The sequence below is a fragment of the Geotrypetes seraphini genome, chromosome 6, assembly GCF_902459505.1.
Source record: "Geotrypetes seraphini chromosome 6, aGeoSer1.1, whole genome shotgun sequence".
In the NCBI taxonomy this organism is placed as follows: Eukaryota; Metazoa; Chordata; class Amphibia; order Gymnophiona; family Dermophiidae; genus Geotrypetes; species Geotrypetes seraphini.
Genome location: NC_047089.1, coordinates 92,514,592 through 93,668,024, shown reverse-complemented (window position 1 = coordinate 93,668,024; position 1,153,433 = coordinate 92,514,592). Strand labels below are relative to the sequence as shown.

General features: G+C 42.2%; 1 protein-coding gene and 1 pseudogene across 1 annotated transcript; both read left to right on the top strand.

Moving 5' to 3' along the window:
- The first annotated feature begins 446,448 nt into the window (after nucleotides 1-446,448).
- KLHL1 (kelch like family member 1) lies at nucleotides 446,449-991,184 on the top strand. The gene is made up of 11 exons (XM_033949988.1): nucleotides 446,449-446,921; nucleotides 653,461-653,643; nucleotides 659,212-659,348; nucleotides 718,781-718,977; nucleotides 802,567-802,779; nucleotides 866,830-867,016; nucleotides 939,690-939,914; nucleotides 968,436-968,598; nucleotides 970,897-971,109; nucleotides 988,101-988,272; nucleotides 990,993-991,184. The coding sequence occupies exons 1-11, from the start codon at nucleotides 446,449-446,451 to the stop codon at nucleotides 991,182-991,184; spliced, it is 2,355 nt and encodes a 784-aa protein (XP_033805879.1).
- Nucleotides 991,185-1,066,038: 74,854 nt separating this feature from the next.
- On the top strand, nucleotides 1,066,039-1,069,687 carry LOC117362899 (annotated as a pseudogene).
- The last annotated feature ends 83,746 nt before the right edge of the window (nucleotides 1,069,688-1,153,433 follow it).

Here is a 1,153,433-nt window from a genome sequence, read left to right as displayed (position 1 = left end):
TTTTTTGAAGGTTTTGTAGTCTGTGGTCGAAGTCAGCAGGTTGGTGAGTTGTCGGTCTAGTTTCGCTGCTCTGGTGGCCAGTAGGTTGTCATACATTTTTCTTTGTTTGACATTTTTGGTTGGTGGGTGTGCGAATATTGTGTGGGTTCTTCTATGTCTGTTTGAGGTGGAATGAGTTAGTCGATTGTTCCAATAGGTAGGGCTGTAATAGTAGACATTCAGAATATATCAAAAAAAGGAGAGATTTTACTAATAGGTGATTTTAAAATGCCGGATGTTGATTGGGGTATCCCTATTGTGGGGTCATCTAGAAGTAGGGAGATCTGGATTCCCCACAAGGAGAACTGTTCTAGCAGTTGGTAATGGATTCCATGCAGGATGGGGTCATACTGGACTTAGTGCTTACAAATGGGGAAAGTGTTTCTGATGTTACAGTAAGTGATCATCTGGCATCGTGATCACTGCATGGTATGGTTTAATATTAAAATGAGTGTAGAGAGGGCTCATTCAGAAGTACAGGTTCTAGCTTTAAAAAAAACTTTGGATGGGGGATTACGTCAAGGAATTGTTGCCTGGACGGGAACATCTGGAAGGCGTAGAAATGCAGTGAGCAAATCTGAAAGGAGTTATTGTAAGGATGACAGACCTTTTTGTCAGGAAAGTAAGTAAAAGTAAGAGGAATAGAAGGCCACTTTGGTTCTCAAAATTAGTAGTTGAGAAGGTAAAGAATAAGAGGTTAGCTACAAAAGATCACAGAAAGAGGAAGATAGGCAAAAATATCTGTAAAAGTTAAAAGAGGCTGGTTGAGTAGTTAGGAAAGCAAAGATGCAAATGGAAGAAAAAAATAGCTGACATGGTAAAATGGGGAGGCAACCAGAAAACAACAAACAGACTGCAGACAATGTACAAGATGCAGGCGTTGTTTATTAGTAAATGCAGTAACATATACAACCTTATACCCAACCAAGGGACCCGACACGGTCCGTATTTCGGATGACACGCCTTCCTCAGGGGTCCTAATGAATTTAAGCATAAATACTTAAGATAATGTGTGAACATAAAAAGGTGAAGCAAGCAAATGGTAATGTGACAAAGGTGATAATGTCATACAAGAACATATTAAAGAGAAAAAGTAAAAATGTACAAATAATATCGGGTGTCTCTAAGTATGATTGAAATATATAATGATATAGTGCAAAAAAATGCAAAGATTTTTAATGACTAGAATATCACTGAATGAAAAACTGGAAATGAAGTGACACGTGTCAAATGAAAAGCAATTAATATCATCATAGGGATACGTGACAGACGGAAGAAACAAATCACAAATATAAGAAAAAAAGAAAAGGGAACCAGAAGTGGTGGTGAAACGAGAAATGGAGCAGACCAACAATAAAAATAAACCAAATCTTAATAGCCAGAAGTGATACTGCATAATGGAAAAGGGGCAGTGAGTGTGTGAATAGGAAACCAGCATATAGGTAACAAAAACTGAAAAAAACATACCATGGTGGTTAAGGTATAAAGCAAACTGCGTAAAAGATAACTAACTGATGAAAATAAAAATGATAAAGCATGGAGTCAATAAAAGCATTGGTCCTAAAACATTAAGAACAGAACTGAACAGGTTAAGAATATCTAATATGTACAGTGGCTGTCTCATACTGGAATTTGTATAACATAGGATACAACAGACAATATAGTATAAATCTTCATAATGTACACTTCTTAAAAGGTTGTAATCAATGTTATGAATACAACTTAAAATAACAGATGATCCAAATATACTGGTGAAAGTGCATTTTAACGCCTAACAGTTAATAAAACCCAAACTAAAATGTAATATATGAATGTTAAAATATTAAAATACATTATTGTATGTTAATAACAAAAAATTATTAAAAGACTTTATTAGAAAACAATGTTAAACAACAATATTAAACAACAATAAGACAAAACTATATTAAAAACAATGTAAGAAAAAATATTAAAACAGTATATAAAAAAGTCATAAAATGTTTGCTAAAACTTAAACCTGTTGCATGCCATGGACATTTAGATTGATATACCATGGGTTCAATGTGAGTGGGTGGCGACCACAGAATTATAAGAAAAGACGATTAACAGAGTGATGATTAAATGCACAGAGCTAGTGTTCTCAAAGGTGGCCTAAATACTCTCTAACAATAGCTAAGAGCAATTAAATAAGCCTAACAGTATTAGAACTGAAGATTAGATTATGTACTCAAACATATCATTCAGACATAAAAATACCATATATTTAAAAAAGGGGGGGGGAGAGTAATGCACATGAGATATGAATTAAAACCAGCTATACTCTTGTGACAATGATGAGCATAAATAATAAATGAACAAGGTAAAATAAATCATCGTGGATCTAAAATATTGTATAGGAAGGAAAACTTTACTTACCACACGCCAATCACGATCAAATGGGGTCAAGCAAGTCTTACACAATGGTAAAAAAGGTTACTCCACAGTGAGCTGCAGGCTGAAATAGAGATCTACCAGCGATGTGGGCGTAGCCGATTGGTTGGTGTGCTCAGAAACGTGGGTGTAGCCGATTGGTGGATATGCTTATGTGGAGGCAAGCCATTTTTTAGATATATCAGTGATAGGAAGAACTGCAAAAGTAGCACTATGAGACTCAAAGGTGAAAAGGTTGAATTGCTTAACAAATATTTCTGTTCTGTGTTCACAACTGAAGTGCTGGGAACGGGATGACAAACACAAATAGGGATGGAGGAGTGGTAGACTTTGATTGATTTTCAGTGGGTTTTGTTTGTGAGGAGCTAGCTAAATTAAAGGCAAGCAATACAATGGGGCTGGAAGGTGTACATCTGAGAGTGCTGAAGGAATTTAGGGAAGTTCTTGTGGCTCCACTAACTGACCTTTTCAATGCTTCTCTAGAGTCGGGAGTGGTACCGGAGGACTGGAGAAGGGCGGATGTAGAAGTAAGGAAGAAGAAGGGTATTACAGGCTGGTAATTCTGACTTCTGAGGTAAGCAAATTAATGGAAACACTTTTAAAACAGAGAATGGTGAAGTTTCTAGAATCCAGTGGATTACAGGACTGGAGGCAACATGGATTCACTAGAGACAGGTCTTGTCAGACAAATCTGATCAATGTGTTTGCGTGGGTTACCAGAAAATCAGATAGAGTGCACTAGATGTGGTGTTTTTAGATTTTAGCAAAACCTTTGACAGTGTTCCACACAGACATCTAATAAATTAAACTGAAAATTCCTTTATAAAATTACCCTTCAAATGGAAAATGACATTTTCACTCCTGGAGGAATTCTGCACATGTGAGATAGAAGTTCACATAGCCGGATCAAAGGCTTGTCTTACTTGCATTTGGAATGGGCCCCAAAGTAATGGACTGGGTCAGGAGCTGGTCGAGTGGAAGGTGACAGAGGGTTGTGGTCAATGGAGATCACTCTGAGGAAAGGAATGTTGCCAGTGGTGTGCCTCAAGGTTCAGTTTTTGGGCCTGTTCTTTTTAACATGTTTATAAGTGATATTGCTGAGGTGCTGTCAGGTAAGATTTGCCTCTTTGTGGATGATACCAAAATATGCAATAGAGTAGACACCCGAGATGGTGTGAATAATATGAAGAAAGACATAGTGAAGCTTGAAGAATGGTCTGAAATTTGGCAGCTAAAATTTATTGCTAAAAAATGCAAGGTCATGCAGTTGGGCTGCAAAAACCCAAGGGAATAATACAGTTTAGGAGGTGAAGAACTTATGTGCATGACAGAAGAGCAGGACTTGGGTGTGATTGTATGTGATGATCTTAAGGTGGCCAAACAGGTTGAAAAGGTGACAGGTGAAAGCTGAAAGGATGCTAGGGTGCATAGGGAGAGGTATGGCCAGTAGAAAAAAGGAGGTATTCATGTCCCTGTAGAAGACTCTGGTGCAATCTCATTTAGAATATTTTGTGCAATTCTGGAGACTACATCTTCAAAAAGATATAAAAAGAATGGAGTCAGAGGAACGCTACTAAAATGGTATGTGGTCTTCGTCATAAGGCATATAGTGACCAGGATAATTGCGCACAAGCGTACTTATAGCTACTCTAGGATTGTAAAAATGAATAATGAAAAAATGATGCAAATATAATTTTAATAAAATCCAAAATATTATTATTTATTTGTTATCAAAATTAGATCGTAAGAATATCAATTAGTTATCAGTTGCATCATGAGAATTATTACAGAAGCCAAAAGCTGGCCTCGCTCGTAACAAATTCCAACGTTTTACCAGTTACACATCCATATATATCCTAAATGACGACATTCCTTCGTTACAATCTGACTGCAAGCTAACTGGTCCAAATTATTTGTTTCCATATAAGGCTAGCTTCATATAGGCATGTCACAAAAGCATTCTTAAAATTACATTCTTATACCTAAAAAGTTACATTCTCACATTAAGCTTACATATTTTATAAAAAGAAGGAATACATAGACAGATATTGTAATATACTCACAAAAACTATTCAGCTTTTAAATCATTTCCTGTAAAAATCAGCGTGCCCTCTCTGTACTGAGAAAATCATCTCTGTCTGACTAAGACTGAACAAAGAATGATGGAAGGAGCAGTTAACTCCCCCTCCCATCAAAATTCCACAAAGTAGAAAAAAGTTGCCCAAGGTCAGAGGTCAAATACCAGATGCAGCCTTATCAGACTTTCCTCAGGATTTCAGATATATGAAAATCAAAATTCTAATCTATACTTGTTAACTTGTTACCTATAGCTATATAAGTAAATTTCTATTGTGTAATTTTACTGACTTACTGACTTACTAAAACTTAATTTTGGATCAATACATACAATGATACACATATGGTTTTGATCTGTCTTTCCCACTGCAGACTCAGGTCATTGAAACTTCAGGGCGCCTTGGAATGTGAATACCAGGTCAAAAGCCAACTCCTGTCTGCCTATAACTCCCTGAGGATCGGCCTAGTTCAGGCTGGTCACTCTTCACAACAAAGAAACCCTATAAAACTTAAGCTTTGCCATCTGGGGTAAATTTGCTATGGTGGTTATCAATCACAGAATGTCTTAGCCTGTCTTCCTGTACCCTCAAGCACATGCAACATGTGTCAAATCAATATGTTAAATTAGATTCCTATCTTTTACTTTTGTATTTCTGATTATTATATTCTAGCTTATCCAATATTCATTTATTCATTTATAGCTATTAATCCACATTCTCACCTGCTGTTGGATTAGGCCCTATCTATCAACAAGTTTTTCTAACTAGTAAATCCTGGTGCAATGTGAGAAAGTGTAATAGCTGAATTTTTTATTATTTCATGTTTGCTCATTTCATCACACCTACCTGTCCAGGTAAACCAAGCTGGCCCTCCTCAGGTCTACTTAAGGCATAGGACAAGGTCAATAGGGACAGACTTAAAGATATCAATATACAGTATAATCTCATTATAATGGACTCACTTATAATGGAATCTCGCCTATAGCGGACGAGGTCCGCTGGTCCTGGCCATGCGCCTTTATAAACATACAGAAAATCATTGCATATAGCAGACTCGGATATAACGGACAACCAATTTGGTCCCCAGAGCTGCTTTTAGCTGTAGTTTTGTTTGGCTATAACGGACATGCAGGCTCCGCCTACAAGGCGTGTGGCGTGCCGGTGATACAGTATCAAAATGCAGCCCAGAAGAAAATGGAAATCAAAAAGAACCCACTAATATCTTCAACTTTGCGATTCTATCTGGGGCCGGTGTTTAAACCTGTTTAAACCTTTCTTGGTCATAGCCTGGCCGGTTCTTGAGGAAGGGGATTTTCATCCTCGAAACGGAGTCCCGTTGGACAAGCTTCATCTTGGCTGGCTATTTTTGTGCTACACTGGAGAAATTAAGTACTTCCTGCATTTGATTTTGTTTTTCACCTGTGCCTGCTTGGCTGATTTTGGTCGCTCACTTTCCCCGGATGAGGGGCAGAGACAGTTTTTTTACAACTTGCTATATTTATTATTATAGATTTTCACCTTTAGCACGTTGGTTTGTGCACTGGTTTCATTATATTTAACTCACATAAGGTTAGCCCAGGGATGTTTCACAGTTAATACCCTTCAGTGGGTTATCCTTGTGACAGCTGGAGCTCAAGGATTTATTCCCCTGTGCAAGCTGTGCAACTGATGGCTTTCCTTTATCACAATTATTTATCTCTTTAGTGCATTGTTGGTTGAACTGTCTCTCCCCCTCACCCTTTATACCTTAGGGGCAGGGGGGATTAGCTTTAGGTTAGCCCAGAAGAAAATGACAGATTATTTTTCTTTCTAGTACAGTGCGACATAATGCTTTAGAACATCTTTTAGTGCTCTGGTTTTGTAATTATTTAATGCCATACCAATGTTTTGCTGAGTTTTGTTATTGATGTTGCTGATGCTTGTGCAGTGACTGTTGCTCATTGATTGTACGTTGTTTCAAGTTGACCTAAATAATGTTTTAAAAAATGCGACTCTGGAAATAATGGACTGCTTTTCCAGGTCCCTTGAAGTCTGTTATAAAGAAATTATACTGTATATACTTTGGAGGAAAGGCCGGAGAAGTAGGTATGGCCAATGCCGGAAATGCCATTAAGCGCCAGCAAGCACATCCGTAGATGCAATTCAAATGAAAGGCAGGCACCGTAAATGTAGGCCTTTAAAACCTTAGCATATATTTCTGGCCCCTACCTTTCAAGCAAGCCATAATTCTGCAAACAGCACCGTTGCATGATTGATATGTGATTGGCAGCGCTTTTGTAGGCAGCCACCGATAACGGCACCAATTACAGAATATGGCCCATAGTGTTTAAGTCTATACTTGAATATTCTGCACTGGCTGATAGCCCTGATAAAAGTCACTGAATTTCAGGTCTAAATTGAGACTCCACCCCTGTTCTGCCCAAAATCCACCTGACAACATGCTTGCACTACAGCAGTGGTCTCAAACTCAAACCCTTTGTAGGGCCACATTTTGGATTTGTGGGTACTTGGAGGGCCTCAGAAAAAATAGTTAATATCTTAGTAAAGAAATTACAATTTTGCATGAGGTAACACACTACAGTAGTTTATAAATCTTTCCTTTTGACTAAGGGCTCCTTTTACGAAGGTGCGCTAGGGTTTTAAGCGCACGCACAAAATTATCTAATCTACCGCTTCCTAAAAAGGAGCGCTCAAGAATTTAATGCGCGCTATTGTGCACGTTAAGGCCCTAGCACAATAAAAGGAGCCCTAAGTCTTAATAATAATAAAATTTATAGCTAGAGACATATGATCGAGAAACTGTTTTATTTTATTTTTGTGATTATAATAAACATACTGAGGGCCTCAAAATAGTACCCAGTGGGCCGCATGTGGCCCCCGGGCCACGAGTTTGAGACCACTGCACTACAGTATCTTACATGTACACACATTCTAGTCATCATACATATTTTTAGATGCAGAGGCAATTCATGCACGCATATATTAGCTTATACACATGAAAAGTCCTTTATAAAATTACCCTCCAAATGGAAAATTACATTTTTACTCCTGGAGGAATTCTGCACATGTGAGATAACAGTTCACATAGCCAGGTCAAAGGCTAGTTTTACTTGCAATTTAGTTCAACCTCTGATGCACAAAAGGGTTCTCAAGGAGGGAGGGGGGAGTTACAAATCATAGAAGCAGCCACTGAGAATCTTTAGCAATTGCATTACAAGGAGCTCATTAGTATTAAAATGAACATTCCTTGTAATGCATAGCAGGGAATGTCCATCTCTTATCCGGCAAAATGTTCTGACAGCTGTCAGTAGGTTGAATACTGTATGAGCTGTTTGTGCTTGTTTTATGTGTGTGTGTGTCCTATGCCTAACAGCTGTATCCTGGCCATAAGCATAAAACATACAAACAACAGCTGCATCCAAATCGCACAAAACTAAAAAAAAAAAAAACTTGATCCACAATCACAGTTCTGCACTGCACTGGGCCTGTGCACAAGATCTGTGCCTAATGCTCAGCTCTTGTGCGCAGATACAAGACAAATTTATTTCCTATTTCACTGAGGTACTTAGCATAACTAGTATGCATATTATCTGCATGCTGTATATGCTGAGCATAGCCTGGCAAACAAAAATTGCTCCCAATTGCTAGAGCTATGTGCGTCCTGCCCTAAGTCATCACAGGAGGAGGAAGTGACCCAATGTGCAGCAGACCACTTCCTCCTGTACTGACCATGTCTGCACTGAATTCCTCATAGAATGCACAGAATTCTATGCGTACTAAGTTGGTGAGGAATTCTCCACAAATTCTTCACATTCAGAATTCGGCCAGGATTTATGCATTTGTGAATGAGGGTTTATATTACCTTAGACAAGGAGCTGTAGATTCCAAAAGTTAACATTTCAAAGGACAGCAAAACATTTTTATTAGAAGAGGATTAATTATTAATCTGATAGTTTGCAAGTTTGAAATGAGAATTGATTTTGCATAACATTTAATTACATATATCAGATCAAGGCATATTTATTATGTACATATTTCTCATATATAATGTTAAGAGTAAAGGCTTTTCCGATAAGAAACTTGTAATCATGCTTAATAAAAAAAACCCAAAAGATTCATAGTAAGGAAATGTGGAATACAAGATAGCTGATAGCAACTGAGTTCTATTGCAGAGTCAATGGAAAGGATATTTTTCCCCTAAGGAAAAGTGGTAATAATTACATTTCTGAGAAATAAAAGTGAACACTTGACTGCACAATAGCACACTATCTAGCTCTGTTAATGGAAGAGTGTAAGGAAAAAAAAAAAATAAAATCCATGTTCTTTGAAAGACAAAGCAGTAAAAGTTGCTGTGACTAGTTTATGTCCTTAGCTGTTTGAAATTGCATAGCCAACTGGATTACTAACATGTCTAGAGCAAACGTGCTACAGGCTATTACAACATTTTTAACAGGGGTGAGGAGGACAGCTTTCCAAACTTTAAAAAATAAGACTAGCTGGAAACAGGATTCAAATCCAAGATCTACACAGTTTTTGAATGTGCTGACTTCCAAAACCAGGGCTGGCCTGAGGTTATCTGATACCCTAGGTCAGACATGGGCAAACTATGGCCCGTGGGCCAAATCTGGCCTGTTTAGTCTTTTAATCCGACCCGCCCACCATCTGAACCCCGCCAACCGCGAGCCCTACATACCTCCATCCAGAGCAGCGTCGGGCCGGCAGCACTCTAACAGGCTGCTTCGTGGCCTTTTCACATTGGGGAATTCCCTCTGCCACATCACTGATGTCATCATTTATGCGGCACACGGAAGGCCCTGTCAAGAGAAGTTTGCAAAGCAGCCTGTTTAGAGTGCTGCTGGCCCGACGCTGCTCTGGAGGGAAGTATGCATGGCTCACGGTTGGCGGGGTTCGGATGGGAAGGAAGGATGGAGGATCAGCGGGGATTCGGCTGCACGGCGGTGGTGGGTGCTCAAGGGTTCTGCTGCACAAAGGATAGGATGGAGGGAAGGAAAGATGGAAGCTGAGCAAGGGTTCTGCTGTACGAGGGATGGCAAGGAGGGACAGAAAGATGCTCTTGGTCTGGCCCCTCTGTCAAATTTAAGAACCCATTGTGACCCACGAGTCAAAAAGTTTGCCCACCCCTACCCTAGGTATATTTTCAGCTAGGTACCCCCCTCCTCCTCGGTCCAGCATTCCCCCTTTCTTTTCTTAATCCCCCTCTTCTTTCTACTTTCTCCACAGGTGACTAGCAGGCTCCCTAGGTGGTCAGCATCACCCTTTCCCCTCTACAGGTGGTCAATATCTCCCCCTAGATAGGCAAAATGTCACTTTCCTTCCCAATCCTTCCCTTTCATGGCCAATATCTGCCTTCCTTTCTTATCGCCTAACCCACCAATCACAGCTTCCTTTCCCCCTGCTTATCTCCTCTTTATTTTATGTCAAACTTGTCCCCCTTTGCCTGTGCAACTGCTTCTGGCACTGCTTTATCTTTTCTTGGACTGGGCCAAAGTTGGGCCTTTAAACACAGATCCAAGCTCTGCCATTTTCTACCCTCTTCTGATTTTCAGAGGGCAGGGCAGGGAACATCAACACTTCAGTGAGGGCTTGTGTTTAAAGACCATGTACTAGTACTGAATCAGCTTTAAACTGCAGCCTGGGTATTTGCAGAGGTAGGGCAGTGGCAATAGGATCATGGAAGGGGGATGAATATGCTGAACATGTAATAGGCAGGTAGGGAAAGAGAGAGGAGATGATTCACTCCTGTCCATTGCTCCCTCTAAGCAAAATAGTAGTCCTCCAACAGCATTGCTGTCAGTTGGTGGGGCTGCTTCAAAATTACAGTTTCAATAGTGAGAGGCAGGCAAGCTCTGCAGGACTCTAGAGAATCTGCCTAACCCTAGCAAATGAAAACACAAGTATTCAAGCACCGCCCCCCCCCCCCCCCCCCCCCCCACACACACACACACTGGCAGCACTGTAAGCATTCAGCTTAGATGGAGCAGTACTCCTGCCATCCTCTACATGCTGCCACACATCCTCTACATTTCCACATAGAAATCTAATAAATTAAACTGAAAATTTCTTTATAAAATTACCCTCCAAATGGAAAATGGCATTTTCATTCCTGGAGGAATTCTGCACATATGAGATAGCAGTGGTAGGTCTGGCTCCATTCAGATCAGGAACATATCCATTAATATTTTTGAAGATTCACTAAGGAAAAGGATCAAGGTGTCTTCCCTTTTGTTCCCGTTTCTCAATGTCTTTAAAAATTGTCATTACTCCTGGTCTGTTTTTGTTTAAAATGTATTTTATTTAGCACATTGTTTTAGCATTTTTGTACACTGCCTAGAAGACTTGATTGGGTGGTGTAAGAAATTTTAAATAAATTTGAAACTTGAGGATATGTTGAAACCCTTAATTCAATGTGCGGTGGTGGCTAAGAAAACAAATAGAATATTAGGAATTATCAGGAAAGGAATGGAAAACAAAAATGAAAAGTTATAAGGCCCTTGAATCGCTCTATAGTATGGCAGCACCTCAAATACTGTGTGCAATTTTGGTGGAAGTTGTATCTCAAAAAAGATATAGTGGATTTAGAAAAGGTACAGAGAAAGACGATGAAAATGTTAAAAGGGGTGGGATGACATCCCTATGAGGAAAGGCTAAAGCAGCTAGGGCTCTTCAGCTTGGAGAAGAGACAGCTCTGGGTGATATGAAAGAGGTCTGTAAAATACTGAGTTGAGTAGAAAGAATAGATGAGAACTGCTTGTTTACTCTTCACAAAAAGACTACAACTATGGGGTATGCAATGAAGCTACTAAGTAGTAGATTTAAAACAAACCAGAGAAAATATTTATCCACACAATGTGTAATTAAACTCTGGAATTTGTTGCCAGAGAATGTGGTGAAATCAGTTAGCTTAGCAGGGTTTTAAAAAAGGCTTGGATAATTTCCTAAAAGAGAAGTCCATAGGCCATTATTGAAATGGCTTGGGGAAATCCACTGCTTATTCGTAGGATAAGCAGCATAAAATCTGTTTTACTACTTGGGATCTAGCTAGTCACTTGGGACCTGGGTTGGCCACTGTTGGAAACAGGATACTGGGCTTGATGGACCTTCGGTCTGTCCCAGTATGGCAATTCTTATGTTCCTATAGTAAAATAACCCACTAATTTGTTTGTTATTGCTGTTGTTTTTGGTTTATTTAAGTAAAATTTGAGCTAAATCAAATACGCTAGCTTTTCAAGGCTGTAAAAAAAATCTAGTCAGATTTTTATCCTCCTAAATCACTTTGAATGACTAAGAAATTGCCTCTATATAGAATTTTGGGATTTTGAACTCACTGTTAGGATCAATACTCAAATTTAGGAAACATTTAAAGCAAATGTAGGAAGTACACCTGAAGAAGAAGTGATGGGAAAGTACAGTATAGGAGAAAGAAGTGAAGCCAGTGATCAAGTTTCAAGTTTCAAGTTTATTAGGTTTTTATATACCGCTTATCTAGGTTTATCTAAGCGGTTTGTACAATCAGGTACTCAAGCATTTTCCCTATCTGTCCCGGTGGGCTCACAATCTATCTATCAAACGTAATAATTTAGTACAGTTGTGCAAGACCAATTAACTATCAAATATGAATACAGATAGCTCTACAAACTTTATTGTTATGCCCTAATCCTACCCCAGTCCTGTCCTAGCTCTGCCCCCTATCGCCTGCTCTTGTCAGGCAGGTAGGAAGTCCATGCATGTGCAGACTTCCTCCCTGCCTCATGCGATTTGAAGAGGTTTTTCAAAACCCAAACTAAGTGCCAGGTTTTGAAAAGCTGTCCGGAGAAATCTGGACATCTGGTAACCCTAACTTAGCATGGTCATCACAGCAACAGTGCTCACTTGGATGCCATACAGTAGGAATTTTTCCTTAACCATGCAATAATAGGCTGAGGAAAAAGACTAGGCTTAGGATTCAAAACCCACGTGCTCTTCCACTGAGTCACTAGGTTGGCTCCTCAATGCCCCTTCTAAACTAATTGTACTCTGCGTATAGAGCAAGAGAGGTATTAGCTATCAATAATTGATGGCAGAGGGATAAATTTACCACATGAAAAGAGGGCATGCATGACTTCTGCAGAGACAAGTACTTTATCCTCTCCTGAGGAATCAAGGTGAATTAATTTCTTTGTCTTTGATCATCTGCCTCATATATTTTATACAGTATATAGGCATAGTCACTGTCATTATTATTTTAATTACTTATGTGCACATTCTATGTTTGTTGAAGCTCTTCTAATGGGTGTCTTTTCTCTGGAAACAACTCTGCAGTGAAGTACAGTACAAGAACAATGCAATGTGAATGTCTGTGCATCTAGAGATGCTCAACCTGTGGCTAATAATGCCTCAATTCCTTTCAAAGAAGCTTCCATTAATTTGCTGTCTTTAATAACAATTCTAAATGTTTATCAAATTAGTTAATAAGCTTCTTTTTGAGAAAACATACTATTTGTCTTTCTTCCTCCTTTGCTTATGTGGTAGCATTCTTCCTCAATGGCCATCCCCCTAGCTACATGTGTACTTTTCCTAACTCCCTAAGAAAACTCCCTCTGCTGTCACACCTTTCCTTAACCACACCACCACATTTTCCTTTTTCAATGTTCCCTCTGTTACCTACATGTTCTGCCTTCACTTTCCTGTCACATGGAGGTTTTTCACAGGAGGATATCATACATGAACAGTGGCAAGAAGCATGGTTAGAAAAAAGGTTAATAAAGGAGATCTGTGTGGTATAGTAGAGATTAGGATATATATAGATATAATGTGGTAGAGATCCAAGAAAAAATGGTAAAGGAAAAAAAGCAGAGAAAAAGTATTTGTATCATATTTTTCTCAGAGCCACAGAATAAAACCTCAGAGTCGAATATTCAGCCAGCAGCAATCAGCATTTAAACTTGCCAGAGAAATGGCATAAGTGGTCGCATGTAAGAGTTTTGCCTGTATCTGCAGATTTATGTTTGTGTTCTATAATAAATTAGGCATGTAAGTCAGTCCTGGGGAGGTTGGGGGTAATGGTAGGGGTATGGGTAGTTGGGGTTAAATGTCAAGGGTAGGGTTTGCTTTTGGCCTGGGAATTGGAGGTATTGTGATGCCAGGTGGAATTGGGAAGGAGGGATGTGGAAGTATTGGCCAGACACCACTGCTCTGCTTCATTAATTTTTTTATAACGGGCCTCCTCCATGATAATGCAGGAGCTCCTATGCTATCAGGCACTGCATGTAACATGGGGCATGTTTGGTAACTTTATTATGCAGGCCCCATATCAGTCAGGTCCCACATAAGCTCCAGCAGCTAGGGTTACCCAAATTAGTCATGGATATTCACTGTCAGTGCCCACACTTGGCCTGGCACTGAATATCCTGGGCTAATCTAAACAACGACAGGCAGCATAAAAAAAATGCTGACTGTCACCTGCTAAATAGGGGGAGAGGGGGGTTCTATACTTATTATTCTGATTTTAGAGCTGGGTTTTTTTTTTTGGGGGGGAGGGTTCATTAGCTTATATTGTGTTGACAATATACTGTTTATTTGGAATGCCACAGAAGGATAGCAACTTTTTTTTAAGTGGAAAGTTCTTTTACCATAGCCATTATAGCTGGTCATAGATAACAACATAACATCTGGCCTTGATATGTACCCACAACCACAACACTAATTCCACTGTGCAATTGTAATTGGTGAATCCCTTCTGAGAGGTATAGAGGCATCCATCTGTAAACCAGACATGATGTTCAGGAAGGTGTGCTGTTTGCCTGGTACCAGGAATCAAGACATTACAGGAAGCTTATCAAAACTCCTCAAACTACTATCATCCTATGTTGCTCATTCATATTGGCAAAAGTATCCTTCTGAACATATCAAAAGAGACTTCATAGCTCTGAGTTTGAAAGAGAGAGAATTACAGGTGGTGTTTTCTTCAGTCCTCCTGTTGGGGGGTATAGGCTGAATTAGAGATGCTCACATCTTGGAAATAAATGCGTGGCTACACTAGTGGAGTCACAAGCATTCTAAACTGCTTAGACACAATGTGATTTGCTGGATATCAAATAATAAACTTGATTTTGGCTTCCTGGAACATGGGATGATGATTTATGAGTTACTGGGTAGAGATGGTCTCTACCTATCAAAGAAGGACAGAAGCATCTTCCACAGCACACTGGCTAACTTACTTAAGAGGACTTTGAACTAAATTCATTGGGGAAGGGTAGATAAAGCCACCAATGTAATTAAAATCTCTTTAGCAAATCAATACTCAATACCTTTAAAGAAATGGAAAAAAGGGGGCAATAGCTAGAGAGCTTTGTATACCAATGCCAGTAGTATGGGAACAAGTTTTTGACTTAGAGGCTGTGATGGAAGAGGTTGACTTGGATTTAATGGCAGTCACAGAGATGTGGTTCAAGGAGAACCATGACTGGGTTGTTGTTATACCAGACTATATTCTCTTCAGGAAAGACAGGGTAGAGGTAAAAAGATGGAGGAGTGGAATTATATGTTAAAAATAATATTAAAGCAACGGGATTGCTGAACTTAAAGGGTAAAGAAGAGACACTATGGATTAATCTGGAAAGAGTGAATGGACAATGTCTTTACATTGGTTGATGTATAAGCCTCCTTCATAGACAGAAAAAGTGGACCAATACTTAATTGAAGACATTCACAAAATTGCAATGAAAGGAGAAGTTATATTAATAGTTGATTTCAAAATGTCAAATATAGATTGTGGCATTCCTGTTGCGACCTCATCTAGAAGTAATCTTGGATTCTCTACAGGAAGACTTCTTCCAGCAGTTGGTGAGGGAGCCCACATGGAAGGGGGATCATACTGAATCTGATGTTCACAAATGTGGAGAATGTTTCTGATGTTACAGTGGGTAATCAATTAGTGAGCATTGGATGGTGCAAAATTAAGACTTTTGCTGAGAGGATTTATTTAAAGTTGAACGTCATAGACTGTAAACAAGCTAATTAGATCAAGATGGGGGAATACCTAAAGGAGCTGCTAGATAGATAGAAACAGCTTGGGGAAATAGAAAAGCTATAAGCAAAATAGAAAGAAGCTATTTTAGTGGCAACAAACCTTTTTGTTAAGAAAGTAATCAAAAGTGAGAGAAAAGGTCCCCTTGGTTCTCAAAAGTAGTAGCTGATAAGGTAAGGGAAAAGAGGAAATCATTCTTAAATTACAAGGCATCACAGAAAGAAGATGACATGCAACAATACTGGGAAAAGCTAAGAACGACTAGTAAAGTAGTCAGACAAACAAAGATGAAAATGGAGGAAGAAATAGTCAAATTTGAAGACAAGGCATTCTTTAGATATGTAAATAATAGGAGGAAGTTCAAAAAAAGTAGCACTGTGAGGCTCAAAGGTGAAGGGAATAATACAAAGATTAAACAGAATTGCTTAATAAATATTTATGTTCTGTGTTCACAGATGAGGAACCAGGAGTAGCTCCGCAGATGACAAATGATAATAAGAAGGGATGTGTGGTAGACAACCAAATTTCAGAAAACTATGTTGGATTTAGCGGGAATTCTAGATGTGGTATATTTAGATTTCAGTAAAGGTCAGCATAAGTGACTGATAAACTGAGTTATTAACTGGGTTAGAAACTGGTTAAGTGGAAGATGACAGAGGATGGTGATAAATGGAGTTCACTCCAAGGAAAGGGAAATTACCAGTGGATGCCGCAGGGATCGGTCCTTGCACAGCTCTCTATAACATTTTTGTAAGTGATATCATTGAAGAGCTTTCAGGAAATATTTGCTTCTTTGCAGATGATACAAAATTCTGTAATAGGATAGACACCCCTATAGTTTAAATAGCAAGAGGAGTGATCTAGCTAAGCTAGAATGATTTCAAAATTGGCAACTAAGATTTAATGTGAAAAATATGTAGGGCTATGAATTTGGGCTGCAGAAATCCTAGGGAGCAGTACGGCTTAAGAGGAGAATTTGGAGTATCAGGCTGTGAAGATGAACTCCTGGATAAATCCGCTGATTGCTCAAACCTACTCTTACTTTACATTTAGGAAATCATTAAAAACTTATTTATTTGATAAACAAGAATGTTGATTTTAATTTTACGATGTGGTTCTATTTTTATTCTTCCAAATTTTTTATTTTTTAGTAATATTTGAAACTGTATTTTAACTAATGCTGTATCTGACTGCTGTATGAAGTATTGTTTTTTATGAAATTGTATTTTTTCACTGCCCAGAACTGTTGGTAGGGCGGTATATAAGAAAATAAATTATTATTATTATTAAGTACATCTGTGTGTAAAAGAAGAATGAGATTTAGGGTTGATCATTACTGACAATATTAAGGTGGACAAACAGGTAGAAAAGGCAATAGCCAGTAGGATGTTTGAGTGCATAAAAAGAAGAATGACCAGCAGGAAAAAGGAGGTGACTCATGCTTGTGGAGACTCATTGCATATCTGGATTAATGACAAACCACAAGGAATGAAAACCAGCTGATGCAAAAGAACAGCTTAATCTAAAAATGCAATGAGTCTCATGAGTCTCTGTCAAACTCCTCTTTCAAGACAAGGACTGTGTCTCAATTCAAGAAAGCATGGAAACATCATGTGAGATCTCTTAGGGTGAGAAGGAAATGGCAGATGGGTGGGCCATATGGCCTTTATCTACCATCATTTTCTCTGTTTCTTTGCTTTACAAATATTTCTATTCTGTGTTCACAGCTGAAGGACTGGGAGCAGGGCCATAGAAGACAATTAGAAATGAAGGTATGCTAGACCCTGAACAATTTTCAGAGGAATGTGTTTGTGAGGAACACCAATGGGGCCATATAGAATACATCCAAGGGTACTGAAGGCAGCAATCCCGGCTGACTCTTTCAATGCTTCTCTAGAGTCAGGAATGGCATCAGAAGACTACAGAAGGGCAGATGTGGTCCCTCTCCATAAAAACAGAAATAGAGAGCTACAGGCCAGTAAGTCTGACTTCTGTGGTAAATAAATTAATCCTATACTATAAAGTATAAAGCAAGCAATAATTGTATGTTTGTATGCACGCATGTAGCTAAATTTTACCTTGAAAATGGCCCTAATGATTTTTATGAAATGGAATGAATCTAGGGATTTGGAGTACGAGAAAGTGATTCAGCTAGGTCTGAAGTTGTGCAAAATTTATTTGTGGGGTAATTTACGGGATTTTTCTGATGTTCCTGCTTCCCTCTACAGCCCATTGGTCAGACATTCCTAACAAAGCTTAGAAGCTTAACCAGTCAATACGCTGCAGGGAAAGCAGGACTGAAGGTTGATAAGGCAATGTCTCTATAACTACTGCTTCCACTGTCCCCTGCAGCCTATTGGTCAGACATTCCTAAGAAAGCTTAGCCAGCCAATAAGCTGCAAAGAAAATCAAGATTGAAGGTTACAATGACACTGTATCTGTGGCTACTGATCCCGTTTCCCCCTTCAGCCCATTGGTCAGACATTGCTAAGGAAGCTTAGCCAGCCAATAGGCTATAGGGAAAAACAGAACTGAGGGTTGCTAAGGCACTATCTCTGTGAGAGGCTGAGGGAAGACATATGGAATGTAAAATGGAGAACAGATCTGAAGTTAATGCAAGCTGGGGAAACCATGGAAAGTGATACAAAGATAACTGCAGCCAATTGGTCAGACATTCCTAAGGAAGCTTAGCCAGCCAATAGGCTGCAGGGAAAATCAGGACCAAAGATTGCTAAGACATTGTATCTGTAGCTACTGTTCCCACCTCCTCCTGCAGCCCTTTGGTCAGATAATGCTAAGGAAGCTTTAGCCTCAAAACTGTCTGCAGGGCAAAGTAGGACTGAAGGTTCCTAAGGCACTGTATCTGTAGCTACTGCTCCCACCTCCCCCTGTAGCTCACTCACTCTACTTATCTGAGTGATGCACAGTCTTCCAGGTACTGCTTTTTAAAGAGAATAGTGAAGTTTCTGGAATTCAATGGATAGGAGGTAGCATGGTGTACTAGAGGTAGATCTTATCAGACCTGGCCTAATAAACTGGCACCTACCTTCTGGACTACTGGACTTCTGGACTACTGGAACCTAAGTCAAGTTAGGTGCTGCTAGGTGTGCTTCTATAAATGGCGCCTAGCAGTTGATTGACAACTATGTTGAACAGCACCTAGAAAATAGGCACCGCTAAGCACCATTTATAGAATCAGCCCCAATATGTATACTTTGGAGTCAGTTTGCTTTGTTGTATTTAAACCTCTTTTTGACTTCCTCTTTGATAACCATTATCCCTGACTTTTCTAAAGGAAACTACTTTGGAGGAAAGATAGGAGAGGGTAGATATGATAGGTATAATTTATTTATTCAATTTTTTAGCCCGTCCTCCCAAAGGAGCCCAGAACGGGTTCATAATAATCGAGACAGGACAAAGATGACATAATTTACAAAAATTACAATATAGACATGACAATGAAACATATGCACTAAGTAGCATCTGGTGAGATTAGGTGCCGTAGGTGCATTGACTGAGTGGCATATCTGGGTACATGACTTTAAGGCGCTGGGTTTGTAAAGAGGAAGGTTAAATATATATGGGTGTAAATGCACATGAAGTGAGTCTCAATTGAAAGGAAACTCTTGAATAAGGGAACATAGGATGAAGGTGAAAGGGGACAGATTCAGAAGTAACCTCAAAAAATACTTTTTCATGAAAGCGTGTGAATGCATGAAATTGGCTCCTGGTAGAGGTAATGAAGAAGAAAAATGTAAAACTGTGACTGATTTCAAAGAAGCATGGGATGAACACAGAGGATCTAGAATCAGAAAATAATATTAAAAATTGAACTAAGGCCAGTACTGTGCAGACTTGCACAGTCTGTGTCTATATACGGCCATTTGGTGGAGGATGGGCTGGGGAGGGCTTCAATGGCCGGGAGGGTGTAGATGGGCTGGAGTAGGTTTTAACAGAGATTTTGGCAGTAGGAACCCAAGCACAGTACCGGGTAGAGCTTTGGATTCTTGCCCAGAAATAGCTAAGAAGAAAAACTTAAAAAAAATTTAAATTGAATCAGGTTGGGCAGACTGGATGGACCCATTCGGGTCTTTATCGGCCATCATCTACTATGTTACTATATCTGAATTCAAGAAAGCTTGGGACAAGTATATTGGATCTCTAAGAGAGAGGAACAGATAGTAGATAGCATGGACAGGCAGCCTAGATAGGCCATATGGTCAAGCGAAACTAGAAACTTCTACTTATTTGCTTATCCAAAAAGTAATGGGTGTAGATATAAGACCTTCTTAGACAGGACCCTAGCATTTCAAGCTGGTAGGCAACAATCTTGGTTAGGTAAATGTATTCAGCAAGCTATGTTATCCTATTGCTGTTTTTGGAAATTAATTAAGACCACTTTGTTCGATAAGTTTATTACATAGTGAGTTTTATTATTGAAATTCTATTTTACAAATATTTGTGTGTTTTTTTACTGTATTATTATATTTCGCTGATTGTCTAGCTCTTTTTAATGTAAACCACCTAGAACTTTTGGTTATGGTGGTATGAAAGAATAAAGTTATTATTATTATTTATTTGTCTTTATTTTTTCTGTTTCTATGTTATTAGTCAACTTGATATATCACCCTTCCTGACAGTACAGGTCAGAGCAGTAGACAATTAAAATTATAGAAAAAATGCCAACTGAATTACTGTATAAGTACAGGAAAGACGAACAATCAGATCTTCATCCAAACATTAAGGGCTCCTTTTACTAAGGTGCGCTAGCTACAATGCCGCACGTGCTAGACGCTAATGCCTCCTTAGAGCTTGCATTAGTATTTTCCATGTAGCACGGGATTTGCACACGCCAATCTTCAGAGCGCACTAAAAACGCTAGCGCCCCTTAGTAAAAGGAACCCTAAAACTTAAAAACAAATAAGGAGGTGGTCACGTGATGTGTTGAGCCGAGTAAGACGTGCTCTGCTCGAGCTCCGGGGCCCCGAGTCCTCCTGTGTCTTCCTACGAGTGCTTTTCGTGCCGACCTCACAAATATTTTCACTCGCACTGTTTATGGAGCGTCTTGTGCAGCCAGCCAGCCCGGTGAAGAGCGGAAAAGTGACCAGAGGAGCACGAGATCGGGAGGCGCACATGCCGCGTCCTGACTCTAAGATGGCGGCGGGGACGTCGGACTCCGGGTCTGAACTCCCGTTGTCGGCGGCCCATATCGCGGCGCTTTCTGCCTCGGTCGTGCGAGCTCTGGATTCCCGATTTGAACAGTTGTCGGGCCAGCTAACGTCCCTTGAGTCCCTGGTCTCGGAGACGACTAGGCGGACCGGGGAATTGGAGTCCAGAGTGGCGCACGTGGAAGAGGCCCACTCTGCATCAGCGGCGGACCTGACCTCCCTTAAGGAGCAACTGGCGCGGCAGGCAGACAAGATCGAAGATCTCAAAAATCGCTCGAGAAGGGATAATCTCCGCTTTATTGGCCTGCCAGAGACAGTGTCCGAGTCTCGGCTGCATGCCACCTTGGAGTCCTGGCTCCGCACCGCCTTGCCGCTACCTGATGGAATGGGACCCTTGCGGCTGGACAGAGCCCACCACCTTGGGAGGCGTAATGAAGATCACACTAGAGCCCGGGTCACCATTTTCAAGGTACATAACTCCGCACATAAAGTGGAGTTAATCAATCAATTTATGAAACTTTTCTAACTCATTGTAAATAGCACGGAACTTCCCGGTCCGGCAATATATAAACTGTTGTTATTACTAATGTTGTTAATATCAGTTGTTCACTGTTATACTCTGTAATTCGCTGTCTGTACAGTTTCTCCTCATTGTAAACCGCCTAGAAGTCGCAAGATTGTTGGCGGTATATAAGAATAAAGTTATTATTAATGAAACAATACCGCCAAAAGCGCAATCTCCTTACCTTTGAAGGCACCCAGGTTCGTCTTTTCCAGGATTACTCTCCGGCGCTGCAGGAGCGCAGACGGCGCTTCTCCAGGGTATGCTCTGCGCTCTTTGATCGCCAGCATCGTTTCCAGCTCCTTTACCCAGCACAACTGCGGATCTGGACTACTGCGGGTTGGAGAACTTATACCTCAGCGGAGGAGGCTCAGGCTTACTTGGATTCCCTTCCGGGGGAGGCAGGACCTTCCTCGGCAACCTGAGGCTTTTCTTCTCTGCTGGTGATTGCTGTTTCTGTGGTGATTGGATCTGGCGCTACGACAGTGCGGAGCCTGGGCTACCCTGATGTTGCTGTTGTTGTTTCTTCTCCTGGTAGATTTGGAGGCCACTGCTCGATGCTGTATTGCCTTTCACCTTTGGTTTGAGTATCGCTGTTGCAGCATGTTTGTAGGCTGGTTGCCTGTTACAATTTGTGGGCCCTTCTGTTTTTTGGAGCCCTACCTGATGGTCTTGGGGGAGTTCCGGAGCCGGGGCTCTAGCACTGCTGGCCCAAGCAGCTCGTTGGATATCTGAGATGTTTACCGATGGCTGGGTCCTCTCTGCTTGCTTCTGACCATTTGGCACTTTGTTGGAGGCCTGGGCTTGTATCCCTCCGGACATAGCTGATGATGCCTTTCCTTACGGGACTCCACCAATGGTGTTGCAGTACACGACTAGTGCCCATCTTGCAGCCTTACATTCCTGGACTTTTTGCACAATTGGACACATTTTGGCCTAGGTGAACCTTTATGGTTCTGCTTTGTATGGATACGATGTTGCTTTGTGTGTTTGGGGAACGGATGGAGGGGTTTGCATCGGGTTGTGGCTTTTGTGTGTTTGTCACTGGTGAATATGCTTTTGTGGGGGGGGGGTACTTTTCTATGTCTGGATTCAGGGGGCTAATTCGTCTGAGGAGTTGATTTTGTATGAGTGGCCGTGGCGTGGGTATGAATGCTTAAGTGGCTGTTTGATTGGAACTCTACCGCCACTCTTCCTTTGTATTATAGGGAGATCTCTCTTGTTTCTGGGCACCTCTTCACTTGAGATTCTCCCGCACCTGTGGCTTTGTGAGCTCTGGTGTCTTTGTTTTAGTGGCTAGATAGATGTGAGTTGTGTGGGCTGGTCTGGTGTGCTGTGTATGTGGGCTCCCTTGTTTGGTGTGGGTATGTAGTGGGTGGGTTCGGAAGAGGGTGGGATTGGACTGGGGGGACTTGGGGCCCTGTCACATCTTTGCATGACCTCTTCTCCTTTCTGCTTTAGTGGAATGGAGTGTGGGATTGTGGGGGGAATGGGGGAAAATTGGGCTTTGGGGGTTGGGGATGGGGTTTGTTGGGATGGGGGGTGGGTTATCTGTTTGGGGGTGAGGTTCCTCCTTTGGTCTGAGAGTTTTGGTTTTCTAAATAATTGTCTTGTCTTTGTTAACAGTCTTGGGCTGCTGGGTATCTTGGATCACACTGCTCTGGGAGGGGCTGGGCTCCTGGGGCGGTCTCTACTTTTTCTTTCATTTTCGTGTATCTCCTATTTCCTGACTTACTGACCTGAGTACTCCTTTTAGGCTTGTTTCTTGGAATATTGGGGGCATTACCTCGCCGGTTAAGCGATCTAAAATCTTGGCTGCCTTACAGCGTTATCACTCGGATATTGCATGCTTACAGGAAACTCGGCTGACGGACGCGGAACATCTTAATTTAGCTTGTTCCTGGGTGGGGGAGGTTCATTTTGCCTCCTCTTCGGGTCGTCATGGTGGTGTTGCGGTGTTGATTTGTAAATCCTCTCCCCTTGGTGTGCAGCTTCTTGACAAAGAAGTTGATGGTAGATACTTGCTTTTACGTTTGACCTTGGGGGATCGCTCCTACATCTTACTTGTGGTTTACGGCCCTATCTCGTCAGAATCTGGCTTTTTACAACGATTGACCAGTCTCTGTTCGCGTTTTTCCGGGGCTCCACTTCTAATAGTGGGAGACTTTAATTTGGCTCTGGATCCTACCTTAGATAAGTCTAGCTCCCCTCCTGTATCTTTGGGAGCTAACGGTCGTCTTCTCTCCGATTTCTGTGCTACTTTTTCGATGATTGATCCTTGGCGACTTTTTCATACTGAAGTTAGGGATTATACTCACCTTTCTCGGGCCCAAAATACCTGGTCCCGGATAAATTATATTTTTCTTTCTTCAACTTTGTTTTCTTCGGTGCTTTCCGCTGAGATTGGTCCCTTGAATATCTCTGATCATGCGCCTATTTGGGTGGACGTTTACCTTGATGTTACGTATTCTAGAATACCTCATTGGCGCTTCCCGTCTTACCTCGCTCATGATAAGGAATTTCAAACCTTTTTGTTGGCGCAATGGGAGGATTATGTTACTAATAATGCTCCCCATCAAGATGATCCTGTTTTATTTTGGGAAGCCGCCAAGACTGTACTTCGAGGACATATTATATCCTTTCTGAGCGCCCGCAATAAACATATCCATGGTGGTTTCATTACCTTGGAACGGGCCTTACGTGTAGCTAAGCGGTCTTTTCAATCTCGCCCATCCATGCAGACTAGAGAACGTTATCTGTCAACTCAGGCAGCTCTCAATTATTTGCTTCATTCTCGCTCTCAAAAATGGGCGGCTCACTATAATCATCGATTTCAGCGCTTTGGGAATAAGCCTGGGCGCCTTATGGCACGTTTGGTGAAGACTACGACCTGTAAGAAACCGATTTTGTCGCTTCGGGCTCCGGGTGGGGGCACAGTGACTAGTCAGGCGGATGTCTCTGCTGTTCTTTTTGATTTCTTCCGTCATTTATATGATATGCCAGCTACTGTCTCTCCAGATTTGCTAACTGACTACCTTCATTCCTCTGGCCTTCCGGTTTTACCGGAGGCGGTCACGTCTTCCCTTAATCGACCATTTCGTGCGGCGGAATTAGAAACTGCGATTAAGGCCCTTCGCTCGGGTAAGGACTCGGGCCCGGATGGCTTCTCGGGCGAATTTTATCACCTTCTTTCTTCCCATGTTTGTGGTCCCTTACTGGCTTATTTCAATGCCGCTATTGCTCAGGGTTCGTTTCCGCGTTACGCTAACGAGGCTCTTATTACCTTGTTATTGAAGCCTGGTAAAGCGGCAGATGACCCGGGTTCCTATCGGCCGATCTCTTTGATCAACGTGGACCTAAAGCTTCTCTCTCACATGTTGGATGATCGCTTAGCTCCTCATCTCCCCAATCTTATTCACGACGACCAGGTTGGGTTTGTTCGGGGCCATCAATCGGTTAGCAATGTTCGCAAGGTTCTCTTTGCTCTCGCCCATTGTAGTTCTAATAACATACCGACTTTGTTTGTCAGTCTTGATGCGTCCAAAGCTTTCGATAGTGTTGTTTGGTCTTTTTTGTTTAGTTCTCTAGAACATATCGGTTTGGGTGGCTTTTATCTTGATGCGATTAGATCACTCTATTGTAACCCGAGGGCTTCCCTTTTGATTAACGGGACCAGGACTGATTCTTTTCCTATTTTTCGAGGTACTCGGCAGGGCTGCCCCCTTTCCCCCTTACTTTTTCTGATTGCTTTGGAATCGTTGCTTTGTACTCTTAGGGGATTTGCTGCGGTTCAGGGCCTCCGAGTTGGGGGGATCGAGTTGAAGACTCTTGCTTTTGCCGATGATTTATTCTTAAACCTCACTCGACCTGAGGTTTCTCTGCCTACTGCGTTAGATCTTCTTTCTGAGTTTGGTTTTTACTCTGGTCTCTCACTTAATTTAGATAAGTCCTTTGCTTTGCCCTCTTCCCCCGATCTTCGTCACTCTTGGAGGGGGGTGTTCCCCCTTCGATGGGCTGATTCTTCTTTGAAATATTTGGGAGTGCTCCTTCCTTTAGATTTGTCCGTTTTATATTGATTGAATGTCGAGCCTTTGTTTCTGGCTCTTCAGAATAAGTTGCAGCTTTGGGGAAACCTACCCTTTTCGCTTTTGGGCCGTGTGTATTTGTACAATATGCTTATTGTTCCGTGCTGGCTCTATGTTTTTCAGGTCCTTCCTTTGTTTCTGACATCTCGGGATGAACGCCGATTAGAACGTTTAGTTCAACGATTTCTTTGGCGAGGGAAGAGGCCCCGCCTTCCCTACAAATGGGCAGCGACTCCATGGTACAAAGGCGGATTAGGTTTACTGAACCTTCACTATCTAACTATTGGTTGTGGCATGCGCCACATAAATGATTTTTTCAGAGGGACATCTATCTTTACTGCTACCCACTTGGAACTTTATTGTTTTCACCATACTCATTTTAGTGCTTATCTCCACTCGCTTACTTCTTCTCAGCCTGAGTCTCTCTCAACGAAAGTGCTACATCGTCCCTTGCGGAAGGTTTGGCGCTGGGTCTGTAAGTTTCATTCTCTTTCTGCCTCAGTCACTCCATTTCTACCTATACGTTTTAATCCCTCCTTTTTACCGGGGATTGATGGGTTAAGTTTTGCTCGGTGGGAAACAAGGGGCATTCATTACGTATTTCACCTGTTGATGATGTTGGTAAAATTAAATCCTTCGCCAGATTGAGCGATGAATTTGGTCTCCCACCTACTGATTACTTTGCTTATATGCAGGTTCACCATTATCTTTCTTCTTTGCCTTTCAGATTTTTACAGGCCTCTTGCCATGAGTTACTGTCCACGGCATTTACCATTGGATCCCAACTTTCTGTTCCCCTTAAATTCCATCATCGCCATTTGAAAGATGAGTCCCCCATGTTTGAATTCACCGGCCCACGTGAGGCTTGGGCTCGGGATCTTGCCATTGCCTTGCCTGATGATGTGATTCACCAAGCTGTCCGTAGATTACCTGCCTTTAGAAAATATACTACCTTTTGGGAGCAACACTATAAGTTGATTTTTCGCTTGTACATCTCTCCCAGGAGGGCGTATCTTTCAGGCTTCCGTGAAACTGATACCTGTCCCTGCTGCCACGTTCCTGATGCAGGCCTGGGTCATATGTTCTGGACTTGTTCTCACATTCAGACCTTTTGGCAAGCTGTTCTTACATTTGTGGAGCGTATTTGGAACATTTCAATTTGACGCTTGCCTTTACTGTTGTTTGGAGCTATCCCTCATTATTGCCCTCATCCGAGGGGGGATGCTGCCTTTCTTAAGTGGTCTGTCCTTGTTGCCCTGAAGTGTGTTTTACTGAAATGGCTTGAAGGAGAGGCTCCAGATTACTCTATTTGGCAATGCAGGATGATTACTCTCTTGATGTGGGAGCGGCGTGATGTACAGGACTTTTCCTCCCTTCCAGGTCGTACTTTCCAATGTGTCTGGGAACCATTTTGGAATACTATGACTCCAGTGGCTCGTAGCCGTCTGCTTAATAGCTAAATTTTTGTCTCTGTTTTGTTTCATGTACCTGATATGCCTGATACCTTGGTTTCTTATCTGTTTCTGATTGTCACAATGTGAAGGAGGACCCTCCAGGGGAGGGGGGTTTGGGAGGTTGGGTAGGGGGGTCGGGAGGGGTGGTTCAGTTGGGGGGTGGGGTCGTTACTATGTTTATACCAAAATGTGAGCATATCTGCTGTTAACTCTGTTTCTCTGGTTGTTGTTTCTATTGAGCTCAATAAAAATATATTTGAAAAAAAAAAAACAACAAAAAAAACAAATAAGGATACCGAATAACTTCCATAAGTTTCAGAAAGCCATAAAAAGTAGTCTGTCAATATATGATATCAGAATCTGAATGATATTACATGTATAGTATCAGAGGATTTAAAATGAAGAATTCAACTTGAAGAAAGTGTACATCTTTAGCCAATAGATGTTGAAAGCAAGACTGTTTCAATGCTGAACTATGGAAGAAATTAAAAAAGATAAAATATAGAGTATAGATTGTCTTGGGGACTAATACAGCATGTATAAAGGGTTCATAAATGAAAGAATTATTTAAAGAACAGCTTTTTGTCCTTTCCATTTTAAATCCCTTTGGTTCAACATGTCAAACTGATAAGTTCAAAATAATTCATCCTTAAACTGAAGAGATTACATATTACTACTGCTTTACTTATTTCCTATCTTCTTTTTCCGTAAATTTATACTGTTTTTTTAGAATTAGTTTAGGCCCTGATTCTAAATAGTACACCTAAAATTAGGTGCTGATATTGGAGCCTAACAGAACCTACTGTATATAATCAATTATAAGTCAATCCGAATATAAATCAAGACCTCCATTCCCCCCCAAGGAGGAAAAATGGTCGACTCGAATATACGTTGGGTGGCTTAATATTCAAGTGCCCTACCCTGTCAGGCTCTGCACCCAGCCTCCTCCCTACAAGGCTCTGCACCTAGCCCCCTTCCCTCACTCCCCTGTCAGGTACTACACCCATCCCCCTTCCCTCCCTCCCTCACTACCTTGTCAGCTTCTGCACTCAGCCCCCTTCCCTCTCTCCCCTCTGGCAATAAGGCAAGACATTGGGAAAGCATCTCTGCAGTCTATCTGGAGTCAAGTGCCATCTACAAAGGAAGAAATATGGAGGTCCTTATTGCATAGAAGCCTTCATTGCTCCCTGTGTCCTTCTATGACAGCAAGGTCTGGACAATAGAGGAATGCAAGTCTATTTATTTCAACGGTTTCTTACCTACATGATCTTAACATTCTCTGCAAGTTACAGATTTAACATACTTAGGGACCCATAATAATTTAAAAAAAGACAGCCCCCATTCCTCCCTCCCTCTATGCCCTGTCCCCCGTACTTCCTCTGCGAGATTGGATTTCTTCAGCCGCTGAGCGGCACTGAGTAGGAGCACTCTTTGGCACTCCTGCTCGACGCTGAGTGGCTTCTTGACTGGCTCCCGAGAATTTAAGAGAGACAGTCAGGAAATTGCTCAGCTCTGAGCAGGAGCAACAAAGCGCGCTCCTGATCGGTGCTACTTAGTGGCTGAAGAAACCCCATCTCGCTGCAGCCACTGACTGACCGAGATAGCAGCAGGGCAGGAGCGCGGAAAGCTTATTCCTGCCCACTGCACCTCTGAACCACCAGGGATTAGCAGAGGAGGTGGGGGGACAGGACAGGGAGGGAGCAGGGTGCAGAGCCTGGCTGCGGCCTGCAATAATTCTGGAAGGGGGACACTGGCCCAAATATAAACCGGGACTTACATTTTGGGACCAGTTTTTTGGCCCCAAAATCCTAGATTATATTTGAGTATATATAATAATTCACAAAGGTGCCTAACTCAAAAACATGCCCATGATCTACCCCTAACCACAACCACTTTTAGCGCTTTGTGCTAGGTGCCTACTTTTTATAATCAGGTTTTTCTAGTTAAGTACCTAACTTTCAATTAAGTCCAATTAAACCTGATTTTGAGGTATTGAGGGCTAATATCGGAACTGATTAAGCCTATTGATCAATTAAGTTAGGTGTCGATATTGACAGTTAACTTTAGGTAGATTTTATAGAATTGGGGTCTCTATTAGTAAAATTATCCTACCTGTGTCACCATTGTGTGAAGGCTTTGATTTTCTCTTCCCATAAACTGTAAACTCTTGGCTCTACATTTGAAAAGCAGAATCTGATTCAGGAATAAAACCCAGATTTTTGCATGTCTGTTTAGAACCCTGTCACTGAACTATGGTACTGTCTCTCACCAATATATTGCTCAAAAGTTATCCAAAAAGGCTTCCATTCAAAATCTTCAATTATTATCACACTATTAAATATTTCAATTTATTTTTCTACAAATATGCTTTTAGTATGCCAGAAAAATTGCAGTTCAAAGGAAGACAATAGTTCATGTGCGCATACATGATGTAAACATTAACATGCCCCATTTGAAAAATGAAGCAATGAAAAATATACCTAATTCACTACCTTTGCATATTTTCACTGCACATGTGACAGTATAATAGATTACAAAATAATGAACTTGTATTTCATGTCCATTTAATTTATGTTCATATTAGCTCACAAACTATATTACCAGAACCTAAATGAAGAACATATATTTTAAAGATCTGTATATCTTATTACTAAAAAGGCATGGCAAACATAATTGGATGGAGACATGGCATTTTATGCTAACCAAGTTTTATGTATTAGTATGAAGGGTTCCTCTCAATAGAGAAATCATTTTAATTCCTTTCCAGTCCTGCATGCTTTTTTCATCTGCACACAAATTTACAACTTATACTATTTTTAAAATCTAAATGTTACGGCATATGCATTGAGCTTTATAAAGCTTTGCAGTAAGTTGCAGACATTCTTTTCATGTAATTTTGAATAAAACATTATGGGCTGAATTCTATAAAAGGTGTTGAAAAATGGGCATGCATTTTATAGAATAGTACTTGGCATTGATTTTCACACTCTATCATTAGGTGCCAGATTACACCTGCTGAAACCTAATATAAATGTTAGGCACCATGGTTGGGTATGCTGACCCAGTATTCCATAACTACACACATAACTTTTTGAAATGCTTATGTCCCTCTCATGACCACTCCCCCTTTTGAGATGCACAGTACAGGAGTTGGGCTCCCTGTCTTATAGAATAGCACAGCCAGATGTGTATGCAAATGAATGAGTGCCAAGTAACATCAATAATTGGTTGTTAACACTCAATTATTGATGGTTCAAAGCTTGTTATTCAATAAATTTGCATGCATATCTAGGGCCAAATATGGAAACTGGGGTATATGAATATCACCTTTGACTAAAATATCCATCTTACCATACATGTGTATACTTAAATACTAATTTGGCTGTCATATGTTAAGCTGTAAGTCTGTGAGGCGGGAATCTTGCTAGGTACTTGTGACCTGAGTTGGCCACTACTAGAAACAAGATACTGGGCTTGATGGACCTTCAGTCTATCCCAGTATGGCAACTCATGCAGGGCCAGATTAATGAATAGGCCCAGTAGACACGTGCCTAGGGCCTGAAACTGTGAGGGGAGCCCGATGAAGGAGGATGACTCAACTTGTCATTTTTTTTAAACAGCAATGCCCCCGGCATTGACGGCCATGGCCCCCTCCCAGCATCAATGATAATGTGCCCCCCATCGACGGCAACATGGCCGGCTCTGTTACAGGAAGGTCCCGTGATGACTGCATCTGCCGGTCCATCCCCCTCCAACGTCACTTATTTGCTCTGGAAGAAGTGACATCAGAGGGGGATGAACCGACAGACGAGGTCATTGCGGGATCTTCCTATAACAGATCCAGCCGCATTGCCGTTGCTGTTGATGCAGGGGGGGGGCGTTGCCATTGATGTGGGGTGGGGCCCATTGCCATTGATGCGGGGGGTGCCTGATGCTGTCAGCTGTTCTAATTCTGCTTTCGGGCTGCCTTTTGCAAAGGAGCTCAGAGAGCAGAGCGGCAGCTGCAATGTTTGAAAGGGAAAGAGAAAAAGCATGGGAGGGTGGTGGAGGGAGAAAAAGGGGGCAGGGTGGTATGGGAAGATTGCGAGAAGGATGGCATGGAAGAGTCGCGGAGGAAGAGAAAGGGGGCAGGGTGGTATGGAAGGGTGGTGGGAAGGATGGTATGGAAGGGTTGTGGGGCACCATGGTATGGAAGGATGGTGGAAGGAGAGAAAAGGGCAGATGCTGATGGAATTGGTGTGTAAAGAAAGGGAAGAGAGACATGAAAAAGGATACTAGATGGAATTGGGTTGGAGGGAAAGAAAGGGGGCAGTTGCTGATGGAATTGGTGTGCAGGGAAAGGGAAGAGAGACATAAGGGGGAAGGATACTGGATGTAATTGGGTTGGAGGTAAAGAAAAGGGGCAGTTGCTGATGGAAGTGGAGGGAAGGGAGAGTAGAGAGTGAAATGCCAGTCCATGGGGGTGTGGGAGAGGGAAGGAAAGGAGAGGAGAGAGATGCCAGACCTTTGGAGGAGGGAAGGGAAGAAGATATATGCCACACCATTTTTTTGGGGGGGAGAGGAAGAGATGGAAGGGAGAGGCAGACAATTTCTAGAAGAGGCATAGAAAGAGAGCAGATGCCATATGGAAGAGGCAAAGAGAGGACAGACAGTGGATGGAAGGAAGAGAATGATGAGAAGATGAGGAAAGAAGAAACCAGACAATAAAGGTAGAAAAAATTTCTATTTGTTTTATTTATTTATTTTTGCTTTAGGATAAGGTATTATTGTAGTTGTGTTGATAATCATTTATTAATAGAAAATGGAAATAAGATTATACTGTCAGGGCAGGATTAATTCGTCAAGGGCCCCTAGGCACACAAGTATACTGGGACCCCTGTCCCGCCCTACTCCACCATGCTCCCAGGCGGAAACAGGAAGCTGCATCAGTGGGAAGCTTTGGGCAAGCAGCACCGCTTGCACAATTACAGTTCCCGTTGCCTTTCTTACCCGAGTTGCTTGCTTGTCTTACTTTCCGTTAATGGGGTGGGCCCACGTTGCCGATCGATGCTGGAAGGACCCATCGCCGTTTGGAAAAAAACAATGTTTATGCCCTCCTTCATCGGGCCCCCCTGATCATTTCGGGCCCTAGGCATGTGCCTACTTGGCCTATTGGTTAATCCTGTCCTGGATACTGTTTATTGAACTAATTTCAATACATGTTTTACTAATTCAGAGACCATAACTCCTTTCCTCAGGTCAGGACAGGGATACTGTAACAGCAGTATAGTTTACTGATCTGAAGAAAGAGGTTTTAACCTCTGAAAGCTAAGTGAGAAATGTATTAGTCCAATCAAATGATGGGCACTAAATTTTCTTTCTGCCATGCCCCATGCCACCTACCCATATGCAAAATATAAATTGGTGGGCTTCCCAAAGCCCTGCCAGCTGAAGATCTCTTCCTCTAGGAAAGAAGTGGAGTTTTGTTCAGAGATATTTGGAGGTTGCATAGAAGAAAAATTGTACACTGGCACTAGTATAGTAATCTTTGTTTGTTTTGAATTTTAAAATAAAAGAAATAAAGTAGAAATAAAGAAGTAAATAAGAAAATGGGTAAATACATGGGAGTGGAGCAGGGGGTGGGGCATGGTGGGGTGGGGCAGAGCATGGAGGGGTGGGGGCAGGGTGGGGCAGGGGGGCCCAGTGTACTTTTGTGCCTATGGGCCCTCGATGAATTAATCCTGCCCTGAACTCATGTTCTAATTCATCAAAGAGTGCTAAGGCCCAGATTCTCTAACCGGCGCCGTTGTCAGCGGCCACCTTAAAAGCAGCCGCTGATCGTGTGTTAATCACGCGATGGCTCCAGTTAAAGAATCATGCCTCTGGCAGAGGTAGGTGCCAGAAATATAGGCAAGGGTTTTCCAAGCCTACATTTCTGGCACTTATCTTTGATGTGAATCTCACCTCCGTAGGCATTGTACAGCTTTAGTATTAGCCACTCCTACAGTGGCATTAGATGCCATAAAGCACCTATGGAGATGTGATTCTTGTGAACACAGAACAGAAATATTTGTTAAACAATTCAGCTTTATTTCTATCAGTGTGGTATAGCAGTTAGAACTACCTCCTCAACACCCTGAGGTTGTGGGTTCAAACCCCGTGCTGTTCCTTGTTACTAAGGTGTGCTAGCTGTTTTAGCACATTGTTCAAGCCAGGCTGGAAGACTTGAACATCGAGGCCAAAAGAATTGCCAGAATAGATGTTCTCTCCCACATGACTGGGCTAGAGACTCTGTTCTGTGAATTCAAATAACAGACATGAGGAAAAGTCATGTAATAAACAACTAGATTTTATTACTAGTTCTCCCATTGTCTGGGAAGAGCAAGCCATCAGAATTTCAGTGCTCTTCAAAGGGAGAAACCAAGGACAAACAGATTTATACCCTATGTGACATCATTTGTAATAATTTTCATGCTTTAGAATACAATGGCACAGTTGATCACATGACTTTCTTTCCAAAAATGCCTTACGTCAATGTTAACATTAAAAGTCCATTCTGTTAAGTTTTTAAACCCAGCAGGTGGCAGTGTTTCATGTTTTCTTTCTAAATCACTTTTGATCTCTGACCTTTTCAAATAGCAATCATGTCAGTAAAAAGCCTAGTCTTGACATCTACATCCTGGCATCTGTATGACCTCCCAATTAGTATTGTATGTTCTAATCTACAAGGAACAGATTCTCTCTGTAAAACACCCAAGTTTCCTGTTCCTCTGAGAACCTTATCCCCATGGATGTATATGAAGAATGGTACATAAATTTATGTCTTAGAAGTCACAAAATCAACCTTCTGAACTTCTGTATCATAGCCAGCATGTAGAATCAGCAGTTTAGACTAGGAATGCCAATCTGTGAGCTTATTCTCTAATTACAAGGCCTCAAGGCTTAATTTCCATAGGTACTGCTTTTTAATTTATTCACTTAATTTTGATTCATTCACAATCTTAGTTTTCATATCATCTGTGACAACTGTCACACACCTGTAAATTCCAGAAAATCCTCAACATCGTGCTAAATATTAGTTTGTGCAAAACGCGTCCATAGACCATAATGGATGCATTAGCGTTTAGCGCCCGCTAAAATGGATAGCATGCCTTAGTAAAAGGATCCCTTAATTCTTCACTGCCCCGATATATTAGATAGATTGTGACCCTACTTGGACAGATAGGGAAAATGATTGAGTACCTGATTTGTAATCTGTTCTGCGCTTCTTTGAGAGGACAGACTAATAAAAAAAAAAAGCAACAAAAAAAAACCCCAAATAAATAAATAATACATATTTTTCCCCTTCAACTTTGAGTCTCATAATGCCACTTGTGCACTTCCTTCTATCACTAACCTAACTTGTTTACCCTATTTTACTTAATTTTTCTTCTATTTTGCATCTTCTCATAGCTTCTCCGGATATTGCTGCCTGCTTTCCTCTTCCTATTATCTCTTTTAGTTTACGAAGGCTGACTCTTTTTCCTTGCCTTTTCAACTACCACTTCAGCACTTCATGTGTACACTACCCATTCAATTAACAACACTTACCACACTTTCGTAGTAACAATTATTGTGTTCTAAGTCACATGTTAACTACCTCATTCACCCCCATTTTTACAAAACCGTGAAAGCATTTTTTAGCACTGGCTGGCACACTGAATGCTCTGTGCTTCTCCCCAATGAGCGTCAGGAACATTCAGCATGCCAGCCTGTGCTAAAAATCGCTTTCGCGGTTTTGCATAAGGGGGGAGGGGGGGTCACTTTAGTAAAAATGACCAGATAGGAATAACTTATTTTTGTAAAATTTTGTTAAACTTTACATTCTGAAAAATGAATAAATATCCTGTCACTCAATATATCATTAGAAATTATTTTAGTTTCAGGTAGATTGTTATCCATCACTGCTCTAGTTTATATAATGTTGTATATGGGATAGAATTTTCATTTCATTATTTCAGTGCATATTTATCAAAACATAAAAGTTATTATAGGTGAAACTGAAGTATCCATAAATATTTATATATCAAATAGTTCCCTACATAAAGCACTTTTTTTCTAACCTATCATTATCATCACCTTCATGAAAACAGTAGAGATCTCAGTCTGCAGCAGTCTGTATTCCTGTCTCTACACCCAAGATTAAAAGCTCATAAAAAATGAAAAAGAGAGGCAGTCAGATTGGTACAGCTGTCATGTTTCAAAAATAAATCATTGTCAGAGCCACACTGGTTAAGCACATGAAAGAATATTTTACAAGTGACTCAAACGTGTAGAACAAAATTTTACACACTCACTTAGTGCTTATAATATTTTATTGGGGTAAACATACATAAAAGTAAGAACTCAGAAAACATAGCACCAAAGTGTCCTTTTACTAAAACATTTAGCATATGCTAATGGAATTCCTGGGCATAAAGATTCAGGCTAAAGGTCCATCTAGACCAGTGGTTCCCAACCCTGTCCTGGAGGACCAACAGCCAGTCAGGTATTCAGGATAGCCCTAATGAATATGCATGGAGCAGATTTGCATGCCTGTACCTCCATTATATGCAAATACTTTTCATGCATATTCATTAGAGATATCTTGAAAATCTGACTGGCTGGTGGTTCTCCAGTACAGGGTTGGGAACCACTGATCTAGACCAAATAGCCCATCTATTTCCAATAGCAGCCAATATAAGCCACAAGCACTTAGTCCCAGGATAAGCAGATGTTTTCCCCAGGTCTACCTTAATAATGGTTTATGCACTCACACCTTTATTAAATGAACATCCCTAGCATTCTTCTTAAGTGAGTCTTACATCCCCTTTATTATTTTGGTTGTCCTACTCTATACCTTTTTTAATTTTGCTATATCTTTTGATGATACAGCTCATGAAGCACACACCTGCAGATGTGGTTCTGTGGAGTTTTTTTTACACAAAATAGGTGAGGTAGGTAGGATGGGACAGGCATAGGTGATTAAAATTTGGAGTCAGGATATGGACCTGAAATAATATGGAAATTATAAGAGGTCCTATGATCTGATTACTCACGATTATGATATGCCTGTCTCTTACCACAAGTAAATCTACGGTTTAGAAAAATATAGTAGTTTATTTTGTTTTATATGGGAATAGCTAACATTGAAGATAGACATACTTAAGCTAGCCTTTGTTAGGCCTTTTTATATATTCTTCAAGTCTCTTGGAAACATCCATATTAGACCCAATTTGCTCTATGCCATATCTTTTTTATTTATTTATTTATAGTTTTCAAAATAATTTTCAGGTTTACAACACTTGTACAGAAAGATAGATTAAACAAGTAACTTCAATTTGTATATCAAATTAAACAAAAGAAACAATACAATATCGCTTTTTTAAAAAAATTCTTTATTCATTTTGAAAACTTACAGCAAGCGTACAGGAATATGTCATTAGTAACAACAATAACACTTGTAATTCTCATATAATTCTAAAAACATAAAAATTTTATCCTGTCCCACCACCTTCTTTCAAATATTATAATCAATTATATCATAAATATAATATAAACATATAATTTAGTGAAATTTCCAGAAAAACTCCCCCTCACCCCACCTATGTATACATATATTCATCCAAGGAAAATGATGTTTACTCATTACAATATCGTTCCAATGGCCCCCCAGATCTTTATAAAATTATTATAGTTCCCTTTCTGTATTGCAATTGCTCTTTCCATCTTAAAAATATGGCATACCGAATTCCACCAAAATGTATAATTAAGATTAGTATAATTTTTCCAGTTATTGGTGAAATGCTGAATAGCAACCCCATTCAAGATTAATAATAGTTTGTTATTATGTGCTGATATTTAACTTTTTTTCCTCATAGACATGCCAAACACAATAGTATCATAGGATAATGCAACATGGTTTTCTAATAGACAATTTATTTGAGTCCAAATTGAATTCCAAAATAATCTTATACAGGGACAATGGTAAATTAAATGATCAAGTGTCCCCGCTTCCAGATTACAATGCCAGCATTTATTAGACTTAGAGCTATCTAACTTTTGTAAAAAAAAAAGAACCAAGTTTGCCTCATAGATGCTGATACTGTACATCTCATTCTCCAAGACCAAATTCATGGCCATTGAGATGCAGAAATTTGCTGCTTAATCTCAATACTCCAAATGTCTCTAAGACCGTTTTTTGGTTTTTTATTCATATATCCAGATATTAATTTATACCACAATGTGGCTTGATATCCCAGGAAGTCCGCTTGAAAGCATAGGAACTCTAGACTGATTATTCAATGTTTTCCATTCAGGGAACCCCACCTGAATAGCCTGCTTCAGCTGCAACCATTTAAAACTTTGTGATTTATTAAGACCAAATCTATGCTGCAGCTGTGAAAATTCAAGCAGTCTACCATCTGAAATAACATCATTCAGAGTTCGAATACCTGCAATAATCCAGTTCTTCCATAAGATTTTAGATCCGCCAATTTGAATCTTGGAGTTTATCCATAAAGACTGATTCGTTGATTTACTAATTGGAATAAGTGTTAAGTTACTAATGTGTCTTAATGTTTTCCATGTATCAGATAAATTTTCTCGGCATTTTAATACTAGGAACATGAACTAGATTTAAAGGAAAAAAGAGACGCCACTCCAAATACAGCCAATCCGGGGCATTATCTATGAGTTCTGGGATGATCCAATACATACCCTGACATAAAATATAGGCTTGATGATACCTATAAAAATTTGGAAAATTTACCCCACCCTCTTCAATTGATTTTTGAAGAGATACTAAAGCAATTCTAGGCATTTTACCTAGCCAAAGAAATTTTGTGAGGATACCATTAAGCTTTTTATAAAAGGACCCTTGAAAAAAAATTGGTATCATACTCATTTGATAACACACCACAGGCAATATCATCATTTTAATAGTTTGAACTCTTCCCCACCAAGACAACAATACAATATGCTAATCTGTCTCAAGTCCTCAAATCGGAGATCCAAGATTATTTCAGAGTGATTACAAAAGCACAAAGAATTATCAATCCTTTCAGGAAATTACAGTTTAACTAATAAGTGAGGGAATCTTAACACTTTCAGATATCAGATGTTATACCTTTCTCAAGACGTTTAAGAGATATAAAAGTGGTCAACTGTGAAGGTTCTAGGAAAACATTTTAAGGACTGATATCTAATCACATACTTGCAGGGAAACCAGTGGCGTACCTAGCATATGTGACACCCGGGGCCCATCATTTTTTGACCCCACCCCATCTATATGAAAATATGATTTTTAGTAACAATCTACATATCGCACAACAAGAGTGTACCTAGGAAAAGGCAGCATCTTAAACACTGCAGTGAGCACTAGAACACCAACACATACATTGTAAAACTAAACAAACCAGATCCTGCACAGTAAATTGATCCAGTACAGTCGATGCTATCAGAAAGCCATGTCCCTTTCATACACACAGACCAATATGGAATAATCACAAACTAAAAATAGAAATATGTAGACAAAAGTTAAATTGAACTGCCAAGAAATCAGACTCTGCATACAATGCAACACCACAACACCACAAAAACAGAAATACATGTCCTCTAATCCTGTGCAAAATATAAAGACAGTAGATGTAAATTTGAAAAACTGATACATAATAATCACCACTTTACAAATTAACAAATAAAAATAAAACAAATAATGAGAAATATGAAAATACCATTTTATTGGACTAATCCCCGTAAGCTCGGTCCTTATCCCCGCAAACCACCTGATTCCATCCACACAAGCCTTGAATTGTTTTATATTGAACTTATTATATTAAAGTATAAAAAGAAACAATATTCTGTACAATTGTCAATTTATAAATCAGCGTCTTCTCCTCACTCTCTCTTCCCCATTTCCCTTCAGCGTCCTCAGCCCACTCTCTCTCCACTTTTCTTCAGCGCACGCACATAAAAACAAGCAAGTAATTTTATATCATTTTCATTTTATTCATTCATAGAAATTAAAGTCTAAATAATGCCAGTCACATAACAAAACATGATTTTACAAAAATAATTCCCTGCAGTCAAGCCTGCAAGGATTACTAGATGTCTTTCAGCAGCTCCCCTCCCTCCCTCCCTGTTACCTTCGTGGCCAAGTCAAAATGATCTACCAACAATAAAATTTTAAAAACACAAAGCACATTGTACGCAGAGAAAATGTTTATTATTATTTATATTCTGCGGGTTTTCAAAGAGGTCAAGGCAGATGACTTTATGCAATATCACCTCAGTAACAACTATACAAAAATAGACAAATATACCCCCTCCCATTTTATTAAACCGCGATAGCGTTTTTTAGCGCAGGGAGCTGCGCTGAATGCCCCAAGCTGCTCTCAACGCTCCCTGTGCTAACAACTTCTATTGCAGTTTAGTAAAAGGGGCCCATAGTGCAAAATATAGACAGCATATATAAATTCTCAAAACGGACACATTTTGATCACTAAATTGAAAATAAAATCATTTTTCCTACCTTTGTTTGGTAATTTCATCAGTCTCTGGTTGCACTTTATTCTTCTGACTGTGCATCCAATATTTCTTCCCTTCTTTCAGCCTCCTGTATGCTTCCTCTCCTCCAGACCTCATTCCCTCCCCCAACTTTTTCTTTGTTTCATCCTGTCCCCTTCATTCTTTCTCTCTCCATGCCCCCTTTCTTTCTGTATGTCTGTCTTTCTCTCTCTCTCCATGCCCCATTTCTTTCTTTCACCCTGCCCCCTTCTTTCTTTCTCTCTCCATGCCCCCTTTCTTTCTCTATGTCTGTCTTTCTCTCTCTTTTCCCATGCCCCATTTTTTTCTTTCTTTCACCCTGCCCCCTTTCTTTCTTTCTGGATCCCTGTCCCCCCCTTGTTTTCTTTCTGGCTCCCTGGCTCCCCCCCTTTCTTTCTTTCTCCCTTCCCTCCCCCATGCCACTGCCGCTACCACCACCATGCTGCCACCACCGCCGGGGAAAGGCTGCCACTGGCCATCGGAAACAGGCCGGCACCGAATTCGCCCTCCTTCTTTTCCCGCGGGCCGACCAACTCTGGCTGCCCGACGTAAATTCTAACGTCAGATAGGCCATTCCAGGCCAGCCAGGCAGCGATTGGCTAGCCCATAATGTCCTTTCTGACATCAGAACTGACGTCGGACGGCTAGAGTTGCTCGGCTCGGGGAAGAGAAGCAGGGAGGGAGAATTCGGCGCCGGCTTCTTTCTGATGATGGCAATGGCAGCCTTTCCCCGGCGGCAGCCTATTCTCCGGTAAGTGACCAGCTGTACACCCCCTCGGGCCTTGCACCCGGGGCAGACCGCCCCCCCCCCCCTTGGTACACCACTGAGGTAAACCTCAAGCCATTTCTTTTTTGAGACACACAAACTAGAACTGTATACAATACTCCAGAATTAGTCACATCACGGACTCATTATGAGATTATTTCTTTCTTTATTTTCTATTCTTCTCCTAACAATGTATAAGATTTGGTGTGCTTTATTCCCCCCTCCCTTTTTTTTTTGACTGGCACAACACCAAACAGAAGTAATGCCTAATGTAGAATCTAGCAGTATGTACCTATAATTTGTACTTCTTCATATTAAATTTCTTCTGCCATTTGGATACTCAGTCTTCTAGCCTTATGAGGTCCACTTGCAATTTCTCACAATCTGCATTTGTTATAACAACTAAATAAGTTTGTATTATCTGCAAATTTTATCACCTAAGTTGTCGTTCCCATTTCCAAATCATTTTTAAGGCCCTCTTTACTAAGCAGTGGTAGAGGTTTCTACCGTGGCCTGGGGCACTAAATGCTCTGACACTGCTCCAATGCTCAAGCGTTGGAACATTTAATGCTCCGGGCAACAAGTAAAAACCTCTACTGTGGCTTAGTAGAAAAGGGGAGGGGGGTTGGTTAAATTAATTAAGGATCTCATTTTAAAAAGAGATAAACATCTAAAATGTGGCATAAAGGGGCAGATGAATGTTTTCTCGCCAAACCCTTCTAATTTGCTATTTTCAAAACCTATTTTCTAAACTGATATTTATGCCTAAGGGATCTGGTCAATTGGAGTCTTAGGCCACTCCTAGTGCATCCCATAATGCAGTGGGAGAGAGGCCTAAGATTCCGGTTGGCCCAGACCCCTAAGGCCCCTCCTTAGGGGGCATACTGGTGGGGTCTGGGTGGGCTTGGGGTGGGGTGAGGGGGGCATGTCTTGAGGGGTGGGTTCCAGCAGGAGGGACTGGGCATCCCTCTTGCCAGTGATATCCAGGGGATGGATGGGTTTCTGGCAGAATGGACTGGACATCCCTCCTGCCGATGTTGTTTGGGGGTGGGTGGGTTTCCAGCAGGAGGAACTGCGTATCCCTCCTGTCGGTGATCTTTGGGGGGGATGTCAGCAAAAGGGAGTGGGCATCCCTCCTGCAAGGGGATATATTGGGAGGTGTCAGTAGGAGGAATTGGGCATTCCTTCTGCCATGAACATTCAGAGATGGGGGTATTCGTGAGTTCCAACAGAAGGGAGTGAGCATACCTCCTGCCTGTCGACTTTGTGAGGAAGGATGGGTTCCCTGCTGTGTCCGCTAAACTGATCACCACAAGGAGATTCCCTTGTGGTGATCAGCTCAGTGGCAATGTGATTATCTAACTGGCGCCTGTGACATGAACGCCGGTTAGAGAATTGAGGTAGTTGGGCGTCTGTCTGTCAAGACAGACATGATTCTATATAGGACACCTGTGTGCAATTCTCAAAAGCTGCTTAGGTGACTGGGCATCCTATACAGAATCCGGCCCTGAATTTCCACAACTTTATGTGAGATTTCTGCAGGATTTGCATTGGTATTTTAGAAAGACATACTCTCCCTGATATTCAGACTGCAGGAGATTACCGGCGACCTCCCACAGTCCACAGCAAATCCAGAATTTCAGTGCTGGCACTGTATCTGATGACCAACACTGAAATTCTGGACCAGATTTGGCCAGCTGAGAAATAACTGGCTAGACCAGTATTCAGCAGTTAGCTGGCTAAGTCTTAATGGTCAAAGATATGCCACCCTTTTAGGCAGCTCTATCTGGCTTTCAAATTTAGCCAGTGAGCCACTGAGTTGGCAGTAATTGGCTATGTTACATAACATAGCTGGTCACTGGCCAATCTTCTAAACTGGATATTCAGCAGGGGACAGCCATTTATCTCGCACTGAATATCACGGTATAGCAGGCTATGTGCTATTTAACTGGCCAGGTGTCATTCCCGATCAGCTAAATAGCACTGAATATCAGCCTCACAGGCACCTATGTGTCTTTATAAAAGAGATTACAAATAAATGTTATCTTGCTCTTTCATTATAAGTGACCTTTATAAAAATCACCTTCTATGCCACCCTAGTCTGACATACTGTAGGTCTGTCCTTGTACAGGAAAAGGAAAGGGTTAAAACAAACTTTGAAAATTATAAGGAGCCAGTGAAATATAAATTGTCCTTTCCCTGCTCCACAAACATGTACATGTAGACTTTAGAGTCTAATTTGGCAAGCAATTGCAACAACAGCAGCATTCCAGATATATTGCCATGAGAGTGAAAGATTTGTGTCTTAGGTCATAAAAGAGTGAGTTCTAATAGGATATAAAAACACATGGTAATGAATACGCATTTTCAGCTGTGGGAATGCCAAGAAGGTGATGGATATTGACACTATTACAAAGGGAGGTAAATGGCAGATTTACAGACCTAAGATATAGAAAACAGTTTAGATTCAAGGATGCCAGCAAGGTTATAGAGAGAGAGATGCAATTATTGTGATCAAAGATAAAACAAAAAAGCACTTTCAGAATTTTCATACAGCAAGAAGTTCTTACACCAAAGAAAGATTCACAAAACCACAGCAGACTAATCAAAGTTATTTTTTGACTACAGTATGTCAAGGCATTTTGGTATTTAGAAAATGGGCTAAAACATGGTCAACTGATATAAACAAGGGGGTGCTGAAAGGTTCTCAGCAAAACCAAGAAGAGAATGAGGTGGATATGGTTCAATCAATGATTTGATACAATGTGAAAAACATAGAATTTTGTTTCTGCCAATTGGCACTTAATGAAATAACTACAGTGGCTAAATAACACTCAGAATTTAGGAAGTTGGTTGGTTGGCTGAGAACTTTTCAGCACCCCCTCATAATCCAGGGATATATTACTGCAAAAAAACCAAAAAACAAACCATTAGTATTTTAATAGTTCTACTTTCTTTGAAGGCAGCCAACTCACAATTTTCCCCAAATCTACATCCAGATAACTCTATTTTGATTCATTATTTATATATAATTTTTTTCTCTAAAGCATGTAATAATTGAAGAAGTTGAAAGCTCACATCTCCAGCAGCGCAATATGATGTTACTTGAATATTAGTGAAAAGTGATAAAATATATTAAAAGGTTGTTTTGAATAAAGATGACAGAAAAGAGCATAAACTTTAGAAGACAAAATTTAGAAAAGATAAAGAACCAAAACAAGGAATGAATACTGACATCGCAAAGATCTTGAAGGATTATAAGGAAAGGAAAAGGGATTAGGACTTGTATACTACCTTTGTGTGGTTATACAACTGCACTCAAAGCAGTTTACATACAGTTACTTTAAACATTTTCCCTATCTGTCCCAGTAGGCTTGATGAGGATAATTTTATTATGCAGATTATAAGGGGGGGGGCATGCCCAATATGTATTAGATACACTTTTAGTTAAAACTTTAAAGACTAATATTATGTGAAAGATGTAACTAAATAATAGAAATCCTTCACACACAGCAAAGTATAACCAGAAGAGTTTGCAGAGTACATATTTTTCCTTCATAGAACAAAATATTTTTGTTTAATGTCTGGAACAAGATGGACTAGGTTCCTTGTGCAATTGGTTTTGAATATGTCACGAGGGAAAGACCTCAGAAGCCTGCACCAACCACAGAATATTCAATTCTTGCGATGGTTTAACTCAGCAGGACAGGTTATCTATCATTGGTCACAAAACCCTCTACACACCGATTACCAACTTTAATTTCTGGTATATTAATCACTTTTTCTTTATAGAGCGCTTGGTGTGTAAAAATAAAATGCACTTATCTGATTAAAGAATAAGGCCCGACGGGACCCGTTTCGCCAGGCTAATGGCTTCGTCAGGGAACTTTTTTTGACAACTGTAAAACAACAGAAACGAGACAAGTGCTAAGCCATCAATAAGGCAACAGAGCAAACATCCAATTGTCTCTACAGTTTACTGCGAAATCGTACTCACTGTATTCAGTCTTGAAAACACTTCAAAAAATGGCGCCGGAGGCGAACTGACGCCACGCATACGTATTTATAGCCATTCAATCATGACGTCACCCAAAACAAAGTTGAAAAAATTAGAAAAAAGCATGCCAGCCAATGTTCCCATTCAGACCAGTGGGTTTTAAAGCACTGAGCTGGAAAGTCCATCTGGCTTCTCTTTGCAATAATCTCATACATCGATCTCCCCCCCGCTCATTTTTAGGCTCTTGATCAATGCACATGCAAGTTAACTGGTGAAATTCATGCGCAAATTCCAGGCAGTGTTCTACTAAGGGGGCACTGATTTTTTTGAGCTTGAGGTTAGAACGATGCTCACATATCCTGATTTTAAATGGACGTATTTGTTTTCCCTATATATACTTTCTGGCATGGACAAAAAATCGCATACACAACAAAAGCAGAGTTACATGTCATGTGATGTTGTAAGTGATACACTCTTTTGTCAACAGGATTCATGAAGCTCGATCCTTGCACCGTCATGTGGCATATACTACAAGAGCCGCACTTCACAAAACCCCGTGGCAATATTGTCGTCTCCCTCGGTACAATGCGATACATGGAAGGACTCAACAAATCTTTAAGGTTCTTGTCCCTCGTGTATGCGATGCGTAAAGGGACATCCTGAAACAGGGGAAGAGTTTGAATTATCCTCCAATTCTTTTTCATGATAGTAGCAGGAACATTCCCTTGCGCTGTGTATCTCATCACACACGTTTGAACATGATCTTTGCTCTCGCCCAGTAGAGTCCCTACGCTGGTATCATTAGATCTACTACCCGCCAACAGCCAATCTCTGGCTTCTGAGGTCTTTCCCTTGTGACATATTCAAAACCAATTGCACAAGGAACCTAGTCTGTGTGTTGTGTATTACATTTAAGAGGTCCTTGACCATTTTTTCTTTCAAGTAGTGAGTCACTATATATTGAATGGCTATGAATGAGTGGAAAACTGTGTTCAGTTTTACCAACGATCAAGTTGATAAATTATTACAACTTCCTACTCAATTTGAGAGTCTACATACCTCCCACGATCAATCCAATGCATGGGGTGATATTACTAAAAATTTCAAAGCTATGATCAGTATGGAAACCAATAGCGGAATACTCATAGAGTATTGTAAGGTGGAAAGAATCCCGAGGGGTTTAAGGATGAACAAAGCCCCCCAATCGTTTAAGGACGATCTGGAGTTCACTAGCACTTGGAATAAGATCTTGAACAAGTGCTCTCTGGATCTGATGCTACTCATAATTGAAAAAAGTTCTTCTAGTGTGAATGACCTCAAGATGAAACTAGATGAGGAGATTAGTAGTTTGAAGAACACACAACCGTCTGAGGAGTTTGAGTTACAATTTAAGCAACTAAAAGATAACATGGATAAATTTAAAGAAAATTTGAAAAGAAATAAAACTAAGAAGTTTAAGAGGGACGAGAATGACTATAGTAATCAACGTGTTTATCCTTGGATGTACACTGACACTGACACTTCACAAAAGGGGCAAACTGGTGGCAGTAAGAGTGGTTCTGAAGGCGCATCGTCTTCTTCGTCCTCCACCACTGACTCGAATCAGACTTTTTTACGGTCAGGACAACCTCAAAGACGTGGAAGGTCGAGAGGCAGAAGAGGTGGACCACGAATACGACCGAACACGAGGTCCCAAACGAAAACAAACCAGTGGTGATCAATATATCCAAGCAGTTGCTCTCAGTTGCTGAAGTGGATCTCTTGACAAAGGGACTGTCTTTTGTTCCTTCTTCGAATTTCGATTTATTTCAGTTCTCTGTTGATTTAGAGAAGTTTTTGAGGCTTATACAGTTGCGTGTAATTTTTGGTGACAAAACAGGGAATTATGATCGCACCACAGTGAGTCCCCATTCTACGTGGGTGCCTCCTGGCCCTGTTGATCCTGTTATCAGCGCCTTCAAGAAATGCGTGCTGAGAGATATTCAGGAATGGTTTGATACCCGCCACAAGATTAAGGGCAATTTGAATGCAGCGCATCGGAATGCTTTATCCTCTCTCCGGAACGATGAGAACATCATCATCAAGAAAGCGGACAAGGGGGGCGCAGTTGTAGTCCTCGACAGAGAATATTATTTCAATGAGATCCGTCAACAATTGAGCCAACAGGATGTGTATGAGAAACTGGAATTGAATCCGACCACGAGGCTTCAGCGAGAAATTTTGATTTTGACGAATGCAGGTTTGACAGCGGGTTTCATCACCCAGAGGGACCATCGGTTTTTGAACAAACAATGGCCCACGGTTCCGGTATTTTACACGTTACCGAAAATCCATAAGAATCTTCAGTTCCCGCCAGGACGACCGATTATGTCATCTCGCAATTCCTTGCTTGAACCAGTGTCTACGTTTGTAGATCAATTCTTGAAACATGAAGTTCCGAAAGTTCCTTCATACATCAAGGACACTGCTGATTTTTTGAATAAATTGACAGCAATAGAGGCGAACAATTTTCCTTTTTTGATAGTTACCATAGATGTTGTTTCCCTCTATACATCCATCCCTCAGGATAATGCCCTAGATGTCCTTAAAGATGTGTTTGAGAAAAGACCAAGACCGCATCTAATACCCTCTGATTTCCTTGGGAGTCTAGCGAGAATTGCGATGAAGGAGAATTTTTTCATGTTTGATGGCACTTTTTTTAAGCAAAAAAACGGAGTGGCTATGGGGGCCACGTTTGCCCCTTCGGTTGCCAATTTATATATGGCAGCGTTTGAACAAATGTGGGTGGACTGTTCTCCTTTTCATTCAAAGATTTTCCAATGGTTCCGTTACATAGATGATGTGTTCATGCTATGGAGTGGCACGGAACAAGAATTACAACAGTTTCATATTTGGTTAAACTCGTGCGATGAATGTATTCAATTTACTATGAATTTTTCAACATCTTCTGTTGTTTTTCTAGATGTCATAGTTATTCAACTAGCTGATTCTTTTGTCACTGATTTACACATAAAGCCAACCGACCGTAATACCATTTTGGAGTATACAAGCTGCCATCCTGTGGCTTTGAGAAACAATTTGCCGTTTTCCCAGTTCCTCCGGATTAAAAGGAATTGCTCCACGGGAAACCGTTACAAGACCCAAGCTAAGATTTTTGGTGAAAAGCTTCGTTCCCGTGGTTACCCGCATTATGTATTAAAACGGGCACAGAAGCGTGCCAAGTACTACAACAGAGATTGGCTGTTGGCGGGTAGTAGACATAATGATACCAGCGTAGGGAATCTACTGGGCGAGAGCAAAGATCATGTTCAAACGTGTGTGATGAGATACACAGCGCAAGGGAATGTTCCTGCTACTATCATGAAAAAGAATTGGAGGATAATTCAAACTCTTCCCCTGTTTCAGGATGTCCCTTTACGCATCGCATACACGAGGGACAAGAACCTTAAAGATTTGTTGAGTCCTTCCATGTATCGCATTGTACCGAGGGAGACGACAATATTGCCACGGGGTTTTGTGAAGTGCGGCTCTTGTAGTATATACCACATGACGGTGCAAGGATCGAGCTTCATGAATCCTGTTGACAAAAGAGTGTATCACTTACAACATCACATGACATGTAACTCTGCTTTTGTTGTGTATGCGATTTTTTGTCCATGCCAGAAAGTATATATAGGGAAAACAATACGTCCATTTAAAATCAGGATATGTGAGCATCGTTCTAACCTCAAGCTCAAAAAAATCAGTGCCCCCTTAGTAGAACACTGCCTGGAATTTGCGCATGTATTTCACCAGTTAACTTGCATGTGCATTGATCAAGAGCCTAAAAATGAGCGGGGGGGAGATCGATGTATGAGATTATTGCAAAGAGAAGCCAGATGGACTTTCCAGCTCAGTGCTTTAAAACCCACTGGTCTGAATGGGAACATTGGCTGGCATGCTTTTTTCTAATTTTTTCAACTTTGTTTTGGATGACGTCATGATTGAATGGCTATAAATACGCATGCGTGGCGTCAGTTCGCCTCCGGCGCCATTTTTTGAAGTGTTTTCAAGACTGAATACAGTGAGTACGATTTCGCAGTAAACTGTAGAGACAATTGGATGTTTGCTCTGTTGCCTTATTGATGGCTTAGCACTTGTCTCGTTTCTGTTGTTTTACAGTTGTCAAAAAAAGTTCCCTGACGAAGCCATTAGCCTGGCGAAACGGGTCCCGTCGGGCCTTATTCTTTAATCAGATAAGTGCATTTTATTTTTACACACCAAGCGCTCTATAAAGAAAAAGTGATTAATATACCAGAAATTAAAGTTGGTAATCGGTGTGTAGAGGGTTTTGTGACCGATGATAGATAACCTGTCCTGCTGAGTTAAACCATCGCAAGAATTGAATATTCTGTGGTTGGTGCAGGCTTCTGAGGTCTTTCCCTCGTGACATATTCAAAACCAATTGCACAAGGAACCTAGTCTGTGTGTTGTGTATTACATTTAAGAGGTCCTTGACCATTTTTTCTTTCAAGTAGTGGAACAAGATGGAGCCATAACATAACAGGCCCTGCAAATGAGCTAAAAATCACACTAACACATTTGTTTATAAAAACATATTTTTCTTCCAGCAGTTGTTTAGACGATTTAGAGAGAAAAACAAATCTGTTTATAAGAACGAGATATTTTCAATAGAATAGAACATGTCTGCATTGTCAGGGTGACCTCAGCATGTTGTCCACTTCCTTCTATTGCTGACAAGAGGTTAGACAAATAGCACGTGATGAGTTAAGTCAATAAAATGGCCAATCACCTGCATTTCGGAAGCTTTTCTGATGTCGCATTATTTTGGAGGATGTAGAAACGCTTCTCAAAGCTTTGACTATTTTTAAACTACACTTGTGTGAGATTTCTTTCTCTGGTCTCCCCTGAAATAGAATTAAGAACTGAGGACTATATGGAAATATTAGGAGGCAGATAGGTAGCCTGTGTATATGGTTATTTCAACCAAACAGGCTCACAATATAATGCAGTGTTTTTCAACTTCTTCTTGCCAAGTACCCCCTAAACCTAAAGAATACCAATGAGTACCCCACCTCAACCTCTGCCCCAGACCCACCCAAGCTCCGCCTCTTACTGCACCTCCAAAATAATATAGCAGAACCTCAATATTTGCGGGGGTTAGGGGCAGAGCCGGTCCGTGAATATTGAAAAATCGCAGATGATTTTTCTCTGACCCACCCCCACCTCCCTCCTGTGTCCTGGACCTTTCCCAGACCTTACCTGGTAGTCTAGCAGTGATATGGGGCAGGATCAATCGGCATACACTCCTGCCCCAAGCAAAGCCATCATCAAAATGGCTGCTATGAGTTCCCATTGTAGTCTAGAGACTACCTCACTCTTCTCTTTCCATGCCCAATTTTCCTTTCTTCCTTTCCAAAGGTGCACCATCTCTCACTCACACACTCATGCCTAACAATTCTCTCTTTCTATTGCCTTTTTCCTATGTCACAAGGTAGTGCCCCCTTCCTCCCTTCCTTCTGTGTCGAGTTTGTGCCCTCCTCCTCCATGCCTTCCAGCCTTTGTCCCAAAATTAAGTTATACGGGAATACCTGCCTGTCTGCCCACCCCCACTGAAGTCTTGCGATCATCTCAGCGGCCCCAGCAACCTGCCTACCCCCAAAAAGCAATGATCACGGCAGGAGAGATGCCTCATCTCTTCTACCGCAATGCCATCACTCCTCTACCCGAACTGCTGCGACCCCGCGGCAGGAGAGATGCCCATGTGCCTAAGGTTCCACCCACAGGAGGGGCCTAAGACTCCTGGGCCTATTCTGGTTGGCCCAGGTGCCATAGGCCCCACCTGTGGGTGGGGTTTCAGCCACCTGGGCCAATCCGGCCCTATTCCAGAGCCGGCTGGCCTGCCGGACGGGCGGGCTTGGCACCCGTTCGTCCGTCCAAAGTTTAACAGGTATGGGGGGGTGGGATTGGGGGTGGGGAGGTCGTGGGGGCACCAATCGGGGATCAGAAGGGTGGTGCTTTGGGGGGGTTGTGTCGAGGGCAGGAGGGCCTGGGATCCCTCTTACCCATATTGTAGTGGGCGGTGGGGTTAGGGGGTCCACCTGGGCAGGAGGGGTTGGGCTCCCTCCTGCCCAATCTTGTAGGGGGTGGAGGGCAAGAGGCCAGGAGGGCTTGGGCTCCATCCTGGCCGGATAGGACTCGGGGGGGGGGTTGGGGATCGCGGGGCAGGAGGACTTGGGTTCCCTCCTGCCCTGAACGTAATGGGGGGGTTGGGGATCGCGGGCCAGGAGGGCTTGGGCTCTCTCTTGCCCCGATCTTCATTGGGGGTTCGGGGGTGCCGCAGGGCAAGAGGGCTTGGACTCCCTCTTGCCCCGATGTTGTCGGGGAGGTCGGGGATGCCGCAAGGCAAAAGGGCTTGGACTCCCTCTTGCCCCGATGTCGTGGGGGGGTGTGGATTCTGTAACTGGTGTTGTTTTTGACAGACACCAGTTACAGAATCCAGCTTTTAGACGAAGGATTGGCTCCTCCGGCTAAAAGCCCTTGTGTTGGACATTTGGGGCTTAGGCATTTTTTAGGTTCATTATGGGGTTTAGACGTAGTGTGGTGGTCTGGGCATTTAAACAGCTGAACGTAGAGGCAGGCCATTATTAAAAAAAAACCTCCTTTTGGACATTTTTTTTGATTATGGACATTTTCCCTGCTTCTACTTTCAACGTTTAAGGCCTTAGGCCAAAAGGGGACTTAGACATTTTTTTTGATTATGCCCCACAAAAACTGCAGACTTGGCGTGCGATTCTTGGCATGCTAAACAAACAGGCACTTGTTATCTTCATTTTGTGCAGTCTATTTTATGCCTTATTTATCATGGACCCCTGACAAAGGCGTGTTGTCCGAAACATGGACTGTGTCGGGTCCCTTGGTTGGTAAAAAGATTTCATATTACTGCATTTTAATTTTGGTACAATAAAATTTGCCTGTGTCTTGTACATAGTCTGCAGTTTTTGTTTGGTTTTCCTATTGGTGGCTTCATTGCAGATTTGGTTGGATTTTTTCTTGTGGCTCCTTTTGATTATGCCCCTCCACGTGATCTGCACTGGTTACCATTATGGTATAGAATCAAGTTCAAATTTGCTTGCATTATTTTTTAGGCACAGGCTGGCCAAAATTCATCATCATTAAGTGCAAGCTGTCTTCTACTGCCCATAATATAGGCACCATGAGACTTCACAAAAGCAAAGTCTTACTATACACATCATTAAAATCTGTCAAATATAAAAGACATCATAAACGCACCTTTCAATTTCTGGGTGCTAAAATCTGGAATGATCTTCCAGTGTTAATTAGAACTATGCCTACCTACTGCATATTTCTGTAAATTGCTGAAAACTTATCTCTTTGAACAATGGAATTCACTCAAACCATGATGTTTAGCAATGTTATTCATAATTTTCTGTATTTTTTGTCCTTAATCACAATGAAAATTTTTGTAATTTTTGTAAATCACTTTGAATCCAGTAGGAGATATAGCAGTATATAAGACATCATTAGCATTAACATTACAACCAAGCCTAGTGATCAGCCAGACAGTAGCAATTTAAACACCTCTTTAATGATCTATGTCCTTTTCCCTCTTTCTTTATGAACAGCTGTCATACCGCTATGGTGTAGGAGTAAAGAAGCATGGAATAACATTTTGGGATTCCCATTTAATGGCTTTCTAATGAGTCATAAAGATAGCAAAATTTTAAAAAAAGAAAAGAAAGATTTGAAGGAGGAAAAGAAAATATCAATTAGTATTCCTTTCCTTAACTAAAATAGCACAAAAGCTATAGTTTTGTTCCATTTGAGGGAAAAATACTTAGGAAGAAATGTACTATTTCTGAAGAAAAGTATTTGGTTATAAACTTTAAAATTGAGTTTTATCCTCTTCAGTATTGTAGTTGGAAATAGCATGATGAGTCATGCAATGATTTATACTTCAAGAGAGAATGTTTTATATTTTAAGGGACATGCTTTTGAAAATGCTTCTGCTATGAATCAGTAACATTTCACAATTATGGAAGGATTCAGGAAGAAATCTTAAGTATTTGAACAAAAGTTCAGAAAATACTTGAACAAATATATCCCCCCTTTTACAAAACTGCTAGCATTTTTAGTTCTGGTCGTGGTGGTAACAGCTCTGACACTCATAACATTCCTATGAGCATTGGAGCTGTTACCACCATGGCCATCATTAACAAAACATGTCAAGGTTTTATAAAAGGGGGGGGGGGGGGATAAAGATGTATATGTTCTCGCTGTATAAGGATTATACAATGGTAAAAATCTATTTGTACAGCATTTCTCAAAATATGAACTTGTTGAACACATAAAAACAAAATTTAATGCTTTGTTTAACAGTTAAACAAAGCATTAATTTTGTTTTTAGGTGTTCAACAAGTCCATGTTTTGAGAAATGTTATATGAATTCTTATATTCTGTAGATAATGTTCTTGAAATATCCATGAATGTTTACCTTAAAATTTAGCACGTGCTAACTGATGTCTTTCCAAGTTTTACTGAAAGGGAAACCTAACTCTAATACAGCACAATTTACAAAAACTATATGAAAGGACTGAACTCTGCAGTACTAGCATAGCTCCTTCTACCATTTAACAATCATTCAACACTATCCCCCTGTTTTACAAAGGCATGGTAAGCGTTTTAGGGTTCCTTTTACTAAGCTGCGCTAGCGTTTTTAGCGTGCGCTACAGATTAGCGCAGGCTAACCCCCGTGCTATGTGGAAAAACTATCACAGCTCGATGGAGGTGCTAGAGTCTAGCTTGCACAGCATTGTAGCGTGCACTAAGTGTGAGCTAAAACCGCTAGCGCAGCTAAGTAAAATGAACCCTTAGTGCATGCTAACTAATTTAGCGCGTGATTTAGGATATAATAATTTAGGATATAATGGATGCGTTAGCATTTAGCACAATCTAAATCAATTAGCATGTGTTAAATCAGTTAGTGTGTGCTAAATCAGCTACCGCACCTTAGTAAAAGGACCCGTATGATAATCAAAATGTGCATATTTGTAAAAAAAATGCCAATGCAAAACATAAAATCAGTTTTATTTTTAGTTTTTACTGTATTTATATCATTATAATTGATTAATTTGAAACAATTTTACAAACAGATGAGGAGAATTGTATTATACAGAATATGAGAGGGTTAATACTTTAAAAAGGCACTAATATTATAGCTGAATAATAGAAATCCTTCAGGTTGAAATCGGAGAGCTATTGCAGAAACTTGCCAATCTGACAATCAGAACTGGACAGATACCAGAAGACTGGAAGATAGCGAATGTCACGCCAATTTTCAAAAAAGGATCGAGAGGGGAACCGGGCAACTACAGACCTGTGAGTCTTACGTCTGTCCCTGGAAAGATGGTTGAAGCACTGATCAAGGATAGCATAGTCCGGCACCTAGATACACACGACTTGATGAAACCCAGTCAACATGGGTTCAGGAAAGGGAAATCATGTTTGACGAATTTACTTCAATTTTTCGAGACCGTGAACAAGCAAATTGATAGTGGAATGCCGGTGGACATAATATATTTGGACTTCCAGAAAGCATTCGACAAAGTTCCACATGAAAGGCTTCTCAGGAAACTACAAAGCCATGGAATAGAGGGAGATATACAAAGGTGGATAGGCAAATGGTTGGAAAACAGAAAGCAGAGAGTGGGCATAAATGGAAAGTTCTCAGACTGGGAGAAAGTGACTAGTGGTGTGCCCCAGGGCTCCGTGCTTGGGCCGATCCTATTTAATATTTATATCAATGACCTGGAAGACGGAATATCCAGTGAGATCATTAAGTTTGCAGACGACACAAAGCTATGCCGGGCAATCAGATCGCAGGAGGATAGCGAGGAACTCCAGAGCGACTTGTATCAGTTAGAGAAATGGGCAGATCAATGGCAGATGAAGTTCAACGTGGAGAAATGCAAAGTAATGCATTTAGGTAGTAAGAATAAGGAATACGAGTATAGAATGTCAGGCGCAACTCTGGGTAAGAGCGAACAAGAAAAGGACCTGGGTGTACTGATAGATAGGACCCTGAAGCCGTCGGCACAATGCGCGGCAGCGGCAAAGAAAGCAAACAGAATGTTAGGCATGATAAAGAAAGGAATCACGAGTAGATCGGAGAAAGTCATAATACCGCTTTATAGAGCAATGGTCAGACCACACTTGGAATACTGTGTCCAACATTGGTCTCCCAACCTAAAGAAGGATATAAAACTGTTAGAGAGGGTGCAGAGACGAGCAACGAAGTTAATAAGAGGTATGGAGAACTTGGAATATGAGGAACGACTCAAGAAACTAGGACTGTTCTCCCTTGAGAAGAGAAGGCTGCGAGGGGACATGATCGAGACGTTCAAAATGCTGAAAGGCATCGATAAAATAGAGCAGGAAAATAAATTATTTACATTGTCCAACACGACACGGACAAGAGGACATGGTTTGAAGCTAAGGGGGGACAAGTCCAGGACAAATGTCAGGAAGTTCTGTTTTACGCAGCGAGTGGTAGACGCCTGGAATGCTCTCCCAAAGGAGGTTATCAAGGAATCCACTGTGCTGGGATTCAAAGGCAAATTAGATGCACATCTCCTTATGAGAGGCATAGAGGGATATGGGTGACTAAAACTACATCAGGTGTATACCTGACTGGGCCTCCGCGTGTGCGGATCGCCGGACTTGATGGACCATGGGTCTGATCCGGAGATGGCAGTTCTTATGTTCTTATGTTCTTATGTTCAGTAAATTGTAACATAGCAAAGAAAGCACACAGAGTACATCAAGTTCAAGTTTAATAACATTTTGATATACCACCTTATCATTTATTTCAAGGTGGTTATACATTTTAAAATAGGACAGAAACAGATAATATAATTTAACATAACTTTAACAAAATAAACATACACGATTAGATAAAAACAACGACATACACGACTGGACAAATGGGTACAAGTGGAAAAGAAGGGAAGAACTACAATGATGAAAGAAAAGTAAGATATTAAAGGTATAAACAAAAGGGTGTTTCCTTCATAGAACAAAATATTATGGTTTAATGTCTGAAACAAGATGCTGGAGCTATAACATAGCAGGTCCCTGGAAATAAGCTAAAAGTCACAGTGACATATTTGCCGCTTGATGAGTTAAGGGAAATCATGTGACTATAACCATGTGGTTACAGAAATGTATTGTTTAGCAAATGAGACAGTCTCTGGTAAACATATTTTTCTTCCAGTAGTTGTTTAAATGGTTTAGAGAGAAAAACACATCTGTCTATAAAAACATTTTTTTCTTCCACTTACATAGTTAGGGCAAATATTGATGAGTTGGAGTTATAGAAGGGGCAGTAAACCAATAGCATGTGATGAGTTAAGTCACTGTTGCTAAGGAAATTACTAGCAAAGTAAAATTAAGAAGCCATGTGACTTCAATTTGTAAATGGATTGTGATTGGAAGATGTACCAACTACGTATGTTTAATAATAAAAAAAAAAAAGTAAGGGTACTGGCCTAATATTCAGAGTCAGCATCCACACTAAAACACAGAAACAGAAAAAAGTGAAGGCAGATAAAGACCATATGGCCTATCTAATCTGTTTAATCATGTCCCCTTTTTTCCTTTAAAGATCCAATGTAGTTGTCCCAAGCTTTCTTGACTTCAAATATACTTTTTGGCTCCACCACATCCACAGGGAGATCATTCCAAGCATTTACAACTCATTTCATGAAAAAGTATTTTCTGAGGTTACTTCTGAATATATCCCCTTTCGACTTTGTTCTCTGCACTTCTCATTCCAGAATTTCTTTTCAATTGAAAGAGACTCACCTCATACGCATTTATACCACATAGATATTTAAACATCTCTGTGATATCTCCCCTCTCATGCCTTTCCTACAAATGCATATTGAGATATTTAGGTCTGTCCTTGTACGCATATGATGAAGGCCACTGACCATTTAAGAAGCCTTCCTCTGGACCAACTCTATCTTGTTTATATCATTTTGAAGGTGTGGTTTCTAGAATCACACACAAAATTCTAAATTAAGTCTAACCAGAGTCTTACACAGGGTCAGAAAAATCCTCCTTTTTCCTACTGGCCATTCTTCTCTCAGTGCACCCAAGCAACATTCTAGCTTTCACCATCACCCTTTCAAACTGTTTTGCCACCTTAAGATCACCATATAGTACCATACCCAAGTCCCACTCCTCTTTCATGCACAAAAGTTCTTCATTCCTTAAACTATTGTTCCCTCAGGATTTTGCAGCCCAAATGTGTGATCTTGTATTTCTTAGCATTAAATACTAACTGCCAAATTTCAGATCATTTCTCAAGCTTCACTAGGTCCTTCCTCATGTTATCCATACCATCAGAGGTGTCTACTCTATTGCATATTTTGGTATCATTTGCAAAGAGGCAAATCTTACTAGACAGCCCTTCAGCAATATTCCTTACAAAAATGTTTAAAAGAACAGGCTCAAGAACTGAACCCTACAGCACACACTGGTAACATTACTTTCCTCAGAGCGATCTCCATTGACCACTACCCTCTGTCGCCTCCATCCAACCAATTCCTGACCAAAATTGTCACATTGGAGCCCATACCATGGGCACTCAGTTTATTTATCAGAAGTCTGTGTGGAAATGTGTTAAAGACTTTGCTGAAATCTAAATACACTACATCTAGCATTCTCCCTCTTTCCAATTCTCTGGTCACCCAGTCAAATAAATTGATCAGATTTGTCTGACAGGATCTGCCTCTAGTAAATCTATGTTGCCTTGAATCCTGTAATTCTTTGGATTTCAGAAACTTCACTACTCTCTGTTTTACAAGCATTTATATTAATTTACTTACCACAGAAGTCATTACTTCCACTTTTGTGGAGAGGGACCACATCTGCCCTTCTCCAGTACCACTCTCGACTCTAGAGAAGAATTGAATGGCTGCCAGAACTTCCCTAAATTCCTTCAGTACCTTTGAATGTACACCACCTGGCCCTCTAACTTTGTCCATATTTAGTTTAGCTAGCTCTTCAAGAACATAGTCATCTGAAAATTGTTTAGTGTCTGTCACAGCTCTATCCATATTTGCATTTGTCTTCTGTGGTCTTGCTTCTAGTGCTTCAGCTGTGAACACAGAACAGAAATATTTGTTAAACGATTCAGTCCTATCTTTATCAGTTTCTACTGTCACTGGCTATCCTACTGGCACTTGTGTCCCATGGTCACTTTAGACAATTTGGGTCACTCTAGTACCCTCTGTATCTTTGAGTACACTAGTCTCTCTTCACTCTGCAGTTACTCTGGATTTACTAGTTTCTCTGGGGGTTAGACAATTGCCTGTATCATTTATTATGGTATCATACTATTGTATAATTGGATTTTTGTATTGTTTATTCTATACTAGTGTTTAAGCCTGTTACATTAACGGGTGCTAGAATAGATGTGTAGACTTTTAGCACAATGGGGCGCTGAGACCTGTCTTTCTTTTTTTAAATCTCTGTCTGTCTTTCTCTCTCCCTGCCCCCTTTCTTTCTTTCTGTTTCTGTCCCTGTACCCCTGTCTGTGTGTCTATGTCTTTCTTTCTGTCTGTCTCTTCCCTGGTCCCCTGTCTGTGTGTCTATGTCTTTCTTTCTGTCTGTCTCTTCCCTGGTCCCCTGTCTGTGTGTCTATGTCTTTCTTTCTGTCTGTCTCTTCCCTGGTCCCCTGTCTTTCTGTCTCTCTCCCTGACTGTCTGTCTTTCTTTCTGTCTCTTCTTCCTTCCTTTTACCTACCATGTCCCCTTGCCCAGCAGTAGCCCTTCTCTCTTCCTTCAGGAGTACTGGTCCTAGCGAACATCTTTGCCACTTCGGCCAAGGCCACTGTCCCGGTGCAGCAGTAACTGCACCCTCTGCCCGGGTTTCTGCAGCGCCTGTACTTGGGTGCCCATATCACCCTCCACTTTCTCTCCCCCTATCACCTGGATCCCCAGGCCCTCTCCTCCTCTTCCTCCCATTGCTGTGGTACCTGCAATACACCCTTCTGTCCAGCTCTCCCCAACGCTCGCACCCTCTCTCTGTCCTCTTAATCCATGGTGCTCAAATACCCCCCCCCTGCACTGGACAGGGGTGGGTGATGGAGAAGAGGGAGGCCGGGACACCAGTGTGAAGAGGAGGAAGGGGATAATAAGCCGAGCGTGCGATTCTGTGCAGCGGGGCCTTGCTTCCTGCTCGGCTCTTCGGGCAGCATTTGTTTGTTGTCGTTCAGCCCCGCTTCCTCCCTCCGCTCTCCGTCACAGAGCTCAACAGTGGCCCACTACACGTCAGCCGCATGGGTTGCAGCCTGGAAAGTGTCTCAAGGAAGGCTGATGGGGAAACTACTACAGGCAGAGTTCTTCTCTACTGTGCGTGCACTACGGATCACGGACCCACCAAGTTTGAAGTGTGCATGCGCGCTAAGGGTATTATTATAGCGGATAATAAAGCTTATTGAACTTAAAAAATATTAATAATTAGCCTGTAGGTGCCTAACTTCATAGATGCCTCCAACTTCAATGTAGATATCTACACCGAGGCACCTACTGACAACTACTAGCAAGTAGGCATGGATAGGGGCAGATTTGGGATAGAGTTTGAGCATGTATTGAGTTAGGCACCAGTATTTTAGGTCAAGAAAACCCTGGCTTAATATACTGGTGCCTAAGATGTACTGTACATGCCTACCTGTGTCTGTCAATTTAGGCACCGCTAGGTATAATTCTTCAAATGGCACCTAAATTTGATTGACATGTGATAGGGGATGCTTTTCTAGGTGCCTACTGAGTTAGACACCATTTATAGAATTTGGTCCAAAATGTTTGCACACAATATTGTAGATGAGTCTTTACTGACAGATGACTCAGCATATTTTGGCAAATGCCTGCGTCAGGGGTCATTTGAAAACACTGTGCAGTCTAACTATTATTCTAGCAATTTCTGGATAGTGGTCCTCACACAGTAAACTTTGTCTCAATGCCAATTTTGCCTATATCTACTATGCAAAGGATAATTTTTTAAGGCTTCTCTGACAGAAGCTAAACCACTATATCCAATAGGGGTCTGATTCTATAAATGGCACCGATATCGGCGGCTACCTAAGAACAGCCACTGATCATGTGTCAGTCACACAATGACACTGTTTGTAGAAACATGGCTACCTCAAACATAGGGTTTTGAAGGCCTACATTTCCGGCACCTATTTGTGATGTGAATCGCTTCTACAAAGGCACTTAAGAATGCTTAAGGTTGTTTCCGGTGTTAACCACGCCTACTTCAACCTTTGGCATTCTAAGGCACTTTCGAAGATGTGATGAAGGCACTGTTTTTGCAGGCACCAATAGGTGCCTACATTTTTTTAATGATTTTTTAATAATTTTTTAGTGGCTTTGCCAATTATCCCCCCCCCCTTTTACAAAGCCGCATTAGGCTTTTTTATCACCGTCCGCAGTGGTATTAGCTCGGATGCTCATAGGAATTCTATGAGTGCCAGAGCTAATACTGCCAAGCCTGGTGATAAAAAAGGCTAATGTGGCTTTGAAAAAAAAAAAGGGGTGGGTGGGTAAGTTAGGCACCTAACTTAAGGTGCCATTTATAGAATATGCCCCAAGGTGTCTAACTGTAGACTTTTACAAATGCTGAGTAACAGTCCACCAGGAAAACTAATATTAGACTCTTTCAGCAGGTAGTATTGAAGGGGCTTGAACGCTTGAGGAGCTTGAGAGCTTGAGAGATTGAGTTGAGAGGCTTGAGCGGGAGGTAGGGGACTTGACCAGGTAGGTTGGGGGCTTGATTGGGGGTAATTTTATCAGAAGGGTGGGTGGATTTGATTGATATCGTGTTATTCTGCTGAGTTGCCACATTTTAAGCTGCTGGATAGCAAAGCCTCGCTATTTTGTAGAGGGAACTTGCATATTTTCCTTTTAGTATTATACCTGTGATGCTGCCCAGAAGTGGATGAAATGTGGCCAAGTCAGGCATTTGTTCATACAATTCTCTTTTGAAAGATTTTGCTTTGTGATCTGAATATCTTTCATACTACTTGTGGATAGAACTAGCCTCTTTTGTATTTATACCAGAGCTGAATATTCAGATTTTATTTAACCATCATTGCCAGCATTAATAATCTAATATAATAAAATGGTAAGCCACGCATGCGCACTTCCTATGCGTGCGTCTGTTTTCCGTGAGCTGTAGCTAGGAAATGCGCATGCGCGGCTTACGGTCTGGCCTTGGAGCGCCGGCTGCCGGCCACTAGCAACCCCCTGCCCTCTCCGCAGTGGCGTACCTAGGGTATGTGGCACCCGGGGCCCATCATTTTTTGACACCCCCCCCCATGTAAAAAAATTTTTTTTTTTTCTTTTTGCAATAACCATGAAATGGAATAAATGGTCAGAATAGAAACAGGCAGTGAAAATTTTCTTTTATTGAACCTCATATATGTAACCATTATTCCAAACATAACATAACATAAATTATGTCTGAATTGTCATGACATCAGAAGTACATATGGAGTAGTTGCAGGTGATGCTTGGGACAGTTCTGATTGTGTTAGTTCGGTTTTATGTGTTTTTTGAATAGAAGGGTTTTTATTTCTTTTTGAAGGTTTTGCAGTATGTGGTCGATGTCAATTGGTTGTAGAGTTGGGGGTCGAGTGTTGCAGCTCGAATGGCTAGGAGGTTGTCGAACAGTTTTTTTCTTTTGACGTTTTTGGTTGGACGGTGTGTGAATGGTGCGTGAGTTCTCCTATGTCTGTTTGAAGTGGATTGAATTATTTAGCTGAAGAAATTAGTTACCCCCCATTCCACACACATTAATTCTCTTCCATTTTTGTTCCCATTATAAAAAACACTGATAAGTTCCCAGAAAAAAAATACATTAAAATAAGAAGTGAAAACAAAGGCCCCTACAGATGAGAACATAACATAAGAATAGCCTAACTGGGTCAGACCAATGGTCCATCATGCCCAGTAGCCCATTCTCATGGTAGCCAATCCAGGACACTAATACCTGGTCAAAACCCAAAGAGTAGCAACATTCCATGCTACCGATCCAGGGCAAGCAGACACTTCCCCCATGTCTTAATAACAGATTATGGACTTTTCCTCCAGGAATTTGTCCAAATCTTTCTTAAAACCAGCTACACTATCTGCTTTTACCATAACTTCTGGCCACTTCATTTTTAACTTTAGATCTTTCCTTTCAAACAGAGACCTTGCTAGATGTCAAATACAGCACAAGGTAACTTCACATGGACTTAGCTGTGCAGGAAATGTGAATCTCCTCATACACCCACCATATAGTGCAAAAATGTGCAAAGGTCTGTTTTTTTCTTTCGATCACTACATAGCCTAATGCCACACAAGCAGCGCTGTTACAAACATATTCTGTAGGTCAATGCTAAGGATAACAAAGTTTCCTTCCTTGGACCAGAAGGAGATAAACCACTGGAAGAGATCCCAAAACAACACCCAAAGACCCACTCAGTGTGTGAATCAGTTGAGTGGAGTGGACTAACTGGGGGGTGGAAATGGGCCCGGAGTTTGCTCAGCAGAATTTCCCAGACCACCTCTTCCTCTCAACACATTGACACGCTGCCACCATCACCACTAGGAACACCTCACTGGGTAGGCCAGCTATGCTATAAACTTTATAAAACACATTATTATATTTTCTTATAAAGCACATATTTTAACTGACCTCTCTGACATCCTCAGCCTTTCCATTCACAAAAATAGAAGGAAGAAAAGTTCCCATTTCCTGCTGTCTCATGTCCCCGGCCTATACAATATTTTTTTTCTGCAGACCCTTCAAAAGTCTGACCAAATCCTCGTTTCACTTGCATTATAAAGTACTGAGGATGCCATCTCTCCCCAATCCCAGGTCCTAAAGTCTAAGACAGTAGCGCAAACTAATGCTGCCAGATACAGGAAAAAAAATTTTTGATTCGATTCAGCCCTATTGAATTGGTTTTTCAATTCGATTTTCCTGCCCAGTTGGGTGATTTTTTTCAAAACTCCTGGTGGGTTTTATAGCTTTTTCACCCCCTTTGGCTTCTCCTAACCACACTGGCGCTGTGGTGTAAATAAAATAAAGAAACAAAAAGGACTTTTCCTCTTTCTGTTAAATCCTAGCTCACGTTTGCAGTCCAACACCAGCTCTGGCAGGATACACATTTCAAATCTGACATGTTATAATCACAAAACAGAAAATAAAATTAATTTTTCTACCTTTTGTTGTCTGGTTATATTTCAAATCTTGTTGGTCCAAGGCTCTGGTTTTCTTCTGATAACTTGCTTGCCAGGGTCTCCTTCTTTCTGCATGCAAACCATCCATCTGCCAACTCTGTCCTCCCTTTCCATTTCCCTTCCCTTCCCAGGAAGTCTGGTATCTTTCCTTTTTTTCATCTCCCTCCACAGATCCACCTTTTCTTAAATACCCTTTCATCCGGCATCTCTCCCTCCTTCCCCACCATCCCAGAGTCCACCATCTCTCCGTTTCTTTTCCTAATTACCCTCCTATCCAGTATCTCTATCCCTCCTCCACACCATCCCTTGTGTCCAATTTCTCTCCCTTTCTGTTCCTTCCCTCCCTAAATCCCATGGTCCATCATCTCTCTCCCTCTCCTCTATTTTCAGACCCATTATTTCTTCCCCCCCCAAAGTTTGGCATATGCATGTCTCTTTGAACACCCCCTTCCCTCCGTGTACTTCTAAATCATGGTCCCCCCCCAAAGGCCTGTCCCCCCTTAAAGGTCTGACTGTCCCACCTTGAAGGCCTGCACCCCCCTTGAAGGCCTGTCCCTTCCCCTTGTAGGCCTGTCCCCCCCTTGAAGGCCAGCCTGCCTGTCCCCCCCTTTAAGGTCTGCACCCCCCGAAGGCCTGCACCCCCCCGAAGGCCTGTCCCCCACTTGAAGGCCTGTCCCACCCCCCTCGAAGGCCTGCACTCCCTTGAAGGTCTGCACCCCCCCCCGAAGGCCTGTCCCCCACTTGAAGGCTTGTACCACCCCCTTGTAGCTTCTCCCCCCCTTGTAGGCCTGTCCCCCCCTTGAAGGCCTGCCTGCCTGCCTTTCCCCCCCTTGAAGGCCTGCACCCCCTTGAAGGACTGCACCCCCCCCCGAAGGCCTGCACTCCCTTGAAGGTCTGCACCCCCCCGAAGGCCTGTCCCCCCCTTGAAGGCCTGTCCCACCCCCTTGTAGGCCTGTCTCCCCCTTGTAGGCCTGTCCCACCTTTAAGGCCTGCCTGCCTGCCTTTCCCCCCCTTGAAGGCCTGTCTCCCCCTTGAAGGCCTGCACCCCCCTTGAAGGCCTGCCCCCCCCCCTGACGGCCTGTCCCCCCCCTTGTAGGCCTGTCCCCCCCCCTTGTAGGCCTGTCCCCCCCTTGAAGGCCTGCCTGCCTTTTCCCCCTTGAAGGCCTGTTCCCCCCCTTGAAGGCCTGCACCCCCTTGAAGGTCTGCACCCCCCCAAAGGCCTACACCCCCCCCCGAAGGCCTGCACCCCCCTGAAGGCCTGCCTGCCCCCCTTGAAGGCCTGCACCCCTTGAAGGTCTGCACCCCCCCCCGAAGGCCTGTCCCCCCTTGAAGGCCTGCCTGCCTGCCTGCCTGTCACCCCCTCCCCCTTGAAAGCCTGCTTGCCTGCCCGCCCGCCCCACCCTGAAGGCCTGATGCCCCGACCCACCCCGAAGGACCGCTCGCCCCCCTGGCCTCCCCGCACCACCTATGAAGCAGCCGCAGCAGGATCGCGAAGTCAGCGTCAGCGATCCCTGCGCTGCTTCCTGCGCCACGGTCCCGCCCCTCCTCTGACGTCAGAGGAGGGGCGGGATCGCGGCGCAGGAAGCAGCGCAGGGATGCTGACGCTGACTTCGCGATCCTGCTGCGGGCTGCTTCACAGGTGGTGCAGGAAGGTCAGTGGGGCGAGTGGTCCTTCGGGGGTGGCGGGGGACTGAACGGCAAGGCCGGGAACACCCCCTTAGGGCTGGTACCCGGGGCGGCCCGCCCCCCCCCCCCCCCCCCCTAGGTACGCCACTGCCTCTCCGTTGCCTCCCGGCTCCAGCGGCGTGACAGTTCCCGACAAAACGTCCTTACTCCAGCAGGGGCTGCAGCACTGTAAACACGCTGCTTTGTGGCCTGCTACTGCCCTGATTTGCTCTGCCTGACACGGGCAGAGCAAATCAGGGCAGTAGCAGGCCGCGAAGCAGCGTGTTTACAGTGCTGCAGCCCCTGCTGGAGTAAGGACGTTTGTTGGGACCGTGGGAAGGGGCCGGCAAGGGACTAAACTCGCGACTCGCCTTCGTTCCGGAGCCGGCAAAGAAGAGCTCTCCCCAATCGGAAAAGCTGCCCGGACTCTTTCCTCCTCCTCCTTCCTTCCTCCCTCCCTGTAAGAGTTTGAGGTCATCAGTTTCCTGCTACTGCCGCCGCTGATACCGCAGTTGTGTGCGCGCTTTGCAGCCTCCGCCACTAGCATTTCCGCCACCAACAGGGATCTTGAACTTTTTCAGTGTTTGCAGGGCTGGAGCCCCCCCCCCCCCCCCGACTGCGCACACCGAATCTGGTCATGTAGGCTCGATGAGAGGCAGCGGAGGGGGCCGCAGCTCAACTCGGGCAAGTCTTGCTTCTTCGCTCTGCCCGACCTCCCTTCACCCCACCCCACACAGCCTTCCAAACTTGCTATATTCACCAGCGGCAATTAAATCAAACTGCTTCTAGCTTGCCATGGGGACCTTCACTTTGTCACAACTTCCTGTTGTCATGTGGGCAGGATATTTCAGAGGAAAAGTCCCAAACTGACAACTGTGGGCTAGGGAGAGGAAGAAGGAGGTAGAGAGAGATGCCGGATCTGCAAGGTAGAAGGAAGGGAATAGGTGAAGGGAAGAAAATAGAGAGACTAGACTGGACAGACAGGGGAGGGCTGCAGGGAATGAGAAATCAAGTTTCAAGTATTTACAATGCATCCATCACATAGGATTTCTACTCGATGTACCATTCAGTGTCCCAGTGCTCCAGAGCAGGGGGGAAAAGGAAGGGAGGCCTACTGCAGGACAGGGTAGGTAAAAGGACGGGAGAATGGATAGGATGAGCAGGCAAGGGGTGGTGGTTGACAGCCAAGGAAAAAGAAAGACAGAAAGCGCAAAGGAGAGACAGAGAGAGAGAAAGAATTAAAGACAGACACACACACATATATTCTAGCACCCGTTAATGTAACGGGCTATAAGACTAGTAATGATAATAAAACACTACTCATTGTGACTGAATAAAAGGCTATTTCTTTCAGAAATTTTATGGGTGGAAATTCAGGTATTTATAGGGACGTAAAAAGGATTTGTCAGGGAGAAAAGAAAGGCAGGAAGAGAGGGATAATTGCGAATGGGGAGGAACAGCAAGGAAACTAGGCATGGTGGGATAATGAATCAAGGAAAGTAAAATTCTAGGATCTTGGGGAGAGGAAGTAGAGAGAGGAAATGGTTTCCCTTCCTGTGGCTCTAGCTCTGCCCTCCCTCTTTTCTTCATCTTTGGCTGTACCTCCTTTGTATATCCACCCCTGAAGGCTCATTGTGTCATAGTGTCAACAAATGAGATGGAAACCCAAATGAGCAGAAGAAAATAGCTATAACAAGCAAACACATGACTACAATTTCACATACTGAGAATTATGAGAACATGTGGAATCTTTTAATTGAACGTTCAGCATTTTGAATAAAGAGAAGCAAAATAGAAAAAAAAATAGAAAAATGAAAGAAAAGGAAGAGCCCAGATGAAAAAATTAATCATGCATAATTTCCAAGTAATTGTTGTCTCTTTGCTTATCCTCAGCATAGTGCCAAATTTTATTGACCCTATTATTGCTAGTAGGTCATTCTACATATTGACTCTAAAGGTTAAATATCTTTCCCACACTTAGCTTGATAACACCTTCCTATTTGCATGCTTTGCTGCACTATTTTGGCATGTATTTTGCTAGCTTCATGATTTCTTTGTCTTCTTCCATGCTCATGTTAAAGGTATAAACATAAAAGAAATCTTCTGAGAAACTGAAAGAAAAGGTCATACTGTAGTATTTAAATTAGGTTTTTCATTGTTAAAATATATACCTGATGTATAAATAGTTTATTTTTATGTATCTTCTCTTACAGTCTTGAAACCCAGGAAAGACTGAAATTCAGAATAAAATATGCAGAATATTGAAAAGGTCAAAATTTCACAGTGCACCAGTCTAGTTCTGAAAATATAGTAAGTGGTAATTGGCTCAACTCTTATAACATTTACTAGAAGAAAAAAAAAGAACAAAAATACTGTATAGAACAAGAAATGTTATTCTAAGAACTGGGAATGTTATATGTAAATAAAACCTTTTATATATATCTAAATATTTTTTTCAGGTGTATTCATAGATCTAGATGACAAAGTTGCAGTCTGCACTTGAATCAGATACACATATTATATTACCACTTATTAGGGAGGTGAACAGGAAAAAAATCTGTTTGACTTTTGTTTGGAACATCCATCCTTATGGATCATTTTCAACCCTTAAAACACAAAGAGATAGGAGCACTACAATTTGCAGGAAGACCATAAAGCATCAGGAAAGGGGTAACATGGTATATCATTGTAATGAAGATCTAAAAGCTTCACAAGAAGACCCCAAGCCACCAAAAGAGAGCAAAAGCACCAACATTACTATGTACACTCCAAAGCACCAGGAGAGGAGAAAAGTGGTTTGCGTATTAGCAAGAGGACCTCAAAGTACCAGGAGTGGCAAAAAACATTGATATAAAGAGTCCAGAGTACTAGGATAGGGGTAAAGTAATATCAGTATTGCTAGAAAGACCCTAGGGGTAAAGCAATGTGTTTCTTAGCAGGAAAGCCCCAAGGCAATGAAGATGGAAAAAGATGGTTTTAGTATTCAGAACATATGTGGATAATCTGCTATCCCCAACATTTTGAACATCAGGCTGAGTGGCCCCGGCAACCTGCCCATCTTCTACTGTAACCATCGCAGCAGGAGAAATGGCTCATCTCCCCTGCCGCAATAACGATCCTGAAGTGCCACCAACCACAGCACTTGGGATCACTATTACAACAGGAGAGGTAGACAATCTCTCCTGCCATGATCCACTCCCCTGGAACGGATTGGGCAGGAGGGAGCCCAGGCCTTCCTGCCCGGCAACTCCCTACCCCTCATGACACGATCGGGGCAGAAGGGAGCCCAAGCCCTCCTGTCCCAGCGAGCTGCGACCCCTCCCCCCCCCCCGACAACATAAGGGCAGGAGGGAGCCCAAGCCTTCCTGCACCGGCAAAAACCCCTACCCTCACCCCCTCTAAGATACGGGCAGGAGGGATCCCAGGCCCTCCTGCCCTTTCGAATCCCCGCCATGATTGCCCCCCTGAATCCCCGATCGGCCCCCGAACCCATTGGACCCCCACCCAGTGACCCCTGACATCCCCCGGAGATGTTAAGAAAGTTGGCCAGATGGCGGATCCCAAGCTCGTCCATCCGGCTAGCCCGCCATCCTCAGAATGGCACCTCAAGCACCGCCCACTGGTGGGGCCTCAGGCACCTGGGCCAATCGGAATAAGCCCAGTTGCCTTAGGCCCCTCCTGTGTACGGTGCCTTAGGTACATGGGCCCAACCTAGCCCATGTGCCTAAGGTCCCACCCACAGGAGGGACCTAAGGCAACTGGGCCTATTCCAGTTGGCCCAAGTGCCTCAGGTCCCACTTGTGCGAGGGGCTTGAGGTGCCTGGGCCAATCAAGCCCTAAGGCCTGCCATTCTGAGGATGGAGGGCCTGCCAGATGGACGGGCTTGGTACCCATCCATCCGGCCAACTTTCTTACAGTACCGTGGAGTGTCGGGGGTGTCAGGTGGGGATCGCAGGGTGGGGGGGGTCTGCTGGGTTTGGGGTGGCCTAGCGGTGGTTCATGGGGGTGATTATGGGGGGTGATGAGGGCAGGAGGGCCTGGGATCCTTCCTGCCCATATCTTAGAGGGGGTGGGGGTAAGGGGTTTCGCCAGTGCAGGAGGGCTTGGGCTCCCTCCTGCCCTGATGTAGTCTGGGGGGGTCGTGGCTCACTAGGGCAGGAGGGCTTGGGCTCTTTCCTGCCCTGATGTTGTTGGGAGGGTCACGGCTCACTGGGGCAGGAGGGCTTGGGCTCCCTCCTGTCCCAACATTGTCGGGGGGGGGGTCATGGCTCACCGGGGCAGTTGGGCTTGGTCTCCTTCCTGTCCTGATGTTGTCGGGGGGGTCGCGGCTTGCCAGGATAAGAGGGCTTGGGTTCCCTCCTGCCCTGATGTTGTCGGAGGGAGTCGCGGCTTGCCAGGAAAGGAGGGCTTGGGCTCCCTCCTGCCCTGATCATGTCGGGAGGGGTGGAGAATTGCCAGGCAGGAGGGCCTGGGCTCCCTCCTGTCCCATCCAATCGGGGGGGGGGGGGTGGATCGCGGCAGGAGAGATTGGTTATCTCTCCTGCCGCGATCGTTGTTGGGGGGGTGTATTCTGTAACTGGCCCCTCCTTCGCCTAAATGCTCTTGTGTTGGGCGTTTTGGACTTCAGATTTTTTTGGTTGATTATATGTTGTTAGTGTAGACGTAGTGGTGGTCTGGGCTTTTAAACAGCTGAACGTAGAGGCAGGCCATTATAAAAAAAAAAACCTCCTTTTGGACGTTTTTTTTTGAGAATGGGCATTTTCCCTGCTTCTACTTTCAGCATTTAGGGCATAGGCCAAAAGGGAACCTAAACGTTTTATTTTTATTATGCCTCTCCACACATTCTCAAGTCCACTATTTAGATCCAAGATTACATTGAGCAGAAAAAACAAGAGGAAATTACTTCATCTGACGCCTGGTTCCCAGAGACTATCAATCATTTAAGAGCTCTAAACCTCATACTCCCTTAAAGCATTTCATTGATAGAAAAGCAGTTATATGAGGTTCAAAAATACATATTTCAAAGATTGATATCTCACTATACATTTGCATGGCTATTTTAAATAAAAAGTCCCTCCTATGAGAGTAACTCCTGGTTTCAAAAGCAAAAACTGACGCCTTCGCTTTTGTGTATCCCGAGAGACATCTGGGAATATTTAGATCTTAAATTCCAAAAATTATTTGTTTGTTTTTAAAGAACATTTTCAAAATCCACTTTTTATCTGGCAAAATTGCCACTGAAACCACTAATGTTGAAGATTTAATTACCTCTTTATCAGAGGTCTCCAAAATAGTTGAAATATCTAACTGTTCTTCATTTTGATTAGAAATTTTGCTGGTCTTGCGGCCTCCTAATAGGCAAATAATAAACCTGAGAAAACGGAGGAATTGATTCCTCTGGAACTAACATTACTTCCCAAAATATCTTTTCAACATATCCCTTGGCGTCACTGTGAACACCTGAGGGAAGTTCAGGAAACGTAAATTATTATTCCGAGAACTATTTTCCAATATTTCTATTTTTCTTCTCAAGTTCATATTATCTTTAATTATAACATCCTGAGTTTAGCTTATCTCGCTTAAGTCCTTATCATATTTATCAAGCCAAAGTTTTGAAGAACCCATTTCAACTTTTAATTCTTTCAGTTCTTCTTGCTTTTTAGTTCTTCCTTCCAGACACTGACTCCCTCTTCTACGAAACTGTGATAGCAGTTTCTAGTGCGGGGAGCCATGCTGAATTGCTTGCGCTGCTCCTGACGCTCATAGGAACTCAGTGAGCGTCAGGAGCAGCACGGGCCATTCAGCGCGGCTCTCTGCGCTAGAAACTGCTATCACAGTTTCATAGAAGAGGGGGTGAATTTGAGGGCACAATGATTCACCAAATTAGCCACTAAGCCTCATAAAGAGTCAAGAGTTACTTCAGGAGGTTTAATCAAGGAATAATTTTGCAGTTGCACAGTTATAGACTGCTCACCATTCTATTTCTCATCCTGATTGCCTCCATTGGGATCCTGCTTCTTCTCAGCAATTGGCAAACTTGCAGAGTCTTTAGATGGTCCTTCCTCCGATTGAGGAGAATCCAGGCCCATTGATTTTATCACTAAAGCCTTTGGGACAGGAACCACCACCACCTCAGCGTATCCTGAACCCACTTAAGAGAGCTGGCACTTTGCGGCTGGGGATGAAGTGCTCAACAGTCAGAGCTCAGCGTGGTATCCAGCTCTGGGAGATCCACCATGCCTCCTCTCCATGCCGGAATCTCCAGCGGGCATCCCTCTGGCGTCTCAATTTGTAGCCTCTTCAAAAAATTATCCAATGAACCCAGCTGAGCATACTTTGTGTGCCGCAAAGCTCCAGCAGCGCTCCTACCGCATGACTCTGTCATGAAGGAAAGAGTTCCCCATATACAGAGGAAAACTATGAATTAGAGGATAAACCCAGAAGAGACCTTCCATGTGTGATTGTGGCCATCTTAGATCTCAGCACTTTGCAGGCGTTTTTCAGAGTTTTCTCTTTCTAAGGTGTCCGGATGTGGCACCATTCTAAATGTAAAATTTCTAATACTGTTTCATGTTAGTCCTCTTACTAGGTTTCAATTTGACATTCCAAGTTTACCTTATTGAGGGGGTTCTTTTTCAAAGCTGCACTAAAAAGTGGCCTGCGGTATCCCCACTGCAGATTTTTCCCATGTCCTGAGGCCACTTTTAGCACAGCAGTAAAATTGTTCCATTTTTCCTATTAATAATCACATGCTAATTTCTCCATTAGTATATGAGACCTTTCTACCACCTATTTTATATGTGGTAAGGGTTCACACAACAACCAAACACTAGTCTGTGAGACCCGTGGAGGGGCATAATCGAAAGGGACGTCTAAGTCGCAAGTCGTCCAAGTAAAAAACAGCCTAGGACATATTTTCGAAAAATATGTCCAAAACTTTTTTTGTTTTGAAATCATCTAATTATACGTCCTGCCAATCTGATCATCCAAGCCGCTAAATCATCCATCTTTATACCACATTTCCGTCCAACTTTTTGTCCAAGTCAAAAATGCCTAGAACAAGCCCTGTTGGACATAGGAGGGGTCTGCAAAGTGATGGACTGAACACCCAGACATGCCACCTAAATAGTGGGGTACCTTACAGGGCACTGCTGTGAACTTCACAAAAAGGGTGCCATATCTTCTCCTCACTACAGCTCCCTTATAGGTCATGGTGAGCCCCCCTAAACCACTTCCAGAATCCCCAAGACCCACTTATCTACCACCCCAATAGCCCTCATGGCTGCAGGAGCCACTTATATGCCAGTAAAAAAGGGCTTTGGGGGTGTATAGAGAGTGCACATGTTTAAGTGTCAATGCAGTGATTACAGGGGCTTATGGGCATGGGTCCTCCTCTGCATGAGTCCCTAACCCACCCCAAGATGGCTTAAGTTGCCTCTGTGCCAGACGACTAGGCTTTCCTATGCCAGGCGGCCAGGTGATGATGGTCTGGAGGCTGAATTTTAAAGGTGTGATTAATATTTTTATGGGGGTGGGGGGAGGGATAACTGCGGTAGTATTTGGGGGTCTATTTTATGTGTTTTCAGTGCTTATCTGGTGACTTTAGGTGGGTTTTTGTGACTTAGACCATGTTTTATATGGTCTAAGTCAGTGTTCTTCACCCACCGGTCCATGGACCAGTGCCGGTTGTGACCATCCAGGCATTCTCCCTGCCAAGGTCCCAGTTAGATCCCAAGATCAGATCCAAAAGAAATCCCGGAGAGGAATCAGGAATGTACATGTGGTTCCTGATACTGACAATATCTCCATTGACCACCAGAGGGAGCCTGAACTTGCTGACAGTGAGGTAGATGAGCTGTATCCAGGTCACCACCGGGGGAGCCCAAGAGCCTCATTGCACACTGCTGACTCAGCCAGGGTAGGGCGTGGCCCTAGAGTATTTAAGCCAGAAGTGGAGAACAAACAAGTAGGCCGGTTAGGGAGAAGGTTTAGGCCTTGCCTCCCTGAGGTACTCCCTGGGCCAAGCAGGTGCACTAACCCTACACCGACGGAAGTGGAGGAGTCGGGACCAGCTGAGGAGCTGTCTTTGTTGGATGCTGAACTGCTCATGGAATGCCAAGAGAGTTTTCCTGAAGGGGATACCAATTTTCCTGAGGCCATGCAGGTGGGCCTGACTTGCAGCTGCAAACAGTGAGTTCTGGTTTTCAAGTGACTGTTTGCCTGTTTTGGACTATTTTGTTTTCTGTAAAGCTAAGAGTGTCATTTTGGGGAGAGGTTTTGTTAACACCCTGGGTGGGATTTTGAAATCCAGTCCTGAGGCTTTACTTTACAAAACCTGTGACATTCTCCTTGCCTGGCAGTAATGTGAATTGCTGGAACCAGTGCACTGAACTGTATTGAACAACCTGCTTAGGAGCAGGCTTCTGCTGGCTCTGAGGAGAGCTGAAACCTCAGCTGCCATTTTGACTTTATTTTGTGCTGCTTTATTTTCCTGCCTTTTTTTTTTGCATTTTGGCTTTGCTGTTGTTTTGCCTACCGACATTTGCATTTTTATTTATGAACTGCTTATCTTTGTGCTTGGAACAGTAAAGCTGAATTATGTTCCTATAAACCTAGTTTGTGTGACTTTGATTTTTGGTTCCTGCCTGGAGTCCAGTCCAGTCCAGTCCTGCAGGGCGACTCCATCCCGGGTCACACGCTGGTGTGCTATTTAGTTGTAACCACGTGGAATGCTGTAGAGCCCTGGCCTGGGCTACAGTATGGCTACACGGTCCACAGAAATTTCTTGCCGGTCCACAGGGCCAACAGTTACATCAGGCCCAAAACGTCTAGATAAATTTAAGATAGACCTAAAAACCTTCTTATTCTGTGACGCTTTTGCCAGTGCCTAGACCTATCTTCTTTTCTTTCCTTTCCAGCAACCAACCGCTTTAATAAAGCGACCCCACCCTATATGTTTTATCCCAATCCCACTATCTCCTTTTTCTTCTTAATTATGTAACTCTTCCCCTCCTCTCCCATCTACCCTCACGTTCTAGTTTGTCTTGTTAATATTAGTCATGTTCACACTATATATATAATATACCAATTATTTTATCTTTAATTTTTTAGCTTTCCTATCTTTTAATACTATTGTTAACCGGCCAGATATTTGTTTGATGGTCGGTATATTAAAATTAATAAACTTGAAACTTCTTCAACTGCCGGTCCACGGTGCGATCGATACGGCATTATCTTTGAGCCAGCTCCCTCTTCCTAACTGATTCAGTGCACAAAGCCATGGGCAGTGGCTCCTAAAGGCATCCTGCGCCTGAACCGGAAGCCTTCTCTTTGACGTTGCAACATCAGAGGGAAGGCTTCCAGATGAGGCACTGGACGTGCAAGGTGCAATTAATACTATTATGGGGGCGGGGTCTGGGGTGAAGTTTGGGTAGAGATGGGCGGGTTCTGGCCCACGACTTAACCCAGTGTTCTTCAACCGCCAGTCCACGGATAATTCTTTTATTTCTGCTGGTCCATAGGTGTAAAAAGGTTGAAAAACACTGGTCTAAGTCACAACATCCAAGTTCCGTCGATCGTGGGCTGTATAACTTTCGGTTATACATGCTATACGACTAAGTCTAAGCCAGCCCACGACCCGCCCTCAACACTCCTCCCGAAACCCCCCGTTTAGCTTTGGTCGTTCAGTTGCACTATGTAGGCCTAGGTCGTTTAGAAATATGTCCTAAACCCGTTTTTATTATCGGCACTTGGACATATTTGGAAAATGTTCGTACAAGTGCCGACTTAGGCCGGTTTTTGGACGTTTTTCTCTTTCGATTATGAGCCCCATATTGTATAAATGGTGCCTAAAGTTAGGCACTGGTAGAATGCAGGCCTTAATGTGCAGTGTTGTAGCTGTGCTAATCGATTAGCACAGTACATGCCTACTCTATATCCCCAGACATGCCCAAACGCTAAAAACTGTAATCCCTGAAAACTATGTCACATTTTAAAATATGTATGTATATCTCTAATCTGCCTAGAAACCAACTGAATAAATAAATTTCATTTTTTAGTGCATGGGTAGTATGTGTCAGTCCCAAACTACCATTTATTAGAGCTAAGCATGCATTAGAGCTAACCACAGCTAAGTAAAAGGACCTCAATTGTATTTATACTTATGTTTGATCATTTTACTATTTTTTGGGCTATTAACAAAAATGTAAGCTTTATGTTAAACTGTCCTTGGCTGCACACTGCCTTGGATGTATGTCTTTAATAAAGATGGTTAATAAATCCCAACAATTAAAGAAAATATACAGACCTAAATATTTGATTTCCTGCCTAGATGTTATTCTCCACATCTCAAGCAATGGAAAAGTTCCAGGTATTAACTTTCTCATATTCTAAAAAGTTTATGTAGTGTAACCGGGACTTTGGTCTACTCGGGACTCAACAGCACCTCTCAGTGGTTACCATATATAATAGCACTTGCGTGTGACCCGGACTGGAGTCACCCTGCAGGCATGGACTGACACCAATAGGAAAAACAAAAATAAACCACAATCTTCTCAAAAAGGAAGTAAATCAGAATCTCAGGTTTATTCCTTCCAAAGCATCAAAGTCAGGATAATTATGAGTTCCACAGAACAGGTAAGTAGAACATCCAACTTCAAACAGTTCAAATTCAAAAGTAAGAGTAATAAATAGTTCAAACTTAAAGTCCCAAAGTGTTTTTTCTTTTTCACACCTCTGAGGTTTGTGCTCACCTCAGCATTCAAATCAGCCTGCTCCTAAGCAGGATATTCAGTTCATCAAAAAAAAACAAAACAACCAATAGGGTTTAAGGCACTGGATACCCTATTCTTAGTGCTTCAAAGTGAAGCCTCTGGCAGCCTTTCACTAAACTGCCAGGCAATGGAGAGTGCCTTAGGTTTGCTTTCAATTAGCTATCATATAGCCTACAAAATTGCCCTCCCAGGTAACAGCAACCTCTCCCCAAATAGACACTATCAGCTTCACAAAAGCAAAAGAAAAGTAAAGCAAAAATCCAGCACACAGTCACTTTCAAACAAAAAGGAGCTGAACACACTCACTGTTCCTTCCAATTAGGACTTGCAGCTGATGGAAAGACCAACCTCCATGGCTTCCTCACAAGGACTCACTTCTTCAGGCAGGTTGTCAAGTTCCATTGGAAGTTCAGTGTCAGAAAGAACTTCCTCCAGCAATTCACCAGCCTCCTGTACCTCCATGGGTGAGGCTATATCGTCCCTGCTTGGCCCGAGGAGACTCTCAGGGAGGAAAGGTCTCAACCTTCTCCCTAGCCTGACTCTCTGCTTGTGCTCAGCTGCTGGTTTTTGTACTGCAGGGGCACGCCCTACTCTACCTTAGTCAGCAGACCTGCCTGTGGCTCTTGGGCTCCTCCTGTGGTGACCTACATATGGCTCTTCCAGGAGATCCTGGGAGATTTCAGGCTCCCCCTGGTGGTTAACCTGCAAATCACCCCTAGAACAATCCTTGTCCATTCCCTTCCGGGTTTTCTTTTGTGTCTTAGGAGGAACTTTAGCTGGAACCAGGTCAGGCACGATGTCTGTCTGGTTACAGTTGCTAAATATAATTGGGTAAATATTCAGCTGCCACAGTCAGCATTTTTTTTTTCAAAACACTGGCTGCAGTAGTCAAAAACTATCAGATATTCAGCACCTCTATCTGGATAGTTACCAGCACTGAATAGTTAGATTCTGAGCATGCTGGACAGATAGGGAAATTGCTTAGAGTACCTGATTACTATTCATTTTGATATCTGTGGAGAAAAGGTGGTATATAAAATAAAAATCTGGATAGCTTAGGACAGCCTTTTATCTGTTCTAATTTATTTAGAAAAGTTATATGCATAACAGAATGATTAATGCCACTATTCAGAAAAGTTCTGGGACTGGCTTGGCTCTTTTTGTTTTACCTCACATTTATGTGAATGACCAATGTTTGTGTTCCCTACAAGGAATGTAATTTCATTTTTACTTTATACCATGCACCTCTGTAACTGCTAAGATATTTTATGAACCTCTTTATCAACATTGTATCCAACAGAAATTGTGACCCAGAGTTAGGCGTTATGCCGAAACACGGATCCTGGGTTGGATCTTGCTATCATCTGTTGGACTTTACTAGGCCTTCTTGCCCTTATTGTATTGAGCACTAATGTTTTGTATTTGTATTACTAATTTAAAAACTTTGTATTACTAACTTATTTTACTGTGCCTTCTTTAATCATGGAAAATCCTTGGTCCATCCCTACTCTGAAGTACTTGGGTTTCTCCACCACATCTGTGTTTTTGTTCTCCTTCTGTTTTTTGGATATCTAGATTGATTCTGCCCATACTGTACCTGGCACTTTCCACATAAAAAGCAAGTCTGTTTAGGCACCAATAGTGCATCTAGTTTATAGAATAGAAGCACTTCCAAGCATAATTGGTAGTTCCGTACGTAAGTTGAAGTGGCTTGTAGGACTTTCTGTGGCATCTAAATATGCTCATCAGGAACACTTAGGGGCTCATAATCGAAAGAGAAAAATGTCCAAAAACCAGCCTAAGTCGGCACTTGGACGATCATAAATGAAACACTTCCAAGTGCCGATAATCAAACTGGGTTTTGGACATATTTCTAAACAATCTAGGACTTTATAGTGCCGCTGAATGACCATAGCTAAACGGGGTGTTTCAGGAGGAGTGTCGAGGGCGGGATTTGGGCAGGACTAGTGCAGGCTTAGACTTAGTCATACAGCATGTATAACTGAAAGTTTTACAACAGAGCCTAGACGGAACTTGGACGTTATGACTTAGACCATTTAAAACATGGTCTGTCACAAAAAACAACCTAAAGTCACCAGATAAGCACTGAAAACACATAATAGAGACCCCCAAACACTACCGCAATTATCCCGACCCTCCCCCCCACCCCATAAGCCCCTGTAATTACTGCATTGACACTTAAACATGTGCACTCCCCTATACACCCCCAAAACCCTTTTTTACTGGCATATAAGTGGCTCCTGCAGCCATGAGGGCTATTAGGGTGGTAGATAAGTGGGTCTAGGGGACTCTGGAGGTGGTTTGGGGGGGCTCACCATGACTTATAAGGAAGCTGTAGTGAGATGATGACATAGCACCCTTTTTGTGAAGTTCATAACAGTACCCCACTATTTAGGTGCTATGTCTGGGTGTTCAGTCCATCACTTTGCAGACCCCTCCCATGTCCAACAGGGCTTGTTCTAGGCATTTTTGACTTGGATGAAAAGTTGGACGAAAATTTGGTATAAAGATAGATGATTTAGCAGCTTGGACGATCAGATCGGCAGGACGTATAGTTAGACGATTTTCGAAAGGGAAAAAAATTTGGATGTATTTTTCGAAAATGTGTCCTAAGCTGTTTTTTACTTTAGATGACTTGCGACTTAGACGAAAACGGACTTAGACATTCCTTTCAATTATGCCCCTCTTACTGTATCTGGATAGCAGGTGCTGCTTTCTGGATAAGTGCGATTGAATATTGGCCCAGATGATTCCAAGGTGAATTTGCAGCCACTGTTCCATAGAATACTCAGACATGTGGCACGTTAAATGATGCTAATTCATAGTTCTAGTTTATCATGATAAATTTCCCTGAGGCCCCCCTCTGATGTAGCTGCATATATGTCTTTTCCCTTTCATTCTTTTTACTTCCCTTCTCTTTTCAATGCTTTTAGCTCATAATAACAACAGCAGGGTCTCAAACTCAGTAGCATAAAAAGGTCACAGATTGATTTCACACCATATATATTAAATATGCAGTACATATTTAATGTCAGCTTAACCAAACAGATGTTAATATCACACCACCTTTCTACTGTAATGTCTAACAGGAATAGTCTGAGAAGTAACAGGTCCAGAATAGTCCCTCATGCCCAGTTGTTCCATATATTTTTAAAATTTAGATCACAGAAAGGCTATAATGCTGTTGTGCGATAGGCAATTTTGTGACCTCTCTCTTGCTTCTGTTTCTGAGACTAGCAGTTGAATTCTGCCAAGCTGTCATGACTAGAGGTTAAATACATTGTCTAGTCCCCTGCCTCCTATTTTTTCTGTTCTGTGTGAGGATTCTGTGGTCCTTGTTCTCTTCCTTCCCCTCACCTCTAAATATAGCCTGAAAGACAAAAACAGGTCATATAGACCAAAGTCCATAAAATAAAGTTATGTGATCTATATTTTCCAGTATTTACACACTGGGGCATAGACATTCTAAAGTACTGAGAACAAAGCTAACATTTTATACATATATCCAAGTATTCAACATGCTAGCAAAATATACACATAAATTTAAAATATAATAGTGATTAGTTTGCATTAGATAGATTGTGAGCCTGACAGACAAGGAAAACACGTGGATAAATTCATGTAAAAAGGGGAGTGTGGCACAGTGGTTAAAGCTACAGCCTCGGTGCCCTGTGGTTGTGGGTTCAAACCCACATTGCTTTTTGTGTCCCTGGAAAAGTCACTTAGGCCCAGATTCACTAAAGATAGTGTTTCAATCGCTGTTCATCGACTCCTGGCCAATTTTAAAACAGTGATTGATTCACTCTCTATATTGCATGCAAATGATTTGCATGTAAACTCCCAACCTAAGGAAGTCCCTGATAGGTACTCACTAAGGAAGTCCCTGATTGGCTCAGAGCCTCAGGCCCCTCCCAAGAAGGCACCTGAGCCAATCAGGGCTTAGGCAATTCCCTGTGTATCACATGATACTCCGAGGCATGGCCTAAGGCCCAGACATGTCGCGGGAGGCTACGGAGCAGGAGAGACCGAGCACCCCTCCTATTCCCAACTTTTACAGGTACCGGCAGGGGGAAACAGGAACGGGGAAGGGGCGTCCAGTGGCATGAGGGAGTTGGCATCCTTCCTGCTGTTTGTTTTTTGGTGGTGGAGTTGGGAGTCAGACCGATGGCAGGAGAGAGTAGGAATCTCTCCTGCCATAATTTTGAAGTGAGAGGCGGTGGCGGAGAACATTTTTTTTTTTTGTTCAGGGAGGGAGGGGGAGGGATACTTTGTTGGGGGGGGGGTTCTTTTTTTAAAATCAGAGCCTGATATTTTGCATGTGTAATACACGCAAAATATGGGAGCCAGTGTAGCTCACAGTAATAGGGGGTTACATGATCATACTTTCTCAGTCTGGTACATTAGATAGATTTTGAACCTGCTAGGCCATACAGGGAAAAGTGCTTTAGTACTTAAATAAGTTCATGTAAACCATACGAGCTCCCCTGGAAGAACAGTATAGAAAATTGAATAAATAAATAATTTAGTCAGTTTAGTTTAATTAGTTTTGTTTGCCTTTTAAACTGAATCACTAAAGTGGAATGAGTGGTGCTCTGTATATTTTATGTGGCATCTGAAGCTATATTAACTATAAAATACATGAGCTTTCTTGTGTGTGTGAAATAATGAATTACCGTGTTCATGAAAGCTATGAAGAGACTTGGTAATATGTGACCCAATAAGGGCATGTTGTTCTAAGTTTGCAAGATTTATAAGCCCCTACAACAGGTAATGTGAAAGCACTGAACATATTTTCTTTTCCTAATTAGTATAAATGTGACTGGAAGTTATAGCTTCTAGGAAACCTAGAATGGGCCCTCTATTATATTAAAGTAATGGAATAAAGATGTCAAGGTTGGAATTATTAAATATGGTATATAATTATACCTTTGTTTTTTCAAATGCAACACACTAATAACTCCTAAAAATAGGCTAATGCTAGATCAAGAATGTGTGTACAAATGATATTTGAGATAGAGACTATGGGGCTCGTAATTGAAAGAGAAAAATGTCCAAAAATCAGCCAAAGTCGACACTTGGACGAACATTTCTCAAAAACGTCCAAGCACCGATAATAAAACTGGGTTTTGGACGTATTTCTAAACGACCTAGGCCTTCATAGTGCCGCTCAATGTCCAAAGCTAAACGGGGCATTTCGGAAGGCATGTCAAGGGTGGAAGTTGGGTGGGACATGGGCCAGCTTAGACTTAAGTATAAAACCCGTAGTGGAAAAATAATAATAGTAAAAGCTCTTAAATCCCCACTATATCATGAAAAGTGCAAACAATATTACTAACTAACTAGAGGGGCCTCAGTTAAGGAGCCTACGCAAGTCATAGACTCTGACCGCACAAGTCTGCGTAGATTTTCAGCTCCTTTGCTCCAATCATCGGCAACCCTCCAGTCCCTAACCTCCACTAAAATTAAGGTTTTAGATTTTATTGTACATAAATATCTAAAAAAAATTTTATTGCAAAAAGTTTAATAGTACTCTATAAAATCTAAATTTTTTAAATTCTTTTTATCTTCTTCAATTTTCGATTTAACAATGTGAATGCACTATTTCTTTAAGGTGAGACTACATTTTAACATCAAAGTGTTCATGGTAGAGTTTAAAGTTACTTAGCTCCAGCCAGACTGTATATTCACAGCAAATTGCTTCAAAACATGCCAACGTGGCCAGCGTTTCATGGAAACTTATTACATCCACTGCTTCAGGGCCGGTTAGTGGAGCATGCTGTAAAAAACAAATCAAAATTAACCAAGAAAACTTAATAATATATGTACTGATCAGCTGAAAAACAACACTTGCCTGCTGGAATATCTCTGCACAGGAAAAGTCTCAGTATAGCAAAAAATGGCGACAGCCTCTTTTTCAAGAGAATTGTTGGCGTCCTGACGTCATGAGTAAGATCGAATTACATTAAAGTTACACAAGCCATAAAAAAATGTATCGAGAAAAACTAACATTCATAAAATTACAAGAAAATATTAATAGAAATGTTGCCATTCCATGTGTTTGTTAAGGCCACCTGGGCATAAAGATTGTAAACGGGTGATCCAGCGTTGCTCGTGTTGAGCTAGCATACGACGAAAATTACCGCCCCTTTTATTTGGTTTTACTATTTCTATGACAGTAACCTTTAAAGAGGAAAACTCATGTTTTTTATCAATACAATGCTTTGCTAGAGGGGCATTTCTGTTTAAATTCTTGATGTTACTTTTATGTTCGGTCAAACGAATATTTAATTTTCGCGAAGTTTGACCGACATAAAGAAGATCACACGGGCACCTCAGAATATAGACCACCCCTTGAGTTTTACAATCTGAGTTATTAAGTTTTCTTGGTTAATTTTGATTTGTTTTTTACAGCATGCTCCACTAACCGGCCCTGAAGCAGTGGATGTAATAAGTTTCCACGAAACGCTGGCCACGTTGGCATGTTTTGAAGCAATTTGCTGTGAATATACAGTCTGGCTGGAGCTAAGTAACTTTAAACTCTACCATGAACACTTTGATGTTAAAATGTAGTCTCACCTTAAAGAAATAGTGCATTCACATTGTTAAATCGAAAATTGAAGAAGATAAAAAGAATTTAAAAAATTTAGATTTTATAGAGTACTATTAAACTTTTTGCAATAAAATTTTTTTTAGATATTTATGTACAATAAAATCTAAAACCTTAATTTTAGTGGAGGTTAGGGACTGGAGGGTTGCCGATGATTGGAGCAAAGGAGCTGAAAATCTACGCAGACTTGTGCGGTCAGAGTCTATGACTTGCGTAGGCTCCTTAACTGAGGCCCCTCTAGTTAGTTAGTAATATTATTCCCAGCTTAGACTTAGTCATACAGCATGTATAACCGAAAGTTTAACAGCAGAGCCTAGATGGAACTTGGACGTTGTGACTTAGACCCTGTAAAACATGATCTAAGTCACAAAAACCCACCTAAAGTCACCAGATAAGCACTGAAAACACATAACACAGACCCCCATACACTACCCCAGTGATCACCAACCCCCCCACCCCTGTAAAAATTGTATTCACAACTTTAAATTTCAGCCTCCAGACCATCATCACCTGGCCGCCTGGCATAGGAAAGCCTAGACATCCAGCCCAGAGGCAGCTTATGTCATCTTGGGGGTGGGTTAGGGACCCATAGAGAGGAGGGCCCATGCTTATAAGCCCCTGTAATCACTGCATTGATACTGAAACATGTGTACTGCCCTATACACCCCCAAATCCCTATTTTACTGGCATATAAGTGGCTCCTGCAGCCATAAGGGCTATTGGGATGGTAGATAAGTGGATCTAGAGGATTCTGGAGGTGGTTTGGGGGGCTCACCGTCACCTATAAGGGAGCTGTAGTGAGGAAAAGCCATGGCACCCTTTTTGTGAAGTTCACAGCAGTGCCCTGTAAGGTACCCCACTATTTAGGTGGCATGTCTGGGTGTGCAGTCCATCACTTTGCTGACCTCTCCCACATCCAACAGGGCTTGTTCTAGGCGTTTTGGACTTGGACGGAAAGTTGGACGAAAATGTGGTATAAAGATAGACGATCAGATCGGCAGAACATATACTTAGATGATTTTTGAAACAAAAAAAGTTGGATGTATCTTTCAAAAATGTGTCTTAGGCTCTTTTTAACTTTGGACGACTTGCGAGATGGACGTAAATGGACTTAGACGTCCCTTTCGATTATGCACCTCCACGGATCTCAAGTGCCTGGTTATTTGCCATTAGAACCAATCTTGGCTAATAACCTGCATGCAAGCTATCATCAGTCCAAATGTCTCTTTTTTATATTTTTAATTTTATTTTATATAGAAACTTTTACTATTGTTATTTTTTGTTTTTTAAATACAATTGCCTCTATGGGCACCAATAAAAATGGCATTGTGTGAACTATGCATGTTGTCACAAGCCCGAGTCCAATGCCGGCCTTGTGCCAGGGAAGAGTCACAAAAATCACTCCCTGAAACTAGTCCGGGCTGACCATGTTATCCCTGATAAACAAGAGCAAGAACAGGAAGCACAGGCTGTGTTTAAACCTAAGGCAGAACACAGCCTGATGAAAACTGGTAAGGGCTCTTTAAATCCTCCATTTTGTGTCAAGCTGGCTAAGCAGGGGAGAAGGAAAACACAGCTGAAGGAAGTTCAGCCCCGGAGTAGGGCTGGGCGTGGTACAGCAGCTTGGCAGCATTTAGAGGGCTGGCTGACCAAGAGGAAGGGAGACAGAGGAGAGGCTCTCATGTGGAAGGAGTCTCCTAGTCCCCCTGAGCCAAGGGACATTGAGATGTTGGACACTGAACTAGAGGATACAAACCTGATAATTCCTGAAGGTGAAGCTATGGAGTACAGCACTTCACCTGAGGTGGGAATGGGTGAAGAAATGGAAACTAATTAATTTGGAATTGTTTTTTTTTGTGTGCTGAGTTTTGTTAAATGTTTCCTTTTCTGTTGAACCTGAGGAGTTGCTTGGAGTCTGCTAATGAATGAAAGATATGCTAGTCAAGGGTTTTGCTGTTGTGAGAAAGTTTTCTTTTTCTTGCTTATCAAGAGCTGCTGTGGAACAAAACTTCAGCAAACAGGTGTGAATATCCTGGAAGTTTGGGACAGGATTTACACTGTGTCATAGTGAAGAGTTTGTGAATTTATTTTTTCTTTTGGAATACCAAAGAACCCTTTTGACAAATCTGCCAATGTTTGTTGCTGCATTTGCTGAGGCTGGACAGTGCAGTATAGCACATAGAGTTTGCCAATTACCAATAAGACTCTGGAGGAGCTAAGGACTATTAAGGAACTTTATTACACCTGGGACATTGCTAAGGAACTTTGGAACATGATCCAGACCAGGCTGGTTTCTTTCACATGATGTGGTATGTTTTTGCCAAAGACCTTTTTTGGAATACATTTTTTCTTTTGATGCATTTTACTTTGATTTGTGAATTGAACAATAAATTTGACTTTTGTTATTCAATACTTACTTGTGTGAGGCCATCCTGTTTTTTTCACATAAGATAAGTTTATGTACAACAGGGACTTCCTCCTTCTTGGGGAAGCACGCTGGGGAGAATATTGCGAGCGTGGGCCGGTTACCGCGAGCCTTGAGGGCCGGCCACGCTACACGTGGTATCAGAGTGGGATACAGCACCCCCTGTTAAAAAATTTTTTTTTTGGAAAAAAAAAAAATAATAATAATTGTTTTTTTTTGGACTTACTTTTGAATTTTTGGTTGGAGCTGATTATTGAGAAGCTGTGGACTTATACTGGTGGACTAAGGACTTACAGACACCGGAAGACAAACCGCAGGACAACCGGAAATCAGCTGCGCTGGGACCTTGGAAGCCGGTGTTCCAGTTCTTTTGGGAGAGCAGTTCCAAGCTCAGAGAGGCTCGGAGTCGGACGCAAGACCCATCCTGGAGGAGCAGTGGTATCCAGACCAGAGTCGGAGTGTTCCCGAGTACCAGAGTGATACAGTGCGCAGACTCATCAGTACCGCGGGTAAGAGTACCTAATCTAACGGGCTGTTGAGGATAAAAGTATCACTCAGGGAGGCTGGTCGGCTACACTGTGGGAGGAGGGTCAGGCAAAACTTAAAAGGAGCCACACTTGGTTTTGTTTTCTTTTTGGTTACATTTCAGGTGTTGGAGATGGAGCAGCAGCAGGTGTTGGCCCTGATCGCTGGAGAACGCCAGAAGCAGATCCAGGAGATGCAGGAGGTCTTCCAGACAAGCCAGGACCGCTGGAACCAGGCGCAGGACCGCGCACAGACACAGCACCAAGAACTCATGGCTGCAATGGGGGAGCAATCAAGACTGTTTGCACAGTTTTTTCAAGCCCCAAGGCAACCGATGATGGGTGCACCGCTATTAAATCCAGCACCCCAACAGCTGGTAGGAGCCAATCCTTTGGCTTGGATGCACCTACATAAAATTACACCCACTGATGAACCTGATAACTTTTTATCAGCCTTTGAAAGGACGGCCAATGCCGCTGGTTGGCCGCAGGAACAGTGGGCAGCACGATTGCTACCATGTTTGGCGGGCGAGACTTTGGCTGCCTTCCAAACCTTGAACCCTGATTTAGCCAGCAACTACCAAAATGTTAAAGCACACATTTTAGACTACTTAGGCTACACACATGAACATTATAGGCAGAAATTTAGATCGGCCATAATGGGCGAATATGAAAGACCTAAGGCCCTTGTCCAACGCCTAACTAAAATGGCTGAACGCTGGTTACAACCTTGCCTAGCTGACCCTAGGGCACTCTTTGCTGAGATTATTAAAGAGCAGTGCCTCGAATCAATGCCCAAGGAGCTCAGAGGCTGGGTGCAAAAGCAAGGATGTAAGAGCTTGATGCAAGTTTTGGAAGTGTCTGAGGCTTATTTGAATGCTAGGGGTTCTGCAGGGGAAGTTAGGGTAGTTCCTTCTTCCCGAGGTGAGGTAGGGAAAGAGTCTATACCTACCAATAGACACACCATTCCCCAAAAACCATCCTTTAGGGAAATGAAAACTCCTGAGCCCGGGGGTCCCGCACGTAGGGAGGGTCCCAAATGTTTCCGCTGTGGTAAAGTGGGCCATATACAGCGGAACTGCCGGGTAAGAAGAGATTTTGTAATAGGTCGGGGAGGCTGTGATATAATTTCAGGGGAATATAGAGTACAGGTGGTCATAGCAGGACGAAAAGTGAATGCTCTGGTAGACACGGGGGCCGAACAGTCGGTAGTGTCTCAATCCTTCTGGCACCAGCTGCTCAGAAAGGAACAAAGTAAAAAGATTGATAAAAAGGTGCCCATAGTTTGCATACATGGGGTTATTAGGAAGTACCCGTTACACCCTATTGTAGTCGATTATGGGGGGGTAAGAAGACATCTATCCGTGGCTGTCTTAGACGCCTCTCCTTATCCGGTGATTCTAGGGAGGGATTGGCTTACCCAGACCCCAGTAAAGGACCTAACGGGAATGGGAAAACACAAACAAAATGATTCCCTTACAGGGGTAGCCAAGCAGGTGCTAGGTGCCCACATCCCAGAGGAAAGTGGTCAGTTTAGGCGTCCCTCCTGGCGCAGGTCCCAGGGATGGGGGCCTCATCGGAAAAGATGGACCCCAGTAATTCGGTGGGTGCCTCTTTCTGATAATGCTCACGCCCCTACACAGGCTTATTCACGGGCAGCGGGCTTTGATTTGTATGCTGCGGAGGAATTGATAATTCCCTCTAAGAGTAGAGCCCTGGTACATACGGACCTGCAGGTGTCTATGCCGCCCGGGTCCTATCTTAGGATAGCCCCACGATCAGGTTTGGCCCTAGAACATGCCATTGATGTAGCTGCAGGAGTAGTGGATCCTGATTTTCGGGGTAACCTAGGGGTTGTATTAGTCAACCAAGGGAACGCAGACTATAGCGTTAAGCCTGGCCAACGTATTGCCCAAATGATATGTGAGCGCATTTGGCACGCAAAGTTGGAACGTTGGACCCATCTCCGTGACACAAAGAGGGGTCAAAAAGGGTTTGGCTCTACAGGGAACACAGAGGGGGCCGAGATTCAGTGCACTTCCCCGGAAGGAACCCAGAAGAGTGCTGACACTCAGGGAGAAAACCTAGGGGCTCTGCGGGAAGATATTAAGGCGCTGAAAGGGGACTTACATCAGATAAGCACCCAACAAAGGGAGGAGTGGAAGAAAGAGCTGGAAGCAGCTCAACATCAATGGTCAATTCTGATAAGGAAACAGAGGGAAGGCCATGACACTCCTACCCAGGAACCCCCTGAAGGTTGGTCTAAAAAGCTTACAGGAGATATTGTAGAACAATGCCAGCAAGAGTCTAAGAAACTCCAGAGTTTAGTGACTCAGATGGATGACCAGGTACAGCAGGTTAGGATACAGCTTGCTAGTAATTTGTCCCAACAACAAAAGGTTGTCCAGAATATAAAAGACCTTGAAACGGTATGTAAAGCTTTGACTGACAAACAGCAGGAGTCTGAAAAGTGGTCAAAGCAGAATCACATCCCTAAAGAGCAGGTGGAACAACAGAAACAACAGGTTAGCTTGATACAGAACTCCTTAAAGGGATTGGAAAAGGGGATGGCAGACATTCAAGGTCAGGTTAATAAAATACGGGATGAAGAATTGGGTAGTATGGCTGAAGTTATGACTGCCTTAGCCCAACAAGTCACCGATATGGCAACTGAGGAAGAGGAAGAGGCCAAGAGCTTAGAAGCCAAGTATGGCGGGCCAGTTTTGCGATGGCCCGATGACTTCAGGGACCCTGAGCCACCTCCAGTTCAGACAGGCAAGAAGGGCGGTAAGGCCCGTAATCGCTATTAGGCTTTCCCGTTTGCAGGAGAACCCGGAGGAAGTTAGACCATGCCCGGGTGGTCATGGTTTAAGGGGGAGGGTATGTCACAAGCCCGAGTCCAATGCCGGCCTTGTGCCAGGGAAGAGTCACAAAAATCACTCCCTGAAACTAGTCCGGGCTGACCATGTTATCCCTGATAAACAAGAGCAAGAACAGGAAGCACAGGCTGTGTTTAAACCTAAGGCAGAACACAGCCTGATGAAAACTGGTAAGGGCTCTTTAAATCCTCCATTTTGTGTCAAGCTGGCTAAGCAGGGGAGAAGGAAAACACAGCTGAAGGAAGTTCAGCCCCGGAGTAGGGCTGGGCGTGGTACAGCAGCTTGGCAGCATTTAGAGGGCTGGCTGACCAAGAGGAAGGGAGACAGAGGAGAGGCTCTCATGTGGAAGGAGTCTCCTAGTCCCCCTGAGCCAAGGGACATTGAGATGTTGGACACTGAACTAGAGGATACAAACCTGATAATTCCTGAAGGTGAAGCTATGGAGTACAGCACTTCACCTGAGGTGGGAATGGGTGAAGAAATGGAAACTAATTAATTTGGAATTGTTTTTTTTTGTGTGCTGAGTTTTGTTAAATGTTTCCTTTTCTGTTGAACCTGAGGAGTTGCTTGGAGTCTGCTAATGAATGAAAGATATGCTAGTCAAGGGTTTTGCTGTTGTGAGAAAGTTTTCTTTTTCTTGCTTATCAAGAGCTGCTGTGGAACAAAACTTCAGCAAACAGGTGTGAATATCCTGGAAGTTTGGGACAGGATTTACACTGTGTCATAGTGAAGAGTTTGTGAATTTATTTTTTCTTTTGGAATACCAAAGAACCCTTTTGACAAATCTGCCAATGTTTGTTGCTGCATTTGCTGAGGCTGGACAGTGCAGTATAGCACATAGAGTTTGCCAATTACCAATAAGACTCTGGAGGAGCTAAGGACTATTAAGGAACTTTATTACACCTGGGACATTGCTAAGGAACTTTGGAACATGATCCAGACCAGGCTGGTTTCTTTCACATGATGTGGTATGTTTTTGCCAAAGACCTTTTTTGGAATACATTTTTTCTTTTGATGCATTTTACTTTGATTTGTGAATTGAACAATAAATTTGACTTTTGTTATTCAATACTTACTTGTGTGAGGCCATCCTGTTTTTTTCACATAAGATAAGTTTATGTACAACAGGGACTTCCTCCTTCTTGGGGAAGCACGCTGGGGAGAATATTGCGAGCGTGGGCCGGTTACCGCGAGCCTTGAGGGCCGGCCACGCTACAATGTATATTTGCACCCTTATTTGGGATTTTATCTATAGTACTTAGCTTGGGTGTAGTTTTCTACCCAGCCATCCAGAAGTGATACGACAGACATAATTATAAGTAAAGATACAGGCTAGTTATCATATTACCGAAAGTGAGCTATGAATATTCAAATGTGGTCCAACATAGACCAAAGCCATTCCCTGAAATGAATGTTCAACAAGAAACATGGAATCACTACAGATTAACATCCATGCCAGCAAAATACCCATCGATATGCATGTAGAAGGTCTATTTTACTGATAACCAAAAAACCGTTCCAAAATGTTGCTAAAGTAACATGAACCCCATATTTTGAAGCACTTATCATGCATAGCTGAACATACCAGGCCACACTATTCATCCACAGTGTCAAAGATGCTGATGGACAGAAATGGCTGATGTGATTTTGAAGAACATCCAGTACAGGGTGATGGATACCAGTGGAATGCCCTTCTGTGGAAGACTACGATGACAAAAACTGACAGAATCCAAGAATGCATGGGATAAACACAGAGGAACACTATATAGAAAAAGGAAGGAATCCAGTTAAAGCAAAACTTAACTGACCTCATAACTGGAGTGAGTTTTGATAGCAGCTTCAGAGGTTAGGAAGTAAGACCAGAGCCAGGCAGGTCTCTGTGGTCTGGGTCTCATAAATTGCAAAAACAGATCAGGATCAAGGCTGGAGTGGGCTTCAATAACTCCAGGAGTTGTGAAGTAGGACCAGTGCTAGATAGACTTCTACAGACTGTACCCCGTAATTGGTAGGAAGAAACAGATTCATGAAAAAGTGGAACCTGTGCAGAGAACTGAGAAAAGTACTGCCTTTTTAGAAATGTTTGAGAAAGTCCGAGGTGCTACTATACATAGTAACATAGTAACATAGTATAAAGAGAGGCGTAGTCAGTAGAAGGAAGAAGGTGTTGATGCCCCTGTACAGGTCATTGGTGAGGCCCCACTTGGAGTATTGTGTTCAGTTTTGGAGACCGTATCTGGCGAAAGACGTAAGAAGACTTGAGGCGGTCCAGAGGAGGGCGACGAAAATGATAGGAGGCTTGCGCCAGAAGACGTATGAGGAGAGACTGGAAGACCTGAATATGTATACCCTAGAGGAAAGGAGAGACAGGGGAGATATGATTCAGACGTTCAAATACTTAAAGGGTATTAACGTAGAACAAAATCTTTTCCAGAGAAAGGAAAATGGTAAAACCAGAGGACATAATTTGAGGTTGAGGGGTGGTAGATTCAGGGGCAATGTTAGGAAATTCTACTTTACGGAGAGGGTGGTGGATGCCTGGAATGCGCTCCCGAGAGAGGTGGTGGAGAGTAAAACTGTGACTGAGTTCAAAGAAGCGTGGGATGAACACAGAGGATTTAGAATCAGAAAATAATATTAAATATTGAACTAGGCCAGTAACTGGGCAGACTTGCACGGTCTGTGTCTGTGTATGGCCGTTTGGTGGAGGATGGGCTGGGGAGGGCTTCAATGGCTGGGAGGGTGTAGATGGGCTGGAGTGGGTCTTGACGGAGATTTTGGCAGTTGGAACTCAGGCACAGTACCGGGTAGAGCTTTGGATTCTCGCCCAGAAATAGCTAAGAAGGAAAAAAAAAAAAAAATTTAAATTGAATCAGGTTGGGCAGACTGGATGGACCATTCGGGTCTTTATCTGCCGTCATCTACTATGTTACTATACTGTAGATATGATTATGGGCTCCTTTTACAAAGGTGTGTTAGGGCCTTAACATGTGGAATAGCGCATGCTAAATTGCCACGCGCGCTAGCCACTACCGCCTTCTTTTAAGAGGCGGTAATTTTTCAGCTAGCGTGCACTAATCTTGTACGTGCGCTAAAAATGCTAGCGCACCTTAGTAAAAGGAGCCCTATATTTCAATTGTGAGAACATTTTTTTTTTTCATTTAGTACCAGTCGGGTCTTCTTGGATTTGTGGACTCTTAGTTGGGTTGTTTTTTCTTTCCAGCCTTTATTATGAAGATATATCAGCTAGCTTGAAGCATAGTAGAGTATGTTTGCTTTCTACAGGTCTGTTTAGTGCTGAGGTTGCTATAACCTGATATATCAATGATACAAATCCGTTGACTTCCTGACTTGATAATTTGCCAGCAGGACTGTATTTAGTGTCTGTGATATTTTTCTCTGTTATCTCACTAGCGGGCATAATGTATTATATACAAAACTAATTTATTTGGAGAAATTACCCCCAAGACAATACAATGAAACTGTGGCAAATGACATTTCACCTGCAATATGTAGATGGACAATTTGTCTTTCCTAACATAAAGATCCATTGAGGCGTATTTCAGGGAGATTCGTTGTCATACTTCCTTTGGCAATTAATCCTTGAGTACTCTTCTTAACACTTTATGCTAAAAGATTCCAATGATCCAGAAGTTGCGTCATACTTACTGTTTTAGATTACCTGCACCTCTACAGTTGTAGTGACCAGCAATTAGCAGAACAACCTCAGATAGTGAAAAAGTTTCTCAGATGACATCAAGATGACTTTTGGTCGGGACAAATTCACTAAGGCAACTTTCTTTAGGTGAAAATTGAGCAAAACTAATAAGATCCCTTTGAAGACTATGAGATAAAGGAATTTGAACATAAATGTGTTTATTAATATCTATGAGTGGTTGAGGAACAATAATTAAGTAGAAATCATTGAAAGAAAAATCAGTAAAGGATATTATAGGACAGTGAAATTGATACTGAAGAGTGTGTTAATATCACGGAAAAAGATACAAGCCAAACCGTTAGCAATTCCTGTACTCTCATACAGAATAGTAAACTGTCCCCTTAAAGGCCTTTAAAAACCAGATATGTGAATGAGAAAACTCTTCCATGCCCATGAAGTCATTATAAGAATCAGTATATGCCAAGTCTGTACCTTCCCAGAACTAAAGGGGGAATGAGTCTTATAGAAATAGAATATACCTCTTGAGCTGCTATAATAGGCCTTCAAGCTTACTTAATAGTATCATTGGATCTACATGCAAACAAGGTGCTGAACTATGACAGAAGTGACAAGGCATTGCATTATCCTATAGCATGAGACCAGTCTTCTAATGTAGATTATTATTGGAATACAACTATCAAATATAATTTTACTTCTTGAGGACTGATAAGACTACAGTATAATTGGGTTTGCTCCTGATGCAGATGGAAGCTGAAATGTGGCCATGCTGGGCTCATTTGAATTAAAGGGACTTTTACCATACTGTGCTGGTCTGTGTGTTTTATCCAACTCTTTTTCATTCCTTACAAAAAAATACTGGTGCCATAAACATTTGTAGATTTTATAATAAAGAACTGAAAAAAGTCACTTGTCTTGTACCTATAGTTGGCTGTGAACTGATGGCAAAGAATCTCCATACAGAAAGGCACAACAAGATGGCATGTCTCATTCATTGGAGATGTAAATATTACAATATCACTAATCTGGAAAAGCATTGGAATTATGACCCTAAGAAAATCATGAAAAAGGCAAAGTTATGATCACTTGTGGCATCCCCATTCTGACAAATACACAGCTGAGTGCCAGAAAACCAGACCTAGGGCTCCTTTTACAAAGGTGCGTTAAGGCCTTAACACACAAAATAGCGTGCGCTAAATTGCTGCACGCGCTAGCCGCTACTGCCTCCTTTTAAGCAGGCGGTAATTTTTCAACTAGTGCGTGCTAATCTTGTGCGTGCGCTAAAAATGCTAGCACACCTTAGTAAAAGGAGCCCATAGTTGTAAAAGAGAAAAACAGAACAGCATTGATTATATTTCAAAATCTCAAGATTATAAATGGTTGCAGTTGAAACAGGCCATTCAGAAAGGGTTCCCTGAGTGGCGCAGCTTAAAAAATCACTATAGCTTGCCGGGCCTATGTTTCCAGACAGATTTTCAAGGGCATCAGGCCGCTAAGTGGTATAAATTAATATCTGAATATTTGGCAAAAAAATCTAAAACAAGCTTAAAAGACATTTGGAGTATAGAAATAAAGCAGCATATTTATGCTACACAATGGCCACGGATTTGGACTTGGAAAATGAGATGTACAGCGTCAGCATCTTTGAGACAAACTTGGTTCTTTTTGTTATATAGGGTTTTTTGGACATCAGTTCATTTACAAAAGTTGAACAGTTCAAAGTCTAATAAATGCTGGCACTGTCATCTTGAAATAGGGACACTGGATCACTTGTTGCTTTATTGTCCCTTGATACTCAATTTTTGGAAATCAATATGGGGAAAAATTAATATGGTACTCAAGGTCTCAATACCATTGTCTTATGATTTGATCCTATTTGGGACATAATTGAAAGCTAAGAATTTATAAAAGCAGACTTCTTCTGATTATGACAGGGCTGGCCATGCAATTCATAACCAGAAACTAGAAGAACTGGGACAGATTAAATTTTTCTTTTTGGTGGAAATTGCTCTGTTTGTATTACAGATATGAAAGAATGAATGCAAAACAATTGGGTAATAATAAAAAAAATATGGGGTCCATTAAAGGCATTTGTCAAATAAAAGAGTGATTGATTGATTAACCTTGATGATTTCTACACACATCCAGGGAGGGTGGTAGGGAGTAAAGTACTTTGTTTCTTATTTGTTCAATGATAAGTGCTGTTATTTGTATTATTTGATTGTATATTTTGTTGGTGCTTTGTATAAGTTCTGAAAATGAATAAAGATTTACAAAAAAAAAAAAAGAACATTGATTATAGAGGTATCATTTCCAAGCAACTAATCAATAAATCACAAATATAGAGAAAAGATCTTCAAGTATCAAGAATTGTTACCTGAGACCAAGAACATGTGACAGAAGGATACAGAAATATTTTCCATTGTTTTGAGTGCTACAGGCCTACTTAAACAGAATTTCCAAGAGCACCTGGCTAAATTGCTTATACAAGTAATATCTTAGGAACTCCAGAAACAAGCTGTCTTTGGCACAATGTAAGTACTACAATAAGCATTAGCAGTAAATTAGACTGAGATCATACCCCCCATTCCCTGGTTTAGGAGTGATGTTCATTTATGTCATAATATCTACAAAACTAACTGGAGAATGTGGTGAAATCAGTTAGCTTAGCAGGGTTTAAAAAAGGTTTAGATCATTTCCTAAAAGAGAAGTCCATAGGCCATTTTTGAGATGGCTTGGAGAAATTCACTGCTTATTCCTAGGATAAGCAGCATAAAGTCTGTTTTACCATTTGGGATCTAGCTAGGTATTTGGGACCTGGGTTGGCCACTGTTGGAAACAGGATACTGGGCTTAATGGTCCTTCGGTCTGTCTCAGTTTGGCAATTCTTATATTCTTATTGATAAATAAGAAAATTAAGAGGCTCGTTTTCAAAAGAGAAAAATGTCCAAAAAATAGCATTTTTCTTGCTAAAACATCCAAATCACTATTTTAAGAAATCATATTTTGGGATATTTTTCTAGGTTTTCATTCCCTATTTGTCTAAATTCCAATGGGTCATGTTGAAGGTGTGGTTTGGACGGGCTTAGGGCAGGCTTAGAACTTAGACATGTTGCAGCGATAATCGAACATTTAACAAAATGTTCAGAGCACCTTTTAGATGTTGAGACTAGACCTGTATTAAAAAGGAATGAGTCAAAAAGTACCCAAACTGACCAGATAGCCACTGAAGGGATTAAGATATGACCCCCCTTCCCCAATGGTCACAACCCCTTCCCACGACCCAAATATCTGAAAGAAACAGTACATTCCAGCCCGTATGACATCAGATGGACGTACAGACTTATCTGAGCAGAGCAGAGGGGCACTTTAAGAGGTAATGCAGTAAACGTCAAATTAAAAAGTCCCAGGTACACATCTCCCCATAACCTACTTATATTGTATAGTAAGCCCTTCAAAACCTAACCAAAACCTACTGTACCTACATAAAGATGACACCTGTAGGCACAAGGGCTAATGTTGTGGTGTACAGGTGGGTACAGTAAGTTTTGGGTAGGTTTTGGAGGACTCACCATACAATATAAGCAGGTTATGGGGAGATGTGTACCTGGGACTTTTTAAAGTGATGTTCACTGCATTGCCCCCTTGAATGTCCCTCTGTTCTGCTCAGATGTCTGTGTGGTCAGTTTGCTAAGAATGCTGGCTGCTTGTATGTCTCCTATGACTTATTTGTGTGCATTTTTCATTTGAACTTTTTGTTTTGTTTTGTTTTGGGGTTTTTAATGGTCAAAAAGGTAGATGCACTAAAGGTGAACACAACTTGAAATTGTCATTTTTGCTGTTTTGAAAATAGTCATTTTCTCTACTGGATTTTTAAACATTTTTCCCAAAATGTCCAAACTCGGGCATAGATGTCCTATCAAAAATGTCCTTCCAAATCATACAAAAATTAATGATTAGAAATTTTAATTAAAGTTAAAATCTGAAATCATGAAATAATGTTTTGATATTCCTTATGTTGAAACATTTTCTCAAATTTAGGGCTCCTTATACTAAGTGGCGGTAGCATTTTTAGTGCTTGCTGCAGATTAGCACGCACTAACCCCCGCACTATGTGGAAAACTAACGCCAGCTCAATGGAGGCATTAGCATCTATAACATGCAGCATGCGAAAGGAGCCCTTAGCCTGCTTTTTTAGATTTGAATAATATATGAACAATCACAGGGCTGGCATTTGGATATAAATTGTGTTTGAACTATAGCAGCATATGTATCTCTACAGATTTAATTTGCTTCTGTCTTCTCCATACACACCAGCCATATATTAGTCAGTCAGTGTCAGACGGCACTTTTTATAATTCTGACAGCTGCAGGCAGAATTAAGCTCTGATATCTAATGCTGGGTCATTCCTGGGTATCAGCATTGAATATTCAGGGCCATGCAAACATATGCTGGTCATCAGATCATAAGCAGGTCCCGGCCAAAATTCACCTGGAACCCACATATGTATACCCAATGCCCAGATAGTTAATAGAACAAAGCTAAGACTGTTTTTGTGTGGTCTTATCTACCCAGTTAGTTAGCTGGATGCCAATACTTAAAACGCTAGCTCTCCAAACTCACTGAATAAGTGCTGGCTCTGCAAAAACTCACTGCCATAATGAGGTGCTTACCCTGTCTAGTCTCTCAGCTAGACTTCATCTGTCTGAAGATGGGGTTCTGAGGCTTTTTCCTCCTTGTTTTAGCATTTGCAGCTAGAGTACTTTATTAGATGATATTTATTAAAGCGTTTAAGAACTGAGTTGGTATGTTTTTTGTATCGAAGAAAACCCACTCTCCTGCATTTTTTTTTATAGAGTTGATTTAAAGTTCCCAAGCTTTTGCTGGTCTTACTGGTTTCAGAGGATAGAGGAGAATTATTTTGTATAATAAATACTATATATACTGTACATACAGGATCCTGCATCCTCAATATTCAAATTAACTGCTTACTAAAAAGATTTCTAGAAATGAAAGAAATATTTCTCCATATCAAAGGACACTATACAGGACAAATCCTGAAAACTGAGGCTGATGCTGAAATGATTTACATGTCTTTTGGGCACAAGCAGAGGTGGATGAGGATCTTAAACAGATAGGATAACACACATGCATACACATACACACACTGTAGCGTCTTCTCTTTCATATTAACATGCATACCCACCTCTCTTCTGAATCACACACACCATCACAGCTTCTCTAATATTCTTTGCTACTTGCAGCAAGCTTGGCACTTATTTTGCTAAATCTACTGTTTCTGTGAAGTGGACCAAGAGCCAACTAAATTCATAGAATTCCTACCTATCCCAGAACTAGACAACAAGCATCTTCAATCATTTTTGATTGCTTTTTCACTTATATTGTATCTTTTTATGTTATTATATTGTATTAATTTTATAAATCTATATATATAAAATCGGAGGTATGTATGTGTGTATGTATGTGTGTGTATATGTGCCGTGATCACGCAAAAACGGCTTGACCGATTTGAACGAAACTTGGTATGCAGATCCCTCACTACCTGGGGTGATATGTTCTGGGGTTCTTGCGGCCCACCAGCACACGTGGGCGGAGCAACAAACAGAAAATCAGATTTCACCCATTCATGTCAATGGAAAAAATGTAAAAAGCTGCCATTCTCACAGTAATTCAAAAACGGCTTGACCGATTTGAACGAAACTTGGTATGCAGATCCCTCACTACCTGGGGTGATATGTTCTGGGGGTCTCGCGGCCCACCTGCACACGTGGGCGGAGCTACAAACAAAAAATCAGATTTCACCCATTCATGTCAATGGAAAAAATGTAAAAAGCTGCCATTCTCACAGTAATTCCAACTATAAAACACTTTCTATGACACTATAACCACTAGGGACATCGTTTCTATTCTACCACGGACACCATACATATAGAGTTTGTATGTTCTAACTGTGTTTGTAACTGTTTCCTTCATGCACCCCAGTTCATAATGTTATTACATTACATGAGTACTCGCATATGCTGAACTAGGAACACAGGTTCCATTCTGAACCAGGAAAAAACTGCATGGAGTTTCTTTTCAACCTGAGTTTCCACATATTGAGTTGTTTAAATCAATACTGAAACTTTTGGATGCCACTTATTCCAACAGATCTTCCTTTTCAGTTTAAGAGATTGCAAATTCCAGTGAGACTTGCATTCTCTATCACAATCAACAAATCACAGGGACAGACTATTACATACTGTGGAGTGGATTTATGATCCCCCTGTTTTTCCCATTGAGAACTCTATGTTGCTTGCTCAAGGGTGGGTTCACCCAAGAATTTATATGTTCTTGCTCCTGGAGGTGAAACTAAAAATGTTGTTTATAATCAAGTTTTGCGTTAGTTGTATTGTATTCATTTTGTCAAATATTTCACATTATTATTTGAATATTGTTCTTTTTATAAAGCTGTAAAAAAATAATTTCTTTCATCACTATAAAGTATCTTTATTTGAATCCATTTACAGTGTTATTGCTATAATTAAATACCCATGCAACGCCGGGGCATCAGCTAGTGTTCAATAAAATATTCTATGAAGACAATAATCAGGCAACAAATCCTAATTGGATGCCTCACACCTGACATAGAATATTTAGGGGGAAAATTATCAGTGTGGGCTACTAAGACGAGTTATTTTTACCACAAGTTTTGTTATTTTAGCGCGAGATCTCGTTGTATAAAATGATTTATGTAATTTCATTTTAGGAAGTTCTCACTCTTATGAGTTCATATAGCAAAGATTCATCCAAATGAACTGTGACCCTGTTCCTTATTTTCTTTATGCTTTTCCATCTTCATATTTTTATAAGAATATTCTAATAGAATCAGCTGCTTTATATGATTTCAGATTAAGAATTATGAAATCTGATGCTATGGCTTCCTTTTATTGACATGATTAATATTTTATCTATCATTTGAAAATATATGACTAGTTTTGCAATATATTTTTAATGCTACTGGTCATAAGAAGGCAACAACATTGTTTAAAACAAATCTGTAATGCTATTTGGGGACAGCTGTGAGCAATATCTACAATTTGATAGCTTTATAGGTCATTAATCCTTATAAAAATACAGATTTCCTGTTAACATTGTTTAACAGTGTGTTGCTGAATATTCTTCTCATATATAGCTGCCACATAAACCACTGCTTTACTGTTTAATTATTTTTAAGCATCAACTTTATATTGGGACCTTGCAAGTAATTTAATTATACACTTGGGAGGTTTTTCTTTGCAGTTAGATATTAAGGATGAGCTGTCACTCCAACAGCATAGTAGATGTCATTGCATGTTATTTTAACAGATGAAAAAGAACAGGAAACATACATTTGAGTAGATGAGAAGGCTAATGGTTACTGCAGTGGCTTTTGATCCTGGCAAACTGGGTTTGATTTCCACTACAGCTTCTTGTGACCTGGGTAGGTTACAACCCTCCATTGCCCTAGGTGCATAATACCTGCTTATAATGTATTGTCACAAGCCCGACTCCTGCTCCGGCCTTGGGCCAGGTTTTAGTCTCAGAATTCTGCTTGCACTTCATTTCCCATACTACAATCTGGGGAAACAGGGTTATGCCCCTTTAATGGCATCCATTTTGAAATTGCTGGTTAAACGGGCAGAGAGGCAGTCAGAGCTGAGGAGAAGCTATCCCCCATGCAGGGCTGGGTGTGGCTCTGCAGCACTTAGATGACTGGGAACCACAGTCAAGGAGGCAGCCCAGGGATGCTCCTGTGTTGGAGGAGCCTCCACAATCCCAGCAGCCAGAGGATGTTGAAATGCAGTCACCTGAAGCAGTAGAGGATCATCAAGAGGACAGTTTACCTGAAGCCATGGATTAGAATGCCCTTCCCGAGCTTCCACTTTCTGAAGCAATGGAAGTGAGTTGAACTGACTGTTTGTTTTTGGCCAAGGGTTTTTTTTTCCTCTCTCTGCAAGAGTTTTTGGTGTTTGCTGGGGTAACTACTTGCTGCTAAGGAAAGGTTCACTGGGATTGTGTGAACTTGTTGGGACTTTTGGAAGGGAAAAGTTTATCCCTGGAAACCTGGATGTGAATTGTTTCTTTGGCTGAAGGTTTTTTTTTGTTTGTTTCAAGATGGCTTCCGCTGCATGCAGGAGCTCTGCTACTGTTAGGCAGAGGTAAGACTAATGTTACCTGGACAGTTTGGTCTTCATTGGAGCTTTAGAGACCTTAAGGTGGGTGCAGAATTTACCCATCATCTCTGTGGAGGGATTTGTGAGTTATTGCATTTTAATTTGGCAAAGTGCCGAATTGGTAAATCCACCAACCTTACGCTGCTTGGAGCACTGAGAGGAGTGGAAATCCTCACTGCCTGAGATGGCTAAAGAACTGAATAAGGATGATGTTGTGATTCATACTTTTGCTGTTCACTGGAAAATTAGTTGGACTTATCTGGGACATGAACTGAGCACTCAGGAGTAAATTCTCTATTACTGCGTTTAACTTAGGCGTGCTTTGGACGTCCGGTAACCGCAATTACCAATTAACGATATTTAGGCGTGAGGTAGACGTCCCTACAACCTTGTCGCGCAAAATAGACGTGCGTAAAATAGACGCAGGTTTCTGAAACGTCTCCAATGGACCCGTGATAGACGTGAGTACGGGGTTTTTTTTGTATTTTTTTTAAATTATACTTTATATATACTCTTTATTATCACACATTCAGCATTGTTAAGTATAGGATGATGAAAAACATAACTAAAACACAGTATCAGAATTGTACAGTTTACCATTAATACAAGGAAAAAAAATATGTTATGTTTCAAAGGAGAATTAGAAAATGAAACGTACCGAGTGGGTGTTGAACTTACATTATCAGTATGGAAGGTGGGAACCGGTAGATGTGTGCTACACAGAAAGCTGTACAGGAATGTCATACTCACCTCCTATTAGAAGTGGAAAGGATAGGACTTTGAACACCATATAGACTTTTTATAAACTTCGTTTAACTTCCACAAAGACTGGCAGGAAAGGTCATCCAATAAGCTTTCTCTCGATTTCACAGAGACATTATTTCAGAGAGGATAGTTTAGAAGTGATATCTTGCTCAAAAGAACACTCTCCTGGTCTTAAAACATTGCAACAATCAGCTCATTCTTCACAACAAGAAACAGAATCAAAACACAGATTAAACCTGAATGTGGCTTCCAGTTCACAGGAAGAGGAAGTAGCAAGCAGCACAATGCTGATCTCATTGTGACATCATCAAGGTGCACCTGGAATGTAGATATGCCACAAGTAAAAGACAAGCCAGGATTTGAACTCACAACCTATGGATGATTGGTACAGCACGTTTTATTCACTGAGCTACTGAGCTACTTAACTCTAGCCCTAACCCTAACCATAAAGTAGCGTCTGACGTCATAGCTTGTACGTAAAGCCATTTCTGGAGACTCCCATTCCCAAGTCCCCAACATAGCTCAGTACTTAAAAGCACTGCATGTATCTTCCAAAGGTCAGGGGTTCAAGTCCTGACTAAGGTTACCAAAGACATAATATTCTTTTTTTTTCCACCCACCCAAACATGCATAGCTAAGCATGTGAACCTCACTTCCCAATCTTCACTTATTTAGGTTCAAGTCCTGACTAAGGTTACCAAAGACATAATATTCTTTTTTTTTCCACCCACCCAAACATGCATAGCTAAGCATGTGAACCTCACTTCCCAATCTTCACTTATTTAATTTGTCATTGTGTTTGGGGGAGGTGAAGTTCATTCTGCTGTACTTTTTTGTATAACAGCGATATCGGCGTGGTTTAGGATGTAATCAACAGTGTAGATGTAGCACAGAGCGGCAAGCACGCCCAAGCGGCACAAAAACGTCATCACGTTTTTTTGCGTTGTGACATCATAGAATCGCCCGTTCTTCATACGCAGTTATTTCCTCTAAAATGGCAGCCAGGAGACAGCCAAATTTCTCCACAGAGGACTCCAGGCTGCTGGCCAGGCTCTTTTTAGGGCATGAGCACCACTATTTTAGAGTGGCAGGCCATCGCAGGTCATACCTGCAGTTCAGGGACTCCTGGACCCGCCTGACCCGGCGGTTCAATCGTAGAGCCTCCTGTCCCAGGGAAGTAAGTATTCCAAGTCAGGCCCTCACAAATAATCATGTAAAATGTAATGATGGAAACCTGTCTCAATCAAATTGTTCATGTTTTTGTGGGTAAATTTTGATTCCTTTTAAAAACTACAATTGTGCATAATAAATCTTTTACATTGAATACTGAAATTAAAGCACATCCCAAAGAAGCAGTAGTAGGATTTCAAATGACAAATTCAGCTTCTAGAAGGCATCTATTCCATTCACAACATGCACACAACTAATTTTTGGGTCACAAGCTTTGCATTTGTAATAGAAACATCTTGAAATCAACTTTGCCAAAGGAAAACAAATACCTTCACCTTTCCTGTATCAATCTGCTGGTCTAGGGAGATAGTGGCATGACGTTTAAAGTGACAGCGTCAGTACCCTGACGTCAGGGGTTTCAAGCCACGCTGCTCCTTCCGGCCAAACTATTTTATTGCCTCTGCTGCATGATTGTAAGCTCACCAGGACATGCTGTAATGTGGGGCAGTGCTGATAGGCTACAGCCTCAGCACCCTGGGGTTGTGAGTTCAATCCCACACTCCTCCTTGTGATGCTGTCCATGTCACCTCACCCCCCCCCCCCCCACTGTCCCAGGTACAGTAGAGAGATAGCGATGCCTCCAGCACAGAAAGGTGAAAATGCTGGAGTACGTGAATACATTCATGTAAAACATGTGGCAGAAGGGGGTGGAGGCAGACAGCAAAGCGGATAGGGGCTCTTGGAGGGCAGCGTACTCCATTTTTATGTGCTTATAGAGGTCAATACTTAAGTAAACATGTTATGCCACAGTGCTAGATGGCACTCATCATATCCCTCCCTCTCTGTTCTTTCTCTCTCTCTCTATTATCCAGGTTGAGGATCTCAGGAAAAGGGGGCAGCTGCTGAGGCGCCAGGAGCGGGCCTTCCTTGAGGGGGTGAGGGAGGAATTGCGCGCTGAAGCCGGTGAGTAATGAGTCCAGCGTGTGTTTCTTTGTGATCAGCCTACCAGAATAAATAGATGAAAATGCTTGAGTAGCTGTCAACCATTCTTAATCATAAAATCTGCAGTAAAGCTGCTATTGTGATAACATGTCACAATGGCTTTATGGTGTTCTACTTGCCTCACTTACTTACGCTACATTTTGATGTTTACAGTGGAGTAGGTGCTTTGCATCCTGTTATTAGCATTTGAAGAAAATAACGTAGTAAATAATGTCATGTGCAAAAGTGTTGTGGACATATCTGACTGTATCCTATTTCTCTCTTGTCATGCAGCAGCGCAGGCACCCCCTCAGGAGGCCACGCAGGTGATGGAGGGAGCCCCACCCTGGTCCTCAGCAGAGGAGGAGGAGGAAGAGGAGATGGAGGAGGAGGAAGAGGAGGAGGAGGCCTGGCAGCCCTCAGGACCGCCCACACCACCACTGCCCCCTGGACCTCCACCACTGCCACCTGGACCTCCACCACTGCCCCCACCACTGCCCCCTGGACTGCCTGCCCCACCACTGCCCCCTGGACCCCCACCGCCTGCCCCACCACTACCTCCAGGACTACCACCACCATCCCCTGTTGGACCTTCCCCTTCCCCCACCCATAGCCCTTCCCCTCACTCTCCTGCCATTCCTGTTCCCATCCCACCCCCTTTCCTTGCTGTTCCCCCCCAGGAGCAGCCCGACCAGCCTCAGGAGGGGGCGGCCAGGGAGATGGCAGCCTACTCTGCCATCTTGGAGGAGGTGCAGGTAATGAGAGGGTGTGTGGAGAGAATGGAACATGCCTTCTTGCGGCTGGTAGCCAAAAGAGGGCATGGTGCCTGCAGCCATACACCCTCTCAATGACTGCACCTCTTCCGCCCCCCTCGCCTGAGGTAGCTCAAGCTGCTCTTGGGGGGCACCTACCCTCTTTCCCTGTGTTATGTGTATGTAAATAGTTATTTAAAAAAAGTTAAGTTTTTAAAAGTTTATATTTTAATAAAAAAGTTGGTTATAGTTTAAACTTTCCTGTGTGGTTTTAACCTTGTAGCATCAGCAGTTTAGTGGACAGAGGCCAAGGTAGATAGGGGTCAGGAGGGACTGCTGAATGGGCCCTTTTCAATATACAACAAGGTGACATATAGAAAGTTTGACAATCTTTATTGGGGTCTGTCATTCATTCTATTACCTGCTAGCCACTCTGATGTCAAATCATTGCAGAATCTAGGAAAAAAGCAAGTGAATGCAAGGGTATATGCAACTGTAGGTAGATAACGACATCTCAGCTATGATGTGCAAAATAAGGCAGTCCCTGTTCCAAAGTAAATGGCTACATAAGGAAGAGAATATAAGTCACTGTGGTAGATTTGTTGTTAAGGAATAGGGTTACTGCTACTAAGAGTTGGCTCCACACCAGGAGAATCCAAATGAGACATGTGGGTTTTTCTTCCTTTCACGGAAGGTGATGGAAGTAAAGGCCACATACCTCAATCTATCCTCCTGGTTCTTGAGCTGCACTATTTTGGTTAAGCAGGTGTGGAAACCACAAAGATGCTCATAGCTGCACTGCTCTCAGTAATACAAAACTCCATCTGACAATACTGCAGTTGCCTGTCTAAGACACCTGAAAACAGAAAAGAGGAGAAGCTGGTTTACACAAGGTTCACAAACAGGGGGTTCAACCCCCAAGGTCCATATCTATCCTCCCTTCCCTGAAGCAATGTGTTAACCTCATTTATGTTGAGCTGCTGTTTGTGTGCATATAACAGCAGGAATGCGTGCCATGGTGTTCAATGAGGCCAACATTATCAATTTACTATTGTTCCTGAAAGTCATCAAGGATACCTGTGTGAAGAGAACAATAGAAGTGTGAAACATTTATTTCACTCATCAGAAGAGTGACTCAAGTGAAGAATAGTAGAGTATCATTCTCACCTACAACTGTTTGGCTAGGTGCAAGCTGGTGTGCTGAGCTGATGAGCATAGTTAACCTGAAATGAAGAATAGAGAAACTGTTAACAAAGACCTATGTCTCCAAAATGAAACACTGAAGTTGTGGCAGAACACACACCTAGAAGTAACAGAGGTGCTAACATACCTTTAGACTCCTTATTAAAAATGGCAGCCATTAGCCACTCATTAGGAATTTTCCACCTGAACCATGTACACTGATTGGATGTCCACTGAATGGCAGTGTTCCCCCCCCCCCCAACACACCCAACCTATTCTTATCAATGAGTTAGTACACAGAACCATTCCTCACCTGATTTTAACTTGCCTGTAATTTGATTCTACAAAGAATTAACTTTAGCTCTATGAGTAAACCCTCTCAGATGTATGAACACATCCATTTTACTTACATATCCATATTTCTACCAGTAAAATATCTACCAGCATGGTCTTTATCAGTCTTCTCAGTCATTTTTGTCAGCCCTGTGGAATGGAGAGTAAAAGATATCAGAAATAAAATAACTATTATAAAAAATTGCACACAATGAATGCCCATAAAGAGAAGTCAGTTTTTGCTGGTTGGTTTCTTTAGTTCTATCATAAGGACACCTAAGTAGCTTACAAAATATCATTCTCACCTGGACTTACTATCTGAGCTGCTTCTAGAAAAGATAAAACAACATATTAGAATGACATGTAGCTTGTTAATGGCTCTGTGGAATAGAGAGAAATGGGAGGCAGAGATAGGAGAAAAAAAGTAAAAGACTAAGACAGAGTAAAGTCTCAAACATCTGCATAAGGAATAGGACAGAATAGAAAAGAAACACTGCTCACCTGGACCTTCTTATACCCATGCACGCCTAATTAGCGTCTGACGTCAGTAGGACGGGAAAAGTTTCTCAATGCCTATTGGGCACCGTTCGGGTGCGGTTCCTTGGCCCGCTTCCTAACCACGCCCATCACACCTCATTGGCTATCCTATGGGGGTGTGTTTGAACGTGTTCTACAAGTAGCCTGAAAAGATATCTTCACCTTACAACATGGCTCCAAAACGGAAATCGAATTTCTTGCATGGAGAGTTGCAGATATGGAAAATGGAAGTGGGGCAGACCATGACATTATGAAAGCAGGGAGAGTGGTGGGTGTAGGCATCTGTGTGTAACCTGACCTGGCCCCTTCTTTTCCCTAACAATTGATTCCCCTCCACACTTAACACAAAACCTAAGTCCTCAACAATCCCTCACACCAACACCCAGAAAAATCCATAAACTAAAGAAATACAGATAATGGGGGTGGGGAGGAGTGTCAAAGGCAGAAGGGAGTATAAAGGAGAACAGGCAAGTCATAGCACAAAGTTTCATCATTGAGGAAATGGAACACCACAAACACCAACTCACATGAGGGGATCTTACATAGGAAAAAAGCTTTCTATATACTAAGCACGCCTACTTAGCGGCTGACGTCATAGGAACCGTTAGGATTCAAATCTAATTGGATGTGCATTGGATGTGGTTTTGCAATAAACAGCTGTAGTGACGTTGTAGTCATTTCCTTCACATCTCTAAGCTCTATGTTCTAAACAAAGTTACCTCTATAGCTCTATGACTTAAGGCATTGCTTTTTTTCATCTTCCATACATCAGGGGGTTCAAGTCTTGAGTAAGGTTAGCAAATAGGTTATATTCATTTCTCAGCCAGGACACCTGGTAACTCTTTAGCCTTGCCTTTACATATCAATATTTTGCTTCAGCTTTTATTATGTGCAGCCCATTGTCTAATATTTAATGCAACCTGTTCTCTCTCATGCTGAACACCCTCCCCCCACCAAAAACATCCCCCCTTAACTGGATCATTCTTCAACACATGTCCAAGCCCTCTGAAGTTTGATTTAACTCATAGCTGTTGCCCAATGCCTATATTGCATCAAAAGAAACACATTCCTACTAGAATGGCTTGCAGTTAGGAGCAAATGAAAATATCTCATGCACCTGTGGCTGCAGAATGCTGAGGAGAAACAGCAAATTCCACCACTTCTGAGAACTGTTAGGATGCAAGGAAACAAAAGTGAACAACAAACAGCACTGCAATCGGCTCTCTTTTAAAAGCAAAGAAAAACCAGCACACATTATCAGCACTTAAAAAGAGAATAAACAGATACACACCTTAACATTCCAGCTTCCCTCATTGCAAAATGGAGGTCTTCAGTTGCACAAAACTGACCTCATTGTGACCTCATCAATCTGCATCTTCCAAACTAATATGCCACAATTAAAAGATGTGCCGGGTGTAGAACCCACAATCTCTGGATGTTAGGAGCAAAGGCTGGCTCCTAACCCATAGTGCTACAGCTGCTTGACTGAGCTGTCTGTGCTTCATTAGGTATCATATCAGGATGAGCTCAAATAAGTATAAGCAAAGGAATGCCTAAAGATTTGGAACGTTTTTAAGTAGAAAACAAATATCAAATATGAATTAAAGAATTGCAGCACAAATAACGCCTAAACGGAACAGATTATTTACAGTCCTATATGCATTAGTACAGTGCTTAGAATGAAGATTAGCGTGTGAGAAAAACGGAGCTCCACCTCACATGCATTCAAGCACACTTGGGAATATGGGTTTGGGGCTCAGTGAAAGCAGCACTTTTAACCATTGAGCTACCACTTTTTTTGTTTCAGCCTACTATGACATTATAGCTAAACTCCTTTTCCCTTTGCACTTCACTAAGATATGATATGACAAGGGAGCCAGAGGCATTGGAGCTGTGGGTCAGTGAGGAAAGGCACTCTCAACCAATCTTCCGGGCTTTGAAGGTTCAAATCCCAGCCTGTATTTTACTTGTGGCATATCTGCCTTCCAGGTGCACTTTGATGATGCTTTCCACTTCTTATAGGAGTTGAATATAACATTTCTGCATTTAAACATGGCATACGTTGTTAGTTTTTATACAATAATATACAACTGCAGTAAGTGGTATAAGCAAATCCAAACTGCTATAAGCACAAGAAAGCATTTGTAGCTCAACACGTTAATGCTCCTGTTCTGAGCTCTGACCTCTGAAACTCCCCAGTTTGACTCCCACCTTTGCTCATTTTAATAAGGTCCTAGTTTTTTCCTATTAGCTCTTATAACATTTCCCTTTGCAGGCAAACCTATTTTCAACTTACCATGGCTCGGACATCCTAAGCAGTGATGAGAGGAAACCTTTCCTCTGACAGCAAGATGACATTTGTGGATCGCCTGGTTAATGTGCTCTCATCACTGCTTAGGATGTCCGAGCCATGGTAAGTTGAAAATAGGTTTGCCTGCAAAGGGAAATGTTATAAGAGCTAATAGGAAAAAACTAGGACCTTATTAAAATGAGCAAAGGTGGGAGTCGAACTGGGGAGTTTCAGAGGTCAGAGCTCAGAACAGGAGCATTAACGTGTTGAGCTACAAATGCTTTCTTGTGCTTATAGCAGTTTGGATTTGCTTATACCGCTTACTGCAGTTGTATATTATTGTATAAAAACTAACAACGTATGCCATGTTTAAATGCAGAAATGTTATATTCAACTCCTATAAGAAGTGGAAAGCATCATCAAAGTGCACCTGGAAGGCAGATATGCCACAAGTAAAATACAGGCTGGGATTTGAACCCTCAAAGCCCGGAAGATTGGTAGAGAGTGCCTTTCCTCACTGACCCACAGCTCCAATGCCTCTGGCTCCCTAGTCATATCATATCTTAGTGAAGTGCAAAGGGAAAAGGAGTTTAGCTATAATGTCATAATAGGCTGAAACAAAAAAAGTGGTAGTTCAATGGTTAAAAGCACTGCTTTCACTGAGCCCCAAACCCATATTCCCAAGTGTGCTTGAATGCATGTGAGGTGGAGCTCTGTTTTTCTCACACGCTAATCTTCATTCTAAGCACTGTTCTAATGCATATAGGACTGTAAATAATCTGTTCCGTTTAGGCGTTATTTGTGCTGCAATTCTTTAATACATATTTGATATTTGTTTTCTACTTAAAAACGTTCCAAATCTTTAGGCATTCCTTTGCTTATACTTATTTGAGCTCATCCTGATATGATACCTAATGAAGCACAGACAGTTCAGTCAAGCAGCTGTAGCACTATGGGTTAGGAACCAGCCTTTGCTCCTAACATCCAGAGATTGTGGGTTCTACACCCGGCACATCTTTTAATTGTGACATATTAGTTTGGAAGATGCAGATTGATGAGGTCACAATGAGGTCAGTTTTGTGCAACTGAAGACCTCCATTTTGCAATGAGGGAAGCTGGAATGTTAAGGTGTGTATCTGTTTATTCTCTTTTTAAGTGCTGATAATGTGTGCTGGTTTTTCTTTGCTTTTAAAAGAGAGCCGATTGCAGTGCTGTTTGTTGAGACAAAAAAGGGGGTTGTAAAAGCCATGTGTAAATTATATTATGGTTTGGGCTGAAATGTGGTTTGTTATCCATGCAATATAATGTGTTCCATTGTTATGGTGTCATTATATTTATTAGGACAGAGAAAAGATGAAAATGACCTATTGGAATTATTGATGAAAAAACACAGCGGACGTCTGCCTCGCGTCTAACAAAGAGCCGCAATTACGATAGTTGAAACGGCATTGAAATCTAAGTTAGACCAGGGTTTCTTACGTCTACATAATTCACAATATTTAGACGCACGCGGTCGCCCAGGTAGCGCCTATCTAGCGTCCCCATTTGGCACGCCCAAGGAACGCCCACGTAACGCCCACGTCCAGAGCTGGAGACGGGACTATGCTTTCGATAGACGTCAGTTCGTCAAGTACTTCATACGGACGTCTATGTGTCGTTAATTACCCAATTAACATTAATTAAGACCCTTAACTCCGTAATTATTCACTTACAGCGGACGTCCAAAGCACGCCTAAGTTAAACGCAGTAATAGAGAATTTAGGCCTCAGGGTATTTACCAGACCAGGCTGGTGAGAGTAACTTTGTTTTTGTACTTCAGAACCCATTTTGTTTTGAATTCTCATTCAAACCTGAATGCCAAATAAATTCTATTTGATTTTTGAAAGCTTATCTGTGGTGTGCCATTCTGACTGCTATAGACTAGATAAGCCCACCACTACAGGGACTTCTTCCTACTTGGGGAAGCACACCCGGGATATATTGTGGCCGTGAGCTGGTCCCTACTCTACCCTAAGGGATGGCCATGCTACGGTATACAGCACTATATAAAGTACATCTATTAGCACTATAGAAGTGATTAGGATAAAATTTTGGAGTAAATTCAAGAAAAGGTGCTGAGATGTAGGTGGGATAAGTACATAGAGAGGCATAATCAAAAGAAACGTCTAAGTCCGTTTTATGCCTAAGTTGCTAGTCGCCCAAAGTCGGCTAAGTAAAATGTCCATTCCCGAAAAACACGTCCAAAATTTTTTTTTTAGAATCGTCTAACTATACTTCCAGCCGTTTGATTACCCAGACTGCTAGGTCATCTATATTTATACCCCATTCTCATCCAAAAATTCGTCCAAATCAAAAACGCCCAGAACAAGAACTTTTGGATGTGGGTGGGGTCAGCAAAGTGATGGATTGGACACCCAAACATTCCACCAGAGTAGTGGGTTACCTTACAGTGCACTGCTGTGAACTTCACAAAAAGGGTGCCGCATACACATCTCACCACAACAACCTTATAGGTCATGATGTGCCTCCCAAAACACCCCCAGAACCAACTAGGCCCACCTGCCTACCACCCCAATAGCCCTTATGGCTGCAGCAGCCACTTATATGGCAGTACATAAGGGTTTTGGGGGATGCACATGTTTCACCATGCATGTAGCGGTTAGAGTGGCTTATGGGCCTGGGTCCTCCTCTCCATGATTACTAGTCCACCCCCCCGACCACTTAAGCCACCTCTGTGCAGCTCTATTAGGCTTTCCTATGCCAGGCTACCAGGTGCTGATATTCTGGAGGCAGATATGTGATGTTTTTATTATGATTTTTATGTTGGGGGGTGTCGGTGATCACGGGGGGAGTGCAGTGGTTATCTGGTCACTTTGGATACCTTCTTGTGACTTAGACCTGGTTTTAGATGGCCTAAGTCACAACATCCAAGTTCCATCTAGGCAGTGTTAAACTTTCGGTTTATAGTACCACTAAGGGCTCCTTTTACTAAGCTGTGATAGCGTTTTTAGAGCATGCAGGATTTTAGCGCTCGCTAAACCCGCTATCGCAGCATAGTAAAAGGAGCCCTAAGTCTAGAATGGCCCATGTTGTTTCCTTATTTTCACCTGAAGGTTAGGCCTCTCTGACATCATCAAGCCTGAACCATTGTATGCAAGAAATCATTCCAGCCTAAACCTTGCAAGAAGAGAAATAAGAATACATCTTTGCTGTTTATGCCTGATGCATTCTGGGTATGTACCAGAATTGTATTCTAGTCAAGGACATCCAGCTATGCCTCCATGCTTAGCCTGTGTGAATCTTGGGGGAGGAATTGCTCTTATACTTCTTATCTAAAGAAGGCACCTCTGTTTCAGCTTGTGCGAGACTCTACATAGAAAGGCTATTTATCTAAGTCCTATTTCTGGATTAGTCCGGAGAGGTCATCTGACGAGATCCAAGTGAAACGAGTTTCATATATGTATTTGAATATTTTGTGAACAACAATTAGTTATTGCTGCTTGTTTATGAACTATATTTTTTTATTTTCATAATAAAAGTATTTCTCATTAGCTTGGGTCTGGCGTCGTGTAAGTAGGCAAAGCTAGCTGAACATGGATGAGATATTATGGTCTTCACTAGAAAACTAACAGGCACGTATTTGTTTATGTAACTTAGTACACCATAAATCTTTCTACAATGTCCCGCCCAAATCTCACCCTCGCCACTCCTCCTGAAACACCCCTTTTAGCTCTGGGCGTACTGAAGCACTGTGAAAGCCTAAGTTATTTTTAGATATGTCTAAAACCCGGTTCGATTATTGGCACTTGGACAACTTGTCTCACTGATCATCCAAGTGCCGATTTAAGCCAGTTTTTAGACGTATTTCCGTTTCGATTATGAGCCCCATATTCTATAACAGTTCTATGCAGTTTAACTTTAGGTGTGAGCACTTATGCTAGCCAAAGGCTGATGCAAAAGCTTGTGTTTAACTGTAGACAGATAGGTGAGTAACTGATAGTTTTCTATAATGTTTATAAAGGATCCACAGACACAAAAAAGCTGTTCCAAATACTAAAAGAACTAACAGACCCACACCCTATTTGACAAATAACAACTCCCCCACTCCCTCAGTCACCCTCTTAGCCACATTCTTCAAAAACAAGATCATAACTATCAGAGCCACGTTCAATGGAACACCTATGCACCTAGAAGATATATCAACCCCCCCCCCCCCCACAGAAAAAGAAGCAGTCACAGCTGACAGAACCTGGTCTCACTTTTCACCTATACAATGGTCAGACTTCAACGAACTGTATAATAAATACAGCCACGCAGCCTGTGACCTTGACCATTGCCTCCCATACCTACTGAAAACCTCCAGTACACTATTCCGCATCCTACTCCTACAATGGATACAAACTTTATTCACAAATGGCCTTTTTCCACAAGACCTCAGTGAAATCATCATAACTCCAAATCTAAAAGACCCCAAAAGGAATAACGGACCAGCCTTCCAACTACAGACCTAAAGCCTCAATCCCACTTTACGTCAAGCTTATGGAAGGCCTAGTAGCTAAAACCCTGACCTTATACCTAGAAAATCACAATTTATTACACCCCACACTGTCTAGTTTCAGATCCAATTACAGCATGGAAACCCTACTAGGAACACTCATGGACACCGCCAGACAACACCTCAATACAGGAAAGAAAATGATGATCATATAACTAGACCTATCAGCAGCTTTCGACCTGGTAGACTACAACATCCTTCTATAAACACTAGACTCTATAGGAATCTCAGGCAAGATACTATCATGGTTCAAAGGCTTGCTACAATCCAGAACATACAGAGTTAAAACAAACAAAGAAAAATCAGAACCATGGTCCAACCCCTGCGGAGTATCCTAAGGATCACCTCTGTCTCCCACACTCTTCAACCTATACATTGCCTCCCTCAGCTTCTACCTAGACAAACATGGCCTAACCTCCTACAGCTATGCAGACAACATCACCATTCTCCTTCCCTTCAACCAACCAGAGACCAACATGATAGGCACAATACACAAAACACTTCAAACAGTAGCAACATGGATGACAGAGCACTAACTAAAACTTACCCTGGACGAAACAAACTTCATCCTCCTAGAAAACAGCAAAACCCCAACCTTAACAAACATAATAATAAACTCGATCTCATACCCCATTCATCCCACGCTAAAACTCCTTGGAATACTGATTGACAGAGGCTGTACCATGCAACCACAAATCAACAAAATAATAAAAACATCATTCACAACTATGAGAAACCTAAGACAAGTTCAGAAAATTCAGAAAACAATTCCAACTTTTGGTACAATCTTAGGCTTAATAGACTACTGTAACATACTATATCTCCCCTGCCCAGCAACCATGATAAAACAATTACAAACTATACAAAACACAGCCCTAAGACTCATCTACTCGCTAAAAAAATATGACCACATCACAGAAGCATACCACACTGTCTCCCAATACAAGCAAGAATATACTACAAATTCTACTGCCTACTATTTAAAGCTATAAATGGAGACAGCCCAACCTACTGGAACAACCAACTAACTCAATCTACCTCAACCAGACACAGGAGAACCCACACACTATTCCACACACACACCTACCAAAAATGTCATACGAAGAAAATGTACGACAACCTACTAGCCACCAGAGTAGCAAAGCTGGACAGACAACTCACAAATCTGCTATCCTCAACCACAGACTACAAAACCTTCAAAAAAGAAACTAAAACCCTACTCTTCAAAAAATACATTAAATCTCTATAACAGAATTAGACCCACCCCAAGCTTCACCCAAAACACTATCTACATAGCAAATCAAAAAATATTCAAATTACTCATTAGGCATTTACTAATATCTTTGCAATTCTCATATAATCCACTGAATGTATTTTATAGCATCATAACAATTCTTATATAATCCACCTTGAACCGTAAGGTAACGGCGGAATAGAAATCATTAATGTAATGTAATGTAATGTGTGTGTGTAACCCCAGGCATTGGAAGGATGAAAAGCAACAGGCTAGTGGAATTCCTTTCCAAAAGGTTATTGAACAGTGTGTGCAGCTTGACCCAACATGAGCCGTGTTTCAGCTGTAGAGTCTGCCTTAGGAGTCACATGTATGTTGTCTGGAAATTAGTATGAATTGAAAAGATATCATCTTCTCAGAACAATTTACTCCTAATTGATGAGTGAAACCTAACTATGAACAGTGTTACTGTTGAGTCTAATAATGCTGGTCATAGTAAGGTTTCTCTCATTAATTTGTTCTGAAGAGATAATATCTTTTCAATTCATATTAGTTTCCAGACAACATACATTTATCTCTTCAGGCTGGCTGTATAACCAAAACACAGCTCATGTTGGGTCAAGTTTCTCACACTGCAATAAAGTTTTAGAAAGTAACTAGCTTGTTGCTTTTCGCCATCCCTACTGTTGTGCATTTCTGTGGTTTGGTACGGTGGATTGATTCTTCTATTTGATTTAATTCCTAGGCATGCCTCTTACCTATTCATACCCTTCCTAGGTCCACACCCCTCTAGCAATTCTACCCTCTAAAAATTGTATGCCTAGTTGATAGAATTATCTAACTGCCAATTAGATCCAATTAATATCAACTAACCAAACAATTATCAAATTGGTATTAAAGCCAATTAACATCTCATTAAACCATTAAATTAGGATGTAACTGACCTTATTCTACAATTGTGTGCACAACTGTGCACATTAAGCCTAAAGCTGGGCACCCAAGTTTATAGAATTGGGAGGGGGTGAGTTTTTTTCACCTATAGTAGTGCGTACCTTTTTTCTTAAAGAGTGTGCACTGTTATATATAGTGCAAATTATTCATGATATTGATACTAAAATTAAGTTAACCAAAAAATATGAACAATGCTGTACACATGGGAAACAATATGAAATTAAAATTTGGGGGCTGCCCATCCCTATTAAATATGTTTAAAAAATAATATATATATATAACATGTAAGGTTCTATCATAAAAAAATATTTTGCACATAAAAAGACTTTTCAGAACATGACAAGTAGGCATGTACCTGTTTGGGACCCAAGTGTAGGTATACCAGGGAAGGAGTTTGGGTTAGGTATGGATAGATTCATAAACTATTGTATCATATGGATGGATGGAATATGCCACTGACTCATGGCAACATGCACAGTGAGGAATCCACCCTGTGATGTTTCACAGCAGAGGGTGGGAGTGGTTTGTCCAGGGCCAGATTAAAGAATAGGTCCAGGAGGCATGTGCCTAGGGGCCGAAATTTCAGGGGGGCCGCTGAAGGAGGACAAACAGAGAGCAGCTGCCCTATTGTCTCTCGTCACCTCGCCTTTTTTTAAAAGACTGGCTACGGCAAGTAAGATCGGCTACGCCCCCCCCCCCCTCCCCTCCGGCACTTAAAAGATTGGAAACGGGCCCCCTGGCATCAACAACAAGTAAAATAGACAACGCGGTGCTCAGCCCAAAGCTTCCCCTCTGATGCAAACTGCCCGGGCGGAAGCAGGAAGCTGAGTCAGAGGGAAGCTTGGGGCTGAGCACCGCATTGCCGATCTTTTAAGTGCCGTTGATGCTGGAGGATGGGGGCCATAGCCGATCTAAGTGTGGGGGGGGCCTTAGCCGATCTTACTTGCAATAGCCGTTTGAAGAAAAAAGGGCGAGGTGAAGGGAGATGGTAGGGCTGTTGCAGATGCTGATCTTAAGTGCAATAGATGCCGGAGGGATGGGGGCATTGCCGCTCTTAGGGAGGCTATTTCTGACCCGCAAAGGTAAAGGGAAGGGAGGGAGATGAGCCTGGGATAGAGGGAGAGAGAGAGAAGGGGCATATGATGGAAGTGGGGAGAAGAGGGAGAGAGAGAGAGAAGGGGGCAGATGGATATCAGTTCAGAGGAGAAAGCAAATGCTGAATGGAAATGGAGAAAGAACACATACTGGATGGAAGGAGGGGATAAAGAAAAAGGGCATATACTGGATGGGAGAAGAAGAGAGTTAGTGAGATAGTGGAGGGGTGAAAGAAAGGGGTGGCAATCTATGGGTAGACACAGTAAAAAAGGGAAACGGAGGACTGAATAGTAAGAGAGAATTCAATTTAGACAAGCAGGAAATAGAGAAGAGAGAGATGCCAGAGCATAGGGGAAAGAGGGAAGGAGACAGTAATATCAGATCTGAGTGGAGGAAATGAGAAGAGAGGGGGAAGGAAGGAAAGATGGAAGGAGAGAAATGGGGGAATAGAGGGAAGAAGATGGATGCCAGACCAAGGGGGAAGGGGGAGGGTAGGAGGAGAAATGGAAAGATGGAAGGAGGTTGGCAGACAGTTTATGGAAGTTGCAGACAGTAGATGGAAAGAAGAAAAGGACAAGACGAGGAAAGCAGAAACTGGGAGACAAAGGTTGTTAGGTGCCATCAACTTGTGCTCAAGTCCTAGTCCAATATTAGATGAATATTGGAGAAGAGCAAAGAATACCATAACCCCCTATACCTTTTCTTCATCGACTACATCAAATTTTGACTGTGCGGATTACAATAAACTATGGAGAACTCTAGTGCCAATGGGAATACCCAAACACATAATTCAGCTGTCATGGGTCGGCGGGTGGGGGAGGTGTTCGGCGGGCCGATCGGGGTTTTGGGGGGGCAGTAGTGGGGTGGGCTGTGTTGGAGTAGGAGGGCCTGGGATCCCTCCTGCCTGGATCTTAGTAGGGGTGGGGTTAGGGGGGGTCGCCTAGGCAGGAGGACTTGGGCTCCCTCTTGCCCGATTGTAGTCGAGGGGGGGGGGGGGGTGCCGCCAGACAGGAGAGCTTGGGCTCCATCCTGCCCGATCATAGTCGAAGGGGGTGTGTTCTGCCGGGCAGGAGGGCTTGGGCACCCTCCTACCCGGATCATTGGTGGGCAGGGTTTGGGGGTGGATTTTTTAACTGGTGTTGTTTTTGACAGACACCGGTTACAGAATCCAGCTTTTAGGCGAAGGACTGGCTCCTCTTTTGCCTAAAAGCTCTTGTGTTGGGCGTTTGGGACTTAGGCTTTTTTTGGTTGATTATATGTTGTTAGTGTAGACGTAGTGGTGGTCTGGGTGTTTAAACAGCTGAACATAGAGGCAGGCCATTATATTTTTAAAAAAACTCCTTTTGGACATTTTTTTTTTATAAAGGACATTTTCCCTGCTTCTACTTTCAACGTTTAGTGCCTTAGGCCAAAAGGTGACTTGGATGTTTTTTTTATTATGCTTCTCCACGTGTTTTTTTATTAAACAGACCTAATATAGACTCTTACCCCCCCCCCCCCCTTTTTTTTTTTTTTTTTTTACGTAGCCGCATTAGGCTTTTTTATTGCCAGCCGCAGCAGTATTAGCTCTGATGTTCATAGGAATTCTATGAGTCTCAGAGTTAATACCCTTAAGGCCAGCAATTTTTTTAAAACTATGCAGCTTCATAAAAGGAGGGGTGGGTGGGGGGTCAACTGGCTTTCCAGCGTAAGCAGCCGGTTATAAAGTTATCTTCCATATGAGTTTTTAAAAAACCCTTCGGAAACTAGTAGGTACATATTTTGAAGCTGTATGTTAATATCCTTATTGCAGGCAGCACTTTACTTTCTGAGGTTGCATGGATATGTAGAACATCCATGAATAATACTATTGTATAAATGCAGCCTTTCTTCCATATATTGCAAAAATATACACCCAAACTGTATAATTAATGCAATAAATTTCATCTCAGGGCTTATGGTGACACTGAAAAAACACACTTGAGCTTTAAACCTATAGTTTACGATATTTGCTAGAATCCCTCAATGGGATTTGCAAGCTTATTATTCATGTTTGGCCCAATGCAATTCTTTATGGTTTTATGGTCTGTAAATTAAACAAGCATTTGAACAAAAGATTATTATAGGAAGAAAATTAAAATATCAAACCATTTCAAAAAGAATAAAGAGATATTAAAGTACCACAATGACAACATTACATCAGAAAACAGAAAGGCCCATTCAGAAAATACTATACTGATGTTAATCAACTACTAAGAACTTGGCAGCTTTAGATACATATCTTTGCCTTGTCATTTTCTGCTGATTTATGGATCCACTTTTCTGAAAGTTTCTCATGGATGCAAATGATCATCATAGAAAACTTTTCCAAGAAGTGTTGCTTAGAACAGACTCAAAAAAGATTATTACACCTAATTGAGCTGTAGGATTTTGTTTCCTTTTTTTTTTTTTTTTTTTTCAAAACTAGTATGCAATACCTGTTTTTACGAGTCAATTTTTAAAAAATTAATTGATCATAAGCTGCTTTATATAATTGTAAATCTTAGCAACTCATTAATATCTAAACCAATATTCAGCCACCAGAGTCACTTTTTAAAATGTTGGCCATTACAGCCAAAAATATCCGGATAGTCAGTCTGCTTTCCAGCTAATTTATCTAGATAATCTGAGGATAGTCTTCTCTCTGTCCTAGATTATGTGAATAAATTATGTGGATAGCAGACTGAATATTAGTACTATCTGGATCAGCGCTGTGTACATCTGGTAACGCTATAGAAATAATTAATAGTAGTAGTAGTAGTAAGTTCTTGGACTGCCTGGCTCTACCCACGTTCCGCTTCATCACTAACTATGTGAATGGTAATTCTTTTTGCTTCTAGATTTTTTTTTTCAGTTTTTAACAGGCACAACTCTCCAAGTCAAAGATATTACATAGCATAGCATAAAAGAGATAGAAAGCACAAAAGGATAGAAAGCACAAATCAAATCCAAAACAAGAGCTACATATTTGTTGTCCAAAGTGGAAAGGAATTCCAATCTTCATCAAATTTTGCCATATAATATTTCAGCTCAGATGTTCATTTTTCTATCTTGAAAATCATCCAAACCTTATCAAGCCATTCTGCAGTAGATGGTAAGGAAGAACATCTCTATGTCCTGGCTATTACAGATCTAGCAACTAATAATAGGCCCTTTATCTTGTATATCTTTATCATACATCATGGAAACTGCCCTTGCTAATGTCTCCAGTGACCTGCTCCTGGCCAAATTCAAAGGACTCTACTCCATCCTCATCCTCCTTGATCTATCTGTGGCCTTTGACACCATAGATCGCGCCTACTTATTGAAACATAGTCCTTGCTTGGGTTTCAAGACATTGTTATTTCATTATATTTTTCTTATCTTTCCTGTTACATCTTTAACATAAGTTCTGGAGGATCCTCCTTTACTGTCTTTCCGCTATTGGTCAGCATACCTCAGGGATCTGTCCTGGGACCTCTTTTTTTCTCTATCTACACTTCTTCTCTTGGTGTTCTAATTTCAACCCACAGGTTCCAGTATCACCTCTATACTCATGACTCGTAAATCTATCTCTTCATGTATGAAATTTCTACAGGAATCCAGGCACAAGTTTCAGCCTGCCTTTCTGATTTTGGTACTTGGATGCCTCACTACCATCTATTCTGATTGGCCCAGGTGCCTTAGGCCTTCCTGGGGGCGGGGCTTTGGGACGGCTGGGCCAATCCAGCCCCATTCTGCCATTGGCTGCCTGCCGGACAGGCGGGTTTGGCACCCGTCTGTCCGGCCACCTGAAACAAGGTACAGAGAAGGGGGGTGGGGGTGGGGGAGTTATGGGGTCGGCCGGGGGGGTCACGGGTCGGCTGGGGGGGCGATCTGGGGTTCTAGGGGGGCGGTCATTGGGGGGAGGGGGGTTGTGGCGAGGGCAGAAGGGCCTGGAATCCCTCCTGCCCGTAATGTAGTGCGGGGTGGGGGTAGGGGGTCGCCAGGGCCAGGAGGGTTTGGGCTCCCTCCTGGCCCAAACGAGTAGTGGTGGGGGGGGGGTCGCCAGGGCCAGGAGGACTTGGGCTCCCTCCTGGCCCGAACGAGTAGCGGCGGGGGGGTCGCCAGGGACAGGAGGGTTTGGGCTCCCTCTTGGCCCATTCAAGTAGTGGCGGGGGGGTCGCCGTGGGCCAGGAGAGCCTGGGCTCCCTCCTGGCCCGTTAAACGGAGGGAGGGTTGTCGGGATCAGGAGGGCTTGGGCTCCCTCCTGGCCCGATGTTCATTGCGAGGGGGGGGGTGATGGATCACGGCAGGAGAGATGTCTCATCTCCCCTACCGTGATGCCATCAGTCCTCTACCAGAACTGCCGTGACCCGCAGCAGGAGAGATAGGGCATCTCTACTGCCGCGGGTCGCGGCAGTTCGGGTAGAGGAGTAATGGCATCGCGGTAGGGGAGATGAGGCATCTCTCCTGCTGCGATGGTTGCGGTGGGTAGGTTGCTGGGCCGCTGAACTGATCGCGCCAGAGGCCATCAGCTCAGTGGCCCCTTTTTCGGCACTTAGACCTGATTTGACTACGTCTAAGTCAAAAAGGTCTAAGTGCCGACTAGGCAACCTGTCAATGTTTTGGTTATACCTGTTGTACGCCTAGGTGTAGGTCGGCCCACCTCCCGCCCTTTCCCCTCCTCTAAACACACCTCTTTTCTCTCTGTGCGTTTAGTGGCAGGGGAAAGGCCTAAGCTGTTTTTAGATACGTCTAAAAACCAGCTTTGGTTATGGGTACTTGGATGATCAAGCTTTTTGATGGTCCAAGTAGCCATTTAGGACACTTTGTAGACTTTTTTTTTTTTTATTAAAGTGAAAAATGAATATCACTATAATATTTTTTAATCCAATTAGAGGGTTGTGCTCAGAGACATGAAGAAAAAGGGAACGTGTTCCCCAAAAAACCTCACCACCCCATCATTGCTATACCCTCAAACTTCATTATTGTTTGAGGGTGTAGCAATGATTGGGTGGTGAGGTTTTCTGTTGAACTGATGGCAGCAAGGGATCTCCCTGCCATGATCAGTTTATCGGCCGTGGCCTGGATCTTGACCTGTAACCCCCCTCCCCCCACGAAGACTACCCTTCCTGCTGGACAGTCCCGGAATTATCTCAAAAGGAGAGATGCCCAGTCCCTCCTGCTGGACACCCCCATAATGATCATTGCAGGAGGGATGCCCAATCCCTCCTGCCAGACAGCCCCCCTCCCCTGTGTCAGTGGCGTACCTAGGGTATGTGGCACCCGGGGCCCATCATTTATTGACACCCCCCCCATGTAAAAATTTTTTTTTTTTTTGCAATAACCATGAAATGGAATAAATGGTCAGAATAGAAACAGGCAGTGAAAATTTTCTTTTATTGAACCTCATATATGTATGGAGCGCTGGTCTAGGACATGGCAACTCAACTTCAATGCCAAAAAATGCAAAATTATGCACCTGGGCAGCCAAAATCCATGCAAGTCTTATACCCTTAATGGCGAGATCCTAGCAAAAACGGTAGCAGAACGAGACTTGGGGGTAATCGTCAGTGAGGACATGAAGTCTGCCAATCAAGTGGAGCAGGCTTCATCCAAGGCAAGACAAATAATGGGTTGCATACGAAGGGGTTTCGTCAGCCGTAAGGAGGAAGTCATTATGCCATTGTATAGATCCATGGTGAGGCCCCACCTGGAATACTGTGTGCAATTTTGGAGGCCACATTATCGCAAGGATGTGCTGAGACTGGATTCGGTGCAGAGAATGGCCACCCGGATGGTCTCGGGACTCAAGGATCTTCCATATGAAGAACGGCTTGACAAATTACAGCTATACTCGCTCGAGGAGCGCAGAGAGAGGGGAGACATGATCGAGACGTACAAGTATCTTACGGGCCGCATCAAGGCGGAGGAAGATATCTTCTTTTTCAAGGGTCCCACGACAACAAGAGGGCATCCATGGAAAATCAGGGGCGGGAAACTGCGAGGTGACACCAGGAAATTCTTTTTCACTGAAAGAGTGGTTGATCGCTGGAATAGTCTTCCACTACAGGTGATTGAGGCCAGCAGTGTGCCTGATTTTAAGGCCAAATGGGATAGACACGTGGGATCTATTCACAGAGAAAGGTAGGGGAGGGTCATTAGGGTGGGCAGACTAGATGGGCCGTGGCCCTTATCTGCCGTCTATTTCTATGTTTCTATGTTTCTAACTATTATTCCAAACATAACATAACATAAATTATGTCTGAATTGTCATGACATCAGAAGTACATATGGAGTAGTTGCAGGTGATGCTTGGGACAGTTCTGATTATGTTAGTTCGGTTTTATGTGTTTTTTGAATAGAAGGGTTTTTATTTCTTTTTTGAAGATTTTGTAGTTTGTGGTCGAGGTCAATAGGTTGTAGAGTTGGGGGTCAAGTGTTGCAGCTCGAATGGCTAGGAGGTTGTCAAACAGTTTTTTTTTTTTTGACGTTTTTGGTTGGAGGGTGTGTGAATGGTGCATGAGTTCTCCTATGTCTGTTTGAAGTGGATTGAATTATTTAGCTGAAGAAATTAGTTACCCCCCCCATTCCACACACAATAATTCTCTTCCATTTTTGTTCCCATTATAAAAAAACACTGATAAGTTCCCAGGAAAAAAATACATTAAAATAAGAAGTGAAAATAAAGGCCCCTACAGATGAGAATATAACATAAGAATAGCCTAACTGGGTCACACCAATGGTCCATCATGCCCAGTAGCCCATTCTCATGGTAGCCAATAGTGCTGCCCGATTCAGAGAAAAATATTTCATTCAATTCGATTCACCCTGTTGAATCGATTTTTCGATTCGATTCACTGTTAATGACACAGCTTTTTAAGTTTAAACAAAATACAACAATAAATTTCACAAAGTACTTAAAAAAAAAAATCACATTTTTCCTCTAAAGCAGTTCTGGAGACATTTGCTTGAACAGTCTTTTTTCCCAGTCCATAAGCAAGCAATATGAAAAAGATTTCCTTAATTATCTACTCAAACATTTTTGCTATTTACTTTCATTGTACCTAGACTATTATTCAGTAGAAAAAATTTAGTTTGTTCAATCAAGCACAACATTCACTCATAGAAGTCCAATGTCCACACAGGATTTGATTGAACAAACCAAATTTTTCTACTGAATAATAGTTTAGGTATACTGAATAGCAAAAATGTTAAAGCAGTAAAAGCAGAAAAGCAGTAAAAGTCAATAGGTTCTCCAAGTGGGAACAACCTGATGTCTCAACACTTGAGGAAAAGACCACGTAATAATGTTTATAAGATAAATCATATAAATGATTATACTGAAGCAGGGTGTCCTCAGCGTGAGAGGTAAGCGAGAGGAGAGAATTCTCCAGCGCTTTACACAATAAGGCACAGGTTAATCACCCTCTGCCTGCAGTGCACACCATCATAGGACACCTCAGGTATGCTCAAATTAATCAATGTGATAAATTAAACAGTGATAAACAATTGGTCAATCACAAGAGTGCAAGATCAAACAGGTTGTTCCCACTCAGAGAACCTATTGACTTTACTGCTTTTCTGTGTGAGTAGATAATTAAGCAAATTTCTGATAGCCTACAGAACTGATTCTCACCTTCCATCCCCAGCCCCCAAGACTTACCAGACCCCCCCTGCCGATGTATTTACTTACTGCCTGAACTGGATATTAAATCGTGGGGAAGAGAGGAGAAATGCGGGGAAAGAGCCAGCCAAAACTAGTATTTGTTGCTGCTGAGTGCACCAATCCAGGGCAAGCAGACGCTTCCCCCATGTCTTAATAACAGACAATGGACTTTTCCTCCAGGAATTTGTCCAAACCTTTCTTAAAACCAGCTACGCTATCTACTTTTAACATAACTTCTGGCCACTTCATTTTTAAGCTTAGATCTTTCCTTCCAAACATAGACCTTGCTAGATGTCAAATACAGCACAAGGTAACTTCACACGGACTTAACTGTGCAGGAAATGAATCTCCTCATACACCCACCATATAGTGCAAAAATGTGCAAAGGTCTGTTTTTTTCTTTCGATCACTACATAGCCTAATGCCACACAAGCAGCGCTGTTACAAACATATTCTGAAGGTCAATGCTAAGGTTGACAAAGTTTCCTTCCTTGGACCAGAAGGAGATACTGACAAACCACTGGAAGAGATTCTAAAACAACTACCCAGAAATAACACCCAAAGACCCACTCAGTGTGTGAACCAGTTGAGTGGAGTGGACTAACTGGGGGTGGAAATGGGCCCAGAGTTTGCTCAGCAGAATTTCCCAGACTACCTCTTCCTCTCAACACACTGACATGCTACCACCACCACCAACACTAGGAACACCTCACCGAGTATGCCAGCAATGCTTATAAACTTTATAAAACACATTATTATATTTTCTTATAAAGCATATATTTTAACTGAACTCAGCCTTGCCATTCACAAAAATAGAAAAGTTCCCATTTCAAGCTGTCTCATGTACACTTTTCAAATCTAACATATTGTAATCACAAAACAGAAAATAAAATTATTTTTTCTACCTTTTGTTCTCTGGTTAATATTCAAATCTTGTTGGTCCCAGGCTCTTGTTGTCTTGCTTGCCAGGGTCTCCTTTCTCCGTGCTAACCATCCGTCTGCCATCTCTGTCCTCCCCTTCCGTTTCCCTTCCCTCTCCCGGAGATCTGGCATCTTTCCTTTTTTTTGTCTCCATCCACAGATTCACCTTTTCTCAACTCCCCACCACCCCAGGATCCACCATCTCTCCCTTTCTGTTCCCAACTATCCTCCTATCCAGTATCTCTATCCCCCCTCCACACCATCCCCTGTTTCCAAGTTCTCTCCCTTTCTGTTCTTTCCCTCCCTAAATCCCATTATGCACCATCTCTCTCCCACTCCTCTGTTTTTAGACCCATTATTTCTAACCCCTAAAGTCTGGCATATGCACGTATCTTTGAACCCCCTCTTCCCTCTCTCCCTCTGTGTACTTTTACACCAGGACCCCCCCCCCCCCGAAGTTCTGTCCCCCCTCCGAAGGGCTACACCCCACCCTGAAGGCCTGCACCCCCCCGAAGGACTTTACCTCCCACCCGAAGGTCTGTCACCCTCTGAAGGCCTAAACCCCTCCCCTAAAGGCCTGCACCCTCCCCGAAGGATTGTACCCCCCACCCGAAGGTCTGTCCCCCCCTGAAGGCCTGCACCCATCCCGAAGGCCTGCACCCACCACGAATGCCTGCACCCACCCCGAAGGCCTGCACTGCATCCCCCCGAAGGCCTGCACCCCCCTGAAGGCCTGCACCCCCCTGAAGGCCTGCACCCCCCCTGAAGGCCTGCACCCCCCTGAAGGCCTGCACCCCCCCGAAGGTCTGTACCTCCTGAAGGCCTGTACCTCCTGAAGGCCTGCACCCTCCCTGAAGGCCTGCACCCCCTGAAGGCCTGCACCCCCCCGAAGGTCTGTACCTCCTGAAGGCCTGCACCCCCCCTGAAGGCCTGCACCCCCCCTGAAGGCCTGCACCCCCCTGAAGGCCTGCACCCCCCTGAAGGCCTGTTCCCCCCCTTGAAGGCCTGCACCCCCTTGAAGGTCTGCACCCCCCCAAAGGCCTACACCCCCCCCGAAGGCCTGCACCCCCCTGAAGGCCTGCCTGCCCCCCTTGAAGGCCTGCACCCTATGAAGGTCTGCACCCCCCCCCGAAGGCCTGTCCCCCCTTGAAGGCCTGCCTGCCTGCCTGTCACCCCCTCCCCCTTGAAAGCCTGCTTGCCTGCCCGCCCGCCCCACCCTGAAGGCCTGATGCCCCGACCCACCCCGAAGGACCGCTCGCCCCCCTGGCCTCCCCGCACCACCTATGAAGCAGCCGCAGCAGGATCGCGAAGTCAGCGTCAGCGATCCCTGCGCTGCTTCCTGCGCCACGGTCCCGCCCCTCCTCTGACGTCAGAGGAGGGGCGGGATCGTGGCGCAGGAAGCAGCGCAGGGATGCTGACGCTGACTTCGCGATCCTGCTGCGGGCTGCTTCACAGGTGGTGCAGGAAGGTCAGTGGGGCGAGCGGTCCTTCGGGGGTGGCGGGGGACTGAACGGCAAGGCCGGGAACACCCCCTTAGGGCTGGCACCCGGGGCGGCCCGCCCCCCCTAGGTACGCCACTGCCCTGTGTAGATAGGCTGCCAGACACCCCCATCCCCTAGCCTAGAATCCCCTATGTGTAGAAATGAATTGTTTACTTTGTTAAAATTTGAATATCTGGATGTTCGGATGGGGGGGGTCCTGGGCCCTGGAGGAAATTTAGGAGAATATGGGCTCCCGTTTGGGAGTGATTGTCCCTGAGAGCTTGTAGTTCTTTATTGAACTTTTGACACTGGAGTGTGTGGGGTGGGGGGTGGGGGATTCTGGTGGGTATGGTGGGGTTGGTTTCTGTGGGTCTTCATGAAGGAAGACGCGAATGACCTGACTGTTTCTGCTTTTTGTCTTGTTCATTTTGGTTGGTATGTTTGTACTGATTGCTTTTGTAAATTTGAAAACATTAATAAAAATGATTAAAAAAAAAAAAAATCCTACAATGCAGTTTCAGTGTTGCTATTCAACATCTCAGTCCCACATTAAGATTAGCATAGTGGCAATTGTATATTCTCTAAGGAAGTTTTTTTGCCGATAATGTGGGTGGAGGAGGTTTGAGTATTTGTGCTCTGCCAGAATAAACCTGAGGCTTTTTCGTCCGTTGGGATAATACTCTCAGCCTAACAAGTGGAGCAATTCTATTTATTGTTATTCTACTTAGGGGTTCTTTTATCAAGCCGCGCTAGCAAGGTTAGCGCGTCGGACATGTCATCATGCGCTAACCCCGTGGCCGGCTAAAAAACTAACGCCTGCTCAATGCAGGTGTTAGTGGCTAGTACAGCAGGCGGTTTAACATGCGGTATTACGCACGTTAAATCCCTACCGCAGCTTGATAAAAGGACCCCTTAGTAACAAATTTCACATCTTGTCTGAACAATTCAATTTCCTAATTGACTCTCAGCCCCTGCGGTGTCTGATGTAATTTAACATATTATTCCATTGTGCCACCATGTAGCTCTGCTTGAACCAAACACATTAAGAATATAAGAATTGTCATACTGGGACAGACCAAAGATCCATCAAACCCAGTATCCTGTTTCTAACAGTGGCCAACCCAGGTCCCAAGTATTTAGCTAGATCCCAAGTAGTAAAGCATATTTTATGTTGTTTATCCTAGGAATAAGCAGTGGATTTCCCCAAGCCATCTCAATTATAGCCTATGGACTTCTCTTTTAAGAAATTATCCAAACCTTTTTTAACCCCGCTAAGCTAACTGATTTCACCACATTCTCCAGCAATGAATTCCAGAGTTTAATTACACGTTGTGTGAAGAAATATTTTCTCTGGTTTGTTTTAAATATACTACTTAGTAGCTTCTTTGCATCCCCCTAGTCCTAGTATTAAAGCATTTTTCAAATCCAACCAGGAGGATCCTTCCCCCACCTGATTTTCTATTAGTGATGAACACTGAAGTATACAAAACATCTGTTCCTCTGAATATCCAGAAGTGACAAGTTCAGACAGTGCCATTGTGTGAAGACCAAAATGTTTCAATATAATGAGGATAATGATCAAATACTTTCAAACAAATCTTCACACTCTATATTCTTTAGACTTTTTCAGGACCTATCAGAAATGGCTGCTGCTGATAAAACTTTCAACTGACAACCTGTAGCCAACTGTCACATTGTCTTTGGTCTACTAATCTTTTTTAGCAAAACATTTATTATTAGAATTTTAATAATTAAAATAAATAATAATAATAATCTTTCAAATTTCACAAATAAAGTTCATACTTATCATTGCGAGCTGAGCAGGTGAGCCTTGCCAACCTACTATAACCACATTTCAATTACTGCATCAGGGCAAACAGCACAGAAAAGGCAAAACATTGATACTATTCAGTGTGCTCAAAATACGCATTCATGCTGTGATCAAAAAAGCATCCATTTCAATATATATATATATTTATGTTTATGGAGATTGAATGGATGTCTGTTATTTGAATAGATGCAACAGTGTCTGATTGGCTGTTAACCGTCCTGTGATTTCCCCTGCTGTTAAATGAGATAGCTTGCTGCTGTTACTTTGTGAGCAAGGTGGTGAGGAGAGAATACCAATGCTGAAGGTAATGATCTCACCGTTTATTCAGTAGGGGCTTTTATAAATGTTTTGTAGATAGTAAAATATTTTTATATATTTTTTGAAAAAGATGCTTTTTTGATCACAGCATGAATGCGTATTTTGAGCACACTGAAGAGTATCATTGTTTTGACTTTTCTGTGCTGGGTTTTTGTTTTTTTTAGGAGCCTGTTTGCCCTGATGCAGTGATCAAAAAATAGCTATGATGACCAGGCTGTCCTGCTCAGCTTGCAAAAATAAGTTTGAATTTTATTTGTGAAATTTAAAAAATTATTTAAAAAAAAAAGTTTTAGAAATGATTAAAATTCTAATTGTAAATGTTTTGCTTAAAAAGATTAGTGGATCGGTGACAATGTGACAGTTGGCTACAGGTTGTCAGTTGAAAGTTTTACCGGCAGCAGCCACTTCTGATAGGTCCTGAAAATTCTAAAGAATATACAGTAGCATGTGAGGGTTTGTTCCAAACACTCAAGCATCCAATATCCTTCTTGAAAAGAGTTAAACAGTATTGCTGGCTTTCTCCTAACTACCTCAAGAAGATATTGAGGCCCAAATTCTCTATAGTGTGCCATAAGTTAGGCAACGGTAGGTGCTCTACCACTGCCTACCTTAGCCCTTTTTTACTAAGCCACGGTAGAGCTTTCTATTGTAGTCCAGGGCACTTAAATGCTCCAACACTGCTCTGATGCTCCTAGGAATTCTAGGAGCATCAGAGCAGCATTGGAGCATTTAGCACTCTGGGCCATGGTAGAAACCACTACCACGACTTATGGGTCCTTTTATCAATCCATGTTAGCGGGGTTAACGCGTCGGACATTTCATCACACACGCTAACCCCCGCGGCCAGCTAAAAAACTAACGCCTGCTCAATGCAGGCGTTAGCGGCTAGCATGGCAGGTGGTTTAATGCGCAGTATTACGCGTGTTAAACCCCTACTGCAGCTTGATAAAAGGACCCTTTAGTAAGTACCTGAGTACCTGATTGTAAAAAACCGCTTAGATAATCTTGATAGGCGGTATATAAAATCCTAATAAACTTGAAACTTGAAACTTGACCCTTTAGTAAAAGGAGGAGTTAATTGTTTCAATTGGTGATAACTGGTGTAGTAATTGAGCGAATAATTTAAAATCTAATTAGTAAAATGTAGGTGCTTGATTGCACCTAAAAATGATGTCATCCAGCTCCCATGCAAAGAGATACCTATTGCTGCCTATGTCTAAAGTAGGTGTGGTTTATGCCAGAAATGGACAAAGGCACTACTAGGTGCCCCAATGGATACAATTCTCATTGAACGTAGCCAGCAAAAATGTAGGCATGTAAAATCCTGATCTACATTTCCAGCGCCTACTTTTGACATGGCTGTAATTCTCTAAATGATACCTTTGCATGATTGACATGAGATCAGCACCATTTTTCTAAGCAGCCACGGCTAACAGCACCATTTAGAGCAGTGGTTCCCAACCATGTCCTGCAGGACCACCAGCCAGCCAGGTTTTCAGGATAGCCCTAATGAATATACATGGAGCAGATTTGCATGGCTGTCACCTCCATTAAATGCAAATCTCTCTCATGCATATTTATGAGGGTTATCCCAAAAAACACGACTGGCTGGTGGTCCTCCAGTTCAGGGTTGGGAACCACTAATTTAGAGAATCCAGCATTGAATGCTTGAGTGCTTGGAATGCCATTGGTAGATGACTACACCAAAGTGTACATATTTAACTATTAGCAAAGTATGTTAAATTTGTTTTTATTTTCCATAATAAAGTGAGATATTGAAGATTCATATAATAAAATACTGCTAGAGTTTTTGCAAAAAATGCCATTTTATCAATGTATCATTCCTGAATGTGAAAACATTAAAGTTATAGTTATAATACCAAGAAATTTGCTCCATTAAGCAAAAATAATAAATTTTAAGAAAAACAGAGCTTTATCCAATCAGTGGCTTTGAACAACACCAGGATGGGCGTTAAGAAAATTTAAAAATTTATTTTCTAATCAAGCACAATCAAACTCATGGGAAAAAACTTCAATTCTCAAGGTTTTTCCAAATTTAGGTTTTTCTGTAATACCCTGCTGTGCTGTGAGTGAATTAAGTTTTACGCTATCATCTCACTTGGAACAAATTTAAGGAAGTCCTTTATCTCTATCTTATCATAAAATAAATAGGAATATTTTGGTTTTAGGTAATTGTGACTGTGATAAAACAGCTTAGAATTAGTTCAATGCCTATATTAAATCCAAGTATTGTTGCAACCTTGCCTTGACTTCCTCTAGTCTTCGACTTTATGGTTGTTTCTTTGAAATGTGCTCTGATAGCTTGTACTATGTTTCAAGTGAAGCTTTCTTCATGTGTGTAAGTGATAAACACAGTACAGTTGCACTGAAAATTTTTATTTTGGTGTTGCTGTTCTAAACATGAAATAGTATCCTATATAATAAAAGGCTAGCCGCACATGCGCACTCCTATTTGCGTGCTTCCGTGATCAGTAGGTCTGTGGCCACAGGAGTGCGCTTGCACGCTTATACGTCACCAGCTGCCGATCGCCTCCACAAGCCGGGACCGCAGCCAGCTGCCGATCTCCGTTCCTCCAGTGGGGGGGTGTCTCGGAGGAGAGGGATCGCAGCCGCTCAGCGCCCCCACCGAGGAGCCCAGCAACTTTCCGCTGCCCGGGACCTGAGTCCTTTGCCAGGCTGGCCCGGAAGTCCCTTCCCGACGTTAGAATTGACGTCGGGTGGCGAGAATTGGTCGGCCCTGCGCTGGGGAAGATAAACAGGGAGAGTTACGACCTCGGTGCGGCCTGTTCCCCAATTGCGGCGGTGGCGGCCTGTTCCCCGATGGTAGTGGCTTGGGGGAGGGCAGGGAGAAGTAAAGAAAGAAAGGGGGGACAGGGAGACAGAAAGAAAGAGGGAGACGGGACACAGACAGAAAGGGGCATGGAGAGAGAAAGATAGAAAGAAAGGGGGCACAGAGAGAGAGAGAAAGAAAGAAGGGGGCAGGGTGAAAGAAATAAAAAGTTGGGGGAGGGAAGGAGACAGATGCCAGACCAGGGGAAAGGAAGGAAGGAAGGAGGGGAGAGAAAGGAAAGAAAGAGATGTCAGACCATGGAAATAGGGACAGAAGAAGAGAGAGACAGAAGGGAAGGTAAGACATGGAAACGTAGTTAATGCCAAAGATGGATGCTTCTATTGAAGCCAGTTTGTTTTACTATATCTATACTCTTTCTGGTTTCCATTTTGTTTGTTACACTTCACCCTGTACCTCGCATCTTTGAAAGATGGATGCAAGGCAGAAAGTGAAGATGGAGAGAAAAACAGTCAAAGGATAAGAAGATCCTGGAAACATAGTTAAATGCACAGAAAAATAAAGTCACCAGACAACGAAGGTAGGGAAAATGATTTTATTTTCAATATAGTGATTGAAATGTGTCAGTTTTGAGAAAGGAAAGATATTAAACTTTAAATGTGAGGGCTGCAGAAAAAATAGGGTACTTGGAGGGCCACAGAAAAAAATAGTTAATGACAATTTTGCATAAAGTAAAACTCTTTATAGTTTATAAATCTTTCCTTTAACTGTTAAAGGAAAGATTTATAAACTATAAAGAGTTTTACCTCATGCAAAGTTGTCATTTCTTTAATAAGACATGAACTATTTTTTCTGCGGCCCTCCAAGTACTACAAATCCAAAATGTGGCCCCACTAAGGGTTTGAGTTTGAGACCACTGCACTACACTTTTAAAATGTTCTGCACTGTTAAATTAGGATGCATATTGTAGCGTGGCCATCCCTTAGGCCAGTGGCTCCCAACCATGTCCTGGAGGACCACCAGGCCAATTGGATTTTCAGGCTAGCCCTAATGAATATGCATGGAGCAGATTTGCAAGCCTATCACTTCCATTATATGCAAATCTCTCTCATGCATATTCATTAGGGCTAGCCTGAAAACCCGATTAGCCTGGTGGTCCTCCAGGACAGAGTTGTGAACCACTGCCTTAGGCTATGGCAGGGACTGGCACATGCCATTTAAATAGGCCTGGCGTGCTTCCCCAAATACCCCCTGAATCGGTGGGCTTACCCAGTTTATAACAGTCAGAATGGCACGAAACAGGTAAGCTTTCAAAAACAAACAGAATTTATTTTGCATTCAGGTTTAACTGAGAATTCATAATAAACTGTGTCCTGGAGTACAACCAATAATATAAAAACCCAACGTTTCTCCTGCCAGCCTGGTCTGGCAAAAACCCCAAGTGCTCAGTCCATGTCCCAGGTAAGTTCTGCTTATTTTCAAACAACCAACAAAACATGAATCAAACACTATCATTCAGTTCTTTAGCAAAAAAAAAAAAGGCATTCCCGCTCAGGCATTGAAAATTCACTCTCCTCTCAATGCTTCAAGGAGAGCAAGGTTGGTGGATCTGCCAATTCGGCACTTTGCCAGAACAAAATGCGACCCTCAAAAGCCCTCCACAAAGATGATGGGCAAATCCAGCCCCCAACCTTCAGAATCTCCTTAGATTCAATAAAGTCAAATAAACTTTCCAGATATACTCTTACCCCTGCTTAACTGTAGCAGAGCTCCTGTCTGCAGTGACAACCATCTTAAGAGAAGAAAAAAAAACCTCCAGGAAAAAAAAACAACAACTCACTGGCAGGTTTCAAGGGATAAACTTTTTCCTTCCAAAAAGTCCCCACAAGTTCTTAAACATCCCAGCAGAACTCACAGTCATAAATTTCCTTAGAGGTAAGCATTTATCCCAGCAAACAAACAGAAAAACTCTTGTAGAAAAAAAAACCTTGGTAAAAGCCAACAGTCAGTTCAACTCACTTCCATTTTCTCTGAAAGTGGTAGCTCAGGCAGGGCATTCCATTCCATGGCTTCTGGCAAATTATCCTCTAGAAGTTCCTCTCCTGCCTCGGATACCTGCATTTCCACGTCCTATGGTTGCTGGGACTGCAGAGGCTCCTCCAGCCTAGGAGCTTCTCTGAGCTGCCTCCTTGACTGTGGTTCCCAGTCATCTAAATGCTGCAGAGCCGCACCCAGCCCTATGCGGGGGATGATCATTCCTCAGCTCTGACTGCCTCTCAGCCTGTTTTGCTAGCAATTTCAAAATGGATGCCCTTAAAGGGGCATAACCCTGTTTTCCCTGACTGTGCATGAAATGTGGTGAAGGCAATGATTCATGTTGTGAGTGCGATCTGGGCTCAGCGTGGTCTCTATATTCCTGACTAGCTGATGCCCCGGCGTTGCACGGGTATTAAATTATAGCAATAACACTGTAAATGGATTCAAATATAGATACTTTATAGTGGTGAATGAAATTATTTGTTTACAGCTTTATAAAAAGTACAATATTCAAATTATAATGTGAAATATTTGACAAAATGAATATAATACAACTAACACAAAACTTGATTATAAACAACATTTTTAGTTTCACCTCCAGGAGCAAGAACATATAAATTCTTGGGTGAAGAGACTCCCAGAAAATATCACCCCAGGTAGTGAGGGATCTGCATACCAAGTTTTGTTCAAATCGGTCAAGCCGTTTTTGATTTACTGTGAGAATGGCAGCTGTTTACATTTTTTCCATTGACATGAATGGGTGAAATCTGATTTTCTGTTTGTAGCTCCACCCACGTGTGCAGGTGGGCCGCGAGATCCCCAGAACATATCACCCTAGGTGGTTGGAATTACTGTGAGAATGGCAGCTTTTTACAATTTTTCCATTGACATGAATGGGTGAAATCTGATTTTCTGTTTGTAGCTCCACCCACGTGTGCAGGTGGGCCGTGAGACCCCCAGAACATATCACCCCAGGTAGTGAGGGATCTGCATACCAAGTTTCGTTCAAATCGGTCAAGCCGTTTTTGATTTACTGTGAGAATGGCAGCTGTTTACATTTTTTCCATTGACATGAATGGGTGAAATCTGATTTTCTGTTTGTAGCTCCACCCACGTATGCAGGTGGGCCGCGAGACCCCCAGAACATATCACCCCAGGTAGTGAGGGATCTGCATACCAAGTTTCGTTCAAATCAGTCAAGCCGTTTTTGAATTACTGTGAGAATGGCAGCTTTTTACTTTTTTTCCATTGACATGAATGGGTGAAATCTGATGTTCTGTTTGTAGCTCCGCCCACGTGTGCAGGTGGGCCGCGAGACCCCCAGAACATATCACCCCAGGTAGTTGGAATTACTGGAGAATGGCAGCTTTTTACATTTTTTCCATTGACATGAATGGGTGAAATCTGATTTTCTGTTTGTAGCTCCGCCCATGTGTGCAGGTGGGCCGCGAGACCCCCAGAACATATCACCCCAGGTAGTGAGGGATCTGCATACCAAGGTTCGTTCAAATCGGTCAAGCCGTTTTTGAATTACTGTGAGAATGGCAGCTTTTTACATTTTTTCCATTGACATGAATGGGTGAAATCTGATTTTCTGTTTGTAGCTCCGCCCATGTGTGCAGGTGGGCCGCGAGACCACCAGAACATATCACCCCAGGTAGTTGGAATTACTGTGAGAATGGCAGCTTTTTACATTGCCATGAATGGGTGAAATCTGATTTTCTGTTTGTAGCTCCACCCACGTGTGCAGGTGGGCCGTGAGACCCCCAGAACATATCACCCCAGGTAGTGAGGGATCTGCATACCAAGTTTCAAATCGGTCAAGCCGTTTTTGATTTACTATGAGAATGGCAGCTGTTTACATTTTTTCCATTGACATGAATGGGTGAAATCTGATTTTCTGTTTGTAGCTCCACCCACGTATGCAGGTGGGCCGCGAGACCCCCAGAACATATCACCCCAGGTAATGAGGGATCTGCATACCAAGTTTCGTTCAAATCAGTCAAGCCGTTTTTGAATTACTGTGAGAATGGCAGCTTTTTACTTTTTTTCCATTGACATGAATGGGTGAAATCTGATTTTCTGTTTGTAGCTCCGCCCATGTGTGCAGGTGGGCCGCGAGACCCCCAGAACATATCACCCCAGGTAGTGAGGGATCTGCATACCAAGGTTCGTTCAAATCGGTCAAGCCGTTTTTGAATTACTGTGAGAATGGCAGCTTTTTACATTTTTTTCCATTGACATGAATGGGTGAAATCTGATTTTCTGTTTGTAGCTCCGCCCATGTGTGCAGGTGGGCCGCGAGACCACCAGAACATATCACCCCAGGTAGTTGGAATTACTGTGAGAATGGCAGCTTTTTACATTGCCATGAATGGGTGAAATCTGATTTTCTGTTTGTAGCTCCACCCACGTGTGCAGGTGGGCCGTGAGACCCCCAGAACATATCACCCCAGGTAGTGAGGGATCTGCATACCAAGTTTCAAATCGGTCAAGCCGTTTTTGATTTACTGTGAGAATGGCAGCTGTTTACATTTTTTCCATTGACATGAATGGGTGAAATCTGATTTTCTGTTTGTAGCTCCACCCACGTATGCAGGTGGGCCGCGAGACCCCCAGAACATATCACCCCAGGTAGTGAGGGATCTGCATACCAAGTTTCGTTCAAATCAGTCAAGCCGTTTTTGAATTACTGTGAGAATGGCAGCTTTTTACTTTTTTTCCATTGACATGAATGGGTGAAATCTGATGTTCTGTTTGTAGCTCCGCCCACGTGTGCAGGTGGGCCGCGAGACCACCAGAACATATCACCCCAGGTAGTTGGAATTACTGGAGAATGGCAGCTTTTTACATTTTTTCCATTGACATGAATGGGTGAAATCTGATTTTCTGTTTGTAGCTCCGCCCACGTGTAGTGAGGGATCTGCATACCAAGTTTCAAATCGGTCAAGCCGTTTTTGATTTACTGTGAGAATGGCAGCTGTTTACATTTTTTGCATTTTGTGCAGGTGGGCCGCGAGACCCCCAGAACATATCATCCCAGGTAGTGAGGGATCTGCATACCAAGTTTCGTTCAAATCGGTTAAGCCGTTTTTGCGTGATCGCGGCACATACACACATACACACACACATACATACCTCCGATTTTATATATATAGATTCTGCCCCGCAGAGATACATTGATCAGCCCTAACCAGTTTAACATGGTGGTTTCTGTGTCTCTTAACTTGCACAAGGCTGGTACAGGAGTCGGACTTGTGACAATATATGATTTTATTTTTCTAATTTGTCTTTTTTAACATGCATCCCAATTGGCTTCCAGATGAAGGTAGGACACCTACCACTGCCTGCAATCAGAACACGCATTTATAGAATTTATGATTTACCCCCTCTTCTACGAAACTGCGCTAGCAGTTTTTAGCATGGTGAGCCACTCTGAATGACCTGCACTGCTCCCGATGCTCATAGAGTTCCTATGAGCATCGGGAGCAGCGCAGGCCATTCAGCTTGGCTCACCGCGATAAAAACTGCTTTTGTAGTTTTATAGAAGAGGGGGGTAATTACTGGAATTTAAGCTGTGCTGACTGATTCTCTAGACTTTAGTACTGAGTTTATGATTTAATTATTGGAATTTAAACTCTGCACACAGTTTATTTATAGTGTAGTATAACTGCTCTGTCTTATAGCCTAGACCACTGTTCTTCAACTGCCAGTCCGCAGACCGGTGCCGGTCCGCAGGAAATTTCTGCCGGTCCGCGCAGGGCCGGCAAGATTAAGGTGACCATAGGTCTTGTTTTCAGACCTCCTGTCCCATTGTCCCCACACACAGCTTCGGGACGCCGAAATGTCCCGTTTTCAGGGACAGCATTCCGAAGCTGTGCTCGGGGTCAACGGAACAGGCGATCATTTCCTGTCCCTACCTGTCGCGCAAAAAAAAAAAACCTCCCTCCTTCCTTTGGTCCACTGCTATCTTACCGCCCTGCTGCTGCTGCTGCTAAAGCCAACAGGAAGTCTTCTTTCTGACGTCAATTCTGACATCGGAGAGGACTTTCTGGGCCAGCCAATCTCTGCCTGGCTGGCCCAGAACGTCCTCTCCAATGTCAGAATTGACATTGGAAAGAAGACTTCGTGTTGGCTTTAGCAGTAGTAGCAGCAAGGCGGCAAGATAGCAGCGAACCGGGGAAAGGAAGGAGGGAGACTTTTTTTTTTTTTTTACGTGGCAGGGAGGGAAGGAGGTAGGCAGGCAAGCAGGCTGGCTTTAGCCAGGGAGATAGACAGGCAGGCAGGCTGGCTTTGGGGGTGGGGGTTGGACAAAGTCTGGAAGGCAGTGAGAGGGACATAGGAACTAGGAAGGAGGCACTGGGGGCACTAAAGACATGGGAAGGAGGCACTGGGGCACTAAGGACATGGGATGGGGCACTAAGGACAAGGGAAGGAAAGAGGGAGGGAATAGAAAGGGACAATTTTTGGACCTGAGTGCAGAAAGAAAGAAATGAAAGAAAGGATACACAGACAGAAGGAAAAGCAACCAGAGACTCATGAAATCACCAGACAGCAAAGGTAGGAAAAATTATTTTATTTTCAATTTAGTGATCAAAACGTGTCAGTTTTGAGAATTTATATCTGCTTTCTATATTTTGCACTATATTTGTCTATTTTTCTATAGTTACTGAGGTGACCGAGCTCGCGGAGATGGGACGGAAACGGGGTTTTTAAATTTTAGTCCTAGTAGTTTGCCGGTCCACAAAATAATTCTTTTATTTCTGCCGGTCCACAGATATTAAAAGGCTGAAAAACACTGGCCTAGACCCTCTGTTCCCCTAGAAAAAAAGAAATAATAAAAAAATATTTTATACCTAGCTCTGATATTATAGAGGGGATAGACTCTTCCACTGAGTTTTGTATGTCTTACTCCTAACTTTGATACTGCTGGACAAGCTTTGCAAGGTTTATTTTCTATTGCCAGTCCAAAACTAGCTTTAAGGTTTAATGTGCAGTTAGAGATTATAGCACAGAAACTGCTAGCTAGAATTATTGGGGATATTTTGAATTTAGAAAAAAGATAGATTCCATCAGAATTTGTATTATAATGTCTCAATTGCTAGCCCCTCCAATAGAACTGTTGATAGGGAACTTGGTGACTCACTATAGTTCCACCCTCCACCGCCACCAAACAGCACCTCCTCAAGGTTTTCTGCTCATATATAAACAGCCCAATAACCAATAATACTTTGTCAATTTTCATTCTAAACAATCAAGAAGACTTTTATTCAATGCAGTCATTGTGGTGCTTTTAGTTCTAAGGCACACCTTGTCCCATCTATGTTCAGCTTGCTAGTATAAAAGGTGAGCTCTGTAAACTCAAGCAGGAATCAGAAGAAATTAAAGAAGCTTCAACCACTTCACAGAATCATACTAATTTACCACCACTGCCTCAAAGAATAAAACAATAATGAATAAATGTATCACAGTAGGATCATGTAGACTGCAACATGTGACACAAAAACATCTACCCTCACAATTGTTACCCCATTACAGCTTTATAAAGCTCAAGGAAAAAGAATTGAGGTTGAACTAGAACCAGTGAAGGTAACTTGTGAAGAAAAGCACACCAAAAGCACAAATAAAAAAAGCTCAAACCAGAAAATTATTGATTCTAAGGGATTCCATCATCAGAGAGATTAACCTTGGAACACAAGACAAGGAGCCCAAAATAGTGAAATGCCTTCCAGGATCCTTAGTTACCATGAACACCAGGCAAATACTGACTATAATTAGGTAATAAACAAAGAATTTGAACCTTGATGTTATTATCCACTTTGGAGCAAATGACATGGCTAATAAAACCCGACTTGCAGCACAGAACACATTTTGGGAGCTGGGTGAGAAGTTAAAACATTTTGTAAAGACTAAGGGGCTCATAGTAAAAAAAAAAAAAAAAAGTCTAAAAAGTGGCCTAAATGGGTACATGGATGATCAAAAAGCCTGACCTAGACCTAGGCGTCCAGCAGGTATAACCAAAACTTTAGGCAGGTTGCCTAGTCGGCACTTATACATTTTGACTTAGACCAAGTCAAAACAAGTATAAGTGCCGAAAAAGGGCCCGCTGAGCTGATGGCTGCTAGCGCGATTAGCTCAGCGGCCCGGCAACCTACCCACCTCCCACCACAACCAACGGGGCAGGAGAGATGGCTCATCTTCCCTGCCGCGATGGCGATCACCCGTCTACCCGAACTGCTGCAACCCGCGGCAGGAGAGATGCCCAATCTCTCCTGCTGCGGTTTGTGGCAGTTTGGGTAGAGGTGTGATCACCATCGTGGCAGGAGAGATAGCAAATCTCTCCTGCCACAATGCATCACCCTCCCCTACAAGATTGGGCAGGAGTGACTCAACCCCTCCTGCCCGGCAACCCCCCTCAATAAGTTCGGGCAGGAGGGAACACAAGCCCTCCTGCTCCAGTGACCCCACCCCCCGACAACGATTCGGACAGGAGGGAGCCCAACCCCTCTTGCCCTGATGATACCCCTACCTCCCACCCCCACTAAGATACGGGCAGGAGGGATCCCAGGCCCTTCTGCCCCGATGCAGCCCCCCAACGACCACCCATCCGACCCTCAAATTGGCCCACTGAACACCCTCCCACCCACTGACCTCCGAGACTCTCTGCCGACCCACGATGCCTCTCCCCCTACTCCGACCCCCCCCCGTACCTGTAAAAAAGTTGGCCAGGTGGACGGGTCCCAAGCCCATCTGGCAGACCCGCCATCCATCGAATGGCAGGCCTTAGGGTCTGATTGGCCCAGGCACCTCAAGCCCTGCCCAGAGGCGCCAGGGCCAACCGGAATAGGCCCAGTAGCTTTAGGTCCCTCCTGTGGGCGGGGCCTTAGGCACATGGGCTGGGTTGGGCCAAGAACACATACCAATATATGACTGCAGTAGACACTTTCAGGTTTTGAGCAGAGTTCAGTTGAAGTCAAGATTTATATTCTGTATTTTTTAATCAAATACGTATAATTGAAACAGCAATATCCAATTTATATTTTATAAAGAACTTTTCACTGCATTGAAATAAATAAATGGGGAATGATTGAACAATTTGTACACCATATATAAAGTTCAAGCTTTTTAGCCTTTTTTCTAAAGGTCTCTGTTTTGATTATTTAATAAGTGGACTGTTTGTATTGGAAATAGGGACCAGCCTCATTTGATGTTTGATTGAAATCATAGCATCAAGGATTCTTCAGTTGCAGAAGACACTGGTGAATTCTATAAATGGCACCCTATTTAGACTCCACTAGGCAACCTAATCGTGTCCACCTAGTAACGCCTAAGTTTGAGTTCCATTCTGACCTTAATTTTTTAATTGGCTTGATTAGAAAGGTTATTGAGCATGCTGGATTTTAGCCAATAAAAAAAAAATTAAATCAAGCAATTTAAGAGATTAGCATGATGATAATATATGCCGATACTAATTCATTCAGCCGATTCAAATAATATACGGCTGGTAGAGGCATATCTGATAAATATGCTTAAATAGGATTGTTTAAGTGGGATTTTATGAGAACGTATACGTTGCTATTGTGATATATAGGATCTGGTATTATGTTAATAATTAGGCATGGTTGTGGGTGCAGAATAGGCATGGTTGAGTTAGGAGTCTTTAGGTGTCTGACATAGGCACTGCCAAATTAGAGTGAAAAGCTGGCCTAATGGAATGACACCTATGTTAGGGACGCCTAGCAATGCTAGGCATGCTTTTATAAACAGCACCAATTTTTTGATTGACAACTGCGCTGAGCAGCATCTACAACGTAGGCACCACTCAGCGCCATTTATAGAATTTGGCCCACTGTGTTGAACAGCACTCTCATTCACACATACATGTTCTCAATAGGAATATACATTTGGTTCATGCTATTATTCTATATACTAAGCCTAAACTAGCAGCCTTTATTGCTTCTTCATTACTACTAGAGGATAGTCATGCTCTTTATTAAAAATTATAAAAGCTTCCCACTATTCATTGTAAGTCACAATTACAGTGACTTTCAAGTACTCCATTTATTAATATTGCTTCATTAAAATTGTATATTGCAATTTTGTTTAGTTATATAAAAAAGTAATATGATATTGGATAAGGGAATGTACTGGAATTGAAAGAGGGTTGTTTGCATAAGAGTACCATGGCTGCAGGTGGTAAGAAATCTCAAAGGGCCATAATATAACAAATAACAACCTGGTGTTAATAGTAGCCTAGTTGTATGCACATGGGTGATGAAGTTTTGAACTGTATACCCAGGACAGTCATGCAGTTCTGTCTGTTGTGTTTCTTTAGTTTTATGCATTATATATATGAAAAAAAAAACCCATCATGAGAAGCAGTTTATAATTTATTATTGCTTAAAATGTCAGATATTAGATGTTATTTGATAGGTGTGGATAGCTGATGTCTGTCCTTCGTTAACATATCTCTGTTTTCCTTGACAATGTTTTTCAAATTGCCCCTCTTTCAGATTTTATCATAATCTTTACTTAATCCTTTAAACTTTAAGGGACTCATAATCAAAAGTTTAAAACATCCAAAAACCAGCCTAAGTCGGCACTTGGACGTCCTAATAGCAGGGACGTCTAAGTGCCGATAATCAAAACCATCTTTCTGGACATGCAGCAGCACTTCTAAGCTGCTGTGCATCTAGAGATCAAAGAGGCTTGCTGGGAGGTGTGTTATAGGTGGGAATCAGGTGGACTTCAACCTGGACATACCCCAGCCATAATCAAAGCTTTCCTAGAGGGAACTTAGACGCCAGCAGTTAGACCTGTTTGAGTTGCTTCTAAGTTCCACAAAGGTGCCCAAACTGAAAAGAATACCACTGAAGGATTCAAGGCATGACACCACCAACCCCTTTCTCCCCCAGTGGTCACGGCCTCCCTCCCACCACCCAAAGATTAAAAACTCCCCAATACATAGGCTTCCCATCAGCTGATCTTGGCAGAATGAATCCCTATCAGCTGAGCCAGTCAGCTCAGCTGATGAGGATTCCCTCTGCCAGGATCAGCTGAGCCATGGAGCCCTACACCCCTCCCCCTGATATCCCGTGCCTTCCCCTCATATCTTGACATCCCCCACATCCCCCCTCACATCCTGATATCCCCCTGATATCCCGTACCTTCCCTGACATCTCTTCCCCCATCTCCCCAACATTCCATTTTGAGCCAATCAGAGCCTTTGGCCCTCCCAATGCATCCCTGGGCCAACCGGAATCTTAGGTTGGTCCAGGTGTCTAAGGCCTCTCCCAAGTTCATTCCACAATGCCCACTATGCACCACAATGCATCACAATGCCATTCAGACAAAGGCGGGCCTGCCAGACAGATGGAGGGAGGAACCGGCCATCTGGCCATCAAGAAAAGGTTAGAGGGGAGTCTGGGGGGTGGGGGACTTGGGTGGGGTTAGGGGGGTCCTGTGGGGGGTCTGGATGGGGGTGGGCTGGCAAGGGGGTGGGGGTTATCACAAAGATTGTGCTGCTTCGGAAGGGGTGTCCGGCTGGAGGGACTGGGCATCCCTCCTGCTGGTAAAGAGCGCGATCATGCCAGACGTTTTGGGGTTTGTCCGGCAGGAGGGATTGGGTATCCCTCCTCCCGATGAAAAGTGCCATCGTGCCGGAGGTTCGAGGATTTGTCCAGCAGGAGAGATTGGGCATCTCTTCTGCCATGATCGTTGGGGGGGGGGGGGGGGAATGGGACAGTTCTACGATTCTCTAACCGGTGTTGTTTATGACAGACACTGGTTTGAGAATTGTGCTTTTAGGTGAAGGACAGGCCCCTCCTTCACCTAAAAGCTCGTGTTTTGGACATTTGGGACTTGGGCAATTTTTTGGTCAGAAATGTGTTGTAGATATGCGTGTAGAGGCGGTCTGGACGATTAAACTGTTGAATGTGCAGGTAGGCCATTCTTTTTTTTAAAAAAAGGCATTTTGGATGTTTCCTGCTACCTACTTTGTGCGCCTTGGACCTTAGGTCATAAGGGGACTTAGGCATTGTTTTTGGTTATGCCCCTCCACATGTGATAATCTCAAGAAAACCTGAGGGCCTGCATATCTTAAAAGTCTGACTTTGCTACAACTTTATAGTTATAACAGATTTGCAAACATAGGCAAAATATTTGAGGTAACTGAATAAGTGTACATTGAAAATCAAAGAACAAAGATACAGTGTTCACCGTTACATGTCTTCCATGCTATTTTTCATCATACATGCTTTGTGGAACTGGAAAAATTCCACCTTTGAAATATAGACTAGGCTCATTTTCTAGAACTTTGTAGCTCCTGGTTAATGTCTTTCTCATGTCTTTAATGTGAATGACAGGACATAAGTTATTTGACTCTAAGACCTTTAGAAAAGGACAATTTAGTAAGGCATTCATATTTTGAACAGTTACCAATTTGATGGAGTTTATCGTAAAGTTGCAACCCATATGTACAAGTTTTTTTGTTTTTTTAAAATAATTTTTATTCATTTTCAAAATTACATTAAGTGTAAAATATATTCATTCACAGTAACAATAAATATATCACTTATAAACAATCATTGGTACATTATATAAATTTTTATCCCTTCCCCTTTCCCATCCCTCCCATTAGAAAGCTGACCTATGCACTAATTATAATAAATCTTTTACCCATTTATGTGATTTCTTTGTCCTCTAAAATGTCACATTACCTATATAAGGGGCAGACTTTTGTTCAAAATTCAGATCATACCATGTCTGCCTTTAAGACGTGTATGTTATCATATATTGATATATTAATAAACAATTGTTAATTCAGAGCACAAGCTAGTGTTTATTTATTTATAGTTTCCACAGCTTGTCTTACCATTTTTACCAAGTCATGTCATACTATATTAGTCATGCTTTGTAATACTATGTTTGCCATGCTATGTTTTGCCAAACTACCATATACCATATACTCGCCATACTATATCTCACCATACCATGTTTTTGTCATATTATATTTTTACTATGCCGCACTATGTTTTGCCATCTTTGTCAATGTTTGCCATGCTATCTTTTACTATATCATGTCTGAGAATGTGATGCGGTGGTTAGAGCTGCAGCCTCAATACTCTGAAGTTGTGGGTTCAAACCCATTCTGCTCCTTGTGACCCTGGGTGAGTTACTTAGTCTCCCCATTGCCCCAGATATATTAAATAGATTGTGAGCCTCCTGGGACAGACAGGGAAAAATAATTGAATAGCTAAATAAATTCTTGCAAACCATTCTGAGCTCCCCTGGGAGAATGGTATAGAAAATTGAATAAATAAATATTTTATGTACTGGTAAAGATAGGAGTTAAGCCAAAAAGAAGACTAGCCTCTAGGCCAATGTTATTCAATACAAGGCCTGGGGGGGCCAATGACGGCCCCTGAAGTCCTCTGGGGCAGCCCTCTTTATCAATCATAAATGTCTGGATACTTTCCTAAATGATCATTTTATAGGTTGGTAGCCAAGATCAAAGCTCTCATTTACTTCCTCCTTTACAAAGCTGCGCTAGCATTTTTAGCACCGTGCGTAGTGGTAACAGCTCAGACGCTCATAGGAATTCTATGAGTGTTGGAGCTGCTACCATGGCGGCCGGCACTAAAAACACTAGTACGGCTTTGTAAAGGCGAGGGTTAATTAATATTTTAAACATTTCTGCCTAGAATTTTCAGACTGTCATATTTATCTTAGCCTACTATATAATCATGCCATTATTCATCTACCAAAGTCAGAAGCATAGCATTTGTTTTGCTGAGTAGTATCAAATGTCTGTAGAAGCTAGGACCTACCCAAGACAGGCATATTTTTGTTTTGTGCTTTTTTGTCTGATTTTGTTCTGCAGTTCAGAAATGGTTTAAAATAAATCCAAGGGCTGCATGAGAACTCTTGAGAAATGTAGCATACATTTGGAATATTGATGACTGAAATGTTGCTTCCATTTGTCTTCTCTGTTGCTTTTGTATTACTTTAAAGTAAAATTGAGCCTAAAAACTAGCTGATGTCTGTAGTATGTTAGTGAGGTTTATATGCCTTGAAAAATTATTTTACCTAATTCCCCCCCCTTTTATTAAACCGCGATAGCAGTTATTAGCGCAGGGAACCACGCTGAATGCTCCGCAATGCTCCGCGCTGATGCTCATAGAGTTCCTATGAGCGTCAGAAGCAGCACAAAGCATTCAGCATGGCTCCCTGCACTAATAACCGCTATTGTGGTTTAGTAAATCGGGGGGAGGGTTTATTATAATAGATAAAGAAGAGTTTTGTTTGAATTTTTAAAAGGTTGGACTAAAGCAGTAGAAATGTGCTCAAAGAATATAAAATGATTTGGCATAGCCTAATGGGTTGTTGATGTGACAAGTACTATATACTACTATCCCAAAGCTCCCTGATTCAATCCTTGATTGACATTTTCTGCTCCCTGGAATAGCTGGGCCTAGTAATTCTGCAGAAATAGCATTCAATGCCCCAAAGTGGGGAGGGAAGTCATGATAATTACTTAAGATTGATAGTTTTTAGCTGTATTTGGCGTTGCAGAAGAAGCCTTGTTGCATAGCTCGTGATCTAGGATGGTAACTGCAGTGACCAAACTAGATATGCTCAATGGGGGTATAAAATAAAGGCAAACGTCCCTCACTGCACCGGGACTCAACTACCATAACTGCTAAAGACCAAACACGCAGTCTAGGAAAATTCCTTGATTCTAACCTGTTACTTTCCATCTATATCTCTCAGGTGGTATCTTCCTCATTTTACTACCTGTGACAATTCTGAAAAATAAGAAACTATTTTTCTGAGTCTGACTTCATCCAACTACTCTATGTCTTAGTCCTTTCCAGTATAGACTACTGCAATGCGCTATTCAACGGTCTCACAGTGAAGAATATACATGTCCAGCATGTACAAAATGCAGCAATCAGACTTCTAAAATACCCCCATGCCCATGACACTGTCTCCTAGGCACTATTATTGGCTCACTGGCTGCCTGTAGCCAAACATTGTATCTTCCAGGGTTGGATGCTAGCATTCAAATCCTTGCATGAAGTGGCACCAGGCTACATGACAAACAGGTCCCTCTGCTCCCAGGATGAAATATGCCTCAAAACGTCCCCTGGTTGTACCCTTCAACTACAAACCATCAATGACATTCCTACTTCTACTTCATACCAATCCACTTGTACTGAAAAATTTTACACTGTAACTATGGCAAATTTAACCTGTAATTTGTATATTATGTATATTGGCATTAGATCCCTAGTATGTATTGAATTAGGATTTAAAAAACTTGCATTGAAAAAATTTGTACTGTAACTATGGCAAATTGTAACCTGTTAACTGTATATTTGTATGTTACCCTGTAACCCATTCTGAGCTTTTTGGGGAGAATGGGATAGAAAATAAATTACATAAATAAATAAGAATGTCTAGATAGCTATAAATGAAAATTGATGGTGCCAGAGTGAACCCTGGTACTTACTGAGATACAAGAACAATACTTTGGGAGAAAAACCTTAGGTCAACAACAAAAGAGAATAATTATTTTTTAACCCTCCCCCCTTTTTACAAAACTGTGATAGCGGTTTTTAGCACAGGCCAGCACACTGAATGCTCTGCGCTGCTCCTAATACTCATAGGAACTCTATGAGTGTTTGGAGCAGCGCAGAGCATTCAATGCGCCGGCCTGTGCTAAAAACTGCTATCGCAGTTTTGTAATAGGGGGAGTTTGTGCAATTTAGTGGTATATATAAATATATTTTAATGTAAACTGCCTAAATCTGCACCAGTCTGGCATTGGTTGGGCTGAGAACTTTTCAGCCTTTTATAATCTGTTATACAAAGGGGTGCTGTTCTTATAAACCTAGTTTTAAGTCCTCATCCAGTACTGATATTAAAAGGAGAGAAATCAAAATACCTAGTGCCACTAAAAATCAATGGCTGGGCCATGTAATTGGCATTTATCTGGACAAAAATTACGATGACCCAAGGAGGAGGAGTTGTTTTTTTCTGAGGGAGAGAATAGAAAAGTTCCCAATTCCATCTTGAAGACGCAACATATATTTACCATTACTGAAGGAATCAAACTTGAAATCTATTCCAGGAACTTTGAATGTTTGCAATTGTGACTTGTTAATAGATATGATCTAACAAATGATAGGTGGGTGAGAAATTAGAATCTTTGAAATGCAATGGCATACTGTAGGTTTCATTGGTAGTCTTGAAATACACAAAAGAAAAAAAATAACAATTTCCATAGAAAAGAAAACCAGAAACACAAAAAGTAGTACCTTGGTAGTATTCCAATCGTGGTGATCAAGAGTACTAATTATAATAAAAGTCTCTGCTACAAGGCAGTTTTTATTGGTATGACCCTCTGTTGATATGATCTGACATAGGCTGTGTTTTGGCTACACAGAGCCTTCCTCAGGGGTCATGTGGTCAACAAACCAGATTTCATTGGGTCATTAGGAAATGATATTTTCAAAGATGAGAAAGATGTTTCACTTGACTGTGTCAATTCAATCCCTCATGTACTTTCATATCTTTTTTAGCTTTGAAAAGCTGCCTATTGCTCAGGAGTTCTTTCCCCCAAACAACCAATGAAGGCCCAAAGCACTTTCCCCAACTGTCTATTAAGTGTGTGAAGCAAGCACGAAATGGTTGGGATCCAAGTTCTGGATCTTTGCTGGGGTGAGCATGGTTATGAGGACCTGAGCTTGTATAGCAATTCATTCAGAAGAACCACTTCAAAATCCTTTTACTTCTTATTCAGAAGAACCTCTGTAATATCACGTATATTAAAATACTGGTTATATTGATATAAGAGCATGTGAGTTTGTAGTATTTGTGCATGAATGTCTGTGAATAGGGTGTACGTGTATATGGTTATCATTTGTATAGGACATGTGTTTCTGTGACAATTGAATGGGTGCATATAGATACTTGGGGGAAGTCTTTATCTCCTTCCATCTAAAATGAAAGTTGAAAAGGGTTAAGTCTTTTTTGTTATCTTTACCAGCTAGAAAAATATACCTACACATTGAGTTTATTGTGAAGACAATACAGGGTGGTGGGCAGGAGGGTGGGTGGGAGAGAGTGGAGAACATTGAGGGAGATGATTACAGTCAGAACTGGATATAGACAAAGCATGTGTCTAGGACACAACATTTTAAATGCCCATAAAAAGTGTGGATCAAGATTCTCCCCCCCCCCCTAATTTCCAGTCTTTGAGGGACTCCTCGCTCCACTGGCTCTTTGCTTATAGGTACAATAATTTTAAACTCAGCCCTAGTTACAGTACCAGTGAACTGAGGGTTGTTGTAACATACTCCAGAGTACTGCTGCTAAAGAAGTTTGTTGACTATATTTTATCAGAACCTTAAAAGAATGTGTCAGAAGAGGAAGGACAAAGGAGTTTATGAATTAGAAAGATATAAGAAGAAGTTCACCACAAAAGAGAATATCTGAAAAGGTCAAAGAATAGTCATTGTTCTTCTGTTCTGTTTTGCATACTGTCCTTGACATGTAACACATGAATTGCTTGGTTTTTAGTGCTTTACTACCCAGTGAATTATATTTTAAATTATAATTGAACAAAGGGAATGGAAAGTGGACTTTTCAAATGTGAATACCAAGGGAGAGAGAGCTGCAAATGAAAATTTAGTGATATCTCTTGATAGTAAAGCCTGGAATCAAATGTTTTGGCCCTCTTCTTAGGACCCACAAACATAAACTAAGGGCTCCTTTTAAAAAGGTGCGCTAAGCATTTTAGCGCATGTTTAGCATGCACTACATCAATGCATTTGCTAATCGCTAACGCATCCATAGGATAACATGCACGTTTTAGTATTTAGCGTTTGTTTAGCGCAAGATAATATATATCACGCACTAAAAAGCATTGCGCACCTTTGTAAAAGAGGGGGTAACTCTCTGTAGCCTTCAGAACTGTTGTTTCAACCCAGTACCTTAAGAGATTCACTACATATAACAATGGTAAACAAGAATTGTTTTTCCTGCTTTTAATGTTCCAGCTCTTTAACCTCTGTTTCATTATTGTGCCATACATTACCATTGCAAGCACTGCAATTTTAATATTAGCAAATTATCAGTCTCTGCATGGAAGCATCCCCTTGGAATCCAACAACTTGATTCATTCAAATTAATTTTGATCTTTAGAAAGCAAACATCAGAAAATAGCTAATTAGCAACAATTACAAAAGGAAATGATCAGTAGATATTAAGTAGAAAAACTAGGGAAGCATGGATATTTGGATCATTCAGGAGAAGAAATCATCATTGATGTTCTATTTATATCTTCATATGCCAATCTTTAATTTTTTGGCTACAGACAAATTAGAATCAGCATGAGTCTTGTAAACAGGTGCATACTCTGTGTTAAATGGGGGACCTGCCCAGGCCTTTCATATTGATTCCTATTACCTAGGAAACTCATGGAATGAGGAAAATATAACAGAGCATATGAATGTGCACTAGTTCAAGACTCCTTAATGAATTTCTCTGATATGTATATGGTAGGGTTTCCAGATGTCCAAGAAAACCCTGATGTGTCCTCTTTTAAGAGGACTGTCTGGGTGCCCAAAGGGATTTCCAAAACCAGGCAGATTGAGTTTTGGAAGGCCCAGATCTCGAGGCTGCGTATGGAGGGCCTCTGAGCATGTATGGACGTCAATGTGATGACTTCACATGCATGCATATGACATCATCATGTCAGCATGCACAGAGGTCTTCCAGATGTGGTCCCGAGCTCAGGGAAGGAGACATGAGGTTCATGTGGGGGCAAAGCTGGGGACAGAGAAGACCATGTGTCCTCTTTTTATTAAAGATGAAATCTGGTAAACCCTAGTGGTCTGTGCTCTATTTAATATCATGCGGGCAATAAAACTTCTTGCAGTTTGGGTGCTTTTCATTATTCCAATGCCTGGGGTTGCACACACACATTACATTACTGATTTCTATTCCGCCTTTACCTTGCGGTTCAAGGCAGATTACATAAGAATTATTAAGATATTAAGAAGTACTTAGGGAATAGTTTGAACATTTTCTGGTTTGCTAATGAGTAGTTGGTATTGCTGAAGGAGTTCGGAGTATGTTTGGTTGTGTTATATTGGTTTTATGTATTTTTTTGAAGAGTAGGATTTTTGTTTCTTTTTTGAAGGTTTTGTAGTCTGTGGTCGAAGTCAGCAGATTGGTGAGTTGTTGGTGTAGTTTTGCTGCTCTGGTAGCCAGTAGGTTGTCATACATTTTTCTTCATTTGACATTTTTGGTTGGTGGGTGTGTGAATATTATGTGGATTCTTCTGTGTCTGGTTGAGGTGGGTTGAGTTAGTCTATTGTTCCATAGGTAGGGCTGTCTCCATTTATAGCTTTGAATAGTAGGCAGTGGAATTTGAAGTGCACTCTGGCTTGTATTGGGAGCCAGTGTGAGTCGTGGTACATCTCTGTGATGTGGTTGTATTTTTTCAGTAAGTAGATAAGTCTTAGGGCTATGTTTTGTATTGTTTGAAGTTGTTTTATTGCAGTTGCTGGGCAGGGGAGATATAGTATGTTGCAGTAGTCTATTAGGCCAAGGATCAGTGATTCAACCACGAGTTGGAATTATTTTCTGTCGAAGAATATTCGGACTTGTCTTAGGTTTCTCATAGTTGTGAATGATGTTTTTATTATTATGTTGATTTGTAGTTGCATGGTACAGCCTCTATTAGCACTCTGAGGAGTTTTAGCATGGGTTGAATGGGATATGAGATCAAATTTATTACTAGGTTAGTCAAGGTTGGGGCTTTGCTGTTTTCTAGGAGGATGAAGTTTGTTTTGTCAGGGTTAAGTTTTAGTTTGTGTACTTTCATCCATGTTGCTACCGTTTCAAGTATTCTGTGTATTGTGCCTATCATGAAAGGCTCAAGTTGATCGAAGGGGAGGAGTATAGTGATGTCATCTGCGTAGCTGTAGGAGGTAATGCCTAGTTTGTCTAGGCATGAGCTTAGGGAGGCAATATATAGGTTGAAGAGTGTGAGAGACAGGTGTGATCCTTGGGGAACTCCACTTGGGTTGGACCATGGTTCTGATTTTTCTTTGTTTGTTTTGACTCTATAAGTTCTGGTTTGTAGGAATCCTTTGAACCATGTTAGTACCTTTCCAGTAATTCCTATTGAGTCTAGAGTTTGTAAAAGGATGTCATGGTCTACTAGATCAAAGGCTGCGGAGAGGTCTAGTTGTATGATCAGCATTTTTTTGCCTGTGCTGAGGTGTTGTCTCACGATGTCCATGAGGGTCCTTAGTAGGGTCTCAGTGCTATAGTTAGTTCTGAAGCCAGACTGTGTGAGGTAGAATAGGTTGTGATTTTCTAGGTATATGTTTAGGGCTTTAGCTACGAGGCCTTCCATTAGCTTAACATGGTTGGTCCATTGCTCCTTTGGGGTCTTTTAGGATCGGAGTTATGATGATTTTGCTGAGGTCTTGTGGGAACTGTCCATCTATGAGTAGAATTTATATCCATTGTAGGAGTAGAGTGCGGAATAGTGTACTAGAGATTTTCAATAGGTATGGTGGGCAGTGGTTAAGGTCACAGGCTGCATGACTGTATTTGTTGTATAGTTTGTTGAGGTCTGACCATTGTATAGGTGAGAAGTGGGACCAGGTTCTGTCTGCTGCTACTGATTCTTTCTCTGTGGGGGGAGTTGAGATCTCTTCTAGGTGAGTAGGTGTTCCATTAAACGTGGCTCTGATATTTGCGATCTTATTTTTGAAGAATGTGGCTAATAAGGTGGCTGAGGGAGGGGAGGAGTTGTTATTGGTTAGATATGGTGTGGTGTCTGTGAGTTCTTTTAGTAACTGGAATAGCTTTTTTGTGTCTTGGGATCCGTCTCCTATTTGCTTTGTGTAGTATGTCTTTCTTTTTTCTTTCAGCTTTTGTTTGTATTTTTGGTGTAGTGTTCTCCATGCTTTTTTTGTGGAATCTTGGCTACTTTTTCTCCATTTTCTTTCTAGTTGTCTGCATTGCCTTTTGAGTTGGAGTAGTTCGTTTTCGAACCATTTGTCTGATTTTCTATGGATTCTGGTTTTGGATTGTCTACTCATCTAGGGTTGCTATACTTAGCTGGCTCCATTGTGAGATTGTAGTCTTGGATTATGGAGTCTGTTTTTGTCTAGAATTTAGTGGGGTCGATGCGTTGACGTGAGTTGCAAGTTATTTTTTGTGTAATTGGTTTGCTTTTGTTTTTGGTCCGGTTGATTTTGAAACTGGGTACATTAGGTAATGGTAACAAAAGCTCAGTGATAAGCACTGCATGTAGAAACTATACTGAAGTAAAGGAAATGTGGAGGGCCACTGTCCCAATATGGCAATTGTTATGTTCTTATGTTTATGTTCACACAATTGCACCCCTCCCCCCTAAAAGAACAAACACACTCCCCTACATCACACAAATCACCCCTCCCCCCAAAACCTTATCCTTTGAGCAAGTACCATATAGCAAGGGATACTGGAGCTGTACACTCATATGAGGGCACAATAAAGACCCTTGGAATAATCATTTACCAGTCAAGAGGAAGATGCCCAACACAGCTGATGCAAAGGCTATGCAGCAACCAGACTCAACACCCTGCACCAAGGCTGCCAAAGTATAAAAGTGACTCCCACTCAGGTCCCTACAAACACAGAGTACACTCCACACAGCCACCAAGAAAGCAAGCACAACTACCACAGGAAAAAAAAACTGAGGGGGTGGGGGTTGGTGCAATTGCACCAACTGACAAATCCCAACTATTGCAAATACTGGCAACAACACACATACACACACCACTGCCAAGCCACCCTTACCCAATCTCTGACCAAAATCCTCACTGGAAATCTCCACTCTCATCCTTTTTTTCTCACCCCAAGACCTACCCACCAAATTGATTCCCACCACAAATCTCCACACAATGTACCTTTATTTTTCCCACATAGTAATCACATTAAAAGCAACTCTTTCTTTCCTAATAACTGATTACAGATCTTCACCCACTTCTTACATGCATACAGACACCCTGTATTGTATAGTAACTAAGCAAATGTAATCAATTACTGCACTTAAGTAAAAAGTTTGTTACTTTTACTTGTAAAGAAGTACAGGATATCATTTTCTATTTTTACTGAAATAATAATTTTGCCAATTTTCACTACTTTTACCTTATTACATCTGATACTTAAAGTTAACAGTAAAAAGTAAAAGCAGTAGCAAGATATAAGGTATATATGGTGATTCCAAATGAAACAACAAAACCGGGAATAGCATTTTGCTATTAAAAACTTCATCATACAAATAGTGGATCATCTCATCTTCAATTTTGTTCTTCAGTGAATATAGCCTATGCTATGAGAACAGTGGAGCTGCCTGTATTTGTTGAACTAGCTACTGGTCTCCTGCCAAGCACAACAGTGATAAGTTGGCTCACCGAAGTGGAGATGAAACTTAAGCTGGCAGCAATTCATGGTGAACAGACATAAAACAGACTGCTGGTTATCTAATGGAAAATTTTATATTGGGGTGATTGTTCACTAGATTGGTAGAATCTTTAGAGAGGGGGAGTCTGTCTATTTTTAAGTCTGAATGGTTCCTACACATGTGATATTTTTGCATCAGTTCTCATAGATATTCAGAGAGTTTGCCATCAGACAAAAAATTGTTAGATCAGACAATTATGAAACTTTTTTGTAATTGGACAGAATCATGATGATAATGAACATACAGATGAAGATTCAAGTGATGAATTAGACAGCACTACTTCTAATAAGAATGGCAATAATGATGATAAAGTATTCTTTGCTATAAGGAACTCAAGTGTTTCAGAAAGAGATTCTTTTGATCAGTACCTGCAGGCGAAGTCAGAAGACATCAGTAATATTGCTGCCTAGCCTAATTTGAAAGAACATTTTTTAATCAGACTGAACATTCCACTTTGGGCCAAATTCTATAAATGGTGCATAGGTTATGCATCACTAAGCACCCTAATCATGGATACCTATTGATGTCTAACTTAAATCTGTGTAAAAGTTATTTTTCTTAATTGGTTAAATGGCATGGTAATTGACCATGCCATTAAAAAATGATTTAAAATTATTTTAGTTGGTAATTGAACTTATGCACAGATATCTGTGTATTGCCTTGTGCCACCTAAGTTGAGGAGCACTCCAATGCTTAATGGCACCTACCTGAAAAGTAGGCATGGTTAGGGGTGGAAAATAGGAGTGGTTAATGTAGGCATCTGAGTTAGGCCTGTAAATTAGGCCAGGTAAAAGTTGGCCTAATGTACCGATGCCTATCTCTAGGATGCCTAGCAATGCCTACATCTACATAGGTGCCAGTAGGCATGATTCTATAAAGGATGCTTGGTGGTTGATGGACAACCATGTAGATTGGCACCTAAAAGTTAGATGGAGTTAGGCACCATTTATACAATCTGGCCCTTTGTACTAGTGCAATTGCTAAACACCTTTTAAGCTATGTTGGAATATTGAGTAACAAGCACACTCACATTAGTGACAGTAATTTTCAAAAAATTTCATTTCACTAAAAGCAAAGTGGATTGAACTACAGAGCAATCAAGTTGTTGGGATAAAACCATTTACTTTTACTTAAGTATTGAAACATTACTTTTTAGTTTTTTCACTGGACTTTTACTTTAGTATCAAAACATAAATGTATTTTTACTTCTACTTAAGTACTTTGACCTAACTTTGAACAACACTACACACACCTATCCCCTCACCTCTCTAATCCCTCCTCCATCGCTCAATCATTGTATATGCCAATGTTATCTGCCAAGAGCTGGGGAACACCCATAGCCCTTTTCAACAGGCACACCCTTTGGTGTAAGTAAATTGAATAAGAACATTATGAGGCTCATTTTCAAAAGAAGATAGATGTCCAAAAGATGGCATAAACTAGCATTTAAATGTCTTACTAGTCAAAATGTCCAAGCAGCCAGTGTCAGAGCAGTGTCAGAGCAATTAGCACCCTGGGCTATGGTAGAAACGTCTACTGTAGCTTAGTAAAAGGGGGGAGGGGGGGCAAATAATCACCAATCTATAATCATTACTTTCTAATATTTCTGGTTGTTTGTCTCGTGTGTCTAAATCTTAAGAGGTCGTATTAGAGGTATTTTGGATGGGCTTAGGTGAAATGTTCAGGAGATGTTTAGATGTGTTTATTCTGCAGCTCCTCAGTATCTCTCCTCTCATGTCTCTCCTTGTATGCCTCCCCAAGAACTCCATTCCTCAGATAAGTTACTTTTATCTGAACCCTTCTCCTCCATTACCAATTCCAGACTTTATTTTACCACGCTGACTCGTTTGACTGAAATAGACTACCTGAGGCCATATGTCATGCCCCTTCCTTTCCCTTGTTTAAAAATAGACTGAAATCCTACCCTATTGAGACTGTCTTCAACACTTAACCCTCTCCCTCTGCTCATTACCTTAGCCATCAGTTTAACTATCCCCTGCTAACTGGCAACCCCTACCCTGGCATCCTGTTTATCTGTCTTGATTGATTAGATTTTGAGCTCTTCAAGCAAGGGCAGTCTCTTTCATGACTATAGCTGTGTACATCTGGTAACACTCTAGAAATAATAGTAATAATCCAGTCTAATCTTTAGATTTATATATCGAATCTTCTTCCAAAATGGAAGCTAGACTCGGTTTACATATAGATACTTAACATATTTAGATCAGATCTAGTTAGCAATTATAAGAAAAATAATTTAACAGTAGTAGTAGTAGTAGTATATTATGGGGAGAAATATTTCTTGTAAATTCTAAGCCATTACAAACAGTATAAGTAAACAATAAGAAAATTAAAACTTTTAAAGCTCAATGCACCTGTAAAATATTCACTTACTAATGAATTTCATGAAATGCTGTAATGTTAGGTGGATGATTTAATTCTGGTAACTATTTTCACTTTCTAAATGATTCAGGCTCATCTCCTAAGAAGAAAAGACTGGGAATCATTTATCCAATGTATTATGTAATTTAGCTTGAGGCAGTGTTCTAACTGAAATGGATTTCCACTGGGAAGCCAAAACTATGGACCTTATAAATATGCAATTACCATTCTTCTGATCAGTCTTTATACTGTGAAACTATAGTAAGATTGACAGAATTAGTTGAAAAGTAGCAGGAAAATAGTTTTCATTAGGTATGTTAGGTATGTTTGAAGCATTCAGATGAGCCTACAAAATATGAGACAATTCATAAAAGAGCTGTCTAAGATGGAATTCCTCTCTTGGAATGAAAGTACGAGGGTCATGTCATAAATAATGTACACTTTTTTTAAATTTACATGTTTAATTTTTTTTCAAGTATTTCTTTACAGTCCTTCAATATAGTTTCCCTGCTTTGCAATGACCAAGTCCCAACGTCTGGGAAGCTTCATTATTCCATCCAAGACACCGTTTTTGTTCAGTTGCTGAATGGCTCGGGTACCGGTGGAAAAAAGCTCTTCAAGAGATGCAAAACGATGTCCATGCATAGATTGTTTCAGCTTTGGAAAAAGGTCGAAGTCTGGTGGTCTCTTGTCTGGACTGTAAGGAGCATGAGATAACACCTCCCAGCCATATTTGCGCAGTTTTTCAATGATGAGTGGAGAGCTCCATCTTCCCCACGACCAAAAAAATGACAACGCTCACCCACACATAGGGCTTGTCATCATTGAAAATCTATGCAAATACGGGTAGGAGGTGTTATCTCATGCTCCCTACAGTCCAGACATAAGTCCACCAGACTTTGACCTTTTTCCAAAGTTGAAACAATCTATACATGGACATTGTTTTACATCTCTGGAAGAGCTTTCTTCCGCCAGTACCCAAGCCATTCAGCAACTGAACAAAAACAGTGTCTTGGATGGAATAATGAAGCTTCTCGGACGTTGGGACTCGGTCATTGCAAAGCAGGGAGACTATATTGAAGGATTGTAAAGAAATATTTGGAAAAAAAAATAAAACATGTAAATTAAAAAAAAATTAGTGTGCATTATTTATGAAATGACATTCGTATGTTATATTATATTACATTACATTAGTGATTTCTATTCCGCTTGTGCCTTGCGATTCTAAGCGGATTACAAATTAGAAGTCTGGACATTTCCAGGAGCATTACAGTACAAAGAATCATGTATGTAGCAAGTTACAATTGTTAGTCTTGTCATTTCCAGGAGAATTACAAAGTAAAGAGTAAGTATATAATAGGTTACTGTGATGAATAATAATACAATCGGGATACAGTAGTGAGTTGTACAATGTTGAAGGCGTTGCTGTGGTGGTGGTGGTGGTGTTCATGAGAGTATTTTCTAGTGCTATAGTGAGGTTAAAATGATGGGAAGTGTTTTTTGAAGAGATGAGTTTTGATTTCTTTTCGGAATACTTTAATGTCTGTTGATTTGATCAGTAGATTGGAGATGGTAGTATCAATCTTCGCTGCCTGTGTCGCCAAAAGGCTGTCGTATAGTTTCTTGCGTTGGGTACCATTGAGAGGGGGGTAGTTGAATAGGCTCCGAGCTCTTATTCTGGGTGAGAGGTTATGGTATAGTCGGTTGTTTAGGTAGCTGGGTGCTGTTCCATGGGTTACTTTATATAGTAGACAGTAGAATTTGAACTGGGATCTTGCTTTTATCGGTAGCCAGTGTGAGTTTAGGTATGCATTGGTGATGTGGACATATTTGCCGAGGGAGTAGATGAGTCTGAGGGCCGTGTTCTGAACGGTCTGTAGTTGTTTTATCATGTAGTTTGGGCATGATAGGTAGAGGCTATTGCAGTAGTCTACAATACTTAGTACAAGGGGTTGTACTAAAATCTTGTATTGATCTTTGTTGAAGAATTTTCTTATTTTTCTTAGGTTTCACATTGTGAAGAATGCTTTTTGGATGATTTTGTGGATTTGAGTCTGCATTGTGCAATTTCTGTCTAGTTGTATTCCCAGAATCTTAAGTGTGCTTTGCATTGGGTACTTGATTGTTTAATTCAAGTTCTGTGAAGGATGGTTTTTTTTTCCTTCTCTAGTAGTAGGAATTTGGTTTTATCCGAGTTTAGTTTCAGCTTATGGTTTGACATCCATTTTTCTACCGTTTCCATTGTTATTTTCAGGCGTTCTGTGGATAAGGGGTCTTGAATGTCAAAGAGGAGGAGGATAGTTATATCATCCGCGTAGCTGAATGATACTGTGTTTAGGGCATCTAGGGTTGTGCCAAGGGATGCTATGAAGAGGTTGAATAGTATGGGCGATAGTGGTGATCCTTGTGGTACTCCACATGGGTTTGACCAAGGGTTGGATAGATGATCTTTTGACTTGACTCTGTATGTTCGAGTTTTAAGGAAGCCTTGGAACCAGTTGTGAACATTACCTGAGATTCCTATTGCGTCTAGTATCTGGAGTAGTGTGGGATGGTCAACTAGGTCGAATGCAGCAGAAAGATCGAGTTGGATGAGAAGCAGCTTGTTTCCTTTGCTGAGGTGTTGTCGGACTATGTCTAGTAGTGATACCCGTAGAGTTTCTGTGCTATGGTTAGTTCTGAATCCGGATTGTGATGGATGCAGTATGTGGTGGTCTTCAAGGTAATTGGAGAGATGTTGTGTGACAAGACCTTCTGTTAGTTTGATGTATAGTGGGATAGAGGCGATTGGTCTATAGTTTGTAGGATTGTCTATAGGACCTTTGGGATCTTTCAGGATAGGAGTAATTATGATTTTGCCTAGTTCCGGTGGGAAATGACCTTCCCTTAGTGTAGTTTGTAGCCATAGCGTGAGGCTCGCTTTAAATTTAGTGGAAGCTGTAGCTAGTAAGTATGGGGGACAATTGTTCAAGTCACATGAAGATTTGCTGTATTTTTTGTAAAGCCTGTCCAGATCTGACTATTGTATCGTTGGGAAGTTTGTTCAGATCCTATCTGCTGAGATTGCTTCATCTATTGTGGGATTAATTCGTATCTCTTCTGTGTTGATTCGTGAATTGTTGAATGTGGATCTGATTGTGATGATTTTGTGTTTGAAATAGTCTGCTAATTGGGTAGCTGTTGGAGTTTGGTTTCCTTGGGTGGCGAGGAATGGTTTGGTATCAGTGAGATTTCTTACGATGTCAAACAGTTTTCTTGTGTCTGGTTTTTCGATGCCGATGAGTTTGGAGTAGTAGTTTTTTCGTTTTTCCTTCAGTTTGGTTTTGTATTGTTTGATTTGGATTTTCCATTCAGCTTTGGTATGATTTTGTTTCTGTTTTTTCCATGTCCTTTCTAATTGTCTGCATTTCCTTTTTAGGTGTAAAAGTTCTTCGTCAAACCATTTGTTAGATGGTCTGTCTATTTTATTTTTGTTTTTTATTGGAGCTAGTTCATTTAGTGTAGATTCACTGAGGGTACGCCAACTGTTTATGAAGTCTTTGGGGTTGTTGGAGTCTATTTTGGGGTCAACTGTGTTCCAGAATGTGGTAGGTTCGATTTTCTGTCTGATCTTGATGTGTGTTTTCTTTGGGATGGGTTTGTTGTTGTTTTGAGCCCAGTTGATAGTGAATGTATATTTGTAATGGTCTGACCAGAGGGTAGGGTGCCAGGAACCGTTTGAGATGTGAATATTTTGTGTGTTTTGATTTGGAAATGAGTAAGCTGCTATATCAAGTTGGTGTCCTTTTTCATGTGTGGGTTCTGGGTTGAGAATTTGGTAGGATAGGGAGTTGAGGTATGAGAGTATATCCGCTACTTGTTTGGAGGATTGATCTTCTAAGTGGAGATTTATGTCTCCAAGGATCAAGTTATGTGTGGAGGAGAGAAAGTTCTGGAAGATGAATTCTTCGAGTTCTTGTTTTGAGGTATTCCATTTACCTGGTGTGATGTAGCAGAGAAGACAGTTCAGATTTCCAGTGAGTGAGTTGTCAGAAATTTGGCAAGCTAGCAGATCTAGATGAGGGGTGGAATACTTGGTTAGGACTTCAATGTTAAGATTGTTTTTTATTATGATTGCTAGACCTCCTCCTCTTCTGTTTTCTCGACATACTAGCTCTAGTTTATATCCGTTTGGGCAGGATTCAGTAATGCTTGGATCTGAATCTGAGGTGAGCCACGTTTCGGTTAGGAAGAGGCAACCTATATTGTCTTTGATCAACCAGTCCTTGATTAATTCGGCCTTTGGGCTGATGGATCTAATGTTCATATATGCGCAAGCTATTGCAGTGAATTTTGTGTTGGAGGTAATGGTTGTGTTGATGATGGTTCTTGGTGAAGTTTGGTGTTTTTGTGTGCTTGTGTTAGGCTTTGGTGGTGGTCTTTTTCCCAAGATAAGCATTCAGATGAGCCTACTAAATATGACCCAGTCAAAACAAGAAAAATGTAGGGAAATTATTTATAAAGAGGTAATGTGTAGGAATGTGGAGATCAAAAATCCTGAAACTTAACCAACAAATGGTCTCTAATTAGGTGTCCATTAGCCTGGATGTTAAATTAGCTTTAAATTTTTATGCATTCAGAATTGTGTAATTCAGCTGTGGACTGAAGTCCCAATAGCCGAACCCACTACCCAATCACTGTGTATGGAATATTTGGAAAATGATTTGAATCAATTATGAATTTTTCAATATATAAATAAATAGAATATTGTAAAAGACTTCAAAAAATACTTGTATTTAACTTATGAGGTCTCACGGGTCCCGACGTGGACCACATTTCGTGGAACTTTTTCAAGTAACCCACAAAAGAGTTGATGTGTTTAACTCACACATTATGGGTGATGCATAGACATGCACTGTGCCATTCTATCATATCAGCAAAATTTACCGTGGAAAGTCTCAGAACTGCTTGCTGCAAAAAAAATTTTTTTAAGTCTTTTACAATAATCTATTTATTTATATATTGACAAATTCACAATTGATACAAATCATTTACAAAATATTTTTTTACACAGTGATTGGGTGATGGATTCAGGTATTGGGACTTTGATCCATGGCTGAATTACACAATTCTAAGTGTATGAGAATGTAAAGCCAATTTAACATCCAGGCTAATGGACACCTAATTGGAGACCATTCGTTGGTTAGGTAATCTACAAAACATTAGGCAATTCATACAAGAGCTGACTAAGATGGAATTTCTCTCTTGGAATGAAAGGATGTTATAATAACCATAGCACCACCCCCCCAAAAAACCCCAAAAATCCAAAACATTTGGAAAGTGGCGAATGTTATGCCGATCTTCAAGAAAGGTTTGAGGGAAGAACCGAGAAACCACAGACCGGTTAATCTGACCTCGGTACCGGGAAAGATGGTAGAGGCGCTGATAAAGGACTGTATCATTGATCACCTAGATGGACACAATCTGATGAGGACCAGCCAGCACGGCTTCAGCAAAGAAATATATTGCTTGATGAACTTGCTGCACTTCAAGGGAGTAAACAGGCAGACAAACAAGGGTGACCTGGTCGACATTGTATATCTGGATTTTCAGAAGGCATTCGACAAGGTCCCGCATGAACGACTACTTCAAAAAATTTTGAGCCATGGAATCGAGGATAAAATACTCACGTGGCTTAAAAACTGGTTGGCAGATAGGACACAGAGAGTGGGGGGTAAATGGACAATACTCGGACAGGAAAAGCATCACGAGTGGAGTGCGGCAGGGTTCGGTGCTTGGACTCATGCTCTTCAACATATTTATAAATGACCTGAAAATTGGTAAGACGAGCGAGGTGATTAAATTTGCAGACAATACAAAGTTATTCAGAGTAGTGAGGATGCAGAAGGATTGTGAAGACCTGCAATGTGACATACTCGAGCAATGGGCAGCGACATGGCAAATGAGGTTTAACGTGGATAAGTGTAAGGTGATGCACGAATACAGGATGTCCAGTGCAGTACTTGGAGAGATCCTCCAGGAAAGAGTCTTGGGAGTACTGACTGACAAGTCAATGAAGCCGTCTGCGCAATGTGTGGCAGCGGCGAAAAGGGCGAACAGAATGCTAGGAATGATTAAGAAGGGGATCACAAACAGATTGGAGAAGGTTATCATGCCACTGTATCGGGCCATGGTACGCTCCCATCTGGAATACTGTATCCAGCACTGGTCGCCGTACATGAAGAAGGACACGGTACTACTCGAGAGGGTCCAGAGAAGAGCGATTAAAATGGTTAAGGGATTGGAGGAGATGCCGTACAGTGAGAGATTAGAGAAACTGGGCCTCTTCTCCCTTGAAAAAAGGAGACTAAGAGGGGACATGATCGAAACATTCAAGATAATGAAGGGAATAGACTTAGTAGATAAAGACAGGTTGTTCACCCTCTCCAAGGTAGAGAGAACGAGAGGGCATTCTCTAAAGTTAAAAGATTCTGTACAAACGTAAGGAAGTTCTTATCCAAGAGAGTGGTAGAAAACTGGAACGCTCTTCCAGAGGCTGTTATAAGGGAAAACACCCTCCAGGGATTCAAGACAAAGTTAGACAAGTTCCTGCTGAACCAGAACATACACAGGTAAGGCTAGACTCAGGGCACTGGTCTTTGACCTAAGGGCCGCCGTGTGAGCGGACTGCTGGGCACGATGGACCACTGGTTTGACCCAGCAGTGGCAATTCTTATGTTCTTAATTCTTATGTTCTTACCTTGAAACCTGAGGCAAACTCTTTTTTCTTCTCTTCTTTCCTTCTGGCATACTTCCTTTTTCTGGCTTCCCTCCCCCTGCTACCAAGGCCCTCTGTCTGCCTTCTTCCCCGCCCCAAAGGTATTCTATGTTTTCCTTCCTTCCTTTCCAAGGCACTTCTTTTCTTTTTACATAAGAATTATGATCTAGCCCAAAATCCTGCTTCCAACAGTGGCCAATTCAAATTACAAGTACCTGGTAGAATCCTAAAAAGTAGCAAGATTCTGTGCTACTAAACCCAGGGATAAGTAATAGAAACATAGAAACATAGAAATAGACGGCAGATAAGGGCCCACGGCCCATCTAGTCTGCCCACCTTAATGTCCCTCCCCTACCTTTGCCCTGTGAAGAGATCCCATGTGCCGATCCCATTTGGCCTTAAAATCAGGCACGCTGCTGGCCTCAATCACCTGTAGTGGAAGACTATTCCAGCGATCAACCACTCTTTCAGTGAAAAAGAATTTCCTGGTGTCACCTCGTAGTTTCCCGCCCCTGATTTTCAACGGATGCCCTCTTGTTGTCGTGGGACCCTTGAAAAAGAAGATATCTTCCTCCGCCTCGATGCGGCCCGTAAGATACTTGAACGTCTCGATCATGTCCCCCCTCTCTCTGCGCTCCTCGAGCGAGTATAGCTGTAATTTGTCAAGCCGTTTTTCGTATGGTAGATCCTTGAGTCCCGAGACCATCCGGGTGGCCATTCTTTGCACCGACTCCAGTCTCAGCACATCCTTGCGATAATGCGGCCTCCAGAATTGCACACAGTATTCCAGGTGGGGCCTCACCATGGATCTATACAATGGCATAATGACTTCCGCCTTATGACTGACGAAACCCCTTCGTATGCAGCCCATGATTTGTCTTGCCTTGGACGAAGCCTGCTCCACTTGATTGGCAGACTTCATGTCCTCACTGACGATTACCCCCAAGTCTCGTTCTGCTACCGTTTTTGCTAGGATCTCGCCATTAAGGGTATAAGACTTGCATAGATTCTGGCTGCCCAGGTGCATAACTTTGCATTTTTTGGCATTGAAGTTGAGTTGCCATGTCCTAGACCATCGCTCCAGTAGGAGTAGGTCGTGCATCATGTTGTCGGGCACTGAATCTTCGTCTGTTGTGCATTTGCCCACTACATTACTCAGTTTGGCGTCATCGGCGAATAATGTTATTTTACCTCAAAGCCCTTCTGCCAAGTCTCTTATAAAGATGTTGAATAGGATTGGGCCCAAGACTGAGCCCTGTGGTACTCCACTAATCACCTCCGTCATTTCGGAGGAGGTGCCGTTCACCACCACCCTTTGGAGCCTACCTCCAAGCCAGCTTCCAACCCATTTCGTCAATGTGTCACCTAATCCTATAGAACTCATCTTGCTCAGTAACCTGCGGTGTGGTAGGCTATCGAATGCTTTGCTAAAGTCCAGGTACACGATGTCCAGGGATTCCCCAATATCCAGCTTCCCCGTTACCCAGTCAAAGAAGCTGATCAGGTTGGATTGGCAGGATCTCCCCTTAGTAAATCCATGTTGTCGGGGATCCCGTAGATTCTCTTCATCCAGGATCTTATCTAATTGGTGTTTGATTAGAGTTTCCATTAGTTTGCTCACTATCGATGTTAGACTCACTGGTCTGTAGTTTGCTGTCTCCATCTTTGAGCCTTTCTTGTGGAGTGGAATGACGTTAGCCGTCCTCCAGTCCAACGGGACGCTGCCTGTACTAAGGGAGAGGTTGAAGAGCGCGGACAGTGGCTCCGCCAAGACATCACTCAGCTCCCTAAGCACCCTGGGGTGCAGGTTGTCCGGCCCCATTGCTTTGTTAACCTTGAGCTTTGACAGCTCACCGTAGACACTGCTGGGCGTAAACTCAAAGTTACTAAATGGGTCAACTGAGCCAACCCTTGTCTGTAGCTGAGGGCCGAGCCCTGGCGCTTCTCGGGTGAAGACTGAGCAGAAGTATTCATTTAATAGTTGGGCTTTTTCCGAATCCTTTTCCACATAGTCTCCGTCTGGTTTCCTAAGACGTACAATCCCGCCTGAGTTTTTTCTTCTATCACTGATATACCTGAAGAAGGATTTATCTCCCTTCTGGATGTTCTTTGCTAGAGACTCCTCCATGAGGAATTTAGCCTCCCTGACTGCTGTTTTGACGGCTTTTGATTTGGCCAGGTAGTCTGCTCTAGAGTCCTGCTTCCCTGATTGTTTGTAAGAGATGAATGCTTTTTTCTTCTCCTTGATCAGGTCTGAGATCTCCGCAGTAAACCACTGTGGCTTATTGTTCCTTCGCCGTTTACTTACTGATTTTACATAGCGGTTTGTTGTTTCTTGTATGGTTGCTTTCAAAGTCGACCACATGTCTTCCACGTTATCGGTTTCTTCTTGGCTTTGTAGCGCCTGGTGAACGAAGTCTCCCATTTCTTTGAAATTTGTGTCCTTGAATTTGAGGACTTTGGTTAGTGTAGTAGATTTAGTGAAACCTTTCCTGAGATTGAACCATACCATGTTGTGGTCACTGGAGGCCAATGTGTCGCCCACCGAGACCTCTGTGACACTTTCTCCATTGGTAAGTATCAGGTCCAGTATTGCCTGATCCCTTGTCGGTTCCAACACCAGTTGCCTGAGGCTTGCTCCTTTCATAGAGTTTAATAGCCTCCTGCTGCTGCCGGAAGCAGAGGTAAGTGTAACCCAATCCACATCAGGCATGATGAAGTCACCTAGCAATACTGTGTCCCCACGCAATAGCTCTCCCTTTGTTTATCTTCATAACAATTTATGGACATTTCCTTCAGGAACTCGTCCAAATATGTTTTAAACCCAAATTTGATATCTGTTTGAGCCCTGCCTAAGATTTGGGTCTGGGCAAACTCTGGTTGCAATTAAATACTACAGAATGTGAGCTACTCAGGTATTTACAGAATAGCTTTAACATTGGTATTTGTACTGACCGTTTGCGTCAAACATCATTCTTTTCCCTAAAACTTCACTAAACAAATAAAACTTCACAATATGTGACACAATATTTGGCTGCAGCTTTATTTAATACATTCATAACATTAATCCAGAATTAACTCCAATTATTTCCAAACAGTCACTATTAGACCCAGCCCCATGCTCCCCCTCCCCCCTTGAGCTAATCAGTGTCGAACTAGCTCACCAGATCATGTATCAAAATTCACAGTGCATTACATTAACCTGGACCATGGTGTTGCAGGGCCATGCCTTTTCTCATGGCGGTATCACACAAGAGTCCACAGCTATGAGTGGCAAACCCATAATCCTTCCCCCCCCACCACCAACTCGGAGCCCACCTATTCACATCCCCACTTATATACCCCAACAATTCCAGCAGGCTGAACAGAATACATACATATGGTATACCCCAAACCGCCCATTACAACATGAAGGGCATGTGGGAGAATTTTGTTTTATACTCTCCAAAACCATGTCACTCAGTAGTGTAAGTGTAAGTTTAAGTTTCAGTTTATTTAAAAATTTGATTTGATCGCAATATATTCTAATGCAATTTACAAATAATATTAAAAACAGGGTAAAAAAAAACTACACACATAGTAGTAAGGGAGGGCGAGGGGGGCGGTCTACCCCAGGTGCCATGTTGGTAGGAATGCCAGCATCCCTCTTCCTAGAAACATAAAAACATAGAAAGATGACGGCAGATAAGGGCTACAGCCCATCAAGTCTGCCCACACTACTGACTCACCCTTTTAAGTCTACTGACCCTCTTAAGTATAATTTTAATTATACTGCCACTCTACTGACCCTCTCTTTCAAGTCTATACCCTAGTGACCCTATCCCTTGGCATGACCTTCGTAGGGATCCCACATAGGTATCCCATTTGTTCTTGAAGTCTGGGATGCTGCGTGCCTCGATCACCTGCACTGGAAGCTTGTTCCAATGCTCAATCACTCTCTCCGTGAAGAAGTACTTCCTGGTGTCTCCACGAAACGCGTCTCCTCTTCCCATTCCTCCTCTCATCATGTGTGTGTGCCCCCTCCCCTTCCCCCGTACTTCCAGTTGTTTATCGCCGTGAGCAACAACTTCAACATGTCAACTCTGAAATACTGCTCCCAACTACTAACTACCAATCCTGTACCACTATTCCCCCAGGACCCAATCATACCATAGAACCCTTACCTTTGCCTAGGAACCACCACCTCACCTCCTCCTTTTATTTAACTATTAACCATACACTTCCTGCTTTCCTTCACCCATCTTCTCATCCCCCTTCATGCCCCAAATCATTGATCTCAGCCAATGTTAACAGCCCTTCAATTGATTCTGAGGACTCCCTTATTCTGAATTTAGTAGTTACCCATGTATATGGGATAGAAAATGAATTAAATAAATAAATAAATATGCACATAAATGACATTATCCTAAACATTTTAACATGTCAATTGGAGGGATGTTTCCAGACCTAGATTTTTGGAGGAGACCAGGGGGAGTGAGGTTCTAAACCACCACTCTCTGCTACTGAATCATAGCTTTGCTGGTGGAGATGCTCAAATCCTGCTAGCTGAAAAGATTCACTGCCAGAGCCACTGCCTATAGTGCTTGATCACCAAGAAAGCCAGCAAGGTATTCTAGCTTCTGAAGCTGGCACGTACTTGCATGCTCAGTCCAATACACAGAAGTGCCTGCTGGCATCAGTGACTGGAGCACCCCTCTGACTTCCTGCTGCTCAAGCAGCTCAAGTGACAAATCTCTTTGGCAGAGTTTGAGTATCCCCACCATCCAAGCCTCTGGTGCTACAAATTTTGGTGGGGCCTGACCCTGAAATGTGCCCCCTTATGGTTACACTTCTAGTAATTGATACATAAATGTTAGCCTCTATGTCATAATGCTTGAGATAATTAAAAAAAAAAAAAACATATATAAATCAGGGTTTTACACACAGATCATGTTTATAAAATTACCTCAGTAAAGTTATGCCCCATTTCTATTCACAGTTAAATACTTGACAGGGCTGAAAATCCACATATAATATAATGAAAAATTAGCCATATAACTTTATATGTTCAATGGCTAGCTGAATGTTTGCTCCATTGTTATTATTTGTAACCATGATTTCTCATCTTGCAAATGAGAAATAGCAGCATACTTTTCACCCAAATAACCTGTGTTACTATTGTGGGTTTAAAACAGCAAAATATGTCAATTGTTACCTTATAATTTTGAGCGTACTTTGTGATATACTTACTAGGTACTGTATAACTCAGTTTAATGTGACTGGATGCCACAGTAGCTTAACATGATAAATCACAGAATACTGCATATTTTCTTTCACTAAACATATTTGAAATTATGAATATTTTCGGTTTGAGAAGTGTTTCTGTCTTTCACAGTAGCTATTTATTATATAAAACTACTCACATTGTAGATTCATAAATAAACAAAAGTCATTTTCTGTATGAAAATGGTTGTCAATAATATTCAATGTCATTCCTATTCTTGACTATAATGTAATGGATGAATAATCCCCAAAGAAAAGATTTATCATAAATGGATATGATTTTATGAGACAATTAAATTCATTCAACCTATGTTAAGGGGCTGATTCACTAAACTTTTCTGGTACTTACCCAGGAGTAAACTTCCATTTAGAAACAAATATAACTTCTGATTCAAAAAGACTTACAGTGTATTCAGTGTATAAATGGAATTTGACATCTCTGCTTTAAATTGTTGTATGCTTGCTTATGTTAGGAATTCTGTATGTGACGCTAATGAACAGATAAGCATAATATTTGCATTAGAGAATGACACGGTGGCTGTTACCTGTCAAAACGGTGGGGAAAAACTGTGTTCACCGTGGCGTCCATGCAGTTAAGGGAGGGAACGCACTGCCACCTATCGCACTCCCTCCCTCCTTACTGCCGCCCTCCTTACTGCCTCCCTTCTTACACCCTTCTCCCTCCCTCCTTACTGCCACCACCGCCGCTGAGTCTAAACATCTCCCAACTCCCTCCCTGCCCCTTACCTTCATGGCCAGCAATTTCTAAATTGCTTTCCTACGAGCAGCCGGAGAATTGAAGCTGCGTGTGGTTGCCATAAAGGTCATCTCTGACACAACCAGAAATTGCATCAGAGACAACCTTTCCAGCAGCCATATGCAACTTCAACGCTCCGGCTGCTCTGTAGGAAACCAATTTAGAAATCACTGGCCGAAGGTAAGGGGCAGGGAGGTTTGTTGGCACAGTTGTGCGCTGCAAGCAGGAAACACTCTTTCTGCCTGTCAGACCGGGGCCTGTTTTCCGGGGGGGGGGGGGGCACGAGTACATGGCGGAAGCGGCTAAGAGGTGTTCACACTGTGGGGTGGGGGAGTGAAAGCACCATGAAGGTAAGGGGCAGGGAGGGAGAAAGGGAGGAAAGGTGGGGTGGAGAGGAACAGATGCTAAAGGGAAATGGGGAAGAGAGATTGGGGAGAAGACGCTGAAATGACGTGGGGAAGACAGTGGGGAGAAGACGCTGAAGGGAAATGGGGAAGAGAGATTGGGGAAAAGACGCTGAAAGGATGTGGGGAAGACAGTGGGGAGAAAATGCTGAAGGGAAATGGGGAAGACAGAGTGGAGAGAAGACGCTGAAAGGACGTGAGGAAGACAGTGGGGAGAAGACACTGAAGGGAAATGGGGAAGACAGTGGGGAGAAGGCACTGAAAGGACGTGGGGAAGACAGTGGGGAGAAGACACTGAAAGGACGTGGGGAAGACAGTGGGGAGAAGACACTGAAAGGACGTGGGGAAGACAGTGGGGAGAAGACACTGAAAGGACGTGGGGAAGACAGTGGGGAGAAGACACTGAAAGGATGTGGGGAAGACAGTGGGGAGAAGACACTGAAAGGACGTGGGGAAGACAGTGGGGAGAAGACACTGAAAGGACGTGGGGAAGACAGTGGGGAGAAGACACTGAAAGGACGTGGGGAAGACAGTGGGGAGAAGACACTGAAGGGAAATGGGGAAGACAGAGTGGGGAGAAGACGCTGAAAGGTCATGGGGAAGACAGTGGGGAGAAGACACTGAAGGGAAATGGGGAAGAGAGATTGGGAGAAGACACTGAAGGGAAATGGGGAAGAGAGATTGGGAGAAGACACTGAAGGGAAATGGGGAAGAGAGATTGGGAGAAGACACTTAAGGGAAATGGGGAAGAGAGATTAGGAGAAGACACTGAAGGGAAATGGGGAAGACAGATTGGGAGAAGACACTGAAGGGAAGACAGAGTGGGGAGAAGACGCTGAAAGGACATGGGGAAGACAGTGGGGAGAAGACGCTGAAAGGACATGGGGAAAACAGTGGGGAGAAGACGCTGAAGGGAAATGGGGAAGAGAGAGTGTGGAGAAGACGTTGAAGGGAAATGGGGAAGACAGAGTGGGGAGAAGATGCTGAAGGGAAATGGGGAAGACAGAGTGGGGAGAAGACGCTGAAATGACATGGGGAAGACAGTGGGGAGAAGACGCTGAAGGGAAATGTGGAAGAGAGATTGGGAGAAGACGCTGAAGGGAAATGGGGAAGACTGAGTGGGGAGAAGATGCTGAAAGGACATGGGGAAAACAATGGGGGAAGACGCTGAAGGGAAATGGGGAAGAGAGAGTGGGGAGAAGACGCTGAAGGGAAATGGGGAAGACAGAGTGGGGAGAAGACACTGAAAGGACATGGGGAAGACAGTGGGGAGAGGACGCTGAAGAGAAATGGGGAAGAGAGAGTGGGGAGAAGACGCTGAAGGGAAATGGGGAACAGAGAGTGGGGAGAAGATGCTGGCAGGGAAGAAGATAGAGATGCCAGACTATGGGGGTAGAGGAAAGAAGATGGGTGCCAGACCAATTGGGGAGAAGGGAGAGGCACAGTAACAGAGCAAATGGAAGACGCAGAGAAAAGAGAGACAGTGGATGGAAGGAATTGAATGAGAAGATGAGGAAAGCAGAAACCAGACAACAAAGATAGAAAAAAAAATTCTATTTCTTTTTCTTTTTGCTTTAGTTGGGTTGATAAAAATTTATAAACAAAGCCCTGCCAGCTGAACTTCTCTTTCTCTAGTTCAGCAGCCTGAACTTTGATTTATAAGGAAGGAATAAGCTAAATATTGCAGTACTGAGGCTTGTAAGGATGCTGCGGGGACGGGGATGGGGTGGTGAAGGGGATGGCGGAGACAGGGTTGGGGCGGTGAATGGGACAGATTTTTTCCCCGTGTCATTCTCTAATTTGCATAAACATGCTAAACCACTTATGCTGCCTTTATTGCTCACAAAACCTTTTGCCACCTTACGGTCTTATTTTACAGGGCGGAGGAGGGAAATGCTGGTGGTATTGGAAAGTCCTAATTAACACTGAAAAAAAAGAAAAAAGAAAGAAACTATACTCATCAGGTTTTCTAATCTAATCTACGATTTTTGAGTCACTCTATGCCTGCCTAAGTAAATTTAAGGTGACATACAATTCGAGAGAGGCAAAAGGAAGAAGGAGGAGAGAAAATGAGACCAGAGGAGGAAGGGATCAGGAAGGTGTACTGAGTAAGGTAGAAGGGGGACTGGTAGTACAATTTGCATTGAAAATAGTGACTATTCAATCTGTGTATGCTACTAATTGTCGATGGGGTGTGTTGCAACAGAGAAGTTTTAAAGAACTTATGTTGCCAAATTGTACAGAGTTAGTATATCTATAAATTATCATTTCCTTCTTTTAGAGGACTTAAATGTGCTGGGAAGCTTAGTAAATTTATGCCATTTAAGCTGGTTGAAATTTGGAATTGGAATAGGCTTCCTGACTCCATCAGACTGGATAGGTCAGCTACAATTCCGGAAAGATCTAAAAACTTGGTTGTTTACACTATATCTGAAAAGCTTACCTGCTGAAGTGCTGTAGTCAGTAGCGTACCAAGGGGGGGCAGGGGGGGCAGTCCGCCCCGGGTGCAGCCTTAGGGGGGGTGCACAACTGGCTCGGTCCCTATCGCGCTCCCACCCTCCCAGCGAAAGCAGCATCGGCGCCATTACCGAAAAAGGTAATGGCGCCAGGCCTTGGAGCACCGAGGCAGACGCTTCCCCCCTCCCAGCCGAACCCCCGCTGACCCTCCTATCTCTCCCCCCCCCAAGTGAACCTTTCCGACCCTCCCAGCGAAAGCAGAAAACCTACGTCCAGTAGCGTTGGCTGCTTCTCTGCTTTCTCCTCCCTCTGCCGCATCACTGATGACATCATCAGTGACGCGGCAGAGGGAGGAGAAAGCCGAGAAGCAAGCCGACGCTACTGAAAGGTTTGCTGCTCTCGCTGGGAGGGTCGGAAAGATTCACTGGGGGGAGATAGGAGGGTCAGCGGGGGTTCGGCTGGGAGGGGGGAGAAGCGGTCTGCCTCGGTGCTCCATTACCTTCTTCGGGCAGCAGCAACTTTTACAATTCGCTGCTGTTGCTGGCTTCAGGCCTTCCTCTCTGCCGGGTCCTGCCTACTTCCTGAGGAAGGCCTGAAGCGGGCAACAGCAGTGAATTGTGAATGCTGCTGCTGCCCGATGAAGTTCAGGACATCAGGACATGGGGGAAGGAGCAGGGAGAAATCGGCTGCTGGCTTGGGGGTGAGGGTAGGGAAAGAATCGTGGAAGTGGAGAAATTGGCACCATGGCTTTGTGGGGGCTAGGGGAAGAGAGAAAGAAAGGCAAAAATAAAAAGGGAGGCCAGGGGGAGAGAGAAAGAAAGACAGAAATAAAGAGGGGGTCAGGGGGAGAGAGAAAGAAAGGCAGAAAGAAAGAGGGGGACCAGGGGGAGAGAGAAAGAAAGGCAGAAATAAAGAGGGGGTCAAGGGGGAGAAATAGAAAGGCAGAAAGAAAGAGGAGGACCAGGGGGAGAGAGAAATAAAGAGGGGGGTCAGGTGAGAGAGAAAGAAAGGCAGAAATAAAGAGGGAAGCCAGGGGGAGAGAGAAAGAAAGAGGGGGGGGGCAGGAGAAGAAAGAAGAAGGACCAGAAGAAGGACCAGAGACTCATGAAATCACCAGACAAAAAGGTATGAAAAATGATTTTATTTTCAACTTAGTGATCAAAATGTGTCCGTTTTGAGAATTTATATCTGCTGTCTATATTTTGCACTATGGCCCCCTTTTACTAAACCGCAATAGCATTTTTTAGAGCAGGGAGCCTATGAGCGTCGAGAGCAGCATGGGGCATTCAGCGCAGCTCCTTGCGCTAAAAACTGCTATCGCGGTTTAGTAAAAAGGGAGGGGGAATATTTGTCTATTTTTGTATAGTTGTTACTGAGGTGACATTGCATAAAGTCATCTGCCTTGACCTCTTTGAAAACCCACGGAATATAAATGATAATTAACATTTTCTCTGCGTACAGCGTGCTTTGTGTTTTTAAAATTTTATTCTTGGTAGATCATTTTGACTTGGCCACAAAGGTAAGGGGGAGGGAGGGAGGGGAGCTGCTGAAAGACATCTAGTAATCCTTGCAGGCTTGACTGTGCAGGGAATTAATTTTGTAAAATCATGTTTTGTTATGTGATTGGCATTATCTAGACTTTAATTTCTATGAATGAATAGAATGAAAATTATATAAAATTACTTGCTTGTTTTTATGTGCGTGCGCTGAAGGAAAGTGGAGAGAGAGTGGGCTGAGGACGCTGAAAGGAAATGAGAAACAGAGAGTGGGGAAAAGACGCTGATTTATAAATTGACAATTGTACAGAATATTGTTTCTTTTTATACTTTAATATAATAAGTTCAATATAAAACAATTCAAGGCTTGTGTGGATGGAATCAGGTGGTTTGCAGGGATGGGGACCGAGCTTACGGGGATTAGTCCAATAAAATGGTATTTTTTTATTTCTCTTTATTTGTTTTATTTTTATTTGTTAATTTGTAAAGTGGTGATTGTTATGTATCAGTTTTTTCAAATTTACATCTACTGTCTTTATATTTTGCACTGTATTAGAGGACATGTGTTACTGTTTTTCTGGTGTTGCATTGTATCCAGGGTCTGGTTTCTTGGCAGTTCAGTTTAACTTTTGTCTACATATTTCTATTTTTAGTTTGTGATTATTCCATATTGGGCGAGGGTGTGTCTCTGTTCTGTGTGTATGAAAAGAACATAGTTTTCAGTTGGCATTGACTACAGGATCAATTGACTGTGCGGGATCTGGCTTGTTTAGTTTTACAATGTATGTGTTGGTGTTCTAGTGCTCACTGCAGTGTTTAAGATGCTTTCTTTTCCTACGTACACTCTTGTTGTGCGATATGTGGATTGTTACTAAAAATCATATTTTTCATATAGATGGGGGGGGGGGGGGTCAAAAAATGATGGGCCCCGGGTGTCACATACCCTAGGTACGCCAATGGCTGTAGTAACAGTATATCCTAATTTTTTAGTCTTTTAATTTCAATTTTACATTTTCAATTTTAATTCCAGTACTGTCTGTGAAATGATACACTAATAGTACTTTCTCTCATAGGCCTATTCTTATGTCACTCTAATTTAATCAATTGTGAACTGAGTCGAGCTCCTTCGGGAGATGACCAGGTATATAAACTAAAGATTAGATTAGATTAGTACAGAAAGTGATGAGATACAGATAAGCAAGGCAGACACCAACAGTAATAGGGGGAAAAGCAATGTTGTGGCAGTGAATCACAAGTTTACAATTTTCTAGGCCGAGGCCATCACAGATATGTCAAACTATTCTTTGGGTGACCAACTTATTTCAGATTTAAATTTCTTGCAAGCACAGTTTTGATCATGTTTCCAAAATGTGATGCGATTTAATTGAATAACAAGCACCAGTATTGGCATTTTAACAAGCAATTATTGGCATTAATTAGAATAAATTAAAGGTTATGCCTAAATTTTACATGCAGGTCAAAAAAGGGCATGGAAATGGTCTGGTCATTGGCAGATCATGGTGTTCCTTTAAATTACATATGTAATAACAGAACTAGGGCCTCCGTGCCTAAATTTAGACACGGGCATTTGTACCACTTTTTCACTGGTGCAAATAGCTGCACATAAATTTAGTTTCAGTTCCTGGGCATAAGCACTATTCTATAAACTCCCACATTTATGTGTGTAACTTACAGAATACTGCAAGATGCAAACTTAGGTACCACAGTTATGCCTGCACATATATGCCTGCTATTGATTTGGAGGCACCTCAAAGAATCAGTTCAAATATTTTTTTGAGACTTCAGTGGTGTTGCTACATGCAGTATAGTTCAGATACACGCAGACTATACACACCTCAAATCTTCATTGGTCTTCAAGTTTAAAGTGCTCAAAACTGCTATTATATAAATAAATTTATACTTTATACGTTTATAAATTTATAATTTATAATAAATTTATAATTTATACGTTTATACTTTATATATATATATATATATATATATATAAACAATTTTAAAGATCTTAGGGTTCCCAAAAAAGAATACTTATCTTAGTTGGTATGCAGAATGCTGCTAAGCAATGCAGCTTGGCAATGCAGGACACACTGAGCCAGCAAATAAAAAGGGGTAGTTCCTTGAAACAGCCTTCGGGCGAAACATAGACCTATGTCGGAAAATGTACCCCTCAGCCGCATTCTGCATACCAACTAAGATAACTATTCTTTGTTGGGAACCCTAAGATCTTTAAAATTGTTTATATATATATAAAAGTATTTATTTATATAACAGTAGCACTTTTGAGCACTTTAAACTTGAAGACCAATGACGATTTTAGGTGTGTATAGTCTGAGTATATCTGAACTATACTGCACATAGCAACACCAATGAGGTCTCAAAAAAATATTTGAACTGATTCTTTGAGGTGTTTTATACATGAATAAGCTGATATGTAATTAGCCTCAAAATAATTGATTTGGAGGGGCATTTTCGATATGACGTCTAAATCAAAGTGTAGACGTTTTGCAGAAAACGCCCAAAAATCCAGTAAGATAGATGGCCATTTTCAAAACAGAAAAATGTCTATCTCTTAGTTTCACAAATGGCCAATCGCTAGATGTGTTTGTCCTCAGTGCATCCATCTTTTTAAGCCATTAAAAAAAAGGTCAAAGAAAAAGCACACAAAAACCAGACACAGGGATGTAGGAGGGACCAGCATTCTTAGTTGACATGTCACACAGACAACCCAGCAAAGCAGTGGATCACCCTAGGGCGCACCACAGTGAACTTTGCATACAAGGTCTAAGGTACACATCTCACCATAACCCCCCTTACATTGTATGGTGAGACCTCCAAAACCTACTGTACCCAACTGTACACCACCACAATAGTCCTTATGCTTGCATGTGTCACCTATATGTCAGTGCAGCAGGTTTTGTATGGCTCACACTTTCCACCACAAATGTACTAGTTAGAATGGGATATGGATCTGGATCCACTTCTCTATAGTCCATTGTACCAATAAGTAGGCTACTCCAGAGACTTTAATAGGACTGATGATAACATCTGAAGCTGTCATTCCAGCTGATATGTAGTTTTATTAAGGACAAAAAAGAAAATCCAACAAATCTGCAGTAGAAATGCGGTGAACCAAAGACAAAGACGATAACACAGGTCTGTAAAAAAAAATTTTTCAAGAGCTGTTTTGGTTATTCCACATAATCTTTATGTTTTTTGGTGCTCTGAATCCGAAAATGACCTCTATTTTGTCATAGGACATCACATTTCCTGACTATTTAGGTAACTATGTTAAATAAGGCAGTACCTCAAAATAAATGGAAATAGACTTCTAAAATTAAAGTTTTATTACAATTTTTTTCATGAAAATCCTTTTTTGAACTGGAATGAGCTCACCTACACACACTAAACTCAATTCTTCTTCCCTGTGAGGCTCCTCTTGGTGCATTTATGCTTGTGAGTAGCATCTGTAATGTCTCTTTGAAACATCCAACAGTAGTCTGCCATCATTGTAATGCTCCATTTTCCCTGGTATCTCCTATCCATCTCTTTAATGTCTTGATGGAATCGTTCACCTTGTTCCTCACTCACAGCTCCCAAATTTTCAGGAAAGTAGTCAAGGTGGGACTGGAGGAAATGCACTTTCAAACTCATCAGGCAACCTAAAGCTTGAAATGCTTTCAACATTTGTCCGACGATCATTTTGTAGTGAGGATCTTTGTTATTGCCTAAATATATATGTACGACTTCTTTAAATGCAATCCACCCTTCTTTTTGAGGATCTGTCATGGTACTGACAAACTCTTGATCAACTAAAAGCCTTCTAATGCCTGGTCTGACAAACACACCTTCTTTCAACTTTGTCTCCAACAGGCCTAGAAACTTGGTGACCAAGTATTTGAAGCATTCTCCATCTCTTGGAAGTGATTTTACGAATTGCTTCATCAATCCTAATTTTATGTGGAGAGGTGGTAGAAGAACTTTATGGGAAGGTAACAAAATTTCTCAGAGGACATTTTTTTCACTGACTGTTAGCACCCTCGGCTGCCAACTTTTCTTGGTCCAGTGATTTTGTTGGTCTCGACTGTCCCATAGACACAGAAAACAAGGGTATTTGGTATACCCAGCTTGTTGCCCGAGCAGCATGTACAAAACCTTCAAGTCTCCACACACTTGCCAACCATGGTCTTCATATTTAAGTTTACAGAGAACCAATTCCAAGTTCTCGTAGGTTTCCTTCAAGTGTACAGAATAACCTACAGGTATGGAAGTGTAAAAACCACCATTGTAGAGTAAAACTGCTTTGAGACTTCTTTTTGAAGAATCTATAAAAAGTCGCCATTGCTTTGAATCATATTGGATTTTAAATTGACCCATCAGACCTTTGACATCAATGTAATAAACCAACTTGTCTTCCTGGGTGAAGTAAGGAACAAACTCCATTTCACAATGTCTGAACCATGAAGATGACATTCCTGGCAACAATAAATTCCTGCTTTTCAGCCTTGATCCGAGTAACTCAGCGGCATCTTTGTGAAGATTCAAGTCTCTTACCAAATCATTCATCTCCTACCGAGAAAACAATTTTGGTCTTGTAACATCTTCAAAGTAAGAACTTGATTCATCTGGTTCAGGAATGACTTCATCTTCATCGGAGCTAGGTATCTCTTCCAAGGTAGCAGGGGATTTGGGTACTGGTATATCTGTGCCATGGGAGATGGGACGAATTGCTGAGTGAAGACTGGGGTATGAAATGGAATGCTTCCATTTGGAATTAAACCCTTTCACATCGCATGAACAAAAGTAATAGTCGCCATACCATAGGAATCCCATAATGGAAAGATTTTTTCTTATCCTTGAACCAGTTTTGGAGGTCCTCAACACACCATTTGCACATTTTATGAGGCACCCAAACTTTATGTAGATCTCCAATTTTTAGTCCAAAGTATGCGAAGTATACTTTTTTCACAAGGTCTGTAATATTCTGCTGTTGCTTCAACACTGTATATTCACAACAGATGAAACAGAAACTGTCTGGCGAATTAATACATTTTCACAGAGCCATAACATAACAGTTGAAGAATGATGAGCTAACACGAACTGCGATAAAAAAGTGTGAACAGCCTAGAACCAAGAACCTAATGATGTTTAATGCACAAGTGTGGACTGCAGGAGAGAGCAGCTCTTTGTCTTTATACGAGTCGTCAAAGTGCTGGCCATGCCCCTCTGCACTGACTGGAGCTGCTGCTATCTGCACTGAATCTCCCTCCCACTGGATTCTTCTGGAAAGATTAACACCTTCTACCATTAAAAGCACAGACTCAGGGCTGAGGCTTACACATACAGCATGCTTCTGAGTATCCCAGTAGTCAGACATGTCACTCAGAACAGCACTTGTATTTACCACCTTTGCAGGGGGGAGGGGCAGAGATTGTTTACCTGCAAATAACAACAAAGGGCAAGAAGAGAACCAGGGAAATGAGGAAATAGAATTTTTTTTTTCCCTAAAACTTGCTTAGCTTATGTATATATTGCTGACCATCAGATTTACAGTGCTATATTTTCTTTACCTAACTCGAACAACCCTTTAAGGTTTTTTTGGCATTTTATATCTTAAATGCACACACTTATGTGAATTAATTAATAGTAATTTGGACTTTAAATTTGGTTAACACCCATAATATAAAAAAAATTGATAAATTTGAAGACAATTTTGCATTTTGTGGCAAATCATGATGTCTAGGAGTTTTTTCAATATTTTATTTGTTTTCAGCACACCAAAATACATAGAAATTAGATGAAAATAATTAAACAGCTTTTTAGTCGCAGACTTGTGTAATGAATATACCACTGGAGAAAACTAAAGCAGTATGGGATCCCTGAAGAAGACGTGTTGTTTGAAACACTGACCATATGTACAGGTTTATTCACATCTTTGGGAGGGTGGGAGGAGGTCAGTGGCCACTGTAAGAGTATGGGAGGTTATATCTTTGTGCCTCCAGTGGTCATCTGGTCAATTTGGCCACCTTTTTGGCACTTATTAATTATTGTTTGTTTTTATTCATTTATAACCTACTTTTTACAGAGCGGCTCACAATAAAACACTCACAATAGTTAAACACATTGTAAAAGGTCTATTCTTAAACATCCAAATTGTGCCCTTTTCTACAATGTTCCATTGTTGCAGAAAAATATCCGAATCATAAGTCTACCCTAATCGTGACCAAAATAAACCCCCATGACCCCTTGACATTTAGATGCACTTCAGACAAATAGCATAGAAAACTGTCTAAAAATGTGTTTCAAAAATGGCAGTTTAGACATTTTAGCAAGAAAAGCGTCCAAATTCCACTCTGCCACTTTTGGTTGTTTTTCTGATTTGAAAATGAACTCCATAGTGTAAGTGGACATGCCTAAATGCTGGTACATAAATATTAGCTAGTATAATGGAATCTGAGCATCCAGATGCCATTATAGAATTAGCACTTACTATGTACAGAACATGTGATTGAGTACTGAAAGTTTGTAAATAGATGTAGCCACCATCTTTTCTGGTTGTGAGTTGAAGACCTAATGAAGCTTTTTAGACAAGTTCCTGTTGAACCAGAACGTACGCAGGTAAGGCACGATGGACCACTGATCTGACCCAACAGCGGCAATTCTTATCTTCTTATGTTCACTAGAACTTATGCACTTACTTGCATCTTTACTATTTTTTCAGGAGACTAATTGTACTATGTAACATTTTTTTTTGTTCCTGGGTATTAAGTGTCTTTTCTTAATTGCCTCTGCTATAAAAGTATAGAATATGGTTATCATTCCCCTCAAACTTTGCTTTTGTGACCAGGACATTGATATTTTGAAATTTACCTATTTTGTAGGCAGTAGGTGCCTGCTGTGCTAATTTTGGCCATAGACCTTAGTAAAAGGGCCCCTTAAAGTAACTTCAAGAACTTTGTAGAACTTCCCATCTATATAAATAGTAGTACAGTATAACTATAGAGATCTTAAGCCCACCAGCTCAGTTCAATTACAACTGCCTAAGTGGTAACATATCTGCATTGTTTCAGATGGCATCCAGAGACTGCAAACATCTGGCAGATGCATTTCACTATGTATATGGCCAATTTATCAAGGCAAAAGGGATAAAGTACTCCATAGAAGCATCTGCTAAGATGTGCAATGTCTTCAAGGCATATTTCAGCATATCTTTTGAGGATCAAGATAAACATTGAGCACCTCATTTCACATGCGAGCACTGCCAAAAATTCTGGAAGGTAAGATGATTTTGTTTCTCACTAGGATGGCAGAATTTCCTGCTATATTTATTCAACATTTAATTTTTTAAATCATTTAAATTTTTCAATGTAATTTGAAAATATATTATATATGAAATATGTTGTGAAGATCTCATGCACATTAATCATAGGTGAAATAAATTTATTGTTCTTCTACAGAATGGTACAGAAAGGAAAAGATAGCCATGAAGTTTGCTATCCCAAGAAATTGGCAGGATACCACTGACCACTCAAGCAACTGCTACTTCTGCATTGTGGACCTTTCCAAATGTCAAACTGGCAAGCATACATTTGTAATCACATATCCATCATTCCTTCATCCATTGCCCCAGTGTCATACTGCCCCGAGCTCCTCATATCTATTCCCCCAGAGAGAGAGCAGCTGTCCAGCAAGTTAGAGGGAGATATTATAAATCCAATTTACAATATTAATGGTACAACTGATAATGGAAACCTATGCTATTCAAACCTAAAAGACCTCAATAACTTGATCACAGATTTTGGTCTCTCTAAGTCCCATGCTGAGATTTTAATGTCTAGGCTCAAGCAACTGTGTACAGTCACAGATCAGAGGAAGTGTCAAGAAGATTTTTTCATCATCTTTACCTATCAAGATGGGCTCTGCTTATTCAACAATGTAACTAATCTGTTTGAGGCAATTGGAATTGCCTATAACCCAAAAGAGTGTCCTATCTTCACTGACAGTTTATCCTGGAGCATCAAAGCTTGCAGCTCCATAATGGGAACAAGTACTCATCTCTTCCACTGGCTTACTCAGTGTACCTCAAAGAGGATTACAACATCAAGACCTTTCTAGTGTCTTGAAGTATGATGAGTATGGTGAAAGGTCATCAGAGACTTCAAAATGGTGCCATTCCTAATGGGTCCCCAAAGCAGTTTTACCAAGTTTCTCTGCTATCTCTGCCTTTGGGAGAGCAGGGACACAAAAGTACACTACCAAAGGTAGGACTTGTCACAGCGAACCAAGTTCTCTGTGGGTAGAAACAAAGTCAGAGGTCTAGATAAGGAGTCAGCAGCCTTTAAGTACCTTCAATATATTTTCCCTAATTTGCCTGAGACAAAGGTCAAAGCTGGTATCTTTGTTGGACCACAGATAAAGAAGATCCTGGAGTGCAAGGAATTTCCCAAGAAGCTAACTAGGAAGGAGAAAGCAGCTTGCAACAGCTTTGTAGCAGTGGTTCGAGGCTTCCTGGGCAATCACAATGCTGAAACTGCATGGAGTTAGTTGAGAATCTGGTGAAAAATTACAGTAAAATGGGCTATAAGATGTCTCTCAAAGTCTAAATCCTTCATGCTCATCTCAAAACATACAAGGAGAACATGGGAGCATACTCAGAAGAGCAAGGTGTTGTTTCCACCAGGATATACTGGACTTTGAATGGCATTACCAAGGACAATATAATGAGAGCATGATGGGAGACTACATCTGGGGCTGATTTGTGAAAATGACTTAAATTATAATCACAAATCTCGAAAAACTACTTACTTGCAAATCTTCTGTAGTCATCTTTCTATAAGTTCAATATAAATACATATTAATTGTGATTCATATGTTTGTTTTATGACTTTATAAGAATAAAAAAATGAAAAGTCGGCATTTTCACATTTTAAATAGGTAAATTGCAAAATGTGACTATCCTGCTCACAAAAGTGAAGCTTTATGGAAATAACTGACATCTCTTATGCTTTTTAGGCATGAGCATTTGGGAAATTACACTTGGAGGGGCATAATCGAAAGGAACGTCTAAGTCCGTTTTCGTCTAAGTCGCAAGTTGTCCAAAGTAAAAAACAGCTTAGGACACATTTTCGAAAAATGCGTCCAAATTTTTTTTCATTTCAAAAATTGTCTAAGTATACATCCTGCCGATCAGATCATCCAAGTCGCTAAATCATCCATCTTTATACCACATTTTCGTCTAACTTTTCGTCCAAGTCAAAAATGCCTAGAAAAAGCCCTGTAGGACATGGGAGGGGTCTGCAAAGCGATGGACTGAACACCCAGACATGGCATCTAAATAGTGGGGTACCTTACAGGGCATGTCTTCATCTCACTACAGCTCCCTTATAGGTCATGGTGAGCCCCCCCAAACCACCTCCAGAATCCCCTAGACCCACTTATCTAACACCCGAATAGTCCTTATGGCTGCAGGAGCCACTTATATGCCAGTAAAAAAGGGTTTGGGGGATGTATAGAGGAGTGCACATGCTTCAATATCAATGCAGTGATTACAGGGGCTTATAGGCATGGGTCCTTCACTCCATAGGTCCCTAACCTACCCCCCAAGATGGCTTAAGATGCCTCTGTGCAGCACGACAAAGCTTTCCTATGCCAGGCTGCCAGGTGATGATGTTCTGGAGGCACAATTTTCAAGTTGTGATTAATATTTTATGAGGTGGGGGTCGGTGATCACTAGGGTAGTGTGTGGGGGTCTGTATTATGTGATTGCAGTGCTTATCTGGTCACTTTAAATGGGTTTTTGTGACTTAGACTATGTTTTAAATGATGTAAGTCACAATGTCCAAGTTCCGTCGATCCTGTGCTGTATAATTTTTGGTTATACATTGTGAGCCTACCAGTGCCAGGTTTTGCAAATGGCCACTGACCAGGGCTCAGCAAAGACCGAACTTGACGTGCCTTCAAAGGAAGTTGAAGGTCCTGCTGGTTCTTATGAGTATAATAATAATAAAAAAATGTCAGGAACAATAAAGCTTTTCAAAAGAACTTGAGTCCAACTTTATTTCCTCAATAGCAAACTGCCACAGTTTAGGCTTTGCACTCAAAACATGAACATAAAATCCAGGCTTACAAAAACACAGCCCACACCTTTCTTGCAGGTAAGTGTCCAAATGGTTCTATTGTAGCATTGCCCTATCAGTCCCACAGTCAAAAGGGCAAAATAAGGCTACAAAAACTACCCAGCCTTTATACTGGTTCATCACTAGGTTTTTAAACAGTTTAGAACATGTTGCCTAGGCCTGGTTTTTAACAGGCCTTCCCCAGAAAACTTAACAAGCTGGTGGGGGAGGGCTGAATCCACTATATTTAAACTTGCCAAAATTGGCCCCACAAACCCACCCGAGGATCTTCAGTGGATTCTCCCCACTACTATCCCTACACACAGCCAGCAATACAGTCCCAAACCAACAGCAAAAAGGCAAAAGTAAAAATGCAGAAAAGCACACTTCTTTCAATGTCCCAAAAATAAGGCGCCAAATCCAGCTGTGAGCTTAGCACTGCTCACACTTGTGCTTTCAGACAGTCCAAAAGAAAACTTCAAAATTCAAAAGCACACAAACAGTCAGGAAATTCACTTAGCTCTCGTCCATGTGCATTTCTTCAGGTTCCATGGAGGTATCCATAAGCTCTATGGCGTCCTGGCTGGCTGGCTGGTTTGCCTCAGGGACAGTAGTTACAACTGCCATTTCAATGTCCTGGTTCTGTTGGGATTCAGGAGCCCAGTCCCTCGAGCCTCCTTCCTGGGCTGACCCAGGGTAGACTGATTTGGTCTTTCTGAGCTCAGCTTCTAAAGCACTGAGCTGGCCACGCCCTAACCTGTGAGGGGGAAGGGCAACCTGCTGCTTCTGCTGAGTTTTCCTTTGGGCCTTAATTGGACCCAGCAGTTGTGCATTACCGGAGCTCTGAGCCTGCCTCTTAGGCTGTCCTTTTTTGTAAGGCACCGCCTGCTGTTCCAGGCTGTTCTCCCATTCATCTTCCCCTCTCCAGGGTTCTGTAACCTGGTGTTTCAATTGGAACTCAGACCCTATCTGTCTGTCTGAGTTTAAGCTGTCACACTGGTTAGCCCTTTCCAGGGTAAGGGTTGGATTATGAGGAGATTTACCTGGCACAAGCTTAGCCTTAAGGCTGGGGTTGTGACAACATGCAATAAGACTCAGTCTAAGCCTGCCCACATCCCACCCAAATCCCACAGTTGACACTCCCCATGATATGCCCTATTTAGCTATGGTCGTTCAGCAGCACTATGAAGGCCTAGGTTGTTTATAAATACGTCCAAAACCCGGTTTTATTATTGGCACTTGGACGTTTTTGACTGATGATCATCCAAGTGCCGACCTAGGCCGTTTTTTTGACGTTTTTCTCTTTCGATTATGAGCCCCAAACAGCCCAGGAACAAAATTCATGTTACACAGTGTTATCTCTGATGTAGGCAAATGAAATATGACTTATATTAGCTGGTCTTCCTGATCTTTTTTTGAGTTATTTTCTTTTTACATCAATAATTGAAATTAAAAAAATAATGGAGAATGCTGTTAAGTGTTTAAAAACGGACTGATAAAATATGGTGAGCATTTGACTGAGACCTTTGATTGGTCCAAACATTTTTTTTCTATTTCTGGTTTAAAATTCATTTTTGTAGATAGTGTCTAGTTTAAAATTGTAAGACAAAGAAAAATAAAAGCAGATAAAGACTATATGGCCTATCTACTCTTCCTAACCATGCCCTCTACATTAAGGGGTCCTTTGACTAAGCTGTGGCAAGCAGTAATGCTTACTTACCGCATCAAAAAAGGCCTTACTATGGGGCGCACTCAGGTATCCCACATCAATTTTGTGATCAGCATGTGATTTCCATGTACTAAAAATTGATTTTATTTATTAGCAATGGGGGCAGGGTCGGGGTACAGAGTTGGCATATTCTGCACAAATCAGTTGATGTAGCTACATTGGCATGTGCTAACTAATTAGTATGTGATTATCTTGTGAGCCCTTACCACCTACAAAATAAGAGTGGTAGTGGCTCACGTGCTCAAGGCCATGCATTAACGAGAAAATAAGTGCGTGGCCATTATAAAAAAAAAAAAAAAGCAACCATTTTACAGATGTAAAAAAATAGCCTTAGCATGTGGGAATGATCCACATAAGGACATGCTAAGTCCACTTTTTACTGCAGTTTGGGTAAAAGGGCCTCTAAGGGCTCCTTTTACTAAGCTGCAATAGCGGTTTTCATGTGCGCTTAGCACACGCTGAATTCCCACGCGCGCTAGACCTTAATGCCAGCATTGAGCTGCTGTTAGTTCTAGCCGCATAGCGTGGGTTTAGCACGCGCTAAAATCCTGTGCATGCTAAAAAAAGCTATCGCAGCTTAGTAAAAGGAGCCCTAAGTTTTGATAAATGCATTAGGATTTTTATGTTTCTACGTTGGATATCTCCTGAAATGTACAGTTTTTGGACTGATTTAAGGAACATGCATAGGAAGTAACATGTAAGCTAAAGTCCATAATGAATAAATGTTTTAAGAACAATAAATTAGATTAAATAAATAAATAAATAGATAGATAAATGATACTCTTTAAATAATGTTAAATAGCTTAAAAATTTAAAAGCACTTCTGTACTGAACAGAACTGATTTTTATATTCTTTCAGGTTAAATAATCTCAGGCAACCATAAACACAATAAGCAATTCACTAACCCCTATTTGTCCTGTTTGTTTTTATTAAATTGTAAGCTCTGTCAAGCAGGAAGAGTCTTTTATGTGTTTAATGCACAGCGCTGTGTATGTCTAGCCACAGTTTAGAAATAAGTAGTAGTAAGAGTGACTACAACCAGCAATTCTCTAGACTTTACTTAATCAGATAAATATTTCATTTTGACTTTAAAGACCACTTTTAACATAACAATGTACAGTATTATTAACTAGTTACTTGTTATTTCTGATTCTTTGCTATTTGTTTTCTTTTACATGTTCCAGATATCTTAATTCTCAGGAATGTACCCCAAAAAGTATTTTTAGTATACTGTATATTTCTTTCTAGTCTCTTTCTGTCCATTTCCATTTTTAACGTTCCTTCTTAATTTTAGTCTCTCTTTCTCTTTGTGTGTTTTTCTGAAGAGATGTTACAGCCACATATCTGTGTTTTATCTTTCTTGCATAACTCTTCATTCTTTGTTGGTTGAATTGCAGCTTGACATTTTGTGAAATTGTGCAGCTCTGCTTGAGAATAGAAGATTCACGGTCAGCTAGTCCTATATAGTCAGTAGAGTGCTGAGGTTTTTTTCCAGTAAGATTTATTACCCCAGGTGGATGCTGAAATCTGGTTATTTTGGGTTGATGTTCTAATAAATTTTATCCTCATTGCCATAGTGGTGTTTGTTGGTGTTCTTACTGCTAGACTTCCTGGATTTGATACTTCAGGTGGTAGTTCTTTTAACTGTTTATTTCACTGCCCAGCTCCAGTCACTTTCTCAAGCTCTCCTCTTTTAGTAACCATGTCAGCTGCATCTACACTGGTGTGCCCAATGAACCAAACAACCCCTGAGCACTAGCATACTCCAGAATACCTGTAGAAGTTCAGGAAGCCTTCTGGGATCCCAGCAGCCAAATCACTGTGGTGGCAAGACCAAAAGCCATTATGTCCACACATCTGGCTAAAATTCAGCATTCCCAGCCCCAGGTCAGATCATTTAGAAGTTTTGTAATCCCTTAGGTCACATACTGGCAATCATCCTCAAGTTTATTAGTAGTGATAGACACTTTATCCCTTCTTTTATTAGATCCCTTTGGGGTTCTTTTACTAAGTGTGGATTTTACACTCATCATGCTTTAACAGCAAAAAAACAACATGAATTAAGCACAAAGACTGTGCATGTGTGGAGGTGTATTATCACTGGGAAACCCCTGTGAGCTCCAATAGAAGCCCAGAAACACAGAATACTGACAGTGTAAGAGCCACACCAGTTCAGGTTTCTGCTAAGGTAATTCGAAAGCCCAGACTGAAACAGGACAGAAGTGCACATTTAAGCAACACACTTGGCAAAGAGCATACACTAACCAATACCTATTTAGCTCTTTCTAATCAGTTGCCAGAGAAAACAAAATTAGTACAGGGAATTATTTCTAAGATGGGAAAGATAAAACATGATTCATTTAAAACTCCACAATATTCAAGACAAAAAACTGGGCCAAACAACTTCATAGTTTCCATGAAGGTTCAGCCAATCAGAAAGCAATACATACCTGAAGCTAGCCTTAATTGTCCCACTGTGCAGAAGTAAAGGGGGTGTGGTGGAGATTGGAGAACAGAGCAGAACCAGGCAGCAGAAGCCAGACCAGGAAGGCAAGCCACACTGGTTTTAGAAACAGGGTCCAGCCAGCAAAGGAAAGCCACACAGACCTGACTTAGGGAAAGATTCTCAAAACATAGCATTGCCTTAAACACGGTCACTAAACCGGTTCAAGTTGGTGTAGCATTCATGTATTTTAGCAGCAGATTATCAAAATGGCTTACCGTGGTCTTTTCCAAGCTTCCTAGCAGTCTCCAACTCTGCCATGTAAATGTATTACAATGAGATAATTAATATTTAATGAGTACTCCAAGCAATTTCTCTATCACAGGGTGATTCCCTACCTTTGCTGTCCTACATTTGCAAGCAAAATTTTCAGGCAGGTCTGAGCTGTCGTAGCCATACTTTCTGGTCAGTGCCTGAGCACTGATTGGCTCAGGCATTGACAGGCAAGTAAGGCTTGATGGTTCAGACCTGCCAGAAAATGTTGCTGCTGTCAAGCAATGTCCCCACCCACCCTGGCAGCAGGAGAGATTCCCACTCTCTCCTGCCACCAAGTAACACCCCTTGGCAGTGGGAGGGATGTCTTCTCTCTCCCACTGTCAAGCAAACCTCCCCTGCTGGCCGGCTAGGTAAAAGCTCTGATGCTTATATAATTCCTATGAGTGTCAGAGCATTTACCTCACTGGCTCACGGAGCCCTAAGTGATAACGCCTTGGCACAGAAAAAGTAACATTCAACAATGGTGGAACAGCCAACTTAAAATCACAGCAAACATATATAATTATTTGCCCCCCCCTCCAGCTTCTGAAAATTACTATTCTTATATAGCAGAAAAAGCTTGCATATTGCTGTTCTTCTTTATTGATAAAGTGGAGGGGGACATCTATTGCAAATCTTTGTTAAAATATAAGGGCACCTTTTACAAAGCCACTGTAGAGGTTTCTACCATGGGCCAGTGACGTAAATGCTCGAATGCGCATAGGAATTCTATGAGCGTCAAGAGTATTTACCTTGCTGGCCCGCAATAGAAACCTTTACCATAGCTTTGTAAAAGCCAGTTTAAATTTGTTATGCTTCTGTGGTTTTATTTTAATTTCTGCTACATAACAAGATATGTACATGTTCTGACTTCTACTAATGCACTGTAAGATAAAGGAAAGCACTGTGAAGAGTTTCAAGGACTGTGGGCTAGCCAACTTAAGGACACAATAAACATATTAACTTAGTTGTGTAGCTTTGATGTAATTATCTTTGCACTACAAAAAGAGTCCATCAAATTGCTGTCCTACTATCTGTTTATGTGCATTACACATTCCCGTCAAATATCTAATTTTCAAATCTCTACTCTTCAAAGTAAAATGGCACAACAATTTAAATATTTATAAGCTTTATATACTGTACCTGTCACAATCATAGTTGTTTAAAACTTCAAACTTCTCTTCATCTACAGTAAAATAAAACCAAGCTCATTGCTTTTGAAGGTACATTCGTAACTCCCATGTATAACAACTTGTAGTACAACTGTTCTCTCACATCTTGCTATTGTACCATGCTTATATTTAATTTCTTTCATAATAAACACATAGCATGGTTGCAACACTTTTCAAGCTCCTGCAGTTGTGAATTTCCCGTTTTGCTTCTGATTTGACAGCTGATGTCACAGGCATCAAGTTATTCATCCACTTAAAATGTCAGTAACTTCTAACTCCCTTTAAAAATGGTTTAATCTATTTGTATCATACTTATAAAAAATAATCCATTATTTACAATGCCATGTCAAATGAACTTTTTTATATAGTTACTAATGTCATTACTTAAATGTGTTGGTTTCAAAGTCCACCTCCTTTACAAAGCCATGCTACCATTTTTAGCACCGGCCGCTGTGGCAACAGATCCGACACTCATAGAATTCCTATGAGTGTCCGAGCTGTTACCACCGTGGACAGTGCTAAAAACGCTTGCGCAGCTTTGTAAAGGAAGGGGAGTGTTAACTGTATAGCACTGTAGGCAACATCAGTGTGAATTTCATACCACCTTCCTGACGTCATTGGCATCAAGTTATTCTTCTACTTAAAGTGACAGTAACATCTGACTCCTAAGTGAAAAGATTATTTAATCAATGTATATTATTCGTACTTCTTAAAATAGATTAGAAGTATTTTCCATGCCATACTCAATCAACATTTTTTAGATGTCATTACTTCAATACTTTCATCATCTTCTTGATGATATCTACCTAGCCAACAAAATATATATATTATCTCCCTCCTTTATTCACTATGCACATCAATTGCTGAGTATTTTAGAACAGGGTCAACACTGGCAGATCCTGTTTTAAATTACGAGATATCCTGTCTTGGATCTCTCAATTCCACTTTGTATTTATTTTGTAAAATGCTGCTTCACATTAACTTTGCCTAATTCACACACATCCTCGGGCAGCTCTGAACAGTAAACACTTCTTTGTCAGAAATATTTGAAATTTTTACTTTTCATACTGGTGACAACAAAAGCCTTCCTTTTTATCTGGCTATGCCAAATCAGTCTTTAAATCCCTGTTGCAATCCACTGGCAGTATTCAGGAGACCTCACTGAACAGCCTAGAAAGATGTGTAGTCTGTAATCTATAACCTTACAGCAGGAACTGCAGATTGCCCAGTTGCATTTCTGCTCAAGTAAAAACCCTTAAAATTTTCCAGGCTATAAAGACTGACTCTGCTAAACCAAACATCCCTCCTCCCCCTTTTATCTGCAAACTGAGAACAGGTGAACATAAACCACTCTTTCTGAGCTCACAGATTCAGAACTGACAGAAAGACATAAAGGATGACATGCCTCCCAAGTGTTTTCAGCTCTATAGAGAGAAGCTAAAATATGAATCTTTCTCCTTACATGACAGGCATTGCAAACTGGTTGTCCAATCCCTGGAAATAATATATATATATATATATACACACACACACACTATGTATGTCCACGTACCTTCACCCAAAGCAATCGCAAGTATTCCTTGAAGACACAAAGATCTGAATTTATCATTCCTTCAGATATATCTGAACATTGTACTTAGAAGCCAAGTTTATCATGTAAAAAATAATGATTGCCTGATTTGATCTTTTTCAGATTTGTTCTTTCAAATAAATTGAATAGCTACTTAATCCAAAATCATTCACCTTTTGGACTTGCTATATTGAGGGAGTGGCTAGGAAAAAATCTTAATGACTTGTTCTCATTAGCTTGACACAGCAGAGCAGACTCTGCATATAAACACATGTTCTCTAATACTGTGCAAAATATAATAGTAGCAAATGTAAATTTGAAAACACTGACAAATAACAATTACAACTTTACAAATTAACAAATAGATATAAAACAAAAAACTGAAAGTAAAAAAAAACATTTTATTGGACAAATCCATTTTTCAATTAGCTTTCAAAGGCAAAACCTCCTTCCAGTATCTCTGTAGCACCCTCTCCCCCCTCCCCCCCCCCCCCCGGTGGGATTTAGCATTTTTGTACCTTCTTTTTTTCTATTGCTGCAATCTTTCCTTTTGCTACAGCTTCTTGTTCCCATGGGAGGAATATGTAGCAAGGAAAAAAGCTTCCGGGGCTGCAAAAGTCAGCATGTTTATTTCACTCACGCTATCTATGGCCAGAAGAGTTCATACTAGAAAAAAAAAAGGGTAAAAAAATGTTGGATCCCACCAGGGGGAGAGAGGGTACTACAGAGATACTGGACTATGGAGATGGGGAGGAAAGGGTAAGAAGATGCCAGACCTTTGTGGGAAGAAAGAAAAGGAAAGGGGAGGACAGCAATGCCAGCTCATAGGAGGGGGAAGGGAAGGGGAGAGAGATGAGCAAGGGTGAATGGGAAGGATGGGAGAAAGATATGGCAGACTGTGAGGAGAGGAGACAGATAGCACATCACAGGAACAGGGGAAATGAAATGAGGGAGATGAACCACAGGAAGGGGAAGGGGGAGAGAAGGAAGGAGAGAGAGATGCCAGGGAAGGAAAGGAAGAGAGAAAGATGCCAGACTACTGTAGGGGGGGAGGAGAGAAGGGAAGGAGGGGAGAGATGCCAGACTGCAAGAAAGAGAGAAATACCAGACCATGGGAAAAGGAAAAGGGAAGGAGAGAGACATCAAACCACTGAAAGGGGAAAGAGGAGGGGGAGGGAAGGAGAGAGCGATATCAGACTATGGTAGGAATTAATGACCAGAAGCACTATTGGCATCATGGCCCCACATAAGAAAACACTTGTTGGCTCTCTTTCAGCCTTTTTGGCCCTCACTTAAAAATTAGTGAAGACTACTGTTCTAAAGCAACAAAAAAACCTTTTTTCTACAAATGTGGTTTCAACTATAATCACTCTCTTCTTTCCATCCAGCATCTGTCCTATATTTCCCTCCCATGCAACATCTGCCATGTTTCTCTGCCCCTTCTACCAAGCCTCTGCCCTCTTTCTCTGCCCCTCCATCCACTGTCTGCCCTCTATCTCTGCCCCTTCCATCCACTGTCCACCTTCTCCTTTCCATATGGAATCTTTACTCTTTCTATTCCACTTCCATAAACTATCCTGCGCCCCTTCTTTCCTTTGTACATGATTAATTTCAGCTTTACCTTCTCTTTATTTTTCTTTTTGCCTTCACCCTTCTCCTATGTGATGGCATCTCTGTCTCCTTCCCTTCTGTTTACCCCTGCCTTGGCATCTCTCTCTCCTCCTTCCCTTCCATCTATCCTTCCCCCTCCATGCTCTGGCATCTCCTCAACTTCCTTTCCTTCCCTCCCTCCGATGCTTTCCCCATGGTCTGGCATATCTGTCTCCTTTCCTCCCCCCCATTTCCTGTCATTTCTCCTTTCCTTCCTTTCCATCTATTCTTACCCATCCATGGTCTGGCATTTCCTTTCCTTTGCTTCCTTCCTTTCCCTTCCTTCTACCACTATCCCTCCCTCTCCCCAATTAGGTGTAGCATTTGTTTTCCCTCCCCTCCTTTCCTCCCTCTTTGTCAATATCACCCCCATCAACTGTGCAGCTTTCACAACTTGCTATTCTTGCCGGCTTCCTGCTTTCCTCTCTGCTGGGCCACACCTACATCCTGTTTCCCTGAAGGCAAGACAAGGCAGAGAGGAAGGTCCAATGCTATCAGAGCAGTGAATTTTGAATCATGAGGGAGGAGGCGAATTCTCCTAAAGCGATCGACTGAGTGGCCATGGCAGGGAACCCTCAAAACCCACCACAAGTTGGCCAGCAGGAGGGATGCCTACTCCCTCCCACTGCCACCCCCAAACCCCACACACTGTCTGTGGCATAAGGGATGTCCAATCCCTTCTGTTGCCACCCCCCTCTAATATCCCCAGCAGGAGGGATGCCCAATCCCTCCTGCAGGCACCCCCAATAACATCTCTGGCAGGAGGAATGCCCAATCCCTCCTGCTGACAACCCCTGCTAATATCCCAGCAGGAGGGATGCCCAGTCTCTCCTGCTGCTACTCTTGCTAAGATACACCGCAGGAGGGATGCCCAGTAGCCATCCCTGCAACATCCCCAGCAGAAGGGATACCCAATACTTCCTGCTTGCACCCCTTCCCCCCAAATACCCCCACCCTTGAAATCTACCCAGACTCTCCCATACCTTTATCTGGAAGACCAGCAGGAGGTATGCCCACTCCATCTGGCCGGCAGGTCCGCCTCTTCAAAATGGCAGACCTTCCTCTTTCCAGTGCATGCTGGTATATACCAGGGAGGGGCCTAAGGCCCTGATTGGCCCATGCACCTAAGGCCTCTCCCATAGGAGAGGATTTTGACACCTGGGCCAACCAAAGTCTTAGGCCTCATTCCCAGTGCATTCTGTGATACACTTGGAATGGCCTAAGACTCTAATTGGCCCAGGTGCCTAAAGACTCCAATTGGCCAGATCCATAAGGCCACTACCAGGGAGGGGCTTTGGGCACCTGGACCAATCAAGGCTTTAGGCCCCTCCCTGGTGTACCCCAGTATGTAATAGGAAGTGGAAGGCCTAGGTGTGTTTCAGGGAGTAAGGGTATTTGGGGGGGATGCCGGCAGGAGGGATTGGGCATCACTTCTGTCAGGGATGTTAGGGTGGGTGCTGGCAGGAGGGAATGGGTATGCTTCCTGCCAGGGATGTTGCAGGGGTGGCGGCAGGAGGGATTGGGCATCCCTCAAGCCAGGGATGTTAGTGGGGAGGTGCCAGCAGAGGGATTGGGCATCTCTCCTGCCGGTGATGTTGGCAGGATGGAGTGGGCATCCCACCTGCTATGGACAGTGGGGGGGGTTGGGGGGGCAGCAGGAAGGAGTGGGCATCCCTCCTGCCAGCTAACTTGCAGTGGGGATTTGGGGGTTCCCTGCCACGGCCACTCATCTGATTGCAGCAGGGGAATTCCCCCTCCCCCATCAGCTGAGCAGCAGGTACTTCCCAAAGTTGTGATTCTATAACAGGCACCCTAGAATGATTGACAGGCAATAAGACTTGGGTGCCGGTTACAGAATTGAGGCTTTGGGGAGTCCCTGCCATTATCAGCTGCTGCAATCTAGCGGCAAAGATAAGTGGTTGAAATGTAGGCCAGGGTTTTCCAGGCCTACATTTCAGCCACCTATCTTGACTGAATAGGTACAATTCTGTAACCGGCACCTTTAAATGATTGACAGACAACCAGCAGCTGCTTTATTTAAAAAATATTTATTTATAAGTTTCAAATTACAGTTCACAAGAGAAAACCTTGTTACATGAAAAACAGAGAAAGAAATAACTTTAAAAGGACAATAAAATTAACAAAGGAAAATAAATCTTTAACTCTTCCTTAGACCTCAATTATGAGGGAGTGGACCTAAAACAAAATTGGAGACAATTGAAGTATGCATTAAAGAAAAAGCAATAGTGTGAGTAAGATCTTCATTTACATTATATTTCCCATAATCAATCCTTGATGATCTTCTTAACCTCAAGAAACTCCTTCAAGTGGTCTAGAGAAAAAAATATATATATACTTACAAGTTGTTCCCAAATACCGGAGCAGGCATTTACAAGGGTATGCTAAAAGAAAGGTAGTACCCAATTTAATAGTCTGCTGTCATAGAGAGAGACTCATTTTCCTTCGCTCCTGAGTAGGTCTTGAAGTATCTGGGTAGACCAAAATTCTTTGGGGAGAGTGTGGTGCAGTGGTTAAAGCTACAGCCTCCCCAACCTGAGGTTCTGGGTTCAAACCCACGCTGCTTCTTGTGACCCTGGGCAAGTCATTTAATCCCCCCATTGCCCCAGGTACATTAGATAGATTGTGAGCCCACCGGGACAGACAGGGAAAACTGCTTGAGTACCTGAATAAATGCATATAAAACCATTCTGAGCTCCTTTGGGAGAATGGTATAGAAAATTGAATAAATAAATAAAAAGTTTTTGAGAATTTTTAAAATACAACCTTAAGATCATATTCACATCCTGCTTAAATACAAAAGCCACTAAGAGCGTAGCTCTCTCAGTGATTTCAGATATAGTTTGTTCCAAGAGAGCAGACACATTTTCAAAATCAATCTGTATTCCTTTTCCATTAATTTTTTCAGGATAGCTTTGAGGAATCTTTTTATTTGGTAGGTAATAAATCTTATTTATTGGAGAAATATTATTAGAAAAAATCTTTAAATTCTCAATTAAGTATTGTTTGAAAAGGTATATAGGCAGTATTCCAGGGGTCAATGGAAAGTTCAAGAGTCAAATGTTTAATCGTCAATTAAAGTTTTCCATTTGTTCCAATTTTCTATGTATTGAGATATTATTTTTAATCATTGCTACCTTAAATTGCTGTACCGGTGGCTGCTTTTAAGGTGGCCACAGACTTGGGCGCCGGTTACAGAATCCAGCCCAGAGTAAATAATACAAATGCCATAATACTCAGAGCTCAGGCAAAGGAAGAGGGAGGCTGAGCTGCCTGATTTATTTTGTGTACTAGAAAGAATACTGAGATTGAGGATGCTATAACTATTGACTGTACAGCAGAAGACAGGCTCAACTGTGAAAAACAGATGTCTGTCAGAGAGAGGGCAAGAAAAGGTAGGGCAAATTGCACAAAAACTTGTCTTTGTAAGCATGAGAATAACTCTGTTAGTAAAATCTGGCATTCTATGTGACAAAGCCAACATGGATTTAGTCAAGGGAAATCTTGCCTCACCAATCTATTACATTTAATTGAAGGGGTACATACTGTAAACACGTGGAGAAAGATGAGGCGGTCAATTTTGTATATTTGGATTTGCAAAGAGCATTTGACAAAGTACCTCATGAAAAACTTCTGAGAAAATTAGAAAGTCATGGCGTAGGAGGTAATGGCCTATTATGTATTAAGAACTGGTTAAAAGATCAAAAACAGAGAATAAGGTTAAATGGTTAATATTCTCAATGGAGAAGGGTAAATAGTGGGGTTCACAATCTATCAGCAAAACTACTGCATGTATTAAATAAGAAAAGAGCAGAACCAAAGATAAAAATGGAAATCAAGTTTCTTTATTTATTTATTTCAAGTTTCTTTATTTTTGATATACCGTCTATCAAAATACATGTTTAGACAGTGTACATTATAAAAAATTATAGGAAACAATTAAAATAAGTAAATAAAAACAATAATTTATCAAATATTAAAAATACTGGACAGGATCCAAGATGGCGGTTGCATAAGCTCAATGAGAGGACGCCAGGGAATTTGTCAATAATTTACCTCTCTTACCCTTTCGAAGATAATTATTTCTTCTGGGCAGATGCCGAAGAGAAGAGGCAGGAGCATGGCTGGTGCCTCGCGGCGCTCTGGGCCAGCTGCAATCGGCAACATCGACAAACTCCTGTGGCGGATGCAGGACATGATGACGGCATCGGTAGTTTCCCTGCTGGAGGTGCGGCAATGAGGCGAGATGCAGGCGGTCTCCTTGGGGCTAGAAACAACACTAAGCCCCAACGCCAGAGCACCGCCCCTAGAGCCTCACACCACTAGCTCTCCATGGGAGGGGGTGTTGCCAGGAGACGTAGGACACTCTACCCCAGAGGCCAGAGAAATCGATCCGGAGAGCTGAAGTTTGGGCTCTCAATCCTTTCAAGAGAGCCTGAACTTGGAGAGTGAAGATTTAACATCAACTGGAGCAAGATTATCCCAGACGGAGCAGAGACAGGAAGAACCAGCAGTTGGTGAGCAATCTGAATTAAATTTACAACTTTTCTTGCCTCAAAAACCCCATGAAGTCACATTAGAATCCCTTTGGGACCTGATTTCTAACCTGGGAAAAACCTTTAATTCTCAGTTCCAACAAATAGAAGGGAAAATTAAGAATCATGATAATGAAATTGGGAATTTGAAAAAAGACCTGGATGTTTCTAAATCCTTAACAAATAATTTACAAGAAGATATAGGATTATCAAAGAAACTCCAAGAGACATTGATTAAAGATAATATAAGTTTAAGAAGGAAAATTGAATCACTGAAGAACTTTTCTAGGAATAATAACTTGAGATTGATCAATTTTCCAAAAGTTCCTATGATAACACCTAGAGAAATGCTGAAACGATATCTTCAAGAAATATTGGAAATTCCCAAGTCTTCATTACCACCTTTTACACAAGTTTATTATCTTCCGACTAGAACTCGAGATACTCAACAAGTAATAAATCAAGAACCTATGAACATTTCAGCTGTATTAGAATCATCTGATAGAAAAATATCTGTTTCAGCTACTTTATTGTTGACGCTTGCATTTACCCCCAATAAGAGTTGGCTCATGAAAATGTTCTATAAACATAGGCAAAAATAATTTCTAGGTTATAAAATACAAATGTTTCCAGATTTAACAAGAGAGACTCAAAAGCGTAGAAGAGAATTTCTTTTGTTAAAACCCGGTGTTTTGGCTTTAGGGGCAACTTTTTTTCTTAGACACCCTTGTAAATGTGTAATTCATTATAAAACTCAAAAGTATGTTTTCTTTGAACCTCTCCAACTGATGACTTTCCTGTCCTTGTCCCGATTGGAGAAGGAGAGTGCTTAATAGAATAAATGTCCTTACTCTCTGATAGCTTATGATTTCATAAAGACTACTTTTCTTTGGTTAACTCGCATTTGAATCACATTTTGGATCTATTTGAGGACTTGAGAAGATTTATGTTAGTTTATTATTGCTTATTTAGTTTTGGTGTGACAAGTTAATTTACCTTATCATGAATCCTCTTTCTGTACAAGTTCATCTTGATTGTATATGTTGCAAACTTATAAATAAATAAATAAAAATATACTAGACAAATTCAGATTAACATACATGAAACGGAAGGAAAGTAGGGGAGGGAGAGGTTGTTTAAAATACATTGAAGTAAAATTAATAAAAAAAAGGACGGTAAGTGATGAGTGGTAAAGACATTGGGGGGGAATCACTTCAAAAGAAGTATTAGATGTTTCAAAGTTACACATTAATCAGGGAATTAAAAGGCGGAGGCTGATGCTTAAGAGTAAAAGCATCTTTAAAGAGGAAAGTTTTAAGTTTGGTTTTAAATTTTCCGAGTGAGTTCTCTAATCGAATGTCTAGTGGAAGGGCATTCCACAGAGAGGGAGCAGTAACTGAAAAGATGGATTTGCGAGTAGTGTCGTAAAATAATTCACGTATTGACGGTATAGAGAGTAAATTTTGATTATTTGATTGGAGGGCCCTTGATGATGAGTAAGGGATCAAAAGTTTATCGATGAACACCGGTTGGTTAGAGTTTTTTGTTTTAAAAGTGAGGAGGAGTATTTTATAGGAAAGACGATGAGTAACAGGTAGCCAATGTGCTTTACGGAGGAGAGGGGTGACATGGTCAAATTTTTTTGCATGATAGATTAATTTAACAGCTGTGTTTAGTAATAGTTGTAGTCAGTTAATTTCTTTCTGGGTTACGCCTTGATAAAGGGCATTACAGTAATCTATGGTTGAAATTACTAGGGAGTGAATCAGGATATTAATGGAGGAGTGATCAAGAAAAGAGGAAATAGAATGGATGAACCTAAGCTTATGGAAACATTTCTGCATGACTGCACTGACTTGTTGATGAAAGGTAAGATCCCTGTCTAGGATGACTCCAAGGAGGAAAATTTTGCCTCAGAACCTCGTTATAGATGAGACCCTCCCCTAACTTGAGAGGGTAAGTAACTTCCTCTGCTAAAAAATCTTCGGAAGCAAAGTTATGTTGTGCTGATCAATTTTAAACAGTCTTTACAGTCTTAACTATATCATATTACGTTAGACAGATTGTGAGCCCACCAGGATAGATAGGGAAAATGCTTGAGTACCTGATTGTAAAAACCGCTTAGATAACCTTGATAGGCGGTATATAAAATCCTAATAAACTTGAAACTTGATATTACATATGCCAATAACTTATCTTTCTCAGTATGTGAAATGAAGCAGAAAGTCCACCAAAAAAGATAAGTTATTGGCAGACTAATTTATCAGCACTGCATGACTTTGCTTCCGGTGGATTTTTAGCTGATGAAGCTACTTATCTTTCATGTTATGGGAGGGTCTCCTCTCTAACGGGGTTCTGAGGCTTTTTCCTCTGTTCATCAACATTTCCATTTCTATCTTTGGTTCAGCTCTTTTCTTATTTAATACAAGCGTGTAGTTTTGGTGATAGACTGTGAATCTGATTAGTTGCTGCAAAGGAATTGTTAAAGCGTTTTGAATTTAAATAGTGGGGTTCCTCAGAAGTCTGAACTGGGACCACTGCTTTTTAACATATTTATTAATGATCTAAAGATGAGAATAACTAGTCAGATAATTAACCCCTCCTTAACAAAGCCACACTAACGTTTTTAGCATCAGCTGCAGTGGTAACAGCTCAGATGCTCATAGGAATTATTTGAGCGTTGAAGCTGCTACCGCAGTGGCTAGTGCTAAAAACGCTAGTGCAGTTTTGTAATGGAGGAGGTAAATTTGCTGATGCCACAAAGTTGTTAAGTCACAAGAAAATTGTGGAAAAAATTTCAAGATGACCTTATGAAACTGGGAGACTGGGCATCAAAATGGCAGATGATGTTTAATGTGAGCACGTGCAAAGTGATACATGTGGGAAAGAGAAACCTGAACTATACAGTAGCTATGTGATGTAGGGTTCCATGTTAGAATTCACCATCCAGAAAAAGGATCTAGGTTCATCGTTGAAGATACATTGAAACCGTCAGCTCAGTGTATGGTGACTGCTAAGAAAGCAAATATAATATTAGGAATTATCAGGAAAGGAATGGAAAACAAAGATGTAAAGACTGCAGCTCAGTCAGCGCTTCACACTTTACTTCATAAGAGAGCCCAAAATATATATTTTTTATTATAAATGTCGCCTACTTCGTTTTGGCAATAGACCGGGGAGAATGTTGGCTAAGATGACAAAGTCTTGGAAGGGTCCAACTTATATTACCTCTCTGCGGGCTCCGGGGGGGGGCGGGTTGGATACTGCTCAGACTCAATTGGAACAGTTATTTGTTAACTTTTATAGATCTCTCTACACAGCAGAGGTGGTGAATCAGGGGCCCCTGATTAAAAACTATTTGGATTCTCTGCCTTTACTAAGGCTTTTGGAGTTCGACTGCATGAGCCTGACTTCCCCTATCACCCAGGAGGAAATTACAACCGTTATTAAAAAATTAACTCTTTGTAAATCCCTGAGTCCGGATGGATTCAGTGGGGAGTTCTACCGGCTTCTACAGGGCTATGTGGCAGAACCTCTGAAGATTTACTATGAGCAGGCTATTGTGGGGGGAGGGGGACCATAATTTCCAGCACTATCAAATCAGGCGTTGATCACTGTATTGCCTAAATTGGGTAAGGACCCCTTACTGGTGGAATCCTATAGGCCAATATTTTTTATTAATGTTGACCTCAAAATCTTGGCTAAGATTTTTGCTGATAGGCTTGCCCTTCTTGTTCCATCTTTAGTTGGGGTTGATCAAGTAGGTTTCCTGAAGGGGCGTAAGACAGGATATAATGTTAGGAAGTTGTTGTTAGCTATGGCACACTGTGAGTCTCAGAGATTGCCCGCTTTGGTCATCAGTTTCGACACTGAAAAGGCCTTTGATAGGGTCGAGTGGGCTTTTCTGTTTCCCCTCTTACAAAGGTATGGACAGGTTCTACCTGCAGGCACTACACGCATTTAACACTGCTGCTGCAGTGTCTGTCAATGGGGTCTCCTCTCCAGTTTTTTCTCTCCAGAGGGGTACCAGGCAGGGCTGCCCTTTATCTTCTTTACTTTATATCTTATTTTTGGAGCCCTTACTAATTCAGATTCGGCTTCATCCCCTGCTTACAGGAGTGGAGGTTGGGGTCTCTTCCTTGCGTTGTATGGCCTTTGCAGATGATATGGTTATTCTAGCAAATTCGGCACCCAATCTTTTTCTGTTACTGGAGTTGTTTCAGACTTTCAGGGCACTCTCGGGTCTCAAACTAAATGTTTCCAAGTCAGGTGAAATATCTGGGTTCTTATATACCATCCAATTTTGATCATTTTAGTGTCTCTAATTATTGGCTTTTAACTTTTTTAGTTCTATTCAACTTCTTTTATTGTTGTTGGGTTTTTTTAAAAAAACTATTGTAAACCACATAGAACTTTACGGCCTTGCAGTATATAAACTGACTATTATTATTTTTATTATAGCAATGTGAGACCCTTGCTCAAAAAAATTTGTTGAATGTTTACGTTTATGGGGTTAACTTCCGGTGTTTCTCGCTGGTCACATTTTTCTATATAACATGATGATTGTTCCCCGATGACTCTATTTGTTACAGACCTTACCGATTTGGATTTGCCGCTCTGATTTGGAGGTGTTATATCATGCATTGCGGGTTTTTCTGTGGAATGAGAGGAGGCCCCGGCTGCCCCTCTGAGTTTTGATGTTACCTGAGGCTAAAGGGGGCTTTGGATTGTTAGCCCTACTGCTGCCTACAATTAGGACGCCGTTTATAGAATTTACCCTATGTTGTCCTTACTTGGCTAGCAGAAGGAATTTGCATAGTGTAAAATATTCTAGGTTGTAAGAATGTGGTGCTCTCATATTAGTACAATAGACTGGCTTGTTTTAGCTAAGGATTCTCAAGATGTGCAGTGTAGACATTGACCTGCTGGTTCAGGCTGGGTATTAAACATTACCCCCCCCCCCCCCCACCCACCTCCACCCCATTTTATGAAACCATAGCACGGTTTTTAGCATTGGCTGCAGTGGTGCTAAAAATCACACTACAGTTTTGTAAAAGAGGGATTGGGTAAACTTTAATACTAATATTAATTCTATAACACTTCAAAAATATATTTTACAAACTCACTTTATTTTGGAATGTTTATAGTAGTAAGATCCATAAATGAAACACCTGAGTAACACACTTAAGAAATTGTTTGCAGTTACTACTGTATATCAAGTGGACAAGATTGAAATTACTATGATTACAGGATTTGAAAAGAGCTTTTCAGCTAGCTGTTTGAGGTGGTATTAATGTCAAAAACTGCTGCACATCAAAATGACAAAGGTTATGATCTGGGTATGTTTTTGGGTTTAGGGAGGATCTAAAATATGGATGTCTAAGTCATACTGCAGAAGAGAAAGGTATGTCCCAAATTAAAAAAAAATATTGACATTTGTATTTAAACATGATGTTTGGCACATCCAACTGACAGAAAGGTCCTTCAATTGAGTTTTTCATTGGATGGAGTACAGGAAGTCACAGTAGGTGTTTTTTGTGTCATTGGAGGGTACACAAATTAAAAAGAAAAGAAACTGACACCTGTTAAAGCAGGCCTTGAACCTGAAACCTTTAGTCTGGCTTTCAGTGGTTGCTCTAGTCAGTATGCTACTCCTCCAGATATGTCCGTTTTGGTCCATTTTATAATATGGACTTTAGTAAGCTGCAACAAAGAGGTCTGTGTCCCTTCTTTTGCCTTTATCAAGGTTTAGCCATTTCAGTTTCTAAAATGGATGGCATGATGGATATAGTCAGCATTTCGATATCTATTTCTCCTGTCTTTTAGAAGAGGCTGTAATGTAGCAGATCCTGTCCTAAAATACATGAGAAATGGCCAATCATATCCTGAGTTGGATGTTCCGCTCTTCGTGTTTTGTTTTCATTTACTGATAAAAGTGCACTCTCTTTCAAGAGTGCATACTATGTGAAAAGAGGCCACATTCTTTTGAAAAAATAAGCATTATTTTACTGATAATGTACCCATTCAAACCACTGTGGATGTGTGAATATTGCATGCATGCTTACACTATTGGGACCAAAGAGTGTGTTCTCTATGCAAATAGTGGGGCTTTTTACTAAGGCACGCTAACTGATTTAGCACGCACTAAATCAATTAGTGCACCTTAGTAAAAGGACCCCAGTATGAAGATAAGACAGCCAAAAAACCTTTTTCTATTGTTTCTAGGAATATTTGTTTTATCCCTTTTCATTTGGCCAGCTTATCCCTATTTTTAAGCACACCTTAATAAATTGTTTAGATATGTTATATCATATGAGCTCCAGAAGTAATCTTTCTTTGGCACTATGCAAGCACAATGGTGAGCATTATTTAGCAATAAATTGAAGAAACTGAAATCATACTCCACTTAGCCTGGTTTAGGAGTGACATTCATTACTATGATGATATGCATAAAATGAAAAATCAATACTGTATACACACAAGAATATGCTGGCAAATCAGCACAATCCTAAAACAAAATCATTATATAGGTATGAAAACACTGACCCCCCCTCTTCTATTAAACTGCACTAGCAGTTTTTAGTGCAGAGAGCCACGCCAAATGGTCTGCGCTGCTCCTGACGCTCATAGGAATGCTGTGAGCATCGGGAGCAGCGCGGGCCATTCAGCGCAGCTCCTCACGCTAGAAACTGCTAGCGCAGTTTAATAGAAGAGGCCCTGAATGTAAGGTGAAAAAAAAGATCTCATTGCCCCTGAACAATTTCCATGTGATTTTTCAGGCTAGAGCTCAGCTGGCAAAATAAGAACTCCTTGCTCTTTCTTTTTTACCTGTCAAGCCAAATAAAATGTACTTAGCTTCAGAATGCAGTTCAAGAACCCTAATGAGGTCCTTGTTTTGGTAAGCTTGCATTTTGGGGCAAGAAGAATGACATTCTATATTCTTTTTAGAACTTCAGAATTGCCCTTTGAAGTAACAAAGATAAAAACACTGTGGGAATGTGCTGATTTTTTTTAAACATGAGCACAGCCTGTGATATTTTAACATCCTTTCTCAGATGTCATCTTTTGACTAAATTGCTTAGATTTGTGTTACTGAATAATTTTACAATGTGAACTACTGCCCTAATGGGACCTCAGCTGAGCCCTGCAAAGTCATATTATGTATGTCAAAAAAGTGAATAAAATCCTAGTCCTAAAATCAAGAATTTCAAATGTCCATATATGCTTTGAATTGTTTTACAGAGTGAGAAAACACAGATTTAAAGCTTTTTTTTCTTCTAACAGCTGATGTGGTCCTTTATATTTTTTCTAATCATTGTGGTAAAGCATGATACAATCAACTGAATACTCTCTTTCCTAAAACCAGCTTAAAAAATATGCACTGTTGATTTAAATGCACTGCTGTTTTAAATGGATACTAAACAGTATCAAGATTTATCAAAATCATAAGAACATAAGAATAGCCTTACTGGGCCAGACCAATGGTCCATTATGCCCAGTAGCCCGTTCTCAAGGTGGCCAATCGGTTAGCACGCCTTAGTAAAAGGACGCCTATATCTGAGAGTGTGGTGCAGGGGTTGAAACTGTAGCCCAAAGTCATTATGCCATTGTATAGATCCATGATGAGACCCCATCTGGAGTACTGTGTAAAATTCTGGAGGCCGCATTACTGCAACGATGTGCTGAGACTTGAGTTAGTCCAGCGAATGGCCACCCGGATGGTCTCTGGACTCAAGGATCTCCCTTATGAGGAACAGCTGAAAAAATTGCAGCTATACTCACTCGAGGAACGCAGAGAGAGGGGAGACATGATCGAGACGTTCAAATATCTCACGGGCCTTATCGAGGTGGAAGAGGATATCTTCTTTTTCAAAGGCCCCACGGCAACAAGAGGGCATCCGTGGAAAATCAGGGGCGGGAAACTACACGGTGACACCAGGAAATACTTCTTCACCGAAAGGGTGGTTGATCGCTGGAATAATCTTCCACTACAGGTAATTGAGGCCAGTAGTGTGCCTGATTTTAAGACAAAATGGGATCGTCAGTGGGATCTCTTCACAGAGAAAGGTAGAGGAGGGTTATTGGGGTGGGCAGACTTGATGGGCCGTGGCCCTTATCTGCCATCTGTTTCTATGTTTCTATGCTTCAGCAATCTGAAGTTGTGGGTTCTGACTTGTGCTGCTCCTTGTGACCTTGGATAGGTTACTTGGTCCCCCAATGCCCCAGGTATATTAGATAGATTGTGAGCCCACCGGGACAGACAGGGAAAAATGCTTGAATACCTGAATTAATTCATGTAAACCATTCTGAGCTCCCCTGGGAAAACAGTATAGAAAATTGAATGAATGAATAAATAACTCAGTTTGTTGATTTCTCTGAAGAGTTTGATAAGTCGTCTAGTTCCATTTCAGAGATGATATCAATATCATTGATGAATATTGATTATCAGAATTTTTATGGTGTTGTACATGCTTTAGTGAATGTTGCATATCAAGTGAAAGATGTTTTTTCCTGACCTTAGTTAGGTTGTTATTACAAGAGAAACTTTTTCCATTTTGTACAATGTTAGTTGAGAGGTATGTATGAGTAACACAAAGATTAGTATTCCTGGTTCAAAAAAGTACAATGAGGTCCTTATTTTAATGTGCAGAGAAGAGGAAAGGCAGGAGAGGGAAAATATGATAGGGACATTTAAAAACCTATGTGGCATAAATACACTTGAGTTGAGTCTCTTTTAACTGAAAGGAAACTCCAGAGTGACAGGGCATAGAATGAGGCTAAGAAGTGATAGGCCCAGAAGTAATCTAAGGAAATACTTTTTTTATAGAAAGTGTGGTAGGTGCGTGGACTAGTCTCCCAGTAGGGGTGATGGAGACAAAGACTGTGAAATCAAGAAAGCATGGAACATGCACATGGGATCTCTTATGGTGAGGAGGAGATAGTGAATGCTGCGGATGGGCAGACTGGGTGGGTCATTTGACCTTTATCTGCCATCATATTTCTATGTTACTATGTCCTCCTTTTACAAAACTGTGATAGCAGTTTCTAGCGCAGGGAGCCATGCTGAATGGCCCCCGCTGCTCCCGACACTCATTGAGTTCCTATGAGCGTCTGGAGCAGCGCTGGCCATTCAGCGTGGCTCCCTGTACTAGAAACTACTATTACAGTTTTGTAAAAGAGGGGGGATGTTTCTAAAACCTCTAATACCCCTCTATTACCTCTAATACCTAATTACATATTCTAAACAGCATGACCTTCTACATTTTAAGGAAGCTTAGGATATGCATTGGACAAGAAGAAAATTAATTACACTGAGTCACGTACATCACTCTCTAAAGTACATGGAGGGGCATAATAAAAAGAAACGTCTAAGTCCCCTTAACGTTGAAAGTAGAAGTAGGGAAAATGTCCATTATCAAAAAAAACGTCCAAAAGGAAATTTTTTTGATAATGGCCTGCCTCTACGTTCAGCTGTTTAAACGCCCAGACCACCACTACATCTACACTAACAATATATAATCAACCTAAAAAAAGCCTAACTTCCAAACTCCCAAAACAAGAGCTTTTAGGCAAAGGAGGAGCCAGTGCTTCCCCTAAAAGCTGGATTCTGTAACCGGTGTCTGTCAAAAACAACACCGGTTATAGAATCCCCCCTACAACGATCCGGGCAGGAGGGAGCCCAAGCCCTCCTCCCCAGCGAATCCCGAACCCCCTGACACGATCGGGCAGGAAGGAGCCCAAGCCCTCCTACCCAGGCGAACCCCGAACCCCCTGACACAATCAGGCAGGAAGGAGCCCAAACCCTCCTGCCGAGGCGAATCCCGAACCCCCTGACAAGATCGGGCAGGAGGGAGCCCAAGCCCTCCTGCCCTCGATGCAAGGGCCCCCCAAACCCCCAATCACCCCCACCACCAACCCGCAACCCCCCCTAACCCCACGACCCCCCCCAACCCCCTCCCCGTACCTTCAAAATCATTGGTCAGATGGATGGGTGCCAAGCACGTCCATCCGACAGGCCAGCCATCGTTGAATGGCTGGCCTTAGGGCCTTATTGGCCCAGGTTGCTCAAATCCCACCCACAGGTGGGGCCAGAGATGCCTGGGCCAGCCGGAATAGGCCCAGTAGGCTTAGGCCCTTCCTGTGGGCGGGACCTTAGGCATATGGGCTGGGTTGGGGGACATATGAGCTCTGGGGTGCCGGGGCAGAAGGGTTTGGGCTCCCTCCTGCCGATCGTGTTAGAGGGGTTTGGGAGTGCCGCGGGGCAGGGGGCTTGGGATCCCTCCTGCTCGATCATTGTAGGGGGGAGGGCTGATCGCTGCAGGAGAGATGGCTCATCTCTCCTGCTGCATGGTGATCGCCCACCCTCCTCTGAATCGTGGCACTTCGGGGTGAGGATCGCCGGCAGGGGAGATACCCTGCCACGATGTTCACCCTGAAATGCCGTGGTTCGGAGGGGGATGGGCGATAACCATCGGGCAGGAGAGATGAGCCATCTCTCCTGCAGTTATAGGCAGGTTGCTGGGGCCACTGAGCTGCAGCGATCAGCTCAGCAGCCCCTTTTTCAGCACTTATACCTGTTTTGACTTGGTCTAAGTCAAAACGTATAAGTGCCGACTAGGCAACCTGCCTAAAGTTTTGGTTATACCTGCTGTACGCCTAGGTCAAAGTCGACCCACCTCCCACCCACCACCCACCCTTTTCCCTCCTCTAAAAATGCCTCTTTTGGCTCTATGCGTTTAGAGGCAGGGGAAAGGCCTAAGCTGGTTTTAGATACGTCTAAAACCAGCTTTGATTATGGGTACTTGGACGATCAGGCTTTTTGATCGTCCAAGTATCCATTTAGGCCACTTTTTAGATGTTTTATTATTATTATTATTATTATTATGAGCCCCATAGCCTCCTGTCAAAATTTTATTCTAGCCTTACTCTCTTTAATTTCTGAGAGGAATCAGAACCAGAATCCAGTGAGACATAAATGGTTTTATAAGTAATATGGCTATCTATAAAAGCCAAATTGAAATAATTTTTTCCTATGTTTGTATCAGGTCTGATCAACATGTAGGTGAATGTTTGTGAGCTGCATACTTGCAAGGATAAAGTTTATATTCTACAAAAAAAACCCAGTTATGGCAAGGGCTATGGGCAATACTGGGCAGTAGTTAACTTTGGTTAAAATTAGATACTGTACTGTGATCGGATGGATAGGAAGGAAGTAGTAATTTATGATTGGACAAAAAGAGAACCTGCATTAGGGACATTTCTTTTGTGTTACGGCACAGCTAGTGTTTTGTTGTAAATTTAGGAATCAGTTACTGTTTAAATAAACCAGAATGAAGTTTAGTAGTGAGGAAATTTTATAAGTAATCAAGATTGATAAACTAGATGAAAAATTTCATAACAAATTGTACATTCAGAATACAATGTGAAATTGGTGGCAATATCACTTCAAGCACCAACTTCATCAAGCATTGCAAGGTGAGTTTTGTATGCTACTGATTCACTTAGGGCTCCTTTTATTAAGGGCTCCTTTTGCGAAGGCACGTTAGGGCCCTAACACACGGAATAGCGTGCGCTAGCCACTACCACCTCCTCTTCAGCAGGTGGTAGTTTTTCGGCTAGCGTGCGCTAATCTGGTGCGTGCACTAAAAATGCTAGCACACCTTTGTAAAAGGAGCCCTAAGGTGCGCTAGGGTTTTTAGCGCACACAGGAAATTACCACGTGCTACACCGCGCACTATGCTTCTAGAACTAATGCCAGCTCAATGCTGGTGTTAAGGTCTAGTAGGCGTGGCAATGTAGCACGCGCTATTCCGCGTGTTAAAGCCCTAGCGCACCTTAGTAAAAGGAGCCCTTATTGTTGACTTGTTAGTGTCCTATTTTCATATAATTTTCATTTATATGGCTTGGTTTGGCAGGTAAAATTTCTTCTATTTGTTGTTTAGTGGAAATAAAATAGATTTTCTTGCCTTTTTTTTTTTAGGAAAACCTTGATAAAAATTATCTTTTGCTGGAGGTATAGGTATTGAGGATAAAAAGGTATCCTAAATGAGGTAAGCAGTGATATTTGTAACTCCGCTGCTAACCTCTTTCACGAGTCTTATTGTAGCTCACTGACACTGGTCAGTTTTGCTTCTTTTGTAGACCGCATAGAACCGCAAGGCTTATGCGATATATAAATAAGCAGCTGCACATATTTCATCAACTGCTGCAGTTGGTTAAAATGCCGTTGTGATTTAAATCTATCTGAAAAATAATTTTAAAATATAACCCCCTCTTTTACTAAGGTGCGCTAGCCAATTTAGTGTGCTCTAAATGCTAACGCAACCATAGAATATAATGGATGCGTTAGCATTTAGCACGCACTAATATTTAGCATGCAATAAATTGGCTAGCACGCCTTAGTAAAAGGACCCCTAAGTCTAACTGTGTTGCAATTCAGTTGTTATATAAAAATAAAAGTCAAAAATTAAATTTAAAAATCACTTAGAGCCTCTTCTATCACACTGTGCTAGCAGTTTGTAGCACGGTGAGCCACGCTGATTGACCCGTGCTGCTCCCGACGTTCATAGAGTTCTTATGAGCATTGGGAGCAGCGCGGGCCATTCAGTGCAATTCTCTGTGCTAAAAACTGCTAGCGCAGTTTGATAGAAGAGGTCATTAATCTCTCCCTTTATTACATTCCTTCAGTTATGCATTATATTCTCTACAATGAGATTAAGGATGTTTAGTCTAACTTCCATAAATTAACATATGTGCAAGACATTGCATTAATGCAGGATTAATATCCTAGTTATCATTCAAGGTTCAAGGCCATGTCGTCAATGAAGGTAACAAAGGATGGCCAGAAGTGGAATGCTGCAGGTCGACTGTGCTCTTCTGAACTTGATGCAAGAAAAGCTTGGCAGGTTCATGGGAACTCAGACAACAGACTACCACCTGATTACCACTCAGACAGCAGACTACCACCTGTTAGCTGCTCACATACCACTTCCCAATACCTTCCTGATTCCCCAAAGCAACCTCATCTACTCCTTATCTCCACTAGAAATTACCAGATATCTTCTTCATGTAATACATTTTTTGTAATTCTTTTATAATCCGCCTTGAACCGCAAGGCAATGGCGGAATAGAAATCTCTAATGTAATGTAATGTAATGGGGCCTTTCAGACAAGTGGGCTAGCTCCAAGGCAGGACAACTGCTCCCTCTATGGCTGCAAATGTTGGGTACCTTCAAAGGCGCAGCCTCTGAGCTCTCTCTGTGATGATGGAATTGATAATAAATTTTGACTACTTGAATGTAATGATCTTGAGGTATATGTGGAATGAGTAATCTATTAATCTGTGATGTATATCTGCTGTCCAACTTCCAAGTAGACACAATCTAACATGAAGCTTAAATGAACTGACATTCACAAGAACTTGATTATTACAGAATTACAACAAGTAGAATATGTTTCACATTTCAAGTTTATTAGACATATACTACCCATTGAAGAGTGTCTACATGATTTACAAAATGAAAAGAACCATAATTCAACATAATTTGTAATATAATTCAGGATAACTAGTAAAGGGAAATATAGATCACAAAGAAGACAAAATAGAAACACAATAATCAATAAAATAGGGGAATAAAGCAAGGGAGGAAAATGAGAGCACTGCTGGCACTAGAAAGTATCTTTCACATGCCTCTGGAGGCTAACAGCAGATCATTGGAGCAGTGACAAGCACAGTTTTCTTGGAACCACTGGCTGTTCATTACATAAACAAGGAGACACTATTGTGATATTTCCATGCTTTGGCTGTTTGAAAATTTAAACATTCTCACACAGAGAACTGTTCACAGATTCCATATAACAACTAAGGTCATTTGCCATATTACTCACAATGCAGCAAATGATATTTGCGCTGGTGGCAATGAAGAAAACGATAGTTCATGCTCAACAGAATCCAACAGTCATTCTGAGTCAGAGTTGGTCAAAGCTGCTGATGTCATATCTGATGCAACTGAAGATGAATCATTTGCTGATGACAGACTTGAACTGATTTCACAAGCACAAGAGATGTACCAATCACACACTCAGTTTTGTAACTGCTGTTGACAGCCATGAAACGCAAAAAGATTTGTACCACAAGCTAATGTTTGACAGGGTCATGGTGAAAGTTCATAGCAATACAGTCAATTGGAGTGCCAAATATGCAGATATTGTTGAAGAGGTGACTGATCTCACATTCCTCAATTCAATCTGCACAGGGTGGGTTTCAGATTACTTAGCCATCAGTCAATTGGCTACACTTGGAGTGGAGAAGACATGAGAGTATCAACAAAAATAAGCCTAGAATTGATTACTGATATCAAGATGGTGTTCCTGAGGAACTACATTAGCACATGAAGCCATTGTCAGCTGAAATTCTGAAATCCGAAAATGACTGCAATATTGGACTGATATCTACTTGGATAGGATAAAAGGAATTGCTTCAAGGTTTGGTCCTCTATTTGAACATGACTACCATAATGCAGTGATGCTTGTTCCAATGTTCAAGTTGAGATATTTCTAAGAACAAAAATGCTGTAGTATTAGAAGACACAGCTGCTCATTCATACTGTAGCTGCAACAGAGACTGAAGTTAGATCTAGTGGTATAGTTCTACTTTCATTTGGAAGGAGTTACAGTCAGCCTCCAAAGAAAAGACTGCTACTGTAGGAGAATAATTCTTTGATTTTCTGTCCATTGCAAAGAACAATTTTCCAGTAGTTGAATCTGGAATAAAGGAAGAGAGTCTCACAAGGTTGCTGAAGGAACTCGTAGCAGCCATTTTTAAATAGAGATTGCATGGGCAGATACATAGGAGGATCACTCCTGCTCCAGCTCACCACTGGAACACCAGGGAAGTAAGGTAAGCCCAGGGATAAACCTGTGGTGGGAGTGTGAGGAAAAGAGAAGTGGGTTGGATACAGATCCAGTAGACAAGACACCTAAGGGAAGAAGGAAGACAGGGATCAATTGCTCCTGCATCAATTCACCACTGGATCACCAGGGCTGTAAGGAAGGCCCAGGGAGAGGTCTGCAGTGAGAAATGGATGGTTTGGACTGGGTGCAGAGCCAGCAGACAGGATACTTTGGGAAAGGGAGTGATTGTTTCTGTCCCATTACTTGAATATAAATCATTAGTTTATATTTGAGTTAACATTTTCCCCTAAAATAGGGAGGGGAAATGTTATTTTGGTTTATATTTGGATGGGTTTGTATCAAGTATATACATTAATTATTCACACTGCTTGTGCTCACTCAAACACTGCCTATGTACCTGAAGTGTACACTGTCAATTCTACTTGCATACTTGTGAAATTGTACCCAGAAGAGCTTAGCTCATTTAACTTTGTATGTGAACACATACATGCATAAAGGTAAAATATAACCTTTAATTCATGATCTTAACACCTTAAACTAGGCTCCACCTCAGTGGTGTACCTAGGGTATGTGGCACCCGGGGCCCATCATTTTTTGACAACCCCCCCCATGTAAAAAATATTTTTTATAATGACCATGAAACGGAATAAATGGTCAGAATAGAAACAGGCAGTGAAAATTTTTTTTATTGAACCTCATATATTACATTACATTACAAGCAGCGCTGTTACAAACATATTCTGAAGGTCAATGCTAAGGTTAACAAAGTTTCCTTCCTTGGACCAGAAGGAGATACTGACAAACCACTGGAAGAGATCCCAAAACAACTACCCAGGAACAACACCCAAAGACCCACTCAGTGTGTGAACCAGTTGAGCGGAGTGGACTAATTAGGGGGTGGAAATGGGCCCGAAGTTTGCTCAGCAGAATTTCCCAGACCACCTCTTCCTCTCAACACATTGACATGCTGCCACCACCACCACCATTAGGAACATCTCACCGGGTAGGCCAGCAATGCTTATAAACTTTATAAAACACATTATTATATTTTCTTATAAAGCACATATTTTAACTGAACTCTCTGACATCCTCAGCCTTGCCATTCACAAAAATAGAAGGAAGAAAAGTTCCCATTTCCTGCTGTCTCATGTCCCCGGCCTATACAATATTTTTCTTCTGCAGACCCTTCAAAAGTCTGACCAAATCCTTGTTTCACTTGCATTATAAAGTACTGAGGATGCCATCTCTCCCCAATCCCAGGTCCTAAAATCTAAGACAGTAACCATTATTCCAAACATAACATAACATAAATTATGTCTGAATTGTCATGACATCAGAAGTACATATGGAGTAGTTGCAGGTGATGCTTGGGACAGTTCTGATTGTGTTAATTCGGTTTTATGTGTTTTTTGAATAGAAGGGTTTTTATTTCTTTTTTGAAGGTTTTGTAGTCTGTGGTCAAGGTCAATAGGTTGTAGAGTTGGGGGTCGAGTGTTGCAGCTCGAATGACTAGGAGATTGTTGAACAGTTTTTTTATTTTGACGTTTTTGGTTGGAGGGTGTGTGAATAATACGTGAGTTCTCCTATGTCTGGTTGAGGTGGATTGAATTATTTAGCTGAAGAAATTAGTTACCCCCCCCCCCCCCCATTCCACACACATTAATTATCTTCCATTTTTGTTCCCATTATAAAAAAAACACTGATAAGTTCCCAGAAAAAAAATACATTAAAATAAGAAGTGAAAACAAAGGCCCCTACAGATGAGAACATAACATAAGAATAGCCTAACTGGGTCAGACCAATGGTCCATCATGCCCAGTAGCCCATTCTCATGGTAGCCAATCCAGGTCACTAATACCTGGTCAAAATCCAAAGAATAGGAACATTCCATGCTACCGATCCAAGGCAAGCAGACACTTCCCCCTTGTCTTAATAACAGACTATGGACTTTTCCTCCAGGAATTTGTTCAAATCTTTCTTAAAACCAGCTACACTATCTGCTTTTACCATAACTTCTGGCCACTTCATTTTTAAGTTTAGATCATTCCTTCCAAACAGAGACCTTGCTAGATGTCAAATACAGCACAAGGTAACTTCACACGGACTTAGCTGTGCAAGAAATGTTTTTTTCTTTCGATCACTACATAGCCTAATGCCACACAAGCAGCGCTGTTACAAACATATTCTGAAAGTCAATGCTAAGGTTAACAAAGTTTCCTTCCTTCAACCACAAGGAGATACTGACAAACTACTGGAAGAGATCCCAAAACAACTACCCAGGCACAACACACAAAGACCCACTCAGTGTGTGAACCAGTTGAGTGGAGTGGACTAACTGGGGGGTGCAAATGGGCCCGGAGTTTGCTCAGCAGAATTTCCCAGACCACCTCTTCCTCTCAACACATTGACACGCTGCCTCCACCACTAGGAACACCTCACCGGGTAGGCCAGCAATGCTTATAAATTTAATAAAACATATTATTATATTTTCTTATAAAGCACATATTTTAACTGAACTCTGACATCCTCAGCCTTTCCATTCACAAAAATAGAAGGAAGAAAAGTTCCCATTTCCTGCTGTCTCATGTCCCCGGCCTATACAATATTTTTCTTCTGCAGACCCTTCAAAATCTGACCAAATCCTCGTTTCATTTGCATTATAAAGTACTGAGGATGCCATCTCTCCCCAATCCCAGGTCCTAAAGTCTATGACAGTATCACAAACCAGATTCCAGACTCAGGAAAAAAAATTTTGATTCAGCCTATTGAATTGGTTTATCGATTCGATTTTAATGCCCAATTGGGTGTTTTTTTCAAACATCCTGGTGGGTTTATTTTATAGCTTTTTCACCCTCCTTTGGCTTCTCCTAACCACACTGGTGCTGTGGTGTAAATAAAATAAAGAAACAAAAAGGACTTTTCCTCTCTCTGTTAAGTCCTAGCTCACATTTGCGGTCTAACACCAGCTCTGGCAGGATACACATTTCAAATCTGACATATTGTAATCACAAAACAGAAAATATAATTAGTTTTTCTACCTTTTGTTGTCTGGTTATTTTTCAAATCTTGTTGGTCCAAGGCTCTGGTTTTCTTCTGATAACTTGCTTGCCAGGGTCTCCTTCTTCCTTCTTTCTGCATGCTAACCATCCATCTGCCATCTCTGTCCTCCCCGTTTCCCTTCCCTCTCCCGGATGTCTGGCATCTTTCCTTTTTTTCATCTCCCTCCACAGATCCACCTTTTCTTAACTACCCATTCATCCAGCATCTCTCCCTCCTTCTCCACCACCCCAGGGTCCACCATCTCTCTCTTTCTTTTCCCAACTACCCTTCTAACCAGTATCTCTATTCCCCCCTCCACAACATCCCTTGTGTCCAACTTCTCTCCCTTTCTGTTCCTACCCTCCCTAAAACCCATGGTCCATCATCTCTCTCCCTCTCCTCTATTTTCATACCCATTATTTCTTCCCACCCATAGTCCGGCATATGCACGTCTCTTTGAACCCCTCCCCCTTCCCTCCGTGTACTTTTGCACCAGGGACCCCTCCCCTGAAGGCCTGTCCCCCCCTTAAAGGTCTGCATCCCACCCCTGAAGGCCTCTCCCCCCCTTTAAGGCCTGCACCCCCCGTCGAAGGCCTGTCCTCCCCTTGAAGGCCTGCACCCCCTCTCGAAGGCCTGTCCCCCCCTCGAAAGCCTGTCCCCTCCTGGAAGGCCTGTCCCCCCCTTGAAGGCCTGCACCCCCACATTGAAGGCCTGCACCCCCCTCGAAGGCCTGTCCCCCCCTTGAATGCCTGCACCTCCCCTTGAAGGCCTGCACCCCCCCTCGAAGGTCTGTCCCCCCCATTGAAGGCTTGTCTCCCCCTTGAAGGCCTGCACCCCCTCTCGAAGGCCTGCACTCCCTCTCGAAGGCCTGTCCCCCCTTGAAGGCCTGCACCCCCCCTTGAAGGCCTGTACCCCCCTCGAAGGCCTGTCCCCCCCTTGAAGGCCTGTCCCCCCTTGAAGGCTTGCAACCCCCTTGAAGGCCTGCACCCCCCTCGAAGGCCTGCCCCCCCTTGAAGGCCTGCACTCCCTCTCGAAGGCCTGTCCCCCTCTTGAAGGCCTGCACCCCCCTCGAAGGCCTGTCCCCCCCTTGAAGGCCTGCACCCCCCTTGAAGGCCTGCGCCCCCCCGTGAGGGCCTGTCCCCCCCCTTGAAGGCCTGCACCCTCCTCCGAAGGCCTGCCTGTCCCCCCCCTTGAAGGCCTGCCTGCCTGTCCCTTCCTTGAAGGCCTGTCCCCCTGAAGGCCTGTCTCCTTCCCCCCCCAAGGCCGGCCTGCCTGCCTGCCCCACCCTGAAGGCCTGCACCCCCCCTCCGCAGGACCACTCGCCCTCCCACCACCTCGAAGACCGCTCATCCGCCCAGCTTGCCTGCACCATTTACCTGAAGCAGCCTGCAGCAAGATCGCGATCCCAGTGATCTTTGTGCTGCTTTGGCTCTGTTTCCTCTGCCGCGGTCCCGCCCGTCCTCTGACATCAGAGGAGGGCGGGACCGTGGCGAAGGAAACAGCCGAAGCAGTGCAAAGATCGCTGGGTTCACGATTTTGCTGCAGGCTGCTTCAGGTAAATGGTGCGGGGAGGAATCCAGATGCGAGACGTCGGGGCTGAACCGGACGCAGGGGGGGAAGGAACCGGAGCAGGAGCACCCCCTCAGGGCTTGGCACCCGGGGCGGACCGCCCCTCATGCCCCCCCCTTGGTACACCACTGCTCCACCTTATAAATTTACCTGCCACATGCCTCTTTTTGCAAAGGGACCTATTTGATAATGATGTGGCAGGATACTTTAGTGAATTTACCCTTTGTACCTGAAATGATAGAGCATGCAGTGGTTTGCCCAAACTTGCAAGGACAGTGGGTGGGAGTAGTGTAGTAAGGGGGTAGTATGTGTGTGTTTGTGGAGGGGTTTAGACCACTTTGGGTACTGTTGTGGTAGGAGTGCTGGTACCACTCCATTCCCCCCATGCCATGCTTATGCCCTCCCTTGCTCACCCTACCACCACCCCCCACCCCCGCCTCTTTAAATCTTCGCCAGCACAAACAACTATTCTGGCCTGTTGCTCACACCAGCCTGGCTTCTCTGAAATTCCTTCTGGGTCGTGGGACCAAGAAGTGGCATCAGAGGAAAAGCCAATGATGGTGTGAGCAGCAGGCCAGAGAAACTGCTCACGCTGGCCCCAGACACCTCCTATCCTCGCTATGCTACTAGTGGGTGGGATTTCATTGCTGGCTTCACCTGGTATCAGCTTATTGCTATAAACACTGGAATAATCCTCTATTAAGGACTCTGAGAGAGCCAGGAACACCCTTAAGAAATTTCTCATAGAAGAACAGTATAACAATTTTATTACAGATCATGAAAAATATAGAGAGCTTGTTCAAAATGTGACTGCATACTTGCTATGCTATGAATAAAGAGATGGGCAATGACCTTTTCTGTCCATTGAGATCTACAGAATTTGCATCTTTGAAGACCACATCATAAAGGGATGTAGCAATTAATGGAAGAAGAATTTAAATGCATAGATGAATATTTCAACAGTAGACAGGTTAAAAAAAAATACAGGAAACAATGATGTAATGACTGATTTCCAACTAATGTATGTATGATAAAAGTGTAAAAGAAATACTACCAAAAGTTAAGGAAGTAGCAAATGTAAGACACACTTTTAAAAAGTGATGAGATGCTATTTTCAAGGAAGATCTGACTGAGAAAGAGTTCCCTTGTTTGAAATATTTAATTGAAATCAATTGGAGACGGGACTATACCGTACATTCAGATTCTTCAGAATGAAAAGGACTGTTCTTTCATTAGTTTCTACAATATCCTGAAGAGTTTAGGAGCTATAAATCATTGTCCCAATGTTATAAAATACTGATTGAATGGAGAGACAGCATGTGACAATATGATAAGTATCATATCTTATGAACCCAGGAGATGGCGTCTGAAAACCAAATAGTACAACACTTTTATTTAGTTTTATGTTTGAACTTGATTTTTTTCCCTTGATATTGACACTGTAATTATAATTTTCTACTATTTATTTATTTTCAACTAAATATACCGCTTTTACTGTCTGGCAGAGTAAAGTGGGTTACAGAGTAAATAATATCAAAAGATATGGTACATAAGGAAAGCAATCATGCTAATGTCAAAATCAAATTTAAAAATGCAAGTAAGGCATGATTGCTTTCCTTATGTACCATTATATCTACGCTTGTAGGACTTACAGTACTTTGGATGTTTGTTACTGCATGTTAAGGTCAGTGCATGAACAAATTCATTTTTAAATACACTTGCATGTTAATGTGTGAGTCTTACAATCATATAGCATGGATAGCACTTAAATAATATGATCATAACCAATCATAATACACAAGTGGCATAATACTCAAATGGCATGTAAATGTGGGCACTCTGTTATAGAATTGCCCTTATAGATCACTAATGTATATGATTTTATCCTTGTAGATTTTAGGTTTTTTTTTTTAAAGCTTGAAATATCATAGATTATTACATAGAGTACAGCAAAGTGGTTTATAATATAAAAGTATATTTGATTCTTGGAAGTGAAAGGAAATTACTGTAACCCCTGTGAGGTTAAAAACATTTTTCTGAGGCTGTGAGGGTTCTGGTCTCATGAGGAAATTAATGGCTGCAGAATTATGCGAGACATAACACAGGCATACACTTGACTACTGGTTGCCCTGGTAACCAGGCTAAACATTCTGATTGTTGCTGTTACCTGGTATTGGCAGTTGGGACTGGTCTCTGAAAGCAAGTAGATGTTGCTGAGTGAGTGGGTATGAAAAAGAATTGTTTTGGGTTGAGATAGAAAAAAGATTAGATTTGAGAAGTTTTTGGAGATTGATTAAAGAAAAGTGAAAGTGGTTGAAGGGAACATGTTTAAATTATATGTTCCGAGATTCCAGAACTTGGAGACTTAGCAGATGGCAGGCTAACAGTTAAGCTCCCTCCTATGAGCAAAATTTGTTAGTTTTAAAGTAATACATTTTCTCCAAATTCATTTTAAATTGAAGAGAATGGCATCAACTAAACTAAAACCACAAGAAACTCCTGCTAAATCAACAGGAAAGTCTAAGAGATTTAAGGAGGATCCACAAACAGCCAGTGGGGTCCCATTACCTATGGATGCTCTGGATATAATTGAGGTAATGGAAGAATTAAGGAATATTAATTTAAACCTAATGGAAATGAAAAAAAGAAATGAATATTATGAACAGTAAATTAGATATTTTAAATAATAGAATGAACAAATTGGAAGATAAAATGGGAAAAATTGAAAATATACAACAAAATTACAAGGAAGATCATAGTATCTTGCTGGAAATGAATAAGAAATTGATTGACATGGAAAACAGATCTAGAAATCAGAATATAAGATTAATTGGATTAAGGGAACGTGCTGAGGGGAAAAACATGATCTCTTTTTTAGAGGAGATAATACCAAAAATTCTTCCAATAAAAATGAAAAGTTCATTGGAAATAGAGAGAGCACACAGAATTGGAAAGAAAAATGCTCAACATCAAGAAAAACCAAGAACTGGTGTAACTGTGGTAACTGGTGTAATATTGAGAATGCTAAGATTCCCTCAAGTACTAGATATTTTAAAAGCTGCAAAAGAGGCAAAAAATATATAACATACAAAGACTCTAATCTGATCTTTCTCCCTGACTTTGCAAAAAAGACTGTTCAGGTCAGGAAAAATGTTTTACAACTTAGACAACCTTTGAAAGAAATATGGTTTATATTATCCTGCATTAATGAAAATTACTTACAAAGGAAAATTTCATCAGTTTAGTGATCCAGAAAAACTTAAGAAATTTTTTTCATCCCAAGAAACAGCTATGAATTAAAATTTAATGTACCTAATGGAATTTAAAATATGTCAAGATAAGAAGAAGGGTTTGAAATTTATTCTCATTGATTTTAATCGAATAGATAAAAGTTTTCTAAAAGAATTTGAAGAAAGTTAATATATATATATTTTATTTTTTTTTGTATTCACTTCAATGGGCATTAATATGGCTGCTACAAATAACTCATTAACTATAATGGAACATTTAGTACAGATTGAAAAGAGTTCTACTACAGAATGGTAAACAAATGAGTAATTAAATATTCATATATTCATATTTACCTGATGACGGAGAGAATGTGGAGGACAGTGGGAGGTGCATGGAACATTGATTAAGGCCTTGAGGAAATTCCTTCGAGTGGACAACTGAGGAGTTTTTCTGGGGTGTGGAAAGTATGGGATTTCCGTTGAGGGTTAAGAATATGGATCTTTGTGAAAGATCAGAGGTTGGGTTGTAGGTGAGCCGCTGCTGTTTTGTAGTTAATGTTCCCCCTACGGAGATTAGAGCAGCTCTCCTCCTCCCTATGCTCTCTGAAGCGGAGGTCTGGCTGTGGCATTGGGGTGTGGGAGAACTACGGGCTTTGGTCCTGAAATACTTTACGACTTTGCGACTGTGAATTGTACAGCTGACTACCTGTTTCACTGCTTCCAGACTTCGGAGACTAACAGGGGCGAGGTGAGCAGTTTCTTTCCTAGGCTCTGGCTCCGGAGATAACGCACTGTAGCACACTGAGGCATTTATAGAGTAAAGCCCAGTGAAATTTGCACCCCCTGTGTCTCGCCCTCAACGTGGCTTACATCAGCTGGCTCTGCGATTGCCTGGTTAAGGAGCAGCAGCGGAGTTACGACTTGTGGCTCAGATTGGATCCGGAGACTCTAGGGTGTTTTGTTGGGGTTTTTTTGTGTGTGTGTCATAGCGACTGATTGCCAACTCTAAACATGACTTTTAACCTCTTGGAGAGAGTAATTGATGCCATTTTGTTTGTGATTGGGGAGCAGAAATTGATTTAAATAACTCCTAGCAGATTTAGATTGCTTCAGCGAGAATTTCGATTGGAAAAATTCCTAAGAGCAGAAATTGTATTTCAAAGAGAGCTTTCTACAGACAAACCAAGGGACAAGGATTCTTTCCTAAGGGATTGTTTACTTTTGAGTTAGAATTGTAGACCTTTTCAACTGTGATATATACTGCAGCAAATTGAAGTGATATTGTTAAAATTAATTATGGTCTAAAAGTTCGGTCATGTTAATTATAAAGGTTAATAGAAATGGATGAATTATAGAGAATATAATACTACAATGATAATTCTAAAATTTAAATGAAATAATATATTTATATTATCTTAAATAAGACTTGATGATTATTACTTTATTAATATTAAGAAGGATTGTAAAAGAAATTCAAATGTAGTTTTGATATTTAAAATGTAATTTTAAAGTACAAATGTCTTACTGAATTGATTTCACGAAGATTTTTATATAAAAGCTGGGTATTTAATTAAAAAGAATGTAAGGGGTTTTAAATATATAGTTTGCTCAATATTTAATAATAAAGGAGAAATAGTTAAATAAGATGTTTATGGGAGGGATAGGGTGGCCTGGTCTGAGCAGATGTCTTCAAGTTATCGTATTATTAGGAGGGGAGGGTTAGGGGAGGGCATAGGGAAGGTTTTTTGGTATCATACAAATTTAAAATTTAAGGAATTAAGTGAGGGGAAGAATGTATTATATAGTAAATTGAAGGGAATGAATTATCTGTATATAAAGTATAATAAATTAATGTATTTGTTTAAGTTCAAATGTGCTGGAAATAAATATTTTCATGGAACTTAAATTATTTTCACTAAATGTAAATGGCCTCAATCATCCAATAAAAAGAAAGAAAGTTCTTTTATTCTTAAAACAACAGAATATTGATTTATGTTACATCCAGGAGACTCACTTATCAGATTTAGAGTCTCAAAAGCTTAAAGGAAACTAGGTGAAACATTGCTTTTATGCCCCAGCTGTAAAGAAAAAAGCAGGTATTGCAATATTGGTGAATAAGAGATGTAATGCTACGTTCAAATTAATTGCTGCTGATCCCTTAGGAAGGTGGATACATATAGACATGAATCTGGGAAATACTACCATGGCGCTATTCAATGTATATGCACCTAATTCAAACCAAATTGAATTTTTCAATTCTCTACAACAATTATTGTTACCACTGGCTGCTTCTAATTTAGTTGTGGCAGGGGATTTTAATGCTGTTATAGATCCTTTAATGGACAAAAAACCTAGCAGAATTATGAAATCATTAGGGTTGGATAATTTGGTTCAAAATTGTGATTTAAAAGATATATGGGAAATATTTCATTTTAATGACCGGGAATTTTCATTTTGCTCCCATGTCCACAAATCATTTTCAAGAATAGATTATATATTTGTTTAAAATGCATTAGTTCAGCAAGTATCACAAGTCTCCATTGATCCAATTATTTTATCTGATCATGGTGGGGTGTGGATTAAAATTAAAATGAGTGACCAGGAGGATATAAGATCTATGTCAGCAGTTCCCAAACCCTGTCCTGGGGGACCCCCAGCCAGTAGGGTTTTCAAGATATCCCTAATGAATATGCATGAGAGAGATTTGCATATAATGGAAGCAACAGGTATGCAAATCTCTCTCATGCATATACATTAGGGATATCTTGAAAACCCGACTGGATGGGGGTCCCCTAGGACAGGGTTTGGGAACCACTGATCTATGTGGAGGTTTGATAATGCTTTGCTTGTAGAACCAAATTTTATTGAGAAAATTCAGTTAAAAATAAATTATTATTTTTAAATAAATAATGCGGATGATATTTCAGTGGAGACGTTATGGGATGCTTTTAAGGCAAAATATTATTACTCACAATATTTCCATATATATATGAAAAAGTGTATAACATTTAATACAGATAGAATACACGGATAAAAATAGGAAGAAGGCCAATGATTGGAGTCAGGGAGCAGCACAACCACACCGAATATCTCAGTCTGTGAATACGACTGTGCGTGGGCTCCGTTACTGAGGCCTCTTCCTACACACACATTTTCCAGTATATAAGTGTTATATACTTTTTCATATATATATGGGAATATTGTGAGTAATAATATTTTGTGATAACCTTTCCCATTAGGGGACTGTATTTGAGTGTAGTGATGCTTTTAAGGCAACCATAAGAGGCCAAATTATTTCTTTTTCGGCGTATATTAAAAAACAAATTAAAAATCAATTTTCCAGGTTAGAACAAGAAATTAAGATATTGGAATCAAAATTAATGAATAAATGGGAATATTCTATTTTACAGGATCTTTTGAAAGCTAAAGGAAAATATAATGAGATTTCTTCTAAAATGATAAGGAAAGATTTATTTTCTTAACAGGCATTGTATTATGCAAATTCAAATAAGGCAGGAAGATTACTGGCAAATTATTTAAAAGCAAAAAAAACAAAAAACAAATGTAGTGGCGATAAAAGATGAAAAGGAAATGCTTTTACACAAATTGATTCTATTTTAAAACAATTTTTATAATTTTATAAAGATCTGTATTCTTCTGAGCCTTATTTAGATAAAGAAAAGGATGGATTGGAATTTTTAAATTTAATTAAGGGACCGAAAATTCCAGAGAATATAAAAGAAAGTTTAGAAAAGCCAATATCAATTAAGGAATTGCAAGCAGCATTGAAGTCCCTTAGAGTTGGATCCGCTCCAGGTAGAGATGGTTTTACAGTAGAGTTCTATAAATCATTCCAAATTACCCTATTACCATATTTATTAAATTTATATCAGAATCAACTAACTACCGTAATGGTTGTATTACAGGTACCATGGCAAAATCATTAACTATATTCTTGCCAAAGCCAAATAAAGATCCCACTCTGGTTTCAAACTACAGGCCTATTTCTTTAATTAATGTTGATGGAAAACTTTTAGCTAAAACTTTGGCTATACGTTTGGCTAAAGTTTTCCCTTTTATTATTGGAATGCACCAAACTGGATTTGTTGCTCAAAGACATTCTTCTAACAACACTAGGCTTGCTTACATATGTTGAATTTATCAAAAGCCTTAAATGATCCGTTTTTTTCTGTATCCCTTGATACAGAGAAGGCCTTTGATCGTGTTGAATGGACCTTCATGTATCAAGCGTTGGAATGGTTTGGTATTGGTTCAGGATTTATACAAATGGTTAAAACATTGTATAGCTCCCCTGTTGCTAAATTATATATTAAGAATAATTTTTCAGATGGCTATAGGTTGCGGAGGGGGGTTAGACAAGGCTGTCCATCTCCTCTGCTTTTTGATATTATATTGGAACCCTTGTTATTAGCTATTCAGCAAGCAGATGAGATTCAGGGTATCCCTCATAGAGATCAGGAATATAAGGTCTCGGCCTACGCAGATGATATATTGCTATATTTGAGAAATCCTGAGACAACCACTCCTTGCTTACTTGAAATGATTGAGAAATTTGGAAAATTTTCAGGTTACAAGATAAATTGGAGTAGATCAGAAATTCTTCCACTCGATGTCCATTGTACAAAAGGTTTGTTTAATTAATTTCCCTTTCTATGGAGGGAGGATGGAATAAAGTATTTAGGCATTTGGATTAAAAATACAATGGAAGAAACAATACAAATAAATGAAAAATCGTTATTACAGAAGGTCACAGAAATGTGTGAGCAATGGAATCCTTTACATCTTTCATGGTGGGGTAGAGTACAAACTATTAAGATGATGATCTTGCCTGTGGTTTGTTATAAGATGGGTATGTTGCCGGTTTATTTTCAAGGATCCTTTTATAAAAAATTAAATAGTATTCTTATAAAATGTATTAGGCTATGTAAAACTCCTAGAGTGGCCTTGGTATCTTTACAAAGGCCAATTTCAGAGGAAGGGGTAAATTTTCCAAATTTTTATAGGTATCATCAAGCCTATATTTTGCGCCAGAGCTCATGGAAAAACTCCCAGATTGGTTGTGGCTTGAATGGCAGCTCATGTCTCCTTTGCGCCTTTGCCATGTGCTCAGTATCAAAATGCCTAGTTACAGTAATACTACTACTACTAATAATAATAATAACTTTATTTTTGTTTACTGCAATACCACAAACAGTTCAGAGTGGTTTACAATGCAAGAGACTGTACATATACAGTGAAGATACAATGCAAGAGAATGTACAATGCAGTTGTGTGCAGTTTACAGTGTAAGAGACTGTACATCAGGGGTGCCCAACGCGTCGATCGCGATCGACAGGTCGTTCGCTCAGGCGACCCCAGTCGATCGCACAGCAGGTTCCCTTCTTCCCTTCTCTTTTTTTCCCCTCCTGACTGGCCCGCCTCTTAAAGAACGCTGGCCAATCAGAGTGCTGGAAGGGCGGGGTGAAGGTCGGTGGGGGACGGAGCTCAGCGCATCACAAGAAATAGAAGCGCCTGTAATGATTGAGGTAAGAGCGAGGCCTAATGCTGCCCGATATACAATTTTAAAAACCCCAAAATCGGCCTCCCAATCAGATTCGTACCGAGGTGGGGCGGTCCGCCCCCGCCCCGGGTGCACGGCTTGGAGGGATGCACAGCCGTCTGGGTCCTCCTGCCCTTCCTTTCCACCGGTCTGCGCACGGGGCTCGCACCCGCCGCCCAAATGGTGCTGTTGGTTATCGCGAGACTCGCAGGAGTTGACGGCACCATTCGAGCGTCGGCGCGGGACCAGGCAGGCGCAAGCCCCGAGCGCGGACCGGGGGAAAAGAAAGGCAGGATGACCTGGACCTGGCCGGCTGTGCACCCCTCCAAGCCATGCACCCGGGCGGATCGTCCCCCTTCTAAATCCATTGTACTTGTCTTTTATTCAGTTCCACTAATGAGCATTGTGACAGGCAGTTCTTATGGGGCAGTTCTTGGAAGTATTTCTTTGTTTTTCTGTGCCTAAGTATTCTATTAATTTAACTTCCTTATTCCTGTGGGGATCTCCAAAGGGGACTAATGGGAGACGGCCGGTGGCAGGTGGTACTTTAGCAATTCTTACAGGTTGCCATAGGCCTCATGAGCTGTCTTCCCTCTGCCGTGGTCCTGCCCCTCCTCTAAGTCAGAGACAGGCTTGGGGCAGAGGGAAGACAGCTCCTGAGGCCTATGGCAACCTGCAAGGATCGCTAAAGTACCAGCGATCCTCTCTGCAGACTGCTCCCTGCTGGAATTAGGTAAATGGATGTGGGGAGGGTAGGCCTTCGGGGGGGGGGGAGTGCAGTCCTTCAAGGGGTAGTGCAGGCCTTCAGGGGGGGAGTCAACCTTTGAGGGGGAATGTGCAGACCTTCAGGGGGGGTCAGGCCTTCGGGGGAGGGGGGCTGTATAATAAAAAAATATTTGAACATAAATACAAAGTACACTCGGTGTATATATATATATATATATATAAATAAATATATATATGTTTAGCATTTTTATTGTTGGTAGATCATTTTGACTTGATCATTTTAAAAGTAGCTCGCAAGCCCAAAAAGTGTGGGCACCCCTGCTGTACATATACAGCGAAGATACAATGGATGAGACAGTACAGTGCAGTTGAGAGCAATTTACAATGCAAGAGACTGTACATATACAGTGAGGATACAATGTCAGAGAATGTACAATGCAGTTGAGAGCAGGCACTAAAGAAATTTATCAAAGAGGTAAGATTTGAGAGATTTCCTGAAGGATGAGTAGGATGGAGCAGATGAGATGAGGGTAGTCAGTAAAGATAACAGAATATTAGCTGATACATGGAAAACATTGCATTATGTAAGTAATTTAACAACTATTCCAATTCACAAATCTACAAATCAATCAATATGGCTAAACTCCAAGATTCAAATTGGCGGAGAAAGGCTTGCCTGGAAGCATTGGATGATAGCAGAAATACATCTATTAGATGATGTTATTTCTAATGGTAAAATGCTTGAATTTTCACAGTTGCAACTTAAATTTGGCCTTAATAAATCAGAAAGTTTTAGATGGCTGCAACTGAAGCAGGCCATTCATGCAGGGTTCCCTGACTGGAAAAACCTTAACAATCAATTTAGTATGGAGTTCTTATGTTTTCAGGTGGACTTCTTGGAACACTAGGCTGCCCAGTGGTATAAATTGCTGATTGGATTTATTAAAAAGAAACCAAATACTGGTCTGAGAGACATTTGGAGTATTGAGATTAAGCACCAAATTACTGCGTCTCAATGGCCATGAATTTGGACTTGGAGGATGAGATGTACAGTGTCGGCATCTATGAGACAAACTTGTTTTTTTCTGTTACATAGAGCATTATGGACCCCTGTTCGGTTACAAAAATTGGATAGCTCTAAGTCTAATAAATGTTGGCACTGTCATCTTGAAGCAGGGACTTTAGATCATTTATTATTCTATTGTCCATTTATTATGAATTTCTAGAAATCAATTTGGGACCAAATTAATTGTTATTAGATAATCCAGTGGCATTATCACATGATACTGTGCTATTTGGTATGGCAATGAGAGCAAAAAGTCAGATTTCTACAAATAATAACAAATTATTACTTATAATGACTGGGGTTGCCATTCAACAAATTATGTATAATTTGAAAAATTGGAGTAGATTAAATTATAATTTCTGGTGGAATTCCTTATGTCATGTTTATAAAATGGAGAGATTTATTGCATTACAGCGGGGGGGGGGGGGGAGGGTTTCAGGAAATTTCAAGATGTGTGGGAGCCATTTACAAAGTATTGTACTGATTAGATGACATTTTTTTTCCCTTAAATTGACAAGTTCAATTATGAGGGGGGGGGGGAGGGGAGGGTAAACTCATTGTTACATATTGTATAAGGTATTGATTATATGATAAGAGAGGGTGGGAAGGGTGGGAGATAAGAGCATGTTATTTGTACCATTGATGATTATTAAGTGTTATATTTATTGTTAATTTGTTTGGATATATTGTTACACTTATTGTAAATTTGAAAATGAATAAAGAATTAAAAATAAATAAATAAATAAATAAATTATATGTTCCCAGATTTTTTTCCCTTAAGGACCTGAGAAGGATTAATTAAGTTTGTGACTGTAGACTAATAGTGGAAGTTGGGATCTCTAGTTTTTTTACTGAACTTATTTTGGCCACAGTTTTTCAAATAGGTTAGAAACAAGGAATTATAATTTTGGCAGTAAAAGAAAATGTTTCTGCATGAGGCTTCTATTGAGTTTGAAATTGAATGTACAGAAATTATTCTGAATGGGATGGATGCGGTTGTGCATTGTTACACGGGAACAGCCTTGATACAGCCAGCTCGGCGAAACATGTCGACAGAAGTCCCCAGCCAACTGAATTGAATATAAAAGATAAGTATTTTTCAACTTATTTATACAAGGATTAGCACAAAAAGTAGTAAGAATATAAGAATGTAACAATAGAATTTAAGGATTGATGACGATCTTCGTAGTACTTCAAAAAACACATTAATGAAGAATTACTGCACCCACTTTCAAAGAACCTTAAATAAGACTAAATGGTGAAATTTGCATGAACTTTGTGTACTATATATATTTATTTATATATATATACATGCACACACACATACATGCATACACTTACTCCTTCGTCTATTAAATTGTACTAGCAGTTTTTAGCGCAGAGAGCCACGCTGCTCCCGACACTCATAGGAACTCAATGAGCGTTGGGAGCAGCGTGGGCCATTCAGCATGGCTTCCCATGCTAGAAACTGCTAGCGCAGTTTAATAGAAGAGGCCCTTAATTATGACCCCCACCCCACACAGCAGTCTCTCACATGACTCCCCCACCCCACATCCCATACAGCAGTCTCTCACATGACTCCCCCAACCACCATAGCCCCAGGGCCGCCATCAGGGTAGTACTACCAGTCCTGCATTCAGGTGCCCGGAGGTGACAGGGGGCCCGGGCTCCCCCAGGGTCCTAGGCAGTGTTCCCTCTAAGGCAGCAGTCTCAAACACGCGGCCCGCGTGTGGCTCTCCAGGTTTTATTTGCGGCCCGCGGTCTGGAGGCATCATTCTCTTCCTTTTGGAGCAGCAGCCGGCTCGTCCGTTCAAAGCTATCCACTTCTGCATCAGAAGCCTCTCTGATGTCACAACGTCAGAGAGGCTTCAGACGCAGGCGTGGATCTCGCAAGAAGCCGCCACCCGCGGCTTTGAACGAATGAGCCAGCCAGACACGCTGCTGCTCCAGTGGCGTACCAAGGGGGGGGCGGTCAACTGTTCTCCTTAGCGTGCGGCTCGCGGCTCGTCTAGAGCAGTGGTGCCCAACCTGTTTCCCTTCCCTTTTCACTGCTGCCATTGGGGATCAGGCCGGCACCGTGTCTTTGATCTCCCTGCTGGGCCGACCAACTCTCACGGCGGCCTGACGTCGAGAGGACGTTCTGGCTAGCCAATCGCTGCCTGGCTGCCCGGAACGTCCTTTCCGATGTTAGAATTGACGTCGGGCAGCGAGAGTTGATCGGCCCCGTGCAGAAGAGAAGCAGGGACATTTCGGCCTGTTCCCGATTGCGGCAGCAGCTTATTCCGCGGCGGTGATGGCATGGGGGAGGCAGGAAGGAAGAAAGAAAGGTGTGTGTGTGGGGGGAGGACAGGGAGCCAGAAAAAAAAGCAAAAAATGGGGCACGGAGGAAGGAAGAAAGAAGGGGGGGGGACAGGGAACCAGAAACAAAGCAAAAAATGTGGCACAGAATCAGAGAAAGAAAGAAAAAGTTGGGGGAGGGAATAAGGTCTGGAGGAGAGGAAGCATACAGGAGGCTGAAAGAAAGGAAGAAGTATTAGATGCACAGTCAGAAGAATAACGTGCAACCAGATGAAATTGCCAAACAAAGGTAGGAAAATGATTTTATTTTCAATTTAGTGATCAAAATGTGTCTGAATTTATATATGCTGTCTATATTTTGCACTATGGCCCCCTTTTACTAAATTACAATAGTGTTTTTTAGTGCAGGGAGCCTATGAGAGTTGAGAGCAGCGCTGGGCATTTAGCGCAGTTCCCTGCACTAAAAACTGCTATTGTGGTTTAATAAAAAGGATGGGGGGTATATTTGTCTATTTTTGTATGGTTGTTACTGAGGTGACAATGCATAGAGTCATATGCCTTGACCTCTTTGAAAAAAAACCCAGAATAGGAATGATAATTAACATTTTCTCAGCGTATAGTGTGCTTTGTGTTTTTTAATTTTATTGTTGGTAGATCATTTTGACTTGGTCATTTTAAAGTAGCTCGCAAGCCCAAAATGTTTGGGCATCTCTGAGCTAGAGCGTTGAAACTGTGTATTTCTATTTTATCCCCCCTTTTACAAAACTGTGGAGCGTTTTTTAGCGCCAGCTATGGCGGTAGCAGCTCTGATGCTCAGAATTCTATGAGCGTCAGGGCTGTTACCACCGTGGCTAAAATCCACACTACAGTTTTGTAAAAGGGGGAGGGGTTAGTTTGTGATGACATATTCCATACTAGGCGAAGGTGTTTTTTGTGTTCTGTGTGTTTGAAAGACATGGTTTTCTGTTAGGATTGACGATGTAGGATTGATCTGTGCTGGTCTGGCTTGTTTAGTTTTACAATGGGTGTATTGATGTACTGCTCACTGCAATATGTAAGAAGCTGCCTTTTCCTAGGTACTCATGTGTGACGTGTGGTTTGTTACTAAAAATCATGTTTTTCTTACAGATGGGGGGTGGTGCCAAAAAAATGATGGGTCCCGGGTGTTACATATGCTAGGTATGCCACTGTATGTAAAGATACCAGAAAGCTGGCGAAGCAAAAACTTTAAGTAAATTGTTATTCTTCTAAGTTTTGAGTATTTAACCCTCCCACAATCTCACGGGCATTCGTTTCAAGTTTCAAGTTTATTGAGATTTTGATTTAAACGCAATATCAAATATTTTCAATGCGTATAACAAAAATAAATTTGGGGAAATAAATAAAACCATTTGAACAATAAACATACAAACATATCCATAGATGATTAAAATTACATAAGGAGTACAAGGATAAACTACATTTGTTTAAAAATGCGTCCTCCGCGCCTGCTCATAAATTTGTGGCGTATGTAACTTGTCGCTCATGCATATTTTTTTTTGCACATACCTCATCAATCCTTAGAGGGAACATTGGTCCTAGGCCACCATAGCACAAATTTCTGTATTATGCTTCTGCTGTGCACAACAATAAACACTGCTGTCATATTTTTTTTTGTCCCCTGCCGATTTCCTGATAGCACCCCCCCCCGGACAAAAGTGTGGGGGAAGGGGTGCGTGGGGGGGCCCAATAGGATTGCTCAGTAAGGGGCCCAAAAATTTCTGATGGCCCTGCATAGCCCTCCTTCACTCTCTCCCCCACTTTCCACTGCTCAACATGGGCTGTTCTTGCTGCTTCTATCAGGGCTGCTCCTCTCTGGCTGCTACTAGAGTTGCCAACAGGCCTTCTCTGTACCCCCACTCTTATATCACCATTGCTCTTGCCACCAACACCACAGTTGCTCCTCTCCTGCTGCCGTTCCAAAACTACCACCACTGTTACCACCAACACTGCAATTGTTCCTCTCCTGCTGCTACTCCTCTTTTACTTCCGCCACTACTGTTTTCTTGGTCCCACTTCATTAACTCTCCAGACATCCTTCCAATGTTCCAGACTTACCATTTGCTGAACAGATGCTGCTTTCCTGGCTGGCCAATGGGAGGCTGCTTTACTTGCTGCCAATGATTCCAGCACTCCCACAGTTCACTCAGGATGGCTTTGAGATCTAGATTGCTGACCACATTCCTCCATTTGAGTAGCCCTGCTCTACAGTAATACCTTTAAAACTTAGAGGCCCTTTTACAAAGCTGTAGCACTTTATTGAAGGGGTAAGATGGCAAAATTTTAGATTTGTCCATTAATGGCATGTGCTTATTTTCTCATTAGCACTTAGCCATTAATGTACAGTAAAAGCCTCTACCACCACCTGTTTTTTTAGATGGTAGGTACTCATGTGCTAAACCTGCACTAATCAGTTAGCACTGGACAATATTGTCATGGTAACCTATTTGCATAGAAGCACCCAGGCATGTTCCCTCTGTGAAAAAAAATTAGAATGCAGTTTGCATGTACACATACAAAAATTACCATGGGACACCTAAGGGCTCCTTTTACTAAGCTGCGGTAGTGTTTTTAGTGCACAGAATATTAGCACAATGCACTATGCGGCTAGAACTAATGCCAGCTCAATGCTGGCATTAGTGTCTAGCACACGGCATTGTAGTGCATGCTACTCCGCGTGTTAATGCTCTAACACTCCTTAGTATAAGGAGCCCTAAGTGTACCCTGCAGTAAGCAATTTTAAGCTGCAGTAAGCATTAGTGCAGGCTTGTCCAACCTTTTAATATTGGGGACCACATTTTATATTTTGTATCATTTTGTGGGCCAAAACAAGCACCATTATATTTTGCATATTTTGTCAAATAGTGATAAAATATGAAGATGTGTTTCCCATTCCATAGTCTTCACTCAGTCTCTTTCTTATCCCCACCCCTCCCGTTTTCACCCAGTCTTTTTGCATACACTCAACCTCCCTCTAGTCTTCATCCAGTCTCTTTCCTCTCACTTGGCTTCAGTTGAAGAAGATGCAGTAGCCTTGTGGTGCCAGAAGTTTGGTTTGGTCTCGCACTTTCAATCTCATGAGACTTGAAACTTTAAGACAATCTGAATATCTTGTACCATGCGGCTCAAACTTACAGAGAGCCAAGAAATAGTAAGGATGCAGGAACCCCTCTATAAGCAGCTCAAAAATTATCAAATTTCTGAGGGCCAGAAAAAAAACATTTGGTGGACCATATTCTGGCTCACAAGCAAGCCTGCATTAGTGCTTACCACAATTTTGTAAAACGGACTCTTTAAAAAAGTAGAATGAATACATAATTATAAACTGAGATAGAAGGTTATTCAAAACAGTGAGAACAATAATAATTTTAAAGGCCTTCATTGCATTTTGATTTCACAAATACTGCTATTGTGTAACATTCTCTGACCTTTCTTTCTGTGTAATTATCATCATTGCTACGGTAGTGGCATTGTTTTGCATGACATTCAAAGTAGCTCATTTCTTTAGAACTGAAGTATTATTAGAGAGCTCTCTCTTCTGCCCTCTCATCTAAAGTTTTCAGGTAATCTAGCATTTTTCAAGTATTAATAATACGAGAGTGAGGGAAGGGATGGAAACAAGAATCTATCATTCATACACAGAACATGATTGTAATAGCGTGAGCAGGGTTTGCGGTTTTTTGGGCCTGGAAACACATAGCCAGACAAGACCAGCTATAGGGCAGAAATGTTCTTTATTGGCTTTACATAAAATACGCCCTGAATCCTGTTGATTCACAAGATCGGGCACATAGAAAAGAAAAAAAAAAAAAAAAAAAGTCTCTTAATTTGACAAACTAAAGTCGTGAGCTGGTACTGCCATGCCCCAAACACAGACTACAAAAAAGTCTTCTTCCAAACAGGTAGCAAGGTCTGGTCCTAGCCAGACTGTAAAACAGAGCTCACATGTAGTTAGTACAAATAATTAGCTTATCTCACTCAAACAAAGTGCTGAGGCCTCTTCTTCCTCCTATTCCCCTGGGCTAGAGGTCTGCATGGGAACAGGGATCATGGGAATCCTGCGGGGATCCCCCCAGGTCAATCGGACTTCCACGGGGACCCCTCCCAGGCCCATGGGACTCCTACAGGAACCCCTCCAAGGCCCACGGGACTCCCACAGGAATGGAACTGGAGTTCCTATCTTCCCGACTTGAGGCCTACCTTATTTCCAGTCCAGCTCTGCGCTGAGCTCCGAGTCCTGACAAATTAGCAGCATGTCACGTAGGCATGGAGATCATCATGTAGGCAGTAAGCTCAGCACAGGCACACATTGGTTCAGCTGCAGCACAACAGGCCAATCACAAATGAACTCAGACTTCTAAGGTCGTTTGTGATTGGCCCATTGTGCTGCAGCTGAACCAATGTGTGCCTGTGCTGAGCTTACTGCCTATGTGATGAGCTCCAGATTTGAACACTGCTTGCTTCTGTGTCTCTTTGCAGCCCTGGCATTCTCAGCCAGGTGAGTCCCGTGCAGGGAAAGGGTTAGAATGATGCTTCTGTTATGGGAGGGCAGCAGTTGTCACATTGACCTCAGACTGACTGTCTTCTCCCCCCCTTAGCAGCTTGCAACGGGGTAAAATAGGTCCTTTACTGGGCAAAGTGGTGAAGGTGCTCGACAGGAGTCAGGTGCTTAAAAAGACCTAGTTTTACCTCCCTGGCGTGCATGGTAAAAATCAGAGCAGTATAACTGATGCCATGGGAAAACCAGGAGTGGATCAACTTCATTGGTTGGCCCGGATTAAGGTAGTAAGTGTGAGCCTGCTGAGGGAGAAGGGAAGGAAAATAAAGTTGTAATAGAGATGCCAAGTTATCCAGTTTAAGGTTGGAGGCTTTATAGCCAGGTCTGGTTTAGCACTTATATCTCCAAGCAGTGTGAGATTTGTAATCTCTGATTCTACCCATTGGAATCGGTGCAGCACATGGATTATTATGAAAAATATTTTTTTATAGAGAGGAGGGCAGTGTTAAAAAAAATGATTGTATTTTACTGTTGGTTTAAACTAAGGCTTAAAAAAATCAAAACTTTCTGAAGTAATTGCTGCTTTTTAAGGGGACAGGTAACTTTTTGGGGGGGATGGGCGGGGACGGAGGGGATTCCTCACAGGGATGGGTGGGGACAGGTGGGATTTTGGCAGGGACAGGTGGGATTTCTGTCCCCGTGCAACTCTATACCCTGGGCCTCTCTAACTTAGTTCTGACCCTGCCTTATATACTTCCTGGTAGTTGCTTCACTGACTCTTCCTGGCTGTGTCACTACCTCCTAAGGAAGAGCTGACAATGGCAGAGAGTATCCAGCAGGAAGAGTTATAGTATCCTACAGACTCCCTTACAATAATCAACTCCTGTAAAATATCAGGAGTGTTACAGTAAACAAACTATATAAAATCAGTTTAAAAGAAAAACATCATTAAAACATTCTTTCATTGTGCCATAAAAATAAACTAAGATAATATGCACATATATTGTGGCAGAGACTCCACGCAGCACAGTAGAAAGCCTGTGCCAAGTGCCCAACAAGCCCCTATTCCCTCGACTGAGCATGGGTTTGAGCCAAGAACACCCCAGTACAGAAAACTACAATTTTCTAAAACACCTACGTTTATTCCTGTGCCTTTAAGAGGCAGCAGTGCAGAACCCCTGATAAAAAGTGAAGGCTCCTGTAAGAATTTGCCTGAGGCAGCTAAGGGGGTGGGGCAAAGTAATGCAAGACCCTTTATCCCAGAAAGCTTCCCAGGTAGAGGGGAGAGCAGAGGAGGAAGCAGCATGAAGCCATTGGAGACTGTCCCACATGGGTGATTGGGAGATAGAGGCAGTATACCCAGAGGAGGAGAGTCTGGCAGAGGAAAGTCATATAGACTTCACCATGCAATGGGGAAACATATCACCTCCTGAACCAGAGGGAGACGAATGCATGGAGCTATATCCACAGCCCAGCAGGTTACAGCCTTGTTAACTTGAAAGTTAAGCCAGCCTGTTTTTGTGTTGCTACATGAAGGAGACTTGGTTTTCCTTTTTGTTTTGTTTTTTTCCTACCTGGAGTGTGTGGCCAAGAAGTGGCTAAGAATAATGAACTGAACACAAAGACTGAAAATCCTTTAATAATGAAAGCAATGTGTGCTTAAAGAAAGAAAAAATGTTTTTGTTTGGGGTTTTTTCCTCCTGTTCAGAACTGTTTATTTAATGACTGTAATATTATAAGACCAAGGCACTTTGAGAACCAGGAGATCTCTGTGGTCTGATATGGAAGGTAGCATTGCTGGCAGCAGGTTTTTGTTTTCCTGGCTGTACAGACTTGGGTGAGAGGAAACCATTTTGCAGAGTTTGCACTTCCCGTTCAGACTACTGGTTCATTAAGGCTGGTGACTAGCTATAGCCCATCCACAGCCTGAAGGTGTGAAGCATAGCAGAGTGAAAGTATTATGGTGGGTTGTTGTTTGTTTTTTTTCTTTGCCTTTACTTTTCTCTCCTTGGAGCGTAGTACAAGCCCAAGGGAGGGGGCTGGTGCCTTTGAACTGAGTTTATAATTGAGAAGACATTTGAATTGTGTTTTGTGGCAAGGACTGTGTTTTGCCAAAGCATGAAAAGTGTGTTCTAACCATGACTGTTTAAAACCTTAATTCAAAGGAGTTTATTTTCATTATTGGATATTTTGGCTATCAGACATGAACCATGTTTAGACAAGGAGCTGAATTAAACTAAGAAGCTGTTTTTTTTCTTTGACTAAAGTTTGTGTGGTGAACTTTGTTTGAACATAACTCAGTGAACAGTACAGAGCCACTGGCATTTTGCAGGTCACAAACCATTACTCTTTGTGGCAGGGGCCCCGGGTGGGTCACTCTGGCCCAGTCCAAGTGTCACTGCCACAATATACTGTATCCAAGGAAACAGAGAAGGCTGGATCATCCATGGCTTTTGTTAAATTTAACATGTGAAAAGCCAACCTGGTATTGTTTGATGAATATCTCTGAGCAACGAAACCCGTTTGGTGCATACCTATAATATAAGGGAGAGCCTTGGCCAAGCGCAAACCCAATAACTTAGCCAGAAGTTTTCCATCTACATTAATCAAAGAAATAGGCCTGTAATTTGAAACCAACATAGGATCTTTATTTGGTTTTGGCAAAACTATAGTTAAAGATTCTGCCATAGTACCTGTAATACAACCTTTAATCAGTTGAGCCTGATATAAATTTAATAGATGAGGTAATAGGGTAATTTGAAATGATTTGTAAAACTCTACAGGAAACCCATCACCACCCGGAGTGGATCCATCTCTAAGGGACTTCAACGCTACTTATAGTTCATTGATATAGGCGCATTGTGACCAGCCAGGCTCTGTGCCTGCCTTGGTCCATGTGATTTTCTTAATGGCTACTGGGGGAGCCGGAGAGAAGCCCAGGTGAGAGCAGGCTCAATTAGAGCAGGGCATGGCTCCTCCTCATGATAGGTCAGTAGTTTACTCTTGGTGGGGAAGGTGAGAGGGAAGTCACGGGCCTCTTCCCAAGTAGAGCAGTGCAGGTTCAAGCTAGGGTAATGCCTTAGACCCAGGTGTGGAAGAGACTGGATCCAAACCACCATTAGCAGCCACACAAGCCTGTGTGTGTGTTGAAGCTGCAAGGAAATAATAATAATAATAATAACTTTATTCTTATATACCGCCAACAATCTTGCGACTTCTAGGCAGTTTACAATAAAGGGAAACAGTAAATACAATAGATAGAGGCTGTACGTACAACGAATTATTGCAGTGTACATCTGATAGTATCAACATTAGTAGTAGTGACAACAGTTTGTGTGCTGCAAGGCCAAGAAGTGCCATGCTGCTTACAGAGAATTAGAAATATTCCATGAATTGAATGGAGTGTTCATAGTTGGTGATTAGGGGTTAGGGTTAACAGTTTACAAGATCAGGTTTGTGATGGTGTTACGAGGGCTGATGTCCTTGTTCGTTGTCTAGGTATTTTAAGAATAGGTAGGTTTTTAGTTGTTTCCTAAATTCTCCATAGTTGTTTGTGTGTGCAATTAGTTTTTCTAAGTCTTTACCCCATGTGGCTGCTTGGTACGATAGCAGTTGTTGGTGGTATTTCTTATATTTGGCAAGAAGCTTTGCAACCATATTTAAGGACTGAGCAAACTGTGAGTTTTGTTTTGTTTTCCAGCCAGTTTCATTGAATGTTTGAACTGTGCGGTTTTGTTACTGCACTGTTTTGTTCTTTGCTCATTTTGTGAAAGAAGCTGAGAGTGTCTTTTTAGTAGGGAGAAGTTTTTCAACAAATGGGCGGGATTTTTGAAAGCTGTTGTGTGCTTGTGGAAGGCAAACTTGAGGCACTCCCCTGTTCCCAGCAGTGTTAAAAGATATGCTGGAGGCTTTGCTATTTAAAAACTGTTTGATTGTTTGGTGCAGCAAAGCAGAGAACTGAAATCTTTTGGACAACCTGCTAAGGAGCAGGCTCTGGAAGTCTTGTTTAAAAGAGGCTCTGTGGAGAGTAAAGCCACAAGGAGCATTATTGACTTTGGTGAGGAGAAAATCCTGAACTTTACTCAGAGTTTTCCTTTTGGGGTTTTTTCTTTGTATTTTGCCATTCTGACGATTAAATTTTCTTTTGGGAGAACCAACCTGAAGCTGTGTGCATTGGTTCTGATTTTTGGTTTGTTTTACTTATAAATACAGTGTCTGCAGGGTGAGTCCCTACTGGGTCACATGCTGGTGCAAGTTTGGGCTGTAACCACTAGGGGCAGTGAGGAATCCCATGGCTAAGCTCTAGTGCTGGTTACAACATCAAGAGTTCCTTTTATATGCTCGGGAATTTTAGGCGCCTTAATTAACTTCAAGAACTCTAAACCCTCAATTTCTTTATTTGAATAAAGCTCAGGAGAATATAAAGCTTTATAATATTTCAAAAATTGTTTTAAGATATTTCCAATTTGAGAATGAGTTTCCCCATTCTCATCTATGATAGCCACAATTTTTACTTTCCTTTTTTTAGCTTTAAGATAATTAGCTAATACTCTTCCCGCTTTATTCGAGTTTCCATAATACAGAGCCTGTTGAGAAAACAACTCATTCCTAGTCATTTGAGAGGAAATCTCATATCTGTATTTAGCTTTTAAGAGGGCCTGGCAAAGTGTTTTGTTCCCATTTCAAGGCCAATTGTGACTCTAAGTCCTTAATATTTTGTTCCAAATTAGAGAATTCCAATTTAAGTTGTTTCCTAACATGCGCTGGATATGAGATAATTTGTCCTCTCATGGTAGCTTTGAAAGCATCCCATAGTGTTTCTAAAGAAATTTCCTCTGAGGCATTGAATTGAAAATATTCATTCATTTTTAATTGAAATTTGTCAATAAAGCTAGAATCTGCAAGCAATGTATTATTGAACCTCCACACAGGTCTATTACAATCTTGTTCATCAAATTTTAATTCAATCCAAACTCCAGCATGATCTGATAAAACAATTGAATCTATGCCAGCTTTGGTTACCTGTTGAACTAATTGATCTGATACAAACACATAATCTATTCTTGAAAATGATTTATGAACCTGGGAACAAAAGGAAAACTCCTAAGCATTGAAATGGAGAATTCGCCAGATATCTTTTAATCCACAGGATTGAACTAAATTATTCAATCCCATTGATTTCAAAATCCTACTGGATTGTTTATCCAATAATGGATCCATAACAGCATTGAAGTCCCCAGCTACCACTAGATTAGAGGAAGCCAGTGGCAGAAGTACCTGTTGAAGAATTTTTAAAAATTCTGCTTGATTTGAATTAGGAATTGATATCTTGCAGTTCAAAATATATCGTATAGTAGAAGGTATTTATCAAACCAATGTTAAAACATGAACCCCTTCAGTCATCTCTTAAGTACCTTCTATTAAATATTAGCTCTTAACAAGATGGCCGCGGCGTGCTACTGATCTCATTAAGTACATCCAGCTCGGCTGTCAGTGACCCCACAGGGTGGAGCTTACCACTGCAGGCAACGTCATATGATTTCACAATACCGGCACTGACCTCCAGCCGGGAATGTATCTACTAAACTCCAAATGTTAAAGAATGATTAATCACCCCAAACTTGAAAGAGAGGAACACCCCAGGGAGACCTCATAGGAGAGATAACCACTCTAGTTCCAGATTAAGCCCGAAAGGAATGATTGTGTTGAGGCAGTAAATCCACCTCTGCTCTAGATAGTTTAATCTGGCTTCCAAATTCTCCTCTATCTCCTGTGTATTCAAATTATCAATAATCCACCACTTAATCTAATCCACCGTATGTTTTTTGGAAATCCAATGTTGTACAAGGGGGGCTGGCAAGGTTTCAGTGGTGATCCGAGACTTATGTTCGTTCAATCTTAACTGAACAGGACGTTTAGTACGCCCTACCTATACGAGGGGGCAGGGACAAATTATAGCATAGATTACCCAGTCCATCTTATAATTTGTATCTTTTCAGGCCTGGATGGTTAGCCCAGTTTGAGGGTCTTGCCAAAATCCTCCTTCAATGGTGTTGGCACACCATTGGCAATGTAAACATTTCATGTGAACGGCTCTCTTTTGAATGGAGACTCCTGATTTTTTCAACAGCTGAGCTATCGTCCTCCCTTTAGTATAGGCTATCATGGGGTGCTCTTCTAACCCTCTAAGAGGATAGAGGGAAATTTGGAAGCCAGATTAAACTATAGAGCAGAGGTGGATTTACTGCTTCAACACAATCATTCCTTTCGGGCTTAATCTGGAACTAGAGTGGTTATCTCTCCTATGAGGTCTCCCTGGGATGCTCTGGGGTGATTAATCATTCTTTAACATTTGGAGTTTAGTAGATACATTCCCGGCTAGAGGTCAGTGCCGGTATTGTGACGTCATATGACGTTGCCTGCAGTGGTAAGCTCCACCCTGCGGCGTCACTGACAGCCGAGCTGGGTGTACTTAATGAGATCAGTAGCATGCCGCGGCCATCTTGTTAAGAGCTATTGGGTGATCGCGTCGCGTGGAAAAGACTTTAGGTGAGGTAAAAATTAAATTAAGTAGGATCAGTAGAACTTTCAGCATGTTTTACTATCATTAAGTCTGGCTTTTCTGTTTTTAGGGATTGTAGCCCTGAGGAAACCCCCTAAGGGTGAAATATGTTGGCGTACTTATCCCTTATCATCGCCACCTAAGTTAAGTACTAATGTAGTGGGTATGAAAGTTAAATATATTCAATCCAATTGAAGTTAAGAAAATTATTGTTATAAGTAACCCGGTGAAGATTGAATGCATAAAGCCAGGTGTTATGAAACGTTGTTGAACATCTGGTGGCATTTCTGAGGGCCTGAAGAGTAATATTTAATAGAAGGTACTTACGAGATGACTGAAGGGTTTCATGTTTTAACATTGGTTTGATAAATACCTTTACTATACGATATATTTTGAACTGCAAGATATCAATTCCTAATTTAAATCAAGCAGAATTTTTAAAAATTCTTCAACAGGTACTTCTGCCACTGGCTTCCTCTAATCTAGTGGTAGCTGGGGACTTCAATGCTGTTATGGATCCATTATTGGACAAACAATCCAGTAGGATTTTGAAATCAATGGGATTGAATAATTTAGTTCAATCCTGTGGATTAAAAGATATCTGGCAAATTCTCCATTTTCCTTTTGCTCCCAGGTTCATAAATCATTTTCAAGAATGTATAGCCTCCTGGAATTCTGTCTTCCTAGTGCATCTTGAGCTTTCAAGACTCCAGTCTATCCCGGGGTAGTTGAAGTCTCCCATAATAACCGTGTAACCACTTTTGCATTCTCGCTTCATCTCGGCATCCATTTCTTTATCGATATCTCCGGTTTGCCCGGGTGGACGATAGTATAGGCCCATCTTTATTTCATGCCCTTTCCTACCCGGTATTTTAACCCATAGCGATTCCAGTTTGTTGGTCGTCTCCGCTGTGTCCATTCTTGTCGATTGTATGCTTTCTTTTACGTATAGGGCTATTCCTCCTCCTTTCTGTCCTGATCTGTCCTGGCGATAGAGCTTGTACCCCGGCAGTGCTGTATCCCATTCCGCATGTAATTAGTCTAATGAGCTGGAATTTCCTTTTAGACATAGAATCCTCTCTTGCCATTTAAATGAAAAAAAACAAAAAACTGCTCACATAGTTCTAGTACAGTTAAAAGTATGTAGACTGTTGAAATATCTAATTCCATATATTAAAATAATTTAGAACCAAAATATTAAAACTCTTCTTTAATTCTCTAAAATCCAGAGAAACTCAGTAAATAAATATATAAATAAAGACATAGTTTCCAGTAATGGGATTGTCCATTCAGTTCATTGGTGTTTCTTGATTGGACAAAAATTCTTTCATCTTTTCAGGGTCCTCAAACTGGTATAATTTTTCTTTATAAGTCACCCTCATTAGGGCAGGATAGTAAAGCCCATATTTTGCCCTTATATCCTTTAATTGTTGCCTCATTTGCAGAAATTGTTTGCGAAGATGCACTGTTGCACTGCAAAGTCTAGGACGAACATAATTATAAGACAGATTTTAAGTTTCTTTTGCCACCCTTAAGATTTCTCTTTTTTTAAAATTATGCAAATTTAATAGTTACAATACAAAATGATACCAGGAAAAAAAGGATTCTTAAACATAATTGACAATATTTATACATACAAACAGAATTCCTTTCCAAGCCCACAACAATGGGAAGACATGCTACCATTTCTAATTACGAAAAAATATGAAGAAAACTAAGAATTGGTTCTTGATTCATCCTTATGAATCTTAAACCTTTCCATACTATTTAGGACTCTTACCTCCTCCAATTTCTCAGGTATGAAACACATTAAAGAATAAAACTCATTTCTGTTCTCTAGCTAATAAGAATTGTTGCAATTGAATGGGATCCCAAAATACATGGAAGGGCATAATCAAAAAAAACGTCTAAGTCCCCTTTTGGCCTAAGTCCTTAACCCTTTCAGGACCAAGGGACATATTTGTCCCATAACTTTAAAATCCTATAAATTTTGATTGGGATAGTCTACAGTTCTAAATTTGATATGTACGGATTCCATATGATACTGCCTTTATGTAAACAAACTGGTTCCGACATTCATTCATTAGCGTCGTTGCCAGATTGACGAGAAGATTCACTTGCCACACTGTCCATAAGCCAGAAGTGTGATTTTTTAAAATAAAAATAATGATATTTCACAAAAAAAATCAATTTTTTGGCATCTACAAGCCCTTTTTACCATAAAAATGTCGTCAAAACCACAAAAATTGGCCTACGATCCTTATGGTCCTGAAAGGGTTAAACGTTCAAAGCAGAAGCAGGGAAAGTGTCCATAACCAAAACAAACGTCCTTGTTTTGATTATGGCCTGCCTCTACTAAACGCCCAGATCACCACTACGTCTACAAGTACACCCCCACGATGTCTACACTTTTTGCCCATAATGAACCAAAAAAATGCCTAAGCCCCAAACATCCAACACAAGGGCTTTTAGGCAAAGGAGGAGCCAGTCCTTCATCTAAAATCTGGATTCTGTACCGTCGAACCGTGAACCCCCCCCCGACAACATCTGTGCAAGAGGGAGCCCAAGCCCTCTTGCCCCGTTGAACCGCGACTCCCCCGATGACATCAGGGCAAGAGGGAGCTCAAGCCCTCTTGCCCCACGGCAGCCACGGCACCCCCGACGATATCAGGGCAAGAGGAAGCCCAAGCCCTCTTGCCCCGGCGATCGTGCCCCCCGACTCGATATGGCCAGGAGAGAGGCCAAGCCCTCCTGGTCCCGGCAACCCCCCTTCTGACATGAACGGGCCAGGAGAGAGCCAAAGCTCTCCTGGCCCCGGCAACCCCTCCTCCGATACAACGGGTCAGGAGAGAGCCCAAGCTCTCCTGGCCCCGGTGACCCCCCTCCGAAACAATGGGCCAGGAGAGAGCCCAAGCTCTCCTGGCCCCGGTGCCCCCCCCCCCCCGATTGGATTGGGCCAGGAGGGAGTCCAAGCCTTCCTGGCCCCGGCGACCCCCTACCCCCCACCCCCCACTACAATATGGGTAGGAGGGATCCCAGACCCTCCTGCCCTCGACACAACCCCCCTCCCCCAACGACTGCCCCCCAGAACCCCCGATCGGACCCCCCGCCAACCTGCGACCCCCCCCCCAGCTGACCCCCATGACCCATCCATCCCCACCCCCACCCCTTCCCTGTACCTTTGACATTGGCCAGATGGACGGGTGCCAAGCCCGCCCATCCGGCAAGCCAGCCGGGTCCAGAATGGGGCCGGATTGGCCCAGGTGTCAGAAACTCCACTCACAGGTGGGGCCTGAGGCACCTGGGCTAATCAGAATAGGCCCAGGAGCCTTAGGCCCCTCCTGTGGGTGGGGCCTTAAGCACATGGGCCGGGTTGGGATTATTGACAGTCATATCCTCCATCACAATTTAATTTAAAAATAATTTTAAAAATGTCTACAATAATTTAAATAATGTCTAAAAATCTTCATGTTGTTACAATATCCTATTACTTATTTTTTTTCTCCTAGGAAGACCACTTCACTAGGCACCAAATAAAATTTGCAGCTATCTCTCTTTATATTCTCATAATATGCCATGGTAACTAGAAATTATACTATGGTTTAGTAGAAGGGTTTCTTAAACTTATCACCTACTAAGGAACTAGAAACCTATAAGATTACTGTCTTATCAAGATTAATTAAGCACTAATCTATTTTCAGTCATTATCTCACCTACTGCTGCCATGCAATTATCTTCAAAAACTGATATCTTCAAAAATTCTGAATTATAAACTTCACTTTCATAAAAGGTAAGCCAGTGGCTATAAATAAATATTAAATGTGACCGCAAGTAAGGCTGATTTCCGGGCAATACTTGAAAGAACACTTTCCTAAGATGATTCACCCATAAATAGCTTCTGGAAACTATTAGCTGAAAATGAATAAAACCAAGGAAACATAGATTTACATACCCTTAAAGTGCTTAGATACTGAACATGATGGATTTGTCTAACATTATCAACAAAATGGGCTTTCACTTATCTATCTAAAGATGCAAAATATCAAGTATAGAGAAGAATGAGATTTTTGTACTATGCCCATGTGTGAAGCCCATTGGTAAGAGTCAAGATTGGTGTTATTTAATACATACTTTGAATTAAATTCTAAAGTTGAATGGTTAGAAAATGGCCAATATTTAATTAATGATTCTGCTCTCAATAAAGGAATAATGAATTCTTCTGCTCTCACACATGCAGGAAAGCAGCTTGTTTCAAAAATCAGAAAATAATCCAGACTAAAGAAGCATCCACAACTTTCAAGAACTTTCAAGAAGAAGTTATTAAGCTACAGTGAAATATGACATTTTACCACAGCTTAATTTACCATAGTAGTTATTAACCTGCAGTAACTCAGTACAGAAAGATTAGGTTCCTACCTCAGTAGTCTATCTTGTAGCTGTGTCTAGTGGTCCTGAATGCTAGGGTCTTGTATCTGAACTAGCAATCATGTTTTCCAACTCCACCTCCATTCCAAGGAGCTAACCCTTCAGTTTATACAAAAGCAAACAAGTAGCAATGTAATAAAAGAAATAACAGGAAAGAGGGAAAAGGGGAAAAATCTGTGACACTACAATTCTGTTCTGCTCTGTAACAAACATAGGAAATAACATTATAATAGCCAAACGTATGCAACCCGCACTAATTATGTATAAATCTCGTAGCTACTCACGTTATCCGCTATTAAGTAAAGACTTAAACCAGACTGTAGGGTCATGAAGATTTACCTATGCATCATCTTTCTTTCTTTTCCTTTCAGCTCCTCTTAGAGACAGAAAATTCTTCAAATCCTAAGGCAGACAAAGCCCATACATAGGGCAAGGCTTCAGGACCATTGGACACATCTACAAGAAAGAAGAATACCGAGGTAAAAACCTAATCTTTCTTTTTAGTGCAATGTGTCTAGTGGTCCTGAATGCTAGGGATGTACCAAAGCACTCCCCAGAATCTAGGGTAGACGTATCAGCATCTTTCCTGGCTGCTACATCCACCCTATAGAACCTGGTAAAGGTATGCTGCTGCTCTACAAATCTCTTCAGGTGAGACAGCCATAATCTCTGCACAAGAGGCAGCAACCCCTCTAGTGGAGTGTGCTTTCAACATGATCAGTTGCTGTTTACCACAGCCCACATATGCAGAGGAAATGGCCATTTTAATCCATCTGGATATCAAGGCCATAGACGACGGTTTTCTTTTCTTGGCATGAATGATCTGAACAAAAGGTGATCCGATAGGTGAAACTCACTGGTAACATTAAGGTACCAAAGAAGCACTCACTTCACATCCAGCAAATGCAATGCTTTACCTTTTTCTTAGATCCTAAAGGGTGTAAAACGGGCAAACAGACTTTCTGACTGATGTGGAAGGACAAGACTGCTTTCATTAAAATGGACGGAACCATGTGTAAGGAGAGCCTTGCATCCGTGATCCTATGGAATGACTCCCTGCAGGAAAGAGCTTGTAACTCAAAAACCTGTCTCACCAACGTAATCATCACCAGGAACACTGTCTTGAATATAAGGACCAAAAGGTCAGCCTCCAATAAGGGCTCATATGGAGCAGTACTGATTCCAGGAGGAGAAAGGGTAATGCACTAGAGGAAACAACCACAGAGCCCCTTTAAAGAAATGGGAGACATCAGGAAGAGAGGCCAAAGAGCACCTTTTCCTCTGAGCTTGGAAACAAGAAAGACCTGCTACCTACACTTTCAGAAAGCCTACCAATAGCCCCTTCTGAAGTCCCTCCTGCAAAAAGTCCAGAACTACCAAAATTGGAGCTTGCCATAGCTCTACATCCTTCACCGCACACTAACACTGAGAGGACTTCCAGGCCTTAGCATAGGCTGCCACCATGGACAGTTTCCTAGCTCTGAGCAATGTGATAATGACTGTTAGAATAATCCATGCTTATCTGAGCCACCCGCTCAAAAGTCATGCTGTAAGCCCAAAGTGTTCCAGATTCTCAATAGGAACCGGTCCCTGAGTGAGAAGATCCACCTGGACCAGAAGTCTGAGGTCTTCGTCCCTATGGATATAGACTATAGGGCTAATAATAACAAAAAAACACGTCTAAAAAGTGGCCTAAATGGGTACTTGGATGATCAAAAAGCCTGATCGTCCAAGTACCCATAATCAAAGCTGGTTTTAGACATATCTAAAACCAGCTGAGGCCTTTTCCCTGCCTCTAAATGTATACAGGCAAAAAGAGGCGTTTTTAGAGGAGGGGAAAGGGTGAGCGGTGGGCGGGAGGTGGGCGACCTAGACCTAGGCATACAGCAGGTATAACCAAAACTTTAGGTAGGTTGCCTAGTCAGCACTTATACGTTTTGACTTAGACCAAGTCAAACAGGTGTAAGTGCTGAAAAAGGAGCCGCTGAGCTGATCAAGTTCAAGTTTCAAGTTTATTAGGATTTGATATACCGCTTATCAAGGTTATCTAAGCGGTTTCTACAATCAGGTACTCAAGCACTGCAGCTCAGCGGCCCCAGCAACCTGCCTATCGCTGCAGGAGAGATGGCTCATCTCTCCTGCTAGCGATGGTGATCGCCCACCCCCCTCTGAAACTGCGGCACTTCAGGGTGAGCATCGCAGCAGGGCATCTCCCGCAGTTTGGAGGGGGGTGGGCGATCACTATCACTGGCAGGAGAGATGAGCCATCTCTCCTGCACCGATCAGCCTTCCTCTGGCTATTACGATTGGGCAGGAGGGGGCCCAAGCCCTTCCTTCCCAGCAACACCCCAAACCCCTGACTAAGTTCAGGGCAAGAGTGAGCCCAAGCCCTCTTGCCCCGGCGGCACCCCGAACCCCCGACTATGTTCAGGGTAAGAGGGAGCCCAAACCCTCTTGCCCTGGTGGCACCCTGACTCCCCAACAGCATCAGGGCAAGAGGGAGCCCAAGCCCTCCTGGCCCGGCAACACACCCTAACCCCCACCCCCACTAAAATACGGGCAGGAGGGATCCCAGGCCCTCCTGCCCTCGACGCAACCCCCATGATTGCCCCCCCAAACCCCAATCGCCCCCCCACCGACCTGCAACCCCCTGCTGACCCCATAATCCCCCCACCCCCTCCCTGTACCTTAAAAATTGTTGGTAGGATGGACGGGTGCCAAGCCCATCCATCTGACAGGCCAGCCATCTGCAGAATGGCTGGCCTTAGGGTTGATTGTATCAGGGGCTCAAACCCAACCCACAGATGGGGCTTAAGGTGCCTGGGCCAACCGGAATCGGCTCAGTTGTCTTAGGCCCCCTCCTGTGGGCGGGGCCTTATGCACATGGGCCTGTGGGCAGGGTCTGAGCCACCTGGGCCAATCAAGCCCTAAGGCCAGCCATTCCGGAGATGGCTGGCATGTCGGACGGACAGGCTTGGCACCCGTCCATCACACCAACAATTTTTAAGGTACAGGGAGGGGGGTGGGGGATCGTGGGTTCGGCGGAGGGTCACAGGTCAGCGGGGGGGGGTGATCGGGGGCTCGGGGGTGGACGGTCATGGGGTGGTTGCATCGAGGGCAGGAGGGCCTGGGATCCCTCCTGCCCATATTTTAATGGGGGGTGGGGGTTAGGGGGTGTTGACAGGCCAGGATGGCTTGGGCTCCTTCCTGGCTGGATCGTTGTAGGGGGGGATTCTGTAACTGGTGTTGTTTTTGACAGACACCGGTTACAGAATCTAGCTTTTAAGCAAAGGACTGGCTCCTCCTTCGCCTAAAAGCCCTTGTTTTGGGCGTTTGGGACTTAGGCTTTTTGTAGGTTGATTATATGGTGTAAGTTTAGACGTAGTGATGGTCTGGGCGTTTAAACAGCTGAACGTAGAGGCAAGCTATTACCAAAAAAACCCTCCTTTTGGACTTTTTTTATTATTATAATAATAATAATAACTTTATTTTTCTATACCGCCACAGTCAGGTGACTTCTAGGTGGTTCACATCGAAAGAAGGCTGGACATTCAGCGAATTACAAATGCATGAGGGGGAATGTTACAGAAGAAAAGGGTAGTAAGGGGAGGAAAAGTAAGAGGGGTTGTAAGGGGAGGGAAGTGGGAGGGGTTGCCTGAGAGATTGCTTAGGGTTTAAAGCATGGTGAGCGAAGGTCGGTCTGTTTAGGTGATGAATTTATCAAACAGAGTAGTTTTGATTGATTTTCAGAATATGTTGTAGGTCTGACTTGTTTTATTTATATAGTTTGCCAGCCAGGATTGTTGTTTGTTAGCTTGGAACATGAAGGTTCTGTCAAGGAAGGATTTGTATTTGCAGCCAGTGATTTTAGGATAGGCAAATATGTTTTTGTTTCTGGTTGTTGGTGTGGGGTTGTGTAGAGTGAAGTGTGTTTGCAGGTAGGAAGGTGCTAGGCCCTAGATTTATTTGAAGCAGATGCAAATTTGAACTGTATTCGCACTTCTATTGGTAGCCAGTGCAGTTTTTTGTAGTATGGGCTAATGTGGTCGTTTTTTCTCAGTCCGAAGATTAGGCAAACTGCAGTGTTTTGCACTAATCTCAGTTTCTTTATTGTTTTTTGTAGGATACCCAGGTAGACGATGTTGCAGTAGTCCAGGGTGGATAGGATCAGTGATTGTACCAGTAACCTGAAGGATGTTATCTCAAAGTATTTTTTAATAGTCATTAGCTTCCATAATGTATAAAAACATTTCCTCACTGTTAAGTTTGTGTGGTCAGCCATGGTCAAGTGCGTGTCTAGTGTGATACCCAGAATTTTTATGGTTTTGGAAATCGGATATTCATGGTCATTTATTTTTAGTGATGTTCTCGTTATTTTATCATTCGGGCTTGCCAAGAACATAAGAAATGCCTGCACTGGATCAGACCCGGGGTCCATCTAGTCCGGCGTTCTGCACACGCGGAGGCCCAGCCAGGCACACCCTGGCGAATACAATGTCACTCGTATCTCTCAATGTCTTCTGCAAGAAGATGTGCGTCCAATTTTCCCTTAAATCCTAGAACGGTGGTTTCCTCCACCAGCTCTTTCGGGAGAGAGTTCCAGGCGTTCACCACTCGCTGTGTGAAGCAGAACTTTCTGACGTTTGTCTTGGCCGAGTCTCCTCTCAGCTTCAGGCCATGACCTCTGGTCCAAGACTGGGTTACATTTGCCAATGTGAATAACGCTGTTTCTTGCTCACCATCCTTTCCCCCTGTTGGTGAGTGAGCTTGCTCCATTATGTCAATTCCTTTTAGCAATTTAAAAGTCTCTATCAGATCCCCTCTCAGTCTTCTCTTCTCAAGGGTGAATAGTCCCAGTTTTCTGAGGCGATCTTTGTAGCTCAAGTTCTCCATACCTTTTACTAGCTTCATCGCTCTCCTCTGCACCCTCTCCAGTAGTGTTATATCCTTCTTCAGGTATGGAGACCAGTGTTGGACACAGTATTCCAGGTGTGGTCTGACCATTGCTCTATAAAGCGGCATTATGACCTCCCTTGATCTACTCGTGATTCCTTTCTTTATCATGCCTAACATCCTGTTAGCTTTCTTTGCCGCCGCTGCACATTGAGCCGATGGCTTCAGGGTTCTATCTATCAGTACTCCCAGGTCTTTTTCTTGATCGCTCTTCCCCAATGTTATACCTAACAGTTTGTACCCATGCTCCTTGTTTTTACTGCCCAGGTGCATCACTTTGCATTTTTCTACATTAAAACTCATCTGCCAATTTTCAGCCCATCTCTCAAGTTGCTTCAAATCTCTCTGGAGTTCTTCGCTGTCTTTTTGTGACCTGATTGCTCGGCATAGTTTTGTGTCATCTGCAAACTTGATGATAGCACTGGTCGTTTCTTCTTCCAGGTCATTTACGAAGATATTGAATAAGATAGGCCCAAGAACTGAGCCCTGAGGCACACTGCTAGTTACTTTCTTCCAGTTTGAGTACTTCCCATTTATGCCCACTCTTTGTCTTCTGTTTTCTAGCCATTTTCCTATCCATCTCAGTATATCCCCTTCTACTCCATGACTTTGTAGTTTCTTGAGAAGTCTCGCATGAGGTACTTTGTCGAACGCTTTCTGGAAGTCCAAGTATATTATGTCAACCGGTTCTCCGCTATCGACTTGTTTGTTCACTCCCTCGAAAAACTGAAGTAAGTTTGTCAAGCATGACTTCCCTTTCCTGAAGCCATGCTGACTACCTCTCAGCAGGTCATGGTTATCAAGGTGCTGTACAATGCTGTCTTTAATCAAAGCCTCAACCATTTTCCCAGGGACCGATGTGAGACTCACTGGTCTATAGTTTCCCGGTTCTCCTCTTGATCCTTTTTTGAAGATTGGTATTACGTTCGCTATCTTCCAGTCTTCAGGTATCTGTCCGGTTATAACTGACAAGTTAGCGAGGGTTTGCAGTAGTTCTCCGATTTTCACCTTTAGTTCTTTTAATACTCTCGGGTGAATTCCGTCTGGGCCAGGGGATTTGTCACTTTTTAGTTTGTCAATCTGATAGTATACCTGGTCCAGATCCACCTTCACTGTGGTGAGGCTCTCCTCTATTTCCCCCTTGAATACTTTCACTGTTTCGGGTATTGATGTGGTGTCTTCCTTGGTAAAGACAGAAGCAAAGAAGGAATTTAATCTGTCTGCAATCTGTTTGTCCTCTTTGATGTATCCTTTTCTTCCTTGGTCGTCGAGAGGGCCCACTGTCTTCTTTGCAGGTTTTTTCCCTTTAACATATCTAAAAAATGGTTTGAAGTTTTTGGCCTCTTGGGCTATCTTTTCCTCATAGGCCCTTTTGGCTTCTCTCACAGCCTTGTGGCACTTCTTCTGGTCGTCTTTATGACTGTTCCAAGCCTCAGTTGTTTTCTCGCGCTTCCATTTTTTGAACGAGTCTTTCTTTTCCCTAACTGCATCCTTCACCTCTTTGGTTAGCCAAGCTGGTTCTCTTTTGGCTTTAGTTTTCCTTCCTTTGGCTATCTGCGGGATGTATAGATTCTGTGCTTCGGTGATAGTTTTTTTTAGTAGGGACCATGCTTGTTCTACCGTTTCGATTTTGGATATCCTTTTCTTGATCCATTTTCTTACCATGGCTCTCATGCTATCGTATCTTCCTTTTTTAAAGTTGAAGGTCTTGGTTAGGGTCTTAGTTCGCTTCCCCTTCCCGATGTCGAGTTTAAAGTAGATCATACTGTGGTCGCTCGTTCCTAGCGGGACCGTGACTTCTACATCTTTGGTTTGCCCAGTTATGCCATCTAGGACTAAGTCCAAGGTGGCGTTTCCTCTTGTCGGTTCTCCTACCATTTGTTCTAGGAAGCAGTCTCCCATCATTTCCAGGAACTTTATTTCTTTGCCGCAGCTTGAGGTTACTAGGTTCCAGTCTATTCCTGGGAAATTGAAGTCTCCCATGATAGTTACACTGCCCGTCCTACATTCATGTCTTATTTCATCTATCATATCCGAGTCTGTTTCCTCCGTCTGACCTGGAGTTCGATAGTAGAGACCTATTTTTATGTCTGCTCCGTTTTGTCTGGGGATCTTTACCCAGAGGGACTCCAGTTTCGTTTTCTCTTCCGCCTTCCCTTCTCCAGTAGATTCTACTCCTTCCTGGACATATAGGGCAATGCCTCCCCCTTTCTGCCCTGTTCTGTCTCTTCTGTAAAGCTTGTATCCCTGTAGTACTGTATCCCATTCATTTTCCTCGTCCCACCATGTTTCTGTTATGCCAATGATATCTATTTCTTCGCATCTAGCTAGTGTTTCCAACTCCCCCATTTTGTTTCTCAGGCTTCTGGCATTCGTGTACATACATTTAAGCTCCCTTTGTGTTGCCTTCTTAGATTTTCTGGGCTTCACAGGCCTTATTGTATCTTTTACTGCATCTATTTGCGCTCCATTGTTGTCTCCCTCATTTGCGTCAAGTTCTTCCTCTTCATCTGAGCGGATGTCCTTATTTCCTGCTGTCCGGGCCATCAACTGGTTGTCGACTGTCCGCTCTCCCCTGATCTTCAGTTTAAAGTCTTCTCAATGATCTTCTTCATGTTTCCAGCCAATATTCTCGCCCCTTCTTTGGTGAGATGTAATCCGTCCTTCCTATAGTACCTGCTCCTTCCCCAGAACGTCGTCCAGTTGCGCACGAAGTCAAACCGTTCTTCCTCGCACCATCATCTCATCCAGGCGTTGATTTCTCGCAGCTCATCTTGCCTCTTCGCATCTGCTCTCGGTACCGGGAGGATCTCAGAAAATGCCACTGTCACCTCCCTGACCTTCAGTTTTCTTCCAAGTGAGCGGAGCTGGTTCTTCATTTCCTCCCTATCGTACTTCCGTCCGCTCACGTCGTTGGTTCCCACGTGGATAAGTGCCGCAGTGTCCTTCCCTTCTGCGCTGTCTATGATCCTGATGATCCTGCCAGCCACATCCTTCACTCTTGCTCCGGGCAGGCAGGTGACCAGTCTGTCTTCTCTTCCTCCTGCAATGTGGCTGTCTACATTGCATATAATGGAATCTCCAACAATGATCCCTATCTTCTCTATTCGAGGGTTTCTTGGGGGTCGCAAGTCCACATCCATGGTGTAGGTCCTGTCTTCTTTCTTCTGTGGCACATCCCCAACCTCAGCTGCAGACTCTTCATCAATTGTAGTGGTATCTCCGCCCATATCACCATGGCCTTCTTCCTGGGTAGTTCGGGTACAGCTGTCCAACCCTGGGACTTCCACATGTTGCTGGTGGGCTTCCTCGATGAATTTCTCCAGTTCCTCGATCTCTTCGCTGGCACTAGATGTCTCCTGCTTGCTGGGTTCTTCTTCTTTACAGGTGAGGAGTTCTTCCAGTTCTCTCACTGTTCCCTCCAGCATACGAACTTGTTGTTTCAGGCTATCCAGTTCTTTGCACCGACTGCAAACGTATGCTCTAGTCCCCGAGGGGAGGTAGTCATACATATTGCAGTCAATGCAGAAGACTGGAAAGCCCATCTTCTGGGTACTGTGGGCGATCATTTCCCTTCTGAAGTCTGGGCTGTATGTGAATCTTCTGTTTCTGTCGGTTGTGTGTGACCCGACTTCCTGTTGTTGTCTTCTAGTTAGTAGTGAGTCTGTTTGTGCTGCTGTGCTATGGGTGTTTTAGGTGAGTGCTTGTTTTAGGTGTGTTCTAGGAATGTGGTGTGAAAGAAGTGTTGCCTGCTGTGTGGCTAGGTAAGAAAGCCTTGTAACTTACGCTTTTGGTCTTTCTTTTGGGCGACCTAACTGCCTGGCTCCTTCGCAAAGGCGCACTCGCTAAGGTGAGCGCCTTTGCCGCTCGCCTTTGCCGCACGCCGAACGGCCGTGCGCCGTTGGCTCCCTTCCTGTTAAGGGGGAGTCGGGTCGATGACGCTGATGATGCGGAGGGGTGGGCGGAGCTTCCTCTCGCCACTACCCGCTCCTCTCCACCGCCGCTGGTAGCTCTCTCCTGATCTTCCCTGCTTGCTTGTGCTTCCTCTGCCTCGCTGCTCCTCACAACGCGACTTTCACTGCCTCGCTGCTCCTCTCCACGCGGCTGAAGTGGCCTTCGCGCCCTGGCTCCCTTCCTGTTAAGGGGGAGTCGGGTCGATGATGCTGATGATGCGGAGGGGGTGGGCAGAGCTTCCTCTCGCCGCTACCCGCTCCTCTCCGCCGCCGCTGGTAGCTCTCTCCTGATCTTCCCTGCTTGCTTGTGCTTCCTCTGCCTCGCTGCTCCTCACAACGCGACTTTCACTGCCTCGCTGCTCCTCTCCACGCGGCTGAAGTGGCCTTCGCGCCCTGGCTCCCTTCCTGTTCAAGAAGACTTTTGTTTTCTCTGTGTTTAGTTTCAGTTTGAAGTTGGTGATCCATTTTTTGATTTCTATCATAATGTGTGAGAGGTTGTCTATAATTTCAGTTGAGATGTCATTTAAGAGGATTAGGATGGATATATTGTCTGCGTATATATAGTGCTTTAAGTTTAATTTTTGTAGTCGGTGACCTAAGGTTGCTATGTAGATGTTGAATAATATTGAATAATGGACATTTTCTCTGCTTCTACTTTCAACGTTTAAGACCTTAGGCCAAAAGGGGACTTTTGATTATGCCCCTCCACGGTTCACATACCATGATCTGCAAGGCCAATCAAGCACCACTAGGACTACCAAGCCAAGATAGATCGCAATCTTGCAAATGACTCGACCGAGCATGGGTCATGAGGGAAACACATACAAGAGCTCGTTCTCTGGCCATGGTTGGACCAATGTGTCCAAACCTTTTATCCGAGCTCAAATCTCTGGTTGTAAAAATGAGGCATCTTGGTGTTTACCACTGAAGCCATCAGATCCATTTGTGGAGGCTTCCAGCACTGAAATATGGCATTGAATGCCTGTGGAGACAGTGATCATTCTCCCTGGTCAAAAATCTACCGACTGAGAAAGTTGGCCTACACATTTTCCATTTCTGCTATGTGCACGGCCGAGAGAGCCTGCAAGAGAGCTTCTCCCTATCAGAAGAGGAGTTGAGCTTCTAGGCACAATGGGGCATATCTGGTGCCTCTTTGCCTGTTGACATATGCTACCACTGTTGCGTTGTCTGATAAGACTCTGCCTTGCCTTCTGGAGACTTCTCAAGTGCCTGAAACACTAAACAAATGGCTCTAAGTTTCAGGTGATTTATGGACCACTTCTGTTGAGCCAGAGTCCAGAGTCCAATGTCCCTGGACTGGGTGTCCATTGTAGTTATTCCCCAACTGTAAAGACTGGCATCAGTCATTAGTATCTTCCAGTAGGAGATGCAAAGAGGCATGCCCCTGTAAAGGGCAGCTGACCTCAGCTACCATCGTAGGCTGATCTTTGCTGTAGGTAACCAGAGGAGTAGCTGTTGTAGTAAGTCTGACTGAGGGGACCAGCAAGAAAGAAGAGCCTTGGACAGGTCTCATGTGTGCCCTGACCTAAGGAACCACCTATATGGTCACCACCATTGACCCCAGGATATGCAGATAATGCCATGCTGTGGAAGCTAGAGTCTGGAGCAGCTCCAAAATCTGCTTCTGGAGCTTCAGTCTGCATGGCTCTGGAAGCAACACTTGGCCCAAGGCCATGTTGAACAAGACTCCCTAGTACTCCAGGCACTAAGTTGGTTCCAGCTGACTCTTCTTGAAGTTGACTATCCATCCCAAGTCGTGGAGGAGTTGTACCACTCTCAAAATTTCCAGCTCACCTTCCTCCATGGTCAGAGCTCTGATGAGCCAATTGTTCAAATATAGGTGCACCTGAATCTCAGCTTAGGAATGTGCATTGCTACCACCATCATCACCTTGATAAAGGTGTGAGGTCTAGAATCGGTCTGCAGTCATCTGAGCCTCTTTTTTGGCACTATGAAGTACATGGAATATCTGCCCAAGCCCAAGTCTGCTACCAGTGACTAAGTTCAAAAGAGGCACCTACATGAAAAACATACTTACTATCCGCCCTCTAACTATGCCTACTGAAAGTGGTAGGTTCCTATAAAGTTAGGTTCTTATCATCCAATTGAGTGCAATTAAAATCAATTGCAAGTTAATTGCCAATTCTCTGTGCCAATTAAAACATTTTAAACAATTAAGTTAGGTGCTTAGATCAGCTAGATATGCGATCTAGGCTCCTAACTTTAGGCATTATTTATAGAATCAAAGCCATAATATATACTCTTTGCAAAGAGTACATTTTCTTTGGACATAGTCTATACTCTGCAAAGAGAGCACATGCTTTATGACATTGACCCATAATGACAAAATGGCCAAGGAAATTTGGATAAAATAAATATTGGAAACAACTGAAAAATGAAAAATTCTCATCTGCTCATTCCTAGTAACTATTGTTGATACTGAATTTGCTTCGTAACAGAACATTTTAGGTGCTTCTAACAAGCAAATCTTCACTGTTTTAATGTTGTGTACTATAAATGAACCTCACACGGTTGACATTAATTTTCCGTGCTCTTCACTTGCATTCTCAAGGGAGAAACCTTTTTATGGAAAACAAATCCTATAGTCTATTGCAAGTATTTCCAGAGTCTGTTTGTAGTGATGAATAGTACTAATTTCTTTTGCTCCTGGAAATTGACAGAGAAAAATGGCTCCTTATCTGACAAGAAGAAGTTGATGAGATGTACAGTCCTGGATAGATTGGAGATCATTCATGCAGCATAATTATGTGAGGGAATCATGATTATCAGTGAGTGCATTAGTGTACTATAACTTTCCTTGCATACCTAAAAGCTTGATTCACAGAGGCTTTATATCCAGTGATTTGTTCAACTGCCTTTAGCATATTGAGATTGAATCAAAATTTATACTGTAAAACTTTGCCTTTATTTAGGGACTGGTCATTTTCTTTTGCCTGCCTAGTGCTACGGTTCACCATATTCTACCATGATAATGGTTTTTAGTCTACCACAATAATGAATGTGTGTATATATATATATAGATAGATATAGATATAGATATATATATATATATAAAGACTTTTACCCATGAAATTTATTTCCAATCTTGACTGCTTAGACAAGGCACCATTTTAAGTAATAAGATCAAAACTAAGAAAGCCTTCATTTTTAAAGAGTATGATTTATCTTTTAAGTAGTTTTACGTATTCAATAGCTCAGACTTGTTTTGAAATGCCACTTTCAATCTTTATTGAAGTCATATTAACTTATGCTATATAGGTATCAATATGGGGTGTCGATGGATGACATATGAATGGGATATGTTGAAAACAGGAGAGGAAGAGCAGGGAGACAAGAGGAAGATGTTAGATGAAAAGAAGACAGAGAGGAGGTGCTGGACAAAAGGAGGAAGGGGAAAAGAGAGAAAGTATAGATAAAAGGGAGTGTGCCTGCTTGAGAGAGAAAGTGCAAATGGAGGAGTATGGTAACAGTAGGGAGATACTGGATCGGGATGAAGATGGGGGAAGAAAGGGAGTATTGGAATTGGATGGGTGAAGATGCTGGCTTAGAAAAGGGGAGGATAGGAGGTTCTAATCAGGTAAGGAGTTGCTGGTATATGGATGGATGCTGGACATGGGAGTTGTAGGGTGAAGGAAAATGCTGGACATGGGATGAATAGGAAGACAGAATGGGGATGCTAGACATAGAAAGTGTGATTAAGAACACACAGGGGTTGCTAATTATTGGACAGGGATTAGGACAGCGGGTGCTAGAAATTAGGAAAAGGGAAATAAAGGAGATGATGACACAGAAGTGGGAGACAAAAACAGACAAAGCTGGCTATGAGAAGGAGTAAGGTAAAGAAGAGAGATGTATGGAAAAGGGGGAAATGAGAGAGAAGATGTGCAGTATGGTGGGAGTGAAAGAAATAGAGAGCGCAGAGATACTGGTCAGAAGGAATAAAAATAGAGAGGTAGTACTGCATAGAGGGGAAGAAAGAGAAAGAAAGTACTAGAAGGGGGAAAGAGGAGAGTTAGAAAAAAAAAAACCCTGGAAATTAGAATGAGGAAAAAAATGGAAAGCATTAGGTAGATATGGTAAAAATAATAACAGGCTCTATATTATGGAAACTTGAATAAAGCGGGAAGATTATTGGCTAATTATCTTAAAGCTAAAAAAAGAAAAGTAAAGATTGGGGCCATTAAAGATGAGAAGAGTACAACATTCTCAAATTGGAAATATATTAAAACAATTTTTGGAATATTACAAGGCTTTATATTCTTCTGAGCTTTATTCAAATAAAGAAACTGAGGGTTTAGAATTTTTAAAGTTAATTCATAGGCCAAAAATTCCCGAGCATATAAAAGGAAATCTTGAAGCGCCTATATCACTTAAGGAACTTCAGGCAGCATTGAAATCCCTCAGACTTGGATCCACTCCGGGTAGTGATGGATTTACAGTGGAGTTTTTCAAATCATTCCAAATTATACTATTATCTCATCTTCTACATTTATATCAGTCACAACTGACTAAAGGTTATATTTCAGGTACTATGGCGGAATCTTTTAACCATTGTTTTGCCGAAGCCAAATAAAGATCCCCTTTTGGTTTTGAACTACAGGCCTATTTTTTTAATTAATGTGGATGGAAAACTCCTGGCTAAGCTATTGGCTCTAAGATTAGTCAAGGCTCTCCCTCATATGATCGGTATGCACCGAACTGATTTCGTTGTTCAAAGACATTCTTCAAATAATACTAGATTGTCATTTCATATGCTAAGTTTATCAAAAATAATGAATGATCCGGCTTTCTCTGTCTCTCTGGATACAGAGAAGGCCTTTGATCGTGTGGAATGGACTTTCATGTATCAAGCGATGGATTGGTTTGGTATAGGCTCCGGATTTATTCAAATGATTCAAACCTTGTATAGTTCCCCCTCAGCCAGGCTATATATTAATAATACTTTTTCAGAGCGTTTTTGTCTGAAGAAGGGAATTAGACAAGGATGTCCCTTATCTCCTTTGCTTTTTGACATTGTTCTGAAACCCTTGTTGGCTATACAGCAGGCAAAGGAGATACAGGAGATTCCTTATGCAGGTCAGGAATAAAAGATTTAGATGCAGATGACATCTTGCTTCATTTGAAGAATCCTGAATTTACAGTCCTGCATTTACTGGAAATGATCGATCGATTTGGTAAATTCTCAGGATACAAAATAATTGGAGCAAATCGGAGGTTCTTCCGTTAAACATGCACTGTGCAAAAGAACTATTTGATTCATTCCCATTCCTCTGGAAGGAAGAGGGTATAAAATATTTAGGTATCATGATTCAAAAAACTCTGGAAGACACACTGACAATAAATGAAAAATCTTTATTGCTGAAAGTCAAAGAAATGTGTGAGCATTGAAATCCATTACATCTATCTTGATGGGGGAGGGTCCAAACTGTCAAGATGATGATTTTGTCCGTAGTTTGCTACCAAATGAGTATGTTGCCAGTTTATTTTCAGGGGTCCTTCTATAAGAAATTAAATGAAATTCTCACTAAATTTATTTGTCGGGGTAAAACTACTAGAATTGCTTTAATATCTTTGCAAAAACCAATTGCGGCGGGTGGGGTAAACTTTCCAAATTTCTATAGATAACATCAAGCTTTTATAATGCGGCAGGGTATGTACTGGATCCTTCCTGAAGTTTTGGAGCATCTTACGGACTGGCTTTACTTAGAATGGCAACTTATATCCCCATTACGGTTATGTCATATATTGAGTATTAAGTTACCCAGAATTTATAAGGACAATAGCATTTTTTTTTTTTGCCACCTGGAAAACCTTAAAATTTATTGATAATTTAACATCTATATCAGTACAACAATTTATAAGGACAATAGCATTTTTTTTTTTTGCCACCTGGAAAACCTTAAAATTTATTGATAATTTAACATCTATATCAGTACAACAATCCACGTGTCAATCCTTATGGTTGAACTCCAAGATTCAAATTGGTGAGTCTAAGATCCTCTGGAAGCAATGGCTTCAGGCAGGTATATATACTTTATTTAGATGATGTGTTATCAAATGGGAAAATTCTTGACTTTTCACAACTGCAACAATCATTCAGTATCACATAGTCTTAAGCATATAAATGGTTGCATTTGAAGCAGGCTATTCAGAAGGGGTTCCCTGATTGGCACAACTTAAAAAATCAGTATAGTTTGGCGGGCCTATGCTTACAGACAGATTTGCTAAGGCATCAGGCAGCCAAGTGGTATAAATTAATATCTGAATTAAAAAACCTAAAACTAGTCTAAGAGACATTTGAAGTATTGAGATAAAGCAACAAATTTCTGCTACTCAATGGCCACGGATTTGGACTTGGAAGATGAGATGTACAGCGTTAACATCTATGAGACAAACCTGTGTTGTATTTTTTTGTTACACAGAACTTTCTGGATCCCTGTTCATTTGCAAAAGTTAGATAGTTCTAAGTCTAATAGATGCTGGCACTGCCATCTTGAAATAGGGGCACTAGATCATTTGTTGTTCCATTGTCCTTTGATACTCAACTTTTAGAAATCTATATGGGGACATATTAATTTGATTCTGGAGACTGCGGTTCCGCTGTCGTATGAAGCGGTATTCTGTGGGACATTGTTATCTCCTACAACTTTAATAGATAGATATAAAAGCAGACTACTTGATATAATGACTGGGGTAGCCATGCAAATGATTACTAAAAATTGGAAGAATTTTGACAGAGTAAATTTCACTTTTTGGTGGAATTCATTATGCTTGTGTTATAAATACGAGAAAATGAATTCTGAACAAATGGGTAATAATAAGTTGTTTAAACTGACGTGGTGTCCATTGACCACTTTTATTAATTTTAATTAAATGGTTTATTCCCGTTACCAGTTTGATTTGCACATCCAGGGAAGGGGGGTGGGAGGAAGAGGGATATTATATTAGGATTTGTTTATTAATTACATGTATGTACTGTTGTATAGTTTAATTGAATAAATTGGAATTAAGGTGGGTGGGAGTGGGAGAACATGATTTTTTCAGGTATTTATTGATGGATATAAGTGCTGTTTTTAAAATTACTTGTATGTATTCCTTTATGCACTGTGTTTAGACTGAAAAATTAATAAAGATATATATAAAAATAATAATAATAAAAAGATTAAAGGCCTGATAGTAAGAATGAATGAATGAATGAATGAAATTTGAAAAGGTAGGCAGAAAAATAAAGGAAAGCTAAAAGGCAATGATCAAAATCGGAGATGGATGTGGAGTAGACCGGAAGGAAAGGAAGAGAATTGTCGGGTTGATTGGGGACTCTTGGAAAAAAGTTAAGAAAAGACAAGACACAGGAAAATAGACACTGAGACAAAAATGATCAGAAAAACAAAACAAAAATGACCAGATAATAAATATAGATTTTGTTTTAATGTAGAGAATGAAAAATGCCAGTTTTACAGTAAAGAAGACTCTTGGGTGAGAATTTAGGAGCAGACTGACACAAGTAAAGTTGAGAAAATAACTTGAAGCAATCTGATTGGAAAAATAAAATGCTAAGTGAACAAAGGTAGAAAAGAAAAAAAATTGAAATGTTTAGGGGCTAGAATGTGTCAGCTTAAGGAAATATGTATCTGTTCTGCTGTATTTTTTCTAGCATAGCACTGCTTATAGAGTCTGTCTTAATGTTTGCATTTTAATTTCAGTGAACATGTTTCCATGTCTAACGTGTGGTTCTGTAGTAGACTGTATTAGATGAGGGTCTAGCTGTATTTTGTGTATGTGATGAGTTAAGCGAATGTGTAATTTATATCTGTGGATCAATATTAAAGCAGCTTGTTCTAATTTATCAAGGGCCTGATATAATACACATAAGCCCGGATTCTGTAAACTGCGTCCCGATTGTTGGCAGCTGTAGGAGTCCTACAGCTGTCTAATCAGCCAATCGGGATGCACGTTTTCTTAAAAAATGCTCCCCAGGCAGGCCGTCTATATTGAAGGCACCTCCAGGAGCCTAAGGAGGCCCACAAGCCTGCCTAAGCTCGCCTAAGGCTAGGCGGTAACCTTAGGCGAAACTAGGCAGCCCCACGTGCCTTCCTAGTAGAGCCAGCAAAATGTAGGCCAGCAAAATGCAGCTGCTATACTTACGGTAATCGCGACAAGGGATCTCCTTGCCGTGATTAGTATAGCGGCTGTGACTACAATCGCCAGTCTCCCTCTCCTCTCTGCCTCCCCCTAAATGAACGAGGCAGGAGGGATGTATTTAAATATTGGTGAGTGTTTTTTTATACTATTTTTCTTTTTTCTATTAAATGTCCATTTGAAGTGTCCAATACTTAAGTGAAAACTATGATCCTCAAAATAGGCAAAACTTAGCTGTGAGAGTTTAGGAAGCCACCTTGCTACAGAAGGTACAGGTGGTTCTAACGCGTTTCGTCGACAGGCTTCTTCAGAGAACCCCCATGCTGGATGGAACATCAAGTTCAACAACTTCCTAACGAAAGAAGACAAAGACAAACCATTATAAGAATTCAAACCCCATATACTCTCACAAACTCACGACGCTGCTGGCTGGATACCTGAATCTTCACTTCTAAACCGATTGCATTTCCTGTTCACATCAGAAGCAGCTGATCCCCCGGTTTAAATACTATGCCTGGATGTCGATACTGAGTTTTTTCTACAGGTGAAAGGTACAGTAATGGGGGCAACTCTGGCCCCCTCACTAGCATGTTTATATGTGAGCAACTTCAAGGAGCAATTTGTGTATTCATCAACTTTTCAAGCAGATATTTATGTATGGAAACGTTTTATTGATGACATCTTTATAGTTTGGACCAACACGAAAGATAATTTCTTGATGTTTTTGCAGTGGCTCAATGCTTGTGATCGTAATTTGCAGTTCAGTGCAGCTATGTCTTATACACAGATCTCATTTTTAGACATCCAGATCCAACTCATCCAGGACCATATTGAGACAACAATATACCGCAAGGAAACAGACAGAAACAATCTCTTATGTTTTGATAGCTATCACCCCCGGCATTTACATGAAAATCTGCCAGTGGGACAGTTTTTAAGATTGCGACATCTATGCAGCACAGTGGAGGAGTACAATTGCGCTCAAAGGAGATGTGGCAACAGTTTGCAGAGAGGGGGTACCCACCTAGAGTCATCAAGAAAGCTTACAAGCTTTTGGCCAGTTCTGCTGCCCCTGTTGAGCCTCGGATAATAAGCACGCTGCCTTATTCTTATAGATCTTTTGCAATCAAAAAATAATTAAGTCCCACTGGCATATTTTGCAGACACATGAAGGTTTGATCAATTTCCCATGTTTGCGTATTCCAGGGAAAGAACCTGCGAGATTGGTTAACAACTTCTCAATTTTTGAGTATGGTCCCTAGTTCCTCAGTGCCCCCCAGTGGACACTTCAAGTGTGGCCATTGCAGTATATGTCTGTATGCCATGGAAACACAGCAAGTTGTTCACCCTCGCTTGTCTAAGACACATACTTTGAAACAACATACAGATTGTGAGACTCAAGGGGTCGTGTATATGATCTCCTGTCCATGCAATTTATTATATATTGGACACACAATCAGGAGTGTTCGAGTCAGGATCACAGAACACCTCGGTAAGATCCACAGGGGAGACACTGGGGCTCCACTGGTTCAACATTGGCAGACCAAATCTCATAGGTTGGAAGATCTTAAACTTATGGTCTTGGAAGTTCCAAGTTTAAAGAGAGGTGGGAACAAACAGGCTTGGCTATGAAAGAGAGAACAGTCATGGATATTTCACTGGCAGACAGTGACCCCTACTGGTTTAAATTGGTAGGTGGAGTGGTGGGCGTTTCTACACTGATGATTGACACCCAGGCATAATATTTAAACCGGGGGATCAGCTGCTTCTGATGTCAACAGGAAATGCAATTGGTTTAGAAGTGAAGATTCAGGTATCCAGCCAGCAGCGTCGTGAGTTTGTGAGAGTATATGGGGTTTGAATTCTTACAATGGTTTGTCTCTGTCTTCTTTCATTAGGAAGTTGTTGAAATTGATGTTCCATCCAGCATGGGGGTTCTCTGAAGAAGCCTGTCGGTGAAACGCATTAGAACCCACCTGTACCTGCTGTAGCAAGTTGGCTTCCTAAACTCTCACAGCTAAGTTTTGCCTATTTTGAGGATCATAGTTTTCACTTAAGTATTGGACACTTCAAATGGACATTTAATAGAAAAAAGAAAAATAGTATAAAAAGACACTCACCAAAATTTAAATACTTTTCTACCGCTTGAGGATGGTGCTATGATAGACTCTTTGAAAGTCCTTACAAGGGTTGCTGCCCTGGCTTGGTCACTTTATTACTATGCAATGGTTCTGAGCACCTTCGTGGTTTAAAGGCATTTTCATTTTGTTTTTTGTTCCCTTTTTTGTTTTTGTTAGCCTATAATTAAATCTACTTTGCAGTCCGTATGGTTAAACTTCAAGATTCAAGTAGGTGGTGCTGGGATCACCTGGAAGAATTGGATGCAGGCAGGTATTCGGACATTGGATGATGTTATATCTAATGAGAAACTGCTTGATTTTTCACGGCTGTAACAATCATTTGGCATTCTAAAGTCCCAACAGTATAGGTGGTTGCAGTTGAAGCAGACTATTCAGAGTGGGTTCCCTGAATGGAAAAACTTAAAAACTTGTTACAGCTTGCAGATCCCTTGCCAACAATCAGATCTAGTAGGGCATCGGGCTGCCCAGTGGTACAAATTGATTTCTGAATTTTTAAATAAGAAGCCAAAAAATAGTCTTAGAGATATTTGGAGCATCGAGATAAAACAGTATATTTCTGTGTCTCGTTGGCTTCGAATTTGGATTTGGAGGTTGAAATGTATAGCGTCAGCATCTATGAGACAAACATGGTTATTTTTATTACATAGGATTTTTTGGACCCCCAGTTCTATTACAAAAAATAGATAATTCTAAATCTAATAGATGCTGGCATTGTCATATTAACATAGGGACTTTGGATCGTCTGTTATATTTTTGTCCACTGATACTTAATTTCTGGAAGTCAATTTGGGGACAAATAAATCTAATTCTTGGGACATCTATCCCCTTATCCTATGAGGCTGTAATTTGTGGTATGTTGCTTCATGTTAAGCCTACTTCAGACAAGTATAAAAGTCGCCTTTTCCTGATCATGACAGGAATAGGTGTTCAACTGATCACACATAATTGGAAGAACCATGAAAAGATTAATTATACCCACTTTTTGGTGGGTAAATGAGTGTACCACATATAAGTATGAAAGAATGATGGCGGAACGTTTGAGGACTAGTAAGTCCTTTAATGATGTATGGAGTCCATTGACTACTTTTGTTGCATTACATGTTTCTTCCCTTTTCATTAGATTTCTTTACATATCCAGGAAGGGTGGGATGGTGGGGGAAGGGAAATGTACGTTGAGGAGTTAAATTATTTAATTATAATATTGAAATCACTTCATATGTATTATTGTATTAATAATTAAGATGAGGATGGGAGTAAATGATTGTTTAATGTAATAATTGTATAGTTAGTGTGTTTTATGCAATATTTATGATTTACCAATTGTATTGCACTATCAAAGTTTGAAAATCAATAAAGATTTAAACAAAAAATAGTTTGGTTCCTATAGCGTTAAATTATTTTTTTAGATTGTAAAGTGATTTTCTAAAAAATACTTTTAATTTGCTGAGTGTCTCTCATTTTGAAAGCACTATGGCCAAGAAGAAGCATATAGTGAAATGGAACATCTATAGAGCCAGATAAGTACCCGCTGGATTTATACAAGAAGTAGTGGCTTAGTAAGGGAACAGGGGGCATACTGCCCTCGGTGCCATATTAGTGGCGGTACCATATTAGTGGGAGCGCTTGCACCTTTCCTCCCTCCTGCTCCTTCCCACCTTTCCCCTGCCGCATGCACACCTTCCCTCCATCTCCCCCACATACCTCTAGCTCTTTGCCGGCACAAGCAACAGCTCCAACCTACTGCTCACACCAACCTCAGCTCTCCCTTTGATGTCATTTCCTGGTCATGGGACCAGGAAGTGACATCGGGGGAGAGCAGAGGCTGGCACAGCCATCAAGTTGGAGATGCTGCTTGTGCTAGGGAAGTTAAAGAAGTACAAGGGAAGGAAAGTAGCGCTCTTGTACACGGAAGGAGCCGGGAGGGGGAGGGTGGAAAAGAGGTAAGGAGACATCACCCATCCTCGCTACACCACTGACAAGAAGCCAATTTTTGTGCCGATATGGTCTATTTATGTGATGACATGACTAAGATTAGAACTGTTTCAGCTTTGTTGAACCAGAAAATTCACTGCTGGTTCTGCACATAAGGTGGACTCTGTCTAAATATCTTCATTATCCCTTTTTGTGATTGATTTGACAGTCTGTTTTTAATATTGGAAGGCACTCTAAAATGTTAATTAGTTGTCAGTGCAGTGAAAGGTAACCAAATTGTCCCCAGAAAGAACATTGTCTGCATATGGGGATAACAGTAATTTTTAGTTACCTAAAATGCCATCATGCTGAAAAGCAACAACAGCATGCTTTTACTAATATTCCTTACCCTCTTGCAGAGAAGAGGTGAAAAATTATAACCCTGAGCTTTTCCCCCATGGTGCTGGAACAATCTGTGACAGCTGCCTACTCAACTCAACCAACAAGTGTCGGTTCTCAGGGGCAACAGCCATAAACCTGATTTTATAGCCTCAACAATGTAACATTGTCTCATGCTTTTCTTGGTTGTCAAGATTCCAGATTTTGGAAGCTCCAATTAACTTTATTGGCAAATGCAAATATGTAACATGTGTTGTCAAAGTAATACAGAAAGCAGCGGAGGTGCAGAGAAGAAAGATACATAATTCTGATGATGCTTTGAACTGATTCTTATCATATACTGTATTTTAGATCTTTTGATAAGGTACTGTTTAATGTGCTTAAATAGCTACTCATTTTGTGAGTTTTTCTTTTCTAGGAAGTGTTTGGTTTCTTTGTCTTCTTTTAAAAATATTCATCTTTTATCTTTATGGTCCTCTTTTACTAAGCAGTGGTAGAGGTCTCTACCGTGGCCTGGGGCGCTAAATTCTCCGACACTCATAGGAATTCAATGATCTTTGGAGCATTTAGCACTCTGGGCCGCAAAAGAAACTTCTACTGCAGCTTAGTAAAAGGTAGGGTACATTTTTTCACAAAGTAATTCATTTCTGTTTTTCCAATTTCCAGTCACCCTGTTTTATCTAACATTAATATCAATACATAGCCTGGATTTTTTTTTTTTTTTTTTTTAGATTTGTCAGGAAGTTGCTTTCTAGCTCAGTGCTTCCCAAATTTGTGATAGGGAATTCCTGATGATCATGTTTACAAGATATTCACAGTGAATAAATAGTACATAGATAGATTTGCTTGCACTGCTTCTTTGCATATTGTAAATAGCGGAACACAGGAGCTGCCGGGGACGGATGAGAGTGGTGGGCTAATCAGGGGCCCATCAGCGGAAGAAAAAGGCAATGCTGAAGGGGGAGCTAGCCAATTAGGGGACAAGGCAGGCCTTCCAGAAGAGGGGGCCAATGAGAGAAGAGACAGTAGACAACCGACCACTCAGACTGGCATGAACACTTCCCCCTCCGTATTCGCAGTTTCCATATCTACGGATTCACTTATTCGTGATTTTAAACCTAAAATTCCTTTTTCTCTTTTTTTGGGCTATTTTAAGCCCTGTAAGCCCCCCATTAAGCCTTGGGTGGTCTAGGGTTTTCGGGGCAGGAGCGATCTTCCCAAGCTCCTGCCCCATGCAGATCGCTCACAGGAAATGGCTCGAGAGACTACGGGAGCTCAAGGCAGCCATTTCCTGTGAGCAATCTGCACACGGCAGGAGCGTGGGAAGATCGCTCCTGCCCCGAAAACCCACTAGACCACCAGGTAAGGCTTAATGGGGGGACTTTCAGAGCTTAAAATAGCCGGGGGAAGCGGGGATTAGGGGCAAAACTGGCCCAAATATTATTCCCGGGTTTTTAATATTCATGGGTCGGCTCTGCCCCTATCCACCGCGAATACGGAGGGGGAAGTGAAATTTGAGCAAATTGAAGAATAAAGGAGAGCCATTGCCCAGCAAGCCTTCACCATTCGGGCACCAAGGAGGAGAAGAACCCCAACTGAGACTGAGAAGAAGAAGACAAAGGCCTGGGGTGGAAGAGAGTGGAGCCTTGCTGCAGGAGTAAGGAAGAAGCAGGCTGACCAGAGGAAGAGGAAACAGACAAGCCTGGGCCAAAGCAGAGCTGCAGGAATGGCTGAGAGATTGACCAGTTGCAGGACTCTGCTAGAAGAGATGTGCCATAGGGGACACTGAAGTGGGAGGGCCTAGTTGAAAGAGGGGGCTGGAGGAAAGACCTGCATGAGAGGGGGAGAAGAGATAGAGAGTTGCCTAAAGAGGGAGAGCATGAGAGGGGGAGGACCTGGCCGCAGAAGCCCGCACTACAGGAGAGACAGAGAATGAGATGCTGGGAGCAGAGAGCAGAGCCACATAAGGGACCCCTGTGAGGAGGAAAGAAGGCACAAGTGAGCTCCATAGAGCCTTACCCCTCTCCCCAGAGAACTGTAACTGATGGAGTTTGCCCATGGAAAATAAGTGCTTTGATGACATTCATCTCTCAAATTATGTATTCTAATTTAATCTCCCTAAATAAGCACTTGTACTTCACAGCATACAAATGGCTCTAGTTTCTATATATCATAACTCACAATTATTTAAACTATTTTACGTATCAATTAGAATTATGAATGGATATGAGAAATTATCCACAGCAGTAGCTGTAATAAGAACATAAGAATAGCCTTACAGGGTCAGACCAATGGCCCATCTAGCCCAGCATCCTGTCTTTGTGGAGGCCAATCCAAGTCATAAGTACCTGGTAAAAGCCCAAAGAGTAACATGCTACCTATGTCTGTCTCTACAGCAGACTATGGACTTTTCCTCCAGGAACTTGTCCAAACCTTTTTTTAAACCAGGTACATTAACTGCTCTTACCACATCCTCTTGCAATGGATTCCAGAGCTTAACTATTCTCTGGGTGAAAAAATATTTCCTCCAACAATTACATATTTCAATTGAAATACAATAAATGAAATATATAGTCCACATCAATGGGAGGAGGCAACAAGAAATTATTTTAACTATTATTTACTAACAGCTAAGAAATTATGGACCCTATCATCCTTTCACACCAAAATTTCCTTCTAAATTTAATACATCCTCTAAATCTCCTACCCCACATCAGAAACGTATTTTTCAATCAGAATTCTCTCAAGCTGAGAAGGATCAAAGTAAATACAGTGATACCTTGGAATCCAAACTTAATCCGTTCCAGAACCCCATTTGAGTTCCAAAGCATTCAAGTTCCAAGACAATTTTTCCCATTGAAAATAATAGAAACTGGATTAATCCATTCCTGAGTCCCACAAACTCAAATTTTAACAGGAAATACACTGGATTTTAAGGTAAAATATTAACAAATATTCCAAAGCAGCATTCAGATTCTGGGGCACAAACACACACATACTATGTGCAGGGTGTTCAGATTCCAAAGCAGAGTTCGGATTCCAAGACAAAATTTACTACAACAAAAAGTTTGGATTCCAAGTTGTTCGAGTACTGGGACGTTCGGATTCCGAGGTACCACTATATCTATTTAGATTGTAAAGTTATTATACATTTGCAAAGAAATTGAAGAAAAAAAATTACTATTGGTTTTAAAAGTATTACTCTGTAACTTCATCGAGTGTCCCCTAGTCTTTGTAAATCTTGATGCAGTAAAAAAATCGATCCTCTTGTACCCATTCTACACCACTCAGGATTTTGTAGACTTCAATCATATCTCCCCTTAGCCATCCCTTTTCCAAGCTGAAGAGCTCTAACCTCTTTAGTCTTTCCTCATACGAGAGGAGTTCTATCCCTTTTATCATTTGGTCACTCTTCTTTTAACTTTTGCTAGTGTCACTATATCTTTTTTGAGATAAGGAGACCAGAACTGAACACAATACTCAATCCAAGGTGACGGGCTTTTTGGGTTTTTTTAATTCAGGCAGAAAAACATGGAATGAAAAAAGTGGAAAATCACTGGACTAAGTATATAGCTATCAATGGAGACTGCCCCAACTTTGTTGGTTGTGCTGAGAACTTTGCAGCGGCCTCTTGTACAAACTTAGCCTACATACTAATAACCAATTGCTATACTGCTAATGTTAATTACAAGGGTGAGAATGAACATCCTTATCTAGTTCCTATAAAGAGCCTAAAAGGAGATGGACTTCAGCAATTAACCTGTGCCTAGGTTCTATTACAGAAAACTAGAGTACAGGTAACTGTCCTGTCAACACATCTAATATTTAGGGACTTCATACTTATCCAGCCATAAAGCTGGTATTAATTGCATGCCTAAATGTGGCAGGGATGTTTGCAGCTTAAAATATTCTGTAAGATATATGCATAAGTTAGAAGGCTTCCTATGAGGGACATTCAATAATTTATCTACCTGAGTATGAAAGAAAGTAGTAAATGTGTTAAAACAAATTTTTGCATATTATGACATGTCTCAAGATTACACATGCACAGTTATGGCTTAGTGCGAGTCAACCATTCCTAGAGACAGGATATCAGGAGACTCCTCATACAAATCAAGTAAGAAACTGCTAGATTTGGAGCACCATTCAGTGATAACATTTCTCATCAAAGAAGGGAAAAAAAACTAAAGGAGATTCAAGAACTTCAGTTTTTTGTGAGTCTGCCCCATCATCCTACAAAGTAAAATTTTGGAGCAAGCAGTTTAAGTGAAGTAGAGAGTCCATTGAAGATGACACTTACCTTGTATGTCCTATGGAAGCAATTTCTACAGAAATGTGCAACAAATTTGAGTATTTAATTTTGTCAGACAGATGAATTAAGGTTTTCCAAATAGCTGAAGAAATGGGCATTATTGGCAGATACAATTTAAAAAATAATTCATGAAAATTTGGCCATGTCCAAGGTTAGTGAAAGATGGATTCTAAGAATGTTGATGCCATGTGCTATCAGGAGAACTTGGAGATACTCTGTGAAGACCAAGTCAATTTTTTTTTTCATTGTTTGATGACAGGAGATGAGACTTGGGTCTATCACAAAGATCCTGAGTCAAAGTCTTCCCCCATCCCAGAAAAGTTCAAGACAGAAAAATCTGCAGCTGTCTTCTGGGATGATGAAGGATTTTAGCTTCTGGAGTTCATGCCACACAAGACAACTATAACCAGGCAGAGTTGCACCAACACAATGATCATTTTGCAGCTGTCAATCAAGGAAAAAAGACAGGGAAAACTCACAGCATGCATGCTGCTTCTTCATAACAATATGCCAATGCACATGTCATAAAAATAACAGACTGTCATCCGAGAATGTGGGTTTCAGCAGCTGAACCATCCACCCTTCAGTCCTGATCTTGCTCCCTCGGATTATTTGCTGTTCTGAGTTTTAAAGAAATCTCTTAATGGACAGCAGTTTTCAAGTGATGATGATTTCATGAAAGCAGTGTTATCCTAGTTTGAAGGTCAAAAAGAAGAATTCTTTTCAAAGGGCTTAAAGTCATTTCAGGAAAAGTGGCTGAAGTATATGGAGCTACCAGGGGACTATAATGAAAAATAAAACAATAATTTTTTGAAAACTATTTTCTTTCCTACTGAGATAGATAAATTATTGAACACCCTTCTTATGTTCCATCCATGCTGTATAGCTATGTACACCCCACTGAAAATATGTTCCGGGTAAGCTAAACAGGTATTTGAAGAATAGTGCTTAGGCACCCTACTGGCATTTAAGCACATCAGTTTATACATAAGCATATAAATGTTAGTATTCTAAACATTTATATGTGTACTGCACACATAAATGTGAGTATTAATGTACTGAATTACCTTTAAACTGCTTCAATCCATCTATAGAAATTCTTTTCAAAACTAAAATATTTAATCCCTGAAAATACAAAGGAAGACTCAAATGATTTTTCTACACTGACAGACAATTCTGCATAATTCAAAAGATCTTCTCTCATTGCATGCAGTATGTTCACCAGCTGCAAAATATTATTTGTCAGGATAAATCAATCGAACAGTGTATCGTTTCAAGTCTAGCATATAAAATTTTTGTGAAGATCTTATAGCCTGTATTAAATAGTGAAATGGTCCAATAATTTCAACTTATGGTGGTTTCTCTACCCTCCTTGACAATAAATTAAATAATGGTCTCATAAAAATAGGAAGGCAGTGTACCTTGAGAAGTGACAGCATTAAATACCTGAGGGTAATTTGATCTTTCATAACTGTGTAACAGTTCTGGTGGCAGGAAATCAAGGCTATATATGTATTTTTTATTTTTTTTTTTGACCCAGGATAGTTTCCTCCACTTCTATATCATCGAATGGTCTAACTTTTTGACACTACAGCATATACTTTGACAAGTCTTTCTCCCTTATGTACCAGTCTATCAACTAATGTAGTTTGCATTTGTGAGGTGGCTTTAAAATTCTTCAAAACACTCTGCCATTTGTGTGACACAAAGAGAATAGTATTGTCTTTATTTCAGATCCCTAGCACTCATCTCTTTAATTCTCATTTTCTGTTACTACCATAACAACAATTTATGGGTTTTATTCATATGCTCATAAAATGTCATTTTGACATTTGCATGTATCGAGCTACCACCATTTAGCTATCTACATCACAGGGGAATTGGGTGCGGGGGACAGTTATTGTGTGGCGGAAGAGAGTTTACAATCTCACAGACTGGTGAGAGGGAATAGTTTTACTGGACTTGAGTTGGATTGCAATGTGCCAGAATTATTTTTTGCCTAAAAAATGATTTTACCAACAGTGTTCTGAGGTAGTCGTGGGGGCTTCCTTTACCCCCACTGTGGTAAATTTGTTTATGGCTAGATTTGGAGAGCATATAATCTATGGACTTCCCCTTTTTAGCAAAGCCATCATATGAATTAGATTTATTGATTATATATTAAGGCTCGGATTCTGTATAGGACGCCCGTCCCAGGCATCCTATACAGAATCGGAACAAACCCGCCCAAAGTAAACCCGATTCTATAACCGACATCCATGTTGCAGACGCCGGTTAAAGAATCGGGTTTTTGTTTAGAGTTTAGACGCGGATGCTATACTTTAACGTGGCAAGGGATTTCCCTGCCGCGATTAGTATAGTGGTCACAACTAAGGCCACCAGTCTCCCCAACCCCACGACGTTCGTGGCAGGAGAGTGTCCAACCCCTCCTGCCAAAAGAACCCGCCTCCCCAAAGATCGCCGGCAGGAGGAAACCCAACACCTCCTGCCGGACACCCCCAACGACCCCCCAAACAAAATTCCCTAACCGCCCTCCCCGGACCCCTTCCCAACGGCCTCCCCGAAAATCACCGGCAGGAGGATGCCCAACCCCTCCTGCCGGACCCCTCAATGCCCTCCCAAAGATCGCCAGCAGGAGGGTGCCCAACCCCTCCTGCCGGACCCCCCCCCAAAAGAACCCCCTACCCCAGACACCCCCTCAAGCTTACCGCCAAGTTGGCCGGACGGGTTTTCGCACTGTCCCGCCAGCAGGCCCGCCTCTGTCCTCATGTATTTAATCACATATGGGATTGCTGAAGTTACATCCCTGTTTTGAAGAAGTGAGGATTTTGTTTGCTTACAAGATGAACACAAATTTGAGTGATTATTTGAATCCGATGTGGATGCCTAGGATTTTATTAGATATGGAAGCTTGTGGACATCGACAATATGGGGAATGTAGTTTTTGTCATATGATGTTAGCTACAACAGTATGCAGGCATCCAATCACTAATCAAGAATGTGTCCTAAAACATTCTACTACTTTTGTCTCTAAGTATGTGATTAATTTGATTCAGTGCCCCTGTGGGATGATTTACATAGGTCAAACACCAAGATCACTAAAAATTCATTTAATAGAGCCTCATTCTTGTTTTAATACCAAATGATTTCCTCAACCCATGGTAGAGCATTGCCATAATCAGAAACATGTTTTTGAGTCTTTGAAATGAGTGATATTGGAACAGCTAAAGATAACCCATAGGCGGAGAAATAATCGCCCAGGTGGCTGAAACCCTACCCACAGGTGGATCCTGAGGCACCTGGACCAACCAGAATAGGCCCTGGAGCCTTAGGCTCCTCCTGTGCTTAAGGCCCCACCCACAGGAGGAGCCTAAGGCTCCAGGGCCTATTCTGATTGGTCCAGGTGCCTTAGGCCCCACCTGTGGGCGGGGTTTCAGCCGCCTGGGCCAATCCAGCCCCATTACGGAGCCGGCTGGCCTGACGGACAGGCGGGCTTGGCACCTGTCCGTCCGGCCAACGTTTTGAGATACGGGAAGGGGGTGGGGATGGGTGGGTTGTGGGGTCAGCGGGGGGGTCACGGGTCAGCGGGGAGGCGATCGGGGGTTCAAGGAGGCAGTCATTGGGGGGGTTGTGTCGAGGGCAGGAGGGCCTGGATTCCCTCCTGCCTGTATTGTAGTGAGGGGTGGGGGGTAGGGAGTCCGCCTGGGCAGGAGGGGTTGGGCTCCCTCCTGCACGATCTTGTAGGGGGGGGGGGGCAAGAGGCCAGGAGGGCTTGGGCTCCCTCCTGGCCCGATTGTAATCGGGGGGTTGGGGAGTGCGAGGCAGGAGGGCTTGGGCTCCCTCCTGTCCTGAACGTAATCGTGGAGTTGGGGTGCCGCCGGGGCAAGAGGGCTTGGGCTCCCTCTTGCCCTGATCGTTGTCAGGGGGGGAAGGGTGGATCATGGCAGAGGAAATGAGTCATCTCTCCTGCTGCGATCATTGCTGTAAGGGGATAGGCAGGTTGCTGGGGCCGCTGAGCTGATCCCAGCAGCCACGATCAGCTCAGCGGTCCCTTTTTCAGCATTTATATCTGTTTTGACTTGGTCTAAGTCAAAATATATAAGTGCCGACTAGGCAACCTGTCAAATGTTTTGGTTATATCTGCTGCACGCCTAGGTCTAGGTCGGCCCACCTCCCGCCCACTGCCCGCCCTTTCCCCTCCTCTAAAAATGCCTCTTTTCTCTCTGTGCATTTAGAGGCAGGGGAAAGGCCTAAGCTGGTTTTAGATACATCTAAAACCAGCTTTGATTATGGGTACTTGGACGATCTGGCTTTTTGATCGTCCAAGTAGCCATTTAGGCCACTTTTTAGACATTTTTTTTTTTTTATTATGAGCCCTGTAGCATATACTGTCTTTCTTTTTACTTTCTGTACATTTTTCAGTGAGACATCCCTGCTTTCATCTGTTTTGAGTTCTGGTTGTTTGCTAGTACCAGAAGTAAGTGTAGTTTCTTAAAAAAAAATTTTATAACCAATGATGGAGGTGTGGTAATCCCCTTTACTGTATATTGGAGGAATAATTTGTGAATCTCTGAGGTCTTTTTCTCCACTATATGAGTTGACAGTGGGCGCTCACTGAAGAATAAATATAGAAGCTATTTGGACTTGTATGATAGATGGTATATCAAAAATAAAGAAACTTGAAACTTGATTCTGGTTTTTGAGGTCCTCTAGCTCATAATTATAGGTAGTTGTTTCACAGTATTTGAATCACCCATTATTATACTGTTGCACAATTTGCAAGCTTTCATAATCTTTGAAAACACCTCTTCATCTCTCTGCTCATTCTGTTCTGGGGACAGTAGGATAACCCTACCTGTATATTCTTTCCCTTCACACATGGAATTTGTATCCATACAGATTCCATACTGCTTTATATGTCATGTAGAATGTTTACTACTATTACTACTATTAATTATTTATATAGTGCTACCAAAGGTACACAGCACTGTACAAAATTACAAAGAAGAAGACAGTGGAGCACAGCACTGTACAAAATTACAAAGAAGAAGACAGTGGAGAGGATGCGGTATATAAACTTAAGGTTTAGTTTAGTTTAGTTTAGTCCCTGCTCAAAAGAGCTTACAATCTAGACAGACATACATGATGTCATGTATACAGTTAAAGGCAATGGTTAATCAACTGGCTGGGTTGGTGGGCAGTAGGGAGCAGGGTTATGTATTGAAGGCTAAATTTGCCCCTTCCTCTCTGTGCACACTATCTGGACCTTTGTCCAAGCTCTCGTAACCTCCCCCTTGTAATCTGTGCAAAACTCTGCTGCGCGACTCATCTTCTATCAACCTCGCTACGCTCATGTCACCCCTCTCCTTAAGTGACTTCACTGGCTTCCTATCTGCCATCTGCCATCGCATACAGTTCAAGATCTTATTGCTGACCTACAAGTGTGTTCATTCTGCTGCCCCTCAATATCTCTTCTCGCTTCTCTCTCTTTATACACCTCCCAGAGAACTTTATTCCTCAGATAAGCTGCTCTTAGCTGTATTCTTCTCTGCAACTGTCAATTCCAGACTTCGTTCCTTTCATCTAGCTGCCCCCTATACCTGGAATAAATTACCCAAGTTTGTCCATCAAGCCCCTTCCCTTGTTTAAAAGCAGACTGAAATCCCACCATTTTGATATAGCTTTCAATCCTTAACCCTATTCCTCTGCCCACTAACCCAGCCAGCTGATTAACCATTCCCTTAAATGTATCCATGACATCTTGTTTGTCTGTCTTGCCTGTTTAGATTGTAAGCTCTTTTGAGCAGGGACTGTTTTCTTACTCTTTGTGACTCTGTACAGCGTTGTGTGCGTTTGGTAGAGCTATAGAAATAATTAATAGTAGTAGTAGTATATCAAAAAGGTGATGTTTCAGTCTGCTTTTAAACAAGGAAAGGGAAGGGGCTTGACGGACAAACTTGAGTAATGTTTATTCAGTCTGGTGTGCATGAGCAGAAACATTTTTATCCCTCAATCATCCTCACTGCCTCTTTACAACACTGATATTCTACTTTCACATGGGTCCCTCTGCTCTCCAGACTGATCCACAATCAAGCTTCTTCCTAGTTTCCCTTCCCCTTTCACTGTTATGACTCCCTCCTGCTGATATTAACCATCCCCAGTCTTTCCTTTCTCCCCAATCCACTGGACACCTTAACACTTCACCCTTCACTCTTCAAACCCACTGCCTCTCCCTTCTTATCCTCTATCCTCTTCTCCACTCTAAAGATCGTACACTTTCTCCCTCTCATTCGGTCATCCCCTCTCTCCCTGCATGCACCTCACCCATACCTCTCTTCCCCTCACCTCCCCTACCCTCACTTGTACCTTCCTCCTCCATCTCTTGCTTTCCACAGGGGACATCAACCCAATCTTGGTCCTCCCAACCAACTCCCACTCTACTCTTATGGTCCACGTTACTCCTACAGGCCAACCCGCAATACCACCAACCTTATTTCTGTTCCTTTCCTCTCCCCACTCCTCCCTTCCCTTCCCTTGTGCCTTATGGAATGCCCACTCCATTCCCAACATACTACCTTGCCTACATACTTGACCTCTTCATCTCTCAATCTCCCACTTGCTTGCACTAACAGAGACCTGAATCTGCCCTGACTGTTCCTCAGCTGCTGCCCTGTGGCATGGAGGCTACCTTTTCTCCCTCATGCCTTGCCTGGTTGGTCAAGGAGGAGGCGTGGGGCTACTATCACTCCTCCTCCTCCAACTACTCAACCACCAAATACTGCAATACCACCCTTCCCCTCTCTGACCATCACCTGTTAAACATTCACTATTCATTACTCAACCCCCCCCCCCCCAGATCCGGCCAATCGCCACCAACACATTCAGGAACTTTAAGGCTATTGACCCCAGAACCCTCTCCACTGCTGTCTCATCCCTCTCCTCAACTACAATATCATACAAGACTGTCAATGAAGTCATCCTCTCTTATAATACCATTCTATCCTCTGCTCTAGATATCCCTGCTCCTCCAATCTCACATCCTTTTAGGCGTGCCAAACCCCACCCCTAACTCACCTCCTGCAATGCCTACCTGCACTTATATGCCTGTTATGCTGAGTATCGTCGACTTCATACACTTCAAATTCATGCTGACATCATTCTAGTTTGCCCTCTTGCTGGCCAAACAAGAATACTATATCCACTTAACCACTTTTCTTAGCTCCAATCTTCGCCATCTCTTTACGACACTATACTCCCTACTCAAAGCACCCTCATCGCCCAGATCTCCCCTTCAATTTCTTCCCAGACAATGTCAGAGTTCTTCTACAATAAGATTCAGAAGATTTACCTTGAACTCTCAACTAGGCTGCTTCTCACTCCCCTCCCTCCATCTGCCTCTTCTACTAACCTCCTCCTCATCACCTGCCACCCTCTCCTCTTTCTCTGAGATCACTGAAGAGGAAACCACACATCTGATTTCATCCTCCAAACCAACTCCCTGCTCCTCTGATCCAATTCCCACTCACCTACTCTGTACTATCTCACCCTCTGTCATCCCTCCTATATGTCACATCCTCAACTATCGCTCTTCACTGCAACTGTCCATGATGCCTTTAAACATGCTGTTATCACACCCCTCTTCAAGAAACCCTCACTGGACTCCATGTGTTCCTCCAGCTATCGCTCCATCTCCCTCCTCCCCTTCTTATCCAAGTTACTTAAACGTGCTGTTTACCACCGTTGCCTAGACTTCCTCTCATCCCATGCTATTCTGTAGCTACTTCAATCAGGCTTTCGCTGGCTGCATTCCATGGAAACTGCCCTTACCAAAGTTTCCAATGACCTGTTCTTGCATGGATCCAAAGGCCTCTACTCTATCCTCTTCCTTCACGATCTGTCTGCCACCTTTGATACTGTTGATCATCACCTATACCTTGATACGCTGTCCTTGTTGGGATTCCAGGGTTCTGCCCTTTCCGTGTATGCAATGGTGGCTCCTCCTCCACAGCCTTCCCGCTATCGATTGGTATACCTCAAGGCTCTTTCCTGGAACTGCTACTTTTCTCAATCTACACTTGCTCACTTGGACTGCTGATCATCTTCCACGGATTCCAGTATCACCTCTATGCTGATTACTTCCAGTATCTACCTCTCTGCACCAAATGAAACCTAAACCAGAGTTGCAGCCTGCCTGTCCAACATTTCCACCTGGATGTCTCACCGCCATCTAAAATTGAATATGACTGAAACAGAGCTGCTCATCTTCCCACCTAAACCCACCTCTCTGCTTCCCTCATTCTCAGTATCTGTGGACAACACTCTCATCCTTTCTGTTTTTTCTGTTCGTAATCTTGGGGTCATCTTTGACTCCTCTCTCTCTCCTTCACTGCACAGATATAACATATCGCTAAAACCTGCTGCTTCTTCCTATATAATATTACCAAAATCCAACCCTTCTTCTCTGACCACCTACCAAAACACTTATTCATGCCCTCATCACCTCGCTCTTAGATTATTGCAACTCGCTACTTTCAGGCCTTCCGCTTAGCCATCTCACTCCCCGCCAATCCATCCAGAATTCAGCTGCATGACTTATATTCCAGGAGAGCTGCTATGCTCACATTACCCCTCTCCAAAATCACTTAATTGGCTTCTCATCTATTTATGTATACAATTCAAACTCCTCTTGCCGACAAATGCACTCAATCAGCTACCCCTCACTAACTCTCTTCACTTATCTTCCCGTATGATCCCCTCCGTGAGCTCCGCTCAGCTGTTAAGTCCTTATCTGTACCCTTCTCTTCAACTGCCAATTCTAGAATCTGTCCTTTCTGTTTTACTGTGCTGTATGCGTGGAACAAACTGCCTGAATCCCTACAGCGGGCTCCGTCTCTGGCAGTGTTCGAGGCCCAGTTAAAAGCCCACCTCTTTGAGAGTGATTTCAACTCCTAACTCCTTTCACCTTGGGTTCTGCATACCCAACCCTATAAGCCGTGTTTGTCTGTCCAAGATAGATTGTAAGCTCTTCCGAGCAGGGACTATCTATAAATATCACAGTGTACAGTGCTGTGTACGCCTTTCAGCGCTGTATAAGTGATAAATAGTAGTAGTAGTATTTTGTTTGAATCAATTCCCTCTTTAATATATAGTGCAACCCCCTCCAAATTGATCTACTCTATCCTTGTGATATAATTTGTACCCAGGTAACACAGTGTCCCATGGATTGTCCTCCTTCCACTAAGTGTGAGATGCCTATTATATCTACCTCATCATTCAGTGCTATATCCTCTAACTCTCCTATTTTATTTTTTAAGCTTCTAGCATATGTATACAGACATTTGAAAATGTGTTTTTTCCTTGTATCTACAGGCTGCCAAGAAGGTGACAGGAATAATTTGAGTCCTTTATTCTGCCTTCCTCTTAAACACTCCTATCTTTCTTTCACCATTATTGAAACCTCTCTATTGGAATCCCTAAATATCCAGTTTCAATAGTATCCTTCAAAGATACTCTACACCAAACCATCCACTCCAGGGTAACTGTCAGGTCCCCCCCCCCCCATCTCAGTTTAAAAACTGCTCTATCTCCTTTTTAAACATTTGCACCAGCAGCCTGGTTTCATCCCACTTAAGGTAGAGCCCATACTTTCAGAATAGCCCCCCCCCCCCCTTCTCAGAAGGTTGCCCAGTTCCTAACAAATCTAAATCTCTCGTCCCTGTGCCATCATCTCAACCACACATTGAAATTTCGGAGCTCTGTCTTCCTCTTGGGTCCTGTGTGTGGAACTGGGAGCATTTCTGAAAATGCTACCCTAGATTTCAATGTTCTACCCAAGAGCCTAAATTTGGCTTCCAGAACCTCCCTCCCATATTTTCCCATGTCATTGGTACTCAGATGTACCAAGGCAGCCAGCTCTTCCCCATCACTATCTAAAATTCTATCTAAGTGACAAGTGAGGTCTGCCACTTTCACACCAGGAAGGCAAGTGCTGTAAAGCCAATTTATCCACTAAAGGGCATAACCACTTTCAGCTCAGGCCCACCTAATGGCGGCTGGGCTAGCTGGTTTTCACAGGGGGAGAAAAGCAGCTGACAGAATAGAAAATCAGCCACTATAATTCCCAGTTTTCATCTGACTGCTATCTGTGGAGTGCTTCTTTTCAATCTCTTTCCTCCTCTGTCTCCGCCATAGATTAGCTGCTGTAGTCATTCAAGACAAGAAGATAGTGCAGAAACTTCCAGCTGCCTGCATGCTGAAGTTTCTGCAGCATTCCTTTCCCCATAACACAGACTTTCTATTTCTGTGGAAGCATAACACTGCAGAGCCATCAGTTTGCACAGAGCTGGGGGGAGGGGGAAAGTCCTGACTTGCGCTGACTTCTGGTTTTCAATTGCCATTTCAGGTCTTTTGATGCTAGTGGTGGCTGTGGGGTAGACTTTGATGCAGGGAAGGGAGCTGCTGCAAGGTATAAAGAGATTTGGAAGAGATATGAGAGGGTAGGAATGACTAAGAGGAAAAATTCACTAAAGAGGGGAGGGGGAATAAGGACACAGAGAAGAAGAAAATAAAGAGTAGATGCTGGAGTGGAAGAAATGGGAGGAAAAGGATTATTGCAAGGGCATGCTATATATGAGGGAAGGAATGAAGGGAGATTCTGGACATGGAGGAACAGGACACAGAGGGCATATTCGGTGGTGTATCTAGTATCTTTGACACCCGTTTCCATTTTCTGTTTATAAACATTTATCAAAACAGCTACAATACTACTTTATTCTAAAGCAACAAAAATATATTTTCTTCTTTTTGTCGTTTCTGCTTTAATCATCTTCTCTTCACTCTCTTCCTTTAATCCAGCATCTGTCCTCTGTCTCCCTTCCATGTGGCATCTGCCCCTTCCATTCAGCCTCTGCCCTCTTTCTCTTCCCCTTCCATCCCCTGTGCACCTTCTCTCTGTCCCTTCCATCCACTGTCTGCTCTCACTCTCCTATGCACTGTCCGCCCTCTCCCCTTCCTTATGACATCTTCCTTCTTTCTTTGTCCCTTCCATAAACTGTCTATCCTGTGCTCTTTCTCTCCTTTGTACATGATTTATTTCAGCTCTGGCATCTCTCTCTTCTCCTTTTCTTCATTCTCACCCAACCCCATGGTCTGACATCTCTGTCGCTTTCCCTTTTCTCCTCCCATGCCCTGACATCTCTCTCCTCTCCTTCTCTTCCAGCTATTTGGCTGATTTTGAAACAAAAGCTTTATATATATATATATATATATATATATATATATATATAAACACCCAATGCTAATTGCATACAGCAAGTGCTTTTTAGCATCAAAACCTTTATGTCATTGATACTTTTTAACTTGTATGCCATATCTCAGAGTGTTCAGGTTTGTGAACCTATAAGTCAACTATTCAAACTCCCTGGTCTTCAAAGCTAAAAGCTATAAGAAAGCTTAGGTGCATAGGGAAGAAAATGATTAGTAAGAAAAAGGAGTCAATGTTGCCCCTATATAAGACTGGTGAGAACTCATTTAAATATTGTGTGCAGTACTGAAGACCACATCTTCAAAAAGATATAAACAAGATGTTGTCAGACCAGAAAGTAGCAACTAAAATGGTCAGTGGTGTTTGGGGAGAGACTTGAAGATCTCAATATCTATAAATTTGGAAGAAAGGTGGGAGAGGGGAGATATGATAGAGATGTTTACATACCTACATGGCATAAATGCACAGGAGGTAAGTCTCTTTAAATTGATAGGAAGCTCTAGAATGAAGGGCCAAAGGATGAAGGTGAAAGAGGACTGAATCTGAAATAACCTGAGGAAATACTTCTTCATGAAAAGGGTGGTGAATTTGTGGAATGGCCTTCTAACAAAGGTGGTAGAGACAAAAACTGTATCTGAATTCAATAAAGTTTAGGACAAATATGTAAGATCTCTAAGGGAGAAGGGATAGTAGATGGTATGAATGGACAGATTGGATAGGCCATATATATATACACTCTCTATATATATTTAAATCTTTTTCTATGTTTCTATGTATATTTCTATCTGGATGCATAAAAAACATCAGCTATGAATATAGCCCCTTAGTGGAGAAACTCATGAAAGATTAATTGATACATAAGCTCTCACAGACAAATTCCAAAAATGGAAAGATGATAAAAGGATGCTACCATCATAAAAAAGGTAATGACAAGAACCATTTTTCAACATAATAGATGGTTTTAAAATATCAATCTTGCAGTATAATATATTTATGCAAGATCTGCATTGTCACTAATAAATCTTAAGCCACCCCGATATAAAAGTTCACACTCTATTAGTTGGACTATGCAATAAAACCTTTAGCCAATTTTATGACTTGAAGTTGAAAATATGCTTTATGGTTTTCATTTACATTGATATTAAGAACCAGGTAGCAAAGGCTACTCTTAGAGGTATTTTTATGTTACAATTATAAGCTGTGATAAAGAGTAATAATTAATTTGAAAATCATTTCTGGCTAGATCAAATACTTTTGGAGTTGGGAATATTCTGAAATATATGGTACAGTGCTCCCCACAAATTCGTGGTCTGTGGTTCGGGGTCCCGGTCATTCACGGTATTTTCCGACCGCGAAAGGGAGGCAGGAGAGGGCAGCCGGAGCACCGGCAAGTGAAGGAAATCACTCGCTGTATGCTCCGACCGCCTCTTACCGTACTAAAGTCGGGCCTCACCAATCAGGAGCTTCTTTGACATGCAGCTCCTGATTGGTGAGGCCCAACTTTAGTACAGGATGAGGCGGTCAGAGCATGCAGCGAGTGATTTCCTTCACTTGACGGCATTCCAGCTACCCTCTCCTGCCTCTCCAGTTGCCATCTCCTGTCTCCCCTACCTAAAAACCGTATTCACGGTTTTTCAACATTTGCAGGGCAGGGGGTTCCTGGAATGGAACCTCTGCGAATATCGGGGGAGTGCTGTAGTCCTTTTCTATTGTGAAATCCCATTTAAAAATAACAATTTATGTGCAGGATAACTATAGAGGATTTTTTATGTTTGAAGGACAGCTCATAGCAATTTGAGATACAAATGTTCAAATTTGCATCTTTGTTTAATATTGACATTAGAAATTTCAAGGAGAAATTTAAGAAAGTAAGGGGCCCAATATTCAAAGACATAAATGTCTTAGATGGCCTTGGCTATAAGGTATTCATTGACTCTATATAGGAGGGTGCGTCTTCGGGCAGGAGGGATTGGGCACCCTCCTGCCAGCGATCGATATTGTCAGGGGGGGAGGGTGCGTCTTCGGGCAGGAGGGATTGGGCACCCTCCTGCCAGCGATCAGTAGTGTCGGGGGGGGAGGGTGCATCTTCGGGCAGGAGGGATCGGGCACCCTCCTGCCAGCGATCGGACAGGGGGCCACGGCCCGCTATACTTATAGCGGCAGAGAGATCCCTTGCCGCGATAAGTGTAGTGGGCCGTGTTTAATCTAACCCGATTCTCTAACCAGCGTCTGTAACATGGATGCCGGTTACAGAATTGGGGTTTTAGTGTAGGCCGATTCTGAATAGGACACCTCTCCTGGGCGTCCTATACAGAATCAGGGCCTAGGTGTCTTGCGGGCCTCGCCTTCAATATAGGCGGCCTGCCTGGGGAGCATTTTTTTAAAAAAACGTGCATCCCGATTGGCTGATTAGACTGCTGTAGGACGCCTACAGCTGCCTAAAATCGGGACGCACTTTGGAGAATCAGGCCCTAAATCCTTATATTATATCAAATAATCACAGAATTTCAAACTAAATAAATTACACTAAGCAGCAAAATATTTTTTTCGGAATCATCTGACAACACAGCACATTTTTCTAAATCAGTTTCTTATGCTGATTTTAGATCTGTTATTAGTTTTATTCAGTCATGTAAACTTTTAAGGTTATGACTAATGTTAGTTTATAGCATTTTAGCATATAGGCTTTTAAGAATTGCAGCATCAACTTAAAGAAATGAGCCAATATCTCCGGTCCAAAGTCAAATAAGCACACAGCATAGCATAATTATACTGGACTGTGTCACTTATCAACCAATATTTCTTCAAAAATGCTTAGAGTATGATTTCTTTTTGTGAGTTGTGTCTGGATTGTCACAGCACAGCATCCAGCAGTAGTCGGCCATCATACTCTCATTCCTGAAACCTTGGTAGTGATACTCCATTAACTGAATATCCTGGTGAAAACGTTCTCCTTGCTTGCCACTCACTATACCAATATTTTCCGTAAAAAAGTCAAGATGTGAGTGCAAAAAGTGTATTTTTAATGACATGCGACAGCCAAATTTCTGATATGAGTCAGTATACTTGTGTTTGTACTTATAATATACTTCTAACTAGTGTTTTAGCCCGTTACATTAACGGATGCTAGAGTAGATGTCTGTCTGTTTTGTTTTTTTTTAATTTAATTTGTCTCTCTCTCATTGGACGCTGTCATTCTTTCTGTCTGTGTCTTTCCATGGCCCCCTGTCTGTCTATCTTTATTTCTAACTCTATCCTCTTCCCTCAATCCTGCATATGGCCTTTTTTCTTTCTCCTCCCCACTTCCTTTCAACGTCTGCTCCCCCTGTCCTCCACACTTCCATTCAGTGTGTCTCCCTCTCTCTACCCCTTCCATCTACTGTTCACCCTCTGTCTTGCCCCTCTCTTCTCTTTCCATCCAGTGTCCGCCCTCTCTCTCTCTGTTCCATATGGCCTCTCTCCATCTCCTCCTTCCTTTTCCCTTGGTCTGGCATACCTTTCTCCTTCCCTCCAAGCCATTCTCTCCCCCTCTGCTCCCTTTCCTCATTTAACTACTTCATTGGGCAGCAGCAGCATTCACAATTCATTGCTGTTGCTGGCTTCAGGTCTTTCTCTCTGGCCGGTCCTGTCTTCATGAAAACAGGAAGTAGGCAGGACCGGCCAGAGAGGAAGGCCTGAAGCCAGTAACAGCAGCGAATTGTAAACGCTGCTGCTGCCTGAAGCACCCGAGGCAGACACTTCTCTCCCCTCCCAGCCCAACCCCCGCTGACTCTGCGACCCTCCCAGCAAGATGACTTTAATATCAAACCTCCCTCCAGCGTTGGCAGCCGCAGCACGCTAAACAGGCTGCTTCGCGGCTTTCTTCTGTCGTTGAGTCTCTCTGTCGATTCACTGATGACATCATCAGTGACACAGCAGAGGGACTCAACTGCAGGAGAAAGGCCGAAGCAGCCTGTTTAGCGTGCTGCGGCTGCCAACGCTGGAGGGAGGTTTATGCCGGTATGTGCAAAACCGGTATGTCCCTTCCCCTCCAGTACGTGTGCAGCACTTTGCGCGGCGCATCCTCCCACGATCCTGGGTCGGCCAAACGCTTGTGCTGGGGACTCGTACAGTCCAGTCTTTCCGGCGAGTGTAGGGAAGTGCACTAATGCGACCACGGAACTACTGATCATGGAAGCACGCAAATAGGAGTGCGCATGCGCGAGTTAGCCTTTTATTATATATGATGCCATTTATATCATCCCCCTGACTTGAGTTTTGTACTCTTCATCAGGAGGGCACTCAGTTTATGGCTAACGCTAGACAGACCGCCTTAGCATTTAGCACATTCTAAATTGGTTAGCGCACCTTAATAAAAGGATCCCTTAATGCAGTTCACTGGGTTTTTCAAAGGAGTTCACAAAATACCTCAGTGGCTACTCTCAAAAGCATTATTAGTTTGCTTAGAGATTAGTATAGCAAGCCTCTTCATTGGTTTTAGTGATATTTGGAAGTTATTTTACCAGCAATTCAGTCTTACTTTAAACTTTATATGTTATCATTTTTTTCAACCAATAGTACTCATCTTATAGATTAGACTTCAGGGCTCCGACATGATAATGTTTCCCATCATGCTTTATCAAGGAGCTTTCCTTATTCTATAATGGCATCATTTTGGAATACTAGTGCAATCCAGTATTGCAGGAGCATAAATGTGGCAAGAGTACATATACTATAGCTTATTCTTTAAATTACATATGTAACTTGGATTCTACCTGTATCCCACCCATGTTCTGTCCATGGGTACATACCCCTACACTTGCATGCTACAGCAGTTATGTGTATGTGCTACTTTTTCTTATATTTATGTATGCAAAGGGGTACATAGATATGAGTGCCTAGTTGCCTTTGCTTTGACTCTTTACTGCATACTTTGTTTAGGAGGCTGCATGAGCATGTCATCTTTCTACACCACCAAGAGCAGAGGAAACAAACTATAAGGAAGTTTCATGACATTGCTGAGTTGCCCTTCCTGTTGGTTGACATAGATTGCACATAGGTGACTAAATTCAGAAAATGGTGTTGGTCGATTACTAGCTGATTTTGAAACAGCGATTGATTTACTACCTTTTTTATATGCAAATGATTTGCACGGAGGTGCAAATTATTAGCATGCAAACTCCCCGACTCAATCGCTCAGTAAGTGATTGAGTCGGGGCAGCCCTGACAGTAGTGACAGGAGAAGCAGCCTCCTGTCACTGCTGTCAGCAGCCTTTTTTTTAATGGGTCAGATATTTTGCTTGGCCACTTTAAAAAAAAATGAATAAAAGCCCCCTCCCCAACAAACGTGCCCCCCGAACCCACCGAAGAAAAAGGCAGAAGGAATGCCCACTCCCTCCTGCTATTGCCTAGCTTCCACACCCAACCCCCCCCAAAAAAAAATGGCAGGAGGGATGCCGACTCCCTCCTGCCATCAAATACCTCCCCCCCCAAAAAAAAAAAAAACCCAGCAAGAGGAGGGATGCCCACTCCCTCCTGCCATGGACAATGGACCTCGGGACCACGAACCACTCCTCCCTTGCCCCGGTACCTCAAAAAGTTGGGAGCAGGAGGGGTGCTCAGTCCCCCCTGCTTTGTAGGGCTCCATCATGCAAATGTGGGTATTAGGCCCTGCCCCAATGCATCATGTGATGCACAGGGTGGGGCCTAACACCCTGATTGGCTCAGGTGCCTTGGGCTCCTCTCACAGGAGCAGGAGCCCGGGGCACTTGAGTCAATCAGGGTGCTAGGCCTCACCCTGTGCATCACATGATGCATTGGAGCAGGGCCTAATGCCTACATTTGCATGGGGGAACCCTACAAAGCAGGGGGGACTGAACACCCCTCCTGCTCCCAACTTTTTGAAAGGTACGGGGAGGGGAGTGTGGGTGGGCCTGGGCCCAGCCGATGGCAGTGGGGGGGTTACCACAGCTGGAGGGAGTTGGCATCCTTCCTGCCATATTCATGTGGGAGGGGGAGGGGGCAGGGGCAGCGTTGGAAATGTTTGTTTGTTTTTTTTAAAGGGACCTGGCCCACTGTGAGCAAAGCACCGATGACAGGAGGGAGTTGGCTGCCCTCCTGCCCTTTTTTGGGGGTGGAGGGCAGCAGTGCCACATTTGTGTGTGAAGTCTGTGCCACCCCAACTCTCCTGCTCTCTGCCGCCCTTCCCCGCAGTGCAGCCCCACGGCAAGAGCAGGAGATTCGGGGCGGCAGAGAGCCGGAGATGAGCCTCAGCTGGTTGCTTACTTTTCAGGGGACCTTAGGAGAGAATGCTCAGGAGAGTTGGCAGGGACGTGAGCTATAGAGAATGACACGGTGAAAAAATTGGTCCCCGTCACCGCCCCGTCCCCGTCTCACCATCCCCGTCACCGCCCCGTCCCCGTCTCACCATCCCCGTCACCGCCCCGTCCCCGTCTCACCATCCTCTTCACCGCCCCGTCACCGCCACTGCCACCCCATTCACCGCCCCGTCACCGCCACTGCAATCCCATTCACTTTTCTTTATTTACGTATAAAGGAAACATTCTTTAAAACTTTAAAACTTAGTTAAATATTTGTTAATAACTATACAAAAACAAAACACGCAGAGAAAAAATTAATTAATATAAATTCCCTGACTTCCCTGCACTGTCCCCCCTTGAAGGTCTGTCCCCATCCTGAAAGCCTGATGCCCTCCCCCCCCCGACGTCCGATACATCCCTCCCCCCGAAGGACCACCGACTCCCCAACAATATCGGGCCAGGAGGGAGCCCAAATCCTCCTGGCCACGGCGACCCCCTAACCCCTTCTAGGCATGGACCTTTTCTATTTGGACAAAAATTGACAGGTATAATTCTGCTCAGGCTTTGAGTTCTAATCAAGTAGGTCTCTAGAGGGTCCTCATTTGCAGTGGAGTAGGGTCAGAGCATTTTAAGCCACTGGACTGCACTTAAGAAATCAAGTGCCAGTTGATACAAGTTAGAATCAAATATTTGGCATTTTCTGAACTAACTAGACTGAAGCTGGTGTGTGACATTTTTCTTTTACATTGGTTTTTGTTTTTGTCTAAAGAATGATGATAGAAGGTGACAAGGTGCCTATGCCATATATCTTAAAGGTGTTCCATGCACATGACCTGGATGATGAGTGGAATGGGCATAGATGGCAGTGTTACTTAAGGCTTTTGTTTATGCTTATAGATTTTATTTACGATTAATATGAACCACAATGGGTACAGCTTTTAACATTTTTGATTTGATTTTCTCATCTCTTTCAATGGTCTTGCCACTAAGAATCCTCCTGGCCACGGCGACCCCCTAACCCCACCCCGCACTACATTACGGGCAGGAGGGATCCCAGGCCCTCCTGCCCTCGACGCAAACCCCCCTCCCCCCAACGACCGCCCCCCCCAGCCGACCCGCGATCCCCCTGGCGACCCCCACGACCCCCCCACCCCCCTTCCCCGTACCTTTGGTAGTTGGCCGGACAGACGGGAGCCAAACCCGCCTGTCCGGCAGGCAGCCAACGAAGGAATGAGGCCGGATTGGCCCATCCATCCTAAAGCTCCGCCTACTGGTGGGGCCTAAGGCGCGTGGGCCAATCAGAATAGGCCCTGGAGCCTTAGGTCCCACCTGGGGGCGCGGCCTGAGGCACATGGGCCCAACCCGACCATGTGCCTCAGGCCGCGCCCCCAGGTGGGACCTAAGGCTCACTGAGCTACTGGTCCTCAGCAGTCGCTTATTTTTTGGTTGGCCAGCTCAGTTGGTGTTCCTGAAATTTTTTTGTGAATCGCTGCCTTCCTACATTTGCATGCCATTTCCCCTCATTTGCATGCGTGGATCGGATCGGAAGTAAGGTTAGTGAATTGGTTCGGGGTCACAAAGTGATCGCAAAGTGGTCAGGACACGAGCGGTGTCAGTGAATCTAGCCCTTTGAGCCAATATCTACACCAAACTTTGGGCATGAGGATTTACACCAATTGAAACCTGGTGTAAATCCTGGTGCATAATTCAGTAACATTGCATACATCTTTAGTGAATGCCCCCAACCTTCCCATTAGGTTGCGTCAGTTATGGAGATGTCATAATTTTAAAAAGCACTAGTGAAAAATATACAATTTTACATTACATTATTATTTGAATACCGCATAACCTTATTTAGTTTTATGCGGTTCATGGCTTAAGAGTCTGAGACAATCTCAGGAATTACAATTAAATAATTGATTGTTAAATCCTGATCTTATATTACAAAAATTTATCGAATAGATAAGTTTTCAACAGTTTTCTGAAATGTTTACACAATACAGCATTGGTAATCAACTGACTAAGGGCTCCTTTTACAAAGATGCGCTAGCGTTTTTAGCGCACGCACCGGATTAGCATGTGCTATAGCGCGTGCTAGCTGAAAATCTACCGCCTGCTTAAAAGGAGGTGATAGCGGCTAGCGTGCGCTATTTCGCACGTTAAGGCCCTAACGCACCTTCGTAAAAGGAGCCCTAAGTTTCTTGTCTCTGACTGCTTCCTGAAACGAGACTAATCTATCAAAGTATTCAAGTTTATTAAAAATTTGTATCCCGCCTTTTCAAAATTACAAAGCGGCTTTACAATTAAAAGCAAAAACAGGGTAATACAGACACGTTAAAATTAAAAGCTAATTAATATCCAGTAAAGACAAGTACATCTCATCAACCAAATTGGCACAAAAGGAAAAGGTAGAAGTACAATAAGTTGAAAGAAAAGAACAATTAAGGAAAAACAAGAGGTAAGGACTAAAACAGACCACCCTTAAACGAAAACAAACCCCCCTGTAATCACTATTCAATCTCTCAGGAAGCTCCATTTTTTCATGTATTCTTTACCCATGGAACTTAAATTAGTATGTAACTTGTTTATGTAACTTTTCTATTTTAGGCTTCTTATCATTCGCTGACTGTCCAGCCTTCTTCCAATGTGAATTGCCTAGAAGTCGCCTGACTATGGCGGTATAGAAAAATAAAGTTATTATTTTTATATCGACGTAGAAAATCAACAACTAACTTTAATTTTTGTGTAATATGTCAGCTGCTTCCAAGGCTTGAACTAAACTCAGTCCAGGTTCTTTGTCTGCCTCCCTTCCCCTGCCACAGGCAAGCAGCATAGCTCCAGTGAACAACTTTAGAGAGTGCCCTGCTATTGGGACGCCCAGTCCACCAGGACTACATTTTTGACCAACTTTTAATAAGGCACGAGAATTAAAAACAAAACAAAACATGAGATAGAAGGCAATGTTCTATTGTGGATTAGGAACTGGCTAATGGATAGAAAACAGAGAGTAAGGTTAAATTTCTTCAGTGGAGGAAGAGCTGGTGCTATTTAACATATACTGTACACCAGGGGAAAAGACTGTGGGATCTCCTCTTACAATGTAGACTGCTGTGAAACCTCCTTTACAGTTTCTGTGAGGCAAATGAGGGGTCATTGAAAAATTCTCAGCCCAACCCAGAAGAGAATGATGTGGAGTCATGAAACTTACAAGTTATTCCACACTTTTTGTTTCATTTCATATCATTGAAACAAAAAGTACCAAGGAGAGTGTGGAATAAATTGTAGGTTTCATGGCCCCACATCATTCTCTTCTTAGTTGGGCTGAGAACTTTTCAGCGGCCCCCTCTTACAGGCTGGCACTCTGCTTTCTTGGGTATAGCTGGGCCTCATAACAGCTCCCGGACCTCCTTTAGAGTAAAATTTGACAGCCTCTTCCTTACACACATATTGTGTGTCTGCCAGCTACAGAGGGTGCTAGCTAGAGGGAAACATTGTTCTATGGTGCGTGGCACATATCTGGGTATAGGCTAGCATGTACCTTTTAACAGGCTGCCTGCACCCCCAGGTATGTGCTAGCACCTACATGTTTAGCAGGCTGTCTCCATCTGGGTAAGTAGCCATTAGATCAGTGCCCAGTTTTCATATTTACCAGTTTGGGTGTGTCCTTCATGGAATATGACATTTGAGACAATTATTTTGCTTAGTTGAGTTTACAATGGATATTTAAATAGCCAACATCACCATTTTATTGTAAAGTGCCAATACTGATACTTTATATGGTGGCTGTAGGCCATTTATGCATCTGAATATGCACAGAGCTAGCTGTGTATATTCAGACACATATCCAGTTAAGTCCTGGCTCTGAAATAGGGGCATAGATGTATGTGGTTATTGTTAAGCAGTTTTCCTTGCACTCATTATTAAGAACATAAGAATTGCCGCTACTGGGTCAGGCCAGTGGTCCATCGTGCCCAGCAGTCTGCTCATGCTGCGTCCCCCAGGTCAAAGACCAGTGCTCTAAATGAGTCCAGCCTCACCTGCGTAAGTTCCAGTTTAGCAGGAACTTGTCCAACTTTGTCTTGAATCCCTGGAGGGTATTTTCCCCTATAACAGACTCCGTAAGAGCGTTCCAGTTTTCTACCACTCTCTGGGTGAAGAAGAACTTCTTTACATTTATTGAATAGATAATGTATATTCAGTGCCACTATCCACATAGAAAGCAGTGCTGAACATATATGGATAGCAATGGCTGCCACCATCTCTATGGACAGCAGTGATATTCAGCCATTATCTATATAACTATGCTGGATAGCAGCTGAATTTCACCAGCTATTTACAACAGTGTTCTTCAACCACTGGTCCATGCACCAGTGCCGGTCCACAGAAATTTCCTGCCGGTCCACAGGGCCAGCACGTGCATCAGGCCCAAAACAGTGTTCTTCAACCGCCAGTCCACGGTGCGATTGATGCGGCGTTATCTTCGAGCCAGCTCCCTCTTCCTAACTGATTCAGTACACAAAGCCATGGGCAGTGGCTCCTACGGACATCCTGCGCCTGAACCGGAAGCCTTCTCTCTGACGTTGTAACGTCAGAGGGAAGACTTCCAGATGAGGCACGGGACATGCAAGGTGCAATTAGTACTATTATGGGGGCGGTGTCTAGGGTGGAGATTGGGTAGAGATGGGCAGGGTCTGGCCCACAACTTAGCCCAGTGTTCTTCAACTGCTGGTCCATGGACCGATGCCAGTCCACAGAATAATTCTTTTATTTCTGCTAGTCCATAGGTGTAAAAAGGTTGAAAAACACTGATTTACAACACACACACACTCCAGCCCCCCCCCCCCCACCCTCCTTTATGAAGCCGCATTAGGCGTTTTTTATCTCTGGCTGTGGCGATAAAACCTCCGACGCTCATAGAATTTTTATGAGCATCAGAGCTAATACCACCATGGCCTGTGATAAAGAAGCCTAATATGGCTTCATAGAAGGGGGGGGCCAAAGTTAGACTCTGCCCTCTCTTTGCCATGGAACTATCTGGATTCTTCTGAGGCACTCTAAGAATTTTCAGTGGCACTGTCCAGATAGTGCCACTGAAAATTAATGGACTGGGTATTTATCCATATGGCAGATACTTTCAGTGAATACATGCATTTGAATATGTGGGTGTTTGAAAGTGTGTCCTTGGCTTGGTGGCTTAAGAGAAATAATGTCAAATTCTAGGTAGTGAGTAAAAATATGTAATAAAACCAATGTGATTTTTTTTGTTTGTTGTACTGCAGCTTTTAAACATCGCAGGGATAGCTGTTGAGCTCATTCTCCTCATTTATATGTATATTGCTAATTTTACTTATCTACTATTTTTTTTAATCACACTGAGGGCACCACTGTATATTTAGGGGCTATCTCGATTGTAGGTGGCAGTAGATGTCCTACCACCATTTCACCAGCCAATCGGGACGCATGTTTTTGAAAGAAATCCATGCCATGAAGGACGTCTACAATATAGGCATCTGACTTGCACTTACAGAGGCATATAGGCATGCCTACTGATGCCCAAGGCTGGCGTGGGCATGGTTTCCACTGGAAGTGGCCTCAGGCATTCGTAAACAACCCTGTGCATCTCGGTAGCCACAAGACAGATGCCTTAAATGTAGGCTTGTAAAATGCTGGCCTACATTTAAGGCTTCTGTTAGAAAAAAGATGTGAATCACTAAAGGATGCCAATGCGTGATTGACATGCAATTGACAGCCGCTTCTTAGGCGGCATTCTTTAGAGAATCAGGCCCTTATTGCATCATAACATAGGGTCATGTGCTCATTGTTGAAAAATGTATTAACATGTTTTTTTTAATCTACCTATTCAAATTTTAGTTTTAAATGATTATATTATGCTCCATGTAAACAGCAACTTCAGATTCTTACTTCTGTTTTGATGTTATCTTCTATCTTCTTCACAGAGAGGAAAAACTCATCCTTATGCCTTCTGTTCCTTTCCTGCTCTTATATTAAAGTCTTCTGGAGTTGCTTTTTCCATTTTAAAATAAATTAATTTTCTATTGATGGCTCTGCGATATGGAGAAAAATGGAGCATGGTTTTATTTTATCTTAAGTACGTACATGAATTTACCAACAATTTAAGAGTAAATCTCAAAAATGTGGATTTTGCTGATTCTTATCTAAGTCAAAGACAAAAATATGACTCCAAAATTTGAAGACTATATAGTACATGTCTTTTCTGTCTCAATATGAAGTTTAGCTCAATACTAATAAAAAATAAGACAATAAAGAAAGGTTTAAGAATCTAAGATTGGCCACTACTGGAATATCAATCTTAGCTGATTGACATTTTATTATGTTGGCTTCATTGAAGTAACACAAAAATAACAATCTGCTACGTATAATACATTGTGATAAGCAGTTATAAATTGCAAATGAGTCAGAAAGGATTATGTGTGAATCAATAATCGAAAACCCTGGGCCTTATATTTCAAAAGTATAATTCCTTTGAGCAAAACTTTATTGAGGAAGACTCAGAAAGTTTAATAAAGAGGGGATCACAAATGACACTGATCTATTAAGAGCTTTCACAGTTATCTCCTGACCCCAGTGGTTGTGTAAACAGTTTTGTTTTTTTTTAAAAGAAACTCACCCAGGGCTGCTGGGCTGGCTAATGGTCCTAAGTGAGTAAAAAGGAGATAGCTTCTGCTGTCAGGCTCTGTATAACAGGGCACGACTAGCAGTGTGAGGTGCTGTGTGGTGGGCAGCTGAGAAGTTGCCAATGAAAGCTGGTGCTGAGGTGACTGGGATGTGAAGCTATGGGTCATGCTGTAAACCCAGAGGTGTTCATGGTTGGAGCATTCTGGGACCAGCAGGCCTGCAATGGGAAACAAGTGTTTTTTGTCTTTGGCAATGGTGCTGGCACTTATGTATGTTGCACAACAAAGAAAAATGGGGAGACCCAATGATCCACAGTGAAAACAATCCACCAATGAAAACAAAAACTGTAGATACAGATGTTCTGGAGATAATTTATTAAACACTGACATTTTTTTTTTTTTTTTTTTTTTTTGCTACTTCAGCTTGTCTGCAGTGTTCTTTGCTCACAGTTTTAAAGACAATAGACTTTTTTCAGTCCAATTCTTTATATGTGAGTTTGGACTCCTGAGGAAGGCGTGTTCGCCGAAACACGGACCATGTAGGGTCCGGTTGGATTTTTATCACTGTATTTTTTATCATTGTACTTTTTTAATTGTATTTTCATAGTTTTATATGTCAGTGTTTAATAAATTATCTCCAGAACATCTGTATCCACACTTATGTATGTTGTGCACTTGGAGGAGCAAGTCAGGCAATCTTGTCCATATCAACATTAGGGCCCTAGGAGCACAGAGGTAGCAAGGGAACAGTGAGTGAGTAGTTGGGGGAGGCAGGTACTTATGTGAAAGCTCTAACAAGATGAAGGGGTCTCTGGGGGTCTGAGCAGGATAGCTAAGCTGCAAAATGTGGCAAACAGCACTAGAAGGGAGCAGGGTTTTCAAAAGAGTTGTGTTGTGTGGCAAGCAATAATGGCAATACTTTAAGGAGTGGAAATGACAATGGGCAAAAGCCTCAGGAAGTTGGATGCATAATACAATTTTAGAATCCTGAGTGTGAGACTGGAGTGTGCATACAAATGGATGTTCTTAGCAGGCATGGAATGCAGAGATGTGTAGGCGTGGGCAGTGGCACATGTCTGGGAGCCACATCCACATTCTGGTGGCATTGTTTTTAAATGTTTTGTTTACTGTATAGTGAAAGTGTATGTGTGGTTTGTGGGATACTAGGGTGATCATTTTTAAAGAAGGGCACAGTGTTTGGGACTGAAATGAGCATGAGAGTGCACTGAGGAGCCATGTGGCTGCAATGATAAGAGAGCTGTAACATGAGTTGTTGCTGACAGTTGGGGATCAATGTCAGTGACGACAGAGTGCTGCTGAGTGAGTGTGCCCTGAGAAGGATTCTATTAGCCTGAAACTTACTATAAATAGCTTGATTTGACTGAGTTATGTCTGGGGAAGCTGAAAGTGTAGGAGAGAAATGTTTTGATGTACTTTTTTTAAACATTTTTAGATTGAGAGCAGGGAGTGTTTGCTTGAATAATTGCACTAAGAAAAGGGCAGACTTGACCTGATTTTACTGCTAGAGCCTACATTTTCTAAAATAATAATAATTTTAAAACACCTTTGGATCAGATTTGAGGTTTTCGAAGGAAAAGACTGTTCCTTAGAAGACCATTTTCAAAAAGGATATCTAAATCTGACTTGGACGTTTCCCACAAAATGTCCAAAGTTTGAAGCACATAAATGTCCACTTTCAAATGCTAAACCACAAAATGTACAAATATATATATATATATATATATATATATATATAATTATTTTTTTTTTTTAATTGCCTAGTTGGACATCTTGGCTGATAGGACGTCCAATTCTTAGGACGCCTAACTTTATACCCCATTTTCAACCACAGAAACATCCAAGTTAAAAACATCCAAAGCAAGACCATTTGGACATGGAAGTAGCCATCATTGTGGTGGACTGGCCACACAGACAAGCCAACAGACAGGTGGAACTTCTTTGAGGGCACTGCTGTGACCCTCACATAAAGAGTATCAGAAGTACATCTCATCATAATCTTCTTCTAATTTATGGTGAGCTCTCCAAAACTCCCCAAAACATACTAGATCTACCTGTCTACCACCACAATAACCCTTATGGCTACAGGTGGCACATATATGGCAATAGAGTAGGGTTTTGGTGGCCTCACATTTTCCATCATAAATGTAGTGGGCAAAGTGGCTTATGGGTCTGGCTTTTCCTCTCTATGGTTCACTTGCCCATCCACCAGGTTACTTAAGACACCTGTGTGATGCTCTACTAGGGTTTCCCATAACAAGTGCTACTGATCTAGAGACAGGTATGTACTGTTACTATTTTATTCAGATTTTTGTGGGGTGGAAGATGATTAGTGACCACTGGAGAGTGTGAGGGGGTGTCATTACTTAATCCCTCCAGTGGTCATCTGTTAAGTTTGGGTACTTTTTAGCACTTAGATGCTTCTAAACCAGGTCTAGCCCCAAATGTCTAAATTCCATCTAGGATGTTTTGGGAAAGGTTTGATTATCACAGCAAGATGTCTAATTCTAACCCACCCAAAGCCCACCCATAACATGCCTCCAAACATGCCCACCGTAATTCTATAAATTTTGACATTTATAGACGATCCCTGATCAGAAGAGCTTACAATCTAACTTGGACAGACAGACATGACATATAGGGTTGGGAATGCAGAACCCAAGGTGAGAGGAGTTAGGAGTCAAAAGCACTCTCAAAGAGGTGGACTTTTAACTGGGCCTCAAATACTGCCAGAGACGGAGCCCGCCGTAGGGATTTGGGCAGCTTGTTCCAAGCATACGGCACAGTAAGGTAGAAGGGACAGAGTCTGGAGTTGGCAAGTCTGGAGTTGACAGTTGAAGAGAAGGGCACAGAAAGGAGGGACTTACCGGCTGAGTGGAGCTCACGGGAGGGAACATAGAGGGAGATAAGTGAAGAGAGATAGTGAGGGGCAGCTGAGTGAGTGTATTTGTAGTTCAATAAGAGGAGTTTGTATTGTATTGTATTCAGAAATGGATGGGAAGCAAATGCTAACTTTAGGAGAGGGGTAACATGAGTATTGTGGCTCTCCCAGAATATGATTCGTGCAGCCAAATTCTGGATAGATTGGAGGAGAGTGAGATGGCTAAGCGGAAGGCCTGAGTTGCAGTAGTCTAAGTGTGAGGTGATGATGGCATGGGTAAGTGTTTTGGTAGTGTACTGAGAGAGGAAGGGTCAAATTTTGGTAATATTATAGAGGAAGAAGCAGCAGGTTTTAGCAATATGCTGTATCTGGGCAGTGAAGGAGAAAGAGGAGTCAAAAATGACCCTGAGAATACGAGCAGACAAAACAGGAAGGATGAGAGCGTTGTCCACAGAGATGGAGAAAGAGGGAAGCAGAGAGGTGGGTTTAGGCAGGAAGATGAGAAACTCTGTTTTAGCCACATTCAATTTTAGATGGTGGTGAGCCATCTAGGAGGCAATGCCCATTAAATTCCTATGTGTGTCGGAGTGATTACTGCTCATTAAACCTATGGCCACAAAAATTAGGTTGGTATAATCCAGACAGATAATAATCAATATGTATGTCAAAAAATGTGTCCAGATTGTGTTGATTTTAAACCTGACGCCTCAGCCCCACCACTCCACCGCAATGTTAAATTCAAAGAGCGGGAGATTTACTGTGGGAGCCTCATCATTGGCTGTCGGGTTTTTATCATTAATTTATTTATTTTGTATTTTTAATAAGTTTTCAATGTATTTTTCAGTATATTTTTCAGTCGTTAGACTTCAGTCGTTTTTTTTTCAGTATATTTTTCAGTCGTTAGTCTAACGACTGAAAAATATACTGAAAAATACATTGAAAACTTATTAAAAACACAAAATAAATAAATTAATGATAAAAACCCGACAGCCAATGATGAGGCTCCCACAGTAAATCTCCCGCTCTTTGAATTTAACATTGCGGTGGAGTGGTGGGGCTGAGGCGTCAGGTTTAAAATCAACACAATCTGGACACATTTTTTGACATACGGAGTGATTACTGCAGCAGCAGCTGCTACCACAGCTTTGTAAAAGGAGCCTTGAAGTAGAATCCTGCAGCATTCTGTATTTGTTAATTACTTTTTTATTTTTAAAAAATTTATGTTTACATTTACAAATCAAGATAAACTCTTGCAAAGAACAGCTTTTTTCAAAAAAACAAAAAGAGAGTATCCTCTCTGTAACAACAAGAACAAAAAAAATAATACATGGAGGGGCATTTTCGATAGTGTGTCTAAGTCTGTATTTGAACGTATCTTGCAAGACATTCAAATACTGGGCGAGGAAACAAAAAAAATAATACATGGAGGGGCATTTTCGATAGTGTGTCTAAGTCTGTATTTGAACGTATTCTGCAAGACATTAAAATATTGGGGCAAGGAAACAGCCATTTTTGAAGCCATTAAACGTCAATATTTTTTAAAATGATCTATTTGGACATTTTGAACATGTACATTTTTGTATTTCAAAATGGTCAAAAAGGTTAGATATTCTAAAGGTCAAGATGAATACAGACTTAGACACACTATCGAAAATGCCCCTCCATGTATTATTTTTTTTGTTTCCTCGCCCAGTATTTGAATGTCTTGCAAGATACGTTCAAATACAGACTTAGACACACTATCGAAAATGCCCCTCCATGTATTATTTTTTTTGTTTCCTCGCCCAGTATTTGGACATCTTGACCTTTAGAATATCTAACCTTTTTGACCATTTTGAAATACAAAAATGTACATGTTCAAAATGTCCAAATCAAGCCCATTTGGACATGAGAGAGGCCAGCATTGTAATGGATTGGCCACATAGACATCCCAACAGAGCAGTGGGGGTGTCAGATGTATATCTAACCATAACCCCCTTATAATTTATGATGAGTCCCCCAAAAACTATTGTACCCACCTGTGTACCACCCCAATAGCCCTTATGGCTGCTGCTGGCACCTAAATGGCAGTCGAGTAAGGTTAGAGTGCCTTATGGGCCTGGGTCCTGCTCTCTATAATTCACTAGCCTACTCACCAGGTAAATCTATACCCCTTATGCTCTTCATCAGGCTTCCCCATACCAGATGCTGCTATTCTAGAGCCAGGTATGTACCTTTTTGTTCTCATTTGTGTGTGGTGGAAGGGACACACAAAAAACAATGGGAACGGACAATGAGCCCTCCACAATGGTGAAAAAATATTTAAAAAAACAAACTTGTTTATTCCAAAACAAAGGAACAAATATCAACTGTGGATTTGACACAGTACTGTGTTTCGTCAAATCAAAACACCTGCATCAGGGGTCACTAGTACAAAACCATAATAAAAACAAGTTATAAAATGCAACATAATACAAATAAAGAGCTAAAATAACATTAATAAAACAATCAAGAGATATCACAGGACCAGAAAGAATAAAACTGTGAAAGCAAATGCAACTAGGTAACAAAAAATAATAAAAACTGACCTGTAGCGTTGTTATGCACAGGTGAACAAGTCCTATGTTAACATAAGTCTATATAATAAAAACACAATGTGAACATCAGGAGATCAGTGAGTACTGGGGGAGTATGGGTTTGTCTTACCTTGATGCATGCAGTGATCATCTGGTCAGTTTGGGTACCTATGTGGCACTTAGATGCTTCTAAAACAGGTCTAGTTTTGTCCAGGACGTCTTGCAAAATGTTTGATTGTTGCCGCAAGTTATCCAAGTCTAACCTGCCCTTATGCATGCCTAAAGCCTGCCCATAACATGCCTCCATCACACCTATCTCAAGCCCTGGACACACAGAGACTGGGATGCCTCACTAGACATCCAGAGAGGTGTTTTGATTATCATCACTTGGACATCCCGATGATTAGGACATCCAAGTACTGATTTAGGATGCTTTTTGGATGTTTATATTATGAGCTCCAAATTCTAAGGAAATTAAGGATAATTCAGAATACAGCTGTTTGATTGATTAGTCCATATTATCGTTTAATTCATTGGCTGCCTTTGAAGTCAAGAGTATTATCCAAATTTTCCTGTATCTGCTTTAAGCTGATATCAGGATTGGCTCCAGCTTACCTTTTCTTCATTTTGTGATGCATAGACCATCAAGAGAAACTAGAAACTTCTACTTATTTGCTTATCCAAAAATTAATGGGTGTAGATATAAGACCTTCTTCTTAGACCCTAGCATTTCAAGCTGGTAGGCAACAATCTTGGTTAGGTAAATGTATTCAGCAAGCTATGTTATCCTATTGCTGTTTTCAGAAATTAAGACCACTTTGTTTGATAAGTTTATTACTTAATAAGAGTTTTATTATTGAAATTCTATTTTACAAATATTTGTATTTTTTACTGTATAATTGTATTTCACTGATTGTCCAGCTCTTTTTAGTGTAAACTGCCTAGAACTTTTGGTTATGGCGGTATAATAGAATACATTTTATTATTATTATATAGATATAGGAAAAGGCTTCAGTCTATAACAATAGGAGATTCAATAAATATATGGAGCTTAATGAAAGAAACATAATTTACCTCACACATGCAGTATATCAAAAATAAGGAAAGGTTTAAATCCTGCTATCCCTACCTGGATGGACCTTGAAAAAATTATCCCCCGACCCCCTTTTACTAAGCTGATTAGTGTGGCAGCCTGAGGTAATCGCACAGAAGCCCATTGGAAATTAATGGACTAAAAAGCTCTTGTGTTGGACGTTTGGGACTTAGGCTTTTTTTGTTGATTATATGTTGTTAGTATAGACATAGTGGTGGTCTGGGCATTTAAACAGCTGAACATAGAGGCAGGCCATTATTTTTTTTAAAAAAACCTTCTTTTGGACTTTTTTTTGAGAATGGATATTTTCCCTGCTTGTACTTTCAGCGTTTAGGGCCTAGGCCAAAAGGGGACTTAGACGTTGTTTTTTTATTATGCCTCCCTATCTTGTTGTTGCTTCAGTTCAGATTTCAGCTTCCCAAGCTCATCTTCAGTGGAGCTTGTGGAGTTAAATTCTGTATGACAGACAAGATAGTTTTTGCCAAGTCAGAGATTGAAATTCATATTGATTCTAATGCCAATTCCTGAAGTTTAAAAATTAGTGACTTTGGCAATAACTGGACTGGACTTCCTGGACATCTCAGCTGCTCCATCTTCATTTCCTTCAGCCATTGGTAGGTCTGCTGGAACTGGAATCCCCTTATTCTCTCCTCTCTAGCACAATAACCTTTGGTAACTCCTACCGTGCAGCTAGTCCCAGGAACACCATTTCTCAGTTTCTAAGAGGGATGCTCGGTGTACTGGAGAGCTGGTCGTGGACAGATGAGGGGGTGATAACCTGTGGTTCAGGCTCAGGTGATCTCTCCATGCCCCAGGAGTACTCAGAACTTCCAGTTGCCTGAGACAGTGGGATCCATGTCGGATCAGTGCTTAAGGTTCCAGGTCTCTTGGCAAAGGAATCTATCAGGTCTGATGCAACAGCAGCAGATACAGTAAACTGAACAGAGCTCCACTTGAGATCACCTTTCTGTCTTGGCAAAGCCAGAGAGACACTGAAAGAGACTAGCAGGAAGCAGCCACCTTAGATCTCACATTTGTTGTTTATGTTTATACACAGCTGTGGGTTTTAATTGCAATGTTTTAAAGAACTTTTAATTGTTACTGCATTTTACTGTCATAATGACACATTTTAAGTGCTGAGATAATTTATTTTTAATACATTTTGTATAATAAATATTTGTTATCTGAACAGTTAAAATATTGTACAGTCTCTTCTTGCTTATCACCTCTAAGGGGCAACATACACATTCTTAATGACAACACTGGTATGTTTTAATGGCTCCAGTGCCTTTGGCCAAAATGTATCGCAATTTATGGGGAACCATCACTCAGCAACTGTGATCAATAACAGTTTTATTTTGCAAACTTTAAAATGTGATATCAACAAAGCTACAAGGGAGCACTACATTGTGCTGTTTTTATCTTTACCTTTTCCTATTTTTTTTATTTTCCTCCTTAAAGTGGTTCGGAGGGAGAGAGACAGGAGTGTAGAAGGAAAGAAACGGGGCAGGATAGTATGGAAGGGTGGTGGAGGGAGAGAAAGAGGGCAGATGCTGATGGAATTGATGTGCAGGGAAAGGGGAGAGAGACATAAGGGGGAAAGATACTGGATGGAATTGGTTTGGAAGAAAGAAAGGGGGCAGATGCTGATAGAAGTGGGCTGAAGGGAGAGGAGAAAATGAAATGCCAGACCTTGGGGGTGTGGGAGAGGAAGAGGAGAGAGATGCCAGACCATTGGAGGATGGAAGGGAAGAAGATGAATGCCAGACCAATGGGGGGTGAAGGGAGAGATGGAAGGGGGAGGCATATAGTTTCTGGAAGGGGCATAGAAGGAGAGAAAAGGCCATATAGAAGAGGCAGTCAGTGGATGAAAGGAAGGGAGTTACAAGAAGATGAGGAAAGCAGAAATCAGAGAAGACAAAGGTAGAAAAAAAAAATTTATATTTATTTATTAATTTTTGCTTTAGGGGACATGCATCGCTGTTTCTGTGGTGTTGCATTGTATGCAGAGTCCAGCTTCTTGTTGGCTCAATTTAAGCTTTTTCTACGTATTTCTATTTTATCTTCCCTTTTACAAAATTGTAGAGCGTTTTTAGCGTCGGCTGTGGTGGTTACAGCTCTGATGCTCAGAATTCTATGAGCATCTGAGCTGTTACCACCATGGCTAAAAACCACACTACAGTTTTGTAAAAGGGGAGGGATTAGTTTGTGATTCCATATTCCATATTAGGTGAAGGTGTTTTCTGTGTTCTGTGTGTTCAAAAGCCATGGTTTTCTGTTAGGATTGACTGTGCAGGATTGATCTGTACTAGTCTGGCTTGTTTAGTTTTACAATGGGTGTATCGATGTTGTACTGCTCACTGCAGTATGTAATATGCTGCCTTTTCCTAGGTACACTGTTGTGCGATGTGTGGATTGTTACTAAAAATCATGTTTTTCATACAGATGGGGGTGTCAAAAATTGATGGGCCTCTGGTATCACATATGCTAGTTACGCTACTGCCTACACCTGGGTTGCATAAAAGTACAAGCATTCTAGTCATTATCCCCCAGATTCTATATATGGTGCTTTGAGTTGCATGTGCAAATTTGGACACATGATGAATTTGCACATGAAATTTAATTGAATAATTTAATTAGAGCTGATAATTAGCATCCTAGCAAGCAAATATTAGTGCTAATTGGATTTAATTAAAAGTTACATGTGTAAATTTAGGCATGGGATCCATGCCTAAATTTTATGCACAAGTCCAAAAGGAGGACACAGAAATGGGAAGGTCATGAGCAGATTGGAGAATTCAAAAAATTAACATGCATAATTATAGAATAAGTGGGGGGTAACTATGACTAATTTAGGCAGAAGACTTTGCACTATTTCATTTGGTGGAAATGAATACGCCTAAAGTTAGGCAAGATTTCCAGGTTTAAGGGCTATTTTATAAACCTGTGATCAGATGACTGGGCACCATAGTTCTCTGCAGGTCTTTTCAAGAGTCTTTCCTCTGACCCTGCATAGGCTGTCTAGGTCTTCGGCAGCTTCCTGTGCCATTTACTGGTCACTCCACCAGTTGCCCCCATCCCAGCTGGTCCCTCCCTCCGCCATACACTCCTCAAAACTATGGCCAATGCTCCCAGGTTCTACCAGGCTGCCTCCAGCCTTGGACTCTTCCAGAACTTCTGTCATATTCTGCACACACGCGCTGAGGGCTTCCAGCTCCTTAGCCATCTTATTGCAGACTCAAATCCTGAGGAATGTCGCTCAGTCATCTTATCCTGCACACACACCTTAAGGGCTCTCCCAGCTCCTCAGTCATCTTATTGCAGATGCACACACTGAGGACTCTCTTTCCTGGATTCTTCTTCATTGATCCTACTACCAGTCATCAAGCCTAAGCCTCTTGACTTAACTACCAAGTCCCTGGCTTCATATCTTTCCCTGCTGGTATATAGGTCTCTGCGGACCATTGCACCACAAGGCTTCATCACAGGGCCAGATCTCCAGATCACTCCACTGGTATATAGGTCCCTGCAGATCCGCCTACTACCATATTTCCACTGCTGCACCAGTCCCTTCTGTCAGAACTGGTCAGCCTGGCCACCCTACTCCATTGCACCGGGCCCCCTATCAATGCTGGTCAGCAGTGGCCTTCAGGGCTAACCGAAAGTTAGGCCAAAGATCAGCATTCTTCTTCCCGAGGGTCATCTAGCTCCCAAAAGTCATTTTTGAGCTCTCTGTTCTGGAAGCTGTTCTTTTCAGCACCACAATCCACTCAGGGTGAGTGGACAGCTCCCCGCAGTACTTGCAGCTCTTATGCAAATTATCTCCACACTACCATGGCTCAGGCTCTCACAATGAGCTCCACTACTCAGGCTCCCTCTGATAGAATGCCATTAACAGGGATCTTCACTCTGTTACAAAACCTCACCTACCTCTAAGTGCTGTTTATAGAACTGCGCTTAGTGTCATATTTTTCAGCACCAATTGTTTTAGATGGCATATTTAGAATTCAGTCCTATGTGTACTTTTATATGTAAGGCAATTTTTCTTTTACTGTCAAACATGTATGAACTGCTTTTATAAAATTACCTCTTAAGTAGCAACTTACACTGGGTTTTACTAAATAGTACTAGATGTTTTTAGCGTGTGTTGGCAAGGTAAATGCTCCAATGCTTCTAAGAATTCTATGAGTGTCAGAGCATTTGCCTTGCTGGCCTGTGCAAAAAAAAACATCTAGTGCCATTTAGTAAAAACAGCCCTTAGGTTGCAACTTGTATAATTATTTGTTCATGTGACTCCAGTTTTTGCACATGTAAATGACACTATCTCTTCAATATTCAAAAGGTTTGATCTAGCTACCTAATTTACCCTCTCTTTTATAAACGCATAGCATGGGCTTTAGCACTGCAAGTGGCAGTATCTGCTCCAAAGATAAAACCCGCGCTATGCATTCGTAAAAGAAGGAGTTAGTAGTTGGCATACCAGATAGCTTTATAGAATGTATTCCTATTTGTAGGTTAGAATAATGTATTTTTCATGCACCACTGATATCAATTATTAGAAAAAATGCAATAATTATATTGTCTATATTGGATGAAAATGCATAATGGCAAAGTTTAACATTCATTTTTTAAAAATGTCTCACATAGCAGAACTCAACCTACTGCAGCTGCATTCGATTAACTAGATTAAGTCTGGGGATTTGAAATGTAACTCTGTCTTCCAACTGCATTATTTGATATTCCTGTAAGACACTATCTGAAATATGTGGGTAATAAACATAGGCACTGCAGTGTTAAAACACACAGAATTATTTAGAATTTCCTTTTTCTATTAATATTTAATAAATTAATTAATGTTCTCTGGCAATAAAATCAAGATTTATTTTATTTTGTGGCATTATGTTTTGTCCACTACTAATAAAATAAAGTTTTATAGGAGGCACCTTTCTGTAGGAGAATACAACACATTTAGCCCAAACATATTTCCATATTAGGAAAGTTTTTACAGCTATATAAAGAGAGTTCATCACAAGATTATTATACCAAATCAATTTCTTTATCCTAGAATATTTAATTATAAAGGACAACATGCTTTAAAGATTCTGTTTAGTTTTTGATAAATGCTATACTTTTTTTGGGGGGGAGTTGCTTTTAAAGTTTGCTTTTCAAATAACTCGTAAGTCATTATTTTTGCTTTTTTTCATAACTGTAATCGCCTTATTAACAAAGGATACTGTAATAGCTTCATACATTCAGATTTAAATTTAGAATTGATAGCAAGCAATAAATAAACATGTAGGGGTATTTAACCCATGGCAGCCAGCGGTTTTTATGACACTTACAATGAAGAGCTGAATTAACCTTAGATTTTCAATGCTGGGCCATATCCAGATTCCAGCATTGACTATCCAGGTATGTGCAATCACCCTAAAGAACTGGGCACTGGCCAAAATTTAGACGGGTGCCTTGTTAGCTTGGCAAATAAGGTTAGTCCAGCCTTTATGTTTTCCTAACTATGGGCCCCTTTTACAAAGCCGCAGTATTGATTCCTGGTGTGGCAAATGCATTGAAACATTTCCTGTGCCAGGAATCACTACCATGGCTATATAAAAAGTGCCCTTTATCTACTTCTTTAGCTGGTTAGTGGACTGAAAATCACTGTTAACTGATTCTGTTCTGGATCTTTCCAGGCTCTGCCACTGGACCATCCTGGTACTAAGTGGATGGTGCCTGGAAAGTCACAGACAATATTCAGCAGCACTAATCACTCATTGCTGCTGATAGCCAGATAGCCAGCTCAGCAGAGTATAACCAATCTTTTGAATATCTGGCCCATAATATCAAAATAATGGAAAAACTGAGAGACAATATACTTTATAAGCATGAAAAGTTAAAAGGAGAGTGCATAGTGAAACAAAAGTCCAGATACAATATATAAGTAAAAAAATGTGATCATATAAAATCTGAGATGGTCATGTTTTGGTTTGAATCTGCATCAGGGTTAAAAATATTAAAAACAACTATCATAAGAACATAAGAAATGCCGCTGCTGGGTCAGACCAGTGGTCCATCATGCCTAGTAGTCCGCTCACGCAGCGGCCCTTTGGTCAAAGACCAGCGCCATAAATGAGACTAGTCCTACCAGCATACATCTGTGTTCAGTAGGAACTTGTCTAACTTTGTCTTGAATCCCTGGAGGGTGTTTTCCCCTATGACAGCCTCCAGGAGAGCGTTCCAGTTTTCGACCACTCTCTTGGTGAAGAAGAGCTTCCTTATGTTTGTACGGAATCTATCCCCTTTCAACTTTAAAGAGTGCCCTCTTGTTCTCCCTACCTTGGAGAGGGTGAACAACCTGTCTTTATCTACTAAGTCTATCCCCTTCAGTACCTTGAATGTTTCGTTCATGTCCCCTCTCAATCTCCTATGTTCGATGGAGAAGATGCTCAGTTTTTCTAATTTTTCGCTGTACGGCAGCTCCTCCAATCCCTTAACCATCTTAGTCGCTCTTCTCTGGACCCTCTCGAGTAGTACTGTGTCCTTCTTCATGTACGGTGACCAGTGCTGTACGCAGTATTCCAGGTGAGGGCGCACCATGGCCCGGTACAGTGGCATGATAACCTTCTCCGATCTGTTCATGATCCCTTTCTTTATCATTCCTAGCATTCTGTTCGCCCTTTTCGCCGCCGCTGCACATTGCGTAGACGGCTTCATCGACTTGTCGATCAGAGCTCCCAAGTCCCTTTCCTGGGAGGTCTCTCCAAGTACCGCCCCAGATATCCTGTACTCGTGCTTGAGATTTTTGTTACCGACATGCATCACTTTACACTTATCCATGTTGAACCTCATCTGCCATGTCGATGCCCATTCATTGAGCCTGATTATGTCACGTTGTAGATCGTCGCAATCCCCCTACGTCTTCACTACTCTGAATAACTTCTTGTCGTCCATAAATTGAATCACCTCGCTCGTCGTACCTATGTCCAGATCATTTATAAAGATGTTGAAGAGTATGGGTCCAAGCACCGAGCCCTGCGGCACCCCACTGGTGATGTTCCTCCAGTCCGAGTATTGCCCATTTACCCCCACTCTCTGTTTCCTATGCTCCAGCCAGTTTTCAATCCACGTGAATATTTCTTCCTCTATTCCATGGCTCACAATTTTCCAAAGTAGTCGTTCATGCAGAACCTTGTTGAACGCTTTCTGAAAGTCCAGATATACAATGTCGACCAGGTTGCCCTTGTCTATCTGCCTGTTTACTCCCTTGAAGAAGTACAGTAAATTTATCAAACAAGATCTGCCTTTGCTGAACCGTGCTGGCTGGTCCTCATCAGGTCATGTCCGTCAAGGTGATCAATGATGCGGTCCTTTATCAGCGCCTCTACCATCTTTCCCAGTACTGAGGTCAGACTCACCGGTCTGTAGTTTCCCGGGTCTCCCCTCGAACCTTTTTTGAAGATTGGTGTAACATTCGCCACCTTCCAGTCCTCCGGAATCTTTCCTGTTTTGATTGACAGATTGGCTATTAGTTGAAGCAGTTCAGCTATGATCCCTTTCAGTTCCTTAATGACCCTTGATATATCTTTTATGATGCAGAGTTATTAGTGCTGCTGAATATTGCCTGTGATTGCCCGGGCACCATCCAGTTAGTATCAGAATGTGCTAATCAGCTAGCATGTGCACATTACCGCTATGCTAACTGGTTAGTGCATCAATAATGCAGGAGCCCTTAATAGCAGGTGGCAAGCATTCTCAAAGTAATTTAACCCTGTAATTTGAGATATTGTATATTGTACATCATTGAAATTCTCTTTCTTATGTGAACTACCTAGAACTATTGGTTAAGTGTGTAATGCATGCCATGGTTAAATTAGATTAGCACATTCCCAGAAATTCATAAAAATCAAAAATGCTGTTTTTGTTGGCCATGCTAAAAATGGGCTTAGCATATGGGAAAGGTCCATGTAAGGGAATGCTAAACCCATTTCCTAGTGCAGCATAATAAAAGGACTCATGAGTCTCCCCTATGCCACAATCTGTACTTTACGCTCAAATTATCAACATTTGTTAGTTGTTCCTTCCATTCAAGAAATTTTTTATGACACTACTAGAAAGCCCATCTTCTCCGTTATGGCACCCTCACTCTGGAATTCTCTTTCCCTGCACATAAAACAAGAGTCTTACATTATTCAGGTCAAAAATCAAAACTTTTCTATTCAAGGACGCTTACAATACCTAATCTTGGATCTCTCCTCTTCCCCCTTGAATAATATCTAATTCAGATTTTTTAACACCAAATGCTTCTTTTGAAGCAAATTATCTCCTTTTGTTCTATCCATCCCCTTCCATGTTTTTATATTTTATTTTAACTCAATGTATTTTTTATCACCTCGTATACCTCTCTCCCTGTCATGTTAGTCTTATACAGTATCTGTAACTCTTTCCCCCCCTCCCCCCCGTCTTCTACAGTTACTTAATTGTCATGTGGATACAATCTTTATTTCTGTTTTTAAATATTTTTATTGATTGTAAACCGTCTAGATAAATTTTGATAGACGGTATATCAAAGAAATAATAAACTTGGAAACTTGGAAACTTTCAAGTCTTTAAAGCTTCAGGACAAGAATGTTCTCAGTGATGGCTCCAGGTGGTGGAACTCCCTTCCGAAGGAAATAAAACTAGAAAAGGACACCAGAAAATTCAAGAAAAAGATAAAGACCATCCGCTTCACAGACTACATTAACTAACATGTTACAGGATGCAAATAAGAAGGATTTAGTATGAACAGAGTACATGATGCTAATAATATTATATGTGTATATAAGCAGGATGATTGATTGTGGTATAAATGAGTCTATATTGAAAACCTTCTCAGAAAATCCTAACTCTGTATTGTAACACCATTACAGAAGCTCATGTAAACTGCTCTGGATTGACTCCCCAGTCATTAGTAGCGGGTACAGAAGATTTCAATAAACAATCTTCAAAAAGTTTCTGCACTTTTATTTTTTGAACACTATATATTAAATATCTCAAAATCAAATTATATAATTTTTCCACATTATCACCCTGTTTTGTCTGACTATTCATATGACATTCTACAACACACCAACTAATCGCTTCTCCCGCCCCAACCATTTCCCGCACAAATATAAAAGTGCGGAAACTTTTTGAAGAACCCTCGTATTTTATGCATTTCACACCGGGAAAAAATAAATCAATACTAAATATGCCCACATTCTGGCAAATTCTATATAGAATGCCTAGCCAATGCCTAACTTAATTGGTTAATAGGCTTAATCAGCACCAGTAATTGGCATTTAATATCTCAAAATTGCCGTTAATTGGACTTAATTGAAAGTTAGGTGCCTAACTCAAAAAACACAATTCTATAAACATGTACCTAGTCCAAATCACCTACCTAAAAGTAGGTATGATTAGGGGTGGATCATGGGCATGTTTACAAGTTAGGTGCCTTTTTTTTAATTAGGCACCATTAGGTGCCTTAGGCACAGTTATTTAGGTGAAGAATACCCCAGAATAAATAGGGTACCCAATAATTATGGTGCCCCTAAATTTAGGAAAACTAGTGATACTTAACATCGCTTAGACACCTTTAAGCATGATTCTATACAGTGTGCCCAACATTTATAGAATCACGCTTAGTGCTGCAATAGTTGGTGCCAAATATTTAGGCAACCTATATAGAATTAGGCCCGCAAAATCCACTCATAAAAATGCTTACCAAATTGCAAAATTGCCATTAATTATAGCTGAACTTAAACATATATATAACATAAAATCCAATTTCAGAAAGTGATGTACTCATATGGGTATATTTGTATCTACATTTATCTTAAAAGGAGGTATAGATTAAGCAGTCTACAGGCAAAGTGAAGAACGAACTGGAATTTACACATGTATTCCCCTTGTGGAAATGGGAATATATGCATATGACCCTTTGAAGGAGTCTATAGAGAGTTGCTTTACCCCCTCACATCCACAAAGCCACCTTAAAGAACAAACTACAGAGCAGGAAGGCTGGGACCCAAGCAGGATAAAAACTACTAGCCGAGCTTAGTCAGGAAAGCCCAGAGGAACTGAGGGAAACCCTCAGTCATATGCAGTTACCACACATCTTAAGCTGTAGGAGTTCCATTCAGATAGGCCAAGTTTATTTTGGAATCCTGTAGAACTTTAACTCTGTGTTAGGAGTTACTGCCCAGGAAAAGGATCTAGGTGTCATTATTGAGGATATGTTGAAATCCTCAGTTCAATGTGCAGCGGCTACCAAGAAAGCAAATAGAATGTTAGGAATAATCAGGAAAGGAATGGAAAATGAAAATGAAAATGTTATAATGCCTTTATATCGCTCTATGGTATGTCCGCACCTCGAATACTATATGCAATTCTGGTTGCTGTATCTCAAAAAAGATATAGCGGACAAGGCCAGATTAAAGAATAGGCCCAGTAGGCCTAGGGCCAAAATGGTCATGGGGGCCTGCCGCTGGAACCACCATCCATATTCTGCCGCTGCTGCTTTCCTTAATCAGCAGCAGTGACAGTAACCTTTAAATCAGGGGTGTCCAACCCACGGCTCAGCTTGTGCTCCCTCTCGAGTCTCAACACAACCTTATCCTTTCCTTCCTTCTGTGCCTCCCTCCAGCAGGTGTTTCTCTTCTGGCCAGCTCCCTTACTGCCTGCAGTCACTATTCTGTTCAAAGCCACAGGCATCAACTCCTGAAATGAAACACTTGCTGGAGGGAGGCACAGAAGAAATGCTGCTGCTGCTGTTACACAGGGAGGGAAAGAGGATATAGAAATGCTGCAGCTGCACAGGGAAGGGGAAAGAGAAATGCTGCTGCTGCACCCAATTGGGGAGAGAGAGGGAAGGAGGGAGAAGGAAAAGGGAGAGGAACGAGAGATGCTAAGTCCATGGGAGGGAGGGAAAGGAAAGAAGATGCCAGACCAGGGTAAAGGAAGGAAGGAGGGAGGGAGAGAAAGGAAGGAGAGGAGATGCCAGATAATGGAGGGGAGGGGTAGTTGGGAAGAGAGGAGAGAGATGCCACGGCATGGGGGAGGGAAGGGAAAGGAAACTAAGAAGACATGCCAGACCAGAGGGAAAGGAGGGAGAGGAGGTGCCAGAGCATGGAGAGAGAAAGAGATATGCCAGGGCATGAGGTGAGGGAAGGGAAGGAGATAGAGATGCCAGACCATGGGGTGGAGTAGGCAGGAAGGAAGGAAAGGAGAAGAGAGAGATACCAGAGCATAGAGGAAGGGGGTGGAGACAGAAAAATGGAGAGAGGGTGAAGCTGAAATGAATCATGTAAAAGGAGAGAAGGGGCACAGGATAGACAGTTTATGGAAGGAGCATAGAAAAAAGGAAGATACCTTATGGAATGGGGAGAGGGCAGACAGTGGATAGAAGGGGCTGATGCTGCATGGAAGACAGAGAGAGGACAGATGCTGGCTAGAAAGAAGAGAGTGAAGACAAGATGATTGAAGCAGAAATGACAAAAGGTAGAAAAAATATTTTTTTGTTGCTTTAGAATAAAATAATATTGTAGTACTGATAAAACTTTTATAAACAGAAAATAAGGTAATATTTTTATTGGACTAATTTTAATACATTTTTTACTAACTTTTAGAGACCAAAACCCCCGTCAGGACAGTTTAATATAACAGCAGTATACTATTTTGGCACGAAGGAAGCTATGGCCTCTGAAAGTTAATAAAAAAATGGATTATTCCAATAAAATAGTATATTCTTATTTTCAATTTTTGTTTTATTTCTATTTGTTAATTTGTAAAGTGGTGATTTTCAGTTTTTTCAAATTTACATCTGCTATATTTATATTTTGCAGAGTATTAGGGGGGCTATGTGTTATTGTTTCTGTGGTGTTTCACTGAATGCAATTTGGCTTCTTGGTGGTTCAGTTTAAACTTTATCTACATATTTCTATTCTTAGTTTGTGATTATTTATTCCATACTAGGTGAGGGTGTATCTGTGTTCTGTGTGTATGAAAAACATGGTTTTCTGTTTGTGCTGACTATCCTTGTTTAGCAAATTGCATCGGGCATGGTTCTTGGTAGCACCATGAATAAACCTGATTTGAATCTCCTTATTTTCTGCCAATCTTCTTTTGTTTCTTGTTGGATTCTTTGGTGGACTGTTTGCCTTGTTGTTTTGTTACAAGTTAACATACATGGAGTAGAACATACTAGAGGAGTTACAGATTTGGTTGTTTATCCATACATTTGGGTTACAGTTGGTTGATATAGAGTGAGGCAGTTGAGAGGCATTGTAAACTTGGTTATTAATATAGACTTATATTTCAGATATTATTACTGCTTTGCAATATATTTGAACACTTTTATATATGTATGGAAAGGGTTCCGAGTTAAAGTCCTGGGTAAGTAGGTAGGAAGGGAAGGAAGGGGGATTTGTTCATAGAAGTATGGGGGTTGCATAGAAGAAAAACTGTGCACTGGTATGCTAATCTTTCTGTGTTTTGAATTTTAAAAAAAGAAATACAAGTGGAAATAAAGAAGTATATAAAAAAAAAACAGATAATGGGGGTGAGGCGGGGTATGGGCGGGGCAGGACCAGCGGGGCCCAGTGTACTTGTGTGCTTAGGGGCCCTCGAAGAATTAATCTATGGCTCGACATTGGGGTTTTCCATTCCAGTTTTACGTAATTGCAGTCTGACACCAGCAGCAGAGGCAACAGCACTGCAAAGGACTAAGAATGGGGAGATTAGCATGAAACATGAAACAAATATCCCATAGAGCAATAAGAAAATAGATTGACCAAACAGTAATAAGAACATCCCACTGAACAGAGTGAGAAAAGTGGTTGAACATTGGCAAGAATTCCACACAGCATACAATGGCTAGAAAACCTCTACAGCACAGTGAGAGAGTAAAGTGGCTGAACCAGTGGCATAGAGAAGGTGGGAGGTGCACAGGGTGATTATGCCCCTCCCCTGCCCTTGTCTCCGCCCCCATTCCTTCCCCACTCCCCCCTGAAGCATGCACTCCTTCTCTTCCCTTCCCCCATACCTCTAGTTGTTCAACACTGCGAGTAACAAGAACTTCAACATGCTCCTCACGATCCCATCATCTCTTCTGCTGACGTCACTTCCTATGGAAGGGAGAGGGGCACATGCGTGGCGAGGGGAGGAGTGGGAAGAGGTAGGGCAGAGAAGAGGAAGGGTGCTAAAGATTCTTTGCTGTGTACTTATTGGATGTATCAAGCATACATAATGCTTTTTTCTGTGAAGACTTTTAATTTTGAACAATAAACCTGGTCATTTGAGATCCTTGTTACCACAGTTCTCTTTTGCTTTTGGTTACCTCTTCACGGTGGAATAATTTGATTACTTTTTATTGGTTTGTTGTGCTGGCGTCTCCACCAAAATGATGTCCAGGGCAGAACACTCCCCCCCCCCCAACACACACACACACACAACTCCTTACTGTGGCACTAGTATGAACTGTAGGTTGAACACCCTAAATCATCATGAGAGGAGCAAAACAGCGGTGGCAAGAAAACGTAAGACAATGAGAGAGGGACAAAACTTCACCACAAATGTCAACACTACAGGAATTGTCACAGGATTAAAGCAGTTCCAACAGTGACAAAAATACCTTAAGCACTGTAAGAAATATAAAATAGTATCAACAGTGGCATATGGCATGAGATCCTAAAAGCACTGAGAGATGATATAAGCTGCATAAAAGCCGGGGTTATTTTAGCATGCTTTGGAGGCCCTAATGTGACTTGTATTGTATCACCACAAGTCGCATTAGGATATTTGCATAGTAATGATATGCAAAACATGTATTTGTATATTTTACATCTCATTACTCACTAACACGCTGCAACTTAAATATCACCTTGCTGTTTTTAGAACACTGGCATTAGGGTTGTTTAGATTACATTAAGGGCCAATTAACAATATTTAAAGCTCTAATGCCGCTTGATGAATTCTCTAAGTGTTGGCTACATCTATCATGAATATTCAAACTATGAAATGGGCAAAATGAGGGACAAGGACATCTGTGTGGGTGCAAAGTAATGTCCATATTGTAAAATGGCCACATGGACATTCATATCAAGGAATCGCCTAAAAGAGCAGATTTCTGAAAACTAGGGCAGAGAAAGCAAAGTTACTTGTAACAGATGTACTCCATAAACAGCAGGATAATGCAGACATACTGGTCCTGATATTGAACTGTGGGAGGCAGCCCGGCTGTCTTCTGCAGTCAGTAGCGACCCCAGATATTCAAAGACTGGGCCACTAACATTAAATATAGAGGGGCCCAAGGTGCCTAAAAACCACTGACAGTGGCAAAAGGAAAGGTTATGTTATCCCCTGAAACATGAGGGTTTTGGTTGATGAGGATCTAGAATCGGAAGAAGAGGGACAGGTTACCCCAGACCTGTTGGATAGTCTGCTCAAGTGGAGTGGGGATGGGATACCAGGGGAGTTCAAGAGGTGAGGATGAGGACAGTGGATGGGAACCCCATGAGCAATCGAGATCCTTCTTAAATTGCAATCCTATATTTCATAATTAAGATGGATCTGATGTATAGGCTGGCCAAGGGAACTCTGGAGGAGGAGGAGATAGAGCAGTTGTTAGTTCCTCAGCCATATTGCAGGCAAGTCATGCAGTTAATCCATAGTAACCTGCTAGGAGGTTACTTGAGGGATGAGAAAATCTGAGAATTGATTTTGGCCCATTTTTTCTGGCTAGGTATATACAAGCAAATAGAATTATTCTGACAATCTTGCCCGACCTGGCAGTTGAGTAATCCTGCAAGGGTTCCACTGACCCCTTTTGTATCCCTGGTTGATAACCCTTTTGATCAAGTGTCTATGGACTTTGTGGAACCTCTGGAGTGCACCATGTGGGGCAACAAGTATATTTTAGTCATTCTGGATTACACCACTAGATATCTAGAGACTATTGCTCTGTGCAACATGAAGGACATTAAAGTGGCCATAGCTTTGTGGGCGGCCTTCTCCAGGATGGGAATCCTTATGGAAATACTGACAGATCAAGGGACCACCTTTATGTCCAGGGTAATGAAGCAGGTGCTAATGTGCTAAATGTGAAGACTCTACAGACATCCTTTTACCATCCTTATTCAGATGGCCAGCTGGATTGTTTTAATAAAACTCTTAAACAAATGCTATGAAAATTTGTGGCAGAAGATGGAAAAAAAACTCCTTCTCTCCTTCTGTATGTGCTGTTTGCCATTATTGAAGTACCCAGAGCTCGATGGAGTTTTCTTCATTTGAATTGTTGTATGAATGGAGGCCAAGAGGAATCCTGGATGTGGTATAAGAAGCCTGGGAGGAAGAACCCAGTCAAGGGAGGAATTTGGCTGAGTATACTATATATTCACCATGCAGTTGAGACTGAAAAAGTCCATGGAAGTGGCCAAACTCTGCTTGGAGAAGGCTCAAGTGGGGTAAGCCTGATCATACAACCAGAAATCTGAGCAGAGTCTTCCAGCTGGGAGACAGAGTCTTGGTCCTCCTACTATCTTCTGAAAGCAAGCTATTGTGTAAGTGGCAGGACCATATCAAATAGTGGAGAAGACCAAACCTGTTAACTACTATTTAGCTCAACCTGACAAGAGAGATAAGGCAAAGGTCTTCCATGTCAACCAGCCTTAGTCTGTAGTTCCGTAACACTAGCCTTTATCCTTAATGTAGTCATGTAGCCAAGTTACCTGAGGCTAGATGTACAGTGTACAGATGAGGTCTGAACTGAGAAATGTACCAAATTTTATCCCAGTCAGGTTCTTCTTGATAAATAACTCAGTCAAGATTTGATTGGTACATCCGCTGAAAATCAGGGGAGGGAAGTTTCAAGGCGACTCCAGGAAGTACTTCTTCACCGAAAGAATAGTGGATCATTGGAACAGACTCCCACTCCAGGTGATAAAGGCCAGCAGCGTGACGGATTTTAAGAGAAAATGGGATACTCACATGAGATCTTTAAGGGAGTAAATTCAGGGGAGGGGATACTTGGAATGGGCAGACTTGGTGGGCTATAGCCCTTTTCTGCTGCTTTTTTCTATGTTTCTATGTTTCTATTTCTCAGTTCAGACCTCATCTGTACATCTGTATATTAATTGCAATATTTTAAAATTACCTTGGAATTAAAGTTAAAAATAATTTCAAAACACTTTTTCAATTTAAATTTCAATGTACATTTGTCTCCTATTTACCCAACTAATTGGATCCAGTATTCCTATTTCAAATTACAATTCTGAGGTAAACCTTTCAATAAGCTTATCAGCCAGTATTAAAAGTATGTTCACAAATAATTTATATGGGAGGGGGGGTTTACAGGTATTTTACCCAGGTAAATATATTGTTGTATTTTATTTTAAACTGTATTTATAGTTTCTCTTTAATCTTTATTTTCCATTCCTCCTTCTTGTATATTTTCTCTTGTTCTTCCTAAACTTATGCTGATATAAATAAAAAGGTGAGAAACTAGCTCCCTAATAGTGTGGCAGCTATGGAATATGCCTGCCTAACTAAAGGAACCTAATACTGTATACCTCAGGATATTTGGGAGCCATTAACAAAATACTATAAAGGTTGAATAGCATTTTCCCCTTGAATATGTGCATCCAAAGTGGGGGGAGGAAGGGGGTATTATGGTTCTATTTAATGCAAATAATGTGGGGGGTATTTTATTTGTTCTTATATTTGAAGAAGGTTATTGATTATGGGGGAGGGAGGGATATGTGATATGAATTAGATTTTAATAAGATATTAAGTGATGTATTTAAGTATAAATTGATATTATATGCTACTAGTCTTTAAGCCCGTTACATTAACGGGTGCTAGAACATATGTCTGTCTTTCTTTCTGTCTGTCTTTCCCTTACGCTGCCTTTCTTTCTGTCTGTCTCTCTCCCTGGCCCCCTTTGTCTGTCTGTCTTTCTGTCTCTCTCCCTGCACCTGTGTCTTTCTTCCTTTATTTATGTCTCCCTCCTTCCCGCTATCTGTCTTTCTTTCTGTCTTTTTCATTGGCCGCTGTATGTTTGTCTGGGTTTTTTCTATGTGTCTTTAGCTGCTGTCTGTCTGTCTCCTTGGCTGCTGTCTCCTTGGCCATTGTCTGTCTGTATTTCTTTATTTCGGTTTCTCTCCTTGGCTGCTGTCTGTATCTGTCTTTTTTTACTGTATGTTTTTTTGGGCACTGTATATCTGTTTTTGTTTTTTTACTGTCTGTCTCCTTGTCCGCTGTCTGTATTTCTTTATTTCGATCTATCTCTTTGTCCGATGTATGTATGTCTGTCTTTGTTTTGCTGTGTTTCTCCTTGGCCACTGTATGTCTATGGATCTTTTTTTTCCGTCTGTCTCCTTGGCTTCTGTTTGGCTGTCTGGTTTGTTTTTTTCTGGCTGTCTCCTTGGCCACTGTCTGTATTTCTTAATTTCGGTCTCTATCATTGGACGCTGTATGTCTGTCTGTCTTTGTTTTGGTGTCTGTCTCCTTGGCTGCTGTTTATTTTTTATTTTTTTCTTTCTTTCAATCTGTCTTTCTAGCCCCCTGTTCTTCTGTGTGTGTCTTTGACTGCCATCTACCTGTGTTTCAGTGTGTGTGACATATTTCTGTCAGTCTGTCAATGTCCCGTTTTGGTTTTTTCTTTCAGTGTCTCTCCCTGGCCCCCTGTCATTCTGTGTGTATGTGGAGATGACAGGGTGATATTAGGGGGATGTCATGTGTGTGGAGATGTCAGGGGTCTGTTGGGGGAATATGCCCCTTCTCTCACCTACCTTTTCTTTTCTTTTTTTTTTTTTTTTGTATAATCACACAACTAGCAAAGAGTAACTGCAAACCGGCACAGAATAGATGGTATGAAGTAAACTGGTACAGAGTAAATAGTATAAAATAGTAAATCGGCACAGAGTGACTTGTGTAAGGTAAACCGCCACTCGCCACTTGTTTGAAAGCGAACGTACGTGGTCCGAACATGCGCACGCACCAGTTCAATGAGAGCCACAGCTGCCTTAAACTCATCCTTCCCCCCTTCCCTTCCTTTCCGCTGTCTGGCCAACTCCCTTAGTCCATTGGCAGAATTATTTGTAAGTTTAAAGTTGCTGCGGTGGCTCCTCTCACAATTCCCCGCCTGCGTCAGACTTCTGACACAGGTGGGGATAGTGAGAGGAGCCACTGCGGCGTGTTTGAACTTAAAAATACACTACGGCAAGGCACTAAGGGATAAGGGAGCAGGCCAGACCGAACAACCTTGAAGTCCACGAGTGTGCTTAAATGGAAACAGAACCCTAAGCGTGCATGCACACTCCTACCTGCCAGGGACCTACTGATCACGGAAAATGGAAAACGCAAGTAGGAGTGCGCATGCACGCTTAGGATTTTATTATTATAGATTGCACTTATTGTAAGTTTTAAAAATGAATAAAGAATATTAATAAAATAAGCATTTCCCTGTCTAAAGAACCTAAGCCTTATTCTCTCTCATATAACTTTATTTTAACTTAAATTCCACTCTTTCTCTAACCCCCCTCTTTTACTAAAACCTACGCTATGCGTTTGTAAAAGAGGGGTAATTTTTTTTTCTCCCACAGAGTACTCATTCACAAACTTTCCTCTCTGTTCAAGATCTTCAGTTGTTTATTTTTTTAACTGCCATTACTAAGCCAGCTTCCTGGCTTGTTCCAGCCAATCAGCTTCATGCATTGACATTCTATGGAAATGCCTGCACATTTACAGCATTATCTTTGTTGAATAACTTTTAAAAAGTCCCTTTTTTAATTCTGTCAGGTCTCTCCTGCCCTGAGCCAGCTACAAAATATATATTTATTTATAACCACTGGTTACAAATCTATTAAAGAAATGGGTCCCAATAACTGCAGCATTAGATCAGAAGAATGACTTTGGTCCAGAGATTATGACTGAGCAAGGGTCCCTACAAGTTCACTTTAATGATCAGCTTTCTCCTCAGAGAGCTGACCTGGAACAGTTGATATAGCAAAAACAAGATGTGTTTTCAGGGAAGCCAGGCCGGACTCACCTTGTAACTCATAACATTATCACCTAGTCAAGAGTAGTAGTCTGGCAATGGTCTATCAAATCCCAGCAGCTCAGCAGCAGATTATGGTGAAAGAAGTTTATGACATGCTGGAGCTAAGTGTTATTGAAGAGTCAGCAAGTAATTGATCTTCCCCATCATAATGGTGTTGAAACCAGATAGGAATATCTGGTTCTTATATCAATTTTCAGATGATGTCTCAAAGTTGGAAGCATATCCCATGCCAAAAGTTGATGAACTCATTGAGAGGCTATCTCCACTCTACTGTAGACCTGACCAAAGGACATTGGCAGGTACCCCTTATGCTGGCAGCCAAGGCCTGTTCCAGTTTATAGTGCTACCTTTTAGACTTCATGGAGCTCCTACTAATATTTAATTCTTGGTTGATCACCTTCCCATGCCGTATTGGGATTATGCGGCCACCTACTTAGACAATATTCTAGAGGACCCATCTCATCTAAATAGAAGCAGTGCTGGATAGTTTATGGATCACTGGGTTGATGACCAATCCCAAAAAGTGCTTCCTAGGAGGTCAGGAGGTTCAGTACCCTGTGAGGTAATAGGGTTCAAGGTTTTCCTTTTTTTTTTTCCTTTTGAGTTAATAAAGAGATTTCCTTTGCCTTTTGTGCTTGTATCTGGCTGTTTGTGCATAGGCCCAACCCCAAACCTCATTCATGCTGTTACAAGGGCCTTATATTAACTACCACTATTCCTCTATTGAATTGTTAAACATTAAAGACCAAATTCTGTAACCGGTGCCTAATGTTAGGCATCTATTTTGGAGGCGTCCAATTAGATAAATTGAATAACAATCTCAACTAAGCTTTTTAATCAGCAATAATTGAAACCAGGCGCCTATCAAGAAAGAGCAATGCTGTTACAAGGCACTTCTAAAAATTTAGGCAGTCTTCAAAAAAATAGGCGCTATGCATGTTAGGCGTGGGTGTGGCTTCGTAATAGGCACCTTGTTATAGAATTGCTGCTCTTAAGCATGCTTAAGCGCTCTCATGGGCAACTAAGTTTTAGTTGTGCCTAGAGCTGGCCTATTTATTGGGCGCCTACAAAATAGGTGCCGCTCAGCATGATTCATTAAACAGAACCCAATTTTACTTGAATCGCGCTGAACGGTACCTAATTTGGCACTTAACGTTTGGGCGCTTCTTATGGAATGCACCCTTAAGTGCTATTTATCAGTAGGAAAATTTGAAATATGGTATAACAGCTCTCTTTATGCTCAATTGTCCTCTATCATTCACTCATATTTCTAGTAAGTCACCATTTTTATACCGAGTCAAACTGTTCTTTCCTTTCCTGTCTCTTCTCAGATTTTTTTGTTCACTAGTCTTTTTTAATTCTGCCCAAAGTTCTTCCAACTTCCATCATCTCAATGTGACATTTCTTTTCAGATGTTCTTCCAGTTAATCTTCAAAGTTTTTATAACACTAAAAATTTTCTATATCTCTTTTCTATAGATGCCTACCATTATAATATGTATACGTGGAAGAACATAATCAAAGCATATGTCTAAGTCCGATTTGGATGTATGGCACGAGACACCTAATGTCGGCAGTGGGAAAATGGCCATTTTTGAAAAATATGTCTAAATTTTTTTTTCCCGAAAATCGTCTATCTGGACATCTAGGCCATCAGGTTGCCCAGACCGCCAGGACATCTATCTTTATACCACATTTTCGACCAAAATTTCATCAAAGTTCTAAATGCCTAGAACATTGAAGAGGCCAGTCCTATAATGGACTGACCACCCAGACATGGCAACAGAGCAGTGAGGCACCTTACAGGTCACTGCTGTGAATTTCACATAAAGGGTTACATAAACATCTCACCAGAAGTCCCTTATAGGTTATAGTGAACCCCCCCAAATACCCCCAAAACCCACTATATCCACCTGTCTAGAATCCCAATAGCCCTTATGACTGCAGGTGGCACTTATATGGCAGTAGAGTAGGGTTTGGGGGTTTTGGTGGGCTCACATTTTCCACCATGAATGTAGTGGTTAGAGTAGCTTATCACCCCCAGGCTATTTAAGACACCTATGTGCAGCTCTACTAGGCTTTTTTATTCTGATATTTGTGGGCATGTGAGGGGCAGGGAACACTGAGGGAATGTGTGAGGATTTTTACTTTGTCTCTGCAGTGGTTATCTGGTTACGTTGAATAGTTTTTTGGGACTTATACCTGTTTTCACATCATCTTACTAACATCTAAGTTTCATCCAGGAAGTCTATTAAAACATTCAATTATCCCTGCAAGACATCTAAGTCTAAGTTGGCCACATCCCACCCAAATACCATCCTGATCATTCCTCTAGATATGCCCATGGTTGCACAGCGGCATTCAGAGGCATACTAAATTCTGCTACACGTCCAGAAAGTCAGTTTGGTTATCGTTACTTGGATGTCCTGTCTATTAGGACATCAAAGTGCTGACTTAGATGGGTTTTTAGATGTTTTAAAGTTATGATTATGAGCACCATTGCAAATATTGCTACAGTGATGGTATAGTTTTTAATATTTATCATGTTTGCCTTCTGGGTATTCAAACTGATTCCATAAATTTTACAAAAGTATGTATAATCCATTTATCATGTCTCACAGATCTTTCCTTGGTGCCAATATATCAAGTGGTTGTCAAGTTTATACTTTTTCCATTATTCTAGAGATTCTACCATAAAAAGATATTCTAAAACATGAATAAAAATGGGGATTGTATGCATCTTTTTCTTAAGCATCTTTTTGTTTCCATTTTCTTTGTACTTCCTGCTATTGTTCTAGTTGTAACTCAACACAAAAGAAGGAAAATTCATAAACAAGACTCAAGATGCCTATTTTTTACATTGTAAATCACTTAGGGGTCCTTTCATCAAGCTGCAGTAGGGGTTTAACACGCGTTAAACCATCTGCCGCGTTAGCCACTAACGCCTGCATTGAGGAGAGGCTAATCCCCACAGAGCTGATATTCAATAGCACTTAACTAAGTGCACCGATATTCAGTAGCACTTAAGTACTGTATTTTTTGCTCCATAAGATGCACTTTTTCCACCCACAAAAAGGGAGTAGAAATAAGGGTGCATCTTACGGAGTGAATACCTCCCTCCCCCCCACACACGTTACCTTATTTAGTTCCTCTGGCGGTCCTGCCCTTCCCTCTGGCTGACTCCTGAACTAGCTGCAGTAGTGTCAGAGCAGGTAAAAGGCAGGCATGAGCTTTTCGTGCTCCTGCCTTGTTCCGCGTTGCTGCATGAAGGCTGCCTCAGTTCTCGCAGTGGGAGGTGGGCAGGTTGCCGAGGCTGCTGAGCTTATCAGCTTATCAGCCGCGATCAGCTCAGTGGCCCCTATTTGGAACTTATATCTGTTTTGACTTGGTCTAAGTCAAAACGTATAAGCTCCGACTGGGCAACCTGTTAAAGTTTTTGGTTATACTTGCTGTACGACTAAGTCTAGGTCGGCCCACCTCCCACCCACCTCTTGCCCTTTCCCCTCCTCTAAAAATGCCTCTTGTCTCTCTAGGCGTTTAGAGGCAGGGTAAAGGCCTAAACTAGTTTCATTATCGGTACTTGGATGATTTGGCTTTTTGATCATCAAAGTACTGATTTAGGTCACTTTTTGAACTTTTTTTTTATTATGAGCCCCATAGTGTTCAGCTGCCATTTTTATAACTTTTTCAGCTTGGACCACGGTCATTCAAATTCCCTTATATTCTCCCATCCCATCAGTTCTTTCTTCAGAAATGTTCTCATTTTACTGAAATCAGCATGTTTGAAATCCAGGATTTGAATTTTGTGTCTGTTGTCCGCTTTAGCTCATGCATCAGACTATACCATATGATGATCACTGCTACCAAGGTGGGCACCCAGCTGGACATTAGACACACATTTTCCATTTGTGAGCCCCAGATCCAGTGTCATCCCTTCTTTTGTGTGTTCCATCACCATTCGTCTGAGCAGAGAGCTTTGAAAGGCATCCACATTCTCTTTGTTTCTTTCTGATTCTGCAGCTGGGACATTCCAGTCTGCATTACGAATGTTGGAATCTCCTAGTTACATCACTTCCCCTTTCAGAGTCAACTCGTTGTCCAGCTTCTCCATTTGTGTTGGATGTCTATAAATGAACCCTGTGTGTAAAGAGGTTTCACCTTCTTTCTTCAAGCTGGTCCATAATGTTTGCTCTAATCCCCAAGACCCCTGTATTTCAGCCTCCTTCCCACCATAGAAAGATGTAGGCCGTCCCTACAATACAGTCTTTTGTTTTTCCATATATTGCTCTATCCTCCTATGTATCTGAAGCCTCCTTGTTGACACCAGCATTTATTGAACTCTATATTATGAAGCTTTTGCTCTCCTTTACCACAGGTAGCTGGTCCATAATGTTTCCTCTAATCCCCAAGACCCCTGTATTTCAGCCTCCTTCCCACCATAGAAAGATGTAGGCCATCCCTACAATACAGTCTTTTGTTTTCCCTTATATTGCTCTATCCTCCTATGTATCTGAAGCCTCCTTGTTGACACCAGCATTTATTGAACTCTATATTATGAAGCTTTTGCTCTCCTTTACCACAGGTAGCTGGTCCATAATGTTTCCTCTAATCCCCAAGACCCCTGTATTTCAGCCTCCTTCCCACCATAGAAAGATGTAGGCCATCCCTACAATACAGTCTTTTGTTTTTCCTTATATTGCTCTATCCTCCTATGTATCTGAAGCCTCCTTGTTGACACCAGCATTTATTGAACTCTATATTATGAAGCTTTTGCTCTCCTTTACCACAGGTAGCTGGTCCATAATGTTTCCTCTAATCCCCAAGACCCCTGTATTTCAGCCTCCTTCCCACCATAGAAAGATGTAGGCCGTCCCTACAATACAGTCTTTTGTTTTTCCATATATTGCTCTATCCTCCTATGTATCTGAAGCCTCCTTGTTGACACCAGCATTTATTGAACTCTATATTATGAAGCTTTTGCTCTCCTTTACCACAGGTAGCTGGTCCATAATGTTTCCTCTAATCCCCAAGACCCCTGTATTTCAGCCTCCTTCCCACCATAGAAAGATGTAGGCCATCCCTACAATACAGTCTTTTGTTTTTCCTTATATTGCTCTATCCTCCTATGTATCTGAAGCCTCCTTGTTGACACCAGCATTTATTGAACTTCTCTATATTATGAAGCTTTTGCTCTCCTTTACCACAAGTAGGCAGTACTTCAGAGAAGACTACAGTCTGTACCAAAGACTTCAGAACCCCTCCAGCTTCTGGAATGCTCTCTGTGCTTCAAGCATGCCACTATTGGCCAGATCATTTGTCTCCAAGTGAATTATGATGTCAGTTTTAGAATCTTTTCTTCTTTGTTTATAGACAGTATGCAGTTTGTATCTCTGCTGGCAGAGGATTCTGGAAAGCACTTAACTTTGAGCTCCTTTTACTAAGAACTTCTTACTGCTGGTCAGTGAGGTAAATGCTCAGACGTTCATAGGAATTAAATGAGCATTTACCTCGCTGGCCCGCAGTTAGAAGCTCTTTTGTGGTTTAGTAAAATCCAGCTTTTGTTTGGACCCATGGATTGAGTCCCTAAATTAATGCCTCCGATAATGGAGTCTCCTAATAACAAGAGAATTTTGTTTCTGCAGTTTTGTTGGTGCTTTGTGGGAGTTTTTAATTTTGATTTACATTCTTTATTTGTAAACTTATTTCAAAGTCCACGGACCCCAGATTAAGAACCCTTGCACTAGAAAATGGCATGGAGACAAATTTGTCCCCATCCCCACAGGATCTATCTCCATACCAATCCTGTCCTTACGAGTTCTGTCCCTATCCCTGCCCCATCTCTAAAAGCTCTGTCCTCATCTGCACAAGCCTCAAACACTTATGATTTTCAAATGTTTGAGGCTTGTGCAGATGAGGACAGAGCTTGCAGGGATGGGACAGGGACAGAGATAGAACTCACGGGAACAGGACAGGAATGGAAATGCATCCCACAGGGAAAGGAACACACTTGTCCACATGTCATTCTCTATCTCTCACTTTACCTTGGTGAGCGCCCCTCTTCTTTATGCTAGAATCACCTCCTAAGCAGATTCATTGCACATTTCAAAATTTTTATCCTCACCCTTCCTAACAAAGACCATATTCCTATTCCCCTTTACCAGAGCTCCAGACACCATGCATATCTAGAATTCACAGACTGAAATACAATAGCAGTTTTACATCCAGAAAGGCTCTATGAGCTGCTCTACCACTGGAATGCACAGGCCTTGGAAGCTCAGCACTCAGTTGCTCCACAGCCCCTAGAGTCACATTTGCAAGTGGTGCTTCCTGCCCTCTGACTGAAAATCCCAAAGAGTAGTGAACCCAAAAGAATGCATTCATATCAGCTCACCAACTAAAACTCTAGCAGTCACAGAGTAAGTGGTTGGCTTGGGGAGCTGAGATAGCACTGACCTTAATACCTTCATGCAAATCTATCCCATGTGGAATCCTGAAAACCTAACAGGCTGGTTGACCTCTAGGACAAGCTTGAGAAACAATGCTCTAATGGTTCTAATGCATGTCATATCTAAATAATAGCACTAAAAGCAAAAATGAAAAAAAAAAGAACCAAATTGAATGAAATAAATAAAAGATGCAAAATAAACTCAAATATGAAATGGATAGACTTCTAAGGTCTATGGGCCAGAAATAATAAAGAAAAAAGACATTTTAAATTAATAAAGAAATTATAATGCATGTGATTACAGGGCAGACTGGATGGACTATTCAGGTCTTTATCTGCCATCATTTACTATGTTACTATGTTATGAAGAAAAGAAACAAAATTTGAACCATTTTTATATGCTTATTCTTCTTATACCTTTGCAGATACTGTTTGACTGAAAATATGAGGCTTGCAATGTATGTATTTCTGCTCCCCCCCCCCCCCAATTGTGTCCTATAGATCAAGGTCAGAAAAGTGCAATAGAAGATATTTAAGTTTGTCTGAGCTGAGATTTAACTGGGTTACACATTTTTTAAGTCTTTTATGTCATGTTGATGGCATTCTATAAACATTCTATACGCAGTTTATCTGTCCTGCTGCAGATTCTGTGATTTTAAGAGAGTGATTAGACATATCAGTAAAGGGATAATGATCCTTACACTATCACTTTTATTACTATATGAATGTTATGTGTTGGAAAAAGGAGTGGCCTAAAATCTTGAGAAGCAAAGAGTCTCTTGGTAGCTTTTTTTCTAAATGTAAGATACAAATAATTGCATTCGTCCAAGCTGATGAAGATCTTATGGCAATAAATTTTTATAAACTCACAGCAGGCTGCGACAAGCTCAGGCTATCAAAATGTAACATTTGCATTTTATTCTATCATAAACAAGATGCAGTAGGAATATGTTTACTTTTTCCTTATGAGTGTTTTTTTTACCAGCCAATCCATTGTACTAAATTGTCATATATGAAGAATTTACTATTGTAATTAACCTTTAAAATAACATTTCTACCAAAATGTCATTGTTTCATATATCCATTATAATGGCATGTATTCAATTATTTTATAATTGTACATGGAAATAAGTACATTAACTCAATATTTAATACCTTACCAGTGAAACATTTTCTTTCAAATAATGCCTATGTTATGTTGCCAAGTTTAGTTAATTAGAACAGTGTTTTTTGGCATGCTCATCAATTTGGTTCTTGTTTACAGTAGATTACACATCCTTCAATAATTTTGTCATTGTACTACTTTACTAATTTAAGAAATAGCGGCAGTGATTCTGTGTCCTTGAAGAACTATTTCATACTAATTTTGTATCATATTGATTCTTGATGGTCAGGTTATCTATACTACCATCTGTTTTACTACCAGGGGTTATTAATCCTAAGATTTGTTTTGTTTATAAGCATAAATGTTAAAAGCAATGTTACTTTGAATTTCATTTTGAATGTTCCATAAGTATATAGTCAGACAGGAGTTCCATTAGATATGCCAATTTAACTATAAGGACAAGAGAAAGACATCACATTTTTTTAAATATTATAAAAGATCCCAGCACAGATTTTTTTTTTTTTTTTGGGGGGGGGGCTGAGATCATCATGCAGGAAATACCACTAGGGATGATGGAAACCATTTTTTGAATCCAGAGCCTTCAAAACAGGAGTAAGTTGGCATTGCTTCTGCACTAAATACCAGAGACCCAAGTAGGATTGAGTTAGGATAATGAACAAGGAGTAGAAGTCTATTGGGGGGAGGGGGGCTCAAGAGGAGTTAATTCCACAGGGGTACCTTGGTAGGGTGTATGGGGATTTTGAACCAGATGAGAGGTCTTCATGCCAGGGGAATAAGATATCAGGAGGACAGGTGTTGACTTGGAGAGGGAGTAGGTGTTCTGCCCAAGGGGATCTTGATGTTCAGGGAGTTTTATTTTGCAGTAGGATCAGTGTTTTCTTAAAACAATGGGGTGGAGTTGGGTTTGGGGGTAGAAGCAGGGATAATTATGCCAGGGGAGATCAGGGCACAGGAGCAGTGGTTTCACAGAGCTGCTCCAACACATTAGTATATGTGTATTTTATGAGAGGCTCTGCATTTGACAAGAATTCTCCATGTCCTATGCTGGATGTCTCAATTCGCTTTTACATGTTCCCAAAGATCTACAATCTGCCCCTCGACAGTGCAACAAGCGAGCAAAGGCCTCATTGAAGGGGCCACTAAAATTGTTAACTCTTCCTTCGCTTGTGGAAAGGTAGCTAACAACACCACCAAAAAGAGCAGTGGTGCACCGACTTCTTAAAAAGAGCTCCCTTGATGAGGACAAGCTTGCAAACTACTGACCAGTTTCTAACATTCCTTTCCTGGCAAACTTATAGAATGGACAGTCTGTATTCAGCTTAACGACTGGCTAACTGAACATAATTACTTAGACCCATGTCAATCTGGCTTCAGACCTAGGTTCTTGTGCCCCTTCTTGATGAGCTGCACAGAAACCATGACAGGGGATCTACCTCGATACTAGTGTTGCATGATTTCTCAGCAGCCTTCAGTACTCTGGACCATAATATCATGCTTACAAGACAGACAGAAACAGATATCTGTGGCACAGTATTTAAATGGTCCAAATAGTATTATTCAGAATTCCTATGAGCATTAGAGTATTTAGAGTTCCGGGCCACAGTAGAAACTTCTACCACAGCTTAGTAAAAGAGGGCCTATATTTTTGAAACAATTCCTTGGTAGTCCTATTATTGAGTTTCAGTTTACCTCATTCATTGTATTTATGTTTATATTTACCACCTCTTCTACGAAATTGCGCTAGCAGTTTCTAGCGCGGGGAGACACGCTAAATGGCCCGCGCTGCTCCCGATGCTCATAGGAACTCAATGAGCGTCAGGAGCAGCGCGGGCCATTCAGCACGTCTCTCTGCACTAGAAACTGCTAGCGCAATTTCATAAAAGAGGGGGGTTAGTTTTTTTTACTAATGTTATGCTGTTTACAAAATTGTAAGCTTTATGTTGAATTATACCTGCTGTACACCTTGCATGAATCTCTTCATAGATCTCAATAAATAAATTCTCTGTACAGTTGTTTGAAAACAAGACATACTCCAAAAGAATCTATTGGACTCACAGAGGGTATGAATGTTCCGTGGCTGGAAACAAAATACTGTCACCTTCAAAGGCCATGGGTCTGATCCCTAGTAAGCCCTTATGCTGACCAAACAATGGTAAGTGTTGACTTCCTGGTCCCATAGATTACAATGAGCACTAAAATGAATGGTTTATTTTAATTTGTTCAGGGATATGTTCATTAGAGATAGTTTCATCTATTGAGTTTGACCATTTGTCCAAAAACTAATGCAGATCCCTAATTTACAAGGACCTGGTTTTTCATTTTTTAAACAATGTATATGCATGAAATCTTTCAAAAAATGTCTTGGTAAATAGTCTTCTTAAATACTGGGTAGAAATTTTTGTAATGTTAATGAACTGTTTAACATGAATATGCATATGTCAGAACTCATTAATGCTTCTAATATGTAAATTCACATTAAAATTAATAGGACTTACACATATACAAGTATTAAGAGTACTAATTTAACTTATATTCATGCTTAATTATTCTTATCATAAGTCAACAATACATTTGGCATCTCAATTTTTGTGTGTTTGAAAAAAAGTGACTATTCTGTTTTGAACAGCTTATCTTACAATGACTTTCATGATCCTTGCCAAGCAGATTTTTCTAAAGTACTTTGTATAGCGAGGAGACAGCTCTTGAATTGGTTTGCAGTAACCTTTCATCTCAGTAATAGGAGAGTTATTTCTTTATTTTTGTTAATAGACTTTGCTGCATTTGGAACAGTTGCCTATTAAATCCTTCTGTAGTAATGTCCTACCTCTATTGGCCTACAGTAAGATATATGTTTTTATTTGTAATATTGTGGTCAGAATTGAAGTCAAATCAATCTCTGTGTCACAGAGGTCAGTGTATAGTTTGCTTCTATTCAATTAGTTTTTCCAAGAAAGCCGTTTAGGTAAAACTTTAAGTCTTGATAAATAGTTTTTTTCACAAGATGAGCATGAGGAGATAACAAGATTAACAATTTGAAAGAAGCTACTCGGGAAATAATCTAGGCAGGTTAAAATATGACAAAAGATAGTGATGATTTATGATTTAGGAATTATTACAAAAGTTGTGGAAGCAGCTTCAAGGTATGTGGACAATATAGTAACTCATAAAAATGGCAGCTCAGAGAATAATTGGAAGAAGTATGAAGTGAAATGAATAAAATAAGATTGAAATCAACTGTTTCAAGAACATTGTTTTCTGTAGAGGTAGTTAAAAGGATACAAGTGTATAATTTATGTTTCAATCAATTCTGAAGCAGAATCAGAACAAAAGCCAATATGAGGCAAACAAATATTTTGAAAAGATTGTTTATCTAAACTAGATCACAACAAAAATATGCTAGAACTTTTTATATCCTATCAATATGATAAATTATTCAAAAATGTTAGTGGTATCAAAATTAAAATCTTTAATTTTAGAATTAAGAAAAAAAATATCTGCCTCCTCCCCCATAGTCACCACTATTTAACCAGCCAGGAATAACTCCTGACCAACTTAATAACATTTGGCTGGCTAACCACTAATATACAGTGGGAAATAGCTGGTTATCTCTACTGTATATATTTGTGGTTAGTGACTAGCCACTAGCCAGCTATGTTGTGAATATTCAAGTGCTAGCCAGCTAAGTTTAGTAGGCAAATCGGACAGCATAAATAGAAGTCCTTTGTTTGCCCGCTATTAACTCATCTGGTCAGTGCTGAATATTTGCTTAGCCGGTTAAGTTAGAGCTGATCAACTCACCCCCTCCCCCCTCCCCAGAGTATTCAATGCCAGTCACTGGAAACATCCCATCACTGAATATCTGGGTTGAGCGCTGGCATCAGGTGGATAGCATACTGCCTGGCGTTGGTGAATATAGAGCCCCTAGTATACAGGGTATTATAGTACCTATTGTTAAATTATAGGCATAATGCTAAACATATATCTTTTTGGCTAAGAAAGGTTCATAGATGTTAGGTATAAATTAAATAAAAACACATCTTGTAAATTTTCAAAAAAGCCAATTTAAGAACCTAATTCTCAAACGCAGGAGTCAGAACTCTTTATAAATTGATTCTTATCTAATCAATATTTAGCTGGTGGCAGTTGGGTTTTTTTTTTCAGTGCTGACTACCGCGGGCATTATTAGACCCTGATATTCAATGTCGGGCCATATCCAAGCACTGGCATTAATATCAATGGGTGAATGGATTGTGCCCAGCCTCTGGTCCATATGTGGGTCCTGGTCAGTATTCAGTCAAGACTTGAATAAGAGCTGTGTCCATATCCCCTACTCCATCAAGAAGTAAGCAACTTATCCTACCCCTTAGTCAGAATGCCATGGTGGTTTACGAAGGGGTGCTGAAAAGTTCTCAGCTCAACCACCTTCCTAAATTCTTTTCTGAGCATTATTTTGCCACTGTAGCTGAAAAGTGTTATTTTATTTTGCAAAGTGCCACTCTGTAGAACTGTAATACTATGTTTTGACATTGTTTCTGATGATTGATTAAATCATATCACCAAAAAATGTGGAATTTTCAAAAGTAGAACTCTGAGCTTTCATGAAGTTCCTATTCCTGCAGGAGAAAACTCCAAAGGAAATCAATGCATATATGATGCAAACATTGAGTGACAAATACCCATCATACTCCACAGCATAGGCATCAGAACGGGGCGAGGGGGGGAGCACAGGGGCCATGGCCTCCCCACAAATTGCCCATTCTGTGGGTGATCCAGTCGGGGGAAAGCCACCACTTCTTGCGAGGCTGGGAGCTGGGGCTGTGTCAGCTGCCTGTACTTTTTAAGTGATCCCGGGTACGTGTTTTCCCTTGCAGCCTGAAGTGGGAGAAGGCAGCATGAGCCCTTAGAAGCAGGGCCAAACAGTGCAAGAGAGTATGTGTTCCCTGCAGCGGCAAATCAGCTGATTGCTGGCCACCGGGGAACGCGGAGACAGATGTGTCAGCGCATGCGCAGAAGAGACCTAAACGAGGCAGCAAGCCTCGATAAGGCACAGGACCTCACCGAAGACTTCCCAGGGGCAGAAAAAGGAAAGGAAAGGCCTTGGGAAGGATGGAATAGCGCCGGAAAGGTAACCGGACCCCAGCATGGTGATCGCTGGGGTCTAAAATGCTTTTTGTGGCCATGTTGGATGCGGCAGAAGAAGGGGTGATTTTGGGGCCGTGGGGAGTGTGCCGGAAGGCTGGGATCAGCCCAGCATAGTGGAGGAGATACGTTTGAGGCTGCAAGTGCAGCAGAAATGTGTTTTAGACCCTGGTCAGTGCCAGGCCAGGGTCTATAAAGTTATTAAGGCCATGTAGGCCATGTTGGAACACATGAGAATGCAAGTGCAAGGAATCAATCTATACAAGTGCAAGAGAGTTTGACAAGTGAAGGGACGTGTTAGAGAGTGCCGACTAGCAGGCACGCTGGCTGGTAGCTAGGAGTAGAGAGGAGCATATGGGACTGGAGGAAGGGAGAGATATTGGACTCAGATGAGGGAAGGATGGAGAGATGTAAGGGAGGGAATTATGTCAGATGTGTGAGGGACAGGGAGAGATAGATTTGGGGACAGCAGAGGGGGTAGAAGGAGGGCAGGGGGGCAGAAGAGGAACAATAAAAGATGAATTTGGAGAAGAACAGAGGGAGTAAGAGAGGGAGAGATGGACATGGGGGAAGGGAGAAATGGATGTGGAGGGGCAAAATGGAGAAAGGGAGAGAGATTTGGTGGAAGGGGCAAGATGGGGAAAGGGAAAGAGATTCAAGGGAGGAAGAGATAGGCAACTCGGGGAAAGCAGAGAAGGAAGAGAAGATATGGCTAGGGAAAGGTGGAGGGGATATGGACTGGGGACCAGGAGAGGTGAGAGATGTCATACTTGGGAGCACACCAAGACCTTTGGCCATACTCTGCTACTGCTGCCTGTGGCTTTGTGAAAAAAGAAGTGCAGCTGGAAAGAAGGAGAAGACCTACTTGGATGTTTTAGAGCCAGCCAGAACACAGGTACACACTCTTGGGAGGGGGCATGAATTTGGGACACAGAAGGGAGGGAGGAAGAGAGTCACATTTTATCTTCCATCATTTATATTGTTACATTGGGTCACAGAAGGGAGGGAGAGGGACATGTTGGGACACAGGAAGGAGGGGCACATTGAGACAAGGAAGGAATGGAGCGTGGACTTGGGACAAATGAGGGAGGGGGCATGAATTTGGGACACAGAATGGAGAGAGGGGATGTGTTAGGACACAGAAGCGAGAGAGGGGGCACAAACTTGAGACAGACTAGGAGGGAGGGAACACTAACTTGGGACATAGAAGGGAGGGTGGGGGCATGAACTTGGGACATTGTCACCAACACTCCTCAGCGCAGAGCTATCGTGTGACAAACACTGGGATTCTGGCGTGTCCCCTTTAACCAGGGGTATCTTCAGGACTTTTTGGTTGGCACTAGGCGACTGCCTAGGCTGGGGAGAGAACGGTAAGTATGACCTCATAAAACATCACCACTCAGACAAAATGCTCCAAGGCAAAAAATAAGGTGTTTATTCTGACCCCAGTGGTCAAAAAGGTGCAACATAAAACAAAGTCACTTTAGCATTTCATTCAAACAAAGTCCATTGCAAAAATAAAGAAATACCAAAACAGAAATCTCATACAGGTGGTTTTGCCTGAGACCTTGTACTCTGATTCAGAAATGCACTTTATAATGGTGTTCAAACACAAGTTAAATTCTCTCCCAGCAATATTTGTTAGAGGCATGAAACAGCTGTCTTTCAGCAGTCAGGTAACGTTCAGAACAAACCCTTGTTACAAACAATATTAGATACCTCATTAGGCAGTAAGCCACAGCACAGCCTTGCAAACAGCCCAGCGTTTCTTCAGCTACCTCATGGAAGGCAAAAACAAACAGCTGAGGGAAATAAGCTAATTAGCTTCCCAGGAACGGGAGCCACAGCAGGATTTTCACAGTTCAAAAATAAACTTAAATATTCAACCTTTAGGTTCTTTTGCTCAAACTTGGCTTTAAGTAAATCCAGTAGTCAGTATTCAGGTAAGTATTGTACTTAAACCAAAAATCATAATAAAGCCCAAACACATAGCAAATTCTTCAGGCTTTTTCTCACACAGAAAGAAAGCATGAGAGAGAGAAAAAACCCACCAACTGTTTCACAGTTACTCACTCTCTCTCTTTCTCATTCAATGTCCATGGCTTCTGCCTGGCTCTCTATCACAGGACCAGCGGTTTGTACCTCCATGCTTTCCACACCATTAGGATACTGGAAGCCTGAGGTGGGGAGGAACTCTTCCACCTCCTGCATAGGCCAATCTGGAACTTCTAGCTCTGCTGCCTGACTCCATGGCTCCTGCCCTGCCTTGGCTGTGAGAATGACTCACCCTGGTCACTCGCTCCTCCTCCCTTGCTGCTTGCATCAGTCTGCTCTTAAGCAGCTCAGAGCCAATCCCCTTCAGCCTGTAGCGGGGGATGGGCTTTGGTTCTAAAGCAGCTTTTCTCTGCCTGGGTTTATTCAGTGCAGCTACATTCCTTGTGGCTTCTCTAGCTCCCTTATAGACTGGCGGCTGCTGTTGCCAGTCTGCCTGCCTCTGTTCCATACCATCATCATTCTGAATATAGGGGCAAGAGAGGTCAGCCTCAAGTTGACCGCCAGAATCAACCTGGTCAGCTCTTCTGCACCGGATCTTACCAGAGTCAAGACTAGAGCTGATGTTGGGTTTGTCACAACATACAGTAGGATGGGGAAAAGAGATGTTGAGATGGGGAGGGAGTAAAAAAGGAGAATTTTTAAGCATGTGTGTGAGTGAGAGGGAAAGAGATGGTGTACAAGGGGAAAGGAAGAAAGGAGAATTATTGGACATGGTGATGGGAGAGGAGTGAGATAGAAAGAGATAAGAGGGAGAAATGTTGGATGTGGTAGTGTAGAAGAAATAGTGGGACAGATTAAAATGGATGCAAGAGGGAGGAATGTTGGACATGGTGATGGAAGAAGAGATGTGGCATGGTGCTGGAGAGGGGTGATAGAAGCAGAAATGTTAGACATGGGGCTTGTGGGCAGGGGTGAAAGATGCTGCACACAATCCGGAGGATAAGAGAGGGAGAAATATTGGAGATGGCAGAAGAGGTGGTGGGAGAGAGGCACCCTGGATCCCTCTCTCTCTTTCCCCACTCCCTTTGCAGCAAGGGAGCGAATGAGAGAAAGAGAGAGAGAGAGAGATGGTGGACAGTGAGAGAGAGGAAGATGTTGCACATGGGGTGGAGGAGCGAGGAAGAAATGCTGTGCAGTGGTGGGGAGGGGAAAAAAGTGTACTTTGTATAGTTTAATTTTGTGGTTACCATTGTGTATTATTAATAAGATTATATTGTGTGTATATGAAAAATGAATGGAAGAAATTATGTTTACAATTACCAAGGTAGTACTGTTATTATAGGGGTAAGGTCTGGGGAGGAGCTTGGGCAGGTCTGAGGCAGAGTCTAGGGCAGAGCTTTTGGGCCCCCAAAACAAGGGCGTTCAGCTGCCTATGCTCCATAGTGAAGAAGTGGTATGCAAACTTTCAGCATGAAGATTTTGAGACCGAAGTTACAGTAAGATCTGGGAGGCCTCAAATGGTGTCAACTCCTGAAATTGTTGATTATCTCCATGACCTGATTTTGACAAATTGGTGAATATCAGCTAAAACAATTTCTGAGACACTGCTGAGATACACAGATATCCAGGGAACATATTGGGTGTATAATCCATGAGCAGAAGCTGTCAGCCAAGTAGGTGACCAAATGTTTGAATGCTAATGAAAAACAACATCAAATGGACATTTCCAAGTTGATTTTGCAGTATTTTCATTAAGTTGGTGCCAACATTTTGGAACTACTAGTTACTGTTGATGAAACATGGTTAGGCCACTATGAGTCTGAGGCAAAACAACAGTCTATGCAATAGTGGAACTCATGTTCTCCAAGTCCAAGGAAATTCAAGACCCAAAAGTCAGCAGGAAAGGTCATGTCTATTTTACTTAGGTAGCCACAAGGGGCAGGAGCATGGGGGCTTCACTCTGACTTCCAATGACCCCGAGAAGACAGAAAAGGTGGTAGATGTATGAAGTCCAGTAGAGATGGCAGAGACAAAGAATGTGTCTAAACTCAAGAAAGCGTGGAAAAGGCATGTGAGATCCCTTAGGGAGAAGAGGAGATAGTGGATAGTAGATGAGCAGACTGGATGGGACATTTGGCCTTTATCTGATATCATGTTTCTTTTTTAAGTTCAAATTATTTATTGGTTTTTGAATAGTACAATAAACAGATATAATAAAAAAGGTTCATGAAGCACAATAGCAATGCATCAACGGAACAGAAACTATCAGTAAAACATGGCCACAGGTAGCGCATTGCAAAACATAAAAGGAGATGAACAGAAAGAAAAGAGGGAAAAAATTAGAAATGTCAAAAAGAGAATCCATGAGAAGAGATAAATAAAAAGTAAAAGAAAAATGACTGCTCAGCTACATAAGACAATTTCAATATCAGTAATAGTAACATATATCTATATTGTACCATGGAGATTATCAGAACAATGGTCCGTGAATGGCTGCCAAATGGTTTGAGTTTTGAGTAGAGTTCCTTTCCTTTCAGCTACAACGAGTTCATACTTGGCAGTAAGGCAAACCATATTCTACCCAGTTGTAAAATAGGTGGATGCGATAATTTAATTTACCTTAGTTAGGTCAGGCTGTCCCAAGAATGGTAGTGTGTCAATAGGGAGGTCTTTTGCGATTTGGTGTTCTAGTTGCAGCCATCTAGGTTCTGATGTATTGTTATCCCTATGAATCCATTTAGACCCTTGGTACATTAGAAATGCAATGTGGTAGTTTTTGAAATTCAGAAAGTTAACATCTCCTGAGCCTTTGAAATTTCTCAATTTTTTCAAGCTAATGCGCGGGGGTTTATCATTCCATAGGAAATTCATCGGAAGTTTGTCAATTCAATTGTATAACTGAGATTTCAAAGACACAGGTAACATGCTCAGAGTGTAATTCACCACTGGAGAAATCATTATTTTAATAGTGTCTAGTCTGCCCCACCAAGACAACTTTAATGGCAACCATTTAGCTGTTAATATACACACAGAGTCCAGAATATGAACAACATTGTAATCCAGAGTATCTTCAATGGTGGAGCCAAAAAATAGGCCTAGGTATTTCAATTTGTTAGGTGACCAATGTAGTCCCTGTTGCTTAATATCTGGACCCATGCCCGGGCAATTCAGTAGCATTACCTCCGACTTAGAAAGGTTAGCCTGACTGTATAGAGTAAGAGGCAATCAGTTGTAACAGTGGTGCAATAGAATCTGAGATGATGTACAACAGGATATCATCTGCATAAGCTGAAAGTTTAATTTCTGAATCTGCATATTTAAATCCTTGTATGTGTGGGGAAGTGCGAATTGCAATCAACAGAGCTTCCAATGCAATGTTGAATAGCAGAGGAGACAATAGACACCCTATTCGAGTGCCTCTACTAAGAGAGAAAGGTAATGATAAAGAATCATTCACATAGATTTTGTTAGTTGGGGAAGAGTATAAGACCCTAACCATATTGATAAATGTGGAAGAGAACCCAAACCATGACATTACACAGAATAAGTAATGCTATTCGACCCTGTCAAAGGCCTTCTCAGTGTCCAATCCTATAGCTAACAATGGGTAATCCAGAGACCTGGCTAGGGAGATTATATGAGAGAATGGTCTGGTATTGTCGATAGATAAGCGGTTAGCCATAAAACCAGTTTGATCTGAATTAATTATTTTGGGTAGAAATATTTGTAGTCTGTCAGCGATGACCTTAGTGTACAGTTTAGTGTCTATATTAATTAGAGATAGTAATCGATAGTGCTGGACTTTTAGGGGACTTTTAGGGGACTTATTCGGTTTAGGCAGTAGAATAGTAGTTGCCTCAGTAAAGGATCCCCTAATGTCTCCAGTATGTTGTAAATAATTGAAAAATTCAAGCAAGTGAGGGGAGAACCATTTCTAAAAGGTTTGGAAAAATTCAGTGGTTAGGCCATCCGGACCTGGGGCCTTTCCAGGTGCCATGTTGTCCAGCACCTTCCCTAACTCAGCAATAGAGAAAGGGGACTCTAAAGTAAAATTATCCTCGCTAGTTAGAGTGTTGTGTGTCAAAGTGTGAAGGAAAGGTATGGAAGTACAGTCCCCAACAATTTCAGAGGTGTATAGTTGAGTACAGAATTTGTGAAATTGTGATAGTTTACCCTGGGAATCCTTAATCAGAATGTTGTCATCTGTAGTGATAGCAGAGATGTTGGTTTTATTCCATTTCCCTTTTAGGTAAGAAGCAAGTTGGTGGCCGCATTCATTATTATCAGTATAATATTTAGCTGAGCACATAAATACCTGTGAAGCAGCCATTTTACTCAAACATGTATTGTTTTGATATCTAAGATTCTGAAGTTCCCTCAATAGCTTAAGGTCCAAGGGATTTGTTTGGTGTAATAAATCCAGTTGTTTTAATTTAGATTCATAGGATAGAATCTCTTGCTTGGCGCATTTCCTAAGATGAGCATTATAGGAAATAATAACTCTTCTAATGTTTTAAAAGCGTCCCATATAGATATCCAGTTACTATCATGGGGAGTATTGAGTGAAAAATATTCCTGAATAGCTTGTATTATGTGATCGCAAAATTTTTTATCCTGTAACAAGGATGAATTAAACCTCCATAATTTTTGTGTATTATTCAAATTGAATGAATCTAGTGTGAGCAGAACTGCAGCATGGTCTGAGACACTGATTTCTTTGATTTCAGAGTGTAGTATCGATTTAACCAGGGAATGGCCAAGCAAGAAAAAAATCAATCCTTGAATAGGAGGAGTGGGGAGCAGAGAAAAATGTAAACTCTTTCTCATCCATATATGTAATGTGCCATGGGTCAATGAGCTGAAACTGGGCAATAATATCCTGTAAACTCAACCATGCCTTAGTATTTTTGTGAGAGAAAGCAGATTTTCTGTCTTTCATAGGATCTATGATCAAATTAAAGTCCCCTCCAATTACATAGGGAGTATCTTGATAGCTATTAAGCTGATCTGCAATTGTTGTAAAGAAATCATAATCATCTGCATTTGGACCATATAGGTTTAAGAAATAGATCTCTGGGTTATCAATACATAATTTAACTGAAATCCATCTTCCTTGCAAATCAGTGTTGTCAGAAAGAATCTGGATGTTGTTTGATTTCCTGATAAAAGTAATGACTCCATTCTTTGTATCTACTGTGGGAGAAAAAAGAGGAGGGAAGGCCCAGGGGAGGGAAAGTTTGCTAGAAGCTGTGGCATCTAGGTGAGTTTCTTGTAAGAAGACCACATCTGCTGACAGACCAGAAATATAATTCATGATTTTCTTGGATTTGATGGTGTTATTTAGCCCTTTAACATTTAGGGTAGAGCAAGTAATAGGCATGAGTAAGAGTAGAGGATAAGGTCATAAAATGCTGATATTTTAGAAGACATAGAGTGAGGTACATATAGCGATTAAAGTAAAAATAAAAATAATAAGTAGCTGAGCAATCATAAAACTGAATTCCTGTAAAAAACATACAGGAGAGAAAAGCAAAGTAGTTAACCACGGGTTAGTGAAACAGGTGAACTCACAGAGTAAGGCTAACCAACAGAACCATTCAAACAGTGAATAAGTAGCTCCCTGCAATGAGCAGGTACTGCAATACCGAACAAACCTGTAAGAAAAAAGGAGAAACAGCAGACATATTCATGTATTCATAAAGTACCATACATGCAGCAGAGATAACGCAAAAGAATATAACTATATTATATTTCAGGTACAATCGATTGTACTCGGTTCAAGTTGCTCAAGGTATTCAGCAAGTTCAGCGGGGTTGGTGAAATCCTTAGTGCTGTTGTTGTATGTGACATGGAGGCGCGCAGGGTACATCATTCCAAATTTTGCCCCCAATTGTTTCAGTTTGGGGCGATATTCAAGCAGCTGCTTTCTTAATTTGACTGTGTGCTTTCACAGATCCAGGACAATAAGCAGTGTTTCCCTCATATTTGATCAGGGCTCTAGCACATGTTTGTTGCATAATGGTCATCACCTGGGTGTATCTCAGCAGCCGCACAACCATAAGCCTTGGATATTTTCCAGCACTATTGGGTACCGAGATAGAGGGGACTCGGTGCACTCGATCTATATCAAAAGGTAGATCAAATTTGAGATCAAACAGCTTGGGTAGAGTGGTGACCAGGAACTCAGCCATGTTACGTCCCTCATGAACCTCCGGTAAACCCAGGATCGTAAAATTATTCCGCCTCGAATGGTTACTAAAATCTTCAAGCTGATTTTCCAACTGCGCGATACGCTTAGTCTGCCGTAACAGCTCTTTTATTATTTTCTGCCACAGACATACGGTTTTCAGTGTCCTGTACTTTGATTTTCAGTGCCACTAGTTCTGTTTTAAAAGTTGCTAGCTCTGCTTTAATTTCCTCGTTGTTGGTTTTAACTTCTGACCGCATGGTCCTGATTTCCTCCAGGATGGTCTGCGTGGAGTTAACCTCGGCCTTACTCGCAGTCGATTTGTGCTGCGAGACCAGGTCTGTGTTCCTTCTTTTACCAGGTTTGTTGGTAGATATCCTGATCTGCTAGCAGAATCACTCAAGAGAAAGATGAAAGCACGGAGTTATATAGCAGGGTAATCGATTCTAGATAGTGGTCTGTAGGAGCTTGTCCCTATGCGTCCACCATGTTTTGTGCTCACTAGCGCCCCTGCCATCATGTTTCTATGTTTCAACAACCAGGGAGGGCCTACCTTAACCTTTTGGGGAGGGGGGGTTCATTTGGGGAAAGGGACTTTGCTTTCTGAAACTTGGAGAAAGGGAGGGAGAGATCTATAAAGGCTGAGAGGGGGATCTGTAGGGCTCTTATGTTTATATTTATTTATTTATTTATAATCCACCTATTAACTAGGGGGTCCTTTTACTAAGGTTCGTTAACCGATTTAGCGTGCACTAATCAATTTAACGTGTGCTAATCGATTTAGCACATGCTAAAAATTAGCGAACGCTAAATGCTAAGGCGCCCATTATATTCTATGGGCATCTTAGCATTTAGGCCCAGATTCTGTAAACTGTCCCAATTTTAGGCAGCTATAGGCATCTTACAGCGGTTTAATCCGCCAATCGGGCAGATTAGAAAGCTCCCCAGGCAGGCCGCATACATTGGAGGTGCCTCTGGGAGCAAAGGGAGGCCCGCAATCCCACCTAAGCTCCCCTAAAGCTAGGCATAACCTTAGGTGAACCTAAGCGGCCGTACGCATCTCCCTAGGCCAACGAGAGACGCATACAATGTAGGCCAGCAAAATGCTGGCCTATATTGTAAATAAAGTAAGTACTAATGACACTGGCTTTACTTTTAGAACACTTTAGTCCAGTATAATTGAATAATACACAAAGAACCTTTTACAACTGGAACAAGAAAGAATTGGGATCTCTCTAATATATGATTAAGGACGCCTCAGCCCCACCACTCCACCGCTGCAATTAATTTAATATTACACCGGGAAGGCTGTGTGGTGCCTCATCATCGGCAATCCATTATTTTACTTTTTTAACATTTTTATTTTTGTAGATTTATAAATATTTCTCAGCCAAAATATTTGTGCAAATGCTGCATTTAGTAAAAGGAAAATGCCAATGGTGTCCTTCGGTTATTCAAGGGGATACTTGGAGGGTTCCAGATAGAAGTAGGATACTTATGTCAAAATCGGATACAGACTGCGATTCTATAAATGTGATTTATGCAATAGTCTGCCCTTGTGATCTCATTTATATAGGTCGGACTAACAGGAAAATCAAGGTGAGGCTTACAGAACACAAATCTCGCATAAATAATAAGATCATGCAGGCCCCGTTGGTGGAACATTGGGTTAAACATAAACATACGAGTGGAGACATTAGATGGCGTGTCATAGATGTGATCATGGGTATGGAGGGTGGGCAAAATTTAACTAAATTAAATGAAATGGAACAACGCTACATCTTTGAGCTAGACACTGTAATACCACGTGGGCTAAATAGCGAAGTTGAATGGGGCACACTGATAGGCTGAGGTAAGAAAGTTCGTCATCAAGTAGGAGGGATTAAAGTAAGATTACAGGGGATATTTAAATGGTGCTGGGAGACGCCGCCGCCATCATTGAAAAATTAAAACAGGAGTCGGATGACAGCGGCAGCCCCGGTGAGTTTTTTTGTTTAGTTTATAAATTAAGTTCTTTTGGGACGAAAAGTATTAAGCTATAAATTTTAAATAAAAAATTTGGAGGGGGGGAGACTAAGTGTGAGTTGTTTTTCTTAGTTTTTTCTCCTTTTACTCTCGCAGGGAGACCCTTGAAACAGCACTCAAGTAGTGCGAAACATGTCGGGTCTGGCTCCCAAGGTGGCTGAGATAAGTCAATATTTATACTTTTACTAAATGCAGCATTTGCACAAATATTTTGGCTGAGAAATATTTATAAATCTACAAAAATAAAAATGTTAAAAAAGTAAAATAATGGATTGCCGATGATGAGGCACCACACAGCCTTCCCGGTGTAATATTAAATTAATTGCAGCGGTGGAGTGGTGGGGCTGAGGCGTCCTTAATCATATATTAGAGAGATCCCAATTCTTTCTTGTTCCAGTTGTAAAAGGTTCTTTCTATATTGTAAATAGACATGGTCGCTACACATCGCGGCAAGGGATCTCCCTGCTGTGAGATGTATAGCGGCCACGGTTGTGGCCGCCAGTCACCCCCCTCGAGCAAATGTGGCAGGAGTGATTCCCAATCCCAAATGCCAGGAACACCTGCCCTGAAGATCACCAGCAGGAGGGATGCCCAGTTCACCTGCTGGAACCCCCCCACTGTCCCTGGACCCCCCAATGAAACCCTCCAACCCCCCCCCCCCCCCGAACCCTCTCCTGCTAACCTTAAATGTTGGAAGGACGGATGGGTCTTTCTACCGTCCGGATGGCAGGCCCACTTCCCGGTACCCATGGGCAGGACCTTAGGCACATGGGCCGAGGTTGGAGGGTGTTCCGCTAGGAGGGATTGGGCACTCTCCTGCCAGTGATCTTCGAGGGGGGGGGTGTTTAGGCAGGAGGGACTGGGCACCCTCCTGCCTGTGATCTTCAGGGAGGGGTGGGGGGTGTTCCGGCAGGAGAGATTGGGCATTCCTCCTGCCGGCAAGCTTTATGGAGGTTGGGGGTGTTTTGGCAGGAGGGAATGGGTATTCCTCCTGCTAGCCATCTTTGTGGGGGGGGAGGTGTTCTGGCAGGAGGAATTGGGCATCCCTCCAGCTGGTGATCTTTGGGGGGTATTCTGGGCAGGAGGAATTGGGCATCTCTCCTGCTATGTTCATTTGGGGGGTTGGGGGACTGGTGGCCACAGCCGCTATACTTATCGCGATAAGTGTAGCGGCCGCATCTACAATAACCTGATTGTCTAACCAGCATCTGTAACATGGATGTCGGTTACAGAATCGGGTTTATTTTAGGCGGCCTTAGGCCCGATTCTATATAGGACTCCCATCGGCTTCTGAGACCAGGCATCCTATACAGAATCCAGACCTTAGTACGAACTAAATCAGCTAAGACGCCTTAGTTAAAGGACCCCAATAAAAAATAATAAAACATATCACAAATCATATACCAAAATAAAACCCATAATAATGTTCTCTTCCACAGATCTTAATATATAACCATCATATAACCAGTCCCAAGCCCTGTTATTCTATGAAAGCTTGAAAAAACAAAATCGTTTTCAACTTTTTTCATAAATTCAGTAACAGATATTAACATCCAGATACTTTCAGAGAGACTATTTCATAACCTGGACCGGTCAAATAGAAAACACGTGTCAAAATATTGCATCTTTAATAATGAAAATTGCACCAATAGGTGAGTTCCTGTTGATTTCAAAAGAATAAGGTAGTTCATAAAGCTTCAGTATTTTTAAAAAATTCTGGAGCAACACTTGTCAAAGGCTTAAAAATAATCATCAATACTTTAAACACTATCTCAAAGCACACACTTAGTCAATATAAAGACTTCAAGGAAGATGTGACATAATCATTACGCTGTAGTCCCATATTGAAACACATAGCAACCAGAACATGCAGACGATCAGACCAATAGTTTGACGAAGAATTACTCCTACTCAAGAGACAATGTAGACGTCTGGAAAGAAAATAGAGAAAAACCAACCAAGATCACACGAAAACCGCCTGGGAAAAAATTAACAAACAATACAAACTTCTATTAAAAGAAAAGAGAAAAAAACATTACAGCAATCTAATAGGCACAGAAACCCAAGACACCAAAAACTATTCCAAACATTAAAAGATCTAACTAACACCATACCCTATTTGACCACTAACAATAACTCCTCCCCTTCAGCCTCCCTCCTAGCTGAACACTTCAAGAATAAAATTACAAACACCAGAGCTACTCTCATTAGTAACCCAACCCACCTACTCAAAGTCACAATACTCCCCACAGAAAATGAATCTTGTGCTGCAGACAGATCTTGGTCCCAATTCCCTAAGATACACTGGACCGAATTCAACAAACTCTACAATAAGTACAGCCACGCATCATGTGAACTCAACCACTGCCTGCCATATCTTCTGTCATCAGCGAGCACTAAGTTCCATACCTTACTCCTACACTGGATACAAACCATGCTCACAGATGGCATTTTCCCGAATGACCTCAGCGAAATCATCATCACCCCAATCTTAAAAGACCCAAAAGGACCAACAGACCTCTCATCCAACTACAGACCAATAGCCTCAATACCTCTATATATCAAACTAACAGAAGGATTAGTAGCCAAATTCCTCACCAACTATCTTGAGGACCATAACTTACTCCATCCCATGCAATCCGGCTTCAGAACTAACTTCAGCACAGAGACACAGCTCCCTTATCGACACAGCAAGACAACACCTCAGCATTGGAAAAAAAATGCTGCTCATACAGTTGGACCTGACGGCGGCATTTGACCTGGTAGACCATAGCATCCTACTGCAAATCTTGGACCCAATAGGCATCTCCGATAAAGTATACTCATGGTTTGAAGGTTTCTTAAAATCCAGAACATACAAAGTAAAATCAGACAAAGAAAAATCCAAACCTTGGTCCAACCCTTGCGGCATTCCACAAGGGTCCCCACTGTCCCCTACTCTCTTCAACCTATATACGGCCTCTCTTGGCATTTACCTGAACAAACAAGGCCTATCCTCTTATAGCTATGCTAACATAGTAACATAGTAACATAGTAGATGACGGCAGATAAAGACCCGAATGGTCCATCCAGTCTGCCCAACCTGATTCAATTTAAATTTTTTTAATTTTTCTTCTTAGCTATTTCTGGGCAAGAATCCAAAGCTTTACCCTGTACTGTGCTTGGGTTCCAACTGCCGAAATCTCTGTTAAGACTTACTCCAGCCCATCTACACCCTCCCAGCCATTGAAGCCCTCCCCAGCCCATCCTCCACCAAACGGCCATATACAGACACAAACCATGCAAGTCTGCCCAGTACTGGCCTTAGTTCAATATTTAATCTTATTTTCTGATTCTAGACCCTTTGTGTTCATCCCACGCTTCTTTGAACTCAGTCACAGTTTTACTCTCCACCACCTCTCTCGGGAGTGCATTCCAGGCATCCACCACCCTCTCCTTAAAGTAGAATTTCCTAACATTGCTCTTGAATCTACCACCCCTCAACCTCAAATTATGTCCTCTGGTTTTACCATTTTCCTTTCTCTGGAAAAGATTTTGTTCTATGTTAATACCCTTCAAGTATTTGAACGTCTGAATCATATCTCCCCTGTCTCTCCTTTCCTCTAGGGTATACATATTCAGGGCTTCCAGTCTCTCCTCATACGTGATCTGGCGCAAGCCTCCTATCATTTTCGTCGCCCTCCTTTGGACCGCTTCAAGTCTTCTTACGTTCTTCGCCAGATACGGTCTCCAAAATTGAACACAATACTCCAAGTGGGGCCTTACCAATGACCTGTACAGGGGCATCAACACCTTCTTCCTTCTACTGACTACGCCTCTCTTTATACAGCCCAGCATCCTTCTGGCAGCTGCCACTGCCTTGTCACACTGTTTTTTCACCTTTAGATCTTCGGACACTATCACCCCAAGGTCCCTCTCCCCGTCCGTGCATATCAGCTTCTCTCATCCCAGCATATACGGTTCCTTCCTATTATTAATCCCCAAATGCATTACTCTGCATTTCTTTGCATTGAATTTTAGTTGCCAGGCATTAGACCATTCCTCTAACTTTTGCAGATCCTTTTTCATATTTTCCACTCCCTCTTCAGTGTCTACTCTGTTACAAATCTTGGTATCATCTGCAAAAAGGCACACTTTTCCTTCTATCCCTTCAGCAATGTCACTCACAAACATATTGAACAGGATTGGCCCCAGCACTGATCCCTGAGGGACTCCACTATTCACCTTTCCTTCCTTCGAGCGACTTCCATTAACTACCACCCTCTGACGTCTGTCCGACAGCCAGTTTCTGACCCAGTTCACCACTTTGGGTCCTAACTTCAGCCCTTCAAGTTTGTTCAACAGCCTCCTATGAGGAACTGTATCAAAGGCTTTGCTGAAATCCAAGTAAATTACATCTAGCATATGTCCTCGATCCAGCTCTCTGGTCACCCAATCAAAAAATTCAATCAGGTTCGTTTGGCACGATTTACCTTTTGTAAAGCCATGTTGTCTCGGATCCTGTAACCCATTAGATTCAAGGAAGTACACTATCCTTTCTTTCAGCAAAACTTCCATTATTTTTCCAACAACTGAAGTGAGGCTCACCGGCCTGTAGTTTCCTGCTTCATCCCTGTGACCACTTTTATGAATAGGGACCACATCCGCTCTCCTCCAATCCCCAGGAATCACTCCCGTCTCCAGAGATTTGTTGAACAAGTCTTTAATAGGACTCGCCAGAACCTCTCTGAGTTCCCTTAGTATCCTGGGATGGATCCCGTCTGGTCCCATCGCTTTGTCCACCTTCAGTTTTTCAAGTTGCTCATAAACACCCTCCTCCGTGAATGGCGCAGAATCTACTCCATTTTCTCGTATAACTTTGCTAGACAATCTCGGTCCTTCTCCAGGATTTTCTTCTGTGAACACAGAACAGAAGTATTTGTTTAGCACATTCGCTTTCTCCTCATCACTTTCCACATATTGGTTCCCAGCATCTTTTAGCCTAGCAATTCCATTTTTCATCTTCCTCCTTTCACTAATATATCTGAAAAAATTTTTGTCTCCCTTTTTTACTTTTTTAGCCATTTGTTCTTCCGCCTGTGCTTTCGCCAGACGTATCTCTCTCTTGGCTTCTTTCAGTTTCACCGAATGACATCACCATCCTCATTCCTTTCGACCAACCAATGCTCTTAATGTCAGACACACTACACAGAACTCTAGCTACAATTACGACTTGGATGGAAGACCACAAACTGAAACTCAACCCAGACAAAACTAAATTCATCCTCCTAGAAAATAACAAAATCCCAACCATAACCAACTTAGAAATCAACTCTATCAGCTACCCTTTGCAAACCACCCTAAAACTTCTAGGTATGACTACTGACAGAGGCTGCACCATGCAACCACAAATTAACAAACCAATACAGAAATCTTTCGCAGTTATGAGAAACCTTAGACAAGTCCGAAAATTCTTCAAAAAAACACAATTTCAGCTCCTAGTACAATCTCTAATCCTAAGTATCCTAGACTATTGCAACATCCTCTACCTCCCCTGCCCTGCAATAATGATTAAACAACTACAGACAATTCAGAATACAGCTCTGAGACTCGTCTATTCATTGAAAAAACATGATCACATTACTGAGGCATTCATCAATTCTCATTGGCTTCCAGGAAAGAATACAATTTAAATTCTACTGTATACTATTTAAAACTATAAATGGAGACAGCCCAACCTACCTAAACGACCGCCTCATCCAAACCACCTCTACCAGGCATAGAAAAACACACACCCCATTCACTTACCCCCCAATCAAAGAAGTAAAACGGAAAAAACTATACAACGGACTACTGGACACTCAGGCAGCGAAGATAGACAACCAAGTCTCCAACCTATTGACAACAACCCCAGACTACAAGATGTTCAGAAAGGAAATAAAAACTATACTCTTCAAGAAATCCCTTAATAAAGCTCAATACCATGATAAAGCTTAACCCCCCTCTTACCATCCCCTCCCTAACCCCAGATCCTACTTTTCCCTCTCTTGGAAACCTTCTCTGATCTAATGTTGTAACCCTTCTTCCATAACTCTTTTTGTAATCCGCTTTGAACCGAAAGGTAATGGCGGAATAGAAATCTGTAATGTAATGTAATGTAATAGCAACATGTTGTATAATTTGTAAAGCTTTACAACAAAACATTGAGATACTCTTTATTTGAGTTTATTACAATAGTCCAATCTAGACAAAATTAAACTCTGAACCACCACCCTGAAATCAGATTGAGGAATCATAGGTTTAATTTTGCTTAGAATATGTAACATAAAAACAAGTTTGAACTACCTTTCCTTCCTGTGCTTTAAAATTCAACTGTGCATTCAGTACAACTCCAAGACTCACAATCTGATGGTTTACAGGAACAAAACAGCCCTGGATCTATATTGGATCAACCTGGCTAGGAACCTCCTGGCTAGCAAGAATAATTTCAGTCTTTGCTACATTTTTAAAGCTAATCTATTATCTTTCATCCAAAACTGAATAGCATTCATATATTGCTGCAATTACAATTACAGTTACAAATCATCACCAACCACAGAAAAAAAAAAGCATCATCAGAACAAATCCTAAAATCAACCTCCAATCCTCTTAACACCTCATATAAAGGTTTCAAAAGCAGTATAGTTGGCAGATTCTGTGTAGTATCTCCATATCTAGCAATGGACCTCAGATATCATGTTAGTCCATTTCACTACCATTTTGCAATTCTCCAAATTAGAGGAAAGCCACCCATGAATCCTTCCCTTCAGGCCCATGTCCCAGGAAACGCTGTCTTATGCAGGCCCATATTGGCCAGGACCTGCATAGGCTCTGACAGACATCCCCAAGCAATGGCCTGTCACTGAATATTGGGAGCTAAACTAGTCAGTGAGCTTTTTTTAAAAAAAAAAAAAAAAAAAAAAAAGCTTACCGCTACCAGCTGAATATCAGCCAGATTGTAATAATTAAATAAAATAATCAACTAACTCCATAGACACACCAAATACATAAAAATACTTATGGAATTCTAGCTTGTCTTTTCTCTTCCTAAAGATGGGCAAGTCATACCTATAATAATTAAAACAACTCAATTTTCTCATCATGCTATCTGGATATGAAAGTGACAATTTAAAAAGGCAGGAATGAAAACAGGGGATCTATAATTAGAATGTTATAAAATAACAGAACCTAAATGGTTGTATGTGTGTTTGATGTGTCAAGTAGTGTTTAGATGGTGACTCCAGCTGTGAAGAATTAAGGCTGGTACTGGGTAGACGTGCATGGTCTGTGTCCCATACTGTATACAGTATGGCTGGAGAAGACTTCAATGGAAACTCCAGTAATTTGGAATGAGAGGACAGTGCTGGGCAGACTTTTATGGTTCTGTAAATGACAAGATGGTTTGGATAGGCTGGAGTGGGTTTTGACAACTCCAGTAGTTGGAATCTAAGGTCAGTACTGGGAGGACTTCTATGGTCTATGTCCCATTAAAAAAAAGACAATTTAATCATGAGTTAATTGTTGAGTAGATTGGATGGACCATTCATAAGAATTGCCATACTGGGACAGACCGAGTATCCTGTTTGCAACAGTGGCCAATCCAGGTCCTAAGTACCTAGCTAGGTCTTCATTTGCTGTCATTTACTTTGCTACTATGTAATCCATAACCATATAAACACCTCAGAATCTGAGTCTCATGGCAGCTCCCAAAGGAAATATCACCTTCAGGTAGCTATTACAGAAGTGCCCTAACATTTGGTGACCCGCCCCTTCATCTAGCTTTGGAATGGTCTAGTTGGCCAGATTCAAAAATGTGGAGAGAGGAATTCATTTAGGAAAATGTTGAATTTCTCAAAATGGACCGATTATAAAACAATTTTTAAATTTTTACAAAAACCTGTATTCTTCTGAATCTTACTTGGATAAAGAAAAAGATGGTAAAAAATTTTTAAAATCAATTAAGGGACCGAAAATTCCTGAGCATATAAAAGAAAATTTAGAAAAGCCAATATTAATAAACGAATTGCAAACAGCATTGAAGTCCCTTAGAGTTGGATCCGCTCCAGGTGGAGATGGTTTTACTATAGAGTTTTATAAATCATTTCAAATTACCATATTACCATATTTATTAAATTTATATCAGACTCAACTTACTAAAGGATATATTATGGGTACCATGGCTGAATCGTTAACTATTGTTTTACCAAAGCCAAATAAAGATCCCACACTGGTTTCCAATTACAGGCCTATTTCTTTAATTAATATTGATGGAAAAATATTGGCTAAGATTTTGGCTATTCGTTTAGCTAAAGCTCTCCCTTTTATTATTGGAATACACCAAACAGGATTCATTGCTCAAAGACATTCTTCTAACAACACTAGAATGGCATTACATATGTTGACTTTGTCCAAAACCTTAAAAGATCCAGTTTTCTCTGTATCTCTTGATGCAGAGAAAGCTTTTGATCGTGTTGAAAGGACCTTTATGTATCAAGTGATGGAATGGTTTGGAATTGGATCAGGATTCGTTCAAATGGTTCAAACTTTGTATAGTTCTCCTGTTGCTAAATTATATATTAATAATAATTTTTCAGAAGTTTTCAAATTGCAAAGGGGAGTTAGACAAGGCTGTCCTTTATCTCCTCTGCTTTTTGATATTGTATTGGAACCCTTATTATTAACTATTCAACAGACAGAGGAGATAGAAGGTATTCCGCATAAAGATCGAGAATATAAGATTTCAGCTTATGCAGATGATATATTGCTCTATTTGAGAAATCCTGAGACAACCATTCCTTGCTTACTTAAGTTAATTGAGAATTTTGGGAAATATTCAGGATATAAGATAAATTGGTCCAAATCAGAAGTTCTTCCACTCAATGTACATTGTACAAAAGGCTTATTCGATTCATTTCCTTTTCTCTGGAAGGAAGATGGAATAAAATATTTAGGCATTTTTATTAAAAACACATTGGAAGAAACAATAAAAATAAATGAAAAATTATTATTGCAAAAGGTCACGGAAATGTGTGAGCAATGGAATCCTTTACACCTTTCATGGTGGGGGAGAGTTCAAACTATTAAGATGATGATTTTGCCTGTAGTTTGTTATCAGTTGGGCATGCTAACTGTATTTTTTCAAGGGTCCTTTTATAAAAAGTTAAATAGCATTCTATTAAAATTTATTTGGCTGGGGAAAACTCCTAGAATAGCTTTGGTATCTTTACAAAAATCAATTTCAGAGGGAGGGGTAAATTTTCCAAACTTTTATAGGTACCATCAAGCCTATATTTTGCGTCATGGTATGTATTGGATCCTCCCAGAACTCATGGAAAAACTCCCAGATTGGTTATATATAGAATGGCAACTCATGTCTCCAATTCGATTGTCACATGTTCTCAGTATCAAAATGCCTAGTTATAGTAAAGATAATAAAATACTAGCAGATACATGGAAAACTCTAAGATATATAAGCAATTTAACAACTATTCCAATTTACAAATCTACAAATCAATCTATATGGGTAAACTCCAGGATTCAAATTGGAGGAGAAAGACTACTCTGGAAGCATTGGATGATAGCAGGAATACGTATATTAGATGATATCATTTCTAATGGTACTATGCTTGAATTTTCACAGTTGCAACATAAATTTGGACTGAATAAATCAGAAAATTTTAGATGGATGCAACTGAAGCATGCCATTCAGGCGGGGTTCCCTGACTGGAAAAATCTTAATAATCATTATAGTATGGAATTCCTTTGTTTTCAGACAGACTTCCTGGGTCACCAGGCCTCCCAGTGGTATAAATTATTAAATGGATTTACTAAGAAGAAATTAAAAACTGGTTTAAGAGATATTTGGAGCATTGAGATTAAGCATGAAATTACTGCATCTCAATGGCCACGAATTTGGTCTTGGAGGATGAAATGTACGGTTTCAGCATCTATGAAACAAACTTGGTTTTTTCTGTTGCATAGAACGTTATGGACCCCTGTTAGATTACAAAAACTAGATAGTTCTTTGTCTAATAGATGCTGGCATTGTCATTTAGAAGTAGGAACTTTAGATCATTTATTGTTTCACTGCCCATACATTATGAATTTTTGGAAATCAATTTGGGACCAAATTAATAATTTATTAGAAAACCCAGTGGCATTGACTTATGATACTGTAATATTTGGTATGGAAATGAGAACCAAAAGTCAGATTTCGGCAAATAACAACAAATTATTACTAATAATGAATGGAGTTGCCATTCAACAAATCACATTTAACTGGAAAGATTGGAAGAGATTAAACTACAATTTCTGGTGGAACTCTTTATGCCATATTTATAAAATGGAAAGGTTTATTGCAGTACAACGGGGCTATCTTAAAAGGTTTCAGGATATATGGAAACCATTAATGAAATATTGTAAAGATTAAAGTAAAACTGATTCCCTTATATTAATTATTATTTTAAGATGCAGGGGGGGGGGTATTTTAATATCACATGTTTTATATGATAATAAAATATATGGGTGGGTGGAATGAGATAGGGATGGGGTTAAGAATTTATGAGATGTATCAATGAATAATTCTAAGTGATGTATTTATTATTTATGTGAATGAATATATTATAACACTTTATGTAATCTTGAAAATGAATAAAGAATACAAAAAAAAAAAAAAAGGAAAATGTTGAAGACTCAAGTATTTGTTGATGCATTTTTCTGAGCAATTGATTTTTATGCAAGACTGAACATGTCTGTTATATTTTCTTATTTTGTATTGATTTTTAATATTTTATGTATGTAACTCCTTGTAAACTGTTTTGGGGAAAAATGGTATAGAAATTTTAAAAATAAATAAAATAAGTGCTGGCCCCTTGATAGTAGCAAGGATGGGCTACAAGAGTTGATGCACAGACTGGTAATCAAAGGCAATCTTCAGCTAGCACACAGGACTCAGAAAGAAGTCTCTATCAACTCTCACAGGTTTCCCCTCCTATTTCTTGGCATCTTCTATCACAGCAGGGATCAACTAAATATTTATGCCTTAATGATATCAGCAGGAGACAGGACCACAGAAACCAATAAGAAAACAGGCAGACAGAGCACACCAAGTTTACCAAAGCAAGAAGCAGTGCATGTCCACAGGTAGAACAAGCTCTTATAAGCCTCTACCACTTACATTTCAAAATTACTATTAACTCTAATATCAGCACAGACACAGTATAAGAAAGGATATTCATGAAAGGAACACATATGCCTCTTTGTAGGAGACTACTTCTAAAGCACATTAGTCTGTGGTAGTTTGCATCAGGATACATCTCTCAAGGTGTCAGCTTCTGTGTTGGAAGCCTTTCATAACTATATTGCCCCTCAGGCCTCATTTCATCTCTTCTAAATTGCACTTGTAATATCTGTTTAATAATCCGGTCCCTTGGCTTCAATATCTTTCTCAATATATTTCATACTGCTCTTCTGTTGCAGTCGTTACTTCCTGGTCCCTGCACTCTCTTGTAGCATTTTCTTATTTTAATACTCAGAAGTTCTTTTAACTTCCAATTAAAAATCAGCTGTATAGTGAATCTCACCAGCCTGTACACCAAGCTGGTACAGTAGTAGAGAATTATTTCTGGGTAGCATATGAATTAGAAATTTCCTTATTGCAAAGGGAGCAGTCATATGCTGATATATGAAATATGTATAGTTTTCAGTGAGTACAATTTTACATATATACACGGTGGGCCAAAAGTAGGTATACAGTATTTATTTATTATTTATTTTTATTGTACAGGTATTGAATAGGTATAATATACTACTGAACGATAATTAAGTAAATGTGAAATGATGGAACTGATGCAAAAACTTCACACAAATATTATTTGTGACACCTGTAAAATAAAAAGAAATTATGAATAAGTACTGTATACCTATTTTAGTCCCACCCTGTATATACTTTATACAAGTCAGGACCAAAGGTTTGCAACCTCCACCATTATCATTATTTATGACTGAAACAAATCAGATTTTAAAGCTACAAATTGGCTATGTTTTATTTAGCATGAAAAGCAGGGGTGTCAAAGTACCTCTTCGAGGGTCGCAATCCAGTCAGATTTTCAGGTTTTCCCCAATGAATATGCATGAGATCTATTTGCATGCACCTCTTTCATTGTATGCTAATAGATCTCATGCATATTCATTAGGGAAATCCTGAAAACCTGACTGGATTGCGGCCCTCGAGGAGGTACTTTGACACCCCTGATGTAAAGTCATTGTCTAGCAGACATTTTTTTTTTGCTAGATATCAGTTTTACAATGTTGCCCTATGTTCTTTATGACTGTATTGATCTGGCCAGTTTTCTGCAGAATTCTGAGACCAGGCATCCTATACAGAATCCAGACATTAGTACGAACTAAATCGGCTAAGATGCCTTAGTTAAAGGACCCCAATAAAAAATAATAAAACATATCACAAATCATATACCAAAATAAAAATAAAAACCATAATAATGTTCTCTTCCACATATCTTAATATATAACCATCATATAAGCAGTCCCAAGCCCAAGCTCTACCTAAAACAAAACCTGAGGCTTTTTCTTTCGTGGGGACAGTGCTCTCAGTTAAAAAGAGTGGAGTTTTTGTTTACTACTATAATAATTAATTATTAAATAACTGTGAACTGTAACCAAGTACACAATAATTGTATTTCCAGCCAATCTTGAGATTTCTGATGTTTTTGGATACAAATGTGTTTTCTTTTAAAATTTATTATATTTAAGTTTTTTTTGCAGAAACATGGCAAAAAGAGGAGCAGAACTCAGTCCTGAAAACTGGGCACAGGTTACTGCTTTACAAAATGAAGGTCTCTCATATCGCAGAATTGCATCATGATTGAAAATTTCACTTGGAGTGGTGCATGCTACGCTTGAACGTGTGAAAGATACTGGATCATTTCCTTCCAGGCAACGGAGTGGTCATTCTCGTGCATCAACCAGCCGGGATGATCGGAAAATTGTAATGACAGCAAAGTTATCTCCTCGTATCAATGCCACCCGACTCCGTTCTCGCTTACCATCTTACCTTCAGAACCTGAGCAGATGGACAATTTGTCGGAGATTGTTTGATGGTGGTCTGAAGTCATGTCATCCAGCAAAAAATCCTTCTTTGTCTGCCAAGAACATTGCTGATCGTCTTCAGTTTTGCAACAAATACAGAAGCTGGAAGTCTGCAGATTGGGAGAAAGTGATGTTTAGTGATGAAGTCACCTTCACTCAGTTTAAGAATTACACTGGGAGAGTTTGGAGAACTGCAAAACAAAGGTACAATGCAAACTATGTGGTGCCTAGAGTAAAGCAGTGTGAAAAAATTATGGTTTGGAGTGCAATTTCGGCATGTGGATGAGCTGGACTCTGGATGATGCCTAGAAACACAACCATGACGGGACCAGTTTACCTGCAGGTTCTGAAAGACAAGTTACCAGTATTTATGTCCATATATAGTACCAATCATTTTCAGCATGATGGAGCACCATGCCATTCAACTAAAGCAGTTAAAGCATGGATAGCATCATCTGGATATCATTTACTGACTCCATGGCCTGGAAACTCTCCCGATCTCAAACCAGTCGAGAAATCATGGATGATAATGAGGAGAGCTGTGGCTGACATGCATCCAACATCACTAGAAGATCTGGAGAACAAAATAAAACAGGTGTGGACAACTCAGATCACACCGGAATACTGCCGGCAGCTATGCCATTAGATGCCTGCCCGAATCCAGGCTGTACTCGACAACAAAGGACAACACTCAAACTTTGCTTATTTGTATTACTTTTGGACTAGTGAACAACTATAGTATTTTTGTGCATGTACTTCATTAAAAAAATGTTTCTTGGATTGTTTGTACCTCTGAGTGCTTCTTGCACGGAAATTTGCACAGAATAGTGGTGTTCACAAACTTTTGCTCCTCACTGTATATTTAACCTTGAGCCTTACACTAGATCTTTATTTTGAGCTGGATATAGATTTAAAAAATAAATTGAAGCAAGGATTAGCAATTCCACCTAAACAAACTCATTTTCATATCTTCATTCAAGAATCTAGAACTATATTATAGAGGAAGGAGTTGCATTTTATTTGAAACTTAAAGGAGAAAAGGGGCAGCATCCAGCTGCAAAACAGTACTCAGATTTCTAACGCAGTGGCATAGTGAGGGAGGTTATAACCTGGGGGCGGTAGCAGCCTGCATCACCATACCATGCTCCCACACACTCTTTCCTACATCTTGAGCACCTCCCGCTGTTTCCACCACTTGAGCACCCCCCCCCCCCCCCCCCCTGTGTACTTCTTGAAATGATCACCAGCATGAGCAGCATCTTCCACCTGCTGCTTGCACCAGTCACGGCTCCCTTCTGTCTGTGACATGCCCCCTCATACAAAATGCACTGAGCACACAGTTTATAATAATAATAATAATTTATTTCTTATATACCGCCAAAGCCATAGTAGTTCGAGGCGGTTTACAGTGAATAAGGGCTCGACAATCAGCGAAAGGTTACAATGGTACAATCAGAGAAACTAGGTGCCAGAGAAAATGGTACAATCAGCGAAAATGGTACAATCGGTGAAAGATGGAGTAATCAGAGCAAAAAAAGGTACATATAAACATAGAAGATGATGGCAGAAAAGGGCTACAGCCCATCAAGTCTGCCCACTCTGCTTACCCACCCCCTGTCTATGCCCTAATGATCCAATTTCCTTATCTTGACCCTCGTAGGGATCCCACTGGGTATCCCATTTATTCTTAAAGTCTGGCACGCTGTCTGCCTCGATCACCTGCACTGGAAGCTTGTTCCAATGATCAACCACTCTCTCTGTAAAGAAATACTTTCTGGTGTCGCCATGAAATTTTCCACCCCTGAGTTTGAGCGGGTGCCCTCTTGTGGCCGAGGGTCCCATGAGAAAGAAAATATAATTTTCCACTTCGACACGTCCCGTGAGGTACTTAAATGTTTCGATCATGTCTCCCCTCTCCCTATGTTCCTCGAGAGTGTAGAGCTGCAATTTGTTCAGTCTCTCTTCGTACGAGAGACCCTTGAGCCCCGAGATCATCCTGGTGGTCGTCCGCTGAACCGATTCAATTCTGCACACATCTTTACTGTAATGTGGCCTCCAGAATTGCACAGAGTACTCCAGATGAGGTCTCACCATGGCCCTGTACAATGGCATTATGACTTCAGGCTTTCGGCTGACGAAACTTCTATTGATACAACCCAATATCTGCCTTGCCTTAGATGAAGCCTTCTCCACTTGATTGACAGTTTTCATGTCTGCACTGATGATTACTCCTAAATCTCGTTCTGCTGAAGTCCTAGTTAAAGTTTCTCCGTTCAAGAAGTACGTCCTGCATGGATTTCCACTTCCGAGGTGCATGACCTTACATTTCTTAGCATTGAAGCCTAGCTGCCAGGTTGAGGACCAACTTTCCAATGTAAGCAGGTCCTGCGCCATATAATTCTGTAAACTGCATTCACTTACTATATTACATAGTTTGGCGTCATCGGCAAATAGTGTTATTTTACCTTGAAGCCCTTGAGTCAGATCCCCTATGAATATGTTGAAAAGGAGTGGACCCAGGACCGAGCCCTGTGGCACTCCACTCGTCACCTCCGATGTTTTAGAGAGGGTACCATTAACCACCACCCTCTGAAGTCTGCCACTCAGCCAATCATTGACCCATGCAGTTAGTGTCTCTCCTAACCCCATCGATTCCATCTTGCTTAGCAGCCTGCGGTGTGGGACACTGTCAAAAGCTTTACTGAAGTCCAGGTACACAACGTCCAAAGACTCTCCCAAGTCCAACTTTCTTGTTACCCAGTCAAAGAAGCTGATGAGATTGGATTGGCAGGATCTACCCTTGGTGAATCCATGCTGACTGGGATCCCGAAGATTCCCTTCATTCAAGATCATGTCCAATTTGCTTTTAATTGGACATGAGTTTGCACACTATTGATGTGAGACTCACCAGTCTATAATTCGCAGCCTCTGCCCTGCAACCCTTTTTATGCAATCAGAGCAAAACAGGTCAGGTCAGCAAAAAAGAAGGTCAGGACCATCTGCATAAGGATAAATCTAAAAAAAAAAAAAAAAATGTAGGTATAACAAAGGGGGTTCATGCAGTGGATATAGGCATTTAGGTTGTAAATCTGGTAAATAGATTAGATTTTAGTAGTTTCCTGAAGTTTAGGTAGGATGAGGTGCGTGAGATGATGTGAGCCAGCCAGTTATTGAGATGACCTGCTTGAAAAGCGAGAGTTCTATTTAGATATCTTTTGTAGCGGCAGGCCTTTAGAGTAAGATAGCTAAACAGGTGGGTTCTGCGAGTGTGTTTGGATCGGCGGTGCAGGATAAAATGGCGTACCAAGTATAGGGGGGCTGAGCCAAGGATGGATTTGAAACAGAAACAGGCGAACTTGAATTGCACTCTTGCTTCCAAGGGTAGCCAGTGAAGTTTTTGGTAGTAGGGAGTTATGTGTTCCCATTTTTTTAGGCCGAAGATCAGTCGGATTGCCGTGTTTTGGATGATTCACAGTCTTTGAGTGGTTTTTTTGAAAGATCCCAGGTAAATGATATTGCAGTAGTCAAGTAGACTTAAGATGGAGGATTGCACAAGTAAGCGGAATGAGGGGCTGACCAGAAGGTCGGTGTGGGTTTCGAAGGTAAGGTTGCGGTCGAGAGTCACTCCTAGTATTTTTAAGGAGTTTGTTATCATAGTCTAACTGTAAAAATATCACAAAGCTCCTTAACGAGGTTCTGCGTTAGCGATTACCATACAGTAAACTGAACTATGAGTGATTAACAGAGTACACCCTGGATTCAGAGCATGAAGAAGAAATTTTTACAATTGAGACCTCAGGATCCCAGTCTGGGTATATATTTATTTTTACACCTTCCTAAGAAATGTTTGGTTAAACAAGCTTGGAGAAAATTAGTGGGGTTTTTTTTTTACTTGCTCAGCTCAAATAATTAATTGAGTATAGAAGGAGACGCAATTCATTGTTCTTGTATATTTAAGGGGCATTACAGTTGGGTTGTGATTATGGTAAGTTGGAAAATATAGATAGTGTATGGAGTAACCCCTATTTACATACATATCTGCCTCGGTGGGTTTGTTTATTCTTTTTTGCAGAGCGGAGAGGCAGAGGGGAAAGTAGGCAGAGCAGCCAGAGCAGGCTGGGAGACCGGGGTAGTGGCGAGAGGTAGCTCCGCCCACCCCCACCCGCGTCACAGGTTGCATCGGGCCCGGGCTCCCCTTTAAGAAGAAGGAAGCCAGGGCACGAGGCAAACCTCGGCGGGTTTGTTTCTTCTTTTTTGCAGAGCGGAGAGGCTGAGGGGAAGGTAGGCAGAGCAGCCAGAGCAGGCTGGGAGACCGGGGTCGCAGTGAGAGATAGCTCCGCCCACCCCCACCCACATCACAGGTTGCATCGGGCCCGGGCTCCCCTTTAAGAAGAAGGAAGCCAGGGCATGAGGCAAACCTTGCGGGTTTGTTTCTTCTTTTTTGCAGAGCGGAGAGGCTGAGGGGAAGGTAGGCAGAGCAGCCAGAGCAGGCTGGGAGACCGGGGTCGCGGTGAGAGGTAGCTCCGCCCACCCCCATCCACGACACAGGTTGCATCAGGCCCGGGCTCCCCTTTAAGAAGAAGGGAGCCAACGGCGCACAGCCATTCGGCGCACAGCGAAGGCAAGCGGCAAAGGTGCTCGCCTTAGCGAGAGCACCTTTGCGAAGGAGCCTTGAGAAGGAGCCCAGGAGCCCAGACAGCCCAGCAGCAAAATCTGACCTCTAAAAAAAAAGGGTACTCTTCTTCTCTCACATTATTCTCTTCTCTCTCTACTCTTTCAGCTAGCTGCACGCCGGGCATCACTCATACACACCAAGGGACCATAGGAGCAAGGAAAAAGAAATGGAGGCTGCAGGAACCCAGCGGAGCTACCCAGTGTACTGCATCGAGTGTCATATGTATGACTACCTCCCCTCCGGGAGGCAGGCGTACATATGCGGTCGATGCCAGGAACTGGATAGCCTGAGGAAGGAGATTGGGAGACTGCAGGTCAGGGTCCAGGAACTGGAAGGACTCCGCACCATAGAGGAACCGTGCTGGACAACGGAGGATACCACCAGAGAGAGTCACATCACGGAGCAAGTTAGAGAGCTCGAGAAATTCATCGAGGAGGCCTGCAGGATGGTGGCGTCACAGGACACACAGCAAATCAGAAGGGAACCAACAGTTGGACGACAGAATCCACCAGATGCCATGGGAGTTGGACCTTGCGGAGGATCTGGACAGGCAGAGGAGATGGAGACCCAACAGAACCCAGAGGAAGAATTAGCGGATCGCGCCACTGATACAGACCTGAGACCAGAGAGACAACTGAGGAAGGGGAAGTCTGCAATCGTAGTGGGAGACTCAATCCTGAGAGAAGTGGACAGTCACATAGCAGGAGGGAGAGAGGACCGACTAGTGACATGTCTCCCGGGGGCAAGAACGAAGGACATCATCGACAGAATAGAGAGAATCCTGGAAGGAGCTGAGACGGAGGAGACAGCAGTAATAATCCACATTGGAACCAACGACGTCAGCAGGAGGAGCTACAACAGGACTACACTAACTGAGCAGTTCAAGATCCTGGGGAGGAAACTGAAGCTGAGGACAAGGAGGATAGCCTTCTCAGAGATCCTGCCTGTACCGAGGGCGGATGCAAAGAGGCAGACCGAGCTGCAAGCAATAAACGGTTGGCTGAGGAGATGGTGCGAAGAGGAGGGTTTCCACTTTGTATGGAACTGGACAACTTTTGGGGGGAAGAACAAGCTCTACAGGAGGGACGGACTGCACCTGAGCATGGCTGGGATGAGGTTGCTGGCACGCAACGTCCAGAGCGGCATAGACTTGGCTTTAAACTGAGGAGAAGGGGAAAGCCGACAGTCGATCTGACCTCGACACATCGGACCAAAGTATCAAACAAGGATACTGAACCAGAAATTTGTAAAAGAGGGCTCGGGACTGAGTGGGAACTTTTGGAGAAAGGACACAAGGACGCAATGCAGGGAGCCAAAGCACAAATGAGCCTAGCAAGCAGGATTAAGAGAGAACAACAGGAGCCAGAGGGTCATCCAAACATGGGGAAGCAGGCTGAGGACGACACAGACACACCGCAGGATGGGGATGAACATAACATGGCTCAGGGGCTGGCAACCCATGAGGGGGTCGGCAGGAGCGCCAAACCATGAGGAGAACCAGTGAGGAAGGCAAACAACCAGGACTTAAATTGCCTATACACTAATGCTAGGAGCCTAAAAGCCAAAATGGGAGAACTGGAAGTCATAGCCAGTACAAAGGACCTGGACATAATTGGAGTCACAGAAACGTGGTGGACTGATGACAACAAATGGGATGTGGCCATACCAGGGTACAAACTCTACAGGAGAGACAGGACACACAAGAAGGGTGGAGGAATAGCGCTATATATAAAGGACTCCATACCTTCAACCAGGATGGAAACAACAGTAAGGGCGGACGACTTAGAATCGCTATGGGTTAAGCTACCGGGAGGAACTGGAGCAGACATAAAATTGGGTCTGTATTATCGCCCACCTGGACAACTGGAAGCACTCGACCAGGACCTGGAGGCTGAACTGAGGCAGGTATGCAAAAGCGGAAGTGTGATGGTGATGGGGGATTTCAACAACCCTGGGATATACTGGAGTATTGGACACTCAAACTGCGTGAGGGAGACCAAATTCCTGGAAACCATGAGGGACTGTTTCATGGAACAGCTGGTCATGGAACCAACACGGGGAGATGCCACTCTTGACCTAATCCTCAACGGGCTAGGGGGACCTGCAAAGGAGGTGGCAGTGCTAGGACCTATAGGAAACAGCGATCACAACATGATCCAGTGCAGGCTGGAAATTGGATCATCAAAGGTGAAAAGAACCACAGCGACAGCACTCAACTTCAAAAAAGGGAATTATGATGGCATGAGGAAAATGGTGGGAAAGAAACTCAAAGGTAACGCAAGGAATATGGAGTCCGTAGAAAAAGCCTGGTCCCTACTCAAGGGCACGGTGCACGAGGCACAGAACCTGTACGTCCCCAGGTTCAGAAAGGGGTGCAAACAAAATCGAACAAAAAACCCAGTGTGGATAACAAATGCAATGAAAAAGGCGATAAGTGACAAGAAAGCATCGTTCAAAAAATGGAAAAAGGACCAAACAAAGGACAACCAAAAGGTGCACAAAGAACACCAAAGGGAGTGTCACCGTGTGGTTAGGAAAGCTAAAAGAGAATATGAGGAGAGACTGGCGGGGGAAGCAACAAACTTCAAATCGTTCTTCAGGTACGTGAAGGGGAAGCAACCGGCAAGGGAGGAAGTGGGGCCATTGGATGATGGAGACAAAAAGGGAGTGATAAAGGAGGAAAAACAGATAGCTGACAAGTTGAATAAGTTCTTCACGTCAGTCTTCATGAGGGAGGACACATCCAATATTCCGGAACCCGAGGAGATCGTAAATGGGGATCGGGATGAAAAGCTGGTCCAACTAGAGGTAAGCCAAGAGGATGTCCTCAGGCAGATAGATAGACTAAAGAGCGACAAATCGCCAGGTCCGGACGGCATTCACCCAAGGGTACTCAAGGAACTAAGGAACGAAATAGCAGAGCCACTTCGCCAAATATGTAACCTATCCTTAAAAACTGGAGAGATCCCGGAGGACTGGAAAATAGCAAATGTCACGCCCATCTTCAAGAAGGGTTCAAGGGGTGACCCGGGAAACTACAGGCCGGTGAGCTTGACCTCGATCCCGGGAAAAATGATGGAAGCGCTGATTAAGGACAGTATCTGTGAACACATAGAAAACAATGGACAGCTAAAGTCGAGTCAACACGGCTTCTGCAAGGGTAGGTCATGCCTCACAAACTTATTGTACTTCTTTGAGGGGGTAAACAGCCAGGTGGATAAAGGGGAATCCATTGACATCATTTACCTTGACTTCCAAAAAGCCTTCGACAAGGTACCGCATGAACGACTGCTTAAAAAGCTGTGGAAACACGGGGTGCAAGGGGAGGTCCACCGATGGATCAAAAACTGGCTGGCAGGCAGGAAACAGAGGGTTGGAGTAAAGGGCCATTACTCAGACTGGCAATGGGTCACGAGCGGAGTTCCGCAGGGTTCGGTGCTGGGACCGCTCCTGTTCAATATATTTATTAATGACCTGGAGGTGGGAACAAAATGTGAGGTTATTAACTTTGCGGATGACACCAAACTCTACAGCAGGGTTGAAACCACGGAAGACTGTGAAGATCTGCAAAGGGACCTAACGACATTAGAAGAATGGGCCAAAAAGTGGCAAATGAGCTTTAACGTGGGGAAATGCAAGATCATACATGTAGGGAAAAAGAACCCGATGTTCAGCTACAAAATGGGGGGATCACTGCTAGGGGTAAGTAACCTTGAAAGAGACCTAGGAGTGATGGTAGACACAAATTTGAAGGCGTCGGCACAGTGCGCCACAGCCTCAAGAAAAGCAAACAAAATGTTGGGTATCATTAAGAAGGGTATCACGACCAGGACGAAGGAAGTCATCCTGCCACTGTATTGTGCAATGGTGCGCCCGCATCTGGAATACTGTGTCCAGAACTGGTCGCCGTACCTCAAGAAGGACATGGCGGTGCTTGAGGGAGTCCAGAGAAGAGCAACTAAACTGATAATATACTGACATATACTGACAGACTGAAAAAGCTGGGGCTGTTCTCCCTGGAAAAGCGGAGACTTAGAGGAGACATGATAGAAACCTTCAAGATCCTGAAGGGTATAGAAAAGGTAGACAGGGACAGATTTTTCAGATTACGGGGAACCACAAGTACAAGGGGGCACTCGGAGAAATTAAAAGGGGACAGGTTTAGAACAAATGCCAGGAAGTTCTTTTTCACCCAGAGGGTGGTGGATACATGGAACGCGCTTCCGGAGGCTGTGATAGGCCGGACCACGTTACAAGGCTTCAAAGAAGGTTTGGATAGGTTCCTAGAGGATAAAGGAATTGAGGGGTACAGATAGGAGTAGAGGTAGGTCATAGGGATAGTCAGGGACCACTGCTCAGGCAATGGGTCTGATGGGCCGCCATGGGAGCGGACCGCTGGGCGAGATGGACCTCTGGTCTGCCTCAGCGGAGGCAACTTCTTATGTTCTTATTAGCACCTGGCATAGAAAAGCCTAGTAGAGCTGCACAAAGGTGGCTTAAGTTGTCTGGAGGGTGGGTTAGTGAACCATAGAGAGGAAGACCCTGGCCCATAAGCCACTCTAACCACTATAGTCATGGTCGAACATGTGAGCCCACCCCCACCCCCCCAAACCCTACTGTACTGCCATTTAAGTGCCACCTGCAGTCATAAGCTATTGAGATTGTAAACTGGTGGGTATAGTAGGTTTTGGGGAGTGTATGGGGGGGGCTCACCATAATCTATAAGGGAGTTCTGGTGAGATGTTTATGTGGCACCCTTTTTGTGAAGTTCACAGCAGTGCCTTGTAAGGTGCCCCACTGCTCTGTTCTTTTTCTATATAACTCATTATGAATAGTTGAAAAGTGCATTTATATATATATAAAAAAATGAAGCAAAAAAAGTATTAAAATATGACTATGATAAAGATATAGGGGACGAATGAAGATTTGATAGACCTTTGAGGTGCTTTTCACTTCAAGCGGTCAATCTGACACCCCCTATTTAGTACAATCCATATCACTGGAATTTTGTTATTTTGGCGATTTCGTCTTTGTGTCACATCTAAGATTTGTAAGAATGGCCCACTGCTCTGTTGCCATGTCTGAGTGGCCGGTCCATCACAATGCTGGCTTCTCCCACGTCTAAAAGGTCTGGTTCTGGACTTTTTGGACTTGGAAAAATTTTTGATTGAAAATGTGGTATAAAGATAGACATAGTGGCATCTGGAAGATCAAACACCTGGACGTACAGATAGATGATTTTCAAAAAATATATATTTTGGATGTACTTTTTGAGAATGGACATTTTCTGCTGCCAACTTTGGCCAACTACTGCCCTACGTCCAAATCAGACTTAGATTGTTTCTTTTGATTATGCTCCTCCATGCCATACTGGGTCAGACCATAGGTCCATAAAACTTCCAATAGTGACCAATCCAGGTCATAGATACCTGGAAAGATTCCTAAAGAGATAAAACAGGGATAATTAGTTAATTTTTCTATTCAGTTCCTCTCTCTCTCTCTTTCAATATTTTTTGCTGCCTGGGAAATATAGAGTGGAATAATAAAATACTGGCATTTTATTTCTTGTATTATTTGACATCCAAATTCCCTGTTAATTGTGTAATTTTTATTTGTGTTACTTGTGATCATGTATGTGATCTTGCACTTGAAAGGTTTAATAAATATAAAGTGAAAAAGATAATGGGCTAGTCATGTTCACTGGACATGCTCCAGTAGAGGGAACCAATTCATCTGAGTTCTCTACTAAGGAAACAGTGAGATGCCTGTAAGCAGCTATTGTCTGTGAGAAAAGACCAGAAAATCTAGCTCCCTATAGAGCAAATTTAAATACCATAGTGGCATGCAAAAGTCTAGAATAAGCAGCTTATAATATTGGTTTGAAGCTTCAGTGAGTGATTTTTCATATATTCTTCTACTAGATTGCATACATAAGAACTTAAGCATTGAGGTTCATAGTCGAAAGTTAAATATGTCTAATAATACACCCAAGTCAGCACTTGGACAATCTAAGAGACAGGTCGTCCAAGTGTTGATAATCGAAATGGCTTTTTGGATGTATCCAGGGACATTTTAGGCTTCTGAAATTTGTTTTGCGCCCAGAGCTGAAAGGGGCATTTTTGGAGGATTGGTTAGGGTAGGATGTGGGACAACCTAGACTTAGGGCTCCTTTTACTAAGCTGCGGTAGCGGTTTTAATGCACACATAACGTGCGCTGCATTGCCACACGCGCTAAACGCTAACACCAGCATTGAGCTGGCATTAGTTCTAGACGCATAGCGCGGGGTTGGCACGTGCGGCAATGCAGTGCTTGATAAAAACGCTAGTGCATCTTAGTAAAAGGGGCCCTTAGTCGTCCTGCAGGGATAATCAAAAGTTTGACGAAACTGCTTAGACAGAACTTATACGTTGTGAATTAGATGATATAAAGACAGGTATAAGTGCCCATAAAGTACCCAAAATGACCAGAGAACCACTGCAGGGACAAAGTAAAGATCCCCTCACACACACACCCCATGTTCACCGACTCCATCGCACCCCCACAAATTAAAAATAAAAATGCACATACCTGCCTCTGGAAAATCAGCACCTGACACAGGAAAGCCTAGTAGAGCTGCACAAATGTGGCTTAAGTTGTCTGAGGGGTGGGCTAGTGAGAACCCTGGCCCATAAGCCACTCTAACCACTAAATTCATGGTGGAACATGGGAGCCCACCCACTCCCCCCCCCCAAACCCTACTGTACTGCCATTTAAGTGCTGCCTGCAGTCATAAGCTATTGAGGTTGTAGACTGGTGGGTATAGTGGGTTTTGGGGGGCTCATCATAATCTATAAGGGAATGCTGGTGAGATGTTTATTTGGCACCCTTTTTGTGAAGTTCACAGCAGTGCCTTGTAAGGTGCCCCACTGCTCTGTTGCCATGTCTGAGTGGCCGGTCCATCACAATGCTGGCTTCTCCCACGTCCAAAAGGTCTGGTTCTGGACTTTTCGGACTTGGATGAATTTTTGATTGAAAATGTGGTGTGTCTGGACGATCAAATACCTGGACATACAGATAGACGATTTCAAAAAATATACATTTTGGATGTACTTTTTGAGAATGGACATTTTCCGTTACTAACTTGGGCCAACTACTGCCCTACATCCAAATCAAACTTAGATGTTTCTTGTGATTATGCTCCTCCATACCATACTGGGTCAGACCATAGGTCCATCAAACTTCCAATAGTGACCAATCCAGGTCACAGATGCCTGGAAAGATTCCTAAAAAGAAAAAAACAGGGATAATCAGTGAATTGTTCTAAGTCCATTTTAATAGTGAACTATGGATTTTCTTGTAGAGATTTGTCCAAACCTTTTTTAAACTGCTAAGCTAACTTTTTTTTACCACTTTCTTCTCTGTTAGTGAATTCCAGAGTTCCATTACACCAGGGGTAGGGAACTACGGTCCTCGAGAGCCGTATTCCAGTCAGGTTTTCAGGATTTCCACAATGAATATGCATTGAAAGCAGTGCATGCACATAGATCTCATGCATATTCATTGGGGAAATCCTGAAAACCCGACTGGAATACGGCTCTCGAGGACCGGAGTTCCCTACCCCTGCATTACACATTGAGTGAAAAAAATATATTTTTTTCAGTTTGTTTTAAATTTACTGTTTAGTGGCTTCATTACAGGCCCCCTAGTCCTTATATTTTTTTAAACAGTAAACAAATTATCCACCTCTACCCATTCCATAATACTCAGTATTTTATGACCTCTAACATATCTCTCATTCTCCTAGCTCAGGGTAGGGAACTCTGGTCCTCGAGAGCCGTATTCCAGTCGGGCTTTCAGGATTTCCCCATTGAATATGCATGAGATCTATTTGCATGCACTGCTTTCAATGCATATTCATTGGGGAAATCCTGAAAACCCGACTAGAATACGGCTCTTGAGGACCGGAGTTCCCTACCCCTGTCCTAGCTGATGAGCCCTAGCTTCATTAGCCTTTCCTCATACATAAATCACCCATCCCTTTATCATTTTCACCCTTCTCTGTATTCTTTCTAATTCCACTATATCTTTTTTGAGATGAGGTTGCCAAAACTGAACACAATATTCAAGGTATGGTCGAATACAAAAGTGCTATCATATACTCAGTTTTGTTCTCCACTCTTTTCTTAATAATTCATGAATTGAATGGTGTGGTAGCCATGTTAGTCCATATTTTTAGAGGTAATATATAGAAACTAGTCTTTAAGCCCATTACATTAACGGGTGCTAGAATAGATGTGTGTTTCTCTTTCTTTCTCTCACTCTCCTTGGCCACTTTCTGTCTGTATGTCTTTCTGTCTCTCTCTTTCCTCAGCTGTCCATCACCACCACTTGCCTGCTCCCCCTGTCCAACAGTAGCCCTTCACTGCTCCCCCTATCCAGCAGCAGCCCTTTTCCCTTTGTTTTACCTCCCCTCTGTCCAGCAGCACCTCTTCCCAGCTCTGTCAGACAACACTTCAGAAGCACACCTGTATAAATTTTTGACCTTTGCAGCTGTTCTCCTAAGTTTTTTTTTATTATTTTCCTCATTTCATCATAGACTCCATTTTTAAAGTTAAATGTTAATGTATTCGATTTCTTGTTTGTACTTACCCTGATATTAAATCAGATTTGATCATGTGATCACTATTGTCTAGTGGCACCAGTATCATTACCTCTTGCATCAGATCATATGGTCACCCTCTTGTTGGATCTTTAACCAGCTGCTCTATAATGCAATCCTTGATTTCATCAAGGAATTTTACCTCCTTAGCATGCACTGTTATTACATTTATATGCACAAAAAAAGAAGAGTGCAATTCCCATGCATACAGCAGATAGAAAATAGAGCAAGGAATCTTCTTTGAAGATGCTTTAATTCCAAACTCCAGCCCATCTTCTAAGCACTAATATCAGTCTTATCATTTCCTCTGTAATTCCCCCACCTGAGCACAGTGTATTGATGCACCTTCGTGTCCATTTTATATGTCCTGACTAGATTGTAAGCTCTTTTTAGCAGGGACTGTCTCTTCTGTGTTTTGATGTGCAGCTCTGCGTATGTCTAGTAGCACTATAGAAATGATTCGTAGCAGTAGTAGTAATAATATCCAATGAAGAAGGTCCAATCCAATTTAAAAATGTCTTTACAAGACGTGGAGGGGCATAATCAAAAACAACGTCTAAGTCCCCTTTTGGCCTAAGGCCCTAGGTGCACAAAGTAGGCAGCAATGAAATGTCAATTCTCGGAAAAAAAAAACCCCAAAACATCCAAAATGTGGGTTTTTTAAAGAATGATCTACCTGTACATTCAGCAGTTTAATCACCCAGACCACTACTATGTGTATGCTTACAACACATTCCCGACCAAAAAAATCACCCAAGTCACAAATGTCCAAAACAAAAACTTTGCCTAAACTTTGCCTAAAAGCATGATTCTCTAACCGGCATCTGTCATAAATAACGCCAGTTAGAAAATCGTAGAACCATCCCGTCATCACCCCCCTGGCACATCACGGCAGGAGAGATGGGCTTCACTACCAGTACCAGATCTCTCCACAAGTGTATAGATCCCTGCTGACCCTACCACTACCAGGCTTTCTACTGCTGCACCAGTCCCCCCTGTTAGGACTGCTCAGTGTGGCCACCCTACTCTGCTGTATTGGGCCCTCTGTTTGTGCCAGTCAGCAGTGACTTTCAGGGCTTACCAGGAATTAGACAAGAGGTCAGCATTTCTCCTCCCAAGGATTACCCTTCTTCCAAAGGAGCTTTTTGATCCCTCTGTGCTGGGAACTGTTCTTTTCAGCACCACAATCCACTCAGGGTGAGTGGGTAGCCAGCAATGCAGCTCTATGCAGATTACCTCTCTTCTCAGGCTCAATGAGCTCCACTGGCCAGTGACAAGTACTCCACCCTGTCACACTATGAAGGCCTAACTAATCACAGCCAACACAATAATATACATATTCTGGGAATACCTGAGGGAGAAGAAGGCTCCAATATTTTCACTTTCCTTGCCACCTGGATTCCAAAGTTGTTAGACATTGAGTTCACTGTTCCACTTGAATTTGAGAGGACACACCACACTCTGTCGAGAATATAGAATGGTGTCAAATGCCCACACAAAAAAACAAAAACAAAACTGCAGTGTAATGTACAAGGGGCAGGATTTTAATGAAAAATCATAAAAGCATATGTAGCATACATAAAAATCTGGTTCTAGTATTCTTATGGATCGGACCCGACACGATCCATGTTTCGAAGAAACACTTCTTCCTCAGGGGTCCAGGATGATGGTACATGAAATATTAAAAAAACAGATGAGATTAATGCAAAGCAAATCGAACAGAACAATCGCAAAAATCTCCTGTCAGGTCCGGTCCACAAGAATACTAGAACCAGATTTTTATGTATGCTACAAAATGCTTTTATGATTTTTCATTAAAATCCTGCCCCTTGTACATTATACTGCAGTTTTGTTTTTGATTTTTTTGCTTCACATTTTTTCCTGCAGTTTTCTGTTAGCTTGCTGTTGGTTATATCAAATGCCCATGCCCCATCATTGCCAAATTACTTTGCTTTCCTCATTCCTTATAAATACTTCTGGCCGCCATAAGTAATTTATAAGAACATAATAGTCTTACTGGGTAAGACCAATGGTCCATCAAACCCAGTAGCCCATTCTCATGGTGGCCAATCCAAGCAGCAACTGAGGGCAGAGACTAGCACCGAGCAGCGACTGAGAGCAGGGACTAGATGAATTCCGTATTTCCAAACGGACTGAATGAAAACATTGAATAGAACACTAAAGTCTCATCTAAAGTCTCAGTCACGTATTTCCTTTGATGTCATCATAGACTCTTTTTAATTGGCTCTCACCTAGTCCCTGCCCTCAGTTGCTGCTCGGCTCAGCGGCTTGTGTTCCGATAATCTTTTTGTTCTTGCTGTGAAGAAATTATAGATGCAGTAAGAGGAGGTTCCTGATGAAGGATTTCTTCAATCTGAAACTGAGATGAGCTGAGAAACGCATTTGAATCAGCCAACGAGGCACCATTATCCAGATAGCCTTTACTGGCTCATCAATATGAGATAAGTCCTTTACATTTATAGGGCTGTCAGTTATTTTTGTTATCTTTGATGTTTATGAGATTGGGTGTGTTATTCACATTTAAGTTTAGTGTGGTTTACACTTATTCCCATTTAAATGTACACTGGAAGACACTATGATGGTGTGTCGCATTGAGCTTTACCTCAAGCAAAGGTTGAAGTATTGAATGCAACACATTTATTTGACTTAATCAATCCACACTAAGGTCTCCCATAAATTATAAAAATGATAAAAATTAAAAATGTGGCACTATCCTCTCTCTCTTAAACATTGATTCCTTAAGAACTATTTTCTATACTGTACATAGGGTGTTATTTAGGTTGGGTTTTCTATTTTGATTGAACAATCCGAGGCAAGCAGTTTCTTCCCCCATGTCTTTCTCAATAACTGACAATGAACTTTTCCTCCAGGAAATTGTCTAAACCTTTCTTTAAAACATCTCCAATTTATCAGGATTGGAAGATTTTAATTATTCCTGATCTTTCCACCTGAACTATTGCCAAACAAAAAATTTTCCTGACCCTTTGACAGGATCTAAAAGATAACAGGGCTCAATTCAGGCTGCTGTACCAGCTCATATAAAAGTCTCCTACGACAATAACAGTCTCATATACTGATCTTGAATTACTAAGGGCTCCTTTTACTAAGCTGCAAACCATTTTTAGCGCATGCAGAATTGCCACGCGTGCTAAACCTGCGCTACATGGCTAGAACTAACACCAGCTCAATGCTGGCGTTAGCGTCTAGCATGCGCTAAAACTGCTATCGCAGCTTAGTAAAAGAAGCCCTAAGTGTACGGCTTCATCAGATTAAAATGGATTGATAACTGTCTCACATTTTCAAGCACTTATGATTCCTCTGTACATGGATATGCTTAATTTTATTTATCTTTGCACCATAAATATCATACTGAAATTCTCATTTTTACATTTTATTCTGTATCTGTCATATTTTGATTAGTATTTTTTAAACTGATGAATACTGTTATTTAATATCAATATTTTATATGTTATTCCTTTTTTATAGCTTATAAACTATGCTAAATTATTTTCTCAGTATATCATATTTCATTTACTTATCATCATACTTCTCTTAAGAACATAAGAACATAAGAAGTTGCCTCCGCTGAGGCAGACCAGAGGTCCTTCTCGCCCAGCGGTCCGCTCTCGCGGCGGCCCATCAGGCCCACTGCCTGAACAGTGGTCTCTGACTAATTTTACAAATTACCTCTAATCCTATCCCTCTAACCTTACCTCTACTCTTATCTGTACCCCTCAATCCCTTTGTCCTCCAGGTAGAGGTGAGCAATAGCATTTTTTATTCAGCTTAAAGAAACTTTTCAAGCCCTTGTATACTGGGGTCACTGACTGGTTAACTTCATCATGTTTATGTAATCTCATATATATATTTTGTCTATTCTTGAATATGGGTAATCTAAATATAGCTTGTTGGAATGTCAATCGTCTTAATCACTCAAATGCAGGAAAATTGCTGATTCTATTATTAAAGACATGGGTTTGGTTGATCCATGGAAGATATTCAATCCTGTAGAAACAGACTTCACTTTCTTTTCAGCTCCCCACAAATTCTATTCGAGAATTGACTATTTTCTTGTTTCCATTTTATCAGTGACATCTTCCTGTGAGATATTCTCCATAATGTTTTCTAATCATAACATGGAATCTTTGCATCTATCTCTCACACAGCAAAAAAACAAAAAAAAAACAAATCACTATTGAGAATACGTAATTTCTTACTGACCAGAATTTTATTTCTAGAATGAAAACATTTATTCATGACTTTTTTTTTCAATAATGAAACTTCTATAAGATTTACAAATACCATATGAGAAACTTTCAAATCTTGTTTGAGATACTCAGTTACACCTCATGACAAAAAAAAAAAAAATACAGATAGAACTCTATAATTATCTATGGCATAATTTTTCTGATCAGGGTTGGTTTGCTGAAGCCTAAATTATTTTTTTTTTAAACTGGTAGAAATAATGAAAAATTACTAATTACAGACCCATCTACTTTCTGAAAATGATTGACTCAGATAAGCTGGACCGTATTTACGGCCATAACATTTTTTATGACTTTTGCACTTTAAATAAACCACTTAGGCTATTTATTAGATAGTTTGGGAATTTAAAACTTTTTTTATCTCACCTTCACTGAACTAACACCGAGGCCAATCAGGAGGAACATTTTCTAAAAAAAAATAAAAATGCTCCCCAGACAGGCGGTAACCTTAGGCGAACCTAGGCGGCCCTAGGCGTCTCCCTAGTAAAGCAGGAGATGCTTACAATGTAGGCCAGCAAAATGCTGGCCTACATTGTAAGTAGACATGGCCGCTATACTTAATCGTAACAAGGGATCTCCCTGCCGCAATTAGTATAGTGATTGTGACTATGACCACCAGTCTTCCACCCCTACCCCTAAACGCACGAGGCAGGAGGGTGCCCAACCCTTCCTGCCAGTAGAACCCCTAACCCCCTCTCCCCAACGATCACAGCAGGAGGGTTCCCAATCCCTCCTGCCAAAAGACCCTCATGATCTCCAGCAGTAAGATGCTCAACCATTCCTGCCGGTAGAACCCCCAAACATGGCCCCCCAAATAATCATGGCAGGAGGGTGCCCAACCCCTTCTTCTGGACCCCCCAATGACCACCCTAACAAAATCCCCCAACCATCCCGCCATAGGAGGGGCCTTAGGCGCCTGGGCCAATCAGGCACTAGGATCCTGTGGGTTGGGCAGGGAGGGGCGGGCCTGCCTCATTTGGATGGAGGCGGACCTGCCGGCCAGCCGGTGCAAGAACCCATCCGGCCAATTTGCCCGGAGGGGTTCTGGGGGGGTTCATTGGAGAGGTCCAGGGGGGTTGGGAGGTTTTATTGGGGGGAGTCATTGGGTGGCCGGCAGGAGAGGTTGGGTACCCTCCCACCGGTGATCTTCGGGGGTCGTGGCCTACCAGCAGGAGGGGCTGGGAACCCTCCTGCCGCTATTGTCGGGGTGGGGTGGGGTCTACCAGCAGGAAGGGTTGAGCACCTTCCTGATGGCAATCAGCGGGGTCTTTTGGCAGGAGGGGTTGGGCACCCTCTCTCTCATACGTTTAGGGGGTAAGGGGGAGTGGAGATTGGCGGCCGTAGCCACGGCTGCTATGCTAATCACGGAGGGAGATCCCTTGCCGTGATTAAGTATAGCAGCCACGTCTAAAGTAACCCGATTCTGTAACCGGCGTCTGTAACATGTTCGTCGGTTACAGAATCGGGTTTAGTTTGGGCGGATGTAGGCCCGATTCTGTATAGGATGCCTGTCCCGGGCGTCCTATACAGAATCCGGGCCTGAGTGTCTTTTTTAGTAAAGATTTGTTGGACACAGTCACTTTACGACTATACATTTTAAGAAATTTAAAATAAAATAACTAAGACTTAATGATGTACAGGGCAGGACTTATTTAGACTTACAATCTGGTGTTTGTCACCTATAAGTTTTCTGCCCGGGGTACAAGAAACCAAAAACTATGGAGTTCATAATCGAAAGAGAAAACCATCCAAAAACTGGCCTAAGATGGCACTTGGACGAATATTTCTCTAAAAGTCCAAGTGCCGATAATAAAACTTGTTTTTGGACATATTTCTAAACGACCTAGACCTTCATAGTGCCGCTGAACGACCAAAGCTAAATGGGGCATTTTGGGAGGAGTGTGAGGGCGTGAATTGGGCAGGCATGGGCAGGCTTAGACTTAGTTGTACAGCATGTATAACCGAAAGTTTTACAACAGAGACTAGACGGAACATGGACTTTGTGACTTAGACCATGTAAAACATGGTCTAAGTCACAAAAATCCACCTAAAGTCACCAGATAAGCACTGAAAACACATAAAACAGACACAAACACACTACCCTAGTGATCAACGACCCTCCCCCCCTGTAAAAATTTTAATCATAACTTTAAAATTCAGCCTCCAGACCATCATCACCTGGCCACTTGGCATAGGAAAGCCTAGTCGTTCAGCACAGAGGCAGCTTAAGTCATCTTGGGGGTGGATTAGGGACCCATAAAGAGGAGGACCCATGCCCATAAATCCCTGTAATCACTGCATTGATACTTAAACATGTGCACTGCCCTATACACCTCCAAAACCCTTTTGTACTGGCATATAAGTGGCTCCTGCAGCCATAAGTGCTATTGGGGTAGTAGATAAGTGGGTCTAGGGGATTCTGGAGGTGGTTTGGGGGGCTCACTATAATCTATAAGGGATCTGTGAAGTTCCCTGTAAGGTACCCCACTATTTAGGTGGCATGTTTGGGTGTGCAGTCCATCACTTTGCAGACCCCTCCCACGTCCAACAGGGCTTGTTCTAGGCGTTTTGGACTTAGATGGAAAGTTGGACGAAAATGTGGTATAAAGATGGATGATTTAGTGGCTTGGATGATCAGATCGGCAGGACGTATAAGTAGACGAATTTCGAAATAAAAAAAAAGTTGGACGTATCTTTCAAAAATGTGTCTTAAGCTGTTTTTTACTTTGGACGACTTGCGAGATAGACGTAAACGGACTTAAACTTCCCTTTCGATTATGCACCTCCACGTGTTTGCTTTACCCATACTGAAATCTTAATATTAGTTGTAAACATAGATGCTGGTGTTTGTTCTGAGTGGGATTCATAATGTATTGCTAATTGTTTTTTGGTTGGGTCTAAAAAGGTAGGCACCTATCTTTGCCCATTACACTTAGGTGCCTATTACATAATTATACCTAACTTAAAACTTAGTCACCTGTAATATAAGCCAGGGTTTTAAATGACTAGGAAGTTCTTTTTTACTCAGAGGGTGGTGGACACATGGAATGCGCTTCCGGAGGATGTGATAGGCCAGAACTCTGTACAGGGGTTCAAGGAGGGTTTAGATAGGTTCCTGGAGGATAGGGGGATTGAAGGGTACAGATATAACTTGAGGTAGGTTATAGAAGTGGACAGAAACCACTTCACAGGTCGCAGACCTGATGGGCCGCCGCGGGAGCGGACCGCTGGGCGAGATGGACCTCGGTCTGACCCAGTGGAGGCAACTTCTTATGTTCTTATGTTCTTATGTTCTTATGACTACATTATAGGCATCTAAGTCCTTAGATGCCTAGACCGCTGCTTGACCTTCGAAGACCACACCAATGCCCAGGTCAAAAAATGTTTTTATACCCTCTGGAAACTCTGCACCATCAAACATTACTTCGACTTCCTCTCCTTCAGACTGCTGGTCCAATCCCTAATCTTAAGCAACCTGGATTACTGTAATATCATATATTTGGGCTCCTACAAGAAAACCATCAAATGTCTAAGACTCATTCAAAACACCGCCGTCCGCCTAATCTATGGCCTCAAAAAGTCAGACCATATCAGCCCTTACTACAGAAAACTTCATTGGTTGCCACTAGAAGCGAGAATCATCTTCTTATTCACCTGCCTCTGCTTCAAAACCCTAACTGGCTTGTCCCCGATATATCTCTCTCACCACTTTGCGTTCCCAGGCACCACTCGCACACACAATGCCTATCTGTTCACCTACCTATCCCCAAAGGGATGCACCTACAAAAGATTCCTTAATAGAACTCTCTCATTCCAAGCTGGCAGATGGACAGATTGCCTGATCACCCTCATCTCATCTGCCCCATCTTACTCATCCTTCAGGAAATCTCTCAAATATTACCTCTATGATAAATTTCTCGACCCCCCCCTCCAATTAACCAAACCCTACCATCTCTCCTTTCCTCTACCTCAATCCAATACTTCCATCCTTCTCTCTTACCCCTCCCCTCTCGACACCCTCCCATAACTGATACTTGTCATTTACCACTCTTTATCCTCGCCATATAGGTAACTATCTTTGCATAGTAAACCGCTACAACCGCATTATCCAGTTTCTTACACTGTATCTTACTCTTTAAGTCTCTCGCACCGTATTTTCACTGTATAAATATCGCTGATGTAGATGTACAGACTCCTGCACTGTAATTCTGCTTTGTTTTCCACTGTATTAATACCTATGCTAAATATGTACAGTCCCCTGCTTTGTAAATTGCTCCCAACTGCATAGTACATTCCCTTACATTGTATCTTCGCTGTATATGTACAGTCTCTTACATTGTAAACCGTTCTGAACTGTTTGTGATATTGCGGTATACAAAAATAAAGTTATTATTATTATTATTAGAGAATCACACCTAGAGGCACCTAAGTTTTTCTTCTCATCTAAACATGCCTACTCTGGAGTTAGACGCTGTTAGGCACCAGTTGATGAGCATCTATCTTTTGTAGAATTGTGCCTAAGAAAATAGATGCCTATCACCCAATTAATTTTTTTTTCCAATTATGAACTTGTTAAATCTCATAATTGAAGCCAATTTACTAATTACCCCCCCCCTCCTTTTTTATGAAGCTGCATTAGCGTTTTTTAATGCCAGCCGTGGCAGTAAAAGCTCCAATGCTCATAGAATTCCTATGAGCGTCCCAAATTTTACCGTGGCAGCCAGGTATAAAAAATGATAATGTAGCTTCATAAATGGGGGGGGGGGAGGGGATACGTTAGATGCCTGACTTTAGGCACCTATCTTTAGCTGCCTCTTATACAATTTCCTCCTTGGTTTTAAAAACAAATAACTTCTAATGGATATTTTTCTCACCTTTCTCACAACATATTGATAGCTATGAGTTACCTAGCTCTGAATTTTTTAGATGGTTTCTATTATAGCATTGTCTGAAAGCACTTACATTTCCCCTTTTAGACTATCACCTCAATTCCACTTTAGATGATTTATGCAAAATTGGGTCTGCTCAGGGGCACACTACATCACTTTATTATAAAGCATTCTGTACCACCTTATTCACACTTAAAAATAATGTTAAAAATATTTGGTCTACAGAAACCTCTAGGGTTGGAACTGATGAGCAGTGGTCAACTCTTTATACTTCCATTATTTACCCTATATTATCTACTAGCTTGATGAAGTCATACTTTCTATGCAACAAAATACCTAACAAACTACATTGTGCTGGCCTTATCAAATTCAACCTTTTGCTGGCACTGTAGTTCTCAATTAAATGTATAACATACAGTATGATATATTTGTGCCCTACCATATCTAAATTTGGTAATCAATTTGGGAAAATATATGTAAAATTTGTGACAAGGCCAGGGGTACGCCTAGCGCTGGCAACCCAGCATCCGGCCCAGGCGCAAGTATTAGCGCTCTTTAGAGGACCATTTTGGAATAAGCACAGCAGAGAAAAAATGAAAAGGAAAAACACACCTTTCACCAATAATTGTCAGTTCCAAGTTTTATTCTCCAGTTCCGCTTGCACTGGTTCTAATACGGCCACACCAGCTGATGATGCTTGGAAAAGGTTTATCACAAACAAAGTTCTCCTTTTACAGCAAGTCCTTGCTTCAATCAGGAAAAGTTTAAAAACCTTACTGTCTCATGCTGCATTCAGACATATAATCTAAGGCTTCTGGGCTGCAGTTCATTTCATTCCCCTCAGAGATATCTCCCTCTATTTCTATAAGGGACTCCTCACTGAAGCTGGGTACAAGCTATCCTCTGGAGCAGCATTCGGCCAGCCCTGCTCCTGGAGCTTTTTCCTTCCAATTAGCCTCTGCTTAGGAAGCAGAGTTCTATCAGCATGGCAGCGCTGTGAGACAGGTTTCTTAGCAGAAGGCAGTAAGATAGAGCTCCTAGCCTCCAGTTCCCTGTTCTGTAAGGAACATCCTTCCCTCCAGGTGCCTGATTGCTTGTGGGTGTTCTCAGCTGGCCTTGATTTATTCTGCTGTGTAACTTTCACTCCTGCTCTAGCCACGTTCTGCCTGTCAGCTCCACCCCTTTCCTTAACCCTTACTATGTCACATTGCCTAACCAGAGGTTTAGCTAGAGAATTAACAGATGATTTATAAAAGGGATTATAGTGACTTGGAACAGATATTCTGTTCTTCTCTGCCATCCCTTCTCTGTTCTGTTCTGCTCTGCCTGTCTGATCTTAGCACTGGGAACAGGATTAATGGGCAGCTTCCTTGGTTTAGGAATAGGCACATTTTCTTTAGTGGCAGGGTTTAAAGCAGGTTTTGAACCAGTGACAGGGCTTCCCTGTCACAAATTGTACCCATTACATCTCCTCTTATGTAAGATCTTATTATTTTTAGATCGCTGACTATTCAAGATCCACTTTGGGGGGGGGGGGGGAGGAATGATGACTCTAGACTAACTCATACTGCAAGTGTTGTGGCTTCCAAAACAGTGCCTTGGCATTCAAAAGCTCCGGATGGTTCTTCCCATTAAACATCTGAAAAGGATGACATCTATAGTCAACCCACCAAATCTTTATTCAACATCATTCACAATCACCACCTGTAAACAAAATAGTTTTATGTATATGGATTTAATGTAATGGTATTACTAAGAAAATGTAGTAAGTTTCTGTTAAATGTTTTGTTGTGTTTTTATTTCATTTTTTCTTTTATCATATTACATTTTATTATTAATGTGTCCAATATTGCTCCCAATCTGTACCTATCCTTATGTTCTTTCCTGTCTCTCTCCATGTCCAGCTTCTCTCTTGCCTTTGTCCTTCACCCCTCTAACACTCTGTGGTCTGGCATCTCTCTCTCTTCCCCCTCTGCTGGTCCAGCATCTGTCTCCCTTTCTCTGCTCCCCCTCACAGTCCATCATCTGTCCTCTCTCTTCCCCCTCCCCTTGCTTCAAGTCTCTCTTCTCTGTCTTCCTCCTGCCCAGGCCCACTATATCTCTCCTCTCTTCCTCCTCCCATTTGCTATAGGTGTCTCCTCCCCCCCCCCCCGCCCTTTCTTCTCTTGCTTCAAGTCTTTCTCTTTTCCCTTTGCTCTGCCACCCAAGTCCAACATCTTCCCCCAATAGCTTAGGTCCAATATATCTCTATTTCTGTCTGTCTCCCTCTCTCCTGTGGCTCCTCAGCATCTTTCCAGTTCCCCCTAACAGTTCTCCACATTTAGCAGAGAGTGTTGAAACCTACCTGTTTAGCTGTTTAGCTGTGTGCATCCCACCTATAGGAAGTTACATCAGAGAGGTGGAATGTGCATAGGAGAGGCAGGTTTCAATGCACTCTCTCCCATATGTGATGAACCGGCCAAGGGGAATGGATCACTGACAGACATGGGTATGGTGTGATTTTTTTTTTTTTTTTTTTTTGGGGGGGGCGCTGAGGGAAAGTGCAACTTTAGATAGCCCCTACCATTAGGCAGCCTTAACTATTTTGCTACATTCATTCAGTGGTATCTATGTCCCTGCCTCTCTACCTTCCTAAGATGGATCAGAAACTGGTTGGCGGGTAGGAAACAGAGGGTAGGGGTGAAAGGCCACTACTCGGACTGGATGAGGGTCACGAGTGGTGTTCCGCAGGGCTCAGTGCTCGGGCCGCTGTTATTTAATATATTCATAAATGATCTAGAAACAGGCACGAAGTGTGAGATAATAAAATTTGCGGACGATACAAAACTATTTAGTGGAGCTGGGACTAAAGAGGAATGTGAAGAATTGCAAAGGGACTTGAACAAATTGGGGGAATGGGCGGCGAGATGGCAGATGAAGTTCAACGTTGAGAAATGTAAAGTATTGCATGTTGGAAACAGAAACCCGAGGTACAACTATACGATGGGAGGGATATTATTGAATGAGAGCAACCAAGAAAGGGACTTGGGGGTAATGGTGGACATGACAATGAAGCCGACGGCACAGTGCGCAACAGCCGCTAAGAAAGCAAATAGAATGCTAGGCATAATCAAGAAGGGTATTACAACAAGGACAAAAGAAGTTATCCTGCCATTGTATCGGGCGATGGTGCGCCCGCATCTGGAATACTGCGTCCAATATTGGTCTCCGTACCTTAGGAAGGATATGGCGTTACTCGAGAGGGTTCAGAGGAGAGCGACACGCTTGATAAAAGGGATGGAAAACCTCTCATACGCTGAGAGATTGGAGAAACTGGGTCTCTTTTCCCTGGAGAAGAGGAGACTTAGAGGGGATATGATAGAGACTTATAAGATCATGAAGGGCATAGAGAGAGTAGAGAAGGACAGATTCTTCAAACTTTCGAAAAATAAAAGAACAAGAGGACACTTGGAAAAGTTGAAAGGGGACAGATTTAAAACGAATGCTAGGAAGTTCTTCTTTACCCAACGAGTGGTGAACACCTGGAATGCGCTTCCAGAGGGCGTAATAGGGCAGAGTACAGTACAGGGGTTTAAGAAAGGATTGGACATTTTCCTGCTGGAAAAGGGGATAGAAGGGTATAGATAGAGGATTACTGCACAGGTCCTGGACCTGTTGGGCCACCGCGTGTGCGGACTGCTGGGCACGATGGACCTCTGGTCTGACCCAGCAGAGGCATTGCTTATGTTCTTATGTTCTCCAAGTCTGTTAACCTAGCTTCCAGGGGTCAGACCCATTCCCTGAGTGCTAGGAGCTTGTTGCACTGAGTACATACATATGACCTCTCACCATCTGGGAGATAACCAAACATGTGGTACTCAGTGCAAAGACTGGATGGCCTCCATCTCATTGCTGAACTGCTGCCTAAATCTTCGTTTTGATGATTTGTTAATTAAGCTTATAATGTAGTAGGAGTATGTAAACTGAAGTCTCCTAAGATTGTTAGTTATATTATAGGATATCAAACTCGATGCAAGATGGACTAGGAGGAAAGGTAGCAGGAGGATGGTCGAAGGGTGCATTTATATGTGTATGGCTTTTAGGAAACCCAGTACAGCAATCCAAATGACACATGTACACATGAAGTAGCAGAAGAACATGGTACAGCAATCCATACAACAAAAGTCCAACAGGACACAAATCCGCAGGAGCAATGCAGACAAAGTGGGAATGGACAATGAACAATCCTCAGGAGCCAGCAGAATAATATCAATGTTTGTTTATTTCAGTCCAGGATGTTCAGTGATGTAGACCCAGTACAGCAATCCATATGACACAAGTACATATGAAGTAACAGAAGACCATACTAAGAGGCTTAGGCCACACAGCATATCCAAGTTTCATTAAAATTTGTTATCCTACTTATGAAATTTCTAAGCGGTTTACAGTAATAAAATTATATACAATAAGAGATATACAAACATTAGTCATAAACAAAACATCATAAATAAACATATAGATGTCATGGACTAACAACGATTACAAGAGGTAAAAGGAAAGAAAAACAATTTTAAATAGGATAGGAAGACATAGAAGGTTAACACATGTAGGAAGGGTGCTCCCTATCTATCCAACTTCCACATGTATCCACAGTATGTCAAAAATAGTTGCAATAAAGAACCTTTGTGTGGAAACAGTCACTTAACCTTTTTCCTTTATGTCCCCTTTCTCACAGATAGAAGATCTGAATTAAAGAGATCACTAACACAAGACACAAGACACAATATTTGTAGTGGGATCACCAGTACCTTGAAAGAAAGGAGGAGGGTGAAAAGCATTTCTTTCTAAAATTCCAGCCCTGCCCCTGTTACCACACTCCTAACTCCCCCAAGACATCCCTGAATGCAATGAAGGTACTAAGTAGTGCATTTAAAATAAATTGGAGGAAATATTTCTTCACTTGTCTTGCAATTAAGCTCTGGAATTTCTTGCCAGAGAATTTGGTAAAAGCAGTTAGGAGGGTTTATAAAAGGGGAGAGTTGGACAAGTTCCTAAAAGAACATAAGAATAGCCTTACTAGGTCAGACCAATGGTCCATCAAACCCAGTAGCCCGCTCTCACGATGGCCAATCCAGGTCCCCAATACCTGGCCAAAATCCAAGGAGCAGCAACATTCCATGCTACCGATCCAGGGCAAGCAGTGGCTTCCCCCATGTCTTTCTCAATAACAAACTATGGACTTTTCCTCCAGGAAATTGTCCAAACCTTTATTAAAACCATCTATGCTATCCGCTCTTACCACAACCTCTGACAATGCATTCCAGAGCTTAACTATTCTCTGAGTGAGAAAATATTTCCTTCTATTGGTTTTAAAAGTATTTCCCTGTAACTTCATTGAGTGTCTCCTAGGTTTTGTAATTTTTGATGGAGTGAAAAATTGACCTACTTGTACCCGATCTACTCCACTCAGGGTTTTGTAGATTTTAATCATATCTCCCCTCAGCCATCTCTTTTCCAAGCTGAAGAGCCTAACCTTTTTAGTCTTTCCTCATTATGAACATGGGCTTGTGAAAATCCACTGCTTATTCCTGGATAAGCAGCATGACATCTATTTTACTCTTTCAGTACCCTTCCAAGTACTTGTGACCTGGAATTGACACGGTGACAAAATTGATCACCGTTCCCGTCCCTGCAGATAACTGCGGGAAACCATCTTCATGTCATTCTTTAAGGAGAGAGGAAAGAATCAGAGTATAATTGGGCACAATCACTGGCCCGCAAGCTTTGCTTTGAAGAATGCTGGTGTAGAAGGACCGAGGTTGAAATAGACACTAGAAAATGACATGGGATTATTTCCCGCGGTTATCTGCGGGAACGGGAACGGTGATGAGTTTTGTCACCGTGTCATTCTCTAATTGCCACTGTTGGAAACAGGATACCAGATCTGATGGACCTTTGATCTGTCCCAGTATAGTGATGCTTATGTACTTAATTGCAACTTAATTGATATAAGAAAAAGGTACAATCATTAGATAATTTGCTAAAACAGGTGTGCTGTCATCTATACAGCCGGACTCTTTTGGTATTGTCATTATATCACTGACTAGAATTGTTTTCCATTTAGAAATATAATTCAGATTTTGCCATGGCAATGTCATGCTGTTTCAAACATAGCTACTAATTGTTAGAGTCTGTCTACATATCAGTATGTGTACATACAGATCAATGAAGTCATGCTGCTAAAAAATTAGTGTCTGTCTCCATGCCGATACTGTATCACTAGGAGCACTGATATTTTTATTGGCTCTCTCCATGGTGATATCACAGTTATATGAACATCTGTAACAATGTATTGACAAACCATTAATTCTGTGACCTTTATGCTGTAATGGGTCTTCATTGATGATTACATATTTTTCCATGGTGATGCCATACTGCTTTAAATCACAGCTAAACAAAGGCTGACTTTGATTGTGAAACAGTATGAACATCCATATAAGTATTTGAACAACAGAGTTTTATTCACTTTATAAGTGTACAGGTGGCAATCTTAATCCTACAAGTCTCAAAATACCTTATATAAATATCCAATGAGATCATCTCTAACGCTATAAAAACTTAAGGTTTATAATTCAAGAGGGTTATGGAGCTAAACAAGCTGGGGGAAAAAAAGTCTGATTGATGGAAATAGCACAATTTCCTTCTTGAAAGTCACTCAATCAAATGCTATCAGATTGGTGAAAGTTGAATGCAGTAGAACACAAAAGGACCAATTTTCAGGGAAAATGCACTTTTATCAACAAAGCTATCAGTGATTGAAATCATAATTTAGCATAAAATGCCATTAGAGTCATAAATACAGCAGCCCTACGGTGTCACCCACTAGAATATATGTAACATAATGACCTATAATTAAATACAGTGGCTGTGGACTTGTGTTAGAGACATCCTATTTACATACAAATGAATGCAAGTAAACATTAACAGGGTGCAGAGCCTCAGTAGAAAACAGGATTTTCTTGATAGCCACAGTGGGTCTTGGTGACTCAGAGAAAAACAAGAACTTTCTGTCTCAAGGGAAAGATGACCAACAGAGTCAGTGTATTAAGGCCTTCCCTAGGCATAGCAGATACCTTTCTAAGTCTTTGTATATTTCTGTCCTTGGAAGACTTACAATGTAACAGGCCCTGTTGTTAAAATGTGGAAAAATCTGGGCTTTATGCATTTTGACACGGGACTTTCCAGTACTCAAAACTCAGATTTAATGTGGCACTTTTGTAGTTTTTTTTCAAATATTTTCAGATCATATGCTAATATTCCTGGTCATGTGCTAATATTCCCATTAGCACATGGTAGCTTCAAATTGTAAATGTGGGAGCACTTGCAACCTCCTATTTAGGTGCTTCGGCATTAACTCTGCATTATCAAGTTAGTGCATACTAATCATAACAAGCTAGCTGGATAATGCAGGAGTGGCCACTTACTTTCCATAACATGTGGAAAGTAAGTGGCCACAACATGCCCCTCTCCTAAAACTATGTTTAAAAAATTGGTAACGTGGTTTAGCATGCACAAGCAAGCAAAATACTACAAAACACTTTACCATATGCTGCAATTTGTTTATAGTGTGTGCTAACCATCCTTTAAGAGCGTAGGGCTAGATTCACTATCCCCCTCTTCTATTAAACTGCGCTAGCAGTTTTTAGCGCAGAAAGCCGCGCTGCTCTATGAGTATCAGGAGTGGCGCGGGCCATTCAGGGCGGCTCCCCGCGCTAGAAACTGCTAGTTTAATAGAAGAGGCCCTATATGGTGCCAAAATCTCTGCGCTAATTGGTATTCTGAAAAGGTGCCTAAGTGTGGTCACCATTTACAAAACAGTGTATAGCACCGAAATCCACACCCAACTTTGGGCGCAAAGATTTACATCAACTGAAACCAGCTCTGTAAATCCCAGTGCACAAATTAAGCCCAGATTCCCCTAATTCTATAACACTGGAGGAGTGTGTGGCGCAGTGATTAAAGTTACAGCTTCAGCACCCTGGGGTTGTGAGTTCAAATCCCACGCTGCTCCTTGTGATCCTGGGCAAGTCACTTAATCCTCCATAGCCCCAGGTATGTTAGATAGATTGTGAGCCCACCGGGACAGATAGGGAAAATGCTTGAGTACCTGATTGTAAAACCGCTTAGATCAGTGTTTTTCAACCACTGTTCCGCGGCACACTAGTGTGCCGCGAGATGTTGCCTGGTGTGCCGCAGGGTCGCCATCAGGGCAGTACTACCAGTCCTGCATTCAGGGGCCCAAGGCAGGGGCGCCAGTAGCTCGCCAAGGCAAAGTGAGTCGATCACACAGGACTCACTTTGTCTTGGCGATCTAATCTATCGAGCCGATAAGTCTTCTTCTCCCCGACATCAATTCTGCAGTCGGAGAGGAAGTTCGGGCCAGCCAATCACTGCCTGGCTGGGCGGAACTTCCTCTCCGATTGCAGAATTGACGTCAGGGAGAGCATGCGTCGGCGTCGGCTTTGGGGCCTGTTATCCATTGGTGGGTCCTGTTCCCCGATGGCAGCGGCAGTGGCAGTGGCTTGGGGAACGGCAGGGAGAAAGAAAGAAAGGGGGCAGGCAGGGAAACAGAAGGAAAGAAGAGAAACAGAAAAAAAGAAAGAAAGGTCAGGGAGAGAGGAAGAAAAAGTTGGGGGAGGGAATGAGGTGTGGAGGAGAGAAAGCATACAGGCTGATAGAAGGGAAGAAAGATTGGATGCACAGTCAGAAGAAGAAAGTGCAACCAGAAATCACCAGACAAGGTAGGAAAAATGATTTTATTTTAAATTTAGCAAAGTGGAGGCAGTATTACCACAGTTTTCAAAGGAATTTGCCCAAATAACTTAATAGTTAACTGGGTAAATTCCCAGAGATGAAAACTTCCCTTCACTTACTATGCACAGTTCTGAATTTATATCTGCTGTCTATATTTTACAATATGGTCACCTTTTACTAAACCGCAATAGTGGTTTTTAGCGCAGGGAGCCTATGAGCGTCAAGAGCAGCGCTGGGCATTCAGCGCAGCTCCCTGCGCTAAAAACTGCTATTGTGGTTTAATAAAAAGGATGGAGGGTATATTTGTCTATTTTTGTATGCTATAAAAACCAAATACAGAGAGAGACTGAGAGCTGTTGACGAAGAGCTACGTGTGTGTCTTTCTTCCATTCCAGCCAGAATATCAGCTTTGTGTTCAGCCAAACAGGCCCAGGTTTCGCACTAAATAAAGTATTTTATAATTTTTCACTATTCTGTTTACTTAATATTTCATAATAAAGTAATTATAAAATACTTTCTTTGTGTTTATTTGATTCCTATTCAAGAGAATTACTTTATATATAGTCAATATAGGCACAGAGTTAAATTTTTTAACATTTTCTAATGGTGGTGTGCCTCGTGATTTTTTTCATGAAACAAGTGTGCCTTTGCCCAAAAAAGGTTGAAAAACACTAGCTTAGATAACCTTGATAGGCAGTATATAAAATCCTAATGAAACTTGATTTCAAAGCTCCTGACCAATCCACGATCCTCACATCATTATGCCCCCTTTTCAGATCCACATGGAAAAACTTAGGGCTCCTTTTACTAAGCCGTGTTAGGGCTTTAACACGCGGAATAGCGCGCATTACATTGATGCGTGCTAGACCTTAACGCCAGCATTGAGCTGGTGTTAGTTCTAGAAGCGCAGCGCACGGTAATTTCCTCCATGCGCTAAAAACACTAGCGCACCTTAGTAAAAGGAGCCCTTAGATGTTATTCTATCGCTGGCCGTGTAAGTGTAGTTCTGTGCAGATCTGTTTCTTTTGTTTTTTTTTACAGAGACTTGTAGGAAAGGATTACACTTCACTTTGTTCAAATACACTGGTTACCAATTTCTGCTAGGATAACTTATACGCTCTGTGTATTGGTTTTAAATATTTTACATGGTCTAGCTCAGGGGTAGGGAACTCTGGTCCTCGAGAGCCTTATTCCAGTCGAGTTTTCAGGATTTCCCCAATGAATATGCATTGAAAGCAGTGCATGCAAATAGATCTTATGCATATTCATTGGGGAAATCTTGAAAACCCGACTGGAATACGGCTCTCGAAGACCGGAGTTCCCTACCCCTGGTCTAGCTCCTTCTTATTTGCTGGATTTGGTTTCCTTAATGATTGGTAGACAGGGTCATATACATCAAAATCAATTCGGTTTACAATTTCCATTGCCTAGATCAATTAAGCTGTTCTATCAACTTAGTGCATCTTTTTGTTATCAAGCTCTGACTATTTGGAATAAACTTCCTCTCACTGTTAGATCAGAAACTATTTATTTAGGTTTAGAAAGCTTTTAAAAACAGTTTTATTCAAGACATTTTTGAACTGATTGTTTTTATGATTTTTTCAATGTTGCCTGTTTAACCAGGTTTGTTTCTAGTCATCCATTTTATTGTAATCTACCTGGAACTCATAAGGGCTTTGGCGGAATGTAAAAAGCTTTGTAATGTAATATAATGCAATCTGCCATTTTTGTCCCGTTTCGGCACCTTGCTTCCATTATAATGCTTAATTGGCGCTGAAATAATGCATAATGTTAGGTACCATATATAGAATCCCTTTGTTACATGTTTTTAGTAAAAAAACAAACAAACCTAAGTTTGTAACTGATGTAATGAAGGATTTAGTGACTTGCCCAAGATCACAAGTAGCAGCAGCGAGATTTCAGCTAGTCCTTCCTGATTGTCAGCCTGGTGCGCTAACCACTAAGGTTTTCCTAGGCTGCATATGTTTATAACAAACAATATGGAATTACCTTGAAAGAAATAGGTTGAAATGTATTTCACAAATGTGCTGAGTACATCAGAGATTTTTCTTGTACATAAATTTTGAAAAAAATGATAAGCTACTTAAATGTTTCCAGTGCCTATGTATCTCCAGGGCATACTAGACTTGAAAGAGGCTAAATATCATAATGAAAATTTATTTTTATTTAAAATGCAGAGAGCAATTAGCATGAATAAATAATTACAGTACTTTATGTAAGAAATAAAAGAACAATGTCATTTTTTATTTAATGTTCTGTAATGAGGAACATTCTGTAGCCAGAATGTTTCTTATTTTGCAGTTGCTGGCATTTCTGTTTTCCTTACTATGATCCTAAACAAAACTTCAAAGCTTAAAAATTATGGGGTCACATTGCAATGGAGTTATCTGTTTACTGGTGGTCAGTAAATACGAGGGAGTGCTGAAAAGTTCTCAATACAACCAACCAATTTCCTAAATTCTGAGCATTATGTTGCCACTGTAACTAAAAAGAGTATTATCTTATTTCGATAAGTGCCAATTTGCAGAAATGAAATTCTATGTTTTGACATTGTTTCAGATCATTGATTGAACCATATTCAAGTCATTCTCTTCTTTGTTGGGCTGAGAACTTTTTCAGCACCCCCTCGTAGATGATCTCCCTATTCCTAGATTTTAAAATACTACATTTTAGAAAAGATATTCAAATTGATATTTAGGCATCCTAGTCAAAATGTATTCACTCATTGAAGTATCTTAAGAAATTTCTATAACGGGTGAGAAAAAGACTTCAAGTGCTCACGGGGATAGCCCACATCCACCAAAGAAAAACCTCAGTCCCACTCCCTTACCACACTGCACAGAAGGGATCCTGGCAGCCCCGCCCCACCTTACCCTGCTATTCAGTCCTGCTCTTGCTGGGCCGTATTTGAAAGCTCTGGCTGCCTTCCTCTGTTGGCTGCCCGACCCGCTTCCTCGTGGAGGACCTCGGCTCTGTGAAGGCAAACAGCAACAGTGGGAGATCCCAGATGCCACCCATGAACTCAGCGAGCACAATCAAAAGCTGCCCGATGCCAACCACGCACTCGTCCCATGCAACCGAAAGACTGCCATCTGCCTAACCTTTCCAACAGATAAGGCTGTCCGATTGGTCTTGTGGCTGCCTGGCGGATCCCAATCTCGTGGGTGGACAGAACTTCCATTGCCTACCTGACATGCCTTGAGTGGAGCTCCGTACTGCAGCGGAGCTGTTTTGTGCGACACTGCAGCCCAGGACAAGGTAAATACGGGCAAGTAGGCAGTGGGATGTCCTCTTGTCCTCTTCCTCCCAGCACGCCCAGCTGCCATGGCTCCCATCGCCGACGGCGCCCAGGCGCCCAGCCGCTGCTCCACCCAGAACTGCCCCATGCTCCCCACTCCAACCTCTCCGGTCTCACCTGGAACACCACAACGAAGCTGTCCTCCTCCTCCTGGGAACCACCACTACGATTCAGAACCAAAACATTGGACAAGCACATGGGCAGGCAGAGCGACCAGGCAGTGGATGGAAGAGCGCAGAGAAGAAGCAAAACACTACAACACTCCCATGGTGAAGGCTGAACTGCAGCTTCCGCCTCAGTTCAGGTCACCTCACCCTCACTCGCCCTGCTCCTTATGCCTACGTCCCTGTCCCTGATTGGCCTCCCCTGACCTGTTTCTCTCTGCTCCTGTTTCCCCTACCCCTACCCCCTACCCTCTTTCTCTTTCCCTCCCTGGGCAATGGCCTCGGCCCTTTTGTCGACGCTGCCCCCCTTATAGGGTGGGGCGCTTGTCCTATATGTGAGCTATCATTAGTCTTTATAAAAACACCATTTACTTGCTAATTCAAATTGTATTTCAAATTATATTTCTACCACCACACATTTTATTGTTGTATGGACCAAGAACTTAACTGGAAATGAAGACTGAAGGTTCAACAGAGCTTCCATTTCACTTCTACAGGAACTTCTTCAGGAACCTGACTTCCATAATAAAAGTACTCAGCTTCATTTCAAAAAGAGCTATGTTTAACTGTAAGAAAACGACAATGGTGAAGTGAAACAGAAGCTCCCATTTCCTCTTCCTTCTCGCTGTAAGTCGCCTTGAGCCTGCATAGGTATGTGTGACACACAAATAGAAGATTAGATTAGATTAAATATGTCACAGAGCTTAGTAATCTTTACCAGTTTCACTTTTTAGGGGAGGAGTGAGGAGTGAGGAATCCAACCACTGGAGAATTATGGAAATGACCTCTCCTAATACTTCCAATGGAACATTACTCAAAAGGAACAGATCTAACTCCAGATGTCCATCTTTCTGGACATAGATATTAATTTTCCCATTTAAATGGGAAATAGACATCTATTTTTGGACTCCAAACATGCTCCTTGCCATTTGGACACTCTCTTCAGTTTTAAATATTCATATCTCAACTTTGTAAAATCTATGCATGATAAATATCTATGAGCAAGTTTATGGATGTCCAAAATGTGAATGATGCTTCTAAAATAAATACCAAAATATTGTTTTACTGTTAACACAATTATAAGGTTTTTTAATATTAAGCTATACCAGTTTATACCATCTTGGGTGAATCTCTTCATTAATTAATCATAGCAAATAAATAAAAGTAAATAAATATAATCTGATAGTGAAGTTAAAAAACATCTTGAAACCTGGAGGTAAGCCATGGCTGTACAAACTATAAAAGGAATACCTGACATGAAAACTTGGAGCCTTTTGGTAGTGTGTAGAATGATAAAGAGAACAAGAGAGGATAATTAAAAAAGAAAAAGAGAAGAGAGAATGAACAGACAGAACAAGACTGAGAAAAAGAGGAAAGTATGAGCATAGATTGAAAGAAAAAGACAAGTAGTATAATGGCTGCAAAAACATACCATAAGAAATGCATCCTCTATAATAAAACCCTAAGCGTGCATGGGCACTTAGGGTTTTCTTATCGCTGCCACCGTGCTGTGTCCCTCCGTGCCGAATTCCATTTTGGAACACGGAGGCAGGGAACATGCCGGCGACTTTCCCCTCCCGCCCTCACTCATCAACCGCTGCCGATGGCGCTGCTCCTCTTCAAAGCAGCCTACTGAGGATCGCGGCCGGCTGTAGTTAACCTCACAGGCTGCTCTATACCTTGGCAACACATTCCCTCTGACGTACACGATCGCGTCAGAGGGAACATGCTACTGAGGTGCAGAGCGGCCTGCTAGGTTCGCTACAGCCAGCCATGATCCTCAGCAGGCTGCTTTAAAGAAGAGGAGGGCAGACGCAAACGACAAGGAAGCCACATGCTGGACAGGGGAAGCAGGTAAGGGGTGCTGTTGGACAGGGGGAGCAGGAAAGAGGGACAGGGGAGCAGGTAAGGAGTGCTGCTGGACAGGGGGAGCAGGGAAGAGGTGCTGCTGGACAGGAGGAGCAGGGAAGAGGGACAGGGGAACAAGTAAGGAGTGCTGCTGGACAGGGGGAGCAGGGAAGAGGTGCTGCTGGACAGGGTGAGCAGGGAAGAGGGATGGGGGAGCAGGTAAGGAGTGCTGCTGGACAGGGGGAGCAGGGAAGAGGGACAGGGGAGCAGGTAAGGAGTGCTGCTGGACAGGGGGAGCAGGGAAGAGGGACAGGGGGAGCAGGTAAGGAGTGCTGCTCGGCAGGGGGAGCAGGGAAGAGGTGCTGCTGGATAGGGGGGAGCAGAGAAGAGGTGCTGCTGGACTGGGAGAAGGTAAAACAAAGAGAGAAGGGCTGCTGCTGGACAGGGAGAGCAGTGAAGGGGTGCTGCTGGACATGGGAGACGTAAAATGAAGGGAGAAGGGCTGCTGCTGGACAGGGGGAGCGGGGAAGGGGTGATGGTGGACACCCGAGGAAAGAGAGAGACAGAAAGAAAGACAGACAGAAAGCGGCCAAGAAGAGAGAGAAAGAAAGAAAGACACACACATCTATTCTAGCACCTGTTAATGTAACGGGCTTAAAGACTAGTCTTGCTAATAAAAGGACATCATGGCAGAACATCAAGAACTGAATTCTATATATTGTGCCAAAAACTCAGTGCCAAAACCCCTCACCTAAGCACTACTCTATAAATGGTGCTTAAAGTTAGGCATGGTTTATAAAATAGTGCATACACCCAGGAACCATGTCTAACATTAGGCACAGCCATTTGCACCACCAGAAATGTGGTCCAAATCCTCATACCTAAAGTTAGGCACAGATGCCCCTTATTCTATAATTATGGGAGTAAATGTGAGGAAAGCCTCAGATTTACCCATGATCCTTCCATTTCTGCATCTCCTTTTCGGCACCACATGCAAAATTTAGGCATGCATCCCACACCTAAATTAACATGGATAAATTCAAATGAAATCCAAATAATGCTGGTAATTGCTTGTTAAGAAATCAATTAACTGTACTAATTGGCTTGTTATTCAATTAAGTTGCATACACAAATTAGGCATGTGCCCAAATTTACATGCACAACTCAAAGTACCACATATAGAATTTGGGGATAAAGGAATTATTATGTCTTTGCTGGGATTTGAGACATCAACAGCAAACTTTTTATGAATTGATTCTAACAAATTAATTCCAACTGTTCTGCTGATAATCAGAAATATGCAATAAATGAATTCATATTCCTAAAACTAATTCTAAAATTCCTACATTCATATTCCTAAAACTAATTCTAAAATGCTGTATGATAAATGTACATATGAAGGGTAATTCTATAATCTAGGCATCCACTTCATGTACCCATGCATGCATAAATGCTTCAAAAACTAGCACTTACTGTAGACAGGTATATGTAACATACTATGAAAGTGCTAACAGCGTTCCTAAGAACTAAGGGCTAGATTCACAAAGAGCACGGATCTGATCTGATCCGTGAGAGATCCGATCTGTGTCTGGGGGGCTGATTCATGAATCGCCCTCATGCAAATGAGGGCGTTTGGAATCACACTCCCATCTAACTGTCGGGATCACTCTCTAGTGATCCCAACGCATGCGCAGACCATCTGTGGATAGTCTGTTCATGCTTAAGAGCAGCGACCTTTTTTTAAACTTTATTTTTAATCTAGCTGTTTTTACTTTTTCTTCATGATCCCATGGCTTTAAACCCGCGAGTTAAAACCACGGGCTCGTAGTGCAGGGGAAGGGCAAGATAGTCGGGGCGAGAGCAGAGTGGCGAGTCAGGGTGGCAGGAGAGATTCGGGACAGGCAGGAGAGAGCAGGAGATTCGGGGCAGGGAGGAGAAGGGAGGAGATTTCAGGCAGGCAGAAGAGAAGAGGCGATTCAGGGCAGGCAGGAGAGAAGAGGCGATTCGGGGCAGGCTGGAGATCAGGGCTGAGAGCAGAGAAGCAGGGCAGAGAGCTGGATGGCAGAAGGCAGGGCAGTCGGAAAGGACCTCAGTGACAGGATCTCAGCAGTCGCTTATTTTTGGATCAGCCAGCCCAGTCGGTGTTGCTTTTTTATTTTAGTGAATCGCTTCCTGCCTGCATTTGAATGCCATTCCCCCTCATCTGCATGCACAGATTGGAGGACAATCGGGACAGAAGTTAATGAATCGGGTCGGAAAGGGGGTCGCTAAGTGGTCAGAAGTTGATCAGTGGGCTTAGTGAATCTAGCCCTATGTTGTAAATACATGCATAACGTAACTAATGTGTTTATGCAAGGGGACGCAAATATGGTTGAGGTTCCCACTTAACTATAAGGTACAGGCATCCCTGCCACATTTAGATGCCTGAACATATGCCAGCTTAATAGCTGGTATGATTACAGGCACCAAAATGTTTGCCGTTCTAATACTGGGTTATACTAGTACAGTATTCTAAAATGGAACCCCAGGGCCCAGGTACTAAGCTCCTACTGCACAGCTTCAGAGTGCCTAAATGAAAGTACCTACTGTAGTTATATATGAATTAACACAGCCCATTGATTAATACATATAATAAATGAATGTTACATGCCAAACCATTTCATTATAAATGTTATAAATCAACCTCATAAAGATAAAGCATAAAACTAATTCATGTGTTCCACACTGTTTCTCTGTGCTTAGGTGAAATCTGTTACTGTGTTGATATTTTCAAATTACATCTACTTGACAAAATAATGAAAAATAAAAAATTGGTAAGAAGTAATGGAAAATTATTTTACAATCACCACACAAAAACTCTTTAAAAAATACAAAAAAAACAAGATACCACAGCAATATTCAATGGGTTCATCTAATTAAACATGCCTGCAAAGAATATGCCACTGAAAATTATGCATGCTGAGTACATATTTGTAGAAAACGTAGACATATTCAAGGAGTATGATATAACTGTGGACTGAAACTGAATGCCTTACCTCTGCAATTCTGATTTAAATCAGAAAAACTGGTGGTGGGCAAAGAAAACACAAACTATGAAAGAGAAGAGGCAGTTGGCACATTATCATTGTTCTACCTAGTTGCATCACCTGTTAGTTGAGTTGGCAAAAGAATGAGACAAACCTACCTAACATTTTAGCTGAAAACCTACTATTCAATTTGGCTTACTGGAGACTATTAGACTTTATCTGGCTTGTACTGAATTAGGGCCTGATATTCCCGCTTAAATTGCTTCATGATGCCTAAGTAGGGATATTCAGCAACACTTAACTGGAAGTGCTATTAAATATCCCCACAGATCTCCCAACTAAAAAGTGGGAAGGTCAGGGGCAGTGCTGGGGACATCACTGGGGAGAAGTCCTAAGTTATGCAGGTGCTGACGATATTTAGTGATCTGGAGAGTGAGTGCTGATTGCTACAGGTGTGTGTCAGGAATGTGTACGGATGTAGAGAGACTGAGTGAATATTGTTGTTAATGTTTATGTATGAGGTGAGATGGGAGTTGGAATATATGGTTTTGACCCTCATTGGAACATAAGAACATAAGAATTGCAGCTGTTGGGTCAGATAAGTAGTCCTGCGTACGTTCTGGTTCAGCAGGAACTTGTCTAACTTTGTCTTGAATCCCTGGAGGGTGTTTTCTCTGGAAGAGCGTTCCAGTTTACTACCTCTCTCTGGGTGAAGAAAAACTTCCTTACGTTTGTACGGAATCTATCCCCTTTTAACTTTAGAGAGTGCCCTCTCATTCTCTCTACCTTGGAGAGGGTGAACAAACTGTTTTTATCTACTAAGTCTATTCCCTTCATTATCTTGAATGTTTCAATCATGTCCCCTCTCAGTCTCCTCTTTTCAAGGGAGAAGTGGCCCAGTTTCTCTAATCTCTTACTGTATAGCAACTCCTCCAGCCCCTTAACCATTTTAGTCGCTCTTCTCTGGACCCTTTCGAGTAGTACTATGTCCTTCTTCATGTACAGCGACCAGTGCTGGATGGAGTATGTTGGGGTAGTAGGGTGAACATGGGGCTAAGGTGTGTATCCCTGTGCTGAATTTCCACTTCATGGTTTGCATGAAGTATGAGTTGTTTAAAAGTTGATTGTGTTTAGATGCACAACTTAAGGATGAGGAGTCATAAATGCATACAAAGCAAGGAGTTAGATTATACCTGTGAGACCTTTGGCAGCTGCTTGGAAAGCAGATTTGAACTTTGATGTGCCTGAGGATTGTATTAAAATATGTTTACTTATTGTTCAACAAGCCATTTGGGGGAGGATGGGCTGGAAAGGGCTTCAGTGGCTGGGAGGGTTTAGATGGGATGGAGTAGGTTTTAACAGAGATTTCGGCAGTTGGAACCCAAGCACAGTACCGGGTAGAGCTTTGGATTCTTGCCCAGAAATAGCTAAGAAAAATTTTTTTTAAAAAAATTAAATTGAATCAGGTTGGGCAGACTGGATGGACCATTCGGTTCTTTATCTACTATATTACTATGTCACAGATAATATGGTTCTTTAAGAAATATGGTATAAATTTTTAATGTAGGTCAATATATCTCCTCATAGGACATTCAAGACTAATTTGGTAGCAGTGCATAAATGCACTAAATATACAGTAAAGCAATAAGGGGCAGGACTTGGGCATATGTTTTGTCATTGTCCTCAATCCAGGAATTTTACAGTTAGATTTGTTAGCACCTCACTAGATTATGTCTGGGTCTCTTTGAAAGGGATCTTATGAGAAACGGTACTTTTCTGCAAAGCCTTATTAGTGAAAAATTGCATTCTCATTAGTTGCTTATCTTATGAAAGACCTAAAGTGGGTCAGTGGCACAAACAATTGAGATTGTCTGCTGAATGAGAAACCTGGTGGCAGCATTTTCAAGAAGTGCTGGAACCTTTTTGGAATACCCTGCCTGCCGAAGCATAAGAACATAAGAAGTTGCCTCCACTGGGTCAGACCAGAGGTCCATCGCGCCCAGCGGTCCGCTCCCGCGGCGGCCCATCAGGTCTATGAAGCAGAATATAAAATAAATAATAGCTATAATTGTAGCGTGCTCTTTATTTGTGAAATTCAGACTCCTTTGTACTTTCTGAATACTGCATTTTAGCATATACTAAAATGGAAACAAATTATAAGATGTTTAGAACTGGACAAAAAAAAGAAATAGCCAAAATTATGTCAAAATATTTTTCCATACACTCCAAGGCCACTTAGGGCTCCTTTAATCAAGCAGTGCTAGCGGGGTTAGCGCGTGTGACTTTTAATCACGCGCTAACCCTCGCGCTGGCCAAAAAACTACCGCCTGCTCAAGGCAGGCATTAGTGGCTAGTACGGCCGGTGGTTTAACGTGCGTTAAACCACTAGCGCGACTTGATAAAAGGGGCTCATTTTCCCCAAAACAAAAAAATGCCCATACTGTGGTATAAAGAGGCAGATGGATGTTTGTCTCACCAAGCTCTTCCAATTCCCTATTTTCAAAAACTTTTTTCTAGACAAATTTGCATGCTGTTCATCTGCAGTTCATCTAAATCTCAAAGGAGCGTGTTAGCGGTATGGTGTGGGCGGGATTTGGGCATTTTTCTGCTGTAATTGAGCATATTTTAGATTATGCTCAATTCACAATTTGGACATGTGGAGCAAGATCTGTTTTAAAAATAAATAAGTGTCATAAAAGTGCCCAAACTGACCAGAGGATCACTCGCAGAGCTCATCTCTTCAGCCATCCATCTCTAAAGGCCTGCTGTTACAAAAGATACCTGAACAGAACACTTGCCTTCCAAGCAGGTCATCTAAATGATTGGCTGAGCAATACTATCTCACGCTCCTCCTCATCCTACCTAAACTTCAGAAAAGTATTAAAAACTAACCTATTTAACCGATTTGAAACCTAAGACCTCTTACCCAACCCCTGTCCCCCAAAATCTCTTTTACCTTCCTCTGCTTCTTACTCTCCCTTCTTCTGACCCCTTATATCGCTCCTATTCCCTGCTTACATATATTAATTGTATCTGTACTTGCTGATTGTACTCATTCGCTGATGGGCCAGCCCTTCTTTGTTGTAAACCGCCTCAAACTACTACAGCTTTGGCGGTATATAAGAAATGAAATTATTATTATTAGAAGGGATGTAGGCATAATCCCCACACACACTCCTCCAAGTGGACACTGATACTCTCTCACCCCTCAAAGATGCAAATGAAGCAGTGCCTACCTACCTGTATGCCAGCTGCAGATGTTATGGGCAGTCCTATTAGAGCAGTAAGCAGGTCTCTGGAGTAGCCTGGTGGCAGTGCAGTGGACTACAGAGAAGGGGACCCATGCCCATATCCCACTCTAACTACACTTCTCCCTCCGTATTCACAGTTTCAGCATTCGCGGTTTTGATTATTCGCGGTTTTTAGCTTGCTGGCTCCTCCCCCCCAAAATTACTTCAGTTTGCATAGAGAAATCACTGATTCCAAGCATTTACAGAGAAAATTGTCAATTCCCGGCACTTTCTTTACCATGTTTTGCCTCTCCTTCAGGAACAGGCCGGGTCTCTCACCATGTTCAGGGCCAGATTTTCCTATAGGCTAACTAGGCTTCAGTCTAGGGCCTCAAGATCAAGAGGGGCCTACATTCAAATTGTTAGCAAAATTAAAATTACACTATTCTAAAAACAGTGAACACTAAAACACTGAACCGAAAATAAGGAGATCAGAACCGGCTCCTGCCGCAACGGGGCGCCGACTCGGCTTTTCCCTTTCTTTTTCTCGCCCTGGGAGGAGGATCGGGGAGGGAAAGACGTCAGTCCGGAAACAGCTGGGCAAAGTCCAGCCCCGCGGGGAGAGAGGCAAAACGTGGATCCGTCAGGACAGGACGGCCCAGACTGGCATCGGGGGTGGGGGTTCAGTGGAAGGGAGATGGGAGGCAGGCAGGCTTGCATCGGAGGAGGGGTGGGGGGATTTAATGGAAGGCAGGCAGGCAGGATGGCATGGGGGGTGTTCAATGGAAGGGGGATGGGAGGCAGGTGGGCATCAGAGGGGGGGGTGAGGTGAGGAAGGACGCACTGGGGGCACTATGGACATAGGAAGGGGCAATGTTGTGTGTTATGTTTGATTAGTTATTGTTACAAGTACTATATATGGTGCTGAGAATAAATGTCCAAATAAGTGTTCTCGACTTTTTTTTATTTATTATCCATGTCACATTTTTTATAAAGGTTAGTACCAATAACAACATGTTTCATTTAACATATTGATATATATCACAGTAATGATGTATTTTATTATCTCTCATGTAATTTACAAACTTAAAAATGGGAGGTGAAAGGGCCTAATAAGTGGAATAGCCTAGGGCCTCTTTTCATCTAAATCCGGCCCTGACCATGTTATTCGCGGTTTCACCATATTCACAAAGGTTTTTAATAGAAAACAGTGAAGAACATATGAAAAAGTTATTTGCAGTTTTTCTGTATTTGCAGTTCTGTTAATCCCCTATCACAGTGAATACGGAGGGAGAAGTGTACTACACTTGTGGTGTAGGTATTAGGCCACCAAAACCCACCAAAAACCTACTGTATCATCAAATACGTGACTCCTGCAGGCATAAAAGCTATTGGTATGGTGTACATTTGGATACAGTAGGTATTTGGTGGGTTTTGAAGGACTCACCATACATTATAAGGGAGTTAGGGTGAGGTGTATACTTGGGACCTTTTATGTGAAGTTCACTGTAGTGCCTCCTGAGGTGCCCCACTGCTCTGCTGGAATGTCTGTGTGGTCAGTCTACTAACAATGCTGGCACCTCCTACATCCCAAGGACTTGTTCATTTTTCTTTGGGACGTTGTTTTTTTTTTTCATAAATGGTTCAAATAGAGACGCAAATCTGAAAATGGCCATTTTTGAAAATCAGGATAGACGTTTTGCAGTTTTGACAATGGGCATGTTTGGTATTGGACTTTTGAGCATCTTCTGCAAAACATCCAAACTCGGATTTGGACATCATATTCAAAATGTCCCTCCATATATTCTTTAGGGAAAGAGAATGGAATATGATTTATCACCTTTCTGTGGTTACAATCACAGTTTTTTTTTACATATTATATACATGTATTTATTTTGTTACTGGGGCAAAAGAAAGGGGTTAGGATTTGATATACCACATTTCTATTTATAATCAAAATCACTTATTTATAATATACAGGTGCTTATTTTGTACCTTGGACAATCAAAATTTTACTATTGTAAAATCCGGACCCATAGCACTGCCCCCCCAGGCCCGCCCAGTTTTACCCAGCCCCACCCCATTCTGCCTATGTCATGCCCTGTTCCGCCCCAGCCTTGCCTCCCAGCCCCGCTCCCTTCAACCTGTTATGCTCAGAGCCACATTAGAAGGGCATCTACACACATGCACAGGTATGACACTATGACATCACACGCATGTGCACATGTGCTTGACATTACCATGTTGCATCCATGCATGCGCAGATGTCCTCCTGAAGCGGTCCCGAGGTGGAAGTTTTTCAAAATCTGGACAAAGTGCCAGGTTTTGAAAAGTCATTTAGACACCCAGACATGTCCTCTAAAAAGAGGACATGTCTGGGCAAATCCGGTAACCCTAGACTTGCCCAGAGTCTTAAGGAGCTACAGTGGCAACTGAATCCAGTTCCCTTGGTTCTCAGGCCACTACACTAACCACTATGCTACACTTCCGTGTTACAAGTCTAGACTCTCCAATTTGCTTCATTTAGATACACTAGACCTCCATTAGTCTTCAATTTCACAATAACTTTTCCTTTAATCCTAGGATTCTTATTCTGTCTAATGGAATTAAGCATACTAATCTGGAGATATTTTGATAGAGAAAGCTTAGAAATAGGAAGCACAGTCTAGGAAGAAAATTCATTTTTAAAGTAACAACTGTTCCAATCCTCAGATCCATAGTAAATGTTTTCATATCTGATTTTTAATCAGAGCCATTGAAATTGCTTGAAATAGTTATAGAATTATGTTTTGGCTTTTTTTTTTTTTTTACTGCAAAATGCACAAAATATCAGACTTGTCAAGGCAATAGTCTGTGCTCTCAATGTGTTTCAAGGCCACTATTTAATATGCTGAAAGCAGGAAAGTAGATCAAAACATAGCATAATGTAATGCATCAAACAATGCACATTGTGGTAGGGGTGGAGGCTACACAATTAATTACAAAAAATGTGCCCCTCTGGAAACCATGGGTTTGAGTGCCATGGAGTTAGAAACCTCAATTTCATACTGTCTTTTCACTTTGAGCACATTGAGAGAAGATTGTTTGTGACTTACAGGAGACGAGAAGAAGAAAAAGAGGAGGAGGAGAAAAAGAGGATTAAGATTGTCAGAACTAGGATTAGTCTTTGGTGAATCTGAAGACCCTATAATACAAACATATCATTTTAGGAGCGATATTATTCTGCTATTATTTAGCTATCAAGAATGTCTTAGAGTTTAAAATGAGTCATATGCATGTCATCCTAGCATGTGTTCAATTGCTGTGTGTAGTTCATTTTTTGCCTAAGGCTCTTTCCAATCTACTGCAGCAGCTGGGGGCACAATAAACCAACTTCATTTTTTTCAAAGCATTACAAGTGTTCAAAGATCTGATAATTAGTCAGGGAAATACATAAAACTCCTTAGAAGCCCAGCAACACTTAATGCCACCCAGCTTGTGGTTGTCTAAATAGTTGGGCCTCCTAATGTGCTTGTTATTACAGACTGTATGCACTTGTCGTCCATCACCAGATGCAGAGTACATTTTAGTAACAGAAAAATTTTCATTCAGTAAATATGCAAGCTATTTGAGATTCTACAGACATCATATGTAATGTAGTAGCCAATTATGCTGTATCATCATATGATTCAAAGAAAAATAGAGAAAATGATCTCAGATAAACAGACCATATGGCCTATCCAGTCTGCCCATCCATACCAACTAATGATCTCTATTATCTCTTCCTCTGTGCTTGTTCCATGCTTTCTCATCTCCACCAACTTTCCTAAAGAATGTATTTCTTTAGATTACTCCTGAATCTATCCCCTGTCACCTTCATCCTATTTCCCCTCTTTCCAAAGCTCCATTTCAATTGAAAGAGACCCACTTATAGCACAAGGTATTTAAATATCTCTATCATATATTCCTTCTCCTGCCTTTCTTCCAAAGTATACATATTGAGATCTTTAAGTCTGTCCTCATATGTTTTAGGACAAAGACCTACAACTATTTTAGTAGCCATCTCATCTTGTTTATATATTTTTACTGTATGGTTCTAAGACTTGTATACAATATGTAAATCTGTGGTTCTCAATCTAGTCATCAGGGCACACCCAGCCAGTTAGGTTTTCTAAATATACACAATGAACATGTATGAGATAGTTTTGCATAGCAAGGAAGCAGTATATGCAAATCTATCTCATGCATATTCATTGTGAATATCCTGAAAATTTAGCTGGCTGGGTATGCCCAGAGGACTGAGCTGAGAACCACTGATCTAAATGAAATCTTACAGAGAATTTGCTTGTCATTCCTTTCACTATGCACTCAAGTATACTTCTGGCTCTTGTCAACACAATTTTTGTTTGGCCACTTTATGGTTGTCAGATACAAACACACCCCTGAGTTTCTTCTTTCATGCACAGAAGTATTTTAACCCCTATTCTGTAACACTCCCTTGGGTTTTTGCAACCCAAATGCATAGCCCTACATTTTATTTACATCAACCTCTTTTCCTACTTCAAAATGCAAGTTATATAAATGTTTTTCAAATAAAATAGTATCATGAGAAAACTAATATAAAAGAAAAGAAAATCTTTACTACATAGGCCCAAACTGAAGCATTAAGGCTCAACTTTCCCCAAGCTGTGGGGGTGCATTTCTTGTCTCATGTTATTATTTTTAAAAAGTATATACCATCTTCTTTACTGAGATCATTCAAGATAGTGAACAGATCAATAAAAACAATCCACAGAAACAGAAGACAAAACTTATCCCTCAAGAAAATAAACCTCCAGGCTAACTACAGCTCACAATTTCATAGGGTGGTTATTGTAGGCCTCCAGCCTCTAAGCCCATTACACTCCAGTCCTCCACTTACCTGAATCATTTCCTCCATTGTGGGCACTCATGAATCTCATGATACCTTTTTTGGACATGTACATAGATGTCCTATAGAAACAGGTCTCCTATAGAAACAGATGGGCAAACCACAATGGCAGTGATGTGTGAAGTAGGGATATGCATTAAATGTTGCTGCCTGAATTTTGGCAGGAAAATCAGTTGGTTTTCATTCTCATAGGGTGGAAAATTCTTCCCATAAAGGTGGGATGTTCTTCCTATAAAGCTGGGTAATGTTCTCTTAGAGTTCTATGGCTGGTGTCATAATTTTTGAAGTTTTCTGGTGAAGAAGGCAAATACGAGGTACTTTCCCTTTGACTATTATATAGAAGGTCCAAGAGTACTTTATACTGAATTTTGTACTTTCATGGGCTGTTTGAACATTTGCAACACATAATCTAGAAGTTATTAAGAAATATAGATTAAAATAATTTTTGGTGGGATACAGGTAAAATTATTCATTCTGCTAGACATGTCACAAACAATCTGAAAAACTAAGCTCTGGTGAGTACATGCATTTTTAATGGCTCATTAATAAAGCAGGTAATCATTTCTCTGTTGCCAAACCTAAAATGGATATACCAACTCATGTAAGTAGCAATGTATGACCTACTTAATTTTAAAACTTATTGTTCCATCAGGTTTACACATTAAGTTTTATTAGATAATAAATTAATTGTAAAGCAGAAATGTCAATAGAATCTGACTACTATTAACAGCATGTTGCATACATAAGACACAATGAAAAAGATGGCTATGAAAAATAAGGTGTCTTGAAACCTTCTCCAGCCCTGAACAATTGAAAAGAACTTCCATTTTAGTTTTCAACCAAATCCTCAGTTTCAGTGTTTACCTGATATTAGAGTCAGAATTGATAAAGTAGTTCACTTAGATGGGTTCTTGTTGGCCATGTTTACCTTTATGTTTATATCCTTTATCCCTGTACTGAGCAGAAAAGGAAAGAAGTAGAAAAGAGAGGCCAAATATCTAGAACTACAAGGACAATCAATTTAATTTTTTGTGGCTTTAGTGGTCTAGAAAGATATCAACTGGAATATTTAAGCATAACCGCACATACTTTGATATTCAGGAATGCTGGGCTCGAAAGAACATTAGTTTGACCCAGAATGATACTTATGTTCTTCTTCCTGTTCTGATATTTATAGTAAGAGGCAGTACCCATCTAGGACATGTAAACTTAGGACTGAACATGGCTAAAATAGAGCTGCTCATCTTCCTGCCTAAACCCGCCTCCTCACTTCAACAATTCTTTATCTCTGTGGTCAACACTGTTATCCTCTCTGTTTTGTCTGCTTGCAATCTCGAGGTCATCTTTAACTCCTCTCTCTCCTTCACTGCCCAGATACAACATATCGCTAAAACCTGCCACTTCTTCCTCTATAATATTACCAAAATCCAACCTTTCCTTTCTGAGCATACTACCAAAACACTTGTCCACACCCTCATCACCTCACACTTAGACTACTTCAACTCGCTACTCTCAGGCCTTCCGCTTAGACATCTTACTCCTCTCCAATCCGTCCAGAATTTGGCTACATGACTCCTATTCCATGAGAGCCACTATAATCACATTACCCCTCTCCTAAAGTCACTTTACTGGCTTCCAATCCATTTCTAAATACAATTCAAACTCCTCTTACTGACTTACAATTGTACTCACTCAGGTGCCCCTCACTATCTCTCTTCACTTATCTCCTCCTATGTTCCCCCTGCAAGCTCCACTCAGCTTATCCCTCCTGTCTTTGTCCTTCTCTTCCTCCGCCAACTCCAGACTCTGTCCCTTCTACCTTGCTGTGCCATATGCATGGAACAAGCTGCCGAATCTCTACAGCGGGCTTTGTCTCTGGCAGTGTTCAAGGTCCAGTTAAAAGCCCACCTCTTCGAGACTGCCTTCAACTTCTAACGCCTTTCACCTTGGGTTCCACATCTTTAACCATATATGTCTTGTCTGTCTGTCCAAGTTAGATTATAAGCTCTTCAGACCAGGGACCGTCTATTAAATGTCAAAATGTACAGCACCACGTATGCCCTTCAGCGCTATATAAGTGATAAATAGTAATAGTAGTAGTAGGATCCAGAAAAAAAATTATATTAGCTAATTGCTGGGACTGTTTTATGGTGCTAGTGAAGATTTATTTCATATCTTTTAGAATTTTACAATATAACAATTTATAGCCTGTTTTGCAAAGCTGCGCAGCAACAGCCCTGAAGCCCTTTAAATCTCTATGGGCTTTGGGGCCGTTACCACGCAGCAGCTACTAGCACGGCTTTGTAAAACAGGCCCTTAGTTTCATACATGCAAATGAGGGGAAATGGCATGCATAAGTAGGAAGCCCTTGAATCACTAAACAGAAGAAGGAATGCCAATTGGGCTTGCCAATCCAAAATGAAACGAATGCTGAAGACCAGTCGCTCACGTCCTTGCCGACTGTCCTGTTCTCTGCTGCCCTGAAATCCCAGCCTTGCTGCCCTGAAATCCCAGTATCAAAATAAAAAATAAAACCATCAAAATAAAACGAGTCCATGGTTTTAACCTGCGGGTTTAAAGCGGGGCTGCACAAGGCGTGTTCTGTTCCATGTTGTTCCGTAGTCTGGCTGCAAAGCATGTTCTGTTCCATTCTGCCTGCACAAAAAATTGAAATGATTCCTGAAGTCGATTCGTGGGGCTAGCGAGTGCAGCCACCCCTCCACCTTTAGTTTTGACCTCAAGCTTGTGCTGAGAGCAAGCGCATGCGTAAATCACATCTATAGGCAAAGAGGATGGTCTGCGCATGCGTTTGGATCGCTCTACAGCGATCCGTGGGGTCGCTGTGGGGCGTGTGTCTGATCACATAATTTGCATGATACAAAAAACATTGGAAGAAACAATGAAAGTAAATGAAAAATCTTTATTGCTAAAGGTCACATTTGTCTTGGTGGGGGAGAGTTCAAATGGTTAAGATGATGATTTTGCCTGTTGTTTGCTACCAAATGGGCATGTTACCAGTGTTTTTCCAGGGGTCCTTTTACAAGAAATTAAATAGTATTCTTACTAAATTTATTTGGCTGGGTGAAACTGCAAGAGTTGCTTTAGTATCTTTACAAAAACCAATTGCGAAGGGGTGTGTGTGTGTGTGCAAATTTTCCAATTTTTATAGGTACCATCAAGCCTATATAATGCGTCAGGGTATGTATTGGATCCTCCCCGAGCTCATGGAAAATCTTCCAGACTGGTTATGGTTGGAATGGCAGCTCATTTCTCCACTGAGATTGGGTCACATTTTGAGTATCAAGTTGCCTAGGCTGTATAAGGACAATAGAATTTTATTAGACACATGGCAGACATTAAAATTTATTAATAATTTAACACCTATTCCGATTCATAAATCCATGTGTCAGTCCCTTTGGCTGAACTCCAAGATTCAGATTGGTGGGTTTAAGGTCATCTGGAAGTATTGGATAAAGGCGGGCATATATACTCTGGATGATGTAGTATCAGATGGAAAGCTGCCTGACTTTTCACAACTTCAACAAACATTTGGTATTGCTAAGTCTCAAAATTATAGATGATTGCAGTTGAAGCAAGTCATTCAGAAGGGGTTCTCTGATTGGCGAAGTCTTAAAAATCAGTATAGTTTGCCGGTCCTTTGCTTCCAGACAGATTTCCTGGGACATCAGGCCACTCAGTGGTATAAATTAATATCTGAATTTTTGAATAAGAAACCAGACTGGTCTTCGTGACATTTGGAGCATTGAGATAAAGCAGCAGATTTCTACGTCTTAATGGCCACGAATTTGGACTTAGAAGATGAGATGTATTGCGTCTGCATCTATGAGACAAACATGGTTTTTCTTGTTACATAGAGCTTTTCGGACCCCTGTTTATTTACAAAAATTGGATAGTTCTAAGTCTAATAGATGCTGGCACTGTCATCTCGATGTAGGGACATTGGATCATTTACTATTCTATTGTCCATTGATACTTAAATTTTGGAGATCCATTTGGGATCAAGTTAATAAATTATTGGAAAATCCAGTGGCATTGACGTACAATACCGTGCTATTTGGCACGTTAATGAGAGCCAAAAGCCAAATATCTTCCCATAATAATAAACTTCTCTTTATTATGACAGGGGTTGCCATACAACTTATTTTGAGCAATTGGAAAAACTAGGATTGATTAAATTATACTTTCTGGTGAGAATCTCTATGCCACATTTTTAAAATGGAACCTATGATGGCCATACAGCAGGGACATTATAAGAAATTTATGGCTATTTGGGAGCCATTGACAAAATTCTGTAAGGAGTGATTGTTGATTTTGCCCTTTGATCATACACGTCCAGGATGGGTGGGGAAATAGTTTTAATTTCTGTGCAATTGTTGGATATTTAGAAAGGGGGGGTGATATATCTATTTGTCATAAAATATAATTTGATAGAATTTAAGTGCTGTTAAAGTGTAAAATTTCTGTATAATATGTTGCACTTTGTTTTGGCTTTAAAATGAATAAAGATATTAAAAAAATAAAAAAAAATTTGCATGAGGACTCTACGTATGCCTTTCAGAGCTATAGAAATAATAAATAATATTAGTAGTCAATCGGTCACCCGCCAAGACTTGGCCATGGATCGCCCATGGATTGCCCAACAACGGTGAGTTTAGTAAATCTAGGCCATAGGAATGCAAACATCTCTATCATATCTCTGCTCTTCCGCCTTTCCTCCAAAGTATACATATTGAGATTTTTATGTCTGTCCCCATATGCCTTATGATGTAGACCATCAACCATTTTAGCTGCCTTCCTCTGGACCAACTCCATCCCATTTATATCTTTTTGAAAGTGTTATCTCCAGAATTGTACACAATATTTTAAAAGAGGTCTTACCAGAATCTTATACAGGGGCATTAGTACCTCCTCTTTCTTACTGATCTTTCCTCTCCGTATGTACCCATGCATCCTTATAGCTTTCACCGTCACCTTTCAACCTGTTTGGACACCTTAAGATCAACACATACTATCACATTCAAGTCCCACTTCTCATTCATGCGCAAAAGTTCTTCACCCACTAAACCAGTGGTCTCAAACTCAAACCCTTTGCAGGGCCACATTTTGGATTTGTAGGTACTTGGAGGGCCTCAGAAAAAAAATAGTTAATGTCTTATTAAAGAAATGACAATTTTGTATGAGGTAAAACTCTTTATAGTTTATAAATCTTTCCTTTTGGCTGTCTTAGTAATAATATTGTAATTTATAGCTAAAGAGACATATGATCAAGAAACTGTTTTATTTTACTTTTGTGATTATGATAAACATACCAAGGGCCTCAAAATAGTACCAGGTGGGCTGCATGTGGGCCCTGAGCTGCGAGTTTGAGACCATTGCCCTAAACTGTACCTTTCCCTCAGGTTACTATAGCCCAAATGCATGACCTTGCATTTCTTAGCATTAAATATTAGCTGCCAAATAACATAACATAACTTTATTCTTCTATACCGCCACAATCTATAGATTTCTAGGCGTTTACACAGAAAAGAATTGGACAATCAGAAAAATACAAAATATCAGTAATAAAAATACATGTTACTTAGAATATAAACAATGTAAAATTTTTGCTATGAGAAAAACTTCAGTTAAGAAATGAATTTTTCAAATAGTACAGTCTTAATTTCTTTTCAAAATGCACCATAAGACAATATTGCTCCACTAATATAGTTACCCAATGTCAGACCATTCCTCATACTTCATTCTTTCCACACAATCAGGGGAGTCTACCCTATTGAAGATTTTGGTATCATCTGCAAAGAGGCAAATCTTACCAGTCAGCCCTTCAGCAATATCGCTTACAAAAATGTTAAAAAGAACAGGCCCAAGAACTGAAACTTGTTGCACACGACTCACCACTGGTAACATCTCTCCATTGACTGCTATCCTCTGTCGTCTTCCACTCAACCAGATCCTGATCCTGTCTGTCACTTTGGGGCCCATAATGAGGGCACTCAGTTTATTTATTAGATGCCTGTGTTGAACACTACCAAAGGCTTTCCTAAAATCTAAATACACCACATCTAGCGCTCTTTCTCTACCCAATTCTCTGGTCACTCAGTCAAATAAATTGATCAGATTTGTCTGACAAAACCTGCCTCTGGTGAATCCATGTTGTTTTAGGTCCTGTAATTCACTGGATTCTAGAAACTGTACTATTATCTGTTTTAAAAGTGTTTCCATTAATATACTTACCACAGAAGTCAGACTTACCAGCCTGTAGTTCCCTACTTCTTCCTTACTTCCACTTTTGTGTAGAGGAACTACATCTACTCTTCTCCAATCATCCAGCACTATTCCCAATTCTAGAGAAGCATTAAAAAGGTCATCCAGTGGACCTGACAGAACTTCCCTAAGTTCCCTTGAATGTACACCATCCCACCTCATTGATTTATCCACCTTTAGTTTATCAAGCTCCTCATGAATACCATCCTCTGAAAATCAATCAGGGTCTGCCACACCTCCAGCCCTATATGCTTTTATTTTCTGTAGTCCTGCTTCAGGCACTTCAGCTGTGAACACTGAACAGAAATATTTGTTAAGCAATTCAGTCTTACCTTTATCAACTTCTACTTATTCCTCCTCTTCACTTTTGAGTCTCACAATTCCACTTTTGCACTTCCTCCTATCAATAATGTATCCAAAAAATGTCTTGTCTCCGCCTTCCCCCCCATTTTACCCTGTTTACTGTTTTTTCTTCCATTTGAATCTTTGCTTTCCAGATTACTCAACCAGCCTTTCTTGACTTTTGCAGATATTTTTTGCCTGTCTTTGTACGATTTTTTGTAGTTTATGAAAGTTGATCACTTTTTCCTTACTTTCTCAGCTACTACTTTTGAGAACCAAAGTGGCCTTCTTTTCTTCTTACTTTTGCTTACTTTCATTACAAAATAGTTTGTTGCCTTTATAATAGCACCTTTCAGTTTTGCCCACTGCTTTCCTACTACTTCCAGATGTTCCCATCCAGAAAATTCCTTGACATAATCCCCCATATAAACAAAGATAGTTTTTTTTAAAGTTTAGAACCTTCACTTTCAAATGATCTCTCTATATACTTATTATTAAACCACACCACGCTGGGAACACTGGATGCCAAATGATCACCTACTATAATATCAAAAATACTTTCCCCATTTGTAAGCACAAAGTCCAATATGGTCTCATCCCTAATGGGTTCCTTTACCAACTGCTGGAATAGTTCTCCTTCTAGAGAATTCAAGATCTCCCTACTTCTAGAATATCCAACAGTAGGGATACCCCAATTAACATCTGGCATATTAAAATCTCCTATTAGTAGTACTTCACCTTTTAAAGCTATATTTTGAATGTATTCTATTAAATCTCTGTTCACTTTTTTCATCTGTGAAGGAGGCCTGTATATCACACCAATATAAATATATTTTCTATTCCCTTTTCTCAGTTTGACCCACAGTGCCTCTTCCTTACCCTGTAGATCCTGCAATTGTATGATTTTAATATGATCTTTAAAATATAATGCCATTCCCCTTTTCTTCCTACCCTACATGCATATTCAGATCAAAACTCACAAGAAAACCATCAAATGACTGAGAGTCATCCAAAATGCTGCAGTCCATCTTATTTATGGCCTCAAGAAATCAGACCATATAAGCCCATATTACAAAAAACTACACTGGTTGCCTGTAGAAGCAAGGGCCATTTTTAAGTTTGCTTGCCTTTGCTTCAAAACCATGACAGGTTCATCCCCATCCTATCTGTCTCACCAATTCGAATTCCCAGGCACAACTAATACATGCAGTATCTACTTGTTCGCTTTTCCATCCCTAAAGGGCTACACCTACAAGAGATACCTCGATAGAATACTATCATTCCAAGCAGGCAAATGGAGCAAATGTTTAACCAATTTCATCTCAAATGCACTTTCGTACCAAACGTCAATAAAAACTTATCTCTTTGACAAATTTCTCAGACCCCATTTCAAACTGATGTACTTCCAAAACACTTCCAGATAAACCTGACTAAACTTAGCATGCCAATGTAATTTCAAAAGTTCTCTGTAAAGTCGCTGTCTGTATACAGTCTCTTTCCTTGTAAACCGCTTAGAACTGTTTGTGCTATGGTGGTATATAAAAATAAAGTTATTATTATTATATCTATAGTATCTCATTTGGTTAAGGATAATACAGGTAAATAGGGGACCCCGTGAATGCTCTATCTATGGAAACTGCTCAGAAAAGGAATTACGGTACAACTATAAAACCAAACTTATTGATTGGATGGACCAAGAAATGTATTGGAGTAATGTATTGGAGTAATGTAATTTTCTATCTACTACAGAGGGAACATATTTTCAGTAAGCTACTCTTGTCTAATAACCAACAAAGTCAACAAACCTACCTCAGCTAAAAAGTACACATATAAACTACAGCTCCTGTCTAAGAAATTATAGCCTAATTCTTATTTATTGGAACTCCCAGATTCAGATTCTGTATTAGTTTATTTACCATTACAAATATTTCTCCTGGCAATGCAACCTTAACTAAATCCAAAGAACCATGTTTCCCCTATCTCAGCACTTCCATTTTGGTAGCATTTAATTTCATCCATTTATTTATGGCTTTCATACATTTTGCCAAGTTTGGCAATTCTTCAGTGCATCCCTTCTCCAAACATAAATGGAACAGTATATTATCAGTGTAGAGTAAATATTTAATCACAAATGAGTGTATCAATTCCCTTAGTTAAAAAACAAAGCAGATATAATATAGCCATGGGGATCTCGCCCTACTACTTGTCTTGAATCAGATATAAAGTAAAAAATAAACAATGAGCTTATAATCCAAAAACATGATAACTATTCTAAATCAAAAGAGAAATTTTACCATAGGGGAGGAAAAAAAAACTTCTTACCACTTACATAACCAGTTTATTTTCCTTTTATTTATTACAAAATAATTTTTAGTAAACGTGGACTCACAATAAAAAATTAAAAACAATCAAAATGACCCAAATGATAAATGATTTTTAAAAAAATGTTAAAAATGAGCTGTTGTCTGCTTTAAAAAATAGATAATGAGGAGAAGAGGTTCATATAAATTCCAACCAAGATATTTCTTACACATAGAGGGGTATTTTTGATAGGACATCTAAATCTGACTATGGACATTTCCCACAAGACGTCCAAATTCAGTGGTAGAGAAATGGCCATTTTTAAAACTAACAAAACTGCTAGACATCCAATTTAAAAAAAAATCATCTACTTAGACAGTTTGGCAACCTTAGAACATCCAACTTTGTTTGCCATTTTTGACCATAAAAACGACCTGGAAATTGGTACGACGAGTGAGGTTATTAAATTTGCAGACGATACAAAGTTATTCAGAGTAGTGAAGACACAGGAGAATTGCGAAGATCTGCAACATGACATAAACACGCTCGAGAAATGGGCCGCGACATGGCAAATGAGGTTTTACGTGGATAAGTGTAAGGTGATGTATGTCGGCAACAAAATCTTATATACAAATACAGGATGTCCAGTGCAGTACTTGGAGAGACCCCCAGGAAAGAGACTGGAGTAATGGTTGACAAGTCAATGAAGCCATCCGCGCAATGCACGGCGGTGGGAACAGGGTGAACAGAATGCTTGAATGATTAAAAAAGGGTCATGAATAGATCGGAGAAGGTTATTATGCCGCTGTACTGGGCCATGGTACACCCTCAGCTGGAATACTTCGTCCAGCATTGGTCACCATACATGAAGAAGGACATGGTATTACTTTAAAGGGTCCAGAAAAGAGTGACTAAAATGATTAAAGGGCTGGAGGAGTTTCTGTACAGTGAAAGATTAAAGAAACTGGGCCTCTTCTCCCTTGAAAAGAGGAGACTGAGAGGGGACATGATCAAAACATTCAAGATAATGAAGGGAATAGACTTAGGGGTCCTTTTACAAAGGCGCGGTAGCGGTTTAATGCGCAGAATACCACACGTTAAACCGCCTGCCGCATTAGTACCTAACGCCTCCATTGACGAGACGTTAGGAATTTAGGTTGCCGCGGGGGTTAGCACGTGATGAAATGTCCGACGTGCTAACCCCCATAGCCCGCCTTGATATAAGGAGCCCTTAGTAGATAAAGACAGGTTGTTCCCCCTTTCCAAGGTAAGCACTCTCTAAAGTTAAAAGGGGATAGATTCTGTACAAATGTAAGGAAGTTCTTCTTCACCCAGAGAGTTGTAGAAAACTGGAACGCTCTTCCAGAGGAAAACACTCTCCAGGGGAAAACACCCTCCAGGGATTCAAGACAAAGTCAGGCAAGTTCCTGCTGAACCAGAACATACGGAGGTAAGGCTAGTCTCAGTTAGGGCACTGGTCTTTGACCTAAGGGGCACCGCGTAAGCAGACTGCTGGGCACAATGGACCACTGGTCTGACCCAGGAGCGGCAATTCTTATGTTCATATGTTCTTATCCAAGTTTAAAATGTCCAAATCCAAGCCATTTTGACGTAGGAGGGGGCACCATTTATACTACACTGGCCACACACACATGCCAGCAGAACAGTGGGACACTTTAGAGGGCACTGCTGTGACCTTCACATAAATGGTGTCAGATGTACATCTCACCATATACCCCTTATAATTTATGCTTAGCCCTCCAAAACTCCTCCAAAACCTACTATAGCCATCTATCAGCCCAATAGTCCTTATGGCTGCAGGTGGCACCTATATAGCAGTATATTAGGGTTTTGGTGGCCTCACACTTTCCACTAGAAATATAGTTGTTAGAGTGGCTTATGGGCCTGGATCCTCCTCTCTATGGTTCACTAGTCCACCAATCAGACTACTTAAGACCTGTGTGCAGCTCTACTAGATTTTTCCATACCAGGTGCTGTTGTTCAAGGGACAAGTACATACGGTTTATTTCAGATCTTTGAGGTGGGAGGGTGTTAATGATTACTGGGGGAGTGTGGGAGGGTTATAATTTCATCCCACCAATGGTCATCTGGTCAGTTTGGGTACCTTTTTGACACTCAGACACTTTTAAAACAGGTCTGGCTCAGAATGTCTAAGTTCCTTACTCAGAATATCTAAGTTCCGTACAGGACATCTTGGGAAAGGTTTGATTATTACCATCAGACATTCAAGTCTAAACATGCCCAAGGCCCACCTGCCCAGAACATGCCTCCAACATTCCCCTTTTTAGTTTTGGATGCACAGTGGCTAGGACACCTCACAAGATGTCCAGAGAAACGGTTTAAAAAATCAGTACTTTGACGTCCTGGTGATTAGAAAGTTCAAGTGCCAATTTAATCTGGTTTTGGAAGTTTTCTTTTGACACCTTAGAGTTTTGAAAATGTCCCTAAAATGTAATCATTGCCTCAAATCTCTATTCCTTATTTTTCATTTTTTAGTGCTGCTAGTTTCCTATCTCAACAAAACATGAAAAATGTGCACTTATCTTAAAATCTTCTGGTGACTAATTATAGTCAACAATTCTCATGTCACTGAACTCTACTGTTTAAGGGGAGAATTTATTAAGGTTTTGTAAAAAAAATCTTCTGTTACCTCACCTTGATTCAACCCTGGGTCAAACCAATGGTCCATCTATCCCAGTAGCACATCCTCACAGTGGCCAATCTAGGTCACTAGTATCTGGCAAAAAACCCCAAAAGTAACAGCATTCCTTGCTACTAACCCCAGTAGCCCATCGTCACAGTTGCCAATCCAAGTTACTAGTATTTGGCAAAATAACCAAATATTAGTGACATTCCAAGCAGTGGTTTCCCCATGTCTGTCTCAATGACAGACTATGGACTTTTCCTCCAGGAAATTGTCCAAACCTTTCTTAAAACCAGCTACATTAACTGCTCTAACCACAGCCACTGGCAATGCATTCCAGAACTTAAATATTCTCTCAGTTATAAAATATTTTCTCCTATTGGTTTTAATGGTATTTCCCCATAACTTCATCGACTGTCCCCTAGTCTTTGTAATTTTTGATGGAATACAAATTTGATCCACTTGTACCCGTTCTATACCACTCAGGATTTTGTATATTTCAATCATATCTTCCCTCAGCCATCTCTTTTCCAAGCTGAAGAGCCCTAACCTTTTTAGTCTTTTCTCATGAGAGGAGCTCCATCCCCTTTAACATCTTGGTCGCTCTTCTTTGAACCTTTTAGTGCCTCTATCCACTGTGAAAAGAGGCATACACATACCAACAAATATATTTTCCCTTGATTTTCAAAGATCATGTCTGTATAATCAATGTACCACTTCCTACAAGGTCCTACTGGAATAGGGATGACTCTCAATGGGGTAGGAGTTCCTCTTGGGTTTGCTTTAATGCATTTCGGACATTTTCGGACTACTTCTTTCAAAATGGTATCTAACATAGGGTGCCATAAAATCATTTTAAGTCTAGCACTGAAGTGAGAAAAGGGGGCATGTGTCTTAGAATGGTAGTCCTGTGCATATAGCCACAGGGATGAAGTAGATAGAGGCATATCCTTGTAAATCAGAAATTAGTATGGAAGCTGCTCAAAACATTTGCACTGAAATTGTAAGTAGATATGGCGTTCCTGAAGCCGTGGAGGGGCATAATCAAAAAAAGCGTCTAAGTCCCCTTTTGGCCTAAGTCCTTAAACGTTCAACTCAGAAGCAGGGAAAGTGTCCATAACCAAAAAAAACGTCCTTGTTTTGATTATGGCCTTCCTCTGCCTAAACGCCCAGTCACCACTACGTCTAAAAGTACACCCACACCATGTCTACACTTTTCAGCCATAATGAAACAAAAAAAACGCCTAAGCCACAAACGTCCAACAGAAGGGCTTTTAGGTGAAGGAGGAGCCAGTCCTTTGCCTAAAAGCTGGATTCTGTAACCGGTGTCTGTCAAAAACAACACCGGTTACAGAATCCCCCCCCACACACACACACACAACCATCCAGGCAGGAGGGTGCCCAAGCCCTCCTGCCATTTCAAACACGATCCCCCCTCCCGACAATATTGGGGCAAGAGGGAGCCCAAGCCCTCTTGCCCCGCCGATTAACATCGGGCCAGGAGAGAGCCCAAGCTCTCCTGGCCCCAGCGACCTCCCCCCCGTGACTGGCTTGGGCCAGGAGGGAGCCCAAGCCCTCCTGGCCCCGGCGACCCCCTACCCCCACCCCCCACTACATTACGGGCAGGAGGGATCCCAGGCCCTCCTGCCCTCGACGAACCTCCCTCCCCCCAATGTCCGCCCCCCCCAGAACCCCCGATCGCCCCCCCCCAGCCAACCCGCGACCCCCCGTCCGACCCTGCGACTCCCCCACCTCCACCCCCCTTCCCCGTACCTTTATCACGTTGAACGGACAGACGGGTGCCAAACCTGTCCGTCCGGCAGGCAGCCCACAGCAGAATGGGGCCGGATTGGCCCAGCCCTCCCAATGCCCTGCCTACTGGTGGGGCCTAAGGCGCCTGGGCCAATCAGAATAGGCCCAGGAGCCTTAGGCCCCTCCTGTGGGGCCTATTCTGATTGGCCCAGGCGCCTAAGGCCCCACCAGTAGGCGGGGCTTTGGGAGGGCTGGGCCTATCCGGCCCCATTCTGCTGTGGGCTGCCTGCCGGATGGACGGGTTTGGCACCCATCTGTCCGGTCAACGTGATAAAGGTACGGGGAAGGGGGGTGGAGGTGGGGGAGTCGCAGGGTCGGCCGGGGGGGGTCGCGGGTTGGCTGGGGGGGGCAATCGGGGGTTCTGGGGGGGCGGACATTGGGGGGAGGGAGGTTCATCGAGGGCAGGAGGGCCTGGGATCCCTCCTGCCTGTAATGTAGTGGGGGGTGGGGATAGGGGGTCGCCGGGGCCAGGAGGGCTTGGGCTCCCTCCTGGCCCAATCGAGTAGCGGTGGGGGGGGGTCGCCAGGGCCAGGAGGGCTTGGGCTCCCTCCTGGCCCAAGCCAGTCATGGGGGGGAGGTCGCTGGGGCTAGGAGAGCTTGGGCTCTCTCCTGGCCCGATGTTAATCGGCGGGGCAAGAGGGCTTGGGCTCCCTCTTGCCCCAATATTGTCGGGAGGGGGGGATCGTGTTTGAAATGGCAGGAGGGCTTGGGCACCCTCCTGCCTGGATGGTTGTGTGTGTGTGTGGGGGGGGGGATTCTGTAACCGGTGTTGTTTTTAAATTAAATCAATTTACCATCACAGACTGATGACTCGGTGGAGTGGAGTGGAGTGTTAAAATAAGAAAATTTGTAGCTGAAGATGAGAAAACCTGGGATTTTTCTCCCTTCGTACATGCTGTTTGCTATTCGAGAAGTACCCTAGAGTTAAACAAGGTTTTCTCCATTTGAACTATTATATGGGCAGCAGATGAGAGAAATCCTGGATGTGGTCTGAGAAACTTGGGAGCAAGAACCTAGACGAGGAAAGAATTTGGCTGAATATGTACTCACCATGCAGGAGAGATTGAAGAAGGCTGGGGCTTGGAGAAAGATCAGGGAGGACAATCCCAAGCCTATAACCAGAAAGCTTTATAAAGAATCATCCAGCCAGGGACAGAGTCTTAGTCTACTGCCATCCTTCGAAAGCAAGCTATTATGTAAGAGGTAGGGACTATATGAAATAATGGAGATCGTACCTGTTAACTACAGGATAGCCTAACCAGATAAGAGAGATAAGGTGAAGGTCTTCCATGTCAATCTATTTAAAAAGTGGATCCCGATGACTACAGCATTAGTCCAGAAGGATGACTTTGGCCCAGAGGTCACAACAGAGTCAGGACCCATACAAGTTCCCATTAATGATCACCTTCTTCTACACAGAAGGCTGACTTGGAACAATCGGTAAAGCAAAACCAAGATGTGTGTTCAGGGAAGTTGGGCCAGACTCACCTTACCACTTGTGACATTATCACTGAGCCAGGGGTGGTAGTCCAACACCTCTATCAAATCCTGGAAGCTTGGCAGCAGGCAGTGACAAAAGAAGTTTCTGAGTTCAGTATGCTGGAGTTCAGCATTATTGAGAAATCTACCAGCAACTTGTCATCTCCCATTGTACTAGTGCCAAAACTGAATGGCAGCATCCAATTCTATATTGACTTCAGGTAGGTGAACTCTATCTCCAAACTAGATGCTTACCCTATACTGAGGGTGGATGAACTGATCAAGAAACTGGAAGGAGCCCAGTTTATCTCAACTTTACACCTGACCAAAGTATATTGGCAGGTGCCCCTTATGCCAGATGTCAAGGAGAAGATGGTCCTTTCCATATCTTAAGGCCTGTTCCAATTCAACGTACTGCCTTTTGGCCTTCATGGAGCTCCAGAAACCTTCTAACACTTGGTTGACTGTCTTTTAAAACCACACAGGGCTATGCAACAGCATCCTAGATGACATTGTCATTTATAGTAAAGACTAGAGGACCCATCTTATTCAAGTAGAAGCAGTTATAAAACATTTAAGGATTGCTATATTGATGGCCAATTCAAAAAAATACTTCTTGGAAGGACAGGAGGTTCAGTACTTGGGGTATTTGGTGGGAAGATGTCAAATTATACCGCAGATTCAGAAAGTGGAAGACATTACCCAGAAGCCAGTACTCCAAACCAAGAAACAAGTGTATGCCTTCCTTGGGTTCATTGGATAGTACAGGTGAGTCATCCCTGAATTTACTGAGAAAACAAAGTCCCGGACCTTTTTACAGAAAAAAGCCTTGGAATGTTTCAATGGTCATCAGAACTGGATGCTGCATTCCAGACACTGAAGGAGGCCATATGTTTGAAGCCAATACTGGTCAACCCAGCCTTCAGCCTAATTTTGTGGTGCAAATAGATGCTTCAGAGGTTGATTCTGGGACTATACTGGTCCAGGAGGTAAATGGAGAAGAACACTCAGTAGTCTTCATTAGCCGCAAACTGTTGCCTAGGTAGAGGAACTATGCAATAATTGAGAAGCTGTCAAATGGGCCTTGGAAACATTCCAATATTATTTACTGAGATGACACTTCCTGCTGATCACAGAAAACTTCTCAAAACACACCTCTTCCGCGAACAAGAACCTTAGTCCTTACTCCCCGCATACACTCCAACCCCCCCCACCCCCACCTCCCTCTCCCCCCCCCTCTTCTGATTTCCCACTCCCTCCATTTTATCCTCTATCCCAACTACGATAAACCTGTGACTCCTTCCGCGCTACCTGCAATTCCGATAAAATTTTTGTAAATCCGGGTTCACACCGGATCCTAATGTAACGAATGTAAACCGCCTAGAACTCTCTGGGTATGGCGGGATATAAGAACCTAATAATAATAATAATAATAATCTACCTCTTCAGTGGATGGTTCACCTCAAGGACTCAAATGCACACATAATAAGGTGGTTCCTTTGCCTTTAAGACATTGGATGGGCCGAGAGCATGCTAATGCTGACTTTCTGTCTCAGACCTTATTTAAAATATTGAAGAAGCAACTTCAAAAAGATATAAACAGGATAGAGTTGGTCCAGAGAGGGGCTACTAAAATGGTCAGTGCTATTCATCATAAAGCTTATGGGGATAGACTTAAAGATCTCAATATACAGACTTTGGAAGAAAGGTGAGAGAGGGGAGATATGATAGAGATGTTCAAATACCTACATGGTATACATGCACAGAAGGCAAGTTTCTTTCAGTTGAAAGGAAGATCTGGAATGATGGGGCATAGGATGAAAGTGAAAGGAGATAAACTCAGAAGTAGCCTGAAGAAATACTTCTTCACAGAAAGAGTGGTGAATTCATGGAATGGCCTCGTGGTGGAGTTGGTGGACATAAAAACTGTATCTGAATTCAAGAAAGCTTGGGGCAAGTATATAGAATCTTTAAGGGAGTGATAGGGAAAGTAGATAGCATGGATGGACAGACTAGATAGGCAATAATGGGTTTTATCTGACTTCACTTTTCTCTGTTTCTACTATCTGGGTGCTGTAAATGGCAAAAACAGATCAGGATCATGGCTGGAGTGGGCTTCAGCCTCAATTCCATTAGATGGGAAGTAGGACCAGTGTCAGGCAGAATTCTACAGTCTGTGCCCCAAAATTGGCAGGAAGAGACAAAGACTAAGTATACTAGTGTTAAATCATAAAGAAGTGGAACCTGTGCATAGTACCATATTTAACTCTGGCCACCTTCTTGGGCAGAATGGATAGTACTATATTATTACTAAACTAAACTTTAGGTTTGTATACCGCACCATCTCCACAAGTGTAGAGCTCGGCAAGGTTTACAGGGTTAGGTTGAAAAGGAGCTACAATGAAGGGTTATAGGAAAGGAGCTAGGAAGATAAAGAGGGACAGGGTACCAAAGAGCGGGAGGTGTTAGATTTTTGAAAAGAGCCAAGTTTTCAGATGTTTACGGAAGGATTAGAGGGAGCTTGAAATTCTGAGCGGGGATGTGAGGTTGTTCCAAAGTTCTGTGGTTCTAAAGGGGAGGGATGTTCCTAGTTTTCCTACGCGGGATATACCTTTTGCAGAGGGGAATGATAGTTTCAGTTTTGGGGAGGATCTAGTGGAATTAGGGTTAGAGGAGATCCAGAAGAGTGGGATAATGGGAGGGAGGATGCCATGTAGGATCTTGAAAGCTAAACAGGCACATTTAAAGAGGACTCTGGAGTGAACTGGGAGCCAGTGAAGTTTGGACAGGAGTGGGGAGACGTGGTCGAACTTGCCTTTAGCGACAATAAGCTTGGCCGCAGCGTTCTGGATTAGCTGAAGTCTATGGAGTTTTTTTTAAGTTAGGCTTAAATAGATGGAGTTGCAATAATCCAGTCTAGAGAGGATGGTGGATTGAACAAGGACGACAAAGTGAGAATGATGAAAGTACGATCTCACTTTCCTCAGCATATGAAGACTAAAGAAGCATTTTTTTACCAAGAAGTTGAGGTGGTCATTGAAGGAGAGAGAGGAGTCTATGATGATGCCAAGGACTTTGCTTGAAAACTCAAGCTGAAGAGTGGAGCCGGAAGATAATGGGATGGAGGTGGATAAATGACCTAACATTGGGCCGAGCCAAAGTAGTTTTGTTTTGGACTCGTTCAATTTCATTTGTACAGAATGTGCCCAGGATTGAAGGTTCATTATACATGCTGATATGTTCTCAGCGAGGTTAGTGAGGTTCGAGTCGGTCTCAAGGAGGATGAGGATATCATCAGCATAGGTATAGAGAGTTTCCAGTAGGGATAGATGAAGGAGTTTCAAAGAGGACATGTAAATATTGAAAAGGATAGGAGAGAGGGGTGAGCCTTGCGGGACTCCACATATCGGCTTCCATGGAGGGGATGAAGTACCGTTTATGTTAACGGTATAGGAGCGTAAGCGTAGGAATTTCGAGAACCAGTCTAGGACTGTGGAACTTATGCCTATTTCAGAGAGTTGGAAGATTAGGATATCATGATGGACGACGTCGAAAGCTGCGGAGAGGTCGAATTGTAGAAGTACAGCGAATTTGTTGCGAGAATGAAGTTGTTATACCTTAGAGATTAGTGAGGCTAATAGGGATTCGGTGCTGAAGTTGGATCTGAAGCCGAATTGGTGGGGTAGGAGAATAGAGAATCTTTCTAGGTAGGATGAGAGTTGAGTGGATATGATGAATTCTAACATCTTGGTTAGGCGAGGAATATTTGCTATTGGATGGTAATTGGAGGGAATAGAGGGGGCAAGGTCGGTCTTTTTCAGTAGAGGGGTTAGTGCAATATGTCCCCATTTCGGAGGAGAAAAGGCCCGATGTTAGAGCATCATTTATAAGTTTGGTGAGGGAAGCGATGGCCTGTGTAGAGATATTCTCGAATAGGTAGGAGGGGAAAGGATCCAAGGTACATTTGCAAGTTTTTAGTTTGAGGCAGAGTTTGGAGACTTGCAATTCGGAAACAAGCTCAAAAACGGTCCAGGATCTGTCGGCTGGAATGGGATTGGAGACAGGTAGGGAAGGTTTGAGGTCAGTAGAGATTAGGGAGTTGTAGGAGACTGTAGGTGGGAAGGAGCATCTTAGGGTGGTAACCTTTTCATTGAAGAATTTTGCAAGGGCATCTGCTGATAGAGACGAGGGGCGCAAGGATGGGTCCTTTTTTGTAGTTAAGGAGCGCCAAATGTTAAACAACGCACTGATCTGGTTGTTGGATCTGGAGATTTTATCTCTGAAGAAATTCTTCCTGGCTTTTTGTAGTAATGAATTGTAAAGTTTAATATTGACCCTCCAGGTCTGTCTATCTGAGGGGGATTTAGATTTTTTCCATTTGCGCTCCAAAGTGCAACATTTCTATTTCAGCTCTCTATGGAGCGGTAGATACCAAGGGGCCTTTCGGGGGTAGGAGATGGTTTTTGTGGATATTGGAGCGAGGGAGTGATAGATGGATTCGGAGAGGGAGATCCAATTGCACCAGCAGGATTCAGAGTCTGTAGACTTAGGATTGGGGGAGAGTTGGTTGAGAAATTTGGACCAGAAAAGATTACTCAAAATTTTCTTGCGGAAGGAATGGGAGGAATGGGATGGGGATTCAAGGTATGACATGAAAACGGGGAGGCAAGTAGCCCTTAAGAAGTGGTCAGACCAAGGGACTTGTTCCCAACGGGTGTCATCGGTTGAAGTTTTGAAGGCAGTAAGGTCGAGGAAAGTGGTGAAGTCTAGTGTATGTCCTTTTTCATGGGTTGGAGAAGAGGTAGGTGAGGGAAAACCTAGAGAGGTAAGGAAGTTGTTAAATTCGATCGTGTCATTGCTGTTGGTGTCATCAAGGTGGAGATTAATATCACCAACAATCAGTAGTCTTTGAAATTTAAGAAAGGCGTTTGTTATAGCCTCAAAGATGAGATTGGAGGAGTTGTTCCAAGGGGTGGGTGGGCGGTATAGTAATAAGATGCCCAATGGGTGAGTGCGGAGTTCATCACTGACAGAGACAAGCATATATTCTAGAGAGGCGTGAGTGCTCTTCTCGAGGAGCTGGACGTCAAAGAAAGATATGTAGAGCAGTGCCAGTCCGCCTCCTTTTCGGTTGGATCTGGGGGAGAAGAGGCCTTGATAACCACGGGGAAGGAGTTCGTTTTGTGTAAAAAGATCATCTTTGGCGATCTATGATTCCATGATGCACAGGAATCCAGGGTCGAACTCATCTAGAAGGTCCTTCAAGATTTGGGTCTTATTGCATGCTGATCTGGCATTGCAATAAAGAGTCAGGACTGGGGTGAGAGAGTCAGAGACAGCTTTGGGAAGATTGGCTGGGGGCAAGGGCTTTAGTGAGTTTAGGTTGACTTTTCGGAGATTTTTCTTGAAAGGGGGAATTCTGGTGCGTATCAGCGTGGGGATTCTGAGGCCATGGCAAATATTATTGGTGTTTGGTGGGTCGAGTAGGTTGGGGAAGGGGGTATCATACAGAGGGAAGAGTAGAGAGGTGAGCAGAATAGAAGGAGAAGGAACCAGAAGAAAGGATTCATGGCGGGGTTAGGGACGGATGATTGGTGTGTGAAAGTCTGCAGCAGGGGGGGATTAGTGTTAGCTAAGGATGGGGCAGGGGACTTAATTAGGCTGGCTGAGTGCATAATCAAGAGTAGGGAAGAAAGGCGAAACCTTTGGCAGTAATACAATTTGGCACTGAACAAAAGCACAGATAGTAATAAATGTAGGCAACTAAAACAAGAGCATGGACAATAATAAAAAAATATGGAGCTAAAACAAGAGTATAGACAGTAATAAAATTTGGCCCCGCGTGGATCTCGATAAGCCAAGGAGGGGGATGGTGGTGAGTTAGTCAGAAAGGAGCCCCATTGGTTTGAGCGTCAGACTGCAGCTCTTAACTGTCGGCTCTCCCCTGCTGGAATGGGGGAGGGGTGTAGATGATGCTAGGTGTCCTGCTGGAACAGGCTCCCGATCTGGCCACTAGTGATACTGGCAGTTGGTGCCGAGCACCGTCAGCGCTGCTCCTCTTGTAGTTCTCTCCCCTGCTGGAACGGGAGAGGGGAGTAGATGATGCTAGGTGCCCTGCTGGAAAGGGCTCCTGAGCTGCCCATTAGTGAAACTGGCAGTTAGTGCTGAGCATCCGTCAGCGCTGCTCCCCTTGTAGTTCTCTCCCCTGCTGGAATGGGGGAGGGGAGTAGATGATGCTAGGTGCCCTGCTGGAAAGGGCTCCCGAGCTGGCCACTAGTGAAACTGGCAGTTGGTGCCGAGCACCATCAGCGCTGCTCCTCTTGTAATTCTCTCCCCTGCTGGAACGGGGGAAGGGAGTAGATGATGCTAGGTGCCCTGCTGGAACGGGCTCCCGATCTGGCCACTAGTGAAACCTTTAAGTCTAATAATTGATGTTCAGAGGAGGGAGCTCAACTGCTAGGCAGCCATCCACTAAGCCTCCAAGTTCCGGAGTTACATTTTCCATGTCAGAGGAGATCAATGCTCTGTTGCTCCAGCTGGTTTCAGAGCAGCCAGTCAAGCCTGTCCTAGCAGAATAGTCAAGAATATGATAGACACTTCCTCCACTCAGCCAGAGATATCAACCAGAGATGTCAGACTATTTTGGTGTCTGGGGATTCAGAGCTACAACCATAAATCTCTTCTTGTTCTTCTCTGTTACTGCACAGTCTATAAAGAAAGTTTGGAATCTTAGTTTTTCTGATGTTGCAGAGTATGGTGTGTCAATCATCTGCAAAAGCTGCTAATTCCTTCCTGCAACTCCTCTGAATACCTGATGACAAACAAAACAAGAACAACTTCTCTGACCAGTTTAGAATCTGAATCTTTTCTGCATAACAGGTATCTGAAAGCAAGTTTTGTGATGGTCAGTGGTTCAGATGCTTCTCCTATTGGTCTAGTACAGTATACCAGAACTGGTTCTAATAGATACAATGTTGTCTCCCAAGGCTGTTTCCGGCTATCTTTGGCTGGGAACATCACTCACCCCATGTCCACACAGAGAACAAAGGATAAAGATGATATTCAGTCTACAGACAAACAACATGTCCTTGATGGCTCATTACAACTTCCCAATAGCTGCAAGTCAGTAAATTTTGCAGAAATCATGACAGTATGTCTCAAAGCATGGTTCAGTGCATATGGTAGACTTCAGGTCTACAAAGGTGACCCAGAAACATACTTACGGTAGACAGATTTTAGATACCTAATGTTTAGCACCTTTTATAGAATTGCCCCTTTAGAATAGGGCTGTGAACTAGATCCAGATTTGCAGGACAGGGTTGATCCAGTCCTGGGTGTACCCCATTGCATGCTATAACTTGTAGTCTTGCCTTTCTTAGGGAATGCAATGGGGAAATTGGAACTACAAGTCCCAGTGTGCAACAAGTTAAACCCAGAACTGAATCAACCCTGTCCTGCATATCTAGATCTGGTTGGCAGCCTTACCTTACAGGAGGGCTACTCACTTCTGGTCCTTGAGGTCAACAATCATGCCAGCTTTACAGAATATCCACAATGAATATATAGAGAGAGATTTGCATACCAAGGAGGCAATGCATTCAAATGTCTTTCATGCATATTCATTGTGGATATCCTGAAAACCTAGCTTTCCTATGAATCTCAAGAACTGGAATTGAGTAGCTCTGCCTTAGAAGGCAATGTCATAACAGGGGACTAAGTTTAAATGTTGGTTATGCTGCCTATTTCAAGCTTATTCTATAAGAAAGAGACATCTACTTTTCTTTATAGAACTACCGTACTATAAATGACAAAAAATGTACATACATTAAGGCATTCACTTACACCAGTCCTATGGACAGTGTAATTGTTTGCATCTAGATATTCATACACACCTGCATAAATAATAGAATTGTATAATTTTTGTGTAAAGCCATGTACTTCACCCGCAGTCTTCCCATTTGCATGCCTACTCTTCCTATTCATACACCCATTTGCACTGTCAGATTATGGTAGCACTTTCCTTTAATGGGTATTCTATAAGAGGTCATTAGCACATGTAAGTGGCCACGTACATGCATAGAAACATAGAAACATAGAAGATGACGGCAGAAAAGGGCTACAGCCCATCAAGTCTGCCCACTCTGCTTACCCACCCCCTGTCTATGCCCTAATGACCCAATTTCCTTATCTTGACCCTCGTAGGGATCCCACATGGGTATCCCATTTATTCTTAAAGTCTGGCAAGCTGTCTGCCTCGATCACCTGCACTGGAAGCTTGTTCCAATGATCAACCACTCTCTCTGTGAAGAAATACTTTCTGGTGTCGCCATGAAATTTTCCGCCCCTGAGTTTGAGCGGGTGCCCTCTTGTGGCCGAGGGTCCCATGAGAAAGAAAATATCATCTTCCACTTCAACACGTCCCGTGAGGTACTTAAATATTTCGATCATGTCTCCCCTCTTCCTACATTCCTCAAGAGTGTAGAGCTGCAATTTGTTCAGTCTCTCTTCGTACGAGAGACCCTTGAGCCCCGAGATCATCCTGGTGGCCGTCCGTTGAACCGATTCAATTCTGCGCACATCTTTACTGTAATGTGGCCTCCAGAATTGCACACAGTACTCCAGATGAGGTCTCACCATGGCCCTGTACAACGGCATTATGACTTCAGGCTTTCGGCTGACGAAACTTCTATTGATACAACCCAATATCTGCCTTGCCTTAGATGAAGCCTTCTCCACTTGATTGGCAGTTTTCATGTCTGCACTGATGATTACTCCTAAATCTCGTTCTGCTGAAGTCCTAGTTAAAGTTTCTCCGTTCAAGAAGTACGTCCTGCATGGATTTCCGCTTCCGAGGTGCATGACCTTACATTTCTTAGCATTGAAGCCTAGCTGCCAGGTTGAGGACCAACTTTCCAATGTAAGCAGGTCCTGCGCCATATAATTCTGTAAACTGCATTCACTTACTATATTACATAGTTTGGCGTCATCGGTGAATAGTGTTATTTTACCTTGAAGCCCTTGAGTCAGATCCCCTATGAATATGTTGAAAAGGAGTGGACCCAGGACCGAGCCCTGCGGCACTCCACTGGTCACCTCCGATGTTTTAGAGAGGGTACCATTAACCACCACCTTCTGAAGTCTGCCACTCAGCCAATCATTGACCCATGCAGTTAGTGTCTCTCCTAACCCCATCGATTCCATCTTGCTTAGCAGCCTGCGGTGTGGGACACTGTCAAAAGCTTTCCTGAAGTCCAGGTACACGACGTCCAAAGACTCTCCCAAGTCCAACTTTCTTGTTACCCAGTCAAAGAAGCTGATGAGATTGGATTGGCAAGACCTACCCTTGGTGAATCCATGCTGGCTGGGATCCCGAAGATTCCCTTCATTCAAGATCGTGTCCAATTTGCTTTTAATTAGTGTTTCCATGAGTTTGCACACTATTGATGTGAGACTCACCGGTCTATAATTCGCAGCCTCTGCCCTGCAACCCTTTTTATGCAGAGGAACGACATTAGCTAATTTCCAGTCCAGGGGAACTTTCCCCTTACTTAGGGAGAGATTGAATAGCTCAGCCAACGGTTTCGCCAGGACATCGCTCAATTCTCTGAGCATTCTTGGGTGCAAATTGTCTGGTCCCATGGCTTTGTTCACCTTGAGTCTTGCAAGTTCACTGTAAACTTCACCTGGTGTGAACTCAAAATTCTGAAACGGGTCTTCTGTGCTTTGTGTTGCCTTCAACTGGGGACCGTGTCCCGGTGACTCACAGGTGAAGACTGAGCAGAAGTATTCATTCAGTAGTTCGGCTTTATCGGAATCTGCTTCCACGTAACTTCCGTCCGGTCTTCTAAGGTGTACTATCCCGCCTGTTTTCCTTTTTCTGTCACTAATATACCTGAAGAAGGATTTGTCCCCCTTTTTAATGTTTTTTGCCAGAATTTCTTCCACTCGAAGTTTTGCCTCCCTAACTGCCATTTTGACCGCTGTAGACCTGGTCCTATATTCTACTTTTGCCTCTCTTTTCTCCGTGCGCTTGTAGGAGAGAAACACTTTTTTTCTTCTCCTTAATGAGGTGTGAGATCTCCGCGGTGAACCATTGGGGTTTATTGTTTCTTTGTCGTTTATTTACTGATTTTATGAAGCGGCTAGTTGCTTCATGTATGGTTGATTTCAGTGTTAACCACTTAGCTTCTACATCATCGGTCTCCACTTGGTCCTGCAGCGTCTGATGGACGAAATCTCCCATGCGTGCGAAGTCTGTGCCCCGGAAATTGAGTACCTTTGTTTTCGTGTTTGATCTAGGGAAGCCTTTCCTAAGGTTGAACCATACTATATTGTGGTCGCTGGAGGCTAGCGTATCTCCTACTGAGACCTCTGAAACGCTTTCCCCGTTGGTGAGTACCAGGTCGAGGATCGCCTGGGCCCTAGTGGGCTCCGTTACCATTTGTTTGAGACGTGCATACATGACTAGAATACTGCCATTTATGTTTTTTTCTTGCTACCTAAAACTAGGTTGATCCTTATAGAATTATCCCTTCAGACTTAACCCACCTGGCAGCAGTGTTTCAAAGATGCTGACCATCAACAGCTGAATCTGACATGTGCAATCAATGCAGGTCCTAATCCTGATAATGGTTTTGAATATCCAGCCTATATTCAACATCTGAAACTTATCTGGAAACTGGAAATACTCATTTTCAGTAAGGCCCGGATTCTCTAACCAGTGCCGTTGTCAGTGGCCGCCTTAAAAGTGGCTGCTGTTCGCGTGTCAATCACTTGACAGCATCAGTTAGATAATCACGTCTCCGGCAAAAGATAGGCACCAGACATGTAGGCCAGGGTTTTCATGGCCTATATTTCCTGCACCTACCTTTGATGTGAACCACACCTCAGTAGGCAATTTACAGCACCTAACGCCATTTCCAGCATTAACCATGCCTACAGTGGTCGCCTTGAAAATCAGTGAAAAACATTGTTTACATGGCATTTGTCAATCAGCTTGGGTGCCTACCGGTACTTAGGGCTCCTTTTATGATGCCTTGTTAGCGGTTTAACATGCACTAAACTGCTGGTTGCACTAGCCGCTACTGCCTCCTCTTGAGGTAGTTTTTTCGGCTAGCGTGGGGATTAGCGCGTGATGAAAAGTCTTGTGCGATAAAGCCGCTAATGCAGCTTCGTAAAAGGAGCCCTTACAGATTGATTTGCAGGGAATACTTATTTTGAATGATTTTGCCCTCATTTTACAAGTCCTACTTGCATTTTGAATGTGCATAATCTGGTACTTAGACATTTAAGTACCAATTTTACAAAGCCAGGATATGCATATATCAACCCAGGTGCGTGCAAATAGCAAGAGGATGTGGTCTGTGTAAGTTTTGGGCAGGAAAACAGTAAGGCATGTTAGACATTTATTTCCTATTTCAGAAGGGTACTAAATGTAGGGTTACCATTTGGCTCCAGAAAAAGGAGGACGGATTGAGACATCTGGGTTTTATTTCCATTGAAAGCAATAGAAGTAAAACTCGGATCTCTCAATCCATCCTTCTTTCTCTGGAACCCTATGGGGCTCATAATAATTTAAAAAATGTTCAAAATGTGGCCTAAATCGGTACTTGGACGATCAAAAAACCAGATCATTCAAGTATTGATAATCAAACCTGGTTTTAGATGTATCTAAAACCAGCTTAGGCCTTTACCCTGCCTCTAAATGCCTAGAGTGAAAAGAGGCATTTTTAGAGGAGGGGAAAGGGCAGGAGGTGGGCTGACCTACACTTAGTGGTAGAGCAAGTATAAACAAAAACTTTAGCAGGTTGCCCAGTCAGAACTTACACATTTTGACTTAGACCAAGTCTAACATGACCATTTATTTTTTTCATCAAAACGGGACATCTATTAATATTCAGTCCCACCCCCAATCCCACCCTAGCCCCACCCCCAATCCCACACTAGCCCCGCCCCCAATTTTTTCCATTCATTTTTCAGGTACACACATTATCTTATTATTTCATAAGGGTAACCATAAAATTTAAAAAAACACAAAATACGCAGTGAAAATGTTAATTATCATTTATATTTGGGGGGTTTTCAATGATGTCACCTCAGTAACTATAGAAAAATAGACAAATACAGTGCAAAATATAGACAACAGATATAAATTCTCAAAACTGACACATTTTTATCACTAAATTGAAAATAAAATTATTTTTTCTACCTTTGCTGTTTGGTGATTTCATGAGTCTCTGGTTGCGTTTCCTTCTGACTGTGCATCCTATCTTTCATTTCTTTCTGCACTCAGGCCCAACAATTGTCTCTTTCTATTCCATCCCTTCTTCCTTCCTATGTCCTTAGTGCCACCAGTGCCTTCCTATGTCCTTAGTGTTCCCAGCGCTCCTTCCTATGTCCTTAGGGCCCCCAGTGCCTCCTTCCTATGTCCTTAGTGCCCCCAGTGCCTTCCTATGTTCTTAGTGTCCCCAGTGCCTCCTTCCTATGTCCTTAGTGCCCCCAGATCCAGTGTCAGTTCTCCTTTGTACCTTTGTTCCAGGTCTCCCTCTCTCCCTCCTCTGTTATGATCTTGCCTCTCTCTGTTCTTCCTCAGGGGCTCTCCCCCTCTGTCTGTACCTCCCAAAGTCCTGCTTCTGCCTCCTGTCTTTCCCCTTTGGTCCAGGCCTTTATCTCTCTAGTCTTTCTTCTATTACAACCCCCCCTTCTCTGTCATTTTCTCTCCTTCCTTCATCCCTCCTTCCTATGTCCCCTCACTGCCTTCTAGCCTTTGTCCCACCCCCTCCCAAAAAGCCTGCCGGCCTACCTCCCCCAAAGCCATCCTCCCCCAAAGCCAGTCTGCATGTCTCCCCCAAAGTCAGCCAGTCTGCCTGACTACCTCCCTCAGAGCCAGCCAGCCAGCCATCCTGCCTACCTCCCTCAGAGCCTGCCTGCCTGTTTCCCCCAAAGTCAGCCAGTCTGCCTGCCTACCTCCTCCAGAGCTAGCCAGCCAGCCTGCCTGCCTCCCCCAGAGCCTGCCTGCCTCCCCCAAAGCCAGTCTGCATGTCTCCCCCAAAGTCAGCCAGTCTGCCTGACTACCTCCCTCAGTGCCAGCCAGCCAGCCAGCCTGCCTACCTTCCCCAGAGCCTGCCTGCCTGTCTTCCCCAAAGTCAGCCAGTCTGCCTGCCTACCTCCTCCAGAGCCAGCCAGCCTGCCTGCCTACCTCCCCCAGAGCCTGCCTGCCTGCCTCCCCCAAAGCCAGCCTGCCTGACTCCCCCAAAGTCAGCCAGTCTGCCTGCCTACCTCCCCCAGAGCCTGCCTGCTTGCCTCCCCAAAGCCTGCCTACCTCCCCCAAAGCCTGCCTACCTCCCTCCCCAGAGCCTGTCTGCCTGCCTCCCCCAAAGTCAGCCAGTCTGCCTGCCTACCTTCCCCAGAGCCTGCCTGCCTACCTCCCCCAAAACCTGCCTGCCTACCTCCCCCAGAGCCAGCCAGCCAGCCAGCCTGCCTGCCTGCCTGTCTACCTCCTTCCCCCCCCCCGGAAAACAAAAGCCTCCCTCCAGGCCCGATTTAAACTTCCTCCCCGGTCCACTGCCGCTGCTTATCTGCTGCCACTACTCGCACCCGGAAGACTTCTTCCGGACGTCAATTCTGACGTCGGAGAGGACATTCTGGGCCAGCCAGGCAGCGATTGGCTGGCTTGGAACACCCTCTCCGATGTCAGAATTGACGTCGGGAAGAAGGCTTACGGGTGCGAGTAGTGGCAGCTGAGGCGCAGCGGCGGTGGACCAGGGGAGAAGTTTAAATCAGGCATGGAGGGAGGCTTTTTTCTTGGTGCGGCAGGGGAAGGACAGGAAGCGATCGTCTGTCCTGTTCTCCCCGCGCACAGCTTCGGGATGCTGTCCCTGAAAATGGGACATTTTGGCGTCCCGAAGCTGTGTGTGGGGACAACGGGACAGGGGATCCGAAAACGAGACTGTCCCATTCAAAACGGGACGTATGGTCACCTTAACCAAGTCAAAACAGGTATAAGTTCCAAATAGGGGCTGCTGAGCTGATTGCGGCTCCTGCGATCAGCTCAGCTGCCCCGGCAACCTGCCCACCCACCACCGCAATGATCACAGCAGGAGAGATGCCTCATCTCCCCTGCCGTGATCGCGACTCCCCTGGAACTGCCGCAAACCATGGCAAGAAAGATGTCTAATCTCTCCTGCTGTGATCACGATCCACCCCCAACCCCCGAACCCAACAAAACCTTTTAGACGAAGGGGGGGCCAGTCCTTCACCTAAAAGCTGGATTCTGTAACTGGCATCTGTCAAAAACAACACCAGTTACAGAATTGTGGCAAGAGAGATGCCTAATCTCTCCTGCTGCGGTTCACAGCAGTTCTGGGGGGGGATTGTGATCACTGCAGGATAGATGCCCAAACTCTCCTTCCGCAATAGAGATCCACCACCCACCCCTGACACAATACTGGCAGGAGTGAGCCCAACCCCTCCTGCTGAGGCACGAGCCCTGCAACCCCCTACCCTACACAATACCGGCAGGAGGGAGCCCAACCCCTCCTGTCAAGGAGCCCCGCAATCCCCCCACCTGACATAATACCAACAGGAAGGAGCCCAAACCCTCCTGCTAAGGCGCAAGCCCCGCAACCCACTAAAATATGGGCAGGAGAGATCCCAGGCTCTCCTACCCACGGTGACCCTCCACCCCACCACTAAAATACAAGCAGTAGGAATCCCAGGCCCTCCTGCCCATGGTGACCACCCACTCCCCTAAAATACGGGCAGGAGGGATCACAGGCCCTCCTGCCCATGATGCACCCCCCACGACTGCCCCCCTGAACCCCTGATTTCCAGTGACCCTCCAATACTCCCCACCCCTGACACCCCACGACACTCCCCCTGAACTTACAATAAGTTGGCTGGACGGATGGGTCCCAAGCCTGTCTGCCCGGTAGGCCCACCATCCTCCAAATGGCAGGCCTAGGGCCTTATTGGGCCCAGCGCCTAAGGCACCGCCCATGAGCGGGGCCTTAGGAGCCTACCCAATCAGATCCTAAGCCCACCATTTGGAGGATGGCGGGCCAGCTGGGCGGACGGGCTTGGGACCCATCTGTTCGGCCAACGCACTGTAAGTTCAGGGGTGGGGTAGGGGTGTCACAGGGTGAGGGGGCAATCAGGGGTTCGGGGAGGGTGGTCACAGGGGGTGCGTCATGGGCAGGAGGACCTGGAATCCCACCTATCCATAGTTTAGGGTGAGGTGGGGGGGTCACCGTGGGCAGGAGGGCCTGGAATCTCTCCTGCCTGTATTTTAGATTGTCACAGGGCTCGCGCCTCAGCAGGAGAGGTTGGGCTCCCTCCTACCGGTATTGTGTCAGGTGAGGGGGTCGCAGGGCTCACGCCTCAGCAGGAGGGGTTGGGATCCCTCCTGCCGGTATTGTATTGGGGTTCGGGGGTGGATTGCGGTCGCGATCCCTCCCCCCCTGAACTTCCGTGAACCATGGCAGGACAGATTGGTCATCTTTCCTGCTTTGATCATTGCGGTGGGGGGGGATTCTGTAACCAGTGTTGTTTTTGACAGACGCCAGTTACAGAATCCAGCTTTTAAGCGAAGGACTGGCCCCTCCTTCACCTAAAAGGTTTTGTTTTGGGCATTTGGGACTTGGGCTATATTTTGGTTGATAATGTGTTCTAATGTTAGACGTAGTGGTGGTCTAGGCCAGTGTTTTTCAACCTTTTTTGGGCAAAGGCACACTTGTTTCATGAAAAAAATCACGAGGCACACCACCATTAGAAAATGTTAAAAAATTTAACTCTGTGCCTATATTGACTATATATAAATTAATTCTCTTGAATAGGAATCAAATAAACACAAAGAAAGTATTTTATAATTACTTTATTATGAAATATTAAGTAAACAGAATAGTGAAAAATTATAAAATACTTTATTCAGTGCGAAACCTGGGCCTGTTTGGCTGAACACAAAGCTGATATTCTGGCTGGAATCGAAGACACACACACACGTAGCTCTTCATCAACAGCTCTCAGTCTCTCTCTGTATTTGGTTTTTATAGCATACAAAAATAGACAAATATACCCTCCATCCTTTTTATTAAACCACAATAGCAGTTTTTAGCGCAGGGAGCTGCGCTGAATGCCCAGCGCTGCTCTTGACGCTCATAGGCTCCCTGCGCTAAAAACCACTATTGCGGTTTAGTAAAAGGTGACCATATTGTAAAATATAGACAGCAGATATAAATTCAGAACTGTGCATAGTAAGTGAAGGGAAGTTTTCATCTCTGGGAATTTACCCAGTTAACTATTAAGTTATTTGGGCAAATTCCTTTGAAAACTGTGGTAATACTGCCTCCACTTTGTTAAATTTAAAATAAAATCATTTTTCCTACCTTGTCTGGTGATTTCTGGTTGCACTTTCTTCTTCTGACTGTGCATCCAATCTTTCTTCCCTTCTATCAGCCTGTATGCTTTCTCTCCTCCACACCTCATTCCCTCCCCCAACTTTTTCTTCCTCTCTCCCTGACCTTTCTTTCTTTTTTTCTGTTTCTCTTCTTTCCTTCTGTTTCCCTGCCTGCCCCCTTTCTTTCTTTCTCCCTGCCGTTCCCCAAGCCACTGCCACTGCCGCTGCCATCGGGGAACAGGACCCACCAATGGATAACAGGCCCCAAAGCAGACGCCGACGCATGCTCTCCCTGACGTCAATTCTGCAATCGGAGAGGAAGTTCCGCCCAGCCAGGCAGCGATTGGCTGGCCCGAACTTCCTCTCCGACTGCAGAATTGACGTCGGGGAGAAGAAGACTTATCGGCTCGATAGATTAGATCGCCAAGACAAAGTGAGTCCTGGGTGATCGACTCACTTTGCCTTAGCGAGCTACTGGCGCCTCTGCCTCGGGCCCCCTGTCAGCTCCGGGCCCCTGAATGCAGGACTGGTAGTACTGCCCTGATGGCGGCCCTGCGGCACACCAGGCAACATCTCGTGGCACACTAGTGTGCCGCAGAACAGCGGTTGAAAAACACTGGTCTAGGCGATTAAACTGCTGATCTTAGAGATAGGTCATTCTCAAAAAAAAAAACCTCATTATGGACGTTTTTTTTTTTGAGAATGAACATTTTCCCTACTTCTACTTTCAGCGTTTAGGCCCTTAGGCCAAAAGGGGACTTAGACTTTTTTTTAATTATGCCCCTCAACGTTTATGTCATAAATGATTGGGAGTTACACTTGCTACCAAGAATGTTTATGATTTGATAAACAGCTGTTACTAAGTAGCACTCCACTGAAGGGAGTGATGTATATGTGCGTGTGTGTATGTGGGGGGTCTTTTCTTAGTCACACAGTGATTTTTGCCTCCATCCCAACAAAAGACAAACTGGCAAGCAAATCAGTCATTCTGACAATGTTAGGATAATAAATGATAATGTTTCTATGATTGCAAAGATAACCAGTTACACTGTGGCACATAACTGGCTATGGGCTCATAATCGAAACAGAAATATATCTAAAATTCCTCCCAAATCGGCACTAAGTACTGTTAATTGAAATGGGTTTTAGACATATCTAAAAACAGCTTAGGCCTTTTCAATGCCACTGTATGCGCTTAGCTGAAAGAAGCATTTTAGGAGGAGTGGTGAGGGCGAGATGAGGGCTGACCTAGACTTAGTCGAACTGCAAGCATAATTGAAAGTTTAACGAGACTGCCTAGATGGAACTTATATGTAGTGACTTAGGCGATCTAAAAACAGATCTTAGTGCCCAGAGGGTATCCAAAATGACCAGATAACCACTGCGGACACAAAGTACAGACCCCCACACATTCTCCCCAGTAATCATTGCCACCCACTCCCACACCCCACCCCGCCATAAAAATCAGAATAAAAACATACATACCTGCCTCCAGAACATCAGCACCTGGCATAGGAAAGCCTAGTAGAGCTGTACAGTGGTGACTTAAGTAGTCTGGGGGGTGGACTAGTGAAGCATAGAGAGAAGGACACAGGCCCATAAGACACTCTAACCACTGCATTCATGGTAAAATATGTGCACCCACCAAAACCCCCCAAAACCCTATTGTACTGTTATTTGGTGGCACCTGCAGCCATGAGGGCTATTGGAGTGGTAGACAGGTAGGTCTAGTAGGTTTTGGGGATGTTGGGGGGGGGCTCACCATGAGCTGCAAGGGAGTTGTGGTGAGATGTTTATGTGGTACCCTTTTTGTGAAGTTCACAGCAATGCCCTGTAAGGTGCCTACTTACTCTGTTGCAATGTCTGGGTGGCCAGTCCATCACTTTGCTGGCCTCTCTCATGTCCAAAAGGTCTTGTTGTAAGCATTTTGGATGAATTTTTGGATGAGAATGGGGTATAAAGATAGACGACATAGTGGTCTGGACGATCAAACAGCTAGACTTACAAGTAGACCAGTGTTTTTCAACCTTTTTACACCCATGGAAAGGCAGAAATAAAAGAATTATTTTGTGGACCGGCAAACTTCTAAGACTAAAATTTAAAAACCCCGTTTCCGCCCCATATCCGCGAGCTTGGTCCCCACAAAACATCTGATCCCATCTGCACAAGCCTCAGTTATGATTTTATATTGAATGTATTTTATTAAAGTATAAAAATAAACAATATTCTGTACAATTGTCATTTTATAAATACAAATAATACAGAGCAAGGATCAACAAAACCCCTGTCTCCCCTCCCCTTCACATAACTACTATCAAGAAAACTGAATAAGCCATGCTACACAGAAATATCATGCTAACAGAATACTGCAATCACACATGACAGGAATAGTGTTAGGGGAGTACAACTAGGGCAACTGCCCTTGGTCAGAGAGCGCCCTAAGCCAGCTGGAAGCTAAAGAAGCACTGCCTGGGCTTTCCAGTCCCCAGTTATGTCTAACACTAGCTCTAGCAGGATATATATTTCAAATCTGATATATTCTAATCACAAAATAGAAATAAAATTATTTTTTTCTACCTTTTGTCGTCTCTGATTCGCTTTCGTCTTCTTTTCACTCTCTTCCTTCCAGCGTCTGTCCTCTCTGTCTCTTCAATCCAGCATCTGCCCCTTCCATCCACTGTCTGCCCTCTCCCCCTTCCATATGGTATCTGTTTTCTTTCTATGCCCCTCTCCCCTTTCCATCCAGCCTGTGCCCCCTCTCCTTTACTGCTCTCTTCATTTTTATCTCTCCTACACCAGATCTAGCATCATTGTCCCTCTCTGCTTATTTCTCTGCTGACCCCTTCCCATCATCAATCTCTCTACTTTCTCATGCCTGTCTCTCCCCTTCCTCTCCTCTAATCTCCCTGCCAACTGTTTCCTTCCTTTTTTCCTTCTCCCTTCCCTCCTCCTCCAGCAGTAATTCTTTTCCCTTCCTCCCCTCCCAGCAGCATCTCTCCTTCCCTACAGGTCCAGTAACAGATGTCCCTTTATTTTCCCTTGCCCAGCAGCTTCCCAGCCTCCAACAGTGGTTTTCTCCCCTCTCAGCAGGTCTCCTTATTTGCCAGCGCAGTGATTCAGGAAGGCAGCCTCAGGTCCTTTGTTGGGTCATGCCGCCTCTGAGGAAAGAGGAAGTTGCATCATCTGAGACGGCCGCGACTCAGCAAAAGCCCCAAGGCTGCCTTCGTAAATCGCTGTGCTGGTAAGTAAGGAGAGCTGCAGAGAGGGGAGAAAACCACTGTCGGAGGCTCCCCATGATCTCTCTGGCCCAGCTGAAAATATCTCGTCGATCTTGCCGGCCCTGCGTGTACCGGCAGGAAATTGAAGTTAATCAATCTCACCGGCCCTGCATGGACCGGCAGAAATTTCCTGCGGACCGGCACCAGTCCACTGACCGGCACTTGAAGAACAGTGAAGTAGACGATTCTCCCCCCAAAAAATTTTAGATGTATTTTTCGAGAATGGACTTTGGACAGGTCCAACTTTGGGCGACTAGCAACTTAGGCCCAAAACAGATTTAGACATATTTTATGATTATGCCCCTCCACATGCTGAGTTTCAACATGTCAATATTCTAAGGGGCTCATAATAATAATTTAAAAAAAAAACCGTCTAAAAAGTGGCCACAATAGGTACTTGAATGATCAAAAAGCCTGATCGTCCAAGTACCCATAACCAAAGCTGGTATCTAAAACCAGCTTAGGCCTTTCCCCTGCCTCTAAATGCATAGAGCAAAAAGAGGCATTTTTAGAGGAGGGGAAAGGGCGGGAGGTGGGCCGATGTAGACATAAGCGTACAGCAGGTATAACCAAAACTTTAGGCAGGTTGCCTAGTCGGCACTTATACGTTTTGACTTAGACCAAGTCAAAACAGGTATAAGTGCCGAAAAAGGGCCCGCTGAGCTGATGGCAGCTGGCGTGATCAGCTCAGCGGCCCAGCAACCTACCCACCCCCACCGCAACCATTGCGGCAGGAGAGATGGATCATCTCCCCTGCCGTGATGGCGATCACCCCTCTACCTGAACTGCTGCGATGCGCGGCAGGAGAGATGCCCAATCTCTTCTGCTGCACTTTGTGGCAGTTCGGGTAGAGGGATGATCGCCATTGCGGCAGGAGAGATAGCAAATCTCTCCTGCCGCAATCCATCACCCTCCCCCCTCCAACAAGAACGGGCAGGGGGGAGCCCAAGCCCTCCTGCCCCAGCGACCCCCCGACAACTACCCAGGCAGGAGGGAGCCCAACCCCTCCTGCCCAGTTGACCCACTCCCCCATCCACACTAAGATACGGGCAGAAAGGATCCCAAGCCCTCCTGCCCTGATGCAGCCTCCCACACGACTGCCCCCAAATCCCCAATCAGCCCGCTGAACACCCCCCACCTGCTGACCCACGAGACCCCCCCACCAACCCGCGACACCATACCCTATCCCTGACACTCCCCCTTACCTTAAGTAAAAGTTGGACTGACGGATGGGTCCCAAGCCCGTCCGTCCAGCAGGCCCACCATTGAATGGCAGGTCTTAGGGCCTGATTGGCCCAGATGCCTCAAACCGGAACCTGCCCAACCGGAACCTGCCCAGTAGCCTTAGGCCCCTCCTGTGGGCGGGACCTTAGGCACATGGGCTTGGTTGGGCATATGCTGCATCAGTGTATAGTTCTAAAATAACTCATATTAAAATAAATTCAACATGGGTTGAGAAACCTAACTCCAAATTAATTAAAATGCTGTGGCAAACATTACCTCATATGTCCAGAATGCTACCTTCATGTGTGTTTCCAAAATGGCGGTCCAAATTGCACGTGGTAAGAGAGCCAATCATAATAATAATAATAATTTTATTCTTATATACCGCCAAAGCCATAATAGTTTGAGGCGGTTTACAATAGGAAGTACTGAACAATCAGTGAAAAACAATACAAATCATCAGAAATAATACAATCAACAATCCAATCAATACAATCATCAGAAACAATACAAATCAACAGGATAAAAAGATAAAAAAATGAATCCTTAGGTTACAAATCGATCAAACAACTGCGTTTTTACTAATTTTTAAAAAATAAAGTTTGATGGAGCACGCATATTACCCAGACAGTCATTCATTTTACCTGCCCGAAAAACAAGAGTTCAGTCCAGAAATCTTTTAAAACGACAAGCATTTACTGTTGGGTAAGAAAACATATGGATTCTGCATGTAGGCTTATTAAAACGGTCTAAAAAAAAAAAAAGAGAGACCAGATATGCAGGAGCCATACCAAATATTGATTTAAAACAGATACAGGAAAATTTTAACAGAACTCTTGCCTCCATCGGTAACCAGTGTCGTTTTTGATAATAGAGAGTAATATGTTCCCATTTTTTCAAACCAAAAATCAGCCGAACTGCTGAATTTTGAATAACTCGAAGTCTTTTTAGGGTTTTCTTGTATGTTCCCAAATAAATAATATTGCAATAGTCAAGCATACTTAAGATGGAAGACTGAACTAGCAGACAAAATGATACTACATCAAAATATTTTTTTAATGGTTCAGAGTTTCCATAAGACCAAGAAACATTTTCTGACTAACAAATCCGTATGTTCTTCTAAGGTGAGATGCCAGTCCAATGTCACTTCCAAGTTTTTTATGGAATAGTCTATAGGAAAATCCTGACTAAATATATTGATGTATCTTTGATTTTGTCATTAGGGCATGCCAGGAAGAATTTGTTTTTTTTCAGTTAAGTTTCAATTTAAATTCAGTCATCCACAATTCAATCTGATTTAAAATGAAAGATACATGATTTTTTATCTCAGGAGTCAGGTTAGTAAGAGGAACAACTATAGTGGTAACATCCGCATAGATATAAAATTTCACTTTTATGCTTTTCAATAAATTCCCCAGTGATGCAAGATAAATGTTGAACAATTTGGGAGATAAAGGAGAACCCTGAGGGACTCCACAAGAATTTACCCAACAATAAGATTGTTTGTTATTACTATAAACTTGATAGGATCTTTTGCTCAAAAAGCACTGAAACCTTTTTAAGACATTACTAGAAATCCAATTGACTCCAAACAATCAGTCTGGATAGCATGATCGACTAAATCAAAGGCACAACTTAAATCTAGTTGTAAAACTAGTGCGCTTGTACCTTGACTAAATAAACTAAGAAGAAAATCTAACAATGAAGCGATTACTGTTTCAGTACTAAAGCCAGATCGAAAACCTGACTGATTATCCTGCAGAATGCTGAATTTATCCAAATATGTTACCAAATCCTGGTTAACCAAACCCTCCATCAGCTTGAAAAACAGGGGAATACTTGCAATAGGTCAGTAATTTGTGATAGATTCCTTGGGATTTTGTACAATCGGTGTAATCAAAATCTGACCTAAATACTCAGGAAATGTACCACTCAGTAATAAAGAGACCCAGTTGTACAACTTGGCTTTAAAAGTGACTGGGGCAATTTTCATAATCATGGTAAGAGTTTCACAACAGTAAACTCCAATCTAATTCTAAATCCAGCCCCTTAGGATATACCTAAGGTAAATATCCAGCATTGTTCTTGTAATTCAGTAAGTCCTCAACAGAACCACCCTATCACCCCATCTCTATTTTATCAATAATGGTCCAATGAATTTCCATAACTGTATTCTGCTTCTACATCAAAGGAGACACTAACAGAGCCCCTGCATGTGATATATTGATTCAGGATTTGTGTTCGTTCAATCTTATATTTATAGGTCTGGAAAATCTCACTACATATGTTAAGTCACAAGGGCATAAAATCATATATTTAACATTGTTACTGTCTTGTGTAGTATTGGATCTCAACTTGATTTTCCTAAGTGAACTGGAAATGGCAATAGTGCAAGACCACCACTGACATTGGCCACATTTTAAATGACCTTTCGATTCATTGCCAATGTTAGTGTACTTGCCTTTTTTATGTCAATATTTCTCCTAAGATCTTCCCTCTTCTGTATACAATAATCAGAAATTGCTAGAAACAACTATATACATAGTTCTGTAATAACTTGCCTGTATTTAAATATTAGGGTACAGAGATATAAGCAGAATAGGGCAAGACAAGAACTAGTCTATCTTCTTGAGTCTGTGCAAATTTTACTTTCAAATATGCCTGCCTAATCAGTGTATTTGGATAGCCTTCTCTTAATTATTGTAATCTTCTGTATGTCCAGTGGTTGTTACAGAATACAGCAGCACAGTTTATTTGGGGGACTAAAAGGTATGATAGGGCCACTGCTTTCTTGACCAGATTTCATTGGTTGCTGATTTGTGGTCAGTCAGTTTAAGATGAGTACTATTGTTTTTCAGATACTTCATGGGATGGCTTTTTCTTATTTATCTATTTTAGAATTGTTAGGGAGTAATCATCTTTCTACAGTAAAGACTTGTTGCTTCTGTTTCCTTCCATTTCTAAGATTTGATTTAAGTGTTACCTGATGGTGCTCTCCCAGTGGTTTTGAGATCAGAGAATTCCTATATGAGGTTTTGCAATTGTTAAAAACATATCTTTTAAGGGCCTCATATATTTGTTAAGAATGGAGTTTCTTCTTGAGAATTATTAGTAGTAGGTAAATTTTATGTTATTTTTAGGCTTTATGTATATATGTCTGGGATGTTTATTCCGTTCTTTTTTATTGTAATTTGCACTAATGCTTTTGGTAGGGTAGCGAAATATAAATTTTTATGTTGTATTGTATTACCGCAGCGGCAGCCAAAAATGTGGCTTTGTAAAAGGAGGGGGGATGTCAAGGTCCCTTGAGCATATAGGTCTAATACATAAGAATCATAAGAATTGACCGATTAGTAAGCTGGCACTTAATTGATATGGATGATGACTATGCAAATGTAAAAAAAAAAAAAAAAAAAAATGTTCCTAGCCACAGAATTTCCAAACACAGTAGTGTAAATATCAGACCCAATCTTTTCTCTAATGTATCTTACTGTAAATTCTAAATAAGGGGCAATAGACCCGTTAATCAGACTATGGGAGGCAGCTCAGCTATCTCCCACAGTTGGCGGTGAATATATATATATATCGCATACTAGACCTCATTTCCAAAAGGTTAAGAAAATAACGAGATACCCTACTTACAATGACTGTGGTTCAGAGCAAATGGGTGTGTCTGATGCACAATCTTGACATCATTGTGACATCATCAATGTGCACCTAGATGGCAGAATATCACTAAAAATTAATAGAAACCTCTCCCTAAAAGGAAGTGCTTGTGGCTCAGTGGTTAAAGGTACTTTTTCCATCTTCTACATTTCATGGGTTCAAATCTACCCAACCTCCTTGTACCCTAACAGGTTCTTTTTGGTCACATAAGAGAGTATGGGTTGTAGACTTTGCCATTTACATTTTCACTCTGTCATTTCCAGGGTCCAGAGGGAAACTTATTTTTTTTCCCCCTGAGATGGCTGTGATCTCCTAAGGTATCATCTCACAATGCAGGAACCCCTGCCTAAAAGAAATCTCCTGTGGTTCAGTAGTTAAAGGCACTTCTTCTATCTTCCCAAGGTGGTGAGTTTAAATCCTTAGTATGGTCAGGAACCCCAGCACATATTCCTATTATATTTTAGTGACATTCTTCCATCTAGGTGCATATTGATGATGTCACAATGATGTCAAGATTGTGCATCAGACACATCCACATGCTCTGTACCACAGCCATTGTAAGTAGGGTATCTCTTTTTATTTTCTTAACCTTTTGGAAATGAGGTTTAGTATGCAATATATATATATTCACCACCACTTGCTCTGAACCATTGTGAGTAGGGATTCTCTTATTATTTTCTTAGCCTTTTGGGAATGAGATTTAGTATGCTATATATATTTCATGTGCTTTGTTTAAGTAATGCATTATTAAACATCTTTTGACTTTAATATCAAATTGGAGTCCTCTATACCCCTTAAAATAGAAGCCCCATTCACTTATATGCGGACACCTCCAGCACACCTAAGCTACACCTAAGTCGCGTCCACCTAACTTAAGCCTATCTAGCATCCAACTCACGCTCAAAGGTAGACCTGCTTTTGCAAAGAGTCCTCTTTACACCAAAAAATAGAGGATTTAGTATGCAATATATATACAGTATACCGGTATATATATATTTTTTTCATGTACTTTGAGGAACATACAGGCCAAAAGAGGAATTAGACAAGTATTGAAGGTGCATGTTTGATATTTATCCTAGAGAAATGACTGCTTGTAAATCAAGAGGATATAAGCTTGGCTTTGGAATTGACATGAGGTTTACTATCTAACCTTGCTCTTTTAGTGCCGGCAGCGGCAATATCTGCTCCGACGCTCATAGGAATTCTATGAGCATTGGAGCAGTTACTGCTGCTGCTGATTCTAAAACCCACGCTATGCATTCATAAAAGAGGGAGTAAATGTGTGTGGTGCAGTAGTTAGAGCTACAGTCTCAATATCCTGATGTTGGTTCAAATCCTCCACTGCTCCTGGAACAGAAGAGAAATATGATAAAGGAGCCAAACTTAAATACCACATATGATATAAGTGGTATATAAATAGTTAAAAGATAAACAAATAAAATACAACAGTGGTGTCAGCATTTTACTGCATACAATTTTAATGTAAAAAAACAACAACATAAAATCACCATTCTAATGACATCATAATGCTATAACACATGATAATGTTATAGACGTTATTAGGACATCTATGTAACACTTAAAAGGTGATTCTGCAAAGGACGTCTAACAATATAGATGTGCTTAGATTCAGTGAGTGTGATTCTCTATAGTGTGTCTATGCATTATAGAATCACACTCAGCATTTTGCTCCTGGACATCTAAACAATGCCTAATTTATTGACGTCCTTTACAGTCTGTCCCAGAATGTCCCGAGTCTATCAAGTTTCAAAAGAAACTTAGAAGTAGAAACAACAGAACCATATTTTCAGTGACTACAGATGTTGAGACTAGATAACAGTGCATAAAACTCTTAAGTGTATCATTTAAGTCTCAATATGTAATGCGCCACACTACAGTATGTAACAAAGATGTGTACTTTAGTTGATGAGATGATCACATTCTAAAGCTGTCTATGTCATGCGCGTGCTGCAGGCATTTCTATCATTCCCCCGCAAAGGGGGCACATTGACTTCAATGAGTCCTTGGATAAAAATGATCTGCCACTGTTTTTTGGCTTTAAAGAGCTTTTTGTCTTTTTTATTATTGAGTACTGAGAGAAATATCAGGACACATGGGACACAGCAGTCCAGCTGTTGTCTCTTAAATCAATATTTAAAATACACAGTTGTGAACACTCTTTGCCTAAAAGTAGAAATTTGTGGTCCAGCTGTCTTGCTCAATAAACTTCACAAGTTCATGTACTTAAGCAAAATATATTAATATCAATGTGATCAATGTGCTACTTAATGCCAGGTTTTCCATCCTCCTAAATCTGACTTGTGAATGCATGGGAGCAGAGCTATTCCTATTTGAGTAAGGAAATCTTTCCTTATCCCTTGTAGCTTTCACTTCAGAAAGGGTGCACAGCCTGACAGTTTTCAAATGGCACACTGGAGTAATGTCCCTTGAGTATATTAGGCTAAACAGCAGAAATAGTAAGGATAATTTTGACCTTTTTGTCTTTCTTACAAGACATCCTCACCCCTCCCTCCCTCCCCAAAGAACTCATTTCAGCAGGATAAGTCGTTTGCAGCACTGTGTATATCTTTTTATTGCCTACAGCCTTTCATGCATTTTACATGATGATTTATGAGCCAGGAGGTGCAGACATGCAGTGCTTTGCCACCCTACTCCTGTTTCTGCCTTTCACTACCAAAGCGTACCTTTAATTCCCTGTGGCACAGTGCACTTTGCAACACTACTTCTATGCGAATGAACATTTCTGCAGAAAATTGCTATGATGTGTGGGCATCAGCTGAAATGAACTAACAGTATACAAAGTTGAAAACAAGAGATGGCATTCCTCTTTTATGTCTGGGCAAGGTGAGACCTCCAACATATCAGTCATTTACTACTAGGGGAGCATTAAACCAACTGGCTAATGGATGCAGAAGGAAAATTCTAACCTGTAAACCTTTACACAGTCTATTCAATTTGCTGGGTTATGATTCATATTTTTTGTTCTATTGTGCTTTTATTACCACGAAGTATAACTGTCTTACCGTGATAAAAAATGCCAGACCTGCACAAGGGATAGACTTACTTTCTATGAAAATGCTGAAGCTCCCTCACTCTCTGAAAGCCCCCAGTGAACATGTGCGTCACTTGTAGGGGGAGGGGAAGGACTAGGAAATTATATTCTGAAGTCCCTGACAGCCTAGGCGTTAGGATATAAAAAGGAGCTTTTCACTGATCGAGCTGTCAAGCTGCAGGCTTCCTCCGACTATGCCAAGCATGGATCTCCCTGGAGAGAAAGGAACACGGTTGTGACAGAAAGGAGCTCCTAAGGTGTCTGCGTTCTCTTCAGTCAGCTCTGCCGAAGAAAGCAACTGAGCCACCTGTCTGCCGTTTTTGTGTTTCCTAATCTGCCAGATTGTATCTCACCGTTAATCAGCTAATTCTGCAGCTGCTGCCCTTCTCCTTCTATTTGTCCTCTTTGCTCTCTTTTTCCCTTTACTGTCTCGTCCCTTCTGTCTTTTCCTTCCTCTCTCCCTTCCCATGTCACTTCTCAGGGTGCTTAGTTCTGCTCGCTGAGCCTACTTAGTGCCTGCAGCAGTTAGTGCTCACAGTCAAGCAAACAAAAGAACAGATTAGTAAGGGCAGAGGATTGTTCCAAGCTTCCTATTCCGTTATCTAAGACAAGATTACATGAAATAATAATTCTTTAATGGTTATCTCAACATTCTTCTTTGGCTAAATCTTGTCTATTCCTGAAGAAACAGCACAAGTTGGTTAACTGCATGATCTTGTCCCAAACTTCTTACTGCAGAGCTTGAAAATAACAAGACGTATAATTTGAAGGATGTCATCTTCGGGGAGAAAAGAGTTTGATGTTAAGCACATCCTTCGCCTCCGATGGAAATTGTTCAGCCACCCCTCAGCAGGCCCTACTGGGGGTGGAGGAGGCAACTGCTTGCAACAGGAAGGGGGCTTCGAACACTGGGGGCCAAGCCAAAGTCGCCTCCTGAAATCCCAGCAGCAGCATCAAGAAAGGGAGAGGGGTGCCTTCTGGAAGAAAGCCTCCTCCAGCACCCTAAATGGAACCATGCTCTCTGTGGGTTCCTCTCCTGCCTCCTCCTCCACATCCTCTCCCGGACATGTGCTGGGCCAGCAGCAGCCAGCGCCCCCAAGGACTGTATTTTATGTGGAGTCACTGGAAGGGCTGCCTGGCCTGGAGTTCACCCATGAAAACAAGTCTCTAATGCAAGACCTGAAAGAGGAAGAAACAGAGTATCCCCATTGCAGGGAGGTCACAAGTGATGGCTGCACACACAGGTACAGTGACCCCTGTGGGGAAAAAGTTTTCAAGAGTGCCTTACCGATTCTGTTTTAACAGCTGGCATTAGAATACTGTTAATTAATAATCTGAATATCAGAATGGCTAAAGTCATTCGTTTTTATCATCAAACCCACATGTATTTGGTATGTTTAGCATTTGCAATTTTACTCTAGTTATTGCTCACTTTAAACACCATTTAGATATTGAATTTTGTGCTTTGGGGAAACCAGCTGGCCAATATTCAGAGCTCAGGAAAGGCTCCTATCCGCTTAAATCACTCTGCCCATCCCATTTCTAACACCCAGAGACATTTAGCTGGAGAGCGCAGCTGAATGCCAGCACAGATTGCCAAGGCACTCTTTGCTTAGTCTGGGCCGATCTGGGTGTAAAGTCAGAGTGGACCTGTAAGTTATCCAGTAACTGCTTATATTCAGTGCTACTACCTGAATAACTATTTGGCCATGTAGGGCTACACAAAAAAAATCTGTCCTAACCGTGGCCCAATAGTTATTTGAGTGCAGCACTGCATATCGGACATTACCCAAATAAATACTAGAGGTTACCCAAGACCTGGATATTCAGTGTTGGAGCCTAGAATATGGTCTGGCACTGAACACCTGGGTCTAATTTAGCCTGTGGTAGTTAGTGTTTGTGCAAATGCTGACCACCATGGGCTGAACATCTACTCCCAAATTTATAACTTACTATACTGCTGAATGCAGTTTTGCTGTTGATCATGGTGCCAATGGAAATATACTAGTAGAAAGATAGTACTAAAAAGCTAATGATATACACTGAACAGTTAGCCAATGATTTAAATGGCTGCTTAGATCATTTTTCTATGGCTAACTGTGAATATTCCGTGGCACTTAATTGGTTATTCGCAGTTAGTGCCTGAGCTACAACTGACTAATTTGTGGGTATTCCAGGGGTGGAGTTGGCACTTACATGGTTCAGTGCCAATACTCAACCCTTATCTGCATAAGATAGCCACATAAAAAGCAGTCCTATCTCATTCGGTTCATCTTATGTGGTTTAAGGCTGGATGTTGCTTTTAACCACATAAGTTAGTGACCAACATACAACCAGATTTTCAATGCCAGTGCCAGTATATGACCTGGCACTGAATATCCACTGGTGGTGAGGACATAAAAACTCTGATTGGACTGGTAAATATAGTAATGTTTCTTTGTAAGGATAAGTTTCAGTGGGATGTAAGCCACCATTAAAAGGACTGCAAAGTGTCATTAAAAAGGTACCTTCAATAGTACTGTTGTAAAACTGTACACTTTCAATATACATCTGTGCAGGAAAGCGATTGGGACATGTATACTGCCTTTCTGTAGTTATACAACCGCACTCAAAACGGTTTACATATAGGTACTTCAAGCATTTTCCCTCTGTCCAGATGGGCTTACAATCTATCTAATATATCTGTGGCAGTGGAGGATTAAATGACTTGTCCAGGGTCACAGGGAACAATGTAAGGTTTGAACCCACACCCTCAGAGTGTTGAAGCTGTAGCTCTAACTCAGTGTCTTGCAAACTATGTCCAGCCGCAGCACACTAAGCGTGGTGGCCACGGCTTGAAGCATCCAGAAGTGTGCGGATGTAAATGTGATGATGCCATGTGCATGCATGAAATTACCTCGATGTCCACGCATGTGCAAAGGCCCTCCAGATGGGCCCTAACCCGCCAGTGGGGGGTGCTGGAAGAGAAGATGCGCAGAGAGGCGTTGTCACTGGCTGATTGCCTACAGGATGTGCCTCTCGCCTCTCGCCCTGTAGGCAGTCAACCAGTGTCTCTCCTCCTCCCTGGCGTCTTGCGGCACACCTGAAATCTCAGGTGGCACACTAGTGTGCCACAGTACACAGTTTGCGATACACTGCTCTAACCGCTACACCACACTCTCCTCCATCTGTAAAACAGGCAGTGTTGTGTATTTTCAACAAACAGAACTTCCCACTGTTACTTTTCCATTGCACAAGTGAAAGAAAATGTGGACCTACAAAGAGAGTGTACTCTATGTACCCTGGGGAAAAAAGGCTTACCAGATAAAGTAAGTCCCTCTAGGAGCAAATTCCATAGTTCTACCTTATTAAACCTACTGCAGTGCATCAGCAGAGATCCGCATGTGATGTATTAACATAGATGTACTGTAGACACTGTAAATGATAGTACATGGTAATACAGTCATACTTTGGTTTGTGAGTAACGCAGTTTGCGAGTGTTTTGCAAGACGAGCAAAACATTTTTGCAAATTGTGACTCGCAAACTGAGCCTTGACTCTATTTGCAAGTCCCCCCGCCCGCAAACCGGCATCACCCCCCACGCGAACCGGCATCCCCCGCCCTCCCAAACTGAAGGCTTATCCCCAATCTGGCACCGGCACACCAACTCACAGGAGGTGCCGGTGCCCGAAGATCGTGCTGCTTGCCGGACTGGGCCCTGAGCATCTGCGCATGTTCAAGGCCTTCTGGCTCTCGTTCTCTCCGAGAATCTCGGAGAGAAGCAGGAGCCAGAAGGCACCAGTGGCCTCAGGAGTGTGGGTGGGGTCTTTTGGGGATGTGGTGGGGTGGAGTAGCGCCAGTGGCCGGGGCGGAGGGGAGGCAGAACCAATCAAGCGAGTTTCCATTACTTCCTATGGGGAAACTCGCTTTGATATACGAGTAATTTGGTTTACGAGCATGCTTCTGGAATGAATTATGCTCATAAACCAAGGTTCCACTGTAAATATTACACAAACTCGGTTTCCATTTATAATTATTTCCAACTTTAATAACATATTTTAAAAAACACAAACTGTTATTTTGCTAACAAATTAGAGCATGGTGCCTTTAAGTTCAAATGAAAGGTGTTATGTCTGGCATCTGTTGCTCAGTCCCTCAGGATCTGATAACAAGTGGCTCATTGGACTTTAATCAACAGCATTATATGATGAAAAACACAAAGCAACAATATACAGTAATATTAATTTTTATTTTAATTCCTGTTCTATCTCAGTCTATGGCAGTTGTAATGTATTCTTTTCCTTGCAACTTTGTGTAAGCCCTTCAATTAAAACTTATGAGAAAATGAGTTTTTCAATTACGTATTCAAAGGGCTGATACACTTAAGGAAAAAAAAATATGTGTACAAGTGGGTTTTGTGCACAAAAATGCACTGAAACTTGGATTTATTACTTGTGTCTTCCAAATCTGAAGCAAGTTAAATTCAGAGACATGAGTTATTTCTCTACTCAAATGGACTCACAATGTCAGCAATACTTAAGAAAATAGAGGGGAATGGATTTCCCCAAGGTCAACAAGAATATCAATAGAAAAATTTTATATTTGAGCCCTGAATTCCCTGGATCACAAATGGCTTCTCTAACCAATAAGGGGTCCTTTTACTGAATGCAAACTTACTACAACTTAAAATGGCTTACCATAGGACACACTCAGGTGTTCTGTGGTAAGTTCCAAATTGGCTATCTGCATGCTAAAATATATTTTTGAACATTTGTTTGACAGGGTGTGTCTAGGGTCGGACAGTAGGTGTTGCTGTACTAACCAGTAAGCAAATTTGCATTATCATGTGATAACTGGTTAGCAAAGGAATGCAATGTGAGCTCTTAGGGCCTGATTTTATGAACGGTGTCTAGCTGTGCCTGACTTGTAGGGCTGCTCTGCATGGTTGTCAACCACTAGGCATCCTTTATAGAATCATGCCTTTACTACCTACAAAATAGGTGTTGGGAAATGCTTCTGCTGAAATTCTTTTTAATAGCCATGTGTTAATATTGCAACATTAGAATATGATATTAAATAAACAAATGTAGGGATCAATATAATATCCAATTGTGATGATAAACTAAATAACTATATTCATATCACAATATTAATAAATTTAATAAATTTAATTAATTTAAATAGTGCTCAGACCCACAACCATTAGTGTTAAAGTGTAAAAACACACAGCACCGGCTGCCGTCAGACCATCATGGCACTATTTATGTCTGTACCACCATTTAACAATCTAACATCCGTTTTCTATAAGGTTAACTTATCTTTTTATGGTGGTTGATACACCTCCGATGGTCATGTGATAGGCCGCTTGGTGTTATAAAGTGCTCGTGCATACAATAAATAATTTCTGGAAGCCAAAGAACACATGTCCTCCCTTCTACTCGAGTTTCGCCTTGCGCTTCCTCAGGAAGGGATTATCTAGAATCAGCCTCCAAGAATGGACACATCCAAATTGTTGTGGATCTGAGCACTATTTAAATTAATTTAATTAATTTAATTTATTAATATTGTGATATGAATTTAGTTATATCATTAGAATATGGCCATTAATAGAAACAATAGAAATCAGCCATTTTTATCTTCAGTAAAAGTGACCTTAGAACGCAATGAAAAACCCCTATATAAGGATATGCTAAAGGCCACTTTTTATTGTAGCTTAGTAAAAGGACCCCAAAGGTATGTCTCTGCTTAATTCCATTGACATGCAAAAATTACAACATTTTGGAGGGCTGCAAATATTTTCCAAGCAAAGCTCCGTTTGCAAAAAAAAAAAAAAAATTAATAATAATAAAAATTCTGTGCTCCTCAGCAGTAAACTTTCACAAAAAAAGCCTGTTTTAGATATACCATGGAGAAGGGAGTTGAGGTGTCAATATCCCTTATATTTTGTAAAAGGTTCTCCTGAATGCAGAGCCTTTTGTAAAAAAAAAACAACCCCCAAGCAAGGACATGCAGGCATGCATGTGTATTCAGCAAAACAAACTGCACAAGTAATTTTAAACAAAGTTAGAAAAAAAGAGCAGCCTGAACTCAAATTAGTCTTGCTGTAGCTAAGAACACTGCAGGTTTCTAGCTGCAGAAACAAGATGTGTGTGTGTGTGTGGGGGGGGGGGGGTTCTCAAATGAGGCTTGCAATGTCATTAAAGTAACTTAGTAATGGAGAATACAGCACAAAGCAAGTTACAAAAAAATTTTCTCAGACTAATTTTTGGAAAAACATAGGATTACCTAATTAAGGAAAAGTTATTTTCTCTGAGCCACTAACATTTGATACAGAGATCATTTGCCATCTGTAGGTAATTTTCATTGAAAACGAAATCCATTGTTAGTATATTGTCAACCTGATTTTTAAGAGCTGGGGGACAATATAGTAGTTTTAAGTTAAAAAAAAAAGAAAAAAACAACAAAAACTAGCCTTTCTGTTCCAGACATAGGGCTCCGTTTACTAAGCTGTGCTAGCGGTTTTAGAGCGCGCGTTAGACGCTAACGCCACCATTGAGCAGGCATTAGTTTTTACGCATAGCTTGGGGGGCAGCGTGTGCTAATCTGCAGCACGGGCTAAAAACGCTAGCGCACCTTAGTAAAAGGAGCCCATAGCTTCTTAAAATTTGCATAAATGGTGACACATCAGCAAGTTACTGTGGGACCAGTTTTCAATAAAATCCTTGCAACATCCATATTGATTTTTTCTTCTCTTTGCTTAGAGACCCTCTTACTGAAGCTTAGCATGTGCTAAATGCCAAGAAGCTCATTTATATCTATGACTTTTTAGCAGTTAGTATACAGTATATTAACGGCCTCTTTTACAAAGCCGTGCGGCAACAGCCCCGAAACCCTTTAAATCTCTATGGGCTTCAGGGCCGTTAGCACAGTGCAGCCGCTAGCGTGGCTTTGTAAAAGAGGCCATAAGCTTTAGTAAAAGGGCTCCTTAATATTTACATTCTCACTTTTCATCCTTGTTTATATTTTTAACCTTATTGACTTATGTTTGATTATCTTTACTGAGCTGCAGAATAAGAACATAAGAATTGTCATACTGGGACACACCAAAGGTCCATCAAGCACATGAAACCTTACTGCATACAACACAGGTGATGTTAAAGGCCTTGAACTAATGGTCATATGCTAATGGCAAAATTAGCACATGGCCATTTTACTGCAGCGCTAAAAATGGCTCTGGCACACAAGAAAGACCCACTTAAGGGCACACTAAGGCCATTTTTCAGGACTGCTGTGAAAAAGAACCCCTCAGTGTGACATTATTAATGAACAAGTTATGCCTTATCATTCAGCAATATAATTTGCTTTATACATTCAGAATGGAATGGAATACATAGAGGTCAATAAAATAAGTTATAGGTGGGACCTTTTCACTGAACAAGCTCAACATATTTTTGACCTGCTTACAAGAGTTATATGGTCCCTGAACCAAGTCAAGGCTTTTTTGACCTGCATTTCCATGAATTCATATTTCTGCAGTCTAATATTCTGAGTATATAGAATAGAAAACAAACAAACAAACCACGATGAACCTGATGCTGGCTTCTTAGCTCCCTTTTTTCTATTCATGTAGACTCAGCTTTATAATGTTATGATATTTAAACTTTACCACCTTTTTCACCAAAAGAGATTTCAGCTTGTTACATTTTGTAATTGCCTCCTGTTTTTGTTTTCATAGCAAGGAGTAAACAGAGCAATTAATATATCTCTTTTTTTTATAATAGGGCAATGTAGCAAAAAATATATTTTAGCACAGTTCTGTTTGAATGCAAAATATTTTAATAAAACTAGTAATGTAAAGCTGCTACCTGTTATAATACCAGCTCAAAATTGTGAAAATTATCACTTCAGAACTAACAGTCTCTTTTACTAAGCCACGGTAGAGGTTTCTACTGCGGCCCCAAGCGCTAAATACCCCGATGCTGCTCTGATGCTCACTGAATTCCTGTGAGAGTCAAAGCAGCATTGGAGCATTTAGTGCCCTGGGAGCCTTTTCTAAAGTGTGTTAAGCAGTTAACATGAAAATTAGTTTATGCTATTAGAGCACAGTCAATTAATAGTTAACTCAGTAGCACACTCATATTCCCATTGTTAACTGCATAGCATGGAATGAGGTCAGGAATGCATATGAACTGCACTTTGTAGTTAACACAGGGCACCTTTTATCAAGCAGCAATAGAGCCTTTTACTGCAGGCTGGTGAAGTAAATGCTCTGATGCTCATAGGAACTGAGGAGCTGATTCTGTATAGGACGCCTGGTTTCAGCAACCACCAAAGTGACTTTTGAGAATCACACATGGGTGTCTTATAGAAAATCGCCTAACCACACCAATTCTCTAACCGGCATCTGTCACAGGTGCCGGTTAGAGAATTTCATTGCACTGGGTGGGAGGCCTAAGATTCCAGTTGGCTCAGGTGCCTAAGGCCACTTCTTTGGGTGGGGCCTTAGGTGCCTGGGCCAATCATGGATTTAGTCCCACCCCGGTGCATCCTAGGATGCACCAGAAAGGAGAAGGCCTGCCATTCCGTGGAGATGGGCCTGCCGGCCAGAAGGGGTTAGTATCCCTCCAGCCAGCCTGTGAGAAATAGATTCAGGGGGTCAGAGTGGGGTGGGGGTGGGTGGCATATCTTCAGAGGCGGAGTTTCAGTAGGAGGGACTGGGCATCCCTTCTGCTGGGGATGTTAGGGTGGGTTGCTGGCAGGAAGGATTGAGCATCCCTCCTGTCAGGGATTATTTTGGGGATGGCATCAGGAAGGAGTTGGGGGAAGGTTCACGGGTGGTGGCAGGAGGGAGTGGGTACTTTGTCATTCCACTGAGCTAAAGCATTGGACACAGTCTTACATTGTATTGCGTTAGAACCTTATAGCAGATAGTCTGGACTTCATTCAGATCAAACTATAGAGCATACTGAGAATTCAGACCCAATCCTTCTTCCATATCTTGGTTCTGGATCCGAACTGCACTGTGTATCACTAGCCTTACTGGGTCAGATCAATGCTCCATCTAGCCCAGTATCCCGTCTTCACGGAGACCAATCCAAGTCACAAGCACCTGGCAAAAACCCAAATAGCAGCAGCAATCCATGCCATCGATCCAGGGCAAGCAGTAGCTTCACCTATGTCTGTCTCAACAGCAGACTATGGACTTTTCCTTCAGGAACTTGTCCAAACCTTTTTTAAAATCAGCTACTATAACTGCCTTTACCACATCCTCTGGTAATGCATTCCAGAGCTTAACTATTCTCTGAGTGAAAAAATATATTCTATTGGTTTTAAAAGTATTACTCTGTAACTTCATCGAGTGTCCCCTAGTCTTTGTAAATCTTGATGCAATAAAAAATTGATCCACTTGTACCTGTTCTACACCACTCAGAATATTGTAGACTTCAATCATATCTCACCTGAGCCGTCTCTTTTCCAAGCTGAAGAGACCTAATCTTTTTAGTCTTTCCTCATATGAAAGGAGTTCCATCCCCTTTATCAATTTGGTCACTCTTCTTTGAACCTTTTCATGAGCCACTATATCTTTTTTAAGATAAGGAGACCAGAACTGAATGCAATACTCAAGGTGTGGTTGCACCATTGAGCAATACAGAGGCATTATATCATTCTTAGTCTTGTTTATAATCCCTTTTCTAATAATTTCTAGCATTTTGTTTGCTGTCTTGGCTGCCGACACACATTGGGCAGATGGTTTCAGTATATTGTCCACAATGACACCCAGATCTTTTTCTTGAGCACCGACCCCCCAAGGTGGACCTAGCATCCAGTAACGATGATTTCGATTATTCTTCCCAATGTGCATCACTTTGCATTTGACCACATTAAATTTCATCTGCCATTTCGATGTTGAGTCATCAAAGGTTTTCCTGTAGTTTTTCATCATCCACATGCATTTTAACAACTTTGAACAGTTTATTGTCATCTGAAAATTTAATCACCTTACTCATTGTTCCAATTACCAGATCATTTATAAATAAGTTAAATAGTACTGGTCCCAGTACAGATCTCTGTGGCACACTACTATTTACCCTCCTCCATTGATAAAAATGGCCATTTAACCCTACCCTTTGTTTTCTATCTGATAACCAATTCTTAATCCACAATTGAACATTGCCTCTTATTCCATGATTCTTTAATTTTCTCAGGAGTCTTGAATGAGGAACTTTGTCAAAAGCTTTCTGGAAATCTAGATACACTACATCAACTGTCTTGCCTTTATCTACATGTTCATTCACACTTTCAAAGAAGTCAAACTAATTGGTGAGGTACGATCTCCCTTGGCTGAATCTATGCTGACTGTCTCATTAAATCGTGTTTGTCTACATGATCCAAAAACAAAGGAGTCTTGAGGATAAGATATCAAATATTCAGCCAAGGGTGTATGGTTCCAAAAATCATTTTATTTGTAAATATGCCACTATGGCTCAATGAGTCTTTGAGCTATAGTGGCATATCTACAAATAAAGTGATTTTTGGAACCATACACCCTTGGCTGAATATTTAACATCTTATCCTCACAACTCCTTTGTTGTGTGTTCTGCTCCCGTCGTTGAGGCCTGTTTTTGGTTTCCAATTCAGTGTCTACAATAATGATCCAAAATTTTATTTTGTATAATTATTTCCACTATTTCCCCAGCACTGAGGTCAGGCTGAGCACAAATGTGATTCCCTAGAGATCTATGATGGTACTGAACTTACAGCACCATGACTTGACAGTTTCTTAGTCCACAACAGTGATCAAATTGGTTTGGAAGATCATCAATTTATTCTATACCATAGACTCCTGATGCAGGCTTCTGGCCAAAACACGAATCATGTTAAGTATTTTTGTATCATCCAGTAAATTGATCCAACTTAGCCCATTTAGTTTTCGTATTCTTAGCTTTGGTTTGGTTCTATGGAGGATTTTTTTTCTGTTTTTGCCCATGCAGTAATGTTACCATTAGCATGAGAAACTTCAATTTAACACGTATTGTAAATGATGTTAGGTAGAAGGGATTCATTCATACCAAAACAGACAGAAAAAGACTGTTGACAAAATCATAAAACGCAACGGAGAAAAATAAACCTCAATTGAGAGCAGCCGGGACTACACAAGTGCCCTAAGCCGCTCTCATCATCACAGGTTTATAAAAAAACTCCGTACAATTATAACTAACTTTCATACATCAAAGTGTTAGATTTTTTTCAAATTTTCAATCTTTTATCTTTTTCTTCAGTATTTTTGATATATTCCAAAATATCACTTATTGGATCTGTCCAAAACACAAAGGAGAATTCATTCCCAAACACCTACAATGTGGCAATCAGCTCAGCTATAAGCATGTAAACTTCGTTAAGCTGCGTGACTTTTGAGAAACCGAAATATCAAATATCACTCATCTGGAGATGTGAAACTTCCTAGTCCCGACAGAAAAGACTTTCTGTTTCGCCAGAAAATGGCTACTTCAGGGGATCCATGTTATTCGCAATACTCCACGCTTCTTAGCAAGACAAAATTACAGCTGGCTCCTCATAAAATGGACGAAGGACTGTGAGACACGCCCGGCTCGTTCAAAAAGACGAAGGAGCCGGGCGTCATGACGTCATCACAACAACGTGATGTCGGATAGGCTAAACAACAGAATGTCCAAAATAATAGATCGATAGGCTCAAACAAACATACATTCTAAATGAATTCTCCTTTGTGTTTTGGACAGATCCAATAAGTGATATTTTGGAATATATCAAAAATACTGAAGAAAAAGATAAAAGATTGAAAATTTGAAAAAAATCTAACACTTTGATGTATGAAAGTTAGTTATAATTGTACGGAGTTTTTTTATAAACCTGTGATGATGAGAGCGGCTTAGGGTACTTGTGTAGTCCCGGCTGCTCTCCCGTTGCGTTTTATGATTTTGTCAACAGTCTTTTTCTGTCCGTTTTGGTATGAATGAATCCCTTCTACCTAACATCATTTACAATACGTGTTAAATTGAAGTTTTTTGTGATTAAATACGATTGTACCTTTTGATACCATTAGCATGAGGACATTTTGAAAAATTACCATGTATGCACTTACCACCACACATTCTAAAGTCGGACAGAAAGTCAAAACCAGGTGTAGGACTGCTGTGTGGCATCTGTGAGCTCAGCGTTGCTTCCTACATCTGGTTTCGACTTCCTGCCCGCTCAGTTCTTCCTCTTGAGAAAGATTTCATCGAAACACAGCCTGTGTTGAGGAGGAGTCGGAAGACTGGCTGCCCTTTTGTGACGTTATATCGTTGTCTGGGAAGATTTCATTCAGGAAAAGTGTGAAAACCTTTTCATCTTCACAGATTTGATATACTTTTTGATGATTTTTGCACGTTTGCACTGAAATTTGCACTTTATGGTGTGCCTGTTGGATTGGAATTTACCTTCTGGTTCGTGACTTTGGCTAAGGAGGAGCTTGAATCTTTAAAGATAAGTGATTTATGAATCTTTGATTGAACTCTTGATTGAACTTTTGAGTGTTCTTTGTGGCTCTCCTAGCTACGATTTTTATCTTTGTTTATATATGGTACACTTCATTTGTCTGTGTTGTCTTTGTGTTTGTTTGTTGTTTTACAAATTGATTGTGATATCGTTATAATTCATTGTTTAAATAATAAAGATGTACAACATTTAATTGATATTGAATTGAGTACATTACTCTGATATTATATTGTGAGTTGTTTATATTATATTTTGGGGATTCTTTGTGTTTCAAACAGAATAGCATAACATAAGAGCTGTCATACTGGGATAGACTGAAGGCCCATCAAGCTCTGTACCCTGTTTCCAACTGTGACCAATCCAGGTTACAAGTACTTAGAAGATCCCAAAAGAGTAAAATATTTTAATGCTGTTTATCCTACAAATAAGCAGTGGATTTTCCCAAGTCCATCTTAATAATGGCTTATGAACTTTTCTTTTAGAAAATTATCCAAACCTTTTTAAACCCTGCTAGTTGCTTTTACCAAATTCCAGTTTAATTATACATTGCGTGAAGAAATATTTCTCCAGATTGTTTTAAATTTACTACTTAGTAGCTTCATTGCGTGCCCCCTAGTCCTATTAGTTTTGGAAACAGTAAACAAGTGGTTTATGTCTACCCGTTCCACTCAGTATTTTATAGACATCTATCATATCTCCTCATATCAGGGGCATGCTCAGCTTTTGACCTGCATCAAAATCTAATCATATCATTTATAGCCCTCTAGAGTAGATCCTGCAGTAGGTCCAAAGTAGTTTACATCTAGCAATGCGTACAGTTATGACTCTTCAAATTGGAAAAAGATGGTTGAAGGAGGACATGATTGAGGTCTACAAAATCCTAAGTAGTGTAGAATGGGTAAGAGTAAATCGATTTTTCACTCTTTCAAAAAAGTACAAAACCAGGAGATATTGAAATTGCATGTGAATATTTTTAAAACAAATAGGAGGAACCATTTTTTTTTTTACTCAAAGAATAGTTAAGCTTCTGGAACTTGTTGCTAGAAGATGAGGTTACAGTGATTAGTGTAGCTTGGGATTAAGAATGGTTTGGACAAGTTCATGGAGGAAAAGTTCACAGTCTGCTATTGAGACAGATATAGAGGAAGCCACTACTTGCCTTTGATCAGTAGCACGAAATGTTGCTACTTTCTGGATTTCTTTCAGGTACTGTGACCTGGTTTGGCCACTGTTGTAAACAGGAAACTGGGCTATATAGAACATTGGTCTGGTCCAGTATGGCTATTCTTATGTTCTTAAGGGCAAATAGTATATGGAAAACTGACCCCTAGCAATAATACTGTGAGCCTACTTCTAGAGGTCATAAGAACATAAGAACATAAGCAGTGCCTCCGCCGGGTCAGACCACAGGTCCATCCCGCCCAGCAGTCCGCTCCCGCGGCGGCCCAAAACAGGTCAAGACCTGTCTGAATCATCAGAAGGGGCTCCCTTGCCACCTTGGTTTCCCATTTAAGTCCTGCCTTCCTATCGAAGTCCTAGCCCTCCGGTCTTGCACATGCACGACCAGGTTAGTTTATACTCATTACCTGATTTACTTCCTATACTTGTGTTACCTCCCAGCTCCTCCCTCAGTATCCCACGATCCCTTTATCCCTCAGGAATCCATCCAATCCCTGTTTGAATCCTTGTACCGTATTCTGTCTGATCACTTCCTCCGGTAGCGCATTCCAAGTGTCCACTACCCTTTGGGTGAAAAAAAACTTCCTTGCATTTGTTTTGAACCTATCTCCCTTCAGTTTCTCAGAATGTCCCCTCGTATTTGCTGTCCCCTTCAGTCTAAAGAATCTGTCCCTATCCACCTTCTCTATGCCCCTCTTTGCATCATTTTGTAACAGAACCAGACAGAATGGGAACAGAGGGGGATTGTAGTTGTACCAGGACAGGGATTCTGAGCAGAGGACAGGGCTTTAGCTAAGATTTGATTTTTTTGGCCTTAAGGGAATTCTTGGAGTGATCAAATCAAATGGGGTGCTTGCAGGAGGGTTTGGGCCAGGTAAGAACATAAGAAGTTGCCTCCGCTGGGTCAGACCAAAGGTCCATCGTGCCCAGCAGTCCGCACCCGCGACGGCCCATCAGGCCCATGACCTGTAATGTGATCCTTCTCTAAGCCCTTTGATCCCTTTTATCCTTCTATCCATACTCTATCTAAAACCTATCTCTACCTCTATCTGTATCCCTCAATCCCCCTATCGTTCAGGAATTTATCCAATCCTTCTTTGTACTCTGTCCTATCACAACCTCTGGAAGCGCATTCCAGGTGTCCACCACCCTCTGTGTAAAAAAGAACTTCCTAGCATTGGTTCTAAAATTGTCCCTTTTCAGCTCTTCTGAGTCCCTCTTGTGCTTGTGGTTCCCCATAGTCTGAAGAACCTGTCCCTTTCTACCTTCTCTATGCCTTTCATGATCTTGAAAGTCTCTATCATGTCTCCTCTGAGTCTCCGCTTCTCAAGGAAAAAGAGCCTTGAGAAGCGGAGACTCAGAGGAGACATGATAGAGACTTTCAAGATCATGAAAGGCATAGAGAAGGTAGAAAGGGACAGGTTCTTCAGACTATGGGGAACCACAAGCACAAGGGGACACTCAGAGAAGCTGAAAGGGGACAATTTTAGAACTATTGCTAGGAAGTTCTTTTTTACACAGAGGGTGGTGGACACCTGGAATGCGCTTCCGGAGGTTGGCTAGTTTTAGCTTGACTTCTCGGTGATAAGATCACATCTGGTGGGGAAATCGGGGGGATCAGATCAGGTGCAAAGATCTTTGCGGGGGATTGGATCAATGGTATCTTTAACGGTAGCATGGGAGTATTTCTGGGGATGGGGGGAGTAAAGTGAAGAATGGCTGCTTCAGCAGCCTCATTTGTGCAGAAAGGTTCAGGCAGCCACACTAGCAGACTGTTTGTTGTGTGGCTGTACTTAACAACACCTCTCAAAATGGCAGCTGGACTACTGTCAATCGTGACAGCTAACACATGGTATTGACTTATGCACTAGTTGTCACAGCATGCTACTCCTTTGCTCTGCCTTGCCAATGTCTGTGAACTGCCTACCCTACCCTTAGTGGCTAGTTTTAGCATTTGGTCGACACTGTTTTGTTCTACTGGTTAGTTAAAGTAAATCAAGCAACAATAAACATTAACATTAGTGAGGGTCCACACTAAAGTCTACAATGCAGCAGTTTCCACACTGCTTTATACAGCTTAGTAAAAGGGCCCTTGAGTCACCTAAAAGGTCTATAGTGAAAGAATATATATCCTTGTTTTCTCTGTTAGTGATATACACATCAATAATTATATTTATTGAAAACATTTGGCATGACACCTCACAAACTGTATATTAATAATGAAGATAAGGTTCAACAAGCAAATTGTAGGTGATTCCTTTTAGATGAACTTAAGCATCTTTCACATGCTTTCAACTTGCTTATGACCCATAGTTCCACATATCCAATTGGAATACTACAGCAACCACAATTCTCTGCTCTATGATAATGCTGAAAGCTTTTGAATACTGAACTTCAGTACATAGATAACAAAGATTGAAAAGAGCAGATGGGAGATACAGTATATTATATTTTCTTTGTAGCAGCAGTGGAAACTGAATACCTCAATTGCATCATGAAACAGATATAATTAATTCAGGTGAAGAACAGATCATCTCAGGTTGCTGTCCTGACATGCCTCATACCTATTCTTGAGGAGCTCCCCCTTTAAATGACAGAGAAGAATTTAAATTTCAATATTCATTATATCCATTGCTTCTCCGCTCAGTCTGTCAGGAGGCTAATTAATGCAAGTATGGACAACGGCTTTTGCTTTCCTTATTCTCTCCCTTTTCTATTCCTATATTCATTTTTTTTTTCTATTTTTCATTGGTACAAAAATCAGAGCAAGGGTTGTAGTATATTCAACCACAGATGAAAAGTAGAGGATAGAATGAAATAAGAAGATTATTTCCCAACAAAGGTCATATATGTATTAGATTAGTCTGCAATATGTCTGCTGACCTTTATTTCTATGTAGCAACGACCAGAGAGCAGACTCTGTTTACAAAGGATCTTTGTCCTAGTCTGAGATGAAAAGAATTCTTATGGAGATAGGAATGAAACATATGGCAAAAAGAAGAAAGAATACCAGCTAAGGTTTTGTTACTAGCTCACCATTCCATTCTCAAGCAGGGCTGATTTCCTAGGACCTTGAAAACAAATAGTACGTGTTGATCCCTTCCTTCCAAATACAAAATCTTACAGATATATCTTTAAATATCTTTGGATTCCTTCATTACTTACATTAAATCTGCAAGTTGATTACGTACACTACGAAGTGATACATGGAAAATTATACAACTGTGCAGGAAGACATCACATTTTCACACTTGTACTCCTATTGACAGGTGTAAACCTTTCCTTTCCTTTTTTATGTCTTTATTCATTTTTAAAACTTTCAATAAGTGTAACTTAAGATACAATCATTTTATACTTTAACATCACTTAATATACCATCAAAATTTGACTCACATCAAATATCCCTCCCCCTTATACCCAACAATTGTACTTAAGCATAAGAAATCATAAAGTATTCCCTCCCCCCCCCACCCTGGACATGTATGAACAAAAGGAAAAATAATATTCATTCTGTATAATATTTTATTAATGGCTCCCAAACATCCCTAAATTTCTTAAAATGCCTCTGCTGTATGGCTATTACCCGTTCCATTTTAAAGATTTGGCATAACGAGTTCCACCAAAAATTATAATTCAGCCAATACCAATTTTTCCAGTTTTTCATAATTTGCTGTATGGCAACTCCTGTCATAATGAGCAACAGTTTATTATTAATAGAAGAGATTTGACTATTAGCTCTCATGGAAATACCAAAGAAGACAGTGTCATACGACAATGCCAAAGGTTGTAAACCATAAAATGGCAGGGTCTCTTTCCTCCAGTTAGGATGATAAACACAGACTTACATTCCTACTATAATAACACTAAAATCACAGACTGAATGGCAATTAATGTGCCTTGTAAAAGTATTCACATCCTTTCTATAATTTTCAATCTAAAAAATGAATATCTCACATGTTTGTTCCACGGTTCTACACAACATACTCAACATGAAAGAACAATTATACAGTAGAAATAATCAAAAAAGAAAGCGAGACTAAGGGAGGAATTTATTAAGGAGCACTACTGATGCTAAACACTAACCCCCTCTTTTACAAAGGTACACTATTTTTTTAGCGCATGCTAAATATTACCACATGCTAAACGCTAACGTGTGCATGTTATCCTATGGACGCGTTAGTTAGCGCACGCGTTGATTCAGCACGTGCTAAATCCGTGCTAAAACACTTAGCGCGCCTTTGTAAAAGAGGGCTAAGATGGCCATAATATTGCTATGGGTGTCTTAATGTTTAGCACACAGTAATCGGTTAGCGCCCCTTGAATAATTACTCCCTAAATGGATCAATATTTTAAGGCATGTATTCAGATAATATCCAGCATAAATGTGGATATTCGGAGATACTAAAATTAGATTTTTAAAAACTGAGGTCTTAAGTTTATCAGGTTAGTTAGCCAGGTAACAGCTTGAATATCTGCATTTCCCCCTCTTTTACTAACGCATAGCGTGGGTTTTACCGCCGGTAGCGGCATCAACTGCTCCAATGCTCACAGGAATTCTATGAGTGTCGAAGCAGTTATGCTAAAACTCGCGCTACGCGTTAGTAAAAGAGGGGGTTTATTTAGCCACTATGGCCTGTATTTAAAAACACTTACTACTTAATATTGACCCCAAAACGTTTTGACTGCATGTCTTCGTCTCTTGGACTCCTGGGGCCAGATTCTATAAATGGTGCTTAACTCAGTTGGCGTCTAGAAAAGCAGCACTACTACATGTCAGTCAAAATTAGGCACTATTTGTAGAATCAGGCCTAGCAGCATCTAAATCCACTTAGAGTTGCAGGTACGTATGTATACCTTAGGCACTGGTATATTAAATGATAAAAATATTCCACAAGTTAAATAAAAAAAATATATCAAGTGCAAAAAATGCTATAAAGTGCCAATAAATGTTGATAACTATTAATGAAGTGCTCAGTCACCAACCGAACTGTGCAAAAAGTACTAATAAAAGTACAAGCGCCGGTTGTAAACAGGGACCATCATAGCACTGGCAATGGGTCCCTTAACCTTCCATACATAAACATTTATAGTCAGTGAAAAGGAATTAGAAAAATCACTTATCTTTGAATAAATATGAGGAAGGTAATAAAATGTAGTATCCTGCTCTTGTATGAAATCTCAATCTCTCTTGTAAACCCCCGTGTTTGAAACTCCCATAGCCTCTCTTTGACTCGAGTTTCGTGTTAGCGTCATCAGGAAGGGGGCACTGTGAAAATCACAAAGATAAAAAGATAAAACTTAACAAAAATGAATCTTTAAACACCACGGTTCAAACCTAATCTCAATCACTTAAATCAACGGAACAGTCTGATTATCATTCATCACATTATTTAAAGCTTATTTGGCTAGAGGAGCAAAAGAAACCAGGACTTTCTTGGCCTAAAATACTGGTGCTTAACTCAATCCATGCCTAAACTCTGCCCCAAATCCGCCCTTAACCATGCTTACTTGCCACTAGGCGCTTCAGTGTTGTGGTAGGTGCCTGTGTTCATTTTATAAATTGTTTTTTTAATTGTCTTTTAATGGCCCTTTCAATTATCAGCACCAATTAAGCCAATTAAAAAATTAAGTTTGGCACCTAGATTGGGTTGGTGTCATTTAGGCATCATTTATGGAATCAGGGCCCTGAACAGTAAGCTTCAGTCCCTACGGTGTTATTTATTTTAAATTCAGTTTATTGGTCCAGGCTCTGATTTCAAGCACACTTGATTATTGTAATGTTATCTATTTAGGCTTTCTACAGCTTTTGCAGACAGTCCAAAATAGTGCCCTGCTGCAGATTTCTTTCTTGAAGAAATACAATTATGTGTCCTCATATAATAATAAGCTCCACTGGTTACTAGTGAGGGCTAAAGTACCATTTAAATTTCCTTCCCTGATTTACAAAGTGCTACAAGGTTTGGCTCTGTCTTATCTGGTTGGTCAGTTTGAATTTGTTTCCTTTGAATACCCAACTTGAAATGTTAATCGCTTTGCTTTCCCTTCTGTTAGGGGCAGGCATACACATCGATATGTGGATAAATTATTTTCATTCCAAGCAGTTTGACTATGGGATGAGTTTTCTGTGTTTTTTTATTGCATTCTATTTCATATGTCAAACTTCAGACACCGTGTGAAAACTTATTTGTTCTGTAAATTTGTATTGCAAACTGTTCATTGATTTACTGGTTTTATTATTGCTGATTAATGTACAGTATGCTTTTTGTATGCTCCTGGTTATTACTGGTTGTTGTGGAATATAAATTATTGTTATTATTAATTCATGGAAGGCCCTTTTGCAGTGATAGAAGCTATGAGTTATTTAGAGTTAATTATTGAAATCTACAAATAAAGATAAATTACATCTCCAACTGTCTCTTAATTAATATAAATAGCTATTACTCAGAAACCTCCTCTCATGCTATATATGAAACCTTAAAAATGTAAAGGTGGTCATTGAAAGCATCAACACACCACAGAACATACTATCAAGATTGGTTAACATTTTAAAAATATAATAATTCACTTATTTGTATATAAATCTGTATTTTTCTATGATTTAAAAGCAAACCATGACTAGGTTTTACTAAACCACAGAAGAGCTTCTTACCGCAGACTGGCAAGGTAAATGCCCTGACATTCATAGGAAGTAAATAAGCATCGGAGCATTTACCTCGCTGGCCCACAATAAGAAGCTCTTCCACGGTTTAGTAAAAGGAATTCCTTAGTAATACTGTATATACTTAAATATAAACCTAGATTTTGGGGCCAAAAAATTGCCCAAAAAATGGAGGACTCAGTTTATATTTGAATCTTCTCCCTCTCAGACCCATCACAGGCCTCTCCCTAGGCCTACATTGAGCCCTGCTGGTCCAGGGTAAGAGCGATCCTCCTATGCTCCTGCCCCATGCAGTCTCACTACTCAAAATTGCTGACTCAAGTTCCCACAGTGGTTGCTATGTTTATTTACCATCTTTTCATGAAGAAATTAACCCAAAGTGACTACAATACATTGAATAGTAATCACTCTTAAGTATTTTCCCTGCAGGCTCACAATCTAACTGTGGCACCTGGGGCAATGGAAGGATTAAGGGCTAGATCAGACATGGTCAACTCCAGTCCTCGAGGGCCGGAATCCAATCAGGTTTTCAGGATCTCCCCAATGAATATGCATGAGATCTATTTGCATGCACTGCTTTCAATGCATATTCATTGAGGAAATCTTGAAAACCCAATTGGATTCCGGCCCTCGAGGACTGGAGTTGCCCTTGTCTGGGCTAGATTCATTAAGGGCATGGATCGGATCGGATCCGATCCGTGTCTGGGGGGTGATTCACGAATCACCTTCATGCAAATAAGGGTGATCGGAATCACGCCACTAACTGAGCACCCGGATCGCTCTATAGCTATCCCTATGCATTCGCAGACCATCTGTAGAAGGTCTGCGCATGCTTAAAGCAGCAGCGACCTTTTTTTTTTTACTCTTAAGTTTTCTAACTTTTGCGAGCCCAGCGAGCCCTTGGTTTTAACCCACTTTAAACCCGTGGTTAAAACCATGGGTCACACTGCAGGGAAGGCGATTAGGGCAGAGTGCTGGAAAGTTGGGGGGGGGGGGAGAGCAGGAGAGTAGGGGCAGACAGAGCTGGAAAGTCAGGGGCTGAAAGCAGGAGTTTTGGGCAGGAGCAAGGCGGTGATCGGGGCAGACAGAGCTGGAAAATCGGGGGCTGAGAGCAGGAGATCGGGGCAGACAGAGCTGGAAAATTGGAGGAGGGAGGAGAGAGGGATTCCAGGAGGAGGGAGGGATTCCAGGCAAGACCGACACTGAGACACACAAATCAAAAATCTCCAGTCTTGCTTAACTGAAATAAAGACTTGGATGACAGGGAACAAGTTACAGTTAAGAATCCAAGACATAACTTCTCTGGATCCACAAAGATCTTTGCGAATACTCCCGTCCATCCTATTCCTGGGGTACAAACACTCGTACCTACAAGGATAACGTCCGCAGTCTAGGAGTAACTCTCGACTCAAACTTTTCAATGACAGATCACGTATCTTCCTCCTTCTACTACCTCCGCCAGCCAAAAACCATACGTGCATACTTCTCAGAACCCAAATTTGCTGAACTACTATACGCTTTTGTACTATCTTGCTTAGACTATTGCAACACACTACTAGTAGGCCTGCCTACCAAAACTCTCTCCTGCCTTCAAAGGGTGCAAAATGCTGCAATCCGCCTCCTGAAAAACCTTGGCATTCGCAACCACGTTACCCTTGCATTAGCTTCCATGCACTGGCTGTCCATTCAAAAACGCTGCACCTTCAAGGTCCTGATGCTTGCTTTCAAAACCTTCCACGAAACGATTCCATACTGCATGACAACTAAACAACAAATTTACTTCCCAAAGCAACCACTGAGGTCCCAAGGAGAAAAACTGACCATACCTCCTGGCTGCTCCCTCTAAACTGAAACAGCTCGCAAACGCTCCTACTCACATGTCATACCCATATTATGGCACACCATCCCCCCCATCTGTTAGAACACTAGATGGACTCTGGAACTTCTGGAAGGCTGTGAAAACCTTCCTCTTTACAAACCCAGCACGTTAAGGACATGCACCCAGAAATGCCATTCAGAGTCAATGCACTTACGCCACCTACCGTACTCTAACCAGAACTACTTAGTGGATATGTTTTTTGTCATGTCTATATTGTAAATTATGTAATCTTTGTCCTGTCTCTATTATATTGTAGATGTACTTTGCAACCCATTCTGGGCTCATTTGGCAGGACGGGCTAAATAATTGAGCAAATAAATAAATAAGGTGGGGGAGGGTAGGGGAAGGGAAGACCGAGGAATGCCAGATTACAAAGGGGGGGAGAAGGGAAAGAAAGGAGGGGAGAGAGATGCCAGACTGTGAGAAGGAGAGGATAAAGATCCCAGACCGTAGGAGAGGGAAAAGGGGAAGACAGATGTCAGACCATAGGAGAGGAAAAGAGAGGGAGGAGATGGTACACAGGAAGTGAGGGGAAGGGGAGAGAGAGGGAGCAGATAGTGAGCATGGGAAGAGAAGACATGGAAAAGTAGATAGATTTGAGGAGGAAGCAGAAAGATGAATGTTAAAAGTTAATGCCAATGATGGATGTAGGGTACAAAGTGAAGGAGAAAAAAACAGCAAATGGATAAAAAGGCCCTGGAAACAGAGTTAAGAGCACAGACAAAAGGAAGTGCAGCCAGAGACTGGGAAAAGATGAGTAGAAAAATAAAAATTACCAGATAACAAAGGTATGAAAAATGACTTTATTTTTAATTTAGTGATTGAAATGTGTCAGTTTTCAGAATTTACATCTGCTGTCTATATTTTTCACTGTTCAGGAAGAAATGTATTTCTTTCTATTTCTCTGCTGTTGTACTGCATGCAGAGTCTGGCATCTTAAAATTTTGTTTGTGCATATTAGGACTTTTAGTTTGTAGTCCTGTTTTTGCATAAGGTTTATCTGTGTTCTGCATGTGTGACCAAGGCCAGGTATTCTGGTAGGAATTAATATCGTGAAGCATTATTGGTATCATGGTCCCAAGTAGGAAGATATCTGTTGGAAGTCTGTCCAGGTTTGGAAGGCCCTGAGCTCGGGTTCACATTTTGAGAGTCTCTGTGCATGCTTGACATCAATGTGATGCCATCTTTGTTCGAAAGAAACTAACAGCTTTGGATAGTGCACAACAATATGATAAGGGGGGACTTTTCTTGATATAGCCTGTTGGCGAAACATGTTGAAATGACAGGTCCCTTCCCGACATGAGCAGTGAAGCAAAAAAGTTAAGTTTTCAACTTTTTTAGCTTTATATTTTGAGATTAAATTATTGAGCACAAAGCACTTTAAATAAGAAAAGAAAAGATAAAAATTAAAAAAATAATCATAAAATGAATCAACAGTGGGTCTAATGAGGAGGCCTGTGTCAACAAGTATTTTAGCCATTGAAAGCACTTGGCTATTACTGGCACTTCTGAGGACCTTGTTTAAATGATTTAAAGGTCTAAGTCAGTGGTCAATCGGGCTTTCAGGCTAGCCCTAATGAATATGCATGAGAGAGATTTGCTTATAATGGAAGTGACAGGCATGCAAATCTGCTCCATGCATATTCATTAGGGCTATCCTGAAAGCCCGATTGGCCTGGTAGTCCTCCAGGACAGGGTTGGGAACCATTGGTCTAAGTGATACTGTTTTGGTTGTAATCAATGTGATGACATCACACGCATGCCATTGTGTCGACATGTGCTCTAGACCTGGTTTAGAGCTCAGGGAAGGAGATACAAGGTTCATTTGGGGTGGGGGTGGGGGTGGGGGTGGGGGCAGGGCCACATGTCTTTTTTTTATAAAGAGGAAATCTGGTAACATTATTCAAACCCTCAAACCCCTAGTTCCAGTTCCCCCTGATTCCCATTTTAGACTCCTTCTCCAATACCCTTTCCTGATTTGATCCCCTATTTCTATTCCCCCAGCTACTCTACTCAGTTATGATCCCCATGATTTACCTTCAAAGCTACCCTCACATACAAAGGCCAGCCACCTCTCCCTACTCCCACCTCTGGAACCTTCCCTCTGCCACCCTCAAAAGTTATGAGGTGATCTCTGGTAATCTAGTGGATAGGGCTTGAGCAGTGTCTCTCCACTCTTGCAACATTGGTTTTAGGTTCAAAAATTACAGTGATCGCTCAAAGCAGTATTCTTAATGTAGTTAACCTTCCATATAGGGTCAAATTACTCTTAAATGTCAGGCTGACGCCTAACAGTAGTATTGCGAAATTACTGTTAAGGATCAGTGCCACCATTTTTTAATTCAGAGTTAACAGGGCAAGAGCAGAGAAAAACTGCTCTTGCTCTATCCTACTAGACCAGGGGTAGGGAACTCCAGTCCTCGAGAGCCGTATTCCAGTCGGGTTTTCAGGATTTCCCCAATGACTATGCATTGAAAACAGTGCATGCAAATAGATCTCATGCATATTAATTGGGGAAATCCTGAAAACCCGACTGGAATACGGCTCTCGAGGACTGGAGTTCCCTACCCCTGTACTAGACTGACAGGAATCATCTCCATTTAAGTATTAAGAGTGAAAGGGGTTCAGGAGTAAGGAAAAAGAGGTATGGCCAACCTTAGATGTAATGGGATGAGCTTAGAGGGAGATTGGGGGGGATCAGAACCGAAATGGTAATTAATAATTCTAAAACAAAATCCCAGAATAGTATCTCAAATTACATTCTATGCTCTATCCACAATAATTTAGTTTTGATTTATATGAGACTAGATTCAAATTGAAAGTTTGTAAACACTTCAGTACTTTTTTTTTTTTTTTTTAGAAAAGTAGGCTTTATCTTTTTATCTGTGTTATTCAGTTTTAAACAAACAAGAAATCCTTGGCCAGCAGCCTATATAGCCCCAATGAAAGATTTCACTGAGTTAGTTTTATTAAAACAATTTTCATGCATTGCACAAATATTGAAATCAAATTGTTTGAATGACTCCATTGTAGCTAGCTTTAGCTATAACTCAGATAAATATAAAGACAGAGTTTCCATTTAATATGCTATATGCTCTAATATAATTACACTTGTAGCATGGTTTGGGGGAATTTTCTATGCACTTTTCATTTATCTCTATACCTCCATCATTAAAAAAAAAGTTACCAAACACAGAGCTTCTTGTACAATAGGTGCAGGACTGCTTCTGTTTGGCTTCCCATGTCCAATGGGGCAGCAATTTTTAAAAGTTGCAGAGAAATACACCTGCAATCTGCCACTCCCCCACCAACACACACACATGAGGGGCAGCTTTTTAAAACAGTTGCTTTTGCAGTAGCAGTTATGCTCCATATATCCCAAAGCATTCTACACTTCTGCTGTCCCAAAGCATCCTCTCCCTCCCCATATCCTACCCCCAGGTACACCCCACACACACATCTTTATCACGCCCCCATCCCCCCCCCCACTACTTCTGTCTCCAACATTGACCTTTTCCTTTCCGCTTTCTTACTATATTCTTATGCCTCTCTGTCTACTCAAATTTCATTCATTCTTACTATCCATCCGTCAATGCCCTGCCTTTTACTGATTCTACCCAGAGCTTTCCGTGTCCTTGCCTCATCCCAGTCCTACCATTCTCCTTCCTGTTATTTTTTAGTTTTTCACCAACTTCTATCATTCCCCTTTTCGCCAGCATTTCCTCTTTCTTTCCCTCTTTTTGCATCATTTCCTCTCTTCTCCCTTTCCATCCGGGGAATCCTTTTCTCTCTTTCCCTTCTTTCAACCACTTTCATTTTGGTGGTGCTAAAGGCATAAGAACATAAGAATTACCACTGCTGTGCCAGACCAGTGGTCCATCATGCCCAGCAGTCAGCTCATGCGGCAGCCCTCTGGTCAAAAGACCAACGCCCTAACTGAGACTAGCCCTATCAGCGTACGTCCTTGTTCAGCAGGAACTTGTCTAACTTTGTCTTGAATCCCTGGAGGGTGTCTTCCCCTATGACAGACTCCAGAAGAGCGAACCAGTTTTCTACAACTCTCTTGGTGAAGAAGAACTTCCTTACGTTTGTATGGAATCTATCTCCTTTCAACTGTAGAGAGTGCCCTCTCGTTCTCCCTACCTTGGAGAGGATGAACAACATGTCCTTATCTACTAAGGGGTCCTTTTATCAAGCTGCGGTAGGGGTTTAACGCGTGTAATACCGTGCGTTAAACCACCTGCCACACTAGCCGCTAATGCCTGCATTGAGCAGATGTTAGTTTTTTAGCTGGCCCCAGGGCTTAGCGCGTGATGAAATGTTTGATTCGCTAACCCCACTAGCACGGCTTGATAAAAGGAGCCCCAAGTCTATCCCCTTCAGTACCTTGAATGTTTTGATCATGTCTCCTCTCATTATCCAGTTAGGTCGTGCTAATGTGAACATGCTAGCTATATAACACTTCATGTTTATTTCCTGCCCATGCAACACCCCCTTCTAAAATATAAATACAAAAAAAAAAACAAAAATCACACAACTAGTATTCATAAACAGGGAAATTATCACAGAGTAATGTCGGAGCATTTAGTGTTCCGGGCCATAGTAGAAACCTCTACCGCGGTTTAGTAAAAAAAGGGGAGGGGATAGTTTCCTTTTTGATCATATCAAATCTGATCATGTTATGATCATTGTTATCAAGTGACCCCAGAACTATTACCTCCTGCATCAAATCATTTGCACCACTAAAGACTAGGTCTAGAATTGATTCCCTACTCGTTGGCTCCTGAACCAGCTGTTCCATAAAGCAGTCCTTGATTTCATCAGGGAATTTTACCTCCCTAGCATGCCCTGATGTTACATTTACCCAGTCAATGCCAACCTTACACTAGTATCTAATAATGGAATCTTGGCAAAACAAGATGCTGTTATAGATTTAGAGCTAAACACATGGCATTATAGAACTAATTTACATCCCCCCCTTTACAAAACCATGAAAGCGTTTTTTGGTACAGGCTGGCACACTAAATGCTCTGCACTGTTCCTGACACTCAGAAAGTTCATATGAGCGTTGGGAGCAGCGCAGAGCATTTAGCGCACCAATCTGCGCTAAAAATCGCTTCCATGGTTTTGTAAAAAGGGGGGGGGAGGGTTATAGAATTGCCCTTCAAAGCATTGCTGTGCTACAAAAATATTGTAATCATGAATTTAGAATGAAGTTGTACTTACCCGGGACAATCCTAATCCAACAAATTAAGTTGGATACAACAAAAATGGACATTGTGGAAAAAGAAAAATAATAGATTCAGTGCGAAATTATATTTTATACTACATGGAGAAATAGAAGATTCTCAAATAACAACAATTTTACACCCCCCCCCACCCCTTTTATCAAGCTATGCCAGTGCTTTTTAGTGTGGGCTGGTGAGGTAAGTGCTCTGATGCTTCAGATCATTTACCACACCAGCTTACATTAAAAACCTCTAGCCCTAGTGGCACTAGAAAAGGTTCAAAGAAGAACAACCAAGATGGTAAAGGTGATGGAACTCTTCTCGTATGAGGAAAGACGAAAATGGTTAGGGCTCTTCAGCTTGGAAAAGGGACGGCTGAGAGGAGATCCTGAGTGGAGTAGAATGGATACAAGTGGATTGATTTTTCAATCCATCAAAAATTTCAAAGACTCAATGAAGTTACAGGGAAATACTTTTAAAACCAATAGGAAGAATTTTTTTTTCACTCAGAGAATAGTTAAGCTCTGGAATGCATTGCCAGAGGATGTGGTAAGAGCGGATAGCATAGCTGGTTGTAAGGAAGGTTTGAACAAGATCCTTGAGGAAAAGTCCATAGTTTGTTATTGAGGAAGACATGGGGAAGCAACTTCTTGTCCTGGAATGGTAGCATGGGATATTGCTACTTTTTAGGTTTTGGCAAGGTACTAGCCACCATGAGAATGGGCTACTGGGCTTGATGGACCATTGGTCTGACCCAGTAAGGCTATTCTTATGTTCTTATGTTATTAGACCAAGAAAATACTGTATGTTGGAAAGATACATACAGAAATTATTCCAATTGTACTTGGTGCCACCTGTCAGAATGTAATGAATTTCCAACCTCCTGTTAATGTTTCCTGTGCATGCTATATCTTAAAGATAGCAGCCAGAGGCCCTCTTTGAAATATTGACTGTGTTGAGACATTCATTAGCATGAATCTGAGAAACTGAGATATTCTCCAGTATACACTGAGATAGAAATGAATTTCATGCATGTCATAACATGCACAAAATTAACCCATTTGGAGACATTGTCCCTAAAGTCCATTCTCTATTCCTCAATCCCAGAAGTATGAAATGGAGACAACTAGGGGCTCCTTTTACTAAGCTGCGTTAGGGCTTTAATGCACGGAATAGTGCACTACGTTGCCCCACGCGCTAGACCTTAATGCCAGCATTGAGTTGGCGTTAGTTCTAGAAGCGTATTACGGCACACGGTGTAGCGCGCAGTAATTTCCTGCATGTGCTAAAAACGCTAGCGCACCTTAGTAAAAGGAGCCCTAAATTTATTTAACTAATAATTCATAGAATTTTCCTCAATAAATTTGTCTAAACCTTTTTTTAAACCCTTGTATACCACCTGCCTTGACCATATTACATTACATAAGACACTTGTATTCCGCAACATACGTTTACAGGTTCAGCCAATTATTTGTTGACTGAAAATATACACTATAAGGAAATTCTACAAATGGACACCCAGAATTAGATAGTAATAACATGTTTATGTTACAGAAGTCTAGCACTTACATGCATCATTGGTGCCAGTAATTAAAATTTATGCACCTGCTAGGCACAATTCTATAACTAGCACATGTGTATGTTGCTTAGCACACAACTTCCAGGGAGCATACATGTGAGTGGAGCATAGGCATATCGCTAAGTGATGTGCGTAACTCATAGAATACTATCAGTTGATATGTTGTATAATGCACATAGCCACGCCATCTTATATCAGCCATTGATATGACATAAACTGGCATATCAAACTTTCAGCAGCTTTGCATTAGTATTCTATAAAAACTTAGGCATGTCCAGAAGCCATTATAAAGTGGCATTAGGTGTGCCCTATTACGGTACCCACATCTTATACCAACTTATATATTTGCCCTGATTTTGTGTAAATTTGATTAAAATCTGCTATTGGCCTAGTATTGTTTCACTGAAGAAACAGCCATTACTTACACTACTCATGATCTTGAGAAACTCTACCATCCAAAAGGCCTATGTAATCTCAAACCATACTACAATCAATGATATTTTCAGGCACACTAAATTCTCTTTGTTTACAAGTAAATTAAAGACAACTGACCATTAAAGCTTCCTGTTACATCTTATATTAAACGAAACAATATTCGGTATGCTTGAACACAAGTGATGGATGTAATAACCTTTATCATAAAGTTTCATTACCTAAGCAATTCTAATCTCTTTAGCCTGAATGAAACACCACCAGAATGAATACAGCTGTACTCATCAAAAAATGTAGCTCATGGACAAGATAGAGCAGAGCATTTAAAATAAAGTTTAATATTGCTTGTCTGAATCAGGCTGAGATTGAAGGATAAGAGACAGGTATTCAAAGTGAGTTATGCGTTTGCCAGTAGGTCTCAAATATATAACTCACCAATGCATTTATTTCTGTCCCTTATTCAGGTAAGTTACATTCAGATATACTAGGTAAGAAGGGGCTGACATTTGAAGGGGCAAAAATATTTATACTGTACAGTGATATTCAGAGCACAAAAGAAAGTAGAGGGACAACCAAACCAATTTTAACTCAAGGTAAAAACCACTTGTATTAGTTGGTCTCTATGCAGATATACATTTTGGTATGGAGGTGCTTGCCTTGGGAGTTAACAAATCAAACCAGATAGATAAGGATACCAGTGTACGTATAACTACTACTATTTAAAATTTCTATAGTGCTGAAAGGCATACAGAGTGCTGTACATTTGACAAGTAATAGACAGTCCCTGCTCTGAAGAGTTTATAATCTAATTTGGACAGACAGACACGACATACAGGGGATGGAGAATTTCATGCAGAGAGAATGATAGAATGAGAGGTAATTTTACAGTGAGTGCACTGGTGTAGTAAGGGGGAGCAAGGGGGCGGTCCACCATGGGTGCCATGTTGGTGGGGGTGCTGGCACCCCTCTTCCTTTCTACCCCCACCTCTTCCCATTCCTCCCCTCCACATATGCGCCCCCATTCCCTTCCCACTTCTTCCTCTAGTTGAAGTTGTTGGTAACGGCGGTCAACAATGTGTTCTTTGCGACCTCGTTGGCTCTCCCGCTAATGTCACTTCTGGGTGCTGCATATAGGAAGTGACATCAGAGGGAGAGCAATGGGGTCATGAGAGCACGTTGTTGACCGCCGTTACCAACAACTTCAACTAGAGATACAAGAGAAGGGGGGAACGCGGCAGGTAGGATTGGGGAAGGAACAGGGGACGGAGATGAGGTCAAGGAAAGGACACCACCATCCCAAGCACCTCTACTATGCCACTGGGTGAGTGGGATTTAGGAGTTGAGAGCAGCCTCAAAAAACCTGGGCTTTTAGCTTGGATTTGAATATTGCTAGAAGCGGAGCCTGATGTAATAACTCAGGCAGTCTATTCCATGCATACAGCATAGCAAGATAGAAGGGATGGAATGTGGAGTTGGCAGTAGAGGAGAAGGGTACAGATAGGAGACACTTGCCCGATGATTGTAGTTCATGGGGGGGGGGGGGAGCATAGGGGGAGATAAGTGAGGAGAGATATTGAGGGGCTGCAGAATGAATGCACTTGTAGGTCAGTAAGAAGACCAGTAAGAGCTCAGCCAGGACTGGGGTTTGGTGTGCCTTACAGGACATGTAAAGGTTAGCAGAGGAGAGAATGGTGTTGAAGAAGAAGACAGCTTCATTGACAGATTTGTATGAGATAGTAGTTGAAGTTAGGGATGAGACAGTGGTTGGCTGGGTCTGTGAGAGTTGTGAACGTTAATAGATGATGGTCAGAGAGAAGAGTTGAGGTATAGAATTTGGTGGTAAAGCTGCTGGATGAAAAGACAAGGTCAAGGTCATTCTGGTGTGTAGGGGTGGTAGTGCACAGCTGAGACTGTATGAGGATTTTAGAGTGAGAAGCCTGGAAGTGTAAGAGCCAGAGGGGTCATTTGTATGAATGTTGAAGTCACCAAGGATGAGGGAAGGAGATGAGAGTTCAAGAAAAAAGGATAGCCAGGAGTCAAAGTGAGTAAGGAAGGGAGGGACTTGTCAGGGGGTCAGAACTTATCAGGGGGTTAGAAAATAACTGCTACTCGGAGAGGTAGAGGAGCAAATAGATGGATGGAGTGGACCTCAAAGGATGGAGAGCAGTGAGACTGAGGTGGAAGAAGGGGTTGATATCTATAAGATGACAAGAGTAACAGCCTAATACCACCTCCACGACTGACTGAGTGAGGCATACAGTATGTGAGAAAAGGTAGCTTCCATGACACAGGGCGACAGCTGAAGCAGTCTTCAGGGCAGATCCAGATCTCAGTTAGTAACAGAAGGTGGAGAGTTTGAGAAAAAAAATAGATCATGAATAAGATGACCATACGTCCTCTTTTGAACTGGACCGTCCCGTTATTACATTGCCTGTCCCGTTGTCCCCATACACCACTTCGAGATGCCGAAATGTCCAGTTTTCAGTGGGTAGGGCAATCTAATAATGGGACGGTCCCATTCAAAACCCTGAAAGAGCTGGGGACATGGCTTTCTTTGCCCGCTGCTACCATTCGTAATCTTTCCCCAGATCTCTTCCTGTTCCTGCACTGGCTCTTGGATTCACTGTGCTGCCTCACCCCGCCCCTTGGAGCAGCACTCTCCTTTGTAAGTGGCTGGCCCAGAAGCTTTCTCTCCGATGTCAGAGTTCACATCGGAGAGAGGCTTATGGGTCAGTCACATGCAGTGTTTCGAAGCTGCTTAGGCCAGGCCAGGCAGTCCAGAAGTGCTGGGCCATCATCTGCTCTCTAGGAGTGCTGGAGCAAGGAGCAGTTCAAAGAGTTGGAAAGACCAAGAGGAGCAGTTCCACAAGTAAGAAGAGAGGGGATGCAAGGTGGGGGATTGGACATAGTGATGCGGGGAGTGCTGCTGGGGACAAATGCTGGAGGCAGGAAGGGGGAGAAGGCTGAGATGAGTTTTTATATGGTGGTGGAGAGGAAACAAAGGGGATGCATGTGGGGAGGGATATTGGACATAGTGATGCAGGATTGGGAGCGGGGCTGAAAATTAGTAGATATCCCCTTTTGAGGAAAAAAATAAATGGTCACGTTAATCATGGATGAAGGTAAACTTGTTGGAGACAGAGCAGGTATTCCACAGGGTACATGAGAAGGGCAGAGAGGAAGGGGATGAGAGGAACAGAAATAAGATTGGTTACATTGCAGTGTAACCCGCATGAGTAGTGTGAGGGCTGATTGGGAGGACCGGGATTAGAATTGATATCTCTGGAAGAGAGCAAGAGAAGGAGTAAGAAAATATGGATGAGTGTGTGAGAGGCATGGGGGTTCATGCTGTGGTTGAGATGCATACAGGTAGAGTGGGAATGGCTGAATGAGAGGTAGAGAATGTTGAAGCTCCTAATCCCACTTGCTTGTAAATCACCCATGCCTGATCCCTACTTGTCCTGTTTGATTAGATTGTGAGCTGTACTCAGCAAGGACTGTCTCTTTAATGTTTTAATTTACAGTACTGCATATATCTAGCAGCGCTAAAGTAGTGTTCTGCCCCTTCTCATGTGAGCAGTTCTTGTATAAGGTAAATATTTTGAATGCTTGATTTAAGACATGTAAACAGAGTATGTTCTATGGACTCAAGCTCCCAGGGGGCTTTGTGGCAACCTGTAACTATAGACAAAAATCTGGTATAAAGATGGACGATTTAGCAGCTTGGACGATCAGAAGGCTGGACGTATAGTTAGACGATTTTCTAAAAAAAATATATATATATTGGGTGGATTTTTCAAAAATGTGTCCTAAGCTGTTTCTGACTTTGGATGACTTGCGACTTAGGCGAAATAGATGTTTCTTTTGATTATGTCCCTCCACACATATATTATCAAATACCATATGGTAGAACTATGTGGTCCCTCAAGGCTTACCATGATAGAGCATATGGATATGCAGTTATTCTACTTTATTGCTGTTTAGTATAAGGTTTTGCTCAATTGCATTCAGTTTAAATTATAGCTTTCTGCTGGTGGATCAGGTGCAAACTGGAAATTAAATGACAATTGTGTTTTGTTTCTTTCTGCATAAAAGTTTAATTAAAACTACTGGATTGATTTTAACAAGACAAGTATGTATACTGTATATATTAGACAAAAGAAAAATAACATTTCCTCCTGAATCTAATTGCTGTGAACTATTTTGTTTGTGACATATTTTCATGCCAAACTGTATATCTTAAATTGTAATGTAATCATGACCTGTACCCTTGGTCTTTATAAGATTGTCACAAATCCTTTCATGTGTAGAGTAGACATGAACATGATTTAACGCACACTCTGAAAAGCTGTGTAGTGTCTGCTATCATCCTGCTGAGGAATTGTTCAACTACCGTATTTTCACGCATATAACGCGCGCGTTATACGCGTTTTTACCTACCGCGCATACCCCTCGCGCGTTATATGCGTGAGCGCGGTATACGAAAGTTTTCAAACATAGTTCCCACCCCGCCCGACGCCCGATTAACCCCCCAGCAGGACCACTCGCACCCCCACCCCGAACGACCACTCGCACGCGCATCCACGATCGGAGCAAGAGGGAGCCCAAGCCCTCTTGCCCGGCCGACTCCCCGACGTCCGATACATCCCCCCCCCCCGGCAGGACCACTCGCACCCCCACCCCGAAGGACCGCCGACTTCCCGACAATATCGGGCCAGAAGGGAGCCCAAACCCTCCTGGCCACGGCGACCCCCTAACCCCACCCCGCACTACATTACGGGCAGGAGGGATCCCAGGCCCTCCTGCCCTCGACGCCAACCCCCCCCCCCCCCAACGACCGCCCCCCCCCAAGAACCTCCGACCGCCCCCCCAGCCGACCCGCGACCCCCCTGGCGACCCCCACGACCCCCCCACCCCCCTTCCCCGTACCTTTGGAAGTTGGCCGGACAGACGGGAGCCAAACCCGCCTGTCCGGCAGGCAGCCAACGAAGGAATGAGGCCGGATTGGCCCATCCGTCCTAAAGCTCCGCCTACTGGTGGGGCCTAAGGCGCGTGGGCCAATCAGAATAGGCCCTGGAGCCTTAGGTCCCACCTGGGGGCGCGGCCTGAGGCACATGGTCGGGTTGGGCCCATGTGCCTCAGGCCGCGCCCCCAGGTGGGACCTAAGGCTCCAGGGCCTATTCTGATTGGCCCACGCGCCTTAGGCCCCACCAGTAGGCGGAGCTTTAGGACGGATGGGCCAATCCGGCCTCATTCCTTCGTTGGCTGCCTGCCGGACAGGCGGGTTTGGCTCCCGTCTGTCCGGCCAACTTCCAAAGGTACGGGGAAGGGGGGTGGGGGGGTCGTGGGGGTCGGCCAGGGGGGTCGCGGGTCGGCTGGGGGGGCGGTCGGAGGTTCTTGGGGGGGGGCGGTCGTTGGGGGGGGGGGGGGTTTGCGTCGAGGGCAGGAGGGCCTGGGATCCCTCCTGCCCGTAATGTAGTGCGGGGTGGGGTTAGGGGGTCGCCGTGGCCAGGAGGGTTTGGGCTCCCTCCTGGCCCGATATTGTCGGGGAGTCGGCGGTCCTTTGGGGTGGGGGTGCGAATGGTCCTGCGGGGGGGGGGGATGAATCGGACGTCGGGGGGGGTGAACGGAGAGTCGGGACAGCGCACGGAGAGGCGGGGCAGTGCACGGAAGTCAGGGGGGTGAACGGAGAGTCGGGACAGCGCACGGAGAGGCGGGGCAGTGCACGGAAGTCAGGGGGGGTGAACGGAGAGTCGGGACAGCGCACGGAAAGTCGGGGCAGTGCACGGAAGTCAGGGGGGGTGAACGGAGAGTCGGGACAGCGCACGGAGAGGCGGGGCAGTGCACGGAAGTCAGGGGGGGGTGAACGGAGAGTCGGGACAGCGCACGGAAAGTCGGGGCAGTGCACGGAAGTCAGGGGGGGGTGAACGGAGAGTCGGGACAGCGCACGGAGAGGCGGGGCAGTGCACGGAAGTCAGGGGGGGGTGAACGGAGAGTCGGGACAGCGCACGGAAAGTCGGGGCAGTGCACGGAAGTCAGGGGGGGGTGAACGGAGAGTCGGGACAGCGCACGGAGAGGCGGGGCAGTGCACGGAAGTCAGGGGGGGGTGAACGGAGAGTCGGGACAGCGCACGGAAAGTCGGGGCAGTGCACGGAAGTCAGGGGGGTGAACGGAGAGTCGGGCAGCATGCGCGGTATAATCGTGAGCGCGTTATACCAAAGTTTTTGTGCTTATCATCGTGATTTCTGCGCGCTATACACGTGTGCGCGTTTTATACGGGTGCGTGTTATTTGCGTGAAAATACGGTAATGATTCAGAAATAAAAGTGTCACCCTATTGAATTGTTAACACCATTCTTACAACTTTAAAACTGAGCTTAATGCTCAAAGTCTCCTAAAAATTTTGACCTGCAAGAGGGAATCAGTATCCCTTTTGTCAGCACAGGCACAAAATTAAAAATAGCATTGCTGACACTCTGAATTGAGTACCAAAGCACATGTCTTAGTTGTGCAGATCAGTGACAGCACCGTTTAGGAAGTAAACCTGCTTCTTTTTTCCAGGAAGGGTCTATGAGACTCGGGAGATAGATGAGTAGGGTCTGGCAATGAGAGGTATGTTTGAAGGCTTTTTCTTTGCTTTGGAGAAGGAGTAGGAGATTTGGTTCCCTATAACATATTTTTTAATCTTTCTTTGATGCGTATTTAGGGTATAAAGATCCTTTCTGGGCCCTCTGATCTGATGCCAAGTGTTACTGTGATATACCTAAGTCAAGGTAATGAACCTCTGAACCTCCAGTCTGTGGCTTAGTCATATCCAGTCCTCTGTACCATTTATTTATTCAATTTTCTATACTTTTCTCCCAGGAGAGCTCAGAACGATTTACATAAGTTTATTCAGGTACTTAAGCATTTTCCCCTGTCTGTCCCAGTGGGCTCACAATCTATCTAATGTACCTGAGGCAAGGGGGGAATTAAATGACTTGCCCAGGGTCACAAGGAGCAGCATGGGTTTCCAAGTTTATTAAAATTTTGTTGTCCCTCCTTTTCAAATTTTCAAAGCGGCTTTACATAAATAAAAAGCATAAACAGGGTTTGAACCTATAACCCCAATGTGCTGAGGCTGTAGCTTTAACCACTACTCCATAGTCTCCCCTTGCCATTCTCCCTCCCCCCCAAAAAAGTTTTTCATTGTTTTGCCCTCACTGTGTTTTGGTGACAGGTCAAAACCGCTTGAGACAAAGCCGCGCCGACAGTGGAGCGCCGACAATCACGTGCATGATGTCTGCACGCTGGATTTAAACAGTATTTTAAAGGGCTCTGAGGGTGGGGGTGGGTGGACAACCCCCCCACACACACTTTGCTTAAAACTGTTGGCGCTCCTGTTGTGAGGCTGTTCCCCCCAACAACCCCCACAATGGGAGCGCCAACAGTTCTAAGTTTCTATCCCTCCCTCCCATCACTTTGTGCAGCAGAACCCCGCCGACCCTCTTACCCATCCCCATGTGCAGCATCTTTCCACCCCTCACTCCCATCCCCTCCGCATGGCAGAACCATGCCGATTCTCCCACCGCGAGACTGACATACCTCCACTCCAAACAACAGCGGCAGCACTCTGAGCAGGATGCTTCACGGCCTTCCCCACAGGGGCCTTCCCTCTGCCGCATCACTGATGCGCAGCAGAACCCCGCCGACCCACTCACCCATTCCCCTGCGCAACATCTTTCCATCCCTCCCTCCCATCCCCTCACACTGCAGAACCACAACGACCCTTACACCAATCCCCCTGCGCAGCATCTTTACATCTCTCTGAACTCTGAATAGGCTGCTTCGTGGCCTTCCCCACCGGGGCCCACCTCACCACATAACCACTGAATTTTTAGTTCAATTAGCTAAATGGGTAATGAGTAAGAATTACTTTGTTTATGATGAAAATTTTTTCAAACAGATCCAGGGGGTAGCGATGGGGGCCACGTTGGCCCCCTCAGTAGCTGCCTTATATATGGCCAGGTTTGAAGAGCAATATGTGTATACGACCACACAATTTGAGAATGTCCCCCTCTGGACCAGATTTTTAGATGACATCTTTTTTCTATGGAGGGGTTCTCAGGATGACCTAATAGACTTTGTACAATATTTAAATTCAGTGGATCCCCAAATAAAGCTGACTATGACATATCAATCTAAAATCAAATTTTTGGACCTTATAGTTAAAAAGAAAGAGAATGTTTTTATTACCACGGTATTCAGAAAACCAGTAGCATGCAATACCCTTCTCCATTTTTCAAGTTACCATCCATTTAAATTAAAATTCAACTTACCAATTAGCCAATATTTAAGAATTAGATGAAATTGTTCGACTTTAGATGAATTTAAATACCAAGCTGGTCTTTTGGAAGAGAGATTTCAATATAGGGGATATCCCCGAAAAGCTATAAAACAAGGATTTTTAAGAGGAAGATATGCTCAACACGAATTGTTATTACAACAGAAGGAACCTCAAGATAAAGAAGACAGACTTACCTATGTGCTGCCTTTTTCTGCAGCAGCCAATAAGTTAATTGAGATTATGAGCAAATATTGACAAGTTTTATCATTACACTCAGTTTGTCAACAATTTCCATTAATAGCCTTTAATAAAGGTATTACTATTGGCCAAAAGTTGAATTTCAAAAAATTTAAAAAATTGAAGAATAACTTAATGGTGGAACAAGGATATTATAAACAATGTGGGAGGTGCCAGTGGTGTGCTAGTACCATAGAAGGAGAACTATGAGATGTTCCGGGCAAAAATTTGATCATTAAATCTAGGATTCATACAGATTATATTAAGCTTTTGTAAACCCTGCCGAGCTCTATAATTATGTTTTGTTTTGTTTTTTTATACAATTTTATAATATTTACCAAGCATAAAAATCTTGTACAGAAAAGTGCGATCAAAAACCAAATTAAACTTATTTTCCAAAATCGAAAAACACATCAAACTTAGAAATGTATGAATACATAAAATAGACTCATTTGATCACACACTAGTCCTCTATAACTGGAACCAAGATTTAAAGAGTAGAGCAAAATTAATCAAAAAACATTTTAAGGAAAAAACGTATGTCTACTGCGGTACAGAGAGCTAAACTTCATTAGGCGCAGCTATTCCTTTCTCAAGACGCTTCATTGAGAGGAAACTTATCAAATAAGATGGCTCTGTAAAGATAAACTTCAAAGAACCATATGTAACAACACATTTGCATGGGTATCTCAAAAAGAAAATACCCCCTATTTGAGTCACTCCAGGTTTCAAAATTAAAAATTATTTTCTTCTTTTTTGAGTCTCTCTAGAGACATCAGGAAATATCTGGATATGGTGTCCCAGGAAGTCCTTGGATCTATTTTTAAAGAAAAGTTTTATATCCAATCCTTGTCTGGGGCCAAGACCACAGACAACAAGAGAGTGGCTGGAATAGCCAATTCTCTATCCGATTGTTCCAGTATTGCGGAAATGTCCAATGGTCTTTCCTGAGATTCCTCAACTTTTTCTTTTTCTTTAACTTGGGATTTAACAGGAAGATAATATGCCCTTGTAAGAGGAGGCAAAGAACTTTCAGGAATTTCCAATATTTCTATGATGTAACGCTTCAACATTTCACGAGGGGAGATTGATAGGATCTTAGGAAAATTTATAATGCTCAAGTTGTTAGCTCGACCATTATTCTCCAGAGCTTCCAATTTCCTCCTCAAAATCACATTATCTTTAACCAATAAGTCTTGATTATTCTTTACTACTGTTAGCTCTTTACTTTTAACTGAGATATATCTTGTTTAATCAATTTTATTTCTCCTTTCTGTTCTTTAAGTTCCTTATCCAAATTTTTAATTTGAGGATTTAAGGAGTTTCCCAAATTCACCACCAAATCCCATAGTGCTTCAAGAGTGACTTCTGAAGGTTTAATTGCTGTAAAAAAGTGTGCTTGTGCTGTGAGAGATTGTTCCAAACTTTGGTTTACCTCCATAGAGTCTTGTACTCCCCCGCCTTGGTTGTCCCGGTCTCAGGTCCTTCCAGAGTGAGCAAGTCACTCTGAGCTGTCTCCAATGACAAGCCCTCCAACACACTGGCCTCCGGAGACGAGAGGGCTACCTCTTCGGGTGCTCTCTGGTCCCGTGGAGAGCTGGCTGCCTGAGGCAGTGGCTGATGGGGTGGCGTTCTCACGTCGGGGCTTAGAGTAACATCGAGCCCTAAGGTTTTCACCGTCGCACTACTCTCCGGCGGTGTCCCAAGCAGGCTAGCCCCCGACGCTTCCTGCTCCTGTTGCAGACGCTGAAGCAATTCATCAATCGCTAACGGAGGGGCAGTCGGTCATCGGGAGGCTCCACCGATGTTCCTGCCCTGTCTCTTCGACATTTTTGTGCAGGTATGTTTGAGAATCGACGGCGTCCTCACCACAGTAAACATACGGTTGCCATCTTGGATCCGAGTCTCGAGCTCTATAATTATGGAGAGGATGCGGTATATAAACTTAAGGTTTAATTTAATTTAGATTGCAATAGCAATAATATTATCTATGCAATTTTATGCCCATGTCCTTTAGTTTATATAGGTCGGATTAGTCATTTAATTAAAATTTGCCTAAACGAACATAAATCCAAAATTAACAGAAGAAATGTACAAGCCCCTGTGGTTTCGCATATGATTCAACAGAAACATAAATTGGAGGATTTAAAATGGAGAGTCATAGACCATATTGATGAAGGGAGGGTGGGAGGAAATATAGAGAAGTTATTAAATATTAAAGAATAATGGTAGATTCACTGGCTCAATTCTGCGGAGCTGGCAGGTTTAAATATGAAATAGAATGGTCCACGCTGATTTGATAAGCAGTTTTCAGCTGATTTGACATTAGTACGTCCTGATCTCACCACGCATTGTACGTCTCTCTCCAGGGGGAGGAATTGGGTTGGTACTGAGTGCGTGAGCATAACCAATGAACAGCAGGTAAACTCAGCTGTAATAACTAAAACTATGAGTTAAAAAAGAGCCCTGCACACCCCGCCGCCATCTTACTTTTAAAAAATTTATATATACGAGTCAGATGACAGTGGTGAGTTGTTATATTTAAAATATTTATTTCTCAAGTTCTAGTGTAGAATGGTGCATTTTAACATTATTGTAAGACATACCACACGATGGGGGAAGAATTGGCTAGTCGATGCCCAGAAGAAGAGAGAGCTAAGCACACCGAGGACATTGACCTGAGACCGATAAGAAAATTGAAGAAGGGAAAGTCAGCGATCCTGGTGGGAGACTCGATATTGAGGCATGTGGACAGCCACATAGCAGGAGGAAGAGAGGATCGACTGGTGACCTGCCTCCCAGGAGCGAGAACCAAGGACATCGTGGACAAAATTGGGAAGGTCCTGGAAGGAGCGGAGACGGAAGAGACCGCAGTAATGATCCACATCGGGACGAATGATGTCAGCAGGAGAGACTACAGAAGAGGCACGCTGATAGAACAGTTCAAGATTCTAGGAAGGAAACTGAAGATGAGGACCCAGAAGATAGCATTCTCAGAGATCCTACCGGTACCGAGGGCAGATGTGAAAAGGCAGGAAGAACTACAATCAATAAATGCATGGATGAGGAGATGGTGTGAGGAAGAAGGGTTCCACTTCGTGAGGAACTGGACAACGTTCTGGGGCAAGAGCAAGCTCTACAGGAGAGATGGACTGCACCTGAGCGTGGCGGGAACAAGACTTCTAGCAAACAACGTCAAGAGAGGAATAGAACAGGCTTTAAACTAAGAGAAAGGGGAAAGCCGACAGTCGACCTAGCGTCGATGATTCGGAAGAAGGTATCCCGTGAAGATACTAAGGGGAAAAAAGGCAGGGAAGAAACAAGAGACAAATTACAGGAGTCAACTAACCCAGAAGAGGAGGTTAGAAAGATTGTAGCAAAAGAGAAGACACCAAAGACTGAAGCACAGGGAAAAGAAATGAAGACGACAAAATGCCAGGATCTAAACTGCATATATACTAATGCAAGGAGTTTAAGAAATGGGGGAGCTAGAAGCCATGGCCAATGCAGAGGACATAGACATCATTGGAATCTCTGAAACGTGGTGGAATGAGGAAAACAAATGGGATACAGCACTGCCGGGGTACAAGCTCTATCGCCGGGATAGGTCAGGTCAGAAAGGAGGAGGAATAGCCCTATACGTAAAAGAAAGCATACAATCGACAAGAATGGACACAGCGGAGATGATCAACAAACTGGAATCGCTATGGGTTAAAATACCGGGTAGGAAAGGGCATGAAATAAAGATGGGCCTATACTATCGTCCACCCAGGCAAACTGGAGATAGCGATAAAGAAATGGATGCCGAGATGAAGCGAGAATGCAAAAGTGGTTACACAGTTATTATGGGAGACTTCAACTATCCTGGGATAGACTGGAGTCTTGGAAGCTCAAGATGCGCTAGGGAGACAGAATTCCTGGAGGCTATACAAGATTGCTTCATGGAGCAGCTTGTTAGAGAACCGACGAGAGGAAATGCCACTCTGGATTTAATCCTAAATGGACTAAGGGGACCTGCAAAGGAAGTGGAAGTAGTGGGACCGTTGGGAAACAGTGATCATAATATGATCAAGTTCAAGGTTGAAGTAGGCATACCGAACGGAAAGAGAACCATAGCGACATCTTTCAACTTCAGGAAAGGAAACTATGAAGCAATGAGGGAAATGGTAAGGAAGAAACTTAGGAACACTTCCAAAAAATGGCAAACAGTAGAACATGCCTGGTCTTTTTTCAAAGACACAGTGAGCGAGGCACAAAATCTGCACATCCCCAGATTCAGAAAGGGGTGCAAAAAGGGTCGAACAAAAGACCCAGTATGGATGACTAAAATAGTGAAGGAAGCGATAGGCAATAAGAAAAATTCATTCAGGGAATGGAAAAAGGACAAAACTGAAGGGAACCAGAAGGAGCACAGGAAGTATCAAAAAGAATGTCACCGTGTGGTTCGAAAAGCCAAAAGAGAGTATGAAGAGAGGCTAGCCAGGGAGGCACAAAATTTCAAACCGTTCTTCAGATATGTTAAAGGGAAACAGCCAGCTAGGGAGGAGGTAGGACCGCTGGACGAAGGAGACAGGAAGGGAGCGGTGAAGGAGGAGAAAGAAGTCGCAGAAAGACTCAACATGTTCTTCTCGTCTGTATTTACAAACGAAGACACAACCAACATACCGGAACCTGAACAAATATTCAATGGAAATCAAGCAGAAAAATTAACATCCATGGAAGTGAGCCTTGATGATGTACACAGGCAGATAGAAAAACTTAAAACTGACAAATCCCCGGGTCCGGACGGAATCCATCCCAGGGTTCTGAAGGAATTAAAGGAGGAGATAGCGGAACTACTGCAGCAAATTTGCAACCTATCCTTGAAAACAGGCATGATCCCGGAGGATTGGAAGATAGCCAATGTCACGCCCATCTTTAAAAAGGGATCAAGAGGTGACCCGGGAAACTACAGACCAGTGAGTTTGACTTCGGTTCCGGGGAAACTGACGGAAGCACTGATTAAAGAACACATCGATGAACATCTGGAAAGAAACGAACTTTTGAAAACAACCCAACATGGTTTCTGCAGGGGGAGATCGTGCCTAACGAACTTATTGCACTTCTTCGAAGGAATTAACAAACGGATGGACAGAGGAGACCCCATAGACATCATATACCTTGATTTCCAAAAAGCCTTTGACAAGGTGCCTCACGAACGTCTACTCCGGAAACTGAAGAACCATGGAGTGGACGGAGACGTACATAGATGGATCAGAAACTGGTTGGCGGGTAGGAAACAGAGGGTAGGGGTGAAGGGCCACTACTCGGACTGGATGGGGGTCACGAGTGGTGTTCCGCAGGGCTCAGTGCTCGGGCCGCTGCTATTTAATATATTCATAAATGATCTAGAAACAGGCACGAAGTGTGAGATAATAAAATTTGCGGACGATACAAAACTATTTAGTGGAGCTGGGACTAAAGAGGAATGCGAAGAATTGCAAAGGGACTTGAACAAATTGGGGGAATGGGCGGCGAGATGGCAGATGAAGTTCAACGTTGAGAAATATAAAGTATTGCATGTTGGAAACAGAAACCCGAGGTACAACTATACGATGGGAGGGATATTATTGAATGAGAGCAACCAAGAAAGGGACTTGGGGGTAATGGTGAACATGACAATGAAGCCGACGGCACAGTGCGCAACAGCCGCTAAGAAAGCAAATAGAATGCTAGGCATAATCAAGAAGGGTATTACAACAAGGACAAAAGAAGTTATCCTGCCATTGTATCGGGCGATGGTGCGCCCGCATCTGGAATACTGCGTCCAATATTGGTCTCCGTACCTTAGGAAGGATATGGCGTTACTCGAGAGGGTTCAGAGGAGAGCGACACGCTCAGATGTTAATGGACAAATTAGCTCCAATTCAAACTAAATATATTGGGCATAGAAAGAAAATTAATCCATGGTTTAATACCGAATTAGATTTAATTAAAAAGCAGCTCCGTTCCTTGGAACGAATATGGAGGAAAAACAAAAACCAGTTAACTTTATCAAAATTTAAAGAACAGGCAATATACTATAAAGAAAAAATAGTTTTGGCAAAATCTTCATATTACTCTAGACAAATTATACAGGCCAAAAACACAGCTACACTATATAATATTTTAAAATCTATTAATCAACATTCAAAAAACACGCTTCATGACAATCAGCCCCTTCCTACAGCACAAGAATTAGCAGATTATTTTGTTGAAAAAGTAAATAATATCAGAAATAATTTTATACAAAAACAACAATTCATATCAACATTGGATCTTGATACGCCTTCCCTTTTATCTTCAAAATGTTCCTATTTCAAACTTCCTAGTCTTAATGATTTAGAATTAATCATCAAATCTGTTAATCTCAAAGGATCCCCTATGGAAACCATCCCCCCAATCACCATTAAAAAATATTTTCCTATTTTTGGTCCCATTATACACACCTTAATCAATATGTGTTTACAGCAAAGTAAAGTTCCAAAAGCTTGGAAAAAATCGACTATTCGCCCTGTCTTAAAGGATCATAAAGTCGGTCCTGATATAAAATCCAACTATAGGCCAATTGCCAACATCCCATATTTGGCAAAAATCACAGAAAAAATTGTATACAATCAACTATCAGAATACATAGAAAAAACCAATATACTGCACCCAAATCAAACCGGATTTAGACATAATCACTCCACAGAACATTCTCTGATAGGGATGACAACAACGATACTCTATCATCTGGATCACCACTCTTCGGTTGTTTTGATTTCTCTTGATCTATCTTCGGCCTTCGATACCATAGATCATACCCTCCTAATTCACAGACTATACTCCATAGGTGTAACCGATCAAGTTCTTAGCTGGTTTAAATCCTATTTTGAAAACCGTTCCTCTACAGTTATCTTTAATAATACAAATTCTAATAATTTCACATTACCTTTCGGAATTCCACAAGGATCAATACTTTCTCCTATTTTATTTAATATTTTTCTAGCTCCACTTATGACATTATGTCAATCCATTGGTTTTTCGGTATTCGCTTATGCCGATGATATTCAGTTATTACACCCAATTGACCCCAAGAATGTACAAGAAATAACAGCAATAAATAACAAACTGGATCAGATTCATCATTGGCTGGACACTAACAAATTATCATTAAATATTCAAAAAACCAATGCTATGCTTTTCCCATGGAAGGATAGCAATACATTTACTACTCCAATCTCTATCAATGGCAATTCATTACAGACTCAACATAACATAAAGATCTTAGGTATTATATTTGACAATAAATTGTCATACCACGACCACATAAGCAATGTCGTTAAATCCACTTTCTTCAGATTACGACAAATTCGTTCAGTTTCTAAATTTTTATGTGCAAAATCACTTAATATCTTGATTCATTCTTTTGTCATCTCTAAACTCTAAACTCGATTACTGCAATGCCTTATTCAAAGGTTTACCTCAAAAAGAAATTAGACGTCTACAAATTGTTCAGAATGCCGCTATTAAATTAATTCATAAAGCAAAAAAATTTGACCACGTCACTCCCTTACTTAAAGAATCACACTGGCTACCTATAGCACACCGTATTCTATTCAAGATATGTCTACTTACATTTAAAACTCTCATTTTTCAAACTCCGGCTTTCATCCATAGAGTCTTAATTCCATATTCCACTATTAGAACATTGAGATCACAGGACCAACATTTATTAACCATTCCTTCTTTAAAAATCATCAATACTAGACGTCTTACTATCTTCTCGGTGACAGCTCCTCAATCCTGGAATGATCTTCCAACATATATAAGAGAAGAAAAAATCTAGATAAATTCAAGAGTAAGCTTAAAAGTTTCCTTTTTAATGATGCTTTTAGCGATTAACGATCTTTTAATATTATATTTTTAGTAATTTTCCTCCCCCTATGTTATTACCTTCTTTTTTTTTATTTTTTTTATTTTTTTTATTTTTATTATTTTGAATTTAATATGCATTGTAACCAGTAATGAACTTTCCTTTTGTTTCTAACAATGTCCAATAATCTATTTTTATTTTAATATTGTGATTTGTGTTTATAACAGTATGTATTGTATATAATATTTTACCCATGTCTCATAACTATGTGTTTTATTTTTTTTGTACATCGCCTTGAATTTTGATATGGCGATTAATCAAACTATTTAATAAACTTGGAAACTTGGAAACTTGGATAAAAGGGATGGAAAACCTCTCATACGCTGAGAGATTGGAGAAACTGGGTCTCTTTTCCCTGGAGAAGTGGAGACTTAGAGGGGATATGATAGAGACTTATAAGATCATGAAGGGCATAGAGAGAGTAGAGAAGGACAGATTCTTCAAACTTTCGAAAAATAAAAGAACAAGAGGACACTTGGAAAAGTTGAAAGGGGACAGATTTAAAACGAATGCTAGGAAGTTCTTCTTTACCCAACGAGTGGTGGACACCTGGAATGCGCTTCCAGAGGGAGTAATAGGGCAGAGTACAGTACAGGGGTTTAAGAAAGGATTGGACAATTTCCTGCTGGAAAAGGGGATAGAGGGGTATAAATAGAGGATTACTGCACAGGTCCTGGACCTGTTGGGCCGCCGCGTGAGCGGACTGCTGGGCATGATGGACCTCAGGTCTGACCCAGCAGAGGCATTGCTTATGTTCTTATGTTCTTATATTTATTTATATTATAGAGTGGATCCCTGACGAAGCTATTGCAAAACATGTCGGGTCCAACTGTAGGAACTGCTTAAAGCAATCTACAATCATTCAGATAAGTTAAATTTAAAAAGTAAAAATATATAAAAAATTATTTAAATGCTCAAACCTATGAGGATTCAACACTAGAAGCTCCCCACTAACAAAAATATTTATTGGGCGGTGGAGAGGTGTATCTGAAGTTTTGGATGCATGATGCCAATAAATGAACAAAGTGATTGAAATGATTGAACGGAAGGGAAATAAAATTGAATGAAATGATACATCTTAGAGTTGGACATTATAAAAACTAAAGTAGCCATTAAGTGCACAATATGTGATAGTGACAAACATGCCAGTGCCTTACATCCTGGAAAGAGTAGACCGACCTCTCCGAGTATCCCTGCCCTAGAATCAGGCCAAGGTAGGGAATAGAGGACAGAACAATCAACATCACAGAATATCACTGTAAGCTGCAAAGAGGTATGCGGAGAAAGCCTCAGTGGCAGGTCATGTACCAAGAGATGTGTAGCAAAAGTATACCCTACAGGGCAACCAGAAAAGGCAGTAAAAATGTATGTTGTCATTGATGAACATAGTAACCAGTCCCTGGCAAGGACAGAGTTCTTTTATATGTTTAACATCCAGGGAAACTGTTACCCCTACCACATTAGAACCTATTCAGGGAAGACCAGGAAGACAGGAAGAAAAGCAAGTATTACACCATAGAAGCAATGGATGGTAGTATCAAGTGAGATTTACCAACTCTAATTGAGTGCAACCAAATACCAGACATCAGAGAAGAAATACCTACACCTGAAGTTGCACAACAGTACTCTCATCTACAAACAATAGCAGAACACCTGCAGCCAGTAGATCCAAAAGCAATGATCCTGCTCTTACTAGGAAGAGACACACCAGCCCTGGTCAGATCTCTCTAGTCAAAGGTGGGAACAGCTGATTTTCCATATGCTTATCGACTTGCCCTTGGATGGGTAATTGCTGGTGATGTCTGCCTCAATGGACTGAGAAGACCAAGAAAAGATGTACTCAAGACGTGTGTCTTGGCTAATGGATGCACCACCTTATTCAAGCCTTGCCAGAATCATCTACAAGTAAAAGAAGTCCACAGTTGGAAAGAATTAGAACCTATTTCAGTCATCTACCAGAACACTTCACTACCAGATCCAGAAGATCATCTGGACAATGCAGTGTTCAAGCTCACCACGGATGATAAGTCAACTCTTTCTGTAGAAGACAGAGTTCCTCAAAATCATGGTCCAGGAATTCTCTAATGATGAGCCCAATAGTTAGGTGGCTCCTCTACCCTTTCGGACACCCAGAATACAATTTCCAAATAACAGATAGCAAGCTCAATCTCTACTAACTTCTCTGCAGAGAGTCTTTTTTTTTTTTTTTTTCCACCATGAAAATTTATTGAAAGTTTATATAACACAAGAAGGGGCAGAAAAGTTAACAGACAATGGAACAACAATAGCATCAAAAAGCTTCAGAATAAACAAAATAATATCAATGTACGAAATTTAAGAAGCAAGTCAAATACATGAATTTCAATAATAGAATAATTGATAAAATATCATAGGGGAGCAATAAAGTAGGGTAGATAGGCGAGGGAGGAAAGGAAGGAAATCAAAAGAGAGGAGCAAAGAGGGCAGTAGGTAGGGAGGGGACAATCAATCTAATGGAAAGAAGGGAGAAAGAGAAAGGAGAGATCCCTCAGAGGCCCAAGAAGAGGAGAGAAAGAGAAAGAAGAGAGGAAGAGAACAGCAGTAAATTAGAAAAATAGAAAAATGGAAAGAGATATAATTATAAAATGAGAATATGGATCTAAAGAGAATCCAAATAGTCCATAAAAGCGGCCCATTTAGTAGAGAATTTAGAAGACAGGGGCGAAATGGAGGAAATCAATGACTCACGTTTATGTTGAAGTAATACCGATTGGAACCAGAAATGTACTGAGAGCAAATCAAATGATTTCCAATTGGAAAGAATAAGACGTAGAGCGATAATGCGTAGCGTGTCAAATAAAGAGCGCTGAGACGGGGGAATATTCAAATTAGGAGCCTCTGATTTCAGTACGATGATAGCAGAAGAAAGATCAAAGTTGAGTTTAAAGATTGAGCGAAAAATAGCCCATATTTCAGACCAGAAGGTTCGTAGAAGAGGACATTCAGATATCATATGGAGTAAGGTGCCAGGATGGGACTTACAGTTCCAACAGTGATTGGAAGGGAGAAGGCCAGCTATATGAAGTTTTTGAGGTGTCCAATTTGTCCTGTGGTGTAAAAAGAACATAGATTGAATCGAATTTGCAGATGAAATGGTTCTAAGAGTTTTAGACCAGAGGTTTGTCCATTGTTTGTTATGAATTGGATGTCCAAGATCAAGTTCCCAACATTTATGTAGAGAAGCGTCTGAGTGTATCATATGTGAAATAGATAATTTATAAAATTGTGATGCTGTGTGACCACTGGCAAGAAGTTTAGAACACAGAATGAGCAGAGAGGGGGTTCCTGTAGAAAGTGTAGGTAGGATCTTAGATTTCTTAATGACACTAGTGAGTTGTACCCATTGGTAAAACGCTGAAGGCGGGAGAGAAAATTTGTTACATAGCTCTGCAAAAGTGAGAAGTTGCAAGGTCGGTGTGCAGATGTCAGCTAGGGAACAGATCCCAAGTTTTGCCCATTGAGGCCAAAGAAAAGGTTTTTTGGCTATTAAGAAATGTGGATTGTGCCAAATAGAGATTAAAGGAGACGTAGTAATAGAAATATCCAGTGATTTGTCTAATTCAAGCAAACACGACACTGATTGAGAAATAATAAGATTAGTCTTAAGAAGGCGAGCGTGAGATGTCAATAAGGCAACAAGTGAAGGAGAAAAGGTACATAAGGTGTGCTCCAGATCTAACCAAAGAGGACAATAATCAGGGGTCAGAGAGAGCCAGCGGTTAGATTGCTGTAGTATAAAAGCTTTGTGATAAGTGAAAAAGTCAGGTAATAAAACTCCTGCTCTATCTTTTGGAGCCTTTAATTTTTTAAGGGCAATTTTGGGAGGTTTACTACTCCAAATGAAATTGGAGATATGTTTATCAATGGATTTGTAAAATGAGTTTGAGAATAATCTTGGAATCAAACTAAGTATAAAATTAATTTTAGGAGCAACAACCATTTTAATAGTTTCTATTCTGCCCCACCAGGAAAGATGTAGAGGGTGCCAAGATTGCAGTAGAGATTTAGTGAAGGAGATAAGGTGATCACTATTGTGATGAATCGTAGCAGACAGAGTAGGATAGAGATCGATTCCCAAATATCGGATGTGAGAGGGAGACCAAAGAAGGTGATAAGGTTGAACCATGGCCGGAAGGGAGTGAGCATTTAGAGGTAAAACTTCAGTTTTATGTTGGTTGAGCTTATATCCGGAAAATATGGAAAAGGAGTGAATTAAGTCAAACAAAGCCGGAAGTGAACAATCAGGATAGGTGAAGTAAAGCAACACATCATCTGCGTATGCAGACAATTTATATTCAGAATCATTATGAACTATACCAGATATTTTTTCACAAGAATTGATGGCAAGAAAAAGAGGTTCTAGAGCTATATTGAAAAGGTAAGGGGAAAGGGGACAACCTTGCCTAGTGCCCCTATGTAACGAAAAGGAGGTTGATAATGCATTATTGGTAATTACAGAGGCCTTCGGGGAAGAGTAAAGAATTTTGACATAGTCTATAAATTAGGGTGGAAATCCGAACCAATGGAGAGTTCTAAAGAGATGCGACCATTCAACTCTATCAAATGCTTTTTCAGCATCTAGTGACAAGGCTGTGCAGGGGTCTTTAGCAGTATGTGCAAGGGAAGCGAGATGAAAGAAAAGACGGGAATTATCTGTGATAAGCCTACACGGCATAAATCCAACTTGATGAGTAGAAATCAGTGAGCTCATAGATTGTTGAAGCCTAGAGGAAAGAATGGTAGCATAAATCTTATAATCTACATTAAGTAATGAAATAGGTCGATAATTTGCAACTAGATGAGGGTCCTTACCAGGTTTAGGAAGGACTGTGATTACAGCATCCAATAAGCGACTTTTGGAGACATTCTGAGGTGTTAGAGAATTAAATAAGAAAGCAAGCGTGTGAGAAAATTTATCTTGGAAAAGTTTGTAAAATTCTATTGTTATACCATCAGATCCTGGTGACTTTCCAGAAGAAAGATGCTTAATTGCTTGAAGGATTTCGGAAGAGTCAAAAGGACATTGAAGTGCTTTAGAGTCGGATGCTCTAAGTTTTGGAGGTAGTAGTGAAGCTAGGAATTGATCAGCCACAGAGGAGTGATGCGGAACGTCAGATGAGTAAAATTGGGAATAAAATGTATGAAAAGTAGAAGAGATATCAGAGTGAGATATCAGAATATCAGATATCAGATATCAGAATCTTCCCCTCCGAGGTTTTAATAGCGGAAATCTGTACTTTGGTTCTCTTCTGTTTAAGATAATGAGCAAGCATTTTACTACTTTTGTTCATTTCCAGATAATACTTGGTGGAAGTAGTGAAAATATCTTGCTATGCCGCTACACTAGCTATCTTATTATAAGAATACTTCAGTCTATAGATTTCAGGCAACAGAGTCTTATCGTTAGAATGAAAGAAGTCTCGTTCACGGAGTTTAATTTGAAGGTCAAGATTTTGTTGTTCCAGTCTATCTTGTTTCAATTACTGCAGAGAGTCTTACAGAAAAAAAATGGAGACATAACAGCACTTTATAACATTTATACAGAACATGCTGGACAATGACCATGCAGAATTCAGCTCCACTATTGAAAGAGAATGAGGAGTGCTGGTATTTACCTATCTTTGGCGTATACTATCCACAAAAGCCAGGCCAGATCAGGATTGTATTTGAATCCAGTGCTCAATACCAAGGAGTCTCTCTCAACAATATACTGCTTTCTGGGCCTGATATGATTACTAGCTTAATATGAGTCCTGATTCAATTCAGAAAGGAATCTATTGCCATAACAGCAGATATCCAGCAAATGTTTTACTGTTTCTTAGTGCATCTAGACAACAGAAATTATTTAAGATTCCTGTGGTATCGCAATCATGACCTCAATCAGGAAGTTGTAGAATACAGAATGAAAGTGCATGTTTTTGGTAATAGTCCATCTCCTGCAGTCGTGACATATGGGCTTCAATCGATAGCCCAAGAGGGAGAGAAAGAGTATGGCACAGATGTCAGACATTTCACTGAAAAGGACTTTTATGTAGATGATGGCTTAAAATCATTTCCCACAGCCAGAGAGGCAATTGGTCTGCTAAAAAGAACACAAACAATGTTAGCAGAAGCTAATCTCAGATTTTACAAAATCGCTTCTAACAGTCCAGAAGTAATGGCAGCATTTCCTCCAGAGGATCATGCCAAAGACCTAAAAGACCTAGATCTTAGAGTAGACACCCCTCCACTTCAGAGAAGTCTTAGTCTACATTGGGACTTTTCAAGTGTGTAAGTAAGAAAGGCCATATACACATAGATGTGTCCTATCTACAGTTCTTGCTACAAAGGTGGCAATAGTCAAAAACTTGGAAGCCCATCACTTTTCTCACTTCTCAAGTTGGTCAGCGCTTCGGAGAGCCATAGTGTGCCTAAGTCACATTGCAACTTCATTCTAGTGACCAGCTGATGCAAAACCAGACAATTATGAGCCAAGTGTCATCAGAGAAGCAGAGCTTCAACTCACCAAGAGCAACTTGTCGTTACCTGGGAACCAAGGAACAGCCAAGACCATCACCCGAAAAGTGATCTTCCGGCCTTGTAAAGGAGCCTGAGACAAGGAGACCGTTGTCCATCTCAGAGACTGAAAGACTTTCTCTCTCTCTTTGTGTTGTGTTCATCTGTGGTGTAGGTCTCTTTTTGCAGTTCCTGCGAAACAACAGAGAGAGATCATCTACACTGGAGAAAACAAGCCAAAAGTCATCAAGTCAAGCTTAATGATTAATGGACTTTGAAAGAACTGTGCGGTATTGTTATGTAGAAGTAATAGTGGTATCTAGTGATACCAGACGGGAAGTGCTATGCCCCCATGTTATGAGGGCATTTGCTCAGTTAATGTTTGTTTAGATGTGTTTTAATTATAGGTGCTCTGTGGACTCAACTACCCAGAGGGCTTTGTTTTCCAGTTGGACTAGGCTGCTTCCACAGAGCATGGGCTCACCTTCTTCTACAGTTAGCAGACAGCAGTGGCCATATTTGCTGAGCACATGCCAGAGTGAGAGCCTGAGAGTGGTGTTCTCCCACCAGGTTTTTTACCCTTTAATTCTGACAATTAAATACAGCTTAGATGACTTCTAAGTCTGGAGAACAGTGTCATCTCCACAATGTGGACACTCCTAGCATAGACGTGATATGTTAGTGGAGTGAGAAGGAATGTACAGGCTTGAACTACATTGAACTATCTGACTGAGTTGTTTGCTTCCTTATTAAAGAACTGTTCAATTGATTCAGAGTCTGACTGGTGACATCAAGATTAAAGAATTAGGGGTTGGCTGAACAGGAAACTCTTACAGTGGTCAGTAACTTAGAGAAGTCCTTGCTTCAGTACAAAAACCTGAAGACTATGCAGAGAGCTGTATCTGTACAGTAGAAGTTAGACAGCAACAGTCTGCCTTCAAATTTTCACAATCTGCATGCGTTTTAAAAATTGTATACAGTTTAGTGTCATCTGTAAATTTAATTACGTTACTCGTTGTTCCAATTTTAAGATCATTTATAAATAAGGTAAATAGCACCGGTCCCAGTATATATCCCTATGGCACTCTACAATTTACCCTCCTCCATTGAAAAAAATGGCCATTTAACCCTTCCCTTTGTTTTCTATCTAATAACCAATTCCTAATCCACAACTGAACTTTGTTTCCTATCCTATGATTCTTTAATTTTCTCAGGAGCCTCTCATGAGGAACTTTGTGAAAAGTTTTCTGAAAATCTAGATACACTAGTATAGGATTTTTGAACTGGTGAATGAAAATGGAATCTATTGGCTGACAGATTTATTATAAACTATATTTGTAGCAGGTTTTCTGAAGTCCTTTTCCCTTTCAAATGACCATTGGCTTGCTGGTTTTATTATTTTTGCATGAGTGTGACTGACCATCACCCATTTTCCATTTGAGAGTACTAATATTCAGTGACCCATAAGTATATATATAAACTGGTGTATTTTGCAAAATATTTAAATCAATGAAAGAGTGTTTAAACAAACAAGCATTTAGGAAAAGTAAAAAGGTTTTAGACTTGTGAATGAAAACGGATCCTATTGGCTGACAGATATATTATAAACAATTATCTGCAGTATGGTTTTCTGAGGTCCTTTTCCCTATCAAATGACATTAACTTGTAGTTTACTGAATATTAGTCCCAAATTAGCTACATTAACTTGTAGTTCACTGAATATTAGTCCCAAATTAGCTACATGCAGTAAACAATTTTTCAATTGATAATGTATATACAAATCTCTTCATGATTAACAGGCTATGTGCTGAAGCAGAATAACTTATTAGGTGCTTCCTGCTGATTTGGATAGTTAGCATGAATAATGAGTTTGGGTTGATCAGTTCTAAGGCCACTCTCTAAATCATCCTCTTTTCTGCATCTCTCAATTTAGGGATCTAACACCCCCCTTTTACGAAGCCATGATAGGCTTTTTTTAAATTGCCGGTCACGGCGGTATTAGCATCGATGAGCGTCGGAGATAATACCACTGCGACAGCGATAAAAAAGCCTAACGTGGCTTGATAAAAGGGGACCTAAATTTTCTTATGAAGCAGGCTATCAAAATGTGCTTTCCTATAAAGTTGCAGCAAGAACATTCTGGCCCTGATTATATAAGGTTGGCCAAAAACAGTGTCATAAATTTGAGATATCTAAATCTTAGGATGCTAAGTGCTGCCTAAGTTAAGCATGATTCTATAATGGCACCTATGTTTTATAAAATTGGTGTTGATATTGGTGCCTAACTTTAGGTTGGCATTATAGAAACAGGGCCTCTGCTCCAGAAAGTGACCAATCAAATCTGAAGTAATCTGGCTATTCTGAAATCTGAAGTGGCAATCAAATCTGAAGTGATCTGGCTATTCTGAAAAGTCCCCAATAGCAAAGATGCTTAAGCTTCTGGAGAGGAGTATAAAACTTTGAAAGCCTGTCCCAGAGCAATATAGACCAAGTGCACTTATAATTGTTTATTTTATTTTTTTTTTTGGGGGGGGGGGTTCCTTTGGTTTTCCTTTTGTTAGGTATGTTATGAAATTTTTTTAAAAAAAATCAAGTTAAAATAAGGAAGTATAAAACTTTGCATTAAGGGAGGAGTTTTTCTCCTTCTATCTGGAAGTGCTCAAGTAAGGAACATGTAGAACAACAAGAGAAGGATTATCACATCTGAAACACACAGGAGCTTCGGCACTGCATTTAGGCACAAGGGACTAAGGAGAAGGAGTCTGGCTAATGATCCCCAGCTGCCCCCTGGTGTATATAGAAAGAAAAATGTTTTGTTTCCAGAAAGACTGACTAATTAGGGGTTGTAAGTGCTATCCATAGGGTTGCCATATGGCTCCAGAAAAAGGAAGATAGATGAAGACATCTGGGTTTTACTTCCCTTGCTTTCAATAGGAATAAAGCCATGATGTTTTAATTTGTCTTCCTTACTTCCATTGCTTTCAACAGAGGTAAAATCAGTATGTCTCAATCCATTCTTCTTTTTCTGAAGTCATATGGTAACCCTATCCACAGTTGTCCACTGAGATTAAATGTGCCCTAAAGTCAGAATGATCCAATAATGATCCTCTAAAGAAGAGAGTAACAGAGTGAAGCTGTTGCCAAAAAGTCAATCTTTATCGGTAAAATAACCTGAGAGATGCAGTGGAGCTGGTGAGTGCTGATACCCTAACAGGAAATAGAACCCACCCAGGATCTTATGCACTAATCTAAAAAGGAAGAATAAGCACCATGGAACCTAGAGGCTTAGAGGAGTAGGAGAGTAGATACAAGAGGGATGAAAATACTGTTCCCTCTAAGCACTGCTGCCAGCAGGGGGTGTTGCTTCAATATTGTATTTTTAATGACTAGAGACAGGCAGATTTCCTGAAGCCCTACAAAGCTTGCCTATGCCTCACTATTGAGGATGTAATAGTGAAGCAGCAGCCCCCCCCCCAACACACACACACACACACATACTGGCAGGAGTGTAAGTGGAGGACTCCCATTCAGTTTAGAGCAGCAGTCTCAAACTCGCAGCCCATGGGCCGCATGTGGCCTCCCAACAGCTATTTTGCAGCCCACGGTCTAGTACCCGAACTCACAATCTGGGCAACTCGATCCAGCAATCTGGGCAACTGCCTGCTGCCATCTCGTATGCCGGGACTCCTGCCTTCGCGTATCTGCCAGATACACGAAGGCAAGAGTCCCGGCATACGCGATAGCAGCAGGCAGTTGCAAGTCAGCTGACGCCAGCACGATCTCACACATTGGGCAGGAAGAGATGCTCCGGCATCGGCGTCAGCCGACTAGCAACTTCCTGCAGCCACATCGTATGCGGAACGCCTGCCTACACGCATCTGCCAGATACGCGAAGGCAGGAGTCCCAGCATACGATGTTGCTGAAGGAAGTTGCTAGTCAGCTTACGCTGACACTTCTTTTCCTGCCCAGTGTGCACCAGGTACTGCTGGACAAGGGGAGGAGGGGAAGAAGGAAGGGAGAAGGGCCGCAGAAAAAATAGGGCATTTGGAGGGCCGCAGAAAAAATAGTTAATGCCTTATTAAAGAAATGGCAATTTTGCATGAGGTAAAACTCTTTATAGTTTATAAATCTTTCATTTAATTGTAAAAGGAAATATTTATAAATATAAAGAGTTTTACTTCATGCAAAATTGTCATTTCTTTAATAAAACATTAACTATTTTTTTCTGCGACCCTCCAAGTACCTACAAATCCAAAATGTGGCCCTGCAAATGGTTTGAGTTTGAGACCACTGGTTTAGAGGGAACAGTGGATCAGAGGACAGAGAAACTTCCACAGAGAGGTGAAATATTGGGTTTACCCACTGCCTGAAGTACTAAAGTAACTGATAAGAAACTATTCAGTTCTGTTTTGTAACTATTTCACTTTATTTTTATGGACCATTTGTATTATTATTTCTATTTTTGCAAGCACTTATGCATTATTTGAGAGTCCAATAAATGAGAATTTTATTCTAATTAAGAACAATCTGTCAGTTTACCTTTTGCCCTTAAATCTATTGTGCCTCTCTATTATTTAATATTAATATTTAATCCTGCTATTAGAAGACCTTTATTGATCTGTGTACGTGGCAAGGAAAGTTTTTGAGAACTGGCTTGCATTTTGGCCACAAATTTTCAATAAATTGTTTGTGCTTCAGTCTCAGGTGTATCTCTCAGCCCCAATATCTGAGATGTCTATATTATGCTTGCATATGCAATCTGTTTTCAAATATTTACTAGGCATCTAAATTCTATGTTGACTGATCGATTCTAGAAATCTAACTGTTGTGTGAACCTGTTCTATGCAGAAATGGTGCCTAACTATACTAGCATGTAACTCAAAAAGGGATGCAGGGGTGTTCTGAAAAGTTGTACATGCAATTATTGAATATGGTCTCCTATTCATAGTTATATTTATGTACCTTTTTCATGCATAAATGCAGAAGTATACACCATTTACAAGCATGCTTGCCCTGTGCCATAATGTAGGCTCATGCATAAGTAGCCCAGCATGCAATTGGGTAGGGGACTTGTACAGGGAAGGAGCATGAGCGAGGGGTTTGGTGCTCGAACCCTTGCTCTTCAACATATTTATAAACGACCAGGAAATTGGTATGACGAGCGAGGTGATTAAATTTGCGGACAATACAAAGTTATTCAGCGTAGTGAAGACACGGAAGGATTGCGAAGACCTGCAATGTGACATAAACATGCTCGAGAAATGGGCCGTGATATGACAAATGAGGTTTAATGTGGATACGTGCAAGGTGATGCATGTCGGTAACAAAAATCTTATACACGAATACAGGATGTCCGGTGCAGTACTCGGAGAGACCCCCAGGAAAGAGACTTGGGAGTACTGGTAGACAAGTCAATGAAGCCGTCTGCACAATGCGCGGCGGCGAAAAGGGCAAACAGAATACTAGGAATGATTAAGAAGGGGATCACAAACAGATCGGAGAAGGTTATCATGCCACTGTACTGGGACATGGTACGCCCTCACCTGTCCAGCACTGGTCACCGTACTTGAAGAAGGACACAGTTCTATTCGAAAGGGTCCATAGAAGAGTGACTAAAATGGTTAAGGGGCTGGAGGAGTTGCCGTACAGTGAGAGATTAGAGAAACTGGGCATCTTCTCCCTTGAAAAGAGGAGACAGAGGGGACATGATCGAAACATTCAAGATTGTGGCCACCAGGCCCTCGCCTAGGCTGATAGTGTCCTGGGTGGCTCACAGGAAAACTGCTCTGGCGTGCTGCTCAATAGGGAGACAGTCCCCACATGCAACTCCTCAACAAAATAGTCAAAAAGAAAGTAAAGCAATTAGGCAAAACAAAGTGCATTTAGTCCTGGTCAGAATATTGTTCAGGATTCTTTATTCCTTAATGAGGCAAAAATAGAATAGCAAACAAGAAACAAACAATAATAATAAAAAAAACTTGAGGCACAAATCCTGTACAGCAAATCAGGATATATCAAAGTCCTCGTGCTTCAGCAAATGTAGCATAGCTTTCTGCAGCTAGACCTTACCTGGGCCTAGGCCTTACTCTGACCCTAGAACTGGGCCTTTCTCAAAAGAGAGTTAAGTTCAACTATTACAGTGCATTAATCCTCTCTGCTTTACTTTCACCAAAACATCAGCACAAAAGGAAATGTTTAGGAGGCCCTCAGCTCTGCTCCTGAGCTGAGGCAGGAAAACTGCCAAGTTTGTTATCAAGCTTCACACAACATTCAAATATTTCCACCTGATATATTGACAAACTTCTCCCACATAAAACAGTTCTCAGTTCTTGGGTTTTACTGCACTCAAACTTGAAATAAAGCAGTTCAAAAAGAAAACAAAATTTTCTCCAAAAACAAACTGAGAAAACATCAGCCATAGTCCTTTATGCAATCACAACTAAAGAGTCCTGCCCCTGCCTGGGGCCTAACATTGGACCTCAGCAAATGCTGTGAGCCCAGGTAGCAAAAGGAAAAAAAAAAATTCTTGCAAAATAAGTCACAGGCTATAGCACAAATCCCAATAATTGTTCACACAAAAATAATCCAAAGAAGCATTCAAACAGTTCAGTTGATAGCTTTAGAAACTGCTCACAGTAAAAAAACACACAGCTTTACAGTTAGTGAGCCTTGCAGGCAATACCTATTTCCATGGCATCTTGTTCTGGAAATACCTGGTCCAAAACCTCTATTTCTTTCACCTGAGGTAAGGCCTCAGCTTCCTGGTCTGGAGCTAAATCATCCACTTCCATGGGTTCCAGATTATTCAGTTGCTCTGGTCTGGCTGGCTGCTGAGCACTGGAGAGAGAATCCTTCCCCTTCCTTGTCCTCTCTAACTCTGGAGAGAATGCTGCTGGCTTTTTGGTGAGAGAGCCCTCCCTATTCTCAGTGTACCTGCACTGCTCTGAGGCTCTCTTGGGCTCCCCCTGTGGATGCTTGGGTAAATGCAAGGTTTTTTCACAGGGACAGATTGCTTAAACCTAATATTCACAGGTTTGGAGATCAACCTTGCAGAGCTGGGCTGAGTCTCCATTTCCTCAGATTCTGAGTAGTCAGAAAGAACCTCCTCTTTAGTGACTTTCTCCCTAGCATAATCAAGGAACCTAGGCAGCTTGGCTCTACGGGGCTTGGGAACAGGTTTCTTAGCCTTAGTCCTGCCTTTCCTGGGGTTTTTCCCTGTGAACATGTCAGGCACGGATAATGAAGGGAATAGACTTAGTAGATAAAGACAGGTTGTTCAACCTCTCCAAGATAGAGAGAACAAGAGGGCACTTGCTAAAGTTAAAAAGAGATAGATTCCGTACAAACGTAAGGAAGTTCTTCTTTACCCAGAGAGTGGTAGAAATCTGGAACTCTCTTCTGGAGGCTTTTATAGGGGAAAGCACCCTTCAGGAATTCAAGACAAGGTTAGACAAGTTCCTGCTGAACCAGAACATACGCAGGTAAGGTTAGACTCAATCAGGGCACTGGTCTTTGACCTAAGAGCCGCCGCTTGAGCAGACTGCTGGGCACGATGGACCACTGGTCTGACCCAGCAGCAGCAATTCTTATGTTCTTATGTGAGCACATCAAGCATCAATGTATGCATCTTATAGAATACAATGTACATGTTAAGTGATGTACTTAGGTACAGCCACTTATAACTACCATTGACCTGGCATTAGTATGCATGCGTTTATTTGGCGTGTCAATGTAAGATTTGCATTAGTATTCTATAAAGGCATCAGGACACCCTGTTGCTGCTATAGAACTGGGGTGCCAGAAAGATGATGCTAATTTACAGAAATGCCTTGATGGTTTTATCTTTATTATGCATAGAGAATTTGAACATGATAACCAGAACAGAGTTAGCTAAATACAACATTTGTACTCATGCATTGCCTGCTGGATAGTTAGTCCATGCACAGCGCAGAGCTTGGCCTTTAGTCATGTGGCAGCCACGAGGTCAGAAACACAGGCGCTCCATTGCAAGACTGTACCATAAAAGAACGACGTACAGTAGTGCGCTTTCTTTGGGTAGAAGGAGTGAAACCTATGGAAATTCACTGTCAGATATTGATTCAGTATAGACATAGCGCCATGAATCAATGAAAGGTTTATGAATGGGTAAAAAAGTTTAAAGTGGGGAGAGCAGGTGTAACTGACAAAGGTTGTTCTGGTTGCCCATCTACATCGCGCACACGAGCACATTGACAGGATGGATGCCTCGATTAGAGAAGACCGACGGATAATGATGTCTCAATTGGCTGCAAATCTGGATGTCAACTACGAATCTGCATTTGCCATAATGTATGATGAGATACAAGAAAGTCTGCACATGAAGTGTTCCCAAACAGCTTACTGATCAGCGCAAGCAACAGTGGGTGGAGGTTGTAACCCAGTTCCTGAGATGGTATGAAGAAGATCTGAGTATTCTGGACAGAATTGTCACCAGCAACGAGACATGGGCGTATCACTGCGACCCGGAGAACAAAAGACAAAGCATGATGAAGTACAGTTTCTTGGGAGCAGCCAAGAAACTTCTCTGCAGGAATACAGAAGCTAATTAAATGATACAACAAAAGTGTCATTTTCTATGGGGACTATTTGGAAAAGTGATATGTTCAATTGCTCACAGTTACTTCTATTAAAGCTGTTAAATGTATTTTGCCTTTATTTTTTTATTTTCCCTCGTATTTTACAATTGTATTTTAAAATAATGCCTAAAATTAATTGATTTTATTTTTATAAATATAAAAAGACTTTCACTCACTGATTTATTTTTTACTGACTCTAGAATGAAAGACAATATTAGTTGTTTTCGTTTTTCTGCTGTTACAATGCAAACTTTTGCATGGTGATGCCTCCTAGGGTCTTTATTAACTAATAAAGCTTGAAAGGATCAATCGAATTGATATAGACAACAAAGAAGTTTTGGCTTAGTCCCCTTGAGTCTTGAATATGAGAGAATAAAAAAGACCACTTTCAATTTCTAAAAGTCCACATACAGGAAATGTGTTCATCAGGGAATATAAGGGATTAAGAACATGAATCATCAAATAGATTCTTCTATAGACACAGAATGGTAGAAAATAATTCATAAATTAAGCCTTTTATTCTTAAAAGGATGCAATTTTATCTAAGAACAAAAGCTCAAGAGACCTGATGCTCTGTGCCTTCCTTACTCAAGAATAGAAATACAGCGTTGATAGAATACCAATTTATTGGCATCCTCACATAAAATATGTTGGTCTTTGTTAGCAATATAGAACAGCTGGTTTAAAACAAAACAAAACAATCTTTGCTAATGTTTACAAATGGGATTATTAAATCACAAAACTAACACTTTGCCTTACTTTAAGATATAAATAATTTTTGTAGTCATCCAGAAAAGTACCTGCATAAAATTGAAAGGTTCAGTTTACACTAGTCATTTTGGCTCCAGATGGCTAATATCTGAGGAAATGTGGGTTTTTATTGTAAGGATGTGTTTCAGAGATATTGTATAGTGTTCAAAAATATTCACAATGGCTCAAAAGAAGAAATCCAGGCCCTCGCGAAGCTACTGCAGATGCTCTAACACCCTCTACTCAAACTAGGACACTAGCTTAAAGGACCTACTGTATATCCTTATGGCACTGAATATATGTATCCCTATTCATAGAAGAAAACTAAATTGTGACACTCAAACATCTGCCATTCTATTCTATGGAAGTGATTCTCCCCTTTTATTTTCCTTTCTAGGCAAGATCAGCAAATCCACCATATAGAAACATGACTGCAGATAAGGGACAAATGGCCCATCCAATCTGCCTATCCACAGCAACCACCATCTCCTCCTCTCCTTAAGAGAGCTCACGTGCCTGTTCCATGTTTTCTTGAATTCAGGCACAGTCTTTATCTCAACCACCTCTACCAGGAGTCTATTCCACACATCTACCACCCTTTCTGCAAAAAAGTATTTCCTTAAATTACTCCTGAGCCTATCACCTATCTTCATCATATGCCCTCTCATTCCAGAGCTTCCTTTCAAATGAAAGACTCACCTCATGTGCATTTATGCCATATAGGTTTAAATGTCTCTATCATATTTACTACTACTACTACTATGGTACTACTTATCATTTCTATAGCACTACTAGACATATGCAACACTTGATTGTACATCAAAACAATATCTCCCCTCTCCCGCCTTTCCTTTAAAGTACACATATTGAGATTTTGAAGTCTGTCTCAGTACACTTCATGACGAAGACCACTGCTTCCCTGACAATTCTCCCCTACTGAATTTTGCCCATTATCAAGATTTGTGTTGAAAACGTCCGGGCAATCTATTTTCTCAGAGCAATACAATGAATGCTGTTAGGAACTAGATCCAGTTTCCATTGTTCATATTTATCCCAAGTTTTGCAATAAACCGTCATATTGCAATGACGAAGGGCAGTGAGTTTCGTTATAAGATGCATATCTGACAGTTTATTTTGAACCCATATTAGACTAAGCATCTGGGTCTTCTTCCAATAAGTAGCTATTGTGAAACATGCCGCCGCAAATACAAAAGTAGCAAATCTAGACTCTGCTAATTTAAATCCTGGGATAAATGTGAAATACATCCTCTACCAATATCCGATTATAGAGCCCGTTCTAATAGTGTTTTTGTTAAGCTCTCAAAACCCCTTTAAATTAAGAAATGTACACGCAGTTGGGTATAATGATAAGAATCTCAAGCCTGAAGGCCATATTCCTCTTGCAAGAATTCAAAGAATACCACACAATGGTCAGACCACATCTGTCCTAGTGTTCGAAGCCCTGACTAAACCCACTGGTGACATATGGGTTCTTCCCTACCTGCAGAGAACCCCATCATCATGCCCATAGGTGTTTGCAAATAATACAGCCAGTCAGGAAAAATTTGTATTCTAAGATCACTTTCAGAAATAGATTGTCTTGATTACACCATGTTCTCAACTCTTGTATAGGGGCCCAAGGAATTTTCCATAAAGATAGATCAGGGATGCAATACTGCTCCACATGGAACCAAGGACTATCTATGTATGTAAAATACTGTACTATCTCTTATAGGAGGGCTGCTGTATAGCAGAGTTGAAAATTGGGAACCCCCATCCCCCCCTTAAATTTAAGTTGATAAAGTATGGATCGTTTAACTCTGGACGGTTTCTTTTGCCTGTATAGTCAAAAAAATTTCTGTTACGTCGGCGGAAAAAGAACCTGGGCAGAGGGCTAGGCAATGCCATAAATAGAGCAATTTTGGTAGAATAACATCTTAACCACCGTTATACGGCCCATCCAACTAGTGGTAATATGTTCCTACTTATTCAGCTCTTCAAAAAGATGGTATAATTGCCTAGGGTAATTAGCATTGTACAGCTGCAGGTGATCTGCCATTAAACAAATCCCCAGATATGTAATAGAATGTATTGCCTACTTAAAGGAAAATCAAGATTGTATCTGAGTTATGTTATGATGGACTAGTTTAATATAAAGCAGTTCAGATTTGGTCATATTTATTTAAAATCCAGATACCTGGCCATACTTTGTATTATGGCCTCCAAAGAGGCTACTGACTGTTGTAGTAGTAACAAAATGTCATAAGTGAAAAACTAAATCTTATATTGCCGGGGACCCATGCTAATGCCCTGGATTCCTGCATGAAGCCATATCTGAATTGCCAAAGGTTTGATTGGAAGTACAAATAAGAGTGGCGAAAGTGCACTACCTTGGCAGGTCCCCCTGCTAGGCTACATAGAAGTGGTGTATCTGACTTTCAAAGCAGCTAATGGTATATTGTACAAAATCTGTATCCAATCCAAAAAGCAGCCCTGGAACCCCATCTATTGAAGAACTCAAAACATAAAGGCCCAGCTCACTCTGTCAAATGTCCATTCTTACTAGTCTTTAAAACAAAGACCTCCAAATAGCCAGAATTCATCCACAGATTGCTAATCCCATATACACCCTCAAGAACGTTAAGAATGCAAAATCAGAACCTTTTAGTAATATCCGCACTACAACAAATAACCTATGACACTATACACTCCACCATATTCTCAGTCACAGCACCACAATTATGGAACTCCATCCCCTCTTATCTCTGCGAAGAAACTTCTATGGATAAATTTAAATCGAATCTGAAGACCTTTTTATTCAAGGATGCATTTGAGTTATGAATTTCTTTCCTTCTCCATATCTCCTGCACAAAAGGAATTCTCCTCTTCCCTAGTGTATTAACCTTAAGGGGCTCATAATAATAAAAAAACAACATCTAAAAAGTGGCCTAAATAGGTACTTGGACGATCAAAAAGCCTGATCGTCCAAATACCCATAATTAAAGCTGGTTTTAGACATATCTAAAACCAGCTTAGGCTTTTCCCCTGCCTCTAAATGCACAGAGAGAAAAGAGGTGTTTTTAGAGGAGTGGAAAGGGCGGGCGGTGGGCAGACCTACACCTAGGCGTACAACACGTATAACCAAAGATTTTGACAGGTTGCCTAGTCGGCACTTATATGTTATGATTTAGACCAAGTCAAAACAGGTATAAGTGCCGAAAAAGGGGCTGCTGAGCTAATGGCGGCTGGCGCGATCAGTTCAGCGGCCCAGCAACCTACCCCCCCCCCCCCACCGCAACCATTGCGGCAGGAGAGATGCCTCATTTCCCCTACCGCGATGCGATCACCCCTCTACCTGAACTGCCATGACCCACGGCAGGAGAGATGCCCAATCTTTCCTGCCGTGGGTTGTGGCAGTTCGGTTAGAGGAGTGATTGAATCGCAGCAGGGGAGAGGGCCAATCTCTCCTGCCACGATATATCACCCTCCCACACACACTATCGGGGCACGTGGGAGCCCAAGTCCTCCTGCCCCGTGACACACCCAAACCCCGTGACACGATCAGGGCAGGAGGGAGCCCAAGCCCTCCTGCCCTGGTGAACCATGACCCCCCTGCTGACTTCAGGGCAAGTCCTCTTGCCCCGCGATCCCCAAGCTCCCCCCCCCCTGCCGAGTCCGATTGGGCCAGGAGGGAGTCCAAACCCTCCTGGCCCTGCAACACCCTCTAACCCCCACCCCCTACTAAAATACGGGCAGGAGGGATCCCAGGCCCTCCTGCCTTCGACGCAACCCCCCCACAACCACCCCCCCGAATCCCCGATTGGCACCCCCGCCGACCCCACGACCCCCACCCACACTCCCCTTCCCTGTACCTTAAAATTGTTGGTCAGATGGACGGGTGCCAAGCCCGTCCGTCCAACAGGCCAGCCATCTCGGGAATGGCTGGCCTTAGGGCCTGATAGACCAACCATCCAACTACAGACCCATTGCCTCAATACCTCTATACGTCAAATTAACAGAAGGACTAGTAGCCAAACTCCTCACCAACTATCTAGAAGACCATAACATACTTCACCCTATGCAATCTGGCTTCAGAACCAACTTCAGCGCAGAGACATTACTAGGCGCCCTTATTGACACAGCCAGACAACACCTTAGCAAAGGAAAAAAAATGCTTCTCATACAATTGGACCTGACCGCAGTATTTGATTTGGTAGACCATGACATCCTACTGCAAATTCTGGATGCAATAGGTATCTCAGATAAAGTATACTCTTGGTTCGAAGGCTTCCTAAAATCTAGAACATACAGAGTAAAATCTAATAAAGAAAAATCTGAACCTTAGTCCAATCCATGTGGCGTACCACAAGGATCCCCACTATCCCCTACTTTCTTCAACCTATACATTGCCTCTATTGGAACATACCTTGGCAATCTAGGCATAACCATCTATAGTTATGCAGATGACATTACCATTCTCATACCTTTTGACCAGCCAAAGACTGTCATGACAAACACACTACACTGAACACTAGAAACAGTAGCGACCTGGATGAAAGATCACAAACTGAAACTCAACCCAGAAAAACTAAATTCATCCTCCTCGAAAATGACAAAGTCCCAACCATAACCAATATAGAAATCAACTCAACCAACTATCCCATCCAAACCACCATAAAACTGCTAGGAATGACTATAGACAGATGCTGCACCATGCAACCGCAAATAAATAAAACAATACAGAAATCCTTCGTAGTCATGAGAAACCTAAGACAAGTCCGAAATTCTTTGAAAGAACACAATTCCAACTTATAGTACAATCCCTAATCCTAGGCCTACTAGATTACTGCAACATCCTCTACCTCCCCTGCCACTATGACCAAACAACTATAAACAATCCAAAATACAGCCCTGAGACTCATCTACTCATTGAGGAAACACGACCATATTACAGAAGCATACATCAACTCACACTGGTTACCAATACAAGAAAGAATACTATTTAAATTCTACTGTATATTATTCAAAACTCTAAATGGAGACAGCCCAAACTACCTGAACAATCGCCTCATCTAAACCACTTCAATCAGACATAGAAAAACACCTCCCCCATTCACCCCCCCCCCCGATCAAAGAAGTAAAACGGAAAAAACTATACGATGGCCTCCTAGCCACTCAAGCAGCTAAACTAGATAACCAGATCTCCAATCTACTGATATCTATCCCAGACTATAAGATGTTCAGAAAAGAAATAAAAACTATACTCTTCAAGAAATTCCTGAAACAGTCCTAACATCACACCTACCGTCCTTCCTCCATCTTCCCACCACACTAAATCTACTGGACTCTTCTAGAAATGACAAATATTCTTCCATTATAACCCACCATCTATAATTCTTTTGTAATTTGCCTTGAACCGCAAGGTAATGGCGGAATAGAAATCTCTAATGTAATGTAATGTAATGTAACATCACTATGTGTATCAGAGACGTCGGAACGCTGCATGGTTTGGGGGGGCTCAGGAGCTCTGCCCTAGCCCCAGTTGAACCCTACAGCACAGGTGCAGCCTCTTCCTATCTCCTGACTCCCCACCCACCTTCTCCTGGTGTTGTAATTGTAAGTCTTCAGACAGCCACTGTACAGCGTCAGCGAGCAGGTCTGCCCCGGAAGTAGAATGAAGTGCTCCAGGGCAGGCTTGCTCATCGACGCGGCAGCTGCCTGAAGATTTAATTTAGAACACCAGGAAGTGGGTGGATGGGTGGGCACCACACGAGAACACCAATCTTTGGGGAGGCCATGGGCCCTGCGGCCTCCCCCATTCCGACGCCAATGATGTGTACCTTTATCAAAAGAAATTGTACGATGTGATACCCACCAGAGAGCATTCTCAGGAATACCTCCCACATTGCAGAATTTACTCCCAGAGGGGCTATGTCTAACACTAAACTACCTCTACTTTAGGAAGCAGGTGAAAGCCTGGCTCTTCTCCCAAACCTTTAATACATATGATGACTGACTATACACCACTCTGCAGCTGAACTAACTTGCTCCACACACTTATACTTTTCGAGGTTATGTTCAGGGGTCCAGATAGCTTTTCAAAACTCGGCACTTTGTCTGGGTTTTGAAAAGCTTCCAGCTAGCAGCGATTTCAGGACGGCATCTGCGCATGCATGGATGCAACACGATGGCGTCATGCACATGCATGTGATATCATTGTGTCGCACCAGAACATGCGCAGATGCCCTCTCAACAAGTGAACAGGGTGAAGGGGGTAGGGCTGGGGTCAGATTGGGGCGTGACTTGGGTAGAACACGGTAGGGTCAGGCAGAACTGGGTGGGCCTGGGGGCGGGGCCATGGGTAACCCTAAACACACTGTAACATAGACTAACCAGTTCCTTATATCTTGTTTAACTCTACAAAGAACTGACCTTGAGTTTAGCCACCCAACTATTTATCCCAATTGACTCTGTACCACCCATCTTGTCCACATCCATATAACTGCACTTGACCCCTCAGCAATACAACAAGATGTTTTGTAGAAAAGCATTAGCATCATATCAGGTCGACCTACAGTGCTTTTCGGAAAGAAATTAAGACCGCTATGTTCAATAGATTTATTTCTAGTCAGACAACTCCCCCCCCCCTTTTTTAAAACTATTACTCAACATGTTGATACTGCGTATTCTCACTAATTGTATTCTGTATTCACTGACTGTTCAGTGACTTCTTCACCATTTGTATACTGAAATTCGCTGGCTATCCAGCCCCCTTCACTGTAACATGTTAATATTATATTGTAACATATTAATATTATATTTCTTACTAATTTGTACTCTGTAATCACTGACTGCTCAGTGACATCTTCCCTATTTGTATGCTGTAATTCGCTGATTGCACATATCTCTTCACTGTGAACCACCTAGAAGTCTAGAAGTCGCAAGATTATGGCGGTATAGAAAAAATAAAGTTATTATTATTATTATATTATTTGGATGTTCTAATATGGGTTTTATAGGTGTTTCATTAGCATTATGCTGACATCGTATTATATCTCTGTTGAATTTCAATGCTACTAAATGTGTATATTTTTGATATTGTTTCATGGTAGTCCTATTTTTAGGTTTCAATTTGCTGTTTTCAAGTTTACCTCATGTATTGTATTTGCTTATATTTAGTCATTTTTACTATTTTGCTGTTAACAAAATTGTAAGTTTTATGTTAAACAGTACCTTTTGGACATTGCCTTATGTGAATCTTTTCATAAAGGCAGCTAATAAATTCCAATAAATAAATAAAAATGAGCTGTCTTCCCAAACCTCCATTCATTTGTCAGAGCAGCTTGATTGTGCCGCTGCAGAGGATTATTCCGTCCTTCACAATTGAGGACGTGGCGTTTTGGACAAAATCTTCAGTCATTCTCCTAATTCTTTTGCTCCCTCCTGATGAGGAAATTGAAACAGGACCTGTCGAGTGAGCAGAATGAATGAGACAAACGAGTGAGATATATGAGTGAGCGGAATGTGTGAGTAAAATAGAGCGAAAAGCTGAAGGGACACTTCTGAACAGCTCTTTTGATTTAATCTCAAGTACTACGGCTAATGTACTGACAATTTTATCTTTCAACGAGCACTTTTCATGTGAGCGGGACTGATCAAGTAGAGGTATTACAGAGCCATCATTGAACTTTGAACCTTGAACTTTGAACTTCATCCCGTCCTGAACTTGCCGAGCTAAGTACTTTTCACTGTTTTTCACCGGTTTCTACTTTGTATCACATTTTTCAGTTTTTCCATTGACAGGCACATTGGATTTTTGGCATATAGACTGAGGACATTTCATTACTTCACTTATTTGTTTTTGGATGTTTTGATGTTTTGATGATTTTGAGTTATTTTTCATATTGTGATTTTTTCACACATTTTTTTACATTTTGTGTTTTTTCAAGTAAGGTTTCAGGGAGATATTCTTTGAAATGATTTTCTCTTCAGAAGTCTACACTTGGGGAAGATAGTGTTTCTATTTAAATAATTATTTCCTATTTATTGATATGTTTCATATATTTCAAAAGAACAAAATGATGTATGGGGCAGGGTTTATTTAGATTCATTTCTAAGTGCGTGTCACTGCATAAACACTGCCCGGGGCCATTGGTTGAAACAAGGGTATAGGGCCCGTACTGACTGTTTCTTTTGATCTATTTGGTTGATCGTATTTTTCAGAATTTGTTATTATTTTTTTAAATATATATTTTTTCTTTTCACTTTGGGTATCACCCCCAGGGACATCCTTGAAGAGAACATCATTCATAATACCAATTCTTTTACATCTGTATTTCTACTTATATTGGTATTTATTTATATTTTGGTATAGTTTTTGTTCCCAAACCTCCAACATTATTAGTAACATTTCTCCTGAAACTTTCCCCCACACCTTGACAAAAGAAACCCCTTCATGAATAAACCTACCTAACTCTTCCACAGGTCTTACTCGGGGTCTTTTGGAGGGCAGGTTCCATCCCCAGTCACACCTGGTGCTAGGTATAAAATTTCTGTGGTATTTTAAAATGGCAGGATGCTCCTTTTGCCACTTGCAACTAGGCCTGCTGAGAAATACATATGAATTCCTGCACATCCTTATAGTATTTTACCAAAAGCTTCTAAGTTGGGAGACATTTTTGTATATTGGTGGAATTGGGAAATGAGACGTCTAGATCAGTGGTCCCCAACCCTGTCCTGGAGGACCACCAGGCCAATCGGGTTTTCAGGATAGCCCTAATGAATATGCATGGAGCAGATTTGCATGCCTGTCACTTCCACTCTATGCAAATCTCTCTCATGCATTTCAGTAGGGCTAGCCTGTAAACCCGATTGGCCTGGTGGTCCTCCAGGATAGTGTTGGGGACCACTGGTCTAGATTGGTATGTTCACATCTCCATATTCTATGTGATTTGATTTTTTGAAAGTATTTTTATAACTGAGCACTTTCCAGTGGTGTAGTAAGGGGAGGAGGTCCATCCCAGCACCCATCCTCCTCTTCACCCCCTGCTCCTTCCCACTCCTCCCCCATCGCACATGCACCTTCACTTCTCCCCCCCAACCCCACTATACCTCTAGCTCTTTGCAGACATAAGCAGCAACTCCAACTTGCTGCACGCCAGCGTCGGTTCTCCCTCTGACATCACTTCTGGGTCCCACACCTAGGAAGGGACATCAGGGAGAGAGCCAACGCCGACGCAAACAGCGAGTTGGGGATGCTGCTCCCGCCGGGAAAATTAAAGAGGTGCAGGGGAAGGAAAGGGGTGCATGTGTGCAATATGGGGGTGGGGAAGGAGCGGGGTTGGAGAAGAGGGTGGGTGAGGGGCACTCCCCTGGGCGCCTCTCACCCTTGCTATGCCACTGGCACCTTCACTTAGGTGTCCTGAGACCATGCAGTAGGAGCCTCTTTTATATCAGATCTAAGTTACTTTGGTTTCACTATAGAATCTTAGCTTAACCTGGTATTGATATTCCTAATATGTAGGTATTCACACTGATGCCAGCCACAGAAATGGCATGTGTGAATGCCTAAGAATGGTTGTGACACATGTAACTTACATAATCTGTAAGGTTCACATGTAAGCAGGAGCTCGGCCTATGTCCCACCCATGCTCCATTCTTGTGTATGCTTCCCTTGCAAATACAGTATAGTCTCGTTATAACGGACTTCAAGGGACCTGGAAAAACATTCCATTATATCCAGAGTCCCTTATATCCAGAGTTGCATTTTTTAAAAACTTTATTTAGGTCAGCTTGAAACAACGTACAATCAATGAACAATGGTCACTGCACAAGTATATCAGCAACATCAATAACAAAACTCAGCAAAACATTAGTATGGCATAAAATGATTGCAAAACCAGAACACTAAAAGATGTTCTAAAGCATTACGTCGTACTGTACTGGAAAGAAAAATACTCAGTCATTTTCTTCTGGGCTGCATTTTGATACTATATCACCGGCATACCACGCACCTTGTAGGCGGAGCCTGCATGTCCATTAAAGCCGAACAAAACTACAGCTTAAAGTGGCTCTGGGGACCAAATTGTTTATCCGTTATATCCAAAAATCTGTTATATGCGAGTCCGCTATATGCGATGATTTTCTGTATGTTTATATAGGCGCACGGCCGGGACCAGCGGACCTCGTCCGCTATATGCGAGGTTCCGTTATAAGCGAGTCATTTATAACTAGATTATACTGTACATGTTATGTATATAAGTGAAGCTGATTAAAGGTAGACCTTGAAAATGAGGGAGGTGGGAAAGAGATGTCAGACCACGGTTACCCCTACATGTTTAGTAAGCTCATCACTTTGAAGTTTCTCTGTCAGGTCTTCACTAGATAAGAACTATGCTGAAGATTTTATATTAATAATCACAGTTGATTAAGAGAGCCAGGACTGACCTAAGGGTATCTAATAAAAAGGTAAATCTTTAACCATTTGATCCACCAATAGTCCAACATTGTCTCTTCCCCTGCCTATCAAGCATTTAGAATCTATTTCCTTATCATGTCTATTTCCTCAAGATGCTTCTCTCCTTTCATCCCCATCCCCCATCATTCCCTTCCCCTTCCCCCTACCACTGCCACAACCCTAACTCTGAACTCCACAACTGAGCAGGAAACATGGCATGAGGACTTTTAATCCTACATGTGCTCCATTCCTTTCATCTCTAATATAAACTTCATGTCAGAAGGAAATAGTCACTGCTGCTGCTGACATTCTAGTGCTTCAAATGCTATAGGCAGACACCTAGTTCAGATAATGGCAGGACTGGCCCTGAAGAGAGTAGAACAAGGTAATAGATAAGGATTTACATATACTGTAGATATAAATACAGATATAGATAAATAGCAAATAATAGAGTTTCAGGTTAGATATTATGTATTACATCTATTTATCTGTATGAAACCTTCTGCCTTGATGTTAACTTTTTATTACATTGAAGTTTAGGATTAAAAAATTTATAACAATAAAACTATACTGCATCATTGGAAGCTGACTTCTGAATAAAAAATGTTTCAAAATATGAAAGAAAAAAAAGCTTTGAAATCATTTTGTTAATATTTAATGCAGACAGAAGCAGCTATAATGGCAGTTGGCATATATGGCCAGAAAGGCTATCCAAAGGACAAGATAACCATTTGGAATGTTCTCTCATTGTTAGCAGAACTATCATCTGTTTGTCAATTGTACATTGAGATTATAAATTGGGCTGATATATCAGGGGACCAAGCATCTATTAATTCATTTTTCTTATAATACTTTTTTTACATTTTGAATACCCTGAACTTTAACCTTTGTGAGATTCTGATATGGTCCCATCATCTCATACACTAAATATAGCTGTCATTTCATATATGAAGGCATCCTTGTGGATTTTTTAATAGAAAACTCAGCAAACATGCTGCTGATGGTTTTCCATGGAATGAACAGAACTGTTTGTAAAGAAATATATTACTGTGCAGTTAATCAAGACATTTTGTAAAATTTTAACGTTCAAGATTTGCTTTTGGACAGAGTAATAATATCAAAACAACAATATTTTTTGTTTTAACAATGAGTCATTTTGCAATATTATATAATGGTTCACATTTCAAGGAATTGCAATACAAGAAATAAGGGCATTTTTCTGGATAAACACTCTAGCATCTTCTGAGATATGACTTTTTCATGATAAGGCGCCAAACCTTAAAAGGTAGTCACATTAAAAAAAAATGGGAGGGCTGGATGAGGGATAGAAGCTGATTGCATCAATTTGTCACCCTCGACGAATGAATGATTCTGTTAGAGAAAGGTTCAACTGTCAAGATCATACAAACCATCGGAAGCAGCTTTGTGGGTGCTTGAGCACCCCTAATATTGAGCAAACTCCTTGACTGTGTCCAAGGAGAGGTGATTTCCATTGGGATTAGCACACCCAATCATTTTGAAAATTTGGCTCCTATGATACAAAGCCACCCTCCAACACAGGGAGGCAAGAGGAATAGGTGTAAGGCTGCACAAACGGTAGACAAGGGACTGAGAAATAGCTAGAAAGTTATGAACACAGATGTTCATAATTTAGCTGAGTGTTTCCCAAGTTTGTCCTGGAGTAACTCCTTGCCAGTCAGGGTTTCAGGATATCCACAGTGAAAATGCATGGCATTGATTTGCATACACTGCTTCCATTGTATGCAAATCTTTCATGCATATTCATTGTGGATATCCTGAAAACCTGACTGGCAAGCGGGTACTCCAGTTCTGACATGGGAGACACTGATTTAGCTTATAGTACCAGATTTGTGAACCTTATGATAGAGGGAAGCTTAGATACTATTTCAAGCAGAGGTATGTGATTCATGAGTCCCATGAATAGGGCACAAGCACACAGTACCAGACTAACGTACTCAAAAAGGACAGAGATGGTAAAAAAGGAGGAGGGTTGACTTGCTATGAGAAAACAACAACAACATAATCACCAAGCTACTGAAATACAAGGAACATGGGGAGAGAAGTGGCGTATCAAGGGCAGGGCAGGGCGGGGTGGGGTGGGGGGACGGTCTACCCCAGGTGTAAGCATGAGGGGAGTCATGGTCTGGGAACTTATCCTTCTCATGGCCAGGCTCCAAGGCTCTCACCTTTCTTACCACCACCACCCCCCGCCCCTGTTCTCACCCTTCTCTCCTGTCTGGTCCGATGCCGCCAAGCTGAAAACACTGCCGACCTTGGCAGTAATTCAGCGACGTTGCCTGTGGTTCCCCTTCCTGCTCTCCGTGTCTGCCTGGTCTTTCTCAATGCCGCAACTTCCTGTTTTTTGCCCAGGTGGACCGCGGCAGATGGAAAGCAGGAAGGGGAGCTGCGGGCAATGTCACTGAATCACTGATGAGGCCGGCAGTTTTTCCAGCTTAGTGGCATCGGACTGGACAGGAGAGAAGGGTGAGAACATGTTTGGCCTGGATTAACTGGGGTTTTTTTTAAAGTGCAAAGTGGTGGCAAGCATTAAAAAAGCGCTAACTGGAATGTTTTTTTTTTAAAGTATAAAGTGGGGGGAGGGGGAGGGCATTAAGAAGTGCTAACTGGACTAACAGGGGTTTTTTAAAGTACAAAGCGGGGAGTTTTATAAAAGGGAGAGGGGTTAGTGTGTGATTACATATTCCATACTAGGCGAAGATGTTTTCTGTGTTCTGTGTGTTCGAAAGACATGGGCCTAGATTCACTAAACTCCCCTTACCATGTCCAATCTGATCTGATCTGTGTCCGGGCACCCGATTCACAACATGTCCTCTTACAAATAATGCCGATAAGAGGCACACCCCAAACCGACCACACGAATCACTGAAGAGTGATCCTGACGCATGCTGTAACAAACCCATGGTCAGCTTTGTCCCTGTGATTAATAAAAGCAGAACATGGTCTCTAGTCAGGAGAGCTGACCAGGTTAAAAGTAATGATACAGAAATGGCTGACTACCCCTCAGACAGTGAGATAGAGCAGGAAGGGTATGAGCCTAAGGATATTCAGCAAAATGTGCCATACCAGAGTAAATATACCAGAAAGTCTGTTAGGACTTTTACTTAAAAGTGGAGACCTGGTCAGCCTAGAAGAAACCAGCTTAATTTCCCTAGGGATTTTCAGCCCAACCCCCCTCCTCCTAGGAGAGAGGGGTGGGACTATGACATACGTAAAAGCAGAGCCCTAAATCACAGTAGGGGAAGAGATAGAAGCAGGAAAAGCAAGGCAGAGGCACCAGCAGCAGTGCAACCAGGAAGGGAAGGGGAGGAGTCTCTCTCCTCAACCTCACAGCAATGAGGACATGGATATGGCTGAGGACTTGCCTAGCCTGAGACCAGTGCTGAGAGCATGGTAGGAGCCGAGGCTATGGACACTGCTGAATTGCCTTTAGATGCCAGCTTTAACCCAGAGTGGATGGAGGTTAGTTCCTAAGCTGTTTGAGTAAACTGTATTTGAGTAAACTGTGTTTGTGTGCTGGCTCTTGTCCTGATGTTTTTGTTTGTTGAGAAGCTGTAAATTTCAACTTGTGAAGTCTCTCTGATAAAGCCTCTGAAACAGTAGTAACTTATCTAAAGCACCCTGCTGTGCTAAGTCTACAGAAAAGCTCAGCTGTTGCTGATAAGCCCTGTTAACCATTCTGAACAGAGCAAGGGCTGAGAGCTGGACACTATACTTCACAAGTTAAACTGGGGACTTGTGACTTCATCTCCAAAGTTTTGCTACTGTGTTTGCCTTCCATGTTTTGTAGTTTTCTTTTCTTGTATGAATCTATTTTCATGGCATTTCTACTTACCTGAACCCTTGTGAAGAGGACTGTCCTTAACCAGAGAAAGTCCAGGAGAATTATATTGCATGTCATACTTGAACTTTGGACATTTCTGACAACTGTGTGAACCATTTTTATTTTTGCCTGATTTATGAATTTTATGATTGTGGCTGACGGTGCTCAGATCACTTACCGAATAAAGCCTAGAATTGAGAGTTTAACAATACCTGGACTGTGTCTCCCATTCTTGGTAAATTTTTCTCAGTGTGGCCAGGGCAGACTAGGCAGGGGCCTAGGTCTGTTTTTACCTGAAAGGCCTTCCTCTTTCCTGAGGAAGCCACGCCGATAGGTCAGAGTAAAACATTGCTAAGCCGCCTGCAGGTCTAGGGAAGGGTTAGCTGTGTGACAATGCGCAGACCATCTTCTTTGCCTGTAGATGGTCTATGCATGCTCTCTGCACAAAGAAGAGCTGGAAATGTTTTACTAGTCTTCAGAGCTGGAAACTACTTTTCTTACAAGCCCGTGGTTTTAACCCGCGAGTTTACAGTGAGGCTGCACTGCGGCGTGTTCTGGAACAGAACAGAACATGCCATAGTGCAGCCCCGCTTTAAACCCGCGGGTTAAAACCACAGGCTCACACTGGGGGGAAGGGTAGCAGAGAGCAGGAGAGTCAAATCTGCTCTATCTTGGCTTTGTTCACAGAGTGCTGCTTCTGCTGGGAAAGCTGCAGTGTTTTTTTTGTGAGGCCGTTAATAACTGATAATTAATCGCAGGAGCCAGGGTCTGTGTACCATGTGCTCCCCGATACGTGCCCTGCCTGCTTGCAGCTTCTTCTGTGGTTACTTGGCTCTCACTCTCTTTCATTGAAACAGAGTTTAAACTCCCCCCTCAAAAAACAAACAAACACTCTTTCTGGACTGAAATCAAGCGGGGAGGGTAGTTTTTGAAGAGTACTTCCCTTTCAGTAATGCGCTTCCCTCTTGTTTTTGCTCCCTCTCTACATATACATGGCACACATGTAGAAAGAAAAATATAGATCTATTTAATTAAATAAATAAAAAAATCTCGAGTAACTGAGATCTTGATCAGATGTGCTTTGGTGCTTTTACTTATAAAACCAAAAATCTTCTTGCAAAGTCGGGGCGGCAGAGAGCAGGAGAGTCGGCAGGTGCATGAGCGACTGGTCCTCAGCAGTCGCTTGGTTTTCGATCGGCCAGTTCAGTCGATGTGTCTAAATTTTTTTAGTGAATCGAGGCCCTTCCTATTTTGCATGCTATTTCTCCTTATTTGCATGCGCGGATCAGATCGGGTGCAGATATGCTCAGGAGGAAGGTTAATGAATCGGGTTGGGGTTGCAAAGTAGTCACAAACTGGTCAGGATACGATTGGTGTCCTTAGTGAATTTAGCCCATGGTTTTCTGTTAGCATTGACTGTGCAGAATTGATCTGTACTAGTCTGGCTTGTTTAGTTTCACAATGGGTGTATTGATGTTCTACTGCTCACTGCAGTTTGTAAGATGTTGCCTTTTCATAGGTACACTCTTGTTATGCGACATGTGGATTGTTACTAAAAACCACAGTTCTGCTCGAAAGGGTCCAGAGAAGAGTAACTAAAATGGTTAAGGGGCTGGAGGAGTTGCCATACAGTGACAGATTAGAGAAACTGGGCCTTGAAAAGAAGAGACTGAGAAGGGACATGATCGAAACATTCAAGATAATGAAGGGGATAGACTTAGTAGATAAAGACAGGTTGTTCACCCTCTCCAAGGTAGAGAGAATGAGGGCATTCTCTAAAGTTAAAGGGGATAGATTCCGTACAAACGTAAGGAAGTTCTTCTTCACCCAGAGAGTGGTAGAAGGAAAACAAAACACCCTCCAGGGATTCAAGACAAAGTTAGACAAGTTCCTGCTGAACTAGAACGTATGCAGGTAAGGCTAGTAGTCTCAGTTAGGGCACTGGTCTTTGACCTAAGGACCGCCGCGTGAGCGGACTGCTGGGCACGATAGACCACTGATCTGAACCAGCAGCGGCAATTCTTATGTTCTTAAGTTTTTCATACAGACAGGGGGGGGGGTCAAAAAATGATAGACCCCGGGTGTCACATATGCTAGATACGCCACTGGGGGGAGAGGCAGTGGGACAAACATAGAGGATCTCTAATTAGAAAACGAAGAATGTAAATTAAAGAGCTAAGGCCAGTACTGGACAGACTTGCACAGTCTGTGTCCCATATGTAATGATTTGCTGTAGGATTGGGCTGGGGAGGGCATCAATGGTAACTCCACTATCTTGGAACATGAGGATGTTACTGGTCAGACTATATGGTAGATATCCTGCAAACAGGATGGTTGGATAGGCAACTTCAGCATTTGGAATCTAGGACAATACCAGGTGGATTTTACAGTCTATGACCCAGAAATATCAAAGAGACATGTTAATTTAATGTGTATTTTTAATGGATATAACTAATGGGCAGACTGGTTGGACCGTTCAGGTCTTTATCTGCGTTATTTACTATGTTACTTTTTCCTCCCTCCAAATGTGTGAGCCCTTTTTTAAAGATCTCAATATTGTATTTTTCCCTCTCCCCCTTTTTTCGTCTCTAGTCAATATGTTCCCATGAGTTTACATTTCAATCTGATGTACAGTATTTTTATTTTTACTCTTTATATTTTTAAACTTTGTTTTTAACCTATTGCAAACTGCCTAGATTTAATGATAGGCGAGATATCAGATATATATAATAATAACAAACTTGAAAAGGCACTATTAATTATTGCTACCATTGATATAAATTGATTGCAACTTTATAACCAATTAAAGGTTAAAAGCTAATGTAGACATTGTTGTTAAAATTGCCAAATGTATAGTAGAAATATAATTGGTAGATTACTTACTACAACACAATATTCTCCATTCCTCCCTGTCTGGATTTAGAAATGGGTTTGATAAAGAGATTATTAGCCACTTTGACTTCCAATATAAGATCTTTGATGAATAAAGGCATAAGGCAATTCTTATGCAATATGGAGTCCTGCAAGATTTCACATTTTTAATAGCTTAATGAGTTTGTTTGGTTCAGGCTTATCTAATTTGGAGGTTAAGTTTTACAGTTACACCTGTGACATAACTCTATTGATACAAATAACTCCATCAAAAAGCATACCTACTATATCTTAAGCATGCTTTAATACACTAGAATGATGGGCCTTCAGTCACCTATTAAAAATAAATAAAGATACAAGCTATTAATGTTAGGAACTTCATTCGAGGAAGAGAATATTAACATGAAAATAAATATTAATGGAGCTGTCTTTTAGCTTAAGAAATCTTTAAGAGTGCTGGCAATAACTGGACCTTTAAGAGTACAGTACCGGACCCTCTTTTAGCATTAGATGTTCAAGGTAATATGTTGGTCCATAGAATATTTTTGGAAACTCAGGAAACTACACAGAATTCAGAGTTATATCTTGTTTGAACAATTTAAATTTATTGTTCAATCTTATATTTTGAGCCAGCTATATTGTTGCACTGTTCTTTATGTAGGCAGTTTAATCAAATTACTCACCAGAGTGTAGCGCATGCAGAGTATGGCAGATTATTGTGCTGTGTTGGAAGATTTAAACATGTAAACAGCTTTATACAGACTACATTAGCTGCCAAATGAATCACATATAATTTTAAATTATGTTGACTAGTATGGGAAATACTGAATGAACTAGCACCCCCTGCATGAGACAATTAGTATCGCTTGCTTCTACCGCAAGATCATTTTGATATAAAGAAAAATTGACTTTTTATTATCCCGGCGTTAAGAGTGCAAAACTTTTAAAGACATTGGAACAAACTTTCACTTATTAGACTACTTTGATCAGGAATAGCTTATAATAGATATACTACTCCAATCTAAACATGTATTTCTGTTAAAAAAACCTTTAAAAACCTAAAAATTAAAACAAAAAACAAAAACAAACCTAAAGACATGTCTTTTTGGAAAATCTTTAAAGATTTCTTGTTTTGTTTGAAGATATTTAATTTGTTGTTTTGCTGAATGTTTTGTTATAATTGCAATTTTATACTTTAATTGTAACATCCTAGTTATTAGGGGCTATTTTAAAAAGGGCCTGATTCTTAAAACATCCTGATTCTTAAAGCATCCTGATTGTAGGCGGCGACAGGTGACCTACTGCCAATTGGGATGCAGCTTTTTTTAAAAAAGCTGATGCAGTGATGTAGTAATGTTCTGAACCAGGGCAAGGTCCACACTAAGGCAAGGTCAGCACACTTATCTGAGGCTCTGTGTAAGTATCTGAGGCCCTGTGAAAGAAGAGTCCCTTCTCATTCCCTTTCCCTCTCCCCTTGCCACGCAGCTATTCTAAGTAAAGGAAAATACTAGCATCTTGTGACAGAATGCTGAGGCATTCCCAGACCCTTGTCACATATTAACCCTTATCTTAATTGAGCAGTTCTTATTTGGAAAGGACATCAGCTGACAGGCCTTGAGGACGTGCAAAGACTCAGGTTCTGTCCACGTGTTAATCAGGCCCTTGTCTAAGTGCTGAGTTGGAGGATGATCACGAGGTAAAAGCACGAGGTAAAGAGAGTGTGATCACGAGGTAAAAGCCTTTGTATCCACCAATGTAAAAGCATGTACCTTTGTACCCACCAATCATGAGATGTGTAAACGAGGGAGTTACTATGATGTCATTAGCTTAGAAGCATAATAAAAGGGACTCGGAGCTAGCCCCTGGCAGTGCCTCCATCCAGTGGTGTACCTGGGGGAGGGGGGGGCATGGGGGGCGGTCCGCCCCGGGTGCACGGGCCCAAGGGAGTACACAGCTGGCCTGCCACAGGGGAAAGGCTGCCATTGCCGTCATCAGAAAGAAGCCAGCGCCAGTTCTCCCTCCCTCCAAATTCGCCCTGCTTCTTTTCCCACGGGCCGACCAACTTTAGCCGTCCGACGTCAATTCTGATGTCAGAGAGGACATTCTGGGCCAGCCAATAGCTGCCTGGCTGGCCCGGAACGTCCTCCTCAACGTTAGAATTGATGTCGGACAGCCAGAGTTGGTTGGCCCGTGGGAAACAAGCAGGGTGAATTCGGCACTGGCCTTTTTCCGATGGCCAGTGGCAGCCTTTCCCCGGCCTTGGTGGTGGCGGTGGTGGCATGGGGGAGGGCAGGGAGAAAGAAAGAAAGGGGGGGGAGACAGGGAGCCAGAAAGAAAGAAAGGGGGCAGGGTGAAATAAAGAAAGAAATGGGGCATGGAGAGAGAGAGAAAGACAGACATATAGAAAGAAAGGGGGCATGGAGAGAGAAAGAAGGGGGCATGGTGAAGAAAGAAATGGGGCATGGAGAGAGAGAGAGAGAAAGACAGACATACAGAAAGAAAGGGGGCATGGAGAGAGAAAGAAAGAAAGGGAAGGATGAAACAAAGAAAAAGTTGGGGGAGGGATTGAGGTCTGGAGGAGAGGAAGCATACAGGAGGCTGAAAGAAGTGAAGAAATATTGGATGCACAGTCAGAAGAATAAAGTGCAACCAGAGACTGATGAAATTACCAAACAAAGGTAGGAAAAATGATTTTATTTTCAATTTAGTGATCAAAATGTGTCCGTTTTGAGAATTTATATCTGCTGTCTATATTTTGCACTATGGCCCCCTTTTACTAAACCGCAATAGCGGTTTTTAGCGCAGGGAGCCTATGAGCGTCGAGAGCAGCGTGGGGCATTCAGCGCAGCTCCCTGCGCTAAAAAACGCTATCGCGGTTTAGTAAAAAGGGAGGGAGTATATTTGTCTATTTTTGTATAGTTGTTACTGAGGTGACATTGCATAAAGTCATCTGCCTTGACCTCTTTGAAAACCCGCGGAATATAAATGATAATTAACATTTTCTCTTCGTACAGTGTGCTTTGTGTTTTTAAAATTTTATTGTTGGTAGATCATTTTGACTTGGCCATGAAGGTAAGGGGGAGGGAGGGAGGGGAGCTGCTGAAAGATATCTAGTAATCCTTGCAGGCTTGACTGTTCAGGGAATTATTTTTGTAAAATCATGTTTTGTTATGTGACTAGCATTATTTAGACTTTAATTTCTATAAATGAATAGAATGAAAATTATATAAAATTACTTGCTTGTTTTTATGTGCGTGCGCTGAAGGAAAGTGGAGAGAGAGTGGGCTAAGGACGCTGAAGGGAAATGGGGAAGAGAGAGTGGGGAGAAGACACTGATTTATAAATTGACAATTGTACAGAATATTGTTTCTTTTTATACTTTAATATAATAAGTTCTATATAAAACAATTCAAGGCTTGTGTGGATGGAATCAGGTGGTTTGCGGTGATGGGGACCAAGCTTACGGGGATTAGTCCAATAAAATGGTATTTTCTTATTTCTCATTATTTGTTTTATTTTTATTTGTTAATTTGTAAAGTGATGATTGTTATGTATCAGTTTTTTCAAATTTACATCTACTGTTTTTATATTTTGCACAGTATTAGAGGACATGTATTACTGTTTTTGTGGTGTTGCATTGTATGCAGAGTCTGGTTTCTTGGCAGTTCAGTTTAACTTTTGTCTACATATTTCTATTTTTAGTTTGTGATTATTCCATATTGGGCAAGGGTGTATCTGTCTGTGTGTATGAAAGGGACATGGCTTTCTGATAGCATCGACTGTACAGGATCAATTGACTGTGCAGGATCTGGTTTGTTTAGTTTTACAATGTATGTGTTGGTGTTCTAGTGCTCACTGCAGTGTTTAAGATGCTGCCTTTTCCTAGGTACACTCTTGTTGTGCAATATGTAGATTGTTACTAAAAATCATATTTTTCATATAGATGGGGGGGGGTATCAAAAAATGATGGGCCCCGGGTGTCATATATGCTAGGTACGCCACTGCCTCCATCCTGACTCTAAGACTGCATGTGTGTGTTTGCTGTGTTGCATTCCTACACGGTGAATGACACTTACAATGTAGATGTCTGACTTTCACCTACAGAAGCGCCAAGACACACCTATGCACACCTAAGGCTGGCTTAACAAACGTAAGGAAGGTCTTCTTCACCCAGAGAGTGGTAGAATTGTTGCTGCTGGGTCAGACCAGTGGTCCATCGTGCCCAGCAGTCCACTCATGCGGCGGCCCCTAGGTCAAAGACTAGTGCTCTAAATGAGTCCAGTCACACCTGCGTACATTCCTGTTTAGCATGAACTTGTCTAACTTTGTTTTGAGGCCCTGGAGGGTGCTTTCCCCTATAACAGGGATGTGCCATGGGCAGAGCATGGACATTCCTGTGTTATCTAGTTAGTGCATTGACTAGTATGCGCTATGGGTCTGATTCTATATATATTGCCTAAATAATCAGTAGTGACTAGTGCGGTGCTAATTGTGATTCTATAAATGTTTATGTGCACTATATAGAATCACCCTTAGTGCGACCTAAGCACTGCTAGGCATCCCATCTTTTAGGTGTAACCGAATTATGCCATGGTTTTCTTGGTCTAAATACCTGCACCTAAGTCATGCGCACATCAGCACATAAGTTAAAATATATGCCCATGATCCATCCCTAACCATGCCCACTTTTAGGTATTCGCATTGGACAAGACACATACCACTTTGTGCTATGTGCCTACCAAGTTGTGTGCCTAACTTTCAATGAACTCCAATTAACACCAATTATGAGTTGTTAATTGCAAATATCAGCTCTGATTAAACCTATTAATCAAGTTGTTTGTGTACATCGGCTACACGCATCGAAGTACGTGCAAACTGTATATGCATTCTATAGAATTTGGGGGTATCTGGATAACACAGAATGAAGGTGGGATCACCTCGTGTCTCCTAAATCAGGTGGGAGGTGCTCCCATGTTAACCCTGTGCAGCTGCTGCATTAGCACATGAAAAGCAAAAAATTATTTTTAATCCCTCCTCCATAAGTGCCACATTAAATCTGGGTTTAGCATATGGGAAAGGCCTATTTAAAAACAGACTGAACCCAGATTTTACCACACTTTAGTAAAAGAGTCCCTTATTTAGTTATTCTTTTGTAATCTGCAAAGACCTGACAGGTATATGGCTTGCAGTAGGAATGTGCATCTGGTTTGCTCTTTCAGCTCAGAAAATGATGATATGTACATAAATAATGCATACCAGATTGACTTTATACACACAAAGCCTTTGAATTAATAAATATAAATTTGATTTATATGAGTGAGGACAGGCCTGGAGCCCTGACACAATGTTTTAAAGGTGAAGACGAAATAAGGTTTTATTAAAGGTGCTAGGTAAGAGGTCCTGTTTGGTTCACAGGCAGGGGAGAAAGTAAATTTAAACTACAGTATTCCTTCACTGTAGAAGCCTCCTCTTGTGGCCTGCTCCTGCAGACTCACTGTATGCACAATTGGCTCTAGCCAATAATATATGCCGTCCGTCTTTGGTCAAGTCAAAGATACAGTCTTTAAAGTGCCAAATTGAATGGGGCCTATCTGACTGTTGTGGTTGTAGTTCACACATACTTGGTAGAGACATATGCAGTGGAGCATCACTGCTTCCTCCTGGGCTTGCTTAACTTGGTTGTGCCTGAGTTTTTATATTTCCTAGACTCTGCCCTCTTGGCTTTGCCTTACCTGGGCCACTTCCCCCCTGAGGGAGACTAGAAATCATAAGGAAGCTTTTAGGGGCATTTTCAAAACTCTACGATGGACAAAAAAATCAGCACTTAGATGTTTTTTCTCGCAAAACATCCAAGTGCCATTTTTCACAACCGTTTTTCTGGACATCTTGCAAGGGCATCCTAGCCGCTGTGCATCCAAAACTTAAGGTGGTGTGTTGGGAGCATGTTCTGGGTGGGCTTAGACTTGGATATCTTGCAATAATAATCAAACTTTTCCCAAGACATCCTGAATGGAACTTAGACGTTCTGAACTAGACCTGTTTTAAGTGTCAGTTCCAAAAAAGTACCCAAACTGATCAGATGACTACCAAAGGGATTAAGATGACCCTCCCCACACACACCCAGCAGTCACTAACCCCCTCCCAACCCTAAAAGAATGAATGAAACAGTACATATCTGTCTCTAGAACAGCAGCATCTGGTATGGGTAGGCCATAGAGAGGTGGACCCATAAGCCAGTCTAACCAATGCATTTATGGTGGAAAATGTGAGCCCATCAAAACCCACCAACATCCTACTCTGCTGCCATATAGGTGCCACCTGCAGCCATAAGATCTATTAGAGTGGTATATGGGTATAATAGGTTGTGTGGGTGTTTTGGAGGGATCACGATACATTATGGTGAGATGTATTTCTGGCACCCTTTATGTGAAGTTCATAGTAGAGCCCTTTAAGGTGCCCCACTACACTACTGGCATGTCAGTGTGACCAGTCCATAACAAGGCTGGTCCCTCCTACGTCCAAATGGTCTGGATTAGGATGTTTTGAACTTGGATGGTTTTGTGGTGGAAAATGGCAAATAAAGTTGATGTCCTAAGGTTGGACATCCTGGCAACCAAGATATCTAAGTATGTGATTTTCAAAAAAGAATTTGGACGTCTTGTGGTGTTGCCAGTTTAAAAAATGGCTGGTTCTCCACCTCTGACTTTGAACATTTTGCAGGAAATGTCCAAAGCTGGATTTAGTTGTCTTATTGAAAATGCCCCTCTTTGACATTGTGAGAGAGTGCTATCAAGGGAGAGGGGCAGAGTCCTATATATTCCTTCACAATTTGTTTTAACATTTTTTTCATGCTTTAATCAAAATTTTCAATCATTTATTTCTAAAAGAGCCCCCCAAATCCAAACAGTGGAAAAAATGTCTGAAAAACAAAACAATGATCCAGCGGCATACCTAGGGTATGTGACACCCAGGGCCGATCATTTTTTAGTAGCCTCCCCACCCCCTATATAAAAAGGGATTATAGGACCCTCCCCAGGAGCTGCATTCAGGATGGGCTGCCTCCCTCTTGATCTCATGAGGAAGGAGATTTGAGTCTCCAAAAGTTAGTAAAAAATGTATTAAAATTAGTCCAATAAAAAGATTACGTTATTTCCATTTTCTATTTATAAATGTTTATCAATACAGTTACAATACTATTTTATTCTAAAGCAACAAAAAAAATATTTTATTTTCTATCTTTTGTCATCTCTGGTTTCTGCTTTCCTCATCTTCTCTTCACTCTCCATTCCATCCAGCTTCTGCCCTCTTTCTCTGACCCTTCAATTTTTTTCTTTCTGTCTCCACTCCCTCCCCCAGGCTCTGGCATCTCTTCTTCTTTTCCACCCCAACTCAGCCCATGGTCTGGCATCTCTTTCCTTCCTTTCCCTCCCTCTCTTCCTTCCTGGTGGTCTGGCGTCTCAGTCTCCTTCCCTCCCCCCATGCCCTGGCATGGGGGGAGGGCATCTTTTCCTCTCCTTCCATGGTCTGGCATTTCCTTTCCTTCTTTCCTTTCCATCCCTCCCTTTCTTCCTTATGATTTGGCATCTCTCCTTCCTCTCCTCTCCCTTCTCTGGTCTTCCTTCTTCCTCCCTCTCACCAATCAAGTGCAGCATTTCTCTCCTCTTCTCTCCCTCTCTCTTTCTCTCTTTTTGTCACCTCCCAGTTAGCAGCACAGAGTTTAGAACTCATTGCTCTTGCTGGCATCGGGCCTTCCTCTCTGCTGGGTCCTGCCTACCTACTGTTTCTGAGAAGGCCCAACACCATCAGAGCAGTGAATTCTGAATGCTGCCACTGCCAGAAGAAGTTCCCAGAGTCACTTAATCCCCATTGCCCCAGGTACATTAGATGGAGTGGGAGTCCGCCAGGGCAGTTAGGGAATAATGCTTAAGTACCTGAATAATTTGTAATCTGCATAGAATTGTAGGATATGCGGAATATAAATTATTAAATAAATAAAATATTGGTCTGAGCTGACCCTCTAATCATTGAAACTGGAGTTTGGAAATTATAAATCATATCTTGGACTGAAAGAGAGAAAGCATCTGGATATAGTTGGACTATATTTTGAAAGCAACTGTGCACTGTTTAAGAGCATGCCACTTTCTTGTTCTAAGAAGAAGTAAAGTTGAAGCTTTGGATTTACCTACATCGTAGTCTGCATTATTCTGAGGAGAGAGTAAAAGTCTGGTACCTACAATACTTGCTGTGGGATCTCATTCCATGAGTGGGGTCCCAGATCAATTCCTAATAAATAAAATTAACTATGTGTGTCCCTTGCCAGCATTCAGGGGTTAAACTACTAAACTAACTGCTTTCACCACATTCTCTGGCAATGAATTCCAGAGTTTAATTACTGTGCACATTCCAGAGTTTAATTACTGTGCACATTAAGTGACAAAATATTTTCTCTGGTTTGTTTTAATTTTGCTATGTAGTAGCTTCATTCATGTCCCCTAGTCCTAACATTTTTGGAAAGAGTAAACAGGCAATTCACATCTATCAATTCCACTTCACTCAGTATTTTAAAAGCATCTGTCGTATCTCCCTTGAGTCACCTCTTCTCCAGGCTGAAGAGCCCTAGCTACTTTAGCCTTTCCTTATAGGGAAATTGTCCCATCCCTTTTATCAATTTTGTCATCTTTCTCTGTACCTTTTCTAATTCCTCTATGTCTTTTTTGAGATGCAGCGACCAGAATTGCACACAGTATTCAGGAAGTGGCCACACCATGGAACAATACAAAGGCATTATAGAAACATAGAAACATGATGGCAAATAAAGGCCAAATGGCCCATTTAGTCTGCCCATCCTCAGTAACCATTATCTTTTTCCTTCTCTGAGAGATCCCACGTGCCTATCCCAGCCCTTTTGAATTCAGACACAGTCTCTGTCTCCACCACCTCTTCTGAGAGACTGTTCCATGCATCTACCACTCTTTCTGTAAAAAAGTATTTCCTTAGATTACTTCAGAGCCTATCACCTCTTAACTTCATCCTATGCTCTTTCATTGCAGAGTTTCCTTTCAAATGAAAGAGACTCGACTCATTTACATTACGTAGGTATTTAAACGTCTCTATCATATCTCCTGCCTTTCCTTCAAAGTATACAAATTAATATCTTTAAGTCTGTCCTTATGATGAAGACCACATATCGTTTTAGTAGCCCTTCCTCTGGACCGACTCCATCCTTTTTATATCTTTTTGAAGGTGAGGCCTCCAGAATTGTACACAATATTCTAAATGAGGTCTCACCAAAGTCTTATACAGGGGCATCTAAATAAACCACATCTAGCGCACATCCTCTATCCTTTTTCCTACTGTCCATACCTCTCCCTATGCAACCTAGCATCCTTCTAGCTTTCGACATCACCTTTTCAACCTGTTTGGCCACCTTAAGATCATCACATACAATCAAACCCAAGTCCCGCTCTTCTTTCATGCACATAAGTTCTTCACCCCCTCAGGTTTTTGCAGCCCAAATGCATTACCTTGCATTTCTTAGCATTATATTTTAGCTGCCAAATTTCAGACTATTCTTCAAGCTTCGCCAGGTCTTTCTTCATGTTATTCACACCATCCAGCGTGTCTACTCTATTGCAGATTTTGGTATCATCCACAAAGAGGCAAATCTTACCCAACAACCCTTCAGTAATATCATTTATAAAAATGTTAAAAAGAACAGGCCCTTGAGTCACACCGCTGATAATATCCCTTTCCTCAGAGCGTTCTCCATTGATCGCTACCCTCTGTTGCCTTCCACTCAACCAGTTATTGACCCAGCCCGTCACTTTGGGACCCATCCCAAGGGCACTCAGTTTATTTATTAGATGTCTGTGTGGAACACTGTCAAAGGCCTTGATAAAATCTAAATATACCACTTCTTGCACACATCCTCTATCCAATTCTCTGGTCACCCAGTCAAAGAAATTGATCAGATTTTTCTGACAAGATCTACCTCTAATGAATCCATGTTGCCTCCAGTCCTGTAATCCACAGGATTCCAGAAACTTGACCATTCTCTGTTTTAAAAGTGCTTCCATTAATTTACTTACCACTGAAGTGAGACTTACTGGCCTGTAATTCCCTAAGTTCCTTCAGCACCCTCGGATGTACACCATCTGACCCTATTGCTTTGTTTACCTTTATTTTAGCTAGCTCCTCACAAACACAACCCTCTGAAAATCGATCAGGGTCTATTGTGCCTCCATCCCTATTCACGTTTGTCTTCTGTGGTCCCACTCCTAGCGCTTCAGCCTTTTCTTTATCAGCTTCTACATATTCCTCCCCTTCACCTTTGAGTCTCACAAAGCCACTTCTGCATGTCTTCCTATCACTAATATATCTTAAAAATTTCTTGTATCCCTGTTTTACCGTGTCAGAAATTTTTTCTTCCATTGTAGTTCTTTCCCCTTTTCCTCTCGTTCCAAGTAGTCTATGTTGTTATATTTTGTCTAGGTCTTATATCTTTACGTCTGTTGAGTTGTTTTTTGTTGGCTTTTTTGCCCATTTTTAATGTATTTATTGCTGTAAACTTGCAATTTTAATTCTGTAAAACCGCTTCGAATTTGGATAAGGCGGGATATGAAATTTTAATAAACCTTGAAACCTTGATTTGCATATTTGCTTTCCTAACTACTACTCTTAACTTTTCCAGATATTTTTGCCTGACTTCCTCTTTATGTGATCTTTTGTAGTTTATGAAAGCTAACCTCTTATTCCTTACCTTCTCAGCTACTACTTTTCAGAACCAAAGCGGCCTTCTTTTCATTTTACTTTTACTTACTTGCCTCACAAAAAGATTTGTCGCCCTTACAATCGCTCCTTTCAGTTTTGCCTACTGCATTTCCACTCCTTCCAGACGTTCCCAACTAGACAATAATTCCTTGACTCAAACCCCTATCCGAACAAAGTTAGTTTTTATTAAAGCCTAGAACCTTTGCTTTTGAATGAGCCTTCTCTGTACCCATCTTAATATTAAACTGTACCATGCAGTGATCACTGGATGCCTGATGATCACCCATATTAACGTCTGAAATACTTTCCCCATTTGTAAGCACTAAGTCCAGTATGACCCCATCCCATGTGGGTTCCATTACCAACTGCTGGAACAGTTCTTGTACAGAATCCAGAATCTCCTTGCTTCTAGAAGACCCCACAATAGGAATACCCCAATCAACATCCAGCATGTTAAAATCACCTATTATCAAGACTTCCCCTTTTTTAGATATATTTTGAATGTCTACTATTAAATCTCTTTCTACTTCTTCCGTCTGTGAATGTAATATATTCATCATTCCCTCTTTCCACATTGATCCACAGTGCCTCTTTCTTGTCCTGCAGATCCTGCAATTGTGTTGCTTTAATATGATCTTTAATATATAACGCTACTCCTCCTCCTTTTCTTTCTACCCTGTTTTTCCTGAACAAATTATAGCCCGGTATAACTATATCCCAGTCATGGTTCTCTGTGATCGCCACTATATCCAACTCCTCTTCTTCTATCACAGCTTCTAGATCCAGAATCATGTTTCCCATACTTTGAGCATTAGTATATACTGCTTTCCAGACATTGCCCTCTTTTCCCATCCATGTAGAGGCATTCAGTGATTTTACTTACCTGAAGGCTTATACTCACCCAGGAGCTTTGATCAGTCTGCTCCATCACTTCTAGTTTAAAGCCCTCTTCAGTAGATTAGCCAGCCTGCAGGCAAAGAAACATCTTTCCTTCTTTGATACATGCACACCATCCCTGCTCAGCAGCCCTTGGAAGATCATCCCATGGTCCAGGAAGCCAAAACGCTCTCGACGACACCATCCACATAGCCACACATTCATCTCGAGGATGCAAGCTTTTCTGCCCTGGCCTTTACCCTCAACAGGGAGGATGGACGAGAATACCACCTGCGCATCTGACTGCATTCTAATCTTTGTTTTCCATCCCTTTCTTGATAATTCCTAACATTCTATTTGCTTTCTTAGCCACCGCTGCACATATTTTCAACAATGATGTCCTTTTCCTGGGTAATGACCCTGCATCATGTAACTATAGTTCGGGTTCCTCTTTCCCACATGCATCACTTTGTACTTATATGAAACATCATTTGCCTTTTTGATGCGCAGTCTCTCAGTCTCATGTTTTTGCTTTTTTAGTTTGTTTTAGTTCATGCTAATTCTTCTCATGCTCACTATTTAAGCAATGAAAACTCATCCTGTAGCCGAAGAAATAAAAGCACAGTCCTGTCTAAGAATCCTAAGATTGCATCAGAGGTCATATTTAATAATTGGGATCTCAAGGAGCAATTGTTGCTAATTAAGTTTAATAACAATTTACTTGCACAAATTTAAGTGCGGAATCTGCTTCTAAATTTTATGTGTGAGTCCAAAAAGAGGGTGCAGAAATGGGAGGGAGGATGTGTGTGTGGATCAGGGGCATTGCTTCATTTTTCGCACATAAAAGTGGGGATCCACACCTAATTTAGGTGTGAAGATTTACACCAGGTTTACACTAAAATTAGGTGTGCTTCCCAGCGCTAAACCATATTCTATAAGTAGCAGTATAGAAGAATAAAGTTATGTTATGTTATGTGTCTAACTTTGAGTGTTGTTTATAGAATAGCGCTCAGCACTATTTTTCAGTGCTAATTCTTTTAGGCTCCATTTATCTAATTCAGTCCTAAGCCCTTAACACACAGCACATACCAACAGGCTACCCAGAAATGCATTAAGGCATTTTGCAATATTTTGCCTGATAGTGCATGATAACCCATTATTTATTTATTTTATCATTTATATACCACTTATATCTTAAGTGGTTTACATTCAGGTACCTTCAGTGCACTATTTATTATTAGAAATATTTTGGGAGGGGGCGTGTCATCAGTGGAGAGTGGATGTTACTGCATTATCCTGCTAGTGAGTTATGATTAGGGCACAGAAACTAATTAACATAGAGTGCACTTAGCGCCTGCTAGGAAGAGTTAAGTACTCCCGTATATTTTTTCAGGTACTGTGTGCTGATATGAACATTAGAATATGACTGCAAATAAAAAAGGAAAGAAAAAGCTCTGAAAATTTAAATCTAGGCATAGCGAGTGGGAAAGTACTCTGTCAAAACACATTAGGTTCAGATTTTACCACACTTTTATAAAAGAGTCCCTTAGATTGTAAGCCCTCTGGGACTAGGAAAATACCTACTGGGTCTGATTGTAATTCAGCAGGAGCTACTACTGAGAAAAGTGTAAGCTAATTTTGGGAAAAGTTAAATTCAGCTGTTGAAATGAAGTCAGATTCAGGTGGCCATTTCTAAGAAAGCATAGAATGGTAGAAAATCCATGCTGAAGAGGATTTAAACAAGTATCAGAGCTTATTCTCAAAGACAAAAATATGCATTTCATTAAAAATTAAACACTTTCTTGGCAGTAAAGTGGAAGAAAGAAATAACGGGTAAACGTATTAACTCACAAGAAAATGCAAAAGTTGATGCTGGGTATATAAAACAGAGGAAACGGATTTTCCTAGGCTTACTTTCTAAAACTTCACATAATGGCACATGATTCTTTCACCAACATATCGTGACATATGAATATTTTTTGGGAGCAATTTCCCTATAAAATATGTTTCTTTTATGAGTCCGCTTGTATTGGACTTATGTGTTTTTAACCCCTCCCTTTTGTTTATACCTTTATACCTTACTTTTCTTTAATCATTGTAGTTCTCCCCTTTTTTCCACTCCTACCCATTTCTCCAGTCGAGCATGTTATTGTTTTGTCATGTATGTTTATTTTATTAAAAGTTATGTTAATTTGTATTATCTGTTTTTACCCTATTTTAAAATGTATAACCACCTTGAAATAAATTGATAAGGTGGTATATCAAATTTTTAATAAACTTGAAACTCGATATCCTCTATCTTTACTAACTAGAAGAACATCAAGTAGTACGAGAGGCCGCTAAAAAGTTCTCAGCCCAACCAAGAAGAGAATGATGTGGAGCCATGAAACATAAGTTATTGTACACATTTCTTGACACTTTTCGTTTCATTTCATATCATTGAAAGAAAAATGTGTCAAGAAAAGTATAGAATAACTTAAAATTTTCATAGCTCCTCATCATTTTCTTCTTGGTTGGGCTGAAAACTTTTCAGCAACAGATCTGTAACAATTACACCCCTTGTATAGCACAGTGTTGATAGGAGAAAAGGACCTCGGAGGCCTATCAACATTGTGCTATACAAGGGGTGTAATCGTTACAGATTCAGTTGTTTGGTTTACTTTTGGTAACTTTTCAGCAGCCCCTCTTATAATGCACTAGCAATATTTTCAGTTTTGATTCTCCATATTTTAGTTTTAAAAACATAAAACCCTTCTGTCTATCTAGAAACAATAACATATATGTATAATTTATTTTGGTCATGTTTATTGTCCTGTGATGTAAGAAAAACAACTGAGAATGTTCCCTTGTCATATAAATATGTATGCATTAAAAATAAAATTGTATTCCATCAGTCCAAATAACTTGTTTTTAGAAAATTGCAATAATGATTTAACATTATAGAAAAATATAACTGGATGCAGAGACAATCTACTCATATCCATCAACAGTTAAAAAAAAAGAAAATAGTATTTGAGGACATTCAATACTGTTATATTGTTTTTAGAAAAGAAGTACATTGAACCAGTCTATGTAGCAGTGCACTATTTTGTGCAGAGGTATAAATGAACATACTCCATTAGGACTCTAAATGGGACCTAAGTGACACTATCAACCTCTGTGAAACTTGGACATGGTCCTAACATCTCATACACTAAAAATAGCCAAGTCGTTTAATAGATAAATGCATCACTTTGGATTTTTAATAGTTAGATAACTCAGCCTCAGTTCACGAGCTGCACTGGCTCTCTTTAGAATGAACTGAGCCAACTGTAAAGAAATTGACATTACTGTGCGCTGAACCATGTTATTGTGTAAAATTTCAAAGTTCAAAATTTTCTTTTGGGCAAAGTAATAATATTGAAACTGAACAATGCTTCTGCATGATAAAAAGTGAGTGATTTTGCAGTATTATATGCCGGTTTGCATTTAGAAAGCCCCCGTAATATGTTCTCCTCAAATTATTTGTTTGAATAAGATGGATCAATGGCATTGAGTTGGGAACCAAACATACTACTGCTACTACTTCTAATCATTTCTATAGCACTACTAGACATACACAGCGCTGTACATCAAAACATAGAAAAGACAGTCCCTGCTCAAAAGAGCTTGCAATCTAGTCAAGACAGACAAACTGAACAAGAAGGTGTATCAATGCATAGCGCTCAGGTGGAGGAATTTCAGAGGGAATATTGGTGCTTAGAAGGTGGATTAGAGTTTGAAATTGAAAGCATCTTCAAAGAAGTGGACTCTGAGTCTGGATTTGAATACTGCCAGAGGCAGAGCTTGACATACTGAGTCAAACAGTTTGTTCCAGGCATATGATGTAACAAAATAGAAGGGAAGCAGTCTGGAGTTTGCCATAGAGCAGTGTTTTTCAACCTTTTTGTACCTATGGACCAGCAGAAATGGAGGAATTGTTTTGCGGACCGGTGGTTGAGGAGTGCTGATGTGGACTCGGGTGCCTCTACTGGACTGCCAAAGGAGACGGGGGGGAGGGGCTGTGACTTTTCCTATTAGGAGGCTTCTCAGCCTACCTGGGGGCTCGGGAGGTCGCATCTCGCTCTCTGTCTTGATGCTCCAGTTCTGTGCCATGTGTTGTAGCAGCGGGACCTTCATTCCTTTTGGCTGGGTCTGGGAGCGGGAGGACCTTCTGGGGAGCAACGAGAGGACAGTGCAGGCTGGGAAGGCAGTAGCTTTCTCTGCATGCACAGTGAATGCCTTCGGGCAGCATGGTCAGCGGACTCGCCGCTTGGTGCCAGCTTTGCACCTCCAGCTCTCCAGTGGCTTTTGACCTAGAGTTGTCCATCTGCCACTGCACCATGTTCGTGAGAGATCCCCGTTGGTGGCCCCGATGCTGCTTGGAAGTGTTAGAGGACAGTTGCACTGGTGTTTTTGCTTGGGTGCTCTACGAGGCGTTTGCAGTGAGCCAACTTTTTAACTCGGTGCTTGCAGGGGACGCTGGTCCTTTGGACCGGCATGATATTTTTGCGGACCGGCACCGGTCCATGGATCGGCAGTTGAAGAACACTGCCATAGAGGATAAGGATACAGATAAGAGAAACTTAACTGATGAGTGGAGTGCTGGGGGGGAGTGGGAGAGAGGGGAGTTACTGAGGAGCTGTGGATCAAATACACTTGTAGATCAGTAAGAGAAGTTTGAACTGTATGCTGAACGGATAGGGAGCCAATGAAATGACTTGAGGCACATAATAATGATACTGATAGTGATATTGAGGTTTATCCACCAAAATCTCTTGTATTTATGAGGGGGTGCTGAAAGTTCTCCGCTCAACCAACCAACTTCCTAAATTACATTACATTACATTACAGATTTCTATTCCGCCATTACCTTTCGGTTCAAATCGGATTACAAAAAGAGTTATGGAAGAAGGGTTACAACGTTAGATCAGAGAAGGTTTCCAAGAGAGGGAAAAGTAGGATCTGGAGTTAGGGAGGGGATGGTAAGAGGGGTATTATGTTGCCACTGTAACTGAAAAGAGTATTATCTTATTTCATTAAGTGCCAATTTGCAGGAACAAAATTCTATGTTTTGACATTGTTTCAGATCATTGATTGAACCATATCCACCTCATTCTCTTCTTGGTTGGGCAGATAACTTTTCAGCACCCCCTCATATAAAATACCTACATATATGTTACATGCAAGCCTGAGGACCATTTTAGTAGTGAACCTATAGATACAGGTGGCTTTCTCTGTTATTACAGGGCTCACCATATAATATGAAAAGCTTTAGTTGAGATTTGTATCTGGGTCCCTTTATGCAAGGTCCATTGCAGTGACCACTAGGTTGTCTCTGCACTGCTAGGATGTCTATAAGGCCAGTTTATTAGGAATGGCTTTGTTTCTATGTTTTTCCCTAGAATGTTTTGGTGTTTGGTTTTTTAATGGTAGTTACAAATGGATGTGTTCAACCTGAAAATATCTAGTTTCAAATCATGATTGAACCAGAAATGTAGACATTTTTATGGATTGATTATGGAAGTACGCTAGACGTTGACTTGATATAGCTATGGTCATATAAATGCAGCAGTGCTGTATGTAACTTATGCAGGTAGAATGCATAGCATTCTATAAATTTACTCATACAATTATTCAAAAATTAATATGAGATGGACAATATTTTGGACATTATGAATAGGAAGTCCCAATTCTGACGAGAACTTTGTTTTGAAAATGCCCCTCAACACCATATTATACACTTTTAAAGTTGTTGGTATTTTAAAAAGAGCCATATGCATACATATGCGACCACATATTAAGAACATAAGAACATAAGCAGTGCCTCCGCCGGGTCAGACCATAGGTCCATCCTGCCCGGCAGTCCGCTCCCGCGGCGGCCCAAACAGGTCACGACCTGTCTAAATCACCAGAAGGGGCTCCCTTGCCACCTTGGTTTCTCATTGAAATCCTATCTTCCCATCGAAGTCCTAACCCTCCGGTCTTGCACATGCACGACCTGTTGGGTTTCTATACTTATTACCTGGTTAGCTTTCTATACTTGTGTTACATCTCAGCTCCTCCCTCAGTATCCCACGATCCCTTTATCCCTCAGGAATCCGTCCAATCCCTGTTTGAATCCCTGTACCGTACTCTGCCTGATCACTTCCTCCGGTAGCGCATTCCAAGTGTCCACGACCCTTTGGGTGAAAAAAAACTTCCTTGCATTTGTTTTGAACCTATCTCCCTTCAGTTTCTCCGAATGCCCCCTCGTACTTGTTGTCCCCTTCAGTCTGAAGAATCTGTCCCTATCCACCCTCTCTATGCCCCTCATGATCTTGAAGGCCTCTATCATATCTCCCCTGAGCCTCCTTTTTTCCAGAGAGAAGAGCCCCAGCCTATCCAACCTCTCGGCGTATGGGCAGTGTTCCAGCCCTTTTACCAGTTTCGTTGCTCTCCTTTGGACTCTCTCAAGTACCGCCATGTCCTTCTTGAGGTGCGGCGACCAATACTGAATGCAGTATTCCAGATGTGGACGCACCATCGCTCGATACAATGGCATGATGACTTCCCGCGTCCTGGTTGTTATGCCCCTCTTTATGATGCCCAGCATCCTGTTGGCTTTTTTCGAGGCTGCTGCGCACTGTGCAGATGGCTTCAGTGATGCATCCACCAGCACACCCAAGTCTCTCTCAAGCCTGCTGTCTCCCAACAATGCCCCCCCAATTTGTAGTTGAACAACGGGTTCTTTTTCCCTATATGCATGACCTTGCATTTTTCCACGTTAAAGCGCATTTGCCATTTGTTTGCCCAGTCTTCCAGCTTGTCCAGGTCCCTTTGCAGGTCCTCACACTCCTCCCTGGACCTAACTCTGCCGCACAGTTTGGTATCGTCTGCAAATTTTATAACCTCGCACTTTGCCTCCTTTTCCAGGTCATTGATAAATATGTTGAAGAGTAACGGCCCCAGCACCGATCCCTGTGGCACACCGATTGTGACTCCCCACCAGTCAGAATATTGGCCCTTCACTCCGACCCTCTGCAGTCTACCCGACAACCAGTGCTTGATCCATCTGTGCACATCCCCTCCCACCCCGTGGTTCCACAGCTTCCTAAGCAGCCTTTCATGTGGCACCTTGTCGAAAGCCTTTTGAAAATCGAGGTAAATGATGTCTATGGGTTCCCCATTGTCCACCCGACTGCTTATTCCCTCAAAGAAGTACAGAAGGTTCGTTAGGCACGACCTTCCCTTACAGAATCCGTGCTGGCTTGTTCTCAGTAGGCCATTCCTCTCGATGTGCTCGCAAATGCCGTCCTTGATCATAGCTTCCACCATCTTCCCTATAATTGAAGTCAGGCTCACCGGCCTGTAGTTCCCGGGGTCACCCCTCGATCCCTTCTTGAAGATAGGTGTGACATTCGCCAATTTCCAGTCCTCTGGTACCTCACCAGTTTTCAAGGATAGGTTGCAAACATGCTGGATTGTGCCCGCTATTTCTTGTCTTAGTTCCTTCAGAACCCTTGGGTGGATCCCGTCCGGGCCCGGTGATTTACCGCATTTTAACCTGTCTATCTGTTTGAGGACATCCTCCTTACTTACCTCTATGTGCTCCAATTTTTCGGCCTGTTCCCCACTCATGAGCTCCTCTGAGTCCGGTATATTAGATGTGTCTTCGCTTGTGAAAACCGACGAGAAGAACGTGTTCAACCTCTCAGCTACCTCTTTATCCTCCTTAATCACTCCCTTCTTATCCCCATCATCCAGCGGCCCCACCTCCTCTCTCGCTGGTCGCTTCCCCTTTACGTAACTGAAGAATGCCTTGAAGTTTTTCGCCTCCCTGGCCAGCCCCTCTTCGTATTCCCCTTTCGCTTTTCTAACCTCTCGGTGGCATTCCTTTTGGCATTTCCTGTGCGCCTGGTGATTTTCCTCCGTTGGGTCCTTTTTCCATCTCCGGAAGGATACTTTTTTGTCATTTATTGCCCTCTTTACTTCAGTTGACATCCAAACTGGGTCCTTTGATCCTGAAACTGGGGATGTACATTCTTTGTGCTTCCTGCAGGGTGTCCCTGAATAGGATCCAGGCGCTTCCCACAGTCTCCATCCTAAAGATGTTTCTGAGCTTCCTCCCCACCATTTCCCTCATAGCAACATAGTTCCCTTTCTTGAAGTTGAGCGCAGTTGTTGCGGTCCTCCTTACTATGGGTGTCCCCCTTTCTAATGTGAATCTGATCGCGTTGTGATCACTGTTGCCTAGTGGTCCTCCCACTTCTACCCCTCTTGCAGGCCCCCCTAATCCGTTTAGGATGAGGTCAAGAGTAGCACCCCCTCGCGTCGGTTCTTTGACTAGTTGCTCCATAAAGCAGTCCCTCACAGCTTCTACAAATCCTGTTTCCCTAGTGCAGTTGGAGTGACCCGTACTCCAGTCTATTCCCGGGTAGTTGAAGTCCCCCATCACTGTTACATTTCCAGTCCTGCATTCCTGTCTTAGTTCCACTTCCAAGTCGTGTCCGACTCCTTTTGGCGTACCAGGTGGGCGATAGTACAGCCCCAGTTTTATGCCTGCACCCTTGTTTCCCGGCAATTTGACCCATAGCGATTCCAGCCCCTCTGCCTTCGTTGCCATATCCATCCCGACTGAGTGGATAGAGTCCTTTATATATAGTGCTATGCCTCCCCCCTTCTTGTGGGTCCTATCCCTCCTGTAGAGCTTGTACCCCGGCAGCGCCACATCCCATTGATTTTCCTCTGTCCACCAGGTTTCTGCAATTCCAATTATATCTAGGTCCTCCCCCTTGGCCACGACTTCTAGTTCACCCATCTTGGCCATGAGGCTTCTTGCATTTGCGTATAAGCACCGCAGGTCCCGTAGGTCCCGTCGTTTTTCCTCCACCTCTGCATTTACCTGGGCCGCCTGCCCTTGGATTTCGGGCAGTTCTCCCGTTCCCTGTGCTTCTGCTTTGCCCTCAGCCTTTACCCTCTTAGCTTTCAGCTTCCCCACATTCCCGCCACCCCACTTCCCCGCTTTTCCTCTGGGTTTTCTAGCCCTACCGGCCCCCTCCTGGGCTATCATCCCTTGAGCCTCTGTTTGATCCCCCTCGCCTTTTGGTACCTCTATATTGCCCTCAGCTTTCGCCCTCGTGCCACCCAGTCCCCCTGTGTCTCCATGCCCCTTAGTCTTCTCCCTTAAGGACTAAATGCTGTAATGAAATCTAGCCTGTGTTTGTATTTCAATATAATTACTCTAGACCAGGGTGTCAAACTCAATCACATAAGGGGCCGAAATCTAAAACATAAGCTATCACGGGCCAAATTTTTTATTAAGATATTTAGGGGTCCTTTTATTAAGATACGCTAACTGATTTAGCGCACACTAAATGCGCACCTTAATAAAAGGACCCCTTAATCTTAGTAGAAGTATAGGGTCACAACCTCTCCAACCTCACCCCTGCTCTGTAATGTAAACAAAATAAATAAAAAAGACTTTTCCTCTCTCTTTTAGGACCTAGCTCACACCTACTGTCTAACACCAGCTCTGGCAGGATACACATTTCAAATTTGACATATTGTAATCACAAAACAGAAAATAAAATTATTTTTTCTACCTTAGGTTGACTGGTCAATATTCAAATCATGTTGTAGTCCCAGGCTCTGGTTGTCTTCTGATAACTCGCTTGCCAGGGTCTCCTTCTTTCTTCTTTCTCCATACTAACCATTCATCTTCCATCTCTGTCCTCCTCTTCTGTTTCTCTTCCCTCCCCCCGAGGTCTGGCATCTTTTCTTTTTCTCATCACCTCCCTCTTTCTTTCATGCTGTCTTCCTTTTGTTACACTTAGTGATGTCACATCCTGCTCTTGCTCATGTTCCTGCTCCAGCTCACAATACCTAGACATAGTAACTGCAACAATTGTAAAGCTGTTAACTCATCTGTCCCTATATTCCTGACTCTCTCCAACTCATCATTCTTTACAGAGAAAACTTCCTCTTACCTCTACCTCTCCTCCCCAGTCCCCCCAAATACCTCCACCTCTCCTCCCCAGGCCCCTCCAAATACCTCCACCTCTCCTCCCCAATCCCCCAACCTTGTAAGTCTCATCAGTAAAAAAGATCCTCTTGGTTTACTAACCTGTCCAGTTGCATCATTTCTACTATTCCACCTTAGACCTTAATAATCTTCAGCCACCTCTCTTCCTAACTGTTATAGCCACTTGCTTTATTTGTCCTAAGAATGCTTCTGTTCATCACCATTTTGATCACTACCATCTTTGATTTAAACAAAATAAAGCAGCTTGCAGAGAATCGCCATCAGATGTAATGATCCTAGCAAGCTACAGTCGGCCTCCGCAGCACATTTCCTCTGCTGCAGTCCCGCCCCTCCTCTGACATACGGGAGACCACGGCAGAGGGAACATGCTGAGGAGGCTACGGCAACCTGCTAGGATTGCTACAGCTGATGGCGATCCTCTGCAGGCTGCTTTAATGTCCGAAGCTAATCTTCCTCCTGAGTTCCCAGATGCTCGTGAAGAGCAGCGGCAGCAGTGGTGATTATACCGGTGGCAGGCAAGGTGCAGGCAGGGATGGAACGGCGGGCCAAATCTTGGCGATGGCAGGAATTGTCTGGCAGGTCAAATGTTATTGCACTGCAGGCCAGATTTGGCCAAAGTTTGACATGTCTGCTCTACACCTTAAAAAGAGATAGTTTTCTTTAACTTTCTCATTGCATGTTCCTCAAATATTTTGTAGTGAAAGATCATGTTGAAAGGTCATTGAATATTTATCAATACTTATATAGGCCCTCTTTTATTAAGCTGCAATAAAGTTTTCTACCGTGACATGGGATGCTAAATGCTCCGATGCAACTCCAGTGCTCATAGGAATTCTATGAGCGTCAGAGCAGCGTCGGAACATTTAGCAATCCAGGTTACAGTACAAACCTCTATCATGGCTTAGTTAAAGGGGGAACAAAAAGGTAGAGTAAAATCTATGGACCCAATTTTTAATGGAAATTGTATCTGTAGTAATTTTAATGATGGTACAAGCTTTTAAAGCAGTGATTCTCAGCCCTGTCCTTGAGGACCACCAGCCAGTCAGATTTTCAGGCTAGCCCTAATGAATATATATTTGCATGCATATCTCTCTATCTGTATTCTCACATGCTAGGACAGCGAACAGTGCTACAGGCAACTTTCCTGGGACTTGGCGTGCTCCGCTGGAACCAGGGAAACCTTCAGGTATGACCAGTCTAGGCATTCACCTAGTACTACAGAATACACTGTGCAGTGACCCCAAGGCAAACAGCATTCAATAACAGTTTTCAACTTTTATTCAGACCATCAACTGGTCACCATTCAGTATAGTCACTTTTGTGAAGGAGAGAAAAGAAAAACAAAACACTTTCATTGCACCTGGGCTTTCTGGCTCAATCAGGAAAATTCTCTTCACCAGGGCAATGCACTAGAAGACTTTTTAGTCCATGAGTCCAAAACTGTTCACAAAGGTAAGCGAACCAAAATACAACTAAAAGAAAACTCCAGTGCTTTAAACAGAGGTTCAAACTGTAGCCTGCACTGCAGGAAAACTGAGCTACACTAAGCTCTGAGGTTGAACAGAGGAACAAAATTTCCTTACAGCAGAATTCAAAAACACTGCAGACTCCATTCATTCTTTTCCCCCAGCTTCACAGTCCTTCTCATCCCAGGTTTACTCAGTGTTTCCCTTTCTGCTGGCTCACAGCACTACTTGGAAACACAACAATAGCAGGCAAAAATGGCAAACATTGTCCAATAGGATAAACACAGTTCATTCCTTTTCTTCATGAGGCTTTTAACTGCACTGAACAAAAGTTCAAGCAAAACAGTCTCTTACAGGAAAAACACAGCACCAAAAATAATCCTCTCTTTTCCTGCCTTTTCAGCAAAGAAGAATTCCAACAAAGTCAGGGTTCCTTTCTCCTCACTATTAAGAATCTACCTCCATGCACTCCTGAGGCAGTGTCAACTCCAGTGGCCATTCAGCTGTGTCCATGTCGTCACCAGCTTCTTGGCTCTCAGGTGCACTTCTCCATCTTTCACCATCCTGCCTCCCCTCGTGGTTCAGAGCTCTCTCCTTATGTGTTTCATTGCCACACCCCTTCTCTTGAGAAGGGGGATGGGATTTAGCTCTACCAGGAGTAGAGCATGGCTTTTTCTGTGCTCCCTACACTGAGGCTGTTTTAAAGAAACAGGCTTCCTTTTGTAAACTAAAAATTTGGTAGGCTTTGCAACAGCTTTATTTTGGTATGAGATTTCCTGACTGTTGCTACTGGTCCAATACCTATCCAGCTCTTCCTCACTCTCTGAGGAGTAAGCAGCTATCTCAGAGTCTTTGGCCCTAATCTTGTTAGCTCTTCTGATCAGGGACCATTTGTTTTCCCTAACTTTCCCTCGGACAAAGCCAGGGTTAGCAGTGGCTTTGTCACCATATCAATACACACACACACACACACACACACACACACACATATATATATATATATATATATATCCCTGTATATACTGTGTGAATATAAACAGACATATATACAGTATACTGTATATATGTGTGTATAGATACAGTGTGTGTGTGTATATATATATATACTGTGTGTTTGTATATATATATATATATATATATACACACGCACAGTATATATATATATATATATACATACATACACACAGTATATATATAGTATATATATGTATGTATATATATATGTAGAGAGAGAGAGAGAGATAAGTTGGTATGTATGTCTAGGGTTACCACATGGCTCCAGGAAAAGGAGAACCCTATTTATATCTCTATATGTTTCTCTATCTATGTCTATATATCTATATATTCTACTATATAAGGTAATGATTAACATTTAGTTACCAGTTACACGTGAATTAACCAACTATTGCCCAACTGAGAATCTCCCCTCATCCAATCCTCCTGTGTACCTAGTGCTAAACAACCAGCTCTACAAAAGTCCACATAGGTCAGTCGCCTCTGGATGAGGGGGGATTCTCAGTTGGGCAGGGGAATTAGATCAAAGGAGTGCTGAGTTGGGTGGAAACAGATTAAGGTGGAGTTGGGTGGGATTGGATAAGGTGTTGGGGGGATCAGGAATATTTGATTGGAGGAAGGTTTTATGGGGATCAGGTTGGAGGGTGATTACTGTTGCACAGAAATCAGACTATGTAGGGAGGAGGTGCACTACCACAGCAGAGGAGATTTTAGTGAGAAGTACCACAGGCTGCAAACACGAATAACAGAATGAACACAGGGAGTTATTATATAGATCCAAGATCCTCGCTAATCCTACCTCCAGATCTTCTCCACTCAGTTCAGGTAAATGTGTGTGTCTACACATGTAACTTCATCTGCTTATAAATATTAACATTGCGGTCCCCATGTGTTTAAGATCAACTCTTTTATGTTGGTCAATTCATTTTATAAAGAAATGTTAGATTTTAATAGGCATCGCTGATAAAATGTTGCAAGCATCATGTTGCTAACCTGGTTTGCTTTTCGTCTTGAAGCCAGCATAATTTATGCTTCCTCAAGCATAAAGTAAACACGAAGTGTTTGTGAATGTACATTCTTGTAATGTCCTTATATTCATCACTACATTATTGAGCATAGTTTGTGGTGACAAAGGGAAATGAGAGATTTTATGAAGCTGGCAAATCAAATTTAAAGTACTAACCAGGGAACTTTTATGATCGGATCTGATTACCAATTGATCAAAGTAACTAGAATTTGAAATGCCAGGTAGAGAATAAAGACAGCTTCCTGTGCCATTATTGTTAAGTTAGATCACATATAACACAAATCATAGGAGGAGGGTAATTTTATAAAAAGATGCCTATGTCCAGTGGTGTAGCGAGGGAGTTTGGTGTCTGGGGCTACACCATGCCCCCCCCCCCCTTCTCTGCTGCTTGAACACCACCTCCTTCCCACTCTTCCCCATCGCTTGGGTACCCCCCTGTGCACCTATTGAAATGTTTATCAGCGTGAGAAGCCTCTTCCACCTGCTGTTTACACTGGCAGTGGCTCCCTTCTGACGTCATGTCCTTATGTCCAAGTAACAAAACATCACCTATTCTAAGTTTATTGTTTAAAGACAACCTAGGCATCTATGTGCCTTTATGAAATAAAATCCTAGAATCATATCCAATAGCAAGCAAAAGCTGATGCACACATTTACACTTGCTCCAAAACTGGAACTATATGTACACAAAGACCCTTAATTTAGAAGCCTGATTCGTGATTTACATATGTAAATACCTTCGTTTACACATAAATATTGCAAATACAGTAAAACCTTGGTTTACAAGCATAATTTGTTCCGAAAACATGCTTGTAATCCAAAACACTCGTATATTAAAGCGAATTTCCCCATAAGAAATAATGGAAACTTAGACGATTCGTTCCACAACCCAAAAACTTTAATACAAAATACTATATGTACTTGTATTGTAAGACGTCGCTCATATAGAACAGTCACTACACTCCCGCAGTGTCAGAGAGATAGGAACCATCGGCTCAGTTGTGATGTGTGTATACTGTCTGTACTTGTATTGCAAGACATTGCTTTTATATCAAGTTAAAATTTAATAAAATGTTTTGCTTGTCTTGCAAAATACTTGCAATCTAAGGTTTTATTGTATATGGAACACTTGATTTTAGGCAGATACCGTGTTTCCCCGAAAATAAGACAGTGTCTTATATTAATTTTAGGCCCAAAAAATGCACTAGGTCTTATTTTGGGGGTATGTACATGATCATCTCTCCCTTCCTCTCCTTCACCCCAATTCTTCCTCTTTCCTTTTTCTCCCCTACATGCAGGGCCGGATTTTCCTATAGGCTAACTAGGCTTCAGCCTAGGGCCTCAAGATCAAGAGGGGCCTACATTCAAATTGTTAGCAAAATTAAAATTACACTATTCTAAAAACAGTGAACACTAAAACACTGAACCAAAAATAAGGAGAAATTCTACGCTTCGGGATCGGAACCGGCTACGGCCGCAACAGGGCGCCGACTCGGCTCCTCCCTTTCTTTTTCTCGCCCTGGGAGGAGGATCGAGGAGGGAAAGACGTCAGTCCGGAAACAGCTGAGCAAAGCCCAGCCCCATGGGGAGAGAGGCAAAACGTGGATCCGTCAGGACAGGGCGGCCCAGACTGGCATCGGGGGGTGGGGTGGGGTGGGGGATTTCAGTGGAAGGGGGATGGGAGGCAGGCTGGCTGGCATCAGAGGGGGAGTGGGGGGGTTTAATGGAAGGCAGGCAGGCAGGATGGCATAAGGGGGGTGTTCAATGGAAGGGGGATGGGAGGCATGCGGGCATCGGAGGGGGGGTGAGGTGAGGAAGGACGCACTGGGGGCACTATGGACATAGGAAGGGGCAATGTTGTGTGTTATGTTTGATTAGTTATTGTTACAAGTACTATATATGGTGCCGAGAATAAATGTCCAAATAAGTGTTCTCGACTTTTTTTTATTTATTATTCGTGTCACATTTTTTATAAAGGTTAGTACCATTAACAACATGTTTCATTTAACATATTGATATATATCACAGTAATGATGTATTTTATTATCTCTCATGTAATTTACAAACTTAAAAATGGGAGGTGAAAGGGCCTCATAAGTGGAATAGCCCAGGGCCTCTTTTCATCTAAATCCGGCCCTGCCTACATGTGCAGCTTCTATCCTTCCCTCCCTCCCATCCCTTGTGCAGCACGACCCTTCCCAGCTTCCCTTCCTTCCCTCCTATCTTATGTGCAGCAGGACCCTTGCCCAGCTTCCCTTCCCTCCCATCCCTTGAGCGAGCACACACACTCCCCTAAGCACTCACCCACACAGCTGAACCCCCTTCCTTCCCTCCGTCGCATCCGTGAGTGAGCCCTAGTATATACTTCCCTATGCAGCGTCAGGCTGGCAGCACTCTAACAGGCTGCTTCGGCCTTGTCAGCCCTTGAATTCACTCTGCTGCATTACTGATGATTACAAGGGGGCATGGTGTTAGTGTAGTTTGGGTGGGTGTACAGCTAAGTTCCACATGTGCATCCCCCATTCAGAAAGAGAATGCATGTATATATTCCAATATATTGACATTGGGTTATACAGCTGTTCTCTTGCACATGTAGGTTTCTAAAAAGTGTAATAAACCATAACTCTTTTACATGTGTAGTGCAAAGTATAATAGTGGCAACAGCACAGGCTATACAAACAAGGGGAAGGTTTCTAAAAAGTGCTCATTTTTGCCTGCCCTTAAAAGAAGGGATTAAGGAAGTTCTCCTCCCTTATTCCCCCATTCTTATTTTCCCCTCCGGTTTGAAAATAAATATGGTGTGAGGCCTGTGTTAATTAGGGACATGTATAGGGTAAGTTTGTAAAATGGTGATCATATACATGTATGAGGAAGAATAGCTTAATGGTTAGAACAGCAAGCTGAAACATGGGAGCCTGGTTCAAATTCCACTATAGATATTTGTGATCATGGGCAAATCATTTTAACTCTCCATAGTCTCAGGTGCAAACATAGAATGTAAGTCCTTTGGGGACAGGAAAATACCTAAGTGTGACAAGAAAAGTGCTGACATCTGTTCTGCCCCAACAATCATGTGTTTATAGCCTGTATTTTTTTTTATAGTTCTAATGCGTGTTTAGTGCTGTCATTTCCTGATTTTCCTTACAATCTATGCCAGTGGTCTCAAACTCAAACCCTTTGCAGGGCCACATTTTGGATTTGTAGGTACTTGGAGGGCCTCAGAAAAAATAGTTAATGTCTTATTAAAGAAATGACAATTTTGCATGAGGTGCAACTCTTTATAGATTATACATTTTTCCTTTTGGCTAAGTCTTAATAATAATATAGTAATTTATAGCTAAAGAGACATATGATCAAGAAACTGTTTTATTTTACTTTTGTGATTATGATAAACATACCGAGGGCCTCAAAATAGTACCTGGCGGGCCGCATGTGGCCCCCGGGCCACGGGTTTGAGACCACTGATCTATGCTCTACATCAGCCTCTGCATGTGACCCTGACCTCCTGTCAATGAAATACTGGCAAATGCTACCTTCAGTGTCCTTAAGAGACATGCACTATGGCCTGATCCCAAACACTGGCCTTATCGGTCCCTTTCCTTGTTCCCTAAGTATGTTGTGGGGTTTCTCCCTATAACACAAATTCACCATTTTGGATCAGAGCATGCAGCATTATTCTTCCTCTCTCCTGGAAAGCAAATTCTTTTTTTTTTCACCAGACTTCATTTTAGCCCAACTCATTTACTTTTGAGCCCAACTTTCAGACTTTCTTTTTCCTAACTTTTTAAGCATCTCTGCTTTCGAGCTCCCCCTGGGCAGTAAATCAACTCTGCTTCAGACACTCCATATTCTCATCTCTGTAATATTACCAGTTTATCCGCAACAGTGGAATATCCAGTACAAAGACTCTTGCCCTAAGGCAGAAAGACTTCCTTTTTTAGCTTAGCCAAACACTAACGAGCTTATTTTGCAATAAAAAGTTGAAATTCAGGTACACAGAGCTTTCTTTGAAGAAGCTGAACTGACACTGGCTTAACTGTCTGGATGGTAACACGTGTATGCTTTATGAGTCCCGGACAACATCTGCAAATTTAAACTCAGGGATACCAACTTACATGTGTAAATGTTAGCACCTTATCTTACATGTTTATATTGCTGTGTTTTTCATTATGTATCTTTGTAAAATGGATGCTCCCACTACTCATGCAGGTAAATATACTGTATGTATACTCCAAATGGAAAATCCAGACCCATAGACCTGCCCCCAGGCCCGCTCAGTTCCACCCATCCCCGCCCACAATCCCACCCTAGCCCTGCCCCCTCCCTTTCCGCTGCCTGAAGATAAGGTTTTTTTTTTTTGCCTGGCTCTAACTTAACTATTTTTCGGACCATAAGACGCACTTTTTCCACCCCCATAAAGGACTGAATACACAGAGCATCACCCCCCGTACCTTTTTAAAGAAGTGGTGGTCCAGCGTGGTCTCCTGCTGTACGACTGCCTCTCTGTAGAGCGACGTGACGCACAATGCAGTTACTAACTGCAGCCAATTACAGAGTGGCGCAGGACCAGACAGGAAGCGCAAAGGTCACGCTCCTGCATTGTGCGTCATGTCGCTCTACAGAGGGACAGCTGTCCAGCAGGAGACTGTGCTGGACCACCGCTACTTTAAAAAGGTACTAGGAGGCCTTTCTTCATGTAGCTTCGGGGGGGGGGCATTCTTCAGGCGGCTTCGGGGAGGCCTTTCTTTGGGTGGCTTTGGGGGTGAGGGGCTTTCTTCGGGTGGCTTCGGGGAGGCCTTTCATCGGGCTGCAAGCTGCTTCTTTGGGCTGTTTCGGGCTTCCCAGCACCAGACGCACCTATGTGTAGAAGAGGAAAATCCAAGAAGAAAAAAATTCTGAAACAATTTTTTTTTTCTTGGTTTTCCCTCCTCTACAGGTGGGTGCATCTTATGGACCAGTGCGTCTTTTGGTCCGAAAAATACGGTACCGTAAGTCAATATTCAGTGCTGGCCGGTTAATATTAACAGTGGCCAAAGATAGGTCTGCTAGTTACTTGGCCTGATTTGGCTCCTAAACTTAGTAGGACAGTGCCAAATATTGATGGTTATCACACAGTACAGCTGGTCAACCTTTAGCTGCTAACCATGAATATTCAGCAGTGATAACTAGTAATCTCATGCTTAATATCTGTGATTAGTCAGTTAAACACTATTTAACTAGTCAGCGACCATTTCTGGCTAGTTAAATAGCTTTGAATATTGGGGACTTAAAGTCTATAACCGTTCAATCATTGCTGCAAATATCCCTTCAAATATGTGTTAAGCCAAAATACTTTCAGTTTCTAATTAATATAAAGCAGCTCATCACTATTACTACTACTACTATTTATGATTTCTATAACATTGAAAAGTATATGCAGCGTTGCACATTCTCACATTCTGAATATCAGCCCCTATGTATACTGTATATAGTTTTAAAATTACCTAAGTCATAACATAAGTTCCATCTAGGAAGTCTCGTTGAACTTTCGATTATCGCTCCTGAACGACTAAGTCTAGGTCGGCCTACATCCAACATCCCACATCCTACCTACCACCCTAACCACTCCTTCAAAAATGCCCCTTTTCATTCTGAGTGTACAGCGGCACTAAAAAGGCCTAAGCTGTTTTTAGATATGTCTAAAAGTCATTTCAATTATAGGCACTTGGACGACCTGTATCTTAGGTCATCCAAGAACCGATTTAGGTGGGTTTTTAGAATGAATTTTCATTTCAATTATGAACCCCATGTTCTCTATGATTCCATCTTGCTTGGTTAGAAGCTTGAAAAACAGTTTTAGCCAGGTATCCACTCTGAGACAATCTATCTTTCAAACTTACTGTCTGCCTCTCATATTCCACTGTGTTGGAACATGAGAGGCAGGCTTGGTATCTTTTCGTCAATTTTTAAGGCATGATATCTTAAAAATTTAACAAAAGGTAATCCCAGCTTTAAGTGATGCAGGTGCATACTTAAACAGTGAAAGATGGTGTTATGGTCCGTTGGTTTTCAGTATACAGTCATAGAGCATCTCCCATCTTCTAAACAGATCAAAATGGCCAAAAATACAATTTCAGCCAAACTCCATTTAAGGTTGAATTTGATAGAATGATGCCACTGATTTAAACAACTTTTTACAAATGCTTCTAACTCTTCTGCTGTACCATCCCAAATAAGAAGAATGTCATCTATGTACAGTACCTCCACCAACCCCTTACTTGCAGGAATCCCATGCCCATATAGAAACATTTCTTCAAAGTTAGACATAGATAGGTTAGCAATAGAGGGGGCAAATGATGCCCCCCATCACCACCCTTGAAAATAAATCTGATCTTTATACAAAAAATAATTTTTAGTGAGTGCTAACTTAGCAAAATCATAAAATCTGTAGGGGCCTTGACTCAAAAATTTCACTTCTTTTTGGGTGTTACATTATAGACTCCTACATTGTTGGTGACTATAATGTAGGCCTGGGTTTACCTCAGCTACTGTGAAGTGCTTAATGTAGGCACCACCAGCACCTAACTTTAAAAAAATGCTCGTGATCTGCCCCCTAACCACACCTACATGGTGCTAGGCCAAAGACAGCGGAATGCCCTTTTGTTTAGTGGGAGGAGGCAAAAGCTCCACCCTAGACACCACCAAAGCTCTGCCCCTGACCCCACTCCCATAATAATAGTACTGATTCTAATGCCATTTTCCCATTCATTTTTCATATATACTTACAATATAATCTTATTAACAATAAATAGTGGTTATACCCCAAAACTAAACTACACAAAGCACTCTGTAGCTTCTCAGCATTCATTCCTTTCATTCATACCAAAACACCTGGTGTTGGCCATACATGCAGAACACAGATAAACCCCATGCAAATACAGGACCACAAACTAAAAGTACTAAGAACATAAGAACATAAGAAGTTGCCTCCGCTGAGGCAGACCATAGGTCCATCCTGCTCAGCGGTCCGCTCCCGCGGCGGCCCATCAGGCCCATTGCCTGAGCAATGGTCTATACCTATCTGTACCCCCCAATCCCTTTTTCTTCTAGGAATCTATCCAAACCTTCTTTGAATCCATTTAGTGTTTTCTTGTCCACAACAGCCTCTGGAAGCGCGTTCCATGTATCTACCACCCTCTGAGTGAAAAAGTACTTCCTAGCGTTTGTTCTAAACCTGTCCCCTTTCAATTTCCCCCAATGCCCCCTTGTACTTGTGGTGCCCCTTAATTTGAAAAATCTGTCTCTGTCTACTTTTTCTATGCCCTTCAGGATCTTGAAGGTTTCTATCATGTCTCCTCTAAGTCTTCGCTTCTCCAGGGAGAAAAGTCCCAACTGCTTCAATCTGTCGGTATATGGGAGATTTTCCATTCCCTTTATCAGTTTGGTTGCTCTTCTTTGTACTCCCTCAAGTACCGCCATGTCCTTCTTGAGGTATGGCGACCAGTACTGGACACAGTACTCCAGATGCGGCCGTACCATTGCACGATACAGCGGCATGATAACTTCCTTCGTCCTGGTCGTAATACCCCTCTTAATGATACCCAGCATTCTGTTTGCTTTCCTAGAGGCTGTGGCGCATTGCGCCGATGCCTTCAGTGTTGCGTCTACCATCACTCCCAGGTCTCTCTCCAGGTTACTAACCCCTAGTGGTGTTCCCCCCATTTTGTATGTGAACATCTGGTTCTTTATCCCCACGTGCATGACCTTGCATTTTCCCACGTTGAAGCTCATCTGCCATTTTTCGGCCCACTTTTCCAGCTGCGTTAGATCTTTTTGGAGCTCCTCGCAGTCTTCCTTGGTTTGAGCCCTGCTGTATAGTTTGGTGTCATCTGCAAATTTAATGACTTCACACTTTGTTCCCGCCTCTAGGTCATTTATGTAGATATTGAACAAGAGCGGTCCCAGCACTGACCCCTGCGGAACTCCGCTCGTGACCCCTTTCCAGTCTGAGTAGTGGCCCTTTACGCCAACCCTCTGCTTCCTGTTTGTCAGCCAGTTTTTGATCCATCGGTGGACCTCCCCTTGTACCCCGTGGTTCCATATCTTTTTAAGCAGTCTCTCGTGTGGCACCTTGTCGAAGGCTTTTTGGAAGTCAATGTAAATGATGTCTATAGATTCCCCTTTATCCACCTGGCTGTTCACTCCCTCAAAGAAGTACAATAAGTTTGTGAGGCATGACCTACCTTTACAGAAGCCATGTTGACTTGGTTTTAGCTGCCCATTTTTTTCGATGTGCTCACAGATGCCGTCTTTAATCAGTGCCTCCATCATCTTTCCCGGAACTGAAGTCAGGCTCACCGGCCTGTAGTTTCCCGGGTCCCCCCTTGCGCCCTTCTTGAAGAAGGGCGTGACATTTGCTATTTTCCAATCCTCCGGGATCTCTCCGGTTTTTAAGGATAGGTTGCATATTTGTCGAAGTGGCTCCGCTATTACGTCTTTTAGTTCCTTGAGTACCCTTGGGTGAATGCCATCCGGACCCGGCGATTTGTCGCTCTTTAGTCTGTCAATCTGCTTGAGTACATCCTCTTGGCTTACCTCTAAGTTGACCAGCTTATCGTCTTGGTCTCCTATTACGATCTCCTCGGGTTCCGGAATGTTGGTTATATTCTCCATCGTGAAGACTGACGTGAAGAACTCATTTAACCTATCAGCTATCTCTTTCTCTTCTTTTACAACTCCCTTTCGGTCTCCATCGTCCAATGGTCCCACTTCTTCTCTCGCCGGTTTCTTCCCCTTGACGTATCTGAAGAACGACTTGAAGTTTGTTGCTTCCTTTGCTAGTCTCTCTTCGTATTCTCTTTTTGCTTTTCTAACCACTCGGTGACACTCTTTCTGGCGTTCTTTGTGCCCTTTTTGGTTCTCCTCTGTTTGGTCCTTTTCCATTTTCTGAACGATGCTTTCTTGTCGCTTATCGCCTTCTTCACTGCACTTGTTATCCACACTGGGTTTTTTGTTCTATTTTTTTTGCACCCTTTTCTGAACTTGGGGATGCATATGCTTTGTGCTTCGTGCACAGTTTCCTTGAGTAAGGTCCAGGCTTTTTCTACGGATTCCGTTTTCCCTATGTTGCCTTTGAGCTTCTTTCCCACCATTTTTCTCATGGCATCATAATTTCCTTTTTTGAAGTTGAGTGCCGTCGTTGTGGTTCTTTTCCCCTTTGTTGATCCAATTTCAAGCTTGCACTGGATCATGTTGTGATCGCTGTTACCTAGTGGGGGTAATACCGCCACCTCCTTTGCTGGCCCCCCTAGTCCGTTGAAGATTAGGTCAAGAGTGGCATCGCCCCGTGTTGGTTCCGTGACCAGCTGCTCCATGAAACAGTCCCTCGTGACTTCTATGAATTTTGTCTCTCTTGCGCAGTTTGAGTGTCCAATACTCCAGTCTATCCCAGGATGGTTGAAGTCCCCCATGACCACCACATTTCCGCTCTTGCATACCTGTTTCAGTTCAGCCTCCATCTCCTGGTCGATTTCTTCCGGTTGTCCAGGTGGGCGGTATACATAACTGAAACCCTAAGATGCCAGACTCTACATGCAGTACAACACCAGAGAAAAAGATATAAATTTTCAAAACTGACACATTTCAATCACTAAATTGAAAATAAAATCATTTTCCGTACCTTTATTGTCTAGTGATTTAATTTTTCTAATCATCTTTTCCCAGGACCTGATTGCACTTCCTTCTGTTTGTGCTCTTTATCTGTGTTTCCAGGGCTTTCTTGATTCATTTGCTGGTTTTCTCTCCTTTTTCACTTTCTGCCCTACATCCATTATGACATTAACTTTTAACATTCAACTTTCTTCCATTTTTCTATTTTCTTCTAAAATTCTACCTACTTTGCCATATCTTCCCTTCCATTCCAGTCTATCTATGTGTACCATCTCCTCTCTCTTTCTTCTCCCCTATTCCCATCTAGTCTTAAGTATTTCTTCTCTCTCTTCCCTTACACACTCATCACTGTGCACCATCTCCTCGCTCCCTCTCCCACACCATCCCTGTGCACCATCTCCTCCCTTTCTCTCTCATTCCATCCCTGTGCACCATCCCTCTCTCTCTCTCTCTCTCTCTCTCTCTCATTCCATTCCTGTGCACCATCTCCTCCCTCTCCCTCCCCTCCCATGGTCAGCTATCTCTCTCCTCTCCTTCCAGTAGTCTGGCATATCTCGCTCTCTCCCTTACCTTTCCAGGGGTCTGAAATCTCATCCTTCCTTGAGTCATCTCTTCTTCTCTTAATGTAATATTTCTCCCTTCCTCCTTTCTGCCTCCTGCAGTCCAACATATCCCCTTCATTCCTCCTTTGCACGTCACTTTTGTCTGCTACAATAAAGGTCTAATTACATTCAATAATTTGTCTTAATTAGGAGTGGATTAATTGCTGCTTTGGAAAGACACAATTAATATTGACAAGACAATACTGAATAACTTAGAGAATGCAGAACAGTTTAGAAGAGCAATTCAGAAAATAACTCCTTTAGCATACATTTTCCATCAAAAAAAGCATACGGATACAATGGCGTGAGGTGAGGGCTTTCAGGGGATTCTGTAAATTCCCATTTCTACAGCCCTGCTTTTCTTTTCTTTTTTTTGTATACTTTTTGCTTGATGCAGTTTGATTTGTTGAATAGACAGCCTGCTCAACCAGTAAAACTGTATCAAGCAAAAAGTTAAAAAAAAAAAAAAAAAAAAGCAGGACTCTTGGGCTGGTGATTCTCCAAACCCCCCTGAAGGCCCTGACAGTACTGATGTCAATTTGATTGTCTGAGCAGCATCTGCCGCCTGCTTAACCAATAAAATTCACAGCAGTGCCCTCAGGGCCTCTAGGGGGTGGGGTGAATCCCCTGAAAGCCCTAACCAGACACCACTACAAATACAGGAGAATAATTTTAAAAGGGATCAATGATAGCATCAGCCACAAATGCTTTAAAAAAAAAAATCCTGGGGTTTTAGAGGCAATTCAGTAACTTAGGTGACCACATTTACATACAGAATGTTGCATACATAGATGTTTAGAATAAGGGTAAGGGTCACATATTTAATATACTGCCTTTCTGTGGTACAACCAAAGCAGTCTACATATTATAAACAGTGTTTTTTGTTCTTAGTGAGCTCACAATTTAAAGGTTAGGTGGCTTGCCAAGGGTCACAAGATGCCACAGTGGGAACTGAACCCAGTTCCCCTGACTCTCAGCCCACTGCCCTAGCTATTAAGCTATTCCTCCACATGCCTACATAAATGCAAGTAGGGCACCTAAGTGCTATTCTACAAAATGCTCAATTAACTTAAACAATGTGTATTTTGAAGGGGGCAAACAGAGCGGTGGAGCATAGACAGGGGTCTCACATACATACAGCATAATTACAAGGTTGATATCCCTCTCTTCTGCTGCCACCACTGCTATGCCAATGAGTCTGAACTCTCAAAGAGCAACAAAAGGGAACAGGCCCAGCACCACGTAAGCTTCTAGTAACCTTTGAACCTATGTGCTTGTAATGGTCCTATCCCCTCTGATGCATTTAGAACTCATCAGAGGTGTGGGACCAGTAGGACCTTCGCAAGCATATGTGCTCCAAGGTATGAACAAAAATCCAACTAATAAATTGAAGAATTGTCTATTTTTTACTCCAGTGATTATGAGTGTGATTTTCAGCATTCTCTAGGGGCTACAAAAATTCATTATTCAATGTAAATCTTCATAACAATTTTCTGCTACTGGCTTGTTTTAGCATTTACAGCATGGAATACAATGCAATCTACTCTACCATTCTGCACAGTTTGTTCCAAACTTGATTGAACACTTCATGAACTTTATTCAAACTTTACTTTGAAGAGACCCGGCATCCTATACAGCCCCTAAATGTGCGGTATTTATTTATTAGGGGGGGAGGGGACATGTTGGGGTGGGACATGGGTACTGAAGCGCTAATGAACTAGCACACTGACAGTAGTGTATGCCAACTGAATAACACTGACAACACAGGAGCCTGTAGTACTTTGTAAATAGAAGGTGATAAGTGTTCCTGCACTAATTATTTTTAATGGTGGTGTACTAATGGTAATACAAAAATAAAAAAAAATATCACTCCAAGACAAAAGCACCACACAAGCCAAGAAAGCTAGCTTATTACTTAAGTGAAAGAAAAGCCTCAGCCAAACGGAGAGGTGTACCATACTCTTCCACCCAATCATCATAGGCAAAAAACTTTCACACAAGTTTAAAGTTAGCAGGTGGGAGCAAAAAAATAGCCAAGAATGATTAATGGTAAAAACCACTGAACACAAACAGGCCAGGCCGACTATCATTTTGTGGCCGGTAGCTACTTCTTCAAGGCCTTAGCGCCAAATCCAGGCTATTAGTACGCAGAACATGGCCAGAAATGAAACCAACAGAAAATAGGCTATTTTATAGCTGCACTAGAAATGGGTTTAACATGCAGGAAAGACCCTCATAAGGGGGTGCTGAGCCCATTTATTAGCACATTTTAGTAAAAGAGTCTCATTATGTTTTGCATGTAAAGTTAATCTCTAATCACCTGTCCTCAACACAGTTCATGTGAATTCCTTAGACCTATATAGTTCTTAAGCTATCTATGCTGACTGGGCATGGACTATATGTGAATGTATTGTCTCTGTAAGTGCATGAGTATCCTGACAACTGAGCTCTGTATATGGATTTCCTCAAATAATGAAAGCATGTTTAATATCTGAGGAAAAGCAATTCCCAATCATTTACCAGGGTACAGATGCTATCTGACAATTGTTCAGCCCTTACCCAGATAAAAGTATGCACTAAGGGCCCGATTCTCTAAAGGACACCGATCTTGGTGCCTGCCTAAGAAGCGGCTGCCAATCGCATGTCAATCCTGCATTGGCATCCTTTAGAGAATCATGTCCTTTTTGTCTAACGGATGCCGTAAATCAGTGGTCTCAAACTCACGGCCCGCCAGGTACTATTTTGAGGCCCTTGGTATGTTTAGTAGAGAATGACACGGTGAAAAAATTGGTCACCGTCACCGCCCCGTCCCCGTCTCACCATCCTCTGCACCGCCCCGTCACCGCCATTCCCTTCACCGCCCCGTCACCGCCACTGTCACCCCATTCACCGCCCCGTCACCGCCACTGCAACCCCATTCACCGCCCCATCACCGTCACCGCTGCATATATAAAAGCCTCAAACGGGTACGATTTTAAATACTTTTCTTTAGCTACGACTGCAAGTCTCCCCTCCCCCCAGCGATCACAGCAGGAGGGCACCCAACCCCTCCTGTAGACCCCCCCCCAACGGCCCTCCTGACAATCGCAGCAGAAGGGTACCCAACCCCTCCTGCCGGTCCTCCCAATGGCCTCCACTAAGATCGCCGGCAGGAGGGTACCCAACCCCTCCTGCTGGACCCCCCCCCAACGAACCCTCCCACCCCGGAACCCCCTTAGTCTTACTTTCCAAGTTGGACCGGACGGCTCCTCACACGTATGGCCAGCAGGCTTGCCTCCGTCCAAATGAGGCGGGCCCGCCCCTACCCTGCCCAACCCACAGGATCCTAGGGCCTGATTGGTCTAGGCACCTAAAGCCACTCCCGCTATAGGAGGGGCCTTAGGTGCTTGGGCTAATCAGGCCCTAGGATCCTGTGGGTTAGGCAGGGGAGGGGAGGGGCGGGCCCGCCTCATTTGGACAGAGGCAGGCCTGCTGGCCAGACGAGCGAGGAGCTGTCCGGTCCAACTTGGAAAGTAAGACTAAGGGTGGTGTTTCGGGACGGCGGGGTTTGTTGGGGGAGGGTCCGGCAGGAGGGGTTGGGCATCCTCCTATTGGCGATATAGGGGGCCGTTGGGGGGGCCGGCAGGAGGGGTTGGGCACCCTCCTACCAGTGATCATAGGGGGGCTGTTGGGGAGCTGGCAGGAGGGGTTGGATATCCTCCTGCTGCGATCGTCGGGAGGGCCGTTGGGGGGGGGGGTTGGGGTAGGCAGGAGGGGATGGGTACCCTCCTGCCGCGATCGTTGGGGAGGGCTGGTTCTGTCGGCAGGAAGGGCTGAGCACCTTCCTGCCGGCGATCGTCGGGGGGGGGCGGGTTCTATTGGCAGGAAGGGTTGATCTGACAAATGAGGAGCCAGTATATTGGGGGGCGGAGTCAATGCGGCAACGTGCAGGTGAAACACAGGTAAATAGCGGTTCCTAGAAGGGGGGACATTGGCCTGCGGGGACAAATCTATTCACCGTTTTTGCGGGCGGTGAAAGGATTTGTCCCCGCGTCTGCGGCGATTTGCTAATGAGGTCACCATAACCCGCAGCCAAACTGCAGCCACGCAGCGGTTCGCTGCGGGGATCGCTCCCCGTGTCATTCTCTAATGTTTAGCATAATCACAAAAGTAAAATAAAACAGTTTCTTGATCATATGTCTCTTTAGCTATAAATTACAATATTATTAAGACTTAGCCAAAAGGAAAGATTTATAAAGAGTTTTACCTCATGCAAAATTGTCATTTTATTAATGAAACATTAACTATTTTTATCTGAGGCCCTCCAAATACCTCCAAATCCAAAATGTGGCCCTGCAAAGGGTTTGAGTTTGAGACCACTGCCTTAAATGTAGGCCAGCATTTTAGAGGCCTACATTTAAAGCATCTGTCATGTGCCTACAGAGACACATAGGGCCGCTTATGAATGCCCAAGGCCACTTCAGGTGGAAACCATGTCCACCCCGGCCTTGCGTAACGGTAGGTGTGCCTAGATGTTTCCGTAGGCACAAGTCACGTGCCTATATTGTAGTTGTCTTTCACTACATGGATTTTTTTATGTGCATTCCAATTGGCTGATAGAAACCTCTACTGTGGCATAGTAAAAAGGTAATAGAAAATATTTGCTCATCAACTTAATCTTGATGTTTGGTCTTCTGTGCACAATGCAGAACCCAGGACAGTATGCCTAACAAGTTGTATTTTTATTGATGCTCTTTTAATCAAAATAGAAGTTAGAAATCACCCACCACCCCTTAAAGGCTTAAATATTTTTTCCAATGTCTAGGTCCATAAAATTGCATACAATCATCTTTCTATTTTGAGTGGGGAGATGTGGGGTAGAAAATTAAGATGGCGGGGACAGTGAAGGAATGGGAATGAAAAATGTGCTTCACTGAGAGGACAGTGAGGAGATGAGGATGAAAATGTGGACACAGGGATGAATCTTTGTCCCCATGTCAATCTCTAATATACAAGTCAGTGCATCTCACGTTTCACAAGTATTTTAGAACAGAACCTGCAGACATATGGCCTGTTCTAAAATATGCAGAAATTAAACTTTACTCTGCTGCTGAGGAATGTGCTTTCCCTTCATAAAGTGACTCCTCTAAGTTAGACTATTGATTGCTCTTTTGCTCTGAGGCCTGGGCCTTTAAATATTCTAATGTACACTGTATGGGATCTTCTGGTTTGATATGGCTAAGCTGACTTTCAACTTTATTTAAAAATCATATATTCAAGGTGATGTACAATGCTAAAATAGTTTTTAACAACAAATAAGGGTATAATATAGCATTATACACACATGACTCACAGAACCATTAGTAAAGGCAAGTATAGAAATATAATTCTTAATAGGAAGTGAGACAATTAAGGAGAACACCAAAAGGGAGGGATTTAAGAGGTCAAGGATCTGAAATTGGGCTAGAAATCACAAGTGAGGTATGCAGTCTTGACTAAGGGATCTGACAGTCAAAAGCATCTTTTAAAAAAAAGCATTTCAACTTGCCCTTGAATCTGTCTATATGTCTTTCTTCCCTTGGATAAATAGGTAGGGAATTCCATAGTTGAGGAGTCGTAACTGAAAAAAAATATATTGCCTATGGGGTTCATAATAAAAAAAAATACATCTAAAAAGTGGCCTAAATGGCTACTTGGATGATCAAAAAGCCTGATCGTCCAAGTACCCATAATCAAAGCTGGTTTTAGACATATCTAAAACCAGCTTAGGCCTTTACCCTGCCACTAAACGCACAGAGAGAAAAGAGGCGAGTTTAGAGGAGGGGAAAGGGCAGGCGGTGGGCCGACCTACACCTAGGTGTGCAGCAGGTATAACCAAAACCTTAGGCAGGTTGCCTAGTCGGCACTTATATGTTTTGACTTAGACGAAGTCAAAACAGGTCTAAGTGCCGAAAAAGGGGCCGTTGAGCTTTAACCCTAATGAAAATGCATGGAGCAGATTTGCATGCCTGGCACCTCCATTATATGCAGATCTCTCTCATGCATATTCATTAGGGCTATCCTGAAAACTCGACTGGCCTGGTGGTCCTCCAGGACAGGGTTGGGAATCACTGCTCTAGTTGACTTGTGCTGGATTCAACACAATGTTTCTTTTTCCTAGTGAGGTCTCTCCTTGCCTTATGAATTATTCATACAACTTCACCCCTTTTTTTTTCTTTAAGCTGGCACAGTCTCTATGTCAACAACTGGATACAATTGAATACAATATGATGGCAGAGGTGGATCCCAACCCTAATTGCCCTGGATTTGCTTTATGAATTATTCATGCAAGTTTTGCTATGGTACTTAGTCTGTACAATAATTTATAAACTTTTGTTTTCAGCAGTTAAAAGGGCAGCATTATATACAGTTGAAATACAAGCAGCAACTCCCTTATCCTTTCACACAATACAGATGAATTTTAATTGCTTCCTGATTTTAATAAATGACTTCACTCTGAAGATTGTCAACAGTTAACTTCTGATTTTTACTGAGTCTGATTTTACTGATTTCTCCACAGACATCTGCTTCAAATGTTCATTTGTGCTAATCTTTGGCACTGGTCAAACAATGACTGCTTTTTCTCTCAAGTTTTCACTGAAAAGTCTTTACCATAGATTTTTCCTGAAATTTCCTCAGATTTTTCACTGAAACCTCTGCAGGTTTTCAGTATATTGCAGGGACTCCTCAAAATGACCAAGCACTGTTGAACTCACTGAGTTATTTTGGCAATTGTATGAGGCTCCCATTGAGTTGACCCTGTAATCTTAGTGTTATCAGCCAGGCTCTGCAGTTTTTGAACAACTTTCTTTAATAGCTTGAAATAAAGAATAAACACTCACAATTTGATGATTTCAAGGCAGTCCAGCTTTGTTCACAGATTCTTCTTACTCAACCAGCACATTCTATCCCTGGGGAAGCTGGGAGTGTGTCCATACACCTTGTGGTGAATAACATTGTGCTCCAGACTTAGATACTGAACCTAAGCTATATTAGGCTATCAGGAATAAAGGGGTGAAAATCTGGTGAGAGTACAATATTAGACCCAAGTTTTTATGCAGCCATATGGTCTTACAAAATTGATACTGTTCTCTCCCAAAAGCTAAAGAAGGGTGGGCTATAGCTTTCTTGTTGCAGCCTGGCTCTCTGGGAGAAGCAAAGCATTCTGGGGATTTGAGTCCACAGGACACATATTGATTACACATTTTAGAACAAACACATATACTTGTTTTATACAAGAAGTTGAGAAGTTGCCCACAAGAAATGGGGGTAAAACAGGAGGTTTCATCCCCAGGATTTCCTCAGATAAAACAAGAACCCGTTCCCAGAACCCTTGAGCATGTGAGCATGACCACCAATTTATATTAAGGTACCAAACCTCCCTGCAGTTTCTCTAGCATTCACTCATGCCTGTACCATACATTTTTTGTATGCATGTTGTAATACCACACATAAGATTTTATAGTCATTCTTTACCAAAGATCTAGCAATGGAGACTCTTAACTGTGATCAAAACATTTTACTCCATATTTTATGCTTATATCTTTTCCCACAAGATGCTCCCAGTCTGCTATATATCTTAGGGGGGGAGGAGCACAGCCTACATAAGTAAAGTCTAGATATATCCCCTCTAGTGCCTCCCCCTGAAGTGCTTCTGATTACCAGGTCATTTGATTTTGCCTCTGCTCTTTGATTCTAGCTTCATAACTGGCAATTTTCTGTGATGTTGCTATTTTTTAATGCGTTGTCATTTCCTTGTATCTAGTTGGTATCTTTGAACCAGATTTTACTTGGTTTTCTTATTTTCCAGCTTCTTTTCTTTCATGTCTTTCAGTTTTCTTGCATTTTACCTCAATGTTTTGTTCTTATTTTCTAGTCATATACAGTATTTTCTATCTTGGTGAGGCACTGTAGTTTTTCTTTTTCAGGCTTTTTACTTCATATCCTAGTTCTTCCAAGATCACTACTGCTGCACATTATTACTATTATTATTGTGGCTTCACACAGCCTACCAGATGCTCTTATCTAGGTTTAGCTCTATAAATATTGAGTCCTTCCCAAGACCCTAGGATATTCAGATGCATCAGCACAGGAAGTGGGCAGTTCCAAGCAGCACAGCCTTCTATAGTTGACAGATGGTGATTTTGTTAATTCCCATTGTTTTCAGATGTTGGATCAAATCTTTTGATATTCCTCCATTGGTGCCTATTACTACAGGGACCACAAATGAAATATAAAAGTGTCAGTGCATATGCACTACTGTAAATTATTTCTATGTTCCTTCTGGTCAATATTTTAATTCTACAACTGATGTTTCTTAATAAATACTGTCACAGCATATAAAAATATTCCTTGATATTTAGCAATGACTATTAACTGGATAGCAGTGCCAAATATGTGGGTTGGCTACCAAGCACCTAAGTTATCTGAATGCCTGTGCTATTCAGTACCCTATCTAGATGGCAGTGTTGACTATTCTCATTATCTGGATAATTTCCTGCTCTGGGTAGTCTGTAAAGATATGCAGATAATGTTACTGAAAAATCAATAAATGGCCCTGATCAGCGGCCCTTATCTGTGCAGCAGGTGCTGCTATCTGGAAAAGTACTTTTGCATAGAAAACACTGGTTTTCATTCTTTGCTAGACACAATGATGGTATTTCTATAAAATGAGCACAAACAGTTATGTGCTGATTACTAAAATACAAGGGTTAAATGAAAAGTAAAAAAGTAATTCCTCCAACTCCAGACCTTTGTTTAAATAACAATATTGTAATGATTAATGAAAAAAATAATAATGCTTAAACTTGCTCTTTGATTACATGTATTTACTTTTCTACATAGTCACCAATATAAGAACATAAGAATAGCCTTACTGGCTCAGACCAATGGTCCCTCTAGCCCAATAGCCTGTCTACATAGAAGCCAATCTAGGTCACTGATACCTGGCAAAAACCCAAAGAGTAGCAACATTCCATGTGGTAAGTACTGATCCAGTGCAAACAGTGGCTTCCCCCATGTCTGTCTCAATAACAGACTATGGACTTTTCCTACAGGAAATTGTGCAAACCTTTCTTAAAACCAGCTATGCTATCCGCTCTTACCACAACCTCTGGCAATACGTTCCAGAGCTTAACTATTCTCTGAGTGAAAAAAAACTTCCTCCTATTGGTTTTAAAAGTATTTCCCTGTAACTTCATTATTTTGTCTGGCACTGAACTCAGGCTTACCAGTCTTTAATTTCCTGGATCTCCGCTAGAACCCCTTTAAAAAATCAGTGTAACATTGGCCACCCTCTAATCTTCAAATCATCATGAAAGAAGTACAGATTTTCTCTCTTCAACCAGTTGCTCAAAGTCCTTTCCATCTCTTCATTTGAGTTGCATAGATTCCCTCGAAGCTACAATTTTGGAACAAGAAGGAAATTGCATGGTACTAAGGCTGAGTTGTATGGCAGATGGGACAAGACTGTGAGGCCCACCTTTGCCATTGCTGTTATGGTGTTTCATACTGTGTGAGGTCTAGCATTGACATGTAGCAAAATTTCCCTCTTGTTCTTCTGAACTCTTCTCTATCATTCTTTCAGTGAACTGATTATTATTATTTTTAATCTTTGCATATCCCTAGTTTATCTGCTTATGGTGACTTAGGGCTTGTGTGTTATAGGAGATGAGTGTCTAGGAGAATGTATGCATATATAATATTTTTTGGAAAGGCAGAGGCTGTTTAGTTGGGAGTATTCTCAACACTATGGCCTTTTTTTGTATAACTGTTTACTTGTATGCATAGGTATGGTTGTAAAGGATGTATGGGTGAATGCATTTTATAGTTAATAGATTGTACTTATGTAAAGGGCTGTGTATATGTTAGATGTCTTGGATAGTGATGAGGTGGTTGTCTAGGATGGATGCTTCTGAGGGTCTCTAGGTATACAGGTATGGATTTGTATATATAAATGTGGAAAGTGTAAATGCATGTGTATGGTTATGAGGTGCATAAATATTGTAGTTTATTGTAGGAGTAAGTATAAAGTGCGGCCATATAGGTCTAAAGATGTAGTTTGGTAGATATACAGTATATATAGATGTATGTGTATATGAAAGAGAGGGGAAAAAGAGAATGGGTGGTGTGGGGTATGAATTAAGAAACTGTAGTTTCTTTAGGTGTTTTGGATGTAAGTTTTCTATGTGTTCATGCTAAACTTCATGTGGATCTATATTAGAAATATTAGTGTGTATGTTTCTGAGTGGGGCAAAGGGTGTGTATATGGGTGGTGGTAGGGTATATATTTGTATATATGAGCATGGACCAGCAGTTGGACCAGAAATTAGCAGTAAGTTCCTGTTATTACCATGAAGTGCCTCTTATGCCGTTAGTGCACAGTTTTGAATCCCTGAGGCAGCAAGTCAATGGCGATACAAGGCTCTTGTAGGAAGAGGTCAGCTGAACATGGATGATGACTTCAAACGGCAGCGGGAGGTGTTTGCTGCCATCTATGGTTGAGAACAATTGCTGGTGAAGACGGACTCCATGTTTTGCAGCTAAGTGGAATCATTCTCTTTTTTTTAATACCCTGGGCACAGAGGTGGGCTTGTGCCCAGTGAGAGATTGAAATTAAAAAGTGTGTGGCGATTTTATGCCTATGAAAGGTTAAAGAGCAGCTTAAAGTCATTATAGATTGCTGCCAAATCGTGATATTTAAGGCTTTATCTCCACATTTTTTGATTAATGAATCTCTCCTTGGTGATTCCACTGCTGGCTAGTAACATTTTCTATTAATTTTTGTAGTTTGAGTTGTTACTATTAATTATTTTGTGGTATCATATAATAATTTTAAAAAAACAGTTACAATCTATACATATGTTTGGCCTTATAGACCTTTATCTCTGTGTTTGTAGGTTTTCTATATTGTGTGACATTTGCAATAGACAGAAAAATATCCTTTTGGAAGAAAAAGTAATTATGAAAGCTGCCATAGCATACAAATAAGTTTGTGCCATGAAAATGAAAATGTGTTCAACAGTGAAAAGCTTATATTCTGCGATCTTTGAAAAAGAGGAAGTTATTATGTGAAAACATTGAGTCACATGTTAAATTGACATGGAAGCTCTATTTATGATTTATCCATGTAAATAATGTCATTTATGCATGTAATTAATAATTGCATTTAGACACTCCTAAACCATTGCATCCAGCTGCCTACAGCAGTAGCAAAAATTCTAGACAAGCCATATACAAAGCAACATTTAAGGAAAACATATCTAGATTTATTTATTTAATAAAAAATTTCTTATACTGCCTTTCAGTCAAACATCAAGGTGGTATACAATATAGCTTAAGTATGAAAAACAATTTAAACATCTCAAACAGGTGGTACAATAAGAGGGGAAAAGATAGCACTACAATTTAAAATCCAAATGACAAATTAAATATAAACATAGGGCAAGGCTACATCAACATTACATTTTTTCTTGGTCCTTCCCACCTCTAAGATTGCTCAAGCAGCCAAGTCTTAAACCCAATCTTAAATTTCTGGTGTGAGGTTTCCTGTCAGAGTTCTGTGGGCAGAGAGTTGAAAAGGATAGGAGCAACACAATTCAATAGGGAAAACTTTCAGGTCATGGACCTGGAGGGCCGCCGCGGGGGCGGACTGCCGGGCACGATGGACCCCTGGTCTGACCCGGCAGAGGCAATGCTTATGTTCTTATGTTCTTATGTTCAATGTAATTTGGAGAGAAGTATCAAACCATTGGGAAACATGCAAATAAGATGTGGTCCATGAATATGCTAAAATCAGAACTTGCAACTTAATATGTGCCAAGACAGGCAGCCAATGTTGTGCCATCAGAAGAGCAGTCATGGGTCATGTGATCTGTGGGGTTTCCCAAACTGAAATATGTTGCATTGTGTTGAATTAATTGTAGTTTTTAATCTGATATAATGAACATCTTATTATTAAAGAATTACAGTAAAACCCCACTTATGACAAGAGAATGTAATAATATCATGATGGCTTTTGATTTTAGAATTTTGCAAAGGAACTAATTTTCCTCAAGTGATAAAAAGATGGAATTGATTTCCCTAATACAAACCTGTATATTCACAGATAATTATAAATATTCCCACATATTTCTCATTAGCCCCCTCCATAAAATTGAATGCTATCCTCTCCATTCTAAGCTGTTGCATCAAATAACATTAACTATGATAACCTCCAAAATTAGATTTTCATATATACAGATGCTCTCCTCTCTTCTCCCTACTCCCATCACACCTAACCCTATGTTGCCACATGTCCCGTTGCTCTGGATTGGCTTCCTACAAAGCCCAATGCCACTGTACTCTTCATTTCTTCCCTTCATATCTTCCCACAAACTCTTTGTCCCTCTGTTCAACCTGCTCCAAGAATAGACTCTAAGTCTGTTCATACTGTGCCACTTTATGGTACTGATAAGCTGCAAAAATATGTATCATATTTGCTATATCTCTAATTTTAACTATCCCTTGACCCAGCCTAAGATCTGTTTGTTTCCAGCTTCTAGCCAGCACTGTCCATGCTGCCACATCTACCACTCCAATCTAGTTCTGCTCCTCGCTTGCTTTTCCCAGGAATGGACAGTTCAGCAAACAACATTTTGGATTATTTTGAGTCTTCCAATACTTCACCTATCATGTTCCATGCATCTACTACCCTTTCTCTAAGGAAATACTTTTTTACAGAAAGAGTGGTAGATGCATGGAATAGTCTCCCAGAAGAGGTGGTGGAGACAGAGACTATGTCTGAATTCAAAAGGGCCTGGGATAGGCATGTGGGAACTCTCGGAGATAGAAAGAGATAATGGTTACTGCAGTTGTTCATGCAGATGGGCAGACTAGATGGGCCATTTGGCCTTTATCTGCCATCATGTTTCTAAGTTTCTATTTGACTTATGTATTTTGGGTACCATTTTTAGAAAGCAGGTATTTGCATATGTACAGCTGCGCTATATGCATTAGCAAGGTAAGGAGTTTAGGTGAAGCTTGAGTAAGGAAAAAATCTACATATGCCTTCCCCAAGTCAGACAGTGATGTAAGTGGATGCCTTAATTTATTAGCATCAGGACTTAAAGCTGCTTCCAGGTAGGTACAGATTTTATAAAAATGTTCGTTTTGGGCAGAACTTTATAAGAGGGATTAAATGAGATCTCCTCCTAAATATTCCATCCCAGTGGTGTAACCACAGGGGGAGTCTACCTAGGATTACCATATTTCAGGCCGCAAAATCCCACCCTGTTCCACCTCCAGTCCCACCCCATTCTGCCCTAGCCCCTCCCAGTTTAGCCTCCAGTCCTACCCCCACAAACCTCCTCTCTTCTTCCCCAACAAGCTCCAGAAGCATCTAGAGGGCCTGGAGTATATGCAGATGTGTGTGATATCATCCGCACATGCTCAGAGGCCCTTCAGATGCAGTTGGAGCTCATTGGGGCTTTCTAAAACCTGGGCAAAGTGTCGGGTTTTAGAAAGTTTGTCTGGACACCTGGACAGTTCTCTAAAAAGAGAACATATCCAGGTTTTCCTGGACTTCTGGTAACCCAATGCCTAGCCTCCCACCCCCACCCCACTTTGGGTTCAGGCTTCCTCCAACACTGTGGCAGCCAGTACATGGCTGTCGGGATGCTCAAGCTCCGCTAACATAAGAGCTTCCATGCCAGAGCCCAGCCTATGCTGCCTGAACAGCAGGAAGTCAGCAAGGTGCTCTGGCAGCTGATGCGGCACTTCCAAACATGCTCAGTTCATGTATTTGAACTGAGCATGTGCAGAAGTGCTGGCATCAGAGGCTGGAGTACCCTGTTGACTTCTACTGCTCAGGCAGCATGGGCTGGGCTCCAGCAGGGAATCTCTTTGGCTAGTGAAGCTTGAGCATTCTCCCCATTAAAGGTACGATGCAGCAAAAGGTATGATGGGAATTGCAACAGCAGAAGCAATGGGAGAAGAGGGGGACTGAGATGTCATCAGCAACACAGCAGATGAACACCCGGCTGATAGAAGCCTTCTCACGGTTCAGATGGGAGGGAAAGATGGGTTGGTAGGGGGTGGGCATGCATGGCGGTAGGGATAGAAAGATGCTACACAGGGGGATGGGAGGAAGGGAGGGATAGAAGCTGCAAGGGTTCTGCTGACAAGGGATGGGAGAGAGAGATAGAAAGATACTGCACAAGTGGATGGGTGAGAGGGGAAGAAAGTTGCACATGTCAGAGAAAGGAAATAGGAAGAATTGGGGTAGAGGAGAGGAAGGGAGAGATGATCATTGTACATGAAAAAATAAGACAATCCCTGAAAATAAGAACTAGTGCCTTTTTTGGGCCCAAAATTAATATAAGACAGTGTCTTATTTTCGAGGAAACACGGTATATGGCTGTGTCAAAGGCAAACTTAAACCAAATTAAAATCTGAATTATAAACACAATTTATAAAATAGGACATTCATAATAAAAAATATCATTCCAAACCTGATTATACATTATTTTAAAAAATATAAGACATTGGAGATAAATAAAATTACATATTTACTTTATGCCAATTTAAAACTGTAATATATATATAAAAAAAAAAAAAAAAAGCTTACACAGCTTATGAAAAGCATGCTAAAAACACCAAAGATGTAAGTACAACTGAATAAAACAATAAAAAGTCAGATAGTATGCATAAACTAACTTTTCAACCCACCACTTGCATAGACTAGGGGCTCCTTTTATCAAGGTGTGGTAGGGGTTTAACGCGCAGAATACCACACGTTAAACCGCTTCCGCGCTAGCTGCTAACGCCTCCATTGACGAGGTATTAGTATTTTGGCTTGCCGCAAGGGTTAGCGCGTGATGAAATGTCCGACGCACTAAACCCCTTAGTGCACCTTGATAAAAGGAGCCCTAGATGCTAAAATACTGCATTAAAGCTCCTCATTCTTCTTAACATATCTAACTCACTATACAAGTTAAAATAAAAAAATATTAATGAGAAGCTGTGCTGCACAATTCAGTTACAAACCAGCTTGAGCTATCTGATATAATTAAAAATGTAGTAAGCAATTAAATCAAACCTGAAGATCATAAAACTTCTGAAGATCCACTAAAAAAAGAAGAAATAAATTAGGTCAAAACTACTCACGTGGCCTGGTTCCGTGAAGATTAGCAATCAAGCAGTTATATGGCTACAATCTAACTTAAATCTCAAAGTTAGATCTGATATTTGCATAAATTAGTTAGTTCAAAATGTTCAAACACAAAAAACAAATGTCAGGTTTTGGAATTATGGTTTTATTATTAATGTTTTTTTAAATTCTGGTTTTAATTTGGTTTTAGTTTTCCTCTAACGCAGCAATATAGGCAAAATGTGGTCATATCAGGCACATCCTTGTGTTCCTGTGAGTACTTTTAATAAAGACCTTACATTTGGAATTTTTTTAGTCTTCTTTGTTTAGCCCCACAGTGGATCTAGTGGACCAGCTGCCTTCTGCAACATCCTTCCATCATGTGCCTAGCTGCTCATGCATCTTACTGTTACTGCAACAGATTCATCCATCATTATTGGCATCAAGGAACATTTCTAACTTTTAATAGACAATTATTTTCCTGTTCATCCACTACACAGTTTAGATTCTCTTCTACACCCATGTTTGAAAAACAATCCAATTACCTTCCAAGATGATGTAAAAACATAGACAACTGAATAGAAATGAAAAGCAAAACAAATAAAAATCCTACGGGTCTGCAGTAAAAGGCGAAAAACAAAAACAAAGAAAGGACTGCAGAGTAGAACGTACAAGGTGCAGGAATCTTTATTAAAAGTCTATATAAAATTGTAATACATAAAAAACGGCTCTCTTATACATGGAATGCGGACCCAACATGTACCGTGTTTCAGAGAAACACCCTTTCCTCAGGGGTCCAGTGGTATCCGATATATCACATATAGAGAGTCATGCGGAGCACACCATTGTAGTATAAAATAATCAAAATTTTTGAATCGAAGGCAAAAAGTTCTCCTTCCAGGCTAACACACAGTGTGAATACTGCAACCGAAAGTGGAAAAAAAACCAAAAACCTTTCGGTTGCCATATTCAATACTGTGTGTTAGCCCGATTTTCTTTTCTTAATCGTACTTCTCTGAGAATATATAGCCTGATTTTCTGGTTTCCAAACTCATCTGAGAGATTCACATTTGGTGAATTTTTCTCTCTTCTTGGAGGGTTATTTTGTTTGCAGACAGACCTATCAATCCATTGTATATAATTCTTTTCAACATAGGGCCTGTTTTACAAAGCCGCACAGCAACAGCCCCGAAGCACTTTAAATCTCTATGGGCTTCGGGGCCATTACTGTGCAGCAGCCGCTAGTGCGGCTTTGTAAAACAGGCCCATAGTGTATATTGGAAAGTATTTTAAGTTCCTGAAGAAGATTCTTCAGGCCCAGTTTAGAGAGGCTCATGATAAAAACTAGAGGCATAAATTTAGAATCTAAATTATTGCTCCTAATTTTCAGTAAATTCCCTTGAGATTAGGTTTTAGTCATCAGAATATAGAGATGTAAAAGGAGTTCCCTAGGAGAATCGGCACTAATCCTATCATTCAGTTTCTTGAACTTCCTCAACACTGCATTTTGTCTAGAATCTAGGTCTCAAGAATCTTTTTCCAGTGCAGTACAGGAAATCATTTAGGTCCCGTCACACTTTCAAAAGTTTGGCTGCACAGCAAAGGCATTTCAGTGTGTAAAGTAGGATGATCTGGAAGACTATCACTTCCAAACATTTAGGATTCTAGTTACAAGATAATTTAATAGAAAGCCTCTTCCTGGATTTATTCCCACAGAGCAAACAAGAGCGATAGCATAGCAAGACTCAATAGTGCTATTAAAGGAAATGGTTGTTTTCTTTGCTGCATTTAACTACAGGTGAAAAATAGCAACACTCAATACTTCTAACTAGAATTCAAGTTAGTGCATTTTCAGTTAACTCAGATTTCTAGTAAAGAGCGTTGCAACTGCCTACAGTCATTGTTCTTATCCACTATAATAAAACCCTTAGAGCGCATGCACACTTCAATTTCTGTGCACCGTGATCCGTGCTTCTGTGCCACGCATGTGCAGTGCCTGCCTCAGCTGATTTCCTGCCCTAATCTCCGATGCCGGCTGACTTTCTGCCTTCTGATTATGCTGCCGGGACACCTCTTCTTCTCACCCCAGGACCAGCAGCAGCAATAGCCACGGTTTCATCAAGCAGCCGCGGGGCATTTGCTAGGCTGGCCCACTTCGATAATGCGAGGCGGGCCGGCCTAGTAAAAGCCCCGAGGCTGCCTGAGCTAGTGGATGCTGGACAGGGGTAGCAGGGAAGGGAGAAGGGGTACTACTGGACAGTGGGAGTAGGGAAGGGGTGCTGCTGGACAGGGGTGAGGTAAAAGCAAGGGAGAAGGGCTACTGCTGGACAGGGGGAGCAGGTAAGGAGTGATGCTGGACAGGGCAGAGGTAAAAGGAAGGGAGAAGGGCTATTGCTGGACAGGGGAAGCAGGGATGAGGTGCTGCTGGACAGGGCAGAGGTAAAAGGAAGGGAGAAGGGCTACTGCTGGACAGGGGAAGCAGGGATGGGGTGCTGCTGGACAATGGGGAGAGATAGAAAGAAAGACAGACAGACAGACAGGGGGCCAGGGAGAGAGACAGAAAGAATGACAGACAGGCAGGGTGCAGGGAGAGAGACAGAAAGAAAGATAGACAGACAGAAAGATAGACAGACAGACAGGGGGCCAGGGAGAGAGACAGAAAGAAAGAAAGACAGGGGGAGAGAGACAGAAAGAAAGAAAGACAGACAGACCGGATGCAGGGAGAGAGACGGAAAGAAAGAAAGACAGACAGACAGAAGAAAGAAAGGGGGCAGGAAGAGAGAAAGAAAGACATACAGAAAGAAAGAAAGAAATGCCTAAGTCTACACATCTATCCTAGCACCCGTTAATGTAAGGGGCTAAAAAACTAGTAGACAAATAAACTGGATTCACAGGGTTCTTATTCTTACATAATTTCTGGTGTTGCCCAGTTAGATGAGCCACATACTAACAGAAACCGTATTGTCCATTCAGTCCTCAGCCGCAGAGAAAATAAAAAAATGTGAAAGAAAATAAACACTGACAGATTTCTTCACCACATGGTGACTGGGCTCAGCAGACCACAACGGCTCTCTTGTTGACTGCTGATTTCTACTCAGTATTATCTCTTTTCTGTCAATTAAAGAAAGCAGCTCTTTTCCTCTTCTTCTATGTGTGCTAGATGGTATTTCACTATCCCCAGTATTCATTTCTGAAAATAGGCTCTTTCAATAATAACTGTAGATTTTACCTTTTATAAGTATGTTAGGAATGAAGAGGAAAGGAATGGAAAATGAAAATGTTATAATGCCCTTGTATCTCTCTATGGTACAGCCACACCTCGAATACTGTGTGCAGTTCTGGTCTCCATATCTCAAAAAAGATATAGTGGAATTAGAAAAGGTACAGAGAAGGGCAACAAAAATTATAAAAGGGATGGGACGACTTTCCTATGAGGAGAGGCTAAAGCGGTTAGGGCTCTTCAGCTTGAAGAAGAGATGGCTCAGGGGTGATATGATAGAGTGGAGTGGAATGGAAAGGGTAGATCTGAATCACTTGTTCACTCTTTCCAAAAATACTAGGACTAGGGGACATGCGATGAAGTTACTAAGTAGTGGATTTAAAACAAACTGGAGAAAATATTTCTTCACACAAAGTGTAGTTATACTATGGAATTTGTTGCTGGAGAATGTGGTGAAATCAGTTAACTTAGCGGGGTTTTAAAAAAGTTTGGATAATTTCCAAAAAGAGAAGTCCATTATTGAGATGGCTTGGGGAAATCTACTGCTTATTCCTAGGATAAGCAGTATAGAATCTGTTTTGCTGCTTAGGATCTAGCTAGGTACTTGGGCCCCGGGTTAGACACTATTGGAAACAAGATACTGGGCTTGATAGACCTTCGGTCTGTCCCAGTATGGCAATTCTTATGTTTTTATATAAGTAACACACCTAGAGAAGGGAAAGGAAAAGGGATTGGAACTTATATACCGCCATTTTATAGTTTTACAACCACATTCAAAGCGGTTTACATATAGGTACTTCAAGCATTCACACTATCTGTCCTGGTGACCTCACAATCTGTCTAAAGTACCAGTAATTTTAAAATAGATTGGTTATGCATGAAAGCCATACAGGTGTTGATTTTTAGACTTATATAGACACATAGAGGGGCCTAATCAAAAAACTAAAATATCCCCCAAAAATGCCTGTCAGCACTTGGATGTCTTAATCGCCATGACGTCCACTTGACGATAATCAAAACCCTTTTCCTAGAAGTCTAGTGAGATGTTTCTCCCACTGTGCATCCAGAGTTCCAGGGGGTGTGCTGGGAGGCATGTCATGGGTGTGCTTAACTTGGACATCTTGCAACAATAATCAAACCTTTTCCAAGATGTCCTGGATAAAATTTATATCCACAAGGTAAATTGGCAAATTTTCAAAAAACAATTCAAGTAAGGAATTTCAAAATCCAATATTTAGCATACAGTCCTTACTTCTGCATTCCTTTATCTCCTTAGTTAGCATTAATTCATATCAAACATTCAAATGTCTTCATTTTCTCCAGCACAATTGCCTTAATAGACTAAAGTAATTTCAAATAGAATAATAATGCTCATCTTCTATCATTAGAGATAAGTAGGAGTAGACCTCAGCAGCTACATCTGCATCAAGATAAATCTTATATGATACAGACTATTGTGTAGCTAGCATCCTCATCGGTCAGATGGAACTTAGACATTCAGAACTAGACATGTTTTATAAGCATCTAAGTGTCACAAAGAGACCCAAACTGACCAGATGGCCACTGGTCCTCTCCCCCCTAAAAAAAATCTGAATGAAAGAGTACATGCCTGTCTCTAGAAAAGCAGCACTTGGTATGGGAAAGTCTAGTAGAGCATCACACAGGTGTTTTAAGTAACTTGGTTGATGGGCTAGTGAAGCATAGAGAGGAGGTCCCAGGCCCATAAGCCACTCTAACCACTACATTTATGGTGGAAAGTGTGAACCCACCAAAACCCTACTATACTGTCATATAGGTGCTACCTGTAGCCATGTGGGCTATTGGGGTGGTATACAGGTGGGTCTAGTAGGTTTTAGGGTAGCTTTGAAGGGCTAAGCATAAATTAGATGTACTTCTGGCACTCTTTTTGTGAAGTTCACAGCAGTGCCCTCTAAGGTATCCCACTGCTCTGTTAGCATGTCTGTATTGCCAGTTCATCATAATGATATCCAAAGTGTCTGGATTTGGATGTTTCTAACTTGGACATTTTGTGGTTGAAAATGGAAAATAAAGTCAGGCATCCTGGTGGTCTAAAATGTTTTGGTGGGCATGACATCGAAATTAATGATTTTCCCCAAAAAATTATTTGCATGTCCCATTCAAAAATGGATGTTTCTGTGTTTCCGAAATTTGGACATTTAGTGGGAAACATCCGAGTCAGACTTAGACATCCTTTTCAAAAATGTCCCTCACAGGCAGTTGTGTTTCTTATAAAATACTAAGGATAAACTGGCAATAATTGTGCCTAGATTGAAGCTCTGGATTTATGACTTTGTGGCAGCAGGTGTAAATAGTTACGTGGAAAGTACACACTATGCACTTGGAGAGGCATAATAAAAAAAAAAAAAAAGTCTAAGTCCCCTTTTGGCCTAAGGCTTTAAACGTTGAAAGTAGAAGCAGGGAAAATGTCCATAATCAAAAAAAAACGTCCAAAAGGAGTTTTTTTTTGATAATGGCCTGCCTCTACGTTCAGCTGTTTAAACTCCTGAATCACCACTACGTCTAAACTTATACCCTATAATCAATCTAAAAAAAGCATAAGCCCTAAACGTCCAAAACAAGAGCTTTTAGGCGAAGTAGGAACAAGTCCTTCACCTAAAAGTTGGATTTTGTAACCGGTGTCTGTCAAAAACAACACCGGTCACAGAATCCACCCCAACCCCCCCCCATGACATCGGGGTAGGAGGGAGCCCAAGCCCTCCTGCCCCGCGGCCCCCCAATTACGTTTGGGGTAGGAGAGAGCCCAAGACCTCTTGCCCCGCGATCCCCATCCCTCCCTGATTACAATTGGGGCTGGAGGGAGCCCAAGCCCTCCTGTCCCGCGCCCCTCCGATTACGATCAGGCCAGGAGGGAGCCCAAGCACTCCTGGCCTCTCGCCCCCATCCCCTACAACATTGGGCAGGAGGGAGCCCAACCCCTCCTGCCCAGACGGACCCCCTACCCCCACTATAATACGGGCAGGAGGGATCCCAGGCCCTCCTGCCCTCGACACAACCCCCCCAACGACCGCCCCCCCGAACCCCAGATCAGCCCCCCGCCGACCCGCAACTTCCCCGCTGACCCCATGACCCCTCCACCCCCACCCCCTTCCCCGTACCTCAAAACATTGGCCGGACGGATGGGTGCCAAGCCTTCCCGTCCGGCAGGCCAGCCGGCTCCGGAATAGGGCCGGATTTGCCCAGGCAGCTGAAACCCCGCCCATAGGTGGGGCCTGAGGAACCTAGGCCAACCAGAATAGGTCCGGGAGCCTTAGGCTCCTCCTGTGGGCGTGGCCTTAAGCACATGGGCGATTCAGAAGGGGTAGGCGATCACCATCACTGGCAAGAGAGATGAGCCCTCTCTCCTGCAGCGTACGTTGCAGTAGGGGGTAGGCAGGTTGCTGGGGCCGCTGAGTTGATTGCAGCAGCTATGATCAGCTCAGCGGCCCCTTTTTCGGCACTTATACCTGTTTTGACTTGGTCAAACTAGGCAACTAGGCAAACTAGGCAACTAGGCAACCTGCCTAAAGTTTTGATTATACCTGCTGCACGCCTAGGTCTAGGTCGGCCCACCTCCCGCCCACCGCCCGCCATTTCCCCTCCTCTAAAAATGCCTCTTTTCTCTCTGTGCCTTTAGAGGCAGGGGATAGGCCTAACCTGGTTTTAGATATGTCTAAAACCAGCTTTGATTATGGGTACTTGGACGATCAGGATTTTTGATTGTCCAAGTAGCCATTTAGGCCACTTTTTAGATGTTTTTTTCTTTTGATTATGAGCCCCATAGGGTCTGATTCTATAAATGGCACCTAACTCAGCTGTAAGTCATTCAATAGGTGCCGTTTATACAGTAGAATCATACCTAGTGGCACCTAAGCATTCTTAGGCACTAGTAAACATTAAAACATAGGTGCACTGCCACTTAGGCCAGGTTTTTCTTGGCCTAAATGAATGTGCCTCAGTGATCCACCCCAAATCCGCCCCCTAACCACACCTACTTGCCAGTAGGTGCCTCAGTATAGACAGCTAATTAATTTTTTTAATGTTTTTTAAAATTGTTTTTTAATGGTACTTTCAATTATTAGCACTGATTAAGCAAATTTAAAAAAATTAAGTAAGGCACCTAGATTGGCTAGGCATGCCAGTCTAGATGCCTAACTTCCAGTGCTGTTTATAGAATCTGGGCCATGTTGAAAAAAATTATGGGCTGATATTCAAAGACATTTTCCTGGTTTGCAGGTGCTGTTAACTGGATAAGTGCCAGTGAGGGAGATTTTCAGTAACACCAATTGGAGTATGCCTCTGAATACCTCAGCACTATCTGGACAGTGCCGGAGTGGCTTGGTTTGAGTCTAGGGTTATGGTTAGTGGTGATATTCAGATCACTACCAAAAACTTTACCTGGTTGGCTATCTAGTTATCGATCTGAATATCACTGCTAACTGGATAGCATCATTGTTGTGCATTGAAACCAGATATTAAGCTCTGGCTAGTCTCCAGATAACAGCGCTGAATATGTGGTGTTATTTTAACTGTAGTCATCAGCATTTTAACAAAGATGGTTACTGCAGATTGAATATTGGCTTCATGGTCTAAATGAAACAAATGTCGCCCAAATCTGGGTGCTGAAAAAATCTGCACAAAGCACTGTTTCATAAATGGCACTCCAAGTTGCACACTGTTTTATGGAATAGCACATAGTGCTGGGATCTGCGTCCAATACTGGGTGTGAGGATTTACACCAAGTGAAACCTGGCAAATTTTTTCTCATAAATTAGGTGTGGATCCCTCAAATTCTATACTGCATGCATCTTTAATGAATGCCCCTGCTGAGCCCATGGCCAATGTCCCTTTTCATTTGCACACCGAAAGATTTGCATGCAGATCTATATAGAACTGCATTTAGCAAATGTAGGTGCAAATTGTAATTGGAGCCAATCAACTGCAATAATTGGTTGTTAATACCCAATTATTGCTAGTTAATGGTTTGTTGTTCAATTTAAAATGTGTACGCAATTGGATGAATGCCTGAACTTGGGCACACAATTTTGGGCACCATATATAGAACTCAGGAGCATATATGTAAATTGTGTTTCCAATTAAACTCCACCTTGAACACACCTAAACTCAAGTTGCTTACAAGTATGCACCATCTAATCCTTATAACACTTTTAGAAGTTTTAAAAAAGCTCCTTTACATATTTAATGTATCACCAAAATTCACCCCTTCCTCTCTGAGCATACTACCTGGACCCTTGTCCAAGCTCTAGTAACCTCATGCTTAGATTACTGCAATCTACTCCTTCAGTGTTGCCTCTCCCCCTTGCAATCTGTGTAAACCTCTGCTGCGTGACTCATCTTCTACCAACCTCTGTACGCTCATATCACCCCTCTCCTAAGTCACTTCACTGGCTCCCTATCTGCCATCGCATACAGTTCAAGTTCATATTGCTGACCTACAAGTATGTTCATTCTGCTGCCCCTCGATATCTCTCCTCGCTTTTCTCTCCTTATACACCTCCTGGAGATCTCTGTTCCTCAGATAAGTCACTCTTAATGTTACCCTTCTCCTCAACTGCCAATTCTAGCATTTGTTCCTTTCATCTAGCTGCCCCCTATGCCTGGAATAAATTACCTGAGTTTGTCCGTCAAGCCCCTTCCCTTGTTTAAAAGCAGACTGAAAACCCACCTTTTTGATATAGCTTTCAATCCTTAACCCTGCTCCTCTGCCCTCCAACCCAGCCAGCTGATTAACCGTTCTCCTTAACTTTATCCAGGCCATCTTGTTTGTCTGTCTTGCCTGCTTAGGTCGGGCTCCCTCTTGCCCCGATCGAGTCAGGGAAGGTCAGGCTGCCACCGGGGCAAGAGGGCTTGGGCTCCCTCTTGCCATGATTGTAGTCGAGGGGGTGGGCTGATCACTACAGAAGAGATGGCTCATCTCTCCTGCCGCAATGCTGATCACCCACCCCCCTCCGAACTGCGTCAGGATCGTTGTCAGGGGAGATGCCCTGCCGTGATGCTCACCCCGAAGTGCTGCGGTTCGGAGGGGGGTGGGCGATCACCATCGTGGCAGGAGAGATGAGCCATCTCTTCTGCAGCGATAGTTTCAGTAGGTGGTAGGCAGGTTGCTAGGGCCGCTGAGCTGCAGCGATCAGCTCAGTGGCCCCTTTTTCGGCACTTATATCTGTTTTGACTTGGTCTAAGTCAAAACACATAAGTGCCAAATAGACAATCTGCCTAAACTTTTGGTTATACCTGCTGTACGCCTATGACTAGGTTGGCCCACCTCTCACCCTTTCCCATCCTCTAAAAATGCCTCTTTTCACTCTATATGTTTAGAGGTAGGGGAAAGGCCTAAGCTAGTTTTAGATACGTCTAAAACCAGCTTTAATTATGGGTACTTTTTAGACATTTTTTTAAATTATTATGAGCCCCATAGAATTTCTCCAGAAATCAGGTTTCAAAAGCAGTTTGACAACTTTGCTTCACCAATATTTCTCTCACAACATTTCACAGGAATCTCACAGACAAATTTCCAGCATCAAACAGCTTCACAGATAAAACAATTCTTCACATCAGCCAGAAAGAAATGTTTTCACCCTTGGATAAATATCAGACTCTGTACAGTATATCAAATCTCAACTTCAACCCAAACCTCCAATTCCTATTCAAAATTCAATAAAACCATCTTTAATTACCTTCTCACAAGGCACAGAAACCAAACTACCTGCACACAGATCCAAGTCACCTTCCCAGCTGTCAAATCTGACAGTTAGAATATTCAAACAGCTGATCTCTGCACTAGGACAGCAAACCTGTGGAGGAAATCAGCAACAGAATACCAAAAGTGCATCAATACAAAAGATACACAAACCATACTTATGAAAATACGGTGAACCCCCCCCTCCTCCCCCCCCCCCCCACACACAGTTCTTACATTACAGATTTTCTTTTCTTTAAAACCCTTTAAAATCTTCTTTAAACCCTGTTTTTCTCACTCAGGTAACTTTTAAACTTTTAACCCTGGTTACATTAAGAAACCAGTTATCCATGCAAATTGTATTGTTATTCAGTTATGTTGCATGGGTAACTCAAAACTCCATATATAGAATATGGGGGTTTATCAGCAAAAAAAAGTTATACAAATAATCTTCTAAAGGCTTTCACAATAAATCCTAAACCTTAACTTATCATAAGTGTTCTTTAAACTGTAGTTTCCTTTCCAGAGCTCCTTTTCTGTGTATTCATTCATTATTAGCTGTGCAGATTTCTCCTTACTTTCCAGTAAGCACAAGGCTGAAAGGCAGTGAAAATAAAGTTGTACAGTCCAGGATAATCCTTCAAAGCTATTGTATCCACATCTTATCTCTTCTGCCTGTTGAGATTTGTAACCTATTTGGTCAATGTATAGATTTTTAGTTGGTAATTGTATTTATAAGTTGACAATGGAGTTTAAATAAAATCCAAATATTTATTATTGGTATCCAGACAGTGGCTGGTACTGAATATTTGAATTCAGCAGCAGTGGCATACCAAAGGGGGGTGGGGGTGGTCTGCCCCGTGTGCAGCCCATAAAGGGGTGCTCCCAGGGTTGGCATCATGGTCTGAGAACTTCTTCTTCTTCCAACAGCGGCAGCCTTCACAATTCACTGTTTTTCCAGCATCAGGCCTTCCTCTTTGCCGGGTCCTGCCTTCATGGAAGAATAAAGTAGGTGGGGCCAGCAAAGAGGAAGGCCCCCACCCGAGGCATCCCGCCTACCAGCGATCTTTGCAGGGGGGATGGGGGTGTCCAGTAGGAGGGACTGGGCATCCCTTTTGCCAGCGCTCTTTGCAGGGGGGGTTCCAGCAGGACAAACTCGGCATCCCTTCTGTCGGCGATCTTTATGGGGGGGAGGCTCTGGCAGGAGAGATTGGGCATCCTTCCTGACGGCAAACTTTGCAGGGGGAGTGAGGGGGTTCCAGCAGGAGGGACTGGGCATCCATCCTGCTGGTAGTCTTTGCGAGGGGGGAGCAGGAACGGGATGTAGTGCCCGCTAAACTTATTGTGGCAGAGAGTTCCTTGCTGTGATAAGCTTAGCGGCCACATCTGCTTGAAATGTAGGCATTTCAGGTGTCTATTGTAGGCTTAGCTGCCTAAGGCCAGTTCCGGGTGAAACTGCGTCCACATCTAGCTTTAAGCGCCTCCCTAGGCTCATGGAGCCACCTGCAATGTAGATGGCCTACCCAGAATGATTTTTTTTTTTTTTAAACGTGCATCCTGATTGGTGGTTAGACAGCAGTAGGCCGCCTAAAATCGGGACACCGTTTATAGAATTTGCCCCTTAAGGATTGCTGTATGGAGACAGACTGAAGGTCCATCAAGCCCAGTATCCTGTTTCCATCAGTGGCCAAACCAGGTTACAATTACCTAGCTAGATCCCAAGTAACCATGCCTACTTGCCATGTAGGTACCTTGATATAGACACCTACCAAGTTAAGTGGCTTCTAGCTAGTTAATCCACATCCATGTTGTATTTGCAAGTGTTTACTTTCCCCTCCAAACTGAAAATAAATAAAAATTGTGGTCTCTGGATTTAATTAGCAGCATTTTATATATATATATATATATATATATAGGTTTGCAAAATGGCATTAATTAGCAGCATTTATATATATACATATATATATATATATATATATATATATATATATATATATGTATATATATAAATGCTGCTAATTAATGCCATTTTGCAAACCTATATATATATATAACATTACATTACATTAGGGACTTCTATTCCGCCTATACCTTGCAGTTCAAGGCAGATTACAAAAGAGCTAACTGGACATTTCCAGTGAAGTTACAACAGTTTTGGGTTGTTTTTTTTTTTTTTTGGTTACAAGGGAGGAGAGGTACCTGGATTAATTCCGGAAGAACTTGCAAATTGGATTTTAAATTGACTGTACGTTACTGTGTGATATAACAAATAGATTACAGTTAGAGTACAAATAAGATTACGTTATATTTCAGGGATCTGAATACTTGGTTGGTGTTTTGGGGAGGAAGAGATTATTTAAGTGGAGGTTTTGGGGGAGAATTTATCTAGGAGGAGGGGGAAGGGTTGGGATAAAATATCTGGATAAATTTTTGAAAAGTAGGGTTTTGATTTCTTTTCGAAAAGTTTTGAAATCGCCCAATTCCGTCAACAGGTTGGAGATGGAGTGGTTAAGTTTTGCTGTTTGCGTCGCCAGAAGGTTATCAAACATCTTTTTGCGCTGAGTGCCCTTGAGTGGAGGGAAGGCAAAAGGGTTTGGAGTTCTTCTTTGTCTTGAGGTGAGAATCTGGTTTAGGTGGTTGTTTAGATAGGGGGGGGCAGAGCCGTTTAATGCTTTGAATAATAGACAGTAGAATTTGAATTGAATTCGTGCTTGCATAGGTAGCCAGTGAGAGTCTAGGAAGGCAGTTGTAATTTGATCATATTTTCTCAGGGAGTAGATCAGTCTGAGGGCAGTGTTTTGTATAGTCTGAAGTTGTTTTATCATGTTGGCAGGACAAGGTAGATAGAGGGAATTGCAATAGTCCAGTAGACCTAAGACTAGGGATTGGACAATTAGCCTGAATTGTGCTGGGTCGAAGAATTTTCTTATTTTATGTAGATTTCTCATAATTAAAAAAGCTTTCTGGGATGCTTTATTGATTTGGGACTGCATTGTGCAGCATCTGTCTATCGTTACTCCTAGGAGTTTGAGTTCGGGCTGTATTGGGTATTTGGTGTTTTTAATTTTCAGTTCTGTAATGGTGGGAGTTTGGGCCTTTTCGAGCAGAAGGAATTTTGTTTTATATAGGTTTGCAAAATGGCTGACATGCACATAAATGATGATGCTTACACATGTAAGTTCCTGCGATTCCTCCTTTGATTTTTTCCCCACATATATATTTGGAACATGCATGCTCCCTCTGCTCTCCTGCAGGTATTTTACATAACAGTGCGCCACCATATCCTTGACCTAGTCTTCTTAATTCTGATGCCTATGGTCAGTGTAATGGGGCTGTTTTCTTTTATGTATACAGTATATTTGGAGAGTAATTTTATAAAAGCTAGTTTTATACTTGGGGAATGACCTTTTAAAATTAGCTTCAAAATGTATGTTATACCGCTGGATCTTACGGCAGGTCTAAGCGGTTTACAAATATAATTACAAATAAAACATTGTAGGAAAGGAACTCCATTAAAAGTTTAAAAAAAGACGTAGAATAAAAGAAATTACACAAACTTACACACAAACTACAAAAAAAACCCCACTTTTCTTTTACTGTGATGTCCACACAGGGCAGGATTAACCAATAGGCCAAGTAGGCACGTGCCTAGGGCCCAAAATGGTCAGGGGGTCCCGATGAAGGAGGACATCAACATTGATTTTTCCAAATGGCGATGGACCCTCCAGCATTGGTCGGCAACGCGGCCCCCCCCCCCATGATCAACAGCGTGGGCCCCACCCCAATCGGCAATGCGGCCCCTCCCCATCGATGGAAAGTAAGACAAGCAAGCAATGCGGGTAAGAAAGGCAACGGGAACTGTAATTGTGCAAGCGGTGCTGCTTGCCCAAAGCTTCCCTCTGACGCAGCTTCCTGTTTCCGCCTGGGCGCATGGTGGGGTAGGGCGGGGCAGGGGGGCCCAGTGTACTTGTGTGCCTAGGGGCCCTCGACGAATTGATCCTGCCCTGTGTCCACAAGACCCAACACCAACAAACCCACTTGCATATGATTCAATATACATGCTTGACATCTTCCAGATTTGAATTTTCCCCAAATGCTTCTTGAAAGAAAATGTTTCTAGCCCACTCCTAAAGGCTGTACTATTAGCCTCAAGCCACAATTCATGTGGAAGATGGTACCATAGTCGTGGTGCCAAGAAATAAAAGACTGTTTCTAGTAGATTCCCACTTAGGCTAGTTCTCCCTTCAGTAAAATAAGTTACTATCTTGAAGTGATTTATAAGTTCTAATGGGAGTATAAGGAATAGTTAACACATGTAGATAGCATGGTTGTTGAAAAAAATAAGGCTCTATGAGTTAGCATGATGATGTGTCATAATGTTCTTTTGGCATAGAACAATGCAATTTATTCATTGTAAGGTTCAGTATCACCTAATAAAAATAGACTGGCTCATATTCAGACCACAGGAGATTGCTAACGATCTTTTGCACTCCATGGTGATATTGGAAATTCAATGTCGGCATCATATCCAGCCACTGGCATTGAATTTCCAGTCTATTTTTGGCTGGCTGAGAAATAGCTGGCAAGGTCAATACTCAGCGGTTAGCTGGCTAAGTCTCAATGCCAAAGATAGAAACATAGAAACATAGAAAGATGACGGCAGAAAAGGGCCAAGGCCCATCAAGTCTGCCCACTCTATAGACCCTCCCCTTAATACTATACAATGTTTTACCCTGACCCACTTAGGGATCCCACATGGGCTTCCCATTTATTCTTGAAATCTGGCACGCTGCTGGCCTCGATCACCTGTACTGGAAGCTTGTTCCATTGATCAATCACTCGCTCCGTGAAGAAATACTTTCTGGTGTCGCCGTGAAATTTTCCGCCCTTGAGTTTGAGCGGGTGCCCCCTTGTGGTTGATATGCCACCCTTTTAGGCAGTTGTCTTTGGCTGCCAAACTTAGCCAGCGAGCTGTTGAATATTGGTGATGACCAGCTGTGTTGTGTGACTCCGGCTAATCCAAAGACTGAAATATTCAGTATAAGACAGCCGGCTACCCCTTGCTGAATATGGGTAGATAACCGGCTATGCGCTATTTAGATGACCATCTTAATAGCACTATTGGGTCCAGTATGTTGGTTTCCATGGTCCTATGAGCTAGGAATACTAAAAAAGGTATGAAAGACTGGTTTTAATTTATCTTAGACAACTAAGACACAAATTGGTGCATTTTCTTTAGATTTTTTCCCCTTAATTCAACCCTGGAATCGTCACCATCAAATGTTCACATATCCAGAATCAAACCTATACCATGAAACCATGTCCCATCTCTAACTAAAAAGCCAGCTTTTCTTCTTGAGAAATGTCAGATTACTATATCAATCCTTGTTTCTTAAATAACACTGTTTTTTTAAAATTTTATTTCACTTTTTATTGTTTTGTTTATTGAGCTGGAGGAACTCCAGTAATAAACCATTTTCATGAGGGACTTGGGAGAAGTAACTTTTTGCAATAAACAGTCTAGCAAACAATAACAAGCAATTTATCAAATAAATAACAAACACACTGCCAAAATCTCTAGCAAGGATTCCTTCTATACATTTTGAAAAGTGGACTGGCTGAAATTGTAGGGCCATATGGCATTTTATATCATACTGTATAAAATGCCTACTATAAGTTTGGAAAATGCAGCCAGTAATTTAGCAAGTAATTCTATAACACAGACACTAACATTTCTGTGTCTGTTACACATGTAAATGTTTAGAATAATGACATTTAAGCATGTGTGCATATAACTGCCAACATTATTCTGCAAATACATACTTAACTTACATAGCACATGTTTGCAGGGAGGGCAAATGCGAATCCTTCAGAAAGAACAATGTTGGCACCACACAAAGGAAAGAAACACTACTGTACATTTCCAATTTATGTAAAGGTTTTTTTGGTATTTTTTATATTTGACCTTTGTGGTTCTTAAGCCTACCTCCTCATCAGTTCCCCAACCCTTTCAGTTGATGGCCAGCAGAATGGTTTAATCATTTGTACCATCTCAATAGGTTCTAGTCTCACCTATCCCCTCATAATGGATGAAAATAACTTGGACCCTACCTGGAGAGACCTTTACAATTCTGAGGGTCAGGAATAATGTCGGCCCCTGAGAACCAGGAGAAATATTCTATGAAGCATATGAACCGCTGTCTTATGAGATAGCGGTTATGGCAAAGTTTAGGGATACAGTATTAGAGCAAGGAGATATCCTTTCCAAAACTTTTTCAGAAGTTGGCGAGATCTCGGCCATTTTCCCCTGAGACGACAAGAAATATATAGTACTTTAATTTCATAATGTAATCCATAATTATGTTTAAGAAAAACTGCCTTTCCAGTCCACTGAATGTTTCAAGATGACCTAACTGGCCGCCATCTTGTTGGACTATTCATTTCTATCTCTATCTCTACCTCTGTCTTTATATTTTTATCTTTACTTATCATAAATTGTTTCTTCAGGTACTTTAGTTAGATTGTGAGCCTTTGGGACAGCTAGGGAATTTGCAAGTACCTATCTTATTTATTTTTATTTATTGTATCTTTTAATGCATCATTTTTGTAAACCGCTTAGAAACCTCACGGTTATTAGCGGTATATAAGAATTAAATTAAATTAAATATACATAGGTGGATCTTGAGTAGAGCATGGGAAGGACTTACATGTATAACAAGGGCAGGAGGAAAAAGAGTCATAGCTGCCCTTTATCCAATTGGCATGCCTAAGGCTTCCAAAGGGTGGGTAGATAGCCCTCTTGTCCAATCCAAGATGAAAAAAATTGTTTAACAAAAAGGGCAGACTCACTAACATTGAAAAAAATGTAACAGGTCAAAGAAAAGAAAAAAAGGGGAGAAAGTGAAAAACTAGCCACACATTTGAGACACAATTGTTCAGAGTTCATAAAATATAAAAATTTATATTTATTAGAATTTTTAACACATTAATTAGTTTTTTAAGCTAGTGCTTGGCTTTAAATGATGTTTATGGATAACCTTGCATGCACTTTTGGGTGCTTTATGCCTGATATGCCCTGGTGAACTTTTGACTTTCTGCCAACAAGTTCCCATAAACTGATAGCCATCCCCAGCTATTTATTAAATATTTAGAGATTCCTGGTGTATCTAACCAATATTAATCAAGTAGGGCAAACTTTGAAAGCCCACAGATTTAAGATAGTTCCCAGAATTGAGAGCAGGTCTTTTCCTGCAAGATCTGGGGGCCTCATGATTTTGAGAAAGGAAGATGATGGTGGTAAGGACTCATGAGCTAATAGCCATGAGTTAATGGGAATATTAGCGTGAAACCATCAATAGAAAACAAAGGAGGGGCCATTTTACCACCACGCTAAGAGTGGCCTCAGCATGCAGAAAAGACTCTCGGGAGGTAGTACAGGCCACTTTTTACCTTGACTTTTTAAAAGCGTTCCCATATTTGTTGTTTGTATGTTTGTTTGTTTTATATATTTTGATAAGTTAATTAGAGCATAATTGGTTTCCTTTGAAATACATTCTTTTTTTTTCATTTTTTTCTTATTTATTTATAATTTCAAATAACAAATCAAGATACACTTGTACGGAAAGTGATTACAGCAAAAGAAAAAATTAACACTTAATCCATTTTGAAGAACAAAATATTACTTAACCACTCAAGTCCACAATAAGATCCATGATGTAACACAAACGGAATTACAAGAAAAATATTAAGATACGTGGAACATGGTTAACTGATAATCAGGCGTCTAATATACTAAAGTCCTCATTTCTTTTCCCTTTCCAGAGGGGACATAGATAGAAAAGCCGTTAGCTGAAATGGCTCAAAGAAAACATATTTCTGAGAATTATATTGTACTATACATTTGCAAGGATGGCGAAGATAAAAAGTGCAAGAGCTAAGACTACAGGTTTTAGTAATAAGAACTCTCTTCTACGCCTCTGTGTGTCCGTTGCCAAATCTGGGAACATTTGTATCTTAAGATCAAGAAACTTTTTCTCCTTATTTTTGAAGAATAATCTCAGAAGCCAATTTTTGTCCAATGCAATAGCTAAAGTCACAATCAATGTTGCAGGTATTGCACTTTCTTTATCAAGTAAAGCAGACACATCGATTGGATCTTGATTCTTTTCCTGATGAAGTTGATTTTTATTCGGCAAATAATAGACCTGGGTGAAAGGAGGCATTGAATCTTTCGGAACTTCTAATATCTCCAACAAATAGCGTTTTAACATTTCTCTTGGAGTAACTGTTAAGATTCGAGGAAAATTAATCAATCTAAGATTATTATTCCTAGAGAAATTTTCAAATGTCTCTATCTTCCTTCTTAAATTAACATTATCTTTAATTAGAGTCTCTTGAAGTAATTTGGAAGACTTAAGTTGGTCCTTAATATCCTGGATATCTAATTTTGATTCACCCAGATCTTGTTTTATCTGGAAAACTTCTTTATCCTGAGATTTTATTTTAGCTTCAATTTGAAAATAGTTAGTGTTCACTGTTCTGACCAAATTGGCAGTCAGATCCCACAGAGCCTCCAAAGTCACTTCCTGGGGCTTTACAATGTTAAAAGTCTGCAAGTCTGGTAATGAAAAGTTTGGCTCACCAATCAAAGGCTTCTCAATCAAAGGCTTCTCTCTTCCATGTTCCTCCTGGGTCGGTACTAGGTCCAATGCTGTAATATCCCTGTGGGCATTCAGACTCTGCTGCAGGTCCGAAGAACCTGTGTCATTGTTTCTCTCGCTGTCCCCGGGAACCTGGGGGAGAGACCGCATGCCGACTTCCAACTGCCTCTCTACCCCCGGGGAACTAGCGGCACAGGGATTAGGAGGAGGAGCTCTCACGTCAGGGCTCAACGAGATCTCATGCGCCTGAAACGACACCTCCATTCCGTCTCCTGGAAGCGTCTCAGGCTGTGGCAATACCGACGTTCCCATGGCACCCTGCATCCGTCTCAACAGGTCTTCAATATTGCCAGAGCGCCGCGGAGTTCCAGGGGCACCCTTTTCTCTCCTCTTTGGCAGAAATACATTCTATATCTATATATTTTATTTTATGCATTTAAAGACATTTTTTCTGTGAAGGGGTCTGTAGGTTTCACAAGATTCTCAAAGGAGTCATTGGTACAAATAGATTAAGAACCCATGGTCTACACATATATCATACAAAACTAGGCATTATGAGACAATTCTATTAGTGGGTGCCAATATTTAGGTAGCCCAAGGTCACATGGTAGGAGACTATTCTATAACAGAACCTAGGCATCTAGATTCCATTATATTTATTTCATTTTATATTGAATACTAATGTATCCTGGTATCAGCATGCCTAACATTGAAGGCACCTGCTCTTATACCAGCCATAGAGTTGGTATACTTGAGGTGCTTAAATACTGCAGGGGCTGCATAATTTATAGTATCCTATAAATCCCATGTGTTAGTGGGAGCCCCACTTATGTCCTATCCATGCTCCGCTTATGTGTATGCACCCTTGCAAATATGTGCAAACATGCCTCCTATGCAGTATTCTAAACTTTTTATTTATTTATTTAGTCATTTATTTAGCCTGTCCTCCCAAAAGGAGCCCAGAACAGGTTACAAGAGTGCATTTATAGTATGGGTAGGACAACCTTTAGGGCTCCTTTTACAAAGCCGCTTTAGCAGGGTTAACACGCGTGACTTTTCATCACGCGCTAACTCCCACGCTGGCCAAAAACTACCACCTGCTCAAGAGGAGGCGGTAGCGTCTAGCGCGTCTGGTGGTTTAGCGTGCGTTATTATGTGCATTAAACCGCTAGTGCGCCTTTGTAAAAGGAGCCCTTAATGAAAAATACAGACTGTACAGCATTTGCAGGATAGACAATGGGGGTTTAAATTACAGCACTCCTAGGTAAATTCTATATAAGGCACCAACAAAAAACAGCTTAGATCTATTCTATAAACTGTTTCCGGAATTAGACACGGTTTGTAGAACCATCTGTATGACTAACATTTATGCTAGTCCTAAACCAGGCTAGTCCAAAACTAGGCCTAAATGCCTGAACCACTAGAATTTACAGGTACCTCCTTATAGAATATGCCTAAAATGGTGTGCACGTGGATTCTATTTAATGCCAATTAGTACTGATAATTGCTTGCTAGTGGCCAATTATCTGTGGCGACTGACTCGTTATTCAATTAAGTTGAGTTGCAAGTGCGAATTTGGTACACACAACTCAAAGCGCCATAAATAGAATCAGTAAATAGAATTGTCTTTCAAGTTTTCCAACTACTTACTTTCATTCTTCTATATATCAAGGTAATAATATGTATGATTAAATTATGCTTCATAGGATAATGGCCATTGTTTATAATAATATTTGAAATGCAGTTCCCAATACATACAGTACTAGAGAAAGGTGGCTTATGGACTCATGACTTGTTTGAGTAGATGAGAAAAGAATATGTGACTATGGGGCTTTGTAGCTGTCAGAAGCGTACTGGCTGCAGATGTGCTTGTATGAAATATAAATGAGTGTGTGGCACAGCAAGCAGAAAAGATAGAAAGGATAGAAAAATTAGCCTTAGAATAAGAAAGAAGAGATGATGAGTAGGTTAAATTAGAGATAAGAACTTTTATTGAAAGTATGGGGGCTTTTTTTAAAAGGCAGGTTTCTTTAGTCCAGTATGGGCCCTTTTAACATGCCTTTGAAAAATGACACATTAGAAACTCTTCAAAGGTAAAACTCATTTCTGTGCTCTTTTCATCAGTGTAGTACAGAATGTACAATGGAATAAAAATAAACAACAAAGAGCAAATTAAACGGAGAATAATATTTCACAGCAGAACAAAACAAGCCCTATATTTCCTTAAATCTTTTAGAGTATTTTTTTATCATTTCCTCTGCTGCAACTGCTTCAAATTTGTATGCTGTATGCATAGTAATATCAACAGAAAGTGAGCATCAATAACAGTCCCACGTGTCCAATTATTTAGCGTAATTCTGATACCAGAGACAACAAAATATCCAAGAGCCTCTTGGTGTTAGACTGCAAGCAGGAACAGAAACAGATCAGAAAAGCAGTAGTTGAAGAAAAAGGCTCTGATACTAGCCTGAACTTATACTCAAAAAGTAAAAACAGCGGAATAAAAGAAAATATGAGCAAATGAGCCCATTATGATAGAGCTATCACAAACAGGGTAGTTTACAGGAATCCAGACTGCTTTATGTCCTACATAATAAAGAGTTTATAGACAGATGCCAAAGATATACACTGAGAAACTTGTTACAGAAATAAGAGCACTGATATACATTTATATCTTACCCTAAATTATGGGCTCCTTTTACTAAGCTGCGATAGCGGTTTTAGCGTGCGCTTAGCGCATGCTGAATTGCCACGTGCACTAGACTCTAATGCCAGCATTGAGCTGGCGTTAGTTCTAGCCGTGCAGCATGGGTTTAGCACACGCTAAAATTCTGCGTGTGCTAAAAACGCTATCGCAGCTTAGTAAAAAGAGCCCTGTGTTTCTGTCTGGGGCATAATTAATAAAAGCTTGCCTGGTTCTGAGAGGGTAAACTTTTACAAATAATGAGAGCATCACATAATTATTCAAACATTGCCCAATCAGGCCCAATCAAGTTTGAATTGTAAAATCCCAAACAGTTGAGCAGCTGGTTAACATAATTATTGATGAAGGAGTCTTTTTACTAAGCTCCAGCAAAAGGTGGCCTTAGCCTGGTCTTTCCTGAGTTCTAAACCCATTTTTGCTGCAGCTGTAAAATGGCTGATTTTCTTCTTTTTTTTTTTTTTTTTATTAATGGTCGTGCACTAATGTTGTCATAAACGATATTGCTGAAAGATTGTCAGGCAAGATTTGCCTCTTTGCAGATGATACCAAAATTTGCAATAGAGTAGACATGCCAAATGGTGTGAATAGCATGAAGAAAGACCTGGCAAAGCTTGAAGAATGGTCTGCAAAAACCTGAGGAAATGTTACAGTTTAGGCGGTGAAGAACTTATATGCACGACAGAAGATCAGGACTTAGGTGTGATTGTATGTGATGATCTTAAGGTGGCTAAACAGGTTGAAAAGGTGATGGCAAAAGCTAGAAGGATGGTAGGTTGCATAGGGAGAGGTAGGGCCAGTAGGAAAAAGGAGGTATTGATGCCCCTGTATAAGACTTTAGTGAGACCTCATTTAGAATACTGTGTACAATTCTGGAGGCCGCACCTTCAAAAATATATAAAAAGGATGGAGTCGGTCCAGAGGAAGGCTACTAAAATGGTATGTGGTCTTCATCATAAGGCGTAAGGGAACAGACTTAAAGATCTCAATCTGTATACTTTGGAGGAAAGGCGGGAGAAGGGAGATATGATAGAGACATTTAAATACCTACATAATGTAAATGCGCATGAGTCGAGTCTCTTTCATTTGAAAAGAAACTCTGCAATGAGAGGGCATAGGATGAAGTTAAGAGGTGATAGGCTCCGGAGTAATCTAAGGAAATACTTTTTTACAGAAAGGGTGGTAGATGCATGGAAAAGTTTCCCAGAAGAGGTGGTGGAGACAGAGAATGTGTCTGAATTCAAAAGGGTCTGGGATAGGCACATGGGATCTCTTGGAGAAATAAATAATGGTTACTGCAGATGGGCAGACTAAATGGATCATTTGGCCTTTAGCTGCCATCATGTTTCCATGTTTCAGTGGTAAATTAGGACAAAATGATCAGATAATCAAAGGAGTCATTTCACTAATTTTTAAAATGTTAATACTGTATTTTTCGCTCCATAAGATGCACCTGACCATAAGACGCACCCAAGATTTAGAGGAGGAAAAGAAGAAAAAAACATTCTGAACCAAATTCTCCCTGCCAGGCTCTGCACACAACCCCACACTCCTTGCCAGGCTCTGCACCTTGTCCTTTCCCTTCCAAGCTCTATACCCTGTCCTCCCTCTGGGGGTCTAGTGGTAGGCCAGGACAGGGCACAAGGCAAGCTGAGACAGTGCAGGCCAGGACAGAGCAGGCAGGCCTAGTGGCCTGGTGGCAGGCAGGCCTAGCGGCCTAGTGACAGGCAGGCAGGCAAGCCTAATGACAGACAGGCAGGAAGGCAGGCCTAGGCCTAGTGAGGCAACCATTCACAAAGCAGTGTGGGACAAGGCAGGAAGCGAAAAACTTGCACCTGCCTGCTTGCCACTTTGTCGCTGCCGATGCCGCACAGGGGGAGAAATCAGGAGAGAAAGGCAGGAGGCTGAAAGCTCCTGCCCTACAGTGCTGGACCACCATTCATGGAGCGGCAAGGCAAGAAGTGAAAAACTCACGCCTGCCTTCTTGCTGCTCCAACTCAGCCGCTGCCACTGGGGAGAATGGAAGGGCAGGAGGCTGAAAGCTCCTGCCCTACAGCGCTAGACCGCCGGACCACTGAACCGCCGGAGAAATTAAGGTAGGGGAGGGGGGTTAGTTAGTATTCGCTCCATAAGATGCACCCTTATTTCCACCCACATTTTGGGGGGATAAAAGTGGGTCTTATAGAGCGAAAAATACAGTATATACAGTCAGGTCACATTATGACCACCTGCTAATATCCACCTGTGCACAGACAGCAGCTAGATGCCGTGGGAGTGACTCAGTAAGATGATGGGTTGCTAAAGGTATCTGGAGTCATGCAGACTGCAGTGCGTCTAACAGTTGCTGACGGGTGCGTGGCAGTGGTTAGAGTCAAACATGTCAATTGAGGTAGTTCTAAATGTGCTTGATTAGATTAAGATCTAGGAAATTCAGAGGCCAGAGAAGAAGCTGGAAGTCTCGGTCATGATCTGTCAACCATTCACAGACAGTTCTGGTGGCATGACATGTTGCATTGTCCTATTGAAATATCCCATTGATCGTAAGGAAGACTGTCAGCATGTACAGTTTACTTGATCGGCAAGGATGGAGAGATATCCATATCGGTTGAGAGTGCCTTCCAGAGGTATCAAGGAACCCAGATTATACCAAGAAAAAGCTCCCCAGACCATAACGCTGCCGCGATCAGGTTGTATATGTCCAACAATGGTTGCTGTTTGCTCTTGGCAGTTTCATGCCTGACAAGCCAACTTCCATCCGTTTGATGGAATTCAAAATGTAACTCATTGGAGAAGGCAACCCTCTGCTAGTCGGTGCAAGTCCAATGTCAGTACTCCTGTGCAAATTACAGCCTTTTTTGCGATGAACTCTCATGAGAATGAGTGAAGTTGCCAGCTGTCTACTCCAGAGCCCCATCTGCAACAGGGTTTGCTGCACAATCATTTTGGACACACATCTGGAAGCCCCTTGGTTTGTTTGAATGGTGAGTTGCTCCATGGTAGCGTGCTGGATGGCCCATACCAACTTACACAGCTGACGCATCAATGGCTTGTGCATCCCCACAGCTACGACAGTTGGTCGAAAATGTTCCATTTGCCCACTCACAATACATTTTAACCACAGCAGTCTGTGAACAGTTCACAAACTCTGCCGTTTCTGAAATGCTGCCACCCTTGGCCCAGTAGCCAATGATCATGCCTTTTTCAATGTTGGATAAATCATGTTTTCCCCGTGACAGCCATAGTTGCTACCTTATTTACCCACAAAGTCTGCGTATGACATGTGCATTCGTTCATTGGCTGTACATCCCTCTTAGAGGTAGGCAGTGATCATGATAATGTGACTCGACCGTATATAGTGCAATTATAAAATTATGTTTGTTACAGCATCATGTTTGTTACAAAATCATGTTTGTTACAACAAATACATTTAGGTAATTGCTGTTTGATTTTACTTGGAATCTCTAATGATTATGGCTCTTATTTTTGAAACCCTAATCACAATAGAATGTGTGAATATCAATGCACATGTAAAATCCAATTTTAGAAAGCTGGTTATACATGGCTATATCTGCTGTCTTATATTAAATTTAAGTTGTCCCTGAAAACTTACCTTTTTATTAGAATACCTTTTTATTATTACCTTTTCTCAATAAGATAGTGTGGCATGGTTCATGGTCCTTTGCAGTTGGCTCTGGGAACAGCAACCACTTTTAACTTGCCTTATTCTCCTCTTTTCTGTTTTACTAAGTTTGTAGTTCTTTGTTGATTTTATGTAACTTTATGTTTTTATTTGATTTAGGTCCCCTTTTACAAAGGCAATTATCAAGGTGGGCCATGGTAATGGCTTTGATGACTATAAGGATTCAGTGGACATCAGAGCATTTGCTGTGTGGCAGCCGCTACCGTACCTTTGTAAAAGAGGGGGGGTGGAGGGGGAATCATATGAAAGGTGGTATATCAAACCAAAATAAACAAACATATACGTGATCCGTGCTTGATATGCTTAGGACTTGGTTAGGAATAAAATCCACAATTTATTCCCTTTTTCTCGAAGGGTACACTTGTTTCAAATTAAAAATCAAAGTAGTTTGCCATAAAAACCTAAAATTGCAAGTTCTATTTCACAAGTGCACATTTAGGAGGAACTAATAGAAATAGCCTCCTTTATTCTCCATTGTTCATTTTCCCCTCCAGTTCAGAATTAAACGATGATAGTGGTTTCTGTGCCTCATCAGTAGCATTTATGTGTTGGTTTGCAGAATAGCAGGCATACACACTTGTTCATTTACCCCCTCTTCTACAAAACCACACTAGCGGTTTTCAGCGCAGAGAGCCACGCTGAATGGCCCACATTGCTTGTGCCGCTCATTGAATTCCTATGAGCATCGGGAGCAGCGCGGGCCATTCAGCATGACTCTGCGCTAAAATCTGCTAGCTCGGTTTCGTAGAAGAGGGGGTTAATTTTGTAAAATGGATGCTGCTGCTACATACGTGTATATTCTTGCATTTATTTTAGAACAGGATCTGTCTCGGCAAATCATTTTCTAAAATACTACTGGAACTGTATTTTACATTTATTTATTTATTGGGATTTAGCTACCACCTCTATGAAGAGATTCACCTATGAAGTTTCATGAGGCTGCACCATGAAGTCTCAGCAGCCATTTTGAACTTCTTTGGACCAGCGGTGCTCTAGCAGCATCAGGGCCAGGAAAGAGTTGGGCTCCCGAAAAAGCCACTAGACAACCAGGGATGTTATGGTACAATGGAAAAGGGGGGGGGGGGGGTTCAGATTGGTGTTGAGGGAGGTTGCCTTGGGTCACCATTGCTGTGGTATTACCATGGCAGCGGTTCCCATTCCCATAGCACTACCATAGAACTTCCTTCCTTCCCCTGCCAGACTCTGCATCCAGCACCCTTCCTTCCTTCCTTCCTCCCGTGAATGAGCCAGTAAGGAAGCCGCTCAGCGCCAAGAAGCAGCACCAAATCACGCTGCTGCTTGGGCCGCTGAGATGAACAAAGTGGATCCGTGCAGCCGGTTAGCAGCAGGACAGGAGTTCAGAAAGCTTACTCCTACCAGAGAAGGAAGGTAGGAAGGGTGTTGAGTGCAGAGCCTGACAGGGGAGGGAAGGAAGGAAGTTGTGCTGGATGCAGAGTCTGGCAGGGGAAGGAAGGAAGGAAAGGGGCTGGGTGCAGAGCCTGACAGAGGAGGAAAGGAAGGAAGGAGGCTGGGTGCAGAGCTTGGCAGGGAGGGTGTTGGGTGCAGTGCCTGACATGGGAGGGTTGGAAGGAAGGGTGCTGGGTGCAGAGCCTGATAAGGAAGGGGAGGAAGGAAGGGTACTGGGTGCAGTGCCTGACATGGGAGGGGGGCTGGGTGCAGAGCTTAGCAGGGAGGGTGCTGGGTGCAGCACCTGACAGGACAGGACAATTGAATATTAAGCCGCCCGACTTTTATATTTGAGTCAACCATTTTTCCTCCTTTTTGGGGGAAAAGGGGGATCTCGACTTATATTTGGATCGACTTAAATTCAAGTATATACGGTAAATAAGATTCTGCATAAAACTTTAGCAAAAACAGGAGAAAGTGCTAAAGACAGACAAAGGCCAACCCAACTTAAAAAAATGAATCAAAGAAACAAAATATTTATTTTCAATTTTGAGAAAATTAAAAATGTCATCTTTGAAAATGTATATTACTTATTTTTTGGTTTGTATAGGAAGAAATGCATTCCTGTGTTCCACTGAAAAAAAATCTGAGATTTTGTGGGTTTCCATGTGTGCATATTTGCTAGGTAATAGTCTGTTTTGGTTTTTTTTTTCATGAGTAGCTGAGGTGAGGAATTCTGTTAATATGTAGGTTGTATGTAGGAATCTGTAGCAATCCAAGTTTTCTTCTCCAAACTGGGCGTGTTCTGCTGGTTTATCATAGGCAGGAATGATGCATTTTGAGCTCTTGGGTTTGCTATTGATATGGTATGGTAAGCTCATGTATCCATTTGCAGGGTTTTGTGATACTTCACACTGTCTGGCAGGTGGAGAGAGATAGTGTTACAGAAGGAATAGGCAGGGGAAGCATAGGCAATGGAATGTGATGGGATATAAGAACCATTGATCTACCTTTTTTAAAAAAATTTGCTTCACATAGCATCAACATGGGGGGGAGAAGGGATTAGAGTTTGGTTTGTTTGCCCCTCCCAAGTAAAAAAATATTCTGCTACATCTGAGGAACAGTACTAAGAGTTTGGAGTGAAAGTGAGAGAAAGTTGGGGAGGTGAGAGGGTGTGCCAGGATTAGGAAGATGAGAGAATGAGTGAGTGCAAGGAAGGATTAAAGGGAAAATAGTAGCCAGAAGGAGGAAGGGAAAGGAAAGAGAGAGAGTGGGGGGAGTGTGTGCTGGGAAGGGGGTATAGAAGAGATATGGGGGAGTATGTGATGAGTGATAAGGAATGATGAGAGATGGAGAGAAGAAAATTCAATGAGGAGAGGGGGGAGAGAGGAACTGGGATGAGAGAAAGGTGGAGTGGAAAGATGAGTAAAAAGGCTAGAAGTGGAGAGAAGGAAGGAGGAAGAGGGTGGTATGGAGTAGAGAAGCAAGAAGGGAGGTTGGATGAAGAGAAAAGGGAAAGAGATGAAGCATGAAAAATTATGACTGGTGGGAAAGAAGAATGTGTGTGGGGAACAAGGAGTGTGATCAGGAGAAAGAGAAGTGAATGGAAGAGTGAAAAATTGCAAGCAGACCTTAAGAAATTGGAAGACTTCACATCCAAGTGGCAGATGAAATTTAATGTAAACAAATGTAAAGTGCTGCACATTGGGAAGAATAATCCAAATCACAGTTACCGGATGCTAGGGTCCACCTTGGGGGGTAGCACCCAAGAAAAAGATCTGGGTGTCATTGTAGACAATACAATGAAATCTTCTGCTTAATATGCAGCAGTGGCCAAAAAAAGCAAACAAGATGCTAGGAATTATTAAAAAAGGGATGGTTAACAAAACTAAGTATGTTATAATGCCTCTGTAACACTCCATGGTGTGACCTTACCTGGAGTATTGCGTTCAATTCTGGTCTTCTTATCTTAAGAAAAATATTGCAGCACTAGAAAAGGTTCAAAGTAGAGCAACCAAGATGATAAAGGGGATGGGACTCCTCTCGTATAAGGTTAGCGCTCTTCAGCTTGAAAAAGAGACGGCTGAGGGGAGATATGATTGAAGTCTGTCTACAAAATCCTGAGTTGAGTAGAACGGGTACAAGTAGATCGATTTTTCACTCTGTCAAAAATTACAAATACTAGGGGACATTCGAATTTACAGGGAAATACTTTTAAAATCAATAGGAGGAAATATTTTTTTTTCCATTCAGAGAATAGTTAAGCTCTGGAACTCATTGCCAGAGGTTGTGTTAAGAATGGCTAGCGTAGCTGGTTTTAAGAAGGGTTTGGACAATTTCCTGTAGGAGAAGTCCATAGTCTGTTATTGAGAAAGACATGGAGCAAGCCACTGCTTGTCCTGGATTGGTAGCATGAAATGTTGCTTCTCTTTGGGTTTTGACCAAGTACAAGTGACCTGGATTGGCCACCCAGTAAGACTATTCTTATGTTCTTGAAAGATGATAATAAAGGAAATGGAACCTGTTACAAGCTATGAAAAAGATGACGAGAATGAGAAAATCTAAAGGAAAGGATAAGAGAATAAAATGAGTAACAGTGAAAAAATTAAAAATCAAAGAAGAAATGTGGAAAAAGAAAAAAAGAAGATAAAAAAATATAAAGGTTGAAAATAAGTTATTGTGTATTCCTGCTGCAGCTACAACTGAGCAGGTGGGAAGGTTGTGTCTGGGAAGAAGGGTGTGTGTGTATGTTATATTTCTATATTTCTTGTCTCTGTCCTATGATTTTTCTTTTTTCTTCTATCACACAGTTTATTCTCTCTCTCTGGAAAAGATTGCACTTGCTGGGGGAAAGACTGCCATTGCAGAGGGGGGTGGAGGGTGGAATGCTAATCAATTGAGCCAAATCCTTCAAAACCCCCTCCCCCCCCCCCAAGGAGACAAACCATGCCTATGCTTTCAATTGTTTGTAAATTTTTAAGAAAAAAATTATAAAATAAGGTTTGTGCTATTTTAATAAAACTCTTTCTAAATTCAGATCATTTCATATTGCAGATAACTTCCATTCAATCAAATGCATTTTCCACTTGTACAGATAAAGCCATTGCAGGAAGAGATGGATTCTGCAAAGTGATTTATATGAGTAATCTTAGTTTCATATACCAAATTCATTTTTCATAAAACTGACTTGATCAGAATGGATTAATGGATTAGTTAACCTATGAAGGAAGCATGGACCTTATGCAGTTTTTTTTTATAGTTAGATCTATAATTCTGGCATAATAAAATATTTTGTCCAGTTTACATAGCAATATAATGAAAGCTTCTAAAAAGTTACAATGGACAAATGTTATTAGACTGTCGTAGTGGTTAGAGCTACAGCCTCAGCACCCTGAGGTTATGGGTTCAAAACCTATGCTGCTGCCTGTGACCCTGAGCACCTAATCCTCCACTGCTCCATGTGCATTAGATAGATTGTGAGACCACCAGGACAGATAGGGAAAATGCTTGAAATACCTGTTGAGTGTGGTTGTATAACTACAAAAAAACGGTATACAAATCCCTTTCAGCTTTTCTTATTTACACCCCTCCCCCCCTTTTTTTTTTTTTTGTACAAAGCCACAGTAGAGGTTTCTACTGCAGCCTGGGCGCTAAATGCTCCTATATTCATAGGAATTCTATGAGCTTCAGAGCAGCGTCGGAACATTTCGCACTCCAGGCCACAGTAGAAACCTCTACCATGACTTACCGTATTTTCACGCATATAACGCGCGCGTTATACGCGTTTTTACCTACCGCGCATACCCCTCGCGCGTTATATGCGTGAGCGCGGTATATAAAAGTTTTTAAACATAGTTCCCACCCCGCCCGACGCCCGATTCACCCCCCCAGCAGGACCGCTCGCACCCCCACCCCGAACGACCGCTCGCACGCGCTCCCACCCGCACCCGCATCCACGATCGGAGCAAGAGGGAGCCCAAGCCCTCTTGCCCGGCCGACTCCCCGACATCCGATACATCCCCCCCCGGCAGGACCACTCGCACCCCCACCCCGAAGGACCGCCGACTTCCCGACAATATCGGGCCAGAAGGGAGCCCAAACCCTCCTGGCCACGGCGACCCCCTAACCCCACCCCGCACTACATTACGGGCAGGAGAGATCCCAGGCCCTCCTGCCCTCGACGCAAACACCCCTCCCCCCAACGACCGCCCCCCCCCAAGAACCTCCGACCGCCCCCCCAGCCGATCCGCGACCCCCCTGGCGACCCCCACGACCCCCCACCCCCCTTCCCCGTACCTTTGGTAGTTGGCCGGACAGACGGGAGCCAAACCCGCCTGTCCGGCAGGCAGCCAACGAAGGAATGAGGCCGGATTGGCCCATCCGTCCTAAAGCTCCGCCTACTGGTGGGGCCTAAGGCTCGTGGGCCAATCAGAATAGGCCCTGGAGCCTTAGGTCCCACCTGGGAGCGCGGCCTGAGGCACATGGGCCCAACCCGACCATGTGCCTCAGGCCGCGCCCCCAGGTGGGACCTAAGGCTCCAGGGCCTATTCTGATTGGCCCACGCGCCTTAGGCCCCACCAGTAGGCGGAGCTTTAGGACGGATGGGCCAATCCGGCCTCATTCCTTTGTTGGCTGCCTGCCGGACAGGCGGGTTTGGCTCCCGTCTGTCCGGCCAACTACCAAAGGTACGGGGAAGGGGGGTGGGGGGGTCGTGGGGGTCGGCCAGAGGGGTCGCGGGTCGGCTGGGGGAGCGGTCGGAGGTTCTTGGGGGGGGCGGTCGTTGGGGGGGGGGGGGGTTTGCGGCGAGGGCAGGAGGGCCTGGGATCCCTCCTGCCCGTAATGTAGTGCGGGGTGGGGTTAGGGGGTCGCCGTGGCCAGGAGGGTTTGGGCTCCCTTCTGGCCCAACTACACAAAGGTACGGGGAAGGCGGGTGGGGGTGTCGTGGGGGTCGGCCAGGGGGGTCGCGGGTCGGCTGGGGGACGGGCGGAGGTTCTTGGGGGGGGGGCGGTCGTTGGGGGGAGGGGGTTTGCGTCGAGGGCAGGAGGGCCTGGGATCCCTCCTGCCCGTAATGTAGTGCGGGGTGGGGTTAGGGGGTCACCGTGGCCAGGAGGGTTTGGGCTCCCTCCTGGCCCGATATTGTTGGGGAGTCGGCGGTCCTTCGGGGTGGGGGTGCGAGTGGTCCTGCCGGGGGGGGGGATGTATCGGACGTCGGGGGGGGCATCAGGCTTTCAGGATGGGGACAGACCTTCAAGGGGGGACAGGACTTCAAGGGGGGACAGTTCACGGAAAGTCAGGGGGGGTGAACGGAGAGTCGGGACAGCGCACGGAAAGTCAGGGCAGTGCACGGAAGTCAGGGGGGGTGAACGGAGAGTCGGGACAGCGCACGGAAAGTCAGGGCAGTGCACGGAAGTCAGGGGGGGTGAACGGAGAGTCGGGACAGCGCACGGAAAGTCAGGGCGGGCGAAAGGAGCGTCGGGCATCATGCGCGGTATACCCGTGAGCGCGGTATACAAAAGTTTTTGTACATATCATCGTGATTTCTGCGCGCTATACCCGTGTGCGCGTTTTACACGGGTGCGTGTTATTTGCGTGAAAATACGGTAGTAAGGGAGGGGGCGGGGCGATTAATCTCAAGTAAAGAGTTCTCCCCATTTTGAAGCCTATGCACTAAAGTCTGATATGCAGGATAAAGATATGGAATAGTGTACTAGGCACTAATGCAGTCCTTCTCAACCAGTGTGCTTTGTCAAAGTCCTTTTTATGCTATAGGAATATTTCTATGATTTGATTTTCCCCTGCCCTTTGGTTCTCTCCCACTATCCCTGGCACAGTAACCTTCTATCTGGCAGAATAAAAACATCACATAATACATGCATTTGACGAATCTGCCAGTTTCAGTCAGATGTCTGAACACATGGCAGAGTGCATTCAGATCTTAAGCCAAAAGAGAAGCCCGATGCATGTAGGAGGTGCTTCCTACTGCAAGCTGCAGGGAGGATCTGGAGAAAAATCATTCAAGTGTTGTTGAAAAAATGCTTTGAAGTGTTAGAGTTTGAGAAATGTATCATTTGGAGGAATTGTAAAGGAGAACGGGGGTAGAAGATGCTGCAGTGAGAAAAGAGAAACAGCAGTAGAAAGAAAAGAGTGTAGAGGAAAATATCTTGGATACAGAGATGGCCTCATGAGAGAGGGGGAAAGGATGAAAGCAAGGGACAAAAAGTGGTATGATAAGATGGAAAGATGGAGGTAAGAGATTTCAGGAAGAGACAGCCAAAAGGAAAGATTACAGGAGAGAAAGATGAGATAAGTTAAGGAGATACAGTGAAGAAATGAAAAATGAATAGAAAAATGGCATTACAATTAGAACTATTATTATGGGGATGGAGCTTAGGTGGGGTCTGGGACAGAGCTTGAGCACCCCCCAATCATTTTGAATAGTTAGCTCCTATGCACAGTCTTATCTTTACCTGGCAACACATGGCTGATTTAGTTCTGAATATAGATTTAACTGTCCATGTGTTAGCCCGCACTACATAAACCAGATATTCAATATCAAAGCCCAAACATGATCAGTAAAACATTCACTGCTGCTAGCTGAATACCCCTGTGTTTATATTGTAAATGTCTTGATAACTGTTGTCAAAAGTTTGGTACAGGGACAAAGATCAGCAATTATTCACTAGTTTCAGCTTTGTCTTTCCATATGTTCAGTTTAACTTCAGCTAATGAATATTTCATTCTTTTTGAAAAGTATGTGCCAAATCTTTAAATGTAGTGTATTGTTTCATGGGATGAACAATCCTATAAGGAAAATGAACCACTCTGTGGTTATGAATGTTCTTTGCAATTTGTCATTTTAGTTAATGATCTGAGAAAACAATATTAAGAACTGTTTATTTAACTGAGTTACCAGATCTGATTAATTGGATTTGTGGAACAATAACATCAAAATATCAGACAGGAGAAACATATTAAAACTCTGAAACTCTGAATGGTATTATATCTTCATTTGTAATGTCTGTCTGAGCCATTGATTTTTCAAGGGTGGAATTTCCACTGGTCTAATAGATAGGACTGAATAAAAAGCAAGATATATATTTAAAATGAAAGTTCATGCAGGAGAGTATAACAAGTTCAGTTATCTTATCACACAATTTATTTTTCCTTTCTGCACTTCAGCTACTCTCCTGAAGACGGTATAAAATGAAATGCATATAAGCATTACAAGGGGGTGCTGAAAAGTTCTCAGCCCACCAACTTCCTAAATTCTGAGCTTTATTTTGCCACTGTAGCTGAAAAGAGTGTCGTAATGCTATGTTATGACATTATTTCAGATCATTGATTGAACTATGTCAAAGAAAAGTGTGGAGTTTTCAAGTTTGGAACTTTAAGACGTTATGAAGTTCCTATTGCTGCAGAAGAAAACTCCAAAGGAAATCCATGATGCAAACATTGCCCATCATACTCCACAGTGAAACAGTGGTGTGCAAACTTTCAGCATGGAGATTTTGAGACTGATCTCGTATATGGGAACCTATACAACATTTTTCTCTGTGACCGTTGACCTCACAGATGATTAGTCTCCAAATTACTGTTCCTCTTAATTAATATTTGATTTTTACTTCTGGATGTTGATGCCCGCCCGACTCTTCTTTACTTTCTTTACCTTCTAGCTCCTCTTCTTCTTCCCTTTCACTCATCTGGATTAACTACTTCTACTAGTCTGATTCCTTCCTCTTTCTTCTTCTCTCCTCCTCTCCAGGATTAGGATACTTTTGACATTGAGATACCATAGTACTTTTTACTGTCGGGTTACTCTACTCCTCTCCTCTATATTTTAGCTTTAAAATGTACTAAAGTATTACTGTTACCTGTGCATATGTATTTTTCTCAATGTATTTCTTACCGAATACCTTATGTTTTATTGTATATTTGAAAAACAATAAACATATTTGAACTCGAGATTTTGAGACTGAAGATTCAGCAAGACCTGGGAGCCTTAAACAGGGTCAACTCCTGAAATTGTTGACCATGTCCGTGACCTGATTTTGGCAAATTGGCGAATATCAGGTATAAAAAATTGCTGAGATACTACAGATATCTAGGGAATGTGTAGGGTGTATATTACATGAGCAGCTAGGTATGCAGAAGCTGTCAGTCAAGTGGGTGCCCAAATGTTTGAAAGCTGACAAAAATAGACATCGCGTGGCCACTTAGAGAGCGTAATTAAAAAAAAAAAAAAGCCTAAGTCCCCTTGTGGCCTAGACGCAGAAAGCTGCAGCAGAGAAATGGGCACCCACTTGTCAAGTGCCCATTTCTCTGCTGCAGCTTTCTGCGTCTAGGCCACAAGGGGACTTAGGCTTTTTTTTTTTTTTTAATTACGCTCTCTAAGTGGCCACGCGATGTCTATTTTTGTCAGCTTTCAAACATTTGGGCACCCACTTGACTGACAGCTTCTGCATACCTAGCTGCTCATGTATTATACACCCTACACATTCCCTGGATATCTGTAGTATCTCAGCAATTTTTTATACCTGATATTCGCCAAATGCAAAGTGATGCCCATTGGGAAGAATAACCTGAATCACAGTAACCGGATGATAAGGTCCACCTTGGGGAATAACACCCAAGAAAAACATCTGGGTACCGTCATAGACAATACGATGAAACCTTCCGCCTAATGTGAGGCAGCAACCAAAAAAGCAAACAGAAATATAAGAACATAAGAATTGCCACTGCTGGGTCAGACCAGTGGTCCATCCTGCCCAGCAGTCCGCTCACGTGGCGGCCCTCAGGTCAAAGACCAGTGCTCTAAATGAATCCGGCCTCACCTGCATATGTTCCAGTTTAGCAGGAACTTGTCCAACTTTGTCTTGAAATCCTGGAGGGTGTTTTCCCCTATAACAGACTTTGGAAGAGCGTTCCAGTTTTCTACCACTCTCTGGGTGAAGAAGAATTTCCTTACGTTTGTACAGAATCTATCCCTTTTCAACTTTAGAGAGTGTCCTCCCGTTCTCCCTACCTTGGAGAGGGTAAACAGTCTGAGGGGCATAATCAAAAAAAACATCTAAGTCCCCTTTTGGCCTAAGGCCTTAAACGTTGAAAGTAAAAGCAGGGAAAATGTCCATAATAAAAAAAAAACATCCAAAAGGAGATTTTTTTTATAATGGCCTGCCTCTACGGTCAGCTGTTTAAATGCCCAGACCACCACTACGTCTAAACTTATACTCTATAATCAACCTAAAAAAGCCTAAGCACCAAATGTCCAAAACAAGAGCTTTTAGGCGAAGGAGGAGCCAGTCCTTCGCCTAAAAGCTGGATTCTGTAACCGGTGTCTGTCAAAAACAGCACCGGTTGTAGAATCCACCCAAACCCCCCCACTCCCATGACATCGGGGCAAGAGGGAGCCCAAGCCCTCCTGCCCGGGCACCCCCGAACTCCCCGAAAACATTGGGTCAGGAGGGAGCCCAAGCCCTCCTGCCCCGCTATCACCAACCCCCCGATTACGATCGGGGTAGGAGGGAGCCCAAGTCCTCCTGCCACACGGCCCCCCCCCCAATTATGTTCGGAACAGGAGGGGGCCCAAGCCCTCCTGCCCCGCACCCCCCCCGATTACATTCTGGGCAGGAGGGAGCCCAAGCCCTCCTGCCCCGCGGCCCCCCCTGATTACAATCGGACCAGGAGGGAGCCCAAGCCCTCCTGCCCTGCGACCCCCCGTTTACATTTGGGGCAGGAGGAAGCCCAATCCCTCCTGCCCCGCGATCCCCATTCCCTCCGATTATGATCGGGCCAGGAGGGAGCCCAAGCCCTCCTGCCCCGTGGCCCCCCCTCCTATTACATTCAGGGCAGGAGGGAGCCCAAGCCCTCCTGTCCTGCGGCCCCCCCAAATTATGTTTGGAGCAGGAGGGAGCCCAAGCCCTCCTGCCTCGCGATCCCCAATCCCCCAATTACGATCGGGCCAGGAGGGAGCCCAAGCCCTCCTGCCACACGCCCCCCCCCCAATTATGTTCGGAACAGGAGGGAGCCCAAGCCCTCCTGCCCCGCAGCCCCCCCTGATTAAGATCGGGCTAGGAGGGAACCCAAGCCCTCCTGCCCCGCGCCCCCCCCCCGATTACATTCTGGGCAGGAGGGAGCCCAAGCCCTCCTGCCCCGCGATCCCCATTCCCCCCGATTATGATCGGGTCAGGAGGGAGCCCAAGCCCTCCTGCCTCGCGGCCCCCCTCCTATTACATTTGGGACAGGAGGGAGCCCAAGCCCTCCTGTCCCTTGCCCCCCCAATTATGTTTGGAGCAGGAGGGAGCCCAAGCCCTCCTGCCTCGCGATCCCCAACCCCCCCCCCAATTACGATTGGGCCAGGAGGGAGCCCAAGCCCTCCTGCCCCGTGGCCCCCCCCTCCGATTACGTTCGGGGTAGGAGGGAGCCCAAGCCCTCCTTCTCCACGCCCCCCCCCCCCGATTACAATCAGACAAGGAGGGAGCCCAAGCACTCCTGGCCTCTCGTCCCCCAACCCCTACAAGATCGGGCAGGAGGGAGCCCAACCCCTCCTGCCCATGCGGACCCCCTTCCCCCCACCCCCCCACTACAATACGGGCAGGAGGGATCCCAGGCCCTCCTGCCCTTGACACAAACTCCCCCAACGACCGCCCCCCCAAACCCCCGATCGCACACACCCCCGCCAACCCCACAACCTCCCCCACCCCCCTTCCCCGTACCTCAAAACGTTGGCCGGATGGACGGGTGCTAAGCCCGCCCATCTGGCAGGCCAGCCGGCTCCGGAATGGGGCCGGATTGGCCCAGGCGGCTGAAACCCCCTCCCACAGCTGGGGCCTGAGGTGCCTGGGCCAACCATAATAGGCCCGGGAGCCTTAGGCTCCTCCTGTGGGCGGGGCCTTAAGCACGTGGGCCAAGAATGTGGATTTCAGCAACTGAACCATCCACCCTAAAGTCCTGACCTGGGTTCCTTGAATTATTTCCTGTTCCACGTTTTGAAGAAATCTCTCTGTGGACAGCAGTTTTCAAATGATGAAGATGTCAAAGGAAGCTGTGATATCCTAAAGATAAAACAGAAGAATTATTTTCAAAGGAGTTAAAAGTCATTGTAGGAAAAGTGGGCAAAGTGCATGGAACTATCAGGGGACCATACAGAAAAATAAAACAAAAATTTTTTGAAAACTCTTCTCTTTTCTACTGAGGTACATAAATTATTGAATGCCCATTGTACTACTACTAGTACTATTTATTATTTCTATAGTGCTACTAGGCACATGCAACACTGTACATAAAACACACAAGAGACAGTCCCTGTTTGAAAGATCTTACAATCTAATTTTGACAGGCAAACAGGACAAAAAGGATGAATCTATACATGCTGATAAGGTAGAGAATTACAAAGGGAATGATGAGGCAGAAAGGATAGGGGACCATAGAGGGAATGACAAACAACCACTACTCTCAGCTATATATGTAGTACCCACACATATTAGCTCTAGGCCCACCTAAAATGTCAGGTCTGGATATACCACTGACTTGAACAGGCAAGACCACAACTTCTTGGACTACATGCCAGTTGCAGAGCCATTTAACAACATTTTACTAACTGCTATTCAATTGGAATGAAATGATAAATGTAAACAAAATTTTCCATGCCATTTCTTATCAGGATCAATATTCAAAGGATTTTTTTTTTTTTTTTAATCTTTATTCATTTTTAAAACTTTCAACAAGTGTAACATAAGATACAATCATTTTCTACTTTAAAATCACTTAATATACCATCAAATTCTAACTCACATCAAATATCACCCTCCCTTATACCCAACAATTGTTCTTAAGAAATCATAAAATATTCCCTTCCCCCCTCCCCACCCTGGATGTGTATGAACAAAGGAAAAAAAAATAATATTCATTCTGAACAATATTCAAAGGATTTAACCAGGTAGGAGAGGCTTCTGCCTGGTTAAATACCACTGAGCTGGGCAAATACCACTGAGCATGGGGCCGATCATGTAAAATACTCATGTCTGTTTTAATCATTCCCGCAGTAAGCAATTCTCTAATCCTTTATTTGCCCTGTTTGTTTTGATTAGATTGTAAGCATGCCAAACAGAGACTGTCTCTTATGTGATTAATGTACAGTGCTATGAGCATCTATCAGTGCTATAGAAATGATAAGTAGTAGGGGGATGGGAATGGGGTTGAGTCAGCTGGGAGGGAAGGTGGAATTGGTCTGATGTTAAATGTCACTCTTCCTGTCAGTGCCTGAGACATTTGATGGTTGGCCTCCAGGGTATGCTCTCGAACCATCTTGTTCTATCATTGCTGCAGGTGAAGCATTTTTCCGCCTCATTCATTTGGGTGGGAGTGACTTGTGTAAGGGAAAGTGGATGGGGTTAATGTGCAAGATAAAAGGGATCTGTTTTTTGGCAGCATGCTATCTCTAGTATACACATTACATTTGGTCCTGTATATTACAAAGGCTTCTTTGGTGAGATGCCAAGGTGTAAGTTGTAGATACCGTATTTTCGCGGATATAACGCGCACCCGTGTAAAACGCGCACACGGGTATAGCACGCAGAAATCACGATGATATGTACAAAAACTTTTGTATACCGCGCTCACGGGTATACCGCGCATGATGCCCGACGCTCCTTTCGCCCGCCCTGACTTTCCGTGCGCTGTCCCGACTCTCCGTTCACCCCCCCTGACTTCCGTGCACTGCCCTGACTTTCCGTGCGCTGTCCCGACTCTCCGTTCACCCCCCCTGACTTTCCGTGCACTGTCCCCCCTTGAAGTCCTGTCCCCCCTTGAAGGTCTGTCCCCATCCTGAAAGCCTGATGCCCCCCCCCGACGTCCGAGACATCCCCCCCCGGCAGGACCACTCGCACCCCCACCCCGAAGGACCGCCGACTCCCCAACAATATCGGGCCAGGAGGGAGCCCAAACCTTCCTGGCCACGGCGACCCCCTAACCCCACCCCGCACTACATTACGGGCAGGAGGGATCCCAGGCCCTCCTGCCCTCGACGCAAACCCCCCTCCCCCCCAACGACCGCCCCCCCAAGAACCTCCGACCGCCCCCCCAGCCGACCCGCGACCCCCCCTGGCCGACCCCCCCACCCCCCTTCCCCGTACCTTTGGTAGTTGGCCGGACAGACGGGAGCCAAACCCGCCTGTCCGGTAGGCAGCCAATGAAGGAATGAGGCCGGATTGGCCCATCCGTCCTAAAGCTCCGCCTACTGGTGGGGCCTAAGGCGCGTGGGCCAATCAGAATAGGCCCTGGAGCCTTAGGTCCCACCTGGGGGCGTGGCCTGAGGCACATGGGCCCAACCCGACCATGTGCCTCAGGCCGCGCCCCCAGGTGGGACCTAAGGCTCCAGGGCCTATTCTGATTGGCCCACGCGCCTTAGGCCCCACCAGTAGGCGGAGCTTTAGGACGGATAGGCCAATCCGGCCTCATTCCTTCGTTGGCTGCCTGCCGGACAGGCGGGTTTGGCTCCCGTCTGTCCGGCCAACTACCAAAGGTACGGGGAAGGGGGGTGGGGGGTCGTGGGGGTCGCCAGGGGAGTCGCGGGTCGGCTGGGGGGGCGGTCGGAGGTTCTTGGGGGGGGCGGTCGTTGGGGGGAGGGGTGTTTCCGTCGAGGGCAGGAGGGCCTGGGATCTCTCCTGCCCATAATGTATTGCGGGGTGGGGTTAGGGGGTCGCCGTGGCCAGGAGGGTTTGGGCTCCCTTCTGGCCCGATATTGTCGGGAAGTCGGCGGTCCTTCGGGGTGGGGGTGCGAGTGGTCCTGCCGGGGGGGGGATGTATCGGACGTCGGGGAGTCAGCCGGGCAAGAGGGCTTGGGCTCCCTCTTGCTCCGATCGTGGATGCGGGTGCGGGTGGGAGCGCGTGCGAGCGGTCGTTCGGGGTGGGGGTGTGAGCGGTCCTGCTGGGGGGGTGAATCGGGCGTCGGGCGGGGTGGGAACTATGTTTAAAAACTTTTGTATACCGCGCTCACGCATATAACGCGCGAGGGGTATGCGCGGTACGTAAAAACGCGTATAACGCGCGCGTTATATCCGCGAAAATACGGTAGTTACACTGTAGAATTAATGGGAACATAGCTAGATTGGTAGTCACTTTGGGAGTTATGAGGTGATATCATGAGTTTGGATATTTTCCTTAATAACCTTCAGGATTTACTAGATTTTGGTGGTACTACGGCTGAAGCTGTTTTTATGGGGCAATAGTGATAAGTTTGAGGCTGTCACTACTTGAGATAGAAAAGGAAAAGGTGATTTTTGGACCAGATGACTGGTTGGGTGTTGGAAGTAAGGGAAAGGTACAGGTAATTACATTTTCTCTCAGCTTATGGAAAATATCTTTTAAAATTTTTTGTTGATGACAGCTAGGTAGTCACAAACTAACCGATGTTTGTGAAGAAGGGAGACAGGAAAACTGCTCTTGGCAGGTATCAAAGGGCAAATAATGTTGCATGTTTTGTTTAAAAGTTGAACATTGTTAATAAAGCTGTAGCTAATGTGCTAGAGCTGATGTTTGTGTAATGATTAATTTCGCTTACTAGGGTAAAATATGTTTGTGATGGAGTAATATGAATGCCACTGTTACAAAACCCAATGAGTTAAAAAATAGCTACTGTATTTAACATACAAGGAAAATATGTTTTCTTTTTTAACTTGCTATTTAATATTCAAGGAAAATATGTTTTGTTTTGTTTTAACTTGCAAACAGCACATAAATCAGTTGGCTTGCACATTTTTAAACTGATGTTTTCAGATGCGCAAGGAGCACTCTACTCAGGATTTAAATCTGCCCCAGTCTATATCTATCATGTAGTATGTCAAACTTCCTGCAAGATTGGCCTATTTCCTCCCTTGCATTTTTGCTGCATCTGTCAGGTGGTAGGGCTATCTATCAGCATGAGATAAACTTTCTGCTTATCTCAACTAATACAGTGCATTCTAATAGGAAAAAAAAGTTCATGTGTATGGAGAGTGTGATGCAAACAATGAAAAAAAATATTCCTGCTCGCTGACAGAGTGAGAAGTAACCCAGGTGAAATGAAATTGCTTATTTATGTTATTGAAATTTGTCATGCCTTTTTGAAAGCACGGTAGAAATTGTTTGCAAACGTATGCATTTCCTATAGGGCAGAACAGTACTGCTCTGCAAATATGCCTGTTTATTTGTGATTAATAAAGTTGACAGAAGTCAGAATATTAAATTTGGCTTCAGCCTGGAAAACAGCTGTAATTCAGTCAAGAGATCTTGTTCGTTATGATAAGCTGTAAAACTGGACCTTAAACAGTTTGTAAATTACAAATAATTAGATGCTTATGTTAATATATGACTTTTTTTAAATCATATCTTTATTGAAAGCAGAAAAGGCACACTTCGACAAACACAATAACTTGAGCACGAAAGAGACAACCATATACAGCAATGAAGCGCCCAATGCAGCGCAGCCTCCATCATATACCACCCACTTGATAATTAAGATATAATTGTGCTTGGGACAAAAAAGAGAGATTATTCTAATTATTAGAACATCAAGATTTGATTTAAAGTACATTGTGAGGGGCCACTGAAAAATTCTCAGCCCAACCAAGAAGAAAATGATGTGGAGCCCTGAAACTTACGTTATTCCATACTTTTCTTGAAACTTTTTGTTTCATTTCGTATTATTGAAACGAAAAGTGTCAAGAAACATGTGGAATAGCTTGTAAGTTTCATGGCTCTACATCAATCTCTTCTTGGTTGGTCTGAGAACTTTTCAGCAGCCCCTTGCAACAATCTTGAACAATATACCCGTATACAGTATAAGCAACACAGGCAAACACCTACAAACATGAACAGCAATTATTATAGTATGAATTTTTCAGAAATGCTAGCATCAACACACATATTATATGCAAGATTTAAATTCACTCACCTATATTCTGATGGGTTTAGTCCAAATTTCTTTTTAAAAAAACACTGAACTATCACAATGTGTATACAGAAACATACTTTCAAGTAAACAAACATTTACTGAAGAACACCGGTGAAAAGGATTTAGGTCCCAATTCCTGCCCCATACTTTCTCCGTCTCTGTCATTTCAGAAGTCAGGTACCTGGGGACATATCTTAAAGACCAGAAATCATCTTTCAAAACATGTCCAATTTTATTGTGAGCTTTACATCTCTTTTATATCATTCTACATGAATCAGTGTTGTCAGCATGTGTCAGCATGTAACGTAAACACAAACCATATATGGACACAGGTCACATGAAACTTTAAAGAAATCAGCATTTTTTCCATCTCGAGACTGGAGTCCAAAAGGTCAGAAGAGCCTTGGCCAGCAAAGCCTCTTAACTAAAGCTGTTTGCAAATATGGCTTATAAAAACAATTGAAGTCACTTCACAACAAGAAAACACACATCTTATCAAACATAAATGTCCTTGTACTATTTTTCAGCAAGAGAAGGCAAACAGAGTCTGGATTTACAGCTTTAAACAACATATGGAAACCTACAAGACGTATCCCTTCAACCGGGAGGTAAAATAGACCATTATAGCTTTAGTTTCCTTAGCACACTTGCTAGATCTATAACTTCTGACTGGATGTTCACAAACATTTGCTCCCCACTGTATGTGTATTAAAAGAAATCACAGCTACCATGAGGATGACACAATATAATGTGCTTTCTGTCCCTTTCCCAATGGGTCAAAGGAGAAAGAAAGCTGGCAGCTTTGGTTTCTGAAAAATCCATAACAAATGACTACCTGATGTCACTTGAAATTATTGGGAAAGCTCTCTTTGAAATTCAGTTATTCTAAATTAATATGGCATCAAATTATTAGTGACGTGTCAAAACCGCGGAGGACAGTGGTGTGCCAACAATCCCATGCTGACATCTGCACACAGGACAAATGCACATCACCACTTCCGTTCTTTGAGGCCTTCCCTTTTGCGCTCTATGCGGGGGTGTGGGGGGAACCCCCCACTACACTTAGAAATCCTCGCGCTATACTGAAAACTCCTGATCAGCGAAAAGAACAGGAGTTTTCAGTGTACTGGGGGGGAGTTCCCCCCCCCAACAAGAGCGTGAGCAGTTCCAAGTGTAGCTGGGGGGGGGGGGGGTGTCCCCGCCCCCACACACACACAGACACTTCTCACAGCATAAAACGGAAGGCCTCAAAAGCGGCAGAAGCACCTGCGCACATTTGTCTTGCGCCACTGTCCTCCACGCTTTTGACGGTGTACCAAATGCTGTGGGCTATCCAAAAGCAATATTGGCAATAAAATGGAAAAATTATTCATGCAGCCATACATACAGTATTATACCCCAATCTGTCTCTGATAAAAGTAAGTTGGAGTCAGAAATATCTCCTTTCCTTTTTGTGCTGGCAGAACTGTATTGAAATCCTTTGCCCATTCATCTATATCAGCTTTATGAAACAGACACAAAGATCTTCAACATTTCCTTGACGGCTGTGCACTGAGAGTTTTTAACTGTATTTAGAAAAGGGTGAATAAGGTATGCAGGAATTCCAACCTTATTTTGCTTAATTTAAAGTCAAATTGTAGTTAGGTGATGCTCAATGAATTTCCTACCTCCACTTCCAGATGGTGACATGAGGAAATTGACTCTGAATGTCCATAAAGGGATAATTAGGGTCATACATAGACTAATGAAGTAGATGATGTGTTTTGCTATCTAGAGAAAAGGCCAGTTTAAAAAAGTCTTTAGCTGGGGGATTTATTTGATTTTTCCAGACATATAAGATCTCTAAGGGAAGGGGAGAGTTATCAGTGTTGGCTACTGTTAAGTAGGTAATCCCTGCTACTAGTAACTAGGTCTCATTGCATAACATGGGACCTGTGCTAAAATAGCACAGATTAATGGTACATTAACTACACCCCTTAGTTGTGGGTTTTTATTAGCACTGGATTTGGACTTTTTTGATAAAATTGTTGAGCAACAGTTGAATGCAGATAATTGTTGGGGGTTATTTTGTTGTTGTTTTTTTTTAATAATTTTTATTGATAAAGCAGCCAGCGTCAGAACAGGAAAACAGAAGTTGCAATGCAATAATAAGGAAAAACAAAGCAAACTATCCCGGGAGGGCAACAGCAGAACACAACCATGGGAGAACAGAAATAAAATACCAGCAAATGCAGTGCCCATACAATACAAAGATGCAATAGCAATTCCGTTAGCAAACTAGGTATAACCCCCTCGTTGTGGGTACTTAGCTGAAGCCCCAAAATGGCAACCTCCGGGAAACAAACCAGGGCTGCAATAACCTTTTAGAATAAATGGACCTCTCATCCCACACACTCCCACTATCAGTCCAGCATTCAACTGCCAACAATGCACACCAGACGAACCACACCAATTAAATCACAATCAAACCCTCCCCATACACACCAATCAAACACACCCCAGGCATACCGACTTGAGAGAGTAGAGAGACGGCGGTAAACCCCCAAGGTCCAACAGAGCAGGGTATCTGAAATATCCGCCTCAGCTGCCATCCGGAGTACACTCCACAGGGAAACATAAATACGTGTATCGCTAGATAATGTGGACTGATGGGTATGTATCTCAAAGGAGGCAACCTCCTTCAAAATGTGTAACCACTGCGGAAAGGATGTAGGCATCGGGTTCACCCAGTGTTGCAGTACTAGTTTTTTTTTGTCACCAGTAAAGCAGTGTATAGCAACTTTCTGGGTTGGAAAGTAAAACCCCTGTGAAGGAGTTCCCTTTGATCCCCTAACAGCAACAGGCCATAATCCCTGGGCACCCATCTCCCAACCAAGTCAACTAGAAAGGGGAGGACCCGGAGCCATATGGTCACATGAGGCGTTCCAAAAACATGTGGACCAGGGTATCCACAGACTTTTGGCAATGGGAACAAGTGGCATCATCCCAAAGACCCATAGCTTTGCCCCAATCTCGTGAGGTGTAAGGCCTGTGCAAGATTTTAAATTGCATTTCTCTAAGGACTGTAGAACCCACTAAAAGAGAAATATTACCAAAGACCCCCAAATAGCGCATTGGCTTCTAGACAGGGGGGATAGGCAGATTGTCATGCCAATGCTCATACTTCTTAGATGCCAAAGGCAGCAGTTCCAATTTAGCACAGTTGACCCAAAGGCCTGATATTGTCCCAAAGGCCTGTAAAATAGTAAGGGCCAATGGCAGATGTAGGTGGGCATTTTCCAAATACAGAAGGATGTCGTCCATGAACAAATTGAGGCGGCTCTCCTAGTCTCCAATCCTGATACCCAGAAGAACAGGATCTGACCTGATCTTAGCTGCCAAAGGCTCGATAGCAAGAAGAAAAAGAAGCGGGGACAGTGGGCAACCCTGATGCGTGCCCCGTTCCAAGGGGAAGGGAGAGGTGGGGTGTCCATTTACCATGAGCTGGGCCTGGGAGGAACAATCTAGACTACGCACCAATTCCAAAAAAGTGGCCACCAAACCATAGCCCCCCATAACCCAGAAAAGATAGGACCAGGAGATGCTATCTAATGCCTTTTCCATATCGAGGCCCACTATAGCTGCCCTACTGTCTTCCCCCCCCCCACCTCCCATCGAAAATAGATAGCCATCATTGCTCTAGTTAGATTCATAGAGGCTTATCTACCAGGTACAAAGCCCACCTGGTCTTCATGGATAAGGAGGTGTAGCAATGCATTCAAACGTTTCACGAGAAATGCCGCCAATAACTGGGCATCCTGGTTAAGAAGCGATATGGGCCTGTAAGAGCCCACCTGAGATGGGTCCTTTCCCAGTTTAGGCAGTAAAGCGATATGGGCCATATTGTAATGTTCCAGACCCTTCTGGGAATGCATAGTATTGTAAGCTGCACTCAGGGATGGCAAAATAATATCCGAAAGAATCTTATAGTATTCAGGCCCATAGCCATCAGGTCCTGGGAATTCAGTAAGCTTAAGCCCTTTAATACCGGTTTCCACCTCCAAACGCGTGATGGGGGCATTCAAAATCTGAATCTGATCCTGTGTGAGCTTAGGAAGCACAATGTTCTGAAAAAACATGTCCCAATCCCTCTCTGCATAAGGCCTGTGGGCATATAACTCTGTGTAATAAGTCACGAATTGCTGATGAATAGTAGCTTCTGTCGTATGCATGTGGTCTTGCTGGTCAGTGATAGCCGTAATCACCTGGCGCTTACAAGAGGGGCGGACCAGTCGGGCCATCAAGCTACCCGCCTTCCCCTCCCCCCCCCATTTATGAAGTCGAGTGACGAAAATAGATATCCTGTTCTGCCCGAGCTGTAAGAATAACGTCAACGCGCTGTCGGAGTTCTCGCAGCCTAGATTTATCCGCAGTTGTCAAGCTGCACTGGTGTCACCTGCATAGCTGTTGCATCTCCTTAGACAACGCCTGTAACTCTGCTTCCTGTTGCCATTCTTACCTACCACATATGCGATAATGAAGCCTCGAATTACCACTTATGATGCCTCCCAAAAGAGGCCTGGGTCAAGGTCAGGGGCATAATTATTGCCATAATACTCCATCCATTGGTCCTGCAGATACCGGTGGAAGGCAAGATCTTTGTACAAATAATGGGAAATGCCAAATCCATTCAGTAGGGTCTTACGTTATCTGGAGAGAGAGCAACACCGGAGAGTGATCTGACAGAGGAACCTCAACAATGTCCACATCAGCCACCACAGGTAGTAAGGAAGGAGACACCAGAAAATAATCTAAGCGGGTGTAAAGATTGTGAGGATTAGAGAAAAAGGTATGTTCTGTAGGGTGCAATAACCGCCATATCTCTAAAAGCCCGAGGTGATGGGTCAAAAAATTACATTACATTACATTAGGGATTTCTATTCCGCCATTACCTTGCGGTTCAAGGCAGATTACAAATGGTTTGTATGGAGACTAGAAGTATTTAGGGAGTAGTTTGTACATTTCTTAGAGTTGTTAAGGATTACATCTGAGTTGACATAATATTAGAAGTTCATATGTAGTAGTTGCAGGTGATGCAGGTGTTAGTTCGGTTTTATGTGTTTTATGAATAGAAGGGTTTTTATTTCTTTTTTGAAGGTTTTGTAGTCTGTGGTCATGGTCAGTAGGATGTAGAGTTGTGGGTCGAGTGTTGCAGCTCGAGTGGCTAGGAGGTTGTCGTACAGTTTTTTTCTTTTTACATTTTTGGTTGGAGGGTGTGTGAATGGTGCGTGGGTTCTCCTATGTCTGGTTGAGGTGGATTGAACTAGTCAACTGTTCCAATAGGCTGGGCTGTCTCCGTTTATTGCTTTAAATAGTAGGCAGTAAAATTTGAAGTGTATTCTCGCTTGTATTGGGAGCTAATGTGAGTCGTGGTATGCCTCTGTGATGTGGTCATATTTCTTCAGTGAGTAGACCAGTCTTAGGGCTGTGTTTTGTATTGTTTGTAATTGTTTTATCATAGTTGCTATGCATGGGAGATATAAAATTGACACCTTTACCGCCTTGGTCCCATGGGAAACGCTTTAGGGGAGTACAGTGCAGAGTGGGATCAGCCGTAATGTTAAAGTCCCCACCTAGAACCAGTTGGTAGCCCGGGTACTGCGTCAGCCATGCCAGCATCCCTGAAAAGAAGCGATGAGTGTAAATATTAGGGGCATACATGTTACAAAGCAACAGCTTGTGTCCCCAGAGCTCTCCAAGTACCAGTACATATCTACCCACTTTATCTTGAATAATTTATGCATGTGAAAGGGCACCACCCAGGTGTTTAACAGGGAAGATGCCTAAGCCTGGCATGGAATGTCTTCACCACCCAGCAAAAAGGAGTGCCATATGCAAGGACTGTGTTATACCGGGTAACAAGTGGGCTAGGCTCCATCACAGATGCACCCCCATGTCTTCAGCACAGCGAAAACCAAACTAAAGGTAAGCAGGTAGCACAGTTCGCAGGTTCCGCTGGGCTGTCCCCGCTAGGATGCAGGCAATTTGGCCAAGAAAGAACGTAGGTCTGCTGGGGTGTCCAGAGTAACTGTCCCATTGTTGTGATGGATATGGACTTTAGCGGGATATTGAAGGGCAAATTTGATCCCCCTGGAATGCAGCTGAGTACAGTATGGGGTCAGGGTTCTACGGCGTTCAGAAAGCTGGGTTGAAAAATCCTGGAAAAGCAATATCTTACTACCCCTGTAGTCCAAGGTACAAGTCTGTCTGTAGGCTTCCATGATTTTCACCTTAGTAGTGTAGTTGAGGAAGCAGGCTATCACTGGCTGTGGGCGGGCATCCGCCACATGTGGAGCCCCGATGCGGTGGGCCCAAAGATGTTTACCAGCCCCAGAGTCCGTCGCAGCCATGTCTCCACCAGATCACCCAGCTCCGCATCCTTCCCTGTCTTCAGCAGCCCAATGATGCAGAGATTGTTTCGGCGGCCGCGATTCTCGCCATCCTCTGTTCTCTCCACCAAAGGTTTACTTGCGTTTCTAGTGTGGCAATGTGCTCCTCCGCCATTTACACCTGATCTTCTTGTGCCAAGATCTGCTCCTCTGCCTGTTGAATGCGTGCTGCATGGCCAGCAATACTGTCCTTTACTTCCTCGAGCACAGCATGGAGTTTAGATAACTTTTCATCCAGCAGGGTAGACAGATGGTGGACAGAGACATACATGTTGTCTGCATGCTGAGGCGTGCCGCTAGGTGCCGGGCTGAGAGTCGCCATGGTGGAGGTCTTGAAAGGCTTTTCCTTTCCAAGCCGCGATGCTCTTATGGGCATAACTGCCTGGCTGCCATGATCTAATCTCCGGGAGGCCCCTCAGAAGAAAGCAGGCATAAATCGGATGATGGTGGTGCCTCAATATTGTATTAGTGTAGCTAACAAGCGCTATGTAAGGTTTTTTTTTGAGGAGGAAAGCTGGAGTTCAAGTAAGAGGCGTCCGATCAGAACGCTGTCATCACGTAACTCCCTCAGATAATTCTTAGTCCAAGATTATGGTGAATAGAATAGAATCCAAAGAGGGGCATGATCAAAAAACATGTCCGTTTTGGGCCTAAGTCGCTAGTTTCCCAAAGTCAGACACGTCTAAAGTCCATTCCCAAAAAATACGTCCCAAAAATCATCTACTTGTACGACCAGCCATTTGATCGTCCAGAATGCTAAGTCGTCTAATGTTATACCCCATTCTCATCCAAACATTCATCTAAGTCAAAAACGCCTAGAACAAGACCTATTGGATTTGGGCGGGGTTAGCAAAGTGATGGACTGGACACCCAGATATGGCAACAGAGCAGTGGGGAACCTTACAGGGCATTGCTGTGAATTTCACAAAATGGGCGCCACATAAACATCTCACCACAACTCCCTTATAGGTCATGGTGAGCCCCCCAAAACCTACTAGATCCACCTGTCTACAATCCCAATAGCCCTTATGGCTGTAGGTGGCACCTATATGGCAGTACATAGAAACATAGAGTATGACGGCAGAAAAGGGCCGTCGGCCCAACAAGTCTGCCCACTCGAATAACCCACCCCCATAAGCACTTCCTCGAACTGAACCCACATGTTTATCCCATTTATTCTTAAAATCAAGCACGTTGTTGACCTCTACTACCTAAAGTGGAAAATCATTCCAACAATCAACCACCCTTTCAGTGAAGAAATACTTCCTAATGTCACCATGAAATCTCCCACCCCTGATTTTTAGCGGATGCCCTCTTGTTGCCAGTAACATATTTGAATGTCTCTATCATGTCTCCCCTCTCTCTGCGTTCCTCGAGAGAGTATAGCTGCAACTTACCTAGACATTGTTCATATGGGAGATCCTTGAGTCCTGAGACTATCCAAGTGGCCAATCTCTGAACCGACTCTATTCTCAGCACATCCTTTTGATAATGTGGCCTCCAAAATTGAACACAGTATTCCAGATGTGGTCTCACCATGGATCTGTAAAGCGGCATTACCACTTCGGGCTTTCGGCTGACGAAACTTCTCCGGATGCAACCCAGCATTTGTCTAGCCTTGGATGAAGCTATCTCCACTTGATTGGCAGCCTTCATATCTTCACTAATGATTACTCCCAGGTCCTAGTTAAGGTCTCACCGTTCAGAGTGTAGGTTCTGCAAGGGTTTCCGCTACCAAGGTGCATAACTTTACACTTCTTGGCATTAAAGCTCAGCTGCCAAATAGTAGACCATTGCTCCAGTAAAAGTAGGTCCTGTGTCATATTGTCGGGTACGGTACCTCTGCCCACTACATTGCATAATTTAGCGTCATCGGCAAATAATGCAATTTTACCCTGAAGTCCCTGAGGCAGATCCTGTACGAAGATATTAAATAGGATTGGACCCAGGACCGAGCCCTGCAGTACTCCACTGAACACCTCCGACATTTCAGAGGGAGTACTGTTTACCACCACCCTTTGAAGTCTGCCACTGAGCCAGTCTTTAACCCATGCAGTTAATGTTTCTCCTAGTCCCAGCGAGCTTATCTTGTTCAATAATCTATGGTGTGGGACACTATCAAAAGCCTTACTGAAGTCCAGATACACTACATCCAGGGACTTTCCCTTATCTAGTTTTTTTGTTACCCAGTCAAAGAAGCTGATTAGATTGGATTGGCAGGACCTTCCCTTTGTAAATCCATGCTGGTGGGGATCCCTCAGCCTCTCATCGTCCAGAACCATATCTAATTTGTGGGGTTTGAGGTTTTTTTGGGGGTACACATGTTTCACCATGATTGCAGTGGTTAGAGTGGCTTATGGGCCTGGGTCCTTCTCTCTATGGTTCACTAGCCCACCCCCAGACTACTTAAGCCATCTCTGTGCAGCTCTACTAGGCTTTCCTATGCCAGATGCTGATGTTCAGGAGGCAGATATGTGAAGTTCTTATTACAATTTTTATGGCGGTATAGGGGAGTCAGTGATCACTGGGGGAGTGTGTGGGGATCTGTACTTTCTCTCTATAGTGGTTATCTGGTCACTTTCATAAAACAATCATAAAAATACCAAAGGCCTGATTCTTTAAATGGTGCCGTAAGTTAGGCAACAGTAAACACCCTACCAACATCTAACTTAATTTTGTTTAATTGTCTTTAATCAGTGTGGTAATTGACCATGCTGTTAAAAAAACAATTAAAAAATTATTAAAATGTAGGTGCCTACTAGAATAGACATCATAATTGTGTCTACAGTGAGGCTGCCTAATGGTGTCTAAGGTCAAAGTAGGTGTGGTTAAGGGTGAAGATGACCTTAGGTGTGGATAGGCGTTAGGCTGGCCTACATTACCGGTGCCGTTCTGTGATTGGTGCAGTTAGCTGTGATTCTTTAAATGGCGTCTAAGCATGATTAATACCTGGCCAGTGCTGTTTTTGTAAGTGGCTGCAGATTTAAGCACTGTTTACGGAATCAGATCCCAAGGGTTCCTTTTACTAAGCTCTGGTAGAAAATACCCTTTTCCTCCACTGCCTATTCCAGACTTCATCCCTTCTATCTTGCTGCACCAAATGCATGGAACAAACAGCCTTTATGTCAGGCGCCACCTCTAGCAGTATTCAAATCCAAGCTAAAAAAAACCTACTTTTTTGATGCTGCTTTCAACTCTTAACTCCCACTCACCATAAAATTACCTATGTGCATTCATTCTATCATTCTCTTCAAGAAACTCTCCAATTCAACCACCCCTACATGTCCTGTCTGTCTAAATTAGATTGTAGCTCTTCTGATCAGGGACTCTATAGTGCTGCATATGCATTTCAGCACTATTCAAATGATAAATAGCAGTAATAGTAGTAGAAAGTGGCCTTAACATGCCCTTACACAAGTCTTTTCCATGTGCTAATGCCATTTTTTACTGCAGCTAGAAAATGATCAATTTTTCATTTTCCAAATGAATGACCACATATTAATCTAGCCATTAGCATGTAGTTATTATTAAAAATTAATGTGTGAGCCTTTATCAACATCTGTTTTGTAGGTGGTAAGGCTGCTCTTCCACAGCAACCAACACAGCATTTCACCCTTCCAGACACCTCAAGAGCTCCCTTCCCAAACTCTACATAACATAGTCACTTGTACCAATCTACTTGTATCTAGCTGAACTGTATTGTATTTCAAACTTCTGTACTGTGATTCTAATAACAGCTCAATGTTCCCCTCTATTGAATGATTACTACATCTCCTATCTTTGGTATCTACCTCATAGTATACTGCTTTACTTTATATCTCATTGTTGTGACTCCTAAACGTAATATAAACTTCTTGATTCGTATGTCACCTTCAACTTAGATAGGCATAGAGCAACCCAGAAATTGAAGATTAGATTTGATACTGTGTTAATCTCACACTTATCAGTTCATATGTGACAATGTAGCTATGTTGATTAGCGCAGAAACATCTATTCTCCATCCCCAACACACCCATCAGCGCAATATTAATTCCCCTCCCCCCTTTTACAAAACCATAATGCAATTTTATGCACTGGCCATGTCAGTAACAGCTTCGATGGCCATAGAATTCCTATGAGCGTTGGAGCTGTTACCGCTCTACAGTTTTGTAAAAGAGGGGGTTTGTTTCTTAGCATGTAGTTTGCATTTGCATATTGGACTTTTACTGTAGGGATATTCAGCATGTCATGTGGTAAAGTCATTTTTTTAAAACCTGTGGTAAGCACATGCTAGTGTTTACCGCAGCTTAGACAAAGGAGCCCCAAATATTTTTTTATTGACTTTTTTTTTCCCCCCCATATCTTGCCTTTTGGGTGAACTGAGCTCTAAGGATGTGCGGCAAGAATGTTTTAATTTTATTTCTCTGATTTGTCTGTTTGCCATTATTTTCATAAGTTCTTTTTTATTTATTTTATATTGCGTTACTAGTATAAGTTAAACATTTATCCATGTAAAAAACTAAATAAAAGGAAAACAAATGTATCCCTCTGTTGAGCTCTGTGAAATAAAAGATATTAAAGTAGCACTGTTGCTTTAAAGACAATCATTTCTTAAACTTGAAGGTTTTATAGTTGTTACTGAAATTGGTTGTGGGTTTCTTATCTGCTATTCTCTGCTACCCTTACTTCTAAGTAATGTCACTGAGTGATCCAATTAATGTTAGAAGTAGTTTGTAGGTTATTTAAGATGTTGCTTTAACTGCATTTAATTGATTTAATTGTGTTTAATTTGTACCATTAGAACAAAAACTGTATGTTGTGAAAATAATTGGTATCTTGAGCACATGGTCTATTGAGTTCAATGAATTAAAAGTAGATATAGCAGTAAATCTTTTCAGCTTCTTACATTCATATTGAAAATAGGTGAAATAGGCTTAGGAACAAAACCGGAGCAGGACCAAAATAGCAAGCCAAGGCTTGCTAGGCACTGCTAGAAGAGAAAACAGGCCCACACTGACAGCCCTGAAGAAGTTGTGCAGTGCAGGCCCAATGCTAGTTGTAAACTTAAAGGGGCAGTAGCCATTTGTGTTGCTCTTCTCAGATTTGGATCTGAGATCTGGAGGTGTGCCTGATGTGATCTAAGAGGTGGCCAAGATAGGGTCACCAGATTTCCTCTTTTTAAAAAAGAGACCACCTGGCCCTGCCCTGTTCTGTCCCCAGCTCACCCCATCCTGCCCCAAATTCCACCCCCACACAAACCTAGCTTCTGTCTCTTTCCTTAAGCGTGGGGCCGCATCTGGAGGACCTCCACACATGCGCGGCCATCAGTGTGATAATGTCACAAGCATGTACAAATGCATGTGATGTCATCATGTTGACGTCCGTACATGTGCAGAGGCCTTTAAGATGCAGCCTCAAGTACAGGGCCTTCCAAAACCTAGACAAACTGCCGGGTTTGGAAATCCCTCCAGGCACTCAGAGAGTCCTCTAAAAAGAGGACATGTCCGGGTTTTCCCTGGTAACCCTTGGCCAAAACATGTGAGAGAGTTGCAAAATGCTGACTAGAACCATTTTTGCTAATTTTAGTAGGAATTTAAAAGAAATATATTCTTTTCTTTCTTTTTTTTTTTTTTGCACTTATTGTTTTTATTGAAATATAGCAATCAAACACAACATAACAACAAAGAAACATTTGGACTAAAACAGTATTCTCCCTTTTAAACCCCCACCTCAGTCTTGGACCATTTTAAGAATGTGAGTAAATATCAAAGTAAGTCTATAACCTAGAGGGAACCTGGTCCACTGTGGGGGGAGACAGAGAGAAGAGCAAGAGCTGCAGGCAAGCCCAGAAGGGAGGGAGAAGGAGGACTTCAGGCTAGGTCCCTTGGAGTGAGAGAGGGAGAAATAGAAGCCCATGTGAGTAAAAGTGAGCCCCAAGCAGTTGTAGCTCAACTCTATATGCACACACGTGTCTATTTGGACCAAAAGAAAGCCCGCCTCTGTGAGTATACCACACTTTTCTCCTTGATTCCTGCCTCTGAGAAGCCCACTCCAGAGACTGCTATTGAAAGGTTCCTGAAAAGTCTGCTCTGGGAAGCTTACTTATAAACCTACCTCTGGGGAGATTTAGTGGATAGCTTGTTGGTAAAAATAGTGAATATAGGATAGTGGGAAAAACTGGACTGAAGAAAAAAAAAAGAAAGAAGCCTTTGTGTTAGGGAGGGCTGGGTAGGATCTCCCTGTTTATATTTTTTTGTTTGTGTTTAGGTAGTTTACACATCTTTGCTGCCAAACCATCTACTGACTGAGATCAGAGTGTTTTCACACATGGAAATCAGGGAGTCAAGGTTTTCCTTTATTGATTTATTTCAGTCAAGATAGGTACCCTGTGCTGAAGAGCTGTCATCAATACCCATAGAGATGTGAATGCTGAGAGAGAAAGGTACCCAATACAAAGCTGCAACTTTAACAGAGGCTGTTCCCAAATTGGTAACTTTCTGTGCACACAAATCTAATTTATTCCAGTAAAATACACCTCAGATCTGAGCAGTTAAATAATTTGTATATGTTTATTGTACGACACTTACCTGAAGAAATCCTGATCGAATGAAAACCTTAAGAGAAAATTAGGAGAATTTGAGAACAAAGGGTCATAGCCTTAGTGAACATAATTGAAACTATACATGTGAAGAATTATAGTGTTTGTACTTATCTGATGCTATAGTCCGTGAGGGTTGGTAGCCGCAGAATTGAGTTCCTGTGGAAAATGTCATGGGTAAAAAGTGCTGTTCAATACCAAGTATCAATGGCTATTATTATAACCTTAGAATTACCCACAAGCCACTTAATCCGCTTTTTCTAAGGTGCTTATACACTCTTCAGCTCTTCCACCTTCATACTTTATATAGCACATGCAATATTTTGCCAAAAGAACTCAGAAACACCACTCCTCCATCCCATTATAGGTATTATTCTCTGGGGAGATTCATGTGTTAACTCCTCACTGGTCTAGGCTCAATTTTATCAATTTTAATTGAACCTCTTCTTTTTATAGTTTTACTTATCTTGGTAATAGTCGACCGTTTATTCAACTCAGTAGACTAAGCGGTTGGACCCGACATTTTTCGCCGTAGCTTCGTCAGGGATCCACTCTACAATAAATCATACCACAGTAATTAAAATCTCTTAAATATACCCCCATTACCATAGTACAAAACATCATACCCATCTCAACAAGATTCTCCTTATCTTAGCCGCTAACATCCAACCCACACATTCACTTTTTTTGTAAGATGGCGGCAGCGTTTTAGGGCCCTAAACCAAAATATAAAACAGGAGAACCAAATTCACAAACTCAAAGACGTGAAACTAGGAGTAGAAATGTCCTATAAAAAGGTGGACACAATTTGATTCTAAAATATATTTTTTATTTATCCCAAAATGCCTCAAAAAAACTCAATGACTCCAAGAGTTTAAAAAGTGGGTGTCATCAGAACTGGCAGGGATGGAGTCTTCAGGCTCTTTTACCTTTAATTCATGCCAGATTTGCACTGGATGGATGCCGGAAGGACATCCTTGTGCCTCATGCTGTGCAACTCATGAGTGGGGGACGGAGCATCAGGCTTAGCCTCCTTTGGGAACCTTGTCTACCAGAAGAAAATCTCTCCCAGAGTTCCAGAACAGCGGCATATCTAAGTGAAAGAGAGTGGAAGCCTCAGAATCCAAGAATGTAAAGTGGAGTTACCTAAAGGGGACTCAGGGCTGCCTCATAAAGCCTTTTCTCCTGAATTTGTTAATTTGATGTGGAGAGCTTATTTGGATAGCCAGGATCATTGGCAGAAGCTGACCAGGATTTGATGAACTTTTCTGACAGGGATTCAGACAGCAGGGGGTTAGTCTGTAGGCCCTCGCGAGCGAGTCTTCCTTGCTGGATGACATAGGGTTGCAAACAGGAGCAAGTACATAAGAAGCAATGGTGGCCCTCAACCAAGGGAAGGAGAGCACAGCCCATGCCTTTTCCCTACCATCCTGATGTGAGTGTTTTAGACACAGAGCACTGGGATGCTCCTGAGGGCTCTTTAAAGGTAGCCAAAACAATGACTAGAGTGTATCCTATAACACAGGAATGTCACAGATGTTCGCTCAGCCTAAGGTGGATTTATTGGTTGCTCAGGTAACCAAGCACACATCCCTGTCAAGTGAGGGAGGCATAGTATTAAAGGATATGCAGGATCGTAGAATGGTTGTGTTACTAGAAAAGCAGTTCAAAAGTTTGGCCTAGGGATCAAAGCAGCTGCAGCAGCCTCTTTTATGACACATGCTTCTCATACCAAGATGTATGGACTAATTCTGGCAGTGGATGAGCCTTTTCCCCAGCTTATGCCAGCAGGGGTGAATTACATGATCGATAAGAACATAAGAGTTGCCGCTGCTGGGTCACGGCAGGATGGACCACCAGTCTGACCCAGCAGCGGCAACTCTTATGTTCTTATCGATCATGCAATTCACCCCTGGCATAAGCTGGTGCAAAGGCTCATCAACTGCCAGAGTGAGCCCATACATCTTCTATGACATCATCAGAGTCATGAGTAAAGTCTCGGCTTATTCAATTTCAGCCCGCAGAATACTCTGGATCAGGTAATGGGCAGGAGATTCCACCTCTAATGTTGCTTTTATCAGACTCCCTTTCAAAGGACAGAAGTTGTTCAGAAAGGGTCTGGATGATCTGATGGCCAGCATGGCAGATCACCATCCAAAATCTCTGCCTGACAGTAGACCACAAAGTTCTAGAGGTTCTGGGAGGTCTAATTTTTGTAATTCCAGGTGCTTTCAACAGTACTCGGGAGGAGTCTCATCTCAAAGCTCCTATCAGGGATCAAGACAGAGATTGACAGGACCTGGGCAAGGCCAAGCCTCCAGTTTTCATCCTACTTCAACCTCCGAGAAGACACAATGATGCGAAGAGCCAAAGTATTCCCCCTGATGATAGGAAGAAGCTCTCAGCATATGCAGAGGTCTGGGAACAGTTCTCGTCAGACCATTGAGTGCTGAGGATCATTCAGGGAGTGTACAAGCTCCAGGTCTCGCTGTGTCTTGTCAGGTAGAAACCAACATTTCAGCCACCATGCTGTGGCTTTAATAAGGGTATGCTCTGAAGTCTGCATTTTGACTTTGTAAATAGTGGTTTCACTGACCTGATTGGGGATAGAGCAGTCCACCAATTTGAATTTTGGTGGGAAAGTCAGTTGATTAGAAATTTGAATTTTGTTGTGAAAGTCCATAGAATGGAATAGTCTCTGGTAGGATTAAAGATGTTCTCCCCGTGGAGCTGGGTTACATGTTCTCTCAGGGTTTCCACAGCTGGCATTATGCTTGTTGCAGGTTTCTGGGTCTCACTGCGTCTTGTTAGGTAGAAACTGATGTTTCAGCCACCATGCTGTGTCCCTCCTCCGCTACCAAACCAAACTTGCTCCCAACAGGAACCCGACCTGAAGAAATGACCCTCCCCCATTCCCCAACACCTGTACCGAACCAAACTCGCTCAACAACACCGGGAACCCATTTTAACCCAACAAGATGCCCTTCAACTGCTCTCTAAAATCTGTACAGAATCAAACTCGCTCCCCAACACCTGTACCAAACTATCTGGTAGTCCAGTGGAGTCTGCATTGATCTTACTGGCTGGAGCATGACCGATGGGGGTCTTCCTGGCTGGAGTGTGATCTTCTTGTGCAAACTCTTAGGGTACATCTTGTATACGCCGAAACAGGGATCCTTGGTGGGGCCACCATTTGAAATAAAGACTTTATCATTGGTTGAAAAGACACCTCCCTTTTCTGTTTGACTGTCTATACTCCAAGGCAAGGTGTTCTTCTGTTTGCCTGTGTACATCCTGTACTACCACAACTTCGCAGTACTACAGGAAGTACTGTGAGCACCTGGAAAGGTCACAGCAACCATTTTAGAATGCAGCTGCAAGAGGACAGGCTTGAGAGGGCTGTGCTCCTGCCATGAAGACGTAACATAACATAACATAAAAACTCACTTGTATCCTGCATAAGTTCTATGCTATTCACAGAGATTAGCAATACAAATGAATTAACAACCAGTGTCTAACTTCCAAAAGATTCTTTAAAAAGATGTGTCTTTAAAGCAAGTTGAAATTGTTGATACGAATTAGAAAATGTGAATATGTGAGTCAGATCCCTAATCCATGAAGCTGCCTGAAAGGACAATAGATGCTCCTGGAATTTTTTATATCTACATCCGTTAGCAGAAGGAAACGAGAATAACGAATGAGATTTCCTAGAATGTTTGGAGTTTGTAATAATGAAAGATTCCATAAAATACTCTGAGATTATACCTGTTAGTGCCTTAAAGCAAATACAGCCAAACTTAAATTTAATCCGTGCTTGAACGGGAAGCCAATCCAGTTGACGATAACTGTCCAGGTGGCTACTGACCTGATACAGCAAAAACGGTACTAAAGCATGATCTGACCATCTTTTAATGCAGTGGAAGATTTGATTTCCAAATAGTGAAGGCGGGGGTGGGGGTTCATCTCTGATTATATTACTTTGATATAAGTAGATGCTTTCATGTAATTATTTTTCACCTTTTTACATTTTCAATTAAACCCTAACAGGATCTACACAAGCACTTATAGTTAGTGCATAGATATGACTGATGAACCAAAACTAAAAAAAAACATTACTATGAATGTGAACAGCTGTTTCAGGTTTTTCTAGCTCAATCAAGTTCTGTGCCCCCAGTAAACCTGGGGTACCCCACGAAAATATTGCAGAATGATATGGTATTTAAGGAAAAGCAAACAGTTTCAAAATGACAGAGGCATGCGGCACCTTATAGACAAACCAATTTATTGATGCACAAGTTTTTGAGGATCAGAGTCTACATTATCAGATGCGTCATAAAAGAGGTAGCTGTGTTACAATGATGTGACAAAAATGACAGATGTAGGTGGCTTTAGTATAGATAGTGAGGGGGTAGAACGTCGGCGGAGTCAAGGTGGTTCTGGAATTTATCTATAAAGTGAAAATTTTCAGTGACGTGGAGGGGCATAATCGAAAGGGACATCTAAGTCCGTTTACATCCAACTTGCAAGTCATCCAAAGTAAAAAACAGCCTTGGACACATTTTTCGAAAAATACGTCCAAAATTTTTTTACTTTCGAAAATCGTCTAATTATACGTCTTGCCGATCTGATCGTCCAAGTTGCTAAATCGTCCATCTTTATACCACATTTTCGTCTAACTTTTCATCCAAGTCCAAAATGCATAGAACAAACCCTGTTGGATGTGGGAGGGGTCTGCAAAGTGATGGACTGAACACCCAGACATGGCACCTAAATAGTGGAGTACCTTACAGGGTACTGCTGTAAACTTCACAGAAAGAGTGCCATGTCTTCTCCTCACTACAGCTCCCTTATAGGTCATGGTGAGCCCCCCCCCCCAAATCACCTCCAAAATCCTCTAGACCCACTTATCTACCACCCCATGCCCTTATGGCTGCAGGAGCCATTTATATGCCAGTACAAAAGGGTTTTGGGGGTGTATAGGGGAGTGCACATGTTTCATTATCAATGCAGTGATTACAGGGGCTTATGGGTATGGGTCCTCCTTTCCATGAGTCCCTAGTCCACCCCCAAGATGACTTAAGCTGCCTCTATGCTAGACGACTAGGCTTTCCTATGCCAGGCGGCCAGGTGATGATGGTCTGGAGGCTGAATTTTAAAGGTGTGATTAATTTTTTGGGGGGAGGGGGGTCGGGGATCACTGGGGTAGTGTTTGGGGGTCTTTTTTATGTGTTTACAGTGCTTATCTGGTGACTTTAGGTGGGTTTTTGTGACTTAGACCATACTTGAGTACCTGATTGTAAAACCGCTTAAATAATCTTGATAGGTGGTATATAAAAACCTAATAAACTTGAAACTTGAAACTTTTAGATGGTCTAAGTCACAACGTCCAAGTTCCGTCGATCATCGTCTGTATAACTTTCGGTTATACATGCTGTACGACTAAGTCTAAGCCGGCCCACGTCCCGCCCAACTCCCGCCCTCGACACTCCTCCCGAAACGCCCTGTTTAGCTTTGGTTATTCAGCGGCACTATGAAGGCCTAGGTCGTTTAGAAATACATCCAAAACCTATTTTTAGTATCGGCACTTGGATGTATTTGAGAAATGTTCATCCAAGTAGTTTTGCGACGTTTTTCACTTTTGATTATGAGCCCCTTAGTTAGCAACATGGGCTACCATTAAGACCATTGTACCATTAACACACTATTTTAGCATAGGCTCCATATTATGCAATGAGATCTATAGGAATTACTAATAACCAGGGTAAACAGTAAAACAACAGGTCTTAATGGTGATCCATGTTAATAACTTCCTCCCTAACCACCCCTTCCACCCCCACCCCCACTCCCCTTTTAAGAAGCCACAATAAGCTTTTTTATCGCTGGCCACGGCAGTATTAGCTCCAATGCTCATAGGAATTCTATGAGCGTTGGAATTAATACCGCCGTAGCCGGCAACAAAAAAGCCCAACACTGCTTTGTAAAAAAGGTGGTTGGGGGGGGGATAAGTTTGCTATCCAGATAACATATTCAGATAACTTTAGATACATTTTTAGGGTAGCAGACTGAATATTGTCACTATCCTGATAAGCTCCAGTAGTGAATGCATTATCTGGATATTCATCATCAGCTACTTTCCGGACAAGTGGTACTGAATATTTTGGTTTTATTTGACCATCATAGCCAACATTTAAAAATACACATCCTAACATGCAAGATTTCCGAATGCATTTTTTTATTTCTGACAATCTCAAACTCCATTGTAGGTTATGTCTTTCAAGTCTCAGCTTATATCTTCTCTTTCAACCTTGTCAAAAGCTATTATTTAAAATGAATCTCAAAAGAGTGTGCAACAAATCCTTTTCATCCATTATCAGTTGGCCTCATTCCTGTGATAAAGAGCAACATAAAAGACTTTACAGTTCACAGTGATAGAATTGAAACATAACATAAAAAGAGGTATCATTTACAGTCTTTACAGTACTGGCAATAAAATAAAATAATATTTTTTTTACCATTAGCTCTTATAATTATTTTTCTTTTTGGTCTGTCTTTAGACATTTGCTGTGTTGACTTTATACTAAAGAACCTACTATTTTTCTATAGTATATGTTTCTGATAAGCATCAATTTCCAGTTTATGATATACTTATTTTGTATTATGTTTACTTTCTTTATGAGTATGAAGTAGAGAAGTGGCCTGATAGTTAGAGCAGCAAGATGAGAACCAGGGAAGTCCAGTATAAATTCTACTGTTACTTCTTATGACCTTGGGCGTGTTGTTTAATACTCCTCTGCTTCTGGTACATGCTTGCCCCCCCCCCCCCTTTTATTAAGCCACGGTAGAGGTTTCTACCACGCCTCGGAGTGCTAAATACTCCAATGCTCAGGAATTCTATGAGTGGTAGAGCATTTTGCACTCTGTGCCATGGTAGAAACATCTACCACTGCTTAGTAAAAGGGGGGGGTTAAGTTTTAAGCCAGTGCTTATCCATCTTTTTGCAGCCATGACTTCATGATTACAGCCAAATAAACTGACTCCACCCCCCCCTGCCCCTTGAGGTATAGAGTAAATATATACCTATTTGCAAGATCTGAGGTAACCTCCCCCCCCCCCCGTCTTTACCTAGATGCAATAAGCCTTGAGATACTAAACCCTCCCCACTTTTACAAAACCACAAAAGCGGTTTTTAGTGCAGGCCAGTGCACTGAATGTTCTGCACTGCTCCTGATACTCATAGAACTCTATGAGCATCGGGAGCAGCACAGAGCATTCAGCATGCCATCCGGCAGTAAAAAACACTTTTGCAGTTTTGTAAAAGGGGAGGGGGGAATGAATAAAAAGGGATAATGATGCATATTTGTTTGCTGGAAACCTGGCAACTGTTGTGATTCAACTGACAACAGCATAAATCACAATGTATTGGGCATCCATCCTAAAAAAGAGCATCTAAATGGTAGGAACAATGTACATATATGGCTACCAGTGATCACAGAGTCTCATATTGCACATGTTAAAAATAAGAATCAATTTTGGACAATCTTTATTGAAGAAATTATGCTTGAAATAGGATTTCATTAAACTATATAAATATAACATCAATGGATCATCTCATAGATTCTTCTTAAAAAAAGAGAAACACTTCTAAAGCTAAAGTGAATGGGCTCAAGATACTTCAAAAAAATTATCCTTTGTATAACACCAATATGCATTCTAGCACTGAAACGTTATTGGCATCTCATCAATGCTAGATGAGATTCGATATGGTTTCGACCATGGAAAATAATTTTTAATGATATTCTTGGACATCTCCGCAGCGTTTGGGCTGGATGGGGTGGTATTCACTTGGTTCAAGTCATTCTTACAAGAACAAAGCCAAGAGATTTATCTGAATGGTAAATTGTCTCTTAAGAGAGAAGTGTGAACAGGGGTTCCTCAAGGCTCATCCCTATCAGCGTACTCTTTAACTTATATCTCCTGCCATTATGTAAGCCAGGGGTGCCCACACTTTTTTGGCTTGCGAGCTACTTTTAAAATGACCAAATCAAAATGATCTACCAACAATAACATTTTAAAAAACACAAAGCACACTGTACGCAGACAAAATGTTAATTATCATTTGTATTAGAGGTTTTTTCAGAGGTCAAGACAGATGACTTTAAAATATGCAATGTCACCTCTGTAACAACTATACAAAAATAGACAAATATACCCCCTCCCTTTTTACTAAACCGTGATAGAGATTTTTAACGCAGGGAGCTGCGCTTAATGCCCCTCGCAGCTCCTGACGCTCATAGACTCCCTACACTAAAAACCACTATCGCGGTTTAGTAAAAGGGGGTCATAGTTCATAGTAACATATTAACATAGTAGATGACGGCAGATAAAGACCCAAATGGTCCATCTAGTCTGCCTTTACTGATTCAATTTAAATTTTTTCTTCTTAGCTATTTCTGGGCAAGAGTCCAAACCTCTACCCGGTACTGTGCTTGCGTTCCAACTGCCGAAATCTTGCATTATGGGGTCTAGGACCTCCCCTCTCCCCACACACCTTTTCTGCCTTTGCCTTGGTGGCACATGATTAAAAATGTAAAAGCTACTCTACTGAAGGAACACATAAATCCCTCTGAATATCAAACCCCTAAATTACTGAAACCCCACAGCAACTTTTATCAATGGGACCCTCAATCTTCTGTATTACAGTAAAAGAAGAAATGTTGCAATCAAATGAGACTCCAGGGTCATTTCAGTACAGCCCATCTCTCTTGAACTGCTTTATTAATATTTGACCAGCATTTGTATTCCTTCCTAGTTTCTTCTTAAGGTCCAATATTTTGGGTTTAACACACCTTTGTAAAAGGAGCCCTTAGTGGCTCTCCTTCAGCTTATTAGAATCCAAATAGCCCCAGGTTAAAAATTAATGAAGACCACTGGTCTACAATGACACCTAGATCTTATTCTTGGGTGCTGACTACTGTTGGATATTAGTATCTGGTAACTATGATTTAGATTATTCTTCCCAATGTGCACCACTTTTGTCTGTCATTTGGATGCCCATTCTTCCAATTTCCTAAGGTCTTCCTGCAGTTTTTCAGTCTGTGTCTGTTTTAACAACTTTGAACAGTTTACTGTCATCTGCAAATTTAATCACCTTGTTCCAATTTCCAGATCATTTATAAATATGTTAAATAGTACTAGTTCCAGTACAGATCCCAGGTCCAAATTCCACTCTAACTAATACACTTGTGGTGGAAAGTGTGAACCCTCCAAAGCCTACTTTACTGATATATAGGTGACACCTGCAGGCATAAGGGCTATTTGAATGGTATTCAGTTGTGTACTGTAGGGTTTGGGTGGTTTTTGAGGGCTCGCCACACAATGTAAGGGATTATGGTGAGATAGTTCACTGCAGTGCCTCCTAGGGTGCCCCACTGCTCTGCTGGGATGTCTGTGTGGCCATTCTGCTAAGGATGCTATGTCTCATTGGCTGATTTTTATGCATTTTTCATTTGGACATTTTTATGTGGAAATGGTTCAAAAAGGTAGATGCACTGATGACAAACACATTTAACAAATGACCAATTACAAATAAAAAAGATATACTTTTTTTTCTGGTTTGAAAATGACTATTTTCTCTACTAGATATTGGATATTTTTCTCAAAATATCAAAATTTGTTTTTAGATGTCATATTGAAAATGCCTCTCTATGTTAATTGACTCACCTGTATCCACATGTTTATTTATACCTTCAAAGAAATGCATCAGATTGGTAAGGCAAGACTTCCCTTGACTGAGCCTATGCTGACTCTGACCCATTAAACTGTTTGACTATGTGTTCCATAATTTTATTCTTTACTAGCTGATGACCCGGCGTTGCACGGGTATTTAATTATAGCAATAACACTGTAAATGGATTCAAATAAAGATACTTTATAGTGGTGAATGAAATTATTGTTTTACAGCTTAATAAAAAGTACAATATTCAAATTATAATGTGAAATATTTGACAAAATGAATACAATACAACTAACGCAAAACGTGATTATAAACAAAATTTTTAGTTTCACCTCCAGGAGCAAGAACATATAAATGGATGGGGGAACCCACCCCTGAGCAAGCAACATAGAGTTGTGGGCCGAGAGACCCCCAGAACATATCACCCCAGGTAGTGAGGGATCTGCATACCAAGTTTCGTTCAAATCGGTCAAGCCGTTTTTGAATTACTGTGAGAATGGCAGCTTTTTACATTTTTTCCATTGACATGAATGGGTGATATCTGATTTTCTGTTTGTAGCTCCGCCCACGTGTGCAGGAGGGCCGCAAGAATCCCAGAACATATCAGCCCAGGTAGTGAGGGATCTGCATACCAAGTTTCGTTCAAATCGGTCAAGCCGTTTTTGAATTACAGTGAGAATGGCAGCTTTTTACATTTTTTCCATTGACATGAATGGGTGAAATGTGATTTTCTGTTTGTAGCTCTGCCCACGTGTGCAGGTGGGCCGCGAGACCCCCAGAACATATCACCCCAGGTAGTGAGGGATCTGCATACCAAGTTTCATTCAAATCGGTCAAGCCGTTTTTGAATTACTGTGAGAATGGCAGCTTTTTACATTTTTTCCATTGACATGAATGGGTGAAATGTGATTTTCTGTTTGTAGCTCCGCCCACGTGTGCAGGTGGGCCGCGAGACCCCCAGAACATATCACCCCAGGTAGTGAGGGATCTGCATACCAAGTTTCATTCAAATCGGTCAAGCCGTTTTTGAATTACTGTGAGAATGGCAGCTTTTTACATTTTTTCCATTGACATGAATGGGTGAAATATGATTTTATGTTTGTAGCTCCGCCCACGTGTGCAGGTGGGCTGCGATACCCCCAGAACATATCATCCCAGGTAGTGAGGGATCTGTATACCAAGTTTCGTTCAAATCGGTCAAGCCGTTTTTGCGTGATCGCGGCACATACACACATACATACCTCCGATTTTATATATATAGATAATAGTTTCCACTATACTGCCTAAAACTGAAGTCAGTCTTACTGGTTTGTAATTTCTCAAATCACTCCTGGAACCCTTTTAAAAAAATTTGCATTACTTTGACCACCCTCAAATCTTCAGATACTACAGACTATTTTAATGATAGGTTACATATCACTAACATCAGATCAGCAATTTCATGTTTGAGTTTTTTCAGTAACCTGAGACATACACCATCTAGACCAGATGATTTATCACTCTTTAATTTGTTGATTTGGCTAACTACATCTTCCAGGTTCACCGAGATTTCTTTTAGTTCCTCTGCAACATCACACTTGAAAACTATTTCTTGTACAGGTAGATCTCTTAGATCTTCTTCCGTAAAGACCAAAGCAATGAATTCATTCAGTCTATCCACTATGGCCCTATCCTCTCTCATTGGTCCCATGGATTCTCTCACAGGCTTTCTGTTTCTGATGTACCTGAAAAAATTGCTACTCTGAATTTTTGCCTTTGTGGCAAGTTCCTCTTTATATTCTCTTTGAGCTTTCTTTATCAGTGCTATGTATCTAAGTTGCCATTGCTTATGTTGCTTCTTATTTTCTTCATTGTGATCTTTTTTTATTCTTTGAAGGATGCTTTCTTTCTTCTGATAGCCTCTTTCATTTCACTTTTTAACTATAGAAATATAGAAACATGATGGAAGATAAAGGCCAAATGGCCCACCATAGAATACATCTGGACACATCAAAATATAAATTAAAAATATATAAAAGTAACAAAAAATCTTTAAAAACTTTATAAATAAACATAATTTAAAACAATGTAAAAGTATATATGTAAGAACAATATAGAGTTGACAAGTAAGTATAGACATCAATGGAAATATGTGTGAGCAGAATAATAGATCATGTCAACTATTGCAACATACAGTATACATTGATGAGTACAAAATCAGTCAGACTATTAAAGCATAAAACCATAAAGAGGGATGCCAACTCCCTGATGCCACCCCCCGGACACCCCCTCCCCAACCCCACCCCCACCCCCCTCCCTGTATCTTTAATGGAGCAGATGGGGTGCTCAATCCCTCCTACTCCAATGCCTCCCGCGATGAGTCTGAGGCCTTAGGCCACGCCCCAGTGCTTCATGTAATGCACTGGGTGGGACCTAAGGCCCTGATTTGTTGAGTCGCCTCAGGCTCCTCCCAGGCTTGTCATGGGAAGCATTGGAGCAGGAGGTATTGAGCACCCCTCCTGCTCCATTAAAGGTATGGGGAGGGAGATGGGGAGGGGACCGTGGGTGGGGAGTGGGCATCCGGGGGTGGCATCAGGGAGTTGGCATCACTTCTGTCATTATATTAGTTTTTGGGTGGGACCGAAGGCAGGAGGGAGTGGGAACCATCCTGCCATAATTTTTTTTCAACGCATCTGCGGGGCAAATTTTTTTTGGGGGGGTTCAGGGAGGGAGGGGGGTAGGGGCACTTGTTGGGAAGAGAGGTTAGTAATTCTAGATATGGCAGGAGGGAGTAAGAACCCTCCTGCCATAATTTTTCTAAACACGGCTACGGGGCAAATTTTTGGGGGGGGTTCGGGTCACTAGTTGGGAGGTGGGGGTTAATTTTTTTTTTTAATTGGGCAGATATTTTGCATGTTTAAAACATGCAAAATATCTGCCCGATTAAAAAAAAAATTTTTAAGCCGGCAGAAGCCCTGACAGTAGTGACAGGAGGCTGTTTCTCCTGCCACTACTATCAGGGCTTTAGTGACCCTTGCAGTCAGTAGGGAGCTGCATACAGATGGTTGGCAAATCGGTCGGCCTGCATCCAATCGCACACGGATCGGAGGGTTAATGAATCTAGCCCTATGTCTTTTGCTGGACATATAGAAATTTAGGACTCCTTTTATCAAGCTGCGAAATACCGCGCGTTCAGCCGCCTGCCGCACTAGTCGCTAACGCCTCCATTGATTAGGCTTTAGTTTTTTGGTGTGCCGCGGGGGTTAGCGCATGATGAAATGTCTGACGCGCTAACCCCCATAGCGCACCGTGATAAAAGGAGACCTTAGATGCTGGGGTGGTGGGCTGTCCTTATTCAACATAGTAACATAATAAATGACGGCAGATAAAGACCTGAACGGTCCATCCAGTCTGCCCATTAGTTAAACCCATTAAAAATAGATGATTAAATTAACTTGTCTCTTCTTTGATATTTCTGGAAAATAGACTGTAAAGTCCACCTGGTATTGACCTAGGTTACAAATGCTGAAGTTGCCATCCAAGCTCTCTCTAGCCCAGGGGTGCCCATACTTTTTGGGCTTGCGAGCTACTTTTTAAATGACCAAGTCAAAATGATCTACCAACAATAAAATTAAAAAAAAAACACAAAGCACACTGTACGCATAGAAAATGTTAATTATCATTCCTATTCCAGGGTTTTTCAAAGAGGTCAAAGCAGATGACTCTATGCAATATCACCTCAGTAACAACCATACAAAAATAGACAAATATACCCCCTCCCTTTTTACTAAACCACAATAGCAATTTTTAGCGCAGGGAGCTGCGCTGAATGCCCAGCGCTGCTCTCGACACTCATAGGCTCCCTGCGCTAAAAACCTCTATTGCGGTTTAGTAAAAGGGGACCTTAGTGTAAAATATAGACAGCAGATATAAATTCAGACACATTTTGATCACTAAATTTAAAATAAAATCATTTTTCCTACCTTGTCTGGTGATTTCATGAGTCTCTGGTTGCACTTTCTTCTTCTGACTGTGCATACAATCTTTCTTCCCTTCTTTTAGCCTGTATGCTTCCTCTCCTCCAGACCTCATTCCTTCCCCCAACTTTTCCTTCCTCTTCCCTGCCCTTTCTTTCTCTCTGCCTGCCCTTTTTCTTTCTTTCTCCCTGCCCTCCCCCAAGCCACTGCAACTGCCATTGCCATTGCCATCGGGGACCAGGACCCAAACGCTACCAATAACAGGCCCCAATCTCTCCCTGCTTCGGCCAACCAGCATTCCTCTCCCCGACGTCAATTCTGCCGTCAGGAAGAGGAAGGCTGATCAGCCCAAGATCGTGATCAACCTATTGGGGGAAATGCTGCCGGGTCCTGCCTTCGTGGAAACAGAAAGTAGGCAGGACCCGGCAGGAAGAAGAACAAATGCTTCACTAACCTGTCTCCCGCATTAGCCCGTAGCGAACGCTTGCTTCAGGGCTCTCAACATGTGCGTGCCGGCTTCCCTTCTCCCCCCCCCTGGACATAACTTCCGGTTTCGGAGGGAAGAGAGGAGAAGCCGGCACGCACATGTTAGAGCCCGGAGCATAAGTTCGCTACGGGCTGAAATCTCCAAGCCGGATATTTTTTGGGGTTTTTTAATGTTCAGCAGCGGCAGATGACAGCTGGGCAGACCGCCCAGCTAAAAGGCCCTAGGGAGAACACTGGAGAGGAAGGCTGATCGGCCTGTAGATCAGGACGGCAACACGAGTCTATCATGGAGCCCGGGATAGGCTCTGCGATCGACTCACGTTGCCTTCCTGAGCTACTGGTCGATCGCGATCGACGTATTGGGCACCCCTGCTCTAGCCTATCCAACCATCTTGTTTGCAGAATATTTACCATAAGTCTGGCCAGTAGCATTCTCATGTTCCAAGTTAGTGGAGTCCCATTGATGCCCTCCCCAGCCCATTCTATACCAAATCACCACTTATGGGACACAGACCATGCACATCTGTCCAGTACCGGTCTTAGTTCTTTAATTTACTTTCTTCATTTTCTAATTAGAGAGCCTTTATGTTTATCCCACACCTTTTTGAATTCCATCACCGTTTTCCACTCCACCACTTCCCTCGGGAGGGCATTCCAGGCATCTACCTTCCTCTCCGTGAAAAAGAATTTCCTAACCTTGCTCCTGAGTCTTCCTCCCTGCAACCTCAAATTATACCCTTTAGTTTTACCATTTGAAGTAATTCACTTTCCTTGATTTTTAGAGGCAATTTTGTGTGCAATTTTGCATCTGTGGTTTCATTAACAGGTGTTTAAGCATTGGTCGCCAGCCATTTTTCTTTTAAGCACTTCCATACATAGTGGTCTTTTTTATGTGTTGTAGTCTCATTACCAATGTCCTTTTTTGTTTTCATGTGGATAATGCTTTATTTATCAGTATTTTACACATCCTTTCACACAGTGGTTTGATTAATGCAGTTTTTAAAATATATTTTTCCCCTCTCATAATGTTCCTTTCATCAACAGCATATTCTGTTTTTTTCAGATGTGGTTTCACTATGACATGCATGCAGTTTCAGATTGGGTTCCCCTCTTTTCCATTGGTTTCACAATGTGCACCTTAACATTTTATTTTAATTAATCGTTCAGTATCATATTGTTCTGCAGTCTTTCACAACAAATTCTTTACATCTTTATATTTTTTGTTAGCTTGCACAGGTGTTGATATTTAGAGATCACAAATCTCCATCAATCAGTCTTTCAGAACTGGTAATGTTGCTCCTCTTTTTATGCTTTTATGGTCTGACTGATTTTGTGCTTATCAATATACTGTATATGTTGCAATAATTGACCTGATCTTTTATGCTGCTCACTCATATTTCCACTGATGTCTGTACTTGCTAGTCATCTCTACATTGTTCTTAAATGAATACTTATACATTCGTTGCTTTTAATTTTTTTTTTTAATTTATTTAATTTCTTGCTTTTATTTTTCAATTTGTATTTTGAGATGTTCAGAATATGTACTTTATTTCATTTTATATGCTACATGTTTTAGTCTAATTTTTTATTTCCATAGTTTCATTACAATTGTACGTGATTTGCTTTTATGTTTTCAGACTCCTGGTGCAAGCCTAATGGTTGAAATATGAATCATGTCAAATTGCCTTTGATCACTTATTAAATTCATCTATTTGAATGCCATTGACTTTTTGGTCTTTCGTCTCCTCCACTGTGGTGCAATCTTTTTTGAACATATTCATTTATAAAATGGCATTCCCAGCTGTGTACAATACCAAATATTTTTGTTTCTATGGCAGTATAATATGTGTTCAAATAAAAGCATGGGCAGCCTTGATCTTATTAGCCTCCAGAGAAGTAGATTTCAGCTAGTCCACCACTTGTTTGCCTTCTGCTGTATTTGTATTGAGCTATTGTGTTTCAAATGACCCAGTAGGGAATAGCACAGATAAACCAATCTGTGCTGTTCCCTGCTGGGTCAAGAGACAGAGAATAATAAACCAGAAGATGCAAGCCCAGGAGTGGGACAAAAATACCCTGGTTTGGGTATTTTTGTCCCACCCCTGGGCTTGCATCTTCTGGTTTATTATTCTGTCTCTTGACCATGCTGTTTCTCTTAGTCCTGCTCTCATGTTCCTGAGGCTCTGCATCAGTCCATGTTACTCCTTGTGTTACTCTTGCCCTGGAATTCCTGAACCTTACCTTGTTTCTTGGACTCTAATTTCAAATTGCATGCTTTATTTAGCAATTCCTTTAAAATGTATAGAGATGAACAATTAACCTTGTGTCATTCCTTTTTCTGAGTCCTAATTTGTGATAGGTCTATTCGAGCATTAAGCCTTAGTAATTCCATCTTTAGTGATCACCCGCATCCAGGCTTGATGAATGGACCTATATGTCCATTTTCCTACCTAGAGGACCTATACAAAGTTATTCTCATGGTCTTGTTTCAATTTAAACCTAATCTGACCAATTTGTTTTGCATACATAAGTAGCTAAGTGGCGTCCTTGAAGATCCTGCATTCAGTGCTTGCAGGGATTGTATGCTGGGGCTGCAGTAGGCATGCTACATTCACTGAGGATGACAGACTGAGTCAACTGTGGTTTCAATATCACCACAAAAAGAGATTCTTCTGACACATGCCACCCAATATTCAGTGCTATTTAGCCGACTAGAAATGGTTCCCAGCTGGCTAATTAGCACTAAGGCATTTAACCGCTGATAATCAGCAAGAGATAGCTGGCTATCTCCTGCTGAATATCCTTGTCAACAGCTAGGCTGGTCACTGGCTATGTCGCATGGCATAGCCAGTCAGGGTCAGATTCTATAAATGGTGCCTAAGCACACCTACAGTGTCAATCAATTTCTAGGTGCTACTTATAAAATCCTGCTTAGTGGTGCCTAGGCATGCTTAGGCATCGTTAGGTGTCCTAGAGGTTGGCCCCGGTATATTAAGCCAGGTTTTACATGGCGTAATTTACTGGCATCTTACTTGAATACCTAGTGACACCTTGGTCAACCACACCTATTCTCTGTCCCTAACCATGCCTATATTTCAGATAGGTATTGGAGGGTGTCTCAACTTAGGCGTCACTAGGTATCCTAGGAGTTCGGTGCCAAACTCATAATTGTTCAAGTTTCAAGTTTATTCAAGATATTTGATTGAACGCTTTTCCAAATTACAAAGCGTTGGACAAAAGGTAAAAATATGATTTTTAAAGAAATCACAATATACATAATATATTAATCAGACCTACAGGGTAATTGACTTTTAAAACCACAGGAAACAGTAGGATAGAGGGGTAGAAATACAATTTTTTGAAGAAAAAGTACATAAAAGGGAAGTACAATAGGTGTGTGGGGGGAAGAGTATTAATGACAGAAGAAGGATCAAAGGAAAAGGCAGTTAGTGATCTAGTTTTAGGGGAAGATAGAATCTTAAGGTATTTTTTTTTTTTGATTGGCTGAAAACTGGTATGGTCAATTACCATGCCAATTAAGCCAATTAAAAATGTTGGAGCAATTTCAGAGCAAGTAGCACCCCAAGCCATGGTAGAAACCTCTACCTAATCTTAGTAAAAGAGGACCAAAATTAGTTAAATTGCTTTGCAAGATAGTGCAGCACAACAGCTCATTAACTATTATTTATAATAACTTTTGCATGTGGAAAACTGCACGTGAAATTTTATTCACTGCAAAGGTAAAGAAGTTTGTAAATGGGAAAGTGTAGGAAATACACACAGGTTAACACCTTCATGAAATATAACTTTTTCACTTCCTGCCCCACCTCAGGCTGGAGAGGGTAGCCTACAAAAAATATGTTACCTGGAACAATTCTCCAGTCACCACAGCCTAGATCCTACTCTGAAATGGCCCCCTGTGCATTAAACTCAACATATTATTTATTATTGGACATAGCCTCCCCTATCTTGAGTATTAGCACACATAGCACAATGTGCCCTTTCCAGAAGATATGAGTGAATTACGATTCAGTAACATGTTGAATAGTGAATTATACAATTGAATGATAGACAAGATCAAATTGTTGTCTTAGATCTGCAGATTTCTAACATTTTCTGCTCAATAGAACTAAAATGTTAAGTTTATATAAAATTCTGCAGGCTTAGAAAGGAAGCAACTCAGATTCATTAAGACTCATTTACAACTCTTTAGTGCTAGTGCTATGGACCATAACACCAGTTCTAATGAAGAGTAGCAATTTAAAACCCAGCACTAACACCAGAATTATTATCTGCCAGTAAGGAAGCATTTTGATTATATAACTAGGGAAGGATAAAGAAAATTATTGTTAGCTAATTTAAACCTCATCTAAGCCTTAGAAGAATCTTTGGAGACCCCTGAATGTGGTATTTATTAGTAACCTTCACAATGGAAACAGATCAACACCGGATTCTTAGATAAATTTTTAGTAATTGGAGTAGCAGAAATATCTCCTCCCTCCTATTCTTTTTTCACTAGAAAATAACAGGATGTTTGCTCCTTAGTGTTCATTCAGTTAAAAACTGCAGAGGCAGATTTTAGATAAGAGAGGGGAATTTACGTGTCCAGCTCAGGGTATAGAAAATCCCTATTTTACAATAGTGTCTGAAAAATATAGATCCTCTTGTAAAACAGGTGCAGGAGCTGATGGAAGGAAGATAACCAATGGGACACTGTCATACCTACATAGTAACATAGTAGATGACGGCAGATAAAGACCCAAATGGTTCATCTAGTCTGCCCAACCTGATTCAATTTAAATTTTGTTTAAATTTTTTCTTCTTAGATATTTTAGGGCAAAAATTCAAACCTCTACCCGGTACTGTGCTTGGGTTCTAACTACTAAAGTCACCGTCAAAGCCAGGGCAGGATTAACCAATAGGCCAAGTAGGCACGTGCCTAGGGCCCAAAATAGTCAGGGGAGCCCAATGAAGGAGGGCATTAACATTGTTTTTTCCAGATGGCGATGGGCCCCTCCAGCATCGATCAGCAATGCGGGCTCCACCCCGATCGGCAACACGCCCCCCCCTCCCCCCATCGACGAAAAGTAAGACAAGCAAGCAACGCGGGTAAGAAAGGCAAGAGGAACTGTAATTGTGCAAGTGGTGCTGCTTGCCCAAAGTTTCCCTCTGACGCAGCTTCCTGTTTCCGCCTGGGTGCATTAGGGGTGGGGCAGGGCAGGGGGCCCAGTATACTTGTGTGCCTAGGGGCCCTCGAAGAATTAATCCTGCCCTGGTCAAAGCTCACTCCAGTCCATCTACCTCCCTTCCAGCCATTGAAGCCCTCCCCAGCCCATCCTCATCTAAAAGGCCATATACAGACACAGACCATGCAAGTCTGCCCAGTACTGGCCTTAGTTCTTCAATATTTTCTGATTCTAGATCCTCTGTGTTCATCCCTCGCTTCTTTGAACTCCGTCACTGTTTTCCTCTCCATCTCTCTCGGGAGCGCATTCCAGGCATCCACCACCCTCTCCGTAAAGAAGAAATTCCTAACATTGCTCTTGAATCTACCACCCCTCAACCTCAAATTATGTCCTCTGGTTTTACCATTTTCCTTTTTCTGGAAAAGATTTTGCTCCATGTTAATACCGAGGTACAAACTATATCACAGTGATAGGGTGGATCAAATTGGTTATTTGTTAAGGAGGGCCTTGAATCAAATAGACTGAAAATTCTACAGGAGCAGAAACATACCTTGGAATCCTTATGGGTAGAAATTCCATGTGTAAGGGGGAAAAGGATAGTGATAGGATAGTGTACTACCATTCACCTGACTAAGATGAATGCACAGATGCTAAATGCTATCAGAAATTAGGGAGGCTAACAAACTGGGTAAGACAGTTTGGCCTATGATTGTCCACCACTGGGCTACTCCTTAGATTTTGAATGCTTCTCTGTTCAGAATGCCCATAATTAGGTTTTGTTTTTTTTTAGGAGGAGGTTCTTATTGGGTCCTGTGGTAAGAGTTTGTAATGAGTTTTTAAAGAGTATTTTAGCTTTGATTTGATTAAGATTTGCTTGTGTCTCGAGTGTTTGATGGCTGCTTTATTATAATTGGATTATAGTTCCTTTCTTTTTCTGTGTTTAGCCTGTACACCGCTTTGATTTCGTAGAAAAGTGGTTTAGCAAGTATTTTAAACAAATCATAATACCTGAAACTGTCATAGAGCCTGGTATTCCTTTCCAGTGTCACTTTCAGGGGAGAGGGAGGGAGGCAGCAAACACTGAGGAATTAATGAGGTGTCAGGTCTTATTCCCTGCCTTGGCCAGCTGCTGAATCAGAGCACTTTTTGTACCATAGATGTGATTGAAATATGCTTATGGCTATGGTTATCTTTATTTGATATACTGCCTTTTTTCTGCAGATATCAAAACAGTTTACAATATATTGACTAGTAAGCAGGAACTGTAAGTAGTTTCCCTATCTATCCCAGTGGGCTCACAATTTAGCTATTATCTAATTATGGCCTCAGTGGGACGGATTCTGTATAGAACGCCTGGTCTCAGGAGCCGCCTAAGTGGCTTTTGAGAATTGCACACAGGTGTCCTCAGTGGCGTACCAAGGGGGGGGGGCGGTCCGCCCCGGGTGCAGCCTTAGGGAGGGTGCACAGCCAGCCCGGTCCCTATCGCACGCCCACCCTCCCAGCGAGAGCAGCAAACCTCTCTTCAGTAGCGTCGGCTGCTTTGCAGCTTTCTCCTCCCTCTGCCGCGTCACTGATGACATCATCAGCGACGCTGCACCGGCAGGAGAAAGCCGTGAAGCAGCCGACGCTACTGGATGGAGGTTTGCTGCTCTCGCTGGGAGGGTCGGAAAGGTTCACTTGGGGGGGAGAGATAGGAGGGTCAGCGGGGGTTCGGCTGGGAGGGGAGAGAAGTGGTCTGCCTCGGGTGCTCCAAGGCCTGGTGCCATTATCTTCTTCGGGCAGCAGCAGCGTTTACAATTCACTGCTGTTGCCGGCTTCAGGCCTTCCTCTCTGCCGGGTCCTGCCTACTTCCTGTTTTCATGAAGACAGGACCCGACAGAGAGGAAGGCCTGAAGCCGGCATCAGCAGTGAATTGTGAATGCTGCTGCTGCTGCCCGAAGAAGTTCAGGACACCAGGCTTTGGGTGGCAGAAGGAGGAAAGGGAGCAGAGGGAGAGAGAATTGGGGAGAGTGTTGCTCTACCCAACTGGAGGGAATGAAAGGAGATGCCAGGGCTTGGAGGGAAGAAGAGACGCCAGGGCATGGAGGGAAGGAGGAAGGTATGCCAGATCAAGGGAAAAGGAAGGGGAAAAGGAAGGAGGAGATGTCAGAGCATGGAGGGGGAGGGAGAGATGGAAGAAAAGGAAAGGAGAGAGATGCCGGGAATCAGGGAAGGGATGATGCCAGACCGTGAGGTGGGAAGGAAAGAAAGAAGAAGAGAGAGATGCCAGAGCATAGGGGAGGGGGTGGCACAGAGAGAGAAAAACGGAGAGGTGACAGAGTTGAAATCAATCATGTACAAAGGAGAGAAGGGGCACGGGATAGATAGTTTATGGAAGGAGCATAGAAAGAGGGAAGATGCCATATGGAAGAGAGAGAGAGAGAGGGTGCACACTGGATAGAAAGAGCACAGAGGGCAGTGAATGGAAGGGGCGAGATAGAGGGTGAACAGTAGATGGAAGGGGTAGAGAGAGGGAAACAGACACTGAATGGAAGTGTGGGGGAGAGGAAGAACAGCTGCTGAATGGAAGTATGAGGGAAAGGGGAGCAGATGCTGGAAGGAAGTGGGGAGGAGAAAGAAAAAAATGGCACATGCAGGATTGAGGGAATAGGATAGAGTTAGTTACTGGAAGGAGTGAGGGAAAGAGGTGGCAAGTTATAGGTAGACACAGTGATTTATCGATGCCTAACTCGGATGCTTAGCGATGCGTAAGTCAACCATGCCTGTTCTCTGCCCTTAACCATGCCTACTTTCCAGGTAGGATTGTTAAGTGTTGAAGGGCGCCTGGACATAGGCATTACTAGGCACCGCTCTGAGTTCCATGTGGCACTCTTGTTTATTTATTTTTCCAATTATCTTCAATGGTTTGGTCAATTACCACATGATTTAAGCTAATTAAATCAATTTGGGTTGCTCGTGGATTTTAGCTAGATGTCGTTAGGCATCCACAATTGGGGTGTCTAGTGTCGCCTAATATAGGCACCTTTTATAGAATCTGGCCTTGTAAGTCTAATTGCTTTGAAAATGAGCCTCTTTATTAGCTATGACATAGTGAATAATATATTTGTTGATAAGATCAAAAAATACTTAGGTTAGATAACCTCAAAATAAATACTTAAATATCCTTTTCCTTCTGTCAAGTATATTTTACTGCATAGCATTTGTTGAATTGTCCTTTTCAATTCTTCTGTTTCCTTCAGTCTTGTAATTAGGTCAGTGCAGATTCTGAAAAGTACTGAAAATACAGGTCTCTATCTAGATTGGAAAATCTCTGCTATCTTGTGCTTTCAGTGCTTTAAGGAGAGAAAGAGGCATTGATTTTCCCTATCAGCTTTTGCAACTCTGCCAGAATTGGCCTGCGATTAAGTCTACACAATTGCTGCCACTTCATCAGCGCTACTTTTCCTTTATGGTTTTCAGACTGTCAGCAGCAAGCCATAATCTGACACCTCAAAGTGAAATGGATTCCAGTAGCTCTGAGGAGTTTTACCAGGCAGTGCACCACGCTGAACTCACCTTCAGGAAGATGGAGAGCTACCTGAAGCAACAGCAACTCTGTGACGTCATTTTGATAGCAGGGGACCGCAAGATTCCTGCACATAGGTAACGCATTGCACATATTCAGGGAGTAATTCTATAGTGTAGGCTCTCACATTTATGTACATAAATGTTTAAAATGAAAACATTTACTTGTATATCTGGGTGTCAGGTCAAAAGTGCGCCGGGACAAAGGCGCGCGCAGACAATTGAGCGCAGCGCGGAGGTGCGCACCGCAAAAAATTACAGTTTTAACGGCTCCGACGGGGGAGGGCGTGGAGGGGAACCCCCCCCCCACTTTACTTAATAGAGATTGCGCCGTGTTGTGGGGGCGTTGTGGGGGGTGTGGGGGGTTGTAACCCCCCACATTTTACTGAAAACTTTACTTTTTCCCTGTTTTTAGGGAAAAAGTTAAGTTTACAGTAAAACCCCCCCACAACACCGGCGTGATCTCTATTCAGTAAACTGGGGTGGGGCTCCCCAACAAACCCCCCCGTCGGAGCACCTAAAAACTTTAATTTTCTTCGGCGCGTGCCTCCGTCTTGCGCTCAGTTGTCGGCGCACGCCTTTGTCTTTCGCGGGGTTGTCTATGAACCGTATATCTGTGCATTTATGCCACTTGTTAATATTGGCTATCTTATGAATATTTTAGGTGCATTTATAGGCTATTAAGTTAGTGTTTTATAATGGAACCTAGCCTCATAGTTTCCATTATAGAACTGGTTTCTACTGCATGCCCTCCAAGAACCTAATTGAACACACCTAGTTATAGAATTACCCTTTCAGAGTTCCATACAAAATGTTTTAGGGTTATTTGCAGTTCTTGTTGGCTTTTGTCCTGATTTTTTGGCTTCTTTTTAGTTCATTTCACACAGTTGTTTTAACATTTGGATGTTTTCACACATAATACTAGATATAATATGCATTAATTTGTAGGTTAAAACACATTAAATTGATTTAGTACTAGCCTGTTAACTAAACTGCACTAAGCAGTTAGCGTGCAAATTATTGCATGCTGTTTGCACACTGGCATGGCAACAGTTACCATGCTAACATGACATTTTGGGGGGGGGGGGAATTATCAAGGTGAGGAATAAGGTAGGATTTTACTGCACCTTAGTTGATCACAGGAATTACCAACCTGTGTTATCTTAATAGTGTAGATTGCTGACTCTCATGGTAAATAAATAATACTTATCTTGCAAACAGCATTATTCCAATAGCATTTCCCCTCCCCTGATTAGCATCTCCAACCATCTGATCAGAAGTACAACTCCCCAAATCAGCATTCCTAGTCCCTGATTAGAAACTCAACCTTGCATCTTAGAAGCTGCAACCTTTAAAGTCCCCTCCCCCACCCCCATTGGTACCTCCCTAGTGTTCTAGTTGGTCCTTAGGTAGGACAATCCTCTAATGTTCTTGGCCATACTGACACCTGAAATCAGTATGGTGCTCCCTAGTGGTAGTCTTGTGGTACAATTGCTAGGGGCACCATATTGACTACATATACCAGCAAGAACAAAAACAATTTGGGATTGCTCCTCTCATACTTCTGGATTTCTAATTATTTCTTTAGGTATTCCCATGTTGGGATCAATGAAGGGGGTGATAGTTTGGGTCTTTGGAGGCAGGAGAAAAACATGATTTGGGCCTGACAAGGCCTACAGTGGAGAGAAGGGCTCAATATGCCTTTAGGAAATTTTTCTACAGGAAGCAGGGGCTCTGGCAGAATTAGCCTTGAGGATCTTTCCTGGAATGAGGAGGTTCGCTGGATCATGCTTTTAATTTACTTATGCTGGCCCTTAAGACGACAGTCCTGGGAATGTCAGACCCCATGTTAGTGGCCTGATAATCCCAAGGAGCATAATAATGCAGTTTGTGAAACTGATCATAGGTTGAATTATTCTTTCACCAAGGGAGTTAAATCTGAAGTACTACATTACTTTTACCGCAATTTAGAAACTATCCCTCTAAGGAACAGAACGTGGTCCAATGAATGGGTTCAAATCCCACACTGCTCCTTGTGACTCTGGGCAAGTCACTTAATCCCCCATTGCCCCAGGTACATAGAGTGTGAGCCTGCGACAACAGATAAGGAAAAATGCTTGAGTACCTGAATGTAAACCACTTAGACTATAAGTGGTATATAAATGCTTAAATAAATAAATAAAATAATAATTGCATTCTTTATAGGTATTGCATCCTTCCATAGCACTCAGGCCTGGATTCAGTAGAGGATGCCCGTTCTCAGCATCTTTTGAAAATTGCACATAGGTGCCTTATACAGAATCGCCCAAAGCCCCCTAACCACCACTTTAACCGATGCCCATATTACAGGCACCAGTTAGAGAATCGTGTTGCCTTAGGCGCCTGGGTCAATCAGGCCCTTAGGCCCCTCCCCGGTAGATTCTTTAATAAACTAGGAAGGGGCAGACCTGCCATTTAGATAAAGGCGGGCCTTCCAGACGGACAGAGGAAGCATCTGGCTGGCCAGCCAACTACTAAATATGGGGAGGGGGGTTTGGTTGGGCAAGGGGGATTTGGTCTGTCTGGGCTAGGCGGGGAGAGTTCCAGTTGGGCTGGGAGGATCTGGCTAGGCTAGGGGGTCAGCGGCCTACCTTTGTGGGGGGTGGGAGGGTGTCTGGCAGGAGGGACTGGGCATTCCATCCTGCTGCAGTCATTACAGGGAGGGGGTGTCCGACAGGAGGGACTGGGCATCCCTCCTGCTGCGGTCATTATGAGGGGTGGGAGGGTGTCTGGTAGGAGGGACTGTATATCCCATCCTGTCACAGTCATACGAGGTGGTGCTTAGAGATAAGTAACAAAAATTTTTGACCAGCAATCGCTTAAACAGAATATTGATATTTATTCACCAAAATGAGATAAAGTCATGAATTGAATTAAGGGCTTCTTCTATCAAACTGCGATAGCAGTTTGTCACGCGGTGAGCTGCAATGAATGGCCGCGCTACTCCCGACACACATAGAGTTCCTATGAGCATCGGGAGCAGCGCGGGCTATTCAGCGCAGCTCTCTGCACTAAAAAATGCTAGCACAGTTTGATAGAAGAGGCCCTAAGTAGAAAGTTTAGAAACAAAGAAAAAAAAATCAAAAAATTATATTAAAAAACGGGTAATAGGGTCTTATGAGGACTGTCACCATTCTGAGTGATGCTACCAGGATAGCATTGTGAGGTAGCCTAGCCTCTTAGATATGAGTGTATTGCTAAAATAGTAAGTACATACATGCAAGTCTCTTCCATTTGAAAGAAAGCTCTGGAATGAGAGGGCATAGGATGAAGTTAAGAGGTGAAAGGCTCTAGATTAATCTAAGGAAATACTTTTTTACAGAAAGGGTGGTGGATGTGTGGAATAGTCTTCCAGTAGAGGTGGTGGAGACAGACTTTATTCAAGAAAGCATGGGAAAGGCACATGGGATTTCTGAGGGAGAGGTGTTAATAGTGGATGCTGCAAATGGGCCATCATGTTTCTATAGTTCCATGTTTCTAACAGAGGACACCTCCCATATTCTTTTACACAAAGATAGGGTAGATTCAATGATTTGTGATTCACTATTAAAATGCATGAACCGTTGAAACATTACACAAAAAGTCAGAATTTTTACCAAGAAATTCTAATTTTTCATACTTTCTGAATTAAACTGCAGTGAAAAGTAGTTGCATACAGTAAGGGGCATGATTCATCCTCTTGGTACAATTTGGCAGGAGTTCCATTTCATTGCATGTGCTGCCTATTGTAACTGGAAAATTGTTGAATATGAGAAAGTCTAATAAAATCAGTGGAAAAATTAAAATGACAAAATGGAGACATATACTTTTCTCTATGGTTATGATTTCTTTGCAATTTTGTGAGGCCCCAATGAGGGGAGAAATGCAACATTTTCTGAATTATAGTTATCATAAGAGGAGATATTCAACCAAGTATATAGTTATTAAAAAGTTATTCAGGCAGCAGTGAAGGAGCGCCATTTATAGAATAGCACTCAGTTCACACTTTTTTTTATGCCCTAATATGGGTTCATTTACCGAATCTAGTGCTATATGCATTCAACTCTTACTACTTCCTGCAAGTAGAGGAGTTCCCAGGATCAGGGTTGGAGATGGGTGCTCACTTACTTGCATACTTAAAAAATTCAAACATATGGGCATAATTTTCTATAGAAAAATGTTCTTGGTCTAATTTTCAAAGTGAAAGTATGCATGCAATTTGAAAATCGAAGAAAATAACACAGTAAATGACGGCAGATAAAGGCCTACATGTTCCATCCAGTCTTCCCAACAAGGTAGCCAGAATCATGCCCGCCACACTGCACAGGCCCCACTCAATCATGCTTAAACACTGGTTGTCAAATTTCTACCATGCCAATCATATAGGTAACCAAACATAAGAATAGCCTTACCGGGTCAAACCAGTGGTCCATCTAGCACAATATCCCCTCTTTGCGGAGGCCAATTCAAGTCATAAGTACCTGTCAAAAATCCAAATAGTATCAGCATTCCATGCTACCATCCCATGTCTGTCTCAACAGCAGACTATGGACTTTTCCTCCAGGAACTTATCCAAACCTTTTTTCAAAACCAGCTACATTAACTGCTCTCACCACATCCTCTGGCAACACATTCCAGAGCTTAACTATTCTCCGAGTGGAAAAATATTTCCTCCTATTGGTTTCAAAAATATTATTCTGTAACTTCATCGAGTCCCCCCTAGTCTTTGTAAATCTTGATGCAGTAAAAAATAAATCCACTTGAAACCATTCTATACCACTCGGGATTTTGTAGACTTCAATCATATCTCTCCTCAGCCGTCTCTTTTCCAAGCTGAAGAGTCCTAATCCTGGGAATGCAGATCTTCACTTAATACACCTTAACTTTGGCTGTAAACGCATGTTAGGTACAAAACAGTGTAGTTTAGTAAATAATCCCCACAAAGAGAAATTTGGATATACGAGGAGCTGCTGATAAGTTCTCAGACCGTCAAGGGCTATACACTTAGTCCAGCGATTATCCACGTTTTTCATTCCATATTTTTCTGGCAGAATGGAAAAATCACTGAACTAAGGCTCAGATTCTCTAACCAATGCTAATTTTTTAGGCACCGGGAGGCCATTTTTAACTGAATTTCAAGGCGCCTACAAAATCAGCATCAGAATCATGCTTCTGTAGGCACTTTAGGCTGCCTAACACCACTGTGGGCATGGCTAACGCCGGAAGTAGTGTTAGGCAGTATAAAGCACCTATATGGAGGTACGATTCACATCAAGGTAGGTGCCTGAACTGTAGGCCTGGAAAACCCTGGCCTACATTTCTGGCACCTACCTTTGCCACAGGTGCGATTATGTAGCCGGTGCCATCATATGATTAACATGCAATTGGCAGCCGCTGACAACAGCACCAGTTACAGAATCTGGGCTTAAGTGTATAGCTCTCTCTGGGGAGACTGCCCCAGCTTTGTTGGTTGGGTTGAGAACCTTTTAGCGGCCCCTTGTAGATGCATATTCTACTTTAGTACCTCTGAAAATTATTTTTGATAATATTTTAGATAGTTAATCTCTATTAAAGGTAATCATTTAAACAGAATTTTTCTTTTAACTTTCTTGTTTGTTTGTTTTTTAGGATTGTTCTTAGTTCTGCCTCTGATTACTTTGCTGCCATGTTTACAAGTGATGTTTGTGAAGCCAAGCAAGAAGAAATCAAAATGGAAGGCATTGATCCCAATGCGCTCTGGGATCTTGTTCAGTTTGCATATACAGGTATAGAAATACAGTAGAGGGTAGTTATTTTTTCCCCCCATATAATGAAATGATGATTATATAGTAAACCATCTGGTTTTCCCTGATGCAAACTGAAAATTCCTATTGGCCAGTAATTTAGATTTAAATTTTGTTAAACATAAAGCTATCTTTATTTCAATACATATTTGTTTGGTAAATATAGTCCATATTTCATGTTTCATCTTCAAAAAGCAAAGCATATGTTATAAAATGACAGAATGTACTAGAATCTACGTGGATGAAAATACATAGAATGAATTTGCCTAATTGGGTTTTCAGTTGCCTAATACAGTAATATACATATAATTTAACAACAAACTTAGAAGCCCTTTAAATCCCTATGGCAGGGGTGTCCAATGTCGGTCCTCGAGGGCCGCAATCCAGTCGGGTTTTCAGGATTTCCCCAATGAATATGCATGAGATCTATTTGCATGCACTGCTTTCATTGTATGCTAATAGATCTCATACATATTCATTGGGGAAATCCTGAAAACCCGACTGGATTGCGGCCCTCGAGGACCGACATTGGACACCCCTGCCCTATGGGCTTCGGGACATTTACTGCAATGGCAGTCACTAATATGGCTTTGTAAGAGGGGGATTAGCTACAAACTCAGCCAATGTAAAACATAGTTTACCTGGGAGCATGTCTTTCTTAGGTGTAAAAGCTTCATGTTCTTATTTGAGATGACTTAAAGTGCACATGTACATTTTATTCACATTATGCTATGACCTTCAAATGCATACTGTGTAGTAGCATGCACTTGAAGTGCAGTCTGGTTTGTGCAAGTTGAAAAGTGTGCATGTGCTTTAAAAGTCTGCTGTCTTATTGAAAATTTGTCCTTATAAACAGTTATAAATGCTGATATTTATTTATCTATGGTAAATATTATATTATACAGTATTAACAACCTCTTGTGTAACTAAACATTGTAGCAGACTAAATTGTCCTTTGATGATGAATTGTAAAATTCTTCAAGTAAGTCAGGAGAGTCTAACCTCAGCCCTTCCCTAGCTGGGTTTCAGGATTTCTACAATGAATATGCTTGAGATCTATCTGCATACAATAGAGGCAGTGAACGCAAATAGATTTCACGCATATAAGTTGGGGAAATCCTGATAACCTGAATTCATAATGGCCTTCATGGACTGAAGTTGAACACCCCTGCAGTAGGACAAATAAAACTAAGAGTTGCTCTTAGACTGAAAATAAAACATGCAAGGTCACAACAAAATGTGCTGAGGAGCTATCATATATATCCATTATCTTTTGCTACCTACATACATATACCAGTGGTTCCCAAACCTGGTTCTGGAGGTACCCCAATCAGTTAGATTTTCAGGATATCCACAATGAATATTTATTTGAGGTATCTGGATGCACTGTCTACATCATGCAAATCTCTCTCATGAATATTCATTGTAGATATCCTAACAACCTGACTGGTTGGGGTACCTCCTGAACCAGATTTGGGAACCACTGCCATACACAATTTGTTAGTGTATTTGTTTGATTTCAAAATGATAATATACTTCACAAAATTATATGTATATGCATATGTTTATAGAAAGCTTGCTATACCGCCTTTTCTGATGGGCACGTCAAGCTGGTTCACAGTAAAAACAAAATGAAAATAATATATACAAAGAAATGAAAAGGAAATTCTTTAAGAATAGGACAGAAATATGCAGGTGGAGAACACAATCATATAAAATGGGATAAGCAGACGAACCTTACATACTGTAAAGTGAAGAGATAGAGGAAGCACATTTTATAGGCACCACAAACCATGATTATAGTATAGGAGCAGTGGTTACACTTCAACAGTGGAGGTAGGGCTACAGTGGACATCAAAGGAGACATTGGAGTAACGTGCATAGAATAACCATAATTGAAACTCTATTTTTGATGATCATGGGGAAAACAAATGGTTTGGACAATGACTTGATTAGTTTTGGTGGCTGTATAGATTATTGAGAAGCTACTATTCCTAGTATGTATCATTTCTATCTTGTTATTAAATGTCCTTGCTTTGTGCAGTTTACAATCTATTCATAACAGGCAAATACCAATAAGAGCACTAGAGAATTCCATTATTGGAAATGTCAAAACATCATGGGTAATATTAACAGCAGAATCAGATTTTAAGTTAAAAGCAAGTTCAAAATAATGAGCGTTTAGGTTGGATTTGAATAATACCAGAGAAAGAAAAAGCATAGGTATCCTTTTATTAAGGCGCGCTAACCGATTTAGCGCACGCTAAATGCTAAGGAGCCCATAGAATATAAAGGATGCCTTAGCATTTAGCACACTAATCTTTTATTTTTTGGGGGGAGGGGGCTCTCAGAGGACTAGCTTATCAAACTTTAATGTCACTATTCATATTTCATTCTTTGAAGAATTCATGTTACAATTATATTTATAACAGTCTTTGGAAGAAAAATATATTTAACAAGCAATAGGAAAAAAAGACCATTTGCATTGGTTTCCAATCTCCTCCGCAGTATGCATGAGACCTAGGAATTTGTTTCTATCTTCATTTTTAAACATTCAAACTTGCACTTCTGCTGATTTGGCAAGACCTAGTGCTTACATCATGCTTCAGAGTTCTTCTTAGGGACTTTCTATTGGCTCTAGATCTTTTGCGTTCTTTGATGGTAGACAACCTTTGATGCGGATTTTGCATCACAGACTTTACTAAACGATCCATTATTTCATCTGAGACATCAGTGGGTGAACCAGTAACATCATTCTTTGTTTTTGTGAGATCTGGAGATGCCTATACTTCTGGCAACTCTGCTACACTGTACTTGGGGCTCTATTGAACTTATAAGGACACTCTTCATGTCTTCATGCCCTTTGCCCATCTGCTCTTCCACATCAGCAGCAAATGATGGAGTCACAATATTTTCTGAGCTGCCTGCAGCACTGATCAATTTTTCTGTCTCTGTTATCATTCGTCCCCGAGTCTTGTTTCTCTCCCTGTAGGCTGCCCTTTTCTGTTTTTGTTGCAGTACCCTCTCTCTGGTGGTTCTATATTACAGTGCAAATTCACTGATAATTTTACAGAACATAGTAACTTTTGTATCTCTCACAGAAGAGGAAAGATAACCCAGATACAGTAAAAAAAAAAAAAAAAAAGAATGAAACCTGTTCAGAATTCATCTGTGTATTATTTTCAAAATAATTATTTTTTTCTGTGCAGTTTTTTAAAAAGTCAGTCATTTTTTTCTTTAAGTTGGACTTGTTCTCATGTTTTGCTAAATCGGTTAATGTGCCTTAATAAGAGGACCCCAAAGTATTTCTATTAAGAAAGTATATTCTGTTGTGTTTATTGGAAGCTTCTATACTATTGTTACTAATGACTGGGGAGCCAATTCAGATCAGTTTGCATGAGCTTCAGTAATGGTGTTACAATACATGAGTTAAATATATGTACTGTATATCTTACCTATTTATACCATCTATGTACATATACTATTATTATAGTTTCTGTATATTATATATTCATCTCTTTTTGTATTATTCGTGAGTTCACCTATTCATGTTCCAAGTGGGTAGTAGACTCCATGTTTCTGTATTTGCTAAAGTGTAGTCCAGATATGCAGAGCAGCAAGGTGGGAAAAACAGTCTGCTGGTGGTGATGGTAGATGACAGGAACACATACTGGACAGAGTATCTGAGAATGGGATATACTTAGACCAGGGGTACCCAAAAGGTCAATTGCGATTGACCAGTAGATTGCGAAGGCAATGCGAGTCGATTGCAGAGCCCATCCAAGGCTCAGTGATAGACTCGCGTTGCCTTTGTGTTCTACCTGCATCTCGACGCAGTAAACAGGATGCAGAAGCTCCGGGCCAATCAGCCTTCCTCTCCCCAACGTCAATTCTGACATCAGAGAGGAAGTTCCGAACCAGCCAATTACTGACTGGCTGGTCCGGAACTTCCTCTCCGACGTAAGAATTGATGTTGGGGAGAGGAATGCTGGTCGGCCCAACACTTGTGCATCGAGAAGCAGGGAGAGCTTGGGGTGGCAGTGGCATGGTTGCCTGTTCCCCGATGGCGGTGGCAGTGGCTTGGGGGAGGGCAGGGAGAAAGAAAGAAAGGGGGCAGGGAGACAGAAAGAAAGAAGGGAAACAGAAAGGAAGGGGGATCAGGGAGACAGAAAGAAAGAAAGAGAAAAAGAAAGGGGGAAGGCAGGGAAACAGAAAGAAAGAAAGAAGGGGCAGGGAGCAAGAAAGAAAGGGGTGGGGGCAGGGAGAGAGGAAGAAAAAGTTGGTGGAGGGAATGAGGTCTGGAGGAGAGGAAGCATACAGTAGGCTTAAAGAAGTGAAGAAATATTGGATGCACAGTCAGAAGAAGAAAGTGCAACCAGAGACTCATGAAATCACCAGACAACAAAGGTAGGAAAAATTATTTTATTTTCAATTTAGTGATCAAAAAAGGCCTGTTTTGAGAATTTATGTTTGCTGTCTATATTTTGAATTATGGCCCCCTTTTGCTAAACCGCAATAGCATCGAGAGCAGCACGGGGCATTCAGTGCAACTCCCTGCACTAAAAACTGCTATCATGGTTTAGTAAAAAGGGAGGGGGGGGTATATTTGTGTATTTTTGTATAGGTGTTACTGAGGTGACATTGAATAGAGTCATCTGCCTTGACCTCTTTGAAAAAGCCTCAGAATATAAATGATAATTAACATTTTCTTTGCGTACAGTGTTCTTTGTGGGTTTTTAAAAATTTTTTAGTATTGGTAGATCATTTTGACTTGATCATTTTAAAAGTAGCTCGCAAGCCCAAAAAGTGTGGGCATCCCTGACCTAGACAGTCCTATTTTCAGGATACCTACAATGAATATTCAAGGGACCATTGAAAAATTCTCAGCCCAACCAACAAAGGTTGGGCAGTCTCCATCACATTTATGTAGTGGTGTTTGGGTACTAACTGTCGGTGGAGCTAAGGAGCCCAGTGAAGTATAACAGAGGCATAGAGAAAAAAATTCTGGAGTGGATTCCTTCTGCAGATGAAACGCGGCCATGAGGACACAACCCATATGTCTAGAATGTATCACCTATCTACTGGAAAAGAGCTTACCAGGGTAAGTACATAATTTCTTTTTTTCCAATTAGAAAGAATCAGCCGCCATTTTCAATTCAATAATTTGCCTGCATTCCACCTTTGCCTTGACCTCATAATATCCATCTATCTCTCTATCCCATAATTCTCCCATACTCCTTCCATCCCATATAATCTGCAAGAAACAATCATTTCCTTCGTAGCTTCTTTAAGTTCTACAAAAAGAAATCACTTCATAGCCTCCCTCAGTCCCAGTATCCTCCCCACCAATAAGAAGCAATCAGTCCCTCTTTACCCTGACACATAAGAAACAATTACCCCATATCCTGAGCACCCTCCAGAACTCTTCCAAAGGCTCCTTTTACAAAGGTGCGCTAGCATTTTTAGCGCACGCTACAATGCCATGTGCGCTAATTCCGCGCTACATGGAAAATACTAACACCAGATCTATGGAGGCGTTAGTGTCTAGCGCGCGCTAAAACCGCTAGCGCACCTTCGTAAAAGGAGCCCAAAGTTTCACTTATCCTTCCAAAGGTCTTCATAGGTAGAAGGGAAAGTGAAACACTCCGGCTCATTTGTATAACCCATTAGGTATAGTTTTCACAAGAACATTGACATTTTTGGCAAGCTAGTATTCTTTATTATTTTCCTGTGCAAGTTTTATTATATAGGTCCCCAGATAAAGAAAACATGTTTTAAAAAATTGAGTTCAAATTAATAGAGTACTCCTGAAACTAAGAAATATGTTTTCTCAAGAGAATGTGGCCTAAGTTTTCATTCTTGCAATGTTTACGTTTAAGTTTTTGTCATTTTATTTTTATTCCCTTCAGCTGTAAAACAGTCATAAAATAGTATTACTGTGTAGAAGGCAATTTTATCAATCATTTTTGCTCATAAACTGTTATGCATTGCTTACAAGCATGTGTCACTTGAGTAATGCATATACTATGCCCAAACATACATGTTTATTCCAGAGTTTTATCTAAATGCTATTCTGTAAAAATGCACATATCTTACATAGTACATATTTTACAGGTTCACATGCATATGGGTGGAGTCTTAACTGGACTTGCACGTTCAAACCTTACAGAATATTATAAGTTATGCATGTATTACATTACATTACATTAGTGATTTCTATTCCGTCTGTGCCTTGCGGTTCTAGGTGGATTACAAATTAGAAGAGATCTGGACATTACCGAGAGAATTACATAACAGTGATTCATGCCACTTAGGCATAGATACTCATACCAGCTCTATGGTTGGCAGACATGTTCATGCCTAAATTATAAGTGTATATTTTCTTTGTTAGGCTGGAAATCTATAAAGCAAAGTAAATCTCTACATTACTTTATAGAACAAGGTCCCACCGGGTGTCCGTTTATAGAATTATCCTCAAAATGATGTTTTGCACATGTAAATGGGCTTTTATACAATTAGGTCATACCTAAAAACACATGCAGTGCAAGCTGGTCTTGTACAGCTGGTCTACTCAGGGAAAGAGTATGAACAGGGTCACAATTTACATAAGAATTGCATTACTGGGACAGACCAAAGGTCCATCAAACCCAGTATCCTGTTTCCAACAGTAGCCAACCCAGGTCGCAAGTACCTAGCTCGATCCCAGGTAGTAAAACAGATTTGATGCTGCTTGTCCTAGGAATAAGCAGTGGATTTCCCCAAGCCATCTCAAAAATGGACTATGGATTTTCCTTTTAGGAAATTATCCAAACTTGTTTTATACCCCGCCAAGCTAACTGATTTTACCAAATTCTCTAGCAACAAATTCCAGAATTTAATTACATGTTGTGTGAAGAAATATTTTATCCAGTTTGTTTTAAATCTACTACTGTATTTTTCGCTCCATAAGACGTACTTTTTCTACCCCCCCAAAAAAGGGTGGAAAAGTGGGTGCATCTTATGCCCCCCCCTCCCGCCCCCTAGTACCTTTTTAAACTGGCGGTGGTCCAGCGTGATCTCCTGCTGGATGGCTGCCTTTCGTTGCAAAGCAACGCACAACGCAGAAGCATGACCTTTGCGCTTCCTGTCCCACGCCGCTTCATGATTGGCTGAGGTCATTTTTGCGCCGAGCACCGAGCCCTGCGGAACACCACTCGTGACCTTTCTCCAGTCTGAGTAGTGGCCCTTCACCCCTACCCTCTGTTTCCTACCTTCTAACCAGTTTGAGATAGTTTGGGCTTCAGATAGATGTGAGTTAGATGGACAGGATTTAGGCAGGCTTTGTACTCCTTGATGTGATCTGCTAAATAGTTTTCTGGGTTTTTATTTTTGCTTTATTAAGCTCAAAATACATTTAATAAGGCACCACATAAACAGGGCACATCAAAATAGATATATTGCATGCAAAACCTTCTATTTTTATGAACAAACAGCAATGTAATTTGCTAATTAGAGAGAAAACATCCATTAACTGAAGCAAAGCATACAAAAAACACTGTTTTAGTTCTTGCTAAAAAGCTACCCTTTTTTTCTGACTAAACAGTGCTCCAATCAGTTCATTACTGAAAGCAAGGAAAACACATGAAAAAATATATAGATTGAATACATAACTTCATTTGCAAAAGCTTAAAAACTGATAAAAACAGATCCAGACCGTAGCATGACAATTGGAGGTGGAAATGGAGGTGTACAGCTGCACAATGCTGACCTCATAGTAAGATTCTCAAGGTGCACCTGCAAGGTAGAGTGCCACAATTAAAATATGTGCTGGGATTTGAACTTATGACCTCTGGAAGATGAGAACAGGGCTTTTACCCATTGAGACACAGTGGCTTCCTTTCATTCTTGGGGGTTCTTACCATGAGAGCTTAGTGATCTTAGCCATGTGAAGGTGAAAATACCTGAGAAGATCATAGCTTAGCAGATCCCTAATCTATCATAGCAGATGTGAGGAAGAAAAACATTAGTGGAAGCTGTCATCCACCTCCAATCCCCTTCCCATTTCTGCTAAAGCTGCAACACCCCAATCAGACCCCCCCCAAAAAAAAAAAAAAAAACCCAAACTGCATCCACAAAACAAAGTAGGGAGGGAGGCTGAGACTTTTTCTAACCGCTACCCTTCCCTATCAACACCTTCCGCCCCCACTGTCTTCCCTCACAACAAAATCCCACCAACATTCCTCATTCCCTGCACCTACACCTAACTCCTCCCCCCTCCTTTGCCCACTAATCCAATCTTACTAACTGTCTCCTTCCAACTCAATCTCATATTTAAATGTTTCCACTACCTCCCATCCCTTCCGTATTCCTCATGTGTTTGGACAAGTTAATGGGCCCGTGGCCTAGCCCATGAGCATCTCAGAACTGAAGAACAAATGTACCCCCTTCTTTACAAAGCTGCGCTAGTGTTTTTAGCACCGGCCGCCATGGTAACAGTACCAACACTCATAGCATCTAAGCTGTTACCGCAGTAGCCGGCGCTAAAAACGCTAGTGCGACTTTGTAAAGGAGGGGGGTTATTGATTAAATAATGCCCAATGTGGTCACGTTTCACCTTCCAAAGGCTGAATCAGGGGCTAACACTATTCAATCAAAGCATATATAATAATTAAAATCATATAAAGTTTAAAATTCTGATCCAATAAATATCATCAGACACATACAAACTAAGAAACAAAATAAATTAAATAATAACAGTATGATGTTTGTAATGTTTGTATGCACTTGATAGATATTTATTGGATTGGAATTTGAGATTTTATATGATTTTAATTATTATGTATGTTTTGATTAAACATTGTTAACCCCAGACACCACCACCGGAAGGCAAAACATGGCCATGTGAAACATTTTTATCAATAAATTTATTTCTTCAGCTCTGTGGTCTGTGCTGCTTTGTTTGCAGACCTAGTAATGTAAAGCAGAGATGACCAATATAATGAAATAGACTAGGCCCCTCCCCCTTTTACTAAACCGCTTCGGAAGTAGTGTCGGGAGCAGCGTGGACTGTTCAACATGGCTCCCTGTGCTAATAACCGCTATAATGGTTTAGTAAAAGGGGGGGGCTAGGTGCGGAGACCAATATTGTATTTCCTCCCCCCCCCCCGAAATTCACAGGGGTTCCATTCCAGGAACACCCATGAATTTTGAAAAACCGCAAATGCGGTTTAGTAGCGGATCGAAGGCAAGAGAGGCAGGAGAGGGCAGCTGGGGCGACGGCGAGTGCTGAAAATTGGGTGCAGGATCATGCTTAGTATTTTCTGACCACCTCTTCCTGGTACTAAAGTCAGGCTACACAATCAGGAGCTGCTTTGACAAGCTATCTGGCATGTCAAAGCAGCTCCTGATTGGTGTAGTCTGACTTTCATACTAGGAAGAGACGGTTGGAAAATAACATGAAAGACTGAGTCCGCAATTCGTGAACTGCAAATTTGTGGGGGAACACTGTAATATGCTTTAATGATACAACAAATCACATAAAATGCAAATCTTGATTTAGAACAGGGCTTGACATGAGTCGTGTTTTGACATACCTTCTTGTATCAGGAGTCTATGTGCATTCTGAGAACCCATAGAAAAATGACATAAAGCTACATCTCTAATTATAATATAAAACTATTAATGACAATAAACCGCTTCAACAAGTTAAATAACTCAAAAACTGAGGTAAACCGTCTTGGTGTCTAGCTGCCTCAAGACAAATGAATAATGCCAGCCTTATGGACTCCTGAGGTAGGTGAGTATACTGAAACATGACTCATGTCGATTCTTATTCTAAATGAAGAATTGCATTTTATGTGATTGGTTGTATCATTAAAGTGTATTATTAGTTACCACACCTACCCCTTCTTTTACTATGGTGCTCTAACCAATTAACGTGCGCTAATTGAATTAATGCACACGTTAGCATTTAGCTAATCGGTTAGTGCAGCTTAGTAAAAGAGGGCCTAGTATGTTTATTTTGGGGGGTGGGAGGTAGGGGTTATTGTCATCTGTGGTGATTATTTTTGCTCTAGACCTAGCAATGCCTACTTATATAGTACATTGCATAAATATAGGTGTTAAGTTTTTCTCATACATAATTTTGCATGTATACATAACATCATACTTATAAACTACATAACCGTAAGTTCAATGTGGTGAACAAAAGATTAAAAATAACATACCCTAAGGATGATTTAAATTAGTTCGCTAAATATTTTGAAAAAAAGATGCGTTTTCAATTGAGTTCTAAAGTGCTTATAAGAGCAAGCACTACACAACAGTGGCCTAAATTCCCTGTCATAGAAAGCAGCCTGAAATGCAAGTGTATTTTCCAAGGATTTCTTGCTCTTACAACCTTGAGCAGACGGAAAATTAAACAATGCATGTGATTCTCTCCTATGTTTATGGAATGCTATGAGAAATCTATCGGTCATAGAATTTGGAGCAATACCATATGCAACTTTGTAACAAAGACAACCCAGCTTAAACAAAACACACGTCTCCACTGGAAGCCAATGCAACTCACGGTAGAAAAGAGTCACATGATCATATTTCTGTAGACCAGGAGTAGGGAACTCCGTTCCTCGAGAGCCATATTCCAGTCAGGTTTTCAGGATTTCCCCAATGAATATGCATGAGATCTATTTGCATGCACTGCTTTCAATGCATATTCATTGAGGAAATACTGAAAACCTAACTGGAATACGGCTCTTGAGGACCGGAGTTCCCTACCCCTGCTTTAGACCATAAATTAATTTGACACCCCCCCCCCCCTATTTTGAATCAGTCTAAGCCTAGCCATCTCTTTCTTGGTACATATCAAATAGACACTGTTACAGTAGTCGAGAAGACTTAGAAGTAACGACTGAACTACAAGTTTATTTTTTTCAAATTTTGTTTATTGAAAATGGCAAACGGCCTAGACAAGCAACTACAATCAGCAAAAGCTGGAAACTCAGAGCAATTTTATAAGTGCCTTGTTGAGCATATAACCACAATTCTATGTACTCAAGTTACTTATACAATTGCATCCCTGATTGATATGGATATTTAACATGATCATATTTAATATACTACATTTCACTGAGTGCTCGTCACACTTTTCCCTTTTCATGCATACCTATAACTGCCTTGTTAAATTCATGTGCTATTTGCTCAAAATCAGTCACAACTGTAAGGAGCCCATTTTAAATACGTATATACACGGCAGCCCTCAGAGTGACTGCAAATTGTCATTTCTGCTAGCTTTCCCCCAGCACCAATAATGACTGGCATCCTGAGATACTGTGAATGTATCCTCTGCCCATTGATATGCATGTAAATGGAGCTCTAACAATTTTGGAATGTGGAATTACAGGATTACCACCAGACCGTCAAATTCTGTGCTGAATTGATAAAGGCCATAGCTCATAAAGTTACTGCCCATCTAGCAAGAGTAATGTAAAGGAAGAAAATTAAAAGTCTCAAATGATGCTTACGGATGTTAATGTTTAGAACAAACATTGCCTGTGCCAGATAACTTCAAACGTTGCAAAATATGGCTATAAAACTTTTGGGACATAAAAGCAAATCTGATCATGTCACACCATTATTTCTTTCTTATCATTGGTTACCAATACCATATAGGATTCAATTTAAAATCTTAATGTTGATGCACAAACTATTTAATTTGCAACAGCCAAGTTAATTAAATCTGTGGGATGGATTCCTGAAAAGTAACTTGGATTGTTATAAAGACTTGACATCTAAATACATGGAGGGGCATAATTAAAAAAAAAACATCTAAGTCTCTTTTTGGCCTAAGGCCCTAAACATTGAAAGTAGAAGCAGGGAAAATGTCCATTATCAAAAACAACGTCAGCTGTTTAAACGCCCAGACCACCACTACATCTAAACTTATACCATATCATCAACCAAAAAAAAGCCTAAGTCTCAAACACCCAAAACAAGGACTTTTAGGTGAAGGAGGAGCCAGTTCTTTGCCTAAAAGCTGAATTATGTAACCGGTATCTGTCAAAAACAACACCGGTTACAGAATCCACACACACCCTCGCCAACCCCTCGACCCACTCCCAATCCCCCTCCCCATACCTGTAGAAGTTGGCTGGACAGACAGGTGCCAAGCCCGTCCATCCGGCAGACCAGCCATCCCTCGAATGGCTAGCCTTAGGGCCTGATTGGCCCAGGCAGCTCAAACCCTGCCCACAGGTGGGGCCTGAGACACCTGGGCCAACTGGAATCGGCCCAGTAGCCTTAGGCCCCTCCTGTGGGCGGGACCTTAGCCACATGGGTGAATACTTATGTGCACAAATAGCAATGGTGTACCTAGATGCTGTTCTATAATTATGCATTCAAATTGCGTAGCATGTAATTGTTAGAAAGACGTTCTCATGTTTTCTTTCTTAAAGCTGTGTGCTTGCTGCCAGTGGTAGGATCTGCTTCAATATTGTATTTCCAATAGCTAGGATCAGGCCGATTCTTTAGAATGCTGTAAGGCTTGCATTCCTTCACTATTTAAAATGTGATATTGAAACAGCACCCTCCCACCACCCACCCACCCACACACACAAACACTAGAGGAACACTGTGGGCAAGTCATGGGTGGGGCTGACATACAATATGCAAAAAAAAAAAAAGTGTACATTTTTTAAGGTTTAATTGGATGTTGAATATTTGTTTGACATTAATTATTATGAATTTTGTTTTGTAACCTGCTCAGAACTGTGGATGTAGCAGGCTATAAAATTGTTAAACAAATACATTTACAAGGGGATGCTGATAAGTTTTTAACCTTCCCTATTTCATCTACTTTTAGACTAATGGGTCATTCCATGTCAAACGGACCAATTTTGAAAATCGTCCATCTGCGATCTACTCCAAATTGAATAAGATTTTGGGCTCCTTTACAAAGGTGCGCTAGTGTTTTTAGCGCACGCGCTGGATTAGCACACGCTAGCCGAAAAACTACCGCCTGTTCAAGAGGAGGTGGTAGCAGCTAGTGCACGTGGCATTTTATGGCGCGCTATTCCGCGCGTTAAGGCCTTAACGCACCTTTGTAAAATGAGCCCTTTGTGTAGGCATTCACTAGGGTCTCAAACTAAATCATGCAACATTTTTTGGCAGGATCTCTATTGATTTGAGACTTACAAGCAGTTGAATGGAGGTCATCTTCAAAGTGCCAAGCTCCATATAACACAAAACAGCTACTTTGTCTAGGCACTGCAGTCCATCAAAACTTCTCAGGAGACTGAAAATTTTTGAATTAGTACAACCCTTGGTACTAAGTTGCTCTGCAAAGTTTAGAACCCAACATGAGCTTGCTTCCCTTTTTAAGGGCCAGCAAACTATGGGCTCCTTTTACAAAGGTGTGCTAGCGTTTTTAACGCACGCACCGGAGCGTGCGCTAGCCAAAAATCTACCACCTGCTCAAAAGGAGGCGGTAGCGGCTAGCGCATGCGGCAATTTAGCACGTGCTATTCCGCGCATTAAGGCCCTAGTGTGCCTTTATAAAAGGAGCCCTATGTGAAAAACATTATAATAAGAAATTTAAGGCCTACTTTGACTTCTCATTGCTCCAGACTTATATTATGATTCAGGCCATAACTGGACCAGTAGCCATGGCCCCATTGCATATGTTTAGGATTTGCAATAGGAGGCTTTGCAGCCAACTAGAAGCAAAAATATAATGACATAAAGATGCGATGTCACTTTTTAATGAAAATTTTCACTATATTTTGAGTACAAATATTTCTATTGTGTAGTTTTAATTCGACAAACACCGCTGTTGCGTGATTGACGTGATTGGCGGCCACCGATAGCCAAGCTGGAGAAAGGGAGGCTATTCACTAGGCCCTTAAGCTGGAGTTAGTACACAAAAACAGGTTCCTACAAAAAATGCTCAAGCACTTTGCAGTAATCTATCTGTTTCCACTCAGTAAACCCCATGTATGTATCAGTAGTGTAGCAAGGGTGAGCGCTGCCCCTCCCCTGCGCGTGAACGTGCCACTTCCCCATACCTTTTTAACTTCAGCGCAAGCATGCATCGGCTTTGGTGCTCTCTCTGACATCACTTCCTAGGTGCGGGTCCCGGAAGTGACATCAGAGAGAGCTCAGAAGCTCATGCGGGCAGCAAGTGGGTGGTTGCTTGCGCCAAAATTAAAAAGGTATGAGGTAAGGGAAGGGGGGGGGCGTAAGGAGGAGGAAGTTAAAAGTATTATCATTTAAGAGAGCATCTTTTTTGCTGCACTAGCCACCCTGTTTCATCTTAGGCCTGGCCTTGCTTTAGTCAGAATTAAGGTCCCAAAAATGTGCAACAGTTGTATGCATAAATACTCTATTAGGACATTTTGAAAACTCCAGTGTGTCTAAAAATCTGAATAAATCAGCACTTGGATATTTTTCTCACTAAAACATCAAAGTGCCGATAATCAAAACAAAAGTTAGACGTTTTGTGTGATGTTCTCCCTCCAGAACATCTAAGCAGTAAAGGGGCATGTTAGAGGAAGACTATAGGTGGGTTCTGGGCAGGCTTTGAGTGAACTTAGATTTGGATGTCTTGTGGCTATAATCAAACCATTCCAAGAATGTCCTGGTTGGAACTTACTATAACCAAATGGGGAAAGCTTACTTAACTCTGTGATGAAACTCTTCAATCTCTTAAAAAATCACAGCTTTTGTAAGGATATATATTTATAAATTAGTAAAAGTGCTCAGACCACCTAACCCTATGTTTAGTGATGACACCAAACTGCGGGTAGAATTGGGACCATCATAGCATTTTTACTGTCCCTGACACAACCTTTAACTTTAATTATATTCACTTTATTCTAAAAAAATAGTCACTTATCTGTACATCAGCAGGTTGGGTGCTCTATTCACCGCAGTATTATCGTGCAAATGTGTAAACTGTGCATTAAATCGTTTAAATTATGTTTTAACAGTGCCCCCTCCTGATGAAGAGCCAAAACTCGAGTCGGGGGGTCATGGAGTTTTACCAGAGCTGACACAGTAGTAGAAAAGCACTTTAATGCAGTTTACACATTTGCACGATAATACTACGGTGAATAGAGCACCCAACCTGCTGATATACAGATAAGTTATTATTTTTTTAGAATAAAGCGAATATAATTAAAGTTAAAGGTTGGGTCAGGGACAGTAAAAATGCTATGATGGTCCCGATTCCACCCGCAGTTTGGTGTCATCACTAAACGTAGGCTTAGGTGGTCTGAGCACTTTTACTAATTTATAAATATATATCCTTACAAGAGCTGTGATTGTTTAAGAGACTGGATGGAACTTATACATCTCAGGTTAGACCTGTTTTAGAAGTGTCGAAGTGTCCAATAGGTACTCAAACTGACCAGATGACCAATGGAGGTAAGTAAGCATGACCACATCACACTCCCCCAGTGGTCACTAACCTACTCTCACTCTCAAAAAATCAGAATTAAACAGTATTTATGTATTTATTTATTTTTAGTATTTATATACCACAGCCTAAGTGGTTTACATTCAGGTACCCAAGCATTTTTTCCTATCTGTTCTGGTGAGCTCACTCTGTCTAATGTATCTGGGGCATACCCAGGGCAGGATTAACCAATAGGCCAAGTATGCACGTGCCTAGGGCCCGAAATGGTCAGGGGGGCCTGATGAAGGAAGGCATCAACATTGCTTTTTCCAAACGGCGATGGGCCCCTCCAGCATCAATCAACAATGCGAGCCCCACCCCAATCGGCAATGCAGCCCCCCCCATCGACGGAAAGTAAAACAAGCAAGCAACGCGGGTAAGAAAGGCAATGTGAACTGTAATTGTGCAAGCGGTGCTGCTTGCCCAAAGCTTCCCTCTGACGCAGCTTCCTGTTTCTGCCTGGCGCATGGTGGGGTAGGGCAGGGCGGGGCAGGGGGCCCAGTGTACTTGTGTGCCTAGGAGCCCTCGACAAATTAATCCTGCCCTGGGCAAACCTGTCACTAGGACAGCATCTACTACAACTACTACTAGTAATTATTTCTAGAATGCTACCAGACATACGCAGCACTGTACAGAGTCACAAAGACAGTCCCTGCTCGAAAGAGCATACAATCTAAACAGACAAGGCAGACAGACAGACAGGATGTCATAGATACAGTTAAGGGGAATGGTTAATCTTCTGGCTGGGTTGGAGGGCAAAGGTGTACGGTTAAGGATTGAATGCTATATCAAAAATGTGGGTTTTCAGTCTGCTTTTAAACAAGGGAAGGGGCTTGATGGACAAACTCAGGTAATTTATCCCAGGCATAGGGGGCAGCTAGATGAAAGAAACAAAATCTGGAATTGGCAGTGAAGGAGAAGGGTATAGCTAAGAGCAGCTTATCTTTGGAACAGAATTCTCTGGAAGGTGTATAAGGAGAGAAGAGAGATATTGAGGGGCAGCAGAATTAACACACTTGTAGGTCAGCAATAGGAGCTTGAACTGTATGTGAAGGCAGATGAAATGATTTGCATGCAATATAGGAAAGCCTAATGAAGCCTCTCACAAGTGCCTTTAAGTAACCTAGTGAGTGGACGACTGAGCCAGGCCCATAAGCCATGCTAACCAGTACATTTATGGTGGAAAGTGTGATACCACCAATCCCTATTATACTGCTATAAAGGTGCCACTTGCAGCCTTAAGGGCTATTGGGGTCTTAGACAGATGGGTATAGTAGGTTTTAGGGGAGTTGTGGTGGACTTACCATAAATTATAAAGGGTTTATGGTGAAATGTACATGTGGCACCCTTTATGTGAAGTTCACAGCAGTGCCCTCTAAGGACACTGTGGACATGTTTATATGGTTAGTTCATCAGAATGCTGGCCCCTCCCATGCATAAATGGTCTGAATTTGGACATTTCTAAGTTGGAACTTTCTGTGGTTGAAAATGGGGCATAAAGTTGGATTTAAAAAAAAAAATTGGGACGTCTAGTCGTGCTGTATTTGAAAATGTGCATTTTTCCACCCCTGATTTTGGACACTTTGCGGGACTTAGATTTTTTTTTTTTTTAATATGGTTCTCTATGTTATACGGAAATATATTTGGCACCTTATTATGTAATACACAAATGAGCTAGAGATACAATATATTACAGTGTAACTAAGGGCCTCTTCTATCAAACTGCACTAGCAGTTTGTAGTGAGGTGAGCTGCGCTGAATGGCCCGCGCTGCTCCCAACACTCATAGATTTCAGCACGGCTCTCTGTGCTAAAAACTGCTAACACAGTTTGATAGAAGAGGCAGTAAGTTTGTTGTGCTTACCATCCTTTAAGATTATAACACATCTTTGCTCAAACATATTATCATAAATTAGTCATCAAAGTTGCCATTTTGATGCTTAGAGATGAAATGGTGGCTGGCCAGGTTACAAATTTTGCCAACTAGTTCTGAAGTAAAATCATCTAAGGATAATTGTCTAAGGTATCCCAATCTGTGTGATTCCATTGCTTAAATGCAATAATATGATCAGGGTCACTTTCATTAAAATAATCAGCAAGATATTCCTTTAGAGGAATCCTCTTAGGGCATTTTCACACGGTCTTTAGTGTAGCAATCTGGAAGTAAAATAGCAGAAAGCATAAGTTTATCATTTTGATGAATTGTACAGATGCAGACTGAATGAGTTCCTGATGAACTGACTGTAACACACCATTTTGGCCTAAGCCATTGGGCTCCTTTTATCAAGGTGCACTACAGGGGTTAGCACGTCGGACATTTCATCACGCGCTAACCCTCGCGGCATACCAAAAAACTAACGCCTCGGCAATGGAGGCGTTAGCGACTAGCACGGCAGGCAGTTGAACGCGCGGCATTCTGTGTGTTAACCACCTACCGCAGCTTGATAAAAGGAGCCCATTGTCTCTCAAACTGTGTGCTACAGCACAGTGGTGTGCCCTGAAGAAATTGTGGGTGTGCCATAAAAGATTCCATAATTTTACTTTTTTTTTTTTTTTTTTTTAAACCCTTTAAGTATACACTAGAATAGATGACATGTACATCGTATACACAAGAGTCCGTCATGTTATGAGTGTCTGTGTGTGTAAGGATACAACCACCCAGACATGCATCATTCTTTGACTTGATTGGTCCTTGAAAACTAACAGCAAGTACTTTTAGTTTTATTTTTTATGCAGCAGTTATCCTAACTTGAGCAACAAAGCAATCAAGGCTTTGTTACCATTTGGATTTTTGGACAGAAATTAAATTGAAAAACACAGAATGATTGCAGATGGTGGATGATACAATGTGTGTTTGTTTGTTGATTATCAAACCGTGTTTTGAGTTAATTAGCACTCAAAAACAAGCACATCCATCACATTGATTAGCAATTCTATTCATCTACTGTATTTTAGCTTCACCATTGTTACTATTACCCATACATAGCTTAAAGAACTTTAAGCACCGTAATGGCAAAAGACGAAGTACGGAGCCTAGGAATTACTCTCGACACAAACCTATCACTCTCCAAACACATCTCACAAGTAATCTCTTCATCCTTTTACTACCTCCACCAGCTTCGAAAGATAAGAAACTACTTCATGTAACGAGACTTCACCCAACTACCCTATGCCTTTGTTCTTCCATGCCTGGATTACTGCAACGCTTTATTCAACGGTCTTACAGCAAAAACACCAAATGACTACAGCAAGTTCAAAATGCAGCAATAAGTCTACTGAAAAACCTACAAGCCCGTGACCCAGGCTCTCCAGTACTGATATTGGCCCATTGCCTGCCCATAACCAAATGCTGAATTTTCAAAGGAACCTGAACTATAGCTACGTGATGCTGGGTTCTATGTTAGGAGTCACTGCCCAGGAAAAGGATCTAGGTATCTTTGTTGAGGATACATTGAAACCCTCAGCTCAATGTGTGGCAGCAGCTCAGAAAGCAAATAGAATGTTAGGAATTATCAGGAAAGGAATGGAAAACTAAGATGAAAATGTTATAATGTCCTTGTATCGCTCTATAGTATGGCTGCAACTTGAATACTCTGTGCAGTTCTGGTTGCTGTATCTCAAAAAAGATAAAGCAGAATTAGAAAAGATACGGAGAAGAGCGACAAAAATGATTAAAGGTTTGGGACACCTTCCCTTTGCGGAAAGGCTAAAGCGGCTAGGGCTCTTCAGCTTGGAGAATAGACAGCTCAGGGGTGATATGATAGAGGTCTATAAAATACTGAGGACTCCTTTTACAAAGGTGTGCTAGTGTTTTTAGTGCATGCACCGGATTAGCACACGCTATAGCGCGCGCTACCCGAAAAACTACCACCTGCTCAAGAGAAGGCAGTAGCGGCTAGTGCGCAAGGCATTTTAGCATGCGCTATTCTATGCGTTAAGGCCCAATGCACCTTTGTAAAAGGAGCCCTGAGTGAAGTGGAAAGGGTAGATGTGAAACGCTTGTTCACTCTTTCCAAAAATACTAGGATTAGGGGGCATGTGATGAAGCTACTAAGTAGTAGATTTAAAACAAACTGGAGAAAATATTTCTTCACACGATGCGTAATTAAACTCTGGAATTTGTTGCTGGAGATTGTGGTGAAATCAGTTAGCTTGGCGGGGTTTAAAAAAGACTTAGATAATTTTCATCGGCCATTATTGAGATGACTTGGGGAAATCCACTACTTATTTATTTATTTAGTTTTATAGCCCGTCCTCCCCAGGAGCCCAGAATGGGTTACAAGGATACGTACATAGTAGTTTTCACGATTAATAAAATACAAGCTATAGGATCAATAATGAGCTACAGAAAATTGAGATGGTTTTCGATAACATTCTATGGGGAAACCAAGAACACACATACTATGGTGAATCTACATGCTACAGGAACAATAATGAGCTACAGGAACAGTACACACATGTTACAGAAAATTGAAATGATTTTTTTTTAATATGACACACATGCTATGGGGGTTGGGTGTAAGAACACCTATGCTTTAGTTAAAACTAAGAGAATACAAACTATATAGAGTCTCAGAATGGTATCTGCATGGCTGTAATAGATAAGAGCACAGTATTGGCTGACAGATTCAGGTGCCCTGAGTTATGGTGCACCGGTTCCCGGCCAGTTAAAGTTTGAGACCAGGAGCGAGTTGGTTCATGAACAATAGTGTCTTTACTGGCTTCTAGAAGGGCAGTAGGTTGTCAGTTTCCCTGATAGCAGACAGGAGTTCCATAGTTTAGGCATGCTGTATGAGTATGATCGTTTCCAGACTGTTTCCAACCCTGAGTTCAAGTTGCGATCGGAGGGGCCACCGAGGGTAGTAGATTAGGAGATTCCTTACTACGCAATTGGGGATCATGCCATGGAAGCATTTAAAGGTTAACATTAGTTGTTTGAAGAGGGAGCATTAGTGTATTGGCAATCAATGGGCCTGGTTTATTACGGGTGAGATATGGTCGAAAGGGCCAAGGTTCTGTTGGAGTCTCACTGCTACATTCTGGACCTCTGTAGTTGGTGTTGCTCCTTGGCCAGTAGACCTGTCTAGAGACCATTGCAATAATCCAGGCGGGACCGTACAAAGGCATAAAACAGCTGGGTTAAGTCTGTTTCGGAGAAGTAATGGCAGATGGATTTTAGTTGTCATTGGAAGTAGAAGGAGGCAGATACTATCTTAGTGATATGGGCTGATAGAGTCAGGCCAGCATCTAGTGTGATGACCAAGCTGGACACTTGGTCTTGGGGTTCCAGAATGATACTGTCCCAAGAGATGTAGGGGCGTGAGGCAAGGTAAGATTCTCGGTGAATTCATAATAATTCAGTCTTAGATGGGCTCAGTTGGAGTTTGTTGGCTGTCATCCATGCTTTTATCTCCACAAGGTCAGCAGTCGCAAGTTGAGTGACCCGTGCTTTGCCCAGTGGGATGTATAGTTGTATATCATCCGTGAAGAAGTGGATGTGGATTTTGTGCCTCTTCACAATTTCAAGGGCAGTTCTGATGTAGATGTTGAATAATAGTGGGCAACAATATTGCACCTTGGGGTACTCCATAGTTCACGGTTCTTGGCTTTGAGAGTACTGAGTTCTCCAGGACGTGCATTTGTCTTTGGTCCAGGAAGGATGTGAACCAGGATAGTACTGTATTCCTGATCCTGATCTCAGAAAGTCTGGATAGTAGGATTCATGACTGAGTGTGTCGAAGGCTGTGCTTAAGTCTAGCTGTCCACGTAACTCCAACACTCATCTATTATATCTAGGAATACTGTTTCAGTGCTGTGATAGCTTCTGAAACCAGATTGGTGTGTAGAGAGTAGTGCTGCCCGATTCAGGAAAAAAAATTTCAATTCGATTCGATTCAGCCTATTGAATTGGTTTTTCAATTCAATTCAATTTTCCTGCCCAATTGGGTGTTTTTTTTTCAAACATCCTGGTGAGTTTATTGTATAACCTCTTCACGCCCTTTGCCTTCTCCTAACCACACTGGCGCTGTGGTGTAAACAAAATAAATAAATAAAAAAGACTTTTCTCTGTTAAATCCTAGCTCACGTTTGTGGTCTAACACCAGCTCTGGCAGGATACATGTTTCAAATCTGACATATTGTAATCACAAAATGGAAAATAAAATTAGTTTTTCTACCTTTTGTTGTCTGGTCATTATTCAAATCTTGTTGGACCCAGGCTCTGGTTGTCTTCTGATAACTTGCTTGCCAGAATCTCCTTCTTTCTTCTTTCTCCGTGCTAACCATCCATCTGCCATCTCTGTCCTCCCCTTCCGTTTCTCTTCCCTCCCCTGGAGGACTGGCATCTTTCTTTTTTTTCCATCTCCATCCACAGATCCACCTTTTCTTAACTACCCTTTCATCCAGCATCTCTCCCTCCTTCCCCACCACCCCAGGGTCCACTATCTCTCCCTTTCTTTTCCCAACTACCCTCCTATCCAATATCTCTATCCCCCCCTCCACATCATCCCTTGTGTCCAACTTCTCTCCCTTTCTGTTCCTTCCCTCCCTAAATCCCATTGTCCATCATCTCTCTCCCTCTCCTCTATTTTTAGACCCATTATTTCTTCCCCCCCAAAGTCCGGCATATGCACGTCTCTTTGAACCCCCCTTCCCTCCCTCCATGTACTTCTACACCAGGGCCCCCCTCCCCTGAAGGGTTGTTCCCCCTGAAGGCCTGTCCCCCCATCTCTGAAGGCCTGTCCCCCTCCTTAAAGGCCTGTGCCACCATCCCTGGCCTGTCCCCGCTTGGAAGACCTGTCCCCCCCTTGAAGGTCTTTCCCCCCCTTGAAGGCTTGTTGACTCCCCCCCTTGAAGGCTTGTCCCCCCCTAAAGGCCTGTCTCACCCCCACTCCAAAGGACTGCACCCCCCCTGCCCCGGGAAGGCCTCCATGTTCCCCCTGGCCTCCCCACACCGTTTACCTTCTAGTTGCAACCTGCACAGAAGATCGCGGTTATAACGTCTTTGCAAACTGCTTTTAGCTGTTTCCTGTGCTGCGGTCCTGCCCCTTCTCTGACGTCAGAAACAGGATCGCGGTGGAGGAAACAGCTAAAAGCAGTTTGCAAAGATGCTATAACCACGATCTTCTGTGCAGGCTGCAACTAGAAGGTAAACGGTGAAGGGAGGCCAGGGGAGAAGCCGGACGTCAGGGTGGGAAATCGGATGCCAGGGGAGGAACCAAACACCAGGGGGGGAAGCCGACAGCAGCACTTCCTGACTGATCCTCCCTCCTCGCCCTCTAAAGCAGGTGCGACAGTGGCCGGCCAGCAAGAACAGCGCTGCCGCTCCTGCTTTAGGGGGCAAGGGGGGAGGGACCGAATCGGGAAGCCAATTTTTTTTTTTTAATCTTAAATCGATTCAAATCAATTCACCTGAAGTGAATCAGTGAACCCATTCGTATCGTGAATCGGGCAGCACTAGTAGAGAGGGTATTCTAGTTCTTGAAGAATATGGTTATGTGGTGTAACACCGTTTTTTCTAGGAGCGTCAATGCAAAAGAGAGGTTTGAGACTGGCCTATAGTTGCTTGGTGTGTCTGGGTCCAGGGAAGGCTTCTTCAACAGGGGTCTGATCACTTATTCCTAGGATAAGCAGTATAAAATCTGTTTTACTACTTGGGATCTAGTTGTGTACTTGGTAGCTGGGTTGACCACTATTGAAAACAGGTACTGGGCTTGATGGACCTTTGGTCTGTCCCAGTATGGCAATTCTTTTGTTCTTAATATGTGTTAATGCCTCTACCATCCTCGTTGCCTCTTCCCGCCTTTAACATAAAGCCTCCTACCCCGATTAGTTGTTTAATACATGATTTAATGTTTCTTAATAGCATTACTATGTGTAATAATTTTTTAAACTCACATTAACTGGTCAATACATGAGTGTTATCATGGGAATAGGAGGCAGATGGTCATTGTTAAATTAACTTTTATGAGGAGATTTCAAAAGGAGGATAAATGCATACATAAAACTACAAATCTTTAGTGTATGAATAATAGTGTCATTTCAGGTGCTTTAGGGACCATTTCATTGGATAGTTTTCTGTTGTATAATATAACTTTTGCCTTTGTTTTAAAATTTTGGTGAAAAATAACTATGTACTAAACAATAGGAGAAATAGAAAAACCAACTTAACCTATAAGTGGTCCCACATTTATAATATATTCACGATTTTATGAGAAAGTGTAATTTATAGTGACATCTGTACAGAAGAAGACAGAGTTAATCAGAACATCACTGATGCATACAAATGGTCTATCTTGAATGACAACAAGTGAACAGACTAAGCAGTATGTGACCTTAAAGATCAAAGAATCCTATTGAAAGGAGAATAAATGCCATTATATATAGACTATCATTCATATGAAGCAAGCATCTTATTGGAGATTATATCCTACACTAAGAGGCAACTATATAAGGGCCCACCTAGTTTTAGGCATCAAGAGCAAACTGCAGTTATTTAAATGTGTAAGTGGCCTCTTAAAGTATCAAAGAGCTCTTATAGACTATTGCCTAGAGTTCTGAAACTGCATGCTTTGCCAATGGGCATTCATATGGGAGGAGTTTGGGCAGAGCATAGAGAGAGTATGCAAATACTTGCACAAATTATAGTGTTCTATAATTTACATGTGTCCTGGCTAACATCTAGGCATGGATATTTACACCAGCAATAGATTTTCTGCAACTTGTACTAATATTCTATTAAACACAAAGAAGGAATCTGATTTACTTTATAGAATAGGCTTGAAATATAGTAAGTACCTGCTTATCCTCTTATTCTAGTATCCTGTTATAGAATTATCATCTCAATATTTAAATTGAGAAGGCCAAAGGACTCTTAAATAAAAGCAGAACTCACCATTTAATGCTACTTAAATTGTGAGCACACGAGAGACAGGAAAAATACCTAGTGCCTCCATGAAATATGCTAAACTACTTTGGTTGTACAACGGAAAAAAATGGCATATCAAGAATCTAACAAACATACCCCCACCTCCCTTTTACTAAGCTGCGGTAGAGGTTTCTACTGCGGCCCGGAATGCTAAATGTTCTGACGCTCATATAATTCCTGTGAGCATCAGAGCATTTAGCACTCTGAGCCATGGTAGAAACCCCCTACCGTGGCTTAATGAAAGAGGGCCATAAATATAACAGGGTCTATATTCAAAGTGATTTAAATGGGCAGAAATGAGTTCTGGCCATTTAAATCACTTGCCCAAGCATATGAGGTGGCATTTAACCAGATAGTGCCGCTACAAATGCCCATTTAGTACCTAAACCAAAACTAGCTATTTTGTGTTCTCAGGGCAAAATTAGCACTTAGCCGGTTAAGTGCTGATATATAGTCCTATTTTGGGGCCCCTCATACAAAGGCAAAGTAATGATACTGCTGCAGTAAATGCACCAATGCCCATAGGAATGGAACGAGATATGGTGCATTTACCGTGGCAGCATTGCTACCACAGCTTTGTAAAAGGGATCCTTTATGCAGTTTAGAATAGCCACTTAAGTGTTAAATATCACACTTAATCGACTATGTTTTTCACCTGGAAATTCAATGCTGAAGCCCAAACATAACCTTGCATTAAATTTCTGGGGATAATGTTGCAGCAATCTGCAATATGGTGAGTGCCTCTGTCTGAATATCTACCCCAGAGGATCTCTGGCCAAGCTCATAATTGTCAACTGGGTGTATTAAAAAACCTTTATAATAAATTATCAGCATAAGATCTTCTGACCTTAAATATTAAGTGTAACATTATTTAAATGAGAACTTTCAGCTATAGCAGCAGTTCTCTACCGCTGTGTCGTGTGTTGCAGAACTGGCATATAATGTTTTGTTTTGGGTTTTTCAGAAGGTATGATATGTCTTTCTCCAGTCTCCTTCCAAACAAATATTGCTCTTTTTCTTCTCTTTCCCCCCCTCCCCACTAGTCCATCACTGTTTTCTGCTTCCAATTTTTCCTCCCTCAAACTCCCCTGTCTGCCTTCATTGTCTGCCAGCCCCTGCGGCATTAACAGGCTATCTGGGCTGGTGCCAGATCCTTCTCTCTGATGCATCCTGCATATGTGTACATAGGAAGTTCTGTCAGATGGGTGTTACACAGCAGAGGGAAGGATCCGATGTCAGCCCAGGGGCTGGCAAGCAACAAGGAACAAGGAAGGGAAGGGAAAAGGGAAAGAAGTGAGGAACTTGGGGTGAGGGAAGGAAAGGGAGCTATGTTGGATTTGTTTGCTGGGATAGTTTGAGGGGATCATCGTTGAACTTGGGGGAGTTGAGAGATGAATGTTGGATTGGGGGGCTTTATGGGAAGAAGAGGAAGCATCATTGGACTGGGAAGGAGAAGGAGCTGTTTTGGATTTATGGGGAAGGAGGGAAGGAGAGGGATCAATGTTGGACTTGTGGAGTGAGTCGGGGGAAGAAGAGAACAGTGTTGAACTTAATAGGGGTAGATTTGAGGGAAGAATAGAGTGTAGTGCTGAATTCATGGGGGAGGCTGACAGAAGAAGAGAATGTTGCTGAAGTTATAGGGGCATTGAGGGAAGAAAAGGGAGAGATTTTGAACTCAATGGGAGGGGAGTTAGGGTAGAAAAGGGAGAGGTCAGGACTTGGGGGAGAAGATGTGCTGGGCCCATGGGGGAATGTAGAGGGAGGAGCTGGACCTGCAGAGAGAGAGAGGGATAGGAGAGAGGAGGAAGATGGCAGGTCATTGGGGAAGGGTGCTGGGTAGAGAGGGGGAAGATAGCAGGTCATTGGGGGAGGGTGCTGGACAAAGAGGGATGGCAGATCATGGGGGGGGGGGCTGGAGGGAAGAATAGATGGCACTTTTTGGAGAGTTGGTGTAGGGAGGGGGGAGAAAGGAGACGGGGAGCTGCTGAACCATAGGGGTGGAGGGGAAGGAACAGGGAACAGAGAATTGTTGGTCCATGAGGGGGGGGAGATAGGAGAAAGTGAGTTGCTGGATCATAATAGGGAAAGAGTGAGAGGGGACATGGAGGTTGTAATAAGGGAGAGGGTGGGGAAAACATCATGGTGGAACCATGTGGGAAAGACCATGGCGTTTCTCAAGAAGATGGAGGAGAGGAGAATAGGGAGTGGGTAAAAAAGAAGGGAATATGAGGCCAGGAAAGGGGTTAGATATGAAAGGTAGGGTGTGAGAGGAGGTGATGAAAAGTTAATAGGTACCAGTAAGTGAAACGTAGCTAGAGAACTGAAGAGTGAGGAGGTAAAATTTGAAGGGGTAGAGAAAAGAGACACAGAGAAAAAATATCAGAGAAAGATATAATGAGGGACTGTAGGCAGATTTATGAGTATAACTAATTAGTGCAACATAAACAAGTCACATGCAACTCTCGTTTCTAGGATATCCCATAACTGCACCCAAGGATTCAGATTTTTGCCAACTTATATGAATACAGAGACCAAAGCTATATGAAATATTTTATTATAAATATAAAAATATAATTTACAAGCCAGCTGTAAATAATAATTAATTATTGTTCACAATATATCTGAATACATACTGTGGGACCGGGATCCTGGCGAGGCCTAGTAACTCCACAGAATCCCAGTCTTGGCTCGAGCGTAACCGTGGTGGGCCACAGCTGGCCTGGTGCCTCCCATAAACTGCACACCACACTGGCCGGGTTTTTGTCCAAATATATCACTTTTATTTATCCACAAGAAAAGTTTCAAACAAAAAGGGTCAAAATTTGGCATTCAAAGTAAAAACCCAAAACATTCCAATTTTCTCTTGTTCTGCTTTCTTTCTCTCATGTGCCAGTTCTTTTCACTGCACCCTCAGTGTTGGCCAATTCAAGTTCACAAATTAAGAACATAAAATACAGTTCATGTTAGGTATTCTTTCCACAAGCAGTGCTAGAACCATACCTGCCTTGGCAATAGTTAGGCTACCCGGTTCTAAGCACTAATTAGGCTTCTGGTAGATTTGAGTGGCAGTTCCCTTTTCCTAGGAGCAGAGGGACTTGTACTCCCACAGGTGTGGCCACTGTTCCACTTATCTAACCCAACAGTAAATCCAGCAGCTTCCAGCCCAGGTTGAAAACAGGATACAAAATCCTTCACAAAACATAAAACTCAAAAAGGAAGAAACAAAAACAAAACCCTTTCACCAAGGAAAAAGGACATTCAGGCTTTCCTAAACCTATTCCCATTCCATAGGGTGTTCTTCCCCAGACATAGCATTACTCTCTAACCAGTCCATGTCACAAACCTCAGATTGTGTTTCAGGGTTTTGCATTTCCCTATCCTGGTGAGAACTTCTGAAGGCTGGCCAAAAGTTAGCTGCTGTAGCTGGTTTCCTTCTCAGCTTCCCCTGAGCTTCCAGTCCCAGCTGTCCCTCCTCTCTCACTGACAGGGAGCTTCAGAAAAAGGGAGACTCGGCACATAACCACGCCCCCTCACAGCAGCTTTAGCTAATTCCTTAAAGAGCCCTGTCCTTCCCGTTCCAGCCTGAGCTCTGAGAGTTTTTAAAGGGACAGGCTCCCTCTTAACCTTGTGCTCAGGATTTTCCCTATACTCAGGATATTTCTTCCCCTTAGTCCCTGGCACATTATTAATGCTTCCCTGCTCCTTTCCCTGGGCTTTTCCCCGGGCTTTATTAGGACTAGCCAGATCCCTGTCACATTCCCCCACCCTCAAAATCTTACCCCGGGTAAGAGAAGGATTCTGTGACGATAGTTCCGACAGACGCGAGAGAGTGTCTACATTGGTATGCAGCTTCCCTGGCCTGTGAATCACCTGGAATCGGTATCCCTGTAAAGCTAAATACCATCGCGTGAGCCTAGTATTGTTATTCCTCATGGAGTCCAACCACCGTAAAGCAGCATGATCCGTGACCAAGGTAAAAGCTCGTCCACTGAGGTAATGGTTGAGACTGGTCACTGCCCACTTTACGGCCAAGCACTCCAATTCGACCGTAGCGTAATTACGCTCGTTTGGTAGCAACTTCCTACTAAGGTATAACACTGGATGTTCAATGCCCCCTCGTTCTTGTGACAATATAGCTCCTAAACCTGACCCCGAAGCATCAGTTTGGAGTACAAATGGTTGTCGGAAATCAATGCCCGCCAAAACGGGCTCCTGACACAAATCATTTTTGAGGCTTTCCCAGGCTCTTCTCCCTTCAGAATCCCATTGTAACTTCTCAGGGCAATTCTTTCGGAGCATGTTGGTCAAGGGTGTGGCCCTGGTAGCAAAATTAGGAATGAAGCGCCGATAATATCCTACCAGACCCAGGAATCCCCTCAGCTGCCTTTTGGATTCAGGAATAGGGAAGTCCCGTATGCATTGCACTTTGTCCATTAGAGGGCGCACCTGACCATTCCCTACCACGTAACCCAAATATGCCACTTCTTTCTGCCCAAAAGCACATTTCTTCGGATTCACTGTGAAGCCTGCCTCCCGCAGTGCTTCCAAGACCTCCCGTAAGTGCTCCACGTGCTCTCCCCAAGAATTAGAAAAAATGACCACGTCATCCATATATGCTGCCGCATGCCCTTGCTGGCCCCGTAAAACCTCGTTCATTGCGCGCTGGCATGAAGCCGCTGCTCCATGAAGCCCAAAGGGCATGCGCCTGAACTGGTATAAGCCTTGTGGTGTCTGGAAAGCTGTTTTGGGTCGGGCTGCATGGGTCAGAGGGATTTGCCAATATCCCTTAGTGAGATCCAGAGTGGACAAGTATTGGGCCGTCCCCAATTTGTCTAGCAAGTCATCCACCCGCGGCATGGGAAAGGCATCAAAGGCCGACACCTCATTCACCTTACGAAAGTCAATGTAGAATCGCGGGGTCCCATCCGCCTTCGGAACTATAACAATAGGGCTGCTCCATGGACTGCAAGATTCCTCAATAACTCCTAGGCTCAGCATCTCTTCCACTAATTCCTGGACTAGCTGCTTTTGCTCCTCCGACATCCGATACGGACGCACCCTCACCACCTTCCCAGGTTCAGTCTGGATATCATGATGCACCAATTCGGTGCGTCCTGGAATAGGGGATAACACATCCTGAAACTCTGTTACTAATCTCTGCACACTCTGAGATTGACTACGAGTCAAATTTGGGTTAACCCCCACTTCCTCCTTCTGCAAGAAGTCGTCTAGCTGTGGTCCAAAATCTTCCTCCTCCTCTTCCTGCACCTGAGCTGTCAATGTCTGCCGTTCTCTCCACGGCTTCAACAGATTGACATGGTATGTCTGATGACGTCCTCTGGGATCTCGTACCTCATAATCCACCGCCGTACGTTGCTGGGTAACCACGTAGGGACCTTTCCATTGAGCCAGGAATTTATGTGGATCATCTGGAACCAGTACCAGAACCTTTTGTCCCGGGCTCAATTGTCTAATTTGCGCCCCTTTATCGTAATATCGCTTTTGACGACCCTGACTTTGCTCTAACCCATGTTGACCTTTTTCCCACAGAGCCCCCAACTTCTGTTTTAAGTTTGCCAAATAAGATATAATATTGGAGGATGGCTCTTGGTGGCAGTCCCAGCTCTCTTTGAGCAAGTCCAACAGGCCCCTAGGAGACCTGCCAAACATTAATTCAAAGGGACTTACCCCTAGGGAATCCTGGACTTTCTCTCTGGCCGCATACAAGACCAAGGGAAGGTACAGGTCCCAGTCGCGAAGGCACTTTTTCCCTAGCCTTTGTAACATCCCTTTTAGCGACTGGTTGAAGCGTTCAACCAGACCGTTACATTGAGGGTGGTACGCCGCGGTCTTCAGATGACGAACCCCAAAAGATTCCCAAAAACACTTCATCTCCCGAGAGAGGAAATTACTGCCCTTATCCGTAAGGACCTCCCTCGGGAAACCTACCATACAAAATAATTTGATAAGTTCACTGATGATGTTGCGAGTGGAGATATTTCTTAAGGGAAAGGCCCATGGAAATCGTGTCCCAAAGTCAACTATCACCAAAATATACCGAAACCCTCTAGATGTCTTCTCCAGGGGTCCTACAATATCCATTCCTACCTTACACAAGGGAGCCTGGACCACTGGAATGGGTATTAAGGGAGCTTTGTTCGGGCCCTGATGTGAGAGCTTTTGGCATAATGGACATGAAGCACAAAAACTCGCTACATCCGCCCCCATCCCTGGCCAAAAAAAACGACGAGCCACCTGGATACGCGTGGCCTCTTGGGCTTTATGCCCTGCCATGGGGTGATCGTGAGCAATCTGGAGGACCGTATTCCGAAAACCCTTCGGCACCGCCAGTTGCTCTACTACAGCCATCTCCCCTTCTTTCTGGGTTTCCCTATAAAGCAAACCCCTTTTCTCCACCCACTTGGTGCCTTTCTCGGGACCCTGTCCTACCTGCTGCCAAGCCTCCCTCAAGGAAGGGTCCCGCCTTTGTTCTTCCTGAAAGGTAGGGAAGGTCTCTAAAATCTCCCCAGGTACCCATGGCATACAACCAGCTTGCTGGACTTCTCTTAACCCCCGGCCCCTCTGGCGTTTCACGTGTTTCCTACCCGCTCGGGGTCTCCTGGGTTGGGCCCGCGTACTTTCATCAAAGATCTCCTCCTGAAAAGAAAAAGGGGAAGGTTCTTCTACCTGGGAAATACTTCCCCTTTCCACTACTTGGCGTGTCTGAGCCCGCGTAGAAACGAGCCCCTCTCTATGTGATAACATGGATCCCAGGCCCTCCCAATCCCTCCCCAAAATTACGGGGTATGGGGCCCTGGGTACCACTGCTATTTTTAACCTATGGAACCGTCCCTGGTATTTCACCCTAACTTCCCTTAAGGGATAACGTACTGTGGCCCCATGAACACATTTAATTCCTACCTGTCCTACCACTGGAAGTTCCCGCCGCCCTTGCATGGCCTCCTGCCACCAGGATCGGGCCACCATAGACTGATTAGCCCCAGTGTCAAGTAAAGCTTCCACCCTCTACTTGGACCAGGTGCTTGTAACCCGACTTGTTTGTGGCATTATCACCTACCAGGACTTGCTTTTTCCTTCCCCTACAATCTTTTTGTAAGTGTCCTACTTTTCCACATCTATAGCATATCACCTCCCTCTTAGGCCCCCCTCGCTTATTAGGCAAGGTTTTAGGCACTATACCGGGAGCTGCTATTCGTCTGATCTCATTCTCCATATAAGCACCCTTTGAGGTTTTAGCCCCACTTTCTGTACCCGGGTAGGAAGCCGTGGCATCCATAAAATGTTCTGTTGCTTCCACCACTTGTGCCAACTCATCTCCTCCCAGCTTTTTGACCCAGCCACGAACCATCTCTGGTAGTGCTTCAATAAATTGTTCCTTTAGGATCTCAGCAAATAATGCCTTAACGTCAGTTAAACAAGACTGTAGCCACCTCTCCGCCATGCGTTGCAGGCGCTGCAGTAGTGTTTTAGGGCGCTCCCCTTCCAACATATGGGAACCCCGAAATTGCTGACGGTAATATTCTTTCGTGAGACCTAAAGTTTCCAAAATGTGGGTCCTAACTTGGCTATAATTGGTAACATATTCAGGATTTAAAGTTTGGTATGCTGACAAAGCTTTCCCTGCCAGACAAGGTGCTAATCTTACGGCCCACTGGCTCTCTGGCCATCCAGCCGCCGTAGCAACACGCTCAAAAGTATTGAGAAAGTCATCAGCCGCATCCTGCGGACCCATTTTACATAGCGTTAGAAATTGTAAAGGTTGAGGTCCTACCAAACTCTGAACCCCAGCACCTGGCATACTTGCGTCCATAGGTGTCTGTCCACCCACAGGTCCTAGATTAGAAGTTCTGAACTGTGTTGAAAGTACTTTCACAAGTTCCTCATGACGGTGTTGTGCCGTCTCCTGGGTAGCTCTCCAGATTTCTTGGTTCGCACGAATCACCGCACGCAGGTCCTCAGTCAATTGTTGTCTCCCGACATCCATTACCGCCGCCAACTGCTTGACATCCATCCTGAAATAAACAAAAGGACAGGAAACACCAAGTGCGGCTCCTTAAATCAGAGATTCTCCCTCCCTGGCTAAACTGGGAGACCACTTCCCTTTAGGAATCCTCTTCAGTTTCCCCCCTAGGTACCTCTTACCTCAGGGACTGAAGAGTCTACGCCTTTGGGATCTCAGGGCGTCCCAAAACCACAATCCTGTCGTTCCTCCGTCTCCTGGATCTGCACTCTCGATCATTCACGCCGCAGACTGCCGTTGTTCCCACGTTGTGATTCTTCACCGACTCCGCCCAAGCGTTGTTTCCTCAGGAACATAAATCCTCTTAGCCGATAGTTGTTAGGCCCCAACAGACTGATCGCTCCTCAGAAGAGTAGCAGGAGAGAAAAGAAAGCCAAAACCCAAAAAAAAAAAAAAATTTTCTGTGTCCACCTGGAGGCAGTATAATCCCCTCTGATACCACTTGTGGGACCGGGATCCTGGCGAGGCCTAGTAACTCCACAGAATCCCAGTCTTGGCTCGAGCGTAACCGTGGTGGGCCACAGCTGGCCTGGTGCCTCCCATAAACTGCACACCACACTGGCCGGGTTTTTGTCCAAATATATCACTTTTATTTATCCACAAGAAAAGTTTCAAACAAAAAGGGTCAAAATTTGGCATTCAAAGTAAAAACCCAAAACATTCCAATTTTCTCTTGTTCTGCTTTCTTTCTCTCATGTGCCAGTTCTTTTCACTGCACCCTCAGTGTTGGCCAATTCAAGTTCACAAATTAAGAACATAAAATACAGTTCATGTTAGGTATTCTTTCCACAAGCAGTGCTAGAACCATACCTGTCTTGGCAATAGTTAGGCTACCCGGTTCTAAGCACTAATTAGGCTTCTGGTAGATTTGAGTGGCAGTTCCCTTTTCCTAGGAGCAGAGGGACTTGTACTCCCACAGGTGTGGCCACTGTTCCACTTATCTAACCCAACAGTAAATCCAGCAGCTTCCAGCCCAGGTTGAAAACAGGATACAAAATCCTTCACAAAACATAAAACTCAAAAAGGAAGAAACAAAAACAAAACCCTTTCACCAAGGAAAAAGGACATTCAGGCTTTCCTAAACCTATTCCCATTCCATAGGGTGTTCTTCCCCAGACATAGCATTACTCTTTAACCAGTCCATGTCACAAACCTCAGATTGTGTTTCAGGGTTTTGCATTTCCCTATCCTGGTGAGAACTTCTGAAGGCTGGCCAAAAGTTAGCTGCTGTAGCTGGTTTCCTTCTCAGCTTCCCCTGAGCTTCCAGTCCCAGCTGTCCCTCCTCTCTCACTGACAGGGAGCTTCAGAAAAAGGGAGACTCGGCACATAACCACGCCCCCTCACAGCAGCTTTAGCTAATTCCTTAAAGAGCCCTGTCCTTCCCGTTCCAGCCTGAGCTCTGAGAGTTTTTAAAGGGACAGGCTCCCTCTTAACCTTGTGCTCAGGATTTTCCCTATACTCAGGATATTTCTTCCCCTTAGTCCCTGGCACATTATTAATGCTTCCCTGCTCCTTTCCCTGGGCTTTTCCCCGGGCTTTATTAGGACTAGCCAGATCCCTGTCACAATACATATATTTCAGCACACAATTATTACACAGTAATCACTAAGTAAATTAGTAAATATGACTAATTCTTACATACAAGGTATAATTCCTTACAATACTAAGTCCTGATAATACCAGCAATCTATTATAACTTATCATCAAGGGGACCTAACATTTCTATCCATAACCAATTCAATTCTATCTAGCCCAGCTGAAAGAAGAGCTAATTCCTTTTCTCACCCTTTAGATTATGCCTCAGCAGATCCTAGAGATGGAATTCTGTTTCCTCAGCGTAGCAGATGATAGAACTTCTTCTGGTAAGACAAGTCCATTTGTCACTGGAAAAAAGCTGTAATATATATTAGCTAGAGTTCCTTTTGCGATAGAAACCAGATCTGTTTCAAAGACAGTTCTGCGTCTTCACTCTCATCCGAGAGCAGGTCACAACATAAGAACATAAGCAATGCCTCTGCTGTGTCAGACCTGAGGTCCATCATGCCCAGCAGTCTGCTCATGCTGCGGCCCAACAGGTCCAGGACCTGTGCAGTAATCCTCTATTAATACCCTTCTATCCCCTTTTCCAGCAGGAAATTGTCCAATCCTTTCTTAAACCCCAGTATTGTACTCTGCCCTATTACGTCCTCTGGAAGCGCATTCCAGGTGTCTATCACATGTTGGGTAAAGAAGAACTTCCTAGCATTTGTTTTGAATCTATCCCCTTTCAACGTTTCCGAATGCCCTGTTGTTCTTTTATTTTTCGAAAGTTTGAAGAATCTGTCCCTCTCTACTCTTTCTATGCCCTTCATAATCTTGTAAGTCTCTATCATATCCCCTCTAAGTCTCCTCTTCTCCAGGGAAAAGAGACCCAGTTTCTCCAATCTCTCAGCGTATGAAAGGTCTTCCATCCCTTTTATCAGATGTGTCGCTCTCCTCTGAACCCTCTCGAGTAACGCCATGTCCTTCTTAAGGTATGGCGACCAATATTGGACGCAGTATTCCAGATGCGGGCGCACCATCGCCTGATATAGCGGCAGGATAACTTCTTTCATCCTGGTTGTAATACAAGAGGCAACTTTTATCAGTTCTTATTGTTGCGGTGTAGTATACAGAGAAACCTAAGTTTAGATCCAAGCTCCCTCATATCCAAACATAGTCTAATTCTCCTCAAACACCTTTCTCCTTAGGTCGTGCCAGATGACCCTCCAGGACCAATCCAAGCAGAACAGCAAGAATGGATAGTCTTTTCCTGTGCAGGGGCCTTGGATGGCACCATAGATAAGCACAGAACACAGATCATAACATAGTTCATAACTCCTCCAGGTTCACAGGAGCTGGCATGTATGAATAGGCAGATATCCTTGACTGGAAGCACACAGTTCTTGTAAACACATCCAGAATGCATTAGGCAGCAACGATGGTTCATGCAGGAAAGATGGTTCAGGCTTGCTTGACATGAGTGAGGCCTAACCTAAGGTGTGAGGCAGGAATCACCCCTAGAAGAAGCTAAGTGGAAAAAGAACATATGGACTGCACCACCGGAAAGAGAGCAGAAGACAAGACAGAAAAACAGAAGAAACCAAGAAAAGTGTTTTAATTTGAATTTATTTAATGGAATATGTTAGCTTTGGGAATATATTTTCTGTTTTTGTTTCTCCTATGTTGTGGTGCATGGCTAGTTTGACTTCTGGGGTTCCCAGTTCAAGTTTTGTCGTTATATTTCTCATTTGTAATCCTTTATTCTGTATTTGGTGTTAGTTTGCCTGTGCTTTGTGTGTGACAAAGGAGTGTTATTCTGTTTGCAAGTAGTTTTTGTGTAGAACTCTATAGTAGTCCCACATATTTTGTTTTACCAGTAGTAGGTCTATTGGTGTTCTAGGGCCCTGTGTTATATTTGTAGTACCACTTATTCTTCAGTAGGGTTTTTGTTTAAATCATAGGATTTAAACTTCTGTTCTATGGGAGATTTATTTATTTACTACATGTATGTTGAGTTAGGACTTTTTCAGGTTTTATGTTATTTTACAATGTGCCCTGTAATAAAATTATTTCACTGTTACTGAAATGACATGGGACCATGAGAACTTGCGGCAACCAATCAGCTAGTGGCTCTGCATGGACAGGAGCAAAGGAAGGTCGCTCATGCTGTGGTTCATCGCTGGACCACCAGGGATTCAGAAGTTATGCGGGGGAGGGGGGAAGGAGGTACAACTTCTGAGAGTTGGCCAGGACAGACGGCGGGAGGGATCCCTCCTGTTCTGGCCCACTGCTGGACCACCAGGTGTTATGCCTGGTAGAGGCCTGCAGTAGAGGCCTACAACAGCTTCCGAAGGGGGCTGACCCAAATATAAACTGAGACCCCCATTTTTAGGCCATTTTTTGGTTCCCAAAATCTCTATTTATATTCAAGTATATATATTACATTTCATTGGTGTCTTCTATCCCACCAATACCTTTCAGTTCTAGGTGGTTTACAAGAGTTGGCCTGGGCATTTCCAGGAAGAATACATGGTTAATAGATGTAGTATGCATCGGAATCTGTGGAGGGTCAATCAAGTTTAGTTAGATCATTTGATAAATGTATTGAATAGAATGGTTTTATGTTCTTTCTTGAATGTTTTGTAGTTGGGCGTTTTAGTCAGCAGATTGGAGATGTGGCGGTCTAGTTTTGCTGCTCTGGTGGCTAATAGTCTGTCATATATTTTTTTTGCTTTGTATACCTTTGATTGGGTGGTGGGTAAAGTGTGCATGAGTTCTCCTTGGTCTGGATGTGTTTTTTCTGTTTAGGCGGATGCTCAGATAGCTTGGTTCGTTTCCATTTATGGCTTTGAATAGAGTACAGTAGAATTTGCATTGTATGCGTGCTTGTACTGGGAGCCAGTGTGAATCTCAGAAGGCTTGTACCAAGAGTTTGAATTGTTCATTGTTGAAGTATTTTCGGATTTGCCTTAGATTGCACATGGTTGCGAATGCCTTCTGGATTGTTTTGCAGATTTGAAGTTGCACGGTGCAGCAGTTTTAGTTTGGGTTGCATGGGGTATGTGGTGGAATCTATTTCTAGGTTTGTTATGGTCGGGGTTTTGTTTTTTCCTAGAAGTAAGAAATTGGTTTTGTCTTGATTCAGCTTTAATTTGTGGTCTCTCATCCATTTTGACAGTTTCTAGTGTAGTGTGTAGTTTGTTCGTTCTGTTGGGGTTGGTTTGGTCGAAAGGCAGGAGGATAGTGATGTCATCTGCATAGCTGTATGAAGTTATGTCTATTTCATCTAAGTGTGTGCCACGTGTGGTTATGTAAAGGTTGAAGAGTGTTGGAGATAGTGGGGAGCCTTGGGGGACTCTGCAGGGGTTGTTCCAGGATTCTGACTGTTCCTTGTTTGCTTTAACTCTGTATTTTCAAGAGCGGAGGAATCCTTCAAACCAATTGTACACTCTGCCTGTGATTCCTATTGCCTCCAGTGTTTGTAGTAGGATGTTGTGATCTACTAGGTCAAATGCCACTGTGAGATTGAGTTGTATGAGAAGCATTTTTTTGCCTTTACTTAGGTGTTGTTTGGCTGTGTCTAAGAGAGAGACTAGTAGTGTTTCTGTGCTGTAGTTGCCTCTGAAGCCTGATTGTGAGGGGTGGAGTATGTTGTGGTTTTCTAAGTATTCAGTGAGAAGTTTTGCTACGAGGCCTTCCATTAGCTTGATGTAAAGTGGTATGGAGGCTATAGGTCTATAATTGGATGGCTGATCTGTAGCTCCCTTTGGGTCTTTCAGGATAGGGGTTATGATGATTTCAGATAGGTCTTGTGGAAATTGGCCCTCTGTTAGCAAGTAACTGATTCACCGCATGAGGTGGGTGCAGAATTTAGTGCTGGCTGCTTTTAACAGATTTGGGGGCAGTGGTTGAGGTCACAGGCTGCATGATTATATTTGTTGTAGAGTCTTTCTAGGTCAGGCAATTGTAAGTTTGGGAAGTCTGACCAGTTTCTGTCTGCTGCATAGGCCTCTTTTTCTATGGGTGGTATTGCGATTTCGTCGAGATGGCTTGGGGTCTCGGTGAAAGTGTTTCTGGCTGTTGAGATTTTGTTTCTTAAGAATTCAGCCAGTTGGTTTGCTGTGGGGGGAGGGGCAGTATTGGTGGCTAGGTAGGGTTTAGTGTCTGTGAGTTCCTTTAATAGTTTGAAAAGTAAGATAAGGTAAAAGCATTAACACTGTGTCTAAGTTCTTATGCTGATACATTATTAAAGATTGTTTTTCATCTCAAGTGATACATACAGTTTCAGATATTCAAAAGCACTTATACATTAACCGGCTGATATTCAGTATTATTTAAGTGGTTGAGAGAAAATTGATTCATTTTTACCATTCTGCACCACTCAGAATGTAGTGAACGTCAATCATACACCCCCTCCCCTTCCCCCCCACCCTCCCAGCCATCTCTTTTCCAAGCTACAGAGCCCCAACCGCTTTAGTCTTTCCTCATAAAGTAAAAGCTCATCTACCCAAAATGAAGATGTAAAAAATGAGAACAAAAAAAGACACCAAAAACTGTATCCCAAATATGGAAAGATTTCCTTAGGCATAATATTTTTCCACGGTTGGCAGTCGGAATGTATCTTTAGCAGTATAGAGGAAAAACCTTGGCAAAATGGACTGACTAGAATGTCCTTTTCTGCTGTCATTTACTATTTTATTATTCTGTGAATGTACAGACTGCAGGATACAATAAAGTATTTGTCTTCTTGGCTGGAGTTAAACAAAAAGAGCTTCTGCTGTGGTCTAGACAATGAAACCAAGTTTTCAGTAGGTCAATAGTCGAAACTTATAATTACCCTGACAAAGTGATTGACATAGTGGTAGTACTCTTGCTATGCTGACAGTGGATGATAGAAAGGAGTTAAGTTACAAAATGAAATACAGTACACTCTATTGACTCCAAAAATCTATTAGGGATTTCACATACCACAAAAGTGATCTTTGTTTTCAGCATTTAGAGTATTCAGGGGAACTTATTGCTATGGATTTTAAAAAGCAATGAGCAGAGATCTAAAATTTAACTCAAACCAGATGGATATATTGTTTGTTAAAATTTTGCATTTCTGGCAGGTTATTGCAAATTGTGTTTCCTAAAGAGGTTAGAGCTCTTCAGCTTGGAAAAGAGATGGCTGAGGAGGGATATGATTGAGGTCTACAAAATCCTGAGTGGTGTAGAACGGATACAACTGAATCGATTTGGCATTCTTTCAAAAAGTACAAAGACTAGAGAACACTGAATGAAGTTACATGGATTGCCTTTAAAACAAATAGGAGAAATTTTTTATTTTTTTTTTTCTTAATGAATAGTTAAGTTCTGGAATTCATTGTCAGATGATGTAGATTTAAAAAAGGTTCGGACAGATTCCTGGAGGAATAGTTCATAGTCTGCTGTTGAGACAGATGTATGGGAAGCCACTGCATACCCTGGGATCAATGGCATGGAATGTTACTACTATGTGGGATTCTGTTGAGTACATGTGACCTGGATTAGCCACTGTTGGACAGACGTAACAAAGTGCTGTTTGCATTTTAGATTGTTAATACTAAAGTGCCTGTCATCTCAATATAGAAACATAGAATATGACGGCAGAAAAGGGCTGTAGCCCATCAAGTCTGCTTATGCTAATGACCCACCCCCAGACTTCACCCGGCTAGAGATCCCACATACATATCCCATTTCTTTTTTAAATCGAGCATGCTACTGGCGTTAATCACCTGCAATGGAAGTTCATTCCAATGATCGACTACCCTTTCGGTGAAGAAATACTTCCTGGTGTCGCCATGAAATTGCCCACCTTTGATTTTCAGCGGATGACCTCTTGTGGTTGAAGGTCCTTTAAGAAAGAAGATATCATCTTCCACCTTGATGCGGCCCGTGATATATTTAAAAGTCTCAATCATGTCCCCCCTCTCTCTACGTTCCTCGAGCGAGTATAGTTGCAGTTTATTCAGTCTTTCCTCATATGGGAGGTTCTTGAGTCCCGAGACCATCCTGGTGGTAATTCGCTGAACCGACTCGATTCTCCGCACATCTTTTTGATAATGTGGTCTCCAGAATTGAACACAATATTCAAGATGAGGTCTCACCATGGATCTGTACAGGGGCATTATGACTTCGGGCCTCCAGCTGACGAAACCTCTACGGATGAATCCCACCATTTGTCTAGCCTTGGATGCAGCTTTCTCCACCTGCTTGGCAATTTTCATGTCTGCACTAATGATTACTCCCAAATCACGTTCTGCCCTAGTCCTAGCTAAGGTCTCACCATTCAGAGTGTAAGTTCTGCATGGGTTTTTGCTGCCAAGGTGCATGACCTTACATTTTTTGGCATTAAAGCCCAGCTGCCAAGTCGAGGACCAATGTTCCAATAAGAGCAGGTCCTGCTCCATACTGTCGGGTAAGGTGCTGTTATCTACTATGTTGCATAGTTTGGCGGCGGCGGCGAATAGTGTTATTTTACCTTGAAGCCCTTGAGTCAGGTCTCTTATGTATATTTTGAAAAGGATCGGTCCCAAGACCGATCCCTGTGGCACTCCACTGGTCACCTCCGATGTATTGGAGGGGGTACCGTTAACCACCACCCTCTGGATTCTACCGCTTAACCAGTCATTGACCCATGTTGTCAATATCACTCCCAATCCCATCGAAGTCATCTTGCTCAACAATCTGCGGTGCGGGACGCTATCAAAAGCTTTGCTGAAGTCCAAGTACATGACGTCTAGAGACTTCCCCATATCCAGTTTCCTTGTAACCCAGTCAAAGAAGCTGATCAGATTGGATTGACAGGACCTTCCCTTTGTGAATCCATGCTGCTGGGGATCCTGTAGATACTCCTCAGTCAGGATCGTATCTAATTCTTGTTTAATAAGTCTTTCCATGAGTTTGCTCACTATTGAGGTGAGACTGACTAGTCTGTAATTTGCAGCCTCCGTTCTGCAACCTTTTTTGTGCAATGGAATGACGTTAGCTGTTTTCCAGTCCATGGGGACTTTTCCGGTACTTAGGGAAAGATTGAACAGCACGGATAGCGGTTCCACCAGGACATCACACAACTCCCTAAGAATCCTGAGGTGTAGATTGTCCGGTCCCATGGCTTTGTTCACCTTGAGTTTTGATAGTTCACCATGGACGCTGCTGGGTATAAACTTGAAGTTTTGAAACGGGTCTTCCGAGGTTTGCCTTGCCTGCAGTTGTAGACCGGTCCCCGGCGCCTCACAAGTAAAGACTGAGCAAAAGTATTCATTTAGTAGTTTGGCTTTATCAGAATCCGTTTCTGCATAGGTCCCGTCTGTTTTCCTGAGACGTACTATCCCATCTGTGTTTCGTTTCCTGTCGCTAATGTATCTGAAGAAGGATTTATCCCCTTTTTTAATGTTTTTCGCTAGTTGTTCTTCTGTTTGAATCTTGCCCTCTCTGACTGCCGCTTTGACTGCTTTAGACCTGGTCAGATAGTCTTCTTTTGTCACCCTGTTTCCTGTATGCTTGTAGGAAATAAAAGCTTTTTTTTTTTCCTTGACAAGATCCGAGATCTCTGCAGAGAACCACTGGGGCTTGTTCTTTCTCCGTCGTTTGCTTACTGTTTTTATATAGCGGTTTGTTACCTCATGCAAGGTGCATTTCAGGATTGACCACATAGCCTCTACATTATTGGTTTCAGCTTGGTTTTGTAGCGCCTGATGGACGAAGTCTCCCATGCGTTTAAAGTCAGTGCCCCGAAAGTCGAGGACCTTTGTTGCTGTGTTTGATCTAGTGAAGCCTATCTTGATGTTGAACCATACCATGTTGTGGTCGCTGGAGGCTAGTGTATCGCCTACCGAAACTTCTGAAACGCTTTCTCCGTTGGTGAGTATCAGGTCCAGTGTCGCCTGATCTCTGGTGGGCTCCAGCACCATTTGTTTGAGTCGCGCCCCTTTTATGGAGGTTAAAAGCCTTCTGCTGCCGCTGGTAGTAGCGGAAAGTGTCTTCCAATCAGCATCGGGCATATTGAAGTCCCCTAGCAGAACCGTGTCCCCGCGTAAAGTGATGTTCTCAATGTCTTTGATTAGATCCATATCCCTGTCTTCCTGCTGTTTTGGGGGCCTGTATACTACACCCAGATACAAGCATTTTTCATTTCCTCTGGCCAGGTTCACCCAGAGTGATTCCCCGGTGTAGTTGACATCTGTGATTCTGGTGACTTTGATGTTATCTCTAGTGTATAGTGCTACCCCACCCCCTATCCTTCCCTCTCTGTCCCGACGAAGTAAGTTGTATCCTGGTATAGCCATGTCCCACCCATGTGAGTCTGTGAACCAAGTCTCAGATATCGCTATTACATTGAGGTCGGAGTTCGTTATCTCTGTCTCTAATTCTAGAATTTTATTGCCTAAGCTGTGTGCATTAACATACATAGCCCTCCATACTTTATGTTTGCTAAGACCCTGTGTAGAATTTCCTGCCTGAGTTTGAGTGGCTTTTGTATGATTGTTTTTACTGTGTGAACTTACCTCGGTTTCAGAAATGGAGTGTCGATTCACCTCTCCTGGAAAATTACTTACTGCGCTAGTACATGAGTGGGTACCCTCCCCCAACTTACCTAGTTTAAAGCCCTTCGGAGGAGGTGGGCTAGTCGATGTCCGAAGACGTTCTTGCCTCTCCTTGTCAGGTGGAGTCCATCTGGTCCCTGCAGTCCCTTTAGTGCCTCTCCATGGTCCAGGAAGCCGAAGTTCATGTCCCTGCACCATTCATGTAGCCACTCGTTCGTCCTCTGGATACGCTCCTCCCTGGATCTTCCCTTGTCTCTTACAGGGAGGATCGAGGAGAAGACCACCTGCGCTCCCATCTGCCTCAGCCTCTCACCCAGGGCTCCAAAGTCCTTAGGTATGTTCTCTGGGGTGTTCCTGGCAGTGTCGTTCGTACCCACGTGAATAAGGAGCATGGGGAAGTAGTCCTCGGGCCTGATGAGTCGGTCTAGGCAGGCGGTCACGTCCCGGATCCTGGCCCCTGGCAGGCAGCAAACCTCTCTCGACTGCATATCCGGTCTGCAGATTGGTCCCTCGGTGCCCCTCAGCAGGGAGTCCCCAATGACCACTACTCTACGCTTCTTTGAGGGGAGCTGATCAGTTGTCTCTGGAACTGGGACTGTCTGAATGTTGACCTCCTGTGCCTCGCTCGCGGGTCCTTCCTGTAGTAACTGGAATCTGTTCCTCAAGGTTATTAGTGGGGTCGATGTAGGGCTGCCCTGTGTGCAAGAGAAGGAGACAGGAGAAGAAAAGGAAGAAAAAGAAGAAGGTCTTCCATGTTTTCTCGTGGAGGAGGTTACCAGCTGCCAGGAGTCAGCGTCCCCATCGTCCTCCTGCACCCCAGTCGTTGGTGCCAAAGTTGTAGGTTTGGTCAGTTTGGGCGTCTCGAGGATGATCTTGCCTGGCTCCTGCTCGGTGATCTGGGACAGCTCCTGGATGACCTCGTCGATGAAGGCCTCGTCCTCCCTGATGCTCCTCAAGCGCTTCACCTCCTCTCTTAGGCTCGTCAGCTCACGCAGGATGTCTCCGTCTAGCTGGTCTGTCTCGTCCGTCTGTGTGGAGGCTATAGTTGTCTGCTTGGGGATGGGGATGGGGAGGGCCTCGGTCTGTGCAGAGACCTCTGCCCTCTGTCCTGGTTCTCCCTCTGTCTGCACGTGGACCGAGGCCATCCCCTGGATCCCTTCTGTGACTGGGCTGCCGGTCTTGATTGTAGTCTTCGCATTCCTCGTTCTTCCTGCCATTTCTAAGAAAAATTTTTTTTTTTTTTTTTAGATAGTTTGAAAGTGTGAGAGTGAGAGTGGAAGGGGTAGTTTGAGAGTGGGAGGGATAGAGAGACTGGTAGGGTCTGCCTGATGTCTGGTATGAGAGGATTGTCTGCTTGTTTACTAGCTAGAAGGGTAAGAGAGTTGAATAGAAAAGATAGAAGGGTATGAGAGTTGAGTGGAAAAGATAGTCTAAATGTTAAGTAGCTAGTTGTATGTGCCTGGTATGTGTGGAGTTCTTTCCCTTGGTGGTTGTCCGGAGCCCTCCCTTGAGGCCCTTCTCAAGGCCCTTCGCAAAGGCGCTCTCACTAAGGCAAGCACCTTTGCCGCCCGCCTTCGCCGTGCGCCGAACGGCTGTGCGCCGTTGGCTCCTCCCCTTTTATGGGCGGAGCTGGGCTGGTGATGTCGGGGGTATAGGCGGAGCTTTCACTGCTTCCTCCGCTCTGCTATCCTCTCCCCGAACTCGCCCCTGCAACTTCTCTCTCCGATGCCTCTCTCCTCCTCCCTGCTAGCTCAAGCAGGTCGCTGCACGCTGCCATGTGCTCTGCTAGGCTCAGAATGCATCAGAATGCATCAGAATTTGTGGTTTCTTGCTGTTGAAAACTGTTTTTTGTACTCTGTATTAGAACTGGAAGGGAATTTTCAATACGATATCTAAATCTGATTTTTGATGTTTGGGGAAAAATGTCAAAAAATCCAGTAGAGAAAATGGCCATTTTCAAACCAGAAATACATCCAACTTTTTATTTTGAAAATGACCATTTCCTAGATGTGATTTTCCTCAGTGTGTCTATCTATTTATGATTAGCACTACATTATCATTACATTTATTGTACTATAACATACTTGTTTTCTATTTTTACCATGCTTCTGTTTATTTATAAGGGTATACAGTATATCATTTAGCCATATATATCACACCATCATCTGTTTTTTTATATGGATATTATTTAGCCATATACATCACACAATCACCATCATTATTAGACATTCACTTTCATTACTATCTATCCATAATTTCAGTTTAAAGCAACAATCTCATCAAACACACCCTATTTCTCTTTGACTAATGATCTTTTTCCTTCCCTGACACTATTTCTTCTAGACATTCTCTTTCTTTTTTTTTTAAGTTCAAAATTTTTATCGAAAGCCTTTGTAATACAAACACAAAGCAGGTTGAAATCAATACAAAAAGACTGCCATATGATATTAAAACCAAATAACTGTTATCTCAAACAATGGCATCAACAGAAGTAAAACTGCATCAACAAGAGAGTCAGGAAAAAATATGGGGAGAACAAAAAGGAGAAAAGGAGAGAAAAGAAGGAGGGAGAGGGTGCATACTAACATCATGACAATACATATGCGAAAGGAAAGATGAAGTGGTCAGGAATGTAATTGTGACTGCATAAAATTATTAAGGAATGACCATGGTGACACTTTGTCAGAAGTATGGAAGGAGAGTCTGGAGATTCTGGAAAGATGAAGTTTTTCAGTAGCATAATGTTCATGTTTACGATAAAGACTTAGTGAGTTCCACCAAAAGGTATAGTCATAGAAACACAGAAACATAGAAATAGAGGGCAGATAAGGGCCCACGGCCCATCTAGTCTGCCCACCTTAATGTCCCTCCCCTACCTTTGCCCTGTGAATAGATCCCATGTGCCGATCCCATTTGGCCTTAAAATCAGGCATGCTGCTGGCCTCAATCACCTGTAGTGGAAGACTATTCCAGCGATCAACCACTCTTTCAGTGAAAAAGAATTTCCTGGTGTCACCTCGTAGTTTCCCGCCCCTGATTTTCAACGGATGTCCTCTTGTTGTCGTGGGACCCTTGAAAAAGAAGATATCTTCCTCCGCCTCGATGCGGCCCATAAGATACTTGAACATCTCGATCATGTCCCCCCTCTCTCTGCGCTCCTCGAGCGAGTATAGCTGTAATTTGTCAAGCCGTTTTTCGTATGGTAGATCCTTGAGTCCCGAGACCATCCGGGTGGCCATTCTTTGCACCGACTCCAGTCTCAGCACATCCTTGCGATAATGCGGCCTCCAGAATTGCACACAGTATTCCAGGTGGGGCCTCACCATGGATCTATACAATGGCATAATGACTTCCGCCTTACGACTGACGAAACCCCTTCGTATGCAGCCCATGATTTGTCTTGCCTTGGACGAAGCCTGCTCCACTTGATTGGCAGACTTCATGTCCTCACTGACGATTACCCCCAAGTCTCGTTCTGCTACCGTTTTTGCTAGGATCTCGCCATTAAGGGTATAAGACTTGCATGGATTCTGGCTGCCCAGGTGCATAACTTTGCATTTTTTGGCATTGAAGTTGAGTTGCCATGTCCTAGACCATCGCTCCAGTAGGAGTAGGTCGTGCATCATGTTGTCGGGCACTGAATCTTCGTCTGTTGTGCATTTGCCCACTACATTACTCAGTTTGGCGTCATCGGCGAATAATGTTATTTTACCTCGAAGCCCTTCTGCCAAGTCTCTTATAAAGATGTTGAATAGGATTGGGCCCAAGACTGAGTCCAACAAAGATGTTGATTTCCATTTTTTAAGAATATGCATAAGGGCTGTTACTTTCAAACATTCTTCACATCACATTTTTACAAATTTCAGCACTCTCTTCTTTTAAATATCCCATCATTTAATATGCATTCTTATATTTTTTCATCAAGGTTGTTCCATTATTTCAGCTTTTCACGTTTCATTTTTTTCCCTCCTGCACAGTAGGTTTCGTTAGTTTCTTCTTTAGCACTGCTATTCCTCAGCTGACGTTTTTGACCATGAGCCTTTTCATACCACAGCAAGCCACAATGGGTCCTTACTTTCATTTTCATTTCCTTTTTTAATTTATTTTTTCATGGGTGCGTGCTTGCATTCCTCCTCTTTGAGATAGTTTTTCATTCATTCATTTATTCACTCATTATGCCCCACTTGCGGGTTTCATCACGTCTTCGAGTGTATCACTCTGTCTTTCTTTTTTAGCCCCTCCCCCTTATCATGTGTTTGATCCAACCAATCATCATCAGTCCAGCTTCCTTCCATCAGGTTTAAAATAATGTCATTCCAAACACGCGGTCATATTGTTTTGATTTTTCAAGTGTGTCATATGCGGAGCTTCTACACATCTAGTCAGTTTCTTGGTTTAACTTTTTAGTGCTTTTACGATCTCTCTGTGTGAAGTTCTTGCAGTCCTTTTAGCTCCTTCGCTAAGGATCTGGGTGGCATTGTAGACAATATGATGAAATCTTTTGCCCAATATGCGGCGGCAGCCAAAAAAGCAAATAGGATTCTAGGAATTATTATAAAAGGGATGGTTAACAAGACTAAGGGCTCCTTTTACTAAGGTGCACTAGCGTTTTTAGCGCATGCAGGAAATTACCGCGCACTACAACACTTATGTACACACTTTTTCACAGTTCCAAGTTCAAGTTCAATTTTATTTGATAAATCGCCTATAAACAGAATTTTCTAAGCGAATTTCCATTAGCCTTTTATGTCTTATATATCACCAGTCACTGTTTGAAACAGGATACTGGGCTAGAAGGACCATTGGCCTAAACCATTATGGATATTCTTATGTACTTATGTGTTATTTTATGGCATTTGTGCTAATCTATTTTATTACTCATGAGCTTCTTAATATACATTTATATGTTGCTCAGCTCAGTTGCATATCTTTTACATTAAGGACACTAAAAATAATTCTATAAACAAGGCAGGATTCTGTAACCGGTGCCCAAATCGGTGGCTGCCTTAAAAGTGGCCACCAATCGCCTGTCATTCATTTGAGTGTGCCAGTTATCAGTCAAGATAGTTGGCTGAAATGTAGGCCCGGAAAACCCTGGCCTACATTTCAGCCATTTATCTTTGCCACTAGACTGCATCAGCCAATCGCGGCAGGGGAATTCCCCCCTCCCCCATCAGCTGAGTGGCAGGGACTCCCCAAAACCATGCTTCTGTAACCGATGCCCTAGAATAATTGACAGGCAATCCAATTTGGCTGCCAGTTACAGAGTTCACAGCAGTGTCTTCTTTATGTGCCCCAATGTTATGTAGGCATGTCTGTGTGGCCAGCCCATTAGAAAGCTGGCCCCAACCACATCCAAATGGGCTTCATTTGGACATTTTCAACTTGGACGGTATTGTGGTCAAAAATGGGGAATAAAGTTAGATGTCCTGAGGTTGGATGTCTTGGTGGCCAAAATGTCCAACTACATGATTTTTTTAAAAAAATTGGACATCTAGCATTTTTGGAAATTGACGCTTCTGGATGTCCAATTTTGGATGTTTTGCAGGACACGTCCAAAGTCGGACTTAGACGCACTATTAAAAATGCCCCTCTAAGTATTTTTCTGCAAATATCTGCCTAACTTATATATTGTAACCAGACAGACATCGTGCCTGACCTGGTTCCAGCTAAAGTTCCTTCTAAGACACAAAAGAAAACCCGGAAGGGAATGGACAAGGATTGTTCTAGGGGTGATTTGCAGGTTAACCACAAGGGGGAGCCTGAAATCTCCCAGGATCTCCTGGAAGAGCCATATCTAGGTCACCACAGGAGGAGCCCAAGAGCCACAGGCAGGTCTGCTGACTCAGGTAGAGTAGGGCGTGCCCCTGCAGTACAAAAACCAGCAGCTGAGCACAAGCAGAAAGGCAGGCTAGGGAGAAGGTTGAGACCTTTCCTCCCTGAGAGTCTCCTTGGGCCAAGCAGGGATGATACAGCCTCACCCATGGAGGTACAGGAGGCTGGTGAAATGCTGGAGGAAGTTCTTTCTGATGTGGATCTTCCAATGGAACTTGACAACCTGCCTGAAGAAGCAAATCCTACTGAGAAAGCCATGGAGGTTGGTCTTTCCACCAGCTGCAGATCCTAATTGGCAGAAACTGTGAGTGTGTTTTCAGCTTGCTTTGTTTGAGAGACTGTTTATTGAAGCTGAACCTTTTGGGATTTTGCTTCTCTTTTCTTTTGCTGTTTTTGCCTTTTTGTGAAGCTGATAGTGTCTGATTTGGGAGAGGTTTGCTGTTACCTGGGAGGGCAATTTTGTAGGCTATAAGATAGCTAATTTAAAGCAAACCTAAGGCACTCTCCATTGCCTGGCAGTTTAGTGAAAGGCTGCCAGAGGCTTCACTTCGAAGCACTGAGAATAGGGTATCCAGTGCCTTAAACCCTATTGTGTTTTTTTTTTGATGAACTGAATATCCTGCTTAGGAGCAGGCTGATTTGAATGCTGAGGTGAGCACAAACCTCAGAGGTGTGAAAAAGAAAAACACTTTGGGACTTTATGTTTGAACTGTTTATTACTCTTACTTTTGAGTTTGAACTGTTTGAAGTTGGATGTTCTACTTACCTGTTCTGTGGAACTCATAATTATCCTGACTTTGATGCTTGGGAAGGAATAAAACTGAAGCATTCTGATTTGGAACCTTTTGAGAGGATTGTGATTTTTGTTTCTTTTGATGGTGTCAGTCCAAGCCTGCAGGGTGACTCCAGTCTGGGTCGCACGCTAGTGCTATTCTTTGTTGTAACCACTGAGGGGTGCTGGTGAGTCCCGATTTGACCACAGTCCCGGTTACAATACTAAACTGCATTAAGAAATGGGTTTAGTGAGCCCTTAAGTATATATTTCCTGTGTGCTAAGCCCATTTCTAGGATGGTCATACAATTGGTCTTTTCCTATAATATTTTATGGGGGCTGAGTGATAATGTTAACATTACATCTGTATTATTTAGTTAGCACACATTGATGTCATTGCACTTGCTGAATAGTATATCCATGCCCATTCTCTGCCCCTTACACGCCCCCTTCAAAAAATCTTTTTTTTTTAAAAAGCATAGTTACATGTGCAAATGGCAAAATTAACATGGAATACATCCCATGTTAGGGCTATTTATACTGTGTTAGGTTTGTGTTACACCTCACACAGCTTAGTTAAAGGGTCCCATAGTGCATTTATGCACAGGATTAAATGTGGGTGAAGCATGGACAGGAAACAAGTAGTGATCCTACTTGCATGCATAACTTACAGACTATTGAATGCCATTTTTAGGGTGACATAAGTGTGGGTAACTAGATGTTAGGTGCAGCAATACCAGGTTACACCAGTATTCTATAATAGGACCTAAACACCTATGTTCCATTATAGAATAAGTTTCAACTATGCAGCCTCGATATGCCTAAATGGAGACACGTAATTGTAGAATTGCTCCATTGTGTCAAGGTTAACACTAATGCTGACCAACATGGAGAGACATGAGTGTCCAAATAATCAAAAACCTTTGATAAATGTTGGAAGGGGTCAAAAATATCTAAGTCCTCACAAAAAGACCTGCTCCCAAGTCTCAGTATAGCTCATAGCACTTTACTTTAATATACAATAATACTTCATTATTTCGATAATACTTGACAATAAACAAAGGTGAATTATCAGTTTCTGGGAAACAACCTTTTAGTTTCTCTTAGGTTTTCACATGGGTATATCCCACAGACACCGTGCACCCTAAAGCCACTGTGGGCATTACCCAAAAACATCATATTTTCACCTTTTTTTTCTTTTTTGTGCAAATATACATAAATTATTCAAAAGTGTTCTGTGCAATACAAGACTTTTTAACATTCAGTGCAATATAAACAAGGAAAATCAATTTAAAAAGTTGCTGCCCGCAATCAAAGGGTGCTTTAACTTATCTGGAGATGATCGCAGCTGTCCATATAATGAAGGGTACCTTAACTGAATGCCCTACAGAGACCCCCCTGTTTTGTGTCCTTCCTCAGGGGCAAGCTCAGAAGTTTAACCCGCTGCCATCACAAGTATGCTATCTCCACAACGCCGTGAGTGTCTACAGTTACTAATGAAGGTCAAGGCCATAATATGAGTTAATTCCATTGTTAGGCCCAACACAGGTTAGTACTTAAAGCTCAGAGTATTAAGTTCAGAAAAAAATTAACTTTTGACTTTCCTAGAGTGCTGAATTGGGGACATTTGAATCATACCTTATCTTGGTTTATATAGTCCACCTAGAAATCTATTTAGCTTTTCATCTGATTCTGTTTTTGTTTTAGAATACAAGCCTTCTTCCTTAGAAAGCTCATATAGTAAAAGTGTTTTGAACTGGGCTGCATCATCGAAAGATTAGATTTAAAATTCCATTTTAATTTAGAGGATTGATTATCCACAGAAAGGCAGATTCTAAGGGGGAAATTCATCAAGCGGTGTTATGGCCTTAATGTACATTAAAAGAATTAGCAAGCACTATATGATAAAATCCCATTATATACCTATGGGCTTTTAGCATTTAGGCCCCGATTCTATAAATGGAACTGTTCAGCACAGTTGTCAATCAAACAATAGGCATCTTAAAGAATCGCACCTAGTAGCTTCTAACTTAGCTTATGCATCATAATGTTAGGCCATTCAACATCCATTCTCCACCCCCTAACCATGCCCACTTTTCAAATAGATGCTAGTAGGCACCACTAGGCACCTTGTCAAGTTCCACATGGAACTTAAATTAATTGTTTTGGGGTTTGTTTGTTTTTTTAATTGGCTTTTAATGACATTTTCAATTACCACACCGTTTAAGCTAGGTCTGCTGATCTAACCACTTAAGTGCCATTTATAGAATCTGGGCCTTAGTGCATGATAATTCCCTTAACGTGAATTAAGGTGTGTTAAGGCTATAAAACCACTGCTGAATTCCCCCTAAGTCTAAAAATAGAATGGCATGCTTAAAGGTGAGTTAAAAGCAAGATGCTGGAACAGGACTGGACCAACCAAAGATTTTTCTTCCCCCCTCCCCTCCTCCCCTGTGGAAGAGCTGTTCTGGTTGAAGTTATTTGTTATTGACACATAACTAGAACAAAAACTTTCTAAATCTGTGCCCATGTCATCACATTACACAGTAATATATTAGAACAGTAACAGATAGGAGGCGAAGATCAAAATATCCCCTAGTCACCACACTGGATTTCTGCAGTTTGGGTAGTTGTGCACACATGAAATCACCCAGGCAACTCAACATCAGTTCCTTCTCCCTATATCTTTAATCAGACCTCCAAACCCTCTTCTTCCAACTACATGAATATTAACCTATGAAAGCATTCAATTTATATACAATTTAACAGAGATGTAAATGAGCTCTTGGCTCATTTACATCCTTAGCTAAATTTTGCACAACCAGCAACTTCACATGTTCTGGTTTATGGCAACATGTGAGATTAAAAAGTAAATTTGCCCTACTACATGATAGTGGTGCAGGGGAAAATAAAGTGCCCACTATTCAAAACAGAATGTCCCCCTGGATACAGTTCCCTAAGGGAATCTTAACTCTCTGATGGCCCAGTGGACCTCAAACCCTACTTCTCTAGCCCTGGTGTGGAACTAAAAGGTAAAACCTCTCCTCTAAATCCCACCATGCACCTTTCAAGCCCAGCCTTCCCTTCCCTTCCCCCACCCCATCCCCAGTATCCTGACTCATCCCAAGGAGCAATGGAGGCAAGTGTGATCCACACTCATACCTGCCTTACTGGCTGTCCTAGATAAAATGGGATCAGCTGACCCTTTGTGGTTATCTCCAGTACTATTGCTAGGAGCCAGAATACCAAATAAATTATTCATGCTCATTAATTGGCAATCTGACTCTTAACAGCAGTATTGGAGACTATCACTAGGGATTAGTCAGCACTTTTGATTAGGATAGTTGCTGGTGGGGCTGGAACAAGTGGAGATTGCTCCTTACATCTATCGCCAACCCCAGGACCCCTTGGAGTGGTTAGGGAGGGCTATGGGAGGAGGAGGGAGGTAGACCTGTATGGCCAGTCTGACATGGAAGGGGCAGGATGGAGTTTTAGGGGCTTTTAAAAAACATTTTAATCTGGTCAAGAGTTCAAGTTCTTCTCAGGAGCTGATGTCCAAGAGGATCTTCAATTTCCGCTGGTGGACCCTTTAATTTTTTCTTGCTAATGTGAAAAACCCCCAACAAAAAACAAAAAAAACAATGTTCCTTTTTTCCAAGTCTTTGGAAAAATAGCTAACTATAGCTCTTGAGCTGCAATTATTTTTTTTCTATGAAAACAGGCTGTGCTTATTTTTACACTTTTAAACATTAATAAGCTCCTTTGCTTGATTCTGCCTTGCCTTTCTACCATGAAATGTGCTTTTGCAAAGTGATTTCACATTTTATTACATGTCCTCAGCACACCCAAAGTCTGTTGCTGTAATGACCTTCAAAAATTCAACTAGTTGAATATTTCAAGTCTTCTTATCTTCAGCTTTAAAACTGGGGTCTACTTATAGTTATTGTGTTTGTGTTTTAACCATTAAAAACTTACACCCTGATATCTCTCCTCTAATTTTGTTTCTCTCATTGGTTTAAATGGTCAGTATTCTCAATGCAGAAGAGTAAATAGTGGGATTCCCCAGGAGTCTGTGCTGGGTCTGCTGCTTTTTAACATTTTTATCAATGATCTAGAGATGGGAATAACTAGTGAGATAATTAAATTTGCTGATGACACAATTGTTCAAAGTTGTTAAATTGCAAGAAGATTGTGAAAAATTGCAAGAGGACTTTGGGTGACTGGGAGAATGGCAGATGATGTTTAATATGAGCAAGTACAAAGTGATGCATGTGGGAAAGAGGAACCCAAACTATAACTACATGATGCAGGGTTCCATGTTAGGAGTCACTGCCCAGTAAAAGGATCTAGGTGTCATGGTTGAGGATACATTGAAACCCTCAATGTGCGGCGGCAACTAAGAAAGCAAATAGAATGTTAGGAATGGTCAGGAAAGGAATGGAAAACAAAGATGAAAATGTTATAAGCCCTTATATCACTCTATGGTACTGATGAACCTTGAATACTATGTGCAATTATGGTCTCCGTATCTCAAAAAAGATATAAAGGAATTAGAAAAGGAACAGGACAAAAAAATGATGAAAGGGATGGGGCAACTTCCCTATGAGGAAAGGCTAAAATAACTAGGGGGCTCATAATCAAAATGTAAATATGTCTAAAATCCTGTCTAAATCAGCACTTGGACGATCAAGAAGACAAGTTGTCCGAGTGCCGATAATCAGAATGGGTTTTAGACGTACCTAAAACAACTTAGGCCTTTTCAGTACTGCTGCACGCCCAAAGGAGGAGTGGTCAGGGCGGGATTTGGACGGGACATGGGCTGACATAGACTTAGTTGTGCTGCAAGTATAACCAAAAGTTTAACGAGGCTGCCAGGAGGGAACTTGTATGTTGTGACTTAGGTGATATAAAAACAGGTCTAAGTGCCCTGAAGGTATCCAAAGTGACCAGATAACCACTGCAGACACAAAGTACAGACCCCTACACACTCCCCCAGTCATCACTGATCCCTCCCACAACACCCTAAAAATTGGAATAAAAATGTACATATCTGCCTCCAGAACATCAGCACCTTGCATAAGAAAACCAAGTAGAGCAGCACAGAGGTGGTTTAAGTAGTCTGGGGCTATTGGGGTTGCAGATAGGTGGGTCTAGTAGGTTTTGGGTGGCTCATCATGCCCTATAAGAGAGATCTGGTGAGATGTTTATGTGGAACCCTTTTGTGAAGTTTGCAGCAGTGCCCTGTAAGATGCCCCACTACTGTGTTGCCAAGTCTGGGTGTCCAGGCCCCTCCCACATCCAAAAGTCTAGTTCTAGGTGTTTTTGACTTGGTCAAATTTTTGGACGAGAATTGAGTATAAAAATAGACGACATAGTGGTCTGGACAATCAAACAGCTGGATGTATAATTAGACAATTCTCGGAAAAAAAAAATATATTTTGGATGTATTTTTCGAGAATGAACTTTAGGCACTGCTGACTTTGGACGACTAGCGACTTAGACCTATAACGGATTTAGATGTATTTTTTTACTATCCCCTCCAGGGCTCTTCATCTTGGAGAAGAGACAGCTCAGGGGTGATATGATAGAGGTCTATAAAGGGTAGATGTGAATTACTTGTTTACTCTTTCCAAAAATACTAGGACAAGGGGGTATGCAATGAAACTACTAAATAGTAGATTTATAACAAAAAGGAGAAAATATTTCTTCACTCAACATGTAAACAAACTCTGGAATTCATTGCCAGAAAATGTGGTGAAATCAGTTAACTTAGCAGGGTTTAAAAAAATGCTTGGATAGTTTCCTAAAATAGAAGTCCATAGGCCATTATTGAAATGGCTTGGGGAAATCCACTGCTTATTCCTAGGATAAATCAGTTTTACTACTTGGGATCTATTTATTTATTTTATTTAAAAAATTTCTACATCATTTAGTTCCTAGGCGGCTTACAGTATATCCACATACATAATGCCTAAAAACAATACATTAAAAAATAGAATGCCAAATAAATCACTCATGCTCATTAATTGGCAATCTGACTCTTCAGTACTGGAGACTACCACTAGGGATTATCCAGCACTTAACTAGGATAGCTGCTGGGTTGGCCACTGTTGGAAAAAAAGATACTGGACTTGATGGACTTTTGGTTTGGCCCAGTATTGAAATTATTATGTTCTTAATAGCATAGCAATTTTTTTTCTAAACTGGTAATATATAGAAATAATTTTTTTAACCCATTCAAGGTGATACCTTTTTTTATTGGAGTAACTTAATTTATTTTTAATTAGTTTATTTGTTTGTTTTTTAATAATATATTTTATTAAGTTTCAAAAAGAATAAAACAAATACAGAATACCACAGTGTACAAAGCACAGAAATGAGTACCAATATTCTTATCACATTTCACCATGATATGCTGAAACCCACCCACCCATCCACCCCCCCCCCCTCCCAAAAATCACACAAAACCAACCAAGGTCAATCCACAATCCTCATTCCAGTGTGTCACTAACAGAAAAAGGTAAACATTCAACAAGTGACTGCGGGCTCTGGGCATCAGAGTGGTCCAAAAATGTTCCCAACAAAAATAAAACGCACGCCCCTGCAGTGTATCCAGAGAAGGTACTCAAAGGCGTTCCATGGATGCCAATTCTATCATCAGAGTTCATCAAAGTCGGAGAATCAGAAGATATCCAGCAATGAAGAATCACCTTCTTGCCCAGTAAAATTGCTCTTTCCAAAAAGCCCCTGAAACCCTTCGGAGAAGGTCTCGGCAAAAAATCTACAGTGAACAAACTGAGTGGACCAAAAACATAGATGTGGTTCCACATGACCATAATGTGCTGATGAACCTGCTGCCAAAAGGTTTGTATCCATACACATGTCCAAAACTGGTGTCCAAAAGTAGCAGGAGAATGATTACACTTAAGGCAAGCAGCAGAAGCACAGAGGGAAGCTTGAAACAAGTACGCCGGAGACCTGTAGAGGCGTAACAGGAATTTGTAATTCAATTCTATCAAAGTCACTCTAGAGGTCAATTTTGCCACTCGACGAAGTCCTCTCTGTATCATTTGATCCATAACCTCGCAAGGTAAGTCCAAAGTCCATTGATTCGCATAATGAGTGTAATGCATATCACCTAAAGATTCCTGCAGGTGACGATAATGATATCGTAAAGGAATCAACGTCTGGGCTGACAAACATAAAGCTTCAGAAAGTTTCCATTCATCTATCCGTAAGACAGTCTTGTGGCAAGGAAGAGCATAGTAAGAAAGCTGAGCGTAAGGGAGCCAATGTTGAGCTGTCCAGCCATGCTCCCTAATGAGGTCTACCAAAGAGCATAAAGTTCTGTTAGAATGGACAAGTTGAAAAATGTATTGAGAAGAAGCAGCCTTCCACACTGCTGCCACCACCGGGGGCACCCCTGGAACAAAGTCTCCATTTCCCTGTAATGGTAAATAAGGGGTCACATTGTATGGGATATGCATCCTTTGGCACAAAGTCTTCCAGATTCGACACAATGGCATCAAAAATAAATCTCTAGCAGAGGATGTCCTTGAAGGCAAACACTTCATATGAAGTAAGTAGCTGAAATGATATGGTCCACAGAGAAACAATTCTTGGCTTGTAGCAGAAAAATGACCCGTTCCCCGAAACCAGTCGTTAAGATGTCTCATCTGACAGGCCAGGGACAACATCTTCAAGCTGCGCAGTCCCAGTCCACCCTGGTCCCTAAGTCTTTCCAAAGCAGGCAGGGATAATCTTGCCTTCTTCCCATTCCACAAATAACGACAAAGACATGTACTCAACTCCTTATCATGTTTAGTAGAAAGGAGTAGTGGTAACATCTAAAAGACATAAAGCCACTGTGGTACCAAAACCATATTATACAGTGCAATCTTCCCCATGAGAGAAAGAGGATAAACGTGTCAGTTCTGCAGTTTTTGTTTGGTGGCGGTCAGTAAAGGGACAATGTTCAAATGATAAAGCTGAGAAAGATTCGGAGAAACCTGAATGCCAGATATTTCAACTGTCCCTGGGCCCAGATCAGAAGAAAAGGACCCTGCCAGGTACTTTGTACATCTGGAGATAAAGCAAACATCAATGATTTCTGTTTATTTAACACCAGACCGGAGTACATACTAAACTCATCTAGAAGCTCCAGAGCTCAAGGGACGGATCTCTGTGGATTCCCAAGGGTCAACAGGAGGTCATCCGCAAATGCCAATACCCGCAATTGTGAATCGCCCTCTGCAGAGTACGCAAAAAAGGGATCCAGGGAAAGGAGAAACAGAAGGGGCAATAAAGGACTCCCCTGTTTGGTGCCCCTCGCAATCGTAAAGGAGGATGTGCAACTGCCATTGACCAGGACACAGGCTGTAGGATTCGTATACAGCAACCGAACCATATCTAGATACCAGCTGGAGATGCCCATGGATTGGAGCACCCGAAAAAGATAATGCCAGTTGACCTGTCAAAGGCCTTAGCAGCATCTAGGCCAACCAAGTCCCCCTTAAGAGCAGCATCCTGAGTACGCTGCACAGCAGTGAGCAGCCGACAAACATTTAAAACAGAATGGTGATGTTTCACGAAACCCACCTGCTCAGGGACAATCAATGCAGGCAATAAGAGCGCTAACTGGTTGGCCAAGATCTTATCTAGAATCTTAATATGAACATTTATCAATGAGATAGGGCGATAAGACTCAATGTCTAGGTCAGGCTTTCCTGGTTTAGGTGTTAAAGTAATGTAAGCATGATTTGCTCCAGGAGGAAATCCACCAGATGCAAGGGCCGCAGAAAAGTAGGCCTCTGAGGGACCACATAAGGACGGAAACAGAATCTTATAAAACTCTGGGGAAAATCTATCAGGACCCGGGGAAGTACAATTTTTGAGTTGAGTTACCGCTACTTGGATCTCCTTCACCTGGATGGGCCGATTTAATTGTTGGCAGGCAGGAGATGACAGGCAAGGGATCCCTGCATCCGCCAAATAATCACTTACATCCGGGCCCTCAGAGCTCTCTCTCAAAGAATAAAATTCTCTATAATATTGGAAAAAACCCTCTACTATCTCTGGCATAGTAGTCACCACCTCCCCAGAAGGAAGCCAGAGCCGAGGAATATAACGGTTAGGCCTCTTAGGTTTTGTCAACGTCGCTAAAAGGCACCCCGGCTTATTGCCATATTTATAATAATGAAATCTAGTGTAATAAAGATACTTTTGGGTACGCTCATGAAGTAGAGTGTTCAAGGATGCCTGAGCTGCCACCCAGGCCTCCCTCGATTGAGGGGAAGGATGAGTAATATATATGTGTTTGAGTCGCCTACCTCTGTGATACCCTCTGGGCCACCATGTAGGAAATTATCTCTCCCCAGAGTACTGCTTTCGCCGCTTCCCAGAATAGTAAAAAGGTATCTTTATGGGAAGAGTTATAAGACTCATAGTCCTCCCACTTTTTAGTTATATATTGAATGAAATCTGGGTTTTTAGCCAAATAGGAAGGAAACTTCCAACTGTCCATCACTGGGGAACCATCAGTCCTAAGCAAATCGACCCAAATTGGGTAATGATCAGACAGGGAGAGTGGACCTTGATTAGTTTTCAAAGGTAACCCTTCTTCAGATTAAAAAATTGCAAATGTTAACAAATATCAGAATATATAAGGGAAAAGTAAAAGCATTCCAATGACAGTCTCATAGGAAAAAGGAAGGGGTGGATAAGGTGTGAAACAGGGAGAAAGTGGATGAGAGACAGGGAGAGTTGGATGGATGTTAAGAGCGTGACAAAGCAGTATATTATATATATATATTAATATTAGATCCCCTAGTATGTGTCAAGGTAGGACAATGGGATAGAAAAAAAAATGAATGGATGAATAAATATCTTTATTAAGTCCTGTGTGGTAGGAGTCAAAATACTTTATTCTTTTGATTTCAATGATTTTACATTCCTGGATTGTCTTAAAGTTTCCTTTTAGTATTCTCACTGTAAAATCATTGATCCAGTATTCTGCTATTATGAAGTGCTGTCCCACAGAGGTGACATCCTGGTTGACATTGTAATGTTTAATATATCTGTGTAGATTGATTCTTGCTTTTAGAATCTGGCTTGTCTCTCCAACATAGCATTCTTCATATTTTTTGTACTGAATGATATAAACTACATTTAAAGATGCGGATGTGTAAAGGATTTGGTTTCTTGTCTCGGCATATAAAGGGAAAGAGTAATAAATATGCCTTTACTACTTATGCGCAGAGACATAAAAGATGACAGCATGAAACCATTTGAGATTAAGAGTCGTGTCATCTTTATTTTTTGAAGGTTGCTTGGAATTAAAGGAAGACACCATTGAAAACTTGCTTGCAGCGGCTTGTCTCCTTCAGCTTCCACAAGTAGTAGAGGTGTGCTGCCATTTTCTAATGAAACTTTTACACCCATCCAACTGTTTGGGAATTCGATCATTTGCCGATGCTCAGGGATGTATTGAGCTTATGAAAGTGGCTCACAGCTACACCATGGTAAGGGAACTTTATTGCATTTTTACCTTTAAATATACAGAGGGCTCCTTTTACTAAGCTGCAATAGAGTTTTTAGCGCATGCAGCATTTTTGCGTGTGCTAAACCACGCTACGTGGCTAGAACTAACACCAGCTCAATGCTGGCATTAGCATCTAGCGCACGCTAAAACCGCTATCGCAGCTTTGTAAAAGGAGCCCAGAGTGTGAGAAACATTTTACACACAGTTTTGAATTTTTTCTATATTGCATGGTAAATGAAATATATGAATGTATTTATTGATTGATTGATTAGAGATTTATTTATGAAGAGATTCACCAAAGGTGGTGTACAGCAGGTATAATTAAACACAAAACTTACAACTTGGTTAATAGTAGTAAAAAGACCAAATATAAACATAAATACAATGAATGAGGTAAAATTAGTAAATTGAAACTTATTAATAGGATTACCATGAAACAGTGTCAAAATATTAACAGCACTGAAATTCAAATGAGAGATATAATACATACTAAAAGGAAGACATAATACTTATGAAGCATCTACCATGTTTCCCCAAAAATAAGACCTATCCCAAATATAAGTCCTAGCATGATTTTTAAAGATGCTCCTAATATAAGCCCTACCCCAAAAATAAGCCCTAGTTAAGATCGACCCCCCACTCCCCAAATGTTCCCGACTCCATCCTGATTCACTGAAAAAATTGGACTTGTCGATTCAGCAACCTCCACCCTAGATGAGACCTGACATACCTCCACTCCACTACCTCCTAAAGCGGCGGCAGCGCTCTGAACAGGCTTGCTGCCTTCCATGCCGGGACCTTATGTCACTGATGACTGTTTTTGGAGACCTCGGAGGTACAGTATTGTCAGTCTCACAGTGGGAGGGTCGGTGGGGTTCTGCTGCACAAGAGGTTGGGAGGGATAGAAAGATGCTACCCAAGGGGGGGGGGGGAATAAAGGAAAGAGGAAGAATTGGGGTAGAGGAGAGGATGGGAGACATGATTGTTGTTCATGAAAAAAAATAAGACATCTCTCAAAAATAAGCCCTAATGCATTTTTTGGACCCCAAATTAATATAAGACACTGTCTTATTTTCAGGAAAACACGGTAATAAGCACAAATCAGAACATTCAAATAATATAGATATGACACTCTGAGAGGCTTGCATTATGAGAGTACAAGGAAAAATGTGTTCTCGTGTGCAAGCCCCATGGAGTGGAACAGGTTGCTTTTGAAGTTGCGGCATTGGAAATCTTACAAGAGTTTAAGAACTATTAAAGAAACATTTCTTTTGTATTCCCTCCCTTTTACAAAGTGTAGCGTGACTTTAAGCACAGGCCGCGGCGGTAACAGCTCTGACTCTCATAGAATTTCTATGAGCATAGGAGCTGTTACCGCCACAGCCAGTGCTAAAAACTGCTCTACATTTTTGTAAAAGGGGATTATGAAATAGGCCATCCAATGATACTGTGGCAGTGCAAATGGTTGTAAAAAAACTGAATTATGTCATTTGGTAATATGTTGGATCTGATGGGGCAGTAGACTTTTTTTTTTATTTGTTTATTTAATATGTATGTTTGTTTTGTGATCCACCTTGGATAAAGGCAGACTAGAAATAAACTAAACTAAAGCTAATGCTTTTCCATAATACAGCTTATCCTATAGCAGAGGGGTCAAATGCCGATATTAGGTGGGGCTGGATGGGTGGTACAGAGTGCATTGGGATATACAGATGGGAGACTAAACTCAAGGCAAATTGTTCTTGTTCAATTAAACAAGGCATTTGGAACTGATTTACCCCCTCCTTTACTAACGTGTAATGCGGGTTTTACTGCCGCCAGCGGCGGTAAGTGCTCTGACGCTCATAGGAATTCTATGAGCATTGGAGCAGTTACCACCACAGCCTGTGCTAAAACCCGCACTACGCATTAGTAAAGGAGGGGGTTAGTTAGTATGTGTGGTGAGCTAGTCCTGGTGCAGAATGAATATAGTCAATCATCCTATGTACTAAAGTCTTTGGTGAAATTTTGTGAAGGTGTGCACAGAAATATTTCCCTACTTCCAATATATTTATTAAGTCAACCATAAAATAATGGATATTGCCATTCTTCTGTTATGATATTTTAAACCATCACCAGAGGTATTTTCTCACAGGCCCCAGCATCATATCAATGTTATGAAATGTGTGTGGAGATCTGATGGCCCCACTGACTTGGATAACTAAAGATGTGCCACTTTATTTTCAATTCCTGCTTCTCTTTAGCTGCCTCAGCCCTTTCACAACTCTCTTCGTTGCTCTACTTTCTTACTGATTTTTATCTCCCAGGGCTCCAAGATTTGGGCCTCTTTCTCAACGCTTGTACTCTGAGTTGCTTTAATGCAACTCTGTTCTAATGAATTCATATCTCTGTCTGCAGCACTGTTATCCCAGATCAAGCCAGATAGAGAGGTGGACTGGGACCAGAGATTATGGCATTTGTACAATGTTTTCGTGACTCTCTTGGGATTGCTGTTGTTTGAGAGCTTCTAGGCTTCCAAACCTGCACAGCTACCAAATAATTTTTTTTTTAAAAAAACCTCATACATATACAGTAAAGCCCAGAAGTAAACTTAGGGGCCAGATTGAAAATGTGTAACTTTTTAAGAACATATTGTTTTTAAAAAATGGTATTCTTAATTATTTTATAAGTAATGCTATCAGGTATGTTGGGAAGTGGGGAAACCTTAGGATGAATGTACATTTCTCCTATAAACACATATTCCTGTGCAGCATGTATGAGCATTACTATTAAATTTCCTTTAACATTGGCAATTACTGCATATAGTATAATATAATTATGAGTTATACATAAATTACTCAAGAAAAGCAGACAATTTAATGAATATCTCTTAAAGACCTCCACTTCCCTTTGGTAACTCTTTACCCAATATATATTACCTTAAAAATTCTATGTCATCGCTTATTCTATTCCTTCAAATTTTGAATGTAATTTTGTTTTAGTTTGGATGTAATCCGCCTTGAACAGCAAGGTATTGGCGGAATAGAAATCACTAATGTAATGTAATGTAATATGCAACAATATGATATTCCTGCTTAGATTTTGTATTTAGGAGCATTAAGGGCTGGATTCTGCTATGACACCATTATCAGGCAGCACCTTCAAACACGGTGCCATTTTCAGAATCATGGCTATGTGAAAGTTAGGTGCCAGAAATGTAGACCAGGGTTTTAAAGGCCTATATTTCAGGTGCCTACCTTTATTTATTTACTAGCTGATGCCCTGGCGTTGCACGGGTATTTAATTATAGCAATAACACTGTAAATGGATTCAAATAAAGATACTTTATAGTGGTGAATGAAATTATTTTTTTACAGCTTAATAAAAAGTACAATATTCAAATTATAATGTGAAATATTTGACAAAATGAATATAATACAACTAACGCAAAACGTGATTATAAACAACAATTTTAGTTTCACCTCCTGGAGCAAGAACATATAAATTCTTGGGTGAACCCACCCTTGAGCAAGCAACATAGAGTTGTGGGCCGCGAGACCCACAGAACATATCACCCCAGGTAGTGTGGGATCTGCATACCAAGTTTCGTTCAAATCGGTCAAGCCGTTTTTGAATTACTGTGAGAATTCCGATACCAAACTGTGCGGTAGAGTTAGGTCCAGGGAGGAGTGTGAGGACCTGCAAAGGGACCTGGACAAGCTGGAAGACTGGGCAAACAAATGGCAAATGCGCTTTAACGTGGACAAATGCAAGGTCATGCATATAGGGAAAAAGAACCTGTTGTTCAACTACAAATTGGGGGGGGGGGCATTGTTGGGAGACAGCAGACTTGAGAGAGATTTGGGTGTGCTGGTGGATGCATCACTGAAGCCATCTGCACAGTGCGCAGCAGCCTCGAAAAAAGCCAACAGGATGCTGGGCATCATAAAGAGGGGCATAACAATCAGGACGCAGGAAGTCATCATGCCATTGTATCGAGCGATGGTGCGTCCACATCTGGAATACTGCGTTCAGTATTGGTCGCCACACCTCAAGAAGGACATGGCGGTACTTGAGAGAGTCCAAAGGAGAGCAACGAAACTGGTAAAAGAGCTGGAACACTGCCCATACGCCGAGAGGTTGGATAGGCTGGGGCTCTTCTCTCTGGAAAAAAGGAGGCTCAGGGGAGATATGATAGAGACCTTCAAGATCATGAGGGGCATAGAGAGGGTGGATAGGGACAGATTCTTCAGACTGAAGGGGACAACAAGTACGAGGGGGCATTCAGAGAAACTGAAAGGAGATAGGTTCAAAACAAATGCAAGGAAGTTTTTTTTCACCCAAAGGGTCGTGGACACTTGGAATGCGCTACCGGAGGAAGTGATCAGGCAGAGTACGGTACAGGGATTCAAACAGGGATTGGACGGATTCCTGAGGGATAAAGGGATCGTGGGATACTGAGAGAGGTGCTGGGATGTAACACAGGTATAGAAAGCTAACCAGGTAATAAGTATAGAAACCCAACAGGTCGTGCATGTGCAAGACAGGAGGGTTAGGACTACGATGGGAAGATAGGACTTCAATGAGAAACCAAGGTGGCAAGGGAGCCCCTTCTGGTGATTCAGACAGGTCGTGACCTATTTGGGCCGCCGCAGGAGCGGACTGCTGGGCAGGATGGACCTATGGTCTGACCCGGCGGAGGCACTGCTTATGTTCTTATGTTCTTAATGGCAGCTTTTTACATATTTTCCATTGACATGAATGGGTGAAATCTGATTTTCTGTTTGTAGCTCTGCCCACGTGTGCAGGTGGGCCGCGAGACCCCCAGAACATATCACCCCAGGTAGTGAGGGATCTGCATACCAAGTTTCGTTCAAATCGGTCAAGCCGTTTTTGCGTGATCGCGGCACATACACACATACATACCTCTGATTTTATATATATATATATATAGATTCAGTTTTCTATACTGTTCTCCCAAGGGAGCTCAGAATGATTTACATTAATTTATTCAGGTATTCAAGCATTTTTCCCTGTCTGTCCTGCTGGGCTCACAATCTATCTAATGTACCTGGGACAATGGAGGGATTAAGTGACTTGCCCAGGATCACAAGGAGCAGCGTGAGTTTGAACCCACAACACCAGGGTGATGAGGCTGTAGCTTTAGCCACTGCACCACACATTCCCCAAGAATCTCATCTAAAGAGGCGCCTAACAGGGCTAAAGGTCACTTCTGACATTAACCACATCCATAGTGGCCTTAGGCACCACAAGGAAATATGTCCAACTCTACTTAGCTCTCTTCTGCAGATATATCATCCTCATCGCGCTTTTCGATCTGAAGACAAGATCAGTCTTCAGGTTCCATCTATTAAACAGATAAAGTTGGTTGGCATTCGGCATGCTTTATTAGCGGTGCAGGGTGTAATATTGTGGAATACATTACTATTTGGCTATAAAGAATGCTACCAGTTTACTTTAGTTCAGGAAATTGGTTAAAACTTTGCTTTTCCAGAAATGTTTTGGTAAATGATTCAGTAGGAATTATTTAAGTGAATCTCTTTTATTGTGTTCTGTATGTTTGTTTTGGTAAATGACTGAGTTATGAAGAATATTATTGTTTTGTTAAGTCTATGAAATGATCTGGTTTTATGTCTTTTTGTAGTTTGTGATATTGTTTTAATTATATATGTTGGATTAAACTCACTCAGAATTGTTGGATGACTGCAAGTAATACATTTTTTAAATAAATAAGGCACCTGCTTAGAGGGAACCTCCATTTTTTTACAGCATTTTAATTGGTTTTTAATTAGAACAGTAAATTACTGTGCTGATTGAACCAATTAAAACAATTTAGGTGGTATTAGGGTATCCAACACCACCTAACTTACAGCACCATTATTAGAATCTAGCCCTAAGAGCCCCTAAACATATTTAATACTTGCATTATAAGAATTAATAGATTCAAGGAGCCCATCTGTGGTTTATTTCCTATGGAGGGGCATTTTCGATAGGACATCTAAGTCCGACTTTGGACATTTTCAACACGACGTCCAAAGTCGGAAGCAGAGAAATGGCCATTTTCAAAACCTGCAAAACCACTAGATGTTCCTTTTTTTTTTTTTTCAATCGACTACTTAGACATCTTGGCTGCCAGGATGTTCAACCTTAGGACGACCAACTTTATTTGCCATTTTCAACCACAGAAATGTCCAAGTGCAAAACATCCAAATTTACACCATTTAGACGTGGCCTTGTAATGAACTGGCCACACAAACATTCCAATAGAGCAGTGGGGCACTGCTGTGAACTTCACATAAGGGGCACCAGGTGTACATATCACCATAACCTCCTTATAATTTATGATGAACCCTCCAAAACCTACTATACCCATCTGTCTACCACTCCAATAGCCCTTATGGCTACAGGTGGCACCTATAAGGCAGTATAGTAGGTTTTTGGTGAGTTCATACTTTCTTCCATAAATGTAATTGTTAGAGTAGCTTATGGGCCTGGGTCCTCCTCTCTATGGCTCACTACCCCACTCACTAGGCTACTTAAGGCACCTGTGTGATGTTCTACTAGGCAAATGCTGATGTTCTGTAGACAGGTATGAACTGTTTCATTCAGATTTTGGGGTGGGTGGGAGGTAGTCAGTGACCACTGGGGGAATGTGGGGAGACCATCACTTTGCTCAGTTTGGGTTACCCCACTCACTAGGCTACTTAAGGCACCTGTGTGATGTTCTACTAGGCAAATGCTGAATGTTCTGTAGACAGGTATGTACTGTTTCATTCAGATTTTGGGGTGGGTGGGAGGTAGTCAGTGACCACTGGGGGAATGTGGGGAGACCATCACTTTGCTCAGTTTGGGTACCTTTTGGCACTTAGACTCTTCTCCCCTCCCCCATTTTATGTCCAATCTTTTTTTATTGGAAAAGAAAATTCAATAAACAAGCACAATTATACAATGAACCAGGGCATTGTCTACCCAAACAATCTACTAATTCTGTTTTTTACTCTTGTCTGACTCTCCCATCCCTACCTTCCCTTTAGCCCCCCCCCCTCCCAATCCCAACCCACCACTACCATACAACAATTAAATGGCAGGGAAATATGCAGCTCTGAACAGTCAAAGCTGTATGTGTACTTTTCATTATAAAATGTATCCACACAAAATTTGGGCACAGCTTCATGTGGCTGCCTTTCCTAATGCAATTTATGCATCCACACTATTTCTTTAGTTAGATCAAAAACATCATGGGTTGTTTTATTATATACTCCTACAAGCAATAGTTATCATTTTTCTTATGTAATCTATTAGTACAAACATTATGCCTATGTTCGGGTTACCTCACTTGAACAATTAATAGGTTGTGGGTCTGAACACTAACTCATTTAATTAATTTAATATTTATATATAGAATCGTAAGGCTGTGATATATATAAATATATATATAGCATGCACCCAATATAAAAAATTACCATAGGAGCACTTACTGACACCTATTTCGTAGGTAATAAGGGCTCATATGATAATCCCTTTGCTTACCAGTTATCATTTGGTAAATGCGGATACTCTAACTGTTTAGCATAGGAATATCTGTTCTCCATCCCCAGACACACCCCCTCCAACAAATAATTTATACTTATTGTATATTTTTAAAAAATGAATAAAGATTTGGGGGGAAAAAAAAATAAAGAATTTTTTTTTTTTTGCATGATTAGCGAAATCCACCAATTTTGAACTTATTGTAGGACACATGAGCACATTTTATGGTAAGCCATTTTAAATTGCAATAAGCACACACTAATGCTTACTGCAGATTAGTAAAAGGGACCTTATATTAGAATAGGGGCATGTGCCCTATTTAACCACCACCCCCCTCTTTTTTTTTTTTAATCAAATTGCACTAGAGGTTTTTAGCACGGGCTAGCAAGGTAAGTGTCCAATGCTCATAGGAATTCTATGAGCATCAAAGCATTTGCACACCAGCTCGCGCGAAAAACCTTTTATGTAGCTTGATAAAAGGGGCACTGTGCATACCCAAAATGAAATGGTCAAAGACTGGTATTATAAATAGTTTGAAATATGCGCTAAACTGATAACAGCGAAACAGAAAAAGAGATTCTCTTTAAAAGTAGGGTTAAAATATGGCTCCAGAAAAAGAAGGACAGGTTGAGACATCCAGGTTTTACTTCCATTGCTTTCAGTGGAAGTAAAACCTGGATGTCTCAATCCATCCTTCTTTTTCTGGAGCCTTTGGGTAACCCTGCATAAAAGGGAAAACAAATATGAAGACTAGGAAACTGAATGAGGAAGTTTTCTGAGGCCAGCATCAAACATTTTAAAAGAAAAACCAAAATAGGAATAACCTTTCAAATACTAGGGTGAACAAGACTGCCTCTGGTTCCGAACATTAAAGGAGAAGCTCCAGCTAGATAAGTTTAAGGGGCTGAGCTGGGCCAAATCTTTAGGTACATTGTAATCATAACATTTGAAAATGAAAGTATGAGCATATATTCTCTTTGAAGATTAATGTAGAGACAAATGATAACAGCAGTTGTGGACTATGCCTCTGAATCAACTGTTTGAAAATTGCCTCCTGATAGTTTGTATCGCTTTCAGAAAGTTTCTTTCAAGGTTTATGAAAGAAGAGAATCAATTTCATTTTCTTTAGGAATCCTAATTTTGTAATAGAGTGGCAGATCTAAACATGGAGGATATGATTACAAAAAAATAGAAGTCAATAAACTCATTCTCCAGGATTCAATAAACAGCTATTACATGCTTTGGAAAGAAAAGAAAAAAAAAAAAAAAAGAGAAAAATATTAAAGAACATTGCCACATCTTTGAAACCCTAAATCTAAATTCATCTGGTTGGACTTTGCTTCAGGTGCTGTTTATTCTCATAGCAGCAGCTGCCACTCATGAGTTCATAATAACAGAGAACAAGATCCTCATGAGCTGAGATGAAGGGAAGGATGGATGGATTTCACAGTTAAAAGGAACCTCAGTAAATCTGTAGCTACTTGCACTGAAAAGAAAAGTAGTCATTTGGTGCTCAGTGCTTTCATGAACAGACAGGTAATTAATTTTAAAAAAATAAAGACTTAGGGCTCCTTTTACAAAAGCGCGCTAGCGGTTTAACATGCATAATAGCGCGCACTAAACCACCGGACGCGCTAGCCGCTACCGCCTCCTCTTGAGCAGGCAGGAGTTTTTGGCCAGCGCGGGGGTTAGCGTGTGATGAAAAGTCACACACGTTAACCCCGCTAGCGTGCCTTTGTAAAAGGTGCCCTAGCGTTTTTAGCGCACGCTGCATTGCCGCGCATGGCAACCTCGCGCTACATGCCAAGAACTAACGCCAGCTCAATGCTGGCATTAGTGTCTAGCGCGCACGGCATTGTAGTGTGCACTACTCCGCGCGTTAATGCCCTAACGCACCTTAGTAAAAGGAGCCCTAAAACAGGATGACCTATAGTGGCAGTTTTAATACTGAACATTTTAAAGCTAGAATACATTGTAGAATGTATTAGCCTTTGATGATCATTAAACAATAGTAATTTAAAGTACTGTATTTCAAAATGGTAATAGAATATTATTAGGGTTTGTTATTATAGATTTTAAATGAACAACACTGATAAAACACCCCAATGTGAAATAAATAAATAGGTGTTCACTGGAAAACTAGTAGTAAAACACTACTTCCTCTAGACTTCTGTTACCCCCCTCCCCTGGCTTGTCTTGTTTTTCTCCACCCAGATTTAATGCCTTTTCTGCACTGACTCCTAAGTGAAGCAAACATACTGTACTTATGAGGGACCGCTGAAAAGTTCTCAGCCCAACCAAGAAGAGAATGATGTGGAGCCATGAAACTTACAAGTTATTCCACACTTTTCTTGACACTTTTTATTTTATATCATTGAAATGAAAATTGTCAAGAAAAGTGTGGAATAACTTGTAAGTTTCATGGCTCCACATCATTCTCTTTTTGGTTGGGCTGAGAACTTTTAAGTGGCCCCTCATATTTGATTTCACCAGAATAGGAACAAATTTGAAGAACCTGTGATGTATAAACACAAATTTGTGACCCTATTCATGTTTCAAGTTTATTAAAACATTTAATTAATCGCGAAGAGCAAGGTGGCGGCGGTGGCAGTTTGGTGAGAGAACGCTCTGACCAGCGTCGGGATACCACCAACAAGAACAGCATGGTGAAGAGGAAAGGTAAGCCACATTTGTTTCTGGCTGACACGGCTCCCTCCCTGGTGTCTATACAACAGACGCTGGAGAATTTTTGCTTACCGTTTAAGCATGAGGAAAATCCCTGGGTGAAGGCGAGCAGCAGATAGGAGATTTCACCAGTAGCATAGCAGAAGCCATGCTGAGCCCCGAGGACCATGAGACTCCACTTCAACCTGGAAGTGATTCAGAAAAGCTGATGGGAAACCCCGTGGATATCAGAATGGTTGCCGACGGTGCCTTCAATACTGGAACGTCACTTTCTCCTTCACCCAGGGAGGTGGAACAATCAGCCGGAGCTGGACTTATGACCTACACCAGGTTGAAGAAAATACCGGAGAAAATAACACTGGAGGCGGTATGGGAGACTGTTATTGTTTTGAAGAAAATATTGACTGAACATTTGGATAAAGTTTTCCAACTCCCTGAGGTGGTGCAATCTTTTATTAAGCAAACAGAGGACTTTACAGCAAAGGTGGACTCCCAAGTAAAGGAATTTGGGGAAATTATAGAAAGGGTTAAAAAGGTTCAAACAACATTGGTAAAGGACAATTTTAATATTCACCAGAGAACGGAAAAACTAGAAATCTATGAGAGACGGTTAAATTTAAAGTTCTTGAATTTTCCCCAATCTGCTATATTACAACCAATTGAGATGTTAAAAAAATTTCTTAGAGAGGTCTTGCAAATTCCTGCTGAATCTATGCCCCCAATAACAAAGGCATATTATATTTCCTTGGGTAGTCCACTGAAAAAAAACAATTTCTGTGCAGAATCAGGAGGCCAGTCTTGATATTACTGGCCTACTGGAGAGTTCTGATATAGTTTTGAATAAAGTTACCCTTACTGCTACATTTGCATTAGAATATGACAGGAATTGGATACTTCAAATGTACTTTAGATTTAAGGATGTAAAATTTTTGGGTAATTCAGTCTTGATATTTCCTGACCTTTCTAGGTCCACTCAACAGAGGAAAAAAGCCTTTTTGGCTCTTAAACTTCTGGTATTGGACCTTAAAGGTACTTTTTTCCTACCGTTCCCATGCAAATGTATTGTTAAAATGGAGGAGAAATCCTTTGCATTTGAAAAATTTTCTGAAAGCAAGGAAACCTCCAATTCCAATAGCAGTCTCTACTTCAAATGTAAATTAAGTGCAAATTAATGATGTTTAAACATGTAAACCACCAGTTATAGATCTAGTCTTTCTGAATAGTTTTCCTTTATTTCCTGTCTTTTCAAAGGTCTTGCCTCAGCTCTCTTAGATATATTTCCCTTAGAATGAGGTTTAATAGAGTTACTTAATGCTAATAATTGATGGATATTGATTTTCTTTATAATTTGTTGTATTGTAACTTTATTTATTTGGCAAGATATAGGCTTGTAAAAATTGAAAATTTGAATAAATAACATTTTAAAAAAAACATTTGATTAATTGCATATCAAAAATTTCTAGGTGATGTACAATAATAATTAAAATGGGGAAGAATACATATAATATTAATTAAATGAAAATAGTTGAAATGTAGATAGTAATTGTATATATCAGAGAACAAATTGATATCAAGTCAAATTAATTAACCAGACCTCAAATACCCAAGGCACTACTTAATAATTTTTTATGCCCTTACTGGGGTGGTAATTCATTATTGGTCTTGGTAAGTGACATGTGCTCAAATCTTTTTAATTTGATGACAATTAATAAATATAAAGTGCATTTAGTACTTAAGGTGCTAAAGAAAGGAAGGCATTTATCTTTTGTGCCCGACGGCTGCCCAACCGTTTCACACCATGTTTCGTCAGGGGCTATGTCTCCTTTGAATATATGCATCAAAAACTGAAAGAAACAAAACTTGATTATTATTTGTAGTTGGAAATCTTAGCATAGCCAATTAAAATTTTTGTAATTCAAAGGAGGCATAGCCCCTGATGAAACATGGTACGAAACGGTTGGGCAGCCGTCGGGCACAAAAGATAAATGCCTTCCTTTCTTTAGCATCTTAAGCACTAAATGCACTTTATATTTATTAATTGTCATCAAATTAAAAAGATTTGAGCACATGTCACTTTGCAAGACCAATGATGAATTACCACCCCAGTAAGGGCATAAAAAATTATTAAGTAGTGCCTTGGGTATTTGAGGTCTGGTTAATTAATTTGACTTGATATCAATTTGTTCTCTGATATATGCAATTATTGTTTGTTTGAACAAATTATTGTTTTCTTCTACAACAAGTTGAAATGTAGACAGTGACAGACTGACGTACTGTAACATATTGGATAGAGGGGAGAGCTAAAATAAGTAAAGGAAAGTATATATAAAAGGTAAAAAAACATAAGGTGCGGATAATTTATTACCCCCTCCTTTACTAACGCATAGCACGGGTTTTAGCGCCGATAGCGTTGGACCAGTTACCGCCGCTGGCGCTAAAACCCATGCTATGTTATAGTAAAGGAGTAAACATCTTCATGGTAGGTTAAAAAAAAAGTAATTAGCTGGGGGAAAAAACCATAAATGTACAATTTATAAACAGGGCTAGATTCACTAAGCCCACCGATCAAGCCCCAACCACTTAGCAACCCCTTTGTGACCCGATTTTCTTCCAATCCCTCTGTCCCGATCATCCTCTGATCTGATCCACATACGCAAATGAGGGGGAACGGCATTCAAATGTAGGCAGGCAGCGATTCACTAAACAAATCTGGAACACCGACTGGGCTGGCCGATCAACCAAAGAAGCGACTGCTGGGGACCAGTTGCTCACTGCTTTCCGACTGCATCTCCTGCTCTCTGCCTAGATTCTCCTGCTCCGACTCTTCTCTCGCAGCCCTGCTCTCTGCCCCGACTCGCTGTCCTGCTCTCGCTGCCTTGCTCTTAATCCGAATCTCTCCTGCCGCCCCGACTCGCCACCCTGCTCATTCCGAATCTCTCCGGCCACCCTGAATATCCTCCTCTCACTGCCCTGACTCTCCTGCCCTTCACCTGCAATGTGAGCCTGTGGTTTTAACCTGCGGGTTTAAAGCGGATTAAAACCACGGGCTTGCAAGAAAAAGAGAAGTTTAAAAAGTTTTTTAAAAAAGGTTGCTGCTCTGTAAGTATGTAATAACAATAAAAGGCAGACCTAGTCACATCAAGGTTCACTGAGGGGACTCTCAGGAGCACAGACTAAGCACACCATACAAACCACAAACAATCTAGTGTGAATAATATCAAAATAAAGGGTGCTCTCAGTGTGAACCACCAGCGATAGGAGTCCAGCTCCAACACTTCTCTTCTAGGTAGAGGTTACTACCTACACACCATCATAGAGCACACCATCATAGAGCACCCTAAGTGTGCTGAAAATCAAAGTGAAAATATCCACCAATTAAGCCAATAAATAAACAATTGAGTAAACCGATGTAACCTGAGCGACCCCTGAACGAATCCTGCCAGCTGAACCCCCCCGAAAAATGCAACCAAAAAATAAAAATACACCATACAATACAAAAATCAAGTACTTATCTGAAAAATGAGAAATCGCAAAACTGCAACACAGGAAAAATGCGCCAGGAGAGCAGGTTCAACCACGCTGGTTTCAGGGAGGAGCCCTTCTTCAGGAACCTATCCCCCAATGGAAACAAGACGCTGAGGTCGGCTGGAGGGCTGGATGTGCAAACCATCTACAAATCGTCTGCGCATGCATCGGGATCTCTATTCAGCAATCCCTGCAGTCAGCTGGGGGCGTGATTCTGATTGTCCTCATTTGCATGAGGATGCATTGTGAATCAGCTCCCCGAACCTGGATCGGATCCGGATCGGTAGGTCCGTTTAGTGAATCTAGCCCTTAAGAACAGAAATCCTATATGGGGAATGGCATTTTAGAAAGAAATTAAGAATAAGAAATTAACCGCCCAATATTCATACCACAGGAGTTAGCCAACTGTCTCCCACAGTCTGTCCAGGTAAGAACTTCTGAAGCTCCACAAGTATTTTAGAACTAGTCTGCTGATGCAAAATCTGTTCTAAAATAGATGGTGAAGTGGATGTCTATGTACCAGCTACGTGCAGCAAGAATGTCTATTTTAGAAAAGATAAGGTCTATTTGAGATTTTACTAGGTACTTGTGACCTGGATTGGCCACCATGAAGACAGGTTACTAGGCTAGATGGACAACTGGTCTGACCCAGTAAGGCTATTTTTATTTTCTTATGTTCTAAATAAAGAAAAAATTTCAATCAAGTGCATCTGTTATGCCTATGGCCAGGGGGGTAACTGAAATCTCACATACTAGTAATATGTCTCCTCAAGTCTGCTAATCTGATCAGGGTGTTGCCAAGACAACATCAAAAGGACAGTAAAGACCAGATGGGCAGCTGATTTCACACCTCCTTGACCTGAATGTTGTCCAAACAACATCAAAGGTTTCCGCAACAAGTATCTGCTATCTTGACCTTTTTGACCTGGGGGTTGCCCAAACAGCATCAAAAGGACAGTAAAACCAAACAACATCAAAGGGCTCTGCAACACCTCCTTGTTAACATCAAAAGGACAGTAAAGCCAGGACCGGGTGTGCCTGAATCGTAATAGCAGGACCAGCTGTTTTAACTTAGCAATTTTCATCTTATATAAGAACGGAATTCTGCCCCTAACATTAGAATCCAAGACATCTCCAGGGACAGAATCCAAGATGTCTAAAGGGACAGTCTCCCGGGTCTACTCGCCTATCAGTTGCAGGGATTCCCAATTGTGAAGGAAGAGTGTTTGCCTGAGATTACGGTGATGTTATTCTATTTTTATATTCATCTATATATATATAAGTATAATAAAGTGTTATTGTTTATGCTTTATATTGTCTGTGTGCTTTTCTGAGTGTCACTGATCATCCCATTTGACAGAAATAAGTGGCGGAACAACATCCCTCATATCACATGCAAATAACTTACCCCTCCCTTCCCTCCCCCCCCCCCCCTTATCAAGCTGCGTCTCTGAGCTGCCCATAAGTTTAGAATGGGCAGGTCAGCATTTAGCTCACGCTGCTTGGCAGTGCAGCTTGATAAAAGGGAGGTTAGTGGTTTTCTTTCAGTCATTTTCAGGAACCTTGTAACCTATACAGGCAACCCTTACCATTAACCTACAGCACATGGCTTATTGCCTTTCAGTGAGAAACCAAACAAGATGCACTTTAGAAAAGGGAGGACGGATTCAGGTCTCTGGGTTTTATTTCCATTGAAAGCAATGGAAGTAACACCCAGAAGACTGAATCCATCCTCCTTTTTCTGGAGCCATATGGTAACTCTATAAAAACCCTCATACTCAACAAAACACAAAGACCATCACCAAATACAGAACAAAGGATTGCAAATAGAAATAGAAATTTGAAGTCCAAAATTGAACTGGTAACTCCAAGCAATTAAATTCAACGAGTACTGCAACTCTGGCGAAATAAAAATAGAAATGCACTTCTTTTTGTACTGAAAGAAGCAAAAGAGGCAACCTGGGGGTGCTCAATCTTTTTATTCATTCAAGACCAAGCTTCTTTTTGTACTGAACATAATCAGTGATATCCCTGCCAGCTGTAGAGCTTGGAGAGATTTGGCTGCCTGACCAGAGGTAGAGGTCTTCAGTTGGTAGGGACTGGGGCAGGGGGCATGGAGAAAATCTGGTGCCACAACAAAAGAAATTGACCCTATTCACTCAAAAAAAGCACACACAAGAAAACAAAAAAATTGTGGAGAATCGATGTCCAAGCTGACGGCTTTAATCCACATAAAAACATCTAGGGCCGGAACCCTTAGAAACATGTTATTGTGTTTTAGATAAATGTCCCTCGTATCTTTACTCTAAGATTCCAGATACTATAATTTCATGGTTGTTACTTTTCTATAACAACCTGCCATCAAGAGGGATCTTTACCACTAGAAATGGGAAATATTGTTATCACTCCTATTCCTAAATAACAGAATGGTGACTTATCATAGACTTCTAACTTCAGACCAGTTGCCAATATATTTTTCTTAACCAAAATTTTTGAAGCATTATTGAATAAGCAGCTTTCAAGGTTCATTGATCATTTTTCCTGTCTACATGATACTCTGGGTTTCGACCCGAACATAGTACAGAGCTGCTATTGCTAACATTAATAACTTAAGTTAAGCAATGGTTGAGTCAAGGTAATCGATCTATTTTGTTACAATTTGATATTAGTGCAGCTTTTGACTCAGTCAATCATATTTTGTTGATCAACAAATTGAGTGAGTTGGGTATAAATCAGTAGTCTCAAACTCGTAGCCCGGGGGCCACATGCAGCCCACTAGGTACTATTTTGAGGCCCTTGGTATGTTTATCATAGTCACAAAAGTAAAATAAAACAATTTCTTCATCATATGTCTCTTAAATATAAGTAAGAACATAAGAACATAAGTAGTCGCCTCTGCCGGGGCAGACCAGAGGTCCATCCCGCCCAGCGGTCCGCTCACGCGGCGGCCTATCAGGCATATTGCCTGAGCATCGGTCCCTGACTAATTTTATACCTACCACTACACTTATCTCTAAACCTTCCACTGCTCTTATCTGTACCCCTCAATCCCTTTGTCCTCTAGGAACCTATCCAGGTCTTCCTTGAAACCCTGTACTGTGCTATTTCCTATCACGGCCTCCGGAAGGGTGTTCCATGTGTCCACCACCCTCTGTGTGAAAAAGAATTTCCTTGCGTTTGTTCTAAACCTGTCCCCCTTCAATTTCATCGAGTGTCCCCTTGTTCTTGTGGTTTCTTTCAAATTGAAAAATCTGTCCTTGTCAACCTTTTCGATGCCCCTCAGGATCTTGAAGGTCTCTATCATATCTCCTCTGAGTCTCCGCTTTTCCAGGGAGAACAGCCCCAGCTTCTTCAGGTTCTCCATACCCTTAATCAGTTTAGTTGCTCTTCTCTGGACTCCCTCAAGCATTGCCATGTCCTTTTTGAGGTACGGTGACCAGTACTGTACACAGTATTCCAGATGCGGGCGCACCATAGCCCAGTACAGTGGCAGGATGACTTCCTTCGTTCTGGTCGAGATACCCTTCTTAATGATACCTAACATTTGGTTTGCTTTCCTCGAGGCTGTGGCGCACTGTGCCGACGCCTTCAATGTCGTGTCTACCATCACTCCCAGGTCTCTTTCTAACTTACTGATCCCTAGCATTGATCCCCCCATTTTGTAAGTGAACATCGGGTTCTTTCTCCCTATATGCATGACCTTGCATTTCCCTACGTTGAAGCTCATTTGCCACTTTTTCGCCCATTCTTCCAGTGTCGTAAGATCCCTTTGGAGATCCTCGCAATCTACCGTGGTTTCAACCTTGCTGAATAGTTTGGTGTCATCTGCGAATTTGATGACCTCACATTTTGTTCCTGCCTCCAGGTCGTCAATGAATATGTTAAACAGGAGCGGTCCCAGCACTGACCCTTGAGGAACCCCGCTCATGACCCCTTGCCAGTCCGAGTAGTAGCCCTTTACACCAACCCTCTGCTTCCTGTCTGCCAGCCAGTTTTTGATCCATCGGTGGACCTCCCCTCGCACCCCGTGATTCCATAGCTTCCTGAGCAACCGCTCATGTGGTACCTTATCGAAGGCTTTCTGGAAGTCTAGGTAAATTATGTCTATGGGTTCACCTTTGTCCACCTGGCTATTTACCCCCTCAAAGATGTACAACAAGTTTGTGAGGCACGACCTACCCTTGCAGAACCCATGCTGGCTCGACCTTAGCTGTCCATTTTTTTTTATATGATCACAGATGCTGTCCTTAATCAGCGCCTCCATCATCTTTCCCGGGACCGATGTGAGGCTCACCGGCCTATAGTTTCCCGGGTCGCCCCTTGAACCCTTCTTGAAGATGGGCGTGACATTAGCTATTTTCCAGTCCTCCGGGATCTCTCCAGTTTTTAGGGATAGGTTGCATATTTGCTGAAGTGTCTCTGCTATTTCATTCCTTAATTCCTTGAGCACCCTTGGGTGAATGCCGTCTGGACCTGGCGACTTGTCGCTCTTTAGCTTGTCTATCTGCCTAAGGACATCCTCCTGGTTCACCTCTAGTTGGACCAGCTTGCTATCTTGATCTCCATTTTCTATTGCCTCTGGTTCCGGAATGTTGGATGTGTCCTCCCTCGTGAAGACCGACGTAAAGAAGTCATTTAACTTGTCAGCTATTTCTTTTTCCTCCCTCACTACTCCCTTTCTATCCCCATCATCCAAGGGCCCAACTTCCTCCCTCGCTGGTTGCTTTCCCTTTACGTACCTGAAGAATGATTTGAAAGTTTTTGCCTCTCCCGCTACATATAAATTACAATATTATTATTAAGACTTAGCCTAAAGGAAAGATTTAGTTTTACCTCATGCAAAATTGTCATTTCTTTAATAAGACATTATCTATTTTTTATGAGGCCCTCCAAGTACCTACAAATCCAAAATGTGGCCCTGCAAAGGGTTAGAGTTTGAGACCACTGGTATAGGTGGATCTGTACTTAATTGGTTTAATGATTTTTTAGTAAACAGAAATTATAGCATGCTGAAGGATGAAACCTTTTCTTGGAGCTGGGCTTCTTTCTGTGGAGTGCCACAGGGCTCTTCTATTTCTCCTACACTTTTTAAATATCTGTATGAGTACTCTGCAAAAAAGTATGTTTGTCAGCCGAAGTTTGTATGTTATCCTAAGCTGTTGATATTTTTTTTATTAATTTCATTAAGTTCAAATATGGAGGACATTTCAGCTACGATCACAGATTGCACAAATAAAATTAGAGATTGGGCTTCTACTAATAAGTTCAAATTGAATGCAAGTAAGATGGAGGTTCTTTGGTTTCATAATTCACTGTCTTCTCTTCCTTCATTTCTTACTCTACAATCAGGTACTACCCTGCAAGTAGATAAAATGTCTAAACTTTTGGGTATTCTTTTAGGCTCCTTGATTAAATTTGAAGATCAAATTTCTTATTTATGGAGAAAGATTTTATGTATTACTAGCTGATGCCCCGGCGTTGCACGGGTATTTAATTATAGCAATAACACTGTAAATTGATTCAAATAAAGATACTTTATAGTGGTGAATGAAATTATTTTTTTACAGCTTTATAAAAAGTACAATATTCAAATTATAATGTGAAATATTTGACAAAATGAATACAATACAACTAACACAAAACTTGATTATAAACAACATTTTTAGTTTCACCTCCAGGAGCAAGAACATATAAATTCTTGGATGAACCCACCCTTGAGCAAGCAACATAGAGTTGTCCATGGGAAAAACAGGGGGATCTTAAATCCACTCCACAGTATGTAATAGTCTGTCCCTGTGATTTGTTGATTGTGATAGAGAATGCAAGTCTCACTGGAATTTGCAATCTCTTAAACTGAAAAGGAAGATGTGTTGCAAGTTTCGTTCAAATCGGGCAAGCCGTTTTTGCGTTGGCAGCTTTTTACAATTTTTCCATTGACATGAATGGGTGAAATTAGATTTTCTGTTTGTAGCTCCGCCCATGTGTGCAGGTGGGCCACGAGACCCCCAGAACATATCACCCCAGGTAGTGAGGGATCTGCATACCAAGTTTCGTTCAAATCGGTCAAGCCGTTTTTGCTTGATCACGGCACATACACACACACACACATACATACATACACACATACATACACACATACATACCTCCGATTTTATATATATAGATGAGGAAACAGGCTAGTGAAGCTGTGCTTTTTTGAACATCGTTATGCACTGTTGGTTCAGATGTTAGTGTTACCTCAATTTCATTACTCTAATTCTTTATGGGATCCTTATATTAAGGCATGCTAACTGATTTAGCATATGCTAAAAATTAGCGTACGCTAAATGCTAAGGCACCCATAGAATATAATGGATGCCTTAGCATTTAGCATGCGTTAAATCAGTTAGCGTGCCTTAATAAAAAGACCCCCTATATTTGAACTTAACATCAAAACTGATCAAAAAATTGCAGGTGCTCCAGAATACTGTAGTTAGAATGAATTTTGGTCTAAAAAGATATGAAAGTGTTGCATTAGCATATAAGAATTTTCATTGGTTATCAGTTGAGAGGCGAATTAAGTTTAAATCAACTTGCATATTACAGACTGACTCTTCAGATAATCTAATTTAGCTTTTTTCTCATTTGCATTATTCAGCCACAGATTATATGGTACTTTATTACTACATTTTCTACAGATTAGAGGAGTAAAGTACACACGACAGCTCAACTCTTCTTTTGCTTATGCTACTATTACAATTTGGAATAATCTACCTGTTCACATTAGGACTGATATCAATTACTTAAGGTTTCATAAAAATGTGAAAACTTTTCTATATGACTTCTTGTAATATTCATGGTATGATGATATTGTAATTATTGATTGCTTTTGCATTCTCCTGTAGATTTTATGACTTCTTTGGATGCAAACTGTCTTGAACCTTTTTGGTATAGTGCGATTAATAAGTTGTGTATTAGATTAGATTTCCAGTATATCCCATCCCTCCACTCTTGTAGCTCAGCATCTCCTCTCCCTCTTTGTTCCCCTCATGGCCTCGTATCACCCTGACCATTTTTTCCACTATCTTCTGGTCCATCTCTCTTCCCTTCCACCCCCTCGTCTCCATGGTCCATCTCTTTGTCCCTCCATGGTCCTATTTCTCTCCCCATCCAATTCTACTCACTATTTTTCCTGCTGTTTTTCCCTTCTCCAGTCCCATTATCCAACATTTCTCCATCCTGCCCCTAAATCCAACATTGCTATCTTTCGAGAAAAAGCTCGACTATTCTTTACTTTCGTGCATATGGGGTCTTCCTGAGTATGCCCATTGTCTAACCTAGTGGCGTACCTAGCATATGTGACACCCTGGGACCATCATTTTTTGACACCCCCCTCCCCCATTTGTATCAAAAACATGATTTTTTAGCAACAATTCACACAAGAGTGTACCTAGGAAAAGGCAGCATCTTACATACTGCAGTGAGCAGTACAACATCAATACACCCATTGTAAAACTAAACAAGCCAGACTAGTACAGATGAATCCTGCACAGTCAATCCTAACAGATAACCATGTCTTTCGAACACACAGAAAACACCTTCGCCTAGTATGGATTATGTAATCACAAACTAACCCCTCCCCCTTTTACAAAACTGTAGTGTGGTTTTTAGCCATGGTGGTAACTGCTCAGACTCTCATAGAATTCTGAGCATCAGAGCTGTTACCACCACAGCTGGTGCTAAAAAATGTTCTACAGTTTTGAAAAAAGGGGGATAAAATAAAAATACGTAGACAAAGGTTAAATTGAACCACCAAGAAGCTGGACTCTGAATACAATGCAACACCACAGAAACAGCGATGCATCTTCCCTAAAGCAAAAAAAAATTAATAAATAGAATTTTTTTTCTACCTTGTCTTCTCTGGTTTCTGCTTTCCTCATCTTCTTGTCACTCTCTTCCTTTCATCCACTGTCTACCTTCTCTTTGTCCCTTCTATATGGCATCTTCTCTCCTATTCCCCTTCCAGAAACTTTATGCCTCCCCCTTCCATTTCTTCCTTCAATCCCATTGGTCTGGAATCCATCTTCTTCCCTTCCCTCCTCCAATGGTCTGGCATCTCTCTACTCTTCTTTCCTTCCCTCTCCCACACCCCCATGGTCTGGCATTTCACTCTTTCCTCTCTCTTCCTAGCACTTCCATCAGCATCTGCCCCTTTATTCCCTCCAACCCAATTCCATCCAGTATCCTTTCCCCGCACACCAATTCCATCAGCATCTGCCCCCTTTCTTTCCCTCTAACCCAATTCCATCAGTATCCTTTCCCCTTATGTCTCTCTCCCCTTTCCATGAACACCAATTCCATCAGCATCTTGCTCCCTTCCTCTCCTTCCACCACCATTCTATACCATCCTGCCCCTTTCTCTCTATCCACCACCCTTCCATATCATCCTGACCCCCTTTCTCTCCCTCCACCACCCTTCTATGCTCCTCTCTCCCTCCAAACCAGCAAGGTCCTGCAATGACTGCTTCTGCGCCAGAAGACGTAAGTGACGTTGAAGGGGGTGGACCAGCAGACGCAGGGAGTTGTGGCAAGGTCCCATGATGACTGCGACTGCCGGTCCACCCCCTCTGATGTCACTTACGTCTTCCTCAGCAGAGCCAGCAGACTCAAGCATTGGGGGCCTTCCTGCACTTCAGCACGACTGCTGACTCTGCTTCGGAATGAGAACAGTAGCTGCGCTGAGGTGCAGGTGCCATTTAGAGCAGCGTGGGAGGTTCCATATCAGGTCGGCTGTGCACCCCCCTAGGGCTGGCACCCGGGGTGGTCTGCACCCCCCGCCCTTGGTATGCCACTGGTCTAATCGTCTTGGTTCTGTGTTTTTATCACTAACTGTTCATTGACTATTGCTTCATTTAATGCTATGTATGTTTGTTGTAATCCACCTAGAACTTTGGATAGTGCAGAACAGAAATGTAAAAAATAAATAAATAAATATTCAGAGATGGCTGCTCATTATCAGCTTTAACTATCACATCATTCTGCAGTTAGTGCTAGAGTAGTACAGGGACAAAGTCAGGGCAGATCTGAAAGTTAACTGCATAAAAAGTAGTCTTAACTATATGCAGTTAGTTATCTGGGTACCAGCAGTGAATGCTGTCTTCATGTTAGGAAGACATATCCACTCCTGTGCCATCTTAAAGTGACTTACTATATATTTTCATAATGTTTTGAAATAGGCAATGTATCCTGCAATAATAATTACTTCAGATTAATTACATCCGTGAAGATTTGCAAATATGTAGCAAGATCATGAAGCCTGATTAGACTTACTATGCTACATTTTAAACGCATTTGTGATGTGGCTGAAAAATTAATCTGCAACAACTGGACCATTATAATTAGATTAAGAGATTTTACCAGAAAATACTTGATGTTTATAGTTAAAGCTCGAAGAGCAGCAGAAGCATCATGATTAACTTGCTTGCACGTACAATTTTCTAATGGTACAACTGACTCCCTCACAGGGAGATTGTGAGTGAAAGGGTATTCAGACAAGATAAAATCATAGCAGAAAAAAAAAATAAGAGTCCTATTTGTTAAGCTTGCATTTGCTGGTAATGCAGCAGTTAGCTAGCACAAAGGAGAAGGAGAATGGACAGTTTGGGGGCCACACCTTAAATTTAATGTGTGGAAGTATTTACCAGTGTTAACTGTTAACATACAGTAGCAAATTAAGCCAGATTCAATAAATGGCACTTAAATTTAAGCACTGGGAAAAATCTGCACTATACACTATTATGTAAAAGGCACTACAGACTGAGCACCCTTTATAAAATAGTGCTTAGCATAGATTCCTGTGCCCAACTTTGGGAGTGAGGATTTACATAGGGTTGCCAGATTTTCCAATTGGAAAATCCGGACCACCCCCTAGACCCGCCCCCCCCAGGCCCACCCAGTTCTACCCATTCCCGCCCTGTAATACCCTAATCCCACCCCCCAGTTCCGTCCTAGCCTTGCCCCCGCTGCCTGCTCTGGTTGGGCAGGGAGGAAATCCGTGCATGTGCAGATTTCCTCCCTGCCCGACGCAATTTGAGGAGACTTTTCAAAACCCAAACATGGTGCCGGGATTTGAAAATCCGTCCAGACCCCGGACATGTCCTCAAAAGGAGGACATGCCCAGGGAAATCCAGACGTCTGGTAACCCTAGATTTACACCTGCTGAAATCTGGTAAAAATCTTGTCACTCAAGTTAGGCGCATAATCCTGGTATTCTATAACACAGTGCCAAAATGTTTGGAATATCCCTGACCCGCCCATGTCCCTCCCATGGCCACACACTCTTTTGGGTTGTGCACAATGCAAGTTAGACACATAGGCCCCAATTTTGTAAACAGCGCCTAAAACATTGGCGCTGAGAAATTTGGCGCATAGCCCATGTTAATGTTAGGAGCAGTTTATAGAATCGCACCTAGCAGTGCCTAAAGTGAACTTAGGCACAGGTAGGCATCCAAACATCAGGCACACTCTATTTATGCCAGGGTTTTCTTGCCCTAAATACCAGGCGCCTACGTGAAAAACCATGATCTACTACTAGCAATGCCTACTTTCTGGTAGGAGCCTACCATCCAATTAATTTTAATTTAAGCCAATTACGAGGTCTAATTGCTTGTTATTGGTGCCGATTAAGTTTTTTAAATTATTAAGTTAGGCACCTAGATGGCTAGTTACACTGATCTAGGCACATAACTTTAGGTATCTTTTAAAGAATTTGGGCCATAGTGTTATAAGAACATAAGAAGTTGCCCCCGCTGAGTCAGACCAGAGGTCCATCTTGCTCAGCGGTCCGCTCCCGCGGCGGCCCATCAGGCCTAGTGCCTGAACAGTGGTCCATGATTAATTTTGTAACTTACCTCTAATCCCATCTCTATAATCTACCTCTACTCTTATCTGTACCCCTCAATCCCTTTGTCTTCCACAAATCCAAATTAGTGCAAATTAATGCCAATAACTGATTCTTGACACCTTGTTAACTCATTAATTTGTGTGCATATCTGCTCTGCGCACCCAATTTTAGGGGATCCCGTGGCACAGTTAACATCACCTAAATAGGCCTAGTTAACTGCATTGCATTATCTGCATTAACTGAATGGGAAATTGGCTGAGGTTGACCCCCAAAATTAACATTAAGGCTTTGAAGTTATCAGACTTGCTTTTCACAATGTGCAATAATGGCAAAATGTTACCACATATTAGTAAACAGAGCCCTAATAAATTTAGAGATCTTTTTACTAAAGTGTGATAAGTTATTATGCCTTAACAACAAATATTTTAGTGTATTGAGGCTTCAGATGTAACCTTTATAGAAGGATCTGTATTATAGTGCAGCAACAGGGACGGTATACGTTAACCTCCCTTGAACACCTCCTATTTCAATGTAGTGTATCCAGTAGATTCTCCAGGCCCTCAGAGGTGCCACCAATCAGTTCAATAAACTTTCATAACTGTTGGATTTATGCCCCCAATCGTCATTGGGTCCCTGGTATGATGAAAAGTGCAATGCTTTTTTTTATATATTTTTGTATATTTTCAGTAAATAAGTTAAATAAATACTGGAGTTTACTTAACTTGGGTGGTTAGCCAAGAGGGACAGAGTCGCCAACAGGTTTCACCCTGTTAAGGTTTCCTCAGGGCACAATCCCTCAAAACTGTTTGCTCATCACGACGTGGCCACCTGAAATGTGATCTAAGGCACCTCTGAGGGCCTGGAGAATCTACTGGATACACTATATTGAAATAGGAGGTGTTCAAGGGAGGTTAACGTATACTGTCCCTGTTGCTGCATTAACAACAAATATTGACATGTGGTAAGTGCAAAGCTGTTTGGTAACTGTTGGTAACATATCCACTGCTCTGAAAAGTTCTTTACCTTGTGCTAAGACTATTTGTAATTAGTATGGATGCACTTATGCCCAGATTCTCTAAAAGTCACTGAAACGCACCAGTAGGCACTAGTGCTGCCCGATTCATGATTTGAATCGATTCACCGATTTGAATCAGGTGATCAATTCAAATTGATTCAATTTTAAGAAAAATCGGCCTCCCAATTTGATGGCCTACCCTTCCCCCCGTGCCTTCCTAAAGCAGGAGCGGCAGCGCTGCCTCTTTCTGGCCGTCCACTCCTGCTCCTGCTTGAGGGGGGAGGGTCATTCGGAAAGCCTGAATGTTTCCCCAGCTTCCTCGCTCTTACCGGCTTAAGCTAATACGGCAGCCTGCAGGATCGCTGGTGCTATAGCAATCCCTGCAGCTGCCCGTCGTCCTCAGTGGCACGTTTCCTCTGCTACGGTCCTGCCCCTCGTCTGACGTCAGGGTCAGGATCGCAGCAGAGGAAACGTGCCGCTGAGGATGACGGCAGCTGCAGGGATTGCTATAGCACCAGCGATCCTGCAGGCTGCCATATTAGCTTAAGGTAAATGCGGGGAAGCTAGGGGGAGCAGGCCTTGGCGGTGGTGGGGGGCAGGCCTTGGCAGCAGGAGGGCAGGCCTTTCCATGGGGAGCAGGCCTTTGCGGCAGGGAGGCAGGCTGGTGCTGAGGGAGTAGGAGGAAGAGTGCCTTTGCGGCAGGAAGCAGGCCTGTGCAGAGGGAGGAGGAGGAAAGAGTAAGAGAGGGGAGGGGAAATGCCAGACCTGGGGTGAAGAAAAGAAAAAGACCAAACCAAAAAGAGGGGGAAGAAAGCAGAGGAGAGGTGCTGGACTAATGGAGAGAGGGAGAGAAAAATGCAAGACCACAAGGAGAAGGGTACAAGAAGGACAGATACTGCTCCAAAGTAGGTGGGCAGGGTGCAGGATAGCAGTAGAGATAGTAGGAGAAAGCCTGTACCTGGGGAAGGGGATACAGGAGGTAAGGAAGAGAGAAAGAAGAAGCTGGATATGGGGAGAGATAAGATGCTGGGCATGGAGGGAGCATAGGAACAGGAACACGAGGGGGACAGTACTGGAGAGTAGAATAGAGACAGGGACACTGAAGAGAGATATTGGGTGAAAGGGTAGTTGAGAAAAGGAGATAACTCATGATAAAAAAAAAACAACCCTAACGCATCTTGATAAAAAGGGGCCTAAAAGTGTTTGGATCAACTTCTGTGACTCGGTCTGCCATTTCTTTCTTCATTCTGGCCCTTGTTGACCTTGTGGACTGACTACCCACTTGTTTTCTTATGTCATCGAGGAAACATAACATAATGTTTTATTTATATACCGCAATACACCAAACAGTTTGATACAGATAAATAAAAAATAACTGAACATAATCAGTGCAAATACAAAAATACAAGCATAAAATTCAATGTTCTTCCATAAATTTACTGTACGTCTTCAAACTATGCCTAAAGTGCATATACAATGAAGATGACAAAATAATTGGACACAACTACTGGCTCAAATGAGCTGCTTGGAAAGATATTAACTTTCCAACATAAGCTCTACATACTCTGCCTTGTAAAGAAGGGAAAGAAAAAAACAGAAATACTGTGCAAAGTTCAAGTAGGGGCTACAAGATGAAATGCATGCATCATATAATTTGGTAACAAACCAAATAAGGTCTTCTATATAGAGCATCCAAATTTAAATGGTGAACAGGCCTCAACTAGGAGCCAATGAAGTTGCCTATAATAGGGTGAAACATGATCAAATTTTCTTAGCCCCAAAATAAGAAGAACAGCTAAATGTAATGTAATGTAATTTATTTCTTATATACCGCTACATCCGTTAGGTTCTAAGCGGTTTACAGAAAATATACATTAAGATTAGAAATAAGAAAGGTACTTGAAAAATTCCCTTACTGTCCCGAAGGCTCACAATCTAACTAAAGTACCTGGAGGGTAATAGAGAAGTGAAAAGTAGAGTTAGAGGAAAAATAAAAATAAAATAAACATTTTAACAAGACAGCATTGATCTAAATACTTTGGAAGGTAGAAGAGAGGAGAGAAAGGAATAGAAGCAGAAGGGGGAGCTGTTGAACAGTAGAATTCTGGAGAAATTTAAATGATAGAAATAGAACAAAACAAAGACAAAAGGCAAAACAATAGATAAGATTAAAGATAAATCATAAGCTGGAAAGAAAAATAAAATAAAACTTTGTCTTCAATCCACGGTTTCAGCGTCAGTGATGAAGTGGAGCAAGTAAGTTTAGGAGGAGCGATTGACGTTTCCAGAAAGGGCTTCTTCAGGGAAGAGACTTGGCAGACAGTCCCAGGATGCCTATGTCTCCTCCCCTGCGATGTTCTCCCATCCATGCATTCCCTCCCAGACACACTGCCCGTGCCCCAGCCGCTCCAAGGAGGCTGCCCCAGATGAGGCCCACGGTGAATGCACGATTCTCTCCTCTGCGGGAAAGCCGCCCGGAGCCGACAGTCGATCTTCTTAGCGGATTGCATGGGGGGAAGAGTTCACACTCTTGGTAGGATCGGGTCTGTGTGCTCTCGGTGGTTGTGGCTGGTCTCGTTGCTGCTTAGGTGTAAAAGCAGTTGATCTCCACTGCTGCTGATATTTAAAAGCAGGCAGATTGATCTCTCCAATGGACTGCAGGGGGAGGAGTTCACACTCCTGGCAGGATCGGGTCTGTGGGCTCTTGGTGGTTGCGGTAGGTCTCGCTGCTGCTTGTATGTAAAAGCAGTTGTTTTTCTACTGCTGCTGATATTTAAAGCAGGTAGATTGATCTCTTAAACGGGATATAGGGGGAGGAGCTCACATGCCTGGTTGGATCGGGGCAAGGGCTCCTATTATAGGCTGCTTAGGTTGTAACCGGGTCTGTGGCCTGAACGAGCCTCCACAGCACCTCACAGTGGTTACACACACAACAACACCTGCGTGTGACCCGGCCTGGAGTCACCCTGCAGGCATGGACTGACACCAAGAGTAAAAGCAAAAATAAACCACAATTCTTCAGAAAAATAAGTAAATCAAAACTCAGGATTTATTTTCATTAAGGTAATAAAGTCAGGATTATTAGTAGTCCTACCCACAACAGGTAAGTAGAATGTCTTCAGTTCAAATTCAACCAGCAGAATAATGAACAGTCAAAACATAAATTCAAACACCAAAAAAAATATATTTTTCTTTTCGTCACCTCACTGGGCTTTATGCTTTCTTTAGCAATCAATTAAACCTGCTCCTAAGCAGGGCATTCAGTTCCTTACAAACTCTGACAACTCAATAGGGCAAAAGGCACTGGGTACCCTATTGTTAATGCTTCAAAAAGGAAGCCTCTGGCAGCCAAGCATTGCACTGCCAGGAAAAGGAGAGTGCCTCAGGTTTGCTTTAATTTCAGCTTATAATAGCTTCAAATTTTCCCTCCCAGATAATAGCAAACCTCTCCCTCAGTTCAGGCACTATCAGCTTCAACCAAAATGCAAAACAGTAAAAAAGAAAGTCCTCCAAGGTTCAGCTTCATTCAAACAGTCTCTCAAACAAAGAAAGCTGAACAAAATGCACTCACTGTTTCTTCAATGGTTAGCAGGTACAGCTGGTGGACAAACCAACTTCCATGGCTTCCTCAGCCAAGCTCATTTCTTCTGGCAGGTTGTTAGTCTCCATTGGAAGTTCCAGCTCAGCTACAGATTCTGCCAGGATATCTCCAGCCTCTTGCACCTCCATGGGTGTAACTGGTTCGCTCTTGCCTGGCCCAAGGAGACTCTCAGGGAGGAAAGGTCCCAACCTTCTCCCTAACCTGCTTCCTTGCTTGTACACAGCTGCTGGTTTTATACTGATTGGGCTACGCCCTAGCCTGGCTGATTCAGCAGTCCTCAAGGCAGCTCTAGAGCTCCTCCTGTGGTGCCCTGGATATTGCAGGTCTAGAGAACTATTGGGAAACTCAGGCTCCCTCTGGTGGTCAACCTGAGAATCAGCCAGATCCTCACTAGGACAGCTTTTACCTACTCTCTTCCGGGTTTTGCTGGGAGTCTTAGTAGAAACACTAACTGGAACCAGGTCAGGCACAAAGTCTGTCTGGTTACATACCCCCTCCCTTAAATGATGCTTATCCTTATAAGCATGGGATTTATCTGCACTTTCAGGGATACGTGACAGAACATCTACGTTAGTACTCAGACTCCCTGGGCGATGAACCACTGAGAATCTGAAAGTTTGTAATGTTAGGTACCAGCGAGTAAGGCGAGCGTTGTTGTTCCGTATGGTACCCAACCATTTAAGAGCTGCGTGGTCGGTGACTAATGTGAAGTGCTTTTCACCCAGATAATGCTCGAGTGTCTGCATGGCCCACTTTGCTGCTAAGCACTCTAGTTCTACCACTGCATAATTTCTCTCGTTGGGGTGAAGTTTACGGCTAAGATATAGGACAGGGTGCTCTGTGCCCTGACTCTCCTGGCTGAGCACAGCTCCCAATCCACATCCAGATGCGTCTGTCTGAAGGACCAGGGGCTTATTGAAGTCAATAGCTGTCAACACTGGTTGCTTGCACAGACTATCCTTCAAGTCCATAAATGCTTTCACCCCTTCCTCCCCCCAGTGCACCACATCCGGGGCATCCTTTCTTAACATATTTGTCAGAGGGGTGGCCCTAGTGGCAAAGTCAGGTATAAATCTCCTATAATACCCCACTAGGCCCAAAAACCCTCGTAATTGTTTCTTTGTGCCAGGACGAGGATACTCTTGGATACACTGTACCTTATCTATCAAAGGTTTTACCTGACCGTGGCCCACCGTGTATCCCAAGTACCTGACCTCTCGCTGGCCCAGAAAACACTTCTTCGGGTTAACAGTGAAGCCTGCCTTCCTTAAAGCTTCCAACACTGCCCTAACATGCTCAACATGCAATTGCCAAGAAGATGAGTATATTACTACATCGTCTAGGTAGGCCTCGGCGTAGGCATGATGACCCCTTAAAACTTCGTTTACTGCCCACTGACAAGTCGACGCTGCACCATGCAGTCCAAACGGCATGCGGGTGAATTGGTACAACCCATACGGGGTGCTAAAGGCAGTTTTGGGTTTAGCACTATGGGTCAATGGAATCTGCCAATACCCTTTAGTCAGGTCGATAGTGGAAAGAAACTGAGCCTGACCTAATTTATCAAGTAATTCATCTACTCTTGGCATGGGAAAAGCATCAAATTGCGACACCTCATTGACCTGTCTGAAGTTGATGCAAAACCTAGGAGATCCATCTGCCTTTGGGACGATAACTATGGGGCTGCACCAGGGGCTTTGTGAAGGCTCAATAACCCCTAGGGAGAGCATTTCTTGAACTAGTTCACAAACCAGCTTCTTCTTTTCCTCCGAGAGGCGGTAAGGCCTCACTCGGACTATTTTACCCGGACTGGTAATGATGTCGTGTGTAACCCCCTTAGTACGTCCCGGGACCGATGAAAATACATCGGAGAATTGGTCAACAAGTGTCTGTACTTGACGAGACTGTGAGGCAGACAACTCTTTTCCTACATTCACTTTTTCAGCCTGTCCCAAGTCCGCTATCTGGGGCCCTAGATCATCCTCCTGACAGCGCTGAGCTATAAGAGCTAAGGCTTCCCTATCCTTCCAGGCCTTTAGAAGGTTGACGTGATACGTTTGTACCCGACCTTGCTCCTCCTTAACTCTATAACTCAATGGACCAGCCCTCCCAATAATCGTGGCGGGACCCTTCCAATGGGCTAGAAATTTATGAGGGTCTGAGGGCACCAATATTAATACCCTGTCCCCTATCAAGAATTGGCGTTCTTTAGCTCCCCGGTCATAATAGACTTTTTGCTTTTTCTGAGCCCACTCAAGGTTTTCCCGTCCCAATTTGGACACTTGTGCCAGACTTTTCTTCAACTGAGACAGGTAAGAAATAATATTTGTTCCCGTCTCTTCAGGAGGGTCCCAACCCTCCTTAATCACATCCAGAAGTCCCCTGGGTGTCCGCCCATATAATAATTCAAAGGGACTAACCCCCAGGGAATCCTGTACCTTCTCCCTAGCAGCAAACAGCACAAAAGGGATGAACAGATCCCAATCTCTCAAATTGTCTTCCAATCCCTTCTTTAACATATGCTTTAGGGATTGATTAAACCTCTCGACTAACCCATTGGCCTGAGGGTGATAAGCAGATGTTCGGATATGTCTCACCCCAAGTCCTTTCCAGAATTCCTCCATTTCCCTGGACAAAAAGTTGCTTCCCCGATCAGAAAGAACTTCCCTCGGAAAACCTATGGTAGAGAATAACCCCATGAGTTCCTTCATCAATACCCCCGAGGTAGTCTTTCGTAAAGGAAAAGCCCAAGGAAATCTGGTGGCCACGTCCATTACCACAAAAATAAATTGGTACCCCCTTGGGGTCTTATCCAATGGTCCTACAATGTCCATGGCTAACCGCGAGAGAGGTTCTTCCACTACAGGTATAGGGACAAGAGGTGCCCGTGCAGGTTTGCTCAAAGCCAGCCTTTGGCAGGTGGGACAAGATTTACAAAAACCCTCAATTTCTTGCCTCCACCCAGGCCAGTAGAACCTCCGCTGTACCTGTACCTGTGTGGCCTGAATCCCTTTATGTCCTGCGAGGGGTGAGTCATGGGCAGTTTGTAAGATGGCCTTCCTAAATCCCTTGGGAACCACTAACTGTTCCCCTCCTCCGTCCTGGTCTGAAGTGCCAGCTCTTTCTTTATACAGGAGGCCACGTATAACTCTCAAGCCTGATCCAGCAGATTGGGGTCCTGTAGCTTGAAGCCACAGTTCCCTCAATGAAGGATCAGCCTTCTGTTCTTGGGCAAACGTGGGGAAGGTATTGCTAATTTCCTGCGGAAGACTGGGAAATTCTTTCCTTCGCTCAGTTTGTCTAAGATTCTGTGCCCTCTGCTGTTGCTGTCTTCTTTTCTGTGCTCTGGAGGCCCTAGCCTGTGTCTGCGCCGCCGGTCTAATCACTCCTTTTTTAAAGGGAAAAACTTTTCCCAACGGGGTCTCAGGCTCCAGGCTAGGCCTTCCTTGAGAACGGGTGTTAACCAACCCCTGCTTAGTTTGCAAACAGTCCTCTAACCCGGCCCAATCCTGACCCAACACTATTTCATAGGGGACCCCGGGAATCAAGGCCATCGGAACCTTGTATACACGGTCCTTATGCAGGAGAGTAGTTGGCCTAAGAGTATAGTGAGCACTGTCTCCGTGGATGCATTTGATCACCACTTTGCCTGCCCCAAATGACTCTTTTTCCCCAGGGAAGATCCTTTTCCAGAATGGAACAGCCATCATGGACTGATCTGCCCCTGTATCCACCAACGCCTTCACCACCTGGCCCCCTACTGATACATTGACGAGGTATTTAACCTCACCCCCGTTTCCTGGAGCCTTTGAACCTAACATGCTCTGATGGGCCGTTGGTTCTTTCTCCTTGTAAACCTGGGCCTGCTTATTTGGAACCCTGGTTTTAACTTCGGGGTAAGAGACCCTACAAAACTGTTGTGTGTGTCCCTGCTTTCCACACCTGTAACACCTTCTGTCCCCACCCTGAGGGTTAGGTTTAGGACTTGGACCACAGGGATCCTTAACCTGCGGCTTCTTACCCCAACCTTTGCCTAACTCCCGTGGGTTCGATCTAGGTGTGTGGTCAGCTAAGGGACTCATATTCTCTCCTGAAGGTTCTTGGGCATCCATAAATGCTTCAGCCACTTCCAGAACTTGTCCTAAGGTTTTACAGTTCTGCCTCTTAATCCAGGACCTGATGTTCTTTGGGACAGCTTCTAATAGTTGTTCCCTCACTATTTCTGTGAATAAGGCCCTGGCATCATTCAGAACTGGTTGCAGCCATTTTTCAGCCAGTTTGGTAATACGCTGAAGCAACGCTTTAGGCCGTTCTGTATGAAGCATTGTGGTTGCCCTGAACTTTTGTCTGTAGTGTTCTGTGGTGAAACCTAAGAAATCCAATATATGGGCTTTTACTACAGGGTAGCTATTGGCAAGTTCGGGCCCTAGGGTCTGGAATGCCGCTAGAGTCTCCCCGGCCAGGCAGGGCAGCAACCGGTACACCCATTGTTCAGGAGGCCACCCGGCAGCTACAGCAATTCTTTCAAACGAATTAAGGAAATCGTCTGGGGCATCACCGGGCGCTATCTTGCATAAATTTACATGCAATAAAGGATTAGGTCCTACCGGCGCTGGAACAGATACGGGTGGTAATGCCTGTCCTCCAGGATGCATAACAGTCTGTTGGAGAATCTGTGAAAATGCTTTGGCCTGGTCCTGCATTGTGGAAATCAGTTCCCCATGCTGCCGCATCATCGCTTCCTGATTCGCCTGCCAGCGTTCCTCGCTTGACTTCAGGATGGATTTCAAATCATCACACTGGCGTTGCCGCTCGCCGGCAAGTGTGGCTAGGATCTGGGCCTGCTCCATCCCGATCGCCTAAAAACAAACAACAAGAGAAGAAAACCCAAGTGTGGCCGTTTGGAAAGTATGTTCCTCCCTCACTAGCCGCCCCCCCAGCTTCCAGCCCTCCCCAACCAGCACCACTTTATCCTCACCAGCTACCCCTAGGTAATCTTACCGGAGGTACTGGTGAGTCTTCGCATTCGTGCTGATTGGGTGCACCGCCCGTGCTGTCTCCGGTCTGGAACTGGATTATGGCTCGGTCCACTGGGTCATCTGGGTCCTCCTGGAACTCGGGTCGAGAACTACGATCTGTTCACACCACCTCCGAACTCCAACTGACTCCTCGCCGCACTCCTCCACAGGATATGCCGCCGGCTTTATTCCTGCTTCCGGTTGGAAACTCCTCCTTCATTTAGGTTACAGGAACCTCTCAGACACAAAGACTCCAACAATAAATGGGTAAATAGTTCAATAGTTCAATTGACCAAACAAAAATAATCAAATTTGTCTTTCCAGCACAAGTTCAAAATGGCACCAACAAAAAATTTTTTTATTTTTTTATTTTTTTTTTTTCAAAATTGCAGTACCTTGGTGTCGCCTGCAGGAGGTGCACAATCCCACTTCTGACACCAAATATGTGTAACCGGGTCTGTGGCCTGAACGAGCCTCCACAGCACCTCACAGTGGTTACACACACAACACCTGCGTGTGACCCAGCCTGGAGTCACCCTGCAGGCATGGACTGACACCAAGAGTAAAAGCAAAAATAAACCACAATTCTTCAGAAAAATAAGTAAATCAAAACTCAGGATTTATTTTCATTAAGGTAATAAAGTCAGGATTATTAGTAGTCCTACCCACAACAGGTAAGTAGAATGTCTTCAGTTCAAATTCAACCAGCAGAATAATGAACAGTCAAAACATAAATTCAAACACCAAAAAAAAATATATTTTTCTTTTCTTCACCTCACTGGGCTTTATGCTTTCTTTAGCAATCAATTAAACCTGCTCCTAAGCAGGGCATTCAGTTCCTTACAAACTCTGACAACTCAATAGGGCAAAAGGCACTGGGTACCCTATTGTTAATGCTTCAAAAAGGAAGCCTCTGGCAGCCAAGCATTGCACTGCCAGGAAAAGGAGAGTGCCTCAGGTTTGCTTTAATTTCAGCTTATAATAGCTTCAAATTTTCCCTCCCAGATAATAGCAAACCTGTCCCTCAGTTCAGGCACTATCAGCTTCAACCAAAATGCAAAACAGTAAAAAAGAAAGTCCTCCAAGGTTCAGCTTCATTCAAACAGTCTCTCAAACAAAGAAAGCTGAACAAAATGCACTCACTGTTTCTTCAATGGTTAGCAGGTACAGCTGGTGGACAAACCAACTTCCATGGCTTCCTCAGCCAAGCTCATTTCTTCTGGCAGGTTGTTAGTCTCCATTGGAAGTTCCAGCTCAGCTACAGATTCTGCCAGGATATCTCCAGCCTCTTGCACCTCCATGGGTGTAACTGGTTCGCTCTTGCCTGGCCCAAGGAGACTCTCAGGGAGGAAAGGTCCCAACCTTCTCCCTAACCTGCTTCCTTGCTTGTACACAGCTGCTGGTTTTATACTGATTGGGCTACGCCCTAGCCTGGCTGATTCAGCAGTCCTCAAGGCAGCTCTAGAGCTCCTCCTGTGGTGCCCTGGATATTGCAGGTCTGGAGAACTATTGGGAAACTCAGGCTCCCTCTGGTGGTCAACCTGAGAATCAGCCAGATCCTCACTAGGACAGCTTTTACCTACTCTCTTCCGGGTTTTGCTGGGAGTCTTAGTAGAAACACTAACTGGAACCAGGTCAGGCACAAAGTCTGTCTGGTTACAAGATGTAAAAGCAGTTGATCTCCTACTTCTGATAATATTTAAAAGCAAGCATATTGATTTTCCAACGGAATGCTGGGGGAAGAGCTTACTTGTTTGGCTGGATCAGGGCAAAGGGCTCTCGGTAGTGGTGGCTGGTCCTGTTGCTGCTTAGGTGTAAAAAACAGTTGATCTTCCTAGTGGAGCTCACACTCTTGGTTGGATCGGGTCTATGTGCTCTTGGTAGTTGCGGATAGTTCCGCTGCTGCTGAGGTGTAAAAGCAGTTGATTTCCCACTGTTGCTGATATTTAAAAGCAGGTAGATTGATCTCTCCAATGGACTGCAGAGGGAGGAGCTCACATGCCTGGCTGGATCGGGGCAAAGGGCTCTTGGTAGTGGTGGCTGGTCCTGCTGCTGCTTAGGTGTAAAAGCAGTTGATTTTCCTAGCGAACTGCAGGGAGGGTGGAGCTCATATTTTTGCAGGACCGGGACTGTGGGTTTTTGGTGGGTTGGTCCCATTGCTGCTTAGGTGTAAAAGCAATTGATCTCCCACTGCTGCTGATATTTAAAAGCAGGCAGATTGTCCAGGGAGAGGAGCTCTGCACTCAAACTGCCATCCTCCTCGCCTCCAAGTTCCGGAATAATGTTGAACAATATGAAGCCTTTTATAATGCTTCTGATGGCATGTAAAATACACTAGATTACAGTAATCTAAAATACTGAAATCCTCTTTTACTAAGCCGCGGTAGGAGTTTCTACCACAGCCTGGCGTTCTAAATGTTCTGATGCTGCTCCAACACTCATAGGAATTCCATGAGTGCCATAGCAGCATTGGAGCATTTAGCACTCTGACCCGCAGTCAAAATTTCTACCATGTCTTACTAAAAATATAAGAACATCAGAATTGCCACTGCTGGGTCAGACCAGTAGTCCATCGTGCCCCAGCAGTCTGTTCCCGCGGTGGCTCTTAGGTCAAAGACCAGTGCCCCTGAGACTAGCCTTACCTGTGTACGTTCTGGTTCAGCAGAAACTTGTCTAACTTTGTCTTGAATCTCGGGGGGAGGGGGGGAATAAGTATCAATGATTGACAAAATGTTAGAAACAAAAGGGAATCAAAATGAGAATGAACAGATCATAGCCTCCAAATCCCTTCCGTACAACAGCATCTACTTGGGTTTCCATAGTTAATTTCTGATCTAACATCACTCCAAACATCTTAATAGTAAAATTCAATGAAAAATATTTACCCCCTTACCATAATATTGTCTTCATTCAAATTTGAAGAATTTGAAAAAAGAACTTAGTTTTCTCAGGGTTCAATTTCAATTAATAATCTAACATCCATTTCTCTACTACATTTATTGCCTCATCAACTCGTTTGATCTCTTTTGATAGTATAACAGAGATTGGAAGAAGGACTGTGATATAATCCGTATAATTGTAGCACTTCACAAATATTGATGCTAATCGGTTCCCCAAAGAACAAAATTAAATGTTAAATAAAAGTGTGGACTACCACACTGGGTAGTCCACGTAGAAGAAAGCTTGTCATTCAGACTGACCTGATATGACCAACTAACTAGAAAACTCCTAAACCAACTAAGAACCTGCCCAGTAATACCAATAGCATCCAGACAAGACAAAATATTGTGATCAACTAAATTAAAAGCACTACTAAGATCAAACTGCAAAAACACCCTGTCCTCAAATAAATAATTGATACGTGTCATTCAATAGAGATGATATTACTGTCTCTGTACTAAATAAGGGACAAAATCCTGGTTGATAATCATGTAATACATTATATTGCTCTAAATAGTTAAGCAGTTGATAATACACAAGTCTTTCCAATAATTTCAGAAAAAAGGGATTGAGGCAATAGGTCTATAATTAGTGACTAAAGATACTGATTCTTTACTATTCATAATAAGAGGTGTTATACCCTTTATTCCATAGAAAAGCATCAGTGTCAAGCATCACTTCTGCCCATTTGTATAATAAACCCAAAAAGCAGGTGGTGGGCAGGTATTCCTGGTGGGCAGGTATCCAATTAACATTGTGCGTGAGCATAATTAACAAATAACTTCTGGAGCAACCCAAAATCTGATTGAACAAAAATGCCTCAATGTATAGCTTTCATCTATGTGGACTACCCAGTGTGGTAGTCCACACTTTTATTTAACATTTATTTATGTGAAGGACTGCTTCTCTAGGATGGGAATATGGCTTTGGAAACAAAACAGTTAACACAATGGATTGGCTGAAATTCTGAAACTACTTTAGGGAGGAATTTGGGATGTGTTCTAAGGACTACTCAAAAGGATTCAAAGAATAGTGACTAAAATTGTTAAGGGTCTGGAGGAGTTACCGAACAGTGAGAGATTGGAGAAACTGGGCCTCTTCTCCCTTGAAAAGAGGAGACTGAGAGGGGACATGATCAAAACATTCAAAATACTGAAGGGAATAGACTTAGCAGATAAAGACAGATTGTTCACCCTCTCCAAGGTAGGGAAAACGAGAAGGCACTCTCTAAAGTTGAAAGAGGATAAAGTTTCAAGTTTATTAGGATTTTGTATACCACCTATCAAGGTTATCTAAGCGGTTTTACAATCAGGTACTCAAGCATTTTCCCTCTCTGTCCCGGTGGGCTCACAATCTAGCTAACGTACCTGGGGCTATGGAGGACTGAGTGACTTGCCCAGGGTCACAAGGAGCAGTGAAGTTCTTCTTCACCCAGAGAGTGGTAGAAAACAACTGGAACGCTCTTCCGGAGACTGTTATAGGGGAAAATACCCTCCAGGGATTCAAGACAAAGTTGGACAAGTTCCTGCTAAACTGGAACGTACGCAGGTGAGGCTGGACTCAGAGCACTGGTCTTTGACCTGGGGGCCACTGCGTGAGTGGACTGCTGATCACGATGGACCACAGGTCTGACCCAGCAGCAGCAATTCTTATGTTCTTACCCTATCGTGATAGAACCTTCTATAGGAAGGATCTGATAGAAGGGCTTGAAGTTCACTCACCTGGTGTGCAGACATGAGGGCAATAAGGAAATTACTTTACAAGTGAGTAGTTTGAGAGACGATTAAACAATTCAAAGGGAGATTTCATAAGAGTAGAGAGAACCACTTTAAGATTCCAAGTGACATGAGGAGGATTGAGAGGTGGTGCCTCCACCCTGGGTGCCAACTTCAATCACTATGCCACTGAGTAGTTTTCCCCTATAAGAGAAATTGCAGGACATTCATTAGCTGATAATTTCAGCTCTAATATCATGACTATTCACTAGGCTTTCAGTTCTAATTGCATACCTCTCAATTCTCTTAAGCCAGCGCCAGACCATCCAGCTGGAAAACCCTGGCCTACATTTCAGCTGCCTATCTTTGCTGCTAGACAGCAGCAGCCATAAGCTGATTGTGGCAGGGTAATTTATCCATTAACAGCTGAGCTACTCCCTCCTGTCTGACACCCGAAACACCCCCCCCCCCCAATTGCGATGGGCAGGAGGGATGCCCAATCCCTCCTGCTACCTGACATCAGAACCCCTGACACATCCCCAAATGTAATAGGCAGGAGGGATGCCCACTCCTTCCTGCTGCCGGCCTCCCTGAATCCCTGACACCCCCAGGTATCCAGGCCAATAGAAGGCCTCTCCCAGTGTATCCCTAGATGCATTGTGAAGGGGGCCTAAGGCCCTTATTGAATCAGGTGCCTAAGGTCCCTCCTATCGTGAGGCCTTAGACACCTGGGTCAATCAGGGCCAAAGGTCCCTCTGCAGTGCATCCCAGGATGCACTGGGAAGGGGAAGCCCACCATTCTGAAGAGGCAGACCTGCTGGACAGAGGAATTAGGCATCCCTCCAGCTGGCTTGACTACAAAAGATATGGGGGGTTTGAAGTGGGCTTGGTAGTACCAGGATGGAGTATTGGGATTTGGGGGGTCAGGGTGGGGGGTTTGGGGCTGTCAGTGGTTGGGAATATCAAGGGTTTGGGGAGCTAGCAGCAGGAGGGAGTGTGCATTTCTCCTGTCTTTTGCAATTAGGGGGGTGTCAGGGGCATATTTCAGGTGCCTATTACATCCCTAGGGTCACCTAAGGCCATTTTCAGATAAAACCACACCCACACCTAGCCTTGGGCGACCTTAGGTGGCCCTACGCACCTCCCTAGGCTCGCAAAAACATCTACAATGTAGGCTTCCTGCCTCAGGGTGTTTTGTTGTTGTTGTAGGCCACTACTCGGACTGGATGAGGGTCACGAGTGGTGTTCCGCAGGGCTCAGTGCTCGGGCCGCTATTATTTAATATATTCATAAATGATCTAGAAACAGGTACGAAGTGTGAGATAATAAAATTTGCGGACGATACAAAACTATTTAGTGGAGCTGGGACTAAAGAGGAATGTGAAGAATTGCAAAGGGACTTGAACAAATTGGGGGAATGGGCGGCGAGATGGCAGATGAAGTTCAACGTTGAGAAATGTAAAGTATTGCATGTTGGAAACAGAAACCCGAGGTACAACTATACGATGGGAGGGATATTATTGAATGAGAGCAACCAAGAAAGGGACTTGGGGGTAATGGTGGACATGACAATGAAGCCGACGGCACAGTGCACAACAGCCGCTAAGAAAGCAAATAGAATGCTAGGCATAATCAAGAAGGGTATTACAACAAGGACAAAAGAAGTTATCCTGCCATTGTATCAGGCGATGGTGCGCCCGCATCTGGAATACTGCGTCCAATATTGGTCTCCGTACCTTAGGAAGGATATGGCGTTACTCGAGAGGGTTCAGAGGAGAGCGACACGCTTGATAAAAGGGATGGAAAACCTCTCATACGCTGAGAGATTGGAGAAACTGGGTCTCTTTTCCCTGGAGAAGAGGAGACTTAGAGGGGATATGATAGAGACTTATAAAATCATGAAGGGCATAGAGAGAGTAGAGAAGGACAGATTCTTCAAACTTTCGAAAAATAAAAGAACAAGAGGACACTTGGAAAAGTTGAAAGGGGACAGATTTAAAATGAATGCTAGGAAGTTCTTCTTTACCCAACGAGTGGTGAACACCTGGAATGCGCTTCCAGAGGGCGTAATAGGGCAGAGTACAGTACAGGGGTTTAAGAAAGGATTGGACATTTTCCTGCTGGAAAAGGGGATAGAAGGGTATAGATAGAGGATTACTGCACAGGTCCTGGACCTGTTGGGCCACCGCGTGTGCGGACTGCTGGGCACGATGGACCTCTGGTCTGACCCAGCAGAGGCATTGCTTATGTTCTTATGTTCTTATGTTGTTGCTATTTAGTGCGTCCCTATTGGCTGGTTAGACAGAGGTAGGACACCTATCTCCGCCTGTAATCAGGATGCTGTTTATAGAATTTTCCCCTAAGTATCTGCTATTTAAGTCCCCTTTTTATCAACCTGCGTTAGGGATTTTTGTCGCAGGCTGCTGCAGTAAAAGCTCCGACGCTCAAAGAATTCCTATAAGCATCAGAACTTTTACTGCAGCGACCCTCGATGAAAAACTCTTAACGCAACTTGATAAAAGGAAGCCTTATAGTTAGTGTAGATTTTTGGTTTTAATTTAATATCCTTTAAAAGAATAAAATTGAAGTAGCATAAAAATCTAAGAAGTAATTTGGAAAGATTCATGTTGATCTTATATGTAAATAATATTAGTCAATCCTAATATAATTTGCTTGATGCATAAGGAACACTATATGAGAAGCAAATTTGGCAGGACAGCTAATTTTAATGTATGTTTGCATATTAGTTTAGTACCCAAGAGAGAATAATTAGACTAGCTGCTATTCAAATACTGTTCTCATATTATTTAATTTGATTACACCTTCAGGCTTTTCAACATTATACCTTAATTATCATGCACACTCAGTCTAAGCTTTCTAATTATTAGAAAATTTGCAAACGATTTAACTGTCTATCCTTGATAGTTAGCCAGTCAGATCTGTTGGGTTGACCTCCCCCCCCCCCCCCAACAAGCTGAATTTGTGTGTTCAAAATCAGTATACATATAGATTTAGCTGAACAAAGCGAGGTCAAATTGGCAGGGGCAGGGTCCATAATTAGCTGATTATCAGAATATTGAATCAAAATTACTAAATAAACCTGTCCTAATTTAAGCACTTAAACTGTAGATCTATATCTGTCCTGCCAAATTCTGTAACTTTCAACCTAAAATATTTCCCAGGTGTGCCATCCTTTATTCTCCTTTTTTACACTGAGTAACACAAAATCAGAGGTACCTTCCAAGAATGCTGACTTTTCCTTCCTTTCTTGAATGATTTTTAACCTAAGAAACCCCTGTGCATTTATGATCCTATTCATGCACTAGATTTAAATAAAATTAGAGACTCCCACTCCTCAGTACTGACTTCTGTCCCCCAACTCAGAAAGAGCCTCATATATTTCTAACTCCATTCCTAAGCCTCTACAAGTTCCTAAAAACAGCTCAGTAAGACTGGACAGGAGAAGCAACTTTTATCTCTACTCTAGGCATCTGGCCCAATCGGAGTCTTAGGCCTCTTTCCCAGTGCATCCTATGGGAGGGGCCTTAGGCATCTGAGCCAGTCAGAGCTATAGGCTCCTCCCTGGTGCATCCCAGAATACACTGGAAAGGAGAAGACCCACTATTTATGTGTGAGGGCATGCCGGCAGGAGAGTGTAAGCATCCCTCTGGCTGGACTTTTTACAAAGAGGTTGGGGTAGGGGGTCTAGAAGCTTGGGGGGTGGAGGGGGGTCTGGAGGGGGTATCACTGGTTGGGGGTCTGGAGGGAGGGTGTTACTGATTGGGGAGGTACAGAAGTTCTGGGAGGGTTCTGGCAGGAGGAAGTAGACATCTTTCCTGCCAGGTAAATTCATGATGGGGTTCAGAAAGTCCTGCAAGGGGGGGGGGCATCCCTCCTGCAGTGTAAATCTATCTCATGCATATTCATTGTGGATATCCTGAAAACCTGATGGGACTAAGTGTGCCTTAAGGAATGGGTTGAGAAGCTCTGATCTAGATAAAGCCTTGGTGGTCTAAAAGGGTATTTGGAAGAACTTTTCAGATAGTGTTAGTGAATATCCATGGCCATTACATGCTAAGGCATTTATCTAAATAACAGGTACTATTTTCTGAATAAACATTTTTGGCTGTCGGGCTGCATGAGTTTCCTATGTAACCATGAGAAGTTGTCTGTCCCTCCAAGATCTTCATGTAGCATCCTTTTGTTGTACCCAGTTATTCCAGTGAATTAGTTGTACTATTTGTTATACAGCTCTTTGGTTTAAGTGTTCACCTCCAGCAAAGTCACTGAAGATATTACTTAATATGGCTTGGATATTTTATAATATCAGATTATTGTGGTGAAAAGAAAGGGTATAGGATGATTCATCATGGCCAGTTCAGTGCAGCTATTTCAACATGATGAACTGGCCACGATGAATCATCCAATTTCAGCATTTGTGGAGGTGATGCCCTTCCAATCCCCTTTCAAAAATTTCTGCATGGGGGGACAATGCCCCCAACCCCCATAACTTCTGTGTTTGCCCTCTCACACCCCCCAATATTATATCCTCCCCTCTCCTCCTTAGTCTCAATCTGGCACCTTTGCGGTGGCTGGCGGTGAACAGCCTGAGCCCTAGGGGGCGTAGCTGCCAACACAGACGGGATTAGAGGCTTGGGTAAAAGGATTTCCTGCCAATCCAACTTGAAGGAAGGTTGCAGAGCCTCGTCAGTTAAGCCCCAGCCTGGAATTGGAATGGGATGATTCATTGCAGTCGTTTCATCGCAGCCGTGATAAAATATTCCGCAATGAAATGGCCACGATGAATCATCCCATTCCAGAAAAGAAGTCTTTTGATCAGAGAGATAATGAGTTTTACTTACAATTGGAATAGTCGCTCTAATGAAGTTTAATAATTTATGATATGCTTTACCTGGTAGAAAAGTTTAAAGCAACAAAGGATGCCAAAAATTTTATAATAAATTTCCAATGGCTATGAAACAGCACTATTTACATTACAGCCAGTATTTCAGCAATAAATGAAACAAAAGCTATTTTGCATGCACATTGAATGGGACACATGTCTTATCTTTGGTGTAAACATTGTGAGAGGTGCCTTGCATTCAATTTGGTAGATTCATTTATTTTCATGCCTGAAACAAGCATCGTTTTATTTCAGTCTGTGCAAAGTTCAAAAATAAATCCATTGTATTTTGAATTTGTGCCAACCCTTATGTTTATTGTATAGAAAAGCATTCATATTTTATGTACAGCTTCATAGTCTGTATAATATTTTCCATTTCTGTCTACTGCTGATTATGTTTAGATGCAACAAAACATATTGATAATAAAGGAATTATTCAAAAAAGGGTTTCTGTTCCATAGGAACTGAATTGGAACAAAAAATGTCTTTTTTGAATAAAGCTTCTGCTCTCTCATTAGTTTCAGGTGTGACATGCACATCTCATAAAACCCTTAAAAGCAGAGATGGATTTTTAGCATATGTAACAAGAGTAGGATAATCAAATTTTCAGTGCAACAGATGTGTCATTCTGGACAAGCGGGAAATCTCCCTATGGCCATGAGCCTTTGCAGAAGAAATCCACTCTGGATATTTTTTGTATCTCTCCTACTTCACTGAGAGCTCTTCTGCCACCTACAGTTAGTTCCCAAGCAGGCAAGAGCTCTACTGAAATTAGGTGAAGTAGGGATATGGGAAAACTTCCCTAATTAATAAGTCTATTCTGCTCAAATAAAGCAACATAAGAACAATGAACATTAAAACAGAAACAACAAACATGCCCACAGAAGCATTAAAGGAGCTCAAATAGTAACCCAAAGTTTACTACTCTTCATGACCCAAAGGTCTAACTGGCCTCTAAGAACAGAATTAGAGAAGAACATTCTTAATGAGAGATTAGGCAGGCGCAGGAACAAAGTGACAGAGTGGGGGTTTAGAATGGAAAAGATATTTATTTATTCAATTTTCTATACTGTTCTCCCAGGGAAGCTCAGAATGGTTTACATTAATTTATTCAGATACTCAAGCATTTTTCCCTAACTGTCCTAGTGGGCTCACAATCTATCTAATGTACCTAGGGTAGTGGGAGTATTAGTGACTTGCCCAGGGTCACAAGGAGCAGCATAGGTTTAAACCCAAAACCTTAGGGTGCTAAGGCTGTAGTTTTAACCACTGAGCTACACTCTCTCCCAGGTAAGAGCCTACTCTCTTTTTCCAGTGCAATAGGTGTGTCATTCTGGGCAAGCAGGACATACAAAAGCAGTCCCAGAAATCTAGGGTGGGATGGCTGTGCCGACACATAGCACTGAGAATTCAAAGGCAGAGACCTCCCTTGTTGCCACATCCACTTTGTAAAACTTAGCAAATGTATGTAGAGTAGACCAAGTCGCCACCTTACAAATCTCCGCTGGAGAGACTGCTCTAGCTTCATCCCATGATCAAGCTACACTTATGGTTGAATGCACTTCACTGAAACAGGGGGCTGTTTCCCACAAACAATGTATGCTGATGAAATGGCCCTTGAGATCCACCTGTAAATCGTGGACTTGGAAGCTGGCACTCCTTTCTAAACTGGATTAGTCAGCACAAAAAGATGGTCAGAGAGCCTAAACCTCCAAATAACGAAGATGTACTCTTCTCACATCCAACTTCTTTAAAATCTGGACCTGTTTCCTGGAACCTGTGGGCTGGAATGCTGGCAATTGAACCTCCTGATTGAAAACAACAAGGATCATCCAAATTTGGGAAATAAGGTGGAATTTATTCTGGGACCCGAAAAGGGCCATGTTTTGCTTCGAAATGCCGGCCTCAGGGGTCCAGTAGAACTGAAGAGCAAAAATAAATTGTTAATAATGATGAATAGCTTGGACTATACATAACACCGATAGAGATAGAATCGTGTCATTAGGAAATTGTATATCTATATTAAAAATGCTGGTTCCGTGATAGACTCACGTTGCCTTCGCGATCTACCGGGCTGATCAGCCTTCCTCTCCCCGATGTCTCCCACTGCCACCCCAAGCTCTCCCTGCAGAAGCGTTCTCCTCGACGTCAATTCTGACGTCGGAGAGGAAGTTCCAGGCCAGCCAGCCAATTGCTTCAGAATTGACGTTAGGGAGAAGGCTGCTGACCTGTTGCAGAATCATAAAACGAAGAACTAGGCAACAGTGGCGTCTGCGGTGGCTTGGGGGTCCAGAAGTCGGCGGTGTTCCCAGAAGTCGGCGGTGCTCTAGGCGCCTGGGCCAATCAGGCCTTAGACTTAGTGGGGATGGGCAGACCCGCTATGCCTAAGGCCTGATTGGTCCAGGCTTATAGAGCCTGGGCCAATCAGGCCTTAGGCTTCATAAGGATGGGCCAGGAAGGGGTGGGCCCGCCTCATTTCGACGAGATGGACCTGTGACCCTCCTCCTTCTTCATCAGCCAAGTTCGGCTAAAGTTGTTGTAAATCCAATAAATTGTGGTAAATCGGCCCGTTCGGCCCTGCCCCCCCCCCTTTATTGACCGCTTTCCTCCTTCTCTATTTCCCACTTCCACTTCTTCAGCCATGTTTGGCTGAAGGTGTTGTAAATCCAATACAATGTTTGTAAATCCAATACATTGCTTGCCGTACCTCAAGAAGGACATGGTGGTACTTGAGGGAGTCCAGAGAAGAGCAACTAAACTGATAAGGGGTATGGAAAACCTCTCGTATACTGACAGACTGAAAAAGCTGGGGCTGTTCTCCCTGGAAAAGCGGAGACTTAGAGGAGACATGATAGAAACCTTCAAGATTCTGAAGGGTATAGAAAAGGTAGACAGGGACAGATTTTTCAGATTATGGGGAACCACAAGTACAAGGGGGCACTCGGAGAAATTAAAAGGGGACAGGTTTAAAACAAATGCCAGAAAGTTCTTTTTCACCCAGAGGGTGGTGGATACATGGAACGCGCTTCCGGAGGCTGTGATAGGCCGGAGCACGTTACAAGGCTTCAAAGAAGGTTTGGATAGGTTCCTAGAGGATAAAGGGATTGAGGGGTACAGATAGGAGTAGCGGTAGGTTATAGGGATAGTCTGGGACCATTGCTCAGGCAATGGGCCTGATGGGCCGCCGCGGGAGTGGACCGCTGGGCGAGATGGACCTCTGGTCTGCCTCAGCGGAGGCAACTTCTTATGTTCTTATGTTCTTATGTCAATGCGGATTCTAATGTAATGTAATGTAATTTATTTCTTATATACCGCTACATCCGTTAGGTTCTAAGCGGTTTACAGAAAATATACATTAAGATTAGAAATAAGAAAGGTACTTGAAAAATTCCCTTACTGTCCCGAAGGCTCACAATCTAACTAAAGTACCTGGAGGGTAATAGAGAAGTGAAAAGTAGAGTTAGAGGAAAAATAAAAATAAAATAAACATTTTAATAAGACAGCATTGATCTAAATACTTTGGAAGGTAGAAGAGAGGAGAGAAAGGAATAGAAGCAGAAGGAGGAGCCGTTGAACAGTAGAATTCTGGAGAAATTTAAATGATAGAAATAGAACAAAACAAAGACAAAAGGCAAAACAATAGATAAGATTAAAGATAAATGTAATTGTTGTGAACCGCCTAGAACTCGATGGGCATGGCGGTATATAAGAATAAAATTATTATTATTATTATTATTTAGGTGGCATGTCTGGGTGTGTAGTCCATCACTTTGCAGACCCCTCCCATGTCCAACAGGGCTTGTTCTAGGTGTTTTGGACGTGGATGGAAAGTTGGACGAAAATGTAGTATAAAGATGGACAATTTAGCAGCTTGGACGATCAGATCGGCAGGACGTATAATTAGACGATTTTCAAAACGAAAAAAAAGTTGGACATATTTTTCGAAAATGTGTCTCTAGCTGTTTTTCACTTTGGACGACGTGCGAGATGGACGTAAACGGACTTAGACGTCCCTTTCGATTATGCCCCTCCACGTATCCTCTATTGAAAGCTTGCAAAGCATATGGGATATAAAGAGTTGTCCTGTTTTTTGAATAAAACAATGAGACCTGTTGCTTCTGCAAGTACTTTGCAATCCATGTTTTTCTTATACCCCTCATGAACTCTTTCTAGCAGGTTTGTTAACCAATAATAAATGTTAGAACTGTGAGCAAAGAGTCGGCACATTAATATGATTTATGAATGTGTTTACTAAAACTTTCTGGATGGAAACAGAAAATGATACAAAAAATCTTCCATATACAAACAGATATTTCACTTTCAATAGTGATATTTAAACCTCATGCTCCTGAATTGTCCATAGATGACTCTTGCTTCAAACTCTTTGATATACTTATGTCCATAGCACAAAAAGTCATACTATCTAACTGGAAATCATCTAAACTTCTCTCCGCTCATTATTGGTGGTAGTCTGTTTTACAACTTCACAAATATGGGACAGTAATTGCTAGAAAATTTGGTACCACAATCTCTTTCAATAAAAACTGGTCCAGATTACAATCTTATATAAAAACTTTACATAATTCTATTAATTCATGATTCCTCTTGATCAACAAAATATGTGTAATGATTATACAAATGTTTATTTGTTACCAAACGCTGTACCATGACAACTGCAATGTTCCTTTCAGAATTTCATTGTACTTTTTTTACTTTTTCATTGTTACTGTTATGGCTGTCATGCCTGATTACTTTGATTTTTCATTATAAAACTCAATAAAATATCTTGAAAAAAAAATAATCAGACCAATGCTGATGGCCAATCAGTGAAGGATATTTAATATTTGATATGTAAGTCATGAAACCAAGCACATTACCTTTAATATGTAAAGAATTGGCCTTATCAAATTTAAAATCCAACAATAAAAAAATCTATCACTGAGAGCAATTGATGCTGAACTGAATTCTAGTTTCCTCGGGGCCTGTAAACTAAAATCAAATAAGATCCTTAAAAGCCCCTGCTTTGTAGAGCTGACCCACCTTATACTCCAAGCCACACTCTACCACACTCTACCACAACTTGTATTATGAAAAAAATCTTTATATAAATACACAGACCTCCTCTCTTTTTATTTAACCTGGGACAATGTAATATCATGTACCTCTGTGGAAAACCCCCAGCAATATGGGGAGAGTCTATATCAGGCAATCAGATTTCTGTAATAAAAACTAATCCCAGTTGAGTCACCTTTCAAATCTTTTAATATCAGCGATTTCTTACAGATAGATCTAGCACTGACATAAACTCTATAGACATAAAAGTATACTCTATGCTTGATAAGAAATAGTTGGGTATATTAGGCAATGAGGAGTTCCTTTACCCACTAGTTTAGAAAAGCACGTATTCTGACGCCCAGCGGTATACCTAGTATATTTGATACCCAGGGCCGATCATTTTTAACACCTCTCTCTTCTATATAAAAAATTATTCTAATCCATGAGTCACACCACAAGGGTGCACCTAGGACAAAAACAGCATCTTAAACACTGCAATAAGCATTAGAACAGCGGTCTCAAACACGCGGCACATGGGCCACATGCGGCTCCCCAGGGACTATTTTGCGGCCTGCGGTCTGTCCTCTCCACTTCACAAGTTTTCAGATTGTGGAGAGGACAATTGCGTACAGACCGCGACTGCTGTAATTGACTTGCGTCAGAGAGAATGTCGGCAAAAGGCCTCCTGGTGGCGCTGTGCTTCTCCCAGTCTCAGCCTCCCTCCGCCCGCTTTGGCTTGCGTCTCTAGGCGGCATTAATGTCAGTGAGCGGCTTCCGGGTTGCGCTGTGCATCTCGCGATCTCAGCCTCCCTCCGCCCCCTCTCAGCCCGGATCAGGAGCGCATGGCTCACTCTGCTCTGCAGCTCGCCCACAAGCACCAGAACCAAGTAACGAGGCATCCCAGGCTGTGGTGGCAGTTGCAGTGTAGGGCTGTAGGCCTTTGGCAAATATGTGAAAAATGTGTTTCTTTGAAAATTGCAATTATCTGTCCCACAGAAATTATTATTTTTTTAACCCCCTATGATTTCTCCTGTGGTGGTGTTTCTTCACATAGGCTTTGATTTATTACAATTGTCTTATCACACAGAAATTTTTTTTGATCCCCCCCTACGATTTCTCTTGTGGTGGTGTTTCTTCACATTGGCCTATGTCAGTGGTCGGCAAACTGCAGCTCTTTAGCCATTTGAGTGCGGCTCGCGGCTCGCCTAAAGCAGGGGTCCCCAACATGATTCCCTTCTCACTGCCCTCTTCCAAGTCACCGCCATTGGGGAACAGGCCGCCACCACAACCGGTGAATAGGCTACCACCGCCACCATCGGGGAATAGGCTAACACCGCCGCCATCGGGGAACAGGCTGGCGCCGAGTTCTTAGCTCTCCATGCTTATCTTACCCAGCGCGGAGCCGACCAATTCTCACCACCCGACGTCAATTATAACGTTGGAGAGGAAGTTCTGAGCCAGCCAATCGCTGCCTGGCTGGCCCAGAACTTCCTCTCCGATGTTAGAATTGACATCGGGTGGCGAGAATTGGTCAGCCCCATCCTGGGGAAGATTAGTAGGGAGAACTAAGAACTCGGCGCTGGCCTGTTCTCCGATGGTAGTGGCTTGGGGGAGGGCAGGGAAAAATAAAGAAAGAAAGGGAGCGGGACAGAGAGACAGAAAGAAAGAAGGGAGACAGGACACAGACAGAAAGTGGCATGGAGAAAGAAAGGAAGAAAGAAAGAAAGGGCATGGAGAAAGAAAGAAAGAAAGGGGCACGGAGAAAGAGAGAAAGAGACATATAGAAAGAAAGGAGGCATGGAGAGAGAGAAAGAAAGAAGGGGGCAGGGTGAAAGAAATAAAAAGTTGGGGGAGGGAAGGAGACAGATGCCAGACCAGGGGAAAGGAAGGAGGGAGGGAGAGAAAGGAAAGAAAGAGATGTCAGACCATGGAAATAGGGACGGAAGAAGAGAGAGATAGAAGGGAAGGTAAGACATGGAAACATAGATTTTGAAAAGAAAGCGGAAAAATTGAATATTAAGTTAATGCTAAAGATGGATGCAAGGCAGAAAGTGAAGACGGAGAGAAAAACAGTCAAAGGACAAGAAGGCCCTGGAAACATAGTTAAAAGCACAGAAAAATAAAGTCACCAGCCAACAAAGGTAGGGAAAATGATTTTATTTTCAATATAGTGATTGAAATGTGTCAGTTTTGAGAAGGAAAGATATTAAACTTTAAATGTGAGGGCTACAGAAAAAATAGGGTATTTGGAGGGCCGCAAAAAAAAATAGTTAATGACAATTTTGCTTAAGGTAAAACTCTTTATAGTTTATAAATCTTTTCTTTAACAGTTAAAGGAAAGATTTATAAACTATAAAGAGTTTTACCTCATGCAAAGTTGTCATTTCTTTAATAAAACATTAACTATTTTTTTCTGTGTCTCTCCAAGTACCTACAAATCCAAAATGTGGCCTCACTAAGGGTTTGGAGTTTGAGACCACTGCACTAGAACATCTTTTGCCTTTGTAAAATTAAACAAGCCAGATTAATACAGATTGATCCTGCACAGTCAACACTAACAGAAAACCATGTCCTTTTCATGCACACAGAACACAAATATACCCTCGCCTAGTATGGAATAAGTAATTACAAACTAAAAATAGAAATATGTAGATAAAAGTTAAAATGAATTGACCAGAAGCCAGACTCTGCATACAATGCAACTCCACAGAAATAGACGTATGTCCCCTAATATTGTGCAAAATATAAAGACAGAAGATGTAAATTTGGAAAAACTATCCAAATTGTTGTGAAACACACTAAAATCTTTAAGACTTGGCTAAGGTACAAGTCACAATTACCCACAACAGGTAATGTAGAGAGGTACAAGGGATCTCAAGCGCTCACAGCTAAAAGTCCGATGTTTTTTCAAGGCTAATAGCTACAAAGTGAGCTATCATTGGTCCAATACACTCTCAAAGATTTTTTATATATATATATATATTATTTGTTTATAATTTAGTGATTTCTTATGCAAATATTCTCTCATTATAAGAGTTAATATAGAAGTACTTAGCTTCAATGTGTAATCTTAACGACGGAAGATCTCCGTTTCGCTCCTATCATTTATGCAAGAGCTTCATCAGGACAGGCGCCAAAAGCAGCACTCTTCTCACTGCCGGCGCTGCGAAATCACATTTACCAATTTAAGAAAGAATCTATGCGTAACCGGGACACAGTCACTACAGTGTCCAGCTCTGATCAGGCTCGTAGTCGGAGCTGGACACTGTAGTGACTGTGTCCCGGTTACACATAGATTCTTTCTTAAATTGGTAAATGTGATTTCGCAGCACCGGCAGTGAGAAGAGTGCTGCTTTTGGCGCCTGTCCTGATGAAGCTCTTGCATAAATGATAGGAGCGAAACGGAGATCTTCCGTCGTTAAGATTACACATTGAAGCTAAGTACTTCTATATTAACTCTTATAATGAGAGAATATTTGCATAAGAAATCACTAAATCACTAAATTATAAACAAATTATATATATATATATATATATATATATATATAAAATCTTTGAGAGTGTATTGGACCAATAATAGCTCACTTTGTAGCTATTAGCCTTGAAAAAAACATTGGGCTTTTAGCTGTGAGCGCTTGAGATCCCTTGTACCTCTCTACATTGCCTGTTGTGGGTAATTGTGACTTGTACTTTAGCCAAGTCTTAAAGATTTTAATTTTTGAAAAACTGACAAATAATCACCACTTTACAAATTAGCAAATAGAAATAAAATAGAAAATAAGAAATTCCATTTTATTGGACTAATCCATTTTTCAATTCGTTTTCAGAGGTCAAAACCTCCTTCTTCAGGTCAGTACAGTATACTAATGTTACAGTATCCTATTCTGACCTGAGGAAGAGGGTTTTGGTCTCTGAAAGTTAGTAAAAAATGTATTACAATTAGTCCAATAAAAAGATTACCTTATTTTCGTTTTCTATTTATAAACATTTATCAATACAACTACAATACTACTTTATTCTAAAGAAACATTTTTTTCCTTTGTCATTTCTGTTTTAATCATTTTCTCTTCACTCTCTTCTTTCCATCCATGGTTTGTCCTCTCTCCCTTCCGTGCAGCATCTGCCCTCTCTCTCTCTGCCCCTTCTATCCAGCCTCTGTCAACTTTCTCTGCCCCTTCCATCTACTGTCTGCCCCCTCTATCTCACTGTCCCTTCCATCCACTGTCTACCCTCTTTCTCTCTTCTAACCACTGTCTGACCTCTCTCTTCCATCTGGTGTCTGTCCTCTCCCCCTTTCATATGGCATCTTCCCTCTTTCTATAACCCCTCTGTAAACTGTCTAGTCTATGCCCCTTCTCTCCTTTGTACATGATTCATTTCATCTTCACCCCCTCTCTCATTTTTTTTCTCTCTATCTCTACCCCCTCCCCTATGCTCTGGCATCTTTCTCCATTCCTTCCTTCCCACCCCACCCCATCCCATGGTCTGGCATCTCTGTCTCCTTCCATTCCCTCCCCATGCCTTGGCATCTCTCGCCTCTCCTTCTGTTCCATCTATCCCTCTCCCTCCATGCTCTGGCATCTCTGCTCCTTCCTTTCCCTCCTTTTATCCTTTCCCCCTGGTCTGCATCTGTGGTTCCTTCCCTTCACTCCCCACATGCTCTGGCATCTTTCCTTCCTCCTTTTTGGTCTAGCATTGCCTTTGCTTCATTCCTTCCTTTCACTTCCTCTCTTCTCCATGGTCTGGCATTTCTCTTTGCTTCTCCTCTTCTCCCCCTTCCCTGGTCTTCCTTCTCCCCAATTGGACATAGCATTTTTCTCCTTCTCCTCTCCTTCCTTCTCTCTCTTTCTCAGTCCTCTCCCCCCCCCCCCCCATCAGCAGTGCAGCCTTCACAACTCGCTGCTCTTGCCATCATTGGGCCTTTCTCTCTCCTGGGTCCCACCTTCTTCCTGTTTCTGAAAAGGCAGGACCCAGCAGAGAGGAAAGTCCAATGCCAGCAGAGCAGCAAGCTGTGAAGGTGATTGCCACAGGGAAGAAGTTCATGATGCCATCCCTTGGAGTACCCCCTTATAGGTTGCACTCAGGACGGACTGCCCCCCTTGGTATGTCACTGCTTATACCTATTTCACATTACATCTGACATGTATATAGAGAAGTTATTAGTATCTACTAAACTATCCAGAGTTCTAAACCTTACTTTATGCTGCTTAATGTTACAAAATGTAGAGTGTATTACAGAAACAGAGTATGAAAGATAAGAATTGGAAAGGTCCAACTCCTGTTGCCCTATAACATTCAATCCTACCAAAGTAAAAAAAAAACAGACAAGCCAGCCAAGACATTATGAACTCAAGTTCAGACACACTCCAGAATGACAATTTAAACAAAGTAGGTGGGACCTAGAAGAAAGGAAGGCCCAATGTTGGCAAAAGCAGTGAGTTGTGAAGGCTGCACTGCCAATGAGTGTGTGTGTGTGGGGGGGGGAGGCGGGGTGGAGAGAGAGGCAGTGACAAAGAGAAAGAGGGAGGGGAGGGGGAGAGAAATGCTGCTGACACGATCAACCAGGAGTTTTAGTAGTAATGAAGTTTAGATAGGTTTATTTGGCTGCTTGTCAAAAAGTCCCAAAATGATATAGGATGTGACTCCTGCTTCATTGTTTTTACCTCCTCAAGGTGGCTCTGCTTTATCTGTTCAAGCAAACAGGCATTCTGTTTTTCTGGCTCCACAAATTACAACTTGTAATAGCTCTGAAACTGAATTGGCAGAAACGATTTTCAGCTCATCCCAGCCCTGTGGCCATTAGGTTCATTTAAAGAGATGTGAACCAAAAATACCCTCGTGTGTTGCCATTATTCATTCATTTTGAAATTAACGTACATCCCTGGTGGATCGTCTATGGATGAAAACTAATTTTATTTCATGTTTCCTGTGTGTATACAGAACTTTAGTTACTTTCCTTGGGGTTTTTTTTTTCTAACCCTCAGGCAATACGACTTTCGGTTTCAAATATCCACTTTAAAATTCTAATTAAGCAATAGTGCCATATGTGAACTGCAATTATCTCTCACACAAGGACCTGCAAGGGTATTAAGGAAGAAAAAAATTGAATCTTTTTAGCTTTTTACTATTTTGTAAGATAACAAAAAAGTTAGCATTTAAAAAAGAATAAGGTTCAATATTTTATTTACATTAGAGAATAATCAATGTGATAATGTTCACCTATTTCTCAAATTCCACAGACAGCTAGAAAAAATATCTTCTGAATGCTCTGTTTATCTTAGTGTATAATTAGTGTCTAGTGAGGTTTATAATCTAATATGTTCACCTAATATAAAAATACAAAACTCATAATGTCAGAATAATAATGATGCATTTTCAGTCCCACAAGGGCTCGTACTTTCTGATCACAAATATGTATATCATCATCCCTTGTCTACTATTTTTATTTAATTTGCTTCAAAAAGAATGCTTTATAGTTAAAGTTTGTGACTATTAAAGGGGCCCGATAACTGATTTCATATTAATGTGCTATGTTTTCACAGGGATATGAAAGCAATTAAGATAATTATATAACACTCCCCAAGGGTGGTCTTCTAAGCACAGTTTCCGCTCACAAATTTTCAGTTAGTCTGTGTTAAGCTATTATATTTAATTAGCAATTTCCCACATGTTCACTGTCACTAAAATTCAAGTCATGTGAAAAAGGTAATTCATCTCTGATAATATACAAATGATGACTGGTTTGGGGGACATAGCAGTAAACTCCCATTATGTTGTGACAAATAAAATGGACTATAACAAATGATGGATGATTTCTAAAGGATTTTTTTTTTTCGATTTTCTGTCTGAGAAGAAAGAAAACCTTCAATAATTCAGATTATACTGTCAGTCACTGAACACTGAATTTAACAAAGATATGGGTTTCCTAGTATCACATTGTAAAATTCTATGGCTTTGTCATCTTCTATTCACCCATTCATTTCTCCTCCTCTGCCTCCTCCTCCCCAGATTATTGTTGAAATGGTTTTATGATTCACTTATATATCCAAGCATTGTCATTTTACTCACACTGTACTAGCATGAGGAAGGTTTAAAAATCTGAAAACTAGTCAAAAATGTATTTATTAGTTCAATACAAAAAGAGTCACTTTATGTCCAGGTTTTGGGTTTGTTTGTTTTTTGGCCGTTTTGTTTTTATTTAACATCATGCAAAAGAAAAAGCAACTGTAGTGCTTTTTCTGTTGCATGATGAAATGAGTAAAATTCACTATTTTTCTGCTGCACTATAATACAAGGATTTCTTCCACTTTGAGTTGAAGTTTGTATAAAAGTAATTATACAATTAAAGAAACATTTCTAGCCCATAAGTTTTATTTTGAAAAAGAGTTGTTTCAAATTTTCAGCCAGCCCATAGTTTCAGCTATATGGATAAATTATTCATATATTTTTAGGTTTGCTGTCATACAGAAACATTCCTATGAATAGCAGCTTATTATAACTGATATTAGTATAACTTTGGGCCATGCCCTACAATGTTCCTCCAGATAAATACAGATAAATTTTGGGAAAGAAGCATAGGAAGAGATACAGTGGAGAGAAGAAGAGAACTAAACATTTATAAGTATAAAACCTGATCCTGTATAGTGAGATCAAATTTGCACATGCAACTTGTTTAACAAGATAATCAGTGCCGATAACTGGCAATTAACAAGTAATAATTTGCATTAATTAGAATTTGCATGTACAGCTTTCTAAGTGTATTCTATAAAGTGATGTACATAAATTCTAGCACATGAATCTCAAAAGGGGATGTGTCCAGGGAAGGAGCATGGGCGGGTCATGGGTTAAATGCACTGTTAAAGAATACGCCAAATCTGCGCATAACTTAGGCATAAGTATTTAGGCCTGGTTTTCTCTAGCCTAAATGGGCGCACCTAAATGTTACTCATGCATATGGGCGCTACGCATAATTCTATAAATGGCGCATAACTTCGGAAGCATTTTATAGAATCACACTAAGTGCCATCCTTTTTGGCACCAATTTTTTGGGGATCATATATAGAATATATAGCCCATAATGTACAAGTAAATTTTAGGGTGTAGGTTATATTAAATTAAGTGAAAGTGGGTAATAAATAATACATAAACCAACTCCACTGCTTTTAAATGAAAGCACTGTCACCACGGAAGAAAAAGCCTCAGGTCTATTGTAGGCAGAGCGAAAATGCTCAAACCTCCTTCTCCAACATCATTGGCAAAAAAACTTCCGTAGGTGATGTGTAGTGCCACAACCTATATCAGTGCAGGACCAAAACAACTACTCTAACTAACATGCGGAACTGAGTGTTAATGAAATATAGCTGACGTTTCACGGTAAAGACCGTTTCTTCTGGGCTTATAGATTTTCACTGTCCAATACGTTTATGAGTTGCTTGTGTTTATTCTCTCGCTTCCTGGTGTGTAGGTTATAAAATTGTCCTTTATGGAGGCAATTCTATATGTAAATGCTTCCTTTTAGGTGCCCTGATGTTGTGTAGTGAAAGCCTATTTTCTAATGGCATCTGAGTGCCCAGTATTATAAAATACTAGCATGACCCCATATCGGCACACCTAATATTTAGATGTTCACAGTTGCACCAGCCATAGACTTGGGGGTCCTTTTATCAAGCTGCGGTAGTGGTTTAACGCGCGTTAAACCGCCTGCCGCGCTAGCTGCTAACGCCTGCATTGAGCAGGCATTGGTTGTTTAGCCATCCGCGGGGGTTAGCGCGTGATGACATGTCCGATGCGCTAAACCCGCTAGTGCGACTTGATAAAAGGACCCCTTGGTGTAATTGTAGGCATCCAAATGCAGCAAGCCTGGGTAATCTTGTAAACATCAAGGAACAGGAAGATTTTCTGTCCATAAAAATACATGTCTTTCTTCTGAAAATAACCCTTCAAAAATTTTAAAGCACTTTCATTGAGGAACTTGACTAGGGCCAAGAGGGTCATTTTGAACCTGGCACTGGCAGGAGCATGAAGAACTGGGATTTGTAGTTTCTTTGTAGCCCTAGCCCTCCAAGGAACTTACCCTTATGGGGTGGGGGTTTTCAGGGGGTGAGGATTTTGGACTGGAGCTCCAGTTGGCCTACAGGGTAGAAAGTGTCTTGGAATGCATGTATCTTCATGTGATAGTGTCATGGTGATAGATTTTTTTTTGGGGGGGGATAGTGTTTCCTAGGGGAAGGAAGAAGAAGAAAAGGGAAAACCCCAGAATGTGCTTCTTATTACTTCAATTCTGAATTCTTTAAAATGGTATACTTACACTTAGTTGTAGCACTGTGAGCTTATCTCAAGGGATCAAGGGTGCCATTTTGAACTTGGCACTAGCGGGTGCACAAGTGACTAAGGATCATTTCTACCCTATTCCCTTACACACTAAGAATAGCCTGAGTTAGGTCCAGTGAGGTGGGACTACAGTGAGTAGTCCCACCTCACTTGGCATACAGATCTTGGGTTTGTGGGAATCAGCAGGGTTGCTTTGGATTGAGCCAAGATTAGAAAACCTCCCTTCCTCTGTCACATTGAAAACAGGTATCTCACTACATATAGATTTTTCATGTAGAGTCCTGGGTGTCATCTTGGACTCATCACTTACATTTCATGAACAGATAAATTCCTTGACAAAAAAGTGTTTTTTTAGTCTGTGCATGTTGAGGAAAGTCAGATCACTATTCCTTCAAGAACATTTCTCAGTGTTGGTACAATCCACTGTGCTTTCTCAGCTAGATTATTGTAACTCAGTTTATCTGGGCATTAAGCAGATCAGTCTAAAACGACTTCAGTTAATACAGAATACTGCAACTAAGCTCATTTTTGGGAAATGAAAGTATGATCATGTTTCACCTTTGTTGATAAAGCTTCACTGATTCCCAGTTCACTTTAGGATCCAGTTTAAATACGCATTCATAATCTTCAAGCTTCTCTATGAAATATTTGATCCTTTTGTCCCCTTATGTTGGAATATCCTTAGACTTTGCCATTTGAGAAACACACAAAGATATGTTAGCCATCCCTTCCTTTAAGGGAATTAAATCTGCTGGAAAGCTGTTGATCTTTTGTTTTCAAGTTTGTAGAGATCTGGAATAAACTTCCTGACTCCATTAGGCTTTTAGGCCAGCTGCAATTATTTCATAAATTCCTGAAAACTTTGTTGTTCTCGCAATTTTTAAATGGTTTAACTACAGTCTCAACGAAATGATAATATTATAGCTATTTTTTCTTATGCTTTTCTTAAGTACTTTAGTTTTTAATTAGTTCTTCCTTCTCCTATGTTTTCTGCTATGTACTCTAGTCTTAATTACATGTGAACCGAGTCGAGCTCCATTGGGAGATGACCTGGTATATAAACCAAAGATTAGATTAGATAGGGGTTCTTAAGGGTGCGAGAATCTTGGAGTGGGAGTCCAGGCTTGCCTATAGAGTAGAGAGTGATGCGGGAACTGCTATTGTGGTAATTACCATGGTAGCAGGAATGCCCTCAGAAAATTCCACAGGAATATTGTGGGAACGATGGGCCATTCCTCAGTAGTGCCACAGGACCAGGAATCATTCTCATGGTATTCCCGTAATCAGTCTCTCTCTCCTACTTCTCTCTCCCCTCCCCCCCCCCCCCCCCCCCCCACACACACTCCTACCTTCCCTTTCAGCAGTGCTTTGCCTTACATGCTAACACTACTGGCTGGCTGACTGGCCAGTTCAAGTCTTCTCTCTATGGCAGTCTCAGCTATTTCAACTTCCTGTTTCCATTAAGCTGGGACTGCCATAGAGAGGAAACTCGTACCAGCCAGCCAGTAGTGCTAGCATATAAGGCAAAGCATTGCTGGCAAAGAAGATAGGAGTGTGGGAGAAGGCCATGAGGGAGAGGAGGAGGAGAGAGAGGGATTGGGCCATGGGAGAGAGAAGGTGGGAGGGAGGAAGGAAGGAAGGAGAGATATCCATGGAGGAAGAGAGGGAAATATAGAGAGATAGAGAGATAGAGAGATAGAGAGATAGAGAGATAGAGAGATAGAGAGATAGAGAGATAGAGAGATAGAGAGATAGAGATAGAGACCCATGGGAAGAGAGGGAGGGAGGGAGAATAAGCGACCCAAACAGAAAAGGATAGAGAGGGACCCAACCAGGGAGAGAAAGACAGACAGATCTGACTCTAGAGAGAGGGAGGAAGGGTGAGAGAAATTTGACTGCAGAACAAGAGAGAGATAGAAAAGGGGCATTTGCTGATAGATGGATGGGGTGGATGGAAAGAGAGGCACTGGATAAAAGTGGGGAGGGGAACAGATGCAGGATGGTAGTGGGGAGGAGAAAGAGAGAGGAACAGACACTGGATGGAAGTGGGGAAGAGAAAGAGAGAGGAACAGACACTGGATGGAAGTGGGGGCGGAGAGAGAGAGGGAAATGCAGATGCTGGATGGAAGTGGGGAGGAGAGACAGGAAAGATGCTAGATGAAAGTGGGGAGGAGAGAGAGAGGGAAGATGGTGGTTGGAAGTGGGGAGGAGAGTAGGTGGGTCTAGGTGGACCCTGCCTGCCAAATCTCAGCTCAGGCCTGGCCAATCTTTCCCATGGTGGCATGACACACATGTGGGGGATAATAGCCCAGCACTCATCCGTGCAGGGCAAACTGTGGAAGAGCTTGCTGCAGTGACTCAAACACTGCGTCTGGGCCAGGCTGCAGCAGAACTCCCATTCAAAGCAGCATCATGCCTCCCATACAGCCCAGTGCTTTGCCTCTGGGGAAGGGCAACTCCCACCTGCCACAGTCCCAGCTCTGTAGATGCGGGGCAATCAGGGTTCGATGGTGTTCATGATGTTAGGTGACGTTAAGCATCCTAACACTGCATAATTTAATTGTTTTAATTGGTTCAATCAGCTCAGTAATTGCGCCAATTAAAAAACTAGTTAAAATGCTGTTTAAAAAAAAACGGTGCTGTTCTCCTTTCTAAGGCAACACCTTACAGTGGCTAAGGCCACTATAAGAACATAACAATAGCTTTACTGGATTAGACCAATGGTCCATTTAGCCCAGCATCCTATCTTCACAGAGGCCAATCCTGTAGGGTCATGAAATGATTAACTGTTGTTTAAAATATTGCTCTGGCCTACATAGCTGAAAACAGTGTATAATCTATTGACTTCATCTGCCTAAAATGTATGTCCCTACCTTACCACATTGTAAGCTGAATAGATAAGAGTTTGAGCCATGATGTACCCTGCCCTTCTGTACATTTAACTGCAAGAGTTAGATAAGTGTCCTGCTAGTGACCTGCTAGTGTGAGCTTAGAACCAATGAGTGTTAAGAAAAGTAACACGTGAAAAGCTTTTTCTAGAATTCAGTTGTATAGCCAGAAAAATGAATAAATATCTCTAACTTCCTGGTTTCGGCACTTCTGAGCCATCTTGGAGCTCAGGGGTCCAGCATGCATGCTGTGAATAAAACTTGTACTTTCTTCACGCCTCTGACATTGTGTGTCCAAGTGACCTTTCAATCCAAGTCACAAGTACCTGGCAAAAACCCAAATAGTAGCAGCATTCCATGCCACTGATCCAAGGCAAGCAGTGGCTTCTCCCATGTGTGTCTCAACAGCAGTTTATGGACTTTTCCTCCAGGAACATGTCCAACCCCTTTTTAAAACCAGCTACATTAGCCACTTTTATCACATCCTCTAGCAACACACTACGGTCTTGGTAAACACTAGAAGTGGCCTTAGTCGCCCTTAGATGCCTCCTTAGATGCGATTCTCATGAAAGGTATGTACTGGAAATGTAGGCCTTTAAAATCCTGGCCTACAATTCTGGCACCAAAGTTTCCATAGACACGATTCTGCAAATTGTGCTGTTGTGTGATTGACTTTCGAATAATGCCATGTTTGGTGACACCGCCTAATAACAGCACCATTTGTAGAATCTGGCCCTTAGTGCACACTGACAATTAGCATGCACCAAGACCCTGATTCTATAAAAGACAACTACCAGTAGACACCTAGATAGTGGTGCCTACAGATTAGAGAATGACACGGTGGCGGTTTACCCGCGGCCACCGCATTTTAGCCGCGGGTCACCCGCCGAAAACGGGGAAGAAAACTAGCAGTCGCTGCGGCGACGGGGACAAGGCCATTCACCGCCCGCGGGGCGGTGAATGGTCTTGTCCCCCGCAGTGAGGCATGAAGGATCGCGCGGTCCCCGCAGCTCACACCCGCCCGCCCAATCGATTCCAGTGTCCAGCCAGCTCTCTCCCCTCTCCTCACCCCAGTCCGCAGATCCTCCTCCTCGGCGACCCGCACGCTACCAGAGAGCCGCGCACACCCGCCGCTGCTCAGCCTCGATCTTCTGCTCTGACGCAACCAGAAACAGGAAGTTGCAGCAGAGCAGAAGATCGAACACTGAGCAGCCGCGCGTGTGCGGCTCCCTGGGAAAGCGCTCAGGTTGCCGAAAAAGAAAACCCACAAACCAAGGTGAGGAGAAGGGAGAGAGCCGGCCAAACACCAGGATCGACCGGGCAGGCAGGTAGTGGCCGCGGGGACCGTGCGATCGCTAGTGTTCCCGGCTCAAATTGGAAGGAGGGAGTGAAAGGAAAAAGGCTTATATGGATGCAGCGGGGACGGTGACGGGGCGGTGAATGGGATGGCAGTGGCGGTGACGGGGCGGTGAAAGGGATGGCGGTGACGGTGACGGGGCGGTGAAGGGATCGGCGGTGACGGGGCGGTGCAGAGGATGGTGGGCCGGTGACGGGGCGGTGACGGGGACAGATTTTTTCCCCGTGTCATTCTCTACTACAGATCTAGATGCCTAACAATTTTTTAATTGGCTTAATTGACGCTGATAATCGAAAGTGCCATTATAAAGCAATAATGTGAATCATTTATACATCTCATACCCTAGTCAACTGAAAGGAGACTCTGAAATGAGGGGCTGAAGGATGTAGGTGAAGGGGAATAAATTCAGGAGTAATTTAAGGAATTGTTTCTTTATAAAAATGGTGGTAAAATCAAGGATTGAATCTAAACTAAAGAAAGCATGGGAAGCCCAGAGGATCTCTAAAGAAGAGAAAGAGATTGTATAGCTTGGTAGTTTATATGGTTTGGCAGACTGGATGACCAGGGCTGGATTAAAGGTTAGGCCCAGTAGGCCCAGTAGGGTCCAAAAAGTCAGGGCCTCACCCTTGTTAGATTCACCGGCGGCAGCAGCAGCAGGGAAATATGATAAAGTACCTGAATGTAATCCACTTAGGATATAAGTGGTATATAAATAAATAAATAAATATAATAAAATCTTCAGCTATTTATCAAAGTTTATTATTTATTTGTTACTACAATGCTGTGCTCTCAGTTAGATGAAGACACTCTGAATGATTTATAGAGGAACAGAATAATGCAGAGTATGAGGTTTATACAAGTCATCATCGTCCCGGGTCCTCCCCCCACCTCCCACCCCCACCTGATCTGACCCAACCCTCCTATCCCTCCCTCCCATCGCGAGACTCTAAACGGCACTGCAGCACTCTAAGCAGGCTGCTTCGCAGCTTTCTCCTGCCGGTGATTCCGTCTGGCGCATCACTAATGACATCATCAGTGACACGCCAGAGGGAATTACTGACAGAAGAAAGCCGCAAAGCAGCCTGCTTAGAGTGCTGCAGTGATGTTTAGAGTGTTGTTTAGAGTCTCGCGATGGGAGGGAGAGAGAGATAGGAGGGTCGGGAGTAGAGTAGCGGTCTGCCCCGGGTGCTCGGCCTGGCGTCATGAACTTCTTCGACTAGCAACAGCATTTACTATTCGCTACTGTTGCCGGCTTCAGGCCTTCCTCTCTGCCGGGTCCTGCCTACTTTCTGTTTCCACGAAGGCTGTACCGAACAGAGAAGAAGGCCCGAAGCCCGGCAACAGCAGCGAATTGTGAATGCTGCTGCTGCCCGAAGAACTTCATGACACCAGGCCTTGGGTGACAGAAAGAGGAAAGGGAGCAGAGGGGGAGAGACTTGCTGCACCCAACTGGAGGGAGAAAGAGAGGGAGAAGGAAGATAAGGGAGGGAATGAAAGGAGATGCCAAGGCTTGGCGGGAAGGGAGGGAGGAAGAGATGCCAGGGCATGGAGGGAAGGAGGAAAGTATGCCAGACCAAGGGGGGAAGGTGGGAAGGAGGAAAGGAAGGAGGAGATGTCAGAGCATGGAGCGATGGAAGAAAAGGAAAGAAGAGGAGAGATACCAGAGAATCAGGGAAGGGAAGATACCAGACCGTAGGGTGGGAAGGAAAGAAAGAAAGGAGAAGAGAGAGATGCCAGAGCATAGGGGATGAGGTGGTGACAGAGAGAAAAAAGGAGATGTGGCAGAGCTGAAATCAATCATATACAAAGGAGAGAAGGGGCACAGGATAGACAGTTTATGGAAGGAGCATAGAAAGAGGGAAGATGCCATATGGAATGGGGAGAGGGCAACTGGATGGAAGGGGCAGAGAGAGAGGGCAGAAAGTGGATGGAAGGGGCTGATGATGCATGAAAGACAGAGAAGACAAATGCTGGCTAGAAAGAAGAGAGTGAAGACAAAAGGTAGACAAAAGCAGAAATGACAAAAGGTAGAAAAAATATTTTTTTGTTGCTTTAGAATAAAATAGTAGTTGTGTTGAAAAAACTTTTATAAGCAGAAAATAAGGTAATCTTTTTATTGGACTAATCTTAATACATTTTTTACTAACTTTTAGAGACCAAAACCCCGTTTCTTAGGTCAGGAGAGTATAATGTAACAGCAGTATACTATATTGACCTGAAGAAGGAGGCTATGATAGTTAATTGAAAAATGGATTAGTCCAATAAAATAGTATATTCTTATTTTCAATTTTTGTTTTATTTCTATTTGTTAATTTGTAAAGTGGCGATTGTCAGTATTTTCAAATTTACATCTGCTTTATTTATATTTTGCAGAGTATTAGGGGGCTATGTGTCATTGTTTCTGTAGTGTTTCACTGTATGCAGTTTGGCTTCTTGGCGGTTCAGTTTAACCTTTATCAACATATTTCTATTTTTAGTTTGTGATTACTTATTCCATACTGGGTGAGGGTGTATCTGTGTTCTGTGTGTATGAAAGACATGGTTTTCTGTTAGCGTTGACTAGCCTTGTTTGGTGAAATGCATCGGGCATGGTTCTTGGGAGCATCTTTAATAAACCTAGGGCTCCTTTTACAAAGCTGCGCTAGCCACTACCACCTCCTTTTGAGCAGGCGGTAGATTTCCAGCTAGCATGCGCTATAGCGCACGCTAATCCGCTGCATGCGATAAAACCGCTAGCGGGGCTTTGTAAAAGGAGCCCCTAATTTGAATCTCCTTATTTTCTGCCAATCTTCTTTTGTTTCATGTTGGATTCTTTGGTGGACTGCTTGCCTTGTTGTTTTGTTACAAGTTAACATACATGGAGTGGAACGTACTAGAGGAGTTACAGATTTGGTTGTTTATACATACATATAGGCTACAGTTGGTTGACATAGAGTAAGGCAGTTGAGAGGCATTGTAAACTTGGTTATTAATATAGACATATTTCGGATAGTATTACTGCTTTACAATATATTTGTATATATGTATGGAAAGAGTTTAGAGTTAAAGTCCTGGATAAGTAGAAGAGAAGGGAAGGAAGGGGGATTTGTTCATAGATGTTTGGGGGTTGCATAGAAGAAAAACTGTGCACTGGTATGCTAATCTTTATTTGTTTTGAATTTTAAAAAAATAAATAGAAGTGAATAAGAAAACAGATAAATTGGGACGGGGTATGGGCAGGGTGTGGACGGGCAGGGGGCAGGGCAGGGCAGGGCCGGGTAGGCCCCAGTATACTTGTGTGCTTAGGGGCCCTCAAATAATTAATCTTGCCCTGCGGATGACCATAAGTTCTTTATCTGCCATCATTTTTTTCTTTTTCTGTGTTTGATCTAGATTCTTCACTCCCGCAGAGATCTTCTCTCTTTGTTATTTGACTCGGTATGGCACATCTTATGATCTTTTGTTTAATATAGGGGTGGTGATTTAACATTTAAATGACATTAAAACAAGAGGAAACTCCATGAAACTAACTAGAGAATGACATAGTGACAAAATTCATCACCGTCCCCATCTCTGCGGGTAACAGCAGGAAATCATCTCCATATCATTCTTTAGGGAGAGAGGGAAGAATCAGAGTATGAATGGGCACAACCACTGACCCTCAAGCCTTGCATTGAAAAATGCTGGTGTAGAAGGACTGAGGTTGAGATAGAAACTAAAGAATGACATGGGATTGTTTTCCGCGGGGACGGGAACAGTGATGGATTTTGTCACCCTGTCATTCTCTACTAACAACCATCAGATTTGAAAACAATTTGGAGAATGGTATATTTTCATGCAACTCATAATTAAGCTGTTGCCAGAAGGTCTAGGTGCTTAAAATAGGAGGGTTTGAAAAAAGTATGTATGAATTCCTAGAGGAAAAGTCGATAATAATGATTAGCCAAGTAAACTTAGGAAAGCTATCGCTTACCTCTTATATGAGAAGTGGACCTACTTTTTTTTTCTACATCATTTGACATGGACAGGCTAGTGTTAGGGACAGGATTTTGAAAACCTTGGGCCAATTCAGCATAGCTTGTCTTACATTCTTATGCTACTCCCACTTTTCACATTATTGCTGTTTAGAAAGGATCTTTTGTTTTAATATTGTTTTTCTGTTAGTGTAGTGCAAACTCATTGACAGTTGGGAATGGAGCACCATATGGGTTATTATTTGCCTTAGGCAGCCAGAGCCAAATGGTTAGATATGCAGTTGAATTATAATACATCCTATCTGGCACAAAAATGGTATATGGCTTCGTATATCATGAAATACAAGTATAGTTTTATAAATGAGACCAGAAACAAGTCTGTGAATATTAACTATTAATATAAGGCAAATCAGTCTATTCATTTCGTAATAGGAAGCAAAAGAACAGACATGCCTTATTGATACACTGGAACCTTGAAAAGTACAACAAAAAATACTCTAAGAATATGAACTAGCTTTAAGAACATTGCAAGTTCCACAGGATGCAGTAACGAGAGTAATTGGAGGTACTTCTCGTTATGACCATGTAACTCCGTTATTGGCAAAACTACATTGGCTTCCGGAATCTTGGAGAATTCAGTTCAAGATCCTGGTGCTAGTGTTTAAGGCCACTCAGGAAGTGTTACCAAAGGTAATTGGTACTTTAATAGCCCCATACATGCCTTCTCGGTCTCTTCGGTCCAAGTCGCAATACCTGTTGGGAATCCCTTCCCTGAGGTCTGTTCCCAAATCTACAATATAGTACATTCAAAAGTATGTAGTGTAGCAGGACCACGAATGTGGAACTCTGTGCCAGATACTATTTGTCAGATTTCAAGGTTTGTCTTTTCATAAGATATTGAAGGCTCGTTATTTTCAAGAAGCTTTTGGAAAATGGTCGATTGTCCACTTAAGATTTTGGAATACTAGTTTTAGTTTCTTTTATTGTATGCTATGATTTTAGGGTGTTTTAGTTTAAGAAACCTGTGCTATGTTTGTTTATTAATCTGTGTATACAGTTTTGTATCCCGCATATATTATTGGATATGTGGGATATAAATGTATTAAATAAATAAAAAGTAGGTTGCACTGTTCAGAAATTTAGGTACTACAGTACTCCTATTGGTTAATCAATTATGTGCATGGTTTAAAGGTTTTATCTGATTGAGCCCACTATTATTAGCATTTGAGGTGGTGTAATACTATTTAATGCATAATGAGGCTCTTTTACTAAGCTGTGCCAAGCAGTCAGCATGGGTTTTAGCACACTGTAGGCAATGTGGTACAAAAACCTGCTCTAGCTGCTTAATACCAGTTAGGATGAGAACTAGGTGTGACAGATGGGCCAGATGGCTATGATAGTTTGTATACAGTTATGTATCACGCACTCCTATGGCATGTTTGTACTTAGAGCCACCTCAGGAGGAGGTGCTATATTAAGTGCAGCTGCTCTGCCAGCAGTCCATTGCTGTTATAAGCTCTATATGACATTCCCACCCTCATTGTCAGATTCCCCCTCACATGTCCATGTCTAATCCCTCCCTCACTGGACCCCTTCTCCCAAATTCAGCTCCCTCAATATCATAAATCCTTCTTCCCTAAACCCCTTCCAATCCAATCCTCACCAAATAATAACTCTATCTCAACCCAACATGCCACCTCTCCCAGACCTTCTCCCCAATCCAACCACCCAAATTCATAACTTCATCTCCAACAGATCTCTCCCTCTTATCTGATCCCCCTGTCAAAGTTGACGACCTATCCACAAATTTATAACCCCACTCATTGGGCATAAACAGTTGCCCCCATAGTACAACTTCAGTACAACCTTCCCTTCACCTTCCTAAACCCCCAGAAGTTACCTGGGGTCTTCATTAGTAATTTTAGATGACCTGAGCAAAAGCAATCCCTTTATGTTCCCACTCAAGAGTAAAATGGAATCCAAATTGTCACTGATAACCCTTAGTGGTAGTATCATGCTACTAACACTAGTAGACATCCTTCCAAATTTCCTTATTTGGAAAGGTATCCCCTAGTGGTGGTATTGTGAGACTACCTCTAGAGATCATTGGCACCATTTTAGATCATGATGCAGTCCCAGGCTGGAGTGGAGAAGGACTGCTTCCACCTGGGCCCACTAGAGTCACTGATGGTGACCTCCAAGTAAGTCACAGGGATGTCAGTAAGGTTGGAGGAGAGATGGCCCATGAGATGAGATGCCTATGCCCAGGAGCCAGGATTATATATTCAGGGGCAGATTTGTGATTTTGGAGGATCAGATCAAGAAAAGAAGTCCAGGGGAAGGTAGTTCAGGAGGAAAGGAGTTTTTACTTGGGGAGAGAATAGATTGAGGAAGATGAAGGGGAGAGGTGTATGCTGCCATGACAGTTTTTTTTTTCTTTTTCATTGTACCTGTACCACTTTACATGCAGTGCCTGATCTTGTGGGAGCATCCCAACTCTCTTACACTTCTGTCTAGTAAGCACTTACTCTGTGTGTTAAATGCAAGGAAGATGTTGGGCAAAGTCCCTGCATTTATTACACAGACCTTGCATTTACTGTGTACTAATTTTTGAAATTAACGTACAGTCCCCCAGATTCTACATACTGCAATCAAAGTCTCACATGCAAACCTGTGCACACTGTTGATTTGTATGCGCAACTTAATTGATCAACAAACCAATTAGCAATGATAATTGCCAATTAACAAATTATTAGCCCTTATTGACCCTAATTAGAATTTATGCATACAACTTTCTAAGCATATTCTATAAAGTGTGGATCACAAACGGGGGCATAGCCAGGCGAGGGGTATGGACAGATCATGGTCATCCTACAGGTTAGGCACACATTATAGAATATGCTCGATCTGTGCACAATTTAGGTGCAGGCATTTAGGCTTGTTTTCTTTAGCATAAATGGCAATGCCTAAATGTTAGTTGCTTAGATAGGCGCTATTCATATTCTATTAAATGAACCTAACTCTGGAGGTGGTTTATAGTACTTAGTGCAAATTTTTTAGGTGACATATATAGAAATTGGTCTAGTAAGTGGCGCAGGGGTTAGAGCTACAGCCTCAGCACCCTGAGGCTGTGGGTTCATATCCCTCACTGCTCCTTGTGACCTTGGGAAGTCACTTAATCCCCTCATTGCTCCAGGTACACTAGATAGAGTTTGAACCCACTGGGACAGATAGGGAAATATGATAAAGTACCTGAATGTAATCCATGTGGGATATAAGTGGTATATAAGTAAATAAATAAATATAATAAAAACTTCAGCTATTTATCATAGTTTATTATTTATTATTTATTTGTTACTACAATGCTGTGCTCTCAGTTAGATGAAGACACTCTGAATAATTTATAGAGGAACAGAATAATGCAGAGTGTGAGGTTTATACAAGTTGTATTATTTGTTTACTGTGGAAGTTACCAATCCCGTGATACATGTTACTGTAGGTAATTCCTTCAGTAAACTAAATTGTGGGAAAAGGGAAACTTTGCAGCTTAGTAACTATCCCCAGACATTCTTATTGGATTCAGTTTATCATCAGTTGTTGTTAGGTGCCATCGACTCATGCTCGAGTCCTAGCGACTTGATGAATTGCGGATCTAAAAAGAAATCGGTTTTATGCTAGTCCGGAAAGGGCCGCCAGAACATCATCCCCATGTTTGTTTTCAACGTGTTCAGCCATCTGATTGCATGTCGCCCTCTTCGTCTGGTTCCTTCGATCTTCCCAAATATGATGTCCTTCTCCAGTGATCTCTCTCTTCTGATGGTGTGACCACAATAAGACAGTCGTAACTTTATCATTTGGACTTCGAGTGACATAGCCAGTTTGATCTCTTCCAGAACTGATCTGTTAGTTCTTCTGGTGGTCCACAGCATGCCTAAAATCCTTCTCCAGCACCAACGCTCAAATGAGTCAATCTTCTTTCTGTCTTGTTTCCGTAGTGTCCTGCTTTTGCATCTGTATATGACCACTGAGGCAATGCAAAAAATATATTCACAGAGTCCAGTGAAGAATTCACCCAATAGATGAGTTCTTAATGAGGTCCGAAAGGGGTATCAGACAGCCTAACAAACAGATATGTTTGAAAGGAAATACTCTTCATTTGCCCCACGGTACCTCCTCCTCCATATTAATTCTACTTTTTCTGCTTTTTTTTCTTTTATACTTTTTATCAATAGTTACTATCGCTTGTAGTCATTTCTAGTGTAAAGTCTTATTGTTTCATACAGTTATTCATTCTGGATACTTAGCTTTCAGCCTTGAAAGACATTCCCCTGAACGCCAACGCGTTTCGAATTCTTTGCCAAGGCGACATGGGGAAAGCTGAAATCCAAGAAACAGCATAATTAGCACTATAAATTTTAACATTGTACTTATTTAACTGCGGAAAGCTAAACCCTCCCACTGTTTAAACGATAACGCTTACCTATTGTTGTGAACATACATAACATACCGCCGCACAACTTATCAAAGGACAAGCCGCGGCATTCAGACTCTGGAATTTAAATCCCCACCCTGAAAGACGTCATATCCGGAAGGGGGGAACCTCATTCATTCTAGCCTACAGAAAAACTTACAAAGACCAACATTCATTTAAAGGTCCGATTGCGCTAACCAATCCGATGACTCATTAAGCCCCATAGGCGACATGGTATCTAATATGAACATCCACCGGAGTTCACACCGATTAAGCCTCCGGGCAGTGTTCCCTCCCTCCCACCCTACTGTAATGCGGTCTAAACTCGCCACTTAAGATCCTTTAAGGTATGACTACAGCTTATCCAATGACGGACAAGCGGGGACAACTCATTGTGAGTGTGAACTCTAGATTTATGCTCCGTGAGATGGACCCGTATGGGGCGAGTGGTTCTGCCCACATACAGCTTTGGACAGGGGCATTGGATTACGTAAATAACGTTGTCAGAATTACATGTCGTGTTATGCTTAATCTTAAATATTTCCCCTGTACTAGGATGGGTCCAAACTTCCCCAGGTATAGTAAAACTACACCATTGACATTGGCCACACGGAAGGTGACTCCCACTTTGGAACCGAACTCTCTCCTGGAATTTATTGTGATTTAGATATTCACCCAGATTTCTTCTTCTCCTATAAGAGCAGATTGGATGATCGTCCAAAGTAGAAATCGCCAACCTGGGAATATGCCAATGTTTTTTAACAATTTGGGAGACCCGATGGGCTAGGGTAGAGAACTCCTGCACAAAGGCCACCATGTCCGAAGGATTGTCTTCTTTGTTGGTGTCATGTAACAGCCACTCTCTATGCGCATGCTTTGCTCTTTTATATGCATGTTGAACAGTGGCATAGGGATACCCACGTTGATAAAATCTCACTTTCATAGTTCTTGCTTGCACCCGGAAATCATCTAAAGAATGACAGATTCTTCTCAATCTCAGGAATTGACTAATCGGCAAGCTTTTCTTTAGATTATTAGGATGGAAACTATGAAAGCGTAAGAGGCTGTTACGATCTGTTTCTTTTCTATATATAGATGAGTGGCTTCCTTCTTTATTAAAATGTCCAGAAACGAAATCTCTTGATGTTTTATGGTAGCTGTAAATTTGATGTTAATATCCAGGACGTTCAACGCTTCAATAAACTGAATCAAGTCTTCTTCCATTGAAGTCCATATACAGAAAATATCGTCAAGGAACCTCCTCCAAATTTTCACATTTTTATAACCTGGCATCTGATAAATCAAATCCTCCTCCAAATCAGCCATAAAGAAGTACCAAGATTGTCTGGCAAAGTTACACGAGAAAATGGAGTAGATTCTGCGCCGTTCACGGAGGAGAGTGTTTATGAGTAACTTGACAAACTGAAGGTGGACAAAGCGATGGGACCAGACGGGATCCATCCCAGGATACTGAGGGAGCTCAGAAAAGTTCTGGCGGGTCCTATTAAAGACTTATTCAACAAATCTCTGGAGACAAAAGTGGTTCCCGGGGATTGGAGGAGAGCGGATGTGGTCCCTATTCACAAAAGTGGTCACAGGGATGAAGCGGAAAACTACAGGCCGGTGAGCCTCACTTCAGTTGTTGGAAAAATAATGGAAGTGTTGCTGAAAGAAAGGATAGTGTACTTCCTTGAATCTAATGGGTTACAGGATCCGAGGCAACATGAGGCTGGACTCATTTAGATCACTGGTCTTTGACCTGAGGGCCACCGCGTGAGCGGACTGCTGGGCAGGATGGACCACTGGTCTGACACACAGTGGCATTTCTTATGTTCTTAAATCGAATTTGCTAAATTTGAATTTGCCAAACGAATTTGAATTTGCCAAACGAACTTGATTAAATTTTTTGATTGGATGACCAGAGAGCTGGATCGAAGACATATGCTAGATGTAATTTACTTAGATTTCAGCAAAGCCTTTGATATGGTTCCTCATAGGAGGCTGTTGAACAAATCTGAAGGGCTGAATTTAGGACCCAAAGTGGTGAACTGGGTTAGAAACTAGCTGTCGGACAGACGCGAGAGGGTGGTAGTTAATGGAAGTCATTCGGAGGAAGGAAAGGTGAGTAGTGGAGTCCCTCAGGGTTCGGTGCTGGGGCCGATCCTGTTCAATATATTTGTGAGTGACATTGCTGAAGGGTTAGAAGGAAAAGTGTGCCTTTTTGCAGATGATACCAAGATTTGTAACAGAGTAGACACCGAAGAGGGAGTGGAAAATATGAAAAAAGATCTGCAAAAGTTAGAGGAATGGTCTAATGCCTGGCAACTAAAATTCAATGCAAAGAAATGCAGAGTAATGCATTTGGGGATTAATAATCAGAAGGAACCATATATTCTGGGAGGTGAGAAGCTGATATACACAGACAGGGAGAGAGACCTTGGGGTGATAGTGTCCGAAGATCTAAAGGTGAAAAAACAGTGTGACAAGGTGGTGGCTGCTGCCAGAAGGATGCTGGGCTGTATAAAGAGAGGCGTAGCCAGTAGAAGGAAGAAGCCCCACTTGGAGTATTGTGTTCAGTTTTGGAAACTGTATCTGGCGAAGGATGTAAAAAGACTTGAAGCGGTCCAGAGGAGGGTGACAAAAATGATAGGAGGCTTGCGACAGAAGACGTATGAGGAGAGACTGGAAGCCCTGAATATGTATACTCTAGAGCAGGGGTGTCCAATGTCGGTCCTCGAGGGCCGCAGTCCAGTCGGGTTTTTAGGATTTCCCCAATGAATATGCATGAGATCTATTTGCATGCACTGCTTTCAATGCATATTCATTGGGGAAATCCTGAAAACCCGACTGGATTGCGGCCCTCGAGGACCGACATTGGAAACCCCTGCTCTAGAGGAAAGGAGGGACAGGGGAGATATGATTCAGACGTTCAAATACTTGAAGAATATTAACGTAGAACAAAATCTTTTCCAGAGAAAGGAAAATGGTAAAACTAGAGGACATAATTTGAGGTTGAGGGGTGGTAGATTCAAGAGCAATGTTAGGAAGTTCTACTTTGCGGAGAGGGTGGTGGATGCCTGGAATGCGCTCCCGAGAGAGGTGGTGGAGAGGAAAATAGTGACTGAGTTCAAAGAAGCTTGGAATGAACACAGATCTAGAATCAGAAAATAATATTAAATATTGAACTAAGGCCAGTACTGGGCAGACTTGCATGGTCTGTGTCTGGGGGAGGATGGGCTGAAGAGAGCTTCAATGGCTGGGAGGGTGTAGTTGGGCTGGAGTAGGTTTTGACGGAGATTTCAGCAGTTGGAACCCAAGCACAGTACCTGGTAGAGCGTTGGATTCTTGCCCAGAAATAGCTAAGAAGAAAAAAATTAAAAAAATTTTAATTGAATCAGGTTGGGCAGACTGGATGGACCATTCAGGTTTTATCTGCCGTCATCAACTATGTTACTATGTTAAAAAGATATCAATAGCATGGAGTTGGTCCAGAGGGCTGCTACAAAGTTGGTTAGTGGCCTTTTTTATAAATTGTATCGGGACAGACTTAGAGAAATTAATATGTATACTGTAGAAGAAAGAAGGGAGAGAGGAGCTATGATAGATACATTTACATATCTCCAAGGTGTTAATGTACAGGAGGTGAGTCCTTTTCAAATGAAGGAAAATTCCAGAAGGATAGGGCATAGGATGAAGTTAGGTGATAGGCTCAGAAGTAATATAAGAAAATACTTCTTTACAGAAAGGGTGGTAGATGTATGGAATGGGCTCCCGTGGAGGTGGTGGAGACAAAGACTGTATCTGAATTCAAGATAGCATGGGACAGGCATGTGGAATCTCTTAGGGAGAAGAGAAGGTAATGGATGGTGGGGAAGGGCAGACTGGATGGGCCACTAGGCCTTTATCTGCCATCATGTTTCTAACACGGTCTGTATGTCTCACTGATTTTATATTATATAGAATCAGTTCCATCTGAACCGCTTTCATCTGTGAAAAGGAATAGCAAAATTCATATTTAGAGAAATAAAACAGCTAATACATTCCATGGCTTGAAACTGGGTGACCTAGAAATGCTTCACCAATAACTGCTTTTTGCACTGTTTGCATTTTGGCTTCCTATACAGCCAAAGTTTGTGAAGCAATATCAAATATCATTGATAAAATAATCTTTCTAGAAAAAATATTTCTTCTCAGTTAGCCTTTGTGGAGTATTAATGGATCTGCTTTTTTATTCCATCGTTAGTTCCTGGATTTCTTCACTAGTATAGCTTGCCTTTCCACATCTCATTCACTGGATGAAATATACCACATTATCAAAGGATCATGAATATGATTCCTTGATGCTGTCGTCCACTTATAATTAACTATAGTGTCCTATGTTGCATTCTAGCACAATCTTGAATGGTTTGGTGTTTTTTTTCACTTTTTGTGAATTTTACTTTGATGTTTTCACTCATTTTTTTCATTTGGGTTTATGCTATGCCTCATGCTTTTCATTTGAATGTCTTTCAAAACCTTGATTCTTACATAAATAAAACAAGGTGTTACAAATTTGTGAATAAGCTATTAGATGATCCATGTTTTAAGGGATACTTCTGGGATCTTGTAAGGCTTTCTTTTGGAATTTACAATCTGTTTAATTAAAGCAACAATAAAATACCATGAACTGAAATCCTTGTAGACTGGCAATATTTAAAATTAGTTTCATTATATGCTTGCAGTCTCTATATGCTGACAATTTATAATTATTCCATAAGTCTCAGAGCTGTACTTTATGACAGTTTAATGCTGGAAAACTGTGCTTGACAGATTTTTTATGTTTTAAATTTATGGTAGGTTCAATTTCATATTGTCATACAAAATCGTGCTAATTGGTACTCATTTCAATTTCTGTCAAAAATAGTGGCAATTAGAGTCAATGAAAGATTTCTTGAAATGTTTTTTTTTTTCTTTAAATGTATTAGCATTTCTAGTATGCAAACATAAGAAGTTCAAAATGTGAAAATAGGTAATCCGATATTACTTATGTCTCTAGATTTATCCACAGTGGTCAGTTAAGTAGAAATGGCTATATTAGAGAGATGCTAAAAGTTAGGGAGTGGTGGAACTGCATTGGCATAGCTATCTTCCTTCTTGAGAAGGATAAATGTTCAAGTTAAATATTGAGTTAATCAGTCTGATACATATTTTTTGAACTGGGAAAGATGCCTCAAAGTTTGCCACTTTCCTCTCTAGTTCTTATTATTTATTTTAAGACATTTAGAGCAGTGGTCCCCAACTCTCTCCTGGAGGACAACCAGGCCAATTGGGTTTTCAGGCTAGCCCTAATACATATGCATGGAGCAGATTTGCATGCCTGTCACTTCCATTATATGCAAATCTCTCTCATACATATTCATTAGGGCTAGCCTGAAAACCCGACTGGCATGGTGGTCCTCCAGGACAGGGTTGGGAACCACTGATTTAGAGAGTATGTTTAGGAAATGTGATATAATTATTTATATTTATGCAGATGATAAATAGTTAGAGGGGAATTCAATAACTTGGCACCTCAAGTTAGGCACCTTGATCTTATGTGCTGAGCCCAATTATATAATTGGCAGGCATAGATAGGTGCGCCTTTGTTGTATGTTATGCACATACCCCCAAATTTAGTATATAGCGCTATACGTTGTGAGTGCAAATTGGTATGCACAGCCAGTTTCCATGCACAACATGTTTATCAAGACCAACTGGTGCCAATAATTGGGAAGTAATACCTCATAATTAATGTTCATTGGAACTAATTATGTTACGTGCACAACTTGGTGCAACCAATAAAATGATGTCAGTTCTAGTGTGTAAATCTCAAGGGGGTGTGGCCAGAAGAGGAGTATGGGCAGATCATAGGTGTTCCTAAAGTTATATATAGTATTATTGAATTTGGCCGATCTGCACACAGTTTAGGCACATGTATTTAGGCCTGGTTTTCATTGGACTAAATGAGTGCACTTAAATGTTATGCTGCATATGGTTGCTTAAAGTGATTCTATATATGGTACGTGCCTTTATAGAAAGCACAGTTATGATTGGCACTGATTTATAGGCGCTACAAAGGGGTGCTGAAAAGTTCTCAGCTCAGCCAAGAAGAGAATGATTTGGATATAGTTCAATCAATGATCTGAAACAATGTCAAAGCATAGAATTTTGTTTCTGCAAATTGGCAGGTAACGAAATAAGAGAACACTCTTCAGCTACAGCGGCAAAATAACACTCAGAATGTAGGAAGTTGGTTGGTTGGACTGAGAACTTTTCAGCACCCCCTCATATAAACAGAATCAGGCCCATAACTAATATTGTTCTATGTTATGTGCATAAATTGGATACACGCCCATACCCCTTCCATAGTATGCCAATGTGCATGCCTCACCTTACAGTAATGTGCTAAGGCACTTTACTCACATGTAAGTGCTAACCAAGGAGCCACTTATGCACACAAGACATGTATAACTGCTCTCCCCAATTAATAGAATTGCCCAGTTGTTGTTACCATTGAAAGGGGACAGAAAATTGGATGTAGAGAGTTTTAATTTATGTTTAGGAAGATTAAGAGTTGGTTGGAAGATACAGGGTTGGTGGTGAATATATCAAAAATAACTTTCAGGGAATGGGAAATGTAGTAGAAGCAAGTTAGGACACTGAACTTTTTACTGTCCCGCTCTAATCTTTTCAATCACCCGAGATAAACTGTCTGAACTGGCTATTGATTGAGTGCTATGCTTCTTATATATCACTTACAGTGACTACACTCCTGTGGTGTTGAAACTCTAGCTGTGTTAGGTGGTTTTACAGGGAGAAAAGTGTGTTGCATTACATGGAACCATAAACAGTTGAATAATCATTACATCCCAAGTGGAGGCATCTTTTTCCCTACTTTTCTTTGTTTGGATTTGCTTATGTAGGGAGTGTGATTTAGGGCCTGTGCGCATGTGGACATAATGACATCAAATGCATGCATGCATGAGCATGATGTCATCGCATCGATGTCCACACATGTGCGGAGGCCTTCTAGATATGGCCCAGAACTTGGGGAAGGAAACACGAGGTTTGTGTGGGGGCGGGGCTGGAGTGGATTATGGCGGGGCTGGGGGTGGAATGGGGCCGGGGAGGAACAGGGCAGGATCAAGTATCCTCTTTTTTAAAAGAGAAAATCTGAAAACCCTAAGCCAAAAGTATGTCTGGCTTTGACAACTAGCACATAGGTCAATACCCACACACTAGCTGCCATGACTGCCGATAGTATAGCTGTGCTTACTGTCACCTCAAGAGGAGGCATTGTGACAGGAAGTGCAGTTGTGTTTCAGGCAGAATCTAATGCAGGTGTCAAATGTCAAGTGCTGGGCTGGTATACTGCATGAACTCTTGATTTCCCCCTCCCCTAATATCACATCCCCATCCCTGATGTTGGATCCTTCCAGATACACCCAACAGCCCCCATCCAAGCCAAACCCAATCACCCTCCCTTAAAATAAGAAAATAAGACCATATCATTGTCATACTGAGACAGACCGAAAATCCATCAAGACCAGTATTCTGTTTCCTACAGTGACCAAGCCAGGTCCAAGCACCTGACAAGATCCCAAAAGAGTAGAAGAGATTTTTTGCTGCTTATCTTAAAAATAAGCAATGTTGATTTTCCCACGTCAATCTTGATAATTGCTTATGGACTTTTCAGTCAGGAAATTGTTCAAACCATTTCTGCACAATGCTTAGCAACTGCTTTAGCCACATTCTCTGGCAACAAATTCCACAGGTTAATTACTCCCTTGAGTGAAAAAAAAATTTTCTCTGATTTGTTTTAACTTTATTACTTAGTAGCTGCCTTGTGTGCCCCATAGTCCTTATATTTTTGGAAAGAAATGACAATTCACATCTACCACTCAGTATTTTATAAACCTCTATCATATCTCCCCTCAACTGTCTCTTCTCCAAGCTTCTTTACACTTTCCTCATGGGGAAGTTTCCCATTCCCCTTATCGTTTTTGTCTTCCTTTCCTATACCTTTTCTACATGTAAATTTGCTATATCTTTTTTAAAATGTAGCTCCTTTTACGAAGGCGCATTAGGGCCTTAACGTGAGGAATAGCATGTGCTAAAATGCCATGCACGCATGCTCCTCTTGAGCAGGCGGTAGTTTTTCAGCTAGCGTGTGTGCTGAAAACGCTAGCGCTCCTTCGTAAAAAGAGCCCATAATGTTCAAAGTGCGATTGCACCACAGAGCAAAACAAAGGCAAATTTGTAATATTCTCAGATTTGTTCTCCATTCCTTTCCTAATAATTCCTAATTCTATTTGCTTTCTTGGTTACCACGGCACACTACTGTGTTTCCCCGATGGTAAGACACTGTCTTATTTTTTTTGGAAGGCCAAAATATGCTCTAGGGCTTATTTTCGGGGGGATGCCTTATTTACCCTTTCAATGTCTTTCCACCCTCCCTCCTCTCCGGCCCAGCCCAGTATGAAATATTTCCTTTTGTTTCCCTCCCCTCTCTCTTCTCCTCCCTCACCCACGAGTCCTGCATCTGGCCCTCTCCCTTCTACCTGCACCTGGCAACATCCCCCTGCTCCGCGGCTCTCTTCAGCAACTCGTCAGCAGCGGTGATCAAGACAAGCTGCCGACATCGAGGCCTTCCCTCTACGAGTCCCGCCTTTGTGGAAAAAGGAAGTTGAAACAAGCGGGACTCGCAGAGGGTAGGCCCCGACGTCAGAAGCTTGTGTCGATCGCTGCTGCTGAGTTGCCGAAGAGAGCCGCGGAGCAGGGGATGTGGCCGGAAGCAGGTAGAAGGGAGAGGGAGATAGGAAGGCTGTAGATCTCCGGAGCATGACACCGACCCCGGCCAGGATGATTTCTTTTTCAGGCATGCAACTTACAAGTCCGGCGTCGCGGCGGGAAATAGCCATGCTGAGCAGTGAGCTCAGCACTACACAGATGAAAGCCTTGCTTGCTGATTGGTCCGGCGGCACGGCCACCGGACCAATCAGCAAGCAAGGCTTTCATCTGTGTACGTGCTGAGCTCACTGCTCAGCATGGCTATTTCCCGCCGCGACGCCGGACTTGTAAGTTGCATTCCTGCGTGACACACTACCGGAGCCACGGCAAAGGTGGAAAAGAGCCACATGCGGCTCTGGAGCCGCGGGTTGCCGACCCCCGCGGTAGACGGAGGGACCACACGGAGTCACCCACCGTACCACCCGATTCGGGTAAGCACAGGTATCGGTGGGTGGCTTATTTGCGGGGGGGTGCCTTATTTTACAATTTTTTCTACAAAGGGGGGGCTGTCTTATTGATGGCCCTGCCTTATCATCGGGGAAACACGGTAGGCAGAGGGCTTCAATACATCATCAACAATAAATCCTACGTACATCCTTTTCTTGGGCAGCAGCTCCTAATATGGAACTTGCATTGTGTAGCTATAATTTAGGTTCCTCTTTCCTTTATGCATTAATTTGAACCATAGGTGGTTGCTGGCTTAGCTGTTTGGGGAGACTAAAGTGGGTGGGGCTGATGTGGGGCCAGGGCAAGACTTGAGTCCTAAATTGTCTGACAATGTGCAGAAAGAAAGGTCAGCAAAAAAGTTGCAGATAATACATGGCTTCGATCACAAACACAAAACACAGATTGGCCATTGTTAATTATGAAAAACTAAGGGACCCACCTGTAGTAAGCACTAACTCATGCTTACCGCAGGTTAAAATGCACTACCACTGGGTGTTCTCAGGCATTCCGTGGTAGTTTTGGAATCAGCGCATGATATCCATGTGCTAATAATTAGATTGTATATTTTATTGCTGGGGGTGTGTTTGTGGCGAAGAGTGGTTGCAGCTATGCTAACCAGCTAGCCCGTGGACATTGCCATGTGCTAACTGATTAGAGCAGGGTTAGTGCATGAGCATGTATCTCCTGTAAAATAGATGATGTTAGGGCTCATGCACTAATAGCCATACACTAATGGGCAAATTACTATGTGGCCATTATCTGAAAAATAGAAACGTTGCCTTTTACTGGCAGCACTAAAAGTGACCTCAGCACGTGGGAAAGACCTACATTGGGGCTACCGCAGGCCATTTTCTAGCACTGCTGGGAAAAAGGGCCTCTAAAAATGGAAATAGTTTTACAAAAATTGAATGGGAGCCCAAAAAAACCCTCTTCAGTGCAAAATATAAAGATAGCAGCTAAGAATTCAAAAAATTGGCATTTTCCAATAACTAAATTGAATATACATAATTTTTTTCTACTTTTGGGAACCAACACAAAAGAAAGCAGAAACATACTGTAGTAACGAAACACACTTCTACTTGTCATCAGAAACAAAACAGGTACATATGTATATCACAAACAATAATACAGGGGCACCACAACAAGGGCCTGGCAGGTTGTACTTTCCTCTTCATCTTCTACTCCCTCTACCTCATTGGCAGATGTCTGAATGGCATATACAGTTTGTGTCTGGTTTTGCCTCTGCTATCTCTTGACTTCCTCTCCTAGAATGTAATAGTCTACTGTTCTGAGTGGGGCATCCTGGTGGTCATTTCCTAATAGAAAGTTCCTTTAGCTAAATGCATCTTGCTAATTTTATAATGATGAAAAAACCCTGTATTCAGCCAGTTTACCTTTAGGTTTATCTTTGTTTTTTAACTGTGAATATTTTCATATTTCTTTCATGTATTGTTACTGTATTTGTTTGGTTGTGATTGTAGATATGATTTCTTAATTATGTGTGTTTCTTGGGATCCCCATAGTAATATACAGAATATAAGTGAAAGAAATAAATAAAACTATTCCCCTCATGCTCCAAGGGCATTTTGTAATACATAGCCCCTATAACTGAATACCACTCTTACATATGTATTATATTAAGACTGTACAAAGATTCAAACGATCGTCGGCCTGGCCTGTTTGTGTTCAGTGGTTTTTACAATTAATCATTTTGGCTATTTTTTGCTCCCACCTGCTAACTTTAAACTTGTGTGAAAGTTTTTTGCCTATGATGCTTGGGTGGAAGAGTGTATGATTTTCCCCTAAAATACTATGAATACATGTTAAGAAGTATAAGTGTGCGGGGGTAGCTTTTTCAGAGTAAATTGATATACTTTTGCTTTGCAAATTCATTTAAAGCCTTTTCATAACATTTACTCGCAGACATTACACCTGTGAAGAAGTAGTTGGCTGGAATTACTGACGTGTGCTAAAGGTTTGATTATTACAAAATGTCTGCATTAACAAAGGCATTCCCAGCATAGTTAAGGCTGAGGTATTACACTTAGAATGCATTAACTGCACTCTAGATCACAGTTTCTCAACTCGGTCCTGGAGTACCTCTTTGCCAGTCAGGTTTTCAGAATATCCATAATGAATATGCATAAACTTGATTTGCATACACTGCCTGCATTATATGCAAATGCCTTTCATGCATATTCATTATGGATATCCTGAAAATCTGACTGGCAAGGGGTACTCCAGGACTGAGTTGAGAAACAGTGATCTATATAACATGATATATTGATATGGCTTTAAGTTCCACATTCCTACTTTATAAAAGTCTCCGACTAACTACTCATCAAATAGTAGATGGACTGTGCTTGAGAGTATTCTTCCTTGTGATTATTAATGTTATAAATTCATCATTCAACAGCCATTTAAGTATATATCCTTTAATGTTGGAGAAGGGATACCTCAAGTGGCTATGGTTATTTATGACTTTAGAACTAGTCTTGTCAATATAGCCTTAATGCAAGCTATCATTGGTCCCTTTAAAATTCTCCTTCCTTATTAATTTATGTCATATATATATATGTCATATATATATATATGTGGTTATATATATATATGTCATATATATATATCTTTGCTTATAAATACCAAATTTCCAATATATTAACATTAGCAGACAGTGTTAAAACAATATATATATGCACTTTTAATTTAACTTTTGCACTTAGCTTTGTTTTCTTGACCGCAATTATAGGTGGCTGATGGTATAATCTTCTAGTTGAATTAGACAAAAGCCTTAAAGTGCTCAAGTGTTGGCTTGAAAGTGCTTGAGTGCTCTTGAAAGTGCTCAAGTGCTTGATGGAGTGTCTCCGTTTCACACTGTATAGAGCCTCTTCAGGAGAATTGTAACTGCTGACTTAAACGTAGCCAGTATTCCTTACTATCACGTTTAGCGTTTTGTGGCGCATAACGAGCTTTTAATAACTAAAAGTTCCACATTGACAGTTAGTTTATGATACATGTCATTGCGTCAATTAAGATGCAAAACCTGCCCCATTCTACATTAGATATTAATGTGGAAATTTGCATGCATTGTTAAGTCACAGTGCTGTTAATGAGTTAATTTTTGTGTTAACTGTTTTGTATAGTGTAGCAAATAGGCCCAATCATAATTTAACATCAGCTGGCCAGTATATTTTATTTTGCTATTATTCTGATGTTTTATCATATAAGTCCTTAATTATATGCAATTTGATCTAATTTGTTGATTTATCTTTCAGTAATTCTCAATAAATTATATGTTATAACCACACTTGCCAGGACATGATCTCTTTTTGCACATTTCAAAAATGTGAAGAGTGGGGAATAGGTTTCTTGCCCTTTTTTGATTGAATATCAGATTCCAGAAGCTGTATTATTATACTGTTATACAATATGTTTGTTTTCCACAGGAAAACATCATGGAGGTTATCAGAAACCAAGAGTTCCTACTACTACCAACTGACGAACTCCATAAACTTCTTGCCAGTGATGATGTGAATGTCCCTGATGAAGAAACCATCTTCCACGCCTTAATGATGTGGGTTAAATATGATATGCAAAAGAGATGTAATGACCTTAGTTTGCTACTTGCTTACATTAGACTACCGCTGCTTTCTCCTCAGGTAAATAATATTTTTTTATTGTCTTTGACACAATCTCACTTTTTTATCAAGTTGCGCTAGAGATTTATAGCGCGGGCCGGCTCTGACGCTCATGGGAATTCTATGAGCTTCGGATTGTTTACCACGCTGGCTCATGCTAAAATCCTGTAGCACAGCTTGATAAAAGGTGCTCAATGAATCATAATATTTTCCTCCATAGGCTTCACCAGTAAGAGATACAAGGGCAGACTTGAGACTGACTGATGGCTGATGGAGAGATCACACATACTTATCTATGAGATTTCCTCTTCAGAGACTCATTTCTGCCATTTTTGTTCATAATTTATTTGATTCTTTAGCTAAGAATAATTTTTTAAAATTTGATCTTGACCTCATTATGTACATTGATGATATTTAATATGTTGTATTCAAAGATATATAGCATATACATGGTTCATTTTATCAAGTTTCAAGTTTATTAGAAATTTGATGAATCGCTTATACATAATTTACTAAGCAAGTTACATTAAAATCCAAGATATGCATACATTAAAATCCAAGATATGCATACAACATATAAATTAATAAAATAACTACTCAGAAAAGGGGTTAGACGAACAGACCAACAGACACAACTGAATGTGAAAGGAGTGAAGGGATAAAGTTACAGAATTAATAATTTTGAAATAAAAGGAAACAATAAAGGGAAAAAACATCAGGAGGGGTATCTTTTTTTTTTTTTTTGATAAAAAGTCTACTGCACTGTAAATATTCCATTCAGAGGGTAAAAGCATCTTTAAACAAGAAGGTTTTTAAATTATTTTTAAAACGGCTAATGTCTTTTTCATCTCTTATATATTGGGGTAGAGAATTCCAGACTTGGGGGGATACTATTGAAAATATATCATGTCGTCTAGTGCCAATCAAACTAAGGAATAAGTTAAAACTAAATATAGAAAATGTGGGATTCTTATATGTGAACTGAGGCCCTATCCCTTAGCTTTATAACCTTTCTGCCCAATATTCAGTGCTATTTAACTGGTCATGAATGGCTCCTGGCCGATTAAATAACATTTGGCCGGCTAACCACAGTTATTCAGTAGGAGATAGCTGGCTATCTCTGTTGAACAGTTAGTGGACAAAACTTGGCTGACTGTATCATATGATAGCCGCTGATTTGAAGCGCTAACAGGACACGTTTAGAGGCCAAATTGGGCCGCAAAAATAGCTGGTCTGTCTTTGGTCACTATAACTTAGCCAGCTGAATTTGAGACAGCCAAAAATGAACCAGATATTTATTGCTGGTCACCAGAAATGGCCCGACATTGAATATTCGGCTTCAGCATCAACTAAGGGAGTTAGCTAGCCTCCCTCATGCAGTCACAATATCGGTACCTAAATGGGCCATTTGTAAATTAAACTTATAAAATAATAGCACTTCTGTGCATGAATGTCACATTTACACATTAAAGTGCCAGTGTGTTTTTTCTAGCAAAAGAATTACTGATACTCATGCCAGGTCATCCTTTAGAGGGTGCGGTATTCGTTGAGGGACCTGCCCCACAATAGTCCAGTTCCCTGCAAATAACACCACAATCTATGAAAATGTAGAATTTGTGTATAGACCTTAGGATATTTCATTAATACTGTGACCGGGTAAGACCTGGACCGGAGTAGTCCAAGCCCTGACCTGGGTCATTTCAGCCGAGCGGTTGAATGAGGCATGGAGGGGTAGAGGGGTGTCTGTATCAAAATAAACAGGTCCAGTACATGTGTTCAGTGTGAATTTTATGATGACTTTATTTTCTGGTTTTAGTGCAATTCCAAAACATATAAAACAAAAACTCTCATTGGTGGCTAAACAGCCTGTTAGCCCACCATGCTTTATTCACTACTAAAGTTCAAGCAAAACACAAAAATAACTTTTCAAGTCCTGGAACCTTCAACCTGTTTGCACTTCTTGGTCAGGTTCCCCACAGTTCTCCTGTGATTATGAGAATTCAGAAGCAGTGATTCTTAACTCTTCTGTCATTCTTAATTACATCAGAAACAGTAATTCCTGATCCTTCTGGTATTCTTAATTTTGTGAGGCAACACCACCTTATCAGAAACAGCATTGTTACTTTCCTCACACTACTCTGTAATCATGCTGTCACACAAGCATGACTCCTCAGGTTCCATTTCAACATCATTTGTAATCATTTCTTCTGGCATTTCAGTATCAAATTCATTATTGCCTTCAGAAGAATGATTAGAAGTTTCAGTCCTGAGGGTTACTCCTTGCTTTCTGTGGGGAATGCTGGCTTCTGTCCTCTGAATCCTGGCTAGTCCAGGTCTCCTTCTCTCCAAGGATTCAGGTAGCCTGTAAACTTGTGGCTGCTTCTGCCTCTGCTTCCCTTGGCCTAGAGAACACACCCTTTTCCCTAGCATGGGCTGATTGCCCTTCAAAACACCTGTGGTTCTCTGGTGCTTTGCTAATGAGCCTGGATAGCTTCCCTGTAGAGAATGACACAGGGAAAAATTCTGTCCCCGTCACCGCCCCGTCCCAGGACCACCATCCTCTGCACCGCCCCATCCCCGCTGGTCCTTTCACTGCCCCGTCCCCGTCTTCAGCGTCTTCTCCTCTCCATCCCCTCACCCCCAGCACCCTTCACGCGGTCCAGCAGCTCCCTCCCACCGGAAAGCCATGCATTTCCCTCCCTCCCTCCTTTTTCCTTACCTTTTCTTCTTAAAACTGGCGATTTCTATAAGGCTACGAGCTGTATTACAGCCGGAGCCTTGAAGTCACGTCGGGTTGCCTGCTAGAAGTCTCCTCCAATGCAACCGGAAACAGGAAGTTGCGTCAGAGGAGACTTTTACCAGCAGGCAACCCGACGCGACTTCAAGGCTCCGGCTGTAATACAGCCTTATAGAAATCGCCAGTTTTAAGAAGAAAGGGTAAGGGAAAAGGAGGGAGGGAGATGCATGGATGGCCGGCGGGAGAGAGTGGGCTGCCGGTTTGAGCGCTCGTTCACTGCGCGTTCACTCCTTGCTCACCGCCCCATGCTACTATTCATCGCTCCACAGGACGGTGAATAGCCTCGTCCCCGAACTCGCGGTGACCATTTTTTTGGTCACCGTTTTGGCGGGTTACCCACAGCTAAATGCGGCTAGCCGCGGTTAACTACCACCGTGTCACTCTCTACTTCCCTGCTCATTAACCCTGCTCCCAGCAGAGCTGATTGCAGGAGCTAATCCCTTTGTGGGTTTTGCTATCACGTGCCTGGTGCATGCTGGTTCTTGTAGTTCTTTGCTTTTAGCATTCCCTACATTAGACCTAGGCAAGTATAATCAGGTCCCTTTTAGGTTGCCTTTCACTGGGAATAAATTCTGCAAGGCAGTTTCCCTAACCTGCCTGCTTCTAGGGGTAAGTTTAGGGAAAGTTTTAGAGCACTGCAGGGTTTCTTCCAGCATGACAGGACTCTCCCTGTCACAATACTTAGGAACTATGGATCAATTTTAGCAGTCAACGGAAAAGAACCCAGTACCCACGAATACCTCCTAAGAAAACATCACTGGTAAGTGCTTTGTACAGGCACAGTGGTATGTATGTAAGTCACATAGGACTGAATTCTATAAATACTGATGAAAAATCTGCCCTGACTAAAAATCACGCTAAGCGCTATTCTATAAAAGTCACTCAAAGTTAGGCATCATGTATAGAATCAAACAAAAACTTGAAAAGAAGAAAATAGGGGTATAGTCAATCTAAATACTGTTTACAACAGCTCCCCAAAAGAGAATTCAGCACCCAGCAAAAAGCACTGAACTCTGATACCATATGAAAACCAATGGAAAAAAAAAAGCCTCAGTTATACAGGAGGGGGAAAAAACCACCCAACCATCCATCCATCATAGGCAGAAAAAACTTTCATGGCTAAATATACTGTATAGCTAGAGAAGTGCACGACAATATATTCTAAAGCCACCGATAGAAACACTTTCTTAAGCTATTCTAGTATGCACCCTAAGGGTGTTAAGGACAGTCTTCCGATGTCCCAATTCTTCAAATATAGAAGAATTTGTGACATCAAGAATTGATAAAACTGAAGGAGTAAAACAAAAATTATTAAAGCGTGAGTACCCTAAGAAGGTGGTTTCACATGCCTACAAATGAGCATTGAATAATCATCAGGATCTCCTGCTGACTCCTCGTAATAGAACACAAGATCATCTTAATCTTACCTGTAACCTTAAATTTTCCTTATCCTCATACGAAATTGCTTCCATCATTCGTAAACATTGGAGGATGTTTTCTAGTCACCCTCTTCTGGCCCATCATTGTATGATTACTTAGACTAGACATAGTAATCTAACTGATCATTTATGCAATGCTGATGTCTGGACTCCAAGAATTTGCCATAATTACCAAGGATTTAATAACTGTGGCCACTATTCTATTTGTCATGTCACCATTAAAGGCACTATGGTTGCCTGGTCTCAAGGTAAAAAAAAGTAGTCGGATATTAGGATCCTTTACTTGAAACTCACAAAATGTAATCTACTTGATTAAATGCCCATGTGATAGAATGATAGAACATCGATCTTGTATAAGAAGCGAGAGGTTGGAGGCCCTGCTGGTTCAACACTGTCTAGAACTAGGACACAAATTTGATGACCTCCGATGCACCATCCTTCAACAGCTATGGATGTCAAAAAGAGGAGGTGACATTAAAAAATGGTTACGCAGAAAAGAATAAAGATTGATTTTTGAGTTACAAACTACAGAGCTATATGGCTTGAATACAATGGTGGAATGGAAGGCATTTTTTAAATGATATTTTTCTGAGCTTTTCTGAGTTTTTTGACTGCTGTATTTTTTAGATGTGGTGGTGTTGGGAAATTTTTTAATATAAAGCTGTATTGCTATAAATTATTCATAAAAATGATTTAAAATGAAATTAAAACCATTATAAAAAGTTGATTCACTTTTGGACTTTATTATTAGGATGGGTTTTTCTCCTTTTAAACACAAAATTTTTTTGCTAACCTTTTAATGGGGGTTTTTTTTTAACCTTATCCCTTTAAATTTCTCTGTTCTTTTGAAAGTTCTCCGCCCTAATGACGTCATCTGGGCTTTTTTTACGGTATTCCACTCTCTTCACATCTAGTGCAGTAATTACCAGAGAGGTTAGCTCTTCCTGACACAGCAACCTGATGGCGAAACAAGGATTCTCTTGTTGAAGAACTAAAGTAAACTGGGGATTTTGGCAGTTAACAGCGTCATTTAAATTGTCAGATTTGGCATACTGCACTCGATAGACATTGAAAATCTTGCAGTAAAGCTAAGTCTGAATGTTTCCGTATTCACTGGCAGTTGGATGTTAAGATGCTATTGGGAAATTTTGCCTACCCTTGATGTTTTTCAGATAATTTTCTTAGCATTTTTAAGTCTTTTTGTGTAAGCCTGGTTTTCTAGCTGGAGAGTTTTTTCCCCGTTGTGGGTTTTCTCTCTGCTGGTTTATTTTTACCGGAGCAGGACCAGTGATAGCCTGTTAAGACTCTCTTTTCCTTAACCTCTGTGCTTCAGAGAGCCTTATCCTGCTGGATTTTGAGGTCCTTTATTTCTAAGTAGATAAAGTCTGGCTATGTTAGAAGTTCCCTACATTGAACTTGACACTCTGATATCTATTTTGTATTACCAGTTTGTACGAGTGTCTTTTGCTCTCAATTGTGTATTTGGATCTAGTGATATAGTCAGGTCAGAAGTGATGGCCATTTTAAGACTAGAGCCAGAATAGGCAGGAGTAACTAGGAACCACTCCTGCCCCAATTATACTAATAGACCACCAGGGATTATAAGGAGGAGGAAGAGAGACAAATGGACCAAAGTACAAATTTTTGATTTCTACTTAAAACACATGGGCCCCGATGCTGAAAAGGGTTCTCTGTGGCTGTTACCAATTGTCATAGCAGCCACCAAGAATCCCATGCTAATACATTACAAGAAGCTCATTAGTATTATCATAAGCACTCTGTGTAATCCGCAGCAAAAAACCCCTCAATTGTTTAGCAACCAAACTTTAACGACAGGATTTTAGCTGTCATAGCTTTACTTTCCTGTTAGTGCCTGAGCATTGATTGGCTCAGGCACTGACAGGAAAGTAAGGCTTGACAGCTTAGATCCCTGCTGAAATTAAATAAATAAAGGTCCCTGATCCCTCCATCCCTCCGATCCCCTTTCTGCCATCCATAGCCCCCTGTCCCCCCCCCCTCAATGCCCTTTAACTTAAAAAAAAAAAAAGCAAGAGATAGGGATAACCACTCCCTCCTGCAAAAGAGTCAATACCCCAATGCCCATATAATTTGTTTGCTATTGTGCTATCGCTAGTAAAAGAAAAATCACTCCTACTACGGTATTTTTTTTACTGTTGAGCTTTGTGCATCAGGGCCATGGCCATTTTCAGCTGAAACCAATAACATGGCCAAAAAATTAAAATAAAATATCTTTTCAACCCAAACCAAAACCAGCAGAAAATGGATTTTAAGACAGTTTCAGCATTGTAACAAAAAATGAAACATAAGAAAATAGCCTATACAGTAAAATAAATAATAAAATAACACACACACTTTTTATCAAACTGTGCTGCCGAGCAGTGTGAGCTAAATGCTGAGCCATCCATTCTATTCCTATGGGTGGCTTGGCATTTAGCTCACACTGCTCAACAGAACAGCTTGATAAAGCAGGGTGGGGGTAAATAAAATAAGAAGGGGGAAGAGAAAACTTTGCAGATGTATATATTTTGGAATGTTTTTCAAATACTATTTTTCCACATGGAAGCAATCGAGAAAAATACTAATAGTACATATTATAGCAGCCCAGAGTCAAGAAGCTGCCCTCACCAATGTTGACAACAGTATTTCTGATTTGTTTTATATGACAGACCAACAACCGGCAACTACTTTGGTTGTTTTTACACTGATGGTTGCAGAACTCTCACATAGCATAGGTGGACTTGCAAAGTAACATATAGAGGGGCATTTTCCATAGGACGTCTAAGTCTGAGGTTGGTTGTTTTGGGCAAGTGTCCACAACACCAGTAGAAAACTGCCAGACATCTATTATTTTTGAAAATGACCTATGAATACATTTTGGTCCTTAGGACGCCTATCTTTTTTGGCCATTTTCAAAAATAAAAATAGTCCACATGACAAACACACAAAAGCAAGTTTTGTAGACATACCCAACTACCTTGTCTGATCGTGGCAGGGGAATCTCCATCAGCTGAGCCAGTTTTGGGGATTCCTGATGGCTCAGCTGATGGGGATTTTCCTTGCCAGGATCAGCTAACTGGCAGGGATATTCCTCCCAAGATGCATTGGGAGGGGGAAGGCCCGTCATTCACAGCATGTAGCAATGTAGGTAGGAGGGAGTGGGCTTCCCTTCTGCTGATTTTGCAGTACAAGGTAAGGGAGTGACAGGTGATGTGGGGGAGTGTTGCCAGTGCTGTCGGGAGTGATGGGTGATGTGGGGGGTGTTGCCAGTACTGTCAGGGGTGTCGAGGGATGTTGGGGGGAGGAGTGTAATGTGGTGGCTCTCTGTGGAGGGGGCTAGGGGATCAGTGCCTGGGAGAGAGAGGGAGGGGGAGAGGAATATCCCTGCAAGTTCAGCTGATCATGACAGGGGGAAATCCCCATCAGCTGAGCCAGCAGGAATCCCTGAAACTGACTCAGCTGATGGGGATTCCTCTGCCCTGATCAGCTGATGGCAAGCCCTCAATATGCTGTTTTTTTCTCCCATCTCTGGGTGGTGGGAGGGGGTGACCACTGTGGGCGCATGGGGGGAATCATGCCATATCCCTCCAGTGGTCATCTGGGCAGTTTGGACAGCTTTTAGACATTTAGATGCAACTAAAACAGGTCTAACTGCTGGCGTCTAAGTTCCCTCTAGAAAAGCTTTGATTTTGGATGTAGTACAGTACATCCAGGTTTAAGCCCGCCTGATTCCCACCCATAACATACCTCCCAGCATGCCCTTTTGAGCTCTGGACACACAGCAGCTTAGAAGTGCTGCTGCAAGTCCAGAAAGTTGGTTTTGATTATCGGCACTTGGACGTCCCTGCTATTAGGACATCCAAGTGCTGACTTAGGCAGGGTTTTGGACATTTTAAAGTTTTGATTATGCCCCTCATAGTCTGATTTTCACTAATGTGAATTTTTACCAACATGCATCAAATCCAGAACAAATTTCAATGTGCTGGTATCCTTCACCCAAACTTATCATGCCTCCAGATGGACAGACAGATGGAGAGACTGAATGAGTCCCACATGCTTTCCAATATTAATTGACAAGTGCTTTAAAAAAATAGTGATGGCATTGCAAGCTACAGAACATGAGCAGATGCTAGCAATCAAGGTCAGCATGTGTCACTAACCCAAAATACAACTTTTGCCATCTATACAATATGTTTTCCTCTTCATTGAATGATAGATGTCTTGTTTATTGTAGTACATGACAGACATCAGTAAATACAGACTATTCTCTAGTCAACAAGTTCACCCCCTAGAAAGTGTTAATATCCTTGCATATCAAAATAGCCTTCAATATATTAATACAGAATGGAAAGTCTACAGCATTGGAGCCTCCCCAGCCTCACTGAAGGCCTTGACCACCAAACCATCTACCCTCTAGGGCAGTGTTCTTCAACCTTTTTATACCTATGGCGGAAATAAAATAATTATTTTGTGGACCGGCAAACTAATAAGACTGAAATTTTTCAAAACCCCATTGCCGCCCCGTCCCCACGAGCTCGGTCCCGTTAACCATCTGATCCCATCCGCCCAAACCTCAAATAGTTATGATTTTATATTGAACATATTTTATTAAAGTATAAAAAGAAACAATATTCTGTACAATTGTCATTTTATAAATATAAATAATACAGGGCAAGGATCAACAAAACCCCCTCCCCTTCACATATATCCCCTCTATTATCAAGAAAACTGAATAAGCCAAATTATTACAGAATGCTACACAAATATCATGCTAACAGAATACCGCAGTCACACATGGCAGGAATGGTGTTAGGGGGAGTGCAACTAGGGCAACTGCCTCCTGGTCAGAAAGAGCCCTAAGCCAGCTGGAAGCTAAAAATGCACTGCCTGGGCTTTGCACTCCCCAGTTATGTCTAACATCAGCTCTAGCAGGATACATATTTTAAATCTGATATATTCTAATCACAAGATAAAAATAAAATTATTTTTTTCTACCTTTTGTCGTCTCTTGTTTCTGCTTTCATCGTCTTTTCACTCTCTTCCATCCAGCATCTGCCCTCTGTCTCTTCAATCCAGCTTCTGCCTCTTCTATCCACTGTCTGCCCTCTACCCCTCCCCCTCCATATGGTATCTGCGTTCTTTCTATGCCCCTCTCTCCTACACCAGATCTAGCATCTTTGTCCCTCTTTCCTTATTTTTCATCTGACCCCCCTTCCCAGCATCAATCTCTCTCTACTTTGTCATTCCTCTGTCTCTCCCTTTTCCCTCATCTGATCTCTCCATTCCATCCTGACTCCTTCCCCTCCTCTAATCTCCCTGCCAGCTGTTTCCTTCCAATGTTCCTCCTCCCCTGTCCAGCAGTACCTTTTCTTTTTCTTCCTCCCCTTATCAAACAGTAACTCTCTTCCCTTCCCCTTCTCCCCTGTCAGCAGTAGCCCCTTCCCCTCCCTTGTCCAGGAGTACCCCTTCTCCCTTTCCTCATCCTCTTATCCAACAGTAACTCTCGTCCCTTCCCTTTCCCTTCTCCCCTGTCAGCAGTAGCCCCTTCCCCTCCCTTGTCCAGGAGTACCCCTTCTCCCTTTCCTCCTCCCCTTATCCAACAGTAATTATCGCCCTTCCCTTTCCCTTCTCCCCTGTCAGCAGTAGCCCCTTCCCCTCCATGGTCCAGGAGTACCCCTTCTCCCTTTCCTCCTCCCCTTATCCAACAGTAATTCTCATCCCTTCCCTTTCCCTTCTCCCCTGTCAGCAGTAGCCCCTTCCCCTTTCTTGTCCAGGAGTACTCTTTCTCCCTTCCCTCTCCAGCAAATGTTTCCTCTATGTAGGCTAGCGGCAGCTCTGTGTGCTTTTAACTTCAGCACACAGCTGCCTCTAAGCAGTATTTTAGCCGCGATTTCATGAGGCAGTCTCGGGGCCTTTGGTAGGCTGGCCCGCTTTGCGATGTAGGCCGGCCTACCAAAGGCCCCGAGACTGCCTCATGAAATCGCGGCTAAAATACGGCTAAGGGGCAGCTGTGTGCCGAAGTTAAAAGCACACAGAGCTGCCGCTGCGTGTCTGAGGGTGCAGAGACAAAGGTTGGAGCAGGAGACATACGTGGCAGGAGTCGGTGGTGGAAGGTAGGAGTGCCGGCATAGCAACGGCAACAGGAAGTTGCACGTCAGCTGACGCCGGCACCTTTTGCTGCAGCGGGGACCCAAATCATTCGCGGACCGGCAAGATTTTTTTGCGGACCGACACCGGTCCGCGGACCGGCGGTTGAAGAACTGTGCTTTAGGGGTCTTCATAAATAATCTTTGATGGTTATTAATGGGGGGGGGTGCTTTACTTCATATATGCTACTTTTGCCCACTTGTTGGGACCTTGCATATCTTAATAAAGAAAATGACCTATAGCATAGAAGATCTTTCTCACTTTCTGTCTTTGCAGTTCTTTATATGCATGTTTTTTGACATGTTGCCATTTATGGTATGCACAAGCCACATGAGAAAAGACTGTGTGACCATTTACTTTTCCCTATTGTTTGCCATCTAGCAATGGCACTGGGCAGAAAAAAAAAAACTTCTTGAAACATAAATAATAATAACACACAAAGAAAAGGCATTATTAAAGTTTTCCAATGAATCATCGTCATCATTATTTTATACTGCTACCGTGTGTAGACAGTTCTGTGCAATGGTAATCAGTATTCGGGTAAAATATAAGTGAAATAGATACCTGAGGCAATGGAATATAATGCGACCTTTTCATACAAAAAAAATGCTAATTTTAGTTTATTTCTCAAAGGCAATGTATCCCCCACATGAGTTAGCTTTGTATATACGAGTGCCGCTGAAAAGTTCTCAGCCTAACCAACAAAGTTGGGGCAGTCTCCATCCAGGGCTATATACCTAGCGATTTACTACTTTTTTTTGTTCCGTGTTTTTCTTAAGGAACAAAAAAAGTGGAAAATCACTGGACTAAGGGGCTATTTCTATAAACAGGCATCCCAATTGTAGGCAGCAGTAGGCATCCTTCTGCTGTCTAACAACCAATCAGGATCTACATTAAAAAAAAAAAAAAGGCAGAATGCCTACACTGTAGGCATTTGTCATGGTAGGAAGCATTAGGCTGCTCATTTATGGAATAAAGTGTACAAAATGGAGTATATGGGATAGTTAAGAAATGAAGGTATACTGGTAAACCACAATGAAGGGTTTTGAATGTTAGAAAATAAAGGATCTTGAATTTAATTCCTTGTTCAATCGGAAGCCAGTGATATTCTTTCATCAATGGTGAGACATGAGTAAATCTGTTCACACATCAGAGTAGATGAATGGCGCAGTTTTGCAAGGTTTGCAGTTCATAGGTTAGGGCTTGAGAAATAGCAAAATAAACAATGATACAATAATACAGCCGGGTCATGAACAGAGAAAGAATAAGTTTGTGTGAAAAGACCTCTATGACAGCTGCAGATATTATGGGACATCCTAGTAGAGCAGCAAGCAGGTGTCTGAGGAGCAGACTAGTGATCAGTGCAGTAGACTGTAAACCACAGAACCCAAGTTCAATTCCCACTTCAGTTCTCCCCTCCCCCTTTTTATTTTATTTTAGAAGATTTAGAATCAGAAAATAATATTAAATATTGAACTAGGCCAGTTACTGGGCAGACTTGCACGGTCTGTGTCTGTGTATGGCCGTTTGGTGGTAGATGGGCAGGGGAGGGCTTCAATGGCTGGGAGGGTGTAGATGGGCTGGAGTAAGTCTTAACAGAGATTTTGGCAGTTGGAACCCAAGCACAGTACCGGGTAAAGCTTTGGATTCTTGGCCAGAAATAGCTAAGAAGAAAAAATTTAAAAAAAAAAAAATTTAAATTGAATCAGGTTGGGCAGACTGGATGGACCATTCGGGTCTTTATCTGCCGTCATCTACTATGTTACTATGTTTAAATTGTGAGTCCTCCACAGACTGATGGAAAGGGATCAGGTGCGATTCTCTAACTGGCGCCTGTGAAATGAGCGCCGGTTAGAGAATTGGGGCAGTTAGGCGGTGTTAGGTGGACAGATGTGATTCTGTATAGGACGCCTATTTGTGATTCTCAGCCGCTTCTTAAGTGGCTGATGAGACCGGCGTCCTATGCAGAATCTGCCACTCAGTGTACAGCCCTCAATGGAGACTGTCCCAATTTTGTTGATTGGGCTGAGAACATTTCAGTGCCACCTCATACTGTATTATTAATAAACCTTATTTCTACGCCACAGTGAGTATGATCTCAATATTTCAAATGATCTCCATAATACTCACATTTTTCCAAGCATTTTTCCTTTTGAAGTTCATAGGATTTAATGTATAGGCAACTGATGATGGTGTGATTGGAAAATGTTCTTAGGCTTGTGGTTTCCAGCACAATTGGAAATATTTCTGCCGTATCTTCTTGGTCTCTGCATTTCTTCCTTCTTCATTGTCTAGTGTACTGAATCCCTGTCTTTGAGAATTCTACTTGCAACACGTTACTGAAAATAAAGATTGCCAGATAAAGCTTATGTGGCAGCAGTAAATCAGCCAATTTCAACAATTGTAAAAAAAAAAAAAAAAAAGAAAGAAACAGATGGTGGCAACATTTGTTTAGTAGACAAGGATGCCTCGCAACTTTTCTGTGCCAAATCATCTTCTAAACTTTATACAGTTCTTTGCCAGAACTATGTAATTTGAATAAAAATAAGTCAACAGATTTAGTTTTTCATTTTATATCAATGTGATGTACCTTTCTTTCATTCAAATTTAAAATAGATGTGGAATAGTATTTTAGATAGGATACAATAATCAGAATTGAGATGACCAGGTCAGGCTGTTTCGAGTTCCACTACTGTTTTAGAATGGGTTCTAGTGACTGGAGAGACTGTCCTAAGATACATACTGCAGAGAAGTGAACAATTATGTGCCAGTAACGTGTGGCAAGAGCATCCATTTTTGAACCATAAACATCTAAAGTATCAATGAAAACAAAACAACCACATAAACATGTATGTGTCATGTTTATATTCCAGAATGCCCACAAATATTTTATGGTGAAATATAAACATTTATGTTAGCTATTATAGAAACATAAACCTTTAATGTACCTAAGCTAACACAGAGGCTAATAACCTAGTCAGTTTTACATTCAGGAGAGACAGCAACCATAGGGGAATTAAAAGGTGACCTCCCCTAATTCCTAGAGGAGCACTATGCAATATGAGGATATTTCAGAAACCTAGACCTCACGGGTTGTGTATTCCCCTTCTGAAGTGGGAAATATATATTTATTTTTTAAGTCTATTCTAATCCTATCCAAAATAGCCCATGCCAAATGCATATTTCTCATTTTAAATGCATATAAGAACATAAGACTTGCCATACTGGAACAGACCGAAGGTCCGTCAAGCCCAGTATCCTATTTTCAGCAGTGGCCAACTCAGGTCCCAAGTACCTAGCTAGTTCTCAAGTAGTAAAACAGATTTTATACTGTTTGTTCTGGGACTAAGCAGTGGATTTCCCCAAACCATCTCAATAATGGTCTATGGACTTCTCTTTTAGGAAATTATCCAAGCTTTTTCTAAACCCTGCTAAGCTAACTGATTTTACCACAGTGACTCCTAACATAGAATCTAGCATCACGTAGCTATAGTTTGGGTTCTTCTTTCCCACATGCATCACTTTGCACTTGCTCACATTAAACGTCATCTTCCATTTTGGCGCCCAGTTTTCCAGTCTCACAAGATCCTCTTGCAATTTTTAACAATCCTCTTGTGATTTAACAACTTTGTGCCATCAGCACAGTGAATTATCTTGCCAGTTATTCCCATCTCTAGATCATTGATAATAGGTTAAAAAGCAGCAGTCCCAGCATAGATCCCTGCTTTATGAAACTGGAATTTTGATGTTTATGCAACATACTTTATGTAATTATTGGCTTATGTACATCTAAAAGGCTAAAAACATTTCTAAACTGATTACCTTAATCATTAGGGCTTTGGGCCTGATTTCACTGAGGATTTTTTTCTTGTTCTGCATCTATGAGAGAAAACCTTAATAAATCAGGCCATGATTCTTTTACATTGCCCCTTCATAATGTAGTAGGGAGTAAGGGCAGCAGGTAGCCTGACTTTAGTCCTCAATACTGCACCAGCCAAGTGGTACTGGAGTGACCAAGTATGACTGCATATCTCAAAAAATAATAACACTTTAGACACAGGGGAGTAGCTAAGATGGCGGCACTTACTAAGTATTTGTGAGATCACTCTCGTGAAGTTATTGGTGTGCCTTTTTCCTGCTCAGATATGCCACATAAGTGAAAGGGTAGTGTGAAGGCTGTTTTATCCTCGGCGCTTTCACTCCCTGCCAGCCAACAAAGGAATGAGCGCTTCATTCCCAGCATCTGTTCAAGAATGTTTGTGTGTGGTTTTAATAAAAGATATAAAAATACCTGAAAATAATAATAATAATAATTTTATTCTTATATACCGCCATACCGAAAAAGTTCTAGGCGGTTCACAACAAGGTGAGCTAATACATAGGATACAGACAAAATACAAATTAGAATAATGGACATTAACAGATAAAGACAGAAAGAATTTACAATATAATGCAGAAAATAATGGCATGGCAGGGAAAGAAGTAATACATAGAACAGATAAAATACATCAAGTTGAATATAAGGAACTTGATTGAAAAAATGAAACAGAATGCATTAAGATACCAGCCTATCAAAGAGTTGAGTCTTTAACAATTTTCTAAAATCAAGATAGGAAGAGACTTCTAACATAATTTTTCCAAGCCATACATTGAATTTAACAGCTTGAAATGAGAGGGTTCTCTCAAGGAACTTCTTATAACTACAGGATTTTATGGAGGGATATGAAAACAAGTGTACTCTACGTGTGGTCTTTTTGGCGTGACTCAAAGAAAAATGAGACACAAGATAACCTGTTAACAAACCCAAAACTGATTTGTAACAAATACAAGAAAATCTGAACAGAATTCTCAACTCTATCAGCAACCAATGGAGTTTCAAATAAAAAGGAGTGATATGCTCCCATTTTTTTAAACCAAAAATAAGATGAACGGCAGTATTCTGAATCACTCTCAATTTTTTGAAAATTTTCTTGTAAGCATCTAGGTATATAATGTTACAGTAATCGAGAATACTTAAGATAGAAGACTGTACCAATAAACGAAAGGAAGTTTTGTTGAAATACTTCTTAATGGTATGAAGCTTCCAAAGCACAGAGATACATTTCTTAAACAATAAATCTGTATGTTGTTCCAATGTGAGAACCGATCCCCGCAGCAAGAGAGGATGGAGAGGACCTAATCTCGCAGAAGCTTGTTGTTGCCCCTGTTGTCAGTTCCATCTCCCTGTCCAGCAGTGGCCGCTACCGCAGAGGTGGAAAATCGGGTTGCCAGAGATGCACCACGTAACTCCACAGAGGAGAGTTCTAAGGTGGATGAGCTTCTGCCGATGGATGCCATTTCTGGGGATTTAAGCCTTTCCAGCGAGGTGACTTGCATCGATTTGGAAAATGATCCAGAAATTGGACGTTGTGACACTGAAGACATCTAGTGATGTACGTCCCCTGGAGGGGGGGGGAGGGTGGAATTGACAAAATTTCTAAAACTTAGGAGCAAGCTAATATTGATACAAAAAATTATATTTCAAAAATACAAACTGAAGTCCATTCTCTTCAGGACTATAAGGTTTTGGCGATTAAAGATAGCACAGCGCTCATAGAAAAATTGAAAACGTCAACTGAAGATTAAATGTACGAATTTTGAACTTCCCCAAAACTTCTGGGATTTCCCTTTACAATATGTTTAAAGGTTATTTGGTGGAAATATTAAAGTATTCTACTGATTTTATTGCTCCAGTGAACAAGATTTATTATCTTTCACTATCCTCTAAACAAGCCCAAGGAATTATGGAGGGAGAAAACATTCAATCTCCTCAGCTAGATTTGGAAAATATATCAGCTATCCTGGAAGAATCCATTTCAGATTCCTCAATAAGAACAACTCTGTTGGTATCTTTTGTTTTTCATCAGGACTTAGAAGCCTTTATGAAACAATATTTTCATTTTTCTAAAGAACTATTTCAGGGTAAAAGAATTTGGGCATACAGTAGAGGTCTGCAGGGGAACAGGGATCGCAGGAATCCCGCGGGGTTCCTGCGGGAATCCCACCCTAACCCACAGGACTCCTACAGGTACCCCCCTCTGGCCCACGGGACTCCCACAGGAACCCCCCTCTAGCTAATTAGACTCCCAAGGGGATAGAAGGCTTTGGAAGCAGGTTCGTCCATATAATATAATGGACACGTCAGCCTTAGTAAAAGAGGGGGTTTATAAGTTAATTACCTGAACAGAAAACAAAAAAAGGGTTCCACCAAAGAGATTCCACAAGGAAAACAGCAGCGCAAACACAAAAGAAACTGGAATTGATGATCCTGTCAGAAGTAATTGCTGCTTTTTATGGGGACGGGCGGGGATGGAGGTAATTCCTTGAGGGGACGGGTGGGGACGGAGAGAATTCTGAAGGGGACGGGTGGGGACTGAGAGGATCCTGGTGGGGACGGAGAGGATCCTGGCGGGGACGGGCGGGGAGGGGATACTCTCCCTAGCCAGAACATGGGGAAGAGGAGGAGGACTAGCAATAATCTTCCGAGACCACCTCAATGCTTCTATTCTCAACACAACCTCTTCGCCCAATTCTGAAATTCTAACCATCGCCCTAGCATCAACATCTCTGCCCTCCTCACTAACCATCACTTTATTTTACATACCCCCCAAAAAATGGACCACGACCAAAGACGACTTCGCTGAATCACTACTTACCAATTCTCTAACAAGCCCATACAACCTACTGTGTGGGGACATCAACATACACCTCGAGCAAACTGACTAACCTGAAATCTCGGATTTCTGGTCATTGCTCTCCCAACTAGGCTTTGACAAACACCCCCCGATCAAAACCCACCAAAGAGGACATCAGTTAGACCTGGTAACTCTATCCTCCAAGGAACAGGCCAATCCCACTTTTTATTGGAAACAAGGCAGCTGGTCTGACTCCCTTTGGTCCGACCACCGCCTATGTAGCTTCACCATTGGATGCCAACTCAAACCTCCTAAAAGCGGCAAAACAAGAATCATCAAAACCCACACTACCAGAGGAAAGATTGACCCAATGGAATTCTGGTCCCATTTCGAAATCAACACCAATCCAATAAAAGATACGGAACAAATCATGACCTCCTGGATACAAGATAGTACCAACATACTAAACGAGATTGCCCCCATAAAAACCCGCAGAATAAGAACCCCTAACCAAGAGGGCTGGTTCGATCCTGAACTGCTGCTATGCAAGAAGGATCTCAGAAAAGCCGAAAGATTACGGCAAAAATCCGGAACCTTAGAACATAGATTGGCCTGGAGACAAAAATTAAAACAGTACAAAACCCTCACTAGTGAAAAAAGAAAAAATTTCTACTCCCACAAAATCGGTAATCCTAAAACCAATAGCAGTAACCTCTTCAGACTGGTCAATGATCTATACAACATAGAAACCTGCACAAACCTACACAAAGAATCCACCTTAACCGCCAACACCCTTGCCGACTTCTTCAATACCAAGATCCAAAAATTAAGAACAACACTACCCGCCAGCCCCAACCCCCTCAAGCTCTTCCCCATCCTCACAGACATGAATCTATCAAACCCAGATCCTGGAGCCAGAGTCGACCTTAGCTGGAAACAATTCGCATTAACCGATTGGCAAACCTTCAATACTTACTACAACAAGTATACTCACTCCTACTGCCATCTGGACACATGCCCACCAAATATCATGAAAACTGCCCCCCCCCCCCCATTTTAAAGCAAAAATGATGACATGGGTTAATTACCTACTATCCAAAGGAAACTTCCCGCCGGAGCAAGGTCATATAATGATTACCCCAATTTTAAAAAACGAGAAAGAACCACCTAACTCCCCATCTAATTATAGGCCGATCGCCAGCATCCCCCTATTCACCAAAATAGCGGAAGGGTTGGTAAAGGCGGAACTTTCCGCATACCTTGAAAAATTCAACATTCTATGTGACAACCAATCAGGATTTTGTGCGGACCACAGCACTGAAACCATCATAGCCTCCCTTCTTGACCACCTCCACACGCTCTTCAGTCAGGGCTCAAGTGCCCTGATCATACAACTCGACCTGAGCAGTGCTTTTGACCTGGTCGACCACACCATTCTCCTTGAATGCCTAGCTCACATTGGCATCTCAGACCAGGTCCTCAATTGGTTTCAGGGGTTCCTACAAAATAGATCATACAAGGTACTCAAGAATAACTCTTTCTCTTACTGCTGGGACAACACCTGTGGGGTCCCGCAGGGCTCCCCCCATCCCCCATCCTATTCTACATATACCTAGCCTCCCTAGGTAAACTCTTACACAAAATAACCCACTAACCAACTTTTCACAAGAACTACTCAACCACATCACAAACATTCTCAACCAGATAGAACTCTGGATGCTTTCATTCAGACTGAAATTAAACCCCGACAAATCAAAATTTTTCCTAGCCTCCCCCAAAGATAAAATCAAGGAAACCACAATTTAACTAAAAGGAATGACCTTCTCCCTCGATCTGACCATAAAAATTCTGGGAGTCACGCTGGACAAAAACCTATCCCTAAATAACCATACCGACCTCATCGTTAGGAAAAGCTTCTCGGTACTTTGGAAACTTCGCACCACAAAAAAATACTTCAATGACACTGCATTCCGCCTACTTGTACAATCCTCCATCCTCAGCATTCTCGACTACTGCAATATCATCTTCCTTAACGCCACAAAGAAAACTACCAGGAGACTAAAAATAATCCAAAATACCGCAGTACGCCTCATCTTCGGCCTAAAGAAATGGGAACATGTCACCCCTTTCTATCACACTGGCTACTATTTGAATCTAGAATTCTTTTTAAATTCGCATGCTTCTGCTACAAATCGGTTAACGGCTCTTCTCCAAGTTACATAAATACCTACCGTATTTGCCGGCGTATAAGATGACTTTTCAGTACCTTAAAATCCTCCCCAAAGTCGGGGGTCGTCTTATACGCCGGGTACTGTTTACATGCCCTTACTTTACATTAGAGAGCTGCACGGGGACGCCCCTAGGGTCGCGGGGATCCCGTGGGGACGCCCCCTAGGGTCGCGGGGATCCCATGGGGACGCCCCCTAGGGTCGCGGGGCTGGATGTACTCAGTCTTCTGGATGTACGCGGGTCTTCTTCTCCCTACCTTCTCTGCTTGCAGCACAGAGCCGAACGGAAGTCTTCCCGACGTCAGCACTGACGTCGGAGGGGAGGGAGGGCTTAAACAAAGCCCTCCCTCCCTCCGACGTCAGCGCTGACGTCGGGAAGACTTCCGTTCGGCTCTGTGCTGCAGGCAGGGCAGATAAGGAGAAGGAGAGTAGCCTCACGGTTCGAGTGGCTACCAAGGGAGAGGGGCGGCTGCCCCGCCCCGGTTGCAGCACAGCCGGCCAGGTTCCCTTACTTTTGTGGCACTTCCCCGACCGACCGATAACAGCCCGGGTCCGACAATCCTCCCTGCCCTGTAGCCGCGAATCTAAATTACCTTCTTACAGCAGCTGTAAGAAGGTAATTTAGATTCGCGGTTAAGGGCAGGGAGGTTTGTCGGACCGGGGCTGTTGTCGGTCGGTCGGGGAAGTGCCACAAAAGTAAGGGGACCTGGCCGGCTGTGCTGCACCCGGGGCAGTAGAGAAGGTGTGCGGAAGAAGGGGTAGTCTTATACGGCGAGTATATAACAAACTCTATATTTTAACTGTAAAAGTTGGGGGGTCGTCTTATACGCCCAGTCGTCTTATACGCCGGCAAATACGGTACTTTAACCTTTATTGCAACAACAGGACATCACGCAGAATTCAACTGTTCGCCTTCCCTTCGCCAAAACACTGACCTCTCAAAAGATTCCTCGATAAAACTTTCGCCTTCCAAGCAGCCAAGTCGAACCCATGGCTAGCCCAGATGATACTCGAGGCCCCCACTTACCTTGCCTTCAGAAAACTACTAAAAACTTACCTATTCAGCAAACACGACCCTTAATATTCCATTCACCCCACATAACACTTGCCCCACCCCTGCCCCCTTCCTCCTTCACCAGACCCTCCCTTCCCCACTCTCTACTTCCCTTATCTAGTTCGATCAAACCTGCAATTTCTGTTATATTGTTGTAAATCTTCCCCTCATTGCAGACAGCTGTAAATCGCTGTAATTTCACTGCTGACTGCTGTAAATCGTTGTAATTTATCGTAAATCTGCTTGTAATTTGCTGTAAATCTGCTTCTAATTTTGTTGTAAATCTGCTTGCCAATGCAGATCATTTGCTAATTGATGTAAACCGCCTAGAACTCACTGGGTATGGCGGTATATAAGAATAAAGAATAATAATAATAATATTTTGATGCATCATCATTTACAATCTTGGTACAATCCCTCATACTTAGCCAACTGGATTACTGCAATATTGCCTATCTGGCAATTTCCCAGAAGAATATGCAGCGATTACAACTAGTGCAAAATGCGGCAGTCAGGCTAATCTTTGGGTTGAAGAAGTTTGATCATATAACTCACTCCTACCGACTCCTGCATTGGCTGCTGATGGAGGCATATGTGAAGTTTAAATTTGGCTGCTTTTGCTTTAAGGTACTCTTCGGCCTAGTCCCCAAATACATAACCGACCTATTCTCCTTTTCAACCAACAGATATAAGAGAAGCTCAAACTTGAATTTTGTTTCTCCCCCGGTTAAAGGATGTAAATTTAAAAGACATCACCAACATCTTCTCTCTTATCAAGCAGCATTATGGGGCAATGATCTGAAACAATTACTTACACTTGCCAATCCCTATGGGGAATTTAGGAGACACCTAAAAACATATCTGTTCTTAAAGTACATAGGAAACTGATTTGCACAATCTCTCCCACAATAACTGATTTCTAGAGCTGTTAATCAATGATTTTAACTATGTTAAATCTACTCAATCTGTAACATTTCTAATCATTGTAAACCGCATAGAACTTCATGGTCCTGCGGTATATAAACTGTTATTATTATTAATAAAATACCTGAGATGAGCCTTTTCTAAAATACCTGAGATGAGAAACTGGCTGTCCCAATTTGGATGACCTATTTCCCACATAGAGGACATATGCAAAATCAGGCTCTACATGGATAAGTTATCCAGAGAGTTAGGCCTGCTAAATAGAAGATAGAGCCAGCATTGTCACTATTTGATTATTATGTTCAGCACATGTGCCGATGCTTTAATTAAGATAGTAATCATGCTGGCTAAAAATTGGCCTCTATATTTTTTCTGTGTCTACACTATATTCAAACTGAGACATGATAATTTCAATTTCCAATCAAATATTTACAGCCTTATGAAACTTAAATAATTTGATTGAACAATGATTTTTGTACACAGATATTTTATGTTTACTGTGGAAGCCTAAGAAATAGAATTTTAAATAACAACAAAAATATAGAAATTACTCCCATGTATTTGACAATCTAATTAAACCTATAAATATTAAAATATTCTACAGAACCAACATAATTGAAATTACAGTGATAAGGTTAGGTATATATTTATTTTTACAATGCCAAAAAGATCTATGTTTCATTTGTTAAACTTAATACCAATGTAACCCACAAGTTAGAAAAACTAGGGAAATGATAGAAATCAATATCGTCTCTTTAAATAAGTAGAATTTGAATTTTATAATAAGGTGCTTTATTAATGAAGGCACATGGGCATACAAGTTGTACCTATTTTACAAAGGTACTAAAATGAAAGAACCTCAAAGAAATAGAAAAATGATTTAAAAAAACCAAAAACAAAACATTAGTCATCCAGTCCTAATAAAGGAGCCTTCTACTTAAGAATATTAAACACTTAATTTAGGGCTCCTTTTACAAAGGTGCGCTAGCATTTTTAGCGCACACACAGGATTAGCGTGTGCTATAGCACGTGCTAGCTGAAAAAATACTGCCTACTTAATAGGAGGCGGTAGCAGCTAGCATGAGCGGCATTTTAGCGTGCATTAAGCGCGCACTAAAACCACTAGCGCACCTTTGTAAAAGAAGCCCTTAATAAGTGGTTACAATGCAAAAACAAGCTATCACACAACCTCATTAAGGGCTCCTTTTACAAATAAATGGTAGCAGCTGCTGATGTGGTAATTGCTTCGATGCCCTTAGGGATTTAATGGGCATTAGAGCAAGAAAGCATGGGGACAGGCATGTTGGATTTTCTTAGGGAGAGGAGAAGATAGTAGATGCTGCTGATGGGCAGACTGAATGGGCCATTTGGCCTTTATTTACCATCATGTTTCTCTGTTTCTAACCACTAGGCCACACCTCATTACTTGTCCAAATATTATCATGGAGGTTTTGCAGTTAGCACGTGCTTCAAATTGCTGTTAACACATACGTTGAGGGTAATTTTATAACAGGGTTCACAGGTTTAACAATTTTATATAAATACATTTATGCCTAGAAACAGAGAAAAATAAAAGGAAATAAAGACTATATGGCCTATCCAGTCTTCTCACCCATGCAATCTACTCTCCTATTCACTCTCATAGAGATTCTATGTACATTTACTATTATTTCTTGAATTCAAACATAGGGCTCCTTTTACTAAGGTGCGCTAGCATTTTTAGCACGCACTTAAGATTAGCGCGTGCTAACCACGCGCTAAATGAAAAATACTAACACAAGCTCTATGGAGGCGTTAGCTTTTAGCACGCATGTTAAAACCGCTAGCGCACCTTAGTAAAAGGAGCCCATAGTTTTTCTCTACACAACCTCCACTGGCAGGCTGCTCCACAAATTCACTACTCTTTCCTTAAAGAAGTATTTCCTCAGGTTACTTCTGAGTCTATCCCCTTTCACCTTCATCCTGTGCCTCCTCATTCCAGAGTTTCTTTTCGATTGAGACTTGCTTCCTTTACATTTATGCTATGTAGGTATTTAAATGTATTTAATGGAGGCAGTAGGAGCCCAGCAGAGCTACCCAGTATACTGCATCGAATGTCATATGTATGACTACCTCCCTTTCGGGAGGCGGGCGTACATATGCAGTCGATGCAAGGAACTGGATAGCCTGAAGAAGGAGGTTGGGAGACTGCAGGTTCGAGTACAGGAACTGGAGGGACTCTGCACCATAGAGGAGCAGTGCTGGGCAACGGAAGACACCGCCAGAGAGGACCACATTACAGAACAAGTTAGGGAACTCGAGAAGTTCATCAAGGAGGCCTGCAGGATGGTGGAGGCACAGGACCACAAGCACATCAGGAGGGAACTAACAGACGGACGACAAAATCCACCAGACGCCATGGGAGTAGGACCTTGCGGAGAATCTGGACAGGCAGATGAGAAGGAGACCCGACAGAACCCGGAGGAGGGAATAGAGGACTGCATCACCGATACAGACCTGAGACCAGAGAGACAGTTGAGGAAGGGGAGATCTGCTATCGTGGTGGGAGACTCAATCCTGAGAGGAGTGGACAGTCACATAGCTGGAGGGAGAGAGGACCGTCTAGTGACATGTTTAAGTTTCAAGTTTATTTGGATTTGATTAATCGCTTTATCTTAATTCAAAGCGATGTACAACTTAAAATTACAAATTAAAAGTAATACAGATTAAGAGTATGGACAAAACAAACAAAACATTTTTTGACAATACCAGAAACAATTACGGTAAGGAAGGGATAGAAGTTACATTTTCATAAAAAGGTGGGTAAAACATTTAGGGAAAGTACATAAGGGAAGGAAGAGAGCATAATCTTGAAGTTATTTTATAGTAAAATTATTGTTGACTTATAAAGGCATCAATAAATAAAAAAGATTTCAGGTTACTTTTAAATTTTTCTGGGTTAGATTCTTGTCTTAAATAATAAGGTAAAGAATTCCAGGTTTGGGGTGCAGTAACAGAGAAAATATATTGACGTCTTGTGTTTATAATTTTGAGAGATGGAATAGTTAACAAATGTTGATCTGTGGATCTAAGAGTCCTATTTGTTATGTAAGGGATTAGAAGATTATAGATAAAGGCCGGAGTTTTAAAAGATAAGGATTTGAAAGTAAGTAGGCTAAGTTTATAGATGATTCTATGAGCAACAGGAAGCCAATGAGCTTCCTTGAGAAGTGTCTCTCGGGGGCAAGAATGAAGGACGTCACCGACAGAATCGAGAGGATCCTGGAAGGGGCCGAGACGGAGGAGACAGCTGTAATAATCCATGTTGGAACCAACGACGTCAGCAGGAGGGACTACAACAGGACTGCACTAACCGATCAGTTCAGGATCCTGGGGAGGAAACTGAAACTGAGGGCAAGGAAGATAGCCTTCTCAGAGATCCTGCCAGTACCTAGAGCAGACGTAAGGAGGCAGAGCGAACTACAAGCAATAAACGGATGGCTCAGGAGATGGTGTGAGGAGGAGGGTTTCCTTTTTGCACGGAACTGGACAACTTTCCTGGGAAAGAATAAGCTCTACAGAAGAGACGGACTGCACCTGAGCATGACTGGGACAAGGATGCTGGCACGCAATGTCCAGAGCGTCATTGATTTGGCTTTAAACTGAGGAAGAGGGGAAAGCCGACAGTCGATCTGACACATCGGACAAAAGTATCAAGTAAGGATACTGAGCAGGGACATTGTAAAAGAGGGCTGGGGACTGAGAGGGAACTTTTGGGAAAAGGACCTAAGGATACAACACAGGGGCCCAGGGCCATGGACATAGAGCAAGGACATTGTAAAAAAGGAGATTGGGACTGAGAGGGAACTTTTGGAAAAAGAACCTAAGGACGCAATGCAGGGGACCCGGGCCAAAGATATTGAGCAAGGACACTGTAAAAGAGGGCTCAGGTCTGAGTGGGAACTTTTTGAAAAAAGACCTAAGGGAGAATTGCAGGGGTCTTGTGCACAAATAAAACTGGCAAGCAGCACTAATAGAGAACAACGGAATCCAGAGGGCAACCAAAAACAGGGGAACAGGCTGAGGACGAAACAGACACACCACAGGAGGAGGATGACCGAGACGAGGCTTGGGGTCTGGCAACTCACGAGGGGGCCAGGAGCGCCAAACCACGAGGAAAAACAGCAAGAAAGGCAAACAAACGGGACTTATTTTGCCTATACACTAATGCTAGGAGCCTAAAGGCTAAAATGGGAGAGCTGGAAATTCTAGCCAGCAAAAAGGGCCTAGACATAATTGGAGTCACAGAAACGTTGTGGACTGATGACAATGAATGGGATGTGGCTTTACCAGGATTCAAACTCTACAGGAGAGATAGGTCACACAAAAAGGGTGGAGGAATAGCGTTATATATAAAAGATTCCATACCTTCAACCAGGATGGAAACAACAGTAAGGGCGGACGACTTGGAATCACTATGGGTTAAGCTACCAGGAGGAACTGGAGCAGACATAAAATTGGGTCTGTACTATCGCCCACCTGGACAAACGGAAGAAATCGACCAGGATCTGGAGGCTGAACTGAGGCAGGTATGCAAAAGCGGAAATGTGGTGGTGATGGGAGACTTCAACTACCCGGGAATAAACTGGAGTATTGGGCACTCAAACTGCATGAGGGAGACCAAATTCCTGGAGGTCACGAGGGATTGTTTCATGGAACAGCTGGTCATGGAACCAACACGGGGTGATGCCACTCTTGACCTAATCCTCAATGGACTAGGGGGACCCGCTAAGGAGGTGGCGGTACTAGCCCCACTAGGAAACAGCGATCACAACACGATCCAGTACAGGCTAGAAATTGGATCATCAAAGGTGAAAAGAACTACAACGACTGCACTTAACTTCAAAAAAGGGAATTATGATGCCATGAGGAAAATGATGGGAAAGAAACTCAATGACAGCGCAAGGAAGATGGAGTCCGTAGAAAATGCCTGGACCATACTCAAGGGCACAGTGCACGAAGCACAGAACCTGTGCATCCCCAAGTACAGGAAAGGGTGCAAAAAAAATAGAACAAAAAACCCAGTGTGGATAACAAATGCAGTGAAAAAGGCGATAAGTGACAAGAAAGCATCATTCAAAAAATGGAAAAAGGACAAAACAGAGGAAAACCAAAAGGAACACAAAAAAACACCAAAAGGAGTGTCATCGAGTGGTTAGGAAAGCAAAAAAAGAATATGAAGAGAGACTGGCAGGTGAAGCAACAAACTTCAAATCATTCTTCAGATACGTTAAGGGGAAGCAACCAACAAGGGAGGAAGTGGGACCCTTGGATGATGGGGACAGAAAGGGAGTGGTAAAAGAGGAAAAGGAGATAGCTGACAGGCTAAATAAGTTCTTCACGTCAGTTTTCACGAGGGAGGACACAACCAACATTCCGGAGCCCGAGGAGATCGTAAAAGGAGAGCAGGATGAAAATCTGGTCCAGCTAGAGGTGAGCAAGGTGGATGTCCTCAGGCAGATAGACAGGCTAAAGAGCGACAAATCGCCAGGTCTGGATGGCATTCACCCAAGGGTACTCAAGGAACTAAGGAATGAAATAGCTGAGCCACTTCGACAAATATGCAACCTATCCCTAAAAACTGGAGAGATTCCGGAAGACTGGAAAATAGCAAATGTCACGCCCATCTTCAAGAAAGGCTCAAGGGGAGACCCAGGAAACTACAGGCCGGTGAGCTTGACCTCGGTCCCGAGAAAGATGATGGAAGCACTGATTAAAGACAGCATCTGGGAACACATCGACAACTATGGGCAGCTAAAGTCGAGCCAGCATGGCTTCTGCAAGGGCAGGTCATGCCTCACAAACTTATTATACTTCTTTGAGGGGGTAACCAGCCAGGTGGATAAAGGGGAATCCATAGATATCATTTACCTTGACTTCCAAAAAACCTTCGACAAGGTGCCACACGAAAGACTACTAAGGAAGCTATGGAACCATGGGGTGCAAGGGGAGGTCCACCGATGGATCAAAAACTGGCTGGCGGACAGGAAACAGAGGGTTGGAGTAAAGGGACATTACTCAGACTGGCAATGGGTCACGAGCGGAGTTCCACAGGGGTCGGTGCTGGGTCCACTCCTATTCAATATATTCATTAACGACCTGGAAGCAGGAACAAAATGTGAGGTTATTAAATTTGCGGATGACACCAAACTATATCGCAAGGTCAATAACACGGAGGACTGCGAAGATCTCCAAAAAGATCTGACAACACTGGAAAAATGGGCCAAAAAGTGGCAAATGAGTTTCAACATAGGGAAATGCAAGGTCATGCATATAGAGAAAAAAAACCCGATGTTCACTTACAAAATGGGGGGATCAGCGCTAGGGGTGAGCGACCTTGAAAGAGACCTGGGAGTGATGGTAGACACAACATTGAAGGCGTCGGCGCAGTGTGCCACGGCCTCAAGGAAAGCAAACAGAATGTTGGGTATCATTAAGAAGGGTATCACGACCAGGACAAAGGAAGTCATCCTGCCACTGTATCGTGCTATGGTGCGCCCGCACCTGGAGTACTGTGTTCAGTTCTGGTCGCCGTACCTCAAGAAGGACATGGAGGTACTTGAGAGGGTCCAGAGAAGAGCAACTAAGCTAATAAAGGGCATGGAGGACCTCTCGTATACTGACAGACTGAAAAAGCTAGGGCTTTTCTCCCTGGAAAAGCGGAGACTTAGAGGAGACATGATAGAAACCTTCAAGATCATGAAGGGCATAGAAAAAATAGACAGGGACAGATTTTTCAAATTAAGGGGATCAATAAGTACAAGGGGGCACTCAGAGAAATTGAAAGGGGAGAGGTTTAGAACAAACGCCAGGAAGTTCTTTTTCACACAGAGGGTGGTGGATACATGGAACGCGCTACCAGAGGATGTGATAAACAGGAGCACGCTACAGGGGTTCAAAGAAGCTTTGGATAGGTACTTGGAAGACAAAGGGATTGAGGGGTACAGATAAGAGTAAAGGTAGATTATAGGGATGGGATTAGAGGTAAGTTACAAAATTAATCAGGGACCACTGTTCAGGCACTAGGCCTGATGGGCCACCGCGGGAGCGGACCGCTGAGCAAGATGGACCTCTGGTCTGACTCAGCGGGGGCAACTTCTTATGTTCTTAACATATCTCCCCTCTCACCTTATTTCCAAATTATACATATTGAGATCTTTACATCTGTCCCATACACTTTATGACAAAGACAACTGACCACTTCAGATCAATGACCTTTTTAATACCCTGGACTGATTCTATCTTATTTATATCTTTTTAAAGGTGTGAACGTCAGAATTACACACAATTATTTGTAATGGAGTCTCACCAGGGTCTTAAAGTATATAGGAGCATCATCATCTCCTTTTTCCTCCTGCCCATTCCTTTCCTTATCCACACAAGCATCCTTGTTAGTTTCACCATCGTCTTTTCAATCTGTTTGGTCACCTTAAGATCATCACATATGATCAGACCCAAGTCCTGCTTTTCTTTTGTGAACAAAAGTTTTTCACCCCCTAAACTTCACCATTCCCTTAGATTTTTGCAGCACAAATGCATGACCTTGCATTTATTAGTATTAAATCTTAAGCTGTCAAATTTTGAACTATTTTTCAAGCTTCACTAGACTCTTCTTCATGTTGTCCATCAGAGGTGTCTACCCTATTGCAGATTTTAGCATCATTCACAAAAATACAAACCTTGCCAGACAGCCCTTCAGCAACATTGCTTATAAAAATGTTTTAAAAGAACCATATCTTGTGGTATACCACTGGCAACATCTCTCCTCAGAGTGAGAACCATTTACCCCTATCCTCTGTCACCTTCCACTCAACCAGTTCCTAATCCAGTCAGTCACTTTAGGGCCCATATTAAGGGCACTCGGTTTATTTATTAGTTGTCTATATGCAACCATGTCAAAGACTTTGCTAAAATACAAATATACAACATCTAGCAGTCTCTCTTGATCCAAATCTCTGGTCACCCAATCAAATAAATGAATCAGATTTGTCTGATCAGACTTGTTTCAAGTCTTATAATCCTATAATAAAATACTAGCTGAGGTCCTGTAATAAAATCCTAACAAGTCTTACAGAGTAGTTTATGGGTGCATCGGCAGTTTTTCCATCGATGTTGAAGCCTTCTGGCTGCTTCAAGAGAGGCTCTCAGTTCAACAAGGCCATATCAGTCACTGATCTACCTTGGTCTTCAGCACCAAGTAGACTCTTGTCATCATTGTTCAAAGTTACAAAAACACTCTTTGAAGGTTTGATGTCTACAACAGGAGAAGCTTTTTGGACCCCAAGATACATTGAAGATGTCTACCCCATCCAATGCTGAAAAAGAAGCGTCAAAGTTGGCACCACAATCGCCACATTATTCAGCATCAACTTCCTCAGTACCAGTGCTCACACCATCTAGTAAACAGGCTACGAAGGATACTCGCCACACAACACAGGCATATCTAGCATCAAGTAAGCAGATGCATGTCAGATGGTGCCAGCAGTAGTCTTACTCTCCATAATTACAGGAAGTGTCTCTTCTGAGGCGTGCCTCTCGTATGAGGAAAAACTAAAGAGGTTAGGGCTCTTCAGTTTGAAAAAGAGATGGCTGAGGGAAGATATGACAGAAGTCTATAAAATCCTGAGTGGTGTAGAATGGATACAAGTGGATCTATTTTTTACTGCATCAAGATTTACAAAGACTAGGGGACACTCGATGAACTTACAGAATAATACTTTTTAAACCAATATAGGGAAATATTTTTTCACTCTGAGAATAGTTAAGCTCTGGAATGCGTTGATAAAGGATGTGGTAAGAGCGGTTAATGTAGCTGGTTTAAAAAAAGGTTTGAACAAGTTCCTGGAGGAAAAGTCCATAAATTGCTGTTGAGACAGACATGTGAGAAGCCACTGTTTGCCTTGGATTGGTGGCATGGAATGCTGCTACTATTTGGTTTTTTGCCAGGTACTTGTGACTTGGATTTGCCTCCATGAAAATGGGATACTAGGCTAGATGGACCATTGGTCTGATCCAGTAAGACTATTCTTATGTTCTTATGAACACCACCTACCATTATTTTAGAAACATATTCACATGTAAATTATGTGTGTATATTGCATGCATATGTAAATACAGGTACAAGATCCTTGGGACCATGCATATTTCGTTTTGGGGAATTTTGGGGTTTTCAGAATGATAATGTTAAATAAACCCTCTGACATTTTCTGCTTCTCACTACCACCCTGAGTGTGGGATCTGCAGCTCTTATTTGCCACTTTCCAGCCCTCTGACCTGAATTATGCAGAGATCAGGATAAAAGTATGCACCTGTGTTGGTTTCAGCGTGCGTCACATCAGGGAAATTGACTACATCTGGTTCACGTCAAATTTCGGTTTTTGTAGCAAATATGGAGGAGGGAGTGTACTGTTTCATTCATATATATATATATTTATTTTTTTTTGTGGGGGGGGTCAGTGACCACTGGGGAAGTGTGGAGGGTCATAACTTAATCCCTCCAGTGGTCATCTGATCAGTTTGGGTACCAGTTTTGGTTTTCGGAATTTTGAATAAAGGATCTTGTACCTGTACTGATTTCAGAAAAATAGTATGAGTCCATTTTTAATAGGGCATCTGCAAGATGTCCAAAACTAGCAACACCAAAAGACATCCAAATTATTATTATTATTTTTTTTTTTATAATTGCCTACTTAAGAAGTTTTCTCTGCCAGGACATCCAACTTTATTCATCATTTCCAACTACAAAACCATCCAAGTTCAAAACATCAAAATTCAGACCATTCGGACATATAAGAGACCAGCATGGTAATAGACTGGCCACATAAACATACCAATAGAGCAGTGAGGCACCTTAGAGGGCACTGCTGTGAACTTCACAAAAAGGGTGTGAGATGTACATCTCACCATACCCCCTTATAATTTATGGTGAGCCCTCCAATAGCCAACCACCCCAATAGCCCCAGGTGGCACCTATATGGCAGCATAATAGAATTATGGTGGGCTCACACTTTCCACCATAAATGTGGTGGTTAGAGAGGCTTATGGACCTGGGTCTTCATCACTATGGCTCACTAGCCCACTCATCAGGCTACTTAAGACACCTGTGTGATGCTCTACAAGGCTTTCCCATACTAGGTGCTGCTGTTCTAGAGACAGGTATGTATACTCCCCTCTCCATATTTGCAGGTTTTGGATTCACAAATTAGGTTATTTACAAGTCTTTAAACCACTCCACTTCCCTCCTGAATTCTAGACCTCTCCACACCATACAAGAACCTGGTCTAGTGGTGAAGCGGGACAGGAGTGATCTTCCTACACTCCTGCCCCCATGCAGAGCTGCAAACAAAAATGGCTGCCATGAGTTCCTATGGTCTCACAAGACTTACCATATACTTCCAGTTCAGGAAGGCACTGAAAACATATTTATTCTCTTCACTGCACTGACCATTAAAACAGATTCATATGTATGTGGTCCATACCTCTATATCATTTCTGATAGTATGTAAGCCGCAATGATTCCCAGCCGACATTTGCGGGATAGAAAAATCAGAATGATATGGTATAGGTAAGTGGGGGTCAGTGAGCACTGGGGGAAGTGTGAAGGGTCATAACTTAATCCTTCCAGAGGTTATCTGATCAGTTTGGGTGCCTTTTTGGCACTTAAGACGTTTTTAAAAACAGGTCTAGCTGAGAATATCTAAGGTTCGATTATTTTCACAAGACATCAAGTCTAAGCCCATCCAAAGCCAGCCCAGAACATGTCCCCTTTAGTTTTAGATGCACATCAACTAGAACCCCTCGAAAGATGTCCAGAAAGAGGATTTTGAAAATCGGCACTTGAACATCCTGTCAATTAAAACGTCCAAGTGCCAATTTATGCTGTTTTGGAGGTCTTAGAATTTTGAAAATGTCCCCAATATGTATACCTAGAGATCCACACACTATGCAGAGATTTCAAGGAAGTGTGTTTGTGTGGGCCTAAAATCTAGATTGGTATTCCCTATTATATAAATGTAATACACATGGGGAAACATTTCTGTGTTGGGTTTTACATCAATTAATAGGTACTCACAGAGTTTATTAAAATACTCATTTTAATCAGGGCTTTACACAAGGAATAAGGGTGCCATTCTGCTTATCTCATGTAATTTAGTTTCACCTCCAAAATGAAATGGTCAGCTGGGTTGGTAGACTTACATATTCCATCTGTTAAAGACCTTAGACTTGCAGTGTCCAGGGATAGCATATTTTGTTGAATGGGCCCGAGAGAATGGAATAAGCTACCCTTAATTTGGAAAGTTTTAAGTGATTACTTAAACGGCATCTTTTTTGTCAGATGAAATATGGAGCATGATTTTGAAGTATGTATTGAAAGTGGAGTGCTGGTCGCCCACTTAGTTTGCTGTAAGTAGTGTATGTTGTATTGCATTATTTGGTGGTAATTTATATGTATCTATTTTTTGTAACCTGCCCCGGGTAAGAACGTGATATAAATAAACTATAAAGCATAAATTAAACTAAGGGCTCCTTTTAATAAACTGCGGTAGCATTTTTAGCACGGGCTAACCCCCGTGCTACGTGGAAAAGCTAACACCAGCTCAATGGAGGCGTTAGCGTCTAGCAGAAGCGCTAAAACCGCTTGCGCAGCTTAGTAAAAGGAGCCCTAAGATTTCAACTTCACTGCTTAATTGCTGCCACTTACATATGTAAGAATATTTATGAAATAGCTGCTCCTATTGCACCTGCACTCCTGTATGTAATCTTAGGATAGAGTTTGCATTGGTAAAGTGTTTTCCAAAACACCAACAGAACTGAATACATCTCGACTTAGACATTTCGGCCCTGATTCTACAAAGTGCGTTCTGATTTTAGGCAGCTGTAGGCGTCCTACAGCTGTCTAATCAGCCAATCTGGATGCACGTTTTTTAAAAAAATGCTCCCCAGGCAGGCCGCCAAACTAACCTTTTCTACCTTAATCTAACCTTAATCTACCCTTTAATAATAATAACCTTAATCTACCTTAATCTAACCTTTTCTACCTTTACTAACCTTAATCTAAGGCCCGATTGGCCCAGGCTCTAGGCGCCTGGGCCAATCAGGCCTTAGACTTAGTGGGGATGGGTGGACCCGCTATGCCTAAGGCCTGATTGGTCCAGGTTTCTAGAGCCTTGGCCAATCAGGCCTTAGGCTTTGGAGGGATGGGCCGGGAAGGGGCGGGCCCGCCTCATTTTGACGAGGCGAGCCTGCCGGCTGGACGGGCAAGACCCGTCTGGCCAACAAGAAAAGGTTAGTTTGGTGGGGGGGAGGTTTGGGGGCTGTTAGCGCAGGGGGGGGATGCGGAGGGGGTGCGTCTTCTGGCCGGAGGGATTGGGCACCCTCCTGCCAGCAATCGGACAGGCGGCCGCAGCCCACTATACTTATAGCGGTAGAGAGAACCCTTGCCGCGATAAGTGTAGCGGGCCGTGTCTAATCTAACCCGATTCTCTAACCAGCGTCTGTACCATGGACGCCGGTTACAAAATCGGGGTTTAGTGTAGGCCCGATTCTGAATAGGCCACCTCTCCCGGGCGTCCTATACAGAATCAGGGCCTTCAAGTCTGATCTCTACATTTCATGTAAAATGGGGCTACCTTATTTTTTCTGTTTTTCCTTTGTGCCTCAAATATCTTTCTCAGGTTTGTTAATGTTTTACATCAGCCCTGAATACCATCTCAGATACAGACACTTTGACAATATACTCTGCTGAGATTCAGTACTACAAGGTCATATAGAACCTTGATTAATAAATTACTGACATATATTTAAAAGAACAAAAACCAGAGATTTATGCAACTTGTTACTTTCAGATCACAAACAAAGTGGGCAGGGAAATTGTTTCATTCCAAAATATCAATTTGTTATAAAAGTCTATCCCACTTTAAATTGCTTTTTGCTGAGAGATTACATTGCTTAGGTCTGTTTAATTCATGAGCATGCATTTTTCAGAGGTTTGACAGAAGTGACCTTATTTATAGGTGGAACTCATCTTTTTCTTTTATGTGTCCTTTTTTTCTATATGCTTGTCCTTTGCACATAAATTTACAGAGATTTTGCTCTAACGATAAATAATAGGAATTAAAAGAGCTGCGTGTGCTTTTTGGCACTATAACAAGTAAAGTTTTTAAAATATGCATTGGCTTAAAAATAAATAATGGAAAATATATTTTGATGGTAGACAAAGCTCGAGTACACCAGCGTCTGCAGTAAATTTCAGAGCAGCAGTGCTGATTTAAGAATATTTGGAAACTTTTTTTTTACTTTGCTTATATTAACAATATAGTCCAAAATCAAAGTTTTTACTGCAGTAGCTCTTTGATTCATGAGAAACCTGGAGTCTCTGTAGGTTATATGATATTTTAAAGGGATAATAATAACAAAAATAATGTGCATGACTTGTTGAGATCTAAACAATGAATGCATGCTAATTTACTACTCCCAACTATACAATCTTTTACACTTACCCCCTCTTTTACAAAACTGCGATAGCAGTTTCTAATGCAGAGAGCCGCGCTGCTCCCGATGCTCATAGGATTGGGGGCGGGACTGACAATTAATAGATGTCCCCCTTTTGATGAAAAAAATAAATGGTCACATTATACATGTGTAACATGCACAGCATCTGTACCCATTTAAAAAAAGGGCTAAACAAGTAAGCAATTGGTCTTGACCAGTTGCGTTTTTGGATCGCTAAAATCGATCACTTTTTTTTAGTGCATCGGGAAGCCACATTAGAGCATCAATCGCTCTACTAGTTTACATGGCATTTTAATAATAATGAGCTTATTTGCATGGTCAGATCAAGGATTGAGCGATCATGCAGAAAACCACATGGTGAGCCATATTCTGCATCAGGTCGGCAAATTCAATCATCGCTAAAGCTGTCAAAACAGATTTAGTGATGATTGCTGGTTTTAGTGCATCTGGGCCAATATCTGATCAGCCAAACCAGCTGAAAACAAATTTACCATGCCCCCAGAAATGAGCCAGTTTGAACTATCCCTGAATTGATTGGGCTACTATACACTAAGGGGCTCATAATCGAAAGAGAAAAACGTCCAAAAACCGGCCTAAGTCGGCACTTAGATGAACAATTCCCAAATACGTCCAAGTGCCAATAATAAAAGCGGGTTTTGGCCGTATTTCTAAACAATCTAGGCCTTCATAATGCCGCTGAATGACCAAAGCTAAATGGGGTGTGTCGGGAGGAGTGTCGAGGGCGGGAGTTGGGCAGGACGTGGGCCGGCTTAGACTTAGTTGTACAGCATGTATAACCGAAAGTTATACAGCCCATGATCAACGGAACTTGGACTTTGTGACTTAGACCATGTAAGCACTGCAAACACATAAAACATACTCCCACACACTACCCCAGTGATCACCGACCCCCCCATCCCTACCTCCATAAAAATATTAATCACCCCTTTAAAATTCAGCCTCCAGACCATCATTACCTGGCCGCCTAGCATAGGAAAGCCTAGTCATCCAGCACAGAGGCAGCTTAAGTCGTCTTAGGGGTGGGTTAGGGACTCATAGAGAGGAGGACCCATGCCCATAAGCCCCTGTAATCACTGCATTGATACTTAAACATGTGCACTGCCCTATAAACCCCCAAAACCCTTTTTTACTGGCATAAAGTGGCTCCTGCAGTCATAAGGGCTATTGGGGTGGTAGATAGGTGGGGCTAGAGGATTCTGGAGGTGGTTTGGGGGACTCACCATGACCTATAGGGGAGCTGTAGTGAGATGAAGCCATGGCACCCTTTTTGTGAAGTTCACAGCAGTGCCCTGTAAAGTACCCCACTATTTAGGTGCCATGTCTGGGTGTTCAGTCCATCACTTTGCAGACCCTCCAACATGGCTTGTTCTAGGTGTTTTTGATTGGACGAAAAGTTGGACAGAAATGTGGTCTAAAGATGGACGCTTTAGTGATTTGGACAATCAGATCGGCAGGACGTATAATTAGCCGATTTTCGAAACAAAAAAATTTTGGACGTATTTTTCAAAAATGTGTCTTAGGCTGTTTTTTACTTTGGATGACTTGCGAGTTGGACTCAGTCAAATCAGAGCTTACAAGAAATGCTGATTGTCTTTGGTTAATTTGGTCCACTAGAAAATTCTAAAAAAGAATGCTGAATTGAAGGAGAAATTATAAGCACAAGAGAAAGAATGTACTGGGATAGAGCAGGAATGACTGTTTTTATTGGCACAGAAATTTTGCTTACATTACTAATCAGACTCTTTGAAAGAGCAGATACACAGCAACAAATAGCACAAGAAAACCAAATGGAGACTCAGATTGCAGCTCTACAAATACAAGCAAGCCTGATTCCAGGCTTAAAACTTTTAGAAGACCATTTATGATATGCCATCTAAGGGCTCCATTTACAAAGCTGCTTTAGGGCTTTAACACGCAGAATAGCGTGCACTGAATTGCCCCGCGCACTAGACCTTAACGCCAGCATTAAGCTTGTGTTAGTTCTAGCTGTGTAGCGCGCGGTAATATCCTGCATGTGCTAAAAACGCTAGCGCACCTTAGTGAAAGGAGCCCTAAGTCTAACTTTGGATGTTTTGTTTAGGTCATCAAAAAATCAGGTAGGAAAAATGTCCATTTTTGAAACCATAAAAGTCTAACTTTTTCAAAAATGGATATAGTCATTTGTGCACCTATCTTTTTTTGAATATTTCTGAAAAATCAAACGCCCAAATGAAAAACATACAAAACAAACCATTGACTGGGTAAATGTATCATCAGGGCATGCTAGGGAGATAAAATTCCTTGATGAAATCAAGGACTGGTTTATGGAGCAGCTGATTCAGGAACCAACAAGAGGTAAAGCAATTCTAGATCTAGTTCTTAGTGGAGCAACTGAATTGGTGAGGGAAGTAATGGTGCTGTTGCCACTTGATAACAGGGATCATAACACGATCTGATTTGATATAATCCATGGAATAAGCTTACATAGAAAATCTAATACAGCAGCACTTAACTAAAAAAGGATACTATGATAACATGAGGAGAATGGTAAAAAAGAAACTTAAAGGTACAGCTGCAAAGGTCAAAAATATATATCAGGCGTGGATGTTATTTAAAAATACTATCCTGATAGCACAGACTAGATATATTCCATGTACTAAAAAAGGAGGAAGGAAGACCAAATGGCAGCCAGAGTGGTTAACGAGTAAGATGAAGGAAGCTATTAGAGATAAAAGAGAATCCTTCAGAAAGTGGAAGAAGGATCCAACTAAAAATAATTGTAAACAAACAAAGGAATGGCAAGTCAAATGCAAGGCACTGATAAGGAAGACAAAGAGAGATCTTGAAAAGAAGATTGTGCTGGAAGCAAAAACACACAGTAAAAACTTTTTTAGGTATATTAAAAGCAAGAAGCCAGGAAAAAAATCAATTGGACCGCTAAACAACCGAGGGATAGAAGGGGCTCTCAGGGAAGACAAGGTCATAGCAGAGAGATAAAATGAATTCTTTGCCTCAGACTTCACCGAGGAAGATGTGGGGGAGTTACCGGTGCCAGAAATTGTATTCAATTCTGATGAATCAGAGAAACTCATACAAATCACCGTAACACTAGATGACGTAATGGGTCAGTTTGACAAACTGAACAGTAGCAAATCGCCTGACTGGATAGTGCACATCCCAGGGTGCTGATAGAATTAAAAAATGAACTTGCAGGGCTATTGTTACTAATTTGTAATTTTTCCTTAAAAACCAGCATAGTACCAGAAGACTGGAGGGTGGCAAATGTGATGCCCATTTTTAAAAAGGGTTCCAAAGGTGATCCAGGAAATTATACACCAGTGAGTCTGACGTCGGTGCCGGGCAAAATGGTAGAGACTATTATAAAGAACAAAATGACACAACATATACAGTATATTAGGTAAGCATGGATTAATGGAAGAAAGCCAACATGGTTTTAGTCAAGGGAAATCTTACCTCACCAATCTACTGCATTTCTTTGAAGGGATGAATGAGCATGTGGATAAAGGTGAACTGGTTGATATTGTGTATTTGAATTTTCAAAAGTCTTTGACAAAGTATCTCACAAAAGACTTCTGAGGAAATTAGAAAGTCATGGGATTTATGCAGGGCCGCCATCAGGGCAGTACCACCAGTCCTACATTCAGGGACCCGGAGCTGACAGGGGGCCCGGGCTCCCCCAGGGTGCTAGGCCACAGTCTAGGGGGAGGGGCGGTCTGCCCCACGTGGACAGGAGAGAGCTGGACGGGGGACCCGTGGAGTTCAATACATCTCGAGTCACGAGGCTCGTCTTCTGTTCCTGCCTGCCCTGCCGCTCACGTATAGCCGATCGCAAGTGTTCCCCGATGTCAGCGCTGACGTCAGAGGGAGGGCTTAAGCAAAGCCTGCCCTCCGACGTCAGCGCTGACGTCGGAGAATACTTCCGGTCGGCTATTTGTGCGCGGCAGGGCAGGCAGGAAATAGAAGACAAGCCTCGCGGCTTGAGCTTCATATTGCTGAGAAAGTTGCAAAGATGGGCTGGGAGGCAAACGCGGAACACAAAAGGGGGGAGGGAGTGCGTTTTGGACACAAGGCATGAACTTGGGAGGGAAAGAGATGCTGAGGTGGGGGAGAGAATGGGTTTTTGGACACAGAAGACATGGACTTGGGAGAGAGGAAGGGAGGGAAAGAGATGCTGAGGTGGGGGAGGGAATGAGTTTTTGGACACAGAAGGCATGGACTTGGGAGAGAGGAAGGGAGGGAATAGAAGAAAGGAGAATTTTTGGTCATAGGGAGGGAGTGAGGTACAGATAGTGGCATACCAGGGTGGGGGGGGCGGTCCGCCCCACCCCGGGTTTACGTCCCAAGGGGGTGCACAGCTGGCCACCCTCCAGTGTTCTCCCTAGGCCGGCAAACTGCGGCTCTTTAGCCATTTGAGTGCCACCGCCGCCATCGGGAACAGGCCGGCGCAAAGTTCTCCCTGCTTTTCCCTGTGGGGCCGGCCAACTCTCGCCACTCACGTCAATTCTGACGTCGGAGAGGACGTTCTGGGCCAGCCAATCGCTGCCTGGCTGGCCTAGAACGTCCTCTCTGACGTTAGAATTGATGTCGGGTGGCGAGAGTTGGTCGGCCCCACGGGGAAGAGAAGCAGGGCGAACTCGGCGCCGGCCTGTTCTCGATGGCGGCAGTGGCAGCCTATTCCCCAGTGGCGGTGGCAGCATTTTCCCAATGGTGGTGGCATAGGGGAGGGCAGGAAGAAAGAAAGAAAGGGGGGACAGAAAGCCAGAAAGAAAGAAAGGGGGCAGGGTGAAACATTGAAAAATGGGGCACAGAAAGAGAGAGAGAGAAAGACAGACATATAGAACGAAAGAGGGTGTGGAGAGAGAAAGAAGGGGGCAGGGTGAGAGAGAGAAAAACAGACATATAGAAAGAAAGGGGGTATGGAGAGAGAGAAAAAGAAAGAAGAGGCAGGGTGAAACAAAGAAAAAGTTTGGGGAGGGAATGAGGTCTGGAGGAAAGGAAGCATACAGGAGGCTGAAAGAAGGGAAGAAATATTGGATGCACAGTCAGAAGAATAAAGTGCAACCAGAGACTGATGAAATTACCAAAGGTAGGAAAAATGGTTTTATTTTCAATTTAGTGATCAAAATGTGTCTGCTTTGAGAATTTATATATGCTGTCTATATTTTGCACTATGGCCCCCTTTTACTAAACCGCAATAGCGTTTTTTAGCGCAGGGAGCCTATGAGCGTTGAGAGCAGCGTGGGGCATTCAGCGCAGCTCCCTGCGCTAAAAAACCGCTATCGCGTTTTAGTAAAAAGGGAGGGGGAATATTTGTCTATTTTTGTATAGTTGTTACTGAGATGACATTGCATAAAGTCATCTGCCTTGACCTCTTTGAAAACTCGCAGAATATAAATGATAATTAACATTTTCTCTGCGAACAGCGTGCTTTGTGTTTTTAAAATTTTATTGTTGGTAGATCATTTTGACTTGGCCACAAAGGTAAGGGGGAGGGAGGGAGGGGAACTGCTGAAAGACATCTAGTAATCCTTGAAGGCTTGACTGTACAGGGAATTATTTTTGTAAAATCATGTTTTGTTATGTGACTGGCATTATTTAGACTTTAATTTCTATGAATGAATAGAATGAAAATGATATAAATTACTTGCTTGTTTTTATGTGCGTGTGCTGAAGGAAAGTGGAGAGACAGTGGGCTGAGGACGCTGAAGGAAAATGGGGAAGAGAGAATGGGGAGAAGACGCTGATTTATAAATTGACAATTGTACAGAATATTGTTTCTTTTTTATATTCATCCATAGCTGCATGTTAATGATGTGCTCATATGCACTTATTTATCATCATAATATATACATCATCATTAACATGCAGCTGTGGATTTGTAAGGACAGGCTGAAGAGGATGGATGGGAAGGAAGGAAGGTGCACATATCAACATATCATACATTTTTAACATGCATGATGCAGCTATAGGCAAGCAGAGGAGGATGGGATCATACAGATGTGTATGTTCAGATATGTGCTCAGATGTGTAGTTTTTTCTGATATATTTATTAAGCTTACAGTATTTATAAAAACACATTTAATACTTGTTACAAAAAATATTGTGCAATTGTGATCTACTTCTGGCCTACAAAGGTCAAAAGAAATCCTTAACTGAGATTTTACATTCAAAAGTGAATTATAGCTACTAGCACTATTACCGTATTTATTAGTTATTTATTATGCAGATGTTTGTTAGTTTGTTATTAGTTCAGTATTAGACATATGTTAGTTTAGAATAGATAGGTATAGATTAGTTTAGTTTAGGTTAGGTTAGGGCCCTGCTGAAAGAGTCTACCTTGACGTGGTTGCAGGCTTACAAATCTTTTGGTCAAAGAGTGCGGCGACAGAGAAAAGTATGTGTGTATTCGGCCCATGGAAGAAGGGGGTGGGAAAGGGGGGGAAGGGGGGGGGGGGGGGGAAGGGGGACCCAATAGGATTGCTCAGTAAGGGGCCCAGAAATTTCTGATGGTGGCCCTGGATTTATGGATTGAGAACTGGTTGAAAGACAAAAAAGAGAGAGTGGGCTTAAATGGTCAATATTCTCATTGGAAAAGGGTAAATAGTGGGGTTCCCAGGGGGTCTGTGCTGGGACTGCTGCTTTTTAACATATTTATCAATGATCTAAAGATCGGAATAACTAGGAGATAATTAAATTTGCTGATGGTTCAAATTTGTTAAATCGCAAGAGGATTGTGAAAAATTGCAAGAGGACCTTGTGAGACTGAAAGACTGGGCATCAAAATGGCAGATGATGTTTAACGTGAGTGGCGGCTACTAAGAAAGCAAATAGAATGTTAGGAATTATCAGGAAAGGAATGGGAAACAAAGATGAAAATGTTATAATGCCCTTGCATTGCTCTATGGTACAGCTGTACCTTGAATACTATCTCAAAAAAGATATAGCGGAATTAGAAAAGGTACAGAGAAGGGTGACAAAAGTGATAAAAGGGATGGGACACGATTTCCCTATGAGGGAAGGCTAAAGCGGCTAGGGCTCTTCAGCTTGAAAAAGAGACGGCTCAGGGGTGATATGATAGAGGTCTATAAAATAATGAGTGGCATAGAAATGGTAGATGTGAAACACTTGTTCACTCTTTCCAAAAATACTAGGACTAGGGGACATGCGATGAAACTACTAAGTAGTAGATTTAAAACAAATCAGAGAAACTATTTCATCATACAACATGTAATTAAACTCGGGAATTTGTTGCTGGAGAATGTGGTGAAATCAGTTAGCTTAGCAGGGTTTAAATAATGTCTTGGATAATTTCCTAAAAGAGAAGTCCATAGTCCATTATTGAGATGGCTTAGTGAAATCCACTGCTTATTGTAGCGTGACCGTCCCTTAGAGCAGTGTTCTTCAACCACCGGTCCATGGACCAGTGCCGGTCCACAGAAATTTCCTGCCGGTCCACAGAGCCGGCATGTGCATCAGGCCCAAAACTGTGTTCTTTAACTGCCGGTCCATGGTGCGATCGATGCGTTGTTAATAATATTATAATGTGTGTATATATGAATGGAAAAAATAGTGTTACAATTGGGACTATGGGGGTAGGGTCTGGGATGGAGATTGGGTAGAGATGGGCAGGGTCTGGCCCACGACTTAGCCCAGTGTTCCTCAATCGCTGGTCTGCGGATCGATGCCAGTTCACAAAATAATTATTTTATTTCTGCTGGTCCATTGGTGTAAAAAGGTTGAAGAGCACTGCCTTAGAGCAAGGAATGGACCAGCACACAACTACTATCTAGCTCCGGCGTGCTTCCCCAAGAGGGAGGAAGTTCCTGTAGGGGAGAGCTTACCCCAGTGTGCAAGAGTCAGGGTACTATCATACAGGTAAGTAGTCAGAATAATCAAGCCAAATTTATTTATCATTCAGTCTTAGCAAAAAACAAAATGAGGAAAAAAATCCAAAAATATCAGCAAAAATAATTGTAACAAAAAAACAATGCTGCACTCACCAGCCTGGTCTTATCAACTTCTGAGTGTTCGTCTTATGTCCCAGGTAAGTCCTACTAAATAGTGACATCAACAGAACAAAGCACAAGTTCAGTCTCAAGCAGTCTTTGGGCCAAACATAAAAAAAAGACTATAAATTTGCAATGCTGAAGATCTTTCCTCCTTTCTAGGAACTAAGGAGCAGAAGATTGGTGGATTCACCAAATAAGCCCCTTGTCAAAGCAAAGAGCAAAAATAGATCCTCAAAACCCACCACATAGATGTCGGGCAAATCCTACCCCCAACCTTCAGGGTTTTTACAACTCCAGGAAGGACATTACTAGCTCTGCCTAACTGCAGCCAAGCCTCTGCTTGCAGCAGCAGCCATCTTGGACCAAAAAAAAAACCCTCTCAAACAACAATTTGCTAGCAGTATTCCTTCCCAGCAAACACAGTCAATTCACCTTTCACAATAGTGACAATTTCACCAAACATTCCTGCGGGCAATTAGTTCTCCCAGCAGTAAGATAGCAAAACAAATCAATTTTAAAAAAAAACACTTTTGCAAAGCAAGCACACAGACAAATCAGCTTACTTCCATTGCCTCTGGAAGAATAAGTTCTGGCAGAGCATTCCAGTCCATGGACTCTGGTTCCTGGTTCCTCTGGAATTCATCCTCTGCCTCTGGGCTTTGCATTTCTATGTCTGCTGGTACTTGAGATAGTGGAGGCTCCTCCAACATGGGAGTTTCCCTGGGCTGCCTCTTCCTCTGGGAAAACCAGCTTTCTAAATGCTGTAGAGCAGTGGTGCCATACCCAGCCCTGCACGGGGGAAATCTCATGCATATTCATTGGGGAAATCCTGAAAACCCGACTGGATTGCCGCCCTCGTTGCCCACCCCTGTACTAGACAGTCCCTTCACAAAAGAGTTTACAGTCTAATTTGTGCAGATGGGACATAAGAACATAAGAATAGCCATACCGGGGGGCGATCTAGACGGACGTGCAGCGCTGAGCTCCGTGCTGCCACCGTCTGACTCATACCCATGCATTGATTTTCAGCGGTTTGTTAAACTGCTTGCAGATTTTTCTTTTCGGAGCTGTCCTGCTTGTCTTGTACAGCTCTTTTTCAGAGATGGGAAAAAGGAAGGGAGCTATGCGGTCAGGACCTCCGGCGACCGTAAGCTCCAAATCGATGAAGCACACGACGTTGGACGCTGGATTGACGCGCCAGCCAACGAAGGCTTCCCTGACTTCGGGAGGAACGCCGAGAGAATCGGCAGACCTTAGTAATGATCGGGCATCATTGAGCCCGATTCAGAGACAGGCACCCTACCAACCTGGGAGCAGGAATCCTTCATCGAGGAGGTGGACCAGCTGTTCAAGGGAAGTGTGCAGCTGCTAAGCCCCGGAGAGAAGGTGGGAGTAGAAGAGAAGGAAGGACAATTTCCCACCGCGTCAGGACCAACAACGCCCGCTGAAGGAATGGGTGAGATACTGCCTGCTTCGCATGAACAGTTTGGGGAGATTGTAAAGCCTGATAAAGTCAGCATGGACGACCTGTGGAAGGCCATATCCACTATGGACACCAACCTTAGAAAAGCTGTTAATATGGTACGTTCGGACTGTGCTGTTATAAGCTCCCAGGTTAATGCAGAAGGAGTAACTCTGAAGGAACATTCTGTAACTATTAAACAACATGAAGAACAAATTTCTCAAATAAAATCATTAGAGACTGAGATCATAAAAGAAAGGGCTGTTTTCCAGAAAAAATTAGAATATATGGAGAATAAACAGAGAAGGAATAATTTGAGATTATTAAATTTTCCTAAATCTCCGGTTATTTCTCCCTTGGAAATGGTGAGGAAATATCTGAAGGAGATTCTTCTAATTCTGGTAGAAGGAATGCCACCAGTAACAAGAGTTCAGAGTATCTCTATGGGTACTCAGAAACAAATAGTTTCTACTCCAACTGGAGAACCTGAGATACAAGAGAGTAAATTGGACCTGACAAACTTTCTGGAACGTTCCCTAGAGGTAATAACAGAGAGAATTACCCTTATAGTGACATTCGCCTTGGAGTTAGATAGAGACTTAGTTTTTCGCTCTTACTTTAGGCACATGAAGGACTCTTTCCTTGGCTCAGTAGTAAGAATTTTTCCCGATATTTCCAAAGAAACACAGAAGAAAAGGAAGGATTTCCTATTATATCGGCCCAGAGTGGTTGCTTTAGGAGCGTCATTTCTTTTAAAATTTCCTGTTAAATGCTGCGTCTCTTTGCAAGGGAAGAATTTCTTATTTTACGAACCTAAGCATTTGTTAGAATTTATTGTAGCTAGAGAAGGGGGAGGGGTAACTATTGGTTTAAAGGCTATGTCCACAGTATAATGAACTGGCTGTTGGAGAGAGATATCATGCCTTCTAATCCGTCTACCGTATTTTCACGCAGATAACGCGCACCCGTGTAAAACGCGCACACGGGTATAGCGCGCAGAAACCACGATTTTATGTACAAAAACTTTTGTATACCGCGCTCACGGGTATACCGCGCATGCAGCCCGACTGTCCTTTCGCCCGCCCCGACTCTCCTTTCGCCCTCCCTGACTTTCCATGCACTGCCCCGCCTCTCCGTGCGCTGTCCCGACTCTCCGTTCACCCTCCCTGACTTTCCGTGCACTGCCCCGACTCTCCGTGCGCTGTCCCGACTCTCCGTTCACCCTCCCTGACTTTCCGTGCACTGCCCCGCCTCTCCGTGCGCTGTCCCGACTCTCCGTTCACCCGCCCTGAGGCACATGGTCGGGTTGGGCCCATGTGCCTCAGGCCGCGCCCCCAGGTGGGACCTAAGGCTCCAGGGCCTATTCTGATTGGCCCACGCGCCTTAGGCCCCACCAGTAGGCGGAGCTTTGGGGCGGATGGGCCAATCCGGCCTCATTCCGTCGTTGGCTGCCTGCCGGACAGGCGGGTTTGGCTCCCGTCTGTCCGGCCAACTACCAAAGGTACGGGGAAGGGGGGTGGGGGTGTCGTGGGGGTCGGCCAGGGGGGTCGCGGGTCGGCGGGGGGGGCGGTCAGAGGTTCTTGGGGGGGGCGGTCGTTGGAGGGAGGGGGGTTTGCGTTGAGGGCAGGAGGGCCTGGGATCCCTCCTGCCCGTAATGTAGTGCGGGGTGGGGGTAGGGGGTCGCCGTGGCCAGGAGGGTTTGGGCTCCCTCCTGGCCCGATATTGTCGGGGAGTTGGGGAGTCGGCCGGGCAAGAGGGCTTGGGCTCCCTCTTGCTCCGATCGTGGATGCGGGTGCGAGCGCGTGCGAGCAGTCGTTCGGGGTGGGGGTGCGAGCGGTCCTGCTGGGGGGGGGTGAATCGGGTGTCGGGCGGGGTGGGAACTATGTAAAAAAATTTTTGTATACCGCGCTCACGCGTATAACGCGCGAGGGGTATGCGCGGTAGGTAAAAACGCGTATAACGCGCGCGTTATATGCGTGAAAATACGGTAATTGAGATTTATATTTACTTATGTATTTCTTTTATTTCCTTGTTCTTGGATCCAATTTGTGAATAATTTCATTTTATTTCCATATATATATATATATATATATTTTGGGACTGGGATCCTGGCGAGGCCTAGTAGCTCCACAGAATCCTAGTCTTGGCGCGAGCGTAAAGGTGGTGGAACACAGCTTGCCTGGTGTCTCCCATAAATTGCACACCAAAATGGCCTGTTTTGTCCAAATATTACACTTTTATTGAACATTAATGAAAGTTCCAAACAAAAAGGTCAAAATTTGGCATCAATAAAAAAACCAAACATTCCAGTTTTCTCTGCTGCTTCTTTTCTCATACATGCAAGTTCTAATCCCAGCACCAGCTGTGCTTTCAGAGATAAGTTCAAAACAATAAGAACACAAAATACAGTTCATCCTATATGCCACCTTCAAGGTAAGACAGAACAGTTCATGCCTCTGGTAATGGTTTAGGATATAAGGCTTTTAACAGTATTGGCACTAATTATGCTTGTGGTAACCTTGAACAGCAATTCCCCTTAGGAGCAGAGAGGCCGGTTCTCCTACAGGTGTTGCCACTGTTTCCAATCAGCTAAGCTCAAGGTAAATTCTGCAGCTTCCAGCACAGGTTCAAAACAGTGTATAAAAATACTTTCAAAACACAAAACTCCAAAAAGGAAAAAACCCTTCACAAAGGAAAAAGGAAATTCAGGCTTTCCCAAACCTACTCCCATTCCATGGGGTGCTCTTCCCCATGAGACATAACATTGTTCTCCAGCCAGTCCATATCACAAACCTCAGACTGTGCTTCAGGGTTTTCCATTTCCCACTCCATGTGAGAACCTTCCTGTGCTGGCCATAAGTTAGCTGCTCTAGCTGACTTCCTTCTCAGCTTTTCCTCAGCTTCCAGTCCCAGCTGCCTCTCCTCTCCTTCTGACAAGGGAAGCTCAGAAAAAGGGAGACTCGGCCAGCAACCACGCCCCCTAACAGCAGAGTCAGCTAAATTCTTAAAGAGCCCTGTCCTTCTAGTTCCTGCCTGAGCTCTGTGAACTTTTAAAGGGGCAGGCTCACTCTTGACATTGTGCACAGGATTTCCACTATACCCAGGATGTTTCTTCCACTTAGTCACTGGAACTTTAGTGATACTTACAGGAGCTTTTCCCTTGGCTTTATTAGGCCTAGCCGGATCCCTGTCACATTCCCCCACCCTCAAAATCTTACCCCGGGTAAGAGATGGATTATGTGAAGATAGTTCCGACAGACGCGACAAAGTATCTACATTGGTGTGAAGCTTCCCTGGCCTGTGGATCACCTGGAATCTGTATCCCTGAAGAGCCAAATACCATCGTGTGAGCCTAGTATTATTATTCCTCATAGAGTCCAACCACCGTAAAGCAGCATGATCTGTGACCAAGGTAAAAACTCGTCCACTGAGATAATGGTTGAGGCTGGTCACCGCCCACTTTACGGCCAAGCACTCCAATTCAACAGTAGCATAATTACACTCATTTGGGTGCAACTTCCTGCTAAGGTACAATACTGGATGTTCAATGCCCCCTCGTTCTTGTGACAATATAGCTCCTAAACCTGATCCCGAAGCATCGGTTTGGAGTACAAATGGCTGTTGAAAATCAATGCCCGCCAAAACGGGCTCCTGACACAAATTATTTTTGAGGCTTTCCCAGGCCCTCCTCCCTTCAAAATCCCATTGTAACCTATCAGGGTAGTTCTTACGGAGCATGTTGGTCAAGGGAGTGGCCCTAGTAGCAAAATTAGGGATGAAGCGCCGATAATACCCTACCAGACCCAGGAATCCCCTTAGCTGCCGTTTGGATTCAGTAATAGGGAAGTCCCGTATGCATTGCACTTTATCCACTAGAGGGCGTACCTGCCCATTCCCTACCACGTAACCCAAATATGCAACTTCTTTCTGCCCGAAAGCACACTTCTTAGGATTCACTGTGAAGCCTGCCTTTCGCAGTGCTTCCAAGACCTCCCGTAAGTGCTCCATGTGCTCTCCCCAAGAATTAGAAAAAATGACCACATCCTCCATATATGCTGCCGCATGCCCCTGCTGGCCGCGTAAAACCTCGTTCTTCGCGTGTTGGCAAGAAGCTGCCGCTCCATGAAGCCCAAAGGGCATGTGCCTGAACTGGTATAAGCCTTGTGGTGTCTGGAAAGCTGTTTTTGGTCGGGCTGCGTGGGTCAGAGGGATTTGCCAATATCCCTTGGTGAGATCCAGAGTGGACAAGTATTGGGCAGTTCTCAATTTGTCCAGCAGGTCATCCACCCGTGGCATGGGAAAGGCATCAAAGGCCGATACCTCATTCACCTTACGAAAGTCAATGCAGAATCGCGGGGTCCCATCAGCCTTTGGAACTATGACAATAGGGCTGCTCCATGGACTGCAGGATTCCTCAATAACTCCTAGGCTCAGCATCTCTTCAACCAGCTCCTGGACTAGCTGCTTCTGCTCCTCCAACATCCGATACAGACGCACCCTCACCACCTTTCCTGGCACAGTCTGGATATCATGGCAAACCAACTCGGTGCATCCTGGAATAGGGGATAACACATCCTGAAACTCTGTCACTAATCTCTGCACACTCTGAGATTGACTACGAGTCAAATTTGGGTTAACCCCCACTTCCTCCTTCTGCAAGAAGTCTTCTAACTGTGGTCCAAAATCCTCCTCCTCCTCTTCCTTCACCTGAGCTGCCAGGGCCTGACGTTCTCTCCACGGCTTCAATAGATTGACATGGTATGTCTGATGACGTCCTCTGGAATCCCGTACCTCATAATCTACAGCCGTACGTTGCAGGGTAACCACATAAGGACCCTTCCATTGAGCCAGGAATTTATGTGGATCGTCTGGAACCAGCACCAGTACCTTTTGGCCCGGGCTCAATTGTCTAATTTGCGCCCCTTTATCATAATATCGCTTCTGACGATAATATCGCACCTGACTCTGCTCCAACCCTTGTTGACCTTTTTCCCACAGGACCCCCAACTTCTGTTTTAAGTTTGCCAAATAAGATATAATATTGGAGGATGACTCCTGCTGGCAGTCCCAGGTCACTTTGAGCAAGTCCAACAGGCCCCTAGGAGACCTGCCAAACATTAATTCAAAGGGACTTACCCCTAGGGAATCCTGAACCTTCTCTCTAGCCGCATAGAGAACCAAGGGAAGGTACAGGTCCCAGTCCCGAAGGCATTTCTTCCCTAGCCTCTGTAACATCCCTTTTAGCGACTGGTTGAAGCGTTCGACCAGACCGTTACATTGAGGATGGTAAGCCGCGGTCTTCAGGTGACGAACCCCAAAAGACTCCCAAAAACACTTCATTTCCCGAGAGAGGAAATTACTGCCCTTATCCCTAAGGACCTCCCTCGGGAAACCTACCATACAAAATAATTTGATAAGCTCACTGATGATGTTGCGAGTGGAGATATTTCTTAAGGGAAAAGCCCATGGAAATCGTGTCCCAAAGTCAACTATCACCAAAATATACCGAAACCCTCTGGACGTATTCTCCAGGGGTCCCACAATATCCATTCCTACCTTACACAAGGGAGACTGTACAGCCGGAATGGGTATTAAGGGAGCTTTGTTCGGGCCTTGATGTGTCAGCTTTTGGCATAATGGACAGGAGGCACAAAAACTCACCACATCCGACCCCATCCCTGGCCAATAAAATCGACGAGCCACTTGGATACGCGTGGCTTCTTGGGCTTTATGCCCCGCCATGGGATGATCATGAGCAATCTGGAGGACCGTATTACGAAATCCCTTCGGCACCGCCAGTTGCTCTAATACAGCCATCTCCCCCTCCTTCTGAGTTTCCCTATAAAGCAAACCCCTTTTCTCCACCCACCTGATGCCTTTCTCGGGACCCTGGCCCACCTGCTGCCAACCATCCCTCAAGGAAGGGTCCCACCTCTGTTCTTCTTTAAAGGTAGGGAAGGTCTCTAAAATATCCGCAGGTACCCATGGCATACAGCCAGCCTGCTGGGCTTCTCTTAACCCCCGGCCCCTCTAGCATTTTACTTGTTTCCTGCCCGCCCGGGGTCTCCTGGGTTGGGCCCGTGTACTTTCGTCAAAGATCTCCTCCTGAAAAGGAAAAGGGGGAGATTCTTCTACCTGGGAAGTATCTCCCCTTTCTACTACTTGACACATCTGAGCCCGTGTAGAAATGAGCCCCTCTCTATGAGATAACATGGATCCCAGGCCCTCCCAATCCCTCCCCAAGATTAAGGGGTATGGAGCCCTGGGTACCACTGCTATCTTTAACTTATGGAAACGTCCCTGGTATTTCACACTAACCTCCCTTAGGGGATAACGCACTGTGGCACCATGAACACATTTAATTCCTACCTGTCCTACTATTGGAGGTTCTAGCCACCCCTGCATAGCCTCCTGCCACCAAGACCGGGCCACCATGGACTGATTGGCCCCAGTGTCTAGTAAAGCTTCCACCATTTGGTCCTCTACTTGGACCAGGTGCTTGTAAAAAGAATTGTGTGTGGCACTATCACCTACCAGGATTTGTTTTCTCGTTCCCCTACAATTTTTTTGTAAATGTCCTGCTTTCCCACATTTATAGCAGATCACCTCCCTCTTAGGCCCTCCTTGCTTACTAGGGAAGGTTTTAGGCACTATACCAGGAGCTGCTACTCGTTTGATCTCATTCTCCACATAAACTCCCTTTGAGGTTTTAGCACTACCTTCTGTACCAGGATAGGAAGCAGTGGCATCCATAAAATGTTCCGTTGCTTCTACCACTTGTGCCAACTCATTTCCTCCCAGCTTCTTAACCCAGCCACGAACCATCTCAGGTAGTGCTTCAATAAATTGCTCCTTCAGGATCTCAGCAAATAATGCCTTAACGTCAGTTAAACAAGACTGTAGCCACCTTTCCGCCATGCGTTGCAGGCGCTGCAGTAGTGTTTTAGGGCGCTCCCCTTCCAACATATGGGAACCCTGAAATTGCTGATGATAGTATTCTTTAGTGAGACTTAAAGTTTCTAAGATGTGAGCCCTAACTTGGGCATAATTGGTAACATACTCTGGATTCAAGGTTTGGTATGCTGACAAAGCTTTCCCTGCCAGACAAGGTGCTAATCTTACAGCCCACTGGCTCTCTGGCCATCCAGCAGCCGTAGCAACATGCTCAAAAGTATTGAGAAAGTCATCTGCTGCATCCTGCGTCCCCATTTTACATAGCGTCAAAAATTGTAAAGGGTGAGGTCCTACCAGACTCTGGACCCCGGCACCTGGCATACTTGCGTCCATAGCTGTCTGTCCACCAGCAGGTCCCAGACTAGAAGTCCTTAACTGCGTTGAAAGTACTTTTACAAGTTCCTCGTGACGGTGTTGTGCCGTCTCCTGGTTAGCTCTCCAAATTTCTTGGTTAGCATGAATCACCGCACGCAAGTCCTCGGTTAACTGTTGTCTCCCGGCGTCCATCACCGCCACCAACTGCTTGACGTCCATCCTGAAACATAAAAGGAACAGGAAACACCAAGTGCGGCTCCTTAAAGCAGAGATTCTCCTTCCCTGTCTAAACTGGGAGACCTCTTTACTTCAGGAATCCTCTTCAGTTCCCCCCCTAGGTACCTCTTACCTCAGGGACTGAAGAGTCTGCGCCTTTGGGATCTTAGGGCGTCCCCAAACCACAATCCTGTCATTTTCACCGTTTCACTGCTGGATCAGCAGTCTCGCTTCCCCAACAATCCTGGTGCCAATCCACCGCTGTTGCTCCCACGTTGTGATTCTCCAACCGCCTCAGCCCAAGCGTCGTTACATCAGGAACATAAATCCCAAGAGCAAGTAGTTATTAGGTCCCAAAAGAAAGACCACTCGAAAAGAGTAACAAGAGAAAAAAAAAGAGAAAAAAAAAATTTTCTGTGCCCACCAGGAGGCAGTATAATCCCCTCTGATACCACTTGTGGGACCGGGATCCTGGCGAGGCCTAGTAGCTCCACAGAATCCTAGTCTTGGCACGAGCGTAAAGGTGGTAGAACACAGCTTGCCTGGTGTCTCCCATAAATTGCACACCAAAATGGCCTGGTTTGTCCAAATATTACACTTTTATTGAACATCAATGAAAGTTCCAAACAAAAAGGTCAAAATTTGGCATCAATAAAAAAACCAAACATTCCAGTTTTCTCTGCTGCTTCTTTTCTCATACATGCAAGTTCTAATCCCAGCACCAGCTGTGCTTTCAGAGATAAGTTCAAAACAATAAGAACACAAAATACAGTTCATCCTATATGCCACCTTCAAGGTAAGACAGAACAGTTCATGCCTCTGGTAATGGTTTAGGATATAAGGCTTTTAACAGTATTGGCACTAATTATGCTTGTGATAACCTTGAACAGCAATTCCCCTTAGGAGCAGAGAGGCCGGTTCTCCTACAGGTGTTGCCACTGTTTCCAATCAGCTAAGCTCAAGGTAAATTCTGCAGCTTCCAGCACAGGTTCAAAACAGTGTATAAAAATACTTTCAAAACACAAAACTCCAAAAAAGGAAAAAAACCCTTCACAAAGGAAAAAGGAAATTCAGGCTTTCCCAAACCTACTCCCATTCCATGGGGTGCTCTTCCCCATGAGACATAACATTGTTCTCCAGCCAGTCCATATCACAAACCTCAGACTGTGCTTCAGGGTTTTCCATTTCCCACTCCATGTGAGAACCTTCCTGTGCTGGCCATAAGTTAGCTGCTCTAGCTGACTTCCTTCTCAGCTTTTCCTCAACTTCCAGTCCCAGCTGCCTCTCCTCTCCTTCTGACAAGGGAAGCTCAGAAAAAGGGAGACTCGGCCAGCAACCACGCCCCCTAACAGCAGAGTCAGCTAAATTCTTAAAAAGCCCTGTCCTTCTAGTTCCTGCCTGAGCTCTGTGAACTTTTAAAGGGGCAGGCTCACTCTTGACATTGTGCACAGGATTTCCACTATACCCAGGATGTTTCTTCCACTTAGTCACTGGAACTTTAGTGATACTTACAGGAGCTTTTCCCTTGGCTTTATTAGGCCTAGCCGGATCCTTGTCACAATATATATACATATATATATATATCTGTACCTTTATAGTCATTGTGACTTTAGGTTTCAATTCCCTAATTCTTTTGCAAGTGTATTTTGCTTGTTTGTTATATTAAAGTTTCAATAAATAAATAATAATAATAAAAAAAAAGAATAGCCTTACTGGGTCAATCCTACGGTCCATCAAGCCCAGTAGCCAGTTCTCACGGTGGCCAACCCAGGTCCCCAGTACCTGGCTAAAACCCAAGGAGCAGCAACATTCCATGCCACTGATCCAGGGCAAGCAGCAGCCTCCCCCATGTCTGTCTCAATAGCAGAGTATGGACTTTTCCTCCAGGAATTTGTCCAAATCCTTCTTAAAAATAGCTCATCATCCACTCCCACCACAACCTCTAACAATGAATTTCAGAGCTCAACTATTCTCTAAATGGAAAAAAATGTCCTCCTATTGATTTTAAAAGTATTTCCCTGCAGTTTCATCGAGTGTCCCCTAGTCCTGGTAATTTTTGACAGAGTGAAAAAATCGATCCACTTGTACCCATTCTACTCCACTCAGGATTTTGTGATCATATCTCCCCTCAACCGTCTCTTTTCCAAGCTGTAGATCACTAACCTTTTAGAGGCTAGGGAGTTTCTAACAGAGAGAACAATAGGTTGGACATAGGTATCTTACAGTGAGTGGGAATTAAGAGTTGAAAGCAGCCTTAAAAAAGTAGGGTTTTAGGTTGGATTTGAATACTGCTAGATATGGAGCCTGATGAAATAAGAACATAAGAATAGCCTTACTGGATCAGACCAATGGTCCATCTAGCCCATTATCCCATCTTCAAGGAAGCCAATCCGAGTCACAAGTACCTGGTAAAAATCCAAATAGCAGCAGCATTCCATGCCACTGATCGAGGGAAAGCAGTGGCTTCTCCCATATCTGCCTCAACAGCAGTTTATGGACTTTTCCTTCAGGAACTTCTCCAAACTTATTAATGATTCACGCAGTCTGTTCCAGGCATATGGTGCAGCAAGATAGAAGAGACGGAGTCTGGAGTTGGCAGTAGAGGAGAAGATTATGGATAGGAGGGACTTACGGGATGAACAGAGTTCACAGGGGGGGCATAAGGGGAGATAAGTGAGGAGAGATATTGAAAGGCTGCAAAGTGAATGCGCTTGTAGGACAGTAAGATGATCATAACAGAGGAGGGAGAGAGAGAGATCTGGAACAAAGGTACAAAGGAGAACTGACACTGGATCTGGGGGCACTAAGGACATAGGAAGGAGGCACTGGGGGCACTAAGGACATAGGAAGGAGGCGATGGGGACACTAAGGAAATAGGAGGCACTGGGGGCACTAAGGACATAGAAAGGGGCACTAAGGACATAGGAAGGAGGCGCTGGGGACACTAAGGACATAGGAAGGAGGCACTGGGGACACTAAGGATATAGGAAGGAGGCGCTGGGGGCACTAAGGACATAGGAAGGAAGGAGGGATGGAATAAAAAGGGACAATTGTTGGGCCTGAGTGCAGAAAGAAATGAAAGAAAGGATGCACAGTCAGAAGGAAACGCAACCAGAGACTCATGAAATCACCAGACAGCAAAGGTAGGAAAAATGATTTTATTTTCAATGTAGTGATCAAAATGTGTCAGTTTTGAGAATTTATATCTGCTGTCTATATTTTGTACTATATTTGTCTATTTTTCTATAGTTACTGAGGTGACATCTTTGAAAACCCCCCAAATTTAAATAATTAACATTTTTTCTGCGTATAGGGTGCTTTGTGTTTTTTTAAAATTTTATGGTTACTATTACGAAATAATAAGATATTGTGTGTACATGAAAAATGAATGGAAGAAATTGGGGGGCGGGGTTAGGGTGGGATTGGGGGCGGGACTGAATATTAATAGATGTCCCGTTTTGATGAAAAAAATAAATGGTCACGTTAGTGATGACTAGACTAGCTGATTGATGGAAGAAATTTGAGGGCAATTGCCACAAGACCTCTTAGACCAGTGGTCTCAAACTCAAACCCTTTGCAGGGCCACATTATGGATTTGTAGGTACTTGGAGGGCTGCAGAAAAAATAGTTAATGTTAATTTTGCATGAGGAAAAACTCTTTATAATTTATAAATCTTTCCTTTAACAGTTAAAGGAAAGATTTAAAAACTATAAAGAATTTTACCTCTTGCAAAATTGTCATTTCTTTAATAAGATATTAACTATTTTTTCTGTGGCCCTCCAAGTACCCTATTTTTTCTGGGACCCTCACAGTTAAAGTTTCACATCTTTCCTTTTCCTTTGAATTAACAAAAGATTATAACAGTTATAACAGGCGTCCGCAACCGCCTTCAGCTCCCAACTCCTCCAGCATAGGACATACGCACAAGCTTTACTGCCTCCAACCATTGCTCCAAACTGCACTGCCTCCAACCATTGCTCCAATGGTTACTTTACGTTCTGGAACATTGCCTGCCTCACTGCTATAACCTCATGCAAGCACTTTCCTGCATCTACATGCGATTGGACTCCACCTCATAATCGCGTACAGACGCAGGAAAGCGCTTGCGTGAGGTTACAGCGACCGCCGTATGCGACCACTGGACACTTGTGGAGCGGACAATTGCGTACAGACCGAGGGCCTCAAAATAGTACCTGGTGGGCCGTATATGGCCCGCATGTCGTGAGTTTGAGACTGCTGTTTTAGACTGTAGCATAGACACAGAGGAACGATCTTAAAACTTTCTTATCTGAAGACGCTTATAAATCTTAAAGATATAAGGTCAGTATTACGATTTATAATGGGGACCTAACTGTGCTGGTAGAGTTCTGTAAGACATAAAATCATTATATTATGTTTTCCGATCCCTTCTTTATTATAAAATTTTGTAGTTCAAATTATCCTAAATTTCTGTATATGTGAAATGTGAGATTGTTATTATATGTACCACCGGATTTTAGGCTGTAAGCCAACCAGAAAATTTATTCATGGTGTGGGAAAATAAGATTTTAATAAACTTGGAAACCTGGGAAATTTGTCAGGGAATGCATCCTACCATAGCAAGAGCTTTGTGTTCTCAGAACATCGGGTGAACTTGCTTCTGCTAGAGATTTATGTGTGAAAATCAATGAATATCCAAAAATACAAGCCCTATGTTTAACACTCAATGCACTTAGATACTGAAATGTGTGTGCAAGCTTATGACTTATTCTCTCCTTTCTAATTATGAATGGAAGTGAATACCACTAGTATAGGAGCACTGGCTGCTGCATGGACAGTATGCTCGGCACTTTATCAATTCCTGTGATTCTGCTGCCTGGCATTGTCATCTAATGGTTTTCCTTTACTTCTCACTTCTCTAAGGATGCATTTAACTGGAAAAAACTACTAGCTGCATCATCTGTTTCTCCTGTTTTGCAGCCAATTTTGTGCCCACTTGAGTCACTTGGATTTGCCCAGATGAGAAATGTTGTCCTTTACATGTATTGGTTGCATTATTTTCTGATCACCAGCACCCTTATTTGTGTAGGTTTATATTAATGGGAATGACTAATGTAACAGGATGAAAAAAATAATAAATTTAAAGCACTTACAGCAGAGAGGCAGAAGGGGGAATGCTGAGAGCTACTTAGAGGCTGGGCTTGGGAGAAGATTCACTTAATATCAGCTGTCTCATTAGGAGCACCAGGACCATTATTGTGAGCTACAGGAGAGCAGAGAGATTAAGGCAGCAAAAGGAATTGTTAAAGAAATAGTATGTCTGCTGAGTGAAAATTTGTATGTCAGCTCTGGAGTTTGTGGAAGGAATGAATATTTTTTTAAATAATATTTTCAGTAAATGTTTAATTTCATTAGAAATGCTGCAAATTATACCTGCTTATGGGCTACTGAGCAAATGTGTGTAATTAGAAGGTTGTGGCATAGGATACAGCTGAGTATGTGTAAGTTGTGGGTCAAAAACTTATCTGATACCTGCTGGTTCTCATGATTTATTGAGATTTTTAAATTAAGTTTGGAGTTAATAAGTTGGAATTAATAAGAACTTTTAAAGTGTGTTTCAGAATTTAAACTGGATTTTAGTGACTCCTATTGTTAAAAAGAAGTATTAAGTATTGTGACATAGAGAGTTTGACGTTTCTCAACTCCAGTGTGAGATAGCTGTTGTCATCCCGAATTTGGATGCCATTTGTGGTTTGTTTTTATCTTTTAGCATTCAGATTTCATTAAGGGAGCTTACAGTTTAGCTGTAAGCTGATAACAGTGGCTGAGCGAATCCTTATAACATAATTACAGTGGGCTGGGGATGGAGGGGGGGTTGGAATGTGAGGGTTGGTAGTGGGAGCTAGAGGTTGGAAGGGATTGGTGGTTGGGGTGCTAGGACAGGAGGATTGGTTGTGAGGAAGGGTGAGGGATGATTGGTGAAGGACTTGTGAGGATTAAGGGTGAATTTGGCGGGCAAAATCAGTTTGTGAAGGGTGGGAGTGTGGGAAGAGGTGGGTAGGCAGGGTTAAATTTGTTCCCTTCCCGCCCTCCCAGTTTTTTGGGTGGTTTGGTTTTGGTGGGTGGTCGCAGCTTTTGCGGAAATGTGTTATGGGGTGAATTGTGCACAGTGTGGCTTATGAAGTTATATATTTTATGTGCTTATTCTGCTCATGTGCGGAACCGCCATGGGTGGCCGGCATGATTCTGCGATACCGCGAGTCTTGCTGGGGGAAGTGGGGTTTCATGGAATGTGTTGAATTTGTTGAGCTGTGCTAATTCGACACCGATTAGCATCAAGGGGTTTGAGTTTTGTGAGTTGAGCTAGTTCGACACCGAATAGCTCCAAGGTTTATGCTTGTTAAGGTTGTTATGCTACACTGAATTATTTATGTATAAAATGTTATGTTTTACAAATTCATTGATGGATAAGTTTAATAAAGCTGCGGCCCATGCTTTGCCATTACTAAGTGTTATGTGTCTTTATTCAGTGATGTGAGTATAAGGAGTGATGCGAATGCCAGTGTTATGGTTTGTTTCTATCATTTGTAACTCCTGATGCAAGCACCATAGCTGAAACATGGACTGTGTCGAGTCCTTGCCATATTTATGTGACTGCTTTAGTTTTTTGCATATATAATTTATTTACTATTAATAAAGAGGAGTTTGAAGACCAGGCACGCTTTGCTCTTTTGTTTGGATTTTGTCTAAGCTAAGGCATCACTTAGAGCAGTGGTTCCCAACCCTGTCCTGGAGGACCACCAGGCCAGTCGGGTTTTCAGGATAGCCCTAATGAATATGCATGGAGCAGATTTGCATGCCTAGCACCTCCATTATATGCAGATCTCTCTCATGCATATTCATTAGGGCTATCCTGAAAACCCGACTGGCCTGGTAGTCCTCCAGGAGAGGGTTGGGAACCACTGACTTAGAGAACATGATCCCAAAGGTTTAGCAAGCTATACTAGCAATAGGTCTATAATTGTGACCCACTGAGTGTAAAGGTACCAAAAGTTTGGTTACAAATAACAGAGATAAAGGCTATAAAAGTTTGGAGGGGTAAATTTGGGCAATTTACATTTTTGAAAGTTTGTGTATTATAGAGTCAATAGAATGGGACTATGCAATTTATTTATTTAATAACTTAGATGTTTTTCATCTTCACTACAGCCTAAAAACTGCAAGTTTGTGATTTCTGGGGTTAATTGCTTTTTTATTGATAAATGTTTCTCATTTTTTAAAGACATAATCAGTGTATGCCTGAGGCTGAAATTTGGCAGGATTATGCTGTTGATATCCTTCTATCTTGTAAATAAGTCACATACCCCACTTTTGATACCTGTTTGCTCAGCAAGTCACAATTATTTACAAAAGTTAAATCAATTCCTTTGAACTTAAAACGTAGAGGAGTTAATATTATACTTCCTATTGAATCAGGGTAAATATTTGACCCTAAGATAGCATTTACAAAATAAGTTAACCAAACCACTATTTCATGGGCTATGTCTGTTAACAAAAAAGAAGGACAACTATCCATCTAATGAACAGTAAGAATATGAAAGCTTCTATGAAACTGAAAGAACTGTGGAAGATATGACTTGAATGAAAATATCCCAGGCTGTATCCACTGAAATATCTCTCTCAAATGTGTCACATGTTAACCCATAATTTTAAAAAATATAACCTTTAGGGAGAAATTCTCGAAGATGCGTTGAAGGTTAGCCAACATTAGGACACCCTACCATTAGCTAACCAACCAATCCAGAAGCACGTTTTTAAAAAAAAATAAATAAAGGTGCCGAACAGCACCTTCATTTACGGCACCGGTGTCGCACTTACAGAAGTGCTTAGGGATGTGTAAGGATGCCTAAGGCCAGCGTGGGCATGGCTTGCACCGGAAGTGGCCTTTGACATCTTTAGGTGCTTCTAGGCTCTTCTATATGTGTGATACCAATGCCTTAAAAAGTAGGCTTCTAAAATGCTGGCCTACATTTAACCCGCCAGTCTAGAAAAAAAAAGCGAAATTCTATAATCAGCGCTGATTCATGATTGACATGCTGTCGGTGGCCTTAATGACTGCCTATCTTGTTTAATTTTATTTGTATAATAACTGAGCCAAATATGTCAATAGCAATGGAAGAAGTAATGCAGAGTCCAAAATAACCTGAAAAGAACTTTTTTGCTCAGATGTATCTGTCTGTTCTAATTAAGGGGCCTTTTTAAAATAAGGCATTATGTCCTAATGCATGCTTAAAGAGTAAGAAAATGCATACCATAAAGCTTGTTAAGGCATTTTGGTCTGATTCTATAAATGGCACCTCGTGGCTAAGGGTCGCTGGGCACGAATGTCAATCAACTGCTATGTGCTGTATGTAGAATTGTGCCTAGAGGTGCATAACTCGACTTACGTGCCACTAGGCATCATAATGTTAGGCACCACTATGGGGTCCTTTTACTAAGGTGCGCTAACCGATTGCACGCTAACCGATTAGCATGCACTAAATGGTAAGGCACCCATAGATTATAATGGGCACCTTAGCATTTAGCGTGCGCTAATCTTCAGTGCTTGCTAAATCAGTTAGCGCACCTTAGTAAAAGGACCCCTATATTAGGCCAGGGTTATCTTGGCCTATTTTATCAGCACTTACACAGACACCTAAGGCAATCCATACCCAAACTTCACCCTTAGCCATGTCTACCTCGGTGTAAATGCCTACTGATGTAGGCACCTACCCTAAAATTATTTTTTTAATTGTTTTCAATCAATTTTTAATGGCACTGTTCATAAAAATTGTTAGGCGCCTACCAGTAGGCGCTGTTTACAGAATCAGGGCCTTTTGTGTTAATGTTCTCTTTTCCATGCTCAAACTTGTGAAGCTCATACATCAATGTTTCTGAACCTGTAGTTGGACTGCCATAGTCTTCTTTGTTGGGTCACAGCTAGAGGAAAAACTTTGTAAGTTTCATCATAGCAGATGAGGAAGACATATGTGTGAAACTACAAAGCACAGCTAATTGTTTCACCGCTGTATGCTTGCCATAACATTTCAAGAGTTTCATTACCACTCTCTCCAAGTTGAATTCAAAATTCAATCACACACCTTTCTCATCTGCCCTTTAGTAGACATATTTTCTAATCTTTCAATGTCAGAATGTGAGGTGACAATAGTCAAGTGCCTAAAAGAATTGACAAGTTTGCAAAATTAAAAGTCCCAATCCACAGAATTTCATTTTTGCCTGTTTTCTATACCAAAGTATTTTCTGCCAGTTAAGTTAATCTGCCACCTCAACCTGTCATTCAAAGCCACAGTTACTGCCTCTAGATCTCTACCTGTTAGTAATTCTACATTCTATGCTTCCTTTTTAAAGGGGCCCAGCCTATCCCAGACAATGACACACTGGTCTGCTGCTACCATTCTGACTACTGTACTTCACTTTGCATCCCTCCATGCTACACCTTAAGACAAATCCTGTAAAATATGTTGAGATGTCTGAAATGAATGTTATTTATTTGGGTTTAGCTCCTGCTTTCTCATTGGTAGATTAATGCAAGTTACATTCAGATACTGTAAGTATTTTCATGTCCAATGGGAGATTTAAAAATCACAGAGGTCTATGTCTCATTAATGAGATGTGAAGCAAGCAAATGCATGCAAAGTAGTTCATTGTTATGCAAAATGAGTAACACAGTTTACATTAAACCACACAAGCTGTGCAGTTCATTGAAAGTTAACAACATCTCAAAGTGTAAACTTTTTCCCAGGAGAATCATGCTGGTGTTCTCAGAGATGTTTTGAAAGGAGCTGGTGAATGTTTAAATATAGCCCCGATAACTCTCCAGTCCCTTAAAAGAAAGTGCACTACCCACTGGAGCTTATGTATAACCTGTAGCATTGCTTTAAGCTTATTCATGAATTCTCTGATGCAGCATAGCAAGAAAAGAAGAAAAATCAACAACTTCTTGCCAAATGTGAAATTCAAACGCACATGTCCATTCTTTTCAATTCCATTTTGATATCCCATTTGCTCCTTCCCCAATCATAGGTTTGGGCTTTTGGATTGGGGTTGGTTTTTTTTTATAGGACAATATTGTTCCAGTCAAAAAATGAATGAATGACTTCTTCACATCACTTTGGCGAATGACCAATTTTCCTTCTTGTTCGCTAGCTCTAGACCAGTGTTCTTCAACCTTTTTACACCCGTGGACCGGCAGAAAAAAAATAATTATTTTGTGGACCGGCAAACTACTAGGACTAAAATTTAAAAATCCCGTTTCCGCCCCATCTCCGCGAGCTCGGTCCCCACAAATCATCTGATCCCATCCACACAAGCCTCAGTTATGATTTTATATTGAAATGTATTTTATTAAAGTATAAAAAGAAACAATATTCTGTAGAATTGTCATTTTATAAATACAAATAATACAGAACAAGGATCAACAAAACCCCTGTCTCCCCTCCCCTTCACATATATCCCCTCTACTATCAAGAAAACTGAACAAGCCAAATTATTACAGAATGCTACACAGAAATATCATGCTAACAGAATACTGAAGTAACACATGACAGGAATAGTTTTAGGGGAGTGCAACTAGGGCAACTGCCCCCTGGTCAGAGAGCGCCCTAAGCCAGCTGAAAGCTAAAGAAGCACTGCCTGGGTTTTGCAGTCCCCAGTTATGTCTAACACCAGCTCTAGCAGGATATATATTTCAAATCTGATATATTCTAATCACAAAATAGAAATAAAATTATTTTTTTCTACCTTTTTGTCGTCTCTGGTTTCTGCTTTCAATCTTTTTTTCACTCTCTTCCTTCCAGCGTATGCCCTCTCTGTCTCTTCAATCCAGCATCTGCCCCTTCCATCCACTATCTGTCCTCTCCCCCTTCCATATGGTATCTGTCTTCTTTCTATGTCCCTCTCCACTTTCCATCCAGCTTGTGCCCTTCTCTCCTATTTACATGATTCATTCCAGCTTCACTGCTCTCTTCATTTTTATCTCTCCTACACCAGATCTATCATCGTTGTCCCTCTGCTTATTTTTCTGCTGACCCCTTCCTATCATCAATCTCTCTACTTTCTCATGCCTGTGTCTCCCCTTCCCCTCCTCTAATCTCTCTGCCAGCTGTTTCCTTCCTTTTTTCATTCTCCCTTCCCTCCTCCTCCTGTCCAGCAGTAACTCTCTTCCCTTCCTCCCCTCCCAGCAGCATCTCTCCGTCTCCCTCTCCAGTAGCAGCTGTCCCTTTTTTTTCCTTGCCCAGCAGCTTCCCAGATTCCTTTCCCTCCTCCCCTCCCAGAAGCATCTCTCCTTCTCCCTTTCCAGTAGCAGCTGTCCTTTTTTTTCCTGGCCCAGCAGCTTCCCAGATTCCTTTCCCTCCTCCCCTCCCAGAAGCATCTCTCCTTCTTCTCCCTCTCCAGTAGCAGCTGTCCCTTTTTTTTCCTTGCCCAGCAGCTTCCCAGATTCCTTTCCCTCCTCCCCTCCCAGAAGCATCTCTCCTTCTCCCTTTCCAGTAGCAGCTGTCCCTTTTTTCCCCTGCCCAGCAGCTTCCCAGACTGATAGTGGTTTTCTCCCCTCCCAGCAGCTCTTCTTACTTCCCAGCGAAGCGATTCACGAAGGCAGCCTCGGGTCCTTTGTTGGGTCGCGCCGCCTCTGAGGAAAGAGGAAGTTGCATCATCAGAGGCAGCCGCGACTCAGCAAAAGCCCCGAGGCTGCCTTCGTGAATCGCTGCGCTGGGAAGTAAGAAGAGCTGCAGAGAGGGGAGAAAGCCACTGTCAGAGGCTCCCCAAGATCTCTCCGGCCCAGCGCACGCTTCCGATGCTGATCTTGCCGGTCCTGCGCGGACCGGCAGGAAGTTCAAATGAGTCAATCTTGCCGGTCCTGCGCGGACCGGCAAAAATTTCCTGCGGACCGCTACCGGTCCGCGGACCGGCGGTTGAAGAACTGTGCTCTAGACCATAATCTTTAATGTTTTAGATTAGGATTTATATCAGAGATTCTGAAACTTGGATTAATTACTAAATGGCTGAAACATTTAGGCCCTCTTTTTTAATAAGAGGCTTCTACCGTGGCCTGGGGCGCTAAATGCTTTGATACTCATAGGAATTCTATGAGCATTGGAGCATTTAGCGCTCCAGGCCGCAGTAGAAACCTCTACTGCGGCTTAGTAAAAGGGGAGCTTATTCTCTAGTTTTGGTATTTGGTTAGTGGTGCCATTAATTGAGAACAGTACATCTGTTTGTTTACAGATTCTGGCAGATCTAGAAAATCATGCTCTTTTCAAGGATGACCTGGAATGTCAAAAGCTAATCCTAGAAGCCATGAAATATCATTTGTTACCAGAAAGAAGGCTTTTAATGCAGAGTCCTAGAACTAAACCTAGAAAATCTACTGTGGGAACAATGTATGCTGTTGGAGGAATGGACAACAAAAAAGGTATAATATCAGATTTTCATAGAGACGATTATGGCCTGTATTGTGAAGTATAAACTAGAAAAAGGTTCATCAATCCATTGAATCTTTATTAATATAATCTCCCCCTCCTTTTACAAAACCACAAAAGTGGTTTTTAATACAGGCCTGCTCCAGACGCTCATAGGTACTCTATGAGTATCGGGAGCAGTGCAGAGCAGTCAGCGCACCGGCCTGCGCTATATAAACACTTTAGCGGTTTTGTAAAAGGGGGGATAATTTGATTATAACTTTAAAAATCTTTTTATTATTATGTATCCTTATTATTATCAATATAAAATACTGAAAGATTGTATAAATGTGTTCAGAAAATTAATATTGTGTCCCTTGTGATAAAAATTAGAAAGGCTACCACAGTTTTCCATCATCATATTCAAAGCTCACTTTATCAACCATATTCATAAAAATCTCCAAAACTGACAAATATGTAACACCCCCCCCTCCCACACACACACACACACACACAGTGTACTTAGGGGTAGTGTACTTAGGGCTAGTGTACTTAGGGATACTTAGGGCGACCCCTTTGTAACCCGATTCCCCTCTGACCTGATTCACTAACCTCTGTCCCGATTATCCTCCGATCCACGCATACAAATGAGGGGGAATGGCATTCAAATGAGGTCATGAAGAGATATCCAATAACTGGAACTTGCTGTTGTAGGAATGTTTGATTTTATTTGGTGACCCCCCATCTTCCAATTCCCTAAGGTCTGCCTGTGGATTGTGGAACTATTATATTGATACTGCATTATGGTCAAAGCTGAAAGCCAGCTTTGCTGAAATCCTCTCCATCTGCTTATATTGTAAGTTTGTAGAACTATGTTCTATAATCCATGTAACATATGGCAAGAAAATACTTGTTATATACTAATTCTAATGTAAGTAATACATTGAACTTTAAAGCCTGAAGTAAGAAGGTGATGATATGCACAAATCAATAGTATGACACACAGTTGCATTTTTTTTAAAAACCTGCTAGTTCTGAAAAGCCAAGATAGAAGATGGTGTCATGCTGAGAAGCTTATGAAGTCAGTTTGTCTGAAGCTCCATGGAGTTGAATGCATCGGTTCTTTGCCGGAAAAATGGGCAAGAGAAAGGGAACTGTGAAAGTTCAGGTCCCGGCAGTTAACCAAGTACCGCCGATGAAGCAAACTGCCATGGAAGATTATAGAAGGCCGACTGGTCCCACGTCGGATGGCTCCTCTGCTCAAGCGCCCCACATGCAATGTGGGCATGGTAGCTGCACTAGCGGTAACGGAATCTCGTTGAGTTACACACAGAACACAAACCATCACAGAATAAAAAATAAATGAATGACCATAACGTGAAAATAGAAACATGCAGACAAAAATTAAACTGACACTCCAAGAAGCCAGACAGTAGTGAAGGAAACATCAGAGAAATACAGAGATCTGTTTCCTCTTTTTACAAAACACATCTGAATATTCATTCTTGTTAGTTACTATTTGACTGTAAATACTACAATTAACCTAGCATTTCAGGCTGCTTTCTATGACAGGGAATTTAGGCTACTGTTGCGTAGTGCTTGCTCTTACAAGCACTTTAGAACTCATCTTTTTTCAAAATATTTATTCTTAAGTTATGTTATTTTTTATCTTTTGTTCACTGCATTGAACTTAGGGTTATGCGGTTTATAAGTACAATGTTATGTTATGTTATAACATCTGTACATCTATTAGGATACTGAAACAAGATAGATAACAGAATATACAGCTTTGGTGTACGCATAGAACACAGACCCTCACCAAATAAAAAATAAATGGCCACTAAGTGAAAATAGAAATATGCAGACAAAAATCTAACTGAAGCATCAAGAAACCACACACTGTATGCAGCGCAACATCAGAGAAATAGAAAGAGGTTTGTTCCTCCTGTACTGTGCAAAATTTGAAGACAGCAGATTGAAAAGAAAATTAATTTGGTTTTCTACTGTAACCAAGTTTAAATAAAAACAATAAAAAATACAATTTTTTTGTACCTGAGGGGCGAGGTTGGGCCCCATGCTGTGTACTGCTGCAGGCTTCAGGTCAGAGCCATGATGGTGGGCCGTGGTTTTGCATGGCTGTGAAGTTAGGGCCATTGTGGGAAGGTGCGCGGCAATGCTCATTGCCAAAGGGAGTTCAGGGTGCCACTGGGGTCAGGGCCAAATCAAGTCGAGGTAGCTGGAAGGAGTTTCTGACTGTTGCACTGCTCATTGCCATTGGGGCTTCTGGTAGTTGCTGTGCACACTGAGGACATCATTGTGCATGCATGGTGATGTCATCAGGCCGCAACCGTGCGCGCATTGGGCTGATCTTGGCCCGAAGAAGGAGTAGGACCTAGAGAGAAAAAAGGAGCTCTGGAGGCCTGATATGTGACCTAGTCGGGCCGCCAGATGTTTTTAGGGCCTTCGGGGAGCACAGAGCAATTGCCGACAATGTTAGGCCAGCTCTGGTTGGTGCTGCGCATGCATGTGATGTCATCCCGCAGGTGCGGTGATGACATCACTGTCAGAACATGCATGGTGCAGGTGCCAGCTGGGCCTGATCATTCTCCGGCATTCATTGACAGATTTTTGACACCATATACTACCTCGAGGATGCTTCGATTGGCTCAACAGTTTCTTCTTACAATTCCATCTGTGCACCATATACTGTAATATACGATACCACCCCTAAAACCATCTTTTCCATTGTAGCACCATCACTGTGGAATTCCCTCCTTATCATCCTTAGACAAGAGTATTGTGCCTCTAAGTTTAAATCAAGCCTTAAAACTTTCCTATTCCAAGATGCTTTCCATACCTAAAACTGTGAATCAGCCTTAGAATTGCTCTCATTAGGCTCTCTGCTTCTCTCTTCCCTTTCACAGTTTTCCTGCCCTCCTGGTTTGTCCCTTTCCCTTATTCTATGATTTGTATGACTATTTTCCCTTTTGTGTCCAGTTTATCCTTTAGGATTTTAGTTAGAGTATGATCCACCCCTTCTTTTTTTATTTTTGCCTTTGTACAAAGGTTTTTAAGAACATAAGAACATAAGAACATAAGAACATAAGAACTGCCATCTCCGGATCAGACCTTCGGTCCATCAAGTCCGGCGATCCGCACACGCGGAGGCCCTGCCAGGTGTACACCTGGCGTAATTTATAGTCCACCATATCTTTATATGCCTCTCTTAAGGAGATATGCATCTAGTTTGCTCTTGAAGCCTAGGACGGTCGATTCCTCAATAATCTCCTCTGGGAGGGCATTCCAGGCGTCAACCACCCTCTGAGTGAAGCAGAACTTCCTGATATTAGTCCTGAACTTGCCCCCCCTTAGCTTCATTACATGTCCTCTAGTCCGTGTCAAATTGGACAGTGTAAATAATCTTCTCTGCTCTATTTTGTCGATTCCTTTCAGTATTTTGAAGGTCTCGATCATATCCCCACGCAGTCTCCTTTTCTCAAGGGAGAACAATCCTAGTGTTATAAGTCTATCCTCATATTCCAGTCTCTCCATACCCTTCACCAGTTTTGTCGCTCGTCTCTGCACCCTCTCCAGCAGTTTTATATCCTTCTTTAGGTAGGGAGACCAATGTTGGACGCAGTATTCCAAGTGTGGTCTGACCATTGCCCTATAAAGCGGCATTATAACTTTCTCCGATCTACTCGAGATTCCTTTCTTTATCATGCCCAACATTCTATTTGCCTTCTTTGCCGCTGCCGCGCATTGTGCCGACGACTTCAGGGTCCTATCTATCAGTACACCCAGGTCCTTTTCTTGTTCACTCTTCCCCAGAGTTGCACCTGACATTGTATACTCGTATTCCTTATTTTTATTTCCTAAATGCATTACCTTGCATTTCTCCACATTGAACTTCATCTGCCATTTCTCCGCCCATGTTTCTAACCAACACAAGTCGCTCTGGAGTTTCTCTCTATCCTCCTGCGATCTGATCGCCCGGCATAGTTTTGTATCGTCTGCAAACTTGATGATCTCACTGGATGTTCCTTCCTCCAGGTCATTGATATAAATATTAAAAAGGATCGGCCCAAGTACCGAGCCCTGGGGTACTCCACTAGTCACTTTCTCCCAGTCGGAGAACTTCCCATTTATGCCCACTCTCTGCTTTCGGTTTTCCAGCCATTTGCCTATCCATCTTTGTATATCTCCCTCTATGCCATGGCTTTGTAGTTTCCTGAGAAGTCTTTCGTGTGGAACTTTGTCGAACGCTTTCTGGAAGTCCAAGTATATTATGTCCACAGGCTTCCCACTATCAATTTGCTCGTTCACGGTCTCAAAAAATTGGAGTAAATTCGTCAAACACGATTTCCCTTTCCTGAATCCATGTTGACTGGGTTTCATCAAGTCGTGTGCGTCCAAGTGCCGGACTATGCTATCCTTGATCAGTGCTTCAACCATCTTGCCGGGGACCGACGTAAGACTCACAGGCCTATAGTTGCCCGGTTCCCCTCTCGATCCTTTTTTGAAAATTGGCGTGACGTTCGCTATCCTCCAGTCGTCCGGTATCTGTCCAGTTCTGATTGTCAGGTTTGCAAGTTTTTGCAATAACTCTCCGATTTCAACCTTCAATTCCTTTAAGACTCTCGGGTGAATTCCATCCGGTCCAGGGGATTTGTCACTTTTAAGTTTGTCGATCTGATAGTATATCTGGTCTAAGTCCACTTCAACTGTGGTGAGGCTGTCTTCTATTTCTCCTGGAAACACTTTCTCCGCTTCAGGTATTGTTGAGGTGTCTTCCTTCGTAAAGACAGACGCAAAGAAGGAATTTAGTTTGTCTGCGATTTGTTTATCTTCCTTGATGTACCCTTTTCTTCCCTGGTCGTCCAGGGGTCCCACTGCCTCTTTTGCAGGTTTTTTCCCTTTCACGTATCTAAAGAAGGGCTTGAAGTTTTTGGCCTCCTGGGCTATTTTTTCCTCATAATCCTGTTTGGCATCCCTCACCGCCTTGTGACATTTCTTCTGATCATCTTTATGTTTGTTCCAGGCTTCGGTTGTCTTTATGCATTTCCATTTTTTGAAAGAGTCCTTCTTTTCTTTTATGGCTTCCTTCACCTGTATGGTAAGCCATGCCGGTTCTCTTTTGCTCTTTGTTCTCTGATCTTTGGAAATCCTCGGAATGTAGAGATCTTGTGCTTCTGTGATAGTATTTTTCAGTAGGGACCATGTCTGATCTACCGTTTCAAGTTTGTCCACCATCTTCTCTAGTCGTTTTTCTACCATGGCCCTCATGCGATCGTATTTACCCTTTTTAAAGTTTAAGGTGGTGGTTAAGGTTTTGGCATGTTTCCCTTTCCCGATGTCAAGTTTAAAGTTGATTACATTGTGATCACTCGTTCCCAGTGGAACCACGACTTCCACTTCTGTTATCGGTCCCGTGAGGCCATTAAGGACCAAGTCCAAGGTGGCGTTGCCTCTTGTCGGCTCTTTTACCATTTGTTCCAGGAAGCAATCCCCTAGCACCTCCAGGAACTTGGCCTCCTTGCCGCAGTTGGAGGTTGCTAGTTTCCAGTCTATCCCTGGGAAATTGAAGTCTCCCAATATAATTACATTGCCCGTCTTGCATTCTTGTTTGATTTCCTCCATCATTTCTGAGTCAGTTTCCTCCGCCTGTCCTGGAGGACGATAGTAAAGGCCAATTTTCGTATCTGCGCCATATTGACCAGGAATTTTGATCCAGAGTGACTCAAGCTTCTCTTTCATTTCTGTTGTAACCATTTCAACAGAATCTATTCCCTCCTTAACATATAGAGCAATACCTCCACCTTTCTGCCCTACTCGATCTCTTCTATACAGTTTGTATCCCTGAAGTACTGTGTCCCATTTGTTTTCTTCATTCCACCATGTTTCTGTTATGCAAATGATATCCAATATGTCATGTCTCGCTATTGTCTCTAGTTCCCCCATTTTGTTACCTAGGCTTCTAGCATTCGTATACATACATCTAAGTTCCCTTCGTGTTACCTTTTTGGACCTTCTACTCTTGGCCGTCCCTATAGTTTCAATTACGGTATCCTTTACTGCTCCTGTGTTATCACCCTTGTTTGCTGTGTGTTCGTCCTCTCCTGTGTCTGAGTTGTCCATTCCTGCTTTTTCTCCCTTATTGGCTGTGAGGTCGTCTTCTCTTGTGTAGGAGTAATAGTCCTTGGCTTCTTCGCCAGGGCATCCTGCTATCCGTGCCATCGACCGGTGGTCGACTGTCGGCTTTCCCCTATCTTTCAGTTTAAAGCCTTCTCGATTGCCTTCTTCATGTTGCCTGCCAAAACTCGTGCTCCTTCCTTGTTGAGGTGTAGTCCATCCCTTCTGTAGTACTTGCTTTTTCCCCAGAACGCCGTCCAGTTGCGCACGAAGTCGAAGCCTTCTTCTTCGCACCATCGTCTCATCCAGGCGTTGATTACTTGCAATTCCCCTTGTCTCTTTCCATCCGCTCTTGGTACTGGGAGGATCTCAGAGAAGGCCACCTTCACCTCCCTGATCTTCAGTTGTCTTCCGAGTGAGCGGAGCTGGCCCTTCAGCTCTTCCCTGTCATACTTCCGCCCGCTCACATCATTTGTTCCCACGTGGATAAGCACAGCGGTGTCCTCTCCCCCTGCGCCATCTATGATCCTGGAGATCCTGTTGGTCACATCCTTCACTCTTGCTCCAGGCAGACAGGTGACGACTCTGTCCTCTCTTCCTCCTGCGGTGTGGCTGTCCACATGTCGTATAATGGAGTCGCCTACGATGATCCCCATCTTCTTTATTCGTGAGTTCCTTGGGGGGCGTAGGTCCACGTCCTTGGAGTAGGGCCAGTCTTCTTCCTCCAATGATACTCTTGAAATTGTTTCCTGTTCTTTGGGTGGGGCGATGTCTTCCTGTGCTCTCACTATTCCTCCTGGTGTGCGGTTGTCTCCTACCTCGTCTTCGGTTTCTTCTGGGTTTGCATGGGTGTCTTCTCTCCTCACATGGGTTTCCTGAGTACAGTTTTCCAGCCCTGGGATCTCTACGTGGTGCTGATGAGCTTCCTCTATGAACATTTCTAGTTTCTTGACCTCGTCGTTTGGGCTGTACTCCACTAGAATCTTCTCCTGTGCTCGGATTCTGTCTTCGAGTTCCATCACTGTTCCTTCCAATAGTCTTACCTGACATTTCAAGCTATCCATCTCCATGCATCGATTGCAAATGTATGCCTGGATCCCCGAAGGGAGGTAGTCATACATACTGCAGCCGATACAGAAGACCGGAAAGCTCACCTTCTGACTTCTATGGGCTTCCATTTCTTACTTCCCTTGTGTGTGCTTGTGTCCCTTGCCTGCTGTTTCCTTATGTTGCTTGCCTTGCTGTGTCTTTTGTGTGTGCTGTCTCCGCTCTACCTCACCTTGATTGTATGTGTGGGTTTGTTCCCTTGGCGTCTGTCTCTTCCTTACCTTCTGTGTTTGTCGCTTCCTTACCGTTTAGTCCTCCTCGGTGTTCTTGATAGTAGATACTTGATAGTAGATACTCGTCCCTTGCAAGGCCCTTCGCAAAGGCGCTCTCGCTAAGGCGAGCGCCTTTACCGCTCGCCTTCGCCGCGCGCCGAACGGCTGGGCGCCGTTGGCTCCGCTCAGCTTCGGTTTGCCTTCCTTCCTTCTGCTTTTGCCCTAAATCCTCTGTCTCTCTCTTCTGCTTTCTCCTGCTTGCCTCCTTGTCTTGCAATGTGCTCCGAGATTGGCCCCTCCCCTTTTAAGGGGGAGTTTCGGTGGCTGATGTCAGGGGTGGGCGGAGCTAACTCTCGCCGATCCCCTTAGTCTCCTGCCTCTTCTCTCCCCTTCTCAGCTTCGGTTTGCCTTCCTTCCTTCTGCTTTTGCCCTAAATCCTCTGTCTCTCTCTTCTGCTTTCTCCTGCTTGCCTCCTTGTCTTGCAATGTGCTCCGAGATTGGCCCCTCCCCTTTTAAGGGGGAGTTTCGGTGGCTGATGTCAGGGGTGGGCGGAGCTAACTCTCGCCGATCCCCTTAGTCTCCTGCCTCTTCTCTCCCCTTCTCAGCTTCGGTTTGCCTTCCTTCCTTCTGCTTTTGCCCTAAATCCTCTGTCTCTCTCTTCTGCTTTCTCCTTTTCTTCTTTTTATGTAAACCGCATAGGATGAATTTAGGTGGTATATCAAATGTAATAATCTTGAAACTTATTGGCGCAAATATAAAGTTAAATTTTGGGGTGTCAGGTGCAGCGGAGAGCCATGGAAGAGGGCGAAACATGTGGGGAAGCTCTGGAGAGCTCCCCAAAGATTTTTGGGCATGTGGTTTTTGGTTGTTGTTTTTTTTTTAAGAGTCTACGCTGGGAGTGGTGGCGTGCAAGCCGAAGATAGTGCCGGGTGCTGCCGTGGAGTAGAGCCAGAAGCCGGCGCATGAAAGTCCAGGGCTCGAGACATATTCTTAAAATTGAAACTTTTAGAAGACTGAAGAAAAAATAAGCCTTCTTAATGGAAGAAAAAATGGTTTATTTTAATTGAAGTTTGGTTTTTAGAGTTGGTGTTTGCAGTTTGTGACTGCAAGTTGCTGGTTTCTGCATTAAGCTTGTGGGTCCTCGTGCAGTAATCAGCAGTAGTTTCCAGAATTCTAAATTGTCATTTTAGACCAGGGGTGTCCAACCTTTTGGCTTCCCTGGGCCGCATTGGCCGAAAAAAATGTTTCTGGGGCCGCACAAATTCGCAAGCACTGCAGCAAGACAGAGGAGGGAGCCGGCAAAACGGTAAACACCCGGGGGCAGCAGAGGAAAACACTGCATCGCTCTCGACCAGGGCTCACGGGGCCGCAGGTTGGACACCCCTGTTTTAGACAGTTGGGGGAAACTTTAAGAGAAGGCAACTACATGTTGCTGTCTGTCCTTGTACTGACTGTTTTTATATGGTAAAACTTTGAGATGAGTGCTTGGTAGTTAATTTAAAAGGGTCTATGGTGATTTTTGGCCATGGAGGTGTACTTGTGTAACTTTGGTCTGGTGTTTTTCATGGGAAGTACTTTAAAATACAGTGAAGTGTATTTTAGAAACTTCTTCATGGAAGTTTGGTACTAAGGAGATTGATACTGATGGCTTGCTGTCTGAATCACTTCTTATAAAGTGTGAGAAGTGATTGATTTTATTTCTGGATATTTCCCTTCAATTTACATTAGAGAAATAAAGCTTTGAGTGTTTTAGCTGTAATGACAGCAATTTTCTCTGCGACAGTCTTGACAGCAGTTCTTATTGTGACGTCTCATTTAAAATATTTTATGATGATTTCACTGGTATTTGTCTGAAACTGCCAGGCTAAGCTTCTCACCTAGATTAAAGGTGACTGAGATTTTTTTTTTTTTTTTTAACCTTGCAACACTGAGCTAACTTTAGCCAATCTGTTCCTAGAATCATAGGTGTCGGAATGGAGGAGGCCACAGGGCCCAAAAATTCTCGGTCGCTTTTTATTTTGGCCCTCCTGCCCACCCTTTTCCCAATAGTGTTGCTTAAATCTTCAGGCAGCCACTGCGCAGCTGCGCAGCAGCTGGCCTGCCCCAGAACCCTTCATTCTACTTTGTGGACGCTGCACAGTGGCTGCTGAAGATTTATCTAAAGCGCTGGAAGGAGGGGGGGGGGTACTCAAAAGCTGTTTAGAGGTTGTGTGCCAGGGCAGAGTCCCTGGGCCTCCCCACACAAAGCAGTGTTCCGCTGCCCATACCTAGAATAAAAAAATGAGTTTGGTTAAAGGTTACCGTTGTCTCTTTCTGTGAAAATCATTTGAAGTAAATATTTGAATTCAAGGGGATTTCTATTTTTTTTGCATGTGAGGGTTCTAGTTCAGGGAAATTTGATTATCTGGGGGGTTTTCCTTGAGGAGAGTGTGACACAGTGGTTAGAGCTACAGCCTCAGTACCTTGAGGTTATGGGTTCAAACCATGCGCTGCTCCCTGTGACCCTAGGCAAGTCACTTAATCCTTTACTGACCCAGATACATTAGATAGATTGTGAGCCCACTGGGACAGATAGGGAGAATGCTTGAAGTACCTGTATGTAAACCACTTTGTGTGGTTGTATAACTATAAAAAGGTGATATACAAGTTCCAATCTCTCTCTCTGTCTCTCTTCCTGTTAGTTAGATGTAAATGTTAATAGTTAAATAATATTTAGTAAAAAAAAAAAAAAAAATAAGGTTTTGCTTCATTGTGTTAATTTCAGTTAGAGTAGTAGGGTATCTTCACTGGAGTCTACAATGAATCATATCGATTATATGCAAATTATATATATTATATGTATATATGTGTATATATATATATATATATTTTTTTTTCCCCCAGTAGGCAGATGGGATAAGAACTTTGAAATATCATTGAGTAAATATATGTGTAAAATTGAGGAGTGGATGGGAGAACAAAGTTTGAAATTAAATGTAGATAAAACTGAAATAATGTTAGTAGGAAAGCTGGATCATCAGTGGCCTAAAGAAATTAAAGTTATTGATGATGTTCTTTCGAGTCTATGACCATCTTAGGTGTAAGACTTGATTCTGGCCTAACAAAGAAGTTGCAAGTAACTAAGACCATATAACTTTAATTTCTTTAGGCCACTGATGTAACAAATGCATTTGTTACACCAATTAAAACCAATGTTAGCGCCATATGATATCCGTACTGTAGTCCAGGCTATGGTTTTGTCGAGACTCAATTACTGCAATGCCCTGTACCTTGGAATAACAAAAGCAAGATGTAGAGCATTGCAGGTTATATAAAATGCAGCAGCAAGATTGATAATGGGATTGTCTAAATATGATCACATTTTGCCCCATCTCCCAAAATTGCAAAGGCTACAGTCGCCTTCAGAGTACAGTATAAAGCAGTAATGATTTGTCATCAATTCTTGTAAGGAAACATTCCAGAATTGTTTAAAAATAATATACTTAGCTATACACCAAAAAGATCATTGCACTCTGAGTCCCTGATTCTGCAAAGTGCGTCCCGATTGTAGGCAGCTGTAGGCGTCCTACAGCTGTCTAATCAGCCAATCGGGAGGCACGTTTTCTAAAAAAATGCTCCCCAGGCAGGCCGCCTATATTGAAGGCGCCTCCGGGAGCCTAGGGAGGCCCGCAAGCCCGCCTAAGCTCACCTAAGGCTAGGCAGTAGCCTTAGGCGAATCTAGGCAGCCCTACGCATCTCCCTAGCAGAGCGGGAGATGCTTACAATGTAGGCTAGCAAAATGCTGGCCTACATGGTAAGTAGACGCGGCCACTATACTTTATCGCAGTAAGGGATCTCCCTGCCGCAATTAGTATAGCAGCCGTGGCTATGGCCGGAAGTCTCCCCAACCCCCCCACGACGTTCGTGGCAGGAGGTTGTCCAACCCCTCCTGCCGACAAAACCCCACGATCACTGGCAGGAAGGTGCTCAACCCTTCCTGCCGGTAGGCCCCACCCCTGACGATCGTGGCAGGAGGGTGCCCAACCCCTCCTGCTGAAAGAACCCGCCCCCTCCGAAGATTGCCAGTAGGAGGGTACCCAACCACTCCTGCCAGACTCCCCAATGACATGCCCCAATCCCCCTCCCCAGCCCCCCCAATGACCACCGGCAGGAGAGTGTCCAACCCCTCCTGCTGGACCCCCCCCCCAATGAAACCCCCACCTCAGAACCCCCTTTGGGCTTACCTCCAAGTTGGCTGGACGGGTCTGTCCAAATGAGGCGGGCCTGCCCCTCCCCTGCCCAACCTACAGGATCCTAGGACCTGATTGGCCCAGGTGCCTAAGGCCCTTCCCGCTATACAGAATCCAGGCCTGAGAATCTAGCTTTACTGAAGACTGAGTCCAAGTCTTGTTGAGACTGGTAAAATGACTTTTTGTTGTGCAGGAGTTAAGATATGGAACTCCTTGCTGGATCCGATATGAAACTGCTGTGAAAAGGGCATGTTTAGAAATCTACTTAAGACGCAGTTATTTGTAGATGCTTTTCTTAGCCAATAATTTTCCTCTCTGGCAGGCTATGGTATTATTTTGTAAACATGATTTCTGAGGATTGTTTGTATGTTTATTTTATCATGTTTTTGTTTTAAAATTATGTATGTAAATTAAGTAAACCATTTAGTTTTAAACGGTATAAAAATTTTTAAAAATAAATAAAGATCTCTGGAACCCAACATAACAGGAAAGAAGAAGAAAAAAAAGATTTTTACACTTACCTGCATCTGTTGAACTGGTCCGTCTCTTTTATGCGCTTTATACGAGGCATAAATGAGAGGTTTTGTTAGTGCAACTCTTTTTTAACTTTCACTTTAATGCTCATCAGTATTGTGCAGCAGCCGCCCTTACATTGTTTTACTGGTTGTCTAAATTTTACTGTGTAAATATAACAGACTATACTAAAGAAACTGCTCCTGAGGAAGGCCTGTTTGGCTGAAACATGTGTGTGTCGAGCCATTGCACCAATTAGGCATAGTTTCCAAATAAATATATTTTGCACACCTGTACCATTGAAATTCACCACTGTTGTTCTTGCTGAAAAATCAGTGCCAAACAAAATGAGTTGTATTCTATAAATGGCACTTTGTGTTGGGCAATGTTTATAGAATAGTGCTTTGCGCCAGGATCTACACCTCATTTGTAGGTGTGAGATTTATACCAACTGAACCCTTGTGCAAAACCTCCCGCTTAAATTAGGCATCGATCAGGCAGATGCTTGTGATGCTTGTGTCCCTTCCATGGCCACACCTCCTTTCAGATCTGCATGTAAGAATTTATGTACACATCTTTATAGAATAGTGTCTAGCAAGATTTGTGCACAAATTCTAATTGCTGTCAATTAGCACCAATTGATTGTTAACACCTGACTCTAATTGTCATTCCAATAATTTTGAGTGCTATATACAGAATTAGAGAGCAGAAATGTTGCCTTTATAAGAGATTTCTAGATAGAACATTCTCATTCCAAGCTGGTAAAATGAATGCTTGGCAAAGCGAACTAGTATTAAAAGCTTTCTCATACCAATCCTTTAGAAAATCTGTAAAGACCGATCTATTCGATAAATTTGTTACCTCATAATGCATTTTTTGTATATCTTTTATTGCCTGTATTGACTGTATTTCACTGGTTGTCAGTTCTTTTCTTATTGTAAACCACTTAGAACTGTTTTGGTATTGCGGTATATAAAAATAAAGTTATTATTATTATTATATACAGTATGTGCTATTGCATGAAGTTATTTGGTTTATTACAATTTGATACACCGATAACATGAGGCATATTATGGATTTTGGCATGCAAATAATAACATATAATTATTTTTTTAAAAAAACAACCCAGCCTTAGCAATAAGAAAAGAACATAGAACCTTGCTAAGTTGGGATCAGGGATAAAGAAGTATACACAGGATCACTAGGAAAGCACCATGCTGCCTCTTTTTATTACCCATTTAGCATCAAAATTCACTCTGCTTTAATTCAAATTGCTTAAAATGAGGCTAAACAGCCACATTTTTAATCCAACCTTAAAACAGGGATAAGACTCTTCAAACCATAAAGTGACAAAGTTCCAGAGTAAGAATACACAGGAAAAATCCTTCCTTCTTATGGTGTCTGAGCTCTGAATGGAGGAGAAATAGAAAGTAAATTATTCTCTAATAATCTCAGCACTTGAGATGGTGCATAAGGTGAGACCATGTCATGCATAAAACATGAACTAATTTGTATCTCCAGGAAGTTTAACTTTTTAGTCCTTGATATAAGCATGAAGGGATGAGTATTTTTTATGAACTAGGCAGGGATATGTCACTATCACTTCTCTGTGACATCATCATAATCTTTACAACTGATTGAATAATATATCGTTTTCAATATATTTTATTTCTTAATTACCCTTTATTTTAAATCCTATTATATACTTTGCAGACTTACCTATGCCTCCCTTCTTTACAATTTTAAGACCAAATTAGAGTAATGTCAACCACTCAATCTCTAGGTTTAAACCTTTAGGTCTATGTTTAAGAATATTAAAAGCATATTAAAAAAGCATACCAAATAGAATAAATTGGAGAATAAAACTAGCTAAAAAAATATATGGTAAGGATCGATGAAGACTGAAGCAGTCTTTCCTAAAGAATAAATGAAGGAAAGATCACTGCATTACATTCCAAGGATCTTTAAATAATGTTGAATTGATCTGCATACGATTGCATATATTTTGAAATATTAGTATCATAACTTGTAGGCACACCCATTAAAGCCAAGGATCAGTGGCGTACCTAGGGTATGTGGCACCCGGGGCCCATCATTTTTTGACACCCCCCCCCCCCCCCCATGTAAAAAAATTATTATTTTTTTTTTTTTGCAATAACCATGAAATGGAATAAATGGTCAGAATAGAAACAGGCAGTGAAAATTTTCTTTTATTGAACCTCATATATGTAACCATTATTCCAAACATAACATAACATAACATAAATTGTCATGACATTAGAAGTACATATGGAGTAGTTGCAGGTGATGCTTGGAACAGTTCTGATTGTGTTAGTTCGGTTTTATGTGTTTTTTGAATAGAAGGGTTTTTATTTCTTTTTGAAGGTTTTGCAGTCTGTGGTTGATATCAATTGGTTGTAGAGTTGGGGGTCGAGTGTTGCAGCTCGAATGGCTAGGAGGTTGTCGAACAGTTTTTTTCTTTTGACGTTTTTGGTTGGAGGGTGTGTGAATGGTGCACAAGTTCTCCTATGTCTGTTTGAAGTGGATTGAATTATTTAGCTGAAGAAATTAGTTACCCCCCCATTCCACACACATTAATTCTCTTCCATTTTTGTTCCCATTATAAAAAAACACTGATGTTCCCAGGAAAAAAATACATTAAAATAAGAAGTGAAAACAAAGGCCCCTACAGATGAGAACATAACATAAGAATAGCCTAACTGGGTCAGACCAATGGTCCATCATGTCCAGTAGCCCATTCTCATGGTAGCCAATCCAGGACACTAATACCTGGTCAAAACCCAAAGAGTAGCAACATTCCATGCTACCGATCCAGGGCAAGCAGACACTTCCCCCATGTCTTAATAACAGATTATGGACTTTTCCTCCAGGAATTTGTCCAAATCTTTCTTAAAACCAGCTACACTATCTGCTTTTACCATAACTTCTGGCCACTTCATTTTAAGTTTAGATCTTTCCTTTCAAACAGAGACCTTGCTAGATGTCAAATACAGCACAAGGTAACTTCACATGGACTTAGCTGTGCAGGAAATGTGAATCTCCTCATACACCCACCATATAGTGCAAAAATGTGCAAAGGTCTGTTTTTTTCTTTCAATCACTACATAGCCTAATGCCACACAAGCAGCGCTGTTACAAACATATTCTGTAGGTCAATGCTAAGGATAACAAAGTTTCCTTCCTTGGACCAGAAGGAGATAAACCACTGGAAGAGATCCCAAAACAACACCCAAAGACCCACTCAGTGTGTGAATCAGTTGAGTGGAGTGGACTAACTGGGGGGTGGAAATGGGCCCGGAGTTTGCTCAGCAGAATTTCCCAGACCACCTCTTCCTCTCAACACATTGACACGCTGCCACCATCACCACTAGGAACACCTCACTGGGTAGGCCAGCTATGCTATAAACTTTATAAAACACATTATTATATTTTCTTATAAAGCACATATTTTAACTGACCTCTCTGACATCCTCAGCCTTTCCATTCACAAAAATAGAAGGAAGAAAAGTTCCCATTTCCTGCTGTCTCATGTCCCCAGCCTATACAATATTTTTTTTCTGCAGACCCTTCAAAAGTCTGACCAAATCCTCGTTTCACTTGCATTATAAAGTACTGAGGATGCCATCTCTCCCCAATCCCAGGTCCTAAAGTCTAAGACAGTAGCGCAAACTAATGCTGCCAGATACAGGAAAAAAAAAATTTTGATTCGATTCAGCCCTATTGAATTGGTTTTTCAATTTGATTTTCCTGCCCAGTTGGGTGATTTTTTTCAAAACTCCTGGTGGGTTTTATAGCTTTTTCACCCCCTTTGGCTTCTCCTAACCACACTGGCGCTGTGGTGTAAATAAAATAAAGAAACAAAAAGGACTTTTCCTCTTTCTGTTAAATCCTAGCTCACGTTTGCAGTCCAACACCAGCTCTGGCAGGATACACATTTCAAATCTGACATGTTATAATCACAAAACAGAAAATAAAATTAATTTTTCTACCTTTTGTTGTCTGGTTATATTTCAAATCTTGTTGGTCCAAGGCTCTGGTTTTCTTCTGATAACTTGCTTGCCAGGGGCTCCTTCTTTCTGCATGCTAACCATCCATCTGCCAACTCTGTCCTCCCTTTCCATTTCCCTTCCCTTCCCAGGAAGTCTGGTATCTTTCCTTTTTTTCATCTCCCTCCACAGATCCACCTTTTCTTAAATACCCTTTCATCCGGCATCTCTCCCTCCTTCCCCACCATCCCAGAGTCCACCATCTCTCCCTTTCTTTTCCTAATTACCCTCCTATCCAGTATCTCTATCCCTCCTCCACACCATCCCTTGTGTCCAATTTCTCTCCCTTTCTGTTCCTTCCCTCCCTAAATCCCATGGTCCATCATCTCTCTCCCTCTCCTCTATTTTCAGACCCATTATTTCTTCCCCCCCCCAAATTTTGGCATATGCATGTCTCTTTGAACACCCCCTTCCCTCCGTGTACTTCTAAATCATGGGCCCCCCCCCAAAGGCCTGTCCCCCCTTAAAGGTCTGCCTGTCCCACCTTGAAGGCCTGCACCCCCCTTGAAGGCCTGTCCCTTCCCCTTGTAGGCCTGTCCCCCCCTTGAAGGCCTGCCTGCCTGTCCCCCCCTTGAAGGTCTGCACCCCCCGAAGGCCTGCACCCCCTCGAAGGCCTGTCCCCCACTTGAAGGCCTGTCCCACCCCCTTGTAGCTTCTTCCCCCCCCTTGTAGGCCTGTCCCCCCTTGAAGGCCTGCCTGCCTGCCTTTCCCCCCTTGAAGGCCTGTCCCCCCTTGAAGGCCTGCACCCCCTTGAAGGCCTGCACCACCCCCCTCGAAGGCCTGCACTCCCTTGAAGGTCTGCACCCCCCCCCCCGAAGGCCTGTCCCCCACTTGAAGGCTTGTACCACCCCCTTGTAGCTTCTCCCCCCCTTGTAGGCCTGTCCCCCCCTTGAAGGCCAGCCTGCCTGCCTTTCCCCCCCTTGAAGGCCTGCACCCCCTTGAAGGACTGCACCCCCCCCTGAAGGCCTGCACTCCCTTGAAGGTCTGCACCCCCCCGAAGGCCTGGCCCCCCCCTTGAAGGCCTGTCCTCCCCTTGAAGGCCTGTCCCACCCCCTTGTAGGCCTGTCCCCCCCTTGTAGGCCTGGCCCCCCTTTAAGGCCTGCCTGCCTGCCTTTCCCCCCCTTGAAGGCCTGTCTCCCCCTTGAAGGCCTGCACCCCCCTTGAAGGCCTGCACCCCCCCTTGAAGGCCTGTCCCCCCCCCTTGTAGGCCTGTCCCCCCCCTTGTAGGCCTGTCCCCCCCTTGAAGGCCTGCCTGCCTTTCCCCCCTTGAAGGCCTGTTCCCCCCCTTGAAGGCCTGCACCCCCTTGAAGGTCTGCACCCCCCCAAAGGCCTACACCCCCCCCCCCGAAGGCCTTCACCCCCCTGAAGGCCTGCCTGCCCCCCTTGAAGGCCTGCACCCCTTGAAGGTCTGCACCCCCCCCGAAGGCCTGTCCCCCCTTGAAGGCCTGCCTGCCTGCCTGTCACCCCCTCCCCCTTGAAAGCCTGCTTGCCTGCCCGCCCGCCCCACCCTGAAGGCCTGATGCCCCGACCCACCCCGAAGGACCGCTCGCCCCCCTGGCCTCCCCGCACCACCTATGAAGCAGCCGCAGCAGGATCGCGAAGTCAGCGTCAGCGATCCCTGCGCTGCTTCCTGTGCCACGGTCCAGCCCCTCCTCTGACATCAGAGGAGGGGCGGGATCGCGGCGCAGGAAGCAGCGCAGGGATGCTGACGCTGACTTCGCGATCCTGCTGCGGGCTGCTTCACAGGTGGTGCGGGAAGGTCAGTGGGGCGAGCGGTCCTTCGGGGGTGGCGGGGGACTGAACGGCAAGGCCGGGAACACCCCCTTAGGGCTGGCACCCGGGGCGGCCCGCCCCCCCCCGCCAAGGATTATACCTGAATAATAATAATTGTACAAGTGATCTGGAGCATTATTTAGAAAAGCAAACTAAAAATCTCACCAGCGGGAGAAGTCAGCCCAGCAGCTTCCCCGAGGAGAGGACAGCGTGGGAGCCCTGCTCCGCCCCTCTCCCTGGCCGTGAGGGAACACATAAAAAGATTAGCCGCATTTGCTTCGGGCCCTTTTGACCACCAGCGGGAGAAGTCAGCCCAGCAGCTTCCCCAAGGAGAGGACAGCGTGGGAGCCCTGCTCCGCCCCTCTCCCTGGCCGCGAGGGAACACATAAAAAGATTAGCCGCGCCAACGGCGCTCAGCCGTTTGGCGCGCCGACGAAGGCGCACAACAAAGGCGCATGCGCCTTAGTGCGCGCCTTTGTGAAGCACCTCAGTGACAACTGCAGGGTTCTGAAGCTCACAAAACAGGTTAAACCCTCCAAGTACAGGTAACCAATTAGCTTTACCCACTTCCAACTTTTTGCTGCACCTTGCTAGACATAATTGATAGACACAACCGCCGGCATACCTTGTTATACCTGCTAAAATTGTTCCTATACCCGGCCTTCTTCGGTGGAGCATGTGAGCACCAGCAGGGGACGACTTTTGCTACTTTAAAACCCAGCGCCTCGGGATCCCACCCTTCCACCCGCACAGCTTCCTGCAGTCGGCAGGAGTTCTCGGGACCTTCTTCGGTGGAGCGTGGGAGCATGCTCCGCCCTTCCCCCGAACCAGCAGGGGACGACTTTTTGCTACTTTAAAACCAGAGCCAGGACCTCAACATTTCCTTCTAAGTTTATTCTATATTTCACTCTGCTTATAGACTTACCTTTTCCACAATCTCTCTAGCTTACATGCCCTGAATTTGTATTCATTCACAAGCATCCCCTCTGCACTCTAGCTTACATACCCTGTGTTTCTATCCGCCCTTAGCCTACCCACTTTACCCTTTATTCTCTTCTCTCTTCCACTTCCCAGGCCTGCTGCTTCCACCTAGTTGCCCCTCACTAAGCCTCTCCCCTAGCCCTCCTCTGCCCCCAACACCCCTCAATCTCCCCCTTGCGTACCCAGCTTTGGCCTCCCCTTCACACTAGCCTCCCAGACTGCCCCCCCCCCTCTGAACCTTCCTCCCCCCTCCCGACCAGGCCAACATTTCCAACATGACCAGCATCACTCATAATTTCACCGCCTTTCTCCTCCTCTACTTGTTTAGCACAAGAGGCTGGATTACAAATGTTCTAGCATTTGAACCTATTTCAACCTACACCACTTGGAATAGAATCCCCGGTCCTGACAAATTCCTCCGCCCTCATCGACTTTTACACGATTGCACAGAAGCAGGTCCTTTCCCAATTTCTGTGATCAACACCACTCGCCACCCTCCTAGACCAACTCCTAAAAGAAAGCGATCTCTAAAATACTTGCAACGTACGATACCCTCCTGCCCCCCACAAGAATCTATTCTTCCTTGTGCCTACTTGAACATCCGCTCAGCTAGAAATAAGGCCCAGCTCATCAAAGACTGGCTGGAAGAAACTCGCTTAGACATTGTCCTCCTAATCGAAACATGGCTCATTTCCGACCAGGACCCCATCATAGTGGACATTCTCCCTCCACATTACAAAATTATCACTCTCTCAAGAAACTCAAAAAGAGGAGGTGGCCTCGCTATCATTCTCCATAATCACCTTCACTTCCATGTCCTAGACTCTAAATCAACCAAGGACCTGGAAATCCTCACCTGCAAAATTTCCAAAACAGACTGTATAGATAACCTAATCGTCACGCTATTCTATATACCCCCTAATAAATGGAATCAAGCAAAAGATGATTTCTACGAGCACCTTCTTACGAACTCGTCAGCAGGCACCTACAATCTCTTAGCAGGAGACATCAACCTACACCTAGAACAGAAAGAGAACTCAAATGTCGCAGACCTTCTCTCCTTCCTCACGTCACTAGGCTTCTCCAATCCCCCCCAAACCACAACCCATAACAAAGGTCACCACCTCGACCTCATCACCTTTCTCTCCAATACCAACACCACTCCCAAAATAAGTCTCTCAGACCAAACCTGGTCAAATACCCCCTGGTCTGACCACCTCCTGTGCAATTTTGACCTAGCCTGGCACAAAAAACAACCTGACAAAAAGCCTAACCCCATCCATACAAAGCAATTCATCTGAACAAGAGAACATCTAAATCCAGCAGACTTCTGGTCACACTACATTCTCATCTCCGACTCTGACGTAGACCCCAACTTCCACCTAAATTGGGAAAAATTTAGCGACCAGGTTCTTAACACCACTGTCCCTCTTAGACTTCGCTCGAAAACTCTCCGCCCCTCAAACAGCTGGTTTGACGCGGACCTCCTGACCATAAAACGAGAAGTCCGGAAACTTGAAAGAATCTGGCGTAAATCAGGGACTGATTTAGACAGACTTACCTGGCGACTGAAAGTCAAAGAATACAAAAAAACAGATCATCGATAAGCGCAGTAAACACTACTCCCAACTAATAAACTCCCCTTCTCTAAACAGCAAAGCACTTTTTAGACTAGTTAACTCCCTATTCGACATAGACTCTCACAAACGCCCCACCTCCGACCTCCCTCCCTCCACAATCACTCTAGCCGACCACTTCGCGAACAAAATCCACACTCTAAAACTGTCTCTTGCAGCTCACAGCCCCGAACCTCCACTCAACCTACACGCAGCAGATACAGAAGGTTCAATAGCCGACATGTCCTGGACCTCCTTTGAAAATCCTGACTGGAATCTATTCCTCGAACTTTATTCTAAATACGCCAACTCCAACTGCCTTTTAGACACTTGTCCTCCCACCATCATGAAATGTGCCCCCCTTCATTCAAAGCAGAACTCTTCAATTGGGTATCTCTATGCCTGTCCACTGGTCACTTCCCGTCCGAACTTGGCCACATCCTCATTTCCCCTATCCCTAAACAACCCAAGGATCCAATCTCTTCCATCACCAACTATAGACCCATCGCCAACATACCACTCTTCCAAAAACTCACGGAAGGTCTTGTCAACAACGACCTCACGAATTACCTTGACAAGTTCAATATTCTTCATGACTCCCAGTCCGGTTTCCGCCCAAATCATAGCACCGAAACCGTCCTAGCTGCCCTGACAAATTACCTCCTCCACCTGTTCTCACTGGGCAAAAGCGCCCTGATACTTCAATTCGATTTGAGCAGTGCCTTCGACCTGGTCGACCACGACATTATGCTCAACTGCCTTGACTCCATCGGCATCTCCGGACAGGTAATAGATTGGTTCACAGGCTTCCTAACCAACCGTACCTACCAGGTCCACAGTAATGGAGCCTTCTCCCACCACTGGCGTAACCCTTGTGGAGTCCCACAAGGATCTCCCCTATCCCCCCTCCCTATTCAATATTTACTTGACCCCTCTGGCACGAAGCCTAGCAAACTCAAACCTAAAATCGTTCATATATGCAGATGACATCACCATCATTGTTCCCATTACCTCACTCACTCTAGAAACGGAAAAAACTCATCTCATCTATCCTCACCACATTATTTTATAACATTTTTAGCCTCTACAAAACATTGTTAACCGGCCAGACATTTGCTTGATGGTCGGGATATTAAAAACTAATAAACTTGGAAACTTGGAAACTTGGACCTCAAAACTCAAATTAAAATTGAACTCTGAAAAAACCAAAATCTTCCTAGCGAGTCCCAACCATAAATTAACAAACACTTCCCTCAGATTGAATGGACTAGATTACCCTATCCTACCCACTATAAAAATCCTTGGAGTCATCCTGGACCGCACCCTGACCTTCGATGACCATACCAGTACCCAGGTGAAAAAATGTTTCTGTATCCTCTGGAAACTGCGCACCATCAAACGTTACTTCGACCACCAAGCCTTCCGTCTACTCGTTCAATCTCGGGTATTAAGCATATTAGACTACTGCAACTTTATTTACCTGTAAAAATACCTATAAAAATACCATCAAACGTCTTAGAATAGTCCAAAATGCGGCCGTCCGCCTCATCTATGATCTCAAAAAATACGACCATGTTAGCCCCTACTACACCAAACTCCATTGGCTTCCAGTAGAGGCAAGGATCATCTTTAAGTTCGCCTGCCTCTGTTTCAAAACTCTAACAGGATCTTCCCCAATCTACTTGTCTGAGCACCTTGAAATAGCAGGCCCCTCTCGCACACGAAACGCCCACTTATTCACCTTTCCCTCCCTAAAAAGCTGCCTCTACAAGAGATTCATTGATAGAACCCTAGCATTCCAAGCGGGCAAATGGAACAATTGCCTTACCGCCCTCATCTCCAACTCCCCGCCCTACCACCTGTTCAGAAAGTCACTAAAAACCTACCTCTTCGACAAATTCCGCTAACGCTGCCTTCCCTCCTTCCCTGCACCCTCCTGACCTCGATATGTCTCCATTCCCTCTGACTTCGTCCCCCTCCCAAGCCTCTATGGCCTCTCTTACTCAATCTCTGTTTTTATCTAATCGCCCTGCCTTTTCATTGCCTCATATTTAACATCACTGTAAATATATCACCGCTATAACATGTAACATCGCTGTATACGTACAGTCTCTTCTTTAGTATATGCCTTTTTATTACTGCCATTTATGTAACATCTCTGTAAATGTAACAACACTGTAATATGTATCATCGCTGTAAATGTACAGTCTCTTCTATTGTTAACCGCATTGAACTTCCATGGTATTGCGGTATACAAGAATAAAGTTATTATTATTATTATTATTAATTGTTTATACTGTTATCTTCTCTAAAAGAATTGATCTGAGACATTTATGTGTAGTTGTCATATACTTGGCCAGGGTGGGCCTGTAACATGGTAGTGTTCAGCAGCTTTCAAGATTGCATTTTCTGGTATTGTATTATATCACTTTGACAAACTATTAGTTTTTATGTCTATTACTGCTTTATTGAGATTTGCTGCAAAATGCTGCCAGTTAGCTATTTTGAAATTGACACAATGGCATAATGGTATTATATTTGACACTACAAATGGATGGGCTAGGATAACAAAAGGACAGTGTCCAGAGTTCTGATTGGATCCATCTTTCAGATTAATGCTTCAGCACTGCTGATGGCAAAGTTTAGGTCACAAAAAGAAGTGAAACAGTGTGATGTGAGAAAAAAAAACTGTTTCAAATGTTTTAGAAAATATAGATTGAATCATTTCACACGTATACCAAACGGAGCAAATTCTATGAATGGCTTCTCGATTGTAGGCGGCAGTAGGTGTCCTACAGCTCTCTATCCAGGTAATTGAGATGCATGTTTTCTAAAAAAATAAACCTTGCATTTCAAATAGATGTGGCTGCTGAGCTGATTGCGGCAAGGAAATCCTCTGCTGCAATCAGCTTGTGACTGCAGCCATGGCTGTGAAAGGGGGGAAAAAACCCCTCATAACATCGCACGGCAGGAAGGATACCCACTCCCTCCTGCCTGTGAACTCATCCCACAGCAGCGGGGCAGGAAGGATGCTCACTCCATCAGACCACTGAACCCCTCCCACAGTAGTGCGCAGGAGGGAATTAGTGGGTAGGAGGGATGCCCACTCCCTCCTGCAGCAGCAGGTCAGGAGAAATGCCCACTCCCTATTGCCCCCAAATCCCCGAACCCCTCCCGAAATATGCCAGGCAGGAGGGATGCCCTTTGCCACTGCAACCCCTGCAACCACTGAGAGCCCTCCTCTGGAACCCCCCTGACACACATCCTGAGACACCTATGTCTGTCCTGACAATCTCCCCCCCCCTCCGGTACCTGTATGAAGAAAGTCTGGCCAGAGGAATGCTCACACCCTTGGGCCGGCAGGTATCTGGCTAATTGGAGTCTTAGGTCACTTTCAGTACATCCCAGAATGCACTGAGAAGGAAGCCTAAGACTTTGGTTGGCCCAGATGCCTAAGGCCCGTCATTTGGAAGGGGCCTTAGGCATTTGAGTCAATCATAGCCTTAGGCCCTCTTGGTGCATCCCACAATATATCGAGAAGGGGAGAGCCCACCAGAAAAAGAACCAGTCGCAACAGATAGAACTTGGTCCCATTTCTCACCCATACAATGGTCAGACTTCAATCTATATAATAAATACAGCCACGCAGCCTGCGACCTTAACCATTGCCCCCCATACCTACTGAAAACCTCAAGTACATTATTCCGTTCCCTGTTTCTACAATGGATACAATCTTTACTATTAGAGGGTCATTTCCCACAAGAACTCAGCGAAATCATCATAACTCCGATATTAAAAGACCCCCAAAGGAGCAAAGGACCAACCATCCAACTACAGACCCATAGCTTCAATCCCACTGTACGTCAAGCTGATAGAAGGCCTCGTAGCCAAAACCCTAACCTCATGCCTAGATAAACACAACTTACTCCACTCCACACAGTCTGGCTTCAGAGCCAACTACAGCACGGAGACCCTACTAGGAACACTAATGGACACTGCCAGACAATACCTCTGTACAGGCAAGAAAATCCTGCTCCTACAACTACACCTCTCTACAGCCTTCAACCTGGTTGATCACGACATTCTCCTACAAACTCTAGACTCCATAGGAATCTCAGGCAAGGTACTTTCATGGTTCAAAGGCTTCCTACAATCCAAAACCTAAAGGATTAAAACAAAGCAAGAAAAATCAGAACCATGGTTCAACCCCTGCGGAGTTCCCCAGGGATCACCCCTATCACCCACACTATTCAATATATACATAGCCTCCCTCAGCTCCTACCTAGACAAACATGGCATAACCTCATACAGCTATGCAGATGACATCACTATTCTCCTCCCCTTCGACCACCCAAAATCCACCATGACAAGCACAATATATAGAACACTCGGAACAGTAGCAACGTGGATGACAAAGCACAAATTAAAACTTAACCCTGACAAAACAAACTTCATCCTCCTAGAAAACAATAAAACTCCTATCTTAACAAATCTAGTACTAAACTCGATCTCATACCTCATTCAACCCACACTAAAACTTCTGGGAGTTCTAATTGACAGAGGATGTACCATGCAACCACAAATCAACAAAGTAATAAAAGCATCATTCGTGACCATGAGAAATCTAAGACAAATCCAAAAATTCTTCGACAGGAAATAATTCCTACTTTTGGTACAATCTCTTATCCTTGGACTAATATATACTGCAACATACTATACCTCCCAAGCACAGCGACCATGATAAAACAATTACAAACAATATAAAATACAGCCCTAAGACTCATCTACTCATTGAAAAAATATGACCACATCACAGAAGCATAGCATGACTCACACTGGCTCCCAATACAAGCAAAAGTACACTTCAAATTCTACAACTACTATTCAAAGCTATTAACGGAGAAAGCCCAACCTACTAGAATAACCGATTAACTCAATCCTCCTCAACCAGGCACAGGAGAACCCACTCACTATTCACACACCCACCATCCAAAAATGTCAAACGAAAAAAACTATATGACAACCTAATAGCCACCAAAGCAGCTAAACTGAACAGACAAATCATCATTCTGTTGTCATCAACCACAGACTACAAAACCTTCAAGAAAGATACTAAAACCCTACTCTTCAAAAAACACATAAAACCTATCTAACACAGCCAGTTCCTACCCAAACCCCACCTACCCACTCTATACCCTTAATATATTCTAATATGCTTCTAACTACCCAACTAATGCTAAAATGCCTCTAATTACCCAACATTTATCACCTTAAGATCTCGATAACTCTTTGGTAATTCTTATGTAACTCTTATGACATTTTTTATGCTATTCCTGTAAACTTTTATGTAATTCCTGAAAACTTTTATGTAATCCGCCTTAAACCGCAAGGTATTGGCGGAATAGAAATCACTAATGTAATGTAATGTAATTTTGGAGTGGCGGGCCTGTTGGCCAGAGATTGTGAGCATCCATCTGGCCAGACTTTCTTCGTACAGGAATGGGAGACAGGCTATTAGGATAGACTTAGGTGTGTCAGGGAGATTCAGCTTTAGAGGATGTCAAGGAGGTTCCGGGGGGGGAATTGTCAGTGGTTCCAGGGGGTGGCAGCAGTTCTGGGGGGTGGTGATGGTTCTGGGAGGGTTGCGGCATGAGGGAGTGGGCATCCGCCCTGCCAGGGGATTTCTCAGGGGGGTGGCAGGAGGGAGTGGGCATCCCTCCTTCCCCACTGCTGCAGGAGAGGTTCAGTGGTTTGGGGGCAAGAGGGAGTGGGCATCCCTCCTGTCAACTGATGGCACAGGGGGGTTCCCTGCCATGGCCAAGGTTACAGCCACTCAGCTGATCACAGCAGGCGTATTTCCTTGCCGCAATCATCTGATGGCAATGTGATTCTCTAACCGGAGCCTGTGACGTGAGCACCAGGTAGAGAATCGGGCTGGTTAGGCAGGGTTAGGTGTCTGTCCTTTAGGCCAAACAAGATTCTGTATAGGACGCCAGTGTGCGATTCTCAGCCTGAGACTTGGTATTCTATACAGAATTCCATCCCCACCCCCCACCTAGTAAATTAAAAAAAAAAAACTTAGTGTTTGCTTTAATCCACAATTTTGGAAGCCATTTTGAAAATCAGTGTTGAAATAAAACATCAAATTTCCCCCGAAGCAGTAAGGAGCGAAACAGGGATTCCCTGTTGAGAGGTTTTTACCAAGTATTTTGTCTGCATTTCAGAATGTAAAATAGTAGTGTTTCCTTTGAAGATAAGTAGAAATATTTATTTGCTTATCAAATGGCTATATGGGTCTGCAAAGGGACTCTTTGATTTCAATGCACTATTTGAACAATATTGCATTTTTAAAAAAGTGTGTGGGGGATTAACCTGTGAAAATATGTAAGATCCATAAAAGAATTATGGATTAAAGTTAGCACTGTATACAATGGGTATACATGTGAAAGATTGATACAGTGATTCAAACTACACTTTCTAAATATTTTAAAGATTAGGCCAATCATATGTCATATGCTTACCAAATGCAAGCTTGGGACACTTTATAAAGTTGCCCAGAAAGATGCAAAATCTAAAATGTTAAAATATGGAAATTTGCCATATGATAAATGTGGTGTTGTCTGCCTAAAAATAAAGAATTATTTTTTCTTCAATTTAGATAGCATGGAATGTTAATAGTGGCATTTAAAGTAATAAATAATAGTTTGGATGTACTGGCACAGTAGCGACTAAGTCAAACTGCACCATCCATTTGGTAAACTGCATTTAATACAAACATAAGGAAGTTCTTCACCCAGAGAGTGGTAGAAATCTGAAACACTCTTCCAGAGGCTGTTATAGGGGAAAGCACCCTCCAGGGATTCAAGAAAAGGTTAGATAAGTTCCTGCTGAACCAGAACGTACGCAGGTAAGGCTAGACTCAAATAGGGCACTGGTCCTTGACCTAAGGGCCGCTGCGTGAGTGGACTGCTGGGTTCGATGGACCACTGGTCTGATCCAGCAGCGGCAATTCTTATGTTCTTAGGTATAAAAGATTAAACATTTTGTAATTATTCTAAGATTAAAATAATTAATTACATTCTAAAATGTGTGTCAATTATAGCAGCTTGAAATATGTTGGGGGGTTTTAAAAATCCATCAGTCAGGAAAAAAAAATCTAGGCTGATGGGTTAACTGGTTTTCTGTTGATTTCGTTCAAAGACCTGACATGCCTTATCAAATCATAGTCAGCTAAGGAAAAGCATTTACTTCTTGATGAAGACATTTTTAGCTGTGAAGCTGTAAAAGATGGATCAAAATTACCATATAGTATTACAAAATGATACATTCATTCAAGTAATAGAGAAATGGGTTGAGAACCAGGGAAATCACACCTTATATCCCTCAACTTCAGATGGTTGAATAGGGCCTTTATATTTTTTTAAGGCTTAAAATAGCATCTCAAGTGACTGGTGATCACAAGTTGGAGCAATATAAAAGTTTATTAAGTTTGAAATAAAACTTGTATGTTTTTTTTACTTGTAAGTGTTCTCATGAAGGAAAAAAGTCATGAAGGAAAAAAACTATTGACAAAGGAAAGAAGTGACTAGAATTGAAAAGGTTTGAAGTGCTTTGATCTAGTTGAATGCAACAGCATGTTTCCTCTCTAAAGGAGCAGAGAAATAAAATAGTGGATAACAAGATGTTGGAATCTAATACATTTCTTAAATCATATCTCAGTTCACTATAAATTAGTATATTACAATACAGCTTCTAAGTAGAGCATGAGAGATCATTTAAATGTTTCAAAAGAACTACAAAAGAAGCTGTGTTTCGATTGATCCTTTATGAAGTGTGCTAACCTGCTGCAGTGTGATATCAATCATAATACCAAGAGACTATGCTTAAGCTAGAGAACAAAGAGTGATAATGCTATAGAAATTTTGATTGAATGGATGGATAAGGTAAAGTTGCACAACCTTATAATGAATCATGATCTCATGATGAATATAAAAAGTGCAAACTTAATACTGTGCAACTCATATACTTGTAGGATGTATCACTGTATTCAGGTTTATACCTCTGTCTATAAAAAGTTAGAAACATATCCTAATCAGTTAGAAATATCTAAATGGTCCATATTCAAAATCACTTACTGAGATTATGGCACCTGCTATCCAGATATGTGCCACCAACTAGGATATTTGGAAACTCTATCCAGAGAGCACTTCTGAACATCCTTACAGACCATCTCTGCACTGATGCAAAGCCAAGGAGAACCTGAAATTACCAGACAACATTGATATCCAGACTACTATTTGAATAATTTATCCAAGTTGTTTAGACCTTGCAGTCTTGCCAAAACTTATCAATATACTCAGTGCCGGTCACAATGGTATTGAATATCCAGATAGTTTTGACTGCCACTGTTTGCATTATTTAAAACAAACAAACAAAAATACACCACAGCAGCTAAATATTAACTTATTTGAATATATGTCTGCTTTCCTCATTATTCTAAAAATTAAGGCCCTCTTTTACTAAGCCGTGATAGAGGTTTCTACCATGACTCTGACACTGTTCCAATGTTCATAGCATTCCTATGAGCTTTGGAGCATTTAGCGCCCTGAGTCATGGTAGAAATCTCTACTGCAGCTTAGTAAAAGGGGGGTGGGGGGGGGGGTTTGTCAAGGAGTGGGTGCATTGGTAAAAGTAGGCTGCAGTTTTCCATAATCCAATTCATTTACATTACATTAGAGATTTCTATTCCGCCATTGCTTTGCGGTTCAAGGCGGATTACAAAAGAATTACAAAAAACATATTACAAGAAGATATCTGGTAATTTCTAGAAGAGATAAAGAGTAGATGAGGTTGCTTTGAGGAATAAGGAAGGTATTGGAAAGTGGTATTGGGAAGTGGGAAGAAGTTTTCCATTGCAAATGCAAGCAGTGTCTCACTTCCGGTTCACCACACAATTGGACCCCTGAAGAAGACTTTTTGTCGAAACGCGGACCGTGTTAGGTCCTGTATTCCTAGCGGACTAGGTCCTTTAAGGCTTTTATGTGGATGGAATTATTTTGCGTGGATGATTTTAGTGTACCTTTGGAACTTTGATACTTTCAAATAAAGTCCATTTAGGAACATCGTCACTCCACAGAGTTTTTTTGGTTTTCTCTGGATTTTCTTCTTTGTGGATATTTTGGGGTCAATTCCTTTTGTTTTTGTTTTTTTTGTGTGGCTAGGAGGCCATCATATAGTTTTTTCCGTTTGACTTCTTTGATTGGAGGGTACGTGAATGGCATGTAGGTTTTCCTATGTCTAGTTGACGTAGATTGGATGAGGCGGTTGTTCAGGTAGGTTGGGCTGTCGTTGTTTACGGCTTTAAATAGTACGCAGTAGAATTTGAATAGTTAGCTGATCAGTTTGACTGGGTACTGTCAAGCAAGGCCAAGAAACCTAGAATGCCAGATATGTAGACAACAATTTCACCCTTTGATAACTGATTTGATTATTGCAAAGCTTAGTGGGAGACCTCAGCTGAAGGCTTAGGTGTTAAGAGTATGGGGTCTTTTATGCTGTGGTAGGGAACCAATGAGGAAGACAATAAACACTGCCCAAGCCCTCTTGCCCTGCGGCACCCCCAAACTCTCAGACACTATCGGAATAGGCCCAGTAGGCTTAGGCCCTCCTGTGGGCAGGGCCTTAGGCATATGAGCCGGGTTGGGCCTATGTGCCTAAGGCCCCGCCCATAGAAGGGGTTGGCCCAGGCGTCTCAGGCCCCACATGTGGCTGGGATTTGAGCCACCTGGGCCAATCAGGTCCTAAGGCCAGTAATTCAACCGATGGCCTGTCGGACGGGCTTGGCACCCGTCCGTCTGACCAACGTTTTTGAAGGTATGGGGAGGGGGGGTGGGGGGGTTGGCAGGGGGTGATCAGGGGTTCGGGGGGCCCTTGTGTCGAGGGCAGGAGGGCTTTGGCTCCCTCCTGCCTGATCATGTTGGGGGGGTTCGGAGGTGCCGCGGGACAAGAGGGCTTGGGCTCCCTCTTGCCCCGATCTTCATCGGGGGTTCGGGGGTGCCGCAGAGCAGGAGGGCTTAGGCTCCCTCCTTCCCTGATAGTGTCAGGGAGTTTGGGGGTGCCACGGGGCAGGAAGGCTTGGTCTCCCTCCTGCCCCGATAGTGTCGGGGATTTCGGGGGTTCCGCGGGACAAGAGGGCTTGGGTTCCCTCTTGCCCCGATTTTCATCGGGGGTTCGGGGGTGCTGCGGGGCAGGAGGGCTTGGTCTCCCTCCTGCCCTGATCGTTGTAGGGTAGGAAGGGTGGATTGCAGCAGGGGAAATGAGCCATCTTTCCTGCCGCGATCATTGGTTGCTGGGGCCGCTGAGCTGATCGCAGCAGTGGCCCCTTTTCGGCACTTATACCTGTTTTGACTTGGTCTAAGTCAAAATGTATAAGTGCCGACTAGGCAACCTGCCTAAAGTTTTGGTTATACCTGCTGCCGCAGGTATAACCTAGACTAGGTCTAGGTCGGCCCACCTGCCCGCCCTTTCCCCACCTCTAAAAACGCCTCTTTTCTCTCTGTGTATTTAGAGGCAGGAGAAAGGCCTAAGTTGGTTTTAGATATGTCTAAAACCAGCTTTGATTATGGGTACTTGGACAATAAGGTTTTTGATCGTCCAAGTACCCATTTAGGCCACTTTTTAGATGGTTTTGTTTTTTTTTATTATGAGCCCCCTATTCTCTTCAGCATGATCCTCTTCACCCAGAAATCTCGACAATTCCAATTGAACCTACCATCAGCAAAAAAACTCAAATACAAATGCATATGTAATATGACATTCACATATCTTGGCATATAAACACGGAACGGCCTCCCTACAACCATCAGAACTGAACTACACGTTTTGTAAGAAGCTAAAAACCTACCTCTTCAACTCCACATATTCTGCCGACTACCAGCTCTCTCCAACCATCAGACATGAACCAAACTACTTCATATTTCACATGAAACTAATGCCAATTCTCTCCCTTCATAGAACTGTGGGGGGGGGGGGGGGCTTGGGCGACTGGGCCAATCAGGCCCTAAGGCCTGTCATTCTGAGGATGATGGGCCTGCTGGACAGACGGGCTTGGGACTCGTCCGTCTGTCCAACGTTGTTAAGCTACCGGGGTGGTGTTGGGGGTGGGGGGTGGTGGTTGCAGGGTGGGGGGCTCTGTGGGGTTCAGGGGGCTGAGCGGGGGTTTGGGGTGGGCAATTGTGGGGGGACAATGAGGGCAGGAGGGCCTGTGATCCCTCCTGCCCGTATCTTAGAGGGGATAGGGGGGTAGGGGGTTTCGCCGGGGCAGGAGGGTTTGGGCTCCCTCCTGCCCTGATCGTGTCAGGAGGGTCACGTTTTCACTGGGGCAGGAGAGCTTGGGCTCCCTCCTGCCCTGATCGCTCCTGGGGTGGGGTGGATCAGGGCAGGAGAGGTGGCTCATCTTTCCTGCCGCGATTGTGATCACCCACCTCCCCGAACTACAGCACTTCTGGGTGAGGATCGCGGCAGGGGAGATGCAGGTAGGCAGATTGCTGGGGCCGCTGAGCTGATCGCGGCAGCTGCGATCAGCTGAGTGGCACCTTTTTCAGCACTTATAACTGTTTTGACTTGGTCTAAGTCAAAACGTATCAGTGCCAACTAGGCAACCTGCTTAAATCTTTGAACCTGCTGTACGGCTATGTGTAGGTCGGCCCACCATCCCGCCCCCTCCCGTCCTTTCCCCGCATCTAAAAACGCCTCTTTTTGCTTTATGCCTTTAGAGGCAGGGGAAAGGCCTAAGCTGGTTTTAGATACGTCTAAAACCAGCTTTGGTTATAGGTACTTGGACGATCAAGCTTTTTGATCGTCCAAGTACCCATTTAGGCCACTTTTTAGACTTTTTTTGTTTTAATTATGAGTTTCTTAGAATACAAATAAAATCAACATCAAATAACAAACAATAAGTTTTTAAATAAATAAATAAAGCACATCCTGTGGTAAACCTGTTCAAGCTCTGATAAATGCATGCTAACACATAGTACTGATTGTTAAAAAAAAAAAAAGACTCCTAATCCATTAATGTGCATTATTTTATTACAGATCCCATTTTTATGCAATGAAACCAAATTAACACACATTAACAACATTACTGCATGGTCATGTAGAAGCACATGCTAGTATTAATGGGGTTTAGGCAACTATGGGCTCCTTTTACTAAGGTGCACTATGCTTTTTAGAGCGCGCTAACCACGCACTAAATGCTAATGCGTGCATGCTAGTCTATGGATGAGTTAGCGGTTAGCATGCGCTAAAACGCTTAGTGCACCTTAGTAAAACAGAGGGTAAGTGTGTTTTATGAAATTGAAATAATCCTGATCTATGAACATTATGAAAACAAAACCTTTCTGTCCCAAAGGTATCTTGTAAAATGAATTGCTTGCATTTTCAAAAAACAGAAATTAAATTATGATTTCATAGAAACTTAAATTCAGTTCTTGAAGGTTTCCAGAGGATTTCCAGCCCAAAAGTTACATTCCACTGTATTTTTTAATGATGAATTCTTATTAATTAAAAAGTCATATATGCATGCTATATTACTTGACATGAAAAATGAAATCAGAAAGCTATTTTAAAAATCAAATTTGAATTATCCATTCTAATTATTATTTTAATGCAATTAAATTCTGGTAAAGGAAAGTAATTTCAAAAGGTAATGAGTTTTATAGCTTCATAACTGTTAGTGCTGTAGAAACATAAAACTAATATTAAAGTCTTGTATGAAATGTTATTTTAGCACAGAAAAATATATTAGAAAAAGTTTTTAACTAATTTTGTATTTTTTTATGTACAGCAGTACAAAACCTAGCCTTAAAATACTAAAATAGATGTTGAAAGACTCCTTGAGGAGGTAAGGTAATTGGCTAGGCTTCAGGCTAAATCTTTAACAAAATCTTGCTGCTCTAAATTTGACTACCTAACAAGTACAGCTGGAGTTCCCTACTGATTAATGCTAAAAAGGTAATCTTATAAAGTCATTTTCTTGGCATAAAGTTATGCATATATGTTTAAGAGTATATATATATGCAGGTTGAAAATATGAGATGCATTTGAAGTATATTTGGGTGGCGGTATGTGTGAGTCATTGTATAAGTGGTGTGATATGTGGATTGTTTATTGGTATGCAGAGATGTGTGTGATGGAGTACATTACCATAGGATGTGTAAAGCTTTAGTATGAGAGATGTATGTGTTTGGGGTTATGGGTTTGGGTAAGTATGGAGATCTTTGTGGGTATATATTTAGTTGAAAGTACTGTATGTTAGAAGAATCTGTAGGAGATATGGATATGGAAGTATATAGATCTGTCCCATATGGGAGGTATGTATAGAAAGATATATGTGACATATGTTAGAGGTGCATTAGATAGATTGTGAGCCCACCAGGACAGACAGGGAAAAATGTTTGAGTACCTGAATAAACTCATGTAAACCGTTCTGAGCTCTCCTGGGAGAACGGTATAGAAAATTGAATAAAATAAAATAAATAAAAAATAAAAATGGTATGTCTATGGATTCTGTGTTAATGGTATATATATTGGCCGAGAGCATAGACATATGGGGAAGTTGTCAGTTTGTGTATAATGTTGTACTAGTGCATGTAAAGGAGTGGGATGTACACATGTGGAGTGTATATGGGCGTGTGGGTGTGAATGTGTCAGGAAGGATGGAGTGTGTGCAGGAAGTTTTAATGTGGGGCTGTGCAGCTTTGGGATGTGTTAGAGATGTCCATGCAGCACTTACAGGGGAAACCATCTAGTGCTGCTGGTAAAAACCATATAATGCTGGATGCAAAACATATAGCACTATCCGTCTTACACTGGGTCCAAGATGTATAATGCCATCTGCAGGTGCAAAATGTATGGCTCTAAATGTCTTACACTGGGTGTGCTGCAAAACATTTACTGCAAGACATTTATTGCTACATGCTTTTCCCGGTGGCTGATTGCACAGCTTAGTTGCTTTGTAGGTTCGAGTTGATACTGTGGATGTATGGTGTGTGTATGTGTGTTATGCTATAGAACAGATATGTGTGGACGAAATTATTTTTTGAACTACTTGATAAAAGCAGCATATAAATAAAGAAATATATGTTTGTAATGGCTCCAAAACAGCATTTCATGACCTGCAAGGGAAAGCTATCTTCTAAGGAGGTGAATATGATGGATGTGCAGATAGAAGAACGCACAGAACATGTGGAGGGGCATAATCAAAAGAAACGTCTAAGTCCGTTTTGGCCTAACTCACAAGTTGTCCAAAGTCAGACACAGGAAGAGGTCCATTTTCAAAAAATACATCCAGTATATTTTGGGGGGGGAAAATCGTCCAACTGTACGTCCAGCTGTCTGATCGTCCAGACCGCTAAGTTGTCCATCTTTATACCCCATTTCGTCCAAAAATTTGTCCAAGTCAAAAAACACGTAGAAAAAGACCATTTGGACATGGGAGGGGCGAGAAAAGTAAGGGACTGGACACCCAGACATGGCAACAGAGTAGTGGTGCACCTTACAGGGCACTGCTGTGAACTTCACAAAAAGGGTGCCACATAAACACCTCACAATAGCTCCCTTGTAGGTCATGGTGAGCCCCCCAAAACACCCCCAGAATCTACTAGACCCACCTATCTACCACCCCAATAGTCCTTATGGCTGCAGGAGCCACTTATATGGCAGTACAAAAGAGTTTGGGGGGTTTTTGGGGGGTGCACATGTTTTTCCATGAATGCAGTGATTAGAGTAGCTTATGGGCCTGGACCCTCTTCGCCATGGTTCACTAACCCACCCCCAAGACCACTTAAGCCACCTCTGTGCAGGCTTTCCTATGCCAGGCTGCCAGGTGCTGATGTTCTGGAGGCAGATATGTAAAGTTGTTATTATATTTTTTATGGAGGTGGAGGAGGGTGTCAGTGATCACTGAGGCTGTGTGTGGGGGTCTGTACTTTGTGTCTGCAGTGCTTATCTGGTCACTTTGGATACCTTTTGTGGACTTAGACCTGGTTTTAGATGGCCTAAGTCATAACGTCCATGTTCCATCTAGGCAGTGTTGTAAAACCTTCAGTTATACATGGAGTACAACTAAGGCATGTGGACAGCCACATAGCAGGTGGGAGAGAGGATCGACTAGTGACCTGTCTCCCAGGAGTGAGAACAAAGGACATCATCGACAACATTGGAAAGATCCTGGAAGTAGCAGAGATGGAAGAGACTACAGTAATGATCCACAAAGGACAATTGATGTCAGCAGAAGAGACTACAGAAGAAGCGCACTAATAGAACAGTTTAAGACTCTGGAAAGGAAGTTGAAGATGAGGACTCAGAAGATAACGTCTCAGAGATCCTACCAGTATCGAGGGCAGATGTGAAAAGGCAGACGGAACTACAATCAATAAATGCATGGATGAGGAGATGGTGTGAGGAAGAGGGGTTTCACTTCGTGAGGAACTGGACAACGTTTTGGGGCAAGAGCAAGCTCTTCAGGAGAGACGGACTGCACCTGAGTGTGGCGGGAACTAGACTTCTAGCAAACAACGTTAGGAGAGGAATAGAACAGGCTTTAAAATGAAAAGAAGGGGAAAGCCGACAGTCGACCAAGTGTTGATGATTTGGAAGAAGGTATCCTGCGAAGATACTAAGGGGGAAAAATGCTGGGAAGAAACAACGGGCAAAACACAGGAGTTGACTGATCCAGAAGAGGAGGATAAGAGGACTGCAGCACAAGAGAAGAAAATAAAGATCAAAGCACAGGGAAAGGAAATGAAGACAAAAAAATATCAGGACTTAAATTGCATATATACCAATGCAAGGAGCCTAAGAAACAAAATAGGGGAACTAGAAGTCATGGCCAAAACTGAGAACATAGACATCATTGGGATCTCCGAAACATGGTGGAATGAAGAAAACAAATGGGATACAGCATTGCCGGGGTACAAACTTTATCACCAGAACAGGTCAAGTCAGAAAGGAGGTGGAATAGCCTTATTCATAAAAGAAAGCATACACTCGACCAGAGTGGACACAGCAGCGACGACTAACAAATTGGAATCACTATGGGTTAAAATACCGGGAAGGAAAGGGCCTGAGATAAAGATGGGCCTATACTATCGTCCACCTGGGCAAGCCGAAGCTATCGATGTAGAAATGAAAGCCAAGATGAAGCGAGAATGAAAAAGCAGTAACATGATTATTATGGGAGACTTCAACTATCCCGGGATAGACTGGAGTCTTGGAACCTCAAAATGCGCTAGGGAGACACGATTCCTGGAGGCTACATAGGATTGCTTCATGGAGCAGCTTGTCAGAGAACCGACGAGAGGGAATGCCACTCTGGATCTAATCTTAAATGGGCTAAGAGGACCTGCGAAGGAAGTGAAAGTAGTGGGACCGTTGGGAAACAGCGATTATAATATGATCAAGTTCAAAGTTGAAGTAGAAATACCGAAGGGAAAGAGAACCATAATGATAACTTTTAACTTCAAGAAAGGAAACTATGAAGCGATGAGAGTAATGGTAAGGAAGAAACTTAGGAACACCTCAAAGAAATGGCAGACGGTAAAGCAAACCTGGTCTTTATTCAAGGACACGGTGAGCGAGGCACAAAAACTGTATATCCCGAGATTCAGAAAAGGGTGCAAAAAGAGTCGAACGAAAGACCTGGCGTGGATAACTAAAGAAGTGAAGAAAGCGATAGGTGATAAGAAGAACTCATTCAGGAAATGGAAAAGGGGCAAAACTGAGGAGAACTGGAAAGAGCACAGGAAGTATCAAAAAGAATGTCACCTTGTAATTAGAAAAGCCAAAAGAGAATATGAAGAGAGGCTAGCCAGGGAAGCACGAAATTTCAAACCTGGAATACGCTTCCAGAGGGCGTGATAGGACAGAGTACGGTATTGGGGTTCATGAAGGGATTGGATAATTTTCTGAAGGAAAAGGGGATAGAGGGGTATAGATAGAGGATTACTACACGGGTCCTGGACCTGTTGGGCCACCGCGTAAGCAGACTGCTGGGCACGATGGACCTCTGGTCTGACCCAGCAGAGGCACTGCTTATGTTCTTATGTTCTAGGACGGCCCACGTCCTGCCCAAATCCCACCCGCACCACTCCTCCTAAAATGCCCCTTTTAGCTCTGGTCATTCAGTAGCACTGTGAAGGCCTAAGTTGTTTTTAAATACGTCTAAAACCCTATTCAATTATTGGCACTTGGACTTTTTTGTTACTGATCATCCAAGTGCCGATTTAGGCCGGTTTTTAGTCGTTTTTCTGTTTCAATTATGAGCCCCATAGAGAATTGAGCCATGATATGACAGACATCACGCGGACACGTTCCTGCAGGATGAAAGCAATGAGTGAACGATTGGTCCAAGTGATTTCACCTACAGGGCCTGCACCTTCCTAGCCCCATAACAGCAATTACCAGTCATTTCAACTGCAAGAGTCATTACATTACATTAGGGATTTCTATTCCGCCATTACCTTGCAGTTCAAGGTGGATTACAAATGGATTGTCCGGAGATTAGAAGTATTTAGGGAGTAGTTTGTACATTTCTTTGAGTTGCTAAGGATTACATCTGAGTTGTCATGATATTGGAAGTACATATTGTGACAGGGAAGAGCCTGTCAGCAGTTTAAACCCAGCTTTAAACCCAGCTTTAAACCCTGCCTATTCCTAAGCCCAGGAAGCTGCCTAATAATCCTGTACCTATCACCAAGAGCCAACAGGCAGGGCAAGGCAGAGAGAGAAGGGCAGAAACCATAACATCTGGTTTAGGGCACTATAATCCCTTTTATAATACCTTGGGCAAATCTCCAACAAAACCTCTAGTAAAGAAAACCAGCACAGGCATGGTTAATGAGAGGGGTGTGGCTGGCAAGCAGGACGAACCCAGAGGGAGAGTGGGATTAAGTTTACAGCATAAAATGAGCACAGGTGGAAACACTAGGGAGAAGATTAGGGAGAAGATTGGAGAGAACACTCGGGAGAAGACTGCAGGGAGGAATGCAGGGGAGAGACATGCCGTACTAAGCAGGAAAGAGCCTGCTAAGAGTTCTCTGTCCCAGACCCTAGCTAAAGCACAGCTGGTCTTACAACCCTCCCGAGCTAACAGACTTCTGACTCCTAAGCAGAAGTGCAGGGGAGTAGAAAGACTTCCAGGGCAGGGCTGGCCATTAGCTGTCCCTGAAGGGAGTTCTTACCCTGCCTCAGAAAGCGGAGATTCCCTAATGGAATTAGAGGGAGAGCTATCTGAAAGCAGTGAGATGGAGTGCAGTCTCGCAGTATGGGATCTTCTCGAGAATCACAGTTAACAAGGTATGAATGGGGGAGGGGAATGAAAGTGAATGTATCTTTGTGTAGCGTTCTTTCTTCCGTAGCAGAACTGTGAGCATGTGTGAATGAATCACTTAGAGCCTGAGAGGGAGGCCATGTAGATAAAGGGGAAGGAGGTGAGAACCTTTAATTAACTTCCCCGAGAAGTGTAACGGAACTCAGAGACCTGACATTGTGTAACCCTGAAGCAGGGAACTTTCGGGAGGGGACTTACACCAGTCATAAAAGGTTGGGTTATATAAAGTTCCCTAGCCCTACCCAGGAGCATAGGGTAGTGGGGGGCATTGGACTTCGGGTGGGTTAGGTCACAGAGCTTCCTGAAGTATTTCCAAACAAAAGGAGCAAAACTAAGGAGAAAACGTTTTGGTTATTTTTTGGCTTTTCTGCCTGGGCAGCAGGCTGGACTGTATTGTAAGGAAGAAACCTTATGAAAGTATGTTTTGTTTTAAGTCTCCTCAGACCAGAGGGACTACTGGAACCCTAGTGCTGTGAACTAGGGGTAATAAAGATAAAAGCTGAACTTTACCAAGAACGCAGTCTCCACTAATTATTCTACTGCTTATCCAGTGGGAGTCCTCCTGGGAGCGCTCCGTCCTTACGCCTGGGGCGGGAGCCGGGTTGCCAGCGCTAGGCTTACCCCCGGCCCCGCCACAATATGTAGTAGTTGCAGGTGATGCAGGTGATGCTTGGGACATTTCAGATTGTGTTAGTTCGGTTTTTTGAATAGAAGGGTTTTTATTTCTTTTTTGAAGGTTTTGTAGTCTGTGGTCATGGACAGTAGGATGTAGAGTTGTGGATCGAGTGTTGCAGCTCGAGTGGCTAGGAGGTTGTCGTACAGTTTTTTTCTTTTTACATTTTTGGTTGGAGGGTGTGTGAATGGTGCATGGGTTCTCCTATGTCTGGTTGAGGTGGTTGAACTAGTCAACTGTTCCAATAGGCTGGGCTGTCTCCATTTATTGCTTTAAATAGTAGGCAGTAAAATTTGAAGTATATTCTCGCTTGTATTGGGAGCCAATGTGAGTTGTGGTATGCCTCTGTGATGTGGTCGAATTTCTTCAGTGAGTAGATCAGTCAGGGCTGTGTCAGACCGCCTTCATGAGGCTGCCCACTGACACAGGTGCAGGGTTTGTGCCAAGGATTTCTGGGAGCATCTTTGCCACAAAGGCAGCAAGGAAACACATATGGTCACAGAGACAGACCCCTTCAACACCCCTCCTAGTGTACTGACCAATAGCTCAAGCTATCAGAGCGGCAGATGTGTTGACAGAGGTCTCTTCCAGTGCCTCAGGCAATATTAACAGCTCTGGACAGAGTGTTGGACATGCTGTGAACCAGTGAGGATCCCTGAAGGGATCCATGGAAAGGGAAAGGCTTAGGCACCCTAGGCACATGAAGTGTGTCTCTAGCAGTTCAAATATCCTGGTGTGTCTCATTCAGGATTGGGATTTATTAACTGCCTTTATGAAGAGATTTGCCCAAGGCTGTGTAGAGATTCAGTAGTTCTCCACAGTTTAAAGTTCCACCACCAGCACCCACAGGCAGAATAGTGCTAATGTGAAACAACGGAGGTACTAACAGCCAAAAGGACAGAACTTTCTCATGCCATCTCTCTTGCACACATGTGCAGGCACAGACACAGACTGAAGGTGAGAATGAGAGGCTAGACATAGAAGTCTTGAATGGAACAGAGTCAAGAGAATATTGGTGAGCTGTGAAGGCAGGCAAGGCAATGGGTTGTTAGCAGGTTGGAGGAGGGGAGTGAACAGAAATGGCAATCAGACTCACAGATTCTTTCTCAGATTGTCTATATTCAGCACTATTGTAAGTAGTCAAAAGGACATACTGTGGCAGCAATTATTTATGATTTAAGGGTGATCTGAGTCCCAGTATAGATTTTGCATTGCCTATATATCAACGTGATATCCAGAATCAGAGATCGACGTAGAGAATACTGCACTAGATGCTTTAGTGCTTTAAACATTTTGTCCTAGCCTTTTGTAAATTGCCAGTGGAATGTGTAAAGCTTGAATACACTTGTAAAATTACTACCTTTCTATTACATGTCAGTAAACCAATAGTTTCCAAGTTTATTAATAATTTGATATACCGACCATCAACATGTATCTGGTCGGTTACAATACTAAAAATATAAAATTTAAAAATAAAAAAAGAGTGGGGTATAAGCAGTGTTCCCTCTAAGCGGGCGGGTGTTGTGAGCAAACTTTTTTCACTGTGAGCTAAAAATATCGGGCGCCAGCAAGTTATGAGCCAAATAAATATGTTGCTTTCTACCACAGAACTTCCTTACGTTTGTATGGAATCTATCCCCTTTCAACTTTAGAGAGTGCCCTCTCGTTCTCCCTGCCTTAGCTACTAAGTCTATTCCCTTCAGTACCTTGAATGTTTCTATCATGTCCCCTCTCAATCTCCTCTGCTCAAGGGAGAAGAGGCCCAGTTTCTCTAATCTTTCGCTGTACGGCAACTCCTCCAGCCCCTTAACCATTTTAGTTGCTCTTCTCTGGATCCTTTCGAGTAGTACCGTGTCCTTCTTAAAGTACCAGTGCTGGACGCAGTACTCCAGGTGAGGGCGTACCATGGCCCGGTACAGCAGCATGATAACCTTCTCTGTCTCTTCAGTCCAGCATCTGCCCCTTCCATTCACTGTCTGTCTTTCCCTGCCATCTCTCCTCCTGCCCCCCCCCCCACCCCCCAATTTGGTCTAGCATCCATCATCTTCCTTCTGTTCCCCTCATGGTCTGGCATCTCTATCCTTCCCTCCCCCCTGTGGTTTTTAGCATATCTCTCTTCTCATTTCCTCCACTCAGATCTGATCATTCTCTGCTCTCTCTTCCCTTTTCTTCTCTGGTCTTCCTTCTCTATTTTCTGCCTCCATCTAAATTAAATTCTTTCTTACTATTTAGTCCCGTTTCCCTCTTTTCACTGTGTCTACACACAGCTTGTCACCCCTTTCCCTCACCCCTCCATTATCTTACTATTTTCTTCCCCCTTTATTTATCTCCTCCTTCCATCCAGTATGTGTTCTTTCCCCACTTCCATTCAGCATCTGCTCTCCCTTCTCAACTGACATCCATCTGCCTTCTGCTCTCTCTCCCTTCTTCTCACTTCCATCATCTGTCCCCTTCTCTCTCTCTCTCATCTCCTCCATTCCATCATCTGCCCCTTCTCTCTCTCTCTCTCCCCCCCCCCCCCCAACTTCCATCATCTGCCCCCCTTCCCCTCACCTTTGTGGGTCACTTTCTTTCCCCTGAGGGTGGCTCATGTCACAGGGGAAGCTTTGGCCGAGCAGAACCGCTTGATTGACAGTGGAACTTACTTGATTGATGTCGATGCTGGGGCCCGTTGCCGTTTGAAGGAAAAAAAAAAAGGTGGAAAAAAGGAACCTGTAAAGGCGAGAGGAAGGGAAACCTCTAGGACAGCTGCTTTTTGCCCTCCTTCAGCGGCCCAAGAGTTCAGACCAGCAGCGGCAGCTCTGTATGCTTTTAACTTCGGCACAGAGCTGCCCCTAATCAATAGTTTAGCGCGGTTTCATGAGGCAGCCTCGGGGCCTTTGATAGCCGGCCCGCTTCGATGATGCGATGTGGGCCGGCCTAGCAAAGGCCCCGAGGCTGCCTTATGAAACCGCGCTAAACTATTGATTAGGGGCAGCTCTGTGCCGAAGTTAAAAGCATACACAGCTGCCGCTGCTGGTCTGGAGGTGCGGAGACAAGGCAGGAGGCAAACGCGGTGGAAGGCAGGAGTCCCGGCGAAGGCAGGAGTCCCAGCACAGCGACTGCAACAGGAAGTTGCAAGTCAGCTGACGCCGGCCTTTCGTTGCGGCGGGACCGAATCCTTCGCGGACCGGCAAGATTTTGTTTGCGGACCGGCGGTTGAAGAACTGTGCTCTACACTGTGTGCGCTGTGACGAGAAACTTGTGCGCTGCGAGGTAATATTTTGTGCGTCAGCGCACCCCAGCGCAGCTTAGCGGGAACACTGTAAAATTAAAGACAGACAAAGACATTGACATAAATAGATATAAGAGGAGTTTGGAGTGGGGAAGATTAATAATTACATCATTAAAAATAAAAATAAGGGGAGGGGAAAACAACAAGAAAGAGGGAGGTCACTTCTTTGAAGTGGTTCTCATGAAAAGTATGCTGCATTTGGAGAAAGGATTTTATCTTGTGCTAAGGTATGCATCTTGAAACAAAAAAGTTTTGAGTTTGGTTCTGAATTTATCAAAAGAATTTTCATGGTGGAGATGAGATGGCATGACATTCTAGAGTGCAGGGGCTGTGGCAGAGAAAATTGTGTTTCTGGTGTAATAGAGTTCTTTAATCGGAGAAACGGTCAGTAAGTTCTGATTAGCAGATCAGAGGGCCCTAGATGAGGAGTAAGGAACGATGTGTTTGTTGAGAAAAGCTGGAGAGCAAGTTTTATTTTGAAGATAAGCATAAGTATTTTATATGTGGTGCGATGTGAAACTGGTAGCCAATGTGCTTCTTGAAGAAGAGGAGTGATGTGGTCATATTTCCTTGCTTTATAGATAAGCTTGATGGCAGTATTTTGGATGAGCTGTAAACGACGTGTTTTCTTTCGGGTAATTCCATGATATAAAGAGTTGCAGTAATCAAGATGAGAGATAATCAGAGAATGAATTAGGGTTTGGATAGAGGCAGTTTCAAGAACAGAGGTTATAGAGTGAATGAGACGAAGTTTATAGAAACATTTTTTGGTCAGAGAGCTGATTTGATCATGATATGAAAGATCTTTATCTAGGATGACTCCTAGCACTTTTATTTTGGGTTCCATTTGAATTGGACAAGATTCAATGCATATTTGTCCTTTTAAGGTTTCATTACTTTTGACCAGGAAAAGTAGGCCCTGGGATTTGGTTATGTTGAGGGATAGTCTGTTTGTTCGGAGCCAATCACTGATTTTATCAAGTTTAGTGTTTTCTTGGATATCGGTAATATTTGTGGGGTTGATGGGATGTAGAAGTTGGATGTCGTCCGCATATGCGAAAATAGTAAATCCGACTGATTGGGCTAGAGTTAGTAGAGGGGCTAGGAAGATGTTAAAAAGTAGAGGAGAGAGAATTGAGCCTTTAGGGACAACATAAGTTTGGGTGACTGGGGAAGAGAAAGTTCCTGTGTAGTGGACTTTGAAATTACAATCTTTGAAATAGGAGGTGAACCAGAGGAGAGCAGAACCTGAGATTCCACAGTTTTTAAGACAAATGAGGAGGAGGTCATGGTCGATGGTGCTGAATGATGCTGATAGGTCAAGGAATATTAGAAGAACGGATTTGCAGTGGTCGTGAAAATAGTAAATCGTAGTGGTGAGACCAAGAAGAGACAATTCTGTAGAGTGGTTTAGACAAAAACATATTTTAAATTAAATAAAAATTTGGTGTACTGAAAGTTTGGTGATGTAATGTCAGTTTAAACTTGTATTATAGCTAAAGTTTGTTTTATGTTTTTATGAATTTGTACATCGCCTAGAAGGCTGATTGGGCAGTATAAGAAATTTTAAATAAACTTGAAACTTGATATATGATAATTTTTTGTGGTTTATATCTAATATAATAAAATGATAGGCCGCGCATGTGCACTAAAAAAACGTGTTCCCTGATCCGTCACGGAAAAACAAGTGCGCATGCGCGCCCCTGGCTCTCACTGTGCACTATGCTCAAGCTGCCGCCATGGCTCCTCTCTCGAACTGCAGCAGGATCGAGAGAGGAGCTGCGGCGGGGGCTTTCAGGACAGAATATGATTACCATGTTTCTTTAGGCAGCCCCGGTTGTTTACTTGGATTCAATGTCAGCATTAGGGTTCGCCGGCCGCCAGCCGTGAGAGCCGGGTGAGGAAGGCCGCCGCAGCCTTGCGGCTAGATAGGGGGACAACAATCGCGCTTATGCTCAAACCGCCGCCACGACTCCTCTCTCGAACCGCACCAGGATTGAGAGAGGAGTTGCGGCGGGGGCTTGAGCATAAGCGCCATTGTTGTCCCCCTACCTAGCCGCGAGGCTGCGGCGGCCTTCCTCACCCGGCTCACATTGAATCCAAGTAAACAACCGGGGCTGCCTAAAGAAACAAAGTTTCACGGTGCTTGGCCCGCCAAACAATTCCTGCCGTTGCCGAAATTTGCCCCACCGTTCCTTCCCTTCCTCCATCAGGTACAGTTCAGCTCCGCCTATGTTAAAAGGAGCTGCTTTGAAATTGGAGCCCTGCCGCCACCGTAACACGTTCCCTCTGCCGCGGTCCCATATGTCAGAGAAGGGGCGGGACCAAGGCAGAGGGGAAAGTGCTATGGCAGTGGCAGGCCTCCGATTTTGACGCGGCTACTTTTAACATTGGTGGATTTACTGCATCTGATGGAGGGAGGGAAGGAAAGGTGGTTGTGCGCTGTTGAGCCCCTCTTTGCCCTCAGACCCTCTCCTAACTGCTCCCTCCTGTCTCAGACCACTTGGGAGAGGTGCCTGTCTTCAGCTGCCGGGATGGAGGGAGGGAAGAAGAAAGAAGGGGCCCTGGCAAGCGAGTTATCAAAAGCCAACCATAGCCTGGGACCCCTACATGGTATGAATAATGACCAGACAACAAAAGGTAAGAAAAATAATTTTATTTTCTGTTTTGTGATTACAATATGTCAGATTTGAAATGTGTCTTGAGGGAAGCTGCCGCCATGGTTTTGGACAGAGGGGTACCATTTTCGTGGGAGCCAGCCTTCGGAGAGGCTTGGGACGCGGGGACGGATGTGGGAGGGGCTGCCGCTGCGAAGGGCTTTGGTAGGGGAGCCAGCCAGATCGCGAGTGTGGGGACGTTGTAAGCGCGGATTGGTCAAGGAGCCGCCGCTGCCGAGGCTTTGAAATTGCTCTCCCACCGTCACTCCCTCCCGCCCCGGCTCTTCCTCTGCCCCTGCCCATGTTCAAAAGTAGGAGAGACTGTTATCTAGCACCCGTTAATCTAATGGGCTTAAACACTAGTGATGAAATAAAATGCAACCCCCTCTTTTACATAGCTGCGCTAGTGGCTGCTGCCTGCAGTAACCACCCTAAAACCCCTAGGGATTTAAAGGGCTTTGGGGCTTTTACCACACGGCAGCCACTAACACAGCTTCATAAAAGAGGGGTTAAGTGAAACAATCAGATTAAAACTATTTTATGCAAAACTTAACATACAGTTTGTGGAACATAGAAGAATTTGTTTTACTATTTACCTTATAATAGGAAGGATAGGCACCTGTTTCATGCCTATTTTCTAAAGACACACTGATGCGTATGGGATCCTTTTATTAAGCTGCAGTAAGCACTAATACATGCTTATTGCAGCAAAAAATAGTTGTCCATGGGATGTGATAAGGCATTCTATGATAGTTTTTAGATGTGTGAGCACTACCCACGTGCTAAAAAACTAACCCTCCCCCCTTTTACTAAATCATGGTAGAGGTTTCTACCATGGCCCAGAGTGCTAAATGCTCTGATGCTCATAGGAATTCTATAAGCATCGGAGCAATGTCAGAGCATTTAGCGCTCCAGGCTGCAGTATAAACCTCTACCCTGGCTTAGTAAAAGAGAGGATACATTTATTTTATAATACTCGGGTGGGTTGGGACAGAAAGTGGGCATGTTACATAGAAACATAGAATATGACGGCAGAAAAGGGCCACGACCCATCAAGTCTGGCCACTCTAATGACCCTCCCCCCTAAGTTCTTCCTTGAAGTGATCCCACATGCTTATCCCATTTTTTCTTAAAATCTAGCACGCTGCTGGCCTCAATTACCTGAAGTGGAAGATCATTCCAATGATCAACTACCCTTTCGGTGAAGAAATACTTTCTGGTGTCGCTATGAAATCTCCCACCCCTGATTTTCAATGGGTGCCCTCTTGTTGCCGTAGGTCCTTTAAGGAAAAATATGTCTTCTTCTACCTCAATACGGCCCGTGACATATTTGAATGTCTCAATCATGTCTCCCCTCTCTCTGCGTTCCTTGAGTGAGTATAGCTATAACTCACCTAGCCGTTCCTCATACGGGAGATCCTTGAGTCCTGAGACCATCCTGGTGGCCATTCGCTGAACCGACTCAACTCTCATCACATCTTTTTGATAATGTGGCCTCCAGAATTGTACACAATATTCCAGATGAGGTCTCACCATGGATCTGTACAACGGCATTATAACTTCGGGCTTCCGGCTGATGAAACTTCTTCGGATACAACCCATCATTTGTCTAGCCTTGGATGAAGCTTTCTCCACTTGATTGGCAGTCTTCATATCTTCACTAATGATCACTCCTAAGTCCCGTTTTGCTGCAGTTCTTGCTAAGGTCTCACCATTTAGGGTATAAGTTCTGCATGGATTTCTGCTGCACTAATTGGCACAGCAAAGTGCAAAACAGGAGATTCACCTCCACAAGTCAAACACAACTAAACAGTGGAGATATCCAATCATGACTGGTGAGCTGTATATATTTCTCAAATCTCTTTTATTCACTTCAATTGACTTGACACCATCTCCCAGAGCAAGTGACTGATGTGGAGAGGAGTTTACTCTAGCTCAAGGCTGGGAAGCAGCAAGCCACTCACTCTCAAGTTTCCCAGCATAATATTTGCCATTTAAAGTGGTCTAGTACTTTTTGGCATCTAGCCATCATTGACTTTTCAGAATTCAAGACTCCTGATGCAGGTCAGTGCAGGCGAAACATGTACTTGTCGAGTCAATTGAAGTGAATAAAGAGATTTGAGAAATATATACAGCTCACCAGTTTTGATTGGATATCTCCACTGTTTGTTTGGTTCTAATTGGCACAACTACATTGCCATATGCTAACCGATTAGCAAGTGCTTATCTTATGAGCCCTTACTGCCTATAAAATGGGTGGCAGTAAGGGCTCACACACTAATGGCCAAGTGCTAGTAGCCATTAATGGGGAAAATAGATAAACTGGCTATTTTACCAGGTGATAAAAAAGCCTTAGCACATGGGAATGACCTGCGTAAGGATATGCCACTTTTTACTACAGTTGGTAAAAGGGGCTCCTGTGTGTCTTTATAAAAATTACCCCACTTATCTCACAGAAATTCCAGCTAAAAATGTTGTAGGCTTATACACAAGTCCTGCAAGCCCCTGTGGGAGGTCACAGTAGACATTTTGTGATGCTGGTCACTAGGAACAGAAGCAAAGGGGCTGCGCTCATGCCCCCAGTGACCCTCTGGACTACCACAGATTAGAAGGCAGGCCTGGGGGGGCCTACTTAGAGAACTGTGATTGGGGTTAGAGTTGGGGACGATGTTTTTTTGGGGGGTTGGGTTAAATGTGGTGAGGGCTGGGGGGTTCGCTGTATGTTAAATAGATTTAAGTTATACAGGTCCCAGCTGGATATTCAGCTGAGATCCACATAACTGTCATATGACGTCCCAGCTGAATATCATCTGGGCCCACATAAGCTCAGGTACACTGCCCACCCACATTCAGTCCCAATATTCAGTGCCAGTGTCTGAGCATAGCTGGCATTGAGTAATGAGGATTAATTTAGATGGCATTGGTAAAAAAAAAAAAAACAACAACATTGACCACCACCAGCTGAATACCGGGAGGAATTTTGCCTATTCATAAGTGGGTATAAATATTTGCACATAAAAGTACTAGTTTATATATATATTTTATACACAGCACATATAAATCACAACTCTGCCTCTGAATATGCCAAACTCATTTATAAGAACACGTGTTCGTGTCATCATGCATGTTTTATCTTTGTGTCCAATGAGGTAATTTTATAAGAACACTTAAAACACATAAACCAGAGTTCACATGTGAAAAATCCTTTAAAAGTTTACCTCCATTATGACATAAAAATAGAAAGTGGACTATATTAGGAATGGATGACATTTAAATCTTGAAACTGGAAATAATAGTAATGTAATTACATAATTGTGTTCTCATTACCTTTCAAGGCATATGTTATCCAAACCTGAGTTGACATGAGCTTTTCCTTCAGCATCTGCATAAAGTACTTTTCATATAATAAACTCATCATCTTCTCTTAATGAGCACTTGATCCTAAAATTTAAAAAGGCAATATATGCCAATAGTATGGGAAAGAACATACATTATAATGTTTCTTCAGCTTAATTGTAGCTAAGGAATCATTCTGTAACACTCTGACACTTATTTTACTTATCTTACTAACTATGGTGCTCATTTTCATAAATGAAAAATGTCTCAAAAGCGACACAAAATAGCAGAAGGATGTTCTTGCACAAAAGTCTTTTATGGGTCAGAATTGGGACCTTTAAATCTGCAGTTCATCTAAATCCCAAAGGTGTGTGTTGGAGGTGTGTTCTGGGTAGGACTTGTGTGGGCTTAAAATATGAACTTTTTTCAGTGATAATGGAATAGGGGAAAAGGTCCAGGGAAAAAAATACATTTTTATTTAGACCTATTTCAGTCAAAAAGATGCTCTAACTGTCCATCTGACCACTGAAGGGATGCAAGACTGGAAGCTATTGTAGTGCTGGACCTTTAGGTACACTCTGATCCTGGACAGCTCACCATACAATACAAAGAAGTTTAAGTGGGATTTATACCAGGGTCCATGCCTTGTCCACTGCACTGACCATTAGGTTGCCCCTCTGCAGTACTGGGATATCTGTAAGGCCAGTTTACTAGGAATGCAGACAGATAGACATCCCTATGGCCTGTTTTACTATGTTTTTCCCTGGGACCTAATTTTTCAAAAATGATACTTACAGATGGACCTGTTGAGCATGGAAACATCTAGCTCAAAGCCATAATTGAACCATAATTGAAACGTAGATATTTTTCTGGCTTGATTATAGCTGTGAGCTAAATTTTTTTTAATATACATTTTCAGCAAAATGTCTCAATTTGGACTTAAATGTCATGGGGCTAAAAAGAGAAGCATCCATAAAAGGCATAAAGAGGTAGGTGGGCATTTTTTCTTATTAAGTCCTTTCAACTTGCTATTTTCAAACCCATTTTATAGATGGATTTTATGCTACTCACCTGCAGTGCATCTAAATCTAAAGGAGACTTGTAGAAGGTGTAGTTTGAGAGGGACTAGGACAGGCTTATGATTTGGATGTTTTTCTGCAATAATCAAACATGCTAATAAAATGTTGGGGGTACAATTTATATATTTGGGGCATCAAATGTCGGTCCTCGAGGGCCGCAATGCAGTCAGGTTTTCAGGATTTCCCCCAATAAATATGCATGAGATCTATTAGCAAACAATGAAAGCAGTGCATGCAAATAGATCTTATGCATATTCATTGGAGAAATCCTGAAAACCCAACTGGATTGCGGCCCTCGAGGACTAACATTTGACACCCCTGCTTTAAAGAATGGAAAATGGATCCAAATGAAGAAAATAAGAAGAGACACAAGCACTGGCAAGATAGATGCAAAGCACTGATAATGTAAGCTAAGAAAGAACATGAAGAGAAACTTGCAAAAGAGGCAAAAACTCATAACAATTTTATTAGGTACATCAGAAGCAGAAAACCTGTGAGGAAATCCATGGGACCGTTGGATGATCAAGGAGCAAAAGGGGAGCTAAGGGAGGATAAGGTCATAGCAGAGAGACTGAATGCATTCTTTGCTTCGGTCTTTACAGAAGAAGATGTAAGAGATCTACCTGAACCAGAAATGGTTTTCAACGGTGATGATGTAGAGGAACTGAAAAAAATCTCGGTGAATCTGGAAGATGTACTAAGCCAAATTGACAAGTTAAAAAGTAATAAATCACCTGAACTGGATGGTATACATCCCAGGATACTAAAAGAACTCAAACATGAAATTGCTGACCTGCTGTCAGTGATCTGTAATCTGTCACTAAAATTGTCTGTAGTACCTAAAAATTGGAGGGTGATCAATGTTACACTGATTATTAAAAAAGGTTCCAGGGAAGATCCTGGAAATTACAAACCAGTAAGCCTGAATTCAGTACCAAGCAAAATGGTGGAAACAATTATAAAAAATAAAATTGTGAATGAGACGGAGTCAGCATGGGTTCAGCCAAGGGAGATCTTGCTTTACCAATTTGCTTGACTTTGAAGGTGTGAATAAACATGTGGATAAATGTGATATACTGCATCTAGATTTTCAGAAAGTTTTTGACAAAGGTCCTCATGAAAGGCCCCTGAAAAAATTAAAGTCATGGGATAGGTGGCAAAGTTCAGTTGTGGATTAGGAATTGGTTATCATATAGAAAACAGAGAGTAGGGTTACATGGTCATTTTTCTCAATGGAGGAGAGTAAAGAGTGGAGTGCTGCAGGGATCTGTACTGGGATCAGTGCTATTTAACATATTTATAAATGATCTGGAAATTGGAACAACGAGTGAGGTAATTAAATTTGCAGATGACACTAAAATGTTCAAAGATCTTAAAACGAATGCAGATTGTGAAAAATCACAGGCAGACCTTAGGAAATTGGAAGACTGGGCATCCAAGTAGCAGATGAAATTTAATGTGGACAAATGCAAAGTGATTCACATTGGGAAGAATAACCCAAATCACAGTTACCGGATGCTATGGTCCACCTTGGCCGTTAGTGCCCAAGAAAAGGATCTGGGTGTCATTGTAAACAATACGATGAAACCTACCGCAATGGTCAAAAAAACCCAAACATATGCTAGGAATTATTTAAAAAGGGATGATTAACGAGACTAAGAATGTTATAATGTATCGCTCCATGGTGTGACCTCATCTGGAGTATTGTGTTCAATTCTGGTCTCTTTATCTCAAGAAAGATATAGTGGCACTAGAAAAGGTTCAAAGAAGAGCGACCAAGATAATAAAAGGGATGGAACTCGTGTTGTATGAGGAAAGACTAAAAAGGTTAGATGTCTCTTCAGTTTGGAAAAGAGATGGCTGAGGGGAGATATGATTGAAGTCTACAAAATCCTGAGTGGAGTAGAAGTGTACAAGTGGATCGATTTTCACTCCGTCAAAAATTACAAAGACTAGGGGACACTCGATGAAATTACAGGGAAATACTTTTAAAACCAATAGGAGAAAATATTTTTTCACTAAGAGAATAGTTAAGATCTGGAATGCATTGCAAGGGGTTGTGGTAAGAGCGGATAGCATAGCTGGTTTTAAGAATGTTTGGACAATCTCCTAGTGGAAAAGTCTATATTCTGTTATTGAGAAAGAGTGGAGTTAGCGTCCAAGAAAAGGATCTGGGTGTCATCATAGACAATATGATGAAACCTACCGCCCAATGTGAGGCAGCGGCCAAAAAAAACAAACGGAATGCTAGGAATTATTTAAAAAGGGATGGTTAACAAGACTAAGAATGTTATAATGTTACAATGTATCACTCCATGGTGCAACCTCACCTGGAATATTGCGTTCATTTCTGGTCTCCTTATCTCAAGAAAGATATAGCAGCACTCAGTTGTATACATCCCCGATGGTAGAATACTGGTATATGGTAACCTCCTTACAGATGGTTGCTGTCCTAGCCTCAGACCCACAGGGCTAGATTCTGTTAATGATGCCTACATTGTAGGCACCTAGACATGTCAATGACATGTTATTAACAGAATCTCACCTAGCTACGCCTAAATTGTGCTTAGGTGTCCCTATTTAAGCCTTTTTTTTTTTTTTTTACTCAACATATATTGTAGTTAATCTGAATAAATGCCACATATTAACATTACCATAAATAGAAACCTTGCTTTATCACTTCACTTGTTAACATTGGACACATGACCTATAAGAAGCAGCAATGGTGCTTAGCCCATGGTTAACTCACAAGATATGCTGATCCCCAACAGCCTGGCCAGTAAAGCATAACTAACAATCGTAGGTAGAGCTCTGGAATGTATTCCAGAGTAAGTGGTAAAAGCAGTAGCATTTGGGGGGGGGGGGACTCTAACAGGTACTTGTAATCTTGACTGGCCACTGTTGGAAACAGGATACTGAGCTAGATTGTCTCCTGATCTGACCTGGTACAGTAACTCTTAAGTTCTTATGACTGTGCAACCCTATTAAAGCCTCTTTGTTCACACTAAAGAAAGGTCCTCTGCATGTTGTCACTACCAGGCATGAGTGAAGTTCCCAACCATAGTAAGAAACAAAATTTATATGCAAAATGTTGCTACCATTCTGCAGTTACTAACTCATAGTATATAACATAGGTATCAATGGAACCTATTCTTTACCACATATTAAGTCTCATTTATATAGCCACTCCATAGAAAACAGACCACTTGATTACCAAAATTTCATTTCATAATGATTCCAAAAATAATGTAAAACTTATTTGCTGTTATTCAAGGATTTAATTCCAAATCTTAATTAAACCAGAGAAATGCTAAAGGATATTTATGCATTGTTAGTGAGACAACATTGACAGATGAGTCAAATTTAATAGGATAACAAAGTAAGGAATGCTACTGAGTAAGGTTATTCTTTGTTAATTATTTCACTAAAGAAATACGAAATATGCTTACTAATGAATAACGAGTTGATTAAATGTATGAACTACAACTGCAGTTTTTTTTCATTGGATTCCTCTTATTTGTATTATTGCATTTTTAACTGATGTATAGTTTAATAAGTTAAATAAGTATGAGAATGTTTGTATTCATGGATCATTAAACTGTGGCATTGCTGTATTTCTTAAATGTGGCTTTCTAAATTAAAGTAGATGTTTCTTGATCTCTTTTACCTCCAGTTGTTTTTTTTTTCTGTTTTCAGCTGTTTGATTGATTGACAGGAAGGGAGTGGTGAAGGAGGAAAAAGAGGTCGCGGAAAGACTTAACATGTTCTTTGCGTCTGTATTTACAAACGAAGACACAACCAACATACCGGAACCTGAGCAATTCTTCAATGGAAATCAAGCACAAAAATTAACATCCATGGAAGTGAGCCTTGAAGATGTGCGCAGGCAGATAGCAAAACTAAAAACTGACAAATCCCCGGGTCCGGACGGAATCCATTCAAGGGTTCTGAAGGAACTAAAGGAGGAGATAGCGGAACTACTGCAGCAAATTTGCAACCTATCCCTGAAAACAGGCGTGATCCCGGAGGATTGGAAGATAGTCAACGTTACGCCCATCTTTAACAAGGGATCAAGAGGTGACAAGGGAAACTACAGACTGATGAGTCTGACCTCGGTTCCGGGGAAAATGGCGGAAGCACTGATAAAAGAAAACATCAATGAACATTTTGAAAGAAATGAACTTCTGATAACCAGACAACATGGTTTCTGCAGGGGGGAGATCATGCCTAACTAACTTATTGCACTTCTTCGAAGGATTTAACAAACGGATGGACAGAGGAGACCGCATAGACATCATATACCTAGATTTCCAAAAAGCCTTTGACAAGGTACCTCATGAACGTCTACTCTGGAAACTGAAGAACCATGGGGTGGACGGAGACGTACATAGATGGATCAGAACCTGGTTAGCGGGTAGGAAACAGAGGGTAGGGGTGAAGGGCCACTACTCGGACTGGAGGAGGGTCACGAGTGGTGTTCCGCAGGGCTCGGTGCTCGGGCCGCTGCTATTTAATATATTCATAAATGATCTAGAAACAGGGACGGTGTGAGATATTAAATCTGCGGATGACACCAAACTATTTAGTGGAGCTCGGACTATGGAGGACTGCGAAGAATTGCAAAGGGACTTGAACAAACTAGGGGAATGGCGACGAGATGGCAGATGAATTTCAACGTTGAGAAATGTAAAGTATTGCATGTTTGAAGCAGAAACCCAAGGTACAACTATACGATGGGAGGGATGTTACTGAATGAGAGTACCCAAGAAAGGGACTTGGGGGTAATGGTGGACATGACAATGAAGCTGACGGCACAGTGCGCAGCGGCCGCTAAGAGAGCGAATAGAATGCTAGGTATAATCAAGAAGGGTATTACAACCAGGACGAAAGAAGTTATCTTGCTGTTGTATCGGGCAATGGTGCGTCCGCATCTGGAGTACTGCATCCAATATTGGTCGCCATACCTTAAGAAGGATATGGCGTTGCTCGAAAGGGTTCAGAGGAGAGCGACACATCTGATAAAAGGGATGGAAAACCTTTCATACGCTGAGAGATTGGAGAAACTGGGTCTCTATTCCCTGGAGAAGAGGAGACTTAGAGGGGATATGATAGAGACTTACAAGATCATGAAGGGAATAGAGAGAGTAGAGAGGAACAGATCCTTCAAACTTTCAAAAAATAAAAGAACTAGAGGGCATTCAGAAAAGTTGAAAGGGGACAGATTCAAAACAAATGCTAGGAAGTTCTTCTTTACCCAACGTGTGGTGGACACCTGGAATGTGCTTCAGAGGACGTAATAGGAAATTATCTAATCCTTTCTTAAACCCCAGTACCGGGGTTTAAGAAAGGATTAGATAATTTCCTGCTGGAAAAGGGGATAGAAGGGTATAGATAGAGGATTACTGCACAGGACCTGGACCTGTTGGGCCGCTGCGTGAGCGGGCTGCTGGGCACGATGGACCTCAGGTCTGACCCAGCGGAGGCATTGCTTATATTCTTATGTTGTTAAACTATTTTTGAATTCTTTATTTTGGCCAATATAAGGCACATCAGTCTTTGTTCTTTTCTTGCTGGAGATTAATTTCCAATTGAAATGATGATCTCATCTTGTTCTATTAAGAATTATATAATATATTCAGTATAATGACATGTATTGTTTCTCTTGGAACTGATTTCACCATATGGGGCTATTGAGGCTGGGCACAGTGATTCAATGCACCGTTCTCTGTTGGAGAATGAAAAGGGAGGCTTCATGAAGTATCAATTAAATTTTCCATTTTAAAAACTTTTTTATATTCTCTTACTTCGCTACTTCTGGCAGTAATAAAGCTAAGAGCATGGGTTGAAAGATAAGATTTGTTCTTGTATAATAGGAAATGATCAACCAAAGGAAGTGAATATCAATATTTGTATGAAAAATTTTAGAGGGTTTCTCCATGAAAATGTTTTAAAAATGTAAATTATAAAATCCCCTGCAGTCATGACAGCAGATCACGAGTCTTGCTCTCAATAATAATAATAATTATATATATATATATATAAACTAAAAATGAAAGGTAATTGTTAAATTATGCAATAACCAGATCAGAGCTAACGAAATGCAATATATGTACTTATAGCGGAGCTCAGCCCAAAGTCAACCTCAATCATCGGCCATAAACCTCCAAAACAGTTTTTTTGTGTCATAAAAATAAACATATCAGTACAGCACTTATCTTAATTCCCTATGGAGTTTGCTCCGTTTCACCCAAACGACTTCATCAGGGGAAGACGCTTTCTGCAGGATTGATTGGATATGACACAGTATTCTGGCGTTCTCTCAACGGGTCAGCCTTCCCGTGAGCTCAGCTATAAGATTCATATTGGCGATCTCCCCATTTTTTGCTGAGGTCTTTTTCCTCCATTTAAATAAAAAAAAAACATTTGGAATGTTATTTAAGATTGTAATAATAAGGGCTACTTTTACAAAGATGCATTAGGGCCTTAATGCGCAGAATAGCGCGTGCTAAAATGCCCCGCGCGCTAGCCTTCTCTTGAGCAGGCAGCAGTTTTTCAGGTAGCGCACGCTATAGTGCGCACTAATCCGGTTCATGTGCTAAAAATGTTAGCGCACCTTTGTAAAATGAGCCCTAAGTCGCTGAGGTCTTTTGAGTCTATTGTGGTTCTACTTTATACTTGTATAGTGATATCATTTTGTGATTTATAGTAGATATGGTTTTTAAATTAATACATAGGATTCAGTTTCATTATACATATAGGTATATAAGCCAGGATTTTACAAAGCTAGGATATACATACCTAAAACTCCAAAATGTGAATATAGCATGAGAACCTGGCCTGGGAGTATTTTAGCAACGACAAGGCTGGGTCTCAAAATGAGAGAAATGCACATTTATGTTAAAAAAGATCAATGTTGGATTTTACAACTTCCACCCAGGATGTTTAGGTTTCAGAAAAGCAATAATTTGTAAAATGGATTAAGGGCCCCTCAAGTAGTAGAAGAAAAGCTTTCTAAAAATTGAAGTTTAATCTGTTATCCACAAAGATTAACCAGCGCAAGAGATCCTCAATTCAGATTTCCAGTCTTATCTTCAGATTTTTTTTAAGAGATTGAAACCTTGGCATGGCAAAAACAAAGTACATAGAAGAGGTTAAAGTGAAAAAGAGGATTTCAAGATATTATTACTGCTGAGGCAGTGCATTTTTATATTAATAGTAATAATTTTATGTTTAATGTCAAGTTTGTCAAGATTATTTAGTGGTTAGAGCCCAGAGCTATGAAACCTGAATTTTGAGAAAATTATATATTTTCCGTTTGCTCAAAAATGAGATGACAAGCACTTCCGAATAGGACTTTTATAACTGTGGGGTTTTATTAAGCAGCCATAAGAATTTAGCAGTCATAATAGTAATTAGCCTTTCATTATGAGTTATTTTTATAATGAAATGTACTATATACACAAGAACAAATATTAATTACAAATCTTTTTAAATATGTAATAGGTTTCTACATGCACTTGTGGAACAGAAAAAAGGCTGAACACACAGTTGTCCTGACAGGGCAGTAAATAGAAATATTTTTGTTCAGAGTAGAAGCAGATATTGGGCTACTTTTACAAAGCTGTGGTAGCAGCAGCTGCTGCAGTACTCTCTCTGACGCCCATTGAGATCTACTAGGTATCAAAGCAGTAACTGCTTCCGTGGCTTTATAAAAGGAGGGGGGGGGGGGATTGTGCAGGAGAAATAGCAAAAATGGGCTATGCAGTAGCATTTTGGGCTTACTCTGCTCCATCATAACCCTTTTATAAGCACATAAAGGGGCACTTTAACTAAACCACGTGTGACAGAGACTATGAACCCTTCCCCTGTATAACCCTTCACCTCAGATTGAAATGGTCCCTCAGGAAAACCTAGCACTCCCCCTCCTGGCCAGTTTAGAGCAAAGCAAGGGCAAAGAGACAGCAGGGGGGGGGGAAAGAAGAAGTAAAAAACAGGAAGTAGTTCAGAACTTAAAAGGAAGAGCCAGAGGTAAAAGGAGGGTGCCCAGACTGAAAATACGAACATATGAACATAAGAATTGCCATACTGGGACAGACCGAAGGTCCATCAAGACCTGTTACTGCTTTCCCTAAGCACAGGAAGGGTCCCCTTGGACTGGAAAACCGCCAACGTAATCCCACTCCACAAAAAGGGCTGCAGAACAGAGACAGCAAACTACAGACCAGTGAGTCTCACGTCTATAGTGTGTAAACTCATGGAAACACTGATCAAACAGAATCTTGACACAATCCTAGACGAAGAAAAACTGCGTGATCCACACCAACATGGGTTCACCCAGGGTAGATCCTGCCAATCTAATCTGATTAGCTTTTTTGACTGGATTACTAGACAACTGGACGCCGGAGAGTCACTGGACGTGGTATATTTGGACTTCAGTAAAGCATTTGATAGCGTCCCTCATCGAAGATTACTGAACAAGCTGAAATCGATAGGATTAGGAGACACTCTAACTACATGGGTTGGGGATTGACTGAGCGGTAGACTTCAGAAGGTGGTGGTGAACGGTACCCCATCCGAAGCATCGGACGTGATCAGTGGAGTGCCGCAGGGCTCGGTCCTGGGCCCGATTCTATTTAACTTATTCATAAGAGATATGACGCAAGGACTTAGAGGAAGGGTATCACTGTTCGCCGACGACGCCAAACTTTGCAACATAGTAGGCAAAAGCTTATAACCTGATAATATGACACACGACCTACTGTTGCTGGAACAATGGTCAACTACTTGGCAGCTAGGCTTCAATGCTAAAAAATGCAAGATAATGCACCTGGGTAAGAGAAACCCACGTAGAACTCATGTACTAAATGGTGAGACCTTGGTTAGGACCACGGCGGAACGCGACCTAGGGGTGATCATTAGTGAGGACATGAAGGTTGCCAATCAAGTGGAGAAGGCTTCCTCCAGGGCAAGACAAATGATGGGGTGTATCCGCAGAGGTTTCGTCAGCAGGAGACCTGAAGTTATGATGCCGTTGTACAGAGCCATGGTGAGGCCTCACTTGGAGTACTGTGTTCAGTTTTGGAGACCACACTACCGAAAGGACGTGCTGAGGATCGAGTCAGTTCAGCGAACGGCCACCAGGATGGTCTTGGGGCTCAAGGATCTCACGTATGAAGAAAGATTTAAAAAATTGTGGCTGTACTCACTTGAGGAAAGAAGAGAACGGGGAGATATGATTGAAACATATAAGTACATCATGGGACGCATCTTCTGGCTCATGGGACCCTCGATCACCAGAGGGCATCCGCTGAAAATCAGGGGAGGGAAGTTTCATGGCGACTCCAGGAAGTACTTCTTCACCGAAAGAGTAGTGGATCATTGGAACAGACTCCCACTCCAGGTGATAAAGGCCAGCAGCGTGACGGATTTTAAGAGAAAATGGGATACTCACGTGGGATCTTTAAGGGAGTAAATTCAGGGGAGTGGATACTTGGAATGGGCAGACTTGGTGGGCTATAGCCCTTTTCTGCTGCTTTTTTCTATGTTTCTATCTTGTTTCCAACAGTGGACAACCCAGGACCCAAGTACCTAGCTAGATCCCAAGTAGCAAAACAGATTCTATTCTGCTTAACCTAGGAATAAACCGTGGATTTCTCCAAGCCATCTCAATAATGGCCTATGGACTTCTCTTTTGGGAAATTATCCAAACCTTTTTTAAACCCCGTTAAGCTAACTGATTTCACCACATTCGCTGGCAATGAATTCTTGAGTTTAATTATACGTTGTGTGAAGAAATATTTTCTCTGGTTTGTTTTAATCTACTACTTAGTAGTTTTATCACGTCCCCTAGTCCTAGTATTTTTGAAAAGAGTGAACAAGCGATTCACACCTACCCTTTCCACTCCACTCATTATTTTATAGATCTTTATCATATCACTCCTGAGCCATTTCTTCTCCAAGCTGAAGAGCCCTAGCTGCTTTAGCCTTTTCTCAAAGGGAAGTCATCCCATCCCTTTTATCATTTTCATAACCCTTCTCTGTACCTTTTCTAATTCTGCTATATCTTTTTTAGATATGGCAACCAGAACTGTACACAGTATTCGAGGTGCAGCCATACAATAGAGCGATACAAGGGCATTATACCATTTTCATCTTTGTTTTCCATTCCTTTCCTCATTATTCCTAACATTCTATTTGCTTTCATAACCGCTGCTGTACATTGAGCTGAGGGTTTTAATGTATCCTCAATGACACCTAGATCTTTTTCCTAGGCAGTGACTTCTAATACAGAACCCAGCATCACATAGCTGTAGTTCAGGTTTCTCTTTTCCACATGCATCACTTTGCACTTACTCACATTAAAAGTCATCTGCCATTTTGATGCCCAGTTTTCCAGTCACACAAGGTCCTCTTGCAATTTTTCACAATCCTCTTGCAATTTAACAACTTTGAACATCGGCATCATCGGCAAATTTAATTATCTCACTAGCTATTCCCATCTCTAGATCATTGATAAATATGTTAAAAAGCAGCAGTCCCAGCACAGACCCCTGGGGAACCCTAGAAATTATATCGCTCAAAATATAAGCTGGATGTGTGCATTATAATCAACAGAAGCAACACAAAAACAATTGTTCAAGGAGGAAAAGCCTTATACCCCTGTGGGGAAAACCTCTTCTAACTTAAGAGGATTGGTTAGCATCACTGGCAAAATCCTCCTATCCACCTGTGTTACAGCTGCTGAATTTAAAAAGCTGCATTCATTACTGCTGTCAAAATTACATTCTAAAGTGCATTGCTGAATGCTTCTTAAAGTGCTTTCAAAGTGCTGGTCAAATGTTCACATAACCAAATGTAAACATTGCTTTCAAACAGTTCTTTAATGCTGATATTGATGTCAACAAAACTACAAAAACTTATCTGTGGCTCTTATGCAGGCTGTGTGTCACAATCATATCTCTGGCTCTATGAAAGCTTCTTTTCCTGCCCCATCCGATGTGGGCCAAATAGTGTTTTGTTAAAAGGCTACTTCAGGGATTGGGAGGGATAGTCTGTGAGATAAAGACCAGATATTAACATTGTTATCTTAAAAACAGTCAGATGGGGCAGGAAAAGAAGCTTGCAAAGAGCCAGAGATAAGATTGTGAAATGAACATGAAGATGGAGTCAAAAGGTTCCATGTTCCATACTGTGATTTATATCCATGAAAAAGGTAGCTGATTTATAAAATAAGAATGCATTTAATTAGAAATACTTTTATACTTGTAAGTGCACACTTGCTGAGACACGATATATACATATAGAACACATGATATATATAAACAGAACATATGATGTAAAATGAACTCCATTTGACTTATGAACATAAAAAACTGCATACAATGCTATGGACACAAGGATAAAATCTCTTAAACTAAAGGGAGTAGGTAACCCAAAATGTGAATGGCTTAAGGGAGCTGGCTAATTGGAATATTAGGCCACTCCCAGTGTATCCCAGAATGCACTGAAAATAGGGCCTAAGATTCCGGTTAGCCCAGGTGCCTAAGGCCCCTCCTATGGTGGGCCTTAAAGGGCAAAATCTATAAGAAGCGCCTAAAGGTTAGGCGCCAATATAGGCACTGTTCAGTGCAATTCAAGTAAAATTGTGTGCTGTTTAATCACCCTGAGAGGCACTTATTTTAGATGCACCCAATAAATAGGCCAGCTCTAGGCACAACTAAAAGTTAGGCTCCTATGTGAATGCTTAAGCACACTTAAGAACGGCGATTCTGCAACAAGGTGCCTAACACATAGCCACACCCACGCCTAACGTGCATAGTGCCTATTTTTTTTGAAGGCTACCTAAATTTTTAGAGGTGCCTTATTGCAGAATCGCTCTTTCTTGATAGGTGCCTAGATTTCAATTATTGCTGATTAAAAAGCTTAATTGATCTTGTTAATCTATTTAGCTAGACGCCTATCTAATTGGGCACCTCCAAAATAGGTGCCTAACATTAGGCGCCGGTTACAGAATTTGGGCCTATGTGCCTGGGCCAGTCAGGGCCTAAGGCCCCTCCAAGGTGCATCCCACAATACACTGGAATGGGGCAAGCCTACCATTTCTGAGAAGGCGGGCCAGATGGCTGGAGGCAGAAAGGATGCCTCCAGCCGGCCAACATTTTTAGGTAGGGGGGTGGAGGGGGTTCTGGCGGTGGAGATGCCCACAATGTTCAAGGGGGGGTCCAGCAAGAGGGACTGGGCATCCCTCTTGCCGGTGATGTACAGGGGGTTTCTGGTAGGAGGGACTGGGCAACCTTCCTGCCGGTGATCATCGGGGGGGGGAGTTCAGGCAGTTGCTGGTGATGTTTGTGGGGAGTGGGGGGATTCTTGCAAGAGGAACTGAGCATCCTTCCTGCCAGCGATCTTCAGGGGGAGTTTCGGCAGTTGCTGGTGATGTTCGGGGGATGGGGGGTTCTGATATGCTCAGCGGCAACCTGATTCTCTAACCGGCGCCTATGATATGGATGCCGGTTAGAGAATTGGGTTATTAGGCGGGCTTACACATCTCTCCGTGAACTTGCAGGTCTTGAGCATGCGCAGATGTTCAAGGCCCAGCAAGAAGAGGAGGCTGATCTTCGGGCACTGGCACCAACGCGCAGAACATGCCGGTGCCGGTGCCCAGATGACAGTAAGCAGCGGCGGGGGGGGGGGGGGGCTGGATCGCAGCGGAGGGGTGCTGGATCGCGGGAGGGGGTGCTCGTAAATCGAACCATGCTCGGTTTCCAAGGCGCCGATTTTGCAAATGTTTTGCTCGTCTTGCAAAACACTTGCAAACTGGTGCACTCGTAAACCGAGGTATCACTGTATTGTGTTTACAATATCATGCACACAGTGTGGCACATTAAGTTTTAGATTTGTGATATTCATTTTTACACTTCCTCCCGATTCACATACAATCTGTTTTACTCCTTGGGATCTTGCCAGGTACTTGTGACCTGGGTTGACCACTTTTGACAAAAGGATAATGGGCTTGATGGACCTTCAGTCTGTCTCAGTATGTCAGTTCTTATGTTCTTACTGCCTTTAACTGTGTAAGGAGAGCAAGGCGGTGTACAATCCAATAAAATAGCATGGAACAAGGACTACTTCATCCACTCTAAAATGAATGCTGCTTTTTGACAAAAAGGGAAAGCATTGGCTATATTTGAAACGCCCTTACTGAAAAATAAATAGTAAAGTATCTTTTTTCTAATCTGCTGATTAATTCATTTTTGTATCTTCTAATTTTAATGCATGAAAAAATCACCTTAATTGAATGTGCAAATTAGCTCATATTTCTTATGTCTTTTGAAGACTATCGGGGGATTGAATGTACAATATCCAGTTAGGCATGTATAATATTATTATTGCTTCGTTGCACTTGGATACAAATTGAATTTAAATGATGGGGGGGGGGGCAACTTCAATTATCCAAAAATAGTTACAATAATGTTTGTTTTCCTTCAGTTTAGTACTGCCTCAATTCTAAAGAATGACTGAATCCTGTAAAAACTAAGCTCAGTAGAATGATAACCTTTAACAATGCAAAGCTTTATTGGTGCCAGTTCCCTCTGAAAAGAGAGTTAATCTTTGGAGACAAAGTGTTATTAGCTGTATGTGCATGGAACAAGAAACTGAATGAGTTCAGTTCATATTAATTAATTTATGACATAGTGAATTAACTGAAATTTGTCTCTGTATTTATTGACGTGGTGTATATTAACCACTTCTGTGGGCTCTGATTAATAACGTAGAAGACTGTAATACTTGTTGGCTGTCAGTATGGTTGTGATATGTGTTATTTTTCCATTCATGTTACTCTACTACAGTGTATTGTTAGTCTTCAGGGAGTTATTTGTGGAAGAATATAGCCTTCTCAGTTTGGGAAAAACAAGAGTTATTATTAAAGGGATTTGATTATTCTTCTTGCTTATTTATCACTTTATCAAATGATGAGACAATAATTTCCTTCATCAAGATGCAAATAAACCCACATAAGTGAACTGAATAGTTCATTTTTCATTTTAAAGATGCTATGACATATTACTGATAATACTCTGTGCCCAATATGGGCACACATCCCCAGCATACTATTACACTGCTTGCAAATTATAGAAATGCCTGTGATTTGTCCATGCACATCCATAGCCACTCCTCATTTTGGGTTGCATATTATTGGATTTGGGCACACATTGTTATAGAACAGCACATAGCAAAATGTGTGCCCAATTCCAAATTGGTGCTGACTAGTGCCAATTAGTACCCACTAAGGGGGAAATTAGAAACAGCAAAAAACGATAAGGTTGAAGCGCCTACCAATACCTAAATAAAAGGTGCTGGAATCATGCCTATATAGATGCCAAACAAAAAAGTAGGTGTAGCCAAAGCTGGAAGTGGTGGTAGGCAGCGATTCACGCAAAGATAGGCACCAGAAAATGTAGGGCCTATATTTCCAGCGCTTATCTTTTCTGTAGCTGTGATTCTGAAATTGGCACCAATGCATGATTGGCATGCAATCGGTGGCTGCTGAGATCGGTACTGGTTACAGAATGCGGCCCTTATTGGCTTCTTAACCCATTTAATTGGGCGCACATCTTGGATCTACAGAAACTGGGGGAGTGTGCTCTAGTTTTAAACATCTGAAACTGACAAATGACAAAATGGCCAGAAACACCTGACTAAGATGAAAATTCTCATGCATGACAAGAGAAACAAAATTAAAAATTTGTGCATGAGAATTTCTGCACCACTGAAGCTGGTTCTCTCTATTTATTTTATGAGTATAAAGGCATGCAGGTGCCTATTTTGCCTGTATAAACTAGGCATAAAATATGTGCCTTTTTAAAAAAATTTCCTTTCATAACATTATCTTGGATTTGTATATGTATTGGCATTTCTAGTCATTCTTAATTTTAATGTTAATAAATATTGTCTTGTTGGGTGCTAATGCTGGGTACCCAATGAATCCATTTGCTGTTGAGGTAGAAATTTTTTCTTTAGCAGCCCATTAGCACCACCTTCATGGTAATGACTGAAGTGCTAACATGTATATAATTAGGGGGTAATTCTGTACAGGTTGCAATATACATGAGGTCTGACAATTAAAGTCATGAACTTTCCACCGTGTATGCATCACTGTACAAACAGTTCGGTAAGATTCCATATCAGTGTATCACAGCTGTGTTTGTGTCAACATGTGGCAGTGTTTTGCTGAGTGGCGTTCAATATTGTTACGTGTTTTTGTGTGCCGTTGCTAGAATGTCAGAGCTTGAATTAGAGCAATGAACAAACATTAAATTTCTTGTTAAACTTGGCAAGAGAGGAAGTGAAATCAGGGACATGTTAGTCCACGTTTATGAAGATAATGACATGAAGAAAACAGCAGTGTACAAATGGATTAAATGTTTTTTTTTTCTGAGGGGAGAGAAAGTGTCACCAATGAAAAAAGGTCAGAGCAGCCAGTAACGAGCAGAACTGACGAAGACATTGCAAAAAATTTGTCAAATTGTGCGTCAGAATCATTGGCTGACTATGAGAAGCATAGCAGACCAAGCAAACATCGATAGAGAAACAGAGAACTCTTAACTGAAAATCTCGGAATGAGAAAGGTAAGTGCAAAAATGGTTCCAAAGAAGCTCATCGATGAACAAAAGCAAAGGAGAGTCAAAATTTGCCAACACCTTTTAGAGAGGCAAGATGATGTTTTGGGCCATGTTATCACTGGTGATGAAACATGGGTGTACCAATACAACCCTGAAACAAAGCGTTAAAGTGCACAATGGAAGTCAGCCAATTCTCAACAACCAAAAATTCTGCCAGTCCAAATCAAGAGTCAAACAAATGTTGCTAACCTTTTCTGATATCAGAGGGATTGTTTATTATGCATTTGTATCAACTGGACAAACTGAGGAGCATTTTCGATAGGACGTCCAAGTCTGAGGTTGGACCTTTAGGACAAGACTTCCACAAATCCAGTAGAAAAAATGTCCATTTTCAAAGCTGCCAGATGTCTATCTTTTGTTTTTGAAAATGACCTAAGTAGATGTTTTGGTCCTTAGGAAATCTATCTTTTTTAGCCATTTTCAAAAATAAAAATGTTCACATGAAAAATGCACAAAAGCAAGTTTTGTAGAAATACCCAACTACCTTGTCTGATCGTGGCAGGGGAATCCCCATCAGCTGAGCTGGTTTCATAGATTCCTGCCAGCTCAGCTGATGGGGATTCTCCCTGCCAAGATCAGCTGGAGCCCTACACCCCTCACCCAACATTCCCGACCCCCCCAACTTCCCCCCACATCCTCCAACATTCCTGCACCCTCCATACCCCCGACATCAGGCAACATCCTCCCACATTGAGCCAATCAGAGCCTTAGGCCCCTCCCATTGCATTCCAAGATGCATTGGGAAGGGGAAGGCCTGACATTCTCTGCACATGGCCCTGTAGGCAGGAAGGAGTAGGTTTCCCTCCTGCCGATTTTGCATCAGAAGGTACAGGGGTGTCAGGTGATGTGGGGGGGATGTTTCCTCATATTGGGTGACGTGGGAGGTATTGCCTACAAAGATAGCACCTGGAGTGGTCTGCCCCCCCCCCCCTTACTACACCACTGGTGCTTAGCACAATTCTGTATACTCCAAGTGCAGTTTGCAGAATCATGTGTAGTGCCCATCCATGTGACTAATATTTAGGTGCAGGCATTTATACTAATGAAAACCAGGCCTAAATGCCTGCACCTAAGTTGTGCATGGACTTAGCCAATTCTAAAACAGTGTGCCTAGCTTTTAGGAACATCCAAGACCCAGCCAGCCATGCTCCCCTTGGCCATTCCCCTTTAGAAATCTGCATACTAGAATTTATATGTACCACATTATAGATTAAGCTTAGAAAATTGTACACGTAAATTCTAATAAGTGCCAATAATTGTTAATTGGCAATTATCAATGCTGATTGGCTTGTTAAACAATAATGTTCTATGTGCAAATCAACAATATATACAGATTTGCATGCACAACTTTGGTAGAAGTATATAGAATCTGAGGGTAAATATGAATTCAATAACAGAAATTAGGCATCTAATTGTTGTCACAGAATACTAGTGTAAGTCCACAATTACACGCCTAATTTTAGGCATAAGAATTCACATCTTAGAAGTTATGATAAATGCTCACACCTAACTGCTGTCAGGCACATAACTGATAGTACTGTATTCTATAATCAAATAGATTCTCTAGGGTTCTGTGCAGGGACTGCTTCTTTGTAACACATTTATCGATGATCTAGAGATGGGAATAACTAGTGAGATGCTAAATTTGCTGATGACACAAAGTTCAAAGTTTTTAAATTGCAAGAGGATTGTGAAAAATTGCAAGAGTACCTTGTGATACTGGGAGACTGGATGACTGGGTATCAAAATGGCAGATGACATTTAATGTGAGCAAGTGCAAAGTGAGGGAAAAGAGGAACTCGTTTAAAAATAGAAACGGGAAAAAACAGTGGAGGCCTGGAACCGTCACAAAATCGATCAGAAAAAGTGTCATAAGGTGGTAAGAGATGCCAAAAAAGTCTATAAAGAAAAGATAGCGCAAGAAGCCAAAAACTTCAAGCCCTTTTTTAGATATATAAAGGGAAAGAAACCAGCAAGAGAGGCAGTGGGTCCTCTCGATGACCATGGAAGGAAAGGGTCAATCAAAGAAGACAAACAAGTAGCTGATAAGTTAAATGCATTCTTTGCCTCTGTCTTCACAAATGAGGACACTACAAGAATGCCAAACACAGAGAAGATATTCACCGGAGGCATAGAGGAAAGCCTCGAAACAGTAAATGTGGAGTTGGACATGATATATTTTCAGATTGACAAACTAAAAAGTGAAAAATCCCCTGAACCGGATGGAATTCACCCGAGAGTATTAAAGGAACTTAAGGTTGAAATTGGCGAACTATTGCAATCTTTAGCTAACATGTCAATTAGAACCGGGCAAATACCAGAGGACTGGAAGATAGCAAATGTCATCCCAATTTTCAAAAAAGGATCAAGAGGTGAACTAGGAAACTACAGACCTGTGAGTCTCACATCAGTTCCTGGGAAGATAATCAAAGCACTAATTAAAGACAACATTGTACAACACTTGGAAGATCACAACCTAATAAGGGCTAGTCAACACGGCTTTAGGAAGGGGAAGTCATGTCTGACAAATTTACTTCAATTCTTTGAGAAGGTGAACAAACAATTGGATAGTGGAAATCCAGTGGATATAGTTTACTTGGATTTACAGAAAGCGTTTGACAAGGTTCCGCATGAAAGGCTTATGAGAAAACTACTGAGCCATGGAATAGGAGGAGAAGTGCACAGATGGATTGGCAAATGGCTAGAGAACAGAAGGCAGAGGGTTAGCATTAATGGGCAATTCTCAGACTGGGAGAGAGTGACCAGCGGCGTGCCCCAGGGTTCGGTTCTTGGGCCTATCTTGTTTAATATTTTAATAAACGACCTTGAAGAGGAAACAACATGCAATGTAACAAAGTTTGCAGAAGATACAAAAATATGTCGGGTGGTTGGCTCCCTAGGGGACTGCGAGGATCTCCAGAAGGATCTAAACCAGCTGGAAACTTGGGCGAAAAAGTGCCAGATGAATTTTAACATAGATAAATGCAAAGTGATGCATCTAGGAAAGAAAAACAAAGAACATGAGTATAAGATGTTGGGGGTGACATTAGCCAAATGCGAACAAGAAAGGGATTTGGGGGTACTGATAGACAAAACCCTAAAGCCTTCGGCTCAATGTGCGGCAGCGGCAAAGAAAGCAAGCAGGATGTTGGGCATGATTAAGAAGGGGATCACGAGCAGATCGGAAGAGGTCATAATGCCACTTTACAGAGCGATGGTCAGACCTCACTTGGAATACTGTGTCCAACACTGGTCTCCATACCTAAAGAAGGATATAACTTTGCTGGAGAGGGTGCAGAGGCAAGCCACGAAACTAGTCAAAGGTATGGAAAATTTGAGCTACGAAGAACGACTCAGAAAACTGGGACTATTCACCCTCGAGAAGAGAAGATTGCGAGGAGATTTGATAGAGACTTTTAAAATATTAAAGGGATTTGATAAAATAGACCAGGAAACAGCATTACTAACATTTTCGGAGGTGGCACGGACAAGGGGGTCATAGCCTGAAACTGAGTGGCAGCAGGTTTAGGACAAATGTTAGGAAGTTCTGTTTCACACAGCGAGTGGTTGGCGCTTGGAATGCTCTCCCGGAGGAGGTTGTGGCGGAGACTACTGTTCCGAGTTTCAAGCGCAAGTTGGATGCACACCTTCTTGCAAATCATATTGAGGGATACGGGAAATCCGGGGCTCCAAAAAGGAGTACCTAAATGGGCCACCGCGTGAGTGGATCGCCGGACAAGATGAACCACGGTCTGATCCGGTGAAGGCATTTCTTATGTTCTTATGTTCTTATGATGCATGTGGGTAAACTATAGCTATGTGATGCAAGGTTCTATGTTAGGAGTCACTGGCCAGGAAAAGGATCTACCATGTTTCCTCGAAAATAAGACACTGTCATATTAATTTTGGGCCCCAAAAAGGAATTAGGTCTTATTTTCGGGGTAGGTCTGAGCTCCCTTCAGTTATTCCGCAAACAACTGAAAGCCTGGCTTTTCAGCAAATTGTAGCTCTATCCTTCCCCCCTTTCTCTCCCCCCCTTCTACACATAAGTTCATGTAATCCTTTTTCTTCTTCGCTACCCACTATTTTAAGTTCTTGTAAACCGTGTCGAGCTCCATTCTCATGGAGATGATGCGGTATATAAACTTAAGGTTTAGATTAGATTAGATTAGATTAGGTCTTCTTTTTTCATGTACAATGATCATCTCTCCCCACTACTTCCTTTCCTCTACCCCAATTCTTTCTATTTCCTTTCTCTCCCCCACATGTACAACATCTTTCCTCCCCTCTCACCCATCCCCTTGTGCAGTGTCTTTCTATCCCTCCCTCCCATCCCCCTGTGCAGCAGAACCCTTCCAGCTTCTATCCCTCCCTCCCTCCCTCCCATCCCTTGTGCAGCACGACCCTTGCAGCTTGTATCCCTCCCTGCCTCCCATCCCTTGTGCAGCAGAACCCTTGCAGCTTGTATCTCTCCCTCCCCCGCGCACCCCCCCCCCCTCCCCGGGCTGATCTTTCCATCTCTCCCACCATAATACTGTACCTTGTAACAAACATCAGCATCACAGCAATGTAGACAGGCTGCTTCGCGGCCTTCTCCTGCCCGGGCACATGTGGCATGTTGCTGATTATATCATCAGTGATGCGGCAGAGGAATGCCCAGGCAAGAGAAGGCTGCAAAGCAGCCTGTCTACATTGCTGCGATGCTGCTATTTGTTACAAGGTACAGTATTTCAGTCTCACGGTCGGCAGGAGAGATGGAAGGGTTGGTGGAGGGCAAGGAGGTCGTCAGAGGGGGTGTACGGGGAAGTGCTGCTGCCGGTGACTAGGGCTTATTTTTGAGGGTGGAGCTTATATTAAGACCTACCCTGAAAATCATACTAAGACTTATTTTCGGGGTAACATGGTAGGTGTCATTGAGGATACGTTAAAACTCTCAGCTTCGTATTCCGTTCTATCAACATTTGTAGGCAGATTCTAACAAACATACATAATAGAGTGGAGTGGAAAAGGCAGATGTGAATTGCTTTGTTTACTCTCCAAAAACACTAGGACTAGGGGGGCATATAATAAAGGTAATAAGTAGTAGATTTAAAACAAACCAGAAAAAATATTTCTTCACAGAATGTGTAATTAAACTCTGGAATTTTTTGCCAGAGAATGCGGTGAAAGCAGTTAGCTTAATGGGGTCTAAAAAAGGATTGAATAAATTCTTAAAATGGAAGTTTATGGACCATTATTGAGATGGTTTGGGGAAATCCACTACTATGGATAAGCATCATAAATTTTGTTTCATTATTTGGGATCTAGCTAGGTACTTGGGATCTGAGTCGGCCACTATTGGAAAAAGGATACTGGGCTTGATGGACCTTCGGTCTGCCTAGTATGGCAATTCTGAAGGTCTGTCCTAGTATGGCAATTCTGAAGGTAGGTGCCTCGATCAGCATGCTTAGTTGATCTAGGTGCCTAGCTTAATTTTCTTAATTGGCTTAATGAGTGCCGTTACTTGAAAGTGCCATTAAAAAAACAATTTAAAAATATTTAAAAAATTTAATTAGATAGGAGGCCTCTAACTCAGTAGGGGCCTACCACTTCAAGGAGGACATCTATGCCAAGGCACCTACCAGCAAGTAAATATGGCTAGGGGTGGATATAGGGTATAGTTTGGCTTAGGCACATTCATTTAAGAAAAAAAACCCTGTCCTAAATGACAGTGTGCCTAAGGTTTCAACATCTAGCCCCTAAGATCACTTAGGTGCTTCTAGGCATAATTCTATAAATGGCATCTGTTAGATGATTGAAAATTGCACTCAATAGCACCTAGATGTTATACACCTTTTATAGAATCAGGGCCTAAAAGTTTATTGATATAAAATGGGCTTTAGATTTAGCACAAACTAATTCTCTTAACACATGTTAAGGTGTGTTAAACTTTAACACTGCTTGATGAATTCCCCCCCCCCCATATGCATAAATGGGTTTCTATACATATAGCAAAAAACAAACACTACTGCTTATTGAAACTTCAAACAATCATGTATTATATAAACTCTTTTCAGAACATTGAGTCACAAACATTTCAATATAGCTACTTCAGAATGACAAATGGATGAGGAAAAAGCTTCAAAACCCTACCTATTTGTATAAATTCAATGAGAGTTATTTGGGGGGTGAAGGGAACCCCACTGGCATATAGGACATGCTAATTCTGTTAGTGCACATTAAGCTTTAGTGAAAGGGCTGATCAGTCAGATACAACTCTGATCTTTTAAATGTCTGATTTTCCTGATATCAGATAAAAAATACTCAAGTTTATTTGCCAATGGCTGATCTAAGAAGCCAGTTAATCAGTATACCTATTCTACCTGAATATATACCACTTTGATAGCTTTCAGACTTGCAGATGGTATATAAAAAAAAAATAAATTACATATGTTTTGATTCTTAAGGACTAAGGTTACCGATATAGATGAATGTTAATACTCTCTCAATAAAGATTTAAATTTTAAAATATTGGAACTGCTATAAAATACACAGTAGAATCACTTCCACCGAGGGCCAAACAAATTAGTAGGGCTGGCCAAATCTCTAACACATATCAAAAAACGCCAATCACCCTCTCCTAAAACTCATATCGTGTTATATACTGTATATCAAGTTTGGCATTTAAGATAAGTAAAAAGATTATCAGCACTTTAAATATTTATTGAGCAAGATATTTAAGAAGTGATTATGCTATTATATTATTAGTGAGCCGGTGAGGAAGCTTGTGGCCTTGAAAAATTTATCAGGTAATTACTCTCGTAAAACAAGCTGCTTCTGAGGCTCCATGCAGTGATTTTAAAAAACTTGATATGTATAACACTATATAAGTTTTTGGAGAGGGTGACTGGTGTTTTTTGATATGTATAAAATACACAGTATGCAGTTATTGTGATTTTAAAGAACATTATCTCTTTATGTGTGTTCCTAGGTGCAACAACAATAGAGAAGTATGACCTCCGAACAAACATATGGATACAGGCTGGACTGATGAACGGAAGGAGGCTACAGTTTGGGGTGGCTGTTATTGATGACAAACTCTATGTAATTGGAGGCCGGGATGGCTTGAAGACCTTAAACACTGTTGAAAGTTATAATCCAAAAACCAAAGCTTGGACTGTCTTACCTCCAATGTCTACACATCGGCATGGTTTAGGTAAGGAACTCCAGTTTTTAATATGATGTTGATAGCATTGCTGCATCGTACTTCTAATAAATGCAATATAGAACATACAGTAACTTTCTGATTATACTCACACAATTGCAGTACTACAAATGATTTAGGAATAGAGGATAACAGCTCAACTGGTTGAGACAGGGAAAATGAATTTTCAGTTGATTAAAGAGGAAGAATACAAAATTCCAAGTTAATAAACCCTGCCAACCTCTGCCAAGTGTAAAAAGTCACATTTAAAAAATCTCTGATGTTTAAGATTAAATATTCATCATATACGAGGGGATTCTAGAAAGTTCTGAGCCCGAACCAAGAAGAGAATGACTGGATATGGTTCAATCAATGATCTGAAACAATGTCAAAACATAGAATTTTGTTTCTACAAATTGGCACTTAATGAAATGAGATAACACTCTTTTTAGCTATAGTAGCAAAATAATGCTCACAATTTAGGAAGTTGGTTGGTTGGGCTGAGAACTTTTCAGCACCCCCTTGTAGCACACGCTAATTTTTAGCACATGCTAAATCCATTAGCACATCTTAGTAAAAGGATCTCTTGAATCATTAAGCTCCACCAGATAATAATAATAACATTATTCTTTTATACTGCCATAAGCAAAAGTTCTAGATAAAAAGTTCAGATAAAAAGAGCTGGACAATCAGCGAAATACAATAATACAGAAAATACAAATATTTGTAAAATAGAATTTCAATAATAAAACTCACTAAGTAATAAACTTATTGAACAAAGTGGAATTAATTTCCAAAAACTGCAATAGGATAATACATTTACCTAACCAAGATTGTTGCCTACCAGCTTGAAATGCTAGCGTCCTATCTAAGAAGGTCTTATATCTACACCCATTAATTTTTGGATAAGCAAATAAGTAGAAGTTTCTCGTTTCTCTTGATGGTCTATGCAACACAAAATGAAGAAAAAGGTAAGCTGGAGATAATCCCGATATCAGTAAATTGAAGTAGTTATTCTACATGTCTTTTGAGGCAGCTTTGGCAAAATGCATCAGGACCCAGTAAGTTATTTAAGATAAGTGCACTGATTTTTTGTTTTGTTTTTCTTTTTTACTTTGTTAACACTGAATAGTTTTCCACTTTTGAATACTGAAACTTGTGTAATGATTGAGAAGCGGTTGAGATAAACAAATGTGGGGCATACCGGTAATTCCATTTTGTGGTCTCTTCAACAACATCTCTGAGTACATTTTCATATGCATAAGATACATTTACATCTTTATGTTAAGTGCTTTTTGTGTTTCAGTTTGGGCATATTCACTTGGCAATATTTAGTAGTTTGTTTTTTCCCTATCATTTTTGGGATAGCTTAATTTTAGGACCCATTATAGAATGGTGCTTTTTTTCAGGACTGATTTTGTAGGCTTAGTATGTAGAATTCAGTCCATTACAGCCCCCAACATATCCTAATCAACCTTCTTCTATACATTTTCTACTACTTTCTTCTTCTCCAGTCTGCTTACTACATTCTATTGCTTTCTACATCTATAGTATATCACCATATTCTTCCCTCATAGCTTCTTTTCTCTTCACTATGCCTGTCTTTGTTTTTCTTTGTTCTCCTCTATCCTTCTTCTTTCAGATCTTCTTCAAACCAATTTCTCATTTCCCTCACCCTCTTTATGTAAATTAGATGCAAATAGAGAACTCTTTTCTTGATTTATCCAAGATGAGTTTTGATGTGTTGGGAATCTGAGTATTACAGATGCCACCATATGGTCTGCTGTAGCAGATAAGTGCCACTATCATTTTGTATTGCATTGATCTTGATTTTTAAGATAAACGAAGATGTGTTCGTTTTAACTCTTGCCATCAGTTGTCTCAGAGCTTTATGAGTTATTCTGTATATTGCTAGTTATAGAATAAGATAAAAACTTTATTGAGTGTACATTGATATTATCCAGAGGCATTCTGACTTCTAATTGCATAGGATTTCATCTGTGTGAATCCCTATTTTAGAAAGAATGTGGAGAGTGGAATTAGACATTCTAGTGCAGGACTGCATGTTTATGGCTTCTCACATCTAGTGGATGCAGTCAGTTTAAAAACTGCATATGAGAAAAACAAACATATAAAGCACCCCCACAAGTATGTGGTACAGCTTTTATAAACCACTGCTCCCACTCTGCAAATTGTTCTTGATCTTTCAGCAATATATCTCCTCAAGATCACCTCCTGAAAACATGTGATTCGCCCATCACCCCCAAGCACATTCAATCAACCAAATACATCTAACCCCTTGATCATACCCCTTTTGATCCCCTCCATAACCTCCCACCCCCCACAAGCAATACTTAAACCAGGCCATAACAGGGACCCTCATTTCTAGTGGAAGCAGGAGTGCTACCTAATTAAACCTTCTCTAAATATCCTGCCTTTCAAAATGGCTATAATGACCCATAGCAATAATAGAATGGTACTATACCACTAGGAGTCACAGAATTGCCTAACTTTGACTTACCTCTGGCCTTTTTTGGATACTGTGATGAAGCCTATGGGCCAACAGTGACCACTGACACAAACTGCGACCAAGAAGAGGCACTAACTCCACCCTACTTGGGTCTTCAACCTCTCTAAAGTGTCATCTGCTGTTTATATGAGGTAGAAGCTTCTCTCACTTCTAAAACTACCAAACCTACCCTAGCTTATCAAACAGGAAATCAAACACTTAAGCCAGTGATTTAGAAGACTAAACACTTTAATTAATGTCAAACAGAAAGGAAACCATAAACTTGGATCCAACTTATACTAGACAGAGCTTTGGTTTCATGCTTCTGAAATACTTCATGCTGTTTCAATTGCATATCAACCCCTGTGGACATTTCCAGGTTTTCACTGCCCCTGGGAACCTTTTCCACTTTCCAGGTTTCAAACAGGGCACCTTTTCTAATCTAATCTAATCAGCAATATCTGAGTCACTCTATGCCTAACTAGGTGCAAGGCAACTTACAGGAGATACACAAGCAGCAACATGTTAAGAGTAGATCAAAGAGTTACAGTGAAATTGTGGCTTTTGTAGGGAAGCTAAGAGATGACAGCAGATATACAATACAGTAAATGAATATACATTTCAGCAGTGGTATGTAATACATGATTCGTTAGTTCTAACCGTGTAGTGCGGATTTAGCGTGCGCTAAAATTCTGCACATGCTAAAAACGCTATTGTAGCTTAGTAAAAGGAGCCCTAAGTGAACCTATGTTGACATGTCAGAAGCAGTTAGAGGCATGAAGATGCTCCAGATTTGGTCAATAGCACAGGGGTCAGCTATCACCATGAGTGGTACACGTATTGGGTGTTACAGTGATGGCTGGTTTCTCAGTGTATAACTGTCAATTTTAATCTCATTTAGAAAGAAATCTGCTAGGGTCTGAGCATTTGGTTGAGAGCAGCATTCAGATAGATCTAACTCTGTAGGTGCAGTCTGACTTCTAATTGCATGCACTAAATGAAATAGTTTTTGGCTTCGGCAATACTGAATCTGTATTTATTGAATGCAGTCGTCCAGGCAACTATATGTTTGAGTAAGTTAGTTTTTTGCCATTGCCTCTTAAGATGTCGGCAAATTTGTTTTCTGGTTTTATTTTTTCTGTAAACCAAAGGGAGGCTTTGGTAGCTCTAGTGTTACGGTAGCATAGAGGGATCATTGAGTCCAGTGTGTACTTTACTGAGTTTTTCCAGTTAGTCAGCTGAGGCTGTGGCTAACATTATTTCAGTACTGTAATTTTGTTCCAGAATTGATTGGTATTGATCTTGCCTCTTGTTAAGGTTTTTTTTTTTGGTAGGATCCTTGGTGGATGTACTTTCCATATATAGGGAGAGGTTGAAGGACAGCAGGTAGTGATCTGAGCAGGGAACAGGGGGCCATACAGTGTCTGAGATGAGAGCGGGTGGATATCAAATGTGCATCCTTTTTCAAGTGTAGGACTTGACAGTTTTAGATCATGTTAACTGTCAACAAGGAATTTTTTAAATTTGGAGACATTTGTATTCTGGGATTCTAGTGGTAGGTTTATGTCATCCAGGATAATTAATCGTGTGTATTGGCAAGTAAGCTTCAATATAATTTCTTGCAATTTTGTGATGAACCAGAAGAATACGTCAACCTGACTCACTTCGTTCCCTGACATCACTGGATCAGGCAAAGCCTTTTCAGTTTTTCAAATTTGGAGCCCTCAGCAGTTTCTTCCAAAGGCGTCATGCTGTACATGAGTTGGAGTGGAGTGATTCTCCCATACCAGCTTGACTCACTTTGTTTCCTGCCATCGCTGGATCAGGTGAATCAGCTGCTGGTGGAGTACAGCTGCCTTTTCAGTTTTTCAAATTTGGAGCCCTCAGTAATCTCCTCCAATGGTGTTTCACTGTACGCAAGTTAGGGGTGGTGTGACTCTCCCACACCAGCCCAACTCACTTTGTTCCCCAACATCACTGGATCAGGTGAAGCAGCTCCTAGCAGAAACATAGAAACATAGAAACATAGAAAGATGACGGCAGAAAAGGGCCACTGCCCATCAAGTCTGCCCACTCCATTTACCCACCCTATTAAGTCTGAGTGCTAATGACTTAGTTCCTTAACTCGACCGTCGCAGGGATCCCACGTGGATGTCCCATTTATTCTTAAAGTCGAGCACACTGGTGGCCTTGATCCGGTGGCAGTGCACCGGAAGTTTGTTCCAGTGATCTATCACCCTTTCTGTGAAGAAATACTTCCTGATGTCACCACTAAATTTCCCTCCTCTGAGTTTGAGCGGGTGCCCCCTTGTGACCGAGGGTCCCTTGGGAAAGAATATATCGTTTTCTACCTCTACACGACCTGTGACGTACTTGAATGTCTCGATCATGTCACCCCTTTCCCTGCGCTCCTCTAGGGTATAGAGTTGCAGCTTGCCCAGTCTTTCTTCGTATGAGAGATCCTTGAGTCCAGCGACCTTCCTAGTGGCCATCCGTTGGACCGACTCAGCTCGAAGCACATCTTTCCGGTAATGTGGCCTCCAGAATTGCACACAGTATTCCAGATGAGGTCTCACCATGGCTCTGTAGAGTGGCATTATGACTTCAGGTTTGCGGCTGACGAAGCTTCTATTGATACATCCCATCATTTGTCTTGCTTTGGATGAGGCCTTCTCTACTTGTTTGGCAGCCTTCATGTCTGCGCTGATGATCACTCCCAAGTCCCGTTCTTCTGAAGTCTTAGCTAGTATTTCTCCATTCAAGGTGTATGTTCTGCATGGATTTCTGCTACCGAGATGCATGACCTTACACTTCTTAGCGTTGAAGCCCAGCTGCCATGTTGAGGACCAGTTTTCCAATGTGATCAGATCCTGCATCATACTATCTTTGAGATTGCTTTCACCTACTATATTACACAGTTTGGCGTCGTCGGCAAACAGTGCTACTTTACCCTGTAGTCCTCGGGTCAAGTCCCTTATGAATATGTTGAAAAGGGATGGTCCCAGGACTGAGCCCTGCGGCACTCCGCTAGTCACTTCCGATGTCTCAGAGAGGGTGCCATTGACCACCACCCTCTGAAGTCTTCCACTCAGCCACTCCTTGACCCATGTAGTTAGTTTCTCACCTAACCCCATTGATTTCATCTTGTTTAATAGTCTACGGTGTGGGACACTGTCAAAGGCTTTACTGAAATCCAAGTACACTATGTCCAGAGACTCTCCCAAGTCCAGCTTTCCTGTCACCCAGTCAAAGAAGCTGATAAGATTGGACTGGCATGACCTGCCCCTAGTGAATCCATGTTGGCAGGGATCCCTCAGATTCCCCTCATCCAGTATTGTGTCCAGTTTGCCTTTAAGTAGGGTTTCCATACTTAAAGGCAAACTGGACACAATACTGGATGAGGGGAGTTGCCTTTTAAATTTTTCAAATTTGGAGTCCTAAGTAGTCTCCTCCAATGGCATCATGTAGTACATGAGTTCATCTCCTTGCCTTCCAGTAACTACAAGCCTTCCTTTATCTATCTCTGTCAGCAGGGCAATTGGCTTAAACTGCTGCTTTCTGATGGCTTGCATTGCTGATAATCAAAACCAGCTGGGGAGGATTGCTGCTCTGCCCTAAGGCTGCCTCAGCTCTGAGCTGAAGAGCCCAGTGCATTCTAGGACATGTAGTTCACCCAGACAGACCTCTTATTTTACCTTTTTAAATGGCTAAGGTGTGTTAATATTTCATTGTACTTAATTATCTTTACTGTAATGATATGCAGCCTTGGCTTACTTTTCATATACCGTCATCCTCATGATCCTCAAACTTGATTTGATAGTCAGTTGTTTTGATAGTCTTACTTGACTCTTCCAAATTTAGACCTCTCCCAAACCAGCCCTGCCTGCATCTTCCTGGGCTTCTTCCTTTCCCCAGTTTATATCTTCTCAAGTATTGGGATTTGTAATAATGATTTATACGAGCGTGGACCTCTTTCCTGAAATGCACAGTTCCATATCCTTACTTTCATTCTTACTTGACCTAGACCTCTTTTCTGATATCCTGCTTTAAATTCCAAGCATGCCTTAAATTCCATTCTTCTTTTAGTGCTTCCCTTCGGAACCTCATCCCATGTCCATTTGTACTCAACCCTGGGAGTCTCTTAGTTTCTCCCTCTCCATGAAGGCTACTTGAACCTCTATCCTCCACTTTTTATTTCTAATTATTTTTAGAGATGCCCTCTTCTTTAAAAGGGCTCTCCTTAATGGTAGATCCATGGATTGCCTCTGGACTGTTATGGCTCTCCTTTTAATCCCGTTTTGTCTCCTCCTGCACTTTTGGATTCTTTGTTGAACCCCGGCTAACTTTTCCTTTCCCACAGGGATTCCTTTTGTATCCCGGCCATCCTGTGCACTTTCTGTGGGCATTATCTTCTGGCCAAGTCTAGGAACACTTCTCAAGTGCCTATCTACTTTCCTCCATGATCTTCAGGACAGAACAGCATAGATCCAGTGTCCTAAGGATGACTTATTGCTCATTGCCTTAGGTTTTTGGATATGGGGGTCTCCTATATCCTGTTTCTGACCCTTTGGTGGCCCTTTTCTTTCCCTACCTTGAACTTTCTCTTCATCCTCATTTTATTTATTTATTAAAAATTTTTTTTATCTTTATTCATTTTTAAAACTTTCAAAAAGTGTAACATTAGATACAATCATTTTTACTTTAACTTCACTTAATATACTATCAAAGTATAACTCACATCAAATATCCCCCCTCCCTTATACCCAACAATTATTCTTAAGTATAAGAAATCATAAAGTATTCCCCCCCTACCCCCACCCTGGACGTGTATGAACAAAAGGAAAAATAATATTCATTCTGTACAGTATTTTGTTAATGGCTCCCAAACATCCCTAAATTTCTTAAAATGCCCTTGCTGTATAGCTATTGCTCGCTCCATTTTAAAGATTTGGCATAACGAATTCCACCAAAAATTATAATTCAGCCGATCCAAATTTTTCCAGTTTTTCATAATTTGCTGTAATTGTCATGATGAGCAAAAGTTTACTATTATTAGAAGAGATGGGGTGGTAGATACAGTAAACTGTGCTACTGCTTAGTGTATTTATTTATTTATTTATTTCAATTTCTATCGCGTTCTTCCAGAAGCTCAGAAAGGGTTACAGGTAGACATTCACAATCGTTTGAAAACAGACTAGTCATGACTACTGTTTAGCTACTGTTTCAGGATAGCCTACATTCTGAGTATGATTTTGAGGTTCACATATCTTCCTAGATTTACTTGCATCCCTTCTGGGACCTTGAGAGCCATTCCCTTGTATCTGAGTCATCACTCGACTGCAATATAGTCTCAGAATTTCCTGCCATTGCTCATGGCTCTGGGTTCCAGGGATCTGACATTGCTGACATTTAACACACGCTATTTCACACGTTAAGGCCCTAATGCGCCTTCATAAAAGGAGCCCTTAATATGAAAAGTTAAAAAATAAAATAAAATGAAGTACACTGAATACCTCCCCCCCTTTTACAAAACCATAGTGTGATTTTTAGCGCCGGTTGTGGCAGTAACAGTTCTGACGCTCTCAGAATTCCTATGAGCGTTGGAGCTGTTGCCGGCACTACAGTTTTGTAAAAAGGGGGTAAAATCAATAAATGGATGTAAACCAAAAACAAGTAAAATAAATATCAAACCAATAGATGAGTCAAATTAATAACTATAAATAAATTTATGTATATTAATACATATAAATCAGCTAATCACAATGATATCCAATACAAAAGGCATTACCATTACCCTTATTAGGTATGCCATTATCCTACCTCCCCTCCCCCCCTTTATCAAACTGCACTAGACAGTTTTAGCATGGGCCAGCGAGGTAAGTGCTCATAAAAATTCTATGAGCGTCGAAGCATTTACTGCACCAGCTCACGCTAAAAAACGGTAGTGCGGCTTGATAAAAGGGGCCCTATATTTGTTCACATTAGAAAATCAACAGTTCATGGTTCTTTTATATTTTTTAGTGCTGTCTTAAATTAATTCATATGCTTTGATATATTTTATGCATGTCATCTATTTTTACTTAATTCATTACTATAATTCATTGATCCTTTTTGTATTGGATAGTATTGTGATTAACTGATTTATATGTATTAATACTCATATGGATTTTATTTATTTATAGTTATTAATTTAACTCATCTATTGGTTTAATTGATATGTATTTTACTTGGTTTTTTTTTTCACATCCATTTATTGCTTTTATTCAGTGGCTTTCTCAAGTCTACCTAGCCATTAATGGTTTATTGACCTTTTTCTCTAGGAACTTACCTAAACCTTTTTAATTCCAGCAGTGTTAGCTGCTTTCACTGCATCTTACAGCAACAGATTCCACAGCTTAATTGTGCAAGAAGTGAAAAAAATATTGGATTTGATTTCTGAAGTGTTTTATGCTTTGGGGTCTTCTGAACTACACATAGATGCCAAATGGAGAAAAGAATAAATATCTGAAAATTTTAAAGAAACGCAAATTTATTATTGTGGTGAGCTGGCTTTTTTAATCACTGCATAAAATATGACCTAAAGACTAAAGAACCAAAAATGACAGCAGAGGTAATGGGGAGTGTGTGGCACAGTGGTTAAAGCTACAGCCTCAGCACCCTGAGGTTCTGGGTTCAAACCCACGCTGCTCCTTATAACCCTGGGCAAGTCACTTAATCCCCCCATTGCCCCAGGTATATTAGATAGATCCTGTCAGACCAGATAGGGAAAAATGCTTGAGTACCTGAATAAATTAATGTAAACCGTTCTGAGCTCCCTTGTTCCAGAGAAGAGTGACTAAGATGGTTAAGGGGCTGGAGGAGTTGCCATACAACAAAAGATTAGAGAAACTGGGCCTCTTCTCCCTTGAACAGAGGAGATTGAGAGGGGAGATGATTGAAACATTCAAGGTATTGAAGGGAATAGACTTAGTAGATATGGGTAGGTTGTTCACCCTCTCCAAGATAGGGAGAACGAGAGGGCATCCTCTAAAATTGAAAGGGGATAGATTCCGTATGAACGTAAGGAAGTTCTTCTTCACCCAGAGAGTGGTAGAAAACTGGAACGCTGTTCCGGAGTCTGTCATAGGGGAAAACACCCTCCAAAGTTAGACAAGTTCCTGCTGAACCGTAACGTACACAGTTAGAGCTAGTCTCAGTTAGGGTGCTGGTCTTTGACCAGAGAGCCGCGTGAGCGGTTTGCTGGGCACGATGGACCCCGGGTCTGACCCAGCAGCAGCAATTCTTATGTTCCTTATGGTATAGAAAATTGAATAAATAAATAAATAGACACTCTGTCCAGGCAGCTAACAGCAGAAGAAAAGAACCAACATGTGCCCTGCACCCATCTACTGGGCCCCTTTTAGAAAATTGCAGCAGCGATTCTTCTGCAGCAAATGCACTGAAACCCATAGGAAGTGAATTGCTATAACGGCTTTGTGAAAGGGGTCTGTTATCAAGAAATATATTTCAGATCATAATGAATATTAAAATCACCTAAAATGATCAGACAAGGAAATTCAACTGACACTTATCCAATAAATTAAAAATAGACACCCTCCATTTAACTAAGTTATATCTCTGTAAAAGATGTCATTCTTTCCTAACTGTACCAGTTCTTTCACACATAGGCACACCGCAAAGTTCACTGTCCAGGCTAATCTCTAAATAAAACATATGCACACCTCTGCAATATCCTCAGAACACCTCTTTTATTTAGCCAAAAGTATTATCAAAGAGTACATATTCTCAGGCAACTAAGAATTCATACCCTTAGATATGACTGACTATAGTGTGTTAACTTTATTTTATGCATGTAAAAGGCATCTACCGTACTTTATGTCTTTGAAAAGCACAGAAGCTACAAGGATCACATTTTTGAGTTTCTCACAAATTTGACCTTTCTCAGTTCTCAGAAAAACATTCCAACTGGCATTCTATTTAATACATACTCATTTAAATTTAATGAGTATGTCTAATGCATTTGAATAATTCAAAAATGTAGCTAATTCATTCTCTAAATCATGAAAACATCAACTACTGCATTTACCTGAATCATTTAACAATCTGTTTTAAATACTGGATATTGCTTATGTTTTCATTTATTGAGATTTACTGTACTGCCTTTCGAAGGGAATAACATCAAAATGATTTACAAGACCAAAACAGAACAAAATAAGAGAGGAGGAAAGCACAAGCTCCAGTACTGGGATAGAAAAGGATAGACACGGAGGATTGGATTCTCTAAATAGTACCGTATCAGTGGCTGCCTTAAAAGTGGCCACTGATCATGTGTCAGTTGTGCAATGGTGCTGTTTATAGAATTGCGCTTCTGGCAAAGGTAGGCGCTGGAAATGTAGACCAGGTTTTCAAGGCCTACATTTCCAGAGCCTACCTTTAACATGAACCGTGCCTCTGAAGGTGCCACATCCGGCATTAGCCACACCATGATTCTGGTGTCATTTTGTAGGCACCAGTAGGTACCAGTAGGGTGCCTAGCAGCGCCTAAGTTAAGGCCCCCGTTTAAAGAATATGGGCCAAAGGGAGGAAAGGAGAAACACAATTATTCAAAGAGCAAAGGAAACCTAAGGTTACCAGAGATCCAGATTTACCCAGACATGTCCTCTTTTTAGAGGACATGTCCAGGTGTCTGGACGGCTTTTTAAAACCCATCACTTTGGGTTTTGAAAAGCTTCCACCTCGGGACTGCATCGGGAGGGCATCTGCGCATGCATGGATGCAACGCGGTGATATCACGCACGCCTGTGTGTGATATCATTGCATTGCATCAGTGCATGCGCAGATACCCTGAAATGGCCCCAAAGATGAGAACAGTTTGAGGGGGTGGGGCTGGGGGGCGGAGCTGGGGGCGAGGATGGGATGGGATAGGGCATGGCTAGGGCATAATGGGTGGAACTGGGCAGGCCTAGGAGCAGGGCTATGCAAGTAAAATCCGGTAACCCTAAGGAAAGCTGTACCGAAACCTCAATCCACCAGCTCAAGAATCCAGAATGAAAGGAAGGTTACTCCCCAAAGATCATGTTGAAAAAGAGAATCTTGAGTTCAGTCATTAATTTCTCGTAAGGAAAGTTTCAAGTTTCAATTTTAATAAATTCTTTGATTAGATCGCAAAATCTCATTTCAATGCGATTTACATCAGATAAAAATCAGAAAAAATAATAAAATCCACATATATCACATATACTGCTAATTGACATTAAAACATGAGCAATAAGGCTGGCAGAGAATTCCAAAGGGAGGAAGCTAAATACTGGAAATCAAAGCCTCTAGTAGAGTCTAGTTGTAAATAGGCCATTGAGGGGATTATTAGAAGATGAGGAACTAAACATGAGATCAGAGCAAAAGCCAAGTAAAGCAGGATGTTGATATATATAGAATGCCTTAAGAATAAGGAGGAGAACCTTAACTATTAAAATATTCCTTCTTAAGCAGAAGCATCAAATGAAACAAAAAAAATATAGAGTCCTTGGTAGAACCCTCAATAAAATTCACCTCCATTTGAAAGAATTTTTAATATAACATTATTTCTTAAGTGGTATACTGTAGGTATATTCAGAGATGGGTAGTAACAAAGTACTTGTACTTCATTATAGAACTTAAGTACAATTTGCAGTACTTTTGGAATGAGTTACCGGTACATTTTTTTTGCCACACTTTTTATTTGTAACTTGTTACAAATAAGCAGTACTTTTGTATTTTGTAACAAAGTACAAGTTTGAAAAGTTTTTTTAAGTATTTTCAAGGACCATACCAAGTGATGTCAGACATTGCTACAGGAAGTGCAGCAAGAGGTCATGGTGGTCATTTTGAAAGGCCTTTGTGAAGGGGCAGGAGAAAGGGGGTTGCGTTCTTGCCCCTGAACTCCCCTGCTGGACCACCAGGTATGTAGGTAGGCCTGAGAGGCATACCTACACATTAGAAGGGATTGGGCAGGCAGGGCAATCTTTAATGCGGGCAGAGGGGAGTGGGAAGGGAGGAGAGAAGAGGCATTGTTAGGGGGCAGGAGAGGAAAAAAAGGAAAAAATAGTTATGCAGACCCCAGCTTGATATTAAGCTGGGGCCCATATAAAATAAGTGGGCAAATTTAAGACAACTATTGAATATCAGTGTTTAGTCACCAATTGGTGATTTAAGCGGGCTAGATCTTCTCTGACCCACTTAAATCGCTCTGAATATCTGCCCTAATAACTCTCCAAAGAAGAGGCAGGACTTCAAATTGGCCATACAGGAGTAAAATATGACAAAAAATTTTTAGAACACTAATAATATTGGATCATTGTTTTCAGAGAACCATACCTTTAAAAAATCCCCATTGCTGTCTATGGGAAGCTGTTAGAAGCCTGTTTACTATAAGTCCATTTGAAATGCCTCTTCTCCCACAATTACACACTCTGGCAACACAGGTAGATAAAGATATGGAAAAACATCTGACAAAAATTGTGAAGGATAGTGCAAAATGCATCTTCAAAGTTAGCACCCTAAACTTCTAATTTGTTCCCCCCCACACACACACATCTCCAATTGCCCCCTTACCTACTTATATATTATTACCCTCCACACACTTCCTCACATGCTCTTTCATATACTACCGCACAGTCCCATATGCCCTCACATTCCTACATACCAACACGTATGCACATGCAGCACACAATCTCATACCTTCCCTTAGCATACCCACATAAACCCATACCTGTGCCCCTTCAAATGACAGACAAATTGAATTAAATAACGTATCATATCTTATGTACTGGAAACTATGTAAACACTATGGAGTCCTTTTACTAAGCTGCAATAAGCACTAATGTGTCTACCACGGCAAAAAAATGCCTTACTGTGGAGCATGAAGAGAAATTCCATGGTAATTTTTGGAAGTGTGCAAAAAAAATGGAATTTATTACATGCTAACTGATTAATGCATGGTTAGCACGAGAGCCCTTTCCAGTAAGGGCTCATGCACCAATGGTCATCTTCACTAAATATTCTTATTCATTCTCTCATTATTTCATGTTTAGATTACAGTAATGCATTATACAAAGGAATCACTAAGAAAGAAAGAAAACATCTTCAAATTATTCAAAATACTGCCATTAAAATTATTTCAAAAGCACGAAAATACGATCATGTCACACCTCTTTTGATCAACGCTCACTGGCATACAAGACCATAACTTCCGGCTAACCTGATTTTATTATCCCCCATACTCCCCATCATACATTATGCTCATCTAATCAAAACTTGATATCCATCCCTTCTTTAAGATACATTAACGCTATGCGTACTAGCATTTTTTCTGTTATGGCCCCTATCATCTGGAACTCAGCACCAAATTATATAAAAGATATTACATCCCTTGATAAATTTAAAAGTAACTTGAAGGCCTTTCTTTTTAAAAACGCTTTCGGTGTATAATAGTCCTTCTAAGGACGGTAATGGAAATCTGTTCCTTGCCATTTTTAATCATTTTAGCCTATTTTACAAAATACTAGACTATTGATTTTATTGTTCCCCTTCCTTTTGTTTTGGTCCTTCTCCCCCTCTTTCTCTTTATACAAATTGTATTTCTGCCCTTTTCCATCCTGTATCGGTAAGTTAATATTTGTCAGTGCGTTTGATTGTTTGTACCATTATTTGTCATTTGTTTTTAACGTACGCTCTTATTATACTTTGTTTTTATATTATGTAAAACCGCTTTGAATTTTGATAAGGCAGTATATCAAATTTTCAAATAAACCTGAAACTTGTCATATGTTAATGGAAAAATTACTGTTTGGCCATTAATACTGAAAATAGAAAAGTTGGCAATTTTACACCTATGGTAAAAATGACCTTAGTGCATCAGAATGGCATGCATAAGAATGAGGTAGAGCCACTTTTTATAGCAGTTTGGTAAAAGGGCCACTTTAATATTTCTGAGCCAGAAAAATATCAGTAACACAATCATAATAAAATTGTGGAGAATTAAGAAGTTGCGATCACCTGGGATATTCCTATCCCCACAGATAATTTCATGCAAGAAAAACAGACATTGTGGCAAAGGGAAAAAAGCACAAGAACGGAACTATTAGTAGAAATTTCAGTGCCAAGTGACTATTCTTTAATGTGTGTGAAGAAACAGATGACCTTAAAGTATCAAAAATGTAATCAGAGACCCAGAGAATGTTCCAGAATTGTGCTAGATACTACTGGCCTAAATGAATTTTCATGTGCATCTTGATATGTTGTTTGTGCATACTGGACAAGATTCTTTAAAGAGGGCTTAACAAAATCAGAACTGATAACATAGAGCTTCTTTTACTAAGCTGCGATAGCAGTTTTAGCGCGTGCTGAATTGCCCCGCGCGCTAGACCTTAACGCCAGCATTGAGCTGGTGTTAGTTCTAGCTGCATAGCACGGGTTTAGCGCGTGCTAAAATCCTGCGTGCGCTAAAAACTGCTATCGCAGCTTAGTAAAAGGAGCCTATAGTGTAGAGTGCTATGAATGGAGCTCATAGTTAGGCACCAGGTATAGAACAGCAGTTAGCCCTGGGAACGGTGCCTAATGTTAAGCTTGTATCTAACAAAACCAGGAAATTGACCACATGGTCCACAAGTATCTTCCACTAAATCATAAAGAAAACCCCCCTGGTATTAAGAAATAGAACTGTAAGGTCTACTTTTTTATTTTATAGGGTAAAAAGCCTCAGAATTTGGAGCTATGTACCTAATTCGGGTTATACCATGAATAAATTCATTGGCTCCTGCTCACGACACAGGCAAAACCCCACATTTTTATTTTATTTTATCTTCTTTACTTTCTAATTTTTCTTAAAAATCTTTTGTATAGCAATGCATTCTTTTTAACTAGAACTGGTACCCACCATTTAATTATTTTTGTGGCATACCGTACTCTATACTTTTAGCCTAACAGACTATTCCCATAGTGCACAGAATTAGCAAATCTTACAAAGATTGTCTTTAGAATTATGATGTTAAAATCGGTTCTGTATAAGCAATCAAAACAGTTACTTATCTCAGGGAATCGTGATTTCTTCTATTTCATGAGCATCTTAGTTTCTTGAGGTGTATTCCTTAATTGTTTAGCAATAACTGCTGTTCATTTCACTAACCAACACGGTTTGCGTTTCGTGGGACCGCATCTACTTCTGCTGCGTCAGGGAATTTCTTATATTGGCTGTGCTGATTCTTCATGCCGAACTGGGTACATAGCTACATATTCTGAGGCTTTTTACCCTATAAAATAAAAAATAAAGTAGACCTTACAGTTCTATTTCTTAATGCTAGTGGGGTTTTCTTTATGATTTAGTGGACAATAACTTTAAGCTTGATCATTTACATCAGCTGAAATGCAATGTAAATCCTTGCTCCTAAATTAGGATCCCTTATTCTATATCTGCACACATAAATTACAGGAGCAACCCGATCTGCCCATGACCCTCCCATCACCATGCCCCATTTTTGGAAATACACATAAAATTTAGGCATGATCCCAGGCATAAATGTTAACAATTATTGGTGCTAATTTAAATTAAGATCCCAATTATCAATGCTAATTACACATACAAAGTGGTCATTTTAGCACTTTTTAGTGAATTGGGGAGATTATGCCTTATGAACTCCAGAATGAGGCTGTCTTGGGAACAATGCATGTAGGGAGATGAGCACTAGCAATCCACGGAAGAATATATAAAGTATGCACATCTGAGGGCAAGTGTAAATATGTGTATGGTTTTTTTCTGTGAGATAATCTTATGCCTACTTTCCCTTTTAACATTTGTCTTGCTTTTGCACATTCTTGTTTCATAAGTTAAAAGACCTCTTAGTAAAGTGCTTTCACTATTGCTAAGTGAAGGCATATATCCTTACACATTTCAAAACAATAGTAACATGCATAAGACATTCATACCTTCTTTGGAAATTCAGTGTAAATGTTTAGTTTCTCAATATGCCTCTATAATACCCTCCCCCACCCCCCTCCGAAGAATATTTCTTTTCTGTGAACCCAGCAATGAGCACATTCTGAAAATACATACATGTTCTGAGGTGACTAAGAAATCTATTTATCTGGATAAGGCCAACTTAGGCAGCTTAACTCTATTTTTGCTTATCAACTGGTGCATATCTCTTTGAAATATATCCCAAACGGGAATGAGCAAGGAGAAACTGATCTATGAAACTCTAATGGAACCGAAACATAGTTAGAAAAATATCTTTTTTTTTTTTTTTAAATAAATAACACCCCCCCCCCCTCCTTTACTAACGCGTAGTGTGGGTTTTTGCGCCAGCAGCAGCGGTAACTGCTCTCTCATAGGAAATCTATGAGTGTTGGAGCAGTTACCGCCACTGCCGGCGCTAAAACCCACGCTACGCATTAGTAAAGTAGGAGGACAGTTAGGATTGTACAACACAAGCTGATAACTTAATTTTTTTGTCAGCCCTAAGCTGGTGAGCTTCCATTTAAAATGCTTAGCTGATATGCTAAAACAGTTTTTCACCATGTATGTGCATGGAATGGGTGATAGATGCATGGAATAGTCTCCTGGTAGAGGTGGTGAAAACAAAGACTGTTTCTGAATTCAAGAAAGCATGGGATAGGCACATGGGATCTCTTAGGGAGAGGCAGAGATAATGGATGTGCAGATGGGCAAACCGGATGAGTTGTTTGGCTGTTATCTGCCATCGTGTTTCTATGTTCCGCATGAAGCAGGAAATCTGAGATGAGATCTCTCATTGTACTACACTTATACACTTATATCTGGAGCATTTATATGAATCAGTTTTCTTTGGTTACTGATACGTCTTTATTTTTAAGGCTGTCAGCACTGAGCATTGAAACAGAAATTAGCTACGGGTGATATCAGCCAAAGCCATATTCCAAAAACATTGACATTGGTTTAAAAGTTAACCAACCATTAAAGAACATGAGTGCAAACCTGACCTTTCAAACTTTTGTGAATAAGATGAAATGGATATGACCATACAGTATATGCTGAAGTAAACTGGAATACAGGCTCAGACATCATTGCTTATAACTGCAGCCATGCTGTTTCATAATAGTCTTTTATCATTAAATAACCTTGTCATAAATGATTTTGTTCCACCTGGGGTCTTTAATTACCACCAGACTCTATTAATGTAAGTGGATGCTATGTAGAGAAGCATGCTTTAATTAACTATTTAGGTTTAAGGCCCGGTTGCACTAAACTCTCCGATCGTCTAACGATCATCGCTAAACCATGGCTCACCACGTGGTTTTCCATGCATTCGTACATTCTCTGACTCTGCCATGCAAACGACCTCATTAATATTAGATTGAGGTCATTAATATTAAAGCAAGCCCGCCTATCAATGCCCATAACATCGCTAGAGCATGCCTTAATTCTAGCAATGGCTGCTAAGAGCCTGAAATTACCGAAAGGTCTGCCATATTTTTTTCTTTTTTTTTAATGGGCACAGATGTTGTGTGTATATTACACAACCACTAGATACCATCCTTCCCATGAGAATCACGGCCCCCCAGACACACCTACCTCCCCGCGAAGATTCTTGACAAGAGGGATGCCCACTACCTCTGTCACTGCCCTGTACCTTATTTGGAAGAAGAGAGCAGGAGGGATGCCCAATCCCTCTTGCGTCAGGCAAGCCTCTCCAAAATGGCGGGCCTTCCCCTTCCCTGAGTATCTTGGGATGCTCTGGAAGGGGCCTAATGCCCTATGTGATTCAGGCACATAAAGCCTTTCCCAGGGGGACCCTGTGAGTGGGATGTCTACCCTCACTTGTAAAAATGCAAGGAGGATGCTGGCATGGCAGTGATTCATTAGCACTACTCTTGGCCTCCTCAGCATTGTTCCTTTCCTGCAGTGTGCCCCCCTCTGATGCAACTTCCTGTTTTTACTTGGGCAGACCAAGGATTTACCCAGTTCTGAAGATATTCTGTCCATTATCTGGGTAAGCTCCCTGATTTGGGTAGCACTAGAGCAGGGTGTCCAACCTTTTGGCTTCCCTGGGCCGCATTGGCCGAAAAAAATGTTTCTGGGGCCTCACAAATGTGCAAACACTGCGGCAAGACAATAAACACCCGGGGGAAGCAGAGGAAAACACTGCATTGCCCTCGACTGGGATCGCACAAAATACTTCACGAGGCTGCATGTGGCCCTTGGGCCGCAGGTTGGACACCCCTGCACTAGAGTATATCCAAACACCAAAACAGGAGAAAAAGGTTCCTGTGCTAAAAGACAACTAGGGGAACTTCATATTAGAGATGAACCAAGAGTTTCCATAAATAAAGAGGTAATTCAAGGTTCCAATGAAAAGTATTTGAACATTTGCAGTCCACCAGCGAAAAGCAATGTTAGACCAATAAGACTTGACATAATCCACGGTTCAGCATAAGGTCTGCCTCTGGGATCACACTATCTCAAAATAACATACATAAAAAATGCACAGTATAATATCCAAAAAATTAAATAAAGACTTTTTATTGGAACCTTGCATTATTTATTTGTGGAAGGGCCTGGTTCATCCCTACTCTGAAGTCTCTGTGGCACAAGAGTATAGTCTTCCAACTCATTGAAACACACCACCTCCTCCATCACAATGAACATAAGAACATAGGAATAGCCTTACTGAGTTAGACCAATGGTCCATTAAGCCCAGTAGCCCGTTCTCATGGTGGCCAATCCAGGTCCCTAGTACTTGGCCAAATCCCAAGGAGTAGCAACATTCCATGCTACCGATCCAGAGCAAGCAGGGGCTCCCTCCATGTCTTTCTCAATAACAGACGATAGACTTTTCCTCCAGGAAATTTTCCAAACCTTTCTCAAAACCAGCTACACTATCCGCTCTTACCACAACCTCTTACAATGCATTCCAGAGTTTAACTATTCTCTGAGTGAAAAAATATTTCCTCCTATTGGTTTTAAAAGTATTTCCCTGTAACTTCATCGAGTGTCCCCTACTCTTTGTAATTTTTGACAGAGTGAAAAATCGATCCACTTGTACCCATTCTACTCCAGTCAGGATTTTGTAGACTTCAATCATATCTCCCCTCAGCCATCTCTTTTCCAAGCTGAAGAGCCATCTAACCTTTTCAGTCTTTCCTCATACGAGAGGAGTTCCATCCCTTTCATTATCTTGGTCGCTCTTCTTTGAACCTTTTCTAGTGCCACTATATCTTTCTTGAGATAAGGAGACCAGAATTAAACGCAATACTCCAGTCTTGTTAACCATTCCTTTTTTAATAATTCCTAGCATCTTGGGTTTTTTTTGGTTCCACTGCACATTGGACGGTAGATTTCATCGTATTGTCTACGACGACACCCAGATCCTTTTCTTGGGCATTTACCCCCAAGGTGGACCCTAGCATCCAGTAACTGTGATTTGGGTTATTCTTCCCAATGTGCATCACTTTGCATTTGTCCACATTAAATTTAATCTGCCACTTGGGTGCCCAGTGTTCCAATTTCCTAAGGTCTGCCTGCAATTTTTCACAATCCGAATGCGTTTTAACAACTTTGAACAGTTTAGTGTCATCCACAAATTTAATCACCTCACTTATCATTCCAATTTCCAGATCATTTATAAATAAGTTAAATAGCACTGGTCCCAGTGCAGACCCCTACGGCATTCAACTGTTTACTCTCCTCCATTGAAAAAAATGACCATTTAACCCTAACTTCTGTTTTCTATCTGATAACTATTTCCTAATCCACAACTGAACTTTGCCAACTATCCCATGACTCTAATTTTCTCAAGAGCCTCTCATGAGAAACTTTATCAAAAGCTTTCTGAAAATCTAGATACAATATATCAACTGGCTCACCTTTAACCACATGTTTATTCACACCTTCAAAGAAGTCAAGCAAATTGGTGAGGCAAGATCTCCCTCGGCTGAACCCATCCTGATTGTCTCATTAAATCATTTTTGTCTACATGTTCCACAATTTTATTGTTTATAATTGTTTCCACCATTTTGCTCAGCAGTAAAGTCAGGCTTACCGGTTTGTAATTTACCAGATCTCCCCTGGAACCCTTTTTAAAAATCGACCACCCTCCAATTTTCAGGTACTACAGACAATTTTAGCGACAGGTTACAGATTACTAACAGCAGGTCAGCAATTTCATGTTTGAGTTCTTTTAGTAGCCTTGGATGTATACCATCCGGTCCAAGTGATTTATCACTATTTAACTTGTCAATTTGGCTTAGTACATCTTCCAGATTCACCAAGATTTCTTTCAGTTCCTCCGCATCATCACCCTTGAAAACCATTTCCAGTTCAGTGTCCTTTCTAAGGAATTAATGTTCCTTCTTGGGAGTTCATGTAATACATATGATGTTCTTATTAAAGGAAGAGAAATAAACCCAGACAAGCATTCCCATATAAATAAGTGTATCTACAAGTTGTTAAAAAAAAGTTGTTGACTAAAACATAAATAAATAGCCCTGGGAGGAGAGTACCTGCAAAACTGGTTTGAAATCTTTCCAGAAGAGAGAGAAACAAAGTTCTGTTGGTTTACTTAAAGCATAAATCATTTCCTTATTTGTCACTGTAATTTTTTTATTATTTTAATTAAGAAAACTTAATTTCATTTAATTATATGGTTTCTGTAATCAATCACTTATTTAATATTTCTTAATTAATTTATAGGCTATATCCACCTTCCTTTCTTATCTGCATGAAACTGATTTATTATATGTAATTTATTACACAATGGAAACGAAAAGTACACTATGCACCATCAGAATAGGATATTCTTTGCTAACCGATAGTGAAACTTTGGTATTATGGAAAATGGGGATTTTGATAATATGCTGATTCTTTTTCTTGATGACCTAGTTACACTATGGTGTATAGGGATGATTTTAATAATTAACTTTAGGACTCCAGATACTCCAGAAGAAATGCCTTGTCTATCTTAGATTACAAAAAATTACATGTATGCGTGGTCTACTCCTCAATACACTGTCCTTACTGGGATTCCAAGATTCTATTCTCTCCTGGTTTTCATCCTATCAACCCCATCACACTTTAGGGGCATAGTCTATAAACTGTGTCCTGAATGTAGGCAGCAGTAGGCATCCTACCACTGTCAACTAGCCAATCAGGGTGCACATTTTAAAATAAAACACCCCGAGGCAGGCTTCCTACACCATAAACGTCTATCACGGTTGAGGGATATGCGTAGGGACGCTTAAGCTCACCCAAGGCTAGGCGTGCGTGTGGTTTTGCCTGGAAGTGGCCTTGGGTAAGCATAGGCAGCCCTACATGTCTCCCAAGGGTTGCAATAGGCACCTGAAATGTAGGCCAACAAAAATCTGGTCTACCTTTCAAATAGACACAGCCACTATGATGATCGTGCAAAGAAATCTCACTTACGCAATCAGCTGAGCGGGGGTGGCAGGGAACACCCTCCCCCCCCCGTGAAGTCAGGCGGCAGGAGGGATGCCCACTCCCTCCTGCCACCATCCCCCAAAGTATCCCCCACCCCAAAATAACCCCCTGTAAGAGGAGTACCCAATTCCTCCTGCTGGAACCCCCCAAGCAAACTTCTGGCAGGAGGAGTGCCCAATCACTCCTGACAGAACCACCCTGAACCCCCCCCCCCCACCCAACCGTGATAGGCAGAAAGAATGCCCACTCCCTCTTGCCAGAATATTTCCCGACCCAAAATCTCACCCCCACCCAACTGTGATAGGCAGTAGGGTTGCCCACTCCCTCCTGCCAGAATACCCCTCCATGAAACAACCCCACACCCAGTGACTGACCGACCCCCCACCCCACCCACCTGGTGACCACCCCTCCACCCGCTGCCCCCTCCCACCCAGCGATCCCCCTCTAGTATAGGCAAACTTGGGATTACTTGAAAAGAGATTGTGAATCCCTAAAACATGCCAATATTTCATAATGATAGATCGTATATGATGAGCATGAGAAGAATAGGGGAGAACACAAATAGGGGAGTCCACATCAGAGTTGTTAGTAAAAGTCCCCGAAGGGGGCCACTCAGGATGAAAATTGAGTGCCCGTTTGTAGGCTTTACGAATGAACTCGTAAGGATACCCTCTGTGGGAAAATCTCATTGGAGAAGGGCTGCATGTTGTCTGAAGGTGATAAAATCAGAGCATAACCTACGTAGTCAGAGGAACTGACCTGCAGGGATGTTATCTCTCAGTTTCTTAGGATGGTAACTGGTATAATGTAGTACGGAGTTGCAGTCAGTACTTTTCCTAAAAAGACTGGTCGAAAAGTCTGATTCAGGAGAGAACAGTCCAAAAATTGTATAGAAGTACTCCACTGAGATTGAAAAGAAATATTAGCATCAACCATATTAATATACAGGAGAAACTCCTGAAGCTCAGAGACCGTTCTGCTCCATATCATGACAACATCGTCATGTACCGTTTCTATGATATGACTTTGGAAAAATAAGAAGATGTGTAAACATATTTCTCTTTGAATTGAGTCATGTATAGGCAAGGCCAAGGAGGGAGCCACGGTTGCACCGATGGCTACCCCCTTGACCTGCAAAAAATATTCATGTTCAAAAACGAAATAGTTACACTGAACTACAAGTTGGAGCAGGGACAGGAGCATGGACAATTTTGGACCAGAAATAGAAAGGTTGTGTAAATACAGTTCTGCCACTTGCAGGGCCTCAGTCTGAGGGATATTAGTATAAAGAGAGGTGACATCCATAGTGACCAAAAGAATGGAACTATCTTGGGTATTGGGAAGAGAAGCTAACAATTCAATATAATGTTGTGAGTCACGAACATACGATGACACCTGATATACAAATTTTTGAAGATAAAAATCTACATAATGAAAGAGAGGTTCAGTAAGAGACCCCCTCCCCAAAACTATCGGGCGACTCAGAGGGCTTATAAGATTTATATGGATCTTGGGCAGGAAATATATGTAGGGAACCTGAGGATGATTATTGAACAAGAATTTAAACTCTCATGCATTAATGATTCCCTCTTCATTACACCTTCTAAGCAGATTAGATATAAAAGCTAGGAACTCCTCCGTTGGATTTCCTTCAAGTTTTAAATAAAAAGTAGAATCATCCAGTTGACGATAGGCTTCCCTCATATATTGTGATTTATCTAACACCACTAGGGTGCCCTCTTGTCAGCCCTTTTGATAGTAATGGTTGTGTCCTCCTATAAGGTTTTTATTGCCTCAGTCTGAGCTTTGGAAAGGTTCTAGTCTTCAAATTCAGATTGGCAATGTCATTAAGTACTAGATTCTCAAAGGTGCTAACTGCTGCTTCTGGAGTTCCTAGAGGCAGACAACCTGAAACTCACCGGTCATAGAGGAGAGTGACCAATGAACTGGAGAACTATCATAGCACATGTCGTTCTTCATAACACTACCAATCAAAAGCAGAAAAAATATATTAAATGAAGCTGCAAAAGATTAAATATGCACTCTGATAAAGTATTTAGGCCTGTATAGTCAGCAAAAAAGTGTGTGAAAAATTAAATAAAGTACTTATCTGAATACTGCTGAGTTGAAGGTACTCCAAACAGTACAAATGGGCTTAAAGTTCAAGTCCATCCCATAGTATCTAACAGGATCAGAGGTGAGCATCTATTCTGCTAAGTATCACTCAGTGAAGATCATAAAGTCTCTACCCTATATAGTCCATATCATATTAACAACCCTCGTGATATAAAATGTCAAAGTCTCCACTCCTCAGCTCAGGACGAGTTTCATAAGAACATAAGCAGTGCCTCTGCCGGGTCAGACCACAGGTCCATCCCGCCCAGCAGTCCGCCCCCGCGGCGGCCCAACAGGTCATGACCTGCCTTAATCACCAGAAAGGGCCCCCTTTTCCCCCTAGGTTTGTCATCGAAGTCCTATCTTCCCCTCAAAGTCCTAACCCTCCGGCCTTGCACCTGCATGACCTGGTGAGCTGTCTATACTTATGCAACACCCCAGCACCTCCCTCAGTACCCCACAATCCCCTTTTCCCTCAGGAATCCGTCCAATCCCTGTTTGAATTCCTGTACTGTACTCTGCCGGATCACTTCCTCCGGGAGCGCATTCCATACGTCCACGACCCTTTGGGTGAAGAAAAACTTCCTTGCATTTGATTTGAACCTATCCCCCTTCAGTTTCTCTGAGTGCCCCCTCGTACCTGTCGTCCCTTTTAGTCTGAAGAACTTGTCCCTGTCCACCCTCTCTAAGCCCCTAAGTATTTTGAAGGTCTCTATCATATCCCCCCTGAGCCTCCTCTTTTCTAGAGAGAAGAGCCCCAGTTTATCCAGCCTCTCAGCATATGGGCAGTTTTCCAGCCCTCTTACCAGTTTTGTTGCCCTCCTTTGGACTCTCTCAAGAATTGCCATGTCCTTCTTGAGGTGCGGCGACCAATATTGAACGCAGTATTCTAGATGTGGGCGCACCATCACTCGATACAGCGGCATGATGACTTCCCGCGTCCTGGTTGTTATGCCCCTCTTGATGATGCCCAGCATCCTGTTGGCTTTCTTCGAGGCTGCTGCACACTGTGCGGATGGTTTCATGGATGGATCCACTAGCACACCCAAGTCTCTCTCAAGTCTGGTGTCTCCCAGCAATCCCCCCCCCCCCATTTTATACTCGAACAACGTTGTTTTCTTCAAGAGGAGTGATGAAAGAGTAGATTTTCCTGCACACAGCTGAGCTCTGCATAAATTTGATAAAAACATGCTGAAAAAAATGCCATATTGACAATAATACCATCTTGACAATGAGGAAAGACTAAAAAGGTTAGGGCTCTTCAGCTTGGAAAAGAGACGGCTGAGGGAAGATATGACTAAAGTCTACAAAATCTTGAGGAGTAGAATAGGTACAAGTGGATTGATTTTTCACTCCATCAAAAATTACAAAGACTAGGGGGACACTCGATGAAGTTACAGGGAAAAACTTTTAAAACCAATAGGAGGAAATATTTTTTTCAATCAGAGAATAGATAAGCTATGGAATGCATTACCAGAGGTTACGGTAAGATCAGATAGCGTAGCTGGTTTTAAGAAGGGTTTGGACAATTTCCTGGAGGAAAAGTCCATAGTCTGTTATTGTGAAAGACATGGGGGAAGCCACTGCTTCCCTGGATTGGTAGCATGGAATATTGCTACTCCTTTGGTTTTGGCCAGGTACTAATGACCTGGATTGGCCACCATAAGAACAGGCTAGTGGGTTTGATGGATCGTTGGTCTGAACCAGTAAGGCTATTCTTATGTTAATTTGGTATGTTTAACTTACAAACATGAACTATCCACTGCAGAGACATGTGGGCATCTTAAGGGTTGCATTAAAATTTGAATCCCAGTTCAGAAATTTCAGAAATACATGAAAGAACATAGAACATCCACTTGGTAACATTATGCAACTTGAATATTAAGCTTTTGTTTTTTTTATTCCACTTTGGTTTAAGAACATTCCTGAATTACTTGTGTTGGTAAATGTTTACAATTATTTAACCAGTCAGAAATGGCCGTTAACCAGTTAAATCATATGTTCCAGGCTATCTACTCATTTTCAGCAACACTTAATTGGTTATTGCTGCTGAAAATTAATGGTTAGTATCTAAATGAAAACCAGCTATTTGGGGGGCATTCTGGAGGCAGATTCAGCACTTAACCAGTCAGGGTAACCGCATAAATGGGACTGCATACAAAAAACAATCGAATCTGATTTTTATATACTGTTATTATCCTCATGGCCAGTTAATTTCTGAATAACTGGTGCCGCATAAACCGGATATTCAGTGTCAAAGTCTGGATATGGCCCGGCATTGAATATATGAGACTAACACCAGTGGCCGTCAACAAAACATTCACCATTACCAGCTGAATATTTACCTCATCCTGCATAAATTTGACTGGAAAAATAAACAACACCCTATATCTATAAGAACATAAGAATAGACTTACTGGGTAAGACCTATGGTCCTTCTAGCCTAGTATCCCATCTTCATGGAAGCCAATCCAAGTCACAAGTACCTGGCAAAATCCCAAATAGCAGCAGCATTCCATGCCACCAATCCAGGACAAGTAGTGCCTTCCTCTATGTCTATCTCAACAGCAGACTATGGACTTTTCCTCCAGGAACTTATCCAAACCTTTTTTAAAACATTCTACATTAACCGCTCTTACCACATCCTCTGGCAACGCATTCCAGATCTTAACTATTGAATAATATTCTTAAGTCAATAGAAACAATAAAGAATTTGAACTATAAGACTATTTCATCCATCATACCTTCATTGTATGCAATGGTGGTTCCTCCTCCACAGCCTTCCCGCTACCAATTGGTGTACCTCAAGGCTATGTCCTGGGACCACTCCTTTTCTCAATCTACACTTGCTCGCTGTTTTGTACAGTTTCTTAACTATGTAAACCACATTGATCTGGAAGGTTTTGCGGTCTAGAAATGCATTTTAATATAATATAATGATCTCCTCCCATGGCTTCCAGTATCACCTCTATGCTGATGACTCCCAGATCTACCTCTCTGTACCAAATATCTCTACTGAAACCCAGACCAAAGTCTCAGCCTACCTGTCTGACATTGCCGCCTGGATGTCTCACCGCCACCTAAAATTGAATGTGGCTAAAATCTTCCAGCCTACACCTACCTCCCTCGTTCTACGTTTCTCTGGACAACACTCTCATCCTTCTTGTTTTGTCTGCTTGTAATCGCAGAGTCATCTTTGACTCCTCTCTCTCCTTCACTGGCCAGATACATCATATCGCTAAAACCTGCCGCTTCTTCCTCTATAATGTTACCAAAATCTGACCCTTCCTCTCTGAGCACACTACCAAAACACCTATCCACACCCTCATCACCTCGTACTTAAACTATTGCAACTCGCTACTCTTAGGCCTTCCATTTAGAAATTCTATGAGTGTCAGAGCATTTACTGCTCTGGCTCATGCTAAAAACCTCTAGCGCAGCTTGATAAAAGGGGCCCTTAGAGTGCTACTCTATAAGGGCATGCTATAACATGGAACTGGAAGGGGGTATACACATGGACAGAGCATGGGTAAGACACATAAGTTATGTATTCTCTTGCTATATATCTTAGGCCTACATATAGCTGATGTAATTGTATGGAATTAGATTGAAGCTGCACCAATACCGGGTAACGCAAATATTGTATAATGACATATTTTATTTTAATATCTTTGGAATGCTTTGCCTCTAAGTCTAATAATGGGTCCATCCTATCTAATGTTTAGTACAAATTTGAAGACTTCATTATTTAAAGTATCTTTGAATAATGACTAAGAACTGTTATGTTGTTTTTCTATTCGCTTATTGTATTTTATTAGCTGTTTGTAATCCTTCAAGTCTTATTGTGAACCACTTCGAGCCCTGCAATGATACAGAGAAGATGCAGTATACAGTATAAGACGAAAGATTAGGTTAGAGTATAGAATGACATCTCACTATACTACACTGGGGTAACTAAAAAGAGATACCCACTCATAAAATTGCTACCTATATGGGTATTTGCAGAACATTTAAGTGTCATTCTAGCATTTACAAATGTAAGTATGCACATATGTGTGTAAATAATAAAGTCATATTTGCAATATTTTTGCAAGTGACGTGCACATAAATGTGAACGCCTAGGTTATAAAAGTTCCCTTCATATAAGAAAGTTCCCCACCACACCACCATTTCAGTCTCCTAACCTTGGTAATACATCTTGTCAAGTAATAAAAGCTGCAGAATAGAAGCACTTGGAGGAAGATGGACTGAGGGAATTCTCTGTACTAGTAGAAAGTGTGGTTATTGGAAAAAAGACAGAAAGAGAAAGGTAGAATGGTGCTTTAAATAGAAGATGGTTCATGTGAATATCATAGTGTCTTTGGTTACAAAGACCCTAATTGGCAGATGGTTATATTTTTACATGATGATTCTTCTGCTGCTGAACTTAACAGAATAAATAAGTTGTATTTTCTCTCCTTTATAGGAGTTACAGTACTTGAAGGCCCTATATATGCTGTGGGTGGTCACGATGGCTGGAGCTATCTAAATACAGTAGAACGTTGGGATCCTCAAAGCCAGCAATGGACATATGTTGCAAGTATGTCTACCGCCAGAAGCACTGTTGGAGTAGCAGCATTAAATGGCAAGTGAGTAGGGTAAACCTGTAATTGTCAAAACTATCTGTAATAGCTTTTGCAATATATAATTATATATATATATAGAAGATCCAGTAGAGTCAAGCTACCAAACCTCTTCTTAGGCTTCAAGACAAACAAAACATTAAAGACCTTTAACATTAAACACTGCAAATGTTACCTGCTCCCCTGCTGCCTGGTCTTTTCAATCCCTCATCAATAGCAGGACCTAAGAAAATTTCTCTGATTTCAAACATTCTTCGTCCACCTCTTAACTCCCATTTAACCCTTCTGCAAGTTCTTGACTTCAGGTTTAACTGAACATAAACGGAAGATGAAACTACAAACCTTGTATTCAAAATATTTATGCTCCTAAATTGGCATCTTTTAAAAATTACCAGGGCTGAATGCCTTAAAATTTCAGTAAGCCTTTAAAATTTAGAGCATAAAATGTAGATGGCAACAAGGGCAGATTTAAAGTGAGGAAAAATGTTAAGAACTTAGATATTCAGAACAATTTAAATAAGCAAGAGTAGTTTCTACCCAGTCAAATTATGGTAAGTGGGCCATTCCCAAAATGTCAACTGCACTTAACTGTACAGTGCCAGTGCAGGCCAAGAGCAGTATGGGGCAGCATCAGGATTTACCCAATTAAAGACATATTCTGTAATTGGGTGCCTAAAAAGATGCACCTGCAAGGTGGAATGCCATAATGGACACCCATGAAATTATGGAGGCACCTACAAAGTGACATCCGCATCCTTTGGACGTCCATGTGCCAATTATTGCTCATTAAGATCCTTAAATGGCTCATTAACTACTTAGTTTGGATGCAGGTAAGGCTAGTCTCAGTTAGAGCACTGGTCTTTGACCTAAGAGCCACCGCGTGAGCGGACTGCTGGGCACAATGGACCACTGGTCTCATCCAGCAGTGGCAGTTCTTATGGTCTTATGTTCTTAAGTTCCGCTCAGCGTTAGATAGGACTTAGGCGCCCTTTATAGGATCAGGGCCACAGTTTCTAGGATCTAAAATTAGAGCTTTCCCAGATTTAGCACGTGATACACAGAAAAAGCATAAAGCCTTCCTGGCTCTTCGGGGTCGGGTTCAGGCAATATCTGTTAATTTTGTGTTGAAATTTATTTGTAATTGCTATATAGTTCTTGAGGGTAATCAATATCAATTCTTTGAACTAGGCAACTTGAGGAATTCTTATTTGCTTGGGATGGAATCAATGTCATAATGTCAATCCTATATGTTCGCTGCTGTGACTGGCAGGGAGGGAGGTCTTGGTTCGTCCTTTCAAACTGAGTCCTTTAAGTATTATTAAGATCTATTTTCTTTTTTGTTTTCTTAAATCTTGGATCATACTTTGTTATTATAGATATAAATACTCATATAAATGTTTTCTGGATTCTTTAACTGATGTTTAAATTATTTCTGTAATTTTTCTTGAGGGGTTGATGTAAATTTGGAAAATTAATAAAGACAAAGTAAATAAATAAAATCGTAGCTCATATATTGTAACACCATTACTGAAGCTTGTGTATCATAACACCATTATAAAAGCTCTTAAATCGTTGCATGTATTATAGCATCATTACCGAAGCTCATACATTGTAACATTATAGAAGCTCATAAATCATAGTTCATGTATAGTAACAATACTGTATTAATGAAGTTCATGTAGTGTAACATCATTTACTCATGTATTGCAACACCATTACTGAAGCTCTGGTAGTGTAACATCATTATAGAAACTCTTAAATGGTACCTCAGGTAGAGAACACCATTACTGAAGCTCATGTATCGTAACACTGTTATAGATGCTAATGTAAACTGCTCTGAATTGACTACCCAGTCATTAGAAGCAGTACAGAAGCTTTCGATAAACAATATAGGCAGTGCCTAGATACCTCTAAGCTCCACTCTGACTCCATCCTAGGATCTCTTAGGGCAGAGGTCTCCAACATGTACTCTCCAAAGTTCTCCATTGCGGCCTTCATACAGTTGGTTGAAGGGCTGTAAATGTGTTAATTTAAACCTTACCCATTAACTGACATTGATATGGTAACTAGTAGGAACCTCCGTTACCTAGTTAACCATCCCTCAGTATTGGACTCACGCTACTTCTCAAAATGGAGCCTGGCTTGAACATGTGGAAAAATCTTCAAGATACACTGATATGCAGGTTGGGACCATCAAAGTATTCGATTTTAGATTTAAACCATACTTTAACTAAAATATCCAGAATTGAATTGCTAATGCAATTTTTAAACCATAACCTTGTTATTTTCCTGACTTTTATTCAGGTTATATGCAGTCGGCGGCCGTGATGGAAGTTCCTGTTTGAGCTCAATGGAATATTATGATCCCCATACGAACAAATGGAATGTGTGTGCTCCAATGTGCAAAAGGAGAGGAGGTGTAGGAGTGGCTACATGTGATGGATTTCTATATGCTATAGGAGGACACGATGCTCCTGCATCTAACCACTGCTCTCGGCTCTTGGACTGTGTAGAAAGGTAGAAAATACCTACGCACTCTAATGTTTATGATTTGTTGGATAGCTCCTAATGATTGGTGGTACAGATATTACATTAAGAAACAGGAACATAGGAAATGCTCACAGGAATGTAGAGATGTATTTAATGAACTTAAGAAATCATGGGCTGCTGCTCGGAATTCTGGCGCTGTAGGGAACAGCGCCAGGAAATACCAGGGGAAATAGTGCTAAAAATAACCCCTTCCCAGTGCTCAACACTAATAGCATGCAAATTATATGGACACTGTTAAAGTTGAGCATTAGGAAGTTAAGGGGGAGGAATGTGCCTGGAACACGCACACAAGAGTTCTGCAGTAAGCATGGCTTTTGTGCACAGGCCCAGGCAAATTCAGATATGAAGCAATACTTTGGCACTATTCCTCTTTAAATATAAGCCTTTCAATTTTTTTCCACCTAAACATTTATATTTAAGAGCAGGCAACAGAAGCCAATATGTGCTTTCACTTTTGGGTTTGCTCTAACTCACAAGCATTCATCTCTCACTAGTACTTAGGGGCTTCCACGGGTTTCCTTCGGTTTCCAAATTAAATAAAAATAGGATTCCCCATGTTTCTTTTTAAATGTACCATTCTTCAAACACCTTAACAGCTCTAAACTGGTTTTAGGTTTCATTTGATAAGGATGGCTTTGTTTTGTGCACTGTTCTCTAAGCAATGGGGAGGGAATAAAAGATCATTTCATTAACATCCATTGTACTACATTTAAATACTTTTTGTGATAATCTTTGGTGAGCACATTGTTTCCTACACTAGAGCCCTCTGAACATTCTGCGCAGATTGACGCCAGCGCTAGTGTTAGCTTTTGAGCTTCTCCTTGTCAGTGTACTAACTAAACCAGAACTGAAAGCTACGAGGGTAAAAGCTGAGGGCAGAGCAGAAATACAGGGAACAGGAGAGGCGGCCCAGGTATATGCAGAGGTGGAGGAAAAACGAAGGGACCTGCGATGCTATTATGCAAATGCAAGAAGCCTCACGGCCAAAATGGGTGAACTAGAGGTCGTGGCCAAGGGGGAAGACCTGGATATAATTGGAATTACAGAAACATGGTGGACAGAGGAGAATCATTGGGATGTAGCGCTGCCGGGGTACAAACTCTACAGAAGGGACAGGACCCACAAGAAGGGGGGAGGCATAGCACTATATATAAAGGACTCTATCTACTCGGTCGGGATGGATATGGCAACGAAGGCAGAGGGGCTGGAATCGCTATGGGTCAAATTGCCAGGAAACAAGGGTGCAGGCATAAAACTGGGGCTGTACTATCGCCCACCTGGTACGCCGGAAGGAGTCGGACACGACTTGGAAGCTGAACTGAGACAGGAGTGCAGGACTGGAAGTGTGACAGTGATGGGGGACTTCAACTACCCGGGGATAGACTGGAGTACGGGTCACTCCAACTGCACTAGGGAAACAGGATTTGTAGAAGCTGTGAGGGACTGCTTCATGGAGCAACTGGTCAAGGAACCGATACGAGGGAGTGCTACTCTTGACCTCATCCTGAACGGATTAGGGGGGCCTGCAAGTGGGGTAGAAGTGGGAGGACCACTAGGCAACAGTGACCACAATGCGATCAGATTCACATTAGAAAGGGGGACACCCACAGTAAGGAGGACCGCAACAACTGCGCTCAACTTCAAGAAAGGGAACTATGTTGCTATGAGGGAAATGGTGGGGAGGAAGCTCAAAAACATCTTTAGGATGGAGACTGTGGAAAGCACCTGGACCCTATTCAGGGACACCCTGCAGGAAGCACAAAGAAGGTACGTCCCCAGTTTCAGGAAAGGCTGCAAGAACAAGAGGTCAAAGGACCCAGTTTGGATCTCAACAGAAGTAAAGAGGGCAATAAATGACAAAAAAGTATCCTTCCGGAGATGGAAAAAGGACCCAACGGAGGAAAATCACCAGGCGCACAGGAATTGCCAAAAGGAATGCCACCGAGAGGTTAGAAAAGCAAAAGGAAAATACGAAGAGGGGCTGGCCAGGGAAGCGAAAAACTTCAAGGCATTCTTCAGTTACGTAAAGGGGAAGCGACCAGCGAGAGAGGAGGTGGGGCCGTTGGACGATGGGGATAGGAAGGGAGTGATAAAGGAGGATAAAGAGATAGCTGAGAGGTTGAACACGTTCTTCTCGTCGGTTTTCACGAGAGAAGATATATCTAATATACCGGACTCAGAAGAGCTCATGAGTGGGGAACAGGCTGAAAAATTGGAGCACATAGAGGTAAGTAAGGAGGATGTCCTCAAACAGATAGACAGGTTAAAATGCGGCAAATCACCGGGTCCAGACGGGATCCACCCAAGGGTTCTGAAGGAACTAAGACAAGAAATAGCGGACACAATCCAGCATGTTTGCAACCTATCCTTAAGAACTGGAGAGGTACCAGAGGACTGGAGATTGGCGAATGTCACACCTATCTTCAAAAAGGGATCGAGGGGTGACCCCGGGAACTACAGGCCGGTGAGCCTGACTTCAATTATAGGGAAGATGGTGGAAGCTATGATCAAGGACAGCATTTGCAAGCACATTGAGAGAAATGGCCTACTGAGAAAAAGCCAGCACGGATTCTGTAAGGGAAGGTCGTGCTTAACGAACCTTCTGTACTTCTTTGAGAGAATAAGCAGTCGGGTGGACAATGGGGAACCCGTCGACATCATTTACCTCGATTTCCAAAAGGCTTTCGACAAGGTTCCACACGAAAGGCTGCTTAGGAAGCTGTGGAACCACGGGGTGGGAGGGGATGTGCACAGATGGATCGAGCACTGGTTGTCGGGTAGACTGCAGAGGGTCGGAGTAAAGGGCCAATTTTCTGACTGGCGGGGAGTCACGAGCGGTGTGCCACAGGGATCGGTGCTGGGGCCGTTACTCTTCAACATATTTATCAATGACCTGGAAAAGGAGGCAAAGTGCGAGGTTATAAAATTTGCAGACGATACCAAACTGTGCGGCAGAGTTAGCTCCAGGGAGGAGTGTGAGGACCTGCAAAGGGACCTAGACAAGCTGGAAGACTGGGCAAACAAATGGCAAATGCGCTTTAACGTGAAAAAATGTAAGGTCATGCATATAGGGAAAAAGAACCCGTTGTTCAACTACAAAATGGGGGGGGCATTGTTGGGAGAAAGCAGTCTTGAGAGAGACTTGGGTGTGCTGGTGGATGCATCACTGAAGCCATCTGCACAATGCGCAGCGGCCTCGAAAAAAGCCAACAGGATGCTGGGCATCATAAAGAGGGGCATAACAACCAGGACGCGGGAAGTCATCATGCCATTGTATCGATCGATGGTGCGTCCTCATCTGGAATACTGCGTTCAATATTGGTCGCCATACCTCAAGAAAGACATGGCGGTACTTAAGAGAGTCCAAAGGAGAGCAACGAAACTGGTAAGAGGGCTGGAACACTGCCCATACGCCGAGAGGTTGGACAGGCTGGGGCTCTTCTCTCTGGAAAAAAGGAGGCTCAGGGGTGATATGATAGAGACCTTCAAAATCATGAGGGCCATAGAGAGGGTGGATAGGGATAGATTCTTCAGGCTGAAGGGGACAACAGGTACGAGGGGGCACTCGGAGAAACTCAAGGGTGATAGGTTCAAAACAAATGCAAGGAAGTTTTTCTTCACCCAAAGGGTCGTGGACACTTGGAATGCGCTACCGGAGGAAGTGATCGGGCAGAGTACGGTACAGGGATTCAAACAGAGACTGGACAGATTCCTGGGGGATAAAGGGATCGTGGGATACTGAGAAAGTATAGAAACCCAACCAGGTCGTGCATGTGCAAGACCGGAGGGCTAGGACTTCGATGGGAAGATAGGACTCATCAGGAAACCTAGGTGGCATGGGGGCCCCTTCTGATGATTTGGACAGGTCATGACCTGTTTGGGCCGCCGCGGGAGCGGACTGCTGGGCTGGATGGACCTATGGTCTGACCCGGCGGAGGCACTGCTTATGTTCTTATGTACTCTGATGAGCCCAGCACTATGGAGAAGGACCTGCTTTTGTTGGAGCAATGGTCCAGTACTTGGCAACTAAACTTTAATGCCAGAAAATGTAAAGTAATGCACCTTGGGAGTGGCAACCCGTGCAGAACATACGCCTTAAACGGTGAAAACTTAGCAAGAACCACTACAGAAAGGGACTTGGGAGTTCTCATCCGGGAAGATATGAAAGCTGCCAATCAGGTGGAGAAAGCTTCAGCAAAGGCCAAGAAAGATGCTGGGTTGCATCAGAAGGAGCTTTATCAGCCGAAAGCCTGAAGTCATACTGCCATTATACAGATCCATGGTGAGATCTCACCTGGAGTACTGTGTCCAGTTTTGGAGGCCACATTATCAAAAGGATGTGAAGAGAATGGAGTCAATCCAGAGAATGGCCACTAGGATGGTCTCAGGACTTAAAGATATCCCTTATGAAGAACGTCTGACCAGACTGCGCATATATTCTCTCGAGGAGCGCAGAGAAAGGGGGGACATGATAGAAACATTCAAATACATCACGGGTCACATTGAAGTGGAGGAAGAAATATTTTTTCTTACGGGTCCCACAGCAACAAGAGAGCATTCACTAAAACTTAAGGGGGGAAGATTTCATGGTGACACCAGGAAATACTTCTTCACCGAACGGGTGATTGATCGATGGAATAAACTTCCATGCCAGGTGGTCGAGGCTAGTAGCATGCTCGACTTCAAAAGTCGATGGGACAAACAAGTGGGGGCGCTACAGAGTTATGCATAAAAGATGGGTACTCCAGGGAGGGAGGGTCTTTAGTGGGCAGACTTGGGCCTCCGACCCTCTTCTGCCGTCATACTCTATGTTTCTATGAAATATTAAAAAGAGAAATTCTGAACAGAAAACAGCTGTAATGTTAAACATTTCAGGCCCCTTTCATCAAGCTGCGCTAAAGATTTTTAGCATGAGCTGGTGCAGTAAAAGCATCCTTGGAATCTAACTTGGCACTTGGGACCTGGGTTGGCCACTGTTGGAAAGAGGATACTGGGCTTGATGGACCTTCGGTCTGTCCAGTATTTCAATGCTTATGTTCTTTCTTTGAAATAAACTGTTTGAGTGGATTTTCCTATAGGTAATGTTAAATGTAGACATATCTTTAAAATGTAGCTTTCTCTATAAAACCTGGTTCTGTATTCTGCACTGTGGTAAACTTTTTTGTATTTTGACATTGGCAATAACTAATTTACTATTCTTTGAAAACAAAAAGCCAAGGGCCCACTGTTGGAGATTTCACACTGAAGCCCAGGACAGGTCCCAATAAAAAATATATATATATAACCTACTGGTTAGAGCAGCTGGCTAAGACTGGGATTCAACTCCCACTTTCCCATTTGTGCTCCTTTTGACAAGTCACATTGCCCTAAATTGCTTCAGGTACAGCCTTAGTGAGAACTCTGGGGACATGGAAATACCTGCTGTGCATGAATGTAACATGCTTTGAACTATTTCTGCTAAGGCATGCGCTCAATCAAAGCAGAAAAATGTGCGGCCTACCTAAATAAATGTACACTTCAGCCTCTATTCCTTTGTCAAACTGGATGAATCAAGCTCAGTCATTTTATTTACTTACATGAGGACATTTCCATAATATTAAAACCCAGAGAGAGTGGGCATTTTACCAACCATTTTAATAACAACATCTTTGCCTTGCATTTATTGTCCCATGAATGATTTTCATCACATTAACGGCAATTGCCCTTGGCTTAGCCTTGGCCAGATTATCTTATAAAACTGACCATAAATTTCATGCGATAACTCCTTTCTCATTGTGGCATTTGTCATTTTTGTTTTCTGGCTGCAACAGTCGACATTGATTTCACTGTGGTTCTCTGTTATAATGTGCACTGTGCCATCTCGTATAATGTACCACCTTAAAAAGGTAGAAACATTTTGATTAAAAGTAGTCATTAAAACGAAGCATTACTTTGTGAACTGCTACTATAATATACGACTATAGCTCTGGTAATGCTTAAGCTCCAAAGTCAACACTGTTTTAATGGCCAGGCTTTAATATCAAACTAAGTATGGCAGGAAGAAATGGAAAGATTATGCTTCACAGAACTTCTGAACACTGCGCTGGGTTTTATAGAAGAGAATTCAGTGTCTCACTAGTACGTAGACATTATACAGGCTACAGCACCTTTGTCACTGTGTTATGCATGTTCATCTACCCAGAGGCTATAAAGTTTAATAGAACTCTGGCAAAATACTTTCTGTCTAATAATATGGGCTAAGGTGAACCGGTCGTGGATAAACCAAAAAGAAAAATCCATCTTTTTTTCTATCAATACTAACCAGGGGCTATATAGGAGTGAATTCTATCAACATAATAAAGCAGAAACAGGATAGGGAGAAGAAACTATTTTTGCCTGCAAGAGAAGCCTGTATCTTTTTATATTAATAAACACATTTCGAAATATAATACAGTAGACTCTGTTAACCGGAACTCAATTAACCAAAACTCTCAAGCAACCAGCAAAAAAAAAAAAAAATCTAAGAAATACTGTAATACTTTAAATAAAAATGAAAATAAAATAAAATTTCTGTCTGAAATTTAAGTGTAAACTTGGCACACCACACCTGAGTATGCCCATGCATTGTCTACCACATGTCCAGTAGTTTGTCTGGAACAGTTTATGGTATGGCGTAGTATGGGGTTCAGTATTAGTTAAGCCTATTTTTAGCAGTAACTCTCAAACAACCAGAAACTACATTTATCCGGCATTTATCCGGCATCTATCAATCCACATGGGTGCCAGTTTAACTGAGAAGCATAAGAATAAAAGAGAGCACCATAAAAACTTCTTCTTACTGAAAATGATCAATGTAATATCATCCCAGTAAAGAAAGAGCAATCAAAAAGGTTACAAATGCACTTTAATTGTTAAAGCTGCAGTCATATCCTAGCCATAGCAAATATTGCATAGTTTTATATAAGTAATATTGACTACTGATGCTTGTAGCCATTAGAAAATATTTGGGTTATTCATCCCCATTTGGATATGAAATAACACTGTATCAGTAAAATTTAGGTCTCCCTCCCAAATCACATGGGCACAGCCTGGGTGGGGAGTGGGCAGGGCACATGTGCGTATATTATCTATAGAATACTGTAAGGTGGGCAATATGGTATTTAGGTCCCCCATAGTTATATGAGGTCTATGGCTGGCATATGACTAACAAATTTTTCCACCAAAATTCTAATTTGTGACCAACAGACTTTCCTACTTCAATTTCCTGCAGAAATCCCCTTCCATCCTGAGGAAATTAAGCACCTCAAACCCCTGCCAATTGGGTATGAGAACCTACTATATACTGTATAAAGACCAAATGCAGAACTTGCAACATACCCTCAAGAAAGTCACATCACAGTGGCTCAAATGTTGGTTTCTCTTAGCACTGGCAAGACCCAGACAACTGCAACAATCAACATATATACCTAGGTAGGCTACGAATACTATCCTATAAAGTAAAATAGGTACCAATATTCCTGTATAAAATTTGAGGAGCCACTGAAAAGTTCTCAGCCCAACCAAGATGAGAATGATGTGGAGCCATGAAAAATAAGTTATTCCATACTTTTCTTGACACTTTTCATTTCATTTCATATCATTAAGAACATAAGAACATAAGAACTGCCTTCTCCGGATCAGACCTTCGGTCCATCAAGTCCGGCGATCCGCACACGCGGAGGCCCTGCCAGGTGTACACCTGGCGTAATTTATATTCCACCATATCCTTATATGCCTCTCTTAAGGAGATATGCATCTAGTTTGCTCTTGAAGCCTAGGACGGTAGATTCCGCAATAATCTCCTCTGGGAGAGCATTCCAGGTGTCAACCACTCTCTGAGTGAAGCAGAACTTCCTGACATTAGTCCTGAACCTGTCCCCCCTTAGCTTCATTACATGTCCTCTAGTCCGTGTCAAATTGGACAATGTAAATAATCTTCTCTGCTCTATTTTGTCGATTCCTTTCAGTATTTTGAAGGTCTCGATCATATCCCCACGCAGTCTCCTTTTCTCAAGGGAGAACAATCCTAGTGTTATAAGTCTGTCCTCGTATTCCAGTTTCTCCATACCCTTCACCAGTTTTGTTGCTCGTCTCTGCACCCTCTCCAGCAGTTTTATATCCTTCTTTAGGTAGGGAGACCAATGTTGGACGCAGTATTCCAAGTGTGGTCTGACCATTGCCCTATAAAGCGGCATTATAACTTTCTCCGATCTACTCGAGATTCCTTTCTTTATCATGCCCAACATTCTATTTGCCTTCTTTGCCGCTGCCGCGCATTGTGCCGACGGCTTCAGGGTTCTGTCTATCAGCACACCCAGGTCCTTTTCTTGTTCACTCTTCCCCAGAGTTGCACCTGACATTGTATACTCGTATTCCTTATTTTTATTGCCTAAATGCATTACCTTGCATTTCTCCACATTGAATTTCATCTGCCATTTCTCCGCCCATGTTTCTAACTGACACAAGTCGCTCTGGAGTTTCTCTCTATCATCCTGCGATCTGATTGCCCGGCATAGTTTTGTATCGTCTGCAAACTTGATGATCTCACTGGATGTTCCTTCCTCTAGGTCATTGATATAAATATTAAAAAGGATCGGCCCAAGTACCGAGCCCTGGGGCACACCACTAGTCACTTTCTCCCAGTCGGAGAACTTCCCATTTATGCCCACTCTCTGCTTTCGGTTTTCCAGCCATTTGCCTATCCATCTTTGTATATCCCCCTCTATGCCATGGCTATGTAGTTTCCTGAGAAGTCTTTCGTGTGGAACTTTGTCAAACGCTTTCTGGAAGTCCAAATATATTATGTCCACCGGCTTCCCACTATCGATTTGCTCGTTCACGGTCTCAAAAAATTGGAGTAAATTAGTCAAACATGATTTCCCTTTCCTGAATCCATGTTGACTGGGTTTCATTAAGTCATATGCGTCCAAGTGCCGGACTATGCTATCCTTGATCAGTGCTTCAACCATCTTGCCAGGGACAGACGTAAGACTCACAGGTCTATAGTTGCCCGGTTCCCCTCTCGATCCTTTTTTGAAAATTGGGGTGACGTTCGCTATCCTCCAGTCGTCCGGTATCTGTCCAGTTCTGATTGTCAGGTTTGCAAGTTTTTGCAATAACTCTCCGATTTCAACCTTCAATTCCTTTAAGACTCTCGGATGAATCCCATCCGGTCCAGGGGATTTGTCGCTTTTAAGTTTGTCGATCTGATAGTATATCTGGTCTAAGTCCACTTCAACTGTGGTGAGGCTGTCTTCTATTTCTCCTGCAAACACTTTCTCCGCTTCAGGTATTGTTGAGGTGTCCTCCTTCGTAAAGACGGACGCAAAGAAGGAATTTAGTTTGTCTGCGATTTGTTTATCTTCCTTGACGTACCCTTTTCTTCCCTGGTCGTCCAGGGGTCCCACTGCCTCTTTTGCAGGTTTTTTCCCTTTCACGTATCTAAAGAAGGGCTTGAAGTTTTTGGCCTCCTGGGCTATTTTTTCCTCATATTCCTGTTTTGCATTCCTCACCGCCTTGTGACATTTCTTCTGATCATCTTTATGTTTGTTCCAGGCTTCGGTTGTCTTTATGCATTTCCATTTTTTGAAAGAGTCCTTCTTTTCTTTTATGGCTTCCTTCACCTGTATATAAAAGTGTCAAGAGAAGTGTGGAATGACTTGTAAGTTTCATGGCTCCACATCATTCTCTTCTTGGTTGGGCTGAGAACTTTTCAGTGGCCCCTCGTAGAATCCTAAGAGGCCCCCTGTTATTTATTTATTGGAATTTATAGAACTGCCCTTCACATGAATAGTGCCGAGGCAGATTTAGATTGGAGTGAAGGTGAAACGTCCAACTTTATGGATATCTGTGATAGTCAGCACTACAGAAATGGTAAATAGTAGTAGTAATAGTATATTATGCAGTCATCCTACACTGTAGCTAGGCATTTTAATTTAGGCTAGAAAGAAACTATCGATAAATTAAAACATATGTAGAAGGTAATATTATAACAGATCACCTATGTGTGAAGGCCAAGTATATGTCTACTTTTATCATATTTTAGAGGCATTATCACCTACATTGTTTAATGTCTATTTTGCCACACTGGGAAGTCTACTTCATAGTTGGAAAGTTAAATTTATATTTATGCAGATGATATCACCATACTGATTCCAATGACATCATGTACAATAGAAATAAAAAATCCAGAGAAAATTAAGTTTTTTCTCGCTAATCCTACTGATAAAATCAATGATAGGGTACTTTATCTTAATGGTCAGAACTATCTGATAGCGACATCTCTTAAAATCTTGGGAGTTATGTTAGACCGTTATCTAATCTTAGCGGACCATACAAATTTAATGATCAAAAAATGTTTCTTTGTATCTTGGAAACTCAGAACTATCAAAAAGTACTTTGATATAACATCTTTTAGGCTACTAGTACAGTCTTCAATCCTATCTACCCTTGACTATTGTAATATAATTTACTTGGGATCTTACAAAAAAAATTTAAAAGATTAAGAATACAAAACACAGCAATCCGTCTGATTTTCGGTCTGAAAAAATTTGACCATGTTAGCCCTTACTATCAACAGCTACATTGGTTGCTGTTTGAGGCAAGAGTTTTGTTTAAATTTGATTGCATTTGCTTTAAAACATTATTTGGTTTAGCCCAGCTTACCTCTCCTCTCATTTTGAACTGTATAGGTCTAATAAGATCACTATAAAAACTTATGTGTTTGCTTACCTGACACTAAAATCTTGTTGCTTTGAGAGATTTTTGGAAAAATACATTTGCATACCAGGCAGGTAAAATGAATACCTGATTGAGCATTATTATTCTGCAAGCTGAGTCTTATTATTCATTTAGAAAACTGTTGAAAACCTACCTGTTTAATAAATTTGTAAGCTGATAATCTATTTTTTCCATTGTATTTTCCCTGATATTTGTGTTTTCACTGACTGCACAGTCTTCTTTGATGTTAACCGCCTAGAACTATGTAGTATGGCGGTATACAAGACTAAAGTTATTATTATTTATAACATATCAGGAACAAACTGGCAAAAAATTGATGTTAACACTTGCTCCGGAGTAGGTTCATCTATTAACACATAAGATGTGTATATATGTATATTTTAAAAACTATAGACTAGATATGGTAAATAGAGCTCAAAATTCAGCACAAAAATATCAGTGCTAAGCTTGATTCTATAAAGGGTGCACACATTTTATAGAATTGCACTTGGTGCCAATTCCACGTTGAACTTTTAGCCACCAGACTTACACCTGGTAAAACCTATCTCCTGCTGGCACCTATCTTGGGCACACTCAGGCCATATTCTATAACAGGGGTCTCCAAAGTACAGCCCGCAGGCCTATTTTATTCAGCCCGCACCAATTGGACTAATTTTCCAATGAGAGTCCGCAAAAAACCCCCACAAAACCATAGGGTGTTGATAGATTTTAAATGCATTAATTAAAATTGTATTCTAAATACAGTGGTACCTTGGTTTACAAGCATAATTCATTCCAGAAGCATGCTCGTAAACCAAAATACTCGTATATCAAAGTGAGTTTCCCCATAGGAAATAATGGAAACTCGCTTTGATACGTAACCCCCCCCCCCCCCCCCGAGGCCAGCGACGCTGGTCCCCCCCCAAGAACCAGCATTGCTCCCCCCACTTATGAAGTCCCCCCCCCGCGTGATCCGCCATCCCCACGCTCCTTCCCCCCCTCGCGATCCGGCGACCCCTCGCTTGCGTCGCACCCCCTCCCCACCGCGATCCGGCATCCACCCACCCACCCGATCACATTTCTTACCCCAGTTTGGCACCGGCACCAACGCACAGGACATGCCGGAGCCCGAAGATCTGCCTCCTTCGCGCTGGGCCTTGAGCATCTGCACATGCTCAAGGCCTTCGGGTTCCCATTCTCTCCGAGATTTTCGGTTTTATTATAATTTGTAATGATAGAATTTGCTGATAGCGTTCATCGTCATTAATATACGATACTTTAATCTCACATACTATGTAACTAGTTTATAAAATTTTCTGCTTTCAATAAAACTCATATCTAGAGTTATCTTTTTTTTTTTTACTACGGCTTGCTGAAAAGTGCTGAAGTACCCAATGTGGCCTTCATAGCGAAAAGTTTGGAGACCCCTGGTCTATAAATCCACACACAATGTTTGGGAATGTCCCTGCCCAATGCCCCCTTTTCAGATATGCACTATAAAAGGTAGGCACTGAGCCTTATAAATTAACACACTAAAAGGTAGGCGCTAGGCCTTATAGAATAGCACACAGCTAGTTGCACCTGCAAATCCTAATTGGAGCCCATTAACTGCAAAAATTTGTTGTTAGCACCAAATCATTGCTTGTTTCTCAATTAAATTAACATAGAAACATAGAAATAGACGGCAGATAAGGGCCACGGCCCATCTAGTCTTCCCACCCTAATGACCCTCCCCTACCTTTGCCTAGTGAATAGATCCCACGTGTCGATCCCATTTGGCCTTAAAATCAGGCACGCTGCTGGCCTCAATCACCTGCAGTGGAAGACTATTCCAATGATCAACCACCCTTTCAGTGAAAAAGAATTTCCTGGTGTCACCTCGTAGTTTCCCGCCTCTGATTTTCCATGTGCACAATTTTGAATGCCATATAGAAGTTGGGGGTATGCATGTAAAATCATGACTACATCCATGCTCCACTCGAACTCCACACCTGAGCATGCATTCTTATAGGTTGTGTAAAAAGTATGGGGTTCTTTTACTAAGGCGCGCTAGCCATTTTAGCGTGCGCTATATATTAGCACGCGCTAAATGCTAATGCGTCCATAGACTATAATGGATGCATTAGCGTTTAGCACACGCTAATATTTAGTGTGTGCTAAAACAGCTAGCAAGCCTTACCCCCCTCTTCTATTGAACCGCACTACCAGTTTTTAGCGCAGAGAGCCGCACTGAATAGCCCGCGCTGCTCCTGACGCTAGTGCAGTTTCGTAGAAGAGGGGGTTAGTAAAAGGACCCTTATGTGATTTCTTGGCTCCATACATACTTTAATATGAATAACCCCTGGGGTTAACCACCGGGACAGACAGGGAAATAGGCTTGAGTACCTGAATAAATTCACGTGAACCATTCTGAGCTCTCCTGGGAGAACGGTATAGAAAATTGAATAAATAAATAAATAAAAGAATATAAGAATTGCCTTACTGGGTCAGACCAATGGTCCATCAAGCCCACTAGCCAGTTCTCACGATGGCTAATCCAGGTTACTAGTACCTGGCCAAAACCAAAGAGTAGCAACATTTCATGCTACCGATCCAGGGCAAGCAGAGGCTTCCCCCATGTCTTCATAACAGACTACTTTATTAAAGCCCTTTTATGCACATAAGCCTTTATTCATGAAAACACTTCTTATTGCTGCTCTGACTCATACATATATCCAGTGCCATCACCTGTCTGAATAATGCAGCTCAATGCATATATTTTTGAAATGCTAGGGCTGGTTTAAAGAAAATAGGCTCATCTAGATCAGTGTTCAACCTTTTTACACCTATGGACCAGCAGAAATAAAAGAATTATTTTGTGGATCGGCACTACTAAGACTGAAATTTAAAAATCTGTCTCCGCCCCATCCCCGCAGCTCGGTCCCCATCCTGTCAACTCGGGCCCCATCTCCAACCTGTGTACAGGGAGTGGGGAAAGAGAGAAATCCATGGTGCATCTCTCCCACTCCCTCTACTGCCTTATTCAACATTTTTCCCGCTCTCATCCCTCGGATCATGTGCAGCATTTTTCACTATTGCCCACCAGTCCCATGTTCAACATTCCTCCCCCTTGCATCCCCTTCAATCTGTCCATCTGCTCCCTCTCCACAACCATATCCAACATTTCTCCCTCTCATCCTTCTCTTCCCATGTATCTCTTCCAACAATTTTCTTTTCCCCATGTGTACCATCTTTCCCTCTCACACACTCATCCCCAAGAATTCTCCCTTTCTATCCCCTCCTCTGTCCCAAGTTCATGCCTCCTCCCTTCCTTCTGTGTCCCGAGTTTGTGTCCCCCCTCCCTGCCTTACAACCTTTGTCCCAAATTCATGCCCCTCCCATGTCCCAACACACTTCCCCCCTCCCACCCTCTTTTCTCCCTTATTTGTTCAGAGCCGTCCAGCTTCTCTCCTTTACTTGTTCAGGGCCGTCCAGCCTCTGCCAAAGCCGGATCTGTGTCCCCTGCAAGTGCATATCCATCTTCCAGCTTGGCTGCTCCTTATCTTCAGTGCATGCTGCACTTGTTTGCCATGCTGCATGCCGCTGACCTGGTTCTGGGTAAGCCACGTGCAGCATGCAAGAGCCACTGCACACTGTCCCGGCAAACAAGTGCGGCTGGTGCTGAAGATAAGGAGCAGCCAAGCCGGAAGGAAGATGGACACGTTCTTGCAGGGGACACTAATTCTTCATGGACCGGCAGGAAATTATTGAGGACCAATATCAATCCGCGGACCAGTGGTTGAAAAACACTGATCTAGATGGTTACACATGGATACCCTTGGCTGCCATGTAATGTTACATTCTCCATAAAGGGATGAATAACAAGGTGGGTTATACACATAAGTAGCATGATGTATACATAGCATTTTGTTTATCCACTCCTACTCTGAGATCATTTTCACATGCCTTTTCTGATTTCATGTGCAATTTTTCATTGTTAGTCATCCTTATTTGTACCTAACTCCTGTTGCTCTATTTTATCTGTCTCTGTTCCACCTCCACTTACACCCTTGTTGTCTATTACTTTGTTGCCTATGTACAGTTTATTCTGGCTGTAAACTGCCATGAGTGAACATTTTCAAAACAGGTAAATCCTAATAAATTAAAACCCAAAATATCTATATTTATTTAATTAGTTTCTTTTTCCAAATCTGAGATCCAGGTGTTGCTGCCCAAATGGGCTCGCAGTCTGGGTTGTACCTGAGCCAGTGGAGCATGAATTGACTTATACAAGGTCACAGAGAGTCAGTGGGAAAAGTCAATGGCTTCCTTGGTTTGAAGCCAACAAGCTACTCTGTTACTGCTCATAAGTGGCTCTACTTACACATATACTGTAAGTGGCAGATTTTGTAAACTTGCACAGTTTAAACTTTGTGCCAAGGGAAGTTCTGAATATCAGAAAGGTGAGCATAACACTCCACTCAAGCATCCCTCCAAGCTCAAAAAAGAAGTTACCCAGAATTTGCTGACAAAACTCCACCCGATTCATTGTAGATATCCTAAAATCCTGACTGGGCTAACATAAGATGTACAATTAATACAATAGACCCTTGGCTTCACTCTCAGTTTTCAAGGGCTGCCAACAGATTAGGTTTTTAGAATATCCCCAATGAATGTACATTGAATGCATAATCATTAGGAATAAATATCCTTAAGCCCTGACCTGTTAGAAACATAGACACATGATGGAAGATAAAGGCCAAATGGCCCATTCAGTCTACCCATCTGCAGTAACCATTATCTCTTCCTTTCTCTAAAAGATCCAACGTGACTATCCCAGGCTTTCTTGAAATCAGACACAGTCTCTGTCTCCACCACCTCTTCTGGGAGACATGTGGAAACACATCTACCACCCTTTCTGTAAAAAGATATCTCCTTAAATTACTCCTGAGCCTATCACCTCTTAACTTTATCCTATGCCCTCTCATTCCACAGCTTCCATTCAAATGAAAGGGACTCGACTCATGCACATTTGCATCACGTAGGTATTTAAATGTCTCTCAAGAATCCAAATCGCAATAACAAAATATAAACACAATCAGCAAAAAAACTTTGTTATTAGCCTAGTGGTGGAAATACCCCATGAAAGTACATTTATAATAGGTGGAGAAAAAGCCTCAACTTAACAATATATGGACGGCAACCCAATGAGTTCTTAAGCCAGTCCTGCTCTGTATCATAGGCAAAGCTACCACTGTGCACAGGGAGCCAGAAAAAGAACAAAACAGTTCACTTATCTTCCACAACGACAACAACAGCAGTGAGTGGATCTTCCTGCTTCTGGTAGCTTTGCCTATGATACAGAGCAGGACTGGCTTAAGAACTCATTGGGTTGCCGTTCGTATATTGTTGATAAGTTGAGGCTTTTTCTCCACCTATTATAAATGTACTTTCATGGGGTATTTCCACCACTGGGCTAATAACAATTTTTTTGCTGATTATATTTAAATGTCTCTATCATATCTCCCCTCTTCCGCCTTTCCTCCAAAGTATACAGATTGATATCTTTAAGTCTGTCCCCATACGCCTTATGATGAAGACCACGCACCATTTTAGCAGCCTTCTTCTGGACCAACTCCATCCTTTTTATATCTTTTTGAAGGACTAGGAGTGAAGACCAAGGGAATAGACTAACCATGATGCAATTAATTTGATTTAGTTAATGATCTGATATTTTGTGGCACATTGTAAAATGTTGAAGTGGATTGTAATTACCTCTAAATGCATAAAAATATAAAACAAACACAGTGGTACCTCGGAATCCGAACGCCCCAGAACTCGAACGACTTGGAATCCAAACTTGTTTTGTAGTAAATTTTGTCTTGGAATCCAAACTCTGCTTTGGAATCCGAATGCCCTGCACATTGTATGTGTGTGTTTGTGCCCCAGAATCTGAATGCTGCTTTGGAATATTTGTTAATATTTTACCTTAAAATCCAGTGTATTTCCTGTTAAAATTTGAGTTTGTGGGACCCAGGAACGGATTAATCCAGTTTCTAGTATTTTCAATGGGAAAAATTGTCTTGGAACTCTAACGCTTTGGAACTCGAATGGGGTTCTGGAACGGATTAAGTTCGGATTCCAAGGTATCACTGTACCTCCATCAAATGTAATAACATTGTAAAGAATTTAAATATAATCATTCTTCAGTATTCTATTTTAATTGTTTTTACATATTTTAGATATGATCCAAAAACCGATACATGGACAATGGTAGCTCCATTAAGTATGCCTCGAGATGCTGTAGGAGTTTGTCTTCTTGGTGATAAATTATATGCAGTTGGTGGATATGATGGGCAAACATATCTAAACACAATGCAATCATATGATCCACAGACTAATGATTGGATTCAGGTAGGTACTTATACTGTTTTTCACAAATGATGCAGACATATTTCAGAAAATGTTTATCGGTTCCTTTGATGGCAAGCATGTTTTGATTTCCCATTAAAGGCAAGAACTATTCTTCCTAAATATGAGGGGGTGCTGAAAAGTTCTCAGCCCAACCAACCAACTTCCTAGATTCTGAGCGTTATTTTGCTACTGTAGCTGAAAAGTATGTTATCTTATTTTGTTAAGAGCCAATTTGCAGAAATGAAATTCTATGTTTTGACATTATTTCAGATCATTGATTGAACCATATCCGTGTAATTCTCTTCTTGGTTGGGCTGAGAACTTTTCAACACTCCTTCGTACACCCTTCTTGTGAACTTCTGTATATATTTACGATTTACCATCTTATTATATAAATACTGTCAATGTTATCTAATCAAAGTTGCATTCATTTGTTCTTATTCAGAAAGTCTAAATCAGTAAAAGAATACATGTATGAAAGAGTGCTTTAGCCTTGAAGATAAGCTTTAGAATACTGACTACCATGTATGTCAGTGAAAGTGTACACATGGGTCCAATGCTTGTACAATTTTAACTGGAGTAGATGGACGTGTTCCTGAGGATACAGTAGGTTTTCAAACTATTACATCTACTTTGAATTTTCAAAAGTACACAAGTCAGAACAAGTGCCCTCACAAAACAGCAGATTAGTGTGGGTACTTTCTCCTAGGAATTCTCAGTGACATTTGCTCACACTTTCACTTTGAAAATGAAAGTAAATCTGTAGTTAGAAGGATAAGCCACAAGTCTTAAACTTACCCTCTATATCTATAATGAAGTTGCTTGCCATGAGAAAAGATTGTAATTATAAGAAAACCTTAGACTATTCCAAAGTTAGTTAGCTCCTCACAAACACAACCCTCTGAAAATCGATCAGTCTACCACTACTCCATCCCTATTCATATTTGTCTTCTGCAATCCTGCTCCCAGCGCTTCAGCCATGAACATCCATTTGTTAAGCAATGCAGCCTTTTATCAGCTTCTACATATTCCTCCCCTTCAAAATCTTATGCACAAAGACAAGATGTCCAGGGCGGTACATGGAGAGACCTCCCAGGAAAGGGACTTAAGAGTTCTGATCGACAAGTCGATGAAGCCGTCCAGGCAATGAGCAGCGGTGGCAAAAAGGGCAAACAGAATGCTAGGAATGATAAAGAAGGGGATCACGAACAGATCGGAGGTTATCATGCCATGGTGCGCCCTCACCTGGAGTACTGCGTCCAGCACTGGTTGCCGTACATGAAGAAGGACACGGTACTACTTGAAAGGGTCCAGAGAAGAGCGTCTAAGATGGTTAAGGGGTTGGAGGAGCTGCCTTACAGCGAAAGATTAGAGAAACTGGGCCTTTTCTCCCTCAAACAGAGGAGATTGAGAGGGGACATGATCGAAACATTCAAGGTACTGAAGGGGATAGATATAGTAAAGACAGGTTGTTCACCCTCTCCAAGGTGGGAGAACGAGAGGACACTGTCTAAAGTTGAAAGGGGATAGATTCTGTACAAACATAAGGAAGTTCTTCTTCACCCAGAGAGTGGTGGAAAACTGGAAAGCTCTTCCAGAGTCTTTCATAGGGGAAAACTCCCTCCAGAGATTCAAGACAAAGTTAGACAAGTTCCTGCTGAACAAAGACGTATGCTGATAAGGATAGTCTCAGTCAGGGCGCTGGTCTTTGAGTAGAGGGTCGCCGCGTGAGTGGACTGCTGGGCATGATGGACCACTGGTCTGACCCAGCAGCGGCAATTCTTATGTTATGTTCTTATGAGTCTCACAATGCCACTTTTATACTTCTTCCTATCACTGACATATCTAAAATAGTCTTGTCTCTCCGTTTTACCATGTCTGCTATTTTTCTTCCATTTGAATCTTTGCTTTCCTGTCTACTCAACCAGCAAAAGTTATCTATCTTCAGACTGTTTTCACATTATTTCATGCAAGAAAAGTTATTTGAATGAGACAAAATGTATTTAGCACAGACCAGCAACACAGCTGTAGGTTTGTTATTAAATGTGCTTTGAATACTAATTCGGAAATTCATTTGCAGACGTAAAAGGAGTTGTATGTAGTGATTGTAGAACATGTTCAAACTAGTGAAGAAAATTTACTGATTGTAGAACATGTTCAAACTAGTGAAGAAAATTTACTGGGTACTGTGATTAGCAGTCTGGAATTACCCTCAATCTATGGCAAGCAAGGGCAGCTTAGCTTCAGCTCTATTGATCTCAGAAGAGTATTAGAGATTTGTTGTTGCAACCTATTGTTCTCAACAATTTTAAATTGGTACCATCACTTGTATCAACTTTCTTAGGCACTGAAAACTATACAGATGTGTTGAACTCTATATCCATGGGAAGACACAGAGAACCATATAGAGGTTACAGTGTCTACTGAATGCAGGAATATTATGGTAATCTTATGAACCTTGTTGATACTGCTCACTCTTAGACAAAACAGGTCTAAAGCAATGTTCCCTCTAAGCTGCACCTTTTAGCAGGAGGCCACACAGCCAGTGGAGTCGGGACCAGCACCCCTCTGGTATCACTCTTCATCTTGTGCCATTGCTGCTACTTTCCTAAAGCAGCAGCATCAAACTGAAACAAACCGGCTATGGGACCTTCCCATACATACCCGCAGCTGCTGGCCTGCCCTCTCCAATGCCACTTTTTCTTCCGGGGCAAAGCCAGCAGTCATGGATATGTATGGGAAGGTCGGCAGCTGGTTTGCTTCAGTTTGTGCTGCTGCTGCTACTTTGGGAAAGCAGCAGCAGCAGTGAGGATGCAAGGAAGCAAATGGTGGAGGAGAGAGAGATGAGCAGATGCTGGTGGAAAAGGGGTGGGAGGAGAGAGAGGAGGCAAAAGCTGGTAGAAATGGGTTAGGGTGGGGGTTAGTAAGAGGGTAGATTTTGTAAAGCAGTGAGAAGACAGATTCTAGATACAGCAAGGAAGAGAGAAGGCATTTGTTGGGGAGTGGGGTATAGAGAAAAGAAAGATAATGGAATGGGGCAGTGAAAGGGGAGATGCTGGATGGAAGGTGAGGGGGAGAGAAGTGGCAGACTTATGAGAGAGAAGAGATACAAAGAGGATGGAAATATTGATAGATGGGAAGAGGGGAGATGTTGGATGGAAAGGGGAGGGGGAATAAGCTGTATAGAAGGAGGGAGACTGAAGCATGGATAGAAGAGGGGAGAGAAAGGAGGAAGATAATGGAAGCGGGAAGTGAAAGAGGAGAGAGGGATCAGACTAAATGGAAGGGGGAAGAGACAGAGGGAGAAACTGATGAAAGGGGAGAGAGAGTGTTGAGGTGACAGATGGAAAGGGGGAGAGAAGGCAGATGGGTAGAAGGGGGTAGATGCTGGATGGAAGAGGGGAGAGAAATGAGCAGATATTCGGGGGGAGAAAGAAATGAGGGAAATAATGATAGAAGGAGAAAGAAAAGGCAGATATAGTGGACAAACACTGTATAGATGGGGAGAAAAAGAGGGCAGAGTTAGTGAAAGACTGGGAATAAGGAGAAGTAAAATAGGAGAGCTAGGGTGAAGGAAAGAGATGGAAAGCTGCTGATAGACTGGAAAAAAAAAAGAGGGAACTTGAAGACTAGATAGTATGAATGAGTTAAATCTGGACATAGAGGTAGAAATATAAATAGAAGAAAGCCGAAAGGAAAAGGAGGAGCGAAAAATCTTGGAAAGAGACTTAAGATGGAAGAAAGCAGAAACCAGAGAAGTGAATGGCCAGAAAATAAAGGTAGAAAAAATAATTTATTTTTAATTCTAGATAAATTAGTGTGGGACTTGTGTTTATAAAGGTTAATAAATAGAAATAGAAAATTGAATTAAGATGGTATCATTTCATTGAACTAATTTTAATACATTTTTGACCAACTGTCAGATACTAAAACCTCCTTTCTCAGGACAGATTTTGGTATCATCCACAAAGAGACAAATCTTACCTGCTTATAAAAATGTTAAAAAGAACAGTCCCAAGAACAGAACTTTGAGGCACATCACTGGTAACATCCCTTTCCTCAGAGTGATCTCCATTAACCACTACCCTCTGTCATCTTCCAGTTCTTGACCCAGCCCATCACTTTGGGGCCCATCCTGAGGGCACTCAGTTTATTTATTAGACGTCTGTGTGGAACACTGTCAAAAGGCTTTGCTAAAATCTAAATACAGCCATCTAGTGCACTCCCTCTATCCAATTCTCTGGTCACACAGTCAAGGATATTAATCAGATTTGTTTGACAAGACCTAACTCTAGTGAATCCATGTTGCCTCTGGTCCTGTAATTCACCATTCTCTGTTTTAAAGGTGTTTCCATTAATTTGCTTACCACAGAAGTCAGACTTACTGGCCTGTAATTCCCTACTTCTTACTTCCACTTTTGTGTAGAGGGACCACATCTGCCCTTCTCCAGTCCTCTGGTACCACTCCCAATTCTAGAGAAGCATTGAAAAGATCAGTGAGCGGAGCCACCAGAACTTCCCTAAGTTCCTTCAGCACCCTCAGATATACACCATCTGACCCTATTGCTTTGTCTACCTTTTATTTAGCTAGCTCCTGATGAATACAACCCTCTGAAAATCGATCAGAGAATCTATCACTCCTCCATCCCTATTCGTATTTGTCTTCTACGGTCCTGCTCCCGGCACTTCAGCCATGAACATCCATTTGTTAAGAAATACAGCCTTTTATCAACTTCTACATATTCTTCCCCTTCACTTTTGAGTCTCAGAATGCCACTTTTATACTTCTTCCTATCACTGATATACCTAAAATAGTCTTGTCTCTCCGTTTTACCAAGTCTTCTATTTTTCTTCCATTTGTATCATTGCTTTCCTGACTACTCGACCAGCCTCTCTTAACTTTTCCAGATATTTTTACCTGTCTTCCTCTTTCTGCGATCTTTTCTAGTTTATGAAAGCTAACCTCTTATTCCTTATCTTCTCAGCTACTACTTTTGAGAACCAAAGCAGCCTTCTTTTCCTCTTACTTTTACTTACTTGTCTCACAAAAAGGTTTGTCGCCCTTACTATAACTCCTTTCAGTTTTGCCCAATGCATTTCTACTTCTTACATACATTCCCATCCAGACAATTCCTTGATGTAATCCCCCATCCATTCAAGGTTAGTTTTTTAAAATCTAGGACCTTTACTTTTGAATGAACCCTCTCTATACCCATATTAATATTAAACCGTACCATGCAGTGATCATTGGATGCCAGATGATCACCCACTGTAACATCAGAAACACTTTCCCCATTTGTAAGCACTAAGTCCAGTATGACCCTATCCCGCATGGGTTAAATTACCAACTGCTTAGCTAAGGCTTTAATGTTTTTTACATAAGTTATATTGCCTTTTGCACAGCTATTTTGCACAATTTCAACTCTGCATTTTTGCACAAATGTTAATGCTATTTGCACAGTTTTGAATTTAAAATTTGTATTAACAAAGTTGAAAAGTTAAAAAAAAAAGCTCAGGAAAAATCTAAATTATTGAGTAGTGAAGTTATATATCTATAAATGAGTGACAGATTGAGTCACGTTAATATATGAAGGTTTTGGATCAATGAAAGAAACCCACGCCACAATTCCTTATATGGATGATATTATTATGATCCTTGGAGTGGCAATTCTAAGATTCTTTCCTTCATTTTTTAAGTTCAAATAATTTTTATTATATTTTCAATAAATGACAACCAAAATAAATCATTTATTTATATGGTTTTTTTTCTCTGGTTTGATTAACCTTTTGTGGACCTCCATAAAAGAGGCACAGGTTAAATATTGCTTTGCACAGGATTTGACTTCTATTTTAGTAATATATAATCATTTGAAATATAATGTATCAATTTTATGCACATTACATTCAAATACGTCAATAAATTGCTGCCTAGTAAATAGTTTGTTGTCTGTACTATGAATAGATAGCAAAGGAAAGGGGTTGGGAATTGTATACTGCCATTTGTGGTTACACATTCAAAGTGGATTACATATTGTGACAGAGCCGGTACCTGTGGGTTCCGGAGGTCCGGTCTCTGCTCACTTTAGCGCAACTCCGGCGTGCTTCCTGTGAAGGAAGGAAGTCCTGCTGGCTCACATTCACATTCCAGGCATGCAATCAAAAAGGCAAAAAGAGTCAATTTTACTGTTCATACAATATCCACTTTAATCAGTGGTATGTTGGTGGGAGTTACTCCCCACTTAGTCCAAACTTTAAGCAACCAAAAATCAATCTCCTCAAAGTAAATGGAGAAGGAGAAAAGAAAGAAATAAAAAGAAATAGAGTTGGTCACACAGGATTGGGTTCCAACTCCTACCTTCAGTCAGGCAATTCAGGTAAGTAAAAGTAAACACCAAACAGAACTAAAGTGCCCTGCCTTTACCTTTAGCTGGGTAAAGAAACCTATTAGCACTCTCACTAATTCTGGACACAAGCCCTGCAGTTATTATGGCTTGGCTCCAACCAACTCAGAAGCTGTTGGTGGGGGGAGGGGAGTAAACGAATCCACTATTTAATTTTCTGATTCTCAGAATGCCACTAATGGCCCCACTAACCCAACCTGGATGGTCAGTGAATTCTCCCCTTGGTTTACTTCCCTCACTCACATTTAAGTGAGTCACAATCAAGGCCAGTTTAACTTAACTGCAAACAAAGATTTAAAAAAATGTTGTTGTTTTTTTTTCCATAGTTAAGGCAGCACAAGTCCCATCCAACTTCCAATAGACAGCACATTCCCTTAGCAATACACTATCACACAGAGTATGCTAATGAACCCCAAACTTACCAGCCCTGCCACTTAGCTTTACTCCATTAGCATATCTTCAGGCAGGCTAGGAGTTTCCAGACAGTCCATGGGTTCTGGCAGTGCTAGCTGGTTGGCAAAAGGGTCAGCGTCTGCCTCTTGCATTTCGATGTCCTCACACCCAGGAGCACAATCAGGGGAGACCCTTCCCTGATCTGGCCCAGGACAAACTGAACTCCTTCTCCTCAGGGCAGCCTCAAAAGTATTCAAACGAACACGCCCTGCTTTCTGAGGGGGAGGAGTTGCTTGCAAAGTTTGCCTAGCTTGTCTCGGCTTCCTCGTTATTTGTTTCAGCTGGGAGTATGCAGAGGGAGGGAGGTTCCTCTGGGGCTCTTCTGAGCTGTTCTGCTCCCCCTCCTCTACTCCCTGCAGATCAGACAGATCTGAGTTAAAGGGGAATATACATTTCTCCCTATGGCTGGTCACAATCCTATCCCCGTGGTTAGCTCGCTGAATGGCTGGACAGGGTTTAGTCACAGACATATCTGGTACCAGCAGAGCTACAGGGGTAGGATTGTGACATACCCTCACCTTTAAGGATTGATTGTCCCTACCTTTCAGGGATAAATCACTATCCTCTTGCATTCGGGATAGGGTGTCAACATTCGTACTCAACTTGCCGGGGCGATGCAAAACCTTGAACCTGAATGTTTGCAGGGCCAAGTACCATCGTGTCAGCCTTGCGTTGTTATTTCGCATAGTATTCAGCCATTTCAAGGCTGCATGGTCGGTCACTAAGGTAAATTCTCGCTCCTGCAGGTAGTGTTCAAGGGTTTGCATTGCCCATTTGGCTGCCAAACATTCCAACTCTACCGTCGCATAATTCCTCTCGTTAGGATGCAACTTGCGGCTAAGGAAGAGAATTGGATGTTCCATCCCTTGAACTTCCTGGCTTAGGATAGCTCCCAGCCCTGTCCCAGACGCATCGGTCTGCAATATCAACGGTTTTCCAAAGTCTATCGCTATGAGGACCGGGTTGGTGCACAAAGCTGCCTTTAGTTCTGTTATAGCCTGTCTTCCTTCGTCTTTCCAACGTAAGTTGTCCGGACTATTCTTTTTTAGCATGTCCGTGAGGACTGCGGCCTTAGTAGAGAATGCCGGAATAAACCGGCGGTAGTATCCTAGGAGTCCCAAAAACCCCCGCAACTGTTTCTTGGAGCTAGGTATGGGGTATTCCTTTATGCAGCGTACCTTGTCCACTAAAGGCCTAACTTGCCCTCTGCCTACCACGTACCCTAGGTATTTCATTTCTTTCTGCCCTAGATAGCACTTCTTTGGGTTGATGGTAAACCCAGCTTTTCTAAGTGATTCTAGTATCGCTTTCACATGCACCAGATGTTGTGCCCAATTTTTAGAAAAAATCACGATGTCATCAAGGTAGGCTTCTGCGTAACTATGATGCCCCCTTAAGACCTCCGTGATTCCTCTTTTGCATGTCGCAGCTGCCCCATGGAGGCCGAAGGGCATGCGTTTGAACTGGTACAGACCATGGGGTGTGCTAAAGGCTGTCTTTGGCCTGGCAGCCGGGGACAACAGAATTTGCCAATACCCTTTAGTTAGGTCTAACGTGGAGAGGAATTGGGCTTGCCCCAATCGATCCAAAAGGTCATCCACCCGGGGCATGGGGAAAGCATCAAATTGTGAGACCTCGTTCAACTGACGGAAATCGATGCAGAATCTGGGGGTGCCATCAGCCTTTGGAACAATGACAATAGGGCTGCTCCAGGGGCTTTGAGATGGTTCAATCACACCCAGAGCCAGCATTTCCTCCACCAGCTTGTGTACTAGTTCTTTCTTTCCCTCTGTTAGTCTATAAGGCTTCACCCTGATTACCTTCCCGGGAGTAGTAACTATCTCATGGGTGACTACTTCTGTCCGCCCAGGTATTGGCGAGAATACATCCCCAAAAGCCTGCACTAAGGTCTCTAATTGTCTGGCCTGGCTACTGGACAATTCCGTCCCAATATTGACTCCTTCAGTTTGGACCATATCAGCTATCTGTGGTCCCAGATCGTCATCGGGTTTCTGCTCAACCATCAGGGTTAAAGTTTCCCTATCTCTCCATGGTTTTAAGAGATTAATGTGGTAAGTCTGGACTCGGTTTGTCTCATCCTTGACCCTATAGTCCACCTCATTCACTCTTTCTGTAACCGTGGCGGGACCCTTCCACTCTGCTAGGAACTTATGAGGGTCCGTGGGTATCAGGACCAGGACCTTATCTCCCACTTTCAAGTGACGAGCCCGAGTCCCCTTATCGTAATACCTTTTTTGTCTCTCCTGGCCCCACTCTAAATTATGCTTGCCCAATTGGGCCACCTGATCCAACCTTTTCCTCAGCTGGACTAAGTAGGACACTACATTCATATCCTCGCCCTCTTGCGAGCCCCATTGGTCTTTAACTACATCTAGTATTCCCCTGGGGACCCTTCCAAACATCATCTCAAAAGGGCTTACCCCCAAGGAGTCCTGCACTCTCTCACGCGTTGCAAATAAAACCAGTGGGAGGAAAAGATCCCAATCTCGCTTTTCTGAGACTGCCACCTTCTTTATCATTTGTTTCAACGTTGATTGAACCGCTCCACCATCCCGTTAGCCTGGGGGTGATAAGCAGCCGTTCTAAGGTGGCGAATCCCGAATCCCTGCCAAAACTTCCCCATTTCTCTTGACTGAAAGTTACTTCCTTGGTCTGTCAAGACCTCCCGTGGGAACCCCATCGTACAAAAAAGGCTCATTAATTCCTTCATAAGCATTGAGGACGTCGTTTTCCATAATGGGAAGGCCCATGGGTAACGGGTGGCCACGTCCATCACTACCAAAATGAAGCTATATCCCCTTGGGGTCTTTTCCAACGGACCCACAATGTCCATAGCAACCCGGGCCCAAGGTTCTCCTACCCTAGGGATGGGTATTAACGGGGCCTTAGCTGGTCTACTCAACGAGAGTTTTTGACACGTAGGACAGGATTTACAAAAACCTGCTACGTCCTGAGCGATGCCTGGCCAAAAAAATCTTCGGGAAATCTGAGTTTCCGTCGCTTCAGTCCCTTTGTGCCCCAAAAGCGGATGATCATGTGCTGTCTCTAAGACTATCCTCCGGAACCCCTGAGGAATTACTAATTGTTCAGTGTTGTTATTGGGGTCCTTTCCCGAAGTGTGCCTGTAAAGTAACCCTTGTTTTACCTTAAAGCATACTGGGGACCTAGGGAGTTGCGAAGCTTGTTTCCAGAGTTCTGACAGAGAGGCGTCAGCTTTCTGCTCTGCCGGGAAAGTGGGAAATAACTGCGTCACCTCCTTGGGTAACCAAGGAATATCCTTAACCATGCTAACCTGTTTCAGAGCCTGACTTCGTTGTTGCCTCTGCCTGCGATTCTGTGACCTCGAGCTTCGTTTTGTCCCCTGGGATGCTTCCCCTATCACCTCCCCCCTAAAGGGGAATATCCTCCCCAGTTCCTCTTCCTCAGATGGAGCCAGAGGACCCTGGGAACGAGTGCTCACTAAGCCTTGCTTAGTTTTGAGACACTCCTCTAAACCCTTCCAATCCCGGCCTAGTATAAGGTCGTAGGGTGCTCCGGGCACTATGGCTATCTTGACCCGGTATACTCTATCTTTATTCAAAATTGTTGTGGTGCGCAGAGGATACCTTACCCTGTCTCCATGTACACACTTGATGACCACAGATTCCCCCTTTCTGTACTCTGTTTCGGAGGGGAACAATTTCTTGAAACATGGCGTAGACATCATAGATTGATCCGCTCCTGTGTCTACCAGGGCGGCGACTACCCTCCCAGCAACTGAGACTGCAGCTATGTAAGCTTCCGGGACCTGGGTATTTATTCCCTGAGTCACCATCAACCCTCTTTTAGATCTGCAGAACTTCAGGGTATGCCCTATTTTGCCACAATGATAACACTTAAGGGCTTTTTCCGGGACAGGCTCCTTAGACCTGGGATGCCCTGAGGTCTTGCCAGGTTGATCCTGACCTCGGCTGGCCTTACCCTTTCCCAACCCCTGTAGGGAAATTGTCCTCTCCTCCTCATAGGCGCCCTGAGCGTCCAAATAGGCCTCCGCAACCTCTAATGTCTGGGCCAGGGTTTTGCAGCCCTGCTTCTGCACCCAACCCCGCAGATTCTTTGGAGCTGACTGCAGAAACTGCTCCCTTATCACCTCCAGTACTACGGCCCTGGCGTCCCCAAGCCATGGACTAAGCCACCGCTCAGCCAGCTTAGATAGCTTTTGAGCTAGTGCCTTAGGCCTTTCTCTTTCCTGCATAACCGTTGCTCTAAACCGCTGACGGTAATGCTCAGGGGTGTAGCCTAAATATTCCAAGATATGGGTTTTCACAGCTTGATAATTATTAGCTACCTCTGGGGCTAGTGTCTGATAAGCAGACAAGGTTTCTCCTGCAAGGCATGGGAGCAGCCTTACAGCCTACTGACCCTGAGGCCAACCAGCAGCAGTAGCTACCCTCTCGAACGCGGACAAGAACTCGTCCGGAGCATCTGCTGGCGTTATTTTACACAGATTCAGCATGGCGAGAGGGTTAGCTGCTCCTGAGGTTTGCGGTATGCCACTGAGTCCAGGCTCACTGCCTGCGGTTGTTGAGGGGTTCTGCAAAATTTTTGACAGTACCTTCGTTTGCTCCCCCATTGCCAGTACCATTTTGTTGTGCTGCCGTCGAGACAGCTCTTGGGACCGATACCACAATTCTTGGTTGGTCTTCAGTACAGCCTGCAAGTCCTCACTTTGCTTTTGCCTTTCGGCAGTCAGGAACGCTATCAGCTGCTGCTGGTCCATCTTGTTCCGCTGTCTGTAAGGAAACAAACAGAGAGACCAACCCAAGTGCGGTATCAAACAACAGGGTAGCCAATCCCCCTCACCAACCCCTGGTCAGGTACCTTACCCTAACGATTGGTGAGTCTGAGCCTTTGGTTTGTAGGCCTCCTTGGCCCCCAGTCGTTTGTCTGCGTCTCTGTCCTCTTATCTTGGCTTCCAGCCCTCCTCAGTCCTCCTCCTACTCGGGTTCCTCGTGGGCCAAGTTGGATCCGTCCGGTCTTGCGCTTCCGCTGTACACTCTAGCGGATGACTCCGGCAACAGCCACCCAAGGACAGGAGCTAACACAACAAACTAAAACAATAGGCTAAAAAAAAAAATCCAAAGTCAAAACTTTTTTTTTTTTTTTCCAGTTCCAAGAATGTCCAGCAGGAGGCGCTCTATCCCACTCCTGATACCATATGTGACAGAGCCGGCACCTGTGGATTCCGGAGGTCCGGTCTCTGCTCACTTTAGCGCAACTCCGGCGTGCTTCCTGTGAAGGAAGGAAGTCCTGCTGGCTCACATTCACATTCCAGGCATGCAATCAAAAAGGCAAAAAGAGTCAATTTTACTGTTCATACAATATCCACTTTAATCAGTGGTATGTTGGTGGGAGTTACTCCCCACTTAGTCCAAACTTTAAGCAACCAAAAATCAATCTCCTCAAAGTAAATGGAGAAGGAGAAAAGAAAGAAAAATAAAAAATAAAAAGAAATAGAGTTGGTCACTCAGGATTGGGTTCCAACTCCTACCTTCAGTCAGGCAATTCAGGTAAGTAAAAATAAACACCAAACAGAACTAAAGTGCCACTGCCTTTACCTTTAGCTGGGTAAAGAAACCTATTAGCACTCTCACTAATTCTGGACACAAGCCCTGCAGTTATTATGGCTTGGCTCCAACCAACTCAGAAGCTGTTGGTGGGGGGGAGGGAAGTAAACGAATCCACTATTTAATTTTCTGATTCTCAGAATGCCACTAATGGCCCCACTAACCCAACCTGGATGGTCAGTGAATTCTCCCCTTGGTTTACTTCCCTCACTCACATTTAAGTGAGTCACAATCAAGGCCAGTTTAACTTAACTGCAAACAAAGATTTAAAAAAAACGTTGTTTTTTTTTTCCATAGTTAAGGCAGCACAAGTCCCATCCAACTTCCAATAGATAGCACATTCCTTTAGCAATACACTATCACACAGAGTATGCTAACGAACCCCAAACTTCCAAGCCCTGCCACTTAGCTTTACTCCATTAGCATATCTTCAGGCAGGCTAGGAGTTTCCAGACAGTCCATGGGTTCTGGCAGTGCTAGCTGGTTGGCAAAAGGGTCAGCGTCTGCCTCCTGCATTTCGATGTCCTCACACCCAGGAGCACAATCAGGGGAGACCCTTCCCTGATCTGGCCCAGGACAAACTGAACTCCTTCTCCTCAGGGCAACCTCAAAAGTATTCAAACGAACACGCCCTGCTTTCTGAGGGGGAGGAGTTGCTTGCAAAGTTTGCCTAGCTTGTCTCGGCTTCCTCGTTATTTGTTTCAGCTGGGAGTATGCAGAGGGAGGGAGGTTCCTCTGGGGCTCTTCTGAGCTGTTCTGCTCCCCCTCCTCTACTCCCTGCAGATCAGACAGATCTGAGTTAAAGGGGAATATACATTTCTCCCTATGGCTGGTCACAATCCTATCCCCGTGGTTAGCTCGCTGAATGGCTGGACAGGGTTTAGTCACAGGCATATCTGGTACCAGCAGAGCTACAGGGGTAGGATTGTGACAATATATACATGTACTTATTTTTATACCTTGGGCAATGGAGGATTAAGTGACTTGTTCAGGGTTATAAGGAATAGCACTGGAATTCATCCCACAACCTCAGGGTGATGACAGCAGCTCTACCATTAGGCCACAACTCATCTCCTCATAATTCACACTATACAGCAGATCCCCATGCCATAGGACATGGATGTTAGTGAACATTCAGTAAAAAAAAAAATAATAATAATAATGATGCCTTAAGATATTTGCACAAAATCAATTTATTGTTTGTTTATTACACGTGATATACCGCTCATGCTTACAACATTTCTCAGCAGTTAATTATCAAAATAAGTTTTAAAATAGAAGAAAAGGAATGCCATAAAATGTACATTAATTTATGAAATAAGTGTAAAAAAAATTTTCACTCATTAAAAAATTATTATTTATTTTAAAAATGTATAAATCGCTTTATATCAAAGCGGTGCACAAAAAAAAATATATATGAGTAGCATCCAACACACACAGCATAAAAATAATATCAATATGGCAGAATCATCTAGATGTCATTCCTACTAATTCTTACAAGGTTCATACATTGACATAAAGGGGTCATATGATGTGAAATTATAATCATTTAAAATCAATCCGTATCATATAGAACTTGGAGGTTCTCACAATTCACTTGAATTGTGTCAAACTGAACACACTACATGAATGCATCAACAAACAACTGAGTTTTCAGTTGTTTCCTGAAACAAACTCGATTTTTGCATAACCGGGAGAGAGTTCCAAAGTTGTATTCCTACCACTGAAAACATCAAATCATCAATTCTCTTAAGGTGAATCTTGGTTTGCTTATCACTGACAAGCCTCATACTTCTCTCAGATCTTAATATACAATTGGGATGGTACTTTCCAAAGATTTTGAAACCATGCTGTGGCCATAGAATATATCACCTGTTGCATATATGAAAGTACCTTATGATAGATTCTCTGAAGGAATGGGAACCAGTATATTAAAAAATGTTATCAACATGAATATGTGAAGCATACTAAAAAAATATCATTGAAAACCAGGGGAGATGCCACATTTTCTAAAGACGACAGAAAAGATTTTTCCCTATGCACTTCCCTAATATACCCACTACCTATTTTATTTGCATTTCATCTACTGAATATTTACAAATGGTTGGGATAGTTATAATTTTTACTACCACTACAAAGAGTATGTTACATAGAGAAATACATCTCTTTAGTTGATTTTATTTCTCATTTTTCTTTACAGATGGCGTGTCTGAATATTGGAAGAGCTGGAGCTTGCCTTGTTGTCATCAAGCAACTTTGACTCACAAAGCTCTTGAATCTTAACTGACTGCAAAGCAATTATTTTTCTATCAGCTATAAATAGTAGATCTCTGAAAAGGACCATTTGTTTATATACTAAATGCCCTTTTGATCACACAGTTTGTGGCCAGTTTCTTCTCCGAAACTTATTTGAAGAACACCCACCAGGGACTGCTGCAAAATGAAATACACAAACATAACTTAAGGCAACATATTTGAGCTTGTGACAACATATCTGTGTTGCAAGGAATATCAAAGACCAGCTTTCTATAAGCAGCAGAGGAGATGAAAGAATGTCATCGATTATATCAAGTGTTTTAACTCTAGTTAGAACGACAGAGCACATCCAGTAAATATTTCTTTTCTGTTTTCTAATAGAAAAATAGATCAGAGAATGTGTTGATTTTCTGTCAAATTCATGTCTTCAGACTGTTCTATGTTTTCTTTTTCTTCTATGTGGCATGACTCAATTATTCTAGCCCTAGGAAGGCTGGAAGGTCTGAATAATTTATGTCAACGTAGTGTATGATGTGTTTGAAATATTGGGATATACAACACAATAGAAGTCAAAGTAAGAAACCTGACAAAAATTCCCTAAGTGTAAAACATGCTGGAGTATCGTCTAACAAATATGTTCTACTTCAGGATATTTGAATAAACTAGATTCAAAGAAGGCCTTTAATGAACATGTGGTAAGCATAAATTAGAACACAATAAGTGTAAGTGCACAGCCATGGTAACCATAGCCATGCTGACAAGACAGCACACTGACTTATGTGTTAACTGCATACTCTGTTATAGGATAGGAATAGGTGGGTTATAGATGAGGAATAGGTATGGACTGTGCATTGCAGTTGGTATATAATATATTACCATATCCTATTACTGTTGCGGAGCGCGTAGATCCACTGTCCGCTTCCTCAGTAGACTATAGTTAAGGAAATATTCATCAAGCATTCTTAGGGCCTTCCCACGGGGGTTAGGGCCTTAACAAGCTTTAAGGGAATTAATGCATGTTAAATACAAAGAAGTCCATTTTATACCTAATGGCTTCTTAGCATTTAGCATGTATTAATTTTCTTAACACATGTTAAGGCCCTAACTCCCGCCTGAAGGCCCTACTACTACTATTTATTATCTCTATAGCACTGAAAGGCGTACGCAGCGCTGTACATTCAACATGTAATAGACAGTCCCTCCTCAGAAGAGCTTACAATCTAATTAGGACAGACAGACAGAACAAATGGGCTGGGGAGTTTCTTGCAGAGAGAATGATAGGATGGACATAGGTATTTTGTGATGAGTGAGAGGAGTTGAAAGCAGTCTCAAAAAAAGCCCTGTTTAAGAGGTCGTAGATGATCTCATTTTAACTCTGCATTTTTAAGTTTGGGCCCAATTCTATATACGTCACCTAAAAAATCAACACCGACTAATGCGACACTAAGCGCGATTCTATAAAAGTTAGGTGCACTGTATAGAATCGCGCTCAGCAATGCCAAAGTGGTGTTAGATTACACTTTGCAGCTTAACTTCTAGGCACACCCTATTTATACTAGGGTTTTCTTGGGCTAAATACATGCACTTAAGTTGTGCTCACAATGACGCCTAAGTCAAAAATAGGGACATATTCTGAAAACACATCCATAATCTGCCCCTAATCATGCCCACTTTTAGGTAGGCACTGGACTAAGTGCATGCCACTTTGGGCTAGATTCACGAACCTACCCGATTGGGACCGATCCGTGCCCAATCCAGGCAGGTCCGATGAATTCTCCAAACTACAATATGCAGATGGGGATGATCGGAGGTACGCCCCTATCTGCCTGCCCAGATCATTCTATAGCGATCCCAGTGCATGCGCAGACCATCTGTAGATGGTCTGCGCATGCGCTGGACCTCCAGAGATTTTTTTTCTTCTTTTAAATTTTTTGGAGCCCGTGGTTTTAACCCGCTTAAGCCCATGGGTTAAAACCATGGGCTTGCACTGTGGGGAAGGGTGGGAGAGTTGGGGCAGGCAGGAGATCAGGGCAGTGGGAGAGTCGGGGTTGCAGGAGGCGTTCGGGGCAGGCAGGAGATAGGGGCTGACAGGGCAGAGAGCAGGGCGGCAGAAGGCAGGGCAGTCGAAAAGGGCTTGAACGACTGGTCCTCAGCAGTCACTTATTTGTGATCGGCTAGCTCAGTCGGTGTTGCAGGATTTTGGTTAGTGAATCGTGTCCCTGCCTACTTTACATGCCGTTGCCCTCATTTGCATGCATGGATCGGAGGACGGTCAGCAGAGAGATTAGTGACTCGGACCAGAGGGAAATCAGGGCGCAAAGGTGTTGCAAACCGATTGGTTTCCTTTGTGAATCTAGCCCTTTGTGCTATGTGCCTACAAAGTTGTGTACCTAACATTCAATTAAGTTCAATTAACATCAATTATGAGGTGTTAATTGCCAATTATTGGTGTTGATTTGGCCTATTAAATAAATTACATTAGGCGCCTACATCAACTAGACGTGCCAATGAGCCTGCCTAACTATAGGTTAACTGTATAGAATTTTGGAGTAAGTGTTAATCATGATGTAATAACATCATGTAATGATGTAATAACATGATGTAATAACATGGGAATGCCTATTCTCCATCCATGACACACTCCTTCCCAAAATGTTTTTAGGGTTGTTTTGTTTTTTTTTTTAAATCAATAACATGTCGGTTAGTGCATACAAACAGGGAAAATGTTTTAATGCATGTCTGCAATAGCCTGTTCTCGTGTGCTGACCATGTGTTAAGAGTTTAATGCCCTTTAGTAAAAGGGTCCCTTAAAAAATATCTCCTTACTGCATTTTAGAAAAAGGGCCCCATTGTTTCTCAAAGAATTTTCTAAACTTTGATTCAAATAATAGGATCCTGTTTAAACTTTTATTTAATTTAGACATACTAAGATAGATTCATTTCTTTAAAAATCTGAAAAAAGGATATGACAAATAACTGCTTAGATAATGCCATTGTTTGAAAATGACAGAGAAATGACAATATAATTTGTTGGTATTTGTTTTGGTTTGTTATTTCAAATTGAAAAGGATACAAAGCAATGAAATTTAATTTTATGTCACCATTTCCATTTAAGCACTTCGGAGTAGGGTTGGATCAAGAACTTTACAGAAGTAAAGAACGCACAAGAGAGCTGATATGAGAGTCTTTTAACTAGTAACACAAATACAAAACATTAGTGTTCAATAAAATAAAGGCCAAGAACACCTAATAAAAGTCCAACAGAGGATAGGAAGATCCGATACAAGATCCATGTTTCGGCACAATGCCTGCCTCAAGGGTCACAATTTCTGTTGGATACAATGCTGAGAATGAGGTATTAAAATATCTCAGTGGTTACAGAGGCATACAGCAAAAAGTAACAATATCATCACATCCCTTATAGGAAACACAAACATCGGGATGTAATGATATTGTTGCTTTTTACTGTGCATAATGTAATGTTGGACTTTACTAGGTCTTCTTGGCCTTTATTTTATCATACACTAGTGTTGTATCTTTGTGTTACTAATTAAAAGACTTTGTATCACTACCTCTAATGCCTTCTTTACTCATGGAACATCTTTGGTCCATCCCTATTCTGAAGTGTTTAGATTTTCTTTATACATTATCTTTCAGAATCCAAATAGCACTGCCCTGAAACAAATAAGCTTGCTATTAAGTTGTTGAAAGACTCTAACTTAAGTCGCCTGCATTTATAGTGAGAAAGAGGTACATTTTGTAATTTGATTATTCCAATCACAACAGAAGGCTTCTACTTTTCAGTTTAAGGCCCGGATTCTTGAACCAGTACCGATTTTCTAGGCGCCAGTAGGTGCCCATACTTCTGTTAAAAACGTTATCCAAATGCGTTTTTAACTAAGATTTGAGGTGCATACCGGTGCCTAGAAAATCTGTGCTGCAATCACATCTATGTAAATGCTTTAGGCTGCCGAATGCCTACGTAGGCATGGCCAATGCCTGAAGTGGTGTTAGGTGGCCTAAAGTGCCTACGTAGGTACGATTCATGCGAAGATAGGCACTGGAAATACAGGCTCGGAAAACCCTGGCCTACATTTCCATTGACAACACAAAAAAAAGAATCAACAAATACACAAAAAGTCAATGAACACCAAGAGAGTATACAAGCCTACAAAACTGGGACCAGAAATTCTTTATTGATAGATGACCCAACACTGCCAGTTTTTCAGCATCAGGGGTTTTTTAAAATGACTTCTGCGCAATTTACATATAGAGAAGATTGCTTCAATATGGACTGATGCATGTATTCACGTTAAACATTCATTCGCAGCTGTTTCCATTGCCTATCTTTACGTTGGTGTAGTTCCAAAACTGTCACTGATGCGTAACTGACATTTGATCAGCGACTGCTTTTAAGGCAGCCACCAATATCAGCACTGGTTCAAGAATCCGGGCCCTAAATGCTTGGTTTGTATGATATAATGGTGTTATATCAAACCCATGACCCCTGAAATATCCCAGTGGGAGTTTTTAAGACTCAGGCATGCTTGCTCCTCTGTTCAAGAGTTCAACTATCAATCAGTTTTGTTAGTGCAATGATTCAGAGGAAAAGACTATCCTGATAAGTGGTACATATCCAAAAGCTGAAAGAACATATTTAGTTCCGTCTGCTGTAAAACAACCTCAAAAACAACTAGTATGCGTTTTACCTTATTCTTCAATGCCATACAATGTATTTGGATATCATGCGGCACTGACATGTTTTATAATTGTATGGTATATTTCATTAAAAGAAAGACCTTTGCTTGCATTTAAAAGAGGTAAAATATTAGAGATATTTGGTCACTTCTCACTTTCAAGAATTCTGCAATATCCAAAAAGTGCAAGAGTTAGGACATTGTATGTTGTGTCCCCAACTTTCAGCAGTTTGACGTCGATGTCAAATTGGACATATATTAAATTACTGTTTTCTACAACTTGTTAACCATCATATCTAGTATAAACAGTCTGGTGTCCCTTTTCTCTTGTGTACGTGGATAAAATCAGGAGACTTTTAAAAACGTGATTACTTGAACACAAGAGGTGTCTACAGTGTCAAGATTTAAAGGCTCCTATGGTGGCCCATTGCATCCAACATACTTTTACACAGGGCCGCCATCAGGGCAGTATTACCAGTCCTGCATTTAGGGGCCCAGAGGTGACAGGGGGCCCGGGCTCCCCCAGGGTCCTAGGCAGTGTTCCCTCTAAGGCAGCGGTCTCAAACACAAGGCCCACGTGTGGCTCTCCAGGTTTTATTTGTGGCCTGCGGTCTGGAGGCGATCATTCTCTTCCTTTTGGAGCAGCAGCCGGCTCGTTCGTTCAAAGCCGCGGTTTGGCGGCTCCTTGCGCTATCCACTCCTGCATCGGAAGCCTCTCTGATGTCACAACATCAGAGAGGCTTCAGACGCAGGCGCGGATCTCGCAAGGAGCCGCCACCCGCGGCTTTGAACGAATGAACCGGCCAGACACGCTGCTGCTCCAGTGGCGTAACAAGGGGGGGCAGTCAACTGTTCTCCTTAGCGTGCGGCTCGTCTAGAGCAGTGGTGCCCAACCTGCTTCCCTTCCCTTCTCACTGCTGCCATCGGGGGATCAGGCCGGCACCGTGTCTTTGATCTCCCAACTCTCGCGGCGGCTCGACGTCAATTCTGACGTCGAGAGGATGTTCTGACTAGCCAATCACTGCCTGGCTGCCCGGAACGTCCTTTCCGACGTTAGAATTGACGTCGGGCGGCGAGAGTTGATTGGCTACGTGCAGAAGAGAAGCAGGGAGATTTCGGCCTGTTCCCGATAGCGGCAGCAGCCTATTCCGCGGCGGTGGTGGCATGGGGGAGGCAGGAAGGAAGGAAGAAAGAAAGAAGGTGTGGTGGGGGGACAGGGAGCCAGAAAAAAAAAAGCAAAAAATAGGGCACGGAGGAAGGAAGGAAGAAAGAAAAAAAGGGGGGGGACAGGGAACCAGAAACAAAGCAAAAAAATGGGGCACAGAATCAGAGAAAGACAGACATAGAGAAAGAAAGAAAAAGTTGGGGGAGGGAATGAGGTCTGGAGGAAAGGAAGCATACAAGAGGCTGAAAGAAGGGAAGAAATATTGGATGCACAGTCAGAAGAATAAAGTGCAACCAGATGAAATTACCAAACAAAGGTAGGAAAATGATTTTATTTTCAATTTAGTGATCAAAATGTGTCTGAATTTATATATGCTGTCTATATTTTGCACTATGGCCCCCTTTTACTAAATCGCAATAGTGTTTTTTAGTGCAGGGAGCTTATGAGCGTCGAGAGCAGCGCTGGGCATTTAGCGCAGTTCCCTGCGCTAAAAACTGCTATTGTGGTTTAATAAAAAGGATGGGGGGTATATTTGTCTATTTTTGTATGGTTGTTACTGAGGTGACAATGCATAGAGTCATCGGCCTTGACCTCTTTGAAAAAACCCAGAATAGGAATGATAATTAACATTTTCTCAGCGTATAGTGTGCTTTGTGTTTTTTAATTTTATTTTTGGTAGATCATTTTGACTTGGTCATTTTAAAGTAGCTCGCAAGCCCAAAAAGTTTGGGCATCTCTGAGCAAGAGCGTTGAAACTGTGTATTTCTATTTTATCCCCCCTTTTACAAAACTGTGGAGCGTTTTTTAGCGCCAGCCATGGTGGTAGCAGCTCTGATGCTCAGAATTCTATGAGCGTCAGGGCTGTTACCACCGTGGCTAAAATCCACACTACAGTTTTGTAAAAGGGGGAGGGGTTCGTTTGTGATGACATATTCCATACTAGGCGAAGGTGTTTTCTGTGTTCTGTGTGTTTGAAAGACATGGTTTTCTGTTAGGATTGACGATGTAGGATTGATCTGTGCTGGTCTGGCTTGTTTAGTTTTACAATGGGTGTATTGATGTACTGCTCACTGCAATATGTAAGATGCTGCCTTTTCCTAGGTACTCATGTGTGACGTGTGGTTTGTTACTAAAAATCATGTTTTTCTTACAGATGGGGGGGGGTGCCAAAAAATGATGGGCCCTGGGTGTTACATATGCTAGGTACGCCACTGTATGTAAAGATACCAGAAAGCTGGCGTAGCAAAAACTTTAAGTAAATTGTTATTCTTCTAAGTTTTGAGTATTTAACCCTCCCACAATCTCACGGGCACTCGTTTCAAGTTTATTGAGATTTTGATTTAAACGCAATATCAAATATTTTCAATGCGTATAACAAAAATAAATTTGGGGAAATAAATAAAACCATTTGAACAATAAACATACAAACATATCCATAGATGATTAAAAATACATAAGGAGTACAAGGATAAACTACATTTGTTTAAAAATGCGTCCTCTGTGCCTGCTCATAAATTTGTGGAGTATGTAACTTGTCGCTCATGCATATTTTTTTTTGCACACACCTCATCAATCCTTAGAGGAAACATTGGTCCTAGGCCACCATAGCACAAATTCCTGTATTATGCTTCTGCTGTGCACAACAATAAACAATAAACACTGGTGTCATACTTTTTTTGTCCCCTGCCGATTTCCTGATAGCATCCCCCGGACAAAAGGGGGGGAAGGGGTGCGTGGGGGGGGCCCAATAGGATTGCTCAGTAAGGGGCCCAGAAATTTCTGATGGCGGCCCTGCTTTTACACAGCTACATTTTTGTCTTATTTTTGGGGTAGAACATCTTAGTCATGGGGGAGACATGAATGCCATACTGTTAGATAAAGAACACTGTTGGATTTTCAACACAGACTCTGTTACTCCCAAGGGTCTCAATAAAGAAACTGAACAGTAGCTTCTTAGATCGCTGATGGCAAATCTCAGTATAAGTATTGTCACCACTGGAAGTGGAGTTATGCCTTCCCTTTGAATTGCATAACATTTGTTTTGTGCTGATATTATAATGTTGGAAAAAAATGAATTATCCAGCAACTTACAACTCCAATATGAATGCTGAATTTGTATGACGCAATGGAGGCACATTTCATCTTAATTCTATTAAAAGCACTAAAAATTGCACATGCAAATTTGGGTGTGCGCCCGATTTCTGTGTGCAATTTAATTGAATAAAGAGTTAATTAGCACTGATAATTGGATCTTATTAAGCAATTATTGGTGCTAATTGGAATTCATAAGAATGTATATGTATATTTTTAGGCTCTGGAGCTTGGTGTAAATTATACGTGTGCTTCCAAAAAGGAGGTGTGACCATGGTTGAATCATGAGCATTCCTCCAATTTATACACACAATTATAGATGAAGGGCGGGATCTGCCCCTAATTTAGGTACGAGGCTTTGCACCATGTTTTGGTTGGTGTAAGTCAGGGGTGCCCACACTTTTTGGGCTTGCGAGCTACTTTTAAATGACCAAGTCAAAATGATCTACCAACAATAAAATTTTTAAAAAAAAACACAAAGCACACTGTACGCATAGAAAATGTTAATTATCATTCCTATTCCAGGGTTTTTCAAAGAGGTCAAAGCAGATGACTCTATGCACTATCACCTCAGTAACAACCATACAAAAATAGACAAATATACCCCCCTCCCTTTTTACTAAACCACGATAGCAGTTTTTAGCGCAGGGAGCTGCGCTGAATGCCTAGCGCTGCTCTCGACACTCATAGGCTCCCTGCGCTAAAAACCTCTATTGCGGTTTAGTAAAAGGGGACCTTAGTGTAAAATATAGACAGCAGATATAAATTCAGACACATTTTGATCACTAAATTTAAAATAAAATCATTTTTCCTACCTTGTCTGGTGATTTCATGAGTCTCTGGTTGCACTTTCTTCTTCTGACTGTGCATCCAATCTTTCTTCCCTTCTTTTAGCCTGTATGCTTCCTCTCCTCCAGATCTCATTCCTTCCCCCAACTTTTCCTTCCTCTTCCCTGCCCTTTTTTTCTCTCTGCCTCCCTTTCTTTTTTTTCTGTTTCTCTTCTTTCTTTCTGTCTCCCTGCCTGCCCTTTTTCTTTCTTTCTCCCTGCCCTCCCCCAAGCCACTGCCACTGCCATTGCCATCGGGGACCAGGACCCAAACGCCACCAATAACAGGCCCCAAGCTCTCCCTGCTTCGGCCAACCAGCATTCCTCTCCCCGACGTCAATTCTGCCTTCGGGAAGAGGAAGGCTGATCAGCCCAAGATCGTGATCAACCTATTGGGGGAAATGCTGCCGGGTCCTGCCTTCGCAGAAACAGAAAGTAGGCAGGACCCGGCAGGAAGAAGAACAAATGCTTCACTAACCTGTCTCCCGCATTAGCACGTAGCGAACGCTTGCTTCAGGGTTTTCAACATCTGCGTGCCGGCTTCCCTTCTCCCCCCCCCCCCGGACATAACTTCTGGTTTCAGAGGGAAGAGAAGAGAAGCCGGCACGCACACGTTAGAGCCCGGAGCATAAGTTCGCTACGGGCTGAAATCTCTAAGCCGGTTTTTTTTGGGGGGGGTTTTAATGTTCAGCAGTGGCAGATGACAGCTGGGCGGACCGCCCAGCTAAAAGGCCCTAGGGAGAACACTGGAGAGGAAGGCTGATCGGCCCGTAGATCAGGACGGCAACATGAGTCTATCATGGAGCCTGGGATGGGTTCCGCGATCGACTCACGTTGCCTTCCTGAGCTACTGGTCGATCGCGATCGACGTATTGGGCACCCCTGGTGTAAGTGGTCATGCCTAAAGTTAAATGTGATTCCCAGCACAAAGCACTATTCTACAAACAATGTCTAACTTTGAGCACCATTTATAAATAGCTCTGAGCAGGCAACATTTATAGAATCCAGTCCTTTGCACCCAAGTAGAAAAATATAATCATAGAAAAACTTTTTATTACCATTTTTGCTATTATTGGAAATGTGGTGAATAGTGTCATTCCTCATCCTCTCCTATCCACTTAAACCATGCTGAATATCCATCCATCAGTTTTCCACTTAAATTCACTTAAAACTTATGCTGAAAAGACCTCTATGATCTGTGTCCCAATTATGATTGGATAGATCTGGTTGGGCTGAAGTAGGTTTTAAAGGCAATTCCAGTAGTTAAAAACTAAGCCAGTGCTAGGCAGACTTCTACAGTCTGTGGCCATCATCTATAATACTATGTTATGCTTAAAAATCTAGGCCTGCTATTCATGTGCCTAAATTTCTGTGCCTACTTTATCAGCCTAATGCTGAAAATCTGTGATAAGCTCTTAATTTTTCCCCACCTTAAATCTACCTCCATTGCCACCTAATTTTTATGCTCCTTAATTTAGGAGTTTGGTGATATTTTGAGTTTAAATTTAGGTACTCAGTGCTAGTACATTTTTAAAGAGACCAATTTATAAGCATAGGACCCTTTTTCTAAAGCTTAATATGCGATGAGTGCCATGTGACCCATAGGTATAAAGTAGAGAATGACACGGGAAAAAAAATCTGTCCCCGTCACCGCCCCGTCCCCAGCTCACCGTCCCCTTCTCCGCCCCATCACCGCCATTCCCTTCACCGCCCTGTCACCGTCACCGCCATCCCCTTCACCACCCTGTCACCATCACTGCCATCCCATTCACCGCCCCGTCACCATCCCCGCAGCATCCATATAAGCCGCAGTACTGCGAAACACCATGAAGACAGAAGAGAGTCCTGCCACTACTACTACTGCACTGTTTCAGTGCCTCTGCCCTGTAGTAAAAACATAAAATAAATCAATTGACTTGTCCTCCGTTGCAATGACAAGTCCCCCATGTTCACCTATAGCTCGAATCAGGTCAATTGTGCACACTAAAAATGACCACCTGAGCACATAATCATGCAGATGCTGCAGTACAATGAGCAGCAGGAGGATCTGGAATGTGAGCGCAGGCAGGCAGTGATACAAAAACAGCAGACCCAACCGATTGCAGCATTCCACCATCTCCCTCCCTCCACCTCACCTTAGATGTAGAGGCTTTCTTTTTTGCCCAGTCACACGCATTCAAAAAGCCGCACACGCGCGGCTGCTCATTTGTTCAATATTCTTCTCTGATGCAACCAGAAACAGGAACTTACAGGAGAGGAGAAGATTGATCAACTCGAGCAGCCGCGCATGCGGCTGGGTGAAAAAGAAAGCCGGCATACTCTACATCAGTGTTTTTCAACCTTTTTACACCTGTGGACCAGCAGAAATAAAAGAATTATTTTGTGGACCAGCAAACTACTAGGACTAAAATTTAAAAACCCCGTTTCCGCCCTATATCCGCGAGCTCGGTCACCTCAGTAATTATAGAAAAATAGACAAATATAGACAGCAGATATAAATTCTCAAAACTGACACGTTTTGATCACTAAATTAAAAATAAAATCATTTTTCCTACCTTTGCTGTCTAGTGATTGATTTCATGAGTCTCTGGTTGCGTTTCCTTCTGTCTGTGTATCCTTTCTTTCATTTCTTTTTTTCTGTACTCAGGACCAAGAATTGTCCCTTTCTATTCCCTCCCTCTTTCCTTCCTATGTCCTTAGTGCCCCCGGTGCCTCCTTCCCATGTCTTTAGTGCCCCCAGTGCCTCCTTCCCATGTCCTTAGTGCTCCTTCCTGTCTTTAGTGCCCCCAGTGCCTCCTTCCCATGTCCTTAGTGCCCCTTCCTGTCTTTAGTGCCCCCAGTGCCTCCTTCCCATGTCTTTAGTGCCTCCAGTGCCTCCTTCCCATGTCCTCAGTGCCCCTTCCTGTCTTTAGTGCCCCCAGTGCCTCCTTCCCATGTCCTTAGTGCCCCCAGTGCCTCCTTCCCATGTCCTTAGTGCCCCTTCCTGTCTTTAGTGCCCCCAGTGCCTCCTTCCCATGTCTTTAGTGCCTCCAGTGCCTCCTTCCCATATCCTTAGTGCCCCTTCCTGTTTTTAGTACCCCCCAGTGCATCCTTCCCATGTCTTTAGTGCCCCTAGTGCCTCCTTCCTATGTCCCTCTCACTGCCTTCCACACTTTGTCCCACCCCCATCCCCGAAGCCTGCCTGTCTACCTCTGTCCCTCCCTTCCTAGCCAAAGCCAGCCTGCTGCCTCCCTGCCGCTCAAAAAAAAAAAAGCCTCCTTCCTTTTCCCCTGCTCTTACCGCCATGCTGCAACTGCTAAAGCCGACAGGAAGTCTTTCCGACGTCAATTCTGAAGTCGGAGAGGACGTTCTGGGCCAGCCAGGCAGCGATTGACTGCTCTACATCAAAGGTGAGGTGGAGGGAGGGAGATGGCGGAATGCTGCGATCGGGCGGGTGGGGACCACGCGATCCTTAAATGCCTCACTGTGGAGACAAGTCCATTCACCGCTCCACGGGGCGGTGAATGGCCTTGTCCCCATCCCCGCAGAGACCACTATTTTTTCTTCCCCGTTTCGGAGGGTTACCCGCGGCTACTCGTGGCTAGCCGCGGGTAACAACCACCGTGTCATTCTCTAGTATAAAGCAAGACGTGCTGTGTTTAGGACACACACACTAAGCTTTAGTGAAAGGTTCCCTAAATGAATTCATTGCTTCTGTCTTTACTAAGGAAAATATAAAGGAGCTACCCATGCCTGCAATGATATTTAATGGCCATTATTTGAAGGAATGAAATAAACCTCAGTGAACCTGGAAAAATTAATAGGTTAAATTCACAAAGTTCACATAGCAAATTCACATAGCAAATCACTTCTACCAGATGGTATACACCCAACGTGGATCTGTACTGGGACTGATTTTTGGGTTTTTAACATATTTATACATGATCTGGAAATGGAAACAAAGAGTGGCATCATCAAATTTAAAGAATACACAAAATTATTCAAAGTTATTAAATCATATTTGGATTATGAAAAATTGCAGGAGGGCCTTGCAAAACTGAGACTGAGCATTTAAATGACAGTTTAAATTTTAGGGCTGTGGTAAAAAAAAAAATAAAAGTCCCATGCTAGGATGCACTAGGCCTATTTTTACCATAGGTATAATTTTTAATTTTTGTTGGTCCTGCACAATTTTTTACCTTAATATACAGGACCAGCAAAAATATTAATGTGGAAGCACTTACCGCCTTCTAAATGCTCCCATATTGTCTACAATAATAAGTTAGCATGCAGTAAAGTGAGTGCACTAGCTGGATAATGCTTCCATGCATTAGGACATAGCCCACCTTAGTAAAAGAACCCTTTGTGGAGAAGTACAAAATGATTCCCTTAATGAAGAATAATTCTAATTTTAGCTGCATGATGCTAAGTTACACATTTGAAGTCATTGCCCAGGAAAAGGATCTAGGCATCATTGTGGACAATAAGTTATAATGTCCTGCTCTGTGTGAAGCAGTGGCCAAAAACGCAAACAGTGTTAGGAATTTTTCAGAAAGAAACAGAGGCTAAAACAAAGGAATTCATGTTTTTGGCTCACGCCATAGTTCAATTGCACCTTGAACATTGGATGCAATTCTAGTCACTGCATCTCAAAAGAGATATGAGAGGCCGCTGAAAAGTTCTCAGCCCAACTAACAAAGGTAGGGTAGTCTCCATTAAGGTCTATACACATAGTCCAGCAATTTTCAACTTTTTTTGTTCCATATTTTTCCGATGGAATGAAAAAAATGGCATAAAGTGATACTTGGACATTTTTACCACTAAAACATCCAAGTCGCCATTTTCAAAACTGACTTCCTTTACATTTTGCTAGGCTTTCTGTCTGCAGTGTGTTTAAATCCTAAAGGGACGTGTTGGAGGCACTGACCCTAATCCAGATAGCTTTCAAAGCAATACAAAATCTTCCCAAAATTTTAGATTTCTTCTTGAATCATAGGTCCTTCTGGCCATAGAACCTTACTCTAGTGAGTCTGGAGCAACGACTATGAGCTTCAATTCTTACCTGGATGAGTATGAAGAGGTACTAAAATAGGCCTCTTCTTCATTTGTCCTTAGATCAGCATATTATATCAGATCTCAACTCCCATTAGTCCAGGAACTGCTTTTCTGAATTGTGTGTCCTCTCTAAGAATGGCAGAAAAAATAAAAAAACATCCCTCTTACTCACAGAGTGTATGCTCTTACATAGCATTATCACATTTTATTATCTCCTACTAAGGCAATTCAAGTTGGAGACAACTTTTACACATACTGTATATTCTCATACATCAACTTCTAGGTCCCTGGAACTTCAGGATGAACTGAAGTACATTACTGATTTATAGCCAGATTTTGCCATTTTTATATATTTGTGAAAAGTAGTATATCACATCAGAGAAAGGATGCTAAATTTGATGGACCTTGGACTAACATGGAGTGTTTTTTTTTTCATGCTTTCTCGAAGCTGCACTTTTCTTTTCTAAAGTTAAACTTGTCTGTCAGCAAAAATAACCAGGGCAAGAATTATCACAAATGAAGGGGAAATTATAGAAATGAATGAAAGGGAAAATTATAGATTCATACTTGTCTTGCTCATGGAAATTGCACAGCACATACCTTGAAACTGATCCTTCACCATCCACAATTTCTTCCTCTGTATCCCATTTTCTGTCTTCATAGGTAGGTAGAGCAGCCAACAGATATGAAACTAGACACAATTATTGTACAGCATTCAGCACATACACACAAAAAAGCATTAATAATTTTGACAGGAGCAAGGGATAACAAAAAAAAAAAAATTCCTTGCAATCCAATAAGTGAAACAGACTTTTCAACATGCCCAGGGTTTGCTCAGTAAGAGCCTTGATGGAATATGAGTGACCGCAGACAAGTTCTCAGCTCAACCAACAAAGTTAGAGTAGCTTCCATCGAGGACTATACAAGTGTAGGGGGATAATTTTAAAAAGGTCCAAGTCCCTTTTTGGTCTAAGGCACTAGGCGCCCAAAATTGGCAACAAGGAAATGTCCATTCTTGAAAAAAACATCCAAAATGTGTTTTTTTTAAACAAGATTTGCCTACCTGTACATTCAAGCATTTAAGTCCCAAACGCCCAATCGAAGACCTTTTAGGCATAGGAGGAGCAAGTCCTTTGCATAACAGCACGATTCTCTAACCGGCATCTGTCATTCCAATCCCCCCTCCCCCCTCCGTAAAGACTACATCAGGAGGGATGCCCAATCCCTCCTGCTGGACACCCCCAAAGCCGACCACAACAATCGCCAGCAGGAGAGATGCCCAATCTCTCCTGCCGGCAACCCCCCACCCACCCCTCAATGATGAACAGGGGAGGGGCTAAGGACCTGATTGGCCCAGGCGCTTAAGGCCCCTCCCATAGGACGGGCCTTAGGCACCTGGACCAACAGGAATCTTAGGCCCATCTCACATTGCATTCTTGCAGGGGCCTTAAGCACCTGGGCCAATCAGGACCTTGGGCCCCTCCACGGTGCATCCCAAGATGTATCAGGAAGGGGCAGGCCTGCCATTCCAGTGAAGGTGGGCCTGCCGACTGGATACAGGAAGGACCCATCCATCCAGCCATCGAAAAAAGGATGGGGGCCAGGTGGAGGGGCCAGTGGGGTGGGTTTGGGGGGACCGGGTGGGCTACCTTTGAAGGGTGGGGTATCCAGCAGGAAGGACTGCCAGTACTGTCAGGAAGGACTCCTGCCAGTGATCATTCGGGGGTTTGGGGGATGTCTGGCAGGAGAGATTGGGCATCTCTTCTGCTGGCGATCATTCAGAGGTTTGGGGGGTATCCAGCAGGTAGTCTTCATGGAGGGGACGGGTTGCCTGAGCCATTAAACTGATCGCAGCATCCATGATCAGCTCAGTGGCAACCTGATCGGAACTTATACCTGGTTTGTATTTGTCTATGTCAAAACGCATAAGTTCAGTCCAGGCAACCTCATCAAACTTTTAATTATCACTGCAAGATGACTAAGTTTGGTCAGCTCACATTCAGCCCCAACCACTCCTCGAAAAATGCCCATTTTTGCTCTTGAAGCACAGCGGCAGTCAGAGGCCTAAAATGCCTCTAGATATGTCTAAAAACCCATTTCCATTATAGGCATTAGGACAATCTATCTTTTAGGTTGCACAAGTAATGACTTAGGTGGGTTTTTAGACGTATTTTCATTTCGATTATGAGCCCTTTAGTCTAGTAATTTTCCACTTTTGTTGTTTCGTTGGATAAATACAGAATTTTTAAAAAGTGGAAAATCACTGGACTAAGTGCCGTATATACTCAAATATAAGTCGATCCAAATATAAGTCGAGATCCCCATTTCCCCCCAAAAAGGAAGAAAAAAAATAAAAATAAAAATGATTGACTCGAATATAAGTCGGGCGGCTTAATATTCAAGCTCTGCACCCAGCCCCCTTCCTTCCCCCCTCCCCTCTCAGGCACTGCACCCAGCCTCCTTCCCTCCGTCCCCTGCCAGGCACTGCACCCAGCCCTCTTCCCTCCCTCGCTCCAGTTAAGAAGCCGCTCAGCGCTGAGCAGGAGCACAAAAACGCACTACTGTTCATTGCCTCTCAGCAGCAGAAGAAACCGGATCTCGCGGCAGCCATCACTAATTGGGTTAGCAGCGGGGCAGGAGTGCGGAAATTTCGCTCTGCCCACTGCACCTCTGGACCACTAGGGATTGTCAGAGATAGGAGAACAGGGCAGGGAGGGAGGACAGAGTGCAGATCCTGGCGGCGGCCTGCAATAATTCTGGGAGGGGGGCACTGGCCCAAATATAAACCAGGACCTCCATTTTTGGGCCCCAAAATACCGGTTTATACTCGAATATATATAACCCTCGCTGGAGACTAGCCCAACTTTGTTGGTTGGGCTGAGAACTTTACAGCAACCCCTTGTAATATTAATCACTTTTATAAATCCCTTCATGAAGAAGGCTTCCTTAGTCACTATAATTCACTCTGAATTATCTGGGATAAAAGTGGAATATAAAATAGAATAGAATAACTGGGAGATATGCTTATGGCTTGCCCCTGCTCTGCCCACACGTATGCTCCAAGGCATTATGGCACTTAGGTGCTATCTCATAGAATAGCGTAGAGAGGACATAGGTGCCTAACTGATGAGTATAAGTAGTGTATACTGTGACGGGGATCCTGCTAGCCCTACTGTAGATAAGGGGGAAGATCCGGTATGCCCCAGTACAAATCCTGTTATGAGAACCAAGAGATTTCCAAAACCCAGAGAAAATCCTGTGAGCAGCCTTAGCCAGATGCCTGCTCTTTTAAGTAATCCCAAAGCTCAGTCTGACTGCAGAAGAGTAGGGCCCTTTAAGAATTACTTTATCCCTACTAGGAGTAGGCAGGGCTATGTGACGAGAATGCCTTTTCTTGAGCCTCCCACGTCAGACAGGTGGAAGGCACAGCTGGAACAGGAAGCAGGACCGAAGCTGGGAAGGAAGCCCATCTTTTCATCAGAGCATGGTTCAGAGAGGGGCAGTTCCCCTGAGGAGCTATTGGATTGGGATATGGAAGAATTAGCTGATTCTGAAGCTAGCCCAGCTGCAGAGGAGTTGGGGGAAGATTGTCTCATGGACTGTGTTCAGGAGTCTTAACTGCCTGATTTTACTAAAGACCACATGATATGCGAGTAGGGCTACAAAGCTGTGTAGTTTATTTTTGCCTTAAGAGTTTGTTTTTTTTTTCTACTTTGTGTTGTCCTGTGTTAGAGTTTGTGCAGGCAGCTTTAGTGGGGTGTGGCGAGTCATCAATTGAACTGTGTGAGCAGTGTGGATTTTGCTCAAGCTGAGTATGGAAGGGGAACAGAAGCTTGTCTTTTGGGGAGAGCGGCAAGACACCTATGGTGAACAGGCCATACCCCTCTACCCAAGCAGTGAACCAGCAAGAGCCAGTGACTGTGCTACAAAGGTTAAGAGAAGAAAAAAAAAAGGTTTATTTTTTTCTTGTGAGATTTAAAACCTGTGGACAGACTGTACATGCTTGGCAAGTTGACCGGGCCAGAAGAAAATCTTTATTTTTGTTTTGTAACTTGTTTGGGGGACAGACTGTGCCTTGAAAAGTGTTTAGAGCCCAAGGTGTTTAAGAGCGTTATTAGAAGCCTTGATGTGTTTTTTTTCCCTTGTGTTAAAGAACTGTGAACAGGGTATAGAACCCTAAGGACACCTACCTGGAGTTGAGGGTGGAAGTGGCACCCAGAACCATAGTGCTTGAGACCTGAGAACTTTATTTGCAATAAGAAGTGACTGTTCTGTGCAAGCTACTTTATTGCTCGTGCTACCTTTTGCCATTCTGACCATTGGATTGTGTTTACCAATAAAGTGTTTTTGTTTAAATTAAAGAAAGCTCAGTGTGCTGTTGGGGAGGTACTAAGGGCTGTACTAAGGGATTCGCATTGGCAGCTAGGCCTAAGCAGCCCTCTAGGCACACTAACATGAGTTAACCAGGTAGGAGCTGATTTTATAAGTGGTGCCTAGATTGAGGACACCTAGCTGAGTTCCCCCGAAGAACTCTAAATTGATTAATGAGCTTAACTGGCATGGTAATTGACCACACCATTAAAAGCTCATTAAAAAAAATTAAAGAACAATGAAGAGTTCCACATGGAACTCAGAGCAGCACCTAACAACATTTACCTGAAAAGTAGACATGATTATAAGTGGAGAATAGGCATGGTGTGAAAACCCTGGCTTAATATACCTGCGCTATTATTAGGATGCCTTCCGGCGCCTAAATTGAGTTAGACTCCGGTAGGCCATGATTCTATAAATGGTGCCTTAGCTAGATACCGTTTACAGAATCAGCCTCTTAGGGTGTTTGTCTATATAAAGTGTCAAAAAAATTGGCACCGACTAGAACAGCGCTTAGTATGATTCTATAAAAGGCATGTACCATATATAGAATCGCATTTAGCAGCCATATGCCTCACTAATATTTAGTGCACCCATTTAGGCAAAAGAAAACCAGGCCTAAATACTTGTACCTGTCTAAGTTAGGCATGGATCGGGTGTATTCTATACCAAACAACAGAGAAAGTCAAACTCTGCACAAACGCCAAGTCCAAAAAAGAGCAGAGTACGACTGGTCTTCAAAAAAAACACACTTTAATTGCAACCAAATGCATAAAACACACTAATCAGGAGATAATCATAAGACTCGACATGGGCTGTGTTTCAGTTCAAAAGTCGGCCTCAGAAGTCTGATTCATTGCGCTGGTATTTTTCTGTGTTTCACAACGCAGTTGCACTTACAGCATTCGCTAGTTCTCTTCATCTAAGACTCCTAAGGCAGGCTTTTGAACTGAAACATGGCCCATGTCGAGTCTTATGATTATCTCCTGATTCGTGTGTTTTATGCATTTGGTTGCAATTAAAGTGTGGTTTCTTTGAAGACCAGGTGTACTCTGTTCCTTCAGGTGTATTCTATACCAGTGTGCATAACTTTTAGGAACATCCACGATCACCCATATTCCTTCTCTGACCATACCCCTTTTGAGATTCTTACACTGGAATTGATGCACACTACTTTATAGAATGTGCCTACCAAGTTGTATGCATAATTTCTGCCACTTAGAATCAATTATGAGATGCTAATTGTCAATTATTGGTGCTGATTGATCTTGTTAAACAAATAAGTTCTGTACATTCAACTTATGGTGCTTTATACATAATTTGGGTGTTAATGCACATTAAAAAACAGAGCCATTAGATTTTCAGACAGGAAAATGAAATGCAGAGTCGACAGGATAGTATTCTAGAATTACTCCCTTTTCTATATGCAGATTGAGTTATGCATGCCTAACCAACCTAAGTACCAGCACGCCTCAAAAATATTTTATGTACTTGCATTCTTATGAACTTGCATGTTATGTACTTGCATTACTCCAGCCAATTGGTTTGCATGTCTCTAGGCAGTCTGGACAACTTAAGCACTGACATGACTAGATAACGTACTACATATTTGCCTACCTCCAGCTAACTCTAAGCTATTCTTAGTTCTTGCTTGTCTGGTCAAACCAATAATTGATTAATTCTACCAAATATTTGAAGGGTCAGCCAACAACCAGCCCCAACTTCTTAGCAGGACGTCCTGTCACCTTCTTCCAGTCCTGACTCAAAGTGTGGCCATCTCTCTCACCAGCCCTATGAGGGGTAGAGAAGCCAACCATTTCCTCTTCCTCACAAAATATAGTCTGCCCCTATCCACATCAATCAGCAGGCTTCTAGTTCCTTTTCTCTCTTACTCCTCCTCCTAATCACAGCACCAACATGACCGACCCTACTGGAAAGCTTATTGCCCTTCTCCTTCTCTACTTACTTGGTACGAGGAACTGGATCTCAAGAACATTAGCATTTGAACCTATCCCAACCTACTTTTCATGAGATAGAATCACCAGGCCTAAAAAATCACTGCACCCCACTCGTGTCCTCCACGACTGCATGGAATCTGGCCCCTTCCCTATCTCTGTGGTTAATGCTTCCCGCCACTCCTCCAGACCATCACACAAAAGAAAACGTCTCTTAAAAAACCTACAACATGCTGAGCCCCCAACACCTTCGGAACATCGCACTATTTCTGGTGCATATCTGAACATTCGTTCAGTTAGGAACAAAGTCCAATTGGTCAAAGACTGGCTAGAAGAATCCCACCTAGATATCCTACTCTTAACCGAAACATGGCTAATTTCCGATCAGGATGCTATCATAGGAGATCTTCTACCTCCAAATTACAAAATTATTCCCCTATCAAGAAACTCAAAGAGAGGAGGTGGTTTAGCAATAATCCTCTGAGATCATTTTCAGTTTCAAACTCTTAACTCTAAACTAACCAATGACCTGGAAATCCTCTCCTGCAAAATATCCAAAGAAGATTGTACAGATAATTTGACCGTTACAGTTTTTTACATGCACACTGGTTTTCTCCACAGTGATACCATTCCAACTGTAAAAGTGCTAACGAAGATGGATGAATACATTGATTTAGGCTCCCATGTAAGAAAATCATGCCTATAAATCAGTGTTTTTCAACCGCTGTTCCGCGGCACACTAGTGTGCCGCGAGATGTTGCCTGGTGTGCCGCAGGGCCGCCGGGCCCGGAGCTGACAGGGGGCCCGAGGCAGGGGCGCCAGTAGCTCGCCAAGGCAAAGTGAGTCGATCACCCAGGACTCACTTTGTCTTGGCGATCTAATCTATGGAGCCGATAAGTCTTCTTCTCCCCGACGTCAATTATACAGTCGGAGAGGAAGTTCGGGCCAGCCAATCGCTGCCTGGTTCGGGCCAGCCAATCGCTGCCTGGCTGGGCGGAACTTCCTCTCCGATTGTAGAATTGACGTCAGGGAGAGCATGCGTCGGCGTCGGCTTTGGGGCCTGTTATCCATTGGTGGGTCCTGTTCCCCGATGGCAGTGGCAGTGGCTTGGGGAACGGCAGGGAGAAAGAAAGAAAAGGGGCAGGCAGGGAAACAGAAGGAAAGAAGAGAAACAGAAAAAAAGAAAGAAAGGTCAGGGAGAGAGGAAGAAAAAGTTGGGGGAGGGAATGAGGTGTGGAGGAGAGAAAGCATACAGGCTGATAGAAGGGAAGAAAGATTGGATGCACAGTCAGAAGAAGAAAGTGCAACCAGAAATCACCAGACAAGGTAGGAAAAATGATTTTATTTTAAATTTAGCAAAGTGGAGGCAGTATTACCACAGTTTTCAAAGGAATTTGCCCAAATAACTTAATAGTTAACTGGGTAAATTCCCAGAGATGAAAACTTCCCTTCACTTACTATGCACAGTTCTGAATTTATATCTGCTGTCTATATTTTACAATATGGTCACCTTTTACTAAACCGCAATAGTGGTTTTTAGCGCAGGGAGCCTATGAGCGTCAAGAGCAGCGCTGGACATTCAGCGCAGCTCCCTGCGCTAAAAACTGCTATTGTGGTTTAATAAAAAGGATGGAGGGTATATTTGTCTATTTTTGTATGCTATAAAAACCAAATACAGAGAGAGACTGAGAGCTGTTGACGAAGAGCTACGTGTGTGTCTTTCTTCGATTCCAGCCAGAATATCAGCTTTGTGTTCAGCCAAACAGGCCCAGGTTTCGCACTGAATAAAGTATTTTATAATTTTTATTTCATAATAAAGTAATTATAAAATACTTTCTTTGTGTTTATTTGATTCCTATTCAAGAGAATTACTTTATATATAGTCAATATAGGCAGTTAGTTAAATTTTTTAACATTTTCTTATGGTGGTGTGCCTCGTGATTTTTTTCATGAAACAAGTGTGCCTTTGCCCAAAAAAGGTTGAAAAACACTGCTATAAATCACTGATATTCAAGATATAAACAATCTCTTTGAAATATTTCTGAAAATAAAAATTTTTTAAAGCTCTTACTGTATCTCTTTGAAGAACAGTTACAATCATTCAGATAATTCGGAGAATGTCACCAAAAAGCATAACGAATGTTCATATTGCAGTTTCCCTAGCATAGACAGACATTACAGTGATTATTAGCAAGTGCTGTCTATTTGGATTGATCCTAAAGTGCCATTTCATTATCTAATATAATAAAACCCTTACCCGCACATGCGTAGTTGAAACGGCATGATCCCTGCTGCCGTGATTTGTGCCTCTGTGCCAAATTCCATTTGAGGTGCATGGGGCGGCTTGTGGTGCGTGCACCGGCTTGGGGTAGCTTGCGGCTTGGGGTGCGTGCAGTGAATTCAGCAGCGTTTTGTGTCAGCAATGACTGCGAGGTGTCCCATGCTGGTAAGAAGTGAAGGGGAGAGGGAAAGGGGGCTGCTTTGGGGGAGGTGGTGTACTGAGGGGGCAGACAGCAATCATGTGTCCCATGCTGGTAAGAAGTGGAGGGGGAGAGGAAAAGGGGGCTGCTTTGGGGGGAGGGGTGTGCTGGGGGGCAGACAGCAACCATGCTTTGCTCTGGGAGAGGGGGAAGTAGAAGGGAGCCACAGAGAGACAGGCAGGTATGGCACAACATAGAAATACAGGCAGGCAGGGGGCCAGGGAGAGACACAGACAGAAAGAATGACAGACAGACAGGGGCCAAAGAGACAGACAGAAAGAAAGACAGACAGCAGCGTCCAAGGAGAGAAAGAGACAAAGAAAAAAAGACAGACAGACAGCGTCCAAGGAGAGAGAGAGAAAGAAAAAAAGAAAGACAGACAGCGGCCAAGGAGAGAGAGAGAGACAAAGAAAAAAAGTCAGACAGACAGCAGCCAAGGAGAGAGAAAGAAAGAAAGACAGACAGACAGAAAGGGGGACCAGGGAGAGACACAGACATAAAAAAAGAATGATAGACAGGGGGCCAGAGAGACAGACAGAAAGAAAGATAGACAGCATCCAAGGAGAGAGAGACAAAGAAAAAAAGTCAGACAGACAGCAGCCAAGGAGAGAGAAAGAAAGAAAGACAGACAGACAGAAAGGGGGACCAGGGAGAGACACAGACATAAAAAAGAATGATAGACAGGGGGCCAGAGAGACAGACAGAAAGAAAGATAGACAGCATCCAAGGAGAGAGAGACAAAGAAAAAAAGACAGACAGACAGACAGCAACCAAGGAGAGAGAGACAAAATGTTACCAGGTGCCTTGCTACATATGGTATTTGAATGTTCCTCATTAAAATGATTTTGGATAGATGTCTGGTCCATTTTTCAATTAATATTCCAATTACATTCTGATTTATCTTCAAATATCATAATACTAAAATCAGAGGCTCCCTCCATTACTATTTCTAGACCTCAACATTCTTTGTTTAATACACTCCTTATCATTGTGTTAAGACTTATACTTTCTAACTGGAAATCTTTTGACTCGCTTACTGTCCATTTTTGGTTCCAATCAGTCTTATTACAACATAAATGCGAGTTATTGATCTCCTCCGAATTGCCTCGTTCTGCTAATGTTCACTCTAAATGGGCCGTTTTACAGATTATTTGGACTCTCTTTGAGAACTCAATACATCTGAGCATATTACTGCTCTCTTTATCAACTTTCTTCCTTCTCTTCTTCTCTTTGGCCTCTGGGGGATCTCTCTTTTTCCTTCTCCCCTTTTTCCCTTTTTTCTTTCCCCTGATTTAAGATCCTCTTCGGATTTTTCTTTATCACTCTCTCCTCCCCCTTTCTTTCCTCTTCCCCTTTTTTTATCACTCTCCTCCCCTTTCTCTTTTTGATTATCACAAGAATCCAATAACAATATTATTGTTATATATATACACATAATTTTTTTCTTTTATATATATTTCTGGAATTCTTTTTTCTTGATTATAGTAACCATTTATTGTTGACCTGTTTTGTTTATTTTTTATTTCTGTATTTTTGAAAATCTTCAATACATTTTCAAGCAAAAAAAAATAAATAACGAAAAATAAACAGAGTCCAAGGAGAGACAAAGATAAAAAGACAGACAGCGGCCAAGGAGAGAAAAATAAAAATAAAACCCAGACAGACAGCAGCCAAGGAGAGAGAGAGAAAGAAAAAAAAAAAAAAAGACAGACAGCGGCCAAGGAGAGAGAGACAAATAAAAAAACCAGCCAGCCAGAGACTGGGGTAGGGAGAGACACAGAAAGAAAGAAAGACAGACAGACATATATTTTAGTGTTATAAATAAAACTTTAGAAACGTGTTGCTTGGAGAAGGCAAAACTCCACAATGCATTTTTTTAAAATGTGTTTTAACAATGTGGCAGCTACATATTGAAAAAACAAACCAATATTGTAAAGAAAGTATCTCAATCAGAGCTTGGTGGGGGGCTTGGGGGTAACCATAAATTGGCATTTTAACATACTTGTGTGCTCATATGCATTGTTCCTGATTCACTAAGGCTTTTTTCCTACTCTAGGTCCATGGGACAAGCCCTTGAATAATAAGACCCATAGAAAGCAGTAAAACGTGCTGATTTTTTTAAATTGCATATCTATGAATACTGGAATTGCAAGAATATGTAACAGATTCTGAAATGACACATAGAAAATCCCTCCAAAATAAATGATTCCGCATTTGGAATGCATGAGAAACGTACTGTGAAAATGTATTGTAAAATATTTGTAAATACAGTCATATCATCTGTGTTGAATGGCTAATATTTGCATACTGTACAATTCATGAATGTTACTTTGAAATTGCTGACCATTTGCACTAACATTACAAATGAATTTATGAGATGTAAGTGAAAAAGCAGAGCACAATGTTTAGAGTTCTACTTTCATTTATCACTAATTATTTTAAACTAGCTGATGGCCCGGCGTTGCACGGGTATTTAATTATAGCAATAACACTGTAAATGGATTCAAATAAAGATACTTTATAGTGGTGAATGAAATTATACAACTTTATAAAAAGTACAATATTCAAATTATAATGTGAAATATTTGACAAAATGAATACAATACAACTAACACAAAACTTGATTATAAACAACATTTTTAGTTTCACCTCCAGGAGCAAGAACATATAAATTCTTGGGTGAAGAGACCCCCAGAACATATCACCCCAGTTAGAGAGGGATCTGCATAACAAGTTTCGTTCAAATCGGTCAAGCCGTTTTAGATTTACTGTGAGAATGGCAGCTGTTTACATTTTTTCCATTGACATGAATGGGAGAAATCTGATGTTCTGTTTGTAGCTCCGCCCACGTGTGCAGGTGGGCCGCGAGACCCCCAGGACATATCACCCCAGATAGTTGGAATTACTGTGAGAATGGCAGCTTTTTACATTTTTTTCCATTGACATGAATGGGTGAAATCTGATTTTCTGTTTGTAGCTCGCCCACATGTGCAGATGGGCCGCGAGACCCCCAGAACATATCACCCCAGGTAGTGAGGGATCTGCATACCAAGTTTCGTTCAAATCGATCAAGCCATTTTTGAATTACTGTGAGAATGGCAGCGTTTTACATTTTTTCCATTGACATGAATGGGTGAAATCTGATGTTCTGTTTGTAGCTCCGCCCACGTGTGCAGGTGGGCCGCGAGACCCCCAGAACATATCACCCCAGGTAGTTGGAATTACTGTGAGAATGGCAGCTTTTTACATTTTTTCCATTGACATGAATGGGTGAAATCTGATTTTCTGTTTGTAGCTCCGCCCACGTGTGCAGGTGGGCGGCGAGACCCCCAGAAAATATCACCCCAGGTAGTGAGGGATCTGCATACCAAGTTTCGATAAATAGGTCAAGCCGTTTTTGAATTACTGTGAGAATGGCAGCTCTTTACATTTTTTCCATTGACATGAATGGGTGAAATCAGATTTTCTGTTTGTAGCTCCACCCACGTGTGCAGGTGGGCAGCGAGACCCCCAGAACATATCACCCCAGGTAGTGATGGATCTGCATATCAAGTTTCGTTCAAATCAGTCCCACAGCTTTTTACATTTTTCCCATTGACTTGAATGGGTGAAATCAGATTTTCTGTTTGTAGCTCTGCTCACGTGTGCAGGTGGGCCGTGAGACCCCCAGAACATATCACCCCAGGGTAGTGAGGATCTGCATACCAAGTTTCGTTCAAATCGGTCCCACAGCTTTTTACATTTTTTCCATTGACTTGAATGGGTGAAATCTGATTTTCTGTTTGTAGCTCCGCCCACGTGTGCAGGTGGGCCGCGAGACCCCCAGAACATATCACCCCAGGTAGTGAGGGATCTGCATACCAAGTTTCGTCCAAATTGGTTACAGTGAGAATGGCAGCTTTTTACATTTTTTCCATTGACATGAATGGGTGAAATCTGATTTTCTGTTTGTAGCTCCGCCCACGTGTGCAGGAGGGCCGCGAGACCCCCAGAACATATCACCCCAGGTAGTGAGGGATCTGCATACCAAGTTTCGTTCAAATCAGTCAAGCCGTTTGTGAATTACTGTGAGAATGGCAGCTTTTTACATTTTTTCCATTGACATGAATGGGTGAAATCTGATTTTCTGTTTGTAGCTCCGCCCACATGTGCAGGTGGGCCGCGAGACCCCCAGAACATATCATCCCAGGTAGTGAGGGATCTGCATACCAAGTTTCGTTCAAATCGGTCAAGCCGTTTGTGAATTACTGTGAGAATGGCAGCTTTTTACATTTTTTCCATTGACATGAATGGGTGAAATCAGATTTTCTGTTTGTAGCTCCGCCCACGTGTGCAGGGGGGTCGCGAGACCCCAAGAACATATCACCCCAGGTAGTGAGGGATCTGCATACCAAGTTTCGTTCAAATTGGTCAAGACGTTTTTGAATTACTGTGAGAATGGCAGCTTTTTACATTTTTTCCATTGACATGAATGGGTGAAATGTGATTTTCTGTTTGTAGCTCCGCCCACGTGTGCAGGAGGGCCACGAGACCCCCAGAACATATCACCCCAGGTAGTGAGGGATCTGTATACCAAGTTTCGTTCAAATGGGTCAAGCCGTTTGTGAATTACTGTGAGAATGGCAGCTTTTTACATTTTTTCCATTGACATGAATGGGTGAAATCTGATTTTCTGTTTGTAGCTCCGCCCATGTGTGCAGGTGGGCCGCGAGACCCCCAGAACATATCACCCCAGGTCGTGAGGGATCAGCATACCAAGTTTAGTTCAAATCGGTCCCACAGCTTTTTACATTTTTCCCATTGACTTGAATGGGTGAAATCTGAAGTTATGTTTGTAGCTCCGCCCACGTGTGCAGTTGGGCCGCGAGACCCCCAGAACATATCATCCCGGGTAGTGAGGGATCCGCATACCAAGTTTCGTTCAAATTGGGCAAGCCGGTTTTGCAGAGGCAGTTTTTACATTTTTTCCATTGACATGAATGGGTGAAATACGATTATCTGTTTGTAGCTCCGCCCACGTGTGCAGGTGGGCCACGATACCCCCAGAACATATCACCCCAGGTAGTGAGGGATCAGCATACCAAGTTTCGTTCAAATCGGGCAAGCCGTTTTTGCGTTGGCAGCTGTTTTACATTTTTTCTATTGACATGAATGGGTGAAATCTGATTTTATGTTTGTAGCTCCACCCACATGTGCAGGTGGGCCGTGAGACCCCCAGAACATATCACCCCAGGTAGTGAGGGATCGGCATACCAAGTTTCGTTCAAATCGGGCAAGCCGTTTTTGCGTTGGCAGCTCTTTACATTTTTTCCATTGACATGAATGGGTGAAATACGATTATCTGTTTGTAGCTCCGCCCACGTGTGCAGGTGGGCCACGATACCCCCAGAACATATCACCCCAGGTAGTGAGGGATCAGCATACCAAGTTTCGTTCAAATCGGGCAAGCCGTTTTTGCGTTGGCAGCTGTTTTACATTTTTTCCATTGACATGAATGGGTGAAATCTGATTTTATGTTTGTAGCTCCGCGCACATGTGCAGGTGGGCCGTGAGACCCCCAGAACATATCACCCCAGGTAGTGAGGGATCCGCATACCAAGTTTCGTTCAAATCGGGCAAGCCGGTTTTGCGGAGGCAGTTTTTACATTTTTTCCATTGACATGAATGGGTGAAATCTGATTTTCTGTTTGTAGCTCCGCCCAGGTGTGCAGGTTGGCCGCGATACCCCCAGAACATATCACCCCAGGTAGTGAGGGATCTGCATACCAAGTTTCGTTCAAATCGGGCAAGCCGTTTTTGCGTTAGCAGCTGTTTTACATTTTTTCTATTGACATGAATGGGTGAAATCTGATTTTATGTTTGTAGCTCCACCCACATGTGCAGGTGGGCCGTGAGACCCCCAGAACATATCACCCCAGGTAGTGAGGGATCGGCATACCAAGTTTCGTTCAAATCGGGCAAGCCGTTTTTGCGTTGGCAGCTCTTTACATTTTTTCCATTGACATGAATGGGTGAAATACGATTATCTGTTTGTAGCTCCGCCCACGTGTGCAGGTGGGCCGCGAGACCCCCAGAACATATCATCCCGGGTAGTGAGGGATCTACATACCAAGTTTCGTTCAAATCGGTCAAGCCATTTTTGCGTGATCGCGGCACATACATACATACATCCGATTTTATATATATAGATGACACATAAATCCTTGCTCTATCACTGTGCAACAATAAATCTGCCTGTTTAATATGTTAGTTTTGTATACTTTGTTACGATGATGATATTATTTTACTAATAGATAACCACATCTTAGGATTTAATTTTAGGTTCAAACAACCTTAATGTTCCCAGTCTTTATAATCATTATGGAAATAAATCCCAGGGCTTATATAAATATATACTGTATAAATAAGCAGTAATCTTTTAGCACTGGGTTCTCTCGTCCTTTCCTCCCTCTTCTGTTGAACTCTTCACCCTTTACATCAGTTCTTAGTAATTCATCATTTATCATCCCTCAACCCTGTTCAGTCCTCATTTAATGACCTTGACATTCTCCTAACCTTTCTTTCAAATTTATTCCCTCTCTTATTCTTAGAGATTTTAGACATTAATTTCAACTTCTCTTCTCCTATAGACTCTCCTCTCTCTCTCTTTTCTTATCCTTCCCCATTTCCTACCTCCCCCTCCCCATTCCACTAAACATCATTTGTCCTTTTGCTCTTCAGACACTGGTTTTCTCAACCATAGAGACACTTATTTCTCAGTCTCTATTTCTAGCAGTCCTGTTCTCATTCTCTCCCTTCAGCCTCTCCTCATCATAGCATCAGTGACCTTGATGACTATATTTTTTTATTTAACTAATACAAAACTCCTCCACTGTAACGTGCCAGGTACTGACAATACTAAATAAGACAATTTAGATTTGCACTCTTATAAACAGTGAGCAGCTGGTGTATGTATATATGTTTTGAAACAAACAACAAAAGTCCAACTGGACAAAAACCCACGGGTTCAAAAACATACAAAAAAAGTGGGAACGGACAATGAATACTCCACAAAAGATCAAGAATGTAAAAGAAGTCTTGTTTATTTTTTTTTTTTAAAGGGACAAACATCAACTGTGGACCTGACACAGTACTGTGTTTCGGCGAATCAAAATGCCTACATCAGGGGGTCACTGTAGTGTTGTAATACACAGGTAACAAGTCCTTTGTTAATACAAGGCTGGGTCAATCAAACACAAAAAAAGTCTAGTGTTCATTATCCATCCCCACTTTTTTTTGTGTGTATATGTTTTGAAAACCATACACTATCAACAAACTAGTGAGGAGGAAAAAGACTTAGATCCTTCCCTTTCCCCTACAGAGATCGGGTGAAAGGTTGATAGGGTAGGAAAACTCATTGGCATGAAAAACCTCCTTTACTAGTAAAGAAAGCTCTGTAAAGTGCAAACAATTGCAACAAAGTCAAGTCAAAATGTACTTATCATATAAGGATGTCACAGGAAAACCCCTGTGAGCTCTAACAGAAGCCCAGAAATGCAGAATACTGACAGTGTAGGAGGAGCCATGCCAGTCCAGGTTTCTGATAAGCCCATTCCAAAGCCCAGACAGAAACAGGACAGAGATACACTTTTAGGTAACATACTTGGCAAAGAGCATACACCAAGAAATACCAATTTACGTTTTTGTAACCAGTTGTCACAAAAAAACAAAATCAGTACAGAGAGTTATTTCTAAGATGGAAAACATAAAACACGATTCAGTTAAAACTCCACAGTATGCAAGGCAGAAAACTGGGGCAAACAGCTTCACTTCTTCCCTGAAGGTTCAGCCAATCAGGAAGTAATATACACCTGAAGCCAGCCTTAATTGTCCCACTGTGCAGAAGCAAAGAGGACGTGGTAGAGAAAAGAGCAGAGCCAGGCAGCAAAAGCCAGACCAGGACGGCAAGCCACGCTAGTTTGGGATCTCTAATTAGGAAAATGAATGGTATAAAAAACAAAACTTAAATTTATTTGTTGCAGGTTTCCGGGTCTCGCTACAAGACCTGGAAACCTGCAACAAGCACAATGCCAGCTGCGGAATCCCTGAGAGAACATTTAATTTTTTTTTTTTTTAGTTATTTGGATTTATTAACTCAAAACTCAAAACCCACCTCTTCCAAGACCAGGACCCTTAATGCCCCTTCCTAACTAACTAAACCTTTCCACATTACTACCTCCTCCCCCCCCCCCTGGCAACTTTGATCAATTTGGTATTGAACCGCTTGTAACTCTGTTTAATTGATGTGAACCGCCTAGAACTCTTCTGGGTATGGCGGTATACAAAAATAAAAGTTATTATTATACAAAAATAAAAGTTATTATTAATCGCCTTTTTATTAAGAAATTCACCCAAAATGGTTTACAATACATTAAATAGTAATCAGGTACTCTTAAATATGTTCCCTATCTGTCCTGTCTAATTATGGTACCTGTGGCAATGAAGTGCTAAGTGACTTACCCAAAGTCACAAGGAGTAAGTTGGGATGGTTACACATGTGTGTTTAATATGTTGAGTGGTGCTTGGTGACTCTGGCTGTGAAGAACTAAGGTCAGTACTGGGCAGACTTGCATGGTCTGTGCCCTGTATACAGCAATTCAGTTTAGGATAGTCTGGAGAGGGCTTCAACGGAAATTCCAGTAATTTTGAATGTAAGAACAGTGCCAGACAGACTTTTACAGTCTATGTCCTATAAATTATAAGATGGTTTGCATAAGCTGGAGTGGACTTTGACTGCAACTCCAGTAGTGGGAACCTAAGTACAGTATCAGGTGGACTTCTATGGTCTATGTCCCAGAAATGTCAAATGTTGGGCAGGGTAGATGGACCATTCACTCAGTAGTTCCGAGTTATCATGAAATAGTGCATGAACATATCATTCACTCAGTTTTCTCTGTTCAAGGTCCAGAATTATGGAACTTCCTTCCAATAATTCTTCGACTTCAAACATCTCTAGACAAATTCAATACGGACCTCAAAGCTTTTCCATTCAAAGATGCTTTTTCATAATCTCTTTGCTGGTCACTTTTCCAGCGATTTTTGGGATGTGAGCCAGGAAGACACAATGGCATTCCCTTATATCAGGGATCTCAAAGTCCCTCCTTGAGGGACGTAATCCAGTCATGTTTTCAGGATTTCCCCAATAAATATGCATGAGATCTATGTGCATGCACTGCTTTCAATGCATATTCATTGGAGAAATCCTGAACAACGGACTGGATTGCGGCCCTCAATGAGGGACTTTGAGATCCCTACCTTATATCATCTATATTTACCCTTTATCCTATATTGCTATTGTAATTCTATCCTCCTCACCTTCACTTTCATGTCCATGTGTCCTTTATCTATTTTTTCCTTCCATATTCTATGTTTAGACTGTAAGACACCAGAAGGTGATAGAGTTGGGCAGGGTAGAAAATTCTACTTAAATTTGCACCATTCAGGTCTTTATCTGCCGCCATTTACTATGTTATGATGGAGCAGAGGGTATTTTCAGGAAAAACATTTCTATACTCTTATGCATGCTTCAGTAATTTCTAAATTAGACTACTGTAACATTGTGTACATGGTTCTTTCAAAGAGAAATCTCAAAAGATTGCAAACTATTCAAATACCACCATAAAACTGTTGGGTTATAAAAAGAAATTTGAAAGTTACACCGCTTTATAAGCAATTTCATTGGTTACCTGTTTTTTTACAGAATTCGCTTCAGAGCTCTAATTCCTACACATATAGAGGGGCATAATCGAAAGGGACGTCTAAGTCCATTTACATCCATCTCGCAAGTCGTCCAAAGTTAAAAAGAGCCTAAGAAACATTTTCGAAAGAGACGTCCAACTTTTTTTTACTTTCAAAAATCGTCTAATTATACGTCCTGCCGATCTAATCATCCAAGTCGCTAAATCGTCCATCTTTATACCACATTTCCGTCCAACATTCCGTCCTAGTCCAAAACACCTAGAACAAGTCCTGTTGGATGTGGGAGGGGTCTGCAAAGTGATGGACTGAACACCCAGACATGGCACCTAAATAGTGGGGTACCTTACAGGGCACTGCTGTGAACTTCATAAAAAGGGTGCCATGGCTTCTCCTCACTACAGCTCCCTTATAAGTGACGGTGAGCCCCCCAAACCATCTCTAGAATCCCCGAGACCCACTTATCTACCACCCCAATAGCCCTTATGGCTGCAGGAGCCATTTATATGCCAGTCAAAAAGGGTTTTGGGGGTATATAGGGCAGTGCACATGCTTAAGTATCAATGCAGTGATTACAGGGGCTTATGGGCATGGGTCCTCTTCTCTATGGGTCCCTAACCCACCCCCAAGATGACTTAAGCTGCCTCTGGGCTGGACGACTAGGCTTTCCTATGCCAGGCAGCCAGGTGATGATGGTCTGGAGGCTGAAATTTAAAGTTGTGAATATAATTTTTAATGGGGTGGAGGGGGGTTGTGATCATTGGGGTAGTGTGTGGGGGTCTGTGTTATGTGTTTGAAGTGCTTATCTGGTGAGTTTAGATGGGTTTTTGTGACTTAGACCATGTTTTACATGGTCTAAGTCACAACATCCAAGTTCCGTCTAGGCTTTGTTGTTTTGGTTATACATGCTATACAACTAAGTCTAAGCCGGCCCACGTCCCGCCCAACTCCTGCCCTTGACATGCCTCCCAAAATGCCCAGTTTAGCTTTGGGCGTTGAGCGGCACTATGAAGGCTTAAGTCGTTTAGAAATACGTCCAAAACCCGATTTTATTATTGGCACTTGGACGTTTTTGAGAAATGTTCGTCCAAGTGCTGACTTAGACTGGTTTTTGGACGTTTTTCTTTCGATTATGAGCCCCATAGAGTTTTCTATGCTCAGCAACCTAACTATTTACACTCAGTGACAATTCCTTACATACCAGGAAGAACTTTGAGATGTATCGAGGATAATATACTAGTACTTCCATCAGCAAATAGGGCAAAGTAAAAATCTACAAGAAATAAAGCTTTTTATTTCATTGCTCCATATTTATGGAATTGTCTATCACGTGATCTGAGGTTGGAAGAAAAAAATTGAAAACTATACTAAAGACTTTTTTCTTTCATGAGGCTTTTGGGAAAGATTCAATTTCATATGAATTAATTCACATATTTTAATGGAATTTGGGTTTTCAGTTATCCTGCAATTTGACAATGAAACAAGATATATATATATATATATTAATGAATGTGCTCTATATGTCTAGTTTAGAGTTGTATATGTTTGTCTTATTTTAAGATGGAGTTCCTTTCCGTATGTTATATATTTGTAAACTGCTTGGACCTGTTATAAGAACAGGTGTATAACAAGTTTTAATCAAAACATAAAAACATAAGTTCCCATTAAAATGTCAAAAAAGAAGTTCCTCAGTCAAACAGGTGACGTCTGGTGAAAGAGAACTTTAGTTGGCTAAAATTCTTCAAGCAACTGATATTCTTTTTTCAAGCATACACCTAAATGAACTTTTTATACAGTACATGCATCCTATTTTAAAATCAAGATTTTTATAATTAACCTTTCATAAAATAAAACTGGAACTGCAAAGGTTTAATACACCCATGAAGAATGAGCTAAACATTTCTTCAGGGATAAAGATTTAATTTTCGAACCTAAAGGGTTCATCAGCAAGCCAAAAACACATTGAACTACACTCACAAAATATGTAGAATAAGGGGCATTTGAAAAATCCCCAAAAGAAAAAGGAAGGAAAGAGAGAAAGAGTAGGACATCAAGAAAAATCAAGAAATAATACCACAGAAGAGAATCAAAATCCATTAAAATATAGAAGAATCCCCTTTGCTATAAAGGAGATTTAACCATCCATTTGTGTGGTAAAAAAAATGTTGGATGAAAAGCACTATTCCTTTACTATTAAGTTAGATTAATGTTTTAATATAGTAATTCTCTTATTGCTTTACTAGTACGTTTTAATATAACTTTAATGTAATAATGAAGGCTTATTTGAAAAGAATGTTATTTCTTGTGCTGCTAAGTTTGATGTTTATTACCTGTTCTCTTTTATGGGAATAGACAATAAAATTATATTCCATGAGGCTTGTCACTCAGTTCCTCAGCTGTGCAGTTAATTGATAGGGAAATTTGTTAAAGGAATATATTTGTACCTACTGCAGCTGGTACTAAATAAAAACAGTCACTTCAATTAGCACACAACATTACTATTCCAGAGAATTCAATTACCCTTTTCTGATAAGGACATAAGAACATTTTTAAAAGCACTTTGGGCCAGATTCTCCAAACGGCGCCTACATTGGCAGCCACTTACAAAAGTGGTGCCGATCACATGTCAATCATGCAATAGCGCTGTTTGGAGAATAGTGGCTACGTGAAAGGTAGGCACCAGAAATGTAGGCCAGGGTTTTAAAGGCCTACATTTCTGGTTCCTTTCTTTCACAAGAATCACATCTACAGAGGCGCCTAATGGTGCCTGAGGCCACTTCCGGTGTTAACCACGTCTACAGTGGCTGATGGCATCGCAAGGTGCCTCCTTAGTCGATACCATTTTTGGAGGCAACTGGGGGCATCTCCATTTTTTAACAGCATTTTAACAGGTTTTTAATTGGTCTACTGCCGCCTAACTTATGGCACCATTATTAGAATCAGGGCCTTTGTGTCACCAGTTCCCAGCACAGCCCAAAGAACTGATCTAGTTTCAAGCCTCAAGTTGTATTTGATTTTGATAAATTGAACCTAGATGTTCCTTTCAGGGATGTTTACAAAAGAAGATTAAAACTAACAAAAGTAGAAAAGAACTGTGAGGGTGGTTTGAAAAGTTTGGTTAAAAATAAGCAAGTTATATAGAGATCATGAGTAATTGGAAAAATCATGACAGAATAACTTACACTTTTTGATGAAAGAATTAACGCGGAGTGTAGGGGATTTAGTAATGTATTTAATAAAGTTTGGAGCCTATTAACTAACTTTCTGAAACTATAATAATGTTTATTTATCTTCTCTCTTTTCTTCTGTTAATTCTGGGGGGAGGGGGGGTTGGAGGGAGGGAAATAAATATTGATGGTTACATTGGGTAACTATTTTCTTCATTTATATCATATACTATGTTGTGTTATGTTACTATTAAATATATGAATTCTGAAAATTTTGATTGATATATATGTTACTGGTACTGTTAACAGTGCAATGTATGTAATAATTATTGTTCTTTTATTTGTATGGCACTGATCTAGATTAAAAATCAATAAAGACTTGATAAAAATAAGCAAGATAAACAACATAGTCTCCATTGAGGGCTATACACATAGTCCAGTGAATTTCCAGTTTTTTTGTAAGCTATTTTTCCTATGATACAAAAAAAAACTGGAAACTCGTTGGACTAAGTCCTGGATTCTATAAATGGTGCAGTGGTCAGGAGCCGCATACAAAAATGGCACTGATCACGTGTCAGTCATGCAATAGTGCCATTTGTAGTATCACTGCTATGTCACAGAAAGTCGCTGGAAATGTAGGCCAGGGTGTTTAAGGCCTACATTTCTGGCACCTATCTGTGACAAGAATTTTAACTATGGAGGCACCTACCAATGCCTTAGGGTGCTTTTGGTATTAACCACTTCTATTTTACTCTTAGGCCCGATAGGCACCTCCGTGGTTGCTGTTCTGGCGCCATATGTGGAAGTGTCTTTTTTAATGACATTTTAATTGCTTTTAAACAATGCAATCAATTATCACATCGACTAAAGGCAAGTAAACCAATTAAAACTGGTGCCTAACTAGCAGCACCATTTATAGAATTTGGGCCAAAGTGTATAGCCCTCAATGGAAACTACATTGTTTAAGTTGCTTTTTTGCCAAACTTTTCAAAACATGAAACAATCTTTTCTAGCGCCACTATATCTTTATTGAGATAAGAAGACCAGAAAGGGGGTGTGATAATAGGAGGATCATGGGTATTTGGAGGTGTTCCTAGAATTTATGTTTGTAATTATAGAATAAGGAGGATCTGTGTCTAATTTAGGCATGAGGTTTTGCACCACATTTCAGTTTGTGCAAATGGAAACACTTGAAGTCGAGGATCATTCCCAGGTGTAAGCGCTATTCTATAAACTGTGCCTAACTCTAAGTGCCATGTATAGCAATGTATCTCAAATTGTGTGCCGCAGCACACTAGTGTGGCTCCTGAGATTTCAGGTGTAGTGACACACTGGGAAGGAGGAGAGGCGCTGGCTGACTGCCAACAGGACGTGCTTCTCGCAGCAGAGGCATGTCCTGTAGGCCAGTGATTCCCATCCCTGTCCTGGAGGAACACCAGGCCAATCGGGTTTTCAGGCTAGCCCTAATGAATATGCATGAGAGAGATTTGCATATGATGGAAGTGATAGGCATGCAAATTTGCTTCATGCATATTCATTAGGGCTAGCCTGAAAACCCAATTGGCCTGGTGTTCCTCCAGGACAGGGTTGGGAACCACTGCTGTAGGCAATCAATCAGCGCCAGTGCCTCGCCTTCTCTTCAGCCCTCTTCCCTGCTGGCACCCCCTACTGGCGACTCAAAGCCCGTCTGGGGGGCCTTTGCTTTGGTATCATTTTTAGAATTAGCATGCGATAACTCATAAGACAAGGACATTTTGTGATAGCGGAGATTAAAGAAAATGCAAGGAGTATATTTGCCGTTAAAGTGTGACAATTATTGTACACTAACCAACATTTTCGCAGCTAGCTCAGGTCTACTTCTCCAAAGTAGGAGGTGCTAAGTGCATCAGTGTTAACTGCAACCATGGTGCCATGCGCTAATGGACAATTAACAAATGACCTCCAAAAGAAATGCTGGACATACCCCCTAATTCACCGCATACTAATTTATTGTGTTAAGGCATGGTAACTCCAAAATTTAATGCACCTTATTAAAAGGATACCTAAATCTAAAATTTTATATATTTTTTCAATTTTCTATACTGTTCTCCCAAGGAAGCTCAGAATGGTTGACATGAATTTATTCAGGTACTCAAGCATTTTTCCCTGTCTGTCCTGTGGGCTCACAATCTATCTGGTGAACCAGGGCAATGGGGGGGGATTAAGTAACATGCCCAGGGTCACAAGGAGCAGCATGGGTTTAAATCCACAACCTCAGGGTACTGAGGCTGTAGCTTTAACTACTGTGCCACACTCTCCCCTGATTTTTTTTTTCTTATGTTGATACCTCTATCCATTCCCTAAACCTTAAAACTTCAGTGCCTATAAGGAAATCTTTGCATGCTATACCAGTGGATCCTAACAAAATTCATGTGAAAATCTTCCAAGTAAATCACATTTTGGAAGTTAATAAGCCCACAGTCCCCTGTAAGAAACCTGCTAAAACTTTGTGAGGCTCTGTATATTACTAACAAAACATAATTTAGCTCCCTCCCCAGATTTAGTACTAACCACTTTATCCACTGCACTTTTTACCCTTCTACTTTATTTATTTTCAAATTTTACTCGATCAGTGACACCAAATTAAATTAAAGTAACCTTATTGTGCAGATGCAGTCAGGCTTCCATTATACACAAATATCAACTTCATACTGTTCAACAAGCTATTAATAAAAGTCTAGTGGCGTCAGAGCAGTTGCAATCTCCAGTCACTCCTGCTCTTGTGGGCCTTTACACAGGTTGACTTTTAATGGTGGTACTTTGAAACTAAACACTAACAGTGAAGATGACTGGAGAAAGGCAACAGGATGCCAAAGGAAGTATAATAACAAAAAAAAATATTTCCATCAGACTCGACACAGCCATGCTTTGGTCAGTAGGCCTGCGTCAGGAGCCTTTGATAAAGGAATGTGCATGTACTGTATAGTTGATCCTATAAAGTCAAATGACTGTCAGACCAATAAAGGAGATTTTCACCAATGTGCACCAAAGAGTCTTCAAATAAGGACTACAATGATCTGACTTGAAAGGGGGATCTTGAATTGGGGAGCCTTCAGTAGAAGGAGGTAGGATGCATCTCATGATATGATGCCCTAGCCCCTTTTAATAAGCTTCCAAGAGCAACAGGACACAGGTTTTTCTGGTGGTATTTTTCCAGGAATAACATGGTTTCTGGTGTTTACCGCAAGCTGTGTTACTATGTTAATTTGCATAATAATGAGATGTTTTGTATACATTTCCAATCCATTACTCTTTCCCATGGTACCTAAAATTAACATGTATTACAGTAATATGATGTGTGTTATTGCCTTTTAACATATGTTAAGGAGCAAATAACATTGTAAGGTTGCAATGCACCCTCCTTAACCAGTTATCTTTAACTGGATAGCACTGAATAATAGAACTGTGGCCCTGGATTACCTACAACTCTCCTCCAGAATAACTGGTTAAATTTACCCAAAGACAGCTATCTGAATATTAACTTCCTAATCTCTGCCCCAAATATGCTCGATTTCTGCCATCCGCATGGCTCCTACCATCCCCACTAGAATTTTGTTGCAGACATTTACTAACCCATCAGTGAAAAAGGTTTTATTTTTAATTCCTTTTTAGTACCCTGCTCTTCAGCTTTGTATGAGGACCCTTTGTCTTTGGGCTTCTCATTCAATGGAAAATGTTATTAAAGCCTCATAAGAACTGAAAAACAGACTAAAGGTATTAAAACTTTTATCTGTTTGAATTTTGAATATTTATCATTTCTGCAGAAAGACTTGATATAACCGGAGATTAAAAAGTTATTGCTGTTATTGTTTCTTCCTGCTCCTTTTATTAAGGAAGTTCTTTTATGGAAATATATGTAGGAGATAGTGTTTCAGCTATGTGAACTTTGCTATATCAGTTTTGGCCTCACTAAATTGGTTTTCAGTATTACTCCTATGGGCTTATTACACAGTATAAACCAGATAGAGTTCCCTGTTGCTGCTCAGTACCTGATTAATCAGTGAACATGGCTACAAGTATCAACCTATCTGTGAGTATGGTATCCATTCCTAAAACTCATCCTTATGGATAGCAACTAGGATCTTAGGTCACTCTGAGACTCATTAAAAAAAAAAAAAAAGTCCAAACCATGACATAGGGAGATGGATGGCCACCTGTCAAACAAAAGTACATAGCATATAATCAAAAAACAAAGAAGCATCGATCAGTGCTAGTTGCCAAAATCAAGACATCTGTAAAGTGGGCATTCCTTAAGTATGACAAAGGTGTGACGTGATCAGTGTCAGGGGATGTATATTTTGTCACTATAATGGATAGCAAAAAGATTTGTTTGAGCATCCCAGGGAGCTTGAGCAAATGGCTGCCTTGAAGCTTTCCTTCTGCTGCAATCCAACCAGGAAACAGGAAGTTGCATTAGAGGGCGGCAGATAGCAGCAGAGGGAAAGCTTCACGGCAGCTATTCGCGCAAGCTCCCTGCAGCTGCCGCACCAGGGTCCCTCTGAAAAGGGAAAACGATTTTTAAAGAAGATGGGGAAGGTGAGGAGAAGGGAGGGAGATGGACCATGATGGGGAGAAGGGGAAGGGATGCTTGAACTGCAGGGCTCCCTGGAGCTGTTTTAAGTTAGCCCAGGAGTGGGAAGAGATGAGAGAGAAAGGGAAATGCTGCACTAGAGGTGGGGAGAGAGGACTAGAAAAGGAAATTATGGGCCCATAAACAAAGGGGAGGGGAAGGGGGAGAGAGAGAGAGAGAGAGGTATATAGACAGTGGACAATGGGATGGAGGGAAGAGAAGGGCAGAGATGTTGGACACAGGGAGGAAGACCTGGATGGAAGGGCAATACAAAAGAAGGAATCACATGGCCTGGGAAAGAAGGTAATTGGCTGCATGCAGGGTGTGTTAGGGAAGGAATGGCCCACATGGTCCAGATGGGTTTTGAGCAGGGGTAGGCATGGGGCCTGAAGGTGGTCCAGTATGGAGCATTTGCACTGTTGATGATAGTTGGGGCTGGTCATTGGGGATAGGGTAGTTGACTGTACTTTAGTGAGCTGGCTCCAAGACTGCTCTGATTATGTAGAATGTTACAGATGGCTTTCATAGACACACTGAGGTGTGGTACTTGAATATGTGCCTCCTGTAATGGGCTCCCTCCTGATTGACATGCTCGTATCTTTTGCCCCTCTCTCCTCCCTCTATCTCCATCTCTCTCCCTCTCCCATTTTACACTCTTTTACTACTACTACTACTATTTATCTACTATAATAAAATGCTAGGCAAGCATGCGCACTCTTACCTGCGAGTTCCGTGATCCATATGTCTATGGCAGGCAGGAAAGCGCATGCGCGCTTACAACGGTCCCACAGTCGCGGACCCCAAGGTAATGTTGAGTGCTGTGGCCAACTCACTTACACTCCACGCCCGAATTCACGAGCCACACCTGTGTCTTCCTTGAATTAGTTAAGAGCGGCGGCAGCTCCTCTCAAGAGCCACACCAGATGGGGATAATGAGAGGAGCCGCCGCGACAAGTGCTGCATAAGGGACGTGGAGGGGGAGGGAAATACCGCTGCTGATGCACATACCCGGGCCCCCCCTCAGTAATCGAGGTAACTTGCTGTCACTGACACCTACAACCAATGTCTGCGGCGGTTCAAAATCTGAACAAAATAGCCTGCGCCGAGCCCTGCCAGAGCTGCTTCCGATTACTAGCTAAACTTCTCAAATAAGCCAGTTTGGGGAAGGGAAATATTTTGCTTTAATTTGGGTGAAGTTTGTGTGCTGGGGAATCAGTGAATGATCTTACATTACTTTAGGTAAAGGGGGGGTATTGGGAAGGGGGGAAAGGAACAATCTTGCTTCCATTTGGGGAGAGGGGTGTGATTTGTTGGGGACAGGAAACGATTTTGGTTTGATTTGGGGGGAGGGTTTTAATTGGTTGAGAACAATAAACTATCTTGGTTTTCTTTGGGGGAGGGGTGTGATTGTTTGGGATCAGGGAGCAATCTTGCTTTGCTTTGGGGGGAGGGGTGTGAATATTTTGCTTAAATTTGGGAGAAGTGTGTATGCTGAGGAACAGTACTCCTGAAGGAACTGACAGGGGAGATGTAAAAGGAAGGGAGAAGGGCTACTGCTAGACAGGGGGAGCAGGGATGGGGTACTACTGGACAGGGGGGAGGTAAAAGGGAGAAGGGCTACTGCTGGACAGGTGACATGGGAGGTAAAAGGAAGGGAGGAGATACAGAAAAAGACTGATAGACAGCCAGGGAGAGAGACAGTAAGACGGGGGGCCAGGGAAGAGACAGCCAGAGACACACAGGGGGACAGAGATAGAAAGGGGGGCAGGGAGAGAGAAAAAAAAAACATAAAGAAAGAAAAGCCTCAGCGACCCATTGTGCTAAAAGTCTACACATCTATTCTAGCACCCGTTAATGTAACGGGCTTAAACACTAGTTATTTATAAAGCACTACCAGATGTACGTAGTGCTCTACAACAAACACGCAAGAGATAGTCCCTGCTCAAAAGAGCTTACAATCTAATTAAGCCAGACATAGGACAAAAGCTTATACATGTTACTTAGGAGAAGACATATAAGGGACTGGAGATAGGGGAGTAAAGAAAGAATAGCAACAGATATGGGTGCTTTACAAGTTGGGAAGGTAGGGAATAAATGCAGTTTCAAAAAGTGCGGGATTAGTCTGGAATTGAACACCATGAGAGAAGGGGCCCCAGCGCACTGAGTCAGGCAGTATGTTCCAGGCATAAGGCATAGCAAGGCAGAAGGGACTGAGTCAGGAGTTGGCAGTAGAGGAGATTGGCATCGACAAGAGTGACTCACCTGATGAATAGAGTTTCCAGGGTGGAGTACTCTTTCTTCTCTCTCCTCATTATCTATACTGTCCTCTACCTCTACTACTTCTCTTCCTTTCTGTAACTCCTTGATCTTAAATGGGTACAGGAGAGTGCAGCAAATGCCTTTCCGATGTAGCAATGTGCAAAAAGGCACCATTTCCTTCCTGAGGAGGGCCACATTGTTGGAATAACCATTAAAGAGCAGAAATTGATGTCCCTCGTATTCAAGCTGGTTCTGCTGCCTATACACCTTCAGTACCCGTTCCTTGCCAGCCCAGGTTACATAGCAAGCTGTGGCTGTACAGATATGTGAGCCCCCCTCTCTCTTCTGGCCAATGTGGTGAGCTCACTTGCAAAGGTAACTCAAAGTCACCGGTTCCAGGCCTAAGTGCATGGGTAGCCACGTGGAGAAAAACTGGGGGAGATCAGCATCTGATACAGATTCTGGTAATCCCAGTACTCGTAGGTTATTTTTCTTGTATCTATTCTCCTGTTCCTCGAGCCAGTCAGTTAACACTGATACTTTTCGTTGGAGCTCTCTCAGTTGTGCTTCCGTCCGAAGGACCTCATCCTCCCTCAGGTGCCTCGAATGCATATCAAATTTTTCATTGATTTCATCCAAAGCTGCTTGAAGCTTATTTAAAACGAGCATCCAACACTGCTGTCACCAAGTGGGTGATTTCCTGGTCACAGTCACTGGCAGTGTTCTGAATGTTGGAGGAACCAGTCGCCATTTTAAAGAGGGGCAGGCCTCGACATAAAATGTTTTCTTTATTTTTACTGGCATACCTCACCCCACCGTGTTCCAGTTTGTCCTCCAAACTCTGCAAATAATCCGTAGCCTTATAGGTGACAATCGCTGTTATGGGGGTGATAAATGGGAAATTTGAGTAGATTTATGCTGAGTTGCTGTGGTGTCTTCGATTCACACGCCCTGCTAGATGGTGTGCAAGTGACCATAGGAATTTTATGAGTGTCAGAGCAGCATTGGAGCATTTAACGCTCCAGGTCATGATAAAAACCTCTACCGCAGCTTAGTAAAGGTGGGGGGGAGGGGGGGAATGAACAAGAAAATCACTTACATTTTTCCTTGACTGGAAGACAATTCTATATCTTTCATGAAACAGAGTGAACCCTCAAAACATCCCAAACTAAGGAGAAAATAGTAACACACAAGCAAAACTTGACTCCATCCAATAAAACTTAATAATTCATAATCAATATTAACAGCTCTATTAAATGCCCTATTAGTACGTAGCTGTCACTTAGATTGTGATTTTTTTTCTTTTCAGGAAGAAACTTACCATTTTAAAGCACAACAGGTCACTATTTAACCTGTGACGGATAACATTTTTTTAAATGCTAACTATTGCTATCTAAATTAGCCACAGATATTCAGTGCTGGGCCATGTCTGGATACCGACACTGAAATGACCGGGGTTAACTGTTGTTGGCTGGCTGCCAGACCTTATGCAGGATCTGGTCGATATTCATCCTGGACCCACATAAAGCAGTTATGTGGGCCTCAATGGAATATCATCTGAGACTTGCATAACCTTTTACTGTAATAGCGTTTCTGATCCTGTAAGGAACTGTGCATATCATTTTATTAGTAAGAACATAAGAAGTGCCTCTGCTGGGTCACCCGCTAGGTGAAGAAAAACTTCCTAGCATTGGTTTTGAATCCGTCCCCTTTCAGCTTTTCCGAATGCCTTCATGTTCTTGTAGTTTTCGAAAGTTTGAAGAATCTGTCCCTCTCCACTTTCTCTATGCCCTTCATGATCTTGTAAGTCTCTACCAAATCCCCTCTAATCCTCCTCTTCTCTAGGGAAAAGAGCTCCAGTTTCTCCAGTCTCTCAGTGTATGAAAGGTTTTCCATACCTTTTATCAAACACGTCGCTCTCCTCTTCAGTATCACCATATCCTTCTTAAGGTACGGCGACCAATATTGGACGCAGTACTCCAGATGCGGACGCACCATCGCCCGATACAACGGCAGGATAACTTCTTTCGTTCTGGTTGTAATACCCTTCTTGATTATACCTAGCATTCTATTCGCTCTCTTAGCGGCTCCTGCGCACTGTGCCGACGGCTTCATTGTCTTGTCAACTATTACCCCCAAGTCCCTTTCTTGGGTACTCTTTGTCAATAACATCCCTCCCATCGTATAGCGGTACCTTGGGTTTCTGCTTACCACATGCAATACTTTACATTTCTCTAAATTGAACTAATATACTAATATCATTTGATCTAATATACACATCTTATCTCTTTTGATTCATTGACTGACAGGGTTTTCACCCAACCCGTTTTAAACATCCCTGCAATGAACTCAACTTCCTGCCAAAATCCCTCCTCCCAGTTCAGTGGAACAGTACCTTTAAAGGTTTATATAGCCCCATTCATCCATTCTGTTTCAGTAGGGCTTTCAATTCATCTATATACACATCTTCTCTCTCTTTCATGTAAAAGTGTTTTTGTACTTTTCAAATAGTATTTGGAATTTTGACTATTTCTCATAATGCTGTATATGTTTGGAGTTAGCAAGATAGAAGATATAGAGAGAATCAAAATGAAGGACAGGAAGATTATTTTTTCTTTTTGCTCTTTCTCTGTAAAATGGCAGATCCTGCTTTCATAAGGTATGTCAGACCAGCAAGGCTTTTGCTACCTGGCTGATAATAATTGGCAACTGATCATGTGTAATCAGTGGACTGAAGCAAGGAATAAACACCATTAGCTGAGTCATGTCCCATCCAACTCCCAGGAGTCTGGGTCGAGGTAACCCAAACCTATGCAAAATTGTGCAGCAGTTCTGGGGACAGGGGCAAAAGGAGTTGACATGATGCAACCAATTGCAGGGTGAGGTGAAAAGGGGTGACCAATGCTGGCTGATGGTGATTGGCTAGTGTTGTGTGCTCAGTATTCCACCCTCTGTGAACTTATGCAAAGGACATGAGCCCTGCAGACACATCTGCAGGAAATTTTGGGACGTTTCGCCCATCACATGGCCCTAAATTAATGCATACAAGCTATTGAGTGAAGGGGGGAGTTGTCTTGAGAGGCTTGATCCAGATTTGGGACCCCTACCTCATTTGCAGGATTCTAAGTTGTTTACAGAGAAAGACTTGGGTAAATTATGGGTTTCCTTTGATTTGATATATAAATTTAGTTATAGTTACAGGAAGAAACTGATTCACTTAGAGTTGAGAATGACACAGAATTAAGATGTAGGTTTTCAGAGAGGAGGCTTACTGTCACCCAAGCTATGATTAATTTGTAAAGCCTCCAGTGACACAGATTCTTGGTGTGTAAATAATTCTCCTTTGTAATTATCAAAGTTATTCTTTCAATAAACCAATTTAATTACTTAATCTTATTTCTGGTCTCAGCTGTTATGTTTGGATGAGTTTCTGATATTTTACTTTGCCATAACTTGACCTCAGGGGAAACATAGCGAAAGAGATAAAGGATACGCATATATCCCAACAATCCCCCCCCCCAGAACATACCTTCCTCGAATCCTCCTCCCACACGCCTGAAATAGCCCCTTCCTTCTAATCCCCCCGATTCCTTTGTTTTCAGCATGGATGGAACTCCCTCCCACACTCCAGTTCCAATAGACCACCCTACCTCGGCCTACCTGGTCTAGTGGAGATGGTAGAGGCAGGGCATACCCCTCACTCCTGTCCTAGCAGCTGCCATAACAAAATGGATGTTTCTTCCTTCAGACTCATGTTATTGGTACTTGGGGGATTGGAAAGACTTTGTGGGAACTTTGAAGCTGTCCTAAATCCACCCAATTAGCAATGCAGGTGCTGGTACTGCATAATGTTAGCACCCACATAACTGGGTTCCTCCTCAACTCTTTCCCTGTACCACCCCTGATTTGCTCACTTTAAATGTTGCTGTTCAAAGGCAATACAAAATGGCAATGCCTCATTAACTGCCACCGAATATCAGTGGTGGGGTGTCCCCCAAGTGATTTAAATGGGCATGAGCCTCTCCTACCCACTTAAATAACTTTGAATATTGGGCAGAATGTGTCATGTACTTTTTATAAAAATGAAAACTATTATTAAGTAAAGTTTAGGATTCTAACACATTGTTGGAGTATCCAAAGGATGTTGGGACCAAGTAGGTAGAGGAGCTTTGTAGTTTCGGGTTTTTTTACCCTCATCCTTTTTAGCTTGTGTTATACAGGGTAACAAGGTATACCCCTTCCTGGATGTGATGATGCCCCTGTGATTACAGGAAGCCCTTGACCACTATCACTGTCTGCAAGATGGCTATTTTTCATAGCATGACAGCTTCTGCGTGTGTGGAAGCAAGTTTGCTTTTCATTGCTGTGTCTGTCTGGCACATTAATATGGTAGCTGCTGTTTAACATTTATTTTTTTATGGGCAACAGTTGGACCACTTACAAATAGCATGCCTGCTGTTCATGTCCCTGTCTTTATCATCTATACATGTACTCTACCATCATTTCGCTTCTGTGCTTTATATGCAGTTATATGCAAAGGAAATATACATGCTATGCCCATTTGTCTTTTATTTGTCCATTTTTCTTTTCAGAAAACCTCAGCATCTTAGGAGGTGGTGCAAGAGCAGGATTAGAACGAGAAAAAAGCTTGGTTGTCACTCATTGCCAATCAAGGAGCCTGGTAACAGGGTTAGCTGGCCAGAGAAGAATAAAAGAACTCGTTTAGAGTCTATTGTCCTCACCACTCAGTTGCCAAAAGTCTGAATATGTAATATATCTGTTGTACAGTAGCCTGAGGTACGGCTCTTGTGACATGAAAGAAGGGAACATTTTGTTTGAAAAGGTGATACACATGACAGGCAACCAAGTGGGCCAGCACCAGAATTGCTTATTTTTATAACCTTAGCATCTTTAACCTTTTTTCATATGAAAGCTGTTCCATTCCCTTTATCATTTTTGTTGCCCTTCTCTATACTTTTTCTAATTCCTCTATATCTTTTTTGAGATGTGACAACCAAACTTGCACACAATATTTGAGATGCAGTTGCACCATGAAGCAATACAAAATCATTATAATAACTCCATTCCCGTCTAAGCTGCATTTTCTTATTGTTGTAGGGATTGGGGGTCTGGGTCTTAGGGGAGGTTCTTTCTCCACTTTGTTGGTTCTGAGAGGCATGTTGCAAGCTGTTCCCATTGGGCTATCTTTCCTTATTAAGGGCCTCTACCCAGTTTGGCTCTATAGGGAACGGGGTGAGGAAGCTACGGGGGCAGAGGGGATAGGGGGGTTATCTATGGGGGGGATTTTGTTGTTAGGCCTGGGGGTGGGAATTGGGGGGGGGGGTTGCAATAGAGGAGGGTGTATACTTCCTTTGGGAAAAAAACAAATTTGTTGATGACTGACCTTCAGTGATATATTCTGCTCTCCTATGTTGCATTCATTCATTCAATTAATTTTCTATACAGTTCTCCCAGGAGAGCTCAGAACAGTTTACATGAATTTATTCAGGTACTCAAGCATTTTTCCCCATCTGTCCCGGTGGGCTCACAATCTAGCTAATGTACCTGGGGCAAAGGGGGAATTAAGTGACTTGCCCAGGAGCAGCGTAGGTTTGAACCCACAACACCAGGGTGCTGAGGTTGTAGCTTTAACCACTGCGCCACACTCTCTTGATGTGAGTTTTATACTGTGCTTTGCTGATCCTGTTGTCGTTTGTCATCAATAAAAAATGATTTGAACTAATAACTCCATTCCCTTCCTAATAATTACTAACGTTCTATTTGCTTTCTTAGCCACTGCTGGACACTGAGCAGAGGGTTTCAACATATCATCAACAATACCAGCAAGATCTTCTTCCTGGGCTGTGACTCCTAATGTAACTATAGTTTGGGTTCCTCTTTCCTACATGCACCACTCTGCATCTGCTCTAATTAAAAGTCATTGCGATTTGGATGCCCAGGCTCCCAGTTTTTTAAGATTCTCTAGCAATTTTCCACATTTCTCTTGTGATTTAAAAACTTTTAATAATTTTGTGTCATCAGCAAATTTACCCCCTCCTTTACAAAGTCACGCTAGTGTTTTTAGCACCAGCCGCAGCGGTAACAGCTCAGATACTCATAGGAATTCTATGAGTGTCGGAGCTGTTACCACGGTGGCTGGTGCTAAAAACACTAGTGTGGCTTTGTAAAGGAGGGGTTAATTACCTCATCTATTATTCTCATCTCTAGATCATTTATAAATATTTTTTTTAAGTAATGATCCCAACACAGACCCTGCTGAGGACCCTAACCTTCTCTCTATTTTCTATCTTTTATCCAGTTCTTAATCCACAATAGGATACCACCTCCTATTCCATGATGTTCTTATTTACTCAGGGGTCAAATGTCTTGTTAAAATCTAGATGCACAATATTATCTGGCTTACCTTTATCCACATGTTTATTCACCTCTTCTAAGAAATTTAGCAAATTGGTAAGGCTACATTTCCCTTGACCAAATCCATGTTGACCTTGTCTCATTAATTCATGCCTATATATATATGCTCAGTAATTTTGTTTTTTAGAATTTTGCCTGGCACTGAGGTTAGGCTCACTGATCTATAATTTCCTAGGTCCCCTCTGGAACTCTTTTTAATGTTTAAATCATATTTATTGAGCAACCAGAAGCAACCAAAACTTAATAAAGATACCTGCAGTTCAGTGAAAAATATATTAAAAGCAGCAAAGAGCAAGCTCAAACAATTTTCAATTTCAACCTCCCACCCCAGCCCCCCAATCCACCCCCTCCCACCCATTCAACCACCCAACTGAAGGCAAGGGAGCGAATGAAATAAAGAGAAAGAGAAAAAAGAGAGGACAAGAAAAAGTAGCGTAAACAAGAGATATACAGCTTGTCTCATACAGTATCTCAGATGTTCAAAAGTCTGCTATGTGCAATTGGGGAGAAGGTCCCCAAATGCGCATAAACCACCGGTCAGCCGGGAAATCCAGGGTTCTGAGCTGTATGCGTTCCATTTTCAGCATAGTTGTCATTATGCATCCTCCAGTGTTGCAGCGTAGGGGCCTGGTGCTCCAGCCAGAGCAACAATATAGTCTTTTTGCCTTGAAGCATCTCCCGTTTCAGAAAAGCTAGGTAGCCCTGCGGCGTAGGTGACTGAAGAGAGAAAACATCAAAAAGAACTTGCGCCTCCAGCTTGATGCCACAATTCCAAAGAGAGTAGAGGACCTGCAATAGCAGGTCCCAGAAGTGCTATAATCGAGGACATTGCCAGAACACATGTCCCAGAGTGGCCTCCCGGCATCCACGCTTAGGACATCTGAAGGACTGAGCTATCCCAGCTAGTTATGCCTTGCGCGGAGATACATGTAGACGAAGAGCAAATTTATATTGCAATTCCCAACAGGCTACATTGATCGTTTCCTTGCGAATAGCAAGTACAAAGGACTTGAAGGTAGCTTCTGACAAAGTAATGGAGAGATCTGACTCCCACGCTGCTGCATATGTTCTATACACAAGGGTAGGAGAGGAGTCAAGAAGCGCTCTATGATGGTATCTCAGAGGAACCTTATTTTGAGTCCGCAGGGTAAATAAGTCTTTTTAAATACTGATGTTAAATACTGATGTTACTGCAAGTTCATTTTTTTAGTTATATTAATACTCTGGGATGTATACTATCCAGTCCAAGCGATTCACTACTCTTCAATTTATCAAATTAAATTGATATTGCTGATGTTCTTTCTTGATTTCAATTGGCTTGTTTCTGAGCATTGTTAACGCCCCTGGGATGAATGAATACCAATATAAGTGCCTCTGGACCTGTGGAAGAGTTTACTGGACCCTTCAGTCAATTACTGCAAAATGCTTTAGGACTTATTATTTGGAGAGCTTGTAAGGATGGATAGAAGCAGTTTTGCAATTTTTAGCAGATAATCAGTAACATTCAGCCAGTGGTGGATTTTATTGTATCTGCTAAAGATAGTGATACACATTTAGACTTTTAGCCCAGTGTTGAGTTTTTTCTCCTATGGGTGGGGCCTTAGGCACATGGACCAATCAGGCCTAGGACCTTCCCCGGTGCATCCCACAATGCACTGGGAAGGAGCAGGCCCACCTCATTTCTATGGAGGCGGGCCTGCCGGCCAGATGGTAGGAAGACCCGGTCAGCCAGCCAACTTTTAAGGTTAGTGGGGGTGTTAAAGGGGGGGAGGGTGTCTTTGCTTGGGGGTCTTTGCAGTGGGGGTTCTTTATAGGAGGGTCTTCCATCAGGAGGAGTTGGACACCCTCCTGCCAGTGAACTTCGGGGGGAATCTTCCGGCAGGAGGGATTGGGCACCCTCCTGCTGGCAATCGTCAGAGGGGGGTCTTCCGGCAGGAGGGTTTGGACACCCTCCTGCCGGTGATCATTGGAGGGGGTCTTCCGGCAGGAGGGTTTGAACAACCTCCTGCTGGCGATCGTCGGGGGTGGGTGGAGGGTCTTCCAGCAATAGGGGTTGGGCAACCTCCTGCCGGCGATCATCAGGGCACGGGCCTCTGGGAGGGATTGGACATCCCTCCTGCCTCATTCATTCAGGAGGGGAGATCCCTTGCCATGATAAGTATTGCGGCTGCATTTACTTACAAATTAAGCTACCATTTTGCTGGCCTACATTGTAAGCGTCTCCGACTATACTAGGGAGACACGTACAGCCGCCTAAGTTCGCCTAAGGTGACTTCTCGGGCAAACCACGCCCAAGGCTAGCCTTAGGCAAACCTAGGTGGCCATGTGGGCCTCTCTAGGCTTCAGGAGGTGCCTCCAATGTAGGCAGCCTGCCTGGGGAGCATTTTTTTTAGAGAACGTGTGTCCCAATTGACGGTTAGACAGCTGTAAGACACCTACAGATGCCTACAATCAGGATGCCATTTGCAGAATTTGGGCCTAAGTGTCTGGAGGTCATGTCCGCAACTACCTTCAGCTCTCACCTCCTCCAGCACCGGACACAACCGCCATCTTATATCAAGCAGTCGCTGCCAGGAGAGGTGCCTAATTTCACAAGAGTTCATGACATTACGTACACATGCACAAGCTGCACTGCCTCCAATGGTTACTTTACATTCTAGAAAGTTGCTTGCCTCACTGCTATAACCTCACGCAAGCGCTTTCCTGCGTCTGTACACGATTGTCCTCTCCACCTCACAGATGCAGGAAAGCACTTGCTTGAGGTTACAGCAGTGAGGCGGGCAACATTCCAGAACAATGATAACATACAGAGGGTCTCAAAATAGTACCTGGCGGGCCGCATGCGGCCCCTGGGCTGTGACTTTGAGACCACTGCACTAAAATGTTCAAAGTTGTTAAAACGCATGCAGATTGTGAAAAATTGCAGGCAGACCTTAGGAAATTGGTAGACTGTGGACAATTGCAAAGTGATGCACATTGGGAAGAATAATCCAGATCATAGTTCCTGGATGCTAGGGTCCATCTTGGGGAGTCAGCGCTCAAGAAAAAGATCTGGGTATCATGGTGGACAATACGCTGAAACTTCCACCTAATGTGCGGCAGCAGCCAAGAAAACAAACAAGATGCTAGGAGTTGTTAGAAAAGGGATGGTAAACAAGACTAAGAATGTTATAATGCCTCTGTATCGCTCAATGGTGTGACCTCACCTTGAGTACTGCATTCAATTCTGGTCTCCTTATCTCAAAAAACATATAGCGGACTAGAAAAGGCTCAAAGAAGAGCGACCAAGATAATAAAGGGGACCAAACTCCTCTCATATGAGGAAAGACTAAAGAGGTTAGGGCTCTTCAGCTTGGAAAAGAGACGGCTGAGGAGAGATATGATTAAAGTCTGCAAAATCATGAGTGGTTTAGAACATGTATAAGTGGATCGATTTTATACTGCATCAAGATTTACAAAAACTAGGGGATACTCAATGAAATTACAGAGTAATAATTTTAAAACCAATAGGAGGAAATATTTTTTCACTCAGAGAATAGTTAAGCTCTGAAATGCATTGCCAGAGGATGTGGTAAGAGCAGTTAATATAGCTGGTTTTAAAAAAAGGTTTGGACAAGTTCCTGAAGGAAAAGTCCATAGTCTGCTATTGAGACAGACATGGAATGCTGCTACTGTTAGGTTTTTTGCCAGGTGTTTGTGACTTGGATTGGCCTCCATGAAGACTGAATATTGGGCTAGATGGACCATTGGTCTGATCCAGTACGGCTATTCTTATGTTCTTATTAAAGCAGTGGTCTCAAACTCAAACCCTTTGCAGGGCCACATTTTGAATTTGTGGGTACATGGAGGGCCACAAAAAAAATAGTTAATGTCTTATTAAAGAAATAACAATTTTGCATGAGGTAAAACTCTTTATAGTTTATAAATATTTCCTTTTGGCTAAGTCTTAATAATAATATTGTCATTTATAGCTAAAGAGACATATGATCAATAAACTTTTATTTTACTTTTGTGATTACGATAAACATACCGAGGGCCTCAAAATAGTACCTGGGGGGCCGCATGTGGCCCCGGGCCGCGAGTTTGAGACCACTGTATTAAAGTGACCTTTATTAAAGGAAGCATAATCTATAAAGTTTTAGGGAATGATATGCCACGGGTGTCACTACACCAGACATGGGTTTGAATATTAAAATTTGGAAGGATAAGATGGGGTAGCTAGGTCATTACCGACTAGCTAACAAAACATTGCTAACTACAAGTGAAGGTCATTTGGGAAGTAGTGACATGAGTTATAATTACAGCTTTACATTAAGCTACACCTGGTTTGTTAATGATGAATAAATCTGTGGCCAAATTTTTTTCATTAAGACAAATTGTTCAGTGTTGTTAATTTTGTGAGTGAGTACAAAAGCCAATGCAAATGGCAACTGATGTTATATCACAGCCAAGTACATTCTAAGGGAATACTGGGTTCTTACAGCCAAAATTTCTACGGCAATCCAGCCCTGATTCTCAGCCTGCCTGTCTGACATTGCTACATGGATGCCTTGCCAACATCTAGTAAAGTTAAACGTGGCCAAGACTGAGCTTCTCATCTTTCCTCCTAAACCTGCCCCATGGGAGTGGCCTAAGAGATCTGACCAATCAGAGTGTTAGGCCACTCCCAGTGCATCCCAGAATGCACTGGGAGAGAGGCCTAAGATTCCGGTTGGCTCCTATGGGAGGGGCCTTAAGCGCCTTTGCCAATCAGGGCCTTGGGCCTCCCCAGTTTTGAAAATGGGCATGTTTGGTACTGGATTTTTGCATGTGTTCTGCAAAACGAATAAACCTGGATTTAGACATCATTTCATAAATGGCCCTCCATGTGTGTTACATCCAACTAATACAGGGTTTACATGTACTGTATTTCTAAAGTACATAATTCCATATCTGGTTTTGATTTTATTTTTACTTCTCAACATTTGTTCTCACTTTTTCAAAAAGCAGACATAGGAACTGGTTATCTCTTATTATATGTACATTGATTTTTCTAACACTAGAGGGCTGTGGGGCAAGCAAAGGTGGCAACACCAGAAAGAAATCTCCTGCTCAGTTGTAAAGAGACAAGGGGTTTAATACCTATTTAATACAAAACTGGAATGATTTTTGTATTCAAAATAAAGAGCATGCAAAAAACCCACTCTTATTTTGGAATACAGCAAAGGTTGTGTTAAAAGGGGGCATTATTCTTTAGCAAGGGGAAAAAGCAATGTGACCCCCCCCCCTGAAAAATGCCTCTGCCATAAATACAGAAACAGTGGATTTTTCAGGGGGTTACTGAGTCTAAGTTGATAAGGGTAGTGAGAAATAGTAGGAGGACCCTTTCTCCAATGGGAGGGGGGTATCATATAAAAAGAGAGAGAGAAGTAAATTTCTGGCTTCTGGTTATCTTATTTCTCCTGTCAGAGCCCCGGTGCTCTTGGAGTACTGATTACCAATAGGGAGAAAGTCCTAGTAGCATTTGCAGCAGAGCAAGCAAGAGGAAAGGAGAGAAAAGGGAACCAAAGGAGGTTCACAGCAGGAGTGATTCTAGAAAGCATGGAGAGGACAGAGACTGTGAGAGTAAGAGCATTAATGAGTGCCTTTTGGAGAGTGCCCTTCAGAGAGCAACAAAGACCTTCCTTTTTACCAAAGATACTGACTCCTTGTAAACTGACCTCTTTGAAAAAAGCTATCTGTATCTTCTCATTCCAATATAGTTCATAAACTGTCTCCTTGGATGTTAACTGCTTTCTGCACCGACCGAAGTTGTTGTTCTTGCGCCGCGGTCTCCTCCTTTTAAGGGGGAGTTCGGGCGCGCAGCTGATGACATGTTGGGGTGGGCGGAGCTTCCTCTCGCCGCTACCCCACGCTGTCCACCGCTTCTCTGCCTCCCCTCTCTTCCTCCGCCTCCTCCTGTGTCTTCGCCGGTGCTAACTGCTTCCTGCACCGGCCGAAGTTGTTGTTCTTGCGCCGCGGTCTCCTCCTTTTTGGGGGGGTCAGGGGAGGAGTGTAGGGTTCCAGCTGATCCTGGCAGGGGGAATCCCCTTCAGCTAAGATGGCAGGAATCCCTGAAAAAGGCTCAGCTGATGGGGGTTTCTTTGCCGTGATCATCTGATGGCAAGCCCTCAATGTGCTGTTTTCCCCCCATCTCTGGGTGGTGGGAGGGGGCCTTAAACCCTCCAGTGGTCATCTTATCAATTTATTCACCTTTGGGCCACTTAGACCTGTTTTACTTTGGTCTAAGTCTCAGCGTGTAAGTTCCGGCTACGATGTCCTGGAAAAGCTTTGACTATTGCTTCAGGAAGTCCAGGTGGAAGCCAGCATGATTCCTGCCCATAACACACCTCCCAACATGCCTCTTTGAGCTCTGGATGCACAGTAGCTTAGAAGTGCTGCTGAACATCCAAAAAATTTGTTTTGATTATTGGCACTTGGACGTCCCTGTTATTAGGACGTCCAAGTGCCAACTTAGGCAGGTTTTTTAACATTTAAAAGTTTTGATTATGCCCCCACAGTCCGAGTTATATCAATAAAGATTATATTTAAAAAATAAAAATGGACCTTGTTTTCACCATCTTGGTGATGACTATTATCATGTCTCTATGTGCTGAAGATCTATACAATACTTCCATGGACATGGAAATTGTTTTTTAACTTCATGTTGCTCCCTCTTATTTCAAAGGCAGCTATTGTGTTCCTAATATACAGAGTTACTTTTCCCGTTTTCTATGTTACTTATGAAGAGATTATAGGTTGAGATTGTCCCATAATGATCCTGTTCTTTTATATCACCTTTCATCTGTTAATTTTCCATTTAGTATTTTAGTGGCTCTCTCCCCTCTACTTTTCACTGTTGTTTTCTTTATTTTATTGGCAAATTTATTTTGGGCTTTTATCCAGACAGGCCTTACTTTATTTACCTCAATTCTTTTTGTTTGTGGGGGTGAGCAGTTTATATCTCTCCACATGCTTAGTTTAAAAGCCATTCTTGGATGGATGTGAACTATTTAAACTCTTAAAGATCCTTATCTTCCCAGAAAAAGAGAAGTCAGTACTTACAAAAAATGTATTTCCTCCAACCTGTGTTCTCAAGAGCAACTATTTCATTGTTTCAGTTCTGATAAGGCTTTTAAAAGACCTGCATCTCCCTCCACAGGCTTAAAGTTAATTACCTTTGTTTTATGGCTCAGTTGCCACAGCAACACTGACAAATGGCTAGCATATGGTCCTGGAGCTTACTCTGTATCTTCCTTAAGAATTTGAGAAATAAGAAGTAATTTATGGGGCCAGATGACTTCTATAGCTACTGTATAATGCTCCATGGGATTTTTAAACTCATACGTAATATGTAGAAATAAAACAAAAAATAAAAGGAGAATCCAAGTGATACCTTTTTTTTTGACTAACTAAAGCATGGTTAGATTAGCTTTAGAAGATAATCATTCTTCAGATCAAAGATAAGCAAATGAAGACATACGTGAAAGCCTCTAGGGGGCTGATTCTTTAAAGGGCGCCTAACTTAATTGGCCAGATACCCTTAACAGCCTCAATGATTAGTTTAAAAAAAATTAATTGGGTGATAGGCGCCTCTTGCAATGCACTTAGCAGCACCTAACGCCTAAGTGGGTGTTTCTGTTGGTGGAGCATGAGTTAGGTGCCGCTGAGCATAAGTCTCTTAAAAAATTAGGTGCCTGAAATGTAGGCCTTTAAAACCCTCACCCTCAAGGTGCCTAAGTTTTTACATAGGTGCTGCTAGCCGCGATTCTGTAAACGGTGCCTAAGCGTGATTGACACATGGCCGGTGTCTTTTTTAGGCACCAGCTGATTTAGGCGCTGTTTACATAATCAGCCCCTAAGTTCATTAAGGATGGGATATTTTAATTATTCATCTCAGTTAGCCACAGTGGCATACCAGACATGATTCTTTTTTGGGGGAGGGGAAGTTAATATGGGAGTAGGCATTAAGCACCCTCTTTCATTTCCTGCCTCATGCATTCCCTTTCCTCACTCACCTCCCCCTACCTACATTAAAACTAAAAATTGTCTTAGTTGGCAGGGATCCCAAAGTTGGAACTTAGTAACATAGTAAATGATGGCAGAAAAAGACCAATGTGGTTGACCCAGTCTGCCCAGCAGTCTTTTTTTTTTTTTCCTTGATAGTTCTGCTGTAGAAGTCTGCCTGGAACTGTCAATAGATTCCAACTATTGGAGTTGTTGTTGTCCAAGCTCATTCCAGCCTTTCTAAACCATCCCAAAGTATTGTAGTTTCCGTCAAATCCCTCTCCAGCCCATCCCAACCATATAGTTATATACAGTGCAATGATCATGCAAGTCTGATGAAGTCAACTGAAGAAATCTGGAGCCCATCTGGAGTCAGCTAAAGCATGTCAGTCAATGGTATTGCTTTGAGCACCTAATGGAGACACCACGAAAATGCTCAGTTTGTGTGGGTTGCAAGAACTGAGCATGCTCACTCATAGTGTCAGCATTAATAGCTCAAAGAGCTGCCACAGACTGCTATGTTTTTCTGACTTAGGGTGGCCTCCCAGTTTCTTCAGCTGGTGGGGTATGGAGATTTCCCTGCCAACCTCATGAATGGTGCATCCAGCTGCTGGGAGGGTATGAGGCAAAAGTAGAGAAGATTTCCTGGACGGCTAGCACATCTCTAGAAAATGGACTATTTATCAGTTTTGCTGAAGGACTGATCTATGTGCTAAGCCAGAATAAGGAAGAACTCTGCAGCTAAATATCTTTTGGACAGTTACCAGACCAAGACCTGCTGTGTGCATTGCAATAACCTAGAATTGACTCGATCTATAGTAAACCCCCACAAATTTGCAGTTCGCAAATCGCGGACTCAGTAATTCATGGTATTTTCCGATCGCCTCTTCCTGGTACTAAAGTCATGGTTACACCAATCAGGAGCTGCTTCAACACGCTATCTGGCGTATCAAAGCAGCTCCTGATTGGTATAACCATGACTTTAGTACCAGGAAGAGACGGTCAGAAAATGTACCCGGCTTCATAAGTACAATTTAAGCACCCGTCGGCACCCCAGCTGCCCTTTCCTGGCCTTCGATCAGCTGAAAAACCGTATTCAAGGTTTTTCAAAATTTGCAGGTGTTCCTAGAACGGAACCCCCACAAATTTCGGGGGAGTACTGTAGTTTCAGTGTTGGCTCACAATCAAATTTGAAGCCTGAAGAAGATTTTTATCTACGTAATTCCGCCTGAACAGTTGGAGAAAGGGTGAGAATGTGAAATCTCCTTCAGTTCTGGGATTAGTTAGTCACTGGTATTTTTTTTGCTAAAAGTTGATTAATTCTGGTACAAGTATTCATTTAGCTAAAAAGATAGTGGCTATTTTATAAGTTCTTATCAGGAAATTTATCTAAATCATCATATAAAGTTAGATTGTATACATATTTCTTATATTTACTTTAGTATTTCAGACATATATTTGTGAATAATCAGAAGAATTTATAACAATTTTTATAAATTGCATGCCAGATATTTAAGTATTTTTGATATCTAGTAAAATAATTTATAATTACACTGTGCCAACCTTCTTTTAAATAAAGCAACAATTATATAGAATCTGAGGGGTGCAGTTAGTCCTATTTGAAACAAGTCCAGAATAGTTACTTTTCTGTTTTTACCTCTGCACACTCAACTCAAAGGAACATATCTCAGAAATAAAGGGCAACAAGTTGTTTCAATTTTCCAAGGCTAAGCAACAGCACAAGCTAACCTTCTCAACACTTCTATAACTTCACAGAAAAAAAAAAAAAACTATTCAAGGCCACCTTTGCATTTCAAGGACCCAAAACTTGGAACCATCTCCCACTATGGCTAATACTACAAGCACTTATATTATTTAAGCTAGATCATTGCAATATTATATACTTAGGCTATTCTAAACATCTACTGAGAAAGTCCAAAATACAGCTCTCCATTGATTTCCTCTGTGCTCACTGAAGAAATCTGAGCAAATTACACCTTGGTATGTACATTTTCATACCTTCCTTCGCTCTTGTCTCTGCAGAGACGCTAGCTGATTAGCCAATCAGTTAGCGGCTCTGCTGCACGAGCGACCTTCATTTGCTTCTGCTCACATAGAGCCACTAGCTGATTGGTTGCTGTGAGTTCTTGCAGGCCCATGAGAACTCGCAGTAGCCAATCAGCTAGTGGCTCTATGTGGGCAGAAGCGAAGGAAGGTCACTCGTGCTGGACCATCATGGATTCTAAAGGTATATGGGGGAGGCGGGAAGGAGGAAAAATTCTTAGAATTGGCTGGGACAGGAGGCAGGAGAGATCCCTGCTGCCTGGTGCATTGCTGGACCACCAGGGATTTAAAAGGTACATCGGAGAGCGGGAGGGAGGCAAGAATTATTAAAATCAGCTGGGACACAAGGCAGGAGGAATACCTTCTATCCCGGCCCACTGCTGGACCACCGGTGGAGGCCTGCAAAGCATCGGAAGGAGAGGGGACAGGGTACAGAATCTGGCAAGGAGGGAAGGGGTGGATGCAGAGACTTGGCAGGGCAGGTGAATGAGTGAGGGGGCTGGATGCAAATACTGGCAGAGCAGCCAGGGAGAGGGAGGGGGAACAGGGTGCAGTAACTGGCAGGGAAGGGCAAGGCAAGTCACTGCACTTAAATATTACCCACCCCCGGTTTATATTCGAGTCAACCCGTTTTCCTCCTTTTTGGGGGGAAAAAGGGTTACTTCAATTTATATTCGGGTCAGTTTATAAGTATATACAGTGTTTTATTCTGAATTTTTTTTTTAATTGAATACATCTATGATAGGATGATTTTATGTTTTGTATATATCTTATATTCCTACATGGTGCATTCAGGGATGTATTAGGGTGGGGCCAGTCTATAATGAGGGGAGGAGTGGCTTAGTGGTTAGAGCTGCTGCCTCATCACCCTGAGGTTGTAAGCTCAATCCCAGATCTGTGACCCTGGTACCACAGTCAGATTGTAAGCCTGCCAGGACTGGGATGAATTGTTCCTGTTTTTCATATTGTAATCCACTTCACACCCTTTTGTGTGGTATAGGCAGAATATAAAAGCTGGATAAAGTAAAAAGTCCTTTTTACAATGTTCACCAAGAGATAGTACAATTAATTAGATTAACTCCCACAACGAGATAGCACAGATAATCAGATGAGCCCAGCACCAAACTGTTTTTCAGCATGAATCCCTGCCTCAGGGGTCACAGAACCTAGTCTGTACAATATAAAGTTAAAGTGTGCTAAGGAGAATCTCTATAACAGCAATTATCGTTCTCCCCCCCCCCCCCTTTTTTACTATGTCGTGGCAGAGGTTTCTACTGCAGCCTTCAGCGCTAAATGCTCCGACGCTCATATAATTCTATGAGTGGCGGAGCATTTAGCACCCTGGGCTACGGTAGAAACCTCTACCATGGCTTAGAAAAAGAAGGCCTCAATAGGCAATAATGGAATTTGTGAACATTGCAAAAATGGAGAAACTCAGATCTGTGTTAAATTCATCTGACTGATTGTGCTATCTCTTGATGGACATTGTGAAAAGGACTTATCTGTTCAATTACACCATTCTTTGACTGACATTGTTATATGAAATTGTTAGGCCTTAGGCCCTATTACAGTGATTGATTTTTTTAAAAGAATGTAGAACTTTTTTCCTCTGGCTCCCATTTCTTCTTTCTTGTGGAAAATATATAGCCAAAGAAAAAACAACTTAGGACACATTTTCGAAAAATGCTTCAACATTTTTTTCGTTTCAAAAATCGTCTAAGTATATATCCTGTCGATCTGATCGTCCAAGTCACTAAATCATCCATCTTTATACCACATTTTTGTCCAAGTCAAAAATGCCTAGAACAAGCCCTGTTGGACCTGAGAGGGGTCTGCAAAGTGATGGACTAAACACCCAGACATGGCACCTAAATAGTGGGGTACCTTACAGGGCACTGCTGTGAACTTCACAAAAAGGGTGTCATGTCTTCTCCTCACTACAGCTCTCTTATAGGTCATGGTGAGCCCCCTAAACCACCTCCAGAATCTCCTAGACCCACTTATCTACCACCCCAATAGCCCTTATGGCTGCAGGAGCCACTTATATGCCAGTACAAAAGGATTTGGGGGTATATAGGGGAATGCACATGTTTCAATATCAATGCAGTGATTACAGGGGCTTATGGGCATGAGTCCTCCTCTCCATGGGTCCCTAACCCACCCCCAAGATGGCTTAAGACGCCTCTGTGCAGCACGACTAGGCTTTCCTATGCCAGGCTGCCAGGTGATGATGTTCTGGAGTGAGCAGTAGTGGCTCGTGGCCAGTAGGAGGTGATGTCTATGGGACGGTGATGGGATGGATGTCAGGACATGATGGTGCAGTATTTTTGTAGAGTTTTTCTACAAAAGAGCTTGTTTTTCGTATGATTCTGGGTAACTCTAGTTAGATACAAGCATATGTGTTAGTTAAGGCCACGCCCAATAGAAGCGTACGACAAACTGGTGAATAAAAAATCTGAATATGGATGCAGTCAAAGCCAGAAAAACACACTACAGATTAATATAAGGGAAAGTATAATAATATTATTTTTATGTACTTTGCTATTGGGCTAGATCATGGAGGAAATCGGGATGTGCATGGACTCCATTTTGTTTGCTGTCTTTTCTGTATCTTCTCTGTCTTTGGGCTCCATTTTGGGTTCTTTTGTCTTTCTGTGTCTTGTACTCCATTTTGTGATCAGCTTATGTCCCAAGTCTTTGTTCAGGTTTCTTAGCATCGTGGTGTTAATTGATACCAGATGTGCCTTAGGCTGGCTAGGAATAAGTATCCCAAACTAAGATATAACTTGCTTTAAATATAAATGAAAATACATGGTCTGAATGAATGAAGGGCCCGAAAGTGAGTGATTATGTGTGGCTGTGTATTGAACAAAAGAATGGGTTTTGAAAAAAACATATTATATATATTTGCAACCTAAAGAAATCTTAAAGCAATATCTGGAAATAATTAGAGTCAGACACTGTGTGTGAAGCTGTCAGCTCAGGGGGAGGCAGCCCCTCCTTTCCTCTAAGGCTGACAAATTTTCAGCACTGTTTGTAGGGTTTAGAACATTTCAGCAGCTTGCCTGACACATAGACAAATTGTCTGAAATAAGTTTTGAGAATGATAAAGGAATATTGGAAATGTTATAAAATGTTAATGTATATTCAGAAATGAATGTAAACAAACAAATGTAATTTCTGAAACTTTTATTTTCTTTGTCTAACTTTTAAACACCTCCTCTGTTAGTTTGATTGGCTGTCAAACTGATGATGTCATACTGAGCCAAAAGTATATAATGAGAGTGTTTCAAAATATTGAACTGAGTTCGTTATCAGAAGGCCAGCATTTTGGCAACTATAACGACCTCCCACTAATGCAACTGTTAATGCAAGCAATTATGCTTTATTCTTTTGAGTCTCATAATGAAAAAATATAAACAATAACTCAATAAATACATAATTATAATATTTTGGTAAAACCTTGCGTTAGTGCCATTTACATGTTTTTATTATTTTTCACACCTTGAGTGAAAGCTAGCAGCTTACTTTACAGCTGCAGCTTATGAGTGTGCCGGCGTCCAATGCCCACGCTCAGGAGGCACAATTTTCAAGTTGTGCTTAATATTTTTATGTGGGTGAGGGGGTCGGTGATCACTGGGGTAGTGTGTGGGGGTCTGTATTATGTGTTTGCAGTGCTTATCTGGTTACTTTAGGTGGGTTTTTGTGACTTAGACCATGTTTTAAATGGTCTAGGAGGAATACTGGATCCAAGATGGCTGAAGGTCCGTTAAGCTGAGCTACACGCTTTGTGAGCTCACTTAAACAAACATTGAAAACCCTTCGGATAAGCTTTTTTCTTCAAATTTGCATTATGCTAAAGAGGAGAGGCCGCAGCACCGCTGGAGCCTCACGGTGCTCCAGCATACCCTGTTTCGGCAATATCAAAGAGCTCCTGCGCTGTATGCAGGATATCCCGGCAATGGCAGTGTCAGTATCCCCATTGGAGACGCCTCGGAGGGGCGAGACTGAGGCAATTTCCCTGGGCTTGGAGACAACATTAAGCCCCAATGCAAGGACACCTCTCCCACCTCCTCGGATCACTAGCTCCCCGCGAGTGGAGGAGCTACCGGTGGATGGGTCGCACCACCCCCCCTCGGAGACCAGGAAGAGCATGGAGGGGAGCAGAGAGATGGACTCCCCTGTATACTCAGGAGAGCCCAGGAGAAGCTGAGGACTTAACAACTTCGGTGGGAAACCGAATCCAGGAGAGGGACAGCCAGGAATCGCTCTCAGCTGGTGAGAACATTCAAGTTGATAAAGTTACCTATACTATAGAAAAGCCCAGGGAGGTAATTCCGGACTCTATCTGGGATCTCGTGGCTGATCTGGCTACATCTATAAAACTTCAGCTGGCATTGCTAGAAGGTAAATTGAAAACGCAAGAAACTGGCATTAAGAACTTGAGGGTTGAAATGGAGAATTCAAAGAACTCCATAGTGAATATCCAACAAGAATTAAAAGTTTCCAAACAACTTAGTGAAACACTAGTAAAAGATCATTCAAATCTACGTAGAAAATTGGAATCCTTAGAAAACTTTTCACGCAATAATAATTTGCGATTGATTAACTTTCATAGGATAGCGGCTGTGACTCCTAGGGATATGTTAAAACGTTACATGACAGAGATTCTGGAAGTTTCAGAGGATATGATCCCACCATTTACCCATGTCTAATATTTGCCATTAAAAACTAAGGAACAGCAACCACAATTGCAGGGAGATAATCAACCGCTCAATGTATCAGCAATGCTGGAACTTTCTGATCGAGAGGCCGCATCAGCGGCTACATTATTTATTACAGTAACCCTTGCACCAGATAAAAACTGGTTGCTTCGGCTCTTCATTAAGAACAAGCAGAAATATTTTCTTGGTTACAAAATATTAATGTTTCCAGATTTGGCACGGGATACACAAAAGAGGAGACGTGAATTTCTTATGTTAAAGCCAGGGGTTATCTCTCTTGGGGGGACATTTTTTCTTCGTCATCCATGTAAATGCATAATACATTATCGTATGAAAAAATATGTTTTCTTTGAACCTTTCCAGCTGACAGCTCGAATGGATGATGAGGAAGTTTGAGTGCAGTTTGAATATTAAGGGATATCCTCTCTCAGCCAAGGGATCTTATTTTCTTTATGATGTTTTATATTATATTGTCTAAACTCGCTAAACTTAATCTTGGATCTAATTTGATGACTTGAGTTGAAGTAAAGCCACAGGTTTTATTTTCTTTAGATAATTTGTATTTGAAATAGCAGTGTGCTAGTTGTTTGCTTTCTTCAACTTTTGTACAAGTGGATACTTGAATTTGTAAATTTGAAATCCGATAAATAAATAAAAATAAATAAATAAATAAGTGGTCTAAGTCACAATGTCCAAGTTCTGTCGATCCTGTGCTGTATAACTTTCAGTTATACATGCAATATGACTAAGTCTAAGCCTGCCCAAGTCCTGCCCAAATCCCGCCCTCGACACTCCTCCTGAAACGCCCCATTTAACTATGGTCGTTCAGCAGTACTATGAAGGCCTAGGTCGTTTAGAAATACATCCAAAACCCGTTTTTATTATCAGCACTTGGACGTATTTTGACAATGTTCGTCCAAGTGCCGACTTAGGCCAGTTTTTGGACATTTTTCTCTTTCGATTATGAGCCCCATAATAAATAACAGGACACATGATTACATTCATGGTACATTCATTGATGCGCTGTTATATTTCCAGGAGGATATGTGGGGCAGAAGGAATCAGGACTATATGAGAAAGGAAGGGGGCACTCTCTAAAGTTGAAAGGGGATAGTTTCCATAGGAACATAAGGAAGTTCTTATTCACCCAAAGAGTAGTAGAAAAATGGAACGCTCTTCCGGAGTCTGTTATAGGGGAAAACACCCTCCAGGGATTCAAGACAAAGTTAGACAAGTTCCTGCTGAACAAGAACTTGCGCTGGTAGGGCTAGTCTCAGTTAGAGCGCTGGTCTTTGACCAGAGGGCCGCCGCATGAGCAGATTGCTGGGCACGATGGACCACTGGTCTGACCCAGCAGCAGCAATTCTTATGTTCTTATGTAAAAATGAAGGCAGATAAAAACCATATGGCCTATCTAGTCTACCTAACCATGCCATCTACTATCCCCTCTTCTCCTTTAGAGATCTAACGTACTTGTCCCAAGCTTTCTTGAATTCAGAAATAATTTTTGCCTCTATCACCTCAACCTGGAGGCCATATCAAGCATTCACCACCCTTTCCATGAAAAAGTATTTTCTGAGGTTACTTCAGAATCTATCCCCTTTCACCTTCATCCTATGAACCTTCATTTAAATTATTTTATTTTAATCAGGAATTCTAGATATAAAAATCTAGTTCTCTGAGTTTCTACTGCATGTAACTGTGGCAGTGTGCAAAGATATAACATTTGGATTATTTATTATTTCACTTTCTTAACATCTGAATACGAGAGATAAAGGTTCTTCTTATTACGCTTTTAGATTAGCTTTGACATTGCTGGAATTCATTTCTAGGAGTGTAATTTACTAGTCAGACAAAAGGAGGATTAAAAATTCTAATTTTACTTTGACGAGAGCATATGATTTTAGAAATAGATTCAGGCTTCAGTAGAGGAATTAATTGTCATTTCTGATAACATTCACTTCTTAGCATCTTTTCAGGATGGTTATTTCTAGTTCATTTTAAATGGATATATTAAGACTTTATGAAACATTTTCTGTCTTTAATCTTGGGGGCCATATACAGTTTGAATAGTACAAAATTGCCCTATTAAAGCAAGTACAAACTGTGGTTAAAAGTAGCCTTAGTAGCAGTAGTAGTGCGTTTGTATACAGGTCATTCCCACATGCTATGGCCATTTTTTCTACCTGGGTAAAATAGCCAATTTTTCTATTTTCACCATTAATAGCCATGTGCTAATTTTCTCATTAGCACATTGCCATTAGAGCATCAAATTCTATCACCACTCATAATGTAGGCAGTAAGAACCAGATTCTGTATAGGTCACCTACATTAGGCACCCTAATCGAAGACATCCATTGACAATTAACTTTGGAATTTGTGCCTAACATTTTTTTAACTTGGTGTGGTAATTAACCATGCAAGTTTTCAGCTAATGAAAAAAAAAATTAAAATAACCAATTAAGAATTTGGCGCTGGCTTCAGACAAATCTGTACTGCCAACTGTAGGGCCTCGAGCCCATCAGCCAATAGCAAACAACTCTGGCCGTACACGTACAGTGAGTGAAGATGATCTTTACAGGCAGTACGAGAGGAGCAGGCAATCATCCAGGATGAACTTGCCCAGTTGCAAAGAGAGAACGTGAGGCCACCGAGGAGAAACTGAATTCGAATATTCTGTGGGAGAGGGCCTACTCCAATGAGGAAAGGCAAAGAGCTGCCCAGCTGACGAAGGAGCTAGAATGCAAAGAGACGGAGCTTAAGCGCCTGGATGCCTTCCACAAGGAACAGTTGGAATGCATTGAGAAGAAGAATGCTGAGATCTACAAGCTTGCATTGAAGCAATTCCACACCGCTGCCACAAATGCTGAGTTATGCATCAAGAAAAGAAACTGAGCCTGTTTGCATGAACTTCCAATCTGAAATCCTGAAGTGCTACCAACAGCATAGACAAGAAGTGCTGAACTGCTCTGAACTGGCAAAATATTACAAGCGATGTATGAGGGCAGTTCAGAAGGATCTGTTGGTTAACCATGGATAAATCCCGGCACTGAGGATATGGAGACTGGGTGGCAGTTCGGCTTTTGTGCATGACTAATTATTTCTGACAAGGACAAGTGAAGGGGTAAACAATCTGTACTCATCTATATACCTCTAAATGAACTGGTATCTCCAATATGCTGGGGGTGGGCTGCAGTTATTAAAATGTTTACTACAAAAAAAAAATAATTTGGTGCTGAACTCTTAGGATTCTTCTCGACACCTAAGCGGAAGCGCCCTCAAACACCTGAAAAGTAGGCATGGTTAGGGGCAAAGAATAGGCATGGTTGATTTAGACATCCAAGTTAGGCCTAGTGTTTGATTGACAACTGCGCTGAGCGGTGCCTACAATGTAGGAGCACTTAGGTGTCGTTTATAGAATCTTGCCCTAAGCACATACTAATTAGTCAGCAAGCAGCAATGTAACTGTGCTAACTGATTAGCACAGAACATGTCCATTCTCTACCCCAGACCAGCCCCAGTACTAAAAAAATACATTTTATTTTTTATATTTAAATCTTTTTATTAAGCAGTGACAACAGCAGGTACAACATGGGTAGCATGTGTACATGTAAAAATTACCATGGAATACCTGAGTGTATCCCACAGTAAACCCTTTTTTTACTGCAGTAAGTATGCATTAAAATTCTTAAAGCAACACGGTAAAATGACTCCTAATTGTGTAAAAAAAAGAATAATTTGCCAATGTGATCCAGATTAGCAATATGACTTTGTAAACATAATATTAAGGTCGATTTTCAGAGGATTGTTTGTGAGGAGCTCACTAAACTAAAGGTAGATGAGGTCAGATGCACAGCTGAGGGTACTGAGGAAACTCAGGGAAGTTCTAGTGGCTCCGCTGGCTCACCATTTCAATGCTTCTCTGGAATCAGGAATAGTCCGGAGGGACTGGAGAAGAGTAGATGTGGTCCCTCTCCACAAAAGTGGAAGTAAGAAACAGATAAGAGAACTACAGGACAGTAATTCTGACTTCTGTGGTACTGGTAAGTAAATTAATGGAAATACTTTTAAAGCAGAAAAAAGTGAATTTGCTGGAATTCAGTGGATTACAGAACACGAGGCAACATGGATTCATAAGAGGCAGGTCTTATCAGACAAATCTGATCAATTTCTTTGACTGGGTGACCAAAGGATTGGATAGAGGGAGAGAGCTAGATATGGTGTGTTTAGATTTTAGCAAGGCTTTGACACTGTTCCACACAGACATCTAATAAATAAATTGAGTGCCCTCAGAATAGGCCCCAAAGTGATGGATTGGGTCAGGACTGGTTGAGTAAAAGGCAACAGAGGGTAGTGGTCAATGGAGATCGCTCTGAGGAAAGGGATGTTACCTGTGACATGCCTCAATGTTCAGTTCTTGGGCCTGTTCTTTTTAACATTTTTGTTATCAATATTGCTAAAGGGCTGACTGGTAAGATTTGCCTCTTTGAGGATGGTACCAAAATATGCAATACAGTAGACACCCCTGATGGTGTGGAAAACATGAGGAAGGACCTAGCAAAGCTTGGGGAATAATCTGAAATTTGGCAGCTAAGATTTAATGCTAAGAAATGAAAGGTCAAGTAGGGTTAAAGGTGGACATTTTTCTCAATGGCGGAGGGTAAATAATGAAGTGCCACAGGGATCTGTACTGGGACCAGTGCTATTTAACTTATTTATAAATGATCTTGAAATTGGAACGCGTGAGATGATTACATTTACAGATGACACTAAACTGTTTAAAGTTTTTAAAACGCATGCAGTTTGTGAAAATTTGCAGGCAGTCCTTAGGAAAATTGGAAGACTGGGCATCCAAGTGGCAGATGAAATTTAATGTGGACAAATACACAGTGATGCACATTGGGAAGAATAACCCAAATCATAGTTACCAGAGTTCAGATGCAGGCCGTCCAAGCATTTACCTTGCCAGCCCGCAGTAAAACCTTCTGCCATGGTTTAATAAAAGGAGCCCATATTCTTTTAGCGCACAACGTATGTGCAGGAATTGCCCATTTTACTGTGGTATACTAGCACAAGTCCTGCAGTAAACTTAACGTGCAGTAAGCATGCGCTGGTACCTTGTCATTTACTATGTTACCACAGTTTAGTAAAAGAATCCTTTAAGGAACTAATTTTTTAAAAGCTGTAAACATAAACCAAATACACACCCTTAATTTCACTTAGGTCTAATTTGATATTGTAACACATCTAAATTGATGGCAGGTTTCTATAATAATTGCCATATTAAATAAAATATTTGAGCTTATTACATTTTCTGTAATTAAACAAAATATTATAAAATGGAAAAAAAAATCTTCTATCGCAGCACTTAAGTCAACAAATGCTTGATTCAGTATACGAGTCCTTTTTGAGAAAATCCTAGCTAGATCATCCCCTGTCGAAGGTGAGAAAATTCATTTATCAATCTGAATAGCTGATGCCCATCAAGATCATTTACCTCCCCTTTTTTCAAGCTGCACTGCCAAGCAGGGCAAACTAAATACCGAGCCGCCCATTCTATTCCTATGGGTGGCTCAACATTTAGCTCGTGCTGCTTGGCAGTGCAACTTGGAAAAAGGGGACGCTGTTTAGCTAACCCTGAGAAGTCCTGTTTATTTTTGCCCTAAATGATAAAAGCCTTGCAAAGTCTACAAGCCTAAAAAAAAAGAGTGGTCTGAGCCAGTGGTCTGAAGCTTGTAAGGAATATCAAGATAATGTACCATTTTCTAATCACCAACTTATGTAGACATGGATAATAAATGAACTACATATTTTATGTCAGAAATAATTATATAACTTGTTTATCCTTTATAAATCATTACTTTCCAAATTAAGAAATTAAGGACTGGATGAAGTATCTTGTTAGTGCACAGTTCTTAATAACTATTTCCCATTGCATAAAATGAGACCTGCAGTAAATAACATACATTGATATATGCGCAAGTTCACAAGTTCACACTAATATGGTTGTGCACTTTAGTAAATCTAGCTCTTCATTTGCAATTAATGACTAGGCAGCTTTGACAGTAGCAAAACATAAGAATTTTGCAGTGCTATCAAATGAAATAATAACAGCAAAAGCCCTATAGTTCAGCATGCACGGGGAATAAGACATGCCCATTTATCAACAATGCCAGATAAATGAGAGCACACAGCTCTTGAGTGAACAGAGCTTAGAAGAGCTGCTCTACTCCTTAGTCTATCCATCCTTTTCTATTTCCCTTCTTCTTCCTTTCTGCCTCTTCTAGGAAACTGGGAGAGAGGTGTTGACAATGGGGTGATACAGCAGAGAAAGGCTACTCTGTTCTCTTATCCAACCCTTCTTCACCTATCATTCCCTTATATCGAAGGTGTTGTATATGAGACAGATGCAGCTTACTTGAGCATCAGGTTAGTTAAATGACAGCTGATAGAGCCTTCACTGTAAACAGGGTTGACAGCTGGCTTCAGATTTGCCCCAAAAGAGTTAATCCAGTCAGCTGTTTATTATATGCAAGAATTTTTGGATTGATTTCTCAATTGCACATCCTAAAAAAAAGCAATACTATAGTACAAGTTTATGTATGCCTTAGGATGAACCCAGAGCTAGAGGGTTAATTCAAAAGTGACGGCTCTAGACTTCAAAAAAAAATAACAATATCAGAATGAGGGAATATCTCAAGAAATTGTTAGCAGGACATCTGGAAAAAAGAAAAGCAGTGAGCAAAACTGAAAGAAGCTATTTTAAAGCCAAATAACATTTTTGTAAGTAAAGTAAATAAAATTATGAGAAAAAGAAGGCTACTTTGATTCTCAAAAGTAGTAACTGAAAAGGTAAGGAAAAAGAGGTTAGCCTACAAGATATCAAAGAACAAGGAAGATAAGCAACAATATCTGGAAAAGCTGGAAAAGCTGAAGTAGTCAGGAAAGCAAATATGCAAATAGAAGAAGAAATAGCCAATATGGTAAAATGGGAGAAGAGATTCATTTTAGATATGTTAATGACAAGAGGAAATGCTCAAGTGATATTGTGAGACTCAAGTGTGAAGTGAAGTAATATGTAGAAGCTGATAAGTTTAAAGTAGAACTACTTACAAAATATTTCTATGTTCATAGATGAAGGACCAGGAGTAGGACCACAGAAGACAATCATAAACAGGAAAGGAGGGATGGTAGATCATGAACAAATTTCAAAACCAAAAGTAGACAAAGTGATGGAGCAAGTTGGAATACATTTGAGAGTACTGAAGGAGTTTAGGAATGTTTTGACCACTCTGCTGTCTGACCATTTCAATTCTCTTTTAGAGATGGAAATGATCCCTCTCCATAAAAGCAGAAATAAGCAGACTGGAAACTACAATCTAGTTAATGCAATCTCTGAAGTGTGGAAATTAGTGGAAATGCTTCTAAAATAGAGGATAGTGCTTTTTCTGAAATCTAATAGATTGAAAGACCTGAGATAGCATGATTTTTACTACAGCTAGGATTTGTCAGACAAATCTGATAAATTTCTTTGGCTGGGAGACCAGACATTTGTAAAGTGTAAGGGATGAAGTATTTCTATGCATACAAGAAAAGTGGGATTTGAGGTGATATAAGTATAAGGGGTGAAGTATTTCTATGTATAAAAGAAAAGTGGGATTGGAGGTGATAATATCTGATGATCTTAAGGTGGCCAAACAGGTAGAAAAGATGATGGCAAAAGCCAGAAAGATTATTTCATGCATAGGGAGAGGGATGGCCAATAAGAAAAAGGAGGTGATAGTGCCTCTGCATAAATTCCTGATCAGACCCCATTTAGGATTTGTACAATTCTGAAGACTACACTTTCAAAAATATATAAAGAAGATGGAGTCAATCCAGAGGGCAGCTCCTATAATAGTTAGTAGTCTCTGTTATATGGGGACAAATGTAAATATTTCAATATGTATACTCTGGGCAGGAGGCAAGTCTTTATCAAGCTAAAGCAGTGTCTCTCAAACTGTGTGCCACGGCACAGTGGTGTGCCCCAATAAGATTCCAGGCGCACCACGAGAGATTCCAGAATTTAACTTTATTTTTTTAAATTCCTTTCAAAAGTATACAATAGAATTGATGACATGTACATTGTGTACGCAAGAGTCTGTCAATGTTATGAGCGTATGTGTGCGTAAGGATACAATCGCCCAGACAAGTATCATTCTTTGATATGATCGGTCCTTGAAAACTAACAGCAAGTGATTTTAGTTTTATTTTGATATTTTATGCAGTAGTTATTCTAACTTAAGCTACAAAGCAATCAACACGTTGTTACTGTTTGGATCTCCTTATCTTTGCAAACTTGGATTTTCAGCGCTGACATATTAAATTGAAAAAAAAGAGAATGACTGCAGATGGTGGATGATGAAACGCGCATTTGCTTGTTAGCTATCGAGCTGTGTTTTGAGTTAATTTGCACTCAAAAACAAGCACATCCATCGCATTGATTAGCAATTCTATTCTATCTACTTTAGTTTCACCGTTGTTACAATTACCATACATAGCTTAAGGAATTTTAAATAAATAACTCTCAAGTTTAATTCTTGTTGGTTTTGCAATTTTATAATTTCAATTATAATGTACCACAAAAAACATTTGCTTCATTTAGTTTGCCGGAGCTAAAAAAATTTGAGAGACACTGATCTAAAGGAAGCCATGAAATAAGGTATAGGAGGAAGGTAAAAGAGAATAGATTCAGGAGTAATCTAAGGAAACAGTTCTTTTTTGAAAGAGTGGTGGCTGTGTAGAATGGCCTCCTGATAGAGAAGGTGCAGATAAAGGCTACATATGAAATCAAAAAGCATTGATCAAGTATATAGGATCTGTAAGGGAGATGGTATGAATGGGTAGACTGGATAAACCATATGATCTTAATATGCTATCATTCTCCGTTTCTATTTTTCTCCTCCCTACCCTCATACACAAGTGACCAGAATCTCTCTGCTTCTTCTTCCTTCCCCTTCCTAGGTGGCCAGCATCGTCCCTTATTCTCCCTACCCACCCCCTTCCAGGTGGCCAGCATCTCCCCTTCTTTTCCCTGCTCCACACCAGGAACCTTCCCTTCCCCCACCCTATGTTCAACATAAGAATATAAGAGTTGCCATACTGGGACAGACCAAAGATCCATCTAGTTCAGTATCCTGCATTATCCTAGTCATGAGTACCTATCAAGATCCTAAAAGAGTAAAACAGATTTTATGCAGCTTATCCTAGAAAAAAAGAAGTGGATTTTCCCAAGTCAATCTTAATAATGGCTTATGGACTTTTAGGAAATTATTCAAATCTTTTTTAAACTCTGTTAAGCTAACTGCTTTCACCATATTGTCTGGCAACAAATTCCAGAGTTTGATTACACATTGAGTGAAGATATATTTTCTCTGGCTTGTTTTTAATTTACTACTTAGTAGCTTCATTGCATGCCTCTTAATCCTAGTACATTTGGAAAGAGTAAATAAGTGATTCACATCTGCCCGTTACAATCCACTCAGTATTTTATAGACCTCTATCAAATCTACCTTGAGTGTCTCTTCTTCAATATGAATAACCCTAGCCACATTAGTCTTTCCTCATAAGGAAGTCATTCTATCCTCTTATCATTTTTGTTGCCTTTCTCTGTACCTTTTCTAATTCCACTATCTTTTTTTGAGATGTAATGACCAGAACTGCATACAGTATTTGAGATTCGGTTGCACCATGGAGCTATATAAAAGGCATTAGAACATTCACTTTTTTTTTTCCATTCCTTCCTGATAATTCCTAATATTCTATTTGCTTTCTTAGGCTTGACAACCGGAGATGGGATTGGTGAAGTCCTCAGTGCATGTGTCTATGACAAGACAACTGAGGGGCTGGGAGAACCCTCAGTGCATGTGTGCAGGATAAGATAACTGAACAACTGAACATCTATGTTCTGCTGTCTTTTTCTATGTTTCTATGGGATTGTCAGTGGGATCTCTACACAGAGTTAAATAGGGGAAGGTCATTAGGGTGGGCAGACTGGATGGGCCGCGGCCCTTATCTGTCGTCTTTTTCTATGTTTCTATCGGGGTATGCATCTGCGATAAAATGGCTGAGGGCCTGGGAGAGCCCTCCGTGCATTAGTGCAGGATAAGATGACTGAGCAAGGGAGAATCTGGAAGAGTCCAAGGACCCTGGGGGCATTGGTCAAAGGACTGAGGAGTGGTCTGGCAGAGGGACCAGCTGAGATTGTGGCAACCGGTGGAGGGACCAGTAATTGGCATCGGATACTGCTGAAGATGTTGAGGGCTAATGGAGGGTCAGGAAGGAATCTTGAGAAAACCTGGAGGAGATGGTCATGGACATGGATTTTAAGGGAATGAATGAATACTGTGTTTAACAGAGACCTAGAGAACCAAGGTACCTGGGGGTGGATGTGTGACAGGTGTTACCGTTTTGTCTGGTCACATGATGGCACCCACTTTTATCAAGCTGCATAAATATTTTTTTATCAGAGACTGCTGAGATAAAAGCTCCAACACTCAATACAAGGGGGCCTATGTACAAACTAATATTTAATCTGTATTATTGTAGATTTAAGAGGAACTATAGCTTGGAAACTTTACTTATTTCAGTGCTTAAATCCCAGCTAAATGGTGGAGGTCCAGTTGTGTTAATAATACATGATGGTTTAGTTACTATTGAGAAGGTCAACTATGTGATATTGTGGAATCATTGTAGAATTTATTAATACAGACAGACCCTCCTCACCACACTGTCAAATTAAATCAAGCATAAAACTACCCCCATAAATATGTTTTAGTATCTTTATGAATATGATTTGAGTCTTTTCTGCAAAACAGGTAATTCAGAATTTATTAGTGTGAAAAAATCAACTTAGAAAATACTGAAATATGGGGGTTCCTCAGCGATCCACAATATTTTCCCTACGTGTTTTCTCCATTAACCTACCTTTTTCTATTGCTGCAACAATGACATGTGATTTATGCAGATTATATCCAAATAATGTTGCCAGTTGAGTTGCAGTCAGATGCCGTTGAAATGATAAACTAAATTTTGCTGCAATTAGTGAGTGGATGGGAAGCAAACAACTTAGACATTTTGGCATTATTTCTATCCAAGTATAATCCCACACTTGATACCTGGCAAGCAGATGGAAAAATATTATACAGTACATTATTTTACTACTTCTTAGTGGCTGTACATCCTCGGTGGAGGCCTCATCTCCCATCCAATCCCCAAAGTGAAAAAATGGGAGATTACATGGGCAATAATGCCCCAGTTCTATTCCCTTCCATTCAGATCAAGAGTCTACATGGCCCAAAGCAAACCCCTTTCTCCACTCTCCCTGAATGAGGATCAAAGGTCCCTTGTTCCATATTGAATCATGTCAGCCAGACAAAACAATCTCTTCTCATCCCAACCCCATCTCGATGACTCCAAGATTAAAAATGGTGGCATGCAACCTCAAACTTTAGTGAAATTAATTATGGGCCCCTGTTACGAAGCCTCATTAGGCTTTTTTATCGCCAGCCGTAGCGGTATTAGCTCCGATGCTCATAGGAATTCTATGAGCATCAGATCTAACACCGCTACAGATGTCGATAAAAAGCCTAATGCAGCTTCATAAAGGGGGGGGTATGTAAGATAAACCATACAAGGTCAGAAAAAGAAGAAGAAAGAGTGATAAATTAATGATATAAATACAAGCAAAGTTTTTTAAATATTGGTTAAGATGTTAATTCACACACACGGTAAATAAAGTCTCATGGTGGTTTAAGTATTAGTAATTGTGATTGAGTTACATATTCCCAGAACAGGCTGAAGGAACAGCATTAATGAAGTTAGTCTGACAAAGAAATTCTTATACATATTCAGAAATAAATGTGGTAGAAGACATATGGTAGAATAATTAAACATATTGTGCAGCTGTGAATTTACTAGCGACACACCAAGACAAATAAATATAATATATTCAGGAAACATGACAATGTAGTAGTTCAGAAAGAGAATCCAAGGAAGATTTAACAGCATTGAACATGATTTAATCTTTCAACCAGGAATGATTAAGTAGTTTACATTTTAGCCCGATTTTCTGATGCATATTTAAAACTGAGCTATTAACACAAAAGATTTATTGTATCTACACTGCACTGTCAGAATCACAATTGGGATGCAGACTCTGTTATTACACATAAATTCATGTGCAATCTTTCTAAACAAATTTGTGTCAGGTCATTTATTGATGCCTGAGTTTTATATCCTGTGCATAAAACCTTTTGAGGCATAGCCTACTTTAGCATAGAAGAAATATGCAGGTTTCATTTAGCATTCAGAATAATCTGATACTAAGGACTGCAGAGATGTGTCTTAAAATACTGGCAATTGGATTAACCCTTTAATGTTGGTAGCTGAGATTCAAAAATTCTAATTTAGATATTCTTGCAAAAAATATTAACCTGAGGTAAAAAAGAAACATAACTCAATGAAGCAGCAAACATACAAGGACTATAGCTTTTGAAATAGAAGACATTTGGGGAATAATTATGATTAGTTTGAATTTTTGCTTGTTTTTGTTAATTTGAGTCATTGATTTGTATTGGTTGGTTTTATTGTATTTTATGCCCTGCTGGCTTTGTTTATTTCAGGTTGTTCTCTGCCAGAACCTTCTTAATATAAGTAGATTATAAATGCCAATATCAAATTAAATTAAAGAAGTTGAAAAAGTCTTTTGTCTTGCATAAGCAGACAAAAAAGGAAGGGCATCTCAGACAGCATACAGTAGGTCAAGGATCAGCAGAGAGAGGATAATGCTACATAAGAATGACTGCCTATAAGGAGATATAGAGGTGCTGCTCTGTCTTTAATTGCCATCTTTAAGGTGCAATTTGGATTCAAATGTTATTGTATCTTCTTTGTTCATAGAATCTAGCAGTTTTTCCCCTTTTTCTCTCAGGTCACCTACATATACTCCAATTTCCTACAGGTTTGGACAATGACCTGATGGAACTATTAACATTTTGGGCCAGAGATTACTAATAAATTATCTAGTGCAAGACAAGACACAAATCCACTTGCAAAAGCAAAGATGCACCAATAGTGTACTAAACGTCTTACAAGTACAATGTTTACACAAATCGGTAGGTAATGGTAAATACAGTTCTTTCAAAATCATTGGAATGACTTTCACACAAAGTGTATAAAGTCATAGTTGTTACATTCAGAGGGGTATCCTTATTGGTCAGTAATAGTAAAGACAGGGCTTTTTATGAGGGGATAATCATGACCTTTTCCATTGCTTGATAAAAATGGCCAATGGACCCCAAGTATTAAAAAAAGAGCTCAGGTTCTGCATACTCAGGGACTAAGGGCTAGATTCACTAAGCAAACCTATCATGTACCGATCGGTTTGGCAAACCTATCATGTACCGATCGGTTTGCAACCCCTTTACAGCCAAATTTCCCTCCGGCTTGATTCACTTACCTCTCCCGCGATCCGCTTCCAATCCATGTATGCAAATGAGGGGAAACGCATGCAAAGAAGGCAGGGAAGCGATTCACAACACAAAATTTCACATCTGACTGGGCTGGCTGATCAACTAAAGAAGCGACTGCTGGGGAGCAGTCAAAAACGTCTTTCCGACTCTCCTGTTGTATTGAAGCCCTGCTCTCTGTCCTGTCAGCCCTGATCTCCTGCAGCCCTGATCTGCCTGCCCAAAGAGCTAGAGAAAGAGGCGGCTGTGACCGGGTCGAGACCAATTCTTAACTCGTCTCCGTAGAGTCGGAGGCCGCGATGGCTCGGGGGGGGGGGGGGGTCTGTGCAGGTAGGGACGATTACTGGGGAAGTCACACAGCTTCAGGCAGGCTCAGTGACATGTGTGTGTGTCTCTCTCTCTCTCTGGCTCTCGCACACCTGCACCCCTAGGCTTGCCTGCCTGACATGTCCTCTCTGCTCTCCTTGGCTCTGCCGCCTTCCCTTCAGTGCGAGCCCACGGGTTTAAAGCGGGGCTGCATGCCGCAGTGCAGCCTCGCTTTAAACCTGTGGGCTCGCACTGCAGGGAAGGCGGCAAGAACAGGGCTTGGAAGGGGAAAGCAGGAGAGTTGGCACACGTGAAAGTTAAAAAAAAAAAAAAAAGTTGGGTCTAAACGCATGCGCAGACCATCTACAGATCCGTGCTGGCAGATGGGAGCATTCCTCTGATCGCCCCCATCTACATATTTTTGTTTCCTGAATTCGTCGGACCTGCCCAGGCAGTTTGGTGAATTTGTCCCTTTATGCCTAAGTGGGTGTTTCTATGTGCGGAGCGTGAGTTAGGCACCGCTAAGCATGATTCTCCAAAAACCTAGGCCTTTAAAACCCTCACCTACATTTCAGGCGTCTACGTTTTTACATAGGTACCACGAGCCACGATTCTATAAATGGCACCTAAGTGTGATTGGTATGCAGCCGGCACCAGTCGATTTAGGCGCCATTTACAGAATCAGCCCCTGAGTGCTGCCTTTTCATGGATTCTGTGGCTGTTTAGAGAGGGCCTGGTTACTGTGGTTTGGGTCCCTTAGTAATATCCCCACAACTGAAGAATGGCCTGGTATTTTAAGTACTGGCACTTTTTTTTTTGCTAGAAAAAAAACACTGAGTAAAAATTATTTTAAAAAGGGTGATGATATTTGAAAGACTAACTAATTTATTGAGGCTTTATCTTTCGATATGTCTACCTTATCAGATGCAAAATTACATTACATTACATTACATTAGTGATTTCTATTCCGCCATTACCTTGCGGTTCAAGGCGGATTACATCCAAACTAAAAACAAGAATTACATTTCAACTTTGAAGTAATAGAATAAACGATGAGATAAAATTTTAGGGGATAATTATGGGTTTTAGATAATGTTTGGTAATTAGAAAAAAATTAGAGTACTAAGGGTTTATAGAGTGTTGGATGTTGGGTTAGGATTGTTGTGCTGGATAGGTTTAACGTGTTTTTTGAAAAGTATGGTTTTAATTTAAAATAGTACAGGCATATCTTTTTACCAATTATTCTGGTTTAAATCAAAATCAGTCAGGGACCCTTGGTGAATTTCCCCCTTAGTACATCCTAAATGCATGCAGATTCAAAAGATTTCAATTAATAACTCTAAATAGCTAATTCTTTTTCATTAGTTTACTGGTCAAGTTTCAATATATTTTATTCAGGGTAGAGAATGACATGGGGACAAATTTGTCTCCGTCCCCGCAGGAACTCAATTTCCCTTTCCCATCCCTGCAAGTTTTGTCGCTGTCACTGTCTCTGCCCCATTTCTGTAAGCTCTGCCTTAACCGCACAAGCCACAAACACATATGATTTTAAAGTGTTTGAGGCTTGTGCAGATGAGAACAGAGCTTGCAGGAATGGGGCAGGGACAGGAAAAGAACTCACGGGGACAGCACGGGAAAATGAGTTCCTGCGGGGATGGAGAAAAGTTTGTCCCCGTATCATTCTCTAATTCAGGGCTCCTTTTATCAAGCAGCGGCAGAGCCTTTTATCATGGGCCGGTGATGTAAATGCTCTGATATTCATTCAATTTCTATGAGCATTGGAGCATTTACCTCACCAGGCTGCGGTAAAAAGCTCTAATGCTGCTTGTTTTGTAGTTAGCTCATTATTGGGATTTATTAACTGCCTTTATAAAGAGAGTCACCCAAAGCAGTATAATTCAACATAAAACTTACGATTTTGTTAACAGCATAACAGTAGTAAAAAGACCTGATATAAGCATAAATACAATGAATGAGATAAAATCAAAATCAGTAAATTGAAACTTATTAATAGAATTACCATGAAATAGTTTCAAAAATAAACTTATTAACAGCACTGAAATTCAAATAGGTGAGATATAATACATACTAAAAGGGAGATATACTACTTATGAAGCATCTAATAAGTACAAATCAGAACATTCAAATAGCATATCCCTTTACTAAACCATGGTAGAGGTTTCTACCACGGCCTGGAGCACTAAATGATTCAGTGCTGCTTTGACGCTCATAGAATTCCACATTAATGTTGTATATTAACACTGTTTATTGTCTAGACTTTTCATTTACTTCAAAAGAAATTGTAATGCAGTACTTTAGTAGAAAAATTTTCAGCATCTTTTCATTTGTTTAGAATGAAGCCAAAAATAAGAGTATTTGCAGATGTCTGAATTTAACCAAATATCTACTTTATGGAACATCAAATTTGCAAAGAAAGCGGTTCCATAGTATAACTTAAGGGTGTTATGGTATGTTATTTGCTTTGGAATTATAATACATTTATGACAACGTCATGCATGAGATGACTTTATATCTCTTTAGATGAACTGGAAAAAATGGTGTAATGAAAATGTAGCTGATATAGTAAAGTTGTATAAGAGTCCATTAAATACCATGCTGCTATACTTAGTTTTTATTGATTTTATGGTGACTGTCTTCTGATAAAAGACATCCTAAATTTAAATCAAATTTATATTCAAGCAACTGGAACTGTTTAATTAAAATTATTGCATAGCTTGATCAAATCCAACATAGAAAATGATAATATAATTTAGCGGCAGTTTTCAGCATTGACAAAAGTAAAATGTATCTAACAATAGTGGTGAATAGAAAAGATTTTAGACAGAAATCTTTGAGGCTATTTAGCTTAATATAAGAACTTAAAATGTTAAGAAACAATATGGTTCTTAATGGAATAATAGCTACAGGAGATAATATTAAAGCCACATAGGAAGGAAATAAATAAAAAGAACATGTACAGTAAGTCTCAGATTCCTTATAAAGGCACACACATTGGCACCGATTCTATAAATGACTGGTGATAGCGATGGGCACATGTACAGAATAAGTGAAAAAAAACTAAAAACAACTAACAGATCAAGCCACCAAAGTCAAGCACCCCCTCCCCCCCGACAGAGGGAGAGATGCCCACTCCCTCCCGCCACTGACAAGCAATCCCCCACCCGACATCCCCCCTCCCCAACAGCAGGAGAGATGCCCACTCCCTCCTACCACCAAGCAAACCCCCCCCCCACAATAATTAGTGCTGACTATGACGCCCAACTACAAAACATTCAAGAAAGAACTTAAAACTTTTCTATTCAAGAAATTTGTCAAATGATCTAACTAAACCTGATCCACAGAACCCGATGCATACTACATCTATTAACCATGTATTCTCCCTGGAAATGCCCAGGCCAGCTCTTGTTGTAAACCACCTAGAACTGAAAGGTATTGGTGGGATAGAAGACCCTAATGTAATGTAATGTTAAAAGCTAATTATTGATTTTTATCACCAATTTAGCCAATTACTTTATGAACGTATCTGCAATCTGTGCCCAGAACTGCATGCCCTTTGCTGAATTAGGGGGCTACTAGGTGTCAAAGAGAAATTGTAAAAGATTTCAGGGAAGAAATATGGCACAAAAAAAGCTCTTCAATGAAGGCTCTCAACAAAGTATATTCAAAGGCAAGGAAATAACATTCCAAACAAAGATCAGACTTATCCACACAGTCATTTTCTCAGTGGTTAGTTATGGATGCAATAGCTGGACACTACTAAAACAAGAGAGAAAGATGATTGACTCATTTGAGCTTTGGTGCTGAAGAAGGATTTTAGGCATGTCATGGACCGCCAGAATAACTAACATCGATTTTGAAAGAGATCAAATGGGCTATTGTCACTAGAAGCCCAAATGATGAAATTACGACTGTCTTAGATTGGTCACATCTTCAGAAGGGAGAGATCACTGGAGAAGGACATGAGGAGATCAAAAGAAGATCATAAGAAGATCAAAGGAACCAGGCAAAGAAGGTGGCCTGCAATCAGATGGCTGGACACATTGAAAACAATTTCTTTTTAGATTCGCAATTCATCAAGAAGCAAGAACTCGAACATGAATCGATGGCACCTAACAACAACAACATACAGAATCTATCCCTAAAAGCCATGTACAATTTTTTTTTCTTATTCTATCTTTCTCTCCCATCTTTCGTTCTGTCTTTGTATGCTGTTTAAAGTCTTTCATCTCACCACTCTTTCTTTAGTTCTTCATCTTTCTTGTATTGTTGGAGCTCAGTTCATTTTTTTGTGCCCTTCAGTTTTGTATCTTCTACTTGACTTTACAAACTTAGAGCTCCTTTTTATTAAGCGGCACTATGGCATTTTACTGCAGGCCAACAAGGTAAATGTTCTGATGCTCATGGGAATTGAATGAGCACCAGAGCATTTGCTTCATGGCATACAGTAAAATGCTCTATCACTGCTTGATAAAAAGAACCCTTAATAAGGAACCGATCTTACTAAGCCCCAGCTCCCTCACTACAATTTAGAAAATATAGGAAATTGATAACCCTCATAAAGTCTCTCCCACTTAAATTTTTTCTCAAAACTCATACCTAAGAGATTCTTAACCAGTAATCTCAGTAATAGTACAATAAAATTTTTAAACGGGTCAAGCAGTGCCAAATCAGCTGAGCTTTCTTTCCAGCTCAGCACAGCAGCCTTTATTTAACTGACAATATGTTACGATTACTAGTGCTGTCCGATTCTCCAATTCAAAACGATTCACTGACTCACTTCAGTGAATCGATTTGAATTGATTCGTATTCTTTAAAAATCAGGCTCGCCGGTTCGGTGACCAATCCTCCTCCCCGCATACCTTTGGGCCTCCTAAAGCAGGAGTGGCAGCACTCTGGCAGTGAAAAGTCTTTCCTAAGCGCTGCCTTTGGCTGGTTGTCCACTGCCGCTGCTGCTCCTGCTTTAGAAGACCCAATGTCAGAGCTTACGGTAGGGGAAGGGGGATGTTGGTCGGAAAGTACTGCATAGGGGCATAGGCGCCAGAGCTGTACCCACAGCACCCTCAACATTTTGGGGACCTCACATGTCACATAACCCTCTTCTTTAGGGGCTTCCCAAAGGCTGGCTATTTTATCACCTTCTCTCCACCATAGTTCGGCTTCCCCCGGGTCTCCCAGTCTCACTTCAAACACTAGTCACGGGTGCTGTAGTGATTCTAGCAGGCTGCTATCAGCTTTTGATGCAAGATCCCTTTGCCGTGGTCCATCCCAAACCAAAACAGGATGTCACATGAGAATAGGGGCAGGACCACAGCAGAGGGAACGTGTGGCGGAGGCCAACGGCAGCCTCCTAAAATTGCTACAGCAGGCCATAATTAGTTGCGACGTCAGAGAGAAGGCTTCAGGTTCAGGCGCAGGACATGCGTAGGAGCCTTTTCCCATGGTTTTGTACACTGCAGCACTCAGTGAGCCGGCCCAAAGACGTCGCGTTGATTGCACCATGGACCGGCGGCTGAAGAACATTGTCTTCTGCCCGATGGACATGCCGGCCCTCTGGACCGGAACCGGTCCATGGACCAGCAGTTGAAGAACACTGGGCTAGTGAACCATAGAGAGAAGGACCCAGGCTCATAAGCCACTATAACCACTACATTTATAGAAGAACGTGTGAGCCCACCCACACCCTACTATACTGCCATATAGTGCAGCCATAAGTGCTATTGGGGTGGTACACAGGAGGGTATAGTAGGTTTTGGGGGGTTGGGGGGCTCACCATAAATTATAAATGGGGTTATGATGAGATATACAACTGGCACTCTTTATGTGAAGTACATAGCAGTGCCCTCTAAGGTGTCCCATTGCTCTGGCAGGATGTCCATTACTATGCTAGCCCCACCCACGTCCAAATGGTCAGGATTAGGACATTTTCAACCTTTATGTTTTTCTGATCAAAAACGAGGTATAAAGTTAGATGTCCCAGTGGCCAAGACATCTAAGTAGACAATTCTCAAAAAATTTATATATTTGGATGTCCAGCAGTTTGCCATTCGAAATTAGCCATTTTTGTTCCTTCAACTTTGGACGTTCAGCTGGAAATGTCCAATTTGGACTTAGACACACAAAGAGGGGCATTAAAAAAAAAAATCCAAGTGCTTTGAAAAAAAGCCCCCTAGAAGGATCGGTAGCCTAGAATGTTGCTACTCTTTGGGTTTTGGCCAGGTACTAGTGACCTGGATTGGCCACCGTGAGAACGGGCTACTGGGCTTGATGGACTGTTGGTCTGACCCAGTAAGGCTATTCTTTTGTTCTTATGTATAATTAGATTACTCATCTTTGGCTGTCCTGTTCATAAAACTTTATATAAAATAACCAAAATCTATAATAAACTGTAAGCCAAAGATACTCAATTACAGTGAAGTTACATCCTTAAAATGGCTCACTCTCTCACTTCCCCTTTTTACAAAGCTGCAAGCAATGGCACCAAAGGCCACTAATTCCCTATGGGCTTTGTTGCAATTACCATGGGCTTCTGTAGTAATTGACTTGGTAAAAGAGGGCTTTAATCTGCAGTGTATCTCAATGTCATAGTACTATACTCAACTGGCCAGCCATAAATCACATTCTACTACCAAAAAATACTAGGAGTTTAATTCAAAAATCCTCTGTTGGTTTTGCTAGCAGAGCACTTTCTTAGACTGCCGCATGTACTAGAATTAATTGATCAATAATCCAGTAGCATAACTCAGTCAAAATATGATTTTTAATGAGAAAGTATTGTGCTAATGGTTTCTCACCTTTCCCTTTGTAATATACCACCCCACTCCCCTTTTACAAAACCATAGCACAATTTTTAGCACCAGCCATGGTGGTAACAGCTCCAATGCTTATAGAATTCTTGAGCGTCGGAGTTGTTACCGTTGTGGCCAGCGCTAAAAACCACACTATGATTTTGTAAAAGGGGGGGTAGGGAGATAAAGTGTTCTTTCATCCAAATTTTGAACATTCTGAAGGATTGTCCAATATAAAAGGGTTTACAAGGGCAAGAAACTATGGGACTGCTACTGGCGCTAAACTTCCATGCCAGGCCATGTCCAGGCACTTGCATTGGCACTGAATTTCTGGGTTTGTGAAACCAGCTAACATTTAGCCGTTAAGTGCAATATTCAGCAATTAACCAGCTATAGGTCACCACAAAGATAGAGCTGACTTTTATATGGTCCTATTGATGCAGTTAACCTGGCTAGTTAAGCTCTAAATTAGACAATGATACAGGGACCGTTTACTGCGGTAAACCGTGGTCACCACAGTAAAGTCGCAGGAATGGAGACATTTGCAACTAGTTTACCACAGGAATGGGGACAAAACCTTTCACCGCCCCGCGGGAATGGGGACAAGACCTTTTACCGCCCCGTGGAAGTGGTGAAAAGTCTTGTTCCTGTAGTAAAAAAAATTGCACCTGTGTCACTCGGCATCTCCTCCCCAGCTCCTCATGCACCTATTTTACCTAAAGGAGCCAGCCATGCCATGATGAAAACAGAAGGAACCCAAAACCAAAGCCTGAGAACAATGTGTTTGAAGAATAAAATTACCAGACAACAAAAAAATAAATTTATTTTATATTTTGTGATTAGAATATTTCAGATTTGAAATATGTATCCTGCTAGCCTGGTATTAGACATAACTGGGAACCGCTGTGCTTCTTTAGCTTCCAGCTGGCTTAGGGCTCTCTCTCTGACCAGGGGGAAGTTGCCCTAGTTGCACTCCCCTAACACTATTCCTGCCATGTGTGACTGAAGTATGCTGTTAGCTTGATTTCTCTATGTAGCATTCTGTAGTAATTTGGTTTGTTCAGTTTTCACAATAGTGGAGGGGATATTTGTGAAAGGGAGGGGAGACAGAGGTTTTGTTGATCCTTGCTCTGTATTGTTTATGTTTATAAAATGACAATTGTACAGAATATTGTCTTTTTTTATACTTTAATAAAATAAGTTCAGTATAAAATCATAACTATTTAAGGCTTATGCAGATGGGATCTGACAGTTTGCAGGGCGGGGAAGGGGACCGAGCTTGTAGAGACAGGGACTGAGCTCACGGGGAGGGGGCGAGAACGGTGATAAATTTTTTCCCCGTGTCATTCTCTACTCTAAATATCAGCACTTAAACTAGCCCAGTGCTGACTCTACACCTCCCCCCCCCCAACCCCAGAATGCCCTCAAAATAGCCAGTTTTGAGTTCAGCACTAACAAGTTATGAACCAGATACGTGCCCTTGAAAATGCCTAGGTAGCTTTGAACAGGTGATTAAGGGGCTCATTTTCAAAGCTGCAATAAATGCACCGAAGCCCAGAGGAATTGAACGAGCTTCAGTGCATTTAATGCGGCAGCATTGCTACCAAGGGTTTGTGAAAGGGGCCCTTAGACACACAAAGTATCATAGCTCTTGGCTCTTCTTACACATTTAGCTCTGCAAAATTTGGACTAAACATAGCAAATATACATATATGTTGAGATAGATGTCACTTTTTTTTTTTTAAGTTCAATCATCTTTATTATAAACGTGCTTTTCTTCTGAGCTACTCCTACTGTACATGTGACAAAAATAATACAGGCATTTGCTGGTGTGCTTATAGGTATTGTATAAAAGACTGTGCTCTTTTTTTAAAATAATGGGGGAATTGTGAGCATTCCAACGGGGGCATCCCGGTCTGCAAGTAAAAACCCTATGAAAAATGGGGCTTCACATATTTGCCATGAGAGATAGTACCCTCTTAAATGTTGTTTATAACTGTGTTTGAAGGCTGAATTAATAAAAACTTGCACTGACAAATTCCATTATTTTAAAATTACTTTTAATTGGCTAGAGTTTCTGAATCTTGTTAGTCAGAATCCTTTTAATATTAATAATGTCAATGCCAAATTACTACTGTGTGTTTATGTATATTTAAATTTATTGTTCCTACTAGGTTTCTATAAACATTCTAATGACTCTTCCAAAGCAAAATCTTGACTGCTTTTGATGAGAATAAGCTCATAAGGAAACTTAAGTGTAGTTAATTATTTGCTGTCAATAAAATCTTACCTCGGTTTTGAAGTTATCAGAATGATTTAAAAAAAAAAAAAAAAGTGAAATAAAGAAAGCAAGACATTTATAAATTTGTCTTAGGCAAACCAAATACAGTAATTATTTCAAATTTACTGTGCATGTGCTACCTTTAGGGGATGATGAAACTGTAAAATCTTTGATCTTGCTTGTTTCTAAAGCATATGATCTGAAATCTTTGCTGTTATTTTATCTGTCTCATCTGTTGTAATCTAAAAAAAAAATATTGTACTTATGTTATAAGCAGATCAGAGGCAAAGAAAAAAGATAAAATGACAGAAGAAAACATGTATTCATGGTATTTCTGTAGAATCTATAATTGTTTTCTAAATGTAGTGCTGTAAAACATATTTTCCATCAATTTAAGTTTAAGTTAGGCACCCAAGTGGGTGACATCATCTCACAGCGTCAGGATGGAACTGCTCTCTCAGAACTCAGAACTTGGTGTAAACTTTTGAATATGTGCAGCTTTTTTCCATGCACAAACTCTCCTCATCTCCTCTGTTTTCTTCTGCTCTGCCAAATAGACGACAGACCTCACCCATAAGTTTCTTCTTTTTCAAATGGTCTTAATTTTATTTAACTATTCAGTTTACCATTGAAGACGTTCAACACAATTAGGGGCATTTTCAATACATTAAAAACATCTAAAAAACAGCATAAATCGGCACTTAGACGTCCTAATTGTCAGGACATCCAAGTGCCAATTTTCAAAACCATCTTTCTGGATATCTTGCGAGGTGTCCAAGCCTCTGTGCATCTAAGACTATAGGGCAGTGATGGCTAACCTTTTTGAGCCCGAGTGCCCAAACTGCCGCACAAAACCAAAGAATTTCCTCAAAGTGCCAGCACGTCAATTAAACCTTAATAACAAGATTTTAGTATCTAAAAACTCTTTATAAAGTTGCCTGAACTATGTAACATCATTTTTAAAGGTTGGAATCTTTGTATTGTCAGAGAATCAATTTGATTCACAATCCTTTGGTTTTCATTTCAATTTATTGGCAATTTATAATGTTTTAATGATTTCATTCAATTTAATGAATTTAGGAAGAATTTGATTCAGTTACACAATATATTTTAAATGTATTATTCACATAACATGTCAAATGTATCCTGAGTAAAAAAAAAGATAAACTTCTTAAAACTGTTAACTGTGTCAAGACTCGGTGTGTATTCCCAAAGAGTCTATACATGTTTTTTTTGTAAAATTAGAAAATAGTTAAATCATTACATTTCTAATAATATGATGTAAATAAAACAAAAGAGCTTTCAATTAAACCAACCGTTTTTATTGGAAATTCCAGATTGGAATACAACAGGGTCATGTAAAGTCCCTTTTTTAAATAACATCTTTAAATAATATTTAAATAACTTAGAAAGTGTCTTAACTGCAAACGGAATACACTGCTTCATGTAAACATATGCATTGGGCATGCTCTGAAAAAAATTAATGTGATTTTTGTTGTTGCATGCATGCTGATAACTTGTCAATCCTTGGCTCATAATGCGTTAATTTCAGAGCAACACATGCAGCAATCATGTCATCCATTAATCTGTTTCTAGCATCAGATTTTATATGATTCAAAGCCGAAAACAGCTGCTCACAAGCATAGGATGACCCAAACAAAGTAAGAAGAGCAATCCCAAGTGCTTTCATGGACTTAAAATTGTCTGGCAGAGAATTCCACGCTTTTAGGATTTCATTTTCAGAACTGCTAGCAGTTATTTCATTTGTCACCCTTTCACACTCAATACGTTCAAGAGCCGCACACAGGTCATTGAATTTACTTTTCCAGATAGAGCTTTCTTGAAATTCCAGTAGCTCCATTTCCAAATTTTGAATATCCAACCACTGTAAGCAGGAAAGATCAAGATCTTCAAATGTGGACTTTTCTGGGGAAGTTATAAATGAAAGGGTTGTCTCCATCTTACGGAACTGAGAAAATCTTTTACTAAAATTCTCCTTTGCTTCGGCTACAATGGTGGAATATGCTTTGTGGATTTCCTGGTGTTTTTTATGACTGTCCACAAATGTTGTAGAATTATCCAAATGTATTTTTAGGTTGGGAAAATATTTTAGCTGTCCACTCTCAAGGTCTTTTTCAAAAACATGCAATTTTCTCTCAAAAGCTTTGATGTCACTAAACATGCTTTCTGCTGTTTTTCCCATGCCTTGTAATTTTTTGTTTAGTACATTAAAGTGGTTAGTAAAATCTGTGAAGAACATGAGGTTGGTAAGCCAGGCCATGTTGGGGAGTTGAGGATAGTCTTCCCCCTTTTCGTTCATAAATAGCCTAACTTCTTCCAAGCAGGCCACAAATCTCTCTAACACTCGTCCTCTGCTCAGCCACCGGACATTATTGTACATCAGTAAAGTGTTATATTGTGCCTGAACCTCATCAAGAAGGGCTTGAAATTGTCGAAAATTAAGAGCACGCGCCATGATGAAGTTCACCATTTGTGTTACATCTTTGAGGACATCGTCAAGTTTTTTGCTGCTTTCTTTGGCGCAGAGAGCCTCTTGATGTATTATGCAGTGAAATTGAATCAGTGGATGATTTGCTTCCTTAGCAAAGAAATGAATGAATCCTGATGTTGTCCCCACCATGCTAGGTGCTCCATCGCTAGTAACTGAAACTACTTTTTCTGGACTTATGTCTAGTGATGAAAAAGCCTCCATCACAGCATTGTGGATATCTATCCCTTGTGTTCTTCCAGGCAAAGACAGCAGTTTTACCAGCTCTTCTCTCATGATGTCACCGGTAGCATAACGCAAAATGAGCGCTAGTCTTGCATGGTTAGTAATATCTATACTTTCATCCAAGCACATGAAGTAGAAGGGTGCTTTTTGTAAGTCACAAGTAAGCTGTTGACTAACATCAGCAGCCTTTTGCAGTATTTCTGCTTAGCGGCATCTCAGAGATGCGCTGCACAATTTTATCCTTGTTTTGGAAATCATGGAAGAGTGAATTATTCCCAGCCAAAATTGCCTTTTTGATAAAATCTCCATCAGAGAGGGGCTTACCATGTTTTGCCATGCACAGTGAAATTTGAAAGCTGGCAACTGTAAGATGATTAGTTTTTGAAAGATAGTTGCTAAAACTAAGAGACTGGGAGTGATATTTCTTTAATTTTCCTACAAGGAACTCTTTTCTTTGAGCTAAACCAAGTTCAGCAACACTGTTATGGTTGGTCTCAAAGTGACGTTTGACACTTGATGTGCGAGACACAACACTTTCATAACACATAATACACAATGCTTTCCCACTGCGTTCAATCACTCCATATGTACTCTGTCCAGGCCTCTTGGAATGGTCTTCCACTATCTGTTTTTGCTTTTTTTGCTGTACTCATTTTCTTTGTTCAAGACTTCAAGTCTACAAAAAGATAAAATTTGTATAATAAAAAAAATCTAATGAAGTGCTGTATACAAATCCGTCCCCATAAAAAAATATGTGATTGGGGAATTTTACTAATTGTAGACATCTGTTTTGCTCAAAAAATATACTGTCCGGGTGAAAACCGGACTTGTGCAACCTGAGTGTATGGGAAAAGGACTTTTATTTTTCATTATTGGAGCCTTTGTTATTTTATTATGATGTTTACAAAAGCACTGTGAAGGGCCACATATACACTTTACTGTTTTTTGCTATATTGAGTTTTCCATAAGGTACAGCGCAGAGGATTAGTGTGTTGGTTGTTCACAGAGAGCCCAGCCCTCCTCTCAGCTTACTGAACTTCTCTATGCAATCATCATAAGCAGCTTTTTTATTTCCTCAAATTTAGCATGTCCCCCATGGAAGATACAGAGGTTTTTACAGAGGAGCACATTATTAGACACATTAACTTCCCCCCATATCCTCACCTCTCTAGCATGAGAGCACTAGGAACTGTTCCTGATTACAGATGTCACATGTGGAGTCACACTACAGCCTCACTGAGTTCCTGTGACAGACTCAGTGTGAAGCTTCTCTTCCTCCCCCCCACTTCCCCCTCACACACTGCCTGGCTCATAGGATACTAAGGGGAAGACAGGCAGGCTAAACATCCACTCACAGGACTGCAGCCAGCACAGGAGGATGGGCCGCGGCCCACCGGGACAATGCCCGGTCCTCCCAATGGCCAGTCCGGCCCTGTTGCCAGGTGAGCTGCAAAGCAGACACCGGCACACTTGCCTCCCGCCGCGCCGCATATCTTAATTGCGGACTAGAGAGTTGCGCGGGGACAGAAATCCCACCCGTCCCTGCCAAAGTCTCACCCATCCCCACCCGTCCCCGTGAGGAATCCCTCCGTTCCCACCCGTCCCCGCGAGGAATGTCCTCTGTCCCCGCCCGTCCCCGTGAGGAATCCCCTCCGTCCCCGCCCGTCCCTATAAACTTCAGAAATAGTTATTTCATTTAATTATGCTACTGAATTAAAGGCTCTGGTAGAAACCCATTTACAAATAAGCAAAAAGACTTTATTAATTTGTAAATATTAATTGGGAAGAATACACACTTTGTAAACGGGTTTCTACCAGAGCCTCTTTTGTTTATAAATTTTTATCAACACAACTAATATACTACTTTATCCTGAAGCAAAAAAAAAAAAAAGAAATAGAATTCTTTTCCTACCTTTGTTGCCTGGTTTCTGCTTTCCTCATGTTCTCATTCAGTTCCTTCCATCCACTGTCTCTCTTCCTTCTGCGACTTCCATTTGCTCTGTTACTGTGCCTCTCCCTTTCTCCCCCCTTCCAAATTGGTCTGGCACCCATCTTCTTCCCTCCACTCCCCCCATAGTCTGGCATCTCTGTCTTCTTCCCTGCCAGCGTCTTCTCCCCACTCTCTCTTCCCCATTTCCTTTCAGCATCCTTCTCCCCCCATCTTCCCCATGTCCTGTCAGCGTCCTTCTCCCCCCTCTGTCTTCCCCATGGCCTTTCAGTATCCTTCTCCACCCACCCCCCCCCGTCTTCCCCATGTCCTGTCAGCGTCCTTCTCCCCTTCTGTCTTCCACAAATGCTTTCAGCGTCCTTCTCCCCCCCCCGTCTTCCCCATGTCCTGTCAGTGTCCTTATCCCCCTTCTGTCTTCCACAAATGCTTTCAATGTCCTTCCCCCCCACCCCGTCTTCCCCATGGCCTTTCAGCGTCCTTCTTCACCCCTTTGTCTTCCCCAGTGCTTTCAGCGTCCTTCTCCCCCCTCCTTCTCTCCCGCCCCGGGTGCAGCACAGCCGGCCAGGTCCCCTTACTTTTGTGGCACTTCCGCGACCGACAACAGCCCCAGTCTGACAAACCTCCCTGCCCTTAACCGCGAATCTAAATTTCCTTCTTACAGCTGCTGTAAGAAGGTAATTTAGATTTGCGGTTAAGGGCAGGGAGGTTTGTCAGACCGGGGCTGTTGTCGGTCTGTCGGTCGCGGAAGCGCCACAAAAGTAAGGGGACCTGGCCGGCTGTGCTGCACACGGGGCGGGGCGGGGTGGACTGCCCCCCTCCCTTGGTAGCCACTCGAGCCGCGAGGCTACTCCTCCTTACCTACCCTGCCTGCAGCACAGAGCCGAACGGAAGTCTTCCCGACGTCAGCGCTGACGTCGGAGTGAGGGAGGGCTTTGTTTAAGCCCTCCCTCCCCTCCGACGTCAGCGCTGACATCGGGAAGACTTCTGTTCAGCTCTGTGCTGCAAGCAGAGCAGGTAGGGAGAAAAGCCGCGCGACTTAGTACATCCAGCCCCGCAGGAACCCCGCGACCCTCGGAGGCGTCCCCACGGTATCCCCGCAACCCGTGCAGCTCTCTATTGTGGACCTTCCCGCGTGCCAGCTGCAAGGCCTTCGCGTGCCACAGCTGGCACGCGTGCCATAGGTTCGCCATCGCTGCTATAGGGCCATGCTGGAGGTGTGCTATGGACAGGCTTAGATTTGAACATCAGTGTTCTCCCCAGAAATTTTTTCCAGCCGGGTGGCATGAAAAAGTAGCTGGGTGGGGCGGGATGGGGAAATTTGGTGGTGGGGAAAATTAACCCCCTCTTTTACTAAGGTGCACTAGCATTTTTAGTGCGTGCAAACCCCTGCGCTACGCGGGAAAACTAACGCCAGCTCAATGCTGGCGTTAGCATCTAGCGCAACCACTATTGCAACTTAGTAAAAGGAGCCCTAAATGTGTACTATTTTTATTAGTTAATTATTATTATTATTTTCTAATGCTCAATATGACTTCCTTTTTTAAGGTTTGACACTTGTGCCAGAATATTTTTACTAAATTTAAGCAGTTTTTGCCCTCTTTCAAATGGTATAGAGGTTTAAAAAAGGGAAAGGCGTTAATGAAGTCATTAGGTTCAATCTAGCCATTTATTTCTGCATGAATTTAAACAATTCAAAAAAAAAGATAAATATAGCTCATCCAGTCATACTGTAGGGGTGTTTCCTTATTTGCACCTGAAAGTCAGGCCTCTCTGACATCATCAAGCCTGAACCATTATTTGCAAGAAATCATTCCAGCCTAAACCTAGCAAGAAGAGAAAGAAGAACACATCTTTGCTGTTTCTGCCTGATGCATTCTGGATATGTACCAGAACTGTATTCTAGTCAAGGACATCCAGCTATGCCTACATGCTTTGCCTATGTGAATCTTGGGGGAGTTATTGCTCCTGTGCTTCTTATCTAACGAAGGCGCCTCTGTCTCCCAGATTGTACGAGACTCTATACAGAAAGGCTATTCATCTAAGTTCTGTTTCTGGATTGGTCCGGGGAGGTCATCTGACGTGATCCAAGTGAAATGTGCTAATTATAATTTAGTCTGTGTTAGGATGTGGGTGAACTTGCATCTTATCATAGATGTTCTCCATGCACTTCTTTTATAATAATTAAGACCTGAAAAGTTACCTCTTATGATTAGCTCTCTTCCAGGGAGTGAAGGAACAGGACTTTTATCCAGACCTGGTTTTCATATCACTTAAGGAACTTTGCTGCCAACCTAAGTTACAGCTTCTCCAGTGGCTGACAAACTCTTGTTCCGGTACCAAAAGAATTCTTATCTTCAGAGCTAGAGTAGAGGACGTCTTCCCTTTCACCTGATTTTGTGCCAAGGCCTAATTGGATGGTGAGAATACAGAATTCTATTATCTTATCAGCTGGGGTTAGATAAATGAATCCTTTTGTGGTTCGGGATAAGGAGAAGTGAAGCTACTCTTGGTGATAATCTGTAATACCGTATTTTCGCGGATATAACGCGCGCGTTATACGTGATTTTACGTACCGCGCATACCCCTCGCGCGTTATATGCCTGAGCGCGGTATACAAAAGTTTTTTAACATAGTTCCCACCCCGCCCGACGCCCGATTCACCCCCCCAGCAGGACCGCTCGCACCCCCACCCCGAACGACCGCTCGCACGCGCTCCCACCCGCACCCGCATCCACGATCGGAGCAAGAGGGAGCCCAAGCCCTCTTGCCCGGCCGACTCCCCGACGTCCGATACATCCCCCCCCCGGCAGGACCACTCGCACCCTCACCCCGAAGGACCGCCGACTCCCCAACAATATCGGGCCAGGAGGGAGCCCAAACCCTCCTGGCCACGGCGACCCCCTAACCCCACCCCGCACTACATTACGGGCAGGAGGGATCCCAGGCCCTCCTGCCCTCGACGCAAACCCCCTCCCCCCAACGACCGCCCCCCCCCCAAGAACCTCCGCCCGTCCCCCAGCCGACCCGCGACCCCCCTGGCCGACCCCCACGACACCCCCACCCGCCTTCCCCGTACTTTGTGTAGTTGGGCCAGAAGGGAGCCCAAACCCTCCTGGCCACGGCGACCCCCTAACCCCACCCCGCACTACATTACGGGCAGGAGGGATCCCAGGCCCTCCTGCCCTCGACGCAAACCCCCCTCCCTCCAACGACCGCCCCCCCCCAAGAACCTCCGACCGACCCGCGACCCCCCTGGCCGACCCCCCCACCCCCCTTCCCCGTACCTTTGGAAGTTGGCCGGACAGACGGGAGCCAAACCCGCCTGTCCGGCAGGCAGCCAACGAAGGAATGAGGCCGGATTGGCCCATCCGTCCTAAAGCTCCGCCTACTGGTGGGGCCTAAGGCGCGTGGGCCAATCAGAATAGGCCCTGGAGCCTTAGGTCCCACCTGGGGGCGCGGCCTGAGACACATGGTCGGGTTTGGCCCATGTGTCTCAGGCCGCGCCCCCAGGTGGGACCTAAGGCTCCAGGGCCTATTCTGATTGGCCCACGCGCCTTAGGCCCCACCAGTAGGCGGAGCTTTAGGACGGATGGGCCAATCCGGCCTCATTCCTTCGTTGGCTGCCTGCCGGACAGGCGGGTTTGGCTCCCGTCTGTCCGGCCAACTTCCAAAGGTACGGGGAAGGGGGGTGGGGGGGTCGGCCAGGGGGGTCGCGGGTCGGTCGGAGGTTCTTGGGGGGGGGCGGTCGTTGGAGGGAGGGGGGTTTGCGTCGAGGGCAGGAGGGCCTGGGATCCCTCCTGCCCGTAATGTAGTGCGGGGTGGGGTTAGGGGGTCGCCGTGGCCAGGAGGGTTTGGGCTCCCTTCTGGCCCAACTACACAAAGTACGGGGAAGGCGGGTGGGGGTGTCGTGGGGGTCGGCCAGGGGGGTCGCGGGTCGGCTGGGGGACGGGCGGAGGTTCTTGGGGGGGGGCGGTCGTTGGGGGGAGGGGGTTTGCGTCGAGGGCAGGAGGGCCTGGGATCCCTCCTGCCCGTAATGTAGTGCGGGGTGGGGTTAGGGGGTCGCCGTGGCCAGGAGGATTTGGGCTCCCTCCTGGCCCAATATTGTCGGGGAGTCGGCGGTCCTTCGGGGTGGGGGTGCGAGTGGTCCTGCCGAGGGGGGAGAAGAATCGGACGTCGAGGGGGGGCATCAGGCTTTCAGGATGGGGACAGGACTTCAAGGGGGGACAGGCAGATCTTCAAGGGGGACAGGCAGACCTTCAAGGGGGGACAGGCAGACCTTCAAGGGGGGACAGGACTTCAAGGGGGACAGGCACGGAGAGTCGGGGCAGTGCACCGAAAGTCAGGGTGAGTCGGGGCAACCAGAGGAGAGTCGGGGAGGGCGAAAGGAGAGTCGGGGTGGCCAGAGGAGAGTCGGGGAGAGCGAAAGGAGAGTCGGGGTGGCCAGAGGAGAGTCGGGCAGCATGCGCGTTATATGCCTGAGCGCGGTATAGAAAAGTTTTTGTACATATCATCGTGATTTCTGCGCGCTATACCCCTGTGCGCGTTTTACAATGGTGCGCGTTATATCCGCGAAAATACGGTAGTTGCTGCTAATCAGGAATTATTATTATAAGGAATTATTTAGAGTGTAAGAATTAGTTCATTTATTTATCTAGCAAGAGTGTTGTAATAATTATGTACTGAGTTTCATATATGTAATCGGATATTTTGTGAACAATAATTAGTTATTGCTGCTGGCTTATTAATTATATTTTTCTATTTTCATAATAAAAGTATTTCTCATTAGCCTGGGTCCAGTGTTGTGTAAGTAGGCAAAGATAGCTGAACCTGGATGAGATATTATAGTCTTCCCTAGAAAACTAACAGGCACATATTTGTTTATGTAACTGATTAGTGCACCATAAATCTTTCTACAATACAAGAAATGGCTCTCAAGCAGGGGTGCCCACACTTTTTGGGCTTGCGAGCTACTTTTAAAATGACCAAGTCAAAATGATCTACCAACAATAAAATAAAAAAATAAAAAAAAACACAAAGCACACTCTACGCAGAGAAAATGTTAATTATCATTTCTATTCCGCGGGTTTTCAAAGAGGTCAAGGCAGACGATTCTATGCAATGCCACCTCAGGAACAACTATACAAAAATAGACAAATATACCCCCTCCCTTTTTACTAAATCGCAATAGTGGTTTTTAGCACAGGGAGCTGCACTGAATCCCTCTCTCTGCGCTGCGCTGCTCTCGATGCTCATAGGCTCCCTGCGCTAAAAACCGCTATTGCGGTTTAGTAAAAGGGGGCCATAGTGTAAAATATAGACAGCAGATATAAATTCTCACAACATTTTGATCACTAAATTGAAAATAAAATCATTTTTCCTATCTTTTTGTCTGGTGATTTCATGAGTCTCTGGTTGCACTTCCTTCTTCTGACTGTAAATCCAGTATTTTTTTCTTTCTGCCCCTTCCCTTTTCTTTCTGTCTCTCTTTCTTTCTCTTTCACCCCTGCCCCCCCAAGCCAGCGCACCAATTTCTCCATTTCCCTGATTCTTTCCCTACTCCCTAAGCCACCACACCGATTTCTTCCTGCTGCTTCCACGAGCCAGGCCAGGTACGTACAAGCGCCGGACTCACAACACTTCACCTCTGACATCAATTCTAACGTCGGAGAGGAAGTTTCAGGCCAGCCAGGCAGTGATTGGCTGGCTCAGAACTTCTTCTCCGACGTCAGAATTGATGTCGGAGGTGAAGTCTTGCGAGTCCGGCGTTTGTACGCGCCTGGCCTGGCTCAGGAAGAAAAAGATTGCAAAGGCAACGCGATCAACTCACATTGCCTTTGCAATCTACTGGTCGATCGCGATTGACCATTTGGGCACCCCTGCTGTTATGGTATCCTGTCCTGACCTGAGGAAAGGGGTTTAGTCCCAAAAAAACTGCCTTATTTCCATTTCCTATTTATAAACTTTAATCAATAGTTACAATATTACTCAATAGTTACAAAATTTAATCAATAGTTACAATATTACTTGATTCTACATAAAATTTTTTCTACCTTTTGTCGTTTCTGCTTTACTCATCTTCTCTTCGCTCTCTTCTTTCTATTTAGCATTTGTCCTCGCTCCCTTTCATGCAACATATGTCCTCTCTTTGCCCCTTCCACCCAACCTCTGCCCTCTCACTCTCTGCCCTTTCCATCTACTGTCCACCCTCTCTCTGCCCCTTGCATCCACTGTCCACCCTCTCTCTGCCCTTTCCATCCAGTGTCCACCCTCTCTCTGCCCTTTCCATCCAGTGTTCCATATGGCATCTTCCCTCTTTCTATGTCCCTTCAATATATCCTGTGCCCTTTCTCTCCTTTGTACATGATTCATTTCAGCTTCATCCCCTCCCCTATGCTCTGGCATCTCTCTCTTCTCATTTCCTTCCTTCCTTCCCTCTCCACCCCATGGTCTGGCATCTCTATCTCCTTCCTTTCTCTCCCCCCATGCCCTGGCATCTCCCTCCTATCACTCCCTCTCCCTCCTTCTCTGACACCTCCTCTCCTTTCTTTCTCTCTAGTCTGGCATTTTGTCTCCTTTAGTTTCCCTTCCTCCCCCCCATGCCCTGGCATCTATCCCCTCTCCTTCCATCTCCCCCTCCCACTCCATTATCTGGCATCTCTTCTCCTTCCTTTCTCTCCTTCCTTCCTTTCACCTGGTCAAGCATTTGCCTCCTCCCCCTCCCCCCATATGCCCTAACATCTCTCCCCCCTCCCTCCATGGTCTGGTAGCTCCTTTCCTTTCCTTTCCTTCACTCCCATGGTCTTGGCATCTCTTTCCTCTCCCTTCCCTGGTCTTCCTTCTCCCCTCCCCAATTGGGTGCAGCAGCAGCACTTCTCTTCCCCTCCCCAATTGGATGCAGCAGCAGCATTTCTCTTCCCATCCCTCCCATCGGCAGAGTCGCAAGCTTCCCTCCATCGCTGACCTATCTTCCATAGGTTAGTGACAGAGGGAAGCATACAACTTGCTGCTCTTCCTTGCTTCGGGTCTTCCTCATTGCCGGGTCCTGCCTTCGCGGAAATAGAAAGTAGGCAGGACCCAGCAGCGAGGAAGGCCCGAAGCAAGTAAAAGCAGCAAGTTGTAAGCTTCCCAATGTCATTGACCTGTCTCCTGCCTTAGCCCGTAGCGAACTCATGCTTTGGGGCTCTAAGGTGTGCGTGCTGGCTTCCCTTCTCTTTTCCTCCCCGCCTCCCTAGGACATAACTTCCCTTTTCGAAGGGAAGCCAGCACGCACATCTTAGAGCATCGAAGCATGAGTTCATTACGAACTAAGGCAGGAAATCTCAAAGTCGGTGAGAGGTGGGGGTTTTTTTGTTTGTTTGTTTTTTAAATGTTGAGCAGTGGCAGTAGCTGCAGGATTCGCGATAGATGGCAGCTGGGCGGTCATCTAAATTAGCCACATGGAGTGCCCGGCTAAAAGGCTCTAGGAAGAACACTGCATATAGAATGTCCCCTTTATTTTTCTTTCTTTCTTTCCTGTGGATTTCCTTTTTTTTACCCATTGAGGAGCAAGCTTCTAAGAACATAAGAATAGCCTTACTGGGTCAGACCAATGGTCCATCTAGCCCAGTAGCCCATCTTCACTAGCCTTATTATCTGGAATCAGAGCTTGCAAACAGCCTTAAACACCATTGCCCCTATTCAGACATTTATTCCTAATACAACACGCTATAAGTCCTGGTATCACAGCAGTCTTCACCTCCTGAAACATCAGTACAAAGTGAGTTTGGCATAAGCAACATAATTCCTCTGATCTACAAGCTTGTAGAAACCTTCAAAAGGAATATAATAAAAAAAAATTGCAGGATGCAAGATCTGATAACCCCCCTAAGATGTATTTTTCATTAATATCAAGACTCACTTCTTACCTTCCATTGTGCAATCTGTTTCCCTCAGCTGATGTTTTAGGGCAGTGTTTTTCAACCTTTTTTGGGCAAAGGCACACTTGTTTCATGAAAAAAATCATGAGGCACACCACCATTAGAAAATGTTAAAAAATTTAACTCTGTGCCTATATTGACTATATATAAAGTAATTCTCTTGAATAGGAATCAAATAAACACAAAGAAAGTATTTTATAATTACTTTATTATGAAATATTAAGTAAACAGAATAGTGAAAAATTATAAAATACTTTATTCAGTGCGAAACCTGGGCCTGTTTGGCTGAACACAAAGCTGATATTCTGGCTGGAATCGAAGAAAAACACACACGTAGCTCTTCGTCAACAGCTCTCAGTCTCTCTCTGTATTTGATTTTTATAGCATACAAAAATAAACAAATATACCCTCCAACCTTTTTATTAAACCACAATAGCAGTTTTTAGCGCAGGGAGCTGCGCTGAATGCCCAGCGCTGCTCTTGACACTCATAGGCTCCCTGCGCTAAAAACCACTATTGCGGTTTAGTAAAAGGTGACCATATTGTAAAATATAGACAGCAGATATAAATTCAGAACTGTGCATAGTAAGTGAAGGGAAGTTTTCATCTCTGGGAATTTACCCAGTTAACTATTAAGTTATTTGGGCAAATTCCTTTGAAAACTGTGGTAATACTGCCTCCACTTTGCTAAATTTAAAATAAAATCATTTTTCCTACCTTGTCTGGTGATTTCTGGTTGCACTTTCTTCTTCTGACTGTGCATCCAATCTTTCTTCCCTTCTATCAGCCTGTATGCTTTCTCTCCTCCACACCTCTTTCCCTCCCCCAACTTTTCCTTCCTCTCTCCCTGACCTTTCTTTCTTTTTTTCTGTTTCTCTTCTTTCCTTCTGTTTCCCTGCCTGCCCCCTTTCTTTCTTTCTCCCTGCCGTTCCCCAAGCCACTGCCACTGCCATCGGGGAACAGAACCCACCAATGGATAACAGGCCCCAAAACCGACGTCGACGCATGCTCTCCCTGACGTCAATTCTGCAATCAGAGAGGAAGTTCCGCCCAGCCAGGCAGCGATTGGCTGGCCCGAACTTCCTCTCCGACTGCAGAATTGACGTCGGGGAGAAGAAGACTTATCGGCTCGATAGATTAGATCGCCAAGACAAAGTGAGTCCTGGGTGATCGACTCACTTTGCCTTGGCGAGCTACTAGCGCCCCTGCCTCGGGCCCACTGTCAGCTCCGGGCCCCTGAATGCAGGACTGGTAGTACTGCCCTGATGGCGGCCCTGCGGCACACCAGGCAACATCTCGCGGCGCCGCGGAACAGCGGTTGAAAAACACTGTTTTAGGGAATCACTTTCTCAATAAAGTTACTAAACTTAGACATTCATTTTTACCAACAAATTCTTCAACAGATAAAATCCATGTTCTACAGATTCTTTAGTAGTTCAGTCTCCATCATTTACTATTTCTACCTCATGAACCTTGCCCCTATCAAACTGGTCATCTTTCTCACTTCAGTCTCTGGATAAATTATCCAAAATCCTCTCTTTAATGAGAAGTACAACTTGTTCTTTAGATCCGGTCCCTTCCTTGTGTTTAAAACTGTCTGTTCACAGCCTTTTGCCACTTGCTTTAAATTTGACTAATGTTAGTTTATCATTAGATGTGGAAAAAAGCCCTTGTCCATCCAATCTTCAAATCCAACTCTGGAGATCATTCTGACCCTAATAACTATAGATCTATCTCCAATTTGTGCTCTCTTTCCAAGTTGACTGAAAGAGCATTTTTTTGAACAATTATCATAATTCGCAGATCGAACTCATGCTCCACATCCACGACAAGCAGCCTTTTGGAAAGACCAGTAACTGCTATTATTGCTCTCCTGAATGAAGTTCATGTCATCTTTGAATTAGCAGAGTCGCAAGCTTCCCTCCATCCCTGACCTATCTTCCATAGGTCAGCGACGGAGGGAAGCTTACAACTTGCTGCTCTTTCCTTGCTTCGAGCCTTCCTCGTTGCCGGGTCCTGCCTTCGCGGAAACAGAAAGTAGGCAGGACCCTGCAGCGAGGAAGGCCCGAAGCAAGTTGTAAGCTTCCATTCGTCTTTGACCAGTCTCCTGCCTTAGCCCGTAGTGAACTCATACTTCGGGGTTCTAAGGTGTGCATGCCGGCTTCCCTTCTCTTCCCCCCCCAGGATGTAACTTCCGGTTTTGGAGGGAAGAGAGGGGAAGCCGGCACGCACACCTTAAAGCCCCGAAGCATGAGTTCGCTACGGGCTAAGGCGCCAAATCTCCAGCCGATGAGAAGTGGGGTTTTTAAAAAAATGTTAAGCAGAGGTAGCAGCTGCAAGATTCACAATGGATGGCAGCCGAGCGGTCATCTAAATTAGCCGGGCGGACCGCCCGGCTGAAAGGCCCTAGGGAGAACACTGCCTTGGGTTTTTGCAGCCCAAATGGATGACCTTGCATTTCTTAGCATTCAATTTTAGCTGACAAATTTCAGACCATTCTTCAAGCTTCACCAGGTCTTTCTTCGTGTTATTCACACCATACAGCGTATCTACTCTACTACAGATTTTAGTATCATCCATAAAGAGGCAAATCATACCCAACAACCCTTCAACAATATCGTTTATAAAAATGTTAAAAACAACAGGTCCAAGAACAGAACCTTGAGGAACACCACTGGTAACATCCCTTTCCTCAAAGCGATCTCAATTCATTACTACCCTTTGTCGCCTTCCACTCAACCAGTTCTTGACCATGCCCGTCACTTTGAGACCCATCCCGAGGGCACTCCGTTTATTTATTAGACGTCTGTGTGGAACACTGTGAAAGGCTTTGCTAAAATCTAAATACACCACATCTAGCGCACATCCTTTATCCAATTTTCTGGTTCTCTGGTTAATCAGATTTGTCTGACAAGACCTACCTCTGGTGAATCCATGTTGCCTCCGGTCCTGTAATCCACAGGATTCCAGAAACTTGACCATTCTCTGTTTTAAAAGTTTTTCTGTTAATTTGCTTACCACAGAAGTCAGACTTACCAGCCTGTAATTCCCTACTTCTTCCTTACTTGCACTTTTGTGGAGAAAGACCACATCCACCCTTCTCCAGTCTTCCGGTACCACTCCCGACTCTATTATAATTGAAATGTTTATTTGATCTATTCAATTTTGCCACTAAATGGTAACTTTTCATCAACATATGAATAAAAATAACAAGACTTTTAATATATTGGCAATACTGCAGTAACAGGCTTTCAATGCCACCTCTTCTAACTGATCCACAAAACAACCAGTCTAGTTTGCCTCTATTCATAGAAATTGATTCTGGTACAGGTAGAGAGATTGAAACTGTGTTTAAAATGCTCAATTGATGCCTGCAGTCGCAGCATGGATCGTACTAAACCACATCAGCAACACCGATAAAGGTCAGGAAAGGAAAAAAAAAACAATCCAACTTCTCAATTATTAAACACATAGAACTCAATATTCAAAAGCCCTTATGTGGCCAGCACTGGATGCTAGCCACATAAAGGCTTTTATTTTTTTTTTAATGCTGTGCACAAAATTGAAAAATTTGGGTCATATAAGTTATTAAACAATCAATAGTCAGGTCTCCATTTTAGTTAACTGAAGAAATTAATTTGTAAACAAGATAAATTTTTACCTAAAGAATCAGGCCATAGAAAAAGGTGAATGATGAAATAGGAATTGTTAAGGAAAGGTGATAGTGGACTAATAATTCACATACAGCACAGGAAAAACATGGGGAAATAGACAAATGTATTAAACTGTAATTAATGAAAATAAAACAAAGAAAAAAAATAAGATTTACCTTTATACTGAACTAACTCTACAATTTTTGATGAGCTTTCGAAGGTAACCCTTCTTCAGATCAGAAATAAGCATATGATGACCTATATCAGAATATATACTGTATGTGAAAGACAAAAGCATTCTAATGCCAGTCTTATGGGAAAGGTAGGAGTGATGGGGTGAGACTCAGGGAGAGATGAATAGATGATCAGAGGATGACAAAGCAGTATAAATTTGTTAAGTCTTATCTGGTGGGTGCCAAAATATTTCAGCATTTTTAATGCAAAGATTTTATGTGCCTGCATGGTTTTGAAATTTCATTTTAGTATTCTCACCATGAAGTCATTAATGCAGTGATCTGTTCTGGCAAAATGTTGTCCTACAGAGGTGTCATCCTGGTTAGCACTATAGTTTTTGATGTGGTGTCTCTGAAGATTCAATCTTGTCTTAAGCATTTGACCTGTCTCTCCAACATAACATCCTTCACATTTTTTTTTTTTTTTGCATTGAATAATGTACACTACATTAGAAGATGAGCCATTCAATTGATCACGAGTAACTGGAAGAACCATGATAGAATAAGTTACATTTTTTGGTGGGTGAATGTATGTACTAAGTATATATATATATATATATATATATATATATATATATATATATATATATATATATATATACTAGTCTTTAAGCCCGTTACATTAATGGGTGCTAGAATATATGTATGTATGTCTTTCATTCTTTCTTTCTTTCTCTCTCTCTCTCCCCTTGGCCGCTTTCTGTCTCTTTCTTTCCTCGGCTGTCAACCATCACCCCTTGCCTGTTCCACCTGTCCAGCAGTAGGCGTTCTCCCTTCCTTTTACCTCCCCCTGTCCAGCAGCACTCCTTACCTGCTCCCCCTGTCCAGCAGCATTTCTTCCCTGCTCCCCAGTCACTCTTCCCTGCTCCCCCTGTCCAGCAGCACTTCTTACCTGCTCCCCTGTTTCTCTTCCCTGCTCCCCTGTTCCTCTTCCCTGCTCTCCCTGTCCAGCAGCACTCCTTCTTTTCTCCCCCTGACCCTCTTCCCTGCTCCTCCTGTCCAGCAGCACTCCTTACCTGCTCCTATCAGCATTCCCTCCACCTCAATTTCCTTGTGCATCAGCATTTCCCCCTCCCTACTTCCCTGTGCAGCATTTTCCTCCCTCCCCACTTCTCTGTACAGCAGCTGCAGCAGCATTTCTTCCCCTGTCCATTTTCCTGTGAGAGCCGGGTGAGAGCTGCTATCTTCAGCTGTTTTTTTGTGGTTTTTTTTGTAATTGAAAGCCACCACTGCAATTAGGGTTTGCCGGCCGCCAGCGCTCAGCCGCACCCTGAGAGCCGGGTGAGAGCGGCGACCTGCAGTTGTGTATTTATTTTTTTTTAGTTGAAAGCTGCCGCCGCAGCTCCTCTCTCAATCGTGGTGCAGAGCGGGAGGGGGGCCTCAGCACCGGCCGGGCGGCTCGCGGCGCCGGCCCTCAGAAGCTCGAGGTCGGCAGCGGACATGCGTGGCGTGCCATGGTGCAAGAGGAACAGAGATCGTTGGCGGCGCGAGGTGGAGAGCAGGTGACGTAAAACCCGTGCATGCGTACTCGTGTTTCCGCGACGGGATCAGGGAACACGATTTTTGACTGCGCATGCGCGGCCTATCATTTTATTATATATATATATATATATTTTGTTTACAAGTAAATTATAACAAGTTCTCATCACTCTGTACAATTTTTGGAAGCACCACTGTTATAAATCTAAGTAAATCAGGGGCTTCTTTAATACTTCATACATAAACCATACCTGCAGCACAGAAAGATCTCAGGAGAGGTAACATGTCCTTCAGCTCATGTATTGAAGGGGGTGAGAAATAGGTTGTGGATCTGACTTGTAGCAGTGTTAAAACTGATTTATTAAGAGAGAACTTCCATTCCTTGTTTATTTCTTTGTTTTTGTTCCTGAAGATATTTGCCCATTTATAATCCTGCACCAGCTTAACCAATGAGAGCTCTTCACTGTGTACTTTGAAACTACTGAATTGACCTGTTGCACTATAATTCTCACCAAGGCTATCAGAGATATAAAAGGGAAATTCCTGACTTAGGAGGAGATGAATTTTTAACTTCCCATACTTAATTTATTTGGTCTCAAGGAGGTGCCAATATCCGAATGTTTATGTGATTGTATGTATCTTAAAGTGTGCATTATTGATGACTGGATCATTTGCAAGAAGGACCTTGATCCATTTTAAACATAGTGTTTGAAGTTTTTAAAAAAAAAAACACACTCCAGGTATGTTTGCACTTCTGTGTTCCATAACTTTAGATGGTCACAGAGAGTGACTGGGGCCATCTTACCTATAGATGTGTGTACAGGGCCTCCCCTTTTAAAATCTAGTTTTATTGATATTTTTTTTTTGTAAACTGAAGAGTTTTTTTTATTTGTATATTGGAAATGTTTTGTTGCTGACTGAAAGGTCTTTGCTTTTGAACAAATGTACAATATTAATAAATTCTTTAAATTATATCTGTGGATTTTATAATTGCAGTAATTTAAGTTTTATAATTCTTGCTCATTCATTTATCTTGCTGGCGACTTGCTAATGAAATGTTTCTTTTCCTATGGGCATTTTTAGTAGAGTGTGAATCCTGCTTCCTCTTGTGACGCTGCTGTCTACAAGCTTGGTGCTGGACGTTTGGGTTGATCTCACAGTTTTAAGTCTGGCAAAAGTTGAAATCAGACAACAACCCAAGCATCTCAAGCTGAACTTTAGGGGACCAGGTAAAAGCTCTTGGAGGGCTGGGTTTTGGCCCATGGGACTTAGGTTGGACAAGCCTGATCTATATGAAACAAGGTGCCATGATGCTTATTTTCATCAAAAACCTTTGAGAACTGTCCTTAGACTGTCCTTAGGGGGTGGGGGGTTGGAGAGAGGGGAATAAATATTGATGGTGACATTTGGGTAACTTTATTCTTCAATTATACTATATACCTAGTCTTTAAGCCCGTCACATTAACGGGTGCTAGAACAGATGTCTGTCTGTGTTTTGTTTTCTTTGTCTCTCTCTCTCTTTGGACGCTATCTGTCTGTCTGTGGTTCTCCCTGGCCCCCTTAGTCTGTCTGTCTCACTCCCTGGCCCCCTTCTGTCTCCCCCCCAAAGCAAACCAAGATTGCTCCCTGCCCCCCCCAGAATACCCCTCCCCCCCTAAAGCAAAGCAAGTTTGTTCCCTGGCCCCCTTTCCCTCTCCCCACCCCAACTTCCCTGTGCAGCAGCAGCATTTCCCTGCCATCCTTCCCTGTGTAGCCGCAGCATTTCCCTCCCCCCTCCATTTCCCTGTGCAGCAGCATTTCCCTCCCCTCCCCCATCCCACTTCTCTGTGCAGCAGCATGTTTGTTTGTGGCCGGTTCCCTTACCCTTTCAGCGCACAACAACCAACCTTCCTCTTCCCTAGACCCGATCTCCACGTTCCCGCCCCTGTACCGCGGAACACGTGAAGCGTCCAGCAGGTCGGGCAGTGCCCCGCGCCGCCACCTCAGCCAGCGACCAGGTGCGGTACCACGGGGTCGGCAGCCCGTAGGCTCGACTGTAAGGCGGTCGTTGCCGGGCAGCGTTGAAAGAGCTGCACAGTCTAAACTAAACTAAACTAAACCTTAGGTTTCAATACCGCATCATCTCAACATTCGCAGAGCTTGACATGGTTAACAAGAATTAGGGTGGAAAGGAACTCCAGTGGAGGGAAAGATGAAGAGGAAATTTAGAGGACTAGAGTAAACAGAGAGGGAGGAAGAGTTACATTTTTGAGAATAACCAGGTTTTCAGATGTTTACGGAAGAGTTGGAGGGAGCTCAGATTCCTAAGTGGGGAGGTAAGGTTGTTCCAGAGCTCAGTGATTCTAAAAGGGAGGGAGGAACCTAGTTTCCCTTTTAGAAAGGGAAAGGAAAGTTTCAGTTTTTGGGTGGATCTGGTGGAATTGGGGTGAGAGGAGTTTCAAGAAAGAGGAATAAAGGGGGTGGAGGATGCCGTGGAGGATCTTGAAAGTAAGACAGGCACATTTGAAGTGGACTCTGGAGATTATCGGAAGCCAGTGGAGCTTGGACAAAAGCGGTGAGACGTGGTCGAATTTGCTTTTTGCGAAGATAAGCTTAGCAGCGGCATTCTGAATCAGCTGGAGTCTTTGAAGGTTTTTCTTTGTTAGGCTTAGGTAGATAGAGTTGCAATAGTCCAGTCTGAAAACGATGGTGGATTGGACAAGGACGGCAAAGTGTTTTTGATGGAAACAGGTTCTCACTTTCCTCAGCATGTGAAGGCTGAAGAAACATTTTTTTATTAGGGAGTTGAGGTGATCATTGAAGGAAAGTGTAGAGCGGTGGTCTCAAACTCAAACCCTTTACAGGGCCACATTTTGGATTTGTAAGTACTTGGAGGGCCTCAGAAAAAATAGTTAATGTCTTATTAAAGAAATGACAATTTTGCATGAGGTAAACTTTATAAATCTTTCCTTTTGGCTAAGTCTTAATAATACTATTGTAATTTATAGCTAAAGAGATATATGATCAAGAAACTGTTTTATTTTACTTTTGTGATTATGATAAACATACCGAGGGCCTCAAAATAGTACCTGGTGGGCCGCGAGTTTGAGACCACTGGTGTAGAGTCAATGATGACTCCCAGAATTTTACTTGAGTATTCAAGATGCAGAGTGGGGCCAGAGGATGGAGGTGGGCAGTTGGTCCAATTTTGGGCCGAGCCAGAGAAGTTTTGTTTTGGATTTGTTCAATTTCATCTGCAGAGTGTGGGCCCAGGATTGAAGGTTCGAAATACATGAGGATATATTCGCAGAGAGGTTGGTGAAGTTCCGGTCGGTCTCAAGGAGGACAAAGATGTCATCTGCGTAAGTGTAAAGTGTTTCAAGAGGGGAGAGATGGAGGAGTTTGAGGGAGGACATATAAATATTGAACAAGATAGGAGAGAGAGGTGAGCCTTGTGGGACTCCACAGATCGGGTTACAGGGGGAGGAAGAAATGCCCTTCATGTTGACTGTGTAGGAGTGGGAGCGTAAGAACTTCGAGAACCAGTCAAGGCCTGTGGAGTTAATGCCTATCTCAGTGAGTTGGTAAAGTAGGATATCATGATGGATAACATCAAAAGCTGCAGAGAAGTCAAATTGAAGGACGGCGAACTTGTTGCGAGAATGGAAATGTTGAACTTTTGAGATTAAGGAGGTCAGAAGGGATTTGGTGCTGAAGTTGGGACGGCAGTCGTATTGGTAGGGTAGCAGAATGGTGAATTTTTCAAGGTAGGTAGATAGTTGAGTGGATATGATGGATTCTAGCATCTTGGTAAGGAGAGGAATGTTTGCTATTGGACGGTAGCTGGATGGTGTAGAGGGGTCTAGATCAGGTTTTTTGAGTAGTGGGGTTAAGGAGCTATGGCCCATTTCTGGGGAGAATAGGCCCGAATGGAGGGCGGAGTTTATGAGAATGGTAAGAGATGAGATGTCCTGAGGGGAAGTGTTCTCGTAAAGGTAGGCGGGGAATGGATCTAAGGTACAATTGCAGGATTTCAGTTTGAGGCAGAGATTATGCCTCCAGCCACCACACGCGCCTCCAGCTAGCATAGGCGCTGTGAGGACTGGCACAGAAGCACACCTCGCGGCGCCAGGAATCACAAATTTTCAAGAGCGCATGCACGCTCTAGGGTTTTATTATTATAGATTATGTTATATTATGTTACTATTATATGTAGGGAAACTAAAAATCTTGAATGATATATATGTTACCTGTACAGATATTAGTGTAATATATGTAATACCTACTGTTCTTTCATTTGTATGACACTGTTTTAGATTAAAAATCAATAAATATTTTTTTTTTAAAAAGATGAGCATGTGTAAGCTGAATGTTTTCCCATGTCAGTGACTGTGGGATTATCATATGGCTCCAGAAAAAGGAAGATACTATAAGGCCTCAGAAACGGAGCCTACGCGCAGCAGTTAAATCACAAGCTGAGATGATCCGCGTAGTTGTGATACTCCTGCTCCAATCACTGGCCAATAATTACTTTTTTAAGGTGTTTATATAAAGCTAATTTAAACCCTTCACCAAGCACTTCTGAAGATAAAATAATTCTTCAAAAACACTCAAAAATCTTCAGCAAGTACTGTGCATATGTTTCCAGATTTGAAAAACTAGACCACAAAACTTATCTTATTATTTAGTAGTCTTCGCTGTTGGAGTCTTTTTTAAACACTTCATGTTATTAATGTCTGTCTGCCGACGCGACCAGCATTTCGCAAGAATTACGTACATCCGCTGCGTCAGGGCCACCAGGACATTAACAATCACAGGCTCAATCAGTTCATTCGGTCACAGATTTTCACTGATTGAGCCTGATGTGTATTGTTCTGTACAAGTGGTATTTCATACTATTTTTTTGTGATTGTGATATATACCGCTGGGTTGTGTGGTTCCAGAAAAAGGAGGACAGATTGAGACATCCTGATTTTACTTCTACTGCTCTCATTCTGTCCTCCTTTTTCTGGAGCTCTATTGTAACTCTAATTTGTGTTGGCACAGTTTGCAGCTTGATATATTGCAGGGATGTGTGCCGTTCTCTTCATTCTGAGCTTCAGCTAGGAGTTTGCTTTCACTAGTTCTTCTTTCAGATTAGGTTGTTGTCGGAAGGCCAGCATAGGTAGAGCTGGGAATATTTCTTTCAGTAATCCAGCTTCCTGGATTAGTGGCTGTAGATCTTTAATGATTCTTCTCAGTTTTTCCAGCTCTTGATTGTATGTTACTACAAGGGGCACTCTCTTTATGATTTTCCTTTCTTTAAACTGCAATGTTTTCTCCGAGTGTATCGAGGAAAGAGGAAATTTTCTTGGAGATTATTTTGGGGTTGTAGTCTTTTTGTTTGAAAGATTAAGTCAAAATGCTCTTTGTTCAGAGCAAATATGGTGGTATCATATATTGAACTGTAAATGGGTTATATTTATCATTAATGGGTGTGACATAATAGTAGAAGGCATGTTTAGAGCAGAAGAAATTTTTGGATTAATATTAAATAGGTGTATACATAGTGTGACCATATGGCTCCAGAAAAAAGGAGACGGATTGAGACATCCGGGTTTTACTTCCATTGAAAGCAATGGAAGTAAGGAGAATAGATTGAGACATCTTGGTTGCTTTCAATGGAAGTAAAACCCGGATGTCTCAATCCGCCCCCTTTTTTCTGGAGCCATATGGTCACACTATGTATACAGCACAATATTTTTCATTTTGTATAGTTTTCTGTGTCATTCATGGGAATTTTTTTGTCTTAAGGAAGATCGTCATCTGGCGTGAACAGTGCAGAATAAATAGTAGGGCGTGACAGAGACCTTTCTAAGTTCTGGTCAGAGGGTCTTATATGCAAACATTTAAAACTTTGAAAAGTCAGGATAATTAACAAAAGACTAGGAAATGATGGCGTAGGAAAATGGGAAGTCAGTATTTATGTAAATTAATTGCTGGATAAGCAAAAGTATATTGGCTGTATATATAGAATATCTATGGAGGAGAATGGAAGGTAAAAATTGTAAGGGTTGTTTTTCTTTCTTTGTCTAAGTTTCGCACCTAAAAACCTCATGGTTTAATTAATCCCAGATGGCTCTTAGACTGGCAGTGGTATGGAAGAGATATGGGATATCATATTCCTGGGCAAAACAGTTTGTATCTAGGGATATGCACGTTAATAATATTTATCATATATGTGATAAAAATGAGTGTGACATGTTGCGTGTGAGTGTTTGGGATCCCAAATGAAAGCATGAAATAGCAGAGATTGTGTGCTTATATAAAACTGTTGTGCAAACTTTATATTAAAACGTTGAGAGATCCTGATAGGTAACATATGGAAATTGTGAAGTTAAGGCTGAAGGAACAGTTACCATGGAAACCCTCTAGAGGCTCGGGATATAGAAAGGTCAGCTATTTTGACCTTACTTGGTATAGGAAAATTTAAATGGCTTATTTGTTTAGAGGCAGCTATTAAACATATAAATTCTCTATTCAATAATTTTCAATGGCATTACACTGATTCTGCTTCTGAAAATTCTTACCAGCATTATGGAGTGATGAAGTGGAATAAGGGCTCACATCAACACTAATTTATTGTATCGGTATATTATTTATCTTATTTATTTTGGTGCATCTGACCGCCTGGTAAGGAGTGCCAGGAACTGTCTTTTTGGCACCGCTGCTTCTTTTTGATCCTTTTAAGCATCTTAGTGCAGCATAATTTGAGACATATTTTGATTACATAGAAACATAGAAGATGACGGCAGAAAAGGGCTACAGCCCATCAAGTCTGCCCACTCTGCTTACCCACCCCCTTTCTATGCCCTAATGACCCAATTTCCTTATCTTGACCCTCGTAGGGATCCCACATGGGTATCCCATTTATTCTTAAAGTCTGGCACGCTGTCTGCCTCGATCACCTGCACTGGAAGCTTGTTCCAATGATCAACCACTCTCTCTGTGAAGAAATACTTTCTGGTGTCGCCATGAAATTTTCCGCCCCTGAGTTTGAGCGGGTGCCCTCTTGTGGCCGAGAGTCCCTTGAGAAAAAAAATATCATCTTCCACTTCGACACGTCCCGTCCCGTGAGGTACTTAAATGTTTCGATCATGTCTCCCCTCTCCCTACGTTCCTCGAGAGTGTAGAGCTGCAATTTGTTCAGTCTCTCTTCGTACGAGAGACCCTTGAGCCCCGAGATCATCCTGGTGGCCATCCGCTGAACCGATTCAATTCTGCGCACATCTTTACTGTATTGTGGCCTCCAGAATTGCACACAGTACTCCAGATGTGATCTCACCATGGCCCTCTACAACGGCATTATGACTTCAGGCTTTCGGCTGACGAAACTTCTATTGATACAACCCAATATCTGCCTTGCCTTAGATGAAGCCTTCTCCACTTGATTGGCAGTTTTCATGTCTGCACTGATGATTACTCCTAAATCTCATTCTGCTGAAGTCTTAGTTAAAGTTTCTCCGTTCAAGAAGTACGTCCTGCATGGATTTCCGCTTCCGAGGTGCATGACCTTACATTTCTTAGCATTGAAGCCTGGCTGCCAGGTTGAGGACCAACTATCCAATGTAAGCAGGTCCAGGCATCTCACTTAAGTCTACAGGTAACCAGTGATATTCAGCCACTATCTTGAGATTACTGATTGAAGGAATGGGATTTAAAGCTTTAGTGTTACTTGTATTGTTTTAAAAGTTAGGTCTTTGACCAAAGTGTGTGTCAGAGAATTGTGATTCAAATATACATAAAATCATCTATATGTGTCTCTGTGGGAAATATAATAATGAGATGCAAAGCCATGCAAGTGCACATAGAATACTCTTTATTGTGTTAATTTTAAACTGCCTAGACCTTTTAGGCGGTATATAAATTTTTTTTATTATTATTTTTTTATTTGTTTATAAGTTTTACAAATTGTTAAACAACAATATAATAGAAATAAACAATTAAAAAAGAAACAAAGCATATGAATTGTAAATTCACAAAATTAACTAAGTTCACAGTCCACAAACTGAGGAGAGAAAATCCTTCACCTCCAAGGGAAGTTGGTTTTCAAGAAATGTTCATTCATATTAGGAGATCAAACAGTTGGATTAAATTAAATTATCATCCTGGTTAATTGAGAAGGCATGGAGGGAATTGGAGCTTAACCAGCTGCCTTACCCTCAAGAAAAAAATTCAACTGATCAGGTTCATAAAATATATATCTAATATTCTGATGGGTAACACAGCATTTACAGGGAAAGCGTAACTGAAAAGTTGCTCCCATACTCAAAATTGACTGATGATAGGTTAAAAATTTATTTCGTCTATCTTGGGTCCATTTTGATACATCAGGAAAAATTAAGACTTTTGAACCATGAAATTCTGAATTATCAGTCTTATAGAATAGATGAAGAACTGCTTCCTTATCTTGATGAAAAACAAAGGTTACCAATAAGGTTGCTCTTTCCATAATTTCTTCTTGTTGAGATGTTTCCAGGATAGCTGTGAGATCTAAGTCTCCTGCTACGGTTCCTTTTCCTTTATCCTCTTTAGGAATATTTAAATAGTATGATTTATGTAACGGTGGTAAATTATTTTCAGGAAATTTAAGTACTAATCTCAAGAAGGAATGAAACAGTTCTCTTGCCGTTTGGAATTTGGAAATAGGAAAATTTAAAAGTCTAAGGTTCAGACTCCAGTATATAAATTTTTTAATAAATAAATCAAATTATATAAATCAAATATCACAGCTTGGGGTGAGCACCACGAACTATACAATTCCATATGCTCTTACATATATGGCAGCTTGACACCTAGGGCCTCTTCTATCAAACTGCGCTAGTTTGTAGAGCGATGAGCCGCGCTGAATGGCCTGTGCTGCTCCCGACGCTCATATAGTTCCTATGAGCGTCGGGAGCAGCGTGGGCCATTCAGCGCAGCTCTCTGCGCTAAAAACTGCTAGTGCAGTACCACAGATCACTGCTAGTGGGCCCTAATGGCAGTACCACAGATCACTACTCACTGGAGTCAGTTTGAAACAAGTGGCTAGGGGCAGGAGTGACTGAAGATTGCTTCTGCTCCAGAAGCCCTTAGACACCAGGGATTTCAAGAAGTGGGCCTGTAGGGCCTGCAGAAGGAAGTTTTTCAGACTGGCTCTACTGGAAATGGGGTCTCTACAAGGGGAAGCTGTGTTCTAAGAGCTCTTTGGGGGGGGGGGTTGTGTTAGGAGGGTCTTCAGGGGTTTCTGTTCATGGGGGGCCCATGGGAAATAAAGTTGCTCTGGCTCCTTTATGAACACTTCCCTGGAACAAGGGGGCACAGATTAGGACTCTAATGATCCTAATGACGTTGAATAACACAGCTTGCAAGGTTGATCACAAGCTGTATTATTCATGTACTGCAGGAGTCACTAGCTAGCAATACTAAGATGTCATAGGTTAGTGACTCCCACAGTAAACTAAGGGGCAATATAAGGTCAGTTTTCATCACACCTTAGTAACTACCCCTCTCAATCAATGCAAGCAGTATAAAATTCCTCAGGTAGTGAGTTTGTTAAACACCAGCTATATCATTTAGATCAGTGGTCTCAAACACGCGGCCCGGGGGCCACATGCGGCCTGCCAGGTACTACTTTGAGGCCCTCGGTATGTTTATCATAATTACAAAAGTAAAATAAAACAGTTTCTTGATCATATGTCTCTTTAGCTATAATTGACAATATTATTATTAAGACTTAGCCAAAAGGAAAGATTTATAAACTATAAAGAGTTTTACCTCATGCAAAATTGTCATTTCTTTAATAAGACATTAACTATTTATTTCTGAGGCCCTCCAAGTACCTACAAATCCAAAATGTGGCCCTGCAAAGGGTTTGAGTTTGAGACCACTGATTTAGATCTATTCCATATATCCAGTACTGCTCTCTGGATAGCCAGAGCTACTAAGTAGAGAATGACACAATGACAAAATTCATCACCATTCCTGTCCCCAGGGATAACCGTGGGAAACCATCTCCATGTCATTCTTTAAGGAAAGAGGGAAGAATCAGAGTATGAGTGGGCACAACCAATGACCCTCAAGCCTTGCATTGAAGAATGCTGATGTAGAAGTACTGAGGTTGAGATAGGCACTAAAGAATGACACAGGATGGTTTTCCGCGGGGATGGGAATGGTGATGAATTTTGGCACTGTGTCATTCTCTAGTGCTATATACTGTATACACAGGCAAAAGGTGGCTGCTGCTGAATCTATGGATAACAGTGATATTCAGCTGATTTCCAGATGGCAGCACTCTGTTTAAGTTAGAAAAGCTCTTTTTGTTATCTACATTTATCTGCATAGCTTTCCATATATAGGCTGAATATTGTTGACTATCCATAGTGTGTTCTGCCTGGGGATATCCAGATAGTGCAAAGACAGACTGTAAGAACATTCAGAGATACTATCCAGAAAGGGACAGATAAGCACCAAGTCCCTTCTTAAAATGGTCAGGTGATGATATTCTGTAAATAAATAATGGCACATGTTGGAAAGCATTTAAAACTATGATTAAAACACTTCCAAAAACAGTTCGATAGAAAAAGGCTGAATGAGAGGGCTGCTTTCCCACTCGACTGGAGCAGAGACCGGCAAGCAGGCACCCCCACTGGCCACCACCTGACATCAGTCAGCATCGGGAGAGGAGGTCCTCCCTCCCAATTTAAAAAATATCTTCAGCCGCCGGCTTTTGAGGGCTGCTTTCCCACCCGACTGGAACAGAGACCGGCAAGCAGGCATCCCCGCTGGCCACCACCTGATATCAGTCAGCATCGGGAGGGGAGGTCCTCCCTTCCGATTTAAAAAAGATCTTCAGCCGCGATACGCGGCCCGTGGTCGCGTGACTGAAGGGTGTGACTAAAGGGGCAGGAATTGTCCCTTTTGAGCACCTTCGGAGCCACAGGCAAGAACTGATGAATAACAAATGGGAAAAAGAAAGACGAAGGTTATACCATCAACCTCAGGAACGGGACCGATGGATCGCCATTTGTGTCCTATTTCTGTAACATCTTTGTGAGGTCATTCTACCTCACTTTCTTCTAGCGAACCTTCACCTCCACTTCAACCCAACTTAAAATTACTGGAAGAAAAAAATTCCACCTCCAGAGAAGGAGAGGAATCTATTTCTTCCCACTTATCTGATATGGATTTGACATCAATATTTTCTGTAGATAAATCCATTACCTTACAAGACGTTTGGACAATAGTAAATAGAATAGAAAATTCACTTATATCTTTTCATAATGAATGTTTACTCATTGCAATATCTTTCTGATTGAACATGACCACAAAGTATATGTATTTTTATCCAATGTTTATATAAAATCAATAAAAACAATTTTCTAAGAAAATTCCTTGCAGGGGACAGTTGTGAAACTTGTCAATTCTCAACTGAAATTACTAATAAAGTAACAGAGCAAGAAGCTCAATTAAATTTAATGGGAAAAAGAGTTGTCTCTGTGATTCAAGCATGTTTAACATCTAATATGAAAGATAATTCAGTAATACATATGCAGATGGAGAAAATTGAAAATGCCATGCGATTTAGGAAACTCCGCTTCCTGAATTTTCCTTTATCTCATTTCCTCTCTCCTTTGGAGTTACTGAAAATGTATTTGAAAGATGTTCTCCACTATCCCCGGGTGGATGGATTTTCTTCTGATAATTTATATTACATTTCCAGGAACACCAAAGTATTAGTTGAAGAGGGAAGTGTAGATCAATTGGTATCACCGGATAGTCTGAATATATCTCAGTTTTTGGAATCTTCTAAAGATTATATTGCAAAAAGAGCAACATTACTAGTAACATTAAAATCTGAATTGGAATAGCAAGCTATTCTTAAACTATATTTTATAAATAAACATGCTCTATTCTGTGGTCAGAAATTAAATGCGTTTCCAGATGTCTCCAGGCAAGCACAGTATAGAAGAAGACAGTTCCCACAACTCAAGACATGAGTCTTGACAACAGGAGCTTTATTCTTCCTTAAATTTCCTTGTTTGGTTACATATGAGAGTAATAAGCACAGTTTTGTTGACCCATCTCAGTTGGAAAGTTTTTTACAAAATAAACTTAGGGCTCCTTTTATCAAGCCACGCTAGTGGTTTAACGCGCGCAAAAACCACGGGACACGCTGGCCGCTACGCCTCCTCTTGAACAGGCGTTAGTTTTTGGCCAGCGCAGGGGTTAACGCGCGATGAAACGTCGCACGCGTTAACCCCACTAGCGCGGCTTGATAAAAGGAGCCCCTAAAGTAGATAAATTACTTGAGACTATTGCAGAGGTTGATAAGAAGTGATAAAGTTAAGAAAAGAATATGGATATGTTGTCTGCTTGTCTGAAGTTAAAATTTTATTACCTTTTTTTTATGAGAACTATTGGGTGAAGTTACAGTCCCAATAACGTGGACTTGGAATTGAAAGATTTATTTTCTTTAATGTAATAATCTTGTTTTACATTGGTGTGTATTCCTATTTTTATTTGTAATAATGAATAAACTTATAAATAAAAAAAAAAAAAAAAAAAAAAGAAAAAGGCTCTATGGAAAAAATCTTTAGGATTATCTGTCCCTAGATTGGTATGTATTTAAGCCACATCAAACCTCTGCTCTGATTTGTTCAATATATATTTCAATTAAGATAAAGCCCCTCTTTTACAAACGCAAAGTATAAGTTTTAGCACCAGCAGCAGCGGTAACTGCTCCGACGCTCATAGGAATTCTATGAGCGTCAAAGCAGTTACTGCTGCTGCCGGCACTAAAACCTGTGCTATGTGTTCATAAAAGAGAGGGAAAGTTTTTATGAATGCTCATTTTTTATGTTTGACTATAAGGGGCCCTTTTAAAAGCAGCAATAAGCACTAATACATGATTACTGCAGCAAAAAAAAAAAAATGCTTAGTACAGGGTGCACTGAGACATCCTGTGGTAATTTTGGGATGTGCACATGCTAACTATGCACTACAAATGTGTTTTTAGTGCTGGATAATCTGGAGGAGGCTTTGAGATTTGTTCAAAAAGTTCTTATATTAGTGGATAATAGGGCAGCCAATAATTTCTTACAGCTGAACAAAAAACTAACCGCCTCCCCCTCCCTCCTTTTACAAAAATCACGAAAGCAGTTTTTAGCGCTGGCTGGCACGCTGAATGCTCCTGGCTCTCATAAATTTGCTATGAGCGTTGGGAACCATGCGGAGAATTCAGCATGCTGGCCGGTGCTAAAAACCACTTTCACAGTTTTGTAAAAATGGGGAGGGGTAAAATAGTTTGTTTGGTAATCCAAGTGGGTTTATTGATCAGAAAATAGTATTGAGTACTGGAGAAATTTTTACGATAGAAGAAAAATCTAAGGTTTTGGGAATTATTTTGGATTATTTTTGGATTCCTGTTTCTAGTCAATGTAAATATCTGGGTGTTTTGTTGGATTCAACATTATCTTTTAAACTGCAGGTTGAAGTGGTTGTGTCTAAGGCTTTTTAAAGCTTTGTTTATTGCAGAAGTTGAGGGATCATCTCGCAATAGATATTTTTTGTATAGTTATTAGTGTAGTGCTGACTCCTGTGTTTGTTTATTGCAACTTTCTACCCTGGTTTACCTACGTATCCCCCCTATTATTAAAATGTGATAGCGGTTATTAGCGCAGGGAGCTGCACTGAATGCTCTGAGCTGCTCCCGACACTCATACGAACTCTATGAGCATCGGAAGCAGCGCAGAGAATTCAACATGAATGGCAGACCTGCCCCATCCTTTGGGCACCAGTTACAGAATCGTGGCTTTGGAGAATCCCTGCCGCTCAGCTGATGGGGGAGGGGGGAATCCTCCTCCGTGATCGGCTGCTGCGGTCTAGCGGCAAAGATAAGTGGCTGAAATGTAGCCATGGCCTACATTTCAGCTGCCTATTTTGGAGCAATTCTGTAACTGGTGCCCTAGACTGATTGACAGGCAGCCACCGACTTGGGTGCCAGATACAGAATCCGGACATAAATGCTCCGAGGCTGCTCCAACACTCGTAGGAATTCTATGAATGTCAGAACATTTAGCGCTCCGTGCCATGTTAGTAAAAGGTGGGGGGAGTTTAGTGTGTGACCATTAATTTTAAAAAATGAAAAAATAGCCATTTTATGGCCGTGGTAAAAATGGTTTTAGCATACAGGAATGACTCACGTAAGTGCGTGCTGAAACCAATTTTTACTACTATTTGGTAAAAAAGCCCCTTGGTAAGCAAAACTCATATTTGTACCTTTTTATATTAAACATGTCTGTGCTCACTTTATAATTGTTTTTCTGTCTCCATATTTATGGATTTGGTTCTTATAGTACAACTTATTCATTATTTTTCAATTGAGTTTTATGATCTGTGTTATTTTTTTAGATTTTGAGTTGTTCATTTTTATTTTCATTTTTTAAGTACAGTATTTCAATCATGGCCTATACAATATTCGATTAATATCCCCTGATGCAGCTCAGAAATGGGTGATACATGGCCAAATTAGGCAATTTTAAATCATTTATATTTTTAAACTTCAGACCTTTTGATCTTGCTTCTAAGGAATTTGTGTTTCAGGTTCCATTATTAACTTCTAATTTTCTAGATACCAGCATGACCTCTTATACTATGCCCCATTAATCAAATTTCCGTTTGGTTTTCATATAGTACCTCTTTCAGAAAATTCAAGATATTATCTGGTTGTTGCTCTCCACTGTGCCGACCTCAGGTTGGTTTGAGGATCAGAAACTGAAAATTTAAATTAAACTCAGATCTGCAATATAGTACTATGAATTCTTATACTACTGAGTTTGTCCAATAACCAGTTATCAAAATAACTTGCCTTTTCTCAATTCTGTTTAAGGAAGAATATCATCTTAAAGTTAATAATGACTGAAGCCTTTTCCTCAGTCTCATAAAATTCTTAAGATGCAAGCATCTGACTAGGGTCCACTTTTTGGTCAGCAATTATATCAACCCTTTTATATCTCATTCTCTAAACTGCAAGATATTAGACCCTTGATGTTTATTAATAAAAAATTAGAATATTCAGATGAGTATTTTATAATTATGCAATTTAGTATGCAGAATCTTGACTGTCCACAAGAGTATAATATGATCAGAATCATTTGGTAGTTGGCTTATGAAATGTGTAAAATCTTTCAGCACATCCAGATTTTTTTATTAATCCCTCTGACACTTTGAATTGTAGGGATGGCAATTTTCAAAGCCATTTCCAAGGGTGATATAGTGCTTTACCTATGAAAATGGACATTATAAAATTTTCCACCTAGGATTAGTTTGCATTTTACATACACCTTTGAAAATTCAGACATATGCAAGTGATGTTCCATGAAAGTCTATGTACGTGAAATAGCTGATGTATGTGTGTGCATATACTGTAGTAAGAATGCAATTAACGTCAGATTCTGTATAGGATGCTCAAAGTAGGGTGTGCAGATTTGAATGTGAATCATAGATCTGCATGTAAACTAATTAGTTAATGAGCTGTTAATAATTGGTGATAATTGGCAGTCATTAGTAGTCACGTATGGATCTGCCCTGCACCCTATTCTATAATATGTATGCATGCCTACATTTTATATGGTGCACAACTCTAAAGGGGGTATGATCAAAGGAAGGGCATGGACAAGTCAGGGATGCTCTGGGAAGGAGGTGTAAGTCTCCAGTTGGCCTAGGTGCCTATGGCAGGGGCCTACATTTCAGCCACCAATCATAGCTATCTGAGCCAATCAGAACCTTAGGCTCCTCCCTGGTGCATCCCAAAATGCACCAGAATGCACTCAGGAAGGCGAGGGCCGCCATTTTGGAGTGGCAGGCCTGCCATCTAGAGGGTGTGAGCATCCCTCCAGCTGGACTTTCTTCATATAGGTACGGGAGGAGTAGGGAGGAGGTTATCGGGGTAGACTTAGGTGTGTCATGGAGGTTCAGCTTTAAGGGGGTTGTCGGGGGTTACAGGGATGGTGGCAGGAGGGAATGAGCATCCCTCCTACCTCGCTGATGTGGTTTGGGTTTCGCAGTTTGGGGGCAGGAGGGAGTGAGCATTTCTCATGCCGGCTGACATCGGGGGGGGGTGTTTCCCTGCCACGGCCACTTAGGGGATGGCCTACATTTCAAGCGTCTATTGTGACCTTAGGGAGACGTCTAGGGCCACTTAAGCTTGCCCAAGACCACTTCCAGGTAAAACCACGCCCACATTTGGGCAAGTTTTAAGTGTCCCAACGCATCTCCCTTAACCGTAATAAATGCCTACAGTGTAGTTGCCTGCCTTGGGTGTTTTGTTTTTTAGAAAACATGCATCCTGATGGGCTGGTTACGGTGGTAGGACGCTTACTGTCGCCTACAATTGGAATGTCATTTATAAAATTTGCCCCAAAATGTGCACTAGGGAACAGATTTTATAAACAGCACCTAGGTTAGACGCCGCTAGATTCCCTGATTGGGGACACCTGGCCAAGTTCTGTACAGAGACCCAGAATTGAATAATGAGTTTAATTGGCATGGTAATTGACCATACCATTAAAAGCTCAATAAAAAAGAATTACAACAATTAAAAGTTCTGCACAAAACTTAGCACAGTGCCTACTGATGCCAAAATCGAGGTACCCAGCGGCACGTAACGATGCCTGCCTGCAAAGTAGGCATGGTTAGGGATGGAGAATAGGCATGATACGACTTAAAAGTGCCACTAGTCATCTGTGTTAGGCACCGGTAAATTAGGCCACGAAAACCCTGGCCTAAAATACCGGCACCTAACATTAGGAGGCACCAGCAGGCATGATTCTGGAAATGGTGCCTTGAGAACTGCACTGAGCAGCAGCTAAGAATTAGGCACTGCTAGGTGCTCTTTTTTGAATCAGGCCCTAGTTTAGGTGCCACTAGGGATGCCTAGCCAAGCTTAACTGGTGTGGTAATTGACCACACCATTAAAAGCTTATTTCAGAAATTAAAAAATCAATTAAGATTTCCAGCGGAACTCGGAGCAGTGCCTACAAATGCCTGTCGAGGCACCTAGTGGTGCCTAACAACACCTACCTGCAATGGGCAGAGAATAGGCATGGTATGACTTAGGCATCTTTGTTAGGTGCCTGTAAATTAGGCCAGGAAAACCCTGGCCTAATATACTAGCACCTAACATTAGGTCAGCAATGCCAAGTCCAGTTAGGCGCCGGTAGGCACAATTCTGTAAATGGCGCCTGTACTGAGCAGTGCCTAAGAAACAGGTGGCGGTAGGTGCCATTTATAGAATCAGGCTATGTCAATATTCTGTTCAGGTTGTTTGATGCAGAATATCCTTTGCAGAATACTGGCTTTCTGGAGCTGAACTTTGGACACCATTCACCAAATCAAACCCCCCCCCCCCCCTCCACACACACACACACACACACACCTTTACTTTCATTTTCAAAATTCAGCATAGTCAATGTAATTTTTTTTTTTTTTTCAAATTCATATACGTCTTGCTTATCATAAAATTTCTAAGGGGTCATTTTACCAAGCTGCAGTAAGCACTAGCAACTGTGTAACCTGTTTTAAAACAAAATCTTACTCAGGGCTGAGCTGGTTTTTGGGTCATGGAATAGCTTAGCTGCTGGAGTTCCAGGAGCATTAGTGGTGCTGAGGGCAGAGCTACGGACCCTGCTGCAAATCCAGAAGTGCTCTTAAAATGTTTACTGGAAAACTGAAGAAAAAGTGTTGCACCTAGAAGCCTCTCCTGTCTAGCTAAAATAATATTAGCAGCATTTTGCAACTGAGTAAAGTTCCCTCATTGAATCACTAATTATGATAGACAAGAATTTGCACCACTACTATAATTAGGGTTACCAGATGGCTGGATTTCCCTGGATGGCTTTTCAAAATCCAGCACTTTGTCCGGCTTTAGAAAAGCTTTCTTGAAATCGTGTTAGGCAGGAGGGCATCCACGCATGCCCTCCTGCCTGATGAGAGCAGGCAGCGGGGGCGGGACTGGGACAGGCCTGGGGGGCGGGACTGGGGCATAACTGGGCAAGAATGGGTAGAACTTTGCAGGCCTGGGGGCGGGTCTAGGGGTCTGGATTTTACTAAAGTAAAATCTGGTAACCCTAACTATAATATCTAATTAACAAATCATGCAGTCAATGCTTGTGGATGGAGTCCACAACACACCAATTTTGAATGCACGGCCCACACATTGTAGGCTACTTTGGGAAGCCTAGTGATGGAAGGTTTACTCTCTCCAATGCTGTTCTCCTTCTCTCTCCAATGCTTTCACCAGGCTAGCTGGTGAGTCCAGCTGTCTCTCGCTGAATAATCAGGGGGAGGTGGGGGGAGCATGTGTTTTTACAAGTAGGTTGATTCTAGTCTGTTTGTACCACTTCCTTTAGCTGCATTTCGTCGTCCCATTCCAGGATTTCATTTCAGCCTTCTAGTGGTGGAAGGGCTATTTGGCAGGGCCAGGGTCCCATTGCTCCACCCCCTCGACTACAACAATTTTAACCTTGATTCAGTTGGGATACATCAGAGGTATAGTCCTTGTACATGTGACTCAATACATTCATGACCCTCACAGACCTTTAGCCTGACTTATTATAGTAATTCTGAGTTAAATGTAAGCATGCTCTTAATCCACAAAAGTCCAAATCCCACCCCACCCCTAAACTAGGTGCAGAGCATAACTCAAACATATCCCCATGGAAGTCACAACACACAAAAAACTATTCTTATTCCCATGTCCATCTCAGCAACAGCGACATAAAATCTCTCCACTAACAAGCACATTGTTAAATATAAACCTGAATATGCAAGAGATCTATTTGCATGCACTGCTTTCATTGTATGCTAATAGATCTCATACATATTCATTGGGGAAATCCTGAAAACACGACTGGATTGCGGCACTTGAAGACCGACTGACACCTGTGTGCTATATGATCCACAAGGACAAAGAAAGCCAGATGGGGCTAGGATTGTACAAGCTGTCTGTGGATATGTGCCATGAGGGGAGGAGATCGGAAACCTAATTTCCTGCTTTCTGTTCCCTATGCAAAATTCTGCATTGCTCAGTAGCACACAATTCCCCTGGAGTAACCCATGAATAGGCAGTATTACAAATATTACACTAGGCCTTGAAACAACAACATACCTTCTTACTGAATAACAGAATGTTTATAAATTCAACATTAATACTTTTTTCTACCTTGTTGACCAAATGGTTTATTTTTCCATCAAGTTAGTCACAGTTTCTTTTCTAAGTTCCTCTCTGACTTCTGAAAATTCTGTTTCCTGTAGCTTCTCTCCTCTTTGTCTTGTTCCAGTCCCTTACTATACCCGTCACTGATCTTTCTGTTAAAGCTCTCTCCTCCCTTCCTTTCAGCTTCTCTGTGCATTCAAATTTCATCCTCTCACTCTATTCATTTTCAATTTTCAACGTTAACCTTCAATCTGCTGTTAATTTCTAGTTCTTCCATTTCCTATCTAACTCCTTCCCCAGTGTCATCTTCCACCTTTTTCACTTACTTCCCATTACCATAATTCTACCCTCTGTACTCACTACCCTCTGCTCATATCTTTGACAACCCTTCCTCTCCCACTTGGTTCTACCATTCTTGTCAGGCTTCAAGTGTGGAGCCAAGGATAGGGAAGGGAGTCCCCTCTCCTTCCCAGTACTGCATATATCTCTCTCTTTCTCATCCTTTGCCTCCTCCCTCCCAGTTCTGAATCTGGGGTCAGTCTTCTCTGTATAGTATCACTACTCTCTATGACATTTCCTCTTTCCTTAGGGACATTACACAGAGAAGACTCACCCCGCAGCTAGCAGCCTATGGAAATCAGCTGCGAATGACCTCAGAAGGACAACTACAGATAGAATTGTCACAGGGAGGAGGGGGGAAGGGAACAAGAATAAAAGGAGAACTTTTGAAGGAGGGGAAGGAGAGGAGAATGGAAGGAGATATGCAGGTCAGGTAGTCAGGGAGGGTTTATTATGTCTCAGGAGCGGGATTCCCTTCCCCAGGAATGTCATGATAATGGTTCCCTTTCCTGCAGCACTACTGCAGAACAGTCTACTGTTACTGCGGTATACCCAGGTTTTTTTTAAAAGTTCTCATTACAGTTGCAATTAACACAGTAACTGTGGTATTACCATGGTAACCATTCCCATGTCACTCTCTACTGCACACGCATGAACCTTCAGAGGTAAGGCAAAGGCAGTGTGCTTTCATATTGGCAGGGCCCCGAGAGCGCAATGAGTATGGATGGGGGAGCAGATTAAGCTACCAGAGGTGGCAAGCTTCATTTGGGGGCCCTGACAAGGTACAATAAGGCCTTGGAGAGCCTCAGGGGTCACAGTGAAAAACACATAAAGTGTAATTGGTCTATCAGAGACCGTCTAGCATATGCATAATAGTTATCTTCATATTCAAGTGGAGCCTTTGTTCATGTGTCTTTCACTGTGATCCCTGAAGCAGGCTCATATGAGCTGAAACACAGTCTATGTCACGTCCCATTGTTGTGAATAAATAAAGACTCCTTGAATATTTCTACTCTTTTGTGCAAAGTCATGGATTTTGTTCCATTGGTTGGTTGTTCAACCACCATTCCCACTTCTATTTTTTATTGCTTTGCTCTGTTTTGTGAGACTTGGTTCCAGTCTTTTTGTCCATATCTAAATTCAGCTTGAGGTGCCTGAGGCAGCTTCATGGTTGCCTGTACAAGGGGGCATCTGGTTTGTTTGTTTTACTGTGTGTGAGAAACTGTTGGGAGCAGTTAGGAATGAGAGCTGATGTGAATAAGGGGTTGCTGGGTGAGGGGTTCTTTTTGGGTTAAAATTGATTGAAAGAAGTTAGGTTTGGGTGAAGAGTAGATGAGTATTGCCTGAAAAGGCTGTAAAAGCATGTAAGAGTTTTTGAGCCATTTTTAAAAAAAAAAAAAGTTTTCAGAAACAGGCTGAATATAAGGGGAAAGTCTGGTGGTTAAGGGGTGGCTAAAAAGGAGCTAGTAAACTCTAATTCCTCCTTCTGAATTTGACTGGACTAAATTTTAGAAAGTTTTGGGCCTTTTGAGGCTGTTACTGTGAGCTGGTAGAGTCTAATCTTGAGAGAATTGTTCCCAGAGGAAAAATACTACCTGTATTCAATTGATGAAAGCTGGATTTTTGATTGTGGAGAAAACTTTCTCCTGTGTTTTATTAAATTTCTCTGGGGAAGGAATTTTAGAATCTTGGTGAGAAGACAGTGCTGTGCTGTTTGACAGAAGCTTGCCTGAGGTTGCTTTGCACAACTCCATAAAAAAGAGCTTTTGCAGTTCAAGGTTCTGTAGATTAGTGCTGCACTGAAGGAAAGCTGATCTGGCTAGCTCTGCTGTGCAAGATTGTCCCTCCACATCAAATCCCTTCCATTTTCCCCTTTAATACATTTTCAGAAAAAATAGGCAATTGTAATAAAATCATCAATTGGCCCTCACTGATGACTTTGGAAGGAAAAAAATTAAAAACTGGTAAAGATTGGGGATGGAGCAAAATGGCAGCATGAAACTAGGCCAGGCTGAAACATTGTTTGTTGCTTTCTTTTCATTTTTACCTTAACAACTAGAAAAACATGCCCATAAAAGGAAAGTCTTTCTTTGGCTTAGACCTCAGTAGAGAGAAATGTTTCTATGGCTTAGGCCTCAGTAGAGAGACATGTTCCTGTGGCTTTAGGCCTCAGGCGTGAAATGTTCCTGGGGTTTTAGGCCTCAGGCGTGAAATGTTCCTCGGGCTTTAGGCCTCAAGTGAGAAATGTTCCTGGGGCTTTTGTCCTCAGTTGAGAAATGTTCCTGGGGCTTTAAGCCTCAGTTTAAAAGAAAATAAATAAAGATTCTGGTGGCTTAAGCCTAGGATGGGACATCGCCCTATTACATAGGCCTCAGTGGAGGTTGATTTCTGGGGCTGGCCTCAGTTGAGAGCCCTTCCTGTGGCCTCAGAGGTTAAGATCTTCCGGTGGCTTTAGGCCTCAGAAGTTAAGATCTTCCAGTGGCTTTAGGCCTCAGAGGTGAGATCTTCCTGCGGCTTTAGGCCTCAGATGTAGGATATTCCTGCGGCTTGGGCCTCAGTGGTGAGATATTCCTGCGGCTTAAGGCCTCAGATGAGATGTGTTCCTTTGGCTTCAGCCTCAGTAGAGGAAGATTCCTGTGGCTCAGTTGAGGCCTCAGTTGAGAATTATTCCAGTGGCCTAAGCCTCAGAGGTGACATCTGATGGATAATATTCCTATGCCTTAGGCCTCGGAGGTGAGATCTTCCTGTGGCTTAGACCGCAGGTGAGTGAGTTTCATGTGGCTCAGGCTTCAGTGAAGAAAATTTCCTGGGGTTTAGGCTTAAGATGGGAATTGCTTCTGTGACTTGGTCCTCAGTTCAGCAATTTTCCTATGGCCCAGGCCTCAGTGGAAGGAGGATTCCTGGGGGGGCTCAGGCCTTAGTAGAAGGAGGATTCCTGGAGAACTCACGCCTCAGTTGAAGGCAGATTCCTGGGGCTCTGGCCTCTGTGGAAGGCAGATTCCTGGGGCTCTGGCTTCAGGGCAAGACATATTCCTGGGGCTCTGGCCTCAGGGCAAGACATATTCCTGGGGCTCAGGCCTCAGATGAGAGAGGCTCATATGACATGGACCTCAGTTGAGAAATTCTCCTGGGGCACGGGCCTCAGAGGAGAGAGGCTCCTGTGACATGGACCTCAGTTGAGAAATTCTCTTGTAGCTCATGTTGCAGTGGAATGCCAATTCCTGTGGTTCAGGCATCGGTGGAGAAAGATTCCTGAGGAGTAGGCATAAGGAAAGCAGTGAGCTCATATCCCACAGCTCAGTTGAGCTGCGGGATATGAGCTGTACGGTGCATACCTTGGGGGGAATCACCTGGGCTCCTAGGTCCCCTTTTCTCCTCTCCCCCTGAAGGACTTGGATATTTCAGTTCCATAAGCTCATTTGGGCTATGGACATGGAGTTACAGGGGTCGTTGTTCTCTTCAGGGAGGCACCGGTATGGGGAGTATTTTTACTCCTTTCCCGCATAGGGAAACGGAAGCTGCTTCAGCTGTAGTAGCAGATGCCCACGTCTTGTGGCCAGGTTGGGCAGCAGCAGGCGATCGGAGGCTCTAAGGGCGGTCGCTCGAGGCCCTTCCCTCCCGCCGCGGATTGGGGGTCACTGCAGTTGCAGTTGATGTCGCTGCTGCTGTCAGTATTTCTACTCTGAGTAGGGACGCCACTTCTGGCAATACTGCCTTTGCCACTGCTAACCGGCCAACCCTAGTTTCTGCCACACGGGCGGTGGATTGGCCATGGCTGGGGAGCCATTTCACTTGCGGCCTGGTGTACCATGTTTGGTCCCAGCCGGATGACAGTTATGCTATGGATAGGCTGATTGCAGACTAGTTGATAGCTCTCGCTATTGCTCTGAGTTATTCTTTCCACTCCTGGGTTCATTCATGTGGAGAAATGGACTGGTGGTTGAATAAGCTACCTCAATATCTGAGGCTGTTACTGTTTCTCCTTGGGACGCTGGGACAGGCTCTTGTCACTTCGTGGCCCGGGTACAGAGTAGTGTCTGGTTAGAAGGGGATGCCTTGCCTCTCCTCTGGCATTATTCTTGACTGGGGTCAAAAGTGTGGCCTCCTGGGTCCCAGGGACTTGGTACTTGAGAGGGCTTCAGTCAGAGGGGTAATCTTCCTTTGTCACGGGTCCAGGCTGGCTGCCCTAAAACCTTCCGAGGGAAGTAGGTCTGGTTTAAGACTAGGCTCATGGGGTTTACCATTGCCAGACATGTTGGTTTGCATTCCACAGGAGGTTATTTGAAGCCTGGTGATCGCATTAGCAGACTGCTTTGTCCTCATACTATTTGTGGAGGGACACTGTAGCTGGAGTTTTCCGCAGCATGGTGCTCTTAGGCAAGGATTGCTCCTGCTCACATGGGCTAGAGGGGTTGTTCATAGAATACATACTCTCTGGGTGTCGTATCTCCTTAGACATGTGCTGCAGGGCAGGTTTTTCAATTCACTTTATTTCCCTCCCTACGTTTGGACTGCTTTTGTACATCCCACTAGTCTCTGGCTCAGTGGCGTACCTAGGGTATGTGGCACCCGGGGCCCATCATTTTTTGACACCCCCCCCCATGTAAAAAAATATTTTTTGTAATGACTATGAAACGGAATAAATGGTCAGAATAGAAACAGGCAGTGAAAATTTTCTTATATTCCAAACATAACATAACATAAATTATGTCTGAATTGTCATGACAATATAATAATAAAAACAAGTGGAATTGTCCAATAAAAGGTGCAAAAATAAAGATGTCTTTCAACTCATCTGGACAAACAGGTAATCCTTTATTCTTCCAAAAATACTCGACCCGACATGTACATGTTTCGGCCCTACGGCCTGCGTCAGGAGTCTTGAGAATCTTTGGGTATAAATAACCACGAGTATGGACCACTCTAAAGTGCTGTATATATCAGAACGCCGTCGTCTGAAAGTTTACTGTAAAGTAATAGTGGAAAAGTTATGAATTGTCATGACATCAGAAGTACATATGGAGTAGTTGCAGGTGATGCTTGGGACCGTTCTGATTGTTTTAGTTCGGTTTTATGTGTTTTTTGATTAGAAGGGTTTTTATTTCTTTTTGAAGGATTTGCAGTCTGTGGTCGATGTCAATTGGTTGTAGAGTTGGGGGTCGAGTGTTGCAGCTCGAATGGCTAGGAGGTTGTCGAACAGTTTTTTTCTTTTGACGTTTTTGGTTGGAGGGTGTGTGAATGGTGCTTGAGTTCTCCTATGTCTGGTTGAAGTGGATTGAATTATTTAGCTGAAGAAATTAGTTACCCCCTCATCCCACACACATTAATTCTCTTCCATTTTTGTTCCCATTATAAAAACACTGATAAGTTCCCAGAAAAAAAATACATTAAATTAAGAAGTCAAAACAAAGGCCCCTATAGATGAGAACATAACATAAGAATAGCCTAACTGGGTCAGACCAATGGTCCATCATGCCCATCATCACTTCAACCAGTAGCCCATTCTCATGGTAGCTAATCCAGGACACTAATACCTGGTCAAAACCCAAAGAGTAGCAACATTCCATGCTACCGATCCAGGACAAGCAGACACTTCCCCCATGTCTTAATAACAGATTATGGACTTTTCCTCCAGGAATTTGTCCAAATCTTTCTTAAAACCAGCTACACTATCTGCTTTTACCATAACTTCTGGCCACTTCATTTTTAAGTTTAGATCTTTCATTTCAAACAGAGATCTTGCTAGATGTTAAATACAGCACAAGGTAACTTTATCAGACTTAGCTGTGCAGGAAATGTGAATCTCCTCATACACCCACCATATGGTGCAAAAATGTGCAAAGGTCTGTTTTTTTCTTTCGATCACTACATAGCCTAATGCCACACAAGCAGCGCTGTTACAAACATATTCTGTAGGTCAATGCTAAGGATAACAAAGTAAACAACACCCAAAGACCCACTCAGTGTGTGAACCAGTTGAGTGGAGTGGACTAACTGGGGGGTGGAAATGGGCCCGGAGTTTGCTCAGCAGAATTTCCCAGACCACCTCTACCTCTCAACACATTGACACGCTGCCACCACCACCACTAGGAACACCTCACTGGGTAGGCAAGCTATGCTATAAACTTTATAAAACACATTATTATATTTTCTTATAAAGCACATATTTTAACTGAACTCTCTGACATCCTCAGCCTTTCCATTCACAAAAATAGAAGGAAGAAAAGTTCCCATTTCCCGCTGTCTCATGTCCCCGGCCTATACAATATTTTTTTTCTGCAGACCCTTCAAAAGTCTGACCAAATCCTCGTTTCACTTGCATTATAAAGTACTGAGGATGCCATCTCTCCCCAATCCCAGGTCCTAAAGTCTAAGACAGTAGCGCAAACTAATGCTGCCAGATTCAGGAAAAAAAATTTTGATTCGATTCAGCCTATTGAATTGGTTTTTCAATTCGATTTTCCTGCCCAGTTGGGTGATTTTTTTCAAAACTCCTGATGGGTTTTATAGCTTTTTCACCCCCTTTGGCTTCTCCTAACCACACTGGCGCTGTGGTGTAAATAAAATAAAGAAACAAAAAGGACTTTTCCTCTCTCTGTTAAATCCTAGCTCATGTTTGCAGTCCAACACCAGCTCTGGCAGGATACACATTTCAAATCTGACATATTATAATCACAAAACAGAAAATAAAATTAATTTTTCTACCTTTTGTTGTCTGGTTATATTTCAAATCTTGTTAGTCCAAGGCTCTGTTTTTCTTCTGATAACTTGCTTGCCAGGGTCTCCTTCTTTCTTCTTTCTGCATGCTAACCATCCATCTGCCAACTCTGTCCTCCCTTTCCATTTCCCTTCCCTTCCCAGGAAGTCTGGTATCTTTCCTTTTTTTCATCTCCCTCCGCAGATCCACCTTTTCTTAAATACCCTTTCATCCGGCATCTCTCCCTCCTTCCCCACCATCCCAGAGTCCACCATCTCTCCCTTTCTTTTCCTAATTACCCTCCTATCCAGTATCTCTATCCCTCCTCCACACCATCCCTTGTGTCCAATTTCTCTCCCTTTCTGTTCCTTCCCTAAATCCCATGGTCCATCATCTCTCTCCATCTCCTCTATTTTCAGACCCATTATTTCTTCCCCCCCCCCAAAGTTTGGCATATGCACGTCTCTTTGAACACCCCCTTCCCTCCGTGTAATTCTAAACCAGGGTCTCCCCCAAAGGCCTGTCCTCCCTTAAAGGTCTGCCTGTCCCCCCTTAACCCTTTCAGGACCAAGGGACATATTTGTCCCATAACTTTAAAATCCTATAAATTTTGATTGGGATAGTCTACAGTTCTAAATTTGATATGTACGGATTCCATATGATACTGCCTTTATGTAAACAAACTGGTTCCGTCATTCATTCATTAGCGTCGTTGCCAGATTGACGAGAAGATTCACTTGCCACACTGTCCATAAGCCAGAAGCTTGATTTTTTTAAATAAAAATAATGATATTTCACAAAAAAAATCAATTTTTTGGCATCTGCAAGCCCTTTTTACCATAAAAATGTCGTCAAAACCACAAAAATTGGCCTACGATCCTTATGGTCCTGAAAGGGTTAAGGTCTGCACCCCCCTTAAGGCCTGCACCCCCCTTGAAGGCCTGTCCCACCCCCTTGTAGGCCTGTCCCCCCCTTGTAGGCCTGTCCCCCCCTTGAAGGCCTGCCTGCCTGTCCCCTCCTTGAAGGCCTGTCCCCCCCTTGAAGGCCTGCACCCCCTTGAAGGTCTGCACCCCCCCGAAGGCCTGCACCCCCCCCGAAGGCCTGTCCCCCCCTTGAAGGCCTGTACCACCCCCATGTAGGCCTGTCCCCCCCTTGAAGGCCTGCCTGCCTGTCCCCCCCTTGAAGGCCTGTGTCCCCCCTTGAAGGCCTGCACCCCCTTGAAGGTCTGCACCCCCCCCGAAGGCCTGCACCCCCCCGAAGGCCTGTCCCCCCTTGAAGGCCTGTACCCCCTTGAAGGTCTGCACCCCCCTGAAGGCCTGCACCCCCCCCGAAGGCCTGCACCCCCTTGAAGGCCTGCACCCCCCCCGAAGGCCTGTCCCAACCCCTTGTAGGCCTGTCCCTCCCCCTTGAAGGCCTGCACCCCCCCCAAAGGCCTGTCCCCCCCCCTTGAAGGCCTGCCTGTCCCCCCCCTTGAAGGCCTGTCCCCCCTTGAAGGCCTGCCTGCCTGCCTGTCACCCCCCTCCCCCTTGAAAGCCTGCCTGCCTGCCCGCCCGCCCCACCCTGAAGGCCTGATGCCCCGACCCACCCCGAAGGACCGCTCGCCCCCTTGGCCTCCCCGCACCACCTATGAAGCAGCCGCAGCAGGATCGCGACGTCAGCGATCCCTGCGCTGCTTAGGGCTGCTTCTTGCGCCGCGGTCCCACCCCTCCTCTGACGTCAGAAGAGGGGCGGGACCGCGGCGCAGGAAGCAGCGCCCAAGCAGCTTAGGGATCGCTGACATCGCGATCCTGCTTCGGGCTGCTTCACAGGTGGTGCAGGAAGGTCAGTGGGGCGAGCGGTCCTTCAGGGGTGGGGGGGGACTGAACGGCAAGGCCGGGAACACCCCTCAGGGCTGGCACCCGGGGCGGACCGCCCCCTCCGCCCTCCCCCCTTGGTACGCCACTGCTCTGGCTTCATCTGCTGATGATAAGGAAGGGAAAATTATGTCCTACCTGTTAATTTTCTTTCCTTTACTCACAGCAGATGAATCCAGAGCCCCACCTTGGTGCGGGGTTTGTCGCTCTCAGGAGCAGTTTGGGCATGCCTTTAGACTGAAGTTGCAGTCTCAATTTTTATGTATCAATGATTCAGGTAGCACATGTGACGGAAGAAGTTCCATAGGTATCCTATGTCTCATATGTTTAATGCGGTTGATGTGATTTATGTGATTTACTTTTATATGATTTATTTCAACTGCTTTGAGAAGACCTATACTGATTGGCCAGGAGGATGTGCATCCAAGATCTACCCGAGGTCAATTCAGTGCTCTCTATCTCCCCCTGCTGGTTGGTGGACGTAATCCCACTAGTCTCTGGATTCATCTTCTGTGACTAAAGGAAAAAAAATTAACAGGTATGACATAATTTTCCCTTCTAATTTGTGATCCATTGTTCTGAATTTGGTGAAGGTCTGTCTGTGTTTTGTGTGTGAAGAAGTAATTTCTGCCCTGGGCCCCGTTATAACTAAAACCGGCCCTGAGTTTAGGACAGCCTTTTTGCTGGCCTAAGTTAAACCACTTAGCTATACAGACTGGATATCCCTAGCTATGTACGTATAGATAGATGGAACAGCCACACCCCACTCCTGCTTCACTCTAGCACTATCTAGATAACTGAAGCAGTCTCTCTACTAATTTTTGGCAGTGCTATACTCCTGAGGCGGTGTTAAGTGCACCCATGCTACCAGCAGCCATGAGAGTTAGCAAACAGTAAAGTACCATGCACTAACTCAGAGTGCAAGTTTGCACCCATTCTCTAGCCATAATCCACCCAGTTCTTACTCTATAACATGGCATCCAGTTAGTGATCAAGTTAGTGCTCACTGTCTTGCCTGTGTGGAAACAGATGCCACACTTGTGCGCTAAGAGCATGAGGTCATTCAAGTGCTAACTGTTCAGTGCAGTTCGGTAAACAACCTCCTATATTTTCTAACATTTTTCCTGTTACTTCCCATCTCAATAACTGAAGCTAAAACTTCATGATTTTTTACCATAAAAATTAATTACCTACTTGTCTAGCCTCATGTCTTATTTTCCTTCCATTCTATTTCTATTTTCTCTCCTTGGCTTGTTTCTTTTGCTGGAGTGTTAAAAATACAATTGAGCATGCCCATAAACCCAGAGTTGTTAGTGCTTCATGACAGCATCTTCAAACGAACTATGAAAAGTTAGAGTATTGAATTTGAAAGAGACAGTGGAATAATTAGTTAAAGGAAGAGAATAACAATTTTCTATAGAAAAGAAGTTGTATTCTGGTCTGATTTCAGTTTTGCTAACAGGTGCCCTCTGGATATCTACAGAGAGAGTAATGTAGTTACGACATGCAAAAGATTCTGCTGGGCTCTAGGTAGATGGTCATACATCAGATCAGAAAGTGAGCATTCTTCAGTTGCTTGTAAAACCTTTCATCTATGGAGGTGTTTCCTCTTTGAAGGTTTTTAGCCCTTAGGGTCTGTAAAGAATAGAGTATAATAAAATTCAACCTTATCCTGTTGCGTTGCTCCTCCATGTCAGGTCTACCAGTTGCTGAATTCTGAAGATAGTGAGAAGGTAAGGAAGGAGGTGTTTTCCCAATGAGAAGAACCATAAAAGGAAGAGGTTTGAAGGCATACAAATTAGTTAAAGGACATTAAGGGCCTGATTCTGGAAGCAGCGACTGCCATGGCAGGTGCCTGCAAAACGAGTGCCTGCCGCGTATCAATCACCGGCATGCACTGCATCCGAAATTGCATCTTTTTTATTACATGAGTACCTTAAATGTAGACCAGCATTTTAAAAGCCTACATTTAAGGGACTGGTCTTGCACCTACAGTGGCGCATAGGGACGCCTACAGACACCTAAGGCCACTTCCAGCACAAACCATGTCCACGTCAGTCTTAGGCAACCCTATGTACCTCCCTAGGCATGAGACAAGTGCCTAAGAACAGCATCTGCTTTTTTTTTTTTTTTTTTAAGAAGATGTGCTTCCCAATTGGTTCATTAGACAGCGGTAGGATGCCCACCGCTATCTAACTTTGGGATACCTTTTGGAGAATTTGGCCCTAAGTAGGCAGTTCTGTAAATGAACTCCTCCATTTAGGTGAATTAGTGCTGCGCAATAAGATCTATAGCAGCATCTGGGTGTCCAGATTCTGTTAGAGAATACTAGCATACCCTGGTATCAGTGTGCCTAACATTTACATATATGCAATTATACCAGCTATAGACCAGGCTTTATCAGTCTTGTAAATGTGGTAGGAATGCACATAACTTACAATATTCAATAACTTATGTGCAAGAGCACCATCCATGTTCCTCTGTGTTTAATTGCATAAGTGCTGACTCCGCCCCAGGCCCACCCACAAAATAGCTGGCTTTGAGTTTATTGGTCTATGGCACAGGTGTCAAAATCTGGCCCACCTGGTCATTGCATGCGGCCCGCAGTCCAATGTCCCCAGTGTTACCTTGTGGCTGGCTCCCTCCCCCTCACAGCCGTAGTGTGCATGGAGCCGCGTGTAGTGCCTCCTCGTACATCCCATACCTCATCTAGAAGCATTCCCTCTGAAGTTGTGACATCAGAGGTGCAGGACGCACGAGGAGCCACTGCACACGGCTCCATACACACTACAGCTGCAAGGAGAAGGTAGCCACAAGGTAACACTGGGGACATTGGACTGCGGGCCGCATAATACGGCCAGGTTGGAGTCGGCCAAAAGTTAGACACCTGCCGGAGGGAGGCACAGCATGGAGGGAGGGAGACAACAAAGGTAGGGGGGAATGATATTATTTTCAAGTTAGTGTTTGAATTGTGTTACTTTTGAGCATTGTAATGTGCTGTCTATCTTTTGCACTGCTCAGGAAGAAATACATTTGTTTCTTTTTCTCTGGGGGTTGTACTGTATGCAGAATCTTGAATCTTAGAGTGTTTTTTTTTAATATATTAGTACTTTTAGTTTTGGGTCCCATATTTGCATGGGGTTATCTGTTTTCTAGTAGGAATGAATGTTGAGAAGCATACAGTGTGTTTTGTGTAGTTTAATTTTGTGGTTAACCATTACCATTATGTGTTAATAAGATTATATTGTTTGAGTGTATATATGAAAAATGAATGGAAAAAATGGTGTTATAAGTAGTATTATTATGGGGATGGGGTCTGGGGCAGAGATTGGGTGGGGTCTGGCCCGCGACTTAGCCTGTTTTTGGATTTCGGTCCCTTAATGTGATTGAGTTTGACACCCCTGGTCTATGGGAATATTCAGAGGCATTAAGACCCTGATTCTTGTAACGGCACTCTAAGTTAGGCGACGGTAGACACCCTATTATGCCTATCTTTAATAGTTTTAATTGGTGATAAACAGCACAGCAAGGTAATTGACCATGTCAAGGCACATGGTGTGGCATTCTGGCATAAAGTCACTCTACGAAAAATTAGCTAGAGTCAAAGAAGTCAAAACCATACACAAGATCTTTCTCATCAGACTGGTTCACAGAAAGCCTAAGAAAACAGAAACGGAAAGTCAGAAAAGCTGGAAAAACCTGATGCAAAACACACAGCGTTGAAGATAAAGCTACCTGGAGAAGCCTCTTGAAAGAATACAAACTAGCGACACTCAAAACAAAAAAGGCACATTTCACAAACCTAATATCCAAGATCCCAAGCAGATCAAAGGCCATCTTTGCACTGTCCAAAAACTTGTTCTTCTCTTCCCAAGGATCACACCACAACCAAAAATCAAGCTTAGACAGTGAATCCCTCTCAAATTTCTTCCATGACAAGATATCTAAGATACGAGAAGCCCTGGTCTAAGATACAAGAAAGCCCTGTCAAGCATCCCAAAAACTACACAACACAACAACCCATGCAAGATAGAAACTCTAAATAGCTTCAAACCAGTTTCTATTGATAACCTCAAAGGTACAATAGTCTCCCTATACCCTACAACCTCAATCCTGGACCCGTGCCCATCCACCACACTGCTAGCTACCAACAAATCTTTCCTGAACTCCATTTTACCTCTAATTAACGGGTCCCTACAATCAGGCATAATACCACAGAGCTGGAAATCTGCCGAAGTAAGATCATTCCTGAAAAAACCCACCATGGACCCGGACAATCCAAGCAGCTATAGACCAGTCTCAAACCTCCCATTTGTCTCAAAAATGCTGGAAAAGATAGTACTCACACAACTGCAAACTTCATGGAAACAAACACCACCCTCTCCAATTTCCAATCAGGATTCAGGAAGCACCACAGAACAGAAACGATACTTCTAGACATCGTAGATGACAACTGGAAAATCCTCGATGAGGGAAAAGACGCATTGCTGGTACTATTAGATCTGAGTGCCGCCTTCGATACCATCGATCACTTGCTTCTCCTATCCAGACTACACTATCGGAATCTGTGATGTCGCACTGGCATGGTTCTCCTCCTTTCTCTAAAGAAAGGTCTCAGAAAGTACTACTAGGACCCTCCTTATCAAAACCAAAACCACTCTGCTACGGAGTACCCCAGGGTGCATTGCTATCCCCACTCCTCTTCAACCTATACATCAAACCAGTACTCAACATCGCAGAAAAATATCAAATCAAAATTCACTCATACACAAATGACATATAGCTCTACCTCCCCCTAAGTCAACAATCTTCATTGCTGAATAACTGAAATGAAGAACTGGATGACAAACTTCAGCTCAACAAGTCAAAAACCGAACTTATCTGGATACACAAGGATTCCTGCACGTACTCCCGCCAATCCCTTTCCTGGGGAAATGACACCTTTACAGCCAAAGACAACATCCGCAGCCTGGGAGCGATTCTCAACTCAAACCTGTCACTCTCAGATCATGTATCAAAATTAGTGTCTTCATGTTTCTATTACCTACGCCAGCTAAAGTGTATCCGTGCTTACTTTTTGGAAAATAATTTTGCCCAGCTACTGTATGCGTTTTATTATCCCGCTTAGATTACTGCAACGTGCTACTAGTAGGCTTACCCTCAAAAACCGTCTCCCGTCTCCAAAGCGTGCAAAATGCTGCAATCCGACTCCTGAAAAATCTGGGTTTCTGCAACCACGTCACCCCTGCACTAATATCCATGCACTGGCTGCCTATCCAAAAAAAATTGCACCTTTTCAAGCCCTGGTTCTAGCCTTCAAGACGTTCCACAAGATGAAACCAAGCTACATAGCATCAAAGCTACAAATGTATGTCCCCAACCGATCACTGAGATACCAAGCAGAAAAACGGCTAGTCCTTCCACCTGGACGCTTGCTCACGTCTGAAATCAGCCCAGAAACGTTCTTATTCACATTTCATACCTAGATTATGGCACATCATCCCCCCATCCATCCGATCATTAAACAGTCTATGGAACTTCAGGAAAGCCGTGAAAACCTTCCTGTTTACAAGCCCACCTCCTTAGCTTACTTCTGCACCCCTGATGGATCTCAAAAGCACCGCCTAATACTACCAAACTTACAAATCACTCCAAACAAAATCAAATTGTACTCTATTCTAAAAACAATCCTCATTATCAGTGACACCCACCGGATTAAAACTCCACCATACTTCAATGATGCACACACCTGCAAAGAAAAAACTATTTTACGTACTTTTATGTTAAGCTATGTCTTTATGGAAAATGATGTAATTTAAACCATTCTATGTCTTTTCAGAAAATGCTGTAATTTTAAAACACTCCATGTCCAATAAATCTGTATTTTCAAATCTGTATGATGGGACTATACTGTAAAAGCTGAAATTTAAATCCCTATGTCCACCAAATCTGTATTTCCCACCAAAGTTTGTCTTGCTTATACTGTGAATGTACTCTTGTAACCTGTTCTGGGCTTCTTTGGGAGGATGGGCTAAATGAATAAATAAATAAATACAATTTAAAACCAATTAAAAACGCATTAGAAAAAAATGAAGGTGCCTGGAAGCACCTACAAAGAATGGCAGCCTTCTCCCGTCCATACATCAAAATTAGGTGCGGTTTATACCAGAAGTGGATGTAGGCACTGGTAGGTGCCTCTGCAGACACGATTCTCGTCGAAAGTAGGCATCAGAAATGTAGGCCTGTAAAACTCTGGCCTATATTTCCAGTGTCTACTTTCAACATGGCCACGATTCTGTAAATGGTGCCATTCCCACACAGGCCATCTCTTCTATCACTAACCTCATAAATTCCGCCCTTCATTCGGGCCTTTTCTCCCCAGAAATGGGTCTTATTGCCTTGACCCCACTACTGAAAAAATCTGACCTTGACCCTTCCATACCTTCCAGCTATCGCCCAATTGCAAATATCCCTCTCTTAACCAAGATGCTAGAGTCTATCATTTCTACCCAACTCTCATCATACTTAGAGAGATTCTCTATTCTCCTACCCTATCAATATGGCTTTCGTCCCAACTACAGCACCAAATCCCTACTGTCCTCCCTGATCTCAAAGGTTCAACAACTTCATTCTCGAAACAAGTTTGCCGTCCTCCTGCAATTTGACCTTTCCGCTGCTTTCAACGTTGTCCACCATGACATTCTTGTTTACCAACTCTCTGAGATAGGCATTAACTCCATAGTCCTAGACTGGTTCTCAAAATTCCTCCGCTCTCGTTCTTACATTGTCAACATGAATGGCACCTCATCCTCCCCTTGGAAACCGAATTGTGGAGTCCCGCAGGGCTCCACAATCCTATCCTTTTCAACAACTATATGTCCTCCCTCAAACTCCTCCATCTATCCCCCTTGAAACAATTTACACTTATGCTGATGACATCCTCGTCCTCCTCGAGACCGATTCAAACCTCACCAACCTGTCTAAAAACTAATCCTCTTGTATACTGAACCTACAATCCTGGGCCCACACTGTGCAAATGAAATTGAATGAGTCCAAAACAAGACTTCTCTGGCTCGGCCCAAAACTAGACCAACTACCCACCTCCATCCCACTACCCTCTGGCTCCACTCTGCAGCTTGAGTTTTCGAGCAATGTTCTGGGCGTCATCATTGATTCCACATTGTCCTTCAACGACCACCTCCAATCCTTGGTAAAAAAATAGCTTTTTCAGCCTTCATATGCTGAGGAAAGTTAGATCCTGCTTCCATCAAAATCATTTTATCCTCCTTGTCCAATCCATCATCCTTTCCAGATTAGACTACTGCAACTCTATCTACTTATGCCTAACTAAGAAAAACCTTCATAGACTTCAGCGGATTCAGAATGCCGCAGCCAAGCTCATCTTCGCTAAAAATAAATTTGACCATGTCTCTCCGCTCCTGTCCAAACTTCACTGGCTTCCGATAATCTCCAGGGTCCACTTTAAATGTGCCTGTCTAGCTTTCAAGATCCTACACGGTATCCTCCCTCCCTTTATCCCTCTTACTTGGAATTCTTCAAACCCTAATACCACCAGACCCTTCCACAAATTAAAACTTTGCTAATACTGGGATAAAAAATTGTTGGCTTTTAGAACTTGTTGCTGACAAAAAAAAAATGTTTCCTTAGCATCAGCAGCAGATGAATCCAGAGACCAATGGGATAACAATAGGACCACCTATTAATCAGTTTATCTATCTTCACCTGCGGGTAGATGTGTGTTATCCCATTGGTCTCTGGATTCATCTGCTGCTGTTGATAAGGAAGGAAAAATTATGTTCTTACCTGTTAATTTTCTTTCCTTTAGACGCAGCAGATGAATCCAGAGCCCCACCCTTTCTGGATATTGACTATCGTTTTTTTCCTTTGCAACTTTCGAAGTCTGTTATTCTTGATAGTTGTATTCTGTATTATTACCTTTTGAAATTTGTTATGGGAAAGAAGTTTTTTACATGCTAAGCATATTGATGGTTATGGATGCTTGGGCAAGGAGCAATACTGAAGATGCAGGAGGTGTGCCAGCCAATAGGACCACCTGTTAATCAGTTTCTCTATCTCCACCTGCTGGTAGATGTATGCTATCCCATTGATCTCTGGATTCATCTGCTATGTCTAAAGGAAAGAAAATTAACAGGTAAGAACATAATTTTTCCATACACAAGGCCATTTCTTAGATGGAACATTGTTGTCCAGTCTCTCTCTCTCTCTATTCTACTTTCCCCCATCCAGCATCATCCTGTTTCTCTCTCTTCCCCCTTATAAAGCATCACCCAGTCTTTATCTACATAAGAACATAAGAATTGATGCTGCTGGGTCAGACTGGTGGTCCATCATGCCCAGCAGTCCACTCACACGGCGGCCCCCTGGTCAAAGACCAGCACCCTAACTGAGACTAGCCCTACCTGCGTACGTTCTGATTCAGCACAAACTTGTCTAACTTTGTCTTAAATCCCTGGAGGGTGTTCTCCCCTATGACAGACTCCGGAAGAGTGTTCAAGTTTTCTACCACTCTCTGGGTGAAAGAGAACTTCCTTACGTTCATACAGAATCTATCCCCTTTTAATTTTAGAGAGTTCCCTTTTCTTCTCCCTTCCTTGGAGAGAGTGAACAACCTGTCCTTATCTACCAAGTCTATTCCCTTCAGTACCTTGAATGTTTCAATCATGTCCCCTCTCAATCTCCTCTGTTCGAGGGAGAAGAGGCCCAGTTTCTCTAATCTTTTGCTGTACGGCAACTCCCCCAATCCCTTAACCATCTTAGTCGCTCTTCTCTGGACCCTTTTGAGTAGTACCGTGTCCTTCTTCATGTATGGCGACCAGTACTCCAGGTGAGGGCGCACCATAGCCCAGTACAATGGCATGATAACCATCTCTGATCTGTTCGTGATCCCCTTCTTTATCAATCCTAGCATTCTGTTCGTCCTTTTTACCGCCGCCGCACATTGAGCGGACGGTTTCATCGACTTGTCGATCAGAACTCCCAAGTCTCGTTCCTGGGAGGTCTCTCCAAGTACCACCCCGGACATCCTGTATTTGTGCATGAGATTTTTGTTACCTACATGCATCACTTTACACTTATCCACGTTGAACCTCATCTGCCATGTCGATGCCCATATCTCGAGCCTGATTATGTCATATTGCAGATCTTCGCAATCCCCCTGCATCTTCACTACTCTGAATACCTTCGTATCGTCTGCAAATTTAATCACCTCATTCGTCGTACCAATGTCTCTCTCTAAATCTCTCTTCGCACCCCCATCCAAATTGGCCCTATTTCTCTCTCTATCTCTTGGGGGTCACCTCCATCCAGCATAGTCTGATCTCTTTTTGTGCCCCACCCCCAGCAACACCCCTTTCTCTATCTCCTCGTCTTTTCCCCTTCCCTCTCTTGCTTGCTCGTTTTCTGGCAGTGATGACAATGAAAAAATAGCAAGAAGATATATATAGGACTATCTCCCCGTGTATGCCACTACTATTTCTGCTAACCCTACCCATCTAACACAGGAAGTTTACATCAGAGGGGTTATAACAGAACTAGCCGTGGCATATGCAGGAAATAGTCCTGAACATCTGCATGGTTTTCTACCACTGCCACAGACCCGGGAAGGCAGAGAGCGAGAAGGGAAAATTTGGGCTTTCCTTTTCTATGCACCTTATATTGGGTGCCTATGGAGTTCAAAGAGACTGAAAGCCACATAGAGCCAGCCAGGAGCACTGGAGATGGTAGAGAGAGCTACTTTTCTGGATGCAAGAATGAGGAGTAGAAGGGTAAGAAAGAGCAGTGTAGGCTAGGGAAGGGAAGGCTGAAATGGAGGGGTAGAGATTGGGAAAGGGAAGAACGAAAGCAAGCAGTGGAAGCTGGAGAAGGGGGGAGATTAATATGAGGAGTGGGAGGTTGTCATGGGAAGGGATGAGATGGAGGAGTGGGGATTGAGGAAGAGAAGGGTAAAAGAGTAAAGTGAGGTCTGGGGAACAGAGAAAATGAGAACAAGAGATGAGTGTTTGAGGATAGGGAGAAAGATGCAAATGTTTTCCTTCCACTGAAAACTGTGATGAAAATATTTTTTTCCACTAAGTCTCAAGGTAAACCACTACCTTAGTGAAAACATTGTACAGTACTTTATACCTGATTTCACTGAAAAATGTTAGGCAGAAAACAAAGTCAAAGGCACAGAGGAAGATAAATAAGTATTGTATATTAGAACTATGTGTTACTTGGTTCTACTACAGTAATTAATGTTTTTTTCTCTTTGTTTTATGCTCATCTACCTTTATGCTGTAAAAAAACTTATTGTCTGTAGAAAAAATAAAAGATCAAATCAATTTAAGCACTGTGCTGCTGAACATTATATTGAGCAAATAGGATGATTTATAAGACTCTGCCCCAAATCAGCTAAACAGCTTTTAAAAAGCCTGTCACATAAAATGTTTATATACAAATAGCTGCATAATGAATGGAACCCTTGTGGGTTTTTTTGTTTGTTTTGTTTACTGAGCATATGTGTAAATGTTTAGAAGAGAAGCAGAAAACAAACACACTCTCCCAAAACTCACATTTCACGCTATTAATGTGCAGTCTGAATATGTGAGGAAATGAATGTCAAAGAGTAGACAGAGCTTAGAGGCACACAATATTTAAAAATAGTCTCAAAATAAGCAAAAAAAAAAATTTTTTTTGAAAAAGTTTCAAGAAATTGCTTATCCAGCACAATTAAATTAGAATCTTATTGTTATCAAGAAGGATCTCTTACTTGATAATTATAAGGACTACAGAAGTGACACTCATGGACCATGTCATTAGAGTGAAAATTCAGTGTCTCTTCACTAGTCCAATTTTTTTTACTCTATATTCATGAAATAACTAAAGTGCTTAAAGTGCTTAATACTAATTTATCTCCATTTTAATTCCTTTGAATAACGTGGCCAACAAAATTTTAGAACACATTTCCCTTATCATGACTGAAATTGAACAGTGGTCTATCAATTTTAAATTGAAATTAAACACAGAAAAGACAAAAATTTTCTTGGCAAGCCCAAAGGATAAAATTACTAGAACATCATTACACCTAAAAGGTCACGATTACCCAATATCAAAAACCATAAAAAATATTAGGAGTCACATTAGACACCCACTTGACCATGATCGAACACAGAACTTGATGGCAAAGAAGTGCTTTTTTGCACTATGGAAATTAAAGACCATTTAAATATATTTCTACCCTCTATCTTTTAGACTACTGGTTCAGTCATTGGTTCTATCCTTATTGGACTACTGCAACATCATTTACTTGGGTATACCTAAAAAAACTGTGAGAAAATTAAGAATAGTGCAAAACACGGCCGTCCGCTTAATATTCAGACTAAAGAAAAGCGAGCATGTTAGTCCTTACTACAAACTGCTACACTGGTTGCCAATGGAGGCACGAATAATGTTCAAGTTCTCTTGCTTTAAATTGGTGTGGGGAATGGCCCCTACCTATCTCTTACCACATTTCAAGCTACACATCCCCACCTAGGACAACCAGAAATTGGAATCTTTTTGCCTATCCAAGGATCACCGAATGCAAATACAGGTCCTTTCTAGACAGAACATTTAAGTTTCAAGCTAGTAAACAGCAGACCTGGCTAGGCAATTACATCAACAGAGCCAGGTTGACCTACGGCGCATTTCGGAAACAAATTAAGACAGCACTGTTTGATAGATTTATCTCCTAATCAGATACTATTTTAAAACTATTAACACCATGCTGATAACTTTGAGAAATATGTGTATTTTTACTAATTCTGTAACTCGCTGACTGTTCAGTGACATTTTCGCTATTTGTATTCTGTACTTCGCTGATTGTCCAGCTCTCTTCAGTGTAAACCGCCTAGAAGTCATAAGATTGTGAGGTATAGAAAAAATAAAGTTATTATTATTAATTTGTTTCTATGTATCCATGTAATTCATACAGTGTAGCAATATAGCTTATAAAGTAACTTATCTGTAGTTGCGTCGGGGAAGGAATGTTATTGCTGACACGATCATGATTCACCACAAAGGCTGTTTCAAGGCATACTCCTGGTACACCTTGAAACAGCCTTTATGGCGAAACATGATCATGTTGGCAATAACATTCCCATCCTGACGTGACTACATTGTATGAATTACATGGTTACATAGAAACAAATTAGTATTAAGCACCTTAGTTCATGAATATGGATAAAAAATATTTGGACTAGTGAAGAGACACGGTGAATTTTCACTCTAACGACATGGTCTTACGAGTGTCACCCCTGAAGTCCTTATAAGTATCAAGTAATAGATCCTTCTTGATAACAATAAGATTCTAATTTAATTGTATTGGAAAGAGTAGACAGGTCCATTATCTTAGAAGAGCAGAACTGCCCATGTAGGCAAAATGTGAAATTGATAAATCCTTGCCCCCAGGCATACACAAATACAAAATATTATCTCAAGTGGAAGATACGTGGAATAGTAACCCCAAAATAAGGAGTTTTCTAAATGTAGAAGGGCCATGTTTAATACAGAGGGGAAAGATATGCAAATAATGACAGCATTAATGTACATATGTTTCCAGACTTGATCGGTCACCTGCATTTGGTAAAGCCTATGTCTGCTGGTGGTCTTTGGAATGTGTACATCACACCATACCCATTTAAATTATACATGTACTACTGTACCCACCACTGCTTATACATACATACCTATGTCCCCCTGGTATAATGTGCCTTAAAGAACCTGAGGACGTGCTTTGAGCTCCATATGCCACAGCAGCCAGAAGGGATACCGTATTTTCGCGGATATAACGCGCGCGTTATACGCGATTTTACCTACCGCGCATACCCCTCGCGCGTTATATGCCTGAGCGCGGTATAGAAAAGTTTTTAAACATAGTTCCCACCCCGCCCGCCGCCCGATTCACCCCCCCCCCAGCAGGACCGCTCGCACCCCCACCCCGAACGATCGCTCGCACGCGCTCCCACCCGCACCCGCATCCACGATCGGAGCAAGAGGGAGCCCAAGCCCTCTTGCCCGGCCGACTCCCCGACGTCCGATACATCCCCCCCCCCGAAGGACCGCCGACTTCCCGACAATATCGGGCCAGGAGGGAGCCCAAACCCTCCTGGCCACGGCGACCCCCTAACCCCACCCCGCACTACATTACGGGCAGGAGGGATCCCAGGCCCTCCTGCCCTCGACGCAAACCCCCTCCCCCCAACGACCGCCCCCCCCCAAGAACCTCCGCCCGTCCCCCAGCCGACCCGCGACCCCCCTGGCCGACCCCCACGACACCCCCACCCGCCTTCCCCGTACCTTTGTGTAGTTGGGCCAGAAGGGAGCCCAAACCCTCCTGGCCACGGCGACCCCCTAACCCCACCCCGCACTACATTACGGGCAGGAGGGATCCCAGGCCCTCCTGCCCTCGACGCAAACCCCCCTCCCTCCAACGACCGCCCCCCCCCAAGAACCTCCGACCGCCCCCCCAGCCGACCCGCGACCCCCCTGGCCGATCCCCACGACCCCCCCACCCCCCTTCCCCGTACCTTTGGAAGTTGGCCGGACAGACGGGAGCCAAACCCGCCTGTCCGGCAGGCAGCCAACGAAGGAATGAGGCCGGATTGGCCCATCCGTCCTAAAGCTCCGCCTACTGGTGGGGCCTAAGGCGCGTGGGCCAATCAGAATAGGCCCTGGAGCCTTAGGTCCCACCTGGGGGCGCGGCCTGAGGCACATGGGCCAAACCCGACCATGTGTCTCAGGCCGCGCCCCCAGGTGGGACCTAAGGCTCCAGGGCCTATTCTGATTGGCCCACGCGCCTTAGGCCCCACCAGTAGGCGGAGCTTTAGGACGGATGGGCCAATCCGGCCTCATTCCTTCGTTGGCTGCCTGCCGGACAGGCGGGTTTGGCTCCCGTCTGTCCGGCCAACTTCCAAAGGTACGGGGAAGGGGGGTGGGGGGGTCGTGGGGGTCGGCCAGGGGGGTCGCGGGTCGGCTGGGGGGGCGGTCGGAGGTTCTTGGGGGGGGGCGGTCGTTGGAGGGAGGGGGGTTTGCGTCGAGGGCAGGGGGGCCTGGGATCCCTCCTGCCCGTAATGTAGTGCGGGGGGGGGTTAGGGGGTCGCCGTGGCCAGGAGGGTTTGGGCTCCCTTCTGGCCCAACTACACAAAGGTACGGGGAAGGCGGGTGGGGGTGTCGTGGGAGTCGGCCAGGGGGGTCGCGGGTCGGCTGGGGGACGGGCGGAGGTTCTTGGGGGGGGGCGGTCGTTGGGGGGAGGGGGTTTGCGTCGAGGGCAGGAGGGCCTGGGATCCCTCCTGCCCGTAATGTAGTGCGGGGTGGGGTTAGGGGGTCGCCGTGGCCAGGAGGGTTTGGGCTCCCTCCTGGCCCGATATTGTTGGGGAGTCGGCGGTCCTTCGGGGTGAGGGTGCGAGTGGTCCTGCCGGGGGGGGATGTATCGGACGTCGGGGGGGGGCATCAGGCTTTCAGGATGGGGACAGACCTTCAAGGGGGGACAGGACTTCAAGGGGGGACAGTGCACGGAAAGTCAGGGGGGGTGAACGGAGAGTCAGGACAGCGCACGGAAAGTCAGGGCAGTGCACGGAAGTCAGGGGGGGTGAACGGAGAGTCGGGACAGCGCACGGAAAGTCAGGGCGGGCGAAAGGAGCGTCGGGCATCATGCGCGTTATATGCCTGAGCGCGGTATAGAAAAGTTTTGGTACATATCATCGTGATTTCTGCGCGCTATACCCCTGTGCGCGTTTTACACAGGTGCGCGTTATATCCGCGAAAATACGGTACTTTAGATCACTGAAAATGATGTTCTCTAGTGTTTAAAGTAGCCTCCTGGTCTATCTAGTAGTCTTTCAAGAGGGCAACCTATTGCACCTGACCGTGCTTCAGCATGGAGGATTCGGCCGAAAATCCAGATGACTCTGACAAGGTAAGTTCTGAGCATTTTGCAAATCACCCAAAACTATTCCTGTTGGGTATCCATTTAGCAAAGGCATCACAGCCAAGGGGTAGAGAGCAAAGCACAGAAATGACAGGAATAAGTCAGCGTTATGCATCACATTCCCCCTCAGAAAATATGGGACATCTTGCAGCATCTGGGTATACTGATAAGCAGTCAAATTTTAAAGGCAAGAGCCTGATAAAGCGATGTAATACTTTTAGATCAACCTTTCCCTAATATCTCAATCTCGGCAACAACCTGCACCTTATTGGTTCCAGTTGCATCAATAAGCATTAAGCCTTGTTTTCCTTTTATATACGATTGGTGCTCATTTCTTTATTTGGTGTTGGTAGAACTGTATGATGCATAAACCAGCATGCTCTGAAATTTTAGCAAAATTCGGTAGACCGTTTCTCTTGATTAAACAGTCATAGTAATCATGCCTGATGCAATAAATCAGAATTAAGCTTCTCATAATCCTTCAAACTCAGACTAGAGAATGACATGGGGACAAATTTGGCCCCGTCCCCGCAGGAACTCAATTTCCATGTCCTGTCCCTGCGAGTTTTGTCACTGTCTCATTCCTATAAGCTCTGCCTTAACTGTTCAAGCTTCAAACAGTTATGATTTTAAAGTGTTTGAGGCTTGTGCAGATGAGAACAGAGCTTGCAGCAATGGGACAGGGACAGGAAAAGAACTCGCAGGGTTGGGAAAATGAGTTCCCCATGGGGACGGGGAAAAATTTGTCCCCGGGCCATTCTCTAACTCAGACTCTCCAGTCACAAAATCTGATATTCTTGAATTAGAGCCAAATAAAGCTGATTTGACTTAGCATTCAATAAGGCTCTTAAATCTGAATTGAAGCCATTAGATGACAGAAAATCTCAGAATAAAATAAATATTGGGAATCAAAATAGATGCAGTGGTTATACTACAAACTGAGCTTCATCACCTGCAGGTCAGTTAAACAAGATAATATTGAAAATAAAGATGTAATATTAGAATTTTAGGCATATCAGAGAATAAAAAAGATCTCTAGGATTGTGGATGAAATCTGTCACCAATATGTTCCAGACAGAAAAAATACAAAAATTCACCTGGAGAGAGCACATGGAAGTTGCAATGGGCAAAGCTCAAGCTGGCCAGCCTATGGCCTTGTTCCATTATTTTGATGGTAAACAAAAACCATCTTTGATCAGAAACAAAGAGACAACTAAACGTCAAGATTAATCTATTAAAATTGGCTCAGCTTTGTCTTCCTTTATCTTGCACGATGAAGCAAGCAAAGGAAAACATTCCTGATTAGCAGGTGCCTTCAAGAATAGGCTTTGTGACATAGGGATCTCTGATCAAGTGTTAGACTGGTTTAAATCATATTTTATGGATCGCTCCTCAAAAGTCCAGTTTAATGGTTCTACCTCTGACACTTTCTCTAACAACTAAGGATCCCACAAGGTTCCATTCCTATGTTGTTTAATATCTTCCTCGCTCCACTTATCACATTAGGGCAATCTATTGGGTTCTCTATCTTCGCTTACGTGGATGATATTCAACTTACCCACCCTGTTGAGCTGGACAACCCTGCAGATATTTCATCTATTAACTTGAAATTGGAACAAATCAGCCATTAGTCAAGCACAAATATGTTAGCCCTCAACATTAGCAAAACCAAAGTAATGATTTTCCCAGTCAAGGACGGTCTTACCCTGCCCCATAACAATAAATTCAGTTTCAGTTCAGATAGTCACCTCTTTTAAACTTCTTGGCGTTACTTTCGACGGAAAACTCTCGTTCCATGAACAAATAAGTTCAGTAGTTAAGAAATGTTTCTACCGTCTTCGAATGAGGAGTGTGTGGCGCAGTGGTTGGATCTACAGCCTCAGCACCCTGGGGTTGTGGGTTCAAACCCCGCGCTGCTCCTTGTGACCCTGGGCAAGTCACTCAGTCCTCCACAGCCCCAGGTATGTTAGATAGATTGTGAGCCCACCGGGACAGATAGGGAAAATGCTTGAGTACCTGATTGTAAAAAACCGCTTAGATAACCTTGATAGGCGGTATATAAAATCCTAATAAACTTGAAACTTGAAAAACTTGAATGATTAGATCTCTTGCCACCCTATTAGATCAGTCTTCATTAAATATTCTTATTCATTCGCTCATTATTTCATGTTTAGATTACAGTAATGCACTATACAAAGGAATCGCTAAGAAAGAAATAAAACGTCTTCAAATTATTCAAAATACTGCCATTAAAATTATTTCAAAGGCACGAAAATACGATCACGTCACACCTCTTTTGATCAACACTCACTGTTACTGACATACAAGACCATAACTTCCGGCCAACCTGATTTTATTAACAGGCTACTTATCCACCATACTACCCATCGTACATTATGCTTATCTAATCAAAACTTGATATCCATCCCTTCTTTAAGTTACATTAACACTATGCGTACTAGCATTTTTTCTGTTATGGCCCCTACCATCTGGAATTCAACACCAAATTATATAAGAGAAACTAGCTGATGCCCCGGCATTGCATGGGTATTTAATTATAGCAATAACACTGTAAATGGATTCAAATAAAGATACTTTATAGTGGTGAATGAAATTATTTTTTTACAGCTTTATAAAAAGTACAATATTCAAATTATAATGTGAAATATTTGACAAAATGAATACAATACAACTAACACAAAACTTGATTATAAACAACATTTTTAGTTTCAACTCCAGGAGCAAGAACATATAAATTCTTGGGTGAACCCACCCTTGAGCAAGCAACATAGAGTTGACCATGGGAAAAACAGGGGGATCTTAAATCCACTCCA

Coding starts and splice junctions, on each gene's coding strand:
- KLHL1 (XM_033949988.1), top strand. CDS start 446,449: ATGTCATCTTCGGGGAGAAAAGAGTTTGATGTTAAGCACATCCTTCGC. Junction 939,915..968,435: donor TACACATCGGCATGGTTTAG/GTAAGGAACTCC, acceptor TCTCCTTTATAG/GAGTTACAGTACTTGAAGGC. Junction 968,599..970,896: donor GTAGCAGCATTAAATGGCAA/GTGAGTAGGGTA, acceptor ACTTTTATTCAG/GTTATATGCAGTCGGCGGCC.